At 37.1% G+C, this 1,153,433-nt stretch overlaps 21 protein-coding genes and 4 non-coding genes across 38 annotated transcripts; 12 read left to right on the forward strand and 13 right to left on the reverse strand.

Annotated features, from left to right (window-relative positions):
- The first annotated feature begins 90,868 nt into the window (after positions 1-90,868).
- LOC139316806 (target of Nesh-SH3-like) lies at positions 90,869-117,749 on the forward strand. Its single transcript, XM_070943646.1, has 7 exons — positions 90,869-90,998; positions 93,681-93,860; positions 107,204-107,266; positions 111,486-111,618; positions 114,346-114,527; positions 116,273-116,331; positions 117,651-117,749. The coding sequence occupies exons 1-7, from the start codon at positions 90,869-90,871 to the stop codon at positions 117,747-117,749; spliced, it is 846 nt and encodes a 281-aa protein (XP_070799747.1).
- A 4,985-nt stretch (positions 117,750-122,734) lies between these two features.
- LOC139316923 (target of Nesh-SH3-like) lies at positions 122,735-234,122 on the forward strand. The gene is made up of 27 exons (XM_070943783.1): positions 122,735-122,760; positions 124,392-124,445; positions 125,272-125,349; positions 126,243-126,320; positions 133,752-133,826; positions 135,306-135,380; positions 136,984-137,055; positions 137,341-137,412; positions 192,992-193,060; positions 197,199-197,246; positions 198,718-198,792; positions 200,366-200,440; positions 202,587-202,661; positions 202,754-202,828; positions 204,810-204,866; positions 205,495-205,569; positions 210,714-210,821; positions 212,802-212,909; positions 214,249-214,377; positions 216,288-216,353; positions 219,753-219,965; positions 223,020-223,128; positions 229,188-229,267; positions 229,845-229,874; positions 231,126-231,287; positions 232,437-232,559; positions 233,938-234,122. Exons 5-27 carry the CDS (start codon positions 133,754-133,756, stop codon positions 234,051-234,053), a joined length of 2,085 nt encoding a protein of 694 aa, XP_070799884.1. The 5' UTR covers positions 122,735-122,760; positions 124,392-124,445; positions 125,272-125,349; positions 126,243-126,320; positions 133,752-133,753; the 3' UTR covers positions 234,054-234,122.
- Positions 234,123-238,786: 4,664 nt separating this feature from the next.
- On the reverse strand, positions 238,787-257,283 carry TFG (trafficking from ER to golgi regulator). Of its 5 annotated transcripts, XM_070942740.1 has the most exons (10): positions 257,207-257,283; positions 252,513-252,619; positions 251,510-251,706; positions 249,465-249,548; positions 248,609-248,755; positions 247,677-247,844; positions 244,518-244,658; positions 242,630-242,722; positions 239,598-240,004; positions 238,787-239,145 (listed from the first exon to the last, which is right to left on the reverse strand). In XM_070942740.1, the coding sequence occupies exons 3-9, from the start codon at positions 251,691-251,693 to the stop codon at positions 239,625-239,627; spliced, it is 1,197 nt and encodes a 398-aa protein (XP_070798841.1). In that variant the 5' UTR covers positions 251,694-251,706; positions 252,513-252,619; positions 257,207-257,283; the 3' UTR covers positions 238,787-239,145; positions 239,598-239,624. The 5 variants fall into 5 exon arrangements, with proteins under 5 accessions (XP_070798841.1, XP_070798842.1, XP_070798837.1 ...); XM_070942741.1 differs by lacking the exon at positions 238,787-239,145 and having other exon boundaries at positions 239,198-240,001; XM_070942736.1 differs by lacking the exon at positions 238,787-239,145 and having other exon boundaries at positions 239,198-240,004.
- Positions 257,284-270,366: 13,083 nt separating this feature from the next.
- TMEM45A (transmembrane protein 45A) lies at positions 270,367-290,195 on the reverse strand. The gene is made up of 6 exons (XM_070943787.1): positions 290,066-290,195; positions 281,458-281,653; positions 279,361-279,573; positions 278,411-278,595; positions 271,468-271,613; positions 270,367-270,805 (listed from the first exon to the last, which is right to left on the reverse strand). Exons 2-6 carry the CDS (start codon positions 281,642-281,644, stop codon positions 270,712-270,714), a joined length of 825 nt encoding a protein of 274 aa, XP_070799888.1. The 5' UTR covers positions 281,645-281,653; positions 290,066-290,195; the 3' UTR covers positions 270,367-270,711.
- A 9,249-nt stretch (positions 290,196-299,444) lies between these two features.
- On the forward strand, positions 299,445-319,339 carry TOMM70 (translocase of outer mitochondrial membrane 70). The gene is made up of 12 exons (XM_070942742.1): positions 299,445-299,737; positions 304,001-304,174; positions 306,918-307,044; positions 307,478-307,587; positions 308,248-308,396; positions 310,283-310,490; positions 311,392-311,526; positions 311,874-311,981; positions 312,158-312,274; positions 313,617-313,714; positions 316,574-316,696; positions 317,695-319,339. Exons 1-12 carry the CDS (start codon positions 299,474-299,476, stop codon positions 317,846-317,848), a joined length of 1,767 nt encoding a protein of 588 aa, XP_070798843.1. The 5' UTR covers positions 299,445-299,473; the 3' UTR covers positions 317,849-319,339.
- Positions 319,340-321,628: 2,289 nt separating this feature from the next.
- NIT2 (nitrilase family member 2) lies at positions 321,629-332,953 on the reverse strand. Of its 2 annotated transcripts, none has more exons than XM_070942744.1 (10): positions 332,876-332,953; positions 331,051-331,157; positions 328,857-328,977; positions 328,429-328,517; positions 326,030-326,123; positions 325,495-325,569; positions 324,470-324,548; positions 324,083-324,181; positions 322,595-322,650; positions 321,629-322,091 (listed from the first exon to the last, which is right to left on the reverse strand). In XM_070942744.1, the coding sequence occupies exons 1-10, from the start codon at positions 332,901-332,903 to the stop codon at positions 322,000-322,002; spliced, it is 840 nt and encodes a 279-aa protein (XP_070798845.1). In that variant the 5' UTR covers positions 332,904-332,953; the 3' UTR covers positions 321,629-321,999. The 2 variants fall into 2 exon arrangements, with proteins under 2 accessions (XP_070798845.1, XP_070798844.1); XM_070942743.1 differs by having other exon boundaries at positions 331,039-331,157.
- A 4,461-nt stretch (positions 332,954-337,414) lies between these two features.
- Positions 337,415-364,651, reverse strand: TBC1D23 (TBC1 domain family member 23). Of its 2 annotated transcripts, XM_070943788.1 has the most exons (19): positions 364,593-364,651; positions 358,129-358,240; positions 356,318-356,423; positions 355,184-355,388; positions 354,806-354,929; positions 353,300-353,424; positions 353,165-353,211; positions 352,159-352,262; positions 350,985-351,107; positions 349,976-350,068; positions 348,399-348,569; positions 347,593-347,635; positions 346,782-346,891; positions 345,784-345,926; positions 344,085-344,129; positions 341,661-341,749; positions 341,178-341,313; positions 340,434-340,628; positions 337,415-338,947 (listed from the first exon to the last, which is right to left on the reverse strand). In XM_070943788.1, exons 1-19 carry the CDS (start codon positions 364,628-364,630, stop codon positions 338,866-338,868), a joined length of 2,091 nt encoding a protein of 696 aa, XP_070799889.1. In that variant the 5' UTR covers positions 364,631-364,651; the 3' UTR covers positions 337,415-338,865. The 2 variants fall into 2 exon arrangements, with proteins under 2 accessions (XP_070799889.1, XP_070799890.1); XM_070943789.1 differs by lacking the exon at positions 344,085-344,129.
- Positions 364,652-366,050: 1,399 nt separating this feature from the next.
- On the forward strand, positions 366,051-558,890 carry CMSS1 (cms1 ribosomal small subunit homolog). The gene is given in 13 exon segments (XM_070942746.1): positions 366,051-366,086; positions 366,088-366,147; positions 366,149-366,201; positions 366,203-366,309; positions 545,184-545,278; positions 546,240-546,323; positions 548,840-548,969; positions 550,626-550,685; positions 553,696-553,798; positions 554,409-554,469; positions 555,105-555,192; positions 555,961-556,049; positions 558,708-558,890. Coding segments are annotated over 13 exon segments (1,050 nt in total). The 3' UTR covers positions 558,792-558,890.
- FILIP1L (filamin A interacting protein 1 like) lies at positions 369,050-381,377 on the reverse strand. The gene is made up of 2 exons (XM_070942745.1): positions 378,672-381,377; positions 369,050-369,384 (listed from the first exon to the last, which is right to left on the reverse strand). The coding sequence occupies exons 1-2, from the start codon at positions 381,300-381,302 to the stop codon at positions 369,286-369,288; spliced, it is 2,730 nt and encodes a 909-aa protein (XP_070798846.1). The 5' UTR covers positions 381,303-381,377; the 3' UTR covers positions 369,050-369,285.
- LOC139316187 (filamin A-interacting protein 1-like) lies at positions 427,951-532,344 on the reverse strand. The gene is made up of 6 exons (XM_070942747.1): positions 532,334-532,344; positions 454,162-454,310; positions 446,006-446,276; positions 440,771-440,944; positions 434,584-434,762; positions 427,951-427,988 (listed from the first exon to the last, which is right to left on the reverse strand). Exons 3-6 carry the CDS (start codon positions 446,264-446,266, stop codon positions 427,967-427,969), a joined length of 636 nt encoding a protein of 211 aa, XP_070798848.1. The 5' UTR covers positions 446,267-446,276; positions 454,162-454,310; positions 532,334-532,344; the 3' UTR covers positions 427,951-427,966.
- A 3,931-nt stretch (positions 558,891-562,821) lies between the features above and the next one.
- DCBLD2 (discoidin, CUB and LCCL domain containing 2) lies at positions 562,822-587,095 on the reverse strand. Its single transcript, XM_070943790.1, has 16 exons — positions 586,984-587,095; positions 580,040-580,267; positions 578,382-578,519; positions 577,133-577,184; positions 576,136-576,208; positions 575,722-575,855; positions 574,868-574,908; positions 572,844-573,059; positions 571,545-571,669; positions 569,378-569,525; positions 568,026-568,151; positions 567,525-567,650; positions 567,271-567,364; positions 565,702-565,751; positions 564,520-564,657; positions 562,822-563,294 (listed from the first exon to the last, which is right to left on the reverse strand). Exons 1-16 carry the CDS (start codon positions 587,093-587,095, stop codon positions 562,849-562,851), a joined length of 2,247 nt encoding a protein of 748 aa, XP_070799891.1. The 3' UTR covers positions 562,822-562,848.
- Positions 587,096-778,244: 191,149 nt separating this feature from the next.
- Positions 778,245-805,851, forward strand: COL8A1 (collagen type VIII alpha 1 chain). Of its 2 annotated transcripts, XM_070943793.1 has the most exons (3): positions 778,245-778,313; positions 802,535-802,829; positions 803,838-805,851. In XM_070943793.1, exons 2-3 carry the CDS (start codon positions 802,538-802,540, stop codon positions 805,763-805,765), a joined length of 2,220 nt encoding a protein of 739 aa, XP_070799894.1. In that variant the 5' UTR covers positions 778,245-778,313; positions 802,535-802,537; the 3' UTR covers positions 805,766-805,851. The 2 variants fall into 2 exon arrangements, with proteins under 2 accessions (XP_070799894.1, XP_070799893.1); XM_070943792.1 differs by lacking the exon at positions 778,245-778,313 and having other exon boundaries at positions 802,514-802,829.
- Positions 805,852-812,218: 6,367 nt separating this feature from the next.
- ST3GAL6 (ST3 beta-galactoside alpha-2,3-sialyltransferase 6) lies at positions 812,219-870,426 on the reverse strand. 5 transcript variants are annotated; one of them, XM_070942748.1, is made up of 12 exons: positions 870,216-870,426; positions 859,083-859,122; positions 853,089-853,275; positions 837,925-838,024; positions 833,759-833,818; positions 828,326-828,429; positions 827,132-827,195; positions 826,231-826,326; positions 823,736-823,925; positions 820,661-820,798; positions 817,094-817,246; positions 812,219-815,712 (listed from the first exon to the last, which is right to left on the reverse strand). In XM_070942748.1, the coding sequence occupies exons 2-12, from the start codon at positions 859,098-859,100 to the stop codon at positions 815,620-815,622; spliced, it is 1,203 nt and encodes a 400-aa protein (XP_070798849.1). In that variant the 5' UTR covers positions 859,101-859,122; positions 870,216-870,426; the 3' UTR covers positions 812,219-815,619. The 5 variants fall into 5 exon arrangements, with proteins under 5 accessions (XP_070798849.1, XP_070798850.1, XP_070798851.1 ...); XM_070942749.1 differs by lacking the exon at positions 859,083-859,122 and having other exon boundaries at positions 853,089-853,272; XM_070942750.1 differs by lacking the exon at positions 859,083-859,122.
- A 7,079-nt stretch (positions 870,427-877,505) lies between these two features.
- On the forward strand, positions 877,506-887,799 carry CPOX (coproporphyrinogen oxidase). The gene is made up of 7 exons (XM_070942754.1): positions 877,506-878,093; positions 879,998-880,141; positions 880,690-880,800; positions 881,647-881,788; positions 882,091-882,309; positions 884,620-884,724; positions 885,589-887,799. Exons 1-7 carry the CDS (start codon positions 877,601-877,603, stop codon positions 885,674-885,676), a joined length of 1,302 nt encoding a protein of 433 aa, XP_070798855.1. The 5' UTR covers positions 877,506-877,600; the 3' UTR covers positions 885,677-887,799.
- A 6,229-nt stretch (positions 887,800-894,028) lies between these two features.
- On the forward strand, positions 894,029-894,100 carry TRNAH-GUG (transfer RNA histidin (anticodon GUG)). Its single transcript has one exon. It is a non-coding gene; the product is annotated as a tRNA-His (tRNA).
- A 313-nt stretch (positions 894,101-894,413) lies between these two features.
- On the reverse strand, positions 894,414-894,487 carry TRNAI-AAU (transfer RNA isoleucine (anticodon AAU)). The gene has a single exon. It is a non-coding gene; the product is annotated as a tRNA-Ile (tRNA).
- A 3,171-nt stretch (positions 894,488-897,658) lies between these two features.
- On the forward strand, positions 897,659-897,732 carry TRNAT-AGU (transfer RNA threonine (anticodon AGU)). Its single transcript has one exon. It is a non-coding gene; the product is annotated as a tRNA-Thr (tRNA).
- Positions 897,733-898,463: 731 nt separating this feature from the next.
- Positions 898,464-898,546, reverse strand: TRNAL-CAG (transfer RNA leucine (anticodon CAG)). The gene has a single exon. It is a non-coding gene; the product is annotated as a tRNA-Leu (tRNA).
- A 3,457-nt stretch (positions 898,547-902,003) lies between these two features.
- TTF2 (transcription termination factor 2) lies at positions 902,004-922,039 on the reverse strand. The gene is made up of 23 exons (XM_070943794.1): positions 921,960-922,039; positions 920,562-920,673; positions 919,893-919,979; positions 919,721-919,787; positions 917,698-918,648; positions 916,947-917,073; positions 916,510-916,668; positions 916,036-916,193; positions 914,729-914,810; positions 913,116-913,226; positions 912,561-912,711; positions 911,863-911,965; positions 911,027-911,217; positions 910,334-910,487; positions 909,463-909,554; positions 907,567-907,643; positions 907,154-907,296; positions 906,889-907,059; positions 905,933-905,985; positions 904,473-904,626; positions 903,588-903,670; positions 902,508-902,582; positions 902,004-902,222 (listed from the first exon to the last, which is right to left on the reverse strand). Exons 1-23 carry the CDS (start codon positions 921,985-921,987, stop codon positions 902,078-902,080), a joined length of 3,474 nt encoding a protein of 1,157 aa, XP_070799895.1. The 5' UTR covers positions 921,988-922,039; the 3' UTR covers positions 902,004-902,077.
- Positions 922,040-925,675: 3,636 nt separating this feature from the next.
- GPR161 (G protein-coupled receptor 161) lies at positions 925,676-932,531 on the reverse strand. The gene is made up of 7 exons (XM_070943795.1): positions 932,470-932,531; positions 931,527-931,621; positions 930,562-930,961; positions 929,479-930,203; positions 927,610-927,714; positions 926,876-926,992; positions 925,676-926,101 (listed from the first exon to the last, which is right to left on the reverse strand). The coding sequence occupies exons 3-7, from the start codon at positions 930,927-930,929 to the stop codon at positions 925,854-925,856; spliced, it is 1,563 nt and encodes a 520-aa protein (XP_070799896.1). The 5' UTR covers positions 930,930-930,961; positions 931,527-931,621; positions 932,470-932,531; the 3' UTR covers positions 925,676-925,853.
- An 11,151-nt stretch (positions 932,532-943,682) lies between these two features.
- Positions 943,683-951,182, forward strand: TIPRL (TOR signaling pathway regulator). Its single transcript, XM_070943796.1, has 7 exons — positions 943,683-943,927; positions 944,555-944,734; positions 945,518-945,617; positions 945,720-945,851; positions 947,049-947,144; positions 947,949-948,011; positions 949,055-951,182. Exons 1-7 carry the CDS (start codon positions 943,827-943,829, stop codon positions 949,187-949,189), a joined length of 807 nt encoding a protein of 268 aa, XP_070799897.1. The 5' UTR covers positions 943,683-943,826; the 3' UTR covers positions 949,190-951,182.
- A 2,651-nt stretch (positions 951,183-953,833) lies between these two features.
- On the forward strand, positions 953,834-971,612 carry SFT2D2 (SFT2 domain containing 2). 3 transcript variants are annotated; one of them, XM_070943798.1, is made up of 9 exons: positions 953,834-953,973; positions 956,747-956,833; positions 959,275-959,360; positions 959,540-959,621; positions 963,887-963,922; positions 964,017-964,075; positions 966,140-966,169; positions 966,846-966,930; positions 967,943-971,612. In XM_070943798.1, the coding sequence occupies exons 1-8, from the start codon at positions 953,911-953,913 to the stop codon at positions 966,883-966,885; spliced, it is 483 nt and encodes a 160-aa protein (XP_070799899.1). In that variant the 5' UTR covers positions 953,834-953,910; the 3' UTR covers positions 966,886-966,930; positions 967,943-971,612. The 3 variants fall into 3 exon arrangements, with proteins under 3 accessions (XP_070799899.1, XP_070799898.1, XP_070799900.1); XM_070943797.1 differs by having other exon boundaries at positions 966,846-966,888; XM_070943799.1 differs by lacking the exon at positions 963,887-963,922 and having other exon boundaries at positions 966,846-966,888.
- Positions 971,613-976,718: 5,106 nt separating this feature from the next.
- On the forward strand, positions 976,719-991,955 carry TBX19 (T-box transcription factor 19). Its single transcript, XM_070943801.1, has 8 exons — positions 976,719-976,915; positions 981,597-981,861; positions 983,878-984,012; positions 984,774-984,835; positions 985,157-985,218; positions 988,391-988,576; positions 990,556-990,691; positions 991,727-991,955. Exons 1-8 carry the CDS (start codon positions 976,719-976,721, stop codon positions 991,953-991,955), a joined length of 1,272 nt encoding a protein of 423 aa, XP_070799902.1.
- Positions 991,956-1,056,572: 64,617 nt separating this feature from the next.
- Positions 1,056,573-1,060,990, forward strand: LOC139316204 (lymphotactin-like). The gene is made up of 3 exons (XM_070942777.1): positions 1,056,573-1,056,642; positions 1,058,449-1,058,566; positions 1,060,837-1,060,990. The coding sequence occupies exons 1-3, from the start codon at positions 1,056,573-1,056,575 to the stop codon at positions 1,060,988-1,060,990; spliced, it is 342 nt and encodes a 113-aa protein (XP_070798878.1).
- A 46,404-nt stretch (positions 1,060,991-1,107,394) lies between these two features.
- On the reverse strand, positions 1,107,395-1,128,075 carry DPT (dermatopontin). Its single transcript, XM_070942758.1, has 4 exons — positions 1,127,772-1,128,075; positions 1,123,101-1,123,226; positions 1,115,505-1,115,612; positions 1,107,395-1,108,195 (listed from the first exon to the last, which is right to left on the reverse strand). The coding sequence occupies exons 1-4, from the start codon at positions 1,128,068-1,128,070 to the stop codon at positions 1,108,129-1,108,131; spliced, it is 600 nt and encodes a 199-aa protein (XP_070798859.1). The 5' UTR covers positions 1,128,071-1,128,075; the 3' UTR covers positions 1,107,395-1,108,128.
- Between the last annotated feature and the right edge of the window lie 25,358 nt (positions 1,128,076-1,153,433).

A 1,153,433-nucleotide genomic window follows, 5' to 3' on the forward strand; every position in this document is an offset into this window, starting at 1 on the left:
TACTTTTGGTTATCACTGCAAGCTTCTTCATCTAAAAGATCCCAATTTAGTTCTGAAATTAGTAAAGACAGTAAAGGCATAATGTTTCTCAAAACATCATATCTTCATCAAAACCATCTGCTCAGATGGTTTTAAATTCAGCAGCATATTGTGATATGGTATAATAGACTTCATTAAATACTTGTAAAAGTATTTGCTGTTCACCTTCTGACCCAGTCATTTTACATCAACTGTGTGTTATTAAGAGTGGTTTCAAACCAAGTATCCCGAACAATTAGGTCATCCGTGATCTTTGGCTTAAACAGATTAAGCTCTTATTAAGTGACTGTTAAAACAGCAAGCATAATAGAATGAAGATCAAGGGACAGTTTAAAAGAAATAAAGAAGATATTGAAGAATTATCAAGTTGCCATGAAAATTGTGGATTAAATCAAACATAGATTTGTTGCTTAGGATTTCTATGCCTCTCCTCCAAGCCTTCTATCCTATATATGGGAAAAAATATGTTATAAGATTTCCAAAGTCAGATAAAAGTCTTTATCCTCTTTGATGACCAACAGCAGGTTAAAAATAGGCTGCTTCTACAGTATGTCAACAGCTACCTCACTAATCCAGTCTGATTCCACTGGCATTTGTCAGAAATAGAACTGAATAATAATCATATGGTGACATTTAGCCAGGATCAATAACATTATTTAACAGCAACAACAAAAGCCATTTACAAGAATCCCAAATCAAGATTTCATATTTAATCTTAAACAATATTTGAGCAGTTTAATCTTTAAGGATGTAAAAACAGGCAAAGGTAGAAAAAGAGAAGAAATATGCACTTTTATTTCAGGACACAAATTCTGTGCGTTACATCCTTGTGACTAACAATGTGAAAAAATGCATGCTGTAATCATGATATTTTTAATAAGATTTGTAATTTTGGTTTTGAAAAACTTGGGTTTGAAGGTGCTTTTTAAATAAAAACGTAATGGTCTCTAGGTGGCAGAAGAGACTCACAATATGCCTATTTAAACTCCATTCAGACAAATTAGAATAAATTAATTTCTAATCTCAGTCTTCTGCCATATTCAACCTCAGAGGAAACAAGCAGTCACAAGGAAGAAAGGAATCTGGATAGGAAATAAAGCATTTTATTTAAGGCAAACAGACTACCTGTTTGCCTTAAATAAATAAATACCCACCCCTGAGCTAGACATATATGTTGCGACACTGCCTGGCTTCTTCTGTGGCATTTTGCAGTCAGACACCATGAGACTCGTCACGTTGGTGGCACCATTTGTGGCAAGACGCTGTGAGGTTCATCACGCCGGTGGCATTGTGCCAGTGCCGCCGTTCATGGCAGGAGGCTGCATGGTGTGATGTGCCATTGCACGCTCTTGCGGTGGTACTGGCGCAATGAGCCATGTGACATCCTGCCGCGAGCAGTGGCACCAGCAATGTGCCACCTGGTGTCTGGTTGTAACCGCCCACAAGTGGCTGCAGAAGAAGTGCAACAGGTGTCAGGATGTGAGAGGCCTGCTGTGGCAGTCCTAAGGTAAGCGAGTGCTTTATTTTTACACCTGCACCTCACCCCACCTCGTACAACCAGATGGTGGGCGGGGCTTAACTAGGGCTTATTTTTGGGGTAGGATTTATATTAGGTGTGGGCATGAAAGTCAGGCTAGGGCTTGTTTTCGGGGTAGGTCATATTTTCGTGGAAACATGGTATGCATGTATAACATCATACTTTTAAGTTATTGGTTCTCCGTCTTTGCAAATGATAACTATGAGCCCACAACCACCAATTATTACACATTCTTTAATTTAAAAATAATGTTTTAATTGTTAGGAACTACCATTAGTTTATAAGAATATATTTATAAATATAAATGATTACTGATTGCTTCCCAAAAGGAACAATACATTTCTGTGAGGAGTTTTTATAGCCTTACTTGGACTTAGTGCTAGAAGCAAATGTGAATAGATCCTTTTTTCAGCATCACATCACCTTTTTTATGAAAAGAGATAAGATATATAAATTGAACATGCATTTTTCTCTTTCAAAGTAACCCAGTTACAAAGTCTATCTCTTTTTCTTTGATCTCTAAAGAGAATTTCCAGTTTCTGTCATTAAAATGTTTGTTATCAATCTCTTATCAAATGCATATTCCATAGTTAACTTTTAATAGACAATGTTAGTTCATATCCAGAATCCTGATATTACCATTATATTACATCTATCTATCTATCTATCTATCTATCTATCTATCTATCTATCTATCATCTATCTAGCTATCTATCATCTAGCTATCTAGCTATCTGCCTATCTAGCTATCTGCCTATCTAGCTATCTAGCTATCTAGCTATCTACCTATCTCTATCATCTATCATCCAACATCCATCATCCATCATCCATCATCCATCATCCATCATCCATCATCCATCATCCATCATCCATCATCCATCATCCATCATCCATCATCCATCATCCATCATCCATCATCTATTATCTATCATCTATCATCTATGCAGGGGTGGGATTCAAACATTTTAGCAACTGGTTCTCTGCCTGGTTGCTGGGTGGGCATGACCTACTCGGCCTCCTGTGCCACAGCAGGGGGGGGTGTTTTTGCTCTCCCCAGGCTGTGGACATTTTCTTCGAGCCTCCGGGAGGGCGAAAATGGCCTCCCCGGGCTCCAGAGGCCAGAAACAACCCATTTCCAGACTTCTGGGACACCCATTTTTCATCCTCCCAGAGCCTCTGCATGGGTGCTGCACTTACCTGGCATCGAAAACAGGCCACGTGGAGACTCCTGGGAGGGGAGGGGCAGGAGGGGCAGGGCCAGCCAGTCCTTGCAACTACTGGTTCAGCGAACCAGATGTAAAATTAGCATCCAGTTTTCCTGAACCGGCCTGAACCAGCTGAATCCTGCCCCTGCATCTATGTTATATATTGCACGAGAATATAAACAATAAGCATTTCATGGATTTGGGGATTAGAATAGAAAGTTATTGTGTTGCCAAACCTTTTAAATCAAGTTTCTTTTTATTATTGTGCAGCAAGTAACATGTGTACATAATTGCAAAGGGGATTTAAGGACATATTATACTTTGTCTTAACTTGTGCTAAATAAGACTTTGGTTTTTCTTTTTTATGTAATCATATCATTATTATAATGTTAACTTAAATCATCCCAAACTCAAAAACAAACAAAGAGGGAAACTATTCTAGATTCCTTAATGTTATGCAATCTTTCTTCTCTGTCTACATGCACTTAAGGTTAGTAAATAAATGATTAAAAAAAATCTCATAGTCAAATTTTATTTTGATCATAGTAAGTTCTTTAGCTGTTCCATATAACTGGGCAATGATTTTTATAATCTGATGCTATAATAGGTTTTTTAAAATTTTTGTTGTAAGCTATTTAGGTGAGATGGGCGGTATAGAAATGTGATGAAAAAATAAATAAATTTATAAAAAGATACATTAATTTTCTAGATATACATTGATAATATCTACGAGTCTATACATTACAGTATTTAAACCCATGCTCTTTTAGAAACATTTATTTATTTACTCATTTACTAAATTTATTTGTTGCCTATCTTACTGTGGGGCTATTTCAAGTGGCTTAGAACAGTAAAAAGGAAAAAAAAAATAAAGAGTTTAAACCAAACGTAAAATAGAATAATAAAATAAATAAAAAAACCTTCAAAAATACAACAATATGATAACCAAGAAGATGGATGGATGGAGAATAATAAACAAGGGAGGGGGAGCTGAAGTCTGACATCAATCCAGCAACAACCTGCAGCATGGAACTCCTCCATTTGGTCCCCAGGTCAATTGGCAAACCAGATTTTCAGGATAGGAGAGTGGACAGATCTCACTCTAGAAAGTAGGTTGTTCCAAAGGTAGATGCTGCAGCAGAGAAGACTGATAATTGGAGCTCTTTGACTGATGAGATTCATAGTAGGACCACTCTGCCAGCCTGAGTAGGATAGGCTTGTCTTAGTGGGACAAGGCAGCCCATCAGGTAGCCCAGACCTATGCCATTAACACAGGGATGAAATCTATATACCTTTCCAACCAGTTCGGAAGTGCATGCGCCATGTGTGCACTTGGGCTCTCTGCACATGCGCAAACCCTTCTGCACATGTGCAGAGGGTAAAAAAAAGGTTATTTCCTGGTTTTAATGACAACCGGGCGGGTGGGCAGAGCCTCGCGCCACCGTCGCTGCCGGTTCTCCTACCACTGGCCGCCATCACTACCAGTTCAGCCAAATTGGACCAAACTGGGAGCATTTCACCCCTGCATTAACAGCTTTAATTGTCATAACCAACACCTTGAACTGCTCTTGGAAGCAGACTGGTAGCCAATGAAGTTTACGGAGCAGAGGCTTAATATGGGCCATTCTAGGGACTTTAAAGACTGGTATTGCTGTCATGCTTTATACCAGCTGAAGCTTCTGAATGGATTTTAAGGGTAGCCCCATGTAGAGTGCATTGCAGTAATCCAGACAAGAGTTGATCAGGGTTAAGAACATTAGAAAAAAATAATCTAATGGAATGTAAAATAACCACTGACCAGTAACAAAAGATAACGAGAGAATACCTGGAGAAAAACAGAGAAAAGAGGAAAATGTAGATGGAGAATATTAACTAATGATGATATAATCACTAGTGCACTATCATATGACGGCCGTGGCCAGGGGGGCTTTCTATCAGGTTCGCCTGATACGCCAGTTGCGTCCCTTTCTGGATCGGGACTCCCTATGCACGGTCACTCAAGCACTCGTCACTTCCCGCCTGGACTACTGCAATGCTCTCTACATGGGGCTCCCCTTGGGGTGAACCGGGAGGCTGCAGTTGGTCCAGAATGCGGCCGCGTGGGGGATTATGGGAGCAACGGGGTGCTCCCAGGTGACACCTCTCCTCTGTGAGCTGCACTGGCTTCCTGTGGTCTTCCGGGTGCGCTTCAAAGTGTTGGTGATCACCTTTAAAGCGCTCCATGGCTTAGGGCCAGGGTATTTGCGAGACCGCCTTCTCCCGCCAATAGCCTCCCACCGGCCGGTTCGCTCGCACAGAGAGGGCCTTCTCAGGGTGCCGTCGGCCAGACAGTGCCGGCTGGCAACCCCCAGGGGGAGAGCCTTCTCTGTGGCGGCACCAGCCCTCTGGAATGACCTACCCCCTGAGATACGCACGATATCAAACCTCCGGACTTTTCGTGGGGCCCTGAAAACACACTTATTCCATCTAGCCGGGCTGGCTTGATCCCATCCTCTCAGTTTTAATTGATTCGGTTTTAATCTGGGTTGTTTTAAATTATTGGGCCAAAATTATTTAATTGTTTTTAAATTGTTTTTAAATTTTGTATACTATGTTTTATTTTGTCTGTGCACCGCCCTGAGTCCTGCGGGAGAAGGGCGGTATAAAAATAAAAATAAATAAATAAATAAATAAATAAATAAATAAATAAATAAATAGTGCGTAATTGAATCACCAGGACAAAAAAAGGAAAAACACACCAATGGAAGTGTTTTTAAAAACACTTATATATGAGGAGATTGCAAATTAGTTTTTTTTGACCTGAAACACTATTGTTCCAATCTACAGAGGCAATCAGAACTGTAGAAGGAGAATACAGAATGAAGTATCATTTAGTTTAGGCTATGATGTAGAAATATTTTCCTGAGCCCTGGTAGCGCAGTGGTTAGAATGCAGTACTGCAGGCTAACTCTGCTCACAGCCAGGAGTTCAATCCTGACGAGGCTCAAGTTAGACTCAGCCTTTCATCCTTCTGCAGTCAGTAAAATGAGGAACCAAATTGTTGGGAGCAATATGCTGAAATTGTAAACCACTAGAGAGTGTTGCAAAGCACTGTGGAGTAGTGTGTAAGTCTAATTGCTAAGTTCCAGTGCTAAGTACTACTTTTACAAAGGTGGCAAACATATCCAACACACCTTCCTTCTCCTATTTTGCCCACAATAACAACCTTGTGAAGTGAGTTGGGTTGAGAGAATGTGAGTGGCCCAAAGTCACCCAGCTGGCTTTTCTGGCTAAGCAGGACTTGTCTTGAACTCTCGGTCTTTTGCTCTCTAACCTGATGCCTTAACCACTAGGCCAAACTGTCTCTGCAGATGAAATAATGTTTTTATTATAGAAAATTTTAACAGGTTAAAAACAATACAACTTTTAGAGAAGAAACAAGGAAAATAAATAAAAATATTGAATAGAAATAAAATAAAAAGGGGGGGGGAAGAAAAGAAAAATTATAAAGAAGCAGCTTTTGATCTTCTTAACAGTAGCATTTATATTCTATCCTCTTTATAATATTACATCATATTTTCCTTCATTCCATAGTCTATCAAGCATTAAACTTATAAACCAAATTTTTATTTTTCTTTCTTCAACAAAAAGTCCATAAGGCATTTTCAGTCAATAATAAATGGGTTTCTTGTTTTTCCCCTAATCAGACAAGTCAATTTTGCCAACTTCTTCACCAACCATTTCTCCGTTGTACATAACAGCAGATGAAACAATGGAAGAACTAATCCCATTTATGGGAACTACTAACTTGTACAATATAAATTAAATTTTAGTTTGTGAAGAACTGCTTATGTCATTTTGTCTAGAACTGCTTATAAATAAAACATACTGCATTTAATTAATGCATAGATATATGCATTGTATGCTTCTCTATATTCTCAGATATGCCCACAGAGGGAAACAGAAGATAAGGTAGGGATTTTTTAAAAATAGAAACAAATGGCAGGAAGCCATCCCTGCCTATCTATGTCAATCTCCTTCACATCTTTAGCACATCTTTAATCTTCATTAAAGAGCAGTATCAACCATCAGTAACAAATACCATTTGATGTTTCTTTCCATAAGATCATCCAAAGTTTAGGACTTTGTCATGTGCTAATGGATTGAGCACATTTGTCTTTTCAGTTATAGTTCAGATTCAGTTATTCTGATTATGGTATGAATGCCCACAAGGGAAAACATCTGCCCATGTGGCTGTTCCAGTGAGAAATTAGTCCAATATTAAGATGAATAGAGATAAAAATGTCATAAAACCTCTTAACATTATTTTTATGATGAAGCAATATTACTGCAATGATTTTTTTTTTTTACTTAGAAAAGTTGACTAAATATAAAGAAGAGATGAAGTCTCTTTTGCAGGAAGTCTTCAGGCATAAACATTTAGCAGACATACTTTGGCAAGAATACGTTAACCTGGATTTGTTCACTGGATATGATACTGCATCTGATGCTTTGAATGATCAAAGTTCTAGCTATAGAATAGAATTGAATTTTACGTCAATGATTCAATCAAAAACGCATCATTCTGATGGAGGTACTGTAACTGTAGCTCCAGGTAGGCTATTATATGCAGATTTCATCCTTTATTTCAATAATGAGAATTATGATATATTCTTTCTTTCTTCTACTCCTAATGGCAAATAAATTTAGATAAAAATAATCTGTGTGAGTTCATGCTGATATATCTAATAAGGGGAAGGATATAACTTTATATTGTTTTCCTAATATTTTTCTGGATAAAATAGCTGAAGTGAATGGAGGTTGGGACTCACCAATGGTGATATTTCAATGCTAGTAATAAGCAAAGAAAAACTATTGAACGTGTTGTAATTGGAGGACAGGTGTTGAATCTATCCTATTCATCTTACTCAATATTGTATTACCATCAAGAATAGTACATAAGCATGTTTTTCATCACCTTTTATCAGGGATAATCAACATAAAGCTCAGAATTTCATGCAGCCATAATAGAGATGCATGTGTTGTCCTGCATCAAAAGTTGCTGCTAAATAGAAATTTTTAATGTGACAAGTTATACATGGGAACATTATACAATACACACACGCACACATGTACAAACCCCAAGAGAGAAAGAGAGAGAGAGAGAGAGAGAGGTCCCTGTATTCTAAAGTTCAGTAACCTTCTTGTTGTTAAGGCTGCATTTTTAAAACAGAATTCCAGGGAATTTAGAGCTGTTGCAATGGTGTAACTGTTACCATACCATGAACATTTCTGAAATTTGGGAGGAGGGAGTTTTGGTTGGTTACATAAAATAGTCTTTGTTTTATATTTTGCAAAAATAAAAACTGAAATAGTTTGCCATATAATTTCAGTGGGATTTTTGAAAATGAATATTGATGGTTTTTTTTTTTTTTAATTTGATTTATATGCCGCCCTTCTCCGAAGACTCAGGGCAGCTTACAATGTGCTCAGCAATAGCCTTCATCCTTTTGTATATTTATACAAAGTCAGCTTATTGCCCCCACAACTGGGTCCTCATTTCACCTACCTTAGAAAGGATGGAAGGCTGAGTCAACCTTGAGCCTTGGCGAGATTCGAACCCTGCAGTAATTGCAGGCAGCTGGTCTTAATAAGCTTAATAACAGGGTGCCTTAGGATTCTTAATAACAGGGTGCCTTAGGATTCTGAGAAGGTATGGAGGTACAAAAGGAAAAAAAGTAGTAGCTAATAGAGCCTTTTATTATTATTTTTCATTCTTATTTCCCCAAAGAGAAAATAGTGTGTCCCTTTATATTTATTTTTAAAATATTGTACTTACATTAATTCATATATCAACTGTCAATTATACAATGTAAAAGCAAAATAAAATAACTTCATAAATATTGACTAAACTTCCTTCTTTGCCTTACACTATATCACTCCACCTCAGATAGATACTGACAGGTAACACATATCAACAATCTATTATTTCAATCAATAAATATACCAGTCCTCTATAATAAATTTTGGCATAAACCGATATGTGAAAAGTTCACAGTTCTTAATATCCATATTAATTCCAAATAGTGGGAAAGTAAGTCAAAAAGGATATTTGTGTTATTAATCTTAGAAATACTGTAGCTTAGTATGGCATTACATTTTATATATGATTATTATTTTTATGGACTGAATTTTTAGGTACTACACTGTACTACTACACCAGTGTAGCACTGGGCCAATTAAACAGAGGCCAATTGGGTACTACACAGGGCCAATTTCCTGAGATTGAATAGCAAAAAATTAATATACAGAGGTATATAAATAATCCTTAATACTCTATTCAGTACTGTACTGAAGTGTGATGCAATCCCATGTAATGCTTTGAACCAATTTCTTAAGTTGAATTGGTTTAATTTAGATATTTGAATCTAAATTTTCAGATAAGGTTGGTTTGATTTAAATTTCTAGTTCTACATATGCGTAGAAACTTTTGACTCAAAGGCATTACTTTTAATTAATTGATTAACTCCATAGTTTGATTTAAATTTTCAATTCAGTTCCAAAATCCAATTTGCTTTGCACAATCAGTTGAATCCACTTCAAATAGAAATTCTGAACCAAAGATTCACATAATCCTACAATTTAAAACATGTCAAAAGCAGCCTCATGCCATTTAGTGCTCTCCACTTGTATGGGACTGTCAAGTCATCATCACTGGAGATTTGGAGAATTAAAATCCAATGCAAGTAAAGGCATCAGATTAGGTAAGGGTTCTCTACCAAATTTTAAATTCTTGTTTTTAACTGTAAGTGATTGCAAAAAATATCACATTATCTTTTCTGGTTAGGTTTTACAAACAAAAATATAGAGTTTGTCTTTTATACCCAATGCTTGTATAAATATTTTGAGAAGATCCAGTATAGACCAGGGTGAAGGAGGCATTTTTTACAGGAATCTATGCAAATATTTGCATACTTTGTTAGATTTCAGTTTGACCCTGTCATTTCATTTTTAGCCAATCTATCTTATTAATAAATAATTCAATGTTCATCAAATTCAAAGTTTGCCCCCTTACTTTGAGTTTTTTATGGGTATAACTAATATTTTTTTAGTGTGTGTTAAAGGTCCCAGCTGTGTAATCAAACCCAAATGGTTTGGAATACCCTTTTCTTTATGATTAAATGTGTGTGTTTGGATCAACATTGAATGAGTGATAATTGCTACTGCTTGGAGAAGCAAATGATTGTGACAGAATCCTTTTGTTAACATCTCCTAGCATAAATATTATTTCAATTTCAGTCTTTCATTAGACCATGTAATACTATAGATGATTTGGGATTTGGAAGAACAAAGCCAGTTTTTTTTAACTAGGAATGAGACATTAACTATGAAGTTTGACAGGACAGGTGTTGTAAATTGAATTATTTCTACTGTATATAATAGACATCAACTATATCTCAGACATGAAATATAAAATATTACAATTATTATCACATTATATTCAACAGGGTTTAGAAAAGAATTTTTTTTGGAAAGAAAAATCCTAACAGCCAGAAGCCCAGATTGGAACACACACAATGTGTTCTGGTAATGAAGCAGGTCATATATATTAATACACTGGTCACTTGTGAAAATATTTCCATTATGTTAACAAAATGGAAACTAAATGTAAACACTGTTCTAGAGTGATGATAGTAATGTAGACATTTAAATTTTATGAATAAAAGTATATGAATCTACCAGTGAAGAAAAATGATAAATAATAGATCAAGTAATTGATTCTGGCACTTTAAAAGTTACTTTAAGTCAGACATATATAACTATATAATTTCAACATTTAACAGGTTTGGAAACATCCAGAGTTTAAAAATCAGTTGCTACTTTGTGTGAAAAGGCAGTCTTTGGAAAAACTAATCCTAGGTCAACAGCTAACGTTTAACAATTTACTGGAGAACATGTTGAACATGTACTAGATTTTTTTCCAAACCAGAATGAAACTAAATTTACAGTGTTATTGTAATACTTACTGAATTGTTATTGTTCAGAAAAGTCTTGGTTTTGGTTTTGCAATAAGGTATTGAGAAGTTAACACTGGATTATCTCAACATATTTATTTATCAGATTTATATACCCACACAGTTCTGACTTGTATCTGCATGTATGAGTATCCAAAATGTTTGGATACACATACATGTAGTTGTTCTTTTACAATACATTACTTTTATACATTCCAAATAATTTATCTGGTACAGATTTGTTTCTTCTTTTATTTGTTCTTCTGTCTCATATTTCAGATTTTAGCAATAATGTGCTGATCTGCACATAGATCAGCACATAATACCATTTCAAATTTAGTCTTATTTTGTTCAAAACCATAAAATCTTTTATCCATTTTAAACCTTTCTATCAATTGTACATAAGAAAAACACTGACAAGATTATCCTTACATTATCAAATGTTTTCCGGATTTCACTTCACAATTCCCTTGAGAAAATTCTAATACATCTTAGTAGGTTAACCATCATTTCTCATCTATAAAACCCTTCTTGTGACGAAAGCCATAAAGCAGAAGTTTATATTTATTTCATAGTCTAAGAATAACCCATCTAACATGTTTTTTAAAGTCTACATTTATCTTAGCTTTATCATACCATAGATATCCATGCCACACAAATATCAAAACATAAACTTCTATATCCAAGATCTTTCTATTTCTTAGCAACTTCCACTTTTTCATCCAAACTAAAAAGCAAGCAGCAAATCTTCATTTCCAAAACAATTTTTATTGTTGCATACATTTTTACCCCTGCTTTAATCCACAGAATTCTTTTCTCTGCTTTTGACTACATTGTTTCCTTTCCAATATTTCCCCCTGAATATGCAATATATAAAAGTTTTTCCCATTCTCATTTTCCCATTTATTTTTTTTACAGGCAATTTTCTCATCTAGATCATTTGCTTTGTCATTCCATTAAGTGTATGTTTACATATTTCCCATTAGTGTAACTTCATGTACTTCTTTGGCAGTTAATAATGTAATTACTTTCACACGCAGTTTCCATATGCTCTTTCTGAAGTCTACTTTCCATTTATTATTTTGGGAGATTAAATCGTCTTTAATGCTTTTGAAGTGGAGGATTCATGCTTCTTTTTCCTGGAAACATTCTACTTTTATTTTTGTTTCTTTCTCATCTTCTCCCCCCACCCGCCATGTCTATTTTTACCAAGATCTACTTCTGACACTGTCAAGATCCTCTTTACCATATTCAGAACCTCTTTCATCTTAAACAATCAAATCATCTATGGTTTTAGATTATATTTGCCATAAGAATAGACATATGTGAACTACATATTTGATGTAGTTTGTCTTGTGTTAAATATTCACTAGTCTCCATTTTCATTCATTCTGGGATCTCTCCATGGCACAATCACTTTTCCTACATTCTTTTATTCCTTTTCCACCCCTTTCCCACCATGCTCTGACTTTTTATTTTTATATGCATCCATCCTTTCTGACGTATATTTAATATTTTTTATAAAAGCTATACCTTCATTTCCAGGTGTATTTGCCAATTCCATTCCACAAGATTAAACTGCCTTCATTCCATCCATTTCTTCATTCCCCCTTTGCTTTCAAATACAATTAATATATCAATTTTTCTTTTATTTCTTTTATTCTTAATCCATGCTCTTTATATGTAATTTTCGATAGCCCACTGTCATCCCTATTCTCAGCTCCTTATCTTGCACAGCATGCAGACAGCAAGAAAACGCAGCAGGACACATCAAGACGAGATTCAATGCTGGTTTAATGCTTTCGTCAGTTACGAGTTAACACCGAGCTACAAAACGTTTCAAAGTTGGCGCTACGAGCATCTGCCTCGTAACACCTTTTATCTCATTGCCCCACCCTCCCTTATTGATCGAGCAGCCACCCGTCAGCTGTAGAGGCGTCTTCTGGAAGCGCCCCCTCGTTTCCCATTGGGTTGACTCTGTCTTAGGCATGAAGCTCTGTGGACTGACAGCGTTCCTCAGCGTGGACCTATTCCCGACGCCCCACCACCCAGATCCGTCCCGCCTGCACCCAGTGCCACCACTACCAGTGTTGTGTATTGTTGCATCTCCCAGGGGGTCTTTGTGCTTCATATCCAGCACTGTTCCTTCTTCTCGTCCCATCAGTGTCGAGCACGCCAGCTTCGAGCACGCCGGGCTCGACAGGCAGCTTCCTTTTACCAGGGGCTTCTCTGCAAGACATAAAGTAGACATGTTATTTTTTGCCGGTGGTTTTAGTGGATACCTCTTATGGAACCGCCGTACCAGCCGATCGGCTGTGACATCCTTCTCTAGTAACCAAGTGGCCTCCTCCAAGGGATAGCCCTTCCACCGTACTAAATACTGAAGCTTTCCCCTATGGACTCAGGAATCTAGTATGTTGGCTACCTCATACTGGCTATCGTCTACAGGACTGGGGGGGATGGTGTGGGTCTGATGGCAGCTGCGGGTTTTAGAAGGCTACTGTGGAATACCGGGTGGATTTTTCCCAATAGCGGTGGAAGTTTTAGGACAACTGTAACTGGGTTAATTACCTTACTGATGGAAAAGGGGCCTATATATTTCAGTCTTAGCTTTTGGTTTGGTACTCGCAGCTTAATATATTTAATGGAGAGATATACCATGTCTCCTACTTTAAATGGTTTCATTGTGACCCGTTTCCTATCGGCCTGGGTTTTGTATTTGGCTGCTGCTTTGTTCAGCACCTCCTTAATCTGTGGCCACAGGGCTTGTATCTTTTCCGCCCATTCGCTCGGAGCTGTTCCAGAATTTAAGGCTTCCAGTTCCGGGATAGCAACGAATTCCCGTCCTGTAACCACCCAGAACGGTGTGCATCCAGTACTGCGGTGTACTGCATTGTTATAGCCGACTTCAGCGAATAATAGTAAGGATGACCAGTCAGTCTGTTGATATGAGACATAACTTCTTAGGTGGCGTTCCACCATAGGGTGGAACACTGAACTAAGTCCCTGTGTCAATCCTATTGATTGCAGAAAATTTCGCCAGAATCTTGCCGTAAATTGCACCCCCCTATCTGAAATAATTCTACGAAGTACTCCATGTAAGCGATAAATATGTTGAATGAATAGTTTGGTTAACTTTTGGGCCAATGGCAGTCCACTACATGGTATCAACACCTATCGGTATTTATTTCTGCTATTTTGATAATTTCGTATAATGCTTTTTAGTACTATAAAGAACACATGGGCTAGTTTACCAGCATTAGTTGTATCTGTATCACGTATTAAAGAAGGGAAGTACCAGTCCTTTTTGGTATATATTTTGGCTAATAAGACACATGTGCAGCCAATATTTGTGTGATCATTTTATTCTAAGGAAACTAGAAACTTTTATCTACAAAATACTTTGTATCCCACTAATTAAGATGATTATATAGTTTATGTCAGGCCTGAAAGCCATTACTGTCACTGTGCCTTCAGGCCTGCTATATTTCCTAATGTGGGGAACTGGGAGGGGGGATTATGTAGCCTGGATAATACTTAGTCATAATAACATTCCTTTCTCAGAAAGTCAATGCCATTTTTCCCTGCACCTGGGAGGCTGGAACTGGGAGGCCTGTCCAGTTGGGACTGAGCTATAATTGGACCATGTAATGGACTTGTGGGTGTTGGGCAAGGACTTGAACTCTCCTTTGGGGGAAACCCTGGAAGCAGATTCAGGTTTCCCCAGATGTGCCAATACGACACCTCTAATAAAATGTAACTTTGAGGAAACTCACGCTTCATTTTCTTTCGTTTGGGGTGTTACTTGGAACCATCCTCAAGGTTGCTTCATTATGTTCTTTAGATATATGAATAGTTGTAATTTGCCTTGGAAAGTTGTTGCTTTTAGCCAGAATAAAATAAAAGAATATATTAAAAAACAGAAGTCTTCATTTTATATAATGCATAAATTGTTGCGTAATTTTAAGGATCAGACTCAATAAATGATTCAAGAATGAAGTATTCAAACATTAATACTATTTATTTACAGTAGGCATTCTATATTCTCTGAGTGATTGTAGATAGAAGCAAGGAGGAGGTGCATACAACTCCTTTTATATTAACAAGGCGGAGTAAAGGATGGGAGTGGTTACATATGAATATATTAAGAGAGGAAGAATAAATTAACCCCTAATACCCCGTGTATATACAATTCCCCTATTAGAGAATAAGGCATTTACTTGTGACATAAATAACACTATAAATTAAACACAGCATGTCACAATCATCTATCAGCAAAAAACATGTTTAAGCCTGCATACATCACATATGGATGTTTCACCAAACATTAATAAAAAAAACCTCTTCTTGGAACCATTTTAAAGATACAAATAGTCTGTTTTGTGAACATTATGAATCTTCCATAGTGTTATATGATATGAGAAGAAAATGCCCCTTATGTGACATCCAAACCCCTTTCACTATTATGAAGCGACTAAATTAATCAGTCATCACAAGCCCTTTCTAACAGATGATGGACGTTAATAGGAACATTATTGCTGGAAAAAAAATGGTTAGTTTGATTTTCAAGGAAAAAGCTGACTTTTATATGTTTTATGTAACACAGAATATGACTTGTGTAGCCTAAATAGTACTCAGGTAAGTCTGAAAGTATTTATATACATACATTATATAATCATTATAATTTTATTGGTGTTGGATGGAAATGTAGTTAGACATAAATCTTTATAATTTTTCCCTGAATCAAAATGTTTATATTCTGCAATTTTGATGGCTGGATATAAACTTTCTGACACATGGAGCTTCTGCTGCATCTATTTTACTACAGTTGATCAAAAGAAAGAAGAATATTTATTTTTTAAAAAAATGCTCTTCCATATTTCAAGTTAATTGAAATGATCATACCCCATTGTAATAATTGTAGTTAGTAGGTAATAGGTTAGCTGATATAGATTTAAACATCCAGAGTATCTATCTATAGAACAAAATATGTATCAGGTCATAAATAAAATGCTGGTTAATGTCCAATCATATGAACTAACATTTATGGAAAAATTGTATATGTTATAAATGAACTTTTAAGAGATTGGCAGTAATTAAAGCATGACTAAAGACTTGATCTGGGAAAAAATATTCAGATAAATATAAGAAAAAAAATATGCACCTTTAATTTTTAGAGATGTGAACTTGAAAAGTTAAAAGAAGAGAAGACATAAAGAAACAAACAGAAAACAGAAGAAAAAAAACTATTACAGTTTAATAGAGACATGTTGTTTTTAGAACAAGCTTGTATAATACCAGGGGAAAAAATTGGGCAACAAGAATGTGCAACAGCTGAACTCAGTTGTCAAGCAGGAAAGTACAAGGAAAAATATTTCAAATAAGAAAATCAACAAATAGAAAAAACAACAAAGAAGGGGATGTGAGAAATGCTTTTAGAGGTTCAGAGAAATCACAAAAAAGTTTATAGTTGGGATGATAAAGAATAATCTTGGAGGAGAACTCATAGAGGCAAATAAGGTTAAAAAAGATGGAAAGATTATCCTGTTACCATCTGTAAGTATATTTATAAATTAACAGCTACATTTGCAGACAGAAACTCACTGAGGAAGTGAGAGCCAATAGGCGGTAGACCATTGCCAAATAGAAGTGTACAAGACTCAGAAATATCCATTCAATTTTTAAAAGAGAATTAAATTAAAACTGAAGTAATATCATTAGTCTCAGGATTCCGGGAGACAAGCAGTCTTGATCATTTTTATCTTCCACTTTGCAGACATGTAAAGATATGTAGGGCTTGCTAACATTGTCTAGCAATGATATTCTTTGTTGGTGAATCCTAAGCATACATTTACTTTAAGTTTTATTTTTATGGGAACAATATCTTTCTGTTGAAAAATCTGGGAAACTTTTTTTATCTATAAAAAAAGACCTTTTAAAAGGCAGAATAATTTGCAGGACTCTCAAAAAGACTAAACTTAAGCAGAAAGTCATTTCAGAGAAAACACTAATCCTCTATATCTCTTTTAAAATATCAATATTGTACATTTTAAGAGTTGTGTGGAATATTTTCCATTATAAATTTGCTGTTCTTAACTTTACCAACAACTCAAGAGCTGGAGTTTTTTTAGACTTATAAATATATATATTGCACAAAATTCCAGAGTATGTTAATGTTATTTTTATGTTCACTTTTCTATGTACACTAATTTTTCCTTATAAAAAACCAAGCGGAGGGAATTGATATCTTATATTGATTCACAAGTTGGCAAGGCTTAATATTAGCAAGGCTTCAGTTTATAGTTTATAGGATGCTTTCTAGAGCTGGACTGCTAGAAGAATGTTTTGGTGTTTTTTTAGGATCAGAATTTTTATAAATCAGGGACAGCAACATCTGCCCCTGCAGATGTGCTGTACTTCAATCTGCATAAGGTTTATTCATTACTAGACAACCCATGACCCACTTTAATATCATTTCCTTACCTAAACAGAATCATCACTGGTGGGTTTTTTTGCAGCAGGAGCAGGAGCTATTTCCAACTTCCTGGCTTCTCCACTGAGTTTCCTTGCGGAAAGCTGCCAAATCCATTGTAAGTGTATCATCTCTTTCGGGGTTTACCTATTGTATGTTCAGAAATGCAATGAAAAAGATCAAGTATGCATTTTGCTAAGCTTTGATTATTCTTGTAGGTAAAGTACAAAGAGTAAAGGTACCATGGGACAAATCCACATGAAACAGCTGAAACAACATAGACTGGGAAAAGGATGAAAGACAGACCTGAACTGCTGGGTTTTCAAAAAGCCATAAAAAACCCTGAATTTTTCAACATGTCTTGGGGTTATTGCTGCTGCTCCTTCCTGTAATCTGGAGATTCATGAATACAGACTTGTATTCATTTCTAGTATTATGTCCTGTATCATTCATCCTGTATACCTAGAATATGTAAGCCACTCAGAGCAATCTTATGAAGCCTCTAAGTAAGCAAACAAACAACATGAAATGAAATATATGTCAACTTATAATGTGACTTTACATATGTCTGTTGCAAAGATATGTTTTTTTCTAATCAAGCCTTCAAGATTTGATAAATGTATAAAAATAAAACATCATCAGCATTGCACTTCCCAGCAAGTTATGCCATATTTATTTTACTTTTCTTATCTTTTTATTAAAGTTGCTTTATGAGATGGTGCAGTCTGTTTTTGTTTTTGTTGTCTTGTTTTTTGCACTGATGTGTAACAGGAATTTCTAACAATTACCCTCCTGACGCAGAAGAAATAGAATTCAGTATAAGAATCTCTTGCTGCTTTACATCCTTTAGATCAATAACAAAGATATTTGGTTCACTTGGCCAGGTTATCTAGCCTACCCTCCCGAGATTGATTCTCATCCTACTATTCTCAACTGTTCAAAGAGCAGATCCCCAAGTTTACTTGACTAAAAGATTGTGCCTTGTGTAGAAGAACTTTGCCTTATCAATGAATGTACAGTATATTGTCAGAGGAAGACATGGAACTATGCTGTCCCGTGCTTTTGTTCAGTAGGGAAAATTTGGAGAGACCGAAATACAGGTTTATTTTTCAGGGGTTCCAAATTAAATATCTCTAGGCATGTTTCTGTCCCATCTTGGCTGCTTCATGTTTGCACAGGGCAACAAGGACAGGGAAATTCATTTAAAATGTCCCCACTGGGCCAGAGTTCACTCATCCCTCTTTGCTGACACCTGGCATAAATGTGCGTTCAGATTTTATAGTACAAAATATATCAGATTTTTAAACAAAGATTATTATTGATAAACGATAGATGAAAGGCAAAATGCAAAATAGATAAGATATAGGTTTAAGTTTATGATTGGTATCACTTGGACTAGAAACGGTCCTGTCACACATACTGTGTTATCATACTGATTACCAGGGCATTTTATTATTTATTTTTTTTATTTTTTTTAAATTTAATTTAATTTAATTTAATTTTATTTATTTATTTATTTGTCAAGAACGTATTAGGTAATAAGTATAAGCATGGATTGGATACATAAAATAGATACAAATAGGAGAAACATTAGGACAGGGACGGTAGGCACACTGGTGCTCTTATGCACGCCCCTTACAGACTCTTAGGAATGGGGTGAGGTGAAAACTAGACAGTCTTAAATTAAAATTTGGGGGGAGGATTGGGATGAAACCACAGAGTCAGGTAGTGCATGCCAGGCATTGATCACTCTGTTGCTGAAGTCATATTTTCTGCAATCGAGTTTGGTGCGGTTTACCTTAAGTTTGTATCTATTGTGTGCTCGTGTATTGTTGTGGTTGATTTTTTTTTCTGTCACTGAACTGTCCATCATTTATATCTTTAGTTGCTTACAGAAAGGAAAGGAATCCAGTAGGATGACAGGAATTTACAACTATATTTTCATGCTTTTTCCCTTCTCTTCACATGCTTTATTCACAGTGCTACTTGGATTTTTAAAGAAAGAAGCATGAAGGTCACTTTTTCTCCCCACAAGGGATTTAAAAATGCTTGATAATTTTAGGGTTCAGAAAAAACAAGAATTATTTATTTTATTTTTTTATTACAAAAGTTTTACAATTACATTTTCACCCCTTTTTTTTCACCCCCCCACCTCCCTCCCCAAACTTCCCGTCCTCCCTAACCCTCCCTAATCCTCCCCCCCAGACTTCCCTATTATGTACTCATAACTAATAACACTGATATATAAACCTGAACCCATCCCTCCCCCTATATAATTTTTCCTCTTTGTCTCTTTACATTAAGATATTTCTAATACATTATTTTCAAATAAAAGCTATTTGATACTTTCTAGTTTGGTATTTGTTCTGAACGTATTCTATCCACCTTTTCCATTCCCATTCATAAGTCTCTTGTGAACAATCCTTTAAATATGCTGAAATCTTCGCCATCTCTGCAAAACTAGCCATCTTCAAAGTCCATTCCTCGATAGTAGGCAAAGCTTCATTCTTCCAATATTTACCTATCAACAATCTTGCTGCTGTTATCATATACAATATTAGTTTTATTTCACCCCGTGTAAAACCCTTAACTATACCCAATAAAAACAATTGTGGAGAAAATTGAATTTTTTTCTTCAAAACATTCTGCATAACCCACCATATTTTTATCCAAAAAGCCTTAACTTTCCTACAGGTCCACCAAACATGATAATACGTAGCATCCAAACATTCACATCTCCAACATTTTGGCTGAACATTAGGGTACATACATGACAACTTTTTAGGATCTAAATGCCATCTATAAAACATTTTATAAAAATTTTCCCTCAGGTTCTGCGACTGTGTAAATTTAACATTCTGAACCCAAATTTTTTCCCATGTTTCCAACATCACTGGTTCTTCAAAATTTTGTGCCCACTTAATCATACAATCTTTAACTAATTCAGTTTCTGAATCCCTTTCTAGCAAAACATTATAAAGCCTTTTAATATGCATTGGACCTTTCTCTCTTATATGTCTAACCAATTCTTCCTCATGCAACATAATACCAGTTTTTTGGTCCTCTTTCCATCTCAATTGTAGTTGATTATATTGTAACCAAGTTAAATTAATTCCTTCATCCAACAGTGTCTGTAATGTCTTCAACTGCCATCTGCCCGCATCTGTAAAAAGAACCTCTTTATATAAAAACCCCCCGAGTGACATTATATTTGTATTACACATAGTATGACCAAGATCCAGCCATAACGGTATTTTGTAATCCCATTTGAGTCGGTGCTTCTTCCAAACTCTCATCAAAGATTCTCTAAGTATATGACTTTTAAATACTTTATCTACTTTGTCGTCATAAAATAAATAAGCATGCCATCCAAATTCAAGATCAAAACTTTCTGCATTCAGTATTCCAGTCTTTTTACTTCCAAACCAATCACTTGTTAAAGTTAAAGCTGCTGCATCATAATATAACTGTAGGTTTGGGAGTTTAAGGCCTCCTCTTTCTGGAACATCTTGCATAATTTTCAATTTCACTCTCGGCTTCTTCTCGTTCCAGACAAACTTATTCACACCAGACTGCCAAACTTTCAGTTGTTTATCACTTTTAAGCACCGGAATCATTTGAAACAAAAACAGAAATCTTGGCAAAATGTTCATCTTAACTGCTGCTATTCTTCCAAGTAAAGACAGTTGCAGCTTTTTCCAAGTCTCCATGTCTTTCTGGACCTCTCGCCACAACACCTCATAATTATTTTGAAACAATTTCATGTTTGATTCTGCAACCTGAACTCCAAGATATTTTACCTTAGGTACAATTTCAAAACCTGCCCTCCTTTCAAGCTCATGTTTACGATCTTGTGTCATATTTTTAACTATCATTTTAGTCTTTTTTGAATTCAGTCTAAAACCTGAAACTCTACCATAGTCTTGTATAATGTCGTTCATCAGGATTGTTGATTCCATTGGTTGTGATAGGGTAACAACCAGATCATCTGCAAATGCCTTTATTCTATAATCCTCTTGCCTTATCATTATGCCCTTCAAAATTTTAGAGTCCCGTATTGTATTTAGCAAGACTTCCAATATTAAAATAAATAAAAGTGGGGACAACGGACATCCCTGTCTTGTTCCTTTTTCAATTTTAAACTCTGTCGTCAGACTTCCATTAATAATAATCTGTGCTTTTTGCTCTTGATAAATTGCTGAGATCGCCTGTATAAATTGGTCCCCAAAGCCCATCTTTTTTAAAGTCTTTAGTAGAAAATTCCAATCCACTCTATCAAAGGCCTTCTCTGCATCCAAAAAAACCAGCACTGCAGGAATCTGTTTATTCTTATCAAGATATTCCAATAAGTCTATTACTTGCCTTACATTGTCCTTCATATATCTGCCCTCAATAAATCCCGCTTGGTCCTCATGAATCACCTTTTGGATTACTGGCATCAACCTGTTGGCTAATACCTTCGCATAAATTTTATAGTCTGTGTTCAAGAGAGATATTGGTCTGTAATTCTCTGGTTTTTTAGGACCAACTTGTTCTTTTGGTATCAAAGATATATAAGCAGTTGTCCAAGATGGGGGTATTTTACCCCCTTGTTGAATATTGCAAAATAAATCTCTAAGTTGTCCCACCATTTCAGCTTGTAAAGTTTTGTAATACACTGCAGTCAAACCATCCGTGCCAGGAGCTTTGGCTGTTTTTAACTGTTTAATTGCTGCTGTTATCTCCTCCTCTGTTATAGGATAATTCATTCTTTCCTTTTGTTGATCAGTAATTTTTGTAACTCTCTTATCATTTAAATATTTTTCTATAAGTCCATTCTGCACCTCTTCTTTGGCATATAGTTTAGTATAATAGTCCACAAAAGCTTCTTTAATTAATTTTTGTTGAAAAATTTCTTTCCCTCCAATATCAATACTATCAATAGTCCGTGTACTTTGTTTTTTCCTCAGTGTGTAAGCCAACCATCTGCCCGGTTTGTTAGCGTTGCAAAATGTATTATGCTTCGCGTATTGTAGGCTAGTTGCAACTTGTTCCGCCATAAGCATTTGAAATTGGTCTTTCAAAAGTTTTATAGCACTTCGTATTCTTTCATCTATTGGGTTTTTAATAAGTAACTGTTCTTTATTCTTTATTTCCATTTCCAACTCAGATCTTTTCTTTTGTTGGAACAGTCTATGTTTAGAATTCATGTAGATAAGTACCCCTCTCATATAAGCTTTACTTGCGTCCCAAACAATTTCAATTGGGGTACCTTTATTCAAATTTATTTCAAAAAATTCTTTCAAAAGCTTTTTAAGTTCTATTGTATTTTTTTCATATCTAAACAAGTTCTCATTTAATCTCCAAGAACATCTCTCAACCTTATCCATCTCAATTTCTATCCATACAGGGCTATGGTCAGTCAAAGTTCTTGGAAAAATCTTTGTTCTTTTTGTTTTAACAAGTAGATCATTTGACAACAGGATAAAATCAATCCTAGAAAAGGATCTGTGTCTATCAGAAAAGAAAGTGTAATCCAATTCATTTGAATTATGTATTCTCCAAACATCTTTTAGTTCCATATCTTCTTTCATATCAAAAAAAGTCTGTGGTAGTCTAATTCTAGACTTTGCCAAGCTCTTTTTATCTAGTTTAGAATCAATTACTCCATTCCAGTCTCCCATAATTAAAATAGATCTATAGTCCCATTGCAATATTTTAGTATGTAACATCTTATAAAAATAGTCCTGTTGTTGGTTGGGAGCATAAATTCCAATCAAAAGAATTTGGCCATTTGCTGTGAGCAATTCAATTGCTACAAACCTACCATCTTGATCTGCTTCTATAACTTTCGCTGTTAATTTTTTATTTACATAAATAACCACACCATTCTTTTTCTGCGAAGTTGAAGATATATAATGTGCTCCTAATTTTGAGTTTATCAAATATTTTTGATCTTGAGTTGTAATATGCGTTTCTTGTAAACATATTATATCATTATTAAATTGTTTCAAATATGTAAATAATTTCTTCCTTTTCTGTGCTGAATTCAACCCATTGACATTCCAAGATAGACACTTAAAGGTCATCAGCCTCTTTCTGGAGCGCAGAGCAAAATATTTGAAGTTCATCCGAAAGCTTCGATCTCACTCCTCCCATAGCGCCACTCTCTTGTACGGTACTCTTAACTGCCTTCTTGTCTTGTCTTTCCTGTTGTTGTTGTTGCTTTTGTTTAAGTAGCTTGGATTGAGCTCTAGTTATACGTTGATCTTTAACTTCAGTCAACTGAATCAAATCCAAAATTGGAGAAGAATCCAACAAGGGCTCACTCAGAAAACCTCCTTCTGCACCTTGCACTATTTCTAATTCCTGCTTAGACTGTTCTTTCAATTGCCTCTCTTCACTCTCCTTAATCTCCAAAACTGTAGATGTACGTGGAGATGGTGTTCTTTCCTTAAGAATAGTACTGTAAAAGTGTTGTGCCTTCTCCACGGTATTCAACCGATATCCTTCTCCCTTATATCTAAAAATTATCCCAGCTGGTGCGTCCCACCGGAAGGGTATCTGTAAATTTTTCAATTCCTTAACAAGAAAACCAAATTCTTTTCTGGCTTTCAGCATTTTAGGAGGTAATTCTTTAAAAATTTCAAGTCGTGAACCCCCCACTTGTACAGAAGTGTGAAAAGATTTTTGCAGGATATCATTTCTAATTTCTCTATCAGTAAAGTATATGACCACATCTCTGGGCAGTTGTCTTTGTCTGGCCACCCAAGAGTTCACTCTGTAAATTTTATCTATTTTATGAAATACCAAATCAGGATTAGCTTGTAAAATCTTAGCCAAGGCTTCAGAGCAAACTTGTCTCAAATCCTGTCTCTCCTCCTCTCGAATTCCCCGAAGCCGTATGGCGAATTCCATCGCCCGGAATTGTATCATAACAATCTCATCTTCGATTCTCTGCATTTTATTGTCAACTTCATCAATTTTATAATCATTGTCTTTCATCTTAACATTAACTTCTGATTTAAATTCTTCAACTTTAAAATCAACTGTCCCAATAAATTCTGCCAGGCCAGACGCCACTTCTGATATTTTTTTGGTCACCTTATTTTGATTCTGTTTCACCATGTCTTTAACTTCATTAATTTCCTGCATAAATTCCTGATGTGATTTTTGAAGTTTATCATCTATCTCCTGTTGAGATTTTTGAAATTTATCATCCAAAGTTTTAGAAATAAATTCTTTTAAATCTCCCACATCAAATTCTTTTTTCTGAGTTTGTAGCTGTTGAGCAGGGGGAAGTTGCGTTTCATGTTTGTGTGTGGGGGATCCCCCCCCTAATGCCTTCCCTTCCTGCTTCTTTGAAGCCATCCTGGCTCATGATCTAGTTTTTCTAAAGAGGGAAGTTCCTTTTCCTTTCCCTCCTGCACAAAGACTTCTAAAAAAGTCCCCCAGATTTGATCAAATAAGGGTTAAAATAAAGCAAAGTCCAATATTGAAAAGGGAAAAATTTCCCAGTTGTTTCTCTTATAACAAGCAAGGCAACTTTGTAGCAACTTGGAAACTTTGTAACAAAGCAAAGTAACTTCACCAATCCACACTCGCTGGCTCATTAACTCTGAGGCTAGGCGCCATGTTTTTTCAAAGCACTTTCACTCACTCGCATTTTCTCAGATTGAAAAGTCAACAAAGTGCTAATACTTGCGTTTCCAAATTTCGGGATTCAGTAGTTTCGCTGTTTATTAAAGCTGGTTCTTTCGCTTTAAGTTTCCTGCAGCCGGCTTGTTCTGCAAAAGCAGAATAGTCCCACGTCGCCCGGAGTTTCAGCAGGTTGGGAGGGAGCCACACCTGTTCTCTCCCCAGAAGCTTCCCTGGGGGGTTACAGGGGCTCAACCTGTGCCCTGCGCTCTCTCCTTCTTCAATCCTGTGGATTTAGAAGTTTTCGAGCCGCTTCTTCGCCTCGAAGCGGCTCTACAGGCGGCGGGGCTGGCGGAGCTTCAAAGAGCGCCGCCGTCGCCGAAGACAAGGAAACCGGAAGTCAAGAATTATTTATTAATTAAATTTATATGCCCTCAGTCTCACTATCCAAATTGATTCTGAGAAGTTTACAATAAAATAATAAACATGAAAATTAACGTTAAGAAGATTAACAAAAATTAAGGTAATTGAATATGAATAGCTCAGCCCTGTGTTTTCACAAAACTCTTAAGCAAAACTGTATATGGTTACACTGCAAGAATGTGCAAGAAACCTGCTAATATATGAATAATCTCTAATCTTATTTTATTTATTTATTTATTTATTAGATTTCTATACCACCCTACTCCCGAAGGACTCAGGGCGGTGCACAGCCAGACAATAAAAACACATACAATACAAAATTTAAAAAATAGAATAAAATCAAATTAAATAATTTTGGCCCCGACAAATTTAAAACCCCAAACTTCTTCCCTTTCTTGATCAGAATATTGAAGTTTTTAAACAGTTATTGAAATGGAATTCAATACGTTCAATAAGTTATTAAAGAAGGAGGTTAGGATTCCAATTTTAGAGCATCCTAGAAGAAGAAGAAATGATACCTTCTAGTTGAAATTTGGTCCTAGGTTCAGGACAGAAACAGCATTAATTGCTCTAGTTCATAACCTCTGATGGAAAAATAGAACTTCTCATTTCTATGAGACCTCTTGATGTGATCCTTCTGAAGCACTTGAAAAGATTTAATATTGAAGGTACCATTTTGCAACAGTTCTATTTTTTTCTGAAATGGGTGGTTCTAACTAGTGTATGTGGGGGGAGGGAGTTCTAGTGTATACAGATATCAGCCATTTTTCCTATGTTGTTTAACATGTGAATCCACTGAGGAAGGTTATCCATCAATTTGGGATAAGGCATAATCAATATGTTGACAATCAATTGACATCCCAAGCTATTCTACAGATGCTATGGGGTTTACATGTAAAAAGCTCAGCATAAATCCAAGCAAGATAGAGTTTATAATGACTGATTTTTCCTGAAACCAGAATCTCTGGACAAGACTGAATTTACTTTAAATCAATATGTCTGTGTCTTGGCATATTGGATTCTCCTGAATATCTTCTTGTATCCTGTGTCTTGTTCAAGCAATATCCTGTGTCTTGTTCAAGCTTTCACCCAAATTTCACTGGTGCACCAGTGGCAAGCCTCTAAAGTCTCATGTCCTTATCACTTTCATCTTAGGTCACTGCAATGTGCTTTACATGAACTGCATTATTTATTTATACCCCTGAATCCATGAAAATGGGCAGGATACAAATAAATATAAATATGTATAAATAAATATGTTTCCTTAAATCTTTATGTTTTTGATGACTCATGGGAGTTATAACGTAGAGAGAGATATAATTCTGGCAAAATGGTCAGTTTTTTAAAAAACCAATCTAACACGATCACTACACATAAAGAGCACAGAGTTATTATGGAAAGAACTTTAAATGTTATTTAAATGTCATCAACCAAAACTGAAGTGATGCGAAGAAAACAAAGAATCGAAAGGCACATCAAAAAGAAGGGACAGAGGGAAATGATTCATTTAACAGGAGAAATAGTTATGACTATAAATTACGAACATACTTATTTAGTGAGAAGAAAGTTCATGTTTTTCTTTTTAATTTTCAGAAATAAAGAATTCCAAAAATCCTAATGTTTTCCTTTAAGTGATGTTTGTTAAGTGATCTTCATTATAGTCTTTCATGTTCATTTCTCTATGAAAGGAAAAAAGCTCTCGTGTTTTTATTAGAGTGTAATAGGTTTGTAACAAAAGCCAGACATTTCAAAATTGTATTCATCCATGTCTTTGACACAGCAACACAGAATGTCCTTTATGCAGGGAACAAACAGATCAGAACCTTTACATTACCTTATCATCTGAGGAAATGTGCTGTTTCAATTAGATTTGGATAATTTGTGCTCCATGTAAGAATCTCATAAGAATTTCTAGTATTTTAGAAATAAAGTTTGCTTAATGTTGTTGATTAATCATAAAGTTAAGATTTGTTTCTTATATCAGCTGAAAGCAATAAAATTACCGTATTTTGAAACAGCCACTTTAAAAGAGAAATATTATAAATTAGTTAAGAAAAAACAGCTATGAACAAAACAATGCTGCAGAAGTTCTGTTTAGTACATTTATATCCCATCTTTATTTCAATATAATAAGATAACTTTATTGTCATTTTTTTTTAACCACAAGCACACCGGCCCAATGCTATATGGCACAAAACTGTGACTGAATTTAGATGTTCTGCTTCGGATACCACGAAGCCTCCTCCCAGAAGGTAACAAGAAAAACAGATCATGAAGAGAATCAGTGGTGGGATTCAAATTTTTTTTACTACTGGTTCGGTTGGCATGGCTTGGTGGGTATGGCAGGGGAAGGATACTATAAAATCTCCATTCCCACCCCACTCCAGGGGAAGGATACTGTAAAATCTCCATTCCCTCCCCACTCTAGGGGAACATTACTGCAACATCCCCATTTCCTCCGGATCAGCTGGGACTCCGTAGGCAGAGAATAGATGGGGAGGGGCCAGTCAGAGGTGATATTTACCGGTTCTCCAAACTACTCAAATTTTCCGCTCCCAGTTCTCCAGAACTGATCAGAACCTGCTGAATACCACCTCTGAAGAGGATATGTGGTGTCCTGGATAGAAGGAAGTGAACTACTAATGATCTTTTCTGCGATCCTTCCCACTCTCTGCACGGCCTTCCTGTCTGAAGCAGCAATGCTTCCAAACCAGACAGTAATGCAATATGACAGGATGCTCTCGATTGTCCCTCTATAGGTAAGTGATAAGGACAGGGGAAGGAAGATACATTTCCTTCCCCTGTTCTTATGACATAGAAAATGTAGGCTTCACAATATACCTGGAACATGGTATAACTGGGGACTAGGAACATGGATGAAAATGTTGCTAAATAAGAATATACATTAAAAACTGGGAACCATTTATGAGAATCAATGTGGTGTAGTGCTAAAGTGTAAGACTAGACTTGGTTTGAGTTCACCCCCATCCATAGAAACTCATTGGGTGTCTTTTGGCCAGTTATTCTCTCAACCCAACCTATCTCATAATGTTGTTGCTTAGGGTAAAATAGCATTAGGAAGCACACTACAGTGAGCTCCTGAATAAATGGTGGTATCGAAATCTAACAAATAAATACACAACCCAATGCCCACTATCATTGGGGGATGCAATACAATGACAGTCTATGGGCAGGAATGTGAGGAAAAGGATTCAGAGGAATGCTGCTTTAATTACACTTTAAGTTGATATAGGAATTGCTTTGGCAGGCTTTAGGGGTTCTGTTACTTTAGCCTACTGACAATGAAATGCATTCTATAAATCCCATGGTTCTTGCTTTTTGAGTTTGCCATCCTTAAAGGGACAGGAAAGACATCTGGCTTTGTGGCATCCTTTCCATAGAAGACAAGAAATAGTACCACCGTATTAACCGTACAAGAGGCAAAAGGTTGGCAAGAAAACTGAATGACAAGCTTTGTTTTGCTAATTTCAAATATGGGATGTACCCTATGGATGCCAGAACAAAAATCAAAAATAGGATAACTAGAACCACTCTTCAAAACTAACTAACTAACTAACTAACTAACTAACTAACTAACTAACTAACTAACTAATCAAAGAGCCATTTGTCAAGGAAGAAGTAATTTACATATTTCCAAGTGGAATTAGGTAAAAGAAACAATAGCACTGTTGAGTTAGCAAGAGACAATATTTCTTTTTGAGGCCTGGGAGAAAAATTAGTTGAACCATTATCCCATCACTGAACAGTAATTCAAAATTCATTAAAATGACTTTATACCTTCACTGGGAAAAAACCCTACAGAAGGGAAGTAGATGCATTTAGCCTCTAATACTAAGGACAATTCCATACCACAGCTAAGCCTGCTTTTCAGCTATGAATTATCAATGGGGCTAGGTTGGTACTTACTCTGGTCCATAGCCATTACAGACCATGAGTGCTCATTCCCTTGCTTCTTGCCCTTCGCCTCTCTTGGCTGTCTCTTGTGTGGGCTGGTCTCCACATTCCTGCCTTTTGATTCTAAAATGGACCATCTGGTTCAGATGCTAGAATAATCAAAGCAATTAAAAAAACAGACTGCTTTTCTGCTCCATTGCAGATTCAAAGAAATTAGGTAGAAAGGAAAGCCAATAGTTTATAATATACACTAAAACTTTGTAGCTTTATTCTAATATTGCAACTTACATGTTTAGGGGAAAAAGAAATAAAACTGGAGAAAGCAAAGGGAGCATGACTCATCTGGTATGGGCAGAAACTGAAAGTGGAAAATGTAAGAGTTGGATGAACTGTGGAGCTTCTTGCAGGATAGGAAATCATGGATTGAAGAAATAGGCTATTATTGGGCTATTATATATAATAGTAATAAGAACAACAACAAGAACAATGCCAGCTGCTTACCAACAGAATTCATAGCAGCTAGATAATTTAGAAAGGAACAGCTGCATGTGCTCTGGAGCAGGGGTCTCCAACCTTGGCAACTTTAAGACTCTGGGAGTTGAAGTCCACAAGTCTCAAAGTTGTCAAGGTTGGAGACCCCTGTTCTGGAGGACCTACACTCTGAAGGGGCAAAGTCATTGATTGGAGCTGAGCTTTCCCTATATCATTGTGCCTCATTCACATGGAAGGGCTAAAGACAGTTCAGGATGGAAAGTTTCCTTTTTCCTTTTCAGCAGGGATATATTTGCAATGGCCAGTGAGTGACAGGAGGATAGTCACCTGTTCTTGCACTCAAGGAATGATGAGTGGCCTGTAGTAGTGGGACAAGCATAAAGTGCCCTAAAGTGCACTCACTCCTAGTCTAATTTAAAGCAAGGAAGGGCAATGCATCATCACTAAGTTCCTTTTGTGTAGCTATCAAAATACCATTTGTTTGTTTTCAAAGAGCCCTGGTAGCGCAGCAGACTAAAGCACTGTTATTAACATCAGCTGCCTGCAATTACTGCAAGTTCAAATTTCACCAGGCTCAAGGTTGACTCAGCCTTCCATCCTTTCTAAGGTAGGTAAAATGAGGACCCAGATTGTGGGGGCAATAAGCTGACTTTGTACAAATATACAAAAATATGAAGGCTATTGCTTAACGCATTGTAAACCGCCCTGAGTCTTCTGAGAAGGGTGGCATATAAATCAAATAAAAAAAACAACCCATAAGCATTTCACAGTTAAAATCAAGCAATCTCCAAACTCCCACCCCCCACTTTTCTTTAATATATTTGGCGCAATTCATACTGAGGCTTTAGGCCCATCCTCAACTGTTGTATAGACTTGGCTATCAGAAGAGTCCCTTCTTCTGAATAAAATCTAACTGTATAGTGCTCTTTATATGAATGGATATGTGTGGAATAACATAAGTAAGAAAACACATGAAATAAAAAAATAGCCCTACTTTCAATTGATGCATTGCAAAGGGAGCTCATTATGAGTGTTCCAGAACTCTAGAAGTCATGGAGCCAAAATAAACAGATCATTTAAAATGCTTTGAATAAGTAGAGACTATTTCTAAATAGTTTGCCAAAAATCTTAGTGTCACTCTGTGCTGCCAAAAGTTGACAGTGAACTACACCATTAAATCAAGATGGCCAAAGTGGACACTCTGGAATCCATGTTGAAGTTTTCAGGAGGCTGTTATCTGCAGACCATGTTATCTTTTCCTGGTGTATAAGGGGACATCTCTTACACAATGCTTCTGTCTCTCTTTCATTGTTTCTTCTATCATTCCACACAGGCACCATCACCATTGCATACCTGTTGAGGAGAAAAATGTAGAACACAATACTCTTTTCTTTAGGCAACATAGTTTTATAATATGTATTGAATTCCTTCACTCTACCTTTATTACTTTATTTCACTGATTACTGGGAAACAGATTCTTACCTGCCCTTGAATAAAGCTTTTAATTGTCCTATATTGATTTCAGTACTTATATAACAGGTTCCTTTGCATTGCTGTTTTTCCTTTCTTTTTTTTTAAATAACAAAACCAGATCATAAAGAAATATCTGACTAAGGGCTTATCCTCATTACCTCGCTAAAGTAGGCAGGCAAGCTTTTTGGAGGCCAAGAAAAGATATCCATCTCTAGCCCTCTCACTGTACATCATACAGAAAGATGTATGTCCCAGGGGTGGGTTCTACTTACCTTTACAACCAGTTCGCAGCGGGGACCGTGCACAAGTGCAGAAGTTTTGATGACATCGGGGACGGTGGGCAGAGTCTCCCACCAGTTTTACTACTGTTTCTATAGAACCGGTGCGAACCGGGAGAAACCCACCACTGGTATGTCCACTAGACCTGCCCACAGGAAGTAAAACAATTGGCAAATAGGGTCTTGGAATAGGCACAGCAGTCTCAGCTAAAAATCTTGCAACTATCATCAAAGTGTCTCCATTCAAACAGGATTTTCCTAAGCCAGTTAAGAACTGATCTACCACGAGCACAAAATGCAGTAAGAACACTTTAAGGGTGCAATGTGAATATGACATAATACTGTATGTTTCTTCTAAATAGCATTCTGTGGAAGAGAATCATAGTGCAAAATCAATGAGAGAAAATGAGATCAATTTGCTCTCCTCTACTACAAAGGAGAAAATAATAAGATTCAATCACAGACCTCCTACCTGTAATTTGGCCCTTCACATCAAGACTCCTGCTTGCTCTTGGCTCATAGCAAGGCCAAAAAAAAAAGTCTATAATTTCTTCAAAACATCTGCAGGTACCATAGGATTCAGCAGCTCAGGATGTCCACAAAAAATGGCATCAAGGGCAGGCAGTCAAAATTTGTAGATCCCTTTTGATCTCAATGCTTTTCAGACTGTATCTTGTGACCCTTACTTAAATAAACATATTCTATAAATGTCTGGATTTATGAACTTGAAATAAATTTATCACTTATTTTGCGTGACCTGCTTTTTTTCATCATATTCAGCACTTTCTTACCCAAGCAAGGAATAAATCTGAAGTGTGTGGGAGGCTATGAACAAACCTGCCACACCATAAAAATGGTTCTTTAAAATATTTCAGTGCTTACAAACAACAGTTTTTGCTAGTTCAATCCAAATTCTGATTAAGTTGTGCCAAACTTAAATGTTTATCATCTGCTGTTTGTAGAATACTACATGTTGAATGAAGTAAGATGGCAAAATGTTAAGCCTCCAGTAGAATAGCCAGAGGGGGTGGGAAGCTGTGGTGACTTAGTGGCCAAACATATGCATTACAGATCAAGTCCCAGATTTAATTTATTTCATTTCCAGCTACATGGATCTGAAATTTGTCTGATTAATTCCAGTAATGAACGATTCTGCTATGCAACTATGTATGTGATTTCCCATCATATTATCTACAAAGATTGCCTTTATTTAATGCTGTTTTTAATTTTAAATCTCTGTATTTCTTCTACTATTATGATGCATGTTATACTTGTCTTTTTCCTAGGAAATATTTTGAACTCAAACCTAGAACTCAGTGGATATGTTTTAAATAACTAAATAAATCTGAATGAAGTAAACTTATCTGATCAATTTTCTTTGTTTAAATATTCCAAATAATCTAAATGTTTAATGGGTTTTTATAGCCATGATCCTGTGCAAGACTACCTATTGCTATATCATCCCATAAACTGATTATAGTTCATTATGCATACATTCTCCTTCAGATTATTATTCAGGATAATAATTGTCATTGGATGATCTTTACTTAAACTATTCTGAGGTTGTGGAATGATTTCCTGCACATAAGGTCATAGTACAGTGATGGCGAACCTTTTTGGCACCGAGTGCCATGTGCTCGTCTGGGATGCAACCCGGAAGAGGAGCTGCCCAGGAGGTATACATGCACCGGGAAATGAACTTCCGGTTTTTGGCATGTGCATGCACGCTGGCCAGCTAGTCTTCCTGTTACTGATGTGCATGCACATGCAACAATCAGCTGGCTGGTGAGCAAGCGCACGCTGGAAAAAGGAATACCAGCTCTTCCGTTTCCAGCACTGCCACACACACAAAGGCCAGCTGATTGTTATGCATGCATGTGCGTCGGAAATCCAGAAGAGGAACAGGTGATGTTGCACGTGCCAGGCAACATGGCTCCATGTGCTACTTAGGCATGCGTTCCATAGGTTTGCCATCACGGTCATAGTACCTCAGTGGTGAAATCCACTGTTTCATGGTTTGGGAATGGGAGTGCGCGGGAGCATGCACATATGGTAAAAAAACCAGGATGTAATGATGTCCCAGCAGGTGGGCAGAGCCTCCTGCCACCGGCGCTACTGGTTCAGCGAGCCGGATAAAACTGGGAGGGGGGATTTCACCGCTGTAGTACTTCCTCATATTGTTATTTAGAATATTTTTTTTCATTGTTATCTTGGCTACTTAAAAAGAATTTTGAAACTATATTAAGATATGTTATAAGTTTATATTTATTGTACTTGTTTTGTTAGTCTTCTAAACTGCCTTGAACTTTGGAAAGGGGAAGCTTTCTCCCATATTGTTATGACCTAAGTCATTACTATTATTATTATTATTATTATTATTATTATTATTATTATTATTATTATTATTATTATTATTTGAACTTGTATGCCACCCTATCTCCGAAAGGAATCAGGGCGTCTCACAACAATAAAAACAAGCAAAATCAATGCTAAAAATACCCAGTGAGATTATAAAAAGACCATTAAAATCCCCTTTAAAACCCCTTCAGTCCAAACCAGCCAGGCGAAATAACCATGTTTTAAGGTCACGGCGGAAAGAGCGAAGGTTAGGGGCCACCTGGAGCTCCAGGGCAAGCTGATTCCACAGGGTAGGTGCGCCCACAGAGAAGGCCCGCTCCCTAGGGGTCACCAGCTGACATTGTCTGGCCGACAGCACCACAAGGAAGCGCTCCCTGTGAGAACGCACCAGGCAATGGGGAGCTGTCGCTGGCCACAGATGGTCAGCCAAATATCCCGGGCCTAAGCCATGTAGGGCTTTATAGGTAATTACCAGCACCTTGAATCTCACCTGGAGGGCAACCGGTAGCCAATGCAGGTCCCACAGGAGAGGTGTAACATGAGAGTGTTGGGACACTCCTATTACTACCCGCGCGGCCGCATTCTGTTCCAGCTGAAGCCTCTGAGTGGTCTTAATACTACTCAATATTGCTGTTTTCTCTGCTCACAAAATTGAACAGATTTGTCTGTGTTGGAATCTCAGTGTGCTAATGAAAATAAACATAAGTAAGATCCTGCCTCCCCCCACCCTGCCCCGTGATTAAAGTCACCAGAGACATGCAACTTTGTGAAAAATGTAGGAATGTCAGCAGGGTCGTCATATGGGGAAAACTTGTTACAAATGCTTTAACTCTACATACATTTTATGAAGGATTTGTCAAATGGCATAGGACCTAAAAATTTCACCAATGGAGATATAGTGATTGATTACTATCTAGAAACTATGAATTATAGACCCAAACGGAAAACTTGATCTGCCTAGGTTTGAGATGATTATCCCAAGCATAAATGACTTGAATGATAGAAAAGAGAGGGAATTCTTTGCAGCTGGCTTGAATGGATCAGCTATCTTTATCCAGCAGAATATCTCAGGTGAAGAGCTGTCAAAGCCTTGGATTTAGAAGATTTGGGATTCAGCCAGGACTCAAGTCAGCCAAGAACAAGTTCCTGAAAAAAACTTTGTAGAATTGGCAGTCAGACAAGTAATTCTATGGTGCTTACTTACTGTTAACAACACAATTCAAGCTCCACTCATAAAGCTGATTTCTTAACAATTTATTGGAAAACTTTTTAATTCTGGCCTTTACAAGGCTTTTCCCAGCTCAAGGAAAAGAGGACTGCAGTTACATAAAGCATCTAAATAAGAATCATTGCAAGGACCTCAGATACTTCATTTGGAAACATGCAAAATCAAGGATAAATTATCTGCCACCACATTTTAGACACCAAAAAACTTTGTGTCTCAAGGGAATATAATATAATATTATTATCTATATGGTATGTACATGTGTTTTAGGTCTCTTTCTTGGATGCTTTTTATCAAGTGGGGTCTATGACTGTCTTGGTCCACATGCCATCAGTTCTTTTTGCTATGTAACCAGCCCATTTCCATTTCAATTCTTTTACTCTCTTGATGATATCGTATACAAGGTGGATTGATGACATCAGCAAGTATTGCGGGTGCAATTGGCAAAAGAAAGCTCAGGAGTATTGATTGGAAACATGCAGAAGAGGCCTTCATCCTGCAATGGACAGACAATGGGTAAAATGATTATGATGATGATCATGTACTTGTATATGAGTGGATATCTGAATGGATAGATAGATAGATAGATAGATAGATAGATAGATAGATAGATAGATAGATAGAGAATGGGAGAAGTAAAGGTTCATATTGGTTATATATTTTGGAAATCAAAAGTAAAATTAGCTATAGCATGAAGGAAGAGTTTTAAAGAAACTCTCCACATAAAGTGTGGAAGACACTATGAAGTGTTATACAAAGAGAGAACAATCAGTCTTATAAGAGCTCTGAAAGAAAGTGTTTTAATAAAGTATGCTGTTTACAAAATATGCAAAATAAACTGAAATACTGTATACTCCTTTATTTATCCAAACAGACTCATATGAAACAGTGGTCAGTTCAAATAATTCTTGAAAGTGGTGGTCATTCAGCTCTGTGATAGTAGTACTGTACTGTACTCTTTGCAAAGAAGCAGATCAGATGCATTTAAAGATGCTATTGGATTCATTTTTATTATTTATGCTCAGGTAATCACAGAAAACCAAAACAGCTTCTAACAGTATTGTCAATACTTAGTTTTTATTTTGCAATGTTCTTGGCATAGGGTTGCTGAAGAAGACAATTGAAAACTTTCATATTTCTGCAGGATTGCTAAAAAAGGTTTAGATTTAAAAAGGCTTGCTTGTACTATTACAATTTTACTGATAAACTACTAATTTTTCAAAGTAGACTCATGCTTCCTTCATAGGTCGGAGGTACAAATATTGATGAGCTGTTTCATTCTTATTGTAATCTACATGAATAGTTTGACTATAATCTGATTTTTAAATCTGAAGACTATCTGAAATATAGTGGGACAACCAGAGAGGGTGACTAATTGAAGGACTATTTGCAGTGACACTCCTTGCCTTTGAAATGTCCTCTCAATAGGCCCAATCAAAGTCATCATTACTCTTATCTAGAGCAGGGATTCCCAACTTGTAGGCTCGCGCAACTCCACTCGCAACTTGCACCTGCCCCTCACACAAAATTACCCTCCTCCCCCATACCAGGCCACCAACCTGGAAAGATTGGAAAATGCTGATCTAGAGAACATAGTGTTAAGAACAGCTAATGATGACATATTAATTTAACCCCCCTAAAATGAATTTTGTTACTTATGTTTATGCCAACTTAGTTTTACTAAGTACCAGGAGATTAAGAACAGATGAACAGTGCTTAAAATGCCCATGATTATGGTAGTACTATGTTAACTAAAGAGAGAAATAGGGCAGGGGTGAAATCCAGCAGGTTCTGACAGGTTCTGGAGAACCGGTAGTGGAAATTTTGAGCAGTTCAGGGAACCGGTAGCGGAAATTTTGAGTAGTTCGGAGAACCGGCAAATACCACCTCTGGCTGGGTGGAAATGGAGATTTTGCAGTATCCTTCCCCTGGAGTGGGGTGGGAATGGAGATTTTGCATTCTCCCAGGAGTGGGGAGGGAATTTTTGCAGTATCCTTCTCCTGCCATACCCACCAAACCACGCCCACTAAGCCACACCATGCCCACCAAGCCACACCCACAGAACCGGTAGTAAAAAAAATGGATTTCACCACTAGAATAGGGTCTTGGCCTTTCAGATGTTTTGCATTCAATAGTCTGACAATTATACTGGTTACTTTTTTTCTCTGTGGCATCTCATGAGTCCCCTGGGAGAAGGGCGGTATAGAAATCCAAAAAACTCTTAAACTCTTAAACTCATGTCATCACCTCAAAGAGTTGGACGTTATCACTGAGAACAATGCAACAAACATGGTATGTCTAGTTTTCCCATAGGCTTGGAATCTTCACAGAGAATTAAGTTAGATCTTGCTTTAGAAAAACCTTTGACACAAACTGAAGTCAAGCTGTTAGCCTGGATTTAGTTTGGTGTAAAACTTAATACTTATCCATGACTAGGAATTGTTCTAAAATGAACTGTGGTTATTTACTAATGAGTAAAAAGCACTTTCTTTTTGTCTTCTTCCATTATCAGTATTTTCTTCCATTTCTTCCATTATCAGTATTTTCTCAAAACCTTGGAATGAAATTCTAGAACTAAGCCACGGTAAACTGGGGCTCACATTCATCTATTTAATAAACCTTCCCAAGTATTTTCTTTCTTAAATATTTTTTAAAAAAATAATGTGTCCAGAATGATTACAAGTGATAGACACTAGTCAGCTGGTTGATTTGTCTTGTCTTTTCTTGAACAGCTGTTCCTGCATTAATAGTGTGGCTCCTGCTTTGTTTCCCAGTAGAATTGAGCCATTTTATAATCTGACACCACTACTATGCCTAGCTTTCTGATATTTTGCCAGGCAGATAGGAGATCACTTTATAGCACTATGAAAAGTCTCTAAAATGTTAGATAGTTTACAAATAGTGTATGGAGCCTAGGTAGTGTTAGCTTCTTCAATTTTCTTTCCACACTTTCTCATTTTCTTAGATTATATTTTTAATTCTTTGGGGTTATATTTGTTTATGGAAGAAGCCAGTTGTTTAGTTCTGTTTATAGTTGACACCTATTATTAGCTGGCAGGAGACTTTTAATATTCCTTGGACTAACTCTAATAGAATCTAATATCTGAAGGCTATTACATATAGGATCCAAAATTCTTCTACATCTGAATTCTGATTTTATATGCTTTAAAAAGGGACCATCCAGAAAATGCCATCTTTAAAATTTAAAAATATTTTCCTCCATCCATTCAGAACATTGCTATAGTTGTACCGTGCCCCCGAAAATATGACATGTCCCAAAAATAAGGCCAAGCCTGATTTTTGGGGTGGGCATAAATATATGCCCCCCGAAAATAAGCCCTAGTGAAGGGGTGGGCATGGCCAACACAGGAGGCAGCCCTTCCCTTTCCCAGTCATCTCCTGGAGGTTCAGCCCCATAATTGCTGCCTGCTGATCAGCTAAGCCAGCGAGGGTTGTACAATTCAGCCCAGCTTTCCAGAGCACCTCCCCAGCTGCCAGCCTCCTTCCCCTTTTCCTGCCGATCTTTCTTTACATGTGATCGCAGCACAGACACATATCCTCAAAATGCTCCATCCGAAGCCTTCAGCCTTGCAATTCTGATACCTAAAGAAAGAATGGTGTGTGTGTGTGTGTGTGTGTGTGTGAGAGAGAGAGAGAGAGAGAGAGAGAGAGAGAGAGAGAGAGAGAGGGAGGGAGGGAGGGAGGGAGGGAGGGAGGGAGAGAGAGAGAGAGAGAGAGAGAGAGAGAGAGAGAGAGAGAGAGAGAGAGAGAGAGAGAGATCTGATCCAACCTTGGAGAGTTATCCCGGGCTGGCAGCAATGTTCTCTCCATCCCCCACCCCCCCCTCTCTCTCACACACACAGAGGTCCCTCACCCCTCCACCGTCATTCAGACGGTGAAAGAAAAGTAGTCTGTGAGACTATGGTAAAAACACCTTCCAACTTCGTGAGATTTTTTTTTTTCTTCATGAGAAGTTGAAAGGTCTGAACTACTGGTATATTTTTTTACCCTAGTCGAACAGACTACTTTTCTTGTCCTGAATGTGCAGGAGACAACAGAGTTTGAAAGCAGGTTAGTGAAGGGATGTGGCTGTCCTGGGGGGGAGGGTAAGAGTTTGGCATGGGTGGCCTGGCTGAAGGGCTTTCAGGTAAGCCGATGCAGGGCCTTGGGGCAGCTCTGCAGCTCTGCAGCCCCTGCCTTGCTTTGTTCTCCACCACCCCCCCACTGCCTTTCTTCATTCTTCTTTGCAACGTGCAGCCTCTCACAGTAAGGAGAATTTCAGGCAATTCTCGTTACTGTGAGAAGTTGCACATTGCTTCTGGGCAGGGGAGGCTTGGTCCTCTTACCCGGTTTCCCTTCACCGTTTCTCTTTTTCTCTCTATCTGTCACTCACACATACACAGAGAGATATTTGATCTCTTGAACTGCTGTGCACTTTTCGCCCAGAGGGAAATGAAGCAGGTGAAAAGTGTTTGGGTGCCCGATAGGCGCTGGCCTGCATTGTCAAATATTTGGGCTGCTGAGCTCCAGCCTATATGCCTATTTGGTGCTCCAGGGGCCAGGCTACAGCTATGCTGAGCCAGGCGCTTTTCAGGCCCTGACCCTGGTGGCCGCTGCAACTCTTGTGCCAGCTCTGCGCACAGCTTGCCTGAGAACTGCAGCACCCACCAGACTCAGGATTGTAGCCTGGCACCTGCAGCACCAAGTAGGCATGCAGGCTGGTGCTCAGTAGCCCAAAGGAGACGCCTTCCTACCAGAGTTCTGTGTCCAGCTGGGGAGCGGTTTCCAGGACTGCCCAATTCTCAACCAGTTGGCTGCATGGTAGGAGGGGTCTTCCTGCCCATCTGAAAGAGAGACTTGGTTGCATAAAGGGGCTTTCCCCCCCAAGACCCTCTCAAGTACCAGGCTGCAGGCTCCACTGCAGGGAACCTCAATCGGGGCCAAACTCTTGGCAACCGATTGAGGTAAGACTGTTCTTGAAGGGGCGCAAGACGTTTGGGACCTCCTGATGCCGTGATTCTTGCTGTCTCTTCTCCCCCCCCCCACTCGCCAGGCATGGCAGGGCTTCCTGCCCCTTGCTTCTCATCTTCCCCACCCTCCTCACCTGCCATCCCCAAATTGTGTCCCAAAATAATAAGACCCCCCCAAAAATAAGGCCAAACCCTTATTTCGGGGTTCAAAAAAATATAAGACAGGGTCTTATTTTGGGGAAACACAGTAGTAGCATTAAAGTCTCACTCTTCCTGTAGTAATCCATTTATTTCCAGATAAGATCAAGACATTAAACTTCTTCAAACCAATTGCTTTTCATCAGACAGTTTATAAGATGTTATATGTGTCATTCAGCTGGTAAGGAAACCGTACAGGGTCCAAAAGCAATGATGAATGAGTGAAACCATGTGCAGAAGTGATGATAATTGCTTGATATTTTAGTAAGCAAGTTGCAATAGGAATATTAGAATTTGTTTCAAAGAAAATAGGATATACATAAATCCAAGATAGGGAAGAATTGTATGTGGTGAGTTGGGCAACAAATACATTTAATAAATAAATACATTTAATTAATCAAATTTATATAGCCTCCCATCTCACCAAAGGTAAAGACAAGACTTTGTAGTGTAAAAGAAAGTTGCAATGCTTTGCTTTGTTAAAATGCCAACATAATATTTTCTTTCACTGTAGTCTTAAAGGACTTCTTAAGGTGAAAATGAATTAAATAATGTTATAAAATTTAAAATATATAAAATTTGAATGGGTATGATCTTCATATAGTTGTATTGGGTTGATATCTAATAATTTAGAATAGAATAGAATAACGAGTTGGAAGGTCTTCTAGTCCAACCCTCTGCCCAGGCAGGAAACCCTATACCACTTCAGACAAATGGTTATCTTCTTAAAAACTTCCAGTGTTGGAGCATGCACAACTTCTGGAGGCAAGTTGTTCCACTGATTGATTGTTCTAACTGTCAGGAAATTTCTCCTTAGTTCTAAATTGCTTCTGTCCTTGATTAGTTTCCACCCATTGCTTCTTGTTCTACCCTCAGGTGCTTTGGAGAATAGTTTGACTCCCTCTTCTTTGTGGCAATCCCTGAGATATTGGAACAGTGCTATCATGTCTCCCCTAGTCCTTCTCTTCATCAAACTAGACATACCCAGTTCCTGCAACCGTTCTTTATATGTTTTAGCCTCCAGTCCCCTAATCATCTTTGTTGCTCTTCTCTGCCCTCTTTCTAGAGTCTCAACATCTTTTTTACATCATGGTGACCAAAACTGAATGCAATATTCCAAGTGTGGCCTTACCAAGGCATTATAAAGTGGTATTAACACTTCACGTGATCTTGATTCTATCCCTCTGTTTACCAAGGAAATGTTTCAAACTAGATGAATTTTATGAAAACCATTACGTAAGCATTGTGTTTGTTTCAGTAGACCAAAAATTTTAAAGCTTTATACTGGAGATCCAAAACATTGGTAAGAGAAATCAGTTCATTTTATTTAAGAGCTGTAAATGACATAAGAGAACACCAGTATTCCACTGACATCATTCTCCTATTTTATTAAAGAGGCAACACCACATTTAGATAGAGTTGCCTTTTCATAACATTTTCTTAATAAGGGCATGAGCATTAGTCTGGATTTTATGCTTATTTTTATGCATGGCATTCATCTCTTTGTCATCACATCCTATATAGTTATGTCACATCTAATATATATTATGCCATGACATTCTGACTTTTCTATGTAAACTTACTTGTATGTTTGTGTATAATATATGTATGAAATTCAATCAACAGATTGGATAAGTATTTGCATCTGGTGTTGGGGCACTTTAGGGTTATTATTTGGCTTATAACTTGAAAGCATTTCCAAGTTGTCTTGACTCCTTATTTTCACTCTTAATATAATAAGGCTAACAATGATTTATCATATATTGTCAAGCAAATTATAATTGGCTTCTTGGGTATGTATGATTTAAAATAGCAACACATAGCATCTGGTTAGTGTCTCTTTTGAAAATAAGTATAAACTATTCTATTGGCACAGACTTTTGAAAGCTAACTGGAGCCTTAAGAACTGGCCATGCAAAATTCATGCACTAGTAGATAGGTTAAACTATTGATGTCTGTCTCTTTTCTTATTGTGAAGAAAAGGTATGTATTAAAACTTGGAATATTTATAAATAATGACACAAAAGCTTTTCTCTTGAGTGTTTTCTCCTACATTACCATAGACAACAAATTTGTAATAAAGTAATATACAGGGTTAGAGGCCAGCCATAAAGCTAATTTGAGTAAGAATTTTGTATGGCAGCTTTTCTTTTAATTGAAATACCACTGAATTGAAACATACCTTCTGGCTTCTAATTAAACTGAAGTTGATATTATGATTTTTAAAAAAACTATTATTTTCAGCTTTTAGAAAGAATAGGTACTTAGCTGAGAAATAGTGAAACAAAGCTGTGAAGGAAAGAAAAGAAAATGATTTAAATAAATAACCGATTTAACAAGTTTGGAAATAAACTTTTCTCAACTTGCAGATTGATGGGACTATATAGTTTAGGGGTCCCCAAATTTAGACTTGTGAACTTCAACTCCCAGCCACAATTGTCCAGCCACAAGTCTTAAAGCTGCCAAGTTTAAAGACCTCTGATATAGCTAGTTCACTATGCATTCTCCTTTGCTGACGAAACTTAAGAGGGATAGATGATAGATAGATAGATAGATAGATAGATAGATAGATAGATAGATAGATAGATAGATAGATAGGCAGGCAGGCAGGCAGGCAGGCAGGCAGGCAGGCAGGCAATCCAGTATATATTCTGAATGATCTAGAAAAAGTTATTGCTTCAGACTAATCTATAGCCATATATATGTTGTAATGAAGATATTTGGCATCATTGTACATATTTTTGTAAATCTACAGCAGGTGATCCATCCAGTCTAAAAATTAATACTTTAGTAATACCTTACTAGGTATTAATCTAGTAAGCATAATTGCTTACTAGAAAATAAGAAGATTCAAGGTTCTTGCTTTTGCTTTATGTTTCAGGACAAGGGGGTCTTTTTTTATTATAACGGCCACAAGTAATGGTCAATTCTTGAACTAATGGAAAGGAACTTCTATCATTTGAACACCTTTGAGGATTTCCAAGACTAAGTTTCCTGACTCTGGAAAAACTAGTCTTGGATAGTTGTGGGAAGTGAAGTCAAATACTGGATTTCCTCCTACTATATAAAACTGAAATTTTCTCTCTGGCTTTAAAGGCTAGAGGGCCTGAAATATCATCTGGATACTTTTATAGAGACCAAAAAATGAGCCCCAAGGAAAGGAGAGGAGGAAAAAGAATTGTATTTTTTTAAAAAATGAGTACTTCTTATCTACTTAAGTGTTTTTCCAATGAGACCAGTCTAAATTAAATTTAACACTTCTCATCTACTTACATATTTATTGCTGTGATGATTAAAAATATAGAAAGCAGGGGAGTCCTTATCTTTTATATTACTTGTAGACTGTACATTCTGTCCCCGTAAATAAAAGAATTAATAATATAATTCTATGCATTTTCTTAGTAAATAAATCTGATTTACTCTCTGCAACTGGGTTTACGATTACAATCTTAATTAAAGAAATAACAGATATAGAACTGCCTGTCAACTTCCATGACATAATTAGTTGTATCTGACAACTGAGACACAGGCAACTTATCAAAATAAGATTTAGCCAGAATAATTACGGCAGCAAGGAAATATTTTTATGATCTATCTTCGTTGATTTATTACACAGTTGGGGAAAAACAATAAGAAGCATTGAGCAAAATTCGGTCAACCTCTCATGATTATCTCTGAGTATTCTTTCAAAAAGAAAGGAACCAAGAGTTGGGCTTCCTGGGTTTTTTTTGTCAACTAAACTTCCCAAGCTTCACTGCCTCCTTGCCCTCTGGAGTGCAACTCTGCCCTCCTGGGAATCCAGAATATATTCTACCACAGTACCTTAATTGGGCTAACTACAGAATACACCAAAATCCAGGAACCATGACTTCCATGGAATTGAAATTTGGCAAATCATATAATCTTAGCAGGTTTTATAACTAGATGCCTAGTTATATTGCCTAATGGAATGGAAAAGAAAAATTATTCAAGATGGAGAAACTAGGAGTTGTTAATACAGGCGGGGGACAGTTTCTCTGGGGCCAACCATCCCCATGGCTCTGTAGGCCCCTGTGTCTCCCATACAAGACTACACAGCCAAGTTTTGACTCTTTTGTGAGACCTGATTTAAATCAATAGTCCTTTTTTTCAACCCATTTCCATTAATTTCCAGGGAGGTGGTGTCTTCCCATCCCATAAAATCTCTAAAAATTTATTTTAAATACTTACATGGTTGTCGACCGATACAAACATAGCACGCTATAGAAACAAACCACCTGTTTTTTTTCTTTTCCTTTACCACCAGCATAGCACAGATATAAAAAGATTGTATTGAGATTTTCTCAATAAATCTCTGTAATAGCATGATTTACTGTGCTGCTACTATTGTACATACTCTTGATTATTTACTGATATTGACAATATATCGGTGAGAAAATGCTACAAGAACCTTTTTCTTTGAGTTTCCTTGTGTTTCCTCCCAAATTTCCTTTGACTATGAATGAAATTCAATTCTAGGGAGGCCATTCAATATTTTTGGACATTTTCTTTCTGAAAAGACAAACATTCTATGTTTTTTTTTTATTTTGCTCAGCCATGACTGTGTGAAAATCCTGAATCATTGCAGTACTGGCTTGTTAGATATCAAGATTTACTAAAGGAACTACACACTACACATTTCTACAAAAACCTATTAGAAGAATATCATGCTGAATCAGGACTTTCCATGATTTTCTTTTTGTTCCCAAAGTACTGTAAACTAGATGAGGGTGGGAAGTAAAATAATTGAATGCCAATTGTGAAACAACCATTGGCTATCTTGGCATAAAGTGCTTGTTGTAAATTATACTTCATGCTAAACAATGGATCATCCAATAGTGAGGACAAACTGGAAAACTGGAGAATGGGATTACAAAATTTAGAAAATTATTTACAAATGGAATGACCAATGATGTGGAAGAACTCATGGTTAATGACATAAATATGATAACAAAGTTATTAGAATAGTCATGTGTAAAGTGTGAATTATCAACTAATTTAATGCAGTATTAATAACAATTTGTGGAGCTTATTTTACCCTTTTAATCTGGTTTTCCAACGACTTCTTTCTTTTATTAATTATATAGTAGGATGAGACCTGGTATGCTTTTACAATCAAAACTAATTTTTTGTAAGAAATAAATTTCTGTACCTCAGAGGCCAAAAGAACCAATCCTCTTCAAGGGAGTTAGGAATGAAAAGTTTTAGATTGTGTTTGTTATCCAAAAATGTAAGGAACTCATGAAATAAGTTTATTTTACTCAATGTCAATGGCAGTATGTTTGGGCAAAAGAGTTCTTGAAGGGTTATTTAAAAATAGTATGTTAAATGATTAAAGTGGATAATTTCCCATAATTCTGACATTCTATTTATTTCTGTTCCTAATATGGCTATAATGTTTTATACCAGCTTTGAAATTTAATAATTTGCTTTTAATTTAATTTTTTTTAAATTTATATTAGGATGATGTTGTTATTAAGTAACTGGACTAATTATTTGCCTACCATTCTTGGTAATACACATCAAAAACACAATCTTAGACTTTAAGATTTTAAGAAAGAAAGGAGAACATCTATTTTTCCATTTTAAAAATGTCTTTCTCTTTAGTTTCTACATTAGAATGTAAAGAATCTCAATAATCTTCTGGGTCTGTTTGTGCATCAAAGTATACTGTTAGTACATATTGTTTTAATATTCATCTTTTATATTTCAGCGATTGGTATTACAGATGAAAACAACTTTAGGATTTCTGCTGAATATTTGTAGATGTATATAGCTTTGGATTTTTGTAGCGATGCCAGTTCTAAATACAAGCCATATGTAATGTGAAACCTCTTGGCATTCTTTGTTTAACATACTTTCCAGCTGAAGATCAGCAGGTGAAAAATAACAGTGTAAAGTATTAAAATGCTTGAGCAAATTCCTGCATGATAAACAACAACTCTGGATACTCCAGATTTTCTGCTTTTTATTTTTCCATTTCATTGGTATATCATCACATCACTAAAAATTGCCTTCTACACAATACCAATATCATCTTTTTGAGAGCATGGGAAAAATTTTGAAGAAAGGATTTATCCCCCATGAATATGTTCATTTACATTAGTACATATATTAATTGTTATTGTATAATCATTCAGTCACTTCTGACTTTTGTAATTCAGTGGTATTGGAGAAAACAAGAGCAATAAATCAAGAAAATAGTAAAGCCAAGGATTGCTCATCTTAAAGGCTAGAAGTAATCTAAAAGCAGAAGTGGGGAGGAACATTTAAGAAAGATGTTGAGGATAAGTATTGGATGTGAAATTCCCAGTGTTTGCACATGGTAAAGTCATGATAAAAACTTAATAAAATGACAATCATGTGATTAATTGGCCTATCAACCAATCAGAAAGCTGATTTGCAGTTCGTATTTGATGCGGCATAAAATGACCCAACCATTATTTCTGAATGGCAGGAACAGATTACATTGTTTTCAGCCTGCCTCTAGCGTACTTGTATGATGATCTCTGCATACATACATTTGTTTTATAGAAAACCATTTTTCCCTACCTATGTATTTATCCGTCAATCAGAAATATTTGTGATACACATTTAATTGCAGATGTCTTCTTCTTTCTTTTTTTTCAATTCTGTTAATTAATCTTATTTTGGATTTGGATCTGATGACTATTTTGTCTATTTCCCCTGCAAAGTTGCTGTTGTGTTGGACTATGACATATCTGTTTGCCTTTGATCTTTTCTCCTTTGAAAGTCTTTGAGTCATCCTCTGGCCATTTTACTTGTTGTATTAAATTTAAAATCCCTTTAATATCTTTGTAAACACAATTATTTTTAACCCCCGGGACATTTGATGCAAATATGTATGTTGTATCCAGCGCTTCCTTGAGTTCAATTCTAATTCTATTTGCTCTGTTCTATGCACTTCTGCAGTAGTCTTATAAACTCCTGCACTTTTTATCTTCATTGTTTTATCCATCTCAGTTGGCAATAGATTACATGATACTCTGGGACTCACCAGCTGTTCCAGATTATGTCCATTTGTATAACTCTCATCATGCTCATTAAAGTGTTGACTGTATGTTGTTTTGCCAGACCTCTTTCTTTTGATAATGCACATGTTATTGGGTGGTTTACTCTGCACTAGTTGGGCTTCTTCCCAGCTCCATTCTTTCTATCATTCATTGTCTTTAGCCAGGTTATGTTAGTATCTTCCGCTTGTATTATATAAGAAAACTGTTGAAATATGTTAAATTTAAAATGTTTAAATAAATCGTGCGGAATCAATATAGGTATCTCTCTCCAAATATGTATCAATATTGATGCATTTTTTTTTCCTTAATACTAATTCTTTCCAAAAATATAGAGGTATTTTTATCCTTCTCAATATCCCCAATCTTGAATTTCATAAGAATAATCAAGAATCAAATTTAATCTTTTCCTTTAACATTAACAATTATATTTTTTCAGAAATTGAGAAACGCAGTATTTTAGTAAACTAACATTAAATGTGCATTCATGCATTCATTTATTTAATTTTATTATAGCTGCCTAACTCCAATGAACTCCCATGAATTAAATAATATACATATTCTGCCAATGCATAAGTGCATTTGATTATACACTAAAAATAATAAAAAAGTGGAGTGGTACAGAAATACTAATATTTGTCTTGTTAATTTGATGTTACATTTTTTTCCTCTGAAATTAGAATATAAAGTTGATTGGTTCATTAATCCTTCAGTTTGCCAGTTGAAGGCAATTATACAGGTGATAAAATATTTTGATGTTTTCTAATCTCTGGTTGTGGTTATTCTTGTGTCTACTTCCACTAACTAAGGCCTTTTTGAAGCAGTTACTGAGCATTTGAAAATAAAGACAATTCACTCTTATAAAACGGGATGACTTTAAAAAAGCCTCTAAACCCTTTTACCTAGCAATTTCAATTATGAATAAAAGGTTGATTTTAAAAAAGGAAGTAATTTTAAAATTTCAGACCTGGAAAACCAACAAAAATTTCTGCTATTATTTCCCAAAACCAAAGCCATGGATCACCAAAAACAATCTGCTGAAAAGATTAGTCGATATAGAAGTAACATTTCCGCATATTTATGCAACACTAATGTACATGGGAGCACAATGTAACATACTCAATGCAACATCTCAGCACAAATAAGATGGGGAAATATTGATTTAATTGACACATGTGTACCAGAAGTCTGTTCTGTTTCTTAGGACTCCAATTATGTAACTATGGTTACAGGTTGCACATTTGAAGAAAGCCAGACATATTGCGTCTGTGAACTTGATCTCTGCAGAATACATTGTTTGAATGTTTTATTTTGGTTCAGCTCCCAACTTGCTTGGAGTTGTGAATTCATTTAAGCTATTGCTTTGCAGACTTGGTGTTTCCTGTCTTGGTTTTTCCTGTAGATATGCAATCTTCAATAGTCTTTTGCTTACAAGCATTCTTTCTCATCTTACAGAAAAATCTCTCTTTTCTAATACCCTTGTTGTTATGGTTAAAACTGTGTGTTTGACAATCACCTTAAGCTGTAATTTAATTTAGACAAGTATTAGAACTCTTAAATTTGCATGGTCATCTGAAAATAAAACCAGATATAATTATAACTGGTATTAGCATTCTAAATCTTCTTAAAGGTTTCCTAGGATGATTTTTGTTATGTCTAGTTCCAACTGAATTTTATCATCTTTGTCTTTTCCCCAGTTAGCTATATACAGAGAGAAACCAAATTGCCAAGAACTTTGTTACTTAAGTTATGAAACCCAATCTTGAGCATGAACTTTGAGCATGAAACACAATCAAGCATGACCTTTTCTATGACAATGTACATGATAGGTGTAATGGGAAAAAAGCATGCTAAGAAAACAACTGCTAAGCATATATCTTAAAATTGCAGATGTGAGATAAAAGGGGGAATCACTTAATGTCAATCAAGCTTTCTCTTTAAAAAAAAAAAAAGAGAGATTTTCCTGTAAGCTAAGTAGAGTTTGATGCTTTCATTTCAAATGATTCTGTATATTATTTGTTGGAGAGAATATTCTTTTCTCATTTCTAAATTTTTACCTTTTTCTCCTGACTGTATACTTTTGAGATGCGTACAATAGCAGCGAAAGTTAATTACTGTAGCTGTGATCAAAGTGATTTGAATCAGTGGTGGGTTTCAAAATTTTTTACTACTGGTTCTGTGGGCGTGGCTTGGTGGGCGTGGCATGGCTTGGTGGGCATGGCATGGTGGGCGTGGCAGGGGAAGGATACGGTAAAATCTCCATTCCATCCCCAATCCAGGGGAACGTTACTACAAAATCCCCATTTCCTCCCAATCAGCTGGGACTTGGGAGGCAGAGAATAGATGGGGGTGGGGCCAGTCAGAATTTTTACTATCGGTTCTCCGAACTACTCAAAATTTCTGCTACCAGTTCTCCAGAATTGGTCAGAACCCTGCTGAAATCCACCTCTGATCTGAATAGATTATCATTTATCTTTTCGTCTGGGCATTAGGAAAGCAGGAAATGTATAAAAGACTTAACTCCTATTGTATAGAGACTCCTATAGAGTCTCTATACAAAGCCACAACTAATAGCAGTAAATTAAATTTCATACATTCTGTATTGAATTCATACATTCTGTATTTGCCAGGTTAATCTTCTATCAAAAAGTGTTCAAAATAGGAGGACATTTAAAAATGCCTTTCGCCCTGTATAGTATTTTAAGATGTATCAGAACAGTAGGCTTTTAACAGTGCAAAATAAAAGAAAAAAAATTACCCCAAAAAAAAGGAAAAAAAGAAACAAACTAAATGTGAAATAACTTTGTTATAGATAGCAGAAACAACGAATGTTTCTGTGTATATTTAGAAAATTGCCATGGTAAGAAGAACTAAATCAGAGATGTTAAACAGAGTTTGAAATATTATAGCAGCAAAGCTGCTGAACTAAATTGCCTCATAGTCAAAAGCCCATAGAAAAGGCTATGGTCTTTTCAAGGAATCAAATCCTTTTCATCTCTCCATTGAATGATGGCCCAACAGCAAAAGACTGCTAGAAGTATTGATTCACAATGTTTGTCATGTCTCTCTGGGATATATTACAAAGCAAACCCAAACTTGATATTTTCACTCATTGGCTTGTTGGTGACACCCTGACACATTTTACTTAGATAATTTTGAAGTTAATATTATTTATCCAAAAGTAACATAGCAGAAGCAGGTATCATTGAGCTTTTTCTTCACAGTGGCCAGACACAAAAAGCTTAGAAAACAAAAACAAAAACCCTGGAATATAAATAACGAAACTTGCAGGAAATAGGGAGATGTCACTGTTTTATTTAGAAAATAAACTTATTGCTATGGTATCAGAATTGAATCTGGATGAGCTTGGAACTCTCCTTTACTTGTCTTCTGTTGAACAAATCAGTGGGAAGACCTCCAAGCATAACATGTGGTACAATTCAACTGAGACTGATTTAAGGATAAAACATAAAATAATATGTAAAAAACCCCAAACCACATAATGAAATGTTCACGTTGGAAATTCCCCAGTTTTTTGCTTGAAGATTCCCTCTGATTTCATTGCTGGGCATAATACCAAAGTGAGTATCACATCAGCTTAGTAACAATGAAGGCCAGACGCTTAAACTATTAGCCATACCTCAATGATACATAATATTTTCATATTATTTCTGTATTTCTGAAATCGATGCGGTCTGGTGTCAAGTAATTATTTGAAAACAACAAAAACTATATTGTATGTTTTTTGTGAGATGCTATTGGGTAAGGACAATTACACATTACATCTTTCTTCTTTCATATTCTAATGACATGCAGATTTGATATCATAGGATACTTGATACTTGCTTATTTCATGAAGTTCTAATAATAAGAGGTGTTATTTTGTTATAAATCTCATTTTCAGGCTCTAAGGAATTAAAAAGGGACTCATTATTTCACATGATTCTTTGCTTTTGACATTTATCTTTCAGCTTCATTAAACAACAAAAGCAGGATGAAGTTAAACAAGTGTGAAAAAGTTACTGAAAAATAAACCTCTAACCCTAACCCTATTGCAAAATGTATGAGCACTTAGAACTAAGAAAGCTTAATTATTAGGTGAATGACACATCTGACCATTGCTTTCAGATGACACAATAAAAATAGGCTGACAACTACATAAGGGTAACCCTATTTTCATGGAGTAATTGCCAATATTATACAAAATTGGCTGCTGCATTTTGGATTCATTTTAACCAGGATTTTGGGTTGATTTTGGTACCAAAATACGGTAAGCCTTGTCTATCTTAATAATTGGATTATGGTGGGAAGGACATTGATACTTAATAATCCTCTATAGCAGCTTTGGACCAAGTTAAATTTTTAGACAGATATTCAAGGTGAAAATTAAAGGCATCGTTTCTTTTGAAAGTCTTGATTTCCTCCAATATCATTCAATTGGATTTTTAATTTACTCAGACAATACTTTTATCAGGAGTATTTTTTTTGTGTGTGCATTGCATATTCTAAGCATATTTGTTTGAATGTATTCAGCAGAACTTTCTGCATTGTATGTATGCTCAGCATACAGTGGAATAGTCCATTGTATACCTTGTGGGAGCAGGATCACAACCTTACATCGCGACTATAAACACACACTAATTTCTACAGAGATTCATTATAGTACACTCTATGAAAATGTTTACCATGAAATTCTTCAACATGCCTTTGGTCCCACCCAAGTTATATAGGATAGTAAAGAGAATTATTGGGTACTACTTTGTCTTCTGGCAAATTAATATTTCAGGACTGGCAATGCTCATTAGGGTAGCATTTTGTAGATAGGAACATATTCTATGGGAATAATTTTGTAGATGTACAAATCATATGGTTTCAAAAATCTAAAAAGCTTCTGATTCCAAATGTATGCCTCCTCCGCTATAACACATTTGTCTATATTATTTAACATGAAATGATTTGTTTTGATGCAGGCAAATAAGCTACATGAAAACATTTGTGAAAACTTCTTGACAGAAAGTATAGAAACAAAAACATTAGGAAGAGAAAATTAGGAAGAGCTATCAAAGAAATAATAAAGCTATTGGCTGTATATATTTAATATAAAGTCAGTAATCAACTTTAGGATTAACATGTCTAGGATGTCTACTTGAAGACAAATAGAATATACATTTCCCCCCTAAAAAAATACCACTGCATGTAGTTTCTGCCCTCACTCTCAATTACACACACACACCATTTTTTTTTGTTCTTCTATAAAGGATGTTATATGCTTGTACTATTACAATGTTGTGCCGAAATCTAAAATATCTGCACAAGATATTTTCTAAGTTGTTGTAATTCATAACGGGGAAGAGAGTACATTTGAGTAATTTATCCATATCTTTGCACATATTCATCATGTCTAGAAAGCTTTGAGAACAAAATATTTTGTGTGTAGTGAAGTTTGATGCAATAGTCAAATCATTAGCCAAAAGAAGCACCCTTGCAAGTACAGAAAGTTCTAGCTCATTTAATGCTGGAATAATACATGCAGTACACTGAAGTCACTTTTAGCTGTGTGGCTGTAGTTATTCTAATTAAAATGATACTCGACATGTATTATCACTATGTTCACAATTGAAATATTGGCATTAAGTTTCAGGAGTATGATGTGCTTGAATGGTCATGTGAATTTCATTATATATGTGAGTTTAGTTTATTAATTAGCCCATTGGCCATATCAAAGTGCAGAGTTTCAAACACAAATTATTACAATTTAAAAACAATTTAAATTGTTTTTATCGGTTTTTAGTAATAATTTGTGTTTGAAGCTCTGCACTTTGATATGGCCTATGTGCTAATCAATAAACTCAACCCAACTCACTATATATGGCACTGCTGATTTTAATGGTTGTGCCATTTGAATGGCTCTTCCACTGAGGAATCTGTATAAGCATCATTAGTTTTCTATGTCAATAAATATGATTTTGAATTACATATGGTAAACTGTTGCTGAATTACTAGTCAGATCTTCCATTAGAACAGAATGTTTTAAATGATTGTTACCAATATAGTCTGCAAGCTTTTAATTTCCTAGTGATCTTCCATCCAACTACAATCATGACTATTCTATTTAGTTTTTAAAATCAGTCAAGGTTAGCCAAGAACTGTTACTTTCTGAGGTTCAATTGTACTTACCACCAAAACTAGGGATTGAGTTCAGCAAATGCAAGTATTTAAATAAGTACCACCTTGGTGAAAAGGTAACAGTTTTCCACGCACCTTGGCATATAGTCATGCCAGCCACATGACCATAAAGTGTCTTTGGGCAACACTGGCTCCCTTGAGATGAACAGCACTTTTTGAGATGGACATGACTAGACAGAGGAAAACTACCTTTTATTTTTATGCTGATATATTGCAAGTTCAACAAAATGGAAGGCCCTTGTAGGCCTCTACCCACTTCAGGATCACTACAAAATATGCGAAAGGCTGGCAAATGAGAGAGCAGGTTCAGTGTTAGCTGTTGCTCTCTGCAGTTCTGAATAATGAAAGAGAGGGAGGGAGGGAGGGAGAGAGAGAGAGAGAGAGGAAGGGAGAGAGGGAGGGAGGGAGGGAGAGATATTTTCCAGACTCCTTTCAAAGAAAAATAAGATGGACTTCCAGAAAGGTCATTGAGAAGCATATGCCTGTCTTCTGCCTAACAAAAGGAGAAACTCATGGCTCTGGAAACTTTTCCTTATACAGCTATCAATTTGTCAGATCTGCCATTATTTTAGCAAGATCCAACAATCAGCAATGCGAAGCTAAAGAATTAAGGGGTATCTGTCTAGAGCAGGTGTGTCAAACTCGATTTCATTGAGGGCAGCATCAGGGTTGTGTTTGACCTCTGAGGGCCAGGTGGGTGTAGAGCATGGCCGGGGGGGGGGGGGGGGGGGCTGGTGGGCATGACAGCACCTCCACACACATGGTTTTATGCACTTATAAAAATAGAGAGGCGTACATTTCTGTGATTTTGTTTTTTTAATAATACTTGATCTACTTGATCACCCTATGAGAGAGACCAGATCAAGAAACTGACTCCATAGGAAGACTAGAACTATAAATTATTGACATAGGCTATAGTAGCAGAATCCTGCAAGCCTGAAAGGTAAAATATTTTACCTTTCCTTCCTCTTATAATCTACTGGGCTTGGGCGGCCTCCTGCAGCACTCTGACAGCTGAATTGAGGTGCGAGGGGGGCGGTGCTCCCCTGTGTCCTATTTTGGATGCCAGAGTGCTGCAGGAGGCCGCCCAGGCCCAGAAGGTTATAAGAGGAAGGAAAGGTAAAATATTTTACCTTTCAGGCTTGCAGGATTCTGCTACTATAGCCTATGTCAATAATTTATGTAAGTATTTAAAGCTCCCCCCCATCCCATTTTCGGTAGCAGAGGCACCGCAGGCAGATCCTTTGCTATTTCCAAGCTAACCCCATGGACCAGATCTAAGCAGCCTGTGATCCGGATCCGGCCCGCGGGCTTTGAGCTTGACACCTCTGGTCTATAGTCTTTAGTTTGGGAAGGTTATTCTTGGATCCTTTAATTCTCTGTGGCTATTGGAATTGCTATTCACTTATTGAGGAGACCCTGCCTTTCTTCAGATCAAGATGACACATGCCTTTTAGAGTCCTTCTAGCATTCAAGAGCATTGGTTTTTCTACAGAAAGGAATTGTTCCTTAGAATAAGAATTGCTTGTCTGTTGGCTTGACCCTAGTAGTAAAGTTGTACAAAGATGAGTCAAATTGGGTTTGTGGGGCAAAAGTCTGTATCATATAACAGCAGAGAAAAGAATTAGGAGTTTTTCTTTTTCTTTTGCCATTCAATACTACTTTTTTTTTCTCTGCTCACTTGTAACAGTATTATACTACTACTACTATTGCTGATGCTAATGCTAATAGACATGGTAAATATTAGTAAATAAACTCTAATGGCTAATTGCCTAATTTATTGTTTTAATAAAAATTATTTCCTTCTATAAATTAATTCATGCACTCAGACACACTGACACACACACACAATACATGCACAATTTATATCAAAGGATTAAGGTTCACTTTATAGTATTGCAAGATTATATTCATGAAAGTTACTAAAAGTTACTAACTAAGTAAAAGTTGAATTGATTATGTTCTTTCGTTTCAAAAAATGTTTCTAATGACTCTAAACAGGTGAATGTGTTGTAATTGTAATACCTAGAAACTGTGATAATATAATGAGAATTAATTTTGTATGGGATATCAGTGCTAGGAAAATAACTCAGTAATCACTTTCTTGGAAATGTCATCATAATTGGCTGGCTGACACCTTTTTTGCATGTGTACTCATCAGCATGGTGTTTAATTTGCTACAGCTAATGAGTGACTGTCAAAACCTTTGGCACTGGTTTTTGTGCAATATGCTTAAGATTTCCTACAATAGTCATAGGAACATGTCAGCACCTCATATCACTTTATTTGCCAAGAATATAACCACACATTACTCATATGTTATCAACAGGATAATCATTGCCAATTAAACCTTATGAATGAGTAAATTCTTCCCTCTTACACTTGACTTATCCTACAATATTCTGGCTAATGGGTGTGTGCAGTTAACTCAACAAATACAACACAGGATACATGTTTGCCAATGTCAACTGACTCCAACAGGAGAAGGGTTTCATCGTTTGTGATAGTCAATTATATTGCATGGTGAATATGGGCAAATACATGAGTTATTTAAATCTCACATTTGTATCTGTTGTCAATAAAGTAGTTTACAAACATGGGCACACAAAACTTATATAAAAATAAACCAAACAAGTTAAAAGTGACTCATTAGCTTTCTCAGCTGGAAGAACCACACCCAATTTTCAGATATAACACTCAGGGTTTCCTTTACAGTCTTGGATAGAAACAAAACAATTTTTTTTTATTCTATATCTCCAGACGCACTTCATTTTTTTTCTTGGTTAATCCTTTTTACAAATCAGTTTTCCAAACGTCACTATAGAAAAGCACACCCAGCAAACTCTAAAATCAATTTTTACGATTACTCTCCAAAGTCATGAAGCCTAGTCCCTTAAGAGACAACTGTGCATGATTTATATACTATTTTTTTCTAAATAAATGCAATAATGATAATAGAAAACAACAGTATCAATGGGGAATTAAGCCTTTTTTGAATCAGGACTGCATATGCACTCTGCCTGCAGAATAAATGCAAACATGAAATTACAATAATTTGTAATTAAGAGAGCTAGACCTCTGGCTCTTCCATATGCCTTTGTTGAACATGATATGGTAGTAGAGTAAATAAAGAGTTTGCACCCTTTTCCTCTCTGTTTTTTTAAATATAACCAGAATCAAAACTCTTTTGCCTAATCCCATCAGACCCAAACTGACCTTTCTTGCATCCAGACAAAGTCTTCCTGCAATCTCTTCTAAACCAAAGAATAGAAATATCCTCCATAGCTTACACTTCAGCCCAAGGACAGACCTTATAAGAAAATCATAACCAGAGGTGTTTTCAGCTGGTTCAGACTGGTTCAGGCGAACTGGTAGCTCCGATGATCAGCTGTCCCCGCCCACCCACCCACCCACCCCCACCCTATCCTGTCCTTTATTTCCTGCTTTCTAGCTCATTTCAATTGCGTGGCACAGCTGATTTCCCCTGTTCTACTTACCATTGCTGACTTGGAAGGTAAACAGCTGAGCTTCTAAATGCTCCATTTTCAGCGCGAAGTGTGTGCTCACAGAACTGGTTGTTAAAAAATTTGAATCCCACCACTGATCATAACCTACAACCAGTCTTTCATTCTCTATTAGTTGACATTCCATTTCCTTTAACGATGGACTTCTCCAGATCTGCTGCCCTCATAAAAGGTCAATTTTGTATATCAAGTGAACTATCCCCAAATACATTGACAAGGACTTGCCTATCTTCCCAAACTTGCCAGCAAATCAGATCCCTGAGATTTCCCACCTTGCAGCTCTCTATTTCTATAAAAATTGTTGTCCAGGGTTCCTCCTTCTTGTAAAGGAGGTAGCCAACAATCATTGCAATATAACATGGCTCTTTTCCTCAGCATTGTGCTCATTCTTCATACCAAATCGGCAACATCTACTTTACATAGATTCAGTGATAACCCAGCCTAACTGAGGATGCACGTTATCTGCAGAATTTTTTTTTTTTTAAAAAATGATTTGAAAGTACACTTTTGCAGCAAGTTGTTAAAAAGAAGGCCCGAGAAGCTATAAAATTATGCAGATGTTTTTGGAAAATTGGACATATTTTGATACCTATTGTTCTCCAGTCTTTATATATTTGAGGATAGTGAAACATTGTAATGCTTTTGCTGTACAATCATGCAAAAGCTGTTAAAGGTGTTCCCTTCTCTTCTAGGAGTTGTGGAACAGAACATTTATCATTAAAACTCAACTAAAAATCAAACACAGGACAGACCTAAATGATTAATAATATCCACACTTTTTTTTATCACGAAATCAGTGATGTGATTCTACACTAATCTACATAGTATGCTAACATTTTAAGATGCAATTGCTAATAACAAAGTTTGAATTAAAATTTGTTCTGACATTTTCTGACCTGGTAGTGTAGCAGCACAGCATTAAACTTATTTTGGATCCCCAGAAGCAGATAAAAGTCAGGTTGAGATGCCAAGGAAATGCTCTGTAGGAGCATCGTATAAATATATCCAGGATTTAATGTCATCTTGGACTTAGCTTTTGCACATATTGAGTATTGTGTCTTTTGTTTTTTCAGCTGAAAATCTCTTCAACTGATATATAAAGTATATAAAGTATCTATTGGTATATAAAAGTCCTAAATTCTTATCTTTCAGTTTTTAGTTCTGCAGAAAATTGAAGTGATGCATATCTACTATCAACCTATTTGAAAGATTATTTGGAAAGCATTTATTGTAGATTTGTAATGTTTATGAATTTAGTCTTTTATTTCTTAAAAGGTAGAAGGAAACTCAAGAAGCAAATTCCAACTATATATCTTTATGACAATAAGTTGAATAAGCACTCTAATCCCTCTCCCTTACTTCATTTAGGACATATTAAAAGAAATGTTGTATACATTATGTTGTAACCAATGGACTTCACTACAGGAGAATGTCATCACATTCTCTAGTAGAAGAGGCTGGATATTTTTAATTACAATAACAATGCCAAGATTCAACAAATATGTTTTGGAGTACAAGAATATTGCTATGTAGGGAAAAATGATATAGAATTACTAATTGCAGGAATCCATGTTTCAAATTGTTTAATTATGTTATAGACTCATAAAAGATAAGTGTATTTCAAAAAATAAGGCAAGGACAATTTAAATATTTTATAAGGATTATGATAAGAAATATGTAGCACAGGCTATTATTTTTCCATGATACCATTAATTGTTTTTAATGGTTTAATTTTTAATGTTTTATATATGGTTTTTAAATGCATTGTAAGCCGCCTTGAGTCTTCGGAGAAAGGCGGTTTACAAGTTGAACAAATAAATAAATATCATAAATCATTACTGTGTGCTTTTATACAAAAGATTTTGCATGTCTGCGCTATTGGAAAGAAGGACCTTTTGTGAAAAAGAAAAAAAATCTAAATGAATTTTCTAAGTAAGAAACTTTGCATGCACCCAAAAATTTAAAGGCAAGACATGTAGAAAATAGATATAAAGAATAGATCTTTAACAAAATAAATGGCAATTCCAAACTTGAATATAATGGAAATAATACTACATACAACTGCAGTTGCCAAAAGGCCAAGATATTGGGATCATTAGGCCAAGTGTGTGATAAAACATCAGGATCTTACAAAAATTCACAGCAATCATTAGCTTTATTAATACAAAAAGCTGGATTTTAGTTAAGGAATCTGTAAATCAGATCAGTTGAATTCTTGAAACTCAGTTTCAAACCTACTTTCTGGACCTTACAGAATGCCATTTATTCATATTACTACCTTGGAATGTAATTTCACCTAAAACTGTCCTACTCTGTTGTTTTAACTAAATAGTTTTGCTTATTTCCTTCTCTTTATTATGTATGAAGCAACTGTGCCAGATTGTGTCTCCCTTGCCCAAATAAATCCAGAACCACAGAATTATAATGATAAAAGACTACTTAGAATATTGAATTCAATTCAGTGTTCAGTGAAAGAATCCAAATTAAAGTAAAGTTAGCCCTCGACTTACAATCAGAATTGAGCCCAAAATTCATGTTTTAGTGAGGCATTTGTTAAGTGAGTTTTGCCCCATTTTACGACTTTTCTTGCCATAGTTGTTAAGTGAATCAATGCAGTTGATAAGTTAGTAAGCTGGTTGTTAAGTGAACCTGACTCCCCATTTTTTTTAAAAAAAATTGATTTATATGCTGCCCTTCTCCAGAGACTCAGGGCGGCTTACAATGTGTTAAGCAATAGCCTTCATACTTTTGTATATTTATACAAAGTCATCTTATTGCCCCCATAATCTGGGTCCTCATTTTACCTACCTTAGAAAGGATGGAAGGCTGAGTCAACCTTGAGCCTGGTGAGATTTGAACTTGCAGTAATTGCAGGCAGCAGATGTGGATGTTAATAACAGTGCTTTAGTCTGCTGAGCCACCAGAGCTCCATTGACTTTGCTTGTCAAAAGGTTGCAAAAGATGATCACATGACCATGGGACACAGCAATGGTCATAAGTATGAACGAGTTGCCAAGCATCTGAATTTTGATCACATGACCACGGGGATGCTACAAAGCTTGTAACTGTGAAAAATGATCATGAGTCACTTTTTTCAGTGCCATTGTAACTTTGAAGAGGCACTAAATGAACTGTTGTAAGTCGGGGACGACCTGTATCCCCAATAGTTTTCTGTGGTCTCCTCCATATAAACACATCAAGTGAAGAAGTGCCTACCTACAACTTTTCTATTGAACTGCTCTGTTTTTTATAACTTTTTTCTACTTTTTCTATGCTTTTTCTAAATATTTTTCTTACATTTCAGTATAATCTTTTCAGTCCTCCTTCATGGGCTGGAATAATGGATAAGAACAACACCAGAGTTTCAATTTCTTGATTCACCAATTCATAGCTTTAACATATAATTCATTTACTGCATTTCTATCCTATCTTCCTTCTGTCAGGGAACTCAAAGCAGTGTATTTGATTTCTATATAGATAGTGTAAAAAGATATTGTCTCTCAACACTAAGTATAAGACAATTGCAAAGTGAAAGCTGGTGGCTTTGTGCCTCAGGCCAGACTAGAACTCATGGTCTTGCCATTTCTAACTTACAGTAGTGCTTATAATCACCACACAAAACTGACTCAATTTGTAACTACAGCGATAACAGCATCTTTGTAATTCCACAGATGACAGCCTCCAATTTTTGTTCTGACAGAAGGATTATAAACATGGCTGCTAGTCAACCATTCCAGTCATCCTACTCCCTGTGGTACTGTCACATGAAAATATGGAATTGACTCTGAAGGGAGTCACTGGGTCAACAATGTGGTATGAACAAGGCCCCTGAAATGTTTTTTTGTAATTTTTGTTGTTGTTGTTGTTGTTGTTGTTGTTGTTGTTGTTGTTGTTGTTGTTGTTAAACCTTTAAATCAGACTTGAGTCCTGGAAACTACATGACATGTCATTCGATTCCCAAGTTCTGCCATTGTTGCATTCTCACTGTGGAAGAAAATCAACCAATCAATCAGTCTATCAATCATTCTCTGAAGGCATGATCTAGAACTGCAAAGTTATATGGCCCTCTCACAGGTAAATGTCCATTTTTCTTCTTCCCATTATTCATACTATATTGTGAGGCTATAAGTAAACAAAACCAAGAGAAAAGTGATTCATATTTCCCATGAAAAGTTTTAAAAGTCTGAGTTCATGCCAAAATGACAAAGAGCGGAATTGTGGATTAAATACATATCAGTGATACAGAATGACAGTAAAGAGATTTATCATTTCCTTGAAATTATCCTAAGCTAATTTTAGAACTATAGGTTTACTCTATTCTTCTCTCTTAACTTGTTTTTCACTGCTCCTCCCGTGCCAGCAATTCAATCATACTGAAAGAGAAATACGGTGCTTCACATTCTAAGTGTTGCAACGGGGAAAGTGGGCATATAAACTGAGTCCTGTGTTTCTTCTTCCATAAAGAAATAGGCAAGAAGGGCTGGGAAACCCCTTCATAAGCTAGGTAAGACATTATCCACTCACATGTTTCAGTGAAAGTTCCCAGGAAAATTTCAGGTGACAGAGAGGGATAACCTACATTTTGGAAATGAAGGAGTGCTAATACAATCAATTAAATGTTAACTGACCAAGAACTGCCTTTGTGCTAAAAAGATTGCAGTAACTACATCTAGCATTATAGTGACCACTTTCCTTTAATAGATCATTTTATCTTTTCCTTGGAGATTGGCAAGCCTTCATGAAATGCCCAAGAAGATGGATTACACAAGAAATCCCCCATATCAAAATTTTTAATGAATCAGCAAATGCATGTTCCCAATTTTTAACCACACCCAAAACTTTCCAACAAAAAAGGTTCTAATAAATATGCAAGGGAAATATTTATCAAAATATCATCAGTTCGTTTTAAAACTGTTTAAAATTTACTCTTTGGGCTCCCTCCATATTTCCACATTATATCTTCCAAATCTAGTTTTGACAAGGAATGTATTCCAGGCCAAAGTGTTTAGTTATCTGTACACAAAGCTTGAAAATCCTGGTATTCCCAGGAAACATTCATTTTTACAGGGAAAGAAAAGAGCATAATGGTCTTCTGAAGAAAAAAAAAGATGTACAGCCAACTGCTGAATAAGACAATCCAAGCCAAAAAATAAAAAAGACTCTTTGCTCTGGTGCCTTTTTCCTCTGCTTCTTCAAAGATTGAACTCAAGAGAAAGACACTTTATATTAACTGTATACAGGGGTGGGCTTCAAACATTTTAGCAAGCGGTTCTCTGCCCAGTTGCTGGATGGGTGTGGCCATGGTGTGCCTGGCCTAGTGGCCTCCTGCACCACAGCAGAGAGGTGTTTTTGCCCTCCTGGGCTCTGGAGGCTTTTCTCGAGCCTCCAGGAGGGTGAAAACAGTCTTCCTGAACTTCCGGTAGGCCCATTTTTCGCCCTTTCTGAGCCTCTGCGCGTGCCCTGCACTTACCTGCATCCAAAACGGGCTATGTGGGGACTTCTGGGAGGGGAGGGGAGGGGAGAGGAGGGGTGAGGTGGGTGGAGCGGGGCCAGCCAGGAGTGGGATCTGGGGGTTCTCCAAACTGCATAGAATCTTAGATAGAGGTTCTCCAGAGCCCCTGCAAACCCCAGCAGCTCACCATTGACTGTACATCTTTAGCAGGGGTGGGTTCTAAATTTTTTTACTACCGGTTCTGTGGGCATGGCTTATTTTGTGGGTGTGGCTTGGAGGTCATGTGACTAGGTGGGCATGGCTAGCTGGTCAGAGTCATTTCTGGAAGGTCCTCGCACTTACGACCAGTCCTCGAACTTACGACCTGACTCATTTGTTTGCTTTTGACTCTGATCAGCTGTAGGACAGCCCTTTGAAGCCCCGCGGCAAGAGTTTAAACAGTTATTTTCCCTCTAGTCATCAGAGGGGACTCAGGAGGCAGCAATAGATTGGGGGTGGGACCAAATAAAAGGTAAGAATAATGTGGGTGGGTGGGTGGGGGGATGGGAGAACCGGTTCGGTGACGTCATATCGTCACCGCTACCGGCTTGGCCGAACCAGACCGAACCGGGAGGAACCCACCACTGATCTTTAGGATATATAGTTCTATACTTTAATTTATAGGAACCTGAGTCTACATATCCCTCTTTTCAATTCTACTCTATGAAATAAAGAAAAATACTATCCTTACTTCATCAGTAAGGACACAGCAAACCTCCAGGAGAGACCTGATTCATTAAAAAAAATGTTCCAAAAAACAAATCCTGAATGGTGGACTACTTACCTACCCACATGAGTATTTCTGTTTGCAGCCATAAAGATAGTAATTGAAATATTACTTTCAATATTTATTTATTTTATTTATTTAATTAAATTTTTATACCGCCCTTCTCCAAAATAGGACTCAGGGCGGTGCACAGCCAAGGTAAAAAACAAGACATATATACAAACATGGTGAATCTAAAAAACTATTTAAAATAATTAAATGTTTTGGCCAAATTAAAACCATTTCCAATTTTAAAATCAATTTAAAAATTAAAAAATTTGGTCAAGCCAGCCCAGCTTGTTGGAATAAATAGGTTTTTAGGGCCCGACGAAAAATCCGGAGGTCTGTTATTATGCGTAATTCTGGGGGGAGGGTGTTCCAGAGGGTAGGCGCCACCACAGAGAAGGCTCTCCCCCTGGGGGTCGCCAGCCGACATTGCCTGGCGGACGGCACCCTGAGGAGGCCCACTCTGTGTGAGCGTACTGGCCGGTGGGAGGCTATTGGTGGCAGAAGGCGGTCTCGTAAGTACCCCGGCCCTAAGCCATGGAGCGCTTTAAAGGTGGTCACCAACACCTTGAAGCGCACCCGGAAGACCACCGGGAGCCAGTGCAGCTCGCGCAGGAGAGGTGTCACGTGGGAGCGCCTCGTCGCCCCCATGATCCCCCGCGCGGCCGCGTTCTGGACCAGCTGGAGCCTCCGGGTGCACCCCAGGGGGAGCCCCATGTAGAGAGCGTTGCAGTAGTCCAGGCGGGAGGTGACGAGTGCCTGAGTGACTGTGCGTAGGGAGTCCCGATCTAGAAAGGGACGCAACTGGCGTATCAGGCGAACCTGATAAAAAGCCCCCCTGGCCACGGCCGTCAAATGATCTTCCAAGGACAGCCGTGCGTCCAGGAGGACGCCCAAGTTGCGAGCCCTCTCCGTGGGGGCGAGTGATTCACCCCCAATAGTCAGCGATGGCGTCAGCTGGCTATATCGGGACGCCGGGAGCCACAGCCACTCGGTCTTGGAGGGGTTGAGTTGGAGCCTGTTTCTCCCCATCCAGGCCCGCACGGCCTCCAGGCACTGGGACAACACTTCAAGGGCATCATTGGGGTGGCCTGGGGTGGAGATATACAGCTGGGTGTCATCAGCGTATTGATGGAACTCCACCCCGAAGCCACGGATGATCTCACCCAGCGGCTTTACATAAATGTTGAACAGAAGGGGCGAGAGTACCGACCCTTGTGGCACCCCACAAGCAAGGTGCCTCGGGGTCGACCGCTGCCCCCCTGTCAACACAGATTGCGACCGGTCGGAGAGGTAGGAGGAGAACCACCGCAAAACGGTGCCTCCCACCCCCAACCCCGCCAACCGGTGCAACATGATACCATGGTCGATGGTATCAAAAGCCGCTGAGAGGTCTAACAGGACCAGGATAGAGGAATGACCCCTATCCCGGGCCCTCCAGAGATCATCCACCAATGCGACCAATGCCGTTTCCGTGCTGTGCCCAGGCCGGAAGCCGGACTGGAGCGGGTCTAGATAGACAGCTTCATCCAGGTACCGGGGAAGCTGTTGCGCCACCACACTCTCAACAACCTTCGCAACGAAGCGAAGGTTGGAGACTGGACGATAGTTAGCCAAAACAGCCGGATCCAGAGAGGGCTTCTTGAGGAGGGGCCTCACCACCGCTTCTTTCAAAGCGGCCGGCAGGACCCCCTCACCCAAAGAAGCGTTAACAATCATCTGGAGCCAGCCTCGCGTCACCTCCCGGGAGGCCAGTACCAACCAGGAGGGACACGGGTCCAATAAACATGTGGTCGCGTTCAGCCGTCCCAGGATCCTGTCCATGTCCTCGGGAGTCACAGGGTCGAACTCCCCCCAGATAACACTCTCAAGACCTGCCTCAGTCATCCCGTCCGGACATACCCAGTCAGAGGCCAGCCCTTCTCGAATCTGAGCGATTTTGTCATACAGATATTGCACAAAATCCTCAGCTCGACCCTGCAAGGGGTCATCCCGCACTTCCAGATGGAGGAGGGAGCGGGTCACCCTAAACAGGGCGGCTGGGCGATTATCTGATGACGCGATAAGAGCGGCAAAATAGCTAGTTTTCGCCGCTTTTATCGCCACTAGGTAGGTCTTAATATGAGACCTCACCCGTGTTCGGTCAGATTCGGAGCGGCTGGTCCTCCAGCTACTCTCCAGGCGTCTTTTCCGGCGCTTCATCTCTCTAAGCTCCTCGGAGAACCAAGGAGCTAGGTGAGTTCGGTGCCGGGTCAGAGGCCGCAAAGGCACGACTCGGTCCAAGGCCCCGGCAGCCGCACTGTCCCAGGCGGCCACCAGGTCTTCCGCCGAGTCATGAGCCAGAATCTCAGGAAATGGCCCAAGCTCCATCTGGAACCTGTCAGGGTCCATCAGGCGCCTGGGGCGGAACCACCTTGTCGGTCCCGCCTCCCTGCGGCAGGGTGCAGCGGTTAGAAAGTCCAGTCGAAGGAGCGAGTGGTCAGACCATGACAAGGGTTCGATGACTATATCCCCTATATCAAGGCCACTCAACCACTGACCAGAGACAAAAACTAAGTCCAGAGTGTGTCCCCCTGTGTGAGTGGGGTCATGAATTAACTGAGTAAGGTCCATGGCCGTCATGGAAGCCATGAACTCTCGAGCCACCTCAGACGTTTCACCGATGGATGGCAGGTTAAAGTCCCCCATGATGGCAAGTCTGGGGGTAGCCACCGCCACCTCGGCTATAACGTTAAGGAGCTCGGGCAGGGCCGTTGCCACGTGGCAGGGAGCCAGGTACGTGACCAACAAGCCCATCTGTACTCCATGACCCCACTTCACAAAGAGGGACTCACATCCGGCTATCTGTGGAACAGTGGTCTCCCTTGGATCTAGACCTATACGTATATAAAAAAGACCAACTCACAAGTTCAACTTAGCTAACTAAGCCTGTTCAGTAAAATTATATGCAATGTCTCTCTTCTAAAAACTTACTTATAGCATGATCAAGGAAATCCTAAACTGTAAATTAGACATCATCCCTGTTGTTCAACAGTACTGCATGGCTTCTCTCCAGTGGTGAAATCCAATTTTTTTTACTATTGGTTGATGGGCTTGGTGGGCATGGTGTGGCTTGGTGACTGTGGCTTGGGTGTGGCAGGCAGAGGATATTGCAAAATCTCCATTCCCAAACCACTCTGGGTCCAGCCAGAGGTGGTACTCAAAATTTCCACTACTGGTTCTCCAAACTGCTCAAAATTTCCTCTATCGGTTCTCCAGAACCTGACAGAACCTGTTGGATTTCACCCCTGCTTCTCTCTCCACCAGCTTTATATATTTGAAGGCAATTTTCACTCTAGTTTCTTGAGAGAGGTTATGATGAAAACTTTTAGCTTTTTCTATCAATTATCATCTTCTTCACGTAATAATGTTACTTAAAAACACCACAATACCAACTACCAAAGGAATTAAGCCACCCCTTTAACATATTTTATATCAATGATATTGTAAGGACATTTGCTAAACTTAAATCCCACTCTCCATCCTTAGTTCATAATCTTGTCTCAATATTATTATACTCTGGTGATGCTGACATTTTCTCCGTTTCCCAAGTGGGATTGTGGACGTGATTGACAAAGTCTGCACACTGCACTGTTCTGCCAGACTGAAATAAAAACTAAGGCTATAATTTTTACAAAGGTTTAAGCTTGCTTTCACCTGAAAAATTAATAACATTTCAGACAAAGGCTTACAAATCTCTTGGCATTCATCTCCAATCTCTTGGAAACTACAGCCCTCTAATCTTATGCTGCAGGCAAAGCTATGCGAATCAAATGAAAATTAATTAACTTAAATTAAATGGAAATTAATTGTGTCTGCTGTAATTACATTTCAGTCTAGTCTTAAGCTGTTTCCTTTACTGTGCACAGTGTTATGTGCACAAAGATGCTTCTGCACTACATTCAGTGCAATTCAGATGCCTAAAATCTGAGCTTGGGTTCCAGGTTCAGTTACCAGTTTTCTTTTTCAATTACAGACAGGCTATATTTTTGTTGAGGCCCACCTAAGGTTATAACAATTAAATACAGACTCAAACAAATTGTGGGAGTCTCTGTACCTCTAGAAATCTGCACTTTTACATGAAATAAAAATCTGTCATTAGTATACTATCCATCTATCTGTCTGTCTGTCTGTCTGTCTGTCTATCTATCTATCTATCTATCTATCTATCTATCTATCTATCCCACCATTATTATTTTTTAAAATAACTCAAGATGATGAACATATCCAACATATCTTCTTCAGCTTATTTTTCCCATAACAACAACCCTGTGAACGTGGGTTGGGCTGAGACAGAGTGACTAATACGAAGTAGTACCCCTGGCTTTTATGGCTAAGTCAAGACTTGAACTCACGGTCTCCCACTTTCTGGCCTGGTATCTAAACTTCTGAATCTAGACCAAATTGGTCTTATATAGTCTATATAAATAAAAGTCTATATCAATTGAGCCAATAAAAAACGTAAAAGCAAAGTTAATCAGCAAATGGACAGAACTACATTTCATGCCATTTTTATCTTGATCTCATACACCACCACCCTTTCAGTATTCCTAAATATATAGCAACAGCAGTAGCACTTAGACTTATATACCGTCCATAGTGTTTTACAGCACTATATATTTTCTAAGTTTCTGTATTATCACATCAAAGAGCAAAGTTATATACCCTCTGTTAATTTGGCAAATCTAGACACTCTTGCTGGCACTGAAAGTGTACCATCTACTTCAGGTTCCCCCCAGATTATTAATCCTGGAAGGTAGAATTGATGATCTCTTTAATCTATATATATATAAAAGTGAAATACCACTCATCATGTAATCTGCAGAATCGTAAAGCCTACAAATTTGAAATTTGGCACATATGTTCCTCTTGGCTTCTAAATGCTCACTAAGAAAGGATTTTTCAAAATGACCATCAGATCATTAGTATTTCTTATATTATTATTAACACGCTCTGATGCTAAGGAATTAGACATTCTACTCCCCCTCCCTACCTGAAAAGAACTCTGTTCCAACTGCCATTTGGGCATGGGCGTGGCCAGTGCGTGACTTATCCGGTCTGCAGGCAGGAAGTTTAGAGATTCTACTCCTCTTCCCCACCTGAAAGGGAAAGAAGGGGATAAGATAGGAAAGGCTTCTGTGGGGCAAGCCTGAGGGAGAGAAGGGGAGAGGAGAGTCTGATCATAATTACTCATTAATATTCAAGCTTTAACTGTCAATTTATTAAGCCCGATCACATAGTTTTGTAGCGAAGTGTGGGTATCCAGCTGTTTGCAAAATATTCAAACTGGCAGCAAAAGAGAAAAGTACACATTTTACTACATATTGAAGTTTCCAGGAAAGTGACTAAATTTTGCAATACAGTCAAAACCACTGAATTGAATTGGAATTACCTACTGTAAAATTTGAAATTTATTGTCTTCTTCAGTTAATGTACTTAACCAGTATCCCACACCTCAACCAATTTATATTAATGGGTGTTTTATTTTGTTCCATATTCCTACCTGAACATTTTGTCCTCTTGTATTATTTTAAGCTCTTGTACTTTGGCGGAAATAAAGCATATTTCTCTATCTATCTCTCCACATAGAAACCATTTTGACAATTACTCTGTGAGAGATACCAACATAGCAACTGTTCTGTTACTCCCTGAGCTGTAATAATAGCAATCCAAATTGCTGAGTGTTACAGCTCCATAAATCATTAAGAACTGTTGCCCAAGTTATTTTATTTTCCTTTTGCTTCCCAACCTGTTTTTCTACTGTATCTATAAAGGGTGTCAAGTCTTTTATTATGTGATAAGCTGCTGTGGGACCTTCCAAGAAGAACTAATGCCTTTCAGAACAATGGGATATAAGAATTAATAAAAGCAGAACAGTGGGGTATTAAAATCATTTTGACAATAAAGAGAATTTAAGCGGTGGCTCAGTGGCTAAGACGCTGAGCTTGTCAATCAGAAGGTCGACAGTTCAGTGGTTCAAATCCTTAGTGCTGTGTAATGGAATGAGCTGCTGTTACTTGTCTCAGCTTCTGCCAGCCTAGCAGTTCGAAAGCACATAAGAAATGCAAGTAGAAAAATAGGAACCACTCTGGTGGGAAAGTAACAGCGCTCTGTGCGGCTTCTTACTTATGAAACACTCTTTTCTGCACAAATTGCTGTTTCCTCCATTAGCAACAAGATAGCACTGAATGTTTTTATTGTACTACCCTTTGATCAGGAACCATATCTTTGCCTAATAGAATCTTACACAGTTGTATTATGGAACAGACTTCTTTAATATTTAACACTAATAAGATTTACTTATTACTATGGAGATATAACAAATCCATGAATTCTACAACTGTATTAAAAAGAACTAGATTATGCTGTACAATTGCTTGAAATAAGAGGATCAAATAATAAATTATGTGTTATATTATAAATTCTTCAAAATTCCTCCTTGCCAGTATAGCATATGTTATGTAACATTCTTTGTTCTTTCTTTTTTCCAGAAACCATTCCTGTGAAACTTATGGCAAAGTTAAGAAATCCAATAAATAAGCACATATTATAGAATTTAGTGTTTATGCAATCTCAAAGGATTGCAAAATATAGGATTTGTTATGAATACAGAGCGGGAAGTTCAGTTAAATGGATCAGTGGAACTAAGATGATAGACATCATAGACAACAAACTTTAGAAGTCTGAATTAATAAAGAAAATCCTGAATATGTTGAGAATACAGATAAATAAATGTAATATGAAATTGATGATATAATTAGATTGTCAACTCTTCAAATATAATATTTATATAAAATGTAGAACCATTTCATAAATTTATTGAAATTGATCTTGGAACTTCCCCTGCAAGCAATTCTATTAGCACCAAATAGGATTCTTGATCTACAGTGTTTGCTGAATCAATAAAAACCTAAGTGATTTTGGTTTTCTGCCCCTTTATCTTAATTTCTGAGGATGTCTATTTCATATGCTTAAGGTCTATTTTTCCTGCCTTGACAACTCAGCAACTCCTTGTTTGGCACCTGTTCCTGGATGGACAATATTAGACATTTAGTTAAGATACTGCTTACTCTGTCTATATGTTGTGGCTCCGTTACCTGAGCCTGTGTCATCGGCAGGAGAGGACTCCGAGAGTGAAGGAGAGGAGTTGGCAAGGCCTCTCTCTCCAAGACCCTCCTCTTTGGCAATGCCTTCGGTGTCTGCCGAAGGGCAAGAGATAGGGCCGGGGCCAAGCACGTCCACGCAGCCACAGGTGGACAGTGATGAGAGTAATGAGTCTTGGCTGGATCTACACCAGCGTCGCAGAAATAAGCGCACGCAGGAGAAGAAAAGGCGTGCCCGAGATTAGGCTGAGTCATTGGACCACACCCCACAAGGTATAAAAGGGAGTGTGGTGGCCAGTCAAACCATGTGACGAACAAAGCTGAAAGCTTCCATGCCATTCTGCATTGCCGGACTTTTGCTATAGACTTTGCTGGATTATATTTGGACTTGATTTACTCTGTAATTATTGAGCATTTTACTTTGATGTACCAGAAGTGGAGAGAAGTTATCGCTACCTTTCGTAAGTAATAAACACTTGGCAGGCAGCCACTAGGTTGCTGCCAAGTTCCGTTATCATAAGGAAAAGGATTTTGTCAGCTGGTTTGATGTTTAACTCTTGGACGTCTGTTGGTGTGTGTGAGTGTGTGACGAGGACAGAACATCATATCTGAAAGGAACATTCGGGACAAGAAGTCCTCAAAATAGAGTGAATTTTCACCTAAAAGTAGATTCTTCTTCATAATATAGACATTCACTTATATCTTTTGTTACATCTTGATCATGGCACCATATTTGACTTTTGGCTCCCCTACACTGCAGCCTTCAACTATTTATTTTTTCTGTTTAAACCAGCTAGAAATAAGGCTGGTTAAAGAACTCCCACTATAAATTTCAAAACCTTCCTTAGGTTTGATCATAGCGATTTCTTGATGTTCTTTCCAGACTTTACTTACCCAGAACTTCTAATTGTAGTTTCTTCAGCATGTCACCTTGGCTGAAAGGGTCTATACTTGCATTATTTTATCAATCAATATATAAAGAAATGTGTGGTTTCACTTACATTAATACTTGTTAGGAAAAAACCTTTCACTGTTTCACTGGAGAACTTGTAAAAACAAATATGACAGTGGAGAGCCATGTCCAGTCACTGGGGAAAGAGTCAATCTTTCCCGCCAATTTCTCAATTAACCTTGTTAACAGAATTATTAGCTCAAGCTTTTAATATCTTTTATGTGTTTCAGAGACTGTTTCTACTCCAGTTCACACAAATTACGTGTTCTTGGGATTTATGCAAACTTTTAGTGTCATGCAAATAATTAAACTTCTACACATTTTATACAAGGAATCTTACATCAGAGCTCCAAGTGCTGTGTTTCAAGCAAAAGATTGGTAATACCATTATATTTAAATTATCTTTCCAGAGAGTTGCTATGATGTCATCCTGTCTCCTCCCACAGTGTAAACTAAACTGTCAAAGTTTAGCTGTCTCTGTGACAGAGAGAACTGTTCACTTCATTGCAGCTGCATTACCTTGCATGACACTCTTCAGCATCTTTAACAGTGGATTTTTTTTGTTTGGAAGTATGATATCAAGATTGGTCTTTCTCCTTTTCTGTGGACATTTTGCACAAATCCTTGGAAATGCTGGGAAATTGCCAAAAGGCAAGTAGATATGGTTCTCATACTTCGTAGGGAAGAAATGCTTAGCCTTTATAACACAATCTTGTTTTCAGAAAATATGAAAGGATTAAGAATGCAGTGAAGGAGAAATGAAATAGTAAAAATTGCAAAAACACATAAAAGAGACACAGAGACAAATGGAGTAATTTAAAATTCTTTGCATAAACAAAGGAAAGGATAAAACATACTTTATAATTTCTTGACCTAAACAAGAAACACTGCAATCAGATGAAAAGCTAGTTTTGTTGATTTTTTAAACATTTACTTCTTATGGTAGTATGTAATGTGATCTCTGATACATGTGTGTAAACAGGATTCAGTTCTTTCAACTTCACTGTAAACACTTTAAAACTGATTTGATTTACTGTGTATCATCAATACTAGTTTTCCTCAATTACTTGTCTTTAGTATCTATTAAAATGTATGCTTGTGTCCCTATAAAATGCAGTGTTAAGGAGTGCTGACTGGACCCGATTTTTTGTAATGTGAAAGAAATTATGCAAAATTTTAAATTTATTTTTCTTCAGTATATGTTAGTCTGACATTTTAAACTTCTTACTGAAAACGATCTGTGCTGTAACATTAATATCATATTTATAAATCTAGATTAAACTGCCCACTACATTGGTATTTTTTAACCCTGTGATGCTTCACATTCTGTTACTGACTTTGCTGAAATGCTTTTTAATAGAGTGTATGCTTTGCAGATGTGCCCAGTGTGTCTAGAAATCCCTTAAGTAGCATTTTATTTTTTATTCAGTGGAAAGTTAAATTAGAAAAGATTTTCCTAGATTATGCATGTATGACATATTTCATGTCAGGCGAATAATGACCTTTTCCCATAAAATAATGTGGTTTTTTTTTATTTGTAATTTGAAACGTTTATATCCTTCCTGCACAAAATGTAGTCTTTATCAAAATGCATATATATTTTAATGTATTTATCAAAGGAAATATAGTAACATGCGAACCTTCTGAGCTAAATAGTATAGTTCTTTCATTAGAACATGTGGATAATTCTATATATCTACCTTATCCACTTTTATGGGATAATAATCATAAGTATCTGAGTGCAGAATTCTGACAGAATGTTTTATTTTGTGTCTATATTTTATGCCCCAATTCATTAAGGCAGATGTTTTCTCAAATTAAATGGAAGCTGAAAATACTAATTATTATTTTTCATTTTTCCGATTATTCTTGATTTTGTAAAGAAATAAACATCTACTTATTCTAGTTTTCCAGATATGTACAAATGTAGTGTGAGGCTCTTTCTAATATACTGCACCTATTGTCAATCTGAAGATATTCCAAAGATTTATCCATTTCATTGTAATATTTTTAGGTATTTTAAATGTTTTAGGTATTTTGAACATTTAATAACATTTGTTTCTTTGAACTCTTGTGTTATTAAATTAAAAAAATAAAGAATACACTGAAGTTACTTTCTCCAGTATAGCATTTCTATTCACAGTCTTCATAAAATAATACAAGCATTCCAGCTAACAGCAGTGCTTTGAATTCAGTTCATAATGCTAAGAGCTGCCAAAGTTATTTTTGGGTAGACTTAACCATTTCAGTGAAGTTTATTCCTGGCATTAGGTTATGAATGTAGATTTTCTTTCTCTGGTACAAAAAAAGGGAAGGGAAGGGAAGGGAAGGGAAGGGAAGGGAAGGGAAAGGAAAGGAAAGGAAAGGAAAGGAAAGGAAAGGAAAGGAAAGGAAAGGAAAGGAAAGGAAAGGAAAGGAAAGGAAAGGAAAGGAAAGGAAAGGAACAATTCCTTGGTACAAGAACAGAAAAAAAATCTGTTTTTGTACCAAGCAAAAGAAATGTAGTTATAGAAAACTAATAGGATGTTTGGATGTTAACTATTTGGATTTAGTATAAAAGCTGTTTTTAACAAATGTTCTTTCATATCATATTCCACTCAAAAGAAATTTCAGCTTGAAAACATTAGTAGGGAAATACTATTTTCTGTAGGAGTTACCTAAAATTTGGTTTGGCAGTTTTAGAACAAGTCAAAAGAGACTGAATGTTTACATTAAATCGCCACATGAAGAACAAATGTGTCTAGAAAAGTAAGGCTGCCCATCATGGTCATAACTTGTGATGGTCATAAAGTGGTTAATCACATGACTGACCCAATTTTAGGACCTTCTTGTGGTAGTTTTAAGTGAACGTGGTGGTCATTAAATGAATGTGGCAGTCATTAAGCAAACCAATAGTTTGCTATGGTGCAATTTTGCCAAAAAAAACAACAACCCAGAAATAAATATAGGTTTTCAGCAAAACTATCATAAAATGTGACCATGTGACTGCAAGATGCTCTACATGGCCACAAATGCAGCCTAGTTGCTCAGCACCTGAAGTGCAGTCTGTGACCATGATGGGCAACATCAGAATTTTGAATCCAAGCCATAAATACCCTTCAGGTACTGTAGGTCTATTGGAATTTTGAACAGTCCCTAAACAACTGGTTGTAAGTTGAGGACTACTTGTAATGCCACAGGTAGGATTTTTGATGCATCTATAGTGTAAGTATGTAAATACAGTTTCTTATACCCTTACTTTAAAGATAAGTGAATCTGAAACACCTTGCTATTTCTGCTTTTGAAATTTTATGGTTTCTTAACTAGCAAGACCCTGTCCAGATCCTGGTCTCTAATTAAATAGATATATATGAAATACTAATTTGAATATACCAAAAATAAAAACAGAGCTAAATGTGGCATGATTGCCCAAATGAGTAGATCAAACAAAATCTACTCCGTTTAACTGTATGCGCTTTAGAATTTCAGGTCAAATTCAGAAGTGGCTTGCAGCTCTCTTCCCATTTTAAATGTCTTACAGATATTTACTTTTTATGTTATATCTTTCTTTAGCTGTTTAAAAACATGACACTTACAAAGGTCAACAGGCCTTTTTTTAAGGCTATAGGCTTCTTTCCAAACACTCTTTGGAGTACCTGTGTAACTACACAATGTTGACTGGTTATGTGGACATTCAAGGAAGAGTAAGGAAACAGGTTTCTATACTCTGAGCATAGTAGCCTCAGTCCTTCAAATATTGTAGGAAATGATTGCTGTACATGTAAACGTATTTCAGATAAACATTGGCAGAAAAGTAATGCCAGAAGCATCCTGCAATAGCTGCAGATATTTAAAAATTAAGCTGCCTGTTATGTGAAATGGAGTGTATACATAGATGTCCCCACGTAGCTGCAGACAAGGGATAACAATACTGTCAGTAATATTTATTTTAATTTCCATTTCACATGAAATATTAATGGCTGGGAACAAGTAAATGTGGCTAGATGATGCACATATCTGTTAGACATTTAAAATGGGAACAGAGCTGCATTGTGTAATGTTTGTGGTATGCATTTACTATTCCATGTTTTTAGTTGTTGGCATTTTTAAGTGTTTTTCAAGTTTAGCAAAACCGCAATTCAGAAGTTTTATTGATTCTCATGCTCCTAGGCAATAAGTCCCTAAGAATACCAAAAGACATCTTAGTATATCAAATACAATGCAATATTATATGAAATTGTACTACCAGCAGGTAAAATGAAATACTGGATTGAACATTGTTTATTAATTGATTTATTTTATTAGATACTCAAAATTACACACAATTAAGTTTAAAATATGAATAAATTTATTTTTCTTCAAAAAATGTAACTTAGTTCTTGAGTTCTGACCACAACTGAGCCCAAAATTTCTGTTGCGAGACAGTTGTTAAGTGAATTTCTCCCCATTTTATAATCTTTCTTGCCACAGTTGTTTGTGAATGACTGCAGTCCTTATGTTAGTAACAGGGTTGTTAAGTGAATCTGGCTTCCCTATTGCCTTTGCTTGACAGGAGTTGCAAAAGGTGATCACATGACTCCAGGACATTGCAAGTATCATAAATATCAATTAGTTGCCAAGCATCTGAATTTTGGTCATGTTACCATGGGGATGTTGAGATGGTCCTAAGTGTGAAAAACGGTCATAAATCACACTTTTCAGTGTTGTAACTTTGAACGGTCATTAACTGAATTGTTGTAAGTTGAGGACTACCTGTATAAAATTGAATGTTGTGAGACAAATTATAAATCCACAACAGTATAGTAAATAAACAAAAATAATTTCAGTAGTGAGTAGAAAATAAGTAAATTACCTTAATTATGCATTTAACTAAATGAAATAGCCATATGGTATATCTATATAATATATAATAATATTATATTAATATTATTCATTAATAAATTATGAATTAATAAATAAATGAATTAATAAATTCATTAATATATATATTAATGAATCCATATTGTGATCAAATTGGGAAAAGAAAAGGCATTGCTGTATAAAAAATAGATTTTCTATTGTGAATAAATAGACTCAAATCTATTTCTTCAGAAATAGGACTTCAGAATTTCCAATAATATCAGACATCAGCTCATATATACCAGGTCCCAATTGTTTAAGTTCTCAGCCATACATTTTTTTTCTGCCTGTGTCAAGAGGTGTCTTCAATACCTAGGAACCAGCTATTTGTTAAAGACATCTTCTCAACAGGCCTTTACATTGGTGGTACCTGCCGCTTAGGTTCTATTAAAGCAATTGGGCATAAAAGAATGTTTTCCATCAGAAATTCAACACTATCTTCACTAAAAAAAATTGAATTAACATAGAAATCTCTGAGGGAAGTTGGTGGCTTCCAGCATTCCAACTGTTTCATTCAAGGAAAGGCCCTCAACAGAACAGAACAGAACAGAACAGAACAGAACAGAACAGAACAAACTATAACCCATAAACCTGTTTTATTTTTTACGATTTATGAAGGAATAGCAACTCATTTCTTCTAATAACTTTCCTTGTCACTTCTCTTAAGACAATTTCTGCCCCCACCCCCATTTATTTATTTAGTATTTATTTTTTAGCAATGGGCATTTTTCTCATTTGCAATAAGTGTAGAGCTTTTCTAAAAAGAAAAACAGCATGATCCTCCAGCAATGATCCTCACTTGCCAGAATAGGATTTCCCTCCCCACTTCCTTTTCCTTTCCTCTTGCTGCATTTGACTTACCTCTATGGTTTCCTCACAGCAACCGCCAAAGTAAAGACATCAATTCTGTTGATCTACTTTTGTGGGTATATAGCCTGTATCATAAAAGCTTGATGGAGTGAAGCTAGCAAGTGTTTATGAATTTCTATATATGAGCAGAGTGAACAATCCACAAGAACTCCTGCAGTCTGTCAATTATGTTGCTTGTACAATGTGATGTTATGGATAATTATGCAAAAAGCATTTCCAAGTGTTTTTAGATGCTTATCTATAAACAGATTGAGGATATCAGTATCAATTGGTCCTAAAATATACAATACTAATAGTAACCTTACTTGGTGTATGTGTTCCCATCCATTTGTAGTTTGTGTGATTGTCAATACCCTGTTTCCCCCAAAATAAGACATCCACTGATAATAAGCCTAATCGGGCTTTTGAGCGCATGGCGATAAGGCCAAGCGCTTATTTCAGGGTTCAAAAAAATATAAGACAGGGTCTTATTTTAGGGAAACACGGTAACAGTTTATACTTCCTTAACCATTCAATAACAATAACAACAACACTTTTTAAAATGTTTTTAATTGTCTGTTATTGTTTTTAATCATGGGGCCAAATTTATATATATCTTTTTAATTGTATTTTAATGTTTGTAGTTTATGCTTTTACTTGGCTGTTCACCGCCCTGAGTCCTCAGGGAGAAGGGCGGTATACAAATTTAAAAATAAATAAATAAATAAATAAATAAATAAATAAATAAATAAATAAATAAATAAATAAAACAAAAAGGATTCACGATAATTTGCAGAAATCTGGAGACATTTATTTCGTTTCTTCATTGGATTAGGTGAACTATGAGAATGGTTGTCTATATAAATATTGTCTATGGGCTATTTAAAAAATATATTTTACTAACAACTTGGACACTACAGGCATTCAGATCTTCAAGCTCAGCTTCTGGGTATAGATTTATGGAACTGATTTGCTCTTGCATTCTTCCAGGGTGTTTTCCTTCATTCCACTTCCCTCATTCCCTCCATTCTAAATTATTTCCCTGAGATTTCCTACTGGTTTTGTCTGCTTAGCTTTGAGTTCAATCGAGTTGCCCAAGTACACTTGTTAAAGCAGCAATTTAAAAAGTTAATCTACACTTGGAGTTTGAATTCCATACGTTTATTGGAATTGTTCCTGTGAGTGCTGATATTTTTTATATGCTTGCTTGCTTTTTAACAGAGGCTAATGTATGTCATGGATGGTTTGGAGTATGTAATGAATGCTTTAATAAGAAATCAGGCATGCAAGGATAAAGTAAATGGCCTAATGATCCCTTTTTTTAGATATGACAGTCTGAACTCAGCTTTATCTATGATGTAACATTTACCATGTAGTGTTCATCGGACATGATAGAGTACTAATTTTGATTGTAAAGAGTTACATTTATTTTTAGCTACCACATAGATAATTTAATCATGATAAAATCAATCAATCAGAAATGCAGAAATTGTAAAGAAAGAAGCATTAATAAGGACACGATGTAACTTTCTCTCAAATTTGTTTTTGATAAACAATACAATAGATGACTTTTTTCAAACTAAGAAGTTATGTTCATAAATCAATATTTTTTTAGAATGTTTATAACAATTCACTAATTGAAAGGAATGTCACAGTAATTGCACTGTAACAAAAATAGAGTTCTCAGCCAATTGGAAACATTAACATCAATAATAACTGCAAATGCTTATTGTCTTGGTGGGGTCATGGGATGAATAAGGAGACATAGATTTTTTCCCAGAAAGCAAAAATTAATTGAAATGCTGATGATATAGCATAAACTGATGATATAGCTGAATGTGGATGATTTGGATAAAGAAGTGGAAACTGATGAAGATCAAATTTGTACTTAACACACTTGGTACAGTCATATTCTATATTGATTGATTATGTGCCATTAGTCAGAGTTAATCTTTAGGAAGTAATCGTTTCATATGATTCTGTTCTAATAAGACCATCTACCCTGGAGTAATGTATCCAGTTCTTGGAACTACAAAAGGATAAATCAAGAAGATAATAAGTGATGCTCAGGAACTATCAAGTCCTCTAAAAAGAAAAGTTGAAGGAACTCCAGTGGACTGAGGAAGAATATCTTAATATTTAAATATCTGAAAATACAGTATGCTGCATAGAAAAAAGTAAAGGGAGTATTTTTGTACAGAGTGCAGAACACAAATAATGCATTGATGTTGTAGGAAGGAAGATTCCACCATATAAAAATTTAGTCCCATTCTGATCAATTTTGGAATGAACTGAATGAATAGTAAAAGCCAACACAGTTCTAGGCTGCATAAACAGAGGGATAGAATCAAGATCACAAGAAGTGTAAATACCACTTTATAATGCCTTGGAAAGGCCACACTTGGAATATTGCATCCAGCTTTGGTCACCACAATGTAAAATAGATGTTGAGACTCTAGAAAGAGTGCAAAGATGATTAGGGGACTGGGGGCTAAAACATATAAAGAATGGTTGCTGGAACTGGGTATGTCTAGTCTGATGAAAAGAAGGACTAGGGTTAACATGATAGCAGTGTCCTAATATTTCAGAGGCTCAACAAAGAAGAGGGAGACAAGTTATTCTCCAAAGCACCTGAGGGCAGGACAAGAAGCAATAGGTGGAAATTCTCAAGGACAGAAGCAACCTAAAAGTAAGGAGAAATTTCCTGACAGAACAATTAATCAGTAGAACAGCTTGCCTCTAGAAGCTGTAAATGCTCCAATACTGGAAGTTTTTAAGAAGAGATTGGATAATCATTTGTTTAAAATGGTATAGAGTTTCCTGCCTAAGCAGGGGATTGGACTAGAAGACCTCCAAGTCCCTTCCAACTCTTGTTATTTTACGTATTCTATTCTGTTGTGTTGTGTTGTGTTCTGAGAGCAATTGCCTATGAAAATTCTTCATCATCCAAGTCATAGTTGTCCTAAAGTGCTTTTTCAAAATGCAACTGGATTTTCTTTGTTTTTTTTCCCTTGAAGGCATTTCACTTCTCATTCAGTCAGCATTGAAGAAGCTTCTTGGATGAGAAACAAAAAGTTCTCAAGGAAAAAAACAAAGGAAGTCCAGTTGCCTTTTGAAAAAGCATCTCTGGAATAGTGAGAGTACTTCAATAAAAAACCAATTAATAAAGGAAGTAGTGAGATCCCTTACACAGGATTGAGCAAGAGAGGCCTCTGTTTCCTAGGACTTTTCTTCAAAATATTTTTTTTTCTTAATGTATCTGCACATGTTTATTTAGTATTTCCTTCTGCAAAATCTGTACTGACATGCAAGTGCTCCTCTATTAGTATGGAATTCTCCAGTTATGAACAGCTAGAATTTTTGAAGTTCCAATGTAATCATAATATCACTCACATTGCTTATAGTGTTGAAAAGTAAAGGTTGTCTAAATGTTTTGTAAAAACATTCTTTAGAAATCAGCAAAAGCCAACACACTTTTTCAAAGTATTTACACTGGGTGCATGATGGAAATAGCTCTTTTAATAACATAGTTTTATATAAAAGACATTAATTTTATGTAAAATTATCTAAGGGACTTGGGATTCTATCTCTCCACATGCAGGGTACGTCTGCCAAAACTGATCAGAATTAAACTAAATTTTATTTGGTGGGAGAAACTGGCAGAAGACCGAACAAATCCAAATGGCTTGGGGCTCTGGAGAAAAGAATTCCAGAAACAAAACTATTCCAGTATATTGTATACCAAAGAGAAACAATTGGGTGATAGTTTCTGAATGTCCACTGCAAATCTCTTTTTATTTCCCTGCAAATCATGTGATGCAGAGCATATGCATATATTCACACAAATATTGAGACACACCACATGACAGGAGACCAGAAATACCAGCAAGGCAGGTCGCAAATGAAGATGGTATGATTGTGGGATCCTGCAACTGTTGTAAGCACAAAATGGGTCCTCAGATTGTGCTCAGATTGTGAATATGTGACCGTATGTGTGTGTGTGTAACTGGGAGAGTCAGAGCTTTGAAAACTAGTCATAAGTACTACTCGTTCAGTGGCGTCAAATTTCAAATGGTCACTGAACAAGTGATTGTTAATCAAGTACTATCAGTAGACAAAGATAAAGATGCAACACAAGAGCATAAAAGCACACATAGTTAGAGGCAACATATGTACACCTGTGCTGATTAAGCCTTTATGTACCCATATTTGCATAGAAACACCAGTCCCTAACAGAGAAACGGTCACATGTGCACACAATACTCAGAAAGAGGTAACATATATGATTAGTCCATAAGAAGAAGTTGCACACATAGAGACATATTAGTTCATCACACATGAAGACAACATAGATGTGCCCTTTGGACATTGTTATTTATTCCATATTGTTGGAGGATTTTGAGGGAAGGCCAACTCTTTTTAGAATTTCTAATTCTTAGGCAATGTCTTCAGAACTGAGATTGTAATTGCCCACTTGAATTTGAGTTTGTTTTTCTATAATGTTTGCTTTTCCTGACGCATCCTTCTCTACTCCCAAGTGAAAAGACCCTTGCCTTTCTTGAATTTCTTAAACATCATCATCATCTTTACCAATTTTTCCCAGTAAAATATACCCGAGGGCTAATAATTCTTTCTCTTGAAATATTTTTTCTTTTTATTTTCTTAAATTCATCTGTAGTCCTCCTTATCGCTTCTGTCTTTTCAAAAGCCAAAAACCTAACACAAAGTTAAATATTTTATTAAACATCTTTTCTTATTTATGAAAACTTTCATAATTACTAATACATGGGTCATTGTTAGATGTTTTCCAAGCAAATGCTAGGGTGGAATTGTCTGACTTCATTTTTAATTTGTATCCATTATTTATTATTATTATTATTACATTTAAAGACTGTGTGACTCCAAATGATTTATTGTGACCATTCCCACCTAGATTAAATAACATGATCATTGTGTACTGCTTCCTGTTTCCTGTAATTTAGTACCAAAAGTTATTTTTGCTAGTTATTATTGAATGGAAAAGCCTATCTTTCTGTGGAATAAAACCAGGGTTATAAATGGAAAGCATTCTTTTAGTATGAAAATGAACAACTTGAGGCCCTGGTCTTCATGAGGCCCCAAAGACCTTTATGCTGGAGCATCATCTGATCTCAATTGCTAAAGTTTGGTAGCATTCTTTCCCACAATTTTGAGATTGTAAGAAACAGATAAATACTAATATTCAAAGACCTTTTAGAAACATATAAAGGCTAATTTATATTTAACATAATGCAAAAATAGATGTCTAAATCTCCTACCCTCAGTGTCTATGAGAATAGTATGACCACACCATGATATTTGCCTCTGTTAAATTGTTAACTTCGGGTTCTTGCCCAGTCCTTTTCTAGAAGAATTCTTGAATTATTTTTACAATTTTTTTCTATCCAGAGATACAGATAGGTGTATGACATATGTCTCAGCCAGATAACACTCTTTGAGTGTTTAAAGTTGCAGACCCCTGCATTAGACTAAGTATATAAGGTATATAATGCTATTAGGTGCCCGGAGCTTAAGTTTCTAAGGCCAGCAGAAATATTCTAGAAATTGAGCAACTACAGAAGGGAAAATGTTGATCTTTTAACCTGAATGGTAGAAGGTGGAACTCAGCCTTTCCCTGTTTCCAATTTGAGTTTCATCTGAATGAGCTTGAAATAGAAGTAGCCTTTAGATCTCTTAGTGACATTTCTCTAAATACAGTGTTTACAGGAACCTGCTGGCAAAAGTCAAGGACATATGACTCAATACTGCAAAGGTCCCTTTGCCACTATATTGTCAGGGTATAAATCAGGGTTCACACTAAGTTTGTGTTATCATTCCAATATATTTGGCTTTAAATAAAAGTGTACATCTTTAGTTGCTTTCCCATTTTGTGGTATCATGACTTTTGAAATCCTGTAGTTGTTATTTTCTTAAATAACAGAACCATGAAACTCTGAAAAATGTTGTGCAGTTTTATCAAGTCCCTACTAATCTGTTAGATTCATATTTGTTCACAAAACTAAGAAAGTAGACTGATATTTGAATTAAATTGTTATTCAGGCAAATGGTTTGGGGTTGCTTATTCTTAGGCCATTTCTTTATGATAGCCTAAAAGCCGCCTGTTCTTGCACTCTGGAAAACGTGGGTAACCCACACTGGTGATGGGCTAAGTGATACATGTGAATATATGCTTATTTGCATTCCATTTTAAATACTCTCTAAATCAGACAAAAAGGACAATGCACTAGTGAGACCAAAATGTAATATAATGAGGCCAAAATGTAATCTAAACCAATCCTGTTATTACAAGTATTAAATAGTATAATAAGAAAATAAAAACAAGTGCCACATTTTTAGGTAATGTCTCATATCTTATTAACCCTCCAGCTGTCTTACAAGGTTATCTCACTGAATACTTTCCAACAATGCAATATTACTAATACCTCTGATTTAAAATGGTTTCTCTGCGAGGGGATTAAAAATGTGGATCAGATGGCAAGCTAAGCTTTATCTGACAAAGAGGACAAAGAGCTCAGATACCTGAATTAAACTTGGAACAGAATGCAACAAATGTACATGACTCAACTTGCCAAATGTTACAGAATGAGTACAATAAAAATCCTATCTATGAAAACAAGATTAAACAAGTTGGATTTTAGAAGACTGCAGATGTTTTATGCTATGGAAGAGCAGACTATTATTTTCCTTACCATCAGGGCTATTAAAGGAAATGTAATCCTTCTGTTTGTAGTGAATGAGCTTAAAGATATTTATCTGTGGTGTATTATGGTCATTATCTGACAGTACAGTGTAAGACTATTATGTTAAAACTGGGTTCCACGAGGAACAAATCTAATTCAACTCTTTCTTATACTTTCCCAACTCATTTTAGATAATGTCTCATATCTTATAGCCAGTCAGAACTTTATATTAACTTATTTAACCAACCAGAAAATTAAAGTAATCACAGATTATCTGTTCTCTTATTATCTTCTTTCATCAGTTTCATTTTCACCATAATCACATTTTATGCTGTTTAAATACTGTTTTGCAATAGAAAATTTAAAAATAGAATGAAATCTATCGTGCCTTTTAATAAATTATCCTAACAAATCCAAATATGTAAACAATAGTGATCATGGTCTAGAGCAATGTTTCTCAATCTTGACAACTAGAAGATGTGTGCACTCAACACCTACAATTCCCCAGCCAGTCACACATCTTTAAGGTGCCAAGGTGGAGAAACACAGATTTTCTGATGTTTCACTGGCAGCTGTGGCTGATCTCTTCAGAGACTAAGTGATCTGCTACACACACCACAAGAATATGAGAGTGACTGACTGGGCTTCTATCTTTATAGCCTGGCTTCCTGACTGTGTGCATTGCTTACACTTTCTTTCCCTTTATTCACACCTCCCTCTTCCACTGCTTACAAGGACTTTTTAGTGCAGATTGATCTCTATCTTACCAAACCAACAACTGGAAGGTATATTTTTATTGCAAGATCCAATGTGGGCCAGTCACCAGGACCAGAGGTTTAGACTTCCAAGCTTTCTGACTCCTCCTGGAGCCCATCCTCCAAACACAAGTCTGAAAGCTCAAAGACTAACCCTCTGCTCCTGGGGATTGACCAAGACTGGATCCTGAAACATAACTCTGGGATAGGTATATTTGACTACATTTGTATATTTTTATTTGTTTATATCTGCCTTTATTATTTTTACAAATAATTCAAGACAGAGAACATATCCAACACACCTTCCTCCTCCTATTTTTCCCGCAACAACAATTCTGTGAGGAAAATTGAACTGAGAGAGAGTGACTGGCCCAAGGTCACCCATCTGACTTTCATGGCTAAGGCAGGATTTGAACTTACTCTCTTCTATTTTTTAGCTGGTGTCTTAATCACTAGACCAAACAGACTCATGTGTACAGCTTTAGTACTATACTGCATATAGTTCTGACACTACTGCAGTTATTTTTTATAATTTTTAAAATCAATCTATCAAACAGCTTTTCAGAAAATAATGACAGCCAAATGGATTTATTAAGATAGTCTTATTTTGGGAGGCTTTGATTTTATCTTGTTGTAAGATACCATTGTCTGAAGGGAAAAGAGTGGAATCTACACATGGCAAAGAGAATGATCAAGAATAGCAGAAGCAGCCGTTACTGCTTGGTTAAACCAGATAGCAAGCAATGACAGGGGGGAAAATATACACATGGAAGTATTAAAAGTTCACTTTCAAGAGCTAGACTTCTGCAGACATCAAATGCCTTCAGGGCAGCTTGCTATTCCTTTTATGGACTGAGGCAAAACAGGTGCTATATTTCACTCTTCATGGTTTAGTCCATTCTCTCAAATGTCTTTAACTCCAATTTTACTAATCTCACTTTGTTCAGTGCAGTTTAAATTCTGTCTCAGTAGAAAGCTATTAATTTATCTCTTAGAATGGTATAATTAAGAAAAAATTATACTTCTCAGAAAGGAATTTTTATTTTTTGAATTGTTTACAATATGACTTAAAATTTATTTGGTCTCATTTTAAACATAAACACTAGTAACTTATTCTTACAATAAATTATATTGAAATAGCAATTCTGATAATTTTAGCTTTATTTGAGCTAGTATAGTTTGTTTGTTTGTTTGTTTGTTTGTTTGTTTGTTTGTTTGTTTATATGCCACATATCTCACTGTCAAGTGACCTTGGATAGCTTAGAATAGAATAGAATAGAATAGAATAGAATAGAATAGAATAGAATAGAATAGAATAGAATAGAATAGAATAGAATAGAATAGAATAGAACAGAATAGAATTTTTTATTGGCCAAGTGTGATTGGACACACAAGGAATTTGTCTTGGTACATACGCTCTCAGTGTACATAAAATAAAAGATATGTTCATCAAGAATCATAAGGTACAACACTTAATGATAGTCATAGGATACAAATAAGCAATTAGGAAACAATATCAATATAAATCATAAGGATACAAGCAATAAAGTTACAGTCATACAGTCATAAGTGGAAGGAGATGGGTGATGGGAACGATGAGAAGATTAATAGTAGTGCAGATTTAGTAAATAGTTTGACAGTGTTGAGGGAATTATTTGTTTAGCAGAGTGATGGTGTTCGGGAAAGAACTGTTCTTGTGTCTAGTTGTTCTGATGTGTGGTCATTTTGAGGGTAAGAGTTGAAACAGTTTATGTCCAGGATGTGAGGGTTCTGTAAATATTTTCACAGCCCTCTTTTTGACTCTTGCAGTATATAGGTCCTCAATGGAAGGCAAGTTGGTAGCAATTGTTTTTTCTGCAGTTCTAATTATCCTCTGAAGTCTGTGTCGGTCTTGTTGGGTTGCAGAACCAAACCAGACAGTTATAGAGGTGCAGATGACAGACTCAATAACTCCTCTGTAGAACTGTATCAGCTGCTCCTTGGGCAGTTTGAGCTTTCTGAGTTGGCACAGAAAGAACATTCTTTGTTGTGCTTTTTTGATGACATTTTTGATGTTAACTGTCCATTTTAGATCTTGCGATATGGTAGAACCTAGAAATTTGTGTTATCTAGTATTGTAAGAGTTGGAAGTATGGAAGGGTTTCTCCTAAAGTCTACCACCATTTCTATGGTTTTGAGTGTGTTCAGTTCCAGATTGTTCCAGTCACACCATGAGGCTAGTTGTTCAACCTCCTGTCTGTATGCGGATTCATCATTGTCTCAAATGAGACCGATCACTGTTGTGTCATCTGCAAACTTCAGTAGTTTAACAGATGGATCGTTAGAGATGCAGTCATTGGTATACAGAGAAAAGAGAAGTGGGGAGGGATACAGCCTTGGGGGGCCCCTCTGCTACAACATCATGAAACCAGACATAAAAATATTAACAATAAATATTAAAATGAACAAAAATAAAATTAGTTAAAAACCATGGGCTGGAGGTGGGATTTTCTTTTTAGTCCACTAACTACCTCCAATGTGGAATGGCATCTATTGGTGCTCCAGGCTAATTGGCAGAGCCAAGTTTTGAGGCTCTTATGCAAAGCCAAGAGGGTAAGAGCAGATCTCACCTTGAGGGGACAATGCTGCAGAGGGTGGGACCCACAGCGGAAAATGACCTTCTTCTGAACCCCACCAGCTGGAATTCTTTGACCATCCACAATATTCCTCTTCTGCCCGAAGAAGTGGGATGGGTTAATCTCATTGGGATGAGAAGGTTCCTCAGGTAACCTAGTTATGATTAATCAAATGCTCAGAAATGATTGCTTTTTTAGAGTTGGATTCCAAGAGTGATTTCAGGTTATTCATGAGCATCTATAGTGGAGGCTTTAAAAAGAAGTTATTAAAAGTGCATAAGAACATTTCAATGCTCCATCCCTATGCAAGTTTGTATGCAACACTGTGACACAAGCATGAATGGACAAAGTTTGCACCCTGAAGTCACAATGTACACTTCATTTTTTTGGCATTATGGCTAGCTGCACATACCTGTGAACTAATCTTTGGCTATATTAATATGATATGAAATGTTCACACACTAACAACTGAGAAAAGTTGTTCAGTTATGGAAATGTGACAATAAATGCAGCTGCTTAAAGGAAGCAGAAAGAAAGTTGGCAAGAGAAAATTTGATATATGGCCAAAATAAAAATAGGTGACCTTAGAGAATAAGGTATGTTTAAGTTAAGAATACAGCTTTAGACTCAGTATTTCCACATAACTCTATTTATGCCTGTTTTATATCTCCTTTTCCTGAATGGCAAAATACCATTGTGCCATACTTCTATATACAGTATATTTTTCATCAAATCTGGAAAGGTATGATACTGTTCACTGAAAACCATAGTTCATTGTGGTTCACATAAGTAGTAAAAGTAGCTGGAAGTGAAAAAGTTTGTGATATTTTAATATCACATCGAATACCTCAACATGTCATACATGAAAAATAATGAAGAGGGAATAGCCTTTTCATGAGGTTCTTAAAAAAATAAATATTAGCATATGCAGATTTGTAAGAGTTGTCTTGTGGAAAGAGAGCATGGTCCTTGAAATTTGTAGGGCAAAAACTTTCCCTTTAAGTGGGCAACAAAAGTTGAGGGGGAAAAAAGGCTCTGTTCTCTCAACAGCTTTTGATAATTAGAACTAGCCATTCTATTGCTTGCTTGGTCAAAATTGTCTTCTAGTGCAGGGGTGGGCAAATATGGCCACCCATATTTATGACCTATTTATGACCTATGGACTTCAAGTCCCAGAATTCCTGAGCCAGCTTGGCTGTCTCAGGAATTCTGGGAGTTGAAGTCCACAGGTTGTAAAAGGGCCACAGTTGCCCATCCCTTTTCTAGTGGCCTCTTGTAATTACGTCAAGGGTAAATTTTTGTTCTTTCTCTTTCAGTTGTCTTTCTTATTGTTTATGGTTAGAGTATACATTTGTCAGGGTAGAAAACATGTTTTGATTTGATAACTTTGAAATAATGACAACCACCAAATAACAATTTATCTTGCTACTTGTTCTTTTCGTATTGACTAAAAGCTAAATTATCAGATTTAATTATCATATCAAGATTTATTCATATTCAATCACCAAGCATAATTTAATATGTCATAACATATGATTATAAAACTGTCTTGATCTTAATATTATAAATGTGGAGAGGGGGATACTACATGATCTGAGATCAGATATTTTAGATATAAATAGAAGGAAGGAAGGAAGGAAGGAAGGAAGGAAGGAAGGAAGGAAGGAAGGAAGGAAGGAAGGAAGGAGCTTCCAATCTCCTTTGCAGCAAAAATGAGTACATTTATAAAATTCTTTCATATTTTATGGTTAGGAAGGAGTCATTGGAGAAGAGCCTAATGCTGGGAAAGACTGAGGGTAAAAGAAGAAAAGGACGACAGAGAATGAGGTGGCTGGATGGAGTCACTGAAGCAGTAGGCGTGAGCTTAAATGGACTTCAGAGGATGGTAGAGGACAGGAAGGCCTGGAGGAACATTGTCCATGGGATCATAATGGGTCAGACATGACTTTGCAATTAACAACAAAAAATTCCCGCACTATTTTCTATTATCCAAATTGGATAATTGGGAAAGATTTAAGGCAAAAGGAGACGGGGACAGCAAAGGATGAGATGGTTAGATAGTGTCATCAACACAATGAACATGAATTTGAGAAAACTCTGGGAGACAGTGGAGGTCAGTGGAGGTGTGCCATGATCCATGGAATTGTGAAGAATTGGGCATGACTTAGTGACTGAACAACAACAAAAAGATTGTCTTCCCACAATGAGTTTTTTTGCAAATAACTTTTCTTTCTAGTGTAGCTACACCGCTTTTCACAGTGGACTGTAATTTTCAAGAAACAGATTTGAACCAGAGTTTTTTAGATAATTTTAATTCCTACTGATCCAGTATTAAATCAGCAACTGTGACTTTTGAATATAATATCCAGTTACAGATTAACACTGTGGCATCTCATTTCTTCAGTTGTTGATCATACTATCACTCATTATTGAAACAATAGATACAACCAATAAACTTTCCTTATTATGCAATATTTATATTAGTTTTTAATCCATTTGTACTGAACCTTGGAGAATGATTTTTTTCCAGAAATACTTTTTCTTCCTCTTCTTCTTTTTCCTCTTCTTCTTTCTCCTCTTCTTCCTCACCTCCTTCTTGAATATTTATTGTCATAGGATCTTTATCCCAAATCGGCTACGTCCCTAGTAAAATAAGAAAACTGTGTATAATAAAAATGGCAAGCTCAAAAGCAATTTGTAATACGTTTTTCAACTACCTAGGCAAAGTAAGATTAATGGACTTTTTCTATTGATTTCCTCATGCATTTTTCATATTTGAATCTGCTGAGAAAGTACTCATGTGTCTCAGAATCCATGTACTGAAGGAATTCTTCATTCTGTCATTTAAATAGATCTATTGTTAACTAGCTTGACATATGGTATCAATTTCCTTTATCCCCCATGATACAATAGAGATTTTTTGGGAAAAAGTATAAAAAGTGCTAAGTAAAAGAAAAGTATAACATGAATCTGAGTTTGCTAATTTCAGCAGATACCATGGGAATTCTACAGATGGACTGAACAATTTAAAAACAGTGCAGATGTTTCTTTTGTTGGTCTGCCTTTTCTTATAGCAAGAGAAACACAGCTAGATCTGGAAATGACAAAGACACAGCTTTCTCTAATAATTTCTTTTTAATGAAGTGAATCTGGCTTCATTGAGCCATGTAGATGTGCCACTGAACTCAATAAGGTTGGATTTCTCATGTGTCTATAACATTGACTTGGTAACAATAGTCCTCTCTGGTGGATAGTCCATTATTTTGTTGCAGGTGTAAAGGCAATGAAACCTAGCAAATCATGTTACTGCAATTTACTGGAATTCAACAAAAATCAATTAATTGACTGTCTGCCATCAAATCAGTGTCATCTTTAAGTGACCACATAGATCTTTTTTCCAAAATGAAGCTAAATGATAACTCCTATATAAAAACAAAATAGCCAATTATATTACTTCAAAATACTGGAATTGTACAGATTCATATTATTATGATTAAGTGATCTGTAACTTATAAGTAATTAGATAAGTGAAGCTTTTGGTTTTGCATCTGAAATCTAGAATTCTCAGTAGGTGTAAAAATAGCAAGTATTATCTTTTAAATATTTATCACTTGCATGCATTACACATGTGTATAAAGGTAGGGCTTTGATCACATGATTGCATCCTTCTTTCCCGCCCCTCCCCGTTTTGAAGCTGGTAACAATGTTGAGTAGACGGAGTTTTTCCATTCTTCGTCTTCATGTGCCATATCCGTCATCGGACATTAGTGATCATGTTGCCAATCCTATTTTTGTCAACAGCTGCATGGAAAAGTGCTGCTGAGTTTGGCCAAACCAGTCCCTTAGATTTTGAAGCCATGATGCATGAGAGTGTGGGGGGCATTGAATTATGGGTGTGGTCATGTGTGCTCATTACCCCCCCTACTCCCCCCACTTTTGGCACGTGACGGCAAAAAGGTTAGCCATCATGGACTATAGTATTATGGAGTGCTAGACACTGATATGGAAAGAAATAACCATTTTCCAGTGGTTCCTCTGATATCTCAAGACATAATTCTAACCCATGATGATGGAGGAGGTCATGATTGTGACTATTTTCACAATGTTTGATTCTTCTCTGCTCTTGCTATTTAATATATTCATAGCAATGTTATGGTTTAATATCATCAATATGCTGATATTTGGCTCTATATTATGATCTTGGGCCCAACAAGGGATGTTGTCAAAATCTGTTCCTAGTGTGTAGAGGCTGTCGAAGTATGGATGGGATAAAATAGGACAGAGTTGATTTCAGCAAGACTTGCTGAATTGCTGTCCTTGCGATAATATTACTATGACTTGAGGTTTTGCCTTAGATTCACTGTCGGAAGGGCTGGTAGTAGCCATAGCCAAAAGTATCTTTGTCCAGCTCAGGTTGACAGCAATAGTTCTTAGACTTATATATCACTTCACAGTTCTTTTACAGAGTTCTCTAAGCAGTTTATAGAGTCAGCGTATTGTCCCCAACAATCTGGGTCCTCATTTTACCCACCTCGGAAGAATGAAATACTGAGTCAGCTTTGAGCCTGATGAGATTTGATCTGTCAAATTGCAGGCAGCTGGCAAGTAGCTTGCAGTATTGCAGTGCGTATTCTAACCACTGGGCCATCGTGGGTCTGGTTGATGGCTAAGTTCCAGCCTTTCCTGGAGCAAAATGATCTGGCTACAATGACTCATGAGTTGGACTTCTGCCTCTGAAATCAACCTGGAAATAGCGTTTGGTCCAAATGTAGTGGCCTTCACTTTTCAGAAAATAACTCATGTTTCATTCAGTGCAACATATGTAGAGATATCCATTACCAAGAAACCTTAAAGGATAGAAAGATACAAAAGCATTTAAAGCTATTTGTACAGTTCAGTTGTCATAAAAAATGTAACAAGAAGATCTATATTGATTATGGAAACACATAAACACATAAACAGAGGATGTGAACATCCATTTTCCGAGCAAACTCTCTCAGAACTCAACAAAATATTTATCTTTATTTCTTGTTTATGAAAAAAACCCTTATATACTACTTCAAAATTACTTTTGTTTTCTTTTATCTGTCCCTAATTATATATAGTGGTACATTCCAGAATTGTTACTTCAGCACATCATTTCATTCTATTGACTGACTTAAACAATGTCGGTTTTTTAGTATTTTAAGGTTTTGCATGACCCATGACAAGTCAAAGATCTGGAATAATTTTGTAGAAACTCAGCAAAGTAAAAACTGAAAAATAAAAAAAATAAAAAAAAAAATAAACCACAACCAAAGCCATATGTGGTATGGCCTCACTCTAACTTCTACATCAAAAGATATTTCATGTGTTCCAAAAACTAAAAAAGGGAAACTAAGATCTCTTGACTCTAGGGATTAACCAATATTGAATTTCCTTAGCATATTTATCAGTGCATATAGTAGTCCCATTGTTCTTTTAAATGACAGCATATATTCATAAAGTTGATGTTGTGCTTAAATAAGAGAATGCATTGCAAAGTGCTGAATTTAGGAATACATTTTTGTTTGAATCCAAATCTTCAGTGAGCTCAATATTATCTTTTAGTGTTTTTGGATAACATAGTAACATTTAACTACACCTGGATTAAACTACACCTATTTCATGACAAGAATATCGTTCAGAAGAATAATTTACTGCCTACTACTTGGTATTAGCATTTAGATTTCTACGACCTGTGGTGTACATGACAGTATAGTTTATGGATGTTTACATCTGTTTGGGTAAGGTTACTGTAAATTACAACAATGTCTCTGGACAGTGTGATGTGTCAGATTGATAAATATCTCAACAGCTAACAATGACCAGATTTCTGAATCAAATTTTGAATCATGAAAGCACTTGGTCGGTAATCTGTTTATCGGCTTATAATCTATTTCTTTATTTAATTGTAACTTCCCGACACTTTAATTTGTATCTGCATTCTTTTAGTGTTTATTGGTTACACATTGCTTTGAGCATCTCGGTGATAAGAAATATAGCTAATGAGCATGATAAATAAATATATTGCAAACTAATTCAGGAAATTGCTGACTATGTGGATAAAATTGACCTAAAACTGACTCTGTAGACACTATACAGTATTATACTACCTAGTGCTGCATTTCATAAGATTGTCAACATTTTGAAAATCATACATACTATTTGGTATAACATACGGCTGAACTGCAGCACAATTCATGTCGCTCAGTTTAATGAATAACATATATAAGCTCACTTTGGGTTTATTATTCCTAGTCCTTTTATATAGTTCACACTGAGAAGAATTACAATAAAAGTATTTTTGATGACTCTTATAAACGAATCATCACAAACAAAACAAGCCAACTTATGAGTAATGTCAGTCATTATTTTGCTTACATAGTATAATTTCAAACTATCTCTTGAAATGTTATTTGCTCCTAATCATCTATAGTTCTGCCCTCCATTTGTGCTTCTGAATATACAATGAATATCAATGCTGATTGTTCGATGCTTTAATAACATCTCTCTTTCTTTTGCTACATTTAGTTAAAAAACAAAGCCTGAAAGTTCAGATCAATGTAACCAGTGATGCAGTGTGCATGAGATACATTCGTCCAACTCCAAGCACTAAACTGGAAGGTTTCGTCCTGGGGTATGGAAGCAGCTTCTTCTCTAACCAGTATATTCCCCTACCATCTAATGGGAAAATGTACATAACTGAAGTTGGTAAGGCTATTTACAATTTACAAATTGTTTTTTTTTTAATTATTGCACAAATTGAACACATATTTTCTTCTAATTTGGACTTGAAGATAGATGAGAGGCTATGAAAGGAAAAAAACCAATATGTGTTACCAATACAGTTGTTTTTATATTCTGAAAGATGTTTGTTTGTTTGCATGTTTCCAATTACTGATGTTTTTTGAAATATCTGAATATGTAAAGGAAACAGGCTAATTTGACATTATTGCAAATGTTAAGTAAGTTAAGGACGCAGCTTTTTTTCCAAGATAAGGATTGCATGTTAGTCAATAATTTGTTTATCTGCAACTAATGTTACAAAGACTTAGCCTTAATTACCTGCAGCAAATTTATATTTAGACTTAATATTAAATCAGAACTAACAGATCTGGGCTGCAGAAAACTAGATAATTACTAGATGGCTCTGATAAATTCAGAAATCCTGTTTGCTGCCCTTTTGCAATACAATGTCAGTTTCTTCTTAAAGCAGATTATTACAAGTAAGAATTTTGCGCTTGGTGAGTAATATTCATGAAACTTTAGAGATCCTCAAAGCAACTGCTGGCAAACATCAGGGCAAATTTTATCTCATAGTACCATAAGTGTTTCCATAGTCAGCTGTGTTAAACAAATGTTCAGAGTGGAGAAGTAGTTCTGGAACGTTTAAATACCTTCTGGCTATTTTTGGCAAGTTTAAATCTATGTTTTCCGAGATGGATTTCTAAGGTTGCGAATCCTTGTGAATACTTAGCATTGTGTTGCACAAGACTTTTTTTTTCCTTTTAGAGCAAATATATCCAATAAATACTTTGTAATTAAATACATTTTTCTTTATAATTCCAGACACTTGGAAACCATTTATATGTTTTTCCCTAGGATTAAACTAATCTAACATATAAAATCAAATTAAATACTTGCCAGGGAATTCCACAGAATAATGAAGAAAATAAATTCACAGTCTTTATAAAATTTAGAATTGTTTGATAGATATGGCTGTAGATCCATTGGTTGCAAAAAAAAAAAAAAAATCCACAAAAAAAGCAACCCTGACCAACTGGCTTATTGCCTGGGCCTGATGTCAGTTTGGTCTGTGTTCAGCTCAGCACTGGCCTGGTGGGCGGGCACTATCCTAGTGGCACCTAGTGGCACCATCGCCTTTATAAAATCTAGAATATTATACTCAATAATAATTTACAAGTGCATCAATTTGCAAGTAAACTTTTTGCGATAAAAATAGTTTTATATTCGTCAATGAAAACAAAAGAATGAAAAATTAACAGAACAACAGAGTTGGAAGGGATCTTGGAGATCTTCTAGTCCAACCCCGTGCTCAAGCAGGAAACCCTACACCACTTCAGACAAATGGTTATCCAGCATCTTCTTAAAAACTTCCAATTATATCAGCATGCAGATTTGGAAAACAAAAATAGAAAAAAATTGTTGTCCTTACAATAGAAAAATACAACAGCAAATGTAAATATTTTGAAATGCAACATGCCTAAAAGTGATGACAGAAAGAACCAGGCTAATATTTCAGGTACAATTCAGTCCAAAATGATACCCAAACTGCACTGAAAATTTGAGATAATTTGGGAAGAGAGATTATAGTCTTCAAAAGTCAATCTTATTTTCACTGCATTTACTGCAAAATGTACAATAGTGGCAGATTTTACACACACCTTATATTAGCAACAACGTTTTATAAAATCTGAAAATAAAATCATATACTGAAAATGTGGATGATGCTAAATAGAACACAATCCCCCATATGGTTAAAAAAAAACTATATGCAGTGATACCCGTTAGTCAAAATTTCATCAAAATGACAAAATGTGCATGGTATCATAATGTAAGCGCTGCTTCTCATGTGCACTGTAGTGCACACAAGTACAAAGGAGGTGGATTGGCACCATCTTTTAAAATTCTGTCAATCCTGCAGATGTCCATTTATATCCCACCATCATCTATAATTCTATATGAAGAATCATACAGGCAGCATCTCCAAAATTAAACCAAAACTGATCTCTGAAGACACAGACAGGTACATTATAATCTCTATTATTAGAGCACAAATTCTTCCCAAAGAGTTTACAAAATATAAAATGTTTAAAATATCTTTGGCTAACAAACCATCTAGGAAAAGGAGGTAAGGATGCTGCTGCCTTGGAACACTATCTTAGCTTGTTTTGACAGGACTGAGCCATGGTGATGCAGTGGTTAGAATGCAATATTGCAGAATGATTCTGCCCACTGCCAGGAGTTTGATCCTGACTGGTTCAAGGCTGACTCAGCCTGTCATCCTTTTAACGTCAGTAAAATGAGGACCCAGGTTGTTGGAGGCAATAAGCTGACTCTGTAAAACTCTTAGAGAGTGCTGTAAAGCACTATGAAGCGGTATATAAATCTAAGTGCTATTGCTATTGCTAACTGAATTACCTCTGTGAGTATATGCTGGTCACTAATAAAAATAGTATCTACAATGCAATTATAAAAGTGTATACATATCTAAATTATTCTTAGACAACAAGTTTCAATATAAACCATGGTCCCAGAAGAAGGCCACGTGCACAGAAGGTCCACAAATTCTCCCACTCTAATATGTGGGAGTTCCTGGCCAGCATATAAGGTTATTCACTTTACACTGCACTTATTCTGCAAGATTTAGTTTAAAATACAAAATAAATCTTTTCTAGTACTTGCCCTAATTGTGTGTTCATTGTATCTGAATCTTAAAACAGCATCCTGGAACTTGTTACACAACTCTCCTGAATTATTTCAGTATGCATAAAGAAGTTCTTGAAACAAGTGCCAAGCCTTAGAGCATCAAGGGTAACTCAAGGAGGAAGGCTGATGCTTAGTCAAATAGACTGTTTATTATCATAATTGCTATATTCCCCTGGTTACTTCTTTTCAGCAGAAGATCTAAAGTTAGCAGATTACTGAATAGTACTTTTGGTCAGTGAGATACAGTTCCTATAACTGCTTCCTTTGTGGTATGGGTTAACTTCTCGATAAAATTTCAATAGCTTTAAACCCGTATAAATCAGTTTGAACACATTTCCACTGTATAGAGCTGGACCTCTGCTTTGTAACATCACATGTACACATTGTTATGTTATTTGCAAAAGGAAAATAAAATTTAAAAATAGTCCATGAAAGAATAGTTATGAAAGCTTCAGGACAGAATGCTCAATAACTGAATGATTATAAAATACCCCATGCAGAGAGAATAGAGACCAAATTAAACAATTGGGCAATAGACTGGCATCAACCTACAAATGACACAATAGAACCAGAATTTAATAAATAGAAACGCAATCAGAAAACATTGTTTTTAAACAATTCTAATGAGGAAAAGCCATGGGCATAAAGATATGTTGAATAATTGTATGGTTATAATGTACCTGACGGGGCTACAGAAATACAGTATTTATGCTAGGCCAGTCCATGTTGGCACCCATAAATTCCAGGAGAATAAGCTACAATATGTAATTTTTTTTAAAAAAAAAAATCAACCTGGAGAAGACTCTAACAAACTGTATTCATATTATGTCAGATGTAAATGCCTTATTCTCTAATGTGTAAATAATGTATATATGGAACATCAGGGGTTAACTTATTACTTGAGCTTTAATGTATTCATATTTTACCACTCCCATTCCTGGCTCCGCCCCTTGTATATAAAAGGAGCCATCCTCCCCATTTTCCTTGCTTCTATCTTGAATATTCAGCGAATATAGAATGCCTATTATGATTAAAGAGAATTATATTTAAAACTATAACTTCTATTATCTTTATTGAGTCTGATCCTGAAAATATTGCAACAAGCTGGTAGCAGAGGATGGTTAATTGACTCAATAAGTAATTAAAAATGTTCAAGAAAGATAGGCCCAACACCAGGGCCTACAGCAAAGAAATAGAAACTGATCAAGAGATGATCAACGAATCCACTAATGCGATTTCGAGAGAATCCGAAGAATACACCACTGAAGAAGAAGAACTGATGAGTGAAAATAACGACCAGGAAGAAATCGAGATAGAAAATAACGAACTCAGGTCAGAAATATTAAAAATACTAAAAAGCCAAAAGAATGATGAAAGCCTCATCGCGGACCTCCAGGAGATGCTGAGGAACAGCGGAGCAGCGAGAGAGAAAAACATCATTAAAGAAAAACCCAAAGATCAAAAAACTGTGAGTGAAATGACTACTGAGAAAATAGTTGTAAAAAAGAAAAGATGTGACCCCGCGCGAAATTTTGAACGGCAGCCATCTTGGTTTCAACGAACTTCAAAAGAGAGTGAAACAGAGCCAATCAAAACGCTCAGTTCAAAATTTCTGGCGCGAAAAACGCTATCAGACGAAGAAAGTGAAAAAGAAGTCTCAAACTCTTCAGATGAATCAAAATCAGAAAGTGAAGACGATTTAACAAAGTCTCAAGTAGAGTCAGCAATGAAAACACTTTTTGCTGCTTTTGGGCCAAGATTGAAAATTTCTAAGACATCAACGAAGAAGCAAGCAATCAAACCGACAACTCAAGACCTGCACGCTCCCATCCTGACTTCGAAAACGACGACACCCGAGCCCAGAGAGCCATGCCGATTCCGTCCTACACCGCAGACAGAATCGAGTGCCAGCACACACAAGAGAAAGAGAAGAACCGCCGCCATCACCAAAGCCCCAAAAACCGAGCCAGAGACCGACTCATCTGAAGAGGAGCGGATCGAGAGAGCTGAAATGGAGAGAACCTTCCACAGCGGCGCCAAAGAAGAAATGAGCAACGCGCATGTGCAAAACTACGTAGACGGCCCCGAAAGACTTGAACTGGCCAGAGAACCGCGCAGACTCGTTACAAGCATCCCAATGCCGTTCTGTAATTTCCTGCACTTGAGAGACCACGGACTGCCTCAGGTTGTAAGTAATGGACAAAATAATGTGGGGAACTTACCCAGTGACTTCCCAAAACTTAGAGTTGATGGCATTAATTTACAAGAGTGGTACCAACAGCTTCAGGTTATTTTTATGAAAGAAAATTTACTATTCTTTATAACTAGTCCTCCAAGAAGACCTTGGACTTTAAAAATAGACTGTTTACATCATAGAGCATTTTTCATAACAATTTCTAGCGTGTCTCCTGCAATGTATCATAGCATCAAACCAAACCTAACTGTATCAGAAATAATTCAATGCATGTTTAATCTATTTCACAGCGATAGCGTAGCCACAACCACAAGAATGTCTAAGGATTTCTTTTCTTCTAGAGTGAAACCAGGGGTTTCTATAAGTGAACATTTGATAAATCTAAACAAAATAAGAGCTGAGCTGCAATTGAGGGGGGAAGTGATTTCAGATCAAACTATGAAAAGTGTTATTATCAATTCACTTGATCCATCATGGGATAGCTTTATGTCACACTTAGATACCATTAATTTGGGATATTTATCAATAGAAAGTCTATCTAACAAATTGATAGCAGAAGACAATTCAAGAAAAAATCGTTCCAGTAACCAAACAGAACACAAATCTTTTAGGAAATTAGTCTTTCAAGATAAATATAATGAAGCCTTTAGATGCCACAATTGTGGATCCAGGGAACACAGTAGAAGAGACTGTCCCAAAGTCCCAAGGGAGAGACATAGGCCTGAATATAGGAGCAAATACAATTACAGACATTCTTCCACAGATAGACACAAATATAGAAGTCCACCAAACTACAGAGAAAGTAGAGGGGGTAGAGAAAATTCAAAAGAGAGAAAATCTGGGTCACTAAATGGGCTAAATAAACAAGACAGCACCAAAACACAACAAGATGAGAACAATAATTGGCTTATTGATTCTGGTGCAACAAATCACACCACTAATAACAAAAGTATATTATCTTCATTTACAGAAGATAAGTTTGTGATAAAGGTAGCTAATCAAGAAAAGGTTCAAGTATTAGGCAGAGGAAATGTGACCTTGCCTGGTTTAGGGAAAATAGAGGGGGTATTATTAATCCCAGAAATACCTCACAACATACTAAGTGCTATAAAACTAAGCAGAGAATCTGACATCAATATAGTTTTCTCAAAGGGGAAAGCAACTATAGAAAAGAACAAAACAAATGTAGGCACTGTGATGATAAAAGGGGGTCTACCCTATCTGATAACCAAAGAAAGATGGTTACATAACATTGATTCAAATATGGAAGATTGTATTGAAGCAGATGATGAAAATGTCAGTAACAGTGACAATGATGAATGTAAATTAACTCATGATAACAAAAATACACACAATGAGAAGAAACCAAAAATAGGTAAACCAATTCATGATGAGTGTGCTCATATCTTACATAGGAAGTTAGGACATGCTAGCTTTCCTGTAGTACAAAAAATGACTGAACACGCAGAAGGTGTAAAAATAAAAAATTGTGAAAATTATTTAGAATGCTCAGTATGTAAATCCACCAAACTAAAAACCAGTCCTAGACCAAAAAAATCTAACAGATCAACTAACAATATTTTTGATTTGGTACATATGGACTTAGTTGGTCCATTAACTCCATCAATTACCTATAGAAAACGTTACTTCCTAACAATAGTGGATGATTACAGTCGCTATGGTTTTGTTTACACATTAAAGCACAAGGATGAAACCTTTCAGAAATTTAAGGAATTCTACAAACGCATAGAAACACAACATAATATCAGAATAAAACAAATTATGACAGATAGGGGATGTGAATTCATGTCTAAAGAATTCTCCCAATGGTTAAAGGATAGAGGGATGCTACATTTCACGTCCAATCCATTTTCTGCCTTTCAAAATGGGATTGCAGAGAGAAAGAACTCCACACTACAAACCATGATTAGATGCACATTAGAGGATGCTGGTTTAGGCAAACAATTTTGGTCAGAAGCCTTACATTATTCAAATTACACTCAAAATAGAACATGGTCCAGTATTGTGAATAAGACACCATATGAGGTGATGTACAATAGAAAACCTAAATTAGCACACATGCACATATTTGGAGTTACTGCAGACGTGCACATACCTAAACAATTGAGGAGAAAGGGAGAAAACGTATCCAGGAGATTAAGATTCATGGGATACGAAACTGGAACCAAAGGGTACAGATTCATCGATAATAATAACAAATTTATAGTATCCAGAACAGCTGTGTTTCATGAGCAGGCCAATTGGTCTAAGTTGCACCTTAATGAAATTTTTCCTAATAAAAGCAAAGATAATATATCTTGCGAGGAAGGAACAACAGAAAATCAAAATATTAACAAAAGTAAGAACAAAACCAAAACTTGGACAAATAGTCAGCATAAAATAAAGACAGACACATTAACAAAAAAGGAAGCCAGATATTTGCATGACAACCATAGCAAACCTGAAAGAAATATTAGAAATAATAGAAACCAAATACCAAATAAATACAAAGATTATATTATGCATATGGATGGAGAACAAATAACACCTAATACATATGAGGAAGTATTGAAACTTCCCCGTGAAGAAAGAGAAAAATGGGAACTAGCTATGGAAAAAGAAATGAAAAGTTTACAAGGATTAGATGTATTCACACCTGCGATCGCACCTAAGGATAAAACAATTATAGGTACCAGGTGGATTTATAAAATTAAGAATTTAGAAGGAGGTAATACCTTATACAAGGCCAGACTAGTTGCACAAGGTTATGCACAAAAATATCCAGAAGACTATACTGACACATATTCACCCACAGTGAGAACAGAGAGTGTCAAAACAGCTCTTGTAGTAGCATCTGCACTCAATCTAGACGTGTTTCAATATGACATACAGACTGCATACTTACATGCAAAATTAGATAAGGAAATATATGTAAGAGCACCACACAGTCAATACACTAATAAGAACGAAATTTGGTTACTAAATAAGAGTCTGTACGGATTGAAGCAATCTGGCAAAAGATGGTACGATTGTTTGGTAAAAGTGCTAAAGACCATGGATTTCAACGCCACCACTGCTGATAACTGTTTCTTTGTAAAAAAGAGTAATGATCATATTGAATTTGTATTAATTTATGTGGATGATATTTTATATATTGGAAAGCATAATGAGAGCAGGGAAATCTTTGTAAATAAGTTAAACGAACACTTCTCATTGAAATCACTAGGTAGAGTGAATAAATACCTTGGTGTACAAATTAACAAAACAAAAAGGGGATTCAAACTTACTCAAAAAGATAAAATCATTGAACTCCTAAACAAATGTAACTTAAATAATGCCAAAACATGTGACACACCTATGCAAACTGATTTTCTTAGAAACAATGATGAATCTTCCCCTGAGTTTAAAGACAACACATTTTACAGATCAGTTATAGGTTCACTCCTTTATATATCTAATTGGACTAGGCCAGATATTGCATTACCTCTCAATTTATTGTCAAGATATGTTAGCAAACCAACCTTGTATCATTGGGAAGCTGTCAAAAGAATTTTAAGATATCTGAAAAGTACATTAGATTTTTGTTTAATATTGGAACCCAATAATGACAAAGAACCAAAAATTACTTGTTATGCTGATGCAGATTGGGCTGGTGATACATCATGCAGAAAGAGTACCTCTGGTTATGTTTTTCTATTGAACGATTGTCCAGTTTACTGGTATACTGGTAAACAAGAACTGGTAGCCACCTCTACCACAGAAGCAGAATATGTTTGCTTGTCTAAAGCTGCAAATAACCTTGTATGGTTCAATGATTTGATCACGGATGTTTGGAAGAAACCTACTTTACCATTTATTATGCATGAAGATAATAAAGCGGCCATTGAAATTTCTAGATCCGATGCAATTGGACAAAGGTCCAGGCATATTGATATAAAATTTAAGCACGTTAGACAACTATCTCAAGACGGATTCATCAAAGCAATACATTGTGATACTTCTGAACAATTAGCTGACATATTAACAAAACCCTTACCTTCTAAACAACACAAATATTTAACTTCTAAATTATATGTATTATATTGTCCTGAATCTGAATGTAACTGGTGTTGTATAACGAACCGGCATTTAGAGGGGGATTTGTCAGATGTAAATGCCTTATTCTCTAATGTGTAAATAATGTATATATGGAACATCAGGGGTTAACTTATTACTTGAGCTTTAATGTATTCATATTTTACCACTCCCATTCCTGGCTCCGCCCCTTGTATATAAAAGGAGCCATCCTCCCCATTTTCCTTGCTTCTATCTTGAATATTCAGCGAATATAGAATGCCTATTATGATTAAAGAGAATTATATTTAAAACTATAACTTCTATTATCTTTATTGAGTCTGATCCTGAAAATATTGCAACATATTATGACCAAGGAAACTTCATATCGTCATGAGGATCTAGGCTGGAGTCAAAAGAGTCTTTATCAGTACAAAGAGATCAGCAAGCTATTAAAAGAAGATAGTAAACATACATACATACTTGAATATATACAATATTAGTTGAATAACCACAAGGCTTATAAGATCCATACTGAATGGTGTGTAAAATATGAGATAGGTACACCTGATCCCTTGATTGGATGTGTAAATTTGCTCAGAAATTCTAGCATAAAAATATCAATATTTTTTAAAAAATCTTTAATAATTTAATAATTTAATAAAAATTCTTTAATAAGCAGCGAATATTTGGCAGTAAAATCATTCCATTTAAGAGTCCATCATTGCCCTTCTGCTCCTTTTTGCCCTAATTCTACTTTGTCATTTCTGAATGTATATCTTGTATGTTATGTTACTTCAGTTCCAGTTTTCTTAAGCGCCAATGTGACTGTCTCCTAATAAGGTCAAGAAATGAGTTTAATATGTTCAATGAACCCTCTCTCTATGAAACCTGGTAATTTTTTACTTGTTTCTTCAATATGGCTTATTACCTCTTAAAAGTGAGTCTGAAAAAGTGAAGACATCTTACAGAATAAAATGTAATAGACTAGAGGACATAGTGAAATAATTACATGATATTTCTTGCCAAGCATCAACATCACTAGAGTTCAGTGAGTTTCCACATAGTATACAGATGGAAAAATTGTGATTTATGTCAGTTTTGGACAAAACCCATATTGCTTTCCAAGATTGTTATGTAAAAGCAAACACTAAGAATTAAAAAAGCTATTCTTTACAAAAAGAAGAAAGAACCATGTTTGATATACTTGCAGGGGCTGAAGATGGTAATGTTTCACCCAATGTTGCATCTTTTCTATTGATCAGACCAAAATATTAAAATCTGCAGTATGTTTTTCCTATTCTTACTTTATTGAAACATATAGGATAAACTATTCCAATAAATCTGCAAGAATTACAAGACATGAAGGGAATTCAAGGAAACTGCTCAACAATACAATATTAGAAGCATGCTGAATCTATCAAAAAAATAATTCAGTATACTTCTGCCTGTCTAGAAAGAACTTTCATGTAAACATACGTTGTGTACAAATATTCCCAAGACCATCAGGTGAATGGCCAAGTAACCTGGAATGGTGGGAGGAAAAAGTCTGCTTTAACCTCTAGAGCATAGAATTATATAGAGGTTTGGGTTTCTTTGCACTACAGTACACCAAATTGTCTGTTATGTAAAATGTATAAATCTTTATTCCTGTTGGCAATAAACACAGTCTTCTTACAAATTAAGCCACTTCCAAATAAGGGTTGAGGTTCTAAAGAGGTGAGATTTACCACTGAGTCCTAGTGTGAAGCCTAAAATGTAGTTAAATGATAAACCTTTAAGATCCTGTGCATAATGTGAAGCAAGTCTGTGATTCCCAGTGTTAATGGTTTTGATAAACTTCTTGTGTATTTCACAAAAAAATGGGAAAAGTGCTTTAGTGAATAAATATACATTTTGGAACATCTTCCTCTTTATACATCTCTTAATAGCATATGGTAATTATGATCTGGAAAAGAATCTCTCCCTATATAAGTTGATCTACTATTGGCCTATAAACATAGAGTTGCTGTAATGTTAACAGAGATTATATTAGGAGGATGGAAAGGAAGAAATGGATGAGGTAAATAGATGTATTAGTAGTCATCCTAGATCTTTTTGCCGTTGTGTGCCAAAAGCGGGCGGAGTGGGAGGGATTGCTCACACCCATAATTCAATGTGCCCCGTCCTCCCCATGCATGCATGTGTGACCCCCCCGCTCTCCCCCTGCTATTGGCACGTGATGACACGGTGAGCCCGGTAGGTCCATTTTTTTGCTCTCCCCAGGCTCCAGAGGCTTTCTAGGAGCCTGGGGAGGGTGAAAATGGCCTTCCCCACCCCCTCAGAGGCCCTCCAGAGGCTCAGAAACAGCCCGTTTTCCAACTTCCGGTAGGCCCGGAAGGCCTGAAAATCAGCTGGCCAGCGTGCACATGCACTCGTGTGCCCACAGATATGGCTCCGTGTGCCACCTGTGGCACCCGTGCCATAGGTTCGCTATTACGGTCCTAGATACTAGAACCTGAGATAAGGCTCTGACTAATCTACCCTGAGTTTTCAGAGGAAACATATCTTATTCTTAAACATAGTCAATGTTTCAACAGTTTCCTTCTATATCTGCTATAGAGAGTAAGAAAGATGACTTTGTCAGAGGGATGTAAGTTCCATTGCTAAGTAGCAAAACATATTTTCAGACTAAAATATTTAAAAGTAACTCAATTTCACTAAAAAGTAGTTTCTACTTTCTTAGGAAATTGATTGGTCTACCTGGAAGGACCTGAAATTGCTGAATTCTATGTATACACTAGTAGATTGATTAACATGCTTATTATCTTAAAGTTCTAACTAATTTCAAGTAATTTTTATGTTCTTAATTAAATCACTGTTCAGGATATTTCATCATACTGTTTTTGACCAATATAACTTGAATAAGTATGGAGTTTAAGATAGATATTTTGGTTAAATTTTTTAAATAAATATTTTAATTAAAACTCTGCCTCTTATCCAGTGAGAAATTATATCTATTTACACACACACATTACTATTTAAAAAACCCTTTATTCTCTCTAAATATTGTTTTAATCAGTTTTTATTGTGATTAAGCTTTGGTGACTTAACTGGTTTTCACTAGAAACATTAAATGAATTTATTGCCTGTTACCATGTGTTTTTCCAGAGAATATAAAATCCATTACAAATTTGTTAGTTTATGAGTAAAAATATCAGCACATTTGACTTTGTTTCCAAAAAACCAAATTCTGAAGAATTTGGAAACTGTTTCTCAGTCCGTACAGTTAGCAGGGAATTTATTCCAAAAAATTTCAGTTAGTTTTAGAAGAATACTATCTTTGTATGTGCATGACTGCTATTACATCAAGGCAATAAGTGTATATTTAACATTTTCTTGTAATCCAAAATAGTTCACCTTTTTCAGAATTAATAATTATCTAATTGACTGGCTTCTCTTTATGGAAATGGTGCTTACATAACTTAATTTTGTCATAAATTAATGATTTTATAAAAAGTTTTTATAATGACTATAAAAACTTTTCCAACCAAATATGGAAGCACAATTATTACATAAAACATAAATTAAGTTATGTAATTGTGCTTCCATATTTGGTTGGAAAAGTTTTTATAGTTTCAATCAAATCAATTTTTTTCCTGAGAGCGAATAGGACCTTTACAATATTCATTCACATGACATTGAGCTAAACTGGAGTTGGGTAATTGCTTCAGTGACAAAAACTGACTTGGAAAGTATTAAAGTGGGGCAAATAGATTTCAGGTACTTTACAGTATACTGTGTAAATGGAAATGGAAATATTATCAGTGTTGAAACCCCAAAGGAAAAAAATTGCTTGAAAATTACTGGTTCATTACTTTTTTCCATCATCTACTGAGAGAAAAGATTTCATGTTTCTAAATAGAACCATTTATTTCATTGTTTTATTCCAACTCACAACTTCCTGATTTCTTTTATCACAGATTCATTATTTCTTCCTAATGGAAAATACAGCTGTACAGCTAAACTTTCAGATTCATGTGATTCTATTTAGGAAAAGAAATTCTTACAATTAAAAGGTGTGAATGAGGGATTTTAATAATATTGTTTTATTGAAATAGGAAGTTATTAGGCAATTCAGTGCTGCTATGCTTATTATAAACATCACTAAAAATTCCACTAATACAAAACATCTTAAAGTCAAAACTTGTATGCTATTTACTCTCTGTATATTTGGAAAATGGATTTGAATAACCTAAATGTAGTATTAATGAAACACTAATAATATAATGGGAAAAATAATATGATATGGTTTTGATTATTCAAGAATTTCCTCTTTGTCTGATTTTTCAAACAGTTATTAACTTATATTTTCCAGATGCAGAACCAAGATACTTGATTGCAGTGAAACCAGTTTCTAATAACAAGAAATCCTGCTCAGGTATTTCAAAACTGTTAAACATTTTTTTTTCCCATTAAAAACTCAGGAGACCTATATTCCAATTAAAGTAACCTATCTTGAATTTGGACAAGTTAGAGTTAAGCAAAATATAAATTTGATAAATAAAAAATAATAAATATACAATTATTACAGTATACAATAAATATATGTACAATTTCAAGACGTGAACCAACCTATTTAACTTTTTTAAGAAGAAACCAATGTTAGCACATTCAGCAATATCTTGAAGAATTACATATTGTTCATATTCATAAAGTCAAATCTGCGTTAGCTTCTTGTTTTTTCTTATGATGTAACCAAATATTGAAAAGAGACCAAAAGAAGAATCATTCCATTGATATATGACATGTATCCAGAAAATTGTTTGCTCTGTTTTTTCACAAATCTCAGTAATAACATTTTCTGCTATTAATTTAGAGACAAATTAGCCCATGTTTTCACTTAGACTCATAAAAGTGGGAAATAATTAACACAATTATTCACATGTATGATAATGGGAGACAATCAGCTCTGACAACAAACTACAGAACAATTCCATATTTCCATATTATATATTTCAGCAGAGGTTTCATGTTGCTATAAGTGCCTGCGCTGCTGAGCGCTATCTTCCATGGAATTCTCTTTGTTTGCTATTTATGCCAAGAGCAAAAAGTACCAAAAAAATTGGGCTTTTTTACAAGACGGTCAATGAAGCTGCCCTAAAAGCAACTGGAAAAGATGAAAGAAAGGTGCTTCTTTACCTTAGCTGCTGAAGGGAAGGGAGTAAAGCAGGAGCTGGGAGATACATCAGGACAAGATGGTCAACTATCTGTTTTTTGGGGGGGAAATACCTTTGAAAACTCTGTTTACTTGCAAGTCCAACGATGTGAGGACAAGGGACCACTGCCAATCTTGAATTAGCATGTTTCCTGCCTATGAAGTCATAAGTAGGTCAGACAAGTTGACTGAGCTGAATTGCATTTATTGATTTTGTAGGCCTCTCTAACTGAATGATCTTTGCTGTTTACAAAATTAAAAATAACATAAAAAATACAAAATAACTCCAGCAATAAAAACCAAATCCATTCAGTAAACCCTATGCAAAGAGGAAAAAAAAGCTTGTCCAATTTCCTCATAATTCCCAGAGGCCATCCATTGATTTAACTCAAGACTTGCAGGAAATGTCAAATTTTTAAAGGCAAGTTGAAGATTGGCAAAGTGGGAGTTATGTGGGTCACCAGGAGGATATTGTTCCAAAAGGCAGACAAAGCTTGTCTCCTGTGTCTCACTAAAGCCAGCCTTCTCAGAAAACACACAATGGGCAGATACTATGGGAGACAGACAGTTAACTCCAACTAATATTTGTTATGACATTTAGGGCTAATAGATAACTCAAATTTCACCTGGAATTCAACTAGTAACCAGTGCGCTCATGCTGCAGAGATGTTACAATGACCTAGCAAGGCTTGCCAATTATTGCTTCTACCATATGCTGAAAGATAGCCCCCTTTAGAGTTTATTGCAATAGTTTAACCATCAGATAACCAAGGCTTGGAGAAGGTCTTCCACTAGGAACAAGCACAATTGGCAAACAAGCTGTAGGCTTTCTGACCACAGCTGCTACCCACTCCTCAAGCAGAAGCTGACAGTCCAGAAATATCCCTAAATTACATCCATTTATTTGATATATAAAAATACAGTATTTAAGCAAAAGACACAGCATTTGTTGTCTCATAAAATAAAATAATAAGGAAGAAAGTGGATAACATATATTATATATAAAATTTGAACTACTTTTTTTGAATGTGCAAGGCAGAAATCTCTCTTTGTTAAACAAGATTTAGAAAAAGAAAAAAGTAGAGAATTCAGACCTGAAAATAAAGGATGTGTACCAGAGAAGAGTAGCGGGAATCATGAAGATTCCAAAATAATATTCTGCTTTAAAAATCTAGTCAGGCAAATTAAAAACAAACAATCAAATACAACAAGAGACTATTCTAATCTCTATGAAGAAAATAGGGCTTTGGTATTAAGCTAAAACATTTAAAACAGATGCTTTGTAAATTGTGTTAGCTAAAATGAAGCATTCCTCTACAAACTGTTAAAGCAACTACATCTTTTCCAAGATTCACTGATTGCTTTTCAAGGTGTCCCTAGTTGTCTAAGTATGTCTGTACAGACATTTCTTCCTGAGGAATAAAGTAAGAAGTTCCCTTTCAGTTTTACTGATGCTAATCTCTAGCCGGCATTGCCAGGTATTGGCCTCTTTCCATGAGCAACTCACTTGACTCTAATTAATGGATAATATTTATTTAGAAGAGACAAAAAATGGCACAAACATTTCCCTTTTTTTCAATTTGTCTGAGTTTTGGATAACAAAATAGAAACTACAAGCCAATATTTCTGGGAAATGCTTCATGGAAATAAAACCACTATATATCTTTAAACACAACAACAAAAAGGGGACTACTTAAAACTCAACCCAAAATCTTATGAGATATATACATATTCTACTCAAAACCCAAGGAACAGAAATCTCATTTTGTTGTTAAAATATATTTCTTAGAGTGCGCTCATAAAAGTAAGCTCTATTCAAGGAATCAAGAAAGAAACATTTGGAGATGAATGAAGAATTTGGCACAGATGTATGCACACACAAACACATATTTGAAGTTATGAAGGAAGAATGAATTAGAAATTAAAGTGGAGAAATCTGAACCACAGAGAGAAATGTTAAAGTTCAATTGAATGTGCAATGTGCTATATGCTACAACTATGTATTTTTAGAGCTTCATTAGTTTCATTAATTCTCCTAAAATATAAACAATTGCAGCCCTAAACTAGCTATTAGCAATTGAAACCTTCCATCATCAAATATATATTTGTATTTTCTAAATTACTTTTTATCCTAAAATTTGGCATTACTATACTCAGTTTGGTACTTACATCCTAGTTCACCTAATATGGATTAAGCACCTCTGAATACTGCCTTAATTATCCACTCATAATAGGGGTGTCTGCAGCAAAGTGGCAGCAAAGATATTATGATCGAAGTCTCATTTGGTTTTATGTCCACTGTGTGTAGGACACACATGAAATGAAAAATAGGCAAAGTTTCAAGTGCACTAACACTGCCATCATTTTGGGGCACCTTGACTCATAAAGTGGGGCTCTTTCTCAATAGAAAAAAATCTATTGAGCATATGTCTATTGATATACAAGGGTCATATCAACAGTAAACCAACCTGCATATTGCTGAACTTGTGAAAGTTCTAAGCGTAGACAACTTTTTTGCTTGTGAGAATGCTTCCACTCACAGAATGACAGACTTATTCCCACCACACTTTCCCTTGTGAATAGAAACATGTAAATAATGTGCTCTCTTGTGACTGTAGTACTTGCTTACAAAGAGATATTATGAGTGAAATGAACCTTTCTTTAATTGATGAATTTATACTGACAATCTAAGACATTTTTTTAAAAAAACATTGTAACTGTTCAACTTGTTCATGAATAAAGATCAAGAATAAAGACTGAGCATGTGAATTGGGTAGCTGCAACATTCAAATTCCAATTTATATTCAAGTTTTAGTGGCTAGTTGCATTGAGCAGTCATTTCCTATAGAAAGTCATGTTATAACAGGAATGAAGGATCTTCTTCCGTGAGAGCAGTATGATTGTTGGCAATGGGGAGTAATATATACACAAAAGTTTCTGCCGTAAACAATTGTATAAACCTGTGTACGATCTATGGATAATTGTAGATAGAAAGTGATTTGGCAGAGGAAGCATTACATTACTTCTTACATGTTGGAATATAGAGGTAAAATTATTGCCCAAAGAGTTCTGTATGGAAATAGTTATAAGTAATTGAATATGCAGTATAAACAATGTTATCTAGTTTTGATTATCAGCAGGTTCTATGATAGACATTTTGACAATACATACCCGCCCTTGACTGTATCGTTTTGAAATATAAGAGATGTAATATTCCCAGTTATAAATTAAATGATTCTAAAATGAAAATAACTCATCAACTATGGATTTGGACCTTCCTCATCAATATCTAATTTTAGCAATGATGAAAAGAGATATGTTGTATTTTAATGGTTCATAGTATACAGACCATATAAATTTTATATGATAAATTTAGAAGCCTTCTGATATACATATACATACATATATAAAAACAATACACAATTTTATATTTCTTATATAGGTAAAACAAAGACACACAAACCACTTCAGCTGGTAATAGGTACTTTAACTCCAACATCTGTCTTCCTATCCTGGGGAGTATTAGTCAATCCAAAGCATGATTGGACCACAATGAATAACTGTCCAAACAACAGGTAATGGAATGGACTGCTACTATAATGTTTTTCCATAATCTGTTTTATATGCAAAAATGTATTATATTCATGAAATTACTGTTTGGATAGATCTGCACTATAATAATTCTTGCTTAGTTTCTTTTTGTGAAGGTAAAAGTGTTTTTTCTCTGAGCAACTTTGCCACGTATTAAATATATTTAAAATATAGTGTGTTATAATGGTTAAGGTTTAAGACTATGCAAGACCAGTTTTGTGTCCATCCTCAACCACAAAAACTCACTAGGTTAAATTTGGACAGTCACATCCTCTCAGCCTAATTTCTCAGTTTATTGAGAGGGAATAGAATAATAAGAGACCATATAAACCACCGTGACCATACACTACTTATATAATGAAATAACTAAGTGAAACTATTTCACTATTATCCTTTTCCGAACTACATTTATTCTGTTTTACCTAGACCTCATATATCCACAATAACATTCAGGGCTGTAATCCCTGGTGCCCTATACAATTATAAATGATACCATTCAGCTATCTTTGATGTGGTAAATTGAATAAACTTGTAAACAGATTCATATCTTCACTACCACTAAATGAATGGATGAAGAATAAGGTCAATAAAAGTGAAATGATATTTTAAGATAGAAATATTTCAGTGTAATGAAGATGAAAAACTTACAAGGAGGAGGGAGGGGTTCAAGTTTTATATAAGTTTTATATTAAGGGGGTTTTTTTACCTGATATAAGTATATTGTGTGGAAGTCCGGGGGGAGGGGAGGGTTAGGGAGGGTTAGGGAGGATGGGAAGTTCGGGTGGGTAGAGGGGGGGGGGAAAGGGGTGAAAATGTAATTGTAAAACTTTTGCAATAAAAATAAAAAAAAGTGAAATGAGTAAGAAAGATAATAATGATAATAAAGGATTGTAAGTGAAGTAAAACAAATTACAAACAGTAAGACAAAAGTAAATAGTTGGGAAGATTTTTTGAGTTCTAATCAGTTATGAATATGCTATATATTTTTTAAAATGAAAGAAAAATGTAATTTGAGAGTCACTCACATAACATACCCACAACTGACAATAATTTCAGCCAGGAATTTATCATGTGGCTGCTATCTAATTAGCAGGGGTGAAATCCACCAGTTTGCAAATGGGAGCGTGCCCGCTTGCTTCACATGTGCGCGACACCTCTGCACATGCACAGAACCTTCTGCGCAGATGGTCAAAATGAGATGTGATAACATCTGGGCAGGTGGGCAGAGACTCCCACCATCGGCGCTATCAATTTCTCCGAGCTGCATAGAACCAGCTGCATTTCACCACTGCTAATTAGATTGCTGTTGTATGCTGATGTAGATAAAGTGCTATTTCAACATAGAAACGTATGATGCTTTGAAGCTGATTTTATCATGGAATTAAATAAAAACTGCTAGATTAAATAGGAATTGTCATAATTCATGAGGAAAAGTTATATATTTTTTATATGTTTATGCCACAGCAAGTTCCTAAAATTATGTTTGCAAAAAAGAGGTTCTGTTATTAAATGTATGATGATTACATGTTACACAGAGAAATAACATTGGCAGATGAGAAAACTAGATTATGTTTTAATGGGAAGTTTAAAAGCTTCTGTATTTGCAGATATATTTATACGAGAGATATAAAACGAAAGAAATAGCTGCAGGCTACAACTAGCCATATGGAAGATTCCCTCTGGTCTGCCAACTTCTCCCATGTACTGTACTTCAATCCTTTCCAAACAGCACAGGGGAAAAAAGTAGGGATGTATTCACCACTGTTTAGAAAGGGAGATAGGATTCCCTTGATTTTCCCAGTGGGAGGGGTTGTGAGCCAGCCGGAGGATTTTTGGATGAGGAAGGAGAAACATCTTCCCTTTTAAAATTTGTGCCAGCTTTAAGTCAGCTGGAGGGTTGCTTTTTTTGCCATGGGGGAATCGTTGGATCCCATAGATCGTTCCCTCTCCGTGCTATCCAAACTAGTTAGGGCTGAGCAGATGAGGAGGAAGAAGCCAGCTGAAGGGTCATTTTCTTTGCTTGTGAGGGTGGGGAGAAGAAATCTGTACTACATTTTCTTTTTCTGTAAATTTGTGAAATTTGTGTAAATAAAAGTTATAAAGAACAGCCTTCTTTTCTCATCTGCAGTTATTAATTTATTATTTCTTCAGAGTATTTTCTAATATTTGACATTTTTCTTATATCATTTGTCCATAGAAGCATGGCATTGCTTCTTTGTAGCTGTCCCATTTCTTTTTTTGCTGTTGTTGAAAATCATATTATATTGAGCAAAATAAAACAAATCATTCCATTACATTTTATTCACTCATTTATAAAATTATTTTTTTTCCTGGCCCTTGAATATTTGCAAAATGTCCAATGTGGCCCTCAGACTGCTATAGAGCATAATGTAGTTCAGCTAACTTAGCATGGTTGCTAAGAAAACTGTGTGAGAGAGCACTGATCAGATTTGCCTGAGTCTGGATAGCTGGATTGAACTGATTCAAGGCACTTAATTGAATGAAATTACTTGTCTAATATCTCAAACTTCACCATCTCAAGGTCCTTTTCCCACAATTTCCTCAATTCAAGAATGTCTAAAGTAAAAAACAAACAAACCACAAAGTTTGTGACAATACACAATAAATTTGTATTTTGCTTTTAGCAAAGATGCACACAATGTCATTCATTTTCCTCAGATTGAAGGTTTATATTTATTGTTATTGACTAGATTTTATACAGTGCGCTACAGAGAAAAGGACAAAAATAAGAAATGGATCCTGCAGCTTTGTCCAACTACAGAAACAGTGGTGGACAATTTGAAACCCAACGCTATTTATGAATTTGGAGTGAAAGACAATACAGATGATGGGATCTGGAGTAAGAGTTTCATTCACAAAATGGTTATACTTGGTAAGTAATTTGTAAGGGTTTCAAACTTTCACTGCTTAAAAAGCCAGATTTGTTTACTTATTGATTGGATTTTAACCTGTCTGATTCCAAAGAGAATCTACGTGGCTAATGATTTTTAAAAGAACACAATAATTTAAAAGAGGAACATAACCACACAACAAAACCATACATGAATAACACCCAGACTAGATAAACTATCTTCATAGTATCTGCCTGTCCAATTCAATGTAGCATAGTTAGCATGGTCTAGATCCGTGATGGCGAACCTATGGCACGCGTGCCACAGGTGGCACTCAGCGAGCCGTCACCACAGTTCACCTCCGCTGTGCATGCATGCGCTGGCCAGCTGGTTGTCAGGACTCTTCCATGTGGGGGGCTGCATGCACATTGGGCATGTGTGGGGGTGGGGTACGTGCAAGGGGGCCGCATGCACATTGGGCGTGTGCTTTGGGTACTCAGTCTGGAAAAGATTAGCCATCACTGGTCTAGATTCTTTAAATTAAACAACCTGGAAGTGTGCCTTCTAGGTTGAGGTTACCCCATGATTTGCATAGCCATGATCCTGCTGTTGAGAAAGACTTTGAAGAGCTGGCCCTTTTCCCAGGCTTTTAGCAAGAGTGAATGAAGTAGCCTTGGATTTTTCCCCCTTCCCATTCCAGTCTGGTTTCAGTCACTTAAGAGTATCCATTCTGTTCTATTTTTCCCCTGTCACAGGGGACCTTTCCTACAGTTCTACTGTAGGACCTTTCCTACAGTTCTTCAAGAAAACTGTGTCTAATAAAACAAATGAAAAAAGAACTAAAGTGAAATTAGTGAAGTACATAAAAGATTCATTAGTATAACCAAACCTATTGTGCCAAATATGTGCATTCCTCTTTATGTAAAATCTTTTTACATCCCATGTTTTAGGGTAATATAACATGCTATTGAAAGGACTGACTTTGAAAACGGTTAAACGTTTAGTTTTGATGAACCCAGGCAATTGATTTTGAAAGTATGAAAGATAAACATCTTGCTTTTTCAGTTAATAATAGCCTATTTCTGAGCATGTACAGTATATGTAAAGACCTAGGCCAAGGCTACTTGAATGTTTGGATTTTTTTCATATGGCCCTATTCAAGTTACAATATTTGGGAAGTCCTTTTCATTCTGCTAGTACCAGGAATATGTTCAGCAAGAAGATGAGAGAAGATATTCTTACAATGACTGAGCCTAGATTTTAAAACATACTGCTATAGGACTACAGGACAGCCAAACAATAGTTTGTAAATACATTTGTTTGCCAATAGCTTTTGGCATCTTACTTGATATACAATTGACATTAGTTGTATAAGATTATTATTATTATTATTATTATTATTATTATTATTATTATTATTATTTTATTTGTGTGTTTTTGATTATTTTAATTTTTGAATCAGTTACTATTTTATATGTTTATAGAATTGTCTTTATGGGAATGATAGCTATGAATGTAATAGTAAAATATGATCATAAATCTAACCTCATAAATATTATCCAGTTTAGTTAGGTCACTGACTTAACTGCAGAAATCAGCTGGAGTTTAAATATAGCTTGAGGAATAGGGCAATACATTCATTAAAATTATAATTAACTGTGATATAAAAGTATTACACACATTAAATTAAATCACCTTACATTTGGCATTACAAAATTAGTGTGTTTATGTATCTTTATATGACTGTTGGAAGGTTTTTACATATATACATGTATATTTATGTCAGATAACAACAAAGAAAATGGAGAACTTCAGAACAACTACAATCCTAAAATCCAAACACAGGTATGCAATGAAAATTAGTTTTATCTTTATTAGATAGCATATTTTCTATGCAGGTAAATTCAGCCCATTATGGCTGACAGTTGGGATAAATGTTAAATGAACTTCAAATAGTTGTTAAATGACCAGTCATAGCTCAAGTTCTATCTGTACAATATATCAAATATGAATCTAATTTTTTTCCTTTTCCGTATAAAATTTAATAATATATGCAAAAACTGCTATTAAATCCTGTTCAAGGAACCTACAAACGCTACTCACTTTTTACATCAGAACTATATTCCATCCAATTATAGATCAAGGTGAAGATAAATTGGATTTATTTGTCTTGTTTGTATTTTATATTAAATCCATTTTTGAATATGTGAATTATTCAAAAAGATTTTTAGAGCTGAAATACTAGGATTATAATTATTTTACCTTTGATATGCACAAGATTATGATATTTTCCTTTGCTTATTTTTATTTTTTGAGTGCAGACTTGTATCTATTTTAATTCACCAGTAAATTACTTTTTTAACATACTTATTTTAATTTTAATTTTCATCATAAATAAGCTACACCATTACAATATTTTAATATTTAGACATGCAGGCAGTATTAAGCTATAAGCGTCTCCACTTCTGCTCATACGCTTCAACATTTACTTTTAGATTACTATGTATTTAATGCTGTTGGAGATCGTTGAAAGCACCACCTTAGAAATGTCTGACTCTTCAGTGTCCTGGTTCAGGCTGAACAAACACACCAACTCTATTTACAAGTGGTTCATTGACAAATAGTATTCCAGTTAATTACAAAAGCAACTACACTGTTGGCTATGCAGACACATATATGCCATGGAATTCTATAGTTTAGAATTTAGTCCCAAGTCAAGACATAGGAGAGCTCAGATTCAGGGAAGTGGAGCATAGCCATGACAGAGAAGGAAATGTGATCCACAACAGCCCATGAGTCAAATCCCAGAAAAATTAGTCAGCTGACCCACGTCAAGGAGCCACGAGTTAAGGAGCAAAACAGGAAGATTGAATACAGGAACACAGATCTGAGATTGGTGAGTTGTTTCCAACATATGATTTCCAGATAACAGAATAACAGAGTTGGAAGGGACCTTGGAGGTCTTCTAGTCCAGGTTCCTGCTTAGGCAGGAAACCCTACACCACTTCAGACAAATGGTAAATTCAACATCTTCTTAAAAACTTCCAGTGTTGGAGCATTCACAACTTCTGGAGGCAGGTTGTACCACTGATTAATTGTTCTAAGTGTCAGGAAATTTCTCCTTAGTTCTAGATTGCTTCTAAGTGGAAGTTGCTTTTAAACAGGCCAAAAAGATATACGGCTCAGTTATAGTCATTGGCATCTTCTCAAGGAGGCAAGATCACATCATAAAAGTTAATATGAAGCTATCCAAAATCTCCTAAATGGGAAATTCTAACTATTCCATTTATTTAGATACCTTGAGGACTACTATATGGATTTTCTTTCTTTCTTTCTTTCTTTCTTTCTTTCTTTCTTTCTTTCTTTCTTTCTTTCTTTCTTTCTTTCTAGAATTTAAGGAAATTTCCTGTCATGCGTCATCATCTTGTTAACATCAGAAGCTGAATCCCTTCATACTGATTGTAGTATAGTGTAGTATTTGTTTAATTTATAATATCCTAGTCAATTTACAGGATAGTTAATTTACATGCTGCTACATCCTATTAATTTGTTTATTAAGAAAATGTGTATGTCCAGCCAACTCACTCTTGGTGACTTGGGGCAGCTTACAAAGATAAAATCTTTGTGACAGAAAAGAACAGGATATAAACCAATAAACCCCGATGTCATTCTAGTATGTTAGAGAATATTTAAACAATCCACCTTGAATTTAAATATAGTATATATGTATAGTCCAGCATTACATCTCATGATGGCATTGGCATATTTAGAATTAGAAAACTGATCTCTGAAAATTGCATCTATGTTTAAATTTTTTCTTCCCCTCTACCCCAAATATTTCATATATAAGAGCATAAGCCCTTTTTATCAATGGGTGTTGCTTATACTTGTAGAGAAAGGAGCAACAATAAGCATGCTATTTTCATTCTCCCTTAACTGTCATTCAGTTTTTGTTCCATGAAAAGTATCTGTTGATAGATGACTTTTTGTAATTGTGAAAATTTTTCTACAATCATGTTCTATGAAAAAAAGGCAAGGCTATTGAAGATAGGATTCTTGGGTCCAGAGAATGAGAGAATTAGCTCATTTGTTCTTTTCTCCTTTTATTGCATAGATTAGCAACATTACAAGAATAACTAAAGATAGATTATTAATATTCTGAATTGCAACATTATTGCTAATACAGAAGAACTTAATATAGGTAGTCCTTGAATTACGACCACAATTCATCCCAAAATTTATGTTGTTAAGGGAGATATTTGTTAATTAATTTTGCCCTATTTTATGACCTTCCTTGCCTCACTTGTTAAGTGAATCACTGCAGTTGTTAAGTTAGTGGCACAGTTATTAAGTGAATCTGGTTTCCTCGGTGACTTGTCAGAAGGTCACAAAAGGTGATCATGTGACCTCAGGATACTGTAACCATCATAAATATGAACCAGTTACCAAGTGTCTGAATTTTGATCACATGACCTCAGGTCATATGTGTAAAAATAGGTCATAGGTCACTTTTTTCAATGCTGTTGTAACTTTGAATTATCACTAAATGAATTGTTGTAAACTGAGGACTATCTGTATAAAATTGAATGTTGTGAGACAAATTGTAAATCCACAGCAGCATAGTAAATAAACAAAAATAATTTCAGTAGTTAGTAGACAATAAGTAAATTACCTTAATTATGCTGTTAACTAAATGAAATAGCCACAGTGTATATCTGAATAATGAATCCATATTGTGATCAAATTGGGGAAAGAAAAGGCATTGCTATATAAAAAATAGATTTTTATTGTGAAAAAAATAGACTCAAATCAAGATTTCAGAATTTTCAATAACATGAAATATTGTATTAGACCGATTTTCTTCAAAAGGTATATTATAATATTACACTGGAAAAGGTACAAAAAATATCCTCATCCCATGTAATTCTGCTTCATCAATAAATGGACCCGCTTTTCAATCAGCCTCCAGCCTCCATTTTATTTCCAGTGCCTTTCTCCCAGATTGGAACTGAACCAGATGAATATTTCTTCCAACAAAATAATTCACTATACCTCTGCCTGTCTACGAAGAACTTTCATGTAAACATACTTTGTGTAAAAATATTCCCAAGACCATCAGGTGAATGGCCAAGTATCCATTAGCCTGGAATGGTGGGAGGAAAAAGTCTGCTTTAACCTCTGGAGCATAGAATTATATACAGGTTTGGATTTATTTGCGCTACAGCACAGCAAATTGTCTGTTATGTAAAATGTATAAATCTTCATTCCTGTTGGCAATAAACACAGTCTTCTTACAAATTAAGCCACTTCCAAATAAGGGTTGAGGTTCTAAAGAGGTGAGATTTACCACTGAGTCCTGGTGTAAAGCCTAAAATGTAGTTAAATGATAAACCTTTAAGAGCCTGTGCTTAATGTGAAGCAAGTCTGTGATTCACAGTGTTAATAGTTTTGGTTATATTTAGTGAGAATTTAGAAAGAAAGAAAGAAAGAAAGAAAGAAAGAAAGAAAGAAAGAAAGAAAGAAAGAAAGAAAGAAAGAAAGAAAGAAAGAAAGAAAGAAAGAAGGAAGAAGAACTATTCAAATTTCTAATATATCTTTCCATTGTCAAAGAATTTTAAAATTTAGTGACACTGACTTACATTTTCAGGTGTCATGTTAATTATTTTTTCTAGCAAGACTTGTTTCTGTGTTCCAATTTTAACTAACATTGTCCACTGTTTAATCTGGAAAATATATTGAGATCATAATTTCCTGAAAAATATTCTGAAGAAAACCTGTTTTTGTTTTATTTTGAAATGAAGCTATCCTGGTGTCATTATAATATTATGTTTACCTTTCCTTGAAATTCAAAGAACCCTTTCATAGAAGTCTTTTTATCTTCTTTTTATTTATGCAATAAAAAGGCTGGAAAATAGGTTGTAATGAGAAATTTTGCGTGGTTCAGAATTATACAATGAACTTTATACTGGGCTACGCACTCGGAGCTAATGTTTCCAAACCTAGCTTATCTCCTTCTAAACTATATTCTACTATAGTAGTTTTATGCAGTATCAATATGGTACATATTTTGGTTAAAAGCACATCAATTTCACATTTGACAGGTTTGAGTGCAAATTGAATGGACTGCATCTGGTTCTGGTTCTGATAGTTACTTTGTTGTCAATTTTGTCAATAAGTCTAACTGTAGATCTATTGTTGCCTTCACTTAATGATCTAATATACATAATGTCATATCGAAGATTTTTTTGTTTGGAGCTTAGCATAATATGACCACTCATTTCAAGCATTATATGATAGTTTATTTTTGTTAGCAAATGACATCTGGAAATTGCAGTTTGCATTACATTCTGGTTTGGTTAATATATTCCCTTGTCTGAATCAAGAATCTGGCTTGTTCCCAGCCTATTACTTACTCATTTCAGTATTCCATTAATGTTTGCTAAATGTTTGCAGATCAAGTGCTATCTGTTGAGCTATCCAGGAGCCTGGATAGCTCAACAGACAGAGCTCTGTAATTTAACACCAGCTGTCTGCAATTAAAGTAAGATCGAATCTTGCCAGGCTCAATGTTGACTCAGCCTTTCATCCTTTCTAAGGTAGGTAAATTGAGGACCCAGTTTGTGGGGGCAATAAGCTGACTTTGTATAAATATACAAAAGTATGAAGGCTATTGCTTAATGCATTGTAAGCCGCCCTGAGTCTCCGGAGAAGGGCGGCATATAAATCAAATTAAAAAAAAAAAAGTGGGGGAGGATGCAGTTGCTCCTTGACTTACAAATGGTCACTTAGCAACCATTTAAAGTTACAACAGACCCCCCTCCTCCACAAAGCTATTTATAATTCGATTTCAAATTACAACTGCTACAGCAGTCCAATGGCCATTCGTTCTTGTGATCAACCGTAGAGACATTGCAGTGCAATCCAGGGGTGGGTTCTACTTACCTTTACTACTGGTTTGCAACGGGATCCAAGGATGGGAAGCAAAGATATCCAGAGGATGAATGGGAGGCCTGAGGCAGGTGAGCTGGTGTTGCACTATGCCCCTACTTCTGAGGCACTCTACAATCTGCTCATTCATTTAATTATTAGAGAGAGCAGGGATGCTCTAATGGGTTGGGGATTGTAAAAGTGAAGCAATTCACCTGTAATCAATCAGTTTGACCAAGCCATTATTATTTTACTTAAATGTAAGATTAATTCAGGTTTGTACCTGACTTGTTCAATAAATAGCTAAAATGACCTTGCCTTTTTGTATGCAAATGATATATATTGTAAGAATTTTATGAGTATTTATTAATAGGATTGCAATGAGAATGTTGACTTTTTTAAAAAAAACTGCAATTAATTAGTTTTATCTTCCATTGCATTTCTCAAAATATATTCCTTGCTCCTGACATATCATGAAAAAAATGAATTTTAAAGGTTGTATCCTTATTTGTGATGGATTTCCATTTTGTATATAAAATATCATGGCATAACCAATTATGTTAGTCCTTAAGGATATATAGGATTTTTTGTTCATACAATATCAGTTTAATGCAGGTCAAAAAATTAAAATTGGGATGTTGAGGAATGGATCAAAAAAAATCATTCATTAGACTAAAACATGAGGTAATGTTTAACTATGAAGTTCACATTGAAAATTTTGTTTCTGGGGCCTCTTTAAGGGATGGTAACAAATTCCAAAAAGCACACATGGGGGTAGAGCTCCATCCGAAATATAATTTAGCCATTCAAGAAGAGAAAGCAGTTTTTCTTAACCTTGGCAATGTTATGATGTGTGGATTTCAATTCCCAGAATTCCCCAGAAAACACTGCTCTGGATTATCTACACTGGACAAAAACAATGGAAAACTATTTTTTCTCTTATAGGATTGTGAGGGGGATATATGTGGGACTTATTTTCAAATGAACATTCTCGCTAAGGCCTCTAATCATCTTTAAAAGTTTGGAAACAGTTTTAGTGCTTAGATTACAATATCCTTTCACCATTTTAATTCTTCAGCATCTGGAATGGATATTCATGACATGTTTAAAATACTTCACAAAACATTTACTATGAAATAAACAAAATATTTTTAATTCAGCTGTGATATGATGCCTTTGCTGTACATATGAAAATTATAGGTACTATTGAGAAAAATAAATTTTAGGAGGAAAGAACAATATTTGTGTCTTTAAATGTATTCATGTACCCATTATTTTTTTACTTTTCTTTTATTCAGTTTATACCAGATTCAAAAACTTTTATTCCAGTTAAAGTAATCAAACAAGGTAATATGGGATTTTGTGTACTTATATTTATAGAATAGAAAGAATGTGCATGAAAAAAATATGAGTGTTGCCTGTATGGAATTGGACCAAAAATACATCTGCTTAATTTAAGTATGCTGGAAATATTCTAAAATACCAACCCTTTCAGCAAATTCAGTTGTTTCAGACAATTCCCCTCAGACTAAGAGAAATCTTGCATTAGTCAAGTCATATAGCAGAGCTTGTCATCCCTGCAGAAAATTAAGCAAAATCTGGATTTAGTTTCCTTTCCCTACCCCCACCCCCAACACACACAATGGTTTGACAACAAAGCAGGAATCCTTCCTTATGTAGCCTTAAGCACAGGAACGAATCAAGGAAGGTTATGCAGAATAACTATCACAAGCTTTTTGAGGATAAAACTGTACTGATATCAATATATTTACTTTGATTATTCACAAGGTGATGTGCTCTTTATCAACTAGGTTATTAAAAACATTCTAGTATCATCGTATAAGTGCTATAATTTGATATGTTCCTTTCTCAACCCAAAAAAATCTCCACTGTTTTCCACTTAGCAAAATTGGTATACAGCTTTTGAAAGGCTTGGAAGGTAGTGAATGATCTACTCTAATTTTGCATATGGTCATTATATCAGGAATTCAGAGATCTGATGTTGATCGGTAATTAGTCCACCACAAAGTTATTAGTTTCCCTATCATATATCAAATATAGTTTTTCTCCTTCATTTTTAGAAATTCCATTTGCAACATAATCTAACAGGTACATGTTCTGTTATCTCCAAGCACTTCAAACATACTTTGGACCTGGTGTACTCTTGTATTTGCCAAAACCCTTTCATTAAAATCATCAGCTTGATTTTTTAGTGTCCTATCTGGAGTTTCCGAAGTTTCTTTGACTGGTAGCTTTCACCTTCAAAACCACATTTTCATTATATAATGTTAGATAATACTGAATATTGTGTTTCATAATTTCATAAATAACCGAAATATCAGGGATGAAATGCTCCCAGTTCGGACCAGATTGCCTGATCCAGTAGCGATGGCGGCGGATGGTTCGGATAACCAGTAGCAAAAATCCCTGCCTCCCCCCCATGCCCAGCTGAGCCATGTAATCATCAGAGGCTTTTTTTTTTTACTTTTAAAAGCATTTTTTCTACTGCTGAAAAGTATTTTCTACTCTTCTGCCGAATAAATGCTTTTAAAAGTAAAAAAAAAAAAAGCCTCTGATGATCGTGCAGCTCAGCTGGCCAAAAAGGTTGTAGAAAAAAAATGCCTTTAAAAGCCTCTGACGATCCCAGCTGAGTTGCCTGATCATCAAAGGCTTGTAAAAGCATTTTTTTCTGCAACCTCTTCAGCCAAAAAAATGTAGAAAAAAGTAGAAAAATGCTTTTAAAAGTAAAAAAAAAGTTGGCCATGCCCACCCAGTCACATTACCCCCCACCAAGCCACGCCCACAGAACCAGTAATAACAAATTTTACATTTCACCACTGCAAAATATGTATAATTTAATAAAAATGTATCTTATAAGAACCATTCAGAATCTTTCATATCAACCATAATGTGTCAGGTTTATTATATCAAAACAAGTATATAGATTTCTCACAGTTTCATTCTTATTATTTCCACAGGTTTTCAAAATATTACACATCGGACACAGTCTCCTGTATCAGCACCAATATTAGGTGATTAAGATAGTCATTATTTTTTATAAACATTCTGTGGCTTACTTTCACAACTTATTTCTGCCAGACTTTCAGTCTAAGTGGATACAATAGCTAAACCAATTGTTATTAGCTTGTACTGCATTTGGAGTACAAGCAAATGAGCTGTATGAAAAAGAAATTTAAAGTATGTAGTTAAGCTTTTCAGTCATTGGTAGTGCCAACTTTGTTGGTAACAATAGTCCTTTACTTTGTTAGCATTATCACAACTTGAATGATATCAAAATTTTGTTTTGGGATTCTACTATATCCATAAAGTAAGTAAAGCAGTGGTGGGTTTCAAATTTTTTTACTACCGGTTCTGTGGGTGTGGCTTGGTGGGCACGGCTTGGTGGGTGTGGCAGGGGAAGGATACTTAAAATCTCCATTCCCTCCCCAATCCAGAGGAAGGTTACTGCAGAATCCCCTTTCCTCCCAATCAGCTAGGAGGCAGAAAATAGAGGGGGACGGGGCCAGTCAGAATTTTTACTACTGGTTCTCCAAACTACTCAAAATTTCCAATACCGGTTCTCCAGAACTGGTCAGAACCTGCTGAAGTAAAGGAATTTTAAAAAGCTGATGTATTGTAATTACATAACATCTCTCTGGGATGGTAAAGGATGCCTATTATTGGCAGTTATTGAAAAATAAACACATAATTTTCTATACTTATAAGATGAAACTATAATCCTTTTCCTACCTCTACTCTGCCAGTTGACTCTTTCTACTACTGAAACTAATCTCTACATGATTGGAATCTTGGAAACTAAATGATTAACTGCTTCATTTATCTGTATTGTATGTGTAGTGCACCTTATTATTGCAAAACAGAAACCTCCATCTTCCTCAAGGTTGGATATATTTGAAAAACCAAAACTAAGTGTAGGTAAGTAGAAAACTTTGGGTGAATAGAATTTTTCTCTCGTTCACATAGAAGTGCCATATGTTTAACCATGCTCATGATGTGAAATGGTAGACAAGCTGTTGGATGTATACTCAGCTATGAAAAGGCCTGATTACTTACATGATGTGCTTCAGAAACTAATTCAATTGTTTCCTATCATTATATTTAGGAAATCACTGTAGACTTTAAAAAAAAACTAACAGTTTTTATGGGAATGTACAGAAAATTTTGATATGGTTATGTGTGACAGTTTATTTGGCCTACAATACTGCTCTCAAATAATTATAATTTTGTTTAGATATATTATTTATTTGATATTTAGTTCATTTATTATGGATATTGTTATCCTGGGCAGACTCAGCAATATGTAGCATAATAAATAAACAATTTCAATCAGAGCATAGATGGTAGTGCTGAATGGAGTTAGTTATCATTTGTCTTTCTATTTTCTATTATGTACACAAAAGAAAATGTTTCCTGTGAGAGATACATTTGGAAAAAAACATAGGTTTTCATAAAAGATTTAAACACAGTGTAATTTTTTTAAAGCTTGTATCAGAAAATTTATGTAGAAAAATTTCTGAAAGTATATAAAATAAAATTATTGCCTGGGAAATTTGCATTTAATATAATAGATTTTCAGGCAATATTGTGTAAGTGTTTATATTAAGGAAAGTTGAAAATAAAGATGTATATGCACTTTTATTTAGATTGAACATATGGTAAATCAAAATATATCTTTAGTAATTTAAGCAGTAAACTAAATCAAAGTATACTGATTCAGACAGCTTGACTACAAGTGATGAACATTATTTGCATATATAGGCGATATATCTTTCCTTTTAAATTAAGAAGTGCATTCTTGTTTTATGCAGTTAAGAACAAAACTCAAAAATGGGTCCCAGAATCAAAGACAACAGAAGTAAAAGAAATCACCTCACAATCCCAGACTGGTGATTATTTTGTTCTTTCTTTCTATATAGTAATTTGAACTTTTAATTATTTACATTGAGCTAAAATTACCTTTCATTACCGGTAATCACATCACATATTATTTGGAAAAATATATTGAGAGACATACATTTTTATTGCTCATTTATTCAGTGACTTCCAGAGAACCATTGAATACATATTAATGTGTTTGTGTAGTTTTGTGAAGTTTTAATTCAGGAAGAAGCAGTTAAAGATGTATGAGAAGAGAAGCAGCTGTTCACTTCTCACTCTGTGGAGAGAAGAAGGTTTCCTCAAGTTGGCAAGAAATGCAATGGGTGGTGATGAGCATTTTTTTTTCCTGATTATCCATAGAAAGATCATTCCATGGGACTGGAGATCTGACAGCAGGAAGGCAAACTCTTTTCTTCTTTCCAATAAATCTGTCTTCCTTCCCCATGAATTAGGCAGTGCGGCATACAATCCATGGATAGAAGGCTATTTTTGTTCATTAGTGTTAGGAAAGACTGTTGGACATATGTCAAAAACAGTATTCATCCAGTCCCATTGATCAGGCATTACTGAGCCTGTAGGGTACTTTAGGCATTGATGAGTTACTTTCAGTTTCTTTAACCAGTAGGTGGAGATCATGTGTGGGCCAGGTGCTATCCAGCTCTTCATGCTCCTGACCCACTGTTGGATGCCTGCTATTATGAATTCTGGGATATTGTGGTTCTGGGAAATTAGTGTGATTTGTTCCCTTGTCCTACAACCGCGTTGCACTGGTGTTGTTTGTCTTCTCTTTCTCCCATATGTTCTTACAGCACTTGTTCATATAGTAACTGGATAATATGGTAGATAATATGTCTGCTTTTGATACAGGATATCAGGGTTTGAATCCCAGATGGTACTTACCTTGCCAGTAGAAGTCCTGGGGCAAAGCTCCCTAATGTATTACCTCCCTAGCTCAAATATAAGAGTAACACAAACTAGGATACCATAGTTTGTTTGTATTGTATTAGAAACTGTTGCAATATTTTCAGGATCAGACTCAATAAATCATATAAGAGTTAAGAGTTCAAATATATCTCTCTTTATTTACACAAGGCATTCTATATTCACTGAATATTCACAGATAGAAGCGAGGAATGGGTGCGTGCAGCTCCTTATATATACAATGGGTGGAGCTAGGTATGGGAGTGGTAAAGTATGAATACATTAAGGAGTGAAGAATAAATTAAGCCCTGATATCCCGTTCATATACTATTTACATATTAGAGAATAAGGCATTTACATGTGACAAATCCCCCTCTAAATGCCGATTCGATATGCTACACCAATTACATTCAGATTCAGAACAATACAAAACATATAACTTGGAAGTCAAGTATTTATGTTGCTTAGATGGCAAAGGCTTTGTCAATATGTCAGCTAACTGTTCTGATGTCTCACAATGCACCGCTTTAATAAATCCATCCTGAGATAATTGTCTCACATGTTTAAATTTTATGTCTATATGTCTGGACCTCTGTCCAATGGCGTCAGATCTAGATATTTCGATAGCCGCTTTATTATCTTCATGCATGACAAAAGGTAAGGCAGGTTTTTTCCAAACATCAGAAATTAAATCATTAAACCATACAAGGTTATGTGCTGCTTTAGATAAACAAACATATTCTGCTTCTGTCGTTGAAGTGGCCACTAAATCTTGTTTGCCAGTGTACCAGTAAACTGGACAACCGTTTAGGAGGAATAAATAACCAGATGTACTTTTTCTGCATGAAGTGTCTCCAGCCCAATCCGCATCTGCGTAACATGTGAGGTTTGGCTCCTTGACATTATTAGGCTCTAATATTAAACAAAAATCTAAGGTATTTTTTAAATATCTTAATATCCTTTTAACAGCTTCCCAATGGTACATTGTTGGTTTGCTGACATGTCTGGACAATAAATTGAGGGGTAAAGCGATATCAGGTCTAGTCCAATTGGAAATGTAAAGAAGGGAACCTATGATTGATCTATAGAATGTATTATCTTTGAATTCAGGGGATGATTCATCTGCATTTCTTAGGAAGTCAGTCTGCATAGGAGTGTCACAGGGTTTGGCATCGCTTAGATTACATTTGTTCAAGAGTTCTATGATCTTATCTCTCTGAGAAAGCTTGAATCCTCTTCTAGTTTTACTAATTTGAACACCAAGATACTTATTTACTTTACCTAAAGATTTCAATGAGAAATGTTCATTTAGCTTTGTTACAAATGTTTCTCTTCTTTCTTTATGTTTACCTATGTACAAAATGTCATCCACATAGATCAATACAAATTCTATGTAGTCATCACCCTTTTTAACAAAGAAACAGTTATCAGCAGTAGTAGCATTGAAATCCATAGTTTTAAGTACTTTTACTAAACAATCATACCATCGTTTACCAGACTGTTTTAACCCGTATAAACTTTTGTTTAATAACCAAGTCTCATTCTTGTTTGTGTATTGACTGTGGGATGCTCTTACATATATTTCCTTATCTAATTTTGCGTGTAAATACGCAGTCTGTATGTCATATTGGAATACATCGAGATTGAGTGCTGATGCTACAACTAGAGCTGTTTTGACACTCTCAGTTCTTACTGTGGGGGAGTATGTGTCAGTATAGTCCTCCGGATATTTCTGTGCATAACCTTGTGCAACTAATCTAGCCTTGTATAGAGTATTGCCTCCCTCTAAATTTTTAATTTTATATATCCACCTAGTGCCAATAATGGTTTTGTCTTTTGGTGCAATTGCAGGTGTAAATACATCTAATCCTTGTAAACTTTCCATCTCTTTTGTCATTGCTAATTCCCATTTTTCTTTTTCTTTACGAGGAAGTTTTAACACTTCCTCATATGTATTAGGTGTCGTTGATTCTCCATCCATATGCATTATATAATCCTTGTATTTATTTGGCATTTGGTTTCTGGTGTTTCTAATTGTTTTTTCAGGTTTACTATCATTATCGTGCAAATATCTTGCTTCCTTTTTTGTTAATGTATCTGTCTTTATTTTGTGTTGACTGTTTGTCCATGTTTTGGTTTTGTTTCTATGTTTGTTGTCATTTTGCTTTTCTATAGTTCTTTTCTCTTGGGATTTTGTATCTGTGTTGTTGCTTGGGAATATTTCATTAAGATGTATTTTAGACCAGTTGGCCTGTTCATGGAACACAGCTGTTCTGGAAACTATAAATTTGTTATTATTATCAATGAATCTGTATCCTTTTGTACCTGTCTCATATCCCATAAATCTAAGTCTTCTAGACACATTTTCTCCCTTTCTTCTTAATTGTTTAGGTATGTGTACGTCTGCAGTGACTCCAAATATGTGCATGTGTGCTAATTTCGGTTTCCTATTATACATCACTTCATATGGCGTCTTATTTATAATGCTGGACCAAGTTCTATTTTGTGTGTAATTGGAATATTGTAGGGCTTCTGACCAGAATTGTTTGCTTAAGCCAGCATCTTCCAATGTGCATCTAATCATGGTTTGTAATGTTGAGTTCTTCCTCTCTACAATTCCGTTCTGGAATGCAGAAAATGGGCTAGATGTGTAATGTAACATTCCTTTGTCTTTTAGCCATTGGGAGAATTCCTTAGACATGAATTCACATCCCCTATCTGTCATGATTTGTTTTATTTTGATATTGTGTTGTGTTTCTACGCGTTTGTAAAATTCTTTAAATTTCTGAAAAGTTTCAACTTTGTGTTTTAATGTGTAAACAAATCCATAGCGACTATAATCGTCCACAATGGTTAAGAAGTAACGTTTTTTATAAGTGATTGATGGAGTTAGTGGACCAACCAGGTCCATGTGTACTAAATCAAAAATTTTGTTGGTTGACCTTGTTGATTTTCTAGGCCTGGGACTAGTTTTTAGTTTTGTAGATTTACATACTGAGCATTCCAAATAGTTTTCACAATTTTTTATTTTAACACCTTCTGCGTGTTCAGTCATTTTTTGTACTACAGGAAAACTGGCATGTCCTAACTTCCTGTGTAAAACATGAGCACACTCATCATGAATTGGCTTACCTATTTTTGGTTTTTTTTCATTATGTGCATCCTTGTGATCATGAGCTACTTTACATTCATCATTGTCACTGTTGCTAATGTTTCCATTATCTAGATCAATACAATCTTCCATATTTGAATCAATGTTGTGTAACCATTTCTCCTTTGTTATTAAATAAGGTAGGCCTCCTTTGATCATTACTGTACCTATATCTATTTTGTTTTTCTCCAAGGTCGCTTTTCCTTTTGAAAACACAATATTAATATCAGAATCTCTGCTTAGTTTTATGGCACTTAGTATGTTATGAGGTATTTCAGGTATTAGTAATACCCCCTCTATTTTTCCTAGGCCAGGTAAGGTTACATTCCCTCTACCTAATACTTGGACCTTTTCTTGGTTAGCTACCTTTATTACAAATTTATCTTCTACAAATGAAGATAATATACTTTTATTATTAGTGGTGTGATTAGTTGCTCCAGAATCAATAAGCCAATTATTGTTCTCAGTTTGCTGTATGTTAGAGTTGTCTTGTTTGTTTAGTCCATTCAGTGAACCAGATTTTCTATCCTTTGAATTATCTCTGCCCCCTCTATGCTCTTTGTAATTTGGTGGGCTTCTATATCTATGTCTATCAATGGAAGACTGTCTATAATTGTATTTATTTCTGTGTTCTGACCTATGTCTTTCTTTTGAAATTTTGGGGCAATCCCTCCTATTGTGTTCCCTGGATCCACAGTTGTGGCATCTAAATGTTTCATTATATCTTTCTTGAAAGGCTACTTTTCTATATGGTTTGTGTTCTAAGTGGTTGTTAGAGCGACTCCTCCTTGAATTGTCTTCAGCTATTAACTTATTGGATAGACTTTCTATGGATAAGTATCCTAGATTGATTGTGTCTAAATGTGACATATAATTATCCCATGATGGGTCAAGCGAGTTGATGATAACACTTTTCATCGTTTGGTCTGAAATCACCTCCCCCCTTAAATGCAGTTCAGCTCTTATTTTGTTTAAAGATATTAAATGTTCACTTATGGAAACCCCTGGTTTTATCCTAGAAGAAAAGAAATCTTTAGACATTCTTGTGGTAGTAGCTACACTATCACTGTGAAATAAATTGAACATGCATTGAATAGTTTCTGAGACAGTCAGATTTTGCTTAATGCTGTGATACATGGCAGGAGATACACTAGAAATTAATAAGAAAAATGCTCTATGGTGTAAGCAATCTAATTTTAGAGTCCAAGGTCTTTTTGGGGGATTAGTGATAAAAAACAGTAAGTTTTCTTTCATAAAGACAACCTGGAGCTGCTGATACCATTCTTGTAAATTAATGCCATCTATTCTCAGCTTTGGGAAGTCACTGGGCAAGTTTCCGACATTATTGGGTCCATTACTTACAACCGGAGGTAGTCCGTGGTCTCGTAAATGCTGAAAATTACAAAATGGCGTGGGAATGCTCGCAATGAGCCTGCATGATCCTTTCAGCAACTCATGTCTTCCTGGGCCGTCTGCGTAGTCTTGCGCATGCGCGTTGCTCATTTCGTCCCTGGAGTCGTCGTGAGAGGTTCTCGTCGTTGCGGCTCGCTCGTTCTGCTCCTCCTCAGATGAATCGGTCTCCGGCTCGATCTTGGGAGTCCTGACGATGGCGGTTGTTCTTTTTTTTCTCTTGAGAGCGTTGGTGCTTGCATCGGTCTGCGGTGTGGGGCGGTATCTGCAGGGCTCTCTGGGTTCAGGCGTCGGTGCTCTCGTCGTCAGGATGGGTTAGGGTAGATTTTGAGACGTTGGCTTGCTCGCTTGCTTTCTAGTTGACTTTTTGGTAATCTTTAGTTTCGGTCCAAATGCAGCAAAAATCGTTTTCATTGCTGACTTTATTTGAGTGTTGAATCACCTTCACTTTCCGATTCTGATCCTTCTGAGGTGTTTGAGTTTTCTTTTTCGTTTTCATTATCTAGTAATGTCTTTCGCGCCAGAAATTTTGAATCGAGTTTTCTGATTGGCTCTGCTTCGCTCACCCTGGAGGTCTGTTGAAACCAAGATGGCTGCCATTCAAAATTTTGCGCGGGATCACCGTTTTTCTTCTTCATAGCGTTTTTTTCTGTAATCGTATCACTCACTATTTTTGAATCTTTTGGCTTTTCAGTAGCGATGTGCTTCTCTTTTGCTGCTCCGCTGTTTTTCAGCATATCTTGGAGGTTCGCGATGAGGCTTTCATCGTTCTTCTGGCTTTTTAACAGTTTTAATATCTCTGACCTGAGTTCATTGTTTTCTATTTTGATTTCCTCTCGGTCATCATTCTCATTTATTATTTCTTCGTCTTCAGTGGTGTATTCTTCAGATTCTCTCGAAATCGCATTTGTGGACTCATCGATTATTTCTTGATCCGTTTCCATTTCTTTGCTGTATGCCCTGGTGTTGGGCCTATCTCTCTTAGACATATTTAAGTTTTTATTGAGTCAATTCAACCATCCTCTGCTACCAGCTTGTTGCAATATTTTCAGGATCAGACTCAATAAATCATATAAGAGTTAAGAGTTCAAATATATCTCTCTTTATTTACACAAGGCATTCTATATTCACAGATAGAAGCAAGGAATGGGTGCGTGCAGCTCCTTATATATACAATGGGTGGAGCTAGGTATGGGAGTGGTAAAGTATGAATACATTAAGGAGTGAAGAATAAATTAACCCCTGATATCCCGTTCATATACTATTTACATATTAGAGAATAAGGCATTTACATGTGACAGAAACTAATACAATAAGAGGAATTAGAAACTAAAAAGAGAAGGTAATGATAAGTGAGCTATTGGAACAAACATAGATGAATGAGAGAAAAGTATCTGGAATCTACTACAACAGTAAACCTAAATAGCTCCCTTCCAAAAATGAATTTAGAGACTAAAATCAAGGCAACTCTGAGAGGTTAGACAGCTGGTGGAATTACAGATGGGTGTGAAGATTTAGGGTAAGACTCAGGTATTGAAAAAATGCAAGGATCTGACTCCTTCTGAATCCTTATATGATAAATCACTCAGATGAAATACAAGGTTGAGGGATTTGTAACTCATTTGATTACTTCGTAAAAGTAATTGTAAGGTTACAACCTAGGAACGACCATAGTCATACAGTTCCCCTTGAGTACGTATTCTTTCAGAACCTGACTGGACATTTATATGAGATCAAGCTCACTTCTGACCCAATTCCAGTAAATTTTGCATTGGAAAAAATAAAGATGCCATTTGAACAACTATCTTTTCTAATGCAGATTCCTGATTCAGAATGGGGTTGTAAAACAGACCCTAACTATCAACTCTGGGCCAAATATCAGTCTGCTGTTGAATCTCTCTCTCTCCCTCCCTCTCTCTCTGTCTGTCCCTCCATCCATCCCTCCATCTTCATACAGCTATGGCTGAACAAGATTTGGAAAAGAGTAAACCTACAGCTCCTGGCATCTCAAAAGATTCTGCAGTCAATCGAGGTAACATATTCTTTCCATGCTTTATTTTGCTGTTTCGAACTACAAATTAACATGTACTGGACTGAAACAGTGCCACAATGATGAACTGTTTCCCCCCCCGCCCCCCCCAGGCTATGAGGTGCTATATCATCAATGAATTTCTAATAAAAGCATGGGCAAACTTTTTGAATAATTGTGATATTGTGCCCCAAACAGTTGCGTAGATAGGGTCGTAGTAATGACAAGTAAAAACAGCACATTGTATAACATTATTCAGTTTTAATTTGTGGAATTTTATGCACAGAACTGCGAGTGCTATGTTGACAGAAAGTAAGAAAAGGTTTTTCAATCAGATTCACTTCATACAAGCTGGAAGTATAGTTCCTGGCCAATAATTCTCTTGGCTCTAAATTCTGGGGCCTGTAGTTCTGTCATATCTGAAAAACATCTGGTTGTGAATGGCTAATGAAAAATAATAGTTTTTATAAAAATGGCCTTAACTTTTTTTAAAGCTCTGGAAATCAAATGAAGTCTTCAAAGCCCAGAAATGGATCATGTAATAAGCTTATGAATATTTTACAATTATTGAAGTATAGTTCAAATGATTTTAAAGATTGCTAATCAAAGCCCTTCCCAGGGTAGTGAAGAAAAAGAGTTTTGGGGAGTGAGTGACAGAGATTTATTCCCTGTCAATGAGTTATGAATATAGATATAATATGCATACTAAGTGAATCTGCTTATACCAAAAAAGTTTTTTAACAAAAGTTTACCTTTCTCTGTTTAAACGATAACAAAGTGACTGTTCCCTTTCTTCAGAAATTTAAAGAATAAAAAGAGAAAAGCAACAGCACTTTTGAACTAGAAAAGAATTGATGATAGTAGCAGGTGAAATAGATTTCCCAAGACTAATGAGATTTCACTATTTTTGAAGAACAAAAAGATAATAAGGAAAGCCGTCTTTAACAGAGGGGTATGTTAACACTTCCCAGTGGTGCAATGTTTGTTTATTGAAAAGTAAGTAAGTATTTATTCAAAGGGACTTATTTCCCAAGAAAACATATTTCCTGTGTCTTTTCCAGGAATATTTCAACAGTAAGATTTTGAAAAATATTCTGTCATCGAATATTTCTTTATTAATTGCTCACTGAAATATTTCCATTTCCTTTATTAACTGTAACACAGCTTTTGGAGCAATGAAATGAAAACACAAAATACTATCTGGTGAAACCTGTTTTGTTTGAAGTATGACATATTTGATCACACTGTGTAAAGAAAAGGTGTTAGTTACTTTTATTTATTTATTTAATTTATTTATTTGTCAAGCATATATAAGATAACAGGTAAAAGTATAAACATAATTGGAATACATGAAAAGAGTAAGTAAAAAGGAATATTATGACAGGGACAGTAGGCACTCTGGTGCACTTATGCACCATATTTTATTTATTTATTTATTTGTATTTTATTTTATTATTTATATTATTTTATTATTTCTTTTAGCTCACACTGAAAGTGAATTGGAATCTTCAAAACCTAGCAAAGCTCCTATGAGTGAAATGCCACTTGTCACATTGGGTAAATATTTTGTTTACATATTGCAAAGCTACTGAATAGTGCTACTAATAGATATAGTACAAACATGATATTTAACTCAATTAAATACCTTGCATTAATGTATCTTTTGATTTTTTTTTATTATTGCCAAGGTTTTTTTTATTCCTAGAAATCACATAGATAAAATTTCCCCCCATGACAATCTATTTCTTTTAGCAGTACATTAATCACCATTGTAACTGAGTCCATCTATCTTGTTGTCATCCTCTTCTTTTTTTCTTTCACCTTTCCCAGAATTAAAGCCTTTCCTGGAGATCTAGATCTTCAAATAATGTGTCCAAAGTAAAATACTTTGAGCCTGATCACTTGTGTTTTGAGATTCCATGGTCTTTGCCATTATTATCAGTTTTGATTTTGTGAAGCTGTCTTCAGTACACTATACATCCTCTGGAATTCATGTTTCATGATAACTTTAAAAAAAAACATTAACTATAAGTACCACCATGAAGATTAACATATCTTGGAATTGAATCTTTTGCCTTTGCAATATTTACTACTAATAATATTAGTACTTCATTTATCTCACTTAAAGAAAAATTCTTGGTTTTCCCAAGCCACCTTTGCTATTAAACTAACAGTGTACAATATTGTGGCTTTAAGAATGCCATTGAAAACCACTAGCAGAGTTTATTCTTGTTTTCTATTTATGGTAATTTTAATCATCACAATCAATTCCAGTTTGGTTATAAAAAGGAATGGCTTTGTTTTCATAAAGGAATGGCCACAATCCAAAAGACATTAAACATGCTTAATCTCACTGAAATAAATCTTCATCATGATGAATCACTCTGTTGGACTGCAGTCAATATCTTTTTCAATTGCATTTTAATAAAACAAAATGATACAACTCTCAAAATAAAAGCTTTTACAAGCTGATGATGACAAACAACAGGGTCTTTTACATATTTGTAAATTCACATATTTGTTTTTATTAGCCATCTTTTTGGAGTGGCATTGGCCATTGGCCTAACCATACACATTGTCCTCTCTTGCATCCTATACAGATGCTTAGACAGGCAATCCTCAATTTACAATCATTCGTACAGCAAATGTTCAAAGTTACAGTGGCACTACACAAAGGGACTTACAGTATGACCTATGCCTGAAGTTAGGGAATTACAGCGCCCCTCAATGGTTGGGACAGATAGGCGGGTGAGGGAGTTGTAGGCAGTTGTTCACTTTACTGAAGTTCAGAGCTGAGAGACATCAAGCCTGGAATGGTTTGGATTGGGGTGGATACTTACTTAACAAGTATAAATCTTGGTTAAAAATGGCAACTGATACTGCCAGGATTGCAGTCACTAAGCAAGACACAATCGCATGAGATCTTACTTTACAACAACATCACTTACTAATGGAAAGTCTGGTCCTAATTGTGGACATAAGTCTGTTTCCCTCAGTCTGATTTAGTAAAAATGTTTATACCCTTATTATGTAAGCAGATAGTATGTAAAATATAAGATTATGTCCACTATATTATAACATTAAATCTTAAGTATTTTTCAAGATTTGTGAAATCATACAGTGGCTTTTCTTGTTTTATTTTTGTTTTTTTAATATTTAGATCTGCACAAGTTTCTAGGACTTCCAAAAGCAAGACCATCTCCTATGCCTCAAATGCCCACAGAACCATCAGGTAAACATGATTTCTTTAAAATATTATTTTAATTATATTTTTGCTTTAAAATTCTTCAGAAAGGATTAGCATTCTTGAATTATTTTAGTCCTAAAACACCATCTTGATAACATTTAAAATTTTTCTTTAGTCTTAATGATAGATTTCTAGTCTTTATATCATAAATTCTTCAATTGGCATTAAATCATGTCCCTGAAGGCTTACTGTAGAATAGCCATGATTTTTTTAATATAAATTTTGTGCCAATGTTTACTTTAAAAAGAAATACAATTTCTTTTATTTTAGTTTCAAAGAAAATTGAGCCAGTTCCTTTAGAACCCAAAACGGCTGTTCCAAAGACTATACAGACAAAAGCAGGTAATTATTTTTCTCCAATATTACATTTGAATAATGCAGTTTATAAATAAAGCTGTTTTGTATATGTTCAAACGATATTTAGCTAAAGGCACTTCCATTATGATGACTCTATTTCTGGTTCAGCTTCAGTATAGCTAAAATCACAGTAAAACCCCTTTATTTTCAGTGTTTAAGATTGGAAAGTTTAAAGACTATTGTGGATCATTTTCAAATTGTCTCTAAATAATTGCAGAGTAAAAAACAAAAATGCCCGCTCATCAGGTACAGTAATGAAATATAAATATAACAAAGCTATCCTATCTGATCCCAAGACAGTATTCAGTGTACATGCATGCACAAACATACCTTGTCTTCGTAATTGGGTTAGATGGATTTCTCCTGTGTTTTGTTAATCAAGCCATAATGGCAAAGTTCACACACATAATACTAAATCATAATGGGAGGCTCTCTGCATCATGCTGAGACAAAAGCACTATTCACATTATGGTTTATTATTTTGCATGAAGCACAAAACTCGTATTTAGGTTTAAGCAGCAGGAAGTTGGAGCTGGAAAGAAAGAAAAATTAAAATCTTTTCTGGTCTTCTTAGAGAAAGTCTTTTTGGGGAAGGTATTTGTGACTGAATGTATGAGAAAGGATTAAGACATTGTGTAGTGGATTTTTTTTTTTAAGAGAATGTGTTGTAATTTATTAAATGAATTTTAATAATATATTCATCCTATTAGAAATGGGCTTCCTCTAAAAGGATCAGGGCTGTGATGTTTGTTTTGAACAACATGAATATTAAACTAAAAAACTTCTTTCCTGCACAAGCAGCAACTTCAGAAAGGTCAATTTTTATGAGAACATTGACAGAGACAGGATGTTTTAAAAGATAAAATATGATCATATGAAATATGAAACATCAGATAAAATATGTTTCAGATACTTTCAGCTGAACAATATTGTCAAAGATAAAAATTTAATTCGACAAGAATCTCTAGTTAACTTAGGATAGTTAACCATAAGGCTATTTTTATTGGATAAAAACATTTTAAAACTTGTCATCATAGATTTAAAGGTGTTTTTTTTAATTTTCCTTAACTCTTTTTGATCCATTAATGAATTGATATTACAAAGTAAGATTTTACTACCTGGCTTGATACTTATTTCTTTTTTTTTTTTTTTAATATTTTATTGTAAGAAATTATAATAGTACAATTTTTAGCCATCCGGTTACATAGTATGGAAAAAGAAATAAATACAGATTACATATTATGCATAAATAGATAATCTTTGCAAACCAGTTACATGGTAATAAAAATAAATAAATAAATAATAAAAAAAAAATTGTGGTCTCATATCATTTTTAGTATATATATTTATAATAATCTTTAACAATGAATTAGTAAATACATAAATTATGTCTTTTGCTTACCCATGTAACCTTTCCTTGCCTTATTGTATTTCCTACCATCCACAGTACATCTTCTCTTACTATTTCATTTTACTATTTCTTGTACTTGCTCTGGTCTCTTTCCTTTTTATTTCAATTTCCTCTTCTCTAACCACCCGTACCACTTATCCCATACGCTGTAATAATCTGAATCTTCTCTGTCATTGATTTCTAATGTTAGTTTATTCATCTCGGCACAATCCATTATTTTGCCGATTACTTGTTCCTTAGTTGGTATTTTTTTCTCTTTCCATTATTGAGCGAAAGCGATTCTTGCTGCTGTTATTATATGTACTGCCAAGTATTTCTTCTTTTTTGCCATTTCCATCTTAAGAATTCCCAGGAGAAGTATTTTAGGGTCTAATTCAAAGGTTTCACCTATTATTTCTGAAAGCCAATTGCAAATCATCTTCCAATACTTTTTTGCTTGAGAGCAGGTCCACCAGCAGTGGTAAAAAGTACCTTGCTGGTGTCCACACTTCCAACATTTTGGATTTGAGTTAGGGTAAATCTTGGCAATCCTAGCTGGAGCGCAACTCCTCTGGCTTGATACTTATTTCAAATAAATTTTCCTGGGAGACTTCAATAAATATGTCCAAACAACATATTTAAGTGTTTTAGTTGTTATAAAAAATTGTTTTTTCTATAGGAAGCAATCTGGGTGGCCTACTAATTAAGAATTCAAAGTTTCTGTAAAAAACCTCTTTGTTAAAATGGGTATTATATTTTATCAGCACACAAATAGTTCTGAATATATAATCTGAATCTATCTGTAAATAGGATAAATGCAATTGCTTCAGCCAAAAACTATGATTCATGCAATTTTCCTAATAAAAACTCTTAGGTTATGTCCTTTCTGTTGGCAAAAAACCATTTCTTCAAGTTAGCATGTTTGTAAACGGACTTTAAATTTCATTAGCAACATAAATCAAATATGTTTTGTGCATACATCAGAAAGTGTTTTTAGTTCTTTTTTTTAAAGATTTCTTTATTTTTGACACTTTTTTCTCCAAATATAAGTGTTGTTATTGTTATTGTTGTTGTTGGTCACACAGTTAGCCAGGTATTTAGACTGGATTTGGCTATCACAAAATTAAGATTTTTGTGGAATTTTAATCCCCATTATGAGTTATAAATGAATGCTTAGAGCATGTGATAGTAACATGCTGGAAATGCATCAGGCAGGTCTAAATGTTTTTTACATTTTGTAGTAAAATGTGAGTGTTCTCATAAGGTTAGTATGCTTTGGGGAAGGTAGATTTCCAGAAACTGTTGTTAGGGAAATTTAAACCAATGACAGATGACAAAAGGTAAAGATTATGATGGTAGATGAAATGTGATCCTTATGGAAAGTTGGCTCAGAAAGGAATAGGGACATTTTGTTTAATCTATTCATCTGGAGATTAAATTTATTGTTATTTTGTTATATTGCCCTGCTATTTACTGTCCTTACCAAGCTACTATTGTAGTAATTTTACAAGGGAACTGAATATATAATTTCTTTCCTTGGCCACCTAGCAAAGGAATGGTATTTATTTGTTTGCCCTGTTTTCATCAACTTTGTTGTTTTGTATCTGGGCCTGGAATTGTTTGAGGCCAGAGGTCTGCTTAAGGTTTTTAATTCATGACAAAGGTGACAACAGAAGGAATCCTTATAGAATATAGAATTTATCTCCTATCCAGAAGGCTGATGGATTAATTATTTTAATAACAAAAAAAATATTCCATTTGTGAGAAATAAGAGGGACAAAAATATATATAGGAAACATATGAATCATAGTGCTTGAAGGATCTTGGAAGTCTACTAGCCTAATGCCCTGCCCAATGAAGGAATCCCTCATACCATCCCAGACAAATGTCTGTCAAATCTTTTCTTGAAAACTTCCACAACTTCAGGAGATAGGCTGTTCCCATGCTTAATGGCTCTCATAGCTTCTTTTGTCAATTCAGTTTTCTCAATTTTCTTCTTTTCTCAATTTAGGATCTGAAAAGTATCCACAAATTAGTTCTTGTCTTACCTTCAGGCACTATAGAGAATAAGCCCCACCTTATCTTTGTATCATGCACTTGAATGCATGCCTTTTCTTCTGTAGGCTAAACATATCAAGTTCATTTAACCACTCTTTGTAGGATTTGGTCAAGTCCCTTAACCAACTTTTCTCTCTTGGTACTCCTTAGCACCATCTTTGCATTGTGGTAACTAGAAATAGCATTCCAGGTGCTTTCTGATCAGTGCATCATAGAGAAGTATTATCGCTAATTTTGACGGAAAACTTTGTTGATGAAGCTCAAAACTTAACTGTTCAGAAATATAATCTATTATTGAGGTAGATGCTGCCTGCCATTTAAATTTTGATAATAAATTAGATAATAAACACTTACCCAATTTTTTCCTTTAATTTCAAGCACTGAAAGCTATTTATAGGGTGTTTTTCTCCTCTGGTTCTAAGCATTAGTTATGCATTCCATTAATACATTACTTCCCACATTGTCCTCAAACTGAACTTTTTAGCTTAGAGATAACAAAGAATGTTTTTGTTGTAGGTGTTTGTTTGTTTTTTGCATGATTTTATAGGTTTTGTATGTATTACTTTTACTTTAAGTATTGATTGCAGTAAGGCCGCCACTGATCCCAAAAACATTTATGTGAAATAGAAAAATCAGTTGGAAAAAATGTGAAAATACATACATGGCTTTGGGGTGCATTAATAACTTGACTGGAGTGTTAAAATTTGGTCAATACATTTTGAGGTTTAGGAAAAAAAATGGATTATTTATAGAAATTAATAACAAATTTAGGCAAATTAAAAACTTTCACTATAATTGTGCCAACTACAATAAAAAGGAACACATTTTTTTTTCTCAAATGTGAGGACTTAGTTTAATAAGTATATGTTATTTTCCTTAATCTATTAAAAGACATTGAGCCAAACTATTGATATCCTGCCAGTGATGGGTTTCAACTGGTGTTATCACCAGTTCGCTTTGCGCACACACTTTGCTCAAGCACATTGAATTTCAGAACAGCTGAGGCACGGCAATCCGCTCTGCCGCACCTATCAGCTGGGCTAAAAATTAACAAATATAGATAGGTATAGCACAGGCGGGCAGGAGAGCCCAACTGACAGTCAGAGAGACCGGTTCACTCTCACCTCACCATCTCTACTACCGGCTCGCCCGAACCGGGGAGAACCAGTAGCAACCCACCACTGTATCTTGCCCTTTTCCTGGCAGAGGTAAGCTCTTAGGCCCAAAAATGACAAATATGGAAACCTAGTACAGAGGATGTAATGTACCAATCACAGCATATCCCTGCAACTTCAGAGGTCATATAATTTGACCACTCAGTATAGGCTGGGTTAGAAGTCAATGAAAAACTATAACTGATTCCCAAAGAAACTTCTTGAATTACATTTCTTAATAGTCAATTACAATCTGATTTTGAAAGTGAAAGAGTTTGTAGTTCAAGGTAAATCAAAAGTTTCACCCAGCACCTCAAACTCCTAGAACATATTCATTGAATTCCAGTCTGTATTTACTGTATTTATGGCTTAATAGTACATATTTCAGTTTTAATATCAGGGCTAAATATGCCAAGTAAGCTGCCTACTTGTTTCTCTCTTTTAATCACTAAAATATGCCATGAGTCAGGGATGGGCAAATATGGTCCCTTTATGACCTGTGGACTTCAACTCCCAGAATTCCTGAGCCAGCTTGGCTGTCTCAGGAATTCTGGATGTTGAAGTCCACAGGTTGTAAAAGGGCCACAGTTGCCCATCCCTACCATGAGTAACTCATTTAAGTTTTGTTATAATTGTTAAACATATTTGGTTTTATTCTTTAGTTCTCAGTAGAGAGATCTGCTATTCTGCCCCTGAATAACTCTTATTTTTGTTTGTTTGTTTGTTTTTCTACTTAACAAGTAGTGAAAAGCAATTGGGAATCACATTGCTTTGCTGATATGCATATTTTGGACTAATGCAAATAATTGTATTTTGTAAATGAGAAGCGCTTGTTAGCTGAATGGAAAGATTTCTTGCCTCTTTTTCAAAACCTTTAAAAGTGGTGGTTAGGTTGGAAGATTTGTTGAACTAAAAGCTCTCCCTGATATTTTTCAATTTACAAATTTATTCTGTAGCCGAAGATACTCCAGACTATGCTTTTGGAAACAGTGAGAAATAGAAATGTATCAGCTTTAAAGTGTAAGTTGGTAGAAAAAAGAGAGTTCCCAAGTATTCTTTGCAATAAATGAAGGAGGTTGCTGTTATTTTTCAAAAGGAAGTTATCCTTTTTTAACTCTCTGCAATAATTGAATTTTTGTAATTCATGCACATAATTGTATTTTGGACTGGTGTTTCTATGAGCAAATGTTTCATTTCTTCATTACAATCCTGTAATTCCATGCCAGTTTATTTGCATGACATAACTTTGGAAGTCATTCTTTACTAGAGATCTTCAGGAAAAAGTAGATGTCCTTGTGTCAGAAATTCTGTAATAGATCCTGCACAGACCAAGGATGGGAGTAGAGGGCCTTTAAAATTCCTTCCAACCCTATGATTAAGTAGAATGGTTAGAAATCTCTAAACGTAATGTGTGGCATTGATTCTGATAAAAGCTGTAACTAGACCAGCATTTGTTCAAATTCAGCTACATTTTCATGAACAGAATTCTTACCAGTGTGAAATTTAAACTGAGTGCTTCATTTATAACAACTAATAAATTGGTGGATTAAAAGCAATAACTATTGACTATGAAAATGCTTCATCCTTTATAACCAAAAATATTTTTCCACAGGCAAAACCTTTTTTTTTTAAAGATTGCTTTTCTCTCATCATCTTTTATACATTCATTTTATTCCCTAGCAGTAACAAATGAACCCACTTTGGAATCTTTCCCATCCAAAACATCTAAAACTCTTGACTGGCCAAGGGCAACTCTGGGTAAAGTTTTTTTTTTCTCCACTGGAAATGATTATACTGAGTTTTCTATTTCATCAGAAACATTTTCATTCCATGAGAATTAATTTGTTCGAGAATACCATAGCCATTCCTTCCATACTAACCTTTGTCTATTTTCATCTTTTTAAAGCCTCTAAAAAGCTTTAAAAATTGTGGTGCATAACTGAATTTTAAATTTTAGGTATGCATGAATTTCTTTTAATTATTATTATTATTAATATTCATCATTTTTATCTAGAACCATCTTCATGAGTTGACTGCCTACTGATTACTCACTTATTTGGGGAACATTAAGATTTTAATTGTATACTGTAAAATATGCATTACATCTTTATCATCTTTATCAGCTTGTTGGTCCATTTCTAACTGAATTTCTTCATCATTACAAGATCCTTGCATGTACGATTTTATGTGAGATGTTTATAAATCAATATTGAACAATTTTAAATATATTTAAATATATAAGTTGTGCTCTTTTCAGCACCATCTGAAATCCCATTTATTACATTGAAATGGAAAGTTTCGGCCACCCCAGAAAGATGGCATGACAAACCTGGTAATTAAAAACCTTTAAGCATGCATGTATATTAATTTGTTTATGAATCCCTATAATATGAATTGAACGTGAATATGAGCAAAAAGTCATTATATGTACTCTTATAATTAGTATTCTAATTTCTAATAATTTTTATTTTCAGGATTTGGGGAATACCAATTATTTTATCTTGATTTTATCTTGTATGTGAAAGGGAACTTTGAGCCATGTTGCATTTTTACATCTTGTACAATCACTTGAAGAAAGCATGCAGGTTTAATCCTTCTTTCTTTTTGTATTTATGTTGAAAAGGAAAAGCATAAGTAACAGTTGGTATTATGCAAACATTCTTGATTGGTTGGCTCTTTGGTTACATTATCAAACCAATGTCTTATAGTATATATTTGTATGTGTGTGTTTGTGTATGAAACTAAAGGTATATATTGGCTGTGTGTAGGTAGATATAGACATATTTGTAAGTGCATGATGATTTTGCTTTCCTTTCAGATATTAAAAATAAATAAATAGGATAAATAGGAAATATTTGCTTTCAGTATCATGAATGAAATTAATTTTTTTTGTATAGTGTTTGAATTATTTCATTTTTTCTTAGTCTCTACTCTACCATCTGTGAAGCAAAATATACCTAAAACATCTAGGATTTCTGAAAAATTAAAAGCATCTCCAGATAACAAAAATGTATTGATAGGTTATATACTGTAGTTCTAACTATATTTTTCAATAGAACAGAATGTATGTAACTCAGGGTTATACCTATGGAGTCCTTGGTGATCTCTGACTTTGTATGTTTGCTTGCAGACTTTTCATTACCCAACTAGGTACCAGAATCAGTGTAATCAGTGGGGTTTGTTAGTCTGTGGGATTTTCTATTCAGTGGGGTTTGCTCCTGTTTATATAAAGTAGCTTGCCCTGTCAGTGTTGGTGGGGTTCATTTTCTCCTTGATAATATCTTGATTAGGGTTTCTGCTTGATTGTTTGGTATTAATCCCTGCGTAAATGGCTGTTGGCTGTTGAAGAATATGTGTTCTGGTCTTTTTGTTTCCTTCTTAGCTTTTTATTATTGCTTTTGAAAGCTATATACTGTAATTATAATTTATCTCTATGTGTCTATTGATGGCTGATTTGCCTGAATACCAAGGTTCCAGGAATTTCCTAGCATTTTCTTTATTTAGGTTGGTCTCGGATGCTCACAATTTTCCAGTTGAAACTATGGTTGTGTCAATTTAAATGCTATGAGATTTTTTCCTATGAAAAAATCTCCTTTTCCCAATGGCAAATAATAAAACAATGATATTTTCAGAAAGATTAAACTCCAGTCACATCAATAAAAAGGCCTTGAGAAGCTGTTCTGAGCATCCCTCCAACATGCAATTTTGTGGTAGGAAGAAAGTGAGAGAAAGTGAGAAACCACAGGAGGGCTACAAATAGAAAACCATGACTTCTGGATGATCTTACAAATTCCATGAATGAAACAAGATGATTGTACAATAAAAACCTGAATGCACACAGAAGTGCTATTTATGAACATGAACAGTCGGAACATTTGTTTTTAATTAGCTTTAAATCATATGCGATTTCCATTCTTATTGTCCTAGTTGGCGATCTAGATATTGAAATAATGTATATTATAACATTTATGTTTATCTTTGGATACATTTAGATTTAGAGTGACATGTAATAGAATTGTGTGACGATAATACTATCTGCTCAATTGTGTCTGATTCCTGCGATTCCATGGGCCGCTCTCTTTAATTTTTTTCCAATTGTGTATGGCTTCTTTCACTTGCTTTATGCTCTGGCTGGTATCAGCTTTGATGGAGTTTAGCCATTGTATTTTTGGCAGCCTAATTTCCTTTTACCACTGATCATTGGAAGCATAACTGCCTTTTCCAGTGAGTTCAATCGCATGACATGGCTTAAATAAGTAAGGCAGAATTTTATGATTTTTCCATCCAGCAATATGTCTAGTTTTATGTGTTCCAATAATTATTTATTTGTTACCCTTGCTGTCCAAGGAATGTGCAAGGGCCTTCTCCAACACCAGGCCTAAAACAAGTCGATTTTCCTCTTGTCTAGTTTTTTCATGGTTCAATTTTTGCATCCGTAGGTAACTATTGGAAAAACAACAGCATAGTATAATATGCATTTAGTTGCCAAGCTGATATCCCTGCTTTCGATTCATGTTTATTCATGTTCATCAATTCTGTGTGACCCAGGGCAATTTGACCCCTTATTTCTGAACTGCATTCATTGCTCTAATCAATCTGCAATACTGGGAAAGTGAATTTTTGTACTCATTTGATCTCTTCACCATCAATCGTTATTTTGACATTTCTACTCCTATGCTTGGTCTTTTTGATCTTTAGGAAAAGGCAAAATCTCTCTGTCTCTCTTTAAACCTTTTGATCATGTTTTCAACCTTCTTTGGTTTCTGAGAAGAAATTTTTGTTGTCAGCATATTGAAAATTGTTGATGTTCTTTCCTATAATCTTTCCTGTATCTTTTGATTCTTCAAGATCTAGCTTTCATATGATCGCTTTGGCAAATGTGTTGAAAAAGGAAGGTGAAAGAATGCAACCTTACCACACTTCTTTCTCTGTTTTGAACTAAACAGTGCTCTCATAGGTTGTTTCACTGTGACTTTCTGACTTATGTACAGGGCCTGTACAACTTGACCAGATATTGGCATTCCCAGGTCTTCTAAGACTCTCCACAGTTTGTTATGATCAACACAATCAACTTTCTAACAGATACAGATGTGCTTTGATATTCCTGACATTTTTCCATGATCCAGCATAGATTTGCAATATGGTCAGTAGTGCCATGCCCCATTCTGAAGCCACCTTGAACATTTGGTAATCTGATTTCTAGAATTCTCCATACATTTATATAATCTCTAAAATTTATCAAATTTTAGATAAATCTGTACTGATCACTAGCTCCAGTTCTTTGACATAGAATTCCATTAATTTAATTATTTTTTTCTATCTATTTTGATTATCTTAGTTAGGTGGATGATACATTGTAAGAGAAACATAAAATCTTTTCTTTATCAAGTATGCAATTGAAAAAAATGGATATTACATACTTTTTTCCACCTTGTTTTTAAATTAAAAAGACCCAATAATGTAGTCTTTTCTTGCAGGGTCTTATATCTTTTCCAATGTCTTTTTAAATACATTGGTCAGTGTTATAATGCTCACCACAGAGCATCATTATTTTGGCAATTTTATTTTCAATCCCTTTTTACCGAAAGGGAATTCCATTGGGCTCTGAAGCCAATTCTAGGGAGAATACTTTTCAAAGGTCTTACAATTTAAGCTTATATCTTCTAATTATCACAATGTCTCAATGGTTCTTGTTCACATTCTCAAATGTAACTACGAAGGCATTTTAAACAGGAGACACATACCTCAATCACTTGTTGCTATGCATGCATAGAGTCTTTTTCTAACAGTGCACAATTATTATCTAGTATTGATGTGGGTAATTTTATACTGTTAGAAAAATTACAAAATTCCTGGTGAAGATAGCTAAATCTATATCTTTCTGCTGATTTTGAGTTTTTGGACTTTGTCTTTCATGTTTAAACTCTTTGTAGCCCTGTTACATGATATTTTATGTGGGCCATATAAATGGATAACAGACAGTTGCCTTTTGGGAAATTAGTATTATCTAAGTATTACCTATCATAACATACTATCTATCTGTCCTCCATATACTAAGTTAATAATTGTTGTTCAAGAGTTTAAACTAGGCCAGTGCTATATACTGTATCTTTCTCTCTAGGAACATAAACTGCTCTCATGGAAAGTGAAGCTCTTACCATGAAGAGATAAGTTCTTTTACAGTAGATGCTGAAGTAGCCATAGTTGCAACAAAAATCAGCTTCTAGAATAATATTTTATGTGATAGTATCTAATTCCCAAATTATGTTTTTCTATTTTTTTCATTAGCAGAAAAAGAATCACAACAGAAAACCACTGCATCTAGCATTTTTAAAATCCTAGAATTGCCAAGAACAACAATGGGTAAAAATTAATTATGTTTACATAAAATTGCAGGAATCTGTAATTTGTATATATTTTTTGATATTATATAAGTGGACTATTTCCATAATAGTAATGGGTCGGTCTCTTTGTCTGGCCATGGTGTACCAGCTGTTATCTTATGCATCTTAACAGGTATTGAGTTATGAGTGTATGCTAGCTCCTACTGGAACAAATAAAATAGTTTGGGTGAAGTATTTTGTCTTTTTCTTTTCTGTCATAGAAACTCTTCATAGCCCACTAGCAAAACTGACACTTCCAAGTTACCTTGATTTGGCCCTAGCAATTCTATCCTTTCTGTTTGAACTTTGGTAAAGACAAAGCTTTTAGAAATGTATTTTTACATATGTATGTTTGTTAAATTGAACACCCACTCAGGACTTGTGGTTCTGGATTTAAATACTGGATTGGGCCTCAAGAACAAAAATACCGAAAAAGAAGTCGAACAAAAATACCGAAAAAGAAGCCCTTTTCATTATAATAAGAAAGAAAAATAAATCATTTCCGTCAGATCTATATGTTTAAAGAGTTGATTGATACTGACCAAATTTACAGTGCTAGTTATTTTTGGGAACACAGTGAAAAATTCATAATATCAAACTCTGCAATATTTTATTGTGTAAAAAGGTGTAAAATAGGTCATTCCCCTTTTAATAGAAGCCAATCCAATTGGACATAATTTACTACTAAATTTAATAATATCAGAGTAAATTATTCATGTCATAATATCAAAATGGAAATCAACAAAAAAAATTATCTGAGAAAAATATTCTTTCATTTACTCTAATCATGTATACCTTCTCTTATCTTTCATATATATATATATATATATATATATCTTTTAGCCAGGTTTCTCCTACGTAACCAAGATTTTCCTTTCTACAGCCCTAGCTCAGTGGAGTCACATCCACTCGATTCTGGGCTTTTTTCTTCTGGCAGCCAGCAGGCCCTAGAAGAAAAAAGCCCAGAATCGAGTGGATGTGACTCCACTGAGCTAGGGCTGTAGAAAGAAAAATCTTGGTTACGTAGGAGAAACCTGGCTAAAAGAAAAATACACATAAAACCTACGAAAAGTAAGAAGAATAGATAGATAGATAGATAGATAGATAGATAGATAGATAGATAGATAGATAGACAGACAGACAGACAGATGATAGATAGATATAGATATAGATATAGATATAGATATAGATATAGATATAGATATAGATATAGATATAGATATAGATATAGATATAGATGTGTGTGTGTGTGTGTGTGTGTGTGTGTGTGTGTGTGTGTGTGCAAAAAGTTATAATCTTGGGTGTTTTCCCGCATCATATTAAAATAAGTTAGTTAAAATGTTTAAAATTCTGGTTAAAATCTTAGCTTAAAATCTTCCAAAAATCCTTACAGAGCACTCTGCAAGGTCCTTTAAAACCTTAGCTAAAATCCTACCAGTACCTTAAAAGTTTTTCTTTCTAGCAACGTTTCGACAGGCTCAGATCCCTGTCATCTTCAGGCTCTTGTTTAGTTTAGAAGCTATGGGTGTGTTGCGAGGTCGGAGCTGTCGCTTTTCTATGTTTGCTGCTGCTGACGTATGCTGGTTAGCCTGTAACTCTGTGTCCTGATTGGAGGACAGCTCTGTAAGGATTTTTGGAAGATTTTAAGCTAGGATTTTAACCAGAATTTTAAACATTTTAACTAACTTATTTTAACATGACGCGGGAAAACACCAGAGATTTTGATTTTTTGCATATACACACCCACGAAAACTTAAGAACACACACACACACACACACACACACACACACACACACACATATAATAAATTATTTGAGGTAATGGCTGTGAAAGTAATTGATTAGACTACTGTAACTTAAAGCATTAATTATTATTTAAAGAAATATTTTACTTGCACTAAAGAAGTTCTTTAAAATCACAGCAGTATATTAAAAGAAATTAATGGACCATTTTAAAAGCCAAAATGCAGCACAAATAAGTAAATTCAGCTAATTTGATTACCTTTTTTCTTTCTAAAAATATCAGAATGGATATTGTACATAGTTTTAGGTATTGATCAGATTCCAAAAATCAATGAAAGCTAAATCAGTGAGCCAAATGCTACACATATAGAACCGGAAAAGTAAAGCTCTTTAAACACAATAAAACTTGTTTCTTATATCTATATAGTTTGATATAATTGCATTTCATTAATTACTTTGTTCAAAAATTGCATTTCATTAATTACTTTGTTCAAAAAAACAAGCTTATTTCCTTTTGTTGAAACAGTTGTTTAGAGACTGTCGTGTGGAAAAAAGAGGGAAGTCAAACCTTAAAAATACAAATAATACCAACATATAAATCCATATTTATTAAAAATTCTGTTACGGAAGGATTCTCATCCAGTTCAATAATGCTTGTAAAGAAGCAGTTCTGAGTGCATAGTGCTTTTTTTAAAAAACGGTCATTTTTTCTTTTTATCCTTCAGTTCCCAGGGGGCAAAAAATCCCTGTTTCCAAGCCCCAATTCCTTCCCCATCTGGAAGAGCCAAAGATTACACTGGGTAATTGCTATGTTCTTTCCTATAAATGTTATGTTCCACAGTGTGGATCAAGCTTTCCCTTTTATTGTTTTGGACAAATATTTCATAATAACAGAACATGTCACGTTGTTTTTATTATATAACATTGCAACATGAAATAAAATATACTAATTATAAGGATTCTTTTGACTTATCTAGAAATCCAGTAAGATTTCATTATCATATAACATCTTTTGTGCTATCATTTTATGAAATTACTGAATTAATATAATTGGACAATAATTTGGTTAAACATAGATTGCAAATAGTACATGATAATTAGGTTACAATTCTGAAAGCATTTAAAATACTCATAAACAAAATAATTATATAAAATCTCTAGTGGCTTCATTAAATCTATTTTCATTAATTGCAAATATTCTGGTATTATTAATATTTATATCTGTATATTCAAGGTATGTTAAATCATAAGTGAATTGTTCACTGAATAAATTCTTGGGAACTGAATATCAAAAATCTCTGTTTCAGTCTGGAAGGTTTTGACTCATCCTTATCAATTTCCTTTAATTCACTGTCTCTAATATCCTCCTCCAAGAAACCTAACTAGAAAGTTATCTCTCTATTATCTCTCTAGCTGAAGATGGACATTACCTCTCCACTCTGATTTAATCATTGCTTGAAATAGCACAAGTCGCATACCATTTTTAATATTGGAATAAGTGACAGGATTAGCTATGCATATAAAAAAGAGAAAGCCATCTTCAACATGTTTCTATCAGAACAAAAGGTGTGAAGATAAATCTGAAATAAAACTAGAATTGTTTATGTGTATAAGATATTCTTTGGTCCAGGACTTTAGAATTCCATATACACACTAGTTTATTAAGGAAGAACATTGACAACTTTGTTACAATTGATTTATATTTCCCAAAAAAGTAAAAAAAAAAAAAAAAAAGTCTGGATATAGGCTCTACTTATCTCCTGAATAGATAATTGGTACAGTGAAATCTGACAGAATTTATGAGAGATTTTGCAATAGATACCTAACAAGTAGGATAGAGAATGAGTAATTATACACCCATCCATGATGTTTGTTACAATTATCTTTCATTTATTTATTTATTTATTAGTCCAATTTATATGCCGCCCTTCTCTGTAGACTCAGGGCGGCTTACAATACATTATAGCAATAGCCTGCATACTTTTTTGTATATACCTGCTTATTACGGCTTTCAGCCCCCCTAAATGGTGTTGTTCTATACAAAGTTGGCTTATTGCCCCCACAATCCGGGTCCTCAATTTACCTACCTTGAAAGGATGGAAGGCTGAGTCAACGTTGAGCCTGGTGAGATTTGAACTTGCACTAATTGCAGGCAGCTGGCAACTAAGTGCTAGCACTTAACAGCACTTTAGGCTCATACAGCATAATATCTTGTATTCTTATATAAAAATAATCCAGGTAAATGAGAAGCAATTGATGTTAATTTTTCTTTAAAGCATATTTTAATAATATTATTTAGAGTTGTTATTATTATTATTATAATGATACAGAATTTATGAGATCAACATGGAAACATGAATATATTAATAAGGAGATAGATTTCTTCTAAAAATACGCCATGGATTTATTTTTCGTTGTGATGAGAAAACTGGAATTGGTGATATTTAATGTATCCTCAGATGTGATCCTTAAAATGCCAGCTATCTGGCATGTTTAATTTGAAACATTAGTTTAAGTAAATCAAAAACAACTGGACAGTGTGCTAGTACACAATTCATTTGTATTTAATTATTTCCCAGAATTAGAATAGAATAGAATAGAATAGAATAGAATAGAATAGAATAGAATAGAATAGAATAGAATAGAATAGAATAGAATTCTTTATTGGCCAAGTGTGATTGGACACACAAGGAATTTGTCTTGGTGCATACGCTCTCAGTGTACATAAAGGAAAAGATACATTCGTTTCTTCTAAGCATTTATATTTAACAAATCTCATTCCTTTTTTTTAATTTTAAGCAGCATCCTACAAAGTTGGTTTATTTCCTTCTTTAAAAATGTTTGAAATTTTTTTAAAAAAATGATCCTAGCAATTTTGGCCTAAGCTGCTTTAAAGACGTGCACTTGTGCAAGTTCGTTTTTCTAATACTGTCTGTATTTAATTTTCAAAAACAGTCTCTATTGTTTCATTTATAAAATATATTTTCTTTGCATCTTTGTTTGCTTTATAATTTAGTCCCCTAGTTTATCCATATTCTCTCTCAAACTAATCTATCTCATTGGTTGTTGTTGTGGGGATAAAATGAAGATTGATCCTTTTATAAGTTGCCCCGAGTTCCTAGAAGAAAGGAGAGCATAAAGAATCTAAGAAACGATCTAAACCAAAGAAAATTTCAGCAGTTATGCATGCACTTCAGTATTCTAGAGAGTAAGGGCTACTATTTATTTTTTTAAAAATACTAGCTTATTTTTTTCAAGTTGCTCAACAAATGTACATTGTAATAAATTATTTAATTATCACAACTTTTAAAGTTAGCTTTTTAACATTTAAAGGAAGTTCAGGGTTCCCTATAATGCTAGCTCTGTCACATAAAGATTGGATAGAGTGGCCAAGGAAGAGATGGGAAATGTGATGCAGGTAGTAGTCAATGTCTCTGAAGAAAGGAGAGATTCCATCAGTTCTGAAAGAGTCTTTGGTGTGCCCATTCCGCAACAAGTCAGTCCTGGACCCAACATTGATTTTTAAAATTGGTTCCTATCTCATCAAAGCAGCTATCAATTTGGAAGTTTGATTCCAGATTATTGCCAATTTTATCTCTTTCTCCAAAGAGAGGCTCCTTCTAGCCTCAGTGGTCCTGTTCAAAGAGCAGGTAGAAATTAGGTCAGATAGACCTTTACCCAGCTTTAATTGGTGTGCCAACTGTGGCCTTACCTTGACTATCCTAAGGATAGTCTTTTATGCTCATGTCATATTGTAACTGACTATTGTAATTTACCCTACATGAAGTTTTTCTTTGAGATCACCCACAAATTGTAATATGTAATTGTAATAAAATGCAATAACCTTTCACTATAATGACCTTCAAGTCACTTGTAGTATTTAGATTTTGTGAGAAGGCCTTTTGGAACTGATAATTGTGAAACCATAGGTATAGAAATTGGTTGTGTCATGTCATGTATTTGTGATGTTATATGATATATGTTGTATGTTGTATGTTATATAGTATTATTACTGTGCACCATCTAGAAATCTGGATTAAGATAGTAAATGCATTGAGTCAATAAATGAATATGCTAAATACTACTTATTCAATGTACTACCTATTCAATGTACTACCTAATCAATGATACTGATTCGGTATCATTCTTGAGCAAGCTTTTAAACTTATATAAAATCTTCAAAATCATATACAATACTAATTAGCTGATGATATTTTAATTGTCTTTAACAAATAATATGCCATTAAAATATCCCATGTAAAATACCAGACTTAAAACCCTTAGATTTCTTAGGGTTGAATCCTTAGATTTCTTTCCTCTGTTTCAGTATAATATCTTTTATACTCCAGCAGTTACCAACAAATTGGTTCCACTTCCTGCTACAACAAAGATATCTGTCACTAATGGACATCCAGTGGCAACAATGGGTAACATAACTTTTACTTCAACAACTCCTAATTCTCATATTACTTTCTTCTCATACTCGTATGATCCATCCATTATATTTATTATTTAATCATATATTTTACTCATGCAATTTATCATTAACATTTTATTTAAATACTGGGTATTCCAGTGGTGGATTTCAATTTTTTTTAACTACCGGTTCTGTGGGCGTGGTTTGGTGGGCATGGCATGGCTTGGTGGGTGTGGCTTGGTGCGGGTGGCAGGGGAAGGATATTATAAAATCTCCATTCCCACCCCACTCCAGGGGAAAGATACTGTAAAATCTCCATTCCCTCCCCAGTCCAGCGGAAGGTTACTGCAAAATCTCCATTTCCTCCTGATCAGCTGGGACTTGAGAGGCAGAGAATAGATGGGGGTGGGGCCAGTCAGAATTTTTACTACCGGTTCTCCGAACTACTCAAAATTTCTGCTACCAATTCTCCAGAACTGATCAGAACCTGCTGAAACTCACCTCTGGTATATTCCTTATATAAAGATTAAAAGAGGTATTTGATTCCCCAAAATTTATAAACTATGAATCTAAACTCTTGCATTCTATCGAATTGTGCCAAATCTGGGTAAAATTGTGAGCCTCTAAAATAAGAATATCAAATGTAATATGAATATGTGGTAGGATGAAAATAATAGAGTCCATGATTCCATGTCTGATAGAATTAGGCATATGCTTAACCTATTGGATCAGTAGACTTAGTAAAGTAAGAGGAAAAGCATAATGTGTACTTGATGTGTTAATCTCTTATCTTAATATGATAAGAGAAATCTTAATATGTTGTAATTTTTGCACCTAATTGGGCCATGTTTGCATTGAAACCAGTTACACAATTGCAATTGAGAAGGGAATAATTGAAACCAGATTATTAGAAAAAAGTTCAATATATTACTAGACAAAACTTTTACAATTAATCTATAAAAAATTGCATTAGATTTTTCTAATTAGTATCTAAATTCCAATAGTTCCTATAATTTGATCATCATTTTAAAAAATATTTTCAAAGACTCCACCAACCACAGCTGGTAAATCATAATTTAATAGCTCCAAAATAATCTGCTAGATTATTTTTATTTTCTTAAATAACTATCGTTTGCTGTTAATCCCAGTGCAGAAAAATGCTTCAGAATACAATAGTCTTCTTAACTTGGGTAGAATGTTGCAAATAGATTAAGTAACCCAACTGATTATTAAAACAAAATTGGCTAATAAATTTCTAAAAGATTGAGATTATGTTCTCAAGAAAGTACAGTCTAATATTTGAGAATGACTATATTAAGTCATTCTATATTAAGTCATTAAACAAAACTTTTTGAGAGGGAAAGTTTTGCACTTCATCTGATAAACATTATCCTAAAACTTTGGTACTATCAGTGAGACATACTTTTGCAGTCGAAATCCTCTATGGTAGCTGAACTCAACTTCAGTCTAAGAGATACATTTTAAAAAACATGTTTAACATGTCACTAACATTTCAAGACAAATTTGAGGCTTTACCTTTCAGCATGAAACATTTCAATTATTTGTGGTTTCCACCTTCCCCAGCTTTTACCATAGCACCGTGATGGTGAACCAATGGCATGCATGCACAGGAGGCACGCAGAGCCATATCTATGGGCACGGAAGTGTTGCCCTAGCTCAGCTCCAGTGCACATGTGTGTGCCGGCAAACTGATTTTCAGGACTTCCAGACCCACGGGAAGTTGGGAAATGGGCCATTTCCGGCCTCCAGAGGGCCTTGGGGGGATAAGGAAGGCCGTTTTCGCCCTCCCCAGGCTCCAAGAAAGCCTCTGGAGCCTGGAGAGAGCAAAAAACGGACCTACCAGGCCCACCGGTAACCTTTTTGCCATTGCATGCCAAAAGCAGGGGGAGCATGAGCGGCATTGAATTATAGGCGTGGGCATGCAAACAGGCCCCCTGATTCCCCCCCCTGCTTTTGGCACATGATGGCAAAAAAGTTAGCCATCACTGCCATAGCAGATAATTTTTTTCCTAAACTATTCATAACCTCAGAATCTCACTTACTAAACTTGATAATTATTTCTTTAGATATCTCATAAAATTTCGGGTGATTTTATTGTACAAAGTACATTAATAACAGCTAGTAATGTGAGTGTTTCTGGAATTAAAAATCTAGAATTTTAAAGCAAGGTCTCCTCGATACATGCATAGCTAGTCATAACTATAATATGCAGACTTATCAAAGTACGGAAATAAGTAAACAATTTCCATTTTTTTTAGAAAGACTAGATTATTTGTCCTTGTACATGAAAATGGAATCAATGTTTTACAGGATTGCCTTACATATCACAATTAAATGGTAAAGTTGTAATAATCAGTCTTACTACAGAAAAATAATAATATGCAAAATAGAGGTATTTCCAGGATCAATTTATAATTGATCATTTAGCTCATTTTTCACCAATCTATTCTTTTAAATTTATAACATACCATCAATACTTTTTTTCTTTTATACTACTTTTCAACTCAATTCCCCTGGAGTTTATTTTTGTTCTGTTCATGAAAATTCTTCTATGCAATATTTTAGTTATAAATTATTGCTTTTATAATAGTTTAAGCCTATCTATTAATTCTTTGTTAATAGAGAGCCCTGTTTCATAAAAATCTAAAGAACCTGATTTTATTATGCCAGAAGTACCAGGCAGAAAACCTGGCAGACTGACTTTTTAAATATTGTATTTTTTATATATCTGTTTGAAATATTCTCTTGGACTTGAATTGGATATACTGTTTCAAAGACCCCAATATGAGATTCAGGCTTCATTAAAATTTTATAAAATTCTGAAAAACCATTAATGAAATTCAGTGACAGGAGTCTTTATTTTTTGCTTATTTTCAGCCTCATTCAGATTTTTGCAGATTGGATGTTATGCAACATATTGCAAAATATACATTTTATGCAAAACACCTTAATAAATAACATCTATGATCACATTTATGTCATGTGATAATTAGTTGTGAGTGCACTGATGTGGCCATTAATGTATAAGTATCTGGAATGCATATAAATCTGAATCAAATTCTCTGACTTATATCTAGCAATAAAACACAAGCAAGACAATATTTAAACAAGCAAAACTTGACTTAAAAGGGAAAGGTGAAAGCAAACAAAGCTAATATAATTCTCCATGGTGAATGCAAACAAATATAGTATAATTAATTACAATGTCAGAGTAAATTGTGAACTTCAAATTTGAAAGCCAATGCAGGAAAATTTGTTCATAAATTGACACAATATAAACATGTTAGACATCAAAAGGTCACTGTCCTCAGCAAATTCAGAACTTAAACAAATTCATTGTCCTTAAAATAATAATATGTATCTCATACTAAACCAGGGGTGTCAAACTCGCAGCTCACGGGCCGGATGCACCACACACTGGCACGCCCACCCCGGTTTAGCAAAGAGGGGAAAAGTCATGATACGTCACAGGACGACAATGTGACATCACAAATTTGACACTCGTGTATTAAACAATTCAAATATCTCTTCTTAAAATTATATTCAATACTATTCTTTCACATAACTGTCTTTTTCTTTCCAGAGAGTATTTTAGAAGTCAATTCCCCTACAGGTTCCCCTACTATGGTTATTTAAGAAATAGTTTGAATATTAATATGATCCCATCAAATTGAGAATCCTTTTACCATCCTTTCAAGATACTGTATTAATTAATTCTCAACTGGATTTCTTTTCAGCTTCAAAAGAAATAAATCCTGTTCCATCAAAGTCTAAAGAATTCGTCTATACCAAGCCAGAAGAACCAGACAGGAAATTTGGTATAATGATTTTTAAATATTTCTTCCTTCTACTTTACAAGATAACTATTGGAATATGTCTACTGTATTCTTATACTATATGAATATGAAATCCATATTTTGGGACCGTTTGCTTTTTTCCAGTTTCAACTGACGATGATAATTATCTTCCTAAACTCTTGACTACGCCAGAATTTCCAATTACCAAACCTGGTAATTATATGTTCCGATATTTGATAAAATCTTGTACTTTGTGATTGCTGGTTAGATAATGCATTCTTCACGGCTACAAGGAGATTCAAGACTTAAAAAAACTTTGACAGACATGCTTGTTGATCATATGCAAAGGTTTACTACATATAACCACAATAAATATTTCTTTTTCAGGCTACTGCAATTATTTTTCAGGGGTTTTCACACATACACACCCATCATTCTCTCAGAATACTTTATTCTTCAATTCAAAACCCTTCCATAGATATGATTACTATCAGATGGTATTTTGAATCTTGTATTTCCCATTCAAATGTAGATTAATTTTAGACAGGACTTCATTTCAACTTCTTTTAAAACAAGCAGGGTTCTGCCAAAGTTTAAAAAACCCAAGTACATCATGTCAGCAGTACCAGACATGAAACATGTTAGAGTAACTTTTTAAACATGTTCCTTTCGATCTCTGGCATTTATCTAATATTCCTTTCTGAAATGAACATGAATTCCAGACTTCCTTGAAATTATAAAATGCATATTCATTCTAAATATATTCATTCAATCATGAATGCTGTACAAAACTGTATAAAAAGAATACAAGTACACATTCAAATCTGAAGACGTCACACCATGCACAACAAAATTTCTTTAATAGTCCTCTATTGGAGATTAAAATTAATCTAAGACAATATATTACTTCATAATAGAACCATGCATAACAATGCCATTTTAACATAGAAGGACTTGTAAGAAACATAGGCTACATAAGTGTAAGCATTTTCTTTCAATATGGACGCTGTAAATTTATTTTGGGATTGTTTGCTTTTTTTCAGTTTCAGCTGAAGATGATATTTATCTTCCTAAAGTTTTGATCACATCAGAACCCCCAATCACCAAACCTGGTAATCATGGCTTCTCATATGTTTGATAAAATTGAATTTCGTTTGTTTGTGCCTGTGAATGTATTCCCAATGGCAATATAGACACAAAGAGTGTCTGCACTGGCCGGAATTTGAAAAGACATACCCATGGATGATATGTAGAGCTTCAATACATAGATACATAGTATTAGGAGACCATCCTTACTGTATAGTGTTACTTTTGATATTCATTTTCTTGATGTATAACTCACATTACCTAGTTAGAATAGTTACTTCTTTAGTTCAAAATCCTTTCATATGATTAGAATAATATTGTATATTGAATCTTGTACTTCACTGTCAAATATAGATTAATTTTAGACAGGACTTCCTTTCAGCTTCTTATAAACCAAGGCCAGGTCCAACAAAGCTTAAAGAACCTGACTACATCGTACCAGAAGTACCAGACATGAAATATGGTAGAGTGACTTTTTTTACATGCTTCTTTCTACCTCTGGAATTTATCTAGTGTATTCCATTCTGAAATTAACATAAACTCCAGACTTCCTGAAAATTAGAGTCCTCCACAGTCGATAGCAATTTATCTAAGAAAATATATTAGTTAATATTAGTTAAAGATGAAAATTCTTCCTAGACAATGTATTTCTTCACAGTAGTGTCATGCCTGTTAATTCCATTTGAAGATGAAAAAACACTTAAGCTTCTACAGGTGAAACCATGTCCACATGTACAATGTAAATTTTTTTGGGGGTTGTTTGCTTTATTCTAGTTTCAATTGAGGACGATAATTATCTTCCTAAAGTCTTGACCACGCCAGATCTTCCAATTACGAAATCTGGTAATTATGTGTTCTCCTATGATTGATAACAAATGTATAAAAGGTGATAGTGGGTAGATCTTGCCCTTTTGGTGGCTACTTAGAAGTAAAGAGTTGCTGATTGAATATAACTTTGAAAGACGTAGCGCAAGACCATATGGAGAGCTTTAGAGATGCATAGGATTGGGAGAACATTCACTTTTTTTCAAGCTCCTTTAGATCTTTATTTTCCCAAGGTCCAAACTCCCATTTCCCTTTGAGAATTCCTTCTTCTTCCGTTCAAAATCCTTTCATAAGTAACACGGTATTTTGAATCCTGTACTTTGCTACCAAATGTAGATTAATTTTAGACTGGACTTCCTTTCAGATTCTTATAAACCAAGCCCGGTTCCGCCAGAGTATAAAGAACCCGACAACATCATGCCCGCAGTGCCAGACAAGAAACATGGTAGAGTGACTTTTTTAACATGCTTCTTTCTAGCTCTGGAATTTACCTAGTGTATTCCTTTCTGAAATGAAGATGGACTCCAGACTTCCTTGAAATTAGAGTCCTCCACTGAGGATTGATATTCATCTAAGAAAATATATTAATTAATTGTAGGACCACGTATAACAATTCTACCTCAAAATAGAAGGGCACATAGGCAACCTAGGATGCATAGGTGTAACAATGTCCTTGAACATGGACACTAAATATACCTTGGGGTTCTTTGCTTTTTTCTAGTTTCAACTGTGGATGATAAATCTCTTCCTAAAGTCTTGACCACGCCAGAACTTCCAATTACCAAACCTGGTAATTATATGTTCTCATTTGTTTGATAAAATTATATGTAGAGTGATTGTTGGTAGATAGAGCATTCCTGGCGGTTCTTTAGAAATAACGAGTTTCTGCACTGAGCAAAATTCCAAAGACATGCCAGTGGATCATGAGTAGAATTTCATTACACAGATGAATAGTATTAGAAGACCAGATAGTTCTCGTCATGCCACTTTTGACGTTCATTTTCCTGAAATTACCCGTTCCCCTTTGAGAATTCTTCCTTCAAAATCCTTTCATCTCATTGGATTAGCATCACACAGTATTTTGAATCCCTTGCTCCCTGTCAGATTGCAGACTAATTTTGTACTGGACTTCCTTACAGTTTCTAAGGAACCAAGCCCTGTCCCATCCAAATTTAAAGAACCTGGCTACATCACTGCAGAAGTACCAGACAGGAAACATGGTACAGTGACTTTTTCTACGTTCTACTCTCTGATCCTTTACAAAATAAATTCTTAAGTCTATCTAGGGTAATCTTACCGACAGCGTTTACCAAATCCAGGCATTCTGGAAATTAATATCTGCACAAGAATGAAGTATATTGTTGAATCACGAATGCTCTACAACACCGAATAGAATGAAGGGACACTTTCCAATCAGAAGACAGAGCACCGTAGAAACCAAAATTTTCCTGGGTCCCTCTCTATGAAAGATGAAAATTCTTCCTAGACAATGTATTTCTTCACAGTAGTGTCATGCCTGTTGATTCCATTTTAAGATGAAAGAGCACTTAGGCTTCTATAGGTGAAACCATGTACAGTATGAACTTATTTGGGGGTTGTTTGCTTTTTTCTAGTTTCAACTGAGGACGATAATTATCTTCCTAAAGTCTTGACCACGCCAGATCTTCCGATTACCAAATCTGGTAATTATGTGTTCTCCTATGGTTGATAACAAATGTATACAAGGTGATAGTGGGTAGATCTTGCGCTTTTGGTGGCTACTTAGAAGTAAAGAGTTGCTGAATGAATATAACTTTGAAAGACATGCGCGCAAGACCATATGCAGAGCTTTAGAGATGCATAGGATTGGGAGAACATTCACTTTTTTTCAAGCTCCTTTAGATCTTTATTTTCCCAAGGTCCAAACTCCCATTTCCCTTTCACAATTCCTTCTTCTTCCATTCAAAATCCTTTCATAAGTAACACGGTATTTTGAATCCTGTACTTTGCTACCAAATGTAGATTAATTTTAGACTGGACTTCCTTTCAGATTCTAATAAACCAAGCCCGGTTCCGCCAGAGTATAAAGAACCCGACAACATCATGCCCGCAGTGCCAGACAAGAAACATGGTAGAGTGACTTTTTTAACATGCTTCTTTCTAGCTCTGGAATTTACCTAGTGTATTCCTTTCTGAAATGAAGATAGACTCCAGACTTCCTTGAAATTAGAGTCCTCCACTGAGGATTGATATTCATCTAAGAAAATATATTAATTAATTGTAGGACCGCGTATAACAATTCTACCTCAAAATAGAAGGGCACATAGGCAACCTAGGATGCATAGGTGTAACAATGTCCTTGAACATGGACACTAAATATACCTTGGGGTTCTTTGCTTTTTTCTAGTTTCAACTGTGGATGATAAATCTCTTCCTAAAGTCTTGACCACGCCAGAACTTCCAATTACCAAACCTGGTAATTATATGTTCTCATTTGTTTGATAAAATTATATGTAGAGTGATTGTTGGTAGATAGAGCATTCCTGGCGGTTCTTTAGAAATAACGAGTTTCTGCACTGAGCAAAATTCCAAAGACATGCCAGTGGATCATGAGTAGAATTTCATTACACAGATGAATAGTATTAGAAGACCAGATAGTTCTCGTCATGCCACTTTTGACGTTCATTTTCCTGAAATTACCCGTTCCCCTTTGAGAATTCTTCCTTCAAAATCCTTTCATCTCATTGGATTAGCATCACACAGTATTTTGAATCCCTTGCTCCCTGTCAGATTGCAGACTAATTTTGTACTGGACTTCCTTACAGTTTCTAAGGAACCAAGCCCTGTCCCATCCAAATTTAAAGAACCCGGCTACATCACTGCAGAAGTACCAGACAGGAAACATGGTACAGTGACTTTTTCTACGTTCTACTCTCTGATCCTTTACAAAATAAATTCTTAAGTCTATCTAGGGTAATCTTACCGACAGCGTTTACCAAATCCAGGCATTCTGGAAATTAATATCTGCACAAGAATGAAGTATATTGTTGAATCACGAATGCTCTACAACACCGAATAGAATGAAGGGACACTTTCCAATCAGAAGACAGAGCACCGTAGAAACCAAAATTTTCCTGGGTCCCTCTCTATGAAAGATGAAAATTCTTCCTAGACAATGTATTTCTTCACAGTAGTGTCATGCCTGTTGATTCCATTTTAAGATGAAAGAGCACTTAGGCTTCTATAGGTGAGACCATGTACAGTATGAACTTATTTGGGGGTTGTTTGCTTTTTTCTAGTTTCAACTGAGGACGATAATTTTCTTCCTAAAGTCTTGACCACGCCAGATCTTCCGATTACCAAATCTGGTAATTATGTGTTCTCCTATGGTTGATAACAAATGTATACAAGGTGATAGTGGGTAGATCTTGCCCTTTTGGTGGCTACTTAGAAGTAAAGAGTTGCTGATTGAATATAACTTTGAAAGATGTAGCGCAAGACCATATGCAGAGCTTTAGAGATGCATAGGATTGGGAGAACATTCACTTTTTTTCAAGCTCCTTTAGATCTTTATTTTCCCAAGGTCCAAACTCCCATTTCCCTTTCACAATTCCTTTTTCTTCCATTCAAAATCCTTTCATAACTAACACGGTATTTTGAATCCTGTACTTTGCTACCAAATGTAGATTAATTTTAGACTGGACTTCCTTTCAGATTCTTATAAACCAAGCCCGGTTCCGCCAGAGTATAAAGAACCCGACAACATCATGCCCGCAGTGCCAGACAAGAAACATGGTAGAGTGACTTTTTTAACATGCTTCTTTCTAGCTCTGGAATTTACCTAGTGTATTCCTTTCTGAAATGAAGATGGACTCCAGACTTCCTTGAAATTAGAGTCCTCCACTGAGGATTGATATTCATCTAAGAAAATATATTAATTAATTGTAGGACCGCGTATAACAATTCTACCTCAAAATAGAAGGGCACATAGGCAACCTAGGATGCATAGGTGTAACAATGTCCTTGAACATGGACACTAAATATACCTTGGGGTTCTTTGCTTTTTTCTAGTTTCAACTGTGGATGATAAATCTCTTCCTAAAGTCTTGACCACGCCAGAACTTCCAATTACCAAACCTGGTAATTATATGTTCTCATTTGTTTGATAAAATTATATGTAGAGTGATTGTTGGTAGATAGAGCATTCCTGGCGGTTCTTTAGAAATAACGAGTTTCTGCACTGAGCAAAATTCCAAAGACATGCCAGTGGATCATGAGTAGAATTTCATTACACAGATGAATAGTATTAGAAGACCAGATAGTTCTCGTCATGCCACTTTTGACGTTCATTTTCCTGAAATTACCCGTTCCCCTTTGAGAATTCTTCCTTCAAAATCCTTTCATCTCATTGGATTAGCATCACACAGTATTTTGAATCCCTTGCTCCCTGTCAGATTGCAGACTAATTTTGTACTGGACTTCCTTACAGTTTCTAAGGAACCAAGCCCTGTCCCATCCAAATTTAAAGAACCTGGCTACATCACTGCAGAAGTACCAGACAGGAAACATGGTACAGTGACTTTTTCTACGTTCTACTCTCTGATCCTTTACAAAATAAATTCTTAAGTCTATCTAGGGTAATCTTACCGACAGCGTTTACCAAATCCAGGCATTCTGGAAATTAATATCTGCACAAGAATGAAGTATATTGTTGAATCACGAATGCTCTACAACACCGAATAGAATGAAGGGACACTTTCCAATCAGAAGACAGAGCACCGTAGAAACCAAAATTTTCCTGGGTCCCTCTCTATGAAAGATGAAAATTCTTCCTAGACAATGTATTTCTTCACAGTAGTGTCATGCCTGTTGATTCCATTTTAAGATGAAAGAGCACTTAGGCTTCTATAGGTGAAACCATGTACAGTATGAACTTATTTGGGGGTTGTTTGCTTTTTTCTAGTTTCAACTGAGGACGATAATTATCTTCCTAAAGTCTTGACCACGCCAGATCTTCCGATTACCAAATCTGGTAATTATGTGTTCTCCTATGGTTGATAACAAATGTATACAAGGTGATAGTGGGTAGATCTTGCGCTTTTGGTGGCTACTTAGAAGTAAAGAGTTGCTGAATGAATATAACTTTGAAAGATGTAGCGCAAGACCATATGCAGAGCTTTAGAGATGCATAGGATTGGGAGAACATTCACTTTTTTTCAAGCTCCTTTAGATCTTTATTTTCCCAAGGTCCAAACTCCCATTTCCCTTTCACAATTCCTTTTTCTTCCATTCAAAATCCTTTCATAACTAACACGGTATTTTGAATCCTGTACTTTGCTACCAAATGTAGATTAATTTTAGACTGGACTTCCTTTCAGATTCTTATAAACCAAGCCCGGTTCCGCCAGAGTATAAAGAACCCGACAACATCATGCCCGCAGTGCCAGACAAGAAACATGGTAGAGTGACTTTTTTAACATGCTTCTTTCTAGCTCTGGAATTTACCTAGTGTATTCCTTTCTGAAATGAAGATGGACTCCAGACTTCCTTGAAATTAGAGTCCTCCACTGAGGATTGATATTCATCTAAGAAAATATATTAATTAATTGTAGGACCGCGTATAACAATTCTACCTCAAAATAGAAGGGCACATAGGCAACCTAGGATGCATAGGTGTAACAATGTCCTTGAACATGGACACTAAATATACCTTGGGGTTCTTTGCTTTTTTCTAGTTTCAACTGTGGATGATAAATCTCTTCCTAAAGTCTTGACCACGCCAGAACTTCCAATTACCAAACCTGGTAATTATATGTTCTCATTTGTTTGATAAAATTATATGTAGAGTGATTGTTGGTAGATAGAGCATTCCTGGCGGTTCTTTAGAAATAACGAGTTTCTGCACTGAGCAAAATTCCAAAGACATGCCAGTGGATCATGAGTAGAATTTCATTACACAGATGAATAGTATTAGAAGACCAGATAGTTCTCGTCATGCCACTTTTGACGTTCATTTTCCTGAAATTACCCGTTCCCCTTTGAGAATTCTTCCTTCAAAATCCTTTCATCTCATTGGATTAGCATCACACAGTATTTTGAATCCCTTGCTCCCTGTCAGATTGCAGACTAATTTTGTACTGGACTTCCTTACAGTTTCTAAGGAACCAAGCCCTGTCCCATCCAAATTTAAAGAACCTGGCTACATCACTGCAGAAGTACCAGACAGGAAACATGGTACAGTGACTTTTTCTACGTTCTACTCTCTGATCCTTTACAAAATAAATTCTTAAGTCTATCTAGGGTAATCTTACCGACAGCGTTTACCAAATCCAGGCATTCTGGAAATTAATATCTGCACAAGAATGAAGTATATTGTTGAATCACGAATGCTCTACAACACCGAATAGAATGAAGGGACACTTTCCAATCAGAAGACAGAGCACCGTAGAAACCAAAATTTTCCTGGGTCCCTCTCTATGAAAGATGAAAATTCTTCCTAGACAATGTATTTCTTCACAGTAGTGTCATGCCTGTTGATTCCATTTTAAGATGAAAGAGCACTTAGGCTTCTATAGGTGAAACCATGTACAGTATGAACTTATTTGGGGGTTGTTTGCTTTTTTCTAGTTTCAACTGAGGACGATAATTATCTTCCTAAAGTCTTGACCACGCCAGATCTTCCGATTACCAAATCTGGTAATTATGTGTTCTCCTATGGTTGATAACAAATGTATACAAGGTGATAGTGGGTAGATCTTGCGCTTTTGGTGGCTACTTAGAAGTAAAGAGTTGCTGAATGAATATAACTTTGAAAGATGTAGCGCAAGACCATATGCAGAGCTTTAGAGATGCATAGGATTGGGAGAACATTCACTTTTTTTCAAGCTCCTTTAGATCTTTATTTTCCCAAGGTCCAAACTCCCATTTCCCTTTCACAATTCCTTTTTCTTCCATTCAAAATCCTTTCATAACTAACACGGTATTTTGAATCCTGTACTTTGCTACCAAATGTAGATTAATTTTAGACTGGACTTCCTTTCAGATTCTTATAAACCAAGCCCGGTTCCGCCAGAGTATAAAGAACCCGACAACATCATGCCCGCAGTGCCAGACAAGAAACATGGTAGAGTGACTTTTTTAACATGCTTCTTTCTAGCTCTGGAATTTACCTAGTGTATTCCTTTCTGAAATGAAGATGGACTCCAGACTTCCTTGAAATTAGAGTCCTCCACTGAGGATTGATATTCATCTAAGAAAATATATTAATTAATTGTAGGACCGCGTATAACAATTCTACCTCAAAATAGAAGGGCACATAGGCAACCTAGGATGCATAGGTGTAACAATGTCCTTGAACATGGACACTAAATATACCTTGGGGTTCTTTGCTTTTTTCTAGTTTCAACTGTGGATGATAAATCTCTTCCTAAAGTCTTGACCACGCCAGAACTTCCAATTACCAAACCTGGTAATTATATGTTCTCATTTGTTTGATAAAATTATATGTAGAGTGATTGTTGGTAGATAGAGCATTCCTGGCGGTTCTTTAGAAATAACGAGTTTCTGCACTGAGCAAAATTCCAAAGACATGCCAGTGGATCATGAGTAGAATTTCATTACACAGATGAATAGTATTAGAAGACCAGATAGTTCTCGTCATGCCACTTTTGACGTTCATTTTCCTGAAATTACCCGTTCCCCTTTGAGAATTCTTCCTTCAAAATCCTTTCATCTCATTGGATTAGCATCACACAGTATTTTGAATCCCTTGCTCCCTGTCAGATTGCAGACTAATTTTGTACTGGACTTCCTTACAGTTTCTAAGGAACCAAGCCCTGTCCCATCCAAATTTAAAGAACCTGGCTACATCACTGCAGAAGTACCAGACAGGAAACATGGTACAGTGACTTTTTCTACGTTCTACTCTCTGATCCTTTACAAAATAAATTCTTAAGTCTATCTAGGGTAATCTTACCGACAGCGTTTACCAAATCCAGGCATTCTGGAAATTAATATCTGCACAAGAATGAAGTATATTGTTGAATCACGAATGCTCTACAACACCGAATAGAATGAAGGGACACTTTCCAATCAGAAGACAGAGCACCGTAGAAACCAAAATTTTCCTGGGTCCCTCTCTATGAAAGATGAAAATTCTTCCTAGACAATGTATTTCTTCACAGTAGTGTCATGCCTGTTGATTCCATTTTAAGATGAAAGAGCACTTAGGCTTCTATAGGTGAAACCATGTACAGTATGAACTTATTTGGGGGTTGTTTGCTTTTTTCTAGTTTCAACTGAGGACGATAATTATCTTCCTAAAGTCTTGACCACGCCAGATCTTCCGATTACCAAATCTGGTAATTATGTGTTCTCCTATGGTTGATAACAAATGTATACAAGGTGATAGTGGGTAGATCTTGCGCTTTTGGTGGCTACTTAGAAGTAAAGAGTTGCTGAATGAATATAACTTTGAAAGATGTAGCGCAAGACCATATGCAGAGCTTTAGAGATGCATAGGATTGGGAGAACATTCACTTTTTTTCAAGCTCCTTTAGATCTTTATTTTCCCAAGGTCCAAACTCCCATTTCCCTTTCACAATTCCTTTTTCTTCCATTCAAAATCCTTTCATAACTAACACGGTATTTTGAATCCTGTACTTTGCTACCAAATGTAGATTAATTTTAGACTGGACTTCCTTTCAGATTCTTATAAACCAAGCCCGGTTCCGCCAGAGTATAAAGAACCCGACAACATCATGCCCGCAGTGCCAGACAAGAAACATGGTAGAGTGACTTTTTTAACATGCTTCTTTCTAGCTCTGGAATTTACCTAGTGTATTCCTTTCTGAAATGAAGATGGACTCCAGACTTCCTTGAAATTAGAGTCCTCCACTGAGGATTGATATTCATCTAAGAAAATATATTAATTAATTGTAGGACCGCGTATAACAATTCTACCTCAAAATAGAAGGGCACATAGGCAACCTAGGATGCATAGGTGTAACAATGTCCTTGAACATGGACACTAAATATACCTTGGGGTTCTTTGCTTTTTTCTAGTTTCAACTGTGGATGATAAATCTCTTCCTAAAGTCTTGACCACGCCAGAACTTCCAATTACCAAACCTGGTAATTATATGTTCTCATTTGTTTGATAAAATTATATGTAGAGTGATTGTTGGTAGATAGAGCATTCCTGGCGGTTCTTTAGAAATAACGAGTTTCTGCACTGAGCAAAATTCCAAAGACATGCCAGTGGATCATGAGTAGAATTTCATTACACAGATGAATAGTATTAGAAGACCAGATAGTTCTCGTCATGCCACTTTTGACGTTCATTTTCCTGAAATTACCCGTTCCCCTTTGAGAATTCTTCCTTCAAAATCCTTTCATCTCATTGGATTAGCATCACACAGTATTTTGAATCCCTTGCTCCCTGTCAGATTGCAGACTAATTTTGTACTGGACTTCCTTACAGTTTCTAAGGAACCAAGCCCTGTCCCATCCAAATTTAAAGAACCTGGCTACATCACTGCAGAAGTACCAGACAGGAAACATGGTACAGTGACTTTTTCTACGTTCTACTCTCTGATCCTTTACAAAATAAATTCTTAAGTCTATCTAGGGTAATCTTACCGACAGCGTTTACCAAATCCAGGCATTCTGGAAATTAATATCTGCACAAGAATGAAGTATATTGTTGAATCACGAATGCTCTACAACACCGAATAGAATGAAGGGACACTTTCCAATCAGAAGACAGAGCACCATAGAAACCAAAATTTTCCTGGGTCCCTCTCTATGAAAGATGAAAATTCTTCCTAGACAATGTATTTCTTCACAGTAGTGTCATGCCTGTTAATTCCATTTTAAGATGAAAGAGCACTTAGGCTTCTATAGGTGAGACCATGTACAGTATGAACTTATTTGGGGGTTGTTTGCTTTTTTCTAGTTTCAACTGAGGACGATAATTATCTTCCTAAAGTCTTGACCACGCCAGATCTTCCGATTACCAAATCTGGTAATTATGTGTTCTCCTATGGTTGATAACAAATGTATACAAGGTGATAGTGGGTAGATCTTGCGCTTTTGGTGGCTACTTAGAAGTAAAGAGTTGCTGAATGAATATAAGTTTGAAAGACATGCGCGCAAGACCATATGCAGAGCTTTAGAGATGCATAGGATTGGGAGAACATTCGCTTTTTTTCAAGCTCCTTTAGATCTTTATTTTCCCAAGGTCCAAACTCCCATTTCCCTTTCACAATTCCTTCTTCCATTAAAAATCCTTTCATAAGTAACACGGTATTTTGAATCCTGTACTTTGCTACCAAATGTAGATTAATTTTAGACTGGACTTCCTTTCAGATTCTAATAAACCAAGCCCGGTTCCGCCAGAGTATAAAGAACCCGACAACATCATGCCCGCAGTGCCAGACAAGAAACATGGTAGAGTGACTTTTTTAACATGCTTCTTTCTAGCTCTGGAATTTACCTAGTGTATTCCTTTCTGAAATGAAGATGGACTCCAGACTTCCTTGAAATTACAGTCCTCCACTGAGGATTGATATTCATCTAAGAAAATATATTAATTAATTGTAGGACCGCGTATAACAATTCTACCTCAAAATAGAAGGGCACATAGGCAACCTAGGATGCATAGGTGTAACAATGTCCTTGAACATGGACACTAAATATACCTTGGGGTTCTTTGCTTTTTTCTAGTTTCAACTGTGGATGATAAATCTCTTCCTAAAGTCTTGACCACGCCAGAACTTCCAATTACCAAACCTGGTAATTATATGTTCTCATTTGTTTGATAAAATTATATGTAGAGTGATTGTTGGTAGATAGAGCATTCCTGGCGGTTCTTTAGAAATAACGAGTTTCTGCACTGAGCAAAATTCCAAAGACATGCCAGTGGATCATGAGTAGAATTTCATTACACAGATGAATAGTATTAGAAGACCAGATAGTTCTCGTCATGCCACTTTTGACGTTCATTTTCCTGAAATTACCCGTTCCCCTTTGAGAATTCTTCCTTCAAAATCCTTTCATCTCATTGGATTAGCATCACACAGTATTTTGAATCCCTTGCTCCCTGTCAGATTGCAGACTAATTTTGTACTGGACTTCCTTACAGTTTCTAAGGAACCAAGCCCTGTCCCATCCAAATTTAAAGAACCTGGCTACATCACTGCAGAAGTACCAGACAGGAAACATGGTACAGTGACTTTTTCTACGTTCTACTCTCTGATCCTTTACAAAATAAATTCTTAAGTCTATCTAGGGTAATCTTACCGACAGCGTTTACCAAATCCAGGCATTCTGGAAATTAATATCTGCACAAGAATGAAGTATATTGTTGAATCACGAATGCTCTACAACACCGAATAGAATGAAGGGACACTTTCCAATCAGAAGACAGAGCACCGTAGAAACCAAAATTTTCCTGGGTCCCTCTCTATGAAAGATGAAAATTCTTCCTAGACAATGTATTTCTTCACAGTAGTGTCATGCCTGTTGATTCCATTTTAAGATGAAAGAGCACTTAGGCTTCTATAGGTGAAACCATGTACAGTATGAACTTATTTGGGGGTTGTTTGCTTTTTTCTAGTTTCAACTGAGGACGATAATTATCTTCCTAAAGTCTTGACCACGCCAGATCTTCCGATTACCAAATCTGGTAATTATGTGTTCTCCTATGGTTGATAACAAATGTATACAAGGTGATAGTGGGTAGATCTTGCGCTTTTGGTGGCTACTTAGAAGTAAAGAGTTGCTGAATGAATATAAGTTTGAAAGACATGCGCGCAAGACCATATGCAGAGCTTTAGAGATGCATAGGATTGGGAGAACATTCGCTTTTTTTCAAGCTCCTTTAGATCTTTATTTTCCCAAGGTCCAAACTCCCATTTCCCTTTCACAATTCCTTCTTCCATTAAAAATCCTTTCATAAGTAACACGGTATTTTGAATCCTGTACTTTGCTACCAAATGTAGATTAATTTTAGACTGGACTTCCTTTCAGATTCTAATAAACCAAGCCCGGTTCCGCCAGAGTATAAAGAACCCGACAACATCATGCCCTCAGTGCCAGACAAGAAACATGGTAGAGTGACTTTTTTAACATGCTTCTTTCTAGCTCTGGAATTTACCTAGTGTATTCCTTTCTGAAATGAAGATGGACTCCAGACTTCCTTGAAATTAGAGTCCTCCACTGAGGATTGATATTCATCTAAGAAAATATATTAATTAATTGTAGGACCGCGTATAACAATTCTACCTCAAAATAGAAGGGCACATAGGCAACCTAGGATGCATAGGTGTAACAATGTCCTTGAACATGGACACTAAATATACCTTGGGGTTCTTTGCTTTTTTCTAGTTTCAACTGTGGATGATAAATCTCTTCCTAAAGTCTTGACCACGCCAGAACTTCCAATTACCAAACCTGGTAATTATATGTTCTCATTTGTTTGATAAAATTATATGTAGAGTGATTGTTGGTAGATAGAGCATTCCTGGCGGTTCTTTAGAAATAACGAGTTTCTGCACTGAGCAAAATTCCAAAGACATGCCAGTGGATCATGAGTAGAATTTCATTACACAGATGAATAGTATTAGAAGACCAGATAGTTCTCGTCATGCCACTTTTGACATTCATTTTCCTGAAATTACCCGTTCCCCTTTGAGAATTCTTCCTTCAAAATCCTTTCATCTCATTGGATTAGCATCACACAGTATTTTGAATCCCTTGCTCCCTGTCAGATTGCAGACTAATTTTGTACTGGACTTCCTTACAGTTTCTAAGGAACCAAGCCCTGTCCCATCCAAATTTAAAGAACCTGGCTACATCACTGCAGAAGTACCAGACAGGAAACATGGTACAGTGACTTTTTCTACGTTCTACTCTCTGATCCTTTACAAAATAAATTCTTAAGTCTATCTAGGGTAATCTTACCGACAGCGTTTACCAAATCCAGGCATTCTGGAAATTAATATCTGCACAAGAATGAAGTATATTGTTGAATCACGAATGCTCTACAACACCGAATAGAATGAAGGGACACTTTCCAATCAGAAGACAGAGCACCATAGAAACCAAAATTTTCCTGGGTCCCTCTCTATGAAAGATGAAAATTCTTCCTAGACAATGTATTTCTTCACAGTAGTGTCATGCCTGTTGATTCCATTTTAAGATGAAAGAGCACTTAGGCTTCTATAGGTGAAACCATGTACAGTATGAACTTATTTGGGGGTTGTTTGCTTTTTTCTAGTTTCAACTGAGGACGATAATTATCTTCCTAAAGTCTTGACCACGCCAGATCTTCCGATTACCAAATCTGGTAATTATGTGTTCTCCTATGGTTGATAACAAATGTATACAAGGTGATAGTGGGTAGATCTTGCCCTTTTGGTGGCTACTTAGAAGTAAAGAGTTGCTGATTGAATATAACTTTGAAAGACGTAGCGCAAGACCATATGCAGAGCTTTAGAGATGCATAGGATTGGGAGAACATTCACTTTTTTTCAAGCTCCTTTAGATCTTTATTTTCCCAAGGTCCAAACTCCCATTTCCCTTTCACAATTCCTTCTTCTTCCATTCAAAATCCTTTCATAAGTAACACGGTATTTTGAATCCTGTACTTTGCTACCAAATGTAGATTAATTTTAGACTGGACTTCCTTTCAGATTCTAATAAACCAAGCCCGGTTCCGCCAGAGTATAAAGAACCCGACAACATCATGCCCGCAGTGCCAGACAAGAAACATGGTAGAGTGACTTTTTTAACATGCTTCTTTCTAGCTCTGGAATTTACCTAGTGTATTCCTTTCTGAAATGAAGATAGACTCCAGACTTCCTTGAAATTAGAGTCCTCCACTGAGGATTGATATTCATCTAAGAAAATATATTAATTAATTGTAGGACCGCGTATAACAATTCTACCTCAAAATAGAAGGGCACATAGGCAACCTAGGATGCATAGGTGTAACAATGTCCTTGAACATGGACACTAAATATACCTTGGGGTTCTTTGCTTTTTTCTAGTTTCAACTGTGGATGATAAATCTCTTCCTAAAGTCTTGACCACGCCAGATCTTCCGATTACCAAATCTGGTAATTATGTGTTCTCCTATGGTTGATAACAAATGTATACAAGGTGATAGTGGGTAGATCTTGCGCTTTTGGTGGCTACTTAGAAGTAAAGAGTTGCTGAATGAATATAAGTTTGAAAGACATGCGCGCAAGACCATATGCAGAGCTTTAGAGATGCATAGGATTGGGAGAACATTCGCTTTTTTTCAAGCTCCTTTAGATCTTTATTTTCCCAAGGTCCAAACTCCCATTTCCCTTTCACAATTCCTTCTTCCATTAAAAATCCTTTCATAAGTAACACGGTATTTTGAATCCTGTACTTTGCTACCAAATGTAGATTAATTTTAGACTGGACTTCCTTTCAGATTCTAATAAACCAAGCCCGGTTCCGCCAGAGTATAAAGAACCCGACAACATCATGCCCGCAGTGCCAGACAAGAAACATGGTAGAGTGACTTTTTTAACATGCTTCTTTCTAGCTCTGGAATTTACCTAGTGTATTCCTTTCTGAAATGAAGATGGACTCCAGACTTCCTTGAAATTACAGTCCTCCACTGAGGATTGATATTCATCTAAGAAAATATATTAATTAATTGTAGGACCGCGTATAACAATTCTACCTCAAAATAGAAGGGCACATAGGCAACCTAGGATGCATAGGTGTAACAATGTCCTTGAACATGGACACTAAATATACCTTGGGGTTCTTTGCTTTTTTCTAGTTTCAACTGTGGATGATAAATCTCTTCCTAAAGTCTTGACCACGCCAGAACTTCCAATTACCAAACCTGGTAATTATATGTTCTCATTTGTTTGATAAAATTATATGTAGAGTGATTGTTGGTAGATAGAGCATTCCTGGCGGTTCTTTAGAAATAACGAGTTTCTGCACTGAGCAAAATTCCAAAGACATGCCAGTGGATCATGAGTAGAATTTCATTACACAGATGAATAGTATTAGAAGACCAGATAGTTCTCGTCATGCCACTTTTGACGTTCATTTTCCTGAAATTACCCGTTCCCCTTTGAGAATTCTTCCTTCAAAATCCTTTCATCTCATTGGATTAGCATCACACAGTATTTTGAATCCCTTGCTCCCTGTCAGATTGCAGACTAATTTTGTACTGGACTTCCTTACAGTTTCTAAGGAACCAAGCCCTGTCCCATCCAAATTTAAAGAACCTGGCTACATCACTGCAGAAGTACCAGACAGGAAACATGGTACAGTGACTTTTTCTACGTTCTACTCTCTGATCCTTTACAAAATAAATTCTTAAGTCTATCTAGGGTAATCTTACCGACAGCGTTTACCAAATCCAGGCATTCTGGAAATTAATATCTGCACAAGAATGAAGTATATTGTTGAATCACGAATGCTCTACAACACCGAATAGAATGAAGGGACACTTTCCAATCAGAAGACAGAGCACCGTAGAAACCAAAATTTTCCTGGGTCCCTCTCTATGAAAGATGAAAATTCTTCCTAGACAATGTATTTCTTCACAGTAGTGTCATGCCTGTTGATTCCATTTTAAGATGAAAGAGCACTTAGGCTTCTATAGGTGAAACCATGTACAGTATGAACTTATTTGGGGGTTGTTTGCTTTTTTCTAGTTTCAACTGAGGACGATAATTATCTTCCTAAAGTCTTGACCACGCCAGATCTTCCGATTACCAAATCTGGTAATTATGTGTTCTCCTATGGTTGATAACAAATGTATACAAGGTGATAGTGGGTAGATCTTGCGCTTTTGGTGGCTACTTAGAAGTAAAGAGTTGCTGAATGAATATAAGTTTGAAAGACATGCGCGCAAGACCATATGCAGAGCTTTAGAGATGCATAGGATTGGGAGAACATTCGCTTTTTTTCAAGCTCCTTTAGATCTTTATTTTCCCAAGGTCCAAACTCCCATTTCCCTTTCACAATTCCTTCTTCCATTAAAAATCCTTTCATAAGTAACACGGTATTTTGAATCCTGTACTTTGCTACCAAATGTAGATTAATTTTAGACTGGACTTCCTTTCAGATTCTAATAAACCAAGCCCGGTTCCGCCAGAGTATAAAGAACCCGACAACATCATGCCCGCAGTGCCAGACAAGAAACATGGTAGAGTGACTTTTTTAACATGCTTCTTTCTAGCTCTGGAATTTACCTAGTGTATTCCTTTCTGAAATGAAGATGGACTCCAGACTTCCTTGAAATTAGAGTCCTCCACTGAGGATTGATATTCATCTAAGAAAATATATTAATTAATTGTAGGACCGCGTATAACAATTCTACCTCAAAATAGAAGGGCACATAGGCAACCTAGGATGCATAGGTGTAACAATGTCCTTGAACATGGACACTAAATATACCTTGGGGTTCTTTGCTTTTTTCTAGTTTCAACTGTGGATGATAAATCTCTTCCTAAAGTCTTGACCACGCCAGAACTTCCAATTACCAAACCTGGTAATTATATGTTCTCATTTGTTTGATAAAATTATATGTAGAGTGATTGTTGGTAGATAGAGCATTCCTGGCGGTTCTTTAGAAATAACGAGTTTCTGCACTGAGCAAAATTCCAAAGACATGCCAGTGGATCATGAGTAGAATTTCATTACACAGATGAATAGTATTAGAAGACCAGATAGTTCTCGTCATGCCACTTTTGACATTCATTTTCCTGAAATTACCCGTTCCCCTTTGAGAATTCTTCCTTCAAAATCCTTTCATCTCATTGGATTAGCATCACACAGTATTTTGAATCCCTTGCTCCCTGTCAGATTGCAGACTAATTTTGTACTGGACTTCCTTACAGTTTCTAAGGAACCAAGCCCTGTCCCATCCAAATTTAAAGAACCTGGCTACATCACTGCAGAAGTACCAGACAGGAAACATGGTACAGTGACTTTTTCTACGTTCTACTCTCTGATCCTTTACAAAATAAATTCTTAAGTCTATCTAGGGTAATCTTACCGACAGCGTTTACCAAATCCAGGCATTCTGGAAATTAATATCTGCACAAGAATGAAGTATATTGTTGAATCACGAATGCTCTACAACACCGAATAGAATGAAGGGACACTTTCCAATCAGAAGACAGAGCACCATAGAAACCAAAATTTTCCTGGGTCCCTCTCTATGAAAGATGAAAATTCTTCCTAGACAATGTATTTCTTCACAGTAGTGTCATGCCTGTTGATTCCATTTTAAGATGAAAGAGCACTTAGGCTTCTATAGGTGAAACCATGTACAGTATGAACTTATTTGGGGGTTGTTTGCTTTTTTCTAGTTTCAACTGAGGACGATAATTATCTTCCTAAAGTCTTGACCACGCCAGATCTTCCGATTACCAAATCTGGTAATTATGTGTTCTCCTATGGTTGATAACAAATGTATACAAGGTGATAGTGGGTAGATCTTGCCCTTTTGGTGGCTACTTAGAAGTAAAGAGTTGCTGATTGAATATAACTTTGAAAGACGTAGCGCAAGACCATATGCAGAGCTTTAGAGATGCATAGGATTGGGAGAACATTCACTTTTTTTCAAGCTCCTTTAGATCTTTATTTTCCCAAGGTTTAATCCCATTTCCCTATGAGAATTCCTTCTTCTTCCGTTCAAAATCCTTTCATAAGTAACACAGTATTTTGAATCCTGTACTTTGCTACCAAATGTTGATTAATTTTAGACTGGACTTCCTTTCAGATTCTTATAAACCAAGTCCGGTTCCGCCAGAGTATAAAGAACCCGACAACATCATGCCCGCAGTGCCAGACAAGAAACATGGTAGAGTGACTTTTTTAACATGCTTCTTTCTAGCTCTGGAATTTACCTAGTGTATTCCTTTCTGAAATGAAGATGGACTCCAGACTTCCTTGAAATTAGAGTCCTCCACTGAGGATTGATATTCATCTAAGAAAATATATTAATTAATTGTAGGACCGCGTATAACAATTCTACCTCAAAATAGAAGGGCACATAGGCAACCTAGGATGCATAGGTGTAACAATGTCCTTGAACATGGACACTAAATATACCTTGGGGTTCTTTGCTTTTTTCTAGTTTCAACTGTGGATGATAAATCTCTTCCTAAAGTCTTGACCACGCCAGAACTTCCAATTACCAAACCTGGTAATTATATGTTCTCATTTGTTTGATAAAATTATATGTAGAGTGATTGTTGGTAGATAGAGCATTCCTGGCGGTTCTTTAGAAATAACGAGTTTCTGCACTGAGCAAAATTCCAAAGACATGCCAGTGGATCATGAGTAGAATTTCATTACACAGATGAATAGTATTAGAAGACCAGATAGTTCTCGTCATGCCACTTTTGACGTTCATTTTCCTGAAATTACCCGTTCCCCTTTGAGAATTCTTCCTTCAAAATCCTTTCATCTCATTGGATTAGCATCACACAGTATTTTGAATCCCTTGCTCCCTGTCAGATTGCAGACTAATTTTGTACTGGACTTCCTTACAGTTTCTAAGGAACCAAGCCCTGTCCCATCCAAATTTAAAGAACCTGGCTACATCACTGCAGAAGTACCAGACAGGAAACATGGTACAGTGACTTTTTCTACGTTCTACTCTCTGATCCTTTACAAAATAAATTCTTAAGTCTATCTAGGGTAATCTTACCGACAGCGTTTACCAAATCCAGGCATTCTGGAAATTAATATCTGCACAAGAATGAAGTATATTGTTGAATCACGAATGCTCTACAACACCGAATAGAATGAAGGGACACTTTCCAATCAGAAGACAGAGCACCATAGAAACCAAAATTTTCCTGGGTCCCTCTCTATGAAAGATGAAAATTCTTCCTAGACAATGTATTTCTTCACAGTAGTGTCATGCCTGTTGATTCCATTTTAAGATGAAAGAGCACTTAGGCTTCTATAGGTGAGACCATGTACAGTATGAACTTATTTGGGGGTTGTTTGCTTTTTTCTAGTTTCAACTGAGGACGATAATTATCTTCCTAAAGTCTTGACCACGCCAGATCTTCCGATTACCAAATCTGGTAATTATGTGTTCTCCTATGGTTGATAACAAATGTATACAAGGTGATAGTGGGTAGATCTTGCCCTTTTGGTGGCTACTTAGAAGTAAAGAGTTGCTGATTGAATATAACTTTGAAAGACGTAGCGCAAGACCATATGCAGAGCTTTAGAGATGCATAGGATTGGGAGAACATTCACTTTTTTTCAAGCTCCTTTAGATCTTTATTTTCCCAAGGTTTAATCCCATTTCCCTATGAGAATTCCTTCTTCTTCCGTTCAAAATCCTTTCATAAGTAACACAGTATTTTGAATCCTGTACTTTGCTACCAAATGTTGATTAATTTTAGACTGGACTTCCTTTCAGATTCTTATAAACCAAGTCCGGTTCCGCCAGAGTATAAAGAACCCGACAACATCATGCCCGCAGTGCCAGACAAGAAACATGGTAGAGTGACTTTTTTAACATGCTTCTTTCTAGCTCTGGAATTTACCTAGTGTATTCCTTTCTGAAATGAAGATGGACTCCAGACTTCCTTGAAATTAGAGTCCTCCACTGAGGATTGATATTCATCTAAGAAAATATATTAATTAATTGTAGGACCGCGTATAACAATTCTACCTCAAAATAGAAGGGCACATAGGCAACCTAGGATGCATAGGTGTAACAATGTCCTTGAACATGGACACTAAATATACCTTGGGGTTCTTTGCTTTTTTCTAGTTTCAACTGTGGATGATAAATCTCTTCCTAAAGTCTTGACCACGCCAGAACTTCCAATTACCAAACCTGGTAATTATATGTTCTCATTTGTTTGATAAAATTATATGTAGAGTGATTGTTGGTAGATAGAGCATTCCTGGCGGTTCTTTAGAAATAACGAGTTTCTGCACTGAGCAAAATTCCAAAGACATGCCAGTGGATCATGAGTAGAATTTCATTACACAGATGAATAGTATTAGAAGACCAGATAGTTCTCGTCATGCCACTTTTGACATTCATTTTCCTGAAATTACCCGTTCCCCTTTGAGAATTCTTCCTTCAAAATCCTTTCATCTCATTGGATTAGCATCACACAGTATTTTGAATCCCTTGCTCCCTGTCAGATTGCAGACTAATTTTGTACTGGACTTCCTTACAGTTTCTAAGGAACCAAGCCCTGTCCCATCCAAATTTAAAGAACCTGGCTACATCACTGCAGAAGTACCAGACAGGAAACATGGTACAGTGACTTTTTCTACGTTCTACTCTCTGATCCTTTACAAAATAAATTCTTAAGTCTATCTAGGGTAATCTTACCGACAGCGTTTACCAAATCCAGGCATTCTGGAAATTAATATCTGCACAAGAATGAAGTATATTGTTGAATCACGAATGCTCTACAACACCGAATAGAATGAAGGGACACTTTCCAATCAGAAGACAGAGCACCATAGAAACCAAAATTTTCCTGGGTCCCTCTCTATGAAAGATGAAAATTCTTCCTAGACAATGTATTTCTTCACAGTAGTGTCATGCCTGTTGATTCCATTTTAAGATGAAAGAGCACTTAGGCTTCTATAGGTGAAACCATGTACAGTATGAACTTATTTGGGGGTTGTTTGCTTTTTTCTAGTTTCAACTGAGGACGATAATTATCTTCCTAAAGTCTTGACCACGCCAGATCTTCCGATTACCAAATCTGGTAATTATGTGTTCTCCTATGGTTGATAACAAATGTATACAAGGTGATAGTGGGTAGATCTTGCCCTTTTGGTGGCTACTTAGAAGTAAAGAGTTGCTGATTGAATATAACTTTGAAAGACGTAGCGCAAGACCATATGCAGAGCTTTAGAGATGCATAGGATTGGGAGAACATTCACTTTTTTTCAAGCTCCTTTAGATCTTTATTTTCCCAAGGTTTAATCCCATTTCCCTATGAGAATTCCTTCTTCTTCCGTTCAAAATCCTTTCATAAGTAACACAGTATTTTGAATCCTGTACTTTGCTACCAAATGTTGATTAATTTTAGACTGGACTTCCTTTCAGATTCTTATAAACCAAGTCCGGTTCCGCCAGAGTATAAAGAACCCGACAACATCATGCCCGCAGTGCCAGACAAGAAACATGGTAGAGTGACTTTTTTAACATGCTTCTTTCTAGCTCTGGAATTTACCTAGTGTATTCCTTTCTGAAATGAAGATGGACTCCAGACTTCCTTGAAATTAGAGTCCTCCACTGAGGATTGATATTCATCTAAGAAAATATATTAATTAATTGTAGGACCGCGTATAACAATTCTACCTCAAAATAGAAGGGCACATAGGCAACCTAGGATGCATAGGTGTAACAATGTCCTTGAACATGGACACTAAATATACCTTGGGGTTCTTTGCTTTTTTCTAGTTTCAACTGTGGATGATAAATCTCTTCCTAAAGTCTTGACCACGCCAGAACTTCCAATTACCAAACCTGGTAATTATATGTTCTCATTTGTTTGATAAAATTATATGTAGAGTGATTGTTGGTAGATAGAGCATTCCTGGCGGTTCTTTAGAAATAACGAGTTTCTGCACTGAGCAAAATTCCAAAGACATGCCAGTGGATCATGAGTAGAATTTCATTACACAGATGAATAGTATTAGAAGACCAGATAGTTCTCGTCATGCCACTTTTGACGTTCATTTTCCTGAAATTACCCGTTCCCCTTTGAGAATTCTTCCTTCAAAATCCTTTCATCTCATTGGATTAGCATCACACAGTATTTTGAATCCCTTGCTCCCTGTCAGATTGCAGACTAATTTTGTACTGGACTTCCTTACAGTTTCTAAGGAACCAAGCCCTGTCCCATCCAAATTTAAAGAACCTGGCTACATCACTGCAGAAGTACCAGACAGGAAACATGGTACAGTGACTTTTTCTACGTTCTACTCTCTGATCCTTTACAAAATAAATTCTTAAGTCTATCTAGGGTAATCTTACCAACAGCGTTTACCAAATCCAGGCATTCTGGAAATTAATATCTGCACAAGAATGAAGTATATTGTTGAATCACGAATGCTCTACAACACCGAATAGAATGAAGGGACACTTTCCAATCAGAAGACAGAGCACCATAGAAACCAAAATTTTCCTGGGTCCCTCTCTATGAAAGATGAAAATTCTTCCTAGACAATGTATTTCTTCACAGTAGTGTCATGCCTGTTAATTCCATTTTAAGATGAAAGAGCACTTAGGCTTCTATAGGTGAGACCATGTACAGTATGAACTTATTTGGGGGTTGTTTGCTTTTTTCTAGTTTCAACTGAGGACGATAATTATCTTCCTAAAGTCTTGACCACGCCAGATCTTCCGATTACCAAATCTGGTAATTATGTGTTCTCCTATGGTTGATAACAAATGTATACAAGGTGATAGTGGGTAGATCTTGCCCTTTTGGTGGCTACTTAGAAGTAAAGAGTTGCTGATTGAATATAACTTTGAAAGACGTAGCGCAAGACCATATGCAGAGCTTTAGAGATGCATAGGATTGGGAGAACATTCACTTTTTTTCAAGCTCCTTTAGATCTTTATTTTCCCAAGGTTTAATCCCATTTCCCTATGAGAATTCCTTCTTCTTCCGTTCAAAATCCTTTCATAAGTAACACAGTATTTTGAATCCTGTACTTTGCTACCAAATGTTGATTAATTTTAGACTGGACTTCCTTTCAGATTCTTATAAACCAAGTCCGGTTCCGCCAGAGTATAAAGAACCCGACAACATCATGCCCGCAGTGCCAGACAAGAAACATGGTAGAGTGACTTTTTTAACATGCTTCTTTCTAGCTCTGGAATTTACCTAGTGTATTCCTTTCTGAAATGAAGATGGACTCCAGACTTCCTTGAAATTAGAGTCCTCCACTGAGGATTGATATTCATCTAAGAAAATATATTAATTAATTGTAGGACCGCGTATAACAATTCTACCTCAAAATAGAAGGGCACATAGGCAACCTAGGATGCATAGGTGTAACAATGTCCTTGAACATGGACACTAAATATACCTTGGGGTTCTTTGCTTTTTTCTAGTTTCAACTGTGGATGATAAATCTCTTCCTAAAGTCTTGACCACGCCAGAACTTCCAATTACCAAACCTGGTAATTATATGTTCTCATTTGTTTGATAAAATTATATGTAGAGTGATTGTTGGTAGATAGAGCATTCCTGGCGGTTCTTTAGAAATAACGAGTTTCTGCACTGAGCAAAATTCCAAAGACATGCCAGTGGATCATGAGTAGAATTTCATTACACAGATGAATAGTATTAGAAGACCAGATAGTTCTCGTCATGCCACTTTTGACGTTCATTTTCCTGAAATTACCCGTTCCCCTTTGAGAATTCTTCCTTCAAAATCCTTTCATCTCATTGGATTAGCATCACACAGTATTTTGAATCCCTTGCTCCCTGTCAGATTGCAGACTAATTTTGTACTGGACTTCCTTACAGTTTCTAAGGAACCAAGCCCTGTCCCATCCAAATTTAAAGAACCTGGCTACATCACTGCAGAAGTACCAGACAGGAAACATGGTACAGTGACTTTTTCTACGTTCTACTCTCTGATCCTTTACAAAATAAATTCTTAAGTCTATCTAGGGTAATCTTACCGACAGCGTTTACCAAATCCAGGCATTCTGGAAATTAATATCTGCACAAGAATGAAGTATATTGTTGAATCACGAATGCTCTACAACACCGAATAGAATGAAGGGACACTTTCCAATCAGAAGACAGAGCACCATAGAAACCAAAATTTTCCTGGGTCCCTCTCTATGAAAGATGAAAATTCTTCCTAGACAATGTATTTCTTCACAGTAGTGTCATGCCTGTTAATTCCATTTTAAGATGAAAGAGCACTTAGGCTTCTATAGGTGAGACCATGTACAGTATGAACTTATTTGGGGGTTGTTTGCTTTTTTCTAGTTTCAACTGAGGACGATAATTATCTTCCTAAAGTCTTGACCACGCCAGATCTTCCGATTACCAAATCTGGTAATTATGTGTTCTCCTATGGTTGATAACAAATGTATACAAGGTGATAGTGGGTAGATCTTGCGCTTTTGGTGGCTACTTAGAAGTAAAGAGTTGCTGAATGAATATAAGTTTGAAAGACATGCGCGCAAGACCATATGCAGAGCTTTAGAGATGCATAGGATTGGGAGAACATTCGCTTTTTTTCAAGCTCCTTTAGATCTTTATTTTCCAAGGTCCAAACTCCCATTTCCCTTTGAGAATTCCTTCTTCTTCCGTTCAAAATCCTTTCATAAGTAACACGGTATTTTGAATCCTGTACTTTGCTACCAAATGTAGATTAATTTTAGACTGGACTTCCTTTCAGATTCTTATAAACCAAGCCCGGTTCCGCCAGAGTATAAAGAACCCGACAACATCATGCCCGCAGTGCCAGACAAGAAACATGGTAGAGTGACTTTTTTAACATGCTTCTTTCTAGCTCTGGAATTTACCTAGTGTATTCCTTTCTGAAATGAAGATGGACTCCAGACTTCCTTGAAATTAGAGTCCTCCACTGAGGATTGATATTCATCTAAGAAAATATATTAATTAATTGTAGGACCGCGTATAACAATTCTACCTCAAAATAGAAGGGCACATAGGCAACCTAGGATGCATAGGTGTAACAATGTCCTTGAACATGGACACTAAATATACCTTGGGATTCTTTTTTTCTAGTTTCAACTGTGGATGATAAATCTCTTCCTAAAGTCTTGACCACGCCAGAACTTCCAATTACCAAACCTGGTAATTATATGTTTGATTAAATTATATGTGGAGTGATTGTTGGTAGATAGAGCATTCCTGGCGGTTCTTTAGAAATAATGAGTTTCTGCACTGAGCAAAATTCCAAAGACATGCCAGTGGATCATTCGTAGAACTTCATTACACAGATGGATAGTATTAGAAGACCAGATAGTTCTTGTCATGCCACTTTTGACGTTCATTTTCCTGAAATTACCCATTCCCCTTTGAGCATTCTTCCTTCAAAATCCTTTCATCTCATTGGATTAGCATCACACAGTATTTTGAATCCCTTGCTCCCTGTCAGATTGCAGACTAATTTTGTACTGGACTTCCTTACAGTTTCTAAGGAACCAAGCCCTGTTCCATCCAAATTTAAAGAACCTGGCTACATCACTGCAGAAGTACCAGACAGGAAACATGGTAGAGTGACTTTTTCTACGTTATCTTTACAAGATAAGGTCTTGCATCTATCTAGTGTTATCGAAAGGGTTTACCAAATCCAGGCATTCTGGAAATTAATATCTGCACAAGAATGAAGCATATTGTTGAATCACGAATGCTCTACCACACCGAATGGAATGAAGGTACACTTTCCAACCAGAAGACAGAGCACCGTAGAAACCAAAATTTTCCTGGGTCCCTCTTAATAAAAGATGAAAATTCTTCCTAGACAATGTATTTCTTCACAGTAGTGTCATGCCTGTTAATTCCATTTTAAGATGAAAGAGCACTTAGGCTTCTATAGGTGAAACCATGTACAGTATGAACTTATTTGGGGGTTATTTGCTTTTTTCTAGTTTCAACTGAGGACGATAATTATCTTCCTAAAGTCTTGACCACGCCAGATCTTCCAATTACCAAATCTGGTAATTATGTGTTCTCCTATGGTTGATAAGAAATGTATACAGTTGGGTTTTTTTTAGAAATAATGGATTTCTGCACTGAGCAAAATTCCAAAGACATGCCAGTGGATCATGTGTAGAACTTTATTACACAAATGGATATTATTAGAAGATCATATACCCTGTTTTTCCAAAATAAGATATTATCCCCTGATAATAAGCCCAGTTGGGCCTTTGAGTGCATGGCAATGAGGCCAAGCAGTCCTTTCAGGGTTCAAAAAAATATAAGTCAGGGTCTTATTTTCAGGGGAAAACAGTAGTTTTTTTATGGTACTCTTGATGTTCATTTTCCTGACATCACCCTTTGAGAATTCTTTTTTCCTTCATTTCATATTATTATCATCACAAAGTGTTTTGAATATTGTACTCCCTATACTATGAGTTTCTGAATTGGACACAATATGAATGACATGCCATTGTATTATATGTACAGCTTCATTACACAGATGGATAGTATGAAAAGATCATTTTTTTTTCTTGTCAAGCTACATTTGATGTTCGTTTTCCTGAAATTGCCCATTACCCATGCCCATTACCCGTTTCAGAAGTACCAGGCAGGGTACATGGTAGAGTGCCTTTTTTACATAGTATGTTATGATCCTTTGAAATTAGTGCTTGCATCAATCTAGTATAATCTTATCCAATGAATTTACAAAATCCAGACATTCTGGAAAGTATTACATGCTTAAATTCTAAGTACATTATTCATTCTTGAATGGTCTGCAACACTGAAGAGAATGTTAGTGCTCTTTTGAATGTAGCAAACAGTGCACCAGAGAAATCAAAATTTCCTTTGATGTTCATGTATAGAAAATTAAAACCCTTCAAAGACAGATAATGCACTCTTGGTGACACCTAGAAACAAGGAGTTTCTGATTGAACATAACTTCAAAAGTCCTGCCTGCAGACCAAATGCAGAGCTTTAGAGATGCATAGTATTGGGAGAACAATTTTTTCAAGTTACTTTTGACCTTATTTTCCTGTGGTTTAACTCCATTTTCCTTTGAGAATTCTTTCTTCCATTGAAAATCCTTTCATATGTAACGATTAGTATAAAACGGTATTTTGAATCCTGTCAAATGTAGATTAATTTTAAATTGGACTTACTTTTAGCCTCTTCTAAACCAAGAATGGTTACTCCAAAGTTTAAAGAACCTGACTCCATCATCATGCCAGAATTACCAGACAGGAAACATGGTAGAGTGACTTTTTTATATATGCTTCTTTCTACCATCTAGTATTATTCTAATTGGTCATTTCCGAAATGAACATGAAATCCAGACTTTGTTGAAGTTATAAAATGCATAAGTTCTAAATAAATTCAGTCAATCATGAATGTTGTACAAAACTGCCTAAAAAAGGAACAGAAGTACACATTCAAACCTGAATACACCAAACCAGGCACAATGAAATTTTCTTTGATGGTCCTCTACTGAGGATTAAAAGACTGAGTAGAATGTAAGTGTATTTTCCAACAAGAACATAGCACAATTTATAACCCAAAATTTCCCTTGATCCTCAGTATGGAAAATTAAAACTCTTCTTGGAGAATATATTTTTCATAGCAGGGTCATGCATAACAATTCTATCATAAAATGAAAAATCTCTTATACAACTTGACATATATAGATGAAACCATGTCCTTCAGTATGGACACTGTGAAATTATTTTGAGGTTCTTTGCTTTTTTCCAGTTTCAACTGAGGATGATAATTATCTTCCTAAAGACTTTAACATGCCAGAACTCCCAATTTCCAAATCTGGTAATTATGCGTTCTCATATGTTGATAAAATGTATAAAGTGTGATTGGTGGTAGATATTGCATTCCTAGTGGCTACTTAGAAACAAGAAGTTTCTGGATTGAAAATAACATCAAAAGACATGCTGTAGATCATATGCAGAGCTTGCTATAGAGATGGATAGTATTGGGGGAACAGATTTTTCCATGCTACTTTAGATCTTTATTTTCCCAATGTTTGACTCCCATTATACTTTGAGAATACTTCCTTCTTCAGTTCAAAATCATTTCGTAAGATATGATTAGCATCACACAGTATTTTGAATCCTGTACCTCCCGGTCAAAATGTAGATTAATTCTAGACATGACTTCCTTTCAGTTTCTCGTGAATCAACTCCCATTACATCAAAATTCAAAAAACCCAACTATGTCCTGCCAGAAGTACCAGAAAGGAAACATGGTAGAGTTACTTCTTAATGTACTACTTGCTGACCCTTAACAAGATAAGATATGAATATATACCGATATGGTATAATCTTATAAAATGGATTTATGAAATCCAGACATTCTGGAATTCATTACCTGAATACATTATAAGTATATTAATCAATCATGAATGTCCTACAATACAGAGCAGAATGGAACTGAACTTTCCAACCAGAAGACAGCACACTTTACAAATCAAAATTTCCTTTGACCAACCTGTACATAGGATTAAAACCCATCTTAGACAATATATTTCATTGTAGGGCCATACCCGACAATTCCATTTTAACATGAAAGAGGTGTTAAGTACTTTGACATATGTAGGCGTAACTATGTCCTCCAGCATGAACAGTGTGAACTTATTTTGGGGTTGTTTCTTTTTTCCAGTTTCAACTGAGGATGATAATTATCTTTCTAAAGTATTGACCACGCCAGAACTTCCAATTACCAAATCTGTTAATTATGTGTTCTCATATATTTGATAAAAATATGTCTGAAGTGATTGTTGGTAGATAAAGCACCTCTGGTCGCTGCTTAGAAACAAGGAATTTCTGCACTGAACAGAGTTTGAAAGACATACCTGCGGATCAGATGTAGAGCTTCATTACACAGATGGATAGTATTAGAATTAGAAGACTATATATTTCTTGTCATGTTCCTTTTGATTTTCATTTTCCTGAAATTGCCCATTACACATTGAGAATTCTTTCTTCCTTAGTTCAAAATTCTTCAGTTAGATATGACTAATTTCACTTGGTATTCACAACCCTGTATCTCCCAGTGAGGTTGTAGACTAATTTTATACTGAACTTCCTTTCAGTTTCTTATAAACCAAGTCCTGTTCCATCAAAATCTAAAGAACCTGGCTACATCATGCCAGAAGAACCAGACAGGAAACATGGTAGGGTGAATTTTTTAATATACTACTTTCTTCTTGTTTACAAGATAAGTTTTTGCATCTCTCTAGTGTACTTTTATTCAGATATTCTGGAAATTTCTATATGCATAAATTCTAAGTACATTATTCATGAATTCTCTACAATACTTAGTGGAGTGGAAGTACACTTTCCAACCAGAAGATAGCAGATCATACACCCAAAATTTTCCTTGAAATTCAAGTATGGAAAATTAAAATCTTCTAAAACTATATATTTCTTCATAATAGAATCACATCTAAAAATTCCATTTTAAGATGAAAGAGCTCTTAGGCAAATTGACATAAATAGGTGAAACCATGCCCTTCAATATGAACATTTTGAAATTATTTTGGGGTTCTTTGCTTTTTTCCAGATTCAACTGAGGATGATAATTATCTTCCTAAAGTCTTGACCACGGCAGAGCTGCTAATTACTAAACCTGGTAATCATGTGTTTCCATATGTGTGATAAAATGTATATAGTGTGATTATTGGTAGATAATGCACTCTTGATGGCTATTTAGAAAAATAGTTTCTGGATTGAACAGAACTTTGAAAGACATTCTGATAGATAATATGTACAGCATCACTATGAAGATGCATAATATTAGCAGACAATCTATTTTTTTCTCATGCTACTTTTGATGTTCATTTTATTGAGATTTACTCTTTGAGAATTCTTTGTTCTTCAGTTCAAAATCCTTTCTTAAGATATGACTAGTGCCACATGGTATTTTGAATCCTGTTCTGTCCCTTATGATTGATTCAATCAAAAATGCTTTAGAAAATTGTATAAAAAATAATAGAGAGCACACATTCAAACCTGGAGACATTGATTCAGGCACACCAAAAAACTTTTTTGATGGTTCTCCACTGAAGATTAAAATTCATCTAAGACAATATATTAGTTAATTGTAGACCATGTATAACAATCCCATTTCAAGATGGGAGGACTCATAGGCAATTTAGGGTACATAGGTGTAACCATGTCCTTCAATATGGACACTGTAAACTTATTTTGGGATTCTTTGCTCTTTTCCAGTTTCAACTGAAGATTATAATTATCCTCCTAAAGTCTTGACCATTCCAGGACTTCCAATTACTAAATCTAATAATTATGTGTTCTCCTATGTTTGATAAAATTATATACGGAGTGATTGTTAGTAGTTAATGCACTCCTGGCATTTGGTTAGAAACAACACAGCTGTTTCTGTGCTGAACAGAACCTTAAAAGACATACCTGTGAATCAGATTTAGAGCTTCACTACACATATGTATCGTATTAGAAGACCATATATTTCTTCTCGTGCTACTTTTAATTTTCATTTTTCTGAAATTACCCATTATCCTTTGGGAATTCTTTCTTCCTGAGTTCAAAATTCTTTCATCAGATATGATTAATATCACATGGTTTTTGGAAAGATGTAACTATGTAGCCAGAATGCAGACTAATTCTATACTGGACTTCCTTTCAGTTTCTTATGAACCAAGCCCCATTCCATCAAAATTTAAAGAACCTGGCTACATTATTGGAGAAGTACCAGACAGAAAACATGGTAGAGTCATTTTTTTTAACGTACTACTTTCTGATCCTTTACAAGATAAGTTCTAGTGTAATTGAAAGGGTTTACAAAATCCAGATATTCTGGAAATTATTATATGCACAAGTTCTGAGTATATTATTGAATCATGAATGCTCTACAACACTGAGTAGAATGGAAGTGCACTTTACAACCAGAAGAAAGCACATTCTACAATCCAAAATTTCCTTTGATCATCTTTTATAGAGGATTAAAACCCATCTAAGACAATATATTTCTTCATAGTATGGTAATGTCTGACAATTCCATTTTAAGATGAAAGAGCTTTAGACATATATATGTGTGTAGCTATGTCCTTCAATATGTACAATGAGAACTTATTTGGGGGTTGTTTGCTTTTTTCTAGTTTCAACTGAGGATGATAATTATCTTCCTAAAGTCTTGACCACTCCAGAACTCCCAATTACCAAACCTGGTAATTATATTTTCTCTTATGTTAGGTAAAATTGAATGCAATTTATTGTTGCTACATAATTCATTCCCCGAGGCTGCATAGGCACAAGGAGTTTCTGTATTGAACATAACTTTTTAAAACATGCCTGTGATCATCTGCAGATCACCTGCAGAACTTCGCTACACCAGTGCATAGTATTAGCAGACCATCCACTTTCAATCATGTGACTTTATTTTTCCGAGGGTTAAACCCCCATTGCCCTTTGAGAATTCTTTCTTCTTCAGTTCAAAATCCTTTCATAAGATACGATTAATATCACATGGTAGTTTGAATCTTGTACCTTCCTGTCAAAACCCAATTAAATCTAGACCGGACTTCCTTTCAGCTTCCTATGAGTCAAGCCCTGATCCGTCAAAATTTAAAGAACGTGACTACATCTTTTCAGAAGTACCAGAGAGGAAATATGGTAGAGTGACTTTTTTATTTACTTTTTTCTGCCTTACACAAGAACTTCTTGAATCTATCTAGCGTAATCTTATCCTATGAAGTCAGTACTTCCTTAAAATTATAAATTGTATAAATTCTAAATGTTGTGATCCAATACTGAATGATCTGCAACACCCTGAATGTCTCCTTTATAGAATGGGAATAGAGGTAAACTTCACAATCGGAACACTAAAGCTTCCTATGAGAGTCCATATAGGGGAATAAGACCAATCTGAGACAATATATTTTTTCATCTTCAGATCATGTATTTTATGATGGAACACTTCTGATTCACGTTTGTAAAATATATAAAATTATGAACCATCTCGGAGGCATCTTCGGGTACATACGTGTAACCATGTCCTTCAGTTTCGACATTCTAAAGGGGGGGGGGGTTGGTTGCTTTTTTTTTATTTTCAACTGGCGCTTATAATTATCTTTGTAAACTCTTGAGCATGCCATAACTCCCATTTACTAATCCTGATAATTACATGTTGTTTTACATTAGATAAAATTGTTTTCAATACGATTCTTAGTAGATAAGTAGATAATGCATTCCTGGCAACTCCTTGGACATAGGTATTTTCTGGATTCAACACAATTTTGGAACAGGTGCTCAGGTGCATTAATTCTTATTAGTTTCTAATCTTAGTTTCTAAGATTATGTATCAATTTCTGTCTTTAATCTACAATATTTTTTTCTGTTTGTAAATTAGTGTTGCAGTTACAGGCATTATGAAAGGTTTTCCATATTCTAATAGTTCCCTTTTTTCCCCGGTACAGTTTTGGAACCTATTACGTTTAGCAATGAACTTCCAATAGTAGGTAATAGTGTTTTCCTGGCACACTAATTGATTTTCTTATTTTACTTTCTTGTTCAGAAATCCATTACATTTTCTTTTCTGTAAGATCATCTAACATCATCTTTTTTTCATTAAATCCCATCCTCTCTCTAGGTTTGCTAGTCATTTAGCACTGAAGACTTTTAACCATTCTATTTACTTTTTTTTCCCACAGTACTGCTTTTTCTTTCTTTCCTTGCACAGTGATTCAGTCATGTGAAAATAGCTGGAAGTGGCCATATTATACGATGTGAAGTCCCACGTAATTTCCATTTCTTTTTTAAGCTGGCTCCTGAAATTTTCATAAATCACTAATTTTACATATGTATTGAGCCTACTCTTTCTCAACCCTTTTGTATGGCTGATTTTGTACACTTCATATCCACAGCATGTTTCTTCACCTTCACCTTCACCTTCAATTTTAAAATGCCCGACCTGACCTTATTTACATCTTAATAATTTTGAAGATTTTTTTTTCTTTTTCAGATGCAAAGACCAAGCATCATGTTTCCATCACTAAAACAACAATCGAGCCACTGCTACTACCAAAATCTGGTAAAATTTTATATTGTTATTTAAATTCTCTCCATATGTCAAAGTCTGCATTAAAAAAACCAACATAATTTTGGAATAAAAATTTATTAGTTTTTTCCTTTTGGCAGTAAGTTTTTCTTATTAAATTTGTCTCTGAGAGGTGTATAAGAGAAAATAATGCAAGAAAAGAGCAACAATCAGTAATAATCAATAATAGGAAATCTGGCCCATGGGTCCTCTCATGGACCCAAAAGCCACGACCACTCAGTCATGGTAGGACTGGACTGAATTTGTTTTCCCCCTTCAGACTTCCATAATCTTCAGATACTGTGACAGAACCTCAACAACTTTCACTTGTTTGGGAGGGGACAGATTTATATAGTTGAGGGACATCAGAATACTGATAATGCTTTACCTCATGCTGAGGAATGACTGCCTCTCTCATTTCATATAGCTGTTAAAAAGAAGTAGGGATAGCAAAGAATTATGATGCCTCCACAAAGAAGAGCTTTAGGACTAGAACATTCCCATCCCCAAAGACCAACTTCAAAGGAAGAAGAACCACTGTAACACAGTGCCTCCCACTCCAAAACCCCTAGCTAGGTCTTTAGATAAGAGTTATATTATATATAACTCTTATCTAAAGAGTTATATTATAAATATATATAATTATGCAAAGAATTCTTTCATAATGGCTTGTAAGCAACAGTGTTCTAGCATGAAATGAAGACATTTTAGTTACAATCTGAGCTACAAATCTGTTACTGAAACTGTAAATCTATCAGTGTACTGAATATCAAATAGGGGCTTCTCAGACTTTTACAGGTGACTTCGTAAAATCTTCTTTGGAAACATGAAAGTTAGGAAAGTTCTATTTTGCAAAAATATTTTTGCGATTCATATGAATAACGATAATATTTCTAATTCTAATTATGCCAAATGAATTTCTAATAAGAAACCTCATTTTAGTATCTCTGCCCATGTACAGTAATTACTTTTAGATAAAATGCTGCCTGTTTTATTTCTTTTCCCAGTTATTCTATGCATTAAAATCTATTTATTTATTAAAATGTATGCCCCATCTATCTTTTATGCAACGTTCAGTGCTTACCATGATTAAAAATGCACACTTTAAAAATAAAAATAAAAAGCAATTAATTTTATATCAATTCGGTTCAAATCTAAATAAGTTCAACTAACAATGACTTCTTTAAGTCCTGGGAGACTGGAAGCCAAATGTGCTTCCTGGGAATGCACATTATAACCTGGGATGTGCACGTTATCATCCTTTCCAAGGAACCAACTAGATCAATTACTAGTGAAAGTAAGCTGATTCTCAAAAGGGCCTCTTCTGATAATCTATGTAGCCAGATTAGATCAGTGGTGGGATTCAAAGGTTTTTACTACTGGTTCTGTGGGCGTGGCATGGCTTGGTGGGTGTGGCTTGGTGGGTGTGGCAGAGGAAGGATACTGTAAAATCTCCATTCCCACCCCACTCCAGAGCAAGGTTACTGCAAAATCCCCATTTCCTCACGATCAGCTGGGATTTGGAAGGCAGAGAATAGATGGAGATGGGTCCATCTATTCTCTGCCAGTCAGAGGTGGTATTTACCGAATACTCAAAATTTCCACTACTGGTTCTCCAGAACTGGTCAGAACCTGTTGAATATCACCTCTGGGTTAGATCCATAAAAGAAGACATGGCATGAAATGCAACTTTAGCTTTTCTGGAGGAAACAGTGGAGTCCTTTGTGGTCTCTGACCATGTCTTTTAACAGAAACCCCACTACCTCTTACCTGTTGTTTAGTACAAGTACAACTTAAAAGGCATGGGGAGGCCTTTTGTATTAGTCTCATCACTAATACAAAAACAGTCAGCTATTTACATCTATACCTTTGCACATAGATTTAAACTATGTTACATAAGAATGTTATTTGTCTTTTAAATTGTATAAAATACACTTTGTTCACATGTGCATGCTGGTAAATATGCCAGTCAGTATACAGCCCAGAGTCTGGAAAAATGTATCCATCAATAACTTGCATTCCTTGGGGTTTTTTTTCCTAAGAGAAAAATTATGCCAGGCATAAACCTCAGACCAGCACTGAAGTACCACCGCCTCAGCATGGTAAATCCCTATTTATCTTGTCAATAATACACTGATCGTGTTGGTTATTTTATTTTTTTGGCCATAGCTAGGAATTCTTTTCCTGAGAGTGTGATTCAATACTTAAAGAAATTTAAGACATCCAATCTATACTGCATAATCAGCATCATATGTTCTTATAATAGTATTATATGTTACAGTATATTCCCATTAGATCACATTATGTTCTCATTACAGTTAACTGAAAACAGAAAGAAAAATATTCTGTTTCTTAAAGAGATGTAGTTTTATTTTTACGCTGAAAATAATATAGGAAAAAGGATGTTAGTGATTGCTCATTTCAAGAATCAGATGATGAAAATACTTTCTCAATACTTTTTGATGGATGGAAGTGCTAGTTTGTTTAATGAGCGTTTACACTTTGTGGTTATTAAGCTAGATGTACTCCACATAATGTAGCTTCCAAAAGCTACAATTGTAGGTAGCAAAAAATAAAGGCAAACATCTGTATTTCAGTCTGAGAATGGTTCAGGTAAATGGAATTAACTTTGGGTGAGTACAGTGGTAGGATTCAAATAATTTAACAACCGGTTCTCTGCCCTAATGACCGGCTGGGTAGATGTGGCCAGGGGTGTGACAGACAGCACTTGGCCTCCTGCACCCCCCTGGGAGCAAAAACGGGCCACAGGTGGGTGCGCTGCACTCCCCACACCCCATTTTGAGCCTAGTAGGCTTCCCTGGGACCCAAAATGAGGCGCGTTGGGACTCCTGGAAGGGGTGGGGAGGGGAGGAGTGGAGCCAGCCAGCAATTTAACTACCGGCTCGCCCGAGAAGGCCTGAACCAGCTGAATCCCACCACTGGATGAGTATACTAATCCCACCACTGGATGAGTATATGCTTATGAAAAATGGAATCAGAATTATATTCTAACTAACGAAGTCAATCTGTATATTCCCAATCATTCATAAAACCTTTCTAACAAACAAATGCATTCCTATCATTTTCTGCTCATAATAATAAATAATGGCTATACATAGGCAAATACATAGTAAGAGTATTAGAAACAATTCATTATATGTTACAGGTGTGCATTGCCTGGGATTCAAAAAGGCAAAAGAATGGAATGGAGTACACCTGTTCACCCTTTCTTAAAGCAGTTGCATGTTTTTCTGGGATTGTCTGGTTATCTTCTGCACAATTCTTGGAAAAAAAATAATTGGTTTAAAAAGTTACAGACAGAGCCTGTGCCTCTGAGTGCAATGCTCTGTATTGTTCTGACCCAGCTCCCCAAACACAACAAACCCTCTGACGTGAATTCAAAAGATTCCTTTATTAGGAATGCTGGCAGTCCCTGCAAAAAGATTCTCTTGCAGGCTAACAAGTCCATCTGGCTGTAAGATAAATAGTTGTCCGCCACACCTATTCATTTCCGCCCCCTGCCTTTTATCCCCAGAGCTAGGGTGGGGCCTCTTTAGCAGCAGTGGGTCTTCCTTCCGCCGCATATCAGGCATTGGACCCAATTATTCATCTTCTTCTTCATCAACCACCTCCAGACTCAGGGGCTGTTGACTCTCCAACAGAGGGCTGACCGATGGCCCATACTCTTTCCTCTCTCTCTCTCTCTCTCTCTCTCTCTCTCTCTCTCTCTCTCTCTCTCTCTCTCTCTCTCTCTCTCTCTCTCTCTCTCTCTGCCAGCTCCATTCCTCTTCCCACTCGGAGCTCCCAGGTTGCCCTGATGCTGATTTAACTCCCACGCCACTGCCTCCTCCTCCTCTTTCTCGGATTTGGCTGCTGGAGGGGCCAGGGGCCAACAGGCTACATGTATATTAGTAAAATAACCTTCTAACTAATGCTTGTATTTCATATACTCAGAAGACATTCTTATGCTTCATATACAGCTTGTTACTGAAACATGGTCAAATAAAATATGCATATTTGTTAACTGCTATAGCAGAAGGAAACCAAAATTTATTTTTCATGTTATATTGCAATTTATTTACAATATAATACTGAATGTTTTTTATTTTATTTATTGATATTACTGATTCAGAGGTAGAAGAGGTTATTTTTAAAACCGAACAAGCAAAATCATCAACAGGTAATATGTTTAATTATGGATTTTTAGACTTTTTTTTATAATTTCAAATAATGAGAATTTTATGTCTAGTGAGATGCCATCACATTTATCATCCCATTGACCTTTTCATTGAAAGTTCTTCATTATTAATGCCTTTTTCATATTATTATCAAGTTGTGTAGCCATAGAGTATGTATCAGTGGTACAGGAATACAACTGTTTCAATGCAATCTTGACTTCATAAGTTTGCAGGAATGTCTGCTGGCATAAAACTGTGCCTTACAAGGCTGGCAAATGGTGCTGTCATTACTGTTTCAATGCATGTTATGGAAGTGTTTATGGAATCCCTGGTTCCACTCTCATTTTTCCACCTGCAGTGAGAAAACCAATAACCAATTACTCTTCTTAAGATATGGTGAATAAGTATTGTTATGTGTAGATTTATAATGGCTGGCAAGTTGTCTGACTAACAGGTTACAGTTCTGGATGATACTTGTGTCTCAGGCTGTTTCAACTCAGGCCTGACACTCTGCTGAAAGAAGTATTATGTTTCTATTTAGAAATAGCTCAGGTGACAAGTCATTCAGAGGAAAAAAATGTGGGTGAAGCAAGTTAGAGTGAGGGATTAGTAGTGAGCCCTTGACCAGTGCTGCAGTAGGATGGCAATGCCAGCACCAAGTGGTTGTGACTGTTAGCATTTGGAAGTTACCCATGAAGTAACTGAAATTATACACATGTAGGCAAGTAATAAATGATTAGAATGTACAACCACATGAAGCCTCTTGTTAACAGAAGAAAAAACAGTAACATACACAACAGTGGCAGAACCAGGAACATACAACTAGAAGAAAACAGCCTAGCTATTTCAAGCTGACTTTTACTGACTGGGAGTGAAGAACAGTCATTCAAGACAATTCTTTTTAAATACAGGTATAGTTCTCTCTTAAAACTATATCTGTATTTACTGTGAATCTATGTCTACATGTATATCTTTCAGTCAGAAGACCATGTAAGATCTGAAAAGCACTTCGGAAAATTCCAGTCAGATACTCATAGACCTCATTTGACCTCAAATGTTTTTATTTATCTTTCTTGTCACTTGATGAAACTGCTCCCTTGAGTAAGAGTTCACAAAGCAGTGCTAACACATTTTTTTACTTAGCTACGCCAGTGTTTTTATTTAAATAATGGAAAGGAGCCTGGGAGGTGGTTTCTCTTGTCTAGATCTCAGATCCCATTGTATCTAGTTCAGAGAATTAATATTGTAGTTTAGTTTCTGGAATTTCATCTTTTTTTAATCAGCATTTTTTACAACATACTCGTGTTTATAGCATCATGTTTTATTAAACAGTCACATTATTATTACTGATTTTTATTGGAGATATATGTATGTATGTATGTATGTAATTGTAGAGCTGTTTTTCTGAATCTTCTGTTTCTCTGTAGTTTGGGATATTAAAGTTTAAAAAACCCTCAATATAATTTCTTACAGCTCCTAAGGAAACACATCAAGTTCCAACCAGACCAAAAACTTCTTCCAGTCCTGATATAACCCCAACCAAATCCAGTGAGTAATTCATTATTTCGACTTTCAGGAATTTGTTTTAAATATATTTAATAGAGTTCCATTTTACATACTCACATAAAATAATGTGGGGAAAAGCACGTATTCATGTATAACTAAAATGAAAAACTAAAAAAAAAAAATCTGTTTAATAGTTTTGTGTGTGTGTGTGTGAGAGAGAGAGAGAGAGAGAGAGGGAGGGAGGGAGGGAGGGAGGGAGGGAGGGAGGGAGGGAGAGAGAGAGAGATGCATTTCAACGAACAAGTAATGGTGGGAAAAACCCAAACATTATAAAATCAAAGTTAATTTATTTTTCCGTAAAAATAGTTTCTTACTCAGAAGTAGTAGCAACTCTTTATTCCTTTTCTTATCTGTTAAAATATAGGACAGACATGCCAGCAGAGTATAAAAGAAAAGGATGAATTCATTCTTAGCAACCAGAATAACATTTTTTATTTTTAACCACATTTTTGGCTTATTAAAAAAAAGTTTCCTTTTTCGTAACTTCTCATGTAAAAGACATTTCCAGTTTTAGAAAATAGCCAGGAGGTTGTCTTTGCTATTAACCTAAACAATTTCGTCTGATTTAGAGCATTTTTGCAACTTGGATTATGCTCAGAATACCTTTAACATGAGAACATTGCACAACAGATGTAATGTTAACCTTTTATTCTATATATTTAAATCAGTACAAATTTAGCTATTCTACAGGTTTTCTATTTGAATGGGAATATACATTTTCCACTTTAAATTTAAGATTTGTAATATAATTTGAACTGACCAGTAAGAATTTTTCAAGTCAATTTGAAAAGTTCAGATTATTTGCTTATTTAAAAAAAAAAACTTTTCAGGCTTTAGTTATTTGAAAAAAATCATATTCCCTAAAAAGAATTATCTGAAAATAAAAGAAATATATATATCTTAGATCAAGGCACAGGATCAAGCACAGGACCCAAATGAGTTGCAAATGCCAGCATTTGTGCCAGATTAAACAGCAAAATAGAGTCTCTATTGGAATAAATAGTTGTAACTGTTCTTATTTTCAATTTTCCTGAGAAACTGAAGTTCTGAAAATGCATCTACTGAAAGGATGAATTAAAAAATGCTGCCATTATGACAGAGGCAGATATGATCTCTGCCATACACTCAGATACATTTCAAAGAGAGTTTCTATGACAAATTCCTGCAATTTAGATGAAAAAAATATTGTTTTCTCTGCTCTTAATATAGAGTAGTCTAGCTGGTATCCGCCACATTTGTTAGAATTAACCCTTTCAGAATTTGCACAGATTTGAAAAAAATAGTGTAAGAATGGATTTTGAGCCAAAAAAATTCAAGTGACACTATCCTTCTTCCAAGAAAAAATAAAATACTCTGTTGTCAGATTTGCAATCTAGACTGGAATCCAAAGAATAAATTTAAAACTATAAATAAAGCAGCAAAACTCATTGATTTCCTTCTAGTTCTTCTTGTCTATCCTGTGAATTCTTTTGTGAATTCTATTATTTTTTGTAATTGTTATTTCTTAAATCACTATGATAAATAATTCTCACAAAAGTTCATTGCTTCTTTTCAGGTCTAAATGTCAAACTTCATGATCCATCCACACCTAAAAGTGGTCCTGGTCAAAAAACACAACAATCAAAACCAGGTAGATATATAATTGTTACTTTACATCACACTGTTTTTTACACTAAAACTGCACCATTAAACTTCCTCACTGGGTTTGTCATGGTATATTTATGGATGCATACAACAAATCCAGACAGGACAGAATGTTGGATATAGTAATTCTTAGGTTGCAACTTTTTTCCTTTTAGAGATTATTTACATAAAATAGTCCTATATGTTGTGTATAGTTTGTCCCAGGACTCATATGCAGGATCTTCTCTCCCCCTCCCTCCCCCTCCCCCTCCCCCTCCCTCTCCCTCCCCTCCTTTTTAAATACATTTTCATTGTGTATTTATGTAAGTTAATTCTTTAAAATAATCCCTACATGGTGAAACATTAAATTTTATAATTTGCTCAGAAGTTTAGCCTAATTATTTAGTCTGACAAGTTACTGTGGAAACTTTAAAAATAATAAATAAGATTCCTTTTAACATATGCAAAGCATCTTTGCTTTGCCATTGATGTTGTATCCTATTGTTATCCCATCCATGATAATTACCATAAACTTGCTAATTAGTGTGCATAAATCCAAAGAAAAGTTGATGTCAGAAATTGTACATATACTTAAATTCTCAGCTTAGAAAGAGGCCTTAGACAAATATTTAATATTATTTACTGACTTCGAAAAGATGGAAGACTAAGTCAACCTTTAGCCCATCAGGATCAAACTGCTGGCAGTTGGCAGAATTAGCCTGCAATACTGCACTACCATGGCTCTTTATAAGCATTTACTTCAATACTTATCCATATAAGTAAGTTTGCTCATATAAGCTATTGACAAGCTCAAAACAAGGGAATCCTGCTCCATTTTAACTGGCAGCACATAATATTGCTGCCTTTATTTCTCTAGCCCCACTTGCAGATTATCAGCAAAACATCTATCTGTATAAGCAAAGGAAACAGCAAATAGAAGTCCCAGAAGCCCTTGTGTATAGTAGATGGGGAGCTCATTCAATAGAAAAGATTATGAAATTTCACAAAATTACTAATATAAAATAATAAAAATCTATTTTTTTTAAATTAATACCAATTAAAATACCACCAGAAAATTATTTTGAAGGAAATTGGGACTCATTAAGAAAAAGCCATGGTTCAAATCATTGCTTGACCAATCTGTGAGGAAAGACCTCTGAAATTCATTGAGAGCGGAGGGTCTTTAAAATGCAAATAATATTGTATTACAGAAGTATGGCTATTACATTACATTATTAGTACTATATTTTAGAAGTACTACTATTACATAGTAATACTATTGTTTACTACCTTACTACTTCCATATAACATGATTATGATATCTAAAAGCCTGATTGGCCGAAAGCAGATATAAGTATTAATGCCTCTTTTTGGCCATGTTCTCAAAAAGAAAAACAAATTTCCTGCCATTTTTAAACTGAGATTATCTCAGAATATAGATTCATTGTGTAAGTAAATTAACAAGTGTTAAAACATTTGTGTTATTGTAATATGAATTTGGATTGCCTAAAATTGAAAAACTGAAGTTGTATATGCAATTAAAATATGTTTTATTTCAAATTTTATTCAGATTGATTAGAAGTACAAAACACCTGAATTGCTACAGAATCTTGAAATGTGTTTTGGATGATTCTAAGTTTTTTTTTACATGCAATTAAAAATATTACAAACTTATACAATGTTTTCCTTATTGCAAAAGGATTCCTTTCTCTACCATGTTCCAATATTTATTTATTTATGTCAAATAAATCTGACATAAAATACTTCATTAATCTTTCCTGGCATCCTATAGGATGTTAGAGCATATTAAATGAATCCACATTCTCTGCAGATAATGTTTCAGGGAACAATTGGAAGCATATCAATCTGTGATTGTTATTTCCCAAGTCAGAAAAGGCAAAGCAAAAGGCAAAATGAAAAAAGACCTGTCAAGGATTACTTTTGTATTCATGAATATGTGGTTTCACTCATATGCATGGATATTTGTTTTCCAAACTACTTTTTAATGCAATAAAATCCTTCTGTCTAAGATTTTTTTTTCATGTATTGGAGACTAAATTATTTGGAACAAACTACATTAAACAAACTACTGAAAAATAACTTTTTTTAATGTTTCCATTTCTTTCATGATGTCTCCATTTTTTGTCTCACAGAAATTATTCCATTCTCTCAAGATCGTATTACAACTATGGTACCTGTTGCCCCTGAAAAGACAAAGGAAACACTTGGTAATCATATACAATAATGTACTCTTATTGAATAAAACACAAGGGATGATTCCTAATTAATATAATTAATATCCCATTCACTTTTTTTCCAGATCCAAAAGAAACACGACTTCTTCCTTCAAAACCCAAACCATCTGACAAACAAGGAAGAAACAAGACTAAACCTGGTATTTGCATTTTGATAAAATAAATATAGATGAGATTTTTAAAACTGCTATTAGTGTTTTGAAATCTAACTGATATAATATCTTGAAATACATCAACATAAACTTATTTTAGTTATCCATAATGAGTCATAGCAAAAGCTATATGAAAAGTAAGGGTTTTTTTTTTCCCCAAAGAGCCAATATGTTAAGCATTAGTGGGTATGCTACATGCTAATGAATTCTTTGTTATACAATATATCACCATCAATAGTGATATTACATTTCAAAGTCAAATTTTAATATGTTTTATGAACATGTCTTTATGTCTCTCTCTCTTTCTCTCTCTCTCTCACACACACACACACACACATACACATACAGCACCACCACCACCACACACACAATTGTTATCTTCTAAATTTGATACACGGCTTCATGAAAAAGTGACTGAGGAAAGTTTGGCTTCTCTATTTGCATAAGAATTACGTTTCTTAATTTTTGATTTGCCCGTTGTCTGATACTATTTAATAGGGTAGCCCATAATGGAAGGAAAAGAAAAGGATGTAGGAAAAATGAATAATAACTTTTTATTCATCTCATATTTCTTCTTCTCTTAAATAATAATAAGTGATAGGCTGGCAGGACTCTTTATGCATTATTTCTGTAAAAATAACTGTTCAGCAATCTAAAGGATATTATGTCTCTTCGAAAGCAAGGAGAACAGACTTTCTAGGACACCACTTCCATCAGGCCTAATCAATATGACCATTGATCATGATTTATTAAGATTAGAACTGAACAACATCTAGACAGAGATCAAATAATCAAACAATTGCACCTACCAAAGCTTGGGAATTTTTGGGCTAGCAGCAGGAACTTTACTTGCAAAAAGAATTCCCATAAGGAATGTCTGAATGTAATCTGTCCTTTTAGCTTTGGTTTGGCTTATTACTAACAGAGATGGAGAGGGCTGTTTATCCCTCACATCTGCATTTATTTTGCAGTCTGAAAGATAAGATTTTGACAATAATTGGGATTAACATCGTTACTGATATATTTTGGTTTGTTTGCTTTTGGGTTTTAGGTACTCAAACTACTAAAAATGCAGCCAGAGCAATACCGCAGAGCCAAAACAACATTGGCAATGTAAAGCATACAAATCTTTTAAAAGGATAAGGATGGGGACTTAGTCAAAGGCAGTGTCATGTGGTGATACAAAGTTTATGATGGGATATAGCCAAAATCACATTGAAAACTAAATGGATATCACTGAAGTATAGACAAGACAAGTCTTATTAAGACATAAACATTTGAGTTAATAGCCAAATCTTCCTTTGGTGCTAAACGAAAATTAAGAATGACCTCCAGAGAACTTTCCAATATCGCCATAAACTGCTCTTTGAACAGAATAAAAGGATACTAGGAATACATTCAGTTGCTAATATTAATACAATAAGTAGATGACAATGTGTTAGGATTCTTTTTCTTGAAATAATCTTGCTTGTTATTCTATTTCCAAATCTGGCTCACAGAACTACCCAACTGTGGCTGTGACTTTTCTTTTGTTCCCTGTATATTAACTGCAACATATCCAGAATCAATTCAGCTTCAGAATCATGTTTCCAATTGTTCCAAGATACTATGGATGATTTATTTATCTATACGTCAAAGTTAACCGGAATGAGCAATTATTCACTTAAATTTCATTTTATATGAATCAGTGTGTATGTGTGGTGTGTGTGTGTGTGTGTGTGTGTGTGTGTAAACATACTACATTATCCACCTAAGTATAGAAACTGACTATACAGAATATTGCCTCAAACAGATTTTTGAATCAGAAATCTTATTAATTCTAAATTTCCTGATGTCAAAAATTTAATCTTCCTAGAACACCTGTAACACCATTGCTTTGAAGGTCTAGTACTTTCTGTTTTGAAAGTCATAATATTCCATTTAAAAACAACACTGGGTACACTTAACATGTTTAATTATTTTGTTTTAGCTTCATCTAAACTGAACGACAAAGTGACAGTCACCAAAACTCCACGTTTGAGAAAAGGTAAAGCCCTCAAAATAGGAAACTCACTCTACTAAAATCAATACAGAACCATAATTTAGCTGATCAGTTTATTATCTTGGATTAAAAGCAAAACTGTCTGGTCCTTGAAATACTGAACCATACTTTGGATTAATAGAAGAGAATATTTGTAGCCTAAGGTTGAACTGTGCAGTCTTTGGTGCTACCTCCAGCTTCAATCACATATGTAATGTCCTGCTTGTTTTCTTACTTTCAGTCTCTTTGAAAACATTCAGTATGATCTTGCCCGCTGAACAGTTACACTTCATATTTGCTTTAGTATATAATACTGCATACAGTTTTTTTCCCAAAAGCTTCTCCAAATTGCATATTGCCCTCTGCATCAGCTTAGCTGCTGTCAAAACACTGCATACCAGTCAGTGTTTTGCTGTTGCAGATCACAAAGTTAAGCTGTATCTCAGTATGCTTACCTTTCCTCTTTTATTAACTGGAGCTAGCTAAGATGCAACTTTTGGAGAGCTAATTTGGTGTAGTAGTTAAAACCAGTGAACTGGAATAAGGAGAACCGGAATTATAATAACCATAGTGAAAATAAATATATCATTGTCTCCAGTCAGTTCCTAATAACTTTGACATTCCTTTTTTTCAGTTGTCCACAGAACAACACCAGCCCCTCCTAGAACTAGAACACCGGGAAGACCGTCCTGGAGTAAAAAACCAAGAGGTAACTCTTAAATATTATTCCTCATATTGTTGAAATGTTTAGTAGTGGCATCTTTACTTTGTTCCAGATATGTTTAATGGTATACTTTATGGTCCTTTGCTTATCTCTGTAGACAGATAAATAGAAAACAATAATACAATTATTGTAAAATAATTAGTTGCAGTTTTACAACCAAATGTCAGAGGAAAATAAAGCCATTCAGTAGACATCAGTTGTGGGTTGCCCCTGGTTCGGACCGGTTCTATAGAACCGGTAGTAAAACTGGCGGGAGGCTCCACCCACTGATCCTGACATCATCAGAAGCGATCTGCGCATGCGCAGAAGCAAAGCGCATGTTCGCAATCCCATTGTGAACCAATAGTAAAGATAAGTAGAAGCCACCCCTGGTAGACATGTATTTGATGCTCTGTTAATGCTTATTTCACATTAAGAAAGTAGCAATAGCTGCAAATAAAGAAAGAGATGTAATTTGAACCATAATTAACCCTTAACTATGACAGATTCTAACTGTGTTTATTCAAGTATAAACATGTCCTAACATTTGGATGTGCCATAATTACTTCCATATAAATTTTGGGATGGAGGGCAAGAAAAAATTTAGTGGTTCTGACACTTTAATTGCAGCCTGAAAAGTAAAACGCCACTAGAGACTACAGAGAGGATATAAACAATTTGCTTATTCATTGAAAATATTTGTCAAGACCCAACAAAATAAATTGAGTTTAAGTAAAACAAATTTGGATTTAAAAAGTTTGGATTTTTAAAAAATCAAATTATATAGGCTCTGAAATATAAAACTCTTTCTGTTTCATACTAGATTTTGATACAGCTTTTCATTAATAATCCATTTCTTACTAATCCTTAAATCAAAATAAATGCTATATTAAATAAAGAGGCAACAAATATTGTGCCTTTGTATAGAACAGTTAATGATTTATGTTTTATATATTTAATATAAAAGAGACAGTTTGGTGTAGTGGTTAAGGCCTCAGAAACCAAGTCTGAGTTTTAGTCCCTTCTTGGGCACACAACCCACTGAGTGATCCTGGACCGGCCATTCTCTCTCAACCTTAGGAAGGAGGCAATGGAAAATCATTTCCAAAATCTTGTCAAGAAAATTGCAGGTACTTTTCCAGGCAGTTGCCAGGGATCAACAATGACTTGAATATACAAAATAATTTGAAAAGAAGTGAAAGACCATCAAATATTTCCTTATAATGCAAGAATATATTTAAGGACAAATCTTTCTTTTCATCCCATGACTTGCAGACTGTTCACTAATTTTTAAAAAAACAACCTATAATTTGATATTCCGTCTCTTTTTCAAGCCTTAAAAGAAAACTAGCATAATATCATACATAGTTTATTGATCAAAAAGATAAAATTGTATAGTATTCATGTATAGCGTCCTAAATTATATTAAAAATGTAAATATGAGAAATAAAACATTGGGTGTGTATTATCTGATGAACTCTATTTCTCTATTTCTGTGCTTTTTTGCCTACTGTTGTGGACAATTCAGTTATATTCCTGCACTATCATATTTTCTATAAAAAATATATGCCTAGAGGAATATCCAGACCCTTTTCTTTTAGATGATGTAGCTATTACTTGAGAAATTTACCTATCTGGCATTTAGTCTGACATTTGTTGTTGCTGAGAAATACATCCTTGACTAATGAACAGAGCCAATTCCAAGTTAATGGGAACTTGGGCAAAGTATCTTTGGGCATAGAGCCTCATCTGTCAAAGCAGTCTAATTGTTTAGCTGGCTTTAATGTCCACACTTCAAGCAGCAGTAGGTTGGACATTTTAATGTTCCAAATATCCATAACCAAATACAACTTCTCAGAAAATAACAGTGGACTCTGCCAGGGACCTCAGATTCCGAGAATGGCCGAAAGATGCCAGTTGGTGATGTATCTATGGCAACGAAAGCTTGTCTGTGTAAGGTTTTCCATTTTAGATCATTTTTCAATTGTCAGACAAAACATTTCCTATTTTTTCTGCACTGGTACTTGGAATTTTAAAACATGCTGTGGGTTGTCTTGCAAAACTGTTGAGTTAGTGTTGCCAATTTATAGGGACTATAAGCAAATACAAAACTGAAGAATGTTTGGAATAGATGCGCACAAATTGAAACAACGTAGGTTGCAGTACTCAGAATTTTTATGTTTTTTTAAAAAAGCTTCTTAGGTTTATTTACTTATTTATATTGGCCATCTAGTGGATTATGAGCAGCATACAAAACTAGAAAAAAAAACCCATGTAAACAGCTAAAAGCATTAAATCAGACAATCCTGAGCAATCTGCCCTAATAAGCAACAAAATCAACAAAATAAAGCAAAGGGGCATTAAAAAATAAACTTCAAACTTGGCTTAGCACCAAAGCCAGATTTTTACAGCTTTCTGGAGCCCTAGGAAAGAGGGCACCATTCTTATCTCTGGTGGGTTGCTGTTCCAGAGAATAGGAGCTGCAACAGTGAAGGCATGCTTCCTAGGTCCCACAAGATGGCATGTTTAATGGAGGGAACCTGGGGCACACCTACTTAGCTGGAATATACTGAGTAAACATTGGCGATAAGAGCTCTGTCAGATATCCAGGCTCTATATTAAACAGGAATTTATAAAAAAATAATTAGCCCTTCAAGCCAAGTGACAACTAATGCAGTTCATGTAGCAGCTGTGTCACATGGGCACACTGGGAGGTGCCTATCACTGCATCTGAACTAGCTGTAGTTTCTAGGTGGCCTTCACGGGCAATGTCATGTAGAGTGCATTGCAACAATCCAGTTGTGAAGTGATCAGGGCATGTGTGACTTGTTGAAGGGCTTCCCAACCAATGATGGGTTTCAAAATATTTTATTACCGGTTCTGTGGGTGTGGCTTGGTGGGCATGCCTGGGGAAGGATACTGTAAAATCTCCATTCCAACCCCATTCCAGGGGAAGGATACTGTAAAATCTCCATTCCCTCTCCACTCCAGGGGAAGGTTACTGCAAAATCCCCATTTCCTCCTGATCAGCTGGGACTCAGGAGGCAGAGAATAGATGGGGGCGGGACCAGTCAGAGGTGGCATTTACCGGTTCTCCGAACTACTCAAAATTTCCGCTACCAGTTCTCCAGAAATGGTCAGAACCTACTGAAACCCACCTCTGTTCCCAACTGATTTAACGCTCAGATACATTTTCAGAAATGAGATAACGCTGGAAACCAGCACCTTATTTTTTGTATTTTTGTTAAATGATCAAATATGGATGAGAACCTGATGGGTGCCAACAGAAGCATCTGTGATCTTATTAGCACCCCATATTTGGAATTCCAGGTTAAATTAACCAGCATGAAGCCTAATTTAGAGAAAGATTAGTTAAAATATTTTCCAAGCCACAGTGAAACACATTGCGTGATTTATCATTTCACGGATTATATAAACAGTTTTGTGAAGTGTATAGATATTAGAAGATGTCTATTTTTTTTTTTTTTTTTTAATTTGATTTATATGCCGCCCTTCTCCGGAGACTCAGGGCGGCTTACAATGTGCTCAGCAATAGCCTTCATACTTTTGTATATTTTATACAAAGTCAGCTTATTGCCCCCACAAACTGGGTCCTCATTTAACCTACCTTAGAAAGGATGGAAGGCTGAGTCAACCTTGAGCCTTGGAGAGATTCGAACCAGCAGTAAATTGCAGGCAGCTGTGTTAATAACAGGGTGCTTTAAACCACTGTAGTACCAAGGCTCTTTTTTTATGCTGCCACTTTTGCCATACAATGCTGAACTAGGACAGATGTTGTATGACTATAAATATATATACCAGTATGCATAAAAATTTCCACTTGGTGAAAAATGTTCAGTCTATGTTCCTGAGAGCCTAAAACACACATGTTTCTTCATGTGGAAACAGATATGGTTTTCCTCCTACAAGATACAATCTTACATAGGTATGTGCTGCATGGAAAAGCTTTTCTAAACTTGCTTCACTTAACTCTTTTGAAAGGAAGTATGATAATATCTTCAAAGCTGAATGCATCTGTTCCTGTGAGATCAGTGAAATTGAGCAGGCCAATGTGTTATTGTGCTGCCTCTTTTACTATGATTTTGCATGGATTAGTAACTCATCTAAAACAAGAAAAGTGGAAAGAATCCTCATCCTATTCTTAGACCAGTGTTCCATGATTACAAAGAAGATTGCAGCTGTTTTCTGTCAGTTCTGGTGGTTCTGTATGTTACAATTACTGGGAATGATGTAAGTTCAGTTACAGTAAAATGGTATGTTTATGAATAGGATTTACTTTGATTATGTTTCTACTGATTTTGTGACAGTGTTAGAATATTTCACATTATTGTTCTTTTTTCTTTTCTTTTCTTCTTTTATATTCTGTTTCTGGAATTCTTACAACTAATTGAAATACATTATAACTGATTGCTAAACAAAGTGAGATAAGTAAATCTCTGTTCTCCAAAAATTATCTTAAAAGTTACGTAGCATTTCGCCCACCATTCCTTGCACAGTCTTTATGTGGGCTCTGCTATATGTACAGATGCTATTTAATATGGGAATTTATGGGGATTAGTCAGAAGTTCAGCAGAGACATGATCTTCATAAAGCTTGCTTTTTCTGAGAATTGAATCAGAACGTTTGACGCTTGAGTTAAATTTTGTCTTTAAATGGCTTGACTAGTCCCTTTATGAGCCTCAAATTAAAAGCACAGGAAGATTCAAATAAATCAGAAACAGAGCAGGAGTATGGTGTTATGCATAAGAGAACTCATGATGAATCAGGTCAAAGGCCAGTACAGTGCAGCTTTCTATTCTCATATTGGCCTATAACAGGGGTCGGCAACCTTAAACACTCAAAGAGCCACAAAGGCCCTAACCGGAAGCCCCTCATTCAATGCTGGAGCCGACCGGAAGTCCAGTTCCCCCACAGTAGACTCTTCTCCTAGCGTGGCATCCTTTTTCCTCTACCTGTCCTAACCGAAAGCTATCAATTGTGGAGCCGATAGGCAACAGGGAGCCGCAGCAGAGGGATAAAAGAGCCACATGCGGCTCCATTCTCAACAAGTTGCCTCTGTTTAGTGAGATAACATATAGTTGTCATGTCTACTAGCTGATAATACTTTTATCTTTATTTTTTATTCTAAGATGGGAAATTCACAAACGAAGATATTGCAAAGCTACTCCATCCAAGCTCTAGTACTAAATCCAGTATATCAGTGGATCCCACAGTTGTAAGAAAAAAAACAGATCCAGGTAAAATGTGTTCACTATGCATTATACAGTATTTTCCCTGATCTGCTTCCAGTGTCATTCTTATCAGATTCATTATATTGCATATAAATGAATAATAATAATAATAGAATAATAGAGAGAATAATCAAGAAATTTGGTTGTATTCAAACTTCTTCTTCCAAGCAGAATCTTGCTGAATCTTGCCTTGGGTGAAAAGAATGAGGTAGCAGTGTCTTGCTTTTGGCTTCTGTTCTTACCAAGGCTTCCTGAGACAGTAACAATCACACGCTTAGTCCCAAAAGCCTTCTTTTTTCTTTTAATGTCTGTGAATTATGTTCATTCACAGCAATTTGTGAATAGTTTGACAGAAGTCTGTCAAAGTCTTTCGGGATAAGGCTGATAAGCACCCACCTTTATCTCCCTTGAAACACTGCCAAATACCTAATTCCAATTAGCTTTGCAAGGCCAAATGGAGCATAAAGTCAAAACGGAGCTTCAGAGTTTAAACCGACCAGAACGAACAAAGTTGCTTCGGGCAAAGGCTCATGTCCCTTTGCTCCACCTTTATGTCTTATGGGAGGGACCAATCATCTCCAAGCCTTACTCCTGAGTCACCTCTTTTGTCTTAACTATTCTTGCCTTTTGGCAGCTCTGCACATGCGCGCACTGGGAACAGGCTCCCCCTGTTCCTCTGCCTCGCTGATGTCAGACTTTGGAGGCTCCGGAGTCAGCACATAACTCCCAAATGGCCCTGGCCCCATCTCTGCCTCTGACGCAGAACACTTGTCCAAGCCTTCCCCAGACTCCAGGACTGGCCCAGACTCCAGGACTGGCTCCTCCCCAGCCTCCTCACTGTCCAACTCTGCTGCCAGCTCCGGAGGCCACCAACAGAGCACAACAGCTTCATGGAAAATCAAGCTTCTGATTTAGTTGTGATAGACGGAAAGATAAACAATTGATAGATGATGATAGATGACAGAGGGGGGGAGATAATTGACTGGCTGACTTATTTTTGGAAATTGAATTTACTCTAGTATTAAAGCTTGGAAGGAATGCATGGAAACAATGGCTTTAGATTTTTTTAAAAAAATATCCTTATTAACGACAGTGAAATTAATTTATGTTAATATAAACAGACTTACTACTGCCATTACAATATCCATTTAAACAAAACAATTGTAATATTTATAAATTATATATTACAGCATAGTTCTACTGGATTTTAAACAAATAACAAAGACAAATATTTATGTACATAGGAAGATCTGAAACGTCTGACTAACCAGATATGAAGTGTTTCATACTGCTGTTCAGTTCTATCTCAGTTCATCTCAAGCCATACTCCTTACTCAAGGAGGATAAACTACCTGGAGAAGGAACTTGAGGAGAGCCTTCTTGCCCTCACTTGCCACTGCAAGAATGCAGCGAACATCCTTTAACAAAAGATCTGCGCTGAGCAGTTTGCTAAATAATATTTTTCTTCCCAGTTTTGGTTTTATGAGGAAGCATGCAGGTTGTCTTCACTTCCCCAGACTAACACTACTGCTGCACTATTGCCCCAATCCATAGATTTTGCAGCATAAGCAGTGGTCATATTTCTAGGGGGAGAAACGGGCATTGTGTTTCACTTTGATTTAACTTCTTTTGGGATGACAACCTATTCTGTTACCTACTAATATACGACAAAGCAAAAGCCTGTAAATATTCTTAACTGAACCAGAAGCATACATTCTAACAAATTTGTTTAGCTGCCTTGCTTTACTCTTGCTTAGCTTCATGCCAGAAACATGCAGATTTTACTGCAAGAAATGTAATGCCTCAAAAACAACACCTTTTAGTGCTTTCCTGTCTATGTTTTGTGTTCTTTTGCAGCTTATATCGCTGATGCTCATGCCTTAGAAATGTGTTTGAGAAGTGTAGCTATTAGCCATTTTTCTCTTTCTGATTACATGATGTGTGGTTCCTCCATTAACAGTGGTGTCTTGTAACATTATACAATAGCTACGCTACCTGGTTCCCCACGACCTCCTTTAGCTCCTGCCAGACCTACACCAATACGAAGAAGACCTTTACCACCCAACAATGTGACTGGTAAACCTGGCCATTCAAGTATGTCATCCTCCTAAGGGCTTTTGTCTTACCTTTATTCTAATATTGTACACAGCTCTCTTTATATATGCTCAAGGGGCACTTATATTCTGTATAACTAGAAAACAAGTGTCGCCTTGTGGCAAAATGGACAGCAAACAAATAAATAATAAATAAATTATGCCTTTTGTGCATTAAATACAATTGATAGTCATGTGATCAGTCATCCAAACATTCATTTGAACTATCACAACCTTTTGCAAACATCCTATAGCGCTTCCAGGCAAAATATTTATTGATCCTGTGTTATTCATGTGAAGAAACCTGCCATATATAATTCTTCTGTGTTCTTCCCCACTCCCATATATACACTTTTTCAGTGGTGGGATTCAAATTTTTTTACTACCGGTTCTGTGGGCGTGGCTTGGTAGGTATGCTTGGTGGGCGTGGCAGGGGAAGAATACTGCAAAATCCTCATTCCCTCCCCACCCCACTAACCGGCTTTCCAGCAGGGCAACAAAAGAAGACCCAGCCAATCAGCTGGGACTCAGGAGACAGAGAATAGATGGGGGCGGGGCCAGTTAGAGGTGGTATTTACCAGTTCTCCGAACTACTCAAAATTTCCACTACCGGTTCTCCAGAACTGGTCAGAACCTGCTGAAACCCACCTCTGAACTTTTTACCCTTTTCCCCACAGAATATGCATATCCACTTGTAAGTAGTTATTCAAATAATGTACTATGCAGGAGTTGATATCTGATAGTTGATATGAGAAATATTGTGGGTCTACCCACAGTAAACTTTTATTGGAGGGGCAAACAGGATCCCAGTGAGAGATTTTACAGAAATATTTACATATTACCCAATCCTTCAGAATGGGGATATGAGAATACAGATTCAAGCTTCCATAGGAAAGAACATTTCAACCTGCGGGCAGACAATATCAATACAGAGTTGCACATTGTAAGGTGAATTTGGGCTAATTTTTCAGAGTTTTTTTTACAATGGCAATAAATATATTTTGTATAGATCAGTTGAATTAAGCTTACTTGTTTAGCCTTTTAATTGCATACTATGCCATATGCTAATCAATAGAAAATAGACTACACACTGTATAGATATGGAATACTAGAAACATCGTAATAAATACATTTATATATTAACCCACTTATATTCAAGAATTTACATTTGGATGAAAATTCATATCTGCCTCCCTTTGTGTAAAAAATATTCGAAGAGAACATTTTTAATTAATCCCTTTGATTAACGAATGTCTTTTACCATTATGACATGTTTATTTTACAATCAAGCCTGTGTAAATTCCAAATGATTCAAATTCTCTTTTTTTTTTCCCTTATAGGAAATGTCTTGATACCACGAGCACCTTCATTTCTCACAACTTCTATAGCAAAACCCACTTGGCCAAGTTCCCTTCTGAAAACAAATTCACCTAAAAAGCTACCTACAGCAGCAGCTTCTCCAGATTACAGTAAGAATGGAATAGCATAGTTCCAAGTTTTCTTCATGTGTTTATTAGTCGCAGTCTTGTAGCTTAACACCTAAATCAATAGCAATTCCAATAGTTATGATGCCATTCCAAATATCAGTGCACATTTTTCTTATATTACTCCATTGAATACCATACCTTACTTCTGCAAGCCTTAGGAGTAGCCATAAGAGGAGCTCTAACAAGTTGACTGTAGGAAAGTTGGGAACTGAGACAGGTTTAATGTTGCAGTTACAACCATTTGCAGTAGGTCCGGTAATAGCAATAGTACTTAGATACCACTTCACAGTGCTTTACAAGCCTCTCTAAGTGGTTTACAGAGTCACCATATTGTGGTGCTCCATGGCTTGGGACCTGGTTACTTACGGGACCGCCTACTACCATCATCAGCCTCCCACCGACCAGTACGCTCCCACAGAGAGGGGCTCCTCCAGGTGCCGTCGGCCAAACAATGTCGGCTGTCGGCCCCTAGGGGGAGAGCCTTCTCTGTGGGGGCACCGACGATCTGGAATGAGCTCCCCCCAGAGATACGGAGGATTCCGGATCTGCGCACCTTCCGCCGCGAGTTGAAGACGCTTTTATTTCATCAAGCTGGCCTTGCCTAAATCTTCTCCCTTTTAAATGTAAATTCTAAATTTTAATGGATTTTAAAATGGGTATTTTTAAATGGGTATTAATTCAGCCAAATTTATTTAATCCGTTTTATTCTATTTTAAATTTTGTATATTTATGTGTTTTACTTCATGGCTGTGCACCGCCCTGAGTCCTTCGGGAGTAGGGCGGTATAGAAATTCTATAATAATAATAATAATAATAATAATAATAATAATAATAATAATAATAATAATAATAATAATAATAATAATATTGTGTAATATTTGATCCTGGGATATGCCTAAGAAAGACAGACATGACATCCAAGACAAATATGATTTTATTGACATTTTAATAAGTAATTAACCAAAGAGCAGGAAGCAGACTGTAGGAGAACTGTCATTTTTCACTGATAAGTGCTGTAATGTGCAAGGTCTTGGTGGGGCACTTAGCAGCTATGCTACATTAGTGCGTTTTTTTGACATTAGAGGGGATCAGTAAAGTGCCCAAGTTTATCAAAGTATGTAGGATGGTTAAAATAATAGGGCATTGTGAAGAACATTAAACTGACTTTTTTGAACTATGAAAATAGGTATTAAATGTCATTCAATTTCATAAACCTAAAATAGTTTTAACATACTCATGCTAAAAGAATTTGAATGCTTCATTTCTGAATGGTATCTCATATTGCTTCAATCAGTTCTAGAAGCATGTTATAAAATTCCATGCTAATTTTCACTTATTTCAAAAGGACCTGTATATTGAACTAGTGACTTCAGTCTGATTGTTATATTGACTGATATTTTATATGACTCATAACTTAATGTACATTAAATTTACTTGACATTCTTTTCTGCTAGCAGAATATTTGTTTATATATTTCCCTAGCTATTAAGATAAATAGTATGCTTGAAAATAAAGGATTAGGTTAGTTTACTGTCAGCATTTTTAACTCTCTACAGAGGCAACCAAACAATTAAATTACTGAAATAACTTTCCACACAAAAACTCAGAAAAAAACAAAAGCCCTCTTTTTAAAATTATAAAGAGTTATAATTTTATGAAGTTACTAATTATTTTACTAATTTGATTTTCTTGGATTAAAATCATCAAAGTTTCAACAATTCAAAGAAATTTAATTTTTACAATGCCACATTTCCTAAGAAAATGTGAACATGATTCAAAGCATGATCTAAGGAGAGGTTTTAAAACTGAAGTATGATTAAAGTAAGAGCTTTTGAACAGAAAATGTTTTTACAAGGGTTTTCATTAATGTTATGCTATTGTTCTGTGCTTAGATAATCCAATGTTCAGTTCTATCCCTACATCCGAGACTGATATTGCAGGCACACCAAGGTATACAGGTATGTTTAAAATTATCTCATAAGAAAAAAAAACTGTTAAGCAATATATGCTCTTTTTATCTTTCACTTTCTTAAAATAAATTCTCTTTTAATAAAACTATTTATTTTGCTCCTTCTCATTTCAATTACCAGAATAACAGCTGATAAGTAGAATATGCCAGGGCCCACTATAGAATAGCCAGTGTATGCACAGACTTCCAACTTCATTCATTAAACTCTGAGACATCCTGAATAGTTATTATCACTTCCTGAGTGAGAACTGTTTCAAGATTTGGAGACTAAGTCACAGGATATATATCCACTTACCATTTAAGTTGCTACTACTCTGGGCTTATGCCAGTTTGACTCTATGCTAGATTTCTACTAAAGAGGCCAGACATATTTATTTATTATTTATTTATTTTTGTGATTTTTATGCCGCCATTCTCCCGAAAGACTCAGGGCGGCTTACAACAACAATCAATAATACAAATCGCAAAATAATAAAATAAGTTAAAAACCCCTTAAAAACCTTATTTAAAATTATTACAGTTTGTGCAACCCCTAGCAGATCAAGTTATATAAAAGTGTGTGCACGTCTGGGTATACATTGCTGGAACTTAAAAATAGCTCAAATAATCCAAACATACTTACTGGACATATACACTTCCTACAACATGTTGCATCCCATATTTAAACTCCTAATTCTTTATATTAGTAGTATGTGCCATTTCAAAAGTAACCCCAAATCTCAGTGATAACATCTCTGTTTCAGTCCTGACCAGATTTATTTATTTATTCTTTAACTGAAGATATTGGCTGAACCCAAGAAATTTGCAAATTTGGGTTATTAATAAGAGACAATAGAAATATTTCACATTACATATTATATTGCTCTTTAAGCAACATAAGACCATTCACAGATTTCAGGTCTTATTATTCTTGCAGGATAAACTACTTTTTGTAGATCCAATTGTGATCTTTATATTATTGTTTTAATCTTACATTGTATATTACATCCTTAAAGCTAACAATACAAACATTATTACACTACAGGAGAATTATTAATTTTCATTTCTAAAAATATTTTACAATATTTGATTACAAATTTCTTTAGCAGTGTTATTTTGTTATACCCAATAAAATCATTTTTATTTTTTAATTAAAATGTTACTACTAAATATTAAAATATTATTAACACAATATTAATAATAAGTATTAATACTAATAATAGTATTAAAATAATATTAATATCATTTTAATATTCAATATTAATATTAAACTGTATTAAAACATTAGAAGGATTCAGATGAGTCTCCCTCTGTTCAACATAAATAGAATGGCAGCAATTGAGGCTGGACATCTTAACTGTCTCACCTAATACATCCAGCAATCATTGCTAACCCTTGGTAGATATTCTTTATTTCAGGGAACTTTCTGATTGAACCAAGATCTCTTAAAACTGGTGCCCCAATCATATTTTCATATGTAAAAAGAAGAATTGGATATTTGACATACAGTAGATCAGGGGTGGGTTCTAAATTTTTTTACTACCGGTTCTGTGGGCATGGCTTATTTTGTGGGTGTGGCTTGATGGTCATGTGACAGTGGGCATGGCTTGATGGTCATGTGACTGGGTAGGTGTGGCCAACTCAATGTCACTCACGTCAAGGGGTGCCTCGCCTGGTCTCTCCCCTCTCAGCCATTCCTTGTCACACCCAGCCTCAAAGTATCTATAGTTCTGTAAAAATGTCGTTCACCTTTTTTCAACTTTATTATCTACATATTATAGATGCACTTTCATGGACATGAAAGGAGGAAATGTCTCACATGCTTTGCCCAAGAGTATGATAGGCAACAGGCTTTTAAGGGGCTGCCAGAAAGAAGGGGGGCAATGTATTTTCCAAAGCACCAGAAGGCAAAACAAGAAGCAATTGATGGAAACTGAACAAAGAGAGAAGCAACCTAAAACTAAGGAGAAACTCCTGACAGTGTGAACAAATATAGGTGCAGAAATATTTCAGTCATAATTTCACATATAAAATAGCCATTCATGTAATACAACCTGCATATTGTTCAAAACAGTCATTAGTATTATGGCTGATGTTTGATAGCAAGCCTAAAAGTCAAAGATTACAAGAGTGCTTCTTTCTCTGTATGTATACAAAACATCACATACCAGGAATAGCATATTAAGATGGACTTATGCAGTGGTGGGTTTCAAATTTTTTTACTACCAGTTCTGTGGATATGGTTTGGTGGGCGTGGCGTGGTGGGCATGACAGGGGAAGGATACTGCAAAATTCCCATTCCCTCCCCATCCACTAACCTGCTCTGGGAAGGAATCAAACTCCCTCCTCTTCATTTTCCCAAATAAAATATTATTCATAAGAAAAAGCTCCCAGAAAGCAAGGAAAGATCAAGCTGCTAACAAGGAACCTGCCTGATACTCATTCCACATTCCTGCCAGCTGCATAAAGGAAACTTTGTAAGAAGAAAACAGCTACCGGTGCTTAGCGATAATAGAAAGTGGAAGCCCCATTTACAAGCTCCATTTACAAGCAGGCAGAAAATTCATTCAAGACAGGATATTTCACAATGGAAATCACCCAAACCTTTTTAGAAACACAAAGCCCATGTTGCACAAACCCCAAAACCTATCCAGTTTGTTGTTCAGCTGACCCAGAAACGAACTGCTGAATGTCACTTCGCTTCTGCAAGCAAAAAGCTTCCAGCAACTGCTTCTTGGCTTGTCAATTTAAAGCGACAGCGTCTTTTTTTTTTTTCCCCTTCTTCTTTGCCAAGTGATCTCCTGGCTGAGAAGCGAGTCTTGATTTTTTCTTTCTAGCCGATCAGTTGGGAGGCTTCTTGGCTTCTCAATTTAAAGCGACAGTATCTTGGGTTTTCTTTCTCTTCTTTGTCAAGTGCATCCTGATTTTCTCCTTCTAGCCGATCAGCTGGGAGTCGGGAGGCAGCGAATAGATTGGGGGCGGGGCCAGGCAGAGGTGGTATTTACCGGTTCTCCGAACTACTCAAAATTTCCACTACCGGTTCGCAAGAACTGGAGAGAACCGGTAGCAACCCACCACTGCAGTAGATGCTCTAATTTTAGTTTTAACCAGTTTGGAAAGTAAACCTATTTCAGGGATCTGAGATTTCTGTTTTATATTTTAGGCAACAAATGTTTGAAGTGATAGGATGCTTTCAAATATCAAACATAAAAATATTTTGTTCTTTTCTAAGTAGACATCAAAGAGCAGAAAGGATTCTAATCCTCCCTGATTAGGAAGCTTATAATGAAAATAGTTTGTGGAAAGCATTTCTCTCTGTGAACAAGTACTGAAGTAATATGTTGCCATCTAAAGTTTCCCTTTATCATCTCTTTTGTGCTAAGTGCAAATGTTGATATTGTCTTTTCAGGTGACCATGTGAAATACCTGAAAAAAAAAGATGATGTACCTTGTTCCATCACAGATACTATGCAACACTTTCCATCTGATACGGGGGACAACAAAGACATGGCTACTAGTGCCCCCCAAAAACCTCCCACGAACCTCACTGTGGTGACTGTTGAGGGATGTTCATCTTTTGTGGTACTGGGTTGGAATCCACCAGAAAATGAAACTGTAACAGGTTAGCTAGATTTTTGTCTTGTCCAGGCATTGTGTAAACTTACACAGGTCTTCTAAGCCGTTTTGAAACATTGGGGACTTATTAGCATTCTTCAACCTATTTTATGAAAACTCCTAATTTTTCTAGATCTCTGATTTCTATTCTAACTAGAATTTATACCCTAATTAATTAATAATGATCTTCAGGTGGTATTATGACCCAGGTCACCTAGGCAGAGGCAGGCATCAACAGAGTCCTTTATTCCTCAGATTAAGTGTCACAACAAATGCTCCTACAGTGGCTGGTACAGCTCCACTCTACATTACCCAGAAGCCAGCCACTTTCACTTCCTCAAACAAAAGCCAGTTAACAACAAAGAAAATCCAAAGAGAAGGTTCAAGCTCACAGGGCAAGGTTCAGAGTCAAGGTATGATGGGCAAGGCCAGTCCACATGGTAAGGCAAGGCACAGGCATAAGCACGAGTTAAGCTGTGAGAGTGTAAATCAAACAAACAATTGTTACTGACAAAGATAAATTCCCCCTGGCTTCTCCTTAAGTCACCCTGCCCCCCCCCGGTGAGGAGGGGCAGGGTGAGCTTTTGCTGAGTAGCTTTGCAGACCTCTTTTGAGCTTGCCTCCACTCTACTCTCCATGCCCCTGGATCAAGTGGGGGAGACAGCTGTTCCTCATCAGAAGGGATCTGCTGCCTATCAGCACCATCGTTTGTCTGCAGCCGATCATCCTCTGTGTCTGTGAAGGCAGGCAGCTCTCCATATGGTCAACCACCTCCCCCAATACCTGAGGGTCCTGGGACAGCATCATCACCAAACCCTGGCCTCTCCAAACATTCTAAGGGAGACATGCCACCCCTGTCAGACGGTCCCGGTTCCAACTGCTCCTCCTCCTCCTCCAAACCAGGGTCTGATGGGGCCATGACAGATGGTGTTCTCTGTCCATGACAGCTATGTCAGAATTGTCAAGTAATTATTCTATGTACTCTCAATTCACTAAGATGATTAGGGGACTTGAGGATAAAACATAAAGAACGGATGCTGGAACTGGATGTGTCTAGTCTTATGAAAAGAAGGACTAGGGATGACATAATAGCAGTGTTCCAATATCTAAGGGGTTGCCACAAAGAAGAGGGAGTCAAACTATTCTCCAAAGAACCCTAACCCTAACTCTTAACCCTCACCCTAGCCCCTAACCCTAACCCTGAGGGTAGAACAAGAAACAATGGGTGTAAACTAATAAGGAGAGAAGCAACTTAGAACTAAGGAGAAATTTCCTGACAGTTAGAACAATTAATCAGTGGAACAACTTGCCTCCAGAAATTGTAAATGCTCCAATACTGGAAGTTTTTAAGAAGAGTTTAGCTAACCATTTGTCTGAAGTGGCGTAGGATTTCCTGCCTAAGCAGGGGGTTGGACTAGAAGACCTCCAAGCAGTGGTGAAATTCAAATTTTTTTACTACCGGTTCTGTGGGCATGGCTTGGTGAGCATGATGTGACTTGGTGGGCATGGCAGGGCAAATGCAAAATCTCCATTTCCACCCTACTCCTACTCCAGAGGAAAATTCCCATCCCCTCCCCACTCCTGGGGAAAATTCCCATCCCCTCCCCACTCCTGGGGAAGGATATTACAAAATCTCCGTTCCCACCCCACTCTGGGACCAGCCAGAGGTGGTATTTGCCGGTTCTCCGAACAACTCAAAATTTCTGCTACCGGTTCTCCAGAACCTGTCAGAACCTGCTGGATTTTACCCCTGCTTCAAGGTCCCTTCCAATTCTGTTATTCTATTCTATTGTTAAATTTATTAATGTGTCCATGGTCAGTTCTTCTTGAGAGTTAGAACTATTGTGTTTTCTTTAGTTATTAGTGATGCTACTATTGTTACACAGTAATAGATATTTTGAAAGTTGTATGACAGAGAGCAATCAAATATTGCTCTCTACAAAATTTAGGATTTCTGTTCACACAATGTATGATCAGGAATATGTTTCAATACCTTGGACCTTATATATATATCTGGAAAAAAAAATGAGTTGCAACTATTTTTAAACATTCAGTCAGCTAATGATTTTTCCAAAACAAAATATAGGTAATTCTTCACTTACAACAGTTGATTTAGTGACCATTTGAAGTTACAGCAGCACTGAAAAAAGTAACTTATGGCTGTTTGTCACACTTACAATTGTTGCAGCAAATCCATGGTCACGTGATCAAAATTTGGATGCTTGGCAACTGGTTCATATTTATGACCGTTCAGTGTTCTGGGATCATGATCACCTTTGTAACCATATTTGGAGTGGGGCCAGCCAGTGGTGGGATCAGCCTGTTTTCTGAACTGCACAAAAACTAATAACTGGCTGAACCTCTGGTGATTGGCCCAAAGTCACCCAGCCAGCTTTCATGCCTAAGGCAAATTTAGAATTCTAAAAGGCACCAACTAAGGTTGCTAGCAAGATGGCTATTCCTGTTGTCTCCCTGTATTCAAATCCATGGGACACCACTATCCTGCATTCTCCTCATGAGGACCACTGTTTGGAGCACATGTGGGTAATCTCCTGTCTCCTCTTGTCCTGAGACATTCTGAAGAGCCACTCTAATCCTGGTTGTTATTCTTCCCTGCAGTTCTTGGCTCCACTTTCATGGAGACATCTTCAGTCCACCATTCCTCCCCCAAAAGCCCTGGTTGAAGATATTATGAATTAATATCCATTTTGATTATAATTAAACCAGTGTCATAGAGTAAGTAAGTTGAGGCAAACTGTTTTGATCACTTATTTCTGTATTCATTTCTACCTTAGCAATTTTAAAAAATTATGAGACATTAAATAAGGTTATTGGGAAATAAGGTTTTGATATATTATTTCAGAATTAATCTATATTAACTATACAACTAAAGGGATTTTTTATTAAACTCACTGGTAACATCTTCTAATTTTTAAAATAAATCTACTTTGAACTATATTTTGTTTACAGTGGGAGCATGAAGGAGCAAAATAGACACCAGATAGAGGTTTTACAAAACTGAAATGATGTAAGTAATTGAACATGATCTTCTTATTTTCAGAATACAAAGTTGTATCAACAGAAAATGGAGGCACAGTTGGAAAAGATAAGTCCATTATAACCACAAATCAAACCCATTCTACAGTGGAAAACCTGAAACCTAATACAAGGTGATGTTATTAAAAGGAGTTTTATTATAATAATGAATTTAAGTTTACATTTATTTATACACTGCAAAAATTTGTACATTATTCCATTCAGTCAGTTTGGGAACGTGAATAAATTTAGCATAACTAAACAAAATATATTAAAATGTAACTAACTTCAGTAATAAAAGTTTGTGCCAGGAAAAAAGATATTAGGCTTCAAATGTGTAGCAAAAGAGCAGTTTTCCCACATTACTAAAGTAAAAGTACCATCTGTAGTTGGGGAAGAAAAACATTTGTAACCAGACATGGAAGCCACATAGAATGGCTGCTTCCTTGTTCGTGCCACTGTAATAGGAAGTAGGGATCTATAGTATCTCTTCCATCTTGTTCATACAGATTAGGCTGAATCCACTCAGAAAGGACAGTCCAGAAAATGTCCTGGACCCAAGATCAAAAACAGCCTTTTAAATTAAACTAGTAAACATATGCATGGCCAACCAGCAGTGCAATATGGTGTAACACTACTGAATTTAGATAAGCAAACAGGCTGCTGCATTCAATAACAGTTGAACATTTGAGTAATCTTCATTACAATAATCCATTATGGAGTTGATGAGGGCAAAAGTTACTATTCACACATTTAAAACACAACTTCCTAAATAAGAAAGTCTGAATGAACTGACAATGATTGTGGCAGTATCTGAATTTAGTTCCTGTTGCACTAGCCTATGTGTCTAGAGCTTAAGGATATTGATCAATTAGCTTATATCAAGGGTGTCAAACTTGATTTCATTGAGGGCTGCATCAGGGTTGTGTTTGATCGTGGGGGGGCTGGGGGGGACGTGGCCACTCCCGAGCTCCGTTTTCACTGGCAGAGGTACTGCAGACCGGTCCTTTGCTGTTTCCAGGGCGGCTAAGCACCCCACGCACCAGATCTGGGCCCTGGGCCTGGAGTTTGACACCCCTGGCTTACATCATATAACAAAGATTTAAGACAAAACAATGGAAGGCAACTCAGGAAAAGACTCATTTGAGAGATCCCCAAATCTAATCTTCTTTCTTTAGTTGCCTGTTGAAATATCCCGTCTTCTTCAGCTGCTAACCTGTTCATATGAATATAATATGAACATAAGTGGAGTTACATATAACACACATAATCATGAGCCTTTTCAGATAGAAGAAGAGAGCAAGAGAAAATTACAGTAAAAAAGGACTTTATCTTAACATTTATCAAAAGTAAATAGCAGTTTATGCTACAAGTTAATGAAGGATGCATAATATGATATATAGCTAGAAGAGGAGCTTTTATATATATATATATATATATATATATGTTATGAACAAGTTAGTCAAGAAAATGCACATGAGTCCAAAAGATAAGTGGCAGGTTCTTTACAGATAAATGCAAAGGGAAATAGAGTAATTTAGGAATATGCATGGTAAGAGTAATTATATATCTAAGCTTGATACTAATGTTAATTAAGGACATTTATTTTCTTATACTGTATAATACAGTGTATTTTCTATACACTGATAGAATATTATCAACTGTAAAACTGGGGGCTGTAAAACATAACTTCAAAAGTTCTGACTTTGGGTTTGTAAGATCACTAAATGGGTTTTTTTCCCCTATGTCAATAGCTCGGTGATTAGCACTATCAGTTGTCAATAGGCATTGTAATTAAATGTTGAATACCCATACTTTAAATGTTAAAGTTTATGGGATGCTCATTTTGTATGTTACTTCTTTAAATCTCTAGCAGTTATTGCTGTTCAGTTTGGGGTTTGGGGTAGGGTTTTTAGTTTGGTTTTGGTTTTTAGACATCTGGTTTGCTGGAAAATTCCATAAGCTTGTTAAAGACACTGTCCTGATGCAGGTGTTCCAATCTCTCATGGCAACAGAAACCAATAATCAATTTTGTATCACTGCTCTGTTTCTTTTTTTCCCTTTGGGTGAGGAGTATTTTGGCTTTCAAACTTGGAAAGCTACCAAAAATAATGTTTTCAGTACTGCGAAGTAAGGAAATAATACATCTTAAGACTTAACTAGGAAAAAGAACAAGAAAATACAATATATTTTGCCCATAATTTGGTTCATTCAGTTTTCTTCCAATTATTAAATACTGTTGGAATTAGCCAGGTTTGTCTTGGCAAACATTCAAAAACAATATTACATGTTGTGGATTTTCATACTTGGGTGACTTAGTCTTTCATCAGTTGCTTTCATCTGGGAATGTGAGGCAATTAACAAATAATACGTAAAATCTTCACAAAAACTAAAGATATGGTTGGCCAATTTAAAATAATAGTTGGATTAACAATAAATGTCATGCACTACCAATTACCCATGACTAGTTTTCTATTTTGGCTGCAATCCAACATATACATAAACATGCTTGAGTCTTTGTTGAAATGAACCCTTTGCAGAATAATCCATGCTGGACAATATGGCTGAATGTTCAGGCATAATTCCATTCAGATAATATAGGGAATCATTATTGTTGACATATTATGCTACCATGGATTCCAGGCCTAGCAGCAAGCATAATAATTCACTAGCTGCAACCAATGGTTAAGATTTCTCCACATTGTTTAGGTTACTCCATTATTTCAACAGAGCTATTCTTGAAATAGCCTTTCTGAAGAAAGGTTCTATCAACAGATCCCTCTAAGACAGTGTTTCTCAACCTTGGTAGCTTGAAGATGGGTGGACTTCAACTCCCGGAATCCCCCAGCCAGCAGCGCTGGCTGGGGGATTCTGGGAGTTGAAGTCCACCCATCTTCAAGCTACCAAGGTTGAGAAACACTGCTCTAAGAGGAAAAAGAGAAACTATCAGCCACTACAAAGAGAATTGGTCCAAATAAAGGAGGGTGCCCTTTTTAGCTGCCCTTCCTGAGCAGTAGGAGAAAAGTGAGTCAACATCAGTTACCATCATATAATATTGAATGGTATTGTTGGTCTCCCACTGATATCCACCTATATCTAGTTACTCATATGGCACATGAAAAGAGGCCCGTTATAATAGTCTGTCTGGTTACCTGGTTTGTCTCATGGCCAATATTCAAATATATTCATTATTAATATTATTTAGAAATATTTTTGTAAGCCACTGAAATGTATAGGTTTTTGATTATTCTGAATGCCTATTCTGAATGCCTATTTTGTGGAATGATTTGGCCATATCTGCACTGTCAGATTGCCTTGTCATGAGTATAAACCACCAATAATTTCTGGAAAGAATGGACATTGTCTTCTGCTGATCTCTGCCTCCAACAAACTCAGCCTCCAACCATTTCTGCTTCAAATTAAAAGTAATATTTTCCAGTGTGTGTTGGTGTGGGTTTATTTGCAGCACCACACTTTGTTCTAGCCAAACTCCTGCACTTTGGCTCCCATACAGAGGCAGGAACAAACTCCATCTCATTTTCCCAGCTGTTCCTCAAGTAACTCTGCGACAACTGCAGCATGTAGCATGTAGCCTTTCTCAACTGCATGCTCCTTATAAGGTTTGATGTGCAGAATGTCCCAGCTTTGAAACCTAGCAGATTTTGAATCCAGGGCATTCTCCTGTCAAGCCATTGTTATAACTAGAATGCCTAATGGGGCGAAAATGGTAAAATAAAAAAAGGATTTTATTTTAAAGCTAATTACACACACACGCATGCACGCATGCATGCATGCATGCATGCATTTTGATCATTTAATTTATGAGAGAGAGAGAGAGTTTGTATATCCACCAGGCTAGAATCCAGGAGGCCATGAGTTCTAGTTCCATCTTAGCCATGGATGCCCACTGAGTGACCTTGGGCCAGTCATCTTTCTCAGCCCAACTCACAGTGCTGTAGTTGGGAAAATAGGAAGAAGAAGGTATATTGGATATATTCACTGCCTTGAGATATTTGTAAAATATAAATGTAAAAATAATAAAGGTAGGATACAAATAAATATATATTTTACTTTATTTTATATGTTTGTGTATGTATGTTCACATACACACATGCGTGCAAACACACACATTCAGAGCAGATTTTTCTTAAACCAGTTTAGAGCAGCACAAGATGGAGCAGGATTAAGGATTGTTTAATTAATTATGTATTATGAAGTTAGTGTTAATTTCTCATGACCACATAGATTTTGTCCATGAATATTTGTCTCTAACTTGGTCCTTCGGGTTTTCCAAGGTGCACCCATTACCACTGTAATGGTATGCATTCCTTTTGCTGCAGTTGTCCTTTTCTTTTCTTTTCTTTTCTTTTCTTTTCTTTTTTCTTTTCTTTTCTTCACTTTCCTTTCACTTTCACAATATTACAGTCTTCTCCAGAGAACTAGGTCTTTGCATACATTTGTTAAGCAACTATTCAAAGTTACAATGGCGCTGAAGAAATTGACTTCTGATCAGTCGTCAAACTTCAGGCCATCAAGTACCCTCAGGACAAAAAATTTGGACAAGCATTTATGGTTGCTCTTCCCCACCACCACCTCAGCTGACTTTTGTTCATTGCCTAGAAAAAGGCAGAAGTCCCAAGAAACCACCAGGCACCAGGGAGCAATGTGGACAAGCACCTGGAAGCATGGGATTTAAGGCCACATAGGGATTGCTGTGGCATGGGACTAGCTGGTTCTTGCAGCTGGGCAATGCTGCTGAGACTTGGAAGTCTTCCTGGCTTTGGACCTGAAGTAGAAGCCTCAGGGCAGTGGTTGTGGGCTAAGACTTCTGAAAGCTGCCACAACTGAGTAGTGCCAATTTAAGTCCCCATGCCATAACAAACCCCACAGTTCTTAGTGCCCACCTACAATACCTGCCTTATCCCACATCACTTTCATGTGAGGTCCTTGCTTCTTATATTAATTTATTTGGTCCTGGGATTATGAGAACAACTGGGACTGCACATGATATAACATTTTCAACTGTATTATTTATCTATGGTAAACCCAATCTCAATGCCAACATAATTTGAGTGTCACTGCGTTAAGTGTTTGCCAGCTGAGCTCCCATTCTAAGATTTACGGTAGACTGGCCGAGAACCTTATCTGTAGTAATAGAGATAAGGCTGATCTTGTGAGACATTGGACTACTGTGCATGTCTACATTCTTTCTTTCTTTTCTAACTTCCTTTGTCCGTCTGTGTGATAAGACTGCCGGTAATGATGTAGTTAGCTAGTTTGTTTTACTTTTATAATAAAATGTTTCTTAGAATATATACTTCAGCTTTCTTTCTTTTAGAGTATGCACCATGGAAAACAAGGTCCAGTCACCTCTGATTAATTACAGTTTTCCCCAGGGGGGGAACAAAGCTGATTCATGCTTCGACATTGAGGACTACCTGTACTATATCTGAAGCAATAGCAGTAGGACTTAAACTTATATACTGCTTCATAGTGCTTTACAGCCCTCACTATGCGGTTTACAGAGTCAGCCTATTGCCCCCCACAACAATCTGGGTCCTCATTTTACCAACCTTGGAAGGATGGAAGGCTGAGCCAACCTTTGAGCCATTGAGAATCGAACTGCTGGCAGTAAGCAGAATTAGCCTGCTGACTGTGCCACCACGGCTCTAGCATGGCAGTTTGAGCCTGTTAAATTAGGATTTCACTGAGAAGTTTAAGGATACAGTATATTTCACCTTGAACCTCAAAATTAAATGGAAAATTGGGAATGAAAATCTGATTGGTTTACTTCGGGCCAGTCACTCTCAGCCCAACTCAACTCACAGGTTGTTGTGGAGAAAAATTGGGGAAAGAAGGGATATTAGGTATATTTGCCACCTTGAGTTATTTATAAAAAAATAATAAAAGCAGGATAATTTTTTTTTAATTGTTTTAATGGTATTTAAAATGATCAGTTTTAAGAGTTGTTTGTCTATTAATTATACAGACAAAATGCTGCTTAGGGTTTTGTCATTTCCTTAAATATGTTTGAAACAATGTATGTTGCTAAATTTTTAAGAATTGCCAAACCATATTGAGATTTTAAATATTAAAGTTACCTTAATTATACATGCCAATTACATATTTCCTATTTATTTCATACCACATTGTAAATTTTAAATGCACTTGGTTTTACTTATTTTCTTTGTAGCTATGAATTTGTTGTGATACCTAGCAACCCTCTTGGGGAAGGTCCAAGTAGTGAATCAAAACCATTTAGAACTGAATCGGGTAAGAATTTCAATAACTGCATCGATTAGATATAACTCTCTTTTAATTCTTTACAATTTTATAGAGGAAAATAAAATAGAAAGTTATAATTCTGTTTAGATCAAAAAGTTATAGCATCTGAACAAACTTCACAATAATACTTGTTTTAAATTGGAATTCAGAATGAACAATTAACATTTCATTTATTAGTACAAACCAATATTGGGATGTTGTAAAATTTCTTTAAAAAATAAAATATGTTTTAAAATTCCATGAAGTGTTTATATTATTATATTATTTTTCATTTTATGACCATTTTAATCTCATTTTGGATAAATAAGTATTAGATAAATACTTTTAAATATACCTTTCAGTAGTTTGAACTCAACTATTTAGTTTTCGAACAGATTTGTTTCTAATGTCAAACAACTTGATAATTCTAAAAGTTCACGCTAATTACATTAATTTCTTTTTAAAAAGTTTATTTTGTAATTCCTTTGCTATATGTATAAAACTTAGGTTTGTTTGTTTCTTGAACCCTGATCTTTGTGCTTGTTCTTCTCTTTCTGTCTGCTTCCCTCCTTCTCTTTCTTTACAGCTGACCCAAGAATAACAGAATCTATTTCAAGTAAGTTTTCTTTACAAGTAGCATGCTTATTAGAGATTATTTTGAGATTGAAAAATGTACTGTTATATGGTTTAGAAGAGAAAAGCATTTTGCCTATTTTTTTTTACAATCTATGCCTTTTGGAAATAGGGTGGGCAGCTATTGGAGAATGGTTTCTCTTGAGAAACCAAATGAATAGAAAAGAAAAGAATAGGAAAGAGTAGAGTAGAGTAGAGTAGAGTAGAGTAGAGTAGAGTAGAGTAGAGTAGAGTGGAAGAGAAGACTTTATTTGGTCAAGTGTGATTAGACACCCAAGAAATTTGTCTCCAGTGCTCTCAATGTATATGCAAAGTAACAAAGTAATAAACATAGTATGATACCAATAATAGGGGGTAGTAGAAAAGATGAGAAGGCTAATAATGATATTACAGCCATACAACATGGGTAAATATACTTAGATATAAAACAATATTGTCTGAATTAGCTGTTCAGCAGAGTGATAGCACAAGAGAAAAAACTGTCTGTGTGTCTAAATGTTTTGGCATGCAATGCCCTATAGTAGCGTCCTGAGGAGTTGGAACAATTTATGTCCAGGATATGAGGGTCTGTTTTCTCAGCACTCCTTCGGACCTACCCAATCAGGGGTGGTATTCACTTATCTTTGATACCAGTTTGCAATTGGGAGCATGCACGCATGTGCAGAGCATCAAAAACGGGACGTGATGACATCTGGGCGGGTGGGCAGAGCCTCCCACAGCCGCCGCTACTGGTTCGCCCAAACCGGATAGAACCAGATGAATACCACCACTGTACAAAATATACAGGTCTTTAATGTAAGACAGGCTGGTTGCAATTGTTTTTTCTGCAGGTCCAACTATCCGTTGGAGATTGTATTCTTCCTGTTTAGTTGCTGTACCAAACCAGATAGTTATCGAAGTACAGATGAGAGACTCAGTATTTCCAGGGGTGAAATTCAGTAGGTTCTGACAGGTTCTGGAGAACCAGTAGCGGAAATTTTGAATAGTTTGGAGAACCGGCAAATACTACCTCTGGCTGCCCCAGAGTGGGGTGGGAATGGAGATTTTGCAATATATTTTGTATTTACTTCCATTTACTACAGTGTGTGTTTTATTTTCACTTATGATAAGAAAGAGGAAATATAATAATGCTAATATTCTTATACATTGCTTTTTTACTTAAATATTCTGTTTATGTTAGATGTATATTTTGACATATATTATAATCAAAATCTCATATATTATTTTCTTGCAGTGGGGAAAGATGCAATTTGGACTGAAGTCAGATTTAATTCTGATGACTATTCTGAATGTAAGGGAAAACAGTATGTCAAGAGGACTTGGTACAAGAAGTTTGTGGGTGTTCAGTTGTGTAACTCCCTTCGATATAAAATTTACCTCAGTGACTCACTTAAAGGTATAAAATTAAAACTCTCTTAACTGACTATTAGCAAGTAAGCATGTAGGTGGGTATTTATATGGCCAGAACAGGGCATCATTAGGTTCAGGAATATGCCTGGACTTAGATTTCAGACACAGCAAATTTGTAGAATTGCACTGGATATTTGTAATCATGATTGATAACTCTAGGAATGTTTATGAAGTGTAACATCAAAAAGTTTGTAGCCATCACCAAGACAGCTCCATCAGTATGTAGGCAACATGAAATGTCATGGATAATCAGTATGGAGAACACAATGAAACATCATGGGTACTCTTCTTAATGCTGGCAACCATTGAGTTTGAGCATATATTATTCTATCCCTCACCACAGGATTCTTGTGGGAATGTGCTATGCAAAAGTCTAACATGTTCTTTGTAAATCATTGTGGTTATATAAACATATAACAGATCAATGTCAACTGGGAGACTGAAATTCTCCAACCAGAAGAGAAGCATTTGAATGCCTCAGAACTTACGTTGCTTTGTATGCAGTAAATATCCATGTATTAATCATCTTCCCTAGTTTAGCATAGCATTTATACTTGTGTAAATATGGGAGGGACCACGCTGGGAATGGTTTAGATCAGGGTCTTTGGCTAAGACTGGTGAAATTTGGCAACAGGGACTGCTGGGATTCATGCGCTAAACCAGGAGTATCAAACTCAATTTCATTGAGGGTCGCATAGGGTTGTGTTTGATCTCAGGGGGCCGGGGTGGGCATGCCCAGGGTGGTCATGGCCACCTCAACATCACTCATGTCAGGGGCTCCTATGGTGGCCTGAGTGCTCTGCCAGCGAAAACAGGCTCCTGAGCTCCTTGCAAGCTCCATTTTCACTGGTAGAGGCACCACAGGCCAGTCCTTCGCTGTTTCCAGGATGGTCCCGCAGGCCATACCTAAACACCCCATGGGCCAGATTCAGTCCCCAGGCCTTGAGTGTGACACCTCTGCGCTAAACAATGTGGTCATGGTATGTAAGTCTAAGTGCTAGTGCTATTGCTATCTTACCACTACATCATTTACTGATGGAAATTCTGCTGCCAATTACCATTGTAAAGGCTATAGCCTATTTTTTAGTTGATTGAATTGTAATCATATTTTAATATTGCTTTTAATATTTTCTAGGCACATTTTATAATATAGGAGATCAGAGAGGACATGGAGAAGATCATTGTCAATTTGTGGATTCATATTTAGATGGAAAGACAGGGCAAATGCTTCCATCAGATCAACTGCCTTCCAAAGATGGTATGTTTTAAACGGAGGATAATAAATGGACTCTTAAGTATATTTCCCACTTTTAAATGTAATACAGAGTTGTCATGTTTGTGATGAAATTAGAACAAGAGTCAACTTTGATACAGTACATACCTAACAACTAAGTATACATTCATAACCATGTGTTTATACATTTATATGGAGACCCAATTCAAATCCTATGGCTTTCGGCAGCATACAAAAATAAAATTGTACAAATTCATTAAAACATATTAAAAAGCAAATTGGCACACAGAAATGAAAACTTTTCATTTATTCACTGGAAACTCAATTCATGACTGCAAATCCCAAAGGGGAAAATACTGCTCTTAACTGCCCCCCCTTAAAGGCCTATAGAATTGGTGCCAACTGTATGATGGGGGAAAATTGTTCAAAAGGACAGAGCTGCCCTCAGAGGCTGTGCCTCCTGGATCCCGAACAATAACATTGTTTCAATGAAGGGACCATAAAATGCGCCCTCCCTGTGTGGAACAGGAGATACCCTTGGCAGCAGATCGTTCTGAAGCCTAAATTACTGAATAAAGGCAGTTCCTCCTACAAAGCTTTACAGTGTTCCATCAGATTATTCATCTCTCCAATTGCGAAATAGGATAGGAACTGAACACAATTTGTATGAGTATTTCAGCAATGTCTGAAATGACCATCCCAAAGATTATAAAATTAACATTGTGTTGGCAGAATGTCTTTTTATAAGGAAAGCATACATGAAAGTGTATTTTGCCAACTCAGTCTGCTTGATGATTTTCATTTGGTCAAATTAATTTAATGGTCTATTAAGAATAGATAAAACTAGGTTACAAACACACAGCTATACAGAGGTCTTCATTCATATTGACATGCACAGAGACTCAATTTCACTGTTACTAAGCAAACTATTACTATTATTGCTATTTCAGTTATTACTAAGCAAAAATAAGTCTTGTGTTGATTTTAATATTACCTCCTAATCAATTTATTGTTCGTCGTTTTTGTCATTCTGGTCTCTCAAGCGCTACCTATGCAGATATGTATTATTTATTTATTTATCTATTGTATTTACTTACATTTTGCGTCTTGATGAACATAAAACAAAGTCACCCTCAGGACTTTCCCAAATAATACTTATCTGGAAAATAATGTTGCTATACTTGTGCATGACCCGAAAGATTACGTTGTACAGGAAGCCATTTAAAATGTTGGTTTCATAACAATTCTATATGTGCTAAAATGATCATATGTAATATACACCTGAAATGAAATTTTGTTTAGAGTTCGTATGTTCAAGATCAAAATGTAGCTACTTATACATATGTGTGTCATTTTTCCCATTTTCAATTTTTACTAAATGTTGAACTTCTCTTTTGACTAGGTTATTTTAGAGCTGTTCGTCAGGAACCTGTCCACTTTGGAAAAATAGGATCTGGAACACACAATACTTATGTTCATTGGTATGAGTGTGGAACTACAATACCTGGAAAATGGTAGAACAAGAAACAAACTGATCTTCCGTGCTCAGAGAAAAGTTTGTCGTGATATTACAAACTGAAATCTAGTGAGAATACTCATAAACTTTCAATAGCATTGGCTGCTTAATTATAAATGTTCAGATTTGCAGTTATGTTGCAGAAAGAAATATCATAAATTGATGTCTTGGGAAGCTGGCTCCCTAATAGTCTCTTATATTATCTACTTATTGTAAAAGGTGTAGTTTATTTTTTACTATTGTTGTGATATTTTGAGGCACCTTTACTGAAAAGCAGATAAGAAAAAATAACTTCTGAAATTGTATTAATGTATATTGCCAATGGTCACATTCTACTTCTTTTCAAACATACTTAAATTATTCTCTAAGTTAATTCTTGGACATTTTTGCCACTTTATTAAAAATCCAGTCCAACTGAAAAGTTGCAGATTTTATTCGAACTTTAGATAAAACTGACACTCTGATTTCAGATTTCTTCAATTAAAATATCATTCAGGAAAAAAGAATCATGTTAATTGAACCCATACCAATAACCTTCTACTATCCTAAATATCTTTAACATTGTGCAAGAGCCCCTCAACACAAGGGATATTTCAATTCAATGGTACAAACTTTTATTCTGCACTCCCAGTATATACTGGATTGTAGCAACAAACATTTATAAAATGGCATTAAAATTGGTTGTATGTCAGGAGGTTACTGGTTTTGATAGCATTTACTGGTATATATATAAATAATATTGAAATGGCTGTTCAATTTTTGTCTCCCACCAGAAATTGAATTAGTTCATTGTAAATACACACACAATCAATTTACAGGGAGAAAATATATTGATGAAATACAGATGCAAAAGCCTTAATTTTTTTTCTGCTGTTGTTAATGGAAGAATCTTTCTCAAAAATACTGTGTACTCTGGTATAGATATCTGAAAGCAAAGTTCACATGCCATTTAAAAAGACTATGTAAGTATTTCAAACAGATTTTCCTTCTTTAAATGCACAGTAGACTCAATCATTTTACTCCTTGAAGCTTTTTTTTGTGGGAAATGTGTATATTCAGATTGGCAGTGTGTAAATCATATCAAGAATGTAATCAGGCAGTTTTATTTCAGTTAAACATGAAGAGTGTAGTGTATTGTATAGAAGACTGTCAAAGCATATGCAAAGTACATGTATTTAAAAAATGTTTTGTTTGATATAAAACTGAAGAGTAATGTGATCTGCTTTATAAAATGGAAAATGAAGACTGTTTTTGAAAATAATTCAGTGGTTCCCTGCATAAAATGCTATGTTTGTATTACTTAAACATTTAAACACTATAAAGAGATGTAAGTTTTAATGTATACAAATCTAAGAAACATAAGGAATATTGTTTGGTTGTTTACAGAAAATATAAGTACACTGCAGGTACATTGTACTCTTAATAAAATATTTTTAATCATTGATATTTGATTTATTATTGATATATTCAGCTTACACAAAGCTAAAAGTACCTAATTTGAAATTCATTTTTTGAAAAAAACATGAGTGGAGATTATTTTGAAGATAATTCCTACTGCTACCATTTTTTAAAATAACCCATTAGAAGGCTTTTCAGTGTCCTTCTGATCATTTTGAAATAATGAAGAGACATGCGGTACAGTATTGCTTTAAATTATCTGATGACAAATTCAAATGCATAAAACTCTACTTCATGAGCTTTTTAAGATATAAAATATATCGAGACACCCCATTTCAAAGGTCATTTGGAAGAGTTTCAAAATTTCACAAGCTTGTACATCGAAAATTGAAGGGCTTGACAATTTTTGTATTATATAATACAAAAATTGGTAAATTTTTGCCTAAATATGGAATATAAACATGGAAAGTTGGAGGTCTATGTGAATTGTGTGTAGTAGGAGAAACGAATACAGATATTGTTCTGTGAATTGTGTGTAGTTTAGAGAGACGGATCACAGATTTTTGGAGTTATCAAGAAAAGTGTCCAAACGATCCTTACAGGAATGCTTGTGAACAGCATTTAAGTTCATTGTTAAGATTCTGAAATTTGTTTATTCCTTGGCAAAATGTCACATCAGGTACTAATAAACATTAATTCATTTTACTTACAACACATCCAAAAATCAATACAATCAATTCAAGAAAACTGAAGTCTATAAAGGACACCAATTTAGCAACTGCATTTTGTGCTATCTGAATGTTCAAAACACTTTTCAAGGACTGTGTCACGATACAGCTAATTTAAGGCATGACTCATGAAGCTGGTTGGTAACTAAAACTAGGTAAAAGCACCTCTGACTCTCTGAAATTGGGCTATTAGAATACGTGCATGTTGTACATCTTTACCCAGAACAAATTCCACTGCAAGCCCTGTGGTGGCTTCTCTATTGGCAACGAAGACTCTTATATTACTTAAATTGAGACTCAATTTGTTAACTTGTGTTCAATTTTCTGAAGCTGATAACCCGATGGGAATTCCACAATATTTTGGCATCAAGTAGGAAAAAAGAAACAATCATGATATTATTAGCTGTAATAAAAGAAATTATATAATGAGATTTTAACATGAAAAAAAGGGAGTAGATTGGTTTTACTGATTATTGTGGGGAGATCAGTCAGAGCCAATTAACTTGTTGATTCCATTCAAATCAAGTTGATTCTTTGAAGCAAACACTTGACAAGGCAGAGACACTACGGACTGGCAAGTGCTAAAACCAAGGAGCATATATCACTTGTGGGCTGCTACCGGTTTGCACCTGATCGGGCAAACTGGTAGTGACAGCGGTGGGAGGCTCTGCCTGCCCACCCAGATGCTTCTGTGCATGCGCAGAAATGCTGCATGCACAAGTGCGAACCGGTAGTGATAGGATTTGGAACCCGCCCCTGGCTTATGTCCTTGAAGAAATAAGTGTTAATTGACACCAACATGCCAAGTTGTTCTGAGCATCTTCTAGCAGCTTCATTCACTATATTTTCAAGCTAGGGATAATGATAGTTGTGATCCATTTTCAATAGAAAATGTGTGTAATACATGTAATATGTCAGAAACACCTTGAGAGACAGGGAACAGATGCTGCCTGGGGAACCATCACATAAGAGAGTATGGTACACCTGCTTAATGGGTGAAGAATGAGATTCAGAAGGTACCTTCCTTATCTTCTCAGACTGTGAAAGAGACGGCCGCAGATTTGTATTTTTACAGTTACAAGATTTGTTAATGTAACTTTACAATAAAGTGGAATCTGATTATGTTTCCTGTTCTGATTTACCTGGGAGGGCTGACATTCATAAAGCTGCTCTCAAAAACAGATCAGAAACTTTGAAGTTAAATGTTGGGTGCCTCAGGTTTCCCCATGTTACATTCTATTGTGTCAACTGCATTGGCTACCAGTTTTCTTGGTGATGCAATTCAAAGTGGTGCTTATTACCTAAAGCTTTAATGGCACAGGATTAAGTTATTTGCAGAATTGCCTCTCATTTGATGATACCTGCTTGTCCTACTAGATTGAATAGGATGGGCATGTTCCACATTCCTTCCCGGAAATACTGCCATCTAGTAGGATCTATGAAGCATTCCTTTTCCAAAGCTGTTACTACTTTATGGAACACCCTCCCCCAGGTGTCCCAGCAGGCCCCCACACCCTTTTAGTTTTCCAGAAGGTCAACCAGACCTGGCTCTTTATCTAGACAGTGAACTGGGAGCCATGGGGTAGTTATTGGATACCCTGGGATGATGATGATGATGAATACAACTTTTAGTTTTCTTGTTTTCATGCTTTTTGAATTGTTGTTATAAGCCTCCCCAAGTTGTAACTCTAATATGGAGGGCCATAGGAATCTTTTAAATAAATAGTAAACAAACTTTCTTAAAACAAGATATATTTAAGCAATTGTTTTGGTTCGTGGAAAAAAGTACTGAATTTTAAGCTTCAAAATAGGTATGGCAGAAAAGAAAAGAATACAGTACATAGGTAAAGTTCATTAGATACATACAAAACCTGAATCTCTCACATGCCAAATTGAAGTGCAAGGAGACAGGCACAAGATAAATGGAATAACACTGATACTGAAAAGCTGTTCTAGGGCGGAGTGGGGAAAATTTACCAAGGACTGATGCTGAAATTCTGGAGTATGTTGTAATTGACAAGCATATTCAATGTTGTGAAAATAAACTTTTAAAAGTATCTGTTCAATAAAAGATAGCTGCTGAAGACAGTACGAATTTGTTGCATACTTTATAGTTACCATGTAGTTTTTCTTCCCTCCAATATTTTGGATCATCTAATTTTAAGACTCCATTAATTCAATTTGTTTTTATACAACAGATAAAAATAGTACAGGTTTTAATAAACCATTATAGTCTTTGATCCTTGGGCTTGATTTAAAAAAAGAAGAAAGTGTTGAGCAGGGACATCTGAATAGAATTAAGAAAAACATTATATGCATAATGCTCTAAACATTATGCACATAACATTGGGGTGACACCAGGGGTGTCAAACTGGTGCCCCATAGGCCAGATGCGTCACATGTAGGCCACACCCACCCCAGCTCCGTGAAGGGAAAAACGTCATAATGTCACGTGACGGCAACATGATGCAGCAAGTTTGATACCCGTGATCTAAACAAAAAACAAACACTCATAAGCCCCTCTGAACGACCCATGATCTTGCCTTACCAATATTCTGATGTAATTCACCAAGTGTGCCATGGTAACATACCTTAACTTACAAATAATAATTAAAATAAGCTATTTATTAGCTAATCAAAATGTTAAGACAACACATAACAACAGCATTCTGTTTCCAGTACAAGAATTTTACTGCTCGCTGAACACTGAGAGTCCTAGACTGCTATTAATATCTGTTATGAAAGGCATTTTAATTTACTTAATTCGCTTGAGTTTTTCTGCCAAGGCTTCGGCTATAATCATTAATCAAGTATCTGTCATTTTTACTGATATATGCAAGAAAAAGAACAAATTTACACAACGTTTACTACAACATTTTTCAGCTGCTACAATAACAGGAACTGCTTCAAATGTGTTCTTATGTGAAAAATATTTCAATAAAATCCAGGGAGTTGGAGACTTAGTTTTCTGTAGAAAGACAGAAGTATAACAATTACTAAACAGACTTCTCTGCAACTGATCAAATAATGATTTGAATGTTTTTATTCAATTGTATTGTGAAGGTTACAATTTATATGTATCTAATTTTTAACAAGTGGATCGAATTTAGTACTTAATTTTATTAGTAAAACCAATTCAAGTAAGTCAGCTAGATTTTTACCTAGCAGTTTAATATGGCAAGCTAGAATGTCATCTGCTTTACATACATTTAGGTAGTGTTTCCAATGGGACAAATATTAAACTAGAAAGCCAATACAATTTAAAGCAGGAGACAAGATTCATTTGGTCATTTATCCCAGAAAATTAAAGAGCAAAGGTGATACCATACAATATTTTGCCTTTCAATATTTTTTAAATATCAATTAAAGAATCTTCTTGTCTGTACAGGTGGAACAGCGTCAGCAGCTGCTTGAATTTACCTGGGGCTTTTTAACAGCATAGTTTCCTTATCGATAACCAGGACCTGGCTGAGTATAGCCCTGGCCAAATGGAGGACGACTGCGTGCATAAGGATTAGGGGCGCTTGGAGGAGGAGTCATAGTAGTTCCAGGAGGTGGGGTGAAACCAGGTCTTGGCTGGTAGGTGCTGGGCTGGCTAGGAGCCATTCCAGGTTGCGATGCTGGAGTTACATTATAATTAGCAGATTGGGAGGCCTGAGTTGTATAATTTTGTGGAGCGTAAGTGCCTGTTTGATACTGCTGAGGAGGCTGAGCTGGCAGCTGTGGAGCTGTGCCAGGAAAGCCAGGAGCTGGAGCCTGGGAGGCTTGCTGGCTGTATCCTTGGAACTGCTGTGCTTGTTGAGGAGCAGTCTGTTGGCTGTAACCTGCTAAGAGATCCAAGGAAAACAACATTTAGGTGAAAGTAGAACTTGCTTCGTTATATTAGCATCATTTATTTATATTGAGTTTTACATGAAGTAAAAGACAAATAAAAATATTTAGAAAAGAAAAAGGGGCAAGAAAAAACAAAAAAAGACTACACTTATAAAATATAATAACTCCCAATCTTCTCTTCAACAGATATTGACAACCTACTGTGTTTCCCCGAAAATAAACTCTGTCTTATATTTTTTTGAACCCTGAAATAAGCACTTGGCTTTATTGCCATGTGCTCAAAAGCCGGATTGGGTTTATTATCAGGAAATGTCTTATTTTGGGGGAAACAGGGTATCACCTCCCTTCCCTTTTATCTCTTCCAGAAATCCCTTCAACCCCACAATAAGTTCTCATCTTTTTCTATTATAAAATCTACAAATGGTTGATTTGTTTTATTCTTTGTTTAGCATAATGCCTATAAAAGGTCCCCAGCCTCTTAGAAAAGCATCTGACTAAACAGGGAAGTTTCGCATTTCTGCCAATTCTAACAGTTTATGATTCATTCGTCCATTGTGGGAATTTCAATACTCTTCCATCTTTGTGCATGCTATTGTACATAATTGCCATTACCACATACAAAATTAATTTCTCTGTGTGAGTGTGTGTGTGCGCACAAATGTGTATGCATATTCTGAAACAGTTATAAAATTTAAGTACAGCTATTGAAAAAATGAATTCAGAATTCTTCAGCCCTAAATATGTATAAACATGGTGTTCTGTATGCATAGAGGAACAGTTTCACAAAACTTTATTCTAAAAGTTGATTTGTGTAGGTGAACAAAATATAGGTTTTTTTAATATCCAGCACCATCAAGTTCACACACTTCAACAAAGCATATGTGTGGGGAAAAAATCTATATAAACCATTAAAAAAATGACAAGATGGTAGACAAGGTGAAACTGTATGAATTTGTATTATTTATGCATAAAATTATATAAACAAAATATAGTATTTTTCACATATTTTGATACGTACAAGGCCTCTTTAGAACAGATGCACATTTTAAAGAAGTGTGGACCAAATGGGAAACAAGTTTTGTTTCAAGTTTGTAACAAAATAGCCCCGTTCAAAATGTTCCATAGGAGGGGCCGATGATTATTCTCCATCAGAACAAAACCTATAAATGACTTTTGAGCGTTTTGTTCCAACCACAAAATGCTATTTTGGGAACATATTTTTGTTCTGCACTCATAATACCAATAATAATCCATTAAAAAGTGAGAAATGCCTGTTTCAACATTGTTTCTAAAACCAGATTGCTGAAAACATCTGAGCTCAAAATGGCCAAGTTTCAAGTCAAAAATTTTAGAGTTCAAAACGCTTAGTACCTCCAAAACTATCAGTATGTCTGTATGTGTACATGTAGATCCCAGCATGAAATAATCAATACACACTTGAATGCAAAATATTATCTCCAGATATAATTTTCACAAATACAAAAACGTAGATAGGAGTGTATATATTTTTAATTCTATGTGTTCAGTTATATCACAAATAACTTTCAAAGAGAAATTCACTGGTAATGTGAAACAAAAATCTGGAAGGGATGGGAGACTAAGAACTCCATTTATTTCTTGCATAAAACACACCTGAAGCTACTTGCAATGAAACCTCTCCAATGACTGGAATCCTGTTAGCATTAAATACCAGATACATAATAATTATTAAAAACTCAGGATCCTTAAGAGAAAGCAATGACTAAAATACACTCTGAAGTCAATTTTGAACTCACCTGAATTTGGGCTCAAAATTTACTTTGAAACAATCAAGAGCACAACTAGACAGTTTTGGTTGAACTAGGCTGACCTATAGCTACTGATGATACTAAGAAGTAAAAGACTATCATCTTGTAATGTACATCTGCATCACAAAACTAATTTCCATACGCAGAAGGAACTGTTGGTAACTATACTGATTAACAGCTGCTAAAACTCAGGAGGCATTTATTTTGTGTCTTTGTAGGAGCTGGGCCTCAGATTTTGTTTTGGAAGATTCATCCTAAACAAAATGTTCAAGGGAAATGTAAGCGTTCAGATGCAGCTTTTCTTCTAAAAGTCATTTGATTTACTGGGCATTTGAAAATATTTGACTGGTTTCACTGTAACTGTAGGATGCTAGATTTTTTTTCTAGAGGAAATCTGCAGTCTGGTGGAATGAGCAAGCAAAACATAAGCAATTGGGCATTTTCTACTGTTTTTATTTTTTATGTTAAACTTAATTATAATAATGCATTCCATCTGTTTTTTCAAACTATTGTACAATATCCCCTTTAAAAAATGAAGACACTGAAATATGCATGATATATATCATTATATTTAAACTATTAAAGCAATCAGCTCTGGGCAATGGTAGCATTCAGTTGCTACTTAGGAATATATACATTATCACTTCAAAACAGCTCTAAACATACAGTATCTAAAAGTACCTAGAGTTGAGAATAAGAAGAGCTTTAAAAGTACTTGTGCATTAATAACTCATTCCTGCTTTATTTTTTCTTTAAAAACTAAACTAAAAAGAAGTATTCAAGTAGTTACAAAACTATTTAGCAATGCTGAAGAACCTGCCACCTGCTTACCTTGATATTGTACCCCATATTGTTGCTGAGGTTGAGCTTGTGGCTGTTGAGAAGGATATCCAGCCTGTTGTGGATACTGTTGATACATTTGGCCTACCGATTTAAAATTTAAAAATTTTACAACTTTAGAATATTGCTTACTTAGCTTTATCTTTCTCATATATTGTTCTCTTAAAATAAGAATTTTCAGCTTATAACTATTTGTGTAGCAATTGTTCAAAGTTACAATGACACTGCAAAAAGTGACTTACAACTAGTTTTTGCATTTACAACTGTTGCTTCCAATGGTCACATGATCAAAATCTGACTGCTTGGCAACCAGCATGTATTTAGCACGGTTGCAGGGCTCTGGGGACATGTGATAGCCATTCGTGACCTTTCCAGACAGCTTCTTCCAAATCTAGGAAGCCTGATTCACTCAACAACCACTTGATTTATTTAACTGTACTGATTCATTTAGCACCCATGGTAAAGAAGTTCATAAAATTAGATGCAACTCACTTTACAGCCTTGCTTAGCAATAGAAATTCTGGTCCTTATTGTGCTCTTAAATAAAGAACTACCTGTAACTGATTATTTTCTAGGGTCAAAAGTATCATTGCAAGAATGTAGTTTATATTTTCTCCTCCAAACAATTTCCCTACGAGAACATACCATATTTTTCGAAGTATAAGACGCACCTTAGTTTTTGGGGAGGAAAATAAGAAAAAAGCTGACTGGCAGGTGGATCAGCCTCCCGGAATACCCCCAATCAGCTTTCCCAGAGGTGAATTTTAGCAACAGGTTCCTTGGTTGTGAGCTCTGGGCCTTGCTTTTTTTTTTTTTCTGCCTCTGAAACAGCTTCAGAAAAAAGCCTTTGAAGCTCTGTTTGGGGGCTTCTTTTCTGAAGGTGCGTCTTATACTCCGAAAAATACAGTACGTACATGTATATATACAGTTGCCTTTTGCCAGTAAATAAAAATTGATTTAGGGAAGGATAGCAATCTATTATATGCAAAACACTTTGGGAGGAAACTTTTAGTTTATCAATAGGGCAGTACGCTTCCTTCTCTCTCAATCCGCAGGACCACTATCACTAACTGCCTGTGGAAAGAATACCTACCAAGAGGAAGATAACAACAATCACAGAAGAGCCTGCATAAACACACACTGCTTTGGAAAGGCAGTTTTGTGTGCATATCTTTAGGTCAGAAATAATATTGGAATTTTCTATCATCTGTACCTAATGTCTGTGAAATGAACCAGATATTTAAAAATGATAATATTTCTGACTATTTATTTAGAAAACTTAAGTAGTACTTCTAGTAACTGCTTCATTTTTAAGCCACTATGCTAAACCTTCAAATAGCCTTTATGCTTTCATTTTAGAGAACTCTTTATTATGACTCAGCATTAGTGCACCACCTAGTGCTAGGTTACACAATCAAAAAAACCCTTTTTAAATCGTACATTATGCATGTTTCCTGTATTTGATTAATTAAAACAGCTAAAAACCATCTGTTAGCATATAAAGTACTTTAGAGTAATATAAAAACACCCACAATTCCAAGAAACAGAATTACATTTTGACAGTGAAAAAAATGAAGAAGCGATGACTAAACATATACATAGCCAGACGTGAATTTGAACAAATGTGGCTTGAAAACAAAGATTAAAAAAAAACAACTCAAAGATATCACAAGATATAAATGCTTGAGAGAAATCTAAAGGTGAGGCACAGAGTCACGGAAGTAAGGGTAGCAAGGCCAGGAACAGTTAAACAAAACTGCAAACAGCCAAAAGTGGTGTGGAACTGCAGGAGCAAACGTCATAAACTGTATCACATTGTGAGATATGAAAGGGCAACTATGTTCATTGGGAGTAGAATAAACATGAATGAATTGCTTACCATCTATTTGACCAGTTTGGGGCTGAGATCCTCCATATGATGGTTGCTGTGGTTGAACACAGGGTGGATGGGCTGCAGAGGATGCAGAAGTGATGCTGTCAGGTGTTCCTGAACGTTCCTCCACCGGGGCACTGGGTGGCCCTGGAAAAGAAAATATTTTGAAAATAAAATAATGAACAATAATCTGCTATGCCTTCTGGAATCCAATGTTCTTACTTTCATAATAAAGGTGGGATGCAAATAAATAAACAGCATATACTAAGATAGCTGCAGAACATTAATACAATTAATCCCCTGTGTCAGAAATGCATAGCTTTCTAGTTAGCCTTTGAATGGATGTCTGGATCCATTCTTCAAAAAAGGATAGGAGCCACAATGAAACCATTGAAATAAAATTCAATTTCATATAATTTTAGTCTCTTTTAAATCAAATTAATTAAATATAGGTAATATTACTTCCTATGCAGCTTTCCCTTCTCTCACTTAGAAATCACAAATCGATGACTACTTTTGGAGGGTTTCTGGAAATTATACCCAGGGTTTTCAAGTCTGGGAATGTGTTTTGTGACATTTTTGCCAAAAACCAGCATTCGCTTCATTTTCAGAAAAAATACTACATTGTGAATAATTGGTTTGCTTAACAAATGTGGTATCTGCTTAACAATTGTGATGTTCACTTAACGACTGCCAGTTATAAAATTGGGAACATAATACATATTTCACTACTTAGAGAAATGTTATTTTAAATAATGCAAACAATCTCTCCAATACTATGCAAATATGCTATTAGGCTCCAAATTAGCAATTTTTGTACAGCTATGGCAGTACCATTGTATGCTCTAAACCACATTTTAAAATTCATTTTTAAATTTAAGTGCTGCCATGTTATATCTGCTTTAAAATGCTGCCATCTGCTGTTTGCTTATATTACTTTTTGAAACTCAAATAGTAGTATTACTGACTTGATACTGACCAAAGTAATTTTCTCAGCTGTTTTGACCATTCGCTTAGACAAAAATAACTATGATGAGTTTCACGATTATTCATAATTATTCAGAGTAGTACCAACTCCAACTGATATTAACTTCCTATAATGTACCTTATAATGCTGAATTAATTACTGTTACAGACAGATTCTGGAGTGCATCCAAGCGAGCAGATTCTAAACTTCATCATGTTCAGATATTAATCATACTAAAAGATTTAACTGGTATTGAAGTTAACTGGAACTTATTTTTAACAGTCTATTCCAAGCTAATTAAGTTAAATCCAATCCATTTCACAGCACACGGCGAACAGATATGAATCCAATCCATTAAATCAATGTTGCAACTTTATCTTTCCACTAAACTTCAGGGATAGTTCTGCAACGAGTAGTCATGTGTATCTACTATGCAGTAGCAATTATCTGTCATTTAAAAAACACTGTGCTAATATTTAGCATGTAAAAAAAAATTAAGATTAATTTCCTCTACCAACTGAATTCTCCATTTTTTAAAATTCCTTATTGTGTGTTTTTTAACTATTAATCTTCAGGTGTGAGATTAATATATTGCCAGGTGTGATTAATTGCTATTAATCCTCAGGTGTGAGATTAATATATTGCCACTGTTGCTGTTCAGAAATTCAGTATACATATATTCCCAATATATAGATTTCCCAGATTTTGTAAGTCAAATTTATGTAAACCAAGGCAATCCCTGAGTATATTATTAACAGCTGTTATGAACTGATGGTGACTGCCTACTAAAACATCACTTTCCATTGCTTAAAATTCAATCAATGTGAACAGATAAATGCTTAAATCTGCACAGCCTAATTATGCCCCTAGTAAATTAATACAGTAATAAATCGCCAGCCAAGTATGTCTTTATTGCATTTATATCTCAAGTTTTCACTGAAATATCAAGATTTCTTATACACTAGTCATCTGTTTTATCTCGACAACTATCTTTTGATGTGATTTAGGCTGAGAGAGAATAATGCCTTTCATCTGCAGCCGATAACAGAGTTCCGGATCGATCTGGAGCTCTGTTATCGGCTGCAGATGCCTTCCGTCAGGCATCTGAAGATGAAACAGAGGTCGGGGTGATGCGTGCGAGTGGTGGCAAGTGGCCGCAGAAGAAGTGGGCCAGCAGCGGGCTCCTGCTCGGTGGGGCTGTTGGCGCCACTGCCGAGAGGTAAGTCAATAATTAGAACCCTCCAAAAAGAAGGCCTAGTCATTTTTTCAGGGATCAAAAGAAAATAAGACTCGGTATTCTTTTTGGAAAAACATGGTAAATTTTGATCTCGTGATTATGGGGATGCTGTAACGTTTGTTAAGTGTGAAAATTAGTCATAAGTCACTTTTTTCATAGCAACTTTGAACAGTCACTAAATGAATGGTGGTTAAGTTGAGGACTACCTGCATGATGATTCAAATGTATACTTGTGGTGGTTTACTTAAGAGATATAGGCTTGTACTGAACCCATGTTGGAAAGAAGTACATTAGATAAAAGACACTAAAGGGGGAGGGGGAAGAGAATATGGAGTTTCAGTTCCATTGGGGGAGTAAAAATAATTAATGCAAAAAATTGAAATCTGAAATTCCTTCACGTACAAGTAGTCATCACTTAATCACCACAATTAGGATGGAATCTTGGTTAAGTAAGATATCACATGAATACTATGCTCAGCGACCCTAATTCTAGTACTCCTGGTTGCAGATGTTAAGCGAACAGACTGAACTAAAATCCTTATCTCCCTTTGTCTTTGTGGCTTCTCTCCCTATCAGGGAGTCCTCTTGACAAGTGGTAGTAGCTTCAACCTTGTCAGCTTCCCCATTGGCTTTCTGAGGAAGCCAGTGATCACAAGATGCTTGGCAATATAAGCAGGTAGCCGAATACCCAGGCTGCAAACACATGAGTGTGTATGTCTGTGTGTGCATGTGTGTGACAGAAAGGGGGGGGGGAAGGAGGAGAGAGAGAAAGTTTTGTGATGGTTGGAAGTACTATACAGGCCGTAAAGCACTCTTTCCAAGGCTTTTGTAAACTGAATGGTTGTTTAGCGCATGGCCCTTAAGTGAGGACTACCTGTACCATCTATAAAATTACCATATGCCTGGCCAATTCTGAAAGAGCAAACTTCAGCAACAGTTTTAATAAAATATATATTCTTACCCGACACCTGATCATCTGCCAGCCCAAATGCTGACAAGACATTTTTGTTGATTTCATCTTGATTTTTTAATGGATCAAAAGCAGACATACTTGCTGCTATAACTTGAGTAGACGGCTTGACAGTTGAATCGGCACTAGTAGGCTTGTCTTCCCTACCCTCTGCAACATCTGCAACAGAGGTGGAAATTTTCAAAAGTCTGAGATTACGGTAGCCCTTAACACTGTTAGGTAACAAGCCTAAACTTTACAGACTTAAAGCAATTACAGCAATGCACAAAAAGTTGCAAGGTCAAAACTCCAAACCCAGAATATTTCAATTGGACCTTATTAGAAATGATTCCATGTTGGAAAAGCATTTAGTCCTCACCTAAAACATATAATTCAAACCAATTTTGCAGTTCCTTTCTTAACTTCTGTTAAGAAAGGAAAGGCCTCTTGATGTGTTTAATGGGCTGGCCTAAAATCCAGGAAATTGTCCCTTCTAGTCCAACCTCAGGCACGAAAGCCACCTAGGTGATCTTGGCCATTTACTATCCTGCAGCCCAACCCACCTCACAGGTCTGTTGTAAGAATAGGAAGAGGCATATATGTTTGCCACCTTGAGTTACTTATTTAAAAAATACTAAAGGCACCATAAAATAAAACTAAATGCATGACAGTATTATAGGTTGTGTTGGGAGAGTTTATGGGGCTATATTTTCTTTTTACTCTGTTATTTCTTTGTTATGATTATGAGGCACTCAAAGCTCTCATTTTAAGATGGGCAGTCATATAAATATTTTAAATAAACTAAGTGGTAAATGAGGCTAGAACAGAATGTTTAGGGAACAGAGCATTTCCACCCTGGAATGTTTGCACATTTCTAGGCAAACATAGCTTATGAGAAAGTACATCCACATCAATCCATTTTTAAGTAACGATTATCAACTTACCATTTTCAGGCAGACTAGTAGAAAGTCCTGGCTCAGCAGGCGGTTCTAAGCAATCCAATAAACGATTCACTTTGTTGCGAAGCTCTATAAGTTCTCGGCGAAGGTATTTTACCTGATTTGATTCTAACGGTCTTGGCTGCCCATTAACTATAAAACAGATATCACACTAGTAAGTTTTCACAAGATAAGACAAAATAGTCTTTAAGACCTTATAACTTGTACATAACATGTATTACCTTATTTTTTAAAGAATAAAACGCACCCTTTTCCCTCCTAAAAGGGGGTGAAAATTTAGGTGCGTCTTAATACACCAAATGTAGCCCCGCCCACCCACTGGCTCCCACCCTTTGGCCTTTGCCTCGCAGCAGTTACCTCCTTGCAAGCAAATAGCAAGAAAAAACAGCTCCTTTCAGCTTTAGCACAGCCTAATTAGCACAAGTTGATTGGATCAGCCTCCCGACTCTCAGCTGATTTGTTCTCAACTGTTTTGAGTAGGACCCTGCTGCTTGCTGCAAGGAAGAAAATTGCTGGAGCAGATTTTTTTCCCCCTTGTGCTAATCAAGCTATGCTGAAAACAAAAATGAAAGTAAAGCAGGCTGTTTGCTGCAATGAGGCAAAATTGCTCAGAGGCAGAGGCAGATTTCTTTTTCTTCTTTTCCTCACCAAAAAAGGTAGGTGTGTCTTATAGTCCAGTGCGTCTTATACCCTGAAAAATATGGTAACTTCTTCAGAACAAATGATATGCACCATCTATGTTCTGAACAGTTACGTGATTTCTTGGGAATGAAAGAAAATTTATTACCAAGGAAAATAGAAAAAAAAGTATCAAGCAACTTTTAACAATATTTTTACTTACCAAACAGTGTCAGTTTCAGGATTCTACTGCACTGAATTGCAAAGGAAAGATCTGAACTATCAAAGATAGTTATAAGATCTCCATCTGTTAATTAAGAAGAATGAGGAATCAGATACAACTTCCAAAAAAAAACCCCTCACATATCAGTGTCAGCCATTTAAAAATCTATTTCCAAAAGATAACAAGTAGCTGGGAGGGAAGGAATCAAATAAAACCTGGTAGCACAGGCAGAGTTGAAGTCCTGTCAAAACGTGTTCCAAGGCTTTACTCTGTATTCTTCAAGTAACAGTAGGGGCGCTTTGATATCATAAAGATTCTTTGTGATATATAGATTTTTAAAAATCTCCTGGCCAATGGAGCCTGCAAGCTTGACTCCTCTGCTAGCATGGGTGAGGCAAACTAATCTCATTGAGATGACCTGGTCCCTCAGGTAACCTGAGCCCATGCCATGAAAGGCTTTAAAGGTGATTGCCAACATCTTGATTTACATCCAGAAGTAAACACGCAGCCAGTGCAGCTCGCAGAGAAGTTGTGTTTCATAGTCCACTCTTGGGGCCTCAAAACTTCCAGCACCACTGCACTCTGCACCAGCTGTAGCTTCTGAATGCTCTTCAAGGGTAGCCCATTTAGAACTGTTGCAGTAGTCTAAACATGAGATGATTATATCTTATGACATAGTGCAAGGATGTTCCCAAGACATTAAGCATATATATATAGCACGGATGGAAAAATTAGCACTAAATGTTCAAGTGGAAGTAATTAAAGATATTCACAGCAAACTTTGCTAATAGGTACCTTGGGTATGTAATACTTAAGGCTGTGCTATAACCATAATAATGCTCCAAGATGCAATTATTGCCAGTCAATAACTAACAAGAAGTGCCACTAAGCTTATCCAAGGTGCAACAATTACAAAATGCAACCACTCAGTTTATGCCATTTAACTGAGCTGTGCCTAGGTTGAAAATAATTTGAAAGAAGTGTTTGGGTTCTAGTACAGGCGGAATATCTATCTGCCATTTATTGAAGTATATAGTTTTTCAGGCTTCTATGTAAATTCTGAAAAAGGATGAAGTTATTCTAATAATCATGATAAATGCAATGCTTTAATTATTCCATGGAAACAGCTGCTTTTTTCAAATACATGAAAACCTATAAACAAAGGTGTCTATTTTAATTACTAAAAATACTTCATTTACAAGAACTGTACAGCACTTTTGAATCGTTTATGAAATGTGTAAACTCTATTAATGTTCCAACAAAAACCAGAAAATGTTTGTTTTTTCTCTGGTTACAGTGTTAAACAAAAGAAGAAGTTTGGATAATATATATCTGAGAAGTACTATCTGAGGCTTTCCATTAAGACTGAAAATTATGAAAACTGCATACATATAGGTCAGAATTTATATTTACTGCATTAACTATTGCCTCTTCAGGGATTCACATATCACTCTCTGCTAATTGTAGCAAGGTAGGACTATATAAATCTCCTATTGAGAATGCTATAAATGTCTTCATCATTCCCCAAAAGATTTCTCAAGGACAGGTTATATTTCCAAGCTGTTTCTTTCGTCCACCTGCCTTTCCAATACAAGTCCACTCCACTGGATAAATTTCATGTTATAAATCCTTCCCTATGTCACTAGTTCCTAAATCTTAGTTCTGCATTCTTCATATTTTACTATAAAAGTTACCACACTTGCATCATTTTAAGGCAAACGGCCATTTTAGACTGGTTTCGAACATGTGGCCAATGGCCCAACACAGAAGATAAAACAAAGGAGGAGATACATATACAAGTATTATTGTACAAAACATTACTTCCTATAAAAAATCTGTTGCAATTTAATCATACTATCATAAAGTAACTATATAATGTAAGATTCAATGTAACTAAGAAAGATCTAATTACACTGATACTGTTCTGTTTTGTAATTTCATAGCTTTGCATGCACTAGAAAAAACGTGTTCCAAAGCAAAAGTTGAAGACTCCATTAGTTTTTCATTATTAGACATTAGAAAATGGAAAGTAAAAAAAATCCTACCTTCATCCTTATATTTTATTGTAACTTCATCGTTGCTCAGCAGTTTTCCCCTGAAAACTCTTTGCATCATCAGCACCAACTCATCATAGGTGATATCCTCATTGTGAATTGGAATTCTCCTAATGTCATCACCCAGCTGAGCTTTAATTATAAGCTTTCCACTCAAATCCAGTTGGCCGTTCATAGTTACTACAGGTCTTCTTACAGAAATATAAAAATGGATTAGTAACATGAATATCTATCAATTTAACCAAAATACAAAGTAGGCTTATGGTGGGGAGAAGGAACAAAAGCCTCCCCCCCACCGGCTCTGTGTGTATGTGTTCATATAGGTGTATAAATAAATGGCAGGGCATTACTATTAGGAATATCTCATGCCCTGGTGTTTCAGTAGCTTTGTAAAATTCTGAAGGAAAGTTAGATTTCTTTCAAAGTGACCCAAATTGAATTTGTGATTTAAATTTTGAAGAATTGTCATCCTTAAAAAATACTCCTCTATTTGGTATGCTAGGAAAGAAATAAATCTTTTAAAACATAATTTCAAAAATGTAGACACATGAAAAAGTGTGAAATTATAAGGGACAATTGCAGATTTATCAACCGTAAATAGCATAGCACAGTACATTATTGACTACAAGAGTGACATAGTCACCAAGATTGTCAGCATTTAAACTTCCCATTTAAAAAAAATAGAAATAAAAACAGAAAATTTAAAAAGATTACGAAATGTCATGAGGAGATTATTTTGCAAGACTTCTGGAGTCATAACGTGAAATCTCACAATTTTTGTGTTGATTCTCATGAAGGATATCAAGAGATTTTGGATAATTAATTTTAAGGGCTGATGAAAACAATGTTTCAATTACTTTAGATAAAATTGGCTATTTAAAGAGTTGAGATCAATTTACAAATGACATTTCATCATAATAAAAAAGAGAAATCACTCTAACTTCACAATACTTTATACTTTGATAAATCCTATAAAAATATATGTGTAAATCACCTGTTTTGCACTGGTTCCCAAAAGAATAATGATTTTTGCTTTCAGCTGGATGTCAAATGCCCCGCCATGCAGTGTTGATTAGCAAAATAGGCAGTAGTGCACAATACCTGCAACAGAACATTAAGTTAGGTTTTGTTATCATCTCTCAAGAGACAAATATCATTCATAAGCAAGTCTACATTTAAATGTTTACATTCTCAAGATATAACCCTGACTCTACACCGATTTCACTAATACTTGAGTTGTATTATTGCTAAAATATCCTGCTTTTAAGTATCCCATTAAGAATAAATTAGGACCGTAAACTATATAACTCAGTTATTATTTTATATTTCATCAAGCCAAGGTAGAAGGCAGTTTAGAAAGAACAGATCAGGTTACTTGGTGGCCGAAAGGTTATGCATAGTTCAAAACTACAAAATATTCAGTTCTATAATTCTAGAGCCAAAAACTTAATCTTGCTAGGAGGATTAATGATTGGAAAGAATGCCTGCAAATGAACATCTAAACAATTATAATCCCTATAGTTTACATTGTTCCCATGTAAAACACGTTTTAATATTTAGTATTATCACTCAATTGTCAAAAACACAAGATGATTTTTTTTATAAATTTCAGTTTTTTATCAATTCTAAATCATTTTCAAATAACATGTGTAATAGCATATTGACAGCTCCCCCCTCAAACCATACAGAAGAACATTCCCTAATTCTCCATTGGATGTACAGTATTTATTTCCTTCCAGTACTAAAAAATCCAGACATATGAACAAAATTCTGAATGAATTTTGCCTATGTTGGAGAACAGGAAAGGAGAATACAGAGGATCTCATTCAGCAGATAACATACAGTATGAAGAACAATAAATCCAAGACCTGTTTAATATACTGTATTGCATTATCTTGATTTAGTGTTTGATTAAATAAAAGTATTATACACACTGGGAGGGAGGGAGAGAGAGAAAGAGAAAGTATAAGCAATTTGTTTCAATGATTACTATTTATTTATTAAGAAAATTTATATGGTTGCCCAACTCACTCTGTGTCTCCAGGTGAACTGAACTATAGATAAAATCCAGTACACAAACCAATAAACCCCCAGTTCCCTAGCGATAACAATCAGACCAGCTGCTTGATGGACTCAATGCATTACAAAATAAATATGTATAATGCAGTGACTAGCATAACCCAGCAAAATTGTTTGATGCAAACAAGAAAGAGGCTATCATCTGCTGCTATTTAGATAAACTGAAGAATAAGCTTAAATCCAATTAAGAATTTTTAATGAAATCTTTATTGGTTAATATACATATTTTAAGTTGCAGCAAGAACTGTGAAACAATGCTACAGCCCCAAGAACATAATTTCTGACTTTATGTATCAGAGAAATAGAAATCTTTCAGATATTCAGGAATTATTTCCTACTTGGGATCTAATCTTCTCCATTATTTGTACATAAAATACAGTTAACCTATAAAATGTATTAGTTCTTTGTTGACAAAACCTCAACTTATTCTTACTATTGTCATATCTTTTAAAGATTCAAATATAAACAACATTTTGAAATAAAGTTCCCCCAAATGTATTTTTAAAATAGTATATTATTTGTTTAGTGACTACAGACTCTTCTACATTTCTTTTGCTTTATCTTTTTGTTTGTAATCTAACAATTATATTGTACAACAGGAAAGTATAAATGAGTTAATCTATAGTGGCATACAGTAATTTTAAAAACCAATATCCATTTCAGAATCGTCACTGAAAGATATTCCATAAGAATCCTACCAATATTTAAGATGCCATAAAACTTACTTTGTTTGTTGTATCAAATTAACTAATGTTCTGGAACCTTTTATTACTGCTCTAAATGTCATCCTTTAAGTTTAATTTGTAATCAAGAAATGGCCAAAATCTTACAAGTGAATTTGTTGTGGATATATATGAAGCTTTCAGTGCAATTTTCATTAAAGGCAGATAATTTGGGACTAATGTTGGCCTAAAATCCTATATTCACTTATCTAAGCCTCACTGAAATCAGCAACTGTATATTTCCAGACATATAAAACTTGTATGGTACATATGTTAAGGAATTATAGGTAGTCCTCAACCTATGACTACAATTTCATTAGTTAAGCTAGGCTGTTGTTAAGTCAGTTGTGCCCAATTTTATGATCTTTTTTGCCAGAGCTATTAAGCAAATCACTGCAGTTGTCCTGTGGTGAATATGTGTGGTCATTAAGCAAATCTGGTTTTTCCCACGGATTTTGCTTGAACTGGCTGGAAAGGTCATAAAAGGTCATCAGGATGCTGCAACCATTGTAAATACATGCTGGTTTTTCCCACTGATTTTGCTTGAGCTGGCTGGAAAGGTCATAAAAGGTCATCAGGATGCTGCAACCATTGTAAATACATGCTGATTGACATGTCTGAATTTTGATCATGTGACTGTGGTGATGCTATGTTGGTTATAAGTGTGAAGACTGGTAGTAAGTCGCATTTTTCATTATTCATGCAACTTTGAACTGTCACTAAATGAATGGTTGTAAGTGGATGCTGCAGTGGTCGTAAGTCACTTTTTTCAGTGCTGTTGTAACTTTGAATGGTCACTAAATAAATAGTTGTAAGTCAAGGACTATCTGTAATTATAGCTTTACAGTGCTGAATGTTTTACAGGTAGTCCTTGACTTACAACTATTTATTTAGTGACCATTCAAAGTTACAACAGCACTGAAAAAAGTGACTTACGACCACTGCAGCATCTCCATGGTCAAAATCAGAATGCTTGGCAACTGGTTCATACTTATGACGGTTGCAGTGTCCCAGGATCAGGTAATCAACTATTGTGACCTTCTGACCAGCAAAGTCAATGGGGAAGCCAGATGCACTTAATAGCCCTGTTATTAACTTTAACAACTGCAATGAATCACTTAACAAGTGTGGCAAAAAAAAGTTGTAAAATGGGGCAAAACTCAGAAACTGTCTTACTTAGCAACAGAAATTTGGGCTCAATTGTGGTCATACCTCAAGGACTACCTGTATATGTACCTCTGGTTCAGTTTGAAGGATTATAAAGCAATTATTTTAATAAAAGCCTCCTTAGGTGATGGTCCAAGGAGTTTATTTAAATTTATTATTTCATTATTTATTTCACAATGTGTACAGTCTGCCCCCATCCTGTCAGACTCTTACTTTCACATGAAAAACACACCCTAAAAGTCTCAGTATATCTAGCATAATTTACAATGTTATGTTAAATATACAAAAAGCACCACTACGTTTTGTAAGTCTACACCAGAAATCATCAAGCTCTTCAATTCCAATCATATAACTTAACTGCACAACTTAATTGTAATTTTAATTTTAAAAATTAAAAATTGAACACTTCTCAGTAGAATGCTCTACTTTGACCGGTGATTAAGTATTAGAATCCTATGGGAGGTGGAATACCTAGGAAATAAAGAGCTCCTAAAGTGAAGAAATTGATGAGAGCTTGGAATCCTAAGAATTTTCAAAGGAGACAAGTTACCATAGATTTATGTGGAATAAATCCATTCATTTCAAAAGTCAGATTTTAAAGCAAAACCCTCCCTCTAACAACAACAGAATAACAGAGTTGGAAGGGACCTTGGAGGTCTTCTAGTCCAACTCCCTGCTCAGGCAGGAAACGCTATAGCATTTCGGACAAATAGTTGCCCAAGCTTTTCTTAAACCCTCCAGTGTTGGAGCATTCACAACTTCTGGAGTTAAGTTATTCCACTGATTAATTGTTCTAACTGTCAGTAAATTTCTCCTTAGTTCTAAGCTGCTTTTCTCCTTGATTAGTTTCCACCCATTGCTTCTTCTCCTGTTTTGGGATGCTTTGGAGAATAGCTTGACTCCCTCTTCTTTGTGGCAGCCCCTGAGATATTTGAACACTGCTATCATGTCTCCCCTACTCCTTCTTTTCATTAGACATTCCCGATTCTTGCAACCTTCATTCCTTTTTAGACTTCAGTCCCCTCCCTAATCGTCTTTGTTGCTCTTCTCTTAGAGTCTCCACATCTTTTTTGTTTTTAAATATAGTGGCGATCTAGCTTGAATGACCTTGGCCACTATCTTCCCTTTTTCCAAGTAAGGATCCTTTGCAGCTTTTTAAATCGGGCATCACTGGGAGAACCCCGGTTTTCACAGCCCAGCCTCGGGGACCTTAATTTACAGAGCTACAAACTGCTCGTTGTAAAGTTTCCAGCATCGGAAGAGGGAGGGGAAGGAATCCCCCCCCTCCAATAAAAAGCAGCTTTCTAAGCAAAGATCTTTCTCCCCATAAAGGTGACACCCCGGAATAATGCACTGCGCCCCATAAGTTTCCCCTGTTTGGTTGCAACAGGCCGATGAGGCTGCTCGCCTTTGGGCCAGCAACCCTGAAAGGAAAGGGAAGCGGGCGCAGGAAGTGACAGCAGCTGACCGGCGCTCAACTACCTCTTTCTTTTTCACGAGAAAAATGGAAGGGCGAAATCTCCTTCTTCCCCTCGCGATCCTCCGGCCGGTTGCCCACCCCGCAGCCCCCCACATAACACATACAGAGCAGCTCGGCCGCGCCCATTCAAGACAAGGCCACGGTTCCCCGGCCGCCTCGATTTTGGCTCTTCTAGCACCAGGAGATCATGGGCAGCGCCCCACTCAGCCACGCACCCGGCCCAAAGTCCCCGCTACTCACCGCCACCGCCGCCGTACGTGGCAAAGGGAATCTGCCAAGGTGGTCACGGCCCCGCCCTCAAGCCCAAATCTCCGCGCATGCGCACCGCACTCGCGACCCGACAGCGAGTACCTGGCCTGGAAACGCTTCGTCACAGGAAAACGGAGCTGCGCAGGCGCAAGAAGAGCCGTCGGGGAAGTCGTAATACGCAATTCGGAATCGTCTGCGGGTCCCCCCTTCCTCCCCCTCCGTAACTGAAAGAAGATCTTTTGTTTCTACACGTGGTAGAACGGATTGCCAGAAAAGAATTTCTTGTGGATTTGTGAAATTAACATTTTTTGTAAAACAAAAACATTTGCAGTGATAAGTGTTCAGTGGCAACGTTTACCCTTTGCATTAAACCATATTTTAGTTGGATTTAGGGCAGTACGTGAATGCGTGTTCAGCCATGAAACCACTGAAATTCGATGAAACTGAAACAATAAAAATATGCTCTCCTGCTCCTAAGAACTGAATTCTGCATAATAGACAATAATTCTTCTCTCACAGCCACCTTGGTGTGACATAATTGTCATGTAATTTAAATTATAAAATTCTCTCCCTGTTATTTAGGAAAATTTAGGAAAATTTATTTTAATGTCTACATTTTTGAACCGCCCAGCTTCCTCAAAGAGGGAGTATGCCATCTTGTTAACATGACAGTCTTAATACACTTGGCATTGCCTTCTTATAAAAATATCAGCAGAAATTCTGTCAGCAATAGAGATTTTTTGCCTTGTCTTTTTTCTACAATATCCTGTAAAATTGTGCTATATGGTACAGCAATGCATTCTAGGAGGCAGAGGTGGTTTACAGTGAGCTCCAGGTTGAAGTTCAGCAGACGACCCTTTCTACTGTAGGAAGTTAGCACCCACCCCTCTCCTAGGAAAATGAAATATTGTAGGAAATATTAAAAAGGCAGAATAATATTTTCCCTAAAGAAGAAACATGTTTCTAAAAGACATAAATGCAGAGCCTCAGCTCCCTCCCTGCCCCTTCCCAGCAGATATTTTGGTGCCAACCTATCTACAAAACAAAGGCTGGGTCAGTTTTTCTACAAAACAAAAGTCATGGTTCTCGGGACATGATAGGATTAGCCCTCACTCAAGATCTAAGCCAAAGCCATTAAGCCATACTAGGAATTGCCCAAAATCCCTTCATTACATCTTCACCTAGCAAGATTCAAACAGGCCTGGGATTCAAGTTACCCCTGCATAACCCCATGGGAGTCTAACAACCATATTTCTTACACAGGAACAGGAACTCCAAGGCAGGGCCCATTCCAACACTGTGATGGTACCATACTGATAAATACATTTCTCATGAGATTTTACAATAGATAAAGTTCTACCACTTGATCTAAAGGACAGGTGACTTCATCCACGTGGCCAAGACGTTTTTTCTTGACTGTGGGTGCAGCCTGGTTACACCTTAATGCATTCAAGGTCAGTCTTGATAAGCAAGTAGAACAGATTTAAATAGAAGAGCTACGATATATCCACAGAATAAATAGGAAAAGGAAAAAATAGAATTAGAATTAGAATTAGAATTAGAATAGAATTCTTTATTGGCCAAGTGTGATTGGATATACAAGGAATTTGTCTTGGTGCATACGCTGTCAGTGTACATAAAATAAAAGTTACATTCGTCAAGAATCATAAAGTACAACACTTAATGATAGTCGTAGGGAACAAATAAGCAATCAAATCATATTAGGAAACAAAGGATACCAGCAACAAGGTTACAGTCATACAGTCATAAGTGGGAGGAGATGGGTGATAGGAACAATGAGAAGATTAATAGTAATGCAGATATAGTAAATAGTTTGACAGTGTTGAGGGAATTATTTGTTTAGCAGAGTGATGGCGTTCAGGAAAAAACTCCTTTTGTCTAGTTCTGTTGTGCAGTGCTCTATAGTGTCGTTTTGAGGGTAGGAGTTGAAACAGTTTATGTGCAGGATGTGAGGGGTCTGTTAATATTTTCACAGCCCTCTTTTTGATTCGTGCAGTATACAGGTCCTCAGTGGAAGGCAGGTTGATAGCAATTGTTTTTTCTGCAGTTCTAATTATCCTCTGAAGTCTGAGTCTGTCTTATTGGGTTGAAGAACCAAACCAGACAGTTACAGAGGTGCAGATAACAGACTCAATAATTCCTCTGTAGAACTGTATCAGCAGTTCCTTGGGCAGTTTGAGCTTTCTGAGTTGGCACAAAAAGAACATTCTTTGTTGTGCTTTTTTTTTGGTGACGTTTTTGATGTTTGGTGTCTTATTTTAGGTCTTGAGATATGGTAGGACCTAGAAATTTGAAGGTCTCTACTGTTGATACTGTGTTGTCTAGTATTGTAAGAGGTGGTAGTATGGGAGGGTTTCTCCTAAAGTCCACCACCATTTCTACGGTTTTGAGTGTGTTCAGTTCCAGATTGTTCTGATTGCACCACGAGGCTAATTGTTCAACCTCCCATTTGTATGCAGATTCATCATTGTCTCGAATGATACCGATCACTGTTGTGTCATCTGCGAACTTCAGTAGTTTAACAGATGGATCGTTTGAGATGCAGTCATTGGTATATATAGAGAAGAGAAGTGGAGAGAGCACATAGTCTTGTGGGGGTCCTGTGCTAATTGTACAGGTATCTGTTGTGATTCTGCTTAGCTTCACCTGCTGCTTCCTGTCTGTTAGGAAGGACATATTTTGGGGTCCTTGTGAACAGTTTAGTTAACTGAAATCTTAAAAGAATGGAATTGTAAAGTATTTTGTATAATAAAAACTATCCTGGTAATTAAGCTTTTTGTACAATAGTTTTCCAGTCTAACACCTTGTCTGACTTGTTTTATTGCCAGCGGGTTTCATAAATTAGACTCAAGATTAAGTAACTGACAAGCAGGGAAACATTTCAGGTTTTTGCCAGGGAATGAGTCTTCTGATTTCCTTGCTACTTAAAGAATACAAAGACTATTTTAATATTTATGCACATCTATATTATAGAAAGGTTAATCTATAGGAGCAGCAAGCTTTTCACATATTTATCATTTTCCTATGAAATCTTTCACCAGTGATTTTCATTTTTACTGTAGAGTACCTATCTTGATGTATCCTGTTCTAAAGAAGAAACAAAGTTCGTACTGCGTGGGAGATCAAAGTTCACAAAGTTGTAGAGATGGTATTAATTATGCTGTTGAATTTAATAGTATTCCAACAGATGGCTGAATAATCTTGTATATCATGCTGAGTAACCAATAAACTCACTGGTTTCAAGTGAGGCAATGATGTGAATACTGATGTATATTATAAATTGGATCCATATACCATATTTAGGCTTGGTTTGTATGACATGATTAATTATATTCACACAACAGGTGGAGCTGTCATAATTGGGTTATTTTATCATTAGATTTTTATTCCTGTCTTTATTAGTTTTATAAGTAAGTCAAGGCAACAACAACATAATCCCCCGCGCAGGGGATTATGGGGGCAACGAGGCACTCCCATGTGACACCTCTCCTGCGCAAGCTGCACTGGCTCCCGGTGGTCTTCCGGGTGCGCTTCAAGGTGTTGGTGACCACCTTTAAAGCGCTCCATGGCTTAGGGCCGGGGTACTTACGAGACCGCCTTCTGCCAACAATAGCCTCCCACCGGCCAGTATGCTCGCACAGAGTGGGCCTCCTCAGGGTGTCGTCCGCCAGACAATGTTGGCTGGTGACCCCCAGGGGGAGAGCCTTCTCTGTGACGGCGCCCACCCTTTGGAACAACCTCCCCCCAGAGTTACATACAATAACAGACCTCCGGATTTTTCGTCGGGCCCTGATAACCTATTTATTTCAACTAGCTGGGCTGGCTGGAGTTAAATTTTAAATTGATTTTAAATTGGGTTGTTTTAATTTACGGCCAAAATATTTAATTATTTTAATACTGTTTTTTAAATTTTGTATGCTCTGTTTTTTACTTTGGCTGTTCACCGCCCTGAGTCCTATTTGGAGAAGGGCGGTATAGAAATGGAAACAAATAAATAAAATAAATAAACAACATACATAATTCTACTTCTATTTTCCACACAACAACAACCCTTTGAGATGAGTTGGGCTAAGAAAGACTGACTGGCCCATCCTTCTGGCTTTCATGCTTAAGTCAGGACTTGAACTCACAGTTGCCTGGTTCTAGGCTAATACCTTAACCCAGACATGTCAAACTCAAGGCCCCTGGGTCCATGATATAGTTAGATCTGGCCCACATGGCTTCCTGGAAACAGCGAAAGTCCAGCCCCTGCCGCCCTTGGTCCCTCCATGCCACGCCACACCTCGGCCTCACCTTGGCCAGCCTCACAGAAGCAATTGCAGGGAGTGGGGTAGGACACCAAGCAACTGCAACAGCGTGCAGAAATGATCCCAGGGGATTGGGGTGCCAGGCACGCAGCACAGGTAAGTTAGCAATAACTACAGGTTGGAAAGTTTAGATTCAGCTCTGCCCTTGTCTTCTGGAGATAAAACTGTTAGGAAAGGTCTCCTACCATTAAAATGGGGCAAACCATTGCTGCCGCATTTGGGGATTCGTGTGACGCCTGTGTTGCTGAGGGAGAGCAAAGCCGCAGGCAGGGCAGGCTTGGGCCTAATTTTCTACCCAGAAACAATTCAGAGGCTTCATTTAGATCCCCCCCCTGCACCATTCGCGCACACCACCAGAATCACCTCTCATACCGTCAGAATCATATCAGGGTGGGGTGGGGAATCTAAATGAAGCCCCTGAATTGTTTCTGGGTAGAAAATTAGGCCAGGTCTGCACTACCTGCCCTGCTTGTGGCTTTGCTTTCTCTCAGCAGCATGAGCTCTCCTAACACAGTTTTATCTCCAGAAGACAAAGGGCAGAGCTGAATCTAAACCTTCCAACCTGTAGTTATTGCTCAAAAGCCTCTGCTGCTTACCCAGCACCATCCCCCTGCCCCCACCCCCGCAATCACTTCTGCACAGTGTCTGCACCAGTTGCCTGGTACCCTCTCATCCCCTTGCGATCGCTTCTATGAGGCCGACTGAGGTGAGGCATGGTGTGGAGAGGCTGTGGGGGGGGGCAGGGGTAGGCTAACAAGCTGCAGTTGCTGCCAAGCACCACCAGCCCCCATGTGCTCACCGCCTCCTGTGCACATGCCCGGGGGACAAGGTGGCCCAAGGCCATAGGGACAAGACCCTCACCATTTCCAGGGTGGCCCCATGGACCAGATCTAACTGCATGGGCCGGATCTGGCCTGCGGACCTTGAGTTTGACTTGTCTGCTTTATAACATACTAAGCTAGAACTTTGCAAACTATGTAATGGCTTAATTCAATTTTTGAATAATATACGGTAGCTAAGATATAGCCACTAACCCATTTATTTATTTATGCATTTGTTATTAATGGCCACTGTTTAATCTGAAGTAGTACCAGAAGGACACGATAGATGATATTGAAGCATAAGTAGTTGTGCAAAGTAGTGAATATGCATGGAAGACAGGTAACTTTTTTGCCAAAGTTGTTCCAAGGATCAGATAAGAGGAGATAAGAAAGTATTCTGGGGGAGAGCTGCAAATCAAAACACAAGCAGAGGTTTCCTGAAAGATAACTCTTCAAAGTGTAACTACTTTTTCGTTGGAATTGCTGTGCACAGAAAAAAATTGCATTGCCACTGTGACATCATAGTTTCACTACTGAATTAGAAGAGCTCATCATGTTCAAGATTGATATCAACCTCCTATATAGTGGTAAATTTAGAACTTAAGAGTTTTGTAGAAAGGAAAGATATGGATGATTTATCTAATTTTCTCCAAAAGAAGAAATTCCCTAATACTTTTCCAAAAGCAGGACTTCCCCTAGTAGTCACTGGAGCAGGCATCTTTGAGATGTCAACATAAATGAAGATGGTGGTTACAACCATTAAATAAGAGCCCTCACCCTCTAATTGTTCACAAGTTAAATGGGAACATGGCTTTGCAAAGCTCATGGTCTATTTTCATAGACATAGAAATCCATACGTAACCTTCATAAGGAAGATGTCATTTTTAAAAGATGTGGACAATTCCCTGGATATGAATTCAGAAAGGGTGCTGAGCCATAAATCATGGTTTAGCTTCTTGACATTTTTACACCCACATCCCACCCCTCCCAACAGATTCTTCTGGTTGACATTCCTATTGATAAGATGGCTTCCCATGGGTTCTACTGCAGCAGTGAAAGCCAGGGAGAATGCAAATCACAAGGGATTATAGTATAATAAAAAGGACATTTGTGTGACCATCTCACTATTAATAAATTTAAAGAGCACTGTTACCCACCCATCTCTAAAAAATTTTATGAATACATTTCTTTGAAATAATTTTCCAAACAGATTTTATTTCATCAAATTAATAAGAATTGGGAGAGAGGAAATGCACAAGTGGCATGGCAACCTGAATGGAAGAAGACAGGTCTTTAGTGTTACTTGCCTTCTAAAATGATTATTTTATTGCTTTGCGTGAAAACACTGCTTGGAGAAATACAATCACTGTTGAGAAGCGAAAAACTACAGGCGTAAAATGGTATTAATGGTTTTTAAATGGTGATTATAAAAGTCAGGCATATCTATAAGATGGGTCCTATAGTCTAAATATGTTTGACCTATGAATTATTTTGATAGGATGGATAGATGTTAGAATTTTTATTAAAGAGGTTTTCAATAGAATAAAACAATGCAATTTTGAATTGATAAATTATAAAAAGATAGAGAAAAGTGAAAAGATAGTAAAAAAGGAAATTAATCAAAGGGAGGGGAGAGGACAGGAGGGGACCGGAGGGGAAGGGAAGAGAGCTTCCAATCTTCTTAGAACAGCTATACGTACATTTACTGTATATTTAACCCCCCCTCTCTAAGGTTACATCATAATTTCCTTCTTTCATTTGCTACCTTTTCTAATCATCAAAATCCATAAATCACCAGTAGCTGAAATTCAACAAATCAGGAAGGAACTGAATTGGGTAAGACTGTTGAATCTGATCATAGACAAGTATTCCTTCTCAAGTTTCTTCTTGTTTTTCTAGAGAGGATTGCCAGAGACGATTTGTTAAAAGGGATAAATCCCTAAAAATGTTGATGGACTGGATACTTATGCAAGAGCAACCTCAGGCTATACTTCCAGTGTCTTGCTAAATGGAGCAAGGTTGATGGCTAGTTGGGCAAAGGCCTTTTTAGTAGTGACATTTTATTAATGGATAATGACACTAAATGGATGTTTCAGTGTTGAATTATGGTTTTCTGATATTAGAATATCATTCAGGCAATTTAGTATACTATGGGAAAAATTACAAATATCGTTTTTTATTTTCTTTATTGCTATAATAAATAATTGTAATAATATTTACTATTGTTACTATTAATAATTGCTATTTTAAGCAGATTTGGATCCCACTAGGGAATTGTAGTTGCTAGAATATTTAGAAAGGGCATCAGTGAATGTCTGGACAGCATTAGTCATAAAATCATAGAGCTGGAAGAGAACTTGGAGGTCTTCTAGTTCAAACCTCTGCTAAAAGCAGGAGCTTTATAGCTTTCCAGTTAAATTCAGCTTATTTTTGAAAACCTTCAGTGATAGAGCACCCACAACACAACCTCAGGAGACAAGCTATTCCATTGATTAATTGTTCTCACTGTCAGAAAATTCTTCCTTACTTCTAACTGGAATCTCTCTTTAACAAGCTTCCACCCATTACTTCTTGTCCTGCTCTCTGGCACCTTAGAGAATACGTCAATCCTCTTTTCTTTGGGAAGCCCACCCAAGTACTAGAAGACAATTATTATGTCATCTCCAATCCTTCTCTTCAATAAGCTAGGCATACTTAGCACCCTCAACCGTTCGTCGTATGATTCAGCCTTCTGATCCTTTCTAATCTTCTCTGCACGCTTTCCAGGGTCTCAACATCTTTTTTGTATCATGGTGAGTAGAATTGGATGTAATATTCTAAGTGTGGTCTCACTAGTGCAGTGTGAAGTGATACTATCACTTCTCATTGTCCTGGCGCTATCTCTTTGTTGATGCTGCAAAAGCATTGGCTTTTTTGGCAATAGTTTCGTCTGTTCAGCACATTCGGCTACTGCCTATAAAGGCTACTTTAGATCATGCTTTTATAAAATTTCATTTCTAGTAAAAATATTTGTTCTTCCTAAGCAAAATCCAATTTTTTAGGAAATAGCAAATTTTTTGCTTTGTCTATTTAAATATTAAATTATTATTGTTTATTAGGTATTAAATATCTAAATAAATAATAATTAGAATAATTAATATTCTAAACAAGGTCCCATATTATATTATATGAACTGGATCCAGGCTTCCAGAGTACCCAATGGCTATAACAGGGGTGTCAAATTCCATTTCATTGAGGGCTACATCACAGTTATGTTTGACTTCAGGGGGACAGGGTGGGCGTGGCCAGCTTGATGTCACTGGTGTCGGGGGCGCCTGTGGTAGCCCAAGTGATCTCCCAACGAAAATGGGCTTCTGAGCTCTGTTTTTGGCTGCAACGGCTTCCTGCAACCCTTTGCCAGTGAAAACAGAGCTTGGGAGGGCTGCCTGTGGCCCTCACAAGCTCTGTTTTTGGCTGCTACGGCCTCCTGCAACCCTCTGCCAGTGAAAACAGAGCTTGGGAGGGCTGCCTGTGGCCCTCGCAAGCTCTGTTTTTGGCTGCTATGGCCTCCTGCAACCCTCTGCCAGTGAAAATAGAAGCTGTTTTTGCTGGCAGAGGCACTGTGGGCCGGTCCCTTGCTGTTTCCAGGGCAGCCCTGCAGGCCAGATGTAAGCATCCTGCGAGCCGGATCTGGGCCTTGTGTTTGAAACCTCTGGGCTATATAGCATAGATTCGAGTCATTAAGGGCAGTTGTCTATCAGGCATCTATCAGGCATCTGCTGACTACTTTCCTTAAAGACACAATGCCTTTATGCCACATCTTTTTTAAAGAATTACAACTTTGTGTCTGTACAGGAATTACATGAGCTGCATTTGCTGTTAATTTCCTGCATGCAACATGTCTTAGTTTAAATCCTCTAGGCCAGGGGTGTCAAACTAAAGTACTTAAATCTGGCCCATGGGGCTGGCCTGGAAATATCAAAGGTGCCTCTGCTGGCCAAAATGGGCTGTGTGTGGCCCCCTGTGTGGCTCCTTTCCGGCCTCCCCGGCCTCCAGCAGCACTCTGTGTGGCTCCTTTTCAGTCTCCCCAGCCTTCAGCAGCACTCTGCCGGCCAAAAAATAGGGCCCATTTTTGGCCGGCAGAGTGCTGCTGGAGGCCTGCAAAGTGCTGCTGGAGGTCGGGGAGGCCTAAAACAGGTCGCACGGAAGCCTCAGAAGGCCTCCGTGCAGCTCGTTTTTGGCCTGCAGGAGGCCATGGAGGGTGAAAATAAGGCACGGGGGGCCCATGCATGCCTCCTCTGCGCCCCTATTTTGTGATTAAGTGCTGCAGGAGATCATTCAGGATGAAAACGGGGCACAATGCGGTCCACTGTGCCCTGTTTTGGCTGGCAGAGTGTTGAAAAAAAATCCAAATTAACACCCCTTCTGTGTTAATTTCAGGAAAGGGAGCCAGCCCACTAGTGTAAGTCATATAGCAATAGCTGTTTTGATATTTCCTCTTTTGATGAGGTTCTTCAACATAAGAGGCTCTTCTTTCTTTTTAAACATTAGAAACTGGAATCCATTTGTTGTCTATTTGAAATCTAACTTGTTCACCAGGCTTCTATGGTGAAAAATAATGTATACTTTTGTCATATTGCTGCACTGGGGGCTAGTGCAGTGAGTCTAAAAGAGTGTATTTTAGGAGCCAAATGAGTGGGCACTGTGGACATATTTTCTAATGACTTTCCCATTAACAGTTGCAAAGAAATTAAAAGAACCTCTGTCCTTAATTTATTCCTCCAGGCAAATAGTGCAAGATATGGCCCAATGCCATTCTTAAGAGGTTTGGTTTTATTTAGTATCTCTTTCACTGTTTGAGCTATCCTCTGTTTATCCTTCACACTATATTATCTTTACGCCCCACTTATATCTAAATTTCTGCACTGCTTGACTTGCAAAATTGAACTTGGTCACAAACAAGTTCAATTGAAATCCCATGTCATGCAAATAAAGTTTTTAATGAAGCAATAATTACAGCAGAGGACTTATTCTCCAAGGTGACTTTGCTCTTGGTAGTTCCTTGGTAGGGTATTGTTTTCTGCTTGTTTGGTGTTAAGCCCTGCTTATCTGAGTGCAGGCTGCTAAAGATAATGTGTCTGGTCTTTTGATTTCCTTGTGAGCTTTTTTAATTGTCTCTTTGGTGTGTGAAAATGTCATTTATCTTATGTGTCTATGGATAGCTGATTTGTCTAAATGCCAAGTTTCCAGAAATTTCCTAGTGGCTTTATTTAGTTAGTTAGTTTGGTCTAAGATGCTCACAGTTTGTCGGCTGTCTATATGTTGTGGCATTAAGGACTTTTCAAATCAATTTAATTCTCCAAAACATCTTAAGTAACCAAAAGATCCAGTAGTCCAAGATCAAAAGGTAGGAGTCATCTATAACATATAGTGTAAGGACAATAGCAGCCACTATGTAGGACATATAGGCAGAAGACTAGCAGGCAACATCCACGAACACCAATTAGCAGTCAGAAGAAACAATGAAAAGTCCTTACTGAGCTACATATATCTTGTATTAGAATGTTTAGGATAAGCCTGCCAGATTCTTTTGATCAGTGTTTCCAAGTCTAAGAGAGTCAAATTCCATATTAAATATTGTTATTGAGACTGGGCTAAATGTCAAAGCTGCAATCAATTACTTTCTAGCTAAAAGTCTAAACGACAAAAGTTATAAAAAGCAGGATACTTGGAACCATATAAAAAGCCTTAACGTAATAGAATCTCTAGAATAACAACATTCTCTTTACTGTATTAATGAATGTCTTCAGTGATGCTTACCTGGCAGGGAGCTGCTATGGAAGAAAACAAAGGAAATATATCTTCAATGCTTTTCTTTAGCCTAATGCCTGAGTCCTGAGATTTCAGAACACTGAATTTGAAACAGATAGCAGCTATGTCTTCCAGATACGACCACGTCTAGCTATGTTAAACTCCTGTTCTGACATAACTGACCCCATTGATATATGACCATTGTATGAGGGAGATGATAAGCAGCGAAATAGTTAGTCAAGAAAACAAAGATATAACTAATCAACCCAGAATTCTCACTTGAGCAACAAATGACCAGCTGTTTCCAAAGGTCGTAATATTAGATTTTTAGAGCAAGCATATTAAGTAGATTGGTCTATAGATTCTAGAATAAAAAGTAGCTCATTACATTCATTTGTACTTATTTCAAAATAAACTAAAACTTTTTATTTCAACACACACTATAATACATTGCAGTATTGTTAAAACCCAATAACTATTAATAAATTTAAAGGACTTGAACCATCTGTGAATAGCTGAGAGGATTCTCCTTACTCCTGAATAAGAAAAATTGTTTTAAAACAAATATTGAGTGCATTTCAAATAGCAATTAATATGGCCATTTTTGTATTCCATATACAAATAAAACTAGAGAGTTCTTCAAATGTATAATTGTTGAAGAGACACATAAAATATTTTAATTATGTTAACATTCTTAATGTTTTATCTCAAATTAGATATTCTAACCTGAGTATGTACTTTAAGTTAAAATTAAAGGCACGTATCTTGTAGTCTTTCCTGAGTATTATTTCATGCCATATTACTTCAGATGAATAGAATTCTTCCAAAGAGTCCTTCTCGCAATATGCACAGATGATATTCCCAAGCCTGGGGTGCTGAGTGTATCAAGGAACCTGTTTCCTGGCTGTACTGCTAACTGGCCAAGTATCTCAGAATCATTAACTGAAATGGGTGGATACAGAAAGTGAATGAATGAATGAATGAATGAATGAATGAATGAATGAATGAAGAATGAATGAAATTAGAAAAACTGAAAAGAGGTTAAAAATTAAAAAAACATGAGAATGGGTGGCCAGGGGTGATCTCCTCTAACCAATCAGCCATCCCCAGCATAGAAGGCCCCTGTTGGAAAACCCAGATCAGGCAGCAGAATCAATTTTTTAGGCTCCTGGAATGCCAGGAGTGGGTGAACCTCACCTCCAATGGGAGTATCTTCCAGAGGGCAGGGGCCATGGTGGTGCAGTGGTTAGAGTGCAATACTGCAGGCTACTTCTGCTGATTGCCGGCTACCTGCAATTTGGCAGTTCAAATCTCACCAGGCTCCAGGTTGACTCAGCCTTCTATCCTTCCGAGGTGGGTAAAATGAGGAGCCAGACTGTTGGGGGCAATATGCTGACTCTGTATACCAAGCAGTTTACAGAGTCGGTATATAAGTCTAAGTGCCATTGCCATTGCCACCAGCATTCTAGATATGTTTGCCATCCTGCAACACTGTAAAGATATGTTAGCATAAGGACAAAAAGGGGGGGGGGATTTGTTTACAAATAACAATTATTGGTTTACTTGTCAAAAACACACTGTCTGCAGGCAAATCCTCTTCATGTTTTATAAAGCTATACTAATCTTCATTTTAGCAGAAATACCAGCTGTGATCCTATCTGACAATGTTCATAAGTTCTCAGTCTGTATGCAGCAAAATTTTCTGTGATACCCACAAAAGAAGGGCTGGGCTGCTATTGCATGGTCGCAGCCTGATCGTGACTTTTTGGACACATACACATGCACATCAGAAGTGCCCTCACGTAGGTACTTTAATGACTTGGAGAAAGGTACTTCATAATGTGCGAACCCAGTCAATCTCTTCTCCAAGGTTTGCATAAGGTTCATTGCAAAATAGAGATTTGAAACATGGCATGGGTTTTCTTTGCACTGAATGAATTCAAAGTATAGAAATAATCTGAAATATACTTTGACCTCATAGTTTTCTTCTTCTTTTTATAAAAATAAGCCAACTCTGCTGCAGGTAATTCTCATATGCAAAGTAATATACACAGTAATTTTGGAAAATCACTTTTTGCTAAAACAAAATGTTTGGCTTTTTGTATTTTTTGATAATAAATAATTACAAAAATAAAAAACAAATAAAGTAATACATTTACAAATATAAATTTGAAATCTATCCTAGAAATTCTTTATGTTTATAAATAGTTTTAATGTATAATTGATCCGTTTTACTATTTTAATATATGTCCATTTTTCTGCTACATTACGATTGCATCTGGCTTTTGAAAAATATGTGAAATTTTCCCAGTTTACCCAAGAACAATGAAAGAGTGGATCCACCATTTGTTAATGGCCAGAACTGATTCTCATTTGACATGCTACTGCTATAATGCCATCTTTCTACTTCAATTGAGAAAAACAGTGCTGTAATGAAATTTTCATAAATTAAGGTCTAAATTTTGTAAGACTAAATAATGGGGGGGGGGGGATAGAATCACCAGGCACTAGAAATACTAAAATAGAAAGTGAACTATAAGAAAATGTTTCGGTAGAATTAAATTTCATCTTCTGACTCCTGTTCTCGCTCAGATGTTTTCAGTAATCCAATTTCCATGGATGGAACTTGCATTATTTTGGTACGAACCACCCTGGAGAAGAAAAATTACAAGAACAATTCATGCTAAATCATCACACATTCTAAGCTAATCAGTGAAGTAGAGGATAGTTATTTTTATATGAGATGGCACATTGAATGCAAAAACCAACTCTAATATTCCATCTATTTTTCCAATATTTACTTCTTTTTCCAAAGTTCCTCTTATTATATTACTGTGTGGCCAAGAAATTAATCAGTATACATATTTATATGGATGTATAAATTATAAAACAACAAAAATAATAGGCGTAATCAAAAGCTTTGCCTTCCTTAGTTTTATATAGTAAGTTCTTCTAAACCTGTGTGCTGTGCTGAAGGATTACATAGGATTACATCTCAAAATAAATAAGCTAACTAAAAGAATTTTAGGAAGAAATTAAAGAGTTGACATTCTTCCAGCACAAGTATGAACAGTTTTTATATTATGTATATAACTACATACACAATTTGTTTGCAATTTGTATGCAGGCATCAAGGAACAATTATATATTTCAAAAGTTATAGGCTGAATGCCATTTGATCCATAGATGACTATAATTTTTCAATCCTATCCCTTTGGAGGACCTATTTTTGAATGTGTGGAGATTTTGAATAAAATGAGAAATTCTTGACATTTTAGTGGAGCTCTTTAAAATACCAATAATATCTACTTACCAGCTGACTAGAGTATAATTGACTGCCATGATAAGAAGTGTAATTGCATAATGCCAGCAATAGCACATGGTCAGAAACATCATGTTATTGTGATCCATTTGATTCCATTCTGTATGTCCATTTGGAGGGTAAAGGACAAATCCAATCTGTGAAAAAAAAGGAAAAGGGCATTAGAAATACTGTTTTTTTATGGGATTACCTCTCTCCAATTATACCGTGTTTCCCCGAAAATAAGACCGTCTTATATTTTTTTGAACCCTGAAATTGGCGCTTGGCCTTATTGCCATGCGTTCAAAAGCCCGATTGGACTTATTATCAGGAGATATATTATTTTGGGGGAAACGGTATTTGCTTCTCAATATGATCTGGTAGGGTTCCATGCTTCAGGACCCATCTCTTAAACTAATGCTTCCCAAACCTTTTCTTTTGTTATCCAAATCTGTCTATCAGAAAGTCCTTATATACAGGTGAAACTCGAAAAATTAGAATATCATGCAAAAGTTCATTTATTTCAGTAATGCAACTTAAAAGGTGAAACTAATATATGAGATAGACTCATTACATGCAAAGCGAGATAGTTCAAGCCTTGATTTGTCATAATTTTGATGATTATGGCTTACAGCTCATGAAAATCCCAAATTCACAATCTCAGAAAATTAGAATATTACATGAAATCAATAAAACAAGGATTGTACATAGAACAATATCAGACCTCTGAAAAGTATAAGCATGCATATGTACTCAGTACTTGGTTTGGGCCCCTTTTGCATCAATTACTGCCTCAATGCGGCATGGCATGGATGCTATCAGCTTGTGGAACTGCTGAGGTGTTATGGAAGACCAGGATGCTTCAATAGCGGCCTTCAGCTCTTCTGCATTGTTCGGTCTCATGTCTCTCATCTTTCTCTTGGCAATGCCCCATAGATTCTCTATGGGGTTCAGGTCAGGTGAGTTTGCTGGCCAATCAAGCACAGTAATCCCATGGTCATTGAACCAGGTTTTAGTACTTTTGGCAGTGTGGGCAGGTGCCAAGTCCTGCTGGAAAATGAAGTCAGCATCCCCATAAAGCTCGTCTGTGGAAGGAAGCATGAAGTGCTCCAAAATCTCCTGGTAGACGGTTGCGTTGACCCTGGACTTAATGAAGCACAGTGGACCAACACCAGCAGATGACATGGCTCCCCAAATCAACACAGACTGTGGAAACTTCACACTGGACTTCAAGCAACTTGCAGTGTGTGCCTCTCCATTCTTCCTCCAGACTCTGGGTCCTTGGTTTCCAAATGAGATGCAAAAGTTGCTCTCATCAGAAAAGAGGACTTTGGACCACTGAGCAACAGACCAGTTCTTTTTGTCTTTAGCCCAGGTAAGACGCTTCTGACGTTGTTTGTTGTTCAGGAGCAGCTTGACGAAGAATACGACATTTGAGGCCCATGTCCAGGATCCGTCTGTGTGTGGTGGCTCTTGATGCACTGACTCCAGCCTCAGTCCACTCCTTGTGAAAGTCCCCAACACTTTTGAATGGCCTTTTCCTGACAATCCTCTCCAGGCTGCGGTCATCCCTCCTGCTTGTGAACCTTTTTCTTCCACACTTTTCCCTTCCACATAACTTTCTATTAATGTACTTTGATACAGCACTTTGGGAACATCCAACTTCTTTTGCAATTACCTTTTGAGGCTTTCCCTCCTTATGGAGGATGTCAATGATAGTTTTCTGCACAACTGTCAGGTCAGCATTCTTTCCCATGATTGTGATTCCTACTGAACCAGACTGAGAGACCATTTAAAGGCTCAGGAACCCTTTGCAGGTGTTATGGCTTAATTAGCTGACTAGAGTGGGACACTTTGAGCCTAGAATATTGAACCTTTTCACAATATTCTAATTTTCTGAGATTGTGAATTTGGGGTTTTCATGAGCTGTAAGCCATAATCATCAAAAGTATGACAAATCAAGGCTTGAACTATCTCGCTTTTCATGTAATGAGTCTATCTCATATATTAGTTTCACCTTTTAAGTTGCATTACTGAAATAAATGAACTTTTGCACGATATTCTAATTTTTCGAGTTTCACCTGTAAATGTTCCAGTTGTGATTGGGTAATGGGTTTGTGTGTCATTACCAAAAGAAAAACCACTTTTACCCAATTTTTGCGTAATATACACAGGTTTGGGAAGCTGTTGGAGAGCAACCATCTTAGTCAGGAAAGGTCAAACTGGGAATTAGTCTGGAGTCATTAAGTAAACACAAAAGGGCAAGGCCTGATTTCTTGAATGTTGTTGGAGTTTATCTAGTCTTTCCTGGGGGGAAGCTGCCAGCCTGGTAAGTTTCCTGTGAAATTAGCATAGAACAATAAAATAGCTAGTTTACACTCTACATATGTGGACTGGTCATTCATACCTAACATGCCTTTTCTCAAAACTGGTTTACCCTGTGTAATAGCATCCCCAGGCATTAGGTCAGGGGGATTAGTAGAGCTATCTGGGATGGCTGTTTCAAATTTTGAATTGCCTTTGGTGAAAACTGCTTTATGTCCTATTATTAGGTTTGTTCATTGTTTATTTTTTAGTATCATCCCGCATTGTTTTTGAAAGGGTGGCTATATAAATTGCCATAAATAAATGCAGTTATAAGATTTCCTTTCTGCCTTGTGTGTTCTTTATTATAGCTTAAGGCTGAGGTAGGCTACATTTATTTTGGTTGAGATCCATTTTTTCCCATATAATTAGTAGTGCTGAAGCATGTGATGAGTGGAGTAAAAAGCGAAGTTTATGCCTCTGCTTCTTTGAAAATGCCTATTCTCATTCTGATATCCACTTTTTTCTGTTCTCTCAGTTCCAATAGTTCTGATGAAAAATCAATCTCTTGCACAGTTCTTTAATTAGACTGAAGGCCACATAAACTGAAGTTGAGAGCTGCATATCCCCAAAAGATGGCAGATTATCTACCTCTATTATAAGAATGCCGAGTTAGAACTGTTTGACATCAGCCTTTCCTCCAAAGGTATTCTCTAGGTCCGTGATGGCAAACATATGGCATGCGTGCCGGAAGTGGCACACAGAGCCATCTCTCTGGGCATGCCAGTTGTCACCCGTTGCTCTTCCGGGTTCTGGCACACATATGTGTGCTGGCCACCTGGTTTTTGCGTGCACGGGAGCGCCAGAAACCGGAAAAGCAGTTCCCTGGTGCACATGCGAGCGCCGGGAAACTGAGCTTCAAGTTTCGACCAGGAAATTTTCAAAGACATACAGCACTGTTGGCAAACCTTTTTGGCCAGTGGTGGGTTTCTACCGGTTTGGGGGAACCGTTAGCTCTGACTATCAGCTGTGAGTGAACTGCTTCACTTCAGTTTTGAAGTGGGTCTGCCCGTCCCTGCATTATACTCACCTATATTTTTGTTTCCAAAGCCCAGCTGATCGGCGCGGCAGAGTGGATTGCTGCGCCTCAGCTGTTTTCCTTGCCGGCAGCAATGCAGAAGGTGAGTTTTCTCCAAACTGCGCGAAGTGTGTGCTTATCAAACTGGTTGTTAAACCGGTAAGATCCCACCCGTTTTCAGCACCGAATGCTGAAATGGGAGTACACGCAGGGGAGGGGGGAGTGCAGGAATCTGGAAGAGCAGCTCCCCAGCGCGCACACTGGGAGTGCCAAAAACTGGAAGAGCAGTTCCCCAGCATGCCAGTCAGCTGGTTTTCATGCACACATGCATGCCAGAAACCGGAAGACCAGGTGACTGGCGCACATGCATACGCCAGAAACTGGAAGCTTAGCTGCTCTTCCAGTTTGTGGCGCTACTAGGTGCACGCTGGGGAGCTGCTCTTCCAGTTTGTGGTGCTCCTCTGCGTGCACAGTGGGGAGCTGTTCTTCCAGTTTCCAGCGCTCCCCCACATGCATGCGCTCCCATTTCGGCACTTGGTGCTCAAAAGGTTCGCCAACACTACTCTAGGTCTTTGAAAATTCCCAGTAATTTCTCCATTATACTAGGATGATATAGGGAAGGCTGATTTAGATATTTACTTTATTTGATATTCACTATTTAGACTTGGCCAGGTCACAATCAAAACAAAAGAAAACAAGCAAAGTAAATGGAGAAACATTGCATGATTCACTTAATTGCAATAATTCACTTAACAACTGTGGCAACTACGGTATCTTCCTCAGCAACAGAAATTCTGATCCCACCTGTGGTGGTTTCATTTTTCATTTCATTTTCATTTTATTAAATTTGTATACTGCCCTACTCCCGAAGGACTCAGGGCGGTGAACAGGCACAAAATAAAACACATAAATAAAAAAGTTAAAACATGATTAAAACCCAATTAAATAATTTTTGCCCGAGACAATTTAAAACTCCCAATAATTTAAAACGAATTAAAATTTCAGTTTAAAAATTTAAAAGAAGGGGAGAAAATTAGGCCACACCGGCCTGCTGGAATAGGAGTGTCTTCAAAGCACGGTGGAAAGTGCGCAGATCCGGGATCCTCCTTATCTCTGGGGGGAGCTCGTTCCAGATAGTAGGTGCCCCCACAGAGAAGGCCCTCCCCCTAGGGGCCGCCAGTCGACATTGTTTGGCTGATGTCACCTGGAGGAGCCCCTCTCTATGAGAGCGTACCGGCCGGTGGAAGGTTGTTTGTGGTAGTAGGCGGTCCCGTAAGTAGCCAGGTCCTAAGCCATGGAGCGCTCTAAAGGTGGTAACCAAAACCTTGTAGCGCACCCGAAAGACCACCGGGAGCCAGTGCAGCTCGCGCAGGAGAGGTGTCACACGGGAGCGCCATGTTGCTCCCATAACCACCCGCGCGGCCGCACTCTGCACCAGTTGAAGCCTCCGGGTGCTCCTCAAGGGGAGCCCCATGTAGAGAGCGTTACAATAGTCCAGGCGGGAGGTAACGAGGGCATGAGTGACTGTGTGTAGGGAGTCCTGATCCAGAAAGGTACGCAACTGGCGAATCAGGCGAACCTGATGAAAGATCCTCCCGGTCACGGCCGTCAAGTGCTCTTCTAAAGACAGCCGTGAGTCCAGGAGGACGCCCAAGGTTAATTGAAGAATACCTATACTTTGCCACACAGCTCTGCTAACTAAAGATCTCATCTTCCTTCTCATTCATCTCATCCCCCAACTGTTACCCTCTCCAATCATTAACAAGTTTCTCATTCCTGCCTAATTTGTTATCTTGGTCTATCTCAGAGTTCCATGGAGCAGGACAGGGGAAAATACTGGCAGCTTAGAGCTTAGTCTCTTTTCCTCTGAAGAAACAAGCAGATGGAGATAAAATGACTGATGCAGGCGCTGATAGGAGAACAAAGAGTGGTCATCACTCTACTGTAACTGTTTACAATAATTCAGAGTAATCTCCAGTATCATTACATTGCAGTCACCTTAGCACAGGGGTCGGCAACCCGTGGCTCCGGAGACGCATGCGGCTCTTTGGGTCCTTTGCCGTGGCTCCCTGTCCCATCACTGGTTGACCCCGCCCCTTGCCCCTCGCCCCTCTTATTTCTTTTTTGGAGCCTGAAGCAGCAGGAAGCGAAGGCTGCCTTACATGCAAATGTAAGTGTAAGGCACGAAGGCAGGTACAGGGCAGCTTCGCTCCGGCACTCTCCTTCCCCCCTGTGCACATGCAGGGAGACCCTCTTCAAGCGAGCGCCAAAGTGCAGCAAAGGTGTGCATGGGGTGGGTGGCCGCTCGCTTAGGAGGGTGTTAACAGGATGCGGCTTTTCTCCTGCACTAATGCTCCAGCTATCGCCTTGCCATTTCATCCCCCACCCCTGGCAGCTCTTCGGCCAAGTGTGGAGGGTGTGAACTCCAGCTTGAAGCAGCAGGAAGTGAAGGCTGCCTTACATGCAAATGTGGCGCGAAGGCAGGTACAGGGCAGCTTTGCTCCTGCACTCTCCTCCTACTACTACTCTCGTGACGCCCTGGCCAGCTGTGGCTGAGCCTGGAGCATGCACACACATGGGGAGACCCTCTTAAGCGAGCCGCTGCCTGCCCTGCACACACCTTTCCTGAGCTTCGGCGCTCATTTGAGGAGGGTCTCCTTGCGCGTGCACACGCTCCTGCCTCAGCCACAGCCAGAGCGTCATGAGAGTGGGAGGAGGAGGAGAATGCAGGAGCGAAGTTGCCCTGTACCTGCCTTCATGCCACATTTGCATGTAAGGCAGCCTTCACTTCCTGCCGCTTTGGGCTGGAGTTCGCAGCCTCCGTACTCAGCCAAAGAACCTCCGGGGGTGGGGGATGAAATGGCAAGGCGATGGCTGGATTATTAGTGCAGGAGAGAAGCCACATCCTGTTAAGGCTCTCCTAAGCGAGTGGCCGCCCACCCCATGTGCACTTTTGCTGTGCTTTGGGGCTCGCTTGGGGAGGGTCTCCCCACACATGCGCACGCTCCCGGCTCAGCCACAGCCAGCCAGGGCATCACGAGCGGTGTGGGGAGGAGGAGGACGGTCACCGAAGGGAGGGGGGAGAGAGAGACACACACACACACACACATACAGAGGGGAGAAGAGAGAGAGAGAGATAGAGACACATACAGAGTGATACATAGGGTGAGAGAGGGGAGGAGAGAGAGAGAGAGAGATACAGAGGGAGAGAGACATGGGAGGGAGACGGGGAGAGAGACAGAATGGTTTTGTGGCTGGGTAGGCGTGGCTAGGGGGGGTCATGTGACTGGGTGGAAGTGAGTGACATTGAGTTGGCCATGCCCACCCAGGTTTTGTGGCTCTGGTGTGTTTTTTTCCTTTTGGAAAAGGGTCCAAGTAACTCTTTGAGTGTTTAAGGTTGCCGACCCCTGCATTAGCAGATAAAGAGAAGCAGAGAAGGTTTGAAGTAATGAATAAGCTGGTATCCAATAAATCTTCAGCAGCTGTCTGAGGATCTCATTTGCTGATCCTGGGTCTAATCTCAAAAGTTGTTTTTTAATGTTTCGGGACGGAAAAGAAAAATTATTCACTCACCTGCCAGAACCAACTTCCATGCAATATGCAAAGACTTGTTCTGAACATCTCAAGAACAATGCTGTTATGCAAAAAGACTTCCAAGAATATGCAGAGAGCACCTCCGAAGATAGTTATTAAAAGTAATTGATGAACATGAAAATCTAACATGGAACGCCCATGGATGTGATAATAAAATAGAAAACCTGGTGAAAGGGAATGAGAAGTCAACTACTTTTTATTCTGCAGGCTTCGTACATGATTGTTGCTAAAAAGCTTTGGGTTTTGTGTCATGCAAAGAATGTATTTAATACATATTTAATATAAAGTCTTAGCAGGTCATAGAAAATCCTTGGAAGCTGTTATTTCCACCATAAGAGGAGCTATAATGTACAAGTGCCATGCTCATGTTTTCTTATTTTGAATCTTTAAACATATATAGGATGTATGCATTCAAATTTGCAGAAAGATGGTATTTTTAACTTTGTGTACAATTAACTTTGTATAAAGTTAAATAAACAAACAAATAAATACAATCTATTTACTTGAGGCATATGCTTTAAGCAGATGCTAGATAAATGTAATTCGGGGCTGCTACTGCAGAAGATTTTCGGTTGTTTACATGTTTAATGTTGAAAAACATCCTTTGAGGTACCTACAATGATTTTTGCTTACTATCTTTAAATGTAATTTAAAGACAGTCATGCTTAATTATTTCAAACATAATTAATTCTTAATCTTCTTTAAATAAAACAGATCTTCCACTCTGCATGCATCACTAATAAAGAAACAGGCATATTAATTCATTAATTCATAATATTTAAACATCTATTCTTGTTCCCTATTTCTGTTACATCTCATATTGATTACATGACATAGTTACCATAACAGATAAACTTTGTCTATTCTTTTTCATCTGGATTCAGAAAACTATTCTATATAAACAATGCAGTGAAATACCATAAGCTCACCTTCCACAAAAACAGCAAGTGAGAGCATCATTCGGTCTAAGGCCTCTGGTAATACATTTGTGCTGTGAGTCACAATGTCCACTAGCCCTGAGATGCCATAGAAGAGGTACATGGTTGCATGCTGCCAATTCATTAAATAATTCCATTGCTTTTTTTCATTATTATATAGCTTCATATGAGGTCCATCAGGAACAAACTGCTCTGCCGCCATACCTGGGTGTAAAATAACAAAAAAAAAATGCTGGGAACCTTTTGCTTTGTTTTGGCCATAATGCAAAGAAAAAAAAAAAAATCAAATCATTACTTTACCTAATGGATATTAAGTTGTTTCCAGATAAGAGTGCTACTGTGCAATAGGCCTGCTTCACAAATAAAATTATAATGGCTCCATAAATTATGTATTTTATTTGTAAAACTTCCCACATTTTCCTACCATATCCTCCATACTTACCATGTATAAAATCCTATAGAGAAAAAAAAATGACACTGCAAAGCACACTTCTTTGGCTGAGGTCTGTGTGAAAACATTCATACACTATCTTGCACATTTCCTTTTCTTGAAACAAATGTAATATCATCTCGTGTTTTATGCAATATTGTATCTATAATGTGAGCAAATCACAGACCATAGCACCGAGTCTTTGAAATTCATGCATGCTTATATTTGTAAAGTGTATTTGATGTTTAAATTACATCCCTAGGGTTGACACGGGTCACCCAAGATATTTTACTATAGTATCCCTAAACTATTTGGATGGTCACCTGACTCTTATGTTAGCTGTAATGGTTCTATCTTCCAACAGACAGGAAAAGCTGGATAAGCCCAAGAGAAATGTCAAGGCTTGCCACTGGTTTCAACAAATATTGTATATCCTTGAATAATGATTAGTACGCTCCTTCTGTCTGGGATGGTCATCCCCTTCCACTGAACACGCAGCTTCAGGAGGGATGCACATGGAACGATGTGGGAGGAAGGGGATACCCACACCTAGCCAACCAGACCAGTCAACTCAACCATGGCAACCAATGGGATGACAGATGCCATATCCGGATCACCATCATATCTACATCAACGGTTGCTTTACCCTACATAATTGTAGGGCCCAAGATGAGATGAGATGAGATAGGAATGGAGCCACACTTTGTAACCAAGACAATCTCACAATTCATTTTATGTAATGATTTTTTAAATTTCTTGAATAAATCGCAATCTCTTCTGATAAGAACTTATTCTTATACGAATTCCTTGTAAGCAGAATAACACCAACACTGACATTCTCTAAATTCCACTGAAGATGTTATCTAGCCTGGTAATGGAACATTTAGAAACCAACTTTGATGACTTCAGCTCTCCAAATTCCTTGCTTTGTGGTTTATTAAATAAGTTAAATGTATAAATGTAGTCAATATAACCATAGAATGCTAATCCTGATAAGGACAAGTGAAAACACCGTGTCCTTTACTGAAGTTCTAGCAAGATATGGTTATTTTCTCCTTGGAAAGATCTAACTCTTACTTAGAGTTATACATTATGTATATTAGAATTTTTATTAATTTTAAAGATAAATATAAAATGTAAAATTACAAAAAAAAGGAAAAGCAAGAAGGAGGGACAATGAAAAAAGTTCAAAAGCAGCACATAAAAATGAACAAAAACAATATAAGGAAAACTGCTAACTTCTCTCTTCAATACAGATACAATTATATAATAAAATAATCTCTTGTTCCAGTTTGACAATAAAGCTAAAATATAAGAAATATATATCAAATAACAACACCAATGTATAAATGTATTCTACTCTAATGAAACATATAGCCCAAAATGCATCATAATAGCAATCCAAAAAATATGTATATTTTTTTTAAAGATTAAGGTATAAAATAAACAGGCTAGTTGTTCAGTTTTGTTACTGAATTTTATCTCCATGCAGGGAAACATTATTCAACACTAAATAGAATCCAGACTACAGTCTGGCATCAACTATAAATTGCTTTAACGTTAATATTTTTTTAAAATCAATTTTTTCTTTAAAGGTACTTTAAATCATAATCATACTTATTTAGAATTATATTTTTTTAAAAAAAATATAAACTTACCAATAAGAGCAAAGAAAACCTTGATTATGCCTTCAATAAATTCTAAGCGTTGAAATCCTGCCTTGGAACCAAGATAAATATTTTTCCTCCTTTGACAGAAGTACCTGAATGGGTATTTCACAGACCACCACAAGCCAAACAAAAGGAAAAAACTTCCAGGAAGAGCATGACCTTTAAAATTGGCCATCTTTTTCTACTGTGGAAAAAGCAGTTCAAAAAAATAAATTTCAGAAGAATCTCATATTTATAGACCAAATCTAAGATGTAGCTTATTATATTGAATCTAGTAATAAATTATATTTTGTTGCAGGAATAAAACACGATTCCTAATATTCTGAACTGCACTTGTATGGAAAAGCATCTGTGCCAGACTTCAAAACCTGCTTGTATAAGAGATATTTATCAGAAATTTATTTTATTCTTTTTGTCATAGATATTTCCCAAGGTTTTGATCTTCCTGATTGCCTTTACATTTATTTTCCCCACAATGCTCACTGCAGGTGTAGGGAACTGAGGCAGCAATGAGGGAACCACTGAAGTTCTTTTATGTTGACATATCAAAGTCCGAAGGCCTTGCAGTCAGAAATGGGTAAGGATTATAATTCTATTCATATGATTGCATAGTTAGAATTTGTACCATATATCCATCACTCCTCTTAGTAGTCAGTTTGCTTTGTTTCCCCGTAAGAGTTCAATCAAGATTCCAGGCTCAGGAATTTTTTAAAAATGTTACAATAAAATACTTAATTGTGTCTTGTTTTCTGACCATCCCAGAAAGTTTGGATTATTATTATTATTTTTTTATTGAAAAAGTTTTACAAATACATTTTCTCCCCAATTTCCCCCCCTAACCCTCCCTAACCCCCCCTAGCCCTCCCTAACCCCCCCTAACCCTCCCCTCCCCCCGGACTTCCACAGAATATAATCCAAATCAAAAACATATTTTATAAAACTTGAACCCCTCCACCCCCTATATATTTTTCACATTTTCACAATTCAATTAGTCTATCACTATATAATACCTTCAATTAAAAGCTATCTGATATTTCCTAGTTTGATATTTATTCTGCACATAATCTATCCACTTTTTCCACTCTCATACATAAGTCTCTTGTGTCCGATCTTTTAGATATGCTGAAATCTTCGTCATCTCTGCAAAACTAGCCATCTTCAAAGTCCATTCTTCAATAGTGGGCATAGCATCATTTTTCCAATATTGACCTATAAGTAGTCTTGCTGATGTAATCATATATAATATCAGCTTTACTTCACCCAATGTAAAACCCTTAACTATACCCAATAAAAACAATTGTGGAGAGAACTGAATTTTTTTCTTCAAAACATTTTGCATGACCCACCAAATTTTTATCCAAAAAGCCTTCACTTTCTTACAAGTCCACCACATATGATAATATGTAGCATCTAGGCAATCACATCTCCAGCATTATAACTTCTTAGGATCTAAATGCCACCTATAAAACATTTTATAAAAATTTTCCCTCAAATTCTGCGATTGTGTAAATTTAACATTCTGAACCCATATTTTTTCCCATGTTTCCAACATCACTGGTTCTGCAAAATTTTGTGCCCACTTTATCATACAATCTTTAACCAATTCAGTTTCTGAATCCCTTTCTAACAAAACATTATAAACCCTTTTAATATGCATTGGACCTTTCTCTTTTATATGTCTAATCAATTCTTCTTCATGCATCATTATACCAGTTTTTTGGTCCTCTTTTCATCTCAGTTGAAGTTGGTTATACTGTAACCAAGTTAAATTAATCCCTTCTTCCAACAGCGTTTCTAATGTCTTCAGTTGCCATCTGCCCGCATCTGTAAAAAGAACTTCTTTATATAACCACACCCCCCGAGTGACATTATATTTGTATTCCACAAGATATGACCAAGATCCAGCCATAGCGGTATTTTATAATCCCATTTGAATCGGTGCTTCCTCCAGACTCTCATCAAAGAATTTCTGAGTATGTGGCTTTTAAATACTTTATCCACTTTGTTCTCATAAAATAAGTATGCATGCCAACCAAATTCAAGATCATAACTTTCTATATTCAATATTCCAGTCTTTTTTCTTCCAAACCAATCACTTGCTTGCGTCAAAGCTGCTGCTTCATAGTATAATTGTAGGTTTGGAAGTTTAAGGCCTCCCCTTTCTGGAACAACTTGCATAATTTTCAGCTTAACTCTCGTTTTTTTCTCATTCCATACAAACTTATTCACTCCACTTTGCCATTCTCTTAGTTGTTTGTCACTTTTAAGCACCGGAATCATTTGAAACAAAAAAAAAAATCTTGGCAAAACGTTCATCTTAACTGCTGCTATTCTTCCAAGTAGAGACAGCTGCAGTTTTTTTCCAAATCTCCATATCTTTCTGTACCTCTTGCCACAACACCTCATAGTTATTTTGAAACAGTTTCATGTTTGATTCTGCAACCTGAACTCCTAGATATTTAACCTTTGATACTATCTCAAAACCTGCCTTACTTTCAAGTTCCTGTTTTCGATCTTGTGTCATATTTTTAACTATCATCTTAGTTTTTCTCTGATTCAATCTAAATCCTGATACCATACCATATTGTTCTATAATGTCTTTCATCTGGATTATTGATTCCATCGGCTGTGTTAGGGTAACAACCAGATCATCTGCAAATGCCCTTATTCTGTAATCCTCTTGCCTTATCACTATTCCCTTCAAGGTACTCGAGTCCCGTATTGTGTTCAACAAGACTTCTAATGTTAAAATAAATAGCAATGGGGATAGTGGACAATCTTGTCTTGTTCCTTTTTCAATACTAAAATTTGTTGTCAAACTTCCATTAATAATAATTTGTGCCATTTGTTCTTGATAAATTGCTGAAACCGCCTGTAGAAATTGATCCCCAAAATCCATCTTTCTTAAAGTCTTTCGTAGAAAGTTCCAATCCACTCTATCAAAGGCCTTCTCCGCATCCAGGAAAACCAGCACTGCAGGGATCTGTTTATTCTTCTCAAGATATTCCAATAAATCTATAATTTGCCTTACATTATCCTTCATGTATCTGCCTTCTATAAATCCCGCTTGATCACGATGAATCACCTCTTGAATAACTGGCATCAACCTGTTGGCTAATACTTTTGCAAAAATTTTATAATCATTGTTCAGAAGAGATATTGGTCTAAAGTTCTCAGGTTTTTTAGGACCTACTTGCTCTTTCGGTATCAGTGAAATATAAACTGTTTTCCATGAAGGGGGTATTTTACCCCCTTGTTGTATACTACAGAATAGATCTTTAAGATGTTCAATCATTTCTGCTTGTAAAGTTTTATAATACACCGCAGTTAAACTATCCGTCCCTGGTGCTTTAGCTATTTTCAATTGTTTAATTGCGGCACTAATCTCCTCAACTGTTATAGGATGGTCCATTCTCTCCTTTTGTTGACTAGAAATTTTTGTAACTCTTCTTTTTTCTAAATATTTCTCTATAAGTCCATTCTGTGTATGATCTTTGGCATATAATTTAGTATAATAATCTAAGAAAATTTCTTTAATTAATTTTTGTTGAGAAACTTCCTTCCCTCCGCTGTCAACACTATCGATGACCCGTGCACTCTGCTTCTTCCTTAGTGTATAAGCCAACCATCTGCCCGGTTTATTAGCGTTGCAAAATGTATTGTGTTTTGCAAATTGTAAATTTGTTGCTGTTTATTCCGCCATAAGCATTTGAAATTGGTCTTTCAAAAGACCAATATAGCTCCTCGTATTCTTTCATCTGTTGGATTTTTTATAAGTAACTGTTCTTTGTTCTTTATTTCTGCTTCCATTTCAGATCTTTTCTTTTGTCGGTTTATGTTTAGAGTTCATATGAATAAGTACCCCTCTCATATATGCCTTACTCGCATCCCACACAATTTCAATAGGGGTACCCTTATTCAAATTCATTTCAAAAAATTCTTTCATCTGCTTTTTAAGTTCTGTTATATTCTTTTCATATCTAAACAAATTTTCATTTACTCTCCATGATCTTCTCTCACTCTTTCCCATCTCAATTTCTATCCATACCGGGCTATGGTCAGTTAAAGTCCTTGGAAAAATCTTTGTTCTTTTCATTTTAACAAGTAGATCAGATGATAATAAAATAAAATCAATCCTAGAGAAGGATCTATGTCTGTCTGAAAAGAAGGTAAAGTCCAAATCTTTTGGGTTATGTATTCTCCAAATATCTTTTAATTCCAAATCTTCTTTCATATCAAAAAAAGTCTGTGGTAATCTAATCCTTGACTTTGCCAAGCTTTTTTTGTCTATTTTAGAATCAATTACTCCATTCCCATAATTAGAATAGATCTATAGTCCCATTGCAATATTTTAGAATGCAAAATTTTATAAAAATTTTCTTGTTGTTGATTAGGAGCATAAATTCCAATCACCAGAATTGGACCATTTGCTGTGTAGAGTTCAACTGCTATAAACCTACCACAGTCATCTGCTTCTATAATTTTAGCTGACAGTCTTTTATTTATATAAATCACTATGCCATTCTTTTTTTCCAGATTCTAAGTTATAAAATGTGTTCCTAATCTTGAGTTTATCCAGGGCCGGATTTAGATTGAAAGAGGCCCTAGGCTATTCCACTTATGAGGCCCTTTCACCAGTGGTGGGATTCAATTTTTTAACAACAGGTTCTGTGGGCGTGGCTTAGTTGGAGGTGTGGCTTGGCAATCATGTGACTGGGTGGGTATGGCTAGCTGGTCACGTGACTGTGTAGGCGTGGGTAGCTCGTCATGTGACCGGGTGGGCGTGGCTATGTGCATAGACTTTTTTCAGAGGGCTGAAAAAAGTCATTTCTGACTGGGCCTCGCACTTTTGACCAGTCCTCACACTTATGACCATCCTCACATTTATGCCCGTGCAGCTTTCTTAACAACCATGTCACTCATTTCACAACTGCTTTTCTTCACCATGGTGACAAGATAGGGCAAAAACGTAAAATGTGAGGACAGTCGTAAGTTCGAGGACTGGTCAAAAGTGCGAGGACCAGTCAAAAATAACTTTTTCAGCCCTCTGAGTAGTCCATATGCACAAAAGGACTACCCAGAGGGCTGAAAAAAGTCATTTCTGACTGGGCCTCGCACTTTTGACCGGTCCTCACACTTATGACCATCCTCACATTTATGCCCGTGCAGCTTTCTTAACAACCATGTCACTCATTTCACAATTGCTTCTCTTCACCATGGTGACAAGATAGGGCAAAAATGTAAAATGTGAGGACAGTCGTAAGTTCGAGGACTGATCAAAAGTGCGAGGACCAGTCAGAAATAACTTTTTCAGCCCTCTGAGTAGTCCATATGCATAAAAGGATACAGCAATAGAGAGGGATGAAGGAAGGGAAGGGAAATTAGAGTAGGAGAGAGAGGGAGGAAGAGAGGAGGAGAAGGAGAAAGGAAGAGGAAGCAGGGAGGAGAAGAAGAGGGGGAGGAAGAGAAAGTAAGAAGGAAAGAAAAGAGAGGTGGTAGGTTTGAGGAGAAAGATTGCTGTACAATAAAAAAGATGAAAGGGAAGAAAGCCAACCCCAAACAAATATAAAGATATTAAGATAAAGAATGAATTGTTAAACTTTAAAGAATAAAAGAGAACAAATATGAATAAATAACAATAATTAGAAACACACATACAAACATACAATGTATTTAATTTGAACAGAGTATTTGGCCGGTTCACAAATTTAAACAGTGTTTAGTCATTTCAATTAAATTTACAATTTCTATATTTCCTTTTTGCCATATTTATTCCTCATCTATTTTTGTAAAAAACCAATATTACCCTCATCCTCATCTCTAATCTTAATCAAATTCAATTTTTCCCTTCTATTCTATATTATACCCCTTCCCATTGTCATCTATTTTTATATCCATCCTCACATTGGTTAATTATGTAATATTACAGTTGTTTAATATGAATTCAACATTTTAATATAAATCAATTAGTTATATAACTACCTTTTTTGTATATTAATCAATATGAACATGAATATTCCAATTATTTCCATGCATTCCAATTTCTTACAAATCCATTAATTATATTTACCAATAATAATAAACCAAATAATTTCCCCCATATATTCCTCCAAACCACAACTTAACCATTTCTGCTTTCAACACAATATACAATTAATAGTATCTCAATTATTACAATTCCCTAGTTAAATAGAGCTTTTTTTCTTTTGTGTTTTAAAATCTCCTCTTTTTCCCTAAATTTCCTGTTGTTTGCACCTACCTTTTTTGGTGAGGAAAAAGAAATCTGCCTGCCTAATTTTCCAACGTGCAAAGCCAACAGCCTGCTTTACTTTCTCTTTCGTTTTTCAGTATAGTTAGAGGGGAAAAATCAGCACTCTTTGCAAGCAAGGAGCAGATCCGTGAGCAAATCAGCTGGGGGTCGGGAGCCGATCTAAGCAAGGGCTAATTAGCCTATGCTGAAGCTCCGGGGGCCAATCAAATTACAAAAAAAACACCGAACCCTTTGTTAAATTGCTGGCTCCCCCCCCCCTCGCCCACCACTATTTATTGGCAATAAATAGTGGTGCGGAGGGGCGGGGCAAGCCAGCAATTTAACAAAGGGTTCGGCTGCAGCACTGGCTCTAGGGCGGCCCTTTGAAGCCCCGAGGCAAGAATTTGAAGTTTTTTTTTCCTCCAGCCATCGGAGGCAGCAATAGATGGGGAGTGAGCGGGGTAAACGAACGGCAGAGAGTGAGGGTGAGTGAAGGCATGGAAGCTGCTTTCTCCATCCTGCTCTCTTGCGTCCGGAGTCCACGTGGATCCCAGGCAGCGGAACTCAGGCTAGGGAAGGGGTGGGCAATTGTGGCTCTTTTACAACCTGTGGCCTTCAACTCCCAGAATTCCTCAGACAGCCAAGCTGTCTCAGGAATTCTGGAAGTTGAAGTCCACAGGTTGTAAAAGAGCCACAATTGCCCACCCCTGGCTACGGTAGGCTGGTGCCACGCGGGTGGGAGGCGAGGGGCGGGCGAGCAATTTAACAAAGGGCTCGGCCGACCCCCCTAGAACACCCAGAATCCCACCACTGTGTAGGCCCCTCTTGATCTTGAGGCCCTAGGCTGAAGCCTAGTTAGCCTATAGGAAAATCCGGCCCTGAGTTTATCAAGTATTTTTGATCTTGTATTCTAATATGAGTTTCTTGTAAACAAATTATATCATTATTAAATTGTCTCAGGTAATTAACTATTTTCTTCCTTTTCTGTAGTGAGTTTAATCCATTCACATTCCAAGATAAAAATTTAATCGTCATGTACACTTTCTTGAAGCAACAAGAGCTCATGCTGAAGATTTTCCGAGTCGGTGGTCTTCGGCTTGGCTCCTCCCATGGCTCCAGATTCTTGTATATTGCCCTTAACTCCTTTCTTATATTGCTGTGGTTTGGGCCTTTCCTGTTGTTGTTTTTCTTTGATTTGCTTAGAAACTGCTCGAGTTATGCGCTGATCTTTAGCTTTACACATCCGAGCTAGATCCAAAGCCACTTCTCTTGTAGTCTTGGGTGGTACATTTACAATTTCCGAAGGAAAGTCTAGCAGGGGCGCATCCAGAAATCCTCCTGTAGCTCCCTGCATTTCCATTGCCTCCAGTTCCAGCTGCTTAGATTGCTCTTCCATCTCTTGCTGAGATTGCTTCTCCTTATCACACTCCTTTGTCTCCAACACAGAAGATGTACGTGAAGATGGTGAACTTGCTTTAAAAAAATTTAAATAGAATTCTTCCGCCTTCTCAACAGTATTTAATCGGTATCTTCTCCTTTATATCTCAAAATTATTTTCTTGTACATAGTGGTATTCTTTCAACTTCTAATTTGTACCTCTATTATCTAACTATTGGTAAAACAAATTCCAGGTTAAAAAATATTCTGTATCTTCTTTATCTTATATCTTTAATGTTAACCTATCCATTTCCTCACAATCTAATATTTTTTTACATTATTTTTCATCTGTAGGAGTTTCCTCACTTTTTTTATTTTTCTTCTAGCCCATATTAAAAAAAACCTCTCATACTAAAAAACAAAACCCATGATAACATTACAAAGGGGAGTCCTATATCTCCAGTCTTGCATCGTCCTTCTTCTCATCTCTTCCCACTTTTCCCATTTCTCATTTATTAAGGGGCAGATATTTCTGCATTACCAAGCAGCCTCCATTCCCCCCAACATCTCTTCTTCTTTACTCTCTGCTGAAATTACTTAGCAGTTGAACTGCCTAAGGAGTCTATGTATTTCAAAACAACTAGCTCAAGAATAATTTCCAATGATAAAAAGTTTTAACCTCATGGGTCCAAGCTTAGTACTATTGACAAATTACCACTCTTAACGGATAGAATGAGGACTCAGATTGTTGGGGACAACATGCTGGCTCTGTAAACGTCTTAGAGAGGGCTGTAATACACTGTGAAAAGGTATATAAGTCTAAGTGCTATTGCTATATTTCTCCGTTATGTTGTAATTAAGTAATTAACGTTAAGGTTAATTACTTAATCTAATCAGAACTCCGCTTGCAACTCCCCTTTCGTGCAGAAGCCAGGGAAACAGAGAGAGGAACATTTCATAAAGACTTACCGAACTTGCGCTGCTTCTCTGCAACTTAAAGCACCCTCCGGAGTGGAATTTTACGTGGAATTTGACGAGCGGGATCCTGGATTGTCCATAGTCAAATGTGCGGACGTGCCGGAGCGCACCTCTTTTCTCCGTGACGAGGAAGAATTCGGCTGCTCCTCGCCACGGATGCCCTGCCTTCTCCATCCCGCCTTCTTCGACAACCACCCAGAGGCGCCACCGCTGGGGCACTCACGCCCTCCTCCCGTCCCGCTTTCATCTTTTCTCGCCTCCGGTTGGACTTTGGCAAAAATCCCTCCTCTCGACCTCCCCCCCCCCAAACAGCTGCCTTCTGTCGGAGGCGAGACACGCTATCAAGAGGGCTGTAGTGATGTGGCAGTAAACAGGAGGCGGAGTGTTAGGATGTGGAAGGTCCTCCAGGGACATAAAAGCGCCTACAGATCTGCTTGAAAGCCTCGGATTTCAGCTGCCTCTCCCGTCGCAGATTCCGAAAAAGCACAAACGAAGGATCCCAATGCTGCTCAGAAACTCAGAGAACATCTGTGAGAGTTTCCAACCAGTTGTTTCAGAGCTTACACACACACCCCTCCCACTTAGGACTGTTTTTAGTTCTTCCCTTAGAAACCACACAATCCAGATAATTAGAAGAAGTGTGGAAGTTAAATTATATAATGAATGGCTGAAGGAACTAGGTATGTTTAGCCTAGGTACTCTTAGGTACTCTTATCACTGGAGATTTTCAAGGAAAGATTGGACAACCATTTGTCTGGGGTAGTATAAGAACTTTTGCCTTGGGCAGGGGGTTGGACTAGAAGAGTTTCTGTTCCAGCCCTATGTGATTCTAAGGTTCATTCTGCCCTTTTAATATTTATATATTCCTCAATCATTTTTCAATCACTCCTTGATCATTCTATTTTCATTCCTCATCTCTATCCTGGACCATACACAAACACCACACACACACACAATCTCATTAGTTTTCAAGATTATTGATAAACTCAGTTGCTTGTATTATCTTTTTGAGTATATAAATATGAGTAATCAAATAGAACTAAAGTGATGATGATAATATTTTCAACTCAGGATGCTTTCTTTTAAAATATATACAAGAACATTGCATGCATTGATCTATTTTTGCAGAATTAGAAAAAAGTAGTCCCATTTATTTAAAATTATTTGGGTAGCAAGAAAAATTAATGCCACTCTGCAATGAAGTCATGTTCTGCTGGCTATTGTATCTACTGCAGAGAGTTATGCTTGGCAGAGGAAAAAATACTTATCTAGGATTATGCAAAAATTGTCTCCAAAGTGTTACAAAGCTCTAAAAGTGTTTGTGAACCTTAAGAGCAATGGAATTGATGTACAAATGAAAAGACACATTCTGGCAAAATTAATGTCTGGCATTAGCCAATATTTTTCAAACAGCTATAGAAATAAATCCCATTTTACCACTTTACATGATTGCCCTAAAATATATGTTTATTAATCAAATTTCTATAGCTGTCCATTTCCATACAAGACACTGGCTGGTTCATAAACAATTAAAAAGTGGTATAAAAACTGCAGACCAATATTAGTAAAAACAATAAAAACAATGTCAAACCATATAAATCATAACATAAAATTAATAGTTGAGGTAATCATCTCCAAAAATAATAGTCAATGTAGCCACTGCACTGGTTCTACCATATTCCTATGTTATCAAACTCATTGACAAAACCATGTTTTTAAGGCCTTGAGAAAAGCCAGTAGGGGTGGGACTAATCTGATCTTCAGGGGAATATATTCCACAGGATGGTATCCATGACAGAAAAAGCTCTCTTCCTGGGCTCCAATAGATGACACTCTCTGGCAGATGGAAACTCGAGCATGGCCGTACATATCAAACCTGATGGGAGAGATAAGTATGATTGGAGAGATGGCCCTTCAAATAATTTGATCCCATACTGTAGAATTCACCATCTTGGAATTGTATCCAGAAAGACTGGCAACCAATGCAACCCACACAGAGACATAGCATGCACCAATTGTGGGAGGTACATAACTGCCTGCCCAGCTGCATTTTAAACCAGTTGAAGCTTCCAAATTCTCAAGAGTAGCCCCATGTGCAGCATACTCCATAATACAAGTAATAAAGGTGTGAATGATTGTGAGTAGGGCTCCCAGTTCAGGAATGGATGCAATTGATGTACAATACATCTTGTAGTTGTGGAAAGATTCTTCCAGTGGCTGCCACCTATTCCTCAAATAGGAGCCATTAAAAGGACCCCCCAATTGTGCACAGGTTCTGATTGGGGCAGTACAATGTCATTTGAGAGATGGAAAATTGTCAGCACCAGAGTGCCATAACATCCAAAGACATTCAATCTTGCTTGGGTTCAGATGAATGTCAGTTGTTTCTCACCCAAATCTCCAGACCCGACACGGATATAGAATCTTCACAGCATCACATAATTGGGAATGGGTAGAAATGTAAAAGTTGAGTATCATCAGCGTACTGATACCTTACCCTATGCCATTAGTTAACCTCACTCATACTGTATGCTGCACTGTACACTGTCTGTTAAGAAGCTGGGTAAAAAAAAATGTTGCTAAAAATTATAATATGATTTGTACATTATATAACAGCAAATTAATTGACAAAGTACAATCTTCTACTCTTAACTGACTGAAATTCAGTGCTGTCCTAAAACCAACTGTGATTGTTTCCTAGTATGATTTTGATTGCTTATTTGTACCCTATGACTATCATTAAGTGTTGTACCTTATGATTCCTTAATAAATGTATCTTTTCTTTTTATGTACACTGAGACCATATGCATCAAAGACAAATTCCTTGTGTGTCCAATCACACTTGGCCAATAAAGAATTGTATTGTATTGTAACTGGGATAAATATCAAAGATAACATATTTATTGGTGATTGCCAAGCCTATAGCACTTCACTTAATGGCCACTGTTAATACTTTTTTCTGATACATCAGTTGATGCTATTAAATTGGCTCTTCTATATAAACAGTTTTTCAAAATATCACTCTGTTGGGGATATTCTGCTGTTTTAAAATCTAACCTGCACTTCCAAGTTGGTATAGTACTGGTGGGAACATAAATTCTGCCTTCTATGTCTAAATAAATCTACTAAAAGATTGGGGATAGAACTAATACAGAACAGTTCTACAAGAAAATCTTACTGAGGCAAAGAAAAAAATAATATCTGATGCAAGCCATGTTTGTTATTTATGTTGTATACAACTTTAATTACACAGACATATTTCCTTTCTGTTAAATATAAACACAGTAAATAGGTTTGCAAATATAAAGAAAGATACATAGTTCATGATAATTAGCACCAGTATAGTTTTAATTCCAAAGCCAACTTTGTACTAGTCTATTGCCCAGTGACATCATTGCTGATTTAATAATTCTGCTGATGCTGGCCTTCTATGATCTTGATCATGTGAGACAATAACCTGAATATTTCAACAACTCTTAACAATTAAGTTGGCTTATAGGAAAGGAAACTTCAGACAAAAGCATCTTTAAGGGTAAGGAAATATCTTTTGATAAAGAATAGGCAGGTATTAATACAAGGATATAACATTCTCATTTAAAAGACAGAAACAAGTTTTAAAACTGTACCTTTAAAACATCAATTACAATTATTAGCTTCAAAATTAAGTAAGGGAAAATAGCAGATGAAGAACCCAGATTAGGAGATAGTGGGCTGTAGCTATTGCTGAGTCCACAGCAACGGAAAAGCCCTTCTATTTTGGTCAGGAATTGTCCTGACCATTATACTGTCCATCTCCTCAGGTTCCATGGGCTCGAATTCTTCCCAGATCACCTTGCAAGATCTAGCTCCCTCCATCTCCATAGACTCTGCTCTAAAGCTAGATAGAGTCCAATACCATACAGAATGCATGTAACCGATTTTATCTGCCAGATGCACATCTTATTCCTCACAGCAAGACTTTATGTGGATTTGGTATTTGTCCCTCCAAGGAAGCACTGAGTCATCCAGAACAGGACCACTGGGCAACTACTGGCAAAACAATGGGGGCAGAGACAAAGTTACATTTCACCACCCTTATAGCCACAAGGTAGGCCTTAATAGTGGCTCTACTTCATGTCCAATCATCTTTGCTCCCTGTTCTTCACCAGCAATACATTGGTCATTCCTTAGCCTACTTAAGTTTCCTTAATTCCACCATTAAAACATCCAGAACACTTATTGATCTATTTTATTTACCTGTTTATCATGAGAGTGTGTCGAATTGAAATTAAACCCTTCCATTTTAAGCTCAAAACTATTGTTTTCTTAATTCTTAAGAAGAAAAACATCATGAACAATGAATACAGACTGATGCTCTCAATGAAGATTATGTGCAAATGGTGATGGGTTAATATCTGAATTCTATTGAACACTTGCCTGATGCGTTAAACTCCAATGTGATTCTTCTTACAAATAATGGAAAAGCCTACAAAGCAGCAGATAACCAGGATATACTCTCAGGTAGGAAAGAAAATAAATCCCTTTCTTTTAAAAAGTTGCCAATAGGAATAAATTACATAATTATATAATTACATACATAGTTTAGAAACAGATAAAATAAGCTTATTGGGAAGAAATAAAAATAGGGACACACACACTCTTCTAGTTGCTCTAAATATTTAGTGCTATTTTTCTTTGTGGTCATCTAGATTTACAGAAACATGAGTTTGTGGAAAATATTTTTCAGTTACATATCCCAATTAGTTGGGAACAAACATCTTATAATGATTACACTCAAATATTATATGCATGTTTATTCAGAATTTTGACCCATAATAAAGTTAAGAATTGATTACCAAGGTAAATATTTTTATAATTGTTAACCTAATTCTCTCTCCATTTATCTTTCTTAGACCTTTCTGTGCTGCTTTGAAAAACTTTAGGTGGCCTTTTCTCACTATCTAGTATTGGTTTTCATCTAAAGCAAAATTAGTCCTCTGACACAATTTTACTAAAATGTTAGATTACAAAAGCCAACTCATAAAAGAAAAAGATGTGCTGGACATACTAAATTTTGTTGCATGTTGCCACATTTAAATTTTCTCAGATTATTTCCTTTTCATGGACTGCCCTTCATTAATTAACATCTGCAATTTTAGAGAACAGAACAATATCAATTTATTTTTATTCTTTCATTCGGAATTTTTTTAAAAAGCCAATCTATAATAATTTATAGATACTTATACTTCTATACTTCTTCTATATACTTCTTCTATATGTATCCCCACATCTGTTTTGGGTCCTTCTTTTTCTGATTAGAACTGCTCTTTGTAATATGTAGGGTTTTTTCTTTCATTCTTTTGATTCCTTTCGGTACTTGAAAAAAAATGTTGAAAACTAAAATTAAATCAAATCATATTCATAATGGGATGGAATCGGTTCAGACCAATGAGACAAAGGAAACAAGCTCCTTGTTGATTGGCTGCCTTCATGCCCCAATTCCTGAAAGTGCTCATTCAAACCAGCCACCCCACAGCCAGGAGGTGGCTGCTGTGGCCCCACCCAGGCCTTTTCTGCCATGAGGAATGTTGGCCTCATGGCAGAAAAGCAGAAGTCTTTTACTCAGATGCTGGTAAAGCTGTTTTCCTTAGATATCATGTTCTTACAGCTTCACCAACATCTGAGTAAAAGGCTACTGCTTTTCTGCCATGAGCCCAGTATTCCTGCAGGCCTCATTTGGTCCAGGCCTGTGCAGCACTGCAGCAGCTTCCTGCTGGCTGTTGGGTGGTTAGTTTGAATGAGCAGCTTCAGGGAGTAAGTTAGCCTGCTCTGGAGATCTTCAAAAAGTTAACTAAGCGATCAGAAATGGAATGGGAAGGAGCAAGTGGAATCCAATAAGGTAGCAAAACAGTGCCCAGTGCCTGTGGAGACCCAACAGGGCAGGATAGTGTGGGGAAGCAACTGTGGGGACCCCAAAGGAGCATGAGATATCTCAGTGGGTCGGGAGAGGCCTTGGGTATTGGGAAGCAAGTGGCCTGTTCCAGCACTAACCGCCCCCCCCCATGGTCTTCCCCACCTTGAGATACCTCATGTGCACTTAACAACTTGTGCATTTGATTAACAAATGCATTGGGGAAAGCAGGGTGGAATTAACATGATCCAACCAATGAATCTTCGGGTTACGCATGTAATTGGCAGGCTCTACTCCATTCATAAACTGAGGATTACCTGTATTGTATAGGTTTCACCCTAACATGGCTGGTCTTTGCATACTCAGAAAATTAGTGATAAAGAACTCCTGAAACCTAAAAGAAAGGGGAAAAAGTAGCCTGAGTTATTTAAAGCAATAAGAGATTCAGGCAAATTGGCTTCTTGATGCTGTTTCCAGAAGAAAGCTCTAACTTGGATTCAATTAATTATAGAACATCAAGGATCTATATCTCTCTTTAACCTTTATTAGTAGCCAATTGAAAATAATGCAAATTATTAATTACCTTGTCTCTTTAAATACTACTTAAGGAGACAAAACCTATGAGAACGCTTTCAGCTCTGCAACTTATGCCCCTTGAAAGAACATGGTATAGTTCAAAAACAACAATATCTATCTTGTTTTTAATTTAAAAATGATTCTTCTTCTTTTCTCAGGAGAGTTTCACAGATGTTTATGCTATGGCAAAGTTTTCTCTTCCACCATTAAAACCACCAGGAAAGCTACCATCAGTGTTTAAAGTGCACCTACCACCAATGAAACTATCAGGCAGGCAAATACCATCATCTTCAACTATCACAGCTGCACCCTTGTATCAAAATAGAGAATCAAACAAACATTTATTAGCTTGTATACCAGAGACAAACCCCATTTTTCTTCTCCCTCAACTAAATATTTCAGGAAACAAAATAGGAAGAAAATACAATGAACTCCCTCCACTGACCACTACAGTCAAACCGATAGAAGCAACTCAGGAAGTAATTTATCTGCAGGTGAGCAATATTCAGGCAAATTCATTTTAAAATAGCCATCATGTTTGGCAATAGGCTAGACAACGTTTCATTAACAGCAAAATAATATGAGATGCTGTTTTCAAGAGGGAAAAAAGAAAACATTAAAATTGTGCAAAAGACTTTCTACATTCATAGGTAGCTTTGCTTTAGGAAACTCCCTTACAAAATTGCCAAATACCAAGTGTCAATATGTCAATTCCATTAAGTGTTTGGGAATTCTGTACATTTAGAAGTCATCAAGTTCAGGAAGAATTACACAACATCTCTTCAAAAAAATAAGCATAAATTGGGGCAGAGGTTGTTACTGTAAACTCCCTTCCACAATTGCATATGAAGCTAAATAATTATTCTGTAATGAAATTACATACTTTTATTCCAATCATGCTACTCCATTTTAGCGTAAACAATATTATGCAAAACACATAAAGGAATAAAAATAGTAAGCTCAATAAAGTACAAGATATAAGATAAAGAAATTTATCTGTAGTTAAGCCAGTTCATATATTAATTCATAGCAATGTATTTTGTGCTTTATAAACTATTCACCCCTTCCTTTTCTGAATATCTCATCAGCTCTCTATAACCATGACTTTCTACATCTATTCTTACCTCTAAACCCATTCTTCCTTCACATAATCATTTTGAAATTTTGCTTTGGTCATTCTTTCCCATGACCAAACCTCAAATGTATTTCTTTTGTATTGATTGCTCACTTGCACACCTATGGGTCATGGTGAAATCCAATTTTTTTTACTACCAGGTCTATGGGCGTGGCTTGGTGAGCGTGGTGTGGCTTGGTGGGCGTGGCAAGGGAAGGATACTGCAAAATCTCCATTCCCACCTCACTCCAGGGGAAGGATACTGCAAAATCCCCATTCCCTCCCCACTCCTGGGGGAAGAATATTGCAAAATCTCCATTCCCACCCCACTCTGGGGCCAGCCAGAGGTAGTATTTGCCAGTTCTCTGAACTACTCAAAATTTCCGCTACCGGTTCTCCAGAACGTTTCAGAACCTGCTGGATTTCACCCATGCTGTGGGTACCATAGGTAATCCCAAAAGTGCTTTTTCAGGAGGCAACTGGACTTTTTCTTTGAAGTTTTGTTTCTCATCTAAGAAGCTTCTTCAGCTTTGACAGGACAGTGGGGAATGGAATGATTTATATTCCTTGAAGAGAGCTGGTCATTTGCATCCTTTTAGACTGCAGGCTGGTGCGTCACGCCATGCCCACCCCAGTTTAGCGAAGGGGGAAAAGTTGTGATATGTCATGTAACAACGTGACATTGCGAGTTTGACACCAGTGTTTTAGAGGGTCACTGAAGCACTTGGAGGTTTATCTGTGTCCTCAGGGTCACCTGAATAGTGCTCCTGGTTCCCATAGTCTGCAATTTTTCTCTGGTAAATTTTTCTTTGCTTCAACAACCCTCTATAACGGGTGTCAAATTCAAGGCGTCACGTTGTCATCATGTAACGTACGACAACTTTTTTCCTTTTGCTAAAACGGGGTGGCCAGCCCGTGACACATCTGGCCCGTGGACCGCAAGATTGACACTCCTGCTCTAAAAGAATGCAAATGACCAGCTGTCTGCAAGGAATATAAATCCTTCCATTCCCCACTGTCCTGTCAGAGCTGAAGAAGCTTCTTGGATGAGAATTGAAAGCTCTTCAAAGATAAAACAAAGTCCAGTTGCCTCTTGAAATAGCACCTCTGGGACAACCGTGACCTAGATGACTGAGAATCTCTACAGACCTCCCACAGGTAAAGTGTTTTGGTTCAGATCAGCAGCATTTTATCTTAATTTGCATTCATTCAGCACCTATCCTCGTTTTACCACACATGCTTCTGGCTGGGTACAAATTTGTTGGGTGTCTCCGGCCTTACCAACTCTCCCGTCCATATAACTTAGTACAGGGGTCTCCAATCTTAGCAACTTTAAGACTTGTGGACTTCAACTCCCAGAGTTCCTCAACTAGCTTTGCTGGCTAAGGAACTCTGGGAGTTGAAGTCCACAAGTCTTAAAGTTGGCAAGGTTGGAAACCCCTGACTTAGTAGGCAGAGGCACACTCTTATCGAATTTTTTTTCAAATCTGACGAACCTTTGTACTTCCTTGTTAAAACATTAAAATTTAAGCGACCTTTGCGTGAGTCAACGTACGAGTTCGCCGTGCTACCCAACCCGCACCTTGTCTAACGAACAAGCGCCTCGACTTTCCTTTCAACCCAATCCGCGTCCGCCCTGCTATTTTCTCTCCAGCAGGCGGCCCTACAGCTTAGGGTTTGATACGAGGTAATAGGTAGCAGGCCGCGGGCGGAAGCTTTTCCAGACCGCCTTTCCCGTTATGCCCCTGGTTTCCGTTGACTCTTTTCATTCCTCAGCTGCTTCGCCGCCGCCACTGAAAGCGCGAGGCGAGCGGGAGTCATGGCCGCCTCGAAGCCCCTGGAGGCCGCCACAGGTGGAAACGGGGCGGGCTCGGGGATCCCGCGCTGGCAGCTCGCGCTGGTAATCGGGGTGCCGCTGATTGGGGTCGGAGCAATTTACTTGTGGAACCGACGGAGGCGTGGGACTCGGGCCGGAGGCAAAGGAACCAGCGAGAGGAAGACCCCCGAGGGGAGAGCCAGCCCGGCCTTCACCGACTCTTCAGGGGGTAGTCGCCTCGATGGCTCCGCCGGCGGCGACGAGATGGTGAGAGGGGGCGATGGGCGAAATTAGCTTTGAGCGGGGAAGGAGCGCCGGGGGCTTTCGTGGGAGGAAGAGCGGGAGGCCGCCACAGCAAGCGTTCAGGCTGCGGCGCGCGAGCGAGCCACGTGCGTGGTGGGGGGGTTGGCAAGGCTCGCCGCAAGTTTGCGGTTCGAAGTGCTTGAAGGGGACGGGTCGGGTTCCATGGGTCCCTATTCCAACGGTTCGTTTGGGGGAAGGGGGGGGCTGTGCTGCGAGGGGAAAGAGAGGGCTGGGCCACGTGACTTCTTGACAGCAACCTGATTATCAGTAGCTGCCGTCCTTCAGTCAGCAAGAAGTGGGGGTGGGGCGAAATTGGTTTTGTTTGCTGGGCCAGGTTTGTCTTCGAGATTTAATCGACTGCTTTTTCGCCTTCCGTCAAGGCTTCTCTTCTCTGTTACTATTCTGAGTTTTATGAGAAGAGAAATACACAAATGGTTTTTAATAGGAATGGATACATGCCTTACACTCAGAATTTTGAATGGTGGTATTGTGTGTGTTGTTTACTGGGGAAAAAAGCTTTTAAATTTGGCGTTTTTTAAGTTCTGAAAAATTATTTTTTAATAATATATAAACTAATACCTAGTATTAGTTTATATATAAACCGTGTGTAAATATATAAACTAGTATATAGCCATTGTGGACATGCTAATGAATTTAATTGGTGACACTAAATATCTAATTGATGGAACTGAGTTCTAAAATTATATGAGAATAAGTGGACTATTTTCATTATCCACTTTTAGACATCATTTTTTTTCATGTTTCTTTTTGATTTTTTTTTTCTTTCTAAGATTAAAGATCTTTTGGTGTAAGGAGTTTTATTTCAGGCTCTTTTGGTTTTCATTTTATATATAATTTCTTAAAAATAGTGATTTGTAGTTAAAGCAGTATTTCATATTCCAGATATAGGTGCATCATACTCAGGTATGAAACCTTATAATGTATTGCTTTCATAGATCTGCGTATCAATCTTTACTCTTGAATTCTTTTTCCAATTGCACACTGCTTTCTCATATTGTTTCAATGTATATGTTCAGAGAAATCTGTCAAACATGCAGCTGAATTAACTTAAAATTATTTTTGGACACTCAAAGACACTTATAAATTTTCATGCAGTTAAGGTTGAATGGTATTTTTTTACATCCTTTTAAGTCTCAAGACTCATGACATTAATTACAGGCAACATAATAATTTAAATAAATGTCATGGTAGAAATTAAATATTTTAACATGTGAAAACAAACTATAATATCAAGAAAACAATCATGCCAAATAATCTCACCGTAGGCCTTCCAGAATTCAGTTTTCAGAGGTTTTTGGAAGGTCACATCAATGGAGGGCCAACCTAACTTCTATGAGAAGACTGTTACTTAAAATTGGTGTTATCACTGAGAAGCAATGCTTATATGCATTGTTGCAGAAATGAAGAATCACAAAGCTTCTTTCAGGATGCAGGTGTTGATCCTGAAAGTATCTCAGTGCCAAATCATGTAGGATTTTATAAGCAACAGTGCATATTTTGAGTTACACCTAGCAACTAATAGGAAGCCAGTGCAGAGCTTGGAGTTCCAGATGCAATATGCTTACAGAGATAATTTATAGCTATAGGTGGGCTGCTACACTCCTTGTTAATTGAAACTTGAGGCAGCCCCAGGTAGAGCATATTGAAGTAATATGCAAATGAATGTTAATGAATTTTACCCCAGCTGTATCTGTGTAACCTGGGTATCTTAGTTACACAGTCACAAATCTAGCAGGCCACCACATCATGGACTATTCCTTCAGGATCACTGCCATCTCTTCAAGATACAATACCAGAAGAGTCAGAGCAATTTGATCAACAGCCTGCAACTTTGTCTTGCTGCAATTTAATCTCAATCCATTTCACAACATCCAGATCCTGACAGCTCTAGACACTAGCAGAAAACATTAATAGCATCTCCTGTCTAACCTGAGGTGATGATAAATATCTGAAGATCATCAGCATGCTGATGATAGTACACCTCATATTAGTAAATGGTCTTTTGTACATAATGCCCACCAAAACAAGTTCATTGCAAGCTGCTTGAAGGCAGAGGCAAGGTCCAAGGATGTTTGCCAGTATGTATTGGACATATCCAGAGATTACCTGGGACAAATCCATGGTCACAATAACAGCCATGAAACCCACTCACCAAAGCATGGAAGTTGAAGTCACCAAACACCAAGCAGTGAGGAAACACCACACCAGCCTAGAAACAGGTTGAGAAACTTAAGCAGGGTTTCTGCTGGCAACAGAGTGGCTGCTTGTTCCTCATCCAGATGAACATAGAGGCATTCATATCCTCTATAGAATCATAGGGCTGGAAGGGATCTTGGAGATCTTCTAGTCCAAGCCCCTGCCCAAGTTCTTATAATACAATCCTGGACAAGTGGTTGTCCAATCTTTTCTTGAAAAGTTCCAGTGACGCAAGCTGTTCCATTGAGTAACTGTTCTTACTGTCAGGAAATTCCTCCTTATTTCCAGGTTTAGTCTCCCTCTGATGAGTTTCCATCCATAACTTCTTGTCCTGTCACTTGGAGGCAGAGATTCCGGTCCCAGGTGTGGTATTTATTGAGGATCAATATTTGCCCTACTTCCTAGCTCTGATGTCAAGACTATTGATGGACCCAAAAGCCAATTGGGCAAATCCTGAATGGATAAGATTTCTACCCTTGCACAATCAGGTTTTTGTGTGTCAGATCTGCATCTTTATACCAAATGATGAATTGATTGGTTTTTATGATTTATGAATGTCGTGTTTACCATTAGAAACTTAAAATTGGGAACTACAATGATCTGACCATCAGAATTCAGGCCATCACACCATTTTTTAAAAAAATCTGATTGTGACAATGCTATAGCAAACACATTGTCCATGATTCCCAGGACAACTCTTTCATAATTGATTGATTCCGGGCTTTATTATTTACTACTAATTAATTATTTGGATTAAATTATGATTTTATTGTACTTGTTTCTTAACTTGTGTTCGCCACCCTGAGTCCTTCAGGAGAATGGCGGCATATAAATACATGTAATAAATAAATAATAAATAAATAAATAATCTAGTAAATATTAGTTCCTTCAAGCTAACAGCTATAGGATTTGTGCCATATAGTATTGGGAAAGAGCCTTAACTTAGAAATATTTGAAAAAGCTTTTCTCCTCCAATAGTAATTTCTCCAAGCTGTGAACCTGTCATCAAAATATCACTATGCACAAAGAGGAAAGTACTGTATCAATAGACTTAAGATTTGTAAGATCTCTAAGATTTATAGAAATAGCTTGAAGGAGAAGAATCCTTTCTGAATGTCTGGCAATTAAGTTTACTTAGTGACCACAGAACAATTGAGGAAGAAGCAACAGAAAAAAATATTGGGGAGCGATGGAATGAATGTGGGATAGAGGTGTGAAAATATTTAAGTTTGTAACTATTTTCTGAAGAAACGGTTTTCAGTTTTATACACCAGGTATACTTCTATAAGATAATTAAGTTACACCTAATTTAATATATTTTGTAAAGTAATAATGGCCTTATATGTGTTACAAGATATTACAAGTTAATAGATTTCTGTGCTCTCCAAACTAAATGAAGGTCCAATATAATTTTCATTCCCAACTGTTTGACATCCTTAAAAGAGAGATGATGAGATACAGAGAAGACAAATGGTTAGACAGTAGTAGAACTGCTATTGAAATCTCTGCCAAACATTTGCTAGAGCGCAGAACCCAGAATTTTGCCCGATTTGCTGGAAATTTTAGTAAAGAGAAAAACAGGAAAAATGGAATATTCTACCTTTGGGGGAACAGCTATTTTTCTCTATTTTTTTGTCAATCTTGTAATGACTAGCAAGCAGAAAAAGCCGTTGTTTATTGTCTACCTTTGCAAAGTAAGAGGTTGCTGACAATACTTTTCATAGAGAGCAAGAGATACTTACCTCTGGTAGACAGAAGAATGTGACATTTTTATTTTTAATGAAGTGTAGGTCACAAATTTGTGTGTTGATGTTATAAGAAATGACCTTTGGAAAGTTCTATGGCTAATGTTTGCGTTGTTAAATTCTGGTATGTAAAGAAATGTATGTAGTAACTCTGCTGTTTAGATACTGAACTTTACAATTGACTTGAAAGTTTATGAAGTTTTAACCAAAGCTGGCTTTTTTCTATTTTCATTTGTAAGAATTCATACATGATTTTTATTTTCAGAGTCCTCTAGATAAAGCACAGGCTGCAAAGAACAAAGGCAACAAATACTTTAAAGCTGGAAAATACGAACAAGCTATTCAATGCTATACTGAAGCCATCAGTTTATGTCCTTCTGAAAAAAATAGCGACCTTTCTACATTTTATCAGAACCGAGCTGCAGCTTATGAACAACTGGTATGAAAACATCTAATCTATATTTAAGTTCATTTGCAATTTAAATATAGTTTCCACCTGTTTCTTGTACAATCAGAAGGCACATTGGACACAGTGCCGCCCATTGCAAAAAAAAAATAATAATTAATAATGTATCAAATTACGTAGATGTTAAAAATGAAGTTCTCTTGGTTTTAAAAATGATAACAGAACTTTGAGTCTTTGCAGACATAACCATGTCTCAACTCTCATTTCATATTTTCCTGTTGCTTAAATATTCATATCTATAATTCTTCCAAAATATATTGTACAGATTTTTCCTTTTTTTTTTTTTTTAATTTGATTTTATTATAACATATAGTGATACAATCGGTACATTTTCGGTTCATTGGTGCAGTTATATACATATATACATCTACATACATTATTGCTTGTCTTTTGTTGATATTGTTTCTTGAAGCTAGATTTAATTTCAAACACTTAAAAATAATAGTGCTCAACTCCCTAAGACTAAATCTAATACTATTCATATAGATTTTGTTAATTAGTTAAAATTTAATCTCTATTACCTTCTTTATTTCTTTCCCCCATCCATTCGTACCACATGTCCCACACGCTATAAAATTCTGAATCTGTCATTAATTTCTGAAGTCAATTTGTTCATTTCGGCGCACTCCAATATTTTTCCAATAACATGTTCTTGAGGTGGTATTTGTTTTTCTTTCCAATACTGGGCAAAGGAAATTCTAGCGGCTGTCAGAATATGTATAATTAAATACTTTTTCTTTTTTGCATATTCAGTTTTCAAAATTCCCAGGAGAAAAGCTTTTGGGTCAAAATCAAAATTTTCTTTTATTATTTCTCTAATCCACACCCATATCATCCTCCAGAATTTTTGTGCCTGATTACATGTCCACCAGCAATGATAAAAAGTACCCTGCTGATGGTCACATTTCCAACATTTAGGGCTCGAATTGGGGTAGATCTTCGCTATCCTGGCTGGGGCCATATGCCATCTATAAAACAGCTTGTATTGGTTTTCCTTATAAGCCGTCGCCTTTGTCATTTTAAGGTTATTATTCCATATTGAATCCCATTCGTTCAAATTTATATTCTGTCCTATATTTTTGGCCCATGCTAACATCGGTTCTTTAACTACTTCCTCTGCCATATCGTATTCCAATAAGTAATTATATAATTTAGCTAAAATTTTGTCGTCCGTACCCATCCATATCTTATCAAATCCATTTATGCTCATTTCAATGCCAAATTCCTCCTTATCTTTTTTATATCTGGATTTAATTTGGTTATATGGCCACCAGTCTATAGAAATACCTTGTTCCATCAATTCTTCCCTTGTTTTAAGGTTCCCTCCCCCATCTAATAATTCATTGTATCTGAACGTTTTACCCATTTCTAATACATTTGGATATATTATAGCCTCCATGGTGGAAAGCCATCTCGGAATTTTCCTATAGTGCTTCTGTCTCATCTCTCCCCATATTTGTATCAAGATCTCCCTTATTTTATGTCTATGGAAGTAAGTTTTTATCTTCTTCCCAGTATCCCAGAGATATGCATGCCAACCCTTCTGGAGATCATACCCTTCTAGAGTTAACAGTCTTTTATTTCTTAGGGTTGCCCATTCTTTCAGCCATACTAGGTTTGCAGCTTTTTGATATAACTCCCATTTAGGTAATCCGAAACCCCCTCTTTCCTTCTTGTCCTGTAAATTCCTAAATGCTATCCTTGGTTTCTTTCCCTCCCAAATAAATTTCCTGATGATGCTATTGAGCTCCAGAAAGAATTTTTTATCTAATTTAACAGGGACCGTTCGGAATAGATACAATAACTTGGGTAATATGCTCATTTTTATTGCCGCGATTCTGCCTAATAATGATATCTGTAATCTGTACAGATTTTTCCTTTAGTATTTTTTCAGTTTAGCCCATATTTATTGCCGGGGGGGGAGGGGGGTACCAAATGCAACTAACAGTATTTAAAATACAGAATAAAAAAACCATACATTAAGAATTACAAGTCTGACAAAAGATTGAGGTTAAAAACTTTTATGTATATTCAACAGCTTGGAGGCAAGCAAAAATTCTATCTGCTAGAAAGCATTTGAAGACCTGGATCAGGAAAATTGCCAGTGCTTTTTTGAGAAAGGATATAATCCCCTTATACTAGAATAACATTTCTACTAATATTGTCCTGGTTAACAGTATTTCCAAATAGTGGTGATGACCTATATTATAATGTTATATATCATCAAGCACCACTTTTCCAAGGCTGAAACTGCTCATCCGGTGAAACTATCACAAGAAAGCCTGCTTAGTTTATATCATGTAGTGGACATGGACGAGATGGCAAGCCTTCTTTCTTATGGCCTTCCGCTTTGGAATTTCTTGCTTCCAGAGATTTGAGCAGCTCTTTTCCTCTGACTTCCTGTAAATCTTTTGAACAACATTGTGACCACACGTTTAGCCAGAATTTAAAGTTTGTCATAGCATTCTAGAGCCTGAGAGTATTTGCTGGCCAACACTACTTTATTTTTTTGTAGTTTTAAGAAAGCAAAACACGTGAAAATAAAGGAAAGAAGAGAAATGGATTTCATGCCTAGAAAGTGACCCCTTTATTATATGGGTCTAATCGCTAGTCAGGATTACAGTTAATATTTATGTTACAAGTATTTGAAATCTATAGCAGTATTACTTTTTTTTATTTGAACAAATAGGTTAATTAGTTATTTTTGTATCTATAGCAAAAATGGAAAGAAGTGGCCCAGGACTGCACAAAGGCAGTTGAACTTAATCCCAGATATGTGAAAGCACTTTTTAGGCGTGCAAAAGCACATGAGAAACTAGACAACAAAAAAGAATGTTTAGAAGGTGAGTATTCTGTACACTAAAATATATCATCATTAAACAGAAAGATTATTTAAGCATTAAATAAAATCTGTTCTTCAAGCATGGTGATGTGAGAATTTGGAAATTAAATTTGGATAGGTGTCAAACTCAGGAAATCAGGAGTCCAGGCAGTTCAAATGAATATATAGATTTATTGTATGCTAAAGTGCTCTATAATAATCTGAACTACTAATGGCCAAAGCAAATTGGTGGTAGGTAAGAGTTAATGGAATTCAAGCTGGGCTGGGCTTAGATCTCTTGTGGACGCTAAGGGATTTGCAACTGATGCTCAGCTGGTCATCTCCAACATCAGGATTAATTGTTCCATGGGATATAAATGTACTTGGTAGCAGTACATGTTCCTAGATAGCATTCCAAGAACTAATGGATTAGAAATTTCTCTTTATGTTTCCAGATGTTACTGCAGTTTGCATTTTAGAGGGCTTTCAAAATCAGCAAAGTATGTTGCTAGCTGATAAAGTTCTTAAACTTCTTGGGAAAGAAAAAGCCAAAGACAAATATAAGGTATGATTTGTTCTCTATAATAAATGGTAAAACATTGGCTTTCTTAAATGGTTACACAAATATAGTTGTGCTGGTAAAGTTATAAGAATATTCAAAATGCAATTCTTTTTTTAGTAATATTAACTTCAATGAAATGTCATAGAATTTATATGAACTTATTGGAGTGTTATCATTAACTGACTCATATCAAGAACTGTGAGATATCTTGTTTTGATCATGTAATAGAAGTCACTAAAATGACACTTGGTTCTAGTTTGCAGCAATCAGATAGTTAATTTTGACCTTTTAACTACTCTCAACTCCTAATATCTCTCAATGCATGTTTTAAAAGGTTTATGGATCATAGAAATATCTGTTAATCAAAAAATCAGTCAGTACACCAATATTGCAAAAATATTTTTACCTGGGATCTAAATAATGACAAAAACATCTCCATTGAATGATTATTCTTGAGAAAGGGTCTCTTTAACACTTAACGCAACAAATGGAATATTGAGCTCTGAGAAAATCAAACAGGATGAAAAAGCTAATAATCGGAAGAAAAGTCAGTTGGCTATATTTACAGCTAAATTCTGAACATAATTTGATAGTTTATTTTATTTCTTTAATAGGGTTGGCTGGTTTGCCTTACTCAAATTATCAATGTTTACCTTTTTATAGAACCGGGAACCCTTGATGCCTTCACCACAGTTTATCAAATCTTACTTCAGCTCTTTCACGGATGACATTATATCTCAGCCTCTTCTAAGGGAAGAGAAATCTGATGAAGATAAAGATAAAGAAGGAGAGGTCTCCGTAATAAAAGAAAAGTAAGTGACTGAGCAGTTAAGCAACTAAACTTCCAGTACAAATTGTAGCATATGATACATAAATAGAACACATTATTTTTATTACCATTTATTGTATTTTTTGAAAGCGAAATGAGTTTATGTAGATACACAGTAAGGGCTTTCACTGACTGTGAGACGCAGCTTATTTTTAGCTTATTGTGGCCACGTTTAGTAACAGAATGCTGAAAAGTCATTCTGTGGAGGAAGATTGATTTTCAGTGGAATGGAGGGACATGCCAATGCCAAAGGAGATGGCTGTTGAAATCCCACTCTGTGTTCAAGACCAAGAAGTAATTTCCCTAAACACAGGAAAAGCAAGAGGCTACATAGTCTTCTATGCCAGTGGTCCCCAACCTTTCCAGCTTTGTGGCCTGGCAGTGGGGAGAAGAAAGGATAGCTCTCTGTGAGTGATAGGCACGCGAGCACCCACCATTTGCTCAGCCTGATTCTGAATGGGCTGAGGCCTGGTAGTGGGCTACAGCCTGGAGGTTGGAAACCCCTGTTCTATGCTGTTACATTAAGGAGACACCAAGATAGTTAGGAGTTGTGAAGACAAAATTCAGGAATGGAAAAGAATCTGGGATGGAATAGAAAGTAAGAGGAAACGGGTATGAAGAAATGAATTCCTAAGTTTACCTCACAAATTTTGCAGGATTGTACCCTTTTGGACATTCACTTCAGTTAAAATTCCATGCATAATTTGGAACTCAGTGTTATAGCACATGGATCTCTACCTGACTTATTCAATCTGTGGCAAGAAACTTCTAACTGAAATTCTAGACTTTTCTTATCAGAATATATAGTACTAAGAACAGTGGTCCATTTATCTCATTTGATATTTTATTTAATTACTAAATTTGTTTGGCACCCATCTCCTTTCAAAGTGACTATTAAAGTGATGTCTATGAATATTCTTAGTTATCCAGGTCATGGTTGTCTCAAAGGTGCTTTTTCAAAAATCAACTCTTGGATGAGAAGCGAAACATCTTCAAGGGGGGGGAAAAGTCCAGTTAGCTTTTTAAAAAGCACATTTGGGACTATAAAGTAGCTTTTTGTATTGCTGATTAAATATGCTGGTGTGGACTTAGCGCTCCTGGTTGTTTTATCTGCATTGTATCATAGATACATTTGCTCTCACCATAGTCTCTGTTGGCCTTAACAGTGATTAAAGCTGTGATTGAGGATGTGGTTTGTTTTTTTAGACCAACTGGAAGCCATAATTTTTTGTTCCCTTGTTAATTTCTAGGGCTTATCAGAATTATAAATCCAAAATATGTCAGGCTGTTCCTGCTATAGAAGATTTCTATAGTTAAAAAAATGGAATAAACACAATACTTTACTTTCTTATAGTTTTGAATGATTGTTTAGATACTTGAAGGAAAATCTGTTTTCAAAATCAATGACAGAATATCTGAAATTTGGTTTTATAGAAAATATCAAATGCACAAGCAATTCAGCTTGCTGAATTTTGGTTAAGGCAAGAATATGGCTCTGTATAATGACAATCCTTTTAATTGGGTGCCATCTAATTAATCAAATCCCAATCCTTTGTATTGGGAGCTGCCCAGAGTTGATTAGAAGATGAGTAGCTATCTAAATATTTAAATGAATAAAATAAAATAATAAATAGCAAATCTGTAAAAATGGATGGATTTGCACATATTTAGAATTGCTTGGTTCAATGTAGTTTTACAAATGCATTGGGAATTACTAGAATCTTGCTAGTCCAATATTATTACAAAATATAAAAAGAGAATTTTCTTTCATCTAGGTGGTTTTTCAGAAATAGCTTGTATATCGTTTTGATTAGAACTGGAGAAACATTTCTCTTGCATATTAATAACTGCTTTTCACATTTCTTTCAGCTGTGGCTATTTAAAGGCAAAGAAATATATGGAGGAAGAAAACTACGACAAAATAATTAGCGAGTGCACTAAAGAAATTGAAGCTAAAGGAAAATACATGGCAGAAGCTTTGCTATTAAGAGCTACATTCTATTTACTTATTGGTAATGCAAATGCTGCCAATCCTGATTTGAATCAGGTTATTGTTATGGAAGATGCAAATGTAAAGGTAAGTGCTTTGTAGATTTACAAAACCTTTCTTAGTGGTAATAGTGACATTCAAGAAGAGAAGTGATTGTGTTGTTCTCGTATCCCCTGCTCTATATCATGTGGTTTTCAGGGGAAATCAAAATTTTAGAACAAATGTGAAGTTTGCAAAAATTCCTCCCTTCTCTAGAAGAAATGTGCTAAGGACAACCCTGATAATTCTAGGGAAGCAATTGATATTTTATGGTGGGCTGAAAAATATTTTATGTTTTCTCTAGCTTCCACTTTGCTCCTAGAGCTGCCTGTTTTCACATGACAGTATAACAGGATTAACTTTTTGCTACCCATACTCTGATATAGACTTCAGAATGTAATGTTTAAAGTTCAGTGTAGTAAGTAGTCAGTTCTTTCAAGTATTCCACTTCTCAAATATTGCTTTTGATAAAAGTCTTGCAGCCATTTTTTTCTTGGGAATAATGCTGTTTGCTGTACCATCCCTTTTTACTGCCTCTTTATGGAGGTCCTGCAACTGCTGATGACCCTTGGCTGTAGTAAAGTACATCAGTCTGAGTGCACTACTGATATGCTTTCTGTAGTTACTTGTTTAGACTATATGTGATGTGTTTTAATTCTCATGAGTATATTAGTTTTTATTGGAGGGATATTAGCAATCAAGAGTTTAGAAGCTCTATGAATTACGGATGGTATTATTTTGGTAAATAATACCATTTCGGCATTAAGTCTCCATTGTGTACAAGCCATTTTGTGACAGGAAAAAGTCCAAAAGAAGAGACTTAAGATTTTACCTGAGCTACTAGTGCAGAGAGCTTTTAAATCTAAAAAGAAACTGTCAAAAAGATACTTAAATAAAACTGAAATATCTAGCAAAAGAAATGCATAACGGTTTTAATTCTTCTCAACAGCTTCGTGCTAATGCTCTCATCAAACGAGGAAGTATGTATATGCAGCAGCAACAGCCTTTGTTCTCTACTCAAGACTTCAATATGGCTGCTGATATTGATCCTCAGAATGCAGATGTTTATCATCATAGAGGACAGGTAGGGATTATTCTACCACCTTAATATTTTTCACATTTCATCAGATGTTTCATTGTATGGATAACTCCAGGAGAAAAATTGCAACAGACTGAAAATAATAAATGGTAACTACTGTAACTGTGTACTAAATTATGCATATTGAAGTGATAATTCTACATTCATCAGTACCTTGGTCGAGGTAAAAGTTTAATAATAATGACATTATGAGAGATGCTACATAACTTGTAAACATCTGCTAGGGTTCTAAAGAATTCAACCATGTAATAAGGTTGAGTGAGTATGTTTTTACTGGTAACTGTATTACAGTGGTGATTTTTCTTTCATTTGATAGTTTTTGTCTTTTTCAGCTAAAAATTTTGCTTGACCGTGTAGAAGAAGCTGTAGAAGATTTTGATGAATGTATCCGTTTGCGCCCAGATTCTGCCTTGGCACAGGCACAGAAATGTTTTGCTTTGGTGAGTATTTGACAGTTTATTAGGCTTTATTGTAAAATAATCTCACAAACTGTTTAGAAAAATAATATCATTTATAGCAAGTTTAGAAGTTGCACTTACAATTACCTGGGAGTGAGTATGTATGCTTTCTACTAAGGCTTTATTTTTTTTAACTCAATAATGCTTTTTTGTTGCAGTATCGTCAAGCCTATACTGGAAATAATACTTCGCAAGTACAAGCAGCAATGAAAGGTTTTGAGGATGTTATTAAGAAATTTCCAAGGTGTGCTGAAGGTTATGCATTGTATGCCCAGGTACATAATTTCTTTAGTCCCTTATTTAAAAAGCTCATGTGCTATAATGAACCAGCTCAATATAAAATATTCTTGTAAGAGATGTTACGTGCAAAACACCGTAGGAGATAATGCAAATATATGTAAGTGCTAATGACTAAAAAAATATATTAGGAGAACAGCATGGCAGTTTCAGAGGGCCTTAGATGAAATGAATTATCTGGAACCCTTTCAATTGAGCTTCAAACCTTGTTTTGCAACAGAAACAGCATTTATCACATTTGTAGATGAGAGCAGGATTTTGGCTTTTTTTTTTTTTTTTACCAAGACCAGTCCTAATTGTAACAGGTCCAGACCACAGCTTCTCCTTTATGATGCATCACAGGGCTTAGTACTTAGTACTCTCTACAATATTTTTAATATCTTCATGAAGCTACTGGGTGAGATCATCAGACATCCCAGGATGAAATATTATCAGGATGCTGCTGATGTTCAATAATATATCTTTGTCCCAGGTGTCCCAAGTGTTATTGTCTCTGCCCTTTTGCAGTTCCTGGAGGCTGAGGGGATCTGGATGGGAGAAAACAAATTTCAGCTGGACTCTGCCAACACTCAGTGGCTATGGGTGTGAGGAGCCTAGGGATCTGGAAGTTTAGCAACTTTAGTTCTGGATGGGGTTGCGCTGCAGTGCACTGTACATGGGGCTACCTTTGAAGAATATTTGGAAGCTACAACTTGCACAGAATGCAACTATGCGGAAAGTTCTAGAGGGCCTAGAGTAACACATATAACACTGCTGTTAAGCAAGCTGCACTGGCTACTGGTTTGCTTCTGGGTCTGATTCTAGGTGTTGGACCTTTCAAGCCCTTCATGGCATGATTCTAGGTTACCTGAGGAACTGTCAATAGGGTTGGCCTGCCCCACTCATTCTGGCAGAAGGGGCGCTTTACTGACTTTTGTCGGTCAACGAATTTCAGCTCACAGGATCTTGGAAAACGAACCTTTTCCCCACCTTTTAGGACATCTTGCTGCTAGAAGTGAGATCCACCTCCAATGTCCTGGCCTTCCAGAAGGGCCTCAAAATCTAACTCTGCCGATTGGCCTGGCATCACGATGGCGTCACTTTATGCTGGAGGAATAAGATCCCGCCCCTGTACCTCTTGGGTACTTAATTCCTAGTTTTGTCTAATTAATGTTCATGCTTTAAATGTTTGTATATTTGTGTTTTTTATGTATTGTAAGATGGCCAGAGATGCTTTAGATAGTGAGATGGGTGGCATATAAATTTAATAATAAACAACAATATTTTATTTATTATTAAACATTCATGGATGAACTATGTTGTTATTGTGTCTCCATGCAGGCATTAACAGACCAACAACAGTTTAGCAAAGCTGATGATATGTATGATAAATGTATTGATCTTGAGCCAGATAATGCTACTACCTACGTTCATAAGGGGTAACTATTTGTTTTAATATTAAATTCACATACAGTGACATAATTTTTAATTATACAGTAGCACTTCTTAATACAGCTAATATAGTAATTATAGTACAGAATACTTGTTCAGTGAATCATGATAAAACTTTATTGGTAAAATAGCTGGGTTTTAGTCCTAAGTATAGTTGCAAGAAAAAGTATGTGAACCCGTTGGGATTACGTGGAGTTTTGCATGAATTGGTCATAAAATGTGCTCTGAACTTCATCTAAGTCACAACAATAGAAAAACACAGTCTGCTTAAAATAATACTATACAAACATTAGATGTTGCCATGGTTTAATTGAACATAACATGTAAACATTCACAGTGCAGGGAGGAAAAAGTATGTGACTTAATAACTGGTTGACCCCCCTTTGGCAGCAATAACCTCAACCAAACGTTTCCTGTAGTTGCAGATCAGACCTGCACAATAATCGAGTAATTTTGGACCACTTCTCTTCACAAAACTTTTTCAGTGTAGCAATATTCTTGGGATGTCTGGTGTGAATCGCTCTCTTAAGGTCATGCCACAGCATTTCAATCGGGTTGGGGTCAGGACTCTGACTGGGCCACTCCAGAAGGCATATTCTGTGCTGTTGAAGCCATTTTTTTGTTGAATTACTTGTATGCTTTGGGTCATTGTCCTGTTGCATCACCCATCCTCTGCGGAGCTTCAGTTGGCAGACAGATGGTCGTACGTTTTCCTGCAGAATGTCTTGATAAACTCTGGAATTCATATACCCATCAATGACAACAATCCGTCTAGGCCCTGAGGCAGCAAAGCAGCCCCAAACCATGATGTTCCTTCCGCCATGTTTTACAGTGGGGATGAGGTTTTGATGTTGGTGTGCTGTGCCTTTTTTTTTCTCCACACACAGTGTTGTGTGTTCTTCCCAAACAACTCAATTTTGGTTTCATCTGTCCACAGTATATTTTGCCAGTAGTGCTGTGGAACATCCAGGTGCTCTTTTGCAAACTTCAAACGTGCTGCAATATTTTTTTGGGACAGCAATGGCTTCCTCCGTGGTGTCCTCCGATGCACTCCATTCTTGTTTAATGTTTTCCTTATTGTAGATGTGTCAACAAAAATGTTAGCATGTGCCAGAGATTTCTGTAGGTCTTTAGCTGACACTCTAGGATTCTTCTTTACCTGATGAAGCATTCTGCGCTGTGCTCTTGCAGTCATTTTTACAGGATGACCACGACTAGGGAGAGTAGCAACAGTGCTAAACTTTCTCCATTTGTAGACAGTCTGTCTTACCGTGGACACATGAACATCAAGACTTTTGGAGATACTTTTGTAGCCCTTTCCAGCTTCATGCAAGTCAACAATTCTTGATCGTAGGTCTTCTGAGAGCTCTTTTCTGCGAGGCATGGTTCACATCAGACAGCGCTTCTTGAAACCAGTAAACCCAAAACAGGTGTGTGTTTTTAAAGGGCAAGGCAGCTGTCAGCAACACATCCAATATTATCACGCTGATTGGAGTCAAGGTTGGCTCTCTCCTGGCTTCAATTAGCTCTTGGAGAAGTCATTAGGCTAGGGGCTCACATACTTTTTCCTCCCTGCACTGTGACTGTTTACATGTTATGTTCAATTAAACCATGGCAACATCTAATGTTTGTGTAGTATTATTTTAAGCAGACTGTGTTTTTCTATTGTTGTGACTTAGATGAAGTTCAGAGCACATTTTATGACCAATTCATGCACAACTCCATGTAATCCCAAGGGGTTCACATACTTTTTCTTGTAACTGTACTATTACTGTGGATCATAGTCTGAAATTGTTGATTTAAGCATCAAATGTGAAAGTTGAAAGTTTACATTATTTCTGTTTGTCAGTTGCTTAACTATTAAATGGGTTAATGAGATGCCAAAACATTCATATTACTTTTTTTTCTTTTAAATATGACACCATGAACTTGAATTTAGAATGCCAGATCTGTGTGCAGTGACAGAAAGGATCCAGTACTCAAAGACCTTTCTTTCTAAAGTGACCACAAGTAGTTCCTGACTTATGACCAATCCTTTAGCAACTGTTCAGTTATGATAGCACTGAAAAAATGGACTTACAATCAGTTCTTGAACTTACAGCCATTGCAATATTCACATGATCACAGTTCGGGCACTTAGCATTTACAATGGTTGCAGCATCCTGGGGTCACATGATAGCCATTTGCAACCTTCCCTGCCAGTTTGCAATAAAGTCAATGGGGGAAGTCATTAAGCGTTGACAAAAAGGCCATAAAAGTGGTTGTGACTCGCTGCCCACATTACTTAGTGACAAGTTCCAGTCCCAGTTGGGGTCATATGTCGAGGACTGCCTGTAGAATTAAAGTATTTTAGCCAGAAAAAAGGAGATGAGGGAGATGTATAAAATGATGCTTGGTATGGACAAAAGTGAATGGAGAGAAGCTTTTTTCTCTCATTTTCAAAATATTACAATGGGGGTACAGTGAAGCTGTACAAAAAGATATTTAGCTCAGACAGAAAAAATATGTATTTACATGATCCTGTAAAGTTCATCACTGCAAGAGTTTTATGATGACCAGTAATTGAATAATTTTAAAATGAGAATGGGTAAATTCATGGAGAGCAAATCTATCAAGGGTTGCTATTTTGATTCATTTGTTACTTTGTGTAACTATTTTTCTGAATACCTGTGATTGTAAATTATAGCAAAAATAGGGACATGTTTTGATTTCTGCTTCATCTAAAATGTATCCAGCTATTGTGAAAATGAATCCAAGCCTGATTCAGCAGGAATATGTTTGTCATTTTTATGCACATGAGTTGTGGACTAAACATTCACCATTGATCTGTAATGATTTTTTTCCAGTTTACTTCAGCTTCAGTGGAAGCAAGATTTAGATAAAGGTTTGGAACTTATAAGCAAAGCTATTGAAATTGATAACAAATGTGATTTTGCATATGAAACCATGGGGACAATTGAAGTGCAAAGGTAAATATAGTTTTTCAAGTTTGGCATCTAAAATTCTGAATTACTGTTGGAAACAACATACTATAAATTGTTCTCAGTAGCTGTAGAATTCGATTAACATATGTTTAGTTCAGGCAGAGTTGGATATTAGTTAAAAAAGAATCTGTTGTGGTTATATTGTACAATCATCAAATTTTCCCATTATCAATTTAATTTAAAGATAAAATGTTTTCATAGTCTTTCCTTTGATCAGATATGCCTAACCTTTGAGTTTTTTTGGAGGTGGCCGTGCAGCTGTTTCCAAAATTTTATAATTTACTGTATTTTTCGGAGTTATAAGACACACATTAGTTTTTGACGAGGAAAACGAGAAAAAAAAATTCTGCCTCTACCTACCAGCATCCATTGGTATTCATCTGACTAGCATCCTTGCAGCAAACAGCCAGGTCAGCTTCAACACGTTATCTCAGCCTGATTCAGCACGAGCAGCTGATTGGCGGTTGGATTGGCCTCCCAGAATACTTGCAATCAGCTGTTCCAGGCGGCAGGGATCGCCACAGCCCATTGCCGCCTCCATGCTTCTCATTTTTGGCTTCTGCGTGTTGTGTTTTTGGCTGGTTCCAAGTGGTGGGGATTGGTGGTGGTGGTGGTAATATCCTCCTCTTGGAACCAGCCGAAAACGCAACACGCGGAGGCGGCGATGTGCTGTGGCGATCCCCGCAGCCTGGAACGGGTCTATAATGGAGCACGCGGAGACTGAAAACACGACACATGGAGGCTGAAAACTGCCAAAGGAGAGTGGGCAACATTTGGTGTATAAGATGCACAGACATTTCTACCCACTTTTAGAGGCGGGTGCATCTTATATTCCAAAAAATACAGTATATTTTTTTAATGTTCTATTAAACTTCATATCAGTTGTAGACTATTTTTAAACTTTAAATATATATGATTGATTTCTACTTGTTGCCAGATCAGTCTTTGCTTCTTTTTTTATAATACATTTTTCACTATTGCAGGGGCAATCTGGATAAAGCCATTGAAATGTTCAACAAAGCTATTAATCTAGCCAAATCAGAAATGGAAATGGCTCACCTCTACTCACTCTGTGATGCTGCTTATGCCCAGACAGAAGTTGCTAAAAAATATGGATTGAAGCCACCAACACTGTAAAACAAAAAGGAATAGGGGAGGAATGATCTTTTAAAAAGTAAAGCTGCCCGCTTCAACCTAGTCCTAAAGACACTGTTGCAGTGTGTTGAATGGTGGAAGTTACTTTTTTTTGTGCTGTTGTAATTCTGTTAAATGTTTAGGTGTTGTGGAAATGGCTATTCAAGAAAGAAAGCAATTCCCCCCCTTGCCCTCCCCCATCAAATAATTGTTAGAAGAAACTTAAAAACAAAATTGCAAGGGGATCAAAGATTATTTTGGCCATGCAAATAAAAATCTGACTCTTTTTTTAATGGTAACTGTTGTGAATGACTGGTTCTAACCACAAGAGTGTTATGCAACATGCTGTTCTGTTGATTTTAACAATAGTGCTGTGTATTTTATATATATAAGAATCCTTTTTCATTATTTTAGGTTTGGGGAAACAAGAAAAATTGTGAATTGTTTGAGGGGGAAGATTTTGTGGCAATAGGTACTGAAGCTTTTTTTTCCCAAAAGAAGATCTCATATGCAAACATTTCCTTACTTCCCTTTGGTTTCTGTTTCATATGAGACAGTGGCTATACTAGTTTTCAGGACACTCTCGTAAACAGTTTATAGCTCATTCGCTGTCATATGAGGATGTTCTGTGTTCCGAAAGCAAATTATTTTGATTTGAGCATTCTTAGAAATAATTTTATTATTAAAGAGTTTTTCAAAACAACAATAGCAAAATTGCCTAAGAAATCCTGGAACTGTTCAAAACAATATGCTACAATTGCTGTGTCATACAAGAGTTTAGAGCCTTGGAATGATGCTTGGTTCAAAAGGTCTGACTGATTTGAAAACTATAGCTAATTATTCTTTCATGAAACAATATTTTCTTGTATTGATACTACACTATACAAAGTTTAGTTCTGTTTAAACAGTCTTTGAATTAGAGTACTTGGAAAAGATGTTATCAGTTGTTCCACTGTTATTTGTAAATTCAATCCATAATTCTTGTAGTGCTATTTCAATTTATCTGAAATGCATTGTGTAGCACATTTGAGTATTCCTTTATTGGAATTTCTTTTTGCTACAAATGCCAAAGAAATAAAATCATATTTATAATATCTTCCCCCAAAGATTGTTGTCTTTTTCACTTATTAAAAGACAGTGGCTGACCTGGAATGATTGAGCAAAGTCAAATAATATTGCTCAATGTTCAAGTTAGAATTTCAGCTTTTCAAAAAAAGCAGTGCAATGAAACTTTATTTCCTATGTCTCCATCTCATTTCCCTACCATGACTGCATCATATTTTCAAAGGGGTTTTTATTTGCATGGCTATATAGGCACTTCTCTCTTGAAAACAATGAAGAATTAAGCATGTGTGAACTAATACTAGCATTCCGAATTATCAGAATTTTTGCCTGTTCAGATATTTAAAGTTGCACTGAAACAATGCATATGATTCTTTTTGTAAATGACTTATACATGTAAAGTCACCAAATAAATATGTTCAGATATCTTTATACATCTGTGGTCTAGGGTGTTGGTTGGAAATTGTCTGTAATTGGGTAAAGAAAATGTATTAGAAACTGTTACAGAAATGAAATTAATGAAACTTCTAAAATTCTGTTTATTTTCTTTGCTGAAATTTAGGGAGAAAGCCCATTCCATATTAGGGATGAGTTTCAGCCTTGAAATACCCCAATTGTGAATATAGACTATAATTGTCTTCAAAATGTGCACAAAGTGTGAAATTGGATATTTCAAAAGACATAATTTTTAGGATTCTGGCTGTTCTAACATTGTCATTATTTGACTCATGATTGGGCTGTATTTTTCAGAATTTTTACAGTACTCTGCAGCTCTTGGTGTAGAGTGAATAGGGGGATATGGGAATGAAGTATGTAGAGGAAACAGAAGAATATTAATAGCCATACAGCCTTCTCATCTATTTGATAAGTTGCTATTTTTTTTAAAAAAAGTATATTATAAAAAGCTAGACTTCAAATGGGGAAATGGATGGATTCTATTAATGTTTTATTTTGTTGTCAGATAGTGCAGAGGCTGTGTGTATGTTTATATACACACCACATTGATAATGCTGCTAAAAGTTATATAAAGACTACAACATATGGCGTTGATTTGTTATATGTTAATATTATTCATGCAATTAAAAATCATCAGAAGATATTCTTCTGCAAGCATAAATTTTATTTTAAAGATTTATATGGCCACAAATCTTAACTGGATGGCTTAAAACAATCATAAAACCAGTAAACAATATTAAAAAATAAAAACTCTACACCCCAATTGTCTCTTGGAGATTCCCCATAGCAGGCTCATCTACTTTCTTTCCATGCCCCCCACCCATACAATTCCAGCACCTCAGTAAAAAAATAACAACCAACCAATTATAATGACCTTCCGAAAGGCTAGAAGGGTGGGGACCTGTCAAATCACGAGCAGGAAGATGTTTCACAAGGTAGGAAAGCATTTGCTTGCAGAAAGCAAAAATACCCCCCCCCCCCAAAAAAGTTCCTACAGTACATCGGCCAAAGATATTTTTTAAGTGTAAAAAAACCTGAAGACAGTTATTAATTATGGAACATTAAAAGAGTTTAGTTGTCCTACCTGGCTTGTAATTGATGGTGAGTGACCAAGACAGTTTATTTAAGGCACTAAATAAATATCTGCAGTCTAGGCAGCTGGAATCAGTTCCTGGTGTTCCAAACAATAAACCATTCCCAGTTTTGAATATAAGAGCCTTGGTAGTACAGTGGTCTAAAGCACCCTGTTATTAAGACCAGCTGCCTGCAATTACTGCAGGTTTGAATCTCACCAGGCTCAAGGTTGACTCAGCCTTCCATCCTTTCTAAGGTAGGTAAATTGAGGACCCAGTTGTGGGGGCAATAAACTGACTTTGGATTAATATACAAAAGGATGAAGGCTATTGCTTAGCGCATTGTAAACCACCCTGAATCTCCGGAGAAGGGCGGCATATAAATCAAATTAAAAAAAAAAAATTAAGGCGGAAAGAGGTCTAGAACACTCTTGGAATGACCAGAATGGTAGGTTAATTAACTGGACCAAATTTCTAAATGGTTCTCAAGATAGAACTAGCTATAGATCTGAATTATTGATGAAAACTGAATTGTAGTTTAAGTTCATTCCAATCAACCTCCAGGTATGGAACCATCCCAGATTTGGATAAAACTATCCCTGCATGAGGCTTAGTTTGATGGGAAGGAACCAAGGATAATTTATGGATAGCTGCAGCAGTTGAAAATACAAGCTCTTCTGGGGCAGTTGGGAGATACCGGATTACTTCTTCATATAAATCGGGAAGTGGGAGTAATGAGAAGGTAGAAAGGCAATCTGGACCTTGTGATGTTGGGACTTATAAGAGATAGAATGCCAAAACTGCTTCTTTAGGTAATAACTCAAACCTTTTTGATGGAATATGGTAAAAAAAAAACAAGCCTTTTTAAAGTCAGGTCCAATGATCACTACTGAAGCAGAGATCTAAATGGCACTTAATTCATGTAAGGTGCCTACAAAATTAAAGGATTTAAAGTGCTTTGCAATCTGGTCAGGGCTTACATATTGACTAATCTGATTTGCCAGCAGCTGACTAAACCTTAATGCAGAGAATGTACGGTAATTGATTCTTGTACACAAAAGTTCCACATTAGAACTGGATGAACATCTTTGAGACTTGCATGATGCTTCAAAAGTGTCTTCAAAATACTGTTGGAGTTTAGCTAATTTAATCTCTTCTGATTATTTTTCATAAAATCAAATAAACACCAAAGTTTAAAAGAAGCATGCATTTATTTGATAATGAATTTTCAGGAGTAACCAATTTAGGTCAACTAACAAAAATGGAAATTTTCTGCTTTTATCCAGTATTATTTTGGTAAAAATATATTGTCTAAAATTGAGTATTTCTTAATATTACTGATTATTCCATTTTCATAAAAATATTTTTATATGTGTAAGTGTCAGAAAAGTTTCTAATGCAATACAAGATGTCCAAAATCTGTGCAGACTAAAAAAAATTGTAAACTCAAACTTTCACCATTATATGGAGATAATTTTAATTATCTATAAACTTGATTTACTAGTTTATTACACTGAATTAGCTAGTAATAGCTATTAGAAAAAGTGTCAGTCCAAATTAGAATCATACAATTTTTGCTTCAACAGCGTAAAGATCAGATCGTTTCTGAGAAAGAATGGGGATTTGTTCACGGATTTCTTCAGCCTTCTTTAAGTCTGTATAAAAAAATAAAGCCATATTAATCCCAATTCTGTTTCCTTCCCATACTGATATGATTATGCAACACGTAGCTTGAACACATTTCCTATTAACCACTAATTAAAGCATCTGTATTTTTCCTGTGTTGTGTGGTCAAAATAAAAGCATCCCCTAAGAGCTATATGATCCTATAAAATGATGCATGCTTTAATAAATTACTGAAAAGAGCTGCAATTATGTTCCAGCAAATTCTGATATATGTATTCTCAACCAAATCTGAAGCAATGCATTGACTTGGTAATACTGTATATTTACATCTTCATAAGGCAAATCTTATATCAACAGACTGAACTATTATAATTGCTGCACCTCTTATAGATGAAAAGTTCTTAAATGACTTCACGCTTATAACCTTCTGAATATGATCAATATTCCAACTAATAGGCAGAAAACTGAGACAGAACTACTTAGCTAATTTACAAGAGCCTCTGTAAGATTTAAATTAGTCCTAACAGCTCACCTATTTCTGCATAGACAATTGTTTCTTCAGTGCCAGCTTTGGCTATAACCTCACCCCTAGAAAGGAAAACAAAAGTTTAACAAATCATGTATTGCCATAGTGTGACCTTACTGATTTCTTATTCCCCTGCTGGTCGTCAAGGGGCACCTCCTAGAACTGTTCTAGAAATGCACTTCTTCCGCACTTTTAATGTTCTTATGAATGGAGATTGAAAAATAGGGAAGACACATTATTCAAGGAGCAGAAATTGGCAAAAATCACTTCTTCCTCAGAGTTGCTTCTTAGCAGAATTTAACCTGCATTTGTTCAAAGGCAATACAGAAATCTGATAAATGAAAAAAGAATGTGCTTTCAAGTCCTACACAATTCTTCCTTTCTTGTTAAAAGATAAAGACAACCACAATGTACTTCAGTTTAAGATAATATTTCCTAATCCTGATAGAACTGTGACGTGCTGAAATAATTCCTTCCAAATGTAGTCCTAACATACCTGATGGCCAGGAGTTAATGGAGATTGATCTAAAGTAATCAATATTACAGATCAGGAATGTGTGAATATGTTCCACATTTGTTTTTATCTTCGTGGACTTCACAACTTCAAGCTGTGGATTTGTAAGCCTCAGCTTTCTATGAGGTATCTAAAGGCTGTGTCTATTTTGCACTATTTCAGAAAATGCAAATGTTTTTTCTGAAGTTCTGCTTCAGAAAGCAGAAAGGAACTGGAATGAACCTATCGTTTCAAGGCTTATAGAGTATTGATCTTTGCTTTCCAGCTAAAAAAAGAAATCACATGAAAAAAAGAGCAAGTGTTAGCATTTCAATGGTAAGACGGGTATACTAAAATTCAGCTTAGACAAGATAAAAACTTTACAATGTGTAAAATCTAACCTGTTTGAATATTTTCTTGTACTTATTAACTGTATTGTTGATTTTCTTATAGCAGAAGATTATAAAGCAATAAGTTCTGAAATAATGTAGGCTTGAACTTAGATACTGAAATGCATTCTTTCTCATATGCATCTCCCTTTTTTCCTGTACTGTTGGATGATATTACTAAAAGTAATGATACAAAATTGATACTTTCATCAATGGTTTTATAATCATTTTTCATTTTCAAAAAAAAAATCTAGTCAAAAATATGAAGCATATTTCAGGCATGGGGATTTTCAAATGATTAAAAAGAGAATAGAATACCTAAATGTGTTGCCAGCCATGTCATTAAAAATATATTTGAAGTAAAAATTATCCTTTGATGAGGTTATCTGTGAATTCAAACAAAATGGAAGGAGGAAATCTTTAGCGATCAGGGCAAAGGTACAATTTTTTCTACTAAGGCACCATAGAGATAATGCTGAACATTCATTCTGCCAGATTTAGGTACATGTGAGGGTAATTGCCACTTTAAAAAAAATACTGTACATTTTAATTTAGCAATTTTGTCTTGTTAGTTGTGATATATTAGTGGAAGAAGTTTGTTTTCTTACTTACCATGGATTTACTACTGTACTATGTCCCCAAGCCACATAAGATCCCGTCTCATCCCTAGCAGGAGATGCAGTTGCTACATAGACCTGGTTATCCACAGCTCTGCCAAAAAAGGAAAGGAAGAGTATCAGCCAATTAGTCCTTTCAGGAATTAAAAATGTGGCACTTGATTTCTTAAATATGGAAAACTTTGGTTTTTTTAGTTCAATAAAATTCAATAGCAAGCACTACATTAGATCACAAGTATCTAAAATATCAGCAAATGGGATAACATAGTTTGAATTTAAATTTTAAAAAGTTAAATACAATAACCAAGAGTTACAGTACCGAGAGTCATTTCAATGTAACAAATGTAGGAATGAGTGTAGGCACAAATAAATTGATTCATACCGGCCTCTCTGCAGCAGTTCCCAGTGAGCTGGCCCAGTTGTCAAATTAAAAGCCCCTGGATATACTAGGAGTTTGCAACCTTAGTTCAAAAGGAAGATAGGATGACAATATGATCAACATAGGCAACAGAAAGTTATCACTGTTGATTTGCTACACTTTAATCAATCTTTCTATTTGTTTTCATTGGTGAGTCTGTGAAGTATATTTGACAGTATAATTTTAAGAAGTCAGTTTGCAGTAAAACCTGCCAGATTAGAATTCCAAACTGATAATTGAAATTAAACTGATAATTGAAAACAATGGTTTGCTCCCAGGCCCAGGGTTGATGTTTATTGGTTTAAAGCCTCTGTTATGTTTTGTTGATTTTGTTGTTTATTGGATCATTTTGGTCTGAACTGTCTGTTTTTATATTTTTAGTTTTTTGTTTTTTTCCACTTTTGTACACTAGTATTTACTGGAGATGGACAGCTAATATATTTAAATAATCCTGCTCCTCCTGCTCCACCATCATCACCACCACTTGACTTATAGAAAAGGCCCCTTGGAAATGATGCTTTGATTTGCCAGTGGAATGGTTGCCATTTTGAAGCAGAAAACCTATTAGAACTAGTTCTAATTCTATCCAATTGCAGCACAATTGGAGTGGCCTCAACACTATAGGCCTTCGGGAAAATGATGAAGACCTGCCTTTTCCCCTAAGTACTGAGCCAGGATTAATAAGATATAATGAGTGTTTTTATCCTTATTTGCTGCCCAGGATTTCTCTAGTACAGGGGTCTCCAAACTTGGCAACTTTAAGACTTGACTTCTGGGAGTTGAAGTCCACAAGTCTTAAAGTTGCCAAGTTTGGAGATCCCTGCTCTAGTAGATGGATAGCCATGTACATTTAATGAAAGAAAGAAAGAGAGAGAGAGAGAGGGAGGGAGGGAGGGAGGGAGGGAAGGAAGGAAGGAAGGAAGGAAGGAAGGAAGGAAGGAAGGAAGGAAGGAAGGAAGGAAGGAAAGATTTATTTTTCTCAATTTTACCTTTCTGGGTGTAGATTTGAGCTAGCTCAGGAAATCGGATGTCATAACAAATGCCAATTCCTATTTTACAGTATGCTGCATCAAAACAAGACATGCAAGACATTTCTTATTACTATAGATCAACATTGATGTCTCTAGAATGCTAGTTTTTTTGTATAAAGTATCTATTATGTCAGAGGAAAGGAATCCTGATTTATAATATCCATATAGCAAGTTTGCTCTAAATCACAAGTTTCATCTCAGGAATTAAATATTTCATCAATTCATATCTTTCTACTAAAAATAGAGTTAAGAACTCTGCAAATAAGTAGTTACATACAGAGAAATTCACAGAATTTCTCCAGCACCATGAAGTATGTTAAACATTTATAATGGTACATTTGACTATAATTTATAATCAAATATGATGGAACTGAATGTTATTAAGATAAATGTTAATCGTGAATAAAATCCTAGCTTTAGAAAAAAAAATGACATTAAAAAAATCTGAAAGTGAATTAGTTTTCACTGTCAAAAACAAAGCTCCTTTACTTACGTGTATCAAATACAGAAAACCTGTCACCCGGACTCAGAGTTTCTGATTCCTGAAATCGGATTTTTCCAGGCACATCAATGTCAAACAAATGAATCTGTTTTAAAAGTGAAGACAATTCTTGTTTAAAGATTCTTTAATTGCATATTCTCTGCACAAATTCACAGAATGGCACATTGAATGCAATGGTACATTGAGCCCTTCCAATTACTCCTATGCCAGACCATCAGTTTACAATTAAACACAGAGAAAAGCTTTTTCCAGGAAGAAATGACCAATCACTAAACTGAAAGATGAGACTGATACATTGAGAGTCAACCATTTTGATCCTAGCTTCTTGTGAGTAGTAAAAAACATTAAGACATTTCTGTTAAATCTAAATTAAGTTAAATTAAATTAAAGTTTCAAATAAACTTTAAGCCAGTAGTCTGGAAAAAAGGTATGCTTTTTAATGGCAAGATATTGACTTGGCGGGTATTTATGGGAAACAAGGCAGCTAGTTGCCAGAAAGTGCAAGAAATTCATGTACTGTGTTTCCCCGAAAATAAGACTCTGTCTTATATTTTTTTGAACCCCAAAATAAGTGCTTGGCCTTATTTTCAGGGATGTCTTATTATTTTGGGGCGCGTGGAGCAAGACGGGGCTTCTCTTGCCATCTTATCTGATTTCCAGCTCTTTCTCCCTAACCCTAACCAGAGGAAATATCAGGGACCAGCTGTGCATGTGTTTAAATATTTTCGAGGAGGGCTTATTTTAGGGGAAACGGTATTTCTCAACTGAAGTACACTTTGTCTTAATGCAGCTATATGTACAAACCAATATAACATGTCAAATAATACGGTATACACAAGCAACACATTTATTTATTTTTTGGTTCGATTTATATGCCACCCTTCTCCGGAGACTCAGGGCGGCTTACGGTGCATTAAGCAATAGCCTTCATACTTTTGTATATACCTGCTTAGTAGGGCTTTCGGCCGTCCCTAAGCGGTGTTCTTTTTTATATACAAAGTCAGCTTATTGCCCTCACAATCCGGTCCTCATTTTACCTACCTCGGAAAGATGGAAGGCTGAGTCAACCTTGAGCCTGGTGAGATTTGAACTCGCAGTAATTGCAGGCAGCTGGCAGCTAAGTGCTACTTAACAGCACTTTAGTCCACTGCACCACCAAGGCTCTTTATACTTCATTTAGATCACTTGAAAATATTTAACTTTCAGAAAGTATCACAGAAGTTTTGTTTAATGGGTATGATGACTGCCTAAATTACAATGGCATTCCACCAGTTCTTCCTAGAAATAATTAAACCAGGATCATTGCAACAGTAAATAATTTAGTGGTTAATATAGTTAACAAGGAGTGGATGATTGTGACAGAAGCAGTGTGTTGAAATGTCCTTGTTTTTCAGTTACTTCTTTGACACATGCACACTAACCTCTGTTACCTATTATCTGTCAATTATTACTGTTGGAAGTAATCTCATACATTGGAAGAAGTCAGAGAGAATTAATTAGTTTTGTTTAATATTTCCAGTTTATTGCAGTAAATACAAAAACGTTTCCACAAGTTAAAATTTCAGTTTATAGCTTTAGCCTAAATCTCTTTACAATTATCAGTCATACAAGTCATAAAAGAAATAAAATTGTGTGATATTGATAATATAGGGAAATGAACAAAAGTCCCTAGACTCAGATGCAGTCAATTTAAATCCAGATATGAAAATGGAAATGAGAGACCTTGAGCTCTTCTATAAAAATTAGAGCCTGTGCTAAATTTCAGATTCTCAAGCTAAACTCCAGTATTTTTAAAAGTTGTTTTTAAGTAAAATCTATTCCTAAACCGTAGGAGGGAAAATGTGACAAAAGAAATAATTCTAGGATTCTACTAAGTTATCTAAATGAGACCTCCACGCTTCTCTCAATAAAGAATTGTATTATTTATTTTAAATGAGGCAGATACAGGTAATCCTCAACTTACAACAGTTCATTTAGTGACCCTTCAAAGTTACAACGGCACTGAAAAAGTGACTTTATGACCATTTTTCACATTTACATCATTTGTAGCATCCCAATGATTCAGATGATCAAAATTCAGATGCTTGGCAACTGGTTCATACTTATGACTCTTACTGTTTTCCCAAGGTCATGTGATCACCTTTTGCAATCTTTTGACAAGCAAAATCAATTGGAAAGCCGGATTCACTTAACAACCATGTTACCAACTTATCAATTGCAGTGATTCAGTTAACAACTGTGGAAGAAAATTTGTAAAATGGGACAAAATTCACTCAATAAAGATCTCACTTAACAGAAATTTTGGGGTCAATTGTGGTCATAAGTCAAGGACTATCTGTAATGTTATCAAACTGAAAGAAAAAGGGACAAACAAGAATTTATTTTTCTACCTTTCTGTATTTAGCTAACATAGTGCCATCAGGACCAAAAGCTGTACACGTATTATACAATTTTCCTGCATCGTCCTCTGGAATAGAACCTGTTAAAAACAAAGATGATTATTTAGTCAAATAGATGGGCTCTATTTCAGGGGTGAAATCCAATTTTTTTCCCTACCGGTTCTGTGGGCGTGGCTTGGTGGGTGTGGCAGGGGAAGGATATTGCAAAATCTCCATTCCCTCCCCTCCTGGGGGAAGGATATTGCAAAATCTTCATTCTCACCCCACTCTGGTGCCAGCCAGAGGTGGTATTTGCCAGTTATCCGAACTACTCAAAGTTTCTGCTACCGGTTCTCTAGAACCAGTAAGAACCTGCTGGTTCTAACTTTCACCCCTGCTGTATTTATATACAAAAGTAAAATTTAAAAATAACAATTTACCTCCAATGAGATATATACCACATTCCTTTGCAATATTGGAGAGCTTCTGTGTGCAGTCTCCAGGAATTTTCTCTGCATATTCTGGGAAATATTTTGTGCCATAGGGACAATTGAAGCATTCCTATAACGAGAACCAAAGTAAGTCAGACACCCATGTAAACATATTTAAGGAATATATCTTTTTTTTTAAAAAAAAGTAATATAAAAATATAAAATGCAAAAATGACTGGCCATAAGAAAAAAACCCACTCATGACAATAAGTGTTTTAATACTGTGTGTGACCAACCATACGCTAAATAAATAAATAAACTCATGACAATAGATTTGTTGGAGCAGTCTTCATTCAATATCTTTTTTTTCTTCCAGCTGGAGGAAGCTAAATGGCTGAACTGATACTGGAATTATACAAACCTGGTTCACATAACATATGAAGTCATACTACATTATAAATCATGAGAGATAACCATTTGGTGTAGCGATTAAGTTGCTTACCTAGAAACCAGGAGACTGGGAATTCTTGGCCTCTCTCAGGCATAAAAGCTAACTGTGTGAGTAATTCTTTACCAGTCCAACCCATCTCAAAAGATTGTTGTTGTGAGGAAAATAGGAGGCAGGAATATCAGGTATGTTTACTGCCTTGAGTTTGTGTGGGTGTTTGAGTGGATGGGTATGTATAAATCAAGGCAGAATAAAAAATATACTGCACTTCACCACAGTAGAGGTAGTCCTTGATTTATAACAGGTTGCTTAGTGAGAGTTCAAAGTTACAATTGACCCCCAAAAATGGACTAACAACCCAATTTTGAAGTTGTGATGTTTGCCCCCCAGTCACATGACCCATGTGACCATGATTTGTTTTTGACAGAAACTAGCATTTACTTCTAGTTTCCAGCAAAAACTGCCCTACAGCATACAATGGGTTCGCTTAATGTCCGCCACATTCGCTTAATGACTGCTGCAAAAAATGTTGTAAAATTAGTCCCAGTTAACTACTGTGATCAGTAGGCCCCATTATGGTCATAAAACAAGGACTACCTGAATGAATAAGCTTCTACAGGTTTCAACAGCACACTAAGCCATAATGTGATATCTTCGGCTTAATAGCTAAGGAAACCTCTGCCCCTCAAAACATACATTATAGCTTGGCCTGATCTATAAACTTAGGCTTCAAATATCATAAGCAAATAAATCCTTTGCTGTTCGAAGAAGTTCTGCTCTGACTTTGTTGCTTAATTAAGATCACATTTGGATAGACATGGAGTTATTTGGGATCACTATTTGGATAGACATGGAATTATTTGGGGTGTAGTCAGCAAGCATCTGACTGGTTGGCCTCTTTCAGGCATGAAAACTGCTGCATGGCTTTGGGCCACTAATATATAAGGCCTTGGATTTTGGCTACATCTGATACAAGTTCTTTCAACTTCACTCAGCAGAATCAGAGATAAGCACTTTCAACAAATGGGAAAACTCATCTGGGCCACAGGTATTACTTAAATGTCTCTCCCCACACACACATTAATATCCCAGTTTGCCTTCTATCCCTGCAAATAAAGCTCTAATATTCACTTGAAAACAGAACGAAACCCATTTTTAAATCAAAATAAACTGTCCACATTTTCTTAAATATTGGTCACATGGCCAAGAAAAATATCACAAAACCACCAAATTTCCACAAAACATCTGGAAAGAGCCCAGTGCTCTGCAGAAAAACAACAAGATATCAACTTTAAAATATGTGAAAAATACATTATAAAACAAGAAATAATGCTTTAAAAACATAAAATGCTGCAACAGCCACAATTTTGCAAATACAACTGGCATGAAAAACATTGAAATTTCAATGACACAGGAGTAATGGGTCCTGGACATGGTGTGCATTCTTTAAAGTAGTGGATTTGAGATACCTTGATTAAAAATTGTTGTGCTATGATGCACTCTTTGGGTACTTGAAAGTTATAAATCAACCGGCAGGATAGTTTTAGTAGCATATAGATGCAGGAATAGCTATGGCAGTGAGTGTTTGTCTGAAGCCCAATTTTAATATTCATTTTGATCTTGAAAAGAAATCCCTAACTATGTCAGGGAGAAAAAGTAAGCACCAAGTGTAGGGCTCAGGAACAGTAAAAGTAAAATAAAATCTGGATTTGGAAAGTAATTTTTGAAAAAAGTTATACGCACTGGCAGAATTACAATTTTTGCTCCTTGTCCTGCTGCAGTTCTCACAAGTCTACAGGCTCTGTTCAAGTTCTCTGTTTTGGCAGCAGACACATGGAGCTGGATGAGTGCTAAACGAAAATCTAAATGTAAAAAAAAAGGTAAAGGATCAGCTATGAAGAAAAACAAAAAATCCTACCATCAATTTTCAATTAGAAATTACACCTGCTTCCCAGACCACTGTTAAGCAACTAAAAATCTTAAAAAATTCAGGGTACCAAAGATCATGTTGAACAGGGACTGGAATCTCAATGTAACTATTTAGCTAGATGGCATCAAGATGAAGAAACTGATGTAAAGAAAAAAGAGGGGTTAAGCAGCACTCTTGATTAAAATCATAATTCTGTATCAACCCAATCCCAACAACTAAAGCTTTGCTTTCTCTTCCTTATATAAATTGTGTTGAATACAAGTTGAACATTAGCAAACTCTATGATGCAGTTGTTAAAAACATGTTAGTGAAAATGTACTGTGTAGGGGTGAATTGGGCCTTTAAAAATAGCAATATTACTATTTTAGGGAAACCATATTATCAATTTTGAGAAATCCTTACAAAAAGATTGCCCATCCTCAATTTATCTGGTCACATGAGCAAAAGTAGCCAGAAGGAATGAAACATCTTGGTATCATTCCATGATCATAAAATGTTATTTCTTGAGTGCACAATGCTATAAAATTATTGTAGTTATAAGGTTTCCCAAAATTTCAGATATAAAAAGAAAGTTCCAAAACATCTTTTATGAACTTACTGGAGCATAATTTACAAAACTGACAGAATAGCAGAACTGCCTATCACCAATGTTTTCCTGCACCTCAACCCGATGGTACAAATAACATAGACTTACTTTTTAGTACTTTATAACTGGAGTCCAAATGAGCAAACTGAGTAACACATTTAACATTACAGCTCATTGCACAGTAACTCAGAGACATGCCAAATATCAAAGTGCTCCAGTTAGAGGATAAGTTAATTTGTAGTATTAAATGTTAATAATAAATAGAGATAAGTTCATTTAAAATATTACTGTAAATGAGAACCAGTTTACTGTAGTGGTTAAGACATCAGGATAGACACCAGGAGACCACATTAGCCATGAAGTGATCTTGGGTCATTTTCTCTCAGTCCTAAAATGACAAACCGCAAGGAAAAAAACCTTGCCAAGAAAACTCGAGCGACTTGTCCAGGCAGACTTTGAGAATCAAATCCGATTGAATGGAATTTACTAACAGAGTTATATACCTGGGAATTACACATATGAACCACATACATACATACATATAAACAAATACAATTTAAAGTATAGACTGATTCATGAAAGTTACTGTGATAAATTGATTTCTGTATTTGCAAATGGTTCTTTTCTTCATATTTAGCTGCACATTTTGGATAACTTTATATTAGATGTAATTTTGGATAACTTCCATTGAAGTTATCCAAAATTACAAAAAAAAAAAAAGAGTACTTAAGGTAAGAGAAAATATTTTCTTACACAGAAGCAGCACCTTTTTTTCTTAATTGCTCTCCTCACCCGCAACCAAGACAGACCAAGCCATTGCACGACTACAGCTCGACGTCAACCTACATAAATTTGCACTGGCAGGTTTCTAAGTTAAGTTTGTTCAAAAATTAGACACAAAGGAATTTAGCACCTCTGCCAGTCATCTCCCTCTAGCAGAAGGCAAGCCTCAGGCCAGAGACAAAGTTTCTCTTCTCTTTTACTCTCCTCTTATTAAGCGTTCAGTGGAAACTGAACTACCCGAGCACACAATTTCCCCTCGTAGGAAAAATTACGGTACTCACTGGCCATGACTCCTCTCACCAGCTGCATAACATTGGTTCACTAAGGATTGCCGCTGTCCAGAAAAAAGATCCTTAGAGAACACAGCGCATGCTCAAAAAGAGCAAGGGCTTCTATGAAATGTAGTTCTTTTGGAGCATTTATTTCCCGATTTTTATTTTACACTACTCCCACAAGCCCTTGCTCTCAATAGTGTCTCTAAGAATGATGGGAGTTGAAGTCCAGGTCATTGGGCGGATTCCAGATTCTCTATCCTTGAAAAAAGGGCTGTGTTATTTCCTCCTTCCTTCCGCCGTCAGGGCTTTTGTAGTATGTGAAAATCTGTGAAAAGCATAAAGCCCAATATTTCGTCATGGAAAACTGCGAAGGGGAATGATAAGCTTGCTGAATTTGTAATCATTAGCCCTTCAGAGAGAGAGCTGTCGTGAACAACGCTGTACTCCACTTAATCAGACGAGCATATCTGAGCTACAAACATACAGACGGCTGCTACAATAGAAACCTATTTGCTGCCATTTAGCAGCCATTTGGGATTTTGCAGCTCTCCTCTTATATACTGAATACCACCTAAAGCAGAGGTCTTCAAACTTGGCAGCTTTAAGACTTGTGGACTTCAACTTTGAAGTCCACAAGTCTTAAAGCTGCCGAGTTTGAAGACCTCTGACCTAAAGTAAAACAAGAATGACAAGATAGCAAATGTAATTCAGTGCAAAGAGCTGCATGTCTTGCTGTCTATAAAGACCAAATTTCACATATATTAATGGAACTTCAGCTGAGAGCAACTCATCCTGGTGGGTAGCTCAATGAAAATGTAAACCCAGAATGTGACTATTTAAGAAAACACATTGAGAATGAAACGTTAAATAAAACTTCAAATATAATGATGCCTTTGTGTAAAAAGGAGTAAGGTCGATCGGAATGCTGTACACTTCTGATCATTGCATCTCAAATAAGATATTGTTTTGCACCTTTACCAAAGGGGGGGAGGGAAAGTAACCAAAGTCAGAGAAACGGTTCAAGAACTTGAAATATTCTGGTTTACAGTCAAAAATTTTGTAAAGGGAGGTCATGATAGAGGTACAGTATGTAAACTCTGCATGGTGTCAAGTGTGCAAAGGGGGGGTTGCTTTGTTTTTAATCTTCCTCACAATCTAAGAATGATTCTAAGAGTTGCCTTGAGTGAGATAGGCTGCAAATAAAACACACACACACACACAAAAAACACATAATAAAAGTACCTCTTTAGAGTGTAGTGTTCATATTAAAGAATTTGATGCTACCAATGTGACCATCAAAGGGAGTTTCAACAAATTAGTAGAGAATTAATATATGAAGTAATGGTTGTAGGGAGCCAGTGATATTTTTATGTTAATATTGTTGTAAAAATTAACACATAAAACAATATTATTAATAATTTGTGTTGAATTTCAATTTAAAATTATAATACTGTAGATTTTTAATCTATTTTTTAGAATGGGTGCTGGCGTGTGTATTCCTGGTTGATCTGGAACCTTCCAAGTGTGTTGGATGAGAAATGACCATGTTTTCTAAGTGGTGATGTTATTGGGCTGAGAATGGCCAAGATGAGGAATTAGACCTGCAAAAATCTGTTGTCTAATTGTTTACTTTTTGTTCAGTTGGCAACTCTACTTCATGATGTGCAGCCTTAGGCATATTCTCTGTACCAATAATATTTCTCAATTCAGGTAGTCCTTGATTTACAAGAGTTCATTTAATGACCATTCAAACTTTCAGTGGCACTTAAAAAAAGTGACTTATAACCATTTTTCACACTCACAACCATTGCAGCATTCCCCTGATCACATGATTAAAATTCAGACGCTTGAAAACTGGTTCAAATTTATGGTGGTTGCCATGTCCCAGGATCAGGTTACCTTCTGCAACCTTCTGATAAGCAAAGTCAATTGGGAAGCCAGATTCACTTAACAATCATGTTACTAACTTAACTACAGTGATTCACTTAACAACTGTGGCAAGAAAGGTCGTAAAATGGGGGCGCAACTCACTTACCAAATGTTTAGCTTAACAACATAAATTTTGGGCACAAGTTGAGGATGTCATATATTTTCTCCTAAGTAACTATCAGTGTAGGCCCCAGTGTATTAAAAGGCCTCTAAAGTAATCCTTCAAAATCATGTCCCATAGATCTGACACACACTCATAATAAATAATAAAATACAGATTTAAAAATGTTGTAAAATGTATTAACTTCACCAAGGTCAGCTGTTTTTCCCACTCTTCTCCGATTTCTTTTATCAGTTAGTAAAATTTGTGACTGAGAGCAAAAAGAGTGCAATGTGTGTGTATGCCTAAGGAAAACCTCACTACATTGAAATCAAGAAAGCTAAATGGTCAACAAATAATTCTTTATGTGTTGTCAACTTGTGTGAACCATTTGCCTGATCATGATCTCAAGGGAAGATTGGTGTCTCTGGGAAAGGTGAGCATTCTCTCAGCATAAATTTCTGACCGCGGATCAAGACTATACCTCCAGCCGTCTCAATCCCAGCCATTCCCAAGTCATGAAAATGTCTATGGAGATTCTCAGTCATCCAGGTCATGGTTGTCCCTAAGGTGCTTTTACAAAAGGCAACTGGGCTTTCTTGGTTTTTTTCTTTGAAAATATTTTGCTTCTCATCCAGCCAGAACTGAAGAAGCTTCTTGGATGAAAAGCACCTTTGTGCCAAGCCATGAAACAAATTTCAAGTGGCGAGAGCTGATAAGTTGTTGCAAGCAGCACTGATTGACTGTAAGTTAGATGTAACATACATTCATGCTGATCTTTTCTACTTAAAAAGTGCAGCACAGCCATGATGGTGCAGTGGTTAGAATGCAGTATTGCAGGCTAACTGCCAACTGCCAGCAGTTCGATCCTGACCACTCCAGGTTGATTCAGCCTTCCATCCTCCTGAGATCGGTAAAATGAGAACCTAGATTGTTGGAGGCAATATGCTGATTATGTAAGCATATTGCCTCCAATATTTATTAGAGAGGGCTGTAAAGCACCATGAAGCAGTATATAAGTCTAAGTGCTATTGCTATTTCAAGATAATTTTGAGTAGTAAAATATGGATTTGAGCATTCAAAAACAATTGTTGCAAGTCAAATGTGATCACTAATTACTGCAATGTTCTAAGGACTGCAGACTGAAATACTGTATCTTAAAAGCATACTTGTTTTAGATTATATTTACCTTCATTAAAATTGTTTGCAATCTTACACGTTTATACGACAATGTAATTTTAAGCACATTTAATCAGTGATCAAATTAGAAATTCACTGCTTCGCTTTAAATATTTATGACTTAGCAGTGAAATCAGGAACATTAAATTAGACCAGGACCAAAAATATCACCCACAAATTAATACCATATCACTTATTTTATGTTTCATATATGGCAGTTAGCATTTCCATGATAAATTCATATAGTAGGCAGTTGTTGAAAGACTGGACTTTTTCAGTAGTAGCCCTCCTACCCCAAGGTTTTATTTTGGGCTTAGACAAAGTTATATAGACAGGACTTTTAGCTTGTTAAATTTTTATTGTTCTGTATTAAGTGGCTCTAGAATTTGTTCTTCTGCCAGTTATGTTAGACTTTCTTACACACATAGAATTTACAGTATTTATTCCTTTCATTGTTGCAGTTAGTTTGTTTTGCTTTGCTTTTCCTAAATATCATCTCCTGTTGAACAACTAATAAACCCTTTTAATAAAGTATATAACAACGATGCTCCAATGCTCATGGCCTGCTCGAATAGTAATGTAGGTGTAGTAAAAGTAAAGACAATAAGCTTGGCTCAAAGAGGAAAGTGGGGCAGTGCAGAGATTAGGATTCAAAGACAAAATATAACTTGAACATCCCGTGGACAGTCAATCCACCCAATACCCAGTGCCTGGTCAGAACACTTTAGAGCAATTGCTTCTTTTTTGAGGATTGTTTTCAGCTGCAGAGGCAGCCACATAAGCACATGAAAAGACATGACTGCTTTAGGGTGTTTGCAACAAGTGTCCCCCACACTCCAAATCCCACTTTGTCTTTTAAACCCAAATCCTACTTAGACCAAAAATGGTTACTAAGAAGAGTTTCAGTATGTTGTATTAACTTCATATACTCCTTAGAATCTTAGATAATACCGATACGTCAAGGAAGTGACATTTAAATGTGTGTATAACTAACTGTACAAGCCTTTGCACACTCTTTGCAACAGCGCTAAGCAGAAGTAATGCTACCCACACTAAAAACTGTATGGCAGAGAATGCAAAAAGAAGTTTCACCAGTATCACTGGATGGAATTCATTGAAACTTCCAGTGTACACTTGTTACTTTGCAAGCACTCAGATTCACAGAAGATTCCTCACCTTCCAGAACAGACTGAAGAATGCAGAGTTAAAGAAAATAGTTAGAATTGCATTAACCCAATCTAATGATGTGAAGTGTAGATTTGTTGATTTATTATTGTTATTTCTTGGAAATGAGGGTTGGATCGAGCATCCTGTATCCAAATGACTTGGACAAATAATTGGCTTTTAAGTAGTAATGATTTATTTACAATAGCACTTTTATAAACAATTGCACGAACATCTTTACATTAATATTATGAAAAAAGTGTCATTGCTAAATTAGGCAGGAAAACCTCTAGGAGATTTTAATTTGCTTTTTAAAAGGAGAGTAGAGAAAGGGGAAAAAAATAATGCAACAGCTCTGGGACAGAACTATAAATACAGGAGTATTGGCAAAAGTGCAGTTCATGCAATTCATATTTATATACTTGTTTTATTTTTAAAAAAATGAGTATTGGTTTCAGGATTAAGGTGCCTACATGATTCTTGTTAAGAGTTCAAAAGAGTTGGTAGTGAAGATCAGTTGATTTTAGTTTCCATTGGCATGTTGATTGGATCTGCAGATATTCTATTATTTTTTTGTCCAACCTACTGAAATCCTAAGAATTGTTACTTTCACGTTTTGCAGCTTTCATGTCAGCATTTACAGGATTTCCTTGAGACAAAGTGCAACCATTTTGGTTATCTTTAAAAACTATGGATTTTTGCACCAGATTTTATTTTTTTAATCTCAAGCACTGAAGACATTATTAATAGCATTCAGCTGATACATTTCAAAGAAAAACTGAAGACATCATACATAAAGTTTCCACACTTTGCTTCACTCATGCACATTGCAATTTTAGTAAGTGCTGGACAGATTTTGAACAGGTTTCTGAAAGATTATATTTGCATGTCCATTAGTGTAGCCAATTCTTATATTCTCTTATGAAAAATGAATTATGATTTCATTTCCCAATCTAATGTTGACTTTGGAAAACCTTAGCTTTCATTCTAGAGCATAAAGCTGTTAACATTCAACTGCTGTATGCTGCTTACCATTTCAAGCTTCCGGAATTTAACTATTCTCTTAAACCTCATAGAAGACTTTAAAAATTACATACACATTGTATGTCCCTATAAACCTGCCCCAAGTTTGATAGCATGTAATGTTATTTTAAAGAAGTTCTAGATCCTTGCCTCAAGTACTGTGCCAAATCCTGATACTATGCGTAGCAGTTCAAGCCAAATATTCAAGGCTTGTAAAAATATGTCGTTTTTCAATTGTGAATTATGTAGTTCAAATATTTTCCAATATTGGAAAGTATTGCCTGGCTACAGTACATCTTTTCAAACAGATCTATGTACTGAGTTTTCTCCTTACGAATAAGTCAGCTTTTCCAAAGCTACTTTAAAAATAACTCAAGTTTATAACAAACAATATTTGCAAATGTGTTAAAGAAAATACTTTAAAAAAATCTCTTCAAAAGTATAGTTTACTTCTACCATAAAGTGGTTATCCAGGCACTCCCATCAATAAACTGAAATGTCCTCTTAGGTTAGTATTCAGCTGCAACAAGTTGTTTTAGGCCACATAAAATATTTTGGCCACCACTTTCTTCTGAAGACACAGTGAAAACATCTGTTCTTATTAGCTTTCCAGGGCATCCAGTACTTTCATAATCTGTAGTTTTATAGCTTTGGTGGCATCACCTGCATTTGGAATCAAGTACCTTAAAAATGGAAATGATAACATCATTTGTTAATATACTAAATCCCTTTCACAATATAAAATAGTACAATTAAAATATTGCATCATGATCAACAGGATCCTTATATATGATGCGCATACGCACACGGGCACACATACTCAGGCATACATATACAATGATGCTGATTTCCAAAGAAATTGAAATGAGATAAAGAATCAGTATGTCATTTCTCTTCCACTCCGCTTTCAGGCTCTGCCTCATCATCACCTACAGTTAGCCGCATAATGTACTGGAAGTCTCTCAAGACATGGCTATGTCTTTAGGCTGAGATCCCAGGAGACTACTGACATTCTAAGATGGCTCCGCTGATATAGTTAATATTTATTCTCTCTTGAGACTTTTTATTTTTAATCATGACTGTTGTATATTTTTGATAATGATTGTTTTTATATATTTTTGTTTTACTTTATTGTTGTCCCAGAGTAACTACTTGTAAAATGGAGGCTACATAAATTTGATAAATACATAAATATATAAAATATTAGTTGCCTAGCAACTAATTTCCAATTTATTTTTACACTTGGGAAAAGTTTAAATTATTTGGAACACTGATTAATATGTTGCTGTTAAGAGAATCTCAAAATTCCAGGATGTATGTAGATGATTCACTCATAATCTAACATAGTGATTAAACTGTATCTTAATTAAAACACAAGGAGTAATAATTTCTAGACTATTGTTTAGCCAACTAAAGAATGTATAAAAAGTTCTATAGAACTTGAAGAAGGCTCAGCCTTTTGAATGGTAATATAATCAAGGTTGACTCAGCCTTCCATCCTTTCTAAGGTAGGTAAAATGAGGACTCAGACTGGGGGCAATAAGCTGACTTTGTATAAATATACAAAAGTATGAAGGCTATTGTTTAATGCATTGTAAGCCGCCCTGAGTCTCCCTAGAAGGGCGGCATATAAATAAATAATAATAAAAAAATAATAGCCAGTAGTGGGTTTAAATTTTTTTTTACTACCGGTTCTGTGGGTGTGGCTTGGTGGGCATGGCATGCTGGGCATGGTAGAGGAAGGATACTGTAAAATCCCCATTTCCACCCTACTCCGGGGGAAGGTTACTGCAAAATCCCCATTTCCTCCCGATCAGCTGGGACTCGGGAGGCAGAGAATAGATGGGAATGGGGCCAGTCAGAGGTGGTATTTACCGGTTCTCCGAACTACTCAAAATTTCTGCTACCGGTTCTCCAAACTACTCAAGTTCTGCTACCGGTTCTCCAGAACTGGTCAGAACCTGCTGAAACCCACCTCTGATACTAGCACTTTACATTAAACATGAGATATTGTTTATATAATGACTTTATAATTCCCCATAATAAGGCTGCGCTTAACAATATTAGAAATTACTGTCAATTGATTATTTCATTTCGATACATAAATGAATCCTCAAAATATATGGATGATTCATATGTAGTTCATATGTAATCAAAGTAAAATCTTACCTCTCAATTGCCAAAATCTCTATGCCTGAAGCAGTGCTATTTCCATACTTAAAGGTTATTAATTCTGGATGCTTTTTTTTGGAAGTAATTTTGACCACAGCATTTAGTGCCTGACGAGATTGTATGTAAGCAAATCCCTTTCGAGAGACAATCTCTCGCAAACAGTACATGTGTGTTGTAGTTACCAAAAGGTGACTATAAAAAAATAAATCAGAAAATAACCGGCATTATATCAGGAAACAGATACTTCCCCATCCTCAGCATTATCATGAGCCAAATGCATTTTGTAAATAATAATATTATTATACATAACAGTTATTTGGCAAGTTTACAATTGACTTTTCATCAAGTTGTGGACATGTTTTATATTGTGGTAAAAGCGCAAATATATAATATTATGCTACGACCAAAACGAAGTATCTGCTATGAAATGATTATCTGCAGTCAATTTGCAATACAATCTGTGAGCCATTAATCCATACACTTAATTAGTCACCCTATATTTTTTTTATTAAGTAGGGTTAAAGGTTAATTTGGAAAATAATTATAGAAACCTACATAAAATTACAAATTACAGAAAAATTACAGAAGCATTTAAAAGCTAGCAATTGTCTATACTAAAGTGTGTATGTGTATGTGTATGTTTATACCTACACACACACATACAGAAAGAGAGAAAGACAGAGGGTGCCACTTTTTATCATTAGAAACATTATTAAGTTTATAAAGCCAATGCAACAATACCTAGGAAACATGTGTCCGCTTTCTTTCACTTCACTACAAGGGAAATGATATTTTATATCTGGCTTATTTATCCAAGTCTGAATGTTTACGATTTCTTTTCTATCATCATCAGACATTGAAGAGCTATCGATTTCATCTGTTTCAAAAAGAAAAAAAATGCTGTCATGGTCAAAATCTTTTCGATTTCTGTCACATATTTTGAAAAACATTTTTCATTCTAATTTGAAATTCATGAAATAAAATACTGCTGCTCATCATCATTGTTTGATTTTCCAAACAATGCACTTTTCTGTTGTAAAGCCTTCGGATTTTGTAAGGTGTATCTGAAGTCTGATGAATGATGGCTTCTCCAAAATGATATTGGTAATATTGCAGATTCAGTTGGAATTTCAGATCACAATTAGAGTGTCTTTTTAATAACAGAATTCCAGACTTAGCTAGAAATTACAACACATAATTTGCTTATAATAACTTTTACTATACCAGTATCATATTCTTCTTCATCTCCAATACTGAAAACTGGCTTCACACCCCGATAAGGTTTTCCTACTCGGTCACTGCTGCTGACATGCCTATTGGCAGGGAAAGAACATAAGAAAGGAAAAATAATATTCATTTTAAAATATAATTTATCGAAGCATTTTTCTCATTAGCAGCATGCAATGTGATCCAGGTGTAAATCTGTGTGCGTGTAGTCAAAGAATTCGATAAAGGTAGTTGGCTGTGCAAAAGCAATGAACCGTACTGAATTAGTGAAAAGCAAGCAAAAGAGCACTGAACTGGCTGGACTGTATTACGTACAAGAAGTTTGGTTTGAAAAGTTCAGTAAGCATAGTCAGAAAACACAGATCTCTTCAGTGGGTTTATGTAGCTTTCCAGATATTATTAAATTACAGTTCCAAGCTCCTCTTCTCACTGGGCTTTGTAATTCAGCAACATCTAGAGGGCAACACACTGCACATCTATGTTTTAACAAATCTAAGTCAAAGGTTTCCTTAAAGTGGTAATATATCAAGGCATGTTTAGGGACGAACTATTATTGGTTTCTAACCAATGTATGCAATACTGACAGATAAAAAACTGAGAATATTTAAGTGTTAGTTTAATCTAATAAATATATCTGGAGAAATCATAACATCAATAATAGAACAGACTTGAGAGCTGTAGAATGTGAATTATAGCATTTCTTCTTTAGATTTTTCACAGATGGATCTTGTTTCTTGCTCATTCATCTTTCATCAATTACTGAAAGCGCACTTTATTACAAAAACCGAATGCCATGTTAAATAGTTTCATACTTCACAGCAAGTAGCTCATTCCAGCATGTTAGGCATACATTTTAAAAATTGTAATGCTGATTAGGTATAAGAAAATCTCTGTCTGATTCACTTTTGAAAATGATTCAAATTTCACTTTTTAGTGTAGAAATGGCTGCTAGAAGATGCAAATAGGTAACATAAGAAAGAAGAATGGGAAAACTGATGGGAACACTCACATATATCTCTATTCCTGAAGGTAAATGCTTTTATTTTCTAGGAGTTGGCAGATTAAAATAATAGGAAACTGAACTGCGTTGAAGAGAGACAACACATGTGCCATCCAAAGAAAGCCAGATGAGGGGTGCTTGTTAGTAAAGATAAGCATCTGTAACACTGACAGTGTTCAATAAAATAGCTAGTGTATGAGATAAATATATTCTATTGGATACTTTGTTTATTTACTATCTCCAGAATGCCCACTGTTTTTACAAAATGGCTTTAGGCAACAATTTATCCTTCCTTGCAATTGTTTCAAAATTTGCAGGCCCTCTTTATATGCTTTAAAGGCCTATACAATTCTCTGTTCTTTCAGATTTCACTACAAGCCCAACATACTATAGTCGCTATCTAGGCAAAGATAACGCTAATTCTGATTTGTTGTTTTAAGATTGATATGGTCTATTTGTTTGTTTGTGAGCTGCCCATCATATCTAGATATGAGATACCTTAGTTTGATGGGCTTAAGTGCACTTCCAGAAGGTATAAGAAATACATGCCAATAGAGAAATCATTATTGATGTGCTTAATAAGAACACGACCTTTAGCCATAATCTGCTTGTTTTAATATAAACATGGTTAATGCACACCATGGTTTGCAAACCAAATTACATTTTTCCAGTCATATAGTTTAAGAGGGTAGCTGTTCTCACAGTTCATGTAAATAAATAAATACCTTTAAGGTAATTTGCTGTTGTAAGCTAGATATTCAGGTGATATTAAATACAACCACAATTTAGAAACAATATTCCCATAGACAACTGCTAAATTTATCTACCATAACAATTCTGGCTACTTTAATCTGTCCATTGTCAAAATGATTTCTTCTTGCGTTGTGCCTATGAAATCCATTGGGTTCTTATTATTGAATTATTTCAAAATTCTTATCTGTGATACTTAGTCAAAGCATCACTGGCAATGTAATGGGCCATAAAAATATACTTAAGGTATGCCATAAGGGTATACTTTTTAAAATTATTGAAATGTAATTTAATAATGAAACCTCTCTTCCATATCAATTTTTCAACTCTCATCCAAAATCTAATTAACCACAGAATCCCATTTTGTTGAGTAGGATTATCAAAAATGTAGCTGCATTTTAACGTTCAAACAAAATAGTAAATTGTGGCTAACATTTAACTGCATCATACTGAAAAGGAGGTAGCATTTATTACATATGCATGTGTCATCTATAAATGAATGTGAACATCTATGACTAGTAATTTAAATATTTGAGCTTGATGTAAAGCACTCCTAATTTTAAAAACTCTTGAGAACCATTGACAGTATAACTGATGCTTACAAATAGTATGAAGTCATGCTAAAAAAGGACAAAGGCAGTTTTACTCAGATGGTTCTGCATGTGGCTTACCGCAGCATACTTGCTCTGTCAGGCCAGGGAAGATTGAAAGAAATTCTATATCAAATTGGGCAGAGGACAGAATAAATAATTACAATATATTAAGAAAATCTGATTTTTGTCTTCCCATTTGGAATTAATGTTTTATATATATGTATGTATGTATGTATGTATGTATGTATGTATGTATGTATGTATATTTTCTTACTTTTTCGTAGGTTTTATGTGTATTTTTCTTTTAGCCAGGTTTTTCCTACGTAACCAAGATTTTTCTACAGCCCTAGCTCAGTGGAGTCACATCCACTCGATTCTGGGCTTTTTTCTTCTGGCAGCCAGCAGGCCTGCCAGAATAGATATTGTACCTTTACAGGGAGGATACATGAGATGTGGGTGTGGCTTACTGATGATGGCTAACGAGCCAGAAATAGATCTATATAAGTCTCTCACTAAGCAGCATAGGGCAGCATAAGGCCTGCTGGCTGCCAGAAGAAAAAAGCCCAGAATCGAGTGGATGTGACTCCACTGAGCTAGGGCTGTAGAAAAATCTTGGTTACGTAGGAAAAACCTGGCTAAAAGAAAAACATATATGTTTTTCCCTGACTCCTAATCCAGCACTTTTACCACAATACCCCATTGGCTTTCATGAATATGTATATATGTGTGTGTATATGTATCTGAGTGAGTATATGTGTGTGTGTGTATATATATACACCCCCCCCACATGGATGCATACATATATATACACACAAAGCACACACATATATATTCATACACATCCACACATAGATCTCCTACAGCACTTAATACATTTCAAGGTTCAATAGTTTAAGAAGGAGCTGTGAGAAAAGTACCGTATTTTTCGGAGTATAAGACGCACTGGAGTATAAGACGCACCTACCTTTTTTGGTGAGGAAAAGAAGAAAAAGAAATTTCCCTCTGCCTATGCTCTGAGCAATTTTGCCTCATTGCAGCAAACAGCCTGCTTTACTTTCATTTTCGTTTTCAGCAAAGCTTGATTAGCACAAGGAAAAAAAAAATCTGCTCCAGCAATTTACCTCTTTGCAGCAAGCAGCAGAGCCCTGCGCAAAACAGCTGAGAACAAATCAACTGAGAGTCGGGAGGCCGATCCAATCAATTTGTGCTAATTAGGATGTGCTGAAGCTGAAAGGAGCTGTTTTTTCTTACTGTTTGCTGCAAGGAGGTAGCTGCTGGGGAGCAGATGCCAAGGGTGGGGGCCAGTGGGTGGGCGGGGCTACATTCGGTGTATAAGACGCACCTAAATTTTCACCCCCTTTTAGGGGGGGAAAAAGTGCGTCTTATACTCCGAAAAATACGGTAGGTGGAACAAGAAATGAGAAATAACAAATTTTCCAATCTAAAAAATGTTGTTGCATATATGTTTGCTAACACATAGGAATAATTCTAATGTCAACCCATTAAATCTCTTCACAGAAGCATAAAACAATCAGGGAAGAATAAAATGTGTGATCTAACATGCAAGAAGATTGGTCAGAAATAGTGATTTGAAAACGGTGTTTCTGGAAAATTTCTTTTTTCCTGAAATGTATCAATCCAGTCCCGGATTATCATTTATCCATGGAATTGATAAAGAAGTAATTTAGTATTTTAGATGTAATCACTGTATTCTGGGGTAAAGTGAAACATTCCAGAGAATTCACATTTCTATAATAAATATGTCAATATAACTCACCTATCTACAGGAGTTGAAGTATTTTCAATAAAACTAATAACTTTTTCTTTCACATTTACAGATTTTGTCTTTAAAGCTTCAGTCATCTTGTTTACCAGAGACTTGACACCCTTTCCATCATTTGATCCATTTGGAGAATCACCCTAAAAAAACATAATGTTTCTGAGTATAATTCATTTATATTCCATAATCACCAAAATCTGAACTTGATACAAGCACTATTTGTAAGGAACAAAAGAGTGAAATCTAAGCACCCAAGGGTACGCATGCTCCCCCCCGAAGTGCTTCTGAAATTTGCTTTTATAGTTTCTGTTGAATCTCTACCAACCTCTACATATGGCCACAGTATATGAACTATTTAGACTGTAACATATAGAGCATATATATTGGCAAGTCTTGTTTCTATATTCTTCTCTTAAAAACATGGCGAAATAAATAAAATAGTCTATATTTTTGTTACTACATTGGCTATTCCTAATGTAGAGGCAACTGAAGACGGAAAACGCTGCCATAATCTAGTTTATAACATGACAATAGGAATCACATTTTTTTTGTTTTAACAACCCTGTAATCCGTTGCATCGGGGTGGAGTCCCGGCGACTGAATGGAGCTGAGCATTTACTGGCCGAATGCCCTTCCTGACGCCTATGCAGAGTTCACAGCAGATATTTTCTCATTGCACCCAGAGAGAGAAATATTTGCTGCTAATTGGATTGAACTCACAGCCTCCTGATTGTGAGGGGAGAGCTCCACTTCTCGGCCAACACACAGTTAACAGTTCAGCTAAGGCATAAAATTTAAAGTAGTGCTAATTATCACTTATGCCCTTTGTTAAAATTTGTTAACTGGGAAAGGGTTTACTAGCTGACTGGAAACAAAGCCTAACATCTCTTTTCTCCTTCAATGCATGTGATATGTTGTTCTATATTATAAATAAATAAATACAATCATGAAACTTTATGTTAAAAGCTAAATAATTTGATTTAAAAAACACTCACATCAACTAAGGAGTTAATACTATTTTTTGAGCCTGAGGTGCTAGCAATCCAATGGCCATATCCATTTTCTGGTCCTTCAATGTTAATGTCTGCTAAGTGCTGTTGCAGTGCTATGAAAAAAAAATTAATGTTGATTGAGCAAAACTGTCTTGTTAACCTCATTAAAATGTAATAAACTAACAGGTGTATATAAATGTTAACTAATGTATGCAATAAAGTGCTCAAATATGCTAATAATTATGATGCATTCTATAAAGCATCATATTATGTAAAAGGCATTAGCTACAAATTCAGTTCTATCCAAAACTTGCACAATTAAAGCTACTAAAAACTCTCAGGATTCCTAGGAGTTGGGTGCCATATAATAATAGGAATAAATATTTTTTTCTAATTATACAATCTTTCTTAAATTTAAGAATGATTAGGTCATAAGCAGAATTTTGAAGTGGGAACTATGAGAACAAATACTGTATGTTAATATTAACGTAAGAGGGAAAAAAAAGACTCAACTTCTGTCAGATTCAATTTTAGACCAGATTAGGATTAAAACTATAATCCCTATGGAATTCAAAACCAAGAGGTTAAGATCTCTGGTCAGTGCAGCTTGAGATAAACATCCTAGAATATTATAGAAACTATAGGTAGTCCTTGACTTAACGTATATGGCCGTAAATCATAATGGTCCTAAAATGGATCACTCACATGACCAATTCAATTTTATGATCCTTTTTGTGATTGTCATTAAGCAAATGTTGCAGTTCTTTAATGAGCCATGATTCCATTTATTCCTGTAGTTAAAAGAAAATCTTACCCATAAATCCACCTTTAGCAATGCTTACGTATTCTTTATTTTTCTGAAATAAGAAAATTGGAAATCACCAAGATGAGATTAGCATAGGGATTTTTTAAAAACAAAATAAGTGTAACATAAAAAAACAGCCTTAGTACATAGTGCCAGCTTTTTCATCTTGAAAAAGCTGGTGCTTCACTGAAACAGGTCAATAAGTCTTATAGTTCTCTTTCTAAACAAGAGTGGGCCTTTTTCATTAACAATAAACATTTCCTCCTTTCTCAGCCTAAGGACCAATCTCATACATGTGAGAGGCGCAATATCTCCAGATTCATGATAAGAGTCAAATAACATAAAAAGATTTAGAATCCGGTTTCCCCAATCTGCATTTTTAATATAGAAGTGGCTTCCAGTGGCAGAAAACCATAGAAAAAATTGTGTTTTAACTACCTTAAAAATATATCTCTTGCTCTTAAGGGACTTTTCAAGCCTAGAATTATGTTTTTAATGTTTATTAAAAATATTGATGTTTATGGTGAACACACATAACAAAATTTACCTCCCATTACTACAGACATTCCTCCCTATACAACATATACAATTCAACAATATATTATGCAAACGTTTCACAATTCAGTTAACTGTTTGACAGGGAATTTACATGCAATAATCCAAACAGTTGGACCCTGCATCTATGAAAATTAATTGCAAATATTTTTTCAGTATGGTAAGGATGGGAGTATCACCCAAATTGAATTGATGGCAGACAAAGGAAAGAAACTAATTATCGTGTTTAAAGGCAATATGTGATAGAATTTTAGATATACCTGTAAGAAATGTGCAAGTACCATGTTCATGTACATATCTTCTTCTTCTCGACCGCTACCCATGAAACAAAGATGTTCTCCACCAGCTACAGAACCAGATTCAATTGACTGTTTCTGTGCTTCTAACAAAGATTTCACAGACTGGGCAAATTCTGATGGGTTCTGAAGCATCTGTAAAAGAAGGCGAAAGCAGAAATCATTTCTGCACATCTGTTCAGCTGATCATTTAATTCTTTCTCTAAATCATCACTTTAAAAAACATACTGATATATTTAAAATTGAGAAAAAATAATTCTCAGCCAGTTGTTAAGAGACTATTATAGCTAATTCATTTATTATGTTTTTCTATAGCTAAATTAAACTACGTTTTGGAAAAGTCAGCTGGATGGATATATGCAAATTGAAAGCAATATAACCAGCATCAGACATCAGTGTGGAAATGTCAAAAACAAATCTTACTGGATTAATCTCATCTCAATTTTAAATGGGTAACTTCCTCAGTAATTTGTGGGAATGTTGTAGACATAATGTAATTTGAATTTGGCAAATAATTTTATCTAGTCTCCCATGAGGTTTGATCAGAAAGCTAGTTAAGTAATTAGCTGGGTGACAGTAAAATCAAGTGAACAAACAACTAGCACAAAAAGCAGAGTGCTCATCAGTAGGTTCCTTAATATATAGGGGAGAGGTTAAGTATCCCAATGATCAATCTTGGATTTTACTTTTCAATATTTCAGCTTTTGTAAAACATTTAGGCAAGGCATGAAGAAGTCTCACAATTGAACAATTACTTACAAAAGATTTACATAGCAGTAATGAAAATATTTTTAAAATTTAGTTTATCAACAAGAATAAAATAGAAAAAAGAACATCCAATTCTAACAAGAATAAAAAATTATTGTGTACAAAACCCCCCAAATGTCAAATAGATCTAACATTAAACATAAAGAATCCACCCCAGCTAGATGCTGAAAAATAAATAATAATAAATAATAATAAAACTGATAGGTTTTTCTCCCCTTACAAATAGTTATAAGATTTCCCTTATTTAACAAAAATACTATATTAAATTAACAAATATTCCAGATGAATATCTAATAATCAAATCAACCCAACATCTAATCATAATGTTAAAAAAAACAAACAGATTAACCCAAACATTATACTAATCTTCAAATCCCTCTGTTAACCATCTGTTATTGTATTTAACTTGTAGAATGTCCACAAACAGCTTCCAGTATGAAAAACTAACCTCTGAAACATGAGAGTATAAAGTCAACAGCTATGGAACCTAGTACACTTGGAACTAAAATTTTAATATTCTCAGACTTGTATCTCCTGCTATGCAACTGGATTCTTGCACATACAGTACAGTATCACATCACCATTCCATATGCCATGCTCCTTATCAAAAGCAGAAGAGGGGGAGGGTGCTTATATGGAAGACTGAGACTATTTCATTTTCAGAATGATATCTGAAAAGTGAAATCAATATGACATCATTTGATACAATATCTGAACTCTATCCTTTTCTTCTAAAGTTAAAAGTAAACATATTAATCTGACAGCTTACTTACTAAGTCTGAATCTAAATGAAATGCAGTCGATAAATGGCCAGCATTGTATTGTTCTGCAGGGCGACAATCCACCACAAAGAATCTTACTCCTTCCTATAACAAGAATATTTTTTAATAATGTCAGTTGGTAAGGCAGAGAAAATGCACCATATCTTAAGATAATTTATTTATGCTAACAAAAGCATACAGCCAACTCCTTTAGCCAAGGGTTGTGCACTTTGAAAATGCTTTTTACAAAGTTGCTTTGCAGTGAGATGGTTATGATTATAACAAATATGAAAATAGACATCAATTTTCATGGTAGTCAGAAAAACATTCAGGTCACCATACTTTGTTGGCACCTCCTTACTATCTGAACTCAAATACGTATATTCTTCGGATCACTGTAGAGAGTCAGGTACATGAATTTAGAGAAATAGGCAAGAACCATTATACAAGCCAAGAAGCTGAAACAATCTTTAATGCTCGAAACAAGAGAATATTTGAAGGAGACTCTGGCAGGCTCCCCCTTTTTCACTGGAGTATAAGAGGGAGATAAAGTCAAGTGTAGTCAGGCTTGAAAGATTTGTTACTAGCCTGTATTAGTAAAGCATAATGCAATAATTCCTGTGGGGTACATTTCTTCATCTGATCTGCAGCCAAGAGCTGACATCTACTGTGTGAACCCAAGAAAAGGTGTGTCTTTAAAATTGGAGCTGATAAGTGCGGACAGTCTGCTTATATCCCACATGAAGCACATTTTCTGCTTCGGATTCAAAATAGCTGGGCTGGCAGAACAATGTGGTCCGAAATATATTTAATAAGATAAACAACTACTGGTACCCATGTGAGAAGTACATCCTAACTATATTATCTATATATAATATTGAGATAATAAATCAAATAATTTAATCACAGCAGCGGATCAGAGATTCAGTTGTCTGACTTGCTAATATTAAAATACCCTTAAGTACTCTTCTAGATGTAGCAAATGATTTTAATTTTTCCCATTTTGGGAATACTTACTGACCCCTTGTTGTTGATTTGCTTGAAGTATCTCTGATACTGAAACTGCAAGACACAAAGCTTGGCTCAAGTCTGAGTCATCATCTTTGATACCCAATAAGCTGCTGCCAAATAGACTATGATTTTCCTATGCCAGTAAGAAAAAAACAATAGTTAAATATTAAAACATAAGCAGAGTCAATACATTAAAAACCATGACCTTTTTGTAAGCTCTTGGATAAAACTTTTATAACATATACAGAATTAGATATATAGATGTTTACATGTGCATTTTTACATATTATTTGCAGGACCCTCACTTCATTCACATCCTGGATCTTTACAATTTTTTCCATATATTTAATGTAATATTTTACTGAACTTTGTTTTTAATAACTGGGAGTTAATGGAGCATTCTTTAGATCAGTGTCTGGTGATGTTATGGATATACCCATATAATTTGCTACCAGCTCTCTCTCTCTCTCACAAAGACACTCTGGGCAATAAAAATATGAAAGACATTTGTCACCATTGTTTTCTGGAAGATTTTGTTTCTCAACCCAATCTAATTGTTTAGTAGTTCCTGGTGGCCTCTCATGTAAGGTTACTCAAACCTGCCTAGTACTGCCATCTAGCAGAGTGAATGGAAACTGTAATTACAGAGATTTGAATCAATGTTTTTAAAAGTCATCTGGGTTTGGCAGAAATTACTATGGAGCTCCTAAACAATAGCAATCGATATTGAAAGAAATGCTGGGCATACTATTACTTAAAATCGATGATCTCAAGGTCTGCCATTCTTATTGGATTAATTCAATTAATGAAGATTTAATATAATTATATTACATGTTTATTCCTTATGCCCTCATTCTGAATCTATCCTTTAACTAGTTCATTGTTGGAATTTAAAATACAACTATGCTGCTAAGATCGATGACAGTATTAGTACACATCCTCTAGAGGGCATAGCAAGAGCAAGAGCACTTAGACTTATAATTGTCTCACAGTGCTCCACAACCCTCTTTAAGTGGTTTACAGAGTCAGCATATTTCCCCCAACAATCTGGGTCCTCATTTTACAGAAGGATGGAAGGCTGAGTCAACTTTGAGCCTGGTGAGATTCGAACTGCCAAATTGCAGTCAGCTGGCAGTCAGCAGAAGTAAGAATAGAGAAGACAGCTCAATGTGCTTGACAATTACCTTTCTGAAAGAAACTGGAGTCTTGCTACAATAATATTGTGCTAGGGAGAAAAGGTCTTCTATATCTTCTACTTCCAAACTGCCAGGAGATTTTTCAAGAAAGTCTGAAATATACAAAACATTACAGCAAGTACAAGATGATTTTTTTAAAAGCACAGCTCTATGTTATTATTCTCTTTTAATCAATAGTTATATGATTTTGTTCATGATCAAGTTTCATAGAAATGGCTTGTAACATGGAGAATATAAAAACTCATGTAAGAAAGACGCAAAATGCTGTTGCTAACCAACCTAGATGTGCTAATGACAGAAAGAGAGATTGTGTCCTGGTGACCAAAGCAACGTCTCCTTATCTTGTAGTGTTCTTTCACTTTATACAAATAACTGCAACCTCACTCACTCCTGGAGCTTGATTAAAAATTGCTCATATATGGAGAAGAGAAAAAGAGTGGTAGCAAAAAAATTGTTCAAGATGTAAAGTGAGAGGAAGAGAAAGGAACATACTAAATGCTTGATGTGTGAGCATGTATACATGTTAGGATTCAATGGGCTTGTATTTGTTGCAGTAGCTCCACAGTATATAATTGTATATTTTCCCAAAAGACCATCGATTTGAGATAAAGAAGTCAGCTTATAATAACTGAATGGACAGATAACAAAAATGTAAATGGTGGAGCAGATAACTGGAAATAATTCAGAAAAAAAAGCAGAGCAAGACCAAAACAACAATATTTGTAATGTGAAAGGGGACTTTTAAAATGTAACAATATTTTGTAATCATTTTGTAAAAAGGTTATATGGTACACCAGTCACTGACAAAATGCAGATGTATCTGACAAAACAGTCCTGCATTAAACCACTTTTTATTTTTGGGTCTGAATTAGTTCAATGTGACCTTACATTAACCTATTTTTAAAAATATGAAAATGTAGTCTTCTACATTATCAGTAGAACTTCACTGTATTATTTTGCCTAAATAGTATTACATTAAAGCTGAAGAACTTACTCATAACATCTTCTTTACTATCGGATTCTGGTGCCAAGATCAATTCCCTGAAAATGCAAATGGAGAAACATAAAGTAGGTGTAAAAAAAAAAGAATCAAGAGTAGCAGCTAAGTAATTTGCTGTCATATACTTACTTAGCATTAACAAGAATGATAAGCATTAGGAAATAAATGAAGAATGGATCTGCTAGCTGAAAATATCCATCCCATATTGTTTGGGTGACTTCATCTGTGCAGTAACTTGAAAATAGGGACCCAAGCTGAAAAGTAGATGAAAAAGAAACTGAAGCAGATTTTAGTAATATATTAAAACAAATATTAAATTTGTTTCATGTATTCCAATCTTGAACATATATCTATAAATAAGGTAATGTGACTGCCATGAAACCACCAAAAAGTTTAAGTGTACAATTTCAATTTGCAATCATCAGAAAGCGGGATTGCCAAAATTATCACTGCACATACTTCAAACTTTAATTAGGCTTGTATTAAACAAAAGCGTTATATTTTCCTACAAACACAGGCCATTAATTAATGCTTAATGTTTAAAGAACTATAAGTTCTAAGAACTGCTCTCAGAAACCTGAGAGCAAAAGAATATGCTCAAACTTTTAGTTGTAAATTTAAAACACGGTATTGTTTATGATGCAGAATAACAAAACAATTTAATTTTATTTCTTGAAACTGCTGGCTGAGAAACAGACCTCATATATGCATGATCATATGCATTTTGGTTTTAACAGAAGTAAATAGGGGATGTAAAGGTAGATTCAACTCAAATTAGTTTTTAAGTAGAACATTTACTAATATAATATTTTTGAGAATAGAAAACATGGAAGAGCTTTATACATGTATTTACAATGGATCAGCTGTTTTTTTTAAGTGCAGCCTAATTCTCATATAAAGAGATTAAGCCACAGGAACATTTTAAAAAAATATTCTGATTAAAAGTAAATTTTAAAATCCAAAAAGATAGACGTAGATTATATAAATGATTAGTCTTTATATAATATAAATGATTATTCTTTATTAAAGATGACAGATATTATAAGATATGAAAATTAAATATACTTCTTTATAAAATCTTTACAATCACTGAGTTTAATCAGTTCGATTGCACATTATATAAAGATTCTGAAGCATCCACCTATTAGAACAAAGCAATTTTCATATTAATAAACATCCTTCTTTGTAGGATAAATGTTGTGATTTTTATTGGTTTTAAACAATGATTAAATTGTGCATTTGTGTGTTTTCTTATATGGCTAATACTAGATTAATAGATAGATCATAGATAATTCTTTAGGAACTGTGGGTATAATAGCATGCCAGGAAAGTGCAACAAAAATAAAACCCTATATCCTTTAATTCTTGGGAGAAATTACCATTGTTAATCAGACATTTCTGCTTATCTGTTATGGGCCAACATAAAATAATTTGTGATCCATAGAAAAGACCTCTTATGAACAAGTGAATTCACTATAAGAACTTAATACCAGAAATCAGAATCTTATAATATCCTAGCCACAAAAAAATTGTGCAAAAATGCATTCTTTTTGTTTAGACTTTGTTACCAGTGTGTGAAATTTTCTGTTATAGAACTTCACTTTTCATTATATTTTCCTACTTTCACTTTATTACCCAGTTGAGTGCATATGAATCCGGCGTCATCTTTTTTGTGTCCAGAAATGAGCATAGTTCTGGTTCATGATATTGGAGGAGCAGCCTAAAGAGATGAAATGGTCTCCCCTTCAGAAAACAGTCCCTAAAAAAAGAGCAATAGAAGCAGAGACAATAAAAATGATTGTATATTTTAAAAAAAACCTGTATGAATGATTTTCATAAAGATATGTGACAAACAAAGGATCCGAAGAATTCTATCTTCATAGGTTCATGATTTTAAAAAATTCAAATAAAAAATGCCACCTTGAGAAAAAAGAAAGGACAATAAAGAGGTAAAGTGATATCCATAAAATAAAAATTAAGATTTAATTTAATGCTCATAAATGATTTCTTTACCTTGGAATGTATTTGTTCATGATAGCATAGAAGCAGTTGTACAAGTCACTTCGTGAAAGTCGAAGATGAACCAAAGGTTTAAGGAGATAGGACCAGCTAAGGCTAGAACTGTATTTAACATTACGAGATTTACAATAAAACGTAATCACAGATTCAATATCCAAACGTAACACTGACTTATCCTCTTCTGTTATTGACAGCTGATCTAAAAAGAAATAGTGTATAAGTTATGCATTATACACCACATGCATTCCTTGATTGTATTAGTCTAAGGCCTTAAGTCATTCCCCAAAACTGGCAAATGATAAAGAGATAATAAAACAACAAAAATAAGTTAAGAACAGTTTAGATGATTTTTTAAAAAAGAAGAAAAACACCTAGTACCAAAGGATATCAAAAAACTTTCCATGGATATCTGAATAGCATCCCTAGAGCAAAGTAAGGTCTCTCAGCAACTGTTGTTTACTGAATGTCAGCAGTAGTGAAAATTGTTTTGTGAACAATACCTGAGTAATAGCTTGATAGGATCTGACTGGGGAGAAAGAGACCTAAATAGAATTGCAGAAAGAAGCAGTGGCTGCAAACTCAGAAGCTAGCTATTTCTAGAATAGTCCATCTTTGACTCTTGAAGGGATTACACTCTGCCAGATAGAGTTGGTTCATATCTGGAGATTCTCTAGACTCATATTTAAAGTCTCATTTTTAAAGAAAAACATTTAGCAATGCTTGAAGGTTCTGTTATTCAAATGGTGATATATCAGATTCTCTGTAACTGACTTTTTATACTTCTATTTTACATTGTTACATATAAGTTGTCAAAAAATGAGAGCCATATAACATTAAATAAATTTAGTTTCTCTGTACCATATTTCAAGTAGACTTAACACATTTGAATTTCAGGCATCTTAGGGATTGGATAAAAACATAATTGTTATGAAGATACCGTTTCCCCCAAATAAGACATCCCCTGATAATAAGCCCAATCAGGCTTTTGAGCGCATGGCAATAAGGCTAAGCGCTTATTTCAGGGTTCAAAAAAATATAAGACAGGGTCTTATTTTCGGGGAAACACGGTAATAAATATTATAGGTAGCTTTCAGCTTAACAATCAAAATATTATTATTTCAGACTCACCAACTAGTTCTTGACAATCTTTGTGAATCAGTGATTGTTCTGGCAGATCTAAACAACCATCCCAAGATGCTAAACTGTCTCCTTTCCCTACAACGTTTAATGCAATCTAAAATAATTATAAAAGGAAATAAGGAAGAAATATTACATATATTGACTGCAATGAAGATACAATTCTTAAACCAACTTAAAAAAAAGTATTCAAAGACACATTGTTTCAAGTATAAGTAATGAAATCAGTGACTACTGGCTCTTTATAATGAACGAATGCAGCCATCTTCTTGAACAATCTACATTTAATGATATGTAAGAATTGTTGATCAAATTGAACGTATGCATTCAAGTAATGTGTGACAAAGAACTATGAGCACTCTTTAAGTTAGTATTTCAAGTGCATTATATTTCCTATAGTGTTCTTTATTTATTATTGAAGTAAACTATTACCTGTTGGGTTTAAAGAGAAACTGCAGGTACAGCTGAATAAATGTAACAGTATTTCAGCACTCATTTAAAAGAAATGCCATTTCAGAAAGCATGTGCTAGGACTGGAAATATACTGTAATCGAAAAGACTGTCATTAAACCATTTCCCAAAAATTATTTTTGTATTTGAAATTAAATCCTCCCAACATTATTTTTCCCTGTGAATCCAGATCTTTTTACTGATGTTGCAAAAATAACTTTGACACAGTTTGCTATATGGGTCAGGAAACTTTCAATAAAGAAAGATCAAAGAAACAAAGAATTTTTTTCCACACATCTTCTCCAAAGCCAGTTACATTCTCAGAAATGAATTTCCCTTTTTAAAATGACAGTTAAATTAACAAATCTATGTTTTATTTATGCAGTGCATAATTTGACTCTAAAAAAGAAAGACATTCATATTGAATTTGCTTTTGAAATTATTTCCTTGAAACATGAATGGCAATTGAAAAGTTAATTGAGTAAATATTTTTGATGCATTGGTACTGTATATATACAATTTATATGTAAGTTGAAGTATAGTCATTACAATTATTGTTAGATTTATATGTCCTATCCTTCGACCGTCTACATAGCAGGGGTGAAATGCTCCTGGTTCGGACCGGAGAACCGGTAGCAAAAATCCTTGCCCCCCCCATGCCCAGCTGAGCCGCGTGATCATCAGAGGCTTTTTTTTTTTTACTTTTAAAAGCATTTTTTCTACAACCTCTTCGGCTGAAAAAATGCTTTTTTAAAAAAAAAGCCTCTGATGATCGCGCGGCTCAGCTGGGATCGTCAGAGGCTTTTAAAAGCATTTTTTCTACAACGTCTTCAGCCGAAGAGGTTGTAGAAAAAAAATACCTTTAAAAGCCTTTGACGATCCCAGCTGAGTTGCCTGATCGTCAGAGGCTTTTAAAAGCATTTTTTTTCCTGCAACCTCTTAAGGTTGTAGAAAAAATGCTTTTAAAAGTAAAAAAAAAAAAGTTGGCCACATTACCCCCATCACCACCAAGCCACGCCCACAGAACCGGTAGTAACAAATTTTACATTTCATCACTGCTACATAGCATTCTCTCTTCCAAAATTTTTCCATAACAACAATCTTATGAGGTAACTCAGCTGACAGCAGAGACTAGTCCAAAGTCACTGAGCAGGTTTCCATGGCTATGGGTAGGTTTCAATCTTCATTTTTCTGCTCAAATATCCTAACTGCTATATATCACGTATCACTGATACACTAAATATTCGTCATTTAAAAAAGAAATAAAATGGCCCAACAGGTAGTTCCTGTCTTTTCTGAACTACATAATTCAGAAAAAAATATCATTTTCCAAATATGTAAGAAAGGTTTACCTTCCAAACTTTGGCTCTTAGGTGTTCAGGCAGAGGTCTTCCTTGGACTATGTTCCTAACCGTTTCAAGATCACAGCCTCCCTCTTCCAGAGCTTCTGCAAGATCATTTTCCCTACAAACATTGAGTAAGATTATATGTAGATTTAAGGTAATGGTGGTTTCAACTTTTGAAATATTTCATCTCTTAGCACTAACCTTAATGCACGTAATTTGAAGCATAAATGATTAAGATGAATGTCATTTGACACAAAAACATTTTTATGGTTTAAACTTATATCAATAAGTGATTTAACTTCAGTGGGTATTACTTCTAAAGAAGCATGCAGATTGTGTTATCATTTTATATCTAAAAGTAATTCCATAGTGCTATTAACTTAGCTTTTTTTTAATGGAAACTAAGCTGTTAATAAAAGTTAAAAACACACATTCTGCTAGATGGAAGTTCCCTAAGGATGGGCTCTATGACAAGTCTGAAAGCTCAGAAGACTAAACCTCTGGTAACTGACTTAGACTGGATCCTGCAACATTATCCTGGGACACTACAGTATATTTGCCTTCATTTATAAAAGTTAAAAAGATATGCCTTGAAAATGGTACCACAAGACTGCTGGGTGCAATTTGAGGTCCTGGTAGTATTCTAACAAGTCCTTCATGACCTGGATGTTTGTGGGAGAAGCTCCCCACAACTGTTTCTGCCCATTCAATAAGATCTGACAAGGTTGGCACTCTGAGTCCCATCTCTTAAATTATTGTCTCCAATGGGAGCTTGAATTTGTGTCATTTCTCTTCATACCTGCCTTTGTCAGTCCTTTTAAGCAGACTAGATCAGGAAGCAGCACAAGGATTATAGGAATGCAGTTTAATTGTTTTAGGTGCAATAACATAATTTTAAAAGTCTATTCCTTCTACCCCATCTTAAATCAAAGAAAATAAAGTTGGGCTATTTCAAGTTTCTTTTTGTCATCTTTCCCAGGGCTGAGTTTCCCTTTACAGTATTTTCTCTTACTTGTTCCTGCATACTTTCTTCAAGGTTCTTTCTGCATTTCTTTATAGCCCCGTGGAAGCAAATTTCCTCTGCCTTCTGGCTTGTATGGCTCCAATCCAGTAGTGAAATCTCCCCCTCCAGTTTGCCATTAGTTCACTGCCTGTGCATGTGCGGTGTGTGCCAAACACACATTGCGCATGCATGCACAGTGCGCACCAAATGCACGGTGTCCATATGTGTATGCGCAGTACGTGCCAAAGGTGCACTGCACACAGAAAAAGGAAGCTTGGGAAGGTAAGTAGAACAGCGAAGGGAGGAACAGCTGTGCCACGCGATTTAGATTCACTAGAAAGCATAATTTCTTGCTTTCTAGCAATTTTAAATTGCGCGGCACAGCTGATTGTCAGAAATACCTGCTCGGACCAACCGGTAGCTTTTATCACTACTGGTTCGCCCGAACTGATGCGAACTGGCAGGATTTCACCACTGCCGCAACCTGCTAGCCTTCAAGAAGTAACTTAACACCTATCTCTTCCAGTAGACTCCAAGTTAGTTTTATGTGTGGTCTCACTAAGCACCAGCAATGGTGTAATAAATCTGATTAGTTTAGTCTCCCAGTTTGTTTTTTAATGTTTGTTTTCAATAATTTAATAAAACTGCTTCATAAACCACAGATTATCAAACAAGTAGTCTTAAAAATCTTATTACCCAAAAAATGTTTTTGAACATTTAGTTTTCCACACATCTACATAGAAAGCATCACATGATATAATGCCTGTATTGTAATACTTCTATTTGAAACTTTTATTGGATTTTTACAACGTCCAAAATGGTTTTAACTATGTACTGTGTATTAAATGTAAATAAAACTGACAGTTACAATTTTAATTCTAAAATAAAATAAGAAATGCTGCTACCAGGTAATTGCATGTTAATTTATGATTAAGATAAAAACTTGGGATAAATACAGGAAAATATATAAAAAATAAGCACTCAAAAAATAAGCAGACAACTCAAACTATAATGTATTTATTTTACTCAGATACGACTATAGTTAACCTGCCCTTTAAACAAAGCTGCTCTGTATGTATTACTATTACTAAATACAAAATATATTATCTCTTTCATCTCTTTCTTTACTAATTTCAAATTCAATGGCATAGGTGGAAACAAATTTAAGAATCTCAGAATTAAAATTCTTATCATGAAATTGACATGTACAGTTCTCTAATGTATATCTAAGAGAATGTAGTCCAGGGCTATAAAGTGATTCAGATTTAAAGGGGAAAAGGTGATTCAAAGCACAAATGTGTCAAGGTACACATCGTACGTGTTAATAACACCTTAAATCATATATGTCATTTTCAAACTTTGTACAGCTGAGTTATGTAAAGCTGAAAAGAGAAGTAGCTTCCTTATTTGAAGGAAAGTATCATACAGGTAGTTCTTGACTTATGGCCATGCATTTAATGAACTTCAAAGTTATGATAGTCCTGAAAAAAGTGACACTACTGGTCCTTGCACTTATGACCATTGCAACATTCCCACACTCACATTATCAAAAATTGATGCTTGGCAACTGGCATGTATTTTTGGCAGTTGCAGCATCCTCGTCTGGCTCCAATCTAGGGTCACATTTGTGACTCTCCCAAGGAGCTTTGACAGTCAATGGGAGAAGTTGAATTTGATTAATGACCATGAGTTGTTTAAAGATTGTGACAAATAAGACTATAAATTTGGTGCAACTCACTCAATCATATCACTTAGCAATCCAGGTTCTGATCATAAACTGAGAACTACCTGTATAGCCTTTCAATCATCTTATCTCAAGGCTAAAAGAACCAAGCTCCTTCATACTTTCTTTACTGGCATTACATGCAGGGAAAATGAGTATGTATGTATGTATTTATTTATTTCTGGAATATTACTCCAATTATTGATTGCAAAACAGATAATTCATATTAAACAAAATTGCAGGAAATGTAACAAGGTTCATTTTTTCCCTCATAGTTGAAGGTAATATCATAAAGTTCATTCGGCAAAATGATTCCCTGTACAATGAATCAAATTGTTTTATCTTACTTTCCTACAAAGTATACGGTGTTGGCTCTGTAACAGATAACAATATATTTATGTTTTTTATTGGAAATTACAAATAATCCCTTTTTTACAAAAATGATAAACTAAGCTATGGAAACCCTCGTCAATTTCAAAAAAAGTATAAAGATAAAGAATAATTTAATCTAGAAACCAGTTATGGATGAAAATTCAGCATGTGGATTTGGAAGTACTTACAGATTTTGGGTTTCTCTTAACACAATAACTCTAGGTTATTATAATGAATCACAAAAAAGTCTAATAAGGAGAGATCTTCTTAAAGTAGACTCTCATATTAATTGTTTATTATGATGAACGATCCTTATCATTTGATGCAATGCAAAGTATTGATTTGCTTTTAATAATAATTAAAATTTATGTAAGACTGTATTTATACATGGTACTAATCTAATGTTATTTTAAAAAAGATTATGCCTCTTTTTTAATTTCTTTTTCTTAGTCTTCTTAATTGTGCTTTAAATATCTGTTAAAATAAAAGAGTAAAAAATTCTTTCTTGTCACTGGGCTTAATTTCTAATCAAATGATTATCTTTCTTGTCTTTATGTGAACCTGATTTCTCTAAATCCTAGTATAATGTGTGAACCTAGACATATATTGATATGAAAATTTTATCCAGCAATATACAAATGAGTCATATGAGATGCTCAGAAAAAAAGGGAAATGTCATTCAGTTATAATTATTGTAAAACATTTACAGAAGGCTTTACCTCCCTGAAACAAATTATAATTGATGAGATTTGATTCACAAATTGATAAAAAAGCACTATGTAGAATTAAAATATGAACTTATAAGAAATAATTTATGAGTAATCGAAGAGAAATAATTATAGAAAGACTATTAAGACTGGAGTTTGATCACCCCTGACTTTCCATTTAATACTTCCAACATCACAGTGCCCTTTGATACTGATTAGCAGCTTTTATTTATGTTCTAATAATTTCAGAAATGTCTATTCAGCTTATTATACAGGACTTCTTTGAGTTTTCACTCAATTACCCAATAAAATCTATGTTAATATGATCTAACCAATTCTGATTGTACTTAGCTTATTTTATTCTTTTATTTTTCTAATTTAGATACCGCCCATCTCACTCACACTCATACTCAGGATTGTTAAGGTAGACCAGCAAATGAATTTACTATCAAGTACTTCTCTGGCCACAAGACCATACAGGAAATTCTGGCTAAAAGGCAGGGTTTAAAATTCTTCCTGCCCTTTGGAAAATACTCCACCCTTTCAGTCACATGTACTGACTGCAGATGGGTGTGGTACAACTCTTGTTTTATTGTATATTCCACTGAAAGAACAAAAGGTTGCAAACTGTTATAGCATACAGGAACAGAAAAACACTGTATAACAGCATAACACAATATTTGCAGAAACATTGTATGAGTCCAAGATACATACAATAATATAGAACAATGAATGAACATACGTGTGAAAGAGTGAGACATTTCATTCAACATATGGGACATAAAATCCATGGAAAACCAGAAAGGGCAGTAAAGCAGCAATAGTAATTCAAACAATACTGAATAAATAAAAATAAAGTTCAGATTGCTCATATAAATTGCTCACGTCCACCTCAAGGCTGGAGGATCGGGCATTCCTCTTTTCTTACAATGTATTTTAGATTGTCATTCTCTAATTGTTTAGACTGCTAGACATTTTTGGGGACATGCTTACAAAGAAACTTAAATATGGGTTTGATGTAGCAAAGACATCAATAATCAATGGAAGCTAAAACTAAGAACCACTTTTTATCTTCACTGTCCAGCTTTCTGAGAATCAAAATAAATCACATTTAAGGATCTGATTATATATAGACTTTAAATAAAAGTAGTAATAAAATTTACTTCAAGAAAATTCATTTTATCAAATTGAGAGAGGGGTAATTTTTAAAGAAAACCTGGTTAAAATCCTGGTTAAACTCCCGAATCCTCTCAGTTGTCTAACTCAAATAAACGGTCAACAAAATTAAAATAAGACATGAAACTACTTATAGTTTGTACTGAAGGTTACTGGGAAATGAAGATAGACTGGAATATTTGTTTATCTTGACAAAACAGTTGACACTGGATAACCACAAATGAAAAAAACTGCTTTGTTGAGTAAGATCTAAATTCAGAAAATCCAGTATGCTATTTGTTAGCCAAAAGATGGCACTTTGAAGGATACCTGCCCCTTGATAATTAAGAGATCTAGCATGTCTTCTGGATATAGCATCCCATTCAGCAATCATTGACAGCTGAGTGGATAAATACTGGAAAATACAGGTAGCCCTCGACTTGCAACAGTTCATTTAGTGACAGTTGAAAGAAACAGCACTTTAAAAACCGACTTATGACTGTTTTTTACCATTACGACCGTTGCAGCATTCCAGTTGTCACGTGATCAAAATTCAGACACTTGACAACTGATTCATATGTATGACGGTTGCAGTGTCCCAGGGTCATGCGATTACCATTTGCAATCTTTCTGACAAGCAAAGTCAATGGGGAAGCCAGATTCACTTAACATCCATGTCATTAACTTAACAACTGCAGTGGTTCACTTAACAACTGTGGCAAGAAAGGTTGTAAAATGGGGCAAAATTCACTTAACTAATGTCTCACTTAGTAGCATAAATTTTAGGTTCAATTGTAGTTGTAGGTCGCGAACTACCTGTAGAGTCTGCCACGAAGCTCAATGAGTGGAATAAGTCCAATGTACTGTACATACGCTGATCTAAGCAAAACATGATTTTGAGATGCTTTTTATTGCTCCTATGGTTAGAAGTCAGAAATGTTGCTGCTCTACTCCAAATCATTAAACCATTTTACAAGCATATTGAAATGATCGATAGAGTTGGAAGATTCTATCTCTCTATTTTTCTATCTCTCTATTTCCTTGGAAAAAGTTTACATTATAAATACAGTAGAAACAGTGATTCACTCAGCTTTCAACTGTCATACTCGTCCATTAATTCTTGGTTCAGTTTTGGTGAGAAAGACCAAATTCAAAGAAATTTGAAATATTTTGCAGCTCATCAAAAAAGACCTCCACCTTAATGGAATTCTGAGTGAACTTTAAGCTATTTCCCTTGTCTTCATTTAGAAACAAGAACAAATGAATACATCAAACGAGTCATGAAGATTTGCCCAGGAATCACACTTTGCAGAGATCCAGACACAGTAGAATCCGTCAATACTACGTTTTCTAAGAGTAAGTTCAAGTGGCATCTATCACAGCCACTTGGTGCAGGTTGACTTCGAACAGGGTAATGAACAGCCCGTTTTTGTGAGGAGCTTTGGCAGCGGAGAAGCCGCAAGTCCTCTGTCCCTCCCAAGCAGTCTATTACCTAGCCAGTTCAACTCACCAGCTACTCGGCGAAGACGCTGCCTCCCCTTCCGCCATAGCTGTTGACGTGCCCCTAGCCGTGCCGTAAAGCGTGATCTAAATTTCCAAGGTTCTGCGCCGTTCACACCCCAAACTCATGCATGGCTGTCGTAAAGCGCAAACAGCTACGATGACGCCAACATATAGAACTATAACATAGTTAAGATTCGCCCGCCTCGTTTTGCTTCCTCGAAGCGGGTTCCTGCGGGCAAAAGAGATATCCGTAACTTCAGCTTTCAGTCAAGAGGTCAGAAAACAAAGTTTTAAGAATACAAATATGCACTGAAGATTCTGCTGGAGCTTATTTCGGAATCCATAGGCATACGATTTCAACCTGGAAGTCTAACCGATTATATTGTATATGTGGTGTTTTTTTTTTTTTTAATGGAGACTGCATAATATTTCGTTATACATTAGATGTACAGATCTCAGCTAAGCATGTTTTGGGAGCGGGAAGCTTTTTGAGGGCTTTTACGGTTAGAAGTCAGAAATCTTTTCTGATCTGCTTCACATCGTGAAGAGATAAACCAACAGACCTTCATCTGCTTCTGGTAGATGTCAGAGGTGCTTGTCTGATGAAGTGATCAGTGAACTAGCTCAAGGGTCTCCAACCTTGGCAACTTTTAGACTTGTGGACTTCAACTCCCAGAATTCCTCAGCCAGCTTTGCAAAGCTGGCTGAGGAATTCTGGGAGTTGAAGTCCACAAGTCTAAAAGTTGCCAAGGTTGGAGACCCTTGAGCTAGTTTACCGCTCTTAATGAAGGTGCATTTACTGGCATAAATCCCTGATCGTCTGAAAGTTAGACTGAAACTGATATAAATCCCCCGAAACTTACCACACCTTTACGCTAACAACCGCCCCACGGTCCAGCGGCATTGTTTTTAAAGTGTCATCCTCAGGTTTGAGTCTATTCCAGCACACAGCACAACCCAGCTCGAAATGTAAACACCCAAGATATACTTCACATTTTGCTGTCGGCATTATGTTCAATCACAAGCCCGGTGACTTAACTCGGAGCCAAATAATATAGCTTAAGGTTCAGAACGGTAAACAAAAATCACGACATTTAAAAAGTAAGCAATCTGTTGTTCGGGAATTGCTAGAGACCCCTGCAACCCAAACTGCACGGATGAGCCCCCGTCACCTGCTAAGGGGTAGTTTCGTTGCGGATGATGAGCCTACACTACAACCCTGGTTAAAATATAGTTTGGTTTACCGTTGAGCCAGGCCATTCTATAACGGTTTATTTTTTTGATGGCTTAAGGGTTTTGCGAGCAGAAAACATCGGGATGTCAACCGCAGTTGATGGTTTTGCAAAGGCTGCATTAGCGCAGCTGGGAGCTGGCGCAACCCGAAAGCAAATGTCCGCCATGTGTTTCCTCAGAAGCAAGTCCGATTACACGGAGTAGTGGAATGCCTTATCCTACTCATAGAGCAATGAACTGTTTGCAACTCTGTAGATTTGCAGTGCCATTTCTCCTCCTCTTCCTGCCTCCAGCCCGGGTCACTGCCTGCTGTGAGCGAAACGAGAGTTAACCTCCCCTTTGAAATTCCTCCCTGCCCGACCCACTGGGCGGGATTCAGGCGTTCAAAGCGGCAACCGGCAGCGGGCAGGGGCGGCGTGGGTTACACAGCATGGCAGACACGTTGGACGAGCCTTGGTGGGAGACACCTGAAGGAACCAACATTAGTCCAGGTACCGGGCTTTGGGAAAAGCGTGGAAGTTTTGGGATGCTGCCTGGCTAATTTTATAGACGGTCTCATCGCCTCATATTTAACTGCAGTCTCTTCGCATTGCTCTGGGTATTTAGAAAACGACTCAGAAAGGTAGAGTCGTCAGGCTCTTGCATGAAAACCAGCTTTCTTTTTTCCAGTCAAAGAGAGTGAAGGGTAGGCTAATTATTTTCTATATATCGGAGAAGTACATAAAAATTACTTCTTGAGTACTTCTAGTGAATGTACCGCTTTTTAATTTGGTTCTTTAAATGGACTATAAAACCGATATGCCAATGAACAGATATGCCATTTCTGTGATTCCACTGAAAACAGATACAAGTGGACCCTCAAACCGCAGGCAGAGACATTGGGCAAAGGATGCAGAATAACGATTATTGGAAGTAAATGAAAAGGGCGGAGAAGGGATTCTTCCACTTATGACTTCCACTTATGACTGTATGACTGTAACTTTGTTGCTTGTATCCTTATGATTTATATTGATATTGATTGTTTCCTGATTTCTTATTTGTACCCTATGACTATCATTAAGTGTTGTACCTTATGATTTTTGATGAATGTATCTTTCCTTTTATGTACACTGAGAGCGTATGCACCAAGACAAATTCCTTGTGTGTCCAATCACACTTGGCCAATAAAAAAATCTATTCTATTCTATTTTATTACAGCTTTTCTCCAGTTCAGTGTGATATGTCTTCCTCTTGTGCACACTGTTTTAATCTTACAGAGTTTTCAGGTCAGTTACCATAGGTTGAGGCCAAGCTGTGGTTTTTAGTTACCAGTTCTTGCTTTGTGCTTTTGGGGTGTATACAGGTGTGTATGCCTTACCTGTGCATATTATAAACATTCATTGAGGCTTTAAAGTGTATCAAGGTATATATAACTTTTGCTGTCCATCCTCTGATCCACTTCAGCTCCTGATGACTATAATGAATATGGCCATGTTGTTTTCTTGGAAATATTTTCAAGATCACAGTCCAAAGTACAGTCCTGTGATTTCCTGATGGTCTCCTATCCAAGGATTAACTAGGTCTTGCCTGTTTAGTTTTTAAAGAGCAACTTACTGTGGTGTTTATAAGTTTATGATCCCTTTTGAATTTTCAGTATTTTTGCATAAGTATAACCTAGAATGTGATATGATCTCCATAAAAGTCTGAAAACAAGATAAAGAGAACCTAATTAAACAAATGAGTTATTTCTTCCCACTGATATATAGTGAGGGATGGTTCCTATCTCATGAGGAATTAAAACATTCTTGAAAGATACAATATAATTTCTGTGTGCTGTGTATTGAACAATTGGTTAATCAAAGTTAACTTTTATATTGAGATGTGGATATGGTTCTGTTTTAATGAGGAAATTAATATGCATAATTGTGGCTTTATAAGGTTTGTTGTAGTAGCAACAATTGAGAGAGAAAAAAATTAACTTTTTGAAAGCAATGGATTAATTCTATAGCAAGTGAGCTGTGGCTTGCTATCATTTTATATAAGCAAGCCATCAGTTTGTATTGTATGCTTTGTTAGTCAGCCTTTATTCATATAACTGTATCTACAAACAGGTCGGCTTCTGTTTCCTTTAAAAGTAGCTTTTGTCTCCTCCAGAGACACTCATTTGTGGAAAGTTGTTTTTATATTAGTCAATTGATTTTGAGAATATCATTTTGTACAATCCCAAAGGATTGAAGGAGTCTCCTTCAGTTATCCTTTTAATTTTATCACCTGTGCTTTTCTTTCTATAATTGACATTTTTTTTCTATGAATAGTAAATCAATCAATCAGAATAGAGCTGGAGGTCTTCTAGTCCCACCTCCTGCCACAAGCAGGAGATCCTATACCATTTCAGATAAGTGACTGTCCAGTCTCTTCTTAAAAACCTCCAGTGATGAAGCACCCACAAGTAGTTTAGGAATGTTATTTAATGAAAATGTTGTTCATCCCTATACTGAGGGTTAAATATTAAAATAATTTATTTTATAATAAGATACCATGAAAATATTTCTTGCCTATTCTACATTCCATACAGGTCTAATAATTTTAAAAGAATCCAATTTAAAAAAATAGTTTTTCATTTACCATATGTTAGAAACATTGATGTAAAAATGCATGGTGGTAAGCAAAATTCACAGCATCTCAACTTTGAAAAATACATCAAATGCACAGTTGGTGACAGTAATCCATTTCTTCATACACGTATGCAATATGTAGGATTTCTTCCTCTTGTTTTGGGTTTGGGCTGGAGTGATTTGGGTTGGGGCTGATAAAATGGTAACATTTTATCATCCTATGGTAATTTTACAGTGTCATGATATCGCTGCTTTTTTTTTTCCTGCTGAGCATAAAAATACACTTGTCCTTCTAGGGTTTGCATACATTGTTTTCTCCCTGATTCCTTGTCCTTGGTCCTTAAAGAATTCTTTATCTCTTTAAGGTTGGTTGAGTAGTGAATCAAGAATACAATTGCTCTTAATACTGCACTGGGAAATTGGGAGAAAATAATAGCAGAGTTCTATGGTGGTTGCATTTTTAAAATCTCTTCATCATGCTCTATCCAGCTGTTGCTGTTGTTTTGACATTGCCCAGAATATAAAGGTAGAGCTAGATAGGAAATTCACAATAGCTTCATTTGAATTAAGTGGAAACTTCATCCAGTCCATAGTGTAGGACAAACATTTGATTCCTATTAGGAAAATGGGGCAAGATTATACTGAATAGTAGATTTCTGGTTATAAGAAAGTCCCAATGCTTTTTAATTCCAGTGTCAACATCAATCTTTTTTGCTGTATTGATGTGCAAAAAATCATTTCTACTTAGGAGTTAGGTAACAATTATCTCACACATCAGCAGCCTCATGTCTTCCTGACATTTTGAGTAGCAGCATTGAGAATATATTTGGTGATGTCTGATGTCCCATCTTTAGTATCTTAAGTTGGCTTCTTCTATTGTCCAGAAGGTGTCCTCACTGGTAGCACTGTTGTACTGATGGTTTTTGATTTAGGATTTCTAATAGGAATTGCTTGACGGAAAACATCAGCAATCTATAATTAAAAAAAAATCAAAATATTTGCAGTTATCAATTTTAATGTATAAATTGTATGAAAAAATATATTCAAAACATGCCACTATTTTTTACTTTTTTTAAAAAAATGAATATACTAGATTATGTAGCCGGCATTCACACCTCATGCTAAACTGTAAATCCTTGTGTACATAACTCTTTTGTCAGATATGTACAACATACTAAGCAAAATATAAGCAAACAGCAATTCATCATACAAGCAAACAGCAAGCTCATAAACCCAGTTATGGGCTTCACTTGCATGACAGAGTTATGGCTATTTATTTTATTCTAATTAACCCAATATCTTGGGTTGGCACAATGCATCATATCATGTGATAAACATATGGGCTGGTAATCACAATATCTAGATTAAATATTGGCTAGTTTGTGGATAGATTTACTAGAAGAACCAACCATAGTGTTATCCCGGTTCAGAAAGAACTAGATTCCTAATGCCAAGAGAATAGCCCATTGAGATTATGGTGATCTTTCATTGTTGTGAGATGAAGTACAATGTTTTCTTTGACAAATGCTTCGTAAGGTGTTGCTGAATATTCTTTTAAATGATTTAATCTACTTCTTATCTCTAGATGGCAGCAAAGCTCAATAGTTCGTAGTATTTGAATTTTCTTAGATTCTGGGGCAGAGACATTGAGATGTATATAACATATTCCTAACTGTAAGAAAATATTGAGAACATCAGTTGTAAAGCAACAGTAAATATGGCATTATTGCTAATAAAGTTCATATAGGAAACCTGAAATAACAAAATATTATGTGCAACGCTATATAGGTCACAATTATGCAACAACGGGGCTATTTCGTGGCATTTGAAGTTCATAATAATCATGCAGAAAATAACAGGAATAAAATATTTAATATGTTAATTCAGCTCTCACCATTCGCTAAATGTGATATGATTGCAACTGTTGGAATTTTTACTTGTTTGGTTAATACACGTAGTCCTTATTTATATCAGTTTATTTAGTGACTGTTTCAAGTTACAATGGCACTGGAAAAATTGACATGACTGTTTTTCACACTACCGTTGCAGGATCCCCATGGTTATGTGATCAAAATACAGAAGCTTGGCAACTGGCATGTATTTATGACGATTGCAGTTTTATGGAGTTATAAACCTTTTGTGACCTTCTGACAAACAAGTCAATGGGGAAGCCAAATTCACTTAACAAGTTACTAACTTAACAATTTCAGCAATGCACTTAACAGCTGTGTCAAGAAAGGTCATAAAATTGGGTAAAATTTACTTAACAACTGTCTCACTTAGCACAGATATTTTGGGCTCAATTGTAGTTGTAAGTCAAGGACTATCTGTACTGGCTTAGAGTTCTGGTAGTTTATTATAAACTGCCGAGTTTCCCAGATCATCTAAAAAACCAGACTCTGGTCAGTTGACATTCAACATTTTAAACCTCCTTTCAATGTCTCCTTTAATATTAGTGATGTTGTTAATCTCTGGATTTCAGGAAGGAGCAGAGTCCAGAACTCAGGGCTTGCTTGTGAGAAAGCATGTGGCAAACAAAGAAAATTATACATCTGGAAATGGTCGGACTGGATAGGACTGCATTAAACTCTAATTACATGTAACCATTCCCACTAAATTAAGGCTAAAAATGTAAACAATATTTACAGTATGCAAGAAAACTGAATCTGCAGGCAAGACTTAAGCTTGATGACTTAAGTTTGATGATCAGCTGGAGGAGCAGTATTGGCAGTGTAAAAATTGACCTTGAGTATTTTTCTCATCATCATCTGATATGATATCCTTGTAATAGTTTGCTTGATGAGACCATATTAACTTACATTAATTTATTTTTAATTTATTAAAACATGTAATTTATTAGAATGAAGCAGCTTTGCATGCCTATATTTGATAAATATTTAAATATATACTGGCATATGTCTTCATTAAATTTATGTAATAATGAAATTAAATACCCTTCAGAGGTTTTTTATAAAAATGTTCTATAAGTGGCTAGCATGGGATACAGTTGATTCTAATTTTATCTAGGAAATAACTCGGAATAATTTTTAAGAGTTATCATTTCTAATCACCTTGGACATATAGCCAATTAAGCATCTGTACAAAATTTAAATTGGCTCTAAACTTCATTAAGAACTTTTTTGACAGTACAAATTGTATATGTAGAAACCACTGACTTTTAATTCTGCTGATTATCAAACTAAGATTTGTCACAATTTGTATGATAAAAGTTGCATTTTGTTTTAAATGAGGAATTGTAGCGCTAGAGAAAAAGGGATTTTGCATTCAAAAATTCAATCTCTGACTTCCCCACTTAAGAAAATGTGAAGGGATGTGAAATTATATATTAAAGCTATAATTTGAGAGCTATTATGGGTCAAGTAGGTAATAAGTTAGATTTATTTATTACACAAAGCCACTGTGTGGTTTTAAACAAAGCATGGTTTAGCATGCTATGTGAACTTCAAACAATTCTATATAGAGGGAGAAATAATCTGCCCAGGTAAAAAACCGCTTTATTTCCTATGTGATATATTGGCTCTTGCAATAAAATTAGTTTTTTTGTGAAAGTAATCAGTTCTAGAGTAGTTGCAATGTAACATTAAATAGCGTTCATTCAGCCACTGATTTGCTTTTGTTAACTTGTGACTTGGACTTTTCATATCTTTTAAATATCAGGTAGCATAGATAGATGAGTTACAAGCCATCTGTAGATGCTTCTTCAGTTCTGTACATAGGAGAGAGCTCCATTGTATATAGGGGATTTCTAAGTGATCCTACATCAGGGGTGAAATCCAGCAGGTTCTGACAGGTTCTGGAGAACCAGGAGTGAAAATTTTGAGTAGTTTGGAGAACCAGCAAATGCCACCTCTGGCTGGTCCCAGAGTGGGGTGGGAATGGAGATTTTGCAGTATCCTTCCCCTTCCGCACCCACCAAGCCACACCCACAGAACCAGTAGTAAAAAAATTTGGATTTCACCACTGTCCTACATGCCATTCTGCCACATACTGTATCCACAACTACTGTAACTGGTTATATTGTATGCTCTGCAGTCCTGTTCATACCTGCTGAAAAGTAACTTTTCATTAGCTTATTCTTAAGCGAGTATAGATTTGTCTTTTATTTTGTCCTTTTTTTAAAAAATTGTCTTTGAAGCCACAGGGGTATAGTGGTGACATTTGCTAATTGCTGGGAGTCTATTTGGGATAGTGATGGCTTTAGGGAAAATCATCCTGTTAAGCTAGAAGACCTAGCTAGGCTATTATTTCATTGCATTACAGTTTACCACAGAAAATTGTAATTACACTTCTGAATATCAGAGGCACAATTGTGAAAAATGTCAGGAGCTATAAAAGTGATCAGTAGATGTCCCAGAGTTGGCCACTTCTGTCTTAAAGAATAGTGTAGCATTTTGAAATTGCAAATTGATAGATCCTGTCTATCTTTAGGGGGAGACCCAGTCACGAATTTGGTTCCATAGGAAGACTATCCTTTTTAGAAATAGGCTATAATAATAGAATCATGCAAGCCTGTGCATTACCTCTCCTTATATATCCCATTGAACCAGGAAGGATCTTGTCCAAGTCTCTTCCAAATACTACCTTGTTTGCCAGGCCTTAAGGAATGTTTTAGCTTACTTTGTTTACATAATGGTTCTTGCCTATAGAATTTCTTTCAAGATCATGAAGCCCTCTTGATGAATCTTCCTTTCATGCATCAAAGTCTCATATTCTGGGTTTGTAATATTGGCTATAATTGTTCACTGTTGGGAACTATTTTATATCAGTAGAATATTATACATAAAGAGGACAAAACACAAATTTATATTAACATATTTCTTTAGTCCTCTAATGAGAAATACTAATGTAAAATACTAAACAATGTTAAAAGGAAATAGAAATTTATTTATTTATTTATTTATTTTATTGAATTTCTATACCGCCCTACTCCCGAAGGACTCAGGGCGGTGCACAGCCATGAAATAAAACACATAGATATACAGAATTTAAAATCGAATAAAATGAATTAAATAAATTTGGCTGAATTAGTACCCATAATTTAAAATACCCATATTTTAAAATACATTAAAAATTTAAAATTTACACTTAAAAGGGAGAAGATTTAGGCGAGGCCAGCTTGATGAAATAAAAGCGTCTTCAGCTCGTGGCGGAAGGTGCGCAGATCCGGAATCCTCCGTATCTCTGGGGGGAGCTCATTCCAGATCGTCGGTGCCCCCACAGAGAAGGCTCTCCCACTAGGGGCCGACAGCCGACATTGTTTGGCCGACGGCACCTGGAGGAGCCCCTCTCTGTGGAAGGGTAGTGGTCGGTGGGAGGCTGTTGATGGTGATAGGCAGTCCCGTAAGTAACCAGGTCCCAAGCCATGGAGCGCTTTAAAGGTGGTAACCAGAACCTTGAAGCGCACCCGGAAGACCACCGGGAGCCAGTGCAGCTCGCGCAGGAGAGGTGTTACATGGGAGCTCCATGTTGCTCCCATAACCACCCGCGCGGCCGCACTCTGCGCCAGTTGGAGCCTCCGGGTGCACCTCAAGGGGAGCCCCATGTAGAAAGCATTACAATAGTCCAGACGAGAGGTGATGAGGGCATGAGTGACTGCGTAACGAGTCCCGATCTAGAAAGGGACGCAACTGGCGAATCAGGCGAACCTGATGAAAAATCCTCCCGGTCACGGCCGTCAAGTGCTCTTCTAAAGACAGCCGTGAGTCCAGGAGGACGCCCAAGTTACGAGCCCTTTCCGTGGGGGCCAATGATTCTCCCCCAATAGCCAGCGATGGTGCCAGCTGACTATATCGGGCCGTCGGAAACCACAGCCACTCGGTCTTGGATGGGTTGAGCCTGAGCCCGTTTCTCCCCATCCAGATCCGTACGGCCTCCAGGCACTGGGACATCACTTCAAGGGCATCGTTGGGGTGGTCCGGGGTGGAGATGTACAGCTGGGTGTCGTCAGCGTACAGATGGTACTTCACCCCGAAACCACGGATGATCTTGCCCAGCGGCTTTACATAAATGTTGAACAGAAGGGGCGAGAGAACCGATCCCTGCGGCACCCCACATATAAGGGGCCTCGGGGTCGATCTCTGCCCCCCTGTCAACACAAACTGCGACTATATTTAAAAGAAAGAAATATAAAGGTGGGAGAGTCATATCAGCTTGCTGTAGATGATAAAAGATGTCTTAATCTCTTAAGAATATTTCAGCTGCAACATTACATATGATGCATTCTCTAAATAAATAACTCTCTTATTATTTGGATAAGAACTTATCTCAAGATACTGCTCCACAAGGGAAACTTAGAAAATAAATGTTAAATTTCATAGTTATAAAATATGTTGATTGTTTACATACACTACAGGCTGTCCTCTACTTGCAACCATTAGAGAGCATTTTAAGTTACAGTGGCAGTGAAAATAGTGACTTACAACCAGTCCTTGCTCTTACAACTCTTACAACATCCCCATGGTCATGTGATCAAAATTCAGGTGCTTGGCTACTGGCATGCATTTAGGACAGTTGGAGCATCTCAGGGTCAAGTGATCACTATTTGCGACCTTCCCAGCTGGCTTCTGACAAGCAAAGTCAACGGAGGAAGTTGGATTCTCTTAACAACTGCATTATTCATTTAGCTGCAGCGATTTGCTTAAAGAGCAAAATGGTTGTAAAATCGGACTTGACTCACTTAGTAAACATCTTGCTTAGCAACGAAAATTCTGATCCCACTGTGGTTGTAAATCGAGAATTACCTATATTGTTAAAGTATAACCCGCTTGTACAGCATAAAAATATTAAACACCAATTCAGTTATTTATTTCTTGTTTTTGGTGTTCTGAAGGGATTATCTTAAACAGAAAAAAATAATGAAGCTAATTCATTCTCTTCCTTACCCCTTCAGGCTACAATAAGCAAGGCAACTAGAAATACATGCTGATTATGTAAACGGACCTTTAAACCCCTTCGACTCATTGAGCCCAGCTTGGCAAAAGGCTCACTGAACAGATAATTTGTAGCCTGGGAAGTGGTATGCCAGAGGAAGGAAGTTCAGAAAGCTACTGTTGCATGCTCTTACATGTTCCTTGCCACTTCTAAAATCTCTTTTGCCCAAATGCTGTAGCTATGGATTGTCAAATGTGGGGAATAATTGCAGACAATTTCTTTCCTTTTCCCTAATTATGTATGCCAATGGGACCTGGCTGGCCTCTGTTGGGGAAAAAAAATCTAACTTTCAACTCATCCAGAAAAATAGTACTTGTATGGATAGCTTATAGTATGACCCAAATTTTCTTTAATTTTGCTGTTTTCAAATACACGCATTCAGTTTTACACACACACACACACACACACACACACACACACACACACACACACTTTAAATGAATCTTTAAAGAATGGGTAAACGCTTGTTTATATATATATATATATCTTGCCATTGCCCTTTATGATGCAATTGATGATTCAAGAATTTCTAAATCTCATATTATAGGATGTTTAATTTACTGTGGGTTCAGGATAGGATTGCTTAATTTCATAGGATGTGGTTACCATTTGAAGCATTTAGAGAGGAACCCTATATTTAAGTTAAAAGTAGAAGAATCTTAGAGGCAATTGGCATCATCTGTTGCCAGCCGATTACAGTAATATTATGATAGTTTTTTACATGGTATTTGGTACAGAATTGGCATTTTGAGTAGAAATAAAGATCTTAAATATTTTCTCTGTGATCATCTTTCTCTGTGCATTTAAATAAATTGTTCATAAGAGCTGATCTTGAGTAAATCTTTGTGAATTACACATGCACACAGGCTAGAGCACGGGTGTCAAACTTGTGGTGTCACGTTGCCATCATGTGATATATTGTTATGTTTTTTGCCTTCGCAGAGCTCAGGTGGGCATAGCCTGCGCATGACTCATCCGACCCATGGGCTGCCAGTTTGACACTCCTGGACTAGAGTATCAATTTGTTGCAGTACTGAAGGAGATATGGGCTTAATATTAAATATAGATAGTTCTTGAGTTACGACTACAATTCAGTCCGGAAGTTCCATTGCTAAGCCACACAGTTAAGTGAGTTATGACCAGTTCCCCTGGTATGGATGACTATTTTATGTGTTATTTGTGTGGTTGGAGCTAAACTGTGGGGGCTTCAAGTGCTACCTATATTTGTACGATTTTCTCCTATTCATTTGCTATTTACTGTGGGTTTTTTAAATTGTGGGTCAGCTGCTTGGAATTGCAAAAAAAAAAAAATAGGTGGCAATATAAATTAATTTGATAAATCATTTTTTAAATAAATGACTAAATTGAAGATTTAGGTCAACTGAAATGAAGAGTTGTAATTGTTTTATATTGTTTGACTATTATGTTGTTTGTTTAGTATTCTTGTGAATATTCATCAGTACTAATACTAATTAAGAATTAACTGTAGCTGATTTCCCCCTTGTTGCTTCAGAAGAGAGGCTCCTAGCAACATCTCAAGAGTTATCTATTCTCAAACTACAGTAATAGAAAATATTGCTTATCTTACATCCCTAATATATTTATTCCTTTTCTCTTAAGTTAACAGAACAGCAGAGTTGGAAGGACTTCAAAGATCTTCTAGTCCAACGTCCTGCTCAAGCAGGAAAATTTATACCAGGGTTGTCAAACTCATGGCCCATGGGCTGGATGCATCACATGCCCAGTTTAGTGAAGGGGGAAAAAGTCCTGATACATCACATGACACCGCCTTGACGATGTGAGTTTGACACCCCGGTCTATACTATTCAGACAAATGGTTGTCCAAACGCTTCTTAAAAATCTTCAGTATTGGAATAGCCACAACTTATGGAAGCAAGTCATTCCACTGATTAATTGTTCTTAGATTATTTGCCTGTTTTATCAAAACTAACTACCTATTCTATTTTTTTAAAAAAATGTTCACATCTTCTTGATATGAGACTACCTAGCATCTCCATGTAAAAAAATCAAATACAATATGATTAGATGGCTCTTTGCCTGAGACTTTAGAGATCAGCCTCCCCAAGTGAATGATATCATCTCCTTGACTTCACATCAAGCAGGGGTGATAGCATGATAGCAGGGAAAATGAGAGTTGATTTCCAACACATCTGGAGAACATTAGATTGGGAAAGTCTGATGTAGAGAATAATGGGCTAGATGAATAAATAATCACATCTGAGATAGTTTCCTATATTCCTAGAAATATGGGGTAAAAGAAATTACTGGCTTTAAACAATTTGGGTATTATATCTTAATTTATGTTTAAGGAAAAATAAGCAGGAGAAACATTGATCTTTCAAAAAGTATTTTGCTAATTTTGTTTTGATAGGGGTTCGCTCCTCCTAATCACTGAAAACATTTCATGTATCAAATCTTTAAAACAGCCTGTACTGAAGGCTGTTTTTAAAAAAAAACCCACCAAGAGGCTTATATTGTTCTACTTCAGTCTTCCAAAACCTGTTGCCTTCTAGACATTTCAGGCCAATTTTGGATATGTTGTCTGGAAATTCTGGGATTTGTAGTCTTTACTTATTTATGGGTAGTGAGCTAGGAAAGATTGCTTAAACCAGATAATTATCAGCTTGTTCAAATTATATCTAAGCAACCATCTGGTTCTCAGGTTGCTCACTTAACTAGTACAGTGTTCTGGAGTCTCATTTAAGTTCATTATCACCATTTAAAATACATGCAATTTTATATAATGCCCAATCTGAAAATATTTATATTAAGCTCACAGCAAATCCAGTCAACAGACTGACTAAAAATTAATATCTGGTTAAAAGATTAAAAGAGGCAACTAAAGACTAAAAATAAATATGCATGATTTACTTTAAACTTTTACACAAGAATAAAAATAAAATGATTTTTGCAGGCAATGGTTAGAAAAATATTTACTGTTTTATGTTAAATTTTGTCAGTGAAATGATTGCAAGATGAACTAATAGTAAATAGTTAATAGTAAAAATATAAATACATGAAGTTGCATTTATACAGCTACATATCTAGGTATCTAACAGAAAATACTTAACAGAACAGATATTATAGTAAGTGCACAATTCATATGATTATTGAGACAAGCCAGCAAGTTAGTTTTGTATCCTGTTATTGACACATGCAAAGAATTTGTCCCAATTTCTCATTAAGGTTGTCCCAAAAATAGTCTTCCTGGGAAGGAGAGCATACATTTGCAATAGTGATATGGATGTCAGCAGAATTAGGAAAAGTCAGTGGTATACACTACTTACTGTAATTTGTGACTGTCGGGGGAGACTTGTTGCAGTTGGTGTAATAGTGATGCTGCTGGTAATTTTGTTGACAGATTTACTTGGTGTTCCATTTGGAGTTCTGTTATCTTGCACAGGAGTGCAAGGATTATTGTTTTTTATAGAATTAGAAATAGTTTGTGCATAAGGATTTCCTAAATGAATGTGTATTTTATTATCTTCAGTAGTTATTACATTTGAATTAGAACTGTTAGATCTTTGAAAGTGCACAGATGATTGCTTTTCGGGGGATATTTTGAAGACAGTATGCTTGTCAATCATTTCCAAGGACACTGGTGAAAGTAACTGCTCAGGGGAACTTCTATTTGTCAAAGCCAAAGGAGACGTTGTTCTTTCAGCTATTACAGAAGCACATGATTCAGGTATTTGAGATCTAGCGAAAGTGGTCATAGTAAGAGGTGTCATGGCTTGCTCTTGAGCTGGGTAGACATCAGGTAATTTAGATTTTATAGGAGTTAAAGACTCATTTTGAATTATAGTTATTCTTTGCTTTGCTGTGCCACAATTGGGTATCACAGCTGTACTAGTAAAAGAGTGAGAATTCACTGAAGTTGGGCTAGTGATTTCAAGCATGGCTGTGTTTTGCTCATGATCTGGAGTGACTTTTATATGAAGAGGCTGGCCTGGTGTGTGGCTTAAAACTAAATTTCCAGGCTGAATACAATTCCCATTCTGCTTGGCATAAATTCTTCCATTTTGAATGTGGCTTTCTTTGGACTTCATCCAGGGGATCCAAAGTTTGCTGTTATTAGCTACATTTGCAATTGAAGAATTACTGAAAGATATCATTGATTCATCATCATTATCATCATCTTCATTATCACTCTCTTCATATAAATGTCCATTTATGACAGCCCGTTCCAAAGGAACTAGACTCTTATAATCAGGTGGTTCATTGTCAACTGGCTCTGTTTGTACTTCCTTGGAGGCAACTTGTAAGTCAGAGATTCTCCTTCCATTGAGACTTGGTCGCAAACTCTTACTGAAACGCCTATACCTCTGCAGTTCTTCGTTAAGAGTTTCCATTTCTCTGCCTAATTCTTTGTTTTTATTTTCTTGTTGAGTAAGTTTCTTTTGCAAGATTCTCTGGTCTTCTCTTAAATGACATATTAAATCTTCTGTTGCCATATATTCATGTATTTTCTCTTTCAGTGCGTCTACTTCCCTTGAAAGATGACCTGACTTGGCTGTTTCTTCCTTGAGTTTTCTGAATAATCTCTGCTCATGGTTGCATTCTGTCTTTTCTGCTAACTTGTATCGTGCCAGTTCTCTCTTCACTATCTCAAGTTCCTCTGATAAAAATCTGGCTTTGTCTTGTTCGTTAACATATCTGCGTTCTAAAGATTCAAATTCATCTTCAGTTTTCATGAGATCATCTTCTATGGCCTTCATTTCTTTCAGTTTATGTTTCAGCTTCTCAATTTCTTGAACTAGTTCTTTAATCTTGTTGTTTTCTTGCTGGAAAGTTGGGTTAGGTTTTGTTGTCTCTTTAAGTTTATTTTTAAGAAATTCTTTTTCTATGGTTTCCAAGGACTGAAGCTTTTTTCTTAGCAAATTCATTTTAGAGGAGAGATCGTTTCCCTTCTCTTCCTCTATTTTCAGTTTGTTTTTCAATTCATCTCTCTCCCTTGTAAGGTTAGTCATTTTTTCTTCAGCATCATTTTTAAATTTTAATGCTTTCTTACTCTCTTCAATCAATTTTTCTGTGACTGACATAACTTTTTTTTGTTCCAACTGCAGCTGTAGATTTGCAGTCTGTACCTTTTCTTCCATTTGTTTTATTTTTTCATTCATTGTTTTCCTTTCGTCTACAAGCATTACAGTTAATGATTTCAATTTAGACATATCTTCCTTAAGTATGAACTCTGTTTTTTCTAATTTATTCTCAGTGGTTTCAAGCTCTCCTATGCGAGCTTTTAGGCCATCAAGATCCAGTGACAGCTGCTTTGTTAATGTTTTTTCTTTTTCTAGGTTACATTTTAAAGAGGAACATTCCTGCTTGCTCTTGGTGAAAGCATCCTCTAGTTTCTCAAGCTCCATAATTCTTTTATTGAGTTTATCAACTTCTACTTTAAAATTTTTACTTTGTGTGGCTTCTTTTTCTAGTCTCTTATGAAGCTCTCGGCATTGCTCTTCCAATTTTATGAGTTCCTCATCTTTTCCTTCCATCTCTAGGACTCTTTTCCGGAGCACCTCTACTTCAGACATAAGGGTAGAGTTTCCACATTCTCCTCTGTTGATTTTCTCTCTTAGATCTTGCAGTTCTTCTTCTGTCTTTCTTAAGGACTTGTTAGTTTCTTCAAGTTCATCAACCTGTCGACTAAGAACTGTTAATTTTAAGCGGAGTTGGCGATGTTGGCTCTCTTCATTGGTTAATTTGGCCATTGTAGCTTCCTGTTCTTGAGAAGCCTTTCTGATTTGTATTTGAAGTTCTCCTTCCAACCTGAGAGCTTTCTGCTCCTGTTCTTGGGCTTTTGATTCTGCAGTGGAGATTTTTTCATGTGCTTGTTCTGCAGAGGTGGTTAAATTTTGAATTTGCTCAGTTTGTTGACTCAGCTCTTCTGTTAATCGTTGTTGTTCATCCACTAGCATTAAAGTGAATGATTTCAGTTTTATTAGCTCTTCTTTCAGTTTGTTTATTTTCTTGCAGTTTTCCTTTTCTCTTTTTGCTTGATAAACTGCATCTTGTTCAAGGACCTTTTTTAATCTGAAAGAAAATGAAACTCACTTTCAGTTGTAAAAATACTTAAAATATTAATAAAGAATTGTGTGTTACACAAGAAAATAAAAACATCCAGCGGAAGGATGGCAAGCCATTTTATATAATTACCAAAAAAGCTAAATAGATGTTTTCATGATGTGTTGAGCAATCAATCTCAATTTGAAGGAGACTTTACCTTATATCTATATATAAATATTTGTCATATTTTTCTTTTGAAAATTTCAGAAATATATATATTAATTTTATAGCAGTTAGATAGCTTTTTCTAAACATAAAAACAAACAAACAAACAAAAATATTTCCCTGAAAATAAGACATCCTATGATAATAAGCCCAATTGGGCTTTTGAGCGCATGCGCTAAAATAAGCCCTCCCTGAAAATATTTAAACACAGAGCTGGAAATCAGGTAAGATGCCAAGAGGAGCCCCATCTTGCTCCACATACCCCAAAATAACAAGACCTGCCTGAAAATAAGACCAAGCACTTATTTCAGGGTTCCAAAAAATATAAGACAGGGTCTTATTTTCAGGGAAACACGGTATATTCATCTTCCACTAAATGACCTATATTTTATAATCTGTTCCTTTACCTCCATAATAATTAATTTTCTTGCTGTTGTATCTTGAAACTACTATTACACTGTTTTAAAGTGAAGGCATTAAATAGGAAATCTAGGTAGTATTAGATGGCATGGAGCATCTTAATTTATACAATTTATCATTCAGATAGACGTTTGAGATGAAGAATGTATTAGTACCTTCTCCATTGAGAGTGGAGACAGCAGCCAGCGTGGGTAGTGCCCATCCAATCAGCTTGAAGGACTGAGCCTGCCAATTATTCTTAGTCCCGCCCTTGTTGCCGGGAAGCCCAGTTTTTGGCTCAGTCCTTCAGCGCTGGCTGGTGTGTGGGACTGCTCTCTGGCTAAAATTTCCCCTTTTATCCCTTTCGTGCTGGTTTTTTCTGAAAATTTTGGACTTGGACTGTTTGACTGTGATCTGGCTTTCGATTTGGACATTGGTTGATTATTCCTGCTGACTTGGACCGGTTTGGCATCGAGTTTGTGAGTTACCCAACCCTTCCTTTTACTTCGATCTCCCCTGGTTCAGGGGTGTGGGGATTCCCTGCCCTCGTTCCTCACAAGGAGGTTTTAGGATCGTTGATCTTCGAGGGACATTCTACTGTTGCGCTCTCCTCGCCCTCTGCATTTGACCACTTTCGCTTCTATTACTGTCGGCGGTTGCGGCGGGCGCTTTATAGCGGCGCCGGCCATTTTGGACTGCAAGTTTTTCCCGCCGTTTGAGAGAGCGCGAGTCTTTGCAGCCGGCCTTTCCTCATTAACAATTCTTGCCGGCTGAGGCCTTTTCGCCCCGGAACGCCTCCCTTACAGCCGCTCGCCACAGGCTAATTATATTTAGATGAGAAGCGTGGCGGGCTGAGTGGCTATTCTGTGGAGCCTTGCGCCCCCTCCTCTGCGCGGCTGTGCCGGTTGCTGCTGCTTCAAAATTGTCCCGCAGGCTCTCTCCTTATTAAGCGACGTTGTTGCCTGAGTAGCTGAGGAGTTTCGCGCCCCCTCTTTCTGTGTGGCAGTGGCCCGAATCCGTGGGCGTTTTAAAATTGTGCCCTGTGGAGCTTCGCGCCCCCCCTTACTCTATTACAGCAATTGTGGGCCTCTACGCTTTCATCGTTAATTGTTAGTGGAGCTTCGCGCCCCCCCCCCTTTGCCTTAATTGCTTGTTACGGCCACAGGACTGTGGTCTTAATTACCTGATTGTTTAGCTGATTGATTGCCCGCCTTCACCAACGTTTCAAATCTGCTTCGGGCCTTCCCCACCACACCTTACAATTTGTGGAGTTCTTACGCTCCCAGTTTCATCTGTCTGGCATTTGATTGATTAAAATTAATTGATAATTTATTCAACACTGCCTCCTGCGGAGTTCCTCTCGCTCCCTTCTATTTAATCACAATCTAATTACTGAGGCACAGTCTGGTGCGTGGGGTTTTTACGGTCAGTCTTATTGTCTGTCATGCCTAAGGCCCTTTCTAAGTCTAAGCACGGCCGGAAGGCCAGTGCAGGCGAAATTGGCCAATCAGACTCCACGTCTGTTACCCAACAATCTGCCATGGAAGATTCCAGGTTTCATTCCAAAACTTCTCAACGCTCACGTTCTCACCACAAGTCTTCCACGGGTGGCTTGCCATCTTCTTCTTCTAAAGCAGAAAAACGTAGAGACAAAGTTTTGACCAGACTATGTGACAAGGCATCCGCTCAGTTGCCTCCTTCCTCTCCTCAACAACCTGCTTCTTCTAATCCACCTCCAGTCACTGTGTCCCATTCACCTTCTCCTGACCAACTGTCTCTGCAAGATTGCCCAGTTACTATTTCCGAAGAAAATTTGTGGGGTTCTGGATCAGTTTCTCAGCAACCGGTTCCCGATCCAGCAACATCACAGGAGGCTCATTCCTCTGAATCTGTGCCTGCCCGCTCTTTGGATCCGTTCGTTCCTCCAGATCAGCTACAGCAGATGATTGAGGCGGCGGTTCAAAGATCCTTGGCCGCCCGTTCGGGCCTTTCCAGTCGACATGGATCGGTTAGAGAGCCTTCCCCCTTTTCAGCGGACCACGGTGACGAAGGCTGCTCACATTCAGTTCGCTCCGCTTCTCCTACTTCTTCTCACTACAGTCATCCTTCAGCCTTGATTGACGACGGAGATCCTGATTCTGACCTGTCGGAGGATGAGAACCTTCCCCCGGATCAGCCGACCTTCACGGGTCTCTTTCCTCAAGCCTTGTTCAAATCTTTGCTCTTCAAGGCTGTTAATACGGCCCGTTTATCCTCTCCAAATGCGGATCCGGTACCCCCTTCGTCTTCCTCTGGATCTTTGGACCCGATGTTCGCGGAACAAGCTAGGCCTATAACATCCGTCCCTACTCCTCCTCTCTTTCTGGACGTTGTAAAACGTCAGTGGGAATCTCCAGCATCTGCTCCCCTACTTTCGGCTAATGACAAACGAAACTTTCAAGTATCCTCGGACCTGGAGGCCCTTCTCCAAATTCCTTCGGTGGATACCCCAGTTGCAGCTCTTCTTCCTAATTCCAATGTTCCGGGCGAGCCGGATGAAGGTCTCCGTCCTGATGAGCGCAGATCTGACCAAGTCCTTCAAAAGGCCTTTCAAAGCTCCTCCTGGGCGATTAAAGCTACCACTACAGCATCCTTCTTTAATCGAACAACGTTGCTTTGGTTGCGTCAGTTACAAGAAAAGCTAGCCCCCGGAGATACTCGTATCAAGCAAGACCTGAATAAAATCGTAGCTGCCGTTCAATTTTCAGCCGACTCAACTCTGAATGCTGCTAGGTTCTCCGCAAAATCTTTGGCTTCGGCAGTCACGGCTCGTCGTTTGTTATACCTCCGTCATTGGCAGGCAGATGCTAGACATAAGTGGCGATTGGCTTCGGTTCCCTTTAAGGGTACGAAGCTTTTCGGGGACGCCTTAGAGCCTTTCCTCACAGAAACCAGGGACAAAAAGAAGGTCTTAGCTGCTGTTTTCCGGAGAGGAGCACCCCGTTTCTCGCCTTACCCTCCTCGTTCTTACTCCAGAGGTGCGGATGGGGGGTCCTCTTCCTCTTCTCCCTTTCCCACATTTAGAAGAGATGGGTCTTTCAGCAGGCAGCGGGGTTCTTCCGATAGGTCTTTCAGAGGGCGTCCCTTTAACTTTAAGCGGCCCTTTCGAGGGGGAGGAGGTCATTTCGTCCGTCGCCGTCGCTGATTGCCCTTTGGATCCTCCCATTGGCGGTAGATTGGGTCTCTTTGCTACTGTCTGGGAAAAATCCACCTCGGACAAGTGGGTCCACGCCACCTTAAGATCCGGCTTGGCCATTGAATTTGTTGCCCCCCCCCTCCCACCTTTGTCCGCTGTCCGATTTCTCGTAATCCAGTCAAGAAGTCCCTTATGGATTCATCGGTTCAGCATCTCCTGACCATCAGAGCTATCCAACCTGTGCCTCTCGGTCAAGAGGGTTCGGGATTCTATTCGAGGGTGTTTCTAGTCCCTAAGTCATCGGGGGGGTGGCGTCCCATTCTGGACCTCAAACGTTTAAACAGATACGTTGTGTACCGAAAATTTAAAATGCAATCATTAAAATCAATTCTGGACGGTGTTCGGAGGGGCGATCTCCTCTCCTCCATTGACCTAACCGAGGCCTACCTTCATATCCCTATCCTCCCTTCCCATAGACGGTTTTTAAGGTTTTGTTATGACGGGGCTCACTACCAATATAGGGCTCTCCCATTTGGCCTTTCTTCGGCCCCCCGCACCTTTACGAAGGTGTTGGCTTCCTTGGCGGCTCAACTCCGTATCCGTTCAGTTCGTCTCCTGTGTTACTTAGATGATATTCTTTTGTTGTCCCCTTCTGTACAGCAAGCTGTTTTAGATATTCGTCTGACGGTTGAGACTCTGGCAGCTCACGGATTTTCTGTTAATTTGGAAAAGAGCCATCTCTCTCCCTCCACTAGATTAGTGCATTTGGGTGCCCTGATTGACTCTGTTCAGGGCAAAGTTTTTCTTTCTCCCGACAGACAAGCTAGTCTAAGGCAGTTGGTTTCCCGGGTTGAGGGGAGTCGGGTGGTTTCACCCTATGTTTTGTCTCAACTCTTAGGTAAGATGATATCTGCAATAGCTATTGTTCCCTGGGCTCAACTGCACGCTAGGGAACTCCAATGGTTTCTCTTACCCTTGCAGAAGGCCGGCAGAGGCACTTCATCGAAGCCGATCCCTCTCCCTCCTGCGGTACGAAGATCCCTTCGGTGGTGGCGCTCCCCCGCTCTCTCAGCAGGTTGCTTCTTCCTCGAGCCCGCGAGGGTGGTGGTGACGACAGATGCCAGCCTCCTGGGCTGGGGAGCCCATTGCCAGGGTCAACTGGCTCAAGGGACATGGAGTCCCTCGGAAGCTCGACATCCCATCAATTGGCTGGAACTGAAGGTGGTCTTCTTGGCTCTAAAGTCGTTCCGCAGTCTGGTCGCCGGAGCTCATGTCCTCGTCCTCACGGACAATGTCGCCGCAAAGGCTCATTTGAACAAACTGGGGGGCACCAGATCGAAGTCTCTTCTAACCCTGGCAGTCGCGTTGGGTATCTGGTCAGACCGTCACCTGTGTTCCCTTCGGGCGGAACACATCTCCGGGGTTCAGAATGTTCAAGCGGACTGGTTGAGTCGCCGTCAGATAGACAATGCGGAATGGCGTCTCCTTCCGCTCCTCTTCCGGGAGCTGTCTCTTCGCTTCGGCCATCCTGTGATCGACCTGTTCGCGACTCACGAGAACTCCCAACTTCCGCTGTTCTTCTCGCGATACCCTCATCCTCGAGCAGCCGGCGTCGACGCTCTTCGAACTCCATGGCCGCCGGGCCTTCTGTACGCTTTTCCCCCGACGGCCCTCCTTCCCAGGGTCATACGCAAGATTCTATCCGAGCGAGCGGAAGTGATCCTTGTGGCTCCTCATTGGCCTCGGAGACCCTGGTTTGCGGACCTCGTGTCCCTATCGGTGACCCCATCGTGGCGCATTCCTCTCTCGGACAATATTCTCTCGCAAGGCGCCCTGAAGCACCCAGATCCGGCCTGGCTCAATCTAACCGCTTGGAGGTTGAGCGGTGCACTTTGAGGGAAGTTCAAATTCCGGCAGATGTTGTGCATACCTTACTATCCTCCCGACGGCCGTCTACGGAACGCATTTATTCTGCCACCTGGCGGAGTTTCTACAGCTGGTGTAGTCGGGTTGGTGTCTCACCCTTACAACCGTCTATTATACATATTCTGATGTTTTTGCAGAAGGGTCTCTCCCAAGGTCTCTCCCCCAACACTCTCCGCCGTCACATTGCAGCATTATCTTCAGTACTTACCTGCGGCTCCTTGCCGTCTCTGGCTCATCACCCTTTGGTTCGGCGTTTTCTCCGGGGAGCAAAGAACTTATGCCCCCCTGTTCTGCATCGCTACCCGACCTGGGATCTCCCTCTGGTCTTACAGTCTCTTACGAGTCCTCCGTACGAGCCACTTCGGACTACCAGTCTCAGACTTCTCACCTGCAAGGTTGCCTTCCTAGTGGCCATTACTTCGGCTCGCCGCATATCCGAGCTCGCCGCTTTGTCCACTCGTTCGGACCTTTGTGTTTTCCACGCAGACCGAGTGGTACTCCGTTTGGACCCGACATTCGTGCCAAAGGTGAATTCCGTCTTTCATCGTGCACAGGAGCTAGTTCTGCCAAATTTCTGTCCCCGACCTTCTCATCCTCGGGAACGTCGTTGGCACTCCCTTGATGTCCGGCGGGCCCTGCGAATTTATCTAAAGAGGACAGCCCCTTTCCGTCGTTCGGAGTCGCTTTTTGTCTCCTTCTTACCTACATCTCAAGGCAGTAAGGTCTCGTCTTCAACTATCGGCCGTTGGATTCGCCAGACGATTGCCACAGCCTATGACGTTAGATCCCTTCCGCATCCTTCAGGTTTGACAGCTCACTCCACCCGAAGCGCAGCTACGACGGCAGCTTGGGCAACTCAGGCTCCCTTGCTAGAAATTTGTAGGGCAGCCACGTGGACTTCTCCTAGCCCTTTCATCCAGCACTACAAACTCGACCAGTTTGCATCGGCCGAAGCCTCCTTTGGTCGCCGGGTTCTACAACGGGTTGTTGCCGGAGAGGACAATGCGGTCCAGCGTGATCCCCCCCAGACATCGGGACAGTGAACTTGGGTATGTCCCACGCTGGCTGCTGTCTCCACTCTCAATGGAGAAGGAGCGTTGGTCCTACCTGATACGTTCCTTCTCGTTGAGTGGAGACAGCAGCCAGACCCTCCCCTTTTTTTCCTCGAGCTGGACCCGACTTGTTTTTTTCTGTTCTTTCTGTCCTTTCATTCCCTTTCTTGTCCCACACACCGAGTCTGTCTTCCAGTCTTCGCCAAAAGCTGGGCTTCCCGGCAACAAGGGCGGGACTAAGAATAATTGGCAGGCTCAGTCCTTCAAGCTGATTGGATGGGCACTACCCACGCTGGCTGCTGTCTCCACTCAACGAGAAGGAACGTATCAGGTAGGACCAACGCTCCATTTAACTATCTTTGTTAGAGATAACTGGGACCTTCATGAACCTTAATAAAATGGGCCATTAAATCTTATTATATTGTTTTGAAGTTTTTGTCTTAATGAAGGTGAAAGTACTATTAAACTGCTGAATCTATGAAAATTGAACTGCTTGCTTTCCCCAGTCTTATCTATCTTATATATTTTTGCATTAGTATTGCACTTACATTATAGTCTATTTCTTTGTTGTTATTGGTTCTTTGTTCTTTTCTTATCTAGTGGTTTTATATAGTAAAGAACCATTTTGATTCTTATAAATAAGTGTTATTTAAATATCTGTAAACTGATGCTCTCCCAATTTGTTGTTTCCAACCACGAAAGAAGGGGGTTGCTTTTCTTTTACTTTCTCTTGATTCCTACTTACATGACTTAAAGACACACACACACACACGTATGCATGCGCACAGGTTTGTGCGTGCATACACATAATTTTTTTTATGAGTCACTTGGAACTTATTATAAATACTTAAATATAGAGAAATGTCTCTATGGCCAAGAAATCAGTGAGTCATATGTAAGCAACAAACAGGTGGTTTTGGCAATAAAAGGCATTCATGCTTGTGAACACAATATTTTTTTCCATTAAACATGGTGCAAATTCTTAATGTCCATGTGTTTTACATAAACAAAATTGAATTGATAAGTAATCCAAATAAATGTACTCAAGTGGAAGTCTTAACGTATTGTATATTGCTTATATTTTTTAAAAAACTAATTCAACATCTGTGGTTTTAATTTTGGTATAAAATCGGGAGTATTCCTGGAAGAATTTTGTCATCCTACTTATTCCAAAAGAAAATTCATTTAGGAATAAAAACAGGGAGGGTCTTAACATATTGGAAACATTTTCCTTCTTAGTTAAGAAAAAAAAATGATGGAATTAAAACCTGGTGGGAATAAGTAGCTACTCTTGTATCCCTGAAGTACATCTGTTTTAAAAAGAGAGAAACTTATGTAAAAACACTTTGTAAAGGAAGCATAAATTATTCAGTTTAATTCAGTAGCTAGTAATGTGGAAAAAGAAAGGAAAATACTCTTTCTTTATGAAATATAATGTATAAACATAATATTGTACATTATTATTGACATCTATATATTACTAAAACTCTTATATCTGTAATCTTTAAGGTGGATGAAATAATGCATCATAGAGCAACAATTTTTAAAGGAAGTTTAAAAATGAGCTGAAATGGCCTAATGTACAGAATGTGCCCAAAATCCAGGATGCATAACTCAAGTGTGTTTGAAATTTGGCAAATTGTATAAAAATTTGATGACATAAAAATTATGTTCTATGACATACAGTAATACAAATTAAAGGTTTTATGACATAATACAAATGTGTATTCCTGATGCTTGGCAGTACTATCCAGTTCAGCATGGGCTACTTTGAAGGCAGATACATCTCTAAATATTTCCCTGAATTTTAAAGAAGCTTTCAATTATGTAAGAAGCTCTGACATTGTTGAAGGAATCTAGTAAAGAAATATTTCTGAAATGATGACACATCAGGTCACGATTTGTCTAGTATCTTATTAAATGTGCTTTCTGTATTTCGATTCCAAATAATTAAAATATGGTACATAATATTTAAAAAGAATGAATTGGCAGAAAATACAATTAAAAACAATTGTGTTTTATCCTTGTCATTAAAGATTTGGTTGTTTTTTATTTTTCCATGTGTCCAATTTAAGATTGGTGAGGAGAATTTTTTTCTTTCTTTTAATGCAGTTAAAATGATGACAGCAAGAATAGTTGTGGTACTGACTGTGTTAAAGTTATTGTTAAAGTACAAAAGACATTTAAAAATTATTGTATGTAAATATATCTTCCGAATTTATGATTTTTAATTTGAATATACTGCATTTATTTTCTTTTTATATATAAATACATTATAATATAAATATTGTTTTTTAAAAAAGGTAAAGATTTTCCTTGTCCAGTCGTGTCCAACACTAAGGAGCAGTGCTCATCTCCATTTCTTAGCTAAGGGAGCCAGCATTTTCTGAAGACATTTCCATGGTCATGTGGCCAGCATGTTACCTTTCCACCAAATGGTACCTATTTATCTGCTCATATTTGCATGCTTTTGAATTGCTACCTGGGGCAAGTAATGAGAGCTTACTCTGTAGTGCAGCACTCAGGTCGCAAACCCAGGCTGTCAGTTTTTCAGCTGACAAGCTCAGCGTAAATTCTCTGCAATTTAAAATATTTTATCCTGCCCTTACACTATAAATTTAATTATCCAATTCATATGTAAACTAGTTTTACAATGATTAAATGAAAGTTTCAGAATATTTTTTAAACATAGGTTGGCAACTTAAAGCAGAACCAAGTGGTTATAAGACTAAAAATTATTGAATTTGTCAACAAAGACTAAATTATTCATAGGTATTTCTGGTTATACACATTGTAGTGCAGTAGTAGTGATAAATCCTTCACCTCTGATCGATGGTTTTCTTGATGGTATATATTTATATAATATTCAGTTGCTCATGAAACTAAACTGAATGGTTGTTTATTTGGCAGAGACTAAAATTAAACATAGAATACCTGACAACTGGGATAAGCAAGCATGAGATAGCAAACTAAAGGAAGTAGACAATTTAATAAGGAACCTGTGAAGAAAGACAAAACACACAAGAAAAACAAAAGATTTATAAAATGAGGAAATTCAAAGAAATGGGTAGAAAAATTTAAGCCTTGTGTTTTGCACAAAGCTTTTTGATGATACATCTATTTACATGCACAGCAGACATATCCACATCTCCCTTATATACAGTTGTAGACAACCATTTTCAACCTCTTTCATTCAAAGAAGAATATAATGAAATGAAAAGTAGAACTGTTGGATTTTTGCTGCTAAAACTGTAGTGTTTTTGCTGGAATTAAATTGGAAGCCAAGTAACTTCTCTTTTTCTCCTAGTAAAAAGGAAGTGAAACAGTGAAAAAGGAAGCATGATGATTTTCAGCCTTTAATTGGGAAGAAATCTATCATTTCCTTTTTTCTCCAGTTGGCGGTAACTTCTGGATGTCACATTCCTTGCCTTCTAATTCTCTCCATATGATTAACCCAAGAAAGATTGTGACAAATTGTGTACTCAACATACAACAGTGTTCAAATTGGTTGACTCTCTCATTTAGGTTGTATTGCATAAGTATCTCAATATATCTGTAAGTTATATTTCTAGTTCTTGTAACACAAATCATAACTTGAAAAGCTAAAGCTTAAATCAAACAGGTTCGGTCAAACCCTATTCTTTTCTCATTCAGCTTAGAAGTTCTTATAACATGGATGTTGAAATGTAATAAGAGATAATGCCATTCCTTAGAACAGTAGTTAGGAGAAATGATTTTGATTTAATATTTAACATTGGTATTCTATCATTGACAAAAGTGTTCAAAACTATTAGAAAAAGACTAGCCTTAGAATGTTCAATGCCAGGAAATAATACACAAGTAAAAAGCTGTAATTGAATCCCCATTCACATTTCATTTTTGTACCATTTATATAGTTGCAATATTTAGATTTCATTTATATAGTTGAAATATTTGAAGTACCCCATTTAGAAAAAATTATTCCAGCAAGGTAACAATATAAAATAGCCATCATTAAGACAAATCTAATTACAGATATGGGAAAAAATCAAAACAAGGTTATAGATACCATACCATTACATTCTACAAGTAGTCCTTGACTTAAAACAGTTCATTTAGTGACTGTTCAAAGTTACAATGATACTGAAAAAAGTGACATGATCTTTTTTCACACTTTATGGCTGTTGCAGCATTCCCATGGTCACCTGATCAAATTTCAGACGCTTGGTAACTGACTCATATTTATGATGGTTGCAATGTTCCTGAGTCATGTGATCACCTTTTGTGACCTCCTGACAAGCAAAGTCAATGGGAAAACCAGATTCCCTTAACATCTATGTTACTAACTTAACAACTGCAGCAATTCACTTAATAATTGAGGCAAGAAAGGTCGTAAAATGGGACAAAACTCAACAAATGTCTCACTTAGCAACAGAAATTTTGGGCTCAGTTATGGTTGCAAATCGAGGACTACCTCTATAATGGCCACTTCATTTACAAATATCTAGTGAAACAAATGGGCTTTAAAAGACATACATTCTACACCACTCAAAAAGTCACCTAAAGTCTTTCTTGAGGGAGAATATTCTATATTACTATCTTCTCTTACTCACATCATCATTTAATGTTTTTTTTTTACCAAAATAGAACAATAACTTATCTTTGTAGACTGCCCAGATCTAAGGAAACTGGCCTGCTGATATAGCGAAAGAGTTCTTTTAAATACTCAAATTTCAGGCTGATTAGCATTCTAAACCACTATTTGTACCTTTATTTGATTTGGAAAGGTAGAAAATGGTAGAAGTAACCAAAAACCAAAAATCCTCTTTTGGATTAATAACTATTCTTATTTGTCACATTATCTAATGAAACACGAGTTTCTGGAATATTTTAGAGGTTGCCTGAATTTATTTAGTACTGCGAAAAGCATTATATCTATTTACAATTAATGTATGCAATAAAAGGTATTTTTTAAAGCTTTCATACAATTCATGCTTCATGAATTTATAAACATGCTTCATGCATGTTTATAAACAGTTGTCCTAAACTTCTTGTTATATTACAGATTTATATAAAAATATTATATAATGATAAACTAGAATCTTCATCTTACGCGTAATACTTACTGAAATTGAATTGATGCAAACTGAATATTTATTGATTTAATTCCCCAAAAGTCACCACAAGTGAGACAAATATGGCTGTAGGATGAATGTCTGTTAACTCTCCTGTACACTTCTTTCTACAGCCTATTCTTTTTTAATCAAGCAGGGGTTTTTTTTACAACAAAGTTCTGAAGATAGCTGAACTAAAAACAACTCTGCCAAGGAGACCCTAGGACCGTGATGGCGAACCTATGGCACGCGTGCCACAGGTGGCACGCGGAGCCATATTAGTGGGCACGCCAGCTCAGCTCTGGGGCGCATGCGCACGCCGGCCAGCTGATTTTCGGGCCTTCTGGGCCCACCAGAAGTAGGGAAACAGGCTGTTTCCTGCCTCTGGAGGGCCTGGGGTGGGGGGTGGGGAAGGCCTGTTTTTTTTTCTTACCTGGCTCCAGATCCTCTCTGTGTATCTGGGAACGGCGAAAACAGCCTTTCCCACTCCGTTGGAGGCCCTACGGAGGCTGAAAGGGCCCATTTCCCCACTCCCGGTGGGACAGGAAGTGATGTTTTTTCCTGTCCCCAGCCTCCAGAGACTCCTAGAGAGGCTCCTACAGACTCCTAGAGAGGCTCCTACAGACTCCTAGAGAGGCTCCTAGAGACTCCTAGAGAGGTTCGGGAGGCTGGGGACAGCAAAAAATGTCACTTCCTGTCCCACCGGGAGTTGGGAAATGGGCTCTTTCAGCCTCCGTAGGGCCTCCAAGGGAGTGGGAAAGGCTGTTTTCGCCATTCCCATATACACAGAGAGGATCTGGAACCAGGTAAGAAAGAAAAACGGGCCTACCAGGCCATCCTGTGCCAGGAGCGGTGGGGGGGGAGGGGGTTGTGCGCACATGCGCATGGGCACGTGCGCGCATGACCCTCCCCTGCCCCCTCCTCTCCTGGCACGCGATGGCAAAAAGGTTAGCCATCACTGCCCTAGGAGGTCTGTCATCTCAGCTTTGCACTGTTCGAATCTGTTCAGCAGAACCAAATAGTTCATGTTCACTGCTTTTTCATTATCCTGTTCTGCTGTCTTGATATTGCAGGCTTGCACTAGACCCATGATGGTGAGTGAGCCAGAGGTGGCATGCAGCACCCTCTCTGGGCATGCGAGCGTCACCACAGTTCAGTTCCACTGCGTGTGTGTGCTACTTCCGCCGACCAGCTGGTCTTCAGGTCTCTGCCATGCATGCATGGAGGGGAAGCGTGTGGGGGGCACACATACATGAGTGGGGGATGGGACACATGAATGGGGCCGCAAATGCATTGCATTTTGGGGGTTTGCGCACGCTTTGGGCATTCGGTCCGGAAAAGGTTAGCCATCACTGTACTAGACTAAGATGGGCAGAATAGGTAAAGAATTATAATATAGTTGGAATGAGTAGTCTACCATTACTGTACGAGTACCAATACAATGCTGCTATAGGTATCCAGCTCTTTACTGGGACAGCAGTAGATTACAGACAAAACTAAGGACTTCTTGGGGAGAATTTTCACTTCAACTCAAAACGGCTTGTAAATTTTGGTCTGATCCCATCCATACAGACATCAGAAACAAACTTGATCTTATTTATTGCTATAAATCATGGTTTGAGTCCTAATTGTTATTACAATATGTTAAAGATTGTTAAAAAAGAATTTGAATGAACTGTTGAACAAAAGGGCCATTTGATTTCCTCTTCAGCTTGCTTGGCAATTGCATATGTATGAGATTCTTCTTGTCTCCTTTTTTCCCTCTCATGCGCAAATTTATTCTAGGCCAGAAAAGCAACAAGTAATTTTATTTAGAATAGTCAAAACTGGAAGTCACTTAACTTTTACATCAGCAAGGAAATTATTGGAAATTACTGTCATGCAGATGATTAGACACTAGAGATGTGGGATGGTGGTGAGAGCACAGGACTATGAGGAAAGATCTCTGAGTTCTAATTCGTCTAATTTTGCCTTCTTTGTGCTAAATTTAAATTTACCACTTAACCTTTTCCATGTAATCAGAGAACAGACTGACCTCATTTTAGATACATTGTCATTCTGATTTAGTTATTTATGTTATATAACTGGTTGGCTGTAAGCTCCTGAATTGTTTAGTATTAAACATTTCTTTAGTTTTAAACTAGCCAGAAAATTCTGCTAAGGTTTTATTAGTAGGCCTGGCACTAAAGGGCTTAAAATATTTTGTACAGAATCAGTGGTCTTTATAAGTTATCCCCTGTGGTCCAATTCTATTGCTAGAGTTACAGCGATGGGAAATTTGTGGCCAGCCCAAAATTATCAACTTGGTTAATTTGAGAGGACAAATTTGAACCAAGAATACCGGGTAATGCTCTGCTTTTGTTCTGGGAAAATATTCAGTTGTAATTTTGTTTTCACATTGGAATATCAATAACATAGCAGCTCTTTATATTAGAACTAATATTTCAACACATATATTGTTTGTAAACTGGAAAGTTAAACTACTCCAGTCTAGCTGCATTCTTATTAAGAAGACATTTTAAAAATAGTTTAAATCTGAAAAGTTTTTGAATTTTAGTTTTATATGCAGTTGCTAAGTATTATTTCTGATATGTGGCAAACATGTATGCAAGTTACTTAAATGGAGGGGTTAAGAAAAATCAATACAGTATTTAGTGAGCTCTGCTCTTGCTCTGCAAATGTGTCTTTTATATGAGTAACTTCTGTCTTTGCTTTCAAAATATTGTATCTAAACCATAGGTTTATGACTTTTCTGATCATAATTCTTTTGAAAGCTGATTATACTTTGAAAAGGGCATTACAGTAATATCCTGATTCTAAATGTACTTGCATGACCAGGCAATGAGCCTCATAGAGATCAAGGAGCATTGCTTCACTATAAATGTTCTTTGGGCAGTAACACTATATTTAGATGTTCCACTGAGTAATTTTCTGAAGTTCCTGTCAACTTTTCCTTCAAATATTAGTACACTTTACTTGATAGTGTTGATATCTTAAGCAACAATGACACTGAAGCAAAATAGTACATAGTACAATAAATTGAATGTTGACACTTATCTGCTTTCCTATATTAGTTTATATTTTTAGATGAATTTGAAAATGGTTGTTTGTCAGTAGCAATAAGAATAGCACTTTGACTTATATACTGCTTCATAGTGCTTTATAGCAGAGGTCCCCATACCCTGGGCTGTGGCCTATTTGGAAGCAGGCCACGCAAGCCGTGGGCCAGCACACACATTTATGCACAGTTCAATTTGCACGAGTGGCAGGCTAGCGCATTAGTATATGCATGTACAGGTCAACTTGAGCTGCACACATATGCGCATGTCCGCCAGCCCACTGATCTTGCAACTCAAGCTGCGCACACATGTGTATGTGTGCCAGCCTACTTCTCACATAAATTAAGCTGCACACACATACGTGTGTGTACTGACCTACTTCTCATACAAGTTGAACTCCACACGTGTGCGTTCACCGGCCCACCGCTTGTGCAGCCAGGTTCCCCTGTCACCTAGCCGGGCCACTAAGCCCCAAAGGTTGGGCATCACTGCTTTACAGCATTCTCTAAGCAGTTATAGTCAGCATATTGTCTCCAAACAATTTGGGTCCTCGTTTTACCAACCTCAGAAGTCAGCCTACAATACTGCATTCTAACCACTGCGCCATCATAGCTCTTTCAGTAACAACTCATTGTGCTGCTCATAAGGTTTATTGATAATAAAATATTATTTTACAAGAATAGTTTCAAGAACTATACTTTATGGCCACTTTTTCTAGAAGCTGTGGCCACAGGATCAAGCTTCAGATACTGAAATGGCCATATAATAGGAGGAACTCCCCTCTTTTTTCCATTCTCTTTTCCCATGTATCTGTTTAATTTCCAAGGTCAGATAGCAGCACTTTAAATATTTTTGTTTCAATACTACTAAATTGGTCTTTACTCCTCCCCTTGAAAGTGTGCTAACTTTCCCATCTGTATTTGGAATTACTGCTAACTCTTATCGGTAGCAGATTTTCATGGGTATGGAGAACCTATAATCCCCCAGATGTTCCTAATTCCTACTCCATTGGCCACGCTGATTAGAAAATGTAATTCAATTACACCTGGAGGTCCATAGATTCCCCATGCTTATTAAAATAATAAATAGACCAAGAGATGAAAAGTTTGAGATTTGGAAAACACTAGAGAGGACATGGTAAGTGTGTAAACTAGGCCATACTGGCAAAGACATATTCTCTTAGTTCTAATTTATTTTACAAAGTTGCTTGGGTAGCGTGGAGGGAAATCATGAAAGTTATGTTTTGTTCCTTGGAGAAAAGGCAGCAGCTAAATGTAAGGGTTTTATAATTTATTTAATCAGGTTTTTATTAAAAGGAATGAGAAGTTATCCAATGACAGAGGCTGATGTAGCATCAGTATGCTGATGATACTAAAATTTACATTCCTACTTTTGTCCAATTATGTGATGCTTTGAAAATTCTGTATCAATGCCTGAAATTGGGTGAAGATGGCTCCAGCTCAACCTAAGCAAGGTTGAATGGATGTTGGGGCTTGTGGTTCTGGGGAGTGTCCATCTCTTGTTCTGCATGGGGTTGCACTAATCCAGGAGAATTTATCAGGGGTCCTTATAGAAGTACATCTTCTGTTTGAGAAAAGGGAGGAGGATGTGTGGCAAGAAGGACCTTTGCACAAGTATGTACTGTATATCGCAAGTAGGATGTTCCTGGTCTGGGACATCCTACTTGCAATCACTCAAGCCACTTGGTATCACTCATAAGGATTACTACAATGTTCTGTACTGGAACTGCCTTTAGTATTGGAAGCATTGGAAGTTTCAGTTGGTGCAAAATTACACTGCATAAGCAATTACCTATGCACCTCAGTCAGCTCATATTACATCTATGTTTTTTTGTTTTTGTTTTTTTTTAATTTGATTTATATGCCGCCCTTCTCTGGAGACTCAGGGCAGCTTACAATGCGTTAAGCAATAGCCTTCATTCTTTTGTATATTTATATACAAAGTCAGCTTATTGCCCCCACAAACTGGGTCCTCATTTCACCTACTTTAGAAAGGATGGAAGGCTGAGTCAACCTTGAGCCTTGGAGAGATTCGAACCAGCAGAAATTGCAGGCAGCTGTGTTAATAACAGGGTGCATTAACCACTGTACCATCAAGGCTCTATGTTCCATGGGTTGCATTGACTGCCAGTTTGCTTGCAGGTTCAGTTAAGAGTCCTGGTGTAACTATAAAGCTTTTCATGGCATACATTCATGGCACTTTCCCAAGATAAAACTTTATCATATTATAATTTTTTTGTGTTTGAACTAAACATCAGTTGATGCTATATGCTGTATTATGAAAGAATCGGTTGCAGCATGGGCCATATTGAGCTCCTTCAATGTCACGTGCAAGGAACAATGTTATTGTTTAGTATTAAGTGATATCCAAACTTATGTAATTGGAAAAACAGTGTAGGAATGAAACCAACTGACATAATTTATCATGTTGTTATCATGTTGTAGCATTGTTCATGTTTATTTAAAAATGGAAATGTTACTCATCTCATGGATAACTTGACTTAAATTCACACAATTTACTGTAATATTAATATAATTGTAGCATTGCTATTCCTGTCCAAAATCTTTCAAGCTTCTGTCTTTCAAGCTTCTGTAAACATAGCAATCTATAAGTAAGAACTGAGTCACAGAGTCACAAAGATTTTGTGAATGTTGAATAATTGGAAAGAGAATTACTGCAATGTAGATTATAGCATTGTGCTGTACTGTATAGAAACAATAAACAATACTTAAGCAACTAATTTGACTGGGCAAGTTAAGCATCTGTACAAATCTCTCATGGAAATCAAATACTTAAATTTATCTAATCTGTTAATATCATCTAAAATAATTTATTGATAATCAAAATAATAAAATAAGTTATGTCACATTTCTGCTGTTGTTTTAGACTATTTCCTACAATCTCCAACCAAAATATTAGCCATGATTGATTTTAAGGATTGTAGGCCTACATTTCTGTATGGCACTGAGTAGAGGAAAACCTGATTTTTAGTTTTGAAAATGAATTTGTTGGTGAAATTCTAAAATCAACTGATGAGAACCAAATAAACCTCTAGTTGATGTAGTGATTAAAGAGAGTGATTTTGAATAGAATAAATGCAATTTATCCATTAGTGCTTAAATTATATTATAATTATTTCCATTTCCTGTTTTCAAAAGTTTTTAAACCAGATGACTGGAAAAAATGTTTCTCTATCATTTGCTTTCTCAGCAAATCAATTTTTTTGAAAAGTGTTATAATTTATGTTTTATGTAGCCTGATGATCTTTGCTTCAGAGATTGTTGTTTTCTCAATCCAGTAATATCTTTGTAAATTAATAAACAGTAAAATGTTGATATATTTTAAAGTAATCGTTAATTATGGAAAATTTGGGGGCAGCATATTTTATGTTTACAAATCCAACTAAAACATGGTGGCTACATTTAAAAAAAAGCTCCTTAAAAATAACAGTCTTTTAAAATCCCAATTCCTTTGAATTAGTTTATTCTGAAAATCAATAAAGTGAGTTGCTCTAACATTTAACAAAATAGCCTGAAAGTACCAAAAGAAATGGGGTTATTTATCATTAGATTATTAGTTTAAAGTCTTAGAAACTATTGCTTTACACTTGGTTAATTCATCAGATAAAAGTGTCATCATAGTGAATGAGAACTTCACTCTGACAAGTAGATATTTAGAATATTTTATTAACAATAGATTATGCAATTTATTAATAAAAACATTTTTTGATATCTTCGAACAGTATACATATTCTTAAAGATGTGTACATTGTAAGCATGTCCTTAATAAACTATGCAAACTGCTGTTTTATAAAATATTCTACTGATTTTCTTAAAGTAACATTGCTTACCTCCAATTACCTTCGTGGGTATAGCAATTGTTGTTATTGTAATTTGAAGAGATCTATTTTCATGTTTATATAGTTGAGAAATTTTGTATATTGTAAGATAGCTAATGAATACAGAATTGGAAGAATGATCTGAATAAATGGAAATAAAATCTTCAAATTTATTCCCATCCTCACTCTAAATAATAAGTGTTTTACATGTCTAATTTAGTTTGCTTCAGTCTTAATCTTATCATAAATATGTAATTGCTGATATAGGAAACATAATTCTGTACTGTGACTATCCTTAGTACCAGGTAGTTTACATTGATAGTTACCTTTCAACAGCATATGTTATACAGAGGAGAAAAAGCAATTTCTAAAATAAAACGACTTTCTTGAAAAACACTTCTAAGTTTAAAAAAACCTTTCCCCCCTATGAGCATATACAATTAATTTTAAAGTGAATTAAAATGGTAAAAGTAATAATTCTCTTACTGTCAATGCTATTGCCTTGATTTATAATTTACAGTTTCCAAATTTAAAACTACTAAAGCTGATCAAAAGCACAATACGTCTTAATAAATACATGTTTCTACATGCCTATAACATATAACATGATGTATTCAAAAAGCTGCTACAACTTTCTTCATACTATTTACAAAGTCACTGAGTCTTCTTCCAGTTTAAAATGCTGTTATGACTCTGTCCAGCACACAGTTGGAAATTACATGTAATTCCTAGCTCTCCCTTTTTCTTAATTTAATGCTTCAGTTTTGTATTGAAATCTTTTAATGCTTAGAAGGAGAACCGGAAAGTTGTTTAGTATTATAATTGATCTCAGCATAAGTCCAAAAGTTTTGCTGTGAAAATAATATGAAGTGAACCAACTGATTTTTGAAGCAAAATGCCTATTGGTTGCTAAAAGAAACTTCTTCCCACAGTCTCCCTCTTACCTTCAGCAAATGCACTGAAGAGTTCTTGATTTAATTATTGCTCAGTAGTGTTCAGATTGTGTTTCTCTTAGGCATTAGGGATGTGAGCATTCCAGCAGTTACACGAAACAATGAGAGAGAAACTCTCTGCTTGCCCAAAGCCTATGAAGCATTACGTCATGGCAATACCTTATAAGGAACTCTATATTGTGCAGTCTCATTCTGTATTTAGTGTAGTTTAGTGATTACCAGAACTACAAATATATGTATGTGTGCATGCGTGCATGCATATTTATGCTTGTGTGTGTTTTTCTGGCTTCAAATACTTTGGACTGTGAAACATTTCATATGTCAGATTGATTTGTGGCCAAAATGAATGCATTGAAAAGTTTAGACGAGTTAATTCTTATTATTAATAATAATAGAATAGTGAAATGGTCGCAGAGTAATATTTTAATTTTTTTGTGTTGTTTTTTCCATAACACAACTGGATTTGTTTAATTTTTCTTTTATTTTCTGAGTTGCCGAAGTTTGTGTGGGGGGGGAACACCCAAGCTTAGCTGGCCTCCTCTGAGAAAAGTATGAACATCAAGCCTTTTTTCCTTGTGTTTTATTTCCTGATGATGTAACTAGAAAACAATTCTTCAAGTATGATGGGAAGGCCAGATGAGAAACAGGGGTGTGTTGTGTGTAAAAGTGCATGTACTTTTTCCTTTTAAACCCATTTTTAAACTTTGTCTCATTTAGTATATTTAGAATGGTTAATTAGTTGGTATTAATAAAGTTTTAATAAGGTTTTACAGATAATATTCATTTGATCTACATACAGGAAAAAACGCAGAATAGGCTTCAATTTACAGAAGAATGTCTTCATTAGATTTTATACTGAATTTTCTATTGCTTTACAAATGGAGAAAGTGTGTAAGAAAACGATTGCAGAAAATTCATTGAAAGAATTATCTAGTTAAATTTTATGCATATTAATGAAAATTTAAAATAGTATTAAAAATTTTAAAAACTCTATGTACTATACTACATACTATTTTGTAATATGCTAAATGGATAGGTCTGAATCATTGAAATTCAGTCTTTTACAATGCCCAACATTTATTAAAAATGGGTTGTAATAGATTAAACTGAATTTACTTCCCAATAAAATGAATTTAGGATTGCAGTCATGGTTGGTTATCTACATGTGTTTTTATGCTTACAAAACATTGTAAATAGTATGGTAAGTATTAAGAGATTAATGCTGTGTCATACGGACTAAAGCTTGACTTTCTAAAGATGGTTCATGTTATAAAAATACGAGTAATTCAGTTTAATCTACATGTCTTCTGTGTAGTCATTAAAAAAAAGTGTTTGATAAGTATACTTTAAAATGCCCTGTTTCATAATATTCTGGAAGCAGGGTCTGGAACTGGCAGCTTCTTCCAAGTGAGTTTGTCTATGAATCAGATTGTTACTCCCTTGCCTCCACTTTTGAAAAATAGATTCAAACAGGATTCAATGTTTTTACTTGTGGTGTTATAGCAATAGAATTCTGCCCCCTGCCCCGAGCCCTATTAATTTTGACTTGTTCTTGATTTTAGGCATTTGGAAGAAGAGAAAGAATTTTATTAATAGTTTTGCCTCATTTATAATGCTCTTCTATTTAATATTTATTGAAGTATTTAATTATGTATTATGTAATTATTTGGGGATGAAAGTTTGAAAATTTCCTAGTGGAAAAGCAAGGTAAAATTTTAAAAAATAAATTATAATGATACATTAGTATAACACTAGCTTTCTCATACTATCTGTCCTTCCCCATTCCCAATATGTTGTGTATATATTGATATAAAGAATGATTAAGGTTGCGAAGAGAGGATGGGCTACAAAGATACAAATGTGGAAAAGAGAGGAATTATGAAACTTGTAATTTGCAAAGAATTGGCCATGGAAAATGTCCTCTAGATAGGAGGAACTATTTCAGAGAATGTTCACTCTGATAGTAGTGCTTCACATACAAAAGGAATTGGAAAGCTCAAATTTGTTCTTGGCTGTTGATATACAGGTAAAATGTTTTGCATGATTTCTAATCTGAATACAGATTATAATGCATACTGGAAACACTTTCTTATGTTTACCATTATTGATACACTGAGTACTTTGCATTTCAGTTTAAATGCAATCATCAGAGATTACTGTTTGCAGCTGGCTGACAGAACAAATATTACATAATGCTTTAAGAAAGGAAATGAAGTGCATGTCTCATTAATACTGAAAGAAAGTTTTGAGTAGAAGTTTTTAGAAATAAAAACTTCAGTTGGGTATTCATGTGGTGCATCTGGACTAACTACAAAAACACAAATTCTATGCTCCTGACATTTGTTTTTGCGTTAGAAAAAATAAGATAAAATGTTGTACTAATTGCTTTTTCCTATTCAATGTGCATTGTTTATTCAATGTGTATTATGTCACATTGCGTTCCATATTAACACCAGAAGCTTCCACGCTGCCATATTATTTACTGAATAATTACATTATTTACTTATTTTTCATTTTTTAAATTGAATTTTCAACTTTCTGTTTTCAAAGTGGCCATATTCAGATTCAGCCTGAAAAGACAAAACCCAGATAAACAGGCAAAGGCAAGGTAGGAAAAGGGCAGATGGGATTTCCCTGTGGCACTATAAAAGAAAATAATATTCAGTCTCTTGTAGCTCTTGCTAATAGGAGTTTTGTTTATAGACCCTACTTCTTTAGGAATGTAATCTTCAGGGAACACCATGTTCATACTTTATGAGCTGGGAATATCTATTTATCAGAAAAGATAACAAATTGCTTTCATTTATTTGGAATGATAAGGCTTGACATGAAGATTCTAAGTTCCAAGCACCATGATGTCTAGATACTCAACTTCGAACACATGAATGTCCCTGCTTTGTCCATCTTTTCAATTAGCTAAGAGTCTTTTAATTTACAAAGAGTGAATGAGAGATAGATGATGCAAAACAAATACTATTTTTAGTTACTTCTGTATTTCCCATAATATTTCTGAGCTTCATTTTAATCCCAATAAAAAGATGGTGGCTGCAGCCATTACTTTATTTGGAAATTTCTGGACCTACTCAGAAAAAAAGACAAAGTACAGTTGTAAGGAAGAAGGTATGAAATGTAATTGGGGGGAAAGAAAAGTTACAGACAACATGGATATAAGGAGCAGAAAAGAAATGAAGAACATTTTGCCTGAGCTAAAAACACCTGTGATATACGTATGTTATCTGTCTTTTTCTGTTCTTTTGGAGCATGTTAGGGCTAAATTTGTGTTATGTATGCTTTGTGTGAGTGCGCCTTTCACTGAACATCACCAGTTTGACTCTTTTTAGCTGGAAAATGGGCATTTGACTGCTGATGACTTCCAAGACAGCCATTGATGAATGGAAGCTATTTTTATAGCCTTCATGACAGGTTTTTAAACTTTGAAATGTGTGTCCTGATCTAAAAACTTTTGTGATCTCTTCTCTAATCAGATATATAGACTTCCAATGAGTTCTTTTAAAGTGGGATAGACTATATTTTATATCTTATGCTTATTATTCACTACCAAACAGTTGGCTACTATTATTACTATTATTTATTTTTTTTAAAAGAGCCACACAGATATATAACTAGCCAAGATCAAAGCCAAGATATCTCAAGGATGATTTTCCTGAATTTGTTGTCAAGAGTGCCTCACAGTGAACAATATCAGAAAAGCCATAATAATATAAACAGAATTTATTTATGTTTAAAGTCCATAAAAAGGCAATAGCATATCTCTATTGTATCATGCCAGAACACTGCTTGCTTGTGTCTGAGTAAACTTGACTTGAAGGTAATTTTGCTATTAAAATCCACCCAATTTATTTGTCACACATATTTATGTGAAAAAATGCCATCTGTCATAATTAGAATATTTATTTATTATTTATTAATTCAATTTGTATGCTGCCCCTCTCCGAAGACTCAGGGCGGCTCACAATGCATTTAAAATCATTATAAAAACATTTAAAAATTAAAAACATTAAAAATATTAAAACTCATTCACACCATTCATGACCGGATCTCACCAGATCGCAAGAGCAAGATCAACGGCCCCAGGCCTGCCGGAAAAGCCAGGTCTTCACTGCTTTTTGGAAGGCTAATAGGGTGGGGATGGTCCGGACCTCAGGAGGTAACTGGTTCCAGAGAGCTGGGGCAGCCACAGAGAAGGCCCTTCCCTGCGGGCCCGCCAGCCAGCATTGTTTAGCTGACGGGACCCGGAGGAGACCAACTCTGTGGGATCTTACCGGTCATTGGGAGTTATGTGGTAGAAGGCGGTCTCAAAGATACCTTGGCCCTGAGCCATGTAGGGCTTTAAAGGAATAATTAGAAAACAAGGCAAAATCCAGGAATCAAAAATAAAATCTTGTAAATTAGATTACTTGCTATGATCCAGATCAGGAGAATAGCTAAGCATTAAGTTCAGAACTATAAATAATAGCAAAACATGGTAGAATTTTATTATTCTATTATTTATAGTAAAAGATCCAAATAATGTGTTTATTTATATAGAAATAAGTCAAACAAAATGCCATTAATCTAACTTTGTCAAAACTCTTTGAGGTCCTGTCTGGCTGTAAACTGGTTACCACTGGTATTTATTGGTAGTGAGAATTATCATTGCACTTTGTCTTTAGGACAACGAATACTGAAGGCAGTTATGACTTTTTCTTCTTATATCAGTCATACTATTTTAGGTAAGTGTGAATCAATCTCTTCTTTCATTCCCATACATCCCACATCTATTACATTTATGTTTATAATCACTTGTTTAAATAAATAGTTTTATCTATATTTTCATGATTATTTTAACCAGTGCTCAGAATCAGAACAGCGCTGGAAGGACTAAGATTCATATGTCTCTTCCCTTATCATTACTTCTCATAAACAGACTCACTAGATTATTATGAGTATAAAACAAGAAAACGGAGATGGAAAGGCAGGACATAAACTGAAATAATATGCAGAGTTCAGCAGGAGATGACAAATATAATGTCTTTCTATTTGCTAGAATATAGCAAATAATGTGCCGTATCATGGCTGTGTCCCATTTTATTTTTTTATGTGTCAGAAATATTGTATAATAAATGTTTCTTGGTATGCAGGACTTCATTTATATCTGTTTATGTGAACTCATCTTTAAAAATGCTTCATTTTCCTTTAAATCAGGCTTAAATTACAGCATACTAATACTGTGAAAAAAATAAAGCTTTACAAAGTACCGGTTTTGGTACTCTTACAGGAATAAGCCCCCTTGTTTTATTTGAGTGCTGAGGGCAACATTTTTATGTTATGGTGTCAGTTTTTATGACACTATCATAAAATATTCTTTCTGAAAAAAAAAAAATTCTAAAGCAACTTGATTGGAAGCATCCACTTCTATTTCCTGTTTTAGCAATACATTTGATTTTAATATTTTAGATAATATTACCTAATGCTACATTGAACTGTGGGACTTTTTCAGCTCTGTAGCATCAATTTCATCATTGGCAATGGTTCTCAAATATTTTTGGCAGAAGACTTTTGGCTACCTATGTTTCTACAACTGAGATTGTAATAGAGTTCAGAACCATCTGTCAATAATTTGGCTGTTCAACTACTTTGTTTCCATGAATTAAGGGTAGGTAGATAAATGCAGTTTTGTCTGTTAGCTAATACAAAAGAGTTAAAAAAAAGTGGGATCTTACAAATAAGCTGTAAGAGGAAAGGCACTATTTTAGCTGCTGACTCCATCTAAACAATTCCTGTCTCCATAGAAACTAATCATAGTTTTTAAAATATTGTTGTACTTGTAAATATTATGGCAGGATAGAATACCACAGAATCAGAGAAACTAGAGCTAAAGCCTGATTAGGTCATTGCGACCCTTGCGTGCCAACACAAAGTTGCTCTTTTTTTTACTATTTAGTCCAGTTTATTTTGTCTACTTAGTGATTTCAAATAATTTGGGGCTTCAAGGTTTTATTTTTTGTGTAACTTACTTGGAAATGAAAGTATTCTGCTCCATGAAGAAATTATGTGCATTGATTAGGAAATAAGGAGCACATTAGGAAAGTCTCCTGGATTTTTCTTCAGTCTCTAAGTAGGTACAACACATCATTTTAAGACATATTTTTAATCAATGATTGTTCAATAAGGGAAGACAGGTTAAGCTAACCACAGTGTTCTATGGCTTAGTGTGATATTTTTAGCTATCTGAATTCCTACCTGACATTTAATAAAATAGACCATAACCTCCTTCATAATAACCTGGAACAATGTGGGATGCAGGTTCCATTACCAGATGTATTTGCAATTGGATGAACAACTATAGCCAATGCATTGTCCTTAACGGGTCTGTGTTCACATGGAGGGAAGTACACAGAGTTCTGTTCTAGGTTCTGTATTCTTCAACATCTTCATAAATTACGCAGTGGGAACAGAAGGGATACTCATAAAATTTGCAGATGACACAAAGCTGGAGCAATTGCTAACAGTTCAGAATTCAAAAGGATCTTGATAGACTTGAACATTGGTTCTTATCCAGTGAAGTGTTCATTGATAAGAAAGGTAAGATTTTGCATTTCAGGGGAAAAAATCAGATGCACAGGTACAAGATAAGTAGTCTTTAATAGAGGTTAAAATAAGGTAAATGAGAGGGATATGGGTGTTTTGAAATGACCACAGTTAAGTATGAGCTATCAATATGATGCAGCTGCCCAAAGAACTAATACAGTTTTAGGCTGCATAAACAGATAAATAATGCCAAAGTCATGGGATTTGATAGTGTCCATCCTGCACTGGTTAGACTGCATTTGGAGTACTATGTCCAGTTCTGGTCACTACAGTAGAAAAAGGAAGCTGAAGAACTGGAAATAATGCAGAGCAACAAAAATATAGGGCTTGGAGCCGAAGCCCTATGAAGAACTTGGTATATTTAGCCTAAAGAAAAGAAGGCTAAAGAAAGATATGATAACAGTTTTCTAATGCATGAAAAGATGTCATAGAACATAGAATAAGGAATTGTAAGATGGATAGATTACTACTCGTGGGAATGAAGAGTCAACCTGTTTTGATTGGTCTGCAAGTCCCTCTGAAAGATCGGATTCCCAACTTGAGAAATTTGATATTAGAAGAACTGTTGGGAATTCATTTTCTGCAGACTAGAGCCGCAGCCCCAACCTTTCAAGCTTGGCAGCCCGGCCTGGTGCAAGGGGGAAGCGTGTGAATGGCAGGCGCACACGCATGCGCACATCTCCATTGTGCGTGCAGTGGGTACTTGTGCTTGCATGTGAAACTCCATTTCGGTGAACGGCAGGCACTTGTGCTCACATGTGAGTGGAACTTTGCACGCTTGCCCATCTTTCCCATTGCCTGTACCCGTGGACTAGAGTAAAGCAGAAGACAAAATCAAATAATTTTGCATTGCTATCAGTGAATCCTTGCCTGTTGTTAACAGCTTCTCCATTGTTCTTCCTATCTGGATTGCTTGTGCATTCCTTCATGATCTACAACTGCTATCATAAACCACTTCTCTTCCAGCTGCTGAAGCAGGTACTGGCTGCTGATAAACCTAGCATTGTACCATTTTTCTAGATCAGCTGGAATAAGGTAGATTGAGATGCAAGTCCCCAAATTCTGAGACAACATAGGGAAAAAATTGACAACTAAATGTATGACTCGGCTTATTAAACTACACTCAATCTTAAATTAAATTAGATTTGACTAAAGAGGGAAAGAATGTTTCTGGTTTACTAGAAAGAGTTTACTAGATCTGATAAAAGAATCTCAAATAGATAAAAAAAATATTCAAAAACCGGAGTTAATTTTTGGAGAGAAAAATGCAAATTAATTTCTCATGGAAATTTGGGAAATTGTGAAAAGAAATATAGGGGTTGAATTTACCAATGGGGTGAGGAAGAACCTGACTATAATTTGTCTTGTACAATATGTACTCTGTGAAACTTGCAGTTCTCAGCTAGGTAGAAATGTAGTACAGTGACAGATTTTATTGGCACCCCTGTCTCTTTGTAAACAAAATACATTTAATTTTGTAATGCCAGTGTATTTGTGCCTTGGAAAGTTACAAATGAAAGAGAGGACTGGTATATTTTCCCAAGCAGAAATTGCTGGGATCATTCACACATTCTCTTAAAACTATGCTGTAATTAGGCTTATGATGTTGCCAAAACCCAGAATATGGTGGACATTGTGATTAAAGCACAGAATTTTAATCAGAATCTTCTATTGCGACTTATCTCAGGTTTTCATAGTTTAGAGTCTGAGGCCAGATGTTGTCCAAATCCCTCCACCTTCCAGACATACAATTGGCAGTACAGAAAGTCCTTAAGCAGTGCTAATCCTATAGCATTGTCTCTGTCTCTGTGGATTCCTTAAAGTCCTTTATCAAAACAAAAAGGAAATTCCTGTTCTCTGAATGCTGATGTTCTGACTCAGAGGTAATCACCATGTACCTGAGTTTTTATTTTCTAAAAACAAATTTAAAAAACAGCATACAAGTAATGCCCTACCAGCAACTACAATGGAAGGTGGGGTAATAGCTAAGTAGGAGAGAAGTAATAAACTTCTGAATTATTTGCAGTTCTTTCTAAATTTATAAGGTAAAATGTCCATTGCATTGCCCTCTCCAGTAATTAAGACATTTAAAAATTGGTGGATCTGTACCCACTACCAAATTAAATGTAGTGATTTTTCAGATTTCTACTCACTATTTCTTACGTGCTACTTTAGATACATGGTAATCAGGGGTGGTATTCACTTACCTTTGCTACCAGTTCGCAAATGGGAGCGCACGCTCACACTCACTCGCTCCGCTCACACACGCCACCTCTGCGCATGCGCAGGATCTTTTGCGCATGCACAGAGCATCAAAAATGGGACGTGATGACATCCGGGCGGGTGGGTGGAGCCTCCCGCAGCCGCCACTACCTGTTCGCCCGAACCGAATAGAACCGGCTGAATAGCACCACTGATGATAATTTTGTATCTCATTTTAAATTGTTGAGGTAAAGTGACTGTATTGATAAGAGGAAAATATTTGTAGCTCAGAGCTTAAATGAGAGGTTCTTGCTGAGGTTGTTTACTGTTGATGTTACCTAGTTTGGATAATGAAACATCTGCAAGAAAACAACCAAGCTCAGAGAGCACCAAGGACCCCTAAAGTGACCGTGCTGTTATCTTAATGTATTTTGTTTTTGTTAATGTTTTGAATTATAAATGTAGTCATCACCATTGTAGAATTAAGAAACATTTTTAAAGTAGAAACCCATGCCAAAATTCCCAATGTCAAACTGAATTCCAGGATTTGTTACTTCAGTAATAATTTAATTGTGTTCTAAGATTGGAAGAAATATACATTTTTTTAAAGAAATAAGGATGACCATGCTGATTTGAGCCAAGAGCCTTTCTGATACAGTATGTCATTTCTTTATTTTTTGCTTAACATAATGCATGAATTCACTCTATTATGACAGGAGTAGATAGCCTTTTTGTGGCTAGTGGACAAATTTTTGGTGGGTAGGACTGCAATTATTATTTGACAGGTAAACCAAGAGCTACAGTGGGCAGGGTAATGATTCAGAGAATGTGAATACATCACGTATTTAGATTTTTGTGGTCTTATATGTGGTATTCCTATTTTACAGCTACACTGCAGTTTCCTTCTTCAAATGCTATGTTACTATGATACTGCTTTCAACAGTCACAGTAAGGGGGGGCTCTTGGGTTGCAAAAGAGATTAGCAGCCTCATGCAGACTTGCAGTATATAGCTGTAATTTAAAGTATATGGTCAACCCATAATGCTCACAAATCATAGTTTAAAAATCCTAGCAATATGTGTGAACATGTGTCATGAGAAAACTATCACTACAAATATATTCTACAAATAATATGTTATAAGTTACATGATAAATGTTTGTATATCTGTTTATTACTAAAACTCTTTGTCATTACACTAACTGGGCAAAAAAGTGCATCATGGGCAACAATTTTTGAACCAAAATAGCTCAAATGGGCTATTTGAAAAAATGCATTCAAAATCCAGAACCCATGACTCCAGAGGGGATAAAATTTGGGGAAATTCTGACTGCTTCTGCGCCACTGTTGTTACTGGGCTGATGTTGCAATCACATGTTCTATGACAGATCCCAGCCAAATTTGCAATCTCTCGCTTCCACCCTACCTAGCAGCAGCTACTTACCTACAGGATTAGATAGGGTCGGATGGGATGGGAACAGAAAGGAAGAGAAGGAAAAGGAAAAGGAGAGTGATGCTTTGATACTTCCTTCCAGATTCCAACAAGAAATCTGGGGACACTGTTTAGAAATTGGTAGTTGCCCCTACTTCCACTGCTTTTTTGCTCACCATTGGCCATTCTGTTTCTCTGTTTAGGAAAATATCTCTGAAATGATGACCCAGTAGGGCATTGATTGTCTACTTTTGCTTTAAATTTTTATAGTTCTATTTATTAAAAATCCAGTATCCTATTATATTAATGGAGTAACTTGGTTACTGAAATGTGAAAGGCTTGAACCTAAATATGCATGTAGGAGATACTCAGAGATCTGGATTTTGCACCCAGTAAGCTGCATTTTATACCTGGTTGACAGATGTATGAGCTGTGCTGGATCATCTTGATTAGAGATGTAACCTTTGTTCTGGGTTATGTGCACCATTTTAAAGTATTTTCAATTCTATGTAAGACAAAGTAACAAAGATAAGGTAATTTAACTGAGAAATGAATACATTTTGCATAATTCATTCCACACATTTTCTAAATTGAACAATTTAATTAATTTTCCTCCCCATGGGAGATACAAGAACACTGAAGGTTTACTAAAAAGGATCAATTATTGTATTTTTCGGAGTATAAGATGAATTCCCCACCCAAAAGTGGGTGGAAATGTCTCTGCATCTAATACAGCGAATGTTGCTGAAGCCCCACCCATCCGCCAGCAGTTTTCGGCCTCTGTGTATTGCATTTTTGGCCTCCGCACACTCCATTTTAGATCTGTTCAAGGCTGTGAGGATTGCCACATCACATTGCCACCTCCACGTGTCATGTTTTTGGCCTCCATGCATTGCATTTTCAGCTTCCACATGCTCCATTTTTAGCCTCCATGCATTGCGTTTTTGACCGGTTCCAGGTGGTGGGAATTACCACCACCGCTGATCCCCGCTGCCTGGAACCCGCTGAAAATGCGATGTGCGGAGGCAAAAAATGGGGTGTGCGGAAGCCGAAAACGCGATGTGCGGAGACTAAAAACGCGATGCACGGAGGTGTCGATCAGTGGCGATGTGCTTTAGTGATCCCGGCAGCCTGGAATGGGTCTAAAACGGAGCATGCGGAGGCTGAAAACGCAATGTGTGGAGACAGCGATGGGCTGTGGTGATCCCCACAACCTGGAAAAGCTGATTGGTGGCATTCCGGGAGGCTGATCCAACAGCCAATCAGCTGCTTGTGCTGAATCAGGCTGCTATAACATGCTGAAGCTGACCAGGCTGTTTGCTGTTTTCTGCAAGGACGCTAGCCAGATGAATATTGATGGATGCTGGTAGGCAAGATTTTTTTTTTCTTGTTTTCCTCCCCAAAAACTAATGTGTGTCTAATACTCTGAAAAATACGGTATAAGTGTAGAAAAGTCCAAGTCCAAAAATGTTGCTGAACTGAGCTAGCACTTAATATATTCCATATACAATATGCTGTAGAGTTGGTTTCTAAGGGAATAACTCCATTTCAGCAAGTTGATCTATATGTATAATTGATGGATGAATTACATATTTGTCTTCATTGTATGGTTTAGTTCAGGGCTGTTAAACTCGCGGGCCAGATGTGTCACATGCTGGCCATACCCATGCCCAGTTTAGCAATGTCCCAATATGTCATGTGACGCCACGGGTTTGACACCCCTGGTTTTGCCTCTATACTGAAAAAATCTATCTTGTAGCATAAGCAATCAAAGATAGGTATAATGAAGCTCAGTGAGACATACATAAGAATTAACAATTCAACTAAAACTAACAAGTGTCTGAGATATTTAGATTGCCTGAATTTTGCCTTGTTCCAGATAGCTCTCTGGTGGTTAAAATCTCAAAAGAGCCCTTTTAAATATTTTTAGCCTTGCGTTTTCATTGTCTCCTGCTTGAGGATATGATCATGTTATCTTCAAGAGACTTGAGGATATAGCTTGGTATAACTTGATTTCTAAAATGGTTTCTTGTTCCTGTTGTTATTATCACAAATCCCACTCTGATTGAGGAACATCTGTTTCACAGGCACTAAAATGCTATGGAATTATTTCTCTTCATTCCTACATATATTTATAGGCATACATATACATCTTATTTGTATACATATGTATGTGCTCAGTACTTCAGAGTGTTCCACTGACGTCCAATGTTCTGTAAGTGTGAGGATGAGGTAAAAGTACTACAAGAAAAAATTCTTCAATACAGAGGACCAAGAGATAGTATGGAATGCCCAAATAGCTGCTCAGGTAGAAGCACTTTTGACTATAATTCCAAATGATGATAACTGATATTAACTCTGAAACACAACTACAAAACCTAATTATAAGGGGAGAAGGGAATCATATAAAACTCTATACAAGGGGGCATGACATAATATGTATCTTTCTGCTATGAGACCTTAAAAGAAGGTGGACTGCATTTACCATTCTGATAACACTTCTAGATGTCTTCTCTTGGAGTTGTTGAGTGCCAGAACCATAAATAATTTCTAAAGCTAAGGCACTGTGTATAGTTATCTAAGATGCAAACATATGTGAGTTCAATTATAGGGCTTGAACCCTATAGAACAGGAGTGTCAAACCTGCGCTGTCACAACGGTGTCACGTGATGTATCGTGACTTTTTCCCCCTTCGCTAAATCGGCGTGGGCGTGGTCAGCGCGTGACTTTACTTTACTTTACTTTTATTAGACTTCTATATCGCCCTTCTCCCGAAGGACTCAGGGCGGTGTACAGCCATATTAAAACACATAAAATTTACAAAATTTAAAACCCATTAAAATCAAATATACAAAAATTTGGCCCACAAATTAAAAACTGACATACACCCATTAAAATTCATATTCATGTTAGGCCAGCCCGGCTTGTTGAAACAAGGGTCTTCAGGGTGCGGCGAAAGGTGCGCAGTTCAGGGATCATACGCACATCTAGGGGCAGCTCATTCCAAAGGGCTGGTGCCCCCACAGAGAAGGCTGTCCCCCTGGGGGTCGCCAGTCGACATTGTTTGGCCGATGGCACCCTGAGGAGCCCCTCTCTGTGGGAGCATATTGGCCGGTGGGAGGCTGTCGATGGCAGAAGGCGGTCTCGTATATACCCCGGTCCTAAGCCATGGAGCGCTTTAAAGGTGGTGACCAACACCTTGAATCGCACCCGGAAGACCACATGACGCGTGATGCATCCAGCCCATGGGCTGCGAGTTTGACAGCCCTGCTATAGAATAACATTTGGCTACCCATGTCAGAGGATTCCCAGTAAGGATGAAACCAGTAATGTGTTGCCTCCTGGTGGTCACTGTAACCGGAAAAAAAACTACATAAAATATGTTCTGTGTAAAAATAAAGAAACCCACCACCCCTTGGGTGGAAATTATGTAAACCCCCCAAATGGTTATCTGACATAAAATAAAATCTTAAGGGTTAAGCCTTAAGGGAAGGTGGACTATATAACTTTCTGATAGTAGTTTTGATAGAGTAATTAATTTACTTGCAGTAGAATCTTCTATCTAGAAACTCTTTGTGATGAAGTATTTATTTATTTAATGTGACATTTTAGAAGCAATACAACTTGCCATTGCAGTTGGTTTAAGAAGTTTTATTTTCTGCATTTTGAGTCACAGACGTCATTATCCTTAAATATCCTTGTTGCCGAAAGAAGTTAAAACAGAACTGTGAATAACTGCTAATGGCATGCTCCATGGCTCCATTCAGTCTGCCTTTTCATCAAATGTAAAGGGGATAGTTGAGAGATACCTTTCTTGAGATTTAAATGGCAACACATGTTTGAAATGCTACTTGGAAATAATGGTAAGAAAATAGACAGCATATAGTAATAGAAAGGCAAGGAAAAGAATGTTTCTCTACTATTAGCCATAGAATGGGTACATGTAGCTGATCAAGGGGCTGTTTTGTTTAAACAAGTTCTAGCTCATGTATTTAATTTTTCTCAATGTGTATATATTTTGTTTTTTTAAGGACTTAAATTCATGCAAAGTAAAAATAGTCTTACTTTGTTCTAAAGGCAAAAGGGCAAGGAGAAGTATATAATGGATTGATTGTTGTTGAATTTGGAATCCTTTTGAGTAGTGCCGAAAATTTTCTAGTGGAACAAAAATGTAAAAAAAAGTGGAGTTTATAGGCAAAAAAACACATTAGATGATGCTATCAGTAAGAATGCATAATTTTTGTGATTATGTTAGTGGATTTATGCAGTATTTTTAAGGCTCCGAATGCTGAATATCATAGGACTTAGTTCTCAATAATAGATTTGTTTTTACCACACCCTGGAGACATTTATGGAACATGAGTTGAAATGTTCATGCAGGAATGCAATCTACAGATTTAATCAAGATTATACTGGTTTTCAAGAGTAGAATAAAAAATCAAGATAAAAGCTCTGTTCTTATATGAACAAAGTGATAAAAACTTTTTTGTATGCTTCATATAATATATAATTAGTTGAATAATTGTATCTAAGTAGTGGCATGATACTATAAATAAAAATCCACAAAACCTATTGTATTCCTTTTCTGCTAGAAATTCTTATTTCCTCTTATTTAATTAAAATGAGTGTTATCAGTAGTTATTAAAAATCATTTTACAACTATTAAATCATTAAGAATTTTTAATGCCTTCTGATTTCTTCCAGTTTTTTCCATACTGCACAATTATAATGCACATTTATTCATCTATTAATTTTCAGCATAATTTTGGCACATCTGAATATATTCTATTTTTCTAAATGTATAGATACTGTATGTTGTAACATATTTTAAATCTGTCCTGTGATAGCCATCCTTATGGTTTTTGTTGTTTATTAAATTTATACGTCACTGGATTCCTAGTGAAATAATGTTTAAAAGTTTTGCAAAGTAATTTAAGATGTTAGAATTTCTGTAAATCTACATGCATTCATTATGTTTGTTTGGCATTTAAATGTGTAAACATTTTTCAGATGTTGATTTGTTTATCTTCTTAGCCTTTAGCATAAACTTGCTGTCTGATCTCTTTCCCTCTGCAGTCACATGCTTAGACTGCAAAAGGACACATCTCCCTGTTTTTTAAGGGACATTTCTTAAAAATCTTGGACATACTACAGTTTTGGCAGTAGATGAATGTAAGAGCCTTTCCTTTTTAAATCTTTCCTTTTATTTTTATAGCAACATAGTTATAAAATGTTGAAACATTTGGTTTATCATTGTTTTAGTAGTTAATTATTGCAGTTTACTATTTATAAAATACTGTGCAAAAAGTATATAAATAAGATATAGAACAGTTCAAAACGTTGTAAAAATATTTACAATATTTTATCAATTCTGGATTCTAGATTTCAGTAGGAATATGTCGCAGCGAAGCTTATCAAATCCATTGAATTCTAGGCAGGGTGGATAAAAATCAATGATTTTTTAAAAAAAATCAAAAAAATCAGATTTTTTTTTATTTAAATTGGATTTTTTTGATTTTTATCGAATTTATTTTAATAAAAAACTTTTGGGGTAAAAATCTATCGTAAGATAGTTTTCTATTTAAGATACATAAATAATTTAGTTTATTCAGCATGAAATGGAGCTTAGTTATGTAGCATGAGGCTGTATATTCTGCAACACTGGGACTATGGGTGAGTCAACAGTGGGTCAAAGGAGTAGCAGAGATGACAGTTGCTCTTTAAAAATTATGATTTAAATCGAGTTGATTTAAATCAAGCCTTTTTAGTAGTGATTTAAATCATGATTTAAATCGTGATTTAAATCAACTCGATTTAAATCAAATCCACCCTGATTCTAGGTATTTCTTGTTTCCAACATTTTTAGATAATAGCAAAAGAAATGGATTCTTTTTTTGCCAAATGTCTGAGAAAAGAATTTACAAGCGGAGTAGATCTGTGTAAATTATTGACAACACTATAAAATCAATGCATATTATTATTATGGATTATAATTCTATTTTAGAGGGGGAAAGATTTGATATTTTTGTAGCTTAAAAGTTTGTATTCAATGGTTAGCAGTCGCACTAAGAGAAGGCTTATCTGTTTACTTTTAACCAATGACTTAGATTTTACATAGAATTTTGTTAATTCAGATTTATATATCTTTCTTTAATACTTAAAAATGAGACTCACTTACAAAGCTTTGCTAAATAAAGTAACTATCAGGCAATGACATCCCACCTGTGGAATTTTCTTCTAGTTAGGATTGCTTGCCTATTGCCATTTTAGGATTGTTTATTAAAGTGCCTATAAAGATTTTTCTCTTGACTTCTTTAATTTTTCCACTTATTTGATGTTCTGGTGTACTGAATCACTCTTATGTACTAAGTATATCTTCTTTTATTCTTATAGAAATTATTATATAAGCAACATAGTAATGAACTGGGTAATGGATGTCTTGAGGAATTACGACTTTAATAAGAATTCTACCAAACTAATTGTATTATTAAATGGAACTAACATCTCTCTTTTTTACTGCCCAGTTAATATCTCAATAAAATAAGTATTTGGCAAAGGGACAAAATCTTTCCCAAGCTCTTCACAGCGGCCTTGAAATAAATTTTCAAAGGTCTCGACAGATAAATATATTAACATCAATTGCAAGATGCTCAACCATCTCTGGTTTGCTGAATATATTTTGTTCATCAGCACAATATCCAAACAGACAATTAAATTACCTCAATGTAGTGAAAAGTGCAGTTAGCCAAAAAAAATCAACATGAACAAGATTCAATCCTTTTAAAATCAATTCTTTCCATACCATGGAATAAAACTAGATAGTAAGCTAATACAAGGTGTAAATTCTTACATCTGCCTTTGCCAAAAGATCACAGTTGCCCCCCAAATTGTCATGCTGAAAAATATTATAGTCCAAAACTATAAAATCAATTTGATTTTATAGTCAAAGCATGAATGACTTCAGTGTCATGATTATACCAGTGATCACTTAGCGCAAAGTCAAAGTCAAAGCATGAATGGATGTCTTCAGTGTCATACATATACAAGTGATCACTTAGCGCTTCAAAGAGTGGAATCTATGAAAATTGGAAATGGAGAAGCTTTGAATTATCCATGTGCAATGGAGAGATGAGTGATAAAAATCTTACTCAAGAGATCAAATCCCAAATGTAGACATTTCTTGCAAGACCAACTTTAACACATTATCAAAATATAGTAAAACAGAAATATAAATTGATAGGGAATGTTATTACCATAATGTCTGATAAGAGCTGGGTCTGAAGTATGATATTCTAGTGGCCTTAAAATTTAATATGCTTAGGTGGTTAACTCCTTATGAAATGGAGAGAGAAAATATGAAAAAATCTTGGTCTCAGCTGGAATACTACAATAATGGAACATTCACAATATAAAACATCTTTTGGCATCATCACTTCAGGCTATAAACCTACACAAAAGATGCAACAATCAAAGTATTCAGATCATGACTGTTGGTCATGATCATCTTGAGCTCATGAGCAAATTTGAAGGGCAGTTTGCTTAGGATCCAGATGCTCGATGAGGGTACAGCCCAGAACATGCGTGGCGATCATGGCAAAGTTGCAGAGCCTTGTCTGTTGAAAGGACTTTGCCAGGTGTGGCCAAGGAAGAAGAAGGAAACTGGCAGAAAAGCAGGGCATGGGTGTGGCAGAGGAGCCCCATCTTTCCCCACTGGTATGAGCAGTGATAGCCGCCAACCATTGAGAGTGCAGCAAGACCAGCCAGAGAAAAGGAGTCAGTTGCAATTTTTGGGACAAAGCTGGCAGTTGCATGCTGTTTGGAGCTGAATGGAACAACTTGCCATGGCCAACATGCTGCAGCCAACTCACCACGGCCAACTCATTGCAGCCAATTTATCATGGGCAACTCGCTGCAGGACAATTTTAACAATTCTATTTAATTATTTAAAATAAATAAAACTTACTTTAATTTTTGCCATTCGCATTTCATTCTATCCCTCCCTTTGCATTCTTTCTTTAATGATTCTATTCCATCATTTATTTGATAATAGCATAACTCTTGTCCCACAGTGAGTTGTCCTGCAGTGAGTTGGCTGTGGCAAGTTAGCTGTGGTGAAGGCTCATCATGTGCTCTGCAGCTTGTGGTAGAAGCTGCTGGCCCTTCATAAAGCCTTGGAGGAACAGCTTGGCCAAGTGAGCAGAGGGCCTATTGGTAGATTCTGTCAGCATTGTGCTCATTTCCACCAGTTACTGAAGCCAACGGATCAGTTCCCCAGGAATATGTCCAATGTGAGCTGCAGATAATTATTATCTTGTTTAATTTCAGCTACTTTTTATCCATGTTAAATCTTTTTCTTAATTATGTATATGAAAACTATTGAAAACTAAATCCTTCTGCAGTCCATTGTTTTCTATATCTTAAGTTTTCCATCTTCTTGTACTATTAAATCTTGATATGTTAACAATGAGTTACCACATTTCATCACGGCATTGTTTAGTGATGGGAATCCTAGGGCAATTGCTGTAATAATCTAACCTGTATTAATCTGGGAAGGTGTCTTGGTGGCAGGCTGGCATATTTTTTCAAGGGCGTATTTGAGAGAGGTTGAAAGGATTTTCTTTCACTGCAACTGTTTCCATGTCTTACCACCAAACACATCCTACTTCCTGCATCCATGTGGCTTGCAGATTGTCTTGCCTGCAGAATAATGCTAGCAGATTTTCTTAAGAGAGTGTTTAATTAACATGTAGAACAATTCTTGGGGTGGGTTTATGCATATACATTTATGACATTAGAAAGTCACAACAACACTACTGTGTATGAGGACTTCTACTGCAACTACCAAAAAAAGCAATGCTATGAATAAGTGATAACATTTTTAAAATGTTTCATAAAATCCATGTTGTTTTCTTTTGGAATAAGTGATTTGATCGTTCAATTTGGTGGTCCCAAAACAGGACATTCTACCTGTGAGATTTATGCCATAGCAACCTCCCACTGCTGAATAACAACAGTGTCACATAATCTATTTAACTCAAGCAAAATAACTAAACCACATTCTTCAGAGAAAGAGAAAATAAATATCTCACAATATCCAGCCAGGATATCTTTCAAAAATATTTACTCTTTGATAATTGTATGTTGTTGTATCTTTATCTTGTACAAGACTCATCTAAATCATTTCATAAAATAATAACGTTGAACAATTTAGTTTGTGCTGTTCATGATACCATGGAGAAAAATAAATAAGCTAGAACAAAATCCATAATGAAATGTGTGATATAATTTCAATATTCAAAATGTAATAGCAATATATTGTACTCTTACTAAATTATTTTTCTACAATGTGTTTACTATCATTGCTGCTACACCTTTAAAAAACTAAAAAATTGATTTCCAGATAAATTTGTTGGATTTTTTAATGAAAATGTTCATGCCCACAATGCTGAGTTTAAAATCATACAACAAAATAAAAATATAATCCATAGTATAAAACAGATATATCGTAAATATATACAATATGCTCCATTTTCCTGGCTTTAAGTGAATTTTACATTAATTTTATATTCATGCTTTGGATTTGCCCAAGTTATTTCAAATGTACACTTCATATATTTACAATTTGATAAAACTGATGTGTGCCAAATAGAAGGAACAGGAATGAATCTGGCAGTATTTGAAGAGAAAAGTTGTTCAAACCCACCCAATGTATATAGAGGAGAACTCTAAAGGAACAGACAGAGTGAATCAGAGAAACGGGAAACATTTCTTCAGTGTAACAGTTCAACTAAATGTATTTAGTCTAAAATGCATTTCTCTATCTATATGGATGTACTGATAACTTTTTTTTAAAGTTCATTTCAGACAATAAATATGGAGACTTCTAAAATATAGTGACAAGCAATGACTCACCCTGTCTCATGTCAAAACAATGCACTTTAGTAATTTTCTCATCTCTTGAGAACCTATTAAATACTAAGCAAATGCCTTGGAATGTAACTGATTTAGTGTTTAAATTATGTTTTCACTTGGCCTTTTTCCAGCTTCTCACTGCAAAGGATTACAGCAAAGTGAGATCTGTGATTTATGTAGACAATGATAATATGCAGTTTGGTTTACCAGTGTCTTGGCTGTATGTATCTCGAGAGGAAGCATCCAAGCAAAGCTTGCATTGATAACCCAAATAATGTGAGAAGCTGTGTGTGTTGGCTTATTTAATTAAATGCATGAGAACAATTCCTGATATTTTTATTTTTGATATTTTGAAGTATGCTTATTATGTATTACCATGGGTGGATCACAGAGCTTCATAGTTACTTGCAAGATAGGTCAGCATTAACTGTATTGTCTATCCAGTATTTTACCTGAATGGAACACATGGGATAACATAAGAAATTCTACCTAATAAAATTTCCTGTTTTCAGGTGCTCTTGAAAGTTTAATAAATATGGATTTAAGCCACTTCTCTTATTTTCCTGAGAAACTGTTATTCATGATCATAGTACTTCCTTGCAAATAATGAAGAAAAATTGATTGAAATTAATTCTTTGTATAGACATAGATCATCAGAATTTTAGCTGATATTGTACGATGCAGTCCATGTTTACTATACTTTACATATTTTATTTCAAGAAAATTATCAGACTATATTGAGACTGGATAATACTAAATTCCACAGACTGGCTTTGCAGCTGCCCTTTACAATTAGAGATATATTTCCTGACTGAAGTCAAGACAGTGATTTAAAATTTAAAATTGGATGTATCTCTGAATTTATTATGGTTTAAGCTATTTAATAGCATCACATTTAGGAAAACATTTGGTTACTTCAGCACAGACATGCCAACATTAATGTTAATTCCCATTACCTTTTTCTGAGTCTGCACTATTGGAAACAGCATAGTTGGACAATTTTGCTTAGGTACAGGAAAACTGGATTATTGGGGCATGTCTAATGTTCTTCTGACTCCTTTTGACTTCTTCATTTTTTGATTTATTTTTACATTTAAAAGATGTATTGTTTCTGTGCCATTATTTTAACCTTTCATTATGCACCAGGATCTTTGTGGAAACGTTTGAATCATGGAGATTTTGACAAGAGTATGCTTTCCCACCATCTGTTGAAAGTTATGCTATGAAGTGATAGTCTGTTATTCAAATGCAAGCATGAAGTCATTTGTCTGTGTGCATCACTTCCTTGAGCCTATCTTTATGCTGTAGTGGCTAAAATATTTGGTCTCTCCCACTGGGATATTCTATAGAATAAATTTGTGTTTGTGGAGGGTCTTGCTCACTCACCTACAAATCACAAGATACCCATGAAACAGGTCAAATGTACAGTGATCTGGTATCCATTTCACAACTTGGAATACATTGCCTTCAGCATAAGTAATACATACAAGTTGCCAAAACCCGAAAGGAAATGATTGCATTTGAGTACAATGCAGTCTTCAACAATAGCTCAATGTGCATTAAATTAGAATCTGCTGGACGTATATGTTAACTAAATAAGTCAACAGTATTCACATGTCATTAGCTTTCTTTACAGCATTTTCTGTAAAAGAGGCTGTTGAAACAGCATTTATTCTGACAGGCAATTTTGAGAACAGGAGAAACTTTATTATCTATTGATATGCCTGCTTTTCATGTACTGAAGCTTTGGGTACACAGAATTGTCTGATTTTCTGGCTTAGTTGAAGTTACTCTGTAGGCAATTTCACCCGCTTCTTGGGATAAAAGAAATACGGCCCTGAAGTAGTGAGGCTGTTACATTGGAAATCCCTTAGAGTGGACATCAAGTAGAAAAGTATATCCTTTATCTTCTTATATTAACATGGGTTCCCAATGCTTCATAGCACCTCACAAAAGTTGCCTGGGACTCGCAACTCTTCTATTTAATGACCTGCACAGTTCTGGGATTACAACAGCAACTGGTTAGTCTCAACTTTATGGCCAAATCACTTAGCAACAGAAATCCTGGCTTCAATTGCTGTCATAACGTGAGGTCTATCCCTACTGTAAAATTATGTGTCAAGTTTCCAAAAGATGCCCTAATTAATTCATGAGCCATGATCCAAACTTCAAAGGAAATACAGTCATTTATTAGGAGCAACATTCCGGCAATACTTGGATGCAGTTAGGACTCATCCAATGTAGATTTACGTTCCCCTATGACCCTGTCTCTCCCCTCCTCTCTAGCCATGTCATAAATCACATTCTCCAATTAACCACTTTGGCTGGCTGTGAAACCTAACACCCTCCTTCTGATTGCGGTCAGGAAGAATGTATGGAATTCACTTCAGTTCTCCCTCCCTCCTGCTCATGGCAACTTGAAAGCTTTGCAAGTTGACATTATGTAAATAAAAGGCAGGTAGCATTCAGCTATGTTCATCTTGTTTTGTCCTGAATTATATGCTGCAAAACATAAAACGGGCAACTCTGCCTGCAAAACTGCCAATGAGGATTGTGAATATTTTGTTGTCTCCAGCAGAATAATATGTTGAATGTCTGAAAAGAAATATGAAAAACTAAGGGATATGAATGGAAGGGTGGAACTGACTGACTTGCATTCCTTTACAGTGTATTCTAATAAAAGGGTGTGTCTGGCTCAAATTCTGGACAGAAGCAAGTCTGATTACAATGTTTTGTAAAGATGTTATTTGTCACTTATTAATTTAACATGGAGGTTTCTGAAACAGAACTACAGAAAAATCTAATTTGCCATGGATGCTATAATTCCCTGGGGGTTCAATCACACTTGGCCATTAAAGAATTCTAGTCTAGTCTAGTCACTAGTCTAATCTATTCAGTTTTATTTATGTATATTTATGCGTTTAGACATAACATTGAATTATGACATAGAACATATCTCTGTATAAACTTATGGAATGTTTTGAGTTGATTCCCAAAGTAGTTGTAGATAAATTGTAGTTGTAGATAAATTATAAGCATTTTCTTCTAGTTGGTATTTATGTGGCTCTAAAATAGTTACTGTTTTACTACCTTCATTTTTGAGTACTGCGAAAGGGACACATCTCAAAATGTAGTGGAAAAGGCCAGGATAGTTATTAAATTAAATTTAAATAAAATACAATTAAAATTAAACACAGTATGATTATAATCATCTATTATTTTGTATTCTATTGTATTAAAACTACCATTTAATAACACATTTTGAGGTCTTTATGTACTACATTCAAAGCTTTCAAAGATTTTATGCAGTCCTAGGGATTCAGATTGAATATTTTAAGTGAACCATAATTGGAATTGACTGCTGGTCCTTTTTTGTGGGGGCTGGGGGGTGGGGGAGTGGAAAGGAAACATGTCTCAGGAAGGAGTGTAGTGATTAGATATATTAGAAACATACAATGAAGAAACATTGATAAAGATTTGTAAAGATGGATAGAAATATCAACCACAGAAAATACTTAAAGGATTTAAGTAATCCTTAATCCTTCAACAAAGGATATGAAATTGTCTTATATGTAGTTATCGAATCTTACCTAGTGTTTAAGAGTACACTGTGGAAGAGCCCATTTCAAATATTGAGAATTTAAGAAAGGTCATGTTATGTTAGATCAAAAATCTGCACCCTAAATCAGCATTCTGTTCCAAGTTTATCTAAGCTGATATCAGTTGAAAGTCTACTTCCTCTGCAACTTGCATTAATTGGTCTGTTAATAGCAAGGGAAATTGGCTGCCAACATGACTTAAAAGAATTTTCATTGTTAAGCAAGTTTTTAAGTGAGTCACAACCAATTTTAATAGTTTTTCTGCCATGGTTGTTAAGTGAATCACACAATCATTAAGAGAATATTCCTTCTCCCATTGATTTTGCTTGTTAGAAATTGGTTGGGAAAGTCACAAATGGCAATCACATGACCCCAGGATGCTGTAATTATCATAAATACATGCCAGTTGCCAAGCTCCAGAATTTTGATCACGTCACCATAGATCACATATAAACAGTCACTAAATGAATGGTTGTAAGTCGAAGAATTGTCATATGCAATTGTCATGTTTATAGCTTCTGAATCTTCTTCCTCCACCGAAATCCCTAACATTATATGTTGTAAGCTTTTTTCACAGGGAGAAAAAGAAGGAAAGAACATTATTCTAAGCACTTGATTATTTTGCTTGTTCATTCTTGCACCACAAAAATAATTTTGAATTAATTCATTATATGCTTGTCATGGAAAAATGTGTAGTACATGAACAAAAGGAGGAGACATTTCATTTTTAATTTAGATACCACATTTTTGCCTTCAGACTAATCAAGTTAACTAACAGATTTCAGTTTTTTCAATTTTTTCCAAAATAAATAGTTAATGTTGCGGTATGTATGAATTCGCATCCAAAAATTTAGAGAAGTTATAAATTGTACTATGTAATATATAGAGCAGGGGTCCCCAAACTTGGCAGCAGGGTGGATAAAAATCAATGATTTTTTTTGAAAAATCAAAAAAATCAGATTTTTTTTATTTAAATCGGATTTTTTTTATTTTTATCGAATTTATTTTAATAAAAAACTTTTGGGGTAAAAATCTATCGTAAGATAGTTTTCTATTTAAGATACATAAATAATTTAGTTTATTCAGCATGAAATGGAGCTTAGTTATGTAGCATGAGGCTGTATATTCTGCAACACTGGGACTATGGGTGAGTCAACAGTGGGTCAAAGGAGTAGCAGAGATGACAGTTGCTTTTAAAAATTATGATTTAAATCGAGTTGATTTAAATCAAGCCTTTTTACTAGTGATTTAAATCATGATTTAAATTGTGATTTAAATCAACTCGATTTAAATCAAATCCACCCTGCTTGGCAGCTTTAAGACTTGTGGACTTCAACTCCCAGAATCCTTCAGCCAGCTATGCTGGCTGGAGAATTCTGGGAGATGAAGTCCACAAGTCTTAAAGCTGCCAAGTTTGAAGACCTCTGATATAGAGGAATGTCATGACAGTGTTATTTCTGAAACAATTTCAGAATTTTTGATAGTATGCAGCAAGTACTGTATGTATTGTTTGTTATCCTGTGAACTTCCAGAAAACCAAGATGTTCTTTGATACAAAGTCTGGGAGCAGAGCAGATAACAAACTTTTCTCCCAGGTGGAAACTTTCTGAAAGGAAAAAGAACTTGATGTGCTGGCATGAAAACAAAGGGTATGTTAAGTTTGGGAAACTTAAGGGGAAGCATAAAAAATGATGGCTGGATTGTAAGCCATCTGAATTGCAGAAGATATGTTGGTTGAAGGAAGCCTGGGTCAAGACTACTGATATGGTCCCAAGTGTAATCTGAAGAAGACTACCAATAAAGGGTCAGCATAGGACATGTCTTGTTGGTGCAGATGACCAGTCAAAGGGAGATTGCCAGCCAGTGTAATTAGCATCCCTTCCCATCTGTAAGTGAGAAGTTAATAGGAAAAGCTATATACCTAAACATCCATATGCTACATTGCATACAAGGAACTAGTTAATGTAGGTAAGTAGCAAAAAGTAGAAAAGAAAAGAAGGTGAGGGGGAGAAGGAATTATGCTTCCTTAATAAAATACTGCATAGGTTGCCTTACATGTCTGAAAGCAAAACTAATAAACTTGGATTCTATGTTAATAATAACAAACCACAAGATTTTTGGTGCTATGTGTTGGATCATTTCCTGTGACCTGAAAGCACTGTGACACTATCTAACAGTAATGCATGAAGATTATTGTAAAGATCTCGCATCTTGACAGTTATTTCCAAGTTTTCCTTGAATTAATTAACTTCCGTCACTGAAGCCACATAAAGAATCTGTTTTTCATTAAGCTTGTATCTACTTCTGTTCCAAGAGTCATTTTCTGCTTGGTCACTGCAAGTTCATCGTCTTTCAGTATATAAGTGAAATAAGATTTTTCACAATGTGCATTGCTGTACTTACTTACACCAAATACATTTGTCCTTTTAACATGCCTTCTCCAGAACTCACTCTCGTGCTTTTCACTTTGCTTCCTATCCTTCATCAATCTGTATAGTTGATTTAATGCAAAGCCAATCAACTCATTTTTCACTGCTCAGAGGTGACCCAAACTTTAGGAGTTCCTCAAAATTAAGAGCTCCTACTTTGAAGATAATTAGGAAGCTGTGGATAAAAGGGCTTTTGCAAAGCTGTATCTTTTGTGCTAGTTGCAACCTTTCCTGTTTGCTGTCACTCATGCCTTAATCACCCCACACTGCAATGTGCTCTTCATGGAATTACTGTTGAAGAGTACCTAGAAGTTACAGCAGGTTCAGACTATGGTGATCCAGGCAGTGATGGATGTTCTTTAATATGCATGGATGACCCTGTTGCTTCTGGAGCTGCTTATGTTAGCAGTTGACTTCTGGATGAAATTCAAGGTTCTGGCTTAAAGGTTGTTAACGCACTAAATACCTGACCTATATTACTTTCAATATTTATTGTCTATCTATTATGTGCCTCCTTACTCCTTTGTAATCCCTTCCTTTCCAATGAATATAAATGCAATTTTTTTTTACTAGTTATCCCAGCACTGGGTGAACATTTCAAGGGCAGGGGAGTGGGGGAAAAGGACTATAAGTGAGTTGAATTCTGGAAATCTTTCCTTTGTTTGGGTCCTCTCAGGTGTTAGGGGTTGTGATTCTGTAAAACAAAAGAAACCTGAAGTAAAAATTATGTGATTTTTCACTTAGTGACTGATTAGTGACTGATTTGCTCAATAACCAAGCTGCCTATCCCAATTGTGGTCACAAAATGTGGACTACTTCCATTGCATTTTTTGAAATTTCATATCCTACCTTTTTTTTCTGGACATAAACCAGTAAATATTTAAAATATCATTTCCAATTATTAAAATGTTAATCACATATTTATCAATTATTTTAAAATATTTTTTCTATTCATCTTTTTTTTAGTTTGGCACTGATTTCATTATAGACAATATAATATTTTATTTCATAAACCAGCTTTTCACACTTGACATGTCTGAATTTTATTTTGTCTTAGCTTAGAAACAAAGAGTTTTTAAGTCTGTGAGTCTTTAATCAGTCTGCTGTGAGATATCAACATTGCACAAAATATTTCTGAATTTGATATCTCATCAAATTGTCCCATATTTCTCTTAGGTACATGCCCTATTGCATTTGAACACATATCTATGAGAATTTATCCAACCTGTTTACATAATCAACAAGCAGTTTTTTAAAAGCGCATTCTTTTCTACCTTGGCATCCTTTGGATGTGTTAGATTATTACTGTAGTGCTGGATGGCAATTAATGAAATTGTAGTCCAGCATGTCTATGAAGCACCTGGGAAAAACATCTATAGATGACACTTTATGGACTTATCTGTAGGAAAGTTAAATTAAGAAATGCAGTAGGAAAGATGAATGTTGGCAGTGGTGCCAGGATGTATACCATGTTTCCTCGAAAATAAGATCTAGCTTGATTTTTACATGTGCACCCAATATAAGTCATATCCCCAAAATAAGCCCCAGTTAAGACCCCATCCACTCTGCGGTGAATGGGGTGGGGCCAGGTGCATGGGTAAAAATTAAGTGAGAGTGGGGGTTGCGGGATGCAGCTGCCCTACTACTTACCTTCGGACAGTTGCAGCCAGGCCTCATACACCCCAACACCTGCCTTGCCTTGCTGGCCCACTTCTTCTGCAGCTGCTTGTTGCCTCTTGTGCGTGTCGCCCCCGGCCTCTGTTTCATTGTCAGAAGCCTTCAGGAAAGGCCTCTGCAGATGATAACAGAGCTCCAGATTGATCAGGAGCGACACACACAAGCAACGACAAGTGGCCACAGAAGAAGTGGGCTGGCAGCAGGCTTCTGCTGGGTAAGGCTGTTGGTGCCGCTGCGGCGATGTGTGTCAATGGAAAACAATCCCCAAAAATAAGACCTGGTGCCTTTTTTGGTGACAAAAAATATATATAAGACCAGGTCTTATTTTCGGGGAAACACAGGTATACATTAGATTATGAAGGCAAGGAGAAGTGTTATCTATTCATTATATGCTATGAAAATGATGCATTTTGACATTATCAAATTGAACTTTTTCTATCTGGAAGCTATTCTGAGCAAAGTAATATAGACACTGATTTCACAACATTGAGAATTAAGTATAACTGTCCAGAATATAGAGAATATGACCATTGCATTTCCCTGACCACTCTTAAGAGATGTTTTTAATGTTTAATTTTTGTTCTCAAAGTATGCAGTTCTTTTTAAAATAACATTTTTCTATCTTCCATTAGAGGGGTGAGGAAATCTGGAATGTATTCCCTTGATATTTTTCTTTAATTTTTACCTCTTGCTACTTGTGGGGTCCTATCCTTGCACTTTTTTTTAGTCTGTGACTTCTAGGATTTGAGTGTTGCTATGCCTCTCAAAATACCACTCGTTCTGAGCATACTGTAAAGTGTAATTATTATTATTATTATTATTATTGCTCCACAGAATGATGACTTCAGGTATAGACATAGAATTGTTAAGAAAGCCTAGACTTTTCCAAATCAGTCACAGAATCCACTTTTTACAGTATAATGCCACGTGTGCTAATATTGCAAGCTCTATAATTATTTAAGCCTTTAGAATAAGTCTTCTCTAGCCCTATCCCATAATATTTCATCTGTGCAGAATTTAGCCATTTGCTATCTGGCACTTTCCAGGTATGTTGAACTATAATTGGATTTTTTTCCTAATTTATTTCTCCATGTTAATCCTTTTTATTAGATTATAATATAAAATACAGAAATACAAAAGCAAATAAAAGTAAAAATAGGGGAAAGAAAAGGGAAGAGAAAAGTGTAGAGAAGAGAGGAAAAAGAAAGAAAAGGCATTGACTGCCGGCTCCCTTTGGTGTAGTAGAATAAGAATTAACATCTAACCTCAACTTTTTACTTTTACATAATAGTATAAACTAGCCATTTCTATAACAGATCTATCTAATCAGTAAAACCCAAAATCAGTTTCATTTTTTGCCACCTCAAGCAAAGTCCAGAAGTGGTTTCCAAGTAGAAATAAAAGTAGTTGTGGTTTTTTTTTTAATCAAAGTAAACAATTTAAAGAGCCTTTTTTTTAAAAAAAAAATTGATTTATATGCCGCCCTTCTCCGGAAACTCAGGGCGGCTTACAATGTGCTAAGCAATAGCCTTCATCCTTTTGTATATTTATACAAAGTCAGCTTATTGCCCCCACAACTGGGTCCTCAATTTACCTACCTTAGAAAGGATGGAAGCCTGAGTCAACCTTGAGCCTGGCAAGATTCGAACCTGCAGTAATTGCAGGCAGCTGGTCTTAATAACAGGGTGCTTTAGACCACTGTACTACCAAAGCTCCTATTAATGCGGGTGAAGAAGGAGAGTCAAAAGTTGGCTTGAAACTCAATATTAAGAAAACTAAGATCATGGCATCCAGCCCTCTCAATTCCTGGCAAATACATGGGGAAGAAATGGGGTTAGTGACAGATTTTATTTTCCTGGGCTCCAAGATCACCGCAGATGGGGACTGCAGCAAGAAATTAAAAGACCCTTGCTCCTGGGGAGGAAAGCTATGGCAAATCTAAACAGCATACTAAAAAGCAGAGACATTACCCTGCCAACAAAAGTGCGTGTAGTCAAGGGTATGATTTTCCCAGTTGCAATGTATGGATATGAAAGTTGGGCCATAAGAAAGGCTGAGTGCCAAAGAATTGGAGGCCTTTGAACTATGGTGCTGGAGAAGACTCCTGCGAGTCCCTTGGACTGCAAGACTATCAAACCAGTCAGACCTAGAGAAGATCAACCCTGACAGCTCTTTAGAAGGCCAGATCCTGAAGATGAAACTCAAATACTTGGCCACCTAATGAGAAGAAAGGTCTCACTGGAGAATAGCCTAATGCTGGGAAAGATTGAGGGCAAATGAAGAACGGTACGACAGAGAATCAGATGGCTGGATGGAGTCATTGAAGCAGTAGGTATGAACTTAAATGGACTCCAGAGGCTGGTAGAAGACAGGAAGGCCTAGAGGAACATTGTCCATGGAGTCGTGATGGGTCAGATACGATTTTGCAACTAACAACAACAACAAATCAATTTAGCCATCTCTGCTAAATCCATCAGCAAAATAGTAATATGGAATGATGAGACTTAATTGTAGTCCAGTATTTTTGAAACCAAAATCATCTAGAGTCATCTAGAGAAAGTCATCTAGAGAAAGTTGCTGTATTTACATCTAGAAAGTGGTGTACTTTCTGAGAAAATGAAGCACAGCATGAGCTGATGCCAGACAGAAGGCCATTTCAGTTTCTTCAAATGCTCTGGGTTCATACTTTGACCTTCAATACTTCTAACCAATTTTTCTTGCCTCAGAGTTCAGTTTTGGAGTCAGGACACTGGATACTCAGAGATTTGTCTGTAACAAAGCAATATTTATCCAGGAATTTATTCTGGATGAGGTGGCTGATATGGAGGGCATTACTGAGACCTAGATAGCTACGGGTTGTTCCTTTTTTAGAGATATGACAGCACAGATTTCCTGTGTGATGCCAGACATAAACCTAAGACCAGAAGGTAGAAGTTGCAGTTGTCATCTAGGAAGTGTTAAGAGCATCCATAGACTCTTAGCTACGGATAGCAGTTGTGAGATCCCATAGTTCTACTGGTCTTCCTGTCATGTGTGATATCCCTTTTGCAATGGAATTGCTAGAATCTTTTATTGAATTAGTAACTGAGTCCCTGAGATTGATAGTATTAGGTGATTTCAATCCTTTCTAATGTGATATTTAAGTCAGGAGTTCAGGAGTTCATGGTCACCTGTCTCATCTACCATCTACCTGTCTCAGTTTATTAAAGAATTGTTATACATAAGAGATTGTGCTGTAGATTTTTGTTGTTGTTGTTGTTGTTGTTGTTTTAATTTGATTTATATGCCGCCCTTCTCCGGAGACTCAGGGTGGCTTACAATGCGCTAAGCAATAGCCTTCATTCTTTTGTATATTTATACAAAGTCAGCTTATTGCCCCCACAACTGGGTCCTCAATTTACCTACCTTAGAAAGGATGGAAGGCTGAGTCAACCTTGAGCCTTGGCGAGATTCGAACCTGCAGTAATTGCAGGCAGCTGGTCTTAATAACCAGCTTAATAACAGGGTGCCTTAGACCACTGTACTACCAAGGCTCTTTGTTGTTGTATTGCAACAATTATGGGGGTGATTTGGGGGTGATCAATATCACCACCAGTCCTTTGTCATCACTTTAACATGTCACCATCAGTTCTTTGACATCACTTTAACTATTTTATATTCACCAGTGCTGCTAACTGACATCAAGGAGGTGGACCTATTAGATTGGTCTACTCTACATAGGACCTCGACCTTTGTCTTCTTCCCAGTGATCTGATAAATGGCTTATCTAAAGCCATTGAAACCACTGATAGGGTCATCTGCTGAGAAGAAGTCTATGCTGATTATATTCAGTGTGAACATCTAAAGCAATGGAACGAGTAATACTAACAAAGATATGTAGTGGTAGCTGGAGGCTGTAAAGATCTGTATGTGACAAACAGGCTCAACCATGACAAAATATGACTATGGGTTTGAGCCTGTACAGATTATATGATCATCCAGGTGTAAATAGGGTGTTACTTGTAACCTTTAAAGTCCTTCATTTTATGGATCCTGGATACCTGAACATCTGGTAGAATGGGCATGCTCCGAAAGAATGTCATGTAATGGGTCCGAGTAGTTCACAATGCCCCAAACTTCCCATCCTTTACATCGCTTTGAAAGTTTCCCTAGGTCTGACTTTCTGTAGTTGTATTTTATTATCAAGATTCTTTTGATTCATATTGGTTTATCAGATCATCACAGTTACCTGGGGGGTTTTTTATTGGTAATTTTTATTGTAAGCCATCCAGAGTTAATTAAATAGTGACTCTATAAATTTTGTTAAAGTCTTGAGTCTTGTATATGATTTAGAGATATGAACAACCAGAAGCAAAGTGTGCAGTTTATTTTGGACCTCCCCCAAAAAAGTTAGACTCTCCCCCAAAGTGAGAAGACCCCCCTCAAAATTCCCTAAGTTAGAAGAAATCCCCATGGGAAAATACCCCTGTCTCTTCCTTTTCCTTTAAACCGCTCATTGCTGACTGCCAGTAACACTTATTGCCAGAGAAATCTTGTCTCCATTCATAAGATTCTTTGTTTCATTGATAAATTAAGGTGGGGATACAATATATCCAGTAACCTCAAAAGGTCATGGAAAGACAATGAAGTCAAGGTGCTGGGATCGCTCAAATGCTGAGACCATAGGCAGATGGAGACTGATTACAGAAGGCGAACCAAATTAAAAGGCACCTATGCCCAAACTTTCTACATCCAAGGGGAACAGCGACAAGAACCATATGTCCCACAGGAAAATCTCTACTCATAAGAAAGATAGCAAGCAAGATACTTCTCCTGGTTTCTCTGATCATAAAAGCATACATCACACACACATTTCCTTCCCAAACCTAGAACAAAAGGCTCAACATTCTATAAAAACTTCACTAATACACCAGTCAGTCGCCAGCTGCCCCAAACAGGGTCTTTGTTATTGTTTTTGGAATAAAAAGAGAGACCTCCTTTCCAGCAGCTTGCCTTACGTCTTGATTGCTTGAGCTCTTTTCCCAGCTCAGAAGAAAAGAGATCTAGGGAAATTGTCACAACAAAAGACTTCAGCAAACATTAATGCTGCCAAAAGTTTTTAAAGACTGGTCTCTACATGATCGTGTAAAACTAAAATATATTTTCTACATCTAACCTAACTTCATTTTTTGTTTTCCATTCAATCATGCCTGATGCTCAGAGATTGTCTGGACAAGTCCCTGCAGTTTTCTTGGCAAGGTTTTTCAGAATTGGTTTACCATTGCCTCCTTCCAAGGGCTGAGAAAAAGTGATTGGCCCATAGTCACCAGGGATTAGACCACCCAGGATTAGAATTCACTCTCATGGTTTCTACATCAAACTAGTTCTAACTTCATATACCTTATTATTCTTGACAAATGTATCTTTTCTTTTATGTACTCCGAGAGCGTATGCACCAAGACAATTTTTTTTTGTGTCCAATCACACATGGCCAAGAAAGAATTCTATTCTATTCTATATTATATAAGATTAAATTGACTTCTTATTAGATCACTGATATACTCACATTCTTCATACAAATAAATACAAAAATATACAATGACTTTTATTACTTGTCTGTAAAAATGCCTTACCTTTCTTGTTCTTGTTCTAATAAATTGGTAAACTCGTCACTTTTTTCCATGTATTCTGAATGTTTCCTCTTCTCGTCCTCAAGGTCGTACAAAGTTTGCCTGTGAGATTTTTCTACCATGAGGAGCTGCCCAAGCATCCGTCTATGTGTTTCTTTATGTTTTTCAACCAATTTGTCAAGCTAAAAAAGTAACAAGGTCCTCAGTTTTGAAGATGTCTATCATTTTTCTTAATTTTGGCTAAGAATATATTATTACATTTATTATTTATTCAAAAATGTATAAGTAACTTATCCATATTTCATATTAACAACTATAGCAAAAAGATTGAAAATTTAAAAATTGTCTTGCTTAGCAATGGAAATATTGCACTCAATTGTGATCATAAGACTATATGTTGTAGTCTTCAGAGTCTTTAGAATCTAAACACCATAACTGAATCTTTAAAATTCTATCATTAAAGATTTTGAACTACATCATCATGGATGTGATGTTTGTTTTATCTGATTTTATTTCTCAGTTGCCTTAATCCTGGTTGTGCATAGTAAAACTATACTTTAGGTCACGGGTGTCAAACTCAAGGCCCATAAGCCGGATCCAGCCTGCGATGTGGTCAGATCCAGCCCGCGGGGCCATCCTGGAAAATGTAAGGGTCTGGCCTGCGTTACTTCAGTCCGGTCTACTCAATGCGAAGAGGAAACATCGGGCCAGCGTGGCTTTGGCCTGGTCTACCCACATCGCTTCAGCCCAGTCTACCCAATGCAAAGAGGAAACAGGCCTGGTCTACCCAATGCAAAGAGGAAACATGCCAGCAGTCTGGGGAGTGGCATCAAGATGGCCACGCCCACCCAGTTGGCTGCGCACACCCGGCCCCCTGAGGTCAATCACAGTCCTGATGTGGCCCTCAATGAAATTAAGTTTGACACCCCTGCTTTAGGTAAATGATTAGAATGGAACACAAGCTAAATTATAAAAAAAACAAACGAACAAATCTTTCCAGAATGCCTAATCAGATTAGGGATTATAGGACTGAAGGCCAAAGCATGCATTTCCTATTTCCTTTCTAGGCTATATTTCTTTGCTATCTTACTGATACACTGGCTTTGGTGAGGAATGTTAAGAATTTATCATTTATCATTTAGTCTGCATATTTAAAAGTATGTTCTGGATAATCATGTTGATTTATTCAGTATTGTTTGTTTGTTTGGAAACTCTCCTTTTTAACCAATGAAGTGTTCTCTGTTTGGCACATTAACTGTTCCAGTCGGAAAAAGGGCTTATTCCATATAGTAATTAGTTTCAGCTTCCTTATTAGGTGATGAAAGTTCTTTGTAGCTGCTGTTGTTACACTGATGAGTTGAATTATTGTTTATTAAAAGGAAACATAATATAAAACAGATTTCCCTCATTTCGCATTGTTTTGGCAGAGTTACAAGTCCTTTGACCAAGATAGTCTAGACTTCATGATTTTATCAGAGGGCCTGTCTCTGCTGGACTGGATTTTCTGATCGGCAATCTAGATATTGCATTTTTCTACATATAAAACTTGGGATAAATTTGTCTGGAATTAGTCATAAATAAAAGAGGCCAAATGAAATTCTTTGTATGTGCCCATGCATATATAAGCACACACACACACACACACATAAATCAATGCTTTAAACAAGCATTTACTCATCTGCAGTTTGGGGCAAGTGGGTTTTTTTTTCCAGCGTTAGCCAAATGGTACTTTTAAATTTTATTTTAAAAAAGAACATGGGGACTGACTCCTCTCAACTAATCGATCAAATTTCAGTAAAAATATTCCATTAAGAATGCATTCGCCTTTTCAATGACATTTCATTTTAAATTCTGTCTTTTATTATCATGCTCTTAAGAGTCTAAGATGTCATTTTTCTCTGGAATCATTATAGTTAAACTCTAGTTTATATATATCATGTTCCAAATATATATAAAAATGTCTATGCATCTGAAGAATCCCTAACAGAGGAATTTGGCCAGTTCATCAATCTATATTTCCAGAGGAAGATATTTCATTTCATACACACACACACACACACACACACACACACACACACAGAGAGAGAGAGAGAGAGAGAGAGAGAGAGAGAGAGAGAGAGAGACCAACACACTTCCCATATTTCCATCAGCTCTTTTCTTTATATGATATGTCTGTAGTGCTGTTGTTCGTTTTGTATATATTTTGGACACATTTCCTTGTATTCCTTAGAATATACTGTATTATAGCATATGTGGTGAACATGAGACTGTACTTGAAAAAAAATCTGGGGGCTAATATTTAGTGCAAATGCACTCTTACCTTATGTCAAGAAAGACTTACTACGATCATAAAACACCTGTGCTCTAGGATCTTCATTGGATACAAATAGGATTGTAAATGCAATTCAAAATGCTGTTTTTAACATATGAAACCCTGTATAAGTGTCTGAAGGACTATATTACATCTTCTAAGGATTTTGAAGGTTTCACCCTGAGGCAAAATTTTGGGTGGTCCAAGAGCCAGTGTTTATTAGTTCAGATCTATCACTCTAGAATAACTTCCCCTTGGTGATTTCATGGTACTTTCTATCATCTATTTAGAAATACAGTTAAGAGTGAGCTATTTTGTTTGTTTTTGTAAGCATTTTGATTCCTTTGCTAATTGTATATATTTTATTTACAACATTGATTTCTTTTACTTGCACATTGTGAACTACCAGAAATTTTCTTGGGGTATGGTGATCTACGATTACAATACATATACTGACTTAACTTTTTAATTTGATAATCTTTGAATAAAGCTACAAACAAAGTACACTTTTGAAATTCGTCAATTACAATTTTCCCTTATATTTGATGTGGAATAAATCCATAATATTTAGTTTCAATAAGTCTCCATTTTATTGGCTGAAAATAGCATTGGACAGTCTTGGAACCCTTCTCATCTTTGCAGTGGCATATATTTTTGAAATAGAAAATCTACCCATACTTGACTTATTGTTATACGAAGTTCAGTTTCTTTTATTATAGCACCTATTATACAGTGGTAAACATTTAGACTAAACAAATTTGCTGTTCATTGTTTTTTAATATAAATAAATATAAATTTGTGGACTCTATGCGTTGTAACCAAGAAAAGTGTTTTATATACTAGGTGTATGTGGAATGACCCGGTCTTTATAAAATGGTTTTGAATATCTTCAAGGCTGTTGGGTAACTGGCACCAACTGAACTTTCTAATTATTTAAAAAATAATCTGTTTGCCCCGGCTAGTATTTCATTATAGGAGAAGAGAATGGTACACATGTTTTGTCACTGGAAATTCATAGCTGTCCCAGGCAGAGAACTGGAACTAAAATAGAATTACTCTAATTTAGTAATTCTCAACTGCCAGAGCTCCCATGCTGTTGGCATCATTTAAGGTAATGTCAGCTATTAAAATATCAATGATAATAAGATCCAGACATACAATAAATTATCAGATCATTGTGAGGAATTTACTTAGCAGCTTGCTTCTTTTCTGCACTCCAGGTGTAATTCTTTCTGTTGCTCCTTGTTTTTGATAAACATCTAACATGATTAACAAAATAAATAATACATTGTTTTTATAATTTTGGAATAGATTCTTGAAATGTTCTGGCTGGTATTTTTTAGACTCTTCTACTTCCTGAACTTTAATAAATATAATAGAACAATATCATTTTGATTTTTTTCTTCGCAGTTAATATTGCCAAGTCTAGTAGTGTTAGAAACTCTTTTGCTGCCATATAGCATTAGGAGGAAAACTTATCCAAGATAAAAGTCCAAGTTATGTTTGGAATTTGTAATGAGAGGAATATGTCTATTCCATAGATTATTTCTAAGAATTTTAGACTTTTTATGACTTAATATTCACTATAATTTGAAAATTCATTAATTATACAATTGTATTTACATTATAAATACAGCATTATGGCATGATTTTTTGGCTAACGTTGGTTTAGATCTGAGTGTGAAATCTTTTTGAATATTTACTAATGTTTCTTCTCAAACTTGGAAAATGCTCAGTGACAACATTTTGTTCATAATATTGTTTATGTTGAGCTATAATGAACCACATACCTAGTTATACCCGTGTTTCCCTGAAAATAAGACCAGGTCTTATATTTTTTCTGCCACCAAAAAAGGCACCAGGTCTTATTTTTGGGGTGGAATGTCATCTACTGGCTCACTTCACTTAGGTGCATTGCTCCTGGCCTCCTTTTGTCTGTCAGAGGCCTTCAGGAACTTCTTCAGCCAGCAAAGCTTTCCTTAAGGTCTCTGCAGCTGATAACAGAGTTCTGGATCGATCCGGAGCTCTGTTATCAGCTACAGAGGCCTTCAGGAAAGCCTTACTGGCTGCAGAAGAAATGGGCTGAGGTGTGCAAGGCCTGCAACTGTCCGAAGGTAAGTAGTAGGGCAGCTCCACCCCCTACTGAAGCAGTAGGTGTGAGCTTAAATGGACTCCAGAGGATGGTAGAGGACAGGAAGGCCTGGAGGAATGATGTCCATGGGGTCGTGATGGGTCGGACACGACTTCGCAACTAACAACAACAACAACAAACCTAGACTGGGCGGGGTCTTAATTAGGGCTTATTTTGGGGGTAGGGCTTATATTGGGCGCACATGTAAAAATCAAGCTAGGACTTTCTTTCTGAGTAGGTTGTATTTTCAGGAAAACACGGTATATCTATGAAGCTGGAACTAGATAATATAGGTGTTTTATTATTGTACAGCTATTTAATTGTCCATGCTGATTCTTCAAATTTCTATCTTATTCATAATATTAAATTTTTAAATAAAATATTGAAATTTTGAATAGCTAGTTAAACAGAAGTGAAGGCTTTTATTGTTACTACCACTGTAAGCATATAATGCCCTATTGCCTGTGGAAATAAAAATACCATTCTCTACCAAGCATAGGAGACATCCCACATTTTCCCTTTCAAGCAAACAAAGCAGTTATGAAATTACCCAGGATAGAAAATAAAACCTAGAAGCCTGAGGCCTTATCTTTCTGGGAATATCATAAATGGATAATCTGAAATCTGCAGGAATTTATTTGCAATCCTATATCGCTTTCCCTTCACATTGGCTGTCAATCCTCCCAACCCTGCAGCATCTTCGCATTCTCTTTTCATCCGAAACAACTCTTACATAGTAATCTTGATATTTTATTCATTTATTTATCCCACATCCATTTTTCTTCCTTTATCTTTTCTATGATGCCTTGCCCTTTTTAGTACAGTCTATTACATGTCATTCGAAATCTCTTTTAGTTTTTGAGTTTTTGTGGCATGTACTGTTGCATACACCCATATATATATATATACACACAAATAGACAAACAAATGCACATGCATATATATTAAAAAATGGCTTGTTAAAAGTTCTGTAACTCTGATGTATAGAAATAAAGAACTAGAAGTAACTATCCAAACCCTTTTTTTAAAGTGATTGTGTGTTTGCTGAACACATTACATTCCAGGGCTCCTAAGCCTGCTTGTTTACACATAATTTGTCCTAGGATAAGCCCTTGATTTTGCTAGGGCAAGATCTGCTGACACTGAATATCTGACAAGGTCAAAGGTTACCATTCCAAAATAATTAACTTGTATAAACAGAGACAGAGTTTGATTGTGATGCTGCTGCAATGAAGTCTACATGCCAGTTGGCTGAATCAGTTTACCAAATTTTCCAGCTCCTAAGGCCTAGAAATGCATCCGGTCCAAGCATAACACTATACATGAATTGTTTATAAAGTGTGTCACATATCAAGGCAAGGGGAAAGGGCAGTCAAATTGCAACAGAGGCAAGTGTCTTAGCAATGTGGAATAGTTATAGAGGATCCCTTAGTTTGTTGGTTTTGTTTAGGGTGCTGGCTTAATACAAAAGTAGGGGTTGAATTCATTAATTGGCTAGACTTTCTATCTTTTGACAGCTGCATTTAAATTTATTATCTTTGAAATTCACAACTAAAGTAGATGTCAGTTCATAGTAGAGATTTAAAGCCTGGGATCCTTAAGTTCTGAACTCACTGTTTATGCTGTTCAGAAAAACAATATTTTGCTTTGTTGACACTTGCCCTTCTTTAGTTAAATCAATTATTCAGTGAATTCTAGGATTAATCCCTGTATGCTTACATCCTGGTTTAAACATGCATCATACATACCTCTCCCATGGGTTTTTCATAGATATCCTCTTGCCATAATGTAGTTTTGGTTTGTATAGCATCTCGTTGAAGTGCCTCAAGGACTTTTTTTGGAGTAACAAAGCCATATTGTCCTTCTAGTAAAGCCAAGTTAATTTTTTCAGCCTTTAAAACTCCTATCACTTCATCTTGAGCCTGCAGAAATACAAATCACTCCAATAAGGTTAACTCTGCATATGAGCTATTTAAAACAATTCTGTATTGTTTCTTGCATTTGCTGCATAATTTTAAGAGTACCTCATTATACAACTGATCATTTTTCCTGAAGTCTATTCAACATTGTTTAAATTTCATTTGGTATTTGTATGTTTCGAAAAGTGATTAAAACAACAGCAGTTATATAAAGCAATGGTTTGTTCCTTCCCTCCATCTCCCTTAATACATTATTTACTCTTTTACTTCTACTCTTGCCACTAACCTTGGTTTCACCTATTCCAAAGCTTAATAGTTCTTAAGAAATAATGGAAAAAAGACAGTTGTAATTAAGTGTGCAAATGAATAGTAATTTCAGTATCTTTTTTGTCGTTTCTCATATTTTATGTGGGATTCTGGTGGCTCACTGCTTAAAGTGCAGTATTGCAGGCAAACTCTGCTCATCCCCTGGAGTTTGATTCTGATGGGCGCAAGGTTGACTCAGCCTTCCATCCTTCTGAGGTTGGTAAAATGAGGACATAGATTGTTGGGGGAAATAAATTAAAATTAATACTTACAATGTAAACCGCCCAGAGAGTGTTATAAAGTACAATAGGGTGGTATACAAACCTAAATGCTATTGCTATTGCTATTCTTAACCGAGCTCATCCTTCTTAATGAGCCATATGTTTTGCAAAGTAAAAAAGTACTTTGAAGCTTTGGCAGTATTTCATGTCATTCCCCTTTCAGCAACTTTACAATTGGAATAAAGTTGGAATAGTTCCAACCAGAATAAAGCAGTTGTTGTTTTAAACTAAGCCAGAAAGTCCTATTACTATTGTTATGTACATGTATTAGCACAACTAAGGCAATATACTGTGCAGAGAATGTGTCCTTCTGTAGCATACATTCTAATACCACATAATAATGGCAGTTCTTTAAAACAAGATTGGCCTGAAAATTGACAGAATGACTCATGTATGTTTATGATTATCTATATGTTATCTGTGCCAATGTTTTTTCCAAATATAATTAAAGATTTTTAGGACCTTGGATTTGTGGAATTATGAATTGGAACCTTCAAGCCACAGACAAACCCTAATAATATCTTTAATAAAACTATCCTAAGAAATTACCTTTAAAAATCAAGTACATCATATTTAGTTGAAATTCTACCTCATTCATATTTGATGGAAATTTTGTAAAGCTCAACAATTTTGAAAAATGATTTATAGTAGAATGGATTGAAGGAGAATTTTTGCCTGGGAATTTAGATTGGGCTACCCCAAAGTGAAAGCAATAACTTAGTCACAAATAGAAGATTTTTTAGCAGTCTTTGTTGAGCAGTCAGAAAAGTCAGCTGGTGTTTATAGCTAAAGTAACTAAGTGATGATAAGATAATGAAAATTTTATATGGAAATAACACAAACCAGACACTAGGAGTGTGTTACAGGGTGAGGAATTGTAGTAGCTAGGTCTGGGAACCAAGATCTTTCAGATAACGGTGAAATGAAAATATCAAATTTGGCACAAGAATGAGATAACTTTGTTTAAAACAAAGCCCCATTGTTCAAGAATTGACTCCATTTAAGCTATATTTTATAGTTGGTGGATTGGATCTAATCACTATCTGTAATATGCAAATTACTAGTTGGAATGTATCACTGAATTCATGCTGATTCAGTGTAAGTTTAATGTGTCCAATCAAATGAAAATGTTTATTTGCATGTCTATAGAGAAATTCTATAGCCCCGCCCCTCTTTAGATAATTCCTTTCTGCCTCTGATTTACTTTAATTACTATTAAATCAATATATGCTTCAACATAAGTGTGTCTTGGTCTCTAATTCAAACAAACCCGCAGAGGGCAATATTTCCTACCACAGAAGCAAATTACAAATGTTGAATTTCCTTTCAAACCTGTTATTTTTAAATTGAATAAACCTTTTAGTCCCAGAAAGCATATTAGACTAGTTTTATTCTTGGTAATTGCTACAAAGATAATTATGCTTCCAACTGGAAAGTGCATACAGCAACAATATGAAACCATTTTGGATTATCATTCTTTATATGGTCTTATGTTACCTCCAAAATTTGGTTTTCTTTTAACATAAAGTCCTAATATTCTAACCTTCAGTGATCTGTTAAATGAGGATAGATTTTCAACCACTTGGATAGAAATTATTCCTAGTCTCATTCTATGGTTTATACTGTGCCGATTATTTGTATCAATATTTAGATATTTCTTCAGTTTTTAATATGATACTGCATTTAAAATACCTGCGTTTAATACAGAATGTCTCAGGATTCAATCCAGTGGTGAAATCTAAAATTTGTTACTACCGGTTCTGTGGGCATGACTTGGAGGGGGGGTAATGTGACTGGGTGGGCATAGCCAATTTTTCTTTTTTACTTTTAAAAACATTTTTTCTACAACCTCTTTGGCGAAGAGGTTGTAAAAAAATGCTTTCAAAAGGCTCTGACGATCCCAGCTGAGTTGCCTGATCGTCAGAGGGTTTTTTAAAAACCCTCTGCCAATCAGGCAACTCAGCTGGGATCATCAGAGCTTGGATCATCAAAGGCATTTTCTTTTAAATGTCTCTGACGATCCAAGCTGAGTTGCCTGATTGGCAGAGGGTTTTTTAAAAAGCCTCTGCCGAACAGGCAACTCAGCTTGGATCATCAGAGGTATTTAAAAGAAAAAAAGCCTCTGATGATCGCGCGGCTCAGCTGGGCATGGGGAGGGGCAGGGATTTTTGCTACCGGTTCTCCGAACCACCCATCTCCATCACTACTGGATCGGGCGATCTGGTCCAAACTGGGAGCATTTCACCCCTGGTTCAGTCCTAAGGGTTCGAATTAAAAAGAATGAAACACCTTCTCCTTGATACCCTGGAGAGATATGCAGAAAATATCAAGCAGTTGACAACGAGTCTAACTTTCTTATGGCAAGGCAATTTCTTATGTTTCTATTAAATTGAGAATACAATCTGGAAAATCCAAGAAAATTTATTGGCATATTTTACATGTTTCAAGTCTAATGATCTCATTGTATTTTTCTGGATGTCAAGAAGAAATGTAAACGTATCTGAAAACTTTAAAACTGGTTATGAGAATTTTCACCTATTGTATTAATAAAATAAAAAAAAAATGTTTCTAAATGAACTTGGTTTATCCTATTCTGATGTGACTCTGCTTAGTATTGGTAGAACTGGAAAAAAGTAAACAGATTTCAGTATTTTCATCTATGAAAAAAGAAAAAAATTAGAATGGAAAAATAGATTTTAAAAATGAATCGCACAAACAGCTGGAATATGAACATTATTTATAAAATGTCATGACACTGCACTGGTATTTTTAAGTGTACTGTAAGGAAGCAGTATATATAGGAATTTTTCAGATACTGGTTCTGAGGTTTCATAATTAGACTTTTATAAATGTCTACATTTATACAAATATTTGTGTTTCCTTTGTTTTATCAAACTGAACACATTAAGATGCACTGTTTTAATCAAGGGTTTATCATCTCATCTTTCCAGAGAGATTTTCAGTAATACAATTTGAATGAACAAGTGTTATGTGGTATGGCAAAGTGTCATTAAAGCACATTCCCATATCTTTAGGCAAACTTATCTAATTCTAGTTTCAGATTCAGAGAAATATAAGCTTTTCAAATTAGGTTGATATTGTAAATATTCATATATTGTCATAATCAATGTAATTAAAATCATTTCACTTAAATTCACTGTGCTTTTATTCTTAAAGCAGTGTATTTTTCATATTCAGCATTTGTGTGATATATTTTTAAAACTTTTGTAATGTAATATTGGCTGACTTTATGATATATTTGTATAATATTTTGATATACAAAAAGTACTTGATATGTAATATTCATCTGTATATAGGAAAGTTGAATTTGATCATTATATTTCATGGTTTCTAATCACAGATAAACCTTATGGATTTTTACCCTTAGATTCCCAGGTTATTTTTTTCTTCTAGTTTGGTGTCATTATAGCGAAGAGATCAAGGAAGACATTTATAAATTAAAGATATATTAAAGTACTGATGTTCTTAACTATGAAAAAAATTAAAAATTAAAATAATTTGTAATTAAATATAATTAATTTCAAATCCTAAAGTGCACTTATTTTTTAGTATAGTTTACAAAAACAAATGTTTCTTTAGGCTATTATTTGAAGCTGTCTTATTCTAAACAATATAAATGAACGGTATAGGTGAATTAAACGATATAAATGAGGGAGCGCTTGCTTAGCTGCTATTGGATGTTATGACAGAACACCCCCCCCCAAAAAAATGTACTCATGATGTAATTCTGATCTGCAGTCAGCAACCAGCCTGTATTTATGCAGTCATGTGATCACAATTTATGCTGTTTTTGCTGAAAACTAGCATTTATGTCTGCTAGCAAAAATGCCCCATAGCAAACTGTGAGTTTACTTAAAGACTGCGGCGTTCACGTATCAATTGTAGCGGTTGCTTTACAACTGCAGAATTTGCTTAATAACCACTGCAAAAAAGATAGTAAAAACTACTTTATGAACGTCATGACTACAACTGTAAGCTCTATTAGGGTTGTAAGTAGAGGACTGCCTGCATTACAGAAAAGATTCCTTAGTCTGGAGAGGGTGAATGTGAGGAACACAATTCTGCCTTAATCACACTACATATAAATTGACCTGAAGAACTGCTCTGCTAAACTTTCAAAATTTTGTTACAGTACTCTATTAACAATAAAGTTTATGCCATAATTCCAAATAGTTCTTGTTTGCTGATTTTGTTAGTTTGAAAAGCCTTGACTTGGTAGCCTGCCAAATTTCAATTTAGATTTGAAATGTTAAGATGGAGTTGCTTCCCTCTGTTTTCTGCATCTCTGGATTATTATTATTATTTTTTAATTATCTGTTTCATTTCTGTAAAGGTCTTCCTTCCTCCTCCATATTCCTAGAGTCTGTTAGACATTCCCACGCAATCGAACAGTATAGGGACAACAGACAAAAAGAAAAAAGAAGAATTTGTAATGAAATTAGAATTATATACTGGCCTGTAACTCCCCCTCTAGCACACTCAGAAGAAATAAAAGATCATCTCGAGAAAGGTCTTCACCCTTTTTGGAATTTTTTTTTTGTTCCTGGTTTAATTCAGGACTTGTTAGGATAGTGTCTTTCTCTGCTACATAATTTCTTTTTGTTTGTCTCCTTTTCATCTTCTTCTTTTCCTCTGAATCTTCCATATTGACGTTTGGCTTCTGTTGACAGTGTTTTAATTTGATACTACTTTCTGTATTGTTATTTCCAGAATACATTTTCAAATATCTGAGGGAGGAAGATGGAAAAGAAAATTTAAACACAGAGAAATATATATATATATATATATATATAGTCTTTCTAAGGAATCAGCTCTGCATATGGATTTATAGATCCATATATATTATCTGAATAAAGTAGTTAAGAAAGCTCACATTTATGTCACAGAATCTTCAGCAATGACAATGTTACCTATTACAAATTTTTGTCCAGAATCTTACTCCATCTTTGATGGAGATGTCTAAAGACTGCTAATAGCTTTCCATAATTTTAGACAAATTTTTCCAGCCCTTAAAGTGAGAATCATTTGTACACACAATATGAAGCCCATCTCTAAAATATAAATTTACCCTATCTAATATTACTGCCCCACTTTTTGGAATATAACACTATTAAGATTATCACTGGACTCCATAATAAATCCATACAATGCTGTTTCTATCAGATTTTCATAAAAAATAAGACCTACTATATTCAGGAAGCATTGTTCATTGTATTACATGTATATTTTGGGCATAGAGGCCATCTTGTGAGTTTATCATAGCCATCTGTTCATAATGCCACTACTTTATATCTAAATTCTTATATTTATAAGTGCCCTCAATTTTGTTCTCTGACTGAACAAGTCCACAGAGGAGTTAATGCCAGTTGCTTGGTTAGTTGGTAGGTTATTAAAGAACAATACCATAGGATATGAAAGAAAGCCTCAAATATGACCAAAAAAATAGTTAAAAGAAAGCCATGTAGAATGTGATCAAACACTGACTGAAATAAAAAAATATATACTTGAATCTATGCTAGGTAATTATGCTGTGTGGATATTTTGAGAATTGTTTAATTCTAAGAAGCAATACTGATCTGATTTGATTTTGATTTCAAAAAGCTACAGCCCTCTAAGAAGGGATACAAGAATATCCCATTTGGGGTAGAATTATGCCTATGCAGTGAAGTGGATATAAAAATTATGTTGCCAGTTTTATATTTATGTTCAGAGATGATAAACCCAAACCTAAATAAATATCCTGGTCATTTTGACCAGCTCTGTTTATAATTTTTCCTTTCAGCCAAACCTGATTCTATTAATTCTAGTGTAGCAAAATTGAGTTATGTCATATGTAAAATGTAGAGCTGACCTTTAGGCTTATGCTAATAGGCAGTATGCTAACAGGCAATACTAGCTCCAAATAACAGACTTCATCTTCATAGCTAAAATATCTGTAGGAATTATGACTGACTATGAAATTTAAAAAGTCTGCTTCTTTGGAGAAAGACCATGACAATCTATATAAAGCATTATAAGAGGCATCACACTGCTAACAAAGGAACATATTGTCAAAGCTATGGTATTCCCATCTGTGACATATATGTTGGAGCATCTGAAAGGCTAAATGAAGAAAAATGGATGCCTTTTAGTAGTGGAGAAAATTGTGGAGAATGCCTCAGTAGCAAGAACATGTCATTTAGTACAAGATAAAATCAAATCAGAAGTATCACTTGAAGTACTAATAATGAGGATAATGCTTAAATAGTTGGGGCATCTAATACAATACCAGCTTTTGGAATAGATTTTGATTGTTTGGGAATGAAAAAGTAAGGGCTTTTAAGTAAAGTAAAAATTTTAATTAAAATTAAAAAAGATGCCTGCAGAAATTAAGATGGCTACATACTGTAACTAAAATTTCAAGCAAGCTGAGCATACCAGTCTCAAGCCTACTAACAACTCTGATGAACTGTTTGACAGTAGGTTACAACAGAAACATCCCATTTTAGTGTTCATTCTTATTCTCCATTAAAATTAAGATTTATCTCTAAGCTTAACTACATCCCAGTTCTTCCATTCAGTGTATGATTTGCGGAAACCTGGACCAAGTCCCTGCAGTTTTCTTGGTAAGATTTTTCAGAAGTGGATTGCCATTGCCTCTTTCCTACGGCTGAGAGAAAATGACTGGCCTAATGTCAACCAGTTGGCCTTATACTTCAAGTGGGACTAGAACTCAATCTCTTGATTTCTAGTCTGATGCCTTAATTATTATACAGAGCCTATAAAATAGGTTTCTTAGTTAGAATATAGTAGTTACTGAGATTTTCTCAAAACAGTTAAGAAAGCTTTTAAGATTACAAAGCCCACCTGCTCAAGACATAATTTTTCTGAGAGTTGAACCTCTATATAGAACGGCAGAAATAACTTGTCAAATATACAGATGTTTTTTGAATTGCTTAATCTGGATCCTTCTTGGCCTTAACTGAGAGTTATGCAGTACAGTACAAGTATTTTATGGCTGGTGTAATGAGTAAAAACCTCATTACAGGCTTTGTCTATAAATACAAAGTAATCAAATTCATCAAGTGATAATTGTCATGTTCTAGGGAAGCGGGGAAGACAGCGGTCAGGAAAGGGTTATCTGCTCCTAATCCAGCGAAGATCGGGTCAGGAAGTTGATAAACTCCTCCTCCTGTTGCTTCCCCAGCTTTCTGACTCGATCTGTGCTGGATCGGACGCACATAGCCTCTTTCCTGCCTTGCAGTCTTTGTCTCTCAATTCCAATTGGTTTTTTTTCTTCTAAATTTGTCTTAAATTGTCAGCTGAGGTGCACAGCGAGAAGGGCTTCTTTGGTCCAACTCCGCTGCGACCGTTTGCGGTCTTTGTGGATTGAGACCCCTTAGCTGGGTCTCTCCTGCTCGGCGCGAACGGTTCACGCCCGACACCGCTGCTGGGAGCCTCCTTGTGGAGTTGAGGTTCCCTGCTCATTCGCGGCGACTGCTTCGCTTGATTCCTGGCGAGCGAACTCTCCCTCGCCGAAGGCACCTCTCGGCAGCTTAATTACTGCCGCTAGCAGCCGCTTCGCTTACTGTTGCTGCCCCTGAGTCGCTCAGCTCCCGGCCACCTCGCCATCACCTGCGCTCACCGCCGGGATCCTTCACGGCTCCAGATTGACGGAGCGAAGAAGCGGTATTGTAAAAGGGGCATTTTACGCCAAGACTATCATATTGGGGCACTTCTCCTTGCCTTGAACGGCGACTGAAGGGGGTGTTTGTATAGCGGCCGCCATTTTGTCGCCCCTAGGTCACCACTGAACTCCTGGGCAATAGCGGACGCCATTTTGCCTCACCTTGTGGCATTAGAGGCCCAGTTCCAAACGACATGGCATCACGTCCTCCTAAGGCAGTTAAGCGCCATGCCTCTGAGGATCCGGCTCCCGGCCCTTCATCAGCTGAGCCAGCAAAAAAATCAAAAAAGTCTCAGGCCTCTAGAGAGGAAAAGAAGGCGGCAGACAAAGCTAAAGAGAAGCTTCGCCTACACCAGGCCATTGAACGCTCCATACAAAAGGCCATTAGAGACGCTTCTGTTAGAGAGGCCCCAATCCAACAAGGGGTGATTGCCACGCTAACCCCACTGGCCCCCCAGGCCTCTGCGGCCACCCCACCTGAGCCAACTGGTTCACAGGCCCAGGAATCACGCCCTTTGTCTCCGGATGGGGGTCAATTGCCAGCCCTACCACAAGGGGGGATTTGTGAAGCCCTGTTTGGTGCACAGTCAGACACACCTCCCCAAGGCCAGGCTCCCTCTTCCTCTACTCCTTTAGAGAGCACACCGACTAATTTGGGGAGCAATGTACCTCCGGGGCCCTCTGTTACTCCTGAACTCCTGGCGTTCATTCAAACTGCTATTCAAAAGGGGGTTCAGGCAGAGTTGCATCGCAGGACATCCTCCTGGGTGGCTGAATCTGCCTGCTCAAATCTGGAGCTAGAAGGTTCCCTCTTGGAAGAGGGTCAGGCCCCCCCTGTGATCGCTGCCACTTCGGGGGTGCCATCTGAGCATCCATCTTACCATGACGAGGATGCTAGGGAAAGGGAGCTTTCCGATGACGAGGACCTCGCTTCCGTTCAGCTGTCCTTCATAGGCTTATTTAAACCTCACCTTTTCAGGTCCCTTTTACACAAAGCCAAGTTGACTACCCGTCTGGGTACCCCTCAGGTCGCTCCTTCTTCTAGCGGGGACAATCAGAGCTCTCTCCCCCTCTTCGAGGTCCCTGAAATTGAAACCGAGGAGATCCCGGGCCCTAAGCTCTTTAGGGATGTTCTTAAGAAACAATGGTCTGCCCCTGCTTCGGGGCCTAACCCTAATCAGCTTGACAGGCAGTTTTATAATATGGCCCCAGAGTTGGCATCCCTTCTCCAACTTCCGACTGTGGATCCTCCGGTGGCAGCCCTTCCGGCTCCCTCCAATGCTACTGGCCCTCCTGAGGAAAACCTCCGGCTGGAGGACAAACGACTAGAGCAGACACTAGTTAAATCTCACTTGGCTTCGGCCTGGGCAGCTAAATCTGCCATGGCCTCGTCGTTTTTCAATAGGGCATCCATTTTATGGATTCGACAACTGCAGGACAGGCTTCCAGTGTCGGATTCCAGGTCCCACCAGGACCTTAACAAAATCTTAGTGGCCCTGGAGTTTTCCACCGACGCGACGCTTAATGCGTCCCGTTTCTCAGCTAAGGCAATTGGCTCATCCATAACCTCCCGGCGGTTGCTCTGGCTCCGGAATTGGCAGGCGGACGCCAAATCAAAGTGGCGCCTCGCCTCTGCAGCTTTTGAAGGTCCCTCCCTTTTCGGGGCCCCATTAGAATCTTTCTTAATAGAAACAAAGGACAAGAAACGTATCCTTCCACCAGTCTCCAGGCGTTCGGAGCATCGCCCTTCCCCGGCTCACTTTCGCTCCTTTCGTCCATCAGAATTCCCCTATTCGGGAGGTAGGTTCCCCAGGGCCTCCTTCTCCCATCCCAGGCTCCCGGATCACCAGGGATATCAAAATCAAAGGGGATTCTCCAAACGCCTCCCCGGGGTGGCCGGGGACGCCCCTTCCACAGGTCCAGATAGCTCTCCTCCCAGTCCTCCCATTGGGGGCCACCTGGCTCTCTTTGCCAGCCAGTGGGAGAGTACTTCTTCCGATGCTTGGGTCCGGGAGACGGTTAGGTGGGGCCTCTCCCTTGAATTTCTCTCCACTCCTCCCGACAGGTTTCTACGATGCCTTCTTTCTCGGGATCATCAGAAACGGCTCCTGCTGGCCTCGGCTATCAAACATCTCCTTGACATTCGGGCCATCGAGCCGGTGCCGCAGGAGCAGCAGGGACAGGGTTTTTACTCCCGCCCGTTCCTCGTTCAGAAATCTTCGGGAGGTAGGTGGGCAATTCTGCACCTCAAGTCCTTGAACCGCTGGGTTCCCTACTGGCGGTTCAAGATGCAGTCCCTCTCCTCAATCCTAGACAGCATCAGGATTGGGGACTTCCTCACGTCAATTGACCTGACTGAGGCCTACCTTCATGTCCCTATTCATCCGGCGTATGTCAAATTTCTTCGGTTTTGTTATGCGGGTTGTCACTACCAGTACCGCGCCCTTCCATTTGGCCTATCCTCGGCTCCCCGAGTGTTCACTAAATTAATGGCCGCTATTGCGGCACACCTTCGGGCTCTACCAATTCGGATCCTCTGCTATCTAGACGACCTTCTCATTCTATCGAGCTCGGAGGATAGGGCACATCAGGATTTGGACACCACCCTCCGGGTCCTGACGGCTCACGGTTTTTCCATCAATTGGACCAAGAGCCACCTGGTACCCACGACCCGGATTCAACACCTGGGGGCTATCATCGATACGGTCGAGAGCAGGGTCTTCCTTTCCGAGGAGCGTCTGTCCAGTCTGCGGTCTCTGGTCAGTTCGGTCGCGCAGGGATCCCCGGTTCCCTTGGCGACCCTTTCTCAACTCCTCGGGAAGATGGTCTCGTGCATCGGCATTGTGCCTTGGGCTCGTCTCCACTGCAGGGCCCTGCAGTGGTTTCTTCTCCCGTATCAGAAGTCCCAACATTCGGCTTCTAATCAAATTGTTCACCTTAACCCCACCGTCATTCAGTCCCTCCATTGGTGGTCCTTCAGGGCCCTGTTCAAGGGGAGGGAATTCAGGGAGCCCAACCCGGTCGTCCTAACGACAGACGCCAGCCTTCTCGGCTGGGGGGCCCACGTTCACTCACACATGGCCCAGGGCTCCTGGACCTTGGAGGACAGATCACACAACATAAACTGGCTGGCGCTCCGAGCCATCTTCCTGGCCCTCAGGGTTTTCAAGGACACCATCAAGGACCGACACGTAATTATCCGGACGGACAATGTGGCAGCCAAGGCCAATGTCAATCGCCTGGGGGGGATCCGGTCCCGCTCTCTCATGGAAGAAGCGGAACAATTGGGAACCTGGGCGGAGGCCAACCTGCGATCCCTACGAGCAGTCCATATCTCCGGCTTGGTCAACACCCAGGCCGATTGGCTGAGCCGCTCCATGTTGGACCACGGCGAGTGGCACCTCGATCCGATCCTATTCCAATGGATCACACGCCGCTTTGGAGACCCGGTGGTGGACTTGTTCGCGACGAGGGACAATCGGCAAACATCACGCTTCATCTCCAGATTTCCGGACCCGATGGCAGAGGCCACGGACGCACTCCTGAGCAGGTGGCCCAGGGATCTTCTTTATGCCTTCCCCCCCTTCCCCTCCTTTCCAGGGTGGTCTGGAAACTTCTGGAGGAACAGGCAGAGCTGATCCTCGTCGCACCTTATCGGCCTTGTCGGCCTTGGTTTGCCGACCTTCAAGCTCTGTCGATTCGTCCTCTGTGGCGTCTTCTTCCCGCCGACATCGTCCTCCATCAGGGATCGCTCCACCATCCGGACGCCTCCTGGCTGCAACTAACCGCTTGGCGGTTGAGTGCCAGCTCCTGACGGAGTCTCTCCTGCCCGATGACGTGATTGACACCATCTTGGCGGCTCGCCGTCTGGCCACGGTATGCATCTACACGGCTACATGGCGCTCCTTCGCGGAATGGTGCATGCCACAAGGGATCGACCCGAAGCAAGCTTCTACTAACCAGGTACTCGTCTTCCTCCAGAGAGGGTTGGCCTCCGGCCTCGCGCCGAACACGTTACGCAGGCAAGTAGCCGCTTTGTCTTCCATTCTCTATTTGGGGTCCCGTAACTCCCTGGCTCAACATCCTCTGATTCGATTGTTCCTCAAAGGGGCTTCGAACCTTCGGCCCCCTCCCGTACACCGTTACCCTACCTGGAACCTCCCAAAGGTCTTGAACGCCCTCACTCGGGAACCATTTGAGCCTATTTGCACAGTATCCTTACGTTTTCTCTCCTATAAGGTATCTTTCTTGGTTGCAATCACCTCTGCCAGACGGATTTCAGAGTTGGCAGCCCTCTCCATGAGGGCTGACCTCTGCGTTTTCCACCCGGACAGGGTAGTCCTCCGCCTGGACCCAACTTTTTTGCCTAAAGTTAATTCCCCATTTCACCGGTCTCAGGAATTAATTCTCCCGGATTTTTGCCCCCACCCGTCCCATCCTAGGGAACGGGTTTGGCACTCCCTGGATGTTCTCCGCGCCCTCCGCATCTACCTCCGGCGGACTTCCTTGTTTCGCAGCTCGGAGGCGCTTTTCGTCTCCTTCCAACCGTCCACTCTGGGCCTTAAGGTCTCCTCTCACACTGTGGGTCGTTGGTTCCACGCCACCATAGCCTCATGTTACGAGGCTACTTCCACGCCGACCCCCAGGTGCATCACTGCCCACTCCACCCGCAGTGCCATCACTTCAGCAGCTTGGGCTACTCAAGCTTCCCTCTTAGACATCTGCCGAGCCGCCACATGGGCGTCCCCCACTCCTTTTATCCGCCACTGTAGGATCGATACCTTCGCTTCGACGGAGGCGGCATTCGGCCGTTGGGTTCTCCAACAGGTGTGTGCGGACCAGGCCTCCACGTCCCGGGCGGGTCCTACCCTATAGTTCTCAGGCTTTGGCATGTCCCTTTCCTGACCGCTGTCTTCCCCGCTTCCCTAGAATGGGCGTTGACTTACCTGAACACCCCTTCTGGGGACCGGGAAGACAGCGGTCAGCCCCGCCCTTTTTCGCCGCCGGTTCGTCTTGGCCGGGCCACTTCTTTCTCAATTTTTTTCCAGGTGGGCTAGTGCGTCGTCAGGAAAACATCACATTCCTCGTCCGAAAGCTGGGGAAGCAACAGGAGGAGGAGCTTATCAACTTCCTGACCCGATCTTTGCTGGATTAGGAGCAGATAACCCTTTCCTGACCTCTGTCTTCCCGGTCCCCAGAAGGGGCGTTCAGGTAAGTCAATGCCCATTTTATACTGTAATGGAGATCAGTATCATTTTTATTATTCTCTGATGATAGGTTGCCTGAAATGTTCTATATGGAGCAGAATAGGATGATACGATCACATAACCTACAACATTTAAATATAATTAGGAATAAATTATTTTATCCACTCTGTATATTACCTATAGGTTAAGATCTTCTCTTGAGGCTATTTTTGGTTTCCTTGTTATTCCAAGTGAAGCAAATTGCTATCAAAAACAAATGCTAAGATTGGTATTTTAGTTGAGGAATGCTTTTCCTCTGAGAAGCCTACTTAGAATTTACTTTGCTATTGTCTTAATGGCATGCAAAACTTTTCATTATTTCTTACTATAAACCCTCCAGATGTTACACTTCTTCATCTTTATCCTTCAAGGATTCCTTCCCCATTTTCACTATATGAGACACACTGAACTTGCAAATGTAATTTTCCGTGGTTTGGGAAGCAATGGAAATCAAGCAGAGATCAAGTTTACCTCAATGAAAAGAGATATGAAATTGCTGAATTCAAGGGAAGGAAAATGTGGAAGAGGACAGCACTGGTGTTTAAGTGAAAAGCCAAGCTCATTTTTAAAAACAAGCCTCTGCATTACATCCAAAGTATTTATTACTACCGTGTTTGTCCAAAAACATGACCCACCCCAATGATAAGCCCAACCCTAATTTTTGGGGGGTGGGCCTAATATTACTCCTACCCTGAAAATAAGCCCAAGGGATGGGCGTAGCCAGCACAAGTGGCAGCGCGGGCGTGGGGGGGGCACCTGTCTGGCTGCAACTGCAGCCTGCTGGCCCCTTAGGGCAGCGCAAATACCTCTTTTGCCCTTCTTTTTCTGGACCCAGTCCTTCTGTTTATTGGGCCGCTTCCCTGAAGCCAGCAGCTCCACGGCCAGCTGCTTTGCTTTTTCCCTCTTTTAGGAAGCTCGCAGGAAGCTTTTTGACGAATAGGAGGAAAATGGGGAGGGGAATTTTCCTGCCTGCCATCCTTCCCTCAGTCTGTGCTGAGCTTGAGGAATGGATGACAGGCAGGAAAATCCTCTTTCCTATTTTTCTCCCTTTCACTAAAAAGTCTCTATTCGAATGCTGCAGGTTCGGAATGGAGGTGATGGTACATCCATGGTGTGTCCAACTCACTGAGTCTGGCCTGCTGCACCTCAAAAAAAGTAAGAACACCTTGAAAATAAGGCCAGGTGCTTATTTTCAAGTCTAAAAGAAAATAAGACTCAGTCTTATTTTCTGAGAAACATGGTATCTAAATCTTGAGATCTTTGTTTTCAATCATATATAAAATTGACACCTGTCCTGGTTGAACTGCAGACATTATAGAAGTGGACTCAGCTTTTTTGTTAGACTCTTTAGAAAAATAATTAGCATTAATAATGAATAGCTATAATCAAATATAATAAAGGGATACATATTAGAAAATGTATGAGTTTATGTTTTCATATATCAATAATAATGAATTACATAATGGTAAATGCCAATACACATTTTCTTATAACATAGGATCTTGGAATTAAGAATTATGATTGATGTAAACTGAATAAAATGAGTTTCACTGAGCTTGGAACTCGCTGGAATCACATTGGACCAACGCTTTCTTTCAGCATAACTTCCTTACTGCAGTGGTGGATTGCTCCCGGTTCGCTCTGGTTCTATAGAACCGATAGTATAATCGACGGGACGTTCTGCCCACCTGCCACGATGTCATCATGGGTGATCTGCGCATGTGCAGAAGCTATGCATGTGCAGAAGCTTGCACACACGTGCATGCTCCTGCTGTGAAACGGTAGTAAAGGTAAGTGGAACCCACCCATGCCTTACTGGGTTGTTATTAGAATCTATATATATAAAAGCAAAAACCACTCATGCCGTAATCATGAAATCTCCAGAACTGTAAAGCCTACAAACTTGAAATTTGCCACATATGTTCCTCTTGGCTTCTAGGTGCTCACTACGAAAGGATTTTTCGAAATGACCATAAGATAATTAGTATTTCTTATATTATTATTAACAGGCTCTGATGCTAATTAGTTAGAAGTTCTACTCCCCTTCCCAACCTGAAAATAACTCTGGAGAGAATGGGATAGAATAGGAGAGGCTTCTGTGTGGCAACCCTGAGGGAGAGAAGGCTATAGGATAGGGGAAGGCTTCTGTGGGGCAAGCCTGAGGGAAAGAAGAGGATAGGATAGATGTTTCTGTGGGGCAAGGCTGAGGGAGACAAGGGGACAGGAGAGGCCTATTGTAACTACTCATTAATTTTCAAGCTGAAAGTGTCGATTTATCAAGCCTGATCACATAGTTTTGTAGCGGAGCACGGGTATTCAGCTAGTAAAATGATATGTGACCCAGGATGCTATTCAAAGCAATTTGGATAAAATATTGGATAAAAGTGGATTAAAATAAATAAGTAGACCATGATTCCTGGAGATATTTTGCTAGTTAAAACGTTTATATAAGGCTATAGTTTGGAGAATGAAAACAGCCTTTTGTATGCAGTTGTAAGTCACTTAGCGGGCAGAAAAACAAGCCATTATGTTGCTTGTTTACCTCTGTCTGCGCTTAGATTATTTAAGGGGTTTTGTTAACACTGTTTGCTTTCTTGGACATCTGCTAAACAATTAGTGGGACAAATGTAACCTCAGATTCTTGAGGTTTTAATTTAGGAATCATACTAAGAAGAGAAAGTTTGCAATCATATGTTGCTGGAATTCATAATATTTAATGTAGGGAAGACATTGGGTGTTATAACTGAGAGAGCACTGTCCAGATATAATTGTAATACTGTTTTAATTCTTGAATATTGGGTGGGGAGCCTTAGCAAATACAATCAAGTGTTTATAATATGGGCAGTGAACAAACCTCTCTTTCTCTCCTTCTCCCTCCCTCCCTCCCTCCCTCTCCCTCTCCTCCTCCTTCTCCCTCTCCCTCTGTCTTCTCATTCATAATCAAACCAAATAGCAGATAAAACTAATAATTAAAAGTTTTACCCTTTATTAAAAGAGTAAGGCTTTCGGTCTAGCTGTTTTAAAATTCATAGTTTTATTACAAATGTAATTAATTTTAAAATGTAATCATGACAGAAATAATAGACTATGCAATGAAATAGTAATTTTGAGTATATCTCTAAAATATGGTAGTCTAACAATATTAGAATCCTTTATTATTAATTATTGTGATGCATTACTAATTTTTGTAGGTCTGATTCTTTATTTGATAAGTTGCAGCTGCTGTAACTCATTATTTCCATTACAAACAGTGATTCATATTTCCATATGTAAGTAGGAGATCTTATGGTGGATATAAAATTAAGCAATGTTTAATACGCATATGTTTTCAATAGACTGTGGTGACTTAAAGTCCTAAGATTATTTCCAAAGCACTTTGTGCAGATCTATTTTTGACAAACGTTGTTCAGTAAAGTTGGCTGTGAAAAATATCTATCTCTCTTCCAGATACAATATGAGGTGAGAAAATCAGTTCTGGTAGTTCAGATATGCTTAATCCTTATTTTGGAAAAAAAGTGATGTATCATATAAAATATATATTTTATATTTTTATTGGTTTCTTTATGTATTTTATTTCATTTCATTTGCAGGCTCAGTGCAAACTACCAAGGGTTAATACCCTGTTTCCCCCCAAATAAGACATCCCCTGATAATAAACCCAATCAGGCTTTTGAGCGCATGGCAATAAGGCCAAGCGCTTATTTCAGGGTTCAAAAAAATATAAGACAAGGGTCTTATTTTCGGGGAAACATGGTATGTGATATTAACTAGTAAATAGTCCTGTGTGAGAAGTGATCCTAGTATGTTCCTAATGGATATTCACACTTGGGTTGGTGGGAACAATAGGTAAGTAGGAGACATTTGTTTTGTTTAGAATGGGAGAACTAATTTTGAAATTTATGTTTTCAGGAATTTTCTTATATCAGACAATTAGCTTTTTACACCTGTGTTTTTGAGACAAATGTTAAATACTTTGATGGGCGGGGGAATAACGCTTATTTCCCTTTTTTATTAATAATTATAAAGCTGTATTATAGGAGGTATAGAGTAATACAATGGAAATATATACACTGCTCAAAAAAATAAAGGGAACACAAGCAGAAGACATCCGAGATCTGAATGAATGAAATAGCCTTATTAAATACTTTGTTCGTTACATACAGTAATTTTGTGTTCCCTCTAGTTGTTTGAGCAGTGTATAAACTACTGTATGTAAAGAACAATGTATTTAATAAGACTATTTCATTCATTCAGATCTCGGATGTCTTCTGCTTGTGTTCCCTTTATTTTTTTGAGCAGTATACTATTTCATATGCTGGACTCAGATGCTAGTGGCCATCCATTATTATGCATGCAGATTGCCTGTCTTTTTCATATGCGCACTCATGTTTCAGCTGGTATTTGAATTGATTCACTTCTATTCTAATCATATTAGATGTACTTGAGGAAGGGAAGCTACTAAAAATGGTATTGCCATATTTTAACCTATAAAATATTTTCAAAGCTTTCTACACTAATGAGATAGGGCTGAAATCCAGCTGTAGCACAACATAAGACAGACAGGTGGAAGGAATTTTTAGAGCAAATGGATAAGTAAAATTGAAGGAAATTTATTTTTTGTGTTCTGATGTTCTAAGCTGGCTTTTGAGGCAATGATCCTGTTTCTTTCACTTTTCATTTTTATTATTCTGTGGGACAAATCTAGGATTCTCTTTTTCACTGTTGTAGCAGACAGAAGTGTCAGTGCAAAGACCAATGAAAGAGTTGGGAAGATTGAAGTACTTGAATATTGAGTGATGTAGCATTCATGATATAGCATTCCACTCTAAGCTCCATGTTGAAGCATAGTAATTCTTTTCAAAGATATTGCTAGCATCTTCCATATAAAAATCATTTTGTTTGAGAAGACAACCACAATTAATAGATTTTAAAGATATGTTACACTAATAGTAAAGGAAAAGGTTTCCCCTGTCCAGTCTAATGGTGCCCTAAAGTGCTCACTTCCATTTTGTAGCTGAAGAGTTGTTTGAAGATACTTCCATGGTCATGTGGTCTGGATTGACTATATGCTAAGGTGCATGGAAAGTTGTTCCTTTCTCACTGCAGTGGTACCTAGAAGTCCTTGGTACTTTTTGCAGACGTTTTATTACCCAAACCCAAATAGTTCGGGTAATGAAACATCTTCAAGAAAACAATCAAGCTCAGAGAACACCAAGAATCCATCATTTCAACCCTGAGCTACAAATATTCTCCTTATTGAAGTGGTACCTATTTATCTACTTGCATTTACATGTTTTCAAACTGCTAAGTTGGTAGGAGATAGGGTAAGAATGGAAACTCACCCCATAATACTATTACTTGGGTCTCGAACTGGCAACCTTCTAGTTGACAGCCCAGCATCTTCAGCCCAATCACTAGGCTACTGTGATCCCTTGATATACTAGAAACAAATCTTTGATGATGTTATATCATGGGATAGATTATTCAAATTTATGCTAAATAACCTTTATCAAAAATAAAATGTGGGAATTCCTTTTTAATTCCTTATTTTTGAACAGCATCCAATCCAAAAGATTTTGCGTTTATTTTTTGAAGAGTGCCAATAAGCAAAGGCTTAACTGAAAATCTATCTTTGCACCCTAAAGCAGAAGGACATTAAAAAGGATAAATTTCAATTGCCCAAAATAAAATGAACTTCTGTTGTTTAAAATTAGGTGGGGCTTAAATCCAGATGTTATAACTCTTCATTGCACGTTAACTGTTTTTTTGAAAGTAGAACAAAGCTGCTTTTAGTTTGAAAGCTGCTAGAGAATCAATCTTACATTGTCAAAATAAAGAAAACAAATATTTTTATTGTTTTATCCAATTGTCATCAGACTGTTCTTTATCTTTTTCTTCCTTTGTTTAGTTTTTTTAATTCAGATTAATGCATTAAGTTTTTTAATTACTGCGAAAGCTTAAAACATTTTAGTAAAATGTATTAGTTGGCGAAGGTACTACCAGACTCCCCAATCTTTTGCCACTACTAACTAATACACCAATCTTTCTACACTGTATTTTTAAGGGGTTTCTATTAACTTTCACAGGGTTGGGGATTGGCATTTTACATGTTTATACTTTGGCAATGTAACTGGGACTGCTGGGAGTTGTAGTTCAACAATAATTAGAGGATCAAAGATTTTGCTGCCAGGGAGTTTCAATTGCAGAAGAGCAGGCTGGATGAATTAGCAGTGATGTTTGTAGGACATGAGAAGGCAGAGTTCATGTGCACCCCCAGTGCAGCTGTCTCCTACTCATTGAGTCAAGCACAGCTTGAGGTTTCTTTCCAGAAGGCTTGGGCTGGATTTGGCAGATGAGACACTGTATAAAGAAGTGCCTCATGGTGAAAACCACGAATATCTGCCAACCATCTGACGATTTGTTCTCCTGCTTTGCTCCCCAGGTCCATCCCACAATCAATTTATCAGGCACAAGCCACCAAAAGGATGTTTTTCATTAAAGGGATAATAATTCTGAAGTCATAAAACCTCAATTGCTTTTTGGCTATGAATACCAGGCAAATAAATATTTTTTATTTTAAGAGGTTTTAGGAGTAACTTTTTTTTTGCAGTTTAAAAAGATCAAAGAATCATAGGAAAAGCATTGTAATTAATTTAGTAATTTATTTAGATTTTTAAATCTCACCTTGATTATTTTCATAAATAATTCAAAGTAGCAAACATATATAATACTCCTTCTTCCTCCTATTTTCCCCATAAGAAAAACACTGTGAGGTAAGTTGGGCTGAAAGAGTGACTGGCCCAAAGTCCCACAGCCGGGTATTATTATATGTTGTAAGTACCCTGTCAAAATAGAGTAAATCCTAATTATTGCAATATAAAACACCTTAGAGAGAAACATTCCTGCATTCTTCACAACTGATGTGTGGTAGCCATATGCCCAGCATTCTACAATATTTTCAGCAATAATGGAAATTTAAAGTTTATTTAACTTTAGTTAATATTACTAAGGCAATGTACCATGTTCTTTAGTTTAACAGAGTTCCTTTTGGACCAAATGTTTTATTGGTAAATATTTTAGATAAGAATCATGGTTCCAAACTCTGGGCTGCATCTCCCCAGGGCATCACAGTGAACTCACAGAGTGCTGCAGGATAATTCAGCAAAGCTCAACATCTATTAGATCCGTGATGGCGAATCTATGGCACGTGGCCTGTCGACCCAGGTCAGATCTCTGCAGCGTTTCTTTCGTGAGCTTCTGTTTCCCTGCAAATGAAACAGAAGCCCACAAAAGAAAAAGATCTTACCTCTTGCCACACTGCCGGTGTTGGGATGCCCCGCCTTCTGCCGGCCACCTGGTCTTCGGGTCTCTGCTGCGCATGCATGCATGTCTGCGCATGCGCATGTCCATGCATTCACTCATGCATGTTTGCGCATACACACATTCGTGTGCACGTGCACACCTTTCAGTTTGGGCATGCACATGCGCAGTTTGGGCACTCGGTGTCTAAAAGGTTCACCATCACTGTATTAGATACTGCACAAACTACGCTAGGGGCACTATGAAAAATGTACTGAGACTCTAAGAGGGCCAAGAACTGAGAAAAAATTGGTGGTATAATCTGTTTAAGAAAGTTATCCTTACTCACTTTATTATTTGCTTACAGCTTTTGAGATAACGGTGAAATGGTGTGAAGCAAACTGCATTGGGTAACAACCTACCTGTGAGATAAAATTATTTATAACACTTAGGGAAAAATTATAATGGATATTTTAACTGATGTCCAAATTCTTAATTTACCCTCATTTATTGTTAGTTTTATCAAATGCCATATATGCAAAATAGCCTTACATGTATATGTTATTTAGCCAGAAATAGCAAAGAGTTAATCATTCCTTTAAAAATTCTTAACAGCTGGTGTAAACTATCTCTACAAATCTGGATGACCTCATTTATGTCATATAATCTTAATCGTATCCAAAGAGGTTGCAAAAATGGAACAGGACTAGTAATGTATACCTTGCATGCAAAGATGTCAGAACTAAGCTCTCCCAAAGGACCACTTATTACAAGAATAAGTTAATTGAACTTCAGTTGCAATTATATTGCCACAAAAATGTACTCACAATAGCAGCATTTCTATCCAAAAGACTGGTCTTCATTATTTTAGTATACAAAATAGCAAAGCTGTGTCATTCTTATATGTGCTTTACACTAAAATATCGACCATTCACATATAATTTGATTAGATTTATGTCTTCAGCAAAATTAGTTTCTATATTGGCATAAGAATGGAAAATATGTTTATACAACAGCCTTTTTTGCTGCGTAGAAGATAGTTAAGATTGTAAAAGGGCTGGTTATGATTTGTTCATCTTTTCTGTGTGAGATAAGCAACTAGAGATTTTTCTAATGAGATTTTTATAGATTTGAGGATCTCAATTTCTAAATATATGTATAAAAATATTTCAGCAAGCCATTTTTTTAGTTTGCCTATTTGCATTATGTCGAATAACAGTGCTGTCTTATTTTTGCAAAAGTAAGCTAGGTAATATCTATTTATTATGATACTGTTTCTATAAACAATAAATATAAAACAATTTCTTTTACGTTTTCTTTTTCTCAGTCACGGAGGAAACGCTGGTCACTAAAGGGTTACAACCAAGCCAGTAGCTCTAGGACCGAGTCCACCAACAAAAGAAGCCCCGCCTCTTCCTGTACCCAGTTTTTAGACTCGATCCGGTAGAGGACAGTCGTGTCTGTTAGTTCTCTCTCATTAACTCTTCGTGGGGGAGTTATTTGGCCATTGCTGGCTTATTTCTACTTAGTTTGCTCTTTTCTGCTCAAATTGCTGGTTTTTTCTTCAAAAGCGGCTAAACTTTATTGGAATCAGCTGGGGAGCGCTAGAAACGCTCCAGCGGCCCTGAGCAGCCCTGCAGCAACGCCCACGTGCGTTTTGCATCGCCCTACCTTTTGCAGCACTTTCAAAGGATTTTGGAGGCTTTTGGAGAGGTTTCCCTGCCTCCTGCTGCTGTTGGAGATTTCTGGCTGCTAATTTCTGGCGTGAAGGCCTTTCCACGCCCAATTTTGCCACGCTGTTAAGCCCTTTGGCTAGTGGCCATTTCCTGCCTCCTGAGTAATCTTCCTGGCTCCTGGATTCTACTCTGCTTCTCTCCTGGCGCAGTGAGTTACCTGAACCACCAATTATTCCCTGTGGGTGCATTTAAGGGTGATTTCTATCCTTTGCATTTATTCTGAACTGCAAAAGTAAATTTCTGCTTTATCATGGCTGATGCTAGGAGCAATAAATCCCAAAGCAAAGGAAAAAGGGGCCATTCTTCTGATCCTAAAGAAAGTTCCTCAGGGGATTCTGTTCCTCCCAAGGCAGCCAGAATTTCTACTAGATCTAATCACTCCAAAAGTACTAATATTGTTGCATCATCAAGAGAAGAGACCAGGAGGCATAAGGCCATGGAAAAGGCCTTTCAAAAAGCTGCTTCAGAGGCCTCTAGAGTTTCATCTCCTTCTGTGGGGCCTTCTAAATCTCCTGCCCTCCCCACTTCCAATGTGGCTGTTCCTTCTTCCCAAATTCAAATTGAACATGATTTTTCTCCTGATCAGTCTACTCTGGGTGAGAATGTAGTTGTTGATGCTTCTTCAGTTTTTCTGCTGCTAGGCCTCTATCTCCAATTGTTTCTATTCAGGCCCCCCCAAGGCAAGAAATTCCTGAGGCTCAAGCCCAATCCTGCATTCAGGGGTCTGAGGCTCCTGTAAATTTAACTCCTGCCCTAGCTGAACTTATTTCTGTTTCAATTAGGCAGGGTATTGCTGAAGGCCTTCAGCAAAGGGCCTCTTCTGAGGCCTCCAGTTATGTGAGTCAGCAGAGTCGTTCTGTGAGGACCCAGGCCGTTGCTGATCCTGTGCAATGTGAAGAAAGGGTGGATTCCCCGGAAAATGCAAGTCAAGGTTCCCTGTCTGAGGGGGAAATTGCCCCTGATCAAGATCTCTCGGATGATGAAGGTCTAGAACCAGACCAGCCTTCCTTCATTGGTCTTTTCAAGCCTCAATTATTCAGATCCCTTCTATTTAAAGCTCAAAATGTTACTGGCCTGGGAATTTCTTCTACTCCTTCCTCTCAAGGGGCTTCTACATCCTCTTCTCAGCATCCCTCTTCATCATTATTATTTCAGGAACCTTCCATTCGTGCAGAGGTCGTTCCAGCTCCCAAGCTGTTTTCTGATGTCGTTCAAAGACAGTGGTCTTCTCCTAGTTCTGGCCCGGTTCCCAATGGTCTAGATAAAAGATTTTATAATATGGCATCTGATTTTGCTAATATTCTTCAAGTTCCTTCTGTAGATGCTCCCGTCATCGCCCTCTCTTCTGCATCTCCTCTTATTGGTCCGTCAGAGGAATTCCTGCGCCCTGAAGATAAGAAGTTTGAACGCTCCTTGGTCAAGGACCACCAGGCCTCAGCTTGGTCCATTCAGGCCTCCTCAGCAGTTTCCTTTTTTAACAGGGCCTCCATCCTTTGGCTTCGCCAACTATAGGAAAGGCTGCCTCCTTCTGATATGCGATCTCACCAGGACATCAACAAGATCCTAGCTGCTGTTGAGTTCTCTGCTGATGCTACTCTGAATGCGGCAAGGTTTTCAGCTAAGGCTATCGGGGCTTCAGTCACTTCTCGTAGGCTCCTATGGCTTCGTCAGTGGCAGGCAGATGTTCGGAACAAGTGGAGACTGGCATCAGCTCCTTTCTCGGGGAACTTTCTCTTCGGCCCAGCCTTGGACCCACTCCTCATCGAGACGAAGGATCATCGCAAGATTCTGCCCGCCTTATCGAGAAGATCTGATCCTCGTCAGCAGGGTTCCTTTCGAAGCCATTCCTTTCGCTCCGACTTCTCTTCCTTCCAGTCCAGGCCTCAGCGGTAGTCTCAGCCCAGGGGCGGACAATAGCAGGATTTCCAGGTCAGGCAGGGGTCCCGTTTCCCTCCCCGCAGACCCTTCAGGGGGGGGTAGGGGGCGTCCCTTTCGCAGGTCCCGTTAGTTCTCCTTTACCTATCTCTGACTCCTTAATTGGAGGTAGGTTAGCATTTTTTGCTGACCAATGGGATTGCTCAGTTTCAGACCCCTGGATTAGACGTACTATTAGGTTTGGGTTGACCCTTGAGTTCTCTTCGGTTCCTCCTGACTTGTTTGTCAGGTGCCCTGTCTCTCATGTCAGGTCCAAGAGGGTTCTGCTAGATGAGGCTATTCAACATCTTTTGGAGATTAGGGCTGTTCAATGTGTTCCCCTAGGGGAAGTTGGCCAGGGATTCTATTCCCGTTTGTTTCTAGTTCCCAAGGCTTCAGGAGGCTGGAGGGCCATATTGGATCTTAAATCCTTGAACCGATATATAGTCTATCGTCAGTTCAAGATGGAATCCCTCCAGACCATTCTCCTTTCTATCCGTCCAGGTGATTTTTTGTCTTCCATCGATTTGACGGAGGCTTATCTCCATGTGCCCATTTTTCCGGACCATCGGAAATACCTCCGTTTTTGTTATCGGGGTAGGCATTATCAGTATAGAGCCCTTCCCTTTGGCCTTTCCTCAGCTCCTAGGGTCTTTACAAAGATCATGGCTGCCTTATCGGGCCATATGAGATCTTTTCCTGTTAGAGTTTTGTTTTATCTAAATGATATTCTTATTTTGTCTAGTTCTGAGGTTAGGGGTAATGAGGATATTCAGGTCACCCTTCAGACCCTGCAATCCCATGGTTTTTTGGTTAATTGTTCTAAAAGCAATCTAGTTCCCTCCACGTGCATTCAGCATTTAGGGGCTGTTATTGATTCTGTCAGGTTGCAGGTTTCCCTTTCTCAGGATCGTCAGGACAGCATTGTTGAGCTGGTAGGTCAGGTTAAGGCCTCTCGCTCTTTTTCCCTCCTGGGGCTTTCCCGCTTGCTAGGGAAAATGGTTTCTGCCTTCGGGATCACTCCCTGGTCTCGGTTTCATAGCCGGGAACTTCAATGGTTTTTACTTCCGTTTCAACGGTCTCGCAGGAGCACGTCAGAGGCCAGAGTCCCCTTGACTCCTCAAGTTGTCCGGTCCTTGGCATGGTGGACCTCTCCGGCTCTTGCTCAGGGATGCCTGTTCAGAGTGCCTCAACGCGTGAGCATCACCACGGACGCGAGCCTCTTCGGATGGGGGGCTCACCTGGGGTCTCAGCTGGCCCAAGGGCAGTGGTCGGTCCAGGAGAGGGGACTTCACATCAACATCTTGGAGCTCAGAGCCATCTTCCGAGCCCTTCACAAGTTCGCTCCTCTCCTTCGAGGTCTGGATGTCTTGATCAGAACAGACAACGTAGCTGCCAAGGCCCACATCAACCGGCAAGGAGGGACCCGCTCCAAGGCTCTCATGAGGGAGGCATCTCGTCTCTTCAGGTGGGCGGAGAGTCACTTGGCATCCATCCATGCCTCTCACATCTCAGGGTCAGCAAATGTTCAGGCGGACGCTCTCAGTCGATCGGTGGTGGATCAGACGGAGTGGAGCCTCGATCCACTTCTGTTCCAGGACATCGTCCATCACTTCGGACTTCCAGCAGTGGACCTCTTCGCGTCCGAATCCAACCACCAGCTTCCGAGGTTTTACACGAGATTTCCTGTCCCGGGAGCCGAAGCTGTGGACGCCTTGATCAGCCCGTGGCCTTGTGGTCTTCTTCTCTATGCTTTCCCACCTCTTCCCCTCATCTCCAGGGTCATCAGGAAGCTGTTGCAGGAACAAGCCGAGCTCATCCTTCTGGCTCCCTTCTGGCCCAGACAACCGTGGTTTGCGGATCTGATGGCTCTCTCTGTTGCTCCCCATTGGCAGATCCCGGCCGACAAAATATCTCTGTGGCAGGGCCGTCTAGCTCATCCAGACCCTCAGTGGTTCCGGCTGACCGTCTGGAGGTTGAGCGGTTCCTCCTGTCCTCAGCCAGGGTGCCTTCGGAAATAATTTCTATGATCCAGGCCTCCCGTCGAGGATCAACGAACCGTATTTACAATGCCACTTGGATGGCCTTCTCTGCCTGGTGTCGCTGTAAGAAGGTCCTTCCTACTGCTGCTTCCATTCTTGACATCCTGGGCTTCCTTCACGATGGCTTCAATTCAGGGCTTTCTCCCAATACCCTCCGGAGGCAAATCTCTGCCATCTCATCTATCCTCACCTGCGGCACCGCTGAGTCTGTGTCCATTCATCCTCTCATCCGTTCATTCCTCAGAGGCGCAACCAATCTACGTCCTCCGGCTGTTCATCGGTTTCCCACCTGGGACCTGAATAAGGTTCTGTTAGCTCTTACTGGTCCTCCTTTTGAACCTCTCCGGGAAGTCTCGCTGAAGTTCTTGTCTTTTAAGGCAGCCTTTCTAGTTGCTATCACCTCGGCTAGGAGGATCTCGGAGTTGGCTGCCCTCTCAGTTTGCCAGGATCTCTGTATTATTCATCCTGATCGAGTAATTTTGAGATTGGATCCAGCTTTTATTCCAAAGATCAATTAAACTTTTCATCGTTCTCAAGAGATCATTCTTCCCAACTTCTGTCCTTCCCCCCGTCATCGCTTGGAGACTGTGTGGCACAAGCTTGATGTTCGTCGGGCTCTCAAGATTTATATCTCCAGGACTTCTTCCTTTCGTCGCTCCGAGGCTCTCTTTGTGTCTTTCCAACCCCAGTCCATGGGGTCAAAGGTTTCTTCTACTACCTTGGGTCGATGGCTCAGGGCTTCCATTTCTTTAGCTTACGAAGCTCAATCGTTGCCAGTGCCTCGTGGTGTTACAGCCCACTCTACCAGGAGCGCGGCTACTTCGGCTGCCTGGTCTACCCAAGCTTCACTCGAGGAGGTCTGCCGAGCCGCTACTTGGACGTCTCCATCTCCATTCATCCGGCATTACTGGTTGGATGTTTATGCATCGGCGGAAGCCTCCTTTGGAAGACGTGTGCTGCAGCGAGTATCTTCCCAGGACCAGGAGAGGCGCCGGCCTTCTCCCTCCCAATAGGTACACGGGCTTTGGTATATCCCTTTAGTGACCGGCGTTTCCTCCGTGACTGAGAATGAGCATTGGTCTTACCTGATACGCCACTCTAGTCACTAGGAAACGCCGGTCACCCCCTCCCAATTGGTCCGGCACCTCTCGTGCTGGCTTTTGGCTGTTGACAGAGGGGGGTGGGTCCTGGGGATTTTTTACCTTTCCTTTATTTTTCTACAGACACGACAGTCTATCTTTCGTCCTCGTCTCAAACTGGATACAGGAAGAGGCGGGGCTTCTTTTGTTGGTGGACTCGGTCCTAGAGCTACTGTCTTGGTTGTAACCCTTTAGTGACCGGCGTTTCCTAGTGACTAGAAGTGGCGTATCAGGTAAGACCAACGCTCATTTCCTACTGAGGCCTCAGTTTTTTTGTCAAAAGTTTGTTTAGTGTTTCATGCAAACCATGAACTCTAGCTTAACATGTTCTTGATTCTTGGTCTTGATTTCTCATTCTTGTTTGTTAAGAGAAAAACAAGATGATGTTTCTATTTAGAACAAAAAAATAAACCATGATTTAAACTGTCTGAAATTATTCGTTTCTAATAGGAGGAGATACTTACTGTAGGATGAAGGAGTTGTTCATCTGCATAAACCAGCACATGATACTCAGATTATCACAGTGTGTATTAAATATTTTAACAATATGAAAATACTGTTTTAAAAAAAATCACAAAACTTCTAGATACCCCAATTAGATTTTTTCCCCAAGTGAAGGGAAACAGTTATAAAGGGCACAATTCAGACTTCAACTCTTGCAAAGAGGTATTCTCTACTATAATGAATGACATATATCTCTGTTAAAGTGTGCTGTCATCCTTCCTTCCTTCCTTCCTTCCTTCCTTCCTTCCTTCCTTCCTTCCTTCCTTTCAGTTCCTTTGTGGAACATAAATTACTTAAAATGATATGAATTTAATGTGTTTTATGTTCTAAATGTAGTAAGTTCTAAATGTTGTAAGAGTTTTTTTGACAATTTAGTAACTTTGTATCATTCATTCATTCATTCATTCATTCATTCATTCATTCATTCATAATTCAAGACTTAAAACTGACAATATTTAAAACTGAAAATATTGAAGTGATAGTCAACTTTTGCCTTTTAGGACTGACCATCAATGGCAAAGAATAGCATTCAAGAAATACAGTGCAGATCAGCACTTGATAGAGTATCAATAAAGATTTACCAACAAATTAAAGGGACACCTATGGGATCACCACTTTCAGGACTTATAGCTGAGGTTGTCATGCAATGTCTAGAAGCCATAGCACTTACAGAAATACAGCTGAAAATATGGATCAGATATGTAGACGTTACCTTCACCATAATGAAAAAGGACCAATTAGAGAACATCCACAGAACCATCAATAACATTTTTGAAGGGATCCAGTTTACCAAAGAGGAAGAAATCAACAACTGGCTACCCTTCCTGGACATAGTGATCAGCAGAGTCCACAATGGCAAGCTATAAACACAGGTTTGTAGAAAAACCACACATACTAACAGGTGTACCATACCAAAGCAACAGCTCAACCTCCCATAAGGACTTTATTTAGATGAGCCCAAACACACTGCAGCAACCTGAAACAGTAGGAAAAAGAAATAGAGTATCTATACAACATATTCCAACAAAATGGATATCCACATAACTTTATGAAAAAGTCCCTGACTACTCAACCCAATACAGCACCACCATCATAAATCCTAAAAAGAAATACACTGCCATACATCAAGAATATCTCAGAAACCACAACAGACTACTACAATCATACGGAATCAGCATAGTACACAAGCCAACTAAAACCCTTCAAAACATCCTAAGGAGACTAAAAGACCCAACAACCCCAGAAGAAAAAACAGAAGTTATCTACAACAAACAATGTAAGGACCGCAACAACCACTATGTAGCACAAACAGGTAGAAGAATGTCAGAATTTATCCATAACACCCACTAGCAACTTATTTTTGATTTGGAAAAGCATCAAGTAGAAATATATATATCTATGGGTGAATGGCTGGGGGGGGGGTGCGTCAGAGGAAGGGAGGGAGGGAAGGAGAGAGAGAGAGAGAGAGAGAGAGAGGGAATGTTGAGACTAGAAAAAGTGCAGAGAAGAGCAACAAAAATTAGAGGACTTCAGGCTAAAACATATGAAGAACAGTTGCAAGAATTGGGCATGGCTAGTTTAATGAAAAGAAGGCCTAGAGATGACATGATAGCAGTATTCCAATATCTAAGGGGTTGCCACAAAGAAGAGGGAGTCAAACTATTGTCCAAAGTACTTGAGGATAGAACAAGAAGCAATGGGTGGAAACTAATCAAGGAGAGAACCAGCCTACAATTAAGGAGAATTTTTCTGACAGAACAGTGGAATGACTTGGCTCCAGTAGTGGTGAGTGCTCCGACACTAGAAGTTTTTAAGAAGAGATTGAACAACCATTTTTCTGAAATAGTATAGGGTTTCCTGCATGAGCAGGGGATTAGACTGGAAGACCTCTAAGGTCCCTTCCAGCTATCTTATTTGTTATTCATTCATTCATTGTTCCAGACTGGATTTCTCAGTTTTAATTATTAAAACTTAAAATCTATTTATCTATCTATCTATCTATCTATCTATCTATCTATCTATCTATCTATCTATCAAACGTAGGTATTGCCCACTCACAGAGGATTATTAGCAACTTTTAAGACCTTTTAAAAAATATTTATCTGCTTTCTCTTTCTAAATACTGCTTTTTTGTGTTCTTAATTTTGTTAGTTTTGAAAATTATTTTAATGTGCAAAATATAGTTTGTTTAATTCAGAAATACTTCCATAAATCAAATATCATGTGAGGTGACATGGTACAAAATGTTAGTTACATAGAACTACTGTGTGTGTGTGTGTGTGTGTGTGTGTGCGCGCGCGCTAAATGTAAAATGTATTGAAAATTTTTGAATGTTCTTCTTTGCCAGAATTAAGTTCTCTTATCTCACAGAGAACTGCTAATTAATTTAATGTGCCTGGTGAACCTTTTCAAACAAAATGACATTCTGAATTTTACCTCTCCATCTGGAAGCTAGTACCAGGGTGAAAACCGCATCATATATTTTTAGGATTAAACCATCTATTACTGATAGATAATGACAGAGCAGAAGGAGAAGGCACCAGTTAGTCTGCATTAGCTCATAGATACTGGATAACTCTTTAGTGAACTTTTAGAAGGTTGGTCTTTGGGAGTTGTTTTGTTTTTTAATTTTAATGAAAAGCTACAATTCTGTTTTGATGTGTTTTTGCATTTTTGATCTCATGAACTGCCTCCCTCCAAGGCATTGATGGTCTTTCAGCTGATACCCTCTATTCATTATTATTTTCTTTTTCAGATTTATGGTTCCATAGAATTGTTTCACATAGTCTTTATACAGTGATTCAGTGCTTTGCTACTTTAAGACAAAAATAAATAAAAACAGATTTGAGTGGAGACACAGACACATGCTTGCCATATGGCAATTGTCTACCCCATTCAGCTATGAAATAATCATTCTTGTTTCAGCACTAAGATTTTTTTTCAACAAAATATTTTTTTCTACACTTGCCTTTAGCCTTTAGTTTTTATGCACATGTCCAGTAATATGCAATAAAACATTACAGAGCCTACTAAAGTTTATTACTAGGAAATAATTTCAGAAAAATTACTGTATTGTGCAATTCCATGCTGGTAAAAGTTTTAAAAATCAGTTTCATTTATTAGAAATGAATATACATTCAAATTACATTCAATCTAGTAAATGGCAGTTCCTTATTACAGAAGCAGCCAATTGGAATTGTGTGCTTACAGCAAGATGCCTAATGAAAACTTTGATACCACAAGGTATCAAAAGTTAAGGAAAACTGTTTTAAGCATTATGTAGTGTTTACACCTCCCCTAACACATGGCATGGAGCCAGGTTATCTGAGGGACTATCTTTCCCCATATAGCTACCTGTCTCATCCATTCCAGCAGGATGGGGATGTTAGGGGTCCCATCCACCAAGAAACTTTACTTGCTCTATCACTTGTATAGTTTGTATATAACATGAGAGGTTTTAATATTTTTAAACACTTAACTTTGCTCAACTATATTAAGTTAGAATGATGGTGGTTCTCAGGAGTAAAAGGTTTCTGATGCATTCAGTTTCGAGAGCTCTTAATTGTGAAATTTTATATAATACAAATTATATATATATCTGTATGTATCTATATGTATATGTCTGTAATTTATATGTGTATATGTATAAATATAAACATACACACTCATATACACATATACTGTACATACATACATACATGCTCCTGGGTTTGTTCTACCAGGCAATCCGTAAAATTGAATCGTGTTCTTACTATTAGATTTGAAACATTTCCTGTGCACCTTGATGGACAATGTATAAAAATGTCAGAGAAATAAATTAACCCTGGTGTTTCATATATACTGTCAATAACTTTTTGAAGGAAGTCAAAATACCTACATATTTCCTCTATGGGTTATAGCTGAGCAAACAAGGTTAGGAGGGTTGCTTAATGCAACTTAGCTCATGATTGAGGTTCATTTTGAAATTGAAATTTTCTGACGCATTCTGAATGACTTCATTGTCCATACTATAACTAATGAGCACGTTAATCAAGTTAAAAAGTGCCACAATTAAATTTAATATTGAGCAAAGAAGGATGCCTCCACAAAACATTACACACCCTAGCAATACCATGACTATTCACCTCCTCTCACACAAAACCTAATGCAAAGTATATCATTTGACATTACTATAATTTTTTCCTTTTTGCAGTTGCAAGTGGTTGGAATGTACATCTTAAACTCTAAATGATGGGACATCAATGGGACTCAAATGAGTGTTCAAATACCTCCCTATTTTTTCATTGAAGGTGCAGAGTGAGTTTATTTATGAGCTTATAGGCTGCCACACTAAAGTAATCACTAAAGTAATCCAGACAAACAGCTAGAGAAGCAACATTGCCTTCCAGTGATAACATACCTCCTGATCATACATTGTAGTGGCTATATATTCATTGTTAATCTGAAAGCACCCAAGATTTAGATACATTCATATCCCCTTCTCAATAGCAAGGAATTCACAATAGCCAGAAAGACATAGTGTGATGTAGTGATTAAGGGGTTGAACTAGAACTGAGGAGAGACCCAGATTCACATCCATCCTTAACCATGGAAATTTATGGTATGTCCAGGCCAGTCATACACAATCAGCTCATCCTACTTTAGAGTGTTGTTATTGTGAAGATAAAATGAACCCTATGTAGTCTACCTGGATCTCTTGGGGAAATAGTTGGAATATAAATTAAACAAATCCCTGCTTACTCCAAGGGAGTATATATTATTTGTCAAAAGGTAGGCGGCTGTTATTATTTTTGAATTACATTTTATCTTGCCGTTGTATCAAAAATGGCACTCAAGGCATCTAATAATAACAAAGAAATTAAAAATATAATAAAACAAAAATGTATCTTGTTAAGAGTTTAGTCAGCAAACAAGCACTTCAAGTGACATTTCTGCTTATTTGATAAAGCATTTCAAAGCTTGGGAACAATTGCTGAGAAGGCCTCTTTATTCCCATTACTTTATGCCAAAAAAAGGAAATATTCCGTAGACAATCTGTAGACTCATAGTCTTCCTGACTCATATAGGATTTTATAGATCATATGTAATATCATGACCAGAAAAATGCTGATAACTAATGAAGTTGTAATAATATTGTTCTATGAACCTTATTCTGGACCAACTGAAGTTTTCTATTGTTAAGGCCAGTTCCACATAGAGCATGTACATTATACTGGAAGCAGTGGATGGAAATTAATCAGGAAGAAAATCAACCTAGAAATAAGCAGAAATTTTCTGATAGTTAGAACAATTAATCAGTGAAACAGCTTGCCTTCAGAAGTTGTGGGTACTCCATCAGAGGAGATTTTAAAAAAGAGATTGGACAGCCACTTGTCTGAAATGGTAAAGGATCTCTTGCTTGAGCAAGGGGTTGGATTAGAAGACCTCCAAGGTCCATTCCAACTCTGTTCTGTTATTCTGCTATGTATTATTGTGAAATACATCATTTAAAAGATACTGTTAATGGATAAATGGATAGATTTTGCATACTAATTGTTACCAATTGTAAACTGTGCAGAAAAAACCTGCATTATTCTTAAAACATCATCATCAGAACTGAATTCATGAATAAAACAAATGAGAAGTTCTGTTAAGGGAAAGAAGAAAGCTATCCAATATAGTGGAATTCATATTACCTCATCCATATTTCAACTATCTAGAAAATATCTATCTTGTCTGCTTAATATTTCTGCATTAATTCACTACCAAGACCAGTAACCGACTCAGAATGTATTCATTTTATTTTGATTTCAGTGGGAAAAAAAGTTAAACTCAGAATAATTACAGATTAGACACTGTATCCACAATTCTAAAACTCCTAACACATTAAGCACATTCAGCCTTATCCTAGCAGTATTTTCCTTTTGTATACTATACTAAATGTTGGAATTTTCAATGTTTCATAGTTTCCCCCTTACTCTTATTAATTATTGCAGACGTAACTAAACAGTATATAATGACCTACATGTGATTTTAGTATAAGTACCAAGAGTCCAGTGACAATTTAGCATACCTCATAATATGTGTTGATGCATACATGTGTGCATCTTCTCACACTATAATTTAGATGATGGCCAGCATGATAATTGGAAAATCAAAATTGGAAAATCAAAAAAAGATAACTTCAGTCAATAAATCTGAGTAAACATCAAGATAATTGCAGAGCAGTGGGGATGGAAGATAGAAATATTTGGTTTCTCTGGGGTGAATCACAAAGATGAAATTAAATTAGCCTTGGTGATTCCTTTCTTGACATGGCAGTATGTTTGTTCTCTTAACATTGCCCTGCCACCCTGTAAATCAGACATTCCTGCTTCATTGCATCAGCTTACTACTGACATGATTAATGTTGAGCAGTTATGGAAGGATGACGTAGTGGCTCATGGAAAGTTTACCTGGGATTATCTCTAGTATTTTACTATTTAGTATCTAAGTAATGTGCTGAAGCCCTGCCATCCACTGTTCTTCTGCAGGGTAGGGTCACACTTACCTCACTCTATGCATTTTTTTTTTTGCCAGATCTGATTAGGAGCATTTTTGTTCTGAGCATTTTATTTATACTAGTCAAGCATTTTAGTTATACTGATAACTGAACTATGCTATGAACTAATCAAACATCAGCAATGGATGCCTGTGTTTGGACAGGAGTCTCCATTAGGAATAAATCTGAAAGCTATAAACTTTCTTTAGAAATCCTCATGATCTTTACTGGGATTCACAAAAGAAGTGCAGGTGGAAAAAGGAACTATACAGACTCCGAAGATTTTTCTGCAGATTTTTCTGCAACTGTTTGCACTAATAAATTCAGTTCTGTATTTATTGGTGAAGATGACTTGCCTGTTCAACAGTAGTAATAAAATTAAATTATGCCCTGGCTACAGTGGTGAAATTCAGCCATTTTTATCCGGATCGCGCGATCCGGTAGCGCCGGCGGCAGGAGGCTCTGCCCACCCACCCGAACGTCATCACGTCCCATTTTTGACCCTCTGCACATTTGCAGAAGGCTCTCTGCATACGTGTAGGAGGCGTGCACGCTCAAATTTGCGAACCGGTAGCGAAGGTAAGTAAATACCACCCCTGCCTGGCTATATATTTGATTTTTCATATGGGTTGTTCTTTTCATCCGTACCCTAAGAGCCATTGTTGAAAGAACTTTTTATAACTGCTAGACCATATATAGTATGGCAATATCATCTATTACTTGAAATTAAACTTTGAATGATATGTTTTACTCAACCCTTTTAATGCACTATCTTTAATTTAAAAATTGGAAATTCTGAAGTTTCAGTCAAGAAACTCCTAAAGGAAATTTAAATATTATCTCTAAAGGAGCTACAAAACACTTTGGCTTTTCGGTACAGACATATATCTAAACCTAGCTTCTATTCTGTGTTTATAACTGAAAGGTTTATTGTGTGAATGAATTTATTTTCTTAAATAAGAGAAACTCTAATGCACTTTGAAAGGAACATCAAAAAAAATGTGAAAGAAGTCTCAGACAACATTTTAAGAAAGCCATTAAAATAAATGTGTGTGTATATATATATATTCATGGCAGCAAGACTGTGTGGCTTTTTCATTCAGATTTGGTTTATTACACTTAACTGACTTGCTCCATTTAAAGTCTTTAAAGTTTGAAATATGAGGGTTGGTAGTAAGACACCGCCTTCTCCATAGTGGTACCCAAACTGTGAAAATCTTCTTTCCTAAGAAAAATCAATATCTGTTTTCATGTGCTTTTTCTTTTCTTTAACAACTGTTTTATCCACAAGTGAATCCATTTCTGTTAACAGCTGCCATTCAGCAGAATAGATGCTGCTGCTTTTCTTTTGGATCATTTTTGATATGGTAATAAACATTGTTTCTTTTACATGAGGTTTATATGTGCATTCTGATGTATTGGAGATATATGTCAACAGCAGTTTTTGTATATAACATCTTTATTAAAATGATCTTCTATTTTCATCATGTCAAAGATATTGCCTTTGTTTTGTGAATCTATCTCAGGCAATACTGGTTAGCAGAAATACAGATTAAAACTACCTTAGTATGCTTTAAAAAAAGAAAGAAAGAAAGCATGTCAGAAAATTGAGAATTCATATAGAATATTTGGATGGAGCATCAGTGTACATTGATTTTTGCCCGGATGTGATTACAGGTCCTGTAATTACCAACTCAGCACAGATGTTATTAACCAGCATTATGGTCCAACATATCTTGGGGCACTTGTTTTGGAAAAATTGTCCTATAAAGATATTCTTTATCTTCAATTTAAGGTTAATGAAAACTCTGTTTTCATTTTTTTCACTTAGAATTCTTGTTCCCAGCATTCAAATCCTGCCATTTTAATGACACTATAAACAGAATATTATATAACATGAGGAAAAAAACAGAATCGAGGAAAAATGAATTAAAGAATTGTTCCCTCCTATCCCTAAATTAAAATACCTGGAATTACATTTTTAACAGAAGCTTATAAGCATCTGCATACTACTTGAAGATGGGGAAAAAAGAGTAACCAGCATTTAAAAAGAAATCACTGAAGGGAAAAATCATATTCATGATTACTATTACTACAATTAAAAGTGACAGGGTACACAGCTCCAATCTGCTTCTTTAAGCATTCTTCCCTTACTAGATGGCTGGTTGTGGTTTCAAAGAAATCTGGATTTAAGTAGCATGATTTGTCTGCCAAAATCATGGCCAACTCATCATTTGTGAAATGATTAGTTGAAGAATTGCTGTCCTGAATCAGAACAAGAAATCTGTTTAGAGTTGTTCTTTCTGCCTTTGGAAAACTTAAAAGCAAGGCACCTTGATGATGGATTTGACTTGAGGGTCCTCATAAACATTTCACTTGAGACTTAGAATGGTTCTAGTTTCTCCTTTTCCTTCCTGTTCTCCTTATATATGCAGATTGGGAGAGATATCTCCATTATCCAAAGTGGATATATTGCTATATCTATATAAGAACAAGAAAGGACCATTTAGCAAAAAATTAAGTCAAACTTATTGAGAAGCCATTGTTATTTTTTTAACTAAAAGAAAGAAAATGTAAGTGAAAGAAAAAAAGTATTTTAAAATTACTTACATTTGATCTATAGATTCTTGGTAAAGGTTTGGTTGATTTGGACTTTTTTAAAATGTAATTTTATTAAATATTATAATTATACTAGTAAAAAGTGATACAAACTAAAAGAAACAAACTAGAAAATAAGAGAAAATCTACAAAGAAAAAATGTAGAGAATAGAAAAATAAAAATAAAGAAAACAAAAAATATATTAAAAAGTAATTTCCAATATTCATCACAATTGAATAACTTTTCATTTAGTATTAATTTACAACAAATGATCTCTTTTTCACCTGTCCGCTCTCTTATCTACCTCTAAACAAATCCATAAAACATCATTATTTCATTCCTGGTGACAGCAAAAATCTATTCAGGGTTACAAGAAATAACAAATGCCTATTTTAACCTTGATCAAATAAGCAATCTTTATATTCTTTAACAATCTTAATCTTTAGTCCATACAAGTAATATAGACCTTGATTTCTTTTCATTTCTTTTTTATCTTTATTCACAAGAGTCATCCAAGCTTTAACAAATCTCTATTGTAAATACAATATAAAAGAATTACTTTCTTGGTTTATTATTTGTAATTAAATATTTTTGAAACTTCAACCAATGTTTTTGATGTGCAATGAAACATCTTTTCCCATGTCATTCTTGTGGCCTGTCATTTGTTTTGTCAGCAAAAACATATTCTTCTTCTGTCATTTTTTTTCCCAAGACATTTTGGACCCAATCCAAAATATAAGCAAATATCACTGTTGACATTGTTGATGTTAACCTCAGATTACATTTTTGGAAAGTATCCTTGCATGCCTATTCTTGGTGCACTGCAGTGGGCAAACTAGCTTCCACCAACTGACTAGCGCTCAGATTGCTGGCTCTTCCAAGTTCCTCTGCTGGTCTCACCTTGCCTCACTGTGTGTTGCCTCGTGCCCAGCCAGGTACAGCGCCGGTTTCCATTTTCCACACACACACGAACGCAGCTAGCAAGTAAATAACCTAGTTATTTACTTGCAACATTGCATGCTTTTGAATTGTTGGTGGGCAGGTGCTCACCCCGTTTTGCAGAGCCAGGCTTGAACTGCTGGAGTGCAGACCATTGCTGTCCAGCAGCTCCAGCATCATTAAGTAATTTTGTGCCACTATACCCCGCATAGAATTCTAGTATGTTAGGATATGTTATCCATTTGTCTATTATTTCTCATTTATAAAATACTTCCTGTGCCGAGAGCCATGAAGATATTTTCAGTCATACCCTGGATTCCTCCTCTGGAAGTCCTGATTTCGACTTTTCTTTAAACATGAGTCTTTCGGCCTAGCACCCAGGCAAGCAACAGCAGGAGTATGTTGAAAATGTAATAAAAGATCATGTAAGAGAACACCATGTGGTTGATGTTGTCTATGTGATTAGGTTGGGCATTTGGATTCTGTAGAGAAGTGGGAAGGAAACACATGCCACAGTGTGTGTGTGTGTTTTTGTACTGCAGGCTGATAAAACTGTAGAAATAGACTTACATAAAAATATTTAATGAGAAAGAAGCAGGACTTTAACCAATTTTTAGTACTTCTGGCAGAAGATACAAAACAATTAAAACTCAGACCACACGTTTTCTGAATAGTTTTTATTCCAGAGCTATAATTGCACTCAACAATGAACTAAAGGGCCACCATCAGTGAGCTGTTGGACAGTATTACTTGGTCTGTTGTGTGGATGTTTGGGTGGTTTAGGGGTGGAGAATTGTGGTGGGTGGGAGTGTGTTTGGGGATTGTTATGTGTGTTGGACCTGGTCTTTGGGTGTTAAGTGAATTTCGTTGTATGGTTATACTGTGTATACATGTACAATGACAATAAAGTAAAGTTAAAGTTAAGTTTGTTTTGATAACCCATATGTAATACTAGCTGGCCAGAGTTGCCTCGCAAAGAGATGAGTGGCAAAAAAAAAAAAAATCAAATCAAATCAAATGAAATCTAGTCCTTTTTAGGTGGGACAAGTGAAGACACCATTGACCGAGTAATACACTTCATGTTTTCACACAAGATGCCCAGTTTTCACGCAAGATGGAGTGTGACAGACTCCGAATGCTTATTATAAATTTTGAAGTGCTAGTACTAAAGACATTGTCCAACATTTTCTGTCTATAATTACATTTTGAAATTGATTTCGAATTGCACCATGCCTGGCTGAAATATTTTAGATTTCTTCTGTTTTAGGTGCCAATATAGTATGTTAAATTTATTTCATACTAGTAATTCTTTTTATTGGTCCTGAAGATATCTACATCTGTCCATATTTCTTATGCCTATGACCTACCACTCAAATTTGGTCCTTTGAATGTTTGTGTGTTGGCAGGTATATATTATGAACTACGTTTTATAATTTATGTTTATAAAGTTTTGCTCTTCAAAGAAACTGTAATACTATAGAATGTATCATCAAAAGGCTGATGCTTACTCTGCTCTTTGTATATTACTAGAAGGAAGAAGGTCCTAATATGGAGAAGTTGCTATCTATTAGCAGAGCGGATTAAAATAGTCATAGTCTCTATTCCAAGTGTGACTGCTATATTGACCTTGAACTATAATAGTTGTTGCCAATTCAGATATAAGTATAGAAGCCTGGATATAAATAATTGATCTGTTAATGATATCAGATTTAGCAACTCTTAATTTATTCATAGGAAGGAATTGCTTCCAGGCTATAATTTATATGCCAAATTTAATTTAGGAATTACGTTTTTAGCCAAATGATAAAGTTTTGGAAAGCAAGGATATTTTTACTTGTAACAGACTAGTATTTATAATAGTGAAAGTAATGTAATGTCACTGGAATTAAATATTTACTTTTAAGTTTATTTAAATAAATCTGTGTTCTTTTTTAAAACTTCACATTCCTCCATTCCTTCTCTTTGTCAACTGGTGAAGTCTCCTCTAACTCATAATCTTCATATCTGTGATGTTAAAGAAACCAGAATCTAAGGTCAATATTTCCATTATGTAGTTACATAGGAATTTGAAAGGAAGAATGCCAGAATAATTTAAACAGTGAATTTAATATGACAGTTAACTCAATCAACAACTTTGATTCAATGAAACAGTTTTGACTTTACAGATTCCTCTTTTATGTTGAGTAGGGGTGAAATAGGGTAAATGCTTTATATTGATTGTCCATCTTTTTTCAACTTTCATAAAACGAAAAAGGACATTTGGTTTGATATACAGTCATTCTCTTTCCTTCATTTTTTATCCTTAAAAGGAATCATTTTCTTTATTAGTATTCCTTTTCCTTATTATTCAGTAATAATGGAAACATTATTAGCTTGAGCTTTCTTTATGCTGATTCCTATGTAGTAGAAGGATGGAAAATGGTGTGTGCTTTACACCAGTAGTCTCCAACCTTTCCTTCTTGGTGGATCAGTGGGAGAAGGGGATGGTTCTGTGCGAGTGACAGGTGTGCATGTGATCTGGCCTAACTCCATTTGCGCAAGAGCTTACAGCATGAGTGCCTGCCGCTTGCACAAATAGAGTTTCGCGTGTGAATGAGAGCGCCTGGTGCCCACACAATGGATCTGTATATGCCCACCACTTGTGCAGCTCAGTTCCAAATGAGCCATGGCCCGTGGCCCAGGAATTGAGGACCCCTGCTTTATGCAGCCGCTTTATCTCTTATCAGATTACTGGAGGCTTTCAAGAAGAGATTGGACTGCCATTTGTCAGAAATGGTGTAGGGTCTCCTGCTTGGGCGGGGGGTTGGACTAGATGACCTATAAGGTCCCTTCCAACTCTGTTAATCTAATCTAAAGATAAAGAAAAAAGCATTTTTGCTTCCGGGGTTTTATATTAATAGAAGCTGATTATGGGGAGTTCAATCATTCAGTGGGATGATTTTGGAATCTATAGAAATACAGTATTTTTCTTTCTTCTTCTTATTCTCCCCTATGTTGCCTTAGAGTCTCCTGTAATGTACTCTCTTATACACTTTGGGTTGTAGCTGCCTCATCTCTCTGAAAATAGGTCCCAACTTTAGAGCGAATTGGTCTCAGGATAGAAGTTTGAAAAACATACATCATTGACAATTGGCAAGTGTGGCAGTTTTTGTTCTTACTTAAAAGTGTCTGCCTTGGCATCCTGTGCCAAGCTATGCATTCTATACTTTTAGTCACAGTTATCTTTATTTATATATTTTACAAAATTGGTATGCTGCTTCAGCCGTAGACTATAAGTGGTTTACACCTAGTACAACCAGTAAATTAAAACCAACAATAGAACAAACATCAGTTTTCAGTGACAGAAAAATAGCAATTTTTTTTTTTAAATTTGATTTATATGCCGCCCCTCTCTGGAGACTCAGGGCGGCTTACAATGCGTTAAGCAATAGCCTTCATACTTTTGTATATTTATACAAAGTCAGCTTATTGCCCCCACAAACTGGGTCCTCATTTCACCTACCTTAGAAAGGATGGAAAGCTGAGTCAACCTTGAGCCTTGGAGAGATTCGAACCAGCAGTAATTGCAGGCAGCTGTGTTAATAACAGGGTGCTTAGACCACTGTACTATCAAGGCTCCTATTTTATTAAACTTATCAAGTAAAAGGTGCATTAATTTCTACCCACTTTTAGGATTGGACAAGCATCTATAAGTGCAACCTAAATCTAAAAATAGTGAATTCACTTTGATGCCTGGCAAAAAGTTCGGCTCCGTTGGAAATACTGTTTCTTGGAGCAAATAGTCTTCAGGACAAAATGTCATTTGAACTGCAGTGTAAGAAAACTGAAAATACCGCAATCATAATTCTGTTTAATTCTTTCTTTGGCTGCTGCTTAGAAGAAAAACAAATAGTCACAAAACCTGAATTGTAGTTTTATATCATATGAAGCAAAAAAACAAAACACCACAATTCCACACCTTGCACAATATACACCTCATTATATTCTTTCTTGTCTTTGTTTTTACTGGTAAATTGAAAAGCATTAAATACTGTAGCCTCTTTCATACAGGATAACCATTTTAATTTTCTTTTTTCTGTACGTTTTCCAACTCTGTATCTTTTTTATTAAGATGGGCTAGTGAAACAGTACATAGCATTCCAAATGTGACCACATCATCGATTTATAATTATATTTTAATTTTCCAAATGTCTTAAGAAAGCCAAGAAATTCTACATCCAGTACAAATGTGCTAAGTTCATCTGTAATAGGCTAGTTACATAATTGTTCTAATAATACTGGCTCAGAAAAAGGGCCATAGATAGAATCTAAGGTAACCCTCTGCTGTGTCAAATCTGGGTACAGAGATCTGACAGTAGGGACTGAATTTACAGTCTTAGTATATATAGAAGGCAGACCAGAGCAACATTATAGTGATAAATGAAGTATTATAATATTAGATACAGATTCCTCTGAGAAATTAGGGCAAGATGATTTGAAGGAAGCCTACGTATTGGCTCTTCAGCTAGAACTCTACTTGATCAAACATTTCTCTGTTTTCATCATACCTTTCTTTAGAAACAATTCTATTTTTAAAAAACCTAAGAATGAACATAAAACCAAATGATCCTTGGTTAAATATTGGAGGTTTTTTCCCCCCACATAACAAAGATTGTGTATGTCACTTTATATGATTATTGTGTTTAGACGTATGCATGAACTGAATCATCATTTTGGTTCACTTTTTTGTTATTGCTAAGCTCTTGGTATTATGAGCAGTTGCTATGGTAGTAACAGTACAGTTTCCCACACATAAAATGCAGCATTACATTTTAGTTAAATCACTACAATTCTAATCCTTTAAAATCCACAAACTGTTTGAAGCACCACAATCTTGGTCCTTATAATGAAATAATGGATATGCATAAGCAGAATGACTGACAACTGAAAGTGTCTTCTTCTCAAAATAGCAATAGCACTTAGATTTATATACTGCTTCATAGTGCATTTACAGCCCTCTCTAAGCGGTTTACAGAGTCCACATATTGCCCCCAACAATCTGGGTCCTCATTTTACCCACCTCGGAAGGATGGAAGGCTGAGTCAACCTTGAGCTGGTGAGATTTGAACACTGAACTGCAGCTACAGTCAGCTGAAGAAGCCTGCAGTACTGCACTCTAAGCACTGCACCACCTCGGCTCTTATAATCAGTGAATTTGTATATTCACTTAAGAATGATTGTTGTAAGTGGCTTAGCATATGAAATAGGTAACTAAGCATTAATTTAAAAATACCTTTTGCAATAGCTTTATGTAGTATGTGTCATCCAGAATTGTTTTTAAAGCAGATAACAGACAGATGTTATTATCTTTGGATCCACATGATTGATGCTATTGGTAGAAATCGGTGTTAATGTTACGTGACTTTTAGCACTACTATCTAGTTTCAGAAAGAAGAGTAGACATTCTTTAGCGTTCCTTTCCACTAACTTTTTATTTATGACAGTACTCTCTTTACTAAAAGGATCTCCTTTCTTTTGGAGCAGTTTTCAAGGAACAGTAGAGAATGGCTGATAGACAAGGAGGAACTGTGGTGGCACAGTGGTTAGAATTTCAGAATTGTTAACTTTGCCCACTGCCAGGAGTTCGATCCTGACCAGGTCAAGGTTGACAGCTTTCAGTTCTTCCAAGGTGGATAAAATGAGGAATCAGATTATTGGGGGAAATTTGCTGACAAATTTAAACTGCTTTAAACTGCTTAAAGAGTGCTATTAAGCACTATGAAGCAGTATATAAGTCTAAGTGCTATTGCTTTTGAAGTCTGAGTTCAACGTGGATTCACTGCTTAATTCTGGAAGGTATATATAGCCCTAGTTCCAACTTTCTACTTCTGCTATAATGCTGTGTAAGACTGAACTCTTCTTCCCCAACAAAGAACACAATGATATAAATAATCACAAAAAATACATGTACATTTTCAAGAAGTTAAAAAAAACATTTGAATTTTAGAAAGCATTGTACAATTACAACAGATCTGCAGGGCAAAGAAATGCTGGATTATTATTTTTTTGTATATTGGTTTAGACCAAGAGGAAGCATACTCAAGTATAGTCAGTACATCTGGGCAGGCTTAAGAAAGCTGTGTTAAAAAAAAATTATACAAGCCGTATATTGAAAATAAATGATGTGATGGGACAAGAAGCCCTACTCCTTTCTGTTACTCTACTCCATGTATAATACTGTACATAACCCAATATGTGTACATAGGACTCTTCCACAAGAAAGTTATTTCATACCCCAGGTGAATGCATAATCTCAAATACACTTCATATGTATTTTAATTAAAAATTTAAAAAGTTATATGAAATCCCATTCCAACCAACATAATTAATCTTGAAAGATCCTTGGCAAAATGGCAAAATAGGCAAGGACATAATTTATGCAGAAATCAGCACTAGATGGAAGAAATGTAAAGATATGTTGGCCCCTCTAGAGGTAGTCCAGATTAAAAGGCACCAGTACTATGTTTATTGTAAGGTTACAGAAAAAGAATCTTTGAAGTCTGAAAGTACATCTCTTCCTCCCTTTACCATTCCACAAACTAGGGAGGGTAACTTCTAGAAGTTTCCCACAGCCATATTGGTTCTACAGGTTAACCAGCCTCTTATCTGACCATTGCCTAGTTTGCTTCTTTTCCTTCTCTTTCTCCTGTCTTTCTCATAAACTATTGCTAGAAAACAGGACAGAAGTTAGACACACATAGATAAAGGCAAAGTCAATGTGAAAATAAAAAAAGTCTTCAAAAATAGAATCCTGAAAAGAATCAATAAAGTTTAAATTAGTATTGCTACTCAGATATACAAATAGAGGTAACAGTAAATAAAAGGTCAATTTTTATAAGTAGGAAATATTAAAAATAGATTGGTTTGGGAAGCAGTTCAATATTTGCAAGCTGTATTTATATTTCTGTATGTCTGTAGAAAGGATATAATTATTTATTATATTTAAAGGAAACAGTGTGGATTGACAAGGCTTCCTTTTTAAGATTGTGTGGCAACTATTGAGCCAACCTTGCAATTCTATTTAGAATTACTGACTGTGAATTCCATGACTAAGGCACTTCAGAACATACTGGAACATCAAGTATTCCAGGAACAATTTTATTGCTGTTTTTGTTTTTCTTGGGGATTGTCCATTTCCTTTTGTGCCTCAATCTTAGTGTAATGCCAATGAAATAATTGTCTTGTAAAAACAATGCAATTTAGGATGTAGACAAAAAGTACCCATGTTTTAGATGAGGGCACATTTATGGCTTCTAAAATAAGAGATATAGCTATTCAGTTTAATTGACGGACAGGTGTCAAGTAATATACTGATATTGTTTTTTATATGGAGAATGCAGAGTATTTCATAAGGCCTTTCCAAGAAAAATGATACAATGAGTGATTGTATTATGACACATTTGTGATGGGTTCCCTGCTAAGATTCCTACCACATGGAACTTTTCCATTATCTTGTTTTTATTTTTAAAAAGAAATGCTAAAGAAAACACAAAGTTTGATGTGGAAAATGTACTATTTGAAAAGCCATGATTTAGAGAGATTCATTCTTGATTATTCACCAAGATTAATATGGAGTCCCTTGCCTTAAAATATATTATTTCCTGAAAAACACAATTAGTCCTTGGCCTTCATATGTGTTTACAGGCATAGCACAGTTATTTCTCATTTGTTTTGATTTTTCAAATAATATCTTTTATTTTACGCAATTGTGTCCAACTTTTTTCTTTCCATTGAAGAATTATTACAGTTCTCTATCTTTGTCCTTTATTAATCCTTTTTTTTAAAAAAAATTAAATTTAGATACTGTAATAAACTAATATGGGATAAAATTACCTCTATATAAAGTTTCTTGATTGGCATGGTAGCAGATACTGTAAGTCATAATTAAATATTGTGGTATATTTGTGATTCTTTTTATGGTCAAAGTATTAGCCATTATAATCATCAAAAAATGGATTATTTATTGGGTGATTTGTTGCTTGACAGTGTTGGGTGATTGTACTGATAGCTCTTTGAAAACATTTCAGAATGTTTGAAATCTTACTCGGTGACCAAATCCCACAAAATTTGTACAATCTTAGTCCAAAATATCACATGATCTTGCTATGGGACTTTAAAGTCTTTACAAGATAATCATGTGAGAACACAGTATTTTTAAACACAATTACAGTTTAGTGAGTTTTTCAAAATGCACATCTTGTGTTGCCCAACCCATGCATTAAGTAAGGAAGGGAGGGGGGATAACTCAGTGCTCCAAATAAAATACAGAGGGCTACGCAAACATGGGTACAGGCATTTTGGATATGGAACATTACTACATTTACCATTTAGCACCATTGAAGTAGAACATTCTGTGAACTTCAAACCTGCATGGAACAAAGAGACTATTGAAAAAATAGGTGTATTTCATAGGTGGTCATTCCAATACTTCAGTGTATTGGATATAGCCTTCTCCAAGCCCAGATTAAGCACTGTTGTGTATATTTTTGAGACCTAAGCATTCTCAAGAATTGTGCTGAGGAGCCACATTTTTTCAGTTCCATAACAATACAAACTTATCTGCAAAGATCGGCAGAAAACACCTCTCAAAACTAGTTTCAGCCAATATTTCAGGTGGTAGATTTTTCATGCAAAACCTACTAAAACAAGTTTCCAGTTGAAGAGTGTTCTTAGCATGCTATGAGGAATTTGAAGCATGGCTCTTAAGAATGTTCAGTAAAATGATACTAACTCGTTTATACGTACAAAGCTGAATTTTATATGTCAGAAGGCTTAGCACCTTAGCTGTAAAGAAAATGCTGCCAGTTCAAAGTCATTACAAGAAAAAAATTGATATCAAAAGTATTTTTGGAATGAAATAGATTGTCACAGAATTGATGCCTTCAAGTCCGGATGAATTAAAATATAATTCCAAATATTTAAAAGTTTAATTTGTTCAATTTGATTGTTTCACTTGTAGTGAAAGTTGACACAATGGTTAGTTTTTATTTTCAAATAATTAATTTTATGTTTGTTTTTTAAGAAGATAATGTAACTAGAGCTTGCAATCTCCATAGTACAAAAACCTGAGATCAGCTATGAATGCATAATTGATTGGCATATATTCTCTGGTAACATCTTAATTGGCCACAATAACCAGTGATCTTAAAAGGAACTGCCAATTTCCTTCCTTCCTTCCTTCCTTCCTTCCTTCCTTCCTTCCTTCCTTCCTTCCTTCCTTCCTCCCTCCCTCCCTCCCTCCCTCCCTCCCTCCCTCCCTCCTTTCCTCTCTCATACAGAGTGTCATACAGTGCTCCTCATTAATAACAAATAGTCTGCCAGATGCTACAATATAATAAATCAGTTGATGAAATGTTGACCCATCTTGATGTGAGTGTTAGTCACTTCTCAGCCAACACTTAAGTTTCACATAGAGATGTCTGATACACAGTTGTCTAACAATGCTTAATTGAGTAATTGGGTGATAATTTGCTGAATTGAAGTTGATCTCCTTAAAAATAGAATTGCAGTAGATTAGTCATCAAAAGGACAGTTATTGTGGACAAATAAGGAAGTTAATAGAGAGATTGCTAATCAAATTTGACTTTAGGAATTTCATAGGGTTCAAGTTTCTCCCAACTGCAATTTCATGTTTAAAATGTATAGTAAAGAAAACTAGATGGTGAGATGGCTTAAAACTATAAATGGGAACTTAGGTAATGGCTGTACCAAATTCATAATGAAAATGATAGTATCATTAACTTAGCAAAATTGGTCAGGACACTAGAGAGATAGTTTTAAGACTTGAACTGACAATGAGATGGAATTTTTTAAAACCTTTTAATTCCTGAGATTGGTGATTATACTTATGTAACTATATTTTTCCTGTTTTGTAGTTACATCATACTGCTTGCTCCTATTCAATTTCCAATCAATTACTATTTCAATTTCTTATTCAGAATTAATATTATAGGTAGTCCTCAACTTATGACCACAAAAAAGGAAGTGGAATTCAGGCTAGTTGCCTACTATTAAAACGCATTAGCATTATTTGTACTAAGGATTCAAGTTTATCTTGTTTATTTTTCCTTCTCTGAGTAGCAGAATATAAACAGCAAAGGTTTACAGTTATAAATCAATGTTCTTTCTGATTTTTAATTGATTGAGAGTTACTGTTTCAGCAACATACTCTCTACAATGCACAAATCTATGAGATCTCAAATTCAGATATTTTGTTCTCACTTCCATGTGATTCAACTTAATCATATTTTGACCAAATACATTTCAATTACAGGATCCAATCTGGGTTAGTCCTCAGAGCTTTCAGACTTGTGCTGGAGCCCATCCTCAGGGAACTTCTCTCTAGCATAGCAGAGTGTGCTGCTAGAGAGAACGCATTCTGTTAGAGACAAGTTCCCTAAGGCTGGGCTCCAGCATGAGTTCAAAAGCTCGGAAGGCTAAACCTCTGGTCCCGGTGACCAACCCAGATCGGATCCTGATTCTTGCAACATTATCCTGGGACATGTATATTCACTTTCATTCACATTTCAATTAGTCCTCGTGAGCAGTCTTGTCCTACCAGCCCATCATCTGGATAATTCAGACATGATTTCCAAAACCAATCTTCCCCCCATCGGCACCTTTTGTGTGGGCAGTTATTGGCTTGAGTATTCCTCTTTCTGATCCTGTATGGGCTGGAAGGGTGTATATAAAAGTATGCTTTAAATTTTAGAGATTTTGTTATTTTCATATTATTTGATTTGTTCTTATGTGCTTAATCTACTAAAATAAATAAACTGAATTGAATTTCAATCTGCCTAGTATACATACTTTTTACCTTGGTTTTTTGCTTACTTTCTTTTCATCTGAATCAACTGTGCTTGTTAGATTTTAGTCCTATACGCATTTACCTGAGAGTAAGCCCCATTGAATTCATAATATGGTGTTTTACATATTATTGTTTTTGTTTTAAAGTAGGGGTCCCCACACCAGTCCGCAGCATGCCAGAAACTGGGCCATGCAAACAAGTGAAACCTTATCTATGGGATGCAAGCAGCGCACATAATCACACCCCCTCCAGTCCACAAAAAACTTCTCTCCACAGAACCAGTCCCTGGTGCCCAAAAGGTTGGGGGCCACTGTTTTAAAGCATTCTTTTAACCATTTATTCTGTCTTAAATTTAGAATAATTTGTCTGCCTCCAAGAAAAAAATAGTCTTTTCTCTGTCTTCCTTTCCTCTTCCACGCTCAACTTTCTATCCTAAGGTTCTTTTAAAACGGTAGTCTGAAGATATTTGTCCTCAAGTGAAGTGGTTCCATATTCCTTTGTAAAGTTACTCCTTCGTTATTTAAGGATAGCAGAGACAACATCTGAAGACGTATCAAAAGGTTTTTAAAAAGTATTTGTGGAATGAAAATTCCAGTTTATTTCAGGTTTTGGTCTTATAAGAAAAATTTCATCAGCATACATGGTTTGCATTTGTAATATATTGCAAGAAAAGAATCTTCTGAGCTTGCTATAGCATAACTAGATATATACGGCACTAAATATGTCAAAACTAGATATATATAAAGACACCTTTGCCATCTCTCTAGGTTCTCACAATTGTTTTGACATATTCATGAAATGGGAGCCTCCTTGTCAAGTATATATTATTAAAGAAATGATCTTTTTCACACTGTCAACCAAAAATTGGCGACTTAAGATACCTCATGCTCTAGGTTGGTTTTCCATTAGCAATGCAATAAGAGCTTTAGGACAAAAAGAATACTGTTTGAAGCAGAGTCCTTCTGTATTGTAATGCGTCTGGTATGAAGTTCGTTTAAACCACAAACTGAATTTGGAGGATAAAATGAAAATGTTCATAGAGGGCAAGGATTTCTGAATATTCCCTATTCAAAAAACAAAGCCAGAAAATTAAAGAGTTCCAGAGATGCTGAAACCACGTGATTAAATTAGACCTCTAACATGATTCCAACCAGATTTTGTGGCTTTGCTTAATCTTCTGATACTATAATTAAATTTGGTACTTTTTAACAATTATTACTCATTAAGCTGTATAGGACCTGACATGATATACTCAGTTAATTCTTTAAACATGTACTTATATAATTGCTGAAATGCTTGTTCGTTACTTTCTCCAGTAAAAATAACAATAGTCCATTCTTTACTTAAATTGTGACTAATGTTATAAAATTGTCTAAAACCTCACAACTTTGTGTATAATCTGTAATAGTTCATCAGGATATATAGACACTTCAAGCACATATATGTTCAAGTGGTTATGTACATAGACATACATATGCATACACACATGCACACACACACAAATACACACCCACAGACACACCCACATATAATTATGTATATATATATCATACACCTATACACATGCATCTACATAGATAGATATAGATATAGATAGATATACATACACACACATACACAGAGAGACATGAATATAAGGGTTACATGTGTAATATATATTTTAAAACACTTAGATTCCTTTTTTGAAAAAAATTAATTATGCATGAATTTCTTAGGAAATGAGGTGGAAATAAGTGAAGTATGGATTGGGACTCTTGAACATGAATGGAAAAATCCCACCCAATTGAATATATATTTTAATCCTCATCTACAGTAGTGCAAAACATACATTACTGATGAAGCTGAACTTGAATATTTTTATAAATATAAAACAAATTTATTTCAGTTTCTTTTTAAATAAATGAGTATTGGTCGTGTGATGAGTTACGAGATACCGCTTATCAACATTACCAATTTTAAGATGTGTGCACAGTAATTCACTAGCCAATTTTAAGAGAAAAGCACAAACTAAAGGACACTGTATGATGACAGACTACCAGATGCTGAAAGGCTAAAATGTGGCTAGTATGTTGCTGAAACATATCTTAACAAAAGTTTAGCATTATTTTAGAAAGTATCCCCCCCACACACTATTTTCTTCACAAGAACTGAAGGAAATGTATTTTATTCTTTGAACAGAAATAACTACTGTACTTGTAATAGTATCCCCTTCAAAACCCATCATTCTCCGTAAGAGGGAAACGTCTGTCACTCCGGGGGTTCGACGTTCCATGCTTCGTGTGACCGAGTCCTATAAATTAACATAGCTCCGCCCTCCTGGCCCAGTGTTTCGACTCGGTCTATGCTGACCGGTCATGTCTCCCTGGTGGTCCTTCATTCGTCTCCTGCTTCAACGCTTGTTATTGTGTGTTCTGGATTTTTTTTCTTTCTATTATTTTGTTTTATTTTGTTTTATTTTGTCAGTGCTGCTTTTTGCCGCCTCGCGCTCCCCTCAGCCTTCGGGTTGAGCGCGGCGGCGCTTTTGGCGCCAGCCTTCGCCTCACGCCTCACCATCGGGTAAGCCTCTCTAAGCTTTGAAATTGGCGGTTTTTCTACAGCAAGGGGAGCTTATTAGATCGCTACTCGACCTGCTGGTCTGCGATCGGGATTTCCTTTTAAATTTCGGCATTTTCGCGCTCCCCCAATTGCCGCGGTAACAGCCCTTCGGCTGGCGGCATGATTTTAAAGGTAATTGGCGGCCCGGAGTGCCTTTTTAGCGGCGATCGCAGTAATAGCCTGGAGCTAGCGATCTTTCTTGCCGTTTTCATCGCTTATCCACTGATTGCTCTACAGTCTTCTGATCTGATTTGGGCTTCCTTATTGTTTTCTTACAGCGGCGGCAAGAGCTGTTTGTGATGGCGGCCATTTTGATCTGCTGGTGTCGGCGGCCATTTTAATCGGTTTCCATAATGGCGGCTAGAGGTCAATCTGCTTCTCAGCATTCAGGCAGAGGGTCTAAGAGACCTAAGATGACCCCCTAGAGGGGCCTTCCCCTAAGCAGCCCAAGTCACATCATCGGGGCAGGTCTGCCAAATCGGCTACTTCTAGGGATGAACAACGCCGCCACAAGGCCATTGAAAAGGCCTTTACCAAGGCCCAGTCTCATGACACTCAGACCAAGGCTCCGGTTGTTTCCGCAAGGGCTGGTTCTCCAGCCCCATCATTGGCATCTAGTGCCGTCCGAGAGCTTTCGCCAGATGGATCTATTACGGCAGCCCCGCCTCATTTACCTGGCTCGGAACCTCTGTTTCAAACTGGGCCTAATGCGGAAGCTCCTGAGGAAACTGTCCTTAACAATCCAACCCCGTTGGCCCCTCAGGTGGTACCTGCTCCACCTATTCCAGAGGCCTTTGAGCTTATGCTGGCCAGGTTCATTAAACAAGGACTGGCTCAATGCCTTCAGCAAGGCAATCCCGATCCTGAACCCCGTCTTTTGCAGCATCATCAACCGGATCCATCCGGGGATTCTGTGTCTGAACTAGACCAGGCTGATTCCATTGCTTCCCAGGATCAAGCTTCTCTATTAGAGTTAGATGAGGTTCCGGATTCCGCCTTATCCGATGACGAGGGGCCTATTGCTGACCAGACCCCCTTCATTGGTCTTTTCAAGCCGCAACTTTTTCGTTCGTTGTTACGTAAGGCAATTGTGACCACTCGTCTCGGCAATGTTCCTGCTGCTCCTACAGATCCCGTTGCCCCTGATCCAGCTTCCGCTGTCTTTGCGGAACCTTCAGTCGACCCAGAGACTATTCCGGCACCCAAGCTCTTCTTGGATGTACTTCTTCGCCAGTGGAATTTACCAGGGGCTGGGCCGAGCCCTAATTCCATTGATAAACGGCTGTACAATTCTGCCCCCGCTCTGGCGGATTTGTTACAGCCCCCTCCGGTGGACGCCCCAATAGTGGCTCTGTGCAACTCATCCCATCCCGCTGGTCCTCCTGAAGATTCCCTGCGTCCGGAAGATCGCAGGGCAGAGAAGACTCTGGTCAAGGGGCACCAGGCGGCTGCCTGGGCCATCAAGGCTTCAACATCTGCCTCATTTTTCAACAGAGCCGCGCTGTTATGGATTAAGCAGCTTCAGGAACGCATACAACCTTCCGACTCACGATCGCGCCAGGATTTGAGTAAAATCGCGGCAGCCCTAGAATATTCAGCGGACGCCACTCTAAATGCTTCTAGATTTGCGGCAAAAGCCCTTAGTTCCAACGTGACTTCGCGTCGCCTCCTATGGCTACGCAACTGGAATGCCGATATGCGGAGCAAGTGGCAACTAGCTTCCGCTTCCTATTCCGCAGGTTCTTTGTTCGGGCCTCCATTAGAGCCTCTTTTGGTGGAAACGAGAGACCGACGTAAGATTCTTCCCTCGGCTTCCAGATGCTCCGATTCTCGTTTTTCTGCTCTACCTCGGAACCAGCCCTTTCGTGCTTCCTACTCGGGTACTTACCAACAAAGATTCTAGCGTTCCTTCCCTGCGAGAGGCTTCTCCCAGGAAAATCAGGTCAGACAGGGAAACCGGTTCTTTCCTAGACGTTCCTCCCGGGGAGGCAGGGGTCGTTTCCAACGTAGATCCCGCTAATTCTGCCCCTATTGGGGGGCGCTTGTCACTTTTTCTCCATCAATGGGAGGCTTCTACCTCTGATGCCTGGGTCCTGTCTACCATTAGGTCTGGTCTTTACCTAGAATTCCTATCTCCTCCTCCTTCTGTTTTTCTTCCCTGCCCCGTGTCCCGCAATGTCGCTAAGAGGGCCTTGGTGTCTTCAGCCATTTCACATCTTTTAGACATTAGGGCAGTCCAGGAGGTTCCTCAGGAGCAGAGGGGCCGGGGTTTTTATTCCCGTTTGTTTCTTGTTAAGAAGTCCTCGGGGGGATGGCGTCCCATCTTAGATTTAAAGGCCTTGAACCGGTATGTCTCGTACCGCCGGTTCAAGATGCATTCCTTGTCTACCATCTTGGAATGTATTCGCCCAGGGGATTGGCTATCCTCTATAGATTTAACCGAGGCATACCTTCACATTCGTATTGCTCCTTCCCACCGTCAGTATCTCCGTTTTAGTTTTTTGGGGCGTCATTACCAGTATAGGGCTCTCCCCTTTGGCCTCTCTTCTGCCCCGAGGGTCTTTACTAAGATTATGGCCGCCCTTATTGGGCATATTCGGACCCTTTCTATACGTCTGCAATTTTATTTAGATGACATTTTGGTTCTGTCCTCCTCTTCCCCCTCAGCCCAACAGGATTTGTCTTCTGTCCTGACCATTTTGCAGGCTCATGGCTTCTCGATTAACTGGGACAAGAGCCAGCTTATCCCTGGTCCCCGTATTATCCACTTGGGGGCTTCTATCGACACGGTTTCGTCTATAGTATCTCTCTCCCCAGAGCGCCAGTTCAGTCTTTCTTCTCTAGCGTCTCAGTGTTTGAGGGAGGGTTCTTGTTCCGCGCTAAAGCTTTCCTGGTTATTGGGCAAAATGGTTTCCACCTTTGGAATAGTTCCCTGGTCTCAATTACACAGCAGACAGCTCCAGTGGTTTCTGCTCCCTCTCCAACGGGCCGGTCGCAGTTCCTCCCTCGTCCTCCTCCGATTGTCCCCGCAAGTTTCCGCGTCCCTTCGGTGGTGGACTTCAGACGCCATAGCTCGAGGCAGCTGTTTTCGAGAACCTCACCGCCTGTCGCTGGTGACGGACGCCAGCCTTCTGGGCTGGGGGGCCCAACTTCTTCATCATCAGGCCCAGGGCCTTTGGACAACTCGAGAACGTCAGAACAGCATAAATCTCTTGGAAGTGCGAGCCGTCCGTCTGGCTCTCCTTCGTTTTCACCATCTCGTGGAGGGCCAAGATCTCCTGGTCCTCACGGACAATATATCCACAAAGGCTCACATCAACAGGCAGGGGGGCACTCATTCCTGATTGCTCCTGACGGAGTCTCTACGTCTGGGCTTCTGGGCCGAACGGCACCTTCGGTCCCTCAGAGCAGACTATATTTCAGGGGCTTTGAACACTCAGGCGGATGCCCTCAGTCGACACGTCCTGGATCCGGGGGAATGGAGCATTCCACAGGCCCTATTTCGGAACATCATCGCCAAGTTTGGGACGCCTGTTGTCGATTTGTTCGCCTCCTCATCGAACCACCGGGTACCTCGGTTCCTTTCCCGCTATCCGGATCCTCGGGCGGAGGCCACGAACGCCCTCCGCAGCCACTGGCCTCCCGGGCTCCTCTATGCGTTCCCCCCTCTTCCTCTTCTGGCAAAGGTGATTCGAAAGCTCCTAGAGGAGAGGGCAGAACTGATTCTCATTGCCCCGCATTGGCCTCGTCAACCGTGGTATGCGGATCTCCGCTCCCTGTCGGTAGCAGCTCCTTGGCGCATCCCCCCAGCTTCTCTCTCTCTCTCCCAGGGGGCAATCCAGCATCCGGACCCGTCGAGCCTCCAATTGACCGTTTGGAGGCTGAGCGGCGCTTGCTGACCAACGCCTGCGTTCCGCCACGTGTCATCTCCATTATGCAGGCTGCCCGCCGCGGTTCCACAACGCGCATTTATGAGGCTACGTGGTCCGCATTTTCTTCCTGGTGCCGGAGGAACGCGGTAGACCCATTAACTGCCTCTGTCACTGCAGTTCTGTCCTTTCTGCTCAAAGGGTTTGATGCAGGTTTAGCTCCCTCTACCCTGCGCCGGCAGGTAGCGGCTCTGTCTACGGTTCTATCGTGTGGCTCTAAGGATTCTCTAGCCCGTCATCTGCTCATCAGGACTTTCATGCGTGGAGCTACTAATTTGAGGCCTCCAGTAGTTCATAGGTTCCCTACCTGGAATTTGAACTCCGTCCTCCGGGCTCTTATGGCTTCTCCATTTGAGCCCCTCCGAGAGGCTTCTTTACGTTTTTTGTCGTTCAAAGTTTTATTCTTGGTGGCAATCACCTCGGCTCGTCGTATTTCTGAGTTGGGAGCCCTCTCCATTCGCCAGGACCTTTGTATTTTCCACAAGGACAGAGTGGTTCTCCGCCTTGACCCCGCCTTTCTTCCCAAAGTGAACTCCCTTTTTCATCGATCTCAAGAACTTGTCCTCCCTAACTTCTGTCCCCGTCCTTCTCACCATCTCGAACGTTCCTGGCACACTTTGGATGTACGACGAGCCCTCCGCATATATATTTCGCGGACATGTTCCTTCCGGAAGACGGAAGCCCTGTTTGTCTCTTTTCAGTTGGACTCCATTGGCTCCAGAGTCTCTGGGCCTACTCTGGGCCGCTGGCTTCGGGCCACCATCGCTACGGCCTACCAACGCCTCCATCTGCCTGTTCCTCCTCACATTACGGCTCATTCCACCCGGAGCGCAGCGACTTCCGCGGCCTGGGCTACCCGCGCTCCATTGGAAGAGGTCTGTCGTGCGGCCACTTGGACATCCCTTACGCCGTTCATCAGACATTACCGGGTGGATTCCTTTGCCTCATCGGACTCTGCCTTTGGCCGTCGGGTCCTACAGGCGGTTCATCGCCCGTGACCCCAGCAGTTCCGGTTCTTCTTTCTCCCGCCCTGGAGGACATTCAGCTCTGGTATGTCCCCAGAGTGACAGACGTTTCCCTCTTACGGAGAATGGACGTTGGTCTTACCTGATACGTCCGTTCTCGTTGTAGGGAAACGTCTGTCACGCCCTCCCTGATGGGTCTATGGGGTGGGAGGTGTACTAATTTTTTCTCGTTCTAGGGAGACACGTCAGTTTACGCAACGCCCTCGCCGAAACACTGGGCCAGGAGGGCGGAGCTATGTTAATTTATAGGACTCGGTCACACGAAGCATGGAACGTCGAACCCCCGGAGTGACAGACGTTTCCCTACAACGAGAACGGACGTATCAGGTAAGACCAACGTCCATTTTAATGTACTGTGGTTTTTCAAGCACTTTTTCTAAATGCAATGTGAATGATAATAGAAAAATACCAGGTAATGGGCTACAGCCCAGGGGTTGGGGACCCCATCTTAAAGAATTGTAATGATGAGTTATTGATTGGGATTGATATTTTTAGATAGGAAGAATAATTTGGAATAGATCAATAGACATGATTCCTATTTTGAGTTTGTAGTATAGGTAGTCCTTGGGTTACAACAACTGTTAAGAACAGGATTGCCATTTTAGTCTTAAAACATGACATCCCTGTGACTATGTTACTTAGAGACAAAAATCCCAATTGCCTTTGTAACCCTAAGACACGTGGGTTGTTAAGTGGGAAGCGGCAGGAGTCCCAGGTAATGAGCACAGAGATGCCACAGTAAGTGCCATGGGGGTTAGAGAGGATCTAGGATGCCATGCACCAGCTCAAGGAAACTGAGGTAAGGAGAACATGGGTTGATGTGAAGCCAGGGAGATTTACAGAACAATTTGCAACCTCCCCTGCCATTCTCCAATTTTAGCCAAAAATAAAGTCACCGCTCCTGTAGACATTGTAGATTAAACAGAAAATTTTCTTCATATCCAATATATGACCTGCAGTATGGTCAGCATTGTGCTGCCCACTCTTTGAGGATTACTTTTTGTGTTTTAATGTTGTCTGATACTTGCTTTATCTTTTGCAATATACAAAAAGTTTGAATATGTGCTCATTTTTCACCAAGTATCATTTATTTCTAAAATATTTAAAGTTATTACATAGCAGAACTATACTACCTGTAATTATCTAGAGATTAATGACATCTCCCTTCCAGCAACCCCTAGCAACACAGTCAAGGGAAGGAATTGTGTTGCATTCGCAAGATTTTTAAAAAGACCAAGTTGCCCATACTCTTCCCTATCACAAAAACAAGTACAACTAAAAATAACTAAATATGACTACAGTAGAACCAAATGAATATTGATAGCCAGATGTCAGGGAGAGTTTAATTTGAATTCCTGCATTGAGAGTACAGTTGAACTTGGTGGCTTCTAGCATAATGCTGCACTACTGCCTTTTGGTGATTCTACAAGCCATCAGTTAAAGTAATCAATTAAGCATCTGAGAGATACACCAGAGAATTAAGCAAATTAAAAAAAAGACAAAAGTATTTAAATCAGAATACTAAATAAATGGATAAAAATTGATTTAAAGTCAGGAAGAATTTTCTTTTTAATTGAAGGAACAGTAGACCATCTCTCCAAAGAGTAAATTCCAAGCTAGACGATAACTATTGAGATCTTCTGCTAAATAGTCCAACCAAGGTTCAGGGGTAGATATACATATTAAATGTACATCTATTCTTTTTTGCATACTTAACTAACATTTGCTAAGTTTTTCACTTTTTGTTTGTTTGTTTCTAGTTTATAGCTTCATTAATTTTGAGTAGTCCCAATTCCCAATTCTTCCTAGATTTAATCAGAATATAGCTTACATTTATTTCTGATTTGTTAATAGAGTTGGAGAAACTGAGGGATATTTGCAGAGCTGAATCTGTATTAGGTTTTGTTTGTTTCTTTGTTTGTTTTTGCATACCCAGGACCTGAAAATTGATGGCATAGCTTCCTACCGTTTTGAGAGGGGAAATATTGCAGATCAGTATTCGCTTAGGCATAATATGGTGTTATAAACACAAAAAAGCTCTGTTCTCTTTGCTCTTGTGATTATATTTTGATCTATTTACTATTTATTATCATGTTTTATTTTTCTTAATATTGTATACCCATCTAGCCTTTTGGGATTTGGCATGTTATAAATTCTGTAAAATTATTTTTAAAATTAACAAATGTATCACAAGCACAGCCAGGGTATTGGGAGGGGCAGAAACATACTATTGCCTCATCCACTGCAATCCTTATTCTTTCTAAGAAGATATACTATGTGCCATCTTCAAAAATTTGCCTTTAAAATTAACTCCCAAAGAAAGCAGTCAGTAATTGTTTTTTGTTTGTAAAATAAAAAAGAGACTCTGATGAGTTTTGAGCAAACTCCTGAAAACTCAGTTTTAAATTCTTTAAATGTCAAATTCAAGAACTCAATTGCTGAAACAATTTCTGTTTTTCAACCCTCTGTTGAATATCACTTTGCTTAATTACCTGGTATTTTCTACTAAGATCATACCACCCTCATGCTATTTTGTATATATGTACGGTATATACCGGTATTCTACTATTCTGGTTATGAGCATATAAAAAGGAAGTATTTTTAGCATCACTGCTTGAGATTGTTGATCAGGTGCATACTTTAATTTATAAAACAATTTGAGTGGCCCTAATTTGCCATATTACTGAGTCATGCAGGATGATACTCGTTCTAAAGGTTTTAATTGATGTGTCAGTAGAGCACTGAGAAGTAATCATTTTTTTGAAAGCCACCCAGTGAGTTCTTAGCAAAGCTGAAATTTGGACCAGGGATTTCTTGCTGTCAACACTGCGTTCCATTTCTGTGGAGTTCTATATACAGTCTGAATTTTCATATTTATTTTTTGGACAAACTAAAATAGTCTTCAGAAACTACAAAATCTTGAGAATCTTGAGGTTGTCTTACTGATCTTACAGCATTATCTCATTTCTGGAAAGTAAAAACTAGCTGTTATGTAAAACTGAACTAATGCTATGGTAAGATAGAAGAGGCTGAAGGATATATTTTAAGTAACTTTAATTTTTCATTCTATTAAAGGGAGTCACAATATTAAATGATCATTCTTTACAACATTATGGGTATTTTTCCCTGGATGTCGATGGTTTCTGAGAAATGTTGATGGTATTTTTAATACAATACCATTATTATTTGGCAGATAGAAGGTTATGCAGTATGGAGAATATTACAAGGAATTCTGAGCTATTGGTCCAGGAAACCCTGACTCATTAATAAATACTTCATGTAGCAGAAACATTTGTATATACTGTGCGAATTAAAAGATAAATGCCTGTAATTTTATATTAAATAGCACATATATACAGTATTTAATGTTAAACATACCATTTTAACAGCTGAAACATTTGTCCGTGGCGTCATCTAGACTCCCACAGAAACAAAATTGTTTTCCTTGATGCTTTAGAGTTATGTTAGGCATTCCTTACTTTGTTTGGATAACATTTTGTTGAACAATGCTTTGCAGTCTGAACTTCAAGTACTGTTAGCTATTTCTGTGGCTAAACAAAGTTATTTTTAGTGAGTAGGTCATTGGATTCACAAGAAAAACACTGATTATCCAAAAAGGGAACTGCAGGATGGGGAAATAGGAATTTTTGTTTTTTTGTTAAATGTGGTTGAGGGGAGGGATAATACATAAAAAGCTGATCCTATTTATAAAAGCAGATTGAAGGCCAGAATTTGCTTCTAAGATTCCTCTTTTAAGCCATTTATGTAAGAAGTTCCATATGTAAAAGATTCTCTTTTTTATAAGTTCTATTATTTTTTATATTGATATATATATATATATATATACATCCATCCATCCATATATATATATATATATATATACATACATACATACATACATACATACATATATATATATATATATATATATATATATATATATATACATACATACATACATACATATATGCATGTATGTGTGTGTGTGTGTGCGTGCGTTGTTATTGTTGTTAGTTGCGAAGTCATGTCCGACCCATCGCAACCCCATGGACAATGTTCTTCCAGGCCTTCCTGTCCTCTACCATCCTCTGGAGTCCATTTAAGCTCACGCCTACTGCTTCGGTGACTCCATCCAGCCACCTTGTTTTCTGTCGTCCCTTTCTTCTTTTGCCCTCAATCTTTCCTAGCATTAGGCTCTTCTGCAGTGAGTCCATCCTTCTCATTAGGTGGCCAAAGTATTTGAGTTTATATATATATATATATATATTTGTAAACCTCCTTGTGTCACCATGTGCGAATAGGTGGCAATATAAATTTCTAATAAATAAATAAATTCATACTTCTGTTCTTATTGTGTTCAAGAGACAGCACAATTTTTACCCTCACTATACTGAGATCTTGAAAGATGCAAAAACAGTCCTATAAAAAAGAAATTGAGTGTCTTCTCATCCCATGAATATGAATGATATTAGACCAGCTGGAGGAATCCATGATATAACTCTTCCCAAACCAAAATACTATGTCTGAGAAAGTGTGGCAATATTAGTAGGAAAAGCAATCTATTTTTGTTGGAAAACAGGACACCTTTTCTTGTATACAAGTTTAAGGTACTCCAATTGCATGAGTTTGATATCTAGGTAAGCCAGAAAGACAGATCAGCTTTGGAAGCAATTTTAAAAACAATTGAAACCTGTCAGAATGTCATTAGAGCTTTTCTGTCTAGCATGGTGGTTAGTTTTACCTAGTACATAAAGCCATAGTTTTATCTGTGTTTGTTGAATAAACCACACTGGCAAACCATAAACCATAATTTGAAAACCATAGTGGTTGGGTTCACATGTCCCATTAAGCCCAAATCAAAGAAATTGTATGTTTGGATGTGTTGATATTTCAGCACTAAATATAGGTTCTTGTGGATCAAATCTGAGGGAATAAAACAAGTGTTATAACTGCAGTGAGAACTTGTGATCCTCTCTAGATATTGCTCAATAACATCTCCAGCATCCCCATCATTTGTCACATTGGCTGAAGCAATTCAGCTTTGGATGCATCTCCAATAGCATTGGAGGCTAATATCATCTCTGCTGCTTTATTACAAAGGCAGATATTAATGTTTATTAACTGAGAATTGAGAAGATGGTGCTGACACCTCCAGATGTGTTATCCATTTCCAGAATTTCTTTGGCCATGCTGACTGGGAATCTGAGTTGTGTGCAGTTCCAAAACATCTTGAATTCAAAAAGCTTGGAAAAGTTGGTTAAGAATAAACGAAATGGGTCCATTTTTCTGCCAATGAATGTGTTGGTTTGTGGACAAGAATTAAGAGTTTCTAATATATAGCAAATATGTCTTGACAAACTCAATACATGAATCTTCAAGTTTATATACCCAAGCTTGTGACTTGTGATGGTGCTAACTAATCAGGACTATTGCATACCATGGACACTGTTTGAATTACTAGCAGTTGACTTCTGAAAACAAAACAGTAATTTGGGTAAGACAATGACTAAGCTTTTCCATTTCTGGCAGTGTGCTGAAGCAGATTATTACTTAGTACTAAGTAACAGATTTTGACCATTTCTGAATTGGATAATCTCCTGATATGTTATATTTGAAGTAAACTTATGGTTGTTGCCTGCCAATGAAGCTTAGTTAATGCATAATATGAATCACGTCTCTCCTGATTTTGAACAAAATATAGAGCTTCCCAAGATGCAGATTGCTTTTGCAAGAGCAAAAAGGACCTGAAGTGTAATCAATTGGCTCCTAATCTTGCATTCTTAAATCTACTTTCTTTGGAGAGTTCCTCTTTTAATTCTAAGTAACATGGGGCTCAAAACAAGAAAAATTAATATGAGCATCTTAATCTCTCAGAACTTCCATATCTCAAATACCTTTGTTTTAAACAAATAACTTTTACTAAGGTAATTGAGCAAAACCTGCTCTCATCAAGTTTCTCTTCTGTGAAACTATTTCAGAAGGTCTCCACAAATATAATAATTTTAATACATTAAAGGTTTTGATTGATAAAGTTATTGTAAGATATGATCAGTTTCATATCTTTCCCAGTTTGCATACCTTCCAGTTCCTTTTCCTTCCCCCTCATCTCATCCCCAGTTTAAATTCTACATCAATTTAGTCATTTATGCATATGATGGGATTGTAGTTCATGATACCTTATGTCTTTTAATAAAATGATGAGTTAGTCAGAAAAGTGGCTACCGCACTCCTTGTGACTTTAAAAAAGAAATTGAACTCCACCTCCAGGACTCCTAGAGAATATAAAGGTATATATAGAAGGTGTTGTGTTCATGTATTGAACTAAACTAGGGATTGAGCCATGGGTGGCATGGGATATTGTATGATCTAGTTGTTCTCTAGTAGCTAGTTTCCCAAATCTTATTACTAAACTTTGAGATCAGATTTTCAATTTTGGATTTATGTTTGCTTTTGTAAAATAAACAAAGTCTACAAATTAGTGTCTTCAAATATTTGTCCTTGGTTCTCTGCCATGGTTCCTGTAAGATTTGGAGGCCAAATCCTGGGGGACAAAAGAAAAGTCTATTTTTGCAATAAAACTTCATTTTCTCAACTCATGCTTGTTAAATAAAACACAATGACTAGTGTCATATAATTCATTAAGGCACAATCCAGTAGCTTTTATATCACAGTTGCTGGAATCAAGTAACATTAAATCAATGTGAAACCATATTATGGCTTACTGCACTAGGCAAATCTGTCAGTTTAATTTTCAGAGTATGGGTGAATGAAAAGACGGAAACGTGCACACAAGAGTCAGGTTCAACAATGGATAGAAGAGAAAGAATTTTTGTCATTTTGCTTGGGGAAAACGACTAATGAAGGCTGAATTTATTCTGTTAACAACACTGCTTCTGAATTAGCATCTCAATGGCTTAAAGCCTTCTACTGTAAGGTCAGGAATGTACCATCTATGGATCCAACATCCTCATTTTTACCATATCAGAATTAGTATTTAAGAATCATTAGCAAGCAAACAGATAATTTTACAACAGGTTTCTTCTTGTTGCTGTTGCGCCATATCCGTCATCAGACATTGGCAATCATGTTGGCAATCCTATTTTTATCAACAGCCTCATGAAAAAATGCTGCTGAGTTTTGTCCAAACCAGTCCCTTAGATTTTGAAGCCATGGTGTTCTTCTTCTGCCTGGAACTCGTTTGCCTTCAATCTTTCCTTGGAGGATTAAGTAAAGTATGGCGTATTTTTCCAAGTGTCACATCACATGTCCAAAATATTCTAACTTCCCTTTGCTTTCCCAGGCAGCTTATCACCTGCTCATTTCCGATTTTGTTAATCCAGTTTATACATAACAGCCGTCTGTAAATCTATATTTCAAATGCTTCCAGTCTCTTCAAGTGGCTTTCTGTCAGAGACCAACTCTCTACTCCGTAAAGCAGGATAGAAAACATGTAACATCTGACAAGCCTGATTTTCAATCTTAGGCTTATATCGTGACTGCAGAAACCCTTTTTCATTTTGAAAAATGCTGTTCGAGCTTTCTCTATCCTTGTCACAACAGGTTTACATTTTGTAAATGTAACATAGTTTTTGTCAGAGACAAACATCACCTCTGTGCAATATTGTACCACGTTATGCCTTCCCTCCTTTTCAAAAACTAGAAAATCTTTACATGGAAACATAACAGGAAAAGGTGGTTGTCTGTCATTGACTAGGAATCCAAAATATGTTGACACAGTAATTAATGTTCTCAATCTCTACATCACAGTTCCTTAAAACATTTTAGAAAGACACAAGGGAAATAGTTTTTTAGTTCTGTTATGTTATAAGGTTTATGAGATTAGAACCAGATTTCTGAGGACACTGATACCAAAATGCTTGCTCTGTCATTTTATTCTATGAATACTGATGTGAAAATACTTTTTGAACAAAAGTTGATATTTATCTTACACAAAATTTATTTCATTAAAAAATGGGTTGGATTTTTTTCTAGCTTCTTAAAGCTGAGTATTTTTTTATTTTCCAAAACAAATAAGAAATATTAAGTGGATGGGGGAAGAGAAAAAGTAGTGGTATGATTGCACTGTGGCATTTTCCCATTCTTTATTACCATACAGGAATATTGGATGCTTCAGAGACTGAGCCAGCTGCAGACCTTGTCTGCAAGTCATGTTTAATGTCTAGAAACAAATCAGGAATAACAGTTAAATTCAAAGAGGGACAAAAAATTCAAGAGTAGCCAAAAGCATACAATCATTTTAAAACTCAGTTAAATCACGATGAAGATGAATCATTTTTATTTATTTATATGCTGCAGAAACATCTAATTCTTACAAAGCAGATTGTGATGTAAAAGAACAGAAGCAAGCTGATTAATATTTCCTGTTCTATTGACAATATTGATTCCTTTAAAATATGAATTTTAGCAGGTGTGAAAAAGCTTAGATCTTTTCAAGATATGATACCAATAAAGAACAATATTTGTAGCTCAAGTTTGAAATGAGGGGTCCTTGGTGTTCTCTGAGCTTGGTTGTTTTCTTGCAGATGTTTCATTATCCAAATTAGATAAAATCATCAGTGTAGTTGTTGTGTTCTGAGTCCCCACTGGGGTCCGATCCCCTAGCGGGCACGTAACATTCTAAGTTGTTTCTGATTGGCCACCCATTTGACAGCCGAATATAAAAGAGCTGTCAAATGGGCGCGGTCTGTTCTGTTGCCGGAAAGTTGCCCTTGCTAATAAACGTTAGCTGTCGGCCATCTGTCTCGCCTCAATCCTTGCTGAACCCTGTTGACTCATATTTAACAGTAATGACTAGTACTAATGATGTTACCTAGTTTGGATAATGAAATGTCTGCAAGAAAACAACCAAGATCAGAGAGCACAAAGGGAACCCCCCCTCAAAGGTATGGGAAGGTAACAGCATTCTGTGCACCTCAATATATAGTCATCCAGCCACATCACCATGGAAAATGTGTTTGTAATGTACAATGCTGGCTCTTTTAGCTAAGAAATTGACATGAACACCACTCCCTAGAGTTGGACATGGGGAAAGCTTTTACCTAAAAATGAAGTAAAGAATTGAAAAACTATTTTCCTCCAGTCATGACAAATAGCATTTATCGTCTGCCCTCTATTGTAATAAACAGTCTCTTATAATATTTCTGCTGTGTCTTCTGATCTAATTTTCTTGGTTTGTGAAATATTAAATATGGCAACAGCAGGTATGCATGGTAGAAGGGTAGCTTTGTTTCTGTTTTGCTGCTTTGCTTAGGGTTTTATGGCATTTCATTATCCTAACTAGGTTACATCATCATCACAGCATTGATGATGTTACCTAGTTAAGAGTAATGAAATATCTGCAAGAAAACAAGCAAGCTCAGAGACCACAAAGGACCCCTCATCCTGCGTTACAAATATTCTCCTTTATTGGTTTAAAATTTAGAACAATCTAGCTACGTAAGTTAGTTTTTGCTTTCAATCTATTATCTAGAACAATTTGACCTCCATTTTTTTACCAACTTGATTTAAGTCATCGGTAATTATTTCTAGGTCACAGAAATAAAATCAAATGTTTGAAAATTAAGACTAAAAATGCTGCTCTATTTTTAATGTATTTTCTTTTCATCTTCGTTATTCTTATTTAAACCAGAGAACACAATTGCATTAATGCATGGAAATTTAGCATGGGATAGGTTTTTGGACTTAACAATATTTTAAGTTTTTTTATTAGCAATTACATGATTACAGGGAAGTAAATATTAAACTACTGATTTAGTGTAGCTTAAATGATTTTACTGAAACCTACTTTTTTAGTTTTTCATTTCTAAAATCATGTAGATTTACAAGGCTCAAGGTTGACTCAGCCTTCCATCCTTTCGAGGTAGGTAAAATGAGGACCCAGTTTGTGGGGGCAATAAACTGACTTTGTATAAAAAAAAAAAAAAAGAACACCGCTTAGGGAGGGCCGAAAGCCCTACTAAGCAGGTATATACAAAAGTATGAAGGCCATTGCTTAATGCATTGTAAGCTGCCCTAAGTCTCCGGAGAAGGGCGGCATATAAATCGAACCAATCAATCAATCAATCAATCTATATATATAAACAGAACACACCCCCATCCAATCAGAGCACAGCCAAGCCCCCATCCAATCAGAGCACAGCCAAACCCCCAACCAATCAGAACACACCTCCACCCAATCAGAACACAGCCAAGCTCCCACCCAATCAGTTCACACCCCCACTGGCAGTTAAAAGGAAGAAAGAGCTGCGATCACACATTGCTCCTAGAAGCACGAAGCCGAAAACACCAGCCTGAAGATGACGAATGAGACTTAGTCGAAACGTTGCCAAGACACTTCCAATTTTACGCGGGAGAATGAACATTGTCTTACCTGAATGTTCCTTTTCGGAGCACTGCGACTGCAGTCCATAGCTGGGTTTCTTCATCATCACTTCATCTTTGACTGGGTGATATTTTAAATTAGTGTCTCTCTTCGTCCTGTGGCCACGCCTCTCACTCCCATAATGCACCAGTCTTTGAACGAAGGCGCGACCACCTAGTAGTAATCAAAGGAAAAGTAACAGTAGACAAACAATAACAAGGCCAGGCCTGGCTCAGGCACCAATAGTCAAATCAAAGAAACGGGAGGGGATGGACTGCAGTCGCAGTGCTCCGAAAAGGAACATTCAGGTAAGACAATGTTCGTTTTCCAGAGCACTGCTCCTGCAGTCCATAGCTGGGATATACCCAAGCTCAGAAAACAAGGGCGGGAGACTAATGACCCCCAGAGCCCTGCGCCACAAGAACACTTTGCAGGACTCGACGGCCAAAGGAAGCCTCAGCGGAGGCAAAGGAATCCACCCTGTAGTGTCTTATAAAAGGCGTCACCGAGGACCAGGTGGCGGCCCGGCAGATGTCCGAAATGGACACCTGTGTGGCCCAGGCAGCAGACATCGCCGCACTACGAGTTGAGTGAGGCAAAATCCCAGACGGAACCGGCCTAGCCTGATGTTCATATGCCGTAGATATGCACGCCTTAATCCATCTGCCCACGGTCGATGGAGATACTTTTTGGCCCAATGACCTCGGATGGAAAGACACCAAAAGGGCTTCAGTTCTACGGAAGGATTCAGTCCTGTGAATGTAGCGATGGAGGGCCCTCCGTACGTCAAGGGTGTGCCAATCCTTTTCACGTTGGTGCTTGGGCGATGGATAGAAATCTGGGAGGATTAGTTCCTGAACGCAATGAAAATAGGAGTTCACTTTCGGCAAAAAAGTTGGGTCCAGGCGAAGAACAACAGTGTTAGCATGGAAAATACACAAGTCTTTCCTAATTGACAAGGCTGAAAGTTCCGATATCCTCCTGGCGGAGGTAATCGCCAAAAGGAAAGCCATCTTAAAGGACAAGAACTTAAGGGATATAGAACCCAGCAGTTCGAAGGGGGGAAGCATAAGCCCTTGAAGGACAAGGAAAAGGTCCCAGGTCGGGTAACGATGAACCGGGGGTGGACGAAGGTTCATAGCCCCGTGCAAAAATTCTTTGAGCAATGGATGCTGAGACAGAGAAGAGTAAGGCGGGCACCTAATGACTGTGGACAAAGCAGCGGTCTGTTGACGAAGGGTGGACGGCGACAAACCTTTGTCCAGGCCAGACTGCAAAAAACAGAGAATGTCAACGATCTGAGCCGACGTAGGGTCCACCAGGTTGTCAGCACACCAAGTGCAAAAAGCCCGCCAAGAGGACTTGTATATACGCGATGTAGAAGGTCTTTGAGATGCCTGTATGGTAGCTATGACGGAGTCGGGGAGACGGTCCTTCCGCAGGATGATCCGCTCAAACGCCATACGGCCAATTGGAGCCATCCTGGATCTGGGTGGAAGACTGACCCTTGGCACAGAGAGTGATGGTTCGGCGGAATCTCCCACGGAGGAAGTACGGACAGAGCCACGAGGTCTGCATACCATGGTCGACGAGGCCAATTGGGAGCCACAAGCAGGAGATCCGCACGTTCCTCCAACAACTTCCAAATCACCTGAGGAATCAAGGGAATCGGAGGAAACGTGTACAAAAGGCCGGAGGGCCAGCGGCATCGGAGTGCATTGTGAGCCTCCGCTGTCGGGAACGGGTAACGTGTCACAAATCTGGGGAGTTGGGCATTCGTCGGACTGGCGAACAAGTCCACAACGGGCAGGCCGAAGATGGTGGTAGCCTCTCGAAAGATGTTGGGATCCAGTTGCCATTCTGACTGGTCTATCAGTTGTCTGCTGAGCCAATCGGCTCGGACGTTGTCTACGCCCGACATGTGATCGGCCTTCAGGGATAGAACGTGACTCTCTGCCCAAGTCAATAACTTCTCCGCCTCCAGCATCAGATCCCTCGATCTCGTGCCCCCCTCCTTGTTGATATTGGCCTTGGCTGTAATATTGTCCGTGAGGACGAGGATGTGGCGGCCTTGCAACAGGGGCTGAAAATGACAGAGAGCTAGTCGAATCGCCCTCAATTCCAAAAGGTTGATGCTTAGAGTCTGTTCTGAAGTTGACCAGCGGCCCTGCACCATCTGATCGTGGAGATGGGCCCCCCAGCCCAAGAGACTGGCGTCGGAAATCAGGGTCAGCCGATCCGGGAGCAGAAAATGCGAACCCAGGAGAAGCTTGGGCCCTGTCCACCAGTTGAGGGACAGGGAAATTTGAGGGGGAAGTGATACCTTGTGTAGAGAATCGCTGCGACCCGTGCGTTGAAAGGGGAGCAGGAACCACTGCAATGGCCTCGTGTGTCTGCGTGCCCATGGCACTATCGAAAAGCACGAGACCATTTTCCCCAACAGCTGGGACAGATGGAGGAGAGGAACAGACCGCTTGGATTGAATGAGACGAATCAGGTTGCGGATGCTCTCGACCCTGTCCAGAGAGAGGAAGACCTGGCCCCGAACAGAGTCGATCACTGCTCCCAAATGTTGGAGAACAGTGGACGGGTGAAGGTGACTTTTCGGGAAGTTGATCGAGAACCCGTAGTCCTGAAAAAACCCGATGACAAGGGCGAGGTCCCGAGATGCTTGACTTCTGGAGGATGACAGGACTAGAATGTCGTCCAGATAGCACAATACTCTCACAGGTATCATTCGGAGAGCAGCTGCCACCACCGCTACCAGTTTTGTGAAAGTCCTTGGAGCAGATGACAAGCCAAAGGGCATCGCACAGTACTGATAATGGTCCTCCCCAATTTGGAATCATAGGTATTGACGGTGGGCCGGAAGAACTGGAACATACAGGTATGCCTCCCTGAGATCGACTGACTGGAGGAAGTCGCCACGTCGTACCCCTGCAAGGATGGATCCTAGGGACTGCATTTTGAATCTGCGGTAAAGAACCGACAGATTCAGCTGCTTTAAATTTAAAATGGCCCTCCAACCCCCCGAATGTTTTGGAACCAAAAAGAGTGTCGAATAGAACCCCTTGCCATGCTGATCCGGTGGAACTGGCTCTATTGCATGGATGTGGAGCAGGTGGAGTACCTCTCTCCGTAATAGAATCTCCTTGTCGGGGGACAGGCGGGTTGGACAGTGGACGTAGCGAGACGGAGGCCGTCCCAGGAACTCGATAGACAGGCTGGATGACACCGTCCGAAGAATCCAAGCGTCCTTGGTTGACCGCTCCCATTGGTGGCTGAAAAGTTGTAGACGACCGCCAATGGGATCCTGCAACCTGCAGTCATTTTCCCTGGCAGGCCTGGCGGAAGCCCGATCCTTGGAAGGAGCGTCTGGAGCTGTTGGTCCTAGACCTGTCTCGAAAACGCTGTCTATCCAAGGAACAGTCGGTTCCATGAAAGAAGGTACGTTGGGAATAGGGGCCCCCCGACAAAGTCCGAAAGGGCTGACGCTGAGAATAGGGTGCATAGCGCCGTTCCGGTCTGCGGTACAAAGACGCCAGCATCATCTTCCTTTTGTCCTTGTCCTCGACCAGAACGGGGTCAAGGGCAGGACTGAAGAGGTTTGGGGCCTTATATGGGGCTGCCGCCAACCTCCATTTTGCTTTGGCATCAGCTCTCCAATTTCTGAGCCAAAACAGCCGGCGAGATGTCACAGAAGAGGCTAAGGCCCTCGAGACTAACTTCAGCGAGTTTAACGAAGCATCTGCCGAATATTCGGTGGCAGCCACAATTTTGTTTATATCTTGGTGAATACGCGTGTCTTCCGGCGGCAGCCTCTCCTGAAGTTGCCTCAGCCAAAGCAACGAGGCTCTATTAAAGAATGACGTGGCAGTCGCAGTCTTAATAGTCCAGGCAAGAGACTGATGTTCCTTACGAAAGGAGAGCTCAGCTTTCCTGTCCTCCGATTTAAGAACATCCAACGCGTCTGAAGACAAAAGCGAAGACGAAGAAAGATTTGCAATCGGAGGGTCAACCATAGGTAGTGTTAGCAAGGTGTCCAGCTCCGGGGCCCCACAATACAACTTTTTGTCCAGGCTAGTGGGACCCATCAAAGAGCCTGGTTGAGACCAGGGGGACTGCAGAACATCGGAAAAGAGCTGAGGGCAGGGAATAAAATCCTTCCCTGGCTTAGACGACGAAAACAAGGCCTCATGGGGGGCTATAGAAGAAGAAGGTTCAGCAGATGGGTCTCCCATATTGGTGGTCTGTCGAGCTTTATGAAGCAGCGATTTGAACAAAGAGGGCTGGAATAAACCGGAGAAAGCAGGAGCGTCCGGTGTAAGACCCTCATCCTCTGAGAATTCCAAATCCTCAGGTATCTCCTCATCCTGGTCAGAGTCTTCAGAAGAAACGTGAGCCAATCGAGATGGAGACTTGGAGCGAACAGGAGCAGTCGAGTGAGAAGCAGGTGGGGGTGCCGAAAGAGGCTGCTGAAATGCGGATTGCTGAAGTCCCGCTGCTAATAGGGAAGAAAGGGCATTGGACAACACAGCCTGGAAGTCCACCTGGGGAGGTAACATTTGTCCATCTGGTCCCCGAAGCCCGGCAGCGGTCGGGGTAAATGTCGCCTCCGCCCGACGTGAGGGTGGAGCATGGGGTTCTGCAAGGCCCACAGTCGAGACATCTGGCAAGGACAGTCAGGTCTTCTTAGAGAGACCACGAGGAAGCCCAGACGGAGCGTCAGATGCGGAACAGGCACGATCTGGAGCAGGGTCCGTCCCGGGAGTCGGTGTAACATCAGGGATCAAGGAGGAGTGACCTTGTGAGAACAGCTGTTGGTCAGTGGCAAAGACGGAAGCCAACATGGCCTGTCTGGCTCTATCATACTGCCTCTCGAGCGCCTTATGGTGACGCTGGGCGTCCTTTTCTGCTGCTGAAGATGGTCTGTGCTGGCGAGAGTCAGCGGAGGTGGAAGCAGACCTCCCCCGCGATTTTGATTTATGCTTGGATGGGGCCCTAGGTGGACTGGGCTCCCGCTCCGAGTCAGAGGACAGGTAGGAATCCGCCATTTCAAGAAGGTAACTATATATATATATTATTTATTTTTTTTATTTTATTTTATTTTTTTTTGGTATTAATTTTTTTTTTAAACAACGAGAACTATATACAAGAGTCACCAGTAGCCTTGCGTGGTGGGGGGTGTGGTGACAGGCAGTAAAGAAAACGCAGGTGGAAAAAACCAAAAACCCCAGGGACGAAGTTCAAGGACTTGGCCCAGGAAAGCAAGGCAAGCCTTCGGTCCCAGCACAACAGGGACAAGGAGGCAGAGATCTGGCTTATGTGAATGTCCAGACAGCGAAGCAAAAAAAGGCCTGTAGCCAAACTGGGGCCACTCGAGGACGAAATCAAAATGGCTGCCACAAAGGAGAATTGGGATGACCAGCCTGAGGAACAAAAGAAAATGGCCACCGGAACAAACTGCAGTCTCAAAATGGCGCTTGTAGTACAAAGGCCGCAGGGACTAACGGCGCCGAGCCAAGCGCTAGCGGCAAACAAAGCAAGGTCCCCAGAATAAAACACAGCTACTCAATCCAGGCTATAATATGGTAAAGGCGCCGCCTGAGGGACGGGCGCCCAGATCGCTCACCACCGGTGGGGCTCAGTCACAGCGCGAGGCTCAGGAGTTTGACAATTGAGAATTCCCCTCAGCGCAGCAAAAGTGGCAGGGAAAAGTCACGGCCAAGCCAGAATTTTGTAGCTTCAAAAAAAACGCCGATTTTATTTCAGAGCCTGCAGGGCAAACCATGCAAAGCTCCGGAGCCGCCCCTAAGAGAGCCGATATAGAACTGTGTAAAACAGAGGTGTGGGGGGTAATACGGCGATCCGCAATCCCCGCGCTCACACCGGTGGCTATAATTGAGACAGGGGACCGCCCCGAAGGGTCGGAAAACCCCAGCTGCGGTCTGACGGCCGTCAGAGGCCCCGGGGGAGAACGGACTGGAACCCCAGTGCCGTTCCTTGCTTCCTGCAGCCTTCCCTTATATAGGCTCTCACCGATCGAAATTCTAAACAAAAATAAATAAAAACCTAAACGCAATAAGCCTAAAGAACACAGGTCAGTGCACGAAGAGAGAAAAAACACACCAGCCTTCAGTGACTGAGTGAAAAGACTGGGGCATTATGGGAGTGACAGGCGTGGCCACAGGACGAAGAGAGACACTAATTTAAAATATCACCCAGTCAAAGATGAAGTGATGATGAAGAAACCCAGCTATGGACTGCAGGAGCAGTGCTCTGGAAAAAACCCGAATAACCAAAGACCTACATACAAACACCCGCGAAAACCTCAGAAAACAAATACACACACACACACACACACACACACACACACACACACAAGCATAGAATGTATTATGTTATGTACAATACTTGTTTGCTTCCTGAGTGAAATTATTTTCTTAATGTATTTAAGAATATACAGGCAGAATATATGTCATGACATAAACAATAAAGCTTTGCCTAGCAAGAAAACTGGGGATACAGTAGATCTGTTTAGGCATTAATCTATTCCTGGTTATTTAAGTGTTGTTTACAGTTAATTTTTAGGGTATCAGGCAGGAAACTTTCCTGCCCTACCTGGATGCAAACTGGGAATTTCTGTACACAAGACGTAAGTTGTAGCATTGAGCTATAATTACTGCCTTTGCCTTCGGCTTTCTTATTGCATTTCACATAGTATATTTGCACAGCTGGGATTTCCATGCTGGTTCCTTGGAAACATTTTTTTTCTTGTTAAATGCAGATTTCCACTTTATTGATATCACACTTGATGAACTTTTAATGTCATTCAAGAGTTTTTTGCTCAGCCACAGAAAACTTGGAAGTTTTGTGTAAATGAAGTGTTATATGTGTGTGCATGTATTGATTATATTATATGAAAACTGTATTCCACAATGTAGATTTGTGATTTATAAACTAATAATGCATGATTGTTTCTAGATCACAAGTATCTATGATAATGTTCTTATCTTCATATATAGTAACAGCTGTATAGTTTGGCAAATAAATAATTGCTTCAGGATGTCTCAGAATGAGGTGACTGTCAGTTTGACTTGTTGGTGACTCATAACTTCTGTCACCAAAAATCTGGCATTAATAACTATAATTTTCTTCTATGAGCATTTTGTGAAAGTGAAAAGACCAAATCACATTAATGAGCATGCTGTATGCACACTACAGTGTTTTATGTAGAAATTGAGAATTCTATACAAGGTATATGAACCCCCAAAATGGAAGGTAATATTTCTTTAAAAGACTCAGTTTCCATCCTCTAACGTCCTGTTTACCTACAGCTGTCTATATCCCTTTTGTCTAGGTCAGATACCTATATCATTGTTTCTTTACATATTTATGTTCGCTTTCTCTTTCAAGCATATATTAGCCAAACTTTTTGCTAGTAATCCTTTGGGTTTTTTTACTAGCTGGGACTAGAATGACATGATTGCAGATAGTGCTTATAACATTCCTTTTGACTTAAGGAGAATGATTATCCCACTGTGCAGAGGGTTTTGTGTTTCTAAAGGAAAATAGGAATTTTTCCAAGAAATGAGTCATGTTGTTTTACTATTTTCCCCACCGCCAGGTAAATACAGGCAGACATGATACATTTTCATCCCAGTGTGTAGCATTTCTGCTGTTCTACTTATTATTCATGTTGCAATATTTTCAGGATCAGACTCAATAAAGATAATAGAAGTTATAGGTTTAAATATAATTCTCTTTAATCATAATAGGCATTCTATATTCGCTGAATATTCAAGATAGAAGCAAGGAAAATGGGGAGGATGGCTCCTTTTATATACAAGGGGCGGAGCCAGGAATGGGAGTGGTAAATTATGAATACATTAAAGCTCAAGTAATAAGTTAACCCCTGATGTTCCATATATACATTATTTACACATTAGAGAATAAGGCATTTACATCTGACAAATCCCCCTCTAAATGCCGGTTCGTTATACAACACCAGTTACATTCAGATTCAGGACAATATAATACATATAATTTAGAAGTTAAATATTTGTGTTGTTTAGAAGGTAAGGGTTTTGTTAATATGTCAGCTAATTGTTCAGAAGTATCACAATGTACTGCTTTGATGAATCCGTCTTGAGATAGTTGTCTCACGTGCTTAAATTTTATATCAATATGCCTGGACCTTTGTCCAATTGCATCGGATCTAGAAATTTCAATGGCCGCTTTATTATCTTCATGCATAATAAAGGGTAAAGTAGGTTTCTTCCAAACATCTGTGATCAAATCATTGAACCATACAAGGTTATTTGCAGCTTTAGACAAGCAAACATATTCTGCTTCTGTGGTAGAGGTGGCTACCAGTTCTTGTTTACCAGTATACCAGTAAACTGGACAATCGTTCAATAGAAAAACATAACCAGAGGTACTCTTTCTGCATGATGTATCACCGGCCCAATCTGCATCAGCATAACAAGTAATTTTTGGTTCTTTGTCATTATTGGGTTCCAATATTAAACAAAAATCTAATGTACTTTTCAGATATCTTAAAATTCTTTTGACAGCTTCCCAATGATACAAGGTTGGTTTGCTAACATATCTTGACAATAAATTGAGAGGTAATGCAATATCTGGCCTAGTCCAATTAGATATATAAAGGAGTGAACCTATAATTGATCTGTAAAATGTGTTGTCTTTAAACTCAGGGGAAGATTCATCATTGTTTCTAAGAAAATCAGTTTGCATAGGTGTGTCACATGTTTTGGCATTATTTAAGTTACATTTGTTTAGGAGTTCAATGATTTTATCTTTCTGAGTAAGTTTGAATCCCCTTTTTGTTTTGTTAATTTGTACACCAAGGTATTTATTCACTCTACCTAGTGATTTCAATGAGAAGTGTTCGTTTAACTTATTTACAAAGATTTCCCTGCTCTCTTTATGCTTTCCAATATATAAAATATCATCCACATAAATTAATACAAATTCAATATGATCATTACTCTTTTTTACAAAGAAACAGTTATCAGCAGTGGTGGCGTTGAAATCCATGGTCTTTAGTACTTTTACCAAACAATCGTACCATCTTTTGCCAGATTGCTTCAATCCGTACAGACTCTTATTTAGTAACCAAATTTCGTTCTTATTAGTGTATTGACTGTGTGGTGCTCTTACATATATTTCCTTATCTAATTTTGCATGTAAGTATGCAGTCTGTATGTCATATTGAAACACGTCTAGATTGAGTGCAGATGCTACTACAAGAGCTGTTTTGACACTCTCTGTTCTCACTGTGGGTGAATATGTGTCAGTATAGTCTTCTGGATATTTTTGTGCATAACCTTGTGCAACTAGTCTGGCCTTGTATAAGGTATTACCTCCTTCTAAATTCTTAATTTTATAAATCCACCTGGTACCTATAATTGTTTTATTCTTAGGTGCGATCGCAGGTGTGAATACATTTAATCCTTGTAAACTTTTCATTTCTTTTTCCATAGCTAGTTCCCATTTTTCTCTTTCTTCACGGGGAAGTTTCAATACTTCCTCATATGTATTAGGTGTTATTTGTTCCCCATCCATATGCATAATATAATCTTTGTATTTATTTGGTATTTGGTTTCTATTATTTCTAATATTTCTTTCAGGTTTGCTATGGTTGTCATGCAAATATCTGGCTTCCTTTTTTGTTAATGTGTCTGTCTTTATTTTATGCTGACTATTTGTCCAAGTTTTGGTTTTGTTCTTACTTTTGCTAATATTTTGATTTTCTGTTGTTCCTTCCTCGCAAGGTATATTATCTTTGCTTTTATTAGGAAAAATTTCATTAAGGTGCAACTTAGACCAATTGGCCTGCTCATGAAACACAGCTGTTCTGGATACTATAAATTTGTTATTATTATCGATGAATCTGTACCCTTTGGTTCCAGTTTCGTATCCCATGAATCTTAATCTCCTGGATACGTTTTCTCCCTTTCTCCTCAATTGTTTAGGTATGTGCACGTCTGCAGTAACTCCAAATATGTGCATGTGTGCTAATTTAGGTTTTCTATTGTACATCACCTCATATGGTGTCTTATTCACAATACTGGACCATGTTCTATTTTGAGTGTAATTTGAATAATGTAAGGCTTCTGACCAAAATTGTTTGCCTAAACCAGCATCCTCTAATGTGCATCTAATCATGGTTTGTAGTGTGGAGTTCTTTCTCTCTGCAATCCCATTTTGAAAGGCAGAAAATGGATTGGACGTGAAATGTAGCATCCCTCTATCCTTTAACCATTGGGAGAATTCTTTAGACATGAATTCACATCCCCTATCTGTCATAATTTGTTTTATTCTGATATTATGTTGTGTTTCTATGCGTTTGTAGAATTCCTTAAATTTCTGAAAGGTTTCATCCTTGTGCTTTAATGTGTAAACAAAACCATAGCGACTGTAATCATCCACTATTGTTAGGAAGTAACGTTTTCTATAGGTAATTGATGGAGTTAATGGACCAACTAAGTCCATATGTACCAAATCAAAAATATTGTTAGTTGATCTGTTAGACTTTTTTGGTCTAGGACTGGTTTTTAGTTTGGTGGATTTACATACTGAGCATTCTAAATAATTTTCACAATTTTTTATTTTTACACCTTCTGCGTGTTCAGTCATTTTTTGTACTACAGGAAAGCTTGCATGTCCTAACTTCCTGTGTAAGATATGAGCACACTCATCATGAATTGGTTTACCTATTTTTGGTTTCTTCTCATTGTGTGTATTTTTGTTATCATGAGTTATTTTACATTCATCATTGTCACTGTTACTGACATTTTCATCATCTGCTTCAATACAATCTTCCATATTTGAATCAATGTTATGTAACCATCTTTCTTTGGTTATCAGATAGGGTAGACCCCCTTTTATCATCACAGTGCCTATATTTGTTTTGTTCTTTTCTATAGTTGCTTTCCCCTTTGAGAAAACTATATTGATGTCAGATTCTCTGCTTAGTTTTATAGCACTTAGTATGTTGTGAGGTATTTCTGGGATTAATAATACCCCCTCTATTTTCCCTAAACCAGGCAAGGTCACATTTCCTCTGCCTAATACTTGAACCTTTTCTTGATTAGCTACCTTTATCACAAACTTATCTTCTGTAAATGAAGATAATATACTTTTGTTATTAGTGGTGTGATTTGTTGCACCAGAATCAATAAGCCAATTATTGTTCTCATCTTGTTGTGTTTTGGTGCTGTCTTGTTTATTTAGCCCATTTAGTGACCCAGATTTTCTCTCTTTTGAATTTTCTCTACCCCCTCTACTTTCTCTGTAGTTTGGTGGGCTTCTATATTTGTGTCTATCTGTGGAAGATTGTCTGTAATTGTATTTGCTCCTATATTCTGGCCTATGTCTCTCCCTTGGGACTTTGGGACAGTCTCTTTTACTGTGTTCCCTGGATCCACAATTGTGGCATCTAAAGGCCTCATTATATTTATCTTGAAAGACTACTTTCCTAAAAGATTTGTGTTCTGTTTGGTTATTGGAACGATTTTTTCTTGAATTGTCTTCTGCTATCAATTTGTTAGATAGACTTTCTATTGATAAATATCCCAAATTAATGGTATCTAAGTGTGACATAAAGCTATCCCATGATGGATCAAGTGAATTGATAATAACACTTTTCATAGTTTGATCTGAAATCACTTCCCCCCTCAATTGCAGCTCAGCTCTTATTTTGTTTAGATTTATCAAATGTTCACTTGTAGAAACCCCTGGTTTCACTCTAGAAGAAAAGAAATCCTTAGACATTCTTGTGGTTGTGGCTACGCTATCGCTGTGAAATAGATTAAACATGCATTGAATTATTTCTGATACAGTTAGGTTTGGTTTGATGCTATGATACATTGCAGGAGACACGCTAGAAATTATTATGAAAAATGCTCTATGATGTAAACAGTCTATTTTTAAAGTCCAAGGTCTTCTTGGGGGACTAGTTATAAAGAATAGTAAATTTTCTTTCATAAAAATAACCTGAAGCTGTTGGTACCACTCTTGTAAATTAATGCCATCAACTCTAAGTTTTGGGAAGTCACTGGGTAAGTTCCCCACATTATTCTGTCCATTACTTACAACCTGAGGCAGTCCGTGGTCTCTCAAGTGCAGGAAATTACAGAACGGCATTGGGATGCTTGTAACGAGTCTGCGCGGTTCTCTGGCCAGTTCAAGTCTTTCGGGGCCGTCTACGTAGTTTTGCACATGCGCGTTGCTCATTTCTTCTTTGGCGCCGTTGTGGAAGGTTCTCTCCATTTCAGCTCTCTCGATCCGCTCCTCTTCAGATGAGTCGGTCTCTGGCTCGGTTTTTGGGGCTTTGGTGATGGCGGCGGTTGTTCTCTTTCTCTTGTGTGTGCTGGCACTCGATTCTGTCTGCGGTGTAGGACGGAATCGGCATGGCTCTCTGGGCTCGGGTGTCGTCGTTTTCGAAGTCAGGATGGGAGCGTGCAGGTCTTGAGTTGTCGGTTTGATTGCTTGCTTCTTCGTTGATGTCTTAGAAATTTTCAATCTTGGCCCAAAAGCAGCAAAAAGTGTTTTCATTGCTGACTCTACTTGAGACTTTGTTAAATCGTCTTCACTTTCTGATTTTGGTTCATCTGAAGAGTTTGAGACTTCTTTTTCACTTTCTTCGTCTGATAGCGTTTTTCGCGCCAGAAATTTTGAACTGAGCGTTTTGATTGGCTCTGCTTCACTCTCTTTTGAAGTTCGTTGAAACCAAGATGGCTGCCGTTCAAAATTTCGCGCGGGGTCACATCTTTTCTTTTTTACAACTATTTTCTCAGTAGTCATTTCACTCACAGTTTTTTGATCTTTGGGTTTTTCTTTAATGATGTTTTTCTCTCTCGCTGCTCCGCTGTTCCTCAGCATCTCCTGGAGGTCCGCGATGAGGCTTTCATCATTCTTTTGGCTTTTTAGTATTTTTAATATTTCTGACCTGAGTTCGTTATTTTCTATCTCGATTTCTTCCTGGTCGTTATTTTCACTCATCAGTTCTTCTTCTTCAGTGGTGTATTCTTCGGATTCTCTCGAAATCGCATTAGTGGATTCGTTGATCATCTCTTGATCAGTTTCTATTTCTTTGCTGTAGGCCCTGGTGTTGGGCCTATCTTTCTTGGACATTTTTAATTACTTATTGAGTCAATTAACCATCCTCTGCTACCAGCTTGTTGCAATATTTTCAGGATCAGACTCAATAAAGATAATAGAAGTTATAGGTTTAAATATAATTCTCTTTAATCATAATAGGCATTCTATATTCGCTGAATATTCAAGATAGAAGCAAGGAAAATGGGGAGGATGGCTCCTTTTATATACAAGGGGCGGAGCCAGGAATGGGAGTGGTAAATTATGAATACATTAAAGCTCAAGTAATAAGTTAACCCCTGATGTTCCATATATACATTATTTACACATTAGAGAATAAGGCATTTACATCTGACAATTCAAATCTCAAGGAAGCTTTCTAACTTCTTCAGAAGAGTTAAAACCTGCTGCATCCCCAAGACACACATAGTATGTTCTTTATTTATGACACATTTCCTGGAAAGGAAGTAAATGGTTGTTCAAAACAACTATATTTTGTTGGTGGTAGTATTTAATTTTGGAGTGGGATCCTGGTATTATTTTTTTGGAAACGGACTGTCTTCTTAGTAAATTACTTTGTGTGCCTCTTGAGATCATTAGCTAGGGAGGAATATTTTACAATATATTTGGAGCAGCCTCTAGGTCATTTTCATTCATACATTTTTTTTGTGTGTTTAAAACTTGGTAGCTTTTCAGTAAAGCATTTTATATCTTCTCTAGTTATTCTCATAGGTTCCAAGCCTCATATTAGTAGAGACAAAACAGATGAGATATATATAAACAGTGGGATTCACAGAGATTGTTCAATTCAAGCTGATCTTTCATTTCAGTGAATAATTTTTATCCAAATAAAATGGCAAACTAACTTTTTCTTTAATATGCCTTTTGTTGTTCTCTGAAAATTTGTTGTAGAACATCAGATCCTGAGTCTTAGCTTTAGAAAATCCATAGTGGTATCTCTTATGTCTCAGCACTTAGCTTCATATATTCTCTGTTCCATAGATATGCATTGATTATTACCTACTTGATCAATTTTTTCCTCTGCCATTCTCTTTTTGTTCCATAAATTGAATTTTTTATCTCTTATATCCTACAAAGTTAAATAGTTCGTAATGTAGTATTTCTTTTTCCAGAGAATTTACTCTTCATCCTACATAGCAGTAGGATATAATTGTTTCTTCTAAGATCTATATTGTTCTTGACTTATTGTGATAATCAGTCTTCTATTTTGTAAGGTACATTGTGCATTGTAAAATACAGCTAGAGACTGGGCAAAGATACTCATCTTAATCACCATTACAACATTTTGTCATACACATAGCACACCCCATGCACTCTGTAGGTGTAATAAGTGTAATAATCTATCATTCTATTTCATATTTTGGAAAGCATAGTTTGAGAAAAAAATAATCAGGTTAAATTTAAGGAAAGAGTTCATGGCAAAAGCAAGATTCAAATTCATGTTAGTGTTCTGATCAATAAATTTACTTTAAATTAACAATTGCTCTTGTTGAATATTGATTCCAAACTTAGTATCATTTTTAAGGTTTCTTAACTGGACCAGGAACTCAACCAAAAAACGGGGGGGGTGGGGACCCTGAAAGATCAGCCAAGGTACTAGTGCCAACAATTTTCTAAGTCATAACAGATCTTAAGCTTGATTATTTTGCAGGACATAAACAGTACTTCATTCTTGGGGTCAAAAATGTGCTCTTCATTTTCTGGAACAAATTTTGTAGACAATTGTCAATGAAGTACTTTGCAAAACATGCTTTATCCAGTCCTGAGTAAATCCCACAAAGCTTTAAATAATTTTAATGTAATGTCCTTGTGACTGCACATGAGAATAATTAGTAGGTTGGGTCTTGTTTTATTAACTACACTACTGGCACAGGTTATCTTAGATTAGAAATGACATGAGTTTTTCTCCTCATTTTCATTTACAAAAACATTTTTGGGAAGTAATTTTGTAATGGACTATGTTGATTAAATCTGGGTGTACTGATCCCTTTTAAAAAATAAATTCACCCAGTCTTTTCTTGCCAGTATTATACAAATGTCAATGTATTGCACTTCTTCCATATAACTGTGTTTAATTTTTTGTAGATTATTTTATTCCTTTTTATTTATTATCCTATTTATTTATCCTATTTTGGACCTAGCTCACTGGAAAAGACTCTACAGTGGCAATGAGCGCACCATTGGAAGACCTGAAGAACCAAGTTAGGGACAAATTATAATGGAGAAAATATGTGTGTGTTCATGTTGAAATAGATGATGGCACAAGTTGCTCAATCAATCACTTGATCAATCAATTTTAACAGTAATTTTATTAAGAATTATGAATTATGATTAACAGTCAATCAATCAATCAATCAAGTTATCTCTGCTCATTAAGCAGAGATGTGGTACATAGTGAGGCTTAATGCAAAGAACATTCATGAAACATGGGATGAGATTATTTTAAAGATCATCTCATCTTATTGAACAGGCTATTGAACTAGAATTGCTTTTCTGTTTGCAAGTTGCTCAAGCCTTTTGACAAATAGTTCCTATGTGTTATTTCTGATTTTTCTGTTCAGCTATATTCAGATTACTACTACAGATTAGTTTTGCTTAATGTTTTCTTTACGTTTATGGCCAATAAACAATAAACAATAAACATAAAAGACAAATTTGCACCACTTAATTTTTACTTGTCCATTATCTTTCTTCAGTGAGTGTGTATATGTGTGTGCGTGTGCGTGCGTGTGTGTGTGTGTGTGTGTGTGTGTGTGTGTATATTTTTCTAAAATATGGAATGTGTTATTTCATGAAGAGATTTGAATTTAACTAGAAAGACAGTCACTTTTCTGATTTTAATAAATGGTTTCAACATATTAGTTTGTTTTCTTTATGGTGTGGATTAAATGATAAATTTAACAACAGAATTGAATTTATATAAGTAGGAATGCTCATCATATGGAATCTCTGTTCATAATGTTTTTGTTACATTTAGCTATATATTACTATAATATATTTTATTTTTTCCAATTTTGTCTTTACTGTTTAATGATTATTGAAAATATATAGTTTTTATTTTTTATTGCACCATTTTTAAAAATATACATAGGAGGAAATTCCATTAATTTTGTCACCATAATCCAGAGACTGAAAGAAAAAAAATGCTCTAGAATCACGAGTATGAATGGAGAATATGGAAACTTCAGTTATATTCAGTAGTTTCTGTATTAGATGTTTAACCTATTACACTCAGTATTTTCTTTATTAATCTTAAGGTTACAGAAATTGATCTGACCTCCAGCAAAGGTCAGGATGTTCAAGGAATCCAATTTCTTTTCTTTCACAAAAAGCAGATGTTTTAGTAAAAAAATATGGAAACGTTTGCTTTGTACTCTTAACTTTTATGTCTGAACTTGACAAAGACACTCAAATATACTTTGTGTTTAATCATATCTTCTAAAATGTGCAGGAAATACAGTAAGAATGAAGAAAGATAGCGAAAATTAAATCTGTGGAACAAATCTCCAGATGTTTACGAATGGCTTCCAAAACGTACAGTTAATTTCTACTTGTGACAAGAATTTTTAAAATAGACCTCAAGCCTCTCATTGCAAAATAATAGAAACTACCATTTAACATAATGTGCATGCAATTAATATAGCTATTATGAATACTTAGAATACTTAATTTCATGAATGGTTTTTAAAGCATCTCATTTTCATAATCTGTTCAATACTGCTGCTGTTTAATTGAATACCTGCATTCATTAGAATTATGCTTTAAATATACTGACTCAGTGTTTTGTATGTGCTTCTTGGAATACATAATCATTTCAACATCTACATGCAATGGGTGATATCATCCAACACATGAGATAAGCTGTCATCATTATGCTTATGATACCCAACTTTACATCTCCTTCCTTGGTTTTCCAAGTGATGCTGAAGGTTGCAATTGTGGTAGGAAAGCTTTTACACAATGTCATGTTTTACACCAGTTGTGCACTTTTCTAGAATGTGAGGCCCAGCACACTCGTGGCCTGCCATCTCCCTTGTGGATTACTGCAACACACTCTACATGGGGCTACCCTTGAAGAGTATTCAGAAGCAGCAACAGATACAGAGTGCAGCTATGCAGAGAGTTCTAGAGGCCTTTTGGGTGGCATATGTAATACAGCTGTAATGCAAGCTGCATTGTTTGCAAGTTTGTTTTTGGGTCCAATTCAGACTGTTGCTTTAAAGCCCTTCATACAGGGATGAAATGCTCCTGGATCAGACTGGATCGCCCGGTCCGGTAGTGATTTTGGCCATTGGTTTGGCAATCCGGTAGCGATGGCAGAGCAAAGCTCTGCCCACCCACCTGGGTGTCATTACTTCCTGGTTTTAACCAGGAAGTAATGTGTTTTTTACCTTCTGTGGATGCACAGAAGGTTTTGCGCTTGCACAGAAGGTTTTGCAATGCACAGAAGGGCTGCACGTGCATAAAGCGAGTGCGCGCGCAGCACATGCGCTTCCGAACCGGGAAGGAAGGCAAGTAGATTTTACCCCTGCCTTCATGGCATGGGACCAGGATATCTGAGCAACCATCTAACCCTGATGCAACTAACTCACTCATTTGTTCCAACCAAAAGGGTCTACTTTGGATCCCATTGGCTAAAAAAAATTGGACAGTGAGCTCCAGAAGGAAAGCCTTTTCTGCTCTGGCCCCCACCCTCTGCTATATTCTCCCATCAGAAGTGGGATCTGCCCCTACCTACACTCCTGAAAGAACTTGGCTCTGCTGGAAGAACTCTGCTCTGCTGCTTGGCTTGGGTCCCTAACAGGAGCTTGCTAGAACAGTCAAACTCAAGGCCCGTGGGCCAGATCTAAAAATGGAAAAAACGGGCCCTGAAAATGGGCTGCACAGGGTCTGTTTTCGGCCAGCAGAATGCTGCAGAAGGCCATGGAGGATGAAAACAAGGCCGGGCAGCTGCCCCTATTTTGGCTGGCAGGGTGCTGCAGGAGGCAGCCGTCCTGTCTTCCCCACCACCGCAGTCCCCCCCCCCCCCCGCCACCAGCCCATGGAGAATTACAATGCTGGATCTAGCTATTATTCTGAGATATATAACTTATAATCGCTAATTGATCTGAATGGAACATTGATATTTTATTTATTTATTAAATTGTTATGCCACCCATCTCACTACTGCAGTAACTCTGGATAGCTTAAGAAATGATATAAAACAGTCATGTTTTTATAAATAAAAATACAATTTTTCTGTCATAGTGTTTGAAGATGTCTTAACTATAGCAAGGAGATGGCAGGTCTCCTGTTTCCTGCTCTGAACTGGCTCCAAACATATATGTTATTGCCAGATCAGTGACCTCTCTTGAACTGGTTATACAAGAACAATTTGAAAAGCTGTCATATTCCCTAGAATATGAAATAATGAATCATGTCTATTAGTTAAAATTGCTGTACAGCACAATGACTGATTCATAACATAACCACATATCTTACAACAAACTCTGGGAGGCTTCCAATCAAAACATATACTGTAACATACAGATTGAAGGTTTTTTATATGAAGAATTTTCAATATAAAGTCTATTTATTTGTCCAGGGTATGGTATTGTGAGTTGAGTAGAGATAATATAGCCAAATCATAAAACATACTAGGACATGTAGGGCTAGTCATTTTCACTTATAGGCCTTCATATAAAGATGAACAGGACAATCACAGTTTATATTCAGTAATTATAGAGAAAGAGTGAAATATAAATGTTATAAATAAAAACCATGATGTTTCCTTCATAGACAGCTGCTTTTGAAATAAGGTTGTCCTCATAATAATTGATAACCCAAATAGTTTCCCGGTTATTTTAAAAGTCTATTGGAAAGTCTTTGTTTTTATTTCTCAAATACTTTGTCCTTAGCAGTAGGGTTAATATTCAAGATTTCACTAATCATGTTTTTTTAATCATTCTGTATGTACTTTTAAAAAGTACATTCTGTATGTACTTTTACATACACTTATCTTACTTTATATCTATCATATTTTCTAAAATATTGAGGCAATTATTGGTACAGTTTGTGGTATGCTCACAAGGCCTTTCAATCTACCTTTTCATTTAATATCCTGTAAATTGCACAAATGTATTATATAACTTTTTTTATTCCTATTATCATTACACCAAGAAGTTAGAAGATAATCTTTATCATGAGCGATGTCTCCATAGATCAATATAATTATTCAGAGACCTTAAGCAGCATCTTTGTCATTTTATTATGACAAATTAATTCCACATATGCTCTTCATAGTAATGAAGTTCCATATGATAGAAATTTCTTCCAAATCTTTGACTCATTCACATTTCAATGTATGACTTCTTGCTTTTTAAATTTGGGTCATATTACTTATATGGATTTTAGAGAGATTTTAGAGAGTAGGTTTTATGTGGCTATTTGTCTGATAAAGAAAACATAATACTTCTGTATTAATAATAATGTAAGATTCATGCAAAAGCCAATCCGGGTATAGAAACCCAGTACACATTTTTAAACAAATGTTAGTGTTAATTTTTGAAAGTAACACTGTGATTTTATGGCTCTTATGAGAAGAACAGTTCTTATGGTAATTATCCTATGCTAAAATTGATTTTATGCTGGAAAATAAAATACACACTTGGTCAATTATCATAATATATTGGCGTTTCTATTTTCATAGTTCTTCTGCTGTATTTAGATAATTTATGCTCACTGGAGAGCATACAGATGGTCTCCTTTCTGTGGCTCTGAATGGGAAACCATTCAACCTTTTATTCACTACACATATTCACATTAATGTTTAAGAAATACAGTGCTCATTGAGAGATTTTCATGTTTCAGTAATCACCCTTTATGGTTTATTAAATATGGTTTATTGAAGAAAAAATCAGAATGAGTTGGATTTGTATAAAACATTAAATTGTGATCATGATTGACTAATAGCTGTGATCTCACATTAAAACAAACCAAGAAATTTGTTTCTTTTTCTTCAAGTATTGTATTTTCAATACTCTTTAAATTAAATCTTTTTAGATTTCTGTTCTTTAAAACTAATTTAAAATTAAATGTTTCTCAGTGCAGTCTGTTTTATAGTTCTACAATGACAGATGAATGCCACTGTATTATTAAAATTATAGAGAATAGAGAGAAAAATGGGAGCCAACTGTGCAGGTGTGGGATTTTGGTTGGAATAGATCCATAAATATATTGAATTTTACAATGTGATTAACAGGATTCAAGTTCTAAAACTAGTCTAGTATCTATAGTAAGAGTTCAGGTTACACACATTTTCAACATGGATTCTAGTTCCACAGCTGATATCCATATATAAGACAGTTCTAAGAAAAAATGGGAACATGGGGAATTCATTGCTGACTTATATACTATGAGAGGAATCTTCCCCTGTGCAAATGCCTATATTCTATATTTAGATTTTGCTATTTTGTTAGCTAGCTTTAAAATATTGAGTTTGTCATGGGCCAACATGCAACAAAATATCACATGCAATGCTAAGGGTAAGATATCAATCAACCGAACAAACTTAAATCTCTGTTATCATCACAGACAGATTTGGAATGAATTTGGATATGCTTAGAAAGCTACAAGAACTCTGCACTTCTAGCAATATGTATTAAAAATTGTAGATAGCATGAATTCACATTACAATAATGTATGTACGTGTATATATACAGTACAGTATAGTAAATTAAATATATTTTTGGCTTTATAATGGTAACACCTTGCCATTCCCATTATGGGTTCCCAAGGAAGACATCAAATTCAAATACATAGCAGTTATCCCGCATAGGGAATTTAAAACAGTATACAACCTTTTTAGGGTGCTCTTGACTCGACAGGCAGGCAAACCATGTAAACAATGAATATAATTCAAATTCAAAATTAAAATATAATTTAAAATTTACCCAAAAAAAGAAATTTAGTTTGTACTACACAATCCTAGTAATAATTTCCTTCTCTAATCAGATTAAAAATAACATTGGACAGCATACAATTTTAAGTGTATGTCTGGTTTAAAGCCATAATGCCAGTTGCACTGATGGCTGACTGCTTCTTGGAAGATGTCAACCTCTAAATGTCATTAAAGGATTAATTGATCTGAGTCTATACTTTCTAGTGCAATTTATCAACTGAGCTGGATTGAGAAGTTCTGCTATACAATACTGGCCTTCTTGACCACTTTTACTATTGACAGCTGTATATATTCTAAGTGAAAACTGATGTTTGTACCTAGGTTTCAATAAGGTTGTAGACCTACTAGACCTTTTCATCTCTGTAAATGTAATCAGCTACTTTTAAGGACTGAATTTTTCTTGACTCCTTATAAAGTTGTATGTTGAATAAGGTTGTCTGTCTGTCTGTCTGTCTGTCTGTCTGTCTGTCTGTCTGTCTATCTATCTACCTATCTATCTATCTATCTATCTATCTATCTATCTATCTATCTATCTATCCAATAAAAAGATCCAAGATAAAGATATTTAGATATTTATTAAAAATCTAGGTTGCATCATTAGTAGGATCACCAGGAAAAAGGAGGTCCTAATCTCGCTACATAATGTTTTAGCCAGATTCCCATTTGGAATACAGTTTTTAGTTCTGGAGACCTCACCTAAAAAAAAGATATTGATAAGATTGAACAAGTCCAGAAACTGGCAACAAAAATGGTGCAAGGTCTGCGGGACAAAACATATCAGGAGAGATTGTAGCAACCAAATATGTACAGCCTGGAAGACAAAAGGGAAAGTGGGGGCATGATTGAAACCTTTACATATATTAAGGATGTAAATAAGGTTCTAAAACGCAGCATTTTCAGTATTAAGTAAAAATCAAGAACGTGGGCATAATCTAAAAGTAATAGGGAAGTTCAAAAGTAATGTTAGAAAGTATTACTTCACAGAAAGAGTAGTGGAAGCTTGGAACCATCTTCCAGCAAAAGTAGTAGGTCAGTCATCAGTAACTGAGTTTAAACATGCTTGGGATAAACACATGTCCATCATCTATATCATCCGACAAAAAGAAAAGAAATGAAATAAAATAAACTCAAAGGGCAGACTCAATGGATCATTAGACCTTTTTCTGCCATCAGTTATCTATGTTTCTTGTTACACAGCAGCCAAAATACTTGGCAATTAACACTAAAATCAAGAAAAGGACCTTTAATACATTCAGCGCACAGGCTTAGCATCCCATGCTTGGGAACACAGCTACATTTTTAAAGCCTTACAAAAGGCCAACAGGTTGGGATCATTCTAATCTCCGAGTGGAGATATTCCACTCTATTGCAGAAAAGGCTCATCTTCCAGTCCCCACCAGCTGACACTGATATAATTGTCTGTAAATTGTTCAGAGATTATGGACTATCTTGTTCTTTTGATCATTCCAGAGCAGGTGATACACCAGTCAAAACAGGCCAATTGCTGCTTGAAATAGAGCACATGCAAATTCTGACATAATCCTACAGACACTTTGTTAGCTATATAAGATGTCCCATCAAGTACTTTATTTTTTTCGTCGTTTTTAGATATCTTGGTCACGGGTTAATCAACTTCAGTTGTGAAAACACATGGTTTCCCCTGTGCTGTATCTGCACTTATTTAGAACATGTCTTACTGGTCTTTCAGGCTTTCAATTTAGCTTTAAAAACACTACAGGCACCATTTTGTGGTTTAGAGGACACACTGTAATGCAGAGATGCCATGATGGTGATCTTTCTTTGGAGAACAATATTACCTCCAATATTTGTATTCATTCCTCCCTCAATCTCAATGAAGTTCCTTTTTATATTAAGAACAATCTCTTGTTAACCTGAGAAATGGTCCTAGTCCCTTTCTGCGATAACTTTCTCCTTGATCTTTTATGCTATAACAAAAGTCTACCGGTGTTCAATTACAAGTAATGTCTTTAAAGTTAGAAATTGTACACTCCTCGTCTTTGTAAGACAAATCTTACCAAAACACAAAGTAGGCATAAGCTGTTTATAAATTCTCAAGAGGGGTTGCCTACATTACTTTTCTTTTTGCAGGTTGGCTGTTTGAGAATTAGAAATATATACACATTACTTCAATCTTGTATTATGCCTTGGAGCTACTAGAAAACTCCCACTAGCAGACACAACCTTTTCCATATTAAGGGATATGATTCTAGGTTGTTCCTCTATTTGAAATGGTTTATATATTTTATCTGTCTTGAAGAAAGTATATGATACTTTCCCCATTAAGTTCAAATGGCAGTAGATTTCATATGTTTTAAAATAACATTTCCACACCGTATCTACTATAAAAAGAAAGAAGCCACAAAAAGAAACTTGTAATGCCAAGAAAAGAACTTTTTTAATTGATACAGACTAAATTGTCATACTCTACACTGAGTTAATTCAGGTCTGTGAAGGAACTGGTAATATCTTCACAATTTTTTAAGAATTTATCCCCTCAAAAATGAGATTCCATTTTTATAATAAGACCTTTGTCACTTTGTTAAAATATTGTGCTCACTTTTTTATTGTTAATGCTATATAAAATATGCTAGAGAATTTGAGAAATATATATTTTTTGAGTCAAAGGCCATTTAGGAAGTTGCTTCCTTCTACTACTGCTTTCAGCTTTTCCAGATGGGAAATACTCTGTTGTTAGTTACTTAGGTAGGTATAATAATCATTACTAACAGCAGAAGCTTCATTAAAGTCCTGGGAAGACTTAAACCAAATAGCAGGTGTTAAATGCATCAACTCAGCTACTCTGAAATTTGAACTAAGGTCTTGGCTGGAAGGTCAGTTTGGGAAAAAAATAAATGAATGGTTGGAGTTCGTAAACCTCTGCAGAAACAGTCTCAGAGTGGGGAAGATGAACACCATGCTCTCCTGTAATAATTCAATTCTTTGTAATTTTAGCTTTGTACATTGTATTCTCTTTAAGCCTTGGGATCACGAACACTTATTTCTTACAGACGTATTTAGTGCAAATCCAGTTGTAACATCATTGTTAGTACTATCAGACTGGGCGACAAAATTAAAGAAAGTTTGCAAGAAGTAATTTTTCTCAATTTACATCTTTTTATAAATAAAAAACAGCAGTTAAAATTAGTGTTCCTTAAAAGGTTGTTCCTTAAAAGGTTCTGTTTTATAGAAGAGTAATTTCATTCTTAAGTGGTTAGAGTGGCGCAGTGGTTAGAGTGCAGTACTGCAGGCTATTTCTGCTGCCTGCCGGCTGCCTGCAATTTTATAGTTCAAATCTCACCAGGCTCAGGGTTGACTCAGCCTTCCATCGTTTTGAGGTTGATAAAATAAGGACCCAGGTTGTTGAGGGCAATATGTTGAATCTGTAAACCGGTTAGAGAGAGCTGTAAAGCACTATAAAGCAGTATATAAGTCTTAAGTGCTATTGCTAATTGCTAGAACCTGAAAATCGTTTTGCTTTATTTGAACTGAATAGTAACTGTAAAGTATTTTTATGTATTCATGTATTCATTTCCCATACAGTATGGACAGAACTGGTTCTGCCATTAAGCGCCGAAGACATGACTGATACCTAAAGCTAGCATATTGCAGGGTTACTTTCCTTGGTAATTATAGTTTTTAGTCCATGTTTTGTTGCTTTTCACTTTCTAGTTTTGTGAATTTCCACCAAAACTATAATGGTAAAACCATTTGTTCATCATTATGTATTGTAGATCCTTAAGTGCCAAAGGGCAATTCAAAACTCTTTCTGGTTGAAGATTAAACTAGCAGATAGATGTTGTGGAGAACTGACATGAACAGGACTGAAACAATTTTTTGTAAATATGTTTAAATGATGTGTTCAGACTTCTTTACCTTCAGTGGCAAAATAAAGTTAAATAAACATAACATTGCAGTGGAATTATATATGCATGTCACAGCAGAATAAATTATCTATGGATGATACTAAGGAATAACAGAGTGAGGGCATGGTGCTATGTGCTTATTACAAATTAGTTGACATCAATATTTTAGCTCTGACAATGCACAACTACGGGCAAACATCAGTGATGGCCCTTAAATGTGCATGCCTTGTTCTGACATCATACATATTTCATGTTTATAGTTCCCTAAGTAATTCCTTAAGTATTTTGAGGTTCGGAAGGAACATTTCTGAGTGGAGAATTTAAGTGCTCCTTTGATAAAATGTGAACCAGAAGTTTAAAAAAAATTGGCAAATGATTTTGTATAGAGTACTTCATATCACAATGCAACTTTATAGCAGATTTGAGTATTGCAAGCTGACTTAATAGGAGTAATAAAATAACATATAAATATTTGGGCTATTTTTGAAATTTGCAAGAGGTTTCAAAATGTTTCACCAGGCACAGTTTTAAATTATTGCAAAATAACAATAGTTGTTATATACAAATACCATAGTATTTCAAACTATTTGGACATAAGTGCTTGAAAACAATAATTTCACTAAGTCATATATGAATGAAATCTCCAAAATTCACATTCTTTATAGATTTATTCATCAATTTTGCCTAATGATATAATTGCACAAAGAAAATCAAGAAAGGATAGAAAACTTGAGCTAGAAATCAAGACTTTTACCTTTACTTATCCACTGTTCCTTCTTTCTGTCCCTTTGTCTGTTATTGCTAAGGTAAGGTAATAGTTCGACCTTGGACTAATATGCTTTAAAGTATTATTAGGTCTGACGTTACAGCAAAACGAAGAAAATATATTTAAAATAGTGTTGATTACTCTTTTTAAAATGATTCTAGCCCAAACCAGCTACAGGAAGTCCTCTAGCAACTACTTCATTTAGCAACCGATTGTGGTTAGAACAGCGATGGAAAAGTAACTTTTCCTACGGTCTATAAAACAAAGGAAAAGTGAAATAAGATATAAGCATAGTCACCGTTTCACCTAGCAAGTACTTCACTAAACAATGGAATTGCCAGTCCAGATTGTGTTTACTAAACAAGGACTACCTGCATTACTTCTTCCAGGATGCTCCATCACTTCTACCCAATCTCCATCAAACACTCAGACACTCATTTTTCTATGTCAAGGTATCATACCTACTGTAGGCTGGAGTGAGAGCATGAAAATCACCCAGCAATTTTTCATGGTGCAGATGGATTTTAACCTGTATTGCCCTGTCTTAATTATTATTGTTGCTGTAAGGATCACAGTCGCCTGATAATCACTGAACTGAATAATTCAGAAATATGCATTTCCCTTAGAAATAACTTCTACCATTTAGCTAACCCTCTGTTGAACGTGTCTGCTTTGCCTTCAATGGCTGGATTTTGCAAGGAGACAGATAATGAAAGATACAGTAGCTACATATAAATTATGTCACAGAAAATATAGAAGAATAATTTTATTTTTTCACAATAATAGAAGTTAAGGTGTAATAATGAAATAAATGTGGGATGGTTAAGGACAATTCAAAAGAAGTAGGTCATTATATAATGCATTATTAAATTATGAATTCATAATTTGATGGTATTGATGGAACAATACCATCAGTGCTGTATTTTATTTATTTATTATTTATTTATTTATTATATTTCTATACCGCCTTTCTCCCGTAGGACTCAAGGCGGTGTACAGTCAAGAAAAATATAGACACACAAACATCATAAAATTGCTAATTAAAATTATTACTTAGTTTGGTCAATTAAATAAAACCCAGAATTAGATAACATTTAAAAAAAAAATCATTCACATGTTCATATGTTTAGCCCCGCCTGTTGAAACATCAGGGTCTTGAGGGCATGGCGGAAAGCACGGAGATCAGGGATATTCCATATCTCCGGGGGCAGTTCATTCCAAAGGGTTGGAGCCCTCACAGAGAAGGCCCTCCCCCTGGGAGTCGGCATAATTTGACTGACGGTACTCTGAGTAGTCCCTCCCTGTGAGAACGAACTGGTCGGTGGGAGGCTATTGGTGGCAAAAGACGGTCTTGTAGGTACCCAGGTCCTAAGCCATGGAGCGCTTTAAAGGTGATAACTAACACCTTGAATCGCACCCGGAAGACCACCGGGAGCCAGTGCAGCTCGCGTAGGAGAGGTGTTACATGGGCGTAACGAGTTGCGCCCATAGTCACCCGCGCGGCTACATTCTGGACCAGTTGGAGCCTCTGGGTGCTTTTCAAGGGGAGCCCCATGTAGAGAGCATTACAGTAGTCCATACGGGAGGTAAATAGGGCATGAGTGACCGTGCGCAAGGCGTCCCAATCCAGAAAGGGACGCAACTGGTGGATCAGGCGAACCTGATAAAAGGCACCCCTGGCCACGGCCGTCAAATGATCTTCTAAAGATAGCCGTGAATCCAGGAGGACACCCAAGTTGCGGGCCCTCTCTGTGGGGAGCAAGATCTCATCCCCTATTGTCAGTGATGGTACCAGCTGACTATACCGGGACGCCGGAAGCCACAGCCACTCGGTCTTGGAGGGGTTGAGTCTGAGCTTGTTTCTCCCCATCCAGATCCGCACGGTGTCCAGGCAATGGGACATCACAGCAAGGGCATCATTGGGGTGGTCTGGGGTGGAGATGTATAGCTGTGTGTCATCAGCATACTGATGAACACTCACCCCGAAACCATGGATGATCTCGCCTAGCGGTTTTACATAAATGTTGAACAGAAGAGGTGAGAGGACTGACCCTTGCGGCACCCCACAAATAAGGTGCCTCGAGGTCAACCTCTGCCCCCCTGCCAACACAATCTGCGAACGGTCAGAGAGGAAGGAGGAGAACCACCGAAGCATGGTGCCCCCTATTCCTAACCCCTCCAGCCGGTGCAGTAAGATACCATGGTCGATGGTATCAAAAGCCGCTGAGAGATCTAATAGGACCAGGATAGAGGAGCAACCTCTGTCCCGAGCCCTCCAGAGATCATCCACCAACGCGACCAATGCCGTTTCCGTGCTGTATCGTGACCTGAAGCCCGACTGGAACGGATCCAGATAGACAACTTCATCCAGGTATCGGGGTAGTTGTCGCGCCACCACACTCTCAACAACCTTTGCAACAAAGCGAAGATTGGAGACTGGACGATAATTTGATAATATAGCCGGGTCCAGGGAAGGCTTCTTGAGGAGGGGCTTCACAACCACCTCTTTCAAGGCAGCGGGAAAGACACCCTCACTCAAAGAAGCATTTATAATCCCCTGGAGCCAGCCTCGTGTAACCTCCCGGGAGGCCAGTACCAACCAGGAGGGACACGGATCCAATAAACATGTGGCAGCGTTAAGTTTGCCCAGAATCCTGTCCACGTCCTCAGGAGTCACAGAGTCAAACTCTTCCCAGATAACGCTCTCAAGACCTGCCCCCGTCTCCTCCCCTGGATCTACCCAATCGGAGTCCAGGCCTTCCCAAATCTGAGTGACTTTATCATGCAGGAATTGTACAAAATCCTCAGCTCGACCTTTTAAGGGATCTTCCTGTATCCCCACCTGAAGTAGGGAGCGGGTCACCCTAAACAGCGCAGCTGGGCGGTTCTCTGCAGATGCAATAAGAGCGGAGAAGTAGCTAGACTTCGCCACTCTTATCGCCACTAGGTAGGTCTTAATATAAGATCTCACCTGTGTTCGGTCAGATTCAGATCTGCTTGTCCTCCAATCGCTTTCCAGGTGTCTTTTCCAACGCTTCATCTCTCTCAGCTCCTCGGAAAACCAAGGAGCTAGACGAGATCGGCATCGGGTCAGAGGCCGCAAAGGCACGATGCGGTCCAAGGCCCCAGTAGCCGCCCTGTCCCAGGCGACCACCAGGTCCTCAGTCGAGTCGTGAGCCAGAGTCTCAGGAAATGGCCCAAGCTCCATCAGGAACCTTTCGGGGTCCATCAGGCGCCTGGGACGGAACCATTTGGTTGGTTCCGTCTCCCTGTGGTGGGTGGAAGTGACTTGAAAGTCCATGTGAAGGAGAGAATGATCAGACCATGACAAGGGCTTGATGTCTATATCCCTTATTCTTAGATCATTCAGCCACTGATCAGTGTGGCTGAAGTCCAGAGTGTGATTCCCCAAGTGGGTGGGGCCTTGAACTACCTGGGTCATTTTGGCATGCCTTCAACAAGACATAAGACATTGAATCTCTTCCAGCTTCCTGCTAGCATAAGGTGACCAGATTTTAACATTGGTAAAGCGGGACATCCACAATTTTGTGGGCGTGGCTTGGAGATCATGTGACTGGGTGGGCGTGGCTAGCTGGTCATGTGACCAGGTGGCCATGGCTATGTGTATAGAAAAAAGTCATTTCTGACAGGTCCTCGGACTTTTGACTGGTCCTCACACTTATGACCATCCTCACATTTATGCCCGTGCAGCATTCTTAACAACCATGTCACTCATTTCACAACTGCTTCTCTTCACCATGGTGATAAAATAGGGCAAAAAACGTAAAATGTGAGGACAGTCGTAAGTTTGAGGACTGGTCAAAAGTGTGAGGACCAGACCAGTCAAAAATAACTTTTTCAGCCCTCTGAGTATTCCATATGCATAAAAGGATACAGCAATAGAGAGGGATGAAGGAAGGGAAGGGAAATTAGAGTAGGAGTGAGGGTAAGAGAGGGAGGAAGAGAGGAGGAGAAGGAGAAAGGAAGAGGAAGTAGGGAGAAGAAGAAGAGGGGGGGAGAGAGAAAGTAAGAAGGAAAGAAAAGAGAGAGGTGGTAGGTTTGAGGAGAAAGATTGCTGTACAAAAAAAAAGATGAAAGGGAAGAAAGCCAACCCCAAACAAATATAAAGATATTAAGATAAAGAATGAATTGTTAAACTTTAAAGAATAAAAGAGAACAAATATGAATAAATAGCAATAATTAGAAACACACATACAAACATACAATGTATTTTCTTTGAACAGAATATTTGGCTGGTTCACAAATTTAAACAGTGTTTAGTCATTTCAATTAAATTTACAATTTCTATATTTCCTTTTTGCCATATTTATTCCTCATCTATTTTTTTAAAAAACCAATATTACCCTTCAATCTCATCTCTAATCTTAATCAAATTCAATTTTTCCCTTCTATTCTATATTACACCCCTTCCCATTGTCATCTATTTTTATATCCATCCTCACATTGGTTAATTATGTAATTATGTAATACAGTTGTTTAATACAAATTCAACATTTTAATATAAATCAATTAGTTATAAAACTATCTTTTTTGTATATTAATCAATATGAACATGAATATTCCAATTATTTCCATGCAATCCAATTTCTTACAAATCAATTAATTATATTTACCAATAATAATAAACCAAATAATTTCCCCCATATATTCCTCCAAACCACAACTTAACCATTTCTGCTTTCAACACAATATACAATTAATAGTATCTCAATTATTACAATTCCCTAGTTAAATAGAGCTTTTTTTCTTTTGTGTTTTAAAATCTTGAACTCTCCTCTTTTGCCCTAAATTTCCCATTGTTTGCAGTTTTGCACCTACCTTTTTTGGTGAGGAAAAAGAAAAAGAAATCTCTCTCTGCCTCATTTTGCCATGTTGTAGCAAAGACCCTGCTTTACTTTCAGTTTCGCTTTTAAAGCATAGTTAGGGGAAAAAAATCTCCAGCACTCTGCAGCTAGCAACTACAGAGCCCTGAGCAAAACAGCTGAGAGCAAATCAGCTGAGAGTCGGGAAGCCGATCTAATCAACTTGTGCTAATTAACCTATGCTGAAGCTTTAAGGGGCTGTTTTTTCTATTTTTGCAGGCATCGGTCTACTCATTTGTTTTCTTTTAACACTGATCAGCTGTAGGGCGGCCCTTTGAAGCCCCGCGGCAAGAGTTTAAACAGTTTTTTTCCCTCTAGCCATCAGCTGAGACTCAGGAGGCAGCTGGGAGCAACCCACCACTGCGCCGTGCCTTCTTTCCCAAAATCGGGACTTTTTTAAAATGCCGCGGGACGCAGGACAAATTGTTCAAAAGCGGGACTGTCCTGCCAAAAGCGGGATGTCTGGTCACCTTACGCTAGCAGAATCTATTGAGAAGTCTAATAAGCAACACATCTACTTTTAAGTACACAAATTTAACTTTTCCAAATGAATAATATTATCCTGGATTTCTAGAGTTGAAAAAGATAACTCACTCATGGCCCATTAACAAATTGAACAATAAACAATCCCTAATATTCATGTGCGCACTGCATATTTACCTTGCTCACATTTCATAAACCTGGATTGGGGTAAGGAAACTAGAAATCAAAGGTAGTGAAAAGCATCAAAGCAAACCAGAGTGTGTCACTGTCTCCCTAAATAGGAAATTTTGGAGAGAAATATATACAGACTAAACCTAAACTCTAGTATGAAATTGATTTAGCTTCCTAAATTGGATTTTGTTTACAATCTTCTCATCATATAACTACAGTTTCCCTTGCTCTTGACTAGGAGTTGAAATAAGCTGTTATAGGATAAGTATCATTGTAATTAAAAGGATTATTTATAAATCATTAGTTCAGTTGTAGAGGAGAAAAGGAGTTTGAGATAAAATAGCAGATGTCACATAGTTGAAACTTTTTGATATTTCTTGAAATATTCGTAACTGCCTTATATTAAGATATCAGGAAAAATGCAATACAGAAAAATTAAGAACAATAGAAAAATAAAATCATATAAATAAAATAAGACTTAATTATGATCACTAAGTTCAATAATACAAAAAGGAAATTAACACTGAGGTGTTTGATAATTTGTTCAATAACAACATCTGTCTGGGTTAATATTGACTTTCCAAGAGAAATACTCCCAACACTATAGTATTCTAAGTTAATTATATAGCAACATAATGAAAGGTTTGATTTTTTTCCTGTGATTGTTAAAATGCACACACCAGAATAGAGTGTCCATACATTTGTCTGTCATTAAAACAATTAAATATTGTCTCTCTAGACAAATATTTTCTTTTTACTTTCTTTTATTTTCTTTCTTTCTCAGAAATTGTATTCTAAACGTTTCTATTAATAATTTGTTCCTGGCAATAAAACAGAGATTGTGTCCTTCAAAACTTCATACAAGTTTTGGGCGTAATATTAGGGTTGTCTATTTTTATTAATAAAGGAATGGAAATTAAACATTCTTAATTAATTAAAATTTATATCTGAATTAGAATTATATAATTTCCATTAACAGAGTTCACATTGAACGTAAATCTCGAATGGTTCTATAGATTAATTTTTTGTGGTATCGTATAAGAATATAAAAGCTTACCATTTTTAAGAAGACAGCCTTCTGGGTAATTTCTTTTTCTGCGTATATAAATCCTGGTAAGCCAAAATGGAGTCTTTTGTCTTTATAGATGTAAACTTTAATGTTTCTTTTCCTTTATGAGCACCCAAGAACACCTATTTCAAATAATCCCAGAGCAGCTTGTTACAAAATGCTTCATTCCCCATTTGTATTTTGAGCTATAGATGCAGTAGTGTTAAATTCAAGGATCTAAGATAGCACTTTAAGGAAGAGATACATAAATCCTGGAACTAATTTAAATGAAACTCTAAATATAAACCAACCCTGCTTTGCTCTCCAAGTACTTGAGAGAGGCAACTTTGCTGGAAAGCTGACCTCTTCTCCTGTCATTCTTTGCAGCAGGAATAGAACAAAATGCAAGCTGTAAACGTTTGCTTGCTGCAAGTAAATATAGGTATGAGCGCTATCCATGTTACAATTGCATCCTGTGTCATTTTTATCTCTGTGTATCGTTTCCAGTACAGAGATGCTTGAAGGATTATTGTCTTTAGCCTTTCCTCCTCTTTTGGTTCTGTAGCTTTATTAAGCCTGGATAGAAGAAAAAGCTTTCCACTGGAGTATGCCAGCCATTTTACCTAGGAGCAATAAACAAATTTATACTACAGTTTATAAGATATTGTGCTGCACCTGTCTGTTGACAATATATACCCTATCTGTTAAAAATGACTTATTGAGGAACTATGACTGCATTGTTTAAAAGATATGAAAGGAGAATGTCAACTTTTAGAAAGATCATTTGAACAATTTGATTTGACTTAATAGGGCATAATGAATAGGATGCATTTTGGAAATATAAGTCCACAGAAGCACAGCACCAAATCATATCAACTGAGAATTCTGGAACTGTAGTTTAATATGTCAGGCACAAATTGGAGAAAACTACAAAGTGGATTTACTGTAGGTAAGTTTAAATTTTCAGTTTCTCAACATTTCTTTTAACTGATCAAGTACAGAGTAATATTTTTTTTAAAAAAACAAAAATGTGTAAAATGGTAGCAAATTTCTTGTTATTTAAAATAGAAAATGATGCAGCATAAGTAAAAAGTTCAGTATAACTGTAAATATACAAAAAAAGACACAAAGTAATGAGCAAACGTTCTGCTTTTTCCATACTTTTCTGTAGGCTGCTGATTAAGTAGAACTAGACTGGAAAGGGAAAAAATTGCTGACATGGGGAGCCCAAAAGTCTACAGCGTGTGTGAGATTTAAGATGGAATTCAGGCTATGTAGACAGACTTAATCAGTCTCTGCTCCTTTGAAATTTCAGCTGCTTCTGAGTATTTTTCCACCCAGTTTTTAGTGTAACTGGAAATATTAAATTTAGAGTAGTTGGCATCTGTCTGCAAAATGTCTTCCTTTAACAACAATCATGTTAATTGGGCTGATGAGATGCCATTTGGAATTAACTGAGAATTGTAGCAATTAAAAATGGAGAAGAAACTTGACTGAACTTGCAAAGCAAATTATATTTAGGAGACAAAAACATCTGCTGTTGAATAAATGGAAAGAAGATTTGGTAGGTAGGATATGACAACTTTAAGAAAAAGATATACTATTTCATTGAGAAATGGCAAAGACATCGCAACATCTTAAACAAAAAATAACAAAATACTAGTAAGATTACTCATCTAATCGTTTGAGTTATCTTTGTGAATAATCCTTACATTACAGATGGCAATAGAAATAGCATTTAGGCTTATATACCACCTCATAGCACTTTACATAGCACTCTGAGTGGTTTACATTGTAGAAGCATTATTATTTTTATATTGTCCCCAACAATCTGGATCATCATTTTATCAACCTTTGAAGGACGGAAGGCTGAGTCAACCTTGGGGCCATCAGATCAAACTACAGGCTGTGGACAGAGAATGGCACTTTAACCACTATACCACCAGGGTTGTGTATTGTACTGATTTATCTTTTGGGAGCTAGTTTGAATAACAAATACGACTTTAAAATTCCATAATCAAATACTCTAAAGCAATATAGAAAATTGGAAAAGTACTTTATTAATTTGTTTCAATTTTATTAATATTTTTTGCCTCTTTATCAGAATTGGTTTTATACCTCAAAATAGTTTTGGCTTTGAGATCTTTTCTTGCTTATAGTATCAGAATAGCAAAAGAATAAGAATAGCACTAGAGTATAAGTTTGAATAGTACTGTTTTTTTAAAAAAAAATATTATTTTTACAGGAATGCAACAAGGTTGTTAATTAACATGAGAAAGAAAGGAAATGAATCTATAAGTTTTGAAATTATATATGTGTATGTAAATCAAAGATTGGATTACTTTTTTGTGGTATAAATGACGTACATGAAGAGGACCTTTAAGTAACATAATTTGAAGTATTAGCATTGTAAATAAAAGTTTCTGATGTGTGTGTGTGTAAAAAATGTTGGGGTATAAGGTTAATCATTGATAATCTACAATTGTTGGGCAACTCAGAATAGAATACTATGCATACTCAATATATAAGATTATTTTAGGGTCCTGAAAAAGATAGTGTACACTGTGTTTACTGTAAAAAAAAATGAAATAGGATGTCATTATATAGTTATCTTTTGTTATATATACATGTCTCCAAGGCCTTATTTTGCAAGCACAAGATTCCATGTTGATCAGTGTCTAAATTGTGAAACTACCTGCAATCCTAAAATCCAAGGTGAAGCAGGCAGAACAATAATTCTAGTAACTAGTGTAATAGGTAATTACAATTTATTAGAAATCATATTAATGGTGTATTATATTCTGATTCTCACTCATATTCATTGAGTATTATTTCTCTGTTGTGTCTCATATACAGTATTTTATTGAGAGCCAATCTTGGAGGTGCTAAATTTTATTAAATCACTATAAGAAATTGGGATTTCCTACTAATTACCATAATTAAGAGATTTGCTCTAAAACGAGACTAAGTGTATTGTAATGGTCCTGTAGTAGTGATCATTTTCACCAAAGATATTTACATATTACTAAGGCTCAATGGTTAGACACTGAGATTGTCAGCTGGAAAGCTGACAGCTTGGGTTCGCGATCTATGCGCAGTCTGATGGGGTGAGCTCCCATTACCTGCAGCAGTTCCTGCCAGCTTAGCAGTTTGAAAGCATGCAATTGTGAGTAGAAAAATAGGTACCACTTCAGTGGGAAGGTATCATCAATCTGTGCATCTTGGTGTATATTATTCTTCCAATGACCATTGGAAGTGTCTTCGAACAATGCTGGCTTCCTCGGCTAAGAAACAGAAATGAACACTGCCTCTAGAGTTGGACACAACTGGACAGGAGAAACTTTTCCTTTTCCTTTAAGAGTCCTTTATTGCTTGTCTGAGCAATTGTGGTATTTCCAGGATGAAAGAGTAAAGAGCTTACTTTATGTGCTTTCCTGCCTGGTGGGAAGATAAGCAATTGACAAGTGGTGCATTGTTCTTAAAATTCTGTCATAGAAGTTATTCATCTCCTTTCAGAGTTCTTGAGCAAGTATGTACAAGTGTATACAGGAGGCGAGGCTATTTATTATTTGGCTTTGGATATGTGTCCCTTTCCATTTTCTGGACCTGCCAAGTCAGGATCTATGAAGACATGTTAAAGTTAGCAGTTAGATTTTCTTGGCAAGCTACAAACTATAGAGGTTTCCTCGGTTACAGTATGCAATAGCTATTTTGGTTAGTAGTTGACTCAGCATATGAACAGAGCAGTGCAAATGTCTTTCAGTGCTTGGGAAAGAATACTGCAATCTATTGAAAATCTCTAGCATGTTAGAATCTAATGAATTAGAATTTATTTTATTATTTGCAGTAGTGTAAAGAATATAAGCAAGTCAGCAAAGAAGACAGATGCCACAATGAATTGTTTCCATGTGATTTAAAACAAATGTCTCTATCTTCGCAACTGAAAAAAAGAGAGCGGTTTAAAAAAAAAGATAAACACAACTTTACTTTTTGTTTCTGACTTATATTTTGTAAATATTTTGCAGTCCTTTTTACAGGTGGTCCTCAACTTATCTTCAGTTGTTTAACACTGGGTGGAGTTATGACAGCTTTAGAAAGGGTGCTTTATGGCCTGCAAACCACACCATTGTTTACTGTTGCACCAAACTCCAGGTCACGTGACTGCATTTTAGGTACTTAGAAACTGGCCCACATGGTTGTAGCATCTTGTGGTCACGTGATTGGGCTCCATTTCCCATATCCTTCTGTTTTTTCTTCTATCTGTTCCCATTCCTTTGTGATCAACATTCAGTGAGCTCTGAAACCTATAAGTATTATGTCAAGCATTATTGGCTTATTTTTTTAAAAGTTTTTCTTCTGTTGTAAATATTTCCATTTTTACTTACTCAGAGAATACTTCAATAAAATTTGTTAAAAGTACTGTCTTTTACAAGGGACACAGTGGCTCAGTGGCTAAGATGCTGAGCTTGTCGATCAAAAGTTTGGCATTTCAGTGGTTCGAATCCCTAGTGCTGCGTAACGGGGTGAGTTCCTGTTACTTGTCCCAGCTTCTGCCAACCTAGCAGTTCGAAAGCACGTAAAAATACAAGTAAAAAAATAGGGACCACCTTTGGTGGGAAGGTAACCATTCCATGCGCCTTTGGCGTTTAGTTATGCTGGCCACATGACCATGGAGACATCTTCGGACAGCTCTGGCTCTTCAGCTTTGAAACGGAGATGAGCACCACCCCCTAGAGTCGTGAACAACTAGCACATATGTGCGAGGGGAACCTTTACCTTTACCTTTATCTTACTGTCTTTTAAGAATCTTAGTAGTCTGTTTTTCTTCCATATTAATAATTACCTAATCAAGTTGCCAAGTTCAATGAACTCAGAGTTTGTTAGGAGAACAATAGAATGCTGAAGGTGTTTTTGAAATATGCTTTTGTCTTTAGCTCTTTCAGATAATGAGGAAGAATGTGCTAATACAAGTGAAACAATTCATCAGCCTTCAAGTTCAACTCTTGTTTCTTCAAAGAAAAGGAAAAAGGTTGGTTGATTTTATTTTCACTAATAGAAGGCAATCTAGTGCACAATGAAAAACTTTTAATGAAGTCATTGTTTGCTGAACGGAAGGTACACTATTGAAATGCCTGAATATCTAAGTTTAAGATTCAAGGGGTATGTTAGAAAGTTATATAACAAGACCAGTGCAGCAAGTAACCCATCATCCCTGCCAAACACTGAGGAGGGAATCTTAAATATTTATGCATCGTTCAACTAAGTACTGATTCTGTTTCCATGTGGAAAATGTCCAGGCATATAGTCACTTCTCATTCTTGCTGAATACATGGACATGGAAGGTATCTTTGCAAGGTATATTTGAAGGAAGGACAAGACCTGTGAACTCCCAGTTCGAGACTTTTTCAGTGCATGAGAGAATATCTCACCATCTTGCCCAAATGATAAATGCAGAAAAGAGATCTACCTTATTATGAGCTCTAATATTTGGGAAATAATTATGCCATTATAATACAAATATCAGCTTTATTCTACTTTGCATTGCGGTTAAGTCATACAATATGCAAGAGAGTGGGAAAAATTCAAGCTCCATATTAAAACAATATCTCTTTTAGGCTAGAGATCAAGATCAACAAAAACTAAGACCTTTATACCATTAAAATATCCCTTGCAGATTTTTTAAATGTAATATTTAAAACTTCATCTTAACTGATTGATAACAATATATTCAGTCAATGTTATAATAAATATTTTATGACTATACAGTTTGTTTTTGTCCAATTTTTTAAAAGGCCTGTTTTCCTTTTGTTCCTTTATATTGCCATGGAATAGTTTCTGTTCTTCTGTTGATCTTAATAGAAAATGAACATGATTTCAAAAATTCTCATTTCCTGTAAAGTCTTGGCTGCCATGTACATGCTATATCATTGCCTTTGTATTTTAAAGTTCTTCCAAACGCCAGCTCATAATCTTCATTTTTTTTCTTCCAGACTACAGAATGCTTCCTCAATGTTGAGAAAGAGAAATTTAAGGATGAAAAAGAAATTGAAATGAAGCCAAAGAGAAAAAGAAAGGTAATTCCTGATTAATATTTTGAATGAATATTAAAAATCATACAGATTTTTTATTTCATAATAATGATTGTTTAAAATAATACATGATATATTAACTAGTCTCAATATCATTTATATTTCTTCTGTTACTTTTCACTCTCCCTCCAGTTCAAGGAAAAATACAATTGTAATATAATCTAAAATATTCTATCCAAAAATCCTATTCTAAGTGGAACTGAACTTGGAATGTAATCTATATGTATATTTGTGTATCTAATATAAAAATAAATATATTATTTTTCTGAGTCTATTAGTCATATTTTGCCATTCTTAGTAAAAAGCATCTCAAGGGCCTGGTGGCTCAGCAGACTGATAGCATTGTGATTAACACCAGCTGTCTGCAATTACTGTAAATTCGAAACTCACCAGGCTCAAGGTTGACTCAGCCTTCCATCCTTTCTAAGGTAGGTAAATTGAGGACCCAGTTTGTGGGGGCAATAAGCTGACTTTGTATAAATATACAAAAGTATGAAGGCTATTGCTTAACGCATTGTAAGCTGCCCTGAGTCTCCGGAGAAGGGCATCATATAAATCAAATTAAAAAAAAAAAAGGATGGCTGATATATTTATCACTACATATATTCCCAGGTAATAGGATACGGACAACATTGTGTTGGTTTAAAATGTAGTTTCTAGATTAGACTTCCTAATTTGCACGCTTAAATTGGTTGCACTACTGACCATAACATGACTCAATGCATGGAAATCTAATGTGCACCTCATCTCCTTGTTAAAAAGTGATGTATCAAACCTTCATTTGACCAAAAGCATGATGGGAAGAGGCAATACTGTATGGAATATTATGCCTTGCAATTATTTATTTATATTTGCCTTTATTATTTTTACAAATAACTCAAGGGAGTGAATATATCCAACAAATCTTCCTCCTCCTGGCAATTTAAGAGGAGTAAATATTAAAAAGCAAAGAATAGTCATTTAGGGTAAATAGGTGTTGCAAATACATTTTGTCACCCTTATCGCTATGATGTAGGCCCGAATAAGTCTAATGTTTGGTCAGGTTCACTCTTTGTCTTTCTTCAGCGGCGCTCAGGGCCTCTGCCTATTCAGGCTGCAACCGAGGCTTTAACTGAACTACTAGACAGATCTTCAGGGGAAAACCCACATGCCCTATGGAATCCAGTAGGGGTCATTAGTTGTCTAGGTAGGCCACCCTAACAGACTATGGCTCCCTGTAGGGTTGACTGATCCCAGTGAGCCAGAGGACAACCCAAGACTGATCTTTCCATGTAACAGACTGATGGTAATGTCTCCAAAGCCATATCACCCTATAACTGACCCGAGACAAAAACCATTTCTAATTTGTGACACACACACACACACAAACATTCAGGTATACATTATTTTGAAAAAGTCCATAGTTGCCATGAATACCATGGATTCCTGAACCACTCCACATTTAACAGCACTAGGTGGCAGGTTATATTCTCCAAGAACCAAAAACCTCAGCCTGGCAATAGAATCCAGCAGTTTAGGCAGGGAAGCAACAATCCCAACTATTCCAGAATATTTAACCAGAGTCTCAGTTCTGTTATCCATGAAGCAGAGTCCCTAAACATCTTCAATGACTCACAAGTGACAATACCATCCATGGTATTTGAGAAAGGGGGTGAAGAGATGCTGCCTAGAGGCATCTTGCCATCAGGTAAGAGTGGGTATAGTCTAAAGCTACATAATAGCTGGAGAAAGAGGCTCAAGAGGGACTATCCCTAAGTTCTCAAGCTATAAAGTATACAATGGGAGCTTTGCATTTTCAAACCTGCAAAGTTGATGTCAACCTTCCCAGATATATCAGATAGGAAACAGGCCAGTCAAGCTACTGCTACTTTATTATAAGTCTACCTTTACAAAATCTTGCAAGTTTAAAAGCTGCTCTCCTCTAGGCACTTTGCAACTGTAAGGTACCTGACACTCTTAGGGAGTCCCCACTATGATTGCTGGAAATAATTATTTTTCCCAGTAGGCACTTTCTCACATCTGCATAACAGCAGAATTAGGAAGTCTGGTAACAGAAACATGGTAAGCAATTCAAAAAACATTTATTTGTGTGGATGAAAAAAACGGGCAAGGCTGCACATTCTTCAGGCTATTCATGAAACTATGCACTGTTTTTGTTTTGTTTTTTATTATCATTTTATTGTTATTCATGTTATTTTGTCAAGACTGAATCTATTGTTGTTGTAAGCCAGGGGTACCTAACTCGCGGTGTCATGTTATCACTGACATATTGCGACTTTCCCCCCCTTCACTAAACTGCTGGTGAGCATTGGCAGCACATAACGCATCCGGCCCGTGGGCTGCGAGTTTGACATTCCTGTTGTAAGCAATAACATTTTTCAAGTATTAGGATATAAATGGCTATCATTGTCTAGTTTAGAAGCAAATGAAAAAATTGCAATGTATTTATTAGCTCCACACCATATGGATTATGCTTTCCTTTTTTTCCTTTCCTTTTTTAGAAGAAAATTTCTGATCTTCTCACAGAAACTGTACCAAAGCCAGGTGTCCCAGCAGATGTACAAAAAATGCTCAATGAACATTTTGGAGCTAAGCGTTCTGTGATTGAACTGGAAGAATTAAAACTGCCAGGTAATAAGGAGAGTATCAGTGAGGTACTACTCAGGATATTATTTAAAAAAACAGTTTGTAACAACTTTTCTTTCTTATTAAGTATTATTTGTGTATGATTTCTGAGTATTGTTTGACAAAAACAAATAAACAAAACATACCTTCTGATAGCTCCTAGACTTTTCATATGCTGCTTTTAGAGATGTGATGTTTGTGTGAACTAATTAGTCCATATGGACATGAAGATATGATGGCTATGTGGTTTTGACAGAACATTTATCATCAGCATAATCATAAAAATTGTACGGGTCACATATATAGGATTCTTAGGGAGACAGGCATTCGTACTCATACCACAAACTTTCACTATCTTATGCCTGGCAGCCAGGATTTCAAATGAATAAAACTCTATATAAATATAAACAAGGGCTTTTTAATTGATCTCTCAGATATTTTTAATTGATCTCATTGATTTAATTGATCAAAGTTTTGGAATCACTTAATTGAGGCATAGAATAAAATTTAAATTAGCAAAGCAGAGTAGAATTATTTTGTTAACGAGAAGATGTGCAGCTAGCTTGCTCCACCGTTTTGCACCTTAATGCACCATAACACAATGTCTTAATCAGTGTCCTGTAATCAATTGCCTTATTACATTGCTATACAGTATCAATACCTGATTTCTATTAGCTTTTTTTTTTTTAGTACCCTATAGTGTGACAAATCTTTGAATAAGGTATTATTTACAGTAATTACAATGAAAGAAAGATTCACTGGAATTTCTACATGAAGAAAAGATATGAATTTCAAGAGAGTTCTGGTACAAGATTGTGATCTTCTTATATTTGAATAATTCATTATTGTTGTCCATGCTGACTTGCTATATATGTCATGGATTTATACTTTTATTCTGCTTTTAAATAAATTGTCCTGGAATATAGAATGTAGAGCACTATGTGAATACTTATTTTATTTAGTTAACAAAATACTTTATAAATAACAGAGCTGTGTGATTGAAAATGAGAAAAAGTTTTGGAATCACTAAATAATTCTCAAAATTTCATAACGAGCTATTGGAGATATTTAAGAATGCTTCTATGTAAAGTTTTTATTATAGAGTTGCCCTGCCATGTTCATGGATATTTGTAAGAAGGAAGTTTACATCTTTTATTTATATTTATCCTATGTATATGTGGGTTTTTGTATTTAGAATGTTTTTAATCACTAAAGAAATCCCATTAAGGGAAGCAACATAGCATACCTGTGCAATATTGTTGCTGAGGGCTAATGATAGTCTGAAACTCACTTTGGATTTGCTGTTCTGGGCTGGGCTAGTGGCTTAACAGTTTGCACATTCTGTTTTGTCATAATGCTTGACTCTGGTCTCAAATGAGAAAGCTACAAAGTATCTCATCACAAATACATCCAGTTCAATAAAAATATCTTTAAGGATAATGGAGAGATAACTTTGAAAAGAATCTAAATTGGGTTCAATATTTGTTCCCATCATTTGGTTAATCCACTTTAAAGCTTTTTGTTATTAATTTTGGGTGCTTGCAAAATTCTGCTTTCTGAAAGAGTATTTTGCCTGGCTTATAACAAAGCAGCTTCCTGAAAATTTAATCCAAGGTTTTAGCTGTAGCATTAAGCAACAATAGTTGTCTATTATGGTTTCAGATTCCTGTTTCCTCCCTGCCAATGATCTCACCCACAGCTTTTCTTCCTACCTGAAAGAAAGTAAGTAGTAATTTAGTCAGAAGTCGTTCTATGTCATTCTTTTCTTAAAAGGCTTAAAATAATTTGAGATAATATACACATTTATGTTAATTGTGTGTTTATATTATGCTTTTTCAGAAAATGCTTACTTTATAGTATAAAGTATTATTCTGTCATGTTGAACAATGTAGCTTCTAGTTTCACATGCTATATTCATAATATACATTGTATGTAATTGAATGCTGATAATCAAAATCCAAATAAGGAGAGCAAACAATTTTAATAATTCCTCTGTTAAAGCTGAATTGAAAAATGGACTTAAATATGTTTAATTTTGAAACAAAGTTAAAATTTCATAAAGTTTCAATAAAGTTGCTTTATTTTCAGTTATACTAACAAATATTACACTTGAGAGCTTATAAAACCCATTTTGGGTTTTAAATTCAGGCCAAAATTGTTTAATACTTTTAACGATTTTAAAACTGTTGTTTGTATTCTGTGTTTTTAATTGGCTATACACCGCCCCGAGTCCTTTGAGAGAAGGGCGGTATATAAATTAAATTATAAATAAATAAATAAAAATAAATAATAAAGATTATGATAAAAACAATAATGAAAAAGAAAAAATGCACCTTACTTACAGTCTCCATTTAATCTGATGAAGCCAATACAGAAACTCCTCTGATAAAATGGATGATCCCTGGGCTTTATGTAACTCTCAGCCACATCATGCCTTCAAATTCTTGCCCATTCTTTTTTGCAGAAGAAATAATATAATAATATAAACTTGTTTGGTTTATATGACATTGGAGGTAAATCTTTGAGACTGATTAAATTAGTGAGATGCTATTTTAGCAACATTATTGATTAAATAATGCTTGGGACATAAGTTGATTATATTGCGAGTATCATTTTAGCAAATAGCAGAGCTAGTCTGAAGTTATGACAGTCTTGGAAAGGTGCTTTATGGCCCATAGAACACTTATGGCTGTTGTAAACCATTGTGCTGGCTCTCCCTCGTAGCCATGTGATCACGATCTGGGTGCTTGGCAATTTGTTCACAGATATGCCTAGTGCCAACAATTGTGTGCTTGCCATTTGCAATTTACTCTGTCAACTCCTCAGAATGTCAATGAGGAAGCCTGAAAATGTAATCCAAGTCCTTAGTTACAGCATTAAGCAACAATAGTTATCTATTATGGCTTCAGTAGGGTGGAGAAACAGAGTTCAATCCCTAATGATTTGAGTACCATTTCTGCACCCTTCCACTTGCAGAGGAGAGATGACATTTTCCTGCAGGGTGCAGAAATGGAACTTTTATCCTGATGGTTTGAGCTCCATTTCTGCACCCCGCAGAAGTTCCCTTCCAACATGGAGGTGAGTTGAACTCCTTCAGTGGGATGGAGAAACAGCCCACATGCTAACAATTTCAGCTCTGTTTCTCCATGCCACTGAAAGAATTAAGGTGAAGGGGGACCTGAATGGAATCAGGCATGAAGGGGAGCTGAATTCAATCAGTGAGTCCCTGATTCTTAATTAGACAAGAGGATACCAAAATCTAAGCAGAAAGCAAAGTGATACAGTAGTCAGTTCTCCAGGTGGATGAGAGATGCCGTAGGAGGCCCAGCGCAGGTCATGTGCACATGAAATGCTTGGATTTTGGCAGGGAGGATTTTCAGCTCCTGATCATTGTGTCTTCCGTTTCCCTGAATCACCTTGCAGTCCTTACTCTGTTCACTTAATGGCCTGTATGATCACTTATGACTATATCCAGGAGTGCCAGGATTGCAGTCATTGAGCAAAGCAGTCACATGGGTAGTCACATGACATCTTATTTAAGATTCACTCAACGATCTAAATACCAGACTCAATTGCATTTGTAAATTGAGAACTACCTGTGAAAAATATGCCTCTTTAAGACTTTGCAGGGGCTGGGACTAGATGTTTTCTAAGACTCTTTCCAATTTTTAAATTTCATGTCTCTAAGATACAGTTTTAATAGAGTAAAGATTCCTAACAATAGTTATTGCATACTTAAATAGCAGATTTATCCAAATACATTTGTAGAGATCTTCAGTTTGACGCTATTATACATTATATCTTTGACTTAATTTGTATCGAGAGTGTTTTATCTTCATTTGGCACATCCCAGTGACAAAAAATGTAAACTGCTTACAGAATTTAGATAGTTATATTAATGTCAAATAGCCTGGTGAAGTTGCTCTTAAGAAAGTTCGCATTATTTGACAATAGTTTATGTAATGACCAATCTGATTATAGCCAAGGTATTAGCAGGATTGAGCAAGGGTTTGTATTTTCTAGAATTTTGTGACAATGGCATAGCTTCTCTGTGGGCTTCATGTTAAGTTCCACCATAACAATATTTGAGTCTTTTTTTTCTTGCATGACTACACATTGTCTACTTTTTAATGTAAAGCACTGGAATTCGAAGAGTTGGGATTGCATAGTATAAAATATTCTATAATAATATTATAGAATATTATCTTCTATTTATCTTCTATTTAACTTATCTATTAATATGTATACTTAACTTTGCTAGTTGTTTTCTTGTTTAATTCATTAGTATTTTTCTTTTTTTTTATTCTTTTATGTATTCAAGAAGAGTATGGTAAGCTATTATTTAGGATGCACTTTAATTTCTCATTACAGAATATATCAAAAGTCAGGCAGATCCTATAAATTTATTATATAAATAACATTAAATGTTCAAATTTGTGGCCGATTTTTTTCTAAATACTTCCTTACTTGGTTGATACATGATCTTCGAACATTCCTAAGTACAGTAACATTAATAAAGTTAATAAAACATTGTGATTGGCCTATGCTTTCTGGCTTTTGGTACACTGTATATCTACTTTTAAAATAAAGAAGCTGTTATGTGATCCATTTATTTAGGACATTAGTTAATTTGTGTAGGCACAGGCTGTGCTCCATTAGCAGGCTACCTCACTATTTTCTAATATAATGTCGCATTACTGCATTTATTGAATCTTTGTTTTTTACATTTCAGTCTGTCCTAAATGGGCAAAGCTCCGTAAAAACCACACAGAGAAGTCATCAGTGGTGATGCTGGTAATTTGCAGCTCTGCTCTCCGGTGTCTGGAACTCATCAGGTATCTTGTTTGCCACTAGGAGAGAATCCTTCTAAGGTTTTCCTCAAAACCACCGAATTAAAGGGACAACTAGGGTATCAAGTTTTCTCAATCACTATTGGTAATAGGATTGGGTCATTCTCTAAATCCTGGTCTCACAATACTTGGGAAACATACTTGGGTGTAGTCCCAGCCTATATTTTGCATTTTTATGCATTTTTTAAAAATAAAAAGTGATTCATATATGCAAAGTATTAATTCAGGAAATGAAATAATAAATGCATCCTAATCCATTGCATCCTAATCAAGTCAGGTGACATTAGCTATCAGTAGGCTGTGTGAAAAACTTGAAAGAAGCAGCTGCAAGATGTCTTGACTTAGCTTCCACTTGCACGAGTCTTCAGGATCGGAACCTGAACCTTCTTGCATCCAGAACAAAAATATTCCTTTTTCCTCCTGGCTGAGGAAAAAAAAACTCCATAAGTATGGCTTTCAAGTTACAGAATGGAATTATATATATATTTCTGTTTTCATTTTCTTTTGGATACATTTGGTGTTCTAATTTTAGTGCAAAAATTCTGTCATTTTCATGTTTTCAGTTTTCTTTTATTAACAGTATATTCTTTCTTAGATCAATGGCAACATTCAAAGGAGATGGGAAGGTTATGAAATTATTTGCAAAACATTTAAAGGTAAATACAGTCAAAGGGAAGTACTATAATTTTATTTAAACATAAATACAGTATATTTTGTGCAAGTATATGTATATAGCCTTCCTTCCTTCCTTCCTTCCTTCCTTCCTTCCTTCCTTCCTTCCTTCCTTCCTTCCTTCCTTCCTTCCTTCCTTCCTTCCTTCCTTCCTTCCTTCCTTCCCTCCCTCCCTCCCTCCCATTTCTTCTTTTAAGGAGTGTGTGAATTACCATAATAGCTTGATGACTGGCATAGAACATCTAAGCTCTAAAGAAATACATAATATTTCATTTGCCAAGGAAGCATACATTTGAAAAAAGGCAACATGTGTACATAATTCTGCATTGTGTACGACTTTTGGAGCAGGAGAACAACTGAGAAACAATTTGTGTTCAGACATGAAAAATCAGCAATTACATGAAAACAAGTTGACAAACCATTGGGCTCTGCCATAAAGTAGATCTGGCTCAATTATAGATTTTTAGCTTTGCTGTGTTGTTTTTCCATGTAACAACATTGAATTTCCATATAGAGTTATCATGTAGTATGCTTTTGAACCTTTTAGGAAAAAAGAAGAAATGGTTATAATTAAGTTTCTTGTCTCCTACCTTTTCCCCTTTCTGCTTTCTTGAAATAGATACAAGAACAAATGCAAATACTGGAAAAAGATGTTGTTCATGTGGGAGTTGGGACACCTGGAAGGATAAAAGCACTAATACAACAAGGTAGAAAGTTACAGTATAACTTGAAGTTATGTGAAAATGAAACATAATTATTTCTCAACTATTCCAATCATAGGAATAATTTTAAAAAGTTAAGAATTACTGAACGGGTATAGGAACTGCTGCACAGAAGGTGTTAAGTGAATTCATTAAAGCAGTGTCATGACACAAACCCTGTCCCTTTTGTGTGTGCAATTGTATCACTTCATGCCCATCTAGAATACCATTCAGAAACTTCAACTGGTCCAGAATACAGCAGCACATACAGTAATAGGGCCCCTAGGTTTATTCATTTAACGGTTCTGTTGCGCAAGCTACACTGGGTGCCAGTTTCTTTCCAGATACTATTCAAGATGCTGGTCATCTCTTTTAAAGCCCTATGTAGCATATGGCCGGGCTACCTGTGGGACCGCCTTTCCCTAAGGACCCTTCCCTTCCCCCAAATATTGTCTTCTGATTGGAACCAGGAAGCATGGTTTTTCTGTCGCAGCCGCTGAACTATGGAACATTCCGCCCCCTGAAATTCGGCAGGCTTCCACCCTTTTAGCCTTCCGTAAGGCTAAAAGACCTGGCTTTTCTTCCTTTTGTGTCAAAATGGGAAGATTTCATACTCAGAAGCTTATCAGGATCTTCGCTTTAAACAGCTGCGATGGACAGGGCTAAATCTGCAAAAGTTACCTGACTTGGAATTGAATAGCAACAAAACAACTCTAAGAATCATTTTGACATGCAAATGTTCTGTCTTCATTGCCATTTTTCCTTTCTCCTCAGAAGGCCTTAAGCTGACTTCCTTGAAATATTTTATCTTAGACTGGAACCATAGGGATCAGAAGTTAAGAAGATTAATTGACATCCCAGAGGTACAAACTTTTGTCTCTGCATGTTGCTTGTTGGATGCTGACGGTGACATTTTAGTTTATACTCTAGACCAGGACTGTCAAACTCGCATCGTCACGGCGTTGTCATGTGATGTATCAGGACTTTTTTCCCTTTCGCTAAACCGGGCGTGGGAGTGTCCAGCGCATGACGCATCTGGCCTGCGGGCTGCAAGTTTGACCCCCTGCTCTAGACTTTTAAGAGAAGGGAAGTAGGTGTCAGAGTTCCAAGTAACACCCCCAACGAAAGAAGGCTCTGAGGTTAAAAGTTCCTCAAAGTTCCATTTTATACATTCCAAATTGAAAAGTTGCTTTGTTTACAATTTCTGTTACAGATTATAAGACTATATCCCATTTCACATATAATACAAACACAAACCTATATTTATCATTTCTAGTCTACATAACAAAAGTTGCAGCCAGTTGTTCATTGACTGATAAACAATTGACTTATCATCATCATCAAAATTCTCACAATTCCTGGCAGATAGCAAGTTTTTATCTTGAATCAATACCCATAAAATTACCATAATTTAAATTAAATCTAAATAATAAAACATGTTAAAATTAGAAAAAATATTAAAATCAAAATAAAGATAGCAATGCAACATAAGGATCTCAAGCCACAATTGCTTTACAAAAAAAGTAAGCCTGTACAGATCTTTAGGATATTAAAAGTAAGGGGCCAGATTTTGAGGGAAAGCCTATCTCAGAACAATTTGATCTGAACTCATCAAAATAGTGATACTTTAGTTCCTTATTCTCAAATTGTACAGCAATTGTAGATCATAGCTGATCATAAAACAGATCTAGAAATCATTTAGCAAATCTTTGGCTGATTTGCTGATAAGAATTTCTGATCCTGCTTTCAAATCCTAATCTCTATCTAAAGAGGGAGTTTTTAAAAATGTTTAACACTTACACTAATTAATCTTGTACTTATGAAATAAACTTCAGTGATAAAGCAAGACATCTGAATATAAAGTTTCCATCCAGAATAACTAAAATAAGTTACATTATTATTCTTGCAATTAATACATAAATTTCATATTTCATAATTTTTTTAAAAAGGACAGTAATATAAAGAATAAATTGAAAAATGCCACATTTATATACAAACATATATAATACTCTTTTCCTATAATAATGGTAAAGTTATCTAATAGGGTCTACAAAAATGTCAAAAACTAAAGAGACAATGTGCCCCCTTGTGGCCTTTTTTCAAATGTGAAATTTACATATTAGCTACTACAGTTAATAAAACATCTATTAAAAAGATGCTGGTGTCTGCAGGAATATGTCCTTATAGCAATAATTGTATCTTTTCATTCTTTCTGGATGTTTTTCATTTTTAAAAAGTTACATTTATTTTATTTATTACATTTATTCTTTACTGCAATCTCACAGAACTCTCATCAGCTTTATGGAATATGAAAACCATTGGAAGCAAAATAAAGTAATAAAATCCTAACAATCTAAAAAAAAAAAAATCCAAAACCAGGTGTCATTCCTCAAATGCCAAAACAGCCTCTGTCAAGGTTGAAACTTTAATGGGAGGCTATTTCAGAGGACTGGACTTCTTCAGAAAAGCAGTACCTCTGAGCTCTTCCATCCCACAAATTTGAGCTTCCTCAAAGCATTTGGGCTAATTCTGAATGTAAACTGATGCTAAGATATAAAGAGCATTCTATAGATAAAACCAATACTTCAAATTGTAGCCAGTCTCTTATAGAAAGTCAATGCAGGGCCCATGGCACACAAGGAATGGGCTTCCATTAGCGAACACTAGGAGGTACCTGAACTGCTGCATATTAGACCAAGTAAAGCTTCTAAGTGGTCTTTAAAGGCAGCCAGCTGTGGCACATATCACAGTAATCTAAGGAAGTAATGATGAGGGCATGCGTTGTAGTACAAAGGTTCTTGCATAAAAGTAGGGCTGCAAATGGCATATTAGTTATGCTGGTCTCCTTGCCTTTCTATTGTGTTAGGAACCAGAAGTCCAAGAGTACACTCAGATCACAGACATGTCTCTTCAGTGGTAGACCTTCCTCCCAAGATACATCACTCTCAAAGGATCTTCTTCATCCAGACCCTCACTTACCCATCTTTTCCCATCCAGACTCAGTCTCCTGTCACTGGGACAAGACCTAGCAACTTCACAAACAACCTGGGATAGAGCATTTAGCTGACCAGAGTGACACACTTTATTTTGTCACCAATTTTTTTTTAATGAGCAGCAAAGTATAGCAGTAACCCCACTAGAAATTGGTTTAAGTTAGCTTCTTTAGTGATAGTACGTAATTGTTACTCACCCCATTAAAATTAAAAAAGATTTTCTAAAACTTCAAACAAGTATGTTAAATTTTCTTTGTAAACAAGTTCAAGAATTTTTACAGAAAATTTTAATTATTGTAGTTAAGCTACTGGTTTAGAATAGTTAATTAGTTAATAGTTAATTAGTAAACGATTTCTGCAGGTTTGACCTATTATGCATGCTAATTAACACTTAGTACTTGATATCTAAATATTTATAGGGGCTATTATGCAAATATTAAAATAGAACTGCAGGTTTTTAGCTCTGTATGCTTAAATTTGTAAAAAAAAAAGTGCATTAATTGTAATGCTGGTAAATTTTTTTTTCAGATAAAAAAAGAAACAATTGAGCTTCTAGAAATGGAATTAATCAAGTTATGCCGAAATGGCTCTGTGAAGTTGGGACTTTTTTAATGATTATTTCTGTAGTTCATTCTATCATCTGTCGGCCTCTGCTGTGTTGAGCTGCCTTTAAAAGTGCACAAAGCTGAAGATGTGTGCAGATACTTTTATTGTCCATCATTCTTTTGTAATAAAACAATATTTTGTGTGAAGATCTCCACTGTAATTTTTTCAAATTTCTATCACAGAAGGCCTAAAAGTTGTTTTAAAATCACATACCTAAGAGAAATGAATTGAAATAATTAGAAAACATGATTCAAATCATATATCTACTACAAGACAAGCTATCTTAGCTGCAAGCTGCCCCCACTCCATCTGCAACACAATAAAAAATAGCTTGCCTTGAAAAGTGCTAGAGAAACATGGGGATTCTTATCAGATATGGAAAATATTCTAAATCTGTTGTCACCTTCACAATGAGGTTGTAATCCAGTTTCCCTCAAAATTCAGTCATTATGCAACCCTTAAAGCAAAGAATAATTTCTTCTCATGCTCCTTTGCATTGGGAAGAATATGTATGTACGTATATGTATTCTGTCCTAGCAATTAAAAGACCCTTGATACAGAGCGAAAAGTGTTAGTTTTGTTGAACTATCCAGCATCAGCAAGCTTAAAAAAAGGAATTCAGTTTTTTAAAAAATATTTTTCCTGCTTTACGCTATGCAAGTTTCTTTTTTTTACAAAATAAGCATCCCACATTGTGCATTTTATTTTAAAAGCTTTTAAGTTACATTTAAAATTGTTATAGATATTACCTAATATAGTAACATATACAGTGACTACAGTATGCTGAGGTAAGGACATGCCAAGGTAAGAAAGTACATTCTAAGAAAATAATCACCCATGACTATGTGCATTCATTCTTCCTTGAACTATAGCAATGACCACTCTGCACATTTCAAATTCATTTATGAGATACAGTATTAACTTAAGGCAAACAAAAAATGTAAGAATTTTGCAAGAAGGTTGTTTTTGCCAATATGTAGGACCTGGCATTAGTACCTAAAAAGTGGTGCTGTAATTTAAGAACGCTGTTTTCATCTGACATATATACTGTATTTATACATTTCCATTTCTCATGTATCTCCTTATACGATGTTGTAATATTTGATGTGAAAAGCTTTTATGAACATAAAAAGGAAGATCCACTTGATTGTATATTGTAAATAAGCTAAGGCTAATGGCCTGAATATATGCCATACTTCCAATTAGACACTTTACATAAATGTATGTAAATTCTAGTAAGAAATTAGAAAGCAGCCTTAGTGGCATTTAATTGTGATATTTTGTAGTCATTTATGGGAAATGTCACATATGCAAAATTGTAGTTTTGCATATGCACACATATAGCCATTTTAATTGGCTTAGATTAAAAATCCTTTTTTTAAAAAAATAACTAGAATTTCAGCAGACAAGTTTCAGAAGACTCAGTACTATTTATCAAGCCTAGGTTATTTTATTTCACTAGGCACTGGGAAGTTAGCTGAAATGGTTTTTCTCATTTTATGCCATTTGACATTTTAGGTCGTGTAACTAAGTATGTAGTTATTTTTAATGTTAATCTATTAATACTGTTAATAAATATATACAGTATTAGTATAATTATGAAATATTAAAGTATCAAGATTTGATCTGCATCATTAAATGCACCTGTACAATTCAGTTTGAAGAACTTAGATTCCAATTCCACTTGTAAACCAAGAGTAAAAATGAAAGTTATAACTGATAACTGCAAAACAGTCATTATCACTTAAATATTTGGTTTACTTTCCTTGTGTTTTCCTTTCTAGAAATGTGCTTTGATAACAAACAGGAACTATTAAATTATATGCTATCAGGAACTGTCTCTGTTATAACCACAAGCTACATCCATAGCATTCCAATATGATTTGGTGTAAAATGGCAAATAAGTCTATTAACAGCAGCAGAACTGAGCTTAAGGGCAAGAAGTAACAGATGGAAGATCATTAAAGAGTGATACAACCTAGAATTAAGAAAGTTCCTGAAAGTGAGAACAATCAGTGGATTGTCTCCAGAAGTTGAGGGTGCTCCATTACTGAATATTTTCAAGAAGATGGGCAACCATTTTTACAGAACAGTATAGGTTCTCCTGCAAGAGTAGGGAGTTAAGAGTAGAAAATCACCCATCCTATATTCACACACAAATTTCTTCAGTCCATTCTGGCAGGTATTTTACTCACATGAGTTGGAAAGAATCACATAAAAGAAAGAATACAAAGAATATGCAGAAGTATAAAATCTATACATCACTTGTTCTCACACATTCAGCCTTTAGAGTACCATAGTTACAGAATAAAAAATAATTTACATATAATTTGTATAAATAAAAACATGAGGAATGGAGTAAGGCACAAGAGCAAATTTCTATGGAATTGAAATTAAACATTTTATATTACACAGTTGTGATTGTCATGATTAAATTTACCAGTGAGCTAACTTAAGATATTGTGTATTTAGCAACACTATACACAATAGTCTTTTGACTTATACATTCACAACACATTTAAAAGTCCATAAAACTGGGCTATTGTATATCAAAGGATATTCGATTTTGTCATCACTACAGTGCTGATAAATACAGTATAAAACAGCACTTTTTCATGTGCTTTCTTGATACATAGTTAAACATGGTAAAAAGGAAAATGCATTTGCAATGTAATATGTTTGTGTTCAATACTTTTCTTTGTACATAAGGTCACTAATCAATTCAAATATATACATTTCGAGAAAGAGAATTACAAGATTAAGTACCTTTAATTCTAAGCTAAACACGTAACTTTGAACTTTTAAAATGATCAGCTCATTAACAATAATTTAAATCTCAGTCTACATCAAGCAGCAATTTGTCTTTAATTTTTTTTGCCACATTTTAATGTAATTGAAAACAGAATTCACAATTTAAAAGCTACCAGGGTGTTTTTCTTGAGGCATAAAAGTATTTAAAAACATTTGGGAAAAAAGCTGTACATTTATAAATGTATGAAAATCCTGACCTGTATTTGCAAATGTATGCACAATATATTGATGTGCTTATTATACCTTTCAATATAAAAAAGTCCATCTTCAAGGCCTACAGTTTTATTACTGTGGGAGAAAGCTACAATAGGGTAGGTAGGTGGTTATTTTTTATAAACTATATTCTTAGCTGAAAATATTACATCTGCAGCTAATAAATCCTCTGTAAAGCTTTCTGTGTCTAATATTAATATAACAATATTTATATTACAGTTTGGATGTCTTAAATCACAACACACCCACACAAAATAGCCCTGCAACACAGATTGATTCTTGCTTATGGGAAACCTGAGCCTGAAAAAGAAAGCTACCTAGTGAATAGGTAAGAGGACCAAATCTGAAATCCATCATTTACTAGGCAAGCAAGAGAAATATTGTCTTTGAAAAAAGAATAGATAAAAAGCTCTAGTGCAAATTCCAGCTTTAGGGAATCTACAGCCAATAAATGAAAAATATTAGACAGTATTTCACATGAACAGAAGAGCAATATTTAAATGAAGTTACTCTCTTGAATGACCAGAAAAGAATGATTAACACTATATGGTTTTTCTGGTAATTCTTGTTTACAAATTTATTTATAGAAATTTGTTTATTCATTGCAGAGATCAATTTCAGGTTTGTATAAATACTTGCTAAAAATGAGAGTTTCATGTTTAGTTTGCTTTACAGTACTATGACTATCCTTATGAATTGTTAATCAGACTGTTAGTAGTATCAATGACTTCAAAAAGTAATAAACACTATCTTTCTTCGGCCCATCAGTCCTATGGAGTATCGAATGATTATTGATGAGACTAAATGATTTATGTATTCATACTAATCAGGCACAGATTAAACTTGTCATGCCTTATCAGGGAATGAAACGCCCATCAGTAGTGAATTACAAGTTTTTCATAACCTGTACAAGAAAGCAGTAGTTGTATATTGGGCCCCTCAAAAGAGCAACACACGTTGTTCTGGGCCTATAATCTCATGGTTTTCTTCAACACAACAGTCTGACCTTTTTCTCTACTGATTTAACTTGTAGAAAACTCTAACTTATATCTTCTTTATTTTCGGTGGAGTGTGGCATATTCTGTGGTACCTGGTATACCAATTCATTTGGAAGGCTCAGTCCTGGCATCCCCTTAGGTGTATCGTAGAGCATGTGTGTGGCTGGTAATGAACTATCTGCCCTAGAAAGAAGTTTATTATAAGTTCCCACTAATGGAGGAGCTTGAGTCCCTGAAGCTTTGAAGGTCGATACAGAAGCAATGCTTGGAGGAGGTGCAGGATGCCCTGACATATCCATCACTATTGGTATCGCATATTCTGGTCCAGTAACTGGGAGTGGTTCAGCGTAGGCATGATATATTTCTTGTTCTGAGGTGTTACAAGAATCCGTATCTGCATAACTTGCTTCCTTTCCTTCTTCACGTTTAAAAGTTGACTTTTGATGAAGTGTGCCAACAATTCCTCCTACAAGTGGTTGTGCATACTCTGTTGAAGAGAGTCAAAAGTGAATTTCTAAACCTCTCAATACACAGAAAAAAGCCACTACAAGATTTGCAGCATAAGATGACAAGCCTAATCACAAGGCACACCTTAAAAAGATAATCTCAGTAGTAGATGGGGATGACATTGAATCTGTACCTCAACCAAAATGATATGTGTGTCATCCTTTAACTTTGAAATGAATCAGAAACTGTGGTACTGATTTTTAATAAAACTTTTAATAACCTCAAGAATGCCTATAGGGACCATACAGTATTTTCTTTTATAAACCCACCACCACAATACAATAAATCAGACTGATACTTTTATCTACATGTAGTCCCTGGTTTAGGACTGGTTGCTTAGCAACCACTCAAAGTTCCAATGGACTTCCTACTTATGACCCAGATTTGAAGTTCCAACAGCTATCCCAACTCATGGTCACATGATTGCACTTCAGGCACTGGACAACTGGCTCACATTTATGGTCAATGCAGCTTCCTGTAGTCGTGCATCCATGATTTATTATTTTTTTTCTGTTGGAATTATTTTTGTTGTGGCATTTACTTCTGATTTCTGGCAAACAAAAAAAAAAACCCCACACATTGCGGATAAAGGATTTGCTTAACAACTGTCACATTTATTTTATGACAGCTGCAAAAAATGGAGTAAAATCAGGTGAAGTCACAAGATGACCCACTTAACAACTGGCAACTTACAACCTTAATGATGGGCTCAATTAATTGTAGTCAAGGGCTACCTATACTTCAATTTTTAAAGGTTTGCTTATTGAAGAAGTTAGCAAACAATAATTCTGTATAAAAAGTACACAAATATACTACATATTTTATTTGCCATTTAAAATATTTTTGGCGCGTTTAAATGGTTACTAAGTTGAAACTTTATTAGATGAGAAGAAATATTTATTAGATTTATTTGCCACTCATCTGAACTCCATGCTAATTACCTAAAAATTGTTGCCACATTAAAAAAAACAAAACTGGCTACCTCTAAAGAAAGGCTGGCTTTCCAAGCTTTCTCCAAGATGAAAAGCCATGATACGACAGTAATTTCAAGTATGCTCTAAATCAAGTATTTTCTTTCATAAATCTGAAATTCTGTGGGAAAACTATAGCATGTTTGCTAATCCATTTAATTTGAATGTAGATGCCATCTTTCTTTTGAAATAGGCAGCATTTGTTGAAATAAATGTAAACTGGGGAAGATGTACCTGCTGATTGACTTTGTAACACAGTAGTAACGTCTCTGGATCTAAGGCAATTAATTTCACTGCTGTTATAATGAACAGATGATTCTTCATGGTCTGCAGATTTAGCAGGAAAGAATTGCTTCATTCCTTTCCACCAACCTGCAATAAGACATTAAAAAGGACTTATAAGATATATTTATGAATCAAGCTATTTAAAACTCCATCATAAGTACTCAACTATAATAACACCTTTCTATGCTAATCTAACAATTTTGTAATAGCAGGCTTCTACACATATTGTGAAATCATTTAAATCCTACAAAAATCCACAGCGGTTATCACTGGGATTCTATGCTCAGTTTAATTCTTTTCCTCCTTTATCAAGGCAGCTATTTGTTTATTTATTTGATTTTTATCTTTTTATTATTTTATAAGAAACTCAAGGCAGTGAGCATACCTAATACTCCTTCCTCCTCCTATCTTCCTCACAATTACAATCCTGTGAGGTGTTGCTATAGTTTAAACCAAGGATATCCAACCTTGGAACTTTAAAGACTCGGGGACTTCCAACTTCCAGAATTCCCCAGCCAACAGAAGAATGGATGGAGAAAGCGATGGAGCTGGAAGAAGTGCAAAATTCAGTATTAATTAAAGAACATATCTATCTTTGTTTCTATTTGGAAACAGCTTCTGAATCTTGTGCTTGAGACAGAAAAAAATGAACTCTTGACTGGATTTCCCTGATCAATATAGTTTGTTCCTATAGAAATAGCTAATACTTGCTAACTTGCTGAGCTGGTGAGTAAGAAGCTGAGTAATTCTATTCTGTACTTTATTGTGCTGAAAAAAAAAGTTAGCCAATGCTTTTTCTTCCTTCCTGTACCAACACCTTTGTCCCCCCCACCCTTCTATCCCTCTGCCATTTTCCTATCATCTTTGTTTTAATCTGCATTTTATATCATTAAAAGTTTGACGCCACATGACCCCTGGGCTACATGGAAGTATCTGCCTTGGTCCACCCTTTTATCCTGCTCCACAAGGAAAGCAATGTTAGGGATGGGGAAAAAATCAACGATGCCATTTGAAATGTTTTGTAAAGTACTCAAGTGCCTGTCCCATTCTAAATATTAACTGAAATACTGTAAATCAGAAACACATATTTGAACCTCAAAACATTACAACAAAGTTTGCATCTAAAGTTACCTGCACGGTCCCAATAAGGTATATCATATGTTCCTTCTGACTTTCTTTTTCTGAAAATGATGTCAAATAAAGAATATATATATATAATTAGTATTAACTTATTTAGGATAGAGTTAAGAGTATCACTGTTTGAAATATGACTTAAAATATGGGAGGCAAGTCAAAAAAAAGCATAGCAATTAAAGTATTGAAGCGGGAAAAACGATGGATAGATAATTTCTTTTTTTGTTCTGATTTGCTTTTCTTTTTCTCTTGTTTAGGTAGGTGACATGACTAGAAGTTAGGTAGGATACAAAGAAAATGTTTTTCAATAAAGGGTGATATGATTAAAAGTTAGAATACAATAGAAATAAGGAAGAATATTAGTGTATACAGTTTTATATAATAAAATAAAAGCAATAACGAGAAAATATGGAATAATTGAATAATGACAGACTGTAACTTAATATAAATGTGTATTATTATTAGATATAAGTTGATTGAATGTAATAACTATGATTAATTTTACTAGTTTTATATAATAAAATAAAAGCAGTAACGAGAAAATATCAAATAATTGAATAATGACAGACTGTAACTTAATATAAATGTGTATTATTATTAGATATAAGTTGATTGAATGTAATAACTATGATTAATTTTACTAGTTTTATTTCTACTAGAATGCATGATACCCAGGTGGCACACTGTTCACGCATTGATATGTTTGTAAAAAAAAAAAAAAAAAAAAAAAACCTAAAAAAAATATGACTTAAAATATTTGGCTGTAATATAACAAAAAGATTGCTTTCTTTGTGTTGTAAACTATTAACATAAATAGCAGCAATGTTGTTTACTAAAGTATGCCATTCAACCACTAAATGTATTGTTAAATACAAATCTTCTGTAGTCAATTACCATTAATTCATGCCCTTGGTAAATTTTCATCCTTTCCAACAGGAGATGAAGGCAATACACAAATCAATTTATCACCACAATTGGCCTGAACTCTACGGCTAAGGTAGACTTGAACCTTGGTGCCTCCAGGCCTAATCTAAATGTTTCTAAAAGTTATTCTTAGCTGAAGTTATTTAAGAAAAAAATAATACTGCAACAAAAGGATTGTTATTATTTGAAGAGGATTATTTGAATTCATGGGGTTTTTTAATAAATCTTTTTAATTTTTCCAATTTCATCTTTACATAGTCACTGTGCATTCTTAGCAATCTTCCTCTGTTGTGAGCCTGCAACTCTTCAGATATTAATCACACAACTGTACCTAAGAATTCTTAAACCTGCAGCCACAATATATCATGAGTACTATCTAGAGATGTGTGCTCTTGAACAGAAAAAATGCAACTTCCCTGATCTGGTTCACCAGCATTCATTAACAGACACCATAACCTCTACCAGAGTAGAGTAGGTGAAAATAAATGTTAGCACCATTCTATATAAAGCTTATAGCTTTATGTTCCACCAAACCTTCCCAAATAGGTGCTGTTCCACTATAATTTTTGAGTATATTGTACATGCTGTACAAAGTTGGTATGACACAGTCCTTTAGAAGCACTTATATAATAACTTGGTTACCTGTTTCTCCAGTGCCAGGAGCAAACTAAGATCAAGATGAGAGTGGTACAAACCATGACCAACACGGGTACTAGAACAGCTATCAATGCTACATCTGAAAACCATTAAGATATAGAATATGTTAAGTTCATAAATGCATTAAAAAACAAACTTGATACATTCCCTTTTATCTAGGTAAATACTGAAGAGTACCAAAATATGTATTATTAATGCTAATGCATTATTTTACTATGCTATTTTTTAGGTATCAGTACCTTTTGTAACACTCGGTGTTACTGTAGTATTCTTGATCTTAGGAGCAAATGTTGTTTTACTGGTCTGCAATGGAAAATCTTTGTTACTCCTGGGCGGTGGAGCCAATGTTGCTCTTGGAGACCGAACTTAAAACCAAAGCAAAATCTTAAATAAATTATTTGGCTTTTTAAATAATAATAATAATAATAATCCCATTTTACTTATATAAATATCCAGTAATAATGCATATAGCATCCATAATATTTGGAGATATTTTCTTAAGACTGTCATGAAGTATAACTGCTAAGAGCTTTGCAGTGTACAAAACAGTTGACTTCTAATTTAGCAATTTTGTATGCAAAATCTGCATGTCCTGTTGGCTACAGAAATATATATTAATTAATCATTGCTAGTGAATGAATTTCAGTGGGTTTAAAATAAAGTGAACCACAAAAAGGCACTATTAATGCTAGGCAATTAATAGTGGTGCAATGCTTTTTTTTTTTTTTAGATATCAGTACCTTTGGTTACACTTGGAGTTAACATAGTGTTCTTGACCTCAGGGGTGAAGGTTGTTTTATCAATCTGCAAAGAAAAGTCATTGTTGCTCCTGGGTGGTGGAGGTAATGATGGTCTTGGAGCCCGAACTTAAATAAAAGCAAAATCTTGAGATGACGTCATTAATTTAAAATGTAACAGGTATCTTTGTTTTATATCATTTTACTTTTTCTCAAAATATCTGATAAAGAGTGCCAGCGACTAATGTGAATAATTCTCACTATTCTCCTAATATGTAAGATACGAATGTCCAGGACCAATCGGTAACCCAATGAAAATGAAACAAATATATGAGCATATTGACATAATGGAACACGGGACTTACCGTAACAGCTGCTTCCCCTCTCTTGAATATGCAGGATCACTATTTTAATGCTCACTGGGAACAAGCAGCTTTCACCCAGTTTTAGTATGCTCCAGCAAAAAATGAGACAAGAAATCAAACTTTTTAAGCTAATCCCTATCAATAATAGAAGTTGAGAGATACTCTCTCTGACATAGAAAAAAGGAGAGGGGTCTCTGGATCAGAGGGGGAGAGGAGGGGAGGGGAAGAGAGCAGGCAGAGCCCTCCAGGACTGTTCCAGATTCAGTTGCAGAAGTACTTTTCTCAACAGATGGAAGAATAGCTACTTATCCTGATTAAGACTCTGCCCTAACTGATTCCTCAAATATAAATTGATTGATTGATTTATAAAGTTTAAATGGTTGCTCATCTCACAAAGTGTGACTCTGGGCAGAACATAACCCTGGTCCTGCTCTTGCTAGAAATCCAAAAGCACAGCCAATGTTGTTTCTGGTTTATACCTCGGTCTGAATCCCAACTGAAAGGGATCCAGATAATCCGCTTCATTCAAGGTCCTCTGAAGCTGATGTGGAGCACCTTCATAACCATCTTCCCCCAAAAGGGGAGATTAGATACTAGACAAAAAATGCCAGTATAGGGAGTCCAGCGATACAGAATCAAGATGGCTTCTTGAGAAAAATCAAGGCTTGTTGACTAATCGCAACAAGCAATTTTTATTCCTTCCACAGTCTTTAGATCAGGGCTGAGTATTTGAACTAAATAAGAAAAAAAAAATCTTCAGTATGTTAGGGGCTGGATTAGCTACTCTTTTTCTGACAAAAGTTAAGTAGACCAGCAAAGACCAGGCAACTAGGCAGCATGGGTTGGAACTGTGTGCTGGTTGTGAGGGTTAAAATCATGTTCCTACCTCCTGAATGAAGGACAGTAACAATGCACATAGGATGGCCTCCTCTTCCTCGATTAGAAAATTGTACATTTTATAAGGGATATAACAAATGCCACTTGACTTACCAATATTAAATTGACATCCCAGCAATTCTACTTTCATTGCAAGTTTTTGATGCCATTTCAAAGGGTTTATTCTAACAAAGCGAGCGATAATGGGTGGAATGAAATTATTGCGAACTTCCTGATAATAGCCTGTGTTGCCTTGAAATACCTTTAAAAAAAAGATCATATAATGTGTAATAAAGATTTGCCATGTGATTCCATTTTCTTTTTTAAAGTGTTTCATTTTCAAATTCAAAAGAAAATTATGATTATCTCTTACGACTTTGACAAATTATTTCATAGCAGGCATTCAGTTCTCAAAGCACTGATGAAATATTCATTAATGCAAATTCAATGAAGCAATCATTAAAAACCAGTAATGTTTAAAGTGCTTAAATTTTATATTATGCAGGCTAAAGCTTGCAAGAGCAGAAATAAAGAAACTGAGACTAGACAGGATTATTATATAAACACTGTGCAGATGTTCTCAAGATTCAAGGCTGAGAAAAAGACAACAAAAAGTTGATTATCAGAGAAAAAGATATAGGGTTTAAAACCTCAAGGTGATATATAAATATGGCTAGATTTGATCATATTGATCATTGTTTAATAACAACAGCTTTCACAGCTCCAGTAAGGCAATTCATCTGAGCTGTTCTTGAATGTTCTGCTGTTAACTTTACGGGATTCTCTGTCCAAATGTACAGAAAGATTAACTGCCACACCTAATACGGTCGCACTACATCAGAAACCCATAATAGGTACCATTATTTAAGTAACATTATCTGACTCAGACCCGATTAATTCTTGAATGTCTAGAAATGCTCTGTATTGCAAATTTTTAAAAATCCTGGAGAAAGGCAACGGCAAAGCACTTCCATTCTGAAGCCAAAAACACTGTATGGAGATGTCCATGAAGTCATCAAGAATCAAGCTAAGTTCAGATTTCTCTTTTAACTATTCTTCAACTGACTCAAATCTTAGAAATTGCTAGATAATCAGATAAACACATTTAAACGTTATTACTGTGAAAGTTATAATGATCACTTACCATTATCAAGTTTAATGTAGCAAAGTTTAAATATATTCCCTTCTTCCCCTTTTTTTAAAGCTACCAAGCCCAGAAGAGGGCAGTCAAAAATTAGAATTAATATCTGTATCTGATTTTTTTTCTGACCTTAATATCACCAAGATAGAAATTAAGATTTCTAACAAAACTCATTAATATCTCTCGTTTTCATAACACAGGTTTAGGTAACGTTTGACCTCTCAGGTATTGATCTGCAACTCTTATTAGCTTTGTTAGCATGGCCAGTGTAACAGACATTGGGAATTGAAATCAAGCAACAGGCAACACTTGTCAATAGACAATTGCTCTGTGGAGATATGAAAATTATGGCAAAAGTGTGATCCACTGCAAAAGTTTTCTGGAATAAGGATGTCCATGTGCAAAATCCATGTTGGCTGCCTTTGCCACTAAAATATTGTAGTGGGAAAGATACATTACACTTCCAAAACTGATTTTGTCAACTCTTTCGACATTTTACACAGTAAGAATAAGGCAGAGCTGAAGAAACCTACTAGACCTGCATAAATTCTTCAAAAGAGGTGATTCAGATCCCTTTGAGAATATACACAGAGCCTGCCTTTTTATCATTAAACCAGCTGCATCTTTTTCATGTTTGTGCAGCTGCCTCATAGAGTGTTCCATGTGTCCTGTATGCAGACATTTTGCTTCTTTTAAAAGGATTTCATCAAGCCTAAATATTACTAAATATTAGTTACAAAAAATAACTAATATTCTTTGATACCGATATTGAATCACCCAATTCCCAAAAAAATTTAGAGTCCTATCCTGCCATTTCTCTCCTACTATGCCTGCCTTTTGGAATGCAGTATGTGATTTCTGTGGGTAATCTTCCCTCAATCCAAGATTAAGTGCATAAAATACTTTTTTATTTTTCTATACCTTGACACAGGGACTGAAAGGATTAGTACCATCTATGCTTCAAATGAAACAAAATGTGTTCAATTTCAGAATTTACAAATAATTATAATTTTCCAATAAATATATTTCAATCTATAGTCAGCGAATATAAGCACCTTCATATTAAAGGGTGGATCTAAAACGGTTTTTCAATATAATTTCAAAAACACACAATGATTTCCTGTGATATATTAATCTCACCTTATCTCTCTCAACACCAGGTTCTCTGTATACTGTCCACTTCTGTCCTTCGTTGCTATACAGAATCCTATAAGCAGAGACATAATAATGGTACTCTGCTAAGGTGCTGCCAGTTGTAATGATACCTGTGAATCAGAAGGTCCCCTTTATAATAAACAAATATAAAATATAAATGTGTATGTATTATGTATATGTGTGTGTTTAGATAAAGAGACAGACAGACAGACAGACAGAGAGACTGACTGACTGACTGACTCTGGGACATTCTAAGCATATCCTCTATACAGTAGAAAAAACGGTCTTGCTCCTAATTCATAAGTCATATTATACTGTAAACCAGCCTCAAAATAATACATAACTGTGTATGGAACCTTTCTGATTTTATCCAGAAAGAATGAGGAGAAGTGAAACAAGGATGCATTTTAGCACAATTGCTTTTTAACATACCAGTATATATCAACTCTCTGATTAAAATCTTTCAGAGAGTTGTTATCCGTAAACTGGACTCAACTGGATTCAAATTACATTCCAGCAGCAATCAAACTGTTTATGGCTAAAACAGTTGCCCAAATATTATATGGGATACAATTTGGCTCTAGAGAGGTAGACTCTTAGCTGTAACCTCCTATGGCTGATGGATTTTATCTTTATTACTTTTTAAGGGATGCTATTTCTTATATTCATATTCCAAGGGTCCAAATGTTTTCATCAAATCATACAATTGTGCAAAATGTTTAAATTATTCATGATAATGAATTTCTGCACCCAAATTATTTCTCTTTTCCTCCTGTCAAGGCCAGTCAAAGACCTAAATGATGACATTTGATTTGATATGGTTGGCTATGTTAAATTTTATAAATTGATACTGCATCTAGCATTCTCTCTTACTTTCTCTCAAATTCTATTTTATTGTTGTTGTTGTTGTTGTTGTTGTTGTTGTTGTTGTTGTTATTATTATTATTATTATTATTATTATTATTATTAATCTGGCATAAACCAGTGCAAGTGGTTCCAGTGGTATTCGGCACACTGGGTGCTGTGCCGTAAGCACTTAAAAACAATTGGCGCTTTCAAGATCACCACTGGTCAGCTGCAAAAAGCCACCTTATTGGGATCTGCTCGCATAATCCGCCAATACATCACGCAGTCCTAAACGCTTGGGAAGTGTTCGACTAGTGATTTGGGATACGAAATCCAGCATGGTTATCTCGTTTGCTGTGTATATTGTCATTTTTGTGTATTATAATAATAATAATAATTTATTGTCTTCCATTAAATAAATATTTTCTACTTACTTACCTGTTATTCGCTGTTCTTTGTTTAGATCTATTTGCAACCATTGATACTCATCATTAGTAAAAGCTGCCCAAGAGTGTCCAGGCCTTTTCAACCTGGCTCTTTCTGGCTTCCAAGTGCTTGGTTGACCCAGATGCTCAGGCCATTCTAAAAATGAGGATGCATTAATTTGTGAATCAGCAATTACTCCAGATTCCATTCCAAGTGTCCCATAACAACCTAAACACAGGCAGAAACAAAAAGAGCAATCAGTAGATTAAGGGAATTTGGCAACTGTATTGTGTCTACACTTGAATATTCAACATAGAACAAGAGACATATGCAGTGCATTCAGAAAGTATTCACTCCCTTCACTTTTGTCAATTTTGTTATACTGCAGCCGGATTCTACAGTTGTTGAAATCTATTTCTTGTCATTAATCTACACATAGTACTCCATTATGACAAAGTGAAAACATAATTTTAGAAATGTCTGTAAATTTATTAAAAAGAAAAAAATGAAATATCACATTGACGTAAATATTCAGAACCTTTGCAACAACACGTAAAATTTTGTTCTGGTACTTTCCATTTCTATTGATTGTTGCTGACATGTTTCTATACTTTGGAGTCCCACCTATGATAAATTAAATTGATTGGACATGATTTGGATAGGCACATGCCTCTCTATAGAAGGCATAACAACTGACAATGCATACTGTAATATGTAAAAGCCATGAGGTCAAAGGAACTGCCTGCAGACAAGAGACAAGATTATTGCAAGGAACAGATCTGGGAAAGCCTATAATAAAATTTCTGCTGCACTGAAGGTTCCTAAGAGCACAATGGCCTCCATAATTTATAAATGGAAGAAGTTTGGGACAACTAGGACTCTTCCAAGAGCTGGTCACCTGGTCAAACTGAGCAATTGGGGGACAAGGACCTTAGTAAGAGAAGTGACCAAGAACCCGATGGTCATTCTGACTGCGCTCCAGAGATCCTGTGTGGAGATGGGATAGAGTTTCAGAAGGACAACCATCACTGCAGCCCTTCACCAATCTGAACTTTATGGCAGAGTGCCTAGACAGAAGCCTCTCCTCAGTGCAAAACACATGAAAGCCCACTTGGAGTTTGCAAAAAAAGCACCTGAAGGTTTATCAGACTGTGAAAGACAAGGTTTTCTGGTCTAATGCAACCAAGATTGAACTGCTTGGCCTCAATTCTAAATGTTACGTCTAGAGGAAACCAGGCACCGCTCGTCACCTGCCTAATACCATCCCAACAGAGAAGCATGGTAGTGGCAGCATCATGCTGTTGGGGTGTTTTTCAGCAGCAGTGACAGGAAGACTGGTCAGGGTTGAGGGAAAGCTGAATGGAGCAAAGTACAGGGATATCCTCAATGAAAACCTGTTCCGCAGTGCTTAGGACCTCAGACTGGGCCGAAGGTTCACTTTCCAACATGACAATGATTCTAAGCACACAGCTACATTTTTTTTTACATGCTTTCGAACTGCTAGTAGGCAGAAGCTGGGACAAGTAATGGGAGCTCACCCCATTACGCAGCCCTAGGAATTCGAACCATTGAACTGTCAACCTTTCAATTTATTATTTATTTATTAGTTCAATTTATATGCCACCCTTCTCCGGAGACTCAGGGTGGCTTACAATGCGTTAAGCAATAGCCTTCATACTTTTGTATATACCTGCTTAGAAGGGCTTGCCCCCCCCCCCAAAGCGGTGTTCTTTTTTATACAAAGTCATCTTATTGCCCCCACAATCCGGGTTCTCATTTTACCTACCTCGAAAGGATGGAAGGCTGAGTCAACCTTGAGCCTGGTGAGATTTGAACTTGCAGTAATTGCAGGCAGCTGGTGCTATTTAACAGCACTTTAGTCTGCTGCACCACCAAGGCTCTTGACAAGCTCAGCATCTTAGCAATTTGAGCTACCAATGAAAGACTTAGGAGAGAAAAAAAAACAAAATGAAGAAGAAATACAGGGCTGAATAAAGTCTGGATCTCATTAAACACCAAGAGACATGAAGGCTTACCACTGGTTTTAAAAGTGAAGAGACCTGAAGACAGAGGACCTCTGTGTAAAAAAGAAATCACAAATCTGCATTTTACTATCAACATATTTAAAGTTTTTCCTTGATTTCTGTCTATATGTTTATTAAAATACTCAAAAATACACCATTTTTGCAATATACCATTTTTCATGATTATTAGAAGATTATTATTTTCTAAATAATTATTATTTAGATGATGATGATGATGTTGATTAAAGATCCATACACTAAGTCTTCACATTCAAAATAATACAAGGAACAGCAGACATCTAGACAGATCGCCACTTTAAAAAATGTGGATACTCAGATTAGCCCACTTCCCATTGAGACCAACAGTTTAGCAAGCTTCTCAGTGAAAAACTATTTTACTTGTGTACGTTCTTGAAGTCAAAACACTGGGCAACATTTAATAACATGTGAAGGCTAAAAAAAGATGTAGATTCCTTGCAATCCATAATGCAAAAATATTTCTAATAGACACTTCACTTCTCTGAAACATACTAAATTTCTTCCATGTTTTATTTCTATTTCTTAAAAATACTGTCCTCCTTAAAAAGATGTTAAGATGCTTCATAACTCATTGTTTTAAGAATTAAACATATTTACTAGTCAACATTTTAGACAACTAGCCATACTCTATTAATCAATTCCATGAAAAACATATTCTGATACTATTTTAAAACTTTGAACAAGGCCTTTTAGTCTGTACTTTATAGTAATTTGTAAAAATATTTAAAATACTGATCTGCGTTTAATATTTCAGAACTTAAATTTATATGCACATCAAATTCTAACAATACTGAAATGCAATGATTTTTAATAAAACATATACTTACACTTTTGATGTCACATTGTTAGCCAGAGAGCTTTCATAATATGGAATACCTTTGCTGATTACAACATTAATTTGACCTCCAAGGATGTTGGATACCACTCCTGCGTGTACACCAGCCATGCAGAGGGAAGATGACTTGGAAAGAAGATGGATTTGAAATCATGAATTAATTCACAATATTTCAACCATTTTTGGTAAAGTACTATTAACATGCAGTCAGTGTTCAGACTGTGATACTGTGAAGTTGATGATTTCTGGCAAACTGGTTTATTCTGATTCCTATAATATGCACTGATTTTTTATGTGATTTGTATTTTGATTTTAAATATTGTTAGCCATCCAGAGCCATTATGGTGAAATGGATGATTATATAAATTGACTAAATAATCTAAAAATCACAATGAATGTTACTTACATCTCTATAGCCATGAGGTATAGTCCCATAAATTTCAGCAAAAGGAAGCACACACCCAGCTGGACAATATTTGCTATGGAGAAAAAGACAGGTATTTTTATAATGTGTAACCAGTATATTCTGTGCTGAAATTCTTAACCATTAATAAACTTGATTAAACAAGTATAATCATTCAAACAAATCAAGTCTGGAGATTCAAGAGGAAGACATATGTTCACAAAAAAGTACTGTTCAAAAATAAACTACAGTGCTGTGACTTTGCAAATAACTGGTCTGAAAATATTTTGAACACAAAATTGGGAAATAAGTCTTATTATTTAATGATATATGAATGACAAGACAAATAAATAATATGTACTGTAAAACAAATAAATCAATTAGTAAAAAGTATTTCTGGGAAGAATTATACATTGTAAAAGCATTTAATAACAACATTCATTCTGACTATTGCAAACAGAGTTTATAAACTAATATTTATTGTTATGACTTAAGAGCTATGTTATATTACACTAAGAATGGTACTATAAACCTCAGTTTCTACTTTAAGATGACTTAGAACAGTTAATATGTTAACAGTGCAATCCTTTCAGATCAGTAGATAGAGGACTGCAGTCAAAATCTTTGTTTAGAATTTTAGAGTTTGTAAATTTTTGATTTTTTAAAATCATAATGAACCATAGTAATAATAAATCTTGATCTTAACCATAACAAACTGAAGTACTTAAGTACTACTTCTGAAACAGATATTTAGTAGTGGGAAATAGTATGGAACAATTCATGCTAAACATATCAATAAAACATACACAAAAATGTCCCAGTGCATTGAATAAAATTATTTTCAATCAACTATATGTCATAGAATTGTAGTCAAAAGTCTATTCACATATGCACATAACTGTTTTTTCTCCCTATGAAATATTTTGTTCGAATAAGAGAAAAAGTAGCTAGTTATCTGATCCTAGTTTATTGTTAGAATATTTAAAAAAAACAAATTTACCTGAATTCTGGCTCAGAAAAGTGACTTGCAGTATCTAAACATGTTATTAAATCTAGGAAAAATTATAGCAAAAGAAAAATTATGAAATAGCAAAATATTTTAAACAGTGAAGTGTTTTAAAAATCCATATTGAAAACTAGTGAATCATTAGTCATTTTAATGCATCATACTTACTTTGATTTCTACTGAATAAATTATGATCTCAAGGAACTACTGCTATTCTTTCTTAGCTATAATGAGCTACATGCCATGGATTAGGAATTAGACACATTATTTCTATCAGCTGAAATAACTCTCTGTTGATTAATTCCAAAACAGATCTAGCAGAACCAAGAGATGTTTCAACAAAAAAGCTAAAAAGTGGAGCAGCAGAAGTAATACATAGGATAAGCTGAGTTATATTTCGCCCAAATATAGTTGATATGGCAGTTGAGAGGAGTCTGTAATTATTACCAGCACACTAATGCAATAGAAACTCCACATAATTATTCTTATCCGTGAAATCTTTTGTGATTAGGTTTCATGTCGGTACAAATAACAAAGTCAGAGCTTATGTCATGATGCCATGAAGCATTTTTATTAATTTTGGTCACTGTGGTTCTCCAGTGACTTGAAGTGAATTTCAGCCATTTGGTTGTTAATTTGGAACTCTAGATATGAAAACTAAAGACAATTACTAACCAATACATCAGTGAGAAAATGCTTAGAGCTGTGCTATTATTGGCGTAGTCCAAAAGACGTTAACTGAATTTCAAATGATTTGTAAATTAGTTTAGATTTCAAGCAATAATGATCTCTCTGCAACTAGAGAACTGGGAAAAAATAGGGAAAGCTGACTGAAGAGTAGAAAAATATGCTATTCCCACAGATTTTTCCTAAGGAATGCTATCCTCAACCCTAACCTTCAAAAAATGTGTTTCTATTCCTTGCTGTAATAAAACACTTAGCATCAAGCCATAAACTCTATGACTATTTGGCCAGGAATGTGTATTGTTGCTACAAAATGGAACGATTTCTTTTAATCACCTTGAATTAATGTATCCTAGTCATATTTTTTGTGTATTTTAAGCTTAATATCTTTAGATCATCCTGTCTAGATATGGTTTTATAAATGTCTTTGCTTAATTCTTTACACATCATTTATCAGAAACTGGGTAACAGGAAGTGACCTATTATGGTAAGATTATATAATTATTAAACCGAAATAGATGTGTAGTCTGCTAAAATATTGCTAAATTAGATACTATACCTGGTTTATCAGTTGTTGAATATGAAGCCAGAAACCCATGTCCATAAAAATGAACGTCACTCATGAATTGTACTGTAATTTCATTACTCTTTGATTCATTTAATTTGTCCACCCGAAGGCCCAAACCACAGTATTTGCCTAGAATAGATACAATAGACTTAACACATATGTGAATGTAGTATTTACATGTCTCACCATTTAGTAGACCTATATGTACACTATATCTACCTATATCTACACTAAATATAACAGCTGCACAGGTTGAACAATAATAAAATACAAAATGAATAAGATGTTTCCCCTTTTCTCTCAAGGCAGGCTTTTGAGAATCTCTCAGAAATTCAGAGGTACCAAAGACATAGAGAGATATAGTTTTTTTCAACATTTCCAAGCCTGTTGAGTTTTTATTTAGTAATAGTGGTTTATTTATGACTTAAACATTTTATCAAATACATTGTTTAGTCTTTCCAAGGACTGATTTCCTAACCTGGGAACCCTTTCTAAGCTGGGGAGAGAAATAGAGTGTGTATTTGTATCATTAATTTTAATAAGAGTTCTATGAATTTATTCTGAAGAACTTGTCATAATGAAACTTCCTATAAAAGGAAATGAAATATATTTTTAGTGCAGTGTCATTATAGCTCTCCTTAAGATTCAGCACAGTTATCTCCAAGAATCAGTTTTACTTTTAACTTCCCTTACTTAAATCATAATATATGCTAAAGATGTACACTATCTGCCAAAACAGCAAGTTATTACCAATGACTTTTATTTCGAAACTTCAAGAAACAAGTGCTGTTAATTTTAGTGTGCTTAAGATTTCAAAACAAGATAAGAAAAGCATGTAAAGAATGGCTTATGAAAATCATTCTTTTGCTTGGGGTTCTTTCCAAATACCAAATTTAGTCTCATTCTATTCACTTTTTGGCCATTTATCATACTGCTGGACAGGCAGATGGATAAAATCTATGCTCCCTTCTATTATTTCTTTCTTAACATTCCATTGAGTTAGGAATTCATTTTTAGAAGACTAAGATATTTTATGTAATCATAGTAGAATAAGCTGTACGAAAAGAGAACAAAAGTAGAGAATTATTTGGGCCAGTAAATCAGGATTGAAAGATCTTTGCCATCTAAAGAACTAAAGTTTTGCTTTTGTTTTAGAGAAAATTACTTCTCATATAACACTGAAGAATCATAAACTTGCTATATATATTTTATGACAGATACTTTATACCAAGTAATAGTGCTGTACTCAATACATATATGTCTTTTTAAATGCCTTTTACTGAACTAAACAATCAATATAATAATTAAAAGTGCAGAATGTATAAATGAAAATAAAATATAAGTGAGCAAAAAAGAAACTTCAGGGAATCTGTCATTTTAAAAACAAATATAAATATGTTAAACTTTCATTTGTACAAGGCTAATTAGGAAAAAGGACAATGTAGCAAAGAAATATTACAATAAACTTATTTCTTTGTCCAGGGCTTTTCAAAACTTCTTCAACTCTGTGTTATCACAAAATCAAGTAACATTTTGCTTTGCTTATAGTCAAATTATTCAAAGAAATTGGGCACAAAAAAAGGAAATATTTTTCTATTGTTAAGTATATATAAACGTATAGTAATACTAGAGTGAAAATACGATCTTACCTATTTCTGTTCTTGTAGGTCCAATTCCATTATAAATCCTCACATAATTAAAATGACAAGAATCTGAATCATCAATATCAAAATCCCCAAATTTGAGCTGAACTCTCTGTTCAGGCTTTACTCGAATTTCCCATTCACACACTGTGCTATTGGGATAGGCATGTGGATAATTAATTGATGTAAATGTTCCACTTTCAGGACCTAAGACAGTATATCCACATCCATCACCTGCAAAACAAAAATTCATCAGTAAAGCTGCTTTCTCACACGTAGAAGAATATGTATCTGTTCTTCAAGGGTAGACTACAAAATAAATATATGTTGGTGTTTCATAATTATAGATTTAGTTATAACCTTTTGGATCTAGCTACACATCCTAAAGGGACACGGTGGCTCAGTGGCTAAGACGCTGAGCTTGTCAATCGAAAGGTCAGCAGTTTAGCAGTTCGAATCCCTAGTGCCACGTAACAGGGTGAGCTCCTGTTACTTGTCCCAGCTTCTGCCAACCTAGCAGTTTGAAAGCATGTAAAAAATGCAAGTAGAAAAATAGGGACCACCTTTGGTTGGAAGGTAATAGCGTTCCGTGCGCCTTTGGCATTTAGTCATGTTGGTCACATGACCACAGACATGTCTTCGGACAGCGCTGGCTCTTCGGCTTTGAAACTGAGATGAGCACCATCCCCTAGAGTCAGGAACCACTAGCACGGTATATGCAAGGGGAACCTTTACCTTTACCTTTACACATCCTAAATTTAATCTTGATTTTCTTTATTAATGTGAAATCAGCACCCTACAATGAGAAATATCTTCTGACAGATTTTATATATGCATATAATTAAAATAAAATCAATGTTATAGTAACTTTGATCATCACAGCCCACATTAGAAGGCAGACTTACTAAAAGCTCTTTAGAAAAAAAATCAGAATTCCTTGGAGTCTAAACACCAACTGCTTTTAAGCAGGCCTTGAACAAACAGTGCTTTAGAAGGTTTCAGCTCTCTCTGTTATGATAATGGATAGCGAAAGGTTATGTGCTTGTTAGGAATATATCTGAGGGGAAAAGATTGAGAAAGGGGCAACTGTAATGTCTAAAATTTCCCCCTTTTACTATTTTAGAATCCTTTTTTATCTGAATTGTGTATTCGTTGAATAGAAAATCACAATCAGAAATATGGTTCCATATTCATGAATAGTTTTTCTTGACCACCTGTTATAATTCAGTTCTTTATAACACAATGTACATCACAGTAAATAATATGAACAAGTAATTATGGCAAAGATACATAGCACTGGGACTGATATGAATAAGCAGGTTGCACCTCCGCTACTGAGAAGAACCATATGTCAAGTTTCATGACAGGGGAATTTAAAACTCTCATTCTCTAAGAATGTATAAAATACCAGTCAACCATAACTTTGATTTTACTTTCATCAAAAACCTATTAAATATTTTTTTAAAATTAAATTTCTAAAAAAAGGGACTGTTTATATTGTTTTATTAAGTCTGAGCTCTTTGCATAAAGAAGTTTACTCTTAATGCAAAACAGATGAGGGAACAACATAGATATCCCTCATTCACTACCATGGACTTTAAAACATTATTTGCAAATGTGTTTGAATAAAAAGTACATACAGTATAATCTTTCCCCATATTCAAGCAAACAATTTGAAATCTACATAATGTTTGAGAGCATAAATCAATTGTGGCCTCTCCTGCTTCGTTCCACTATCTTACAAATAGCACTGAGGGATAACAGGAGTTACAGTTAGAGATTGCTACAAGTTTCCACCCTTATTTTATATGATACCCTGCATACTGTATTCCATATTACCGGAGGTTTAGAACTTACGGAAATATTAAATATTCAACAGAACAATGTATTTGTCATGAAACTAACCAAGATCCAAAAAAGGGGATAAGAAAAAGCAGAACCAGAAGTCAGGAGGTGGTATTATTTGGCTGCTGTATTGCCCTAGCACACTCACTGCGTTGTTATTTGCCAACTTTTGCAAATACCTTGGGCATGTTTTGAATACTAAGTACTTCAGAATCTGCATGTACTTCTATATTAAAACATATTTTATCCCAGAAGTAAAAATAATTAGTTTTGTTTTTGAAATTTATAAAGCCTGACCCAGCTTACTAAATTAATCACTAATTTATTTAAGCATTAATATGTTTTGGAAGGAACTAATATATTTGTATATATATTATGTGTCTTGGAACATATAAAAAGAATGGAAGTTAAATATATTTATACTCAGCAAGGTTTATGATTAATTTGTTTAATTTGTGTAATTGGTATTTTATTAGATCTAGTGACTCAAGTTATCTAACAAGTTTTGTATTCACAAGTGAAACACTTCTTTAAATCCAGAACATGCATCCAAATTCCATATTTTGGAGAGTGTACCTAACTGTCTGTCTATACACTGTGTTCTCAGATTTTCTGGGCACATCATTTGCGTTGGAATAATGATAGAAGATAGAAAGATAGGTAAATAAGTAGAATAGACTAGTCTAGACTAGACTAGACTAGACTAGACTAGACTAGACTAGAATAGAATTTTTTATTGGCCAAGTGTGATTGGACACACAAGGAATTTGTCTTGGTGCATATGCTCTCAGTGTACATAAAAGAAAAGATATGTTCATCAAGAATCGTAAGGTACAACACTTAATGATAGTCATAGGGTGCAAACAAGCAATCAGGAAACAGTCAATATCAATATAAATCATAAGGATACAAACAACAAAGTTACAGTCATACAGTCATAAGTGGAAGGAGACGGGTGATGGGAATGATGAGAAATTAATAGTAGTGCAGATTTAGTAAATAGTTTGACAGTGTTGAGGGAATTATTTGTTTAGCAGTGATGGCGTTCGGGGAAAAAACTGTTTGTGTCTAATTGTTCTGATGTGCAGTGCTCTTTAGCGTCGTTTTGAGGGTAGGAGTTGAAAGAGTTTTTGTCCAGGATGTGAGGGGTCTGTAAATATTTTCACAGCCCTCTTTTTGACTCGTGCAGTATACAGGTCCTCAATGGAAGGCAGATTGGTAGCAATTGTTTTTTCTGCAGTTCTAATTATCCTCTAAAGTCTGTGTCTGTCTTGTTGGGTTGCAGAACCAAACCATAGATAGAACCAAACCATAGGCCGGGAGGGTGTGCCCAAGCGGGAAGACCCTCCTCAAGTGAGCAGGTGGGCTCGGCCAAAGCGCACTAAAGGTGCATGCAGGGTGGGCATCCACTTGCTTGAGGGTCTCCTCGCTCGTGTGCACCCACCATAGCCAGCCAGGGGATCGCGAGAGGAGAAGGAGGGTCACCTGAAAGGAAGCCTCCACTACGGTTCATGCTCGTTCCTCAACCAGCCTGGATTTCCAAAAAGAAGAAAGAAAAGGAGTAGCGAAGAGCCCCAAGGAGAGATTGCTGGGCTTTCTGAGAGAGTGAGAAGAGACACAGGCACAGATACAGAGAGAGAGAGAGAGAGAGAGAGAGAGAGAGAAAGGGGGGAGAGAGAGAGACAGAGAGATACAGAGGCGGGAGAGGAGGGGGAAAGAGAGACAGAGGGGGAGAGACAGAGATACAAAGAGAGGCAGGAAGGGAGAGAGATACAGAGAGAGGGGGGAGATAGGGAGAGGGGAAGAGACAGAAAGATAGGGATAGGAGGAGAGAGGTGGAGATACAGAGAGAGAGGAGAGAGACATAGATACGGGAAGAGCGGGGAGAGAGACATAGAGACACACACAGAGAGATGCAGAGAAAGGAGAGGGGGACAGAGATACAGAGAGAGGGGGAGATAAAGAGGGAGAGGGGGAGAGAGACATAGAGAGATACAGAGAGAGGAGGAGAGGTAGAGGAGGAGAGAGACATAGAGAGATACAGATGGAGGGGGGGAGAGAGAGAGACATAAATACAGAAAGAGAGAGAGAGGGGCGTGCCGGGGGGAGTCATGTGACTGGAGAGGAGTGAGTGACGTCGAGTTGGCCACGCCCACCCAGGTTTTGTGGCTCCCCGTGGGTTTTTTTTTTTTGTGTGTGTGGGAAACGGATCCAAATGGGTCTTTGAGTGTTTAAGGTTGCAAACCTCTGGTCTAGGTTGAACTGTGGAATCCTTGGCGATCTCTGAGTTTGTTTGCAGATGTTTCATTACCCAACTAGGAACATAATCAGTGAAACTAAATGTGGGAGCTTGGTCCCCGTTTTTATATATATTTAGTAGCTTCAAATAATATAAAACATTAGTATCCTACAAATTCACCACTATATTCAAATATAGAAATGCTAATCATTTATATAATCAGTTGTCTGTGCACATTCAAAGCTTTTGTGTAAAACCTGGCTATATTATCTGTAATGAGGTTTTTCTTATTTGATGGGACAAAATTAGAAAAGATATTGAGAGACACCTGGGACATATAAGAACAAAGAAAAACAAATCTTTTTCAGGTATCATTATACAACAGCATAGTAGAATAGGGAGAATGGATTCCATTTAACTATAACCACAAGACCAAGTTTCTTTATAGATGTTCCCATATAAAAGGGCTGAAGGCAAGCTATTGTATAGTAGCTGACTCTGAAGGTAAACTTTGTTGAAATGGAAGGATCTGTAGTCAATGAAATTAGCTGCTTTCCACAAAGGTAATTAAACCATGATTGGCTAGATTTTGGCATGAAGCCTCTCTCAGGTATTTAATATTATCCTTTGATAATTCTCTTAGTTTGACTATATTTAAGGAAATGTAGGAAATCAAGGAAGATAGTTGAATCTATCACAGAACTAATTTTCAAGTTATTGTGGAAAATCTGAATTTATGCAAAGTTATTTATCCCTACAATAATGCAAGGCAAAATAGACTACGCATATTGAAAATTGCCATTCTACAGTAGGCTAAATAGTTATAACACTGCAGTAGATATAACAAAACAGAATGTTGACTTTAGAATCCATCATATATTTTATCATTAAAACCTAAACAGATGAACAAAACATTTTTGTGAAAAACAAATTCTGCATTGTAAACACTTTTGTGAATATGCAATGGCTGTACTCTGAAATGGATCCAGGCCCAAATGGCACAGAACGTGAATTTTTTAACTGACTTGAGATAGAGCTGCAGTTTCTGAATGTCCCTGATCCTGATTCCAAACCCTTTGTAGTCTCTTCCTTTTGACAAGTTTGGAAGTTTAGTATGCCGGTAGTGCCATATGTCAAAGTGCAAAAAAGAAGTTTAAAAACATTTGGCACATACCTAAGAAAACAACTTCACAAGGAAGGAAAATAAGGTATCTTACATTCAGAGATCAAACCGCATTCCTCAACTCAAAGTAAGCTAACAGTTAGTTGCCCTAATTGCAGTCTGTGAAATGAATGATAAATCTAGGGATGCTTTGGTAAGGTGAAGAGAAGGACAGATTTTCTGGCATCTCATTCTGATTGAAAGGAGAGCAGCCTTTTTTTTCTTTTAAAATCCACACTCTCTTCCAAATGATCCTCCTCTTTGTTTTTCCAACTCTTGATTCTTTAATTCTATCCCATCATTTAACATTTAGTAATCCTTCCCTTTCAAGTCTTTTACTTTACATTGTTTAAATATATAGTATTTAAAGACAAAAGTTTTTTTTTAAGTGCACACAATATTTGCGAGCAGTGTCTCTGCTTCTGCCCTTATTTGGCCTCACTGACAGATGTAATTGTATGTTAAGTAGTGCTAAAGTATTACAAAAATTATGGATAGAGAGCGAGGTTCATTCACTTAAGCAATGCTGCTGTAGAAGTAGACTCCTCATACAGATACTATTTCCAAAATATTGTATAATTTGAAAACCTCACCATTTCTAAAAAAATTAAAGCATTTCAACTAAAATTTATGTTTATTTATATGCTTACCATATTAGTAAACCTCTAGGGTCAGAGATTTATAGACTCAACAGAGTGACCCTAAGTAGTTTATGAAGTCCAGCAACACGAATCAAAAATAAGCCTATTAAACAATACAGTTCCAAATAATCCATTTCCAAATGCACACACCTTTCCTTCATCATATAGCATAAATGTTCTCATTATTCCTAAACATCAAACTGGACTGCAGTTTGCAAAACAGACAAACTTATTGGCTGGCATCATGCCATCATTGGTTCTTGAATGTAACCCATTCTGCCTACTTTCCCAAAACTAGGGGAAACTTTTGAAACTGGGCTAGCTACTAGTCTTCAAAACACTTAGGTCTTTGCTGCAATTAATTAATAGGAGATGTCCTGGAATTGACAGCATATTTTTTCTCAACACTATAGGTTTTTCTTTTGTTTTGTTTTGTTTGCGATCCGTGGCACACTCAATTTTTTTTTTTTTTTACAACTTCGTTTTAAAAAAGAAAAATAAAGAAAAAGCAAGCACTTCTTCCAGGCGCACATTCAGCTTTAATCAACGAAGATGCAAGGAGAGCTGCCTGAGATGAGACTTTTTTGGGGGGAGTGAAAAGTTGCGAAAACTCCCTGGGCTTTCTGGGCAGAGAGAGAGAGAACAAAAAACGGTACCCCGGACTACAAAACCCTCATTGCGTTTTACTACAGATTGCAACGTAAATTGCAGGAACTCAAAAACTGGGTTTCGGGTGAAAACAGCCATTCTACGTTTCTTTACTATATTCCAAACGGTGAGACTGGGAAAGGGGCGTTGAAAAGTTTGCAGAACTTTTCAGTACGGGATGGCAGAAGCTCGCCGCAGATGTTACAGAATTGGGTTTTTATGGGAGGAGCATCTCTGGATTTGACTGCCCCACCTTTCCCCTCCCCTCCCTTTCCCCCTTTCCCCACGTATTAATGACATCCGAGGCGAAGGGAGAGAGGGCGATGCTCCTCCGGGCGAGCGTTCAAGGCACAATGGCGGGAAGGCTTTTCCTGCCCCCGCCACCGGGTCTCTCTCTCTCTCTCTCTCCACCTACCTTTCTGAGCAACCGCGTCCCGTCTGAGCAGCAGGAGCAACAGCAGGGAGAGCGCCGCAAGCCGGGTCCCCGGGGGGACGAGGAGGAGGAGGCGCTCGCGGCCGCTCACCATTTCCCGCCTCTCCTGCGCAGCAGCCGGTTGTCCGAAGGCATCCCGAGCCGAACGACTGCGCGTCTCCGGCGGCCGCTCGTGGATCCGGCCACCGCCCCCTCCCCTTCCTCTCCCCCCACCCACCGCTGGCTCCCGCCGCCCCCCGGTAGCCTCAACCACTTCCGGGTCTGTCAGGCTGCCCCGCTACCAGCGGCAGCCGCCCCTCCTGCACAAGGGGGTCTCTCCAGGGCTGCCCCTTGGAGCCTTGCCGCCGGCCTGGCTCAGTCGCGGCTGGCGCTGTAGGCAAGGAGCCGGATAGAGCGAAGGGAATCCCGGGCGGAGAAGCCGACAACCTCGCAACCACGCGCGCTTTTGGGGGTTTTGCGGGTGGGTCAGTTGAACAGCCAGATGTGGTGGGGGGAGGGGCAGCAGACTCAGGCCTTTCTAAAGGACTCAAATTTAGCGAATCGAACGGGAATCTCTAGTACAGGTCGACCCGACTTAACAAAGGTTCAGTTAGTGATTGTTTGAAGTTACAAAGGCACTGAAATAGTGACACATATGACCGTTTTTCACACTAACGACCATTGCAGCATCCCAGCGGTCACGTGATTTAACATTCTGTTGCTTGACAACCTACTCTCATTTATGACACCTGCAGGGCTCAGGAGTCATTTTGCGACCTTCTGATAAGCAAAGTCAATGGAACCCAGATTCACTTAGCAACCATGTTATTAATTTGACAAGTGCAGCAGGGGTGAAATCTATTTACCTTCCCTACTGGTTCGGAAGTGCACGCGCCATGTCATATGCACACACAGACCCTCTGTGCATGCGCAAACCCTTCAGCGCATGTGCAGAGGGTAAAAAACAGGTTACTTCCTGGTTAAAACCAGGAAGTAACGACGACTGGGCGGGTGGGCAGAGCCTCGCACTACCTACCGCTACCGGTTCTCCAAACCACCTGCCACCATCACTACCGGTTTGACTGAACTGGTCCGAACTGGCAGGATTTCACCCCTGAACTGCAGTGACTCACTTAACAAATGTGGCAAGAAAAGTATGTCCCATCCTCCTCATTCAAAGCTCTAAATCCATTGCAGCCTGTTGTTCCAGGTATTCAGAAGAAAAAGTGTTATTTTAACATAACAAGAAAGCATCCTTTGACTTACAAGCAAGGAAATGGAATAGCACTTTCACATAATTTCTGGTAAGATTCTTACAGCAAAAGCCTCTGACATTGAAAATAGGATTTTAAATTAAATTATATGACTGAAATTAAATTCCGAAGTTTGCCTTTCTGTAAACATAAAATGAATGACGAAGTTTCCTCGGTGTTGGTCAGTTTCTGCTAATCTGTGTTACAAAGATTAGCAGAAAGCCATCTGTTCTGGGCTAATAATTCTGAAATAGCTACTGCTCGTCTTCCATGTTCCTAATCATCAGGATTTAGAATTTACACAAAACCATGAACTGAAAGGGAATATAGAGAAAATTCACATTGCATGTTAATGAAATTAAGTAATATTAAATTTTGCCCACATTTTTAAGCACACATAATACAATGGAACTAATGGCTGCCAGTTTGACATAATATAGACATGGTAGTGTCAGAAGCAGCTTTATGCATTTTGCCTCACAGAAATCTTATAATTCTTGCTTGTGTGAAGTATTAGAAAAAAACACCGTATTTTCTTTGAATATTTTATATGATTTAGGAATTTATATACTGTAGGATGTCACACTCATCAATAGATTTATCTAGGCTGAAGCATGGTCAGAAATTTATATTTTATGTGGATGGACTCCTATTGATTTCATATATGTGGAAGCTCGTTCATTCCACTTGAGCCTAAATCTTCTTTATCTGATCAATGAAAATCTAAATTCCATTAAAATATTTTCTAGCCACACATCATTTACTTTATTTTATTGACAATTCTACATTTTCGAACCCTGTAATATCTGTTGCTAATTTACATTTTATAGTCCATTAGCATGGATATTTTGTTTTAATAAAAATATTTTTAAAAGGAAGATGTAACAAAATTGGAAAAAAAGTGCATTTCTCCATGATGGAGTCTAGAAGAACGGTCTTAGATTCCAATGCTGTCTGGGAATATATAAGTTGCCCTCAACAACTCAATACAGATTTTGTGTCTTGTGCAATGAATCATTGTCTGGAAAGAATTTAATTTATGTTTAACAAAGGTAGGGTTATAAAGAACATATATACAAGTAGTCCTTGGATTACGACCACAATTGAGTCCAAAATTTATGTTGCTAAGTGAGATTTGTTAAGTGAATTTTGCTCCATTTTTCGGGGTTGGAAGTGGGGGGCTCTGTGCTATCCTGGTTCACTTCCTCTGTGGACACTCTCAGGTGTTAATAGGAAGTAAGAGATTCAGCCCTTGCCCCTGCTTTGCGGGGTCCCGCAGGACTCAGTACTCTTTCCGCTCCTATTCAACATCTACATGAAGCAGTTGGGTGAGATCATCTGTTACCATGGACTGACATATCTACGCATATTGACAATATGACCTTCCTTTCACAGTGCCTGGTGGCTATTAGGGACTGGAGAGAAATGGGTTGAAACTGAACCCTGGCAAGACCAAGTGGTTCTGGGTTTGGGATTCTTTGGCCTATGAAAAATTGCCACCTTTGGTCTTGGATGGAGTGGCACTCCCCCAAACAGACCCTGTGCATAATCTGGGGGTTCTGGACTCGCGATTCCTGTTCAAAGAGCAGGTGGCAGTCGTGGCCAGGAGGGCCTTTGTGCAACTGTGGGTTGTGTGCCAGTTACGCCCTTTCCTGGGCGAACAATCCCTTTCTTAGTGAGCACCTAGAAGCCAAGAGGAACATACGTGGCAAATTTCAAGTTTGTAGGCTTTACAGTTCTGGAGATTTTGTGATGATGCATGAGTGGTATTTCGCTTTTATATATATAGAAGATATATGATGGAGTTGCATACAGAAAGTCTCTTGGATTTCCTTATACTGCATGCACTCAAAGGGCACTGTTTCACAATATGCCACAATTTCGGCTTTGGAGCCCCATATCTACATTCCAAAGAGAGACATTTCCCCATTTATGAAGGAAACTAGCACACTTGCCATGTTGAGTACTAATTCTATTGAGGATTGACCAGGTTTTACGGGGCAATTGAATCCATTTGGTTCAGCTGTAAAGCAGGGAATGTTGTGACACTTGGAGGAGCAATAGAGAACCATTCTCATGTCCAGCCCTGAAGCAGATTGAAGTTTTTATCCAGGAAGTTTCCAGCTGCCCTAATAGGTGGATGTCTGGAGCAAAACTGTTGTTTATAGCATCAGTGATATATGGGTAGTTCTTATTGTGTCCAATATGATGCATATAGTGTGATTCAGTTGTCTGTCAAGTTTCAAGTTTGTAGGCTTTACAGTTCTGGAGATACCAGAGCAGTCTGGTATGGCTACTATTTATCTAAACCGGAGAACAATATTCTGCCGTTGAAAAGGAACAAATTTTACATGACAAGATCAAGACTTCAGTTGAAAGTGAATTTACAAATTATAGTCTACAAGAATGACATGGAAAAAGATACTATACTGGATATTTAGAAAAAAAACTGGCTGATGTTTTAACAAAAGAAAGATACATAGAAACAATAAACCAAGAGACTGATTTGGATAATTTTCTTATATTGGCTTTACAAAAGAGGCTTGTTAAAATGTTGAAGAATCTCATTAAAAGGGACAATCAAGTTCTAAGGTTTTATTTGAATGGACTATAGATTAAAATTATAAGTAAAGGAAGGAATACAAAGCTGGCTCATTTCATCAAGGTTAAAATAGATACGTTGTTATTTCTGGTAAATCTTACTGGATTTTTCCTTAAACAGGACTGAAATGACTCTTTATGTAGTTGTTTTTTGATAAGAGGCTATGAGGTCATTATTTTCATAATCACCATTCCCTATAATGAAAGTGTTGGATCTGACTTATGGTTACAGAGGCCTTACTGGAAGAACTTTTAATATACATTTGTCATCACTGCTGCTTTTAAGTGTGCATAAACACCTTTTTCACTCAAAGAAACATTATTTACTTTCCTTATTCTTAGTACTAGACCAAATCTAGCTTTATTAATCCGCAGGAGATAAGCAAGCAGATGGCGGTGCTTATTCTTCCATGTACTTTTTCCACTTCATCAAGATCCATATGAATATAACAAACAGTTGCCAAGGTGTGTTTAATAAAGTATCATTAATATAAAGTATATGTTAATGAGTTAGAGACTTGTTATTACAAAGTACAGAGCTTGAACATATGATCTTTTTTGTTTGTTTTTACAGTCTTGAATTTTTCACAGCTGGATACATTTTTCCTTAGAATATTGACTTTCACTTCTGACTTTGCCATGGGGAGTACAAGAATGTCATAGGGACCTTTATAGTGTTATATCTCACATTCTGATAACAATATTTGGACTCTGACAGATTTTTTTCTAATGCCAGGAAATATGAAAAGTTTATCAGTGATAAATTAATTTGGTATCAAAGAATGGGAGCATTTGACAGCCAGTTAAAATAATTTTTTTTAGAGACTTTGGTATTTCATATGTATTTGATCATAAGCAACTTTAGAAAAGGTCAGTTTTTTAAGAATTTGGTTTAGATCATTTTGTTCCCAACTCTATCAAAGTTAAAGCTGCAAGCAAGTACAAATAGTGCCAGACATTGTGAAGAAACATCTGGTTATATGACTTGTTTCAAAGACTTGGGAGCAGAGTTTGCTCTAGTGAACTGGACTTGCAAACTGGCTGCATAAAAGTAGATTACCCACTTCCTTTTTTAAAACACTTATTTCATTTGCGCTTAAACTTTTCACTGTGTCTATAGGTGACTGAAGAGAGAGGGATAGAATATGAGATACATTTTTGAAATTGTAGCTTTTTGGACAAAACAGATGCTTTATATATTTATATTTATATTTATATTTATATTTATATTTATATTTATATTTATATTTATATTTATATTTATATTTATATTTATATTCTTTTGCTGCTCCACAAGGAATAAGTGTCATTCTAATGAATGTAAAATCTTTGAGCTCTGTGACTACTTTTTATATTATCACCGAGAACAGCTGGAACTCAGAACATTTACAGTACTTTTGCAAAAATTCTCAGTTCACATCCTAACACATTCAGAGATAGAGTAGGAGAATATATTCCTGAAACCATATTATCACATTTGACAATAAAGTATTAGATGAACAAACTGTCCTATTTGGTACAACAATTTCCCAATGTAAGTGTAATTCTCTTCCAGTCAGTTCAAACGTATTTACGACACAAATACATATTAATTGAATTTGCCGTAATGGAACACATATATTGTAGCTGCTGTCAAACCTGTTCTTTGGGTTACATTGACTATCAAACGTCCTTTTTTAATGCTTTATAACAAAATATATTCCTCCAAAAATGATGGAAATATCGGCATGGAGAAAATTCTCCATGAAATTGAAGCTGGTGTGCCATACACAAATACACAAATATTAACCAACTTTCAAAATTATAAAAGCTGCTCTATTGTAGAGAATAAGTTCTACAATTTGTTGACAATAATATGTCTTATTTATGATTTTATTGCTAATAAGTGAATGATATAAAAATGATATTAAAGAGTGTGTCCTATGGCACATAGCCATAGGAACCGGTTCAATGATATTTCCAAACTGTTGCATTAAAAAAGCACCTTGCCATCTAAAACTTGATTTTTGATATCCACTAATACATACAAGACTAATAAATGACTTCTGAAACATTTGGTGCAGTCCATCAAGTCTTTTAACTGAGATTCATCAGATGGATTTTAGATAACATACCAAAATGCTAGTTCATTCTGTGTCTGCAGATGTTAATTCCGGGAGATTAATCTTGCAGAGGAAATCAAAGATTTAATGAAATGTATGGAAGAAAGAAATAAGAAATGAGCTGGAGTTTCAGATGACTTCACGATGAAAGCACTGAGCTGATATTTAATGGCTGACTCATACTTTATTGGTGTACTGTCTCATGTTTCAATAAAGCCACAGGAAAATTTCGAACAATTTAATTCTATAAAATTTTTGATCATGCTATAGTAAAAATCTGAGGTAAATTTCTGATTCAGTGAAATCAATGCAATCACTTATTCATTACTTGTATTTTCCTATTTATTAGAAAACATTTCTTGAAAAATATATAGAAGTGGATAATAACAACAATATTGTGAAGAATAGATTTGGGAATATTTTGACACCATTCCACTAAGGTTTATCAGGAAATTATCTGAATAGTATTTGGAACCAAAGTGTTATCAATTAAATCATGATATGCCTTATAATATGTTTTCATAAGTTGATGCTGAAAGGTTTGTCTTCTGTAAATTGCATTCCTTGAAACTTTAGAAACTTGGATAACTTTAGAGATTCTCTTTTTCCCAAAAATGGATAAGCTTTCATCCTGTTTCTTCACCACCATTTCAAGAACCTCTCCTTGTATTTATATTTGTCCTTTAATTATAGCATCCTATTACTGTTCTTGGACAGTGCAATACACAGAGATTCAAACAGCTTCAACTATCAGCCTCATTGCCACTTGTTCAATGAGATAGTTGCTGCAAAAGAGTGGAGGGAGGGAAATGGCTAATCCTTCCCTTCCAGTTCTGCAATTCCCAATCCACTTCTATTGGGCTTAAAATGAGAGATTTAAAATAGTTCTGGGCAGCACTGAATGATAACTTCCAAAACAACACAAGGAAAATGCATGGGAACATAATGCTAATTGTATTTAAATAAATGCTGTTCTACCTACACTCTGAAATGGAACCTTTAGTGAGACTTTTCATGGTCAAGATCTTCCTGTTCTCTGCTGAAGTTAACGACCCTTGAAGTAAGGAGAACTAAGGAGACCATTGATATAATGTTCTCAATATTGCTCCTGTATTTCTGTTTCAATCACCATTTCATCTACTTATCATGTATCTAACATCAGAACGTTTATCAGGGGTTAATTTCAGACCTCAAAAATGTACATATTGTCCCTTTTTAAAAAAGCAAAAGTAAAAGTACACAAGAGCTGCAGTTCATTTACCATAGATTTATGTATTAATATATAGCAGGGCAGGGGAAAACAGACATTGACTTGCTTACTGATCTGTCTGTTATCATCCCCTTATAGTAACTGAGTATACAGGCAGTTTGTAGACATGCAGTATTCGCTATCTTTCCAAACTCTGCCAAACACCTTTACCTCAGTGTAGTCCAGATAAACAATGAATTTTCTATTGTTCCTGAGGCAGCTTTTCTTTCAAAGGCACAAACAGCAGTATTATTTATTTTTATTATTATTTATTTAAATTTATATACTGCCCTTCTCCTGAAGGACTCAGGGCGGTGAACAGCCAAAGATAAATACACAGAATACAAAAATTTAAGAACAGTTTAAAAACATTAAACAATTCTGGCCCAACAATTAAAATACCCCTTTTCAAATTCAAATTCAAATTAAGCAATTGGAGAAGTTAGGCCAGCCCGGCTTGTTGAAATAAAAAAGTCTTGAGGGCCCGGCAGAAAGTACATAAATCCGGAATCCTCTGTATCTCCGGGGGGAGCTCGTTCCAGAGGGCAGGTGCTCTCACAGAGAAAGCTCTCCCCCTGGGGGCCGCCAGTCAACATTGTTTGACTGACGGCACCCTGAGGAGCCCCTCTTTGTGGGAGCGTACTGGCCGGTGGGAGGCTCTCGGTGGCAGAAGGCAGTCTTGTAGGTACCCAGGTCTGAAGCGCTCTAAAGGTGGTCACCAACACCTTGAATCGAGTGCTGGGGCAATTCAGAAAGATGAAGAACATTCTACAATTTACATGGGGAAAAAATGAAAACATAGCTGCTCCCTAAAAGTATAAATACACTCTGCCTTTTCTCTAGTTTTTATTTATTAGTGCATTTTCTTTCTTGCTTGCTTTCCATTGTTTATTTTCTAGAAATACTTAGTCCAATCAGAGAAACCAAAAATATTCGCATTATGTTGAAGTTGCCACTATATGCATATACAATGATCCCCTATTAATCTGTTACAGATATGTATATGTTGACACTTACATTGTAATGTTTCTTTTAATCAATGAACATCTAGAAGGGTAATATGTTTAACAATTGAAGTCTTTCCCACATAGTCCAACAGAAATCCATTTGCACATAATTATTTTCTGCTATCGTAAATTTTACTGCAATGAATAGTTGCATAAACCGGATTTTCCCTTTAATTTTATATCTGTTTTGAAGCAATAATGACCTGAAATGTTACAGGAAATCCGAATCTCTCAGACTCACACCAATTAAGGACAGGTTGATTTCATGTAAAGAAAAAGTGCCAAGTTCAAACTATTCATCTCTGGATGAGATCATCCCTGATGCATTCCCACAGCTGATTGTAATATAAACTAAGGTTTCCCATGTGAGCTGTTCTTGACAGCTAGAAGCAATGATGTCATTTTTGGTTGGCCATTTGGAAATATGCAGATAGTATTTAACACAAAAACATTTGTCCTGCTTTCTCTGAAAACTCCAATTTCCTTTAAAGAATACTGTAATTCCTGCCAGTATTTCAAAACTTAGGTTTATATTAAATAAGTTAGTTTATGACAGTGTTGGCAAACCTTTTCAGCACTGAATGCTGAAACGGGAGCATGCACGCGCGCATGTGTGCCAGAAACTGGAAGAGCAGCCACCCAGTGTGCATGCGCACACTGGGAAGATGATCTTCCAGTTTCTGGCTCACACATGCACACTGGCCACCTGGTCTTCCGGTTTCTGGCGCATATGCACTCACAAAGACAAGATGGCCGGTGCGCATGTGCACACCAGAAACCAAAAGATCAGCCGCCCGTTGCACGCATGTGCACTGGGTGACTGGTCTTCCGGTTTCCAGCACTCCCGTGCATGTGAAGACCAGCTGGACGGCAAGCTGGAACCTGGAAGAGCAATGAGCGACGGCTCGCGTGCCCGGAGAGACGGCTCTGCGTGTCACTTCCAGCATGTATGCCATAGGTTCGTCATCACTGGTTTATGAACTTAGTGAATTTACTTTTGGTACCTATCTGTTTGACAGGAATGTAAAAGTAGGCTTTTCCAAAACAACACTCCAGATTCATTCATTCATTCATGTAATTTCATTAATTCTTGCAAGGCCTACCTTTTATCCCACCAACAACCCTTGAGTCACAAGGCAAATGATTGGGTTGAAGCAATCCAGTGAGTTTCCATGGCTTCCAGTTTCCATGGCTTCCAGTGTGAAGTTGAACTTTGGTCTCTACAGTCCTAGTCAAAACTTTAATCATTTAATTATGTTGGGAACTATTTGTAATAAGCTACCCACCGGTGGCGAATATCTGTAGTTCAGGTGTAGGATGAGGGTGAAGGTTCATTCTCTGAGTTGTGGGTTGGTTTCTGAACATTTTGTTACCAGGCTAGTTAACAGCTTCAGCGGAGTTTAGGGTGTATCAGTGTCAGTGTTCTTCTCAAGCTACCCACTTTCTGGACTAACAGCGAGCAGAGTGCAAGAGAGGTTGTTTCCAAAGTGAGAAATATTTGGCTACAAAATGAATCATATAGCCTTGCACCACTTGTTCTTTGTTACTAAGACATCTTTCTATAACATATCCAACAATTCTATTACATCCCATACATCCTTTGCCAAACGCATGCTTTTCTAAAACAATCTGATAACTATCCATTGAAATCAATGGGGTAGTGACAATATTTAATGTTTGATCCATGATTTAATTTCAGGCGAGTATATCTGGAATGCAAAAAGGTGACTCTCTCAAGCAAAAATGCTTCTTCCTAAACAAAAAGTAGTTGCATCATGCACTTTCTACAGCTGCAGTGGCTTTGACCAAAACTGGAAAATGACTTCCAGGAAAGTTATATTTCAGGCAAGCAAGCAGACAGCAATGAACAAAGGCAACAAGAAACTGTTTAAAAAATTATATGTATGACTATAAGTCTGTAGCGTTTACCACAAGCCACAAGCTTCCCACCAAAAAATAATAATTAAATAAACGTTTCTAATGATGTGATTGTAATTTGTTCCTTCTGAACCACTTTATGGAAATATCCCAACAGGAAGCACCGAAACCATAATAAACAGTGCAGCTGTAGCCAATGGTATATGTTCAAGCAACTGGTGGACACCATTTTTCAATATACCCTGCCCATATTCTTTTAATTTACTGCCTTTAAAAAATCTGTATGAACCGGACAGTAGTTTTCCTATGATCTGTCCTATCACTGGACTTCAAATTAAGATAAATCTTGATCAATCAAATAAATTAGGCACCTGGAGTGTTTTAACAGCTCCTCTGCTTCTGCCAAAATGTTGGTATTGACATTGAATACTATAAATTCTTGAGCATTTTTCCTTGGATTTGGCTCTATGATTTTTTTTTAAATTTGATTTTTATTTCTAAAACAATAGTGGTAAAAGCAAGCTGTAGAGAAAGTTGTTTCTTACTTTCCTCCTTTCTTTCCTATCCCTTTTTCTGTTCTTTCTTTATCCCATCTAAATTTGTTGAATTTCAGCTCCAAAAATACTCAGAACTGAAATCCAAATTTTGTTAATATTTTGGGGAAAGGTAGCTTGTGTTGGTTAAGGTGTTAGACTAGAAATAGGAAGAATTATATTTAGGTCAGACTTAATCATGTTTATTCTTTGCATTTTGCTCTTAGATGAAAAACTGGATATAAATTAATCAATAAACATATAATACCCTATATGCTTTTCATACTTTAATTATTATTATTACTTTATTATGATCTAATTTTTGTATTTTGGACTTGCTAGAAAGAATTCTGAGGGAACTGCTACATATACTGCTGAATAAGACATATTTTACACATAATACAAATCATATTTAATTTAGACAAGAGTAATTTAAGACTTTTTAAACATAAGTACCTTTTTAGCCATAGTATATCAATAGTACAGTACAACAGTGCCCTCTAGTGTGCAGAAGCCCCTAATGCATTATTGTAAATTTATTAATTTCTTCGAAAATTAATGTAACAAATCAGGGGATTGCTGATATCCATATCATCAAGAAATTACTTTAATATAAGATACCTAAATTTACATTCATATAAATGCTTTATATGAAACCAGAGGACAAACATTTTATTCATCTAATGAAGTAGTCTACACATATACCATAATAAATGTGTTATTAAAGCCATTTTGTCGTTGCGAAAGACAGGAAACAGAAATACTACACATATCGCCCTTATTTATTTGATCATTAAGTATTTTAGCATATCAGATCTCAGGCAACAATTTAGTCATTCCACCTCCCCCCATTCTTGTATTGATGCTGCTATACTAAAAAAAGTCAAATGAAGAAATCATTATATCAGAACTGATGTCCTTCAATCCAGGAGTGAAATCCAGCAGGTTCTGACAGGTTCTGGAAAACCAGTAGCAGAAATTTTGAGTAGTTCAAAATTTGCCGGAGAACCGGCAAATACCACCTCTGGCTGGCCTCAGAGTGGGGGGGGGGAGAATGGGGATTTTGCAGTATCCTGCTGCTGCCATGCCATTAAGCCACACCCACCAACCCATTCCATGCTCACCAAGCTATGCCCACAGAACCGGTAGTAAAAAAATTTGGATTTTACCACTGCTTCAATCAGAACAGAGCGTGAGGCATATTGCACAAAATCTGAAGTCACTTATGTGACTTTCAAGAAAAGCGTATCAAGCTTCCATACAGCCACATCACCATCTTTCAATTTCTCTTGCCAATCTTTATTCTGAGAGGAGATTTGATAGTAATATGAAGTTGGAATTGTTATGATAAATGCTGGGTTGTTATGAAATGGGGTTGAGGGGTACCCCGGACCGTGAACCAGCTCATGAGTAAACACACTGAGACTGAAATAATTCTGACAGAAGCGTCTTGTGTAAAAATATAATTTACTTTAAAACATTTAAAAGGCACTATGTCTTTAAGAAAGCACATTAAAAACAAAGTCTTATCTGGGTATGTGAAGCAAGGCTATCTCCCTAGATCCCTCTCCACAATACTGAAACAGTTCACAAGAGAATAAAGCTAGCATGAAGGTAAGCAGCTTCGGCGTCGATACATCATCAAGGTAGGGGCAGCACAAACTTCACAGCTAAAAGTCACCTGAAGTAAAAACAGTTCAAACAGCAAACATTGCTTGAAGCTTGTGGGAGGAAAAAGGTCCAGCAACAGCAGTCCCGATGATAGCTTGTGTGCTACAAAGCACCAAAAGGCAAGCATCCATGGGAGTTTCTCTGCAACGGGGTCTGGAGGCCTTATCTGCATTCTTCTCCCATCTGCGGCGTTGCACTAAGCTTCCTGCAGGAGCTGTGCATTTAGGCCTAAACCAGGAGTCTAGGCCCAAGTAGCAAGCGAAAAGGTCCTTGCTTATATGGGGAGTTAACCTGCAATTAACTAGGGCGGGGAAGGCTTGCAGGTAATTGCCAACAGGAGATGGGTTGATTGAAACCATACTGTTTGTGAGTAGGCAGGTAGCCACAGCAATCCTGGAAACACTCGTGACATGGGTTTAGGTTAATTATGTGCCATTAAGTTATTATTGACCCTACTACACACGGTTGATATTCTGTATTTAGGTTAGTACCCAGATCTAAATGTGAAACTCAGTTTAATAACTGAATTGTTATTAGATAATACATTGTTTGTGACTAAACAGAATCCCATTAAACTGCACTAATTGAGTTCTGTGCACTTAACTTCTGCTGACTGAGCTTACACAAATAGATTTTGTATTTTGGAAGTCTCTCTGTGATCCAGAGCTCCAGATGCATCTTGACATTCCCTCCACTATTAGCTGTTTCTGTTCAAGATTGGACTCTGGGTGGATTCAGTGTCTCTTTGTTCCCAACTTAGTTCACTGATTTGCACAAGAATTGATTATATAAAAGATCATATACGCCCCTAATTCTGATCCATAGCATCAGATCCAGAATGAAACAAGCTACTTAAAAATATATATCTGTTTCTGAAATCAATCTCCCCGAAGCAGTAAGTAAGTAAAATGGTTCCTTTGTAAATTACATACAGCTTGTTTGATAATATGAAGATGAAAACTGGAACATGTTCAAACCAGAATTTTTCAAGAGGGATATATGTTTCCAAGCCATTATGCTCAACAGGCAATCTCTTAATATTTTCTTCATATATTTAAATAAGGCTTTCACATGCCTAATGATATTTCACTGGTATTCTGTCCATCTCTCTGCAAAGTAAATTTTGCAAATTTATATTGCTATTTGAGCACAGTTGTTTCAAAAGAAATGAAAACTAACAGATAGAGACTTCAGTAATGAAAATAAGGTTAATGATAAACATGTGTGCAGTGTAATGGAAAATAATTGTCATAGAGTTTTTACATTAAACACAGTGCTGAGAATGTGTATGTGTATGCATGTCAGAAGAGAGTGCAAAGCCATCTGAGAGGCATTGTTGGTTGTAACAACTGTAGAATTGGACAGAGTTAGTTGTAACTGTCTTGACTCATCTGCATTTTAGTATGCTTCCCCCCCGCCCTTCTGAGTAGAAACAAGACAGTGTCAGGAAGCCTGAATGTTGATTCTTTGGTCCTCTTTGCACCGCTCTAATTCTTCACTTGCTACATCACACTGGGACATTCCAAATCAATTATTAAATCAACAAAAGAAAAGAAGGTCTGGAAAGCCAATGCAAAATAAACAGCATAGCAGATACCTATTGTAAACCTATTTTTGCAACAGTTAGGTATGTTGTATGTTTTCAAGTGCCTTTTGAGCATCCACTGAATCCACAGGGCAGTGCCTTCTTGCCTCATTCCACAAATCCTTGAATATTCTGCAGGACTATTATGGAACACAATTATAATGTGTGTGTGTGTGTGTATCCTAAAAATACCCTATCCAGATGTTGAATTGTATAAGTTCTTGGCTACCTACCCTGTTTTCCCCAAAATAAGACATCCCCTGATAATAAGCCCAATCATGCTTTTGAGTGCATAGCAATAAGGCCAAGCACTTATTTCAGGGTTCAAAAAAATATAAGACAGGGTCTTATTTTCGGGGAAATAGGGTAGTCTTTTGAAACACCAAAAAAGATAAGAGGCCACAAAATGCTTGTTGAATATTCACTCAAATTTATTTTCTTGCTCTTATTCTCCATTTGGTGCATTATTATTATAGTGTTATTTTATGTGTCTTTAGAGACTGTGGATTCATTATGGAATTAAAAATTACAATGGACTAATTATAGTATTTTATGCCTAGGCCCTAGAGAATACTTCAGCAGGGAACATTATTATTATTATGTTCTCTTAGTTAAAGAAAATGTTATTAAAATTACTTTAGTTAATAATCTATTCAGAGAAAGCTGGAAGGTCATCATAACTCAAAAAAGTTCACATAACATTCATTCCTCAGAAATTATACAGACATTATTAAATCATATAATAAAAGCCAGAGAAACAGAACTGGCCAGAAGTATCTGGCCATCACATAAACTAAACAGGCTCATATAACATTGTGGCCCAACATCAGACCCATCTGAATCGGAGATGGGATGCTTTTCCATAGGGCAGGCATGATGACAGAGGAATCATGACTCCTGGGGCACCTTTTGGGTCTCATAAGATGATACTGATTAATTGATGGGACCATATTCAGCTCTGGGATGTGTTGCTTCTTGTCTTACCCTCTCCTATTTAGAATGTGCTCCCTCCTTCTTGGGAAATTGCCAGTTCACTACAGTCCCTCACATAAGCTCCTTCTTCATAGGCGCTATTCCTCACAGGAATTTCACCAGTTCTATGAATTTGAATGTCTGGCATGCAATGGAAGGGGTTGGACAAATTACCAAACATGTATTATGATTGGAGATGCAGAACTCCACTTTCTTTTTTACCACTTGAATCATGATGTCCATACAAGTACAAAGGCAGCGCTTGAATCGTGACATCACAACACATGCTTCACCATTCAAAAAAATAAATAAATCTTGGCTAGTTACAAACATCCCTGGTAGTTTGTGAGGATGAATATAAGGGTAAGGGATTGCTTGTCCCTGACCACAGACATCAGCTCTACAACTCTGCTTGTTGGTTGATGTATTCGTATCTCTTTTCCCCTCCCCTCCCATATGTGTAATTTTGTAGAATTTTATTAAGTTTTATTAAGTTATTAGCTGCCCTGAGTCTTCGGAGAGGGGCGGCATATAAATTGAATTAATTAAATTAAATTAAAGTTTGTGGCGAAACATTATTTTGCTGCCAGGTTTTTGCTTTAGTGTGTGTGAGGGGTTGTTGGTATTGTGGAGTGGAAATGTGTTGCAAATTGGAACACTTTTCTCCAGTTTAACAGAATCATGGGAAAATTTGACAATGAAGCAGACTGTATCACATGCAAAAATTATTTTCAGTCAAAGGAATGGAAAAAATGATCAAACATATTTTTTGAAGGATGTTGCAGCTGGAAGTAGAGAGAATTATTTTAAAATAAATTCAAAATTGTATTATTAAATAAAAAAAATTATATTACAGGTGGCAAAGGGATTCAACAATAGATTTGAAAGCAAGGTTTTCATAGAGCACCTTTTAATTTGTCTGATCTAAAGAATTTGTATTTATTTAATTTTCTTTAAGTTGTTACTACTTTGGAGAAACAGATGGTTCAGAATAGGAAAGACAATGAGAGTGTGTCTCAGTGTTTTTCTTGTTTAGTAAAAATAATTACTGTATGGTGTAAGAATGGCGAGATTGAAAAAGATGATAGCTGAAATCTGAAAGTCAAAATAGTAACAATTTGAATTAGAAGGACAATACAGGTTTGGTAGGTGAAAATAAAGAAGATTTAAAAGAACTACCAATGAAAAAAATGAAAATGAAAAACTTGGGATAATGTTAAATATTAAGAAGTAAACATAATATCAACCAGCAAGCAAATAGTGCAATGGAAAAGTGAAGATGATAGACAATTACTTTTTTTTGGGATACTGGAGAGGTAAACAAGTTAATCCTAGGGAGGAAGACAATTACAAAGTTTATTGTAAAGGATAAAGTTATTTCTATGGGAATAAAGTTCAGAATAATAAGTTGTTTTTCCAGTGCTAGTATACAATTTGAAAGCTAATTGCAAACATTAGCTCTGGAAAAACAATTAATTATTCTGAACTTTATTCTCATAGAAATGAGCGTTTCTATGCAAGAGAAAGAGAAAGAGAGAGTGCAAGAGAAAAAATGTCCTTGAATTATGGATTTGGAGACTGTTGGAGTACTGCAAGAAGAACCAATCAATAAGGTCTGGATAAAATATTTTGCTTTTTTGAGGAAATGATTTTTAAACAGAAAATTTTATTCCTTGGTCATGTAACACAAATAAATTACGGACTGCAAACATGCTTAGAAAGTTTGAGGGAAGTAGAAAAACAACAGATCAGATCTGACCTGGGTCAGTGTCAGGATATCAGGGAAATGTCATTGGCAGAGTGGTGGACTGTTACCAACATCAGATTGTGATGGAATCCATTTGTCTGTCTAGTCACCAAGAGTCAGGCTTGACTCAATTGCACCCAATCAACTCTATTGCCAATGGATTATAAGATTGCTTATCTTGATAACATTTGTTTTTTCATTCATATGTTCTGTAAATTATCTGATGATTTTCAGTTCATTTTCCAAGATAAAATTTTTGAGGATCATAAGTAAATAACTACGTGGAAAACCTCAGTGCATTAGACAAGCTGTCAGGAAACAAAGATAAGGTCATAGGCCACTTGTAGGAAACTGTCCAGCAAGACTGTGTTCAAGTGTGTATTAGCATTGGAAGTACAATAGCATTTAGTTCATAGCCTAACCACTGGCCCACACTCCCTCTCATATTAAAGCAGCTGTTTTTCATTCAAATGTTGCACTTAGGAAATTTCTCAAAAATGTTTTGAAAGCAATTATGCAAATAATAGTTTTGGAGAAATCATTTTTCTGGAAGGGAGTATGGAAATATTTGGAAGTACATAATTCTACTTTTTTTTCCTTTTTGTAAGAGTTTCAATTCAGCAGGAGCCTTTAGGGAATATGCTCTTGCATATAAACTGAAGGCTAAATAATGTGGGCTAAGTAAGTAGTAGCACACTCATTAAAAATGGCTATAACTGAAAATGATACAAATTGTCTTGGATGTCATAGGTTTATTGATTTGACTGCAAGTTATAACAACATTGGATGTAGAGTATGGGCATAGCCCAGCTATCAGTGATTGCTAACAGGCATTTATTGTATTTAAAATAAAAGTTATATTTCTTAAGAAACACATGAAGACAAAAAGGCTCACTTGTAAAAGGCTCAATTATACCTTGAAGAGATTGAAGATTGTGATTAAGTAAGAAGCACAATAGTGAGGGTAAGAGACAGGATGCTCCCTATCTCTTAAATACAGAAACTCTTTTAACTAATAATAAGATGAGTAAAAAAACAAGCAAAGAGCAATATGTGAAGACTCCATCCCTCATCTTGCTCTAACCCAGGGGTGTCAAACTCACGTCATCATGGCATCATCACATGACATATCGGGACTTTCCCCCCTTCGCTAAACTGGGCGTGGCCAGTGCATGACGCATCCAGCTCACAATTTTGACAGCCCTGCTCTAACCTATCCAAGAGGTCAAATACACTAAAATAAGTGTGAAAGATGATACAATCTCCAACACTTATTTCTATACCTTCACTCTTTTCTTTTTCAATCTTAAAAAATTTGAAAACTACATTTTCATAAAAGAATTGCTTAAATAAAGATCTCTTTGAGTCAAGCTTAATGGTGACTTCATGAACCAGACTAAGTACTTTCCTTGGCATCCAGATAGAATTTATTGCCATTGCCTTATTTTGAGTTGACTTTTTTTTTATGGCTTCCTAGTCTAGTCTCAGCTCTGGTATTTCCTGGATATCTCCCATCCAAGGATTAATAGGACTTGACCCAATTTTGCTTCCAAGTTCAGGCGAGGTCAACTGCATGTTCTCATCTGCTGAAACAAATAGCTTCAGTCTAATTATTACTCATTAATCCCTTATTAAATACTTCATAGTTCATGATCACATTTTAAAAGTTTAGAACTTTCAGATTTCATTAGATGACTTGTCAATCTAGAAGAGCATCCAAGGAGGAAGGAGATATCTTAATATTGGCAGGTTAAAATACTTTAGAATCTGCTTGTAGAAGATGTTTGTGACTTCTATAATCAGATAACCTGTGGATCTGGCATAAATGTAAGATTTGCTACACTTCAGCAGTGAAAAGTTTAGATTATCTTTTCCTAACTTAATCTCCTCCTGTTCCAATTTCTGGAATTCTCAGAAATTCCCCTATATATAGAAAGTAGCAGGTTATGAAAAGCTGCTGTGATATTTATAAAAATGCCCTCTGTGTCCCAATCAATTGTAAAAAAAAAAAAAAAAAAAAAAAAAAAAAACCATCTCAGGATTTACATCAACTTTTTATGCTTCAATCTCTGTTGAGTTGCAGCCAGGAAATGGATTGCAATCAGTAAGCAGTTTCAAATATAGTATAATATAGTAATTGAATCTTGACTTTTACTGCTATTAGTCTGGAGTACCGTATTTTTCGGAGTATAAGACGCACCCGATTATAAGACACAACTTAGTTTTTGGGGAGGAAAATGGGGGGGGGAAACCTGCCTACTAGGTATTCATCTGGCTAGCATCCTTAGTCTGATCAGCTTCAGCTCATTAGTTTGCTGGTTTTTTTATCCCTGCTTGGGGATAAAAAATAGCTTCTAACGCATATCTGACAGGAAGCAGCAATGAGAAAAGCAGGCAAAGCATGGGGGGGGGGAAGATTGCTTCACTTGGCTAGCGCCTAGTTAGGGCTGAAAAAAAGCTAAAGAACAGCTGAGAGTCGGAGCAAAGCAGGGAGATCATGTCACTGCTAGCGCCTCATTAAAGCACAGTGGAGAGTCGACGGAGCAGGCAAAGCTGGGAAGATTGCTCACTAGTGCCTCATTAGCACCTCATTAGGACTGAAAAAAAGCTTTGAAAAAGCTACTTTCAGAGTATAAGACGCACCCAAATTTTCAGCCTCTTTTGGGGAGGGAAAGGTGCCTCTTATACTCAGAAAAATACCGTAAATGCTCCTGGGCTCTTTAAATTTACCCATTTGAGTCTCTTCATTTTTGTTTTTGTTCAGTAGTCTGAAGTAAATTGCAAGTGCAATGGCTACACCATTTTTATTATTTCAGAGTCACATGACCTTAGATTCAAAAGCATCATGGATTAATAAAGGTAAAGATGACAGGTACTTTGCTGCTAGGTGTTATTGCCTGCCTTTAAACAGCCTGCTAAGCAGTGGTGGGCTGCTGCCAGTTCAGACCGGTTCAGGCGAACCGGTAGTTCCGATCAGCGGCTGGCCCCACCCACCTGCCCTGGCGCTATCACATCCTATATAATTGCTGGTTTTTTGATGCCGCGTACATGCACAGAAGGCGCACATGCTCGCAAAGCGAGAGCGCACTCGTGCATGCTCACATTTTCACTTCCAGGTGAACCGGTTGTTACAATTGGCAGCAGCCCACCACTGATGCTAAGCTTATAGCAGCAATGAAGAAAACAAGTAGTGGGGACAGATCAGGGTAGGTTCTACTTACCTTTACTACCGGTTCGCAACGGGATCGTGCGCATGCACTCGCTTTGCTCACGCATGCGCCTTACTTCTGCGCATGCACAGATCGCTTCTGATGACATCAGGGTCAGTGGGTGGAGTCTCCTGCTGGTTTTACTACCAGTTCTATAGAACCAGTCCGAACCGGGGGCAACCCACCACTGGGACAGATTATATCTCTTAGAGAAAGAATGAGTGAGATAGCAGCATCCTGCAGGTAACTCCAGGATAGCAATCACTTAATAAGGTAAAGATTATCTTAAAACTGAGGTCAATTCTTGGTGACCAGTTGTACATGGATAAGCTGGCTTTTCATATAGAAGTAATTTTCTATTGCCTTCTCTCTAGTCTAGACTTCCTAGTCTTCTTCCTAGTCTTCTAGTCCTTGTTGGCTGATGGCTTCCTACCCAAGTGCTAAGAAGATCTGACTTGAGTTAGGGTTCTGAGATCAGCCAATGTTGGTTTCATGGTGTCACCTACTGGGATTTATTCTTTTACTTGAATGTAATCATTCATTTACTGACATGTTAAAAGTAGTTCTTAATTTCTGTGATGATCTAGTTCCCTTCAATATCTGCAAGTCTAAGGAAAGCAGGGCACCTAGGATATGAGGGACAACAGCCATTTATTACCAGGCAGTAAAGGGGTTTTTGTCTTGATTAATTTACTGCATTGTTTGGCCATTTCTGTTCTTCCAACGTTACTTTATTGGGAATAGAAGATTCAAGAAATATACAGTATGTTAATTCCATGAGTTGTTTGAGTGCTACCAACTTTTAAATAGTGAGGCGTGAATCAATAAGGTACTTGTTTAATTCCAGAAAATGTTTTTCGGTGGTATGAAAAGCACATATGCCATAACATATTCTTTTGCAAGAAACCCAACAGCACATGAATAAAGTATAAGAAAAAATGAACATTTTTGTTTCTTATTAATGGCTGCTTTTTCCAGGGATGTTAGATAATGGGTTAAGCAACGAAATGTAATTTGATTTTGGAATTTTACAGGCAAATGCCTATCAGATATTTGGACTGTAAAACTAATTCTTACTTTCTTAAGTAAGAATTACTTTCTTACTTACTTAATTGTACTTTGTTGTATAATTCTGATGTATTTAAAAAAAATTAAACCAAATATTTTAAAACGTTTTTAAAATAATGAAGAATGAAGTACAATAATGAAAGTAACATTTAAGTTAAACTAGTGCAATAGCTAGAAATACTGTAGAAATTAAATCAAATTCCATTATATAATGATAGGGAACATAGCATTTTTAATTGTCTCATACTGATTTCCTAAAGAAACCTTTTCCCTTACCCGTTCTGCCGATTAAACAGTTTTAAAATTGTTTTTGTCCTGAGCTGCCTTATTTAAAATATATTGCTGAGTATTTAATGGACTTTATTCACAATGTTTCAAATTAGAGCTTTCATTCCTTCTTTTTGTTACTAAAAGCCATATCCAACAATGAAAATTGGGTGACCACAGGTAATCAATAGATATAGCCAGAACATTTTCATTTATCTTGCAAATGAAAAGAATTATTCTTTTTTAATATAATGCATCACAACAGCTTACATTTTTCGAGAGTACAATAAATACTCCTTTTTATTTTCCTTCTTTTAACATCAGATTTTCACATTTCTACATTTTTCACATTCTGTAGCATTCTAGATAATATCCTATTATTTACCTACCTTCGATTCCAACTTTTAAATCATTCTCAACAACTGCATATATCAAGTTTCATTCAAAGATGAACGAGCGTGGAATAGTGCAACCCTAAAAATCAGTGTTGCTAAGCTTGTTTCCTCACTCAGAAGATAGATGAGCAAGTGGCAATCAGAACCATATGTATCTTTAGGCAACAGTTTTCTCTCTCCCCTTTTGATATACCCATGAGAACTTTGAAAATGTTGAAGCAGGTAAAGATGGATGGATGCAGCATGAATTACAAGTTAAACAAAGTGTAGAATTTGGGACAATGACCAACATCAAAGACAGATTAAACAGAAAGATGAGTATCAAGGATATGTTAGGCACTCAGCAGCTGGTTGATAAACGGTTAGTGGAGTTGGATTTGAGGCAGGCAGGTTCCATGTGACCAGATAAGGTTTTCTGCATGATGGTTTATCCATTAACTAATACAGCTAATGGCTTAGGTTGATAGGGTTTTTGAGCAACCATATGTACTAATTTTGTGTTAGTTAACAGATTAAACTAAGTCCTTCTGCTAAACAGGACTGATGCTGTTCTGCTCCAGGGGTGGGTTTCACTTACTTTTGCTACTACTTCGCTGGCTTCGCTCGGGCGAAATGAATTGGGGCGAACCGGTAGCAACTCACCACTATTCTGCTCCCAAATCATTTTAACATTTCAACAGATTGTTTCTTCATTGATAGCTCAGGAATTCTCTGTGTTGAAGCCCAGACATCTTAACATTACTAAATCTAAAAAGTATTGCCTTTTTCTCCTATTCTTTTTCTTCTTCATAGTATTTTCTATTCTATTTTTTCCAAACTGTTCGGCAGAATTCCATAAATAAGTTTTAAATAAGTTTTTGGATTTTGAATTGTATTTTGGCTGAACAGCTTTCATGCTGATCCTTTAAATGTTCCTTCAGATCCCTTACACCTCTTCTCAGAAGGTCTCTCTTCCTGGGATATAAAAAAGCTTTTGGGGGAAAAAATGAAGGAAGATCTGCTCTAAATTTTATTCCTGTTTTTTTGGGGTGGGGGTAGAGGGTAGAATAGAGTGTCACAGAAATCATAACATGGAAATCAGACTTCCACAGTATAGAAAATAAATTGGAATCAGGACTATAACATTTTATGATGTTAGTATCTGGGATACTAAGCATCATATTTCCTTTTTCCTACAGCATAACAATGACAGCTACTGACTGGATCTCCAAACTCGACATTAAACTCTGAAATGTTATTTCTGTTTTCCTTTTAGGTTTTCTTACTGCTCTTTTTTAAATTGTTTTAATTGTTTTAACCTGTAAAAATGAAGTGTTTTAATATTGTGTGTGACCAGCCATACGCTAAATAAATAAATAAATTTCCTACATCTATTTGCATATGTCTTTATTTAGGATAGGCAATAAAATAAGTTACAAATGATTACTGTAAGTCTTCATACATTTAATTTCCTGTTACTCACAGTCAATATACCTGAGATTACTGAACAAGCTAGTCTTTTATCATTTTATTTTCCCTTTCATAATATTGAGGTTTTATTAAGACCCCACTAGAATTTGTGAGCACTTTTTCTGCTTACCTTTATCAATTTATTATCTTTGGTCTTCAAGATTTTTCTCATTCCGATCTTTCCAGTATACTGTTCAATCCTGTGGAAAAGTGTCAGTCTTCATTAAGAGCAAATCTGAAACATAAATGCAAGTGTTATAGAAAACCAATTATGCAAATTAGGTCCATTATGAATTATGCAAATTAATAATTGAATAAAATTTTTAACTATGAACAAAAGGACAGGTTTTCTCGGGGAAAAATATATAAGTGAAGGACAGAAAATAAAGAATAAGAATAAATGGATAATAAAACATTATTGCTAGAAATAGAAGTCTCATGGGGAAGGATTTTAGATGTATTGTTTGTATATTTGAAATGGAGTTTGTAGCACTCTGGTGATGCTAAAGTATATTTTGAATTAAAAAAACCCCAATATACATTTCATAATTCAATTATAGCACTTAGAATGGTGCACAATAAAAAGGAAGTCAATATATTTCTTATAGAGACATCATGAATTCTTAGCTCAGGTTCCACAGCATGTATTTGGTTTTATCATTTTGCAGGTATCTGTAATTCTAACATAGCACTGTGCTACAGGAAGTGTACAAACCTGGTATTGAGATTCCTTAAACTGGCTATGCCAAATAGGTCTCACAAATAATAGAATTCCACTGAGGCCATAAAATGCTTATGCATTCCTTAAAATCATTATCAAATAAAGGTATCGGAAAGGAAAACAAGATGTTGTGATCTTGTTGGTTTATTTTTTAGGGTTTTGTTTTTATTCTTCTTCTTTTTATAGAATGTCATATATATATATATATATTCATATATATTCATCGATTTCTTTACTATAAAGCATGGTTAAAATTATCACCTCCATAAATGCTTACACAATGTAAACAATCAAAATGAGTTATCGTTTAAACTATTAAACAAGTGAAACATTTTTTTTTTAATTTGATTTATATGCCGCCCTTCTCCGGAGACTCAGGGCGGCTTACAATGCGCTAAGCAATAGCCTTCATCCTTTTGTATATTTATACAAGTCAGCTTATTGCCCCCACAACTGGGTCCTCAATTTACCTACCTTAGAAAGGATGGAAGGCTGAGTCAACCTTGAGCCTGGCGAGATTCGAACCTGCAGTAATTGCAGGCAGCTGGTCTTAATAACAGGATGCTTTAGACCACTGTACTACCAAGGCCAATTTAAATTAGTTCCTTTTGAATTTGAATAAATTTCATTTATATATACAAATAATAAAAGCTATTTGGGTATTTCAATTCTGTATAATTTATAATCATGAACAGACAGTTTGGTCTGGTCGCTAAAGCACCAGTCTACAAAGTGGCCATGACTTCAAGTCCTGCTTTAGCCATGAAATTCAGCTGGATGATTTTCAGCCAGTTACTCTCTCTCAGCCAATCCACCTTGCAGGATTGTTGTTATGGGAGAAATAGGAGGAGAAAGGTGTGTTAGATATGTTCACTGCCTTGAGTTATTTGCAAAAACAATAAAGGCAAATAACAAATAAATAAATGATAATCATTTATAATAATTACACCCTGCTATTTAATACCTTTTCCAAATATTAGGAACACATATCTCTTACACATGCAGAAAAAAGTCCCAATGACCTCAATATGTGTATAGGAATGTGAAACCATTTTTCAAAAATAAAATTGAAGTAGGGAAAAGATTTCAGAATTTTTGATCGTATTGCATTTTACATTTTTTTTTAAAAAAAAAGTTGTACAAATAAATATATGTGAGACAGAGAATCCATTTTTCTCAAACAATTGTCCATGGTTTTTTTGGGACCTCTTCTTCACCCTTTGTAAAATGAGGTTATAGCCACACTTTATTGTTATTAGGTTATTTTGCCTAGACTGAGAATAGGGAATATGTCCAAATCACACAATTATTGGCAATTCTTGGGATTCCCATGGATCTGCCTTTAAACACATATTTCTTCTAACTGTGCTAGTAGCTTCACAAGCCCTAGGTGTGGCACACATTATCAAATGTTTTTATAATTCAACAGAATATTTTAAAAAGATCTGGTTTGCCATTTTGGAACCTTAGGAACCAGTTGTTTGCAAGAGACAAGATTTTCACACCCAAGCCTTCTGCACAAGAACTCTAGCCTTCTTCAAGCATAGTAAAAAGTTTTTTTTATTGGAAAACTTAAGTTATAAAACTTAAGGTTTTATTTAAAAAAACATACATATGTAGAACTTTACTAATTGCCTATATCCTTACCCCAATACCAAAGTGTAAGTAGGACCAATATATACGATGCTTCTCCAGTTGTGGAAATAGGGATTGCAAATAGGCTCATTCAGAGATTGCAAATAGAGTCACAGAATATTGTGTAAAAATGAACTGCAGATAAATGTGAACTACTGAAGAAATTATTTGTATTCAATACAATAATTGTTCTACAATTATACAAGGCCTCACTTCTAGAATAAAGCCATCATTCCCAGAAACAAACCAACATGCAATATGATAAAATCTGTTCACCTTAGTGCAAAACAGATCAATAGTCTCTCAAAATATAGGCCTGAAGAGTCACATCTAGCTCTACATTGAATAGAAACAGAATGTATGGTGATGTGGGAGCAAAATGATAACAAAAGACTACCCTATCCTCCATATATGATGTGCAAGGGAAAGCAAAGGTGGCCCAGAGAACATGCTAAATCTTTGCACCTAGATCAAATCCAGCCATTCAGGAATCAATTTAAGATGGATACAGGAGGCTCCAGCATCAACAAAGACTCATGTGTGACTTTCAGTCACACTTTCTTCCCCTTTTATTGCTCACTGCTGCAGCATCATAAAGATCCCTTCTAATTAATAGAACTCCAAGTCCTTCAGAACTTATTTAGAAAAATTAATTTGGAGCATGAATGAAGCACCCAGCTGCAATTCTTTAAAACAGCTCCACTTTCCTAAGTGCTGTGTGATCCTAAGGAGAAAAAAATTGCTTTAAAGAATTGCAGATAGGCACTTTGTTTGCACTCCTATATCCTCCAAAGCACTTTTTCCATTGTTCTTCCAAAGGATTGCATATACCTAAAAAATAGTGCTGTGCAAATTTCACATAAGGCAATAAAATATAATTTCCTATCCTTTTAAAGGAAAAGAGAAATTTGAAGAATGTTTTATTGGGAAACTGTACTTTTTCAGGGAGAACTTACAGAATTTAATTATAAAATACTCTCTTCAGTGGTCAGCAGCTTTATGGTTTACATACTTCAATTCAGTCTTAATAGAAGATATCAGGAATAAACTTCTCCCAAGGATAGTTTCCACCTGTAGTCCTATTATGTAAGAGGGGCTCCATCCTGAGAAAGTTTGGAGGAGAAGTGTTCCATAAATTTCGGAGAACTTCCAAAGGCCATTTGTCTCCTGCTCAAAAAGGTATTTGGAATAATCAGTTCCTGTTCTTAAAAGTAACCTATCTTTTACCTTTTTCTTCTAATTTCTACAATTTCCTTTTGTTGTTATTTTATCATTGTTGCTTCCTGTTTGCTTGAAAATCCCCTATATGTTTACCAGACCATGCAGTTTTTTGTAAATGTAGTAATTTCAAAGCTTGAATGCATCACTTCATTGAAGCTGCTTTGCAGAACAACATGGCCTCCTGCTTTGAAAGGAGAAACAACACAGCTGCCTTGCTTTGCTTTGTGCTACATCATGGATATCAAACTCATGGCGTCATGATGCTGTCAGGTGACATTTCGTGAAGTTTTTCCCCTTCATGGAACTGGGGTGGGAGTGGCCTGGCATGACGCATCTGGCTCACGGACTGCCAGTTTGACACTCCTGTCAGCTACATATTCTTCCACAGCACAAAACAGTTTCCAACCATTGCAAATACCAAAAGAGGCTGCAGAATGGCAGAGCACATCTCAATGAGGCAACTAGTTTCATCTTTGTAAAGGTCTCTCAAGCCACCCTTGCATAGGTTTAAGACTTATTTCCTATGCCTTTGGCAGTCTCCCTACTAGAAAACATCCTTTATGTGTCAGTAGCTTTGAATACTTTTGTGGTTGAAGAGTGGAGTAAGTAATATCTTTACGAAAAGAAAAAAGGAATAGCACCCATGTGAAAAAGCTCATGATATTCTGCTTAAAAGGGAAAACTTTAAAAAGAATAATTCAGCATCTTAGTATATAGATTGCTATTGTATTTTACACCCTTATATTTTCACTTAACAATGTAATAGATTTTAATTAATAAGAATTAATAAGAAAATATTATCACATACTTCAGAAAGTGTAGTTCTGCACAAAAACCTTTTGTGAAGCCAAACATCAAATTTTACTCTAGAGGTCAGTGTTGTGCATAGATCAACATTTATCTGAAGGCAGAAGAGAAAATTATCCAGATGAGTAATTTCCCTAGTTGTAATCTTATATACAGGCAGCTACCCTCCTACTGAATTCAGAGAGATTGAAGAAAGCTGTTAATGTGGAACTGCAAGATTTCTCATCTTACTAAGGCACCCTCCATTTTTATGGATATTGATTTGAGGGAATTGCAAATGTATGCACGTAAACCATATACCTAAATAGCAGATTTGCCATATGCCTCAGTCTGCAGTCTCACACTCAACAAAATATACACTTGCCTGTTTGAAAAACTCTTCCATGCATTATGCTACCAAGACAAGTAACATTTATTTGTTTTGATAGTGCTAACAGATGTTAGCTGGAATATTGAGCATTTTCTCTGGGGTTAGAGAAGAACTTTCTTTGGGCTAAACCGGAAGATCATTTAGTCACCAAGTTTGTTTTGTTTTCAGCTTTATATTTAAAATATATTTAGGCTGGCAGCATTGTCTTATCCGGGGTCATTGGCTCAGTTCCTATTTGGTAGCCAGAGACCTGGGAGGATTTATAGCTTTTGTTAAAATACAGCAAAGGGTCATAAGCTCCACCTTTTATTTTTACATGTTCCAATGCTCAGTAGATCTGCTGCGTACTTGGATCGCAGCAGTTTGATGTTCCTTTACTCATTCTGGCTTCCCCTTTGCCCCCTTTGCAGATGCTACTCTTTGATTTACTCTTTTTATCTTGCAAACAGAATTGCTTTAAAATTACTATAAGAGTTTATGAGTTTTGCATTACAGTTGTATTCAATTTTGTCTACCAGTAAAACTTATCTTTCCTGGATCTCCCACATCTGCTTGAGAGGCAGGGGTGTCTGCAGAATATAGTAAAAAGAAAAAGTCAAGACACAACTATGGCACACGTGTTGCACGATCTTCACAGCACAGTGGGTGGAACTTCAATCATACCATTGTGCCTGACATCTTCACTTTTAAAAAAACAAACAAACTAAGAGGACATCTATATCTAAAAGTTATCAAAGGCCTGTTCTGGAGATCATTAGATCATAGAGTTTGAAGGGATATTAAAGGAAAATTAGAGGCCACCTAGCCATTTTCCCAGAATCATTGGGAATTGGCCAGCCTATAAGCTGAATAAATAAATAAATAAATATTGCTAATAGTGTTATATATTATGACATAGGTTTTGTTGTTGCATAATAACAATAAAGTTTTTGAAGCTATGCCAAAACAACAATAACAAAATATATTAACTGCCATATGGGAGAAAAGAAGTAATCAACAGGTCTCTCTTCAACTCAAAACTTCTCCTTGGAATGAGATCATCATTAGTCATCTCAATCAAGGTTCTTGGATGAACACTGAGATCCTTTTCAGTATTAGCTGAGCAATTCAGGACCAGCAAGAAAAATATGTTTTAATTAAACTGTAAATCCACACAACTGTGCTATAAAGTATATTAAAAATATTATCAATTATAACAAAATGAATACATTTAAGTAACTCAAAACAAAGTGAAGTAGTGAATAAGTGAAAATAAGAAACAATTTTACACTCACTTAGTTGAATTATGTTCAGTTCAGAACAATTTACAGCTGTCCAAGTACTTTGAACCAATTCTTATCATGCTTAGCCAATGTGGCCTAAAGGAGTTGACACTTACATGAGTATCACTTTGATGATCTATAGTACTGCAACATTTGTAGCTGCAAAAACAAATCATTGATATACTTAAATTAGTTTTAGAGGCTGAATTTTAAAATATTCAAAAGTAGCATGAAGATCATATAGGACAGCGGCCCCAGTTAAGATCATTCCAACTGAGACAAATCTTACTTCTTGGCTATGGAGGCTAAAGTACATTGATCCATGGACAATTTAAACAACAAGACTCATCCAGACAAATGTCAATATTTGAAATGGGAGAAGCAGCAGCAGTTTGGATTGCAAAACAATTTTTGGGTGGGAAGGGAACCAGCTAGATGTTAGCTTTTAAAAATTACTATTTTTTAAATTTGTGCATGTTAATATAGGAGCCTATGAAACATGTACCTGATATTTCTGATATTTAAAAAGAACTACTACAATTTTTTTTTAAATGTCATATTTGTATTGGCTGCTCATTGTTCATTAACATTAGGAAGGAATTCTGCTAGAATTTATATCCTGTTTAATATAGAACATGTGATATTTGTGTAAAGGAAAGATACTTGGACTGGCACTATAATTGCTTTCATGTAATTGTGACTTTATGTAGTGCAATCATTCCTGGACTGGACAGCCTTGTTGACAGTCACTCATGCCTTAGTCACCTCCTGTTTGCATTACTGTAATGTACTTTACATGGAGGTACTCTTGTAGACAATCCAGAGACTGCAACTGATACAGAATGCAGCTGCACATAGCAACTACTGTGCTGGCTTCCAGTTGTTTTGGGTGCAATTCAAAGTAATCACCTTAAAGTCTTATATGGCACTGAACCAGGTTACTTGCAGGACCATTTTTCCTATCTTACTGAGTATACAGAATAAGGGTGCTCTACATTCCTTAGATGTTATCTGATGGACCTCTGAGGCATCCCTTTGGAACATTATCCCACCAGAGATCATAGGGATCCCCCTACTAATTTAGCCTTCCAAAAGATGATGAAGACTGGCGCTTCTCTTGAGCATTGGCTAGATGGGGGTTTGAGCTGTGAAGATGTTTAGTCCAGACCTGGGAGGAAGGATATGATTTTAATTATGTTTTACTGATAGTTGTGAGCCACCTAGAGTCATTATATGAGGTAGATGACCATATAAGTCCTGTAAGTAAGTAAATAAATAAAATAAATAAATAAAAATAAAAACAGTTCAAAAGGGAACATATCCAACACAAACAGTACATATTTCTAAAACACTTTAAACAAAGACCCCTAAATATATATAGCCATAAAGAATAACTTTGATTCATTAATGTTGATATCTACATAATCAGTCAGTAAAAATTGTCTTCGCTGATGATGTAAAACTATTCAACACTACTGACAATGCTGCTACCCTTCAAAAAGACCTTGACTATGTGTCAGAATGGCCAAACAATTGGCAACTCCAAATCTCAACTAACAAATGCTCTGTCTTACACATTGGCAAGAAAAATCAGAACACAAAATACAAGCTGGGCGGATACGACCTCATAGATGACCCTCACTCTGTCAATTACCTTGGAGTACCAAGGTCTCATGCCAGAGCTCACTGTAACAACATTGCCAAAAAGGGTCTATGAGTTGTTAACATAATCTTCTGTAGATTCTTCTCTGGTAATGCTGTACTGCTAACTAGAGCATACAAAACATTTTCTAGCCCAATTCTTGAATACAGCTCATCTGTCTGGAACACGCACTGCATATCGGACATCAATACAATTGAATGAGTCCAGAGATATTTCATGAGAAGAGTTCTCCACTCCTCTGCTCGCAACAGAATACATTATGTCACCAGGCTTGAAATTTTGGATTTAGACAACTTAGAACTATGCCGCCTTCAGTCTCACCTAAGCGTAGTACATAAAATAATCTGCCACAACGTCCTACCTGTCAATGACTACTTCAGTTTCAACCACAACAATAGACAAGCACACAATAGATACAAACTTAAGGTAAACCTCTCCAAACTTGATTGCAGAAAATATGACTTCAGCAACAGAGTGGTCAATGCCTGCAATGCACTACATGACTCTGTGGTTTCTTTCCCAAACCACTAAAACTTTAACCTTAGACTGTCCACTGTTGACCTCACCCCATACCTAAGAGGTCTGTAAGGGGCATGCATTAGCGCACCAATGTGCCTCCCATCCCTGTCCTAATGTCCCCATTTATTCATATCCATTTCATGTATTCATAATCATGTTTATACATATCTGTAATCTTATATATGCTTGACAAATTTTTAAAAAAGCAAGCTGTTTATGAACCCTAATAAAGGAGGGTCAATACATTTCTGTCAGGACAAGACTATGTAACCCACTAACAAAATGTTATAACATTTTCTTTTAAACTTCCTATTACTCATTGGTTCGTATCCAAACCTCTGACCCCACGTGTTTTAGTAGACATCTGGAAAGTAATACATTTCATGGAGAGCTACTCAGATCAGACCATTACTGCTTCTGGAAGGAGGTCCTGAAAAGTCTATATGTCCAACAAGTGCTTATGCTGGCTTGCATGCTTCTTCTTCTTCTTCTTAGCCTCAAACTGAACACCTGCTGTTGGGGAAAACTCATGCCAGTTCTAACATCTGAATATAATTGGGGCAATTGTAACCATGCGTTATTGTAAACAATTTTTTTCAAAGGCATCAGCCAAGCATCATAATTGAGCTTGCTTAGTCTCTTGTTCTATTATTTGCCATAATTTTGTGCAGATTTGAACAGGCAGACAATTCTTACTTAAGTGTTGCCAACTTAGCAGTGATATGGAATAAAAAACAAATGTGCATATTTTATTTTATTTTATTTTTGGGTTAGACTAACATTTATGATTTTATTAGACTAGATGTCTAAAAATCTAGACATAACTTGAGAGCGATCATATTGCAAAATGAGGACACTACACTATCCTACTGAGAGCATTAAAAAAAAATCAAATTGTACCCCTTTTGAAAGACAAAATTATTAATCTTATTTTGCCATTTTTTAAAAAGAACTTGCCAATACAATTAAATCTACGAAACAAAGGAAAACCCCTGGATCGGATGTTTTTTTAATATATAAAAAGTATAATAGAATTTTCTCTTATTTTATTAATATTTTGTACTGAAGGTACAAAATATGCCTTTTAATTTTAATGAAGTAAATATTATAATTATGCCTAAATCAGGCAAACATTTTATTCTATCTGAAATTTAGACTTAATTCCTTTCTAAATGCAATTGCTAATATTTTAACAGCTAGGTACTGTAAATTCTTTAGCCAGTTGTGCCCTTAATTAAGATGGCCATAAAGCTTCTGACAATGTCATGCTTTTAATTATGTTCTTGCTCTAACTCAGAACAGAGAAATCCTGGTAGCTACAACTTCTTATATACTGTTCTTAGCAAGTATTTAATATTGTAATTTGTTGAGCTAGTTTGATTTATTTAGGGTTTCCTCGCATATTTATTTATTTATCTATCAAATTTATATGGCTGACCACTCACAAGGATGATTCTGGGTAGGATGCAACAATCAAATAAAAGAAGTAAATAAAAACAATAATTAAAAAAATAAAAATTCAAATATTAACAAAAATTCAAATATACAACCAAAAGACATGGATAGAGTATATATATCAACCATGATAGGACAGCAATCATAAAAAATTACTCTTCTTTGGGATCCCCAAGTCTTGGGACACTGCCGTAACATTAACAGGAATGAAGCTAACCTGACCAAAGGAGGGGAAAATATTCGACAATATAGGAACCATGGCAGAGAATAGCAACATTCTGGCCCTCACCATTAGAAGTCCTTAACAGATGGTATCTACATCATACCTTCTCTGTCACATCTAATGGGATAACCTGATGTAATCAGAGAGAGATGGTCCATCAGATAACCCAGTCCCACTTTCAAACTTGCAAGATTGATGTCATCTGTCAGGTAAACCAGAAAGAAACTCAACTAAATGAACTAATTGTACTTTGTTGGAAGGTACATTAACAGGATTATGGAAGGGTGAATGTTCAAATTTCCCAATATCACATTTAACTGCTTGATCCATTAGGGCAGATCCTTCCTAAATTTTTTGCTCTGATGATTAAGCCACTGGCTTCTGTCTCTTTTGTGTGATTGTTTCCTAGACAGCATCTCTTCCCGCCATTCCACAAAGTCATCCACACATTTCATTACATTAACATATGGTTTCCTGGCTGGTTAATGGAGAGGAGATAGAAATTTGTCATAGCAATAATTTAGATAATTTTTATGGATTGGAGCTTAGTTTAGTTCTAAACTATCCTTTGTATATTTTGGTATGTGAAATCCTAGCAAGCTTTTCTGCTATAGTTTTCTACTATAGTTTTTCTACTATAGTTTTCTACTATAAATTTGAGCTTACCTGCATTTTGATGCATATAAAAGAGGAAATTGGCATCTTACAAGACTTTAATTGTGCTAATTACAACTATATTTTTTCCCAATGGTTATTTGTCTCTTTTTGTCTCTAGTTTATAAGTACATTTTTGAGTTGGTTCTGCTTGTAACATAAATTTCCAAGCCTTTTGTTTCTCTCCTCCTCCTCCTCCTCCTCCTCCTCCTCCTCCTCCTCCTCCTCCTCCTCCTCCTCCTCCTCCTCCTCCTCCTCCTCCTCCTCCTCTTTCTGACAACAAACATTATTGATGCATGTGTGTGTGTATTTTTTCATATATATTGTTTCACAGTTTCATGTACATGAAGCTAGTTCTATGCTCTGTATATAGTTAAGTAACTATAGAGTATTCTGGCAAATTTCATCCAATTCTGCTACAAACAGAAAATCCATTGTCTTGTTGCCATAAAGGCAACAATCTTGCTTCAGATTTGGGTCTGAGTCAACATGGCTAATCTCTCTTTTCATTCCAAATCTTAAGAAGTTCTTTTGTCTAAAATGTCAATTTGGCTCATTAATTTTGTTTTTACTGTGTACCTCTAATAATGTGATCCAGTAGTTACAAGACTAGGTGCATTATTTATTTTTTAAAATTCAGAATTTTCCAAATTAACATTTTATAAAATATGTTTTAGAGTACTAAATTATTTCTAATCTTTTATAGTATTTTCCATTCACACATGCGTGTGCATAGATATGCATTCCCAGAATCCAATAGTAAAATTTTATAATACATGGATGCCTTGTCCGCTTATAAATCTGGTATTTTATGGTGGTCTCTTTTCCATTTACTGACAAATATAACTCCATTTATCTTTTAGGGATCAGCAAAGTTTAGCTAGGTAAAGGTATTATTATCATTAATAATTAAATTTGTTTGCTTCCCATCTTGCCAAAAGGCAACAGTATTAGAGAGATATTGATTAAGACATGTGGTATTTTATAAATAATGAAAGACTCATTTCCCGATTTAACATTTCTGTTCACAGTTAAGAAAATGAAGTATAATATCAAGCATTTTTTATAATATCAAGCAATTTTTTAATAGATGCTTCAATGTATATAAAAGGACTTGTCTTTATCTATATGTAAATTGCACCAACTGTTCCCAAGGAAGATCTATGGCTGTCTACTTTTCCCTATGTTATGCCTAACTGCATTATCTTCCCCTATATATGCTGAAGTAGGAGAAGATTGTTTTAGTGGAAATTAGGCAAACACAGGTGAAATCATAAAATATAAAGCCTTGAGGCAAAACATCTGCTATGAATTCTCTGTTGTTCTATTCTTGATTGTTGCTCTTGGAAGATTCAGTAGTTCACTCAGTGTCAATGAAGAAAGAACAGCCATGTCTGGCTACCATTTAGTTTTTCTAAGTTTTATTTAAGCAGATGAATAATTATATTTTTAAAAAGCTAAACTGTGAAGAGGAAGAATATGAAAAGTTGTGGCAAATTCACAAATTAATTCCTATGTCTAGTGAACTAGCAAGCAAGTATTAATAAATGGGGTAATTAATAGAAAATAAATTGTGGCCTTTCAGATATTTATTTGTAATAACCTGAATCTCCAGCCAATAAATAGTTCAATAATATGTAGAAGGCCACAAACTCCTCATTGCTAAAACTCCTTGAAGTAACAATAACCCATATTCTTGATATGGTAGTTTGAATTAAGGCAGTCTATATAGAGTCAATGATAAAGGTCATTGAATTTTGGTGAAATGTACTTTTGTGTAAACAAATAGTTATTAAAAATATACATGGCAAAAAAGCTTGAAAGGGTTTGACTAAATTCTGGGTCACAACAATTTTATGGGTTTAGAAATCTTTTCACACCAGACACTAGATCTAAAGAATGTCAGCATTCATATATTTCAGAATGAATTTACCATAATCCTTTTATCAGGTACGCTAAACTAGCAAAAATGGGCTACAAAAATCTAGATGACCAAAAGTTTGCTGAATATAATTGTTCTCTATGTTTCAGGCCCTCAACAAGACATAGAGAATTACTTCTGAGCAGTTTCCTTTCTTGTTTCTTCAGTTTATGCAGAAGCTCAACTTCTGCCAAATTAAAACAACTAGTTACATTACTAAAGATATTCTGACAGTTGCTAGGGAGGAGCTGTCTTAACTCTCTTTCACCCAACCAAACCATGTGCATTCTACCACACTAGTGGATTTTTGCAACCTTGATCTGGTAGCCACAAGAAATTCCGCCTTATAATGTTTCCTCAGTTCTGGAATATTTGTAGGTTATTTAGATTGATACATTTAGACCCACCTATCCAGCTGTCTGGTTCATTATGCTTTTCACTACAAATATTATATAATTTAAATTGTCATGCTCTTTTCAAAAGAATTATTGAATTTCATATCATTTTATAGCAAGGGTTTTTAACTTGGGGTCCATGGATTAAATTCAGGGGGGAGGCATAAATTTGCATGGAAACTCAATTAAACACTGACCTCTAACAGAAATGTAGCCCTTCCTTTAAATATATATATATATATATGTATGTATATATATATATATATATATACATAAATTATATATACATATATATATATACTGTAGGCAGCAAAGTAATTTATTATAGTAAAATTCTAAAAATATTACTTAACTTCAATCTCACTGTAACAAAATATTACACCCTAGTCTTATTAATGATTTAATGGATTAATAATGAGCACCTATATTATTATATTACAGATTGTTTTAAAATACTTTGATAATTATTTGAGTATAATTGGGTGTTTTATAATATAATATATTTTTATGTATTTTATTTATTTATGTATTTTTCTGAAAGTGAGTCCTTAAGATTCAACAGACTCTCAAAGTGGTCCATGGTAGAAAAGGAGTAAAAATCCCTGTGTTAAGAAATATATTACATTTTATCACATGGAGTCTATTGTAAAAAGTTAATTTAAATGCTAAATTATCATGTTTTGTTAAATCAACCTTCTCTGTATTTTCAACTTTAAAAAGATAATCATTTTTTTTAATAGATTGCTTAGGAGCTGTCAATCTAGCAAATTAGTCCAAACAAGAACCAATACTAGATAACCTAATTTTATTTTATTATAAGGTTATATTAGCATAATCTTCAAGTCTGAAAGTACATTTCTGACCCATTTTCTTTACAACCCAAGAAAAGGAGAATCCCTTCTGAATCGTTTGCCATGCCCATATTTCTTTTGAGAACTTAGCTGTCTCTTGTCCAAACATTTCCTACCTGCAGTTTTTTCCGTCTCCCAAGGTAATTTTCATATACCATTACAGGACCCCAGTAAGTCCAAAGAGAAATATTTAATGAAATAATGTTGCTATTATTTTATAAGAAAACTAAACATTTTAAAGATCTGAAACAATTAGAAATGCAATATAACCAACTGTAACTGTCTTTTCAAAATTTCTTGTATACTATCTACATTTATTGAATTATTTTAAGAATTCTTAAGAAGAAAGGCCTTCTAAACTACAAGTTTTCAGAGACAGTCAAGGCACATTGACTAAACAAGGAATATAATAGAAGTTTAATGAATATATTGCTGTTCAGCTGTTTTTGGTAAATTGTTTTCCACCTATAATCTTTGAAAAAATTAAAACTGAGTAGATGAAGACCACTAATAGGCTGATTAAGAGTAACTATCGAGTTTTACAAAAGTATGTTTTTAAAATCAGGATTATTCCACAGAGTTTATTTCTCATGAGAACTAAAGCCAGAACTTAATTGCTTGCCCAATAATGTCCAAATATATCTAATGCTGAAAATACCCAAGAATACCTACTATATTTAGAACAAAATTCTTGTCAGGGTTTCAAGGGTGCTAAATAATAACTCTAGTTGGACATATAATGTTACATGCTCAATAACATTTTCATTCACTATAGTACTGAAATTATATAATCTAGAAAATTAAAACTCAGTTTTAATATGGAAACCAGAGCTTTGAAAGGGACACCCTTGATATTTCATAGAAATATCATTTCATTACATTCATAGAAATGTAATTACAAACTTGTCAATGCATTTAAATTATCTGAGTAGAAACAGCAAAACCATAACTCCCAGCATGTATAGCAATCTTGAGGCCACATTCATTTTTATAATCGTTATTATTTTCCACAAACTCATAATATTTTCTTTTTAAATTAAACTTTATTACAGTATAAAATACAAATACAAGCAAAGATCAAAGGGAATAGGGAAAGGTCACTAAGGGAAAAGGATGCAAGATAAAAGAGAAAGATGAAAAAGCAGTGATTTCCTCCTTTTTTTTTTTGTTGAAATAAAATATAGAATGCAGTTATGACTTCAGCTTTTTGCTTTACAGTTTAGCTATTTCTATAACAACAAAGCTAATCTATTCGTCAAAACCTAAAATCAAAGTTTCGTTTTTTCCTATTTTGAGCATAAAGCCCAGAAGCTATTTCCAAGTGAAAACAACACTGGATAAATTCTTTTCTTTAATTAAAACAGTTAGTTTTGCCATCACTGCCAACTTTTTTCTATTCATTCTTCCATTGTGGGAATTTACGTGCTGTTCATTTTTGCTCAGATAAAATTCTCACTGCAAGTGAACATATATAGTAACAACGTTCCAATTTTTTCAAGTTCTTTATTCAATAGTCTTAAGAAAAAAACTGGTTTCAATTTTATATTTTTTAAAAGAATCTTAAATTAAGACTGACTCCAATAATTTTCTTCTTTATCACAAGTCCATCAAAGATTATAAAAAGTATTTTGTTTACATTTACATTTTCAATAAACATTTAAAGCACTGTATATCTGACTATTTCTATGGCACTAGGTACCAAAAATAATGTAGGAGAAACAGAATCTGGGGGTAGGGTCAAAAGAGAAGACAGCCTAGAGTCTCTATGTTGCCACAAGTGGATTAATTCAAACTCTTCTTGAATACTGTCAACCCTTATTTAGTGCCAAAATAGTGCCAGCTATTAGTTGATTATATTCCTGTGTGTAGGCATGAACAACAAATCAGTTTAATTGGAATTTAGCATGTGGTGGTCTTTCACACCTGACAGATACATCATGTTATAAAAGTTTTTTTTCAAAGTATAATTCAATTTGCCCACATATTTTCCTCCTTGCTCAAGCATTATATTATAACTAAAGTTTTTAGCCATTGAAACATAATGTTTAACAGATTAATTTTCCAAGTTAAATTTCAAAAATATTTCATAAACCTTCACAATAATATGTTTATTATTAGGATACAATGCAATTTTAAATTCATGTTTTGCAAATTTAAAACTATAACATTTCTTATCCAAGTTGAATTTTTCTTTAATTGTATGTGAGCCGGTGACAAACATATCTTCTGATTAGGTTCACTTTGGAGAACAGATATTGTTTCCTCATAAGTCCAGGAAATTGGTCTCACTGTCATTTCCTATGGTGAAAACCAAAGAGATATTGTACAAGAGAGCCTTGTTTTAAATTTATTTCAAATTGTTAGAATGGCACAGCTAACAAAATTATTCTTAACATCTGTATTTGTTTAAACTTGATTGTACCACAGATAGGGGTGCCATCTGAATTTCAACTCATGGCTCTCCAGATCTAATAACCTCTTATTTTTTAGGATCACCCAATCCTTCATCCAGACCAAACTGGAAATGTCAAAGTACAATTTTAAATATATAAACTTAATTGGCCTCTTTCTTAAGTGTTGTACCTTATGATTCCTGATGAACATACTTCTTTTATGTACCCTGAGAGCATATGCACCAAGACAAATTCCTTGTGTGTCCAATCACACTTGGCCAATAACAAATTCTATTCTACTCTATTCTTTAGCATCTTGCAGCAATTTATATTTAATTCTTATTTTTTTATTCATTAAGTATCTTCCTTTAATCTTAATATCCCCATGTATCTGTCCTGTACAACTTGAAATATTCACACACACACACACACACACACACACACACACACACACACACACACACATATATATATCAAACAAAATATTTTTCTAAAAATATCTATTTTAAGTATTTAATAGAAGCTGAGTTAGAATTTTTTATTGAATTTTTTATTGGCCAAGTGTGATTGGACACACAAGGAATTTGTCTTAGTGCATATGCTCTCAGTGTACATAAAGAAAGATACATTCATCAAGAATCATAAGGTACAACACTTAATGATAGTCATAGAGTACAAATAAGCAATCAGGAAACAATATCAATATAAAGCATAAGGATACAAGCAACAAAGGTACAGTCATACAGCCAAAGGAGATGGGTAATGGAACGATGAGAAGATTAATAGTAATGCAGACTTAGTAAATAGTTTGACAGTGTTGAGGGAATTATTTGTTTAGCAGAGTGATGGCGTTCAAGAAAAAACTGTTCTTGTATCTAGTTGTTCTGGTGTGCAGTGCTCTATAATGTCGTTTTGAGGGTAGGAGTTGAAATAGTTTATGTCCAAGATGCGAGGGGTCTCTAAATATTTTCACAGCCCTCTTTTTGACTCGTGCAGTATACAGGTCCTCAATGGAAGGCAGATTGGTAGCAATCTTATGATCGGTAAGATCCCACAGAGTTGGTCTCCTCCAAGTCCCGTCAGCTAAACAATGCCGGAGGGCGGGCCCGCAGGGGAGGGCCTTCTCTGTGGCTGCTCCAGCTCTCTGGAACCAGTTACCTCCTGAGGTCCGGACCATCCCCACCCTATTGGCCTTCCGAAAAGCAGTGAACACCTGGCTTTTCCGGCAGGCCTGTGGCCGTTGATCTCGCTCTTGCGATCCGGCGAGATCCAGCCATGAATAGTGTGAATGAGTTTTAATGTTTTTAATTTTTAAGTGTTTTTTATAATGATTTTAAATGCATTGTGAGCCGCCCTTCGGAGAGGAGCGGCATACAGATTTAATAAATAAGTAAATAAGTAAATAAGTAAATAAGTAAGTAAGTAAGTAAGTAAGTAAGTAAGTAAGTAAGTAAGTAAGTAAGTAAATAAATAAATAAATAAATAAATAAATAAATAAATAAATAAATAAATAAATAAATTGTTTTTTTCTACAGTTCTAATTATCCTATGAAGTCTGTGTCTATCTTGTTGGGTTGCAGAACCAAACCAGATAGTTATAGAGGTGCAGATGACAGACAATAATTCCTCTGTAGAACTGGATCAGCAGCTCTTTGGGCAATTTGAACTTTCTTAGTTGGTGCAGAAAGAACATTCTTTGTTGTGTTTTTTTGATGATGTTTTTGATGTTAGCTGTCCATTTTAGGTCTTGCAATATTATAGAACCTAGAAATTTGAAGGTCTGTACTGTTGATACTGTGTTGTCTAGTATTGTGAGAAGTGGAAGTATGGAAGGGTTTTTCCTAAAGTCTACCACCATTTCTATGGTTTTGAGTGTGTTCAGTTCCACATTGTTCCGGTCACACCATGAGGCTAGTTGTTCAACCTCCTGTCTGTATGCGGATTTATCATTGTCTCAAATGAGACTGATCACTGTTGTGTCAACTGCGAACTTCAGTAGTTTAACAGATGGATCGTTAGAGATGCAGTCATTGGTATACAGAGAGAAGTGGGCAGAGCACACAGCCTGTGTTAATTGTACAGGTATCTGATGTGATTCTGCTTAGCTTCACCTGCTGCTTCCTGTTTGTTAGGAAGCTTATGATCTACTTACAAGTGTGTTCAGGTACTTGTAGCTGGTTTAGCTTAGTTAAAAGAGTGTCTGGAATGATGGTATTGAATGCTGAACTAAAGTCTACAAAGAGAACCCTTGCGTAGGTCTTTGGAGATTCAAGATGTTGTAGGATGTAGTGCAGAGCCATATTAACAGAATCATTGTTGATCTATTTGCTCAGTATGCAAATTGCAAGGGGTCTAACAGCAGATCCGTGATGGTTTTCAAGTGGGACAGCACTGGCCTTTCAAAGGTTTTCATGACTATAGATGTTAGAACAACTGGTCTGTAGTCATTCAGTTCCTTGATGGTGGGCTTCTTTGCCATTGGGATGATAGTAGAGCATTTGAAGGAAGAAGGAACATAGCACATTTCTAGCGATTTATTGAATTGCTTCATACGGGTGAAGATGGGGGCCAATTGGTCAACACAGACTTTTAAGCAAGAAGGAGTTATCTTGTCTGGACCTGGAGCTTTTCCTGGCTTTTCTCTGTGAAATAGGTCTTGCAGTTCCTTTCCTTTTCTGTGATGACTAGGGGTTGTGAGCCCAATGGGATGGGGTCAGTTAAAAATCCATTTTTCATATTTTTATAGATATCTGATTTTAATTATCAAAATATTAAAGTTAGTGTAGATTTTCATATTATTGTACCTTCTGCACACATGCCAAAAATCAAAACTAAATATAACCCAAGAATAAGAAAATGGAAAATGGAAAAAAATAGTTTTCTGGCTGCAAAACGCTCTGAAATTCAGGGTGGGTTCTGTGGCATTCTAGAGAGTAAGGACATCAAGGAAAGCCATGGAGCCCAATCATTCCACATCCTATGAATTCAAGCATCTCCAGATCACAAAATGAAGTTGTGCAATGAGAGATTTTAGGCAAAAACTTTATTCAGCTGTTTAAGAGTAATGCAAATACAGAAATGTCCGTCAAAAACAAGGTGGAAATATTTTTTTTTCAATTGTCAAAAAATTAGATATAATTGTAAATGGACGATCAAAATAGAAATTTCGGTCTAATTAAATTGCCTGTGTGTCTTGTTTATACAATGGTGGTTTTGAACATTCTGTAAATAGCAATAGCAATAGCACTTAGATTTATCTACTGCTTCATAGTGCTTTACAGCACTCTCTAAGTGGTTTACAGAGTCAGCATATTGCCCAGGGGTGTGATTCTACCGGTTCAGACCAGTTCTGCCAAACCGGTAGTTCCCACTTCCTGCCGAGAGTAAACCGGTTGTCTGTTGCTGTGAAAGTGGGCCCGCCCACCTGTCCCTGGGTTATACTGACCTTTATTTCTGCTTCTGAAGCCCAGATGATCAGGGGTGTCAGATTGAATTGGCCCTCCTCAGCTGTTTTCCTTGCTCCTTTCCTTGTTTGCAATGCGGAAGTTCAATTTTATGGAAACTGGTCACGTGCGCGCAGCGCGCATCTGGTGCGCGCAAGCTCAGCAAACCAGTTGTTGAACCAGTAGGATCCCACCCTGATATTGCCTCCAACAATCTGGGTCCTCATTTTATCGACCTTGGAAGGATGGAAGGCTTAATCAACCTTAAGCTGTTCAGAATTGAACTCCTAGCAGTGAGAAGTGAATTAACTTGCAGTACTGTATTCAAACCACTGGGCCACCATGGTTTAAATCATATTGTAATACAATAAGTATAACATTGTGCTTAAGATATGAGACAAGGATCAGGAAAAAAAGCTGTGTCTTTCTTTGTCATTGGCCAAATCCCCATCTCAGTTCAATATTCTCATAGGATTGTTGTTGATGGACTAAACTGAAGGAAGATTGCCATGTTACCTTTTTCCCCTGAAAAAAGATGGGATATAAATCTAACAAACAAACAAACAAAATATTAAATGCATAACATGAAAGTTACGCACAAAGAAAGTATATGTAAGCATGAAACTAAATAGATTAACAGATGGTATGCACATTTCATAGAAGTCGTAAAAGGTTACTAGCTTGGAACAGAATGTCTGCAGCTGGACATTTAAAATGTGCAAAAAATTAAAAGGAAACAAGGAGAATTGGCCAAGTTACAATATTTACCAAAAACATAGTCTGTCCCCAAATATTTTGTAGTCAAGCTCCCCAGTATATATAAAGCAGAGGCAGAAAAAATGTGGCCCTCCAGATTTTTTAAAAATATCTATCTATCTATCTATCTATCTATCTATCTATCTATCTATCTATCTATCTATCTATCAGATTTATATAGTAGCTACCCATCTCAAAAAAAGTGACTCTGGATGGCTTACAAGCAAAATAAAAAATCATATCACAATATTTTAAAAAACGCAGATAAACATAAAAGCTTAAAAACATAAAGGAATAAAACATAAAAGAACTCCAAGATAGCGGGAAGACAACCATAATTAAGCCTAATTCAACTATTATATAGACTCATCAAGGGGTCATCCGGGTTGATGGAAGAACCTGTTTTCAAGCCTTTCTGGAAAACCAGCAGAGATGAAACTAATCTCACCTCAGGGGAAAAGATTTACAACTTTTGAAATTGCAACCCTCATGGCTATTGGTGATTGAAATCAGTAAGGACCATAGATTTTCTATCTCTAACAAATTACTTCTACATTCAAATGTTAGCATTCTCCATTATACTTGATGAAGTAAATTAACTTAGAGGGATATATGAAGAAAAAATATTGGAGGGATATGCTTCTGGGATGTGTCACCATTCAGTGTTCACCACTTCAGATATTCATCTGAATACCACTATGTACTTCTTGTTTCTTTATTTATAAATCTAGTATTTTATAAAATTTATTCCCGTATTATTTAAAATCTGCCATTCTAAGGAGTCCTCCTTCTCACTTGGACAGCAGTGGTATAAGTTGCTTCATTTACTTGCTTTCTAAGGTGAAAAAAATAATCTAACTTTCATTAGCTTCTTTTTTTTCCCATAAATAATACAGACTGACTGGAATTGTGTAAATTCTTTCGGATCCTAAGACACAACATATGCATATTTTCACGGGGACAAAAGTATGTACTCTTGAATGCATATGCTCACAGTCCATTACATATCCTCAGTGCCACTCTAGATATTTTTAAATTCTTTGATGACAGATGACATCTATAATTTTAAAAACATTTTAAAGATGTTTTATCCCTTTACAGATAAAAGGGATGAGGGATAAGATCTGTGGCTTTATAATTTGCTTTTGTTTGATCAGCTGATTATAAACCTTTTAAGGCCAACATTACTTACCCTTCCTAAGTACTAGACCTATCTAACCTCTTAATGTAGAGAGTATGGCTTAGATTCCATAAACCCATCAGGAAAAAAAAATACAAGCATAGTTGCTTGTGCCTGGATTGACAGACATGTATCCATCACTCCAGCCACAGGCATGCAAGCAATGGGCCCTGCAGAACTGTAGCCACATTGTGCTCAACCTGGCACAAGCATTTTATTTTGCTTTTTGTTATTCCAAGCTGTAAATAGGCATGACATTACGTTTCATAAAAATCGCAATGTTAAATAAGAACATAAAACAACTTTGTTGGATTTGGCCAAGGTTCCCAGGGCGGCAGAAACAGGAGGTAGAGATGAAACATGCAATGTGGCACCACATTATGCATGTGTGTCCAACTTCACGATGCGAGTACAAAAGTCTGGGAGTTTGGTTGTGACATTGCATTTCTTAGGATAGAGGTGGAAGAGGATGCAACTTAGAACCAAGAACATGTTTAGGGAGCAAGGAGATGCTTGCTTCAACAGAGAAGAAGCAGAGACTCTAGGTGAACAGATTGGATTGTTTGGGGCCAATGGTAGGAACAGAACCATGTTTCTCTTGCTTAAAGATGAGAGAAGAAACCAAAATCTCTAGGAGCCAACAATAACTACAATTAAGCCCTGGTAAAATCTGAATTGAAGATTGTAATATAAGGGAGTCAGAGATTAGTCAAAACACATGACCTGAGAACTGAGTTAAACTCTCCTCTCTGAGGTAAACTAAAAGTTGTAGGCAAAAATTTGCAATTAAATTCCTTTGTTCTTAAGGTAGACCAGTCTGCTTTATGAATTCTGATACATAACAGTTCCTGCAGTTGGGGTTAAAGCAATGGAGTTTGGTCAAGCCATGTCTCCCCACCAAGAAGATGCGTGGTGTGGCATATTGTTTAGCTCAAAAGCTATGAAAGACAGGGATAGATGGTGCCACAGCATACCTGCCCTCTGCCTGTTCTCTACAATATTTGTTTGATAAATATTTATCAAAAAAATCTATTATTTTATCAAATAAATTAATTTTGCTATTGATCTGTTTCTGGAAATGCAACTTGAATGAATTACCATATTTTTCGGAGTATAAGACGTATCTTTCCCTCCCCAAAAAGAGGGTGAAAATCTGGGTGCGTCTTATACTCTGAATGTAACCACACCCAGCCTTGCAAATGGAGATTTCAGAGATTAAAAAAAGCCTCTGAAAGAAGTTTCAGAAAAAAAGCCTCAGAAATAAAGCTTCAGAAAAAAAGGCTCTGAAAGTCTTTTATCCAAAATAATATAGCAAGCAACAAAAGAAGAATCAGTAAAGGTTCTAACCAAACTATGCTAACAAATCTGGAGAATGACACAATAACCAACAGATCGGAAGAGATTAATCTATATACCAATACCAAAGAAAGGAAATTGAACAGAGTATAGGTAGTCCTTCAGAAAAAAAGTCTCCAAACAGAGCTTCGCTTCAGAAAAAAAGCCTCCAAACAGAGCTTCAGAAAAAAAGTCTTTTTTCTGAAGCTCTGTTTTGGAGGCTTTCAGAGCTAGAAAAAATGGTATTTCTGAAACAGAGTTTCAGAAGTTTCAGAGACAGAAACAAAAGCAAGGCACAGAGCTCACAACCATGGACCTGTTGCTAAAATTTACATCTGGGAACAGCTGATTGGGAGTATTCTGGGAGGCCGATCCACCCACCAATCAGCTTTTTTCTTATTTTCCTCCCCAAAAACTAAGGTGCATCTTATACCCTGAAAAATATGGTATTGTAATTTTCTTTCAGCATGAGCCAGGATAGTCCAAGGTAGCAAAAATATTTAAATCTATTCTTTCTTGGTTATTTGAGAAATAACATACATACAGTAGGACACTGTTTCTAATTGATTTTAATCATAAGTCACTCTGAGAGTGAGATGGGTCATCTTTAAGTTTGATAAATAAAATAAAAGCAAGCAGATAGGGGTTAATTCATAAATGTTATTGGAAGTGTTATTCAAACCCTTTGGTAATTTAGATTGAAGTCTGATGATGGTAATGGTGATGATTTGAGCAGTTCTTTAAAATCAAATTTTAAAACATCTTACTTTGTTTTTTAATTTATAATAGCAATAATGGGTGATGCTAATTGCCAGTGTAAAAGAACAATCCACATATCTACTAAGAATGAGATATGAAAAACAAACTGTTTAATGAGATATTTCTGAAATTAATGCCACATAACATTATATGTTTCATATTGCAATTGTGAAACATATCCCTTACTGAATTCTTTTTACTTATTTCTATATACAGCCTTAAAAATAATTGAGCCACTAGGGAGCATTGCAAGTGTATGGATCTATTGGTATTCTTGGATGTGTATTTTGTCCTGGTACCATTGGCCAGGAGAAATGTTTGATAAGAGGAAACAGCAGCTTCTCCTCTTGTCGCTCAGTTTAATAACATCCTGAAAGCAGATTGTGGGGTGAAAGAAGTTGAAGAGCCATTGAACCAGGAACTGGGAACCACTACTCATTTTCTCTCAACCTCCCACACAGAAAAGTGTGAGGAGGATTTGGGGAGACTGCATGTATATTTACTGAATTGTCAGAATAAAAATTATTTCTCTTGAAGTTGAAATTCCAGTGGAATATTTAAAGAAAAGAGATACATGAGTTATAATTGTTCATAATGCATGCCTCCTTCAATGCCATGGCACATAAGTTACATCATTGCTGACAAAAAATTGCATTTAATTTCAATCTTTGAGATGAGATGCCTCACAGTTTTTAAAATAACACTTTTGTTTTGTTTTTGCTTTTTCATTAGATGCCCAGATTTTTTTTTGTTTTGCTTCATTCCAAATAACTTTCTTTGAAGAAAAGAAAAATATGTTCGTTATATAAACGAAAATGAAGACTCATCTGGATAAAATAATTATTGTTCTTGTTTTTTAAAATGAAGCTGCCCCACATCTGTTTTTTAATTCTTTGTAAAAATATTATTAATATAGATAAATATAACTAAAAGTAGATACATTTAATTAAATAAATAACTAACTTACCCACTACATTTTTACCAGCAATATTCTCTTTAAAAATATTCTTTGTTTGAAAGGTTCGGGTTTTTATTCTCTTTTCACAGTTTTCTCAGAGTTGTCTTCTCCTTACAGAGCTTCATTTAATTATTTGGCAAAAATGTCATAATATTCCTTAAAAGATATATAAGAATATAATATAATATTTTGTAATATATATATATATATTTGTTTATTTATATATATATGAATGAATATTGAACTTATTTTCAATATTTTTAAACCATATATTTTCCTTTTTCATAGAATACTTCAGCATCTCTAGACTATTGTAATTTGTTCTATATACAACTACCTTAAAATCAACTAAAAACTTCACCTAGTCTAAAAGGTAATGGCCAACAAATTTTCTGGTCAATTTTTACTACTATAGTGCTGATATCAGTATGCTTCCAAGTGCAATAATTGGTGTGGGTTGTTTCCTTTAAAGTACGCTTGATGCTTTAAAGATAATCTTCACTTTGAAAGCATTATGTAAGAAAATGGCTGTTCCATAAAATAATGATGTTGAGATTTTTATATCTGCTTTGGATTGTATATTTCTTCCAATAAAGAATGACTTCAGCTGAAATATATCTCCATAGAATGTGGTATACAGGCATGATTAAAACTTTTGTTTAGACAATAGGTCAGTGGTGGCGAATCTTTTACTCACCAAGTGCCAAACAGGTACACACTTTGTGCGTGTCACGTGTGTGCTATCTGCGCTAATGCGGGGCTTCTCTTTGTGTGCTGTGTACACAACCACACTACACATGTGCGCAACTTTCATGCGGATCCCCCATGCACTACATGTGCAATTGCACCATCTGCACATGTGCACAGGTTTCACACAGCTCTCCCTGTGCGCTGCATGTTCAGTCACACCATCCACGTATGCACACGTTTTTTGCACACACAATGCACACACGCATGTGTGTGCTTCATGCAAGTACTCTCATGTGTATGCACAAGCACACGCAAATGCGCAGGATAGCTCCAAAGACCAGCTGGGTCTCTTGAATTGCACACATGCTCACTGGAGGCCTGAACACCAGCTGGGGCACACACGCATGCACAGCTGCAGGTGAGTTGGGCGGCAGCTCACATGCCCAGAAAGATGGCTCTGTGTGTCACCTCGGGCACACGTGCCATAGGTTAGCCATCACAGCTATAGGTTATCTTAGAGGTTTCACTGATGTGCCCTATTTAAGCAGAAGTGATATAGTGATTCAGGGTAAGACTAGGAGCAAGGTGATCCAGCTTCTAGTCTACTCTCAGCCATGGAAACCCCCTGGGAGTCTTTGGAATAGTCATTCTCACTCAATGCAAGTTACCACACAGGACTGTTATTGTTGTTGTTGACGACAGAAAAAGAAGAAGATGCACACTGTTTATACCTCCTTGAGCCCATGAAAGCAAAGATATATATGTTATCAATTATCCTAATATAACTTCTTCATTTAAGATTCTATAATTCTATATTTGGGTGACTTGATTAAGCAGGAGGTTGTTTTTTTAAATATAAATGGTTTTACTAATCTATGAAATATGAAACAAGGAAATGCTAGACATATCGGAGATGTGGAATATTGTCAGGAGCATTGATTTTTTAGAAGAAAAAGCTGAGAACTGGACAACAGCAGGAAATGAAGCACTCAGCTTTCCTGATGAATAATAAAGACTATCTGATTAAATCCTTCACTGTGTTTGATGGAATGTATGCAGCCCATGCCTTTAAAAGGCAAGGCTGGATCACAATTGTGTGCAGACAAAAATCAGTTATTCTGACATGTGATCACAATGACTGCATCAGTGAGAGCCATTTATACAGCTATGTTTGCTAGTTAACACATGGTCTGCATAAAAAGTTTGAAAGGTCTCTGGCAGACCCATGAACCTGGGAGGAATTGGATCCAAAACGTAGAATTCAAACACTGATTTTTTTGGATATTAAACTATTTGATCAGTGATCATGTTTCTGTCTAGAATGCTGACTGAACTGTGTCTCTGTTTTTTCAGGGAATATTTTATCTCATGCCAATAAAGACAGTCCAACCTCCATTCTCTGATTTTAGAAGTGGTAATATGTATACAGAGTCAACTATTGGTAAATGATTCTGTCAGTCCATAATTTTTAATTCGGCACAACTGCTTGTACATATTGCCTTTTATTTATTATCTGCCAGTAGTAAGCTCCATGAGAATTGGTCAGTTTTGTGTTAATCAACCTGATCATAGAAGAAATGGGAAATGAAAAGGGCTGTGATAGAACTCTAATGTGCCCTTCATGAATCTGTTGTATTAATATTTGCTGTTTGTCTTTTCCATGCTATTTGATCCTTGAGTGTAGCACTCCAATATTGCTTAATTGAATATGCCTTTTGTTCAAGAAAGTAAAATGAAACTCCAGTTCTTCCACACTGAATGCTGCTATGTGAGAAGTAAGAACAGCAAAAATCTTTTTTATATGCAGATGGGATTTCTCATATAAGGAAACACCCAAGGTTAAGACAGAACTAGAGGGAGATCCACCCTCAAAATGAGGAATTTTCTGATTGTGAGAGCAATGAAACAGTCTGCTTCCTGGAGCAATGGGTGTTCCATTACTAGAGGTTTTCAAACAAAGGTTGGACAGTAGTATCTGGAATAAACTGAAGATTCCTGCTTTGGGCACTAGGTTGAGTTACAAATCCTTTATGAGCCTTCCAGTTCTAGGATCCATATATGCATTTGGCTAAAAAAAAAACAAGTACTTGACAAACTGCCAATCACCAGAAAAAGAAACTCTTTGCTTAATCCTAGTGTAAACTATCCTTGGCTTGATGGATCATTCTGTTCAAGACTGTGTTACAGAATGTACGCGCTGGGTTACTCATCATGAATCATGGCATAAAGTATCTTTCTGGGGCTCTGCTCCACACATAGAATATGTTTATTGATTGGGGAAGCAAACCTGAAGAATCTAATACTGTGTTTCCCCCAAAATAAGACTCTGTCTTATATTTTTTTGAACCCTGAAATAAGTGCTTGGCCTTATTGCCATGTGCTCAAAAGCCCGATTACGCTTATTATCAGGGGATGTCTTATTTTGGGGGAGACAGGGTATTGTGTAATATTCATGGACTAAAGTAAAAATTAAACAATAACAAAAATTTCTGACTTTGGAATCTATTTATCCTTTCTCATTTTTCAGTAAAAATGAGGCTTGTATGACTGTTTATAAAGTTTATTTTTAAATGATATGGTCTGAAACAACAACACTAAAGATATATTGATTTATGTTGATATGCCAATTAAAAGAAAAGAATATTTTCTCCTGGTACTGTATATATTCTCATATTTCAGAAAAAAGTCATTTTTAATGATTTCCATTGAAATTAATTAAGAAAGTTAGTTGCAACAATCTTGTCCCCTTGTTTTGGGCATAAGATATAAAATTAACCTGAGTGTTATACATTTAGGCTGTAATCATAAAGTTACTACTCACGTGGAATTTGCATTGCTCCCAAATCAGTCAGTGTGATAGTACATTGTCTGCTACTTTCAGGAAGTAGAATCAGTTAATTTCCAGTGGCACAATAAGAAATAACAGGGAACACATTTCTGATATTGGAGTTCTGAATCAAGGGGCAAAAATATTGATTCCCAATTCCTCAGCTGCCTTTCCTTTAGCATTAAGTACAAACACTACCTTTTAAATCAACCACTATTTTTAAAAAAACAAATTGTTATTTAATCTGGTTGCATAAAGCCAATTTCAAACAAATTCTCAGCCATTTACATCCATATAAATAAACTAAACTCATCATAATATGTTAAAACTAGCCAGATAATTAGTAAAGCCAATATCACGCCCTTCCAAAGAATGATGTGCAAACAGACCATTAAATTCTTGTCATTTTCTCCAATCCTTTGTTATTACAGTCCAATCAGCATGGTGATGTCTGCCAGAGTCAGAGAAAGAAAGTGGAAAGCATCTGGGTGGAATCTGTAAGGAATGAGGACCTGCTGAAGGAAATTGGCAAAAGAGATTCTTTAATTTACTCAGAGGAGAAGGCATTCCCTCAGAAGTCCCTGGTGTGTGTGTGTGGGGGGGGGGAATGTATGTTTGGAAGAAGAAAAAATGTTGCTTTATTATTTATCAGCAGAATAATAAAAAACCAAAAAATGTTAAAAGGAAAGGAATAATTAAGGAAAAGTGAGAACAGAAGAGGTGAACCAAAGGGTCCAGGTTGCTAAAGCTCTTGTTAGATTGAGATAAAATAGAATTCTCATTAGATTGAGTTAAATTAAGACAAGAAAGAAAAAGAACAAATCCTTAGAAATATAAATGGATGAGATTTAAATGTGACATTAATAGGGAACAATTAGAGGAGGAGAAACTTGTTAGTTTATGTGGCGAAGTATCAGAAGGAGTGTGGTAGCAGCTTTTCTAACTACAAATTTTATTTCATCAGATATGTAGAATAGTAACTGATGTGGGATTTAAATTGGGTTAGGTATGGAAACAAGGGGAAGTTGGCTATGAAAGGCAGAAACCATGAATGAATCTTATCAGTTAATAATGTTACTTTGTTTTAAAAATAAGAAACTACTATCTTCAATATCTGAACATCTTAACTTTTTTGCATGTGTTGCATTCGTTTCCTATAGGCTGAAGATGAGTGAGATGAGTGAAAGGAAAACATCCACGGATAGCAGAATTAGCAGCAGAATCAACAGCAACTTTATTGAGCATCAGACATAGTTTATATAGTGAAGTGGTTCGGGAATAACGAGAGGCACAACTAAGCAAGTGACAACAGCTCTTTAATATACAGTGAGACTTCAGCAAAAACTCAGAGGCTGCAGCCCTCCTTATATACAATCCAGGAGGGACTGCCAGCCAATCAGAAACTTAGGCAGGTTTGAAATTCCCGCTGAAAAGTATCAATACATAACACCCTTCCCTTCCCAGAAGGCACTAACATTCAAATATTTACATAAGTACACACAAAATCTCGCAGGTGCCCAGGCCGAGTTCTCGTCCTAGTTGACCTGCGCAGTTCAGTGTTTGGTGGGGCGTCGAGCTGGTCGGATGGACTTTCTGTCTCTCCCGGCTCCGCCAATGGAACCTCCTGGATTTTGTCTGGGGCGTGGTTATCCCTGGCTGGGAGGGGCGACTCGCTGGGGCAGCGCTGGAACCAGGGCTTGTCAGCTAAGTATTCTCGCGAACCCGGGCTTGAATTAGCTGTTTTGGGAAAGTTGTTGTAGTTAGGTTCGGAGATGTCTAAATTGATGTTTGCTTCGCCGACTACCCTTTTTCTAAGTTGGTCTATGTGGTGCTTCCAGAGTCTGTCTACCCCCACATCTACCGTGTATGATTTTGGGTCTGTTATGCCCACTATGGTTCCTGCAACCCATAGAGGTCCGCTGGCATAATTGCGAGCGAACACCGGGGACCCAACCTGAAACTGTCTTAGTCCAGAGGTCTCTCCCTTGAAATTTTCGTGCGAGTAGTTAGGGTGAAGCCTATCTAACACGCACCGAAGCTTCCTGCCCATGAGGGGCTCTGCAGGGCTTCTCCCTGTGGCGGTGCATGGTGTGGCATGCTGGACAGCTAAGAATTGGTTTATCCTGGCCTGCCAGTCCCCGTTATCTAGTCTGGACAGTGCTTCTTTGGCCGTTCTTACAAAACATTCGACCAATCCGTTAGAAGCCGGGTGGAACGGGGCCGATAGGGCATGGCGGATGCCCAGTCCGGCCAAGTAGCCCTCAAAAAGGGTTGCCGTGAATTGCGGGCCGTTATCAGATACCAGGGTATCCGGCAGGCCGTGGGTGGCAAACAGCTTCCTCAGGACCTTGATTACTGCCTCGGCTGTGGTTGAAGGCATTAAGATTATTTCGAGCCATTTAGAGTAGGCATCGACTACGATTAAAAATGTTTGCCCATGAAAGGGACTGGCAAAAGCAATGTGGATCCTCCCCCATGGCCCTTTTGGTTTCTCCCACTCTCGGATAGGCGCTACTGGGGGATCGGGGCGAGACTCCTGGCAGGGTCTGCACTTCCCCACCCACTCGGAGATAACTTGGTCCATGTTGGGCCACCAAACGTAGCTGCGGGCTAAGCTTTTCATTCTAACAATGCCCGGATGCCCTTCGTGCAGCAATTCTAAGACCCTTGTTCTTAGTTTCGATGGTACTACCACCCTGTCGCCCCACAACAGACAACCCCCTTGCGTAAACAGTTCGTTTCGTTTGTTCACAAAACCTTGGCAGTCCCCCCCGTCCACCTTGACCGTCCACCCCTTCAGAACCCAACCCATTACAGTGCGAATGATTGGGTCCCTGGCTGAGGCTTTTGCCACCTCAGCAGAGGAAATAGGTCCCAAAGTTAAAGTGTCCAGTAGAAGGACGGAGGCTTCTGGCGTCGGGTTGGTCAGTAAGTCAGGTAGGGGGCAGCGGTTGAGGGCATCCGTGTGACCCAGAGTCCGTCCGGGTCGATGGACAAGCTGATATGAATAGGCCGAAAGAAAATAGCCCATCTGGTCAAACGTGGGGAAAGAGCAGCGGGGGTGGGCCTATCGCCTGCCAAAAGTCCTAGCAAGGGTCAGTGATCAGTCACAAGTTCGAATTGCCGGCCATAGAGGTATTCGTGGAACTTTTTAACCCCCGCAATTGCAGCCAGAGCCTCTCTGTCCAATTGACTATAGTTTCGCTCTGCGCTCGACAGGGTGCGAGAGTAAAACGCAATGGGCACCTCTAGGCCATTCGGCAGTCTATGGCCTAGGACGGCACCAACACCTACGGGGGAGGTGTCACAAACCAATACAAGCGGTAGCGCTGCGTTGTATTGGATTAGGAAACTGTCTTCCGATAGAAGTCTCTTTACTGCCTCAAAAGCGGCTGCTTGTGGTTTCCCCCAGACCCATGGTACGTTCTTGCCCAATAGTTTGTGTAGGGGATCTGCGACGGTAGCCTTGTCTTTCAGAAACATAGAGTAAAAATTGAGCAGTCCAAGGAAGGCTTGGAGCTCTGCTTTGGTCTTGGCGCTCTTAATAGCTCTCACCTTGCTTTCGGTAGGGTGGATGCCTGTGCCGTCCACCCTGTACCCCAAAAATTCAACGGAGGGGACTGCAATCATACACTTGTTTTTTTTTTTAATTTGAGTCCCGCTTCCCTGAATCTGAACAGGACGTTTCTAACTCTGTCCCCTAGCTGTTGTTCGTCCTGAGCGCTGACAAGGACGTCATCAAAATATGGCACCACCCCGGGAAGCCCTTGCAGGAGGCGCTCCATGGTGCTTTGAAATAGTCCGGGTGCGACGCTCACCTCAAACTGGAGCCTGGTGCATTTAAATGCACCCCTATGGGTTACTATCGTTTGTGCCTCTGCCGTGGCATCGTCAACTGGAAGTTGTTGATAGGCCTGAGCCAGGTCTAGTTTGGCAAAAATTTTTCCGGGCCCCAGGGAGTGTAGTAGATGATGCACGATTGGCACCGGATAGGCGCTCGGCTGCAAAGCCTTGTTGATCGTGCACTTGTAGTCGGCGCAAATTCTAATTGAGCCGTCCGACTTAACTGGGGTCACTATGGGGGTTTCCCATTTTGCGTGGTCAACGGGAACCAAGATCCCTTGTTTAATTAATTTGTCCAGTTCCGCATCGATCTTTGGTTTCAATGCAAAGGGCACCCGTCTTGCTTTGAGTCTTATTTGGGCTTGAGTTGGGGTCTAGATTAAGAGAAATAGGGGTCCCCACATACTTGCCCAACGTGTCCCCGAAAACATCCTGGAACTCGGTCAGGAGACTGTCCTTTAATGATAACTTGAACATCTGGTGGACGCCGGTGAAGCCCATGCTGAGGGCTCGGAACCACCCCATGCCCAGAAGGCTAGGGAACTGCTTCGTGATGATGGTCAGTGGCAGGTCTCTTTCGTAGTTTCCGTAGGTGACTCGGAACGTGCCCATGCCTTCGAGGGGGACTCGGTTCCCCTGGTAGTCTAGGATGTGCAGTCTCTGCTTGGAGAGCTGGTCCTTCCGGAATGACGGCAGGAGGGTCTTTAGGGTTGTCCATGACATTATGGAGAGAGCTGATCCGGTGTCGATCTCCATCGAGCATGGCTTGCCGTTGATTTCGACCACCGTGCTGACCTTGTCCTCGATCGCCATGCTGGCCTGGTCTATGTGTATGCTGCGGCCATCTCGCGATTCAATTTCGCGCCGTTTTTTCGTGCCGCCATCTCTCATTGGATGCTTCTGGCGCGTCGATTCCGGTTGGCTGCGGTGCTCACGTGGTTGGTGTTTTCTGGGCAGAATGGCTCTACAGACTCGCGCCAAGTGCCCTTTTTTCTCGCAACGCCTGCAAATAGCCTCTCTGTATTTGCAGGACAGTCTATCATGGTGCCCTCCACAGCTGGGGCAGCTTCGCCGAGGGCTGCCTGTGTCTTTCCTCTGGTGCTCCGTTTGGAAGACGTCCTCATCTGACTCGGACTCCGAGCTGGATCCGGTGTCTTCTCTATGCACCGGGGCAGACTTGGGACTGTCTTTGCTGGTCAGCGGACGCTGCAGCGTTTCTGCGGCTTTTGTGGAGGCTTCATGAGCCCTGGCCTCGTCTAGGGCTCCAGCAAGCGTTAAATCAGGCTTGGCGAGCAGGCGCCGTTGTAGCCTAATGTCCCGAACGCCACAGATTAGTTGCTCAAGCAACGCATCGTCCAAGTCCCTATAGTCGCCATGAGTTGCGGCTTTTCTCAGGCTGGCCATGTACGCGCTGACCGGTTCTCCTTCTCGTTGAATGCGCTGTTGGTATCGTTGCACGAACTTGGAGGGCACAGGAGTGTAGTGAGCCCGGAGCGTGGCCATCAGGGTGTCCCAGGAGATGGTCTGGACCAGCGTCGGCTCACACAGTGACTCCGCCATCTCGAACACGTCCGGTCCACAGTGGCTTAAGAAGAGGGCTCTCTTCCGATTAGCGGAGAGCCCTTGCATGTCGCTGGCTTCGAATGAGCATTCAAACCTCATTAGGTACGAGACCCATTTTTCGCGGGTCAGATCGAAAGGCTTGGGTGGAACGTAGGCAGACATGTTCGGTATGCCTCCTGTAGTTCGCCTCATCGCCTAGCTGAAGCTCGTGGTCTCACTGGTTCGCTTCTTGTGACCTCTATCCCATCCTCATCGCCAATGAAGTGGTTCGGGAATAACGAGAGGCACAACCAAGCAAGTGACAACAGCTCTTTAATATACAGTGAGACTTCAGCAAAACTCAGAGGCTGCAGCCCTCCTTATATACAATCCAGGAGGAACTGTCAGCCAATCAGAAACTTAGGCAGGTTTGAAATTCCCGCTGAAAAGTATCAATACATAACATATAGTTTCTAAGTTTCTCAGTTCTCACCTACTATGCGTGTTACTTTATTATTGGTTAACAAATCTCCAAGGCATAATAATTGGTTAGTAATTACATCATTGGTTTTCATGAGAAAATGCATGTATTCACACACAATGATAGCTACACAAGATACACTGAAAGCGGCAAATGTTACAGGTTATACATTGTTTCACCCTGTGTCCTTGTACATGCTAGAAACACTGCTCAAAGATGAGAATTGCTGATGTTTGAAATTTCATGTAACTGCAGTTCCAAAAACCATACAGATGAACATTGTAATAACCCTACATTTCCTCGCTTTTTATTTTAATGAAGGAAAACGAAATTTATCAAGAGCACGCAATTGAATCACATTAAAGTAGGTTGAGGTGACTTACGAAACATTGCAAAAAATGTAAGAATACATTGCAGACAACAACAAAAAAGTATAAGTAATGCAAGTACAATTACACCATAGAAAAACAATTGTTTTAACCAAGCAAGATCAGGTAGCCAATCAGTTAGCCAAGCAAAAGGAGAAAATTCCACATGTACATTATTTTTTATATCAGCTTGTAAATTAGCTAATTCATCTTCAATAGTCTTATTAAATGAATGAAAATGCACAGCACAAGCACGTTGACCAACCAAGGTACAAAATCCACCTTGACGAGCTAACAAATAGTCTATAGCAAAGAGTTGTTGAATCAAATCTTGATTTAGTTCTTCGATTTCACTTTGCAAATCTCGAACAATGGCAGCAGTAGCGTTAATAGATTTCTCCAATTGGCATGTTAGTCCCAGAACAGAATGTCTATTTTCTTGAGCTATTATTCCTGGATATGATCCCAAAGTAATAATTCCAGTTATGGCTCCAGCTAAAGCACGTCCAAAAGTAGGCAATGAAGAAAGTTGAGTATCAATAATAACTTCATCAGAACATGTTGATCCCATGACCGCACGTCTCCTTCGAGTTGACAATCTATCAGAAACACCTATTTGTACAGGTAAAGACAAATATCCAATTGCAGCACATTGATAGTTTTGAGGGTGTATATTTGTTGCATATTTATTAAAGAAAAACCACATAGCAGGATCTTTTAATTGCCATCCAGCACAGATTGATCCACTTGATCCCATATCAGAGATGTCAGTAACTTGAAAAATAGGAAAATCATCAGGATACATATCAGATATAATATTATGACCTTGTGATGTTTCATTAATATTACCCCATAACCAATATTTCTGAATACAATAACTATAATTCCCTACTTTATCTAAAATACGTTTAGCTTTTGAATAATCAGACCATTTATTAAGCCAATTATAACGAGCATAACAACAAAAACATAAACCTCTAGTAAATTGATTAATGCAAAGATACTTCCATTTAACTAAATTCAATTCATATGGAGGAGTAGAAAATAACCAAGAAGAAGAAATATGTTGAAGTTGCGAAACAATAAAGGCAGAAGACTTAACTAAATTAGGAATAAAGGCAATTTGACCAAAAGCCATAGGAGGTTCATAATATAAAGTTACATTACTACTGAATTAAAAACATATTGAGCATGACGAATCCAAAGATTAGTACTAAGGGGAAAATCAATAATTGCTTCAGAATTAGCAGAAAATAGAGAGAGAAAACAAAAGAAAAAACAGCACATAAGAAATGACTTGTTGGATCGTTGTTGAACTTCAAATTGGTCCCAATTCAAGAATGGAGGATGTTGTAACTTGAGAGTTTTCATTTGTTTTTCCATGATAAGGACAAACACAGCGGCCTGGAATCCACACAGCTTGTTTCATTTGCAGATCTTCAATTGCAGCGTAACCACGACCCCAGGTTATACGTTTTGTAGGTCCACGCCAGACAGGATCAGGAAGTTGACGATAGAGTACCAAAGGTCGTGAAACAGGATCCTGAATATGAAAATGTAAATTGACTGGAATTTCTGAAAAGATATCTAAAAATGTTAAGTAATTCCATGCATACAAAGCAATAGAGATCAAATGAATCTTTCGCAAATGGAATGGACCAGATTCAGTTTTTATTAATTTAGTCAATGTAGCTTTGAATGTACGATGAGTTCGCTCAATTATAGCTTGCCCTTGGGAATTGTAAGGAATTCCATGTATCAATTGAATATTCCATTGTTGACAGAAAGAAGTAAATTCCTTACTAGTATATGCTGGACCATTGTCAGTTTTCAATTGACTTGTTCTTTCCATGACAGAAAAAGCAGAAAGACAATGAGATACCTCATCAGAAGTGCGTTCATGTCTAGAAGCAGTAACCCATAAAAAATGAGAATATGTGTCAATTGTTGCATGTAAATATGTGTATGGCTTAAAAGTAGCAAATTGTGTGACATCCATTTGGCAAATTTGGTTGGCTTTTGTTCCTCAAGGATTTACTCCCATAGGAAAAGGAACTGCAAATTGTTGACAAGAAGTACATCCCCGAACAATATCACGAGCCTGGGAAATAGGAACAGAAAATTGTTTAGCCAAAGATTTAGCATTTTGATGAAAATATGAATGACTAGCAACAGGATCAGAAAAAAGAATTGTGACATCTTTTAAAGTTTCATCAGCTTGTCTGTTGCCTTCTGTCAAAGAATTTTGAAAAGGAGTATGGCTCCTAATGTGCTCAACATATAAAGGAAAGACACGTTCTTCCAAAACATGTTTTAAAGATAAAAATAAAGACAAAAGATTAACATCAAGAGAAACAGAACAATATGCATAAGGAAGAGATTGCATTGCAAGAAAGACATATTTTATATCAACAATTAAGTTAATAGGCTGATCAGAAAACAATCTCAAAGCCAAAATAACAGCTGCCAACTCAGAACATTGGGCAGATGTCTGAGTAGAAGTAAATTTAGAAAACCATTGTTGACCATCCGTCCAAACCACAACACCACGAGTAGGTGATCCATCTGTGAACACTGTTAAAGCTTCAGGAAGAGGAGAATGAGTAAAAATAGAAGAAAATGAAAGATTTAATGTATTTGTAATAACTATTCTAGGATCTTTAGGTAAAGAATATTGAATATCACCAAGATATTGAGAAAAAGCAATTTGATATGAATCAGAAACAGTCATTAAATGTTCATGTTCAAGTTTAGTACGAGTGAAAGCAATACCATCCAAATCATTACCTATTAATTGCAAAGATCTTCGTCATGCTTTCATGATCAATTCTTCTAAGGCTTGTTGATAAGGAAAAATATTTCTAGGAGGAGAAGCAGACAAATTCAACCATTCATGAATATGAATCATTTTTTCAGTAAAAGGAGAATAAAGACAACCAGTAGGTAAAGGTGAAGTAGGAAGAATTGCTAACCATAATTTAGTAGCTATAAAGACAATTCTATCAACATATCTCAGTTTAAGTTTATTTAGAATGTTTTGAAGACATTTCTTTTGCAAAGCAGTAAGAGACACCAGATCTTCAGGATGCCTAGAACCTTTTAACAAGGAAAAGAGAGGTAACATTTCTCCTGTAGAAATTTGAAAATATGGACGAGCCCAATTGATAGTACCTAAAAGTTTTTGGCGTTGGACCAAAGTATATGAAGATTGCACTTTAAGTTCAGGTAAGATAGGAATGGAAGAAGATTGTAAAACTTTAAATCCCAAATATGAATAAGGTTCAGTATGTTGTATTTTTTCAGGAGCGATGTAGAGCCCTCTGCTGGCTACAATGGTAGTCAACGCTTGTAGCACTTGTTCTTCATCAAAATCATGATCTACTATTAAAATATCATCCATGTAGTGATAAACTAAAAAAGAAGGAAATTGAGCACGAAAAGGTTGCAAAGCTTAATCCACAAAATATTGACAAATAGTAGGAGAATTGAGCATACCTTGTGGTAGAACAGACCAATGATATCGTTGTGTAGGTTGGCTATTATTTAAAACAGGCACAGTGAAAGCAAATTTTTCTTTATCCTGCGACTGTAAAGGAATGGTGAAAAAACAATCTTTCAAATCTACTACTAACAATTTATAAGATTGTGCGATTAAATTACAATTAGGTAGGCCACATTGTAAAGGCCCCATCGGTTGAATGCAGTCGTTTATTTTTCTCAAATCATGTAAAAAGCGCCATTTACCACTTTTCTTTTTTATAACGAACACAGGAGTATTCCAGGGACTAGTGGAAGGTTCAATGTGACCAGCAGTCAATTGTTCCTGTACCAAGGAATGAAGAGCAATCATTTTTTCAGAAGATAAAGGCCATTGCTCAATCCAAACAGGTGTAGAACAAAGCCATTTAAGAGGAAGTGCCATCATCTAAAATCAAATGAGCATTAAGAAGAGAAAGAAGGTCCCTACCCCAAATATTAGTATGAATATCTAAAATGTAAGGATGTAAAGAGACAGACTTACCAGCAGAAGTTGTGATGACTATGGGATGAATGCTTTGCCAAGCAGTTGTAGACCCACCAATGCCCCATAAGGAATGAACATCACGTTTAGGCCATTGCACAGGCCACTGTAAAAGGGAGATGACAGTAACATCGGCACCTGTGTCTAGTAGACCTTGAAAAGGTTGTTTATTAAGATATAAAGTAAGAAGTGGTCTAAAAGAATTAATAGACTGAAGAAGTCCTATAGAATTAAGAGTTGAACCAAATCCAGAATTACCATGTTGTCCAGCACCTGGATTAGGTACCTTATAAGGAAGAAAAAGAAGTTGTGCAACAGAAGATCCTTTAGGAAGAAATTGTGGAATATTAACCCAAATTTGCATAAGAATAACTCCAGTGTAATCAGAATCAATAACTCCTGGAACTACAAAACATCCTAATTTATGAGCAGAAGAGCGAGGTAAAATAATACCAACTAATCCAGAAGGGAGAGGACCAGTGTATTGAGAAGAAACAAATTTAACTTCTAAAGGAAATTTAAAATCCAAGTCTTCTTGAGTAATTAGATCGATCCCAGCGCTACCTGTTGTGGTTGAGGAGGCACAAGAGAGGGAGGAGGAGGAAGGGGGAGAAGATTTACGTAATTCCATAAGCAGAAATAGCCTTCTTCAACTCTCGTAAAATTTGAAATGGCAAACTTTCCCATTCTGCAATCTGTTGTCCAGCTTGTGGTCCTGGTTGATATTGCACTGGACATACTGACAACAACTTCATCTAACTCTTCCCCAGAAATAGCAACATCTGCCTTACAATTTTCAACCATCTTTTGAAAAGAAGATTTTAGAACAATATTAGAAGGAGGAGGTTTTAGTTCAATGTTAGAAGATTTCTGTTCAGTGTCAAAAGAGATAGAAGGAGATTTTAAAATATTTTGTTCAATAGCAGAAGGAACAGAAGAATCAGAAGGAGGTTTTAAAATCTCAGAAGGAGGTTTCAAAATCTCAGAAAGAGGCTTCAAAATCTCAGAAAGAGGCTTCAAAATCTCAGAAAGAGGCTTCAAAATCTTTTGTTCAATATCAGTAGGAGCAGAAGGTATTTCAGTGTCAGAAGGAGCAGAAGGAAGTACTTCAGATTTAGAAACTTCAGCTTTAGAGTCAGAAGTCAAAGCTTCCTTTTCAGGCAGTGGAAGACATTTCACAGTAGTAGGAGGCTGAAGAGTGTCAGAAGGAGGTGTTAAAAGAGAAGAAAGCTCCTCTTCCTTCCGACCAAACATTTCTATAGCATGTCTACATATATGCCAAGCATGCAAAATATCTACCTCTAAACTTGTATTAGAATGCAAAACCTTGCCAACTTTTTCCCAATCTGACAATTTTAAAGAACCCCTATCAGGATAGAATGAACAAGTTAAGGCAATTTCTCATACCAGCCGATAAAGAGCCTTCTGTGAAACAGAAAGTTCAGACTTTTTAAGAAGATAAAGTAAATCATCTACATGCTTCCTTTGTCCTTGAGAAAGCGAAGAGCCCATACTTACAGAAACCTTATAAGAGATGAGATTGAGAAGCAGCCCAAAGGCTGACGGCGCACCTGTCCTTGCCGGACGAAGTATAGGGTCCCTGTTCCGGGCGCCAAATGTTGCATTCGTTTCCCGGAGGCTGAAGATGAGTGAGATGAGTGAAAGGAAAACATCCACGGATAGCAGAATTAACAGCAGAATCAACAGCAACTTTATTGAGCATCAGACATAGTTTATATAGTTTCTAAGCTTCTCAGTTCTCACCTACTATGCGTGTACTTTATTATTGGTTAACAAATCTCCAAGGCACAATAATTAGTGGTTAGTAATTACATCATTGGTTTTCATGAGAAAATGCATGTATTCACACACAATGATAGCTACACAAGATACACTGAAAGCGGCAAATGTTACAGGTTATACATTGTTTCACCCTGTGTCCTTGTACATGCTAGAAACACTGCTCAAAGATGAGAATTGCTGATGTTTGCAATTTCGTGTAACTGCAGTTCCAAAAACCATACAGATGAACATTGTAATAACCCTACATATGTGCATTCATTTGTATATGAAAACTTTCACAATAAAAGCCTGTCAGTGCTTTGTTGCCATCATCTCTTAGAAATAAGAACCTATAACATATGTAGTGCTAACAATGATTCAAGAATGATTTATTATATAGCTTTGATTATCCGATTATCTTTAAATGAATTTGCAGTCCTGCCAAGTTTAACTGAGCATGCCTGTTGAATTTTTAGAGGCAAAGAGATTTCTTCTTCTAGGATTTTCAGAAAGCATTAGCAGTAAGGACCTCATTTTCAACCTATTTCAATTTAACCAGAGCTCTTTAGAGTAGTTTCATTGCATTCATTTTCATTGATTCTATATTTGATTCAGATGATGAATCCCCAAACAAGATTGTAGTGGCCTTCCCCCCAAAAAAAACAACAAAGAACCTAAATGATTTATTTCTTGCTTTGCCTTTTTTAATAAAATACTTGCATGCATGCTGGTATATGACTGTAATAAAGATCTGATTTGATTTACTTATATACTGGTACCCTCTTTCCCCTAAAATAAAACATCCCTTGATAATAAGCCCAACTGGCTTTTGAGCACATGCACTAAAATAAGCTCCCCCCAAAAATAAGCCCTCCTCGAAAATATTTAAACACATGTGCAGCCGGTCCCCGCCATTTCCTCTGGTTAGGGTTAGGAAGACAGAGCTAGAAATCAGGTAAGACAGCAAGAGGAGCCCCATCTTGCTCCATGCACCCCAAAGTAATAAGACCACCCCGAAAATAAGGCCAAGCACTTATTTTGGGGTTCAAAATAAGACAGGATCTTATTTTCGGGGAAACATGGGTAACTACGATGTTTGCAAAGCAACTGGGCCAACAAATTGAATTAATAAAATTTAAGTAGAATATAAGCTTAAGTTTATATAAATAAATTTACATGCAGTATGAAGTCAATGACTGATTCAGATTTTTTTCATGCATCAGAGCATCTTCACCAAAGAGGAATTTCAATTAGAATAGAAATATACTTAGTGTTCTTATCTCAAATACTACATAGGAAGAAACTGTACTCGAGACTAAATTCAAGTAAATCACGAAAATAGTACGTCCACAAACACCAACTAGCAGTTAAAAGACATCCAAAAATCCTTCATCTTACAACACATGGATAGACACAACCACAGTTTCAAATGGGAAACCGTTAGCATTTTAGATCAAGCCAAATCCAAAAATGCTCGGGAATTCCTTTGGTATTCAGACAAATCAGCCATCAGTAGAAACACAGGGATAAATTTCACGTACATACCATTCCAAAAAGATAATAGCATAGTTCCTGACTTGTGAACTTCATTCCTTGTACTAAAGGAGTTTTTGGTTTGATTGATGAAATGCTTTCATCATTTCTCTCTTTGCATAAATATGATTCAATGGGAGAGACTCTTATGAGAAACAAAAGCTAAATTTCTTCTGTTCAGGCATCAGTTTACCAGAAGCTCCAGGGGGAAATATTGTGCCATATCAAAACTAGGAGTTCTTCCACACTATTTAAGAGGCAGTGAACAAAGAATTATTCAGTGGTGTTTTTTCTGACTGGTTAACATCAGCTATATGAGTATTTATTAATATCTGGGTATTTATTAATATCTGGGTATCTATTCGGAACAGGGTATTTAGAATAATAGAATATGTTTTGTAGAATATCCTCCTGAATGGAACACATAAAGTTTCAATATTGTCTGTGTTTCTAAAGCCTAATCAAGCCCTACTTTTGAGTTGAATTATTTGGATAGCCTGAGATATGTTGCCTCCTGTGGTGAAGCACAATCTCCCACACATACAATTGTATAAAACAAAAATCAGCTGGATCAGCGTTTAACAGGACACATTTCTCCTCTGCACACCATTGGTGGATTTGTGACCTCTCTTGAACTTGAAGGAAGCAAATCTCTTTAGAGGGTGTAATTTGTGAGCTATAATGTAGACATACAGTAGCCTATTCTCCAATATTCCCTCACCAAACCTAAACATCTGTTGCCTGCTAATTGTCACATCTGTTCTTAAGATAAGGCTAGTCTCTGTTTAGTGTTTCACTATACTTCTATTTTGATTTTGAACTGTTAGTTTTGAATTTGGTGTTCTGTTGTATTGCACTCTGTGTATTTCTCAGTTGTAGAATCTTATGCTTTATTTTAATATGTATTAGCTATTTTTAATTATCTTAAAATAAAAGAAGCATTTGTTTTTTGAAAAAAAGAAAACCAAACTAAGTTTGGTTTCATACTAATATTTTATTTATTCTCTTTGTGCTTGGCTTTTCCTCTGTAAGACAAAGAAATTAGTTAGAAAACAAAATAATGAAAAACAGTGTGGAAGAAATATATACACTGCTCAAAAAAAAAAAAGGGAACACAAGTAGAAGACATCCGAGATCTGAATGAATAAAATAGCCTTATTAAATACTTTGTTCGTTACATACAGTAGTTTTGTGTTCCCTTTAGTTGTTTGAGCAGTGTATAAACTACTGTATGTAACGAACAAAGTATTTAAAAAGGCTATTTCATTCATTCAGATCTCGGATGTCTTCTGCTTGTGTTCCCTTTATTTTTTTGAGCAGTATATATTTTAAATAAAGACCAGTTAAAAGAAAATAGCTAGTAAAGCTAGCTAGTAAAATAATTAAATGTATGGGTTTGACTAAAGAAGATGATTTTGTCACTGTTCCAAAAGATGGAGGCAGTTGTGTTTAGCTGATCTGAGCAATCGGGCGGGAAAAACTAAGCAGAATTTAGCAACTTGCCTCATTTAGCAATCATTTTCAGTTACAACGGTGATGAAAAATGTAATTTACAACCAATCCTCTCATTTATGACCTTTGCAGGTCTATAAAGCAGAGGAAAGCTGAAATGAAATCATAAGCACAGCAACCACTTAATTTAACAACCAAATTGCAGCCTCCCCCTCCCACCCAATGAGTGGGATGGGTTCTACTTACCTTTACTACCGGTTCGCAACGGGATCGCACACATGCACAGATCGCTGATGACAATATCCTGGGCGGTAGGCAGAGCCTCCCACCAGTTTTACTACCGGTTCTTGCGAACCAGTCCAAACCGGGGGCAACCCACTGCTGTAAACTGATGGAAGGTCTTGCCTCATCAGATGTCTGACCACATCCTCAAAACCTGAAAATAATTCAACCTAGGAGACAAGCAGTTAAGAAATTCTAGAAAACTTCACCGGAAAATATACAATATTCCACAAAATCATGGCCCGACTTTGAAATCCAAAATCCTTTCTTTTAATCATGAAAATAAATTAAAAAATCTGAAAATTCAGTCCTGTACTTGGAGTTGATGGATAGAAACAGTTTTCCTGACTCAAGATTATTACAGTGCTATCAAATTGGTTGGAAATATAAAAGCATTTGTGGACATTTACCATGGTAAAAAAAAGAGTAGTTAAGGGACTGATCCCCCTTTGTGTTCGTTTCCATTCTGGGAGAGAAAGAATGTTCCCCTGGAGTGTGATTTAAGCTTCTTTTGCCTTTTTACAGACATTAAGTTCAAAGCTGTCTCAAAAAGCTCTGCATAATAAATAAGGTCCTTCTTGCATTTTAATTATCACTTTTGCAAGAAAAGTTGCCGAGTTAAAGCTAATATGGAGAGGGAAATGCAACTATTCACTAGAAAAACTATTCTTAAACCATCAAATGCAGCGGTTGATGCTCATGATGCTCATGGGAACTGGCAATCATTCTGGCCTTAGATTCTGGACCCAGGAAAATAAAATTATTTGTAGTAAGCTAGAATTATCAGGAGAGGCATGGTGAGACACATCATTCAAATTATTTTTTTACACTAATTATTTTCTGTTGTGTTTGTTCCTATGAGAGAAGCTAGACAAAAGGAAACAGAGAGAGAGGGATGGAGAGAGGGGGGGATGGAGAGAGAGGGGGGGTGGATTATTTGGGGACAGTATCTGAATGTTATATGGCTCATTATTTCCAGACTTGCTTTTATTTATATTCATGCTTGTGATTCTGAATATATGTAAATTGCAGAATCAGTTTTTGCTAGAATCAGAGAAAATGAAATTTTCAGAGTTCACAAATTCTGAGGATCAGTTTTTGTGAGCTGAAATGTTTACTTTCAAAACTCATTATTCTCATGTGAATTCTCCAGCTAGACTATGTGGCTTTCCTACTCATATGTCAAAGCTAGTTATATAGTCAGACAACCTGTACACAATGTTAAATTTATAGGAAAGGGGAAAAATAACAATAAATGCATTGTAGACTATTCCTGGCATAATATCCAGACATACTTTTTGGCTTTTTTTAAATGCTGTGCTTTAATGCTGTGGTTCAGTCTTTTCACCTATTCACAAACTTTACTACATTATGCTTTTTGATACAGTCCACACTTCATGAGCATTTTATAGTAATGAAATTCTGATAGAGTTGGAGCCAACTTTCCTTCCTTCCATCCATCATGAGTGCAACCATTGACTAGATCCATATACTCAGGCAACAGCAGAATATTTGTAAAAGAGTGATTCCCACTTGTAACTTGCCCAGGAGGTTGAGAAGAATACTACTTGAAGGCAACAGAGAACTCTAGCAGAACAAGAACATCATCCAACCTCTTTACTAGTCATCTGCAGGAGCATCCAGTGCAGTTCTGTCACATGCCAAGGACTGCAGGGCAAATACCATGGAGTGAGATAATCCAAATCCTCCAGAGAGCTTTATAATTTATAATCCCCCATGTTTCAATAAACTGTTCCAAAAGAGAAGGATGAATATAGAACACTGATTGTCTGTTAACATTGGATCCAAACAGTCTCTTGACTCTCCAAGGTTCTAATAGAAAACAAAATCAAATACAAAAACTGAAATTAACCCAATATAAATTTCAAGATTATTTACATAAAGATGGTATTTATATACCAAATTGTTTTACTTTGTTATTAAAGAAGCAAGATACAAACATACAATTATAACATTATTTTTTAATATAGGTGCCAATCACAAACTTGTAAGAATTCATGATCTTCTATTTTAGCAGTGCAATCATTATGTAGCTAATTTTGACCAAGATCTTGTTAGAAAGGTTGACTGCAGTACATCTTTTGAGAAATATATCTGTAAAACCTGGATATTTGCTTGCTGTCTTACATGAATTCACATAGTGCTGAACACAGGACCTAGACAGCCTTAGAAGATTCAAACTTCCCACTGAAAGGTTGGAAATTACATTTTCAAAAGGAATTTGATATTCACTGCTTCTCATACTTATGGGCAGTGGTGGGTTTCAAAATTTTTTACTACTGGTTCTGTGGGCATGGCTTGGTGAGTGTGGCATGGCTTGGTGGGCGTGGCTTGGTGGGTGTGGCAGGGGAAGGATACTGTAAAATTCCTATTTCCTCCCGATCAGCTGGGACTTGGGAGGCAGAGAATAGATGGGGGGGCAGTCAGAATTTTTACTACCGGTTCTCCGAACTACTCAAAATTTCCGCTACCAGTTCTCCAGAACTGGTCAGAATCTGCTGAAACCCACCTGTGCTTATGGATGATTAAATGTTTTATTTAAAAAGGCTATTATGAATACTAATTGGCTTTAAAAACACCACTTATTTGTCTCATACAAAATTGAATAGGATCACCTAATTAGTATGCAGCCATTGGAAAACCTTCATATACCATACTAGTTGGATCATCCTTTTTCTTGTAATACTAGAAGATGGAAAAAAGGCCACTTTTGACAGAGCCATGCTGATCTTTTCTAAGCATAACTTGTTCTTCTATATAATAAATAAGCAACATGATTCTGATCACCCTGCAGATACATTTTGGCATATACTAGGCTTCCTATCTCACAAGAGACATTCTCATAAGTCATGTTGATGATAGAAACTTGGCAGCTTCTTCTGTACTCTAGAGCTTACCAATTTCTTATTCTTTAAAAATATTTAACTTATATGTTTTTTTCTGTTAATTTCCCTCAGTAATCATTTTAAATATATATAAGTGGAATGCTGGCAATCTTCCAGTTCCCAGGTACAGAAGCTGACCTTTAGAACATTATTGTTAATTCAACTATTTCAAATTTCAGTGCTTAAATCATTCTTGAATGGTTGCCATCTGGATATTGTACACTCAATGATTTGTATACTTAATTGGCTAATTAATGTAAAGGCTAGTGCTTACTTCAGCAATTTAGGTTTTTTTTCATTATAAGGCAAGGTATTTGCTATATACTACATCATCATCATTACCACTACTACTACCATCGCCATCATTTTATTATTAGATTTTATTCAATTAGATTTTATCTAATTAAATTATTAGATTTTATTCATTTTTTTTATCCTGCCTTTAATATTTTATAAGCAACTCAAGGCAGTGAACTTTTTCACTTTCTACTTCCTATTTTTCTTATAACAACAACCTTAAAAGGTGGATTGGGATGAGAGACAGTTATTGGCTCAAAGTCACTTTCATGACTAGAATTCACAGTCTCCTGGTTTCTAGGCTAGCACCTTAATCACTACACTGAACTGGTAATCAAATCATTATCTTTATTTATAATGCACTTATCAATAAGGTGTGCAACCAACAACAAATTCAGGGGATAATTAAAAAATCAGAATGTATAAGCTAATAATTACAAATCCTTATGTAATAAGATTCAAAAAATACAACCTAATAAAAACCAACTCATAAATCATAAAACCAACAAAACCAATGAAGATATATGAAATAAGACACCCTAACTAAATGAACAATAACTCAATTAAAATGAATTTTTAATTATTATTTTAATTTAAATTAAATCATTTTTAAAAATAATTTTCATTTTAAAATTTAAAATGAATTTTAAATTAAATTATTTAAATTATTATAAATTATTATTCTGCAAAGAATTAAAAAAAGTATATAGTGCGGGGTTGCAACTAAGTTTCCTGTAATCTCATTCTTTGATGATATTTTAATAAATTTATTATACAGCCATTCTTTCCTCTTTTTTATCTCACCTACCTTAATGTTTTTAAGATTAAGCTCCTGAAATTCTTTAATTTTTACATCTTTTATTGTCGTGCCATGTTTTTCATCATCATCATCATCACTATTCTATTCACTGCAGGATGAAGACCTCTTCCACATGTTTCCAACCAATATAGCCAACTGAGCTTTCTTTTGCCAATTGGGCCCACAATATTTGCTGATGTTGTAGATCCATCTTGTTTGAAGTCTCTTTTGTGGACGCTTTTCATGGAATCCATTCTATGACTGCTTTGGTCCACCTGCCATCAGTTCTTCTTACTATGTGACCAGTCCATTTCCATTCCAATTCTTTTACTCTCTTGATGATATCGTATACTTTCATTTGTTCTCTAATCCATGTGCAGGTCTTTCTATATTGTCTTGTAATGCCGAGCATGTCTGTTTGTGAAGTTAGTGTCATGTTTCACCGGCACATGTTAGAACAGGTAGCACACACTGATTGAAAACTTTTCTCTTCAGGCATAGGGGGAGGTAGTTCTTGAAAATTGCGCTTAGCTTGCCGAATACCTGACAACTACATTTAACACGCTGTTCAATTTCCTTTATTGTATCACCTTCCACTGAGATCTGTTGGCCAAGGTATTTGCAATGTTTATTTGGCCAACATTTTTGTTCTTACTTGGATAGCACCTTCATTTTCTGAAGTAACCCTGCTTGTCTCATCTCAGCTTCCTAATTAATTTTGCTAACTAACAACACTGGTTTCTTCCTGGGATTAATATTATCTTGCCTGATACAATATATACAAATTAATAAACTGTGATTTTGAATAATCCTAAGGGTTCTGAAGTGCTTATTGCTCACTTGCTTTTCTTTTTTCTCTTTTTTATGCAGTGTTCTTATTCTATATGCATCTATACAAATCTAAGGATAATTAGCAAACTTGATTGCCTTGATAAAGAGGAAATATTACATATGCTTTTCATATATGAGTGTACAAATATGTTTTTATATATGAATGTACAAAAACTTTAAGCACCACGAAGCTAAGAATTAGTGTAAAGCCACATTGCAGTCAAGAATTTTCATGGCTAAAATATCATCTGAACCAGGGGTAGGTTGCCCCTGGTTCGGACCGGTTCTATAGAACCGGTAGTAAAACCGGAGGGAGGCTCCGCTCATCCACCCAACATCATCAGAATGCTTCTGCGCATGCTCAGAAGAACATGCGTGCACACAACTGAAGCGCGCACACGCATGGCCCCATTGCAAACCGGTAGTAAAGGTAAGTAGAACCCACTCCTGATCTGAACTAAGGATTTCCTGGTTTATCACCATAAATTCTCTTACTTTTGTGTGTCCTTTCATGACAACTGTGTAATGGGGCACACAATCAGATTAGTTTATCAAGTATGATTGGAAACAGAAACATTGTAGATCAGTTTTATAGATCTACTTCGTATGAAATTCAGCAATAGTAAGGAACCCTTATTGACCAGGACAAATTAAGGGCATCAAAGTGTGTACCCCAGAATTAGGTAAAATAAAAGATGTTGGGCATACACTCTCTACCTCTCTCTTTCTGCCCCTTCTCTCTCTTTCTTTTGGTCTCACACTATGCCTCATATACCACATTCATCTTTCTCTTAGCAATTACAACACAGAACATATCTCAAATAAGCTTCATATCCAGAGGAAATCATTTCCCTTCTCTCAGTATTGGGAGAGAGAAAAGGGGCAAAGCATGAAAGAAAGAAAAAAGCATTGGACCACATTTATCCTAAGGCAAAGATATGCCATACCTGGTCTTCAGTGTGAAAAATAATTAAGAATATTGAAATATCCACAAACTAGTGGGATTTTGTTACTAGAACGTTTGTTCATTCTAAAAGAGGGAAAGGAAGCTTTTTTTTAATAGATAGCTAACAATGTCAGATCATACAAGCATAAAGCTTTGCAGCATCACACACTGTAATTCACTAAATAGATCAACAAGTGAAAGGTGTAATGATAAATCCTAGCATGCATACTGGAAGAGAATGAATGTAGCTCCTTTGTAGGCATGCAGACTGTGCGCTTTTCCATTCTTCTTTGTCCTGTTGCAGCTTGAAATCTTGTGCTTTGATCAAGGGTGCCATATGGCATTAGAAACAATACTCAGGGCTGTTTTTGTAGGACCAATGCAGACATGAATACCAAACAGCTTTAGAAAACCACTAAATCTTTAGCCAGATGGTTGTCTACTATAATTATTGCTTAAAAGGCCAAAGACAGATGTTTAGGAAATGCATCCATAGCTGTGAATGACTGGTTAATTTCTCATAAGAGGTGCCTTCAGTTATGCATACTTTGTACAGAACATCTTCTATAATAATTAACTTTTCTTTAGGCTTGAAAAAAATTCTCAGGATGCAATGCTATTTAGGATTCTCTGGCATGTAATGTGCAGACCGTCTGGCCAACTTTAGCTTACTTTCCTGGATATTTGTTCTTCAGAATAATTTACCAGACATCCTTAAAATGGAATCAATAGTATGCCAATTTCCATTTCATGTCCTTTCTTTGCAAAACATAATATTACATCTCGAGAACAGTGGCTAGTTGCCCAATATTGTGAAGACTTGTAATGCATTATAGTGATAATTAAATAATTCACTCATTAACTAAAACAGAACAGAACAAATATAATTTACATTTACATGAAGTTGGTCTACATTTCTAATGGAAAAACTGTGATCTGAGGGCTATAATTAGCCCATTTTTTAACAGGCCTAGTACCCTTCCTAACAATAAATAATAAAAATTGCAATAAAGCTACCCATCATCTATCTATCTATCTATCTATCTATCTATCTATCTATCTATCTATCTATCTATCATCACATTTTGGAACTGTCCACCTCCCTCACAGAAGCACTCTGGGCAATGTATATAAAATATTAAAACATAGAAACATGATATAAAACAGTATGCAATTTAAAAAGAGACAACTTGATTAAAAACATTGTTAAAATTAATTAAAAGAAGTGAGGATTTTCAGGACCCATGATTGCATTCTCCTCTGTGCTTCAGACCCATATTTTCACACCTTTCTGGAAGGACAGGAGAGTGGGGACCTACCTTGCCTTTGGGGGTAGGATGTTCTAGAGCAGGGGTCTCCAACATTGTCAACTTTAAGACTTGTAGACTTCAACTCCCAGAATTCCTCAGCTAGCTTTGCTGGGAATTCTGGGAGTTGAAGTCCACAAGTCTTAAAGTTGACAAGGTTGGAGACCCCTGTTCTATAGCAGAGAAGGCTCTCTTCCTTGACCTGCCAGTCAGAATTCTTAAACTGACATGGTCTGAATGTGCTTTACCTGCACAGAAAAGAACTGATGTATTGAGGTAAAGATGCTTCCATAGGTAGCCTGGCCCTATTCCATGTTAGGTTTTGTTTTATTTTGGTGCCTTCAAATCATCCTTCTAGTGATTACATGGATATATCCATGTAGTTTTCTTGACAACATTTTCACAAGTGGTTTGCTGCCTTCTTATGGCTGAGAGAAAGTAACTAGCCAAGAGTCACCGAGCTGCTTAAATCATGGTTAGAACTTCAATTTCCCTGCCTCCTGGCTTTCCCTGTCCAGCACCTAAACCATAGACCAAACAATCCAATATGTACCAAATCATGACCACATTGTTGGATAACATATCTGTGAACTTACATATCTCTGAAAAAATAATAAGCCAGTCCTCAGTGTCTTTGTATAAAATTTCAATTATCTTAATTTTTTTACTTTTAAGTCAGCACTTTTTCAGGAAATGTATATGTCAAAAGAAAATTCATAAATAAAGGTTTCATATTTTGATTTCCTTGGATTTCAGAACTAGCAGAGTTCTGATTCTTTGTTTAATAGCACTGCCAGAATACATATAACAAAAAGGTAGCTATAATGTTACAAATGATAAAGAAGTCCAGTCTGCCTTTAGTCAGTGCTATAGAAACTATTTCCATTGGTGTGTAAAATTAAAAGTATGCAAATTTAACGAATGAAAACATTTATGTACAATTATCCACTGAACATACCAACCAACGTCTGTGAACTTACCAGTCACTTTATGAATAGTAATAAACAGACAATTTACAAAATTGAAAGCCAACCATGGACTGACAAAGAGCACAATGTACAAGCAGCTCTTACAGTAGTTGTGTTCAATGTAACAGAAGTCAGCAGTTCTTTTCCTGTCTGGAAATGTATTGTATATATGGTGAAGAAGTCTCTTTATTCACTTCTAAGAGATGGCAATGCTTTTTCAACATCACAATGACTGGCTGATTACATAGAGATTTTAAAGATAATGACACTGTCTTCTGTTTGGAATGAATAAACCTATCACTTTCAATTTCTTCCACACAGTTAAAAAAATTCTTATTCATTTCTAAAGAAATATATTAATGTTGGTAAATAGTTATTTAAAAATTGAATAAAATTCTCATCCATTCTTGTGAGTAAAAAGAAAATTCTCAACCAAAATGAAAATTCAGTTCAGAAAACGCTATCCTATAAGTTAAGAGATGAGTCAGATAAATATACTCCAAAAGGATCCAAGGTGTTCTAGAGTTTGTTTAATCTAAGACACTGATTTCTCTTTAATTCAAATATTCCTTTGATTTTATTGTAAAACATTCTGATTTTTAAATTATAAGTATTTCTGTTACTTTTGTTTCTCTAAGAAAGTGAATAATAATAATAATAATAATTAATAAGTGAAATTTTGTCTTCAGAGTATAGCCAAATAAATTGGACTGATGCTTTAAAATAACTGGATTAATAGCCAGTCCTCTTGAATTGCAGCCAAATTATTTCTTTTTCTAAGGAATCAATTCTGTGAGAAAAGCAGTGGCTTAATATATGACTGTGTATATCTGGGTGTATCGACTGTATACTGTCTATCTGGCTAATTCTCTTACAAAAAATTCTGATTCCTCATTTGATTTAGTTGCCAGAATTTGCTGGTAAACATTATAAAGTAAATTAACTATGCAGAAATTATGTTATTTGCTTTGAAGTCCAGGTCTAATATTCTAGAAATAAACTGCCCTCCAGCACCCAGGATTAGTCCATGATTTAGGAAAACTTGAATTCTGTTCTGGTTAATTTACTCAGCAGCAGTTTAGGAAGTTTGAATATTTCCCTGTTCTTTAACTTAAAAAATAACCAGGACAACCATTTTATTGTCTTTCTTAGGCAACAAATGGTCTAGAAATTGAAAGAAAGACTACAAATAGTGCCCATCATATAACTGGGTTGGCATACTAGCTGCCACTCACTCTTCAGGCAAAAGGGACAAATTCTAAAGTGGCATCAAAGCCGTTATTTTTGTTGTTTGAGTTCTGCCCATGTTCATTCAGACAATTTCTGCAATATTCTAAAAGTTCTCAAGAATCTCCTGCAAACAAAATGTAACTGAAAGTCTCACCACTTACTTGATTTCAATTTACTTATGTCCCCTAGGCTTCGGGGTCCCAGGGTCAAGATAAAATCTTAAAATGGCTCCCTTATTTTCTCTCCTTGCCAGTGGTTTGCATATCTTTCTTTTTAAAATATATTTCAATTTTATAATTATTTTTTTTATGTTTTATAATGATTGTAGTTTAATAGTTTAATATACCCATGGCCTGTATTCTTTTTGACTGTATGAAATTGTAGCTACAACCTTCTCAATCAGTTTTCCAAAGAGGGGCTGCTAGAGAGTTATTTTTTTGTGACAGGACACTAGTCCTCAGGAACTGCTAGATCCAGGCACATTCTCTTTCAAAACAGATGCCAGCAAGAGTTAGTCTTGGAGCAATTTTTAATCACTTGAGTTCTATATACAGATGAAATACTACAGAAGGTTTGAGAAAATATTTGTGGATGAACAGATGAATAAAATGAAGAACATTAAATCAAGAAATATGGGGAAAAGAAAAAAAAAAGAAATGTTGCAGTCAGACAGAGTAAAAAATAAAAATCCAAACAGGCACCTATTTGAATTGGCTTCTGTAGACAGCTAATTTTAATGCTTTGCAAAATGCCAACTATATGAACACTGGCTGGTGTTCATATTTTCCTAGCTTCAAGTTTTATTTGACATTTTGAATTGTTGAAAATATGAATAAAATTCTTAAAGAGCTTTTTCTCTAAATACTAAATTGAACAATTTGCTCTTTGAATTGTAGGTTGTCATAGATACTGAAGTTTCAGCAATTGTCTTTCAAACAAAAAGGAGAAAAGAAGAAAAAGAAGGGGAAGGGAGAGAAGAAGATTTTTGGTAGTTATTCCTGATTCCATCTAATTATTTATTATAATTTGTCAAACAAAAACAGGAATAATATAAAAATACAATGACAGGCACGATAGGCCCATTAGTGCACTTATGCACACCCCCTCTATGGACTTCTTAAGTATGAAGTGAAGTCCACGGAAGTTAATTTGTGACTAAAACTGAAAATTTGTAGCTGAGAAAACTGTTATCAGGCAAAGCATTCCAGACTTTGACAACTCTATTACAAAGATGGTATTTTTTACAGACAAGTTTAGAACGATTTACATTGAGTTTAAAGAGGTTGTTCACACAGGTATTATTGCGATTAAAACAGAGAAAATCATTTACAGGTAAAACGTTATTACGTACAATTTTGTATGCAATACATAAGTCTGACCGCAACCTACACAGTTCCAAGTTATCTAAGGCAAGAATTTCGAGCCTAGTAGCATAGGGAATTCTATTGTGTACAGAAGAGTGCAAGGCTTTCCAAACAGTTGAACAATATTCTAAGATTGGTCTAGCATATGTTTTATAAGCTCTAATTAGCAATACAATGTTTTTGATTCAATTCGACTAATGTTAATATCTTTTGAAACGAGTGAGGTATAAGTTGTCATTTCTATTTCTCTTTCCTAACTGTTTTCTTGCTCTCTTTTATGGCCTCATCAAGGGCCACATACTTAAATTTTTGATAGACAAAACTATGGAATAAAATAGGTGGTTCTGATTTTAAAAACAGCTTAGTTCTTTTAAATCATTTTGAAACTATCTTGATTGGACTCTGCAAATGTTTTGGGCCCTGAAATCTAATTAAACTTGTACTTTCTAGCACTACATTTGGCAGATTTTTATTTTATTTTTATTGCTAAAACACTGAAATTAAAAAGCCCTGAAAACATTCAATATTTTAGTATTTCATTGATATTTTTGAAAAGTAGTGAATTATAAGTTGAATAAAAACAGATGTGGATGTGAAAATAAAGTATGAAAAACTCCAGTTCAGATTTTCAACTGTTCATATTCACTAAACACTCATAAAGTTAATAATGGTTGATATTCAGTTGTGTGATTATTTCTCCTGAAGTCTCCAAATTCTGAAGAAGATGCAGGTGCTGAAATACTGTATGGTTCATTCAATAAATGCATCGGTTCTTTTACTTGGGGTTATTTTTCATAATTAAAATCAGTTCTGATTTGCTCTTTAAAAAAAAAAAACCGTGGGATCAAACATGCAAGTATAAATTTTTCACTGATAAATCTTTCACAGAGGCTGCATGGATCTTTTGACAAGGCTCTAATTTGGATTCCTGAATTCCAGAGAGTTGGATTCCATAGCTAAATGGATTTTGAAAATGCATGAGTAAAAATGCAGATGCATCAAAACTAGGACAGTGTTTATTTAGTTGATACATTGTTAGGTGAATCAGCTGTAAACTTTAGGATGTAAGCCTAAACTTAACGATCTGTCAGTAAACCCTACAAAAACAAGTGATATATATACTGTGTGTTCTCCCATTGTCCATAAATTTATGCATGTGTACACATTAAGTACATAAAGCTGTAATATATTTTTATATTTATTTTATTTATTTATTTTATTTAATTAAATTTTTATACCGCCCTTCTCCAAAATAGGACTCAGGGCGGTGCACAGCCAAAGTAAAAACAAGACATATATACAAACATGGTGAATCTAAAAAACTATTTAAAATAATTAAATGTTTTGGCCGAATTAAAACCATTTCCAATTTAAAATCAATTTAAAAATTAAAAAATTTGGTCAAGCCAGCCCAGCTTGTTGGAATAAATAGGTTTTTAGGGCCCGACGAAAAATCCGGAGGTCTGTTATTATGCGTAATTCTGGGGGGAGGGTGTTCCAGAGGGTAGGCGCCACCACAGAGAAGGCTCTCCCCCTGGGGGTCGCCAGCCGACATTGCCTGGCGGACGGCACCCTGAGGAGGCCCACTCTGTGTGAGCGTACTGGCCGGTGGGAGGCTATTGGTGGCAGAAGGCGGTCTCGTAAGTACCCCGGCCCTAAGCCATGGAGCCATAGTTTTTTTAATTCTGTTGTTATTATTTTTTGTATGCAAGTTTTAATATTGGTATGGTAGTTTAAATTGGCATAGTAGTCAACAAATAACAGACATGCACACAAATAAGGTGGAAAAAAGAAGAGACCGAACAATCAAAATAACCCTGTGATCAAAGGCCCAACTCTTTTTTCTTCAGTCTGGATCTTTTTTGATATGAACAAACATTCTCTCTCTCCCTCTCTCCCTCTCTCTTTCTCTCTCTCTCTCTCTCTCTCTCACATACTACAGACACCACTTAGGCATATCATGAAATTAAGGAGAGGTTTTGGCTAAACAAAATAGAAGGCAAATGCATACACTTACAGATGCATATTGTAATGTAGCCTTTGTCCAGTTGCATATCATTAGACGGATTTTATGGCAAATATTCCAAAAACTGATTAACATTCTTCACATAAATGCTATGTATTTTGATTTCCACCCTCCATGCATTCTTAATATAGACCCAGGAACCCACAGATAAATGGTTCCCAGGATCTCATAAATCAGGGGTCCTTCATAAAATGAATATTCTGTATTTTATTGCTTCTTGTGAACAAAAAGTGCAAGCTTCTGGTATCATTTTATAGCCTTTTTCAATTGGTACCTGTCATAATTGTCAGATTAAAATTTCCATCAGCCCCAACAATAAGAACTAGTAATAATAATTTAATTCTGCACACAAATCTTCTTCAACTTGGTCACCTCCAGATTATTTGGAATAACATTGCCATCATTACTGTATACATTTAGCTGATATATATCTTCCTACTATCACTGCTCTCATTGGATTTTTAATTCAGCAGGAATAATTGCTCAGTGGCCAAATCCTGTTAGAAAGTTATTTTGTAATTCTAATGTATTTATTTATTGCAAATGGTTAAACACAAACCACTATATCAAACACATTACTATGTGTATGTGCATATTTGCACTTTATATTTTTAGTTGTTATCTTCTTCCAAGAGGTTTTTTTCTTTCTTTCCAAGACTCTCAATAGCTTGGTTGAATTATTTTGCAAGTAATTAAATTATTTGTGCAAGTAAAGCATTTCATGAATGATTACATGAATGTGTGTTTAGTGTATTCTCAGCATTCTGAGATGGGCAAGAGTGAAGATGACTGGTAGGTCCATTTCCATCTACTGTGGATGTGTGATGCAGAAATGCCCTTAATCAACCTCTTTAGCAGTTGCCATCAGAGTACAAATCACTAGAGAAATCCATAAAATATTCCTATATGATTAAATTAAAAAGTTTATTAATGTGGAGGAATGAATCCAGGTTTGTCAACTCTACTGAATGAGACAACTCACTTAGCCTACTCACCATAGGCCAATTCGCCAAAGTCATCTCACTACGACCAACTGAATTGTTGAATTGTCCTGCAGCGAATTGTCCTTGGCAAGTTGGCCATGGTGAGTTGTCCAACTTGCCGCAGGACAACTCACCATGGCCAACTTGCCACAGGACAATTCACTGCAGGACAATTCAACAATTCAATTTAATTATTTAAAATAATTTTGAAAATATTTTAATTTTTGTCATTCATATTTCATTCTATCCCTCCTTTTGCATCCTTTCTTTAATGATTCTATTCTACCATTTCTTTGATACTAGTGTAACTCTTGTGCCGCAGCAAGTTATCCCACAATCAGTTGGCCATGGCGAGTTGACCACAGCAAGTTGGCTATGGTGCGTTAGCCACAGCGAGTTGGCCAAAGCAAATTGGCTGTGGCAAATTGTCATAGACCTGTTTCTATGAAGTTACCTATATGTCCCAGCCCATTTTAAAAAATGGGTTTGTAACCACCTCTTTGAAAACTATAAAGAATAGTTTTGGAGAAGAATCTTGGAACACCAAAAGTTTCCGTGTGAGGTACAAATGACTACGCTCAAATGATCACAAACATTGATTTTTTATTGATCTAGCAAGATGTAGGATTAAAAATCTCTTGAAAAAATGAGCAGAGATATTTCTGAAAATTCTTCTCTTTAATAGAAATCATCCAAACCAGAACTATGAAGTTAAGTTTATAAAAGTAGATAAAAGGTTAAAAATATAAATGTTTTCATATTTCAGAATATTTTTTTAAAGTATAATTTTCCTTCCTCATCTTACTGGTGTTTTCAAGGACCTTAAAGACCTGGCTTTTTACTCAAGCTCTGGCTAGGATGCTTGAGGTCCCTCCTGAGTAGTGTATATATGCTTTTACTTTATTTGTTGTTGTTGTTGTTGTTGTTGTTGTTGTTGTTGTTGTTGTTATTTATTGGTTAATCTTTAGTGAGATTCACAGCCTTTAAGGCTGGTTAATAGCTCAGCAGCTCGAGTCCTAACCAAGGACCTAGGAACTGTTAAGGTATCGTCGGAGGATGTAAGCTGTTCCGAGTAAGGTGGTTTTTTGTAGAGTCAAAATGTTCAAGTCCGGCAAATTTAGAATTTCTAAATAGCGGGGTAGCCCTTTGGGTATTGCTCCGAGGGCTCCAATTACAATCGGGACAACACACGATTTCTTTTTCCACAGTCGCTCAACTTCAATTTGTAAGTCCCGGTACTTTGTGATTTTTTCTTGCTGCTTATCTTCAATTCGTGCATCACCAGGTATTGCAATGTCAATGAACCATACTTTTTTCTTTTCAACTATTGTTATGTCAGGTGTGTTGTGGACCAAGTGCCTGTCAGTCTGAATCCTAAAGTCCCACAAGATCTTGAGTTTCTCATTCTCTAAAACTTTCTCAACCTGATGTTCCCAGTGGTTTTTGCTGTACTCAAATCCAAACTTCTGGCACAATTTCCAGTGAATGATTTTAGCAACACGGTCATGGCATTGTAGGTAGTCAGTTTGTGAAATTTTGCTGCACCCACTGATCAGGTGGTCAACTGTCTCTTCTTTTTCATTGCTGTTATTATTATTATTATTATTATTATTATTATTATTATTATTATTATTATTAACTTTATTCATTAAACATGAAACTCAGTCAAATGAACATTCAAAAATGCATCACAAATACCATTGACTGGTGCTAATGGTTAATACGGGGTGCTGCCAGCGTGCTAGGTATCAACCAAGTACCTTCTTAAGATGTATGATGTTCCAAGTAGTACAGTTTTTTGCAGTTCCGTTGGTGTTATGATGACAATGGCTATCACATTTACATGTTTCATCCATAGCCGTGTAGTTTCGATGGACAGTTCGTGATATTTCATGATTTTTTCCAGTTCTTTTTCTTCAACTCTGGCATCTCCTGATACCACGATGTCAATAAATTGTACGTTTCAGTTTTTGACAACTGTGATATCTTGTGTGTTGTGTTCCAAGTGATGTCTGTATTTGAAAGTCCCACAAGATCTTCACCTTCTCATTTTCTATAACTTTTTCCACTTAACCCATGCCCATGTAAAGTTGTCATCACATTTTCCTTCTTTTTTCTCACATTTTCCACATTATTATTATTATAATCATCATCATCATCTTTATCATTATTATTATTATTATCTTTTTCATTAAACTGCTGGTGTTATTATAGGTGTTATTAAATTTCTTGATGTACTTTGTATTATTATTATTATTATTATTGTTATTGTTATTGTTATTGTTATTGTTATTGTTATTGTTGTTGACAAAAGTCTGGATAGTGGTTGTTTCACTAAATGGAGTCAGAAGAATAAAACAGAAAAAAATGAAAGAATTGGAGAACTGGAGAAAATCATAAACTACAAAGATCTACAAATAGAAGTACAATGACTGCAGCAAAAGGAAGTAAAGATAATACAAACAATTATAGGTGCCTTGTGTGCAATCCAAAATGTGGAGCACCATTTAAAGATAATTGGCATTGAAACAATCCCTATTATTCAATTGCAAAAGGCAGCTTTACTTGGGGCAGCTTATATCCTGCAATTATACCTTTAACACTATCAAATAACAACATCTGTATATCTTTGGGAAGGATTTGATAGCTGAATAAAAATGCCAAAGCCAGTCTAAACACCTGGCTGATTGTGCGACCAAGTATAATAATAATATTGCTGCTGCTTTCATGCTACAAGCACCAAGGCACTTCTGGGTTGAAAGGATTAGATCTGTGATGGCGAACCTCTGGCACAGTCTTCTCTGTGGGCACGCTCACGCATCGTCCCAGCTCAGCCAGCTGGTCATTGGGTTTCCAAGGCGCGCATGCATGCCGGCCAGCTGGTTGTCAGGTTTCCAGTGCTTCTGGTTTGGACACTCTGTGCCTAAAAAGTTCACCATCACTGGATTAGATGTTGACATCACTGTTGCCCAAGAGACGACTGGTTGGGGCTTCCTTATATGTTCCCATTAATTGCCCATCAAAATGGTACCTATTTATCTACAATTACTTGCTTTTGAACTGCTATGTGAGCAGGAGCTGGAGTTGATGACAGGAGTTCATCCCATAATAGAGCAGCACTTGGATCTTAAACTGGGCTTGCTGATTGTCAGCACACTGTTCTAATTGTAAGAGCCACCCCACTCTTTAATAATATTATTGAATAATAATATTCAATAATATTTTAAAAGTTTTGAAATTAACTTATTTTATTTAATTAACTATTATAAATAATAGTAAAAATAATTTCTAAATTTTTAAGTTTAAATTATTTTTAAAAAATTAATACATAAGTAAACTTATTTAATTAATTAATAATTTTTCAGTAATTGTTATAACAGGCATTGTGTTCATAACATGGCTGATATAATAGTTATTGAAAAGAACACTCATTGGTGCTGTTACACCAAGTGATGCTAGAATTGAGAAAAATATTGGAAAAATTACAAACCATTGAGAGTTGCAGATAGAAGTTGAACACAAATGGGAAAAGAAATCCATTGTTATACCAATCATATTACCTAAAGGACATCCTGGAATATCTGGAAATACTGAATTTATCAGACCTTTAAAAAAAATCACTTTGCTTGGAATAGCCTATATTCTTAGATGCTGCCTTAAAAATTCATAAACCCTCAGAACATCAGTGGTGAAATTCAGCTGGCTCTATCTGGATTGTGCAATTTGGTAGCACCAGCACTGGGAGGCTCTGCTCACCCGTCCAGATGTTATCAGGTCCCGTTTTTGACCCTCTGTGCATTCACAGAAGGCTCTGTGCATGTGTGGAGGAGCGCACGTGCCCACGTTTGTGAACCGGTAGTGAAGGTAACTGAATACCACCCCTGCAGGACATGAATTGTCAAGTTTCCAATAGACTCAGACTGTTAATCTAACTTTAAAATACCCATACTTAATAATAAATTTGTAACATCCTAGGTTCCTGGGAAGAACTCACAAATGAAGGCCAACACCAGCTAAGGAACTGGTAGCTGTGATTTCACATTTTTGTGTGTAAAATAATATTAAGCCACATTTGCTATCAAGTACATTTCCCTAATTGGTCTGCAGCGAGTAAAGCACCCCATTTGAACCATTATGGCCCCATTTAGTCTCAGGGGGTTCAACCAGATGTTCACCTTCAGAATAAAAATCAAATAGCTAATTTTATTGTTGTTCCCGGTACATCCATCCTGCCAACTGTCTTTATAGAATTGTATTCTTCACTTTCTCCTCCTAGTTTTCTACGTGAGAGAAAAGAGATTAAATGTACCATTCTTGGGAGATCTAGAGACAGTGAAAAAAAAATTACAGAACAATGTTTAGGTCATTAAATACAGTCCACTGCTTCATGCACAAATCCAAATAAAGTATTCGTTAACAGATCGTTATTTAGTCTTCACTAAATCAAGTGAAGGGAACCACCATTTTCCTGGGTATCACTTTATATCTTAGGTTCTTATTTTCTAACATTCAGTTTGAATCAGGGGTGGAATTGAAAAGTGTTAGCAACCAGTTATCTGCCTGGTTGCTGGGTGGGCGTGGCCATGGCCTACTTGGTCTCCTGCACCATAATGGGAGGCTCCAGAAACTTTCCTTGAGCCTCTGGGAGGACGAAAACAGCCTCCTCCAGGCTCCAGAGGCCCTCCGGAGGCTGGAAATGGGCCCATTTTTGGACTTCCGGTACTTCTGGTAGCCCCATTTTTTGCCCTCCCAGAGCCTCCGTGCAGGCCCTGCACTTACCTCGCATCCAAAATGGGCCACGTGGGGCTGGGAGGGGTAGATGGGATCAGACAGTGCTTGCAACTATCAGTTTGGCTTAGTTACCCTGTTGTTTCAATTTGTTTAAATCCTTCTTAAATGCCAGAATTTAACCAAAGCAATTATTTCACTAGAGGGCTAGAATAATCAAATTTTGATAAAATTGGGTTTATTCAAGACATTCATTTTAACCGCTCTTTTTAGTGAAGACAGTTAAGCAAGAAAAGTGTATTGTCATAAATGTCTACTGTCAAATTTCAGGAGCACAATGCTGTGGGTCAGAAGTCACCGAATGCCCGTTGATAATGGGCAACTGTCCTAGATGTGCCTTGTGCCTTGCACTTTAGATCTTGCAATTATCAGAAATTCAAGATTTGCCACCAAACCTCCTTTATATGATATTTAGGTCTGATGAAACACGTATTCCATTCAAATTCTTTGGAACGAAGACCAAATATTGTTAGCTGCATTTGAAGGTAAAACATAAAGCAGAGAAAAACTGACTCCTTCATCAGTGTTGACTTAGCAAACTAAAGACACAGTAAAAGTATACATTGCACATCTGACTCCTATTTCTTGCTCTTCACCACCTGGCTGCATCAACTTGTTAAATTCCCCGTGTGTGTTGCTTTCAGCCACTCAGGAGTTTTATACATTCAGTGGTAATGAGTACTAAAGCATTTTTTTCCTCTATGGTCTAGACACAGAAAATCCAGATTTTGTTTCTCTTGAAAAGTGGCCATCCTTGAGAATGTACTCGACTGCCCATTGCCATGTGTTTCTAAGGCCAGATGAGGCTAAACATGATTTGAAGATTTTTTTTTCCCCCAGTAATTATTCTTTTTCTTTCTCTACTGACTAGCAGTCTGTTTGTTTTGTTCTGAGGATGATGCCAACCATATTAAATGAGGGGAAAAAAACCAACAAAAAGGCAATTGCCAAAGTGGGAAAAAGAGAGAAGAATGCCAAGAAGCAGAAACAGCGCTATAGTTAGAACTGTGCCTAAAGGAAGTAAAGGGATGTATTAAGGTCTAGCTAGGCTTTACCCATTGATAGTGCAATTCATGGGACAATTGTTCCTCCTGTTTGGGGCAAAAGAGTTTCTTCAAGCCAACATTATGCAGTGTTTCATTACTGGAGAATACAGAGCATAATTTGGTCTGACCTGAATTCATGGCAAACCACTATATTAGCTGCTTTACTCTATTAAAGGCCAGGGAGAATATCCAATATGCTCTGTTAGTGTTACACTTATTCTAGCAAGAGCCTAGCATTAAAAAATATGCACACATAAACACTTGGAAAAAGTCTTCCTGAGTGTTTATTGGAAAGCTCCAATATTCCCAGTAATCTATCTAATTGTCACTCAGCCTGGCAGAAACGAAGACAATGAAAAAATGACTTATGACTGTTTTTCACACCTACATCCATTGCAACATTCCCAAGATCAAAATTAGGGTGCTTGGTAACCAGCATGTATTTATGACAATTGAGTTGTCCTGGGGTCATATGATCTCCATTTGTAACCTTCCCAGCTGGCTTCCAACAAGCAAAGTCAATGGAAAATCAGATTCACTTAACAACCACATGACCAAAGAATAACATATGTGTGTTTTATCGATTACAGAGAAGCTTTTGACTGTGTAGAACACAATAATCTTGCATGACCTTGATGTCCCAACCCACCTGATCAGACTTATCAGATCACCATGATTGATCAGTAGGCAACAGTGACAACACTCTATGGTGACAGAGTTTGGTTCAGGATCAGTAAGGGAGTTAAACAGGAATGTATTTTATCACCATTTTGGTTCAATCTGTATGCTGATCATGCAAATCATGCAGAAATTACTAATTTAAGAGGAAAGATTGGAGGAATCCATAAATTGAAGTACACATACTGTATGACACCACACTATTGGCTGAAAACAATGAAGGCCTGAGAAAAACATTCTGGAAACTCAAGGATGAAAGTGAAAAAAAGAGACTTGGTAGTACAGGGGTTTAAGGCACCCTGTTATTAAGCTGGTTATTAAAAAACCAGCTGCCTGAAATTACTGCAGGGTTCGAATCTCGCCAAGGCTCAAGGTTGACTCAGCCTTCCATCCTTTCTAAGGTAGGTAAATTGAGGACCCAGTTGTGGGGGCAATAAGCTGACTTTGTATAAATATACAAAAGGATGAAGGCTATTGCTGAGCACATTGTAAGCCGCCCTGAGTCTTCGGAGAAGGGCGGCATATAAATCAAAAAAAAAAAAAAAAGTAGGATTGAATCTTATCATCAAGAAAACGATGATAATGACAACAGCTTCAAGTGGACATGAGATGTTTAAAATCAATGAGAAAATTGAAATAGTTCGAGAATTTATCTTTCTTGGATCAAAAATTGTTCAAGATAGAAGTTCTACACTTGAAATAAAACATAGGATGACCTTAGGCTGCACTGCAATGTTTGACATATATACGATATGGAAAAACAGAGATATTGATATAAATACAAAAAAGCAGGCTAGTTAGATCAATAGTCTTCCCTATAATGCTGTATGGGTGTAAGAGTTGAACACTAAAAATGGCTGATTGAAGAATTGATGCTTGGAACTGTGGTGCTGGAATAAAATATTGTATACTACCGTGGACAGCCAGAATAACCAATAGAGACATGCTGAATTGTATAAAACCAGAAACATCACTAGAAGCCAAAATCAAGACTACATCTGATTTTCTCTGGCCATGTCAAGAGTACAAATTCATTGGCAAAGTCAATGATGCTAGGAATGGTTAGTGGATCAAGAAGGGACAAGGAAAGAACTCTCTGGCTTGATATCATCAAAGCTGATACAAAAGAGGAACATCCAACAACTGAAAGAAGCTTTGTCCAGCATATATGAAAACAGTCCTGCCTTTAAATTAAAGGTTGATTCAGAAGGAATGGTTATGGAAGATAATGCCATTGGAACTAAGAAGTTAATATTGTTTATACCACTAGTTATTATAATTTACTTTTAATTTCTTTCAAGTTTTCTAGGGCTATAATGCTTACTTACTTAGATTAAGAGATTAAAATTGTGTTTTGTTTATTTTATCTTTCAGACAATCTGTGTATGATTGTTTCTTTTCCACTACATGTAAATCTGTCATTTTTATGACTATTGCTTGAAACTCATAAATGAGAAGCTACCCAACAAATATCAGGACCACAACAGATTTATTTGTTTAAAAATGGGCATGGGACATTAACTCTGCAATTTTAAATATGTCTATTCAGAAATAAAGCTCCAGAGGATTGTGCTGCCAATTTTTATATCAGCATAAATCAATCCTTGGATTGCAGATGTAGCTGAGTCTTTGGGAAAGTTCAACACAAAAATGTGGCTGGAAGTTTTTTGAAGTAAGATTCCCATACATCTGGATTGACAACACCTTGACAACAAGTTTGGGATGAGATGAAACTGCATATTTTTGACATCAATCCTTGATTATAGTATATCTACAGTTTACAAATCATAAACAATTAAAATATTTACTGAAAGCATTCATCCTGTGTTCCAATTATTTTTATAAACCAGATATTTTCTTTTCTAAAAACAATATAATATCCTTTATTTGGAAGAATGAAATATTAATATTGCCATATATCCCAGAATGCGTTGGGAGTTAGTGTGTTGATTCAGTTTAATGTTCATTGCCAGAGAAATAGATGCTTCATATTGATTATTGATTGTGACAGAGAATCACAATAAAACAAAGGATAAGATATGTAATCCACTCAACCTGAATTGTCATGACAGCCTTAGTGTGGACCTGCAATGCCCTGTCATGTTGTTGCTAAAATTTGGCAATATGTCCCAAATGCTGAAAAATTACTAAAAGTCACAGGGATCTTTATGTACTTGTTTATTTTACTGTTTTATAGTTCACACAAATCAAAAGACTGGGTGTGTTATTAAATGCTTATATTAAATAGTTAACCTTCCTCAAAGGTAAAAGCCAATGACATTTAATTAGAACAAAAGATTATGTGAAACAAAACTGTCTTCATTTATCTTTCAAGTACTATTAAAAAGGAACTTTATAAATGTCAGCAAGAGGTAGTTCCAAAATATGGGTGCCACCACAGAGAAGATCTGTCATTTTAACCATCTCCCCCTAACTAGATAGGACTTTCTTGACCATTTTTTCAGGTTTGTGACTCTAGATGGTTTACAATATAGTAAAAATAAGATAAAGCATTAAAATATTAAAATCATAATTATTATCACTAAAAATTAGCATTAAAATTTTCAAAGAATGCAAGGAATGGAGCAAGGTACAATCAGAGGAGGAGGTAGGTGGATGCAGGATCTTCTATCCATTAGCCTCTCCAATGTGACATGCCCTCCAGGCCAATTAGCAGAGGCAGGTTTTAAGGCTCCTATGGCCAAGAGGATGGATGCAGATCTCATCTCAAGGGGTATGGTATTCCAGAGGGAGGGAGTCAAAGCAGAAAGACTCATCTTCTGGACTCTGCCAGCTGGAATTCCTTGACTGATTGAGCCTGCAGCATGCCTCCTTGAAAGATCTTAGGATCATCGCCTTCTGCAGTGGAGAACTTATCACTGCCTGAACCCACCTGGGGGTCATCATCCTAGAGGCTTTCACCAACCAGAAATGTAATTGGTAAGTAGTTGCACTGACAGTATTGAGGACTCTGTCAAACTGTTCTCAGATAACTTGGTATGATTGTAGGTGTAGATGAAACCACTGTAACAGAGATTCTTGTGCTGGCAAATGTTTTATTCTTCAGAGAACTAGGAGCATCAACCTTGATGGACTTATGGAAGTCTGGAGGAAAATTTTTATATATATTGATTAGACAATATTTCCAATTTTGTTCTGTTAAACCAAAGAGTCACAAAAACAAGTATATTTGCAGCAATAGGATTTTTGCCATAAAGATGTCACATACTAATCAACTTTATATGCTTACTTATAGTGAGTGTTTAATGTAGTAATATTCTGATGTAAATTCTTTCTCTGCTTTTTCCTTGGTTCTGAAAAATATATAACGTGATCTGGATTGGACTGTTGAATTCTTGTTTGTTTTCATTTAAAATATACAAGAATGGCCATAGGAAAATGTTGGGAAAGCTTTAAAGTTGCTTAATATTTGTTATTGAACTTAAAAATCATGGGATTAATGTTTCACCTGATACTAAATGTTGTTCTAGGCTATTCATTTATTTTACATATTTCCATCCCACCTTTTTCCATCAAAGAAACATACATGAAATTCCAGACCAGTCACCCAGGCACTGGACATTTCAGCTATCCTTAGTTTCAGTAAAATCAGAATATGTCCTTGGATTATATATTTATATTTCCTTCTTTATGGATTAAATGATATAAATTACAGTGCTTCTTGTCAAATTACTACTTAACTATCACAGAATATGACAGAAAACTTTTAATTTTCTATCTGTAGAGGGTTAGTGTCCCAACAGTCAGCGTAATATAAACTTGGTGCAATAGTAACTTCAAATCATTTTGGTAAACAAAAGTCAATAACACCATGTTGTAATGATAGCTTGAAATGCTATAGAAAGCAGACGTGTGCTATTGCCTCTGGATAGAAAGTTACTCAGCAATGTTTCAACACTGGACTCAGGCCTTTTTGCTACACAGTTAAATGGCAGCACCTTGGACAGAACACAATTTCATGGTGCTCTTTTGGGAAGAGATACAGTTGCATAGACCATCACTTAGGGATCCCCATTTCTTGTATTTTTTTATGTTAATATGTCAGATTATTGTTTTGTTAAACAGAGATTTAGATTGAAGTTAGATAACATTCAATATTTTGAAATATCTTCTACTTAACCTATGCCCAGTACAGCTTCACAGCTGTTTTCTCAGATCTTTTGAAGACTGAAGGAACTAACACTTTTTTATTTTCAATTAATATTACTTGAAATAGTTTTACCTACTGCACAGTAGAAGAAGGTGCTTATGAAAATGATTAGGAACTTTAGTTCAAGGGTTGTTCTGGATTCTGCTTAATTACACATTTCAATTCTCTTAGCTCTCATTGGTTGGATCCTTTATTGACCTTACCCTTAAATTGAATCCTGCTTTATCTGCCTTTTTGCAATGGGATTTTACCCCACACTTACTTTCTTGGTTCTTTCTTAGATATATCGTTAATCAGAAAGATCCTCAGCTCTTTCCCAGTAGCATATGGAGTGCCATCTAAAGGCCCATCATTCTGCACTGCAATGTCAAACATTTTATCTTGTCTATCCATGTGGTTTGATCAAATATAGGAATACTTGATCATTGCCTTCTCCCATGCATTATGAAATGATGCCTTTTCCATAGTCACTAAAGTGTTAACTTTTGTCCATCATCAGTCCCTATCAATGTTGTCCAGTACAGGAGTTTTTGGCTTTAGTTGGGCAATTGTGATGGTATTTATGGCCTGAGTGTCCCTTCTGGGGTATATGCTCATTGTTTACATTAACAACATTGTTCACTTATCTTTCCTCTGAACATCACTTTCCAGGATGAGGCAGCATAGTAGGACGACAGGAGATATACACACACATGTGAATCTATGTACTATATCAGTGATGGCTAACTTTTTTGCCGTTGTGTGCCAAAGCAAGGGTTGCACGGAGGGATCGTGCATGGGCATGCCCACACCCATAATTCAATGTGCCCTGCCCCCACCACACATGCGCACGTGACCCCCCTGCACTCCCCCCACTTTTGCCACATGATGGCACAGTGGGCCTGGTAGGCCTGTTTTTAGGTCTCCCAAGGCTCCAGATGCTTTCTTGGAGGCTGGGGAGGGTGAAAACGGCCTTCCCCACCCCCCTGGAGGCTCTCCAGAGGCCAGAAACAGCCTTTTCCACGACTTCCGGAAGGCCCGAAGATCAGGTGGCCAGCGCACACATGTACACTGGAGCTGAACTAGGGCAATGTTCGTGTGCCCACAGATATGGCTACTCATGCCACCTGTGGCACGCATGCCATAAGTTCGCCATCACAGTACTTTATATAATGCATTAAACTGATTTACCTGAGCAATGCTCCTAAATAATCAACAGTGTTTTAACTGATCACTTAAACAGATGGCTGAATTATGTTGTACCCTTCCTGCTCTCAGAATCACTGTCCTACTGTAAAGTGTAACCCTTGGTAACATGTGCTATTTTTTGAGTATCAGTTGCTTACTAAAAAGGCTGCCTACTCTTTTAACACACCCACATATTTCATGAATCAAAGGGAAGTGTTCTTCTGCGCTGTCCTTATTCATAACACATTAAACAATAGTCCTTTTTCTCATTAATGTTAAAAATTCCAGTTTCTGCCTAACATTGTTTGGAAGCATTCTTAAAATATTTCATCCACTAGGCTGTAGTACTTTTACTTATAAAAAGGACTAACACAGTAATGTTAAAAAATTTCCAGAAAGGAATCACTGATATTTTTAAAATGTCCATATTTGTCCCTTTTCAAGAAAATGATAATATCTCAGTGACATATTCAAATTCCTTTGAGGAAAAAAAAAATACTGTTTGTTTCACACGCCACGCAGGCTGGATAGGAATATCCATTTTACTTCTTTCCTCTCTTTTCATAGCTTACTGAGAAGAATTTTTACTCAGGGCCTTCTTTGAATACATTACTGATTGATTTAACACCAAGAGATTAGACTTTCCAAGCAGCCTCTTTGCCTAAAATATTGATTTTACAATAATTTACAATACAATTACTTCCACATGCAAATCTGAGAAATCGTGTAGTTTTTATCTGTTGTATAAAAATGAGTAATGTTTATCTGAAGTTGCTGACTGTTTAAGGGAAAATGAGAAAAACATTATGGCAAACTATATATTTCATATAAAGGGATGGATATATATGACCCAGGAATATCTTATTTTGGGGCAAAGACAGGCTCACTTCTTGAGGCTGTGGGTTGCATCTTTCCATTTTTTCCCAGTTTCTGAAGATCACAGGGTGTGTGTTTGGTGAACTGATACTACTAGAGGGATAGGATCACTTTTTTCCTCTCCATTTCCTAAGATTGGAATTATTTGAATTTTTTTCTATTTTATATTAAATTAGGTCTATTATGCCTGTTGGAAGCTGTCCACAAAGTGGGAAACTATTGATGTAATTACTACTTTGCCTCTGAAGCCTGTAATTAGCTGATTAATTTAGGCAGTGTGATTTTGAAATTCACTAGCAAATTATTGTCTTCAAAGCCACTAAGAAATGGAGCTATTCTAGGGATAAAATAAGTTCTGCAAGTTCCATATACAGTATAGCCAATGGGAACTGTAGTACTTTTATCTTTTTCCCTGTAAGTTGTAGGAATTTATTTATTTATTTTTTGCCCTCAGGGTTCTAAAACTTTTTTTTTTATTCTTAGAAATATGATCTAGAAATTGATAAGAAGAATTTCCATAATATCCACTGGCTGGTGGAATAATATTTAAGCAACTTCTCTTTATTGTTTCATCACTTCATTCGCTTTTCATTTGAAGAATATACACTCAGTGTTCAATATATGTTTATAGTTTAGTTGTTAATTAAAATAACAACTATATACAGATATTGAGGTCTGATTCTGGAAAGTTTACTGTAGCTCCCAGAACTATATAGAACACACACTTCAGTTTGTATAAAATTGCACCCAATTCATCAATCTGCCTGCTGTAATGCTGATTGTATTATAATGGAAGTAAGGAATGGTTGTAATTATAAGAAATTTTCCGCTGATTCCATAGAATCACTGAGCTTTTCTGTGCAGTTATTGTTAATGTCTACAGCAGCTTTATAGAACAATCTCAAAGTGAAAAATAGCATGAATGTTTTAGATCTTTAAAATTGTTCATCAAGTAGGATAGTTGAAAGCAAATAAAAATGTGAACAAGTTATTGATCCTCAGGGTAATTTAGCTGCAATATTAATTAGATGTAATGGACAAAGACTCTGTTGCCATTGGAATTAGGGACTACCAGAGAATAGAAGAGGAGAGGAGAGGAGAGGAGAGGAGAGGAGAGTTGGAAGGGACCTTAGAGGTCTTCTAGTCTAACCCCTTGCTCAGGCAGAAAATCCCTATATCATTTCAGACAAATGGTTGTCCAATCTCTTCTTAAAAACTTCCAGTTGGAGCATTCACAACTTCTGGAGGCAAGTTGTTCTATTTTTCTGTCAGGAAATTTTTTTCTTAGTTCTAGGTTGCTTCTCTCCTTGATTAGTTTCCATTGATTCTTGTCCTGCTTTGGTGCTCAGGTGCTTTGGAGAATAGCTTGACTCCCTCTTTTTGTGGCAACCCCTAAGATATTGGAACACTGCTATCATGTCACCTTAGTCCTTCTTTTCATTAAACTAAACATACCCAATTCCAGCAACAGTTTTTTATATGTTTTAGACTCCAGTCCCTTAATGGAACTTTGTTACTCTTCTCTGTACTCTTTCTAGAGTCTCAACATTTCTTTTACACCATGGTGACCAAAACTAGATGCAGTGTGGCCTTTCCAAGGCATTATAAAGTGATATTAACACTTCATGTGATCTTGATTCTATCCCTTTGTTAATTCAGCCTAGAACTGTGTTGGTTTTTTTTGGCAGTTGTAGCACACTGGTGGCCCATATTTAAGCGATGATCCACTAGGATTCCAAGATCCCTCTCATAGTTACTACTATTGAGCGAGGTACCACCTATACTATACCTGTGCATTTTCTTGCCTAAATGTAGAACTTTACTTTTTAAGATACTGAGGCAACCAATGTTTTGAAATATGTATATTAGCTATCTCAGTTATGGTACAGCTTAGTTATAGTTGTGCTCAAAATATGTCCACGTTGTTCCATGAAGTACAGTACTCAGATACTATTTAGCATTATAATCTACCCAGTTTAAACAAATATCTATTTATATTGCTATAAATATTTAGCGATATAATCTACCCAGTTATACAAATTATCTGTGGGGTTCTTTTTCTCGCGGAAAACTATGGAAAGGCCTCACATTAAATCTTATACCTTTCCAATCAGAGGTGTCTATAAATCTGCAACATGTAATAGTTCCTTGGGTCATCTTTTTCAAGTTTAAGCCTACAACAGTGAAAGGAACCATGGAGTATCACAGAGTTGATTAACATTTTTGGAGAGCATAGAGAAATGACTTCCAGAAATATTTATCTGGGGTTGACAACAGGTTAACAAAATAAATAAGGTGCTGACCAGGTTCAATATTCTTCAATGTTTTATATGGGTACAACAAAGAGCATGAAGTACTACTTGGGCCACTGTGTTCTGTCTCAGTTGTAGCTTCCAAATGCTATTCAACAATAGCCCCATATCCAATCAGGAGATGGTTAAGGCATTAGCAACTGTGAATAAAGCCTGAAATTCTGGAAGGAGTCAAAACTGGAACAACAGATAGAGTTCTGCAAAGGCCCCTCACCCCATTTCAGGCATAGCTGCAAACTGCTCCATGAATAAATGCTGTGGGCCTGGAGGATCCCCAAGTTACAAGAGCTTTTGGCACAGGGAAGAGTTACTCTCTATAAAGATGGAATCTCTCTGGAATTAGATGGCATATTGATAGGGCACTTTGTCTTAAAGCTTTTGAACTGAATGTAATGCATACTGTATATTAAAAATAAAAACAACTTTAAATCCATGAGTTGCAAATTAATACTGAGCAGCAATTTCTGGAGCTTTTGCCATAGCAGGACAAATTGGATACTTACAGCATAATACGTAGAACAGGTTCATTCTCTGGTAAATGTCATTTGTATGAAGATGTTGATCATTCTTCTGTCAAATTGAAAGCAGATACTGTATATTTGCTGTTCTTTTCCAACATAAATCAGTGAATGCTAACAGTCTTATGAAATTATTCCTGCGGGTAAGGGGCTCTCTAATTAAAAGAAATGCTATATTCATCCAGTTCAGCACTTTTCATGAAAAAAGAGATCTGCAGGAGGAGATGTGGCTTCCAGCCTTTAATTTACAGCTTCTATATCACCAAGACATTTCCTGAACAAATAAATATCCTGGTGCACATAACAGACTCTGTTTTATGTGGTTGGTTTGAACCTTGTTTAGAGTGTTCTGCAAGATCATCTGATTATGGTTTATTCAATGGTGCATGATTAAACAAACCATCATTTATGTTTGTTGTGTATATCCAACCAGTTTGCCCACATTCCTCTTTCCCCCCCGTATAGATTACTATATTACATTACATATATATCAGGATTCTAAGGAACCCCCCAAAGTATGTGACAGTTAAGAAGCAAAAAAGAAAATTGTTTTCCAAACCTGACAATATAGACTAGCTGCAATTACTTCAGGATAGATTATCCTGAACAGACTAGTTTGCTTACTTCCAGAGTTTTCTTCCAAATTAAAAACAAATGAAACAATTATTTGAAGAAATATTTTGTCACATTCTAATAAGATCATAACCAAAATTGATGACTGATTCTTCTCCAGTAGAATTGTGGATCATTACAACTAGGTACTAGGATTTAATAAAATAATATCCATGGAGGTAATTTTAAACCTCACTTTTGATTATTTATAGTATTTTAAAATTATTGGTTTTAATTTCCTTCCTTTAAAAGTTAACTAGCTCTTTAGATAAAAGTATTGCTTTTCTTAATGTCATTTTTTTAAAAAATGAAAGCATAAAGTCTTTGTTTATTTGTTATTTATGATGAATCCAGGATGGTCAGTTTCCCTGATGCCGGTTTTATCTTGTCTCTAACAGGCCATACTTTATGCAGTCTTATCCTGTTGTGTTTTGATACCACAAAACAACCAGTCAAGAAAATAGTGAAAAATGAAGTTTCTGGGGAAAATGTATACTGTAAATGTTAGCAACTATACATTACCTCAGTAGTAGCTGATATTTGCTACAGATGTCTAATTAATAAAAGTGCATATATACGTTTGTCAATATTCATCTCTGAAGCTGTTTGAATATTTCACCTTTCTAAATATTTTTTGGAAATATTCTAAGGTTTATCTGGAAATAACATTAACTTTAAGACTAAGAATTGACTTTACATGTGGGTAACTGACAGGGATGATTGCAACTGGTAATCATGAGACATGGCTCACAATTATAACAATGTGGCAAGCCATGTTCTCATGATCACCAGTTGCAGCCATTCCTGTCAGTTTCCCACAAGCAAAGTCTTTGGAGAAGCTGGCAAGGAAAGTCGCAAATTGCTCCAGTAAGTTACTCCCAGTGCTTTTTCTCCCAAGGACCCCATTATGGAGCACAAGATCTCACAAATTTCATACTCCATAGCATCTCCCACCCCTCATTCACCCTACAGCATGCCCACCTGTAGCAACCCCTGGTGCCCTCACTGGCTTACCCATATCCCTGCAGCACTTACTCAAGGTGTCTCCTGGTCATCCCGTGGCCTAGCCAACATACCATGTTTTGAAGCACCTGCCCATCCATCCATTCCTAGACCATTCCACCTCCCATGCTCCTTCCCTGGGACTTCCACCTCTTCCTGTACAATGACTCAAATAGTCCTGGGGTGACAACAGCAACTGGGACTGCCAGGATTGCTGTAGTAAGTAATGTGGTCATGTGATGTGACATTTTTGACTGAATCACTTGGTTACAGTAATCCTAGCCCAAATTGCTATCATTACCTGAGAACTATGTGGTATAGAAAAGACTTTAAAGTGTCTGAATCAACAGCACACCATGCTATAAATGTGATAGAACTGAGTTATGAGCCACATTTGTTTCATGAATGACAAAGACAAAATAAATAAATATTATAAATTCACCCTAGTAGACTAAGCTAGTGAGTTACAATATTTATTTCCATCCTTAATACATTAGACTGTTTATGCTGCTGAATCTTTATAAAGCGGGTTTTTTAAAGTAACTTATTGATGTGACTTTAACATCTTGGAGATGTTAAGAAGTGTATATTCATAAAGGAAGTAAAGGAGAAATAAGATTCAAGGACTTATCTCTTGGCTTGGCCAGGGAAATACAAACTGGAGGCAGGAAGAATGTAAGTTTGTCCAATCAGAAAATAGACATCCATAGCTATTACCAGAATGCAGGATCAACAGTAGTTGAAGTGAGAAGGGGAATTTTAAAACAATAATGAATAATTCCAAGGAAGTAGAGTATTTAAGAATTTACCATGTATTACTGCTGCTTTGCGGCCAGAATGATGCAAATAATCCAGCAGCAGATGCAAAGTTTAATTAAATTTGCAAGAGTAGAATTCAATCATAAATGGCTGTGGGTATTTGGACCTTCCTGAGAAAAGGTTCTTCCATTTCTGCTTCTGGATGGGTAGCAATATCTTAGGTGTGCAATATCCTAGGTTCCTCCTAGACTCACAGCTCCTGCTTGAAGAACAGTTGGCAACTGTGGCTAGGAGAGCCTTTGCACACCTTTGGGTAGTGTGCTAATTGCATACATTCTTAGACCAGCAGGCCCTGCTCACTGTCACTCATACCCTTGTAACATCTCTCTTGGATTACTGTAACAGGCTCTACGTGGGGCTGGCCTTGAAGAGCATTCAGAAAATTCAACTGGGATAAAATGTGGCTACACAGGTAATAAATTGTGCCATCTACATAGCACAGGTAATACCACTACTCTGCATTGGCTGCCAGTGTGTTTCCAGGTGCAATTCAAGGTATCAATTCAAGGACTAACTTTTTCCAACAGTTTCCACATGTCCAATCTGATCATGCTGCAGATCCCGTCAGGTAAAGAGTGTGAAGTAGCAGGAATTAGAAACAGGCATTTTGCACTGTAGCCCCTGCCTCATGGAATATTCTCCTCATGGAAATTAAAATGGCTCCAACTATAGAAGCTGGCTGACCTGGCTGAATTCGAGGGTGGGGTCAAATGCATTATCAGTTTGGAGACACTACACACTGTAAGAGACCTAAGTCCAACCCCCTTGAAGTTCATTGACTCTTATCTGGTGTCAATTTGTCGACTGTTAGTAGGCCAGATTCTTGTGTATAGGTTGCATGGAATAAACTTGTAGTAGTTTTGAACTCTATTCTGGCTCCTGATTTCCTGTGCCTGACACCAACCCTGTTGGCTTTTTGTAAAGCTTTAAAAACTTGGCTACGTAACCAGGCCTGAAGCTCAGAATGTGTTAAGGGGGCCATTACTTGGCTTTATTCTTAGTTACTTAATCATTATGGCTGCTGTTTATACTTATTTGTTTTGTGGATGTTTTTAATGTTTTAATGTTATTAATTTTTAAATATAATTTTAGAACTGTAAGTCACTGACAGTCACTTAGCTGAGTTGGATGGCTACAGAAGTTGAATAAATGAATAAAATTAATATATAAGAAAACATTGTAAGGCAAAGAATTAGAAAAGATACAGTAAGCATTTATACTAGATTAGAGTTTCTGAATTTGTATATTTTGACTGGCAGTGGCTTTCCAGAACCTGAGGCATAAGATTTCACAGGCCTTGCATCTAATCTGTCTATCTATATGAAGGGATTTTATGCATGTAAAAACTCTATTCTCTATTTCTAGACTTCAAGTAAGCAATCTAGAATCTTGGTCATGTAATCTTGGTCACATAATCTTAAGCATGCAAAGCACATTCATTTGGGCTATTTGGGAGCTGAGTAAAAAGAAAATGAAAGGAAGAAAATTCCAACATTTCATCAGTCACAGGTAGATTTATTCCCCCACCCCCAAAAAAGCTGAACACTAAAGTCAGTAACTCTGGGAGAGAATGGTAGCTAAATAAACTTCCTGGTGGATGGAACGTACAGATGTTCCAACAATTATACCTCAGAAATGTCTTTGATAGCAGTAGCTACAAGCAGAGATTAGACAACTGAAGCAACCATTGATGAGACTAGGGGTGGGGAGGATTCCCATTCACTACATGCAGTAACTGCTTGGATGCAAGGGATTGCCTAGAACAGGGGTGTCAAACTGGATTTCTTCACGGGCCGGATCAGCATTGTAGATCTCTGTGGACGGTTGGGGGGAGGTGGTGGGAGATGGCATAGACGCTTCCTGCAGCACCCTGCCGGCCAAAACAGGGCATGGGGGGCATCACAGCCCCCCCCCCCCGCATCCCATTTTTGGCCTCCACGGCCTCCTGTAGCACTCTGCCAGCCAAAAACAGCCCATTTTGGCTGGCAGAGGCCTCATGGACTGGTCCTTTGATATTTTTGGGCCAGCCCTGCAGACCAGATCTAAGCACTCCGTGGGTTGCATCTGGCCCACGGGCCTTGAGTTTGACACCCCTGTCTTAGAAGAAAGTAAAATGTGGCAGACGTACCAGCAATGCTTGAGCCAGCTGAAGTTGAGAAACACTGTTTTCAATATGGAACAGAAAAACACAATTGAAAGATGTATGTATAGTGGGCTGGGAATGAACATTGCATGGCATCATATGTTCCTGCCTCCATAACTAGGTGGTGACCCAGGTCATTAAATATAATCTTTAACATTTGCTCATATACTAAATTTCAACTGCTTTCCATGAATTATAATTGGTTGCAGAAGTAACAAGTTTTGAAAAATAATCTTACCATCTGATTAGTTGCATTCCAGTAACAAATAGTGATAGCAATTCAGTACTGGAAGAGACTTTTTAAGACATCTTGTCCAGTACCTGCTTTACACAAGAGTCTCTTAGCATTCCCATTAGGTGATTATCCAGCTATATAAATAGAACAATAAACAAAGACAATAAACTTGTCTTTTGGTGAAAAAAACACGGTCTAGTTTTCTCTAATTCTTATCAATCTGTAGCAATATGCCCATTATCTTTTTGGTTTCCAGTACTGTCCTTCTCTTTTGACACTTCACTTAATTCTATTATTGTATCTGTGTACTTAATATTACTACCTTGCTTGATTTACACATGGAGTGCTTTCGTTAAACTGGAGATGGATACTGATGTCCAAATTAGGAGATTCATGGCTCAAACAGGATTTGTGGGAAATTGCTGGGAAGTAGTAGCATGTGCCTATCAAAATAGGAATGATTAATATATTTTGCTGTTAGAACCTCAGGCTCACTTACACAGTAATATTGTAAATAAACATGCAATAAATTGTACTGTGTCACCCCAGACATACTTACAGCTCACTTTGATTCATGGATCATGGAGGATGCTGTCTAATTGCTGGATCTGCATTTGATTTAAATTCATATAGTCATTAGAGTTTGATAAAGAGTTATTAAGGCCTAAGCTTGCCTGTTATGGAATGTTTTCTTATACAGGATTCTAAATCTTACTATAAACATGGTAAAAATTCAGAGGGCTGGCATACATTTGCTGATATGTTAGAGCAAAGCAAAAGCTTTGAATTCTGCAGAATACACCCAAGGTATGCTTGCTTTCTGCTCCTCTATCACCTGCGCAAACTTTTACTCTGCAAAAGTCAGCCTGCTTGAGCTCTTGAGCACTCTCAAAGGGAGACATTGCCTAAAACTCCTGCAGCTTAAACTTGTCAAGTAGCAATGTTAGAGGCATTGAAAAAGGCAATGAAAAACAATTTATTGATTTTTTTTAAAAAAAAATTCAAATCAATTAATTTTTATTTTTTCCGCCAGTATATTCCTGTCACATGAAGGAAGAAGATTCATAATAGCTGTCAAAATATACAAATGGAGTAATTAGGTATACATTTACCAAAAGGTCATCTTGTTTTGAATAGACTCTTGGACTTGAAAGGTTTCCTCAAAATTAATGCCCAAGAAACTGTAAAGAATAAGAAAGCAAAGTTGCTAAAATTAATTTGCAAACCTCTAGATAATGTGTGGATATTCAGAGTAAATGATTATGACATAAAGTGAAATGCTCCACTTAAATAAAAATAGATCCAGGAAAAACAAAATAGATTGAGGCTGCAGTTTGTTTAGGCATTTATTCTATCAAAATAAACAAAGGCTTAAGAAGAAAAAGAACAACAATATTTTTCATAAACCCTCAGCATATTTCAAGTTTAGATAAGAAGAGAATGACTATTAACATTACATCAGTTTTGCAATGACAACTCTCACTTCATTAACAATCAGAAATGTTTTATGTTTGTTTGAAGCCAAGGCTAAGCTTTCTCTTCCACGCATTTCACATGGTTGTCCATCTCAACCTCAAGAATACGGCAAGAAATACTTAAAAATATCAGATAACAATATCACTATAAATACAAATTGGCATCCCTGTTAAAAAACTTAATGAGACAACTGTCTCAAGGGCTCTATCACATATTCTGACCCTCAGGCCTGGGAACATAACCAGCTCTTTAAAGTTCTGTCACCTCTACCAAGGTTGGGTGAAATCTAACCTCCAAGAGACAAGGAATTATAAATTAACGGTGTCCGCTACATATAAGGAAAGCAATATAAAATGTTTTATAGATGGCATATGCCACCTGAGAAATTAGCAAAAATGTTTACTTTTTTAAAAATATAGGGCTATAAAGAAAAATCAGCTAAATGTTGGAAGTGTCATCAACTACCAAGATCATATTATCATATGTGGTGGACATGTCCGGGAGCTAAAAACTATTGGATTAAATTTAAGACTTGGTTGGAGGAAATGATACATCAACGTATTGAATTTAAACTAGAGCTGTTCCTACTGGGTATTCTTCCTGAAAAAAATTAGCAAGGAAAAAGTTTATCTGATAATTCATGTAGTATAAGGTGACCAGATTTTAACTTTGGTAAAGAGGGACATTGTGGGCGTGGCTTATTTTGTGGGCGTGGCTAGCTGGTCATGTGACTGGGTGGGCGTGGCTAGCTGGCCATGTGACCGGGTGGCCATGGCTGTGTGTATAGGATAAGGTGAACAGATTTTAACATTGGTAAGAAGGACACCATTGTGGGCGTGGCTTATTGTGTGGGCGTGGCTTGGAGGCCATGTGACTGGGTGGGCGTGGCTAGCTGGTCATGTGACCGGGTGGCCATGGCTATGTGTATAGGGACTACTCAGAGGGCTGAAAAGTCATTTCTGACAGGTCCTCACACTTTTGACTGGTCCTCACACTTATGACCATCCTCACATTTATGCCCGTGCAGCATTCTTAACAACCATGTCACTCATTTCACAACTGCTTCTCTTCACCATGATGACAAGATAGGGCAAAAATGTAAAATGTGAGGACAGTCGTAAGTTCGAGGACTGGTCAAAAGTGCGAGGACCAGTCAAAAATAACTTTTTCAGCCCTCTGAGTAGTCCATATGCACAAAAGGACTAACCAGAGGGCTGAAAAAAGTCATTTCTGACAGGTCCTCGCACTTTTGACTGGTCCTCACACTTATGACCATCCTCACATTTATGCCCATGCAGCATTCTTAACAACCATGTCACTCATTTCACAACTGCTTCTCTTCACCATGATGACAAGATAGGGCAAAAATGTAAAATGTGAGGACAGTCGTAAGTTCGAGGACTGGTCAAAAGTGTGAGGACCAGTCAAAAATAACTTTTTCAGCCCTCTGAGTAGTCCATATGCATTAAAGGATACAGCAATAGAGAGGGATGAAGGAAGGGAAATTAGAGTAGGAGTGAGGGTAAGAGAGGGAGGAAGAGAGGAGGAAAAGGAGAAAGGAAGAGGAAGTAGGGAGGAGAAAAAGAGGGTGGGGGGAAGAGAAAGTAAGAAGGAAAGAAAAGAGAGAGGTGGTAGGTTTGAGGAGAAAGACTGCTGTACAATAAAAAAGATGAAAGGGAAGAAAGCCAACCCCAAGCAAATATAAAGATATTAAGATAATGAATTGTTAAACTTTAAAGAATAAAAGAGAACAAATATGAATAAATAGCAATAATTAGAAACACACATACAAACATACAATGTATTTTCTTTGAACAGAATAGTTGGCTGGTTCACAAATTTAAACAGCGTTTAGTCATTTCAATTAAATTTACAATTTCTATATTTCCTTTTTGCCATATTTATTCCTCATCTATTTTTTTAAAAAACCAATATTACCCTTCATCCTCATCTCTAATCTTAATCAAATTCAATTTTTCCCTTCTATTCTATATTATACCCCTTCCCATTGTCATCTATTTTTATATCCATCCTCACATTGGTTAATTATGTAATTATGTAATACAGTTCTTTAATACAAATTCAACATTTTAATATAAATCAATTAGTTATATAACTATCTTTTTTGTATATTAATCAATATGAACATGAATATTCCAATTATTTCCATGCAATCCAATTTCTTACAAATCAATTAATTATATTTACCAATAATAATAAACCAAATAATTTCCCCCATATATTCCTCCAAACCACAACTTAATTGCTGGGTCGCCCGCCCCTCCTCCCATCCGCGCGGCATCAGCCTACCCTAGCCCAGGGCTGGGCAATTGTGGCTCTTTTACAACGTTTGGACTTCAACTCCCGCCGAGCCCATTCTGGGGAATTGTGGAGAATTCTGGGAGTTGAAGTCCACAAGTCTTAAAGCTGCCAAGGTGGGAGACATCAAGCATGAGGCTGGCCAAGTATCCTCCTTGAGAGACAACAGTTGAACATCAGGAGAGCTGTAAGAGGGCAGGGCTACATTTGGAAATTTTCGCATTTTTGCAGGTGGTGCATTACGATCTGGTGTCTGCAATGGAGAGCAAAATCCGGCTTCTTCTCTCCGCTGTAAGGGCGGCATCAGGATTCCACCTTGGTATATTTGCAGCACAAGGCAGCCCTCCTCTCCTGTCGCTTGGGACTCGGAGCGGTAAACAGCGTCTGGTTCGGGGAGCAGCCGGATTTTGCTCTCCATTGCTCTCTCAGCCCCCTGCAAGCTCTCGTCTCTCGAGGAGCGCTCCCTGAAATGGCGCGGGAAACTTTGGTTGGGCTTCTCGAGAGATGAGAGCTTGCAGGGGGCCGAGAGAGCAATGGAGAGCAAAATCCGGCTGCTCCCTGAACCAGACGCTGTTTACCGCTCCGAGTCGGCAGGAAACGAGGGCTGCCTTGCGCCGCAAATATACCAAGGTTTTTTTTTTTAACACTGATCAGCTGTAGGTCGGCCCTTTGAAGCCCAGCGGCAAGAGTTCAAACAGTTTTTTTTTCCCTCTAGCCATCAGCGGGGACTCAAGGCAGAATGAAAAATCGGGACTTTTTTAAAACGCCGCGGGACGCGGGACAAATTGCTCAAAAGCGGGACTGTCCCGCCAAAAGCGGGACGTCTGGTCACCTTAATGTAGTAACAACTGCAAGGATTGTCTATGCACAAAATTGAAAAGCGGAGAAAATACCTTTGGAAGAAGAAGTAATTAAAAAAATCTTAGATTGTGCAGAAATCAATAGCTTAACTTTGATGATTAAAGACAGAGAAGACTCAGAATATTTTAAAATATGGAATGATTTTTATTATTGGTTGGAGAAGAGACATAAATGATTAATTATATAAGTATGTAAAAATATGTGATGAGTTGAATATTATGTTAGTGATGAATTGATATTGCGGACTGGATAAGGATCATGATAGAAATAATGACAACTATACAAAAAAAGAAAGAACTTTATAAGATAACACCAAGATGTCACAGGGAAGAGAAAACTGATGTATTAAATGTTTGTCTAAAAAAAAAACTTTTTTTAAAAAAAGTTCTAAACAGTGGGTGCCATCATGATAGAAAATGCTCGGCTCCATGGTCCTGCTAGCGGGCGCTCTTTAATAGACAGAAATATGCTTAATTCATTTTTACTTTTTTAAAAATATAGGGCTATTATCTAAAGTTTCATTGAAATGCATTAATGGAGGCATTTTTTCTTTCATCTTTTGAAAGGGACATTTTCAGAATTCAGGGTTATATTCCTAAAGGGCAGAGAGTTTAATAGAGCGTTATGAAATCACTTTTTTTAAAAAAAAAAATCAGAGTACATCTGAGATCTGAAGACATTTGAGATTTCTCATAGACTATCTCTACAACTGAATATTATGAGTTAGCCTGGGAGAAAGGATGACTTTTCTGGGCTTGTTTTTTTTCCAGAGGAATAGGATTTAAGCAGGGAGGGGATAAGGTGCTGCCATGCCAAACTATTAGTCTTGTTCTTTGTGACATAAGAGCCTTCCTTTCAAATGACCAAACAATGAAGCCTTTGGATATACAAAGAGTTTGGTTTGAAGCCACTGAAGCCAAAAGGACAGCATGCATATGCCTAGACAAGTACACTAGGGAGAAAAAGGAAAAGAAAAAAAAGACAAAAGGCAACCTTGTGTAAGCTACTTTATAACAGTGAAAATCTTTCCATTATACCTTCAATTTCAGCAGCCCTTGTTACCAATCTCCATATCGATATAAATAATTTTGAATTATGTCAGTGCCAACACCTTTTCTACTATTTGAAAACATTTATAAATCTGAACCTTAAGGACAAAATATGGGATCTCCACTGGAATATCTTTCATGTGTAAAATACAATAATGCCGCTAATTTTCCAAAATTAGTGTTTCAAAACACTAATTTTGTTGCTCAGCTGGGATCTGATAAACAGCTCTGCAAAAAAATCCACTGAGTTAGACCATGAATATAATTTACGCACATTGGAAAATGGGTTAAGTAAGAGGTGCTAGAAAAGCTATTTATTTTGGCACCAAAAATCTCCCGTAGATTCCAGTTACTGGTGTTTGCTTTAGTTCAGTTTTCTGTCTGCACATGATTTGTTCAATATTTAAACATTTTGGGCAATTCTTAAAAGAAACTGATCTCTATCTTACCACAAATCATTGGGGCAAAGAGATTCACGATACAATTTATTTCCTACTATCTCCTTTGTGCTTGACCAAGCACAAGCCAGTCTTATCAGAGAGCCAAATTTAATAAGTTTCCCAATCTTTTAATTTCACAATGTTCATAAACAATTTTCTAGTGTGATTTATTCATATTTCTTAACTATAGTAGGTTGCATCTACTTTAAGCAATGTCCAACAAATGAAATGGCTGTTCCCCAGTTCCATAGCATACTAAATAGTACATGGAAGCCAAGATTTCCTGGAAGACCTTGGGAAAAATCACTCAAGGAAAAAAAAATCCACAATTTAAGAGAACATTATGTCAATAAGATTAATTGGACGATGTGTTGAGTGAGAATGAAGCACATCGATAGGATTTACTGCTAGGAATGAGCCCCCTAAGTGTCACATTCGCAGCTTCCAAATTGCCAGAAGATACTTAATACGATATGAAAATTGTATGTTAGAATGAAACCATTTAAAGTAGATAACCACTATCAACATGAAAGTGAACTCTCTTCTTTTGCCCACTGAAGTTTAAATTGTGTGTTGTTGTTTTTTTCTTTTTCACCATTCCAACAGTTTAACAGAAATAGCTTTTATTTTTCAGGCTTAGTGCTAGATGATGATTATTGACATAAACTGGCCTTTCTAGTCCTGAGAAACTTAGAAATTTTGAAATGTATTTCCTACATTAGGATTATTCCTTTCATTTCATTGTTTTGTAACCCTACCCAATGATTGTTACCCAAACAGTTTTTAAAAGCTTGGGATTTCCCCAAATCCACTGATATGTCCTTCTAATGCATAAATTCCAATATTTTCACTATGTAACCATATGGTAATAGCCACTAAAGAAACTGATTTTGCATATGTCTTACATATAATTTTGAATATTTCTACTTTATTTTGACGTGTAATATTGAGATTATTGACTTTTAGTTCTTTTGTCTATAATTATACTCTGCATTTTTTTAAAAAAATGGATTAGATACTATATCATATTAGATTATAATGCTTTATTAATATTAACCTTTTCAGGTCCAGTCAGTATGAACAATTGGATTCAAGACTACTTTTGTGCACTTATATGAAGAAAATCAGCCAAATATTCCTGTTCTTGAAGATTAAATTTATATACAATAGTACTAAAACTCATCCCAGCCCCCCATTAGCCAACTGTACCAAATGGTGCATTATACCAGAACAATTTTTAAATCAACGTACCTCAAATCTGCTAACTTAAAGAATGCATAAAAAATCTGGCATCCATTACTCCTGTGGAATTGAAATTTCCACTATGTCCAGACCCCTTTGTCTGCAAAGTTTTAGCTGTTGTAGCAGGTGAGAAAGAAAAACGGGCCTTCCCCACCCCCTCAGGCCCTCCGGAGGCAGGAAACGGCCTTTTCCCCTACTTCTGGTGTAGAAGGCCTGAAAATCAGCTGGCCAGTGCGCGCATGTGTGCCGATTGATATGGCTACACGTGCCATAGGTTCGCCATCATGGCTATAGGCTGTAAAAAAAACCCTATACCTACAGCATATGAGAAGTCAATGCATAAAGAATGCCTTTCGAAAATTAGGTGTTTGTAAGTCAGTTACCTTATGACTTTGCATGACTTTTCATAAACACATCTAATAAAAAAGGAAACAATCTTTTGGGAGTTGTGTGGTCTCATATAATTTGAGGGTGGGGAGGGTGGATGACCACTGTGAATTGTGTAACAATGCAAACTGGCTATGGTATGATCTTAAGGCATGTTAGGAGTCCTCCCCCCTTGTTAAGGGGGTTAAAAGCAATGTTTTTGTTTGGTTTTGAAAATGCATATTTTAGGCTATCCTTTCATGTAACACAAAGAAAGGTGGTTAGTAACTGCCTTGAATGTGGTCTATATATTTTAGAGTAGAGAAAACTGACCTTTAGGTTTTCGTTAACAATTAAATATAAGCAGTAAAATTCATTAGTTCGGCTCAACATTTCTTGCATATTACAAAACATGGCCAAAGCATGAAACGTGTCCACAATGGCAAGTACCCAGGAAAGGAAACACTGAGGCTGTATTTTCAACTGCCGCATCCCTATGTCAGACCAAGTGCTGAGTGATCACATTAATCATAGAAGTCAGAGTCATGGCGTGACATTTCCTTTTGGCAAAAGAGAAATGACTTCATGTGAAATAACAGTTTCTCACATGAGTGTTTTCAATTCAAACCAAGGAATAAGAGACAAGGGCTAACCGGAGTCCTCGGATCCAGGGTCTGGGTGGCAGGCTAGAAGTCAGTCCAAAGAATCAGTTCCCTTTTGAGGTGAAGAAAACCAGAGTCCAGTTTAACAGATAGGTTCAAATTTATCAGGTGCAGGATAACAGTTATCCTTTCATTTTGTAATCCCACAGTCATATTTATGGAACTTCAATGGGAGAATCCCATGAAACCATTCAGATTAAATAATCAAATATCTGAGGAAATACCCTTCTAAAACGATCATCTTAATTATTTTCTGTTTTATAGAATTCCAAATGAATTCATTATCCTTGTGCATTCCTCTCAATGTTTTGACTACTTTTATCGCAATATAGAGAATCTGATTATTCTGAGAGTGATGGAAGGACTTTTTAAAGGTTCTATGGCTTGACCTGCATGGTTACTCATTTGACTTTAGAACATTTTACAATTCATGAATATTCTCCGAAATTACAGCAGATCTCTGGAATGTGCTTCTTGCTAGGCAGAAAAATAACTTTTTTGTTGATTTTTTAAAAATGAATTTTGAAAACATGTACCTAAAATTGCTCTTTAATTCCATATATTTCCTAATTGTCCTATTTTGGGGGGCGGGTGTTTTACAATCTGTAAATGTTTATATATCAGTCATATACTTTAAAAATCTTCCAAAAATTTCAACATATAATTTTGGGGGGTGATGACGACGGGGAGACAGAATTAATAATGGTTTCTTTCCTGGCAATTTCTGAAATAGCACTAGAGCTCCTACTGTTTTGTAAGCACACTGGATTTTTAAAAGTTAATGGAACATAACTGTAACTCTCCATTCAAATCATACATTTAAGAAGTAAGTGCAACTCCCTTTACTGTCACCACTGATATTTTTCAGGGATGAATAAAAACCTGACAGATCTATTGATTGGCAACCATAAGAGACAGAGCATTTTCTATAGCACCTGATTTTCTTACAAAATTAACCATCAAAATATGTCTATCTAGCTTCATCCATAATTATTTCTAAAAAAGCCTTAACTGCCAGAATTTTCAGATTGTTTTTTTTAATTGATGAGAGCCCAGATTTATTTTGTAGATTGCAATCCTAACTATTGCTATTAATTTAAATATTTTATGAAGTTACATTTAGTTACTTGCATGCTCCATTCAATTATACTATGTTTTTATCTTGCACATGACACTGAAATGAAGGTGACATGAAATATTGTATAGATATACTTTAAATGATAAATAAATAGGAAGGCTTTCTACTTCTTATTTATTTTTTTTGAAATTTACTCTTAGTTGGGTAAAGAAGATCCCAGTTATATAAGTCTGTCCCTTCTTTGAAACTAAAAGTCTAAAAGGCAATTTTTCCTTTGCTACATCAATGCAAATAACAATTGTGAAATAAATGTTAATCTAAAGAGAAAACAGTACCATATTTTGTGTTGTACTTATCTTTTTGTCCTTTTGTTCATGAATTCACAAGTTCAATCTTACAATGGCATTACTCAAAATAATTATAGGATTCATCAGTGCTTTCTTTCCATAGTTAATGACTAAAATGAAAGAATTAATTCCAAAATGCAGAACACCAAAAACATTCCTGCATGTCTTTTAGAGATATGTTGTATGGTATTATATAATAATGAAAAAGTAACAAGAAAGGCTTTTGGTTGTTGTATCAGGGTTATTCTTTTAAGTGATGAAGTCCAAGAATTAATTACTACTTGAAGTGGAGATACTCTACTTTATTACTGTCATCCCAAAACTCATTTATGATCTTATTGACTGCCAGAAGACAGCAAGTTTTGCTAAGATTCATAATGTAAATGCCTTTAATTTGCACTATTGTCAGAGTACATAAACAAAAATCAATGTACTCCCTTAAAATATTTTAGGCACATGTTCTCCCATTTTCAAATTATGACTGCTGAGCTGAAATCCAGAAAACCCTGAAGCCAGCATTGTTAGGGGATTATTAGAACACCATATTAATTTTCTTTCCTCTTTTATCTTTTATCACATTACCCCAGATATTTTTTGCCTTGTGGATACCATCAACTTTCTTTGTCACCTAGTGTCCTCTTCATCTTGCAAAACCAGAAACGTCATCTAGAAAAACTACTTGTTATTCTTAGAATATCCAAAAACGTTTTAAATCATATTTAATTTTTTAAAATTATTTCTTACTTTTCTGGTTTCTTAACATAGGTTCTTTGTACTTCACACAATCATGACCATCTTTTGAACCCCAAACTTAAATCTGTCACCACTTCTCAACTTACCCTCACTTTTGACCAATCTTGTGACTTTTTCATGTAGTTAACTCTTCCATCATTTCATTTTCATTTCATTTCATTTTATTAAATTTGTATACCGCCCTACTCCCAAAGGACTCAGGGCGGTGAACAGCCGTAAAATAAAACATATAGATACAAAATTTAAAATAGAGATAAAACTAATTAAATAAATTTGGCTGAACCATTTTAAAACCCCAATAAATTAAAACCAAATTTAAAATTCCATTTAAAAAGAGGAAAAGTTTAGGTCAGGCCAGCTTGATGGAATAAGAACGTCTTAAGCGCGCGACGGAAGGTACGCAGATCCGGAATCCTCCGTATCTCCAGGGGGAGCTCGTTCCAGATCGTAGGTGCCCCCACAGAGAAGGCTCTCCCCCTGGGGGATGCCAGTCGACATTGTTTGGCCGACGGCACCCAGAGGAGCCCCTCTCTATGGGAGCGTACTGGTCAGTGGGAGGCTATTGGTGGCAGCAGGCGGTCCCGTAAATAGCCAGGTCCTAAGCCATGGAGCACTCTGAAGGTGATAACCAAAACCTTGAAGTGCACTCGGAAGACCACCGGGAGCCAGTGCAGCTCGCGCAGGAGAGGCGTTACATGGGAGCGCCACGTCGCTCCCATCACCACCTGCGCGGCCGCACTCTGCGCCAGTTGGAGCCTCCGAGTGCTCCTCAAGGGGAGCCCCATGTAGAGAGCGTTACAATAGTCCAGACGGGAGGTGACAAGGGCATGAGTGAACGTGCGTAGCGAGTTCCGATCCAGAAAGGGACACAACTGGCGAATCAGGCGGACCTGATGAAAAATCCTCCCGGTCACGGCCGTCAAGTGCTCTTCTAAAGACAGCCGTGAATGCAGGAGGACACTCAAGTTGCGAACCCTCTCCGTGGGGGCCAATGCTTCGCCCCCAATAGTCAGCGATGGCACCAGCTGACTATATCGGGACGTCGGAAACCACAGCCACTCGGTCTTGGATGAGGTCATGAGGTCATTCAGCTTAATTTCTCCTTAAACTTTCATTAATATAAATGAGTAATAAAAATGCAATCTGGCAGTAAAGGAATATGTTTTGACATATGAAAAATATACAACCACATTGTTTTTTTTAAATTACAGTAAGGGATGCAAAGTAAAGCATGAAGAAAGCAAGCAAAAGCAAAAACAAAAATATAGTAAATACAACATTTCTCTAATACAATAAATGCAACCTCAATTTAATTGTAGCTAGGAATCAGGAAAAGTGTAGTAGCAATCTTTCACATGAACAAACTTTATAAAACGGCTATATAAATATAAATTTGTATGAGTTGCAGCTCAATTGATAAGAAGTATGTAACTTGGGATGTAATATTTAACTTGGGATGGGGAAGAGAGAGGGAAAGCAGATTGGATACACAGATGCATATTACATTGAGCCTCCTACATAAAAACCTTCTACATTAACTGTGTTTCTTGAGACTTTTTGAAATTGCCTGAAACTTTTGCATGTATGTGAATTTACCAATTTCTTACTCAGTGATAGTGTTGAAATCCCATTGTTCCAAAATAGTTACTTTGAGGTATGCCATAGAATATCTTGGAAGGCTGAAATGCTCTGATAATGCTTGGTCCTTTTTTTTTTTTTTTGAGTCCTATGTTGAGTCCACTGGACTTGGGTCAACTAATTATTTTATGCAAATTTAGTCCCATTTTTCCTATGTAAAATCCAGAAAAGACATTCATGGCAAATGAGGAGGTGTATCGTATTAGAAGAAAAGCTGATGAAACAGCTCTAATTTTATGCATCTGAAGTTGCTGGAATCCGTAATGGCACTGAAGCAAAAGCCATCCATTAAGTCCAATAATGACAAAGTGTTGTAGGCAAGCTTTCAATAATAATAATAATAATAATAATAATAATAATAATAATAATAATAATAATAATTAATATTATTAATATTATTATTATTATTATTATTTAATCAGTTGAGTTTTTTAATGAATAAAAGAGATAATAATAATACTTAGAATGCTGTCAGCAACCTGACAGTAGTATCAACTAGTTGATAGTATCAACTATCAGCACCGGTCAATGATATTTGTGATACATTTTTAAATGTTCAGTTGACTCAGTTTTATGTTTAACTAATAAAAGATAATAATAATGTGAAGCAATTGTGCTTTACTATGGCATCTCTACAGTTAGAGATGTAGAGTCAATTTTTATCAGAATTGCAATAACTATTTAGGTGTGGCTTAATTGTTTCTGGCCATAGCAGGAGAGAGAAGGATTAAACCTCTGCCTTAAATGTCTCTGGAGATTCTGAGTCATCCTGGTCATGGTTGCCCCAAAGGTGCTTTTTCAAAAGGCAACTGTACTTTGTTTTTCCTTGAAGACATTTTGTTTCTGATTCAAGAAACTGAAGAAGCTTCTTGGATGAGATGTGAAATGTCTTCAAGTAAAAATGAAGTCCAGTTGCCTTTTGAAAAAGTATCTTTGGGACACACCCTTAAATGCACATTTTATTGCATGTATGTGAATTCACCAATTTCTTAGTGATGGTGCTAAAATACCATTGTTCCAAAACAGTCACTTTGAGGTACGCCATAGAATATCTTGGAGTCCTATGTTGAGTCCACTGGACTCAACTAATTATTTTATGCGAATTTTAACAAGCATCTATAATAAAATAAAGAACAAAACACTCAGAACCATCCTTCGAAATAAACATATTTTTCCTTTTCTTCCCCTTTTCTTTCTCGCCTCCCCACCAAAATTTTGATCAGCATGTCAGGTTACTATTTTCCTAATACATTTTCTTAGAACACAAAAGTAACGAGTGGCTGTGGCTGTGAAAAGGATAGAGAATAGACACAGTAGAAGTGACAACTGTAGAAGGTTTAGAACTGGTGGCAGAAAGCATTCTGATAAAATGCTATTTTCGAACGGGTATTTCCTACATGGCAGTCATGTTATGAACGGGCAACCTCCCAAGCTGCCATTTTGTAAGAGTGTCCCTAGCTCATTCTTCACAGTCCAAATGCTTTCATTAGTCCAAAAAGGTTGTGTTATCCAGTTTGTGGATATTATGAAAACTAACAAAGAATGGAGTAGACCAGTGATGGCTAACCTTTTTGCCATCGCGTGCCAAAAGTGGGGGGAGGGAGTGTGGGGTGTTGCGCATGTGTGTGACCACACCCATAATTCTATGCACCCCCCCACTGCACATGCGTGTGTGTCCCCCCGTGCTCTCCCTGTTTTTGGGATGCGATGGCCGGTGGGCCCGGTAAGCCCATTTTTCGCTGTCCCCAGGCTCCATAGCTTTTCTAGGAGTCTGGGTAGGGCTACCCACCCCGGAGGCCAGAAACGGCCCACTTTCTGACTTCCGGTGGGCCCAGAAGACCCGAAAATCAGCTGCCCGGCACACTCATGTGCACTGGAGCTGAGCTTGTATGCCCACCAATATGGATCCATGTGCCACCTGTGGCACGCGTGCCATAGGTTTGCCATCACAGGAGTAGACAATTGAGCTATTTAGTCTAGTAATTTAGGAACTCTCCAAGCACTAAACAGAAAAACATTCCTAGACCAGTTGTGCGAAATTCTTTCATTGGAGATGTTAAGGATGGAAGATGTTAAACTTAAGTTTCTGCATTAGAGAAGGTTCTGGCATAGGAAATTCCTAGATACCTGTGCTGTGCACCTGAATTGTCAGCATCTCTTCTAGGATTTCCTCCGAGGCTTCTTCCAGAGTAGACCACTTATCCATTTTGACATGGGTTTAACTTCTCCATATAATAGAAGTTACTTCATATCACAAATATAACCAATAACAAAGGTGATATGGTAAGGAGAGTTGCAAGTTTCCAGATGCTCTGGAAAATGCTTAGCTATAGTTTAAAATTAACAGAATTAATTTAATTTTTATGTTCTCTCTCATTCCTGCAAAGCTCCAATACAATTATATCCTATTCTCCTTTTGTATGCCACAAGAGCACTTTGAAAAGTGTTGCTTTGATTTATGATTAATCAGTTTTCATGTTGCCTGAATTTAAATAAATTGTGATTATAATTCAACCAGTCTCTGAGAAATTCACATGTAGGCAAAAAAATACATACTCTTCTGAAAACAATGTTCCTCTGAAACTGTTATCTAAAGACCTGCTCAACTCAGCAATAACATTTTATTTTCAATAGCCCTATAAGACATGTCCTCCAAGAATTTAACTACTCACCTTTTAAACTAAATCAAAATGATGGTAGCATGGTAATGAATCTTGTTGCAATGAGCCACGTTGTTGTCTGTGAAGGTTCACACAGGTTAATTCTGTGTGAAGGGTTTTTGGCGGGGGTGTCAGCTTTAAATCTCCTCCCAGTTAGCTTCATTCATCAGCCTTGGAACAAGTAATCTGAGAAAGGGAAACGTCTCCCTAATTTTTCCATGCCTGGCATAATTCTATTACCTTCTCGGTCTCCATTTTCCAAACTTTTGGAAAATATTCTAACTTACCTGGCAGGGAACATGTTTGAGTCCTTTTATCATTTTAGCTTTCTTCGGTTGCATTTCATTGAACAAACCATAGTGGCTTGGTTTTCAGTCATCTGAGCAGTGAATCATGGTTCAAAAATCACAGCTGCCAGGGGCTATACTTTATACTAAGCCAAAGCCACCATTATAATTTGTGTTACATGAAAACACAGCCAGTACTGTGCCTGGTAAATCAGAGACTGTAATGAAGATCTGCTGACAAAAACAACCTGCTTTGAGCATCCTTAAATATTTTCCAGTGATAAGTGCCCTTAAATCCAAAGAATGGAGACTTGATATCATTGGAACTATACACTCTCCTCATTTCAAAACAAGAACTGAACCCAATTCTGATAATATCCTGGAGAATCTGAACTAAATCAGGGTCCTGTTATTCCCTTGTATTCATGCATTTTCCATTGCCATGTCCTGAAATACAGCAGCATCTGCTTGTCCTAGTGGCCCCTGGCTACTGTCTGCCTACTCACCAACAATGAACAGCAGCTCCTCCCTCCTGACCATAAAAGTCAACGGCATGCTACCGGCAGCTGATCAGAGCACTTTCTTCCTTTTCTACTGATCTCTTCTCTCTGGATCTTGCATGCTCAAGGTAAGAAATCTCTGGCTCTCTCTCTCTCTCAGTTACTCTCTCAAATCCTTCAATGACATGCCAAGAGTGCCCAAGCAGCCGTCCTCATCTGCTGTTACGTTTTGAGGTACTGTTCAATTAATGGGTCTTTTTCAATGGCAAGTAGCAAGCTGTTGTTTTAACCATGAAAGAGGATTGCTTAATTTACTGGAAAATATGTAACATCTGTAGCTACAAAAAGCTGTTTTTCCTTTCAGTAGTAAGGAAAAAAAAGGAGGGGGGTAGTGGGAAATCCTGAAATTGTTATTTAACATTTTCAGTTTTGCTTATAGTTTAATAAGAGCAAGAGGACACCCAGTAAAAGTCACAAAACATGTGTACCATAAAGGACATTAGTATTTTCCCCCTTTGCATCAGAAAGGGCTTTACTGATTGTTTCCTGAAATGTTCATTATAACTTTGAGAAAGAACAACTTTCTGCATAGTATTGCTTTGCAAGACAGGATTCTTCTGATGTGTCACTCAAAGCACCCTAATTGGATAGAGGTTTGACAGTGGGATAAAGTTTGTTGAACTGAACAACTTGAGCCTGTGTTCAAAAAGCTGTTTACGTCTTTTAAAAAACAAGAATGTTATACATGTTACCCCTTCGATCTTATCCCTTTTATAATATTCTAGAATTTGGTGCTAACCAGAAGACTGTTGTGTTTATAAATGACTGTCATAAAATCAGATATATTAAACGGAAAAGAGTTTGAAAACAGTTTTTAGAATACACAACTCTGCCTTCTGTTTACCAGAATATATTGTTTTTATGCCAGTGCATTCAATCAATTTGTCCCATGGCATTTAACCACACAGTCCACTTTTAAAAGGAATGCAAATCCTAATCCAGGAATGCCTGCAGAAAATTCTGAAATGCAAGCAGTCAGGAATTAGTGCAGTACAAAAAGTCACTGTATTAATGGTGGTGCTGCATAGCTTTACACTCTCTAAGACACATTTGTGCCATTCATTTCTTTGAAATGTTTTTTTCTTAATAACAAATATTGCAAGTTTAATAATAGTTATTAACATAAACATTGCATTTATACACATTGAATATTAATATTGAAAAAACAAAAGCACAATCTTAAAATTAAGTTTGAGTTGTCAAAAAATTACTATTACTTTAGCCGGTTTTCAATAATGTAAACATTTTTAATAAGTATCTGAAACTATATCTCAATAGTAATAGCAGAAAACAATCTAACCAGAAGTTACATAAGTGTCTGATGTGTCTGAAATTGCTATTAGAGTAGAGAACATTTTGCTAAGCCTTGTGCTTTTTTAAGAAACTTGGATGGAGAAAATCTGATCCCTTTGTTGAAAAACAATGCTGCATGTAATTTTTGGATCAAGAAAATCTTGTATGTTTTGCACTCAACTAGTATTTCCTTTGCAAATATCATTTATCAAATTATAGTTATTAATACCACTCACTCACCCATCTACCATAGTTAAGTGGTTGTAATTTAAGGAATGGACTGTCTGAAGAGTTCAGATTAAAATAAGATTCTGTGAAATTCCACTTATTGTGCAAGTTCTTTTTAACCAAATACTTTTGAAAATGTGTCAACCATTACTTCAGAAGAAACTGTTCACAAAATGTACTTAAAACAGAATAACTGTGTGTATCAAAAATGAAAGTTAAATAAATTTGGAATGTAAAAACTAATAATAATTTCAGCTTTTCAACATAGTATTAATTCTCCTGCAGATTAAACTACTTTCCTAATGAAACAGATCACAAATCAATCAAATATTTGATAATATTAAGTAAAAGTAAAATCAGACACAGTTTTTATTATTTATCTACAATAAATAGTAATCAATCAAGCATGCAAAGGCTACAGCTTTTGTAGCATCCAGCTAGAACAAAACCAAAGAGCGTAAGTGTGTATGGCTTTAGTAATTTCTAAGAATATTGAGCTGTTCTAAAAGCTAAATTTTGGCTCAATAGAAAATTCTACCACTTCTACAAGCAAAGACTTTTAGCTTTTTCTGTAGATGCTGCTAACTTTCCCCCTTCCTATATATTTTATTTTTTCTTCTCTGGAGGCATTTTGATTTGGAAGATGATGGAGTGGGTAGATGGAATGGATCAAAGATGAGCACCTTCAGTTGTTCAAGAGGAAGGATATTTTCTTATTCTATTGTATCATGCTTCTATATACTATACACGAAGAAACAAAATTTTACTTTCTCATATTTAAGACATCAGCCTTAAGGCAATCTCTGTTCAAAACCTTTTTTTATCTCTCATGTTCTTCAGATATCATAATAGGCAGTGGTGGGATTCAAATAATTTAACAACCGGTTCTCTCCCCTAATGATTTCTTCCAACAACCAGTTTGTCAAACAGCTCAGAAAGTTAACTACCAGTTCTCCTGAAGTGGTGCGAACTGGCTGAATCCCACCACTAATAATAGGATGCATTTGATAGTTCTTAATTTTTTTTGTAAGAATTCAGTCAAGAAAAGTTAGCATTTTGTTTTATTTCATTGTGCCATATGAATTGTTAGCTGAAAGTGGAAGGAGGATGCCACAACCAAATTAAAGCAAAATTGCAGATTTCTTATTTGTTATGTGCCCTCTTGGGTTCTAGTATAAGGTTCTGAACACCAGAATATGACTGCTACTGACAGGTGGAAAGTCAAGTATCAGAAAAGTAATAAAGGAAGTGTGCAATAATTTTCAAAAGAACATGGTCATTACTTTTGCTCAGTAGTTATTCCAATCTTTGGTTCATGTTACTATAACTAATTGCTGTAAGCAAAATAAATCCTTTCAGCTTGATTGAGAAAAATGATTTGGCTTGTCCAGGGTTTCATTTATATATGCCAAGATCTAAACTATGGTTTAGGAAAACATTGCATGATGGGCTCATTGGCTTTTAGAATAGTTTCAAGGGGATCAGATGTTTTCATGACTGCAATTTATTTTTATTCAAAACTAGAAAAAGATATTGAATCTATGTGTTTTGAAGCAAGCCAACTTCAAATTGGTGTATGAAGCTGGCTTGTTTTCTTAAATCATATTAAGGTTAGGGTTCATCTGAAGTTTCAGATTAAATTATAAATTATGGCTGATTAACAGATTTAAATGCTTCTGTATCTCCTTGCAGCAACAGTAGATAAAGAAGTACATTTGACTTGAGCATAGAATTCTAAATCATTATACTGTACTGAAACAAACTACACACACCACCTTTATAATCTAGACATGAATGTATTATGATCATATTTTTCATCAGTGGAGAAGTAAATAAGTAAGATTTGGGAAGGAGAGGAGTCTGAATGCTTGTAGTAAGGATTATTCCTCCAGGTAAGATGGATGGTTTATTGCTTTTAGTAATGTTTGCTTTCCTAAATTAATTTCTTCTTCGGTGATATTTGTCTGGAAGAATTCTTTGATTGTGGCTGCGCAATGAAAGGCTTTAGAATGAAAATAAAATTAACTTGTCAATAGGTCCTTCTTATTTAGGTAATTAGAAGTTTAATAGGGAAGATCAAAATCTTTTCTGACGAAATGCTAACGTTACAACAACAATTCCATCTCAGCAATTTCTGTTTCTTATCCAAGCTTGCACTTTGTTCAAGCTCACAACTCACCCTTCTAACACTTTTATAAATCAATTGACTTTTATAGATCAATCAACTGATTCTTTGGCTGTATCACACAATAGTCTTTCATGCTATCTATTCACATGACTGCATCAATCTTATAGTGAGTTTTATATTTCAGTAAAAATTTGAACTGGATTCTTCCCAGGCCCAATATTGTAAGTCTTAGATTATAGTTGACTAAAGAATTGGACTATTATTATTTTTCAATTACGACTGTGCAATGTTGTACAATATTCAATTTAAAGTAATTCATTAAACAATGTTGCTTGGCTATTATACGTGTTTATTAATATTAACTTCCTGAAAGTATTAGGTGGAAAAAAGAATATTGCTTAACCCTGCCTAAAATTCTGTTCACCAGCAGAAAGAATCTAACACTTTGGATGTGTATAACATAACTATTCTTTGTTAAAAATCTATTCCTATATTTATAGATATGTAAGAGCTTTACCAGATCTGATACCCTCTATATAATTTTGGACTCCAACTCCCAGAATTCTTAGCCATTCATTTGAAGGGTAATCCCAAGACATCTGGACGAGTTTATATATTACCAGTGATTTACAATTTTTTAAAGGTTAGGAAAACATTTTAAATGCTACTTCCCACTGATTTTTCAGTAGTAAATTAAACTGAAAAGAAAAAAGGCAAATGTTATCCAATGCTTCAGAAATCTCAGTCATAGGCATTTTAGTGACAGTGTTGCATTATCTCACTGCAGCTAATAATAGTAAAGAATTTGATGTCGGGCATGACTTATTCATTTTTTTTTTGTAACTTGAAAAGCCCTTGTTATATTTAAATTCTTGACAACTATATAACTGTTTCAGCTGCTGTGTACCATTTCTGTGATTCTAGTGAGATTTTTCATGCTGGAAAAAAAAATCCACCTAGATATTCAATAAATTTCCAGAATCTGAGATTATTGGTTTGATTCTGGATTTGGAGATGGACTGTGTCTATGGCAGAATTAAAACATAATACAAAGTTATAATGAGTTTGTTGGGATATGAAAATTTATTCCATGAAAGAAACCCTTGTTTTTGGTAGGGTCTTTTTTTTTTCAAAGATCCCATAATTTGGAACTATGGTTTGTTGATTTTAAGCCTGATTTGGGATCTCATTTATCTATAGGCTAGTCCAAGTTTTATGCTTTCTCCATTCTTTTCAATACTGGCAGATGAAATGGAAAAAACAAACTAGGAATTGGCTAAATAAGTCATGATTACGTTGCTTCTCTGCAAGATTGACTGATTTTTTTTCTTTTTTTGGCAGATATTACCTATGAAAGCAGCATGTATGTGTTTTAACTTAACTCAATAATATTAGTAAACAGTCATTTTATTTTCATGACAGTTGGAATCACTTTAGACGTTAATCGTTAATATATATTGCAGTGCCTTGACATCTCCAACCCATCCATCAAAAGCATTTTCAGTGACCTTGGCTGACACATGCGTAGGACAATCTTCACATGTTTGTATCTGTGAAATACAATATTGTATACCAATACCAGTCACCTATAAAAGGAAGGCAAAAATGATAATACTGGTGTATAGGCCAGGTGGAGTTGCCCTGATTCATCACAATTAGATCTCCAGAACAACAAAATAATCATTGTGAGCTTCATTTTAAGACCTTACTTCCCTAGTAGATGATAAAGCTCCCATGATAAATATGGTGGCAACAAGTTCAATAAGGTAGGAAACAGAATATGAATGAATTACAACCTACATCCTGAAGTACAAAGGGCATGAAATAAGAAGTAGTCTTGTACATTCATATTCCTGCACTATCAATTTATTTTTCAATAGGATTTTCTTCTTTTAGGGAAGGATAAATTTTGGTTCACTAGACAACAATACGTACGTATTCTTGAAAAATAGCCTGGGATACTTCCTCCTTCAAATTTTCAGAATCTTTTGAAATTCTGTATAAAATCTAATGAAGTTTCAAACAAAATAAGCTACAGTATATGTCTTGAGATATTGGCATTTTTCATCAGGTCTTAAAGACAGTTAAGAGGAGTGACTGAGTGAGTGAGGAAATGACTGAGTGATTTTACAGCCTAGGAGGAAAAGTTTTGTTCTAAATATTTTCTATATAAAAGCTTTTTTTTCTGCAAAAGCAATATTTCATATTCTGCACACTGACAATCTGCAGTCAAAAGAATAAACTTTGGTCAGGAAATTAATGTTCCTAATTCATAGCTGTGGATATAATCTGATAATACTTGATAATTTGAACTTGTTTAAACTAAATATCTCCCAGTGTATTGTATTCCATCATTCTACATTTGTTTTATAAAATCACTTGTTGTTTATATATTACAAATACATCTTTGCCATTCATAAAGCTTACCTAAAAACTAATATGGAATATAAAGAGAGAAATGTTCCACCCAAGAATAACTGCTAGTTATTTAGTTATTTAATATTTATTCTATGATTGTCTCTTTTTTATATAAATAACACAAAGCAGTGAACATACCTAACATTTCTTCTTCTGTTTTCCATACAACCACCACCATGTGAGGAGAATTGGGCTGAGGGGAGTGACTGGCCCAAAGTCACACAGCTGGCTTTCATGCCTAGGTTGGACTAGAACTCAGTCTCCTGGTTTTTAGCCTGGTGCTTTAACTACTAGACCAAACTAGATGACTGGTTATCATATACTATAATATAATAATACTTTAGCTATAATATAATAATACTTTAGCTCAGGTAAAGTATTTATTAATTCTTCCCTTAGATTGATATTCCATCTTTTTTCTAGGAGCACCCCCTCTTCTATTTCCCCACTCACATAACCTACCAGTAATATATATAGTCTATATTAGACTGGCTGAAAGAAAGTGGCTAGCTGAAAGTCACTCACTGAGTTTACATTGAAGAAGATGGACTTGAACCCAAATTCCCACAATTATAACACAACATTCACAAGGGCAGGCAACTGTTTTAGATTCAAGAGTTGTAATGATTGCTCATTTAGGGACATGCATTGCTAACATAAACACACTTCTGTAGTGGTTTTTAGCAAGAGAGAGAGAGAACAAAATTATGTAGCTTGCCCTCAAGGTAAGTAAGAGGAAAAACAAAATCTAGTCATTTGACATCTGGTGATTTTTTTCTCAAAACCCTTCTTTTCCATTCCCTAACTAGTAGTGGGAAAATTATAATCTCCCTCTAGATAACCAACTGATCATTCTGATATGTTGGCTAGTGCGAATGTGCTACATATGTTGCATTGGAAGGCCACTTTTTGTTACCTGTGATAATTTTGAATGCCCAGCTTTATGTGACCAGGAATATAGCACTACGTGTCTCACAGGCACATAATCTTCCCAGCCTAAATTTTCCTTTCAATTTATGGCATTGAATTAAGTAAAAAGTGGCAAAAGGTATTGAAATGGCTCATTTTCCTGCTTCTGAATTTTGCCATTGCTCAGCCTCAAGCCTTAGACCAGGTAACTGAAAATAGGTACTCCTTTTACAGTTTTTCCATTATAGATCAGAGAGATAGATGATAGATAGATAGATAGATAGATAGATAGATAGATAGATAGATAGATAGATAGATGATAGACGATAGACGATAGACGATAGACGATAGATGATAAATGATAGAAGGAAGATAGATAGATAGATAGATAGATAGATAGATAGATAGATAGATAGATAGATACATGGATAGATAGATAGATAAATAGATAGATATAGATAGATAGATAGATAGATAGATAGATAGATAGATAGATAAATAGATGATAGATAGATATGTTAGCAACTTCACTCTCCCCAATGATATGCTATTGTACATGAAATTCTAATGACTATGCATCATGTAAGTGCATGTTTAAGTTTATATTTAAGTTGTCTGCAATATGAATAGAATGCATAGTGACTAGAACACATGGACAATGTTCATCTGGTTTTCTTTTACCTATGAGTCCACTATGAACTTCATAAATTGCTAGAGCAAAATATATTGTAGCTTAAAGGGAGCAAAACCTCCTTGAATCAGAACTGAAATGATTTGCACATGATTCATTTGTACATGATTCATCTTCAAGGGCAAAGGGGATTTTGTTCACAGGATTGTACATGGTCCTTTTTAGCAAGTAAATGCGCTATTATTAATCCTCATGGAAATAAGGTCTATGTTTTTTCATGTTAAGACAACATTTTATAAATGGCTTGCACAAGTCATATTGAATTAATTGCTGTACTGGTCAGTTATACTAGGCATGAAAGGATAATTTTTTATTTGCTATGTTTGGAATTAATGAATTATTCATGTTAATTTGTTTTGAAGCTAGTGCCATTGTTTTCCAGACAATAATTAAAATTAACACATGTAGGATTTGATGTCTCATTTGATCATTTGATGATGATAGTTAAAATCAAATACAGAAATGGACATACTGGGGTGGTATACAAATTGAACCATCTATATTATACAATATCTCACAATATCATTTATTTGCAGGCTTATTAGTTTCTTGATAACTGGAGTCTGCAAACTAGAAAGGGACGTAGTGCAACCCGAAAAACTTTTGATGTAGAACCTTTCAGGGAGTAACTGCCAAATTGATCATTAAAGTAACACAAAGGAAAATACAAAAAGACAAAAGATTTAATTTCAGCTAAAATTAAATCACATGTGGAGGCTATAATAACACTGCATACTTTTTCAACTATGCCACTGAAAATCTACATGCAGTTTTTGGTTTGAAAATATGAATTCCTGATTTAGAAATATGAATACCTGCCTTTGATTTGATTTGTACACAGCAAGATTACACAAGAGTGTAATCACAGATATAGACAATTCCATATATTTGTAAAAGGTAGTGCTCAGGAATCTGCTTCTCTTGGGCAATCTCCACTAAAATTACAGCTGACATTTATGGTGGGGAGAGAAGAGAAGCAAGGTCTATGTAACCATTCTTTACTTGGCCACCACAGAGGTCTACATTGGTATCACATGTGCTTGAAAAGATTTTAATTTTTACTTTGTGAAAACCAAATAAATGTGTTACCTATTTCTCCAGAATTGAAAGTCAACAGTTACTCTCATAACTAGAATTACTTTTGCAATATTTGTCTGTGTATGTGAGGTGGGGAGGAGAAACCAGTGGTAGGCATTAAAAGTCTTGTAATTCTTCTATTACTTAAGTCTAGTTTGGGCGCCAGTTTTTAAGCCTTAGGTTGAATCAGATTTCTCTTCCCCTTGAAAGCTTTGATGATACATTGATAATGGTGTGCCTTGAAATAATTATTAGCTGAAGATATTCCTAAAGCATGTACTATTTTAAGCCAATGAGTCAAAACATTTTTGCAGCAAGTCAAAACAAAATATATTTAAAATAAACGTCTAAACAAAACAACACATTATATATATGCTTGAAAATGCCATAATGGAATGTTTCATAATCCATTGTTTCTGAAATGTTAAGGTTTGATACAGAACTATTAGATTAATTCTTTTCAGCTAAATTCATTTAATGAAATGGAAAATATTTTTCTCATCTTCATATATAGGAAAAATGCCACAAAGCATTTAATTAATACATGAACAATGCCAATTCTTATAGCTGTCAATTCTTCAATAGAAGATGAGTTCTTAGCTGGTATTCGAAAGAATGGAATTTAGTGAAAGCCAAAATACTGTGTGTCTGTCTCTGTCTGTCTAGAATCTGTCTGTCTGTCTGTCTGCCTGCCTCTCTGTCTCTGTCTCTCTCTCTATATCTGTCTCTCTCTCTCTCTATCATCTATCATCTATCTATCATTATCTATCTATGAAGATTTTAAAAAAGGAAGATAAAAACTAATACAAATAAATTTAAAGAAATAAAACAAAAAGAAAGAAATCAAAGATAAAGTAAAAGTACAAAAAAGGAAAACTAAAGGAAAAGAAAAATAGAAAAGAAAAAAGATACAAAGAAATAGCTTCCAATCTTCTTTACAGCAGTTATAACTATAGTGATAAAGTTAACTCTTATTCTACGGTTACAACATAACTCTCGTCTTTCTAAAATCTATCCTGTGTAATCATCAAACCATAAATCATAAGTTAGTATTTTATCTGTTTTATGCAAAAAAAATCCCATTAGGGATTTCCAGTCAGCAATAAATGTTGACATTATTTTCAGACATATGTTTTTTCTGATCAAAAAAGTCAATTTAGCCATCTCAGCATGTTCCATTATCTTCACCAACCAAATCTTTCCATTTTTGTGCATACAATAATCTCGCTGGAGTTATCATATGCAAAAACAAAGTTCCATGACTTTTTTCTGAACTGTTTATTCATCAATCCAAACTAAAAATTCTGGTATATTAATCTTTAAAATCTTCTGAATCAGTGTGTGTATTTGAATCCAACATTTTGATGTTCCTTATACATGTGTTGCTCTCCTATATTTTGTGGTGGAATTCTGTTTTCCAAGTCCTGTTTAAGTTACATAAATCCTGAAATTTTAAATAGTTTAGCCCTTGTGGTTTCCACCAAAGAACTGGATGTATATTTTCAGCAAAAGGAAATCTTATCCTTCACTCCTCCCGAAGAGCTGAACCAATGAAATGTTAGAATTTATTATCAAGTTAGACTCTATCCAAATTAAATAATTAAACATACATACACACCCACCCACAAAGAGATATATGGTTTTTTTAATATAAAACTACATGCTAGCTGAAGACTTCTGACATTTTTTCTCCCATTTTTGTGCATTTGCCCTAAATTTCGTGAATGATTGCTTGGTTCTAATGAGGATCATTAATTTGGACGTACTTGTGATGCTACTAAAATTCCTTGCTAAATAGCAGAATTCCAAGGCCAAATCATTGCTCTGAAAATTAATGTGGGAAAAATAGAAATAGAATGGTTAGGCCAGAAATAGTTTAGTTTATCTAAAGACAGTGAGGTTGTTACTGTTTGGAGCCATAGCAATTTAACTGTCTTGATGGCATAGTATGAAGAATTCTTCAATCTCCTCCAAGGTTATTCATTTATATTTCTCACCAACAAGCAATAGTGAAGTATGTTAATGACTCTAAGAGTTCTTACTTTGGTGTCATGTTTTCCAGTCATATCTCCTTTATTGTCTAATAATAATATTTGGAATATTACAGTTTGGAATCCTAATCAAGTAATCAGTAAGCTGTTGGATATTCTGGTTTTCTGTGACTTCTTTACAAAGTCTTGCCAATAACTGTATAAAGGTAATCAAACACCTTCTCCTTAACAGAGGATTTCTGGAGTTCAGAAGCCTCATTTGACAGGCCTTGCCTATCTTGTAACCAAATCAGACTTCTGTTAATACTATGACATTCATAGTGTTGAGCTTGTTTGCTGTCTCCAGGAATCCACTGTAAAATGATTTATTTTTTATCACTTCCTATGAATTTGTTTCTACTAGGCCTGTTGTGTTTGTTAACATTTCAACCTATATATGTAATGTATATGTTTCTGCATCGTGTCTTTTACTTTGGATCTTATATTCTTATGCCTGACCCAGAGGTGGGTTTCAGCAGGTTCTGACCAGTTCTGGAAACCGCTAGCGGAAATTTTGAATAATTCGGAGAACTGGTGGTAAAAATTCTGACTGGCCCTGCCCCCTCTATTCTCTGCCTCCCAAGTCCCAGCTGATCGGGCGGAAATGGGGATTTTGCAGTATCCTTCCCCTGAATTGGGGACAGAATGGAGATTTTACAGTATCCGTACCCTGCCATGCTCACCAAGCCATGCCCACCAAGCCATGCCACGCCCACCAAGCCTCCCCCCCCGCAGAACCAGTAGTAAAAAAATTTGAAACCCAGCACTGGCCTGACCAAGAAACAGCAAAGTTTAGTTTGATTGGGAAGAAGAGAGTTAAGATAGCGCCTCCTTCACAATTCTCAGGGTATATCTTTAATGATAGAAATAGTTGCTTTGGTTTGCAAGAGTTTTGATTACAGATAAAGAAAAATAAAGCAAACTGCTTAGAAGTAACTCTGTGTTCTTTCTTGGTTTTGGAGGCCTGATACTAAATGGCAGAACTCAGAGCATCCCTTCTCTCTTAATTTGGAGAGACCCCAGGGAATTTATCCATATTAGTACAAACTGCCAATTTTCAAGCCACATGCCAAAGAGGTTGAACACAAAATGGAAAATTATAATGATTAAGAATAATTTATTAATGAAAATCCAGTTCTTACAGGGATGGAGAGACTCTTTCCACAAGTCCTGCAGCGAGCCAAAGCTGTAGGGAGGAGATTCCATGCAACCAAAGGGATTGGTTTCATTGGGCAAATTCTCCCCCCACTTCCCACTCCCAAATGGCTTAGTTTTAGCATCATCAAGGGTGATGCTTAACATCGCATATTAATTGGATTATGTGTATAGAAGGGTCTTGGGCAACTAGCTAAGACAAAGTAAATTAATAATTATTTAACTGGGGTTAGAGCAGGAAGTTTGTTATCTCACAATTTACAAGATTAATTTATAAGAATAAATTGGAGAACAAGCATGTCCAAGCAACTTCTCTTCGGCATGTTAATTTAAAGACATCAGTTAATCTGGTTAACCAGTTATTACTGGTTAATCACAGGATAACCAGTAATAAATAGTGTTCATTCATCAAATTCAAATTTCATCCAGTATTTCTAAATTACTGAATTCCTTTCTTTTTCTTCCTATTCCTCGATGCCATAATGGAATCTCTTTGATTTACTGAATTGCTGAAAAAAAATTATTTACAATTTTTTCTTATTAAAAATAATAAAAACATTTGCTAGTTTTAGCTCAAATTCTTTCTTGATTAGTTTTTATTGATTAAGCTTAAGATGACATACTTTGGTGGTTACTCCATCAGTTATCTCAGTCTAAATGTTTTCATATTCTACTGAAACAAAAAACCTCTGTTTCATTGCCATAAATTTGATTCAAACCTTTTGTTCTTCTGTTCTCATAATCTTGAATTTATGTCAGCACTCAAGTTCCATGTGATGTTATGTTCAGACAGAAGAACAGAAGCTGGCTTTTTGCCTCCGCTGGAAAATAAGTATTAAGTGGTTGATGTTTTGCATGGAACTCAGGGGATGTCACTGAAATAAATAAGCCAATGATGATCTTAAAACTTACATGCCATAGAAGTCCTGGATAAATTCTAGAAGTTGCTCTATCTCAAAGTAAGTAAAAGTGGATATCAAGGTTAAAACTCAAAAAAAAAAAAATGACAAGGCAATGAAAGCAGCTCATATTGCCAGTTCTTTTAATGAAAGGATGGGAAACATAAGGCCTTCCAGATGTTGCTTAACAGCTATTCAGCATGCCTCAGTCAGCATGGCCAATGGGAAGATATGCTGGGAGCTATAGTTCAGCAACATCTGGAGAACCATCAAATCCCCACCCGTGCTTTGACTTCACTGCTTTGCGTGGTGGCATATCTTCCCATATTGGCAAAATTAAACTTATTTGTTTCCTAAATCTTCATCCATACTAGGGAATTTAAAGCTTTGGTATTAAATATCAATTTTCCAAGCTTCGCTTAGACAGCCACAACCACAAATCTTTCAGTTCATTCAAATTTAGTACTTAGATGAGTTTCAAGTAGAATAATTTAATTGAAAATGTTATAAGTTGTTTCAGACAGGTTTTTGGCTACATTTCTTTCTACTCTACTTTAGAACAGTTAACAGTTAGCCAATCCCTTCCATTGGCATCCAACTCTTATAAAACTATTCTTTAAAAGAGGAAAGAAATAATTCATTGCTCATTTCCACTTGGCCAGAGGATAAAATGTATCATTGTAGCATTCTTGTTGTTTGTTGCAGAAAATGTTAATTTGAACTTTTAGGCATACATCTTTCACATTTTAGCTGTTCCAGAAATACTAATACTTGTCAATGTTGGAAATAAAAGTTCACACAATATTTCAACATACGTTTTCCAAAGCAACTTGGGCCAGTACTGATTCTTTGACTTTTCATACGTAATAAATTGTATCTGTAACTTCAAAGAGGCCATGGCTCCAATCACAAAAGAAATATTCAGGATATCAAAGAACTTTAAGTTCTTCATTAAATGTTCCAGCTTTGTCCAGCCTCGCTGAAAAAATATATGCAAGAAAGTTTGTCATCCTTGAAGAAGGATCTGGATTTCCTGAGGACATAGAAGTCATACTCAGAGAAGGTATGAATTTTCCCAGACCATTCCCCTGGTGAATTTTGATCAAGTCATATGGCGTGTTGCCAGCCCAGCATTTCTGTACACAATGCCAACCTGAAGAAGGATTTTCTCCATTGCTCATGCTATCCACATTAAACTATTGTGAGCAAGCTCATTATCTCTAAAAAGAAAATCAGCAGATGCATTTAGTAGGGATAGAAAATCTATAGATTCTAACCAGTGGTGGAATTCTATTTTTTTTTACTACGGGTTCTGTGGGCATGGCTTGGTGGGCATGGCAGGGGAAGGATACTGCAAAATCTCCATTCCCACTCCATTCCAAGGGAAGGATACTGCAAAATCCCCATTCTCTCCCCACTCCTGGGGAAAGGATATTGCAAAATCTCCAGTCCCACCCATTCTGGGGCCAGCCAGAGGTGGCATTTGCCAGTTCTCCAAACTACTCAAAATTTCTCCAGAACCTGTCAGAACCTGCTTCTAACCTTCCTTTTTGTAGCCCTTAAGCATTCTTTCCTATTTCTATTTTCCTGCGCCATGGGTAGAAAACAGATGGAAATTGTACAGTAGGCATATTACAGTCATTTCTTTTTTTAAAAAAAAGATGTGTCCAGGCTAGCCTTGCCTGCATATGTGGTATATCCTCTCCCAGTTTACAATCTGATCCCCTTAAAAACTGCACCTCATACTCACCAAAAGTTTAATGCAGAAGTATAACACTGTTTTTTTTTTCTCATGACAAGGATTGATTGAGTTTCTGATAGAATCAAAATATGTGCAATACTCAAGATTATTTAGACTAGAATGCAAAGAAATATTTATATTGGATGGTTGAGAGCCAAAATTAGATTTGGGAAGGGAGTTCCAGGGGGAGTAATGCAAAATGAATAAGGCTGTATTACACCAGGATGTTCTTTTTTCTCTTTATTTGAGTAGAGTAGAGTAGAGTAGAGTAGAGTAGAGTAGAGTAGAGTAGAGTAGAGTAGAATAGAATAGAATAGAATAGAATAGAATAGAATAGAATAGAATAGAATAGAATAGAATAGAATAGAATAGAATAGAATAGAATTTTTATTGGCCAAGTATGATTGGACACACAAGGAATTTGTCTTGGTGCATACACTCTCAGTGTACATAAAAAGAAAAGATTCATTTGTCAAGAATCGTAAGGTACAACACTTAATGATAGTCATAGGGTACAAATAAGCAATCAGGAAACAATATCAATATAAAGCATAAGGATTCAAGCAACAAAATTACAGTAATACAGTCATAAGTGGAAGGAGATGGGTGGTGGGAACGATGAGAAGATTAATAGTAGTGCAGACTTACTAAATAGTTTGACAGTGTTGAGGGAATTATTTGTTTAGCAGAGTCATGGTATTCGGGAAAAAACTGTTCTTGTGTCTAGTTGTTCTGGTGTGCACTGCTCTATAGCGTCGTTTTGAGGGTAGGAGTTGAAACAGTTTATGTCCAGGATGTGAGGGGTCTGTAAATGTTTTCACAGCCCTCTTTTTGACTCGTGCAGTATACAGAATAGAATAGAATAGAATAGAACTTTATTACGGTCATCGACCAGCAATAGACATACAATAAATTAAAAATAATTCTGATATTAACCGTGACTAACATCTCTGTTATAAAAATACATCATCTCAAACTTAATTTACATGTGTGTAGAGCCAATAAGTATGTGGGTAAATGTATTGTTATAGATTTCAAAAAAATTGGCACCAGTTGACATTACAATTCAGTAACCAATTTTTTTTCTTGTGGACATTGCAGCGACACCGTGCAGTATACAGGTCCTCAATGGTTGGTAGCAATTGTTTTTTCTGCAGTTCTAATTATCCTCTGAAGTCTGTGTCTGTCTTGTTGGGTTGCAGATCCAAACCAGACAGTTATAGAGGTGCAGATGACAGATTCAATAATTCCTCTGTAGAACTGGATCAGCAGATCCTTGAGCGGTTCAAGCTTTCTGAATTGGCGCAGAAAGAACATTCTTTGTTGTGCTTTTTTGTTTCATCATCCTACTAGAGGGGCAGTGGCTCAGTGACCTAATGACATTGGAAACAGTCAAGTCCTAGCACTTCATGGCAGGATGAGCTCCTGTCACTCACCTCAGCTTCTGACCACCTCGCAGTTCAAAAGCATGTTCTATGCAAATAGATGAATAGGAAAACCTTGGTGGGGAAACAAGCTGCGGCTTCATGCGGTGGCTAGAATCCTGCTGCCACTGAACCTTCCCAGTTACAACACCCATTTGTGATGTGGCTTTGGTGGAGGGAGAGGGCCTTGGATGCAGCTGCAGGAAAAGCAGCTTGACTTTCTCGTGCAAAGCTAGCACGCCCTCCTGTGGCGCATCTTGGGAAGCACGCATGTGTCTACCTGAGAGAGCTGGTAAACAGACAGCTGAACTACTACTCAGCATTAGCATTGTAGCCTCCTGGCTGATGTAACAACACCATATGCAAAACAAATAAATCAATCGTACTAAGATTTTCTCCTTTTTAAATGCATACTTGGAGCCTGTGGTGTGGAAGTAGTATTTTATTTGTTTTAAAGGTTATAAGATTAAAGCTTTGCTTATACTACAGTTTCCTATATTGTAATATCTCTCAGATGTAATATGTTTCTGTACATGATTCTCAACTTATCCCAATTTAAACCCTGCATCAAGTGAATGAAGTGGGCTGCAGCTTATGGAAGTTTGAGTATTTTAAACAAAACGTGTTAGTTGAAACTAGCACCTTCTGGTTTTCTGTGGATATAATGTAGACCAATGTGTTGGGCAGATTTGATTTCATAGAAACCTCAATTCAAGGTTGGTCTCTGGAATGTTTGTGTATCTAGATTAAATCCTGTGTTTGCAAAAGCAAGAAAAATGCATGTTGAAACAGATGGGCCCAAGCATTTATATGGTTGCTTTGTAGATGGTAATTGCCCATGGTCTCCTGCCAGCTTGCTAGCTGCACCCATCTATAAAAACATTTGTATAACTAAAGTATATAAATGGGAAGCTTTCATGCCTCCCACAGTTATACCCCCTCAGCATACCTTTAAAAAAGTGATTAGTGAAGATAGCTGAAGTTTATTTGGAACAGGGATACCTGACCTGGCCTGCAGAATTCTAGATGTCCAGCAGATGAGAGCAGAGAGATACAGAAAATTCTAAGTTATTGTTTCCATCTAGTGGCCATCAGGATTTTTGCAGCACAGACCTGATTGGTTTTTTAGAAAGTACGTTGGGAAGCTAGAAAGAATGGCAGGGAGCAGGCTCAGGAGTTTTCCTTCTGGAAATGAGTATTTTCCATGACTACGTGAACCTCTAATACCAGAGAACCTCATTCACAAAAGGAATTGGTCCTAAAGACTTAACTAAGAAGTATGAAAAGCTACAGGCTTCACAGACACAAATATCACCAGTTAAATCGTCTCTTGGTATGTTAAGATTAAGCCAGTGGTGTGTTCTAACCAGTTTTACCACCGGTTTGCATCACGCATGCCCTTTGCGTGTAATCGCCATGCGCATGGTCGCTTTGCTCGCACACGCGCCGCTCTTGCGCTTTGCACAAGCACATTGAGTAAAAAAACAGCTGAGGCATGGCAATCCACTCTGCCGCACCTTACAGCTGAACTAAAAACAAAAGAAATAAAGGTAGGTATAGCGTGGGGGCGGGGGAGAGGGCCCAACTGACGTTCGGAGCGAACTAGTTCGCTCTCTTATCAAGATTTCCACTACCGGCTCTCCCGAACCGGGGAGAATCGGTAGCAACCCACCACTGGATTAAGCCTATGCTTTTTCCTGGAAACAAGTGGAAAGGCTAGGCACGGGCAAAAAATAAATTTCTGATTAAATACAGATAGCTCAGTCAGCCAAGAAAAAGTTCAGATGCATTTGGGAAGTGAGTAGTAAAAACACTGTGTTATTTCAAGTAGCTTCAGTCTGTGGCTTTTTGTGCTCAGTATCCTAGCAACAGACCAGGCTTCCCCAAGCACATTGGTTGCCTTCCAGATGTGTTGGATAGCTATGATGTCTGGGAATTCTGGGAGACAGCATTCAACGTATCTGGAAGGCACCAAGTTGAGAAAAGCTTTAATAAAATATACATTTTATAATACAAGAAATCGGTCTATTTGGATCATCTAAAACCATGATTCATGTTTTTCTAGCTTTTCTAATCCCCTCTAAAATTCAAGTGCTTTCATGCATGAGGACTTTAAAAGCAGGTAGATATGTACTCATTGATAAGTCTTTTTCGTGATTTCTCTTGAGAGGGAGGACAGTGCTTCTATTTGTCAGTCTAAAAAAAACTGGAACAGGAGTATTGCTGGCCTGACTATTTACTTACTTTATAAAAAAACAGATTTTTATTTCAAGGTGGGTCCAGTCTGCACTCTCTTAAAAGTTAAGAACCATGAAAAAAGCAAGACCTTCAACTGCCCATTACTCAGCAGCATCAATTGGACAATAGATTGAGTAGATATGCAAGTCCCAGATTGTAATATTTTGAACTATTCAAATGTACTTGATTTTTCTTTAAATTTGTATAATTTGTACCATATGAAAATTATCTATAAGTCAACCTCTTATCTTTCTTTCTTTCTTTCTTTCTTTCTTTCTTTCTTTCTTTCTTTTTCCTTCCTTCCTTCCTTCCTTCCTTCCTTCCTTCCTTCCTTCCTCCCTCCTTCCCTCCCTCCTCCTCCTTTCTTTTGCTACACAAAACCTCTTAGCTGCATGTTATGTCTTCTTTTCTGTTCTGTTTGACTAGAATAATTTTAAGGAGGAGAATAGCTGAGAGACGGATTTCTAAAGCAACAGTAGAAGTGAATCCATCTTTAGCAAATCATGGGTTTCAGCAGGTTCTGACCAGTTCTGGAGAACCGATAGTGGAAAGTTTGAGTAGTTCGGAGAACCGGTAGTAAAAATTCTGACTGGTCCCATTCCCATCTATTCTCTGCCTCCCAAATCCCAGCTGATTGGGAGGAAATGGGGATTTTGCAGTATTCTTCCCTCGGAGTGGGGTGGGAATGGAGATTTTACAATATCTTTCCCCTGCCATGCCCACCAAGCCATGCCCAGCAAGCAATGCCACGGCCACCAAGCTACACCCAGAGAACAGGTAGTAAAAAATTTTGAAACTGACCACTGCATGGCAGGGCTAAATATGACAGGGCTAAATGCTATAATTTAGAGTACAGTACTTACTGAATTATAGACACTTAACAAAAGTCCTGAGCAGTGTAAACAAGAATAATTTTAAGCAATGTATTTTGCATTCAGGTCAATATCAATAGCTCTATTTGAAAGATTTTATCCCTTCAGTGGCAAGCGAAAAGATCAAGCAATGCTAAGGATGCTTTGGAACAACAGTTGAAAAACAAGGAAGGACATTCAAGAAGAGAACAAGAAGGAATTAATACACAGGCAGACAGATGGTTAAACAAAAATAAATATGAAAAGAGACTTTTCTTCTTTGAACTACAATAGCAAGAATGAAAATAATATACTAACAGTTTTTGATTCCTGGTATTAAATATTTATTAGCATGCTGGAATTTTCTTGATTTCATTTTAGGATAAGATGTGATGCACAGGCATTTAAATTAGAATAGTTATCTGATTAGGTAGTATAATCTGTTTCAACAATGCTTACATTATCTAAATCTTAGATTCTAAGATATCCAAACACCATAATAAATTCTGGAAACTGCAAATCAACATTTTAAAACTTAAAATATTTATGTCCAAAGATGTAAGTTGTCTCTATATCTATTAGGACAAATAGGTACAAATGATTAAAACAAGAAAGATATTAGCATTCCAAGTTAAATTTTATTTTTAATAAAATTTCACTTCTCAAATATTTTATGGTGAAGCTCGAAATGAGTGTAACACAGCCATTGAGAACAATAACATTACTTCTTTATGCAATAGGTTTTGATATTAATTTTGTAGAAAAGCAAAAGGAAAGATTATGTTCAGTTGTATGCTTTCTAGAATTTTGCTATAGTTGTCTTCCCTGTGGCTGTAACTGGAATCAAATCAAAATCATCTTAATTATGATCATATAGACCAACACAAATGTAGTGACTAGGTGGAAATATAAGTGTCAATGAACATCCTTCTGAAGATGAGGCCATTGGTGGGCCACCAGTGCACCAAACATCTTTTCAGCTCTATTGCTCTTCCGCCTAAAGAGGGGATGCAGCTGCAGTTAGCTGGCCACAATGGTGAGCAAAATGTAAAACTAGAATAATCCAACAGAAATTTTATGCTTCTACATTACTGATAGTTAGTTGTAGAACAGGAGCAGCAAAGATAAATGGAATTTACTATTACATCTTAGGATAATTTCCTTGAGATCAACATGTGTATTCTTGCTCAACAATTTAACAATGATAACATCAAGACTTTTGGTGTGGATTTTTTTAATATTAAATTCTTTCACCAGAACAATTTGGAGAATGAGTCTACATATTAAAATTAAATATTTAGCAGTGGGATGATTTTTAATTTTAGCCAGATATCTCCTGACGTGTTCTGTTCCATTTTGTAATCTATCTGAATAAGCAACATTAGCCACAAAAACCTTTCGTCACTTGATGATGTACTTTTATTATTGTCTTCAATCTTAGATATACTCTGTGGACTGCAGCTGAGCTTCTTATACACATTCAAGACACTTGAATTAAAAAAAAGAAAAACCGGAAGTCCCTCACCAACCGGAAGTTGGTGCTTTTCATTATTTCAAATGCCTTTTTATTAGTACTTTATTAGTAATTTATAGACAGAAAATATCCTGGATGCATGAATTTTGTATGGTGAAGAAATACAGCCCTATGAATTGATAGAACTCTACAGTAACAACTCTTGCAGCATTTTGTGGTACTTTAGGATGGTTGGGTTTATTGTTCTTGTTTGGACTGTGTGCTTCTTTTTCTATGTGGATCTATACAGTACATATAGCCTGGCCTTTTAATTTCTTAAAACTTGCAAAGATAATAAAGTTGGTATTATCCAGTTTGCAAATGCTGCATGGAAATCAACATAGGAATAATATTGCTACAACAAGTGTGTCTCTTATAGAAGTGTTGTGTCACATATTTGGGACATTATTTGGGTTATGCATGTACAACATGTGTGATTCGGCAATGAAAGTCCATGGAAATGTCTACAGACCACCAGTAGCCTTTTACACAGATTTAAAAATCTCAGTAATTTTCCAGTAGATGCAACACTTTCAAACTCAAGAAAGCTGAATTTGTCCCATAAGCAAAGGCCTAATGTGCTTTGTTTGACTTTGATATGTCAGCCCATCAATTATAGTTTGTAAAACATATTGATTGAATTTAGCCTATTGTGATAGTTTCAAACTATGGTTAAGAATAGCGCATAGTGCAATGTGAGAGTAACAGATCTTCATCAACATACACACTACGACCTGAAGCTCAAATTTCAGAATGGGGAGATTCTCTTATGCCCTTGTCATGTCACGTCTGGACTACTGCAACGCTCTCTACATGGGGCTCCCCTTGAAGAGCACTCTCCCTTGAAGAGTACTCGGAGGCTCCAGCTGATCCAGAATGCGGCTGCACAGGTGGTTATTGGTGTGACTCGGCGTACCCATGTAACACCCCTCCTGCACGAGCTGCACTGGCTCCCGTTGGTCTTCCGAGTGCGATTCAAGGTGTTGGTCACCACCTTTAAAGCGCTCCAAAGGCTTAGGACCGGGGTATATACGAGACCGCCTTCTGCCAGCAACAACCTCCCACAGGCCAATACGCTCCCACAGAGAGGGGCTCCTCAGGCTGCTGTCGGCCAAACAATGCCAACTGGTGACACCCAGGGGAAGAGCCTTCTCTGTGGGGACACCAGCCCTTTGGAATGAGCTGCCTCTAGAGCTTCGTCTTAGCCCCGACCTGTGCACTTTTCGCCGCACCCTTAAGACCCTTCTGTTTCAGCAAGCTGGATTGGCCTAATATGAATTTTAAATGGGTGTATGTGTGTTTTAAATTGAGGGCCAAATTTTATATATCTGATTTTAATGGGTTTTAAATTTTATAAATTAATGTGTTTTAATATGGCTGTACACTGCCCTGAGTCCCTCGGGAGAAGGGCGGTATAGAAATTTAATAAAATTTAAAACTTAAAACTTAAAATTATTTTCTGATAAACTCCAAACAATATTTTCAATTCTAGCCTATGTAGTTGGATTATAATGTTGAACCTGCCTAATATTGTATGAAGCAAAATATCTAGGCCACTTTAGCTGCCTTGCTGTTCAGTCATACCAAAACTGTTAAATATATCATTACAAATCATTTAAAAATGATGTAATTATATTTGAGTAAGTAAGTTTAGAAATCAGTTCCCAGAGAGATAGAAGTTGGCTATATTACTCTACATGTTCAGCTGGATCTTATCTTATCACAGCTTTGAATAGCTAAGTTTATTTTGTTGTTTTGCAATGAAAAACTAGATTCAAATCAGCAGCAACTGAGTTATTTCAACTTAAGCTAAGTATTCCCATGTCCTGCAGTAAGCATTCTCATTTCCCAGCATTTCTTGAAATGCTATTTAATGCTTGATTGGTGGTTTTCCACACCTGACCACTTTCCTTTGAATTGTATCTTTATAACACTTCCATGCATCACAAAGGATATTTTCAAGACATCTGTGCAAGGCATTGTTGAGTACCATTTGGCACTGTCCAAACCACTGTCCAAACTCATTTTTATGTAAATGGGAAAATGTGTGAGCCTCTAAAAAAAACTTGTTTTGTCCTGGTTGTTATCATATTTTTTAATGCAGGGGTCCTCAAACTTGGCAGCTTTAAGACTTGTGGAATCCAACTCCCAGAATTCTCCAGCCAGCATAGCATAGAATTCTGGGAGTTGAAGTCCACAAGCCTTAAAGCTGCCAAGTTTGAAGACCTCTGCTTTATTAAAAGAACAGGAAAATTATTAAATGCATGACTAAGCTATATTTTTAATTTAAACAGGTAATTTGTCTTATGCTCTTTTATCTAATTTATAATTCTATCCTATCACTATAATTTGATGTGAGATTCAGTAGCAAGGCTGGTGGCATTGAGGGGAGTTATAAACTTGCCTTTGGCTCAGGAAGCAAAATGTCAGAGACTAATTGTCTGCTATTACTACTGAGATGAAGAACTTCTAGTGAAGTTCTGTAGAACCATAACTGTTTAGGGCGCTGATCATTTTAACATTTTGTGGCTGAATGACAAATCCTTCCCTAACCTTTGAAGGTCCTGGCTGATGTTTGGTAGATCTATCTATCTATCTATCTATCTATCTATCTATCTATCTATCTATCTATCTATCTAGATGATAGATAGATAGATAGATAGATAGATAGATAGATAGATAGATAGATATCCATCTTTTATCATCTATCTATTTTTATTGTGCCAGATTGTAAAAAAAATGGTTTGTTTAGGATAGGACCTCCCGAAATATGACTTATGAACTCCCTGTTTTACATCCAACCTGTTGTGATTACCAAAGGGTATATGTGAATACTGAAATTATAACAGAGAAAAGATGCCTAGAAATGCCCACTTTTGTAACTTCCTTCTCATTTCAATCTCAGATGTTTAAGATTAATTTAACCTTTAACCAGATATAGGCCTGATGGGGTAAAAATTACTTCTCTCTGTAATCATTAAACTATTTTTCTGTGAGCACATCATGCTAACCCTTCCTCGTCTTTCACAGCCCAATACAACATGTTTTTGTAAAAAAGAGAACTGTGAGAACCATTACACTGAGTGGCTTAAGAATTTTAAAAATGCTTTTTGTCATTGAACATATCTCTACTGTCATCATTAGGTTACATTTTTTATAAAATTAAAATATGGGTTACATCCAAAATATAATTTGTTGCTTAAGTGTTGCTACTGGACTTAAAGAAGTGCTCATGCTGTCTCCTTTTACTGAAGACAAAACATGTGTTATAAAAAATAAACACAGCCAGCATACTATTAGGAACAAAGGAAATTCCAGAAAAGAACAGAGGAATTGTACATTTTGTCTGATATCCCAGATCTGGCCAAAACCTGATTTTGATGCTTTTAAAAATTTTCTCTTTACTTGTTTTATCTTCCAGCCAACTTGGGTCCAAATGAAATTGCTTAAAATTTCTTCTTTATAAGATTTATATTCATAGTAATTTTCCTGAAATTGATGGAGAAATGTCACTCATAAAATAAAGAAGAAACATACCATGTATGTAAATTTCTTTTCCAAATGAATTAGAGCAGTATTTCTCAACCTCGGAAAATTTAAGATCTATGGACTTCAACTCCCAGGATCCCCCAGCCAGCATGGATGAAAAGCTGTATGTATGGCTGACTGGGGGATTCTGGGAGTTGAAGTCCATAGATCTTAAAAGTTCCCAAGGTTGAGAAACATTGAATTAGAGTGTGATAAGTTACTAATTTTATTTTATTTTTTCCAATCTGGTTTGCTTTCTGGCATTTACATCTGATTGCAGTGTAACTTGGGTCAAATGTCTTTCTTTCTCTTGTCCTTTGGCTGTCTTGTTTAATTTTACATTTAGTTTGTTAACTAGCTGTTAGAAATTTCCAGCAACATTGAGATGGCTATTTCAAACTTAGTAGCCTTAATCACCATTAGACACATGATCTTACCAATCAGTGTGAGGATAATATCTTAAAAAAATACAGAAACCCAAACTACCAAATTCTCATGCAATAGTAAAATATTCAGTTTTAATATTTGATTTCAGTAAGAATTTTTGAATATAGGCTGTATTTGAATAGTATACAAATATACTAATAACTAGCTGACAGAAAAAGTATAGGTAATGAAAACAAAATTGGGCACAGCCACATCTTTCTTATATTTGCCACTCTTCCCTGTCCTCCTTGCCTAGTGTGCTGCCCTGGTAAAGAGAACTCTGTCTTTTCTGGACTTTGGCCAAGGATTATGGGTTGTTTTCCTGATATATAGTCTACTTTGATGTTCTGTATAATAAATTTTCATTTCACTCTATAAACATAATAATACACACAAGTCAAAAGACATGCAGAAAAATATGGCTTGAAAAGTATGGTTCATTGATCATCTCCAAAATTATTTTTATAGGTCTGATATATTTATGCATGAATTATTTGTATTCATAGTGAGATTTTTAAAAAAGTATTTAACACTGTATTTTAATCAGACTTATAAAAATTGTAAAAGAAATAGTGTATAAATTCCTCAACAGTAATCCTCAAGAAATAATTTTAACATGTTTCGTAAAGAGAATGCAATGGGGTCTTGGTTGGAAATATAGGTGCTAAGAAAAGTTAGTTCTAGAATCTCTATTTATTGCATAGTCCTTAATGACACACAGCCTCTAACAGAAAAGCACATATGTTACCATTTTCCTAACATGCTATGACAAAATATTGTTCCCAATAACTTTAAGACCCAAAGTAGGCATCCAAAGTGTCATGCATAAAATTCTATTCACAGAAAAGGGCAAAGAACACTTTCTGACAATAAGGGTTTTGTTTGTAAACATTTCCAAATACAATTTAAGCCTCAGGAACCAGGAGGGATTCTGAACTATTCTGCTAATCGAGCATATCCACACTGCATTCTTCAGCTACTCTTTTCCTATCATGTCCTATTTAGAAATCCTGTCTAGATTATGATACTTCAGCAACAATTTGCAGTCTGAGTAACAGATTACTATGTTCTTCCATTGGATACTTCCCTTGCTACTGTTCCCGCCCATTTATTGTGAATGGGTCTTACTTCTGGCAGATGATATAATAGATAGATAGATGGATGATAGATAGGTAGTAGGTAGGTAGGTAGGTAGATAGATAGACAGACGGATAGATAGAGATAGAGATACAAGCACACAAAGCTGCAAACATATACACAAGATTAAAGCTATAAAAAGTAATTTTATGCAGATGCAATAACTAATTTAAAACCAGAAATATTTTTACTGTCTTGTTGATTACTAATAATGTCTAATCTACCATTACCAGGAAATGTTACAATAGCATAATGAGTATAATATTGGCATAATAAGGAAACAGTTGATAGCTTGAAATCTAAAAAAATGTTTTTAAAGTCACTAATAAATAAGCTAATTAAAGTTACTTAACATTTATTAAATTACTATTAAATTTAAATTACTGTTTCTGATTCATTGTTAGACTGAAACCATAATTTGGAAGAGCCTTAATTTTAAACAATTCCTTCCAGCTTTATCTCATTGAAACTTTGACTTTTCTTTCACCATGAGCGCCAGGTGATTGGTACAGAATAGCAAAGGGAGTATAATCAATAGAAGAATCACCAAGTGAATTTCTTTTACACACTTCATTTTAGGAATCCTTTACTGGTTCCATTATCCTAATACTAATGACACATCTTTAAATGCAATTTATGATGTAATTTTTTGTGTGTGTAGATTAGTCTAAACACATAAATATGTAGCCAGCTTTCCTTTCCTTGGTGGTCTCCATGTGTGTTGTCCATGGATTGAAGTTCTAGGAACTGTAATGTTATACAAGTTGGGAAAAACTGTTGAGATTTTTTGATGGTGTTCAAGTGATTTTCTGGATCAGAGTTTGCATTTCTAATGAAAAAAGGATTTAAACTTGCAAATAAGTTTATGTGCTTTTCATTTTTTTCTCAACATTAACATACCACTTCCCTCAACTAACCAACCACTTATATAGATTTATGCTCCAAGGTTTTCATATCAAATTTATTGTTTGATGACAAGCAGTAGTTTAGCTTTGAACTTTAAGTTTTTGGAAATATGACCATGAAAAGGTGTTTCAATAAGATTGAGCATTTTGGATCCATTTGTTTTGCTTGTAGGAGAAAAAAATATTTATAAGCAGGTATTTTTTAGGGCTCAGTATAGTGTGTAATAACCTACCATAAATTTAAATTCTAGACTTTTCCAGTGCTCATTCATGTTTCCAGAGTCCTTGATGATTGTAAAACAAGAAAAGTCCTGCAAGACAGCAATTAACTTGTGCCTCTTTGCTTCATGGATTTTTAAAAAAGAAATGTATTGCTTTTGTCATTTATGAATTCTATCCAAGTTATTGTAAATATCAACTTGATAAAGCTGCTAGGAATTCTGTTAGGGATCATCTAAAAATATGACAAGAATTAGGGAAAAAAGGCTGGTGAGGAAATAGTGAATGTTATCCTAGCACAAAAATAGACAAAGGGAAGATCTGAATTATATTAAAAGTTCACTGGGTAGACAATCTACTAGCAGAAAATTCTGAAGAATTTCTGTCTCCTAACTTTTTAACAATATCAGAAAGAAAATAATTCTCCTTTAGTATAAATTATACTGCAGAAATGAAAAGGCATTAAAAAAGAAGAAATAAGCTTTAATGTATATGGGATAAGAGAATTGTTCAGTTCTTAGCAGTCAATGATCTACCTAACATTCTTCCTTGTTTAAATAGATATTTTGTTTTTAAATATTGTTTTCAAAAAACTAAATATGTGTATGAGAAAGCAATGAAACTACTTTATTACCCAACTTCTTCCATAAAATCACTGAGGTTCCCAAAGTTGCTAGATAAACAAGTGTCTAACAACAATAGTAAAAAATCTGGTGACTCTTCTGGAAATATCTGAAGACCTGTTAACTTAGAGCAGGACAACTGATAATGGATTGGGTGACATACTACTAGGTCAACTTTCTTGTTGTATTGAAAGGGCAGCAGAAAAGCTTCCAAAATAAGTTTTTTTCTGTTCATGGATGTTATTAAATTTATCTTCTACTTGTTATAGTGAATAAAGATAATCATTCTTCCATGAAACAGGTAAATAATACTTACTTAGTACATTGTCCTAATGTTTCCTCTATTTGTATCTATTTTATGTATTCAATTCATGCTTATACTTATATATATTACCTAATATTTGTTCTTGACAAATAAAATAAATAAAAATTAAAAATAATTTGTATATTACAAAGGACTTCTGTGCTAATTCTATGCATAGATGGAGACTTACTTAAATTGCCCTGGCCTTTTGTTTCCATTTGGACTATGTTTTCTCAAGACCAGATTAAGCCTTAATGGGCTAATAGTTTATCATACTGTAGATTTATAGATCAAAAGTTGTGATTTCAGGAAGGACTTACAGAAAATGCCGGCAATTTTTTTGTTCTTAGTCAAACTAGCAGGTAGCTTTTCCCCCCTGTTAATAAAGCCTTTGATTTTCTTTTCTTGTGTTATATTTTGACATCCAACCATGCCTCTGCATTGATTCATTATTGTTTCTTTAGTTTCTTCATCCTCTTGTGGTCTTCAACTTCTTTGAACTAGGTTCAACCTTGGTTTGCATTTGATAAGCATTTCAAACACTGTTTCAGGTTTTTTTTTAATTTCCTTAAAGAAAGAAAAATATTTTGAGAGACACCCCAGAAATTTGTTTTGTAGACAAAGCATCTCAAGAAAAAATAAATTGTTCTTTCCTTCCTTTCCAAAAAGGTCTAGAATTGAAGAGCCAATAAAGAACATTTATCTGCCACTACTGCAGCAAATAAGAATCTTGAAGTTAATATATGATTGATTCAAGACCATAGATTGCAGGGTTTTTTTCCCGTTGTGTCATTGTTTATGCATTCATAGTGAATATGGGGACAGACAATAAAGATGAACATCTGTGAAAGATACCTTTAACTCCAATTCCAGTTTTGAGGAATTCTACTTATTAAAACCTAAACACTTGGTAAAGAAATACAGTGAAAGTAAACTTGCAAAATAATTCAACAATGGAATTGGGATGAGTGCTACTTATACTTGTTCAGGACTTGGCATAATATCTGTAGAGATGTTTTTAGGAAAATTTAATTTGTATGCTTTTTTTCAGGACTTATCTATACTTTCATTATTCTTGAAAGATATTTCCTAAATGCTGTACAATATATACTACCATCTGGACCACCAGGAGGTAAACTGTTGTGAAGTTGTATTTGGCACTCACATGCTTTCTATTCTTAATATTTCTTGTTAGATTCTATGATGCCATCACAATTCTACAGTGATAATTATGTTGTAGTTTTGAATACTATTTTGTATAGGCAGTTTACAAAAAGGACAATATATATCCTGACTTTTTCAAATTTGGTTTAAATCAAGTGTTTAAAGAATAATTGAAAACATATTTCTGCAACTGTGCAAACAGAGAGGCTGGGAAGCCAGCAGAACATACAGAATTCAGAGCTGCATTCTTTGTGAAACTTCAAATAAAATATAGTATCACATCCAAACTTTAAAAACAAAATTCTTCTGGATTAATATAAAGTAAAGAACTGAATGGCATACTTGGCCCTTTTCTGATGACTTTTAGGAAACAACAAAAACTAAAATCATCTTAATTTAAACATATTACCCTCTTTTTCGTTGTTCTTGCTTGTTGCTTTTTCTGTATTTGTTGGAGGTGTTGTTATTATTACTTTTAATCATACCATTATGTTTTGTTTATTCTATAGTCTGCAAGCCACCAAGAGTTATTAGAAAAGGGAGGGAGGGAGGAATTAAATAAACAAACAAACAAACACAATGAGAGAGAAACTGACTCAGAAAGAGTAACCCCAAAATTATCAGATTTTTTTCCTAGAAAACTTGATTTAAATTTGTAATAACATTTCACTCTCATTTAATTATTTACTTTTAATTTTGGTCAGTATTTCTGAAAAGATGAGAGGAATGTATGTTTATGAAGGAAAGGATTGAAAATAAAGTAGTTTTCACTCAAAATATTCACAACTTCAAATATTCATTGTCGGAACTGGCTTATTATATATGCTTAGAAATCCATTTCTCTTCTTTTTGTTTAGATTTGGTGCCTGAAAATTCACTGTCATTTTTTATTTTTCACTTTGAAATATTATGGGCAAGGAACAATCAGTTGAACAATCGATAGAGTTGATACGTTCAAGATTAAGAAATTGCTGCCAATTTTCCACTGGAAAAATCCATACTTTCTATTTAAAATATTAATGGCATTTAATTCCATTCTTTTTTTAGTATTCTTCCTTCTTTCCATTTAGCTTCATGCTCAGATTAAACTGAGATCCAGTGATTCGGCTAAGGTGCTTCATGATTGAAAAGGAATTAAATTTATTTTCCTTAGTCTGAGCTTTACACTCTAGCCAATATAACATTGTTCTCTAATTCAGTTCTACCAAAAAACACTATACTGAGGCATAAATTTTGCACATTTTCTTTCCATTCTTGTTTCTTGAAGTTGACACTAGAAGTACTAGAATCTGTACTGTTGCAGTGATCAATTTCAAAATTGCAGTAGACTAGTAATAGCATAGCTCACCAGTAAGGTGTTATTCTGTTTGCAAAGTGTCTATTAAGATAAAAACATTTCCCGTAGATCAAAATTAAAACCTGATTATGATGCAGTTGCTGTATCCTAAGATCAGTTAAATAATTGCAAGGAACGACTACTCGGTTGATCATGGCAGATTATTCTGATGAATTAGGAGGTTTTAATTATGTTAAAAGTAATTAGGAAAAAGAGAAAGAGGCAATGACTATTTGCATATAGTTTTGTTCCAGTAGACAGAAAATTGTGAGGAAACCCTGGCTCTGATCCTGCTGTTTGTTTGCTGTACCCTATGTTGAATAAAGAATACATATTAAAATAGAACTAAGAGTATTTAGAATATTTAGAGACAGATCCTTATGGTCTAAATCAGGGTTCCTCAAACTTGACAGCTTTAAGACTTGTGGACTTCAACTCCCAGAATTCTCCAGCCAGCATAGCATAGCTGGCTGGAGAATTCTGGGAGTTGAAGTCCACAAGTCTTAAAGCTGCCAAGTTTGAAGACCTCTAAATGTTCTAAATGGACAGATAACACTCTTTATTGATATTGCATGGTTTGATAGAATGTATTCATCATTGAACCATCTGTCCTCACAAAGAGAAAGAATGAAACACTGAGCATCTGTCTTCTAATCAGGAAAAAACAGATAAATGACAAAGAGAGAAGCAAGGAAGTCCATCGCTTGCTGATTATACTCCTAATAATCTTAGTGGTTAATATGATAAATTATATCATAACTGTAGTAGTCAAAGCATTGGGTTAGACACCAGGAGCCATGAATTCTAGTCCCACTTTTAGGCACAAAGCCAGCTGGGTGACTTTCAGCTAGTCACTTTCTCTCAGCCCTAAGAATGAGATAATAGCAAATCGCTTCTGAAAATTTTAGCCAGGGATTTGTATAGGCTGTCTCCGAAAACCAGGCACAATTGAACAGAAGATTAAAGAAGATTAAAAACTGATACAATGTAATACTATCAATATCCACATCCTACATTACAGTATAACCTGAATGATCAGAGGCCATGGTATACAAATGCACTCTTTAAATTTAAGTACATGCATCCATTTCAGCTTTTTGCTCTATACATTAAAACCAGGTGAAATCTAAAAATTTTTAGATACTGGTTCTGTGGGCGTGGCTTAATTAGTGGGCGTGGCTTGGTGGTAAGATGACTGGGTGGGCGTGGCCAAGTCAATGTCACTTCTTTGCCCTTTTTTAACCTACAAAACACAACACAACATAACTGGCTCACCCACAATGTAAAAGCAGCTGTGCTAGACTCAAAATGGCCCTGCAACAAGCAGGAACCTCACACAGCCACAAAAAGCCCAAAAAAACAACTTTCACACTTTACGCACACAAAATTCCACATACAGCTTTGTGAGATTTTGTGTGTTTGTGTAGTTAGAGTGAAACACTACAGAAACACACTAAATCTCAGAAAGCTGCACAAATATTATTTTATTTTAATTTATTTTTATTTTTATATAAAAGCAGCTAAATTTAAAACTTCCTAAACTTTAAATGGCTAGGTATAAAAAAAGAACAACAAAAAAAAAACCCAATTAACTATTTTTTTTAAAGCTCCCAAAGGGGAAAAAAACTTACCCAATAGAATAGGGGTCTCCAACCTTGGCAACTTTAAGACTTGTGGACTTCAACTCCCAGAATTCCTCAGGCAGCTTTGCTGGGAGTTGAAGTCCACAAGTCTAGGCAGGAAGGCAGGCAGGCAGAAAGAGCTGCTCACCGATGAGCTTGATTGCAGGCAGGGAGATTCAGTTGCTTGCTGATGCATGGATTGCCATCATCATGTGATCAGAAGCTAAGGTAAGCAAGCTGGAGACTTTTTTTCTTTTACATGGCTCTGGCGATCAAAGCTGAGTTGCCTGATTAGCAGGCAACTCAGCTGGGATGTCAGAGCTTGGCTGGTCAGAGCCATTTAAAAGGAAAAAAGGCTCTGATGATCGCGGGGCTCAGCTGGGCATGGGGGACGGGGGCAGGGATTTTTGCTACCGGTTCTCTGAACTGCCCGCCGCCATCACTACCTACTCACCCGAGCCAGTCCGAACTGGGAGCATTTCACCCCTGATTAAAACTGTGAATATGGATTTTTAGAAAATATGGGTTTCATTCATTTATATGTTTCAAAAAGTAGATTTCATCCTCAGCCAGAAATGCAAGACATCCTAGAACACTTCCAACATGTATTGTTGTAATTAACTTTCATTTTCTGTTTCTTTTCTTTAAAATCCACCCATATAGAATATCTGTTTGGTCTTGCTGTCTTTCTGTTCATGTTTCTGGTTTGGCATGGAAGAAAAACTGGAAGCATCCTGGAAAAGTGTTAACTTATTCCTTTTGGCTACTTATTTGTACTTTGGCAGTTAGGTAACTCATTTACCTCTAGTCTGCCCACATCCTTTTTCTCTCAAACAGATACTTCCACAACAAGAAGCATTTCTATATACAGCTGTAGTTCACTGGGTTTAAGCATTTCTAAAGAGGGGAGGCATTTACTTGCTCTAAACTGAAATTAAAATACAAGCTTTATAGCAGGGGTGAAATATTCCTGGTTCAGACCGGATCACCCGATCCGGTAGCGCTGGTGGCAGGTGGTTTGGAGAACCAGTAGCAAAAATCCCTGCGCCATCCCCCATGCCCAGCTGAGTCGCGCGATCATCAAATGCTTTTTTTTTAGTATTAAAAGCATTTTTTCTATCACCTCTTTGGCCGAAAAAATGCTTTTAAAGTAAAAAAAAAGCCTCTTATGATTGTGCGGCTCAGCTGGGATCGTCAGAGGCTTTTAAAAGCATTTTTTTTCCTGCAACCTCTTCGGCCCGAAGAGATTGTAGAAAAAATGCTTTTAAAAGTAAAAAAAAAAAATTGGCCACGCCCACCGTCACATTACCCCCCCCCCCCACAAGCCATGCCCACAGAACCGGTAGTAACAAATTTTACATTTCACCACTGCTTTATAGTCTGCTGTATCAGACAATTATATAATATCCAGGTTCACTTCCCAAAAACTTAACTATATAGATACCCTAATGGGATTTATTAATAATCTCACTATTTAGAAGTTTATAACACAGCATGTAGACACATAAAATGATTTCCTTCAGTTTTTCTCTTTCTTCTATCTTCAAAGGCGAATCTCTGCAGGACCAGATGTTTAGTTTTATTTGTTTGGAAATCCAGAACATCATGATGCCTCTTCCTTTGTTTGCTTAAAAACTGATAATTGCCCTCATGGTCAATGGAGTGGAGTTATACAGTAAACTATTTATATAATTATTTATTAGCATATTTCAAACCTGCTGCTTTTAGATAAATTGAGCTATAACTCTATAAATTGATTTCTAAAACAGTATTTCCCCAAACAACTTAAAGTTGTTCTTTCAGCAGATTCCAAGTTCCAAGGGAGCATTTTTGTATGCTTGGGACACACTGTTTTACTAATATAAGAATACTTTTGGTTCAGGGAATAGTGGCAAAGTTTTCCTCAGAAATTGTTTTGAAACAATCAGAAGAAAATATCACTAGAAGATTTCACAGAAAACAGGAGTTTTTAACAGAAAAGTAATTGAAAATTCTGTGTTCAATAAGTTTGGTTGATTTTCAATATTCAGTCTAATTGGGACCAAATAATAAAGTGAATCCAGATATTAACTTTGTCTCCATATACAAATTTATATATGTCATAATTGATAGTGGACCAGAAGAGGAAGGAAGGGCAAAACCTTGTGTCTGTCCTAACTATAAAAGTTACATAGTTTGTATCTGGAAGGCACCAAGATGGAAGTATGGGATATAGGTTTGTCTTTGTTCTTGGATGCATCTAAACTGAATGTATTTCTTGATCTTCCTGGGGAATAAGGGTTGCTTTTGTTCAGAAATAATTTCTTATGCAGTTGACTTATTTCTAAAGTTATGTATCTGCAATTCAAAGCCTCTGAACATGGAGCCCACAACTTTTTAAAAAAAATTAAACTGGATATCCTACTCTAAGTTATTTGAAGCTTGGATGCTCATCAATCACTATAAATGATTAGCAAACATAAAATTAGAATGGGTCCTTTTTAGGCCATCAAATCTTACTCCATGTCAGTGCCAAATTAAAACATTCCCACCAGATGCTGTCCAGCCTCTACTCAAACACATGTAGGGAGGGGAGCCACTTACTCCCTAGTATTTAATATTTCTATTGGGGATTTTTTTCTTAGCATTCAACAAGACCATTAGACTCTGCCATATTCTTTGCAATGATAGAGAACAGATATCAGCCCTTCAACTACTAAAAAAGTCACAGGACACACAAAACAGCCCTTTCTCTCCATTTTTTTGCATAGGACTATAAAGGTAGGTATTCTGTGAACACTCCAATTAGTAAATGTTTTTATTGGAGATAAAATAAAACCAAAACAATAATTATCGTACATTTTTATTAAGCATCTTTGATAGAAATTATAGGAGTTGCAGTCCAGTCTAGAAAGCATCCTATTGGAGAAAGATAGGATAGAATTTCCAACTTGATAAATTCAAATTTCATTTAGACATGAACTTTCCTAGTTGATTATTGATCAGTTTAGCCAATCTCCCAAGAGATGATGAAATGGAGTGTGAAGAACAATATCCTAGGTTCTCTTGGGTATGTGTATATATGTGTGAGAGAGCATAAGATGCAGGGGTGAAATGCTCCTGGATCGGACCGGATCGCCTAGTCCAGTAGAGATCTTGGCTGTTGGTTCAGCGATCCGGTAGTGATGGTGCCCAGGTGTCATTACCTCCTGGTTTTAACCAGGAAGTAATGTGTTTTTTACCTTCTGCGCATGTGCAAAAGGTTTTGCGCATGCGCAGAAGGTCTGCGTGCACATGTGACATGCGTGGGGCGCGTGCGCTTCTGAACCGGTAAGGAAGGTAAGTAGATTTCACCCCTGATAAGATGTAAATGAATTCACTAGTGTTGGATTTGTTGCAAAATACAACTATATTAAGAATATTAAACTCAAACTTTCATAATTCTAGGCAGAAAGAAAACAGATTCCTTCTTATTTTCCCTTCCCCTTCCTAGCTCCTTGTATAAGACAGTGAGAAAAGATCTCCCTGTTCACACAGCTGCCCGCCCCACCCCCTCTCCTTTATATGGAATTTGTTTTTAGACAGAGCCATGACAAATTCCTAGTCATTTTCTTCTCAGAAATCTGTCCAGGAGAAATTATTAGTGAGGTCAAATTTGCTCATGAACTGTGAAGCTGAAAGATGGAAAAGGCACATGAGATCATATCACCTCCCTGCCAGAGAGACATTGATCCTTGCAGTACGTTTTCTGGTGCTACATTTTATGAGTCCTAAGAAATGGAGAAAGATTCTCACTTCCTTTGGAAGACAATTCCACAGCCTAACACCATCCAGGGACTTTCCCTGGCAGTTAGTCTAATATTTCATTCAGTATGCCCACTGATAAACAATGTGCTCTTCTTTCTATCCAAATAGAATTATAGTCTTCAGAGAGGGGCAGCATATACATTGAATTAATTAAATTAAATTAAATTAAATTAAATTAAATTAAATTAAATTAAATTAAATATACATAAAAGTGACCACAAATGCACCTATAATAAATAAGGAGAAATTTTCTGACAGTGACAGCAATCAACCAATGGAACAGCTTGCCTTCAGAAGTTGTGGGAGCTTCATCACTAGAAGCTTTCAAGAAGAGACTGGACTGCCATCTGTCAAAAATGATGTAGGCTCTGCTTGGGTGGAAGGTTGGATTAGGTGACCTACAAGATCCCTTCCAACTCTGTTAATCTGTATCTACCTGTTAATTAAATCCTAGGTGGATTTAAAGGAGATAAAATCCCAATTTCAACATACCATATTAAGCCATTTTAAACATAGCTAAAGAAATCTCATTTCCTGTATGTGTGCATATTCTTTAAAACCTTGAATCTTCATCCAACACTTACATCAATGTCAAATGAATACAAAATCAGCCCAGTATAAACAACAATTCTGATCTTCAGTCATTGTCCTATAGCACCTTGGTATTAATATACTCCCCACATTCTGTCATCAATTCTTTACCTTAATCTCAAGAAGGCCCACAGGCTGAAAGTACTGTATAACTTGAGGTATACCTATAGATAATTCAATGTAAAAAAAAATTGTTATGTAATATTAAAGAGATAACTGGCTACTAGAACCAAATTAGATCATGTGCAAATTGTGTGTTGATTTCTTCCAGCTTCTGATTTTATTTAATTAATTATAAACACATAACGTTCTAACTTGCACATGGAGTGAAAATTCTAATCATTTGCTGTAGTCCTTTTAGCAGAAGCTTTATGAAGATAGTTTAGAAAGAAGAAAGTCTTTCCTCAGCATCATTATAACACATAAGATACTTGTGATTTCTGGATCAAGGTATAGATAAATGTGATAGCCATAGTAAGAAATTAGAATAACACCTAAAATAAATTATTATATGTATATCAAACATTGGCTAAGATCTAATCTAATAATTTCATGATGAATTATACCAACTAATCCTATAATTTACTTTGCTTCCATTTAATCCCATTTTACAAAACAACTTTGTTTTACAGTGTTCACCACTAGGAGTGTTTCCCCAATGCTTTTGCTATCTTCCTGCTCTTCAGCCGGCAGAAAACTATGCTGAAATTGATTGGCCCTGTTACCATCCTCAGTTGCCTCAATTTCAATTTCATAGCTCTTCAGGTAGTCCTTGATTTATGACCATAAGTGAGCCCAAAATTTCGGTTGTTAAGCAAGATAGTTGTTAAGTGAATTTTGTTCCATTTTACAACCTTTCTTGCTAGACTTATTAAGTGAATCATTTCAGTTGTTAAATTAGTAACTCGATTGTTAAGTAAATCTGGCCATTGATTTTGCTTGTCAGAAGGTCACAAAAGGTGATCACATGACCGCCAAGTGTCTGAATTTTGATCATGTGACCATTAGGATACTGCAATGGTTGTAACTGTGGGAAACAGTCATAAGTCACTTTTTTCATTGATGTCACTTTGAACGGTCACTAATTAGTTGTTGTAAGCCAAGGATTACCTATATTTGCAGCTATGGGAAGATATGAAGAAAGAGTCATAATGACAGACAGAAGCATTATTGTACCTGCTACTAAATTTAAAAAGAGTTTTGTCAGAATTTTCAAAACAGTTGTATATTGTGAACTTCAGTCAGACTGTCAGATTTCCCATTCACAGGACTCTTCTTATTCTTCTTCCCTTCCTATGTATTTTTCCTCTCAATCAACTTTTCTCACAATTTTAAAAAGATGTTTGTTCTCATCATTAATCAACATTTAGTTTTGACATGTAAGGCTGGAAAAATCTACAGATACTCTTATTTTTAATCTATGTCATATTTTCCCCAAATAGAACACTTGTCATCATTACATAGATGAAAGGAGAAAAATATCAGCAAAGGAATTTGGAAACTGTGTCCTATTAATCTTTTCATATTTAATCCCAAGGATTAAGAAATAATCATGATTAGGAGGCTGGCTGAGAGATGGATGATTTGATTGTCAAGGAACCAGATGGTTATTTAGGCTGTACTCAAAGCACTGCACTAAACCATAGTATGATTTGTTTGGTTTTCTATTAATACATACTGTGAACCCAGCTATTGAATCTATAAATGATTTTTAAGATTAGCACAAAAATTGAGTAGAGCCAGTTGTGATTTATTCAAGAGAAAATTGGTTAAGCAATTGGCTTGTTATTATGCATTAATTCTTACAAAACTTCCTTTCCAGTTAAAAAAAATATTGACATTCTTAATAAAAAAACACAACATAATAGCAGCATTAATTTAATTATTTATATTATTTTTGTGTCTGTTTCCATGTAGGCGTATTCCAGGAGAAGTTCCTTGGTTAAAAGGGGTTATTCCCAAGTAACTGTGATCTGCTTATAATAGGAAACATACAAATAGGCACAATGAAGTAAGAAGAAATTCTGAATTCTATGGACTTTTTTTTACTCAACAGACATAGAACTGTATCGTGTGGTATACCAGAGATTAAAGTGTATGGAATTTATAACACTTATTTCTGAGCAAACACAGTAAAGTTTATGATGATTGCTGAGAATTACTGCTTTAGTACTATTGTTGTCTCTCGCCAATTTACAACTTTATGCACTTGGCCTGAGTTCAAAGTGAGTTGGTATATGTGTTTCAAGATTACAAGAAAGATTCTTTCCTGAAGTTAAGAAAAACCACAAGTTTTACAGCTGTTGGTCAACCATAGTATATGCCATTCAAACTTGTTTAAGACTTCGTATTGCTTCGTTATTTTTGTTGCTACAGTTGCTGTGGGCCATTTAAATTTAAAGGCACCTCTAAAATAATTAATTAATAAATAAATAAATAAATAAATAAATAAATAAATAAATAAATAAATAAATATGCCTTTTCTGCTTTAAAAATACTGTTTTATGCCTATGCAGTTCAATGTAGATCTAAGAAATTAATTGATTAAAACTACTGAAATTATTTGATTAATTAGAGCTATCTAATATCCCATATCTGGGCTATGGACATCTGGACTAATACTCTATAGTCGTAAAGAGACAGAGAAAAAAATAATTACAATTGTTCAGAATTACAATTTCTTACTTAAGTGATAACTTGGCATTTGTTATATAATTCAGATCATGATCTCTACATAGGTCAGCAGAAGTCTGTTTCTTGTTAGATTTTTCCTTCATTCTCCTAAGACATTTAGTTGACATCCTGAGAACCACATTGTTCTTCCGATGTTTTTCTCTCAATTAACAACATTCTCTTGTCTGTGGGTGGGTGTGTATCCAATGTTTAGACTATGAATGCCATTGCATCTCTAGCCAAAATAGCAACATTCACACATAAGAAGTCCTGTAATAGGGGCAGTATACAAACCTTGTAATAAATAAATAAAATAAAAATGTCATCAGGCTGAACATAAATGTTGGAGAAAATCACCAGAACAAACAAGTTTCCACAGAATGCAACATAACTCCATAAAAATGCAGCATATTAAGTGACCTTGGAATGCTATCTGTTACAGGGAGAGTATAAATGACAGATAACGGGGCCAGAATTCTGAACAACAACCCTGTACTCTAAACATTTTATTCCAGATCCTACTGATGCTTTCTAACTGTTTGCAATTGTTAAACATAGTTCCCTGGTCTGTTTCTAATCAGCATCACTGAAGGTGGAGGTTGAAATAATCTAATTATCTTGAAAAGGCGTAGAGCAGAATCAGATTGCAAAGGAGTTCAATCCTCATTCTAGCCAGAGCAAAACCACATGGACAGCCAGATGGCTTGCAATATATGTATCCTATTCCAGACTGAAGCCAAAAACCACATGGTAGCATTTTGTAAAGGAGTGCAATCCACCTTGAGTGCGGGAGGCTTCCATTAAGCAATCTTTCTCATGCCATAACCTTGCCAAGGGAAGCCGCCTTTTTAAAAAAATACTTCCTCTCAGCTATCAATCAGCTGCTCTTGCATTCCAATTAGTTTCTAGTGCCCAGAAGAAAATCATCAGAAAATGCCTTTCCCAGAATGATGGTGAAAACATCTCTATCAATATTGACCAGATGTTTACTGACAAAATCACTAGGCTTCACCAGCTTCAATGAGCCAAAGAAATCTTTAGGACTCAGCTGAAGCAATGACTGATATTTGTAATAATAATAATTATTATTTATTAAATGTCTATATTGTCCATCTCAAGTCCAAAGCAACTCTGGGAAGCTACAGTGTAGTACAATATAAATATAAAAATTATAAATATACACCCAATTAAAATTGCAATGACTTAAATACAAACAAAAAATATCAAATACCACTAAGAGTAGAACGAGGTAATGCCTTCTCTGTCATGGCACAAACCATCCCAGTCTACAGCTTCTCATGAGAGCTCCACGTCAACCAGCAAATTTCACCTTTGATGGTAAGATGTTCCAAAGGGCCATGGAAGAAAAAGCTCTTGGCTGACGAGGTCCTGGCTGAAAATTCTTTGGCTGACGAGGTCCGCAATCATTCTGCCAACTCCATTAGAGCAAGATGGTTCCTCGGTTTAATCATTAAGAAATTAGATATATTTAGAAAACTACATTTTCTGCATATCAAAGTCAAACTTAACTCACACTCCTATTATTTCTCTAAATCTCATCCTGTTATTAGGCTTTATTAATAGTCAGTTGAGCAGTGGAACTTGAACTAGGTACAGTATATCTATCCATCCAACCTTTTCTCAAAGGTGCTTTTTCAGAAGGCAGCTGGACTGTTTTTTCCTTGAGGAAGAAGAAGTTTCGCTTTTCATTTTTATCTCCTTTTTCTTCCTCAAGGAAAAAACAGTCCAGTTATAGTAACTTTTGATAAAAGCACCTTTGACACAACTATGACCTGGATGACTGAGAATCTCCATAGACATTCCTCAATCCTTTTATTTTTAACTTTATATCTTCTCAGAATCATTTGATGGGAAGCTATGTAAATATGCTAAATAAATAATTCTCCCTCCAGGATTCAATAGCTTCACTCAATTAAAAAAAAAAGTAGACGAAAGGAAGAGAGAACTAATGCGTGAATCCCTATTTATTTATTTATTTATTTATTTATTTATTTATTTATTTATTTATTTTGTCGAGTACATATTAGATAATATACATAAGTATAAGCATGAATTGAATGCATAAAATGAATACGGTTAAAGGGAACATTAGGACAGAGACGGTAGGTACACCGGTGCTCTTATGCACGCCCCTTACAGACCTCTTAGGAATGCATCACTATGTACACAACTGCTCGCTAGTTATTGTCTATCTGGAATTGCTAGATTAGACTCGTGTTGTTGCTTAAATAGGGTCAGTTCCAAATTGAAAAGAGTTTGGGCAAAATAACCTCAAAAATCATTCTACTGTCAGTGGGTTGGGTCAAAACCAGCTGTTCTCACTGCATGCACTAAAGATGCATAAGGAGCATCTGGGCCAGAGGTGGGTTTCAGCAGGTTCTGACCAGTTCTGGAGAACCGGTAGCAGAAAATTTGAGTAATTCAGAGAACCGATATTAAAAATTCTGACTGGCCCCGCCCCCATCTACTCTCTGCCTCCCAAGACCCAGCTGATTGGAAGGAAATGAGGAGAATGGGGATTTTGCAGTAAGTTTCCCCTGTCATGCCCACCAAGCAATGCCACGCCCACCAAGCCACACCCACAGAACCGGTAGTAAAAAAATTTGAAACCCACCACTGATCTGGGCATCTGGAAATTAAGTTGGTCTTAAAGAAGACCAGAGCAAGCATCATCAGTAAGTCAGAGTGGCTCAAGATATTTTTCTGAGGAAATCAAAGGTTTATTAGATTTACAAGAATTTAAGGTAATATTAATATCACTGTCTCCTCCCATTTCTTCCAAATAACAAACCTGTCAGGCTGAGAGAGAATCTGCTTGCTTACTGTTTGAGACCGAGAATGGACTAGATTTGGGGTTCCCATTGCAAAATCAGCACCACAACTACTAACAAACAATCAGAATAGAGCTGGAAGAGACCTTGGATGTCTTCTAATCCAACCCCCTGCTCAAGCAGGAGACCCTATACCACTTCAGACAGGTGACTCTCCAGTCTTTTCTTTAAAACGTCCAATGATGAAGCACCTGAAACTTCTGAAAGCAAGCTGTTCCACTGGTTAATTGTTCTCACTGTTAGAAAGTTTCTCCTTAATTCCAGGTTGCTTTTCTCCTTTAGTTTCGATCCATTGTTTCTTGTCTTGCCTTCTGGTGCTTTGGAAAATAAGTTGATCCCCTCTTCTTTGTGACAGCCCCTCAAATACTGGAATACTGCTATCATGTCCCTTCTACTCCTTCTTTTCTTTAGACTGGCCATACCAATTCCTGCAATCGTTCTTCATATATTTTTGTCTCCAGGCCCTTAATCATCTTAGTTGCTCTTCTTTGCATAGAAAGTTCCATTAATGGTACTTCAGTACAATGGATTAGGTCTTGCTACAGGTTGGTTTGGGGAATGTAGATGGATGGGAAGTGTAACATCCTTACTTCTGTCTCCAAGAGTTAGGAATGTTTGAGGAACTGTGACTGCTACTACCTTGCTTTACTAGCCATCTGCCCTGTTAGGGAGGAAAAATCCTCCACCTGTTCAGAGCTATAGATTGCTAATGGTAGCCTCATTCAGCAAATATAACAGTAAATTATGACCAGAGCTTCTCTTGCTTAAATCTTGCCCTTGCCATACCCCAAACAAACCCTGTCTGTGCCAGAGCCAGCAGCTTCCTTCTGCCTAATAGTAGACTTAGTTCAGAAAATGCTGTGAGCTTAGAGACTTTCATTCCTCAAAGATGCTGGATGAATTTGAAATATGACTATTCTACAAGGGAGTGTATTTTCCAATTAAGGTCTGGATTGCAACAAAGCTCTGCTATTTGTATTTTGAAGAAAAGTATGCAGCATTTTGTAACAAATTTGTCCCTCAAGGCCTGGAAGCCTAAGATATGGGAAAGCGTAATAAGTGGCAAGTAAATTGCAGAAAATTGTTGGCGAGTACATTTCGTAATCTACTGTTAATGTAAAAATTCAATTTATTAAAGGCAATAAACACATAGCCCAGTGTTATGCCAATATTATCATACACTTTCAAAGATTTAGTGCTCCCACTGAATTTTTATAGCCTTGAGGATTATGACTAAAATCCAGACAGATTCTGTTTTTGATTTGGACCTAATCATAAAAATGAAGTAAGCATTCAAATGAGTCACATTTTGGAGAAAGACATGCATACAAAATCTACAAAAGTTACATTAAGTCATGTTGGATTTTTAAAAAGCAAAATCCTATTAAAAAAGGAGCAGTCTGGTTCCTTTCAAACACTTTCTACATTTTAATGTAAGAACTATATATCCGGTACTATCTGTTTCTCTCTGTGCCAGTCTCTGGATTCCTAAATAATACAGGGAATCCTAAAGATTTGTAGAAAAGAACTTTTAAAAAATCTTTCAGAAAAAAATTCTAATAATGTTCTGAACAAGGCTGAGAATTTTTAATGCGTACAAAATGTCACTGGATGGAGGGGAGCTTGAAAAATTGGAATAAAAAGTCAGAAAATGAACTGGTTGGCTGAGTGGCTAACTGGCACCCAGGACAGCATCTCTCTGTCCACAGCTGAACCTTTTCGTGAGCCCTGGTCATTAACTTTTTATTATTAAAAATTTGAAGTTGTTTTTTAGGGGCCTTATATGCCAACATATGTTACCAGTTGTTACACTGACTAGACTGCTTCATCATATCTGGGCCCAAAGAAATCTGGCCTGAAAGAAAACACAGCAGCCTATTAATCTTGTATTCAGCCACTTTCATGGTATTAGTATTAGAATACAATGCTTTCAATAGCTCCGGTTCCTTAAGGAAAGACCTCCAGTTATACCAAGCTATCAAGAGATAGTGCTTGCCCCACGATCTTCAGATTTTAGTAACTATGCAGAGTTGTGCTTCTTCCGAGAGAAGGCTTTCTGGCAAAATGATTTTCCACTTCTTTACTCACCCACCCCCCAAACATTTCTTTTCTATGATTGTTTTAAATCTTTTTTTGAAATATTTAAGGCACTTCAAGTTTTTTTAAATTAAAAGTATATAGAATAAAATAACAGAGTTGGAAGGGACCTTGGAGGTCTCATAGTCCAACCCCCCGCTTAGGCAGGAAACCCTGCCAAGATCACATATACAGTATGTGGTCTTAATAAATAACAGTAAGAATAACTTAGATACCATAATGTCTGCTTGGATCCCAGGTGAGCTGCCAAGTTGTCCACTCCTAGTCTTCTTCTGGGTAAATGCCCAAGCATGCAATCTTGGAGTGTTTAGACAAACAGGACCATTGGCCACTCCCTGATAATCGGAATAACAGTTGGAAGAGTTGGAAAGGAAACCCTATACCATTTCAGACAAATGATTGTCCAATCTCTTCTTAAAAACCTCCAGCATTGGAGCACCCACAACGTCCGGAGGCAAATTGTTCTACTGATTAATTGTTCTAACTGTCCAGCTGTCTAACTAAAGTAGGGGTGTCAAACTCAAGGCCTGGGGGCCGGATCCAGCCCACGGGGTGCTTAGATCTGGCCTACGGGACCACCCTGGAAACAGAAAAGGACCAGCCCGCAATGCTCCTGCCAGCAAAAACAGAGTTTGGGAGGGCTGCAGGCAGCTCTCCAGAGCTCTGTTTTCACTGGCAGAGGGTTGCAGAAGGCCGTCACAGCCGAAAATGGAACTTGGGAACCCATTTTCACTGGCAGAGCGCTCAGGCTTACAGGCACCCCAACACAAGTGACATCAAGCTGGCCATGCCCATCCCAGCCCCCCAAGATCAAACACAACTCTGATGTGCCCCTCAATGAAATTGAGTTTGACACCCCTGAATTAAAGAAATTTCTCCTTAGTTGTAGGTTGGTTCTGTCCTTGATTAGTTTCCATCTATTGGTTCTTGTCCTGCCTTCGGGTGCTTTGGAGAATAGGTTGATCCCCTCTTCTTTGTGGCAGCCACTTAGATATTGGAATAAGCAGGTGGTATAGTAATGATTCTGTTCATTGTTTCTAACAAGTTTATCTTTCTTGGTCTCAGGAAGTAAGAGACATGCATCAGCCATGATTTCAGACAACGCCCTGCTAATTTCAGTTTTGAAACACAACTAACAAGAATTTGACATTTGTTATGAGCATGGAACCTATCCTAATCCAGGCTTCTGAATTTGCCTTGATAGCCTGACTGATAAGGTATGGATAAGGTATGAAAGCTGCCTTTTTCTGAGTTAGCCTATGGTTCACTGTGCTGTATATTGTATACTGTATTATAGCCTATTGTCTATTTTGCTGACAATGCATTTCCAAGAGACTTCAGTCTAGATTTCAGGGATTCTTATTCCCAACACTCCCAAGAAATCCAAAATTGAATTTAGTAAGCAAAGTAATGGTGTACCACAAAACTAAAGCTTTCCCAACCACTGCAACTGATGTACTTTCACTAAGGAAACCATTACTCTGGATATGTGGTTTGGCAATGCTGTTCTAAAGAAAAATATGCATGCTGTTGTTAATAAAAAAAAGGAGAGAGAAAGAGCTAAAATAATTATTTTAATGTTGAGCATCCAGAAGTCTCTTCTGCAAAAGAAACATATAAGCCAGCGGTCCCCAAACATGGGAGCTTTAAGACTTGTGGACTTCAACTTCCAGGATTGCTGTCTGGAGAATTCTGGGAGTTAAAGTCCACAAGTCTTAAAGCTGCCAAGTTTGAAGACCTCTGATATAAGCAATGAAATAGCAAACTTTTTTTGATTATTCTGTTATCAAATTGAGCAGAACAGAAGGCATGTTTGGTGAGAGAGAAACGGGGCAAAACAAAAGTGCCAGAATAAATCTTCTCTAGGAATACCTCATGGAAAGCTTCTCATCAAATCATATTTGTTAATGTAAGTAAGATAATTAAACAATCACAACAGATTTCTCCAGTATGCATTATTTAAATATGAACAGTCAAAAAATTAAAGAGGTCTTTGCTGAATCGAAATCTCATTTTTCTTCTATCAACCCCAAAGTAGATCATAAAGTAATAGAGATCTATTACTTATACTGGTTATACTCTATAACCTGTATAAGACATAACCAGTAAAAAGAGCTACTTTTCTTAAAATGAATCCATAGCACAGTGGGGGAGGAGTCATTTTAGGACATCCTGCTTGCTCCATTCTCCTCTGAAATTCTTTCCTACCCTTTAGGAAATAAGAAAGACGTTTCAGTTATAAGGGTATGTACAACTAAAGTGATAATTCCTTGAAAAGCTGCTGTTGCACTCCAAAAGAGCCTTGGTAGTACAGTGGTTTAATGCACCCTGTTATTAACACAGCTGCCTGCAATTTCTGCAGGTTTGAATCTTACCAGGCTCAAGGTTGACTCAGCCTTCCATCCTTTCTAAGGTAGGTTAAATGAGGACCCAGTTTGTGGGGGCAATAAGCTGACTTTGTATAAATATACAAAAGTATGAAGGCTATTGCTTAACGCATTGTAAGCTGCCCTGAGTCTCCGGAGAAGGGCGGCATATAAATCAAATTAAAAAAAAAAATCTGTAAGTAATCAGATAATCACCCCCATGTGCCAGAGCCTGGCAGGAGAGAAAATAACATACCCTTTAGGATATTGTCCATATTGTAGTTTTCTTTTATACATACACATTTGCTTTCAAACTTGTGTGAAATTTTATATTGATGTATATCAATTCATAACTTGTGAAAACCAGGTGCTCCTGAAAAACGTTTCTGGACATGACCTTTTCACATCTACGTATTAAATAGTTATGTGTGAAGTAAAGTGTCACATGACATCCCATTATTACATTTTTGTGAAAATCATCCTTGAACCAAAGCTTTAGAAGAAATTTTTGTGCATGTAGGAGACTGTGTTCCAAGTCAGCAATATTGACAATTTATACTTTCCTTTTTTCTATCTCAGTCCTGAACATTAACTTCACCTCTAGATTATTGTACAGAGTTTTAGCTATCATACTTTTTATACAAGAATACTATGCAGCTTGAAAACATGAAGAAGAAAAAAAGCAACTTTATTTGGAACAGTTTTCTTTTGGAAAAGCTACAGCCAGTGAGGGGTTTTAACTCTGTATGAAAAGCTAGTGCTGGAAGCCTATAAGTTTATAAAATAATATCACGGGTTTATTGAGATGAAAAGGACAGAGAGTTTAGAATAATAAAAGGATGCCTTTGTTTACAAAATGACTAGTTAGACTATAGATTTTGTTGCCATCTGATATTGGTGACAGCTACAAAATTGGATGATTTTAAAAGGAAGCTAAATAAATTGATAGGTAGCAGGTCAACTAGTACTATCAATAATTATATACAGCACTCTAAATCATGTACTAGATCTGTCAGAGCTTTTCTGATGTTCATTATATCTTTGGGGCAAAGAGAACTGCTGCTGTGACATATTTGTGTTAACTTGGATGTGCCTATTATAATATTTCTTAATCTATTATTCCATTCTGAAAATCTCAGCTTTTATGACCTTACCGAATACTGCATCATTTTGTTCTAGACTGCAGTTATCCAGAATTTCTAAGAAAACTAGGTCTTCCCCTATACTTTCTTTGTTGTAAGTGCCGTATATAATAGAGGTATTATATCACATATAATTAACTTCAGTGACACTAAAACATTGAATCCTGAAATTACCTACATAGACCTTTGTTCTGGGACTAATTTTCAGTGTCAAAAGTCAGGTGCCCCTTGTTTAGTTATTTATCATATTTTTATATGCTGCCTTTATTTTTTTTTTCTACCATGAGATCATTATACTTAGCCAAATGCATGCTGAACAACTAAATCTTGTTCACAGCTACTTTTCTTTCGGTAGGGTGTTTTCGAAGTTTTCCACATGGCATCAGAGTGTAAGTATTCAAATGGAAGCCAGGTGTTAAAATGGTATTGGATTTATTTTGTGTAAAGCTCTTCCAAGTGCAAAGGGAGCCAGAAAAGTAAGTCTATGTTGACATGTAAGGACAAAAATGCAACTTTGGTGTGAAGGTCAGATAGGAACAAATGATATCAGAGATGTTTTGTGACTAAAATGAATGGAGATTCCAAAGTCTAAAGAAACAGGAAAACCAAAATGAGCCTCCAGGCCACTCATTTAATAGAACTCTTCTTTGTTTCTGGATTTTTTGAAAAGTTCCACTAGAAATAGGAACCTGGGAACATCCCGAGGAGAAAGCTGGTTTCCCCGACAGATTTGGATAATGGCCTAAAGAAACAAGGAGGGACAAAAGAGGGACACTCTGTCTCAATTCCAGTGCAGCAATTCAAATACTAACTGAAACAAACACTTATTACTTCTGTAGAATTCTTTATTTTCTTTTTCCTATATATTAAATTTAAAAGCATTTTAAAAAAAAACAGCAACCATGTTTTGGGATTCTAAACATTAACTGCTATAGGATAAATGCATTGCATGTATCTTGGGGGAGGTAGCATCATTTAATTTCCAAAAGAATTATGATGAGTATTCCAGATGATATACATGGGGATCCAAATGGAGAAGTATACTCATATTCTTGGTATTGTATTCTTTTGTTGATAAACAGAAGGAAGATATGGATATCTTTTAGATTTACAAATGTTAGTTGGGTTAGAGCCTTTCCACATCATCACTATAGTGATTTGTTGTGTTACCTTTAATTTAGCACTGCAACATATGTTTCCTTTTATCATAGATTAAAAGAGAAGATGCACATTTCAGATTTGCTGAGGAAAAATATGTACCACACGAAGAATATTATATAAACAAAATTGTAGGGAAAAAACTAAATCAAGACATGTATAAATAGAAGGATATCTCCTTAGATCTACCCTTTCAAATCTTGGGCATGACTTGCTATAATTGATTATAATTGGACTTGATCCAATTATATTAAATTATTTACTGTAGTATCATTTATAATAATAGGAAGGAGTATTTGCCTACAATGTATGCAAACAGTTCAGGAACAAGAACTTTATTTTAGAAATATAGCTAATACCTATGAGATTCAGACTTGGCTTTTTCTAAAAATCCTTGGACAAAGTACCTCCTTCTAAGTTGCTAATGTAACATAATCGGATCCTGAATAGCAGGGATGGTCATGTCTATTTGCCATTTTAGAATCTTATATGCACCACTGACACTATGAGAAATTAAAATGGCAGTTAGAAAGGGAAGATGGAGAGGCAACAATAGCAGGCCTAATTTAGGTACCCAATGTTGGCAAATGCTCAGATATATATATACAATAAAACATAAAGCTAGTGAGAAGTCTCTTCTGTTATACGAAGCAGGAAGAATTGAATGGGGCAATACCCAACAAAAGGAGATGTTAAAATACTCTGGGGTTTTTTCTTTTCTGCTTCCAAAAGAAAGCTGGTTATTTAAAACAAAAACCTCAGGATTGTTGTCATGCACATCTGCAAAAGTATTGTCAGTTCCAGGTTCCCAATCTGGTCTAGATCCAAGCTGGATGAGATCTCTTAGCAAAAAAACCCCCTAAGCCTTGCCAAACCGACTGAGGTGACCTCACATCAATAAAGCAATCAATGGCACAGTATTAAAACTTGGGAGGAGGGGAGGGCTTCTCTAGGAAACAACTTATAAATAATAGAAAATAGTGATAGCAAATGAAGACTTTCAAAATATAGTGTGAATCATAGCTGAAGTCCACAAGAGGTAGTCAACAGTTTCTTAATAGTTTTCTTCCTAATGCATGGAGTGTGATATGGAGATGTGTAATTCTTGTATTTTCATTACTTATTGCAATAACCTTAGACTGTCTACTATAGATCTCACCCCATTCCTATCAGGTCTGTAAGGGACACGCATAAGCGCACCAGTGTGTCTACCGTCACTGTCCTAATGTTCCCTTTTATTCGTATCCTTTTCATGTATTTATAATTATGTTTACTCTTGTCATAAAATACATGTTTGACGAAATGAATATATATATTATTATATATATTATATATATATAATTTCGCTGATGTCTCGATAGAAAAACACTTTATATATATTTGCTGAGTGTTTGCTGGCTGCCAGAAAAAAAGCCTAGAAACTAGTGGATTGGGATTTCACTAAACTAAGGTTGCATAAAAATCTTGGTTTATGTAGGAAGAACCTGGCTAAAGAGACATACACATAAAACCTATGAAAAGGAAAGAAAACATATATACATATACATACATACATACATACATACATACATACATACATACGTGTGTGTGTGTTTTTCCTCTAGCCAGGTTTTTCCTACGTAACCAAGGTTTTTCTGCAGCCCTAGCTCTGTGGAATCACATCCACTCGATTCTGGGCTTTTTTCTTTCTGGCAGCCAGCCACTGAGCTAGGGCTGCAGAAAAACCTTGGTTACATAGGAAAAACCTGGCTAGAGGAAAAACACACATAAATCCTACGAAGAAGTAAATATATATATATATATATATATATATATATATATATATATATATATATATATATGTGTGTGTGTGTGTGTGTGTGTGTGTGTGTGTGTGTGTGTGTGTGTGTCTGTCTGTCTGTGTGTGTGTGTCTGTGTCTGTGTGTGTGTGTGTGTGTGTATGTATGTATGTATGTATGTATGTATGTGTATATATATATGTGCATATTCTTTCTAGCCAGGTTTTACCTACGTAAGCTATGATGTTATGCAGATGTTATAGCTTACGTAGGTAAAACCTGGCTAGAAAGAATATGCACATAAAAGCCTACGAAAAAGAAAGAAAAAGAAACATATATATATATATATATATTAATATTAATATATTAAAAAAAACAAATCAAAAATTAATTAATTTTAATTAATCAAACATTAATCAAAAAACAAATCCCAACCAAATCATATTCAAACCAGCCACAAAGATGAAGCCCTGCCACCTAGTGGAGAAAAACCGACCATACACCCGAACCCAAGCCAATAAACACATACTGGGACTCCCAACCAATCAGAATGAAAAGGTGGAGCCATCCCAGAATACCAGCACCAGATTTGAAATAGCAACGGCAGTTACTGCAAAAGACTGCTGACATAAGCCTGATGATGGCAGATGGGATTCTGTCGAAACGTCGCTTCTACCCTTTTAGGGATATATCCACAATTACACGGGAAGAAACCCGAAATATTAACTATACACACATACATACCCATGAAAACTTACATAAACAAATATCAAACCTCTACGGGGAAAAGATGTATAAACTTACCAGAACTTATGAGAAGTTAGAGATAAAAAGATCTCGAATACTGTGTGATTTAACATTTTTATGTCAATGTCGTGACCAAAATATAATACCATCTTGCTTTAAATTGAAATTCCATACCCACACAACATCTATCCAACATATTCTTAAAAGAACTGAAATGGCATTACTTAGAAATGAAATCCATAGCAAAAGATTCCTATTGGATCAAGTAAACAAGGATCTATTAGCTTCATACTTAAAGATAAGCAATATTATTCACCCCATATTATGGGACAAAATAAAACAGCTTGCCACCTGGAGATCTGAAATAGAAACCACTCATAAAACTTACAGACATTTAAAGAAACTTAAGAAATTAGAACATAAAAAACCTCCAACCACAACACAACATCATTTAAAACAAGTAGTATACAATGCTTCCGATAGAAAACTAACAACAGCAGAAACAAATGTCTTAGCAAAGGGCTTTAATTTTGCAGTGGCACCCAATAAAATTCCAATAGAAACCATCATATGCGAAGTTGAAACCAGCCTAAAGAAACTCAGTGCTGACGATGCTGATAAAGTCAGACATGACGTCACCAACATTCTATGTACTAGTAAACCAGCTAAAAACAACTTATCAAAAGAATAACAAAAAGCACTGCAAGTTTTAAAAAACGATAATAGCATAATGATATTACCAGCAGATAAAGGCAATGCAACAGTAGTAATGAACACAGTGGACTATGAAAAGAAACTGTCTGACTTACTTCAAGACGCCACATATAAACCCATAAACACAGACCCAACAACATATCTAGAAAAAACCACGAAGATAAAGATAAAATCAAGTATTATAAGTAAAGAAATCCAACAAAAAATTATTCCCAGAGAAAAATCATCAAAATGCCCAAAACTGTATGGCCTCCCAAAAATACACAAAGATGGAATACCTCTCAGACCCATAGTAAGTTCCATAGGCTCACCTTTACAAAATCTACGGAGGATCCCGGATCTATGCACGTTCTGCCACGCTCTCCGCCTTCTTATTCTATCAGGCTGGCCTGGCCTAATTCCCTTTTTAAAACATAAATTTTAATTCGTTTTTAATTCATTTAAAACGAATAATTTATTTAAATTTGTCTTCGGCCAAATTGTTTAATTCAGTTTTATTCAGTTTTAAATTTTGTATTTATGTGTTTTTATCCTGTGGCTGTTCACTGCCCTGAGTCCTTCGGGAGTAGGGCGGTATACAAATCAAATAAACAAATCAAAATAAACTAAAATCTAAGGCATACTATACACTGTATATGTCTAATGTACAATTCAGATGCTTCTATACTTTTGAGCTAGTTCTATAGGGTTTAGGAGATCAGAGTGATCCTTTTATAAAGAGCAAGAACAACAAAAGGAGAGCAATTGCTACCCTTACGGGCATAGTTGTCCTAGCACTTCGCAACCCAAGAATAGAGCCACTCTAAAACTGAGAAGATGTATGCCAAGAACTATGAGAAATATGAAAATGAAAAACATAATTAAAATTTAAAAATTGAAGTTGAAAACAAATAGCATTTTGCAACCATATTTTTTAATTACAGTGTCCAGTTTGTACTCGTGTTGTAAATTTATACAATAAGAAGATGGCATGTAAACCATGAAATTGGGTCTAATTAGCCAACTCAGTTGCTACTCAGCCACTGCTTGAATCCATTAACAGAAATGGAATCACAACCATTCTTGGTAACTGACATATTGTTCAACTGTTATTATTGTTAGGGAGGATTTTTTTTTAAATAGTCAAACATGAAATTTTGAAATTTTATAAAATGATTATGGACTGGGGAGTAAAAAAAAATTATTTGAAAAAATGCTGCAGCAAACAAACTATTTCCTTATCACGAAGGGTACTTATAAGTGAAATCCCAAGAAGTTGAGTTCAACTCAAAGGATACTTTACTTTTATATTTACATTATTAACAGTGGCATTAGCTATGCCATTATAGCAGGCGTCAGGGAATCCATGACATTTCTAGGTGACATTTGCAAAAGCCACAAAATATTTTTTTAATTTAAAAAAATGATTAAAATGTTGTAATTCAGTAATTTCAGTATTTAGTATTTCAGATTTCAACTCATAAAACCTGGGAGTAAGGGTGCTGACATTTCATGTAAAATCATGTGATAAAACCCAGCTGCTTTCTAAGATAGCTGGTCTAACTTGGAAAAAAAAGGCCATTCCAAGCCACTACAGTTAAAATAGGGTTATTTGCAAGACAAATGTGCTATGTCACATTAAATGTCATGAATACCTATAAGAATCCAAGAGTTCATAGAGATAATGGGAAGACTTTTGTCAGGATCCCTAGATATGGTATCTGTTCTTTCTCTGAACTGCAATTGTTAGCATTCTCTGAGGAAAAAGAAAAGACTTGGCTATAAAACCAGTCTACATCTATATCATGATTAAGTCATTAAATGATGGTTAACCATGTAGTTTAGTTCCACATGATTTTAACTGACATAATTACTTTATTAAGTATCTTTCCAAATGCCCCATATCTAGCCAACAAACATTTAAGTTATTTGAGTAGGTTGTTCAATCTTTTCCTGACTTACTCATAATGAAATTCTTGAAAGTTTAATCAGTGGTTTTAATGGAAAATAGATAGGCCAGTGTATATTCATATTTCAACAAGACAATTTATTTTTATTTATTTTTCTCCTCTCCAAGGTTTAAGATTACATGACATATTTTCCCCTCATTATTGTCTCCTAGCATTCAAGAATGTAAATTGACAAATATACAGCTGTAGAAAAACAAGATTAAGCAAAGTGTGTTAGGCCCACAGAAATTTCTAACTAAAATACAATTTTATTTGTTGTATATTTTTATTGCATGCATGCTAAAATATTTTGTTTTACATGAATATAAATTAGAATTGTCAGTTGAAAATGCAAAAAAGTAATAAAAAGATTTAACATTATATATATAATGATATATATATTTATGTTTACGTTTTGTATTTCATATATATTGCATATTTCAAATAGTAAGTAAAAACAATTTACTGGAATTCAAGTAAATGTGCATTTGAAAAATTATTAGTTTGGCTTGAAAATTCCTTACTGCCATTGGTAACTTTGTAGATATTAATATCATAAACTTCTTTATATAATTGTTATAAAATTATGTCTGTCAGAGCTTTGTATTCTTATGTTGAAATTATAAATTCCTACTAATTTATATCCTGCCATTATTTTATAAAAATAAGGTGGCGAATATCCTTTCACTCCTTCCTCCTATTTTCCCCACAACCATGTGGGATGGATTGGGCTGAGGGGGAAATGCCTGGCCCAAAGTCACCCAGCTGGCTTTCATGCCTAATGCGAGACTAGAACTCACAGTCTCCTTTTTTCTAGTCTGGTGCCTTAACAACTAGGTCAAACCATCTGTTATACAGTATATCTAAATAGAATAGAGACAGCCGCATAGTCTGTTATTGATCATCCCCCTAACATTCTCCAAATGTTCTTTCTTTCTAATTCCAAATTAAATCTTTGCCAAATATTTTGGTGTGAGGAAGCTTTTGATGAGTGTATTTATCCCCTTCATCTGGATTACAACTTTTTTATCACCTGCTAGTTTCAGCTCTCATTTCCAAGCGTCACGAAATTTTTGCTTTCTAATGTTCAATTATTTATGCCTTGCCAATTGGTTATCTTTGCTGTTAATCCACATTGGGATGTTGTAGGGAATCAAATGCCAACTTGTTTACTTCTTTAGTGCTGTTCACTGTCTCCCAGATGTTTCCTATGTTATATCGTATCCGTGCATGTTTAAAAGAGACAGCAATTCAATATTCACCTTAGTAGTATTCAGGACTTATGCCTGAACAAGAACCCATGCAAAGAGGGACAGACCTACACACATGAATATTATGCCCAACCTTCCTATCTTGAACAGCCCCAAAAGATGGCTGCTGAACCTCTGCTGGAACACATATGATGAAAGAGAACCCATCTTCTCCCTGAATAATTGATGCCATTGTCATACTGATCTCCTTATTATGAAGGTTTTTTCCTAAACATTCTGAATGTATAGGTAGTCCTCAACTTACAGCCATAATTGGAACCAAAATTTCTATTGCTAAACCAGGCAGTTGAATGAGTTACACACAATGTCCATTTTTGCCACTATTGTTAAGTGATTCACTTCAGTTGTTAAATGAATCATACTGTTATTAAACAAAGCCAGTGTCCTGCATTGACTTTGCTTGTCAGAAGCCAGCTGGGAAGGTCACAAATGGGGATCACATGATCCCGGGTGTTGCAACCATCATAAATATACATCTGTTGTCAAGCACCCAAATTTTGATCATTTGACTATGGGGGATGCTGCAATGGTTGTAAAGGCAAGAATCAGCCATAAGTCACTTTTTCAGTGCCTTGTAACTTCAAACAGGTTGCTAAACAGATGATTTTAAGTTGTGAACTACCTATAGCCATCCTGCAATTTAAATCTATTATTTTGTATCCCTGAACTGTGTGGTCACAAACAGGAGATTTTAATCTGCTATGACATTCCTTATGATAACATATCCCCACAAATTTTTCTTCTTCAGAATAAATCTTTTCAACTATTTGAATATTTCTTTCTATGACTTTTAATTCCATGGTTATCCTCATTGGTCTTCACTGAACCTGCTTCTTAAAGTATGGTGCTTACAACTGAACATAACACTCAAGGTGGTTTGACCAATGCAGAATAAAATTGAATGATTTTGAAATGATGCTTCTAATGGTGCAGCCTAAAATATTATTTGTCTTTTCTCAAGTCACCTTATACAGATCATCCATTTTCAGTTTCTTCCAAAATCTTTTTCATGACAAAAGATTGAAAATCATTAAGATAGGTACTTTCCCTTACTATACCTGTGCAGTTGCTTTTTGTTTGTTTGTTTGTTTTCTATATAAAGAACTTCACATTTGTTTTTGTGTACCCTATGATAGCTTCTGCTACTCTGTCCATTTTTTTCTTCATTAAACTTATTTGTAAATGTACTGTTTCCATTTGCTTCTTATTCCCATTCCCATGCTTCCCATTGACTTGAAATGAATCCAATTTATCATTGCCAAAAAGTTTAGTAAAATATTTCATTACAGTACCCTGCATTAAATATCTTTCTTCTCTTCTTCTTCTTCCTAATATTCTTTCTACTATTTTCCCATTGATTAACATCAAGTTTTCCTTCATGCAGTTCAAGAATTTCTTTGAAGGACCATATTGGGATGATCTTGTCATCCAACAGTAATAATCCTGTGATTATTATTCCCTGTTCCTACTGCTTTTATCATGAAGTTGCCCAATTTGTATCTGTGACCTTCTGAAGCCAAGTCAAAATGATGGTTCTCCTTGCCAAAACAATTTGCCAGATAAATCTGACTAGATTTGCCAAACTAGACTGCAACAAAATTTCCTGTTGTCATTTTATGTAGATTTATTTATTTATTTTTACTCTATTTGGTAGATTTTCACTTAAAAACCATGACAACTTGGGTTGTAGACAATTCTATTTTACACTTACTTTTTTCTGAAACATAACTCTTTTGGTTTTAGCTAACTAGTATAATGCAGAACTCAGATTTATGTAAAATTGCATGTGTTAATATTTTGAAAGTGTTTCCTGTAATATAATACACTTTAGAACAATGGAGAAAATTACCTTCAGATCAGTGGTGAAATCTGAACTGGTTTGCTACCGGTTCGCTGGCTGCGCGTGTGCGTTGTGTGCCAAGCGCGTGCTGCATGTGCACATGCACACCAAACGCATGTGTATGTGCATGTGTGCCAAATGCATGCTGCATGCGTACCAAACGCACACTTTGCGCACGCACAGATGCACAGTACACACCAAAAGGAGGCTTGGGAAGGTAAGTAGAACAGCGAGAGGGGGATCAGCTGTGCCATGCAGTTTAGCTTCGCTTGAAAGCAGGATTTCCTGCTTTCTAGCAAAGCTAAACTTCGCGGCATAGCTGATTGTCGGATCGTAACTTTTTTTAACTACTACCAGTTTTTTTATCACTACCAGTTCGACCGAACTGGAGTGAACCAGTAGCATTTCACCCCTGCTTCAGATTGTTAATATTTTTATGATTAATTAAGATTACAATCCTTAAATCTGCCCTTCTGAAGTCTGCTACAGATGAGGTTATCCAGGACCGAACACAGCAGAGGGCATGCTGGCTGCCACATTACTCTGAGCTATACTCCAGAGAAAACGTGGTAACTGAAGAAGCATTAAATAACATGGAGTGCCTGCCTGTCTTGGAGGAGCTTGATAGTGAAACAACCTTAGAAGAACTAAACGTGGCCCTGGATTCCCTTGCCTCTGGCAAGGCACCCAGGAAAGATAACATCCATCCTGAAGTTCTGCAGTGTTGCAAAGAGAACATCTCCACTGAATTGCATGAAATCTTCTGTCTTTGTTGGAGGGAAGGTGGAGTACCACAGGACATGAAGGACACAAATATTGTCACACTGTATAAGAACAAAGGCGACATGGATGTCTGTAACAACTATCACGGCATCTCTTGTCTTAGTGTTGTAGGGAAGCTGCTTGCCTGTGTTGTATGAAGAGGCTCCAGATGCTTGCAGAGAGAGTCTATCCAGAATCACAGTGTGGATTTTGAGCCAACAGGTCCACTACTAACATGGTATTTTCCCTTAGACAGCTGCAGGAGAAATGCAGGGAACAAAGATAGCCACTTTTTGTAGCCTTCATAGATCTTACGAAGGCTTTTGACTTGGTTAGTAGGGACGGCCTTTATAAAATTCTCTCCAAGATTGGATGTCCACCTTAGCTCCTTAACATCATTAAGTCCTTTCATGAGGAAATGAAAGGCACTGTGGTTTTTGATGACCTAACATCAGATTCTTTTGACATTCGAAGTGGAGTGAAGCAGGGCTGTGTCCTTGCACCAACTTTATTTGGATCTTTTTTGCTGTCATGCTGAAACATGCTTTTGAAACTGCAACAGAGGGTATCTATCTCGGACTAGATCAGACAAAAAACTCTTTAATCTTTCTAGATTGAGAGCAAAGTCTAAAGTCCAGCTGAAATGCTTACAAGATTTCTTCTTCGCTGACAATGCTGCCGTTACTGTTCACACTGCCGAAGACCTTCAACAACTTATGAACTGTTTTAGCAAGGCCTGCCAAGACTTTGGCCTAACAATCAGCCTAAAAAAGACACAAGTCATGGGTCAAGACATGGATTTATCTCCTTGTATTACAATCTGCACAAGAACTGGAGGTCGTCCAAGACTATGTGTACCTTGGTTCAACCATATCCGATACCCTCTCTTTAGATATTGAGCTGAATAAACGTATTGGTAAAGTGGCCACCACATTCTCCAGACTTACAAAGAGAATATGGCTTAATAAGAAGCTGGTTGAATATACAAAGATCCAAGTCTATAGAGCCTGTGTCCTGAGCACACTCTTGTACTGCAATGAGTCTTGGACTCATGCATGGCAGGAGAGAAAGTTGAACGTCTTTCATATACCCTGTCTCTGACGTATCCTTGGCATTACCTGGCATGACAAAGTTCCAAATAGCTCAGTCTTGGAACGTGCTAGAATTTCTAGCATGTATACACTATTGAAACAGCGACTGGCTTGGGCATGTCGTGAGAATGGCTGATGGTCAGATTCTGAAAGATCTCCTGTATGGAGAATTAGTGCAGGGAAAGTGCCTTAGAGGGAGACCACAGCTGCGATATAAGGATATTTGCAAGAGGGGTCTAAAGGCCTTGGAAATGGACATTAATGACTGGGAAACCTTGATCTCTGATTCAGGGATGGGTTCTAAAAAATTTTACTACTGTGGGCGTGGCTTATTTTGCGGGCGTGGCTTGGGAGGATAATGTGACTGGGTGGGTGTGGCCAACTTTTTTTTTAACTTTTAAAAGCATTTTTTCTACAACCTTAAGAGGTTGCAGAAAAAAATTCTTTTAAAGGCCTCTGACGACCAGGCAACTCAGCTGGGATCGCCAGAGGCTTTTAAAGGCATTTTTTTTCCTACAACCTTTTTGGCTGAAGAAGTTGTAGAAAAAATGCTTTTAAAAGCTTCTGATGATCCCAGCTGAGCCGCACGATCATCAGAAGCTTTTTTCTTTTACTTTTAAAAGCATTTTTTTTGGCCGAAGAGGTTGTAGAAAAAATGCTTTTAAAGTTTTTTTTTTTAAAAAAAGCGGGGAAGTCGGGATATGCGAGCAGCGACCGGGCCGGGACCGGTTCGGGGGCATGGCCAGCCAATGTTATTACCAGTTCTCTGAACTACTACAAAATTTTACTACCGGTTCTTGTGAACCGGTGTGAACCGGGAACCGGTGCAACTCACTACTGCTCTGATTGTTCAGCTTGGAGGCTAAAGATGCAGCATGGCCTTCTCCAATTCGAAGCGACACTTGTTCAGCAGGCTGAGGCAAAGAGGCAGTCTTGGAACCAGAGAAATCTGGGGGCTGGGCAGGGGACAGAATGCATCTGCCCTCAGTGTGGAAGGGATTGCCACTCTCGAATTGGCCTTTTTAGTCACACCAGATGTGTTTTAGGACCTCTTTCCAGAGCACAATACCATAGTCTTTTGAAATTGAAGATTGCCAATGATGAATCCTTAAATCAAACATAGACTTTCCTGCAGACTATCCTCTGAAGTGGGACATATATAAAGATAGATACAAATTCTTTTTTCAAGAATTGTTATATAACTAATATATTAAAAGCTTCATTTGTTACTATGGTATTTTCTGTATCATTCATAGTACATACTCTAAAACATTCAAATTTTGTGTTCTAATGTTAGAAACATCTAACTTTATTAGATTTATTTTTTAGCAAGCACATTTAGAATTAACCAAACCAGGGACCATTGCTGTTGGCTATTTTTTAACTCCTTTCCCCAACCCCAGAAAAACAGAAATATTTGTGTTTAAATAAAGTAGCTACTATAACAGATTTGCTGATATTTATTTATTTATTTATTTATTGGTTCGATTTATATGCCGCCCTTCTCTGGAGACTCAGGGTGGCTTACAATGCGTTAAGCAATAGCCTTCACACTTTTGTATATACCTGCTTAGTAGGGCTTTTGCCCCCCCCAAGCGGTGTTCTTTTTTAAACAAAGTCAGCTTATTGCCCCCACAATCCGGGTCCTCATTTTATCTACCTCCAAAGGATGGAAGGCTGAGTCAACCTTGATCCTGGTAAGATTTGAACTTGCAGTAATTGCAAGCAGCTGGTATTACTTAACAGCACTTTAGTCTGCTGCACCACCAAGGCTCTATACTATTATCTATTATGTAAAGACCATTACAAACTCCAGAGATATTTCTAGGAAACAAACATCATTGAATACTGATGAAAATCCAAAAGTTGAACACAGAAACCATAATCAGTCATGATGATATGATAAGGGAAAACAAAATGATTTTATAAAAATGTCTGTCCGAAGTAAATGCATTCAATTGCATTTAGAATTAGTGTAGCACAGCCAGTTTCCGTATGTTCATAGCTCCAAATGTCCTTTTTATTGGTTTGATTATGTTTCTCTTGAGGTTTATTCAAAGGCACAAAACTATAGCAAACAATTGTCCATTTTTATTTGAGAATAAACTGCAATATTTACATAGTAATACTTAAATTCTGGGACAGGATAAGGCCAATACCTATCTACTTATTTACCTCATCTTTAGTAGCTAGTCCCTACATATAAAGATGAATGCAAAAACTGTCAAAATACAGAGAACATTTGCTAGGCATAGCTGTGAAATGCCATATAAAATACAAAATGAAGATGTGGACCAGCTCTTTTATTTTTTCAGTAAGCAACTTGTGTTTAGTTTGTGGTGACTCTAAAATTGCTTTGCATGGTATATCTAGGTTTCAGTTTGCCGAGTATCCATCTAGACTAGGGTGGAGAACATCAAAAACAACTGCCTGTGTGACTTAGTAGCTAGCTTAATTGATTAGGGAAAGTTTCACGTCTCCACTTTGGAACTATTGTTTAATGTATCCTGTTTCTTTCCAGATCTGAAACTGTCTTTGAGGGAACACAGTTCAAGATAATTTATTAGGCGTGGACACCATTTCCAATCCATAGCATTTGGAATATATTAAATCTATCTTGGTAGAGAGGCATAGACATCTGGAGGAGGAATAAAGGTGGTGAAGGAAAAAAAAGATATAACAATACAAACTCCATCTCTTATAGACTTTGTGTGACATTGTGATACAAGTAGAAAAGGATGAGCTTGCATCATAATGTTAAAATGCAGCTTTTGGTATCACCATGAATAGAAACACATATCTAAACAGATAGGTTGATAGGTAAATAAATGTCAGGCTCAAAGCACCAAGAATGACACAATGAGTTTTCAAGTAGTTTCTTTATTTCTGTTTGCCTATAGACAGGAATCTTGCCAGACTAAAGCTCACTCTGCAGAATTATCAGATAAATCTAGTGAAAGGTTTAAGAGAGGATCCCTATTGGCCTCTTTCTGCAAACAAAGGACTCAAAGCTGATTTGTCTTTTAGCTCCCTGGGAAAGAGCCTCTCCCTCCTCCAACTAGATTCCACCACAATGAATGTTTGAACCTATTTATTCCTTAATGTTCAATGTACTATACAAATCAAGTACACAATAATGTGAAATCAGACTCATTCTAGAATTGGGCAAGTACTCAGAAATGTTAATAAGATACTGCTCTGATTCCTTTATCCAAATCCATACAAAGCACAGTAGATTGAAAAACTTTGTGTGGTAATTGGTTGTTCATGGCTTTCAGTAGTAAGAAGTGATCTTTGGCAACAAAATCCTGGTAAAAATTGTATGTAACTTAATGCATACTCCCATGAATGTATGAATAGCTACAATCTAATGGCTCTAATAGCAGTTCAGTTGCCAAAGTGTAATAAGAACTTGTGCTTCCATGCTTCTCTAACTGCCATAATTATTGGCTCCTTAATCATTTATATTACTAATATGCAGTGTGGAAAAGGTCTCAGAACAAAGGTGGGATTCATTCTAAGGGCACTGTAGGTCAGTGATTTAAAGTTCAACTATTTTAGTTTCTTATTCCTTGCCTATAGCCAACTTTGCAGATTCATTTTGCTAGGAATTATATTCAACTCTTACTACAGTTCTTTGGAGCAAAGCATCTAGTTGTGGGATTTGGTTTATCTTTATCCAAATATTCTAATTTAGAGGAGGGCTTATATGCATCCCACATCAAGAACTCCCTTAATTCATCATCTGAAGAATGCTATATTTTCTGTTACTTTGGATGCTCTAAGACTGAAAGAAATTGTGCAGCTATTGTCTCTCTTCATAGCAGGGTTGTTTTGTTTTTTGCTTTGTTTTATTGATAGGGGAAAAGTGACATGCAAATTAGAAGCAAAAAAAAATACAATATCACTGTAATAATTTCAAAATTGAATTGAATTGAGTGCCATTCTATGAATGAAATGGAATCATTAAAGAATGAAATCATGATTTGAATCATTCCAAATGTGACTTCTGTTTTCCCATTTACTTGGTCTGTACAAATGCCATTATAAAGTTTTTTGGAAATGCATGATATTAGAAAATGAGTATTCAGGTATTCTGAAATTCTGAAAACAAAGTTATCAAACTTTACTTTTCAGTCTTCTTTATTTTGAAGATAAAGAACAGTTATCAAATGTAATGTTATAGATTAAATTTTATAAAAAATAATTCTAGAATTCATAAAATATTTCTCTGCTAGATTTTCAAGGTAGAGAAAAAAAATCACACTCCACTATTAAATAGCATGTCTTTAATAGATAATAAAATCCACATCAAATGGATAGGATGTCAAGATAGGATGTCTGGGTTCTTACAACAATAGAATAGTTTAAGGCAGGGGAAAGGCAAATTAAAGGCTGCACTATAATATGTAATATTGTGCATATTCCTAGAAGCTATGTTTTTTAATTTGTAAAATATGATTTATCAAGTCAGCAAGTTGGATTAAAATGCGAAGAAATAAAATATGGCTCCTCCTCTTTTGCCAGGTTTCAGAATAAACAAAGATTGTTATGGCTATTTCAGAGGATCAGTGTATTTTGGGTGTAGCTAATGAGAATGCTTTTCAACAAACTTGGCTGCTGCTTTTTTATTTTTTATTTTTATTTTATTTTGAATTTGTATACCGCCCTTCTCCCTGAGGACTCAGGGCGGTGAACAGCCAAGTAAAAACATCAAGTACAAATATTAAAATACAGTTAAAAATATACATATATAAATTTGGCCCCGTTAATTAAAAACAATAAACAAAACACTTAAAAACGCTTAAAAAATTAGGCCTTTTATATTTAAACGTTTAACTATGCAATTTGTTTTTAGAATAACAGATTTTTAACTTTTAAATAATTTAAAACTGAATGAAAAATAAATGAATAAATTGGTGTATGTATTTGTGTGTTTGTGTGTGTGTTTGTGTGTGTGTGTATCAACAAGCTTTTTCTAGGCCTAAGAGAGAATGATTGACTCAAGGTCACCCAGCTGGCTTTGTGCCTAAGAAAGGACTAGAATTCACAGTCTCTCAGATTTTAGTCTAATGCCTACACTAAAGTGTCTTTCAAATATACATACATGGATACAAACACATATAGTACAAAATAACAATGGAAACTAATATGCTGTAATTTCATAATTTAAGATAGTACTATACAAATAATAAACAAGTAGTGCAACAAAGCTCTCTCTCTCCTTCTTTCTCTCTTTCAGGTTGTCCCTGCTATGTAATGTAAATCTCGTCAAGTCAAGCTCCATTACATGTGATTACATTGATCCATCCATTTTGTTTTCTAGCAGGGTGTGGGAAGGGTAAGCAGGTAAAAATGGAATGTGCATGTACTGTAATCCAATTCTGTCTAGTACTTGAAGATCAGCCATGGTTGGCTAGGTGCTGTCTTTACATATAGTTTATAGCGTGAGAACAAATGCAATTGAAATATGGAAAAAAACAAATGTTAACTATCATTATGCAACTACCCATGTTTTCCCGAAAATAAGACCAGGTCTTATTTTCTTTTGGATCCCAAAATAAGCACTAAGGCTTATTTTTGGGGGTGTCCTCTTTTTCCCCCCCATTTACGGGAGGCCCACTTCTTCTGCTTGCTCGAGATGGGGCAGGAGCAGTGGTGGGTTGCTACCGGTTCTCCCCGGATTGGAAGAACCGGTAGAGGCGCTGGTGGGAGGCTCCGCCCACCTGCCCGGATGCTTCTGTGCATGTGCAGAAGTATTGCGCGTATGCACAAGTGCAAGAGCACCCACGAGTGAATCAGTAGTGACGGGTTTTGAAACCCGCCCCGGGCAGGAGGTTGCCACACCACCATGAGGCGGGGGGTGGAGCTTCCCCACGTGCCCTGCACCAGCTTATCTCAGGGCCCTCACAGCCAGGCCATCCACTCCTTGACACCTGCCTCACCTCACAACCACGGGCTTATGTTAGGCACACACATAAAAGAATGTTAGGTCTTATTTTCGGGATAGGTTTTATTTTCAGGGAAACAGGGTATTAGTTTTTGGAATGGATAATTCTAGCAATTATTTGCTACAATTCCGTAGATCTAAATCTTTCGATGCACCCATTCACAATCATGTTGGCTCCTAATATCATAACATTTGTAGTGTGATATGTGCTTAAATTATGAATGCTAAATAAATAATAAGCAAAAATAAGGTATGAAAATTTGAGGCTAAGATTACTTCTTGCAAATACAAAAATTTTGATTGCATATGGCAGGAAATGGTTCTACATAAAAGCAGTGGGTCAAATGATATTTGGTAAGTACAGTTAGCAATTGGTGAGTAGGAATGGACTTTATGAACTGAATTAAAAGATTATTGAAATTAATTAAAAGAACTGTTGCAGAAAACCATCAGTTTGAAACATTAAGAATTGGTATTGCTTACAGAATACTGTATGTAATTCGTTTCTGGGTTCAATTTAAGATGCTGATTATTTCCTTTAAAGCTCTAAACGACATGGGGCCAGGTTAATTTAGGGACTGCTGCTCCCTGAGGGTATCTATCAATCCTACCAACTGAGAGAGATGTTTGTGCTCCATAGCCCAATCTATTAAATATTGCCATCTGGTGAGACCTTGAAGACAACCTTTTCTATGGATGCACCAGCTCTTTGGAACAGCCTGTACTCTGAGATTCAGAGGGTCCCCACCCTATTGGTTTCCAGAAGGCTATGAAGACCTGGCTCTTCAACCCAGGCATTGGACTGTGGAGGTGAAAAATGTAAATGTAGAGTCAGTGATATGTTATGGCATTCTGATGAGATAAATGATAATGTTATGGGGGTTGGGAGTTATATTTAATTTAGTCTTATGGAAGGTTGTTGTTAATCACCCAGTATGGACTGGAAGACCTCCAAGGTCCCTTCCAATTCTGTTATTCTGTTCTGTTCTGTCATACTTAAGAAATAAGTTTAATAAATCAATAAACTTAAATAAACACACTTTCAAAACTTAAATAAACTTTCAAAAGAAAGAGCAAGAAAAAAAGACAGGATACCCCAGTAGCATGAGCTACCTAAAAAAACATTGCAGGATTGTTTCCCTCGCCAGAAAAATTCTAAATGTTTAAATCATTGCACTGATCCAAATAAGTGCAAAATATGGGTACTATTGTTACAGGCTTGAAATATCTGCTGATCTTAAGCAGTGATTTAAACAGGATATTCAAAATTTTACAGTCTAGTTCAGTTTTTATACAATTAACCATGAAAAATTGGATTGTCCTGCTAACTCTTTGTAGTCTGAATTATTTCCAAAATTGTCAGTCAAAGTTTCCATCCCAAGCAAACATTGTTTTCTCTCTGAACGATTCAATTTAGACAAGAAACCTATTGTATTTTGTTGTATTAAACACAACTGTTTTAATGATTAAATGTGTCACTTTTAGAAATTGCTAGCATTTTCTATTTGCCAGATTATTTTATTAATTGTGAATATGACCAGCAGAGTTTAAACAGCTTACTAAGCTGCTATGAATGCCATTTTATCTACAAGCTACATAACTGCAGACAGACCATCTGTTATTTGTGCCAATTTATTATAGAATAACTGATGAACATTGTGTTCTCAGACAGCAATCCTAAAGTTGCTAGTAATGTCTCACGATATGAGATGGGACATAGTTTTGAGTACTGGCCTGCATAAAATTCAATTCCTACTTGCAGAAATCACTGTGTGCTCATCAGACGTGGGTTCCACTTACCTTTACTACTGGTTCGCAGCGGGGCCGCGTGCACGTCAGGGTCGGTAGGCGGAGCTTCCCGCCAGTTTTATTTATTTATTTATTTATTTCTTTATTTATTTCTTTATTTGATTTGATTTGATTTGATTTCTATACTGCCCTACTCCCGAAGGACTCAGGGCGGTGCACAGCCAAACAATAAAACACATACATACAAAATTTAAAAGTAGAATAAAATCAAATTAAATAATTTTGGCCCCGACAAATTTAAAATCCCCAACTATTTAAAACCAATTTTAAAATTGAATGTATAAAATACTAAAAGATATTTAAAAATTAAAAATCTTTTATGAAAGAGGGAGAAAATTAGGCCAGGCCCGCCTGGCGAAATAATAAGGTCTTTAAAGCGCAGCGGAAGGTGCGCAGATCCGGGATCCTCCGTATCTCTGGGGGAATCTCATTCCAGATAGTAGGTGCCCCCACAGAGAAGGCTCTCCCCCTGGGGGCCGCCAGTCAGCATTGTTTGGCCGACGGCACCCGGAGGAGCCCCTCTCTATGGGAGCGTACCGGCCGGTGGGAGGCTATTGGTGGTAGTAGGCGGTCCCGCAAGTACCCAGGTCCTAAGCCATGGAGCGCTTTAAAGGTGGTAACCAAACCTTGAAGCGCACCCGGAAGACCACCGGGAGCCAGTGCAGCTCGTGCAGGAGAGGTGTTACATGGGAACGCCATGTCACTCCCATTACCACCCGCGCAGCCGCACTCTGCGCCAGTTGGAGCCTCTGGGTGCTCCTCAAGGGGAGCCCCATGTAGAGAGCGTTGCAATAGTCCAGGCGGGAGGTGACAAGGGCATGAGTGACCATGCATAATGAGTCCCGATCCAGAAAGGGACGCAACTGGAGAATCAGGCGAACCTGATGAAAAATCCTCCAGCTCTTCTAAAGACAGCTGTGAATCCAGGAGGATTCCCAAGTTGCGCGCCCTCTCCATGGGGGCCAATGATTCGCCCCCAATAGTCAGTGATGGCACCAACTGACTATATTGGGACGTCGGAAACCACAGCCACTCGGTCTTGGATGGGTTGAGCCTGAGCCTATTCCTCCCCATCCAGATCCGCATGGCCTCCAGGCACCGGGACATCACTTCAAGGGCATCGTTGGGGTGGTCTGGGGTGGAGATGTACAGCTGGGTGTTGTCAGCGTACTGGTGGTACTTCACCCCAAAACCACGGATGATCTCGCCCAGCGGCTTCACATAAATGTTGAACAGGAGGGGCGAGAGGACCGACCCTTGCGGCACCCCACATATGAGGGGCCTTGGGGTTGACCTCTGCCCCCCTGTTAACACAGACTGCGACCAGTCAGAGAGAAAGGAGGAGAACCACCGCAACACAGTGCCTCCACCCCTAACTCTTCCAGCCGCTGCAGCATGATACCATGGTCGATGGTATCAAAAGCCTCTGACAGATCTAACAGGACCAAGACAGAGGAGCATCCCCTGTCCCGAGCCCTCCAGAGATCATCTACCAACGCGACCAATGCCGTTTCCGTGCTGTACCCGGGCCTGAAGCCCGACTCGAACAGATCTAGATACGTCGTTTCATCCAGGTGCTGGGGGAGCTGTTGCGCGACCACACTCTCAACAACCTTGACAACAAGGTTGGAGACCGGACGATAATTTACCAACATTGCCGGGTCCAGGGAAGGCTTCTTGAGGAGAGGCCTCACCACCGCCTCTTTCAAGGCGGCGGGAAAGTCACCCTCACCCAGCGAAGCATTTATAATCCCCTGGAGCCAGCCTCGTGTCACTTCCCGGGAAGCCAGTACTAACCAGGAAGATCACGGGTCCAATAAACAAGTGGTCGCGTTCAGTCTACCCAGAATCCTGTCCACGTCCAGGGGTCACAGGATCAAACTCATCCCAGATAACATTCTCAAGACCTGCCCCTGTCTCTCCCCCTGAGACTACCCAGTCGGAGTTCAAATCTTCCCGAATCTGAGTGATTTTGTCATACAGATACTGAACAAAATCCTTGGCTCTACCCTCCAAGGGGTCCTCCCACACTTCCTGGTGGAGCAGGGAGCGGGTCTAAAGAGGGCGGCCAGGCGATTATCTGATGACGCAATAAGAGCAGCAAAATAGCTACATTTTGCTGCTTTTATCGCCACTAGGTAATTCCTAATGTGGGATCTTACTAGTGTCCGGTCAGATTCAGAAAGACTGGCCCTCCAACTACTCTCTAGGCGTCTTTTCCAGCGCTTCAGCTCCCTCAGCTCCTCCGTAAACCAAGGAGCCAATTGAGATCGGCGCCGGGTTAGAGGCCGCAAAGGCACAACCCGATCCAGAGCTCCAGCAGCCGCCCTATCCCAGGCGGCCACCAGGTCTCCAGTCGAGGCATGTGCCAGAATCTCAGGAAATGGCCCAAGCTCCGTCTGGAATCTATCAGGTTCCATCAGGTGCCTGGGGCGGAACCATCTTACCGGCTCCGCCTCCCTCCGGCGGGGTGCAGCGGTTCGAAAGTCGAGACGAAGGAGAGAGTGATCTGACCATGACAAGGATTCAGTAACTATATCCCCTATCTCAAGATCCCTCAGCCACTGTCCAGAGACAAAAACCAGATCCAACATGTTTCCCCCTGTGTGGGTGGGGCCATGAATTAACTGGGTCAGGTCCATAGCTGTCATGGAAGCCATGAACTCCCGAGCCATCTCAGACGTCTCACCCACGGACGGCAGGTTGAAATCCCCCATGACCATAAGCCTAGGGGTATCAACCGCCACCGCGGCGATGACATTGAGTAGCTCGAGCAGGGCTGTTGCCACGTGGCAGGGGGCCAGGTATGTGATCAGCAAACCCATCTGAACCCCATGACCCCATTTCACAAAAAGGGATTCACAGCCGGCCGTCTGAGGAACAGTGGCCTCCCTCGGTCTCAGACCTTCTTTAATGATAACCGCTACCCCCCCCCTCCCCTCCCCTGTGACCTCGGCTGATGGAATGCTTGGAAACCTGGCGGGCACATTTCAACGAGGGGAACCCCCCCTCCTGGCCCAACCAGGTCTCCGTAATACCTGCCAGGTCCGCACCCCCCTCCTGAACAAGATCACAAATGAGGGGGGCTTTATTTATTACGGACCTGGCATTGCACAGCATCGGCCGAAGGCCTGGGTCCTGAGGGTCTATGCATCTTGAGGAGCGAGTAGAGCCTTGGGGGCCAGAGCACGCCACCGCTCGTAGACAGCGAGTGTGCACTCCCCTAACATGATATCGCCCCCTGCTTCCGCCATATCTACCCCTCCCACCTACAGTACTGATGTTCAAAAAACCATCCGGACAAGCTCTAACCCCCCCCTCGACACCGGGTCCCCCACCCCTCACGCCGCGCTTCACTGCCAGACCCGACCTTCCCCCTTGTGGGTTATCCCCCATACCCACAGCCCGAATTCCAATCTGACCCTCCCCCTCCCTGGGACCCCTTAAAAATTTAACTAAAAATTTTGATAGAAAACCCCTCAATCCCCTAGTTTTCACATGCCACCTCTCTGGGTCCCAAAACCCGTCCTTGAGGTGGGCCCTCGATAGTGAGGAGGGCCACATCTGTGAGAAGGGGGAATCTCGCAGCACAAGAAGATCTGCAGTCGTATACATCTCCAAAATGCAGCGATGGAGGCCCGGAGCTCAGACAGGGGACTTCACAAAAGATGTAACACAGCCATTTGTTCATCGATGTGCCGTTGGTATCTCTACTGTCCTCCCACAACAGTAGGAGGGTCCTAATTATCTCCTCCAATGGGGGTGAGCTCTGGCCCGCCCTCTCACGGCGGAACCCCCAAGGGGCCGTAGATTGAAAAACTTCTCCCACAGACAAGAGTCATGATGTAATAGAGGACCCCTCAACAGTTGCATCAGTTTGGCTGACCATGGTCGGAGGAAAGATTTATCAGTCTATCAGTCAGTCAATGAGTCACGCCAGGGGCGAAGATGGAAAATCCTTGGCAAAGTCTTGTACTCAAGGTCACATTCGAGTAAGTCCCGATGAAAAAAGGAAAGAAGGGAAGTGGAAGAAGGAAGAGGGGAAGAAAAGAGGGGGGGGAAGAGAGAAAATTCCCTCAATCAGGGCAAATAATAAGCCCATTTAGGCGGACACAGTACCTGGGAGGGGGAGGAGAAAAAGGTCTGTTATCTATGTGATGGAAAGCTCCTCCGTCGCCCCCAGCCCTACTTTCTTCAGTTCTTCCGGGATAACAAATCTGAACCCCAGCCTCCATTGGATGTCACAGGGGGCCTCCACGTCCTCTACAGCCACCAGGATATCCCGGGAGGGGGTCTCTCTTCTCCAGTCCTAGACCCGTTTATGCTCCTCTCAGTTTTCACCCTCCAGCGAGCCCCCTTCTCTGGCAGTAGGGCCTGAGAACAGCTCCAGTACTTCCGTGGGGTGTGCCATGGCCCAGTTTAATGTTAGGGCCAGTCTCACCACCCCCGCTGATATCCACGCCACCATTCCCGGATTCCAGGGGGCCGCTAAGGAAGTTCCTGAGTGGGGTAGATGAAATTTCAACGGGCTGCCACCACTCGCTGCCCCACAGCCATACTTCCCCCTTCACCTTTGCCGCTATCGCTGCCAACGACTGCTGCCGAACAAACCACCATAGCACCACTTTCGGCAGCGTCGGAGCAGCGTGGCCAACTTCTCCGCCACCGCCTCCAGGCATGTCCAGGGTCAAGGGAGATCTCAAAAACCCTCGCCCCGAGCTCCGCTGACTGAACCCGCCGCCGCCAAAAAACCACATCTCCATATCTCCACTCTCCGCTCTCAACTCTCCGCTCGGCTCCGCTCTCTGCTCTCCCTTCTCCTCCCCAGCAGTGCCTCCACTCTCCACTCGGCTCTCGGCGGTGTTGGCGGAGTTGGAGTGGCATGGCTACACTCTCCCTCGCCGTCTCCGACTCCGGGGGCGTTCAGGGGCGTTCAGGGGCGAGGAAGATCTCAAAACCCTCACCCTGAAACCATCCGACATAATCAGGGGTCGCTGGTGGTCGAGCTCCCCTGCAGTACCCCCTTGAGCTCCAGAAAGTCCTCCATCCAGCCGCAGCACCTCACCACACGACCGCCATCTTGCGCATGCTCGGAACTGTTTCCGAGTTTTACTACTGGTTCTATAGAACCAGTGTGAACCGGGGCAACCCACCACTGGTGCTCATGCTCCTGAATCTGAGAAATAAAATGAAGAAGGAGAGCTGATTCTAGGAAGATAACCTTCTTGATGCAAGACACAATCTGTGTTATATAATAAATCTTTGCAGACTATTTAAATCAACTGATAGTTTGTTGGCAATTTTTCAAGAGGACACATTACTTAATAGCTGTAATCATGCTTTCATGACAATAAGGGAAGCAGGGAGAAGAGATAATGTTTTCTAGAAACAGAATGATATTATATGGAAGAAGAAGTAACAATTGTCCTTAATCTAGCTTCTGGGAGACAATTGAAAAGCATCAAGAACATTAAAAGGAAAAGCTAGCTTTGCTCAGATTTTGAAAAAGCTAGTGCAGAGCGAAAAGTAAACAAACAAGCCTCCCCTATAAGATGATTCAGAAATTATACAAACTTCCTTGTAGAATTATTTTGACCATGCTGAATTGGTTGCAAAGTATTTCTACTTAGATCCCTTGAAATCAAAATAAAAATTTAAACAAGACATACTACTTTCAGTGGGAATAATATTTACCAAGTTAGTTAGCTAATAAATTGCTTTTTAAAGAAATAATAATGATGCTAGAAGATGCAACAATCTCCTTGTATTTGTTACCCCCTGATATTCTTTGACCTAAAACTGCATCATTTGTTTGATGCAGTTGATGTATTTAATACTGCAAGAGGCCAAACTTATGAATCTTATTGGGATTCACTTCTGAGGAGAAATGTTTAAAATCTGTTTATATTATTTGTACACAATACAATTGTGAATGAAGACTGGCTTAAATGGCTATCTCACCAGCTGCAAAGTACACACTGACATTAAATCATTACATTGGAGTTTTTTTAAACTAACAGACTCAAAGTAATGTAGCATTTGTATCTCTGGCTGGATCTGCATAGTGTGATGAACTATAGTGTAATTTGTTTGGGTTTGTCTTTGGATTTGTGTGTGTTTTATAAATCACAGTTTACAGCTTAGCAAAGTTGAACTAAAGAAGTGAAGAATTAACAAAATAAAATGCTTTGTTCTCTGACTGACTAAAACTTTTATATAAGTTATAGTATGTGAAATAGTAGACAGGATTCTAATTAAATAATCCTCCTGGCTATCCTTCTTATCAGTCTGACGTTCTTTTTCTGAGTATAAATAAGGTCTTCCGTCAGACAGAATACACAATTGCAAATGTTTTTCTGGATTAAGAAAACCTCACATACGCATAGTAGTGGCCAATGGTTCAAAGTAATATTTCACTACAATAAACAATAAAACACCACAATTTTTCTGGTATACATGTCCCTTTTACTGTTACAATACTCCACAACTTTGTATAGGCCTCAGAACATAACAAGAAATATACCAACTCTGAGGAAATAGAGTACCATGTCTCCTCAGGATTATGTGGTACAATTCTTCCTGAGCTCTAGGAAACATCAGGATCTCTTACAACAGCCTCTGAAACATGGAGGCCATTTCAGTGACTCCATATGCTTCTAAGATGTCTCTGCATTCCTTCTTGGAAGGATCCCTATCATCAAGATGTACATGATAAACGCAAGAGGAAATATGGGCCATTCAAGAAAATAATCTAATTTGACTGAATGTTGGGCTTCCTTTCTGTAAGATATGAAGCCGTCACAACAGTTTTTTCTAAATACATTTATGTAATTATTTTAGCTCAGATTTACTTTTTAGATAGTACTTAAGACTCCAGCCTTTTTTACATAAGTGTGTTAGTGTAATTGTTTCTTCGTAAAAGTTTCAGTAAACTAATTTTGAAAATAATTTACACATAGCCATTTTTGCAACAGTTTTTACATGCACACTTAATATAGTTCCTTCTGTAAATCTCTGTCTACTGCTTTTCTGTGTCCACTGCTTTTCTTTTGCAGAAAGCAAAAGAAAGAGAATTGTTTAAATTCAAAATCTGACAGGTTTTTCCTCCAAAATGATGCCATTAAGTCTAAGATTAGTAATACATAGAATCTGCAGGCATCCATCAATTTATCTTGTTTCAACAATTCGAATAAAATAGGGTATATCAAAAAGTGAATATTGATAAAGGACTACATTATTGAGTGCATTACAAAAGAGTATATTATATAAGTTGATAACAACAGGGTATCTTGTGCATGCATAAAATTATATCTTTAGGAAAAGTGTCATTTAACAATATATTTTTTAATCTTAAAAAGCCAAAAAATGATGTATTCTTCAGCATCTGCAATCAGGAGGCTCTAAGAGGCAAGATACCAGTTGCAGGAGTGCAAATGAAGACCTGTCCTTTTGTACATGCTTTTGATATCAATACTGGTTTAATAGGTGAACAAGACTTTGATTGCACTGTCCCAACTGCCATACCGCTTTCAATATGGATGCTGTTGGATGTAAAGGAAAAATAAATTATTTTATATGACACTGACACAGGTCTTATTTAATTTAATTTGTTCATGCTATTATACTGTTCAAATTGAAACTGTGCACACATCATTTCATATTTATCTGCACAGTTGTATTACCTTTCTGACAGCCAGCTACTATATTCACTAAAACAATTCTTCATCTGAGTGATTCCTTCTTCTGACTGTTAAATTTACCTTCAAACATTCTGTGCTCAGAACAGTCCCATATTTTTTCTAGGCAAGAAACAAAGCATAGGCATGTCAAGAGTTTTTATTCAAGATAAGATCCAACCTCACTGTTTTGTTTTCCTCTTGGAATCATTGGTTGGCTGCTTTGTGGCCTCTGTTTGAGAGGTGCTTATTTTCCCAGCCTCACAGAAAGAGTCAAGTGGATAGTTGCTCTTGGTCTGGACTAGGTGGGTGATGTGGGAATAGCATGTTAAATAAATGGCTAGTAAGGAGACTGCACTTAACTGCATGCCTGCCAGTCTAACTAATAAATTAGTGGCCTTTTAAAAATAACTTCAATGGGAAGTTAAAAGTTTATTTGGGTGGCGGGTTGCAGTTGTTGTTTCTCTGTATTGTATTTTTATTTGGCAGACATATCCTTACCTATAAAAAAAAACAAGTGAAGTTTGCTAATGATGTTAGAATTGTGAACACAAAAGCTAATCATGGTTGCTAATGCTGGTGACAATTTAAGTGCAAAGATTTGCTATCCCAATGTTGACCTTTTAGAACACATTTAAAGCAGGGGTGGCTTTACTGCTGGTTTGTAATGGGGCTGCACTCTTCTGCGCATGTGAAGAAACGTTCTGATGATGTTGGGGTCGGTGGGCGGAGCCTCCCGTCAGTTTTACTACCGGTTCTATAGAACCAGTGCGAACCGGGGGCAACCCACCACTGATTTAAAGTACAAAATCTCTATATTGGTTTGTTGAGCTTTGGAAGGGTGGGTTTTTTTTTTTTTTAGGATTTACCACAAAATGTTGTTTTTAGTATGTTGTTATCTGATCTCTATATTTCTTAATAGTTGTGATAATTTTTCCACTTTATGTTAATAATTTTATCAATTTTTGGTTGGACATTCTAATGTTTTAAAATTGACCATAATTCTGATTTCTAACTTTCAATTTCTTTTTTTTAAAGGTAGTGGTGATAAAAAAATACCTTTCCTTGCTTATCAGAATCTAACAAAAGAAGCTAGACCTAACCTCTAAAAATCCTAGTGCACTGATCCACATCATTTCATCAAAGTTCTAAAGTAAGTATATGCAAACTTTAAGATACAAAGTGTAAATGGAAATGGAAACTTATGAATGATTGGAAACTTAAGATGATTTGCATAATTTTCACATGCTGATATTTGACCTGGCAGCAGAATCTGTCAACAAACATAAAGAAAATTTAATGAAATAGTTAATTGCTCCAAAGGCTTTTAGCATCTTCATTACATCTCCAAAATAGAAAACATGAAAATAATTCTGCTGTGTTTAGATCTCATCATATATATATATATATATATATATATATATATATATATATATATATATATATATATATATATACACACACACACACATATATATACACACACATACACATACACATATACATATTCATACACATACATATTCATATACATATATATGTGTGTGCTTACTACCATGGAGAAGTGAGAATTATGTTGTTGTTAGTCACGAAGTCGTATCCGACCCATCGCGACCCCATGGACAATGTTCCTCCAGGCCTTCCTGTCCTCTACCATCCCCCGGAGTTTAAGCTCATGCTGAGTGCTTCAGTGACTCCATCCAGCCACCTCATTCTCTATCGTCCCGTTCTTCTTTTGCCCTCAATCATTTCCAGCATTAGCCTCTTCTCCAGTGACTCCTTCTTTCTCATTAGGTAACCAAAGTATTTGAGTTTCATCTTCAGGATCTGGCATTCTAAAGAGCAGTCAGAGTTGATCTCCTCTAGGAATGACTGGTTTGATTGCCTTGCAGTCCAAGGGACTCACAGGAGTCTTCTCCAGCATCATAGTTCAAAGGCACTCAGCCTTCCTTATGGTCTAACTTTCACAGCCATAAGTTGCAACTAGGAAAACCATAGCCTTGACTATACACACTATTGTTGGCTGCGTGATGTCTCTGCTTTATACTGTCTAAATTTGCCATAGCTTTCCTCCCCAGGAGCAAGCATCTTTTAATTTCTTGGCTGTAATCCCCCTCTGTGGTGGGGATCTGCGGTGAACCCAGGAAAATAAAATCTGTCACTATCCCCATCTATTTGCCAGGAATTGAGAGGGCCAGATGCCATGATCTTAGTTTTCTTAATGTTAAGTTTCAAGCCAACTTTTGCACTCTCCTCTTTCATCTGCATCAACAGGCTCTTTAGTTTCTCTTCACTTTCTGCCATTAAAGTGGTATCATCTGCATATCTGAGGTTGTTGATATTTCTCTTGGCAATCTTAATTCCAATGTGATTCATCTAGCCCCGCCTTTCTCATGATGTTCTCTGCATATAAGTTAAATAGCCAAGGCGACGGTATACAGCCTTGCCAGACTCCTTTCCCAATTTTGAACCAATCAGTGGTTCCGTGTCCAGTTGTCACTGTTGCTTCTTGAGCCACATATAGGTTTCTCAAGAGACAAATAAGATGGTCTGGTACTCCCATCTCTTTAAGAATTTGCCACAATATGTTGTGATCCACACAATCAAAGGCTTTAGCATAATCAATGAAGCAGGAGTAGATGTTTTTCGGGAACTCCCTAGCTTTCTCCATGATCCAGTGTATGTTGGCAATTTGATTTCTAGTTCCTCTGCCTCTTCAAAATCCTGCCTGTACTTCTGGTAGTTCTCGGTCCACATACTGCTGCAGCCTAGCTTGTAGCATTTTAAGCATAACTTTGCTAGCATGTGAAATGAGTGCAATGGGGCAGTAGTTTGAACATTCTTTGGTATTGCCTTTCTTTGGAATTCGAATGTAAACTGACCTTTTCCAATTCTGTGGCCACTGTTGAGTTTGCAAATTTCCTGGCAAATTGAGTGTAGCACTTTTACTGCATCATCTTTTAAGATTTTGAATAGCTCAACTGGAATACTGTGACCTTCACTAGCTTTGTTCTTGTTCAGACTTCCTAAGGCCCATTTGACTTCACATTCCAGGATGTCTGGCTCAAGGTCAGTGACCACCCCATCATGGTTATCAGGGACGTTACACTCGTTCTTGTATAGTTCTTCTGTGTAATTTTGCCACCTCTTCTTAATCTCTTCTGCCTCTGGTAGGTCATTCTGCCATTTTGGTCCTTTATCATGCCCGTCTTTGCATGAAACGTTCCTTTCATATCTCTAATTTTCTTGAAGAGATCTCTGGTCCTCTCTATTCTATTGTTTTCTTCTATTTCTTTGTACTGTTCATTTAAGAAGGCATTCTTATCTCTTCTAGCTATTATCTGGAATTCTGCATTCAGTTGGGTGTATCTTTCTCTTTCTCCCTTGTCTTTCGCTTCCCTTCTTTCCTCAGCTATTTGTAAAGCTTCCTCAGACAGCCATTTTGCTTTCTTGCATTTCTTTTTCTTTGAGATGGTTTTAGTTGCTACCAGGGGTGAAATCTACTTACCTTCCTTACTGGTTCGGAAGTGCATGTGTCGCGTATAGTCAATCTGATTTCTGTGTTGATCGTCTGGTGATAGCCATGTGTAGAATCATCTCTTGGGTTGTTGGAAAAGAGTGTTTGCTATAACCATCCTATTCTCTTGACAAAATTCTACCAGCCTATGCCCTGCTTCATTTTGTACTCCAAGGCCAAACTTGCCTGTTATTCCGATTATCTTTTGGCTTCCTACTTTAGCATTCCAATCCCCCATGATGATAAGGACATCATTTTTTGGTGTTAATTCTAGAAGGTACTGTAGGGCTTCATAGAACTAGTCAATTTCATCCTCTTCAGCACCAGTGGTTGGGGCATAGACTTGGACTATTGTGATATTTAATGGTTTGCCTTGGATTCGAACTGAGATCATTCTGTCATTTTGGGTATTGTATTCCAGTATTGCTTTTCCTACTTTTTTATTGACTATGAAAGCTACTCCATTTCTTCTGAGGGATTCGTGCCCCCAGTAGTATACCTGATCATCTGAATTAAATACACCCATTCCTGTCCATTTTAGTTCGCTGATTCCTAAGATGTCGATGTTCAGTCATCTCTTGTTTGACCACGTCCAGTTTGCCTTGATTCATGGATCTTACATTCCAGGTTCCTATGGAGAATAGATCTTTACAGCATTGGACTTTCCTTTCACCACCAGATGCATCCACAGCTGAGCATCCTTTCGGCTTTGGCCCAGTTGCTTCACTCTTTCTTGCACTACTAGTACTAGCCCTCTGCTCTTCCCCAGTAGTATATTGGACACCTTCTGACCTGAGGGGCTCATCTTTCAGCATTATATCTTTTTGCCTTTTGGTACTGTCTATGGGGGTTTCATGGCAAAGATACTGGAGTGGGTTGCCATTTCCTTCTCCAGTGGATCACGTTTTGTCAGAGCTCTCTGCTATGACCTGTCTGCCTTGGGTGGCCCTGCACTACATAGCTCATAGCTTCATTGTGCTGTGCAAGCCCCTTCACCACACCAAGGCAGTTGATCCATGAAGGGGAGTGAGAATTATATATGTGCTTACTACCATGGAGAAGTGAGAATATCATTATGATAAACAGCTTCAAAGTAGCTAAAAACATTCATGTTGCATATAAAGTAAATTGGCAGACATGAATGAATAGGCTCAGATTATAAGAAAGGATTTTGAGTAAGCTTTGGAAAAAGCTTAGAATAATGTAGGAGATTGGAAGCTAAAATACATAAAGAATATAAAGAACAATTGCTGAAATTTGGTATGTCTAGTGTAATGAAAAGAACTAGGGGTGACATGATAGCAGTGTTCCAAAATCTCAGGGTTTGCCACAAAGGAGAAGGAGTCAAGCTATTCTCCAAAGCACCTGAAGGCAGGACAAGAAGCAATGGAAGAAAACTAATCATATTTATATAAATATCATTTAGCTAAATGGGTAAACAGACCATATATGATGTAAGTCTCCTTTGTAGAAAAAATATGTTCCTGAATTATAAATAAAGTTTATTTCATGAGCCATAATTTTTTAGATTTGATGAATCATTGTATGCCTTTTATGTAGAACAGAAGAAGCTGTATCAAAAAAACATAATTACTTTTTTTAAACTTTTAATTGGAAAACTTTAAATAAGTAGACATTATCTCATATTGTCCGTAGTGTTTAAAAAACCTATGACTATTGTCTGGTCCTAAGTGAGACTTTTGGAAGAAACATTTATTTTGCTAAGAAAAAAATTCCTGTATTCTGTATCAGAGAGAGAAAAAAAGAGAGGGAACTAGAATACGTTGGAAGAAAAATACAGATAATTTTCTTTTCAGATGCATTTCCTGCTTAATTTTATGAAGTCAGGCCTAAATACTAAGTAAACTCAATGATCCTTACTCCAAATACGTGACATGAGCTATATATTTTTTATTTAAAAAACCAATCTTTTGTACATTAAAACTGAAGAAGATTACAAATAATAACAGAAAACAAAATAAACCTTAGGCAAAAGAATAAACTCTAGTGACCACGAAGGGTCCTTGGTGCTCTCTGAGCTAGGTTTCTTGCAAACATGTCATTAGCCAAAGTAGATAATATAACCAGTGCTAAGGACCATATCAAGACCAGTGACTTGATATGGTCCTTAGCATACTGTTCCCATAAAAAAGAAGATCCTCCAACATACAGGCAAAAGAGCCTGTAGTACAGTGGACTAAAGCCCTGTTATTAACATCTGCTGCTTGCAATTACTGCAAGTTCAAATCTCACTAGGCTCAAGATTGACTCAGCCTTCCATCCTTTCAAAGGTAGGTGAAATGAAGACCCAGATTGTGGGGGCAATAAGCTGACTTTGTATAAATATACAAAAGTATGAAGGCTATTGCTTAACGCATTGTAAGTCGCCCTGAGTCTCCGGAGAAGGGCGGCATATAAATTAAAGCAAAAAAAAAATTGTCACCTTCCTGCAAGTCCAAAAGATATGCTTCCCACTTCCATACAATGAACCAAGACAAGTCTTAGATAATTAATATGTTTTATTAGATGTCTAAAAGTTTAATGTGAACATATATTTATAGCAAGGTAAATCTGTGACCTGGTTGATAAATAAAAATGCTGGTATGATACATTGTTTTAATTGACTGTAAAACCAATAAAACTCCACAATAAATTGGGCTATTTTCCTGTAATGTTATGCAAGAAATAGATTACCAATTGAGTTCCAAGAGTTAAATTACAATAATTTGTTTGGTTTCCTCCAAGTGCATTAGCATATTGTCACAGCTTGTTATGTCCCACCAGTAGCCAGCAGAGCTGACAGTATATTTGGACAGTGAGGAGGTTGGGGAGGAACGTGGGCCAGTCCTGGAGTCTGGGGAAGGCTCAGGCGAGGGCTCTGAGTCGGAGGCAGAGAGGGGACCAAGGCCATCTGGTAGTTCTTTGCTGCCTCCGGAGTATCCGGAGTCTGACTTCAGCAAGGCAGAAGAACAGTGGGAGCCTGTTCCCAGTGTGCGCTGCTCAGAGCTGCCAGAAGACAGGAACAATTAAGAAAACAGGGTCGACTTGGGAGAAAGGTTTGGAGATGATTGGTGTTTGTAAACATTCCCCTGAAAGACTGTTTGAGAAGCCTTTCAGACTGGGAATGACAATAATTCACAGCTGTTTGAATTAAAGAGGTTTGCCAGAACTAAGATGGTGCTGTATTTCTAAGGAAGCGTGGGTCAGAACACAGCTTCTCCTTCTTAATTCCTGAAAAACAGTTTAAAAGCTATTTAATTTTTTTTTATCATACAATAAAAAGTCCACAGAATACTAAATAAAGAGAAAAAAATTATGAGAGCACAACAAAATAATCATAATAAAGGGATGAAACAAGAGTAAGAAGTCAACAGTTAACATATAACCAATTACAGAACCAATAAAATAGATGCCAATATGTTCCACCTAAAACGCTTTCTAGAATTCTGTTTTTAAATAATGTTTTTCAAATATGAGGAAAGACAGAAATATATATATATATTACTGTTTGGATGAAGAGACATCCACTTAACTAGGGTAGAAGCTAATTGTAGAAATTGATAATTTACACAACTGCAATGAAATGACTAGTATAACTGACATAGCAAACCACTTAAAAGAAATTTTCAACTTCATACTACCGCAGGGCAGGCTGCCATAGAAAAAAATCCAAAGGAAGTCTCTTGAGGCCCTGTTAGGATTTAATAAGGATAAGTTTTGAATCCCTGAATCAAAAACTCATTCCTTTGTAGACACATCTCTGGAATGAGAAAAATATGTCTATTAAAGTCAGCTTTAAAAAATTGAGAACATGCTGTTGATAGGAATTTATCCCCAAACGAAATCTTCTAAAGCAAGCTCTATCTTCTAATCTTCCAAAGTTCTTTTAGTGTTTTGGCTTAATATTCTCTGCCAAGTGCATTTGTATCCAGTCAAAATTCTGATCTTTAACCAAAAGCAACAGTGGGTTTGTCTCTGCCAAAAACAGGAGACTGCTCTTTTTGGATTTCCTGCATGTAAATCCCACCAACTTCCCTCAGAAGCAGACATTGCTATGTTGTGTTTGATAAACAATTACAAGGGTGTGTTAAAACACCCACCTCCAATTTAGTGCCCTCCAGATGTGTTGGATAGAAACTCTTATCATTTGTCAACAGATGGGTTAAGAATTATGGGCATCAAACTCCAACCCAACCTTTGCGAAAGTTGACAGGCAACAGAAAATTAATTAAGAAATGAAACTCTCTGAAAGTAGACTTTGTGGCAAAATTAGGATGGTTCAACAGTTCTTAAAAGCCTAACATTTTTTAAAATAAAACCTCTATCATGTGAAAATATTAAGCCGTGAAGGATTTGGATTTTCTACTGAAACATTGAAGTATTTTAAGAATGTGCTTGTATGAGTCTCGATTTTTCCTATCTGTCCTGGATTTCTTTGCTGCAATCCAGGGTAGAACTGGCCCTACTTTACATTATTAAATGGCTATAAAGGTACTTTGTGGGAAAATACAAGTTTTAGAAATCATTGAAACTAGAGGAAAAAGAAATACATTTCCAATATGTTACAAATAAAGAATTATTTCTGATGTGCATTCCTGTTTCAACCACAAAATGAAAGGAAATATTTATGGGAAACTCAAGGGTACTTGTTCAACAGGTTGGTTTTAATTATGGTATAATAAGGACAAGAATTTGTCTGTTTGGGTTTCAACTATTAGTGTTTTGTCATAATCTCGAATGTATAGGACCATAGCTCAGTGATGGTGTATAGTTGCATGGAGAAATCCCTTGGTTCAATGCACTGTACTTAATATTTCCAAAACAGCAACAAAAACAAGTAGTAGAAAAGATTTTTGCATAGAAGTAGACAATAATGGATTTCCAAACCAACTTCATTCAATGTATGTATGCAAATAGATATTAAATAACTTATGTAACATTTCAGTCATGAAGTTAACTTTAGACCAACCTTAAAGTTGGTTTAGAAATCTCCATTAATATGGAGGGTCATATCAACCTGAAATCAGAGTGAATGTAATCCTAAATGAGAATATTTAATTTTAAATGGCTGATTTACACAAATCTTGCTGTCATCTAGATTTCTACTTGAGTAAAATCTCACGATGTAGGATGGAAGATTATGACAGGCTGGTATTCATCAGATTTAAATTTGAAAAAAGAAGTTTGAAACTTCCAATCTGTGGAATCATCTTTGAATTTATGTCAAATTTCTAAGCTTAGTTTATTTCTTAACCCCAAGATTCTGTTTGACTCAAAAGTCAAGAATTTGAGTGAAGCCTAATATTGCCTTGTAACATGAACTTTGGACAAAAAAGGCAGTAATACCAGTGCCTGCCTAGATGGGTGTTAGACACAAATTCCACTTTCTCTCTATTACAAACAGCAATGTTCTCCCTTGAGCTCGCTCATGAACTTAGAGGTGACAGTTTCAAGAAAAGAGCTCAAAGTTTATTTAAGCAGTTTCTTTCATTCCTCACTTTGTTTGAGAAATGTCGCTAAATCTGTAATGGCCAAGAAAAGGTCCTGGCTAAGAGCCTGAGTAATGACGCCTAAGTGTGCATCATGGGTAGTGAGCAAAGTTCACAGTTTGCAGTGAAAGGTCATCAGGAATTCATGCATTCTTAGCATCCTTCTTCAATCAAGAGGAATGCATCAGACTTAAAGCCTGATATATCTACTCCAAAGCTCATACAGAATAGGGAGAATAAAGCAGATGATAGGCGTATGAAATGTCTTTTTATATGGTCTGTATCATGGCAGCCAGACAAACAATTATATCGAAAGAAACACCAAAGGACCATTTGTTTTTATTTCAATACTTAATTTAGTCATTTGAAAGGCACTTTGAATGATTTAAAATGCCTTCCTTCTTCTTTCTAGCAACCCTTTAAAAGATTTAAATTAACAAAGGCATTTAACATACAGCATGGTGGCAATGCTGCTGTGATTTAAATGAGTTTAAAATGCAAAAGTACATATTTCAGAGAAAGTTTATGAGGCTGGCAAGCAGGATTTCCCAAACAAGAGAATGGGGAAGGAATCTGTAATCTTCCTTGGCTAAGAAACAGAGATAAGTACCACCCGCCAGAGTCATACACAAATAAACATGGGAAACCTTTACCTTTAATCTGAAAGTGAGTTGCTGGATTTTCTTAGGGCTACCAAATCTGGACTGCAAAAAACTAGACTATTAGGCAGTAACAGAAAAATACAGAAATTGTAACCCTTTGATATCAGCTAATGGTTTTTTGGATTTTTGTAATCCTAATTTGGTAGCCCTCGTTTCCCAGTAAGTGTGGTTGATAATAGGCGAATGGGTTCTTAATATGTTCACATAATATATTGGGGAAAGATATTTCTCTTTGCATACTACTTGAACCTCTGATACTATGCATGGCAATGCCGCTATGGATGCTCACTGGCATTAACAATGCCTGCCCAGGTTTATTTATTTATTTATTTTACTATTTTTTTCATTGAAGAAAAGTGGAATGCTGGCATGCTGCAATCAGAGGACCAGTCTTAAGCATAATAGGTACTTCCAATAATGCCTCTGGATGTCTATCTTGGAAAAGGAAATGCTGCAGCCTTATTTGGAAGTATGTCTAACTGCCAGAAAAAAAACAGCTGAAAATGTAGACAGCTTCCTAGGAAGCTAGAGACGTTAATAGTGAGCAATCTTATTACTTTAGCATTATTTGATTGGCCATATGTGCCATGTACCACTTGGAGTACACGCACTTGGAATACTGCATCCAGTTCTGATCACTATAATACAAAAGAAATGTTGCAAGTCTAAACCATACAATGAATGGTTGTAGGAATTAGGTATGTCTAGTCTAATGAAGAGAAGGACTAGAGATGACATGATAGCAGTCTTCCAATGTTTGAGGGGCTGTCACAAAGGAGAGGGGATCGACCTATTCTTCAAAACACCTGTGGACAGGACAAGTGATAATGGATGGAAAATTATCAAAGAGAGATCCAACACAGAATTAGGGAGACATTTCCTGACTGTGAGGACAATTAATCAGTGGAATGGCTTGCTTTCAGAAATTGTGGGTGCTCCATCACTGGAAGTTCTTAAGAAGAGATTGGACAGACACTTGTCTGGAATGGCATAGAGTCTCCTGTTCAAGCAAGGGTTTGGACTTGAAGATCTCCAAAGTCCCTTCCAGCTCTGTTAATCTGTTAATGTGCACAAAAATGCTAATAATATCTTCAAATTTGCCCATAGGTACAAAAAAAAAAAAAAAATTGAGGACCCCAGGCTTCAAGCAGGACTAATGCAGATGGGAAACATGCAGGGACTTTACAATTCACATAGGACTTAAAATACTTAAAATAAGAGTGAAGCAATTTTTTCCGGTTGCACTCTCCCCTGGGCAGCCTGATCTGTGCTTATGGAAAGACTGTAAGTCTGAATTGATTCAGTACAGGAGGGCTGTTACATTCTATTTTAAGTAGCACAATTGTTTAACTACAAGGTCATAAAAATGTCTTGAGATGTTTCTAAAACAGTATACTGGGATGTGATCAGCTGCAAACTTGACGTCTGTTTGGAGCATTAACAAAGATAATTCCCGTGCCAAAAAGATGAGGTCATGACGGCTCTACTCAATAGTCATTGCTTTAAAAAATGGTCCGGTGAATTTGCCTTCAGGGTCCTTCCCGCATTACACAATACTTAAAAGAAAAAAATTATTCTTCTTTTAAAAATAAAATAAAAAGGCAACACTATGTCTAGCATTCACATTATGTTTTCAGTGTAGCAACCTTGTGATGTCTAATGTAACCAGGGGAAGCTCAAACAGTTATTTATTTGACTTACCAAAGTGGGGTCTTCCAGATGTTTTGAGCATCAATTCCCAGAATTCTCAGCCATCATGGGAATTGGATGAAGACATCTGGAGAGTACTAGACTGAGCAAGGCAGCTCTATGATAATATTATAGAGGTCATTTAAAGCAATCTGTCTATGTAAAATTGAGTGCACCACGGCTACCATCTAGTGATCAGATTTCTGAAATTCAGTAAATAGAAAGACTGCCAGCAGAATCCTCCACCTATTGGTGCAGTAGTTTCATAAGCAAACCATCCCACAGTTAATCCAACCAACCTATGTTCCTGTTTTCTGCATTGTTTTCAAAGAAAGGTCATTCCATCAAACTCCAATTACCAAGACTGTTATGGCAGGAACTTTAACTGCAGTTCATGCAGATGGTCCATTTTCAGTTCCACCTCCTCACATCTATACTTAGCATCAGTACTTTATTTCAGTTGAAAACTTCGATTGACATTACACACTTCTGTCTCTATCGCTTCTAGGAGTTTAATGTGTGTTCATGGACCTTTCAACCTTCTGGTGTTTGTGTTTGCTTTGTTTAGAATTTTGCATCACACTCTTTCCTCTTTATATTATCTTGAAAGCAGGGGTGAAATCCAGCAGGTTCTGACAGGTTCTGGAGAACCGGTAGCGGAAATTTTGAGCAGTTCAGAGAACCGGCAAATACCACCTCTGGTCCCAGAGTGGGGTGAGAATGGAGATTTTGCAATATCTTTCCCCCAGGAGTAGGGAGGGAATGGGGATTTTGCAGTATCCTTTTCCTGGAGTGGGGTGGGAATGGATATTTTGCAGTATCCTTCCCCTGGAGTGGGATGGGAATGGAGATTTTGTAGTATCCTTCCCTTGCCACGCCCACCAAGCCACACCACACCCACCAAGCCACGCCCATGGTAGTAAAAAAAATTGGATATCACCACTGCTTGAAAAGCTTCTGCAGTTCAGGCTTAAGAAAATACTTATATCTATGCTCCAAAATTCCAAATTACCATTAAAAAGCAGGAACAAATATCACTTTACTGCCATAGAATGATTATCAGCATTTCAACAATATGATTATGGCACCATCAGGTTCCAAATTTGCAGCCATTTAAAAGGCTGCTATACAAAGGATTGCACCAAATTCCCATTACATAATGATCATAGCCATTCAGAGGGATTTCTGCATGAAGACTTACTGCTTATAGCAGTATGGTTTTCAAACTGCTCTATCTAGGGGTATTCATTGACAGACCAAACATCCTTAAGCAAAGTTTCAGAAAATATATTTTTCCCCTTTGGAAAGCTTCTAGAGAAATGTAGGTGAATATATGTAGACAGGCAATTTTTTTATGGAAGGGAATGAAGGGATTTTTTTGTCAATTAAAAATCTGTGCAACCGCAGAGGTTCTAGAATTAGGAAGTATGAACAGGACAAAAAGCACTCAGTTACTCGTAAGCTTAGAACCCACATGGTTTTGATTGTGGTTAAGCACATGTAACTATTAATAGCTTCAATCAATTCCCAACAGAATGAAAGCTTCATTACTGAATGTTATGGATCATCATGCACCATGCTAGTCATGTCCATGTTCATAGATACTTTTTAAAAAAAAACTTCATTGGCCAGGGCTAAAAAGAATGACTGGCCCAAGGTAATCCAGCCATATTTTTGTGCTTAAGGGAGGACTAAATTTAGATTTAGATTTTCAGAACAATTTTAAACAACATAAAACAATACTATGACATGGGGAACAATAAACTAGCAAACCATTTAAATGTCTGTGGAAAAGATATTTATGTATTCATATATTCATTCATTCATTCAGTATGTATGTATGTATGTATTTATGTATTTATGTATGTATGTATGTATGTATGTATAGTCGCTTATCTCAAACCCATGACTTTGAATGGCAAATAATCATAAAAACAATTAAAACATGAGACAAAAAGAAATTAAATAAAAATAGCAGCCAAGAGATATTATAATCCATCAGTATCAGCATAACCAGGAAATGGGGCCCTTCACACATTCAGGACCAACGCCTGGACATATAACCAGTTCTTCAAGGCCTTCTAAAAGGCCAACAGGGTCAGAACCATCCTACTCTAGGAAGGTAGGGTGTTACAGAGGGGAGGTGCGAAAGCAGAAAAAACACAACTCCTAGTCCCCACTATCCACCATTCCTTCCCTGGTGGGACCCAGAGTATGCCCTTCCTGCCAGACCAGATTGGATGGGTAGAAATGACTGGAAGAACTAGAAGGCAAACTATGGAGGTCTTTAAAGATGACAACCAGCACTTTCAATTGCATTCAGAAACACATTCAGCCGATGCAGCTCCTAAAGCTGAATAACCAATACCATTTACAATCTATGCAGCTTCATTTGTGTACTATCTGAAGTTTCCAAATACTCCTCAACAACAGCCTCATACACAGTAGAGCCCTTTGCAATAGTTCAAGTAGGAGGTTGTGGGGGCATAAGTGACAGTGACCAGAGCCTCCCATTTCAGGAACAGGCATAACTGGCACAAAGGACAAAAAAGCACTCATCTACTCCCCAAGACCATAAACCTGGGGACCTCCACAGCCAAACTGGTAATGGCATCAAGAAAGTCAGGCAGCTAGGTTGTTATGAAGCAGAGAGTCTGGTACAACAGCAACAGTCTCAACTGACCCTTCTTAGAACCCAAGACATAATACTGTATTTCAGCCCAGCAATCTGAAGAGAAGAACCTTCCAGATGTCTCCCATGAGTTTCAGATCACTACCACCACTCCACCATCTCTACACTGATGCCTGTCTGAATGTCAGCTGGCCATATCTCTAAAAGGGGCATTTCTCCCTCCTCTTCCAGCCAGGTCTATATGACAGGAGGAACAAATTTTTGCTTTCAAATTCAAGCGAAGCCACCATTTCTTAGTTTTTGAATGTTCAGTGACAGCAGTTATATTTGCCACTAACAAATAAATTCTCTCTGCCAGTCCCATCTTAAGACTGAATATGAAATTCACACTTAATATCCAACCCAATTTTGAGATATTCTTGCTTCTTCCCTATTGGCTGATTTTTTTTGTAATAGACTTCCTGATTTTAAAAAACAAAAACAAAAAATAAAGCATTCTTTTTGGTCACATTGGTGTCCCCAGCAGAGGGAATATCTAACTTTGGGTGTTTTGTTCTTTCTGATGTTCATAAAAATGGCTGTGCCAATATGAGATCAGTAGAAATATCTACTACATCTTATGTTTCATTTTTATCATCATACATAATTATGCTTGGATTAATCATACACCTGACAAAATGGATTACATCTTCTAACAAGACTGCTTGTTGTTTAAAAAGATTAGCACTATGCTTGAAAAAGGCAGTTTACAAGATTATATGTCACAGAACATGATCAGATAGTTTATTTTAGTAATTTAGTAGAGTGTTTATTTTAAAAATGTGCAAAACTTTAAATGTAATCTGAAATCCATCAAGTAAACAAATAATGGTATTATTTTCATAAAATTTTCAAGGCAGCTCTTGAAATAATCAAGTCAAAAATGGTGTTACCTTAAACCAAGCCGTTTATGTATTTATATAGCTTGCAAGGCTGGGCTTTGAAAAATCTTGCCCAATAAATAGTGTTTTGTCTGAAGCAATTCTCTCCCAAAAAATGTCTTTTATGAGAATTGTAATCCCTTTGAAGCTGAGAGAATCTGAAAAGCACGTTTTTGTTATAATATTGACTAGTTTTTTTTTGCTTGGACTGTGGTTTTATTTGCAGGATCTTTGACTCCAGTGGTCCCTATTGTCTGGATGAGTTTGGGAACAGTAAAAAAAAAAAAAAAAAACCAGTCAAAGAAAAAATACATGTTAGTTGAACAAAAAATAATACAGCCTAGCAAACACAGAAGCATCAAATCCTCCTCAACAAACCTTTTGGTTTTAGGGAAGATTTGGCAGGATTAGTTGTTGGTTTGACATTTTTTCAAATACAGAAGGAATAGTTTCCCCATTCATATCAGTCATTCTTTCTCTTTTCTGTCCTGTTTAGAACATTCTTGCTAGATTAAACTAAATACCGTCTCATTTGGCTTTCATTTTGACAATGGCTTGTGCCCATATCCTCTGCGGGTGGTGGGAAGCTCCTTTCTTGAAGAGCTCTGGTAAGGCTTTTGGACCAAGAGCAGCAATAGACAGATGAGCCAATTAGGGCTATCATTGGTTCTTACTCTAAATAAGAGGGGATTCAACCCATTTTGTATGACGTTATGCACCTTGGGAGAAGGGTGATCCTGGAACTGCCTCTAGCATTACTAGCTTCAGTGGCTTATAATGAGAAGCACTATTACCAGCTTCGATCTTTTATGAAGAATGGTCAGGCCATACAGAATTATGTCCAGAGGAACTCTTGCTGGGATCTTCCAATGCATCGGTGTATATAGTCCATGGTCTCTGGGCCTATACAGCCCCAGGTACCTCTAAGATCATGCAATGGCAATTCCGTAGCAAATTGTTAAATTTTCTTCCATATTTTTCTTTTTTGAAAAAAAAATCTAAATATAAAAAAATCTATGATAGCTTAATGCATTTATAATTCCTATTCCTTTAGAATAATTATCATCTTTATTATATAATACGGCACCAGATTCCTTGCAGCCTTTGGCTGCCCTAAAGAAAAAATTATAAATGTGCTCTTTCCCATGCACATGTATTGATTTGTGGTATCTTGAGAGTCTCTTCTGAGACTTCAGTGGAGAAGAAGCAACAAGAGATCTAATTGCAGTGAGTCATTCTGAATATATGACAATTACTTACAATGATTTTTTGTTTCCAATTTGCTTCTCTAAATTTTCATCTGTGTTTTAACTGCTTGTCTGATGGTTGCTTTAATCTTATCAACTGCATTGTACTTTACAATATAACATTGGTGCATGTTTACCTAGCCTTCCATGTTTTGTTATGATATTATTGTCTGAATATCATGGATTCAGCTACTGTATGTGTGGTATTCAATTATGCAGTATGACATACCGTATTTATTGCACTATACGACGCACTTCCCCCCCCCCAAAAAAAAGTGGGTGGAAATGTCTGTGCGTCTTATAGAGCGAATATTGCAATGGGGGCAGGGAAATTGTTGAGGTGCTGCAATATTCACTACCAGTGCTGCCTATCACTGCTGCCGCCATTCACCGCCACCAGGAAATACTGGAGCCTCTGCTGCCGAACAACTGATCAGCTCCCGGAATACCACCGATCAGCTGTTCTAGGTGGCGGGGATTGCTGCCACCGTTTGCTACCTATTTGGTGGTGGTGTCAATTGTTGGCAATCGCCGGTGAATGGCTGCAATTGGCGGAGAATGGCAGCAGCAGAGATCAGCGACGGCGGTGGTAGGCAGCAGCAATCCCCGCTGCCTAGAACAGGTGATAGGCAGTATTCCGGGAGGCCGATCTAACTGTCAATCAGCTGCTCAGCAGGGAAGGCTCCAGTTTTGCCCACCAGTGGCAGCAACTCAGCTCCATTGACCGGTGGTGAGCACAATGGAGCGGAGCCCTGACGAGCCATATGCTGGGGCTGCGATAACTTGCTGAAGCTGACCAGGCTATTTGCTGTTGGCTGCAAGGACGCTAGCCAGATGAATACCAGAGGGATGTTAGGAGGCAGAGGCAGATTTTTTTTTCTTCCTCTAAAGCTAACATATGTCTTATGGTCCTGTGCATCTTATAGTGCAAAAAATACAGTAAATATAAAAAATGTGTTTAATATTCTACCCGGATCCAAAATGATGACAGGTCAGGGAGCATGTGAGAAACTGAAATGATAAACTCAGCTGCTGGTTGGGGTAGAAGTTCTGAGCTGAGAATAAGTAAATGAAATCCAGGGCAGGGCAAGTTTCAGCAGTGAATCTTCTTTAGGATGCTAAAGGAATTGCATGGTGTGGTTTTAGGCTTCCCAGGAAACAAACTAAACACACAAAACCATACAGCATTGCCGAGTGCTTGAGTGTTTTCTGTCACTCCAGGCTGCATTCTTCCTGCTGGGAGAGTGACAGACAATTAATTATCTGAGTGCTTTTGAAGTCATGTCTGGTACTGCCTAAGAACTCTATAAATTGAGTGAGGATGCCGAATTTTGATTCTGGCCTTGTAGTTTTATATATAAATCTGGGTATAAAATGATATTGTTATGTAACATATATATAGCTCAGCACAATTTAGATGTTTGTTTACCACATACACTGGATTGGGCTTTAGAGAAAATTAATTCTTGCATTAATTCCTAAGATTCCAAATTAGCACAGACTTTCTCTGTGAATTAATTAGATTTCAGTGGAAGAATTTTATTATAGGTAGCTGCTTTATTTGATACCAAAATTAAGTTTTTTAAATCTATTGAATGACAGTGTTTCCTACATGTAACTTATGTCTTTTAATCTTATAAAAGTAATATAATACTTTTGTTTGTATGGGCCTTGAAGCTCTATAGGTTCTTTGAGACCTAGAATGAGATTAGAGTATAACTGGAAAGTTCAATTCAAAGCAGCCTTATCTACCTTAGGATGCAGAGTTGGGCTGAATCCAATGAAGACCTTTTGTTGACAACATCCAAAATGCCATATACTTAGTAATTATGGTTAATTTATAACATGGACTAAATTCTGGTTTATTCTACTTACATTGTTTTGGCAAAGAAAGTATTCAATTATTAAACCACTTAAAATATATGGAAAACATTTGTGCCTGATTCCATTTCAACTTTATTTTCAATTACAAAACAGTGAGTGCTTGAAAAGAAAATTCATTTTTGCGTGTATCATTGTTGAAGCCCCATTATCTTCTCATCAGAACAGCAAGAGAAAATCCAAATAAAAGAATTTCAACTATTTATAGTCTTGGTACTTGGTACTTGACTGATAACTGGCTCTTTAGAAAGCCAAACATAAAAAGCCTGTTCTTCAGGTATGGAACAATCTGGTTGCTATCATAATTTAATGAATTATGTAAACAAAGCTTTGCTTTGACGTTTTCAGTCCTAGGTACTAGTCCTATGAACTGTGATCAACTGCTTATAAAAATATATATTAAGACTATACATAACATGCTGATGCCTGAAACAAAGGACAAGATCGCATCACTTTTCATTCCACATGCAAAAGTCTATTGGACTGGTAGACAGATCTCACTTCAACACTTGTGGCAGGCTCCTTTTCCACACTTGAAAACAGCAGAGTACTCTAGGGTTGTAAAGTTATGTGGCACTCATAACTCTATCTTCTGAAAATGAAAAACACCCAGAATGTCTTAAAATATGTAGGAGACCAGGGGTGGGTTCTACTTACCTTTACTACCAGTTCATAACAGGACCACGCGCTCTTCTGCGCATGCGCAGAAGCATTTTCATGATGTCAGGGTCAGTGGGTGGGGCCTCCCGCTGGTTTTACTACCGGTTCTATAGAACCAGTGCGAGCTGGGGGCAACCCACCACTGTAGGAGACTCTCATTATTCTTCTTTCTGTCCAGTAGTAGGGCTGTATAGGAAATAGCATCTGTGCATTTCCCCGCCACCCGGTTTTCTTTGGAAAGTAAAAATCTGTTATAGATCTGCTCTGAATGATACTTTTTGGCTCATTCATAGCTTCCTTTGCCATTAAGGAAAGATTGAGAAAACTTTTTCAGGTCAAACACGACACTTGGAGCAATATCCGAGGAATTTCAATATTTGCAGGGTCAGGACAACATAATGGAAGAGGCCATGATGAAACAGAATTTGCGTGAATTACGATTAAATGTAATTAGTTGAAATAACCTACTATAGAATATTATTATTTCTCATGTATTAAGTGATTTACACCTTTATTCACATGATTTACTACAAATTATTAGCAACATTGAGAGGCTCCAAGTAGTGGGTATTTTTTTCTTATTTGGTGGCCATATACCAGTGTTGGTGAACCTTTTTGGCACTGTGCCAAAATGAGAGCACGCGCACACGTGCATGGGAGCGCCAGAAACTAGAAGAGAAGCTCCCTGGCACACATGTGCTCTCCAGGAAGCTGAGCTTCCAGTGTCACCTGGTCTTACAGTTTCTGGCACACATACGCATGTGAAGTCACCAGAATGCACGCACAGGAAACCAGAAACTTAGCTTCCTGGTGTATGCATGCACACCAGGGAGATACTCTTCCGGTTTCCTGTGCTCCCGTGCACGTGAAGACCAGCTGGCTGGCGCGCATGTGCATGTTGGAACCCGGAAGAGCAATGTTCAATGGCTGGCGTGCCTGGAGAGATGGCTCTGCGTGCTACTTCTGGCACACATGCCATAGGTTCACCATCACTGCCATATACTGTATATCCCTGGAGCAGAAGATACTGCTATTTTAAAACTAAAAAGGAAACAGGGAAAAGAAAACTTTTATGTAACTGAAATAATACATGAAAAATTTTCATAGAAGCAGCATATTAACCCTTTGGTTTAATGGACCTCCATTTTCATGGATTTAATATACAAGCAAGAGAATTTTGCTTTAGAGCATCTTTCTATAATGTAATGTTCGCCATATGGGTTTAATTCCCTTTATTCCTCAACCATCTTAACCTACAGCCTTGTTGTTAGAGTATATTGTTTTTCTGTGAATGTGGAGGACTCAGACTGAGAGAAGAATGCCTTAGAAGAAAGTGAGGAAGAGAGCGAGAAATTAATTTAAAAAAATAAATAAAACCCTTATTCTGTGTTGTTTTCTGCAAAGTAAATCATTACATTTCATTTGTTATTTGGGGAGACTTAGATTATTCCAGAACTGGAAGGAGCTTATAGACAAGACAATCAATCAATTTATTTATTGTTTTTACCACCGGTCACAGCAAATTATAGAAAGATTCTGCCTTTGCAATGGAAAAAAAAAAACACCTTCCAATGAAAATGGTCTAACTGCAGGAGACATTTTCATGAAAAAATACTGTAAAAACATTTTTCATGGTTTGAGCATCTCCCTTGGATTGGGATCCTGGGTTTCTAAAGAGCTATAAAATTAATACAAAACAAAGAAAATAAGAGATGCTATTGTTTTGCATTCCCACTTGGAAAGGATAATCAAAGTACAGTGTGGTGAAATACTGTATATGGCAGAGACTCAGGCTCAAGATACAAACTTTAAGACAGCTTTAGTTTTTGAAGACAAATCGCCCATAAAGCAGCATGGCAGCAAGGGCTAAGAAAACACAGTGTGCATAGCATCAAAGTGAGAAGATGAAAGACCAATAACATTTTTGCTAGTTTTTAAAAAGCGCTGGGAAAGAAAGTATTTTCAAAGGGGAAAATAAGCTTTTCTTTTCTTTTTTTTTCTTTTTCTTTTGTCTTCCTTACTTTATATTAGTTTTTATCTTCTTGTTTAAACGTTTCAATGAAAATTATATTTTAAAAAAAGAAAGGAGTCTTTTATGACAAAGTATCAGGCCATAAAACCACAGGATTACAGCAGAGAGTCATAAACAAGAGTAATATTAAACGATTCTAATCTAGCCTCACACATTGTATTTAGAAACTTCTTTCTATGATAAATTTTGGATACAGGGAAGTTCCTTGATAGAATACAAAATGGAATATGAAAATTATCTTCAATATACTTCCAACAGTGGTGAGACTTTTAGGGGCAGCACAAATAGATTTAATTTTGTTTCAATAAGGCATGAGCTCTGGAAACTTCAGATCTACAAATAAAAGAGAATTTCATTTCCCTGTTTTGTTTTGTTTTGTTTTGTTTTGTTTTGTTTTGTTTTGTTTTGTTTCGTTTCGTTTCGTTTCGTTTCGTTTCGTTTCGTTTCGTTTCGTTTCGTTTCGTTTCGTTTCGTTTCGTGGACAGTGATATTGACTCCAAAGGAAAAAAAACAAAGTAAACTGTAGGAGAGATTGGATTGGATTGGATTGGATTGAATACTTTATTTGGTCACAAGGAATTTTGTGTATGGAGAAGAATAAAATATAAGCTTTATATAGATTTTCCCAAAAATGTTTATATGTATTAGGACATGCTTTGAAATTATTTACACTGCAGTTTACTCTGGAGCTAACAGAGTTAGCTCATAGTAGACCATATGATTTGGATTAAGTGTCACGTAGTCACAGAGCACACACATCTTCTGAATTTGCTTTTTTGCTCCTCGAGTACATTCATTTCACAATTACTATTTATCTGAATATGTTTTAATATGCAAATCAACGCAGTGCCTGCGAATGAAACATTGAACAAGGAAATAAAATATGTGAAATGCCCCAATTATCTTTATTGTAGTCTACTTGTTTTGAAAGAGTTTCAGATTAGGCCCAGATTAATGAATAGCCCTTTTTATGGTCTCTGCATACTTTGGATTGAAAACAAACATGTGTTTCAGTATCAGAGGTGGTATTCAGCAGGTTCTGACCAGTTCTGGAGAACCAGTAGCGGAAATTTTGAGTAGTTCGGAGAACCGGTAAATACCTCCTCTGACTGGCCCTGCCCCCATCTATTCTCTGCCTCCTGAGTCCCAGCTGATTGGGAGAAAATGGGGATTTTGCAGTAACCTTCCCCTGAGTGGAGAGGGAATGGAGATTTTATAGTATCCTTTCCCTGCCACACCCACCAAGCCATGCCCACAGGACCGGTAGTAAAAAAAATTGAATTTGTTCCACCACAGTTCAATATGTCTCATGTTGCAAATGTAGCACCTGCCTGCAAATCTTTCAATCAAGCACATTTTTCCAAGACCGTATGATAGCCATACAAACTTGAAAAAAGCTACTACTTCTATTTTTAAGGATTTGCAAAGGGAATCTGTCTTCTTCCCCAATACACTCCAAAATGTTGGGCAGCCCTATTGTAAATTATAATTATAGGTTTTTCATGCCAATCTACTATCATGCTAAAACTATACTACATCCACCTGGGTAACAAAGAATGACTTGTTTAAAAGGAATAATAGCTGGGAATTTAAATATCAAATGCATTTTCATGAAATATTCCGATTAAATTTACAGACATTTCTGACCACCTTGGCTTAATAATTCAACTCTCAGTTTTAGCTGACTTTAAACAGTTGTCAGCTGACGACTAAAACCAAAGAATGAAAGCTGGGTGTAATTATGGATTTGCGCAGTATGTGCTTCTCAGCTATTTTAATACGATATATGTGGGCCTCCAAATCCCAAGTTGCTTGTTATTAACTTTCACTTTTATAAGAAACTATGTGCCAAAAATGAATCTAAATTCCTGAGGTTTTAGTGCCCTGCCCATTGTATTTCATTGAAGAATATGATTTATTTGAAGTAAAATTATTTTGTTTGAAGCTTTGTGCTTATCCAGCTGTAAGCTAAGAGGCTGTAATAATTACAGAACAATATTTCACATAATCATATACTGAAATTTGAATGCTGGAGAAAGTGTGATTTTTCTTGGAAAGGAAATTTACCTCGAAGGAAGATATTGGAATGTTAAGCAGTTGATAACAATTTCATTTTTACTATTCAATAAGCACATCTTGTTTTTGAAATGAATGTTAGTTAAATAATGGGATTTCAGAATCTTGAAACAAACACTCCATCTAGTGTACAATTACCAATATTGCTTCTTAGTTTCTATTTTCTGCTGCCTGTGAATTGTGAAAGGTTCATAATCCATAGAAATTATTATTATACTTTAGAAAGAATTCCATGTACACTTTCCCTGAATATTTTAAGGAGAGAGTTAGACACTGGAAAAATTAGAAAGACATGAAGCTTCAAAGAATAGTTTCTCAAATATTTCTGGTTAAAGGTCTGCTTGCCAGAAAGGGTGGCTCTTCATATAGAAAGCTGTTCATGAATAAGCTTATTATGTTATTGCCAAACAGTTAGGAAACAGTCTAAAAGGCTATTTAAAACACCCACAAGTTATGCACTCCTAAATTATTTAAATTTACTGAGGATTTAGACAGGTTTACGGGTGAATAAAACTAAGGGAGTCTTTTGCTGAAATACTGTAGCAGAAAAAGACCAGAAGCAAAGGGTTCCTGAAACATCTTTGAGGAGTATAATAAGTGAACATTAAAAATGTTGACCAAATACTTGAATTTATCACTGTTATAATTGATGATTTGCAAACCTCTAAATGCTTTCAAAATAATAAAAATTAATTTTATTAGGAAAAATAGGTCATCACTGTTTTTTTTTTTTTTTTCATTAGTTTCAGGTAATAAAATAAGCATTTTATGAGATTCATTCCTGGCATAGTCTCTATGGTAGTTTGGCATGTTTTTATTTTTTTCTGGAGCCGTTTCCAAGTACCTTTGAGAGTTTATCAATTGTCATCTTGGGTTATTCTAATAATTGATGTCAGGGCCATATGCCTATTAGACTGGTATGCTTACTTAGAAAGAGACCAGATGTTTAAAGATTAGACAAACAAGCATGATGCTGAAAACATAATATTCAGAGGCTTCCTCTCAGCATCATTTTTCCACACAAACTGTTTCAGAAAACAAAAAAGTAGCGCAAAAACATCCAGCAATATGTTTGCAGTGAAAGCAAAAGTACTATTAATGGGACTGAGGATTAGTAGCATTTATTACTTGGGCTAATTCGTGTTGTTTTGTGACAAGAAAACTGTCTGATGATGCTAATATTGGCTTTCAAATATCATGGTGACACACCATGTACTACTCATACGTATAAGATTTGAAGAAAACTGATACACAAGGTATTACACATTATTGGTTGTCTAAATTATATTGGTTTAATAAGAAGAGAGCAATTTGTAGGACTGCCATTGACAGTCACGGTGAACCCAATTCTTATAGACCAATGAAGGGTAAGAACAACTCTTTTTAAAAGCAAGTTAACCAAAAATATTTGTATAATTTTCATGATGATAGTATACCACTTTCTGAGACCATAAAATTAAATATGTATTTCTATAGCATAACAGTGACTTTGTAAAACTGACTAGATTTCTTGAATAATCTTACTATTTCTTCTTTGAAAATTTTGGTCATCTATCAAAAGAGCATTCCTAATTTGTAAATAGCAATACTGGAAACCAGACTTTAAGGGAATTTAAGTATTTTTCTTACAGATACTGGCCCTTTTGTGCTAGATTTTGTACTACTACATTTAGGTTCCAAACATAGGCATTCTTGTATAAAATGGAGAAAACTCATCCTCACAAGATAGTGTGTGCCTGTGATCTGGATGATGTGTTTTTATTTCCCCCTCACTTAAACATGGCCTCTCAATCTTGTAGGGCATCAGACCTGGAATGACAATTTCTGAAAGCCCTGAGTTCTTCAGCTCTACCTTATGATTCCTTGAAACTGTTGTTCTCCGGGGACAACTAAGTCTTCAGGAGAAGGGTTCTCTCAATGAAGAATTCTCTAGCACAGAAATAACACAGGGATCCTTAATAAACAAGGATTCTTCCTGCCATAAACCCAGCCCCTAAAAGACTCAACAAGTATGGGCTGCCATTTCAAATTTGTCAGTATATTCATACTTCCTTTTAATTTTTATCTTATTTCACAACTTCTTTTAATGTTTTGTTATATTACTATGCAAACTTTTCCATTAAATATCTGTATTTTATCATTTCTAGGCATTTGCCTTTTCTTTCTCTTTTTTCAAAATAACTACATTTTTACAAAAATCTTGAAAGCCTCCCCCTTATTCTTTTTTCATCAAAACATCTTCCAAAGCACTGTTGGAAACTCAAATTATATTTCCACTGAAAATCATAATTTTAACATTCTGCAATGTAATGGAACAATTTGCCCAAAGCAATATTATAAATATAACTTAGCAGTTCATTGTTATCTTTATGCTTCCAAAGCTAAAATGTCAGAAATACTGTAGGGACCCATAAGACCTACAACCAGCTCTGTTTGCTTTAATGCAGAATAGCTAAAAAGATTACCAAAAGGAAATACCTTCTTACCAGGGATAATTTTCATTGTCCAAAATTAAGTTTCTTGTTCTCGCTGTTCTTCTGTTTTGAGAATGATTTATTTGTTGTTGCAGATTATGGCTATATTGCTAGCACCTACATGGCTAATCATTTACCTTGGGCTACTGAGATCTATCCAAGCTGGTGCTTATTATGGGATCAAGCCGATGCCTCCTCAAGTGCCACAGTACCAACCCCTTGGGCAACAAGTACCTCATATGCCATTGGGTAAAGATGGAGTGCCAATGCAGCACATGGGAAAGGAGGGGCCACACCTATCATATGGAAAAGAATATATACCTCAGTATATAAAAGAAATTCCACAGATCCCTATGCTTGGCAAGGAGAGGATTTCAAAGAAACAGAAAGGTAATATGGGCAAGATGTGAAGTAGGTTGGGCTTGGTGACTGGACCAAGGTCTCCTGATGAGGTTGGAGTTGAAAATGACCCTTTCTGGTCCTCGTCCAGAATCCTAATTATTACATTATACAGGATGGAAGAGAAGGCAAGTTTCATATATTGAATATAACTATACTCAAATGCGTAGAATATATTGCAAAAGTCAACATTTGTGAAGAATATTTTGTTGAGGGTTTTTTTTTGGGGGGGGTGGGAAAAGGCAAGACCACTTGTGCATTTATTCTGAAACACCTATGAGCTTAAATTTACAGAGAGTTGGCAACAAGCCCAGATGTTTAACTATCCCCCTTTTTCCAACTCTTCTATTTCTAGTTGTGCACCAAAATTTGTAATTTTCCTCACTGTTAAGTTTATTCTGTCCTGTTACCAAAATGTTCTCATACCTGCTTTAGGCAGAGTGAGATGGCTGCCTCAGAAGGCAGATTCTGGAGTGTGATCCTGTGAGAGGCCATTGGCAAGCAGCTTGTTGTCTTTATTGCAATAGAACATTGTCACTTTCACTAAAGCTGAAGTACAATTTTAGTGAAATACAGAGAGTGGCAGGGGAGTGCAGCTTGTCCACTCCCATTTTTACATCCTTATCTTTCAGATTCGGAGAAGTTACAAAAGTGATATTTTCCAACAAGTCATTTTTCTTTACTTTTCTAGATTTTGCTGCATCAAAACACATAGAAATATCAACTTGAATATGGGTCTAATTCATCAGGAACAATTTAGGAAAGCAAAAAAATAAATAAAATAAAATTGGGGGCCAGCAGCATTGTTCACAAAATTGCTAATGGTCTTTGAAAGGAGGTAATCCATCCTTCCTTTTGAACATCAACTGTGCTGTAAAAATAATCCAGCCAGTAGGCTGATACATCAATTCCTCTTGAAACATATTGGTGACATCTAGAGCAGTCAAGATGAAAATTAATATTCCTTTCTTTATTTCTCTTTCTTTCTTTAAAAAACAGAATTGCCATTAGCCAGTTTGAGAGGTGAACAGGGTCCTCCTGGAGAGCCTGGAGCAAGAGGGCCTCCAGGATCTCCAGGGCTGCCAGGACATGGAGTACCAGGAGCTAAAGGAAAACCAGGACCCCAAGGATACCCAGGAATTGGAAAACCAGGCATGCCTGGAATGCCAGGAAAACCAGGAGCAATGGGGTCTCCAGGATCAAGAGGTGAAATGGGGCCAAAGGGGGAGAGTGGATCTATGGGAATTCCAGGACCCCAAGGACCACCAGGACCTCAAGGACTGCCTGGAATAGGAAAACCAGGCGACAGAGGATTACCAGGACAACCAGGAACAAAGGGCGAGCCAGGAATGAAAGGGCAACCTGGGATACAAGGCGCCCAAGGCCCAAAAGGAGATAAAGGTGTGGGGATTCCGGGGTTACCAGGGCTAAAAGGGCCACCTGGTTTACCAGGTCCTCCCGGTCCTGCTGGACTTCCTGGAATAGGCAAACCAGGAATGATAGGGTTTCCAGGCCCTCAGGGAGCTGGAGGCAAGCCAGGAATTCCAGGGGAACGAGGGCCACAGGGCTTAGCTGGGATTCCTGGAATTCAAGGTCCTCCTGGTCTTCCAGGTATAGGGAAGCCAGGACAAGATGGAATCCCAGGACAGTCAGGTATGCCAGGTGGGAAGGGGGAACAAGGCCTGCCAGGTTTACCAGGACCACCTGGTGCTCCTGGGATTGGAAAATCAGGTTTCCCTGGTCTTAAAGGTGATCGAGGGATGGGTGGTGCTCCAGGCCCACTGGGACCTAAGGGTGAAAAAGGTCACGTGGGACCACCTGGCATGGCTGGGCCTCCAGGGGAACCAGGCCAACCAGGCCAGCCTGGATTAATGGGGCCCTCAGGTGTGATGGGATTCCCAGGTCCAAAAGGAGAATTTGGAGCTGTTGGGCCTCCAGGACCTATTGGTCCCAAAGGTGAGCTTGGTTTGCAAGGTTTCCCAGGTAAACCTGGTTTTCCAGGAGAGGTGGGCCCATCAGGTCTGAGAGGCTTGCCTGGTCCAATTGGACCAAAAGGAGAAGCTGGTCACAAAGGTTTGCCAGGTTTGCCTGGTGCTCACGGGCTGATGGGCCCCAAGGGAGAACCTGGAAAGCCAGGAACTCAAGGCCATCAAGGCCCTACTGGAATCCCAGGTATTGCAGGACCAAGTGGCCCAATTGGACCTCCTGGACTACCTGGAAGTAAAGGTGAACGGGGTTTGCCAGGCCCACCAGGTTTTCCAGGAATGGGGAAACCTGGTGTTTCAGGGATGCCTGGACCACCAGGGAAACCTGGATCACTTGGTGCTCCTGGCCAGCCAGGTCTCCAAGGCCCTCCTGGTCCCCCTGGCCCTCCTGGCCCTCCAGTAATAATGCAACCTACGCCGCCAGAAATGGGACAGTATTTGCCAGAGGTAGGACCAGGCCTTGATGGAATAAAGACTCCATATGGTTATAAGGGGAAGAAAAGCAAAAACAGTGCCGCTGCTGCCGCCGCCACCGCCGCTGCCTATGAGATGCCGGCTTTCACAGCTGAGCTCACCACTCCTTTTCCACAGGTCAGGGTTCCTGTGATGTTTGACAAGCTCCTTTATAATGGCAGGCAGAATTATAATCCACAGACTGGTGTCTTTACCTGTGAAATCCCTGGGATCTACTACTTCGCTTACCACATACACTGCAAAGGGGGAAATGTCTGGGTGGCATTATTTAAAAACAATGAGCCGTTGATGTACACGTATGATGAATACAAGAAAGGTTTCCTGGACCAAGCTTCTGGAAGTGCCGTTGTTCAGCTGATGCACGGCGACAGAGTTTATATCCAGATGCCATCTGAACAGGCGGCGGGACTTTATGCCGGGCAATACGTTCACTCATCTTTTTCTGGATATTTATTGTATCCAATGTAAACTGCACACTCAGATCAAATGAAAGCTCTTTTTTCTGTGTTTCCAAATTTATACCATTGAAAGGTGCATTTATTGATCATTTCTGGACCAACATGTACAATATTAAAATAAAATTACAAATTTAAATAGTCTATGTACAGCTTGTTATAAAGAAAAACTATCAATAAGTCCAGAATTAATTGGCTTGCTGCTGTACAATGAATCTTTTCAACGTTTGTCTGCTTTTTTGCATTAAAAATAATGTCATGTCAGGGTTTCCATAAAGTGCTTACTGATCACTTGCTTCTAAGGTGAAACTTTCAAGTGGAAGGTGATAGACAAAGATACAAACATTTATTCTATAATACTATAAAGATTTCTTTATAACAAAAACTGCAATGACTTCAAGAAGGCTCTGTAATCATGTACCAACTTCTCTTTGCCAAAGTTTCTATTTTTATGTGAAGATTTTAATCTGGTCATATTGACAAAAATAGTAGAAAAGGACAAATCTCAGTGTTAGAAAGCAATTTAATTATTAGCAAATTGACTGAAATCCAAGGCATTGATTTCTTTTCCCCAGCAAGCAATAGGCCGTATTTATATTGCAAGTAAATGTTTATATTTCTAGATTGGTTTGTGGAATAGTTTAAATCAATGACTTAGAGGTAAAATGGTATTTACAAACCAAGTAATGTTAGTGCAGCACAGATTAACAGTTGCATATTGATTTATGATTCACAGAAAATAAATACAGAAAATGCCAATGTGTATCTGAAATCAGGCAAGGCTGAATTATCTGATACACAAGTAGTGAATGGATGATCCTTTTTCATTTGGAAATCATTGTTGCAAGTTTTTATCAAGAAATGATAGGACTGAATGTTTGATATGCTCAAAATGGAAGTTTATTTGTTGTTCATTTTCCTAGATCTTTTAACAAATACTGGAAAAGGTGACTAGCAATGACTGAGAATAGCACAGTCCTTTAGTTTTGCACATTGTGTGATGTATCCAGTATGAGTGGCATAAAGGCAATGGGATATAATAGAGTAACTATCTTCAGTTCAACTATCCTATGGATTATTCCTAAATGCCTATTTTGGCTTTTAAATACATGGAGGTTAGAAAGTCATATATTTGTGGGAGTAGCAAAATACTGTGGCTATTATTATTTCATCCTGAATAAAGTCTATCTATCTGGTTGCCAAGAATAGACACCAATTTAATAGCACATACATAATAGTGTTTATTGATTATTAGTGACACACTTATGCTATGCCAATAATTATGACACCTAGGTTCTTTGGAAGTGAGTATGAAGGCCAACACAGCTAAAGATCTGTCATCTGTAATTTCACATTGTTGTGTACATAATAATAATAATAATAATAATAATAATAATAATAATAATAATAACAACAACAACAACAACAACAACAACAACAACAACAATAGAAAGAGGCATGGCAAAGTATTATATGGTCATTACATTAAGAAAAATTGCAGACAAAGCAAATAAAAACAAGTGCTGGCAACAATTAAGAGTAGGAAAGTCGAAAAAGAGACAGATGGACTAATTCTGGCTATGCAAGACCTTGCTGCAGAAACAATGCATCAAAGTTGACACAGATTGACAACAAGCAATGGCCTAACAAAGTAGCAACAATGGTACATTGTGACTGTACATATCTGCAAGAAATACCACTTGCATGTAAGCAAGAACTGGTAGAACCACAAAATGCTAGTAATAGAATGTGATGAAGCTAAAGTGTCTGGGACTTTAGAGTTCAAACATACAAAGACTTGACACCTAACACACCAGTCTTCATGATTATGGATAATACAAAACAGTCTGGATAGTGGATAGTACACTAGAACAGGGGTGTCAAACTCACGTCATCCTGTGACATCACATGACGTATTGGGACTTTTGTCGGCTTTGCTAAACTGGGGGTGGGCGTGGCCAGCATGTGACACATCCAGCCCACAGGCTGTGAGTTTGAAATAGAGGCCGAATGACTGTGTCAAAAGAAAGCAAAACTAATACCAATAGTTTTAGATGTCTTGGGTGCAATCCCAAAACGTTTGGAGCATCAATTGAACACCATCTGCATTGACAAAATCACCATCAGTAAATTGCAAAAGGCAGCTTTACTTGGAACGGCTTACCTCCTACCATAATATCCTTAACATCATCAAACAACATCTGCCTATCCCAGGTCCTTCAGAAGTACTTAATAGGTGGCAAACAATGCCAAATCAAGTCTTAAAATCTGGCTGACAATGCAACCGACCATAATAATACATTAACTATTTCCAGTCTGCCACTAAAGATAAAAGTCTTCAAAGAGACACTGACATAATAAAATCCTATTCAAGAATAAAATGGCAAAAATAAAATAAAATGAAAATTAACAAACATACAGCAGTTATAACAAACATCCAGCACTGACCATTTTAAAATCTAAACCAGCTGAAACTCAAACCAGTCCATTAAGAGATGTACATGAAAGAGTAAAGAGAATACCTCAGATTTCTAAGCTTGCAACGGATCCTGTATAGCAACCCATCTGAGAAGCAACCCAGATGATGAAGGGCTTCATTTTTGTTTTCTTATCTATTTAACAGTCTTCAAAGATTAGCACATGAGAAGGACTTCCATAAAAGTATTAGTGAGTCCCAATAGAAAACACTCCCAATTACCATTTTGAGTTAACACAGATTCTAGAAGGATACTTGAAGGACATAGATGTACCTGAATAGATTGTGCTGAAATTCTGTGGCTCTTCTTCTTCTTGTGCCATATCCGTCATCGGACGTTGGCGATCGTGCTGGCAATCCTATTTTTGTCAACAGCCATTTGAAAAAGTGCTGCTGAGTTTTGTCCAAACCAGTCCCTAAGGTTTTGAAGCCATGATCATCTTCTTCTGCCTGGACCTCGTTTGCCTTCAATCTTTCCTTGGAGGATTAAGTGAAGGATGCCGTATTTTTCTGGGTGTCGCATCACATGTCCAAAATATTCTAATTTTCGCTTTTTAATGGCTTTATTTCCCTTTGCTTTCCCAGGCGGCTTATCACCTCATTTGTTAACCCAGTTTATACATAACAGTCATCTGTAAATCCACATTTCAAATGCTTCTAGTTTCTTAAAGTGGTTTTCTGTCAGAGACCAACTCTCTACTCCATAGAGCAGGATATGTGCGGCCATCTGTGGCTCTGCTGAACAATATTTGCATGTATAAGAACTATAACTGGGATTACTCTGTTGATCAAGAAATTACCATGTGGATTGGTTGTTTAACAGGAGGAACTGCAGAGGACTAACTTCATCCTTTTTTCTGCTTAACAGAAATCTTGTGGTGAAAACTCTATCCAAATTTCAACAGCATTGCGTGCAGAGCCACCTGTTTGATTCACAGAGGATATGTTGGATGCTGCATGATCTCTGTAGGGCTGCCCAGATCTCATTGATTGCACATATTCAAGAAGTGCAAGGACTCCTGGGGAGACAACTATGTTAGAGTAGGAATGTCTGATCTCCACTCAGGATTTAACCAAGTTAATCTCTGCTCGTTACTTGAAAAGTTATAGACAAAGGATATATTCAGGAAAAGCTTAAAAAGGGACTCCCTTTCTGCCATGCCTAACAAAACTAACTATTATTCATGGCAGCCATATAGCTAGAAGTAGCCTTATATGGATGAAATACTCATTTGCATACCTTAGTCCTCATCCAGATGGGTGGTTTGAGTAGAAACATCTATGGTACAGAAGTACTTCTAGCTTTATTGGAGTTGAGGGATTAATGGACTTGGCCATTCTAGTTCCTTTGATAGCTTGATTTTTCCTTGACATAAGAAAAGTAATCTGAGTTATTTAACATCCATGCTTTTTCAGTGTCACATATCATATTTGTTTTAAACATTCCAACTAGACAAATCCTTATTGTTCCTATATCTTAAATGAAACTTCCATGCTTAATTGAAGGATTATCCTAATATTCCCTATATCAGGAAAAATTATCCTAATACAGATGTATACAAATTGTGAGTTGAATTTCCATTATTTAAATCTTAATGCATTACAGCACAAACTGTTTGAGAACAATGGGCAATTCAAAGATCTTTAGGCCAGATTACTAGGGTAAAGAAATAAAAAATGAAAATAAGAAATAATTTTGTATTTACGTTTTTGTACTGATTGCAAAAGGTCTCATTAAATAACTTTTTACAATGTTTTGGTATTTTATTTCAATTATTTCAGAAATGCAAAACAAGAAATCAAGTTTTCTGAAATGTGTTACTTGTGGTTCCTGCAAATTATCCTCTACAATTATTTATTGCACTTGCTTGCTATCACAAAACTCATTTTTATTGCTCACACTACATACAAACACCAATTATGTAGGGAAAATGACCGCTGTATTAATTGATCATAACTACTCTGCCTGGCCACATCCAATGTAGTGCAAATTCTGAAAAGAAAAAAGAACAATTTACCCTATGCATACAACCTTACAGTACTTTAAATATTTAATTTCCCATGAAGAAAGTTTCTGCATGTAAAATAGGTATCTTAAATAAATAGCAGGGAATGCAACTGGGAAAAAGAAGGTAGCAGGAAGTACTGTTCAATTTAGAACACACAAACAGGGCAAAAGTACTAGTAAATAATTAATAAGGAAAGGATGCTAATTGTTATTGCATCTGCTGTGACAAATCAATAACAAATCACTTGTGCTGGAAAACCTAAAAAACCATAAACCACCTATTCAGCAGCCTGTCTCTGCTATCATCATAAGGTACACACACACACACAAAAAAAAAAAACAATAATGCTCATAAATGTGTATAAAATGATGTACGGGATAGTGACATTGCTTGAAAGATGCATTTTTCTCTCAGGAATAAGACTGGACTCATGAAACTGTATACTGCAGTTTCAGATCCGATATTATTTATCTCATATGCAATTAAATTATAGAATTCATTACCAGAAGTAAATAGTGATCACTTTAGACGATAAGATTATCAACTCATATAACATATGTTATTAGACTATATTCTAATATTGGAGGCAGCATAGCTCTCAGTTCTAATTGTTGAGATACAAGAACTACAGGTTGCTAAACAGGACCTTCTGGTGTAGTCCTCGAGGATATTTCTTTAGCTATGATGAAAGATAAACCCAGAATTTATTTATCATATTTAAGAACCGCCATCTTGCTCACAGAGGGACTTAGGGCAATGTGCAATAAAAGTAAGGTGGAACCATCTTCCGGAGGATTCATCCTGGAAAAACATTAAACAAGGTTGAAATGTTCTTTTCTGGAAATGTATTCAAACTTTTGTGTTTTCCCCTCCTTTCTGTGTTAAACAATCAACTTTCTTAAAATGACTGCATGTTAAACACCATTGCTGAAAACATTAACTATCATTTTACTCACTAAAATTTACCAGTTAAAAAGACCCTTACCAGCAGCATAGCAATTAGGGAAAATCTTGAAACTATTAAAACCAGTCTTACATTACTTATTTAATTTTGAACACACAACTCAGTGATGGGAGGAAACTTTTAGACTAACATATTTTTCCCATATTTATAATTATTACATTAATATTAGATTAGTAATATATAGTATTTATTATTTTTACATGTAACAGATCTGGCCTGAAAATGCCAAGATCACCATGAAGGAGTAGGAAAAAGCTTTTTGTAATAGTTTTTATTATTCAATGAACAGAAATCAATCTTCTGGAGAAGGCAAATATTGCCAGCTGCTATGGACAACAATTCATAAAAAAGGTAGGCGGAAGCAGAAAGTACACTAAGTAACTTTACTGAAATAAAAGAACCATATTTTGTTCTGGGCATGATGATTATTTACTATTCATGGAACTGAAAAAAAATCTGTTATCAGGCATACAACTCCTTATCAGTTATGAAAAGAAAAATAGATGTTTATTACCAAGATGGGGGAGGGGGGGAATCCAAAGTCCTTCTTAAAGCTGTTTTTTAAATAGCATGAAATTGTTTTATTTTAATTAAAATAGCAAGGTATCATTTATTGTTATATCCTATTAGACATTTTAAAAAGCTTTTTTAAAAAACTGTTGATTTTTGCAAAATCCTATAATGCTAATTATAATTAATTATAATTAATTGTAATTCAAAACAAAACTTTTATTACCAAAACCCACTTTACTATAAAACTGTAAACAGTGGGGGTATTTCTTCATAATTACCCAAGGAATATTATATTATGGGATATAGAGTGTGAATATTATTGGGATATTTTAGTAGAGATAATATTGTATTGGGAAGTACTATTGTAGGATGCATAGTCCTGGCATAGTGTAAAATCTGTATTTATGTGTGGGATGTCCATATGATATATGAATCATATCATTAGCAGTGTAAATGCGTCTATATTGATCTGCACAATATTTCAAAAAGCAATAAACACAAGCATTTATTTACATATTTATTATAACAAAAATAATTCTCTTTAACATCTAATATTTTACACAAATAATTACAACAGGTTTAAAATTTGTCTTTGGACATAAAAACAAAACAAAGTTGAATAGCCACTTAACAGAACAAATGTTACTCCCAAAACATTTTCAGAAAGTAGAAATGGTTGCTTAACTGTTAAGAAACTTGAAGGCTTTGGGGAATACCAACAGCAGATACTTAATGCAACAGAAGTAATAATACTACTTTAATTTCCAAATTAAATCATCACATTTCAGAGGATAATCAAAATTCAATGTTAGCAACAACAACAACAACAAAGACTCAGCCCAGTGAAAAATTCAAGGGTTTATATCTTCCACAATTTGTTTCCAGTCTCATGTATATTCTATTAAATTATAAAATAAATTAAGAAAAAGTGAAGCTACTTTCAAAGAGTGAGACCTATATCTCCTTAGTTCAATTTTAAATGGGCAAAGTCAGAATCTTTAATCTGAAAATATCTAGATAATAATAAAAGTTAATCTTTTGTGTAGTACTGTTGAGATGATAAACAAGACAATAGCAGTACATCTGATCACGTAACATACAAAATATGGAATGTAGCTGAATCCAAGGGGCACTAGAAAAGAAGACTGTTTCATGTCCATATCTGAATGTGGGCAGAATTAACCCTGCGAAGGATATGTAGAAGTGGGAAATGCAGCAAGTCTTGCTTGTGGTGCATGATACACCATCTGAAATGTCCTTTTCTTAACATTAGCTTTATTTTGCATCAATCCTGAGACTACAGTGCTCTACATGTGGAATTTACAAGACAGAATAAAAATACAAATAGGCCTCAACATTGCAGGCCAAGTGCACAAGAAACTTTTGGAAAGACACAGTCTATTTAAGCATCTCTAATGATAGCAACTATTCATTATATAGATGATTTGTAGATTTGACAAAGGTGCCAAGTACCTCTTTATAAGGAACAATATTTTTTTGTTTTTAATGCATTTAATAGGTGGTAATGGCTATGCCAGGCACAAGTCAGTGTAAAATAAGGATATATTTGGAGTAAGTTTCCATGCATTCCTTAATTTAGCATAAGGAACCTATTTTGGCCCTAACTTATCCTGGACAAACAAGCTGAAAATCTTATTCATCAACAGCCAGCAAAGTGAAATGCAATGTGAATATGCATCCCTCTATTATGTTTCCCCCTCCTTTTCTTCCCACATTAACATATCTCATGTATTCATTCAAACATGCATATTCTTACATGGCAGAGAGGCTTCAAAAAAAGCCTCCACTGCTATCAATATTTCAAAATAAGCCTGATTACTAATTTTCTAAAAGAGATTTGAATACCTCCTCAGCAGCAATTTGGTTTCAAAAATGTTGCCCAAGCCCCATACAACAAAGAGCTTTTAAAATACGCCACAAAGAAGTTACTTGAAAGCCTTGAAAAGAAGAGGAACAGCTACTGTCTCCAATTTGGTGCTGCTAAAAATAAGATTTTCTTTTTGATTGGGACAACAGATAGGAAAATAGTTGGAGAGGATCAAGGACTTTGGAGAAGTGACCAAGAGCCTTCTAATATTGGCTCAAGTTTGCCTGTGTCTATATTATATCATAAGACCATAGATATTCTATACTAGAATATACTACATACTATATTATGGGACCAAAAATATTAAAATCATTTATTTTTAATAGAAGTAAAAGAATTGGCCTGTAAAACATAAAAACATATTGTTGTGTGTGTCAGCTAAGTAGTTTTCCAATATTTAGGGCTATAAATAATGTCTGGAACTGCTCATTGATGTTTATAAGAACTTTTGGAGCATATCCCACTATCTACCTCAAACCCCCTCAGAAATTTCAAAGCACTATATTAAGCAAAATTAACAAGTTAAGAAATTATATGTTTTCTAAAGAGTCAAATATTGATTTAGAGAAGAGAGGGTAAAATAAAATCCAAACAAACTCAATGATTTAGGAAGACTGTTCTACTAGAAGAATACTATCATCTGTTACTTAAAGAGATTTTGGACCCTTTATACATCTGCATTAGTAAACCAAAGAATGTCAAATAGCTTTGATGGAAATATTATAAAAGCAGAATACTTGGTGTCTTTGACAACAATGCAGAGCTGACCTTAAAGTTAAAGATAAAAATTGAGAGCAGAAAATACAATTAAAGTAGAAAAAAAAAAACCTGAAACATTTGGGATAAACAATTTTAACAGCATTCTGAACAAGGCCCAAGAGTAACCTTCTACAGCAGTGGTTCTCAACCTTTGTAGCTTGAAAATGGGTGGGCTTCAACTCTCAGAATCCCCCAGCCAGCACTTTGTAACTTGAAGATGGGTGGGCTTCAACTTTCAGAATCCCCCAGCCAGCACTGCTGGGGATTCTGAGTGCTGGCTGGGGGATTCTGCGAGTTGAAGCCCACCCATCTTCAAGCTTCCAAGGTTGAGAAACACTGTTCTACGGTATGTCGTATTTTAAGTGGGGATGTTCACTGGGGGAGAGTGGGAGGAGGGATAAAATAGTTTGCATTCACTTAATTGCACTGCACATTAAAAAAAAGGCTGGTGGAACATTGATCATATAATCATGGTCACCATTACGACTTTTTAAAAATTCTCCCTGCAGATGCTTCTGATTTAAGCATCTATTGCAACATCTTGAATACATATTAATTACTTCAAGACAATTTTATAATTGCAACATGCAGGAAATTCAGAGCAGAGTGACTGCTTTACTTTCACTGTTCCATTATTTAAAATGAAAACTGCTTTGCTCGTAAGCCATTTTTTGCACTATATTTAACATTGTTCAGTAGTTATCACTGTGTCGCTTTAACTGATGCACACATCATCTTACTGAAAAAGTCATCGTTTGCAGTCGATGCAGTTTAAACAAGATTTAGAAACTAATTATATGCATTTCCAGCACTCCATCATGGAGAGCAAGTGTATTAATTTTTTTAGCGCTTCACTTTTTTTTTTTTTTACTCATGATTGAAATTCAACAGAAGGGACATTATATATTGTTGCCAGAATAACATTTTATCTTGACCTCTATGTATCTGCATTGCAAGATGAAGGTACAACGTGCCATCATGTGGAAAATAGTAAACAGAAAACTAAGAGGAAATAATAGTTTCTTGTTAAATTAATGTAGCCAACATTTTTCCATTACTAAATTAACATGTTTGTGTAAATGACTGTGAAAGTTACTTTCTGGGAAAACACTAACAGTAAGGCAGAGACATTCTTAGAAGATATGTGAGATATATTTATATTTTTTAAAAATGGCAAATTTCTATAAATACTTTATTAAAAAAATAATTCAAATAAAAATAATTCCCCCATTCAGTTTTACAAAAAAGTGATTGCTCTTTAATTTGGTTCTTCTGTGAGATTGATCACAATATGGCGATCTATAAGGTTCTTCAAAAGTCTTTGCTCTGCAACAATATCGTGGTATTCATTCTGCAAAGAATAAAAGAAAAATACAAAACTCAAAAATACAAATATTTTGCAACCTTTTTTTTTTTTTTTTGCCAACAGTAACTATTTATTTATTTGATTTCCATACCGCCCATCTCAGCAAATGACTCTGGGCGGCTCACAAGTCAGAAATGTGCACTATAATCAAAATCCTAAAAACATTTAAATAAAATAAAATAAAAACCGTTAAAACACTAAAAAAATGTTAAAATGTCTAATGTGAATACATACAAAGCAAGACATCAGGCCTGTTAACAATATAGTCAGGAAGCAGCGCAGTGGTAAAATCCAAATTTTTTTACTACCGGTTCTGTGGGCGTGGTGTGGTTTGGTGGGCGTGGCTTGGTGGACGTGGCAGGAGGATACTGCAAAATCTCCATTGCCACACCACTCCAGAGAAGGATACTGCAAAATCCCCATTCCCTCCCCACTCCTGGGGGAAGGATATTGCAAAATCTCCATTCTTACCCCACTCTGGGGCCAGCCAGAGGTGGTATTTGCCGGTTCTCCGAAAAACTCAAAATTTCCACTACTGGTTCTCCGAACTGCTCAAAATTTCCACTACCAGTTCTCCAGAACCTGTCAGAACCTGCTGGATTTCACTCCTGAAGCAGGGACCCTGATGCACCTCAGGCTTGGTAGCACAGCCAGCTCTTTAAAGCTTTATGGAAGGCTAATAGGGTTGAGGCCATTCCAATCTACGAAGGGAGGATGTTCCACAGAGCAGGACCTGCTGCAGAAAAAGCTCCTCTTCTAGTCCCTGTCAGCCGACATTTTTGGCTGACAGGATCTGTAGCATTAAGTGAATACGGCAGTCGATAAGTGAACCCAGTGTTCACTATGGGACAGCTTTTGCCACAAACTGGAAGTAAATGCTGTTTTTCAGCAAAGACATTATAAATTGCATTTCTGTGACCACGGCGGGAAATCGGAACTTCAAAACCAGGTTGTAATTAGCTTTCTCGGGGTCCATTGTCACTTTGAATGGTCACCAAGCAATTAGTTAAGAATTACCTGCCTCATGTTTTCAGAGCTTGATTTGTTAACTCTAAATAAAGCAGTTTATTGGCATGCTAACTCTAATAAAAGAGATTAACAATAATCATCACACTGAGTTATGACCAATGATAGCTCAGAATGGTTCTGTCTCCTAAATTTCCTTTAGATACTGCAGCACCCACCCCCTCCATCCAAAGCTGATCTGAGATACAACCTTGAGAACTATATGAAAGAAGGGGTGGATATCTAATAACAGATCCCCAGAAAATACTTTCTGCTACTACAAGCTGACATTTGATACAAGCCAGTGAAAAGAAAATACACTGCATAAATATAAACGTTTCTAAAGAAAATAGGGTTTTACCTTAATCATCAAAGACATGGTGTCATTACCGTAATAATGCAAAGAACTGCCCTGATCCTGCAGGTTGTACTTGAAGCCTGTCACATGAACTTCAGTACATATATCAAAAGCAAAGGCAATGGCAATTAACCCTGTTGTGGGATGTTTTGGTCTCTAAAAAAAAAAATCAAATTATAAATATATTTGATTTGCAAACAGATTCACATATGTCAAACCACATTTGCATTTGGAAGAAATACGGTAAATTCTATACCTGCTCGCTAATTTATCTAGTGTTGATTATAGTAAACCAAGCGTAGGTAACTCCTTTGATGAATAGATATTATATTTCTTGAATTTTTGAGACTTAGGCAAAAATACAGAAGGTAACAATACTACATCAGTGGAGGCTCATTATGTAGTAGATTGACTAATTGCCTATTTTAGGACACAAGTGTGTGTGGGACAAAGTGTTTGTTTTCAATATACATCAGTCCTTGATAACTACACAACACTTTTTATATGGTTGTTATTTCAAAATGGTAAAAGACTTTGATTTGGTAACCGGGAGGGCCTTTGGAAGCCACAAAAGACAAGGAATGAAATCAGTAGTGGGTTGCTACCGGTTCGCCCCGGATTGGTGGCAGCAGCGGGGAGAGGTTCCGCCCGGATGCTTCTACGCATGCGCAGAAGTGTCACACGCAAGCACGAACGCGCCCACAAGCGAACTGATAGCGATTGGATTTGAAACCCACTACTGAATGAAATGCTGTAGATTTTGCTCCCCTATAGAACATAGAGGTAAATGCAGAACTGTGCCTAAAACAGCTGCTTGTGTGGAAGTCTCAAGGAAGTGCAATTGTTGGGTATTTCGCACTTTGCTCACAATAACTGTTAGGCAGCATAGCTGAGATGCCTACAGGAGAGGCTTTCTAAGTGCTGAAATCTTTCCCAGCCTGTCTCTTTCAAATGCCTTCAACGGTTTTCCCGTTTGCCTTGTTGATATCAGTGTCATCTGGCCAACTATCTACCTGGTTATTGTTGCTACAGCTTTCATTACTTTTGCACACCGTGAAGGAGCTTGCTTACTGGTCTGTGAAGCACTCCTGCTATTCCAAGTCCTCACCATGTGTAACAATCTCTGCTAGATGCTCAGGCATTGCTATAACTAAGCTGCAGCGGCCTGGTCTTTTCTTTATGATTCCCCACCCCCTCTGTTGGCTATGAGCCTCATTCAGCCAGCTTTCTCAGCCTAATCTAATGAATAAGATAGTAAAGAAAAAATGGGTTGAAGAAAAATGGAAAAAGAAGCATATTTTAACATGAAAAATCTTAATCTTGACTCAGCAGATTCTGAAGACATACCCAGTTGTTTTTCACTCTGGTCTTTTCCAGAGTGAAAGCGTATCAGCCCTCTAAATAGGGCTACCTCACCTAGGCTGCAAAAATCTGGATGACTACTAGATAAGAGCAGAAAATTTTGTTGAAGAATCCATGTTGTCTGGATTATTTTGCAGAATTTAAAGAAAATGTGGAAAAAACACATTACTCATTATACCAGCAGTCCCAATTTTATGTTCAATTCTGGAATAGTGATACATTGGAACAATTTTAGAAGAGGGCTATCAAAGATGGTGAAGCCCTGGAAACAAAACCCTATGAGGAAAGGCTAAAGGGCTCAGGGTAAATTTAGCCTACAGAAGAGGAAATGAAGAGCAATATAGACATCTTTAGCTATTTCAAGGTTGTGGCAGACTAAAGTGAACAGGCATTTTCTATTATTTCAGAACTAATAGGTTATACTATCAGGACCCAGATTCAAGCTAGACTTCAGAAAGGACTTTCTGACATAAAACTACCAACTAGTAGAATAGCTTGCTACATGGAATGATGAATCCTACTTTATTTGGTTGTCTTCATACAGAAGTCCGATGGTCATCTATAGTGGATTCTGCACTAAGCAGAATCTTGGACAAGGTAACCTGCTTACTAAGGTTCACAAGCTAACTAAAGACAGTAGAAAAGCATTAAGATTATCTGCCTGCTCTAAATGACCTGTAACCACCAGTTATAGTTTTTCTATCAAGCAGAATAGCAGCACTTAATTTATTTTAAGAGCTGGTTCAGAACACCAAGTTCATATAAATGAGAAAAAAACCCTCCAGAATTGATAACATTCCTTGATTCCACTTTTAAAGTAGCCAATTATCATTTAATATGGATCGTTCAGATATGCCAGGAACCAGTAGATTGTCTCAGTTTAGTAAAATGGCCTCCTAAATCGGAATTGCTAAGAAGAATGTAAAAGTTGTATTTACTCACTTATAATGGAAGATAAATATTAAGATATGGGACTATTACCTAAGGGCATAGTTATTGCTATTGATTTGGGTATGTTACTATAGGCCCGTGATGGCGAATCTATGGCAGGGGTGCCACAGGTAGCACATGGAGCCATATCTGTGGGCACGCGAGCATTGCCATAGCTCAGCTCCAGCATGCATTCGTGCACCGGTCAGCTGATTTTTGGGCCTTCCGGTCCCACCGGAAGTTGGAAAATGGGCTGTTTCTGATCTCCGGAGGACTTCTGGGTGGGTGGGGAAGGCCGTTTTTGCCCTCCCCAGGCTCCTAGAAAGTCTCTGGAATCTGGGGAGGGTGAAAAACAGGCCCACTGTGCCATAGCATGCTAAAAGTGGGGGGGGGGGGTGCGCACACATGTGTGGGAGCAGGGCACATTGAATTATGGATGTGGGCATGCACATAGGCAACCTACCCGGGCTCCCCCTGCTTTTGGCATGCAACGGCAAAAAGGTTAGCCATCACTGCTATAGGCTAATAATAATAATAATAATAATAATAATAATAATAATAATAACAACAACAACAACAACAACAATAATAATAATAATAATAATAATAATAATAATAATAATAATAATAATAATAATTACAATTTATTTAGTTCCATTAAATGGAACTAAAATGTATAAAATTGAGACTATATAAATATTTGTTAGTATCAAATGAATTGATTCCATTAAAGTTATGTTCGTTTTTTAAAATTCTACAACTATATCATTTAAAATGAAAACAGTTATGTAAAATAGTAATCCAAACCAACATTTAAAAATACAAATATGCACTTTTCAGGGATTCTTGCATTTTTTTAAAAAATTAAAGATTCTGCAGCCTGAAGGTGCTTGAAACCTTCTGCTTAAATAACAAGTAAAAGCTTTATTAAATTATATATTTATATTACATATATAATTATATATTACATTACAATTAGTGCTCAAAGTTCTAATGAAAAACCAGTGAGATGTCTGAACATCAACAAGAAATCTCAAGTTAAATTATCTTGAGCCAATATCTCATACTTTCCTTCAACCTACCCAATTTCTCAAGATTAAGAGGATAAGATAAAAATAATATGTACCATTCCCAACGCCTGGGAGCGAAAAACAATATAGAAATATAATAATGTACTAATTTTGTTGTAATAGGTAGTCTACAGGAAACTTTGATTCAACATTTACGATTACAATTTCTTAGCCAATATTATTGAAATTGTCATAGTAAAATACATACTCCTCGTCTAGGGAATTTTCTGGGGAAATGAAGCAATTCATATGCTGTTCTTTGAATAATAAATGGATCAAGGATTCTGATTTGTTTAGGCTTATAAATCATCCTCGTTGCTGGCTTCTTCCAGAAGACATCAGTTGCCTATGGACAAAAAGCATGCCTTTATAAAGCTGTACTTCTATAACAGAAAAAATGTGCCATTGTAACGGAAAGAAATATACAATAGTTCTAAAAAAAGATGCAGTAGTCATGTTTTCTGATTCATACTGAAAACATAGTGAAAACATACCCTGATTACATTAAGGAAATGGAGGATAATGAACTTTATAAATGGGAAAACGTTAGCAATATGATTTTTCATTAACTATAAGGCAGTGCTGATCTGAAATGAAATCCTACAAAACTGAGAAAAGATTACCATCTTTTCTAAAAACTATAATCAAGTATCAATTTAAAAAATCCTCCAAACTGGCAATTTTCCCCTAAATGCAGAATGTGTCCAATATCTCTTACAACCCACAACAATTGGGAAATCTACATATCTAAATCCCACCATTAAACTCATAATGGTGCTTTACAGAGCATTTATACAACATATTAAATGGGATTGTCAACTCTTGAAATGACTTTATCTGAAGCCATATTCTCTTCTCTTCGTTTCTTAATTGCCATATATATGGGGGGGGGGGGAACCAATGGAGTGTGAAATGTTTTCTTCTAATGTTCCAGATATAATAGCACTAGGGCTCGTGGGAACCAAGGTCATCTTAACAAGTGCTTGTAACAGCCGGAGGGAGCATTACTCGGAACCATCCCTACATCCCAATCCATCAACTCTTGATCACTCTTCTGCAATCCACCATAACCCATATAGAAATTAATCTTGGAGTGTTCATTGGAAGGGTTCACTATCACATTAATGTGCTCTGTCACTGATGCCCCTGCGCTTTGTCCTCACTACAAATGGTGGTTCAATACAGGCAATTTTGTTTCTCATAGAACATTGCTGCTCCCTATCACCTCAAAACTACCCAAGTGACTTCAATCCTTCAGCAACCAGGCCACCTAGGTCTTCTCTATGTCTATGAAGATTCTTAGTCACCCATGTCATGATTGTCCCAAAGGTGCTTTTTCATTTTGAAGATGTTTCACTTTTTGTCCAAGAAGCTTCTTCAGTTCTGACTGAAGAAGTGTCAAGGAAAAACAAAGTCTAGTTGCCTTTTGAAAAAGCATCTTTAGATCTTCACTACTGTCAGCCAGGATACCTTAGCTCAACACTCTGATCCTCATTTGAAACAGATACGGGGAAGGAGGAGGATTACTAACTTAATATCTGAACACAGATTTTCAGTTATCTAGGTGAATAATATGTCCACTTGGTCTCATTGAAAAAAATGAACTTGACACTAAGAGCAGACCTTTGTTGTTGGGTCTATCTTCCAACAGTACCTCAAACAACAGGAATTCAGAGGACCTGATCAAAGGAACAAATCTAAGGGCCACTATTCCATTCTGATTTCTCAGACTCACTCCCTTCTGCTGGTTGGGTGAAATCATTAAAATGAGACTTAGCCTCAGCATTAGTCTGCTTAAACTCAAGCCAGGTGAATCGTCAATCTCCTTCCTACTTCCTGCTTCTTGCTTGCACTCTAAATTTCCATTTTAACTGTGAGGCAAAGACACAAAACGCCATTCTGCCAGCTCCAGCTAACTCTATTCCAGTAAAAAAAATATCCTCAGTATAAATCTTTGGATTTCCAAAAAATTATTTCTAGGAATATTAATTTACAATCTAGCACAAAAAGAGTTTATCAATATCTGAAGCACCTTCCTTTCAAGAGAAGCAAGAAAGGGGATTTTTAAGGAATCTGCTCAAATTTTCTAAACTTTATTATCAGATTTCCATGTCTCTTTTTTATTCAACTCAAAGTGGCATACATAATATTCCCACTTATTTTTTCCATAACAACAACTCTGCGAGGTGGGTTGAAAGTCCATCCAACCAGCTTTTTTGACTGGCCAAGAACTTGAACTCATGATTTCCCAGTTTCTAGTCCAACACTTTAACCATTATATCAAACTGATTGTTCCAAGTTACCTTGTCTGTATCCAGTCTTTTTTTTTCTCCCTTTCCCCATCTTTTAAAAAAGTAATATTCTTAAATTGTAAGTGGATTTTTACAATATTAATTAATATAGTCTATAAGGTTTATCAATATTTTATTTGGGAAAAGGGGAACATGATTATTATTATTATGAGATTTTTAGTCCAAGTTTTTACAATATATTTTATTGTATGTATGTAATACAATATATTAACTCAAGGATACGTTATAAATATTATACAGTATGTTTTTATTTAACTCACTAACTTCATCTATGCAAAGAGTGTATTTAATTGATGCAGGAAGCAGATGAAAAAAAAAATGAAAAAAAATATAGATAAACAATTACCTTTGCATGATTTCTGCTAGTTGAAGGAAAGGTCAAAAAATATATAATAATAATAATAATAATAATTTTATTTCTATACCGCCCTTCTCCCGAAGGACTCCGGGCGGTGTACAGCCAAATTTAAAAATACAAGACACAACAATAATTAAAAATTAAAATAATTAAATAGATTTGGCCGATTTAAAACCCCAAAAATTAAAATACCCCAATTTAAAATTATTATATTGACAGCCCTGCCTGGTGGAACAACAGGGTCTTCAGTGCGCAGCGGAACACCCGGAGGTCGGAGATCTTACGTATTTCCGGGGGCAGTTCATTCCACAGGGTTGGGGCTCCCACAGAGAAGGCCCTATTCCAAAAGGCCCTATATTCCAAAAGTACTAACCTAAAAGAGATCATTCTTACTTAGGACAATTCCCCATGGTTGTATACAGCAGTATATAAATGAACATTGCATTAAGCATAGCTACATGTTCTTGTGATTTAGGCATACTATAAGAACAAGCCAATCTTGCAATAATGCAATTAATATTCTCAACCAGTACCCACTGCAAAGTGCTGTGTCTCTTTATGGTAAGGAGAAGCAAGAGAAAATTTAGATGCATTGTCACCGCACTGAACTTACCACTATATTATGGCCACTTAATACATCTGAAAGCCATTTTAAGTCATGACGCTTGAAGACAATAAAGACTGCAGTGGTTTTAGGATCATAGTGAAGTGGATCTGAAAAAATTGACTCTGGATAGAAAAGTCGGAATGTCGTCCTCCTTCCAACATCATCTTCATAGCCTTTAACAGGCCCATTATTCATTCTATTCAGGAAAAATATTATTAATAGTTATGAAAAATCCTGCTTTTATTTCTGAAGTACAACTTTAAGACTGCATTTAAAATCAGAATTTGTTCCAATATTGATTAAGTCTGCATAATATGCAGATTTCACCTGTAAATACATAATAGATGAATATGACAACAGGAGAGGTTTCACTGAAGCAATATTAGGTTACATGCCTTAACTCAATTGTTGGAATCTTTTGCTTTTATTTTTAGGAGCAGCTTCCTTTGGGAGAAATCTGTCAAGGGACATAGAAGAACCCAAATCCCCCTCTTTTTTAACATTTTCTGCTCTCCCTCTTTTTTGTCTTCCTACCAAGCAGATTACTAAAGAATGGACTATCTTTGACAGAAGTCAAAACTGATGCACAAGGCATTTGACATGAAGCAAAACATTGCATGGATTTATTGAAGGATGCATATGATATAAAAACTAGCAAGTCAGTCATCCTTGATTTAGTTTCTATTTGCTATCAGAAGAATCAATATATAGATTAAGTCCTTTTGCAGAAAATTTTTCTGAACCATGTAAGCTGTTCTGTAAGCTATTTGAGCAACACAAACATAGGATGCAGGAATGTCGCAAGGGAACAGTACCCACAGTAGTTACATTTCCTGTGGTTTCCTATTTCTTCTTTAGCTTAACTGAAACAACTGTACTTTCTCATAATTTCTTTCTAAAATATTATGTAAAGTATTGAATATACAATCTTGAAATTATTTCTCCTAAATAAACTTTTTTATTCTGTCTTTGCTTTACCTACCACCTAAGGTAATCTTTTTCCTAGTGTATATTTCAATTAAGTTACGCATTATAACCAAACATATGAGACTGATTGTATCTTTAAGGCAACAGCTGCTCATGATAAGTTATCACTATTAAACCTAGTTAATTTTGAAGGTATAGCCAGTCTTCATGTTTACTATTTTGCTATAGACTAACACAGTTATGTACCATATTTTTCGGATTATAAAACGCACCTGACTATAAGTCACACCTAAATTTAGAAGAGGAAATTAAAAAAAAAGTTTTTGGCCTCCGCACATCCTATTTTCAGGCCTTTTTTCAGCCCAATTTAAAGGCTTTTTTCTTCCCGTTTTCTAGGCTTTTTTCAGCCCATTTTCAAGGCTTTTTTCTGCCCGTTTTCTAGACTTTTTTTGGCCCATTTTTGAGGCTTTTTTCAGGCTGTTTTTTCTGAAAACATTCAGAATTTTTTTTTTCTGAAAACGAGCCAAAATAAGCCTCGAAAATGGGCTGAAAAAAGCCCCAAAAATGGGCCAGAAAAAGGCCTGAGGTAATATTTGGTCTGTAAGATACACAGACATTTTCACTCCTTTTGGGAGACAAAAATGTGCATGTTGTAGTCCGAAAAATACGGTATTTTGCTTGTAACTTTAAAAAAACAAATAAATAAAACAAAAAGTGAGGTAGGAAGGAGCAACCTAGAACGTCATCAATCATAAATTAATCATAAATTTAATCATTAATTAAATAATCATAAATTAAAAGGAGATATTCTACTTTGCATAATAAAGTATCAGTTATAAATTTATCCATGAATTTATTACACAGTATGCCTTTACAGGTAATTCTTCTTATCAGGCGCAAGAAGCCAGAAGCTGGGATAGAATTCAAAAGTACTATGTCTTTATTTCATGCTGCCTACGCAAGAATCTGTTTTACTAATGGTCAAGGCAAACTTTGTGCTAAATAAGAGTCAATGGAATTTATGGGGGCTGGACCTAGATCTCTTGTGAGAGCATAGTGACTCCAAACTGATGATGCATTTGACCCTGCCTTCAGGGTTAATCTGGTCATCTCCTACACTTGTTTAATCACTACAACTGGGATCAGTAACCCCATCGCTAATTGCCCATCAGTTATTAAGTGAGATATTATATGTCTGCAATGGACTTACAACCTCACTTCCACTGTAATTGTTAAGCAAATCACCCACACTCATTAAATAAGATACTTCATAACTGCTATTTGTGATTTTATTCCTGACTTCTCCATTGATTCTGCTTGTTGGAAGTCAGCTGTGAAGTATACAAGTTGTGATCACCTCACTGTGGGTAATTGTTAAATGCGAAGACAGATCATAAAGTTACTTTTTCAGTGTTAACATCATTTCAAATAGTCTCTAAACTGAGGTCTACCTGTATATATTGCATTATGCCATATTTCAGTATGCCATTTCCTGCCTCTTTTCCTTTTCCTGCCCATACCCATAATAAAACTAATGACAAAATACTTGTTTTCACAACAGAAAGTTTCTTTACCTAATTACCACATCGTAAGAATCAATTTTTTGACCCAGCTTCTTGTTTCGAAGGATTCCTCCATTGCCAACCACAATACATTTTTTACAGGGTGGGCTGTTGAATGATAAGAACACATCTATTAAGCATTATACAATAAATGTGTGTTTATAAACAGAAGGGCAATGTTAAATGTAATTTAATCAAAATATTATTACCATCAATGTTCATATTCAGATGCCCTGAAGATGAGGAAGGAGACAAAGTGATACTCTCTAAACTTTAAGGATAGAAAATCAACCTGCTGCTGCAGATTAAGTCTATTGGATTTGAAATGGGTTTTTAAGCAGCAGGTAGAGCTCCCCAACCAACATCATTCCTGACAGTTTCTCATTTGTAAGCACAATTTCTGAAACTATTTTCCCATTAAACTAAAGCAAAAAGGGAATGGAAAATGGATGTAGGACACTTCGTTTAAGCCACACAAGATGTACAAAATCACAAGATCCGTTTTATTTCATTTTACATTTTTGTTCATCTTGCACAATAGATAAAGCTATGATAGGTAAAAATTTGCTACTTTTAAAACTACATTTTCATGTCACTTAATTCATAGAGGGAGAAGGAGGAGACCTTATATGAGAAAGACTGCCAAAGAAAAAAGGAATCTGCAACTTTGGAAAGCCCCTTAAACTGGCTTCCTAAGTAGTTTTCAATTATAATGTCATAATTTTAAGTTTCACTGATTATACTATCAATTCAAGAACTGTTAAAAGTATGAAAACAATTAATGCTTCTGCTAATGAAAAAAAAATCTGCAATTAAAATTCTATTACAAAATACAAAAAGCAATATTATATCATAAAATGCATGAATTTTCTTACAAAGATCTCTAACATCACATAAAAGATATAATCTTCACCTGTTATCTTCCGGGAACAGGTCACAGCTTTCAAGTTTTGAAAGTGCAAGTTGAAAATAGATTTCTGTAACACAAACTTTTTATTTAAAAAAAGAACCAGCATTTTATTGTCCCAACAAAATTCAGCATAATTGATTTGAGTATAATTTGTTGTAGCTGTAAAACTAAAGTGCACGCAGAGCAGATTTCTGTGCAGGAACTTTTTTTTGAATTTTTAGAGCTAACAAAAAATAAGGCCACCTCAATCCAGCTACCTGCATCAACATGGCTTGCAAGCAGGATTTAAGCACCACATTCAACAATCAGGAATGTTATTCTGAGGCAACTCTCATTGCATCATATAAAAGACATGTCTAGAAGCAGAGTAATCTCTACTTACAAAGATATGCAATTATATTCCTAAACATATAATCACAATCAGACTAAACATATTCCACACATTTTATCGCCTTCTCAACGAGTTTCAGCTGCTGCTCAAATATACATAGTGGAAGCATTTGCTACATAATTATAAGAACTGGCCCCCAATATGTGCAAATTCTCAGCATTGAGGTAATGGTCTTGTTGAGATACATATGACTTATGCTCAGTATATTCTGCCAGCGGGCCTGGGGAACCCAGAGCAGGATGGCGCCCATTAAATGGCTCATGTGATCTGCTGTCGGCAAAGCAGGGGGTGGGAGGTGGGGGGTGATTTTGTTATATTGCACTATATTAATTTGATTCTTTTCGTTAGTTTTTATTGTTTTAAATGTGGTTTTATATTCTGTAAGCTGCCTTGAGTCGCCATGGGCGAATAGGCGGCAATATAAATTTAATAAATAAATAAGTAAATAAAATAAATTAATATAGATACAAGACGACCTCACCAATATTACAAATGAAGAGAGTACAAGAAAACAGTTCCTGCATCTTCTAATTTTACTGCCGAAGCATGTTGTTAGTTTATATTTCACTCTATCTCTATCCAACAACACTTCTGAAAACACTATACCACTGAATAAAAATGAAGTACACATCTTTCATAATTGAACCCTAACTGTATACTGCTGGTACTATGTATAAGTATATGGCAGTGGTCCCCAACCTTTTTGGCAGCCAGCACCAGTTTCATGGAAGACAATTTTTCCACTGACTGAGGTGTGGGTGTGGATATGTCTCCCATGTAACATTAACATGCCAACACTTACTTACCTGAATTCCTTACTCCATAAGGTAGTTCAAACTTATTACTTCCACGACTTGCAGATGTATCATAAAAATTACTTTCGCACAAGAAAGGACAGAAATTATCCATCCTAAAGAGAATGGAAAAATACTTATTTGTATTTATGTGGCTACTTTACACTGTTTTTCAGACTGCCTATTTCTCACCAACTAAACTTTTACTTTAATATAATTAAGCAACAAAAAAAAGTCAAAAAAGGCAAATAGCTATTGTTACAGACATACATACATAAAACATAACAATATACTGAAATAACAATAACACAGACACATTTTTAAAACAATTATTCCAGAAATTGAACAGGCCATTTCTCTGATAACCATATTGTCTAATGAAACGTGTTGAATAAGATTACCAGGCATCTTACTAGGATCTCAGTATAATGAAGTAGACCCTCACATGAACATTTGAATGTGCATATTTGAATTATCAGACCAAAGGAGAAATATAGTCCTTAAAACAGAAAAACAAAAGTTGGCTCCACTGCTAATCAGACAAAAGTGAAACCATCATAGAGAAATAGCTATTAATCAGAAACAAAGACTAAAACAAGAGATTTATTAAAGGAATTTATTAAAAACAAATCATATATATAAGCTGAGCTGGGACACCATATCATGTCAGTTCAGTAAAAGATTCGTGCAAAATTTCTATTAAGCAAAGTGCAAAAGTTTCAGCATCTCTGGGTAGGGCTAAACAGGTTTTTGAAAAATCCTACTGAATCTTGTACCGTAGCTTCTATATGAAGATTCAGGATAGCATACTTTCAGTGCCCTATAGTTTCTAATCCTGTTTCTTCAGAAAGCGAGAATCCAGAAGGACCAGTAAAAGGTCTAGGAGAATCAACAGAATAAATCTTCATATCACTGACAAGAACTATTTTTGTCACCAAACCAGGCATGAATTATGGAATGGATTCAAATAAACAATCTCCTTTGAAATAGCATTGTACGGAGAAGATACTGCCTGCTCTAAGAATTTGCTCTAACATAGTACACTAGGTCCTGGGTTATAGTTATTCTGGTCAATTAGACAAATTAGGAATTCATTATTTCAACTTTCAAGACTAATGGATTCATCCCCCCCAGAGATACGGAGGATCCCGGATCTGCGCACCTTCCGCCGCGCTTTAAAGACCTTACTATTTCACCAGGCGGGCCTGGCCTAATTTTCTCCCTCTTTTATAAAAGATTTTTAATTTTTAAATATCTTTTAGTATTTTATACATTCAATTTTAAAATTGGTTTTAAAAAGTTTGGGGTTTTAAATTTGTCGGGGCCAAAATTATTTAATTTGATTTTATTCTACTTTTAAATTTTGTATGTATGTGTTTTATTGTTTGGCTGTGCACTGCCCTGAGTCCTTCGGGAGTAGGGCGGTATAGAAATCAAATCAAATAAATAAATAAATAAATGAATGAAGCAAATGAAATGCCCTGCACCTGTAAGCAGTTTGTCCACATGTTCAGATGTACAATGTGAAATATATTTATAATAATCTAATCAGACCAGGTATTTTATTTCTGGCCCTCAGATAATGTATATATACATCTGTGCACACTTTTTAATCAGGGTTGATTAATTATGACTGCCTGGATTAGTCTCTGCGGTTATCTTGACAAGATTACCAAGAAAGCAATGGCAAATGATTTGCGACAGTCTTTTTCCTAGAATTGAGAGTGACTTCCAAGGTTACATTCATGACTAATGTGGAACTAGAACAGAGTTTCCCGATCTGTTCCTTAACTACTACACCAAACTGGCTGTTATGTGTTGGGTACAACTATGAAATAGCTTTATTTCTGTAAACTGAAGATGGACTTTTAGAACGTTGTTATATCAATTAACAATGTCATTTTATTGTTTGGGAAGTTGGTGACTTCCCAAAAATTTTAAAAATTGTTTTTTCAGAATAGGAAACACCTATGTAGTAAGCATTTTTCAAACAGTTTCCTAACTGCTGCAAAGTAATAGGGTAAGAAGTCCATGAAGGCTTCAATATATGTGAAGTAAATAACTACTACTTAAGGATAAATATATTCAATGAAAATAATGCTAAAATTGTGAACATGTATTTTATTTTTTAAAGATTAAGTTTAAAGAAGTTAAACTTTTTTTTTTTAAAGATTATACCTTATTTCAATACCCCTTATATTTGCAACAAGCAGGTGTAACAATATGTTATGATATGCCCATGACAAAACAATATGCACAAAGATTTGGGATTAAGGGGTAGAATTAAGGCTATATCTGGTCATGTCTGGCTTCTTTAACTATTTAAGGAGTTGACCAAATATATGCAATTGCAAGTGTTAGCCCTTCAGTGTTAGGGCATTTTTATTCTGCAAAATTCAGTTTGTAAATTCATAGAAATTTCATCAGACCTTTTAATGTGCACACCATACACACACCTAAGGTGGTTAAATCAGATTTTTTTTTTGTCACTGCTTATTTGTGTTTATTAGTTGCAAGGAACCCATATTTGAAATTTATAAATAGATGGTCCATTCCAGGGGTGAAATGTAAAATGTGTTACTACCGGTTCTGTGGGCGTGGCTTGTTGGGGGTGGTAATGTTTTGTTTTGTTTTTAAACTTTTCAAAGCATTTTTTCTAATGCTTTGAAAAGCCTCTGCCGATCAGGCAACTTAGCTGGGATTGAGAAGCATTTTAAAAAATACCTCTCTGCCAATCAGGCAACTCAGCTGGGATCGTCAGAGACTTTTCAAAGCATTTTTTTTTACCACCTCTTTGGCCAAGAGCTTGCAGAAAAAAATGCTTTGAAAAGCCTCTGAGGATTCCAGCTGAGCCGCACGATCATCAGTCTTTTTTTTTTTTACTTTTAAAAGCATTTTTTCGTTGGAAGGTTGTAGAAAAAATGCTTTTAAAAGTGGGGGGGGAAACCCTCTGATGATCGTGCGACTCAGCTGAGCATGGGGCGGGGGGGCGCAGGGATTTTTGCTACCGGTTCTCCGAACCACCTGCCGCCATTGCTACCGGATCGGGTGATCCGGTCCGAACCGGGAGCATTTCACCCCTGGTCCATTCTCTCTGTCCCTCTGTCTCTGTTCATTCATTTTTTAAAAAAATATAATCCAATGTGTGTCATCCTCAAAATCTGCCATGTGCTACTTTCCTTCAACTAGTGTTCACACAATTCTACAGGTTACTCAAGGCAGTTCCAGGTCACATGAGGTCTTTATTTTTGAAATGGCTTTAGAGATTGCTCTTCTGCAGTCTCTAAAAACCATGCAAAAGTTTGGCCCATTCAGCTCCGGAGACTGCATGAGAACACATCCCATTCTCATGTAACCCTCACAGCCTCCAAAAGTTGTGTGAGAATGAGGCATCTATTTAGAAATAGATAGAACTCTTGAGGAAAGTTATTGAGTGTTGGTGAATACTTGCATATCACCCAAAATGTCATGGAGTGTCACCTTTGACACGTGTCATAGGTTGCCATCACTGTACTAGATCTAGTATAGCTTGTCTAGAAGAATACTTCCTATGTTATTCATTATAGAAAATAACTTCCATGAAACTAAGCTGAACTTGCACCATATAACAACTCTGTGGGCATATAGAGAGAGCTACGCTGGGGCACGCAGAAGATCTGGTTGTTACCCATTATGATGATGGGAATTAATAATCCTGATGAAAGCCACAATTACAGATACTATATGGAATATAATTATAATGTCACTCGGGTGGTTGTTTTCCTTTTTTATATATATATGAGGATATTCATTACTGATGGGGGCAGATGATGATTGAGGATTTTGAACAAACTGTTGCAACCAGGATGCTATGTTACCCTAATATGGATGATGGACTCAACAATCCAGTGGAAAGACATCAAAGAAGATATTACATGGATTATAAATTTAAAGTCATTGATTTTTTTTATATATAACGGAATATATTTTTTTTAGCAGGGCGGGCAGTAGATTAAAGATATTAAGAATTGTTGTGCATGGCAATTTTGTAGGAAAGTGGGTGGAAATAGGTTAGTTTACTGATTGTTTAGTTTAAGAAAAGGGATGTTTAAGTGATATATTTAGGGGAATGGAGGAAATGGATAGAGTTGAATAAATGTTAAATTAAGATTTATGGGGAAGGCTGCTTTGAAATGTTATATATATAAGTATGGGGGAGGAGAAAAAAAGGCAGAGTGTTGCTAGATTGGGAGTTATAATATTATTATGCTAAATTAGAAGTTATTATATAATGTTATTTTGAAATGTATGGTAAAAGGGGGAAGTAATAATATTAATAATATTATTAGCATGTAAGGGTCAGTATTTAGAGGAGGGAGTAAGGGGATGGTAAAATATTATATAATCTGTTATGAATTAGTTTTTTGTTGTGAAGAAATCACAGGGGGGATGGGTGGTGAGGGGGGGTTAGGGAGGAGGGGGGGGAGAAAAATGGGGGAAAATTTGTATTTGAAAACTTTTTCAATTAAAAAAAAAAATGTTTCCTAATAGCCACTGGCATTTGGGGAGAGGCAAGATGGGCAGAATGCTAAAAATAGAATTGTGACATAAATCCCATCCCTTCTGTATATACATCCTTACACAACACATATGTATGAAAGGAACAAAGCTTGCTGTGTGGAGCTCAATGCTGGTTTCATTCATTCTGATATAAATAGCAAGTTCCTATAGCTAGCTATGCTGGCAGCACATGGCTTTAAAATGCTACTATTTTTCACAAGTGAAACCATGCATTCCTTTAGGACAGCATCACCTGAGAAGATTATTAAGGAAGAATGGAAGCATGAACAGTATTCATACATACAAGTCAACAATTTACATTTTGGAAATGCAGGAACAAAGTTATCCATTACAAAAATAAACTAAAAGCGCACTCCTACAGGTGAGAAAAATTTGCAGATGTAAAGACATTTATACTAGTAAAAGTCAGAAGTCAAACCTAGCAGTTACATATTCAAACCTTGTTTCTAATGACAAGAGAGATTCTTGTAGCTATTTCTGAAGAAAACGGACTTGGAATGTTCTGAGTCAATATTATATTGGTTCAGATATGGCATAGCTCAATTGATATTGGTGCATCAACTTTTCCAGATTATAATAATCTATACTCTAGAGCAGGAGTCTCCAAACGTCTTCAATCATGCTGGCTGGGGAATTCTGGGAGTTGAAGTCCACAAGACTTTAAGTTGTCAAGTTTGGAGTCCCCTGCTCTAGAGTTTTTAGTTGTTGTGCCTTTGGATAAATCTTGATTAGTAGGCAATTGAATCTAAGTTCTCTCTTGACTCAATAAGGGTCATGGTTGGTACCTTACATCAATGTGGACAGTGCTGAGCTCATTCCTTCAGGGGAATGTAACCCTATCACTAACCTAGATAATCATTTCCATCACTTTCTTTTCTTACTCACTTTATTAAACTGGAAACATTGATTTTGAAATTGCAATGTTTTCTGTTGAGAGAGGACAATCTAAAAAAGGAAGGAGAGACTGTATTAAAATAGATTGACAGAAGGTGAAGATTCCATTTTATCTATATAAAATTTGTTAGTTAAACCTTCTAATGCTTTTTAGAAATAGGTAATTCCATTGGTAAAAATCTAAAGAGCAAATTGCCAGATACAAACAATACTACCTATTTCTTTCCAAGTAGATTTAGCAATGATTTATGATCATTGCCAGATATACTTGGAGAGAAATAAGTAGTATTGTTTGTCAGTAGGAAAAAATTATACTTAGAATTAATCATCAAGTTGAAAGGATTTTAGAAATTATTTATTCCCTGGGTGTCAAACTCAATCACGTTACATGATGTATCACTATGTTTTCTTGCCTTTGCGGAGCTGGGGTGGGCGTGGCCTGCACGTGATACATCTGGCCCGTGGGTTGCTAGTTTGACACCCCTTATCTATTCCAACCTCCTGCTCAGGATTTGCTAGAGCATCTTTGATAGATAACAATGCGGCCTCTATTCCAATACCCCTAGTGTTTTTATTTAAAAGTATTTATTTATAACCACATAATCCAATGGTCCTAGAAGACTCAAAAAATGCAATTAGTAAATGTTTATTTACTATACTTGCCTGCTACTCATTCCTGGAGGTCCCAAGTGGCTAATGACAAAAAAATCCCTCAAGTAAAAATGAAGTCATTCATAAAGAATAATTTAAAAGCATCATCAGATAGGACCAAGGAAAAATACATAAAGTCATGGATTCACCACTATATCCTAACATTCAGAGTACTTTCTATATGGTGAGGTATGAAAGTTGGCCTTAAAATGCTCCTCTGAAACCTGGGGAAGGAAGAGATCCTAGGCAGCGTCATTCATGAACTGCTGAAGCTGTTGTGCAACCATTTTTCTACCAACTTCCCTAAGAAAGGGAGGTTGGATGCTGTATGAAGATTGTCTAGCAATGACTTCTTGCAGAGGGGACAAACCAACATCTGTTTAAGAGATAGACAAACAATCCCTTCTCTAAAGGAAGAATTTGCCACTACCAGAATTCAACCACATGTCACTTCCTGGACATCCTTAGCTAGTCAGGAGGAACATGGATCTAATGAGCAAGGGGCCAAGCTCACAATTATAAGGTACCTGTCCACCTCCTTTGGCCCAACAAGTTCAAACCATTTCCAGATAACATGGAAGTCTATGGCCAAGGCATCTCCATAGGACCTACACCAAGACTGACATCTACCTGGGAAAGAATCCATGTGATTTTGTCTGATAGATGCCTTGCAAAAACCCAAGAGGGCTTAGGTTAAACAGAGCTATCAGACAGCTATCTGCAAACACAATATGGGTGAAGAAGTACTGCCCTGACAAGACCAAGGCAGCTCTAACCCATGTTCAATTGAGTTCATCTTTCACTGATATCCAGTGACACTCTAGACAGTTCTTCTCCCATTTCCTCTGTCTCAACTATTTCATAAACCATGAACAGTGATGAGAGCCATAGGAGGAAAGAGGTTGCAGGGGTGCAATCCAGTTCAAAGCCTTGGCACCCTCTCATTCCAAGAGATGACCAAGGCCAAACTTTATTTTGGACCATACAGCAGACCACCTGGAAAAAACTCCAGTTCCCTCTGGAACACATCTGGGACCATAAGTTAACAAGGGTTGACAGATTTAATAGGTCCCACTGCAGGGGGCAGTGCCAGAGTATCTCATGGTTACCAGGGAATAACTTGACTGTAACAAATGCAGTTTTGCACAAATCCATCTTATACACTGGGGGCAGTTCAGTAAGGCCATGTAGCACAACTACTTTGGGAGATACACCCTTTCTCAAAAGGCTTTTGGGTATAATTCAAGGGACTGGTTATTACCTATAAAATACTTCCAAGCACAAGACTGGGTTATTTATGGAGATTCCCGTTTCCAACTGCCTCTGTTGGTCCCATAAGATCTGGCAGAACACTTGGTGAGACCCATGTCACAGTGCTTCACCTATGGAACACCATTTCCTCTGATATCCAAATAGTTCAAGAAGCTCAAACTGCCCAAGGAGCTCCTGATCCAGTTCTACAGAGGAATTATTGAGTCTGTCATCTGCACCTCTATAACTGTCTGGTTTGGTTCTGCAACCCAACAAGACAGACACAGACTTCAGAGGATAATTAGAACTGCAGAAAAAACAACTACCGACCTGTCTTCCATTGAGGACCTGTATACTGCACGAGTCAAAAGAGGACTGTGAAAATATTTACAGATCCCTCGCATCCTGGACATAAACTGTTTCAACTCCTACCCTCAAAACAACTCTGTTGTGACTCCAGCCCCGGGGGCTGGTTTATCTTCGCACGCTGAGTCGGAGGATGATATGGAGGAAGCTGGCAAGAGCTATGTGCCGGAGGGGCCGTCTTCATTGGTGAGTCAGCAAGAACTGACAGTTGCTGACGTGCCTCTGGACCTCAGTCAAATTGAGGAGGAAACAGAGGCCAGTAACGAGGAGAGGGAGCCCCTATTGTATGCAAGAGAGAGATATAGGAGACGTCTATAGAGACGTCTGTAGAGAACAGCTATTGCCACGTCCCAAGAGGTGTGGTCAGGAGACGTAGAGCCACACCCTACAAAGTATAAAAGGGATGTGGCTGGGCCGGAAAGGCGTGGTGAACAATTCGTTGGCATTTTGGATGCAGTGGAGTTTAGAACTGCTAGTTTTGAGTTTTGAAAAGGAATCTGCATTTCTGCATTAGCTTGCTGGCCGTCTGCCAAGACCTCTGGAACATCGCCCAGTAATTACTGAACTGATATACCTTTGGAACATTGCTGGTAACTACTGAACTGATATACTTTTGAAAGAGAACTGTTTATTAAAGGGCCAGCTTCAATCTCTCTAGCCTGCGTTTGTTACAGTTGTTACTGTTTGTTATTTGAGCTTCTGCAAGGCCACTCGTGGCAGGGGACAGAACAGACTCTATAGAGCAGTGGTCCCCAACCTTTTTATCGCCGCGGCCCACTGAGCGCGCGCAGGGGTGGGGGCACGGCCCAGGAGCTTTTGCGCACGGCCCATTGCACACGGCCCAGGAGCCTTTGCGCTGCAGCGTTCATGTCCCCCGGCCGCTGCGCGGCCCGGTGCCAGGTACTCCACGGCCCGGCACCGGTCCACGAACCGGGGGTTGGGGACCACTGCTATAGAGCACTGCACACCAAAATAACTAGACACAAGAACAGTTTTTTCCCGAAAGCCATCACTCTGCTAAACAAATAATTCCCTCAACACTGTCAAACTATTCACTGATGCTGAATAAAGTGTCATTCATCTCTAAAAGGTGTTCCTGTGAAAATCAGGCACCTGAAAGAAGGAGGGAAATCTCTGAGTTGGTACTATCTAGCAGCTGATAAACAAACTTAAAGGAAATGTGAGGAATGAAACCAGAGTTGCTGTTTGTCAGCAAAGTGGTCTCTGCTTTTTAATATGCTGTCTAGATCTGCCTTTTCTCCCAAGAAGCAAGCATCTTTTAATTTCATGGCTGCAAATTGCCATCTGCACTGATCTTGGAGTCCAAGAAAATATAATCTGTTACTGCTTCTATTTCTTTCCTTTCTATTTACTAGGAAGTGATGGAACGAGATGCCATGATTTTAGTTTTTTTAATGTTTAGTTAGTTTCAAGCCCACTCTCTTTTACCATCATCAAGGGGGTTTTTAGTTCCTCTTCAGTTTCTGCCATTAAAGTGGTATCATCTGCACGTCTGAGGTAATTGTTATTTCTCCCAGCAATCTTAATTCCAGCTTGTGTTTCCAGCACAGCATTTTGTATGATGTACTTTGCACATAAGTTAACTAAGTAGGGTGGAAATATATCACCTTGACTACTCTGTTCCTTATTTTGAACCAATCAGTTGTTCCATGTCTCCTTCTTGACCTGCGTAGCCTTGCCACTTAGTAATTCTGCACCGTTGCATTTCATTTTTGTCCTATCCTTTCAACAGCTTTGTTTTCTAAAGCAAACTAGTTTCTAGCTCCTGAATATCACAGGGATTGCAGAAGCCTTTCACATAGCTTAGCCACATGTATAATCAGGACAAAGGAAAAGATGGCTTTTCTAAGAATATATATTGCCATTACCCCAAGCCGTTGGTCTTCCACACGTTGCTATGTAATACAGCATACATCACTCCAGCACCCAGGACAATCATTAATAAGATCTGTTTCATGACCAGCATACCTGAAACACAAATATTAAATGAGGCTTTTATCTTTAAAAGTTAATTGTGGGCATGAGTATAGTAGAACAGAGTTTATACTATTCACTAGTTATCTATTGGGTGATTAATTCCTTTATCAGACTTTAAAGCATAAGCAAATGGCCTCTATTTCTATAGGGCTTCTATATATAATGGTATTTATTAACTCTCTGATTATTACTATGCTGTGCCATTAGTTATACTTACTCAGGAGAGTTTAAATCAAACATTTTTTTAAAAATGCATTTTCTCACGGGGGGTATGACCCTGAATACACTGCTGATCTTCTGTATTTTGTCAAGTTTCAAACTTTGTATTTTGCTAAGAGAAAATTAACTCATTCTTTTCCCAAAGATATACAACATAATCCTCTTTTTGGTGCATTCTTATAAGGGTTCAATAAATATGTGCATGCAAAATATTTGTCAACTTCGAACCGAACCTGGCAGCAGCCATTTTTCTGTTCCTCAGTTGCCACACATAGGGGAAAAGGGGAAAGGAGGTTGGAATGCCTTGCTAGACACAACAGAGAACTTTCTCGTGAGAACCAAGGTCATCTCTACTGGCAATGAATAAGGTTGGGGAAGGTGTGCCTGGAGAGCCCCCCCAATTAACCCACTTGGCCAACGTGACCTGTGACACTTGGGAATGGGGTTATTTTCTATTTTAATTATACTGAAACCACGGGAAAGATTTATAACAGTTCCAATGGTTGGTACATTCTGTGATCATTTGATTGCCATGAGTTGGTAATGAGTACAACCAGAATTGTCAGATCTGCCATTTTAAGTTTTACAACCACAACACATAGCAATGGCCTCGGTCATTAACTGAGAACTATCTATACAAAGAACTTAATGAGGGATAGTATATTACATTTGTATTGCCATAGGTGGATCTCCACTCTATAAAGAAACAATATGAAATGTTCTTGGATAAGTAATGAAACAGAAATATTAATTTAACTAGCATGTGCAATATAACATGTCTCATTTAATAAAACATTTGTACAGTTGTGTCTCAAATAACAGAAAATGAATAGAAAAGTTGTGTAGTTATTGATGCTCATACTGCAATAAACTAAAAATACTGAGAAAATTTGGGGGTGGGGGTTTCCATTTGAAGGAGCAGGAAAAAGAGAGAGGGAAAAAAATCAACTACAAGAATGACTAACTACAGAACTGACAACAATCTGCAGATACTACCCTTATCCCAATCAAGATTTGAATGAATTTCACTATTTAATGGAAAGGCACTGGTATGAGGACTGAGAATGCTAGAATAGACTAAGAGGATTAAAAGCAGAACAGCTTATCCTAGAAACTGGCAATAGAAAGAAAGAAACACAAGATACGATCAGTACACAAATGTCCAAATAAAAGGAGGTAGTAACTAAAGTGGAAGCAGAGGCTAAAAGGGAACAGGTTTTTTTGTTTTATTTTGCTTCAGGCGTGAGGGGATGGGGGTAAAAGAGTACAAACTTCCTAAAATGGGAAGGAAACTGTAGTACTGTAAAGGTACTAAAATGTGTCAAAGGCATTAATTAGCTAAAAAAACAGAAAAGAAAATGCTAATATTGCTCTTTCTGTATCTCAAACAACCTAACTGCATGTAATATTACCACTTTTACCAGTTGGATGGGCAAACTGAATACATACCTCCATAGATTGTTGCGCTGTGTCTAGGCCTAAATCTTCTTTTGCATTGCACCACTCCCTGTCTGTTTGTCTATCAGCACATTACCATTCATGTCTTTCATTTTTTTGTTAACTGTTGCAGCCAATTCATATATAATAAGTAAAATCTGACCCAGATGTTCAACATACATGATATACAATCTCTTTTCCCTTCCATTGACACCATGTTCATCAGGCTCCAGAATATAGCAATAATTGTGCATAAGCATGCAGGGTTTTTGTATAGCTGAGTCTGCATTTTTTTTAGTTTTGTTCACATCTCAGCTATGGAATTTGAGTCAAAATCACAATATCAGTTTTCTTGTGTTTAACAGCCATGAAAGAAACCTTATTATCTCCTATCAGTATTCTAAAGCTTACTAATACTGGATGAAGTTGGTATTATTTAATAGCCACTTGAAGTTGGTATTATTTAATAGCCACTTATAAATTGAGCTATGGTAAAACAGTATTTCAACATTATATTCTAAGTAGGTTGATAATAGCTTAAAATACCTGCCAATTGCCAATTAATTGTCCAACGTCACTTTTCTGAGATGGGCAGTCATATAAATTGGATAATAAATAAAATCTAAAAGCATACTGGTGTAACTTTTTTCTTTGAAAGCATTCATTTTGGAAAACAGAAGTGTTGAACTAATTTCTAAACTGGATGTCTGAAATTCCTGAATTCCAGTGTTTTGCAAAAACATTTTAAAAGGTAAAATCAGAAGTATGTAGCACTCTCATATACCTGCTTGCAATCACTGGGGTGTTTTGAGATAGGAACAGAAAAAGTGCTGTGAAGATTCTCATTAAAACTGAACTAGTACCCCATTGGGGGAAATTATTCTGTGATACCCAGATCTTACTTTAATATTATCCAGTGTGGAATTTCAACTCGTAAAATAATGACAATATATGGATACCCTATCAATTTGCTGTAATTAATATTGCATAATATTGAACATTAAAAAGTCTATCTGAAAACACTTTTGGCATCTTTATAAAGTAGGCATCAATACAACACCACAATTGTTTTTATGTTTAAAAGCAACACAATTTCCATTTCCCATGATTGCTGAAGTTATTTCTTAATCCTGGACTGATTTATTTATTTAAAATGCTTTTATTCCACATTTTAAGAATAAAAGTCTTCCCAAAATAACCACACCAAAATAATGTTATGCATTATATTTTATAAGTACACATACAATATAATCTCACATTTGGTTAGATAGCTGGCTATATAAATTTCATTATTAAATTTGATTAATAAAACATTTATAGTTTTGGTAGTCTTTAAAGGAACAACAGGAATACATCAAATTACCAATTAGTATGGGGTCACTAATTATTTTAGAAACAAAAGATGACCATGTAGTGTTTATGCAGGAGTGAGATAATGACAACAAATCGCCCCCCCCCCCCTTCATCAAAAAGCTCTTTCAAGAAACAGCATTCCAGATCTGGGAACTCCGCCTTTTCTCCCAATCAAAGCATTAGTGCAGGGGTGGGCAAATGTGGCCCTTTTACAACCTGTGGACTTCAACTTGGACTTCGATTCCTGGCTCAGGAATTCTGGGAGTCGATGTCCACAGGTTATAAAGGGGCCATATTTGCCCATCCCTGCATTAGTGGGTTCAGAAACAGTCAACATTCCCACCTCCTGAACAAACTCATTTAGGTGTAGCCGTCTCTTTTAAAGGTCAGCACAAGTATTTTCTTAAAGATTGGAAGAGAACAGGCAGGTAGCGTAGCCATTACTGAAATACTACAGAATGGTCCAGGCACAACTTTTAATCAGATGCATTCTACTCTACCAGAAGGTACCAAATTATTTTTAGATAGCTCAATAAATTGTGTTACAAATGCCTTGATGTACCAGAACATGTGCAACTGAGACAAAGATTGCCAAACCATAAAAGTATAACATCGAGTTTATTAATCTAAACTGGCAAAAACACTTTTTAGCAGCAGCCACCACTGTCATCTACTTTAACAGACAGCACAAATTCTATGAGAAAAATGTAAGCTCTGAATTTAGTGTTCAAAAAAAAAAAAAAAAAACCCTTTGTCCAGAACTATTCAAATGCTTCCAACCAATTTGACTTTCCTGACTATCTTCCAGTTTGCCTGAGATTAAGTTTCAATATGTTCAACCTTCTTCATTTTAGAACTTGAATATGACCTGTAAAGAAGATTACCTGTTCCTGAGTCCAGGTGAGGAACCTCAATCCACTAGTAAACCTTTTAAATTATTAAAAGGAAGTCAAAGCCTGGGATTTTTACTCCCACCTATAATTTACCAGAGTCAGATAGAACCAGGGGTGAAATGCTCCCGGTTTGGACCGGATCGGCAGGTGGTTCAGAGAACCAGTAGCAAAAATCCCTGCCCCCCCTCATGCCCACCCAATCGCCCGGTCGCCTGCTTGCCGCTTGTTTTAAAAAATGCTTTTAAATAATAATAATAATAATAATAATAATAATAATAATAATAATAATAATAATAATAATAATAATTTTATTTCTATACCTTCTCCCGAAGGACTCAGGGCGGTGTACGGCCAATTTAAAAACACAAAAGGTTAAAAAAAAAAAGTTCTGAAGATCCCAGCTAAGCTGCGCAATTATCAGAGCCTTTTTCCCCCCTTTTAAAAGCATTTTTTTTACAACCTATTTAGGTTGTAAAAAAAATGCTTTTAAAAGTAAAAAAAAAAAAATCGTGCGGCACAGCTGATCAGTGCCCCTCCTCCCACACGATATTCTACTTACCCTCATGCCTCCTTTTGGTGTGCGTGGTGCACACTCGAACCAGTAGTAAACCGGTTCAGATTTCACTACTCGATAGAACCTTTATACTGCAATTATGAAGTTAAATTCATAGACACACAAGCAACGCAAATGGGTGGGCAGAATTCTTTGTCAAACATGATACTTTATGCAAAGCAATTATTTACTCAGTCAAATTGCTGACATTTGCTTCCATTTATCAGTGTAAACTGGACATTCAGGGTTGATGCTCATAGCCAGTGATTTCTTTTAGAAAAATATTTCTAAAATATCTTTGTGCATGGAGTAAAACAAAGAATGCTGCCCGTTTATCTATACAGCACAGACACAGTTTGTGATTTCAGCAGAGGCAAACCACAGCGTCTTTCTTTTGATTCCTAAGATGAACTCAGCAAGTTTCTGCGTGTTTGATCTGGTTTGTTAGAAGGTTTTGGATGAATGGACGGGGACAGCCTCAAATTCTATAAAGAAGGATCAAGGATGAAATCCAAAGGATTTTTAGGGAATAGCCAGGAACAGAATAGCTTTTTGTATTTTGTTTGAATATGTGTATTTATTTATCCAGCAATTAATGATTATGGAAGAACGGAAAACAAGACCTGATTAAAGTCAAAGAAATAGCTTAAGTTGCAAGCATGGGGATACTAAAGCTATTTCACTCACAGAAATCTATTTTTCTTTCTTACCTCAATATTTGTTTCCTCCAAATATTTGGAGGAAACAAACTTGTATTACAATTTTGAAAGAAAAATACTAATAATGTATTTAGTGTCCCTTTAGGGCTGCTTGAAAAATGGCTAATAGGAAGAAAATCAGAGGAAGGTGGCTTGCCACATCAGCAGATATGGATGCTAGGTGCTGCTATTCTTAATGTGAATAAAGATAGTCCTCGACTTAGAACTGTAATGGAATCTGTCCAATTTTACAGCTTTTTCAGTAGTCATCAAGTGAATCACCATAAATGTTAATTGAATCCAGTCATTAAATGAAGTCATAGTTATTAAGCAAACCCATTGTTTGCTGTGTGGGGCATTTTTGGTGAAAACTAGAAGCAAATATCAGTTCTCAGCAAAAACAACATAAATTACAGTCATGTGATAAATTACAGGTTGCTGCAAATGGCTGTAAGTGCAGGCCGTTTGCTAAGCCCATGAAATATGATCATGTGACCATGGGAGTTTATGAACTTCAGAACTGGGTGATACCTTTGGAGGGGGGGGGAAGTCCATCAGTCGCTAAGTGACAAGGCATAGGTAGAACACTACCTATATGTTTTGTCACTATAAACCAGCCAGGAAACAGCCAACGAAATTTCAGTATAGTATTGACACTTCCATCCAACAATTCCAACCAAAACTGTCAAGCTAGAAGTAGAGTTGAACCTGAATTCCTGGCCTCCTAGGATATCCAGTTGCTTTTAGCTAAAGCACATTATGTCAAAAGTAAAAGGCATTATTTATTGGTCACTCCCCAAAAATATACTTCAATGTACAATTTGGTGTTTGTAAACATGTAAATCAGATCTAAAAAAATGTTTTTCAGACATGCCAGATGAAAATTCCATTCTGTGAGATAATTACCTACAGAAAAATTCACATACAGCAGCATTGCAATGAAGAAAGTCTTACTAGAGTAGCAAATGTTGATCTTCCTAGATGCATAGAAAGCATTTGATAATGTAAACTGGCAATTTATGCTGGCACAACTAAAAGATATGGACTTTGGGGAGAGATTTATTAACATGATTAAGGAGATATATTATAAACAAACTGCAAAGGTGATGGCAAATGGAGATATGACTGAGAAGGTTAGCATTAAGAAAGGCACAAGACAAGGATGCCCTTTGTCTCCTCTATTATTTGTATTGACATTGGAAGTATTAAATAGAAATATTAGACAAGATACAGAAATAAAAGGCATGGAAATAAAAAAGGAAAAGTACAAACTATAGGCGTTTGTTTTATCTTGGAAGAGCCACAAGAAACAGGGCATAAATAAATAAAAAAAATAGAAGAATATGGTGAAGTGGCAGGTCTGAAAATAAATAAAGAGAAAACTAAGATCTTAGTGAAAAATCTTACAGATAAACAGAAAAAAGAGTTAATGAAGAGAATAGATATTCAGATTACTAAGAAAGTAAAATAGTTAGGGATTCAGCTGACAGCAAGATGTGTAACAATTAAGAAAGATAATTATTATAAATTGTTGCAACAATTTAAAACAGTTTTGGAAAAATGGAAAACTCTGCAATTATCATTGATAGGAAAATAGCTACAATCAAAATAAATATATTGCCGAGATTATTGTATTTATTTCAAACAATTCTGATAAAATTGGGGAAAAAATACTTTGAGGAACTTAACAAAATAATATTAAAATATATTTGGCGAGGGGAAAAAAGCAAGAATTGCAAGGATATGACTTGCAACTAGATTAGCATGCTTTCTTGTGGTATGGGAAAAACAAGCTACATGATTACTTTCAAAGACATTATATAAGAAATGCATTAATGATAGAAAATTAAATTAAATTAAAATTAAATTATTTGAGTACCAGTTTGGCTTTCAACAATGAAAGCACTGATTCACCCAAATGTTATTAACATTGTTAGATATAATGATATTTTGAATGAAAAGGGGAACACAAAACTAAACAAGAACTGAGTGATAAAGGGATTGGTAAGGCATGGCATTCACAAGTGCAGATACATTCTATATATGAGAAAGATGTTAAATTATATGGTTTCTATAAAGAATTAACAGAATTAGATAAGATATTAACAGGAACACAAGAAAGATTGATAAAGAAATTGTACAGTTACTTATTGGACATAAAACTGGAAGACGAAGAAGTGAAGGAGACAATGATAGCATGGGCAAAAAATTTTGGTCATACAATAGAATTAGACACATGGCAGAAACTATGGGATAGGAATTACAAATTAACGATGTCAACTGCATATAAAGAAAATTTGGATAAGATGTTTTATAGATGGCACTTTGCACCGGCGAGGTTGGCAAAGATGTTTAAAGGTAAGTCAGCTAAATGTTGGAAGAGTCACCAGATACCTGGTGGACATGTGTAGAAGCAAAAAAATATTGGACAAAAATACATACATGGCTGAAAAAGATGATAAAACAGCACATTGATTTAAAACCAGAAATATGTGTGTTCGGGATTTTACCTGAAACTTATAGTAAAGAGAACACATATTTAATTATTCATATATTAACAGCTAGAATCGTATTTGGACAAAATTGGAAAAGTGAAGAGATCCCTACTGATGAGAATATGATTAGAAAAATATTAGAATGTGCAGAAATGAACAGATTAACCCTGGCAATTGAGAAAGAACAAACTGAATATTATATGGTATGGGAATCATTTTATCAATGGTTAGAGAATAAAAATGGAAGTTGGAAATAAAAGGAAGAAGAGCAGAAAATATGTTAAGATAGAGATGTAAACAATATGATAATTGCTAGTATTATGATTATTATGATTATTATGCTTAATATTATTATATTCTTATTAGAAGATATGTAAAGAGGGAAAAATGAATAAGTTTATTATGTTCAATTGTTTAATATACTATAATTGTAAGATTAGAGAATTAATATCAATGTAGTGAATGATACTATAAATTCTGATATATTTCAGTACTCACATAAATACAATAGTTATATTTAAATATACACTGGTGAGTCCAAGTTCATTTAAGTTATTAGTATAAAGATCCTTACTTTAGTATATTAACCTTAATGAAATTTAATCTATACAGAAGCATGATTGTTATGTAATACATTTACTTGATATCAGCTTATGTACTGTTGGTTTGCATGTGTAGACACATGATAACAATAATCCTAAAATTTATGCAAACCACTTTGGGAATGTTTTTAGAAAAAATATTTTTGTATTAAGCCTATTAAGCAAGTGTATACATGCTCAAGCTTTTCTGAACAAGTAGGTTTTTGCCTTTTTAATGAAAGCTACAATTCTTACATCATCATACAGGGTGTAATATTTTTTCTTAGTTGTGTGTGTATATAAGATATATAAATGATCTGCACAGAATCCCTTTGATTGATTTAGGCTGGCCCATAAATGTTTTACATAAACAAGATACCATAATTTTATTTCAGATTGTTCCAGAATATAAAGTTTCAACAATAAAATCCTACCATAAATGTAAAGCTGTCTGAATGGGATATGACCCAATAGACAGGAATCACACCTGCTCTAATGACCATGATAATGTAGGTGGAAAATTCCACACACACTTCCTCATATGGTAAATCCCCCAAATGCAGAGTGTGGCAGATGATCAGAGCTCTCTCCTCTGAAAAGAGCTTGGATTGAGTCCCTTTAGCTACACTACTTCAGAACTGGCATGCCAATTCCCTCTCCCCATCATTTCAATTCAAAGAAACACTAAAAACATAACTAAAGGAGCCTTTAGAGCCTTGATAGTACAGTGGTTTAGTGCACCCTGTTATTAACACAGCTGCCTGCAATTTCTGCTGGTTCGAATCTCTCCAAGGCTCAAGGTTGACTCAGCCTTCCATCCTTTCTAAGGTAGGTGAAATGAGGACCCAGTTTGTGGGGGCAATAAGCTGACTTTGTATAAAATATACAAAAGAATGAAGGCTATTGCTTAACGCATTGTAAGCCGCCTTGAGTCTCCGGAGAAGGGCGGCATATAAATCAAATAAAAAAAAAAAAACACAAAAAAAAACATAACATCTGCCAAGAGACAAAGTATGATAAATTCTCCGCCCACTTCCTGCCTTGTGGCCCAGTGTGAAATAGCTAGGTGTGCAACTGGTAGATATTCTCAGATTTTGTATTCTGTAACACAAGGGTCTCCAACCTTGGCAACTTTAAGCCTAGCGGACTTCAACTCCCAGAATTCCCTAGCCAGCAAAGCTGGTTGGGGAATTCTGAGAGTTGAAGTCCGCCAGGCTTAAAGTTGCCAAGGTTGAAGATCCCAGCTCTAACATATCTTTTCTGCTTCAAAATAAGCAGCTGTGTAAACCATAGGCAAGAATGATTTACGACTTACAGAAAAGACTATCTTTACCTTTAGTATAAACAGAATTATCTCAGAAAGATGGGAAGGGAATGGTCAGAGAACTTTTAACTATACAAAGTGGGAGGCATACATATGCTGAATTTTATTTGGCTGATGTCACTTTATTTTTTTTTTAAAAGTAAAGACTCTATTCACTTTTCTCTTTAAATTCACTGCATAAGCTTACCTAAAGGACTTAGAGGAACAACGCACCCACGAAGGAAAAAGACAGTTGCAGTGAGCAATTGTATATACCTGAAAAGATGACTTAAGTTTCTTCCCCCAAAATTATTTTCTAAAATGGGAGGGTCGCCTTAGATTCGTTGGGGATCGCGCTGCGTTAAATTTACCAAGACGGGAGGGGTTATGGTAGCCCATTATTTCTAACTGGGAGGGGAAGAGAGATTTTTAACCTTTCGACAGGCGGGGGATGTTGGCGTTTCGATAGACTGGCCCTTTTACGATAGTTAACCTCAAAAACCTTGAGAAAAGTCACACCAGGATCAGGCGTGTTTCGTGCGAAAGTCTCCAACCTCGAGCATTTTACAAACAAGACAGCGCACCCAAATGGGAAAGCCCATCCTGCGGCTGGCACATAGAAAACAAGCAATCGCGTCGGCGGCTGAGAAGCGCCAAGCAAGTTTTCCTTGCCTAACTTTGACAAGGCAGAGGTCTCTTAAAGTGGGCGTTCGAGCAAGCAGGGGAAAAAGTGAAAGAGGCCGATAAAGCCCTCGATCCGACTTGCACGCCCACTCCCCAAGGAAAGTCCTTGATAAAAGTTCATGCAACTTAACTTCTGAATCAACCAGAACCGTGGCCGCCCCAAACCCACACAGGTCTCTCACTTAACGCGCCTCGTCAAATCCAGCCACCACTTCGCCTTCCACCGCGTGCCTTGACCGGAAAATGCAACGCCGCCAGACAACCCCCCGGGAGATAAAGATCTGGGTGCCGCCGATTCGGCGAGGCGAGTTTCTCGAGCCCCCAAGTGATTGGCTGAGCTGGAAAAGTCCCGGGAACTTTGCAAAGATTTCTCCCGGGACGCTGGCATAGGCGGCTTTAAAACTGCAGGCAGTGACGCTCGCTTCGCCCTTTGGGAACGGATTACCTATCCTCGCCGTTTTCCGCCCACAGCGGCGCTTCCCGTGCTCTGCGGCCAGCTCTGTTCCGCGAATAGCCCTGCTTGGATGCGCCAGACTTCGCCTTCCCCGTTCCTTTCTCGGCGACGGCCTTTCTGCTTGGCAGTGGCGCCCCTTCTCTCGCCCTGCAATTGAGGCCCCTCTAACAGGGAAGGGACTAGGACCCCATCGGACAAGGAGGCTGGAGGAGAGAGAGAGAGAGAGAGAGAGAGAGAGAGAGTGTGTGTGTGTGTGTGTGTGTGTGTGTGTGTGTGTGTGTTGGGGGGGGGGGGGGTAAGCCAGTTTTCGCCTTAAAGCGTCTCTGAGCCGAAGCTGGAACCCAATGGCCGGGGAGGCAGTGGGGAAAGTCATAAGAGCAACCGAAGCTCCGCCTGTTGCAGCTGCCCAAACCTTCCCGCTAGGTGAGAAAGAGAGGAAACTTCTACTCGGGACCTTCCCTGGTCGTTTCATGCAAATTGCCACAACTGGATCAAAAGTGGGGAAGCACGCCTGCCTTAGGAGACGTCAGACGATCTAGCCCTACTAGAATGATACTGCATCTTACCCCGCAGGTTCCGAGAATTGGAGGGACAAGACTAGGCAGCTGGCCCATCACCTTTCAGACAATCCCTAATCCCTAGGCAAAATTATATATACTGCTCAAAAGAAATAAAGGGAACACAAGCAGAAGACATCCGAGATCTGAATGAATGAAATAGCCTTATGAAATACTTTGTTCTTTACATACAGTAGTTTATACACTGCTCAAACAACTAAAGGGAACACAAAACTACTGTATGTAACGAACAAAGTATTTCATAAGGCTGTTTCATTCATTCAGATCTCGGATGTCTTCTGCTTGTGTTCCCTTTATTTTTTTGAGCAGTGTATATATATTAAAATTCATCCCTACTTTGAGCGGGCAAGCCCACAGCAGGATTCAGCAAACTGAGAGAATGGACTTGATGAACATTTATGTCACAATTGCCTCACGTTATGCTAGCTAAATCATTTTGGATGGCTTGTTTGGTTTTGGTTTACCGTGTGTTATGTTAAACCTACCAGTTCTACAGGTGAGTTCAGGCCTCTTGGTTAGTTTTCCAAACACCCATCGACAGATTTTAAATATTAGCCTTCCCCAACTTCCTCTGGTCATAGAGGCTGGGGTGACTGGGAAGACAGGGTCATAATCAATGGTGAGTTGCCCCCTGTTCACACCGGTTCTACAAACGCTGCGCTTGCACAGAAGAGAGCGAGCGAAATGAGCGCGTGCGGCCCCGTTGTGAACCAGTAGTAAATGTAAGTAGAACCCACTCCTGGTCATGATCCACTCCTCTGGTGGATACCACATTGATGATGGCTTGCATTTGTCCTATGTAAGATTGGTGCTCCCAGATTCTTCAGCATTGCTTCAGAAGTAATGAATTCCTTGTCTGAAAATTCTAACTACCATATGGTTTTCTTGCAATAAACCACACAATTTGTCTATACCATTGATAAATCCAGAAGTGAATTGAAGTTAAAATATGAGAAAAATCAATTAATGGAATCGTGTAAAAGATGATCACATAGAAGTTTGTTTCTCGAATCTCAGTTTTATGAATGTTGTAATTCCTGTATTAAAAATATAAAAATTAAGTAGATTTAGATTTAGATTCTTTTTGCTATTTATTTGCCTTATTATTTGCAGCTGAAGCATGTGACCTGCTTTGAAAAGACTGAATGCAAAATTGCAGGCTTATCTTCATGTTTTACCGGTTGTGGCATGTAAACATGTAACTAACCATTTTTAACGATGTGTCCTCATCTCATCCAGAGTCTGCTTCTAGGGCAGCCTAGAGTCATCTATAATTATCGTGCTGTTAAAGTGGTGTTTCTCCTCTTTTTTGATCACAAATCTTGCCATACAAACATTCTCCTGCACTTTTATGATGATAAGGACAAGAGGTGACAACAGCTCAGATCCTATTGGCTGCTTAAGTCTGCTGTGGGCATGCTCTGTCACCGAATAATGTTCTCACTTACTATTTTGGCTTTGGATAAGAAAGAAATCAGACAGCTGCATTATACAGTCTGTTTCTCTAGGGGGATGTGGGAGAGTATGGTGGGTATAAGAATATCATGGAAGAATAAATGCAGGTCTTTCTGGAGATCAGTATTCCCTCATCTAGCCCCTCCTCCCAAAAAGGGATTTGAACTGAATAAATTGGTAGTCAGAGAAGGGTGCATGATGAACCTAGAATGAGTTCACATACAAATGGAGGTCTCTGTTGACCTTACACCTTCTATTCAGGGGTGAAATCCAGCAGGTTCTGACAGGTTCTGGAGAACCGGTAATGGAAATTTTGAGTAGTTCGGAGAACCCGCAAATACCACCTCTGGCTGGTCCCAAAGTGGTGTGGGGATGGAGATTTTGCACTATCCTTCCCCCAGGAGTGGTGAGGGAATGGGGATTTTGCAGTATCCTTGCCCTGGAGTCGGGTGGGAATGGAGGTTTTGCAGTATCCTTCCCCTGCCACGCCCACAAAGCCACACCACACCCATAGAACCAGTATTAAAAAAAATTGAATTTCACCACTGCTTCTATTACTTAGGTTCACATCTCTGGGAATTAGGAAGACTAAAAAGGCAAGACTAGAGTTCTCCTCCCACCCTCCCCCACCCCGATGTTCTCCCCATTCTCCAAGCTTAAGTTGGCAGGCCTTGTAGAATGTTTATGCAGGAGATGTCAGGCACCCTTCAGTCAGCTTGTGCTGCCCACCACCATTTCTCTGTGAGGAAGCAGAAGGACACTGCTGCTTTCCAGTATATATATTTGAATATAATGTTGTGGCTACCAACTCCAATCAGTTCTGGATGGCTCATACTTTAAACGCAGGAACAATTTTTTAAAAATAAGGAACAAATCATAGACATCAACAAGAAAAAAACTGAACATAACAGTAACAACAAAAAAACTACCTATAGCAGCACCGTACTGTAGAGAATAATCAAGATTTCAAAGGTTTTCAGACCATAATCAGTGTGACATTTCTTCTGAGTTTATCCATTTTTTCCCAAGATAGGAAATTAATAGTCCTTTAAAAAAAGTTTTTTTTAAAAAAGAGAGAGAGAAAGGAAATGGTTTCTGGATGACATGTAAACGTAATAAATCCCTGCCTCTTGCCTTTCTCCAGGTTGTTCTGCCCTCATAATTTCAATAGGAGCTAAATGTTTATGGGTAGGAATGGGAAATAGAGCTTTCTTCATCAGCCAACTTGAGAGAGAGGAAGTGAGGGGCAGATGAACAATTAAATTTGCTCACTTTAAGGAAAAGGAAGAAAAGTGGCACTGCCTTGTGTTCTCCCACCCATCTTGTAGTGGGCAGTGACACCTGAAATAATCATATACTAAAGTGAAGTGGCAATTCTCTGTTATTTGCAGAGATTTAGAACAAGGATTCAGCCCCAAGAACCAAATTGCCTGATGAGTTGGGATAGAATAACAAAGAGTTTCAGGTTGTAAATAAACTTATCTCCCCAGGTTAATTAGTAAAAATATGTGAAATTCAGAATATCACTTCTAAAGGTTTCTTAGGAAACAGCAACCTCTGCTGATGGTCCAGACATGAACGAAAGCAAGAGGTAGTCAAGTGTTTAGACTACCTCTTGCTTTTGTTCATGTCTAACATGCATCCATTGAGTTATCCTTTATCAACCAACCTGAGGACTCCGAAATCAGTTAACATTACCAGGCGTAAACTAAAGCCATGTTTAGAGTATATAACAGAATAAGGCAGTACAATATCAGATAAGTTGTACAAAACAAAGTAATGGCAAAGGAAATAAGTATTAAGAAACACAGGCTATGTTAAATTAGAAACAAGGTTTCTTTGTTCAAATTTCTGTCTTGCACAGAAATTTCCAGAAAAATAAGCCAGTCAGAAATAACTATAAGAAGGGACAATGGAGTTCTTTTCCTAAATCAACTATTATTTGTACCTAATAAGGTAAGCAGGAAAGTGATGAATCTGATCACTTTTTGATAAAAGTACTTATTTGTCTGCCATTTTTTTCTTTAAAGAGAACATCTCTTTAGCAACAGATCAATAAAACTTCAAAGCACGCTCATTGTTGTAAAACAGGTTGTATTGCCTATAAATTGGGATTAGGAGGGGGAAAAAATCCTGTTCCAGTGATGGGAAAGCAAGACAGGTTTGATAAACAACCTCAATTAAATAGCTAAGCTCTGTCCGATTTTATCTCTGAAATGCCAGTTTTAGCTCTTGACGGAGAAAAGGCAAGAAGATCAAAATGCTTTCAAAGACCGCTTGAATCATCAGCAGAGAGCCCCTAGTTTTAAAAGTATGCTAAATAATATATGAGTTGAATTAAAGATTGCTCACCCATCATTTGATATCGATTCCTAGCCTTTCGATACTGTGAATGACAAATCTTGCGTCTCGCAGAGATTAACTTCTTGCCATCAGCTTTGCACATGAATCTTGATTTCCAGGTCTTGAAGCACAACTGATTGTGTCTCGCCTTCCATTGAGGTAAAACCAGAAACCACCTACGCAACATTGAATGCTGCTGTGGGAAGCATCACACATAGATAGGGCAATGTGTATTAAAAAATGAAATGCAATGCTGTAGATACTCCTTAATTTAGAAAAAACAACTTTTAGAAACAACTTTTATCATTTTTTTTTAAATGGCAGTGTGAAAAGGACTGTAGTTATTACTATAATAGTAAAAATATGGCAATGCAATTGACTCAAAACTAATCAAGTTCTTTAGGGCATATTACAAGTAAATAGGTAAACAATGAGAAAAGAAAACAAAATACAATAAAGTACACTATGTATATGAGCAATATATAAATCACAATGTCTTAGTAATATAGCATACCAAGACAAAATCAAAAAAATACATTTGGACGTCACATAATAGGTGGATATTTTGATATGAGTTCTAATCTTGCTTTAAGCATGAAAACTGGCTGGGTGACTTTGAGTCAGTCACTTTCTCTCAAACCACCCCACTTCACAGGCTTGTTGTGGGAAAACAGGAAAACATAGGAATATTAGTATGCTTGAGTTACTTATAAAAGTAATAAAGATGGAATAAAAATCAAATAAATGAATATCTTTATTTTAAAAAGTATGGTGCCTACTGTAAGGAAGCTGGTACAGAACTGAGCTGGCTTGGTGATTTTGAGCATGCATGCAGTTTCAGCCCTGGTTAGGGCTGAAACAAAGCTTCTAAAGCACAGCTGATTGTCGGAGGGAGCAGCAATGAGAAAAGCAGGCAACGTGCAGAAGATCAGTTCACTCGCAAGCGCCTCTTTGGGGCTGAAAAACAACTTCAAAAGCACAGCTGATCATCAAAGGGAGCTCCAGTGACTAAAGCAGGCAAAGCGCGGAAGGAGTAAGAGAAGTCAGCAGCTGTTCCGCGTATCCATTTTGGCCACTGCGCGTCGCATTTTCAGCATCCAAACGCGTTGCGTTTTCGGGCGGCAATCGGAGATGTGCTTTGGAATATCCCTGCAGCCTTGAAGAGCTCTCAAACGGAGTGTTTGGAGGCTGAAAACGCGATGCACAGAGCCCAAAAACACAAGCCATTGTCAGTGGCAATCTCTGCAGCAAGGAAGAGGACAAGTGGAGACCAAAGGGTGGGGGCCAGCAGGTGGGCAGGGCTACATTCAGAGTATAAGATGCATCCAAATTTTCAGCCTCTTTTGGGGGGGGGGAAGTGTGTTTTATACTCTGAAAAATACAGTAATTTTCCCTTCTAATCGCCCTATACAATTTAATCTATAATCAAGTATAATCCAATGATAATATTGCTTATTATTGCATATATATATATATATATATATATATATATATATATATATATATACTTTTATTTTATTGATCATCCTTAATTATAAATTACTAACTTCTGCTTCTATTTACAAATCATTTATAAAATTGGTCCCAAGTTAAATAGTTCTTTGTTTCCTCTTTACCCTTAATTTTCATCATTAACTTGTCCATTTCAGCACAGTCTAATATTTTCTTTACTAGCTGAATATCCGTGCTCCGCTACGAACCTATGTGATTGGGCTTGATAAATTGATACTTAGAGTTTGAAAATTAATGAGTAGTTACGATCGGCCTCTCCTCTCCCCTTCTCTCCCTCAGGCTTTCTAGCCCCTTCTCTCCATGAGGCTTGCCCCACAGAAGCCTGTCCTATGCTATCCCATTCTCTCCAGAGTTAATTTCAAGTTGGGAGGCGGAATAGAACGTCTAACTAATTAGCATCAGAGCGTGTTATAATAATACATGAAATACTAATGTTCTGATGGTCATTTTGAAAAATCCTTTCTTAGTGAGCACCTAGAAGCCAAGAGGAACATATGTGGCAATTTCAAGTTTGTAGGCTTTACAGTTCTGGAGAGTTCGTGATTAATGCGTGAGTGGTTTTCACTTATATATAGAGAGAGATTGTATGCTTCTGTCCATGTTTTGGGGAGCTTGGCCTTTAATAGCACTTCATTATAGATATCCAGCATTGACAACCCTAGTGCTTCTTGTAAATTTTTATAGGGTTCTGCGGGAAGCCCGTCTAGTCCAGATGTTTTATCGTTTTTTTGCTTTTTAATTGCTTCTGTTAATTCCATTGTCATTATTCTTTCATTCAGCATTACTCTCACTGTGTCCGGTATTTTAGGAAGACCAGCTTTTTCCAAATATTGTTTTATTGCATCTTCTGACAATTTTTCTTGACTGTAAAGTTTCCTTAAAAATTCCTGGATTATTTTCTTTTTATCTTAATTCTGGTGGTGAAGATTCCCCTTCTCATCTATCAGTTTGTATATCACTTTCTTCTCTTTCTCTTTTTCTCAACTTGCATGCTAGCCATCTACTTGGCTTATTTGCATTTTCAAAAAAGTTTTGTTTTGCCATTTTAATTTTTTGTGCCATTTCATCTTGTAGGTTTAGTTTATGTTTTATTAGTTCAATTTTCTCTTTTATCTTAATTTTTTGCGGATCATTCTGCAATTCTGTTTCTACTTTTTTAAGTTCTTCTTGTAGTGTATTTTGCTGTTGTTTCTTTTTCTTACTTTTTCTTGCTATATATGTTATCACTAATCCTCACATGTATGCTTTTTCTGTGTCCCAAACAATTTGCAGTGATGTTTTTTTTTCTATTCTATTTTCTTTAAAGAAAAGTTCCATTTCTTTTTCTATCATTTGTGTGAACTCCTTATCTTTTAGAATAGTGATTCAGTGTCCATCTTGGTTTCTTCCTTTGTCCCTTCCATATAATTTTTAACAGGGTTGTGGTCTGCCCATATATTCACTTCTATATCTACCTCCTGGATGTCTCTCATTTCTGACGACATCCACATCATATCTATTCTTGACCATAATTGATGTCTATTTGAATAGCATGTAAATTGGTTTGTCTTTGGGTTTAGCTCTCTCCATATACCCTGTAAGTCTATTTCTTGTGTTATTTCAAAAAAGGATTTGGGGAGTGTCCTCCTTATTTTTTTACTTTTTTTTACTGCTTCTGTAATCTATTTTGGTGACCCAATTGCATTAAATTCCCCTATCATACATATGTTTTCATCGTTCATTTCGGTTATCTTTTTGTGGAGTCTTTTATAAAATTCTTTCTGCTTATTGTTTGGAGCGTACATTATATTGCAGTCAAAATAATCTGTTTATGGTTTATTACCACCTCAACCTTTAATATTCTCCCTTCTTCGTCTGCATATACTTGTTTGGCTTTTAATGGTTCTCTGACCTATAGTGCCACCCCTCTTTTCTTTTGATATGCTAATGCCGAGTATAATTTCCCAATTTTGGGGTATTCCAATAAGTTGCCAAGTTGTTTTTTTTAATATGCACTTCTTGAAGACAATTTAGGTCCAATTTTAATCTTTGTAGTTTTTTGAAGGTTTTTTTTTTTTTCCATGGGAGAATTCAGTCCATTTTTTGTTAATTGATAACATCTTTATTTTTTCTTCCATCTTTTCATTTATATATAGGTCTTGTCCTTCTAGTTGTTCTTATCTCTCTCTGTCCTTTTATTCTTGCACCTTCTCATTCTGCTCGCTCATTTTTCTCCTTCTCACTTTCTTCTTGGTCTCAAGCTTTTTCTTCTATTTGTGTTTCATCTTGACTTTTACTTTCTCTGCTTTCCTGTTCTTCATATGCGGTAAAGTGATGTTCAAAGAATTCATGCACTTTATCTAGTGTATGCACCCTAAATTTTTTGTCTTGCCAGGTAACCAGAATTCCTTCTGGTATCAACCATCTAAGAGTCACGTATTTAATCAGTTGTGCTGTCAAAAATTGATATTGTCTCCTCTGCTCTCTGACTCTCCTAGGTATCTTTTTTAAAGTCATTATTTCTCTCCTTTTATACTTCATGGAGTCATCTCTAGTTCTTTTATATATTTCATCTCTCAACATCTTTTTGGTAAATCTCACATGCACCTCTTTTGGTAGATTATGTCTTCTTGCATAGTTCATATGGATTCCAAATATTTCATTTATTTCCCTTTGTACATTTGTTTATTTTTCTGTAGTGCTCCAGCCAGCAGTCTGTCATCAAGTCTGCCAGGTCTTCCTCTTTCTCTTCCACAATATTCTGGAATCTCAGGAAGTAGGCTGCCTTTTCCATCTCCAGAAAGATTACTGTCTCTTCTAATTCTTTGTTAGCTTGTGATAGCTTCTGATCTACTTCTTCCATTTTTTTTTCTGTTTGCTCAGCCTTTATTTCTATTTTCTGTATCCTCTGTTCATTCTTTGCCATCATTTTTCATCTTTTCATCCATCTTCCGTATCTCCCCCTTTTATCTCCCTCATTTCATTCTTAATCTCATCGTAGTTTTTTGACATAGCTTCCTGACTTTTGATTATGGCTTTTCATTTCATTCTTAATTTCGTCATAGTTTTTTGACATAACTTCCTGACTTTTGATCATGGCTTCTTGGATTACTACAGCATACTTTTTGTATACTCTGAAAGGAATTTGATTTCTCCAGACCTAGCATGCTTTCTATCAATCTTTGATTGGATGCACTGGATGCTGCTGATGACGTTGCTGATGACGATGTAGACGAGGTTTTCTTTCATATCATATACATATTAGGTATACTTGTCATCTCTACCACTCAGAAAAGAGCTGATCAGAGAGGTAAAGACAAGGAATTATATCTACACAGAGAAAGATTATTTCCCAAACCCCCAAGTACACCTCCTTCAATTCTCTGTATAGTATCTATAAAAATATACTCACAATCTAAAATTTCCAATCACCACCATTTAACAAAAATAAATCTTTGCGATCTACAGAATTAATAGTCCTATCAAGTCCGTTGAATACTCGCAATTCTTTTAAGGGTAGATGCTTCCTCTATCCTTCTTCCTCTGACAGTTTAAATTTATAATCCACATAGTTCTGTCCACACTCCTGTTGTTATAATCCTCAGTCTCTGGCAGGGATCTGATATGCCTACTTCTTTGTGCTAGCCAAAAACGAAACAATTTCATTTCAGATTGGGATGCTTCTGATTGCCTCCCTGCAAGATGTTAATTATATTCTAGCTGTATGGAGCACTTTTCTTCCCAAGTCAGAATGGCCCCTTCTCTGTTATTTTTTAGAAAAGAAGTGAAAGGCTCCACTTCTTTTAGGGGTCCACTAACACCATCCTATTAGGCTTTTGGGATATACTAGTAGTCCTCAATTTATGACTGTAGTTGACCCCTTGAGGTGATAAACTGGATCATCATGCAACCGTGACCGATTTTATGACCTTTTTTGTGGTTGTTAAGGAATACCAAGGTCATTAAATGAAGTCATTGTTCTCTCTGGCATATTTTTCCCCAGAAACCAGAAGTAAATGGCAATTTCTGAAGAAATATAAATCGTGGTCATGTGCTGCAAAAGGCCATAAATGTGATCTGGATACCAAATGTCCAAAATGCAGTCATATTACTTCAAGGGGAAGATAAATGCTAGAATTTCAAATCTGGATGGTAAGTCCCTTTTGGAGGGCCTGTTGTATCTTCAAATGATTGCCAACTGACTGGTCTTAAGTTGAGGACTACCTAGTTGTTAAAGTGATAACTGCTGTTTTACTTGGTGCTGTGTTATTTATGATTCTATGCCAGAACTGTATTTTTTTATGTAGCATTTACTAGAGCAGTATGTATCTTCTCTGAAATGAAAAATGAAAAATCTTTTAAATCTGGGACAATATGTCTATTCTTATAGTATTTTTATTTGGATATAATATGCTATTGGTAAACTTTGAGTTTGACTTTATTTCTAGTTGAGAGAATTAATTGAACACTTTTAGAATTTCATAAGAATAAAAATTAGGAACTGGGACCTACTTTTAGCCTTAGATGCATCAGAAGAGAAGAAATTCTGGACCTATTAGCCAAAGAAAAAGAAAAAAAAAGAAAAAAAAAAGAAAAGAATAGAAAAAGAAACATCATGACATTAATTATAGTGTGTTAACATTAAAACATTAAAACTGATCTCTACCCTGCCTGCTAATTTATGCTTATCTCTCTTTTTTTCCCGTCCCTCTTTTCCTATTCCATATGCTGTTTTTTTACCACTACAAGCAAATAGCAATTATTGTGCAGTTGTTAGAGAGCTGCAGGCATTCTGTTTCACTGTCCAAGTGTGATCTTCATAAACAAGAAAAAAGCAAACTGATCCATGCAACAATACTGAATAGTCGTCTTCAATTTTATATCCTTGATTATATGTTTTCATGATACTTGGAGCAAATCCTTATTTGCAGTAAGTTTTAGTTTGTTTATTATTTAGCAAATTAATATAGCCACCATCTCATAAAAAGTGTTTCTGGCTGGCCTACAACAGTTAAATTAAAAAAAAAAAATGTTTTAAAACAGGATTGTTAAAAATACAAACTACCAGGCACAGGAGAGATTATATATTAACTATAATGAAGCCATTTTAAAATGCCACTTGTCCAGATGCCAAAATGTTGCTTATCAATATTTCCATAAGTTTATTGTCTGGGTTTACAGAACTTCCTGTGCTTGCTAAATAAACTAAACTTTAGTTTATTTAGTGAAGGATTACTATTTTTTAAAAAAACATGTTAAATCAATATATTGGTTTAACCATCTGCTTTTTATGTACACTGAGAGCATATATACCAAAGACAAATTCCTTGTGTGTCCAATCACACTTGGCCAATAAAGAATTCTATTCTATTCTTAATTTACTCTACTTAACAATAGGACCCGCTTGCAACTTTCCATTCCATGTTCTTTTAAATGTCTCTTCCACTTGCTGCCTGTCTCCTGCTTTGAACTTTTCTCCTGCCTCGACACCATACTGCCTTGGCGGAAGGACATCACTGACAGACTACAAAGATGAGGGGAGGGGGGAAGGGTGAGCACAGGCATGGGTAACGGTAAAGGGGTTAGGTTCCACAAATAGGGCTATCCATTCACTGGTGCTGGGCATAGAGGGTTCGTGTGGGAATCGAGAACAGCGGACATCACGGAGCTGATGAGAACCAGTGACGTCACAATCCTCCGACCAGACCAATCCCGGCGGTGGGAGATACAAACTAAACGCCCTCCAGCTGGACATGATTACGGAGACACACCCAACCATTACGACAGAGCGGACCGATAAAAAGGTGCTGAGTAGCAGACGCTCTCAGTGCCGACTTTAGATGCATTTGCGATCTGGCATCAAGTAGAAGCTGTCATGTAGCAAGAAAATAAACCAGGTTTGATTCACTGAGCTCAGGCTGTGTGTATTCCCTGTGATTCTGCACCGGCAGCCTAGCGAAGCCGAGAGCTGGATTTATGTGACATTATAATAGTAGTTTTAACCATTTAGTCATGTCAACTCTTGGCAATTTCATAGGCAAGTGCTCTCCTTGCTACCCTGTCAATTATGCTTCTTTCAGTTTTTGGATGTTCATCTTTGTTTCAGCTTTGATGTTATCAAGCCAACATGTTCTTTACTTGCCCTTTCTTCTTGGTCCACTGACCATTTGTAGTATCATTGACTTCTCCAATGAATTTGCACGCATGACATGGCCAGAGTAAATCAGATCTAGTCTTGTGATTTTGGCTTCTAGTGATGTTTCTAGTTTTATACAATTCAGCAGCTCTCTGTTGGTTAATCTGGCTGTCCATGGTATATGTGATATTATCTTTGTTGATAGTTGCGAAGTCGTGTCTGACCCATCACGACCCTATGGACAACGTTCCTCTAGGCCTTCCTGTCCTCTACCATCCTCTGGAGTCCGTTTAAGCTTACACCTACTGCTTCAGTGACTCCATCCAGCCACCTTGTTCTCTGTCGTCCCCTGCTTCCCTCAATCTTTCCTAGCATTAGGTTCTTCTCTAGTGAGTCCTTCCTTCTCATTAGGTGGTCAAAGTATTTGAGTTTCATCTTCAGGATCTGGCCTTCTAAAGAGCAGTCAGGGCTACTAAGTCAGGGCTACATAGTATCCTATGTTTGACTTTGGATGAGAATTTTCTATGAATTCAGCCACTTTGGTTTGTAAACCATGGTTTATCATTTAGTGTGGTGATGAATGCTAATTCAATAAACCATTGTTAAATTAAAGTCTGACTTAGTGCATTATGTGAATTGGCATTATGTTCCATCTGTTATTCATTGGTTTTGGACTTTGAGGCTTCAGTTGCTAATACAACCATGCCCTCACAATTTCCATTTAACATCTATTCTTCATCAGTTTAAATCAGGCACATCACCTTTCACAGCCTTGCTTATACATAAGGTGACATTTTTATTACGAATTTTGAACTCATACTTTTGAATTTATATTCTGAGTTATTAGTAAATTGTGACATGATCTAGCTTTGCATTCTATATAAATACATACAGTTTTGCTGAGCTTCTGAGGAGGAGATTAAAAACTTGTGTATCTTCTCTCCAAATTTCAAATTAATACCCAGCAAAATAAAACAATAATTAACAAAAACTCTTCCAATTAAAAGGTCTTCTTTGTCTTCATGATTGTCTTATGAGATGGTTAAATAGGTAGATGCAGACTGGAGTCAAATAGTGAAATATTTTCCTTCACCAAGCTTTCAGAATAAATCACAAATGGTTGTGCATAGTGCTAAACCATAAACATGCATTGTGAACCATAATCATTGGAGTCACAATATATGCTACGCCATGCTAAATAAACAATAATGTAATCTGTAAATTCAACAGTTTAATTTCAGACCAGATTCTTTTCAAATGTAGTCTGACACTTTGGCATATACACAGCACTGGCCCTAAGCCTGTAAACAAAAGTTTTAAAAAGACAAGAGAAGCCCAACACAATTCAGCAACAACAACAACAACAACAACAGATGACCGTGATTATGAACTCAATCCTAAAAAGGAGGAAGGTTAAGCTAAAAATTCCAAGTCGTATAACTTTTCCTCATAGAGATTAATAGTCACATTTGACAATCAGCCAGGGAAATCCACTGATACGTGACTTATTTCACATTTTCCACTAAAGTTAAACCATAATGGGATGTGTGAATTCAGCCATATAATGTTATTGGCCCAAGGCCAATGAAGGTATTATCCAAATGTGTTTTTAAATGAAAGTTTTGCCACAGTCATGAGATTTCACAATAGAGGGCAGGAAAAGTACATCTAAGAAAATCATGTGAGTTCTACTTTACCTCAAGTACTGTGTGTGCAAACTTTTTCATGGTAGCATTTAAATATTTGTTTACTTCATTATTTAACCAGAGATTCCACAATAAAGTATTCGATGAATTATTTTAAAAAGTTAATATTTAATTGAAAGAATCTGAGCCAAACCACCAACTTCTTCTTCTTGTGCCATATCTGTCATCGGATTTTGGCGATCATGTTGGCGATCCTATTTTTATCAACAGCCGCACGAAAAAGTGGTGCTGAGTTTTGTCCAAACCAGTTCCTTAGATTTTGAAACAACAATATTTGTATATTATATGCTAACAGTTTGTAGTAGCACAAAGTAAAGAAAGTTCTCTCATTGACCAAATGTTTGCTGTGATAATATACATACTTTTTATATTCTTTGTTAGCTGAATAACAACTTAATAAGTCAATATTAAGTTCTGTGTATTCAAAGTATACTAAATAGCTCTGTAAAGTAAGTTTGCCGAAAACCATAATGCTTGTGCCAAAAGGTCCTGTCAGGCTTTTGCTTGAATGTTAACTCATTATTTGAATTTATTCCTGAACCAAGTAACATGCTAAATGATCAGCATGACTTAATGTATATTAAACTTGATTATTATTCTGGTAAAATACTTCTTTTAGAGCAGGGGTCCCCAACCCCAGATCTGTGGACTGGGAGCTGTCCATGGACTGTTGGGAACTGGGCCATGCAAGCAGTGGATGAGCGTGCAAAACTCCATTCACACAAGCAGTGGGTGAACGAATACAACCATCCCCTCCCTGCCGCTGTTCCATGGACCTGGAAGGGTTGGGGACCGCTGTTCCAGAGAAGTAGTAAGGAATGGATAGTTGCAATCTTGAGGGTGGGGGACCTAGTTTTACTAGGTCTGCTATTATCTGGGTTATAAAAATCCTAATGGAGCATCTAAGAAAATCATGTGAGTAGCATGATTTGCTGCCATCTAGTGGTTGTCAGAATATTTGCAACCCAAATATGATGGCCTAAGCTCACATGATGATAAAACTAAGTAACTTAGATCTTGGGAGCCGTAGCTACCAGTAATCCACTGATTTCTATGCATTTTTAAGTAACATTTTTATTCTTCTGAAGCCTTAAGCCTTTAATGTCTGATAGTTTACATAAGCAACAGGATCTTAAAAAATAATTAAAAAAGTAATACCACATTTACATTATAATCTTATGTGCATTTATATATTTAGTCTCCGGAGGGGGCGGCATATAAATTTAATAAATATATAAATAAATAAATTTTGCAATAAACTGTTAACAACTATGAAGCTGATTTACAGCTAAATCCGTATGCAGTTAATACTGTAAGACTTAGTATGTACCTTTTATTCTTTTTCAAATAAAGATTAAAGAACAGCAAATTCTATATTAAAGTATTAAGAATAATTTGTAGAACTAAAACTCTAGGCAAAAAAGAATGATTTCACCTGGCCTGAAAAAGTATCCAACTTGGTGCCTAGATAGAATATATCAACCTTTGGTATCTATCTCAAAGGCTTTTCTTTAGTTATCCTCCATCTCATCTTGAGACTGGATAGGGAAGAGAATCTAGACCAGGGGTGTCAAACTCACATCATCCCGGCGGCGTCACATGACATATCGGGACTTTTTCCCCCCTTCACTAAACTGGGTGTGGGCATGGCCAGCGCGTGATGCATCCAGCCCACGGGCCGGGAATTTGACAGCCCTGATCTAGGCAGTAGTCAGCCAGAAGAAATCTTAAAGTCTATGCCTACTATGAAGCTGGTTTTGACACAAAAACTTTTAATCAAGTATAATTATTTTGTGTCTATTATTCTAACAAGCTTAATGTTCCACTTCTGTCTTAACTTCCACTTCTGTCTTACTGATACTTTGAGGAAACTGTTTTGGTTTGTCTTACTCTGAAGAATAGATTTAAATCTACTTTGCAAGGACACATTGACCAAGAAATAATAATAATAATAATAATAATAACAACAACAACAACAACAACAACAACAACAACAACAACAAAGCGTACAATTTATTGACATCGTGGTACCAGGAGATGCCAGAATTGGAAAAAGAATTGGAAAAAATCACGAAATATCACGACCTGGCCATCAAAACTATGCAATTATGGTTGAAGCATGTAACAGTGATACCCATTGTTATCAGGGCACTTAGTACCATGTCCAAGAATTTTATAAGATACATCAACAAATTGCAACTTCCTGCAATAACACCAGAAGAACTGCAAAAAATTGCACTACTTGGAATATTGTACATCTTAAGAAGGTACTTGGTTGATACCTAGGACACTGGCAGAAACCTGTATCAATCATTAGCACCAGTCAATGGTATTTGTGATGCATTTTTGAATGTTTAGTTGACTGAGTTTCATGTTTAATGAATAAAGTAAATAACAATCGTAGATGACCCTTACTCTGTCAAGGACCTTGGAGTACTCATCTCTAATGATCTAAGAGCCAGAGCTCACTGTAACAGCATTGCCAAAAAGACATTAAGAGTTGTTAACCTAATCTTGCAGAGCTTCGGTAATATATACTGCAAACTAGGGCATACAAAACCTTTGCTAGACCAATTCTCGAATACAGCTCATCTGTCTGGAACCCACACTGCATATTGGACATTAATACAATTAAGCGAGTCCAGAGATATTTCACGAGAAGATTCCTTCACTCCTTTGCTCACAACAGAATACCTTATGCCACCAGACTTCAAATTTTGGGCTTAGAACTATGCTGCCTTCGGTCTGACCTAAACGTAGTACACAAAATTATCTGCTACAACATCCTACTTGTCAATGACTACTTCAGTTTCAACCGCAACAATACATGAGCACACAATAGATACAAACTTAAGGTAAACTGCCCCAAACTTGATTGCAGAAAATACGACTTCAGCAACAGAGTGATCAATGCCTGGAATGCACTACCTGACTCTGTGGTTTCATTCCCTAATCCATCCATAACTGTAACTTTAGACTGTCTACTGTTGACCTCACCCCATTCCTAAGAGGTATGTAAGGGGCGTGCATAAGCGCACCAACGTGCCTACCGTCCCTGTCCTACTGTCCCCATTTATTCGTATCCATTTCCTGTATTCATAACCGTGCTTATACTTATATCTGTAATCTTATACATGCTTGACAAATATATGTGTGTGTGTGTGTGTGTGTGTGTGTGTATTCTGAGGTTTTTGCGGGTGTTTGTATGTAGGTCTTTGGTTATTCGGGTTTTCTCCCGTGTAAAATTGGAGGTTTCTTGGCAACGTTTCGACAAAGTCTCATTCGTCATCTTCAGGCTGGTGTTCTCGGCTTCATGCTTCTAGGAGCAATGTGTGTGATTGCAGCTGTTTCTTCCTTTTAACTGCCAGTGGGGGTGTGGACTGATTGGGTGGGAGCTTGGCTGTGTTCTGATTGGGCGGAGGTGTGTTCTGATTGGTTGGGGGTTTGGCTGTGCTCTGATTGCATGGGGGGTTGGCTGTGCTCTGATTGGCTGGGCGTGTGTTCTGTTTAGGTGGGGGCTTGGTTGTGCTCGGGTTAGTCTGAGTAGCAGGGGGATTTGAGCTAGTGAGCTGTGTTGCTGTTGTTTGGCTTCGTGTTCGTGGCCGTGCCACCTCTTCATGGTGGGTGTCAGTCTGCTTCATGTATGGATTGGAGGGGTTTAAAGTGGCTAATGATGCAGCTGTGGTCTGGCTTCTGGTCCGGGGTCGTGCCTCATCATCAGTGTGGGTTTGAGTCTGCTTTCTGCGTGGATGTGTGCTGGTTATATCCTGTGTAACTCTCGTGAGTGTGGGTCTGGTGTCATTCTTTGTGTTAGGGACTCGTTTGTCAATAAGGGCCGGTTTCCAAATGGCTGGTAGGTGGGAGGTATCATCTCGTTTATTCATGCTGTGTGGACGTTTTTCTATCTCGATGGCTTCTCTGATTATTCTGTTGTTAAAGTGTTCAGTTTTGGCGATAGTTCTGGTCTTTGCCAAGAAACCTCCAATTTTACGCGGGAGAAAACCCGAATAACTAAAGACACACACACACACACACACACACACACACACACACACATATATTTGTAAAAACCAGCCTTTCTTATTCTAGGCCTCAATAAAATCTTAACGGATTGTACAGTAGGCAGAAGGTCTGGAAGTTTATTCGGGCAGATAGCACTAACTTTTTCCATCTTTATTACAATTGAATTATTTCAACTCTCTGGATTCTTCCTTCTTTTTTCCCCAAGATTATACATGCTCACATATGAGGCTTTCCACTGGTCAGGTTGATGTGTTATTCATCAGAGTGATAATTGGAAGATTAGCTTACTCTCTCCAATAAGAAAATAGTGCCTAAAGTTGTTCAAGTGAAGAGATCAAATCTGTATCACATGTCTTCTTATGGTGCATAACCCTTTTAAAAGAAGGAATTTAGCATGACCAAGAAAACAAAATGTAATGTCATACAATTATAAAGATTAAAGGATTATCAATTTTATGCTTTTGAGTGTCAGCGTTCCAGAAAAGCCCCAACTCCAAGTAAAGATGCAGAAGCAAACATTTTTCCAAAGTTCTCTTTACTAGAATAGGCAAACTAGCACATCTGGGAAAACCGAATCTGAAAAGCCCGGGTTTTTCTTCAGTAAGTCAAAGCTCCAAAACCATCCTCTCACTCCCCAGTTGACCACATGCTCCAATTAACATCTGTTCCATCTCAATCCAGCCCCGACCACTCCTTCTCCAGATGCTGGATCGCCCTGACCTTGACCAACAGGAAGAATGCTATTATGTCTACTAACAACCCCTCTCCTTAATCCCCCCTCCTACTTTCCCACACATGAGAAGGTGGCAGCATTGAAGCTTCCGGCCTAATATGGCTTCCAAAGCTGACAGTGAGACTCACATCCATACTTTGAGGAAGGCTACAACTATAGTTTATTTAGCAACAAGCAAAGGGAAACATTTTAATAATGATATCTAGAGGGTATAAACATTTTATATGAAGTCAGAGAAAAATTAAAACATTCATTTGCCCTGCATAAATGTAAAGATACACATGGTCATTAAAAACAAGCAAAATATTAACATAGGTGTTAATTTATTTTAGATGCCACATTTAGGATAAAATATTATTTTAACTGCTTGCCTTTAACACACAAATTTGGTCTCCCTTTCATCAGAAACAGATATCTAACTCTCTTGCAAACATTGGATTTTCTGTTATTACAATCTTACAAAAATGTCAGATATTGCCTGCATATGATGCACCAGAGACTAGAAGGGGTTAAGTCTTTACAGACATCACATGTGACTATATCAGCCAATAAACTCTCCTATTGGACTCTTACCTAGAAACCACTTGGATATCTTCCCCTTTTCTCTCTCTCTCTCTCTCTCTCTCTCTTATCTATCTCTCAGCGAGACAATATGTGAACTTCTCTCTCCTCTCAACATCTGAGTCATACAGTTAAGGTAAAAATGTAACACCCTGTTCATTATCGTATGCATGTACATATTTGTAAATAATAAAAACAACCTTTTGAACCTGAAGCTGTATTGACCAAATAACTTCCTCATAGAACCAAATGAGCACGACCATCAATATATATCTGATAAAAAAGATGATAACAATCCCAGGTTTTATTGTAACACATTCTCCTTAGGAAACTACTGATATAGAAAAGAAGTGGAACAACTGCTTGCAGGAACATGTATGCCGCCCCCTACTGATTTTCTCTAGAAATAACCAGCTGAAAATGTAAGGAATTCAGTTGACCTAATTGCAAAAAAACAACAACCACAATTTATAGATTGCAGAAAACTAACAATAGATTGGAAAATTCATACAAAAAAACCCCTAGAGGTCAGACCTGATGCCTGGGGGTTAAACCAAAATTCAGTTGGTTTATTTTTCTCTTAGGATGTTGGTGAAACATGGACATGATTAACACCACCATGTGGTGGTTAAATATTGTAGTTAAGTGATTCAGTAGGTTGGTGACCTGGAATCATATAGAATATTGACAGATGTAGTTTTAAACAAGCTAGGAATAGAGGCTGAGTATGGAAAGAACAGAAACTTCTGTCCTTGTTGGTTTGTTGTACTGTCAAGATAAACAAAAGCAATGGTTTGCTGATGAGACCAGATTCTACAGCCCTCATATTAAAACTTACTTCATAATATTGTTTAAATACTATAACAAAGATTCTGCTAAATCCATTAGCAGAACTTTTTTATGTGCTTTGCACCATTAACAAAATACCGAAGCCTAGATATCATCATTAGTAGTTCTCACTGAAAACATTTTCATTCGCCTTGACATTTAACCCTGATGCAGGCCATCTAAAGCCTTGGTGGCACAGCAGATTAAAGCGGTGTTAAGTGACACCAGCTGCCTGCAATTACTGCAAGTTCAAATCTCACCAGGCTCAAGGTTGACTCAGCCTTCCATCCTTTCGAGGTAGGTAAAATGAGGACCCGGATTGTGGGGGCAATAAGCTGACTTTGTATAAAAAACAACAACACTTGGGGGGCCGAAAGCCCTACTAAGCAGGTATATACAAAAGTATGAAGGCTATTGCTTAATGCATTGTAAGCCACCCTGAGTCTCCGGAGAAGGGTGGCATATAAATTGAACCAAGAAAGAAAGAAAAGAAAGAAAGAAAGAAAGAAAGAAAGAAAGAAAGAAAGAAAGAAAGAAAGAAAGAAAGAAAGAAAGAAAGAAAGAAAGAAAGAAAGATACCTGTTATGTATTATATGATTATTTAATTCACATGTTAAATAAATAAGCAGAGCACCAGGGAGAGGCTCCGGATCTCCCAGATGTGGTGGGGCAAGAGAAAATTGCAAATGATGATCACATGATTGCAGGATACTTGGCAACATATAGTAAATGCAAAACATGTTGTCAAGCACTCAAAATGTGGCCATAATGTGTGATCACATCATGATGGCCAGAAATGCTTTATCAGCTATAAAGTAAATATTCCAAGGCTGTTGTGACTGTGCTATTATAGGTAGTCCTCAGTCTATCTCGGTCATTCAGTGATCAAACTTATTGTCCCTGCAAAAAAAAACCCAAGCTATTTATGACTCAATTCCAAAGTTGCAGGCTCAATTACGATCATAACTAGAGGACTACCTGTAATAGCATATTTCCTATTTTGTTGTAACATTTTGAAATATTGAACAGCTCCATCTTCATTTATTAGTTCCTTTAGCACTGGAAGATCATGTGCAGAGCATGTGATAATCAGTGTTTTTGTTTTATCCGGCCCAATGCAACTTACAACCGGTCACTTAGCAACTGGTCAAAGTTATAACAGACCTTCTTAGGGGTACTTATGACCAGGTTCTGAAGTTCCAACGGTGGTCAAATGACCATTTTTGGGGCACTCGGCAACCAGCTCACATTTATAGTTATTTGCAGCATCCCACAGTTAGTTACATCAAGGATTCTCAACCCTCCGTCTGTCGACTGGCACCAGTCCGCAGTGTGCCAGCAACTGGTCCACGCAAACAAGCAAAGTGCAGGCCTCATGCATCTAAATTGTGCCCTGCAAACGGTGGCAGAGGAAAGGAAAATGTCACCCTTGAATTTAGCCATCTAAGGGAAAGTGACAGCAACAAACATAAGGGATAAGTACAGAGAAAAGCAAGAAGTTTGCAAAAGGCAGATGTCTCTTACAAACCAGTAAGATAACTCTGCAAATCCTAAACAATAAACAGAAGCAGATGTGGTGGGGGAGGTTTCTGAAAAAAATACATCACCCAGACCCTTAAGCCAGCTACTACATTGTGAAAGACAACTGATGGACTTACAGAAGATAGAACGGCTTCCTCCTAGAGACAGTTACAGCCTAGTCTTGAACAGTCTGTAATCCTCAGCATGCTCTTTAAAATGAAAACTTCCCAACTTATCCTTTCAACTCATTCTGAGGAAGTCAGTCCACTTTTAACTTCCAGAGTGCAGCCATAAAGGTGTTGTTACTTTAGCACACAAAAGTAAAATTCCCCACTCAGACAACTTCAAGGACACCTTATCAACAGAGCCTCTGCAATGGAAAGATCTAAATAAACAACTTATCAACTCACAGCAACCCAGCTGTCTAATGAACCAGAAGAAGAAAGTCTAATTAACACTTTCAGTGCCTTGTCACAGAACACACTAGGCTGATATCATTAAAAGGCTGGAGAAGCCTTAAGGACAGCCTAAAAACAGCCAAACCACTAAGAAATTTAGCTCTATTAATTACTCAGAGTAATAAATTTCACCTTGGGAAACAATATGATTGCACTGCTGAGGAGGAACAGTTTATCTGCACCCTGACAGCTGCCTGGAAGGATTCAGATCCACAAAAATCCATGCAAAGCTTGATATTGACAATGTAGGACTCCTCTTTCTTTTTAATTTGTGCCCCAACAATCCTCTGAAACAACCAGAATCCTCAAAATTATTGTTTGTTTTTTTAAAATATAGTTTCTCGGGATAATGAGCAGTCGGTCTGCTGATCATTCTAATCCTCGGAATGCTGAATCTTCAGAAGCTGTGCTTATTGGTGGGAGCTCAACAGGTCCATAAAGTGGGCACTGGATAGGTCAGCATTCATAATGCAGAAGGCATGACAGCATGGAGACCAGTATAAGATTAATGCTCTAAAAATTCTAACATAGAATCTTGCTTGCTGGTATTGCAATTCTGGGAGTTGAAGTCCGCCAGGCTTAAAGTTGCCAAGGTTGGATTGGGGACCCCTGTAATAGAGGTTCCAATTTTTCTGCCTGCCTGTATGGCAAAGATATAAACATGGACAGTTGATGACTTCCTATTTAATGGATACCTGACTGGCCCTGCCCCCATCTATTCTCTACCTCCCAAGTCCCAGCTGATCAGAAGGAAATGGGGAGTTTACAGTAACCTTCCCCTGGAGTGGGGTGGGAATGGAGATTTTACAGTATCCTTCCCCTGCCACGCCCATGCCCACGCCCACCAAGCCATGCCATGCCCACCAAGCCACACCCACAGAACCAGTAGTAAAAAAATTTGAAATCCACCACTCATATAAAATGAAGGCAGCTCCAGGTATGGGGCCAGAGGGGCTGAAAGGCAATTAGGATATTTTCATTCCTATCTCTTTGAGAGTAGCAGCTACAACAATCCCTCTTTTAAAGCAAGCGGCTGTCGCCCTATTTCTCAGTTTGGTATCAGCTCATTGTTAATATTAGTGTTTACTTTCTACCAGGGGTGGGCTCTAAATTTTTTTACTACCGGTTCTGTGGGCATCGCTTATTTTGTGGGCGTGGCTTGATGATCATGTGACAATTATATAGGATTTAGCAGAGGTACTGGTCTACCAGGCTTTTAACTGCTTGCAGAGCTGTAACGATCTACCCATTTATTTTTTGCAGGCACTGATCTACTCATGTATTTTTGTAGGCACTGGTCTACCCATTTATTTTTGCAGGCACTGATCTACTCATGTATTTTTGCAGGCACTGGTCTACCCATTTATTTTTGCAGGTCTACTCATTTGTTTTCTTTTAACACTGATCAGCTGTAGGGCAGCCCTTTGAAGCCCGCGGCAAGAGTTTAAACAGTTTTTTTCCCTCTAGCCATCAGCTGGGACTCAGGAGGCAGCAATAGATTGGGGGTGGGGCCAAATAAAAGGTAAGAATAAAGCGGGGGGTGGGGGCGGGAGGGCAGGAGAGGCAGAACCGGTTCGGTTACGTCATATTGTCACCGCTACCGGCTCGGCGGAACCGGGAGGAACCCACCACTGCTTTCTACCATTACAAAGAAAAGCTATAATCAATGTGGTATGAAGCTAGAAGATATGCTGGCAACCTTCTTTGAATTGCCCAAATGCTGTGGCACAAGCAGACCTGGGCCCTGATGATTATAACACGTTATAATAAACTCCACTTCTGTTCAATAACTAATGACTTCATCTTAGCCTGCACTCCTTTCTGGCGGCTTTTCAAAGATAAAAGATCAAATTATGCTGAATTCTGCCTTGCAAGAATGATAAATAAACTTAATCTCCTTATACTAAATGGTTCTAAATGGCAGATAAACTTACATTTATGACATGCATCAGTAAAAAGTACAATTGATAGCATGCTGATTAATATGAACTTTCTATCTTACATGGAAAATTTCAAAGTATTTCCTCATCTAGAGAACAAACATTTTTCATTATACGAAACATTTTGCCTATATTTGAAGTCTCCCACTTGGCAGGTGTACCTAGAGCCAAAATGGCAAATCTATGGCACACGTGCCACAGGTGGCATTCAGCGCCCTCTCTGTGGACACGTGAGCCGTTACCCCCGTTCAGCTCTGCCGTGCATGTGCACGCACCTTCCACCAGACTGCTGGTCATGGGGGCTCTGCTGCACATGTGCAGGGGGTGGGGTGCATGCGTAGGGTGCGCGCACATGCGTGGCCTTGTGGGGCATGCAGCGGTGTGTGCATGCGTGGGGGGATGAGGTGCGTGTGGGGGCACATGCATATGCATGGGGAATACACACATGCGCGAGAGGCAGGGCGCATGCGTGAGGGGCCCCATGCGCATTGCATTTTGAGGATCTTTTTCAGGGGTGAAATGCTTCCGGTTCGGACGGGATCGCCCGATCCGGAAGTGATGGAGGTGGGTGGTTCGGAGAACCTGTAGCAAAAATCCCTGCCCCCCTCCATGCCCAGCTGAGCCGCACAATCATCAGAGGCTTTTTTTTTTTTTACTTTTAAAAGCATTTTTTCTACAACCTCTTTGGCCAAAAAATGCTTTTAAAAGTAAAAAAAAAAAAAAGCCTCTGATGATCGCATGGCTCAGCTGGGATCGTCAAAGGCTTTTAAAAGAAAAAAACCCTTTTTAAAAAGCCTCTGCCGATCAGGCAACTCAGCTTGGATCGTCAGAGCTTTTGAAGGCATTCGCCGAAGAGGTTGTAGAAAAAATGATTTTAAAAGAAAAAAAAATTGGTCACACCCACCCAGCCCCCCCCCAAGCCACGCCCACAGAACCGGTAGTAACAAATTTTAGATTTCACCACTGGTCATTTTGGTTCATTTTTACCTTTTTGGTTGTCTCTTTTGTGTGTACATGTTGTATATCTCTATGTGCTGTTGATGGCTGATCTGTCTGAGTGGAGGGGCGCCCCCCCCCCCGAGCCCCATTTTGGCTGCCAGAGGCATCGCGAGTTGATCCTATTTCCAGGCTGGCCCCACAGACCAGATTTAAGCACCCTACAGGCCAGATCTGGCCTCGGGCCTTGAGTTTGACACTCCTGTTCTAGGAATTCTCTAGCATTTTGGATTTAGCTTGGCCTAGGCTACTCAGTTTCTCAATTTTTTTTTTTTATTTATTTATATGCTGCCCTGCTCCGGAGACTCAGGGCGGCTTACAATGCGTTAAGCAATAGCCTTCATACTTTTGTATATTTTATACAAAGTCAGCTTATTGTCCCCACAACCGGGTCCTCATTTTACCTACCTTAGAAAGGATGGAAGGCTGAGTCAACCTTGAGCCTAGTGAGAATTGAACTCGCAGTAATTGCAAGCAGCTGGAAGCTAAATACTACTTTTAACAGTAGCATTAGTCTGCTGTGCCACTCAGGCCCCTATTAAATTAAATTAAATTATTAAATTAAACAATTAAAGCTAAGGTTATGTTTGTCGATTGTTGTTGTGCAATTAAGGAGTTTTCATCATGTCTTTTGATTGTTAGTTGGTATTCATGCATATACTCTGCCTGTCTGTCCTACCTAGTGGCTGTTGCAGTCCTTGCACTGCACGTTGTAGATTTTTTCTTCTTCTGAGGCTACTAAATCTTTGGGTTTACTTAAGATGTTTTGGAATGCTGGTGCTTTTCTGATAGATTTGTGTTTCTTCCCCACACAACAGTAACCACATACCTCCCTACTGGTTATGGACTTGTAACTTTCCGCTGGCTTTCCCATTTGTAAATTTCCCATAAACAAACTGGCAGGAATTGGAGGAAGGGAGATAATCACAGAATGACAGGGAGGGGGGAAGGGAGGGAGGGAGGGAGGAAAGAAGAAAGGAAGGAAGATGAGACTTAATGTGCACTCTAGGGCAGGGATGCTAAACTGGTGGCCCGTGGGCCAGATGTATCATACGCAGGTCATGCCCACCCCAGCTCCGCGAATGGGAAAAACATCACGAAACATCATGTGACGGCAACGTGATGTGGCTGGTTTGACACCCGTGCTCTAGGGCAATAAGTTTTGAACCAATGTACCTCAAATGGACTAACTTACAGAATGGGTTCAAAATCCAAATTTTATAATTTGCCAAATTGGCCAAATAGTGATGTTTGATTGTGCTATATAGTTCAACGTTGGCTGTTTTCAAGGAGGATGCATCTCTGAATGTATCCTAACTTTTCCAGTGGAAGGCAGTACATTAGCTCTGCCATTGTTGAAGGCATTGAGGAATCTGGCAAGGAAATGTCTCTGAAACGACGACCCAATGAGTCATGTGTTGTCTAGGATCATACTACAATAAAACATGGTAGTTGTCAGGTTTATGGTGTATCGCGATGTATAAATCCAGATCCCTTCCAAAAAGTGCCCATCTTTTTGCTTCTACCCTCCCAGGGCCATAAAAGTAATGTTATACAACTATAGGTGTCATGCAGGGAGACTTAAAAGATCAGGAATGTTGTAACTAAAGAAAAAAATAATAGAATTAACTCATCTGGGCCAGCTTCCTGTCTGATTTACCTCACAAGGCTGACATCATTGCATTATTGGACCATTGAGTCAATGGCACAACTTTTGGTAGTTCTTTTAACACTGTTGTGGCTTCTTAACAAATACGGTGCTAGTCAACTCTTTGGGCCTAACTTTTGCACCCCAGTTTTTTGCGTGAAGTGTGTGGGGGGAGAGAGCTGCCGGTTTGTCCCTCGCCTTCCCGCTTTCAGAGGTACCAAGTGGGGGGATGGGGGGAGGCTTGCTTGTGTCTTTCTGTATCAAGCCGAGGTTCCATAATGTATGTCCAAATGAGGAAGAAAAAGTAGGAAGGGGTAGAAGCTGTAACATCCTCTACTGTAAGGAATCCCCTACCTTTCTGAGCAATAACAGAATTCAAAAGCAGTTGTGCCCTTATCTGGAGCAGGAAAGGGTAAGCAGTTGGAAAGTTAATTCCCTTTTCCAATCTCTGCTGGTTATTCACATTTTATCGCTTCCTCTCTGTTGTTTTTCTCTCGAGCAAGATTACATTACCCTTTCCAAATAGGTGTTCGGTCTCATTCAACTCTTAACTTAAAGCACAATTGCATAATTGTACCAATAAATTGCAGGACGTGGGAGGGAGGGCAATTAATAAACACATGGTACTCTTCTGCTTGTTGCAACTAGATCCCACATTCTCATGTTGCTGAATTTGACAAACCTCTCCATCACCACCACCACCACCTGGAGAAGTTAAAGAAAACAGCCTGTTAATTTTTACGCAACGATGCTGCAATCTTCTCTTCCTACGTGCCTCTGCCCCATGCCTCAGCTATACTCCTGGCCAAAAGTTTTGAGAATGACACAAAGATTAATTCACACAAAGTCTGCTGCTCCAGTTTGGAAGATGGCAATGTGCATATACTCCAGGACAGGGGTGAAATCCAGCAGGTTCTGACAGGTTCTAGAGAACCAGTAGTGGAAATTTTGAATAGTTCAGAGAACCAGTAGCGGAAACTTTGAGTAGTTCGGAGAATCGGCAAATACCACCTCTGGCTGGTCCCAGAGTGGGGTGGAAATGGAGATTTTGCAGTATCCTTCCTCTGCCATGCCCACCAAGCCACACCCACCAAGCCATGCCCACAAGCCACACCCACAGAACCAGTAGTAAAAAAAATTGAATTTCACCACTGCTCCAGGATGTTATGAAGAGTGATCAGATCAATTTGCAATTAATTGCGAAGTCCCTCTGTGCCATGAAAATGAACTTAATCCCCAAAAAACATTTCCATTGTATTTCAGCCCTGCCACAACAGGACTCGGGTAAAGTCATTTTCTCTGATGAATCCCTTTTCCGATTGTTTGGGGCATCTAGAATAAAACTTGCCTGTAGAAGAAAAGGTGAGCGCTACCATCAGTCCTGTGTCATGCCAATAGTAAAGCATCCTGAGACCATTCATATGTGGGGTTGCTTCTCAGCCAAAGGAGTGGATCACCCACAATTTTGCCTAGAAACCCAGCCATGAATAAAGAATGGCACAAAAACCTCCTCCAAGAGCACCTTTTCCCAACCATCCAAGAAGAGTTTAGTGACGGGCAATGCCTTTCCCAGCATGATGGAGCACTTTGCCATAAGGCAAAAGTGATAAAACTAACTAAAGCTTGGGGACCAAAACATTGAGATTTTGGGCCCGTGGCCAGGAAATTTCCCAGACCTTCATCCCATTGAGAACTTGTGGTCAATCCTCAAGAGCAGGGGTCTCCAACCTTGGCAACTTTAAGCCTGGCGGATTTCAACTCCCAGAATTCTTTGCTGGCTGGGGAGGCTTAAAGTTGCCAAGGTTAGAGACCCCTGCTAACGAGGCAGGCGAACTAACAAAAGCCCACAAATTCTGACAAACTCCAAGTATTGATTATGCAAGAATGGGCTGCCATCAGTCAGGATTGATTGTTGATTGACCACATGCCAGGGCGAATTGGAGAGATTTTGAAAAAGAAGAGTCAACACTGCAAATATTGACTATTTGAATAATTATAATATTATATAATTATAATTATAATATGAATGTAATTGTCAATAAAAAGCCTTTGACACTTATGACAAATACTTATGGTCAGTATACCAGCGTAACATCTTCACGAAGATCTTCCAACACTGGCACAGCAGACTGTTAGAAGAAATATCCTTCTGAGTTCAGCTACAAGACTTTGTGAGAACTAATCTTTGTGTCATTCTCACAACTTTTGGCCAGGACTTGTATGTAAAAAAAACAAACAACGGAGCACTTTCTTGCTTCTACGTCCCTTTTCTCCCACGGGCGCTGCTGGGAGTTGTAGTCTAAATGCAACGTTAGGGATGGGCAGGATTGCCAATGAAACTGTACTCCTTCCCCACGAGGTATTGCTCTGCATTTCCCCACCTCTTCCGGGCTCGCAGGCGAAGGGTGGGAGTGCGCAGCGCACTTTCCTGGCTTGGTGCCGATCCGGACGGCTGCAGAAGGAACTGGGCACCGGCTGTCATGGCTTTTCTGCTGTGCGGGGTTCGGCACCTGGGCTCCCGGGGTTTAAGCCTCCGGGCCGGCCCGCGCTGCTCCAGGATGTTCGCTTCGGGCTCCTTGGAATCGCCGCCGGGCGGTTCTTCCCGCTGGGGCGATGGTGGGTGGCAGCGATCGGCGTTCGCTTGGACTGCGGGAGCCACGGCGGTGCTGGCCGGGCTGGGACTGGTGCGGCGGGCGGAGATGAAGGAGCAGCCTCGGCGGCAGCAGCAGCAGCAGCAGCAATTACAACCGGAAAAGCCGTGGGGAAAGGAGGACGAGGAAGATTTGGCAAGGCTGTGCGAGAGCTTCATGGCTCCTCCGGTGAGCGGATTGCGAGAGCTGCGCGACCGGCGCGGAGACATGCGAAGTCGCATGGAGCTTCTCATCATGGAGACGCAGAGCCAGGTGTGCAAGGCGCTGGCCCAGGTCGACCGCGGCGCCGCTTTCACCGTGGACCGCTGGGAAAGGAAGGAAGGTGACCCGAATTCCGGGGTAGAGTGGGGACGCGTTCCTTTCTCGGGGGCCGCGCACTGCCTGCCACCTCTTGTAGGCTGGAACTAATTCGGAGTAAATTGCCCCTGCCTGCCGGTGTGGGACTGAATTTGGCTAGATCTGAAAACTGGCCTCTTTACTCCCTCACAAGTTTCACTGACTAGAGAAGAGTTCTTATTTTCCCTTTAGCATGTTCAAGATTGTAAAAAGGTCTCCGGTATTTAGAAACTTCTTTTTATGTACACTGAGAGCTTGTATGCACCAAGTCAAATCCTTTGTGTGTCCAATCACACTTGGCCAATAAATAAATAAAATTCTATTATTTCGTTTTAAAAAACAAGCAGGCAAAGCCGCATGGAAGCAGCCAAGGTTCTGCATGACCAAGAGATGGGTGTCAAAAGGGCTAAAGGACTTGGAGGATAGTAAAAGCTGCTTCAAGAATCTTCAGGAATACAAAATATGTATTACCAGCTGGGTAGTGGGAACCCTACCTTAGCCATACAGAGTGGCACTTAGTTAATACTTGGATAAGAGGTAACTTAGGTAACCTCAAGTCTAAATATATTTTAAAGCCTTACAAGAAGATAGCAGCAAAACATTTATGTATTTTGTAGTTGGAGAACCATGCTGGTTTATGATGAGAAAAAAAAAAAAAAAAAAAACCACCACCAGGAAGATTCTGGTAACACCTTTACAACTAACAGATTTAATTTAAAAGGCATAAATGAGGTGCAACTCATGATAATGTATACCTTTCAATATTTTTTTAGTTGGAAAAGGTGCTACCAGAAATTGGTATTGTTACTAAGAAAACTATATGGTATGCCCCACAGAGCCTAACATTCTTTCTTTAATCTATATCGTTATTAAATCTAGATTGATGTAAATAATTTATCAGATTCATGCTCTGCCTTCTGGAATTCAAAGAGATTCTTGAAAATCCTTCCGTCAATTCTTAGACATTATTGAAGGACATTTAAATAGTATGAATTTGATCAACAAAATTTATGTCCAGTATTTTTTACTAAGCATAATTTTATCTCTTTTAATATACAGCTTTAGTAAGTCAGTTTAGCATAGTGGTTAAAGTATCAGGCTATAAAACAGAAGACAATTAGAAATAAAGCCACTTAATGATCTTGGGCTACACATTCTCTCTTGGTCCTAGGAAGGAGACCGTTGCAAACCACTTATGAAATCTTGCCAAGAGTCAATAACTAGAAGAGAGTGACGGTGGTTTTTGAATGAAAAGTAAATTATTCTTTATGTAAGCAAGGACTGCTGTATTACAAAAAAGAAATGTCTGTCTCAGGGTATCAGCTCATACAGTGTTATTGCTAAATAAAATACATTTGCTTATAAACAACTGGCCCTTTGAGTAATTAAGAGACAGACTATCATTTATAACTTGTCTTATGCCTCAGATGCTATGCTAGGAAAAGAGTGGAATAGAATATGCCTGACCTCTACTTTAATTATTTGGGCATTGTGACAGTGAAATTTTCAACTATGCTTCCTTTTCTCCAAAAAGAAGCAAAGAAAAAAAGTTTTGTTGGTTCTCAACAAATAAACCAGATCTTGCCACTGAGACTGCAAATGTAATCCATCAGTTTTACCTTCATCAGTTCTTGCTTGAATTACACACAATTTCTAGTATCCTTCTAAAATTAATTACTGGGCAGCCATAGCGAAGAGTAACATAATTTGATTCGTTGCATCTCCTGTAAGCCAGTTGCTACTTCTGGCAAATACTATGTTGTTGAACTACCTGCATTCAAAATTAAAGGAGCCTAGATAACTATCCGAACAGGTCCATAATTGGAAAATATTATTCTAAACTTTGGAAATCAGTTAGCTGTTGAAATAATTATTGGTTTCTTTATTTAGGTGGCGGAGGTATCAGCTGTGTACTTCAAGATGGTGAAATCTTTGAGAAGGCTGGTGTCAATGTTTCAGTTGTTTTTGGACATCTTTCTGAAGAAGCAGCTCAGCAGATGACAAGCAGGGGGAAAACTCTGAAGACCAAAAGTGGTAAGGTTTCATACATGAAATCTGCTAAACAATCTAACATCTTTTGTTGGGTTAAACAAAAAGTAAATCTAATCCATCATCCAGTTTCCCATAGGAGCTAGGCACAAGTCCACTATACAAGTGTTCTTTGGATATAAATAGTTCTTTGCATACTAATATCAAAGTCAACCTCACTGAGCTCAGTGTGATTTCTTCCAGTTAATGAGGACCATAGCAAAATCTTGATACAAAAATACGAAGTTTCCTCAGATCTTTTCCAGACTCGATGTATTCTGAACAGTGAAATATATTAACTTCTTTCGTGCAAAATCTTAAATAGCAATTATGTCTTTTCTTTTAAAGTTTGCAGATCCAGAAGCGCTTCTGGAATGCAAAATGTAGAGTCAAAAGGACATTTAGAAAGCTTACAATGTTGTTTTGTTTTTCAGTTGTTGTTTTATTATTCATAATAGTTGTTATTATTACATTTACATGCTGCCTGATTCACAGTAGCTCTGGACTTACGTTTTCATTGTTGACTAAGACATTCTTTCTTCATTGCTTTTTAGGAAAATTGCCCTTTTGTGCTATGGGAGTGAGTTCTGTCATTCATCCAAAGAATCCTTACATTCCCACTATACATTTCAATTACAGATACTTTGAAATTGAAGATGGAGATGGTAACTGCTATACCTTGATCCAGAATTATATAAAACTATTCTTTTCTCTGTTCTGTGACATTGCATGCATGCTCAAAGAGAGCTGAGCTTGCAGCTTGATGCTGCTGTTATCATTTTAGATGACAGAGTCTGAGAGACTCCTGACATGTTGGTAATAGTAGAGACAGACAAGAGAGGCTTTATGATTCAACTGTAAAAAAGAGGGGTCCCTGCGAATTTTACTCCACTTATAGTCATTGGCGACTATAGGGGGTAGTGCTCATCTCTGGGCCATTGGGCCAACGCTGTCCAAAGACATTACCACAGTCATTAGTGCCATATTTACATGCTCACAAATTCACAAAGGCTAGTCCTATTGAAAAAAAATAAATAAGTACTGTGTTTCCCCAAAAACAAGACCCTGTCTTATATTTTTCTTAAATAAGCGCTTGGCTTTATTGCCATGCGCTCAAAAGTCCAATTGGACTTATTATCAGGGGATGTCTTATTTGGGGGGAAACAGGGTAGTTGTTGAGCACAAGATTTTACAACTTAGGTCTTATTTTATGACAAGACTTTTTTGGTAGAGTGATATATTCTGTGTCCAAGAAACAGAACTAGCAACTTGCTTTTTATATGCATGCTGTACTTGTTTGCCTTTGTATGACATTAAACATCAGGAAATATAATATATTAAGTAACTATGCATGTAATGAGTCTCTTAAATTATGTCCTTAAGATCACAGTAGCCATTTTTCTGCATTATAGATGAGTTGTAACTAAATGGACATGATGATTCTTATATTACAAGAGTATCTACAAAAAAAAATTAGAAAAAGAAATGATGGTCTTTTTCTGTTCTCTTAGGTACTAAACAATGGTGGTTTGGTGGTGGAACAGACCTTACACCAACTTACTTGAATGAAGAAGATGCTATTCATTTTCATAAAACTCTGAAGGACGCCTGTGATCAGCACAATCCTGAGCTATATCCCAAGTTCAAGAAATGGTACATAGAAATTTCATATCAGATTTTTTTCCTGAATGGTTGCTGTCATTCTTGGAACTGATGAAACTAAATGTATATTTTGCTCTTGAAATTAATAGTCCTCTCTCCTTTCTATCCATAAAAAGTCTTTCTGTTTTAAAACAGTTTTAGAAAAAACATTGCAATCTTTTCTGTTTAGTAATATATATGTTTACTTTTGAAATAAAGCAGTCCCACTAGGTTGTTTTCTCGTATTCTGACCCAGTCTTTCAGACTTCTGTGTCTTATGTTACCCTTTTAACCAGCACTCTTGGGGTTGACAGGTGTGATGAATATTTTTTCATCAAGCATCGTGGAGAACGGCGGGGAATAGGAGGCATCTTCTTTGATGACTTGGACTCGCCTTCAAAAGAAGAAGTTTTTCAGTTTGTGCAGAGTTGCACCAAAGCTATTGTGCCTTGTTACGTTCCCATTGTGAAGAAACACTCACAGGACAAGTTCTCACCAAAAGAAAAATTATGGCAGCAGATCCGTAGGGGGAGGTAAGAGAGGCTTTTTGAGTATCAGGATCGAAGATTGGTACATCCTTTGGGACCACTAATCCAAACCTTTTGTCTCTTTCTTTAGCCCATGTTTTCCTGGCTTAGTGTCTTGAAATTTGTTGAACTTTAACATCCAGATTTTCTATTGCTATGGCTTTTGGAAGACTCAGTTCTAATAACTGCGACACACACGTCTCCCATCTTTCATTTCTAATGCTAAATATTTTAGAACACTTTGAAATTAAACACTAACATATTAATATGATTTTGGAAAAAGTTTGAAAACTTTGAATGCTGTCAAAATATGTGTTGTTGGCTCATGCCACATAACAGCATATTTTAAGATTTCTGCTGTTCCCAAATAGCTTTATTTCATTTGAGTGTTGGAACTATTCACTAATTCCAAATTTAAGGTCTTATGATATGAGAATTGTTGATGTTACCAATTTTATTTAGATGGAGTAGAATTCTATTTTTCTGGATTGGGCTTTTTTTTTTTTTTTTTAAAGGGATCTTTTGTGTCTTATGATAAACCATGTGGCATCTAACTGCTGTAGCCCCACCTCCACCCACTGGTATTTCTTATGGCTGGTCTGAAAGATAAGAATGAGGTTTTTGAAATGGAGTAACTGTCACCCACATTTCATTTTATGAAACAAATGCTGTCATGCTTAAGTCTTTCTATGGCTAACCATAGAAATAACAATAAAACAGAAACGAATATCATAGGAAAATTTTCATAGGTCAAAATTGTACAAATAAAATGCAGTATTTTACTATCTCTATTTCTACCATCAGTTCTTTATCTTCTTCCCAAATTTTAAGTTGCTGATTCTGATCTTTATGACAGACACCAATTTTTGCCATATATGAAGACGTGAGTTGTGATTTCAATATCCTCTTCACTGTTCCTTTGATTTCTAGTTTTTTAAAAATAATAATTCTGATTTGTTTTTTTGCTTATTAACATTTTATCCAGTATTTCCACCAAATATATTTTCTCCATATGATTAAGTGCTCATCATAATTTTTGATGATGATAAAAAATTATTTTATAATTTTGTTGTAAGCTATAGAAATATATGCAGTGGGGTGAAAGGACCAGTAAGTATTATAGAAAATTGTGTTACAGTTCAAACACCTTATTAAATAATAGAGTTAATATTTGTTCCAGTGAAAAAGACAAATGAAGATTTTTTTTTAAAAAAAGGGAAATATGAGCAATAAGTTAATAAGGACTTTCTACAGAAGAGACCATATTCCCTCATCTCCTTATCCTCTTTCCAGAATTGTGTAAATGGCAAAAGATGGGTAATTTACTTTGTAAGAATATAGTACATTCCCCATACTTTTAGAAAGGTACTGTTTGAGCCATTATTGCTGTACAGATGCTACTATAAGTTTCAACAATGCTTCTGTTTGTTATCCAAGGATCTGAATGGGGAAAAAAAGATAATTTCTAAAACTACTCTTTATGGTGACAGTTCATTAATATGTGTTTCATGAGTCTGTGTAGCCCCAGAAACCTGAATTATTGAGCATTCAACTCATTAGCTCAAGACTTTCTATGTGTGTTTTAATAGTTGTCTCTGAAGACTACCCTGAAATTAGGTAATTTAGGTAAAGAACACCACTTGAGGGGGGGGGCAAAAGCCCTACTAAGCAGGTATAAACAAAAGTATGAAGGCTATTGCTTAACGCATTGTAAACCGCCCTGAGTCTCCGGAAAAGGGCGGCATATAAATCAAACCAATAAAATAAAAATAAATAAATAAATAAATAATTCTTTGTGAAATGTTGAAAGCCAGAGTAAAAGCTAGGCAGGATCAGTAATTAAATTGCAATGCACCATATTGCCTTTGCCTTTCTCAGAGGTTAGCAAAATCAGAAGAAAGAATGCCATTTAAGACACTAGAGCCGTGATGGCAAACCTATGGCACGTGTGCCAGAGGTGGCACGCAGAGCCCTCTCTGTGGGCACGTGCACCGTTGCCAGCTGCTCTTTCGGGTTCTGTCGCACGCATGCGCACCGGCCAGCTGCACTCTTCTGGGTTCCGGCTCATGCATGTGCGTCAGCCAGCTGGCCAGTGCGCATGTTCATGCTGGAACCCGGAAGAGAGCAGTTGTCCGGTGCGCATGCACACAACGGAACCCAGAAGAACTGCTGGCCGCCGCGTGCATGAGCACTGGCCAACTGCTCTCTTCCGGGTTCCGGTATACCCGCGCACACTCCAGTTTCGGCACTCGGTGCTGAAAAGGTTAACCATCACTGTACTAGAGGAATGCCTTTGATGTTGTTTGTTTCCAACAGGTATGTGGAATTCAATCTTGTGTATGATAGAGGCACAAAGTTTGGCCTTGCAACACCAGGGTCAAGAATTGAAAGTATTCTTATGTCTCTGCCACTCACTGCCAGGTAAGATCATAACTCAAATAGCAAATATGGGATAGTTTAATAATAATAATAAAAGGATGGGTTATAATTGCAGTAGGCTTAAAGCCATTCTCTTGATCTGGCCTTCTGGAGGGCCATGCTGTTCTCCCAAGCATTAGACTAGGATGGGGATTGAACTGAGTGTCTGTTTGACTGGGGAGAGGGAGTTAATTTTCTTTTTAGGCAATGAAATGTTCATGAAATGTTGTGAGCTGCCTAAAGTCATTATATGAGACAGGCAGCCATATAAGTCTTATAAATAAATAAGTCACTGTGTGGCAAGACCAGAGAGAAAAGGAGGTGAAAGCAACAATGGGAAACAACTAAAATGGGCATTAAATTGAAAAAGAAAGGGAGGGAGAGAGAGAGAGAGAGACCACCAGGTAGGAGTTTTTGTATTTAGCATGCCTTATCCAAATTCATTTTTTTCCAGTGACTAATATAATTACTGGTTCTGAGAGAAGCTGCAATTATTGCTGAATAACAGAAGGCAATGAAATATGTTGTGGCCAAGTTGGAGAATATTCAAGAGACATAAATAGAAAATAGGACATTCTGGAAATTTCCTATTTCTGTCTTACCTGCATAGCCTGCTTTGCCTTATCTTTCAAGCTCAGCTGCATTTTGCTTTAGAAATTGTGTGTTGATGTTTTAGGGAAAATAACAGAAAGTAAATCCTTTCCTCTGCAATACAGATTTTATTGGGTAAGCTTTACAGCGTTAACGGGGGTAAATTCACAATAAGGTACGTAGGAAATGGACAGATTATATATTTTTTGCTGACATTGTAAATAGTGCATGTAGAGAAAAGTACTAACAGCTGTTTTGCACACATCCACTTTTCAGATGGGAATATATGCATTCACCGCCAGAGAATTCCAAGGAAGCAGAAATCCTAGAAGTTTTGCGCCATCCCAAAGACTGGGCACAGTGAACAGAATGCTGAGCATGTGCAGCGATGAGGAAAGGACTTGTTCTGCTGCCCACTCCTAAATCCACCTGTCACTGCATGGCAGCTAATGAATGTTTATCTATTCTCTCACCTCATGCCTTAGGAATAGTATTAGATTGTATCCTATGTGAATGTTCTCTTAGAACCCACCTATTGCTTCTTTGTAGAGTCTTGATCATTTGTATAACTGTAAAGATCTAGTAAGGCAAGAGGACACGCACTGAATAACAGACTGTAGTGAAGTGCTGCAAGTTACTGAGGTGTAGACTACATGTCCCTCTTTCAGGGACTTAAACACATTTTCTTACTTTTCATTAAAGAAACAATTGTCGACAGACTCAGTTCAGCCTTCCGTTGCCTGCGGTCTTTCGGACTTCTTGCCAACCAGTTTCCAGTAGAATGATTTTTGTAATTTAAACTGAAATGTTAGTCCATTTGACTTGTGAACATCTATTAAATTGCAAAAAAAAATGTCTGTATTGGCTACTATCAGTTATGGTGGAACAAGTGGATAAATTATCTTAGTAGCACAGTTCTTGACTGCAGATGAAATGCAGCCCAGCCTTTTTATCAGAGTCGCAAGCTCCTGGTTTTGCATTTGTACAGCACCTGGCACAGAGTTTTTAATGAAACAAATTACATTTCTGTAGATAATTTTGATAAATGTAGATTCATAAAAGTGTAAGTCCATAATGTTTGAATAGTTGAACACACTGGCGTTTAAATTCAGGAAGAGCATAAGGTGGTATTGTACCTCAGGTTACCAATATTTTTCTCATATACTCTCTTGAAATATGTTTCTCAGCAAGCATGTTTGGGAGAAGGTAACAGTCCTATACCAAGCTAATAATCAATTCTATATGAAGTATCTGCATGTACGTGCACAAACATACAATCTTTGCTGAGACAGTCATAGGGCTGTCTTTCCTTCAGTAAACTATGTACTGGAATAGTCCAAATTAAAGTTTTAAGAATTAAGTAACAGGAAGGACAGAAAGAAACAAGCTTCTGAGGAACAGAGATATCTGATGCTTAATTTTGGCCAACTTTTTACATTTTTGTCAACAGAGACTTAAAATTCCCAGCTAATCCCATAAATGTTTTTTTTTTTAAACCAAGTCAATAAAAAGGGTTTGCAGGAGTACTGGATGGAATTGCAAACTGCTCTATATTAACAATGGTTTAGAGAAATGTTTAGAGAAACTCACATCACAGCTGGAGTAACCAGATTACTTCTCAGCAAGCCGCCTGGGTTCAGCCTGGTCTGCTTCTAAGGAGATAATGGGCTGCATTAAAATGAGGAAATGAAGATGTTTCTGCTTCTGAAAGATATCTTTGAATCTAAACCAATGTGCTTAAGCTTAAGTTCAACTTTTGAATATTGGCAAAGAATAATAAAAGTGAAGAACAACTTTTTCATACTATTTCTTCATTATTTGTGTGCATCTTTAAACTTTCTTCAGTGTTTATTGGTGCAGAAAATAGAAATCTAGGACTACGGTACAGACAAACAGGCATTTCAAGCTGTTGCAAAAAATGCTTTAATATGATTAGTAAATTCCCAATTAGTGTGCTAAAGATGTTCCTTACTGTGGACTCCTTGGTGGTTTTCTCGCAGACATTTCATTACCAAATTAGATACAGTAACATCACTGCTGGGCATCAGTGCACTGATGATGTTATCTAGTTTGGTAACGAAATGTCCAAAAGAAAACCATCTAGCTCAGAGAGCACCAGGGACCCTCAGTTCAAATCTGAGCTACAAATATTCTCTTTGATCAGATGTTCCTTAGTTTGACATGCTTTTTCTATCATCATCTTCCTAAGAGTGCTGTTAAATAAATATGCAGGAGACATTAACATGATTACTTTTAAAATTTTAGACCTCTGATTTGCAGCAGCATTTTAAAACATTGTGTTTCCATTTTGAAAAAGAAAAAGATGGTCTCAATTCTTGTTTTTAATTTTGGGTCAAGAGTTTTACAAAATTGAAAATGTTTTCTGTACTGTCACAATATGTTATTGATACGTTATTTTTGATAGTGGGATCTTTATTTTTTCTGTATTGTAAAACCAAAACTGAATAAAAGATTTGGATCTACAAACACATTTGTGTAGCATTTTTATTTCAAGCACTGTAGTGCAAACATTTCTGATAAAGCATTTCAGTTCATGTTGAGAAATTTAACTATCACTCTAGACTTCAGACCATAAAATAATCTTAAAGAATGACTGATGCCGATAAAAGTTGAGAAAAGTTCTAACTATAATATCAGTTTGAGAAGAGAATGAATTACAGAGGATAGTGTGCTGCCCTTTGTTGGGTGCATTCAAATAGTGGCTGGGTTGAATAATCCTTCTTGTTGGAGATATTTTTGTGTATATTTCTACACCAAACATGGAGCTAGACTCAGTGGCCTAAATGGCTTTTCTAACTTAAGTGATTCTGTAACTAATTCAGAATTATAATCAAAACAAATAAGAGGCAAAGTTTAAATATGTTAGCTGTTGTGTAAACAAAATCTTGGCTTCAGTTAAATGTCACACCATTAATAAATTCAATTACTTGGGACCACGGGTGAAATCCACTTACCTTCACTACCAGTTTGGGAATGGGAGTGTGTAGGAGCGTGAGCACGCTATCCGCACATGCGCCTCTTCTGCGCATGTGCAGAGGGTAAAAAACCGGGACATGACGTCCCAGTAGGTGGGTGGGGCCTCCCACCGCCAGCGCTACTGGTTCAGTGAGCCGGATAGAACTGGGCGGATTTCATCACTGCTTGGGACCCAAATATCTGCAAGCATCCATGGTTTTCAGACCTCTCACTCAAAAAGAATTGACAAAACACAAAGAATGGGGAATAGACGGATGTCCAAAAATCAGGTGTCGTGATAGCCATTAGGTTTGTACCATTGACCTGAAGATGTTTTTAGAAACTGCACCAGTGGTGGGTTGCCCCCGGTTTGGATCGGTTCGCAAGAACCAGTAGGAGGCTCCGCCCACTGACCCGAACGTCATCATAGGCGATTTGTGCATGCACAGAAGCTTCTGTGCATGCGCAGAAGAGCGCTCAGGCACATGCACGAGCAAAGCAAGCGCGGAGGTGTGATGTGAACCGGTAGTAAAGGTAAGTAGAACCCACCCCTGAACTACACTGTACATAGTATTGGGCTTTACCTGGCATTTAAGGGTAAAATAGATAGTGCTCTGACAATTGAAAGCCTATTTACCTTGCCTTGTTCCTATTTCTTTCTTTCCATCCCAGCCAGCCAAACACTGAGGCTGGAGACAGGCTTCTATAAAAAATCTGGGTATAATTTTTTCTGATACCAGTGAAGCTAGATATTAATTTGGAACTTTTCCCAGAAGTCAAAATCACAAGTCATACAAAGAAACCATAGCCTTGGTTTCCTTATTAAAGGCAGGGAAGGTGGCTCAAAGGTGCTTTTTCAAAAGGCAACTGGACTGTTTTATTTTGTTTTTCATCCAGTTACTGATGAAATGTCTTTGAATATTAGTAGTTTGGGTTGGTAGTTATGCTGTTGGTTTGAGCTTCGAGCCTGGTGATCTGGTTGCAAACATTTCATCCCCATTTGTGGAGACATCTTCAGTGCACTTTGGATTGTGCTTGTCTGGGGGAGCACTGGCCTTTAAATACCTTTCTGAGTCCTGGTCTGATTTCGGTTGTGTGATTGGCTGTCGTAGTCCTTGGTTTTAACCAGTGGTGGGATTCTGCCGGTTTTAGGGAATTCGGCCGAACCCTTTGTTAAAATGCTGGCTCACCCCACCCCTTGCCCCGCCCCTCCGCACCACTATTTATTGCCAATAAATAGTGGTGGGCGAGGGGCGGGCGAACCAGCAATTTAACAAAGGGTTCGGTGTTTTTTTATAATTTTATTGGCCCGCGGAGCTTCATCATAGGCTAATTAGCCCTTGCTTAGATCGGCTCCCGACTCTCAACTGATTTGCTCTCAGCTGTTTTGCTCACGGCTCTGCTGCTTGCTTGCAAAGAGTGCTGATTTTTTTTCCCCTAGCTATGCTGAAAAACGAAACAGAAAGTAAAGCAGGCTGTTGGCTTTGCTGTTGTTGCAACGTGGCAAAATGAGGCAGAGAGAGATTTCTTTTTCTTTTTCCTCACCAAAAAAGGTAGGTGCAAACAATGGGAAATTTAGGGGAAAAGAGGAGAGTTCAAGATTTTAAAACACAAAAGAAAAAAAGCTCTATTTAACTAGGGAATTGTAATAATTGAGATACTATTAATTGTATATTGTGTTGAAAGCTAAGTTGTGGTTTGGAGGAATATATGGGGGAAATTATTTGGTTTATTATTATTGGTAAATATAATTAATTGATTTGTAAGAAATTGGATTGCATGGAAATAATTGGAATATTCATGTTCATATTGATTAATGTACAAAAAAGGTAGTTATATAACTAATTGATTTATATTAAAATATTGAATTTATATTAAACAACTGTAATATTACATAATTAACCAATGTGAGGATGGATATAAAAATAGATGACAATGGGAACGGGTATAATATAGAATAGAAGGGAAAAATTGAATTTGATTAAGATTAGAGATGAAGATGAAGGGTAATATTGGTTTTTTACAAAAATAGATGAGGAATAAATATGGCAAAAAGGAAATATAGGAATTGTAAATTTAATTGAAATGACTAAACACTGTTTAAATTTGTGAACCGGCCAAATACTCTGTTCAAAGAAAATACATTGTATGTTTGTATGTGTGTTTCTAATTATTGTTATTTATTCATATTTGTTCTCTTTTATTCTTTAAAGTTTAACAATTCATTCTTTATCTTAATATCTTTATATTTGTTTGGGGTTGGCTTTCTTCCCTTTCATCTTTTTTATTGTACAGCAATCTTTCTCCTCAAACCTACCACCTCTCTCTTTTCTTTCCTTCTTACTTTCTCTTCCTCCGCTTCTTCTTCTCCCTACTTCCTCTTCCTTTCTCCTTCTCCTCCTCTCTTCCTCCCTCTCTTACCCTCACTCCTACTCTAATTTCCCTTCCCTTCCTTCATCCCTCTCTATTGCTGTATCCTTTTATGCATATGGACTACTCAGAGGGCTGAAAAAATTATTTCTGACTGGTCCTCGCACTTTTGACCAGTCCTCGAACTTACGACTGTCCTCACATTTTACGTTTTTGCCCTATCTTGTCACCATGGTGAAGAGAAGCAGTTGTGAAATGAGTGACACGGTTGTTAAGAATGCTACAATGGGCATAAATGATGACCAGTCATAAGTGCGAAGACCGGTCAAAAGTGTGAGGACCAGTCAGAAATCACTTTTTTCAGCCCTCTGGGTAGTCCTTTTGTGCAAATGGACTACTCAGAGGGCTGAAAAAGTTATTTTTGACTGGTCCTCACACTTTTGACCAGTCCTCGAACTTACGACTGTCCTCACATTTTACGTTTTTGCCCTATCTTGTCACCATGGTGAAGAGAAGCAGTTGTGAAATGAGTGACACGGTTGTTAAGAATGCCGCAATGGGCATAAATGTGAGGATGGTCATAAGTGCGAGGATCGGTCAAAAGTGCAAGGACCAGTCAGAATTGACTTTTTTCAGCCCTCTGTAGTCCCTATGCAAATAGCCACGCCCACCGGTCACATGACCAGCTAGCCATGCCCACCGGTCACATGACCAGCTAGCCACGCCCACCCAGTCACATGACCACCAAGCCACACCCCCAAACTAAGCCACGTCCACAGAACCAGTTGTTAAAAAAATTGAATCCCACCACTGGTTTTAACTACCATCTGTGTGATGTAAATTAGTGCTGCTGTTGTTTGGATATCTTCTAATGATGTCATGGTCTGGTTTCCAGTTGATTTGATCGGCTACGTGTGTTCTGCCTCAGCTACGGACCCTAAAGAACGCAGCACACACAAAAACTATACAAAGCTTATTTTATTCAAATAACTCAGTCTTTTTCAACCAAAGGCTGTTAATAAACTTCCTTAACAGCCTACAAGCATTCTAAGATAAAGTAATCACAGTCTTACTAGAGTTGGCAGAAAGCCCAGAAGCAATTTTGCAGAGAATCCAGACGCGAAGGAGAGTGAACTAAAGTTGATCCCTACAGCTTGCTGCAATCGGCATTCCTCCTTAAATAGGCTAAGGGAGTGGCCAATTAGCCCCAAGCCTTACTCTCAAGGAGACCTCCTCCTGAGGAGCCACTCCTGCCTTTTGGCAGCTCTGTGCGCTTGTGCATTGAGAAGAGGCTCCTCTTCTTCGTCCTCTTCACTTAAAGGAGCTTCTGGAAGTTCTGAAGGCCCTGGCTGAATCCCTGCCTCTGGCACCACATCTCCTCCAGCTTCCTCACTGTCCAACTCGAGCGCCAGCTGCACAACATGTGATGTGGTCCAATTTCTTGTGATCTGTTGAGTTATAACTTTGTTTGCAGCGTGGCTGTTCATTGGTCTTTAAATGCTGCCTTCGGGATTGTGGCTGATGTTGTTTTTTCATTCTAGGTGGTTGGTAGATTGGGTTGATGTCAATGTGTCTATTTATTGATTTATTGATGGAAAACCAGGCTTCCAAGAATTCCCTTTCTCTCCTTGACCTCGCCTGGATTACAACTGTGGTCCCAGTTAGATCGAATTTTTGCCCTTTTGAGTCTTTGTGGATGGATATGAGGGATAGACGGTCATGTCATGTCTCTTGATCCTTCTTCTTCTCCCAATTGTGTTGGCCAAACAGATAGAAAACTATCAACCAGGCTGCACTAACACTTCCTGGCCATCAAGAGACATGACTCTCTCTCCAATGGTGAAATCCAATTTTTTTTACTACCGGTTCTGTAGGTGTGTCTTGGTAGGAGTGGCAGGGAAAGGATACTGCAAAATCTCCATTCCTCCCACTCCTGGGGGAAAGATATTGCAAAGTCTCCATTCCCACCCCACTCCTGGGGGAAAGATACTGCAAAATCCCCATTCCCTCCCCACTCCTGGGTGAAGGATATTGCAAAGTCTCCATTCCCACCCCACTCTGGGGCCAGCCAGAGGTGGTATTTGCGGGTTCTCCAAACTACTCAAAATTTCTGTTTCCGGTTTCTCCAGAACCTGTTGGATTTCACCCCTGCCTCTATCCCTTGTTTCCCTTGTTTTATCCTACAAAATTAAATTCAATTTAGGGGAGTAGGCAAGGTTCAGAAACTGATTGTTTCAAGATCGTCCAATAAGCTTCACGGGGAAGGATAAAATTAAAAGTCGAAAGTCCCCAGCAGAGTCAAAGTAACGCGACTACTCAGGTCTTTTCAGACTTTGGGCTGCTGTGAATTTAAGGTGAGATCTTCCCAATTTAGTACGCGTTGCCTTGAGAACGGTAGTCAGGTTTAGACCCACGAGTGGTCCCAACCCCAAATAAATGCTTCGTTTTATCCACGGACAGCCACCCATAATCAGGTATCATTTTAAGGGCAATACAGTATCTCAAGTCTAAGAAGCCCGTTCTTAAACGTCGCCATGTATAACATATAAAATTTGGGGCGTGATAAATAAAACCTGCGCAAAAGCATCAGGAATTCAGTCGCGGCGCTTTTCCCAAACCCTCCAACCTATTAAAACGTTGGCTTGAGGATGCCTTTGCTAGGGCGAAGTCTGCAAAGGAGGGGCAGTTTACACGTAGCCCGCTGTACACCAAGAAGCAGAAGAGGGAGACACGCTCAGTATTAAATCCATTCAATCGAAAGCACCATGTATTCCTAATGCATTTATTTATTTATTTATTTTTTGCTTACAACTTCGTACCAGCAAATTTCACTTCCCATAAGCTCCACCGAGCTGCAGCTGATCTAGCCCCTTCCTCTACAACGGAGGACTTTGAATTCAGTCCGCTGTTTAATACCCGAATTTAAAAGCCCACATTGATGGAAATACCTTTCTGAAGTTTTTATGGTCTATTTTTTTTTCCCCTCCTCCTCCTCCTCGTTCCTTGAAACGTGGCAGAAGAAAGCTGGTCGGTTGCCTCCGTTTGAAAAGCCGCGCTCGGTCACCGGGCGTCGGGTTGCTCAAGGCTCAGCACGTGGGAAGAAACGGACTCTTGCAGGCTAGTTCACTCTCCTTTGCTTCCCTTTGCTGGTTAACCCTTTTTTTTCTTCTTCTTCTTCTTCTTCTTTTTTTCTTTCTTTTATTCTGCTGATTCAAAACCAAAAGCAAAGCAAGAGAGTTTGAAAGTTGCAGAGAAAGTATTTCAGAAGGGAGAAATACCAAATAGGCTTATGCTCCGTTGTTAGTGGTCCTTCTAGCAAGTCTGTTATGTATCACTTTACCAAGCCCCTTCATCGGTCCTCCAGTGGCGCGCCGTGATCGTATAGTGGTTAGTACTCTGCGTTGTGGCCGCAGCAACCTCGGTTCGAATCCGAGTCACGGCAGTTCCTCTTTCAGTTTTTCTTCGCCTTTCTAAAAATTTAATAAATAGGATAGTAGAACATATTAAAACTAACTTCACTCTTTTCTATAATGATTCCTTCTTCGGTGGAACAAAATGTACGTTTTTTCACTATTAAATAGGCCGTATGGGGGATTCAAAATGCACAATTCAGATGCTGTACATTATGAATCTGATACAAAGGGCTATTTGAAACCTCTGAAAAGCCTAAGTTATACACCGGAAAGCAAACTGAATAACGTGAGAAAATGCGAAAAAAATTGTGTTTCTTCGGTTTCAAAAAAACAGAAAACAGTTGGCCCGTACGGGGATCGAACCCGCGACCTTGGCGTTATTAGCACCACGCTCTAACCAACTGAGCTAACCGGCCCGATATGAAACAAGACTGTAAGTTTTCTCTCGTTGAGAAAATCAATTCTAAAATGAGATTGTTTTAAATGTCTTCAGATTACTATTTATTTAACACACACATTTTTCATTCGGGAAGCAAACGTTTTAATTAAATATGTTCAAGACCTTCTCCAAACTAGAATTCATATAAATATTTTCACTGTGATGGAAAACTAAGAGTTTTTAAGTCAAGCAGTTTTTTTTATTAATAATTTGATCATAGCAATAAGCTGTAAAACAATACACACACACAATTGTCACAATATATCTGCATCGCTGAAACCAAGCTCAGTTTAAATGGTCCATTCTTTTTTGGATAGCCTTTGGTGTGAAAGGTAATCCTTTCCCTTCTAGTAATCCAAGTTCGTTCATTCATTCATTCATTCATTCATTCATTCATTCATTCATTCATTCATTTATTTATTTATTTATTTATTTATTTATTTATTTATTTATTTTAATTTATATGCGGCCCTTCTCCAGAGACTCAGGGCGGCTTACAGTGCATTAAGCAATAGCCTTCGTACTTTTGTATATTTTTACAAAGTCAGCTTATTGCCCCCACAAACTGGGTCCTCATTCTCTGCAAGCAGTATAATTTATTTCGTGGGTCCCACAATTTCTTAGATTTTAAGCAATTGTTCCTGGCCACTGAGTTCAGTTTATAGTCAAACAAGTTATCAACAGCTGAAGCACTACACATATATAATATTTCTGCAAAGTGAGAGCCACACAAGATAGACTTTGTAATATTCTACTTCCTGAGTTATTTTATAGTGTGATTATTTTTTCTCTCTTTTAAGTGATCAAACCATTGCAGACTGGAATGTACCCTATTGCAGTATGGATTGATTCATAGCTTCTAACATTGCTAAACTGGAAAAAAAAATTAAAAAGTTTTTTCTCCAGGTCAGGAGAAGATTATGGAGTTTGTCTTCTGATAAGACAAAGATTGTTAGCACTAATTGGTACGTCTGTCTCTCTTGAACTCCAAACAACCTTATAATTTTTCTCCCTCATTAACATCTTAAATTTTAGGCTTCTGCTTTCCTCAGACTTCATTTAAATGGACATATGGGCCCCATCCCACTCCGGGTTCCCTAGGCCAGGGGTCTCCAACCTTGGCAACTTTAAGACTTGTGGACTTCAACAGCAAAGCTGGCTGAGAAATTCTGGGAGTTGAAATCCACAAGTCTTAAAGTTGCCAAGGTTGGAGACCCCTGGCCTAGCCCCATTGGCTTGAGGGCATTACAGAAGAGTGTCGAAGTGGGGGCCATTGTAAACTCTCAGAGATGATATTCCAAAAGGAGGGAGCCACCACAGAGAAAAACCATTTTCATGCTCTCTCACAATTTTATGTTTGAACTGGAAGCTGAAAAGAAAACCCATATTGTAGAATAGTGTTTATAATACAGAGAGCTCAAATGCGAGAGGATTAGTTGAAAGTGTATTCTTCAAAGCATAGTTTAGGTGATCATTCATAGCCTCTTCAGCCAATAGTTAAATATTTTAATTGTCAGAATATTTTGTTTGGATTTTGGAGGTGTTCCCAGCTCTGCCCTAACTTGCAGAAGCTGAAACACAGATTTTCTGTTTATACTGAAATATCTTGCCATTTCTGACCATAATTTTATTAACTGTTGGAAGAAATGTCCATCTGGGTTCAGTTCCAAGTGGGGGGAAAAGAAACTGGATGCAGAGAAGTTGCTTGGAAAGAGAGTTTATTGATGAACAGGATCGCATGGCTTGAGATCCTGAGCAAAAAAGGCACATGGGTGAGTGAGAGAGAGAGAGAGAAAAAAAATTATACCCTCTATTGGGCGTTGAATTTGAGCTTGTATTCTGATTGGTTGTCAGACTCCCATGGAGCCGTGCAGGGGTAACTTTGTAGGTTGTCAAAAGAGTTCCAACCTTGGTTGAATCTTGCTGGGTGATGATGTAATGAAATGGCTTTGGGCAATTCCTACTATGGCTCTGCCTGAAGGAGGTAGATCTTTGATATGTAGAATAGACTGGCCCAGGCCTTAATGGCCCATTGACAAAGGTGGGGGGAGGAGGGCCTCCCTTTTAGGGGAAATATTCTGCCCTTTTAATATTTCCTAAAATATCTCATTTTCCTAAGAGAGGGTGAATTGCTGTCTGAGTCTGCAGTAAGTCCTAAACCACAGTACAATATACAAACTGCAGTGTAGGCCAAACAAAATGCACTAGGTGTGCCATACAAAGTCTGATTGGCGGTGATTAAGACAATATAAAATATGACAATGATATTCTATTATATATGTGTGTATGCCATTCTAATGTATTTGATAAACCTGTTTGAGAAAATAGGATATCCAGTTAACTGTTCCAAGTCACAACTGAGTCGAGTACTGTAGTTAAAATATTCCTTCCTTAACTCATGAAATCCCAGAATTCCCTGGGATTGAGAAACTGCTGTAGGGGCTGGAAAGGGCAACCCTATAGAACTGAGGGCAGGATATCAGGACAATGGCTATCTCTGAAGTAAAATTAGTTAAAAAAATGCAAAAAGTTAGTTTTTACTTTATATGTGTTCTTGAGTCTAGTTTTGCAGCTGGTTGTTTGTTTTCCTTATGAGCAACTTGGCACTTCTTTCTAGCAGTCTTACCTCAAAATTAGGAGCAAAGTGTGGCAGTATCTGAACTTACTATCTGTGCTTTGAACAATATTGTATTTTGCTTTCCTTTGGCACTCCTTAAAGCCAAAAACAACTGTAAAAGGAGTTTTACATTGTATGTTGTTTAACAAGGGTGATGCCGCCAACATGGTATCTGCAGAGAAGTCTAGAGTGCGTTAGCAAGATTGCATGTATTTAAAGAGAACACAAGAATGTAGAAAAATCAGTTCATAATCTTTTTCGTTTAATATACGACAAAATGATAAGAAAAAGCAGTGCTCTGGGGTTTTTTAAACTGACAACCGTAAAGATAAAATCTGTTTGAAATCAGTTCATGATAGCATTGTGGTTGGGTTCATCTGACCAAAATATGGAAATAAAGATAGACTTGCAAATCTAGGCTGCAGGATAGGTTTTTCCCCGAAGTAATTTATTTACCTATTATTTTTTTAAAAAAATTAAAATTATTTTATTCTTTAGAGAGTCTCCTGGAAGAATTTGTGGTCAAGTTTGGGCGCCGTGGCTTAGTTGGTTAAAGCGCCTGTCTAGTAAACAGGAGATCCTGGGTTCGAATCCCAGCGGTGCCTAAGTTGTCTCTCTCAGGGTGAAATAAGGTTTTAGTTTTGAATTGTATTTATTGCCATACACGTTCCGAGTCATGCTAGAACATGCTTTTGCATTGTTAGAGCAAAATATTTTTCTTCAGAAAGAATGACATGATGAAGCCCAATAAAAGAAACAGGTGAAAACTCCAAAACACAATATGAGGCAAAGCGGAATATTTATACTTGACCCACTACCATGTATTTAATTTCTCCCATGTGTTGGATTTTCAGCAGATGGTTTAAACTGCCACTCTGTTTATTAATATCATCCGAAAAACGAAAGCCAATTTTCAGCGTTTTAAAGAATTAAATAGAATAAATGGAGCAGGGGGTCTAGAAGAGCAAAGCTGGCTGAGGAATTCTGGGAGTTGAAGTCCACACGTCTTAAAGTTGCCAAGATTGGAGACCCCTGGAATAGAGCCAGAACGGCCGGCAAGTTTTCCAGCAAACGTATTCAGAAGAACCTATTTGCAAATATATATATATATATATATATCTTATGGCTCGTGCAGGTTGCCCTCCGAAAGATTCGTTGTGTCTCCTGCGTGCAGCGGCCACCTTCTTGGGAGGGGAACGCTTGTTACATGTTTGTATATGCTAAAAGAGAAACCTAGGATATGCTTTTAATTGAGCGATCGCGTTCCAATTTGCAAAACAGCAAGCTGTCTTGCAAGAAATCTATATTAAAGATGGCAGGAAGTAAAAGGAGATTTTGTCAGAAGTGGGATTCGAACCCACGCCTCCAGGGGAGACTGCGACCTGAACGCAGCGCCTTAGACCGCTCGGCCATCCTGACACTCATGCAAGATTGTCCTGAACTATTATTAGTAATGAATTACAACAGATGAGACATTCACATTTAAAGTTCTAAAAGGCTGCTTTAAGCTAATGATTTTAAACAGTCCTGTTCAATTCAAAGTATTTTAGATTTTATTCAAAGGATTCCTCGGATATTTCCATTGCTGCATGCACAACATTTTCTGGTCTCAAACTGAATATATGGGAGTTAAGTTTACCAATGTTCCTATGGCCAATTACCTTTAGCTAAGTTACATATCAGTATCAAACAAGTTACCAGTGGCTGTTTCTGTATCAGCCTCAAATTCTTCATTCAAAACAGATGCAAAAGTTCCTCTATAGCAGGGGTTCCCAACCTTTTTTTGGCCATGCCCCACCTAAGCATCTCTAAAATCCTGATGCCCCCCCCCATGACATATAATTCTTCGGGTCTTGTCTATGCATATATTAAAAAGTGTTGCTAAGCTGTTGCTAAGGTGAAGAGTCTAGACAAGTGATGGTTAACTTTTTCCGGACCAAGTGCCCAAACTTCAAGTGTGCGCGCACGAATGTGTGTGTGTGCACCCGAGCCCCCAAAATGCAATGTCCATGTGGTCCCACGCATGTGCCACACCCCTGCACATTCCACACCCCCCACGCATGCACGCACTCTCCTCACACGCACACGACCCCAATACATGTGCACGCAGGCCCCCACATGCGCCCCGCTCACGCGTGGCAGCAACCTGAAGACCAGCTGGCTGGTGGGAGGTGCACGCGCATGCGTGGCGGAGCTGAACTGGGGCGACGCCTCACATGCCCACAGAGAGGGTGCATGCGTGCCATAAGTTCACAATCACGGGTCTAGACTCTAGACACCACACATTTTCAAATTGCCCCCATTAAAAATCAAATTGCCCCCCTGTGGGCCTTGGCCCCACGTTGGGAACCACTGCTCTATTTCAATGTTTCTTTAAAAAAAATTTCTCTCAGGACTCTTCCCATTTTTAAAAATTGTGAAGAACCTATGTTTGTATGGATTATACTGTATCATATGAAAAATTAAAATCGATGCATTAACTGCCACTTTCATTCCTCACAATTGTTTGAGTTTTAATATTGTAATACTTTTCAACATCGGCTAGCCAATAATATTGATTTTATGGAGTCCAGTCTTGGGGAATCGGACTGAGGTCCTAGGACTACACTTTAAGATTAAACACTGCTCTATATTTTAACTATTTTGAACTGTCTTTAGAATGTAGCAAACTCAATTTTTTAAAGTGATGCATTTCAGAATTTATCCAAAGTTATACATTGGGTACATTATACATAATGTACCCAATTACAACATGAAATAAGCATTAATTTTGTTTTTTCACCAAGACACAGCATTAAGAAAGGTTAGCTGAATCATACATAGTGAAGGAGCAAATTTAAAGGACCACATAAAAGCTGATATTAAGAAAAAATCTTAATATCATCTTTTCATATTACTGGCTATTGGTTTCTTGGATTATTCAATAAATGTCTAAACTACTGCATTGGACTTCTTTTGTCAAGTACTGATAATCCACACATTGGACAGCTATTCTGCATTCCCTCAGCTGATTTTTCTGTGGCTGTCTGACAAAACATGGGAAAACTGGAGTTGCCATAGGAATGTATATACAGCTTCTACTGTAGATCTATCATTAACTAATGCAATTGAATACAAAAGCACTCACTGTTACTGAGAATTGTTAATTTTATCAACATCAGGATGACCAGTCCTCACCTGAACATTGAAGAATATTTGAGCCACATTTGCACGCAAAAATGCCCATCTTTCTGCATTTCTATCCACAATGTACTTACTTATTTATGGAATTTATAAATAATCTGAAGACTAAGAACCATATAAGCACTACAGCAAAAGCCAATACAAAATAGTAAAATGAAAGTAAAATTATATAATAAATCCTATTGCATTAAAATCACAATATGATAGTTCAATTTCTGGTGCAGTAGCTCCAGTGGTGCGTTGCTCCCGGTTCAGTCCGGTTCTTGTGAACTGGTAGCAATGGTGGTGGGAGGCTCCACCCACCCGCCTGGATGTCATCATGAACGATCTGCGCATGCGAAGAACACGCTCCCATTGCGCACCAGTAGTGCAAGTAAGCAGAACCCATCTCTGAGTAGCTCCAAGTATGTTGTAGCATATGAATATGTTACCGGAAACTTGGCTTTGTAGACAAGGCATATTGTGGGGGCCTGGGTGGGGAACAAGTCTTCTGCTGAACCCAGGTGAGACAGATTGGCTGTGAGTAGTGGGCTCCTCTGTTTCCAGGGGTTTATCATCTTTGTCATGGAGGGGCTTGCACTGGCTCAGGTAGACCGGTGCATAATCTGGGAGTCCTCCTGGAATCATGACTTCTGCTCAAGGAGGCAGTAGTCGAGGCAAAAAGGACTTTTGCCAAACTGTGTGGCATGCCAGATGGGCCTCTTCCTGGATCAGAAACCTGTCATGTCATCTCCATTTGACCATTGCAATGTGCTTTACATGGGGCTACCCTTAAGAATATCCAAAGTATCAATTGGTGCAGAATGTGGTTGCAAAGCAATCTTGGGTACCCCAAGAACAACATATGTAACACCTTTGCTGCATGAGCTGCATTGGGTGCTGGTTTGTTTCTGGTTCCAGTTCAAGGTGTGAGTTATCTTTAAAGCCAACATGACATGGGGCCATGTTATCCCTGTCACATCAGTCCTTTTTACTTGGTCAGGCAGGGAAGGTGTTACAGACCTCATCGCTAAAGGATTTGGCAGGATATGAAGAGAGCTGTGTCTGCCATTGCCCCCACCCCGTGGAATATCTGTTGCCTCCACCCATGGAGGTGAAGTGGGAAGCCTCTCTCCTGGCCTTTCGAAAGAGTTTGAAGACTTGGCTTTGCCAACTCTCATGAGGTTCACAAAGCAGCATGCAACCCTGGGGATAGTTGGTACCTGAAGGAGCCTGGATAGCTCAACAGACAGAGCTCTGTAATTTAAGACCAGCTGTCTGCAATTAAAGTAAGATCGAATCCCGCCAGGCTCAAGGTTGACTCAGCCTTCCATCCTTTCTAAGGTAGGTAAATTGAGGACCCAGTTTGTGGGGGCAATAAGCTGACTTTGTATAAATATACAAAAGTATGAAGGCTATTGCTTAACACATTGTAAGCCGTCCTGAGTCTCCGGAGAAGGGCGGCATATAAATAAATAAATAAATGAAAGGCCCTTCTCCTGCCTTATAACTTATTTTAATTTTGTTTCTACCCATCTACTTTTACTGATGTACTGCACTTTTATATGATTTTTATGCTTTTAACTGAATATTGCTCACAATTACTCTGACAATGAGATAGGTGGTACCTAAATTTAATAAATAAGCAAGTCCTTCTTTTCATGGAAATGTTATTTACACATAAAAAGAGCTGTAGCATAATAATATTCAGACATTTTATTAATAAAATTTATTAAATGCACACTTATTCTGTGTGCCTGAAAACTTTTTTTTAAAAAAAATGAACAGCTAAATGCCAAACAGAAGTCTGAGATCAGCCAGAGTGAGCTTGGTGATGGACTCTCCTTTTCCTGACAACACCTTCTGGGCTAATTCTTTTTTCTTGGTTTGCAGCTCTGAGATCTTTTCTTCCACAGTTCCTTCACAGACAAACCTAGACCCAAGCACAGTGTACAATTAGGTCAGTTTTTAGACCATCCTTCCTATAAATTCTGACACATTGCCAGCTGGTTTTTCAGCGAAGTGATAATTCTTCATTGGATCAAGTGACTGAACTAGTTGAACAATCTTAAATTGAAATCCCTATAAATCTTTAAAGACAGTAGTCAAACTGAAATAATTTTAATCATACAATTTTTCAGCTCTGTTATTCAGTATTTGACACAATTCCTCTGTCAAGACTTATAGCAATGGTGCAAGACATTTTGTAAAGCACTACCTATGGATCTTAACATCCTTCTGTTGCCCCATCCGGTAAATGCGGTCACAGGCTTGGTCTTCTAGTGCTGGATTCCTGATATTTAAGGGAAAAGTAACAAAGCACTTATGACCAACAGGAAAAAAGTGAAAACATTTCTCACACAAATTAACTTCACATGCCAAATAGCAAGCAATAGATTTCCCTTTCTACCTTGTTAGATCCATCTTTTCCTTGGAAGAATCAGTAATAGCATCCCACATTTTCCCCCAATATCTATTCATCTGCCTCTTCCTCTCTATTTGTTCTATTGTGCACCTAAAATCCTGTTCAATGCAGTGAATATGCAATATGGGAAGAGTAATGGATGAGATTAGCCACTGGCAGCTCACCACCTGGGGCAGCAATTAAAAGATAAATTGAAATGCCAGATGATATAGCAATAGCACTTAAGACTTATATACCGCTTCACAGTGTTTTACAGCCCTCTCTAAGCCATTTACAGAGTAAGCATATTACCCCCAACAATCTGGCTCCTCAGTTTACCCACCTCGGAAGGATGGAAGGCTGAGTCAACCTTGAGCCGGTGAGAATCGAACTGTCAAACTGCTGGCAGTCAGCAGAATTAGCCTGCAGTACTGCATTCTAACCACTGCGCCACCACAGTATAATAGTTAAGGTGCTGGCATAGAAAACTCCAAGCTCTCTTAGGGTTGAAAACCATTTGGATGGCTTTGGCCAATCACTCACTCTCAGCCCAACCCATCTCACAAGGTGATGTTGTAGGGAAAACAGGAGCCAGTAGTTTTAGGTATGTTTGCCATCTTCAGTTGAACAAATAAAATAAGGCAGGATGAAAATATTAATAATAATAATTCAGAAAGTAATTGGCAAACATAGGGAGATGTTAGATTTATTTCATTAAACAGTCAACAGGTATAGACATAACATGTTATTTTGAATGGCAAATGACAAAAAGAATTAAGGACATAATTTGGGAACCTCAATTAATAATGCAATTCTTTTAATCAGATTTAATTACTGTAACTGGGAACAACATATTTTTTTCTAACATGGTGATAAAAAATTGCTATACCTTACCAATGCATGTCTAGAAGGAAGAGGTGGTTTCCTCCAACCAGATTAAGGCCAATACCTCCAGCCAGAAGTGAAATCAACATCACCTATGAGAAGAATAAGAGGGATAGTTGGGTTATTATTTCACAAGTTGTTGATATACTATATATTTATACTGCCATCCAGATATACCGTATTTTTCAGAGTATAAGACGCAGCCTTTTCCCCCCTAAAAGGGGGTGAAAATTTAGGTGCGTCTTATACACAGAATGTAGCCCCACCCACCCACTGGCCCCCACCCTTTGGCCTCTGCCACGCAGCAGTTACCTCCTTGCAAGCAAACAGCAAGAAAAAACAGTTCCTTTCACCTTCAGCACAGCCTAATTAGCACAAGTTGATTGGATCGGCCTCCCAACTCTCAGTTGATTTGCTCTCAGCTGTTCTGCGCAGGGCTCTGCTGCTTGCTGCAAAGAGGTAAATTGCTGGAGCATATTTTTTTTTCCTTTGTGCTAATCAAGCTATGCTGAAAAGGAAAATGAAAGTAAAGCAGGCTGTTTGCTGCAACGAAGCAAAATTGCTCAGAGGCAGGAGGAGATTTCTTTTTCTTCTTTTCCTCACCAAAAAAGGTAGGTGCATCTTATACTCCAGTACGTCTTATACTCCGAAAAATATGGTATATTATAATTTGGTTATGATGATTGGAAATATTGGGGGTTGTAATCCAACACATCTGGTGTGCCAGATGGGTAAGATATAAAGCAAAATTCCCACAAAGTTCATTAAGTTACCAGGGGAATTTTTCCTTGTCTTAATGATGTATAAATTAACCCATTAAGGTGTATACCTAATAGTTAGAAATATGAAGCAGCAGCGGTGAAAAATAATTATCTTGGAGTTCTTTTTTCATACCTTGGTTCCTTTAGGATTATTATTGAATTCTTCAACGATATCCATCCTCTGTTTTGGGTTCACTGAACCATCCACTGTGGCATGTTTCAGGCCAAGCTTGTCAAGATGTATTGCCACAATCTTTAGCATACTTGTCCACTGAGATACAACAACACTATAAAGGTAGAAAAGCAAAGCAAAAACAACCTTCTTTCTGGTTCAAACCTTATCTTTCAGCAACGTTCAACCATCTTCTTCAATATTCACACAATGCTAGACAATCTAGCATAACTGATGTAACAATAAATACACACACACACACACACACATTTTGTAACACAATGGAAATGGTTATGATGCTGAGAGAAAATGGCGAACTGACGATGTCTCAACTAAAAGCAAATTTGACAATTGTGGTGGAATGAAGAGCCAATAAGCAGATAATTCCTCTCTGGATTAGGGGAGGATATGAGATTATCCACAAGTGTTCCACAAAGTGTATGACTTGGTCTCTGGTGAGTTTAGAGCTCGGGAAGTCAAGGGAATGGGCAGCTGGCACCTTTAAAAGGATACTGGTTTTGCATACTTCCTTTTCTAATCACTTTCAGAAATTGATTATTAACTATTAACTGTGATCAAATAAACCAACTTTATATTCCTTTTTTTACTTTTAACAATCCTGATCATTTTATCTCTTCAAATAATGACCTAGAACCTGATTTCTTTTTAGTTTTCTCTTTGTCCAAAGCTTTGGCACGCCTCTTTAGTAAATCCAAAATAGGAAGATGGAAGTCATTTCATTATATACTTGCTTTCTTTTTCCTTGCTGTATTCTTATTTTTTCTTTTTTTTCCTTTTCTGTACTTTCCATTATTTGTTTATTATTATTTTTTTTGTTTTAGTAATTTTTATTTTTGTCATTGTATTTTTTAATGAAATTACTATTAAAATGTTTAACATTCAAACATTCAAAAATATTTGGAATACCACACATGAACCTCAGAAGGCAAATATCTCTGTGTTATTCTACAGCTAGTCTTTGCTTAACAACCACAACTGGGACAGACAACTCCATCACTAAGTGATGTGCTCATTAAGTGAGATATCGCATGACCATAATTTCACTTCCACTGCGGTCATTAAGTGAGATACCACATGACTGAAACTTGAGATTTTATTACCAGTGACTCTGCTTGTCAGAATCTATATGTGAAATTTCTCATGTGATTTGGAGAGGGGAAGGTGTGGCCTTCTTGCAAAGCCTTCCAAAGCATTGCAAGAAGGCAGAGGCAATTTAGAAAAGGATGAGCATGGCATAGGGCCAGGCTGAACAAGTCTCATCAACAGAGGGAGAAAAAAAAAGACAGTAAAGGTCAGTTGGGCACAGCAAGGCCAGCAGAAATGAGGATAACTGAGGCTTTACTGTATGCTCAGATACTGAGGTGACTTGACACAACATTCCTTACTATGGCTATGCTCACCATTTTTGAGAATGATTTTGAATTCCCTTCAGTTCTTCTAACAGATGGGAAACCTAAAAAGATGAGACAGGAAAGAACACATAATAGTGAGCCTGCCCAACATCAAAGTTAGAAGTAAGTTCCATCACACTTAAAGCTCAAAACTGGAGCTTTATTGTTTTAAAGCATTTTTATTTTGCTGTTATCTGAAAAGACTATTAATGAGCTTAAATAAGTTCAATATGGAATAAGACAATTACTCCATTAGGTTTACTAATTAAAAAAAGGTAACAAATGAGAAAAGAATGGGAGAGGAAAGGAAAATAAGTTAAATAAGTAACTCCTTCTTAAAACTGCGTAATTGCAATCATCAGTTTGAGTGCAAGCTGTTCTGGAAAATGAGTTTCTCAGCAGAACTATACAGTTAGAAATAGGACTTTAGAATCCCTCCCTCCAGTCTGATGTGGATTCAGCCAATCCACAGGTGTGAAGATGTTATTATAATGGCCGTCCTGAAAAACAGATAAGGAACCGTTCCCAGGGTCGTCTTCTGCTTTCAACAAACTGAATCAATCCACATGGTCCTCCCTCCTTATTACATTCCAAAAAGGTAAGAATACTGCAGGGTGCTTAGGCACCAAGAAAAGGGTTATAAAATACCGCTTATCCCTATGCTCCCCCCTCCCTCCATTTGAATGGCAATATCATGTTAGGAAATCTGACACTGGCCATTCAAGATGGCAATCAGGAGTCTGAAATGAAGGGTCGGTGCTGATGCAGAGTATAGAGTCAAAACTACTGTGGTAAGACTCATATCTCTCCCATAAAGAGGTTCTTTAACAGCCCACTAGGAATGTAGTGAGGGTATATATAGAGAGAGGATTATATATATTTAAAATCCTTTTTCCCTCCTTACTTTTGTTAAAAATGACACCAAATCTGGGATTCCCTTGAAAGGACTGCCATTATCTTCCTACCTTGGTGCTCTGCTTGGCCATTTCAAAAAGATCAGCACTAAAAGCTGTACCAAAGAGATTCACCATTGAGAGTGGATCACTGCTATCAGGTTCAGAGAGAGTTAAAGCACTGAGTTGTTCTTCCATTGACAGAGAGATGCCTTCGCTATTCACGTTAGCCTGATCAAGAGCCTGAAAAAAAAGGATATTGCCAAGGATCTACAATTTCTGAACTCAAACAATCTTCCTCAGAAGGGACGAATAATTGTAAGCCCGCCATAATTACCACTTTCAGCAAAGAAAGATGGCAGCAGCACTGACGAAGCCTCAGCAAGAGGGACAGGATGTGAATAGTGGTGGAGACGGGAGACCTGTCTTTCACCATCTTTCCTGAGGGATCCTGCTGACACATTTTAAACTGCTGTGTTCCTATCAAAGATGAAACTGCATATGTATCAAAGACAAAACTCTCAGGCTAAAAACAGAATTTATTTCAGAAGTGTGCAATCTGATTTCTGAAAGCTATCATTACAATTTGAGGTTGGGAAGCCAAACTAGTGGATAGGAGAATTAGGTTTCCTATTAATAGGTTTCCTTCCTAACAAGGTTACAAAACCAGCAACAAAAATGTTGAAGAGCCTGATCAGATTCCTATCGACACATTTGTACACAGCGTACAAGAGAAATTTAACACCATACCTATATTAAATGAGTTGTCTCCAGAATAGCCTTTATACAAAGTTTCCTGGTGTTTGAGAAAAGACTGCAGTGTTGACCTAAACATCAAGAAAGCATAACAAAGCAGCTTGAATGCAGGTGTCTTTCCCTGTTTTTATATAAACCCAAGACAAACAAACACAGATGCAATGACTAAACAGGAGGTGGGTCAGCCAGCTAATCTGGTGCCACCAGGAAACCCTTGGCCAAAAAGAAAATGCTGTTTATTAAGGGATTGATCTCAAATCACTATAACATAATGAATAATATGGAGAGCAAGTGAAATATTTGAAGTACAGTTAGTCCTCAACTTACAGCAGTTCGTCTAGTGATGGTTCAAAGTTACAACAGCACTGAAGAATTACTTATGACAGTTTTCCACACTTACAACCACTGCAGCATCCCCACGGTTATGTGATCAAAATTCAGACACTTGGCAACTGCCTCGTATTTATGACGTCTGCTGTGTCCAAGGGTCATGTGATTATCTTTTGTGACCTCCTGACAAGCAAAGTCAATGGGGAAGTCAGATTCACTTAACTGTGTTACTAACTTAACAACTGCAGTGATTCACTTACCAACTGTGACAAGAAAGGTTGTAAAATGGGGCAGAACTCACTTAACAATAAACATTTTGGACTCAATTGTGATTATAAATTGAGAATTATCTGTAGTAAGCAGAGAGATTAACATGTATCATTTAGTAATTTCATATTTTAAAGAATATGTTGGAAGCCATAACCTTTTGGAAAAAACCTCTCAGGAGCCATATAATAATGGTGGTACAGACCAAAGATAAAAAGCGAATGCAACTATTTTTCTCTCCTTCATTATGTATTTATTTTATTTATTAAATTTATTGGCTGCCCATCTTACCACAGGGTAACTCTGGGTGGCTTACAATATTAAAAGGTAAAACTATATAAAATACTACAAAAATATAAAAATACAAAATAAAACTGCTAAAAGATGGGGAGGAAGGGAGCAGGATGAGCAGGTGGGATCTGATATTAATCTATCAACCATCCCCAATATGAAGTCCCTCCTTTGGAGCCAATTGGCAGAGCTGGACTTTAAGCTGTTGTGGAAGCTCAAGAGGGTTGGAGCTGACCTCACTCTGGGGGGAAAGATATTCCAAGATATTTCCTTAGAAACCCTGTTGTAAATGTAGCCTCCCACTAGATAATAAAGAGAAAGAGATCTTGATACCTTGTAACATAAAAAGGCAAACAATTCCAACCTTTCGAAATATAGCAAAATTCTTATCATTTTAAACCAACAGACAGAATTTAGGGCGAAGCTAAGACAAAATTTATCACTTCCAATCCTAAATCTTTTACAGTTTATTTATATAATAATGATGTTTCTTTCCAAGGCTCTTGTCTTTGGATGAAACTAAACACTATAAATATTAAATTAAATGACAGGATGTTAACTATACTAGGGTAGATATACAAAAATACTTTTGATTTATGAAATCATAAGACTAAGGGTTAAATTCAAAGGGAAAGCCAATACATAGCATGAGAAAATGATTCAGGGTCTAATGTTCTTCATTATATCTATTTCATTACTCATTATTTATTAAGATATTCATTATTTCTTCACTATATCCATACATCTAAACATCAATCTTTTGTGGGAATGTGTCACTGAGATGTTAACCCTGCCATGCAGATAACTGATTTCTCTTTGCTTTTAAACAGATGTACATATAGAACTCACATCAGAAGCAAAACAGAGCAAAGTTAGAAACTGTCCAGAAATGCTTCTCACAAGAAAAAAAAGCACTGTTAACTGCAGTCTCAAAACAGAGCTAATCACTGAAACTAAGTTTACAGATACATTTATAAATTTATGCCCTTATAGGTATCACACCTTGATCGTTTGAAAAGTACATCATATACTGACTGTTCATATTCAGAGAGTTTCAATCTGTGCACCTGAACACAACGCTGAGGCAGAGATATCTGAAGGGAAGTAAGAAGAAGAACAATTTTAAAGACTGTACCAACAGGATTAGTGCAATTCAAGTACTAATTAATTAATAAAGTAGAAGACTGTTTTGTACTATGGAAAATTCAGACAACAAATTCCACTCCCAGACCTAGAACTATACAGATGCTATATGAACAAAATACTGACTCATTATATGCTGTTTTGTGCTGACAGAAAATAAAAAATCCCTGAAGCGCAGCCAGGTAATAATACATCTAATAAGGAAATTTTGCAGAATATTTAACATCTCAAACATAGATTTATCTAAGCAATGGAACAACAGTGTTGTGCATAAATGATTCAGAAGTCTGTTGCCTTACCAATTTTTTTTTCTCAAAATCCTATCAATAATCAAGTATAATAAAACTTGGAAACCAGGAGCACATAGTACAAAATTTAGAATCTCAGTTTGGCAGAAGCAAACAATGTAAGCATCTTTTTTTTCAAATGTTGCATTTTTTAAAATTAAACTTTTACTGCTATGGGGATGATCTGGTTGATGCTGGGCAAAAATGCTGAGGAGTGAGGAATGGACAGTATATGTGATTTTGTTCTACTTCCTTTTAGCTACACTGATACACAAAGCTGCTCTTTGTCACCAACATTGTTTTTTATACATGGAATTGTATAAAAAGAAAATATTAATTAAAAAACAATTTATTCTATTTTCACATTTGGGCAAGAAAAAGTGTAATTCTGTGATTAATTAAGAAAAGAAGAATAACAAAAATAAATGGAGAGACGTTATTACTAAAGGCTTGCCAGATGAATCAAGCTGGTCTTTAGTTCTTCGTAATAAGAGACTCTTGGTTAAAATCATCAATCTCTCTCCTCCTTTTCTTGTGTTATTATCAACTTGGCTCTTCCACACCTTAAACTCATCAAAAGGAGAACAACGAAGAAACCTGTGGGTAAAAAGCAGAAGAAGGCAGTAGAGAAAGATGAGACATTGCTATTGAGGATTAACAGATTCAGGACAAATCGCTTTACATTTAAAGCTACTGGCAAACTGTAAGCTCAACATGTCAACAAAATATTTGTGTTAGGCTTATATTAAGTTAGCCTCTTCTTTTCAAAGGTGCTTTTTTTCAAGTGGCAACTGGACTTTCTGGTTTTTCTTTGAAGATGTTTTGCTTCTCATCAAAGAAGCTTCTTCAGCTCTGACTAAATGGCGCGTATGTGTATGTGTCAGAGCTGAAGAAGCTTCATAGATGAGAAGTAAAACCTCTTCAAAGAAAAACTAGAAAGTCCAGTTGCTTCTTGAAAAAGCACCTTTGGGACAACCATGACCTGGATGACTGAGAATCTCCATAACCTCTCCTTTACAATTACAAAATATGAGGATGTATGATAGAAAGAGGAAAACAACATCCATTTAAAAAAGAAAGAAAGAAGATGCTTAGTTTACAAAACCTTTGTCTGCTCCTTAATGAGATTAATTTACCTAAGCAAAGAGTACATATCCAAGAGGTTGTTCTGAATGGGTGTTCCAGTTACAGCCCATCTGGCAGTAGCTCTCAGTTTACAAGCAGCTATTGAGGCCTGCACCTTGGGGTTTTTAATATTGTGGGCTTCATCCAGAATAATTCGAGCCCAACGTATGCATACCAGAGGACAGAAGGGAAATGATTTATCCTAGAGAAATAGATTTCAGCATTAGTTTGTGATGTTTGCAAAAATGCTAGCACATTTGAATTTAACATATCTAGCAGTATACATGTAAGACTATTTTTTCTCAACATACATGTTCTAAAGTGTACTGAAATATTTTTTTGAACTGAAGATATCAGAACATTAAAAGTATGAAATTAACTGGATCCACCAATTTGTCTGAAAATTGTAGATCAGGTCAATATGTAAAGAGCTTTTTTTAAAGATCAAAAGTATCTTAATCAGAAACATTAAGAAACCATTTCAGTCCTTCAATTAAATGCCATAAAGTTTACTTGGAGTATGAACATACTGTTATAGCGTTCACATTAAAATAGACATAAATAAAATTAATTTTTAAATTAAATTAATCTTTAAAATAACTTCTACTACTTGGTTTTGCGCCATATAATTAAGGCTACATTGAGAATTATTTCGGTACAAATACAGATAAGCCAGAAAAGTCATAAAGATAATCCACTGAATTGTAACAAATGAATTTGTAACCACTCCAGTACAAATGATTCCATATCAAGGTTCACAGATCTGTCTATCTTTAAATATAGTCTTCATCTCAACAGAGTAATTCCTTGTTTCTCTTTTAAAATCATTTTTGCACATTTCAGTCACCTGTACTAGACAATCTTCAGCAACATCTGTTTCTTCCTTTTGTATAGGAATTTCCTTGGCTAGAATACTATAAGTAGTTATAACAATCTCATATTGAGAAAGGCTGCAAAGACAAGGAAAAATAGTTAGTAAAGAACCTGACACCTCAGAATTACCTTTCTGTTTTTAATTTTAATGTTGATGAATAATAAGTGTGGCTGCTTTCAAAGTTTCTAATAAATTGTATTTTCTTCCAAACATGGGGAAAGGGACAAACAAATCAGCAGACGCCATTTTTGTGGTGGATTACAGGCAGTCATCAATTTAAGGTAACTGGGACCATATTTTTATCAGCTTCATAAAGATGTACTGCTAAGAACAAGTACACAACTGAGTAGATCACAAATATTTTTATGATAAATTTAGGGTATTCCAGATCAGTTTTCCAAGGAAACTCTGCACTGAATAAATCTATATCCTTAGTTATATTCCTGAATAGCCCTGACAAAAGCACTATCTATAGAGTAAGTTGAGATACTCATCACTAACTAATGAGGGCTAAAGATGACTGCTGAGATTGTTGGCCTAAGTCAGAGCTGAAATGTCAGTTTGTGCTTTTATTCTTAAATGGCTTTACAGCCATGCTTGTCTTTCAGTATTCAAACGTATCAAAGCATAGGGCAAAGTACATTACATCTTAAAATTATCTCTGCACTTACATACTAGCATTCTTAATTCGGTTAGGTCCATGGTATAAGTACACTTTCAACTTGCCATGTTTTACATATTTTTCCACTTCCTTTTTCCAATGATGAATCAAAGATGCAGGACAGACAATTAAGGTGCTGTGTGAACAAGTATCAATAGAACCTGAAAATGCAAAAGTTACTAGGTGAAATGGGACTTAAACAAAGTACCACACTGAATGCTATGTCTCTTCAGGATTCTGGCCCCTCATATTTTGCCTTCCTAACATCAGCTTTATATTTTTCCTAATGGTCAGTATTTCATGGCCACAGATCATGGCTAATCCTGTTTGTGGAGAGGAAAAGGAACTCTTTTCCTTAGGATTTTTTCTCCTACAGTTTTAATATTTCACCTAATCTAGTGATCAAGCCTTCCAATACCTAACTTACCTACATAAATAAATAGTTCATGGAGATACTTTTAAAAACTTAAAATACTTCCATATTTCTTTTCTAAACAATTAACCAGAAACAATCCAATCTAATTATGCTGCGTAAATGAGTTGACGGTGATTTTTATTTTTGTACCTTGTTTGGACATCCAAAGCTCTAATTTCTTCTCTTTTTCTTTTTCTGTACACTTTTGGGCCAAAACGAGAGCAATCATTGTTAAAGTCTTCCCTAAACCCATATCATCCGCTGGAAAGAAAAAAAAAAACAGAAGAAAACAAAAATATGCATTTATGTACATGGGCACTTTAATTCATCTTTGAATCTTCTCATCTTCTATATGGATCCTATTTTTCACTAATAATTCTACATTTTTCCACTTTTATGTAAAAAGAATTTTAAAAGAATGGATGGATTAAATTTTGTCTGAAAAAGTGGCTGAAGTGTTGATTGGAGCTGAAATCAAATCCACTTCTGAAAATTAAAATTAAAATCCTACTGTAAATTATATCTCCACAGAGACTATGTGGAAATAGGAAAAGTTTAGTCCTTTTAAAAACTGAAGGGCAGAATTCAAGGAGGAACTTGTTGAACCAAGGCCTAAAAAGGGTGGAATTTAATACTGCTATAAACAGCTTGATAAACAGCAGGAAATTCCAAGGAAGAAATAGAGAGAACATAAATTTTAAATATAAAAAAACTAATTTTTTCTGCTCAATTGTTTATTTTCACTGACGTTCTAAGCCTAATTGTGTCTAATTCTCTGAAAAAGATTATCAAATTGGGTTGTCAGTTTTTGTCTCATTCTTCTTCAGGCTGGACACGAAGGTACTTGCTTTATTTAGAGTAGTCTATGATTTGACTTGTACATTAGGATCTTTGCAATATCTCTTCTAAGATATAGATGGAGCTCACTATTTACAACAAACCAGTTTCACCCTGTGAGTCTTGGTGCATTATATTTTCTGTTGCATTTTGGTTTTTAAACAAAGCAATCAACACTGAATGTTTGCATTTTGGCTATTTTACAGTTAGAAATTAGGACTTATTGTTTCAGTTGTTTGAAAAAATAAATTGTATTTATTTTATCTCCTGTGAGATTGATGTATCTCACCTGAAGAGGAACAGGGAAAGCTGAATCTTTCAATCACATATGTACATTGCAAGGAGGTTATTGCCCTCCCCCCCCCTTTTTTTTTGCATTTTGGTCTTTTAATTCAAGGGTGTCAAACTCAAGGCCTGGGGCCCGGATCTGGCCCATGGGATGCTTAGATCTGGCCTGCAAGGCCATCCTGGAACAGCGAAGGACCGGCCCACAGTGCTCTGCCAGCGAAAACGGAGCTCCCAAGCACCATTTTCATTGGCAGAGGGTTGCAAGAGGCCATCCCAGCTGAAAATGGAGCTCGGGAGCCCATTTTCACTAGCAGAGCACTTGGGCCACCACAGTTGCTCCCAACACAAGTGACGTTGAGCTGGCCATGCCCATCCTGCCCCCCCCCAAGGTTAAACACAACCCCTATGCAGCCATCAATGAAATCGAGTTTTTACACCCTTGTTTTAATTGGGGGGTTGCACAAGTTTTAAATCCTACTCTCTTATACACACACCAGGATTGGAGATTAGTAATGGCAGCATGAACTACCAAGCCATGGTGTAGAACATGGGGCTATGATATGAAAACCATGAACTCTGGGCTTTCAGGGCTCCCGCCTTTTAACTTATGGGCACAGCTATTTTGCTGTACATGTTACCCAGAATTCCTCCACATGGCTTCTGATTCTCCCTCCACAAAAGCCAACTAAGGGCTTGCTTTTGATGCAGCAATAGAGAGACCTGGGGGGGAAAAAAAGGAATCAACTGTTATTATAAGATCTAATGTTATTTTGTACTTATACATAAATATAGTAAGTATTGGGAATCTGTGGTACTGAGGGACTCTTTTAAAGCCCACAGTGGTCTAGTCAATTCAATTTATTTTTCCTTATTAATGGCAGACATCCTGTTACATTAAATCAAAAAAGTAGCTTCTCCTAAAAAATTACTAAAATAATTAATATTAAATATGCCCATTTTCTCTCAATTATACAATGGTCTTGAGACTTCTCTATTCTCAAGTATTCCAGAATAAAGAAATATTCTAGTATGAACCCAATTTATAGGATTATTTTTATTAAACCAATTTAGATTAACACCCATCCTGTAGATGAAATTTTGGGTGGCCAACACATCACAAATACCAAAAAAATTCCATGAATATTTACGATGCTGCATTTATCAGTTTATATTGTTAAGAATTTTAATTCTTCATTACATTAATATATAATTATATGTATTAATTATTTTAAGTTAAAGTTGTATAATACATGTAGTCCTAGGTTAGCAATTACAATTGAGACTGGCAACTTACAGTATTTATTATTTTACTTCAGTTTTCCTTTACTTTACAGACCAAAAAAGTTTATAAATGTAATGACCAGTAGTTATGTTACTTTTTCATCACTATCATAACTATGGTCACTAAACAAGCAATTGCTAAATGCGGACTACCTGTATGTATACTTCTTGTTTTTGTTTTTCCATATAATACAAATATATATGATATGACTGATGATTGTTCAATATAGCCAAGTGTTTGCATTCAATTAATGATAGAAACAATGCATACAGACAGAAGTAGCTTGAAAATTAAGTTTATGAAATAAATGTGTCATTTGTTATGTTTAATTTGGATCATATCATCTCTACAATTTACTAAAATTCATAGATATTTAATGCTGCTTTTGCAGCTGCAATAATTTTATGAGACCTCACACTCTTTAACATTAGATGCCTACACAATTTTTAAATTTATTGGAAATGAAAACAAAGCTTTAATAAGTAGGTTTTATTGAAACCAAAATATTGTAAGCAAACTATTTAAATTCCATTTTCTCCTCCTTTGTGCAAAAAATCAATTTGAATTTTAGGGCACTTTATGAATGCTCTTTAAGTGGAACTGGTGACACATTGATTGAGAACATTACAGAAAGTATAAGGTTTTCTTTTTGTTTTCACTTACTTTCAATCCAGGGGGATCTTCACTGATAGACGTCTCTGTGGGGCAACTTTCAAGAGATTTGTGGAGCTGATTAATTGCATCACTTGTAGCATTTTGTACTGCCTCAAGTTGATCATTAGTCATTGGGCCTCCATAAAGCATCTTCCTTTTAAAATCATCTAGAAGTCAATTTCAGAAGTTATACAATTAGCAACTTTAAAGTTGTTGTGCCAAAGTGATTCATATAGGACCAGCCATCAGTCAAGACAAGGTCTTCATGGAAATGTTATTTAATGAAGACTGATGCACAAAATCCTATATTGCATTTTTGCTTTTTTTTTTTTTTGCTTTTTCCATTTGTAAACTTGACAGTCAATTAAATCATAAGTTTTGATTTCTTTCATTATTAAGCATATATTCCACATTCATTTTTTATATCTGTAAGGTTATCCCTTTCCCCACATATTTTTAAAAGTATATTATGGCAGAACTGACCAGATCCCCAAGGAAGATGGAGTTCCAAAGAACTAGGCACAGGATTCTTCTTGAAAAACTGTGGCTCTTTCCCCGTGACAGCACATGGCTGCATTAGGTTGGTGAACAGATCAGGCTGTATCTTTTTATGCCTCACATCTGCTGTTCTGCAAAAATTGTCTGAAACATGAAGAAAAGAGTGTCCTACTAGTCACATATCAACTATGATTTTATTCTGTAACATGGATCCAGGTGTTGTTATTAGTGATGGGCACAACTCAAAAATGTTTCTATCTAAATAGATAGTTCAAGATAATTTAACAGCAAACACCTCATCCAATATTACCCTTCCTGCTTTCCAAGGATTTATTTCTGTAGCCAACTATTGTGGAAATATAGTAGGTGAAAGCTTAAGAGAAATTGCATAATGCTACCATTCTGTTATTAAAAAGGCTTACCTTCCTTTGTACATTCTTCTGCTTCCAAGTTCAAAGAGCTAAGCGCAGCTTCTAGTTCCTGCACTTGCTTTAACAATCGTTCACCCTTATCTGGGAGAGCTTGCACATTCACTGTTTTCAAAGTCCTCTATAGACAATTTTTTTAAAAAAAAAACAGAGGGGAAGAAGAGATGCTACATTACTGATTACTTACCAATAGGTTAAGTCATTTAACCCACTTTTTTTCCATAGGTGAAATATTTAAGAACCGTACCATAAATGAAATGTGTTTATCAGAATAATGGTTAATATGCCCAAATTCTTATTCATGTCTATGTTTTCCTTTCTCTCTAACCCTAAAAAATACAAATTTGGGGGAAAAGCGAAAGAAAGAAAGAAAGAAAGAAAGAAAGAAAGAAAGAAAGAAAGAAAGAAAGAAAGAAAGAAAGAAAGAAAGAAAGAAAGAAAGAAAAGATAAAGCAGTCACACACATTGGGCTCTGGCCCCATGTATTACTTGTTTCAGCTTTACTTAGAAAACTAGCCTTCAGCAAATTACTCCTAAGAAAATGCAATTATTAAACCTTATGCCTTCATTCTCAAGTAGACCACCTAGGACCTTTAAAGAGACTTCTGGGAATTTGTAATAAAATACCTTTAAAGTGCTATGAATAGGCCAATCTGCCTTAGCAGTTTAGAAACTTAATATTTTGATACAGAAAATATTTTGGTTCACTGAAAAATTAATACTTAGATGCAAGAAGAGATTAGACCTGCTTCTGATTCAGCTGAGCTGAAAGTTGGCTGTGAAGAGTTTTATTATCCATGCTGTTAGCCGTTTGCAAAGGAGCTACTTCAGACAATATGGAAGGTGATTTTTTCTCAATGCAATCTTTTCCTTGCTGGGAATCAATTGCCTGCCCACTGAATGGCACAAGAATTTCTTGTTTATCACTGTCCAAATGTTTTTCTGTACATTTTTGCTCTTCTGGAGGTTTCCCACTCTGAAATAATATTGGTGTTTTTTCTATATTGTCTCCAGCATGTTCTGCTGAGAAGCTTCTTGGTTCCTGAAGAGTCACAAACTCTTTGGATGTCAGTGTTTTTTCTTCTGTTTTGCAGTTGCTACTTTTTTTCATTGTAACTATTTTGCTTCTACAGATTTCTGATTCATCTTTTCCAAGTTTTTCTCCATTAATAGGTTTTATGCTTGATGTGTGGCTAAAGCTTGACAATGATTGTTTTGGATTTTCAATTTTTAGCAAATCAAGTTCAGTAAATCTCAAAGATGAATCCTCTTGCATGTGGCTAGAAGGCATCTCAAATCTTTTGCTCCAATTACTTTTATGTCTATCTAATATTTTTTTGCTTTCAGTCCGAGGCTCACTTGATTTTATTTGAGTTTTTCTTTCTTCTCTGGATAAACTTTCATGTTTGTCTTCAGAATCTTTGTTTTTTCTGTGCATGGCTGATAAAAATTCTTTCTTGATAGACAAAGTCTGTAAATTGGGCGGTTGTTCTCCATCAGAGGTCTGAACATTTCTTTTCTGATTTTCTTTTTCTCCTGAATTTCTGTCTCCATCTTCATAAATTTGTTTGTAAGGAAATTGCTTGTGATTCCTGCTGGAAACTTTGAATGGGTTTCTTTCGTTTGTATGATCATGCAGCAATTCCAAAGTATGCTGAGACTGTGGATTAGCTGGCAGTTCACTGGTATTTGAATCCTATAAAACAGCCACATGAAATATTAGTATACATTTAAATTAGAGTATTTGCTCTGGTTTTTTTTTAACATGCAAATTGAGAATTTAATTTCTATATATCTTGCAAAGTCTCTAACTATAATAATGATAAGAAATAGCAATTATTGATCATTCATAAGTTATGCAGGTACTAATTGTATAATGGTTTTTCTACATTATGTGGTTCTACATTATCCTAATTCAGACTATTATAGCCAGCCCAACATTCTCACTTTTTCTTTTTACTATTACCTTGGGCCCAATTCCAAAGCAATACAATCTGTTGAAAATACCCAGTTATAAATGCCTTCTTAGTGAATATTTAGATGATCTTTTATCAATGTTGTCTTTGGTTATCACCAATAGCCACTAAATATCTTTAACATAAAATATTAGTTTTTTCCTGAAAAGCAAATTTTATTCTGCTTTCTATTTTTTTTAGAACTTCCTATAGTTAATCTGGAATAGTAGTTCAGATCATGATGAATAGAAGAATATAGAGAAATAGAAATAAAGCAAGTAGGGTGAGGTTCAAGGTGTTGGTGATTACCTATAAAGCCCTACATGGCTTAGGCCCGTGGTATCTGGCGGATCACCTGCAGCCAGCAACAGCTCCCCATCGCCCGGTGTACTCACACAGAGAGGGCCTACTTGGGGTTCCGTTGGCCAAGCAATGTCGGCTGACGGCCCCTAGACAGCGAGCCTTCTCTGTAGGCGCACCTACCATCTGGAATCAGCTCCCCTTGGAGCTCCGGGTGGCCCCCGACCTTCGCTCTTTCCGCTGTGACCTTAAAACATGGTTGTTTCGCCAGGCTGGCCTGGACTGAAGAGGTTTTAATGGGAATTTTAGATTCTTTTATTGTTTGAATTTTAATTTGGATTTGTTGTTGCTTATTGCTGTGAGCCGCCCTGAGTCCTTGTGGAGAAAGGGTGGCATATAAGTCCAATAAACAAACAAACAAACAAACAAACAAACAAACAAACAAACAAACAAACAAGAGCTTAAGATTTCTAATTGTTATAAAGATGTAAACCTTAAATAGCAATGGTGTACCTGCCAGGGGACATTTCCACACATTTTCTTCCCTTCGGTTTTACCTTTACTGCATCGATAAAACAATCTAGTTTAGAAAATAAAACATGGATTATCACACTGAGTATAAATGCTGAATATTAATTAATTGCCCCATTTTGTCAAAGCATCAAGTGTCCCTCTGAAAATATACCTGTACAGGTCTGTTTTTGTTTGCTTAATCAAAATTTGCAGCTCCACTATATATTCTTCATGCACCAAGCAATGAGAAGGAGAAAGACTATAGAAAGAAAAGGCAATTATTTACATAAATATTTGTCACAGGAAAAATAAATGTCTATGCTACCTCAGTAGTATCAAAGATGGTGAAAATATTTAAACCTGACTACCCTCCCTCTCAGTATTATAAGGCAGATACAAGAATTAATGGCCTCCTTCTATCCTGCCTTTGGGACAAGCACTTGTAAATCCAGCTACAATAAAATGTTTTATAAAAAGGGCCTGAAAAGCATAGCAAGATATAAAATAAACAGCACAAAAATCTATATTTAGAATATTTAAGCCTTTAATAGAGCCTTTAAGCTTCTGCAGAAGCAGGCAACTAACTTTTCAACTTCAAAGAAGATATTGTGTAATTATGGCACAAATATATTTTCCAATGATACCTTATCATCACTCCAGCTAAAATTATAAACTAAATATAAAACTATATTTCACTTATGAATAGATAAAGTGCGCTACATATTTAGAAATAGTTTTCTATGTTAAAGTGGCACAGGTATTACTTTCTGATAAACAACTGCTGAACAGTAGGTGAGCAACTGATAATTCTCCAAGCTTGTATTTTTAAAATCCAACTTACTCAGTGGGGAGCACAAAGCCACATGGCTTCTGATTTTGGACTCCACACATATAAAAGCTTTTGCCTTTATTTGGGCCATCTCTGTTTCCAGTCTTCAAAAAACAGGGAAACCCTGAATGGGAAGGGAAGGAAATGAAAGTATGAAATTCAATCAGAGATAGAAAAGTACCAAACCAACTAATTAAAAAAAAAACTCACTTCAAGTATTCAGAAGGCTCATATATTAATTTTATATTTTCTCTGTGGTTCTTAGAATAGAGAATGCTGCTTAGATTACCAAGCCCACCCTGTTCAGAGCAGGAATCCAAACTGTAACTTTTCCCTCCAAATGTTTATCCAGATACATTGAACATATCCAATGAAAGGAAGCATCAATCACAGTAGTTAAATTGATTCTACAATCATACTGCTTTTAATAACTTTAATATCCTATGACTTAACATAGACATACACGGACACAAATGCATTTTCTGGGTCTGGCTTTCAGGAATAATTGAGACAAGGCTGGTGGTCTTTTCCTATATAACACCTTTTAGAAACTGATTGCAATCAATAACCCCCCACTCCAGGATTTCCAATTTTACTCAGCTCCCCATTTATCATCTTGTGAGGAGAGTTACGTTGAGAGAAAAAACAAACAGATCAGAAGGACTATCATGCCTAGTGTTACAGAAAAATATTTCTCTGTGCCATATGATGAATATAACTCAGAGGATTATTGGGATACAGATTTCTGCTTTATTGGTAACAAAATGCACCCTCGATTTCTAAGCTGTATTCTGTCCTATATGAAATCTTTCAACTATACATTATTTTAAACCCCTTTTAACCAGCAAGAATTCCCTTGATCAATATCACGATTTGATTTCATAAAATGAAGCTTATTAAGCAGTAGTGCCCTAAAGGGGGAGGGGAGATTTCTGAGATTTTCTGCTTATGGGGCTACCTGTGAGTAGCAAAAGCTTTTACTTTCTCTAAATGCGGGGTTGGAGGGGGAATAAAAGAGGGGAGCTATTTATTGCTTCAAATCAGGAAGCAAATGTTTTAAAATTTACTCTAAATTATTCTTTAACTTGCATATTTACGTTATATATTAATCTACCTGCCTTTTTTCCTGGCACTGCATAAGTCAGGGGTCTCTAACCTCGGCAACTTTAAGCCTGGAGGACTTCAACTCCCAGAATTCCCCAGCCAGCTTTGCTGGCTGGGGAATTCTGGGAATTGAAGTCCGCCAGGCTTAAAGTTGCCAAGGTTGGAGACCCCTGGTATAAGTAGTTACTATTAGAAAAAACTGGCGGGGGTGGGGCAGCCCCATCACCTTCGAATTTTACAAGCCATTCTTGACCCCTCGGACAAGCTTTCCTGCTCATCACCCCGCCCATCCTCCTACGACCTCACCGTGAGCAGAGCACAACACTTTCTCCATGCGTTCTCAATCTCTAAAGCTCTCTCTAGGGATTCCCTTCACATCAATCAAATCCTAACCGAAGAAAAAGGAAGGACACTCTCGCTTTCCCGGGAATCGCCAGGCCCACTTGGCTCCAAAGCTGCCAATCCCCTTGTTTTTCCTCTCCCGGTGGAACCAATCACAATTCTTCTCCCCCTCCCCCCCCCGCCCCACGAAGAGCCGAGTTTAAAGAAGTTTTTGTCCAATTGTGGAGGAGATAGGAACGCCTCCGGAGAGAAGAGAGGAACGCAATTGGTCAGAGAGGCAGCCAATCTTTTCATACTTCGCTACTTTTGCGCCTTCGCGCGAAAAAGCAAGCTCAGTCGAGTTAGCTTTAAGAACAGTTGGGTAAAAAGGGTAGCGCCCCCTTGGCAATTCAGGGAACAGGAATTACTTGACAAGAGAAAGTCAGGTCGTGATACCGACTTTCGGCTTTTCCATAAATAGGAATGTGCTTGGATTTCTGGTCAAAAGTTGTTGTAACACGTTAAAGTAAACGCTGGCTTCTGTCCCTAGTTTTCCCCCTTGCGGGTTTCTATGACATAGGCACATATTTACAGTAGCCTTCATAAAGAATAATGGTATATAAACTTAACACTTACGGACAGCATACAAAAATGAAACCCAGCAGGCTCTTTTGGAATGTACTTATTTTAGTTATATTTAGTTATATCCTGTCTTTAATAATTTTATAAATAACTCCCAAGAGGACACACAGTACTGAATGGGGCCATTAATTAAATTTTGTTTTAATTGAACACAAGTATCAACAGCAAAGTGAGGTTACATCCAAAATGTACATGTGATAACGTCACGACACAAACTTATAAACCGTCATTGAGATATCTGATGCAAATCAAATAGTGATTTTGTGTCAGGTTGCATTTCTCACTTTGCAGATACCTCAGTGTTGTTCTATGAAACTTCCTGACTTGCACTTTGATGGTATTCTTTACATCTCCCCACTTCATCTATTCCTTTCTCTGACCAGTATCAAAATCTTGTTTAATGACAATAATCTTGAAAAATGCACTGCATTTTACTTTTTGACCCTTCAAACAAATTTCCGTTATGATTTGATCTGGAATTGTTTGGAATACATGATGCCTATGACTAGGTTTCCACAATTCTGTAATATATGTTTTGTGTGTGTGTGTCTAGTTAATTTTTGCGACCTGGTAACTGCCTGGAGAAATTCCTGAAGTTTGAAAACTTGGCAAGGTTTTTGCGAAGCAGTTTGCCAATGTCTGCTTACTAGGGCTGAAAGAGAGTGACTGACCAAAGGTCACCTTCAAACTTTTTGCTCAAATTTGAAGTAGAACTCAGTCTCAGTTTCTAGTCTGATGTCTTAAGTAAATAATAACTTGGCCTGCTTTTTAAATAAGCCACAATTGCAGCTATATATTAATTTGAAGCAATGGATGGATTCATACAATCAAAACATGCTACAGCTTAACATTACTTGAACTCTTAGCAACTAATCTGAGGATACATAATGGGTGCAACACCTTAAAGGCAGTATGTTTGTATGTTTATTATGAAATTTATAACCCACATTTCTGCTTGTATACGCACTCAAAGTAGTTTACAACAATATTCTAAGGTGCCAATTCACTGGCAAGAGTTTAGAATTTTAAAAAATGTTCTTCTACAATACATTTATGTTACTTTGAGTGTCAGCATTCGGTTTACAACTAAGGAAAAGTATTAAAAGTATCACCTTTTCTGTAAAAATGCAAGTAGCATATGTTTAAATATACAGTAATTAACAAAAAAATCCTATTTTACAGAATTTATTCTAAATACAGAATTTAGCACAATTCTAGGGTTGTAAACAAGATGATGATAGATAACAAGAGAAAAGTGTGGTGCAGAATTTAAATTCAGTTATAACTCTGTCACCATACAGTTAGTCCTTGACTTACAACTGTTCATTTAGTAACCATTCAAAGTTACAACAGCACTGGAAAAACTAACTTATGACTGCTTTTCACATATACACTGCAGTATACCCGTGATCACATGATCAAAATTCAGGCACTTGGCAACTGATTTATATTTGGGGTCTATCTGGGGTCATGTGATCACCTTTTGCGACCTTCTGACAAGCAGTCAATGGGCAAGCTAGATTCACAACCATGTGATTAACTCAACAAGTGCAATGTTTCACTTAACAACTCTGGCAAGGAAGGTTGTAAAGTGGGGCAAAACTCACTGAACAACTGTCTTACTTAACAACACAAATTTTGGGTTCAATTGTGGTCATAAGTTGAGGTCTACCTGTACATGAAAATGGAATTTGCTTAACATCTATCCTCACTCATGGAATACTGTTCATCATTAATCCCAGTTACAATAACTGCACTGAAGCAATGTTATCTACTTGCTTGTGGAATATAACTCACCCAAAAGATTCTCATTGCTGAAAGAATGAAGCACTGAATTCCAATGATTCCCCACAGAAATGGTATAAGGCCATACAGCTGTGAACTATGAACTATGGGCTTATAATATAGTCTCTATAATTGTCATATAGCATAATTGTCTATTATTTATTTATCTATTTATTTATTGGTTCAATTTATATGCCGCCCTTCTCCGGAGACTCAGGGCGGCTTACAATGCGTTAAGCAATAGCCTTCATACTTTTGTATATACCTGCTTAGTAGGGCTTTTGCCCCCCCCCCCAGCGGTGTTCTTTTTTATACACAGTCAGCTTATTGCTCCCACAATCCGGGTCCTCATTTTACCTACCTCGAAAGGATGGAAGGTTGAGTCAACCTTGAGCCTAGAAATTGCATAATTTCTATAATTATCATATAGCAAGGACAAATAAAATTGTGGAAGCCATAATCCAACATGTTTGGAGGGCACTATACTAATGAAATTGTTCATTATTAATGAAATTGTTAATCTTAATTATCCATATAAATTACTCCCTTTCCCTCTTCCTTAATCAGTATATCAAAGTATTCCAAGCAATATTCCTAATGCTATACAAACATTGCATTTTTTCTGCAAGGTGCAAGTAAATGCAACTGATTCCACACTATCAACAAAGTTACACCTACATTCATTCCATATGATCTGCCAGTTTTTGTGGGCGGAAACAGATTGCCTATTTGACCACTTAAAACTCAGCATATTTTTGTATACTTTTGCATTTTGCCACTTTATTTTTTAAAGACATATCTTGACTTTTTTTAAAAAAAATAACCCCATATACGTTATAAAGTTAAGAGAGAGAAAAATATTTTGGACTCATTGTTTTGTAAGCTGTATTTCACCTAATATAAAGATTAAAACATTGTCCAATACTAGATTTGATAGGCCTCATTTGCGTTTTATTATATTTTTTTCCATAAGTACCTGGACAAAATTAAAGTATGGAGGGATGGGATTACTTTAACAGTGAACTGTTTTTATAAAGTTTTTAAAAAGCAGAAAAAGGTTCCAGTCAGAAACACAATGGCTGCTGTTCCCAACCTGAGAGTTCCTGTTGCTTTAATTTTTAGAATTCTCAGTCATAGCCATGTTGTTTGAAGAACTTGCAGCTGAAGTCTACACTTCTGGTTAGTGTCCAACTTGGGAAATGCTGCTGTATGCCACCGAAATAGTGAAATAACTTGTGCTTTATTATTTAGGGATCAGTGAACCCTTTCATACTTTTGATTTCCCAATATTTTGAGTTACTTTGTTCTCTAATACTGTGTTAAGATAATTCTTTGGGAATTCTTAAAGCTTTGCTTAAAACACTGGGACCTGTTTTGCTTTCCTTGCAAAGAATCGTGGCTGTACAACAGTTTTCAATGTATTTTTTTCCTATTCTTTTTACTGGAGCAATTTTAAGTGTTCCCTTCTTCAATGCTCTGTAGTTGTATTTTTTGTCCAATGTGGACCCTCCCGCCACGCCGTGCGCTTGCATTGTTGCCTGCCACAGTTCGTGCTGGGAACAAAGAGCCAGACAGGGCATCTCCTCCAAACAAGGTGATCCTCACATCTGTTTCAATTGCTTTGGCCAAGCTGGATGCATAACTATCCAGAGATTTGTGAACTTCAGCCTTTACTTGAAGGATAGAGTTCTTTGCTGCTTCTGAACAAAGGAAAGAGAGATATTAGTCAATTATGCCATATGAATGTCTCATACTTTAGTGTTAATTTGAACACTACTTTTTTTAGATATGCAGGCAGATGAACAGACTTTGGACGGTGAGGATCTAATTGTTAATATTTGTCTATATACTGTGTATCTATGAATATAAATAATGCATGGTCATTACTAAATTTATTTACAGGCAAAACTCTTAAAAGTTCCTATTGCTTAGAGCAAAACCACACTCTCTGACAATGTCCAATAAATCTACATCCTGCAAAATATTTGCAAATTGGAGTTAACATATACTTTTTTTAAAAAAAGAAATTGGTTTACCAAATTTAACAGAAATATGGCATTTAACAGATAACCAAACAGAAAACATTTTAGCAATATCTAAATTTTCAGGAATTTTGACATTCAAGATTTTATTATATATATATAATAAATAACATATATATATATATATGAAACAGAACTCGTTTCTTCATTAAGCATCAACTTAATTTTTATGTAAAATGAATTTATTTCCTCCCCTCAATTTTTCCTTTTAGATTATATGTATCTCTAAACTATAAGACTTTCCAGTGCATTTATTTCATTTTCAACTCTTTCATAACTTCTAATTTTATATTAAATAAATTAAATTAAAACGTTAATTAAATTCAAACTAAAATTAAGTAAAAATCAAATAGCAACTTAGGACCAAATTCTTGATCCAAGCAGTCCCCTCTTATACATAGTTCAGTAATGGCATGCCTAGCCTCAATATACCTTTAATTTGTTCCACTTCATCTTCAAAAGTTACAGAACTCCGTCGATGAGGGTAAACGCAATGTGGGTGATTAAATCCATCAGAACTATAATCTTCAAGCAGCATAACATCTGTCCCTAAAAAGAGATCATGGCTTAGACAATAGACTAGGAAGAGAATTCATTTAATGGATACATGCAAAAATTGTATTTTTGTGATATGGGCAATATAGCAGCTGTATTCTTCCCTCACATCTAGAAAACAGCAGATGGCACCTCTATAGCTAGAATCATATTTTACAACGCAGAAAAGCGAGGTCGCAAGAAGCTCTTTTGCTTATGATGTTAATTATAGAGCTAGGAAGCAAGTGAATGGGAAGAATGCTTCAACTTTCTTTTGCACACTTTTTCTTGTAGCCAAGCCATCTTTGGTTATGAATTTTATTTTAAATTGCATTTGACTTCACTAATCACCAAACTTATTTGTACAGACACACACACACAAAACCTACTGGAGCGGAGGGGGGTGGCGGAAATCCAATAATAATTGCATAATGTTTTTTCTTGGATAGCACTAGGAAATTACATTTATTTATTTATTTGTTTGTTTGTTTGTTTGTTTGTTTGTTATATTTCTATACCGCCTTTCTCCCGTAGGACTCAAGTTTTCAAGTTTTTTGCAAACTTCTTCTTTTAGTGTCTGTATCATATTGCTGGCTCTTGTTCATTGCAACATAACTCAAAGAAATAGTTACCTGAATCCTGAGAGCAACTGAAGCCTGTATCTCCTGTGCTGCTGCTGTGTCCTAAAGTCCGCTCCCCTGCCATGAGAGCTGTCAGATGTGGAGACAATCCTAGATCTGTAAAAGTATTTCAGCATCCAAACAAAATTAACTTCTGGATTCATAGCCAAACATCTTCAAATATCTTCAGTGCATTTTATTACATTGCTTGATTTAATAATCGCTAAGTCTGTAACAAGAGCCATTACTTTAACCATTAATGTAATGGTTAAAACATCAGGCTAGAAACTGGGAGACAGTGAATTCTAGTCCTGCTTTGGGCACAAAGCCAACTGGGCACCTTTGGGCCGGTTACTTTCTCTCAGCCCTGGGAAAGAGGCAATGGCAAATCACTTCTCAAAACCCTTGCCAAGAAAACTGCAGCTACTTGTCCAGTCAGTCTCCAAGCACTAGACATGATTGAATGGAATTTAAAAAAAAAAAATTTAACATCTGAATTTATTTAACATGACTCTAGAACAATTCAGAATTAAAATTCATACCATTGGGAACCTGTATCTAATGAAGTCAATGAAAAAAATCTTTATACTTCTTTTTAGCTTGGTATTAGAGTTTGAATATCTCAAAAATAATAAAAATTAAGGAGAGCGAAAGCACAGTTCAGGCTACAGTGCCCATTGAGCTGGTCAGTCCTGGAGCCATCCAAAGCCCCCAGGGCAGGCAGCAATCAAGGTCAGTGGGTGGCATGATTTCACATGAAGTTCCCCAGCAGTTGGGAACAACTCCTGCCTGAGCACAGGGTTGGATTAGAAGACCTCCAAGATCCCTTCCAATTCTGTTATTTATTCTGAAAAACTTTTAAAGAAATGCTTTGAGCATTTATATTTATCTAGGTTATAACATTTGATAATGCTTATGCTGATTGTGATGAAAGGGGAAGGCAGTTAATTGTAAGGAGAATCAATCACAGACAAAGAATGGTGTAAAAGCAATTGGAATTGTAATGGTAGTGATAAATTAATCTGAACAAGGGGCTTCAACCTATGGTATAGATTAATTTATCTATACTATAGGTTGAAGCCCCTTGTTCAGCTTTAATAGCAAACCATTACCCAGAAAAGTTAAACTGGGGGATAAGATTTTTTTAAAATAAATAAATGGAAAACAGAGGAATTGCAAGAGGCTCTAGATTCTAGGATATCACAAAAATATACCGTATTTTTCGGATTATAAGAAGCACTTTTTTCCCTCCTAAAAGAGGCTGAAAATTTGGGTGTGTTTTATACTCCAAATGTAGCTTTTTCAAAGCTTTTTTTCAGCCCTAACGACGCACTAGCGTGTGAAGCGATCTCCGTGAAGCTATCTCTGTGGTTTGCCTGCTTTTCTCATTGCTTCTCTCTCCAAAGATCAGTTGTGCTTTATAAGCTATTTTTTAACCCCAAGCAGGGGATAAAATCCAGCAAACTAATATGCTGAAGCTGACCAGACTAAGGTCGCTAGCCAGATGAATACCTGGAAGGCAGATTTCCCCCCCCCCATTTTCCTCCCCAAAAACTAAGGTGCATCTTATACTCCAAAAAATACGGTACATATGCAAAGGAGAGCATTGAGGTTAATTTTCCAATTCCATCTTATCCGTTCAGTGAAGTTTATCTGAATAAAATGGATAATCAGACAAAATCAATCTCCAAGATCTCCCTTCTGCCTTTAGTATGCGCAAGAATTGTGGCCATGTCCATGTCCAAAAATTCTCAATCATGAAGCAGACAAAGAAACCACATGATAAAAGGTGAACAACACCAGTGGTTATACCAGACTAATTAAATGGTGGTCAATTTACAGTATCTTCTAGAGGCACTTTAAGAATTTTTAAAAAATTACCTGTGATCCTATTAGAAATACTAAATAATCTGGATGTCCTTTGCCTTTGAACAAATGATTCTCTGTAGTACCGATCTCCAAAGCACATTCCCAGTAACTCCTTGCGTACAGTTTTATTCCAGAGTCCATAAATCAAAGGGTGGCAAATAGCACTTGTAAAAGATAACCATGTTGCTAATGTCTCAAAGGCAGGGGAAATGCAGTTTTTACCCCAAAGTGCCTCAGATGTGATAACCACCATGTAAGGCCCCCATGTGACGACAAAAGCCCCGATGACAACTAAAATTGTGATCAAAGCTTTGCACTGATTGGCAGAATAAACGACCCCCTGGAAAGCATTCCTTCGGCTGCCTGATGAGGATGTTGAAGTACTCGAGTTCTTTCTCCCATTCCTTTGCGTGTCTTCCGCTGCAATGACCACACTGCCACAGTGAATTTTCCGTGCCTTAATCCTGGCCACGCGAAATATGAAGCCGTAGCAAATGATCATGACTATAAATGGTAGCAAAGCACACCATATCTGCCAAAAAGCGGTGTAACCTGCCTGCTTATGCCATGCAGCTACACACATCCATTTGAACTGATCAAATTCTAAAGATGACCAACCAAAGAGGGGTGGAAGGCATCCAATTAGAGAATGAAGCCATACATACACAATGGCAACAACAGCTCTATTACCCGTAATCTTCATAGGGTAAACCATGGGGTACAAGACAGCATAGTATCTAAAAAACATAAAAGTATGCAGTAATGTCAGGGTATATGCAATACATAGGAAATTGAATAATACTAAACATGAAAAAAATTAAAGGAATGAGTTTGTCTTTTGAAAATTGGATCAGATTAATTGGAGAACCTGGATTGTCTCATGGAAACACACTTTCTCTTTGCTGCTTAAATATTCAGATGCTGCTTACATATTAATAAGCAAAATTATTTGTTCCACAATCTCAGTGTATTGACTTGGTGGCATTGTTATTTAAAACATATTTCTCTGCCACTGCATATTCAATGGTGGTACATGTTAAAAACTTTTTTCCCCCATGCAGCCATATTCAGCTCATGAAAAAAGGGATGGCATACCGGTCGATAGCAATGAGTCCAAGTGTGAGCATACTGGCAGAGCTGATGAGCATATAGAGTAGGGCAGAGAAGTTGCACCAAACAACTCCAAAGATCCATTCCCGACGGATGCAGCTGGTAACAACAAAAGGAAGCACCAGCATCGAAAGAAGGAAGTTGGACAGAGTGAGGCTGAAAACAAACTTGTTGCTTAAGGTGAGCAGGTATGACTTCTTATAAAGAGTGAAGACGATCACCAGATTCCCTAAACAGATGAAAATAGCAATAATGATGATAGCAATTGACTCGGTGATTCTTCCTGCTCCCTCTTCCAGCAGTGTGAGATTTTCTGAGACATTCTCCTTACTGAGGGACAAGTTGATGCTCATTGTCAGAGCAACCAAGACATGCTGAGCGTCTGCTAAAGAAATACAAAAACATTTGATACACGCATTACATCAATGAATGCTACTTATATTTCCATAAACAAAGTTACCAGTTCCACAATTCTCAATGTACGGACTTGGCTGCATTGTGTTAGTCAAAATATTACAAACACTGCATGCATAAGGCTTATCAAGTTATAAAAACATCACATGAACTTCATGGATATGTGCAATGATATGCAAGGCATTTTCCAAAGGCAGACAGAACAAGTAACTCTTATATAACAGAGTTCTTTTTATATATTGGACCCCCCTAGCCTAAAGCTTAGCAACATAGTCACATTGCTACCTATGTCACCTTAGGGTCATTTATCCTATGTTTATGAAATGTTCAATGAACCCCAATAATTTGTTAATAATTAATTCTCATGATATTTCTGTCTATTACACTTCAAGAATGTCAGTTATAAAAATATACAGAAATCCAAATGTCCCTACAAACTTTAACTAAAATCTCTAATAGAATCACAGTAATGGAAGTGGACTATTCTTGAAAAAGAAACCACCTTTTATCAATATCATTCACTATACGTCTCCTACCTTTCTATCCTTGCAAGTCATCTTTGCTTCCATCACCTCCATACATTGATTTATACATTTGCTTTTTGTCCTTTAAAACTTCTTTTCCAGGGTCTCTGTGTGATTTAAAATTATATTAAGTTACCGTACTTTCTTTTCTTAACCTTTTGATTTCATAACAGCTTTATTCCATAAATCTATCACTTTTTAAGCAGGAATTAAAACTTTTTTTCTCTACCTGACCTGATTCTTAATACATTCGCCAGGGCTACTGAATTACAACACAGCAGTTTGTTGGATACCTTACACATGGAAGATGGAAAATGAAGGTGTCTTGGAAATGCCAGGTAAGTAGGCCTAGAAGAGCTCTTATTAAATGTTCAGACCACTCACGTTTTCTCTCCACCCTTTTTTTTTTACGGTGGGCCTGCACAGCGGGACTTGGATGCCAGATTTACCCAGAATTTTATTCCAGGCTCGCAGTAACTGCAGCTGAAGTGGTCCGCATTCTACAAGTCCCCGCCTGGATGCTCCAGACACCAGCCTGAAAAGTGGAGGGATAACCATCTGCTTACTCTCGTCTGCTTTTTCGCCCTCGGTCGGCTGTACAGTACAGCGAAATCAGAAAGCCGAGATGCCTCGTCGCGGGGTTGGGGGGAAAAAAAAGGAGCTTAACCCGGCTCGGTACCAGAATATTCAGCCAGCCTTTCTCTCCGCTGCCGAGGCATGGAGACTCGTGGTTGAGTAGCCAGGCGTCTCCCGTCCCGGGCACCACCCTCGCCCAACATACCAGTCCCCATCGTCGCCTAGAGGCAAAACAAAATTTCCTTTTGCAGCGCAGGGTCTACGGGATCCCTCCGAGGAAGCGAGGACCCTGCTCTTCTTTATGCCGCGGGTCCGTTGCGCTCTGTTCTGCACCAGAAGGTCTCGAGGACCTTCCACGGGGGTGAGACGACCCACTCACCTTTGACCAAACTACTCTCGGGTAGCCCTGCCACCCCGTTACCCATGCGGGAGAGGCGGTTCAGATTACGGGCCCCGGGGCCCCCTATGGTCGCCGCCAGTCGAGGCCCAGAAAAATAGTCCGACCCCCCCTTCTTTCTCGTCCATCCCCTCATCTACTTTTTCACATCCCTCCTTCCTTGAAACACTCCCTCCATCTCCGTTTTACTCCTCCCACTTTCCCACCCTGTCTTTTTTGCTCGGCTGCGCTTTTGTTCTTCAGCAACTCGCCCCCCCCCCACTTCATGTTTCCATCATAATTCACTTTTTCTTTCTTGTAACGCCCTTACAGTTAGAAAACAGCTTTAACAAGCTGTCTTTATGCGGGGGGGGGGGGGGGGGAAGCTGGTCTTTCGAAGGCAAATTTTCTCCACCGATACTAAGTAAATTAGTTATATTAGTTAGCCCGCCCCACCAACATTCCATTTCTTCACCCTTCGGAAAACTTTCATGCTGCCCTCTGCTTTACTGTATATCATTTTTCTTTCCTCAGCTGAAGAGTATCACATGCACAAAGGCAAAACAAAAATGAAGAGATGGTTTGTTTCTATAGCAGACAACTCCTATAGCAGACAAATTCAGTATAAAGGGAAGTTTCTTCGATAAAATATATATATATATCACATTTTAAATAAAGGAATGTGGTTTAAATAAATCATGAGTGCAAACATTCTTCCAACAGTTTATATCTATATTGGCTAATTTGTATACATCCGGCTTCAAATTAGTAATCTGTTCGTTTTACACTGCAATTCTACATGTTTGAAGTGGAAATCGGTAGAATGTACTTTCAGTCAAGGGGTGAGAGATTGTAACTTAAACTACAGTATTGCATAATGTTAAAATGTGCTGTACTATTTGTAAATTTTATTTCAAATAAAATTTCACAGAAGATCGCAACCAATCATATAGAGTCATATTTGTTGTTAGTTGTGAAGTTGTATCTGACCCATCGTGACCCCATGGACAATTTTCCTCCAGGCCTTTCTGTCCTCTACCATCCCCCAGAGACCATTTAAGCTCATAGCTGACTGCTTCAGTGACTCCATCCAGCCACCTCATTTTCTGTCGTCCTATTCTTCTTTTGCCCTCAATCTTTCCCAGCATTAGGCTCTTCTCCAGTGAGTCCTTCCTTCTCATTAAGTGGCTAAAGTATTTCAGTTTCATCTTCAGGATCTGGCCTTCTAAAGAGCAGTCAGGATTGATCTCCTCTAGGACTGACTGGTTTGATCGCCTTGAAGTCCAAGGAAGTCTCAGAAGTCTTCTCCAGCACCATCCTTCAAAGGCATCAATTCTTTGGCGCTCAGCCTTTCTTATGGCCCAACTTTCACAGCCAAACATTGCAACTGGGAACACCATAGCCTTGATTATACACACTTTTGTTGGCAGGGTGATGTCTCTGCTTTTTAGTATGCTGTCTAAATTTGCCATAGCTTTCTTCCCCAGGAGCGTCTTTTAATTTCTTGGCTGTAGTCCCCATGTGCAGTGATCTTGGAGCCCGGAAAAATAAAATCTGTCACTACCTCCATTTCTTCCCTATCCATTTGCCAGGAATTGAGAGGGCCAGGAATCATGATCTTAGTTTTCTTAATGTTGAGTTTCCAGCCAACTTTTGCACTCTCTTCCTTCACCCACATCAAGAGGCTCTTTAGTTTCTCTTCACTTTCTGCCATTAGAGTGATATCATCTGCATATCTGAGCTTGTTGATATGTCTTCTGGCAATCTTAATTCCAACTTGTGATTCATCTAGCCCCACCTTTCTCATGATGTGCTCTGCATATAAGTTAAATAAGGTGACAGTATACAGCCTTGCCGAACTCCTTTCTCAATTTTGAACCAATCAGTGGTTCCGTGTCCAGTTCTCACTATTGCTTTTTGACCCACATATAGGTTTCTCAAGAGACAAATAAGTATGTATGTATGAGAAGCTCATAGTCATATAAGCAGACATAAATCAGAAGTTTATAAAGAATTATTATTTTGCTACATTATTTCAGCCCACAGATTGCAATTTATTTAGCAGAGTATGATCAAGTGAACCATGTTTTAGTACAATGGAAGTACTCAGACTTGAGTCAAACTATTTGTCATCCATCTCTAGGTGACCATCAGCCTTTAAGAATTTTAAAAACTAATTATTTGCCAATGCTACACATAAAGATGTCAGAACTGCATGCCAATCTAAACAAATTTACTACTTTTCTCTCTCTTAAATTTTGATCTAATAGGAAATTATAGCTGCTATGACCTATAAGTCTTTTCATTGCTTTGGGACAAAACAGTGTTGGGCACATTGTACAGTCTAAAGCGCTACAAAGAAAATATGTTTTAACTTATCTTGACAAAGCAAAATAATTAACGAAAGAACAAGAGTGCAGAAGATGGCCTACTGTATAGGCCCGTGTTGGCGAACCTATGGCATGCATGCCGGAAGTGGCACCCATTCTTCTTACGGGTTTCCAGGGCACGCATGCACACTAGCCAACTAGTCTGCTGGTTACTGGTGCGCATGTGCGTGCGATGATCACCTGGCCTTAATGTCTTACTGCGCATGTGAACCGGCCATGCTGTCATTGCCTGCATGTAGCCCAGGACTCCGCCCTTTGCCAGCCAGGAGCGCTGCAGCCAGTCGCTCCCGTACACCCGGCTGCCTGCCTGCCTCGTCACCGCCACCATGAGAAAAGGCCCCGAAGTTGCGCTGCCTGGGAGCCACGTGGGCTGCCACAGGGGGAGGCCAGGTATGCCTGGCTGGACGCTGCCCGGAGCTGAGCTCAAGGCTGGCAGGAGGAGGAACGTTGCCTCTTACTGTCTGCTGCCGCAGCCTGCCACCATCCCCTCTCCTCTGCCAGGTGCTCCTGCCACTGCCAGGAAACCGGTTGTGCTAGAACCGCTGCCGCCAAGGGCGAGGGGGCGGTGGTGGCAAGGATGGGCGGTCCGGGTCTTTCCTGTCTCCCCTACCGAGCAGACTTCTGGCATAGCCCCAGGCCTCTGGAGGAAGGGAGGGAGGGAGGGAAGCCCCGGCCTGCTGCTCCTGCCGCCGCCACCCTTGCCCCCAGCAAGAACGGTTCTCATGCTGCCACTTCTCTGGCAGCACCAGGAACAACTTCCAGGGCAAAGAGGGCGGGGGCAGGCTGTGGTGGCAGGCCATTCTGACCAGATAACAGACAGACTACTCCTGGAGCAGACAGGAGAAGGAGCAGCCACCAGAGAGGAGGCGAGCTGCCCCAGGAGGACTGGAGGAGAGCACAGCTCCTCACTCATGGAGATCCACCAGCGGGAAAGTGGTTGTGGAAAGCGGTAAGAAATGCGCAAGCCAGGAAGCAGTCATGCTCCCTGGTAGGAGAGGGTTGCACATTCACTCCAGCAAATGTTTGTGCAACCCTCTCTGGCCAGAGAGCATGACCACTTCCTGGCCAGTGCACCTCTTACCGCGCCCACTTCCCAATGGGTAGATATCCATGAGTGAGAAGCTGCGCTCTCCTCAGGTCCTCCTGGGGCGGCTCGCCTCCCCACTGGCAGCTTCTCCTTCTCCTGGCTGTTTCAGAAGCAGCCTGAGACTCTGCTTTCCTTGGCAAAGCGCTTCATCATTGCAGCGTAGGGGACAAGCGCGGCACCGGGGGATCCATGCAGCTACTATCCCACCCCTCCTCAGCCTCGGCCACGCCGCGAGGCTCCAACTCGAGGAGGAGAAGACGGAGGAAGGGGGAGGGGAGTCCAAACGGCAGCTACCTTGAGCAAGCCGCAGTGCTATTAGGCAGGGCTTCTGGAGCAGTTCACCTCCCCGCTAGTGGCTTCTCCTTCTGCTTGCCTGCTCCAGGAGCAGCCTGTCTGTTACCCGGCAAGAACAGCCTAGTCTGCCCCCACCCTCTCTGCCCCAGCAGTTGCTCCTGGTGCTGCCAGAGAAGCGGCAGCACGAGAACCGCTCTTGCTGGGGGCAAGGGGGTGGCGACAGCAGGAGCAGCAGGCCGGGGCTTCCCACCCTCTCTCTCCCCGGAGGCCTGAGGCTATGCCAGAAGTCTGCTCGGGTGGGGAGACAGGGAAGCCCCGGACTGCCCTCAGAATAACGACTTTTGAGGCCTAAAACAGGGCGGGGGGGGCGAAGTACATGTGCAGGGCGCGCATGCGCAATGTAGGACGCATGCGTGGGGGGTCATGTGTGCATGCGCATGTGGGAGGATTTGCATTGCATTATGAGTCCTGGCACACACGCGAGCTGTTGTGCACACACTTACACACTTCCGGCACGCCACGAGAAAAAGGTTCGCCAACACTGGTATAGGCTATAAAATAATGTCAGTTTTCTTGCTGTTTTCATTAAAACTGGTTCAGGATGGCTTGATGGCAATTTTTCTTGTTGCCAGACTGTGCCTGGCAACCAATAGAATCAATGGAAAAGTTTGATTATACAAAGCAATAACAGCACTCTGAAATTTCCACAAATTGTAGGTTATGCAGAACCCTAATTTCTGGTTCCTATTAAAATCTTCCACATGTACAACAAGAACAGTAATAAATATTTCAAATAAATCTCAGGCCCAATTATTTATATGATTGGACCATTGCTGAGATAATGCACATGCTCTAACAGCCTATTTGTTTTTTTCCTTAGAAAGTCTTTATTAGTGCAGCGACAAATAACTAATTTTTTAAAATTGCATTCTTTCCACCATTCCCAACTTTGGTTCAGACTTTAGATGTAGCCATACTTTATTTTAGAGTGGTTTCTTGAATAAGCCACAACTGGCCAGACTCACATATACCAAGTTATAAAATATGTTTCATATACCTGGCACTAAATAACCAGGTTCATATAACGTGCCAAGCTACTGTTGGAAGAACATCCCTCTAGGTTCTGCTCCAAGTGGGGAAAACAGACACTGGAAACATGGAGACTGCTTGGAAAGATGGTTTAATGGTGGACAGGATCACATGGCTTGAGTTCCTGAACAGAAAAGGGCAGATACAGTAAATCCTCGGGTTTTTATGCTCTCTCTGGCTCTGCATTTCTTGGGGCCCCGAAAGAGTATCCTGATTGGTTGTCAGACTCCCAGGGGGTGGGGGCCTTGCTGGCTGATGGTCACATGTGCTTCCCAGGTCACATGTGGTGAGTTTCTGCTACTATTGTGTAGAGGGCTAATCCTATCTTTGGCAATTCCTACTATGGCTCTGCCTGAAGGAGGCAGATCTTTGTTATGTAGAATAGACTGGCCCAGGCCTTAATGGCCCATTGACAAAGGGTGGGGGGCAGGAAGGTGGGAGCTGCTTTGTCTGTAAAATATGCTTCTCCCAGGGAAATATAATATTCTGCCTTTTTCATATTTCCTAAAATATTTCACTCTTCCAGGAAAGGGGTGGGTGCTAACTTTCTACAATCCCTACTCTTTTTTTTTTTCAAAACGTGAGTTTTGAAACAAGTTCTTGGCAAAAGATTAAAATTGATCACATCAGGGAGGCTTAATGGGTGCTTTTAATTTTCTAATGCAAAGGGGGAGGCATTGATAGAGGCAACAGAAAAGGATTCCTTCAGTGGCTTCCAAAAGCTTTCAACCATGAAGGTCTAGCAGCCAGGGAAAAATTTCTGGTAAGAATTTTACAGTATCCAATTTTCCATGCCAATTAATTTCAGACTTCAGATATTACTTTCTGTGAGCTTCCAGTCAGGTTTCAAGCAAGCACATGTCCCAAAATTTTTTCACAGCCATAGTTTTCCTTTAAATTACAGGCTGCCCATTTCATGGGTTGGTTACTAAACCTGCCCTAGCTCTTAGTTTAGTGCATCCAGGATTTGTGAGTCCAAATTGAGGTTAGCCAGTGTACAATATCCATTCTTTTTTTTTTTTTTTTGGTGTTACACATAATGAGCCCTGGGATTTCTACTCATGAGACCACCAGTGCAATATATCTTCCTTTACTGGGCAACTGGGCAGCATCATTTGTGAGTCAGTCAGGGCTTGGGTTTTGGAGATCACTTTTCTGCTATCTCTTCAAGTGGGGGAATTGCCTGAGGGGGATTGCTTCCTTCCCCATGGAATTAGCAGGGAGATATGACTACTTGGGCTTTTAGTGCTACAGAGCAAAAATCAACCTAGGAGAAGCTTTGTGTAAAGGTAAGTGAAGGAAATAGTTTCAATCTAATTCTGAATGGTGTGTCTCTCTGTGTGTGCATGTGTATGCAGCTACTTTTACAATACAGGCAATACAAACATTTTGGACACATTTCTCCTCCCCCACTAGACAGAAATCTAGAGTGTACATAACTTGCTGTGGCAACCACTCTCAAATACAATTCTTACAATAAACTGATTACAATATAAATGAGACAAGAAAGAAAACTTTACAATGAATTTCCACCCTCCACCCATAGTCTTTCCAGCTGTCTTCTGAGGATTGAAAAGAGTCTTTTGGTCTTTACTTGTACATCTCAGGGTCTTTTCTTTCATATCTGCTGGTAAAATGCTTGGTGGTAAGGCTGGTCAGTCAGGCTTGGAAAGGTCTGCTCCACTCTGGTTGCTGTGCTGACTTTCAGTGGAGACTGGATTCAAACCCAATTCCTGGTTCAATCAGATGGAAGGTCTCCTTTGGAGGCAGCATCTGGATCCATGTGCTCTGCTTCCACAGTTTGCAGAGTTCTTTGTGCAGGGCTGAAAGACATGAGAACAGGGTCCCCTCCCCCCTTTGTGGGTAATCTTCTCAGGAAAGGCATTGTAACAGGATTACAGATGCGGGGGGTAGATAGCTTGCAGAGTTTGAAAAGAAACAACACAACAGTATTGCAGTTACTAAACAGATAATGCAGTTTCAACAAAATGGAGACACAACAGATAAGAAAAAACTGGATTCACATGCTTCAGGAAAGAGATGAACAGGTAAACCCATTTAAACACATACAGTAAATGCAAGACTGATTTTTTTACTTGTAAACAAACTTAAAACGTTTCCTCATAAACTTGAGTTGTTACTTTAAGATACAGAGAGAGGAGGAGAAAAAAAACAGAAATGAAATGAAATGCTCTCTTTAATCTGTGTTTGTTGGCCAGACAAACACAGGGCAAAGGCTCTTTCTTTCTTTTTTCTCTCTCTCCCCCATTTTCATTGCTTCAACCTTTTTTTTTTCTTTTCTAACAATTTAAAATTCTTGTCTCTAGAGATCAGATACATTTTACAGTTACAATTACCTCGAGGGCGCCCAAAGACACACACACATAAAACAAAGAAGATGAAGAGAAGAAAACAGAACTCTGAGATTTCACACACACTGATCATTCCCACATAAATCTCAGTTAAATTAGGGAAGGCACAAATCTTAAACATACCACGTGGTTGCATAGAAGACAGAGAGACAAACAAACAAACAAAACAAACAAAACAAACAAACAAAAACCCAACATTCCTATTTATATATTTCCCTTTTCTTTTAAGTACCTTTATTTAGCCAAATTTGTCTTCCCGGTGTTATCTCTTAGCAAAGCCCATTTTTGACACAATTTTCCTAATTTCCTTTTATCCATGCCCCTCAATATGGGCACCCGCCTGGCGTCCCAGGCCGCGAGCACTTCTTCCACAGGGGTCCCCGCCACCCGCGAACTATCGCTACCCATGACCCTTTCCTTTTCTCCAGAAGGATCACTTCGACTTAGCCGGGTGGCACGCCATCAGTTTTCAGAGAAAAAGCTCTGGGAAGGACTTCGATTCCCTTACGAAGTATGGGCCCCTTCCTCTTAGGGAATCGCCGTAGTTTTTCGGATCCAAAAAGGGGATCCGGGAGGACCTGCTGACCCCAGCAGGTGGTACTGGCACCTCCTCTCACACACACACGCTCGCCCCGTGTCTGGGCTGGACAAAACCGGGTTTCCCTTTCACAATTTATTTCCCCCCTTCACATGCTTGGCTTTCGCTTGGCTTCCATTCCTTTTAAACACAAAGTTCCACATTTGGCAACCCCCCCTTGGTTTCTCTATCCTACCGGTCATGGCTCAGTGGAGCTAGCAGTAGGCAGAGGTGCGGCTAGAGGTCGCTCAAAGAGGTGAAATCAGACTGTTTTCCAGGTGGAATCCCACACACACACTTCCTCCTTCCCTTACAGAAGGCCCTGTGCTCTGGCAAAACCCCCATGCTCTCCAGACTGTTAGTCTTTCTGCGGCTAGGAAATGCACAGAGGAAGCAAGATCCAACTGTGATTGGGAGAAGGGCCTTCACTCACACACATGCAGGCATACACAAATTTCCCATGCTTTTCCATACTTTAAAATTAAAATTTAGAGGTACTCACCTTCTTTCCAAGCAGCCTTTGAGCTCAAACTCAAAACCCCTTTAAAACCTAGTTCCAAATGGCCAAGGTCCAGGAAAACATACCCACAGACTCAATGGGTCTGCTGCTAGCAAGGGAGGCTTACCTGGGCCTGGTCCATTGGTTAGGTTAGCTTGGAGTCCCACTGGCTCGCCAATTGTTGGAAGAACATCCCTCTAGGTTCTGCTCCAAGTGGGGAAAACAGACACTGGAAACATGGAGACTGCTTGGAAAGATGGTTTAATGGTGGACAGGATCACATGGCTTGAGTTCCTGAACAGAAAAGGGCAGATACAGTAAATCCTCGGGTTTTTATGCTCTCTCTGGCTCTGCATTTCTTGGGGCCCCGAAAGAGTATCCTGATTGGTTGTCAGACTCCCAGGGGGTGGGGGCCTTGCTGGCTGATGGTCACATGTGCTTCCCAGGTCACATGTGGTGAGTTTCTGCTACTATTGTGTAGAGGGCTAATCCTATCTTTGGCAATTCCTACTATGGCTCTGCCTGAAGGAGGCAGATCTTTGTTATGTAGAATAGACTGGCCCAGGCCTTAATGGCCCATTGACAAAGGGTGGGGGGCAGGAAGGTGGGAGCTGCTTTGTCTGTAAAATATGCTTCTCCCAGGGAAATATAATATTCTGCCTTTTTCATATTTCCTAAAATATTTCACTCTTCCAGGAAAGGGGTGGGTGCTAACTTTCTACACTACAATCAGATAAACTACAATGTAAGTTGACAGAATGAACAAACACGTGTAATTATTGCAGAATGTGGTTGAGCTACAGCAGGGCTGTCAAACTCCCAGCCTGCAGGCCAGATATGTTAACATGCTTTTTAATGAGCTTTTTTAATGTATTGAACAAACATAGTTGAAGGGTGGAATTGAGCACAAAGACAAATTTAGCAAACTAAATTCAAGGTTTGCATGACTGTGTAGTCTTAGAAGCTGCCTCTTACTGGCTGAGAAAAGTAAGATAGTCTGCTTAGTCTACAAATTATAATGAAAAAAGGAAAAGCATCAATTGCTGTTATCTACTGTATTCTCAGTGTTTTTTCTCTTGTCTTAAACAGAAATTTTACTTCTTAAGCAATCAATTGATTACATATTATTTATTGTTCCCCACTTTAAATTATAATTTAGTAATCAATTTAGTTAATATTAATGTTCAATTTAGTTAATGCTCATTTTTAACTAAAATGAAAGATAAAAAAGATACTAGTCCACCCTTCATAAAGGGCAAAAATAAAATATGTGCAACTTTTCCAATTATTTACATGGAACAGGACTATCTCGATTGCATTCCTGCTATTGTACAGTATTGTTTCTAAGTCATGAATGGCCAGCGCGACCTTGCAAGAAAGTTGAGAAGATTCTGTTTGTCCACTTTTTTTAAAGACACAGAAACCATTTTTTCCATTCTCCAAGAAAACAAACAAAAAAAAAAAACCAAACCTTTTCAAACCCTTATATGACTTATTATCTAAGAGGTTATCATTAAAGCCCATTTTAACGGTAGGGATGCATATAGATTGCATTCTGATTTCAACACTAGATAACGCAGGGTTTGGTTCCCTATCATTTCTGAATTTTTGAAGTTTATTTTTTCTTTCTTTCTGGGTTTTGATGACCACAGACTTGCACGACTTTCCCGTTACAATATCTGAAAGAAAACGTGTACGCCTTGCTGGAGAAATAATATACTGCTCAAAAAAATAAAGGGAACACAAGCAGAAGACTTCCGAGATCTGAATGAATGAAATAGCTGTAGGAAGTTAGCACCCACCCCTTTCCTGGAAGAGTGAAATATTTTAGGAAATATGAAAAGGCAGAATATTATATTTCCCTGGATGAGAAATATGAGAAGCATATTTTACAGACAAAGCAGCTCCCACCTTCCTGCCCCCCCCACCCTTTGTCAATGGGCCATTAAGGCCTGGGCCAGTCTATTCTACATAACAAAGATCTGCCTCCTTCAGCCAGAGCCATAGTAGGAATTGCCAAAGATAGCATTAGCCCTCTACACAATAGCAGCAGAAACTCACCACATGTGACCTGGGAAGCACATGTGACCATCAGCCAGCAAGGCCCCCACCCCCTGGGAGTCTGACAACCAATCAGGAAACTCTTTCTGGGCCCCAAGAAATGCAGAGCCAGAGAGAGCATAAAAACCCGAAGATTTACTGTATCAGTCCCTTTTCTGTTCAGGAACTCAAGCCATGTGATCCTGTCCACCATTAAACCATCTTTCCAAGCAGTCTCCATGTTTCCAGTGTCTGTTTTCCCCACTTGGAGCAGAACCCAGAAGGATGTTTCTTCCAACATAGCCTTATTAAATACTTTGTTCTTTACATACAGTAGTTTATACACTCCTCAAACAACTAAAGGGAACACAAAACTACTGTCTGTAACGAACAAAGTATTTAATAAGGTTATTTCATTCATTCAGATCTCGGATGTCTTCTGCTTGTGTTCCCTTTATTTTTGTAAGCAGTGTATAATTGCCCTTTCGCTGCATTAGATGCTTACAAGTATTTTCTTGCAGTTCTTCCTGCGGAGGGACCTTAATTATTTCAATGCCCTGCAACAAGTTCAATAGGGAAAAAAAACCCTGACGAATTCTTTTGAGTTAACTTTTAAACACGTGCTCCGCTCATGAAAAGCACCCCCTACGGCAGGGATCTTCAAACCTTGGCAACTCTAAGCCTGGTGGACTTCAACTCCCAGAATTCCCCAGCAGCAAAGCTGAATTCTGGGAGTTGAAGTCCGCCAGCCTTAAGATTAAGGGGAGACCCTACGGAGACCAGGAACCGGAAGGCGAGTTCCCGAAGCCTTTTCATTTCATACCGAGGCATGGAAACTCGGAAGCGGAAGTGGCATGTTTGACGGCGGCGGTGCTGCTGCGGCTGCGTGTGGAAGAGGAGCTCGGGGTCGTTGGTTTGCAAGGTTTTCCTATTTTGGGGGTTTATCCTTGTCATTGGCCGAAGGAAGGTTTCCCGTCTCTATGCTGGCCGCCTTGGGATTGACGCCGCCATTATGATGCCTGTCTTCAGAAGCAGCCGCCGCGACTTTGCCTTCGGGCCGTGGAAGCTAACGGCCGCTCGGACCCACATCATCAAGTCGGCCGATGCCGAGAGGTGCGATTGAGCGTGATTGTTGGGAGGGGGGGGGTTGCGATTGCAGAGTGCAGTCTACTACCAAGATACTGATTTTTTTCCCCCTGGCTTCTCATCTACAAAGTTAGCAGTGGAGTATTTAGTATGATTAGTGGTCCCTTTGCAGAATACTTTTCAGACTTTTAAAATTAAGCTGCTTTGTTAGAGAACTCTATAAAATCAGAGTTTCTCTTACTGATATTCCCATATCAATCTATTTTCAATATACCGTACTTTTCTCTCTATTTAACAATGCTTTCTAAGGAGTGCTCCAAATATATGAATGCATATATGTTTTTGTGTCTTTTTTCCTGTTAAGCTGTGATTGGCTTGTATTTGACAAACCGTATTAGATTGCTGTTCTGATTTCATATTTGTTATTAGAATTACCTTCTACATACACAGCATTCTTACCTTCCGTCATCCCTAAAAGTGAATCACAACTGTCTAGTGTTCGGGGAGAAAGAGGGAAGCTGTCCAATTGCTAATTTCAAATATGTAATAAATGTATACTAAAATATTATATGGTAAAATATACATATTTATTTTAAATTATAAAATTAAATTATAAAATCAGCTCCTAAATAATCTAATCTTGTGTCTGTGTAGGTTAGCTGAAGAACTGCACATGCCATGTGTTCCGGAAATGATGTTTGGTGACAATATCCTAAGAATTCAGCATGAACTGCTTTTTGGCATAGAGTTCAATGCAACTGATGCTTTAAAATGCGTAAATAATGCCCAAGGAATGGTTAAAGTTGCTTGTGCAGAAGAGTGGCAAGAAAGCAGGTAATAGCATATTTATTTGTGAGTTTTTTAAATAGTATAGCTTGATGGGCCCTAAGGAATGATTTTGGAAGCTATGTAATGCTTCAGATCTGATTCCCCAAAACTGCTTCAGATCTTATACTTGTCTGAAATTCTTTTAAAGCAATTTCTTATTTTGTTTATTTGGTCCCATCTCATTGAAGCAGATAAGCCATGTAATCCTTATAACACTATTGGGTTAAAGAGTGGTAGGCAGGTGCTACATGTGCACTGAAGCATCTTTTGGGAATCAGTTCTGAAGGGTTGCAGTTCCTTAATACATATAATCTGTATTTATGTTGTTCACTTGATACACATGTGGTCTTGTACAAAAATAATTGTTCAAATATATCAGATTGTCTGAGGAAGAATCCTGATGAAATATCCAATATTTTGCTTCATCTTTGAACAACTACCATCTAATCCTACTGTATACATGTTACTTCTAGGTGATTGAAACTGAATTTACTTCAAGGTTACAATGTACATGATTATAAGTATAAGCATAAAAGCAGGAAGAAGTGAACGGGGCTACATTGCTTCTGTAGCTAACATTTTTGAGGGAAAAAATAAGAATTTTTTTTATAGTAGTAAAAAAATACTGTAATGCCTTATCACATTTTTTCTTAGCACATTAAATCTATCAGTTTACAGATGCATATTGATTTATAGAATCATCATTGATGTATTTTGTAAAATAGATATGTAGAAATACTTTTTTGCCTGGTCCTGTACCTGATATGCTATATTTGTCTTTTCCTGTAGGTCTGAGCCCGAACACACAAAGGAAGTTGTTAAACCATATGATTGGACTTACACAACAGACTATAAAGGAACTCTGCTTGGTGAAACACTAAAGTTAAAAGTATGATTGTGATAGTCAACTATTTGCAAGAATGAATTTGTTGAACAGTTGGGGAATCAATTATATGAGAAAGAACATTTAATTTCTACTGTGTTGTTCTAGGTTTCTTCCACAACAGAACATATAGATACAGAGAAATTAAAAGCCAGGGAACAGATAATGTTTTTTGAAGAAGTGCTCTTGTTTGAAGATGAACTTCATGATCATGGGGTTTCAAGTCTGAGTGTCAAAATTGTGAGTCCAGTAATCTTTTACATGCTTCTTCCATAATTGTATAAAATGCAGAAAAATACAGAACTGAGAGAATCACAAACCTATTAGTAATATTCCTTAAATTTGTTTCTTTTGGGCATTTTCCTATTTAAATTTCAAATAACCTTTTATTTAGTTGGAATTATATAATAAAATAATTAATTAAATTATATAATGCGGATATAAACAAGTCATTGCAAAAATGCAATAGATTGATTTTAAAATGATGCAGGAAACATTATACAAAAATGTATCTCGTACACACACATGGTGATCAGGTTACATTTTATTTTGTAAGGCTTTTTATTCAGAGTGAGCATAGGACAATTTTTAATTTTGTAAACATTTCTTTTGTAGGAAAAATCTTTCCTTGTACAAGAGAGCAAGATTTTATGTGCTTTATACACTACAGGTAGTCCTTGACTTACAAAGGGGTGTCAAACTAGTGAAGACAAATTGTTACGTGACGTATCACAACTCCTCCCATTTGCTAAAATGGGTGGATGTGGCCAGCGCATAATGCATCTGGGCTTCGAGTTTGACACCCCTGAATTAACAAGCACAATTGAGCCCAAAATTTATGTTGGTAAGTGAGAAATTTGTTAAGTGAGTTTTGCCCCATTTTATGACTTTTCTTGCCACTCTTAAGTGAATTTACTGCAGTTGTTAAGGTACTAACATGATTGTTAAGTGAATCTGTCAGAAGTTTGCAAAAGGGGATCAAATGACCCTGGGACACTGCAAATGTCATAAACATGAACCAGGTGTCAAGCATCCAGATGTAGATCTCATGATCACGGGGATGCTGCAACAGTCATAAGTGTGAAAAATGGTCATAAGTCACTTTCTTCAGTGCCATTGTAACTAAGCAGTCAATAAACAAATTGTTATAAGTTGAAGACTACCTGTATAGTGTATGCTAAAAATAATGTCTACATTGCTGACATTTTCCCAGACTTGTAAAAATACAAAACTGATTAGCTTACAGATTTTCCTGATCACATATTTGTGCCTGCAGGAAATTAAGATCTATTAATATTATCGTCTTAAAAGTTATTGGAAAGGTAATATTATTCTTTAATGAAGGCTTTGAAGACATTTACCATGTTTTTAATTACCTGTTAAAGTAATCTGTTTTAAACGTGTGCAAGTGTAAATTATTTTTGATATGTTTGACAGAGAGTAATGCCTTCCAGTTTTTTTGTGCTGTTGAGGTTTTTCTTGCGAGTTGATGGAGTTCTTATTAGGATGAATGATACAAGAGTTTATCATGAGGTAAGAAAATCTTAATGTGAACATTTGGTTGAAAAGGTCATCAAAAACAGGATATACTTTGATGCTTAGAAGTGACATTTTATTTGCTAATGCACGTATGCCATTGTCTCTAATTTTAGAAATATGATATGCAGCTTTGTTAGCTGTTTTTTTGTTCAACTATCGTGTTTCCCCGAAAATAAGATCCTGTCTTATATTTTTTTGAACCCTGAAATAAGCGCTCGGCCTTATTGCCATGCGCTCAAAAGCCGATTGGGCTTATTATCAGGGGATGTCTTATTTTGAAGGAAACAGGGTAGTTGAATAGACTTCTAAAAATCCCAAAGATCTCTCTGCCTTGTTCGCTGTACATGGCTTTTGTTAAGTAGACCTAAAAATATTAGGAATGAGATATGCAGCTATTAGTTTTTTAATTTATATACTGTCTGTAATACAATTATTGTAATACTGTGTACATTCCATCTGTACTGTGTAGAACAGTATATTTTAAAATACAAATATTCAATATATAGATATATACTACCTAAGTACATCCTGTATGGATCTTATCAAATTTAAAATGGCATGTGGATCTACATATGTTATTATCAGCATTTCCAGTATGAATGTAGTTGGTTTATTACTATCTGTAAATAATACTATATTTACAGCATCTTTATTGGATATCATAACAGGATTTTGTGTTTAGTGTTGCAATAGATTACTTTTGTACTACAGAAGTTTCATTTTATTTGAAACTATATGTACATATTAAATCTGTTTTAATGTTATGAAAATACATTTTATCTGCTTTCTTTTTAATAGGCTAACAAATCATACATATTGCGGGAATATACGTCTAGGGAAAGCAAAGTATCAAATCTAAAGGTATCAATATTTTGAAAAAATACAAATATATATTCTACCTGATATTTATATTCTATCAAGATTACTCAGTGGGTCCATTCGTATGACTTGAACAATTTGACAATTTCCTCTTCCAGTTTGTTCACTTTTATGTAGTAACTGGCATGCCGTGTGGCCTTCTGCCCCATTGTGGCTGCGAGCAAGCAGAAGTGGGCCTCCTGTATATGGAAAAAAAAAAGACATCCCCCGAAAATAAGCCTTAGTGCTTATTTTGGAGTCCAAAAAAATATAAGACCGTGTACTATTTTCGGGGAAACACAATTAGTAGCTTCTCATTCTTGTGATCACTCAAGAGTATTTGTGTATGCAGGACTAGTAAGTAAAAACCTTATCACATTAAATTCAGATATTCCTGTTAACCATATTTTATATTTTAAACCATATAACCATAAAACATATTTTTAATAACAAAAATTTCTACTTATTCAAAAGATTAAACTTCATTTCCTGTTGTAATTATTTATTCCATTATTTAATCTCAGACTCGCATCTGAGCCTCTAAAATTATATAACATGGGAAAAGATTTGGTAAACAAGTTCTTAAAATTCATATGATTCTGTTTCTAGTCAGTGGTGTATATTGCTATTATGCCATTAATGCTAAATGTCTATTGCCATCACTGTTGCTTCGGTCTACTGGCTGTGGAACAGTGCATACTAAGTATTGAGACTCACTTCTGCTGAATCACCTCATAAAATTCCAGAAAAATGCAAGCCAGTTCTAGCACGCCACTCTCCCTAGTGTAATAATTTGTTATATAGTACTGTTGCATTCAGAGTTGTAAATGCAAGTTGGGAGACCATATGAAGAAGTAAGCAATTTCATTTCACTTTCTCTAGCTGTCTAGTTTTCAGAGTAAAAGAAGAGGAAACATTGGAAAACAAAAATCTGTAGTTAAAAGAATATTTCCCAAACATGTTAATGTAATGTTAACTTACATTTATATTTAGATATACTTTCTTTTTTGTTGTTCTCTAAATAATGATCTCTCTCCTATTTCAAGCACATTCCCCCAACACTTTTCACGGATCCTAATGAGATTGCCCAGTATTTGCCTGTCAAAGAAAATATTTGCGAGAAGCTGGAATTTCCTGAGAACTCATGCCATGAATCTGCAGCTGCACCAGAAGGCACTTAATGAGATCAGCATAATCTGTTGAACTTGATATAGATCCTGTTCTTATCTTCTTGGCCCTTAGCACTGAAGATGCTGGATGAAGATCTGTCTTGAGGCCTGGCTAAAATTTCTGTAGCCTTGGGTGGGTGAAGCTAACTTGGAAGTTTTTCCTGTACCTTCATTGTGTCTCTGTTTTGAATATGCTCTCATCTAATAGGAAATTGCTGTTACTGATATTGGAGAGTAATTTCCCAAATCAGGATCAGTTATATTAAAGTATGCAACATTTCAAGAAAGACTGCACAAATGTTCAAAAATCAAAACAGAACAAGAGTCCTTCATAAGTGCAGTAACTTTTAAGGATGTTGTTTTAACAGTCTTTTGTTATAAAAGGACTTGTGTTTCATATAGTGTGAAAGAGAATAATTAATTATGTTTCTTCTCTAGGTTAAATTTGATTACTTTGTTGAGGGATCATTGATGCTTGATCAGTTCATGAAATTTAATGTATATTGAATGATATTCTTAATCCTCATTTGCTTGCTGCCTGTCTTATCAGATATCAGTTTTGTTACCTTCTAAATAAAGCAAAATCTTTCACTAATTGTAAAACAAGCAAGCTACATAATAAGTTTACAGATAACAATAGGATCCATTTTTGCCTGATTCCTACCATTCTGTCATAAATTAGATGTTAATATGGTATCACAGATTGAAATTGTTAATGCTTCTCCTTGTCAACCTGAAGTTACCTCCTTTTAAAAATATTGCAAGTTTATATTGATTAGATTGTTAATACAAATTAAATTCTTATAATATTTGTAACAGAATATAAAGTATTAGTATTGGGCTATTGCAACTATGACAGACACGCATATCAGTATTTTTGATAAAAATGATTGCACATATATTTATAAAATAGTTACCAAACTGCATCATTCATATATTTCTTATAGAAGATAGTAGACTCATAAAAACTCAGTCTGGTACAGTATAAATATATACAGTTCTCTGATATGATTTTTCTTATCTATTGCCTCAAGGGAGAAGAGTGAAAATCAATAAGACTGCTTGTTTTGTCCTTATTCTGTGTTTCAGTTTTCTTACTTGAAAAAGCCAAATAACCCTTTCAGAAATACAAAGATGAGGCAGTCTAATTCAGTGTCCATTGTATTAGCAACAAATTGCATTGGGTCTTATGCAGTGTGTTAAGAGTAAAGATGTAGGTTAACTTCTAGATTTTTAAACCATATTAAGCCTTGCCTGAAACAACATTGGATATTTACTACTTTGACATAGTACAAAGGTAAAAATTCAGCCAGGCAGGGATTTGGTTTGCTTTGAAAAAAGAGTATGCTTTTCCAATACACATGTTGACTCAAGAATTTATTAAGAAAAATACATTGATCCTACATCTTGAGAGAGCTTTAACTGTATATACTGCATAGCTAGTCATGATTACTGGTCATATAACAAAATAGAACTGATAATTAGACTGCAAAAGTGATTGGGATAAAATAGAAGAAGAAACAAGCAAAAAGATTTCAAAAGCAAGGGCAAACAACACAAATATAAAATTAGTCATATTTTAAAATTTCTTTCAAGAAGCTAAATTTATTTTAGTTATTTGTCCTACAACAAATAGTTGCATATAACTCTCAAATTCAGACCAGAGAGGGACAGAAAACTGGATCCTTATCCCTGTATTATGCATGTTCTACTTGACATTTAACAGTAGTGAAATCTCCTGTGTGGGATTTGTTCTTGTAAACATTTCTTTGTGAAATTAACCAAATTCATACCTTCAAAAGGTATAATATACCATCAATATTTACAACTTTGAAGTTAATGGAAGCTACATTGTATATCCCTTCATTTCAGTAGCACTTGTGCAGAACTATTTACTAAAGTTGTACTCTTGTCAGCATGAAAAAGGCTTATGTTGTTTAGTAAGAAACATGTAATGGTTTGTGTTCAGTCACAAAATAAAAAAGTTGCATTTAGCATATCACTTTCATTTTAGATATTGCAATAAGAAAAGCCTTTTTTTAAGTGAAAAATTTTTTTCCCTTCAATTTGATTTTCTTCAGATTTGTTTGCATGTAATTCCTGTAATAGAGAACCAGTTTGGTGTAGTGGTTAAAGCATCAGGCTAGAAGTTGGGAGACATGAATTCTAGTCCCAGCTGGTGACCTTGAGCTGGTCACTTTCTGTCCCTGCTACGAAGGAAGCAATGGTAAAGCACTTTTGAAAAACTGCCAAGAAAGCTGCACGGACATGTCCAGGCAGTCTCTGAGAATTATATACAATGGAATGGAAGAAAAAAAATTATTGTAATAGTGGAGTTGATCTTTAAGCTTTAGTTGACTTGCTTCCTTGGCTGTCTATGGAGAAGAAACTCTTAACTCACAAACTTCTAAGGGTGATGATCAATATTATTTTGCTCACTGGATATTATCAACAAGCCTAGACAACTTGGTGAAAAGTCAGTGATGAGGAAGGCCATATATTACTGCCAACCCGTGCCAATTCCCGAATGGTATTCTATTCCCTGGTTTGTCCATCATTTCACCCTGCTGGCTATAGTAGAATGGAGTTTACTATCCTCTGAAGAACTCTTGCTTAATTGTAGATAACCTAGTTCTACAATATTCAAATAGTTATTGATAAGAATTTATACAATATGTGAATGTAGGTTACACTAGGTATGGAAAACCACCATACTTGTTTCTCCCATACACAAGTCATGAATATATAATTATGCTTGTTTACATTAAGGAAAACACACCAGTATCATTGATTCAAAAACATGGGTTTTGAAGGGAATCAATAGGATTTTAGCTACACAGTTGCATTTGAACATTGAAAGTACTGTTTTTCCGGTCGTACCGGTCTATCAGGACAACTGTGTCTACCCAATTATGGGATGGAGCATACTGCTTCCGCTTTTCCTTTCAGGCCCAATCCAGGGGCCTTCGTAGGCAGTCGCTTTTGCGATAAACTGTTTTTGTGTTGAATTTGTTTACCGACAAAACATTTGGGTTTGCATCCCAGAAGGTATGGCTAGCTGATGAGAGCTAAATAGCCTGAAATAGTTCTATACTAGTCTCCCTTCTTTGTCAGTAAACATAAATTCAACATTGAAAGTACTGCATACATTTTATCTATTTTCCTTGGACTCTGCTTCAATTTTCAGATAAAATCAGATAAAAACATGAAGGGACTCCGTAGGAAAAATTCATTCTGTATGTGAGTAGAATATTAAAGTATATTAAAGCTAAGCATGGCTTAGCGGCCATGTGTTCTTACTTTCCTTCAATAGGACATAATTAAATCCTGAATATGTAAACCGAACAATAATTTTGCCTTAGAGCTTAACCTTATTGATAGTTTATAGCAGTGGTCCCCAACCCCCGGTCCGCGGACCGGTGCCGGGCCGTGGAGTACCTGGCACCGGGCCGCGCAGTGGCCGGGGGACATGAACGCTGCAGTGCAAAGGCTCCTGGGCCGTGCGCAAAAGCTCCTGGGCCGTGCGCAAAGGCTCCAGGGAAGAGAGCCCCGCGCAGGTACGCACGTGTGGCCCAAAGCCCCCACCCCTGCGCGCGCTCAGCGGGCCACGGTAAAATTATCAAAGGCTGATTGGTCCGCGGCGATAAAAAGGTTGGGGACCACTGGTTTATAGGATAATCCAGCCATTATTGTGATTGTCACCAATGCAGAAAAGTTTTATATTGCAGCAGTAATGGTGTAAATTTTTGACGCTGGTAGTCAAAGAATAATATAGATGTGCCCATCACATTATTCCTCTTCGGGGTTAATAATGTTAAGCAAAACACAGGAAAAAAACAATAGCAACTGCTTTCTGTAGTCCTGTCCCCTAATTGTCCTGTCCCATTGCCTTTCCAGCAATATCTCCTGCCAAACCTAAAATAAAAGCCCTTTTATATATACCTGCTCTAACATATTTTTAATACTGTACTCTAATGCCACCAAATCTAGGTAACAGCTTGCTTATTATTCTCTAAGGAGTTCAGACCTTTTTTTTTTTTTTTTTGCTGAGCAGTAGTCAGACCATCAAGGAGAAAAGCACCCTTGACTTTTGCACAGAAAAATCTCATGTCACACTGTCCTTCCACAATGTAATAAGAAAGAAAGAAAAAAATAGGTAACACTAGGACACCAGATGGTTTTGAACAATGCATAGTCATCTTGAATTAAGGGGTTTATATTATAAGCTTTGTCTAACCAAAGCAGTCAAGACAAATGCGCTCAATTATAGTCCAGAATATATCTACAGTACAGAGTGTGTGTAGCCATTTCCTTTTACGAGCAAAACCGCATGAGACAAACCAGTGTTTCTCAACCTCAGCAACTTTAAGATGTATAGACTCCGGTATTTAGAATTCACCTGCTAGCATGCTGGGACTTGAAGTCCACACATTTTACAGTGGCTGACGTTGAGGAACACCGAGCTAAGCGCGTGAAGAAAAGAGCCCTGTCCTCAGCACTAAAAAAACTCCTTCTACGCGCGTAAGTGGGAAACACCCCAACTACATTTCCCGACCTGCAGCGCAGCGGTGGGACGGGATAAGTAGCTCTGAAAGGCACCGGGCGGAAGACGGAAGCTTAAGGAACATCTGAATATTCTGTCTGCTGGGAGCTGTAGTCTTGCGAAGCTAGAGGAGGTTGATTGGAACCGATATCAGAACTGGCGAAACTCGGGAGTGCCTGGACCAGGAGGGATGGATAAATTAAAGCGAGTTCTCAGTGGGCAGGACGCGGAGGACCCGGGACCTCTGGCAGAGGTAAGCTTCTCTTTATTTCAACAGGTTAAGGCGATGCTAAGTTACCACCTGTGTCGTCTTCTTCCGTTTAGGTTGTGTTTTCTTTTGGACTTTCTCCTTTGTCTTGTTTCATCATGTGTTGCAGCTTCTGTCCACCGCCAGTACTCCGTGTAGTCTCCCAAGTGAGCTCTTTCTGCCCATCCCCGTCCTCCTTTTCTTTTCCCACGGATGTTCCCGAGCCTGTTTCTTACTTCTCGTTACTGACAGCTTTTTTAACTAGGCTGGCAGTGTGTGTGAGTGTGTGTGTGTGTGTGTGTGGGGGGTATTTATATATATATGATTTACATTACTCCAGCAACTACGGTCATTCTGGCTGAGGTTGGTGAAAGTTGTGATCTAAAACCTATTTACAGGTATCATTTTCTTCATTCTGCAAAGTTCTGGTGCTATTAACTCTAGGGCAGTGTTTCTCAACCTTGGTAGTGTAGGAGGTTAGCACCCACCCCTTTCCTGGAAAAATGAAATATTTTAGCAAATATTAAAAAGGCAGAATATTATGTTTCTCTGGTTGAGAAGTGGAGAAACATGTTTTAAAGACAAAGCAACTCCCACCTTCCTGCCCCCCCTCCCTTTGTTAATGGGCCAGAGGCAGAAACTCAATCCTTGTCAATGGACCTTCAACTGCAACACAATAGGACCCATCTAGGACAGAAACTCACCACATGGCACCTTAGCAAGGCTAGCTAAGACCCCCACCCCCTGGGAGTCTGACAACCAATCAGGATACTCTTTCTGGGGCCCAGGATGTTCAAAGCCAGAGAAAGCATAAAACCCGGAGACTCACTGTATCTGCCCTTTTCTGTTCAGGAACTCAAGCCATGTGATCCTGTCCACCATTAAACCATCTGTCCAAGCAGTCTCCATGTTTCCAGTGTCTTTTCCCCCACTTGGAGCAGAACCCAGAAGGATATTTCTTCCAATAGTAGCTTGAAGATGGGTGGATTTCAACTCCTGGAATCCCCCAGCCAGCAGCGCTGGCTGGGGGATTCTTGGAGTTGAAGTCCACCCATCTTCAAGCTTCCAAGATTGAGAAACACTGCTGTAGGGTAATAATCCTAATTTTTAATAAAGGTACTGTGCTCCCACACATCATGGCTGTATTAGCAGGATTTATTTGAGCCATTAATAGTCACCTTTTAGCCTAGCATGCTGAGTAAACAGTTTCTCCGGTTAGTTTATGCTACTGTGTTGTGTAAATCCAGAAATTTGGGTTATGTGAAGGAATCATGATTAGGGTAAACATGGATGAGTCGTATATGCACACCTTTCTGTCAGTACTTGCGTAATTTACTTGTTTCTTTATTACACTTCCAACATTTTTAGCCTTTGACATTACAGTATATATATATATTTTAAAAAAGGAAGACACAAATTATTGCTTCTTAGTCTTAGAAAATTTGCCATTTCTCCTTTGGTACTTTGTTTTGATGAAATGAATGTCTTTATAGTTTCACAGACACTGAAAAAGTGCAGAGTTCCATTTTGATAGATATCATGGCTAGAGAATTAAAAAAGAGTTTTTAATTTTTACCAAATTTAAAATATGTCTCTGGTATACTGAAGAGGTATCTGAAACACTGAAAACAGGATAGGGTCTCATGGGAAGAAATTATGAAAAGGTTGTATCAGTAACAAGCAAATCAGTCTGAGCAGTATTTGCAAAGCACAAGCATATAGGAACAAACAAACAATGAAAGGCTTTGCAGATTAAAATGGTTATGAAAGTTATGGCTAAATTTGTGGTTTAATTACTCAGGGGAGTTATTTAAAAATTAAAGCCAATGTAGAGCACTGATTAACCAGTTTGACGGGCAGCTGGAAAACCCAGATTTGAGTCAGCCTTCAGCTTTGGAAGCAGCGTAAATGGCTTCGGGCAGTCTTATATGAAGGGCCACAGATCTTTTTATGCCAGGAATTAGAAATGATTAGTATTTTCTTAAAAAAGAAGCACAACAGCCTTACTTTGGACTATTTCAAAATACTGTACATTTATTTACTATATTATTAGATTTATATCCTACATATATTTGTACCAAAGTGGTGTACACTGTTGCCTCCTGTTTCCCCACTGCTTTATCTGGAAGATATTTTATTTTTCAATTAAAAATTAGAAACTCCAAAAGCTTATTTAGCAGGTAGCTTTTACCATTATAAAAGTATGATTTTAAATTTAAGCTAAAAGCTAAAACCAGCAGCAGTTGGGCATAACATATAAGCAGTAAAACAGCAGAAAGAGAGTAAATTTAATGAATTTTGGTAGTGTATAAATGTTAAAATGTTAATCTGATAGCGCATGAGAAAACGGGAGAGAAAACCCAGGCAACAATGGAGAGTATTTTAGAACTAAGAAAGTTTCTAGTAAAAAAATGCAGTCCAGTGTTACCACTCCTTAGCATGGATGAAACTTAAAATGGAACCATTTTATTTTAAAACATTTTTAAAGAAGATTTTTGATACTTCCTGCTGTTACTTAGCTGCTAGGAAAAAAAATAGAAAGCAACAGCTACTATGTTGTTTGACACTGATCTTTGCTTATTACAAACCTAAAGAGAATCTTCTTGTTAATGCATGGGAGGACTGGGCACTGTTGGCTATACTGGGAAATTGAAAAACAATCCTGGAAGAAGACAGTGGGAAAACACTGCATAATGCTGCCAAGAAAGCTTCATAGATGCATTCATCAAGAACTGAATTGATTTGTTAGCATCCTTATTTTACCTTTTAATATTTCCAGATAGCTGATGCAACTACCTTAAGCTGGAGTACCAGACTGAAAGCCTTCATAGCTTGTTTTATAATAGGATTTCTGTGTTCTTTTCTGGTAAGTTTTTAATTTCTTCTATTCTTATCACAAAATTCTGTTCTTACGGGACACTTATCACCTGCAGTACAAAATAGCTATTGATGCTGACTCTTATTCTCAACTGCTTGTTATTGTACATCATGTATATATCCTAACTGAAATTACACATGTGTTTTGGCGAATGGGTTTTGATTTATTCTCCAAACTACTCAAAAGTACTTTCCGCTACCGGTTTTCCAGAACTGATCAGAACCTGCTGAAACCCACCTCTGCTGAATCTCTTAAAGTTCAATTGCCATATAAAATAGTCAAAATAAAACTTGCTGATTGAACATTAAAAGACTTTAATATTTAATGCCCTGGAATTAGGATTCTCTATACTCAAGGGGCAACAAAGCACATGCTATGCTTACTACTTGTGTACTGAAGGGGCAACAAACCAAAAAATTATAAGCAAACAAAAAATAAATTGTAGTTCAGTGAGTGTACTCCCAAGTAAGTATATTGTGCAGTATATCATTTTAGCATATTTTTTCCTACCCGAACCATACCTCTTTGTTTCTTGAAGAAAACTACATTAATTGCCAAATAATTAACTGAAGGCATGTCTATCTGGATCCGCTCCAGTCCGGCTTCAAGCCTGGGCACAGCATGGAAACGGCATTGGTTGCATTGGTGGATGATCTCTGAAGGGCTCGGGATAGGGGTTGTTCCTCTATCCTAGTCCTGTTAGATCTCTCAGCGGTTTTTGATACCATCGACCATGGTATCATGCTGCACCGGTTGGACGGATTGGGGATGGTTGGCACCGTTTTACGGTGGTTCTCCTCCTATCTCTCTGACCGGTCGCAGTCGGTGTTGGCAGGAGGGCAGAGGTCAACCCCGAGGCACCTTGTTTGTGGGGTGCTGCAGGGGTCGATCCTCTCACCCCTCCTGTTCAACATTTATGTGAAGCCTCTGGGCGAGATCATCTGTGGTTTTGGGGTGGAGTTCCATCAGTACGCTGATGATACTTAGATGTACATCTCCACCCCAGGCCATCCCAATGATGCCCTTGAAGTGATGTCCCGGTGCCTAGAGGCCGTGCGGGTCTGGATGGAGAGAAACAGGCTCCGACTCAACCCTTCCAAGACCAAGTGACTGTGGCTGCCGGCGTCCCGATATAGCCAGCTGGTGCCATCGCTGGCTATTGGGGGTGAGTCACTGGCCCCCACAGAGAGGGCTCGCAATTTGGGCATCCTCCTGGACGCATGGCTGTCTTTAGAAGAGCATATGACGGCCGTGACCACGGGGGCTTTTTATCAGGTTCGCCTGATTCGCCAGTTGCGTCCCTTTCTGGATCGGGACTCCTTACGCACGGTCACTCAGGCACTCGTCACCCCCTGCCTGGACTACCGTAATGCTCTCTACATGGGGCTCCCCTTGAGGAGCACCCGGAGGCTCCAACTGGTGCAGAATGCGGGGGATTATGGGACCGACGGAGCGCTCCCATGTGACACCCCTCCTGCGCGAGCTGCATTGGCTCCCGTGGCCTTCCGGGTGCGCTTCAAGGTGTTCGTTACCACCTTTAAAGCGCTCCATGGCTTAGGGCCTGGGTACTTACGGGACCGCCTTCTGCCACCGATAGCCTCCCACGGGCCAGTATGCTCCCACAGAGCGGGACTCCTCAGGGTGCCGTCGGCCAGACAATGTCGGCTGGCGACCCCAGGGGGAGGGCCTTCTCTGTGGCAGCACCTGGAACGACCTGCCCCCAGAGATATGTAGGATCCCAGATCTCCGTGCTTTTTGCCATGCCCTTAAAACTTTTTTATTTCATCAAGCTGGGCTGGCTTAACCCCCCCCCCCCTTAGATATTTTTAATTGTTAATTGATTTTAGTTGGGGTGTTTTAAATTTATTGGGCCAAAATTTGTTTAATTCTTTTTATAAAAAATTTTAAATTTTGTATGCGATGTTCACCGCCCTGAGTCCAGTGGGAGAAGGGCGGTATAAAAATCTAAATAAATAAATAAATAAATAAATAAATAAATAAATAAATAAATAAATAAATAATCAAAGACTGCCTGCAGAATACTTCTCTTCAGCCTCTTAGAGACACTTTTCCATTTCCTCCCTATTTGTGATTGCTGATCAGGGCATTTCCTGTGTCCATGGGGTGTACTCAAAGCCGAGTTCCCTCTCCACCCACTTATACATGGATTATGCTATTTTGGCTAAGTAAGGATTAACATTCAAGAAGTTTGAGTTTGTTATTATATGATAATTGCTCCCTCTGAAAACAGGACTGTGAATTATACATAGTAATGTTGTTTTAAGTTGCTTTATTGGCATATTTAATGCTTTAACAAACAGACTCTGAGAGTTATAAGAGAATCTGAATTTAATAGCCCCTTATACTTTTATCTACAGTACAGTATATACATTTTTTACAGGCTCCTTATTTCATTTTCTCTTTTTTAGGGTTCATGTCTACTATGGGTTCCTAAGAAAGGAGTTATCTTGTTTGGAGTATTTTACACCCTTGGGAATATCTCCTCCCTTGGAAGGTAAATGATTCTTATTTTTGAACGTGTAGATGATAAAAGACTTTCAAATGTGTTAATGAGATTAGCATTAGTAATACTTGAAATACATAACTCGTTAATTTCTGCTGCTATGTGATTAAGTCAAAATATTTTTATTCTATATATTTGTTGAAGGTTATGTTAATCATTTTCTTTTGCAGTACCGTCTTTCTTATGGGACCAGTGAAACAATTAAAAAGAATGTTTGAACCCACTCGTTTGATAGCTACAATTCTTATGCTTGTAAGTCATTTCTCTTGTTCGTTTCTTAATGACTAATGAGAATGTTCAATTCAATATTGTTTGTACAGAGGGGTATACATGATTTCAAAGCTACTTTTTTCTGGTCTTTAAAAACCTCAATTTCTAATTGCCCTGCAAAAATTAGAAATTTTAAAAAAGAGCTTTTGCAGAAAAAAGCAGAATTGTAGTATTCAGTCTTTAAGAGATTTATATATCTGGCATATCATCTCTTTAAAATGATAGAAAGTTAGTCCCACCACCTTATGATGCTGAAAAAAACCCTCAGAGACTGGGTTTTTTAAAGTTCATCTCTTTGCCCAAAAAGTTGTCCCACATTCTTTTAAAGAAGTTTAGATAAATACCATTTTGCTTTTTTAAAAAAATTGCTTTTGCTCATAACTATAAATGGATATAGATTACTGTAATTGTCTATGGTTCTTAAGGGTTTTATAATAAGTGAGACTTAATATAGGAACCTGTTGGAAAGAAATACACAATATTTAAATACAAGTTATATACCAAACCACAGGAATCCAATTATTAAGAATAATTGGGATCTTTTATTTGGAAGCTGAATTTGGGAAAAGCAATCTCGTTTTAGTTCCACCTAGATTTCAGATGAAAAGTTATTCCAAGAACAGGTGGTGGCAGTATCAAATCTTTTACCTGGGGGAACAACTTATATCAATACACTTTAGAACTCTGGAAAGAGGAGGAATATATATTTTATTACAAAGATTTATATGACCACTCAATTCAAACAATGTGACTCTGAGTAACATACATCAAAATTAGACAATTTATAAGAAAAAAAAGGAATGAAAACCGTACATCATTAAAAAAAATAACCCACATATGATATAGCTAACAATACACAACCTCTAAAGCAAGGGCCGGCAACCTTAAACCCTTAAAGAGCCACTTGGACCCGTTGCCTACAGAAAAAAAACACACCAGGAGCCACAAAATCTGGGTAGCTAACTCGATGTCACTCACTCCCATCCAGTCATATGATCCCCTAGCCACAAAACCATTCCCTGTCTCTCCCCCTCTCCCCCACTCTCTGTATCTATGTGTCTGTCCCTCTCCCTATCTTGCCCTCTCTCCCCGTGTTTCTCTCCCTCTGTATCTCTCTCTCTCTCCTCTTTATGTATCACTTTGTATGTGTCTCTCTCTGTCTCTCCGTGAATCACTCTGTATGTGTCTCTCTCTATGTCTATGTGTGTATGTGTGTGTGTGTGTGTGTTTGTGTGTGTGTCTCCCGCCTTCCCTTTGGGTGACAGTCCTCCTCCTCCCCTCTCCTCTTGTAACTCCCTGGCCTGGAGCAAAGCGCAGTAAAGGCATGCGTGGGGTGGGAGGCCGCTCGCTTAAGAGGCTCTTAACAGGACACGGCTTCTCTCCTGCACTAATGTTCCGGCCATCGCCTTGCTGTGTCCTCGCCCACACCAGCAGCTCTTCGGCTGAGCATGGAGGGAGAGAGAGAGAGAGAACACACATGTGTCTTTCCTGAGAGAGTAATTTTAATTCTGTTGAGGCAATTGAAAAGTTCATGTGGATGTGTAATAGTTGCATATTAGGAAGTCATGTGGCAAAGCAATATGCTACTCTCTCTTATACAACATAAATAGTAATTACCTTGGGGATTTGTATTACCATTTCAAAATGAGGAGTTTCCATTCCTGTCCCATCACTGGTTGGCCCCACCCCTCTCATTTCTTTTTTGGACTCCAGCCCGAAGCAGCAGGAAGCAAAGGCTGCCTTAGGTCCAAATGTGGCGCAAAGGCAGGTACAGGGCAGCTTCGCTCCTGCACTCTCCAGCGACCCTTCTTCCCTTCCTCCTCTCAGAGAGAGTGCGCACGTGCGGGGAGACCCTCTTCAAGTGAGTGCCAAAGCTCAGGAAAGGCGCATACGGGGTGGGCAGTGGCTCACTTAAGGAGGGTCTCATCGCGCGTGTGCACGCTCCCAGGAAAGCCATAGCTGGCCAGAGGGTTATGAGAGGAGGGGGGGAGGAGAGTGCAGGAGAGAAGCTGCCCTGTACCTGCCTTCATGCCAGATTTGCGCGTTAAGGCAGCCTTCGCTTCCTGCCACTTCGGGTTGGAGTCCAAAAAAGAAATGAGGGGGAGGGCCAACCAATGATGGGACAGGAAGACATGGCAGAGGGCCCAAAGAGCTGCTTGCAGCTCCGGAGCCACGAGTTGCTGACCCCTGCTGTAAAGAATTAAAGAGATTTAATTTTACCACCTATGTTTTAGTGTGCAGCAGCTGCCAAAAAAGCCACTGTAGTCCTAGGCCACATGGGGAAATTGGGGAAAAAACAAAATGGTTTTCCAAAACCATTTGGGGAGGGGAAATTAAAAAAAAAAACAAAAACCCAGAAACAAATCTATTTTCCCCCAATTTTTCTGGGTTTTTTTCCAGGCTTTCCCATCTTGACTAACAGAGCAATAGAATCAAGATCATGTGAAGTATTAATACCACTTTATAATGACTTGGTAAGACCACACCAATACTACACCCAACTTTGGTCGCCACAATGTAAAAAAGATGTAGAGACCCTAGAAAGAGTGCAGAGAAGAGCAACAAAGATGATTAGGAGACTGGAGGCTAAAATATATGAAGAATGGTTGCTGGAATTGGGGATGTCTAGTTCAGGGGTGTCAAACTCAATTTCATTGAGGACCGCATCGGGGCCAGGGTGTGTGTGTATCCAGGGTAGGCATGGCCAGTTCGACGTCACTAGTGTCGGTGGCATCTTTGATAGCTCGAGCACTCTGCCAGCAAAAACAGGCTCCTGATCTCCATTTCCAGCTGTGATGGCCTGCAACTTTCTGCCAGGGAAAACAGAGCCCTCCCAAGCTCTGTTTTCACTGGCAGAGGTGCCACAGGTCGGTCTTCAGCTGTTTCCAGGGCAGCCTCGCAGGCCAGATCTAAGCACTCCATGGGCCTTGAGTTTGACACCCTGATCTAGTTTAATGCAAAGAAGGACTATGGGTGACATGATAGCAGTATTCCAATATCTCAGGTTACCACAAGAAAAGGGAGTCAACCTATTTTCCAAAGCACCCGAAGACAGGACGAGAAGCAATGGATGGAAAATAATCAAGGATAGAAGCAAGCTAGAACTAAGGAGAAATTTCCTGACAGTTAGAACAATTAATCAGTGGAACAAATTGCTTCCAGAAGTTATGTATGTTTTAACACTGGAAGTTTTAAAGAGATTGGACAGCCATTTGTCTGAAATACTACAGGGTTTCCTGCCTGAGGAGAGGATTGGACTAGAAGACCTCCAATGTCCCTTCAAACTGTGTTCTTCTGTTATGTTTTGATACAGTACATGTCTTATTTGCAGTTTCCCTGTTTATTTATTATTTATTTATTGGTTCGATTTATATGCCGCTCTTTTCCGGAGACTCAGGGCGGCTTACAATGCGTTAAGCAATAGCCTTCATACTTTTGTATATACCTGCTTAGTAGGGCTTTCGCCCCCCCCCCCAAAGCGGTGTGCTTTTTTATACAAAGTCAGCTTATTGCCCCCACAAACCGGGTCCTCATTTTACCTACCTCGAAAGGATGGAAGGCTGAGTCAACCTTGAGCCTGGTGAGATTTGAACTTGCAGTAATTGCAGGCAGCTGGTGTTGCTTTAACCGTGCATTAGTCTGCTGCGCCACCAAGGCTCTTTGCTTCATCATTATCATCTTTAAAATATACATACCATAAACATAAACCATAATAGAAAATTGGGATGTAGGAATTTTTATTTTGCTATGGAGGCAATTGGGAGGTTTTAGGTTGGTGCTTACTTTTTAATGTTATTGTAAGTAGATCTCTGTAGTATTGCTGCTATAGTATTTGGACATGGGTTTTAATCTTTCAGGAAAAGGTGCTGAAATATTTTACCCAATAAGAACCTTATTTCTATGATATTTTACCCAATAAGAACCTTATTTCTATGATATTTTCTATCCATATATTGCATAAGTATAATTCCTAATTAATTTAGAATTTAGAAAGAACATACTTGCAAAAAAGAAAACTTAGATTTTACCAGAACGAGAAACTTTTAGGTTGTATGGGGATAAAGAACAATTACAAACGCACCTTAATTGTTTACTTCAAGATTAACTATTACTATTAAAGCAATGCTTATATGCTTCCTTAAATAAATTAAATTTATTTAGCCCGTTTATTTATTTATTTATCTCTAGCTATTAGGTTAGATAGCATTTCTTATTCAAAGTCTTTTTCTCTGTATATTTTTTTTTAGTTATGCCTCATATTAACTCTGTGTGCAGCTTTCTGGGTAAGTAAACAAATTTACAGTGTGACTGATATGTCTTAATAAAATAATTTGTAAATAATTGTTGTCTAAGTTGTAACTATCTTTTTCTTTTCAGTGGCATAATAAGGGGCTTACTCTCCTCTTTTGCATTTTACAATTCTTTGCCTTGGCATGGTATGTATCACCTCATTTTTCTTGGCTTGTTTTCCTGTGTATATAGATCTTTGACAATAATTGGAAGTTCTTGTGCATCTAGGAAGAAAAGCCTTTCTTATATCTTCATAGACCTTGAATCCTTCTCACATAAAGCATACTATCATGAAGCCAAGATATTTTCTCCTAATCTCCTAGGAATTTTGAAGGCATTGTCCTAAGTATCTCTTTTCATTGTATTTCATATGAGAAACCAGGCCCACATTTGCATATAATGCAAAGGCAGTGATTTGCAGGATTGCATGAACATTTGATTTCTTGATGAGATCTGACTCATTCCGCATCTGAACTCCAGGTTATTCCCGGCATATGAATCTTAGTTCTAAAGTTTTATTAAGAGTCAGTTTGAGATAATATTTAAAGACAACAGGTTAGAAACCAGACTACTCAAACTTAGGTATAAAGCCAGCTGGGTGACTTTGGGCAAGTCATTCTCTGTCACTCTCCACAACCCTATAAAAAAGACACTTCCAGAATCTTGGAGGGGGAGGGGAATCATGGATTAGTCCATAGTTTATTAATTTAAAATCTTCAGTGTTTTCCAGTAAAACAAATAGTTTGTGGGATTCAGAAGGGGCCAAATTGAATAGTAAAACAGATTTCAAGCAAATATATTAGCCATTTCCAAATACTTAATAGTTAAAAGGACAATAACCTAGCTTAAGGTACTAAACCAGTCTGTGCCCAGGTTCTTTAAAAATATCTATTGCAATCTTTATGTTACACTTATCCAAAGTGTGTGTTTTTCTTGTAAACAGGTCTCAGAATTAAACTTCTACCCTAAATCCTCCAAATATGTTTACTAGACTAATAGGATAAAAACAACTCAATCCTAGCTAAAAGAGAAATCAGATTCCAACCAAGATATTATGAGGATCAAATAATTTTTCAATTATACTCAAACATTTTTTTTTAAAAAAAATCACTTGAATACCCAAAAGATTCCCAGTGATATCACTGAAAATCCAGAAGATTAAAATTTCCTTTTTCATATGAAGATGGTAATTTAGTTAAAGAAAACAGTGAGTCTACCAATCTCATAAAACTTCGTCAATTGCTTATCAAGCTTCTTAAAATACTGAATATGAATTAACATTGGATTTCAGACACCTGCATATGCATGTATGAAAATCAGCTTAGGGCCTGCATTCATTTTAACATTTTTCTTTTCTGGAAACTCATTAGGACATGCAGCCATCCATACAAATATGATGACTCAAACATTTAATAATGTTCAGCTCACCAAAGCAGTTTTTATTAGAATTAATATTTGAAGATATTTAAGAACATATGAATAATAAATCCATTCTTGTAGATTTTCTAAAACAATTTGGATATGAATGAAAACATATTATTTATTTGGTTGAATAACCTACTAATTTAGCAACGTTGAACCAAATATATAATAGCAATCTGTGTTTAATTCCAGTGTTTAATTCCAGATCTTCTTTGATTATCTAATAAAATAGGCCATAGTTCCACTATCAAATTTTATATGAATGGAGATGAATTACTTTCTTGACATAGTTTCTCATTTCCACTTACTCTCTTCATCCAATATAATGAAAAATTCACATCATCTCTATAGAATGAAAATCTATGGAAAACATAGTTGGGGTTGGGGGCATCTAATACTTATATTTCTGATTACATATCCTTCCACTTGCAGTGAAATATGATATTATAAATGTACTGACAAAGTTTATTTCTTGAATTCATTTATCTTCTTGATCAGCCATGACCAAAGTGATACAGAGAAAGTTCTGTTGCCCTTGTTTTCTAGAACTTCATTCCCCTGTTCCTGAGATCAGTCATCACTACCCTAAAAGTCAGCCATATATAAATTGATTTTAAAATTAAAGCCTTAGTCTTAGTGTAGTTCAGCATGGCCTAACTTGGCACACTGCTGCCCAGCATCTGCGTTCAGCCATGTATAATGTAGTGTGTTAACAATGTTGAATTTTGAGAGGAAGGTGATTTTCTATGTTCTTACTAATAAAGTAATTTGTGCTATTCTTTTTCTAGGTACAGCATTTCCTACATACCATTTGCAAGGTAATCTTGATTGCCCGCATTTTGTTCATGGGACAAACATATTTCTTCCGTGGTTCATATGGGTTGGAAAGTCAAACTAACCTTAATGAAAAGCTGTTCTGTGTGCCAGAAATCCAAGAATTACTTATAAAAACTATATACTTACTGGCAGGAATGACAGGTACCTGATTGTTTTAGTGAAATACTGCCATCAGTATAGAGAGTTGCTTTACAAGTGAATGCTGAAAAGTTTTAATGTGAATGATGAAAAGTTTAAATCTATATTATGATGAAGGAAGATGAAGAAAGGAGAGAATATGGAGACATAGGTATGTGATTAATTCAGAGAGTAGCATGGGACAACTCTAATTAGTTTGAAGAAGAAAAGGATTGACAAATATAGAGTTATGATACTGAGGACTTTCTGTGTAATAAATATCAAGATTACGCCTTGTCAGGATTTCATGGGAGATACGAGTTTTGAGATAGGATTAAAGGAAATATAGAGAGAATTTGTTTAGTGTCATTGGTTTAACTAAGGCAGCTCATGGGTTCATATACTGCCTTAAGTCATAATATGGATCATTGGGCTTAGCAAAACTCCCTCAATTGTAACTTTGCTAATGAACTGTACCTAAATATACTGGTGTTGTCTAAATCTAGTCACCCTTAGCTTCATCAGGATTTCTTTCCACAGGGATGCTGTGAAAAAATGTTTTGCTGCGTGCCTCACATAACAGGTAAACAAACAACCTAACAACTTCCAGAAAATACAGCGACTGGTACGTTAGAGTAAAATGGTTATATCCTTATTTTTAGACACGTTCATCTTAATTTATAGCAAAGAAAAGGACTCTACAAACATTTGGAAGGGCCTTGGAGAGATGTTTTGACATTCCATGCAGCATTTTTGAGGTAGTCTGAAAATGTTAGGGAAAATTCAGAAGTACAGAACACAACACTGAGGAGAAGAAACCATGTGCATTGCCATATTCTAGGGATCTGATTTGCTGTCCAGGTTGGGGAAGATAGGCAAGTCCTCCTCAGTGTTCTTTGGATACATTCTATTAGGCAAAGTGGCCTTTTCAATTTGGGTCTGATGGAATTAGGCAAAGAGAGGAGCTGGATTTGACTCTGGTAATGTTCAAAACACAGGAATTAAAAGGGTGCATCCTCCATTTTGTTTGCTAGTTATATTTTCTCCACTCCAGAGAAGTGGAATTTAGGTTTATGTTTAAAAAAATGGGGGAAAAAATTAATTAATTTGGAACATAGTCCCCAATTCACTGTGAGGATTAAAATGAATCCTGAAGTAAAACAGGCTTAATAAGGTGTAGATCCCTTTAATTAACCTCTACATAAAACAAGGCAGTTTAATATCTATTTGATTGTTCCCATTTTCTTCATTTAATGCTATGGAATAAGCAATTGCAGATGTAATATAGATGGGCAATAAAAGCTATGATCTTTCTAGTTAGTAAACTTTTTTATTTTCAAAAGCTTTATTACATGTGGGTTCCAGTCTGAGGACATGTATCAGCAGCTGAATTACAAACTAAAGAACAGATTGTTGGAGGGATGCAATTTTTTTAAAAAAGGAATATGCATTTCTGTTTATTCCCCAAAAGAATGCCTTCTGTTACTGCAGTTAATATATTCTATTACCAACAGTGTATTCCGGTTTGAAATTGCAGTTTACTTTTTAGAAAAACAGTTTTCTGCCTTGCATAAGATAAATCAGATAATTAATGGAGAAATTACTTATAAAACTTTTGGTTTGGCTACTTTTTGCAGGCTAAATTGGCTATCTTCTTACACTGATGACCACAACACCTGCACAACCAAATGATTCTTGAAACAGCACACACCTGCCTAAGAACAAAGCATTAAGGTGTTAAGTTAACATGTGACTCAGAAGACAAAGCTACCATATATTCTCCTGAAGATAACACATTTTATGAAAATTTCAGCATAAATTATGTCTTGTGTTCAGTTGCAAAACTAATAATGTATGCCACAAAAAATATTTTTTTCAGATGATTTTATTTTGGAAGTAAAATGAATATTCTAGTAATTGTGGAAGGGGTGGGATGTCATTTTACTTCTTTCTATCAACAGGTTTCTATCAAAAAGTCTATAGGACAGATTATATTTTGGAAAATATTTGCTAAGTGTATAGTGAATTTTTCTCCATAATATTCTACTTACTATCAAAAGATCATTTCTAAATGTCTCTTTATGTTCTAAAAATCATGATTTCAAATTGTACGAGAGAAGTTTCTGAAATTAATTTGTTGTCTAACAGGATAGTAAATATAATTCCTTTCTTTAAATTACATGAATTAGTATCATAAGCAAGAGAAACAGTAACTGGAGAAAAGTAGGAGTCATAAAAATAGATAAGATGATTCTCCAAGCATTTCTATTTATGGACTTTTACACATGTGGCCTTGAAATGAAATAAAATCTAGACTTCTGCCTTTATCGGTAATTTATATTCTAAAAAAAATCTCCATGATGCCACTGCAGTGCCGCTCTCATTTTTTATTTTCATGTTGGTCAGATATGGTTTGTATAATTCAAAAATGTACCATAATCTAACGGGGAGACAAACATCTCAGCTTTTGAGTGCCTTTTTTTTCTCATCCTATCTTTTCTTTCAATATTTTATGTTTGGGTGTATAATCATATTATGTTTCATGCTTTGATTTCCCAAGATGATAGTATCCTGGGATTATTTAAATTGACGGATGTTAGCATATTGGCAATTTTTGCTGCACTTTTTGCTGCATCTTTTTTTCTCCTTTTTGCATTGGCATATTCCTTGGTTATTTTTCATAAGAAGTAAAATTAGTGTGTGTACATGTTAAGAATTATTTGAGAGTTTTTGCTGTTGGTTATCTTGATGCTGTTATGCTTATTCAAAAAAAAAAAATCCAATAATTTTGCTTTTCATGGAATTCATGAACTGTAAGCATTTATTGCCAAAAGAAAAATGATTTACTATCTATGTTAATTATACTGCCTGTTCTGCTCTCTTTCGTCTTTTGAAAGAGACTAATATAGGATATCAGAGCACAGAAATTTACCAGTGAGAAGTAGCCACATTTAACTCTGATTTTATACACAATGGAACCAATGTTTGTATCTGACTAGTTTACCATAGCTTCTTTGATAAATATTGTTGGTTGTTTTACTCCAGAGATCTTGGAAACTTAATTGTATTGCACTGCTTACCAAAGCAAACATATTTATAGATTTGTAAGCTTGATATTTGTGAAATAATTCACTTTTATTATAACTCTCATTATGAATGAAGCACAAAATTGTATACACTGATTGTAAATGAATACAGGTCAGACAACTCTAAGTAATGTATTAAAATTAGGTCTGCAAGACCTCGGTTTTAAGAAATGAACAGATATGATTCTTCCCTACATCTACTTTTTGAAGGAACATTTAAAATTACTGCTTACAATATAAAACTGCCCAGAACCGTACATTATAAATTTTGAATATATTCTATAGATATTTAACTATATATATTTTATAGGTTTTTATAGTGAAGCAATGTGTAGTTCTTAGTGATAGTGGTAATTGCAGACTCTCTCTCATAGTAGATTGTTGTGGCACAAGAAGGCTCCTGAAATACAAAAGTCAGATTTTAACTTGATGGTGTCTCTTCCTAATGCATTTCTGAAGCACTGACAAAGATTGGGGACAACAGTCTAAAAGATACAAATCTCCTACTTGTTTCAGGGGTAAATTGTGGTGAATGATTTAACTATAAACTTCATACATTCTGCCTTGGTTTTAAGATCACTTGAATATGAAGTGCTGAGAAATTATTGTATAAACTTAAAAGGATTTGGTGAAGCTTCCTTGATTCCCCCCTTGCGCCCCGCCCTCCTGGGATTTCTTAATTATGTGACTTCTTTCTTTTGGATACCAGCTGGGATCATATTACCCATTTTCCTTGTTAACATCTTCAGAGAATTGAGTTTAACATAACATGCATTGTTGCTACTGATGTGTAATGCATCTTACATCTATTTCTTGTAGAATAACAGAAGGGTAGTAATAGAAATGCTGGAAGATGCAGACATCCACATTAAGAAATTTATAACTTTATGCCAACTACTGGATTGAATCCCACACTGTCATACAGCTATTGTTCCTGCCTTTACATCTTGCTGCTTCGTGTTAGCCTTCTCCAACTTGATGGTCTCCAAGTTGAAATGAAATTCCCTAACTTCCTAATTAGCATGAAGTCCTCATGGAATCGTCAAATTGGGAAACAGTGCTTAAGAATGGTAGCAAATGAGAAACCCAGCTTTTTAAATCTTTGAAGAAATAACCTTTTGTACAATATGTCTGTTTGAAGTAGGAGAGACTAAAATAATTCTCACAAATTCCAGTTGCAATTATGTCCTTGCTTAACAGAATGTGAACCTGCTAGGTCAACAGTAACATCTTGCCTTTTAAGACAAACAAATGTTCTGTCTTGTCTGACTCTTAAATTATTACAGTACATATCCAACACTAATTGAATCTGTAAATTCAATTTGAGTAATCTCCAATTTTTGACCTTGCTGAATTCTTGTTAGGGATATTTTTACATATGTTTTAATATAATATTATTAAAGGTATTGAATGTCTTGTAAGAAATCATCTCTGAGTTATTGCTTTTCCCTGCTAAAATATGTATCAAGGAAGCTGTCTTGATATGGTTATATGGCCTTTCAATAACTTTCTCTCTGAGCCAATGTTCAGCCTTTATGTTCTAGCAAATATAGAATAAGATAGCTTTTTTTGTGATTTTTCCCACCCCCTCGTATTGTCAGTTTGTTAAATCACTTATCTTTGTGCATTATTTCTGTACTCTTATGATAAACTCTGCCTTAATTGCAGATAATTGCTATTGCATTTTCTAAAGTATTTCCACTGCTAAATATAAATAATGTGAACTGTTTGAGTTATATATTTATTTGAGGGGGCATGGGAAATGAAGTGCCTACCTCTATAGTTTGACCCAGTCATGTTAGCAGGGATTTCCATAATAGAATTGTGCAAAGTGTTCAAAAGAGTTACTTTTGAAGAGTGCACAGAGTGCAAATGAATCACCCCTCTTCAAACTGTTAAACCGATTTGTGCAAAGCTTAAAACCCTATTTGGCTTGAAGCAGTCATACAAGGCTTATTAAAGATACAGTTACTTTAATAAGCCAAAGACCGGTTCTTTGTGTAACAGCAGAAAAAACACAACTCTGTTGAATGTTTTGCACAACCCTTGTAATAAGCTATTGATTTTTTTTTTGTTTGAAAAAACATTCCATTTTTGTACACTGGCTTTTGTAACCTTTTCCCTGTGCTGGAAATTTTGTTTGCCTTAAAAGAAAATATCTTTTGAAAGGAACTCTTTTTCAGTACTATATCTCCTTTAATAAAAGTGTTTCCACAATGTATGTCTATATTGTGTTTTTCCTAAAGTCAACTTTGTTGAAATGTTTAGAGTTGTGAAACTTGCTACTGAAGCCATGTCTTCTGAGAACACATTGCTCTTGTCAATATACTGTAATAGAGATTATAAACATTCTTCGAATTCAACATCTATTTTGAAGCTGAAGCTTTGAATTTCTCTCTTGAATTTGAAGCTAAGAAATGAAATGTAGAATCTAGAAGCAAGGGAAAAAAACTAAATAGTAGAACAGATTGTAAAAAAGAACAAAATTACTGGCATCACTGTACATTTTGGTGTTTTATTTAATATAGCATACAATCTTGTTATTGTGAAAATTGAGGTAAACAAATGTTTTAGAGTCTCTTGGAAATAGGGATATAGTTTATGAAAATTCTTATTTTGTCTCTAGAGAAAAGAGAAACTTACCAAAAATACTGATTACATGTGTTTACCAGATCAGCTTCAGCCTCGTGTTGGCTTTCATGTTTATGAGTTGGAATGTGAATAGTTGAAATTCCTAGTTCATAAAAAGGATTAGGTGAGAAAATAGATCCATTAAAGCTGTCTGAATTTTGACTGTATTTTTAAAAATGATATACAAGTATCATAGATTTTGATATAGTGTTAAAGCTTTAGATAAAACCTTTTCAAAATAAACTTCATAGTTTAACAATATTTCAAATCAACTTTACTAATTTTTATCACATACATTATAAAAGAGGTATAGATGAAGGAATTAAATGGTGAATTAAACTGAAATCTAAGTTGTTGCTATATAAAATTAAACTGAAAATAATTGGACAACAATTGGTTATAGTGCAAATTTGAAGGTAAAGACTAATGTTTCTGTGAAAGTAATTTAATTTCTACATAATACTTAGTTAACTTAATGCAGATATGTGTTAACTACCAGTAACAATTTTTAAAAACCTATATTTAAAATGTGTGGTTTTAAAAAAATTTCTGAAATATTTAACCCGAAGCTCAGTTCTGTTTCTACATAATTGCTGTTCCATGCAAGAGCCAATTTGGTATAACGGTTAAGACATCAGAGTAGAAACTGGAAGACTATGAGTTCTAGTCCTGCCTTCGACATGAAACCAACTGAGTGACCTTGGGCTAGTCACTTTCTATCAGTCCTAGGAAGGAGGCAATGGCAAACCACTCCTAAAAAACCTTGCCAAAAAATTGGAGAGATTTTTCTAGGCAGACTCTGAGAATTGGAGACAATTGAAAGGGTGAAAAAAAATGAACATGTTCTGAACAAATAGGTCTCTTAATAGTTTACACTTTGAATACAAGAATTCCATCTTGATGTTCAGTTCATCCTAGGCAAAAGTGAGTGAGGTGTATGTGAAATGCTGGAAAATCAAACCCAACCTCTGGCACTTTTATACACATGGCATTGGCCATGTAATTTATTTTTGCCAACCGTACAGAAGTGATTTGCCACTACCTGATTCTGGGATGCTTTTCAATATTCTAGTACTGGACCATTGATTTTCTCTGCTGTTTTGCCAAGTGCTAACAAAGTTTACCCTGCTTACCTATCTGGTTGCACCAATGCTCTGTAACTTATTATTATAATAGGATGAGAATACAACTAGTGTGTACCTAGGATACATCCTATCTTAGTCATCCAAATTAGGTGTCTAATAAGATCTAAGCAGAGATCTAATTTGCAGAGGATTTTCCCCTATTAGATTTGTTCAACTATTTGTTATTCATATAGTTAGAGCACAAACTTGATATATGGAGTTTTATAAGTAGATTGAGGAAGAGAAACATTTCGGAAATGCGTTTTGCTTGCTTCAGCAGAACCAAGAAATAATTAACAAATCAATCTGAAACTCTTTGAAGCTAACAGCTGCTTACATATAGCAGGGGAAAAAAATTTAAACGATATGTTTCCTCTAACTGATATTTAATAGCTGTACTTTACAGACTTTTCTACCAACTATAATAATATAATAGAAAATTCTTGGTCAAATGAAATCCATGAGAAGCTAACTCATTCTTTCCATCTCCTGTCCCATTTGAATGGATTCTCTTCCCTGAACATTCAGTTCCAGAAGCTAGGAAACTAAATATCTATCTAGCCATGACATCCAATGCCGAGTCATAATTACAGAGGACAAAAAGACAGCAGGTTTTCTGGTGTTCTTTAATCAAGGTTTGACACCATCAGTAATTATTGGACTTGAAGTGATTTAGAAAAGATTAGTCTTTTCATTACTTTAGCAGACATATTCAGAAAAAGGACCAATTAACTTCTGCTGGTGGCCGAGATTCACAGACAGCAGGGCTTATGTACAGCAATAATGTATAGGTAAATGTTAACAGCATATAAAAAAGTCTATTTTCACAAATTTCAGAGAAGCTGACAGTCTGGTTGAACCATCAATCCACTTATTTGCATAAAGTCTGGAAAGTTTGAGTCTTGCCAAATACTTTTGATTCATCCTGTTGTTAAGGAATACTTGATCCACTGAGCTCTAGAAATTAAATGCTATTAGGTATCATACTGATAAGCCTAATTTAAGACATCCCATTAATAATGACAGGTGTTCCAGAGTCCAACCAGTGGTAGCATCTTGTCAACCTTGCTGATTTCAAGAAGCTTAGCAGGATTACAACTGATTAGTATTTGGATGGTAAAACCATCAGGAACATGAGATCAGTAGGCTTGATCAGGAAGTTGAGGAATCATCTTGAAAGAACACCATTTCCACATAGTTCCAAGACACCTACATCATTATAACATGACTATTGTAAGTGTAGTTTATTGCTATTCTCAGGAAAATTTATTTCTAGATAGGTTAAGTAAATATTGATTCTAAGACTACCCTCCATAAAACGTATGCTGAAGTAGTAAAACCAGTTATTAATAACAATATTTGATGCCTCTTCAGGAAACAGTTGTCCTACTCATTAAAATAATAATTGGCAGGCTCTCTTAGTAATTTTGATTTAGTTTGAGGTATAACGATCAGAGCAGTGTTAGGTGCTGCTACGTATTCATCAGGAAAATTATTTCTTTTACATGGAAAGCATGATTTCCATACAACATCCTTGTGAGCATTGGGTAAAGTTTTGGGAACAGAAATAGTTTATGTGAGGTAGATAAAAATACTTTGCAAACAACATTCAGTCTATGAATCAAAGGTTCTTAATCCAACAGACTTGTCGATTCATTTTCCTTAAGACCTGTTCATTTGAAGTGGTTTATCATATTCAACTCCTAGATTAGATTCATATATTTCTCCCTGCTTGCTACTACAGCAAGCAGCCAGAAGCAGCATATTTAGTTAATGCCCTTCTGTACAGATATTCAATAGAAGAAATCCAGGTAGCTCAGAGTTGAACTGTGTAGTCTGTCAGGTACAAAAGACCAGGTCCATCCGTGAAGGTCCAATTAACCTGATTTATTGCTAAACACCTTATGCACAGGAATTTCTCAACCAACAGTTAGTAACTGCTTGGAGTTAAATAGGGGTCTATAGAATTCAAGGGAGTTGGTCTTAGCCCACTTATGGCTACGTAGAGATTCTAGGCTGATACTTCCTTTAACTCTACCCTCAGGTTTTGGCAATCCTACAGAGTCCTTGGTGTTCTCTGAGCTAGTTGTTTGCTTGCAGATATTTCATCATCTGATGAAGTAATATCATAAATGCTGGTGAGTGTAATATTTTCTCTCTCCTTATACAGAGTCACTGTATTAGTGAGATGGGCAGCCTAGTAATTTAATAAATAATAAATAAATAATATAGAAAGCACTTGCATTGGGGAGTATGGATTTTCCTTGATCAAGAAGAAAAGTGGTTCCTTCATTTTTCTTGGACCAAGAAAACCATACCCTCCAGCAACATGGAAAAGCATGATACTGTACATAAAAAGGGAGCAAATCCCACACTCACTAGCTTGATGATGTTACCCAGTCAGGTTATGAAATATCTGCAAGCAAACAATCAAGCTCAGAGAGCACCAAGGATTCCACAGTCTACAGTGGTCAATATTCATTGGTATATAGTCTATTAGCAGATGGTAAATAACTGTCAATTTTGAATGACAGTATAAACAAGAAACATTAGAATATATCATCCTCTCTTCACCTCATTTTGGGGTTGGAGTCTCTGCCACATGGTCTATGAGCACTTTCTTTTGCCCTCTGTTAGCAACCCAGATCTCTTGGCGAGTGGTAGCTGTACTGTATATGCTGAATAAGTAAAATATTAAATTTGCAAAAACTTAAATTTCTCATCATTTTAGGTGGGAAATAAATGAAAACTGCAGTGTAAATCAATAAAAAAGAGTTTTACATTTTAAAAAACATAGTAACAAGTTGGAATTCCTGTTAACCCAGAAAAAACAGCATTGTAGTCTATTGTATGGCAATATCCTACATGCTTTCCGCCAAATACTGTTCACAGTATCCCTTACATTTCCCAAAGTACATAAATTGGTCATTGCCGCCCTAGAATTTGGAAATCTGGCTTGCAAATAGGAAGCTCCTATGAATTGCTCCCCAGCATATAAATATAGTTCGATGACGAACATAAATGTTTTTCTTGACAATGATATAATGAAACACAGGGAAATACACTTGCCTCAAAAAGGCTAATATTGTATATCATACAGTTTGCTTTTCAGTGCCATTTGTATCTCCCTTTTCAGTTTGATTTTGCAAATCTGCACAGATTTGCTTTCCATTCATTGTTTCATTTGAGACATTAAATCATTTTCATTAATGGAAATATAGTTCTTGAGCAGAATAATTAGACCCTCCTCAGAAAGATAAAAGCTTAACAAATTGAATGGAAGATTCGTCTTCAGAAGCAGCCAATTGCCTAATCAGACTGCCTCCCACCTGACAGTTGGTAATTAGGACATGGTTGTGTGTTCACGTTAAAACCTTAACATACAGGTGTCATCATCGTGTTGGGACGTAGTGGAGGAAAGAACAAGTCTGTGGCAAAAGGCTGAGGTGGGCACTTTTGTTCCATTGTGGCTAATTAATTAGTTTGGGCTTAGGTTCAGAGGGGATTGTGAAGGCTTCCCTCTTTCATTTTTTTAAAAAATAACCTGAGAAGTTTCTGACATTAGAGTCACCATGACTGATTTGGGCTGTAAGAAACACAGTGATTGCACCATCTCCAGGCTGCTCAATGTGGTGGAAAACGAACTCCTGGCTGGCAGAGACAAAGGAGACCCTACTGAGAAACAACTCCAGGTTATCTTGGAAGATTCTGCCCTGTGGCAGAGGTTCAGAGAAGTTACAAATGAGATGATTGTCACCAAGAATGGCAGGTGAGTGTTAACCTTCTCTTTTGCTACAGTGAATGGTGAAATGAACTCACTGCATAGAACTGCAACTGTGATTGATTTGCAGTTCATTGGAGATATTCTCCTTGAGAAGATCTGTAGAAATAAATAAAAACTGCATGAGAACGGAGTTATAGTCTCACCATTATCCCACTTCTTTCAAGTGAACTTGGATAGTTTGCTGGCGAACTGCATTCTGAATATTTTTTTATATATTTGTGTATAAACAGCAAGCCCTTTTGGATATTAGTGATTATTGAGAGATGCTATTATTGACAGCTTAGAAGCAAGTGAAATATCTTCTTTATTTGTATTCAATGGATGTTGATGCAGCATATTTACATAAGCAAGTATCTTAATAAAAGAAGCAAGGCTTCATCTTTTTCTGAACCAAGTGTTCCAAGTTCTTTTCTGAAAGACTGTGTCTTATGAGAGGGTCCCATTGGAGATCGTAAATTTCCTGTACCATATAAGAGATTAGTGTTGTGTATGTTAAATACATATTTGCTCTTAAGACAACTTAAAGTATTATAAACTTCAAAATGCAAAACCAACATAAATATATAAATGACATAATATAAACCAATTAAAATGATTTTACTCATCATACATGCAGATCATGAAAAACTCTGATTAGTTTATAATGCATTCTTACAATATTTATACATGATAAAGTGGTTGTACATGGTTCTATCCAAGCATATTTAACATTGTATCCTGTTGGGCTGTTTGCAAGTCATTTCTGCTGGAAGACCTTCCACTCTTGATTGGCTTCTCTTCTAACCCTATCTTTCCCATTACGTGTTCCATCACTTTTCTTTCCATAGCAAAAACTCTTTTGGGGTGAAAATATGGAACCGTGTCACAATCCATTTGTAACATTTTTTTTCTAATAGTGACTTAAAGCACAACAGAGCCAACTGCTGCTGAAATAATACAATGCCTGTGCTCATTATCGTCAGGTTGGCATCAGAATGAATGCTATAAGTCACTAGTGAGGAAATAGATAGTACTAGGAGCTCCCTATCTAAAAGAATCCATGAACTATGCTTTTCTAGTGGTTACAATAAGAGAGAACACATTATCTACAGATCTCAGTTCCAGTGGTCAGTATCACGTGAAGGCCAAATGTATTCAATATGTATCATCATCATGGAGAAAATCTATGTACATGATCAGTGGAAGTTGGTGGCTTGATGGTATGTAATCCATCAACCAATACAATTTGTATAGTTTTGCTTATGTAAACAGTAAGCCCTGTATAGCTTCAGGAATAAAAACTTGATTTTTCCCCCCAATAGCTAAAAGAAAAAAACTCTCTCTCCTGTGATGTGTAATCATTGACAGAGCATGAAATTGGAAACTGTCTTCTGTTCTGTCCCTCGTTGGTTCTTGGCAATCATCTTTCTTCAATAGATATAAATACTGAATCACCAAATTCAGTACTATCTTTGATTCTTTAGTTTACTGATTCCCAAGTCAATTTTTTCCCCCCTGTTGATGGTCACATTTTCTTAGAGGATCTTTTGTGGTATTTATGTTGGGAGATGGAGACAGGGCTATGTACAAATGGGAACTCAACTAAAAAAATCATGTGACAATATACTGCAAGATTGATCATATAGTAAAAGATTATATTTTTGCATTGTCACACTTTAAGGGGAAAATTGAATAGAACATGTTATATATCTGAAAAGATGCTAAAGAGAATATAACAATTATGCAAAGGATGCTTAAGGAATAATGTGTATCTGTGTGCGAGATCTAAGAATTTCTTTAAGTTGTTAAATTGTAAAATTGTATTTTCATTATGGAAAATTCTGGTTGGGTTTGCTAACAGTTGCATTTCAGCCAAATCAAACATTCAACTTCTGAAGTACAGGATTAAACATTAATACAAATTATAAAGTCAAAATTTATTCAGATTTTCCCCTCAGTTGATAAATCTCTTTTTCTAAGAACATTTCAGTTGACTAAAGAGTTATGAAATGTTATGCCTGAGCAAGTATTGATAATATAATTGATAAAAAGAAGAGGGGGTGCTCAGGCAGTACAGAAGTCAATTACTTTCACTTCAAAGCCCTATTGTCATAGCCCATGGGTATGAAATTTGATAGCTTTGATTTGGCTTGTGCTATTGCTTAGTGTTTTCTTTCTCTAATTTTACTTTTTTTCTGATTCACCACTATTGCTTTTGCTAACTTGGTTATTGGCAAAAAAGAATGCATAGATGAATTTATGAACCCTAAGTTAATCCATGCATAGCAGCAAAAGTCATCACAATGTTTTCCCAAGAATTATAAAGAGTGATGTTGAAATAGGTCGTATTTCTTCCATCAAGATTTAATACATAAATGGAGTTTTAATTTAAGCCAGTATATAGAATGCATCTGGGTTCAACCAAGCTGCCCCAAGAATATTATGTAGAGCTGTGATGGTGCAGTGATTAGAATGCAGTATTGCAGGCTAATTCTGCTGACTGCCAGAAGTTCGGCAGTTCAAGTCTGACCAGCTCAACCTTCCATCCTTCCAAAATTGGTAAAATAAGGACCCAGATTGATTCCATAAACTGCTTAGAGATATATACCTGTGAAGTGGTATATAAGTCTAAGTGCTATTGCTATATGTTATTATTAAAAAGCAACAGCAACCCATCCCAACTCAACTAATTCAAACCAAGCCAAGAAAGAGTTTGATGTTTATTTATATCTAGGCAGCATTTCCCAATTTGGAGCTCTTTAGAAGTGCTAAACTACAATTTCTACCATCTCTGACTAATATGATGGAAGATTTAATCTCAAGATAGCACAAGGCTAGGGAAAATGGCCTAAAAGATCTCAAATCTTCTGACATTGAGTACTTTTTATTTATTTTTTAGTTTTATATCACATTTTTCCTCTGAAAACCAAAGGCAACATACATAGCCCTCTTCAAAAATTCTCCCAAATAACAATTCTGTGTGATATATTGCTTTAGGAGAAACAGCAGAACCCCAGACAGCCAGTGAGTTTTCATGACTCATGATGGACTTGAATCTGGATCTTCTTCATCCTCATCCCAAACCTGCTCCCAAGTATGATTTAAGTGTTTTAGGTGGAATAAAAAGATAAAATAGAAATCCTCTAACTAAGTATATACATAAAACAGACTAAACCTGTTCAGAAATATTCTTAGGTTTTCCCCAAACTTTAAGTAATGAATAATGAAACACAAACAATGGAAAACAATCCATTTGAAGATTTCTAGTATAGGATAATCAATGGACCAATAAAAAGGAAAAAATTGGCATTGGCCATATTTATCCTGCCTCTTTCTTCTCCATGCTTTCAAGGCATAGAGGTTTCCCTCCCCCCCCCATAAACTGGAGCCAGGAAGCAAATTGGTCTAAAGGCTGGTTGTTTTTGGTAGTGCATTTAATTGAACTTATTTTTTTTTCTCTTTTTCTCATTGGCTATTAAAATAAGTAATCAGATAAGATGTCTTATCCTATATTGTGATACAGCAAGTAAAGCCAAATGGAATTGATTTTTATCTCTATTTTTAGGTAACACACATATTATTCATTTTGTAAATAATGTAAATAAAAGCATAATGAACAAGATCAATATCTAATAAGTTGGCCAGGACTCTCAACCATGGGAGGAGGAGGAGGAGAAGGAGAAGGAGAAGGAGAAAGAGAAGGAGAAGGAGAAGGAGAAGGAGAAGGAGAAGGAGAAGGAGAAGGAGAAGGAGAAGGAGAAGGAGAAGGAGAAGGAGAAGGAGAAGGAGAAGGAGAAGAAGAAATAGTTTTTCTCCAGACATTATGAGGTTAAGGAAAAGAAAGCAAGTTGGGTATTTGGAAATGTAGTTGCAAAAAAAATGAAAACTGAAATAAGTTGAGATCAACAATAGTTGAAATAGGTCTTGAAAAATGGTTCACCTACACAATAATAAAAACAAATAATATGAAAAATACAATTCTTTAACCCTCCAAATGTTGTTGCATGACAACTTTCACCAATCCTACTCACCATTGAGAGGAAAGCTGAGAACTACATACAGTATTTCAAAATCTAGATAGTCCCAGGGTTCCCATGAACAGAGTATAAACAAATAAATGCATGTACTTTTCCATTTCTAAAATGTTAACATCTCCAATTTAAATATTCTGAATAGTTAAAATTGTCTTTTCTTCCTGCCTTCCAGAAAGTACTGCTTAGGAAAGCTGTGAAAAAATTGTTCCCATCCTTCCTGAAAATAGAAAGTTAGCCTTTCAGTGCTTTAATATTGGTTCTCCACTTTCTGCATTGGCAAATAGATTGATAAAAATTAAACGCGTGACCAAAAACAACCAGCCTTTAGACCAATTATCATTATGTAGGACATCCTTGAATGTAGTTTTCATTGGAGGGACTGTTGGATAGTGAGCCAAATATTTGTGATGACTATGTTCGCTAGTCAATTGTTTTAGGAACAGAACATGCTGTCTTGATTGCAAGACCTCATACTTCATAGCACTATCCATGCAAAACAGAAGAGGAATGAGTGTTATCTGCCTCTCTTAGTGAAAAGATTTTGTGTCATTAAGTGACTCATTAGTATGTTAATTTAGAAAACAAGCAATAAAAACAAATTATTCCTTAAATTTAAAAAGACTTAATTTCACATATAATTGTTTCTCATACAGGCGGATGTTTCCAGTTTTAAAGATCAGTGTTTCGGGGCTGGATCCAAATGCTATGTATTCTTTTCTGCTGGATTTTGCTCCAACTGATAGCCACCGCTGGAAGTATGTGAATGGAGAATGGGTTCCTGCTGGAAAGCCAGAGCCATCCAACCACAGCTGTGTCTATATCCATCCAGACTCACCCAACTTTGGAGCACACTGGATGAAGGCCACAGTATCTTTTAGCAAAGTGAAACTTACCAATAAACTAAATGGAAATGGGCAGGTATGGCACCATGTTTTTTTTTTTTTTTGTAGGCCTCTTGGCTTGAATCATTGGCTTCTACCAATCAAGAATGATCAAGGGTGCATTTATACAATTAGAAGGGCCCTTAGAGGCCTCTTCACCCACAGATGCCAATTATTCCATGGAGTCCAAATGTAAACAGGAATAAACAGGCTTTAATTGGAGCTTTCAGATTTTAATGGACTCCTTGATGTCAAGAGAGACAGAGTGTGCTGTGGTTTAACCATCAGGGATTTTTACCTCCATAGTGTGCTTTCTATGCTGAGTTTTTACATAGGGCTTCAGAGAAGGGGAAAATGATTGGGGGTATTGAGCCTTTGTTTTCTTTCCTTTGCCATTTGGTGCGTAAGTGGGATGTTGGCAATAGTCAGGTACTCAAATAAAAGGCTTCGTCTAAATGAAATAATTACTGTGCTTGCTTTTGCCTCATGATAATTATCAATATTCTATTGAATCATCTTTGGCCTTTGGAATAATAATACAAAGTATGTACCTGTACGAGAAAATAAGTGGCATTCTCTCTGAAGGCCCTTAAAAATGAAAGAGGAAAGTTGGCTTTGTTGGCTTGTTTGTTTAATATGCCTCTAGGACTACAGTGATGAACATTTTCTTTGATTTATTTTGGAATGCAGGATTAAATCTGAAAGCAAATCCATTAGCAAGCAAAGAATGAATTTCCAGCTTTGCATATTGTTTACATCCATTTTGACCTGTTTATGGCCATTTCTATACTTATCTGGGGCCCTCCAGAATTTACATGAAGAAAAAAAACTGGGAAAGTATGGACAGCAGGAACTTTGGTTTTTATATGTAGCAATTATTTAATACAGATTTTCAGAGAAAGATGCTTCACCACCACTAACAACAACAAAGCATTCAGATAGTGCCTAGATTTCTGTTTCTTTCTCAAACTGGAACACTGTAATTTTACTACAAAAACAATATGTATCTTTCCTACATTTCAAGGTCCAGAACATTCTAATTATTGCTTAACTATTAGCTCACATTAAAGAAGCATCCTCAACCAATCACCTAGTTGCTAACATCTAAGATATCCAGAAAAAGGATTAGGGTATCGTTGTGACCATCACTGAATCATTTTTTCCAGTTCGTATGCATACAGTTTCTCCTTTAGGAAGCCTAAAAACTGTAAAAGAATTGAACTATCTTTTTGTACTGACCCAGATCCATGATCTTTAAAAAAAATGAAAAGTTACATTTCATTGCTTCAATTATGTGCAATGCAATTCATACAATGCAAGATTTCATTGTTTTAACACTGAATTCAAATGGAGGGTCATTTCCTTTACCATTCAAAAGGCACCAGCTATTTCTTCTGTTTTCCTTAACAAATTTCTCTAGGAAAATAAAAGGTGAAAGAAGTGGCCTGAAAAGGCAGGAGAATTACATTTGAAGGATGTTGATCTCTGGAGCCTTCATAAAATCCTGAGAATAAGACAGGGTAATCCTGTATTAAAAACCTAACCTGGAATCCTTCTTATTAGTTATGGACCATTTCTAGTCAACCTGGCTTCCATCTCTCAACCCTTCTAGTTCTAATATAAAATGTGTTCAAAATAGACTCAGTTGGCTGTTACTGTTTGCACCTATTCTCTGTTTTATGTACTTCGCAGCTGTTTGTGCACCTACAGATGAAACTGATCATAGTTTGTTAGCAATAAACCAACTATTGCTGTTATTAGTTACTTATTTTGGCTCTCTTCCCTTTTGAGAGTGGTGTGATGGGGAAAGAAGGCTGGTCAGATCCATATATAGCAATAGTCCTTAAAATGAAAGCTCCCTGACCTTGGAAATAATGGGCATATATCAAAATGTTTGTTTAATTGCAACACTTGGCCCACAAATTACTTCATTACCAGGGGTCTCATCTTGCATTGAAACCAAAGTTACTACAACTTTGCGCAATAACTTCCATATGTCACATGGTTTTGTAGAATACAAAATAATATCTCTTCAATTATTTTCTCATTCTAGATTATGTTGAATTCCCTACATAAATATGAGCCTCAAGTTCATATTGTTCGAGTAGGAGGCCCACATAGGATGGTAATGAATTGTTCTTTTCCTGAAACTCAATTTATTGCTGTGACTGCCTACCAGAATGAAGAGGTAGGTGGCTATCGTACAAAAGCAATTTATTTATTAGTTGTGAGAATCACTTTAAACTGTCCAGATGAGCATAGGTAAATTTTGTGATCCACTGCCCTTTTTAAAGTATTGTTTGATCTTATCAAAAAGGATGTGTTTCTTGCATGCTTGCTATTCAATAACTATGAAAGAGGCATTCATACGACACCAAAAGTTATATTGCAGGATTGGAAAGTTAGTTTCTTTCAGCTGCAAAATCAAAGTTTCTGCTTAAGAAAGAAATTGGCTAGGCCAACTGAATGCCCATAGCAAGCAAACCATATGCAATAACCCCAACCAAATTGTGTCGCTCAGTATATTGCTTCTGATAGTGATGGATAATATAAAATCATTATGTAATTGATTGCTTTCCCTTTTTGAGAAAATTGCTTAATATTCTTTTAAAGTTGTCCAAATTAATGTTTACTGTCGCATCTAAATAGTATTCAACTATGAAATTGTTTTAAATCTTTCTTTTAACTTCCTTAAAAGGCACAAAAATTTCTTCCTCTCCACACCATGCATTGTTTAATAAACCTCAGAGCTCTATTAAATTATGTATGGTATGAAGAAAACTTTCTGCCTTTCACATTTTGTGCCTTGCCTTTGTATAACTTCTTGATATAATATATTTGAATGTGAATTGTCTATGGCTAATTAAAACCTCTTGAACCTTATATGGGTAAATGATCGACTGTCACCTTTAAAAGACTTAACAGAACCCTTCTTTCTTGAATCTCAAGATAACAGCTCTCAAAATCAAATACAACCCTTTTGCCAAGGCATTTCTGGATGCAAAAGAAAGGTAAGATCAGTTCTTCATCAAATGTATGAAACTTGTTAGTGATAGAAGAATACAGCTAGTTTACTGTTCGTCATTCTTAGCTTGTAATCTGCATTAGAAATATAATAAACACTACTCTAATGTATGCATTATGACTAGAGATTATAATAATTCTTTGGCAGACAAAGAATTTAATGACAAAAAATTTAAGAGAGCTTTGTGAAGTTGATTAGACTTGTAAATAATAAGTAACCCACAGAACTTCAGGGTAGAATAAAAAAAATATCATTGGAAGAATAATTTTACCAGAATCAATGAAACTTTAATCTCACTATCCTTCAGAAACCACTCCAAGGATGCTCCAGATATTGTCTCTGAAAGTCAACACATGACATATTCTCACTGTAAGTTATATAATAGCTTGTTGCTTATATTAAATTGATAACATGAGTTTACGGGTGACTATTGGTTTTGTAACATCTGTCAGTGCACAGTATTGGATGGTTCACAGATGGAAAAGTATTTTGAATAATAGGCAATAGTATGAAACAACAATATTTTTTTCTAGTTTCCTGCAGCTATGATTAGGTTTTAGTCAAATGTCCTTATTACCACTTCTCTCCATGGACATATTATTTTGAGCATCTTATTTCACAGGAAAGGCAAACTTATAACATCATTGCCATGTTGAACCTTCCTATGTACAAATTGCTACCATGATGTCATGGCCAATAATAAAACACCTATTTGGAGAAAGCAAACTGTGGTGATATTGCCTCATTGTCCCTCCTTGTATGCATCCCTTTTTAACTTTCTCTTACATCACCTCACATTTATCATTTTTTTCTGGCCAAGATAGGCTTCCTTCCAATAATGCATTGAATTATGCCAACTCATCACTTTTAGGAATTGTAACTTTATAAAGCTACTGACCAAAGCATCTAACTGTTGTTTGTCTGCTTAGTATTTGGTTATGATACCACCAGTTTCCAATGATGACACAAACAACACAAATCTCAATGGGAAAATCTTGTTTCTCTTTAAAATTTAAAAGTCTATTGAAGTCTTTTTACATGTGCAGCATAGATGCTTAATTAACAAAAGAAAGCTGTAATTCAACATTGACTTTTTCTCAAAGATAAAATTATTACAAAATTTACATTACTTCAATAACAATAAGAAATACTGTATAGCAAAAACAAAAATTTCTGAAGAGCAGAAATACTTAATTTCTGTTATAGAAAGTTCATTTATTTTCACTCATTATTAAAAGATAAGTTTACTTTGAATCTAACTCAATTATTGCTAATTTTGTGATTGGTCCATGCAGTTTTCTTGGCAACATGATGGGAATAGTGTATCATTGTATTCTTCCATGGTATAGTTCTAGCATTCCTTGGTAATTCCCCATTCAGATATTAACCAAGCATCCCCCTGATTAATCTTTGGGCCTAAATGAGATCATTTAGATATTGTCATTTGTAAGTTGTGATTATGGTTCAGTGAGCATTCTTTGTATACACAGAAATAGCATATACATATGTATATGTATATGTATATGCACATGCACATGTACATATCTACTTTATTATTTTATAAGTAACTTAAGGTGGCCAACAAACACAATACCTCCTTCTTCTATTTTCCCAAAGCAACAACCTTCTGAGGTGGATTGTGCTGACAGAGTAACTGGCCCAAAGTCACCCAGCCAGCTTTCATGCCTAAACCAGGACCAGAATTCTCAGTGTCCTAGTTTGCAGGTCAGCATTTTAACCACTAGTCCAAACTGGTTCTCTGTATCAACTTCCAAGGGAACTGGTGAGGGAACTCAGTCATTTAAATGATTCTGATAATGATGCTACAAGAAGCTTACACTCCTAAAAGGGTCACCCTTGCTAGTAAGATCATGAGAGAGCTGAAGGAAAGGCCAACTCATTACAGATATAGGGCTCTATAGACATGAGAAAAGCCAAGCCATCTAGACAAAGGATTTCCAAACTCAAACCCAGAAGAATGCCAATGGCAAACAATTCCAGCAATGTTGCCAAGAAAGCTATGGGCAAAGCTGAAACATTTGGACAAATCTAGGTACTAAATAATTTGACATACACACACACTAGGTTACAGGCACTTTAATTGCTGAGGAAGAGCATTTCATTTTTATGAATAGATTCTGAAGTGATAAAATAAATAAACCTCTAGGAAGCTTGATCACTGATTGAAAAGTAAATTCATTATTTTATAAGGATGCATACAATTAAGATTTAAATTAGTCTATTTACCTGTTGGGGTAAAAGTGAACTTAAACTTATAAATTATGGATCCCAACTATCTATTAGTCCTATAGGTGGAGTTCTTGATGAGAAAATGCTTGCTCAGCAGGGACTTGAAATACATAACTATACTGGTGATAGAAAATAGATTCCCTTCCAGTCTTCTAATATCAATGTTTTTGCTAAAAAAAGAAGTCCATTTGTTTCTGCTAATTTCCAAGTTGTTGGTATATTATGCATGGAATGAAAAAATGTACAAAATAATTCCATCTTCCAGAATAAAATTAATTTGTGAAAATTTGAACACCCTATCTATTAGACACCCTATGTCTAATTAACTGAACCATTAACAGTAATTTTACTGATAATAAAATGTGTGACATTTACTTTAGAAATTTTAATTTAGAGTAGTCAAATCACCATTCATAGATAATTATTATTATATGGCTATTACTCTTTAAAAAAAACCACCACGTTAAATCCTCAAATATTTGAGGGGATGTAAAATACTGACACCTCTGCTGGGGTGGTGTTTCCTGGCTAATTTTTTATAAATCAAAGCTACTCATTTCACATTTAGGTTTATTAATAATGTATTCAGAATATATAATGTACTGCAGGCTATCAATTGATTTTTATTGATTTTAATATAGAAAACACAGTATCATATACAACTAGAGGCACTTTATGATCCTCCCCTCTATATATCAAACCATGAACTTCACTGCTGTGCCTAATTGTCCAAGGAGAGCAATCTTCCAATAAAAAGGATTTAGATTAGATGGTTCTTATTTCCATCCTTTTTCTTTGAGATGAAAAGATTATTTAGTTATTCTATGTTTTTTGAGTATTTTAGTCTGCACGACAGACTAAAAGATATGTAGTGTGTGTGTGTGTGTGTGTGTGTGTAGGTATATATGTAAAAAAAGAAGCAGACATACTGCAAACTCCGGAATTTAAGATTTTAAAATTTTAAAAGAATTAAAATTTTATTTTACTAAGCTTTCGTCAGCCATCTGATGACATCGTCAGAGTATTAAACTACCATTACAGAGATCTCTGCCTTTATATGCCATTAATCAATTTAGTCCTTGTGCGTGTAATAGAGCCTTCCAGCCGTCTCCCACTTGTAATCAGCTGTGTTGTTTTTGCTGTCGTCATGCTGTTGTCATTTACTAATATACCTGGAACTCGTATTTTTAGAATAGTTTGTAATGTATATATTTTTATATATATGTATGTATATTCCTATTTCTCTACTTCAGCTTTTTTTTTTTTTACTCAATTCTCAATATTTCTGTAGTGGGGGGTTGGTTGATTTCCAATCCTGATGCTGTCTGTACAGCAGGAACTTCTAATTATCCATACACGGGGAGTTTTTCTCTGCCTGCTCCACATTCTCATCATGGCTGTGAACATTATTCAGCTCTACGAGGACACAGAGCCGTTCCATATCCTGCTTCATACATGCAAAAAAATAATTATCCAGGCAAGTTCTTGTCATGTTTTCAATTTAATTTATTTATCAAAAGGTAATGCCGAATTACATCACATGAAATGATTAGCGAGTAAATCACAGCAAAAAGATTTTGAAAGGATAAATGTAGATGCATAACTATTCTAGATGTCAGTCAATAAATGCTCCTTTTTTAAAAAATAAAAAAGAAAAAAAAATTGAATAACCACAGAAGGGAAAAAAATATTAATACATAGAATGCCCTTCTTTTTTGTATTATTTTCCTTCACAGCTGAGAAAGAGATAGTAGTGGATCTTGGCTGATCTTTTTCAAAAAAATAAATAAATAAGAAGGATTAGATTTGATTAGTATTTTGATGGGAAATACCACCGAGAAATACTAGGACTGTAAATTAAGCTGTAAAATTAAACAGACATACACACAGAATGGAAACGATGTTTGTATTTTGCCAAGAAAATTATCATTACCAATGATATCCCCAGGTGTCAAACCAGATTCCAAGGAGACTTTATTTTTAGGTAAAATTAATCAGTGAAGCTTCTGCTTGGAAAGATAGTACGCATTTCCAGGAAATGCTTTTCTTCACTCTTGCTTCCCCATGAGGCTTCCAGAAAAGCAGCTCTTGAATGGTAGAAAAGAAAAGAATTGAGCAGTTTTCCTTTTCTTTGACAAATCATTATGATTTTTTGAGTAAAAAAGTTTTAAAAGAGTAGAAAAACATGATGCAAGATTTGATACTATCAGGAATCTCATAAAATTATATAAGAGAGAAAGCCATATAGTAATATAAGCCTCATCTCTAGGATGCTGAACATGATGCAAGCAAAATATGTACACTAGAACAGAACTATAATTCCTTCCTCTCAAGAAATACTGGAATATGATTGGACAGCAAGAACATAATAGTCCAACTGTCTTCTCCCAGTGCTGCTCCATTTAATAGCAGTAGCAATAGCACTTAGAATTATATACCACTTCAGAGTGCTTTACAGCCCTCTCTAAGCAGTTTACAGTCTCAGCATATTGAGCCCCAACAATCTGGGTCCTCATTTTACTGACCTTGGGAGGCTAGAAGGCTGAGTCAACCTTGAACTGGTGAGAATCGAACTGCTGAACTGCTGGCAGTCAGCGGAAGTAGCCTGCAGTACTGCATTCTAACCACTGCACCGCCACAGCTCATTTAAAGGTGCCTTCTTGTGTTCCAGTTAGCAGGAAGCAGACAGAATAAACCAGGAACTGGCAATGCACAGGCTGAGGTCCCTTGACACAATTTTGATCAAAAATCTTGCAGTATGCTAAATGAAAAAAAAAATGAAATAAAAAAATCTGAATATGTGAAATCTTAGTTGTTCGTTACTCTTGAATGAAATGTCATAGATGAGATTGCTGATATCTCACAAGATCCTGGGTGTTTTTAATATCTTGGTTTATTTATTTCATTACGGGCCCCAAACCATAGTTGCAGGATAGTTCAACAACTATTGAAAGAGTCATATTCTCAGCCAAACTGAAAAGACAAACTGCACCTTGTGAACACATCAAGGAATGCGCCTTGGTGGCACAGCAGACTAAAGTGCTGTTAAGTAACACCAGCTGCCTGCAATTACTGCAAGTTCAAATCTCACCAGGCTCAAGGTTGACTCAGCCTTCCATCCTTTCGAGGTAGGTAAAATGAGGACCCGGATTGTGGGGGCAATAAGCTTTGTATAAAAAAAAAAAAAAGAACACCGCTTAGGAGGGGCCGAAACCCTTCATAAAGTATGAAGGCTATTGCTTAACGCATTGTAAGCCGCCCTGAGTCTCCAGAGAAGGGCGGCATATAAATCGAACCAATAAATAAATAAAATAAATAAATAAATGAAAGAATAAAGACTTACCATTCAGCTCAAGGTTCTGCCTTTTCCTGGTTTTGCTTAATTCTCAGCATGATTTGGTAATGTAAATATAATCTTGCAATGGTGCTGAATCCTTTGTGTTTCCTATTCCAAAGTGAATCTGACAGAAAATGCCAACAGTGATTTCCAAGTGTCCCCAAACCACGAAGGTTGGCCTACAGGACCCTCCAATCACCACAACAACCTGCTCCCAGTGCCACACAATAGTGGTACTACCGCTCCAGGGCCCAGGTAAGCAAGCATTTTTTCAGTGTGCATGTTGTCCTAGCACCAATACCAATGTCCCAGCAGTCCTTCTTGTGTAGAACAAGGAAAAAAAATAGGTCAGATTTTACCACCTTTCCTCCTTTAAAGACAAATTAAAACAGTTATGTTAACTTCCTATATGACAAGAGGCAGTTTTAATTAGGAAGAATGATTATATTTTGCTGATATAAATATTAGGTGAATTTTATTTAAGTATTTAATACAATTAAGGCCACAGCCAAACCACTATTTAAGACTGGATTGTGTCTGACAGTGCAATTTAAAACTTGGTCTGGGCTCAAAAGCAAAACAGGCCCTGGTTAGTCCTTGGATGAAAAACCACAAGAAAACAGAGGGGCTGTAGACTAGCCTTGGAAATTGGGGGAGGAGGGAATATTTTGTAAGATGATAGCAAAATATTTCCATACTGTTGCCAAAATAACTGTCCATGAAGTCACCAGGCGTTTGACTAGATTCAAAATACACTCTAATTGTGCAAGAAGTGTTTTTCTGAGAGATTGATTTATCATACAGCTGTGCTGTAAATTGTAGCCCAATCAGACCATTTATTCTCCAATCCAACAAATGGAGGGATTGGGTAAATTCTCAGATAATAAGAAATATGGATAAAACAAAGTGAAACAAGTTTAAGTTTTGAATGCTATATTCCTTTATACCAAGTGCAGACAATCACGTTAAAGGGTTTGTGTGGTTTCTAAAAATTTTTTAAAATCTTAAAGCTTTACTGAATTGTTTCACCACAATAGGCTAAAGCACCTAAAGCTGCAAGAAACTCTCCCCAACCTCTCCCTAATTTAGAAAGAATTGAAAAATGGGTGCTATATAACTTGCATAAAATCATAATTCTGGAGCCCTATTTCTTTGCAAGACAAATAATGCACTGAATAAAGAAATACAATTTTCAGCCAAAAAACGATTATCTGTTCCTGTCATACATCAAGCAACGATAACGGTATCTGCAAATTTCAGTTGTGGTTTTTGTGTGTTGCTTTGTTGCAGTCACTATCCTTGCCTCTGGACTGTCAGTAACAATGCTGTCAACGTTTCTAACCTGGCAAGTGATGTAAGCAGCAGTTCCCCATTTCTGCGAAGCAGCATTGCGTTGCCTGCCACATCCTCATCTGGTTTATCAGGCACAGTTGCCAGCAACATGGACACACAATTGGAACCTGCTTTCTCCAGATTAACTGATTCAACCTGGACACCTGCCACCTCTCGTTCTTTCTAGTGGGCTGTGGGAAGGAGCACATGATCACCCAACAACAGAACTGGTGTCTGCCATAGCATAGGAAAAAGCCACATCTAATAAGAAATTCCGGTTTTGCACTATCTGTTCTTTTTGTTAATGAAGGAATTAATCAATTATTATAACATTCCTCAAGAGTGCATAGGTAAAGCAAGCATGAATTGGTGAAGTCTTCAAGTTCATTTCATCTCTTATAATACCGTATAGAAAAAATATTCTTTGTAGCACAATATGTTGCTTTGAGATTGTGGCAAAAGTTCATTTATGTGCAAGATGAAATTGGAAAACCAGCAGAGACTGATAGCCCTGTTTGTTATAGCAGATATACTAAGAGTAACCAAAGAGAAGCAAGTACAGCCATCTTTTCTGATTCTAACCCAGTCACTTCTGTCTTGACGTACCTTTTTTTCTAGGTATTCTTGCCAAAAGGCAAGAATTTAATCCCCAAAAGCTTGCTTGCCCCTGCACACGTGCAATTTGTCATGTCAAGGAAAAGAGGGAGAAAGAGGGAAAGACACAGGGCTGCTACTGATTTCAACTTATTGCAGGATACAGCAATTTGGTTTAATTGGGTTATTGTTCAGGACAGAGAAGATATTACATCTCAGTAATTTTCTTAAATCTTCATAAAAGGAAATTCTCTTTCTTCATGGTAAATTATAAGAGTGTCCAAAGTAGTAAAAATATTTTTCTTTGAACTAATTCATTGGTGAAAAGCTATCCAATCCATCATCATCTTTTTTTGCCCTTCCATTGTAGGCTGTCAATCCTTTAGTAGCGATGATAATGCTAAACTCTACCTAGCATCTCTATTGGCATTCAATAAATGTGTAGGAATAATCATTAAAAAAGGAATATTGTATTTTTGTTGAATTTTCACCGACATCCAATGAGATTTCATTTGATCTATTTGCTGGCTGGAAGTTCTTGTTGTTTCACATTCTTGGTAAATATTTTATGCTGTAGTTTTTCGGTGCCGTTTTGGCTTACCTGAACATTGCTCATATAGACAATTGTGTATGTGACCCCAGAATGACAATTGACATTTCTGTGACTCAATCATTTCTGAGAAAAATAAACAGAAAAGGTCAGCAACCACATAACTGAATTAATAATGGATGAATAAAATTAATCATATGGATTACATGTGTGATTCTTGTAATATGTTCTCATACAAAAAGGAAAAAAGCGTGACTTAGATTCTTATTCAATGTTACTTTGTTTTCTGTGTATTCTGTGTTTTCTATATATTAAAAGTACCACCCATAAAATTGCCACACTACTTCAACATCAAACATGAAACATAAAACCAAGAGATTTTTTGTGCCTTAGTGGTCCTGAGAATTAACTAATCTTGACTGGAAGAAATAATTTTAAAATCAGTTTGGGATTATTACATTGATTAATTACACTCAATTTTAACACGAACAATTACAGGTAGTCCTCAACTTACATTTGTTTAATGACCATTCAAAGTTATAGTGGCTTTGGAAAAAGTGATTTATGACCAATTTTCACACTTACGACCATTGCAGCATCCCCGTGGTCACTTGATCAAAATTTAGGTGGTTGGTAATTGGCATCTATTTTATGACAATTGCACTGTCCTGGGATCATATGATTACCATTTCTAACTTTCCCAGCTGGCTTCAGACATGCAAAGTTCAATGGAAGAAGCCAGCTTTGCTTAATGACCTCATGATTCACTTAAAAACTGTAGCAAAAAGGTTGTAAAATGGGGCAAAACTCACTTAACAACCATCTTACTTAACAATGGAAATTTTGGTGATTGTAAGTTGAGGAATACCTGTATTCATTTCAATTTCCCATTATTTACAAGCATAGCTCAACCCTATTTTAATGCAGGAACAGTTCTAGTTCCAAACTCAGAGATCTACCAAGCATGATTCCTCCCATCTCTTTTAATATTTCATTTAAACAAATGTGTTACAAAAGGTACAACTAGCTGGCTCTGAGGAGTAGTTCTCCTTCTCTTTGGGGAATTAATAAGAATCCTGCCTCTAAATTGATAAGAAATCCACTGCTACTTGTGGTAAAACACCAATAACCATACTGATATACAGACACTATCACACAGAGTAATTATAAATAACACTAAGTTATTGAACTGAGTGAGATGAATCTCCTTGTGTCCTGCAGAGAGGGTCAAAGTAACTTCATTAAACGTGAAGTTTATTTCTAAAGCTTAGTACAGCATGTATTTCAGTAATCCAACCCCCCCTTGCAAAAATGGTCACAGGAACCGCTATTTCTGCAGCATTCCTGTTTTTTCCCCCTTTGCAGTTCCTTATTTCATCATTTAGTTCCTTAGTTCATCATTCAGGGATGAACCTCGTCCCATCTGGCCAATGAGTCCAATTTTCTTCTCCTCCTCTCCTTTGCAACCGACCACACCTCTGGCCCCAAAATGTTGGTATTCCAACATTCCAAAATGTTGATATCTTTATACTGATTCCATGCAGTCTACCAGCAGCCCTTTTATTGCCCCTAATTTCTTATGGGCCTTTATAAGGCTCTTCCATCCCATCAACCTTACAAACCAAGATCATCTCAACAGGTACTGGAGGGGAGTTGCCAAAGAGATGCCCAGAACACCTAATTGGACAATATGACCTGTGACCATGAGGGAGGGAATTATCTATTCTTTAATTATACTGAAACCACAGGGAATATTTAGAGCTGGTTTTGTTTTCATTTGTGCCAAAATGATGTACTCAATAAAGCAGCTCTTTGAGAAAGCTGAAAGTCTCGGAGTGCTGAATTGGTTGGATTCATTAGTCGGAACCTTGATACTGGGTTAGTGTGGGTCAGGGGTCTTCAATCTTGGCAACTTTAAGACTTGTGGACTTCAACTCCCAGAATTCCTCAGCCAGCAAAGCTTCTGGGAGTTGAAGTCCACCAATCTTAAAGTTGCCAAGGTTGGAGGCCCTGGTATGGGCTGTTGTTCAATAAACATGCATTTCTAATTTGCCCTCTTTCCTCTGCTGATGAGGATATCCAGGGTATTGTTTTCTTCATCCGTTGTGAATTTCCTTTGACGATGTTGTTGATTGTTTTAAGTGTTTTCTCTAGAGTATGTAGATGATACTGTCATAAAAAAGGAACAACAGCTGAAGCCACAATGAGGGCAAAATACACCAGAGCTCGCAGCAACTGGGAAAAACCGTCATTAGGCTGTTAAAGTCCAGTTATAAGAAGCAGTGTTTGAGATAAAGAAATATAAGAACTCAACCTAGCACATACTGTGAGGGAAGACATAAAAAGAAGCAAAAGCGACAGACACATATCTTTTGGAAAGGACCATAATAAAGCATGAGAAAAATTCAATATAGATATTAAAACAAAAGATAAAAATAAAAAATACTAATAAAACAATAAAATTATAGGCAAGTAGAACAATTGCTGTAGTAAATCAGTATGGAAATATAATCTAACCATATACATATAGATATATAGATATTTATTTAAATATAAAATATATACTCAGCTGTAGAGCAAGATTTGCATACATTTTGATAGTGTAGTTATAAACATAAGCATTAGAACAGATTCAAGGAAAGACAATAAGTATGACCAAAGGCTCAGACAAGCGAATCTTAAGAAGAGAGACTGAAAGAAAAAACAGAGGAGTGATCTCAGTTTTTAAATAATATCACATGGAAGACTACATTGGAGTCATTTCTACTATTCAAATGTTTAAAGATAATCTCTGAAATTTAGGGGCTGAAATCAGTGGTATGACTTTTCATAAAGTTTCATTTCTTCAGACAAAAATGAAAATTGGGATATATTATGGCTGATTTAATTTTTAATTAGCATGGCTGATTGACATGCATTGTGATTTGTAAACAATCTGATCTTAACAGGTCTTTATTCAAACTAAATTAGATTTTATATGTAGTTGCTTTTTACCAACTGCTGGTTCTATTGATATAGGAATTGTAAAATGGAAGTTCTTTGGGCAGTGGTGGGTTGCTACCGGTTCTCCCAGAGGTGGGTTGCGAACCAGTAGTGATGGTGGCAGCAGGCTCCGCCCACTCGACCGGACGTCTCTGCACATGCGCAGAAGCTTATGAGCAAACTGGTAGCAACGGCATTTGAATCCCACTACTGATCCAGGGACCTAGTCTCACTCTATACTACTGGTATTTCAATTCAAAGAGATGCTATTTTAAGTCTTTTCACATTTTATTGTAACATTTTGGACACTAGATGGCAGCCTTGGACTAAAAAACAGGAACAATGCTCTCATTTAGTTAATACAATTTTTCTATGCATGCCTTGATAATAGGTTACTTTGGAGAAGTAATAATAACTGATTTTAAAAATCTATACAACCACTGGATATATATTATCTAGTTTTTCCTCAGTCAGGAAAACAGATTGGTTATCTTTTGGACTGACCTAAATATTTGCTATATTTTGAAATGTTTTCTGTGGCTCTCATATTTAACAGCAAGCTTTTTTTTTTTAACGCTTTAGCTGAAAGCTGTCTTCACTGGTTGATTTTTGGATATCATTTGTTCCAGATGTAGAAAGGGTAGGCCAGAATAACACCTGATAATGGTATGTGGGAATTACCTTGAGAGACAGGTGGAAAAGCTGCAGACTAGAACAATGGTCTGGCAAACAAAATTTGCCTCCACAGAAGGAATGTGGGCATAGCAAACTTCTCAGAAAGGACTGTAAAGGTGAAGGGGGGACAGAGATACTTTCAAACTTGCAAGGTTAATGTCAACATTGTAAGCAAGGACCCAGGAGTGCTAGCTCTACTTTATTATAAGATTTATTAACAGAATTTGAGTCTGAAAGTGCCTCTTTTTCCCACAACTTTTACAACCTTCTTCTGGGATAGAAGATGTTTGCCATGCCTTCCTTCCTTCTGCAGACTCAATTTCATTTATCAGATGTTGTCCAGGCTGCGGCTCCTCCATCAAGGACATGTTCACATACCATGACACAGCAGAATGAGATGAGAACAGTCAAGCCAAGAGGGTGGGATATAAGGGAAGGCACCGCAGAAGAAAGGAAGGCATGGCAAACATCTTTCCACATTTGCATAGGACTCAGTTGGGGTGGAAGGCAAAATTACAAACTCTCTCATTTACTTTGGCCATGTCATATGGGGAATTAACTGGATAAAGCAATTATGTTTGGAATAGTTAATGGTAAAAGGAAACCAGGCCACCAAAGAACACAGTGGCTGAACACCATCAAAGCTGACATCAACCAGATCATAGAATAACTCAAGAAAGTAGTACAAGATCAGAAGACGTGAAAAGACTTGGCCCATAGAATTGCCAAGAGTTGGACACAACTGAATGGATAACATCATCATCATCATCATCATCATCAATCACCACCACCATTGAAAGGTGGAGAATGATTCTATATACCTGCCATCTCCCTTGTTGCACAATTATAAAATTCCCAGAGTCTTGTATCTTGCTCAGCCTATCCATTTATGCCCACTTTTATGCCAGAATGGTATATTTCTTAAGTCGATTACATGGGACCCATTTTCTCTGAAATTTGTATCATTCTTCCTCGCTATCCAACTCTTCTTGGAGAATACAATAACATAGCTTCTAGCACAGGATATCTCTTTTAGATTAAAATTTAACTTGAAGACACATTATGAGTATCAGGACAATATGTCTGGAGATCAATCTTCTCACCCCCCCTCCATCCTCCATCCCACACAATATGAGGGCAATTCAGGATAATAAGCAATAGATCACATCACAAATAAGCATCACAAATAAAATCATTAAGTCTAAAACTTTATGCTTTTCCTCAAAGCCTTGATATACTAATGAAAGCATAGAGTATCTCTTTGGATTCACACATCATTAATTCTAAGAAGTGTTCAGCAAGGATGAAACCATTGTATGAACTATGCACCAGCAAAGTGAGCACACAGCAGTATAATCAATGGCCAATAGATAAGAGCTGAAAGATCTTAAAAGGACCACTAGATAGAAACAAAGAAATACTGCAGTCCACCTTTTGGCTGTCATCTACTGATTACTTGGAATACTGAAGTTCAAATCTAATAGCCATTCCCAAGCACAAATTTGTTGTTAGCATATAGTACTCTACAGTTATAATAACATGTATTTTGCAACTCCATCCAACAAGTCAATAAACTCCTTAACTATGAGATATAGACAGACAGACAGACAGACAGACAGACAGACAGACAGACATAACAAGAGTATCTATTATATTTTTGTTGGCTTTTATTATGCAAATTAAATAAGTAAAAGAAACATCTAATTAGCCAATCCTTCAGGATAGCTCTAAGTTCAAGGAGGAAATATGCAATCAAAGGCATTGTGGCTGCTAGAGAAACCAAAATTATCCTCTCTGGGCCATGGCATAACAGGAAATGGTTCAATAAAGGTTGATTCTAAATGAAAGAGCTCTGAAGGTTTAAATCAATTGGAATTTACTTCTGGATAAACATTTCTTGATATCTTAATGCGTGTGTTGTGTGATATTTAAGGGGAGTAAAGTGCCATATTTAACACTGCATGAGATGATAAAATTAAGCGTCGGTCTGGGTATGTGCTGATGAACAGCTGCCAGCAATATTAAAAATCTTTATTATAGAAATGATTTTGGACTTTGGATTTTGGAAAATGCTATATATACTCAGAACTATCTTTCATTTTCTAGAATACAAGTAGGATATGTATACAGCCTAAACACCTTAAGAAACAAATGGTTTAATATATTTGGGGATACTATAAAATGCAAATTTTGGCATGATATTAAAATAAAATTTCAACATTTAAGAAATCAGATTTGACATATTTGGAGGAATGAGAAGTCGAAAGACAGAGGTACCGACAGATTCACTAATCTCTAATTACAAAGCATGTTTAAACCACACATCTGGTTTTATGATCAGTGCCTTTATTGAGGTTTACAATATGTAATTTGCTCTCTACACAAAAAGCCGGTTTCATTTCATGCTAACTACTCTGAGTAACCTAATGGAAATGTGACACATTACTTATAAGATTGTAAAATGAGACCACCCACAATCTGGAAAGATGACAGATGAATGTAGGAGCTTCTTAGGGTGAAGGGGCTTGAAGGAAGATTGAAGAGGAAGGAGGGAATGGAAAGCTTACATGTGTGGGCATTCTGAGAATGTTGAAAAGTAACGACAACCTCAAAATGTTGGTAGCCTTTCTTTCAGGGTAAGAAAAGTTCTAGCAGAAGGCCAGGTCCTCCTTCTCCTCTTCTGACTCTCTCATGCACCAACATGGAGAAAAAGCTCACAGGTTTACACTGCCTGCCCCCATTCATTTCCTGCTACACCGTAAGTTTTCAAATATATATATATATATTTAGTAAATCTCCATTCATGTGCAAAAGACAAATCAACCTAGAAAATATGATGATTTATTTAATGTTTTCCCCATAGTTTATTAAGTTATTTTAAAAACAACCTTGCCATAAATAAATAAATAATTCGGGGAAAAAGTAGGTTGCCCAGTTGGAAATATGAAAGTCTTGACTGTGAGTTTGCCCATGCTGTACTTGATAATCTCAGTTGTATCTCAAATGTCTGATAGCCGATGTTTATCAGCAAGCCAGTTATGATTCATCCTTCAGTTGATTCCTAGGACTGATCAAAAGTCCTTTTGGCTATCTGTATCAAACTCAATTCTTTATACACACACACACACACATATACAGTATTTAGCCTGGATGCCAGTCACAAATGGTCTATTTAGTACTCCTGGATTGTTGTTGATTTCTTGCAATTTTCCTCTGTCGATATATAATTCTGTGTGCAAGGAATCTAGAAGAAATTTTGCATCTTTAAATAAATCACCTTTGGAAGGGCAGGGGGCAAAATGGTCTTGCTGTAGATCTGCAGTGCTTCCAACAAAACTGCATTGGATAATTTGAACAGAAAATATGTGGAGAGAATAATGGCTGATGCTTTGCTTGCGCAGTCTGCACTGCTAATGTATGACTCATCACTGTCCAGAGAGATTCCTGCAGCAAACAAATGGAACAACTGAGAATTGCAATCTGATTACCTTCACTTTAGCAACCTTATTTCCTTGTATGTTTGTAGGGGAAAATGGGTAAAAATAGGTAAAAAAGGAGGAGGAGGAGGAGGAGGAGGAGGAGGAGGAGGAGGAGGAGGAATCCAGAAAAATCAAACTAGTCCTGATACTAAAGAATTAATATATCACAGATGAAAAATCATTATGTCTAATGCCTTGTACTATGATTGCAATACATTGTTCTGACGTCATCAAAAAAGCACAACAAAGAATGTTCTTTCTGCACCAACTCAGGAAGCTCAAACTGCCCAAGGAGCTGCTGATTCAGTTCCACAGAGGAATTATTGAGTCTGTCATCTGCACCTCTATAACTGTCTGGTTTGGTTCTGCAACGCAACAAGACAGACACAGACTTCAGAGGATAATTAGAACTGCAGAAAAAACAATTACTACCAACCTGCCTTCCACTGAGGACCTGTATACTGCACGAGTCAAAAAGAGGGCTGTGAAAATATTTACAGACCCCTCGCATCCTGGACATAAACTGTTTCAACTCCTACCCTCAAAACTATAGACACTGCACACCAAAACAACTAGACACAAGAACCGTTTTTTTCCTGAACACCATCACTCTCTTAAACAAATAATTCCCTTAACACTGTCAAGCTAGTTACTAAGTCTGCATTACTATTAATCTTCTTATCGTTCCTATCACCCATCTCCTCCCACTTATGACTGTATCGTTGTTGCTGGTATCCTTAAGATTTATATTGACTATTTCCCTATGACTATCATTAAGTGTTGTACCTTATGATTCGTGACAAATGTATATTTTCTTTTATGTACACCGAGAGTGTATACACCAAGACAAATTCCTTGTGTGTCCAATCACACTTGGCCAATAAAGAATTCTATCCTATCCTATCCTATCTATAAAGTTTAGACTTACATTCCTCTAGAAAAATGATATATCAGTCTGATATAAAAGGGAAAAGAAATGTCCTGCTTGGTGAAAAATGGTAATTTACCATTACCTACCTTCCTTTGAATGCATGGGTTCACAACTAATAAAAGATGAGTATTTCAGACAAGTAATTAAGAATGGTTCAGTTCTGTTTAATTTATTTTCCTTGACTAATCACTGATGCTTCTCAGTACTTTCCAATAAAACATAAATTAGCACAGTTCAGTTATCAATTACAACAATGAAACTAATAATAAAATAATAAATAAAATTAACAGTTCAAGCCAGCATTTAAAATTATACACACAAATATGTGCTGTGAGAGTCTTTTAAAAAGCTATTAGACAACCCATGCTGTACTGGGTCATCATTTCAGAGATACTTCTTTACCTAAAGAGACAATCATAATGAGCACAGTGGGCAAAAGCAGAGTAATGGAAACGACTTTTGATTTCTTGTGAGTTTTTCCATTGACATTTCTTCTAGAAAACTGGCAAGGAACAATGGAAATGATGATCACATGATCTTGGCTTACTGGAGTAGCACAGTAGTTAGGTAGCATAGCACCATTGCAGCAGCTACAACTTTGCTAAATTCAATCCAATGGGAGTCATGTGTCCCAGATTTCAGACACATTCTTTAAGTTAACCCATTTGAGGTATGTTGAGCCAAAAACTGATGCCCTATGATACATTGTTTCATCCAATTGAAGGTTTCAAATGATCAAACATACACAAGCGTTTTAGTAGCTATTGAGCTATATCATAATTATGAAAAATACTACCCAGAACAATAGCTATAGTTTGGTCTCTTATAGATTTTTGTTACAGCAACCTAGATAGAATTAATTTTTTCTCTTCCATAATAAATGTCTAGCAATACATTAATAATATTATTATGAATAACATTATTAATTTGATTTGCATGTAATCATGTGAGCGATTCTGGGTGGCTCAGATTAAGTAAAAACAACAATTCAATATAAGTCAGGTGAAAAAAATATATATACAAACATAAAACTATCATTCATTTTCAAACAAAATTAATCATGGCCAGAGGCAGAATCCATCAGCTCAACACAGACACTGTAAAAGCTTCCTACCAATGCTGGATTCTAAAGGCCAAAAAGTTTGAGTCCAATCTAGGTTCTGAGGGTGCCACAGCAGAAAAGACTCTTGGATCCTGCCAGAGGACACTCTTTCATAGATAGGGCCTGTAACATTCCTCTCCTGCTGTTCCTGGTGTAACTGGGGAGAGGCACTACTTCGAAGAACCTGTCATGTAGGTCATTCCCAGCACCTTGAATTAAACCTGGAAACATGCTGGCAACCAATACAATTCACAGATTGAGATATGCACATAACTGCCTGTACATTTTGTACTAGCTGCAGTTTTTGGCTGAATCCCATATAGAGTGCATTACAATAATCCATTCAAGAGGTGATCAAGGCATGAGTGACTGAGCAGAGCCTCCCGGACTAGAAATGGCAACAATTGGCACATAACACAAAACTCAACTCAGGTTCAGTTAAAGCTCATGCACACCCTGATGGTTTCCAGACTTTGAGACAAGACATTAACAGCATTAATTCACCGGGGTGGAGACAAAACAGGGTATCATTAGCATATTGATGATATGTCATCTCATGGCAACAGTTACGTCACCCAGGGGCTTCATATAAATGTTAACCAGGAGTGAACAGTACTGCAGAATCTCACAAAGCAGAGAACCTTCCCATCCTATTCAACACTGACTGGGGTTACATGCAAAACATGCTATTAGCATGTTTTCCTATGTCCTTAGATAGCCAAAACATAACAGCCACCCTTAAAACACATTCAGCCTCTGTTTGGAGAAGACCAGCAAAGTTTTGCCCTACTTTTTAAGGTTGAAGGGAAACAATAATAAGGATATAATAAATAATACTAGAATATGATATACTGGTATACTAGATTCTGTAACCATTAGGTTCCTGTAATATATATTATGCCTTTATATTTGTATCTCCTGTAACAAATATATTCTGTTATTAGGCCTCTGCAACTTATCTGGTATTTGTCAAACATATGTCCCTGCCATTTGACCTGAACCCATATCAATCTTCTCCCTGTTTTTTCTTGTGCCATCTAAGAGCATGGTACGTATCTCCAAGGGATAATTTACACCTCAGCCCTAATTTATGTTTGATCTGGATAAACTCCTGGGTCTTCCAGAGCCAGGGGGCTAAGTGGCCAATTGAGTAAACAAAGAAATGCTTAAGATGATTAATTGGGAAGTTTCTATTCCCCCTTGCAGGGCAACAAGGAATACACAAACCTAAATTAGGAGGCCGGAATTGGGTACTAAGCTGACGTCTCTGAGGGTATAAAAGGATGCCATACCTTCCCCAAGGTGTGGCTATCTCCTCGCATTCATTGTATCTGTATGTTCTGGATATAGTTCCACCCAGTATTTTGTTTTTGGCCATAAATAAAATCTGTTTTTTTTTTTTTTTGCAAGCCTCGTCTTGAGTCTCTCTCTTTGGCATTCTGGTGACTCAAGTGTATTTTGGGACCTTACAAGGTAAATAAAGGTAAATAAAGTAAGTGGAAAATGTTTCCTAAAATTGAAACCCTGAAGAAGCCCAGTAAGTGAAAACTGACTGTTCATTCTATTCAAGAGGAATAGAATGAAGGACCCATTGAAAAGAGCTTTAATCCATTCAGATATGCAGCCAGTTGTTTCTGTAATGTAGACTCTCCATCAACAGAAGTCCTTCAAGTCTCTACAATTTCAAAGAATCAAGATTTCCTTGATTTCAGGTCCTTCATTTTCAACATTGACTCAAAGCAGAAACTAAGCGTGAAGTTTAAAAGATAACACTCCCATCATCCAAAACAAAATCTTTAGTCTTTGCTTCTTGAAATTTCTGTCACCCTTTGAATGTTTTCATGCATTTTTTTTCTTGTTACACTCCAGCAGATGGTGACAGGTGGCAGTTTAATGACTCACACTCTGGTTGACGAGGAAAGGAGATCGTTCTGGCAATAACAAAACCGAGAGACATTCATGTGAGGCTGTTGGTTTGGCAAGAATAGATGTGAAATGTAGAAGATGATTCAGGCAGTTTAATTCCATCATTTTCTTAATCAAATGTATACTGTATATGGGTACTTAAGCATCCTACTATGTTTACATTAATAATTATAGTTTTATATTATAGAAACAGGCTGGCCAGCAAAAGAATCCTATAAAATTCCAGTGCACTAAACATAGGTTAGCATGCAAATATATGTGTGTACATATGTATACAAACATATAAATCTGAGACAGATTTACATGGACTTGAAAGCCAGTTCCATTACATTCCTATAAGTGTATATGTTAAGCAGTAGCATATCAATTCCTGATATTTATTTTCATTTGATTTTGTTCACGACACTTACCTGATGTTTAGTTTGTAGTTAAGTCACCTGCATGGAATTTCCATGCCCAAAGACAGCATGGGCCAGTGATATTACTAATTGCAGGAAAACAATGGTGGAGTAAGGAGACTGTAGCTTACCTTGAGGGTTTTTTGAAGGCATCTGGTTGACTTTTGCAAAAAGCAGTGTTTGGCATTGCAAAGGCCTTTTGATTCGGTTCAATGGGGTGAAACCTGCCCCTCCCCAACAAGTATAACTAGTTGCATTATCATGCCATTGTGCAATTTTCAGCCACTTTTACAATCCTGCTCATTAAGAAAGCAAGCAGGACCGGGAAATTTCTTTTCTATCTGGTTCCTCCTTAACTTGACTTCTTAAGACACTGTGATTAGATTACATTTTTGTCTAAAACAGGGGTCCCCACCTCCAGACCTTGGCTCACTACTGGGACTTGAATTGTTTGGAACTGGACTGCAGAAGTGGTGCGCAAGCATGTGAGCATGAGCACGTACCCACTTGTGCGAGCAGTGAGTGATAGCGTGCACATGCACTCCATGCATGTGCACACTTGTGGAAATAGAACCATCTCCTCCCTCCCCCCCCCAGTCTGCAACGCCAGAAAGGTTGGGGAACTCTGGTCTAAAAGATTTAGACTATACATTAAATATAAAATGAATTATGAAAAGTCCTCAAGCTGTATTATTACTTTGTTGTACGTTCAGTCAGTATGAAACAAAATCTAGGTGTTTTCAAATGTTGTATTCACTTTCACATTGAATTGTGGGTACAGTGAGCATAAAACATGAGAGAGCATAGAGCTGGTTTCACGTTAAAGAATTAAAATGCCATTTATAATATCAACCTTTTAATATTTACAATGTGGAATAATGGGATGATTAAAAAATTGAAATAGCAATCTACACACACGCATATGAATTCATAAAATGTGTTCATACTCATATAATTGATTACCTGATTTATGAAAGCATATTTTTTCTGATGAAGTTTCGCATGTGTCAAAAATGAAAAAATTAGTCTACAAGAGCAATCCTGTTTACCAGGGATTCTCGTACTGTGGATCAGGATCAGTCCCATGAACTCAGGATTAATGCAGGGTTAGGAATTTCATGACCCCGTCTCTCTTCCTCCCCCTCTCTCCTGTTTTGGATACAACCTCAAAGGCAGAGTGGAAAAATAGCGAGAAAGAAAATAATTTAACACCTTGCCCCACAGTCCTCCATTCAAACTGATAGGTTTTTGTGGTTGATGTTCATTTAAAAAAATGGTTTAGGAAAATATTACTACCTGTTAGCTTGGTCCCTTTGTTCCTAGAATCTCTCTACAATAAAAAGCAATAAGCAACATGATCCTGGGCCAATCTTTCATAATTTCATAAATTCTTTCAGAACTAGAAAAGTAATTTTTCATGGAAACATCATTTTTGTCCCCAGTTTGTAAAAGCAGGCAAATTGAACGATAGTATTCATTTTAAAATATAAATTCATCCACTTGACACTTGATAATGAAACTGAGGTGGGCTTTTGCTTCATACTGAAGACCAAGCAAATGTCCTCCCCTTTTTATTTTGAAGAGTATTACAAAACCTCTTGGAAACTTTTATGCAGAGTCTGGCTGAGTCCTACCAAACAATCAAGCAAAGATTTATTATTGTAAAATAACTATAATAGAACATGTTCTGGAAGCACATCTCCTCTCCAGTCACATGAAGAAAAGTAGATAAAGAGAAACCTTTAGAGAGAGTAAGTAGTGTGGTTGTTGAAGATGATATTTATAACAGTAACAGAGTTGGAAGTGACCTTGGAGATTATCTAGTCCAACCCCCTGCTCACTCAGGAGACCTATACTAGGGATTCAAACTGCCGAACTGCCGACTTTTCTGATCAACAAGCTCAGCATCTTAGCCGCTGAGCCACCTAGCCACATTTTGTTGTTAACACATATTGTTCTGGTATCAGCATAGTCATAGTTACAGTATATTGTGTAGTCCTATTATGAAGAGTGGTGGGCCTCATTTTGGTGGGTATATTCCAGAGGTGGTATTCAGCAGGTTCTGACCAGTTCTGGAGAATCGGTAGCGGAAATTTTGAGTAGTTCGGAAAACCGGTAAATACCACCTCTGACTGGCCCCGCCCCCATCTATTCTCTGCCTCCTAGGTCCCAGCTGATCAAGAGGAAATGGGGATTTTGCAGTAACCTTCCCCTGGAGTGGGGAGTGAATGGAGATTTTACAGCATCCTTCCCCTGGAGTCGGGTGGGAATGGAGATTTTACAGTATTCTTCCCCTGCCCACCAAGCCATGCCCACAGAACCGGTAGTAAAAATTTTTGAATCCCACCACTGGTATATTCTCTTAACCATAGTAATCAGATGACTGCTCTTCTCACTATTATTTTAGCTCATATGTTGTGCTTATCTTATTGTTTAAACTGTGATGTGAAGAGAGACATTTAATCAATTCAAATAAACCTAAATTAAATCCTGCCAAGTCCATGCTTTCATTTCCTCTTGAAGTCTGTTGCCTTTTTGGAATTGTTCTGGAAAGAATGAATGTCTGTTGTATTCACCAAAGTTTCTGAGTGAACACTGAATTTAGACATTTTGTTTTTAAAACTGACTCAGTTTTAAGGTAAACAACAACAGTAAACGAACAACAACAACAATAATAATGACCTGGAAAGGTGATGTACAAAAGAGGGCTAGGTGTTGATGATTCTTCCTACATCTTCATTGATTTTTTTCACCCCATATCAGTTTATATGTTTATGTTAAGATACATTTCTGGATTGGCCCATAGTGTATATGCCCGATTGTGCTCTGCCTGTCAAGGTATAGCAACAGATAAGTGTGCATATATCCAAGTCTAAAGAAGTATCTCTTCATACTTACTGTATGGCATTAAATCTATCTGCAGTAAAGCTTTTCAAAGATGACTGAATGATGATGAACTTCTTAATTATATTGTTGCTACCAAGAGATTTCAGCCAAAATCTTACAACAGTCAGAATGTAACTCAAGAAAAATCTGGAACCTTGTCTGTCAGAATATTCAATGCAATTTGTATTATATTGCATTCTGTTTTGAAATTCCTCCCTCCCTCTCTCCCTTCCTTGAATTTTGGACCAATTCTGTAAATTAGCCCATTTGAGGTACTGTATTTTTCGGACTATAAGATGCACCAGTGTATAAGGCGCACCAAGATTTTGAAGAGGTAAGTAAGAAAAGGAGCACTCTGCAGGCCTCCCAAACACTCTGTGCACCCCATTTTTCTCAAAAATGGCCCATTTTTTGCAAAAATGGGATAAGCGGGGCAGGGCTTCGGGAAGCCAAAAATGGATGTATTCAGTGTATAAGACACACCAACATTTCCACCCTCTTTTGGGAGGGGGGAGGTCCTTCTTATACTCTGAAAAATACGATACTTTGGTTCAAAACCTATTACCCTATAGTGCACAGTTTCATTTCCTTCCTTCCTTCCTTCCTTCCTTCCTTCCTTCCTTCCTTCCTTCCTTCCTTCCTTCCTTCCCTTTTATGATGAGATGCTAATCTATATCTAAGGGGCTGGCATCCCAGGAGTTGTTAAATCCAGTAGTGATGTCATCATAACACCATGTGTAGTCTGAATGAACCTGTTGCAGTCTTAATCAAAAGAAGAAAGAAAAAAAATTCCTGGTGTAGAATTTGAAGTAGCCCACAGCCTGCCTGGCATGTTTTAAATGCTTGGTAGGAGTTCTCTGACTTGGCTGCATTATCTACCCAGCTCACAGTTTTATAGGACCTTTGGGCAGACAAAATTGATCAGCAGCAAGAGGAAAATTGCTGTTGCCTCAGCAACCAGTAGATGACTCATCCTAGGTAGCAAGCAGTTGAAGCTGAGAGGCTGCAGTAATTTTCCAGATGCTTAATTCAGCCTTTCTTCTTTTGCTTGCTTCATTTTCTCTTTTTCTAAAAAGCAGGAATCTTATCCACCTTCCCTTCCCTTAAACCTGCACACTGTGAATTCTTCTGTGATGCAGCATGCAATGAAAATCCTTCATGGAGGTCACTTACCCACAAGGTCACAGAGAAAAGCTGAATAACACAATAGTCTCAACAGAATTTAAAAATGCCCAGGAGGTGCTCAGTTCTCTCCAGGCCAGCAGTGTAATGTTTCTAATAGAAGATCAGGCCAATCCATCTCTTAAAGTTTTTAAAGACACAATTACAAAATGAAAAAAAAAACCTGCCTCAGTTGATAGAAACTTGGCAGCAGGGGGAGATGTCTAGACTAAGTAGCCTATCCTGAACCCATTAAGCCATCATGTTGCCTTGAAGTGGAAGAGTGGTTTTGTCCCACTTCATGTACTGAAGTGAGGTTCGTATAGAAATTTAGTTTGCATTTCTAAATGTTGTTTATTCTCTAGGACTGTGGTGAATCTTGGGTTCAGGGTTTTGATTCAAAGGCAGTATGATTGATTTAGCCCTTTAAATCAAAGCTTAGAACTGAACCACTCAATAAATTCAACATGTTCAACCACATCGAATCAACTCAAAGACTCAATAGACTTTTGCTAAATTGAATTGAATTTTGGAATTAAAATGATTGCACAAATCAACTTTTTGAATTGAATAATTTTTTTTGATCTGCATGTCCCTATTTATAAAGTTCCAGCCTAATTAGGATTAAAAAGATAGTTATACAAAAAGTCAGCTGCCAACTATTCTGTTATCAGTGAAAAACTCGCCTACTTACCGGATCACAGGAATGCTATAAGAAAGAAAGAAAGAAATTTTGTATTGCATAATGTTTGGAGAAAAAACTGTACTAAATACTTCACTTGCTGAAATTTATATTAGATTCTTTGGCAGTTGCTTTAAATGGAACTCCCCCACCCCCTCTCCAACATTTTCATGAAGCTTTCTTCAGCCACATTTATTGAAATGTAGGGAATGGTGATTATAAGAATTATGAATGAAGAGCCTACAGATAGACTTTTGGATATAGTTTAATCATATGCTTGATAAAGATTTAGCAAGATATTCAAAGATTGAAAAGGTAAATGGCAGAGACATGAAAGAGAAGGAGAAACAGAAACCAGACAGCTGCTTGCATAGAAGAGGAAAGATCCCTCCAATATCCAGTGATTCAGCTACTACTTCACTATGAGTAATAATGTCAGACTTTCCTATTTAGATTTTCTGTTCAATTTCTCTGTATTAATATTCAAATGCAGAGACATTCACTGTTGATTGTACAATATTCACAACAGACTGGTTGCAGCTTTCCTGCACCATAGCAATGAAAGCAGTAGTGGGATTCAAATTTTTTTACTACTGGTTCTGTGGGCGTGGCTTTGTGGGCGTGGCATGGCTTGGTGGGCATAGCTTTGTGGGCGTGGCAGGGGAAGGATACTGTAAAATCTCCATTCTCACCCCACTCCAGGGGAAAGTTACTGCAAAATCCCCATTTCCTCCCGATCAGCTGGGACTCGGGAGGCAGAGAATACATGGGAACAGGGTCAATCAGAGGTGTTATTTACCGGTTCTCCAAAGTTCTCAAAATTTCTGCTATTGGTTCTCCAGAACTGGTCAGAACCTGGTCAATACCATCTCTGAATGAAAGGGAAATCTTTTTCTCCCTGTTATAGTTCTAGCCAAAATAATTTATCTAAAGTGAATTCAAAGGGAAAATCTTATTGGCACTATTGGAGATTTTTCTTGTAATATATAAAAATTTCAAAAAGGTATTTTTGCTTGGACTTTTCCAGAGAAAGAAAGATCGATATTTCTGTTTCACAAGCCATATTTAAGCTACCCTAGAAACTATTACTTATATAATACATAACCCAACCCAACACATAACATAATTGATTAGCTAGTTTTTCTTTTTTGCAATTTATGAGACATTTAAATCACATGATTTATTCTTTTAAACTAATCAATTAATCTGTTTAGCATCCCTGTAACCTTGTAGCATGGCATCCCCAATTTGTAAAATCTAATTGTCTTACACTTTTTCCGTTTCTGCCACAGAGTTTCTGTTCCTATTTGAACTGATGATATGCTAATAGATTCAGTATGGATAATGGTGTGTGTGTGTGTGTGTGTGTGCGCGTGTGTGCGTGTGTGTGCGTGTGCGTACATGTGCGTGGGAGAGAGAGAGAGAGAGAGATTTCAGCAGCATCTGTAGGCTGCAGGTTACAAATTGCTATGTAACCCTTTTTATAGAATACTTTATTTGGCCAAGTGTGATTAGACACACAGAGAAAAGAAATTTGTCTGTGGTGCAGAAGCTCTCAGTATACATGCAAAACAATGCAATAATAATAATCATAATAATGATACCAATAAGGGGGAAGTAATAGAGAAGATGAGAAGGATAATACTACAGGCATACCACATGGTAATTATAAGACAGCACTGTGGGAATTACATGTTCAGCAGAATGATGGAACGAAGGAAAAAACTGTCTCTGTATCTAGTTGTTCTTTTCAAATATAACAGATTTGTATAATTTTGATATTGTACATTCAAGTTTGGAATACAAATTAATCTCTTGCATTAATTCCATTTTCCCTTTACATTCTTTGCCATTGTTTCTCCCTGATTATTGTAGACTTTAAGCTATTTTTTAAAGCAAAACAAAAGAAGATTCAGGCCCACATCTTAACAAAACAGTTTTTTCTCCACCTACAGTTCACTGCTTATGAGTATGTATACTGAACATCATGCTTGTAATAATAAGCATCACCGCAGCTTGTATAACAGATGTGTGAAGATCTGTTTTATTGTAGCCACTGACATTTTTCAGAGTTGGCTGGTTTTGCAGCAGTGTGAAAGCAGGGAACTAACAAAGCACTTTCGGGATCACAATAACATACATTTTTAGTTGTCCTTCATAGGCACAATGTTCTCAATCTCTTTTCTTAAGGAAAGCTGAACTGATTCTTTTCTTCCATGCAATAATATGTTTTAAATTAAGCACAGTTTAATAACTGTACTTAATTAGATGGGTGCAGAGCTGGTCTCTTTCATGCTGTTCATGAAAGTAGGTAGGAAAAAACTGGAAGGGAACAAAGAGAAATGAATGCCTGTAACATTCCTTTAAGAATTCACAGGCTCACTCCTGCTGTAATTTTATGCAATCAACTACATAGCATTGATCATTGCAGAATCAATAGATAAGAAACTAAGAGAAAATCCCTATTGTTCAAAGTCAACAACTCCCTCCTGGGGAGAGAGGATTTAGAGAGTTACCTGTTGGGTTGCTATGAGGAATATGCGAGGCATCTCTTGGATAAAGTCCTCCAAGTTGGACTCTAGCCTTGAACCAGGTCCTATGGAGTTGACCAAAGTTCAGTCTAGCTTCTTGTTAAAGAATGGGATAGCTAGAGATAGGATGATAGTTCTATTTTGCTGGCCTGATTCCATAAGGAGTTGGAGAAAAAGTGCCTGGCATCCCGCCCATCCCCTCACTCTGAGTAAAATTATTTGTAAGTCATCTTCCAATCCTCTTCCTGACTGTTTTGGTTAGCTAGCTAGGGTAAGAATCCAATCTACAAGTGGAAGAACTAATATATGTGGTAGAATAGGATAGAATAACAGAGTTGGAAAGGACCTTGGAGGTCTTCTAATCCAACCCCCTGCTTATGCAGGAAGCCCTACACCACTTCAGACAAATGGCTATCCAACATCTTCTTAAAAACTTCCAGTGTTGGAGCATTCACAACTTCTGGAGGCAAGTTGTTCCACTGATCGATTGTTCTAACTGTCAGGAAATTTCTCCTTAGTTCTAAATTGCTTCTCTCCTTGATTAGTTTCCACCCATTGCTTCTTGTTCTACCCTCAGGTGCTTTGGAGAATAGCTTGACTCTGTCGTCTTTGTGGCAGCCCCTGAAATAATGGAACACTGCTATAATTCATATGTATAGTATACAGGTCGTCTTCGATTTACAACAGTTCATTTGGTGACCATTCAAAGTTTCAACGGCACTGAAAAATGTGACTTATAACCGCTTTTTGCATTTAAGACCACTGCAACGTCCCTGTGGTCACGTGATCAAAATTCAGACGCTTGGCAATTGGTTCATATTTATGATGGTTGCAGTGGCCCAGAATCATGTGATTCCCCCTTTTTGCGATCTTCTGACAAGCAAAATCAATGGGGAAATCACTTAACAACTGTGTCACTAACTTAACAACTGCAGTGATTCATTTAATAACTGTGGCAAGAAAAGTCGTAAAATGAGGCAAAACTCATTTAACAAATGTTTCACTTAGCAACAGAGCTCAATCTATCTGCCCTAGATAGACAGAGCTCTATCTAGGGCAGATAGAGGCTAATTATGTTATTATGTTTTAAATGCATCTCTCACAGATCATCAGCCTTCCAAAAAATGATGGAACATTTAAGTCAAATGATATGCTATATAATGAAGAATAATACAATTAACATGTATTTGTTATACATGGAGAACGGTAGACAAATAGTTCTTCCTGTCTGCAGATACATATGTGGAAATTTTTATCGGAATTAGCAATATGCTTTTGAAATAACCTTTTTCACATTTCTCCCTGAGTGGATTAATGAATTAATGATATGCCAAAGAATCTGAAAATCATATGGCAAAGATTCATTAGAAATGAAGGAATAGTTTGTTCTGCTTTGTGAATCAGAAAAACATTTCTTCATTATGTCGTATCCTATGTAGATGGAGTTTAGCTTGCTCCACTATTGCTCAATATTTTATCATTGTTTTGTTAATGGTTTGTTATTTATCACACATGTCATGTCATAATCACACAGGCTGCTTCATTCAAGTCAAGATTTGACCTTGATTTTTATGAGGTCAAGGAAACCTGATAAAAAGGAATCTTATATAATATCTATTACTTACTTTATGAAAAAGTCTCAAATATTGCTTTGCACATAAAACAGTTATTCATTTATTCCCTGGGAACAAAATGTTCAAGGATAACATATAATAAGCAAGTATCTAACCTGTTTGTCAGTCCCGATCCTAGTTTCTAAGGGTATAATGATTGTCATAGTATTTCCTCCCAATGCACATAAAAATAATATTTAAGCTTCTAAAAAGCTGTTAAAAATTCTATCAACCTTGTTATGAAGTTTGGAAATGAACAATCTGTCAGTTTTTTTAAAAGACCATCCTTTCTTCTTGGATTACAAAAATATTTTAATTGCACATTTTGTTTTTAATTTCTTTGCTTATAAAAATAAAATAGATATTTTAATATCTGCTACATTTAAATCATCATCATCATCATCATCATCTCCACTGCCACCACCAACCCCACTACGCAAAGGTTTTTATTAAGAAGAATGAAAGAGTTATTTTGATGGAAAAGATTTAGCTAATTCTCTTGTAGAAATTTTGAATTATCTGAAACTGCATACTAGTGCATAGCACAATTCTTATGTATAGCAGTTCTATTTTAGTCAATGTGGGTTTGCTAAAAAATTGGAAAACAATTCATGATATAATGATGAAAAAAGTCCAAAAAGACTAGTTTATCTAACTATAAAATGTTTACAAATGCATTTGTCCATGGATTTTTAAAAAAACACATTGATAGCAAATTAGGAGCTAATATAGTCCACTGATTAATTCTGAAATGGCATAAAGAAGTTTAAGAAAAAAAATGCTATCTTCCAAATCTATGTTATGAATGTCTGATAAAGGGACATTCAACAGCAACATTTGCTTACCACATATTCTAGTTTAAAGCTGGTTTTTTTTTTTTTTTTCATTTTAGGAGCACAGCCATCAACTGCTACCCTATGGAAACTAAATTGACCAAAAATCCAAGCTATGAAAATTGATTTTCAGCTAAATATCACAAACTGGGCCAACCATGAGAAAAAAAATCAAAAAAGTCTGCTCAGGAAAAGTTGAAAATTTTTTGAGATGAGTAGAATAGGACCCCCCAAAAAATCAGGGAATTGTGCTGAGACTAACCTAATCCATCTTCCAAAACTGGAGGTCCAGTACATTTGTTTATTTAATTTAATTATTCTTTCCTAACTTCCTTCTTTATACAATAATTAAACACTGGTCATAACTATTGAAATACAAATATAACAATCACAAAACAATCCATAAGTACATAAGTTAGAAGGAACCAAGAAATTAAATTCAAAAAGGAAGTTATTATACTCACGAGGAACACAGAATATTGTGGACCAGATACAATATGACGCACATATTTTATCAAAATGTTATATGGTGTCTGACAATGTTTATTTTAAAAAAGTTCAGCAATAACTTTCAGGTATGCGTGTGTAGAAGGGAACCTGAGAATTTATAAGCATGTTTTCTCAGTGTTTGTCAAAAGTTAAAACTACCAACAATTGTTAACACAGGTGTTTTATGTACTGTTCCCCACAATCATGACTTTCAAGTAAACCTAACTTTACTCTTTCTCATAACATTTTTTTGGCATATGGATGTTTTTGGAGAACACAACAGTTCTAACGAAGAGACGGGTTTCTTTTCTCTTTAATCTGCTAATCCTAACTAGAACAGTTTTCTATTCCTATATTGTTCCTTTGTAGCTTTCTCAATCACTTTTAGTTTCCTAGTCTTTGCCACCATGTTTATTTTCTTGCACATCTGAATTTAATGAGCACTTACTATAAATACAGAACAGCTGACAATATAACAATCAGTTGACCCATATGGGGGAAGGGAGGGAGGGAGAGAGGGAAGGAAGGAAGGAAGAAAGGAAGGAAGGAGGTCTGAAAAGATATAAGGGATCAAAACTTCACTGTGCCAGGAACTGCTTTATAGAATTGGCACTGACATATCTTTAAAAATCTTGTATAAGGGGAGAAGACCATCTGATCAGATTAAGAAATATGCTTGTTTATCATATAATTTTATCAAAAACATTGTTCAGTCCTCTAACATGCTGCTAAATGAACTTTTGATTGCTTGAATATCATGTTAATACTATCCAAGCAATGTTATTGATGTTAATGACTATTAATGTTAATACCGGTAGTAATAATAATAATACACTGTTTAGGTCCTACTCAGTATTTTAATTTTTCTCTCCACTAAGAAAAATTATCACTTCAATCCAAACTGATATAAAGAAAGGAAGGTCTGTTCCTTAGATACCAAACCAGTATGCATTTGTGAGTGGAAATAATAGTTGACATGGAGACCATTGAGAAAAATAACTGAGATGGAAACAACCAAATAATGGAATGATCTGCTGTATGTAGATTCAGAGATTAGGAGAAAGTGACCAGTAGTTCAAGCCAGTATTCAAAAAATAAATAACAAATTCTTATTCAGATAAGAAAATGAAAGGCTTTGAAAATTTATTTATTTTTATTATAGCCACTGTTATTAACACAGGAAAAGTATCATACATATAAAAATTGCACAATATTTGAAAAACTCATAGAAAGAAATATTTCCTTTCTGAGTTCCTCTATTTTATTGTGGAATTTAATTGATAACCAAATTGATCTAAATTAAATGCATACTCTTACATTTTTCTATATGTGGTTAAACTAAAACAATAATAGCATATATATGTTATGGAACCTGGTGACAATGGTATGCCTGATTTGAAGTTGTGTTATATTGGTGCAGAAGAATTCACTTCATCCTGCACAATCGTCTACCAATTGTGCCTTACATCCTCATCCCTATGATATATCAGTATTATCCTTTGAGCATGTCGTGGTACTAAACAGATGTGATCTCTGCTTAAAGAGCTGAACTGTGATCGGCTGAACTGTGTCAAAATGCTTCTTGCAACAATCTATATAATATGCTGCATACCCATCACTCTATTCCTTTTTGGTATATCCCATTTCTGTAATATAATTCACATCTATTGTGCTAATCTGCTTTGTGTCTGCTTATCTGCTATCTGATTGTAATCCATGCAGTGGTTCAATATCACACCAACCCATGGGTTGCTTAACAATGCATCAAGCTTGATTTGGATACTTATTCAGTGGTAGTTTGCTCCTTGGTTCTATAGAACCGATAGTAAAACCGGTGGGAGGCTCCGCCCACCGATCCTGATGTCATAAAAATGCTTCTGCGCCTACACAGAAGAGCACAAGCGAAGCGAGTGCGCGCGTATGGCCCCGTTGCGAACTGGTAGTAAAGGTAAGTAGAACCCAATCCTGGACTTATTGTTGTAGAAAAAAGAATGCTTTTAAAAGCCTCTGACGATCCCAGCTGAGTTGCCTGATCGTCAGAGACTTTTAAAAGCATTTTAAAATGCTTTTAAAAGTTAAAAAAAAAAAACGTTGGCCACACCCACCCACCACCAAGCTACGCCCACAGAACTGGTAATAACACATTTTACATTTCAGCACTGCCAAAATCCCTATGACCAACATGCCTCAGTTGTTTAATTCTCCAGGAAAATCAGACACCAATATGGTAATGAACTCACTGGAGCATATCATCAAACAATTCCTGTTGCAGGAGAAGATAAGAATATATGTGTCAAAGTAAAGCCAAAAAAGTTAAATCTGAGACCTTTTGGAAAAGTAGGAGATAGCTTTTTGGTATCCCTCTATATCTCACTTTTAACCTTTATGTCCTGAGACTGGCTGCAGAATGAGTCGGAAAAGTTATGCAACAAGTGATGGTACCATATGATTTTTTTCTGTTCTTACTGTAATGATCCTTCTAGCAAGCTGAGGAGACAACACAGTCTAATTCCCATTTTATGCATGGGGCACATAAAATGAAATGGAGTTATGTTTTATGGAGAATATGATAAAAAATTAAAGTTTGCGCAAGGACAGCAGTGTACAAATGTCTTGTTTCATTAATTTTCAACCTTGATTTTTAAAATTAAAAGCAACATTTATATGGTTCTGAGAAAGTTAAATGCAGCAAGAAGAACTGATAAGAAATAAATGGGGAGCTCTGAAGACAGGAAGATATAGTAGCTAAATATTTCCCTCTGTATAGCTTACTGAATATTCTTCAGACTATCACCACGTTATTATTAAGCCAGGCTGGGCTGGCTTAATAATAACGAATTTTAATGGGTGTTTTAATTTTAATATAGGGCCAAATTATTTAATATGTTTTAAACTGTTTTTAAATTTTATGGATATACGTGTTTTATTGTGGCTGTACACCGCCCTGAGTCCCTAGGAAAAAGGGTGGTATAAAAATTTAAATAATAAATAATAAATAATAAATAAATAAATAAATATGGCAGGAGCTAGCTTTTTGGAATCTTTTAAATTTTTAGCATAACTTGATATTGGGGTTTGATACAGTATATGGGGTTTTTCCCCACTTGCGTCTAACCATAGTATGAACCAGTGGTGGGTTTCAAAATTTTTTACTACCAGTTCTGTGGGTGTGGCTTGGTGGGTGTGGTATGGTTTGGTGGGCGTGGCTTGGTGGGTGTGGCTTGGTGAGTATGGCAGGGGAAGGATACTGTAAAATCTCAATTCCCTCCCCATTCCAGCGGAACGTTACTGCAAAATTCCTATTTCCTCCCGATCAGCTGTGACTTGGGAGGCAGAGAATAGATGGGGATGGGGGCCAGTCAGAATTTTTACTAACAGTTCTCCGAACTACGCAAAATTTCTGCTACCGGTTCTCCATAACTGGTCAGAGCCTGCTGAAATCCACCTCTGGTGTGAACATACCTTGTGAACCACATTTATCCTCCATGTACTCACAATGTTGCCGTCATTGGTCCCTGAGCTGGCCTATTCCACAGAACCGTAAGTTTTCCTTAGCTGCTCTGGTGTCACCAGCTATTTTATTGATAGTGTGCCAGGTTATTCTTAGGGACTGGGAGCAACTTAGCATTTATTGGACACTTTAGGCTGGGTTGTGCTATGAAGGAAAAGAGAGAAAGAGACTTTCTGCAATTCTTCCAAATCCTTGTTGAGTTTATAAACTATTGAGACTTAGCCTAAGGTGACCAGACGTCCCGCTTTTGGCGGGACAGTCCCGCTTTTGAGCAATTTGTCCCGCGTCCCGCAGCGTTTTAAAAAAGTCCCGATTTTTCATTCTGCCTCCTGAGTCCCGGCTGCCTCCTGAGTCCCTGCTGATGGCTAGAGGGAAAAAAAACTGTTTAAACTCTTGCCGCGGGGCTTCAAAGGGCCGACCTACAGCTGATCAGTGTTAAAAAAAAATGAGTAGACCCATGCCTGCAAAAATAGAAAAAACAGCCCCTACAGCTTCCGCTAGGTTAATTAGCTGCAAAAAGTTCCTGGAATTAGATTTTTTTCCCCCTAGCTATGCTGAAAACAAAGGCGAAAGCGAAAGTAAAGCTGCAACGTGACAAAATGAGGCAGAGAGAGATTTCTTTCTTTTTCTTTTTCTTTTTCCTCACCAAAAAAGGTAGGTGCAAAACTGCAAACAATGGGAAATTTAGGGCAAAAGAGGAGAGTTCAAGATTTTAAAACACAAAAGAAAAAAAGCTCTATTTAACTAGGGAATTGTAATAATTGAGATACTATTAATAATTGTATATTGTGTTGAAAGCAGAAATGGTTAAGTTGTGGTTTGGAGGAATATATGGGGGAAATTATTTGGTTTATTATTATTGGTAAATATAATTAATTGATTTGTAAGAAATTGGATTGCATGGAAATAATTGGAATATTCATGTTCATATTGATTAATATACAAAAAAGATAGTTATATAACTAATTGATTTATATTAAAATGTTGAATTTGTATTAAACAACTGTATTACATAATTACATAATTAACCAATGTGAGGATGGATATAAAAATAGATGACAATGGGAAGGGGTATAATATAGAATAGAAGGGAAAAATTGAATTTGATTAAGATTAGAGATGAGGATGAAGGGTAATATTGTTTTTTTTTAAAAAAAATAGATGAGGAATAAATATGGCAAAAAGGAAATATAGAAATTGTAAATTTAATTGAAATGACTAAACGCTGTTTAAATTTGTGAACCAGCCAAATATTCTGTTCAAAGAAAATACATTGTATGTTTGTATGTGTGTTTCTAATTATTGCTATTTATTCATATTTGTTCTCTTTTATTCTTTAAAGTTTAACAATTCATTCTTTATCTTAATATCTTTATATTTGCTTGGGGTTGGCTTTCTTCCCTTTCATCTTTTTTATTGTACAGCAATCTTTCTCCTCAAACCTACCACCTCTCTCTTTTCTTTCCTTCTTACTTTCTCTTCCCCCACCCTCTTTTTTTCCTCCCTACTTCCTCTTCCTTTCTCCTTCTCCTCCTCTCTTCCTCCCTCTATTACCCTCACTCCTACTCTAATTTCCATTCCTTCATCCCTCTCTATTGCTGTATCCTTTAATGCATATGGACTAGTCAGAGGGCTGAAAAAGTTATTTTTGACTGGTCCTCACACTTTTGACCAGTCCTCGAACTTACGACTGTCCTCACATTTTACATTTTTGCCCTATCTTGTCACCATGGTGAAGAGAAGCAGTTGTGAAATGAGTGACATGGTTGTTAAGAATGCTGCACGGGCATAAATGTGAGGATGGTCATAAGTGTGAGGACCAGTCAAAAGTGCGAGGACCTGTCAGAAATGACTTTTTTCAGCCCTCTGGTTAGTCCTTTTGTGCATATAGACTACTCAGAGGGCTGAAAAAGTTATTTTTGACTGGTCCTCACACTTTTGACCAGTCCTCGAACTTACGACTGTCCTCACATTTTACATTTTTGCCCTATCTTGTCACCATGGTGAAGAGAAGCAGTTGTGAAATGAGTGACATGGTTGTTAAGAATGCTGCACGGGCATAAATGTGAGGATGGCATAAGTGTGAGGACCAGTCAAAAGTGCGAGGACCTGTCAGAAATGACTTTTTTCAGCCCTCTGGTTAGTCCTTTTGTGCATATGGACTACTCAGAGGGCTGAAAAAGTTATTTTTGACTGGTCCTCACACTTTTGACCAGTCCTCGAACTTACGACTGTCCTCACATTTTACACTTTTGTCCTATCTTGTCACCATGGTGAAGAGAAGCAGTTGTGAAATGAGTGACATGGTTGTTAAGAATGCTGCACGGGCATAAATGTGAGGATGGTCATAAGTGTGAGGACTAGTCAAAAGTGCGAGGACCTGTCAGAAATGACTTTTTTCAGCCCTCTGGTTAGTCCTTTTGTGCATATGGACTACTCAGAGGGCTGAAAAAGTTATTTTTGACTGGTCCTCACACTTTTGACCAGTCCTCGAACTTACGACTGTTCTCACATTTTACATTTTTGCCCTATCTTGTCACCATGGTGAAGAGAAGCAGTTGTGAAATGAGTGACATGGTTGTTAAGAATGCTGCACGGGCATAAATGTGAGGATGGTCATAAGTGTGAGGACCAGTCAAAAGTGCGAGGACCTGTCAGAAATGACTTTTCAGCCCTCTGAGTAGTCCCTATACACATAGCCATGGCCACCCGGTCACATGACCAGCTAGCCACGCCCACCCAGTCACATGGCCTCCAAGCCACGCCCACACAATAAGCCACGCCCACAATGGTGTCCTTACCAATATTAAAATCTGTTCACCTTACCCTATACACATAGCCATGGCCACCCGGTCACATGACCAGCTAGCCGCGCCCACCCAGTCACATGACCAGCTAGCCACGCCCACAAAATAAGCCACGCCCACAATGTCCCTCTTTACCAATGTTAAAATCTGGTCACCTTAACTTAGCCAGATTTCCTGATGAAGATTGGTTCATAGATTTGGTGGAAGTCTTTTTTCTCTTGGCCTACCATCTCAGTGACTAAGGCCACAAATGGGGAGAAGTAGCAGTGAAGAGGGAACAATTTCTTACAAATGTTTAAATGTGCAGGTTTAGTAGTCTCTCAAAACTCTCTCAGCAGTGGTGATTGATTGGTGGTTTTCCGGCTGGTTGGTGATTTTGAAAAGCTGTAAGGGAGGCAAATAAGGAATGAAGGTTGACAACTGAGTTTGGCAATGCAAGAGCAAATATCTATGCCAATTTAATTTTTCTGCTGGCTCACAGATAAGAGGGGAGCGCTGAGCCATACAGAAAGCTAACAGAGCTGATTGTTAACCATAAATAGAAATTCTGTGGCATTATTTCCCACTACCGATTTTAATTTGATCTGATAAAAATAATTTGCTTTTAAATCTAAAACAAAATTTTAGAGAATTTTTTAATGGGTGGAGTAAAATGTTCTGGTATTTATAGAGGGGGTATTTATAGAGTTAGGGTTTTTTGAAATCTATCTAAATGTTAAAGCTGTTTTGTTAAATTGCAGTGTTTGCTGTCACATTGTGTAAAAGAAGTACAGTGGATGGAGCTCAGGTTAGGGTTTTTTTTCCTAAATACCCATTTGAGAGGAAAAATGAAACAAGGGAAAACATGCATGCTTCAGATAAAGAAAAGAAAAAATATTTCGTGGCATTTCAAAAACTATAATTAATGGGGTGACACCACACAAAGAAAATTTAGAATGAGCTATTTACTCATTTCAGAATTTTTCCTGAAGTTGACTTCATTACTATGCTGCTGGAGGTTAAATTTTACACTGGGCAATAGCTACTTCTTGATTACTCTTTGAAACCCTCCAGTTCCTTTACCTCAAGGAAGTTGAAATGCATCAGGCCAACAAGATTTGCAGGAAGAAAAATAACAAAAAAAGAACAAACAAACAGTAAAGAAGGCAATAAGGCAATGATTGACCCTGTGAAGTTGCCAATCACTTGGGAAGGGCTTATAGAAAGTTGAAATCTTTACTGCAAACAAGTGTACTGAAGCCTTTCCAAACAAAGAATAAAAATGTTAAATAAATCTGAATAATTTATCATTCTGAGTCATCCTGGACCTGTTTGTGCTGTTCAACATTTTTGTTGAGTGCTATAACAAGATTATTTCAAGAAACTGCATTTGGGTTGGCCAAACATCTTATGTATTGGATATTTTGCTCCCCCCCCAATTCTTCTAAAGTTCTTAGAGTTATTAGTATCATGACAGTTAGTTTGTTTTTGTTGAAATCTGCACCTTAACCAAATGTATTTCCTGATGTAACAACCATGTGTTGCTCAGAATTAAGTCAAGAATAGCCTCCTCATCTATCTCTGTTTCCAAGAAGCAACACTTGACAAATACTGAGAATTATTTAACTAAAATTTAAAACTTAAAAAAGTGGGAAAGTATTTTTAACCATGTTTCTAATCCTTCAACATGTTTTATCATAATTGTTATAAACAAACTCTTAAGTACAGTAAATGAGGTTGAAACATTAGAACATTAGTAATTATCTGGCACTTCTTTGAGATTACAAGTCAGACATAATAATTCTTAATTCATTGACCTTTGTTCTACTCAAATTTATTCTCTCTGAGAACAAGTCATTGACCTAAACCTTGCTGCTTCTATAATTTTTATGACTCTGAATTATAACAACTCTCCTACAGAACATACACTGGAAACAATGCTCTTCTCAAAGAACAGCATTGTTCTCCAGAAGTGGTGAGTATCTGGGTATCTTCAGAATGTGTAGAACCTTTACAAGACAGCATGATTAATGCTAAGAATTTGGAAAGCTAAAGTCTAACATTTTGCAGTGCCGTAGTTGGGAAATACTCTATATTTTTCAGGTGCTTCCTAATTCAGAATGAGAGGAAAATTTTCTCACAAATGAAGGTGAATATTCATGTCCCAAGATAATATTTCAGGATCCAATCTGAGTCAGTCACCCGAACCAGAGGTTTTGTCTTCCAAGATTTTGGATTCATGTTGGAGTCCATCCTCCAGAGAAGTGTCACATAGAGAAGTTACATGAGGATGGGCTCCAGCAGGAGTCTGAAAGCTCAGAAGACAAAACCTCTGCTCCCAGTGACAGACCGAGGTTGGATCCTGATAATTTGTCTGTTAATTTTCAGCAACTATAACTAGATGGACTTCCAGAGCCCATGTGGTCTTGGGTTTTAAAGTAGCCTTTTCCTTGGCATAGTGTGAGGTGTACAATAAATTAATTCATAATCTGGAGAGATAGTAATAGCAAATTGATGAAATTATCAAATCTTTACCAACTTTCTGAAAACTAGATGTGAAGGGGGCATTTCAACACAGATTTGGATGGGGCAACAGTGAGGGATAGAAGAATTTTATGAGACCAGAACATGTAACTATTTCATTTAAAATTAGTTTTCCTTTCCACAACTAAATCTGGAACTTATTGTTATATGCTCATTTAATATAGGGAGAATTCTACAATGTCCAGTATCATGACTTAGGTAACTTCTAAAAAGTTGTTTTAAGCATGAATCAGAGACCTCATCAAGCAAACAAAATACCAAAATGAAGTTTAGATGAGTTGTGAACATAGATTGATGGGCTTTGGATTTCCAAATTCTGACCCAAAAGGACCAAATAACATGTTTTCTGGTAATAGCAGTTTTTTTAAACAATAAAACACTCATATAACTTCAGATAATTTTATTTAATTGATTTTTATTGATCAAATCTTATTTTTATTCTTTCTCTTTCTCTGTACCTTACTTGCCAAATTATTTTTCTGAGATGGAAAGGTTTATTTGTAAATTTAGTAACAAATAATTGCCAAATTATTTTTCTGAGGTGGAAAGGTTTATTTGTAAAGTAGCCCTTTCCTTGGCATAGTGTTAATAAATTAATTAATAAATTAAATTATAATCTGGAGAGATAGTAATAAATAAATAAATAAATAAAATATATGAGCACATTTTTCTTACTTAATTATTTTATTCTTTTCAGTGTGATAATTCATTTGATAAGGTGTTTGAAGACATCCTTCTAGTGTTTGGGTAACATTATCTGCTAAGGAAAAACTGAAAGGTCACAGCAAAGGACATCTTCAAATGTCAAAGAGATTGACAGGATCAGGGATTTAATGTGTACACTATAAAAAAAAAATTTTTTTTTACACCAATGTGTGCGGTTGTTTAAAAACAAAAACAAAACTGCAATACTGAGGGTACATTGACTTTTTCATGGTTAGGACTCTTCATGAGATTACATTATATTGATATGTTGTTGTGTTTGTGAAGCTGAGGTTTGTGTCTGTTTCTTAATAAGGCCATTGTTCATTGCTTATTCTATAGCATAAAGGATTAAGCTAATCATTATCAGACCTTAAACCAATGGTTTTTCAAGGTTATTGTGAGAGAAGGTAGAAAGCATGAAGATGACAATTATAGCCTGACAATAATATATACAAAAACCGTAAAAATAAATTAAAACATTTGGAGGGCAAATGTATAAACCACAGCATTATATATTACGTTTAACATAGATTCTACATTACAAGCTTTTATGCTTGTGATTCCACAAAACCAGGACTCAACCTTAGCTGACCATTCCTCAGGACCTTGGAAAATATTTATCATTCCTAGATCTATGTTCAACAAAGTGATTGGTTTGATAGGTGGCTATTTAAATCAGAGGTCTCCAACCTTGATAAGTTTAAGATCTGTGGACTTCAAATCCCAGAATTCCTCAGCCCGGTTATAATTTAGCTGGCTGAGGAATTCTGGGAGTTGAAGTCCACAGGTCTTAAAGTTGTCAAGGTTGGAGACCCCTGATTTAAAGCACCCATCTATGCTAGCTCAGACCCTGCTTCACCACACATTAAATAAAATAATTATTTATTTTTCCATTTTTTAGATAATTTCCTTGAGGGGAAAACAAAGGCAGGAAACCCCACCAATTGCTTTCTTTGATTTGTACAGGCAGCACTTTAAGTGGCCTTTTTCCTGAAGGGCTCTGTCATCGGATAACAAATGATATGCCAGCATCCTTTTCCATCAGCTATGTTGCACTCCGATACAGTCATAAAGATCTTAACCATAAAGATCTTTCACAAGATGACTGAGTGCTGCATAGTTCCAAAGATAATTATCTTGTGATGTTGGTAAGGTTTCCATAAATGCCATCAACTCCTCCCACCACACACACATTGTTCCTAAATAGTCTTTTCTGATCTGGTGTCCTCCCGATTAATTAGACATCAACGGCTACACCCTAACAATAATGTGTGTGTGTGTGTGTGTGTGTGTGTGTGTGTGTGTGTGTGTGTGTGTGTTTTAATAAAGTACATTTTACTAAGTCACTTCAGCCAGAAATAACCACAGTTTTCTTCAGCCCATGCGAGTTCTTGGCTGTATCTCTCTAGGCTGATGTGAGCATTTAAATGCCAACCGGCAAATGCTGAAATCTATATAGATCAGGTCTGGGCTTGTGACCCTAACAGTTCTAGAAAGGAACACTTTTAATCTAATGAGAAGAAAGGAACAAAGTTAATGAGGCATGTCTTACTTTGAAACCCAGCTCCTCTGCAAATATTTTTCTTTAGGAGGGGCAAATAATTCCTGTGAAATAACTGCTGGATCAGTTTGCTTGAGAAAAAGAAGTGAAACGTATTGGAGGTTTCTTGAAAGTGATTACTATGCTGAACCCACTTATGAGGAAAAAGAGGAAGAGAAATTAGTTTTCTTCCAAGCTGGAGATCCTGGCCAAATGTATATGTGTGGGGGGTTACCTAAGCTTTTATCTGTCACAGCACCTGAATGGCCAGTGCTTGCTCAATGTTTGGAAGCTTTAAAGGTCTGGATGGGAAGACACTGGCTGTGACTCAACCTAGCAAGATGGAGTGGTTGTGGTTTTTGGATTCCCAGAGTCAGGAAAGTAACATTCCCCTAGACAAATTTGGCATTTAGTTTGGATATTTTTCTTGACTTATGATTCCTGCTGGAAGAGCACATGGTGGCAGCCCTGGCTGGATGGGTCTTTGCACAAATTCATTTTGTGTGTCAGTTGCACCCATTCTGGACCAGGAAGCCTTCCTCATGATCTTTCATGCTTTAGTCACCTCCTAACAATGCACTCTACATGGATCGACCCTGAAACTACAACTGGTCAGAATTCAGCAGCATATGTAATTCTGCATGGTCCACTATTCATTCAATTACACCACTGCTACATGAACTGCACTAACTCCCAGCTGCTTTCTGGATAGAAATCAAGGTGTTGGTTATGCCCTATGTGGCATATGGCCAAGTTATTTGCAGGACTGCCTCCCTTATCTGACCTAGTGATAAGATGGGCAGATTTCAGGTCCCATCTCATAAATGCTATCATTTAGTGGGACATTGGTCTATCTGTAGTTGCCCCAGCCCTTTAGAATAACCTCCTATCTGAGATTTGAGGAAATACCTTGAAGATCTAGGGTCCCCCCAAAAAAATGTTGGACTAAGAAGGGAGTTTAATCAGGAGGCTACCTTCTGCATAGTCCGAGACTTGGTGGGAAGAATTGTTCTGTTTTTATGCTTGTTTTTACTTCATGTTGTGAACTGCCTAGGATCATTATATGAGATAGGTGGCTATATAAATTTAATCTCTTTTACCTTTTACTTGACAGTTTTCTAAGGATGGGAGCATATTTTTTTAATAGTTATTTTAATTATATTTCATTTCCATCCTACATTTGGGCAAATTATAATTAAAATTGAAAGCTATGAATCATAGGCAGACTTCTAGAATTGTGGAAATATGCCAAGGCCACTAAAAACTGCCTTCATTGTTCAAATTATATTTCAAAAAAGTGGAACATAAATATGTAAGTGCATGAATCTCTCTTTGGATGTATTCCATGTGATTGCAGTAGTATAAATAAATGAATGAAAGAGAAGTTACAACTTTAATAAAACATGTTCCATAGCTTTGTTTTCAATATTCCACATTTTGTTTGGTTTAGTTATATCTGTTCTCTTTCTGTTGCTTACTATTCTCTCCAGCACAGATAAATAGGTGTTCCAAATCACCATATAATTATAGTGTTATTTGCAATAATTACAATGTTCCTGATTTACTAATGTAATAAATATATTATCATTTGATTCACTAACTGATTCAAAAATAATTAATGGGTGATTTTATTACTAGCTTGGAAAGAATATTTCCTTAAAAAAATAACTCTAGAAAATGGAGAACAAAACAAAATTGTAGCTGATTAATCTACTTTATTCCTTTAGTTCAGGAAATTGCAACTTTTCTTTTTAAGTCAGAAACTTCTGCTTTCTGATTTACGGAACAACAGCCATGTTAAATTGGTTTCATGGTTTGCTTTGCTAGACTATTGTTTGAAGGAGCTGAATCTAGGCAACTGGATGTTTGTGAGTGATGCACTGGGAACTATTCTTCCCAGAGAGTAAGAGTCATAAGAAAGAGCCACCAAGATAAATTGAAATGTGATGCAACTAAAATGGACTTAAATTAAAAAAAAAATACATTAATCACCATAGGATCACTCCCCTTTCAAATCATAATTCTCTTTTGTTACAAGAATAATTAGAATTTAGTGATAACCTTTGAAGAGGCTTAGACGGTATGCCAGAGCTCTGGGTGCTACAACTTTTTTGAGAGTATAGTCCTCTATCATAATCATAATCATAATCATAATCATAATCATAATCATAAGTTTATTTGTCAAGCATATATAAGATAACAGGTAAAAGTATAAACATAATTTGAATACATGAAAAGAGTAAGTGAAAAGGAATATTAGGACAGGGACGGTAGCCATGCTGGTGCACTTATGTACACCCCTTACAGACCTCTTAGGAATGGGGTGAGGTCAACAGTAGACAGTTTAAGGTTAAAGTTTTGGGGGTTTGGGGAAGAAACTACAGAGTCAGATAGTGCATTTCAGGCATTGACCACTCTGTTACTGAAGTCATATTTTCTGCAATCGAGTTTGGAATGGTTTACCTTGAGTTTGTATCTATTACTTGCTCGTGTATTGTTGTGGTTGAAACTGAAGTAGTCATTGACAGGAAAGACATTGTGGCAGATAATTTTATGTACTATGCTTAGGTCAGACTGAAGTTGGCGTAGTTCTAAGTTGTCTATGCCCAAAATTTGAAGTCTGGTGGCATAAGGTATTTTATTACGGTTAGAGGAACGGAAGACTTTTCTCATAAAATATCTCTGGACTCTTTCGATTGTATTTATGTCCAATATGCAGATCCAGACAGACAGATGAGCTGTATCTAATTTGAAACAGTTGATTTGTCTAACATTTTGTGAAGGAAGCCATACTTTTAAATGAAAGAATCTGAGGGATACCATACAAAATCAACTGTTTATGGCACCTATAGAGAAAGTTCAGAACCAGAAAGAACAAGTTCACTTAATGTGAATGTCAGGAATGGCACTGTAATAAAGCATTCATTAGAAACTACAGATGACTGATAAATGGAGGTCAGGTTTGCAATAGGATGATCACCTGAACAGCAATTTTAAGATAAGCAATAAAATTATTTTTGTATAGTCACTAAAATAGCTGAGAGTCAGATGATTCATTGAGCAAATATCCATTCTCTAGAGGTAGTTTGTCTGGTTGATTAATTGGAGCTCATTATCAGGCCTAAAATTCCCCAGAATGCCATTAAGTTTAGCCTGACATTTCCAATAACAAGCACCTGAATCAATCTACTATTGACTATTGATTAATAATAAGAGGGGAGAATATTTGATTAGATAATTGTAACAGTAACAGTAATAGAGTTGGAAGGGATCTTGAAGGCCATCTAGTCCAACCCCCTGCTCACCCAGGAAACCTATACTAGGGATTCGAACCGCTGACTTTTCTGATCGACAAGCTCAGTGTCTTAGCCACTGAGCCACCTAGGGAGCCACCAAAGGCTTACCCAAAGGCTCTGAAACACAACTGATATTACAAACACTTTTGTATTATTTGGCAATTGATCCAGAATACTAGCACTTCATTCTATATCCATAAATGCTGATACAGGTTACCCATAATTTGAAAATCATTACAAAACCAGAACAAAATCCCCTACGCTTTGTAACATGTAATTATTTAAAGTAGATCAAATATTTTATTTGATTTACATAAGATCTGACTTAACTTTTGGAATAAATGTATAAAGTTGGTATGGCTTATCATTTAATGGCATACTTTTAAAAATGAATTATTATACTTCTTATATTCTTGTACAATATCTAAGGACTTTTATATTTAATTAACAGTTCAATACATATAATAAAAAGTAATGAATATATGTAGTTTTCTTATTTCGATTATAATGGTATTGGTTAGCTATTATTACTGTGGTAAAACAGGTTCTTGGAATGCAGTTAAAGATTAAAAATGTTAATGTTTTGTTAGCTTATCTCTCCCAAATCTGGAATCTTCCAATCTTAATGAAATTAGTCAATTCCTAGCCTTCAAATACAGGTAGTCCTCAACTTAGAACAGTTCATTTAGTGACCGTTCAAAGTTACAACGGAACTGAAAAAAAGGGTCTTATGTCCATTTTTCACAGTTACAACCATTGCAGCATTCTTGTGGTCATATGGTCAAAATTCAGATGCTTGGCAACTGGTTCATACTTATGACCATTGCTGTGTCCCAGGGTCATGTGATCCCTTTTGTCGCCTTCTGGCAAGCAAAGTCAATGGGGAAGCCATATTCGCTTAACAATCAGGTTACTAACTTATCAACTGCAGTGATTCACTTATAATCTGTGGCAAGAAAGGTCATAAAAAGGGGCAAATCTCACTTAACAAATGTTTCACTTAACAACAGAAATGTGGGTTCAGTTGTGATTGTAAACCATGGACTACCTGTAAACTTTATAATGAAGATACAACACTGAACAATATGAATTTGATTAGCTGGATTTAATGTATTCTTTATAAATTGAATCCTAATGATGAAATTGAAAATTATACTATTTTAAATTATCCATCCATCCTTCCATCTACTTATTCAAATGCACTTTATAGGCTACCCCCAATAGGCTACAATTTTCACATAGACGCTATAATGAGTGCAGTTCTCAGAAGATAAGTGTGATGCTACTGAAACAGCTCTCACTACCAACATATCTGTTGCCTCATTCTGCACCAACTTCCAAATCCTTTTCAAAGACAGCACATTATAGTAGTGGAATCTTGCCATGATAAGGGTGTGAGTCACTGTGTGGACGGCTGTTTCAAAAAAGGCTGGAAATGGCTTAGAAGTCAAAGCTGGTCCAAGACATTCTTGGCCCCAGCCTCCACCTTCACCATTTTAATAAACAACAGAAGGGTGTTTTCTGCTTGTGCAAGATCCAAAGTGTTTTTGAATCATGTTCAAAATGCAAACAGTTCTATTATGTGCACTTGTGGAGAACATTTACAAATGTGAAATGGAAATCTGATTATCTGCAGAAGCAATGCTTCCAACTGTTTCTTCTTGGAGAATGTAATGAATTAAGTCCGATTTTGAAGATCAGTGTCACAGTTGTTTTTGGTATGATGAAAAACACGATACAAAACATTTCTTGAGAATTTTTTTTCTTTATTATTCAGACAAAAATTTACTTCTGGTTTGAGCAACACTCCTTATAAATATTATTTACAGCTAGAATAAGCTTAGCTCTAACTCTCCCATTTTCTCCTGTCTATTTCTGTATTAACAGGAAGGAAACCATGGTTTGAGATTTAAAATACACTATGTATATGAAACTCTTTCACTCTAAATGAACATTATGTTCTCCAATAGTATATATATAATCTTGTCACATTGGTTTAATATGTATGTATATGCCCCACTGTTCTAAAGACTCTATTTAGAGTTATGGAAAAGGCTAAAGATATTGATCCATAATCTTTTCTCAGGTTGGTCTTGGTTCAATTTCTGACTTGTGAAATTTGGTTTCTGTCATCTTGTATCCAGGTTCTCTTCATAGAGTCCTTTGTGCCAGGTATATTCTGTCCCACATTTGTTCCTATTTTTCTTTAGTGTACGTTTGTGTATTGTGCCCTGCTACAATCCAAGAGTTTTCAGGTACTCTTGAACTAATACTTGTGATATGTATCAAATTTGCTCAGATATCTCAGGTTCACTGTCAGCATTGCTTTTACCAAAAGGGTTTTTGACAAAATCCAAGCAAAACAGACAGCACTGCAGATTTGGAGACTTTCCTTTCTTTGCTTTTCTCCTTCCTTCCTTCCTTCCTTCCTTCCTTCCTTCCTTCCTTCCTTCCTTCCTTCCTTCCTTCCTTCCCTCCCTCCCTCCCTCCCTCCCTCCCTCCCCCAAGTGATTCTGGGCAGCTTAGAATTCTAAAATTATAAAACAATTTTTTAAAAAAACATTAAAACAATAAAAAGATTCACAAAATAAGTAAGTACAGATAGGATTGGATGAGTAGAAACTCTTGGAAAAATACAGTCCCTCAGGTAATCTGATCCTAAGCCATGTAGGGCTTTAAAGGTGACAACCAATATCTTGAATTGTAGCCAGAAACACACTGGCAGCTAGTGCAGTTCATGGAGTAGTGGTGTTACATATGCCATAGCTGGCACCATTTATTAGCCATGCAGCTACATTTTGCATCAATTGAAGTTTCTGAATGCTTTTCAAGGGCAGCCCCTTGTAGAGTATATTATAGTAATCTAAATTTAACAAGGGCATGGGTATTAGTGATCAGGGCCTCCTGGTCTAGGAACGGACACAACTAGTCCACTATCCAAAGGTATTCAAAGGTTCTCTAGTCACAGCTGCTACTTGCTTTTCAAGTAGGGGTTGTGAATTTTGGATGTTCCTGAACACATAGCTTAACCATTGGGTTTGTCTGGGATAGTGCCACCCCATCCTGAGCTACAGATGGAAGAACCTTCTTTTCGAAAGTCCAAATACCAACAGCCATTCTATTATGCTAGGGTTGAGTCAGAATCTGCTTTACGCTATTCAAACCTGAACATCCTCCAGACACTAGGATAGGATGTCCACAGCATCTGTCAAGAGACTTGGAATAGTCTCTTGGAATAAAGCTGGGTGATATCCACACAGTGATTATATCTCATTCCAAACTGATGGGTCACCTTATCCAGTGGCCTCATGTAGGTATGAAATAGGAGAGAAAATGAACTGAGCCCTGAGGCACATCACAAAGTAAGGGCTGCAGCCTAGATCTCTATCCACCTGTCAACACTGGCTGAAATCAACCCTGGACAAAGGAGAACCAGCACTGGCCCAGAAGGATTTGTGTACCACTGAGGGGTCAAGAACAGCCAGGATGGATGCACGTCCATCCCAGTCCCACCAGAAATTATCCATGAGTATGATCAATGCTGTCTTAGTTCCAAACCCTGGCCTGAGTCCTGAAAGGGGTCTTTAGTTTTGGATAGAGTTGCTCTTCCCTAAACAGGACTGATGTTTGTTTGTTTATATTTCATATTTCTTAACCACCCATCTGCCTCGGCACATCTTATATACCAATTATGCAGCTTTTTTGGCTTGCTAGGCCCTTTTATGCCTTGGATTGGATTGCAAGGCTCCTTTTATGCCTTGGTCCGCTCCCACTTTGGAACGCGTTCTACATAAATCCTTGAAGACGTCCAAAACGTTCCAGTTGATCCAGAATGTAGCAGTGCAGATAGTTATCATTGCACCAAGATACTCCCATGTTATACTATTCTTTTGCAAGCTGCAGTGGATTTTTATAGCTTCGGTATGCAATTCAAGGTGCTGGTTATCACTTATAAAGCTCTTCATATCCTATGGCCTATGTCCAATCGTTTCTGCTCATTCCACAAGATTTGATACAGTGGACATATTTTCCTCTATGAAACAAGGTTATCTCATGGGATCCAAGAGGTTTGTCTTGTCTGTCATCATTCCTGACCCTTGGAATAGTATCCTGAGATTCAGATAGCTCCAGGTCTGTTGGCTTTCCACAAGACCTTAAAAATCTGTTTTTTCCCCATTCACATTAGGCTGGGATATTGGGCATTGGGGTAAACAATTTTGGAATTAGGATATATTGAGGCTTGACCTTAGTCATGTTTTTTTCCCCAGGCTATCTTTGTGTAGTCTTTATATGCATTGGCTATATGGTTCTGTGTTTATAAATTCCATAAATGAATAAAACAAACCTCCAATAGCCAGCACTGTCCAGAAATATTTTAGACTCCTACCCATCATACCTTCTATTTTAATGTTATCACCAGAACTCCTTATATATATTTGAAGTAATTCTTTAATTGAATTATAAGATTGAAGTAATGCATTATAAACAGAACATTTGTAGCTCAGTGTTTAATTGTGGGATCCTTGGTGCTTTCTGAGCTCGGTTATTCTCTTGCAGATGCTTCATTATCAAACTAGATAACTTCACCAGTGCTATTAAGATGTATATCTTCAATCTATACATGGAATCTATTTTTAAGACTCTGCCTTCCTTTGTCAGCTCAGCAGCCTCCCTCATCTGTTTCTCTTAAGAAACTAACTGAACTCCTGCTCCCAGGGTCTACTAAAATAATCTTCTCTAAAAAAAATAATGCTTCTTTGAGTGTCTGAGCTTCCTTCATGTCTCTATGACAAATTTACACAAAGGTATGGCCTCTCATTTTATGTATTGGTATCTTGCTCTGTCAGTGTTGGTGGGACTAATTTTTGTAGTTCCTTGATTAGGCTACTGTTTATTGTCAGCTTTTTAATTTTTATTTATTTATTTATTTGTCAAGAACATATTAGGTAATAAGTATAAACATGGATTGGATATATAAAATACTGTATATACAAATAGAGGAAACATTAGAACAGGGATGGTAGACACACTGGTGTTCTTATGCACGCCCCTTACAGACCTCTTAGGAATGGGGTGAGGTCAACAGTAGACAGTCTTAGGTTAAAATTTGGGGGGTTTGGGGATGAAACCACAGAATCAAGTAGTGCATTCCAGGCATTGACCATTCTGTTGCTGAAGTCATATTTTCTGCAATTGAGTTTGGAGTGATTCACTTTAAGTTTGTATCTATTGTGTGCTCGTGTATTGTTGTGGTTGAAGCTGAAGTAGTCATTGACAGGTAGGACATTGTAGCAGATGATTTTATGAGCTATGCTTAGGTCATACCGAAGGTGGCGTAGTTCTAAGTTTTCTAAGCCCAGAATTTCAAGTCTGGTGGCATAAGGTATTTTGTTGCGAGCAGAGGAATGGAGGACTCTTCTTGTTAAATATTTCTGGACACGTTCAATTGTATTAATGTCTGATATGTAGTGTGGGTTCCAGACAGATGAGCTTATTCGAGAACTGGTCTAGCAAATGTTTTGTATGCTCTGGTTAGTAGTGTGATATTATCAAAGAAGAAGCTACACAAGATTAGGTTTACAACTCTTAATGCCTTTTTGGCAATGTTGTTACTTGCTTGTTTGACAGTACCTTTACTGGGGTACTGTTTACTTCTTGATTGTTGGCCTGCTGTTAATCTTGGTACTAATCTTGCCCATCTGGGTGTTGAGTGCTGTTGAGGAGGTGTTTTGGTCTTTTTGTTTTCTTTTTGGCTTTTTAATTGTCTCTTCATTAATGTCTATGTGCCTGTTGATGGTCTATTTATCAGAGTGCCAGGCTTCCAGGAATTCTCTAGTGTTTCTGAACTTGGCTTGGTCTAGGATGGTCAGAGTTTTCCAATTGAAACTATGATTAAGTCTGTCCATATGTCATGAAATTAAGGAGTTTTCATCATGTCTACTGACTGCTAGGTGATGTTTGTAGATGCACTCTGCTGGTCTTCTGCCTGTTGCTTGAATTATACAATTAAAGTTGAGTGTGCCATTGACAGACAATTGCAAAATGCATTAAATTGTCTTAGAATATAAAAAACATTTTTATTTGAGCTTAATGAGATCTTCACTATATTGTTATTTAGGGAGTTAAATATTTGAATTCTGATTTTCTTCTTCTTTATATTCAACCAACTTGCAGTATTTACAAACAGACTTCCTTAGAAACCCTACTGTGATTGTATCTACCTTGCTGAATGACGCATTGTGTGTATATGGAAAAAAAATCTTGTCTAAGTTTGGTTAAGTTTCTATTTTGGATATATGATGTTAGTTTTGCCATTACTGCATGTTCTCCAAGTTTAAGTTCCCTGTCAGACATCAGCATTGTATCTTTCCTACAATATTGGAAAAAGATTATTTTCACAGCCATGAGCGTTTATTTCAATAAATTATGCTGTTTCTTGTTATAAAAATATATTCTGAAATTAAATCTAGTAAAAGTGTGATTTCATTTCAGATTTAATTTCTAAAACTCTCCAAATAGTGCTATGCATATCTGTCCAATACTTTAAAGTTTTCTGCATATCTACCACATGTGGTAAAATGTTCCTTCTGTTTCCTGGCATTTCCAACATTTGTTACTGTATGATATTTGTATCTTGGAAATTATTGGCGAAGTTGTGCTCCATCTGTAAAACATTTTATGCTAATTTTGTTTAATATTATAACTTGGATTGAATTTTGAATGTTACAGATTTGATCTATAGTTCCTGTTCTGACCCATCTTTGCAGAAGCAAGAAAGAGACTCCCCGCAAAGAAAAATCCCTCTTTATTTAAATATTAGGAATTAACTGCATTCACCAACAGAAAGTCCAGACAAGAGTCCTGTAAGAAGTTAACTGAAACAATAGTCCTTATCAGCTCATTACGATAAATGCAAATTTGTGGGCTCCCAGCCGGGAGGCTGCAAATTAAGTCAGTTCAAACAGAGAAATAGACAAACCTCAGTTCTGGCAAGGCAGTCTTTGTCACAAAAAACACACAAGGAGCAAACTTTCCAGAAATGCAAATGGTTGTCTACGACAACTAAACCACTCCCCTTTCCTCCTATTTCCTCCTCCAGCCAGGGAGGAGCCAGTCAGCATCCATGTTTGTTTTGCTTCCCAAGCCAGCTCATTGTTCTCCGTTGTTCACCTCTCCTATTTGCTCTGCACATACTCACATCTGGAACAGGCCCAAGCTGTTCCTCCTCCTCATTCATCTCTGACTCCAAAGGCAGGTGCCTCTCTGGTTGGGAAATGCCAGATGGACTTGGTTCTATCTCTGTGTATCCATTAGAGCCTTCCCCAGGCTCCAGAACTGGCCCAAGTTCTTCTCCAACCTCCTCATTGTCTGAGTTTACTACCAGTTCAGCTGGCAGCTGGCGGGCCACAACAGTTCCTCTCATTGTTGTGTTGTGATTGTTTCTCTAAAGTTCTGCATCCGTTTTATCATACATTTTTTATATCCCCTCATCAAAGTTCAGTAGGAAGTTATATATCACCCTAAGAGTTGATGTTGACTTTTTAATAAGTTTTAATGACAGTTTCATTTGAAATGACAAATTTTGTCATTTTTCTTAGTGGCCCTATCATTTTTAAGAGTAGATATCATCATGAGCATTCTTCATATCTCTATGATAAATTTACAGAAGGTATAGCCTCCTATAGCTTGTCTTAGCCAGTTTCAAGTATATTTACTAGAGACTTGTAATGTGTTTTATTACTTAATAAAGTAATAAAGTAGTCAAGAAATCAAGCAAGTAGACAATACACGGTAACAGAGTCATAGCAACTTTTTCAAAAACCTAAATATGATTTCCCCCTCTCTGCTGAGTATGGCCAATTATAAATAAATGTAAGTGCTTAGATTTCTCAGGATTCTGAAAACATTATCAGATTTAGTGTAAGTTTAAAAATCAAGTTTCTATTTGCTCTCCTATTTTCAGCAATTCTAGAGCAATGTTGATGTGAGTTGCAAGACTTCTGCTTCCACCAATCAATTCTTTTGATCTAATAGGACATTTCCTAACAGAGGGGATGACCCAAAGACAACAAATCCAACACTTTAGATGTCTGCCATTTTTTGCTGCCATTTGACAATAACTGCAGTTGTTGAATGTCTAATTCCTCTTTCTCTGTTAAATACGGGAATAGCTTTCTAGCATAGAATATTGCTGCAGACAGAAATAATAACAACAAAGATGGATTTATGGAGATTAGTATTTATTTTTATTAGTAAAAAGCCCAAGAGCAATGGAGCAAAAAGTTGTTAGCATTGCCATAGTATGCCTATGTCACACCTCTGTTACATGAACTGCAAGTTACAAGTTGGCTTCTGGATAGTGCTGGTTGTTACATATCACATATAGGACCCTTCCTGGCCATCCTTCCATTCCATGTAAAGCCCTTCCATGTAAAGGACCATCTTTCTCCTATTATGCCAGTCCATATCTAGCAGAGCCAGTATGCTTCAGAATCAATCTATCAAGCAATGCTATCTGATATGAACTAGGAAACAATTCAGGAGTGGGTTCTACTTACCTTTACTACCGGTTTGCAGTGGAGCCGCGCGTTTTTCTGCGTATGCGCAGAAGCTTTGGCACATGTGCAGAAGCATTTTGATGATGTCAGGGGCGGAGCCTCCTGCTGGTTTAACTACCAGTTCTATAGAACTGGTGCAAACAGGGGGCAACCCACCACTGAAACAATTGCCTTCTGCAATCACATTCCTCCTAACTCTCATTTAGACAAATCTTCCTGAGGCACTGAGCTAAGGAATTGTTTGAGATCTTTCTGTGATGGTTTTGTTGGCATTTTTTTATTGTCTGGATTTATATATGTTTTTTTTTTATTTTATATAATCAATGCAGCACACATAATGTTGCCTTTCCTATTTTCCCAACACAATCCTTCCGGTATATTTGGCAGAGTGTGACTTGCCCAGTCACCCAGGTCACTTCCATACTTAAAGAGAAGATCGAAACCTCTGGTTTCTGGTCCAGCACTACATCAAATTAATTTTTACTTAATGTGTTTTTTGTCTTAGCCATCTATTCTTTTTTATGGTTTTGATTATTGTTTGACATTATTATTTTAATATCTACACTGCCCAATATTCCGAATGATTAATAAATGAACAAAAGGTCATGGAATCTGCTAGTTTGTATAAAATGTGGCAAAGTATCTATTTTATTACCAGTGGAAAAACATAACAAAATCATGGGAACTGAAAGTGATGACAGTTCTGAGAATATTAGTCTAATCAATGAGAAGCACATTGTCATGTCTGATTGTTCAGAACCCCGTGGATCATAGCACACCAGGCTCCCTTGTCCTCCGTTGTTTCCCAGAGTTTGTCCAAAATCATGTTCATTGTGTTGATGGCACTATCTAATCATCTCACCCTCTGTCATCCCCTTCTCCTTTTGTCTTCAATCTTTCCCAACATCAAAATCCTCTCTTCTCAGAGGTCAAAATATTTGAACTTTAGTTTCATATCTGTCCTTCCAAAGAACGATCAGAGTTGATTTCTTTTGGGGTGGACTGATGTGATCTCCTTGCAGTCCGAGAGGCTTCTCCAACACCACAATTCAAAAGCATCAATTTTTCGATGCTCAACCTTCCTTTTGGTCTAACTGTCATGGTCATATATTACCACTGGAAAAACCATAGCTTTGACTATATGGACCTTTGTTGGCAAGATGATGCCTCAGTTTTGTAGTATGCCATTTAAGTTTACTACAGCTTTTCTCCCAAAGAGCAAGCGTCTTTTAATTTCATTGTTGCAGTTACCTTGGAGTCCAAGAAAATAAAATCTGTCACTTTTTCTATTTCTTCCTTTTCTATTTGCCAGGAAATGATGGGACCAGATGCCATGATCTTTTTTTTTCCAATGTTGAATTAATTTTAAAAAAAAATTTAAAAAGTTTTTTTTAATGTTGAGTTGATAGGCACATTAGGTAATGTCAAAGAAGGAATGGAAAGCTGTCAAATAATGGGAATCCTACACAGTCTTGGAATACATATTTTGCATCTAATAAGCAAATGTTGAGACAGCACGGTGAGACAATCTATGTATCTCCCAATATTAAGCACAAGTATTTTTGTTAAGCAGAAACTGTAATTATGGAATCTGGAATATCCATTTGGAGTGTTTTTGTCTATTGTTAAAGTTACCGATTTGATCTTTTTTCCCCTACAGAGTTCATTTATGTGATTAGCACCTATATCCATGATGGCGAAACTATGGTACGTATGCATTGCATTTTGGGGGTTCACACATGCTTGCACGTGCTCTGGGCACCCAGTCCAGAAAAGGTTAGCCATCACTGACCTATATGATGTAGCTGAAAATTCCTTTTTCCAACTAAGGTTCTTAGTTTAGGGGAAATTTTTACCTACAGCAGACTTAGGACACATGACTCAATCATATTGGCTCACATACTAAATTAAATGTACCAGATGTCATATTTATTTATAAAAATGCATGTGAGATCTATAAAGGAAAAGTAAAGACCTGGGTTATTGCAGACTGATGCTGTGTTTGCAAGTATGTTCACAGAAAAAAAAGTAAATGGATAGTTGACAGAGTCCTGGAAGGAAGCTTAGAAAATGTGACAGAGAACATTATCACTTCTGTAGTTTCCCATCTGGTGTCTCCTAATATGACATTTTTTGAGCACTAGAAACAGTAGGCCAAGCATTTTATGAATAAGGATACCTATTTATGGCAACATTTTGTTATTTTGTTATTAGAACATTTAAATTTTAAATGTATTGGTTTAAAAATTTTGCCTGTCATTCACCTGTTCAAAGCTTACCAGTAAAATACCTTCTGAAGATATTTTGGTCTAAATAGAAAGAAATCATCACAACTCTGGTTGCAGATATATGAATATCTTCATATCCTCAGTAAAATTCAAAATCATGGTAAATATAAATATAATATAAATATCTGATATTATTGTAATCTGTAAATTTTTAATAACTCTTCCAAACCATTTTAATATAGCTTTCCACACAATAGTTTAGTTGAGAAATAGCAGAGAATAGTTTCCTCCTTGAAAATCAGTGTTAGTTTAGTTAGTTGCTCTTCTGTTTTACTTTGTGATATACAGAGGAGAAGCCTTTTAATAGTTCTTAGTGATGTCCTCATTTCCTCATATTATTTGAGAATAATCCAGGAACCAGACTAACAGATTCTGGCCATGCTCAACTTGTTCTGGCCTTGCTGTCTGGTTTAACCATAGTTTAATTAAATAACAGTCATCATTAGCAATTTGTAAAATCACCCAGGCATTGCTATGATTATACAAAGCTGTCTGTATTCATAGTTTATTGCCTCAGCAATGGATGCTATAAATTGTTAGCTTGGATAGGCTAAATAAAAGCTTCTGAGCTCTTGAACGTAAGCATGACAGATGAAAAATGGAGAAAGTGCTTGAGTTTGAAACTTGCTACAGTTCATAAAAGGAAATTGTGGTTTCCACTTAACTTTAGGCACTCTTATAGCTTTTTTTTTTTTTAAAAAAAACTTAAATAGTAGCTTCACATTATCTCAACTTTATGCCATGTTGCTCCTCTTTTGGTTTTTTCTTTATCTTCTTCTTCAGCTACCTAACCCTAACATCTCCATCTACTAACCGTTACTCTTTTTCACCATTTTCCACTGGTAAGAAAGAGGGAGATATGGATGAGTTGTGTACATATGCAATAGACTTGTTTTTGTGTACCTATTTAGTTGGGCTATTAATTAATTACAATTAATCATTATCATTAATCACAATGATTTAATTAATTAAATTAATGTCATTATTGTAGCACAGCTCTTCCTAGCAGTGCAGCCTGAGGCAACATTGTAATGGTATATGGGAATCACCTTGGGAGACAGGAAGAGCCACAGACTAGAAAAATAAAACAGATATCTTAGCCCAGAGATGGAGAGGGGATAAGGGAAGTATTTCAGATGAGATCCTAACTACTTTTCTGGAGAATGATAGTAGAGGCAAAAATACTTTCAGTCTTGCAAGAGTCTCTTAATATAACTTTACAATGAAGATAATATTGGTACAAATACGTTATACTTTTTATGTAGACTGCCTTGAAGGGCTCACAATAACAGACATCTCTAGCTGTTATATACATGATTATTGCAGAAAAGAAAATTTCAGCATTGATTCCAACTGGAAATATCTGTGTATGTAATCTCAATCTTCTTTTCCCAAACTACTGTAGATGGCATGCAGCTGCCAATCTTTCTAAATGACTGGTGATATAGTGCATGAAATCATCAATTTATGACCTCAGTTGGGATCAGAAGCTTGGTTGTTGAGCAAGGCTTCCAACAACCATAATCTTGGCATTCCCAATTGTGGTTGTTAAGCAATCTTGCAGATTGTTAAACAGATGGAGTCCCAAGTAAGAAGCACAGGGTGCCTTGGGATGGATATCTGAGAGAAACTCTATAAGGCCAGACAGAGAACACTCATGGCTTTCTCTCCACTCAGGTGGTAAAATCTTCCCCACTGCAATCCAAATAGGATTATCAGTCCCTGATCACACAGATAGCAATAGAACTTAGATTTATATACCACTTCACAGTGTTTCACAGCTCTCTCTAAGTGGTTTACAGAGTCAGCATATTGCCCCCAACAATCTGGGTCCTCATTTTACCGACTTCGGAAGGATGGAAGGCTGAGTCAATCTTGAGCTGGTGAGACTCAAACTGCCAAACTGCTGGCAGCTGGCAGTCAGCAGAAGTAGCCTTTAATATTTCTGTGTGCCTTGTATTGGGTCTCCCTAAGCCTCCCCTGCTCTCTGAAATATCTTGTGCATCTTACCTTATTATGTTGACTCTCTGCTCAGGGAGAACAGATCATATGATGACATTCTGTTTGAATTTCAACACTCTGTGTTTGGGCCTCCGGGGGTGGTGGTGGGAAAGGCCATTTTTGCCCTCCCTAGGCTCCAAGAAAGCCTCTGGAACCTGGGGAGGGTGAAAAACGGGCCTACCAACCATGTCATCATGTGCCAAATGCGTGGGGAGCGTGGGATGTGTTTGTCACGCATGTATGCACGGAGGGGTCTGGGCACAGGGCATTGAATTATGGTTGTGGGCATGTGCGCACATGACCCCCCCCCCACGCTCCCCCTGCTTTTGGCACGCGATGCCAAAATGGTTAGCCATCACTAGTATAGCCTTTCCTTGAACCCACTTTAATTTTCTATTTCCTTACTGGAGGGCTAATTCCACATAAGAAAGAACTGCATTAGTGAAGGTCAGGTGCAACTCTAAATGTGAGTATGATAGGGTCATGTGGACTAAACCTATTTCACTGTTTTATCAAAACATCCAAGTCACTCAAATAGCTGCTGTTTCCTTATTTTCAGATCAAGATGTAGCCACATTACATCCAGCCCAACATGAACATTGCATGCATGTGATTATGAAATAATTAATATCCTACTGTTTTAGTACTGTCCTTGTTTTCCTCCATCTTTTATTTAAAGTTGCTGTCTTGCTTTATCATGTATTAGAGTCTTTGATTTTCATCATCTCTTTTATTTAAATACAGTAGTTACAGTGGGGATGGCATCTCAGTGTCTGCTGCTTCTTCCCTTTCTCACAGGAAAGTGGATTTCTATAGATTCAGTGATGAATTATAGAAGCTAAAGCCCAACCTTTTTAGAGAATACCAGCTGGATGAAGGCTGATGTATGGAATAACTCAGAGGTATTCAGCAGGTTCTGACCAGTTCTGGAGAACCGGTAGCGGAAATTTTGAGTAATTCGGAGAACCGGTAAATACCACCTCTGACTGGCCCAGCCCCCATTTATTATCTGTCTCCCCAAACCCATCTGATCGGAAGGAAATGGGGATTTTGCAGTTTCCTTCCTCTGGAGTGGGGAGAGAATGGAGATTTTACAGTATCCTTCCCTTGCCACGCCCACTAAGTCATGCCCACTAAGCCATGCCACACCCACCAAGCCACACCCACAGAACCAGTAATAAATTTTTTTGAATCCCACCACTGGAATAACTGAACTCCATCTGTACCTCAGCAACTTTGTTAGATACCATACTTTTATATTGTTACCAGGAGTCAGAGAGAATTAATTATGCAATCTGATTAGTGTCTTTTCTTAGAAAACCAAAGCCATGCTATAGCTTTGTTTAAAACAAATATTCAGATAAGAAAAATATGATATTAAAATGAAATATTAAATAATATTTCTTGGATTGAAAAACAGGACCTAGCTATAGGATCTCTCTCCTTCTCCTCCCTCCCTCCCTCCCTCTCGCTCTCTCTTCTAACATCTATCTCTTACACTAATATTGGTCTGTTGTAGATGAGCAAAACGGAAGAGCCATAGGGTTACTTAGACCTTATGTAAAATCTTAATGTGACTTCAAGGGAAAAGATTGCTTTATAACTCATGAGAAAATAACATAACTAAAAAAGGAGACATGGGTATAAAAACAATGCAGATACATTCCTTGAAAAGAAATATAGGTTTGAAATATGAGTTGTGCCAAGGCTTTATCTGTTATTCTAAGAAGTTGATTCTGTACTTTCCTGAGAAAGGAGAGCCATAAGGAAGAGTATGCATTCTTGAGTATACTGCTTCTTCTAAAGGTGTGAACTCTGATATAAATTAATCATTAATAGGGACAAACTGACAGAGTAGAGAATTTTTTCTTGTAAATGTGCTACGATTTATATATATGTGTATATATATGTATATCGAGGTGAAATCCAGCAGGTTTTGACAGGTTCTGGAGAACCGGTAGCGGAAATTTTGAGCAGTTCAGAGAACCGATAGCGGAAATTTTGAGTAGTTTAGAGAACCGGCAAATACACCTCTGGCTGGCCCCAGAGTGGGGTGGGAATGGGGATTTTGCAATAGCCTTCCCCCAGGAGTGGGAAGGGAATGGAGATTTTGCAGTATCCTTCCCCTGCCATGCCCACCAAGCCACGCCCACCAAGCCACCCCTATAGAACCGGTAGTAAAAAAAAATTGGATTTCACCACTGATGTATATATATAGTATATACAACAGGGGTGATATCCAGCAGGTTCTGACAGGTTCTGGAGAACCAGTAGTGGAAATTTTGAGCAGTTCATACCACCCCTGGCTGGTCCAAGAGTAGGGTGGGAATGGAGATTTTGCAGTAACCTTCCCCTGCCACACCCACCAAGCCATGCCCACCAAGCCACAGAACCAGTAGTAAAAAAATTTGGATTTCACTACTGTTATACAATACACACACACACACACACACACACACACACACACGCGTATAGATAAATATAGATATAGATGTATGTGTAGTATTATATTTGTATAAAGAAGAATATGATTACCTACTTAACCCAATCTGGCTTTATATGCTAACTCTCCACAATCTCAAAGTATTAATTTTTCTGAGACTGTTCCTAATACTCTAGAAATGTATGGCATCTTGAGTCTTCACCTAGCACACAAAAGAAAGTATGTTGATCAATCAAAAGGCCACCAAATTTCCTTTTTACCATTGTCAATACAATAAAGCCTTGAACGAAGTTTAAAGCTTTGCTTTAGTTCCTATATGTGAAATTAACAACTACTCTGGCAATATTCAATCTTTCCTGATTGTACATTTCTTAATCTAGCCACGCTCTTATCTTTCAGGAAATCATTATCTAGCATTCAATCTAACAGTTAATCTAGCTCTGCTCAGTCTTACACTGGTTATTATCTGAAGAAAAGGTTAGCTTAAAGCATACCAGTCAAATATGTTTATCTCTGTGAGAGCCCCTTTGGAGGCATATGTCTCTGTCTGAAAGTCTTGGATGGCACATTCTGTATTTATGCCATTGTGCTTTTTAAAAATATGAATTATATTTTATCCTGAGTTTTTATTAATAAAACTATTAATATTTCATGCATGGAATTTGCCTGTTTGTTTATTCCGGTGAACAAATTATGTTTTTGAGCAATCACAAACTTAAAGGATGCTAATGGCTACTTCGGTCCCACCCAAAACCAAACATGCACAAGTAGGAGTTTTGACCCCTTTTGACAACGTAATCCTCACCCCTTGCCTAAACTTGTTTTGTGACATGGAGAAGGTATTTAAAAGAAAAGAAAAGCTTGTTAGGTCACCAAATCAACCACTCTAGTTTTAGCAAGAGAGAGTGCATAGCTACAAAAAGTATGAATAATTATGTAGGTTTTTACTCCAGAGGCATAAGGTAATAGAACACAGAATACCAATGCAAAATATGGTGGAATACAAAATGTTCTAGCACCCCCTCTTTCAAATTTCAATATCTTTTAATTTTCTAAAACATAGTTTAATTACTTTTAATTAAAATTGCAATTAAAATTGCAAAGCAAAGCAATGTGTGAATTTAGAAGCAGCAGCCCAGCTATAGGGAAAAATTTAACTAAACCAGTATCTGAATGTGATTTCAGAAACAATAGTCTGATTATAGAGAAAAACTGATCCTACCAGTTCTACCCACTGGTTTTTGATCACAGGATATCCAAAGATTGGCACAGATGGATTGAGCCATATTTAACATTGCACAATTGTTCCTTTTTCTAAAAAGACGTATGACATATTGGAGGTGTATATGTATCCGGAACTGTAAGGGGAAAAAGGACCTGCCAACAACTGTTCTTCAGTCAACTCCATATGGCTTCTCTAGATATGTTTTGTTAACCAGGCAACTTCAATTGCTTATCTGAGAAATGGAATATCATATTTATGGCTTGTTTATTTGCAGAGTCTTTCTCCAAGAGTTTTTCTCTTCATCAGCACTTTCTGATGATCTTACAAAGTTGTTGGTCACTTGAGCAATCCAGGAAGCAGAACAAGAAAAAAAAAGGAGCTTTGTAATAAAAGTTTCCTGGCTGCTGAGAACAAAATGGATCTGAATATTGCTTCATTAAAGCAGACAGAAAAACAATTTTAATACTGTTGGAGGAATTAAAAATATGAAACGAATAAAGGGTTCTTTGAGGCACACAATATCACCCATAAGGAAGATTAGGAGGAAAAGTGATATTGCCTTTAAATTTTAATTGTGGAACCAATCCATTGTTGAAATGATGGATATAAGAAGTTCTTTTAAAAAAATTCTACAAATAGTAACATGCAGATTAAATGTCAAGACACAAATTGGATGTTGATGACTAAGTTCACCATAGAGATGGTATTGCGGGAACCATGTGCATCAACCAATGAACTGCTGGCATTAACCTTAAACCAATGAAAGTCCATCAGCCAAATATGAAAATACTACTTTGCAAGTGGAGTAGGAACTAGAGATTATATTAGTAGTGGTTGGGGCAAAAACTGATTACTTCTGTTCCTGCTCTTGACAATTTTAATATATGTGGAGTTCAAGTATAGTATAGTATAGTATAGTATAGTATAGTATAGTATAGTATAGTATAGTATAGTATAGTATAGTATAGTATAGTATAGTATAGTATAGTATAGTATAGTATAGTATAGTATAGTAATATAGCCTTTATTGTCATTGTACATCATATATACAACGAAATTGGTTTAGCCTCTCTGGTGCAATCCATAACAGAAAATACAAAACAGCATAAATAGTATAGAGCAGTGATGGCTAACCTTTTTGCCATCGCGTGCCATGAGTGAGAGGAGCGGGGGGGGGGTGTTTGTCTGAGTGTGTGCCCACACCCATAATACAATGCCCCGTGGCCCATTTTGGGCCTGGCAGGCCTCTCTGCAGCCCATTTTGGCAGGGGGATGCACCACTCTCCCCCCACGCTCCTGCCATCCCTGTGCATGCGTGCACGACCCCCGCCCCCACACATTTACTCACGATCCCCCATGCATGCACGTGCATCTCCCGCATGCACCCCGCCCCTGTGCCAGAGACGCAAAAATCAGCTGGCCAGCGGGAGGTGTGCGCACATGCGCAGCGGAGGTGAGCTGGGCAATGGCTCACGTGCCCGCAGAGAGGGCTCCACATGCCATCTGTGGCACGCGTGCCATAGGTTTGCTATCATGGGTATAGAGAATAATTCCTATATAAGTAATTGGGGGAAAAATCTAGTCATATGTTTCCGTATGTGCATGGAGTGATTGTAATTGTGTTTAAGAATCTGACAATCCATGGGTAGAAGCTGTTTTTAAACCTGTTTGTCCAGCTGGCTATACTTCAATGTCTTCTGCCCGATGGTAGAAGCGAAAAGAGACACAGGCCAGGGTGTGAATCATCCCTAAGTATCTTCCTTACTTTGCTGAAACAGTGAGACTTGGTGATGTCATCTAGTGGTATTAGAGGCAACCGATGGTTTCTTGTGCCGAATTGATCACTCTTTGTAGTGCCTTCCTGTTAAACCAGTATACCATACTGTTATACAGTATGTAAGGCAGTTGTGGGTTTCAAAATTTTTTACTACTGGTTCTGTGGGTGTGGCTTGGTGGGCATGGCATGGCATGGCTTGGTGGGCATGGCCCTTCCTGTTCCACATTTATGTGAAGCCGCTGGGCGAGATCATCCGTGGTTTCAGAATGAGGTACCACCAGTACGCTGATGACACCCAGCTGTACATCTCCACCCCGGACCACCCCAACGATGCCCTTGAAGTGATGTCCCGGTGCCTGGAGGCCGTGTGGATCTGGATGGGGAGAAATAGGCTCAGGCTCAACCCATTCAAGACCGAGTGGCTGTGGTTTCCGACGTCCCGATATAGTCAGTTGGCGCCATCACTGACTATTGGGGGCGAATCATTGGCCCCCACAGAGAGGGTTTGCAACTTGGGTGTCCTCCTGGATTCACGGCTGTCTTTAGAAGAGCATTTGACGGCCGTGACCGGGAGGATTTTTCATCAGGTCCGCCTGATTTGCCAGTTGCATCCCTTTCTGGATCGGGACTCCCTGCGCATGGTCACTCATGCCCTCGTCACCTCCCGCCTGGCCTATTGTAACGCTCTCTACATGGGGCTCCCCTTGAGGAGCACCCGGAGGCTCCAACGGGCGCAGAGTGCGGCCGCGCGGGTGGTAATGGGAGCGACATGGTGTTCACATGTAACACCTCTCCTGCGCGAGCTGCACTGGCTCCCGGTGGTCTTCCGGGTGCGCTTCAAGGTTTTGGTTACCACCTTTAGAACGCTCCATGGCTTAGGACCTGATTATCTATGGGACCGCCTACTACCACCAATAGCCTCCCAACGGCTGGTACGCTCTCATAGAGAGGGGCTCCTCCGGGTGCCATCAGCCAAACAATGTCGACTGGCGGCCCCTAGGGGGAGAGCCTTCTCTGTGGGGGCACCTACTATCTGGAATGAGCTCCCCCCAGAGATACGGAGGATCCTGAATCTGCGCACCTTCTGCCGCGCTCTTAAGACCTTTTTATTCCACCACGCGAGCCTGGCCTAATCTTTTCCCTCTTTTTAATTATGCAAATTTTAATCAGTTTTTAAATGATTGGGGTGTTTTAATTTGTCTGGGCAAAATTGTTTAATTCGATTTTACTTTGTTTTTAAATTTTGTATCTATGTATTTTTACTGTTTGGCTGTTCACCGCCCTGAGTCCTTCGGGAGTAGGGCAGTATATAAATCAAATAAATTAAATAAAATAAAAAAATAAATAAAAATGGCTTGGTGGGCGTAGCAGGGGAAAGATATTGTAAAATCTCCATTCCCACCCCACTCCAGGGGAAGGTTACTGCAAAATCTCCATTTCCTCCCAATCAGCTGGGACTCGGCAGGCAGAGAATAGATGGGGCGGGGCCAGTCAGAATTTTTACTACCGATTCTCCGAACTATTCAAAATTTCCGCTACCGGTTCTCCAGAACTGGTCAGAACCTGCTGAAACCCACCTCTGATGTGAGGACACTTTCTATCGTAGACCGTTGTTCCACCTGATTTTTCTTCAGGACTCTAAGGAAATGAAGTCTCTGTTGAGCCTTACTAACCACCAGGGACGTGTTGTTTTTCCAGGTGAGATCTTGACTAATGAGCACTCCCAAGAATTTAAAAGAGGAAACCCTCTCCACACAGCCCCCCTCGATATACAGTGGTACAGGTTCCTCTCTGTGCTTCCAGAAATCTAGCACCATCTGCTTTGTCTTGCTAGTATTTAGATGTAAGTTGTTTTTTGAACATTATATGGATACCTTCTGGACTTCTTCCATGTATGCTGATTTGTCCCCTCCAGTTATAAGCCCCAACACTGTTGCATCATCTGCAAACTTTATTATGGTGTTAGATGGACTTCCAGAATTCCCCAGCCAGCCAGGCTGCCTTAGATGAAAAAACAAGTAGAATGGAAATAATTTTGATTTTAACAGTTAGAATTTACAGTCTTAAAAATGAAATTATTCTATAGTTTCCATATTCCTTCTTCCAGAGATATTATACATACTAAGCCTCAGTTTCCATATATGGGCAATCTCACTTCATCTAAGAATTTGAATTGGTTGACATTTGGTTTTAAAATCAGCCTCTGCTGATCCCACCTTTTTCTGACTTTTAATGCTATTGCTTAATGAGGAACCTGAAAGCTTTCAACTATTACAAAACTCCAGCTGAACTAATAAGATAACCATAATGGATTTTGGATATATTTTTTTTGCTTCAAAGGTAGTTCTTTTAAAGATATTGAAAAGCTATTTTGTTGCATGCTACATCAAATTAAACATAAATCATCTTCTTACATAGTTTCTCCCTCCTAAAGGGGAAAAAAACCCCTGCAGTGATACACTTCCTAAAATGATAGAGCAAGGTAAGGCTATTTTTTAAAAACAAAATTCCAAATCGATCATTGGAAAGCTTTCAGAATGGAACATCACAAGACCTTGTGTGCGTATATGTTGACCACTCTGGGGGGGGGTTTGCTTCTCTGTAGACAAAACATCATGTTTTCCTTACTATACGGACAGTGAGGGTGAAAAAAAGCCCACTGAAAGAAAAAAAAAACCCGTTTCTTTCTGCAATGCTGAGCACTGTCATCTAAGAAAGAATTACTTGCTCTTGGTATAATACACATATCTCTGGCCAAGCAGGATGTGGGTGTTAAATGCCCAGAACACTTAAGCCTGGGGAAAAGGCAAGGTGTACCATAGCACAGTGTGGTTAGAATGTGTTGAAGTTCATTTTATAACACATTTTAGGTTAGGCGTACAGTACTTGGAAACACAGAACAATTTGTAAAATTTGGGTTGCTTTGTCAAAGTTCCCTGCTCTCACAGGTCCTGGGCTTGCTTTATGTAAATATTTTTGTGACTTCATGTGTGATCGTAACCAGTGTGTCCTTCTCTTTACTAACAAATAAAAAAAGTAGAAAACCTCTGCTACTGCCTTTGATAACGCACCAGGAGATGAATGAAATAGAATAGAAATAGAATTACAGAGTTGGAAGGGACCTTGGAGGTCTTCCAGTCCAACCCCCTGCTTAGGCAGGAAACCCTACACCACTTCAGACAAATGGTTATCCAACATTTTCTTAAAAACTTCCAGTGTTGGAGCATTCACAATAATAAATAAGCATGGTAAGGAAAAGGACAATGTCTACACTAAGGTGTGTAGTTCTTGAGTCTTTGCCAAGAGAAATAAAGAAGGCTACATTGCTATGGTGTGGAAACAGGAAATGCATTCCAAAATCTTAACTGAAAATTAAGTTGTTTCTTAAGTAGAGAAGATTATATAGCGAACTAAAAAGTGCCCAAAGAATTAATCCCTTGCAAAATGTATTTCTGATCATGTTCTTTTAATTTCTTTTTTCTATGGCCCTCTCATTTACTTTTTCTCCCATTACTGACTTGCAAAGATGAAGCTAAGCCTTTTCCCCAGGCTTAGATGTGTTGGGCATTTAACATCCACATCCTCACTTATCTTGAACATAAATGATACTTTATGCTAAACATAAACAAAATATTTCACATGTTAAACCATTGGCCTCCAAGAACAGTATTAATAGATACAGGTGTTGAAGGAGAGAAGTAGCATCTCTTCTATGAGATTTACCGATTCCCTGAATCCAGGTTTCTACCAGAGTGACAAAAAGAATTCACGCCACTGTTCCCTCTTCCTGGTGCTGCGCCACTCTTTTTCCTATAAGTGTTTCATAAGGAGGGGAAGAGGGGAATTGGGTTTACCATTATAGGTTCCTCATTGTCAGCCAATAGAGTCAATCTAACAAATCTGGAATGCAACAGTTTGGGAAGGATTTAATTATTTGTTGCGGAGTTTATTCTAAAATGTGATATTGTTATTAGGATTAAGAAAACCTGAGTCATTTCAAGTTAGTCAAATCTTTTCTTAGGTTTTTATTGTTATTGTTGGAATCATTTTTCTTCATTCATATCATATCATATCATATCATATCATATCATATCATATCATATCATATCATATCATATCATATCATATCATATCATATCATTAGTATCGTATCGTAATGTAATAATAACAGAATTGGAAGGGGCCTTGGAGTCTTCTAGTCCAACCCCCTGCTTAGGCAGGAAACCCTACATCACTTCAGACAAATGGTTATCCAACATCTTCTTAAAAACTTCCACTGTTGGAGCAGTCACAACTTCTAGAGGTAAGTTGTTCCACTGATTAATTGTTCTAAGTGTCAGGAAATTTCTCCTTAGTTCTAAGTTGCTTCTCTCCTTGATTAGTTTCCACCCATTGCTTCTTGCCCTGTCCTCAGGTGCTTTGGAAAATAGCTTGACTCCCTCTTCTTTGTGGCAGCCCCTTAGATATTGGAACACTGCTATCATGTCTTCCCAGTCCTTCTTTTCATTAATTATGGGGGCTGCTCAATACTCCCGTGTAACACCTCTCCTGCGTGAGCTGCACTGGCTGCCGGTGGCATTCTGGATTCATTTCAAGGTGCTGGTGCTTACCTATAAAGCCCTTCATGGCTTAGGCCCGGGGTACTTGCAGGACCATCTCCTGCCGCTCTCCCATTGTCCCGTGCACTCTCACAGAGTGGGCCTCCTCAGGGTGCCGTCGGCGAAACAATGTCGGCTGATGGCCCCCAGGAGGAGAGTGTTCTCTGTGGGAGCCCCGACCCTCTGGAATGGATCACCCACTGAGCTCAGGACAGCCACTGATCTTCTTTCCTTCCATCGCGAGCTGAAGACGTGGCTCTTCCGTCAACTCAACTGATCCGTTTGGGTGTACACTGTTATAATTTTAAACTGTTTTAATTGGGCTGTTGATTTTAATTTTATTTTATTGTGATTTGTATTGGAAATTGTCATTTTGTAAGCCGCCTTGAGTCCCTCGGGAGAAAGGCGGCATATAAATCGAAATAATAAATAAATAATAAAATAAATTAAACTAGACTTACCCAGTTCCTGCAACCATTCTTCATATGTTTTCACCTCCAATCCCCTAATCATCTTTGTTGCTCTTCTCTGCACTCTTTCTAGAGTCACCACATCTTTTTTACATCGTGGCGATCAAAACTGAATGCAGTGTTCCAAGTGTGGCCTTACCAAGGCATTATAAAGTGGTATTAACACTTCACGTGATCTTGATTCTATCCCTCTGTTTATGCAGCCTAGAACTGTGTTGGTTTTTTTGGCAGCTGCTTATTTAAGGAACTTACTAATTCAGCCATGTAAACAAGGGCCTCATTGTGAATTGCAATTCAGTCAGTGAGTCTGAGGTACTGCAGCACTGAATGGATCTTTTGGGAAATTAAATTGATGAAAACTGGCAAAAATCCTGATCCTGATGGTTATCCTATGAATGATATTAGACATATATTGCTTTTTTTGGCTCCTATATTATTGTAAGTTTATAAAGATACTTTTTTGAATTATTTTCCCAATGTTCTTCAATAAGTGTTATACTTATAACTGTACACATTTATAACTGCGATCTTAAAGGTTGATTTCTCTGCAACTGTTTTTTTTTTAATTTGATTTATATGCCGCCCTTCTCCAGAGACTCAGGGCGGCTTACGATGTGTTAAGCAATAGCCTTCATACTTTTGTATATTTATACAAAGTCAGTTTATTGCCCCCACAAACTGGGTCCTCAATTTACCTACCTTAGAAAGGATGGAAGGCTGAGTCAACCTTGAGCCTAGTGAGATTCGAACTTACAGTAATTGCAGACAGTTGGTGTTAATCACAATGCTATCAGTCTGCTGAGCCACCAGGCCCCTATTATTATTTAATCTCTGTATTAAATACAGATGCTAAATTTTAGCTACAACTCTGGCACATAACATTACAGATGATATCAACCTTGATAGATTATCCTGGCAACCTGGCTTTATGAAAGGATGGCCTTTCTTTGGACAAGGCTCACAGAGATGTGTCACATTTCTTAAACATGAAGAAGGTCTCAAAATATACTTTCCTTTCCCTTTGTAGTAAGTTAAACTGGGGAAAATCAGGATAAATATAAATATAATATAAATATCTCATATTATTATAATCTGTTTTCTGTAAATTTTTAATAATTTATAAACCATTTTAATATAGCTTTTCACACAATAGTTTAGTTGAGACATAGCAGAGAATAGTTCCCTCCTTGAAAACCGGTGTGAGGTTAGTTAACTGCTCTTTACTTCTGTTTTCTTTTGTGACTTACAGACGAGAAGCATTTTAATAGTTCTTAGTGATGTCCTCATTTCCTCATATTATTTGAGAATAATCCCGGAACCAAACTAACAGATTCTGGCCATGCTCAACCTGTTCTGGCCTTGCTGTCTAGTTTAACCATAGTTTAATTAAATAACAGCCATTGCTAGCAATGTGATTGTAAAATCACATGCACCACCAAACAGCAACTTATACCACACTTTTCAGTGGTGCATTACACAGATATCCAACAAAGCCAAGAATCCCTTAGAGAATCTGTAAAGTTCTAGTATTTCAAACTAAAGGAAATATAACTTTTTGCCTGTTCCCCAGATGAACCACATTTTGTGTGGTCTATATCCGGCCTGCTGATGCTATAATTAAATGACAGATCAGTGACTCATATTGATGATGTGTGGGTGAGATTTGGAGATTCTTCATCTTTAGTTCTGGATAGAATTGCAATTCTCCAGACAGAACTGGTATCCAACTAGGATACCATGGCTCTTGCTTGAAGAGCAGGTGAGAGCTGTGACCAGGACAGGTTTTGCACAACTCCTAGACTGGGAAACCCTGCCCAAAGTCATTCATGTTTTGATCACCTCCTGCTTGTACTATCGCAACAGGGTCTTCTTGAAGACCATCTGAAAGTTAGAGTTAGTTCAGAATGTGTCAGTGCTGAAAGTCATGTGTGCACCACAGTATATCTATGTAAAGCTACTGCTTAGTAAACTGCAGTGGATTTCTATAGGCTTCAGGCTACAATTTAAGGGGCTAGTTATCATCTATAAAGACCTTCATAGCACGAGGCTATTTGTGGCACTGCCTACCTTCAGTTATATCCAGAGGTTACCTACCTTCACTTACCTTTCCTACCTTCCCTTGCAAAAACGAGAGCGCACGCAGTAATCACGCATTACGTCCAGGTGGGTGGGTGGAGCCTCCTGTAGTTGCCGCTACTGGTTCGCGTGATCTGGAGAGAACCAGCTGAATCCCACCACTGGTTATATCTGCCTAGCCAATATGATCCAACAGAATATTTGTGTATTTCCCAAAGGACTGAAGAAATTTGCAGAGAAGTTGCCTCCAATATTCAGGGTTTTTTTCCCCTTCTCCCTTTCCCAGTCAAGTTGAAATCCCAGCAATACATTTATGATATATAAAGTGGCAGAAGTTGTTCCTAGGGCAGTTCTTAAAAATCCTCTCATGCTAGGAGCCAGAAAAAAAAAAAAAACTATTTCTGCCATTTCTATGGAATTTTAGTGTCAGTCATTTTCACTACATCGTTTCTGAGAATAAACGCTCTGCCTCCCATCCTGTTTCATTGCAGGTGCCTTCAACTGGTCCACTGTATTCCTGAAAATAGATAAGTATGTAGGAGTTGTCTCATAGTTCAGTGTAGTTTCCATGATGAGGTGTCTCCCAGACTATTTAGTATATGGCTCTGGTTACAGAATGGAGGAACTGGATTTATCATTTAAGAATCATCTTCATCATCATCATCATCATCATCATCATCATCATCATCATCATTACCCTGTTTTCCCCAAAATAAGACATCCCCTGATAATAAGCCCAATTGGGCTTTTGAGCACATGACAATAAGGCCAAGCACTTATTTCAGGGTTTAAAAAAATATAAGACAGGATCTTATTTTTGGGGAAACATGGTATTATGTTGGCTCCTCGTTATATAAAGGTCAAAACTAAAAAGAAGCTGTTGGTTTTGGTGTTTTTCTCTTCCCTTCTTCCTTTTTTTAAAATTTTCATGCCATGCATTTTAGATTAGCTAACCCTACAGAAAGTAATATACTGGATTAAGTATACTAACAAATAATATTTTTAATGATATTCCATGTACCCATATTGTCCTTCCTTCAGGCAGTTCAAACACTAACCATGAACTTATGCCATTAAACATACAAAATATGTTTGAAAGATTATTTAGATTGACCTAACCCTAGGCTGGGATGTGGTGGCTCAATGGCTATGATGCTGAGCTTGTCGATAGAAAGGTTGGCAGTTCAGCGGTTCGAATCCCTAGTGCCGTGTAATGGGGTGAACTCCCATTACTTGTCCCAGCTTCTGCCAACCTACCAGTAGCAGTTCAAAAGCACATAAAAATGCAAGTAGAAAAATAGGGACCATCTTTGGTGGGAAGGCAACAGCATTCCGTGTACCTTTGGCATTTAGTCATGCTGGCCACATGACCACGGAGATGTCTTCAGACAGTGCTGGCTCTTTGGCTTTGAAATGGAGATGAGATTGCCCCCTAGAGTCGGGAACAACTAGCACATATGTGCGAGGGGAACATTTACCTTTACCTTTAACTCTAGGCAATGTACAAAACCTTATGGAGAAGCATGTATCTCCAAACTGTCCTTATTCTCTGTATCAACTGGTATAATATGTAGGAATTTGGTGAAGAAATATAATTTATCAATAATTCAGCATATTTTTAAAATATAACCATACATAGAGATACACATACACACATATATTTTAATTTCATATTGGTAATGTTTTATTCATTGAAGGTTCCTCAGAAAATAATGCCTGTGTTTATGTCTCTCTAACTAGCAAATTTAGATTACTATATACTCAGGTCTTCTGATCTAGCATTTTGATTTCCTGATTTGTGCAGTGCATTGTAAATCCACAGCTTAATGATAAAACCATAGTCACACTATTGGTTTCCACTGTGGACAGAAGAAAACTTTCTTTTAAACTTAGAATAAAACCAACAGTGACATTCTTGCAGAGGTAACCACATTGTGGCAGGAAAAAGCTCATGATTGGGGGCTAGAACAGAAGAGGGTATTTTTTTCCCCCTCCTTCTATCTTAAAATATGAACAGGTGGGGTTTTAAAAAATATTTTCCATCTCTCATCTTACCATGACACCCCTTGTTCTGAATGTCCAGAGAGTACATAAGTGTGTTGAAATGAGCCTTGAAATATTCATCTTCCCATCGTCTTAAGGAAAAGATCAACCATGAGACTTTACTTGGCAATCATTCTAGCTATTTCTTTTCTGGAGAACTTCAAAGTCCTTATTATCAGAGGTATGTTTTGATTTTTTTCCCCCTTTTCAATTCAAGAGTAGCATCTGAATTGCTATTCCTAGCTGGGATAATATTTGTACTACATGCTCTTCTAGAAGTAAAATCAATTTCAATGCGATATGAATTTCTCTCTGGATTTCTGGTCCATTTTCTGTCAGTTTAAGAAATTAAAACTTTTATAGATGTTTTTATAGATGTATAAAAGAGTTGATTTGAAGTCTTTAATGTCTATTAAGATGGTGTGATCTCATGGAACTATTCTCCAAATAGTTCTGATAATTAGCTGTGCAACCCCTTTAAAGTGTGTGAAGTATTAAATATAGCTTTAATACTTTTTCATGAATACAATCTTGCCATTAGGCTCTATGGAACATTGTAGTGCCAATTTTCATATCTGTGCACAACTCCTTGAATGCACAGAAAACTGTGTAGATTTGGTCACCCATTCTGCAAGCAGGTCCTTGATTTTTTGGTTGCAAATGGATACCAACAAAGGCACCTGAATAGGCAATCAATTTCATTTGTTTGCCATCTTTTTGTCTTCTTTTTCTTTCTTCCATTAATAAAGACATCTTGGAATTCAGCCTCCATGTTCATGAAATAGAGTAAACAATTTTTCTCATTCATAAGGAAAAGAATCCATTATGAATTAGAAGAATGTCTTTTTGATCCTCATAAGTCCGTATATGAGTAGGGGTTTGATCCTGCTATAATTATATTTACAGATCGTGGATAAAGTATTTCCATGTTTATTAGGTCTCAAATCTGACTTAAAGGTTTTTGAAGCATTCATTAGGCAAACTATACATGAGCACACAACAGATACAAACTTAAGGTAAACCGCACCAAACTCGATTGCAGGAAATACGACTTCAGCAACAGAGTGGTCAATGCCTGGAATGCACTACCTGACTCTGTGGTTTTTTTTCCCCAAACCTCCAAAACTTTAACCTTAGACTACTGTTGACCTCACCCCTTTCCTAAGAGGTCTGTAAGGGGCATGCATAAGCACACCAACATGCCTACAGTCCCTGTCCTAATGTCCCCTTTTATTCGTATCCATTTCATGTATTAATAATCATGTTTATACTTATATATGTTATCTAATACATGCTTGACAAAATAAATTTAAAAAAATAAACTATAATGGATGCTTAAAATTTAATCATTCCTATATTGGAAAAGCTTGTATTTTAGTTTCACAATTGTGCTCTCACTAGTTCTGATTCAGTATCTTGGATATGATTTACTTTTGCCAATAGGTATAGGAATCTACTTCTTGTGTGGGTATAATCTCACTGTGTTTATTCTTTAAATAAATTAAAGTATGTTGGAGAATTGGAAAGAACATTCTTCAAATTAATGCCAAACGACATCGATTATCTACAGTAATTGGTGGCAATTGCAATTAATAAGCATTTTTTTTAGGAAAACAAATGTTCCTATGCTGCTAAGCTATGATTACTAAGAAGTATAAAATTATCTATTATGTGTGTGTGTATGTGTGTTTGTGTATAATATATAAAATATTTATATCTGTATGTATGCATGTACATCTAAGTTGCTGTTCAGATGTAACTTTGATATCTGAAGGAGTAGTATGTATACCTATGTGAACAGACAGGATTGAAAAAAATGGGAAGGAAGGAAGGAAAATTACCTCCTTCAAAGAACTAATTGATTGAAACTATTGGATAAAGAATGAAAATACCTTCAGGAATTAGATGGTACATGTGTAAGATTTGAAAATTTGACAACAACAAAATACTTTCAACATTTTTTTGTGTGTGCATGGTTTTTTTTAAGGAACCTTAGGGAGTCAACCTCTGGCAATTAACTCCTGTTTAAGCCTGCATACAGAAGAAATAAACATTAAACAACTTGAACATTACGAAAAACATGAACATCCCAGAAAAGTTGTAATGTGAGTATCTAATCTTCATTTGTAGGCCTGGAAAAGAATGTTCCACCAGCAAAAATGGAAAGAGATATCAAAACACATATGTATACAATTGTATAGGTGTTAATAGACTGAAGAGTCATTTAATCCCCCGAATAATTGTCTGGTGATTGGAGGGAACAAAGCGAGGAAAAACACATGTTATTGCCTATATATCTTCTCTTATTGGAGACACAAAATAAAAACTGTAGTTCCCCAAGTCATTTAGAACAGGTCTCCAACTTTGGCAACTTTAAGACTTGTGGACTTCAACTCCCAGAATTCCTCAGCCAGCTTTGAAGTCCACAAGTCTTAAAGTTGCCACGGTTGGAGACCCCTGATTTAGAATACACTATATACATCCAAAGATATTTGAGTACAACTTGGTAAGAGGAAGCCCCATTAGTTTAAGGTATCAAAAATCAGGAGGAGATTGTAGCATATTTTCTGATTAAAAAGCATTAGCTTGTGAGTTGTAGCTCCTATTATCAGATGCCACTCTATGCGTTTGATGAAGTGAACTTCAGCTTACAAAAAATTATTCCTTTTAATAAAATGTGTGTCTAGTAACAGAAAAGGTGCTACTAGAGTTGTTCAGACTATTTTAGTACACCTTTATAAGGTATTTCTATGACAGATCAGCCAAATACTCCTAATAACTTAAGAGCTGACAGCAGGGGTGAAATGTTACCGGTTCGCACCAGTTCTGGCGAACAGGTAGTGACGGTGGCGGGTGGTTTGGAAAACTGGTAGCAAGGCTCTGCCCACCTGCCCGGACACTGTTTTTTACCCTCTGCGCATGCACAGAAGGGTTTGCGCATATGCAGAGGGTCCAAGAGTGCATGTGATGCAGCGCATACACTTCCGAACCAGTAAGGGAGATAAGTAGATTTCACCCCTGGCTGACAGTAAATATTAAAGGCTTTTTTATTTGTCTCTAGCACCTGGTGTTCACAAATACATTTTAAATTACAGTTGCTATCGTCTTTAATCACAGGCTATGCTTACCTAAGTTCGTGAGTTAGTGCTCAGAAGGAGGAAGCTAGGTTAGCTGCTATGTTCTTTAGTACTTGTCAGCTCCATACTGATAATATTTCATTCAGCCAGTTAAAGTCTCTATCAGCTGCCAATGCTGTTCCCTATAATTATGGTATACAACCACATATTGTATATTATACAATATGTATTTTGTACATATTATACTGTACAGTATACCTATATCTTTGCTTATGGACCCTTTAATCTGTATCTGATATCATATATTGACTTTAGGGCTGAAAGTTTACCTACATTCTCAACAAACCTCTTAGTATATTGAAGTGCTTTTCACTGCTTCCTACTTTTAGGAACTAAGTGAAGCTAGATAATAAAAATAAAAGTCTAGTCAATGGAGGAGCACAGAAGTTGGTAGGCTAATTTCAGGCTCACACAGGACAATAATTCAGCTGTTATTCAAATCCCTGATAGTTATTACAAAATCAAGATTGCTGCTTTAGTCTCATGTGTAATGTGAAACTATGTACTAAATTGTAATAATTATCTGTCCAATTCAGGTTGTTGGAAGTTTGTAACTCATTATAATTTGGAAATTTTGCAAGTAGTAATGTGGCAGGTGTGAAAGGAGAAAGCAAACTAGGTGTCAGTGACAGAAAGTTGGAGTAATAATAATAATAGCAACTCTTAAACTGTGTAAAACTTTTGACTTAAGTGAACAAAGCTGATTATATTTGAAGTCTCAATTTTTTAAAGATACTATTTTGTGGCATTTTAAAGATGAATAAATGTATTATCACATAAGATTTTTAAGGATTTAAGTAAACCCTTCACAATAGAATAGAGGCATGAGTATCCGGAACAAATATGTAAATTGATTTTAAAAATGTTTGAATGAATGTGAAATACTACCAAATGTAGTTGATTCATATGTATTATTTAATATCCAGTCACTGAACAATGAATATATGATAACAGCAGAAGCTAAAATCAGAACTTTTCATCCTATTGGCTTCCAATAATATTACCTTCCATCACAATCTAGTGCTGGTATAGACCAGAGGTGGGTTCTACTTATCTTTACTACTGGTTCGCAACGGGGCTGCACACACGCTCTTCTGCACATGTGCAGAAGCGTTCTGATGACGTCGGGGTTGGTTGGTAGAGCCTCCTGCCGGTTTTACTGGGGGCAACCCATCACTAGTATAGACCTTAGGATATTACTTCAACATTTTTTTGACTTGATTTTTATTTTCTTGTAGTTTAATTACCAGAAGAGGAGTCAAGATCTGTGTGCCACATGATGCTCCCTGGGTGAATAATGCCATCAGAAAATTGAACAAAAAAAAGCGTAAAACAAGAGACTTAAAAAACCTACATAGAGCTAATAACTGGACAAACAGAACAACTACATAATGTTTGCAAATTACATACAGAAAATAAAAATTCAAAACCATTAAAAATTTTACTGGAATAAATTCACTGCTATACCCAGAGTTTATTGATTTTTGAGCTTTTGGTGCTGGCTGCGGACTTAATTACTTCAGACTTGTGTGATTTATATTTATTATGTAAACCAAATCAATCACTATTTTCAGAACTTTTTCTAGATTGGATTCCTAATAGGATTTTGGTTCTTCCAGCAGATTCATTAGCTAAAGCATTATTCTGTGCAGCTTTCATGTTTCGCTGCTGGATAATCTGAAAGGTTCCCACAATTAGAGAGCAACAGAATTGATGGAATACCCATTTTTGGCAGAATAGGAAGAAGCCATGGAAATAACGAGAACGTCACACTTAGAGAATGATGTGAGTCTTTAAGGAATGTGTCCATTGCCAAACTTCTTTCCGAGTTAATATCTATGCCATATCATCACCATTTTAAATAGTCTATCATGCTTTTTTCTTAGCATTCCAATTATCAGAATAATTTTGGTATTATAAAGGTTGCAGATAGAAAAAAGACTCAGGCATTGGCTGCTGTTCAAAAGCTAAATGGAAGAAAGCAGTATCAACAAAAAGTTTAAAAATAAGTATGTGTACAGATATGTACATTCCTTTTGCTAGGAACATTTCATAGATGATACTACTACATGAATCTATATCGTGTTTTAACCATGCTATGTTGAATAAGCCATCTTACAATAAGCTAGATCCAAACAAATTACCTTATTGTTTATCACAATGTATGATTCAGTCATTGCTTGTGACTGTCATTCTTTTCTGATATATTTTTTCAGTCCCTCAATGTTTAATGTTAACTTTCTTATCAATTGGCACTTAAACTAGGTTTGTTATTCCTTTGTGTATTACATTAATGATTTAATATTTAATGTTAACTTGTTAATGTTAATGTTAACTTACTTATCCATAGTCCAATTTACTATTAAAATAAATATTACAGAATTGAATAGATACAATGTATTGAGGATATTTAAAGATATTAAAATCTTGGTTCATTGAAGAACTATGTATTGTATATTGTAAATCAATACAAAAACATTCACATGAATGTATTTTCATTTAATTCTTAATTTTACAACATCTAAGGTTAATGTACTTTTATCATGCTTTTATTATTATGCATTTAATTTATGTACTTTTATCATGCTTTTATCATGCCTTTAAATAAAGCTATTATTTTATAGGCATTTAAAACTATATATTTTATAATATAAAATATTACATCGCTAACAGTGAGCAGAATTTATGGGAAGATCTGCAGTAAAAATCCTTTAGACACAAATAGATTATTTCTACCCCCAACTATGGTTTTATTTTTCTTAAACTCAATTTTCGATTACGTAAAGCCTATTACCAGGAAAGCAAAAGATGGTATGAAAAGCAGTTTTGATTATTTCCAAAAGTACACTTCTCATCACCAATCCTACCTCATAGGAACCACTCTTCTAATAAGCAAATAAGTAATTTTATTCCATATAATTCAGTCAGCCTACTAAATATTCATTTCCACAAGTGCCTCAAACTGGATTGAGCCTGTTCTTTACAAGTTAATAATTTTACCCAGTCTGTCCCGTTAAGAGTTATAATTTGGGAACAATCATCAGATGGGCTAGGAAAATAAGGCTACTAGGACCTGAAATTGTTTCAGGGGAGCATCTCTACTTTAAAAGTAGCATCCATTAACTTTGCCAAGAGTAGAGAGAGTAATTCTCTCAATGAAACATTTCCAGGTAGCTAAACATTCATCATTTGGTATGCAGCGACTCTGACTTGATACTCATCTGTGTTTAATGCTGCCCTGAAATCTTTGAAAAGCACATGCCTTGTTAACTGTGCAGTTCAAGCCAGTTTGAGCCAACATGGGGCCAGTTTAGTTGACCTTTGTCAAGTTCTTCCTTCTGAGGAAGGAGATTTGAGTTCAGGCAAGTAAAATGTAGACTTTTGCCTCCTGGAAGGGACTTTTTAAAAAATGAATGCCTTACAGGCTTTGCACACTCTGTTATTTGTATGAAGTGAGTTTGGGAATTAATGAAAGAGAAAAGAAGCTATTATATCTCACCAATATGGGATAAGGTAATATATCTTGATACCATTTTCAGAGCTGTTCTTTTGAAAAATAATTACCAGGAATAGCAAAAGCACATTGAAAGACAGCAACATATTATGTATGTTTATTCCAGCGGTGGGTTTCAAATTTTTTTACTACCAGTTCTGTGAGTGTGGCTTGGTGGGCATGGCATGGCTTGGTGGGCATGGCTTGGTGGGCATGGCAGGGGAAGGATACTGTAAAATCTCCATTCCCTCCCCAATCCAGGGGAAGGTTACTGCAAAATCCCCATTTCCTCCCTATCAGCTGGGATTTGGGAGGCAGAGAATAGATGGGGGCGTGGCCAATCAGAATTTTTACTACTGGTTCTCTGAACTACTCAAAATTTCCACTACCGGTTCTCCAGAACTGGTCAGAACCTGCTGAAACCCACCTCTGGTCTATTCTCAGACAAACTAAAAAACAGAATAATGAAAGAAAAATGGAATAACCGAGACCAACCATGCTATACCTCATAAACATTTTTTAAATATCCTTTCATTCTGGATAGGTTTATCTTATGCTCTGGCCCAGCCTCCCAGGAAAGAATAATTTTTCAGCGCCTTGCAGAAGGCCTTGGGGCAGGGAGATTTATATGTTCCCCACCTCCTGGGTCTTGCCAAGAACATTGTTTTGTAGAAAGAACTCAAGGTATGTCCTTTGTACTTGGTCTGGGATGTAGATAGACAATCCTGCAAATAACCAGCAATCAGCACCTTGAATTTCCCTAGACATCTATAGAAAATCATGGCAGCTTTTACAATAGTGGTGATGGATAGGCATATCAACGTGCATCTTATAACTACTCCAACCACCACATTCTGGACCAATTGCAACTTCTGGGTGGTTTTCAAGGGCAGCCTTATATATGTAGTTTTGCAATAGAAAGGAGGATGTGACCAGGCTATAGAAAGAACTTTGATAGTAACATTTGCTTGGTCTAGGTAAAGATATCTCTCTCTCTGGATATCATCAATGTATTGTTCGTATTTGACCCTGTGTGAAGAATGACCTTACTACTGTAAGTGGCTTCATGTAGATACTGAAGTAGAAATATAGTAATTTATTCCTATCAACACCAAGTTGAGAACACCAAGAGGGGAATAATAGTGTGTGTGTGTGTGTGTGTGTGTGTGTGTGTGTGTGTGTGTGTATACATATACATACATACATACATACATACATACATACATACATACATATATATATGTAGGTCTTTGGTTATTCGGGTCTTCTCCCACGTAAAATTGGAAGTGTCTTGGCGACGTTTCGACGAAGTCTCATTCGTCATCTTCAGGCTGGTGTTCTCGGCTTCGTGCTTCCAGGAGCAATGTGAGATCGCAGCTGTCTCTTCCTTTTAACTGCTAGTGGAGGTGTGAGCTGATTGGGTGGGAACTTGGCTGTGTTCTGATTGGGTGGAGGTGTGTTCTGATTGGTTAGGGGCTTGGCTGTGCTCTGATTGGCTGGGGTTGTGTTCTGTTTGGGTGGGGGCTTGGTTGTGCTCAGCTTAGTCTGAGTTGCAGGGGGATTTGAGCTGGTGAGCTGCGTTGTTGTTGTTTGGCTTCGTGTTTGTGGCCGTGCGAGCTCTTCATGGTGGGTGTCAGTCTGCTTCATGTATGGATTGGAGGGGTTTAAAGTGGCTAATGATGCAGCTGCGGTCTGGCTTCTGGTCCTTGGTCGTGGCTCATTATCAGTGTGGGTTTGAGTCTGCTTTCTGCGTGGATGTGTGGTGGTGACATCAGGTGTGGCACTCGTGAGTGTGGGTCTGGTGTCATTCGTCGTGTTAGGGACTCGTTTGTCAATAAGGGCGGGTTTCCAAATGGCTGGTAGGCGGGAGGTATCGTCTCGTTTGTTCATGCTGTGTGGGCGTTTTTCTATCTCAATGGCTTCTCTGATTATTCTGTTGTTAAAGTGTTCAGTTTTGGCGATAGTTCTGGTCTTTTTAAAGTCAATATCATGTCCTGTGGCTTTAAGGTGTTGGACCAGGGAAGAAGTTGGTTCCTCTTTTCTGACTGAGTTCTTGTGTTCTTCTATGCGTGCACTTATTCGTCTGTTGGTTTGTCCGATGTATGTGGTGGGGCAGGCGGTGCATGGGATTTCATATACTCCTTGATTTTCTAACTCAATTTTGTCTTTGGGGTTCCTTAGAATGGTGGATATTTTTCGGTTTGTGCAGAATGCTGTCTTGATGTTATGTTTGTGGAGGATTTTGCTTATTCTGTCTGTGGTGCCTTTTATGTATGGGAGGAGGGCTTTGCCATTTTCTTGTTCTCTGTCTTGGATTTTAGTGGGGGTTTCTTTTTGGATTAGGTTGGTGATCTTATTTCTTTGGAATCCATTGGATGTGAGTACGTTAGTGAGGGTGTGTAGTTCGGTTTTTAGGTGTTGTTCGTCAGCTAAGCGTTTTGTTCTGGAAATATCTGGAAATATATATATAACAAGATATATGCTTAAATCAAAGGTCTTCAAACTAGGCAGCTTTAAGACTTGTGGACTTCAACTCCCTGGGAATTGAAGTCCACAAGTCTTAAAGCTGCCAAGTTTGAAGACCTCTGGTTTAAACAATATGAAACAATGAAAATGAAATGTAATAACTATGAGTAATAATATTAAGTCTATTTCTATCAAAATGTATGATACCCAGGTATCACACTATTCATGCATTGATATGTATAAATTATATAAAATAAAAAACTTGGGGGAAAAAACACCAAGTGGAATTAGCTCTAAAGGAAGGAGCAGAACTATTGAAAATTGTATCCCCCGCAGTGACCTGAAGTTGTTCCAAAAGCACATGACTGATTATATTGAAAGCCATTGAGAGATTAAGGAGAGCTAGAATGGATACAATACTCCCATCAGGGCCGGATTTAGATGAAAAGAGGCCCTAGGCTATTCCACTTATGAGGCCCTTTCACCTATAGTGAAAGTGTAATTTTAATTTTGCTAACAATTTGAATGTAGGCCCCTCTTGATCTTGAGGCCCTAGGCTGAAGCCTAGTTAGCCTATAGGAAAATCCGGCCCTGACTCCCATCTTAGTCCTGCCAAAACTCACTTACCTCTACTATCAATGCCATCTCAGTATTATGTCCCAATTTGAAATCTGTTGGAAAGGGATGCAAATAATTCATTTTTCCAGAGTCCTCTGAAGCTGTAACTCAGTCACATTCTCAACAACCTTTTCTTTAATGGCAAGATTTAAAAAAATGCCCAGTACAATTGGATCCAGAGATGGCTTTGAGGGATATGGAAACAACTGCCTTTTAAAGAACTATAAGGACCACTCTGTTTTTTAAACATACATATAGCCCTACCTGGATCCAACTACTTGCCATATCTTGGGAGTCCTTAACTTAAAAGGAGAGACATGTATCCGAACACAGGTGGAAATAATCACAGGACTGAGGACCCTGTCTGCTTCCTTGAGGCAAATAGATTTAATTCTTCCCAGTTAGCTATACTAGACTGCTTCCTAGTCTCTTCTAATGGACCTGCGAACTAAGGGAACAACTTTAATTGACAGATGCCTAGAGTAGTCTTCTCAATGAGCTTGTCTTCTTTCCTCAGGAGAGGCTGGATAAACAAGGTCACTGGGTAGCTTTCTGTGAAGACAATTAGAGTACTACATCTTACCACTTTTATTACCTTTTATAAATTATTTTATTATTGATGTTCTGGGTGTTTTTTCTGTCACTTTATCTCTCAGAGTTCCTCAGAAAACCAGGCAGCTGTCTGGTTTCTATGGACAGAGCTAGTCAGCATAGATACAATTCAATTCAAAGTGATGGTGCCCCCTCATTCTAAATAGTGCCCAGGAGCAAGTATCAAAACCTCAGGAAAAATCCCATGCTCCCTATGAAACCCAATAGAATCAGGAAGCAGAACATTTAAACATTCCTTTCTTCTCTGTAGTAAGGAATAGCTACAGAGAACTTTAGGGCTAAAAGAGAGTGCTCTGACTATCACAGGTGATTGATGATAATATTCCCCAATTCCATGTCATATTTCTGTGGTCCTAAAATAAAAATCAGTGTAACTACAGTTGGGAGTCAGGGCCATAATATATTGGGTCAGATTCGTGGTGGTCTGAACTACTGAGCTGCTTCAACAGCTGCATTCAGTGGAGATTGATTCAAGTTCTCCACTATTAGTGTGGCAGACTCCACTGTCAACACAGTTATGGCTTCCAGCAAGTAAGGAGACTACGCTACAGCAGAGAAGTTGCTATAGTAGCAGCCATCCCATCTGATTCCTAGAGGCCAATTTCATATAAAGAATATATTTGCATGAATATGTGGATTTTTAGCCCAGGAACCCAGGAAGAATGTGTCTAAGTCTAATTTGTGAACCGTAAAACATCAAATTAAGCCAATTAAGGCAATTTTGTATAGATTAATATGAATTTTTTTATTTGGAATGTTTGTCAATTATATACATTTTTTATACTTTGATGTTATACCTATGATTGTCACCCTATGCGAAAAGATTAACATTGTATGTTAATCTTTACCTTTCTGAGTAAAACACTATAGTTACAGTAGCAGGCTCAGTCTACTGAATCAGGTATTTTACAAGAACATATGGTAAGTAAAGCTTTAGTGGATCATACCAATATCTTGTATTATGACAAGGTAATTGTTGGCCAACCTGCAAGCAAAATATAATCCTCTTCCTTTCTCCATTGCTCTCCAATAACTTGTACTGAAACCTAACCAATGGTGAAATCCATTTTTTTTTTACTACCAGTTCTGTGGGCGTGGCTTGGTGGGCGTGGTGTGGCTTGGTGGGCGTGGCAGTGGAAGGATACTGCAAAATCTCCATTCCCTCCCCACTCCAGGGGAAGAATATTGCAAAATCCCCATTCCCACCCCATTCTGGGGCCAGCCAGAGGTGGTATTTGCTGGTTCTCCAAACTGCTCAGAATTTCCGCTACTAGTTCTCCAGAACCTGTCAGAACCTGCTGGATTTCACCCCTGAACGTAACCCTTGATAATAGTAGTGTTTTCTCACCCATTCAGATTAAAAGCCAATTGAAAATAATACGAGTAAAGAAATCTGATTGGTTATTTGACATTGTAGTATCATCGGACTTATTATATGTTTCCTAATAATTGACTAAGATGAAGCAGTGAAGGAAAGAATAAGAAGGGAAAAAATTGTCCAATTGTGAAAAAAGCATGTTGGATTTTTCGCCCATTCTAAACATGCTATTTCTGAAATGAGATTCAGAGATTCTAGAACAAATGTCATGTTTCAGGAATGCTTGAACCCCAGAGTCTCTCCTTTTAAAAATTAAAGATTAACCTTTGCCACTAAAGAACTTGATATTCCCTTACCACAGGAGTGCAAGAAGTTTCTTATATAAAACTATTATACAAGAAGCTGAACATTGATGATTCAGAACTGGTTTTCTTACTCATACTCATAACTAGCACATGTACTTTGCTTGATCTTTTGTGTGCGTGTACATGTATATGTGTAATTAATACATAAGCTCTTGAGCACATTAGTGATGCTTCACTGCAGTAACTGAACTTTGCATTTTTCGGAGTCTTTTACAAAAGACTGAAAATATCCTTGGTTTTAACCCACAATTCCTTTGCCAATTGATGTTTCTGGTGACAGTTTGGTATTCTTTGTTTGATGATCCATTTAAAGGTAATCATATACACTGCTGCTAATTTTACCCTGAAATATATTTACCGCGTTGCTGGGATTTCACTGATAAAATTGATAAAGCTAAGCAGCCCTGAGCATCTATTCATATCATGGGGAACACAAAGGGCTCTAAAAAGCCAGAACTCTTCATCATTATAGAGTTAAGACCCTTCTGTTTTCTGCAGTTCAGAAGCACAGAGAACCATATTTGACAAACCAGCAATGTGTTTCAAAAGATGATTGAGCGTGCTTCAATTAAAATTTGGGAGCAAAGTAATTGCTATGACCACCAGAGGGCATATAGTCACTTCCTTAGCAAGGACAAGAAGGATCTCTAGATGTGCTCAGAACACATTTAACAAGTATCACAGTGCATTGCTATGTATATATTTCCTCAAATTCCTTCAGATAAAGCGGGTTTGTTTCATATACTCAAGTAAATAAAACACAGTATCCTTGCTTCATTGTAAAAATAATGAACATGATTATAAAAACTAGGCCTGCCTGAATCCACCTTGATTTGAAATGAATATCTAAGATTCAAAGAGGGCTGAAGAAGCAGGATGGATAGTGTGTATTGTGCCATAGAGATAAGTGAGTCACAAAGAAAGACTGACAGCGTGGGCTTACTATACTATCCTTGTTTTTAAAGCAATAAAGGTTTGTAGTAGATACTGTAGTTTAAGATCTATTCTGTCATTATTAAGAGAAATAAATAGGCATGACTTCTTTGTCATGCTAGAAACCCAGGTTTCTAGACTGTCAAAATAATAATCTCAGACTTTTACTATATTAGATATCTGTTCAGTTCTGATAATAATCTTCACTGCAGTCATGAATGAAAATATGGAACAACCCTTTGGCTTAAAATAGATCTATTGGTGGCATTCGATTTGGGAATTATCTAGATCAGTGATGGCTAACCTTTTTGCCATCGCATGCCAAAAGCGGGTGGAGTGCGGGAGGGTCGTGGACACGCGTGCCCACACCCATAATCTATGCACCATGCTCCCCCACACACGTGTGCGCCCACCTACGCTCCCCCCAGTTTTGGCATGTGATGGCACATGCACCCAGTAAGCCCGTTTTTCACCCTCCCCAGGCCTAGAAAGCCTCTGGAGCCTGGGGAGGGCGAAAATGGCCTTTCCCACCTCCCCGGAGTCTTTCCAGAGGCCAGAAACAGCCTGTTTCCCAACTTCTGGTGGGCCCAGAAGGCCCAAAAATCAGCTGGCCAGCGCGCACATGCATGCTGGAGCTGAGCTCATGTGCCCACCGATATGGCTCTGTGTGCCACCTGTGGCACGCGTGCCATAGGTTTGCCATCACAGATCTAGATCAAGATTTCTCAACCTTGGCAACTTCAAGATCTGTGGACTTCAACTCCCAGAATTCCCCAGTCAATATTCTGTTGAAATCTACACATTTTAAAATTTCCAAGATTGAGAAACTCTGATCTAGGGTTTAGCAAAAATAGTTGGATAGCATTGCTCAAGCATATATATACCAAAATAACATAATCTTCGAGCCGTTCACTGACCATCTTTAGCTGGTCTGAACTGAAATCCTCACAATTTGATGTGTGCATTGACGACATGACTAATATAATTTCCATGATTTCAGCAACTGAAAAAAACATAATTGTTCATTCATTGTTTCACACAGGCGGTTCTTCTGTATGTGCACTGTGTGAACTAACTGACCTAATGACAGTGTGACATATTCCTGAGGCAATTGAGTAACATCACCCAGCTAGTGTAAATCAGTACAGAGATAATTTTTCAGTTCATATGCAAAGAGTAAATTATAATTAATGAAGGGAATCTGTCTGGCACTTGTTCCCTGTGTTTCTTTTTAAGTCTAGACATATGTATGTAGACAAGACATTTGTCAACATGCCTTTACAAATATTATAAAACTTATTTTCTATAAACCAACTAATTTTCAATCAATATAATGCACAATTTAATTTCCACTGAATTGCTTTCTGAATTAATCTATTGAATAGATTTACACTAGACAGTTGTTGTTACTCTAAATTTGGATCGGCATCTCTAGGGCGAGGTCCCTACTGTTAATTTGTTCCTATGGTCAATAACAGTACAATGCTGTCATCCGCTGTATGGCACTTTACATTATCTCCCCTGCTGATGTAGCAGAGCTAAATATAACATCTGCAGAAGAGTTCCTTTCTATATTTAGAACTCCAAAAGCCTACATTCAGCACAAAACTCAGTTAAACTCTGCTTCAAGGGTCAGATCTCAAAGTACTATTAGGAAGGTACCCTTATGCTGGAAACCAGTGCAAGTATGTATGATAATGACAGGTTGTGCTGGCCCTAAATTATATTGTTTCTCCACATGGGCTGGCAGAATTCAATCAAAATTCTTCCTGAGATGGAGGAGATTCCCAGCTTCACAGGATATATGACAGGCTGTCAGGATGCCAGAGGTTAAGCATGTCACTCTCTGAACACAACGAAGTATGCCTGGGGAGATTGGCTTCATGTCCCTTGTGTGCACCATGGTGTTCTGCTTATTGCATGAACAACTTCATCCTCTTTTCTCTACTTCTGGCCTCTGTTTTATGATTACCTATGATTATGCAAAAGTCAAGTTGCTGATTACTACTGTGGTATGGCCCAACTTCCCACTAATGTTTAACAAGGAGTCACACTATCACACCACAATTTTTGCTCTTAATCCTTACATATAATTATTTGAATAACCGGAATGCATGTATAGTTCTTAAAAGTGGATGTTTCAGATATTTGAACAAGCAGCCTCAAGATAGACGTATAGAGGTGGAAGGGATCTTTGAGATCTTCTATTTCAACATCCTGCCCAATGCAGGAATTCTTCAGCCATTCTGGACAAATGGCTGCCCAAATAATGTCTTTTCCTGAAAACCACCAGTGATAGAGCACCCACAACTTCAGGGGGCAAGCTCTTCACTACTTAATAGTCATGAAATTCCTCTTTAGTTCAATTTTGGATCTCTTGCTGTAAATCTTCTACCCATTGGTTTTTATTTTATCCTGTAGGTAAAAATAATCTAGGGCAAATGGGCAAATGCATTTATTCCCTCTTTCTTGTGACATCCCTTCATCTATTGGAAGACTGCTAAGGTGTCCTTTCTTTAAGTTAAATTTACCAGATTCCTTAATTTGCCCCTCATAGGATGTAACCTCCAAGCCCCCTCTCTTTTTGCATTCTTTCTAGTTCTTCAGCATTTTTTTTATACTGTGGCAACTAGAACTGGACACTGTATTCCAGGTATTGTCTGTCCCGGGGTGGGTTCTACTTACCTTACTATCGGTTCGCAACGGAGCCATGCGCACATGCTTGCTGCGCTTGTGCGCGCACTCTTCTGTGCATGCGCAGAACCGTTCTGATGCATTGGGGTCGGTGGGCAGAGCCTCCCACCGGTTTTACTACCGGTTCTATAGAACCGGTGCGAACCGGGGACAACCCACCACTGGTCTGTCCAGAGCAGCATAGACCAGCACTAGCAATACTAGCACTTGCATCAATCATTCTTGGAGCAATAATGCTTCCCTCCCCCTTTTAGATTCTTTCAAAGGCTCTTTGAACAATAATCACAAAGTTACAAATTTCTCTCCTCTCCCTCCCCTTCCCCCTCCCTTCCCCTTCCACTTTTCCCCTTTCCCCTTCCCCAAAAAGGCACAACAAGAAGTAACAACTAGAGATAGATAAGATTAAATCCAATAACTAAAATAAATTTTTAAAAAACTGAAATGTCAACTTAATTAACTTAACCGAAGCACATATGGTGATCATAATCTTAATAAAGGTAGACAAAAGTAAAAAAAGGCAAAGGAAAGCATAGACTTTTAAAGCATATATTCACTCTTTAATCTAAGCTGTCAGGATTCATCAGCTTGCAACTTTATATCATCATTAGCATATAAAGTATTTGCTGTGTTGAAGCTGCAATGGTCACTAGACTGCAGGCTAAGCTTTCAAACTTGGGTGGCATTATCAGTAATGTGGGAGGTATGTTCTATTTATGTATTTATTTTAACAGTGATGCTCTTGGAAAGTAAAAGCTACAACTGAAATAATCTGTTTCTGCAAAGTTTACATAATTGGGTGGCACATTAAAGACTAAAAAATTTATTGTAGTTCACACATGCATAGATTTTCTCTGATGTATGAAGTGTTATTCTCCCTTGGAAAATATAGATAAATAAGGAAGCAATACTCCAAAGAATGCTTGGAAGGAGCTACACTTCACTGCTGTTTCTAGCAGTCAAGAAAGAAAGAGGGGACTGAGCGATGGAGGGAGATAGGGAAATAGGGAAGAAAATTATTGATAATCAGAAGTGTATTCACTCTGCCATTATTCTGCTGGGAATTCTAATCCAATCTACACTTTTTAAAATGCATTTTAAATCTTCAAGGAAATGGACTTTCTCTGTTGCTGCACCTATCCTTTGAAAAAGTTCTCCCCAGGAACTCCATGTGGTGCTTCTCAGGCTTGCCTACACGTGGTCTTTAAAAACCTGGGTTTCCTCCTAGAACTTGGACTGGGAAGTTTTAGCCTCCTTCACCCTTTTAATTAGGGGCAGTGGTGGGATTCAGCCAGTTCGGGCCAGTTTGGGCAAACCGGTTGTTAAATTGCTGGCTGGGTCCCTCCCCTCCCCGCCCCTTCCAGGAGTCCCTTGCGCCCCATTTTTGCTCCCAGGAGGCTGCAGGGAGGCCTACTAGGCCCAAAATGAGGTGCAGGGGGATGCGGCGCCCCCCACGGCCCGTTTTTGCTCCCAGGGGGGTGCAGGAGGCTAAGTGCTGCCTGTCACACCCCCTGGCCACGCCCACCATGGCCATGCCCACCCAGCCGATCATTAGGCAGAGAACCAGTTGTTAAATTATTTGAATCCCACCACTGGTTAGGGGGTGATGTTGGGATACATGATATGTTCACACATCTGTTGTGTTTTACAGTATATAATGTTGTATACTCCTTTTTTATATAGCATCCTTGGCTTTTAAAAGCTGCCCATTTTAGAAGTGGCTGATCTAGAATTTAACAAATAAATAAATTAAACATGAAGCCAACCTAAAAATCTTGTTTTGGATTGGAAACCCCCCCTCCCCAAAGAATAAAGGATTTTGCAGTTCTTCCTGTCACTTAGACAAAAAGAGAAACCTTTTACCAGTTAAAAAGAAAGGAAATGAAACAAAACAAAACAAAGAACCAGCCAGAATTTTCACTGTTCTACTATTGAAACCACTTCCCTTCCACTCAAAAATGTCTAGCCACTCATGATATACAACTCAGTGCCATGTGGTTGTCAAAGGCAGAAAGCAGGCACCAGATACTGGTGTGTGTTTGTGTGCGCGCACTTATCAGAACTAAGAAAAACTATTACATTTTTACAAATGAAATACTTGATTCAACCAGTGAATAAAACAGAAATAAAAAGGAAAAAAGAGAATCAGAATAAAATAAATATGCATATACAGTTGTACATATCCATAATGTCCACAATCCATACATATTGTGGATTGTGCTTGAAAGAATACAGTCCAGATAATTGGACTACAGACATTTGGTAAGATGGAACAAAATGCAACAGGTGGATTGGACTGCCTGCTTGCACCAGTGAAAAGCCCTACCTTGGATGAGGAACAAGAAAACTCAGTTGGAGGTTGCCTACATTAGACCAGGTTGAGGAAGACATCATCCCTATCCTTTCTTACTCTTAGGCAAGCAGGAAGTAGGGGTCAACCCTGAGCAAGGACCTCCAAAGGTGACTGATATGTCTGGGTAGCAAGTTGCCCAAATAATAAATCATAACTTCCCACCCACTATAGAGTAAAACATCTCCCTTCCAAATACAAAAGAAGTAGCATGTTAGTCACCATATAACACATCTATGAGAAAAGATATTGCTTGACAATTCTTGGTCATAATATGTTATTATTATATCTTAGTAGATTCAATGAGATAAGGGGTTACATTTATAAGGAACCCAACTAATCCCTGATATTTCTATACTTTAGATAGCTCTTAAAGCTTTTCCTTATTGTATTCTTTTTGAGCAGAAAATACATTCCTGGGCTAAAACTAAAATATTTGGATAGTTGTTCAGATGGCTATATGCAACAACAAACAAACACTGAACAAAAGTGTTTGCTATTGTTCTGAAGTATAATCTGTTATTGCCAACAGTTGCTCAAGTGTCTGTGAGGGGGGTAATGAATTTCCTTGTCTTAGTTTGGCCAAGGCATTTCTACTTTAGAGTGATCAGAAACCAAGTAAGAAAAATTATTTGTAATTGTTGTACTACTACTATTAGTATTATCTTTTATTCATTAAACATGAAACTCAGTCAGTTGAACATTTAAAAATATGTCACAAATACCATTGACTGGTGCTAATGATTGATACGGGTTGCTGCCAGCATCCTAGGTATCAACCAAGTATCTTCTTAAAATATATAAAATATATTCCGAGTAACGCAGCAGTAGCAACTGAGCCCTGTAGCCTATTTTTCAACAGATGTCCAGGAGCCATAGCATCTGACATGGTCCTTGTTGATCTGGGCAACGACCGATCCAGTATGGAATTTTGTTGATTTCTTCTCATCATTTGGTGATGGTAGGTGTCTGGTTTGGTTCATGGTGGCTAAATCAGCAATCCTATAACCATAGGAACTACACCCGATAGCCGTCCAGGCCCAGCCATGGGAGTATTGAATTTTTTTGACTTAGTTTGGCCAAGGCATTTCTCCTTTAGAATGATCAGAAAGCAAGTAAAAAAAAATATTTGTAATTGTTGTTGTTCTACTACTACTACTATTACTACTATTATTATTATTAGTAGTAGTAGTAGTAGTATCAGCAGCAGCTTTTTCTGGGCTGACTTTTTATATATGCATGGAAAATCCTAAAACCAGCATTCATATGTACCTTATTATGGTCGCAAGCTTGTATACTCTTACAAGACTTGTCTATTATAATTTCCATGCAATGATACATTATCATTGGGCAAACGGTCTTTAAAATGAGAGGCAGATACTGAGGAAACTATTGCAGATATCAGTTGTAACTCCTACTCTCCCTCCTAATCACTTGATTGGACTTCCTATTGCAGAACTTCCGGTCCTTGCCTCAGATTTTCCACTCATTCATTTGCCTTCTGGCAGACTTTTTGGTCTTTATGAAGTGGGTTATAAATATTACTCCCAATCAGAAACACTTCACTGGCACTATGGGCACCGTTTTTAGCCACCCACTTTGCATAAGTAGGTGACTGCATTGTGTACAAGGCACCACCAAGGCTCTACAAACACCGCAAAAGATTCTGCTTGCTGCTTTCTTTGCTTTCTTCCGAGAGAGACAAATAAGCTGCTATATCGGGAGTGAAACAACTGAAAAGATAAGGATATCTTGCACTTTCCATGGATGTTCATCAAAAGAATGACAAAGGATAGTAGTTATGAAACTAACTAATCACAATATACTATAACATTTTTATTTCATTCTTTGGTTAAAAGTGATCACTAAAATATTCTACAAAGCTGCAAGGCAATGGGGTGGGGGGGAGATTAAAATATTTCTTTAAAAAAGCAAGAAGACAAGAAGAAAAAAAGTGAATATAATTGGACAGGAAAAAAATGTAGGATTTACATAGGGAGTCATTTTGGAGGATATCAAATGATATGTCAACCCACACAATGAATATGTGAATGATTTTCAGATCAATAAAACAGCAAAAATCTAAACTGGATCTTAAGGGAGAGATAAGATATGGGTGTTTGACAAGGATGCAACATTTTGTCCACATTACGGTAACTGTTCTAGGCCCTCCACCTCTTAGTTGCCCTGACTGGATAGATCCCATTTAATGAGAAGTTCCTGAAAGGCAAAGCTCCCATTCCTAGTGCCCACAGTTAACCACAAATCTTCTTCCAATGTGTTCTGTTCTCTCCATATCTCCTTTGGCTAATCACATTGACAGGCCATTTGGAGCTTCGCCTGTGTGATAGTTAAGGTCTTTAAGTTGCTGCACACACGGCTTTCTTTTTAAGGCAAGGACACAGAGATCAAGAAAAGACAAAGTGCCCTCGGCAGAAATATCAACCAATTTGTGATGAAACCAGCTATTCTTGTCCCAGCAGATTTTTCTACCCTGGGCCGCTAACAGAATACCATCTGACGTATATTCCATTTCTTTATTTGCACAGAACAGTTTGATTGCAACAACTATTAGTAGCTGCTGTGGCAGGAAGAAGTGGGTGGAGGTAAAGAAGTCTCAGTTACCTCCCTCCTGTGGTTATTACACAAACTGCTTTCATCTGAACAGTTCACGATCTGAGTGTTGACACAGAGAGAAGCTGAGAAGCAGAGAAATTCCTCCTCACAGCACTGAGCAGCTTGCCTTTGAGTATTGGTCGTCAGACTGACCTTCCTCTACGCCCATCTTTTTCCAGAAAGAGGAAAGAACAAGCCATGAGTCATCACCAGGGTGCTGGTGCTGACTTATATTTTCACTTAAGTAAAAGACTGCAGAGATGAAAGTGCTTTTTCTTTCTACTTTTCCTCCTGGTATAAACACAATTTCTTTTCCTCGTATTACTTTGCTCTCTCCCTGTCCCTTCACACCCTTTGAAACAGTCTTTTATTGATACTGTTCACTATACCATCAGTCATCCTTCCTCCTTAAACCACCATAATCCCAACATAGTTATATGATATATAGATTTTGCAAAGACTTCTTTCCCCTTCAGGGAATATAGTAATGTGACCTTCACAGCCTTGGTTGTTGGTTGGTAAATATCTTCATCCAGGTAACACAGACACAAAGGAGGACAGAATAGGCACGCTGCCAGGTTTTTATGCACCAAACCTTGCTCTCAAAGTAGTCATCGGATCACCAGGCAGACAAGACCATTTGTTAGTCATAAAACTCCTTGCACAGAGACAAAAAAAGAATTAGGACAATATAGTGTTATGTCATCAGAACATTATGTCACCAAAGCAAGGACTGGGTTCTGCTAATATTCGCCACAGCAGACAGAGACAGCTGCTATTCAAGATAAAAGCAAAGGGATTTTCCCTTTCTATTCTCTGAATACAGGGTCTTTTAGTGCAAGCCATGTGTCTTGCTGCTTAGGCCAAATTAATGTTTCAAATGAAGGCCATGAATGGGTTTTCAGGGCTAGTTTGAGACAATTGCCTTTCAGATAACTAAGAAAAAAATCTCCAGTTCTATTCCACATATAGAAGACAAGCTGCTTGGCTGCTAACTTAAATGGGCCACGTAACTAGGACTGAACCTCAAACTACAATCAAAGAGACTACTTCCTGGTTAGGGGTGCAAAGGCAAACGATCAGGAAATAGTAAATAATGAGTGGATTAGAAACCTGCTCTATGTTCAACCATCACCAGGAAAATAAAAACCGTGTCCTGTTTCATGCTGGAAAAGCATGGACAGGCCAAGGCAATGCTGGTCAGAGCAGCATTCTTTCTTTGTATGTTTGAACATGCCTTATAGTTGGGAGTTGGCTTACTAGACATCCCTGAAAAAAAGAAGTATTTCTGGGCCATAAACTTCAGTGAAAGAATGATGGGGAAAAAAAGGATAGTGGTAGCTGCATCTGGATCTACCTGCATATACTGTATATATACCAAAATATAGAGTAAAGCAAAACTGGGGAATCTTTTACCCTCATAGTCAAAGGTATAAGCAGAATTGTGCCATTCCAAAATTAAAATCTCCTGAGTGAAAGGTGGTAGAAATGGAAACTGTGAAGGATTTTCCTAGCTTCAGGCCAAATAAAGTTCTTAAGAAAACCAAAGTGCAAGGGACTAGCTCCAAGCAAAACAAGGAAAGGAATGAGTGATCCTATCATCTTTCTTTTTTCTCAGGGCTCTTCCTTTACAACACTTTCTGTAGTTTCTTGAGATGGCAAGAAAGCATTTCTGCCCCTATTAATGATTCCTATCCTGCCAAAGGCACAATGCTGGCAAATGGTGATGTTCTTTTACGGTCTACAATGTTATGTTGAGACCTGAGATTGTTGGATTTCTCTTGTTTTACTTTCCTTCTCTTCTACTAAATAGCCAGTGGGAGGACATCTCCCAATCAGTCTTCATAAAATGTAATGGGGATTGAGAAATGCTCTGGTGTGTTCAAAGGGTTTATTGGCTTTTGGGACAATAAACCCATTTTATTTTCCTATTAAATAAGGAAAATAATAATTCCTATTAACTAAGGAAAATAACAAAAGGTAGTCTCTTATGGGACAATAAACCTATTTTCAAAAGTAGCCCGTACATCAAACAATAAGTAAGGAGAGTTGTGCTTGAAGGAAACAAAAGATAGATGGCTCTTCTCTCCTGTTCTGGTATGCTGTTCCTACCACCACCATCACTGTTGTTCAGCTGTGATTAGATTAGATTGGTCTGGCCTTTTAAAAGATAATTAGCTTGGAAACCTGGATACTACTGGGGAAGAGCCCAGCTGGAACGTATTTAATTATCCCATTGGCCAAAGCAGGATGGCCTGGAGGACAGTGCCCAGAGGTCCTTACCAACCTTAAGTGTCCAATAAATACTCCGCCATTCTTAGACTCCCCTGACTGCAACACCAACAGAGTTATAGAAATACTTAAGGAATAGAGTTGACATTTGGACATGCTTGCACATGGAATCCTAAAACAAAATCCTTGGGAACGCTTGTGTGGTCTGTCTGTCTGTCTATCATCTAATTATTTATTTAATTTTTATGCCACCCATCTCCGCTACAAAGTGATTCTAAGTCAAGGTGATTCATGATACATGTTACTCGGCAGTTGATAAGAAGCTGATATTGGCAGTCTATCTGATGCCCAAGAATTATAGAAAAGTTGAAACTTTCTCTTGCAGCCTACCCCAAATCTATAAATAGATGTTAAGAACATCAGATTTGATTTAGGTATTTATTCACAGTATTTTTTAATTCTGCCGAATCTAGTGACTGAGCATAGAAATTCTTTACAGCTTTAATTGTTTAAGTTGTTCTTGAGTGCTGGACTAAATGTTTTACATTACATTACAATATTTTTTTACATTATCTACAGATGGTCCTCCACATTTCCAGTGAAGAAATTAAAAAATATAGGGAAGAAATAATAACAGTGAGGTTAAACAAGTTTACCTCAGTATTATTTTCCTCCTTCAGCTGTACATTTTAAATTTTTGTAATATGAGTGCAGCACATGGTGACTAGTTTGAGCAGCTGTCATGCCAAGGAATAACTATTCTCCAACATGTATTTTTAAAGTTGAAGGATCAGAAAGAAGACCAGGTGGAAAAGGATCCAAACAACCAATGTTGTAATGTAAGTCCAGAGTTACTATTTCAGGCAAGAAATACATGTTTTGCTTCATGGTAGACTGGATTTGATCCTTTTGTAGTGCAAAATGGCAATAATATATTATTATATTAATAATATTAATAATATAATATTAGCACTAGGTAAAAATGATCTTTCAAATTCTGCAGTAAGGAACTGGCAAAGGTGTACAATGGAAGCTAAAATGGTAGGTAAGTGCGTAAAAGTAGGCGGTCCTAAATTCAAATTGATTTGTGTTTCTCAGCAGTTTTAAGAGGCTACCTTCTAGGACCGTGATGGCAAACCTATGGCACGTGTGCCACAGGTGGCACGCGAAGCCATATTGGTGGGCACGTGAGCGTTGTCCTAATTCAGCTGCAGTGCACGTGTGCACAGCAGCCAACTGATTTTTGGGCCTTCCGGGCCCACCGGAAGTTGGGAAACAGACTGTTTCCAGCCTCTGGAGGGCTTCTGGGGGGGGGTTGGGGAAAGCCGTTTTTGCCCTCCCCAGGCTCCAAGAAAGCCTCTGGAGCCTGGGGAGGGTGAAAAACAGGCCTACCGGGCCCATCAGGCCATCATGTGCCAAAAGTGGGGGCGAGCAAGTCCATGCATGGGGAGATGGGGTGCATTGCATTATGGATGTGGGCACACATGCACGCGACCCCCCCTGTGTTCCCCCCACTTTTGGCACACAATGGCAAAAAGGTTAGCCATCACTGTTCTAGGAGCTGTAGTCTGCACATCTTAAACTTGTGAACTTGAAAAATACCAGAGTGGAGAATTCTGAGAAAAGCTATTCCTTAAGATAACTCAGAAGTATTAAATATTATTTGTCATAGTAATGAGAATAATGCTACGGATTATTATTTGCCTATAAACCAGCTTTATAAGAAGCAGAAATTAGTGATCAGATAATAGCTTAGATTTTCCATATAAATAAATATGGAGATATACTATGGCAAAAGCAAGCAGGCAAACAAACAAACAAACAACAAAAAAACAAGTCCCACCCACATTTAACAACTCTATTTAATAGCCAGTCCAGATCAGGTTTTATTATGTAGTACACGGGTTTCAAACTTACGATGTCACGTTGTCATCATGTGACATATTGTGACTTTTCCCCTTCACTAAACCGGGCGTGGCCAGCATGTGACACATCCAGCCCATGGGCTGCGAGTTTGACACCTCTAATGTAGTCTAATAGCTTGCACTATTATTATTATTCCTACTATTGTATCTTCATCCTTTGATTTGTAATTTTCTTCTATTTAATAGAATGCTACATAGATATAGAGTGGAATATTTCCATGTTGATGCAGTGTCTTAAGTTTGTTTACTAGATACTAATTCCTAGGAAACTGTATAATCTATAAAAAGTGGTAGAAAATGATTTCAGATATCTGCAGATCAACGAAGAAAAATAAACAAAAGTTTTTCTACACAAAATGGAAATATTGTGGATGAAAAATCTATTACCTGGACAATAGGTTTCATTTGATATTGGATGGAGACTGAACAGGTTCCAAAGGGTCAACTTGTAATTTTAGAGTACTTCTTTATTCAGCAGGAGAAAGCAGTCATCACTGACTGCTCCCTTTTAGAACTTTGATTATCAGAGAATCAACTGAAACCTCTTTTAGGAAAAACTAACCTAACGTTTTGCAGAGCTATGTTCTATCAAGATTGAGAGTAATGGCTTCTCAAATATGGATTTATTTATTTTATTTTTTTTTGCTATTTTCTAGTGGGGTTTTAATTTATTTGGAGATGAATTCTTTTCAACTTCGAATATTTGAGTATGCATTCTCATTCTGCTAATTGATTGTTATTAAAATTGTGATTGTGCGATTTTTCTATACGGGCATAGAACAGTATTAAGGACATTTTGAAAAGACTGAGTTCATAAAAAGGCATTAAGAACTGTATCAAACAAATAAATACATTGCTGAGATGTCAAGGTGATTGTTCATTGCCAACATTACCAGCACTGAAGGCCTCCAGAAGATGCTTGCTCCCAAATGCTTAAGAGGCTGCCAAAAGCCTTGCATTTCCTGGCATATCTGCAATAGATCGAAATAGCACAGGACCTTTCTGCAACCAAAAGCATGCAAGACGAAGAAAGATCCAGTTTCTATATTTGGAGGGAATTTTGTAAACAATAGGCGCACTGTCTACAAAAATGAAAGGAGGATCACTGGATGTGGCCCCTTTGATCCATATCAGTGGTGGGTTGCAAAATTTTTCACTACCGTGGGTGTGGGTGTGGCTTGGTGGGCATGGCATGGCTTGGTGGGCGTGGCAAGGGAAGGATACTGTAAAATCTCCATTCCGTCCCCAATCCAGGGAAGGTTACTGCAAAATCACCATTTCCTCCTAATCAGCTGAGACTTGGGAGGCAGAGAATAGATGGGGGTGGGGCCAGTCAGAATTTTTACTACCGGTTCTCTGAACTACTCAAAATTTCCGCTACCGGTTCTCCAGAACTGATCAGAACCTGCTGAATACCACCTCTGATCCATATGGTGTAAGAAATCAGCACTTCACAGTTTCTGAATTAGCCTAAGTGTCTCCGATTGGGAGTTTATATTGTGATTAATTGAAATCACCACCAAAGGAGGTACTTGCCATGTTGTCTTCTATTTTTAAAAAAAGAAATGAAATAATATAAATAGGGTAAGGTAATTGTGTTACCTATTTTATTTTATTCTAGTCCCTTTATAAATATGCTATTTAATTCTAATGATTACGTATCCCCTTTTTCCATTTCCTGTGAACAAATGACATTCTTAAGTGAAAACAAGTTTCTGTAGACTAATGTAGCATCAAATGTCTTTCAATTTCTTTTATGCCTCCAGGACAACTCTCACTCTTGGTTCCTATATATTAAATTTTTGAGTACACTAGTATCATCCTTCTCAGGTATTCCAGATACGAAATGAATCAGATGAGCTCCTTTTACTTTATTGTAAAGCTACATTAACAGAATCTTGGAAATCAAATCTCCTGCCATTTTGTTTACAGCCTGACACGTTAGGGAGGATCCTTTCTGAGCTTCTCTTTTCACTCATTATGTAACTGCAGGCTGTGCCTCTCTTATCTTATCGTTCCTTAGGCTGCATCTCTTCACCCTGTTGCTCAAGGACTTTCTCACTCTCCCTTACAATTAGTCAAGTAATTGCACAATATACTTCTGGATTTTTCCTACCATCATGTAAGATGAACTCCCCCCCCCCCAATTTTCTATTGCCAAAGATCTTTAAAAAAGAAATATTGTTTATTGTTGATTAGATTTATTGATATTGATCAATAGTTTAGGTTTATAGCACTGAACATATTCCTTACTTGATTATACAGACTGCCAAAAGTATAGATAAATACTTTGGCAGTCTGACTGTAGCCAGTGAAGGCTAAATTCTCAGTTTTGCATCTGGTTGGCAAGACAGAGCTGTAGAGAGGCCTCCAAAGGCTGTGATTTTGAATAATGCTGATGCTGTTTTAAAAATTAGTATTGGTACTTACTTTTCCATCTGCTCAAATTGTGGATTTGAAAACAGATCACAAACCTTATATAAATCTTCGGTTCTTGTTTCATTCAAAAGAATTGCAAAAAGCTGTCTTGAGATTTCTATTGTTCAAAGAAGTGAAGAGCTTGAAATACTGTGATGAAAAACTAGAAAACAGGTTGCCTTTAAACTGTAGTTAAACCTTTGGTTTTTGTGCCCCCCTCCTCATTCCACATTTGGTACAGGTAAATACTGTGTTCTCTTTCAGTTTCCAATACCTACACTTCATATATATTTAGACCAGGGGTGGGCTCTTCCCAGTTGCTGGGTGGGTGTGGCCATGGTGGACATGGATTAGTCGGCCTCCTGCACCGCAGCGAAGGGCAGCGTTTTTGCCCTCCCTGGGCTCCAAGGCTTTCCTCAAGACTCCAGGAGGACGAAAATGGCCTCCCTGGTCTTCAGAAGCCCTCTGGAGGCCAGAAACAGGCCAGTTTCCAGCCTTCCTGAACTTCCGGTAGGCCCATTTTTTTGCCCTCCCGAACCTCCGCGTGCGCCCTGCACTTATCTGCATCCAAAATGGGCTGCGTGAGGACTCCTGGGAGGGGTGGGGCAGGGTGGGCAGGGCCAGGAATGGGATTTTGGGGTTCTCCGAATGGCTAGAGGTTCTCCCGAACCCCTCCAAACCCCCAACAGCCCACCCCTGATTTAGGCCCTAAACTGTGCTTAATGTTAACAAAGAAATCATCTCCCTCACTATTCATGTATGTATTTATTAAAACAGTTATACCTCAATCTCACAATAGATGGTTTCTCAGAGCTTTATTTTTTTTTAAAAAAAGTTCCTTTAGAATATAAAAAAACAGTAGTCCTGCAAAAAAATTTTTTTTAAAAAATAAAATAAAATCTGTCCCTTATGCTATACAATTCTTGTAACTGAAAGCAGCTGAATTTCGAACAGCTGAAACGGGAAGCTTCCAAAGGGAAGAGGAAACAAAAAAACAAGTAAACTTGTAGAATGGCTCTTTTTTCATCTTTTTTTCAATCTAGTTCTATTTCATTTCAATAAATTATTTATGGTTGTCTTCTAAAACCGAGACATACCTTCCAACCTTTTTCTGGCAGCATCATAGGAGATGGAGTACACTAATCCAAAGGTCAATGCAGCTTACTTTTTCATGCTAAATTATGGTGCACAGTGGTATATGAATGAGACTACAATCACAGTAAACGTAGTCTATTTTTTAAAATCACAGAAAGTTCTTCAAACGTCTTTGTGTATGTAGAACTGTAAGTATACATAAATTACAAATAAAAGAACATAATGTTCTTCAGCAGTATCAGATGTGATTCTTGTACCAATTCAAGCTTAAACCTGTGTAGCATTTACAAATGAGCAATGAGCTTTTAAAATAAGATAAAGTACTTTGACAATTTTTTTTTACAGTAAAAGTGCTTATCAGACGGGTAAAATCATACAACGCTGGAGAAGCTAATCACAGCAACCTCTGAATGTATTGTATATTTGTGTGGGGGAGGGTGTTTCAAGTCAGTGTTGATTCCCAGCAACAGCTTGGACAGCTTGCAATTGTCTTGGTAAGGTTTTTGGAAGTAGTTTGCCGTTACCTCCTTCCTAGGCTGAAAGAAAGTGATTGGCCCAAAGCCACCTAATGGGCTTCATGCCTAACGAATGACAAACTTATGATTTCCCAGTTTCTAACCTAGTATCTTAATCATTACACCAATACGGTGTAACTGAATGATTGTTCAGTTATATTTTCCACAGTAAAAATCAGACTCAACATTGTTCAAAGAAAATCTAGGCCTGCTACTAGCTCCTTTAAGTTACATTCAACTCTTGGTGTCTTCATGCCTGTGCCCATGCAGACTTTGTGACAGCAATATGATTTGCCACCACCTTCTTCAAAGATGTCTAGCCCACCACCTCCTTTTTTTCTGGTGACCATCTAGCCAATGCTAACTAGATTCAACCATGATCAGTTTTTGAGACTAGATAGATAGCACTACCTGATGAAGTGAAGTACCAAACAATACATGTTCTTTCTTCCGCATATATGAACACTGCTGACAACTTGCAAGATAACTGATGTTTGCCTGAGACTTCCCTGTACAGCTACTGAGTTAAGGCCTAATTAGAGGTGGCTGTGACCTTGGTTATAAATGACAGTGGCTGTTAGTGATTTCATTCATTCATTCACTCACTCACTCACTCACTCACTCACTCACTCACTCATTCAATTTCTATAGCTGCCCAACTCAATCTTTGTGTCTTTCTTGCTATATCTCTCTGAATAGGTATAGCAAAAGATGTGCAAAATGTGTAGTTTTGTATGATCGCATGCAGCATTTCTACACTGCTTGGCAGCCATAACCACCTGTAAACTAGGATGTGTAAATTCAATGGCAATGTATTGCCTGGACACTTATTTTGAAATGGATAGCTCTTTTAATCCGTTGCAAGGGAAAAAACTGCAGGAATATTGCAGCAGATTAACAAATTGCTTATGGCATCAGCATTTTTAGGTAACATTAGCTGGTGTATGCACAGAGGAATAGTGATCAGTTGCATCCCTATTGGTGATCTGGTTTTGCCTCCAGATCCAAGACCTTACATGCAACCACTAAAACCTAGATCAAATTTGAATTAAAAAGTTCCATTATAAGAGTTCTTGGTTAGTTGGTTGTTTGTGAAATATATAATCAGAGTAATCTTAACATACTTGCAATTTACATATATCATGAAAACTCAGAGTTCATTTCCTATGCTATATAATCACTTCATGTCATTTCATTTCTAGCTAAAGTATCCCCAGCCTTTGGCAAGATTATATCTATTTAATTAAATGACAATATTGATATCAAGCCTATTGCACTCCAGGGTCTTATATCTATATTCATTATGTTACTGAATGATCTCTGTTCTTTCTTGAACTGTACATTTATTAACAGGTCCTGGTTTGTTCATGAATTTCTTTTTGGAGCTTTAACTAAGAGATGATAACATGATATATAACTCAATGTGCTCTTCAATGAGTTGCATGAACTCCAGATTCAGAAAATTGACTTAGTTGCTATGTTTCAGCAGTGTTTCCCAGATCAGATCCAAAGGCTATCTTGGAAATGTTACATTAGCCAAGAATTTCATTTACTCATTCATATCCTAGTCATCTCCTAATATACACCTCGAGTGTAATCTGCCTGAAGTTGTCCTTGAAGAACATCTGGAAGCTGCAATAACTCCACAGTACAGTGGTCTGTATAGTTATGCTCACCCCTGGTTTCCCCCATGTTACACCTTTGCTCTATGTGCTTTGCTGGCTACCAGTACAATTTAAAGTGTTGGTTGTCACCTTTAAAACCCTTCATGGCATGAAGCAAGGTTATATGGAGGGCCACCTTTGTCCGATTGTCTAATGATATGTGGGAATTACCTTGGGAAAGAAGAAGAAATACTACCTAGGGTCAGATAAGAGGGAGCATAGTCCACAGGTGCGATAGTGGGCAGACCAAGAGGTTAAGGAGGGACACTCCCTAGGTTATCAGGTTGTAAAGGTGATGGTGGGAGTTGCAAGATTCTGTTAATGTAACTTTACAATGAGGTAGAATTAGTTTATCTAGTTATGTTTTTTGTCTGGTATACCTGGTAAGTGATAAATTACATCTACTTGCCCTGCTAGACTGGAAAGAAAAGGTATGCTTTAGTCACATAAACTAGTGTATAATCTAACTGGACCCAGAAGGTGGCCTTTGGTCATACCCTTTCAGATTAGGTTGGTTCCAACCCTTCTGGCTATTCAAAAAGATTTAAAAACCCAGATTGTTCCCGAGCATGGCAGTCCGCAGATTAATGAGACCCAGTGAGGTGCTGTTATTTTATTATCATTTGGGTTTTCACTTGGTTATCTTTACAGATTTTTGTAATGTATTTTGTTGATTTATTTTGTATTGTATTTTTTAATCTGCTGTTAACCACTCAGAGTTATAATGGTGAAATACATGGCTATTTAAAGTGAATGGATGGATGGATGGATGGATGGATGGATGGATGGATGGATGGGAATATAGACAAGATCTTCACTATCTTTAAAACAAGAACAGAGACATGATGATTGGAGACTGGGATTGGTATTGTGGAGATCATGGGATATGTCTCATGACAAACATATCTCTGTCCAATTTAAGTTCAGTGTCTTTTGGGGCCAAGCCATACATAATATCTATTATTCAAATTGATTAAATGAGCATAAACATGTAATTTTTTTATAGTTATATCATGGAAATAGGTTGCCCTTCACAGGTGGGTTGCAGCAAGTTCTGACCAGTTCTGGAGAACCGGTAGCGGAAATTTTGAGTAGTTCGGAGAACCGATAGTAAAAATTCTGACTGGCCCCACCCCCATCTATTCTCTGCCTCCCAAGTCCCAGATGCTAAGGGGGGAAATGGGGATTTTGCAGTATCCTTCCCCTGGATTGGGGAGGGAATGGAGATTTTACAGTATCCTTCCCCTACCACGCCCACCAAGCCACGCCCACCAAGCCATGCCATGCCATGCCCACCAAGCCATGCCCACAGAACCAGTAGTAAAAAATTTTGAAACCCACCACTGCCCTTGTTGCCTTCTGAGATTCCCCCACCACAATCAAATCCACAGTCCTTGGATTCCCATCTGATACTATTGGATCTAGCTCTTCTTAGGATTTTCAGGATTAGCCATGCTATCACCTGCTGATGTCCTACCCTAGCAATTCCATAAAGCAACCAATTTATATCAGCTAGAAAATCCGCCTTTAAGGTTGTTCCAAAGGTGTGTAAATCTTTTCCATTAGAAAATACAAATGGAATTATTTATACTACAATAGGTAGCTAGACTAGAATTCAAAAACTATGAAAGTTAGGATTAATTTTATATAAAATCTTAGTTTTGAATCATCCTCATTAATGCAGTAGTCCATTTTGAGACATTTTCACTGTGGGATGTTCTTGTGTACAATGGATGTGAAATGCACACCCATTGCATTTCAAGATTGATTTAAACTACATTGTAATCAATTGTTATTTTAGGGTTATAGCAGTAAGATCAGCCATTGACCTGATTTGGGCTGGTCTCATTTAAATTATGAGACCATGGCCAAATTTATTTTGCTAAACAACACAGATGCCCATAATCATTTTGGAGTAGCCTGCAGGAAATATTAGACAACTGGCTTCTCTGGAGAGATCTGTCCATGTAGGAAGTGACATATAAGGGATATGCACATATTTAAGCAGTCCTGAAAGTCCTTTTTTGTGAAGCTTCAAGCATCTTTCCTATGCAAAAATATTTATGAAAGCAAGGGTGTATAAAGATACCACATTTATCCTTTCATTTACCAGACTCATGCTGAGTCAATAGAAAGAGACCATGAGTGCTCTCTACAGGAAATTTTTCTTGAGCCATCTAACTTGACATGTGGTTAACTAAACTTTTCTCAATCATAGTGTTATTAAGGTTACTTTATCTGAGTGAAGATGGAACAATCTGAGTCTTATGCATGCTAGAGGGAAGGGGGAGTCCATCATTGATTTTCATGGACTGTGCCTAAGGTTACTTGAAAGATAGTAAGTAACTCTTGTATTATTTCTGTTCTGTGGCACGATGTGCAGATGATCTACCAGTGCTTGTCAATTAATCCCAAAAGAACTAGCAGGCATGGGGCATGTTTGGTATATAAAGTGGGAGAGATCCTTCCTATTTTACTTCTGTGCCTCACCTCCCCCCCCCCCGCCCCTCTGCCTGCCCAATAGTTTTAAGGACTACTTTAAACATTGGTTCTTGAAACCATAAGCCATTATAGAATAGCACTATTAAGACATGTTCAAAAGGAGCCTCACTATTAGCTGATTCCCTTTGAGTGCAGCTACACAAAAGACACTTTTTGACAGATGGCCTAAACTTGCAATTCTATCATCTGTCATCTGTCAAAACTCACTTCCTTCCTACATTAAGATGAATGATTGGTGAATGTTTTTCTGCCAGCCAGTGATGTTTAATGGGAGGGGAAATAGAGGTAGGGAATCTACCAATCATTTTCTTTACTTCCTCCTCCATCAAATCTACAAGGCCCAGCTGTCTTCCTTTGTGAAGCAGAATAGGGAACGACAACTGAAATAGAGAATTTTATGTCAGGATACTTTTCTGCCAGCTCAAGATCTGGAGGAATGCATATTTACAAGTGGAATGGATGATTTAGCAGGATCCTGTTCTATACTATCTGAATTTCCAATATGTTATTAGTTGATACCAAAGTAGCTGTTTCAGAACATATAATTCAGTTGTTTAGATGCCAGAGGAGAAGGTTAATGAGCTCATCCTTTTTATAAAGTTGTTTTGCTTCAACGTGAATGTCTTTGATATTTTAAAAGAAACCCTATACCATCTCCATGTCCTTTCAGTTTCCTGTGATTTTTATTCCACTTGGAAGCTGGTGCCTCTGGGACAGGAAATCTGAAAAGTCCTTCTGGATCAAGGACAACACATATATCCACTCCCATGTTTTGGATTTTGCAGCTGTTGTTTCTCATAATCACAAAGGTGCCAAAATCTTTATAGGTCACACTGAATGAAAACGAGACTCCCTCAACTTTTCTGATTTCTAGCAAGGTGGAAGAACAGGGAGATGATTGCCAAGGGTGGAAGGGAACAAGAAGAATGTGAGCATGGAATGAAGCCCAAGATTTTCAGTGGAAACTGCCTGAAGGGAAGAGTGTTGAGGTCAGTACAGGAGGACTGAGGTTAAATGGGTTCAGGAAAATGCAGAGAAAAAGAAGCAGAGTTTGCATGAGGAATTGGAAGAAACAGTTCTGAGGTAAACCACTTCTAAAGGCAGGCAATCACTGGAATGATATTGGTAACGAAACTCAAAATATTTATTTATTTATGTTTGCTTATTTATTTATTATTTATTTATTTTTAAATTTTGTTTATTTATTTGCCAACTTCATTATTTTTTAAAATAACTCAAGGCAGCAAGCATATTCAATATTCCCTCCTTCTCCTATTTTCCCCACATCAAAAGCCCCATGAGATGACTTAGGCTGAGAAAGAGTGTGAATGACCTAAAGCCACCTAGCCAGCTTTCATACCTAAAGTGGGCCTAGAATTCACACTCTCCTGGTTTCTAATGTGGAGCCTTAACCACTGTACCAAACTTCCTCCCTCCCTCCTTCCCTCCCTCCTTTCCTTCCAACGGCTCATATGCAAATGTTTCTTCCTTGAAAACAGAAGTACTATCAGGGAGAAAGGATTTCTTCTCCACTATTTTATGTAAACTTTTTTTCTCAGACGAAAGGGATGCTATCTCATTTGCTTCCTATTGATGGAGTTTCCTTTACTATTGTTCTTTCACCATTTTCTTGCCAGCATCCCTTCCCACCCACCCCCCTTTTTAAAAAAATTGAGGCAGTGTCTTTTCCTTTTCTGGCACAACTGCTACCTTCTGGCAGGGATAAAAATCAGTGTGTCTGCCAAACATAATTTTACTTGGAAGGACCTCACCAGAGTAGAAAAGGAAGAACATAACAAATCAGATGCTATTTTGAAGGATGAGTGGTCAGTGAGAACACTAAAACAGTGAATATGTGTCAGAAAGAAGATATGACTAATTCAGTAATAATTCAATCAAAATCATGCCACCTGCAATAAAAAAGCAACTACTATGCCCATTTCAAAAATCGTATGATACTTATATTTCCTTTACTGTCCTAAGGATTATTTATGTGTTAGTTTATTAGCTACACTTTAAGTCATTTATGACTGAAATGATCAGTTGATTTTCAAGTTTAGATGGGTCAATTTATAAAACCATTTCATCTTATTTAATTTTAAACTTTACATTTCAAAACTATTCAAAATTAAATAGGGAATTTAAAACATAGTTTTCCTTCATTTTTCCTAGTTTTGAATATATTTTCTCACTAAATATGCATTTGTAAATGTATTTATTGTAAAATAAACTGGATATATTGCAAAAGTACTTTGCTTCTTATTAGGTTAGAACTTTACTTACCATTATTAAATAATTGTCTTCCCCCACAGTAGCTCACAACTTTATGCCTAATGCCAACAGGCAATAGCAGTTATGCAATAAATCAATGAAGGTATGCTTAGTGAGAAATTTTTCTAAGAATTTTTTCTTAACAGTTGAATGAATAAAACAGGAAACAAGATTAAACAAAATATTCCATTCAACCAATAATTGATATCTGCATTGCTGTTCTAATTGTAATTCAAATACAGAGAATACCTGTCTTCAAGATGAATGGAAATTTGCAGTCATGATTGACTCTCATGGAACTGTTGCAATTTATGGGAAGCCAACCAACTGAAATAAAACTTGGATGTATATAGTAACTAATACCATTGGACAAAGTGAGATATTTCCTGCTCTTTGAATGCTCCCTGGTTGGATTTCATGTTTTGAAACCCTTGTTGGTGAGAGATTTTATGAGATAGTTTTTGGCTGGCTAGCTGGAAGAAGAGACCTTAAACAAATGTTATTTCCAGTATGCATAACAATAGCTATTTGAATAGCTGCTAAATAAGTTGGGGGAAGGAGGAAAAAAGAGAACATGAGAAAGAGGAATAAGAAAAAGAAAAAAGGTATATGAGATCATTCATAAATAGAAAAGGTACTTTGGTCTTAATTTTATTTTTTGTTGATATAATTCTTTCTTTTTCATTGTTGGGAAAACACTAAGCTATTGTACTCACCACAATATTTAATGCTATACTTCAGTCAAAACACTGAGTAGCAGAAATAAATTCTTCCAATTGGGTTCTTCTGTTTTACTAGTAGATTTTATGTCTGGTTTTTAAAAACACAACAATGATTGAATTTTCACGTTATCGCTGACATTTTCAAATATGTTGCCAAGTATTCAGTTCCAGAGTTCTAGATTTCTTCTTAATAATGATTAGATAGAATGCTTTCCATCACACAGATTTCCTGTCCCAAAGAAGGCTTTATTCAATATGCATATGAATAGATGCAGGATGGCAGGTGTGATATTAAACCAGCTAAAAGTTCCTTTTCTACACATTTATTAAAGATAACAGGGCCAATGTTCTATGTAGTATCTAGTTCTAATTTAGAACCACACAAATCATATAAAAATTCTGATTAAAAGTATACTACATCAATTTACATACAGAGTAGATAAATCCAGAGAAGAGCCAAACTGTCAGTTTATGCGGTGGCATATGGCATCGAAGCTTGACAGTCAGTTTATGTGATGCTCTAGTCCAGAGGTCTTCAAACTTGGCAGACTCTGCTCTAGTCTATATCACTCACACCCCATCCCCCAAAAAACCTTCTGACAATATTTACAGATGAGAAACACTTGTGCTGAGACCAGGTTCATGTCAGGAAATTCCAAATACACGCAGAGCAGATAACAGAGCTGTCACTGCTCAAAGAATGAATCATATAATAAACAAAATTCCCTTTTAGTTTAGTTTTGTTTAGTCTGGTTTAAAACTGGGTGTTTATTCTTCTGGTTGGCTAGCTACTTTTTTGAATGTGTTTTTCCACCTTTTATTTGTAAGTGACCCCGAATCATCACAAAATTAGGTGTCTTCCAAAGTAAACTAACTAACTAACTAACTAACTAACTAACTAACTAACTAAATAAATAAATAAATAAATAAATAAATAAATAAATAAAAATACATTCAGGAGACTAGGTGCTAAGAAGGTTTGTGAGCCATTTGTGTTAGCCTTGCCTGTCAGTGCATTCCACAATCGTATTTTTTTATATATTAGAAAAGAAGAAATCTTTCAGAATTTCTGTACAGAGGAGATCGATGTATATTTATTATTAAATTAATAATGACACTCCACTGAGACACTTTCAATGAGGATTTTCTTAGGGCTAAAATAAAATATAAAAATATAAAGTTATGTTTATGCACAAGGGAGTATTTTTTGAATGATTATGTGCAATCAAGTTAGTATCAAATTTTAACAATCACCCAGATAAACAATCTCTTAGATGATTTCTAACCTGATCCTTCAGACCTTTCCAATAGTGTACACATGGGCATTGTAATCCACTTACTCGCCTTTCTTCCTTATCAATTTATATGGCCACCTTGTTGCTGGTCTTCTCTTTCCTTCCCAGCATGATGGATTTCTCAAGGGAGTTGGATCTTTATATAATGTAACTGGAATGTAACAATTTGAGCCTGGTCATTTCTTCCTTGAATGGTAATTCTGGATTGGTTTGTTCTATGATCCATTCTGTGTAAACTAAACCTACATTCCACTGAAGTTAAGCACAAGGAGGAAAAGTTGTTGGAATTTTGGATTAAAAAGTAAAATTGCTGAAGGAAATTTCAGCAATGTTGCTGAAATTTACTGTGGTTGCTTCCCCCCCCCCAAAATATATGCATTACCATAAACTTAATAAAACATGTTGGAGAAAAAAAGATAGAAATCTTGGATTTCTTCTTCAGCCATCTGCTGTTTCCCTACTTTAAGAGTGTAAAAATGAGAAAGTGGCCAGTAGAACAGCTGCTGAGTGTCATATCACATTGTTGTAGCACAGATACCTTATAAACAGTCTGACATCTGTCACTGCTCCCTCCCAGTTGTACAAGAGAAGCTGAAACACCCACTAATTCAGTAAGACAGTCATCAAGAATCTTTCCAAACATTTGTTTATAGCCCGAAAAGAAGGTGGGGAAAAAAAACTCTACATTTTTCTTATTTCTAGCACAGCATCCAGATTTCTTCTTCTAAGGCTCTGCTTTGTTGAAAGGGATTCTTGGTATTTTCTTTGGAAAGAAAATACAGGTCCAAATTATTTCAAGAACAGTACCAACCTAACACAAAGTAGCACTTCTGGCTTCCCGCAAATGAAAGTTGACCAGACAGATGAGTGAATTTTAATTCAAAACTAGAGACAGGAATGCATGCTCCATGGCTCCCAACAGCAATAGTCTGCCTGTAAGAGCAAATACAGAGAACTTCAGCTTCCAACATGTGCCCACATTTTCCTGAGTCATAACATTTGCTCCCTTGATAGTCATTACCTAACTTTGCCTAGTGTGTCTGGGGTGGAGGGATGTAGTGGAGTAGACAATCACAGTCAATATTGATTGGTAATATTTGTTTAGTAAATTGTCTTCATTTCTTCAGTTGAAGCTGTGAAGTTTGGTTGAAAGAGAAAATAGTATTTGTGAAATTCAGTTTCTTTGCTTAGAGCTTGCTGTAGAACTGAATGTTGATAGTACCAACAAGAATATTAATAGTGATGGGTGTAATAGTCAAATTTAGAAGTTGGTATGTTATAATCATGCCAAATATTTGCATGATGTTAAAGCATGTAAACCTTATATAGACAACCAATGGATCATCACACGGACTTACTTGCTACAGGTTTCCAGCAAAACCCACCACAAAATTACCATTTACAAGCAAAACTTACAAGACACCAGCATTTGTTCAAATTGCTTATCAAAGAGACGGAATTTAAATCCAAAATTTCTCAAACTGTGATATTCCAGTGAAATTAAACACAGGGCCATACTGGTTCCCAGGAATAATCAACTGGAGATCAAGGTTGCACACTTAATGTTTTCTCCTCTCATTTTCCTCACAAGAACTCTGTGAAATAGGGCATGCCCAAAGTCACTCAATGAACTTCCACAATTGAGGATAGGCTTGAACTTGGGTCTCCCCACTGTGAGTTCAACACCTTAAACCATTACCCTGATGTTGAGTCATCCAGTTGCTTCTGACTATTAGCAATCTAGCAGACATTAGTTCATCAGGAGTTATCCGTTAGTAACTCCTTCAGTTTAGTTCTTGATCATTTCCTCTATCTTCACTTCCCAAAGCCACATTCATCTTCTTTTGCACAACAGTTGTGCTTAGAGAGCACTCTCTTCTATATTTCTATTTATGCCTCTATTGCATATCCATGCATCTGATAAACACAGTGGTCTAAGGAGTTGGGCAATGCGGGATAAATGAAAAAAAAAATTGTACATCATGATAATACATGGCAGACTTGGACCCTTACCTACATATGTGTAACACAAGCGTGAAAGAATGGAGGTTCCACAATGATATCATGATACATTTGGTATTATGGTTACGAATTGACAAATTGATCTGATTAAGCCTAAACTGATGAACTGGCCTCTGAGTAATGAAAACTTATATTATAAGAAATCAGCAAGTCTTTAAGTGCCACAAGATGCTTCTTTGCTTTAGTCCAAAGACAGGAGTCCAGATTTCAGAATAAAGTTGTTTAGAATTTGACAGCTGACAACTAATGGAATATTTTCTATACATTTCTTTTTTCCCCTACTTTTCATTTTAATATAAATTTACCCTTTATATTGACAGAAAGGGTGAAGTCTTGAAATGGAATCCTCCAGTATGATTCCCCATCTCCTGCTGAATTTAATTAAAATGCCTTCTGGTTTCTTCACTTGACTCATGCACTGGAATTAAAAAGTAGGGGAAAGTGAGAGCAACTAGTTTTGACTCTGATTTAATGTGTACATGGATGGTTGTGAAAATGATGGGAACTGTACATTTTTCTAGAAGCTTCTCAGTAAGCATCCTTTATATCTGCATTTAGTTTTTCTGAGCTGTGTAATTATGTGTCAAAGTGCTGTTTAACCAAATTAGTCATAGTCATCTATTCCCAGTATTCTCTCAGCTCCCAGACTGATGCTCTTCTGGCTTGACTCGTGAGTCTACAGAGTATCAATATAATATGCAAGATGGGATTATCTGTATCCCCCACTAATAAAAAAAAAATATCATTGCTCTTGTGATGGATATGGCCGCCAACATGTCCTAGAGAAGAATAATTCCATTTAGACAACAGGGAATGCTTGAAGATTTAACACTGCACTCTGAAGAGACCCAATCTTCACCATGAATTGAAGAGATGATTATGCCTTTAAAGATGATTCAGAAGCAGAGCCTGCTATTACAAAAAACAACTGGTTACTATATATTTGGATCACATTACTAGTATTGTACTACTACTAATAGCATACTACAGTGTTTCTCAACCTTTTAGTCATGGACTCCCTTTAAATACCTTTTGTGGCCATGACTATGGCCATGGATCCCCAAGACTTAAGTCAAGATTTAAACCATAACATTTATTCAATCTTCACAGACCCCCATGTCAGTGGTGAAATCCAAATTTTTTTACTACCGGTTCTGTGGGCGTGGCTTTGTGGACGTGGCTTTGTGGGCGTGGCAGGGGAAGGATACTGTAAAATCTCCATTCCCACCCCACTCCAGGGGAAGGATACTGCAAAATCCCCATTCCCTCCCCACTACTGGGGGAAGGATATTGCAAAATCTCCTTTACCACCCCACTCTAGGGTCAGCCAGAAGTGGTATTTGCCGGTTCTCAGAGCTACTCAAAATTTCCACTACCAGTTCTCCAGAACCTGTCAGGATCTGTTGGATTTCACCCCCGCCCTATGATGACATCACCCCTCTCCCAGGGATCTGCGAACCACAGGATGAGAACCACTGGCATACTAGATGAACTGTTAGCTATTCATTTTCAGGCTCCATTGAAAGGGCTAGACTTGACCTTTAAAATCCAAAATAGTTTATCAATTTACCTTTAAAAAGGTTATTTGAACTTGTCTGAGCTTTAAGATTGGCATTAAAGATCCTGCTGCATGATTTAAGCCTTTGTAAGATTTTCAAAACTAGTAGATAGCTTCCTACAGAAATGTACATTGTTTTATCTGTATTGATTTATTTTATTTTGCTTTATTTTCTGAATAAAAACGTTTGTATTTAGGCCAGTCTTGATGCCTCCATTGATGCAATGCCTTTTATTACTTGTTTTTGGGTTTATTGATATGTGGGTCTATATATTAATATCCAACCCAATAATTAGACTAGAAAATGTATTTATGGAATCTATCCCTTTCCTTCCCTTCCAGCAGATGAATGGCTGATGGTGAAGTAGGAAGTGAGGGAGTGCAAATCTGGCATAAACCATTGAAAATGAAGATTATGTCACCACAGCAACACCCAGAAGAACTGAAGCAGCCACCCCTCTCCAAATTTCATTCCCTCTGGAGTCATTTGACGGAATTTCGATACATTCTGTAGGTTAGCTCCTATGATGCACTATTTTGCTCAGTTAAAGCTCATAATGACGACAGTTTAGTATTATGTAGAAGATATATGGCAAGACCAAAGACAGATAAAACAAAATCAAGCATGTAGGGGGTGAGAAAATCTACAGATATTGCTCAAAGGTAAGTGAAAAAGGATGCTGGAAATTGTGACTCAACAACATGTGCCGTTAGCGTCTCTACTTTAGATACTTTCACTCCCCACAAGTTCAGATAAATGCCTTGCTTGAACATTAATGGAACCTTGGCAGCAATGCATTCTGGAACATTCCAGTGTTAAAGTCTAACAATACATTAAGTATTTAAAAAGATTCTCCACAATGCTACACAGCAATGGAATCCAATTGGCTTGGGTTTAAATCTCTAACCCAACTTTTGCATCCTGTCAATGCCAGTACTTTACTAATCGGATTTTTAGAGTAGAGATTCAGCTGTCTGGAATGTGTTTGGCCAATGTTGCAATGGAAATTTCTCTAATTTTGCATTTTTAACTGATACAAAATAAATTAATCATCTTTCAAAATCTCACTTTCCAGAATTTTGTAATAGTTTGCTAAGTAAAATAAGTATATTAAAGAAAAGGCTGTAGAAACATGCATGTCTTCATGTGTGGTAAAGTATGAATAAATAAGTTAAATAAAAGGCCAAGAATAAAGATTATATTTGAGGAAGTGTGCACCAAGCTACATAGATTTTTTAGACTGTTCTTTAAAAAAATTGATCAACCAAACTTGACATATTCACAATTTGGCAACTAAGAAAACACAAACCTGACCAGTTGTAAAATGAAAAACTGAAAGGAATGGAATGGAAAGTGATAAATATGCTTTTCCCAGAATGCAAACTTTGAATAGATAATTCAAAGGAAAGGAAGGGAAGTTAGCTGTTCAGAATGGGTGTTGTAATACTTTTTCTTTCATATTAAAATGTCAACACACAGATTTCAAAAGGATAACTAAGGACATGATTGAAATGAAGAAGGGTCATTTTGTATGGGCAATTGTCAGCTAGGAAATGTCTGCATAGATCTTCCTGAGGGAACTGTGTAAGCTGCTAAACCAAACAAGTTGACACCTATATACAGTATCCCAGTGATGGGTTTCAAATTTTTTTACTACTGGTTCTGTGGGTGTGGCTTGGTGGGCATGGCATGGTTTGGTGGGCGTGCCTTGGTGGGCGTGGCAGGGTAAGGATACTGTAAAATCTCCATTCCATCCCATTCCAGGGGAAGGATACTGCAAAATCCCCATTTCTTCCTGATCAGCTGGGACTCGGGAAGCAGAGAATAGATGGGGGAGGAGCCAGTCAGAGCTGGTATTTACTGGTTCTCTGAACTACTCAAAATTTCCACTACTGGCTCTCCAGAACTGGTCAGAGCCTACTGAAACCCACCTCTGCAGTATCCTCAATGAAGCACAATTAGGATATAGGGAATTACAGTAAAGATATGTTAAACTTAGCTTCAGAATGGCTTGCTAACCTTTAAATAGAATTATCCTATAAAAGAGAATTAATTGCTTTAGATATAGAGCTAGAAATTTGCATCAGTGCAGTGTCTGGAACTTCTTTTGTTCGATGGGTCCTTGGTGGTCTCTGAGCTTAGTCGTTTTCTTGCAGGTTTTAGTACCCAAACTAGATAACATCATCAAACAATGAAGCTCAGAGACCACCAAGGACACCTAATTTCAGCCCTAAGCTACAGTACAAATATTTTCCTTTACCAGTACTACTTTTGTTTATTGACAAGATAAGAGCCATGGTGGTGCAGTGGTTAGAATGCACTATTGCAGATTAATTCTGCTGACTGCCAGCAATTCAATTCTCACCTGCTCAAGGTTGACTCAGCATTCCATCTTTCCAAGGTAAAATGAGGACCCAGATTGTTGGGGGCAATATGCTGACTCTGTAAACCACTTAGAGAGGGCTATAAAGCACTGTGAAGTGGTATATAAGTCTAAGTGCTATTGCATATGTCTTCAGTTTTTATTCAGATTCCTCCAAAGCATAAAAAGAACTGAAATTATTTAAAAGAAGCCAGCTGGAACCTCCCATTGATATGATCCATAGTAGAAATAGGTTTGTTGTTTACTTAGAGCCAACAGAGACCTAAGGGCCAGGGCCTTGCAATCAAGTCTTCTCCTGAGAGCCAGCTGATGATCTGCCAAAGGCCTCCTAGTGCCAGGTACTCCCTTCTTTACAGCTAGTTGAGAATCTTACTATAGTGACTTCTTGGCAGGTTTATCTCAAATTTCAACATTTCAAATGCTGAATTGGAGGAGGTCCCAAACCAAATCTTTCTAGGATTTATTGGTGAAAAATGCAAATGAAAGCCTCCTCTCTATCTTGATAGAAGCAAACATTGTGATCATTCTGTTTCATGTATGCTGTCAATAACTACAATTTGGGGGGGATCATTCCATGATGTCTGACTGAAAAGAAGGCCAGCAGCACAGATGGATGAAATAATACTTAAGTATGGTCTCCCAATCTCTTCCAGTTATTGCCATCATTGAGACCATTGAGGTTCCTGGAAAGTTGAGAATGAAGGTTACTTTTTTTATCCTCTGACCAAAGAGACATCTAATCTGTTTGATTTACTGACAAAGAAACCATTAACACCAAAAGGAAAAGTAGACCCTTAAAACTGCCTATAAACAGTTAACAATTCTTAGACAACATATGGGATAATTTTGGGGGAGCAATTGATATATTTCTCAACTTCCTTTCCCCTTCCACACAACATTATCTGCTAGTAATTACCAATTATATATTATGTGGCAGGATTGGGGTACTTCAAGTGTGTGTTTGAGATAGAAGATGTAGTGCCACCTTCCATCCCATAGTTCTAAAAAGGATTTTAAAAACATCCCAGCTGGCAAGTCTGTGGGGCAGAGGAATATAGCGCTCTCTCTCTCTCTCTCTCTCTCTCTCTCTCTCTCTCTCTCTCTCTCTCTCTCTCTCTCTCTCTCTCTCTCTCTCTCTCTCTGTGTGTGTGTGTGTGTGTGTGTGTGTGTGCTTAAGTAAACTCCCAGGTATATTAACAGAGTTTAGCTCAGTTTTTCTGCAACTGATTGATGAAAGTTTGTAGGAATCAAAGATCAACAGACCTTGCTTTCTAGAGAAGGCAGGTTTATACCAATTTACATAAAACATTCCATCATACCAATTTACATTAGATAAACAAAATTGAAAAGAAATTGCATGCCATTAATTTAAATTAGTTGTGGGCCATTCAGTGAGACCCTGTATTACTATTATTCTTCTCTTCCTTCCTAGTATCTATCTCTTCCCAGTTATTACTATAACCATGTTGCTTGTATCTTTCAATTATATTGTTTTTATTTGTTTCCTAGTACAATTTGATAGCTTATTAGTAACCTTGACTATCACTAAATGTTATATCTTTTTATTCTTGATGAATGTATTTTATTCTCCTTATGTACACTGAGAACATACACACCTAAGACAAATTCCTTGTGTGTCCAATCACTCTTGCCCAATAAAGAATTCTATTCTATTCTATTCTATTCTATTCTATTCTATTCTATTCTATTCTATTCTATTCTCATTTATATTCATGTTAACAGGAGAGTGGCTTCTTACTTAAGAGTAGGCATATCAATTTAGGCTCAGTCATATCTTTCTGTCTCCTACTGTCTATCTCCCTGGCTACAAAGGAATCCTGATCCACTCATCCAGCTATTTTTTTAAAAAAAACTAGTTTGCATGTCACCATGTCCTTTCAACTGCCAGGCAGTTCTGGGTCTGCCTACAATCTCTCTAGGGAGAAGAGGCTCATCATGAGCTATTTCCAGCCATCGGTGGAAGTAAAAGATGACAAAGTTCAGATAAGATGTCTTCAAACATCAGTCACTTATCTCGCCAATCTCTCTGATCCTTTTCCAGCTTGTTATCTGCCAGCCTTCTATCACAGCGTCTGGATTTTCTAAGAAGTGCCTTTTGTCACTTCACTGCAGTCTTGCACACTGGAGACATATCAAGCTAGGAAAGTTCCCATAATTGGGTGCAGCGTAGTTGGCTTTGGTTGAACTAAGAGAGTGGAAACTGTAACTGCTGGTGTTTAAGGCATTTTGAAATAAAGTTATCATGGAAGCTGCTGGTCTGTTGCACATAAGAGGAAGAAGGGGTATTAGAAATATATAATGTAAAAATAATAAAGACAGGACAAATAAAGAAATGAGGGTAAGGTGGAACTGCTTAACATCTTTTTTGTCTTTCCTCAAAAGAGCGAAAGTACCTTTCCTAATATGACTCAGCAGAGAAGGAAAAACACGCTTCAGGATTGATAAAGGTATAGTAAGAATCCACTCTGCAATCTTAAATGATTTCTTTTCTTCAACATCACAAGATGTTGAAGAAATGGTCAAAATCTTTTCTCAGAACTGCAGTATGCAACTTTTGATGGAAACTGAGTTGGAGAGGAACAAGAATATTGGAGAAGAGGCCAGTCTCATTATTCAAAAGGGGAAGTGAAAGGAATCAGGCAGATCAGTTTACCTTGTCTTGTACTAAGCAAGGTATGAGAAAAGATGTCATTTTGCAAGCACTGTTGCTATTGTTACCAGGATGTGTTGTTAAGAACACATCATATTACACGATACCTCTTCTAATGACAGAACGAGTTGCCTGTAAAGCTAGGAGAATATTCTAGGAGTAGTGACTTTCATCTCAGTCAGAGTCTTGATGAAATGTATGACGCATTTCTAAACAAGAGGCATATAGACAGATGGTGCTGCAGTCCAGAGAATTTGCAATGGGTTGAACTATTCATAAATGGTTCTGCTTTGTTCTGGAAGGGGCAGTATCAAGTGGGAGCCCATCAGATTCTAGGTTTGGCCATATGCTAATAGACAATTTTTAAAATGAGAATGGTATTGAATTGCTGTTCATTAAATTTTTAGATGACATCAAGCTGGGGGTAGGGATGGGTGTCCAATACTTTTAAAGGACATAATCCTATTAAAAATAAAGTACAATGGAGAAACATCTTTTAAAATTAAGGATGACACTCAGAAAATAAGATGTATACCTCATACATGGTTGAAGAGCATTTTTTCTCTTCCTTTGACATCATCTAAGGCTAAGCTATCTTCTCTTGTTACAGCACAACCATTTTCAGTAGAATGGCATCAATAAAAATTACATTATAGCTTTTTGCAGAAGCATCAAGAGTATCTAATATTTATGGCAGCTCACAGTAGGGAGCCTCTTGGTAAACAGCTATAGACATTGTAAAAGTAATTTCCATTGGGCTTCAATTTCCAGTTTTAAAGTCTGCGACGGGTAGAATCTATGTACATTAAAATGAAAGAAAGTGCATTGCCTATAAATAGGCACAAAAGAAATGATTTATTCAAGCTTACATTTGTCAAACCTTAGCACATACTGGATCAGTGAATCACAAGACATCTTTTCTTTAAATCACTCCTCTGTCTCTTTGTTTTTCTCAGCTCTTCCTTCAGCTGAGTTAAAGTAATACTGGTAATCTTTGACTTATGACTTGTCATTTAGCTACCATTTGCAATTTGGATTCCCCAAAACTATTTATGGCTTATTTTCCAAGTTATGAGGATAGCCCCCTATAGACACATGATCACATTTTGGGCACTTGATAACAAGCTCATCTTTATGGCCATTTGCAGGGTCTTGTTAGTCACATGACCACAATTTGCAAGATGTTTTTCTGGTTTCAGGTAGTTGCTTCAAATTTCTGGCAAAAAATGCCCTGTGGGGAAAATTGATTCTCTTAATGAGCACTGCAAAAATGTTGAAAAATCAGGTGCAGTCACATGATGCTTTGACTTACTATCACAATGACTTGTGGGCATAATTCAGGCTTGATTTCAGTCATAATCTGAGGATTAATTGTATACACATGGAACTGGTAAAAAGCTATGCCAGCATAAAATATGTTGCCTTCACTAGTCATCCCTATCCTCTCATAGACACAATGACAACAAATGCAGTTGTCCTTGATTACAATTTACAGGAAATATCAAAGCCAAGGATTGGTGTATTTCCCATCCCTTCCATCAAACATAATCAGCAGGAAAGCCTACGCCAATTCTTGTTAATGTGGATTGGATTTGAAGCTTGCGGAGGAGGCAAATTTTGACATAAGCCTAGACTAATAAATTTGACTCTCCGCTAGAATGCCCTCTGTTTTTCCCCTCAAATGCTTTGTGCAGATTCATGCAAAGGGAATCTGGCTTTCAGCTGATGTTAACTGATAGTCAACTTCCTTTTGGAGGCAAGTTTAGTACTATTTCAGAAGAGTACTAAAACCTTGTTCAAAAGCAGACTGAACACATCTGTTGGCAGGGAGGGTTGCACCATGAAACAGTAGAAAACTGTGCATCCCACCTCCTGCTACCATTGCAGCTGCTGTTCAAGGTGTTCCAGGCCAGGAATAACTTCAGAGAATAATAGGTACAGGGGAACTGCACTTTTCTGCTACCTAAAACAGAATGACAGACAACAGTGCATATAGACTAAAGGAATGAGGCCCTAAAATGTCCAATAAATGCCAAGCTTATTATTATATCCCTTTAAGAATCACCTGAGTGAATCAGCTATGAACTCCCTTTTTATGAACCTGCTGCTGCTACCCAGGAATGAACTCCCAACCTTCCAAGTAGGAAGCAAGCATCTTCCCCACTAGGCCACCACACCACCACAGCGAATCACCTATAACAGGGATGTCAAACTCAAGGCCTGTGGGTTGGATACAGCCCAAGGGGTGCTTAAATCTAGAAACAGCAAAGGACCGGTCTCTGGTGCCTCTGCCAGTGAAAACGGAGCTCAGGTGGGCTATGCACCGCCCTCCCAGGCTCCATTTTCAGCCACAACTGCCTCCTGCGCCCTCTGCCAGTGAAAATGGAGCTTGGGGGCCCGTTTTCACTGGCAGAGATCTCGGGCCACCACAGATACACCTGACATGAGTGACATCAAGCTGGCCACACCCACCATGGCCACACCCACCATGGCCCCCAAGGTCAAAAACCAGGGGTGGATTCTACTTACCCTTACTACCAGTTTGCAACAGGGACGCACGTGCGCGCTCGCTTCGCTCATGCACACACGCACTTCTGCGCATGCGCAGAAGCATTTTGGTAACGTCGGGGTTGGTGGGCGGGGCCTCCTGCCAGTTTTACTACTGGCTCTATAGAACCGGTGCGAACCGGGGGCAACCCACCACTGTCAAAAACAACCCTAGGAACCTGAGTGGTGTAGGAGGTTAATGCCTCCTAAAGGCAGCATTTAATATCCAGCTGCCTGCAATTACTGCGAGTTCAATTCTCCCCAGGCTCAAGGTCGACTCAGCCTTCCATCCTTTCTAAGGTGGGTAAATTGAGGACCCAGTTTGTGGGGGCAATAAGCTGACTTTGTATAAATATACAAAAGTATGAAGGCTATTGCTTAACGCATTGTAAGCCGCCCTGAGTCTTCGGAGAAGGGCGGCATATAAATCAAATTAAAAAAACAAACAAACAAAAAAACCCTGATGCAGCCCTCAATGAAATCAGGTTTGACACCCCTGAACTATAAAGTGGCTGCTTAAAAGTCACTTTAGAATATCCATGGGAAACCTATGTCACACTAATATAGCTGGTACCATTTCAGCTAAGGATGATGATTTTAAGACTGATTCATTTAAGAGATGGTGATCAGATGAAGGCAACATCATGAAGACCCAGCAAAAAAAATTGTTGCTGGGGATATGTGTGCCATATTTAGATGCAAATGAGTTCTGAATCACTCACTCTTTCACTCACCATTACTAAATGCACACAGTTTCAAGATGGATTGAAAAAAACTCTAAGAAGAATTAGTGGGACCTGCATCGATATTGCATATTTACGTTGAGAAATTCCCAAGCTCAGCCTCTGCCATTTCGAGTAAAAAAAAATTACAGACAATAAGAAAAAGTCTTATCTAACTTCTTGCATAGCAATGACTACAGAAGCTAAAATTAAGCACATATGCGAGATACCTTTCCAGGGAATGATAATAAAGCTATTATTTCTGTAAATATACACTCTATGAGTTCTATTTCTGTTTGTTTTGGTTCTTTCAGAGAAACATGGCCTGGGAAATACTTTTCTTAGTGGTAATTTCTCTGGCAAATTCCAGAATTGCAGCTTTTGTAGATAAATACTAGAAGGATTTCTGAACATTCCTAGCATTTTCCAGTTAAGGAGAATTCTGATAAAGATTAGATCATAGTACTATTGTAGGAAACTTGGCACCAGACAGTATTCTTTCTTGCTTCAAAAATATATCTTAAATGAAGGTGTTTGTGTGTGTGTGTGTGTGTTTTTATATGAATAAAATACAGTAGATTTTTGTTCTGCAAAGATCATAAACTTCCATATGGGTCACCCATCCCTGCATATAATTAATACACCATTAATATTCAATCTTCTGCTTACTTCCAGGAAATTGTTCTTGTGATTTACAATATCACGTTCCTCACAAAAGATTCCACTTCAGAGGAAGATCTGGACTTCTACTGGTTCAGCCAAGTTAATCTTGATTCCTCAGGAGAGTTATTACTAAAGCTGCTTTTTGAAATGCAAAGATTCTCAGAAAGGGAACCAGATCCCAGTTTTGAAAGTTTTCTTTCTCTTGTTTTGACATGAAAAATGAAGCATATTGTTCAAGTGTTAATGGGAGTATGCTTTTTAGGCTGCATTAGTTAATGGATGGGTTGATCCATTAACGATGTAAAATTATGCCCTTTCCTGAATTTCTATTTTTGCTAGATACAAGATATTTCACTTTCATTCTTTCTTGAAAGGATGGAATTGACTTCAAATGCCTTTTATGTAACTTATTCGTATTTTAAATTTTTTCTAATCCTTCTCAAAGGCGTATAATTTTAGTACTTTCTTAATGAAATGAGACCAAATTAACTGTATCTATTGTTACATAGATGCAATCATCTGTATCTATTGTTTTTGAATATAGCAGAACTTTGCTAATTTATATTAAGCATTTAGTAACAGAATCTCTACAGTAATTTGTTCACAGTTATTAAATGCACAAACAATTGTTGAAAACTGTTTAAGCTACTGAATTGCCATATAATTTTATTTATTTTATTCATTTAATTGTAATAATTCATAATATACTTCAATAATAGATACCGGTATTTAGAATAAATTGCACAGCATTTGTTTATATTTGATTCTTAAGTAATTCCCTTTTACATTATTCCTCAGTGATTGCCTTCATAGTTAAGCTTTAAACAATGTTCAACAAAATTATATTCACATTTGAGCTACAATGCAAAAGCCATTGGAATGTCATCAGTTTTTGTACACAGTTACACAATTGTTATTGCTCTTTTCCATGGGGCTTTAATATTCTAGCATTCATTTTGATCCCTAATTACAAGAGAAACAACACGGATACATAACAGTTAACAAAAATAATCTGATACCATTCAAAATGGAGATATTATGGTCCTCAGAATGTACTTTATTTCACTTGAAGTGTAAACACTCAAACCATTAAAAATGTAAGTGAACAATCTTTAAAAGGGACTGCTACCAACCAGTCTTGCTATTAACATGGTTACAATATAATAATAATATGGTTTGCAATTTCTTTTGCTAATCTCAGCAGTGTGAACAAATAAGAATAAAGAGAGCTCTTTTGCAAGTAAGTAAGCGGATGCAGTGGGTATAAAGTTGCTATGCAAAACCAAGCTGTATTTGTAGAGAGTAGCTAAATAACAAAGGAAGTCACTTTATCCAAGTTTAAACAAGTAAGTATCTACCTGTAACTGTTTAAAAAAATCAGAAGAATGAACTGCAGTTTTCTCAAAGACTGCCCTCTGCCCAGCAGCTACGCATATGCCCAGTTAATAGTAGTGACATGTGTGAGAATTGACACCAGCATAAGGGTAAACGTTCCACTATTATGGGAAGAGAGACTGGCCATGCATACTCCCAAATTAACATTGATTCTGCAGTTGCAACTGACCAGGCATGTGAATGGAAAGCAATGGAAATTCAAGTACTTTGCACACAGGCTCTGCAGAGATTATGAGACCAAAGGCAGCAAATCTATTCTCTAATTAAGAATTCACCTATGAATTCACCTACAGAAAGAAAAGCTGAACTCGATATTGTACTTACCAAGCTTTTCGGAATACAAGAGTCAAACCTCTGTAAGAGGTTAATGCATTTATTACTGAATTGACTTTCCTGTCTTTTTTTCCCTTTTTCCCTTTTATTTATTTACTACCCAAACTCTGAAGTGTAGCATATATTCAGAATTTTTAAGCATTTTGAAATTGACAATCAAAATTTGTCATCCTGCAGACAATAAATTTCCATTGACGATCTCTGCAAAGGAAATGAAATAAAAAATGAGTTTTAATACATTGTAAATAGGAAGACAATACCAAATATGTTAAGATTCTGATTTAGATTTATTTACATTAGATTTTTAAAAATGAACTATGGTTTTCTAGCAAAAGAAAAACAACCATGAATAAATATTTATTCTTTCCTTCCTTTAACAAGGTCTCTAGCCTTCTATTTTGAAATACTTGGGCCTAAACAAAATTGCTATACTTTATCTTTTTTATCTCATAGAATTTTCCCAAAATGCAATTTTATCCAGAAGCAATGCTGCTTAGAAACAAACTAAAGCAAAACATATTGCATTGAAAAAGAGGAACAATTTTTTTATTATTAAAAATGAGCAGATTTTATAGCTACGGTATATTCTTTTAGCTCAGATGCAATGATTAAGTGGAGCCAGTTTGGTGTAATGGTTAAAGGCACCAGGCTACAACCTGGAAAAATATGAATTTGAATCTAGGCACAAAGTCAGGTGACTTTGGACCAATCACTATCTCTCAGCCCTAGGAAAGAGACAATGAAAAACCACTTCAGAAAATCTTTCCAAAACAACTGCAGCAGAGGTGGGTTTCAGCAGGTTCTGACCAGTTCTGGAGAACTGGTAGCGGAAATTTTGAGTAGTTCGGAGAACCAGTAGTAAAAATTCTGATTGGCTCCGCCCCCATCTATTCTCTACCTCCCAAGTCCCAGCTGATCGGGAGGGGATTTTGCAATATCCTTCCCCTGGAGTGGAGTGGGAATGGAGATTTTACAGTATCCTTCCCCGGCCATGCCCACCAAGCCATGCCACACCTACCAAGCCACACCCACAGAACCAGTAGTAAAAGAATTTGAAACCCACCACTGAACTGCAGGGATTCATTCAGGCAGTTGCCAGGCGGTAATCATCCCTTGAAGGCATACCCCAAAAAGAATGATTTACAACAATATTGATTGTCTATCGATCTGAATTGCTTTTTATCTCAAGAATGTTCAAACTACTCTGAAAGCAAATGTACAATTTGCTTGATGTTTTTTGTTAGATCAGGCGCAGGAACAGAAGACGTGACCAGCTCGATACATGTAACAACTTTATTTACAATGTAACAAGTAAAAGAAGACTGCTGGCGCGCTGCCGGAGCTCTCCTTATATTCGCTCCCGGCAGACGCACCGCCCCTAGACAGGGATTCAAATCTCCCGCCCGATGGCTGGCAGCCAATCAGGGCGGATGCCCTTATATGGACATAACACTCCTCCCCCCTTAGTCTGAACTGTCAATCTCGTTTACAAAAGTCACGTAGTCGCGCAGGTACGTAGGACGCCTCGGCACCCTAGCTGACCTGCGCAGTCTCACTTGTTCTCCGACTCCGACCTGGATGGACGGGGCTCTGTCGTCTCCGGGCTCCCTCTCCGGAACCGGGCTTGGTTCGGCTGTCGAGTGAGCGGGGTCACCCCCAGCGCCTCCGGCCGGACCGCAGACCTTGGATGGCTGGTTCTGATGGTCTTCTTCCTGGCCTGTGGATCTGTTGCCTCGTCTCGGTGGCTCGGTTCCGACCCGGGAAGAGCGTCTGAGTCTCGGTAAGTCCACCGTTTGCTCCTCCCTGGTCTCCCGGGTGCTGCGGTTCGGTTGCGGTTCGGCCTGGTGCCGGGTGGGTGGTGGTTCTGTTTGGTGCCCTCTGGACCGGCCCGCCGGCTGCGGGTGGTGCTGGCCCGTGTTGCATTGTCCGACCTCGCAGGGGTGGCGTTGGTCTGCTAGGTCGGGCTGGCGTTGGTCTACCCCGTCTGGTCGGTGGTGGTCGACCTGGTCGGGCTGTTGTTGCGGTACTACCTCTGCGGGGCGGCGGAGGTCTCCCCTGCCAGGGTGGTGCAGGTCTACCTGGCCGGGTTGTTGTCGGCTCTCCCTTCCCCCTAGTCCCTGGTCTACCGTCGGGTGGTGCCTGGGGTCATCCGGGTCGGGGTGTCGTTTGTTGGCTGTCTTCTGTGATGGGCGGGGGTCCCCCACGTCGGTGATTCGTGTGCCACCCTCGCCCGTGGGTCGTGGGGTGCCCCTCTTGGCTGGGTCCCGGTCTACTCGCCTGGAACTGCAGTCTCCCTGGCTGGGCTGGCATAGGCTGCTGTAACTGGTGGGGTGCGCTGCTCCTCCTCTGGGCAGGTCCCGGTCTACCTGCGGGCTGGGTTGGTGGTCCCTGGCCTTGCCGTGCCCGGTGCCCACCTGGCTGGGTTGGTGTTGCCATCCCCCGTGCGGTTGGCCCCGGTCTACCTCGCTGGGCTGCCGGTGTGACAGCATTTGGTAGTGGGCAGGGCCAACCTTGTCGGGGTGGTGCTGCTCTGCCTCGCAGGGGTGTGGTAGGCCTACCTCGTCAGGGTGTTGTAGGCCTACCTCGTCGGGGTGTTGTAGGCCTACCTGGTCTGGGTGTGGTAGGCCAGCCTCGCCGGGGTGTTGGAGGCCTACCTCGTCGGGGTGTTGTAGGCCTCCCTCGTCAGGCTGGTTTTCATGTGCCCCCCCCCCACCTTTTTCGGAGTTGGTCGATGTGGCGTCTCGTGAACTGTCCATCTTCCAACTCAACGATGTAGGATTTGGGCCCGGTTGTGCTGGCAATTTTCCCCTTAAGCCACTTAGTGGAGCCGCTGAAATTCAGCGCGAAGATTGAATCTCCTTTGCTGAAGGCGCGGAGCGGGCGGCTGGCGGTTGCGGTCACTTCCGGGCTGTATTGGGGGTGCAGCCGGTCCAAGGGTGACCTCAACCTTCTGCCCATCAACAGTTCGGCCGGGCTCTTGTGGGTGGTGGCGTGTGGCGTGATGTGCTGGGTGAGGAGGAAGTTGTCTATGCGCTCTTGCCAGTCCCCCGGGCCCATCTTGGTGAGGGCCTCTTTGGTCAGTCGGACCATGCGTTCGGCTTGTCCGTTTCCGGCCGGCCTGTAAGGGGCGGACAGGGCGTGGCGGATGCCCAGTCCTGCCAGGAAGGACTCCATGGCCAGGGATGTGAGCTGGGGGCCGTTGTCTGAGACCAGCACATCCGGTAGGCCATGTGTGGCAAAAAGGCGGCGCAGGGCTCGGATGGTTGCTTCAGTTGTGGTAGATGCCATGGGCACCACCTCGAGCCATTTGGAGAAGGCATCTACCACGATGAGGAGGTGTCGCCCTTGCATCGGACCCGCGAAGTCAATGTGGATCCTCGACCAGGGGTTGCTGGGGGTCTCCCACTTCGCGACTTCGGATTGCGGCGGCGCTGGGCGAACTTCTTGGCACGGGTCACATTTGGAGACCCATTGTTCAATGTCTCTGTCCATGGAGGGCCACCAGACGTAACTCCGTGCCAGGGCCTTCATGCGGACGATGCCCGGATGCCCCTTGTGCAGGGTTTCCAACGTCCGCCGTTGCAGAGTGCTTGGAATCAGCACCCTGTCTCCCCATAGCAGGCAGCCCTTTATGGTGGACAGCTCCTCCTGCTTCCTGGCGAACGGGCTGAATCTTTCCTCTGGCTTTTCCGCTGGCCACCCTCTGAGGATCCAGGACTTCACTTGGCGGAGTGTGGGGTCCTTTTGGGTGTGGACGGCCACATCTGCGGACGACACCGGGCAGCTGGCGTCGTCATCAATGTGGAGTAGGTGGAGCGTGGGGGCTGGGTCTTCGACTGGCTTCTTCGATGGGCATCTGCTGAGAGCATCAGCTTTCCCTATGGCTGTGCCTGGCTGGTGCACGAGCCGATAGGAGTAGCCAGCTAGGAAAATGGCCCATCTCATCATTCTTGGGGACATGAAGGTTGGGGTTGGTTGGTCGCCTGCGAGGAGTCCCAGAAGAGGCTTGTGGTCTGTGACTATGGTGAAACGTCTTCCGTAAAGGTATTCGTGGAAGCGCTTCACTCCAGCCACGATTGCCAAGGCTTCTTTGTCCAGCTGGCTATAGTTCCGTTCTGCGCCGGACATTGTCTTTGAGAAGTACGCGATTGGGGCTTCCGAGCCGTTGGGCAGTTCGTGGCTGAGGACTGCCCCCACCCCGTAGGGCGACGCGTCGCAGGTCAGTCTGATGGGGAGCGTCTCGCTGTATTGGATGAGGACGCTTTTGGACGTCAATAGTCCCTTGATGGCCCGGAATGCCGCTTCCTCTTCCTGGCCCCACTTCCAGGAAGCCGATTTCCCCAGCAGGCGGTGGAGTGGCTCAGCAACTGTGGCTTTCTGTTTTAAGAAAATGGCGTAGAAGTTGAGCAACCCAAGGAAAGCCTGAAGCTCCGTTTTGTTTTTTGGGCTTGGAGCTTCATGGATTGCTTCCACTTTTGATTTGGTGGGGTGTATGCCTGTGCTATCAATGAGGAAGCCCAGGAACTCGACTTCCTGTACTCCTATGATGCACTTGTCCCGCCTGACCCTCAAACCCTTGTCCTTGAACCGCTGCAGGACAAGCCTGAGCCTTTCAAGGAGTTGGGGTCTCGAGTCACCGGAGATGAGCACATCATCGAAGTAAGGCACCACCCCTGGAACGCCTTGGAGAAGGCGTTCCATCATGGATTGGAAAATGCCAGGGGCAGCGCTGACTCCAAATTGGAGGCGGTTACATTTAAATGCCCCTCTGTGCGTGACAATCGTTTGTGCCTCCGCCGTTTTGTCATCCACTGGCAGTTGCTGGTAAGCCTGGGCCAGGTCCAGTTTCGCGAAAATTGATCCAGATCCCAGGGAATGCAGCAGGTGTTGCACCACTGGGACTGGGTATGCGCTCTGTGCCAACGCCTTGTTGATGGTACAACGGTAGTCAGCACAGATGCGCACAGACCCATCATGCTTCAGTGGGGTCACAATGGGGGTCTCCCATGAGGCATGATCGATCGGTTCCAGTACGCCCTGGGCGATCAGCTTATCCAGCTGTTCATCTACTTTAGGCCGCAGGGCAAATGGAACTCGGCGGGGCTTGAGCCTGATTGGGGTGATTCCCTTGTCCAGATTAAAGGAGATTGGCCTCCCCACAAATTTCCCCAGCTTACCATCGAAGACTTCTTTGAACTCTTCGATGATGGAGTCGAGTTCGTCCCTGCGGATCTCGTGGATGCCCTGAAGTGAAAGTCCTAGAGGCTTGAACCACTCCACGCCCAACAGGTTCGGTCGGCTGTGCTGCACAATGGTGATGGGTAGCTTTCCATTGAAGTCGTTGTATTTCACATGGATGGTTGCTCTGCCTAGGATTTCAATGGGGTTTCCGTTAAAGTCCACAAGTTTGTCTTTCGGGGCTTTCAGCTGGGTTCTTTTGTATGCCGGTTTCAGCTGTTGTAGGTGCTGCCAGTCCATGATGGAGAACGCGGATCCGGAGTCTACCTCCATCTTGCACGGAGACCCCTCTGCTAGCAGCGTCACGTGGAACTTGGTGGTTCCCTCGTCGCTTGTGTGAGCGATGGTGGTGGTCTGGTGCACCGTTCTGTTTCGGGGATATTCCTCCTCCCCGCGCCGGGACTGGTTTGAGGACCGTTTGGATGTCCTCTGGTTATCTTTGCGATTTTCCCGGAATCGCGGTCTGGGCGGCTCCGGGGCTGGGTCTGTGGCTCTGCAGGCCTCGGCGATGTGGCCCCTCTTCAGGCATCGGCGGCAGGTCGCGTCCCTCCATCTGCAGGTTGCACTGGGGTGGTCGCCTCTGCAGCTGCCGCATCGCTCTCCCCGGTCGCCATGCTGTGGTGTTTCCCGCCTGGGAGGGCGGGACACCTTGTGGACGGCCATTTCCTCATCAGACTCGGATTGAGTGGTTGCCTCGTCTGATGAGGTTGGGCCCGACTTGTGGATCTTATGGATCCCTCTTGCTTTTACCATTGCAGCGGCTGCTTGTTCGGACGTCTCCGCCGCTGTTGCCTCGTCGAGGACGTCTTTAAGCGGGATCCTCTTCCTGCTGAGGAATTTCTTTTGCAGCCCCACATCTCGCATTCCAAAAACAATGCGGTCCCGGATGGCGTTGTCCACATTGTCGAACTCACAGTTGGCAGAGTTGGCGGAGCGCTGCCACGAATTCTTTGATGGATTCACCTTCCCGCTGGTTTCTTTGCTGGAAGGTGAACCTGTTTGCGATGGGGGTGCCTGTAGGTGCATAGTGCTCCTGTAAGACGTCCTGCAGGTCGTTCCAGGACATCTCCTCGATGTCCCTAGGTGCCACGAGGTCCATCGCCATCTCTAGGACGTCCGATCCGCAATGAGCCAGGAAGAGGGCTCTTTTCCTCTCATCATCGAGGTTCTGGTATCCATTGCCTCGCAGGAACTGCCGGAATCGGACCATGTATGATCTCCACTTCTCCCGGGATGGGTCGAACGGGTTCAGCGCGGTCATCGGGGCTTGCGGGGTAGCCATTCTGGAAGTCGCTGTGGTGAAGTGACTTCAGCTCTTTGGGCGATCGTGCCGTGAGTCTTTCTCAGGTTCTCTTCTCTAGTCCTTCGTCGCCAGTGTTAGATCAGGCGCAGGAACAGAAGACGTGACCAGCTCGATACATGTAACAACTTTATTTACAATGTAACAAGTAAAAGAAGACTGCTGGCGCGCTGCCGGAGCTCTCCTTATATTCGCTCCCGGCAGACGCACCGCCCCTAGACAGGGATTCAAATCTCCCGCCCGATGGCTGGCAGCCAATCAGGGCGGATGCCCTTATATGGACATAACATTTTTCCTTTTTGGTCTCAGATGTAAAGTATGGTCAAGAACAGGCCCTGTCATAAATTGATTCTTTCATTATAACGTTAATGAAATAAGCAAGGTCATCCTCTCTAAAAGTTTACAGCAAAATATCAGGAATTCAGATGTAGTTTCTTTTGATCTTACAACTTCAAATTGTTACGTTAAATTGCTTCAGTTTTTAAGGAATCTTCCCTTAATTCTGCAAAAGGTGTAGAAGCCACTTCAGCCAAATAAGTACAGTACTGTAGATCTATATTATAAAAATATTGAAATTAATATCTTGAATTACTATACAATATCAATATCAATATCAGTATTTAATATATAATAACATCTTCTCTTCCTGTTAATGTCCAGTGCTAAGCACTTTCTACACTTAAAGTATTTGTTTTGGATTTGCCATTTACTGAAAAGGAGTCTATTAAGATACTGTTGTGAGATAAAAAGAGGTTGATGTAAGTCTGGCTGTTAGCTAATTGTAAACTGTTAAAGATTCATTGTCATTCTGCCTCTCAGAAAAGTCATCATGCTTTCCATTATGTCCATTGCTCCTACCACCACTAGGCAATTATTTCATCTTCATCTTTTTTTTAAAAAAAGTTTCACAGTGCAATCATCCATTTGTGTTAAGGCAAAGATTCAGCTTTCAACAGTATTTCTGAATCTGACCTTTCTACACCAGAGAATGTTGTAGTTGCTCCACGGATATAATGATCATAGGTGTACAACATCATGTCCATATCTTCTCCATAGTGCTCAGGATGTTCTGATGTCATCCTTATAAATCAGGAAAAAGAAAATAACAATCATTTCTCTATTTTGTACAGTAATAATAATCTATTGCAAACCCCATTGATAGTTGAGACTCAATTCAGATAGTTGAGCACATGTTTGATAAATCTCAGAAGACCTGAAAAAAAATTACCATATTTTTCGGAGTATACGATGCACTTTTTTTCCCTCCTAAAAGAGGCTGAAAATTTGGATGTGTCTTATACCCCAAATGTAATGCCGTGTGGTGCCCAAAATGGCTACCTGGAACAGCTGGTGCCTTCTCTTACCCCTTCTGCCTTTGCCTGCTTTCGTCACTGGAACTCCCTCTGACAATCAGCTATGCTTTTGAAGCTGTTTTTCAGCCCCAAAGCGAGTGAAGCGATCTTCCATGCTTTGCCTGCTTTTCTAATTGTTGCTCCCTCTGACAATCAGCTGTGCTTTAGAAGCACAGCCCCAATCAGCCTCAACCTCAAACCAGCAAGTGAACTAATGTGCTGAAGCTGACGCCCCAAACAGCCCCAACCTCAAAACCAGCGAGCGAACTAATGTGCTGAAGCTGACGCCCCAACCTCAAAACCAGCAAGTTAACTAATGTGCTGGGACTAGCCAGATGAATACCTGGTAGGCAGAATCCCCCCCCCATTTTCCTCCCCAAAAACTAAGGTGCGTCTTATACTCCAAAAAATACAGTAAGTAATCTTCAGCAAATAGGAGTAGAGTGTTCTTTCTTTCTTTTTTCAAAGAAGTTTCAGTTTTATTTTTAAAATTCTAATTAGAGAATGTGACTATCCTTGGTCAGAATATTAATTCTTTTTAAAAGCATGAAATAATGCTTCTCCAAAGAAAAGTCAGTGTATCCTAGGAATCCATTCTTCTCCTCTTGATACCAATTCCTGTGGATCTGGGAAGGGAGACAGAAAAAGCTATGAGTTTTATCAGTTTAATTTTCTATTATATGTCTTAAAATGTGATAGGATCCAATTTGAGTGAGTCACTGGGCCCCGAGGCCTGGTCTTCCAAACTTTCAGACTCGTGCTGGAGCCCATCCTTCTGTCTCTCCAGAATGTAAAAATGTGATCTTTAAACTTAAAATGTGATCTTTAAAGTGGTATTTTAAGGCCACTACTCATAGCTAGCTAAAGGAATAAGTTTTGCATTAAAATGAGAATAAGGAGTTTTACGTCCTTACTGAATGCAATGATATATATTATATACTATACTATTCAAAGCCAATATATGAATGCAATGTCCATCTTGATCATGGAGAAATTTCATCTGTCAATCCACTATAGGCTTGTCCTTTTTCCCTTATACTGTATATGAGTCAGACCTTGGAATGAGCTTTGAGCAGTTGTTTTCAGAGTAATTGGCTTTTAATCCAAATAGGTCAGAAATGTATGTAGTCCACACCAAAGTAGATACTGTTCCAGAAAGGCAGATGAGTTCAGAATGACCAGGAGTACCTAATCCAAATCAGACAAGGTTTGAAATTCAAAGGAATAGGGAAAATCAGAGGCTAGATTTATAGACCAAAATTGACATAAGTTTACCAATGATAGTTAAACACTCAAATGCTTATTCCTGTTAATTCCTATTCTTATGGAATTCCAGATGACCGATCCTTGCATTACTTCATGCTTCTGATTCAATCATTTAAATACAATTGGGATTGTATAGATTATTCTATTTCTATATTTATTAGCATGTTTGGATACTTCAGGAAAAAATGAGAGTTAATCAACATTTGCTCTTTAGAAATAATAGTGGAGAACAGATAACTATCCAATCAGGGCTTCTAGAGAGAAATGAATGCCTCAGTATATCCCCTCAGTTTCAAACTAAAACATTTTACCCTTCCCTCTTGTTTTTTTAAAAAATCAACAGATTAAATGTGATGTTGTAATGCAGTATTTAGGGAGCAAGTTTCTTTCTTATGCTGGCTTGATGACAATCTGTGCTTTAACCTACTATTACCCAAAGATATGATGGCAAGATATAGTAAAAACTCTTTTCTGCAGTAGATCAGTTTCATTCTTCTGTTTCATGATGCCTACCAGGATATTTATTTTATCTGACTGTAATTTTTTTAGTTAAAAATAATGAAATTGGAAATTTCTACATTGTATCATCTTTGAGCATATCTTCATTTTGTGGACTGCTTCATCTACATTCTTAGAAAATAATAACTGTGGGTAGATAGCAATAGCACTAGCAATAGCAGTTAGATTTATATACTGCTTCATAGTGCTTTACAGCACTCTCTATGTAGTTTACAGAGTCAGCATATTTCCCTCAACAATCTGGGTCCTCATTTTACTAACCTCAGAAGGACAGAAGTCTGAATCAACCTTGAGTCAGTCAGGATCAAACTCCTGGCAGTGAGCAGAGTCAGCCTGCAATATTACATTCTAACCACTGTGCCACCCTGGCTCCTTACAGTCGATACAGTCATTACTTCTTACTTGTTGAGAAATAAACAAATTAAGGGGTAGAGGAGGTATAGCAAGATATTTAAAAGTTAGAGGAGTCAGCAGGGTATAACATTACCAGTTTGCCTGCAGAACAGTGGTCAATTTTTGGACAGTTCCCATGGCACATATGTTGTAAAAAACATATGTGCCATGGGAAAATTCCACATAAACCAACCACCCCAGAGAGTTGTATATATTTATGCAACTCTCATGTTCAATAAGATGAAATAGGAAAGACTTGTACGTTATGGTAACGTGCCCAAAGTGTTAACAAACAGAAATTAAGAATGTGACGTTTCATTTTGTTAGCACAGTGCAGGGGCGTCTATCTGTCTATGCCTTCCTAACAATTACAGAGAATAAAATTACTCTGTATTTCTCCATAATGAAGCATATAAGCACCAACTTTCTTGGGTAAGTTTACTTTTTCATAAACCCAGTATATGTGATTTAATTACTGGTTGTTCTGCTTTTTTCCTTATTTTTCAAAAGACCATTCAATGCATTATCTAAGCACTAGTTATAACAGGATAACATTTCTTTGGGGGAGAGGGGAGATTTTAAAAAGCACCGTACAATGTACTCTAAAATTCTGGAACTATTTACAATTCAGACTGATTATACTATGTCAGGAATTTTCAGCTTGCCTATGCAAGCACGTGGAAGCAATAAAATCTAGGCAAACCTTTGTTCCTTATTTGATTAAAATTGCACACTGTTCCCATCACATCCAGGTCTCCATATACAAAGAATAGGATAGGATAGGATAGGATAGGATAGGATAGGATAGGATAGGATAGGATAGGATAGGATAGGATAGGATAGGATAGAATAGAATAGAAGAGTTGGAAGGGACCTTGGGGGTCTTCTAGTCCAGGGGTGGGCAATTGTGGCTTTTTTACAACCTGAGGACTTCAACTCCCAGAATTCCTGAGACAGCTTGGCTGTTGTAAAAGAGCCACAATTGCCCACCCTTGTAATCTAGTCCAACCTCTGCTCAGGCAGGAAACCCTATACCATTTCAGACAAATGGTTGTCCAATCTCTTGTTACAAATCCAGTGTTGGAGAATTCACAACTTCAGCAGGCATGTTTTTCCATTGGTTAATTGTTCTAACTGTTAGGAAATTTCTCCTTAATTCTAGTTGCTTCTCTCCTTGATTAGTTTCCATCCATTGCATCTTGTCCTGCCTTCAGGTGCTTTGGAGAATAGCTTGACTCCCTCTTCTTCGTGGCAACCCAGCTTGCAGTGGCTTGTCCTTTTCAAGGCAGACTCAGGCATGTGATAAGAGGGAATACAGCTTGTGAACACATTTGTACCTTTTCACCATTTGGCATAAGCCATTATTTCAAATTACACCCACTGAGACACTAAGTGCAATCCTGAACAAAGTTTTTCCACCTTTCTAACAAACAAACAAAAAAAGATGGGAATCCGAATCTGGAAACTGACACAATAATTTGCCTGAAGGAACCTTGAAGCTGAACTTGAGAGGAACAAAAACAAAGGTAATACTTTAGTGATAATTAGTTTTCCGTTTCAGCAGATCCTCCTGCTTTTTTCAAAATCTGCCCATTTTGTTTCTGAGAATCCCATTAAGTGTCAATCTATGTAGCAACAGCAAGATTTTCAGAGGCAGCTATGGATAGATTTTTTTTTTTACTACAAATAGTCTAGTTGTAAAAGAAAGGCTAGTAGTAATAAAATGTAAAGCTAATATAAATTATGATAAAGAATAAACACAGTGCCCACAAAGCTGGGCATTTCTACGAAGCCAAAGAATATTGTGCATAAAATTTCATCATATTATGTGCATAAAAATTTTTCATATTTTCTCAATAAACAATGGGCTGCATCAGAGTTGAGTGAGAAATCCATAATGCATGTATAGACCACTACATCACTGTGATGACCCCTTTTTTTTGTACAAAATGATAGTGTAAATCAGTACAACGCAGTGGTTAGTTTTGCCCTTGGGGGCTTTTTGGGCACATCTTGATTCAATCCATAAATTACTTGGTGAGCAATTCAGCTATGTAATGGATCTAATAAAGTCACTTGGATTTACAAGGATTTAATGTAAAATACATCATTATTGAAAATTTACAGAAAAGTAGCTGCTAGATAGATGATGGCAAACTGATGACACACGTTACATGCCATGTCATATTTGGTGACATGCTACTATGTCCCATTCTTGATTAGTTTTCTGAGATTTTCTGAGGCTGCAGAGGCTGCACAATAATGTGGGGTACCGTGCTCCCATGAGGCCTCTGGAGTCTTCAAAAATCATGTGAGAATGAGGTGTGCTTTCCTACTCATTTTAGAAGCTATAAGGCCACACAAGAGAATTTTCTGAAGTTTCCAGACCTCATGAAACCTGGAGCTGCCTCCAATAGGCATTTTTTTTCCTGAGGGACAAAGACAAATTGAAAAATATGTTCAATTATGTATGTTATGTATTGTTTCTCTTGTGTCTTTGGAAGGAAGATGATATTATGCACCAGAAGAATCAGGTTAGGCATTTTCTGCAGTTTTGATACACTGAGCCCACAAGGTTTGGCATCACTAAGCTAGATTGTCCTGAATATGCATCCTAGTAGAGATCTTCTAAAAGTAGGGATACAATTTTTAAAATGTGATAAGCACCAAAGAACCCAAACATCTGTTTCATATTAAGCAGAGATCTTCATGATAGGCTTCAGGAATAATATTAACAAACTACTTTTCATAATGCACAATTGTTACATTAAAAGAATATATATCATCTGGCCCTTGAAGAATGTTCAGAGGTTTAGTTTGTTTCAAGATTCCTTGATCTTCTAGCTCTAGGCTTATTTTTATTCAAATTCATACACGCTACAGCTTCATGAAGATTAACAGATGGTTTGATAAAGGCTTCAGATCAACTACTGCCTGAGTCTACCATTGACACTTCATATATGATTTAAGGGCACTTCTTCACTGCTTGTCTTAACTGCTCCAATCCTGTGATGATGCCAGATGGACTCTAAGTTCCTGTGAGAACATTCTGTCCAGATTGGGATACTTTAGTATGGTTGCCAGGTGTTCAGTTTGGACTGCCAGCAATCATCGCTCCCATTGGGCAATTTACCTGCTGCTGAATTTTCTAATTTTCCATGCCAGGAAAGTGATTGCCCATTTCTTTCCTTTCCGTGGGCAAATCCTCCTAAAAACACTTACTTTTCAGAAAAGTATGCTGCTTCCAAATTAAAAGCATAAAATGCACACACACAACAATCAACTTTCTTGCATTTGCCAGGTGTGTCTTCCTAATCTATGATACAGCTATTGTTGTAGAAATGTCACAGCAATACAGTGCTTATAATGTTTATCAAATATGCAGAATGCTGCTGGTTTGGAGTATGGTTGAAACATGTTTGTAATTGGTATTTTTCTTCCCTGAGTTCCTACATTATTACTTGTGTTTACACAGTGTGAAAGAAAGGTTTTACCCCAGCTCCTGAATGGCCAAAACAAATAAGTACCCCAAAAGATGATTTACTGTATTTAAAAAATGGGGGGAGGGGGGGAAATGGACTCCAGTTTTTAACAGTATAACTGAATAAATAGTTCTATTTGTCCAAGTAATTTGAATGGGCTTTGTTCAATCAGTTTAATCATTTGTCAATGTTCCTTTGGATCATAGATTCTCTTTAGCGCAGCTGCATTAACAATCAAACTGCAAATTTATGATGTGAGTGATTTGTTCGAGGTTTCGGAAAGTGGTGACTAATTGGCAGAGTTGTCTATGTATAATTATTTTAGAATACCCTCTCCTCAATTCATTGGAACCTATTTCTGCGTAGACATATCTACCTACAAAGGAGCAACCTCTCCCACTAATATCAAAAGTAATTTAGTGCAAAATAACCTGGGATCATTTACCTGGGATGAGTAGGATCATCTTGAGACAGATAACGAAATAAAGGAGTTCAAAACAGATTTTTGTAATAATGAGTGATTTCAATCACCTTTACAATAAAAGGGATAAATGTATCTTATGATCCAGAAAGAGAGACAACATTTCTGGGTTCCACAAATGATTATACTATGAAGCCAACCAAAGAAGATATGAACTTGATTTATTATATGTTATGAAATGTGAACTTATTTGAACAGTTTGGAAATAATTAGCTATAAGTGTAATTTATAGTAAATTACCAAGTCAAAAATTATTAATAATTTTATAGCTGGATTTTATATTTCTTGAATTTTCATCCTGCTACCAGTCCTTGGAGAATCTTTTTATTATCTGAACACTTGCTAAGATCCATCTTGCATAGAAAAGCTGACACTTATCTTTCTTATAAGACAGAAAAGTAAAATATTTGTAAAAGGCATCTGTTGAAGCTGCCTTTTCCTAGAGTAGGCACAGGATGATCGGATCTGCACCCTAGTCCTTCCAAGCCCATCCGCCTGCTTATGCAGATATTCTTAATAACAAATTTGGATTTAAAGGATAATATTTTAAACCCTGTCCTAATAGGAAATGAATTTTTATAAGAAAAAATGAAGTCAAATTTATAATTTGACTTAGGGTGGAAAATCCTTTGGGGAAGCCATGATGCAAAGTGAATCAGACTATGACCAACATATAGGCAAAGTCAAAATTTCCAGTTTTTTAAAGGCTTGGAGTATGTAGCATGGAGAGCATTTGTCTATAAAGTTGCCAAGAGTCAGACACAACCAAACAGTTAAAACAACCACAACATGTACTGTGTGCATCTACACACATACAATATATCAAGCCTAACTTAGCACTAATATTGTAATTTTAATCATATCAATGACAAAATTGTACAAAATAATGTCATTGATTTGAGCATATTCTCTAGAATTGTTCATCTCTGCCAATTTTTTCCTCCTTTTGTGTTTTTGCCATTTTGTCTGCTGAAGATGTAATGATTTGGATAATCATTTTCCAGAGCTAGTTTCTGATCTTGAATCGTAATAATATGGATTAATATGGATAGACAGTTCAGTTTTGTGAACTCACCAACATGAGTATGGACATCTCCGGCTGTAGCGGCAACAATAAAACTGCCACTCTCGATCAAGCACAGATGGAAAATATTGGCTCTGGAATCCTGCCACTAGCCCATTATTTGAACATGTTTGATACCTGGAGGGGGAAAAACCCACATTTTAAAATACATAAATATTAGGAAAATAAAAATCATAACTACAAGCTCTTCCTTGCAGATTATTAGAAACTAGTGGCAACTGATACAGATTAAGACAGTTGGAAGAGACCTTGTAGGTCATCTAGTCCAACCCCCCGCCCAAGCAGACCCTACACCATTTTTGTCAGATGGCAGTCCAGTCTCTTCTTGAAAGCTTCCAGTGATGAAGCTCCCACAACTTCTGAAAGAAAACTGTTCCACTGGTTGCTCTCACTGTCAGAAAATTTCTCCTTATTTCTAGGTTGAATCTCTCCTTGGTCAGTTTCCATCCATTATTCCTTGTCTGGCCTTCAGGTGCCTTGACCCCTTCCTCTCTGTTGCAGCTTCTCAAATATTGGAACACTGCTAGCATATCTCCCCTGGTCCTTCTCTTCACTAGATTAGCCAGTTCCTGCAACCGTTCATCGCATGAGAATTACTAATGCCCAGATTCTCATAAATATTTTTTTCTCTTAAAGAAGCATAAGAAAGGAGATAAAATTGTGACTATTGAACCTATCCATCCATCTGGTAGGGTTTTTTTTTCTCTGTTTAAATTATAGCATTTCTTTATTTTTTTTTAAATTTACATCTGAGTATGTGCATTTCTTTTTGTTTTGAGAAAATGGAAGTGACCACCCTAAAGCCAGTATAAAGAAATTCTGTACAGGGTTTTCTTCCTGCTCCCTTTCTCCCTTTCATTTTTAACAAGTCTACTGTGTCAAACTTCTAACCATGTGAAATATTTCCTCATATTGCCACTCTTATTTCCTGAAAAGCTATAGCCTCTTTTGCTTTTCGGGAAATAGATGCCAAACCATGTTCTTCTTCCATTTTTTAAAAAAATGCAATGCATAAAAATCTTGGCTTCATCCTCTGCACTGTTTGACTCGGGAGAACAAAAATAGATATGCAGATACATATCTGCATATTCTCCAGGCACTTAAAGCCCCTATTTTCACTCTCCAACCCTTTGGAATCATTTCGAAAATGGCTTGTGGTTATCCTCACCACAGCTATCTTTCAGATGTAGAGGACTCAGCAGGAATCAATCAGCATTCCCCACCATTAAGCAATAAGGAGTGCAGAAATCAACATTTACCATCCTAGTTTATTGTTTTTATGTCATACTTTTTTCTCCTTAACAATTAAAAACAACCAGGATTGCTTTGAAGATAAGTAAAGTAAAGCCATCTTTAAGACCACATTGATTTAAGAAAATCATTGTGAAGATATTATAGTGTGATGGTAGCTAATTTTGCCATGTAGAAGAGGAGGAGAAGCCAAGGTAAAATGGAAATTTCCACCAAGAAGAAAATGTCCAATCAGAAAATCTAATGTTTCTGATAAAATAAAAACAAAACTTTTTTCTTCTTATTATTTCCTTTTGATTATCTCCAACAATGAGGAAGGGACTGTAGAACACAGACTTTCTATTCTGAAAGCTCCAGATTCAGTCCTTGAGATTGCCAAGAAGTCAGGAAGAATACCAGCCTGAAAACCTAGACAGCTGTTACCCTCCAAGGCTGATATGTTGGAATTGATGGATTAAAGATCTGACTCAGAGTAAAGCAGTTTCTGAGGTTTCTATGGTTTTTTTAAACAAAATTAAATGCGACACAATACTTGTGTTCCACTATCATATCTAATTAAGCAGCTTTACAGGGCAAAAATAAACGTCTCTGCTGTGACTCAACCATATAGAAAAGGATGATATAATGGAGACAGAACAGGCCTCTGAAATCATCAATCCCTTATTAACCGTTGGAAGTCCTGGGTACTTTCTTAGCTTACAAGGTTTTTGTGAGGATAAATTGTTCAAAAATATTCTCTGTTGGGGCATACAAGTGAATATTCATTGCATATATTTAATTGTTTGTATCTATTTTCATTTTAAATAACCCTCATCCAGGTCTTTCTTAATCAAAAAAAACTGTCACTCCCATTTCTTAGCAGCCTTGGTACCAAATCAATGTAAGTTTCAATAAACAAAGCCCAAAGACATATATAAACATAAATACCATTGTTTTTATAGTAATTTTATTAAGAATTATAATTTCACAATAAAAACTAATTCAAAACAAAAAAAGCTAAAAGAATATTTTTCTTTTTTTTTTTACTTTCTCTTCTGCATTTTCTACATATAACATAAATACTATTGTTAACAGATGTGAAAATGTTTTGTATTTAGATACTGTAATGTTTTCATTTAACCTGAAATGCTAAGCGGTGGTGAGATTGTTTCTTGTGGCATTTTACATTTCAGCATTTTGATAATCAGAAACGTAGAAATGTATGACTAAACAGGATTCCACGCAAATAACTTCCTCATATCACTATGGCAAGAATGTCATGAAGGACTTAACTATGGGATTCTGAGGTAAGTGGGAAGGTGGACTACAAGACTATGAGGCACGGTGTTCTTTGCCAAAGTGAACTAGAACTTCCTTAGTCTGATAAGTACTTGGCATGATAACAAGATTTTCAGGTTTTACTGTGATAAATGACAGATTGTTGTAGAAGTCAAAGAATCAGGGGAATTAATGAGTTCAGCAGAGGTAGAAAACTTTCATCAGGTAGAAGTCGACACTGGTCTGTGTTGTTTCCAAAGTAGGTCCAATTAGAAGCCCAAATGTTGACGTTTCTAAGAATGTTTAAGGACTAAAATAGCCTCTAAATTATGTCATTGTTCCCCCTAAATAAAATACGGGAAAAAAATATGCTGCTGCAAAAACACCATGAGCTCTTCTTTTTGTGTATTCGCATAGTAGAGACTAGTTGTTTCCTTTTTTTGTTGGAGTTTCTATTTCATGCTACACCCCAGGCAAGATAGTTAGCACTTAAAGCTATGCATTGCATTTCAGTTGGCTGAAAAGCCTGTGAGGACTAGCCCACATCAGTTCTTGGGGGCGGGGGGGTATTCCATATTGTACTGGTAAGGAAGAGTCTAGGGAGGATCTCCTTTCCCTTGAAGCTCTCTGTACACTATCAAATTTACTTCAATGGAAGGATATATTTGCTTCAGTAGGACTGAAGTAACCATAACTTCCCCAAATTTCATTCCTTTGGGAATAAGGGATCTCATATTTTGGACACATTCTGTAAATTAGCCCTTTTGAGGTACCTTGCTTCAAAGACTATTGTCCTATGTTTCACCCAGTTAAAGGTCATGGCAATGAGCATTTCACTAGTATATAAATTTAAAATGCCATATCAGATAATGGTTAAAGTTCTTTGCAAGAAACCGGGAAATCTTGAGCTTTACCACAGAGGTGATCTGGGTGACCCTCGGCCAGCCACTCTCTTTCTCAGCCCAATCTACCTCACAGGATTGTTGTGATGGGGAGATAGGAAGAGAGAACATTACATACAGTATATTGCCTTGAATTATATAAAACAAAGGCAGGATATTAAGGAAATAAACATAGAAATAATTAGATAATTCCATTATGCAAAAACAACAGTTTTCACTTAAAGTTTCTTTTTAATCACAGATAGATTATTCTTTCAGTGTTCTCTTAAATATTTTGCACATTAATAATATAATTCAATTCTAAGTCCTTGCAAATATACACATTTTAAAAATGTAATTACTTTCTGTTTTCAAAAATTAAAGGAAAAAAACTGATGACATTGGGGAATTAGACAGGTATTTAATAGTGACACATACGTGATTGTTTATATACAGACATCTTTGTTCAGAAGATTTTCTTGGCATCTGTACAATTTTTCATGGTTGTCAAATGTGAATGGTTACTTAAAACCTCAGACAGAAGTTTATTATCTGTCAATTAAATAACTGAGTATTTGTTATCCTTGATGTCAAAACCAGACATGACTAGATCTGTGATTCAACCCCAGTACTACCAGCTATCCCCATGTTTTGAAACTCAGTCTGTCATGAGCCAGTCCTTAAAATGCCTGAAGAACAATATTTGTTGCAGACAGTTAACTTTGATATCATTAAAGCTATAGTTGCTTATACTGTATATATTTAAATAGATTCATTTTTATTCTGCCATAATGTTTTTGTTTGGCTATTTTTAAAAAAGTTTCGCAAGTACCACTTCTGCGTCCAGAAATATGTTTGGCTAGAGCCAATAATGGAACAAAACAAGGGAATAACTACGTGACAAACATTTTCTTCTTCTCCCCACAAAAAACAATAACAAAAATAATTCAACTTTCTGTCATTAACATAATTTCTTAGAAAGATGAAATTTTTTTAGAACAAATTCAATAAATTTAGGAACTAACAATTAGTTAATTTAATTAGAAATTAATGCAATAAGTGCAATCCCTTTACCTCAGAAGACAAAGAAAATGTTACAACTGCTTCATATATAGAAATGAATAGCGGTATCACCACTACAGTACACAAAGATGATGATGCTAACTTAACAAATTATTATGGTGTTAACATGCAGTTTTGCATCCACCATTTGAAAATTGCATCAGCCTAACCACGCACAACAAGGAATCTAAGTTTAAACTTGGTTTCCTACCATTGCAGTCCAGCTCTGTTGATTTCTTCCCACCAACATTCAGTAGGCTCTCCAAGTGTATCTGGGGTGGGCATACAGGCATAATTCCACAATCTATCAGACCCTTCTTTCTTGCTGAACATGCTCCTCACAGCTACAATTACTTGCCCATGAGGGCACTGGAAGTTGAAACCCTGCCGGTACACATTAACCCAATCATCATTAGCCCTATAGTCATCATAGGAATGGTAATAGTTCCCATATTGGCCCCATGCCACTGTGAATAGTGGCATGGACATGCAGAGAAGAATAAGGTCCATGTTACTTGAGCTTCTGGCTGCAAAGCGCCTAAGTGGCGTGGTTGTACTGACTTTTTTATAACCATCTCTAACATTTGGATTCCAGATGTGGGATAACTAGTTCCAAATGCTATGTGTCACTGTTTAGATAAGATTTCTGAGCAAAAGAATTGGCTGCAGATGCATTTAATTAGTTTTAAGGTGGAATTTTATAAGCATGCTATCCTTTGCATAATCAGCACTGGGATAACCTAGAACTATAAATCATTTATAATCCCAGATGTAAGGAATTTAATAACATATGTTTGCACAGTAGCTAAAGTGGGAGACGAAATAAGCCATTTCAATTACTGTAAGTAGTGCAATGTTGGAATGCTTGGAATCACAGGGAAATGTTAGGTTGCAATTTTTTGTGATGTGATAAAAGCTGTTTTGACACAATCCCTGATTTTATTTATGTTTATATGACCTGGACACACGGCCTCTGTCAGAATACTAACAATTTAGTGGGAAAGAATAAATAAACAATAATAACTAAATAAACAGGAATAATGGACTAAATCCAGGTAACTTGCACGTACAGTTGATAAATGCACTTTCTAGATCACAGGAGGATTTTCCCCTCCTAGGAACGTTTCAAGATGTTCCTCATTGATTGAAGAATATTTATGTGGAAATCTGTATTTGGTTGAGTAGAGAACCAATCGATGAGAGGGCAGAAAGATTATTTGATCTGACTCTCCAGCTCAAAGGGGATATCAAAGCATTGCCCCGCTTCTTTTTCTTCTACTCTACTCTACCAATTCAAATGAAATCTGGATCATATTTACATGTTATAATGTTATTTTTTTGGCTATGGTGCTCAAAGGCTGTAAATGACTAGATAAAATATTATTGTGGTTATTTTTTATTATTATTCTTCCCTGAAGTACTTAAATCCCTAATTGCTACTTTACTGGAATGAGTTTAACTATATTAAACATGTTTTTGTGCTGAACTGACTTATATGATAAATAAAGAAATGAAAAGTCCATCTATTATGGAAAATAATGCATCTATTTTATACATATTTAAATAAATCCCTTAGCTCTAAAACTTCACAGAAATATAAGTATGTAAGGTAATTCTATGATCCACATTGTCTGTAGTTTTGGTTTGTAGCTCTCATATGGGTCTGACATAACCTTCAGCACTTACAGTAAGCACCATTGCTTGCTTGTTCCTAAAGAAGGAAAAAATTATGTAGTAGAATTCAAGATGAAGAAAAAAATAACCACATTTTTCAAAATTTTGTGTCATTTTTCTGAATGAAGACTTATCAGATTGCTTTTTAAAAGTATGGTTTTGCTGGCTGGTAAATTTTGGGAACTGAAGTCCACATATCTTAAATCTGTAAGGTTGAGAAACACAGGTGAAGACAATATATGGGACAACACCCACTATCCATTCCAAATGTTCAGCAGAAAGAATGTCCAGAATGCTTTATGCATGCTCCATCTGATCTGAACAACTTTTCTGCTCCAAAAAGTCATTAAAAGCATTACATGAGCAAAACGCAAACATATTTGCAGCCTGGGAAATAAAATAATTTAGGTTGATTGTAAAGACAATGAATCAAAAGCACATTTTTGATGCTCCAAATGTCTGTGGAAGAAATATTTCCATGTCATATTCCAGTTTCATACATAGTCTGTACAAGGGGGAAATGCACTTCATTTATTAATTTTTTTATGTTGACAATATCATATTATGCTTATCTGCCAATGTGTGTTAAAGCAATGTCTCCATAAAGGATTATTTAATTTGTTGGAGTGAGAAATCTAAAGGCTCCAATTCCAAATACAAGAGGCTCCTTGTGGAGGAAATTCCTTTCAGTTGGTGGAGATTTCAAATATATTTCAAATATTACTGGACTGCTTATCCTCAAGTATCAACAAGTATAGCCATCTGTCGAGAATGTGTTAATTTGAAATCCTGCACTGAGCAACATTTGGTCTGCAGCCATGGCAAATATTGCTTTAAATTATGATAAAATTTAAAATTATTAGCTGCCAATGCAGCTGAGCAACAGCATCATAGCCAGTCTCCATGGCCACCTTATTGCTCTTTAGAAGAAAATGGAGAATATATCTAACGAGGCAGCAACCACCAAAGTCTTCCCAGAGCAAAGAAGGCCTTTTCTTGTCTCACATTCAGGGTAAAAGTTATCATGCTTTGATAAATTTGTTCCAATATTATAATTATTTTATCAGATTTTAAGCATCTTTCAGAAATCATCCTCATTCATAGCATTTCTATACCCGTAATGCCATTTTCTCCTGCAAGGTGATATTTGGTATATTTTATCCAAATCTCAGCTTTTACTATAGTAGCAGAGGATGTGACTGAATGATCATAATAACCTGTAGGATAATTCTGAAACAATCATTTTTAATAATTTCCTATTGATTCACAGGGAGAAAACAGAAGTCAGGATTTGACTGATATTCAAAGTGAAAATAAATGGATGGTCAGGCTGGTCATGAGAATGAGATTTTGTGGGGCTCATTTGCTGAGCATTTCCCAGCCCAAGTTACTGTTTCATATATTTCAGAAGGTTTTGATGCAGGCAGAGGGAGAAAATCAAAGACCAAATGGACATTGGATCTGTTAGTATCTTTATGCCACTGTGTGGTTTACATGGGAAGAGGGAGGAGAGAACATTTTTCTAAATTCACCATGATTTGTTTATTGGGGAGATAATGTGATCTATTATAAAAGTTCACGTACTAATTCCTTTTAGCTTCTAGTATCACATTTTAACAATAGTGATATTTAATGTTTATATACTTGAGATCAGTATTTGTAAATGTTGCCAAGGGCCACTTAAAATTTGCGATTGTAATGAGACTTCCCCAATCATTTTTTTCTCTGTTTCTTGAGCATTTTTCTTCCTGACTTCCAGATTATGACATTATACTGCAAAATTCAAGTGTCCCCTCCATCTCCATTCAAAATCTACATTAATAAGTGGAACTGATCACTTGAACTTCAATTCAACAATGAAGAAAGTAGGGTAGGAAATATGAGTGTGATGAAGAAAAGTACCAAGTATTAAGTATTAAGGTTTAGATTATCCTTCCTTTTATCTTTTTAAAAAAATATTAGAACCCATCAGCTCTCAAATGAAGTGAGTCAACAAAGATAATGGTTATGCAACTGCAGTGGAAGGAAACTTAATTTACAGCTCCTTATAATGCAGAAACACCAATTAAGCACATACTTTCTACGCGTTGATGAAAAAATATTGGAAGAAAAATCTCCATATAGTTTTTCAAGGTATCTCTCCAGAATGGTTAATGTGGATATACCATTCCAAATTATTATTTTTTTCATATATGTACTTTAAAATCACTTTCAGAAGTAAATATACATGGACAGTCAATATTACTATGTGTGTGCGTGTGTGTTCAACTTTTAATATCAGCAAAAACTTTTTAAAGAAAGCAATTCAAAACAAAGTAGCAAAATTTGAGTTCTGGGGAATTGCATACTTCAAGCCTTTTAAATATTTACAGAAACTTTATGTGAACACAATTTCTATTGAACACTATACTTGATTGATACTTCAATAATGAAAGAAATGTATGAGCAAGTTACAGAATCTATGTCATATTTTAGAGGAATAAGAAACTTGAAATTAATTAACATAGTTCTAAGGACTCGAGACACACATCTTTTTAATTGTAATGTTGTGAATTATGGCATATTGTATTATTTCAATGCAAATTTCCATGCAGTGATGTTTAATTATTAACATTCTATTATTTACAGAGCTTCAAGTATTGAAAATAAAAAGAGAAAAGTAAGAATTCTATCAACATAGAAGAATTCTATCAAAAATAAGAATTCTATCTACGCTCCTACAGAGAGGGCCTCCTCAGGGTGCCATCGGCCAAACAATGAAGGCTGGCGACCCCCAGGGGGAGAGCCTTCTCTGTGGGGGCCCCGGCCCTATGGAACGAACTGCCCCCGGACATACAAAGGACCCCCGACCTCCGCGCCTTCCGTCGTGCTCTGAAGACCCTATTATTCCAGCAAGCTGGTCTGACGGGATAAAGGATTTTAAATTGGGTTTTGATAGGGGTTTTAAAATGATTTTAGTTGGGTGTTTTAAATTCGGCCAATGATTGAATTATTTTAATTAAGTTTTTAAATTTTTGTTGTATATTGTTTTTACCATGGCTGTTCACCGCCCTGAGTCCTTCGGAGAAGGGCGGTATATAAATATAATAAACTAAACTAAACTAACTAAACTAACATTAATTGCCATGAAAGATGGCTTGAAACCATGGAAACACCTGCGCTATTTCAATAGGAGGGGAAAAAAATCTTTTGGAATATACCTGGCATATTGACTAGCAAACCTTGTGTATTTGTATTTGTAGATCTGGCAATAGCTATATAGTATGAACATGTATTACAATAAGTAATCATGTAACTGCTGCACAATTGTACCAATTGTACTGAAACAATCATACTGAAAAGAGTTCCTTTTCTCCCCCAAACTTTTTTCTTATAAAACCGCTAATCATTTTTTTCAGTCAATTATCACAAATAATACATTATGCACCCTGTGCCTAATTTATCCCTAATGTGGCTTTTGGGAATGTAATGTACATTTTGAAAGACAAAATGCTTTTTAGAATGGCTTTTCAACAATGATGCTATCAGGGTAGAAGCCAGATGCTAGTTTATAAGTGTTTACATGAGCCTTCTCCACACCCCCAAATTCAGCTCGTATGATAAGAAAGCATACATTTTCATAGTATATGCACATCTTAAGTTATAGAGGCAGCTACAAATTCTAGACATGGTTCTGGTCATATACATAGAAATAGATTATGGTTTATCATATTAATGAACTAACTTGGCCCTTGTATGGTATATCTATTGTAATCTTCCTTTCATAAAGTAAATGTCCATAGGAATGATGAAGCCATTGCATGCACAGCTACAGTATTTATACAGAATCTTCCATAAGTGCAAAGATTCTGACAGCACAGCTTTCTGCTTGTGTGAAAATACTTGGACCTGTGAAGTTCTGATAAGAGATTAGCATTAGCACCTTTCTGGATCGGGACTCCCTACACACAGTCACTCATGCCCTCGTCACCTCCCGCCTGGACTATTGTAACGCTCTCTACATGGGGCTCCCCTTGAGGAGCACCCGGAGGCTCCAACTGGCGCAGAGTGTGGCTGCGCGGGTGGTTATGGGAGCAACATGGCGCTCCCGTGTGACACCTCTCCTGCGTGAGCTGCACTGGCTCCCGGTGGTCTTCCGGGTGCGCTTCAAGGTTTTGGTTATCACCTTTAGAGCGCTCCATGGCTTAGGACCTGGCTACTTACGGGACCGCCTACTACCACAAACAGCCTCCCACCGGCCGGTACGCTCTCAAAGAGAGGGGCTCCTCCAGGTGCCGTCAGCCAAACAATGTCGACTGGTGGCCCCTAGGGGGAGGGCCTTCTCTGTGGGGGCACCTACTATCTGGAACGAGCTCCCCCCGGAGATACGGAGGATCCCGGATCTGCACACCTTCCGCCGTGCTTTGAAGACACTCCTATTCCAGCAGGCTGGCCTGGCCTAATTTCCTCCCCTTCTTTTAAATTTTAAATTGAAATCTTAATTTGTTTTAAATTTATTGGGAATTTTAATTGTCTCGGGCAAAATTATTTAATTTGGTTTTAATTATATTTTTTTAACTTTTGTATTTATGTGTTTTATTTTGTGCCTGTTCACCGCCCTGAGTCCTTCGGGAGTAGGGCGGTATACAAATTTAATAAAATGAAAAAAAAAAAATGAAAAAAATTATAACCATTGATTTCAGGGGAGAGACATAAGCATGAGCATTAAAATGGAGCTATCCATTTCATTCTGTTTATGTGTACATTTTCCTCTGTTTATGATTTGAGTGTCCTATGTTTCAGGCTGAATATTGGGCAGGGATATTGATATATATCCCTGCCATGGAAATGTTTTTTCTCTGTGTAGAATTGCATTTTCATGAACATTAAGTGTTTTGCAGGTTCATTGAAATGAAGAAAGAGGATGCATGGGTTGAGAGAGAATGCCTGCCCATAGCACCACAGCTGGCTTTCATGCCTAATGCTGGATTCTAACCTGGTTTCTAGGCCAGTAGCTTAACCTATACCTCATATCTCTAAAAGAAAAATGGCTTAAGTCAGGGGTGTCAAATTCACATCGTCATAGTGGCATCACATGAAGTATTGGGACTTTTTTCACCTTCACTAAACTGGGCATGGGTGTGGCCAATCATGATGCATCTGGACCACAGGCCGGGAGTTTGACAGCCCTGTCTTAAATGGAATTCTGAATGAATACATGCAAAATTTGACACAACCAGCAATAAAATCAGAAAGGACTCATCCATCCACATTCATTCATGGTATCTCCTAGGACTGCTTCACTTTTTTCTTGCAACAATCCCATGTAGTAGGCTAAGAAAACTTCACTGACTTGCTCACTGTAAAACAGTGTGTTTTCACAGTTAAAATTGAAGTATTCTTGATCAGAGCACAACAAAATGCAAAATTTACACAATAAAATTAATCATTATGAAATTGGTTACAGAAAGAAGAAAATGGGACAGATCAAAATGATGCACATTTACATTTACTCTAAAAAAAGAATGGAACACATTATTTAGGCAGGAGATGCAAACAAATCAATTTTGTAAGCACCAATTTTGTGAAGTGGATAGGTCATTACCGGTAGTTCTTAGCACAGAGACAAGTTCACCCCCTTATCTGCTCAATTGGAAGACTAGACTGTTTGCTTCTTGGATCAAATAATTTCTGAAGCCTTTTTCTTGTTCCACCTTAAAGTTTCAAAGCATTTGACTCCATAGCATTCAGCTGGAGTGTTGCCTGGCTCGACTTTGGCTTACTTGATTCTCTGGGTTTCTGCCAATCCAACATGTTCACTACTTCAGTTACTGCATTAGAGACATGGAAAATGTGGCTCATGTATGATCATGGCCATGACTTTAGCACTGCATCTAATGTCCATTCAGGGAGGAAAGTTTTCAACACAGATCAAGTTACTGTTATTAATTTATTTGCCCACCCAACTCCAGTGGACCCTGGGCAGCATGCAAAACTATATATATATATATAAAACTCCACATAAAAACAGCTAAAAATATTAAATCAGACAGATAGCTCATACCAAAATGCTCGAATAAACAATGAAACCAACAAAACCAAACAGAAGCTATTAAACAAGTATTAAATATCAGGCTTGGTTTTCAAACTTTTTCCAGAACCCTAAAAGAGAATGTATCATCCTAGTGGCCACAACAGAGAAGGCATGCTTCCTAAATCCCACAAAATGTCAATATTTAATGAGAGGGACCTGGAGCTTACCTTCTTTGCTGGAGCACACCAGACAGGCAGAAAAGTTGCTACCTATGTGGTAGATTTCAAAATCAGTTTGCTAATATTCAAGATGTCAAGGAAGTAGCTCCAGACAGTGAGAAACACTTTCTCATTATTCTCTGTAGCTGGTCCTGTTCTATTATATATTAATGTGACGCTCAACACAGCGTGGCATTTCTTTCCATTTATATATTTAGTTAAAGCCTGCAAAATGTTAGGAATGGATTAGAAGAGTCTGAATAAATGAAATCAAGCCTCCTTGTGGAAAAACTAAGACATCTAGTGACATCATAAACCTGTCTGCAATTTTCTTGGCAGCAATATCTAAGTTGTTCCCCTTGCTTTTTTCTAGGGATGTTTTTAATTTTCCAGTCTAGCCAACATTGCTGGAATTTTCTGATTGTTTCACAATGAAGGACTAAATAGGTCCAACTCTGTTTAGTTTGTTGGGATTAACCATAGCTGTGTAGGCCTGGGCAATCTTTTGAGAATTGTGGATCAAATCTAATAAACAGACACATTTATTACTCCCCCTACTCTTGATACACCTCCAGGTAAAAGGACAAAAGCTCTTTCTACTGTTTGCAGTAGCAGTTTGATGCTACTGGCTATACCAACTTATCTATAGAACAATAAGATCCTGGGGACAAAACTGTATATTCAATTGTTAAAAGGATTTATTATATATTCTGTGCCAGAATGTTTTAAGCAAAATAATTTTACAACTATGTTATTACCTCCTTGGAAAAAAAACCACATTCCCTTTTTGCAAATATCCTACCATTTTCTGCACTAATTCTACATTCTACATTCTACATTGTGAGAGGTAGTTGGTCCCAAGAGGGCAATCTGACCCAACATAAATGCTTTCCTAATTCAGTAGGAAGGCTTGTTAAAGAGGGAAAAAACTGAGACACAACCCATTATTCTACAATTTGTATTTTAGAAGAATGAATAAGAAGATGCTTAAAGATGACTCAATTTTTCTAGCATAATCATGTCAATAGTATTTAAGCAGCAGCATGGACACCTGTACTGAGCCATATGGGAAATTTCTGGTGCGTATATATAGCTCCTGCGTTACCCATCTGGATTCCATTCAGGTCATTTGTTGTGCAAGTTAATATGTGTAATCTGCTGGCAAAAGCCAGATGGTTGTATAGGGAAAGGTGCTTAACTAGAATAATGTTGCATATGATAGTGTACACTTTTCTTGGTATAGCACATGTTATAAAGCTATAGCAAATTATTTGAGAATAATTGCAGTATGGAATTCACTGTCAGCTGGTGCCACCAGCATGGATGGTTTCAAATAGGGATTGGACAATTCATAGAGGATTAGGCTATATTTCTTAAACTATCGGTACTGATTTAAATAACATAATTGCTAGGGATTGTCCATGCTCTGTGACATAGGTACTGTGTAACAAATTATTCTAAAGCAACAGATATGCTTTAGGTTTCAGCAAGTTCCTAAACTGCTTTGGGTTATACTAATAATATTAGCAGCAGTACTATTGCAATTGTTACAATATTGTTTTCTTGCTCATATCTTCATTCCTATGGTGCAAAACTGACAAGTGAATAACTAGGTACATAGAATCTTATCTGCAAGAAAGAATGACTGAATATATTTTAGTTCAGTGGTATACCGTCACCATTGTGATAGAAAAAAACACAACAACTCTAAACAAATAGAGTTGGAAATCTTTAAAGAAGTTAACGCAATATTCTACAGAAACAACCCAAGCCTACTTGCTATGTTTTATGATGATATACTCCGATGTAGAAGCAGAGATTTGGCACAACATTTGCTGTAGGAACATAATGTGTTCCGGTACATTGTGTGAATTGATGCAAAAGCAGTGATTAATGAACCAGTGAGTTATGAATCAGGAAGTCCTCACTACTTTAAATTTCTCCTTTGTCCCAAGCTGATAAATCCCGTGACTGTATTCCCTTCTGCTCTTTTGCCCTGGAACCAACAAGAAATCATGACACCCTAAATCTTGGGGCATTAATTGCTTACAGTGCAGACTTAATGGGGTTGTTCTGTGCTGCTATTCATACAATGCATAGTACAGGAAGTCCTTGATTTACAACAGTTCATTTAGTGACTGTTCAAAATTACAACTGAAAAAAGTGACTTATGACTGTTTTTCACACTTACGACTTTCGCAGTATCCCCATAGTCACATGATCAGAATTTGGATGCTTGGCAACTGACTCGTATTTGTGACGGTTGCAGTGTCCCAGGGTCATGTGATCACTTTTGGTGAGCTTTGGTGACTTCATGTAGTGATTCTAGATTTGTGCATCTACTGGAAAAATGTTATAACATACAATGCAGCAAAATTGTATTTGTTTATTTAAAACATTTATATAGCCTCCCAGCTTTCAGCCAACTCTGGATGGCTCCCAACCAAAGATGAAAAGAGATACAAAATCATTTTAAATGCTGTTTAGCAGCATGTAAAGCCAGGAGGATGCTGATGCCCACTACAAGTTAGCAAAAGAATTCCTCTCCCCAGTTTCTGTTCTTCATTTCTGTATGTGTTTGCTTTCTTCTTATGTTGGCAACTGCTTGTGTACAGTATGTATTTATGATTAAATTTGTTTTCTGTTACTACTTCATACCCACATACACATTTTATTATAAAAATATAAATGCCTATCATATTTTAATCTCATTCTTAGGCCTGGATTCCCAATGATAGATTGTATAACTCTTTAATGCTGGTATTTAGTGCTAGTAACAGTTTGTGTAACAATGTTGAAAAACTGGATTTTGAGAAAGGAATTAAGCTGAAGGAAGCTGTGTGGAAGTTGTAAACTAACCTGGGGAGGGGGCGGGAGGGAGGGGAGAGGAGAGGAGGCTCCTACAAGCAGCATTCATTCAAATTAGACTTTCAGTTTCATTTCTTAAGCCAGTTTCTTGGCTTCATATATCTAGATCAGAGGTCTTCAAACTTGGCAGCTTGAAGACTTGTGGACTTCAACTCCCAGAATAGCTGGCAGGAAAATTCTGAAAGTTGGCCCACAAGTCTTCAAGATGCCAAGTTTGAAGTCCTCTCGTCTAGATTGACCACTCAACTATCTGTTTTAAAAAGAGATGCAGAAATTGAGGTTCATTTATATATTTTATTCATTTATATTTCATATTTCCTAACTGCCCATCTCCCTTGGACAGGGTTCCAATTTCCCTCACATCCAGAAGAGGTTTGCAGGAGAAAAAATTAGAGGCCAGATGGAACAGAGTGGCCCCACTGAAGTCAGCAGAACAAATTGGAGCAAGACATTTACTGATATATAATGTATTTCAGGCCACTTCCCACTGAGTATAAACACGCCCTACACTGGTATTATGTAACATCTATAATTGGGATATGAGGGTATATTGAACTTCTAGAGCAGAGCATCTAAAGTTGTTCTTAGGCTGATTCAAATGTGAGTGGATGAGGAAAAACAGGTGTGGGCATGTGGCCAGCCTTTCTGGAAAAAGTAGTGGACTATCATCAGACCAGGGTAAGAGGGTTATATGCATTTTGTCATTAGAGGTAGGGGAACTTGTAGTTTTTCACAAGTTGTTGTGAAAACTAGTTGTTGCTGAACTAAAGCTTCCAGCATCCTTCACCACTGCCCATAACAACCGTAGCTGTTGGAAGTATTTCAGCAATATTTAGAGAGACACAGATTGACTATTTTTTCATGAGGGTGCCTTTTTAGCCACTCACTTTCAATTCTCTTTGCCACAATATGAGGGATAAGAATGATTACAATGACTTCCGGTTGGTGACTTGCAGCGACAGGGTGTTGAGTGAGTGCTCGCTGCTCCTCAACACCCCTTTTCACTGTGTTTTGGGGATCCCTTGGGGGGCGCGGGACCCGGAGAGTCCTGCGGATGAAAGAGGAAGCCAGGCGAGTGGGAACGTGGGGTGCGACCACCTCTCGCTGGACCAGGCGGCTCTGTCGATCCAACGCGGTGAGCCAGCCACTGATGGCGGGCTTGAAGTTGCAATAGCCAACAAAAGACAGGAAGCTAAGAAGAAGATCAGAGGTTCCGTGGCAGATTTAAAACTCCTTTCCCTATACTTGAAGTGATTGTGCGCTGAGAGAGGAGTTCGGTGGAGTCGGGAGAGGAGTGCTCAGATTGGTGAGAGGCGGCGACGGAGAAGATAGAGCAGATTGCAACCGCGGAAGCCCGACAAGCCGACGAGCGGAGGAGTGAAGCGGAGGGAGTGGATTGCGTTTCTAAAGAGCCCCGGCGGATGCGGTGAGAGGAAAGAGAAAGAAAGAAAAGTCTATCGGGGTGGTTGGTTTTGTGTCTGCTGATCGAGTGGAGAGGAAGCACGAGAAACACAGTGATTAGCCTATTGAGACCTTCGGCGAAACAGGAAGTGCGCCCATTGAACCGGAAGAGAGAAACAGCAGAGGACGAACAAGAAGACATTCTAGCAGAGAGACTTACCATCGAGGTGCATTGGAGCCCACCAGAGTGGCGAGCTGAAGATTTATAATCTATACTTACACTTATATGTACTCTCACCCATCCTCCTTTTGAGTATCTGTGTCTTTAATATTTAAACTCTGTTTTTTATATAACTGTCATCAATTAGACTAGTTGATTGTTAAGAACATAGAAACATAGATATACAAAAATTAGGTATTAAGCACTGATTACAAATAAGAACCTAGATTTGTATTTAATTAATTAACTTACTATATTGTATACTATACTACTAATAATTTATTTATATCAAAACTTTTTATTGAGGTCTGAATTTAAAACATATTAACCTATCAATTCATTGTTATTAACTTACTTAATATAGCATAATTATATCTACTGGTAGCACTTAGCAACTTATTTATATTAATACTGTATATATATATGTATCTATATTAAGATTTGAATTTAGAATGTATTAATTGACTAACTTATTGTTATTATTGCTTAACTTAATTAGAGAAGACTTATATAATCAGTGATTGTTGCTTGCTGGAAACGTTTACTTATCTTACTATAGCAGGATAGAAATTTAGAAATCAAGCATTAATTGAAATTTATTGAGAGCGTATTGAGAACTAATATAGAAGCTAGAAAACGTGGCAAGTGCCACTGGATGATAATTTGGAGAAAGATAGAGGAGATAATAAGAGATCAAAAATCGGTTCTGAAAGAAATGGCAAGTTTGACATCAACAATTGCAAAAACCGGTAAAAAAGTGCCATCTATCCCCACTTTGGCAATGTCTTCCCCAGCCATTCAGAAATCAGTAGAAGGTCTCCAGAAAACAGACAAACCCCCTGTAACCCCTACGTTGCAAACGGTACAATCGTCTCTGCTATCTATACAAGAAACTATGCTTGCGATGCAAGAGAAACTTTTGAACAGTCACTCTGAACTAAAATCAGACATCCAAGCTCTGGATTCCAAAATGAACGAGATTGAAACAGCTATTGCCAGCAATGAAAATAGAATCCAAAAAGCAGAACAAAGGATTGAAAAAAACGAGAAAAAACTGGATATAGTGGACCAAACGCTGTCGGCACAGAATAAAGAAACAGAAGACGCCTTGATTCATCTTGAGATGGACAAGGCCTCGTTTTACCTGCGATTCTAAAACATCGTGGAAGATAAGGAAGAGGACTTAGGAGATAAGATGGCTGAGCTGATCGCAGAGACCCTTCAGCAAGACAAGCAGGACATAATTCGAGAGATTGACGAGGTGTACAGAGTTCAAACGAATTACGTAAGAAGAAATAGGCTCCCTAGAGAGGTCCATGTTCGCTTTGCTAGAAAAAAAGTTAGAGACATTCTGTACAATATAGCCCGGGAGGAAAAAAATATCTATGGGGGAAAAGAAGTCAACATTCTGAAACAAATTCCAAGGAGAATGAGGGAAAGGAGGAAAAACTATAGATTCTTGACAAACCAATTAAACAGGAGAAGCATAATATTTAGGTGGCTTTTGCCAGAAGGAATGTTAATCTCTTGGCAAGGGAGGAAAATCAGAATTGACTGTTTAAGCGATGCTCAAGACTTCCTAGACCAACTAAGGGGAGGAGAAGAGGAACAAACCAGTAAGGAGGAAAACGAGATAGCAAATACAGAAGAAGAGACATCCCAAGAACAAATCACAAGGGAAGACATAGAAGAGGAGAAGAAAAAGGAAGACACAGAAGAAAAAGGGGGGGAAAATCTAGACCAGTGAGAGCAGTAACTTTAAAGGGTAAATAAGTACAAGAGACTAGAAATTAATTATAGGAATGAATGATACTAAGATCATATCGTTGAACGTGAATGGTTTAAATGACCATAAAAAAAGAAGGATAATATTGTCAAAATTGGTGAAACAAAACCCCGACATAATCTGTATCCAAGAGGTCCATATAAAAAAAGATGAAGCCAACCACTTAAACTATACTAAATTTGGTAATGTATTTTCTTCACTAGCCGACAAAAGAAAAAGGGGGGTAGTTATCTATGTTAAGAAAGGAATAGAGGCAGAATGCAAATACAAAGATGAAAAAGGGAGAATACTTATAGTAGAAATAACGAGAGGTAATTCTAAGGTGTTATTGGTAGGGGTCTATGCCCCAAATAAAAAACAAGGGAAATTTTACCAGAAACTCCATGAACAGCTGGCAAAATGGGCATACATTGAAATATGTATGCTAGGAGATTTTAATGGAATTGTGGATCCAAAGTACGATTATAAGTGTGACATAACTAAAAAAAATAAAAGATCTCCCTTATCAAAGCCCTTTTTTGATTTGGTGGACGAGATAAATTTAGCAGACATGTGGCGTACCTTACACCTCCAGGATAGACAATTTACCTTCTATTCAATGCCACAGAGATCTTGGTCCAGAATAGATATGGTTTGGGCTACCAGAAAATTGGCTTTAGAAATTAAAAAGGTTAACATGTGCACGAATACTTGGGCAGACCATAAGCTCCTTGAAATCAGTTGACTCCACGACACCAAAAAAATACACCAGAGATGGAGTTTAAAGATTAATTTGTTAAATGAAAAAGAGTTTTCACTTAAATTGAATGAAGAAGTTAAACGCTTCTTCACAGAAAATGGGAATAGAGAGACAGCTAAAGAAATCGTGTGGGACACCATGAAGGCTTATGTGAGAGGGGTAGCTATCTCATATACTGCCTTCAAAAATAAGGGAAAAAGAAAGATTAGAGAAAAACTCACCCAAAAACTATTACAAGTTGATGATGAACTTCAGCAACACCCGGGAGATGAGGCGATTAAACAACAGTGGTTGATGATGAGACATAAACTGAACTTATTGGACCAGGAGGAGATGGCGCAAAAAATAAAAAGATCCAAACATTATTGTTTTGAGAATGCTAACAAGTCGGGGAGATGGCTGGCGTATAAATTAAAGAAAGAGAAGGAAAAAAAACAAATATTAGTGTTAGAAGACCCTCAGGGTAACCTGCTGACGAAGGAAGAAGATAAATTAGAAAGCATAAGAAAATTTTATGAATGTTTATATAAGAATGAAGGAATTGAGTTAACTAAGGTAGAACAGTATCTGTTGGAAGCCAATGTACCTCCAATTTCCGAAGAAGAAAAGGAAATGTTAAGTGAAAAGATCACTATAGAGGAGCTAAAAACGGCCCTATCTAAAATCAAGAAGAACAAAACCCCTGGCCCAGATGGTCTCCCCGGGGAATTATACCAAAAATTTGATGATGTCCTGAAATTAGAATTGTTAGAAATACTAAATGATGCTCTTGCTGGTATAACAATCCCAGACTCTTGGAGGGAAGCGTATTTGACGCTCATTCCGAAAGAAGGTGCTGACCCGAAGCAGATATCAAATTATAGACCCATCTCATTGCTGAATGCAGATTACAAACTATTTATGAATATAATTGCGGAGAGGCTCAAAAAAATTTTAAATCGATGGATACATAAAGATCAAAATGGTTTTCTCCCAGGGAGACAGATTAGAGATAATTTGAGAACAGTCCTTAATACTATAGAATATTACGAACAACACCCTGAAAAACAGCTGGCCTTAATGTTTGTCGATGCCCAAAAGGCATTCGACAACTTGAATTGGACCTTTATGATAAACCAAATTGACCTAATGGGATTCGGAACCAACTTCAGGAAGATGATAGAGAATATTTACCAAAATCAGAGGGCAAACATATTAGTAAATGGAGACAGAACCCAGGTATTTCAGATACAAAAAGGAGTGAGGCAGGGATGCCCCCTATCGCCCTTACTTTATATCTTGGCACTAGAGGTGCTACTTAGAAAGATTAGAGCTAATAAAGATATTAAACGTTTAAAGATTAGGAAGGAAACATTCAAAATCCAAGCTTTTGCGGACGACGTTGCCCTCATAATAGAAGATCCATTAGAAACTGGTTTAAAATTAATGCAGGAAATACAGGATTATGGAGAAGTGGCGGGCCTTAAAATCAATAAGAACAAAACTAAAATAATAGTGAAAAATATGACAGATCCACAAAAAATAGAATTAGAAGATTTATTAGGCCTCCAGACAGTTAAGAAAACAAAATATCTGGGAATATGGATTACCGCAAGATTCTCCTCATTAAAAGACGATAACTATACCCCCCTATTGCAGAAAACCTATCTAGACCTTGATAGATGGAAAAGGCTCAAACTATCCCTGATTGGCAAAATTGCAGCGATCAAAATGAATATCCTACCTAAAATTTTGTTTCTATTCCAAAACATTCCGATACCACTAGATAAAAAATTCTTTTTGGATCTGAACAAACATATTAGGAACTTTTTGTGGGAGGGCAAGAAATCGAGGATTTCTTTTAAGATACTTCAAGGGAAAAGAAATCTCGGAGGGTTTGGGCTCCCTGATTGGGAACTATATCAAAAGGCGGCAAAAATAATCTGGGTAAAGGAGTGGATCAAGCTACAAGACGGGAGAATTTTGACACTAGAAGGACATGATCTCCGTGAAGGATGGCATGCTCACCTGTGGGATACAAAGAATAGGAGGAAAACTTACTTTCATAAACATAAAATTAGGGAGACACTTATCTGTACGTGGGAGGAAATTAGACAGAGGTTTACACCAAGGTACCTAGCTGGTTGTCTATTATGGAAGCTTTAGTGGCCCCCAATAGGAGAGATTATTACAAATTGGGCACATACAAGGATATCTTGGATGAAGAAGGGAAGCTCAAACCTCTGGATGTATTGAGGGACCGGGGTTCAACTTGGATTGGTGGAATTACCTTCAGATAAATTCCAGATTTCAAAAAGATAGAGATAAATTTGGTATTGAAGCGAAACATGGACATTTTGATAAAATTATTTGGGGAACAGATAAGAAAATGCTATCGAAAATTTACAATTTCCTATTAGATGAGGATAGAGCAGAGACCATAGCAAAAAATCAGCTAAACATCTGGGAAAAAAATTTAGGATACAGACTTAATTTCAACGACTGGGAGACGGCCTGGAATAGGAACTACAAAATAACGAAATCGGCAACATTTAGAGAAAACCACTATAAAATGTTACACAGATGGTACCTTGCCCCGGCTAGGTTAGCGAAAATATTCCCAAATCTCCCAGACACATGTTGGAAATGTGGAAAAACGGTCGGCACCTTCTATCATCTATGATGGACCTGCCCTGAGACCAAAAAGTTCTGGTCAAAGATCCGACTCTGGCTCTCGGAAATAACGGGACAGGAGATAGCCCTATCCCCAGAATCTTTCCTCTTGGGTATGACTGAAGATGGTCTCAATAATAACAAAACGCAACTCATAATTCAGATTGCAACAGCGGCTAGATTAGCCTTTGCGAAACTCTGGAAAAATAAATCTACACCTTCAGAAGAAATATTAATAAACAAAATTCTAGAGTGCGCAGAAATGGCAAAATTGACGAGTGAGTTAAAAAATGAGGAGAATGCTAAATATTATGAAGTATGGGGAAATTGGTATAACTGGTTGAAGAATAAAATAAAAGTATGAGCATAGGATATGATTTGCTATACATTTGAATTGGATTTAATCGTATAGAACACTGTATAGTTAAAGATGAACTTATTCAACGTACAATGTACCAAATTGTATAAACACTGTACCTCTGATCAAGAAAGAGATTGTATACTATTTTTATATTTTGGAAAAAATCAATAAAGTATTTATAAAAAAAAAAAAGAATGATTACAATATCCTTCCCCTGGAGTGGGGTGGGAATGGAGATTTTGCAGTATCCTTTCCCTGCCACGCCCACTAAGCCACGCCCACCAAGCCACATCACATCCACCAAGCCACGCCCACAGAATTGGTACTAAAAAAATTTGAATTTCACCACTGCATCAAACTGAATGATTTAATAGGATTGAAAAGAGAAATTGTTAATATATATTTTTTAATAATGATCCTGGCAAACTATACAAAATTCCAAAAAGATATGAATCCCTGATCTTTATAAATATTAGTCACTTGGAAGTGATAATGATCTACAGTTCAGTGCTAACTCTGGGTTCCAATTACAGTATGTTCAGGTATTCTCCAGAATGTTCCATTTTCTCAAGAACATTTGTATCCATTTTTCAGGAATATTTTATTACCAAAACAAATAGTTTTGCCATCTCTGATTAGTTCTGTTAATGTGATTTTAAAAAGATAGTGCCACCTAACAAGAAATGGATCGTTCTAAGACAATAGTTCCCAGAATTCCTGTTCTTTGACCATGCTGAAGCTTCTGCATTCCAGTAAGATTAAAAAGAAAAGAAAACGACTATACCATATATACTGTCTATTTTGCTATGTTCTCAATCTACCAGACATCATTTTTAACTTTTGTGATTCATCAGTGTAATAGTTTGTTCACTACAGCAGCTGGGTGTAGTGAATTCAACTAATCTGAGGGACTTATACTTCCCAACATACCATGAATTATTTCCATAAACAAAATGATTTTAAAGCATATAATTAAAGTTATTTGAGTCATATGGGAAACCTGCCACATGATGTTTATTCTCAAAGAATTTTCAAAACTCACAGTATCTTGCTCTCTCATCAGATAAGGCAGATAAGGTCATACTTGTACAACACCAGTAAACAAATAAATAGGGAAGGAAAATAGATTGGGAATATATAGGGAGGGAACAGAAAAGTCAGATCATATCTGAAAATGAATGTATTTTATTTATCCCAGATTTTAGCGCATTAGTTAAATTTCCAGTACCATCACTTGATGTCGGATGCAGTTTCCAGGAATGTCAACTGAAGAATTCAGTGGCAGCATTTGAAGTTTCCAGTAGGTTCAAGTAAAAGTTTTCTCCTGGACCAAACACAGCTTTGAGGTAGAGCTTTGCATACTGGACCATGATAAGGACAAAAGGTTGAACCCTCAATTTCTTATAATCTGATGCTATATTGGCACTCAAGACCAAGCAGAAGAATTAATAGAAAATAGTACCTTCTGACTCATCTTTTGTTCGGTCTTACACAAATATCAGAAAGAGAAGATGATATTGAGGAAAAACTCCAATCAACTCAGTAAATAATAAGTTCCACTTTGCTGCTTTTTTTTTTTTGATTAGAAAATCCTCATGAACATAACTTTTAAGGCCTTTTCAAAGATTTCTAAGCTTAGTTCCATTCTAAATGAAAAATCACTGTCGTGTTCAACGATCTCCTTTTCATAATGAAATTGTTATCGTTATTTTTTGTTTTTGACCTTGATAGGATTAATAACATTCATCAAACCAAGAGTTGTTTGATTTACCATATTTTCCGGAGTATAAGACACACCTTAGTTTTTGGGGAGGAAAATAAGAAAAAAGCTGATTGGCAGGGGGATGGGCCTCCCAGAATAACCCCAATCAGCTGTTCCCAGAGGTGAATTTTAGCAATAGGTTCCTTGGTTGTGAGCTCTGTGCCTTGCTTTTTTTTTTTTTTAATTTGATTTATATGCCGCCCTTCTCCGGAGACTCAGGGCGGCTTACAATGCGCTAAGCAATAGCCTTCATACTTTTGTATATTTATACAAAGTCAGCTTATTGCCCCCACAAACTGGGTCCTCATTTCACCTACCTTAGAAAGGATGGAAGGCTGAGTCAACCTTGAGCCTTGGAGAGATTCGAACCAGCAGAAATTGCAGGCAGCTGTGTTAATAACAGGGTGCGTAGACCACTGTACTATCAAGGCTCTTTTTTTCCTGCCTCTGAAAGCCTCTAAAACAGAGCTTCAGAAAAAAAGCCTCTGAAGCTCTGTTTGGGGCTTTTTTCTGAAGCTTCGTTTCTGATGCTTTTTTCAGCCTCTGAAACCTCTGTTTGAGAAGCTGGACGGGGCTACATTTGGCGTATAAGACACACCCATATTTTCACCCTCTTTTTTGGGGAAAAATGTGTGTCTTATATTCCGAAAAATACGCTATCTGGTAAAAACTGAAAAGTACATAGAATCAGAATTTGACAGGTAAATCTGTATTTAATCCTCTTCTGCGCACTCTCTCTCTCTCTCTCTCTTTCTTTCTTTCTTTCTCTCTCTTTCTTTTTTCTGCTTACCATACATGATCTAAAATTTGAGGACAAAGGACTTCCTTGAGAATGCTTTGAATGCACTTTCTTTCTCTACAGTTTAGTTTAAGTTTAAGTTTAATGCGATTTATATGCCGCCCTATCTCCAATGGACTCAGGGCAGCTCACAACAGTAAAATACACAATGACATTAATGCAATATAAAATTAAAAGTCTGAATTAAAACAGTTTAAAATCAGTTTAAAAACTATTAGGAAAACCCCGCCTCATCAGTCCAGGCTACGAAATAACCAGGTCTTCAAATCACAGCGAAACGAGCGAAGGACAACATTTCACAGTTTCATTTTCAGCCAGAAAACAAGATAACAGGTGCACAGGACTATTTTTGGCACCCTGTCCCAAATGGTCATAAAGAACAGTTCAAGGTCAAAATTGTGTTCAAATATTATGTTGATGTGGGAGGTGTTATGGAAAGAGTTGCAAGTGAAACCAGTTCAGCAGAATCCACATTTGGGCCAATAAGATGTAGAAGAGACATTGGCAAGCTTTAGTTAAGATCAGTGGCATTCTTAGGGATTAGAAAGATGATTGGCAAGAAGCTAAATGTTCCAAGAAAGCCAATCCCTGACCTATAAAGAAAAATCTTACCCCTTGGTGGCAATTAACAGCCATACCAACTTAGGTTAAAATGTCAAGAGAATACTGATAAAACAATTGACATAATGACAATTTAGCTCCAAATTAAAATATAGAACATATTCTAGAAATCAGGGGTGGTTCACACTTCTACCAAATTTAACAGGGATAAAAAATGGTTTTAAACTCCCATGCTTTTGCAGTAGGTAAAGTCAATTCAGGTCCTGAGGAGACTAAGCTATCCATCCATAGGTTGCAACAAGCTGTTCTGGTCTTTACCGTAAGGAATAGCCACATCTAAATGGGAATACTTCTTCTACAGAAGCTCTGGTACATTATATGAAGAAAAGACTCCATATATGCTGCTGATGAAGCAAGACTTGACCAGTCATTATCCATAAATATTTTTTTCTTGCTATTCTGCCTTTAAAAGAGGATTGGGGAATATTTAATATAGTTTGGTAGATTGTACTGGATTTCTGGGCTCCATCCTCATTGTTTTCACTATGAAAGTTTCTCCCTAATGCTTGCACTTCTTTTAAAAGGCATGGTAATGATTCTGACCTTTGTGATAATTTAATTCTGTCAAAAAGTTAACACAGCTGAGCTTCAGGCTGTATTTTTGAAAAGCAGCAGCAGAAGAACAAGTTATTTTACGTCCGGAATCAAAGGAGTGCTATTTGGACAACACCATCCAATGAGATTTTAAATATCTGGTTATCTTTCTTCTTTGGCGGACACAGTATCTCTCTGTTCTGTCCACTGGTCCTGAACCTCACATCCAGAGACTGATGCAAATAACAAAGAAAACCTCTGCTGCCAAGCTGAAAGCATTCAACGTTTTTACTTATTTTCATCCTGGCATGTAAACATTGCTTGCCATGACATAAATTAATTGCAGCTACTGCCTTATTTTTAGCCCGTTCTCTTCACATTTCAAAGGTCAAATAGGAGTAAGTGGGTGAAAATTTTTGTTAATTTGGTTGGCTGGAAGCTCAATGCATACTTACTTGGCTTTTATCGTCACTCGTGGAGAGAAACTGTTCTTGGGGAATGCCGTAAATGGTAAGTAACATATAGTCAGTAACATATAGTCAATGGCATCCTCAGGACAACACCTGAAAACTGAGGTTCATAGTCTCATTTCAGCAGAACAAACTGAAGAGTGCTCAAAGGAAACAAAATGGCTTGCCAGACTTTGAAATAAATCAAATAATGCATATTACTTTTTAAGAGACACTGTTATGTCCAAAGTTTATAATTATGTAGACACAAGAGGGTAGAACCGCTTTATAAAGCCTTAGTAAGGCCACACCTGGACTACTGCATCCAGTTTTGGTCAACCACATTAGAAAAAAGATGTTTAGATTTTGGGAAAAGTGCAAAGAAGAGTAACTAAGATGATTAAGGGCCTGGAGACAAAAAATATATGAGGAACGGTTGCAGGAATTGGGTATGGCCAGTCTAGAGAAAAGAAGGACTAGAAGGGACATGATAGCAGTATTCCAGTATTTGAGGGGCTGCCACAAAGAAGAGGGGGTCAACTTATTTTCCAAAGCACCAGAAGGCAAGGCAAGAAACAATGGGTGGGAACTAATCAAGGTGAGAAGCAACCTGGAATTAAGGAGCAGCTTCCTAACAGTGAGGACGAGTAACCAGTGGAACAGCTTGCCTTCAGAAGTTGCAGGTGCCTCATCTCTTGAGGTTTTTAAGAAAAGACTGGATAGTCACCTATCTGAAACGGTATAGGGTCTGCTGCTTGAGCAGGGGGTTAGACTAGAAGACCTCCAAGGTACCTTCCAGCTCTATTCTGATTGATATATTGATAAAAAGAGCCTTGGTAGTACAGTGGTTTAAAGCACCCTCTTATTAAGAACAGCTGCCTGCAATTACTGCAGGTTCGAATCTCGCCAAGGCTCAAGGTTGACTCAGCCTTCCATCCTTTCTAAGGTAGGTTAAATGAGGACCCAGTTGTGGGGGCAATAAGCTGACTTTGTATAAATATACAAAAGAATGAAGGCTATTGCTTAGCACATTGTAAGCCGCCCTGAGTCTCCAGAGAAGGGCGGCATATAAATCAAAATTAAAAAAAAAAAGGCTTTTCTTGAGCTTTCAGCCACACTTAGCCTTTCAAGGGAGTTTACTAAAGGGATAAATAAGCAGGACAAGAGCACTAAATGTGATTTAATAATTAAAATTAAAATTAAATTAAATACAAAGAATATGATTACACATCATATAATCCTTTTGTTATTATTAAAAATCCATTCACTGGCACCTTTTGGAGAAAGTTTGTGAACAATACCTTTTGAGAAGTGAAAGTAATCCTCTGCTTCAGGTTATGGACACTGAATATACATTATAATTTCTGTACAACAGGACTTCTTAGTACAATCAATGTAACTCAACTTTATAAAGATGGTATGTGGGTAATTTAAATGTACTTTGGAAATTGATATGTCCTGAATCTATATATTCACTTTATTTGCGTTGAAGCTGCAAATCTGTGGTCTCCCAAAAGGTCGAAGAGGCTAATGGAGGTTTTGGCCTAATTCAGAATGAGACAGTTGACCTTGGATTCTCCTTTTATCCTCAAAGGAAATTTTGGAGACCTTTAGCACTGAAGCTTTGGAAGCAAAAATCCAGAAGTAACAAAAAGACGGTGGCTTAGAGAAACTGTCATAGATATATTGTGGGAGGCAAGAGTTTAATAAAATCCAAAGATCTTTTGATCGCCAAGAACCATTATCTTTGCATCATGAAACATAATTTCTTTTCCATTAGTTTCACTGGAAAGAAAATAATCAAAAGTAAAGAAATGTATTAGCCTCTCAACTCCAAATCCTGTGCTCTCCACAGGGCTAACATTCTTCTAATATTCCTAATATTATTAGTAGGATTATGCTCTTTCTTTTATTAACCGTTAAGTATGTCATGAAAAGAGGCTGCAGATGACTCATGGGAAGCTACAGCCCTCTAGAAAATGGTCCCAGGTTGAACTGAATTTTATTGCAATGTTATTGTGATTTTAAACATTTGTATATATATTTATGGTTTTATTTTGATGTTATAAACTGGCCAGAGTCATCTTCCAGTGAGAGAGATAGCAAAGAAATTTAAATAAATAAATAAATTCCAGACATTGTTAGGACATCAGGTTAAATTCCATATATGTTTGACAGTACGCAAAATCAATAAAAAATTCTGAAAAATATCTTTATTGGGATGCTGTATATATTGCAGGCTATATTTCCCATTGTTCCTAGAAGCTCTGGACATTTTTGCAGGCCATAGAAATCAATGGATAAACTACTGCCATAATCCAAACCATTATCTCTATATAAGGGAGATTATCTCCTCATCATTTTGGCACAGAATAGTTGCCCAGTGCTTTCTAGAGCTGAGACATGTTTTGAACTATTTTGCTGAATATTTTAGGGGCATACAAATCTATGTTCTTTCATATCTTTTTCTGTCAATGGGGAGAGCATCACAAGTAGTAGTTGATATTCAGTGACAGATGGTACGTTTCATTATCTTATAAACAAACCTGTACACAAAAGCCACAGTTGTTTCTTAAACAATATAGTAGCTGCATAGATGAAATTATGAAGAGTAAGAAAAGCTAATAACGTATTTTACTTTTTTCTCTTCTAGTTTTCAAAATTAGCCTGTGCTTACACTCAAACTGAGGTTTCATATTTAATTTATCTTGCTTTTTAAAAAACGTGCACATAGCCTTGATTTGAGTTTTTCCGTTGTGTAGTGACCAATGTTTGGGGCTGAGGGGCACAATCTTGTGTATCCACACAGAATCTTGTTTGGATACGTACAAGAAAAATAGGGATTCTAAAGAAGGAATGCTTGGGGCTAGATCCAAAAATCCTGATATAAGCGAAAATCTATAAATGGATGTATGAATAAACAAAATAAATATATTGTCTTTTACAATAGTCAGATAAATTCTAACAAAAAGCTTTATCAAACACGATTATACTTTCTGCACACTAGCACCCTTGCCTAATGGCCACGTAAACTGTGCTGTAATCAGAGGTGAAATGCTACCGGTTCGGACCAGTTCAGCCGAACCGGTAGCGGTGGCGGCACATGGTTCGGAGAACTGGTAGCGGCAACAGCGCGAGGCTCTGACCACCCACCCGGACGTCATTACTTCCTGGTTTTAAACAGGAAGTAATCTGTTTTTGACATGTTTTTGGTCTGTTTTGCGCATGTGCAGAGGGTCCAAGCGCGCACATGACGCACGCACTTCCAAACCGCTAGGGAAGGTAAGTAGATTTCACCCCTGGCTCTAATACAGTGGTCCCCAACTTTTTTGGGGAAAGAGATCAGTTCTGTGGAAAAAGATTTTTCCGTGGACCGGAGGGGGCATGCTGGCTGCATATCACAGATAGGGCTTCGCTTGTTTGCCTGTCTGGTTGCTGGCAGGCCGCAGACCGGTGCTGTTCCATGGACCGGGGGTTGGGGACCTCTGCTTTAATATATCCATCCTTATTATTTTCTAGGGCAGTGTTTCTCTTTCTCAGCAATCACCTTAAAAAGAGAAAAGCCAAATCTTCTCTATATGCTGACAGCCTCTCTAGCTATTCTTAAGGCAAATTCACAGCTGATTTATGGAAGGTAATGCACAGGCATGTAATCTATCCCATTGGCTCATGCTATTAGAAAGTTGGCATCAAATTTCCTGTCATTTCCACTTATTGGTTCTACTGTTGTCCTCTGCAGTAACACAACAAATTTCCTCTCCAGGTTTACTAATAAT

This window comes from Pituophis catenifer, unplaced genomic scaffold, assembly GCF_029215685.1.
Source record: "Pituophis catenifer annectens isolate HBS135680 unplaced genomic scaffold, rPitCat1.0.hap2 SCAF_4, whole genome shotgun sequence".
In the NCBI taxonomy this organism is placed as follows: Eukaryota; Metazoa; Chordata; class Lepidosauria; order Squamata; family Colubridae; genus Pituophis; species Pituophis catenifer.

What these genes read in the sequence shown, in the direction of transcription:
- LOC139316806 (XM_070943646.1), top strand. Translation starts at nt 90,869, where the DNA reads ATGTGCCATATCCGTCATCGGACATTAGTGATCATGTTGCCAATCCTA. An exon ending in AATGTACATAACTGAAGTTG is followed by an intron (nt 93,861 to 107,203) that starts GTAAGGCTATTT and finishes TATATTTTCCAG; the next exon opens with ATGCAGAACCAAGATACTTG. An exon ending in TCACAAAATGGTTATACTTG is followed by an intron (nt 114,528 to 116,272) that starts GTAAGTAATTTG and finishes TATTTATGTCAG; the next exon opens with ATAACAACAAAGAAAATGGA.
- LOC139316923 (XM_070943783.1), top strand. Translation starts at nt 133,754, where the DNA reads ATGGCTGAACAAGATTTGGAAAAGAGTAAACCTACAGCTCCTGGCATC. An exon ending in ACAAGCAAAATCATCAACAG is followed by an intron (nt 197,247 to 198,717) that starts GTAATATGTTTA and finishes AATTTCTTACAG; the next exon opens with CTCCTAAGGAAACACATCAA. An exon ending in AATAACAGAATCTATTTCAA is followed by an intron (nt 229,875 to 231,125) that starts GTAAGTTTTCTT and finishes ATTTTCTTGCAG; the next exon opens with TGGGGAAAGATGCAATTTGG.
- TFG (XM_070942740.1), bottom strand. Translation starts at nt 251,693, where the DNA reads ATGAACGGCCAACTGGATTTGAGTGGAAAGCTTATAATTAAAGCTCAG. An exon ending in TACTAGTCTGCCTGAAAATG is followed by an intron (nt 247,845 to 248,608) that starts GTAAGTTGATAA and finishes CCTCTGTTGCAG; the next exon opens with ATGTTGCAGAGGGTAGGGAA. An exon ending in ATATGGGGTACAATATCAAG is followed by an intron (nt 240,005 to 242,629) that starts GTAAGCAGGTGG and finishes TGGATCTCTTAG; the next exon opens with CAGGTTACAGCCAACAGACT.
- TMEM45A (XM_070943787.1), bottom strand. Translation starts at nt 281,644, where the DNA reads ATGGCCAATTTTAAAGGTCATGCTCTTCCTGGAAGTTTTTTCCTTTTG. An exon ending in ATGGAAGTTGGTTCTGGCAG is followed by an intron (nt 271,614 to 278,410) that starts GTGAGTGAATAA and finishes TTTTTTTCACAG; the next exon opens with ATTGGATTTGTCCTTTACCC. An exon ending in AATTATACTCTAGTCAGCTG is followed by an intron (nt 270,806 to 271,467) that starts GTAAGTAGATAT and finishes TTTCTTCTCCAG; the next exon opens with GGTGGTTCGTACCAAAATAA.
- TOMM70 (XM_070942742.1), top strand. Translation starts at nt 299,474, where the DNA reads ATGGCCGCCTCGAAGCCCCTGGAGGCCGCCACAGGTGGAAACGGGGCG. An exon ending in CCGCCGGCGGCGACGAGATG is followed by an intron (nt 299,738 to 304,000) that starts GTGAGAGGGGGC and finishes TTTTATTTTCAG; the next exon opens with AGTCCTCTAGATAAAGCACA. An exon ending in GTTATGCATTGTATGCCCAG is followed by an intron (nt 312,275 to 313,616) that starts GTACATAATTTC and finishes GTCTCCATGCAG; the next exon opens with GCATTAACAGACCAACAACA.
- NIT2 (XM_070942743.1), bottom strand. Translation starts at nt 332,903, where the DNA reads ATGCAGCTGGTGAGAGGAGTCATGGCCA. An exon ending in TGGTATATATCTCATTGGAG is followed by an intron (nt 328,518 to 328,856) that starts GTAAATTGTTAT and finishes TGTTTTTAACAG; the next exon opens with GTTCTATTCCAGAGGACGAT. An exon ending in GAACTGCTGCAGAGAGGCCG is followed by an intron (nt 324,182 to 324,469) that starts GTATGAATCAAT and finishes CTTTTTTGGCAG; the next exon opens with AGCTGTGGATAACCAGGTCT.
- TBC1D23 (XM_070943788.1), bottom strand. Translation starts at nt 364,630, where the DNA reads ATGGCGGAAGGGGAGGCAGCGTCTTCGCCGAGTAGCTG. An exon ending in TAAGAGCCAAAGTTTGGAAG is followed by an intron (nt 356,424 to 358,128) that starts GTAAACCTTTCT and finishes TAATTATTTTAG; the next exon opens with ATTGCATTAAACGTTGTAGG. An exon ending in CTCCAGTTTCTTTCAGAAAG is followed by an intron (nt 351,108 to 352,158) that starts GTAATTGTCAAG and finishes TTACTGGCATAG; the next exon opens with GAAAATCATAGTCTATTTGG.
- FILIP1L (XM_070942745.1), bottom strand. Translation starts at nt 381,302, where the DNA reads ATGCTAGTGGATGAACAACAACGATTAACAGAAGAGCTGAGTCAACAA. An exon ending in CCCGACAGTCACAAATTACA is followed by an intron (nt 369,385 to 378,671) that starts GTAAGTAGTGTA and finishes TTTTAATTATAG; the next exon opens with ATTGCTGATGTTTTCCGTCA.
- LOC139316187 (XM_070942747.1), bottom strand. Translation starts at nt 446,266, where the DNA reads ATGTATTCTGGAAATAACAATACAGAAAGTAGTATCAAATTAAAACAC. An exon ending in TGCTAGAGGGGGAGTTACAG is followed by an intron (nt 440,945 to 446,005) that starts GCCAGTATATAA and finishes GTATTTCTGCAG; the next exon opens with GCTCAAGATGAAGTGATAGG. An exon ending in ATGAAAAACCCATGGGAGAG is followed by an intron (nt 434,763 to 440,770) that starts GTATGTATGATG and finishes TTACTTTTTTAG; the next exon opens with CTTGACAAATTGGTTGAAAA.
- DCBLD2 (XM_070943790.1), bottom strand. Translation starts at nt 587,095, where the DNA reads ATGGTGAGCGGCCGCGAGCGCCTCCTCCTCCTCGTCCCCCCGGGGACC. An exon ending in GGACGCGGTTGCTCAGAAAG is followed by an intron (nt 580,268 to 586,983) that starts GTAGGTGGAGAG and finishes TTTGTTTTGCAG; the next exon opens with GTGATGGATGTGGATATACT. An exon ending in TCCTGGCACTGGAGAAACAG is followed by an intron (nt 565,752 to 567,270) that starts GTAACCAAGTTA and finishes CATCATTTTCAG; the next exon opens with AAAAAGAAAGTCAGAAGGAA.
- COL8A1 (XM_070943792.1), top strand. Translation starts at nt 802,514, where the DNA reads ATGATTTATTTGTTGTTGCAGATTATGGCTATATTGCTAGCACCTACA. An exon ending in GATTTCAAAGAAACAGAAAG is followed by an intron (nt 802,830 to 803,837) that starts GTAATATGGGCA and finishes TTTAAAAAACAG; the next exon opens with AATTGCCATTAGCCAGTTTG.
- ST3GAL6 (XM_070942748.1), bottom strand. An exon ending in TGGAAGACCAACGGCTTGGG is followed by an intron (nt 833,819 to 837,924) that starts GTAATGGCAATA and finishes TTCCTTTTTTAG; the next exon opens with ATTGTCCTCTCTCAACAGAA. An exon ending in GAAAATTCCCTAGACGAGGA is followed by an intron (nt 817,247 to 820,660) that starts GTATGTATTTTA and finishes TTTTTTTTTTAG; the next exon opens with AGACCAAAACATCCCACAAC.
- CPOX (XM_070942754.1), top strand. Translation starts at nt 877,601, where the DNA reads ATGGCTTTTCTGCTGTGCGGGGTTCGGCACCTGGGCTCCCGGGGTTTA. An exon ending in TATCCCAAGTTCAAGAAATG is followed by an intron (nt 881,789 to 882,090) that starts GTACATAGAAAT and finishes TGGGGTTGACAG; the next exon opens with GTGTGATGAATATTTTTTCA. An exon ending in CAGCAGATCCGTAGGGGGAG is followed by an intron (nt 882,310 to 884,619) that starts GTAAGAGAGGCT and finishes TGTTTCCAACAG; the next exon opens with GTATGTGGAATTCAATCTTG.
- TTF2 (XM_070943794.1), bottom strand. Translation starts at nt 921,987, where the DNA reads ATGGAGAAAGTGTTGTGCTCTGCTCACG. An exon ending in CTCAGCTGAATCAGAAGCAG is followed by an intron (nt 917,074 to 917,697) that starts GTCTAATCTCTT and finishes AATTGTCTATAG; the next exon opens with AGGACTTTGAAAACAGTGAA. An exon ending in GCTTTGGATGTCCAAACAAG is followed by an intron (nt 912,712 to 913,115) that starts GTACAAAAATAA and finishes TTGCATTTTCAG; the next exon opens with GTTCTATTGATACTTGTTCA.
- GPR161 (XM_070943795.1), bottom strand. Translation starts at nt 930,929, where the DNA reads ATGAGCATCAACTTGTCCCTCAGTAAGGAGAATGTCTCAGAAAATCTC. An exon ending in GGACTCATTGCTATCGACCG is followed by an intron (nt 930,204 to 930,561) that starts GTATGCCATCCC and finishes TATGTTTTTTAG; the next exon opens with ATACTATGCTGTCTTGTACC. An exon ending in TATTTCTAATAGGATCACAG is followed by an intron (nt 927,715 to 929,478) that starts GTAATTTTTTAA and finishes ATACTTTTACAG; the next exon opens with ATCTAGGATTGTCTCCACAT.
- TIPRL (XM_070943796.1), top strand. Translation starts at nt 943,827, where the DNA reads ATGATGCCTGTCTTCAGAAGCAGCCGCCGCGACTTTGCCTTCGGGCCG. An exon ending in CAAGTCTGAGTGTCAAAATT is followed by an intron (nt 945,852 to 947,048) that starts GTGAGTCCAGTA and finishes TATGTTTGACAG; the next exon opens with AGAGTAATGCCTTCCAGTTT. An exon ending in GCAAAGTATCAAATCTAAAG is followed by an intron (nt 948,012 to 949,054) that starts GTATCAATATTT and finishes TCCTATTTCAAG; the next exon opens with CACATTCCCCCAACACTTTT.
- SFT2D2 (XM_070943798.1), top strand. Translation starts at nt 953,911, where the DNA reads ATGGATAAATTAAAGCGAGTTCTCAGTGGGCAGGACGCGGAGGACCCG. An exon ending in AATATCTCCTCCCTTGGAAG is followed by an intron (nt 959,361 to 959,539) that starts GTAAATGATTCT and finishes TTTCTTTTGCAG; the next exon opens with TACCGTCTTTCTTATGGGAC. An exon ending in CAATTCTTTGCCTTGGCATG is followed by an intron (nt 964,076 to 966,139) that starts GTATGTATCACC and finishes TTCTTTTTCTAG; the next exon opens with GTACAGCATTTCCTACATAC.
- TBX19 (XM_070943801.1), top strand. Translation starts at nt 976,719, where the DNA reads ATGACTGATTTGGGCTGTAAGAAACACAGTGATTGCACCATCTCCAGG. An exon ending in CTGCCTACCAGAATGAAGAG is followed by an intron (nt 984,013 to 984,773) that starts GTAGGTGGCTAT and finishes TTGAATCTCAAG; the next exon opens with ATAACAGCTCTCAAAATCAA. An exon ending in GCAAAAAAATAATTATCCAG is followed by an intron (nt 988,577 to 990,555) that starts GCAAGTTCTTGT and finishes CCTATTCCAAAG; the next exon opens with TGAATCTGACAGAAAATGCC.
- LOC139316204 (XM_070942777.1), top strand. Translation starts at nt 1,056,573, where the DNA reads ATGAGACTTTACTTGGCAATCATTCTAGCTATTTCTTTTCTGGAGAAC. An exon ending in CAAAGTCCTTATTATCAGAG is followed by an intron (nt 1,056,643 to 1,058,448) that starts GTATGTTTTGAT and finishes GTTTTTTTTAAG; the next exon opens with GAACCTTAGGGAGTCAACCT. An exon ending in CATCCCAGAAAAGTTGTAAT is followed by an intron (nt 1,058,567 to 1,060,836) that starts GTGAGTATCTAA and finishes ATTTTCTTGTAG; the next exon opens with TTTAATTACCAGAAGAGGAG.
- DPT (XM_070942758.1), bottom strand. Translation starts at nt 1,128,070, where the DNA reads ATGGACCTTATTCTTCTCTGCATGTCCATGCCACTATTCACAGTGGCA. An exon ending in AACAGAGCTGGACTGCAATG is followed by an intron (nt 1,123,227 to 1,127,771) that starts GTAGGAAACCAA and finishes TTCCCCCTCCAG; the next exon opens with GTATCAAACATGTTCAAATA. An exon ending in ACATTCTCTGGTGTAGAAAG is followed by an intron (nt 1,108,196 to 1,115,504) that starts GTCAGATTCAGA and finishes TTTCCTTTGCAG; the next exon opens with AGATCGTCAATGGAAATTTA.